Source organism: Periplaneta americana, chromosome 2, assembly GCF_040183065.1.
Source record: "Periplaneta americana isolate PAMFEO1 chromosome 2, P.americana_PAMFEO1_priV1, whole genome shotgun sequence".
NCBI classification, from domain to species: domain Eukaryota; kingdom Metazoa; phylum Arthropoda; class Insecta; order Blattodea; family Blattidae; genus Periplaneta; species Periplaneta americana.
The window spans coordinates 43,743,305-44,836,468 of NC_091118.1; the positions used below are offsets into that span (position 1 = coordinate 43,743,305).

Sequence of the window (1,093,164 nt, forward strand, 5' to 3'; positions counted from 1 at the left end):
GTCTCCAGATGCATTAAAAATGCCAACATGCATGGCTGCGAATTCGATCCCTTCAATGTATAGACTTCGTTTGCTCTTGGCAACGATTTATCATTTATGTATTCTTTTAGGCATTATACTCAATTATCATTGTCTCATATTATTCTTAGTTATCCATTCATCGTCATTATTGTAATTAATTGTAATTGTATTTATGTGCAATAATTAATTTTGTATTATGTTTTTGTTATATTTGTGCTGGACTGTAATTGGCCACTGGCTGTTGTACAGCACATTAAATATAAATAAATAAATAAATAAATAAATAAATAAATAAATAAATAAATAAATTACTTTCACCACAGCATTACATACAAAAACAGAGAAATCGTTCCATTGAATAGTGTTTGTACATTTATTATAGCCTATACGGAAGAATATTCTACATAAGCTTAAATTACAATATATAAATCATTTAACAAACTTCTTCAAATATTAGGGGAGAGTTGGGTAGTATCGGACATCGAGTAATTTTGGACAGTGAGTTTCTTTCATCTACCACCAGATGATAGTACCTGTATAACATGATTACGTTTTTGTGACGCCGCATACAGAAACGTAACCATGCCATTCAGGTATTACGATCTGGTGGTAGATGAAAGAAACGCACTGTCCGATATTACCCGATGTCCGATACTACCCAACTCTCCCCTATACAGAGTGTAACGAAAGTAGTGGGAAAAAAATATCAGGTATGGATTCCTGATATGTATAGAAGCACAATGGTTCCGTAAATGCTTGGTTTGTGACTAGGGTTTGCAATTGAATCACTAAATTCGAAAAGGGAATAAGTCACAGTTTTGGCAAAAATGAGTTAAGACTGTAGCCATACTAATTTAGGTATGCTCTTTCATTCTGCATGAAAAGTGAACAGGTCCCACATCTCCTTAATTTAGATTTCAACACTTTAGTTTTCATGTTTACTTTGAAAAGGAGCTTAGTCCACGACTTATTCCCTTCTCATAAGGTATTCAAGTTTGTTGTTCCTGCCATCTGGAGGAAAAATATGTATTACGAGTAAAATGGCGTCAAACGATGAAAATAGTAGGCCCTACTTCTTCACGTCCTTTAAAACGCAAGAAAGATGTTGTAAACAGTGATCACTACAAGCAAAATTGAATAAAAATGGCTAAGATAGGGGTTTATAATATGTAAACCCTGCCGCCGCCGATGCGATTTTTTTCTCCTATAATATTAAGTTGTTACCATAACAGATGTATTCTGTAGGACCAAAAAATATTAATCTTTAGGCCTACGTAGATTCTTCGAGCAACAGTACATATTACTGTACAGCTTACTGTGCATATTACTGTGGAATCCCGGCCACTAAGTCACTCAACTGAGTGCGCTCCTTGTATAATGGCAGTCAAATAATATAAAAAATGTCAGCATACATGCCCAACTTGGAGTCAGGCCACGAAGGGAAAAATACTGGAGAAGAGGGGTTCGATCCGGTGCTGCGGATTGAACTTCGGCGTAGCTCAATGGTGAGAGCGCTTGGTAAGTAGAACCAAGGATCCGGGTTCGATCCCGGTGCTGGAGCGAATTTTTATCCTCTAATATTAATTGAATAATGGAGATAACGATATATTTTGTTTAATATTTGTGCAATATACAGTATTTCGTTAGATATGAAAAGGGAACAAGTCCCCACACAAAATTTTTTTGGTTTATGTAATAACCGAAAGCTTTCAATGTTTCTATGTGCTACACTCTACTATTGTTCATAAATTGGTATACAATAAAGCTTTTGATTTGAATAATGGAGATAACTTAATATTTTTTACAATACATTTCGTTAGGTATGAAAGGGGAACAAGTCCACACCCAAAAATTGTTTCTATAGGGCAGAATAAATTGAGAAATTTACGTTTTTTTTACATAAATACCTTATGTGATCATGATTGGTTCATAGAAATATTTTCGATGCAATTTGTTTATATTTCGTTGTGTGCGGAAGTTATTTCTGTTTTTCTTAAAAGTAACTGAAGGTGACTTATTCCCTTTTCGAATTTAGTGATTCAATTATGATCGTCGGTGCATTTGGTCGCTGGAATTATTATGTTGCATTCTGTTTAAATTTCCTTAGAATAAAAAACGTTCAAAATTCCCACCTCATCCAGACCCAGAACATGCTTTGTCTCCACGCTCACCAGATCTCAACCCATTGCACTTCTTTTTTTTTTTTGTAGGGCACTTACATTTGTATGTTTTGAGTACTGAAGAATTCAACAATTGAAACAAAAGTACGTAGTGCTATTTAGAAAAAAAACCTCCATGGCACACGTTTTATAGTTAAAAACACATCATTTTAACCGTCAAAATATTCCATTTTCACATCCTAAAAACTTTCGTATACAAAGTTTGTTCCATTCTTTCACTCATTTCGTATTATAAATGGTCTTCCAATAAATGTGTCACACATTTAAAATCAAATAAATTGTATAAACGAAATAAATTTATTTATTTAATTACTATTACTTTGAACTACATTTAATGCCATTACGTATGGAAGAGAACGTCAGTTAAATGACCTCCACTGCTTCGATGGGTTGCGCGTATACGAGTCTTCCAATTTTCAATAACAGACAAACATAAACCTAGTTCAATTTCGCAAATAACACATGTAATATTGTTCCTTAAGTAATTAACTGTTTCTGGTTTGTTGGCATAAACCCCTTACTTAACATAACCTCATAAGAAGTAATCCAGTGACGTTAAATCACATGATTTCGGGTGCCAGTTAACACCACCACGACGCGAAATGATGAAACCTCTGAACTTCTCCCTCAAAAGGTCGACTGTTTCGTGAGCAGTATGACACGTGGCGCCATCTTACTGAAACGAGACATTTTTTAGATTCATACCTTCCAATTGAGGCCAAAAATAATCTCTTACCATAGCTCAGTATCTTACACACACACCGCTACACTTCACGTAATGCGCGGAATGCTTGGCGAATATATGACTTTTTTTTTAATAACAAATTTTAATGATTTGTACGCGTTATGGAATAGTGTAACGTTCCATGCTTATTTGTCAACAACGGCTGTAACCATGGGGAAAATATGACTGCTATAGCTTCATAAACACGGCAGCTGTTATACACTTTCATTGGAAGACTCTTTGTTATACACTAGGGCAGACTGTTGAACCTTTAAACACTTTTCATATTTTATTACTTTTTTTTTAAATTTTGGGAAATGAAATTTATAAATGAAAAGAAAGGTTGAAATAATTATAGATGTTTCCTTTACAACTTCCTGTATGTATTTTCCTATTCTACACATATATTAAGGGTGGAAAAAATAAAATGAAAGGATATGTAACGTATTAAAAGGTACAACAGGTTCGTGTACCTTGGAACATAAACTCTTGTAAGTTGGAACACATGGAATATAGGTGGAAATATAGCTGTAAAAACTGACAATCACATTTAAAATGTATTTGCCATTATAAACCAGAGCAAGCATCTCTGATTGCGATTTTATTTAGTGGAGGAGCAATAGTTGCTTCAACAGCTTTCTTCAAGGCATCCGGATCAATTGGGGACCTCTTAACTCCAGACTTACTTAATGACATGATCTTACAATAAAAGAAAAACAAAAACCGATAGTATCGTGTACCTTGGAACATGTTCCATGGTACAAGATGTTTTGTGTTCAAAGGTACAAGAGGGTGCACGTCTAAACAAATATGGCTCCAAAAATGAGAGATTCGAATAAATCATGGAAATTAACTTATTTTATTACTCACCAGATAACAAGGAACACACTGTACTTGATGGATAGTAACAAATACAATCTAGTTTTGTGTTAGAAAACATATAGCAATGAACGAAATGTTTACTTTTGGTAGGTACTAAAAAATTTTTGTCCACAGTACTCACACTTTGCAATAAATCAAACCGAAACTACGGCTACAGCTACTTAGCGTCTTTCTCTACAATATACTTCAGTTTGAGTCCTCTAGGTAGCAGCAAAAATTAAAAAACAAAAAAATCTTGAAAGGTACACTATGCTGAAGGTACAACAGTCTTCCCTACACATACTTTGCTGAGTATCTTAACTGGTTTGAAGTAAAACCACGAAATAAGAACAAATTACACCAAGTGTAGCATATAAGAAGGGCAAATCTATACTAAACATACCACATGCTGTGAACTTAGCTTCCATTGCAGAGAAATTATTCAGAAACCTCTCCAATTCATACACGACCTCTTTCTCAAGACTTGATGAGACCAACACATTTCTAATCTCCATCATAGTCTCCTTAGATTCTAGCGTTGTCGAGTGGCATGTCGCACAGACTTCAACGAATAATGCCAACATTCCAATTGCTGATAAAATGGCGCCAAAGAAGTAATATGAATGTATATTGAAAGAAATTGAAATAAGAAAGTGGTATAACATAATAATAATATTCAGGAATATGCAACAAAATAAAACAAAAACTGGAAATCCGAAACCTGAGTTGATTAGACGAGATATGTTGAACAATTTGCTGTAAATTAGTTTACATATTTGAATTCTGTCCACCATTTCCCTAAGTTGCTTTTTTGCCACATAAGTATAATCTTTCTTTATATCGACAATTAAAACTCCAATTTTATTTCTGGCAAATCTAGATGTATCTTCAGTAGATATTGAGTGTGATAATTTTATCACGGTATTTAGACTTTTATATCTCTTCTTTAAAAGCCTTATGAATGTCAATAATACAACAGTCATAACCAGTTCTGAGTAGCAAAATAAACAGAGGACAACAAGCTTTATACTAAAAAGAACAGAGAAACTCTGAAGTAGATACAATGCAAGTGTTATAAGTGTAGAAATTGTGTAAATTCCAAGATGTAATATACATAAATTTCTTATCTTGCTATATTCAATGCGCCTTTCATTTTCTGTCACTAAAATTTTATCAATTTCAGTTAGTTGGTGAAGTATTTTAGGAACGATAGATTTCTTAGGAAAAGCGAACACTGTCAATGTAATCAAAACCGGTGCATACATTATTATGATTTGGAGGCAATTAACGTACTTAAATTGGTTTGTAGGCAGAATTGTAACTTCATGCTGAATCAATAAATAGGAAACTGCTGAAAACAAAACAATACAAAATATTGTCCAAAATAATCCAATCAGTCGGCTGAAACGACGATTTCCACATTCTTTGTTATTCTGTACTGGATACCATATCAATCCAACTATTATTCCAGCATTCAGCAAAGGCTTCAATGACGAATGAACTGTGTTCATGTTATGAAGATCAACCGTTCTGCAATCCCTTGCTTTCTATTGGGACGACGCAAGAAGACTGCTGATATACGAAAATAATCATATTGGAATAACAGTGAAAAATATGTTTAATGATAATATTGTCTTCAAGAGTATTTTCTTTACCCAGAATACTGTTATCATATCCGCCGTGGTTAATAACATCACTACGTAAATGAAATCTTTATCTGTTAAACATACGTATTAGGTCGATAGTAATTTATGTCATGCTCGAACCACTATGCCAATTAAGTCATTAATAATTTAGAAAACATTTGTTATTAAAATTGCGATCCGTAAAAAGTTCCCGTGAACTTTATTAACTTATACTGAATACATGTCTGTGTTTGCGGTGTGGTTCGACCTTCAATCTGTACACAGGCAATCCAGGTTCGAGTTCCGATCAGGACAGGACATTTGCGTGAAAAATTCATATTGATCCTTGTGGCGGAGTTCTCCCGTTTCTCCATATTAGGCACCTACGTCATTCCGTCAACACTTCTCTATTTCGTCATCATTCCATAGCATTCCCCGAACGCCGGCTGGCGAGGCACGGAGGGGGCTGGCCTAGGGATGAATGGAGTTGCCTGCTCGAAACCTGGGTATACAGCGAATCTTAGTGTAGTTAACTAGCGATTTGAAGAAAAACTTTATTCACTAGAACATTTTGAATTATAAACTGTTCCGATAATGAAAAAGTTGAAAAAAATGACTCACAAATAAATGTGACAATACACCATTCCATTTAAATTTCATTTTAAGGGGTTTAAAAGTGTCATAGGGCTAAAAAAAAATACGGATTATGAAAGGGGAAATATTAAATTATGTTTAGTCAAAAAATATTTTAAAAACTATTTTTACTATTTTCATCGATCCATCCATCCATCCATCCGTGCATAGATGTATAATTTTTCTTGTAGTTGTATTTCTGGTGGTGTGGAAGAGAAGGCCTGATGGCCTTCACTCCACCGGAATAAATAAACAAACAAAACAAAACAAAACAAAACCAAATAAATAAATAAATAAATAAATAAATAAATAAATAAATAAATAATCTTAAAGGACTATCTACTAAACTAAAAATCGCATTCTGGAATGATATATTCCATACAATATGCATTTAATTATACACAGAATGGCTCAAACTAGACCTTTTTTTACGACTAACGGTTTCAAAGTGACACACCTCTAAACGTGAATACTCCCGATGCGTGTGACGTCACAGTGCTATGCTCGTGGATAACAAGAAAGACAGGCTACGGCGCGACGTCACATTCTTAGTCCTAACATGGCCAATATTGAACAAGTTTATATATAGATGCACGAGTTTAATATAGTAGTTCCTTTGTTCTCTAACTCTGAATATGTATTTATATTAGGGGACGTCACGATGGCCATGATTAGACCAAGATAACCATGTGACGCCGATGCGCGCCGTGGCTGTCTTTTTCGTTAGCCACGTCTAGGCTGCACAGCAGCAAGTCTATTCTTGCTTTAGTTAATCAAGTTACATTCACTATAATTCAGGTTCAAATCGCGAAAAATATTGTTTTTCTTTTCATAACAAAGCGTCAAGCAGCTTCGAGCTTACACAACGCAAGCCACGGATGCGGCAGTGTGACGTCAGCAGCAGTGGTGGACAAAATTCCTTCACTCGTATATTGAGAACCGTTTAATATTTCGAGGTGCGGTTTTCAGTGCTGTCATCAGCTCCCTGTTGTCTACAACATATAAAACAATACTTGTTTTTGAAAGTCATATTTGGTTTCAGATAAGTTGGAATTATAATAGAATTAGGAACAACAACAAACATCTACATAGTGGTATTTACAAATTATAACTGCAATATGAAATATGGGTAAGTTCAAACTAAAAGGAATTTTCTAACCAGGTTCAAAGAACACAAATCTGATTTCATCAATAATAGAAACAAATCAAAATTTGCTACACAATTAATACAGGCCACGAACTTGACAGTATTCATAATACGTTGAAATTTTTGAAAATAGTGAATGACTCGCAACTTATTAATACAGCAGAAGAATATTTCATCGCCAGAAACTATAATCATAATACACAATTACTTGATGAACAGATTCCGAACTTTCAAAACCCCCTATACCGCATCACAGAATAACCAGTAGTTTTGCCAAGCTACTTCCTTTCGCTTCCTGTTCACATCATACTATAAGGTACACATGATCAGTCACATTTGTAACGCACCGATGAGATAGCGTCAACGTCTGGATACATCAGGCCCTTACGTGTTGTGAGTATTAATATAAAACATTCGTCATGCTTTCATCCTTTTCAAATTATATTAAACAAACATCTTTTTGGTTAATTTCAGATATTTTTGCAACTATCGCTACGAGCAACTGAAAACACAGTACAATATCTACATCTCAAAGACTTTGCGTGTTCGAACATTGCGTTACTTGTGGAGACATCCCGTCGTTTTAAACTTTTAGGGCCGTATTCACAGACATTCTTAGCGCGGGCTTCCGGTGGATGATCAGCGAACTAACGTTTTTAGTATTTATAAACCAGTATTAGCGATATGATATGATATGAATCCTGTACAAGTAATCAGTCGATAGCCGGGGCTAGTTTAGCACGCTCGTAGCGCGGACTAGCAAAAGTCTATGAATAGCACCCTTAGATATTTTAAATTAATTTTAAATATTGGCACACAATCTGTTATTAGTCACACAATATTTATGGAATTAATCCAAGTGTGGTCTTTATATTACATGATTATTTTAACTCATTATATTGTATGCTGTAGTGACTTAGAGCCACACTTACGCTCTCTCATAATGAGCATGTACGTTTATTTTTGTAATGCATATAATATGTGTTCACCTAATGTATAGCTATCACCTGTCTTCAATTCTGTTTGCTTTTATTGTGCCTATCACCTGAAGATGACTTTATATAAGTTGAAAATATTCGTGATATATAACTTAATGTGATGTGTGAAATATATAATTTAATGTGATGTGACAGAATTCAGTCTGTACTTATGAACTTCGATAAGTTGCTGACTGAAACCATATAACCTTTTCTATTATTCTATACCGTAATAATTGTTTTGTTCAGCGCGCTTTGAGTAAAGGAAAAAAAATGAACAATTTTCTTATTAGGATTTAGTCTTCAAATTAGAAATTAACTTCAAGCATCACTTGAAAACACTGAAATTAGTTGTTCAAGGAGATTAAAATATTTTACGGATGTCGACTGTTACATCAGTTACTACCAGAGTTTTAATAATCGTGGAAGGGAAGGGATTTTTATAAACGTTCCACAAGTTCTTCTAAAAGAAAATTTTCTAATTTTAGTTTAATCTGACGACAAATAGGCGGTGTCATCGGAACTTCCTCACTCAGTTACTGCTTATAATTGCTGTTCAGAGTCATCCACAGAAGAGTAAGTATACTTTAGCAGTCAGAATTCCAGGTAATAGTTAAGCAACACTGCCGCTTCTCCAAAAAACGCACAGCACTCCTAGAGGTGATCCGAAAGCGTAACTGATGCGAACATTCATCGATGCCATGACTATTTTCGGTGAGGTAGAAATATAATATTATGTATGTTAAACACACCATCATGAATTAGGAAAAGCTTTACCTGGCCATAAAATCGATGAGAGCTGAGACATAAAAATGAGTTTTGAGATAAATGAAAATTAAATTTCGGATTCTTATTGCAAATAATTTTCTACACAAATAACACATATCAAATGCCAGTACTCTTTTATTTTTTTGCACACCCACTTGTGGAATTTAACTTGTCTAATCACCTGGGGAACAAAACTCCATTTGCACAAAAAAAAAAAAAAAATGAACACCCCTTTAGTCGAACAAAATCGAAATGTTGAACTAAATGTTAATTCAAATTGTGACGGTGGTCACAACATTCGCAAAATTCATCCTTGAAGATCTATCGGCTGAAAACAAGATAGAAGACTTCAAAAGATTCCAAGGAACATTTGAGTCACAGGACATAACATGAAATACTCCAGGAGTCCTCTGTCACAGCAGAAATAACAGAATCTTCATGGGACTATGTTACTAAAATGCGTGGAAACATATGATGTTTGCGTTACATACGTTATTGCACCAGAACGAAAATATACTTTGAAAGAGTAATGGAACGGAGAAAAATTCTCTCCGGCGCCGGGATTTGAACCCGGGTTTTCAGCTCTACGTGCTGATGCTTTATCCACTAACCCACACCGGATACCAACCCGGCACCGGACAGAATCGTCTGAGATTAAGCTCCAACTTTTGGGTTCCCTCTAGTGGCCGCCCTCTGCACTACGTCATAGATGTCTATGAACGTAGGACCGAAGTCCACATATGTGCTGAGGTGCACTCGTTATGAGTGACTAGTAGGCAGACGTAGTGCAGAGGGCGGCCACTAGAGGGAACCCAAGAGTTGGAGCTTAATCTGAGACGATTCTGTCCGGCGCCGGGGTGGTATCCGGTGTGGCTTAGTGGATAAAGCATCAGCACGTAGAGCTGAAAACCCGGGTTCAAATCCCCGCGCCGGAGAGAATTTTTACTCTTTCATCGTATGATGACGCAGAATATCTGCATGGAAATATCATATGTACTTCGGTACATCAAAATAATATAGAAAATATACTTGCCCAAAATTATTAGTATCCGTGATGTTGGTTGCAGTGTATATATAATTCTATCACTACAGAACACCAAGTGTATAATTTCAATTTGTTTAGGTCTGTTCGACATTTAAAATCCTTTAAAACTTTCAGTAATTTCGTATCATGTCACATCTGCACATTGCTATATTTGTCTTTGATGTTCACTTTAACCCTTTATAAAAATATAAAACTTCCCTTAAAATAATTTAATCTAATAATAAACAACATACAAACAACCCCCACCACTGACAACAGCAGTCGCCAAAAAGCAAGATGAACTGGAGTCTCAATAGATCGAGAGACACTGACGATGACATAATGCCGGTGTCGAAACTGTATCGTCTGTCAATAAGGTATATTACCTTTTAATAGTTTTTTAATTACTTTTCAAATTTTAAAGAAAGTTTTATATACTATTTGAGTCTAACTTCTGTTTCACATAGCACATTTCACAGTTTTCTTTTATGTTTTATTTTTCTGTCCTCGTTTCTTCCTAGCACTTCTTCCCCGGGAGATATAAGGCCAGTCACCTCCTTCTAGAGTCCCGTCGATCTTTTTCCGGCAGCCAGTCACATTGCAGGTCGGCTACATTTAAACGTGTGGGTCTTGTCATTCGCTGCTGATGACGTTATGCACTTCCTAAGGCTCGATAAATAATGAACATAATCGTCCGCCATTTTAGTTCTTTCGTTGGCGTTGAAAAAAAGCACACGAGGACGCTATTTGCTGCACCGTTAAACATTAACATGTCGTAGCTCCTATGAGAGTCGATTTAATCATAGATGCTACGACATAATGTTTCACGGTGCGGCAAATAGATTCTGGTAGCTCGGTAACTAAAGAACAAAACGACGAACGATAACACCTACCTATGTTCCGTCCCAGGAATCTATGAAGTAAGTTTGCGCATGTGGGCAGAGTGAATGGCCGGAATCTATCTGTGCCGGAATGTATTGTGGGCAGCATCAGCTCGAGGCCTCTAAGGGGCAAGATGCTCGTGGTAGCAGATGGTATTAACAGAAAGTGTGGCCAGATTTCTTAATATCTACACATCCCCTCCCTGCAAGCTCGCTTCCTTCAAGCAACACCTCCTCCAGAGCGGTCACTGCGCAGAGGTTTTGTTTCACCTTTCTACTCTACCTATAGGTTCCTGGTAAGGACCATAGACTTTATAGAGCCTTCACTTTCTAAGGCGTAAGCAAATAGGAGGAGTCACACCGGAAATACGCGACTATAGTTGCTTGAAGAAGTCACTCTTCTTCGTGGCCTGCTTTAGGCCTCTTGCTCATGTAAGGATTCCGCATAGTGGTTGTCTGTATCCATCTGACGTGTTGTCTCGCCACATGTTCTCCCAACTTGCACTTTATGGTTGCAGCCGTTTGTCCGAAGTTGCGAGTTCTTCCAGCTCCTTAATGGAGATCCTATCTCTCGGCGATATGTCAAATATCTTCCTTTCCTTTCTTCTTTGGCATGCTTCCATGTTTTCCGCTGTGTTGGACACACGAAGTGTTGTGTACTTCTAATCTACTACGTATTGCATATCTAACTGGTTTGAAGTAAAATCACGAAGTACGAACAAATGACGCCAAGTGTAGCGTACAGGAAGGATAAGTCTATATTGAACATGCCACATGCCGTGAAGTTAGCTTCCATGCCGGAGAAACAACTCAGAATTATCTGCATTTCAAACAAGACCTCCTTTTGAAGATCTGATGTGAGTATTATATTTTTGAACACGTTCACTGTCTCTTTAGATTCTTGAGTTGCCAAATGACACGTCATACAATTCTGAATGAAAAGCGCCAAAATTACAACTGGTGCTAGCATAGCTGCATAAAAGTAACACGAGTATATATTTACAGTAATAAATGTTAGTATAAAATATAACATACTCATAATGTTTATGAATGTGCAAAAGAAAGATAAAAGGAGTGGAAATCCAAAAACAGAATTAATTATACGACATGTATTGTGCAGTTTGCTGTAGATTTGTTTACAGGTTTTAATTCTATCCGTCACTTCTCTACCATGTTTCGACGTGACATTGTAAATAGTGTTCTCATTATAGGCAATGAAGTTTCCAACTTTGTTCTTCTTGCAATGAGAGTTAACTTGAGTGGTTCTAAAGCACAAAGATTTCATGAGAGAGTTGAGGCGTTTATACCTTGTCCTCACGAGACTTACAAAATGCATAAATAATGTAATTATCACAGTATTTGAGTAGAAGGATACCGCACGCAAGACAAATTTTATAATGTACATAAGAGATTTATTCCTATTTAAATGTAATCCAGTGGATATTCCCAAAGCAATTATATATATAATGAAATGGAATATAGACTTCCGTTTCATTCCACTGTATTCTACACTTCTTTCATGTTCACTGAATAAAACTTTATCAACTTCCGATATGTGGTGAAGTATTTCAGGAATTATACATCTCTTAGGAGAATTGAACACTACCACTGTTGTCAAAGTTGCTGCACATAGTGTTACTGTTTGGAGACAAATAATGAACTTAAGTTTGTTTGTAAGTATAGTTGTGACTTGATAATGAATCAAGAAACACGAAAAAGCTGAGAAAAATAAAATACAAGAAATTGTCCAAAATAGCTCAAAGAATCGAGTAAAACGAGAAGAATTTCCAAATGTCTTGCGACTGTAAACTGGATATGATGCTATTCCAACAATTTTACCAGCAATCAGCAATGGTTTCACTGACGAATAAACTGTATCCATATTATGAAGTTTTACTATACTGTAATTCTTTGCTCTGTGTTTAGAAGACACGCCAAGAATGTTAACATCTACTTAGAGAAGGAATAATAAGTTGGAACAGCAGACGGGGTTAAGCGCAAAAATATTTATCTTTAAGAGCAATTCATAACGTATGCTTGATAGAAATGCTTATTAAGAAGAATGTTGAATTTGACAGACTCTCACTTGAGCGCTGCCTAACTTAACATGTGTTATTTTAAGTACGTATTTTCATTGAAAAATTGTTTGCACATCACTCTGTAAGTTGTACTAGCGAGCCAAGGCCTTTAATTATTTTACAGTAATAAATGTATTTTGTAGCAATAATCGAAGTACTAAGATTACTATTTTATATAACACTAGTGGCTTATGCAGCAAATGCTGCAAACTAAGCTCATTAGACGTTCAAATAAACATTTTTCAGATTTATTTACAATGAAGAATACCAGACATTCGGAAAGTTATTTGCTTCCATAGTAATGAAAGATACTCTCTCTCGAGCCAATACTGAAGAGAACCACGCATATAAATATCTACACCACATCGCTATTAAATATATGAAAAAGAACCAGACCCACTTGATTAATAACTATATTTGATTTTTAATAATATTATTATCTTACGTAAGTTTTATAGCTTTCAGTATCATATACTATATAGCCGCCAGTCAGTAAAATATAGAAATCAAAATCTAATTTAACTTATTCTCTACATATACTTATATAACCCCAAAACGTTTCACTTTCATATCATCAATATAGCATTAATATGTATAATTAATGAAAAATAGTCACATCAAGGCATTAACTACAATAATATTTCATTTCTAATAGTAATAATGTCATCAAACCACCTCAAGTTTTATAGTTTTTAATATCCAATACACAGCTGTACCCAAAAAATTACACACCACAGAATCGAACCTATAAATTATTTTTAGTAACTTAAGTTTTTAATAATCAATTTAATTTGAGCTCTAAATATGTTAGCATTCTTGCAGATCATGGCCTTCGTGTAATATTGTTTAATGTAGTGTGTGTTTTGTTTTATTCTGAAATGCAACACGGCCGACTTGATCCTCGCTTTGCTTCTCCTGAATGCAATTAGCTAGTTCCCAAAACTGACGACAGATGGATTTTGGAAAATAGGAAAATTATGTAGGAAAATTGACATTTCACTGAAAACTACTATTTTTCCGAAAAACTTTGGGCTCCAAACTTCAAAATGAGGGGCCATTTATTAAAATCCGTTCAGCCGTTTTCCCGTAATTTCCATTACCAGTTCATATATATATATATATATATATATATATATATATATATATCTGAGTGAGGTTCTAGCTCATATGTATATCTATTATCAGATAGTAGTACATTTCACAACCTCGCGCGACAACTAATAGTTGGTCCCAATAGAAACAACAACACCAAATTTCTTGGCTTACAAATCGATTTAATTTAATTTTATTGGGTTATTTTACGACGCTGTATCAACATCTAGGTTATTTAGCGTCTGAATGAAATGAAGGTGATAATCCCGGTGAAATGAGTCCGGGATCCAGCACCGAAAGTTACCCTGCATTTGCTCGTATTGGGTTGAGGGAAAACCCCGGAAAAAAACCTCAACCAGGTAAATTGCCCCGACCGGGAATCGAACCCGGGCCACCTGGTTTCGCGGCCAGACGCGCTGACCGTTACTCCACAGGTGTGGACTTACAAATCGTTAATGTTTTAAATTGAAAAAATCGTACTAAAGAAATTACCTCCAAACTAAATTCGGCGTGTTTTGCTATTAGATATAGGACAGGGTGTGAGGGGTATAAGTGCCGTCCTTTTCACTGTCATCGGGAACGGCCTACAGGATCAAAAAATTGTCCATACAACATAGGGTCAAAACTTGATGGTTTTCCCAGAAAAAATATTTCTTCTCTTATTTTATTCGCGTTATACTGCTTATATTTATTAGTAAAATTACGAAAACAATTACATCAGTAGATATATCTAGCAAAGAGTTTATATTAATTTAAATGCATATGTGTGTGTTCTGTTACGTTTCCGTGAAATTAAATAAAATGTATGCTTAAATTTGTTAATATTCTGGCGTGAGAGACGTGGCAACGTGTTCAGCAGGCAGTACTCTGCACAGACGTACGTACATGTCAGCTGAGTTCAAGCTCCCTGTCCACAGGTTTACTGCCGAGCTGATGACAATTCAGTACAGGGTATTCGATAAACAACTTACAATGTCATTCACAGTTTAGGAATATCATATGTTATTAATTTATGGAGAAAGTCGTCGTAATTCAAGTGAGGCAAGAAGATGTACCGTCAATGTTTTCCGCAATGAAGGTTACCTAATCGGCGAACTTTTGTAGCGGTTTCTCAACGATTATTAGAAACTAGGAGTCTCTTACCTCGTTTCGAAAATCACACAACCAGAAATTTCTTTAAAAATGTTACTGCTTTATGGAAGCGGGAGATATTAAAATATGTGATTTTGTGCAAAACCATTGTTTATTTTTTAGATGTACAATAAAAAATGGGCCAATATTCCCAATATTGTTAAATAAAATGGAAATTTACCATAAAGTTCTATTAATGAGATTAAAAGTTTGTATTTGCTGTCCGTTTTATGTAAACAACGGTCCGCCCCTGCATTAAAACAGAGCATCTGTTTTGTACCAGTATGTCTGTATCCGCTTGAGCTGTGCTGTGTACTTGTAAACTCCCTCCTCCCCATCTAGCAACGTTGCCAAACGCCTAATAATGTAAACTTTAATAATTATTTAAATATTGCTATTAGAAAAAAATTGTAAGAACTTTTTTCTTCCTTATGACATGAACAATAATCAGTTAAAATAATGGCACTTATGCCCCTTACATCCTGTATATGCAAGAGAGGCCGTGTCTCAAAAATACATTTTCAGCTGAAGTGAACTAGGTAGTTGTCTAAAAAGGTTATTACACACATTTCTAAACATTATTACAGTAAAGACAATATATTTCGCATATTTTCATTTCATTGTGTTATGAAGTAATATTTTGGAGATATTCTACAGATAGTAAAAATGTATTCCCACAAAAAAGGCAACAATTAGAATAATGGTTGGAGTACAGCCTAGAGAACCATGCAAACAATTTTTTTTAATCAGGGTAAATCCTAACCTTCACGAATCAGGATGTATACATTAGTAAATTTTCTCTTCTCTAACAAAGAAAATTTTGCAACTAATTCATCCAGATATACAGGATGATCCGCTTGGGTATGGTTAAAATAAAAACACCGTAAAACATTTACTACTGAACTTTATTTGTTGAAACTTTGTGCATAGAACACTGAAAGATGGGAGATTCCTCAGAGCTCAACATGACCCGATTACGCACTCTGCACAACTCATAACGGTGATGCAATTCAGCCCATGTCCGTTGTAACATAAGAGGGGTGATTTGTTGTAAAGCTTGAGTAATTTTTACTCTCAGATCATCAATGTTCCTGGGTTTTTATGAATAGACAATGTCTTTAACAAAACCCCACACGAAGAAATCAGGAGGGATTAGATCTGGAATAACTGCTTCTCGTACTGGGTTTCGCCTGCGATCTCCTGCATGTTTTTTTTTAACATAGAGCCTGTTTCTACAAATGTTCGATACCACAACATTATGGAATCGTATTTAGGTACATTACGCACACCATACTCACGTCGAAATTCCCTTTGAACTCTTTTAACACTCTCAAATGTAGCATACCAAAGAACACATTGTGCCCGCTGTTAGTAGCCATTTTAATCATCTACGATTTTCATTTGTCCTTTCAGATTATGCATTGTTGATTGTCATATATGGAAACTCCCATCTTTTAATCATAATATAACCAGCAAGAAATTTTTCCTACTATCATAATAGCTTTAAAATAATAAATTAATATTATCCATACCCAAACGCATCAGACTGTAATATAAAAATACACGTAGTAACAATGATTATCATGCATAATATTCAAATTTACCGTTATATCAGAAATTATTACGTTACAAGGCAATGAAAATATTCAATAGTGCTCGTGAAGATATTAAAATCATAACAAAACACTGTATTACTTAGGGTCAAACTAAAAAATAAACACTTAATATCTCATATCTTCTACTCCGTAGATGAATCCTTGACATTTCACATTACTGTGTAAATATAATTGTAATAATCTTCTATATATATTTCATACCTTATTAATTGACAAACAATATACTGCATTCCTCATGTGAAACAAGTAATTCAATTAATTTTGTAATATTCTTCTGTATATCGATGGCTAGGAAGTGATACCTTGTATCTGTAAATTTGCAGGTGAATAAAAAAAAATGTTTTAAAAATTATTTTTTCTCCAAATAGACAAACTTTCCACAGGTTTTTTCTGCTTTGCAGAATCTTCTGTTAGAGGACAAAATATTAGTTAATTGTCCAATTTTGTGAACATAATATTAATGTAGTTAATAAAAATGATAATGTATTTAAAGTAAATGACAATTTTTGTAGATACGAGATATCATTACTTTGCTATCGATATATTTGCTACACTACTGTAACTAGCCATATTTGTATTTTAGTATGTTAAACATAAAAACTGAATATTTTCCCTATCTAGCTGCAGAGCAACTATAAACATATTATGGAACGTTTAAATATATTTATATAACTATGAAGTCAGCAAATAACATTATCGGAAATATCATACATGTTAAAATACAGTCCCATAAAATAGTCAATATTTGACTTACCATTATGTTAAATTGTTCTTCATATTTTTCGTAAGATTTACTAGGGTTGTTTCGAAAGTAATGCCTCCTATTTATTTTCATGAAAACTGCGACAGATACTCAGAGCATAACAACACAGTTAAATAGAACAAGATTTCAGCTACATACGGTTATTTTCTCACATAGACACCAACATTCGTTATGCATTTTTTCTAGCGATGAACAAAAGCCTGTATGCCGCGCTCGTAAATATCTGAACACCAGAGGCAAGCCACTCTGTTACAGCTGCGATGACAGCAATCTTGTCTAGAGAATGTTGCCCACATATTCCGTCTTTCATAGGCTCGAAGAGATGGAAGTCTCAGGGTGCTAAATCCGGACTATACGGAGGCTGCGATAGTACAGTCCAGCCAACTTTTGCAACGTGCTCAGTGGTCGCGAAAATGGTGTGGGGCCTGGCCTTATCGTGTTGCAAGCGGAAGGTTTTCTTCTCTGGCCGGACTCTGAAAATTCAGGATTTCAGCTTAGCCAGAATTGACAGTTTTTCCAGGCTCCAGGCATCCAAAAGAATCACGCCCCGCCTATCCCAGAAGACTGCCATTTTCGTCACTGTTGAAACGCACTACTCACTACCTAACTTTTTGTTTTACTAACATTTTTGTTTTATAATTTTAATTTGTACTCAATAGCTAGCAAATGAATGAATGAATGAATGAATAAATAAATAAATAAAAATAAATAAATAAATAAATAAATAAATAAATAAATAAATAAATAAATAAATAAATAAATAAATAAATAAATAAATAAATGAATAAAACTATGTTCGCATCCACTGCATGGTCTCCGTACGCATTTAGCAAATGTCGATGGATGTCAATGTGTGTAATCTGTTTGGCAGTGAATAATTCAATAACACATCTATGTCAGATGCCATTTTGCTAGACTGCCCTGTTGTCACTGTCTGACGCACGACAACCAAACTAACAGGACATTAGCGTGAAAGTTCAACTTTTACTACAACGCCACTAACATCCGCTCAGATGTTACAGGTCTTCTTCTTCAGCGACAAAAATTAGGCCTATTGGCCTGTTCCGTCTTCAAAGTTGATGCCTTCCAACCATCTCAATCTGGATCGTTCAACACTTCTCCTCTCCAGTAATGTATAATTTAATAACAATTTAGGTGTCCGATTATTTTCCGTTATCGTTATGTGCTGGCACCAATTTTGTTTCTGATTTGATATTTTTTCTGTAAGATTAAAAATGTTTAGTTATTGTCTAATTTTCTCACTTCTCTGATGGTCTAAAAGAGTGTAGCCAGCAACACGTCGGAAGAACTTCATTTTACTCGATTCAATTTCTCTTTTTGTTGTTCACAGCTATATGTCAAAAGTGGAACAGCTAATGTTTTGTAGTATTGTAATTGTGTTTAACATTGTGTTTTATTTCTTAGATTTCGTCGAATAGTTCCACACATTTGTTGAAATCTGCTGAGTTTTACATTTATAGGTCAAAACAAAAGATGACCATTTCGTAACGTCCTTCTTACACTACATATTCTACGACTTTAAGTCGTTTGAAGTAAGATCACGAAGTACGAACAAATGACGCCAAGCGTAGCGTACAAGAAGGGTAAGTCTATACTGAACATGCCGCATGCAGTGAAGTTAGCTTCCATACCAGAGAAACAACTCAGAATTATTTGTAATTCAGACGAGACATTCTTGTCCAGGTCTGGTAACAGTAGTGTACTTCGAACTTCATTCAGTGTCTCTTTAGATTCTTGCATTGTCAAATGACACGTCACACAAATCTCAGTGAACAGCATCAAAATTACAATTGGTGCTAAAAAAGATGTAAAAAAGTAAGAAGAGTAAATATTGACAGTAACAAAAGACAGCATAAAATACAACATACTCATAATATTCATGAATGTAGAAAAGAAAGAAAATAGAAGTGGAAACCCGAAAACTGAATTAATCAGACGGCATATATTATGAAGTTTGCTGTAGATTTGTTTACATATTTTAAGTCTGTCCTCCACTTCTCTAAGATTCTTTGGTGTGACGCTGTAAATATTTTTCTCATTATCGACAACAGAGATTTTAACATTTTTCTTTCTGAGTGTTGAATGATCTTGATCGGTTACTGAGTACAATGATTTGATGAGGACGTTGAGACGATTATATCTTTTCCTTAAGAGCTCTTCCAAGTGCATATACATTACAATTATCACAGTATTCGAGTAAAAGAATATCTGGCCTAATATAAATTTCATAACATAGATATCGGAATGTTTCCTGCTTATATAAATTCCATGTACTATTTCAAAAGCAATCACATAAAAACTTAAATGAAATACTGACTTCAGTTTTATTCTGTTGTATTCTATGATTACTTCATTTTCATGGAATAAAATTTTATCAACCTGTGATATTTGATGAAGTACGTCTGGGATTATACATCTCTTAGAAGAAACAAATACAAGCAATGTTATCAAAATTGTTGCATATAGTGTGAGCGATTCCAGAGAAGTAATAAACTTAACTTTATTTGTATGTGAAGTTGTAAGTTGATTCTGAATCAAGAAGCACGAAAGAATTGAGACAAATACAATACAACAAAAAGTCCAAAATAAGCCAAAGAATCGGGTAAAGCGATAGTGACTCCCAAATGTCTTGTCACTATATACTGGATACGATGCTATTCCAACAATTTTTCCAGCAATCAGCAAAGGTTTCACTGACGAATAAATTGTATTTCGGCTATAGAATTTCACCATCTTGTAAGTTTCTGCTGTAAAATTTTACGACGTACTTAGACTGCTGACAACCAACAAAAGAGTGATTAATAAAGTGAAATAACAGACGAGGGTAAGTATAGGAAAATGTTTACCTTAAAGAGCAATTTATAATGAATGCTGAATAGGTATACACATTAAAGATATTTTTTTAATTAACTGGCTTCTCTCTGAGGACCAACAAAATTAACACGTATTAGTTTAAGTGCATATTATTATTGTTGTGTGTGAAATTGTTCGTATGTTACAGTTTTCGTCTATCCAATCAGTCGGTTGCCTTGATAATAAATTATTCAATAGGTAATTTCTTTTCTAGCAATAATCCAAACACTGAAGCTCTATTTCATCATCACATTTATTATGCTTGGCATTTCAAATTAAAAACAACCACAACAAAATCAATACAAATTATTGGTCTCTTCATATTGTACTAAAAGTAAATAATGTAATGAAGACACTTGAGTTGAAATACTGCTCTTCCTTCACTGGTTTCCACAACGAAATTAATATAATCATTATGGAGTTTTAATTACGGATAATCACTTTCTGTTTTGTTGAAGCAGTTACAGAAGTAACTTTCTCGGAGGATGTGATCGAGAATTTATGGAAAACTGGAGATTGGAATCGTGTAATATTGTCGGTTGAATCATTTTGTACTGGTAGATTTCAGAATAAGAGGTGGAGAAATTCAAATATCTTGGAGCAACAGTAACAAATATAAAAGACACTCGGGAGGAAATAAAACACAGAATAAATATGGGAAATGCATGTTATTATTCGGTTGAGAAGCCTACTCTGTTGTCAAAAAAATTTGAAAGTTAGAATTTATAAAACAGTTATATTACCGTTGTTCTGTATGGTTGTAAAACTTGGACTCTCACTTTGAGAGAGGAACAGAGATTACAGGTGTTTGAGAATAAGGTTCTTAGGAAAATATTTGGAGCTCAAAGTGCAGTGGACCGCAGTTGGAGGGACCGGAGTTCGAGTACAGTGAACTGTCTCTGAAGGTCTGTGGTTCGAGATACTGTGAACTCGAGTGACTGAGCTAGAAGAACTGTGAACTGAGAACTGACAGTTCTGATTTGTAAATAGTGCTTGTAAATATTAGTTAAGATTAACAGTTCATTGTTGTTCGTACTAGTCCAAGTAAATTGTCATTGTCGTTTGTGGAGTGCAATTACGAACGCTGTGTTGCTGTGCGGAGAGCAAATCCCATTGTTGACGGGAGTGAAGTTAAATTGTAGAGACTGAATAGTTATTGTTGTAACAATAAATTACAATGTTGTTGTCTAGAAATAAATTCACAATAATCTTACTGTTATAATATAGAGGTAAACAAAGCATATTGCTACGTTTGAGACGAAACGATCGGAAAACGAGACTCGATAGATGTGTATGGAATTTCCTAAAAATCAAGGAGATGGGAAAGAAGTAACCTTGTTTTCCGTCACATGTGGGGTCCAGAATAGGAATGTCAACTTCAGTACTACGTGTTTACATGCAGTGAATGTAATGGATATTCCTATAATTAACCAGTGTTTCTTCGAGTCCTGACATTCACGTATGGAAGTGGACTCTGTCCATGCTAACATAGAAAGAAGAAGTAAACATGTGGATGTATTCGATTCTACTGAATGGTTACTATTGTGAGAATGAGATCAGACAGCCATATTGTAATAAAGATGGATAACGCTCACTTTTTATATTTCTGCTAATTCCATAAGAAGATGAAAAACGATAAGAAAACTGCAGAAAATGGTGATATTGTAACCTGTTGAAGAGGGTTTAGATGAAATACCGGAAAAAAGTTCCTTACACGATATTCTACTAATATTCCTGCAATGACGCATTCCGGGTTCTACGAACCAAAATAACAGCTGGTCTAAGACGGTCATCAGAGTCTGAAAACAATATTATTTTTTCCCCCACTTATGATGGCCCCCATTGCATACACAGAAAAAAAGAAAAAAGATTTCCTAGATTTGTGTCATAAGGATATAAACCCCTTAGGTCCCATGCATTCTATCAGGGTCTTAATACTTCTGACCTCGTGGGGGATGAGGATGAGGCTGTGGAGGATAACTATAGGAGTAAAATACACAGCCAGTTTTATTTTAGTTTTCATTCCAGATTTATTAAATTAATTGGAAGTATTATTATTATGGTATTAATTGATTAGTTTCTCAGTGAAGTATGCAATGTTCATTTAACTATATTCTGTACTTTATTAATGCTTATTTTTTTAAGTTTGGATGAAGTATCAGTTAATTAACGATGTAGTAGGGCCTAAATAATATTATTAACAAATAATTTTGTTTAGCTAAACATTCTGTACTATGTTTGTTAGATAAAAAAACCTGTAATGCCATTTACCTCATAATTTATATCAAATTCAAAGTCTTGTAGATTATTAACGTTTAGGAAAACAATTCATGGACTTTCATTATTGTATTGCACTGGTCTGTATGAAAACCAACTGTTTTGGACAGGAAAGTCTTTGTTACTCTATTTCAGTTTCTGAATCCCATAGACTCATGTAAATACAATTCATGACCAGCAGCTGCAATGAAATTAGATCTCTATACTGCGTACCATAACGTCCGACAGGAGACGTAAACATTGTCGGCACAGGTAGGGAGGCGCATAATTTCTACTCAACCAATGGCAGAGGACACAATCCAAGGCTTATCTTGACATTGGGCGGACAGAACTCTTCAGACCGCCCAACTTCAACATAAGCGTGGTATGTGATCTCTACCATTGGTTGTTAAGCAATTATCCGCCTTCCTACCTGTGCCGACAATGTTTACGTCTCCTGTCAGACACTATAGAACGCAGTATAATGTTACTTAATACTGTAATGTCCTTGTATCATTGCCGTAAGTTGAATTGCAATTTTGAATTTGTTAAGAATCAGACAAACGTATCTACATACATAAATTAAAATAATAGTTTATTACAACTTATTAAGTGGCATAGGAATAAGACTATCAAGTCACAACAACACGACATTAAGTGTAATAAAGATATACAGCAGAATACTCGATTGAAAAATATTACAGTGTCCATTTTCTAAGAGCAAACCTTTAAGTCCATTTATTTTTTGTAGTTACGTCTCTCTGATCTTAAGTAGGCGAAATATTCAACGGTCTAGTGGATAATAGCGAAATATTGTCACAAATCCAGTTTAATGCTAAAATATCACATTTAAAAATCTTCAATAATTTATTGTTGCATTCCAAAAAACCAAACGCTTCATCAAATAAGAATTCACCAATGTTAAAATGAGTTCAAAATTCAATAAAATATGTAAAACGTGGGATTTACATTGCAGCATTTCTTACCTTAATATAAACATTTTCTTATTAATATAGTGAAGACAGTTGACTTTAAATAATACATATTCCTATCTATCTGTTACTCTGTAATTTTTATTTATATTTACATTTAACATCTTTTGCTTATGTTATCTGCATTTATCTAATTTTTATTTTTCTTTTACTTTGTATTTTTCATTTATATTTATATATGTATCTTATATTTACCTATGTATTTATCAGTTTTTTTCCTTGATTTTTCATTTGTATTTAAACCTGTATCTTATATTTATATCCGTTTTTATCCCTTCATACCGCGTTCTTGTCTCCATTTTTTATGTTGTAAGCTACTATTTGTATTGTCTATTCTAATTGGGATGTTGTCCTGTTATACTTACATACTTACAAATGATTTTTAAGGAACCCGAAGATTCACTGCCGCCCTCACATAAGCCTACCATCGGTCCCTATACTGAGCAAGATTAATCCAGTCCCTACCATCTCCCACAAAATCTATTTTAATATTTTCCCATCTACGTCTTGGCCTCCCCAGAAGTCTTTTCCCTTCAGGTCTTCCAACTAACACTCCATATGAATTTCTAGATTCACCCATACGTGCTACATGCCCTGCCCATCTCAAACGTCTGGATTTAAAGTTCCTTATTATGTTAGGTGAAGAAAACAATGCGTGCAGTTCTGGGTTGTGTAACTTTCTCCTTTCTCCTGTAACTTCATCCCCCTTAGCTCTAAATGTTTTCCTGTGCACATTATTCTCGATTTGCGATAAATAAGTAAGTAAATAAATAAATAAATAATTAAATAAATAAATAAATAAATAAATAAATAAATAAATAAATAAAGGAAGGCAGGCAGGCCGGCAGAGAGATAGATAAATAGATAGATGAATAAATAGATAAATGAATAGATAGATAGATAGATAGATAGATAGATAGATAGATAGATAGATAGATAGATAGATAGATAGATAGATAGGTAGGTACGTAGGTAGGTAGATAGATAGATAGATAGATAGATAGATAGATAGATAGATAGATAGATAGATAGATAGATAGATAGATAGATAGATAGATAGATAGATAGATGGGTGGGTGGGTGGGTGGGTGGGTGGGTGGGTGGGTGGGTGGGTGGGTGGGTGGGTGGGTGGGTGGGTGGGTGGGTGGGTGGGTGGGTGGGTGGGTGGGTGGGTGGGTGGGTGGGTAGATAGATAGATAGATAGATAGATAGATAGATAGATAGATAGATAGATAGATAGATAGATAGATAGATAGATAGATAGATAGATAAATAAGAAAATAAATCAATAAGAAAATAAATAGCAGAATAATTAAATAAATATGTAAATCAATAAATCTGTAAATATGTATATAAATAAATCTGTAAATATGTATATAAATAAATCTGTAAATATGTATATAAATAAATAAGTAAATACATACATACAAAAGTAAATACATTTCAAATAAATAAATAAATAAATAAATAAATAAATAAATAAATAAATAAATAAATAAGTGACTAATTAAGTAACTAAATAAGTAATTAAGTAACTAAGTAAGTAAATAAATAAGTAAAGAAATAAACAAAAAATAAATAATTACATAATAAATGATAACAAATAAGTAAAAATAAATAAATAAATTATTAAGAACAGGTAAATAAATAAACAAATACAAAATAAAAAAGTAAGGGATAAATCTGTAGTGCTCGGGAAAAGTGACACAAGTCAGTTTCCACAAAACTTTTTTTGATAATTTATTGACAACTTACGGAACATCTGTTCGCTTGGAAAAAAAATACATAGGTATTCCTCCCATTACAATAATTCATAGAGAAAAGAATCAAATCGACATAAACCAGTGTAAATTGTCAATAAATTATCAAAAAAGGTTTTTGAAAACTGACTTATGTCACTTTTCCCAAGCCACTGCAGAAATAAATATATGAATAAGTAAGTAAATAAATAAATAAAAATAAATAAATAAATAAATGTTAATTTAAAATTGTATCGGGAATAACTGTCCCAACTTTAAAATAAAAATATGTACTTGACTATGTATGTAAATTGCAGATGTAAAATTCCAGAAATTTTTCGTATTTGAAAACAATTTTTTTTTACCATCACAGTAGCAAGCAACTCTTCCTTCTCGTCTCTCTCTATGCACTAGTTCCCCCACCCTCTTTCTGTTGCCGTTTATCACAAACACATAACTTCATATTTTATGTATGCCAACCATTCATTTCATGCCCTAGCTCTAAAGCATCTACTGCAAATGTCATGTGAAGTTGAAACGAAACAGAGCTGAGCAACACATAACTTTTTATTAATTAGTTCAATTAACGCACTTGCAAACATGATACTTGATAGAAACCATTCTCAGTTGCCGTGTACGCAGTCAGCAATGCTGGCTTTCTTGCTTTCGTTCGTCTTTATGAATGGATACTGAGGAAAAAAATGACCGACGATTCTTCACTATTAGCTTGTTTCGCAAGATGATTTTCTGTATATAAGCACTCTCCATGCTGATAAATTAGTATGACACACAGTAATTAATCTTCGTCATCCATCACAGCTCTAATAAAACGAAGTTCACGACTGCAGCTACATATGAGTAAACTCTCGTTTCCAGGAATACCGACTGCAATAATTGTTATTCATATTTTATAAGTATTTAAAAACTATTTTAAGGGGTTAGGTACAGCTTACAGCAGTAAAATTTTGGAAATATTCAACATTTTTTCCTCCATTACTTATCTTGTAACGAAAATTAGTATGTGTAAAACACAGTCCTTCTGCTATATGAAAGAAAAATTCAAAATGGTGGCAGTTCACTGTGCAGTGATGAAGCGTTTCCTTCATAACTAAAAAACTATCCAACATTCGATGAATTTTTTGTGTGTATTTATGCATGTCATATCTACAATATGATGCAAAATCACTTTCTACCTTCGATAGATTATCTGATAAAAATAAATTCATTTAAAAAAATGGACAAATATCAGTATTATAAATTATGTAATGAAACGTTTCACCTTTCCTACATACAGAACTATAAAATAAAATAGTATAGTATAGTATAGTAATGTAATATAATACGATAAGATACAGCACGATACAATACAATATATAATAATATAATAGGCCTTTAATAATATTAATACAACACATAACGTAAAGTAACAAAAACACAACATAACAAAACATGAGCATAAAGGCCCATTCACAATGAAAATTAAACATAACCGTAACATAAACACAGAATTTGCGCCCAGGCTACCAAATGCGATCACTCACAATGATTCACATAAGCATTGACATAAACATTACCGTAAGACGTTAACATGAAAGTTTGCAAACTCCAAACTTTCATGCTTATGCTAACGTGATTTGCAAAGAGAACACAACAGTGGAGCGCTGAAGTATACGACAGAATATGACGAAATGGCGTCGTTGTTATGTTTCCATGGTTACCAAGTATGTTTATTTATTTATTTTTATTTATTTATTTATTTATTTATTTATTTATTATTTTGCTAATAATTCTAACATAAAATATAATATATACAGAAAAACTTTAGCTCTCCCCTGCTGTTATGTTTATGTTCCCATCGTGAATGCTCCTTATTTTACCGTAACGTTTACATTTCTAAGTTAACACATACGTTATGTTTAATTTTTTATTGTGAATGAGCCTTAAGGATTACATAACGTAAGATATAAAACATGACATAAAAAAAAACAAAAAATTACGTAGTAGGCCTATAAACATAATGCAATATGATATGTGATGTAATATAATAATAATAATAATAATAATAATAATAATAATAATAATAATAATAGTATAATAATACTAATAATATTATTATTATTTACAATAACAATAATAAGTTTGGGTTTGTTTTCTTGATATTATTAAATCAAATTTCACAGCCATTTTAGGCCTACGTTATTATACAGTACATTCCTATAGGAATTATATTATGAAATTAATTTTATTTGCCTGAGTCTTAAATATTTCAGAAGCGAAGTTTAAACTGGAAAGTTTAAAGAGTGGACACCACTGAGAAATTTTCGAGAAAAATCCACCACTGAACGTAATAATCAACTTGTTCTTTTGATGGCCGTTCCCATTGTGTTTTCCGGTAACTGGCTGCATGCAAGATAATAACTGACCCAAAACAAACATTCACAATTACGTGCACACGGCTCTTTATTTGTCGATATGTGTGGGTATGTCGGAACTTTTCCAGCTCCTTCAAGGATCAAACAGCTGCGGATACCTGTACGTCCGTTGCAGACATCCACAATTAATTAGGTTAGCAGTGTAGTGGGGCGTCCTTCGTTTGAACGCTTTGTAAACTCCATTTTGAAATAATTATAATGATGGACGGCTGAATAATAGAAGAACTGCATGTACCTACGTATGTAGGGCTAAATATTAGCGTTACAGTTACAGCAGTCGCTTCGATTCCCAAAGAGAACTTGAATGTCTTTCCTTTGTTGAAATGATGTCTTATGCTATCGTATGTAGAGAATCTTCTTCGTGAAGACCTCATGGCACTCAAGCCCTATCAGAGGTTGCTTAGTTTCAGCCCTGATCACATATATTTCAGACTAACCATTCCAATGTTATGGAATTGCAACATATAAAATAGAACAGCCACTAGGATCTCCACTGTCGAAACTTAATTACATGGTAACAACAGACAGATGGAAGTACTGCTGTAACCTATTAATCCATGCAATTCCATCAGGGTTATAACATGACTTCTTTTGCAGTCGCTAGATGGCATCATAGTGAAATTAATAAAAGTTGTTGTCTTGAAAGTATATTAGGGCCAACTCCTCCTCGCCCCGTTCCGTGATCAATTGATCAATCTCAGCCCCCCTCACGTATGTGGTACCTAAGAGGTTACGTCCAATTTCGGCTTCCCCTTCAAAATTTTCTAGAGCTCCTTCAGGGGAGCAGCGTAACCCGGAGTGAGACTAGTGGCCAACAGGCTTGGAGCTCACATATTTAGTTTTGTACAGCCCCCAACCCCTTGCAAGGACGCGTTTTGCGTACCTTTTAAATTTTCCTCCCAATTCTCCTTCGATTTTTGATTTTCGAGTATATTAGGCTGACCAACCTGTTATAATACTATGTGATCAGGGGTTTCAGGTGGAAAAATGTTCGGAAAAAGTAAAAACAGCGGTATTTCAAGGATGGGGAAAACTTCCGAGAAAATAAAACCAAACAGGATTTGAACCCATATCCTAGCGTAGTTTCAGAGCATGAGTCCCGCTATCTAAGTCATAACACATTCCAGTAGCCCGAACTGCATTAACAGAAGCAATTTACAGAATGCAATTTAATTTAGTTAGTAATAATATTTGATCGCACAATTGGGAATAACAGAACTCTCCTAAGTGGTAAAATCAATTAAGTATGAATATGATCAATAAAGGAAATATTAACATATTGCTTTGAGTAGGCTGTTACAGTTTTGTATGTTTCTCTTCTACAATGATAGCAGTGTTGGGATATCGTTCAACCACTCAAGAGAGAAACTACAGAATGTCGACACGTAACAATGCAAATTCTGTTCACTCATTAATGAAACCTTTACTTAATGCTGGTAAAATTGTTGGAATTGCTTCATATCCTGCACCAAGTGGCAAGAAATATGGGAATTATAGATCTTCTGGTTTATGTGGACTATGTTGGACAATATTTTGCATTATCTTATTTTCAGCTATGTCATGTTTCGCAATATTTCACCAAATAACTAAACAATTTCCAATTAAAGTAAGATTTGTAAGTAGTCTGCAGACAATAACACAATGTGCAACTGTTTTGGTGACATTGATTGTTTTCGTTTCTTCTAAGAGATGTATCATTCCTAAAATACTTGAAGAATTACATAAAATTGATAGACATTTATTTACAGAACGTGAAAAATGTATCAAATATAACAGAAGCAGGAAGAAAACTATATTGCACCTAAGCGTTTATGTTATTGCCATCGAAATACCAATTGGACTGTTCCTATCCGCAAGCGATACGACAAACGGCACCATAAAATATACTATACTTCATTTCTTCTTCTATGCACAGCTTGTGTTGGTTGTTTCATATATTAACTTTGTGATGTTAGTAAAACAAAGATATGCTCGTCTAAACGTTCTCATAAAGTCGTTATACACCTCAACTCGAAATAATTCTACGAGTGGCAAGAATAAAGTTGGATTTATTTTTGTCGATATGGAGAATGCTTTCGACAACATTATGTTAAAGATATCTAAAGGAATACATATGCGAATCAAATCATACAAACTAATTTATAACAAATTATACAACATATCTCGTCTGATTAACTCAGCTTTCGGATTTCCGATTCTTGTTGCATTTTGTTGGATGTTTATGAATATAATTAACATGTTATGCTCTTCACTCTACTTCTTCAACATACACAGTACCGATGAGAGTAGCTATAGTTACATTGCTCCAGTTATTGCTTCTGGTACACAAACAATTGTAATTTTGGCTCTTTTAATTGAACTCTGTGTAACATGCCACTTGACAACAGAAGAAGCAAAGGATACAATAAATGAGGCCAGAAACATATTATTGCTTCCCACTATTGAGGATGAATTGGCGTGTGGATTAGAGAGATTTCTCGGCCATCTCTCTGGCATGGAAGTTAAATTCACAGCCTGCGGTGTCTTCACTATTGACTTGCCTTTTCTTTACGCTACACTCGGCGTCATCTGTTCGTATGTCGTTGTTTTGATTCAGACTAGTTGAAGCATAGGCGGAGCTAGAGACTTTCATTATGAAGTGCTCCTCATGCTACAATTTTGTAACTGGGAACTACAGCTGGGCTTCAATGAAACATTTCCTGTATTCTTACATATTGCATATTGTACAAGGTGGGGCATGAGATATACCTATTTTTAAGTCGGTACTGAAGGTTAACCACAACAATATACATGACGTTATCGTTATTTTTTGCATTGGTGCATGTTTTGGATTTAATATGCAACATGGCTAATAGGACTATTCAACATCGTGTGTTTGCAGTTGATAGTTACACGAAACAAGAAAGATATTGAGGCGGATAGTTGGACCAGTTAATGAAAATGGACAATGGAGAATAAGATATAACCTGGAAGTAATGGAATAATATCGACATATGGATGTAGTGACACACATCAAACTCCGAAGATTGAAATGGGCTGGGCATATCAAAAGAATGGAGAACCAGAGGATACCTAGGAAAGTAATGGAGGGAAGGATATAGGGGAACATGGGGCAGGACGGGGTAGTTAATGTTTGAATGTTTTTATTTGGTAACAAGTAATGTAAATGTATGGGTTTTATGACATACATGCTTTATTACACTGTAAACAAGTAAAAAAATGCACTTCGAGTGAAATCCGGTCATTATAACCTTAAAATAAATCAGTTTTTCGAAATGTGTGTTTTGCCCCGTTCTGCCCCACGTATGAGGTAAAATGGGGTATCTATTTTTTTTAATAATTAAATGACAAAAGTGACAAAAATTATATACTGAAAGTGTGAATACTACAACATTTTACAAGTTTACTTGAGAAAAAGTCAATCGCAAAATACGCAAATGTGCGTGGCATCCTCTTCTTCACTATCTACTCCTACGCAACAATTGTGAGCCCATTTCAGACATGATACGCATCTAATCCAACCTTCTTCTGACAAACAACAGAACGAACAACCCATTACAGGAGGTGAAATTTAATTAAATATGACGTGGGGCAGGACGTACTGCCCTGTTATGCCCCACCTCGTTTTGCCCCATAGTCACAATTTCTAAGTTATGAGGTATTGGCAGGAAAAATAACGCACGAAATTTAAGAAAGTTTCGGAATTAAAAGCCAGGTAAGCACTCTATAATATGACATTAAAATAGATTATCTAAATAAATCTCATTTCTACTTACGTGTGACAAGAGAACACTCTAAAGTTGCAAATGAATGATACAATATGATGCAGCAACCGAATAACATACAACAGATGCAAGGAATGGTAGTAAGTGTTGTGTGATGATATATTTACATGAGTTGACGAAGTTCTAAAAAAAATTCGATAGATTGCACTACTTGTTGGGAAGATAGAGGCTATACCCCGTCCTGCCCCATATTCCCCTATGGTAAAAGACCGATAGGCAGACCGAAGGATAGATGGGCTGATGCAGTGAGAGAGGATGCTAGACAAGTTTTGGGAGTAACGGCATGGAAGAGAACATCACTGGACAGATCTGATTGGAAGAGGAGAATAGAGGAGGTCAAGGCCCGATTTGGGCTGTAGTACCATAACAGAAGAAGAAGAAGTTACACGAAACATGAGTGTGGTGCATGTGCAGCGGTCATTTCGACGACGATTTGGAGATAACAGAGGCAGAGGACCAGTTCCAACTCCTAAAACAAATCTCTTATGGGTGAATAAGTAGAGGGAATCAGGTTCAGTGTGCAATGTAAAGAGAACTGGACCAATGAAAACTGTACGCACTCCTGAAGATATTGAAAGGGTGAGAACTGCATTACAGTAAAGTCCAACTCGTTCAGCACGAAGACATACTCTCACTCTAAACCAGGACTTGGCATCGAGAGCGGATCCAGTCTCTAAACGGGGACGCTTAATATTCAACCGTCACTGAATCAACGCTGCGCGGTGTTCGGCGGGGAAGAAAGAGGATGAAGAGAAATCATATGGTTCCCCGTGAGAGAGTAGAATCCGTTTTTGCTGCCCAGTCCTGCTCTAAACTTATCGAATCGTAGCCTACGCCGCATACTGCATCTTGACCTTTCGTTGGTAGAAAATAACAGAAGTGAGTAGAATAGAAGAAATGAGAAGAACAGAATGAAGGGTTAAAACAAAAGAAAGGGAGTACAAAGGAATAGAACGAGCAGAAAGAAAAGTAACGAAACAGAAGAAAATAGAGTCAGCCAGAAGAAAACAGAACCAAATAAAATGGAACGAAAATAAAAAGGTATTAAAGTTATGTAGAAAAACAGAAAACCAAGGACAGCAAGCAGAATCATTCCCAATGGGAAAATTCATATAGAAGAAAGTAAAACGTAATAAAAGGGAACGTAACAAAAGTGAAAACGCAAATCTAATCTTTCAGGTAAAGCTTCCTGTAAAGAAGATTTGAATAATTTGTTTATTCAAATCTGCTTTACAGGAAGCTTTACCTGAAAGATTAGATTTGCATAATATATACGTTCCTGTGTACGTTAACAGAAAACCACAATTTCAAGTCACACAGAGTTTGTGTGCACTCGATGTGGGTCTCTGGCGTTTCGTCAGCCCACGCGAGTTGTGTGGATATAAAGGGAAAAGTTGAGACGCTGTCGGGTGGAGTTCCCGGATAGCTCAGTTGGCAGAGCGCTGGTACTTTCAACCAGAGGTCCCGGGATCGATACCCGGCCCCGGAACAATTTTTCCCTTGAAATTATTCAAAAGTGAAAACGTTAGCAGAGAGATTAATGAAGAAAAGTACGGAAGAAAACACTAATGTTAAAAATACAAGTGTTAACTATTACGATAATAATTCTGTGGTGTTCGGGTAAAGGGGTATAAGTCATTTTTTTTGTCCAGGTGGAATTTTGTTCCCCAGATGAACACACAAGTTAAATTATACAAGTGAGTGTGCAAAAATCAAAATAATACTAGCAGTTGATGTGTTTTATTTGTGTAGAAAATTATTTGTAATAAGGGTTCCAAGTTTAATTTTCATTTATCTCCGAACTCATTTTTATGACTTATCTCCCTTTACCCAAACACCACAGAATTATGATTATCATAACAATGTATTCAAAAATCGAAGAAGCGAGTATTGCTATGAAAGAAATAGCCTGTTGTCAGGCTACCAAGCCGACAAGCCATCACAATACATTTCATTTTAACCTTTCTATCATAAAATCCCTAGGAGAATGCATATTGATTTGGTTAAAAAATAATATTTGATCATAGAGCTGGCAATTACGGTACTCAGCTGAATAAATATGCCTGTCAAATTTTTTTATACTCTACCGGTACTCATCAAAACAAATATTTAAACTTTCCTTCCACTGATGTTAGAATTTATTAATGCTTCTGTTGTGGAATATTAGCAGTCGTCAATTGACGTTCATCTACGGATCCGGAAATTGCAGGATGGAAGAAACTAAAAATGTGAATTCAAGTTATGCGACTATGAAACCTTTGCTGAATGCGGGTAAAGTTGTTGGAATTGGATCTTATCCAGTACCTAATCAGAAGGAATTTGGGATCAGCACAAGATTTACTGCACTGTGTGGGCTAAGTTGGACAGTATTTTGCTTTGTCTTATTTTCTGCTATGTCATGTTTCTTAATTGAGTACCAGATAACAAAACCATTTACAGTCAAGGTAAAATTCGTAAGTTGTCTCCAGTCTTTATCACAAAGTGCAACAATTTTGACTACATTGGCCGTTTTCATGTCTCCTAAGAGATTGATAATTCCCAAAATACTTCAAGAACTATCTCAAATCGATAACATTTTATCTAGAGAACAAGAAGAATTTACGGGATATAGTTTAACTACAAAGAAATGTATATTTCATCTCAACATCTATTTGATTGCAATTGAATTGCCACTTGGATTGTTTATAAGTGGAAATAATTGCCTTAAATACACTACGAAATATCTTATACTTCATTTGTTCTTCTACTCGAAGATAGTGATGGTTGTAATGTATATGAATTTTGTAATGCACTTGAAGCAAAGGTATGAGCGTCTTAACTTTCTCATAAAGTCTCTGTACACTTCATCAGCTCGAGTTAATTCTACATGTTGCAATAATAAAGTTGAAAATTTTGTTATAGATATTGAAAAGGCACTTGACAACAATCTATCAACACCATTAAAGGTAATCATTTACAAAATAGAAATCTACAAACTAGTTTACAATAAACTGTATAAAATATCACGTCTAATCAATTCAGTTTTCGGATTTCCTATTCTGACTGCATTTTGCTGGATATTCATGAATGTTATTAACATGCTATTTTCTTCAGTCTATTTTATGGGACTGCACAATGAAGATGTTGTTCGATATTCTACTAAAATGTTCGTTGCTGCTTCTACAACAATTACAATAGTGATTTTAGCGTTACTAATTGAGATTTGTGTGACATGTCATCTGACTACAGAAGAATCTGAGAAGACATTGATAGAGGTTAAAGATATATTACTGTTGTCAAATCTCGAGGACGAAGTAGCATCAGAATTAGGGAGATTTATCCATCATCTCTCCGGAATGGAGGCTAAGTTTACAGCTTCTGGTATCTTTACTATCAATTTACCTTTTCTCTACGAAACACTCGGCGTTCTTTGTTCGTATTTTGTGGTTTTACTTCAGACCAGCTGAAAGTGTGTGAGATTGAAGGATCAATATTGATGTCAGTACATCAGCATTCTGTAAAATACTGAAAATTTACAGATTTAATTTTAAATTATATAACAAAAATAAATTCTTATTTCTTGATAATGGAAGTACAGAGTTGTATTAAATTAAATATTCGAAAATTATTTCTAAAATAAAGTTTTGGTTATTGGTGACGATAGATAAAAAATTAGGTCTAAACTCTTCATAAAAAATGCCACTTTTGATACCATACATTGCCATTCTTTTGAAAATCATCCCAGAAGTTTTATAATAATCAATTATTTTGAAAAATTAAGTAAATAACAATCGAAACGTTTTGTAGATAACAACTACTGTCGAGAAAAATTGATTCTTTGAGTAGGAGAAGAAAATAAAGTAATAATGAAGTAATTGTTATTTATGAATTTTTGCAATTTAATTTGATTCAGACTTCTGTAAAGTTATAGTATGAATTCGTTGATCATATATTTTAGTTTTAAACAAATATGAACGAAAAGAAAACCGTCAAACAGAGGTCCTATTTAAAAATGCAAATTATAAATGTTTTAGTAAAATACACTTCAACTGTACTTGACTATTCTTCCCCCAACTGCATACTGAGAAATAGAAAAGCATTATATGCGGCTATCATCTCAGAAACTGAACTTTATCACTACCAACCATCCAAACGAAACCAAACCCACATTGGTCCATTATTCTATAACTATGTTTCTTAAAGCCTCTTGCTTTAAGCAACTTCGTATTTTTCATTAACAGTTCATTTCATTACCTGATCTACTTTTCTCTCTTATGTTAAGAACTTATATTTTTAAAATATTCTGAAAATCATTTCACTTTCTGCCAACAATTTTTTTCACACAGGTTAAGCATTTATTCGTTTTCTTATTTCACAATGATATATTTTGATCATTATTTTTGTAGTAGACTACCTTTCTATGAAACCTAATATTCGTTGACGTGCGATGAATTTATCTCTACCTATAAAAGACGATTTTCACATCCAGACACCATATGAGTAATTCTCACAATTGAAACCAACAACACTTCTGCACGATTTCTTTTCATAAAATCTTATCAGAATTTTTCTTATTATTCTTTTTATAGTAATTAAAATATACGATATTGCCTAACATCCTTATCTTCTGTTCACGAAATATTAAATTCAGAGAGTGTGAAATTATTTATTGTTTTAAAGTTTTATTAAGACATATGAATTTTTCTTGTATCTTTCCTTAAAATTGCATCTTCTAAATTTTGCAAGATGAAGTTTGTTATATTTTATTACAAGAGACACAGTCTTCATTCCTTTTTAACAGCAACCAATTCTTGAAGATGAAATTTGTTTTCCTCAACTGTAAAAACAGGGGAACAAATTTGTGGTACGAATTTGTAAATAAAAAGTATTAGTTCATTATTTCATATTTGAAGTATTTTCAATATTCACTTCTAACAACTTATAAATTATCCATTCCATTTCAACATATACAATTTTTAAAGATCACTTTTGCTTAAAGCAGGAAAATGAAGACAACACTATTCTAACTGATCTTATTTTTGTTACTATTTATTCCTATGATACTGAAAGAGAATTTACCTATTTTATTTTTGTCCATCGAATAGGTTTTAGTAATTTAATATTTTAAAATGAACGAACTGTAATTAGCTTAAAGTCATTATATCTTTTATAGTAATAAACTCACCAAGAGAAAAATATGATATAGGCTTCATTCATTTCCTTTAAAGAGAATTTGAAATACTGAATTTGCTTTACTTAAAAGTCACAATTTTTTAATTCTTTATGTTTTAAGTAGCTTAACACATTCATTACGAAATTTTTTCAGTCTCGTGACAGGTAACTTGCAAAAATAAACTCAAAAACTTAATACGTCTTTTACACTGTAACTTAACTTTTTTTTTTAAATTAAGGTACGTATCGGACGAGCAGTAAGAAGAAATAGAGCTGAGCTCAATTATATCTGTCGGAATTCAATTAAAAACGCAGAATTACATATAGAAATGACTATAGAGCCACGAAGAAATCCAGTTATGCATTGAAGTAAAGACCACTCTCCATACTCGCCAGATCCCGTAACTTGCGACTTTCAACTCCTTTAAAAAGTGACAGTTTTCTTGGTGTTAGATATAATAATAATAATAATAATAATAATAATAATAATAATAATAATAATAATAATGATTTATTTTAGCTGGCAGAGTTAAGGCCGTAAGGCCTTCTCTTCCACTCAACCAGCAAAAAGTGTATATACATATGCATGAACTTACAAAGAATTCAACAATTTGATTTAGAAGAGAGTTACATGTATACAAAAGTTATTTACAAATTAAACAACAAAATACAATGAACTATTAATTAAACACTGAAATAAACTGTGTAGCAGAATTAAACTAAAATACATAGAATGTTAATATATTTCAAATAATATTAGATAATAGAAAGAGATTATTATGAGACAATTAAAATACAGCACAATCAGGATGATGTCTAAAGATGAACATAATGTTGTTTCAAATGTACTAAGGACACTATCAGAATTCTTTAACATTCTAAAATGAATTATTCACTGGATTTATTGTTCTGTTATGTTGCAAGAGATATTCCGAGTATTTGTGTATTTGAAATGTAATAAATAAAATCAATATGAAAATATTTTCTTTCCTTTTACTTATATTTCCATACTTTATTATTTCCTAACTTTTTAATTATAGACCTGTACTTGCTTTCAATATAGTCATTTTCTATATCTTTAAGAAACTCTGAAAAAAAAAACACACACGCACACGCACGCACACACACACACACAGAGATATATATTCCCTTTCTTCTGAAGTGGTGATTTATTTTTACTGCTCGATAAGTCACTTTATGTATTATAAATATGTGCATGTTGGAGCTGATATAACTATGCAGAATGAAGATAACAACAGAATGCCTTAGAATAAATAAATCACCTATTATGCGTTTTGTAATTAAGCAACCATAGCAACCATGATAGGACAAAATTCTGAAGAGTTATTCCTTCACTTAGTGGCTGTTTTACACATCTATCTTATTTCTTTACAATTATATAATCAATTAAAACCCCACCATAACTTTACGGACACCCTGTATATTCATCCGCCTCGATTTGGTTTCAACGAGTATGAGCTTGATAATAATCATCAGATCATCGCGTTCGAAAATGAAACAGCAGTTTTATTTCTAACACGTAAAATGTATCGATTAATCTTGTTTAAATGTTTTCGATCGGTTAAATGTAGGTCACAGTGTTATTATAATTGGATTCATTTAACCTAATTTTACGTTGATGTCAATTTTTTCACTGGAATGTACACAAAGCAAGTACAAAAGAAAGGTAAGTTCGATTAATGAGATGATACAATAGACTCTTGCTAATCCGGCCACTCCTTGCACAGAGTGGTGTCGGATTAGCGAGAGTGCCGGATTACTGAGAGTGCTTAAAAATGCCAGTAAATGTAATGTTACAAGTTGCTCCAACCTCTCCACTTGCACTTCTAATGTGAACTAGAACGTTTCACACGTGCCCGGAGCGTGTATACGTATTAGTGTCGTTCATTTCATGCTCTATGTTCGGTTCAAGTTTGACGAGCGTGACAAGAACCGAAATCTGCTTTGAAGAAGAGGATCTATCCAGCACGCTCGAATCTGCCCCTTCTAGCTCGCTGGCCTCTCCTAGCCTTCCCTCTCATACCGTCGTGCTTTTAGCTGCTTAAGGATTTTAGAACAAATCTTGTGAAGTTCATAAAGATGTAAAGACAGGTAATTTTTATTACAAAATTATCCATCTTGATTATCCATCTCAACACACAAACACAAACAAACAAATACAAACGCAGGCATATACAAACTCAGATGCAATACCTGCAACCACTTCTACGTAAGACAGACATGCAGATCATTTCAAACACGCTACAAAGAACACATCCCAAAACAAAATTACAAAACACTTCCAAATATGCATAACACATCACAAATGCTAATCACACCTACAGAGATATCAACACAGACATGGAAATTCTACATATCCAACCAAAAAACCAGAAAGTAAACACACTAGAACAATATGAAATATATAGACACACAAAAACACATCGAAATGAAATTCTCAACACAAAACTCAATTTCAGAACACACACACTCTTTGACTCCACATTACAGTACACAAACACACCCCTACAGGAAACACAAACAAAAGGCGCCAAGACCAGCAACAACCAGTTCTGAAGATGGTCCATAACAGGCTGAAACGTGTTAACAAGGTATGTAAAATTTAACACGTGAAAGACACATAATACGTTTTCGGAAACAAAATTATCATTAAGCATTGACAGAAATATATGTACATATAGGAAAATCACATTTTGTTTTAATAATATATGGCAGTTTTTACTAATCCAATTACCTACAGGAAGTAGCTACAATTGTGTACATTCTTGACACAATTTTCAAATAAATCACAGTTGCTCGGTAACAATAGATGTGTGGCTATACGAATGATTAAAGGATTATAACATGAATACTTAATATGAATTAAATTTTGTTGTATAAGTCCATAAAATAAATGATTACATTTTCATACTACACATCATTATAACTTATAATATCCAACCTGCTAATAAATAAAATATATGATTTCATTTCCATACCATACATAATTCGTTGTAGCTTGCAACACCCAACCTGAGAATAAATAATAGTAATATGCGTTACAAGAGCGGTATGTTGAAGTTTCCATGTTCGAGGAAAAGTTTGAAAATGCGAAACGTAGTTGAGCTTTATTAATTTCCGAGAATTGAAAGAAAACATACCGCTCGTGTATCGTACATTATTTTGCGCGAAGATCGTTTATTACATACCTGAAAGAGGAATTTATAATTAGTTGCAATGAAATCTCCATCTTGGTTTCTGTTCAATGACGGCAAATTTGCAAAACAAAAATATCTATCTTCATCATTGTTGCTTTAAAATGTTTTCTGTGTTTACTATACTCCAGCAGGCAGTGATATACGTCTGTCCCCCCCCCCCCCCAGTCTATAAATGCGAACTTAAAACAAACGGCTTCTTTAATGTTACATGCATCACGAAATGCAGTAACTTTAGTGGAGTTGTAGAGTTTACTTAATTTTTGCAAATATTTAAAAACAATAATTAACAGTGCAATTTAGGTAAAATTGCAGTGGTAAGTTTCCAATTTATAATTATTACTATATTGAATGTCTCTAAAAATAATATGTTAAAAGCCAAAAGCAGTAAAATCAATATGTCACTTAAGCGGTAAGAAGAGGGAAATTGTTGTGTGTGTTCGGTTGGGAATACTGAATGTGGAATTTTAGACTTACCGCGGATTGGTTTTGTGCGGAAACCAAGCAAATACGCACGATCTCGCACAAAATTATTTTATTTGTATAGTATAAGTTACATAATAAATTTACAGAATCCTATTTGTTAATAAGTAGAAAAAATTCATTTTCATACTATACATAATTACAACTTGTACTAACCGCTCTGTTAATAAAATAATAATAATAATATGCAACATGTTAAATAAATGTTTTTATTTTCATAATATTATACATAATTGAGCATTCACGTACAATAATTTGGTAAGTGTGAATGTATTTCATATGTACTTACCCCATTATTGCACGTGGGTGCTCAATTATAGAATACTATCCAGCCTGTTATATACAGTAGATAAATAATTTCATTTTCATACTACACATGATCGTTGTGCACAACAGACAATATGTTCGGTTCATTTTGTCGAATATGGCGAAGTTCGATATTTGCCGATGATCGCTTTGCAGGAGGAGGCCCGTCATAGTTGTTTCAACAATAGGCCTATTATGAAAATATTTGGTGTCTTCCTCTCCCATCCCTTCATGCTTTATACAGCTAGCGTCGTGCATTACATGCGTTCTGTTCAAGTTTGTCGAGTATGGCAAATTCGATATTCGCCGATGTTCGCTCTGCAAGAGAAGACCTGTCGTGTTTGTTCCACTTTGTTATAAAAAATTATGTAAAATAAGACGAAGTTTGTAAAATTTTGGTTACAGTCTAACACATGACACCGGTGCAATTTTCCCAGAAAACTATTACAATAGAAGTTAGTACGCTAGAAGGAGGGCGGATAATTGAGAAGTCGGATTACTGAGGGACGTGTTAGCGAAAATTTATTGTAACGCCGAAAAATATTGGTCTATATTGTTTATGAAGTAATTAAAAATCGCTGCCATGTCAATTCCACTTTGTCTTATTAAAAAAAAAAACACAGGACCAAAGAACAGTATACAGCACTTATCAAGCTAATACAAGAAAAAAGTTACTTGAAATAATAGTAATAATAATAATACTAATAACAATATTAGGCCTATTATTATTATTATTATTATTATTATTATTATTATTATTATTATTATTAAAACTCGTATTAATAGCAATAATAATAAATAAATAGAGGGAACCCAAAAGGTGGAATTTAAACTGAGAGGATTCGTTCCGACATCGGGATGGCAATCCGGTTTGGCTTAGTGGATAGAGAGTCAGCAAGTAAAGCTGGAAACCCGGGTTCAAATCCCAGTGCCGGAGAGAATTTTTCTCCGTTCCACTCATTCTTCATCATATGATGACACAGACTATCTACACGGAAATATCATATGTACTTCAATACATCATAATAATATATGATATGCGAAAAATAATCATTTAGGGTGCTATTCATAGACATTTCGCTAGCCCGCGCTACGAGCGTGCAAAACAGGATTCATATCATATCATATCATATCATATCATATCATATCATATCATATCATATCATATCATATCATATCATATCATATCATATCATATCATATCATATATCATATCATATCGCTAACACTGGTTTATGAATACGAAAAACGTTAGTTCGCTGATCATCCACCGAAAGCCCGCGCTAAGAATGTCTATGAAAAGGGCCCTTACTGATTTAAGACAACGCTTATTCCGTCGGATCTCGGCCACTTAGTCACTCATAACGAGTGCACCTCTGCACATGTGTGGACATGGTCCCACTGTCATACATCTATGACGCAGTGCATGAGGATAAGCCACTAGAGGGAACCCAAGAGGTGGAACTTAAATTGAGAGGATGTCATGATATCGGGATAGGAATCCGGTATGGCTCGGTGGATAGAGCATCAGCACGTAGAGCTGAAAACCCGGGTTCAAATCTCGGTGCGGGAGAGAATTTTTCTCCGTTCCACTCATTCTTCATCATATGATGACGCAGAATATCTGTACAGAAATATCATATGTATTTCGGTACATCATAATAATGTAACCTCAGAAGGTTTCTGGCCTCAAATAAAGCGGTGTTTCTAATGTCAAGATATGTTATATTACAATATCATAAAATTAATTGGCTTGTAGCTTCAAAACCCTAGAGATGAAATAGTGATGCTTCAAATTCCCCGATCGATAAGGAATTATTGAAAGAAAACGTGTTAATTTGGAACGTTGTATTGATCAGAAACTATGCCACATTTCTGCTTATTAGAGATCCTATCGTGACTGTGTAGACCTATTCATCGTTTTTTAAAGAAATTTCATTAGGCATTTTAATAGCCATCATTAGAACGTTTTAGTGATCCATTCGTGGGACTTCATTAGCAGTCTTGCTTTTAAGTTCATCTATGTAACAACGAATTACAAGATGGTTAGACTTCTCAAAGTGAATACAATTTATTCATCACTAAAACCTCTTCTAAATGCTGGAAAATTAGTTGGAATAGCATCTTATCCAGTGCCTAGCCGCAAGAAATCTGGAGGATATCAACGATTTACTCGATTCTTCGGACTATTTTGGACAATAATTTGTATTATCTTATATTCAGCCCTTTCATGTTTCATGATTTATCATCACTTCATAACCCAATTTGCAATTAGAATTAAAGTTATTGGTATTCTCCAAACACTGACACTATATGCATCAATTCTGACAACATTGATAGTGTTTGTTTCTCCTAAGAGATGTGCAATTTATGAAGTACTTGACCAAATATCCCAAGTGGATGAAGTTTTGTTCACAGAACATGGCCGGAGTTTGGAATATACAAGAACAAGAAAGACAATTATATTACGTTTCATCATTTATCTAACAGCAATGCAAATACCGCTTGGATTTCACATATTTAGAAGTCTCCCTCTTATGCATATTATCAAATTTATCGCATTCGACCTATTCTTCTACTCGGATTTGATTATGACATTGTTTTATATTAATTTTACGATACTCTTGAAGAAGAGATACCAGCTTCTGAACTCTTCAATAAAATTCTTGTACACAGTACCACCTCCAGGTAAAAATAGGTCCAGACACGGGAAGAATAAAATTGGATTTCTCGTTTTCGATATCGAAAACGTTGTCGCGTCACAGCAACGTAAGGAAGTGATGCACAGAATTAAAATCTGCAAACAAATTTATAGCCAACTTAACTATATATGTTGTCTAATCAACTCGCTTTTCGGGTTTAAAATTCTTGTTTCATTCTTTTCCATAATGATGAATATTATGGGCGCATTATGTTTCCTACTTCTTCACATTTCTCTGAATTTGTACTCGCATTATTTAATAGCGGGTATGTTAATACCGTCTGTAATTTTGGCAATATTCACTGAGGTTTGTGTGAGGTGTCATTTGGCAACGCAAGAATCGAAGAAGGCTTTGAATGAGATAAAAAATATACTTTTGTTATCAGATCTTGAGAGTGAGGTCGTATCAGAATTAGAAAGAGTTGTGAACAGTTTTTCTGGCATGGAAGCTAACTTTACAGCATGTGGTATGTTTAACATAGACTTGCCGTTCTTGTATGCTACACTTGGCGTCCTTTGTTCTTACTTTGTGATTCTACTTCAAACTACTTAAAAAATCTACTTTTATTTTTTTAATTCAAAAGTAATATTTGGAATTTTCTGAACAAATTGATATACAGTAGAACCCCGATCAGGAGAACTAGGCCTAAAGTGACATACCTTAAGGAAATATTGAAAAAAATATGTATTCTTACTAAATTTGTTTTGGCCAATTATATATAACTGATACTACAATAATAACACATATATTAAGATCAACAGAAAGTGGAAAATACTGACAATCTTTAACTGAAAGGTATGTTTGAAAATAGACAAACTATGTCATTTTACCCAAGTTACTAGAGTAAAATGACACACTTAAGTTAATTTTTATATAGTTAAATTTTTTTCTCTTAGATACACTTGCACATTCATTGTGTGCCCATGAGAAACATTTCTTGCACTGTAGCCATGTTTCTTCTGGTTTATATTGGCTGTAAAATTCATTGCAGTACAGCCAAGGTGCATCGTTCTCAACATCACCATCGAAGTCACTCCCTTCATCTTGGTCCCTTTTACTTAGATCAAACTGAAGCTGTGTTTTTTCTCTGTTTGCTGAACGCCTTTCTTCTACAGCTCTTCTTTCAGCTTCCTTTAATTTTAATTGGTTAATAAAAGAGCTGCTCGATTTGGGACCCTTCATGCGTTCTCTTTCTTCTCGCCACAGATCTAATGCCAGAGGGAATCGGGGAGATCTCTTGCTGTGTCACATGAGCTGAAGGCCTCGTTTGTGACGCTTCCGCAGCTGGAGCAGTTGTTGGTGATGGCTCTATCATATGTTCTTTTGCATTCCTTGTTGTTGAACTGCTCTTCTGTGTTGCACCCTTTGGCCCATCTGTAGGGACTGCATTCGTTAGAGGTCTGTCTGCGGGCGCTGCAGGACTAAATAAGTGATCAAGAAATATGTCCGAATTGAGTGGACAAATTCCTGTTGAAGAAAATCCACCCAATGCATTGGTGATGGTTGCAGCTTTTCCATAGACTTCAGAAAATAAGTCGGCAAATTTGAAACTATGTAATCACCCATCCAGGATGGTTCTTCAGCCACTTTGTAACGGCCTGATCTTATGTTTTCAAAGGCCCGAAGAAAGAGACATCAAGTGGCTGGAGTCGGTGGGTGCAGTGACCAGGGAAGGCTAACATGACGTGTAATCACTGTTGCCAAATTCTGTGCATTATAAAACTGTAAATCCAAACTCATCTTACAATGTTTCCCACAAAAGCGCTTTTTGGTGAAGTAGGTGCAAGTAAACTTCAGACTCGCCAAGCCTAGCTCATTCAGAAGAGGATAAATCAGAGTGACAAAATTCAGTGCATATAAATATTGAAAATATATTTATTTTAGAAACTTTAGGGTTTTATATATTTTAAAGAAATCCCCATCTCACCTATTTTAAAATCGGTTAGCTTTACGAAAAATTTAGTCGAGCAATGAGAGAGATGCCACTATATATTACATAATTTCACAGAAGTAATCACTAATCAGCCATTGTAAACAAATTTGACACCAATTTTGCAAATCGCTATCGCCCATAATATATGGCTTCTCATTTCCAGTCAGAAACATGCACTTGGGTAAAATGACATAGTATGTCATTTTAGCCAAGTAGGTGGTATGTCATTTTACCCGGAATGAAGAAGAATAAGAAGTAGTGTTAGTACGACCTAACCTCTTTATGAATTTGGATATTGTAATGCTTTTTATAGAGGGAAATATTCATGTTTTCAGTCATGAACATTATTTCACTAATATCTGAAGCCTAAAAGGACAAAAAATACATAACATACCTCAACAATATTATATCGTCTTTGCACTTTTTTCCTTTAGTTGCACCTGCTTCACCAAAAAGCGCCTTTGCTTGCTAAAACTTGGATGTAACCACTGTTTCCAGCGTCTGTGCGCTATAGAGCTGTAAATTCAAACTCAGCTTACAGTGTTTTCACAAAACACATAGTGTGTCATTTTACCCAAGTGCATGTTTCTGACTGGAAATGAGAAGCCATATAGGCATAACTCCCCTATCCCTCTCCGCATTAACAGATTGGCGGATTATTCGACTGTCTTTTTCTCGCTTCTTCTTTTTTTTCCCTACAGAAATGTATGAAGTACTACTGTACGTTATATTAGTATGTATTTTTTCTAGAGTGTTATTACAAGTCTTCACACTTACACAGTTTGGTCTACTTTTCAACTTGCCGTACTGTACAACTTCAAGACAAAATGTATTTCATAAGTGTCAAAAGAAAACGCGTTGGTGTTAAGTATCGAAAAAAGTGCAAATAATTAGTGGTTTGGGGAAAGAGAAATTGTGGCTCATCTCGCATCAAATACGAATCTAATGCTACAACTGTGCGCGAATTAATAAGAGTAAAGGCTAAAGTGTAAATGTATGTAAATCTACAATACGAGACCTCTACTATTCCTACATTCCGCTGAAAGCCATTACAAGGAGTTTCCTTACTCTTTAAAACACGTCGTTGACAACAGGACTTGTGATTCACTACCAAGAGTGTTAAACACAAGACCACGGAGTAAATTCCTAAAGTTCAAGTATTATTCACTTAATTTACGAAAATATTTTATGGTACGGATTATCCGATGTTTTCGATTAACCGTTCATTCAATCTCTTTCATTACCACGGATAATGGAGGTTCTACTGTACATTTTAACTTAATTTTATACAAGTCATTCTTTTTTTAATTTTGCCGACTTCTGATTAGCTAACGTTTAATATTTCAGGAACTAATCCATCTAGAAGTCTTTGGTTAGGCTATAATTGTATAGGAAGTAGTTATTTATATGTGGGCGGCATTTACTATAACGTCTGCCTTTTGTTTACTGTATCCATGCAGTTACCATGTAGATAATTTAGGTGTGTTGAGTGATTTTTTTTTGTTTCATGCTTGTTGCTCTTAATATTGTTTTTAACCATGAGAAAACCAAAGGAAATACCTAACGGAAGAAAGAATAAAGAAAACAGGTAATACAGTACAAACCATGTAGTGTTATCTTCATTTGTAGCTGAGGTTAGTTGTAATAGTGATAATGTGCCAAGCCCATCAAATGTAAAACCTTCTATTCCTCCCAATTCTTCCAAGAGGAAGCTCTTTCACTCATATTGTTTGAAAATACAAGAAGTGTACGATTAAATATTACAGCTCTTTCACTCATATTGTTTGAAAATGCAATAAGTATACGATTAAATATTACAGCTCTTTCACTCATATTGTTTGAAAATACAATAAGTGTACGATTAAATATTACAGCTCTTTCACTCATATTGTTTGAAAATACAATAAGTGTACGATTAAATATTACAGCTTTTTCACTCATATTGTTTGAAAATGCAATAAGTGTACGATTAAATATTACACCTCTTTCACTCATACTGTTTGAAAATGCAATAAGTGTACGATTAAATATTGCTGCTCTCTCACTCATATTTTTAAAAATACAATAAGTGTACGATTACATATTACTGCACTTTCACTCATATTTTTTAAAATACAGTAAGTGTATACGATTAAATATTACTGCTCTTTCACTCATATTGTTTGAAAATACAATAAGTGTACTATTAAATATTACTGCTCTTTCACTCATATTTTTTGAAAATACAATAAGTGTACGATTAAATATTGCTGCTCTTTCACTCATATTGTTTGAACTGTACGATTAAATATTACAGCTCTTTCACTCATATTGTTTGAAAATGCAATGAGTGTACGATTAAATATTACTGCTCTTTCACTCATATTGTTTGAAAATACAATAAGTATACTTAATATTACTGCCCTGTTTGAAAATACAATAAGTGTACGATTACATATTCCTGCTCTTTCACTCATATTGTTAGAAAATACTTTAAGTGTACGATTAAATATTACTGCTCTTTCACTCGTATTGTTTCAAAACAAAACAAGTGTAGGTATTGTTTCAAAATAAAACAAGTGTAGTCTACGATTAAATAAGACTAACTAATTAAAAACTGGTACATGGAAACATAAGTATCAGTTATAGTACTAAGAGAAGGCTAAATCCTGGCTAAACAAATACTGAAAAGAACTAAGGAAGCTAAGGGAAACAACATATATGAGGAGCAAACTTTCAAAGCCTGATAGGAAATGCAACAAATATCTGTCTTAGTAATAAACTAAGATTTTTCTGCGGTGAAATTTTATGTGAATCGATAGCAAAGAAAGTAATCTTTAATATTCGTATAATACTAAGCATAATATTATCATAGAATTATTTGTCTTAGTGATTCGGACACCGAAAAAAGACCTATGTAATGAATGCATAAAATTGTTGTTATTGATATATTTTATATCGTTATTATAAGTATGAAATATACATATTATTTCTTTATACAAGGTGTTTCCTAAGTATGTGCAAGTACTTCGTGGTTGTAATGTAGAGGTCAAAATAAGATTAAAATAGTATGTACAACTTTTTATGAAAATTCTGAACTTCCGAGTTATGATACAATATTTAATATAATACCTTTCTCAGCTAAAAATATGAGGACAGTACAAGTTTTAGAGCGTGTCAAGTCCTCAAAGAAAGCAGATGTTTGTTATTCCCTCATCTCACTTCAGTTGACTCAGAACTCAAGCGGCTTTTTTATGTTCACATTGTTCTGATGTCTTAGGTGACCTAACCTGTATCACTATTGCAGTTTCTGTCTTTACCAAGTCTCTTAAGGTTTTATATACTTGGTGTCGCATTTGTTACCCTACTTTACTGTGTAACTCGAAAATAAATAATATCTGAAAAAGTGTCAAAGGATGTTTTAATCCTATCTGTACACCCACAAAGTATGTACTCATGTTGTTTAGCCTGCAAAGTATTATATTGCATCCTAACTAGGAAATTAAGAATTTGCAGATCATTTTAGTCCTATTTTTACCTTCACATTAAATTTACAAAGTACTTTTCATGTACTCATGAAACACCCTGTATAGCAAGTTTTATGTCAAGCTACTCTTTCCATCACATAACAAAACTATGTGAAATACTAGTAGTTCTTTTAGCTTAATTATGAACATTTGATGCTGTAGATACAAGGTTGGTAACATTGAAATCTTAGCCATCTTCCGCTCTTGGTATCTCACCATATATTGTTTTGAGTACATCAAATATGTGCGTACTAATTTGGGAAGCAATGATAGTGATCAGGAATAATTAGAAATTACTGTTTAATGTAGATTGATATCAGGTCTCTTTATGTATTGCTATCAAAGATAAATTCCCTTAGGCATTTCATCAGCCGTTATTAAAATTTATTGATGTTTCTGTCACGACGTATCACCAGTATTGAGATAATACCCACGTACAAAGCGACGAATTCCAGAATGGTTAAATTTCATAATGCAATAACAATTTACAATTCAATGAAACCTTTGTTGATTGCTGGTAAAATTATTGGAATAGGATCATATCCAGTAAGTAGTGAAAAACAAAGTAAAAAGTCTCCGTTTACTACATTTTGTGGGTTATTTTGGACAATATTTTGTTTTGTTTTGTTTTCAACTCTTTTGTGTTTCTTGATTCAGTATGAAATTTCACAGCCACTTACAAATCAAGTTAAGTTTATGAGCTGTCTACAGACACTAGTACTATGTGCAACAACTTTTATTGCATTGATAGTGTTCGTTTCTCCCAAGAGAAGTATCATTCCTGAAGTACTTGACGAAATATCCCAAGTTGACAAAATTTTATTGACAGAAGACGAAAAATCTACAGAATATAACAGAATAAGAACATGGAGTATTTTACATCTTAGTATTTATACGATTCTCATGAAAATACCAATTTCATTGTACCTAAGTAAAAGTATGTCTCTTATGTACACCATTAAATTCGTCGCACTTCACATATTCTTCTATTCATGTATGGTGGTAACTGTGTTATTTTTTAGCCTTGTTGAGCTCTTGAAGAGAAGATATGGACGTCTGAACTCTCTTATAAAATGTCTGTACTCAGTACCTACTAGAAATAAGCCTAGACGCGGAAACAATAAAATTGGAGTATTTGTTATCGATATTGAGAAGGCGGTTGGCAACATCGCACCAAATGAATGTGAGGAAGTGTTGGACAAAATTGAAACCTTCAAACAAGTTTACATCAGACTGTACAATATGTGTCGATTGATCAACTCAGTTTTCGGCTTCATACTCCTCGTTTCGTTTTGTTCAATATTCATGAATGTCATTACTACCCTTTATTTTCTGCTCGTGTTTCTTTCTTTAAATAAATTTTCCACTTGTTTATTGGCTTCTCTTTTAATAGTAGTTATAATTTTGGCAATATTCGCAGAGACTTGTGTGATCTGTCATTTTGCAACTCAAGAATCTAAGGAGACACTGAACGAAATTAGAAATGCACTATTGTTACCACATCTTGAAAAAGATATCGCATCCGAATTGGAGAGAATTTTGAGCAGTTTCTGTGGCATGGAAGCTGTCTTCACGGCAGCTGGTATGTTTAATTTTGATTTACCATTCTTGTACACTACCCTTGGCGTCATTTGTTCTTACTTCGTGATTTTACTCCAAACCACATGAAGACAAATCCATTTTATATGAACTGTTGAGAAAGTAGCACACGTGAAGAAGACATGTCACACTGTTTCAAGACATAAAATGCTCTCTCAACAATATGTTTAATTTGTTTATGCTCGACCATGCCGAAATGTAGTAATTATACACCTGGCAGCATTCCTTTAATGCATGTCATTAAAGTACACCTACTCATTAAAATACAGGTGTTCAGCCAATGACAAGTCAGCTTTGTACAGTTATAAAACCTCAGCCAATGACAAGTCAGCTTTGTACCGTTATAAAGCCGCAAGTATCGATTATTCTCGGATATGCAATCGAAAGAGAATTAGCGAAAAGTCACGGAGGCTGGAAATCCAATACTGTCGCAGAAGGTTATGTTCTGTTACTATAATAATTAGCGTTAATTGTAAATAATATTCAAATAAATTCAATTTGTCATCTCGTTTTTCAATGTCTAATTTAATTTCAATGTTATATCAAAGTTAATATTTAGTTTACTCTGTAGGTTCTTATAGGCTATCAAGGTCAATGTGGACATCTGTTCCTCGGAAAAAATCAATACTTTCGCGTCTGCGCACATCTCACAATTTACGAGGTATTGCTCAAGGTCAGTTAGATACAAATAAAATGAATAATTTCAAGTTAGAAATATGGTCGAGCATAAAAAGTCGTATGAAACTCGCCTATAATGGTAATTAAGAAGCTCGTATGAAAATTATGAAACTCGCTTGCTCTCGTTTTATAAACATCCATACTCGCTTCTTAATTACTATCATTATAGGCTTGTTCCATAATGTATTATTAAATTGTAAGAGTGTGTGGCATTTAAAGAGCTGTTAAAATTATTTTTCATCAAAGAATTCTTTTTTGCAAATTTCTGATTACAATTCTAGTAACACTTTGTCCTAAAGTTAGCTCTCTGAAGTTACAGTGGACTCTCCTAAGTTCGACAAAACAGAATTGAAAGTTCAGTCCAATAAGGGTAGTAGGTGTGGCAGGTGAAATGAATACAAATTCTTATTGGTTATCCATCAACGAATACAGTACTGTACTTGCATTGCATTGCATTGCATTGCATTGCATTTCCTGCCCGCCCCGAGACTTGTGTATGCGCTTCTAGTACCACAGTGGGTTTCGACAGTTCCGTCTCACAAACGGCACAATTCTCAAATAGAAAAAGAAGAGTTCATTAATTTAAAATCAGTGATCAATATGGATGTCCTCATCAATAAAATATTCTGCTTTCCTTTAACAAAAGTATCACTACAAGACACAGAACCAATTCCCATTCAAATGGCAAACCCATTTCTTAGTGCCCTTATAGGGGCGTGTCTAATTCTCCTATGTAAGCAATCGAACTATAGGATGTCGAACTTGATTTCTGTCGAACTTAAGAGCTTCCACTCTACTAGATGAATGTATCGGAGGAGAATTTTAATAGGTATGTGTTACATAAATATTAATTTCACTTTCAAATCCATTTTTCCGTAAGTTTATTTTTCTTGTTTCAACATCAAATTTTTTATTCCAAATATTAATCAATCTGGATGAATTTTGTATTGCAAGTATTTATGAGGTAACTGCATCTTTTTATGTATTTATTTCATAAGAGATGCTGCTAGTTTATTTTATTAATATTTTTCTTAACGAATTATAGAAAAAATAACATTTTCAAATTTTCAAATAAAATTTTTGAAGTGAATAAATAAGATATTCTTAAAATGAATGCATAGTAATATTTCTATATATTTTTTGAATGTAACAAAAAAACAAAGCTTAAAAATTGAGATCTTTTACTAAAAAAAAATCTTGGGTTTGAAAGTATATCTAAAAAAATAGAAAATATAAAAAATGAAAAGACAAACATATTTTAGAGTTAAAATTTGAATTTTGTTAGTCCTCTACATAGTAAATATGTCAAAATTTGATTTAAAAAATGATTTTAAAAAGTCACCACTTTTAGTCGAGTCTCCCCTTAAGTGTTAAAAAAAAACATTATAAATATTTATAGTGATAGAGGAAATAGAGAGTTACTGTAAGTGTTTCTGACTAAATACTCTGTAGTACGTATAATGATAGTGGAAACATACTGTAGAGTTTAGTGATAGATGCAATGTTGAGTTGTGTTTTTAATTAATTATTCTAAATTATGTATTTAACACTGTATACTAACTGGAAGTGTGCGTTTTTGTATGTCAACGTGGGTTTATATGTTTAGAAGAATTATAACTTCTCCAAAGGCACCTATGGATAAACAAAAATGTATTTTCATCAGAATCTGCTCCTTGATATTGGCATAAAAACTATTTTTCGTAAATATAGAATCTGTTAACATTATTTTGTCTCTTGTTTTGTATTATGCCACACATATTCCTTTAAATTTCTTTTGTGCGAGATCGTGCGTATTTGTTCGTTTTCCGCACAGAACCAATACGCGGTAAGTGTGAAATACCACATTCAGTATTCACCTAAATTGCAATGTTAATTATTGTTTTTAAATATTTGCAAAAAATAAGTAAAGTCTACTACGCCACGAAAATTATTGCATTCCTGATACAAGTAACATTAAGGAAGCCGTGAAAAAATCAACAAGATTCCAGATGCGGATGTTATTACTGCAATATGTTATATAAATAATATTGTTAAAATATTAAAATGAAAAATAAATCATTACATAACCTTACCGTTTGTTTTAAGTTCGCATTTATAGACTGGGGGAAAAAAAGACAGACGTATATCACGGCCTGCTGGAGTATAGTAAACATAGAAAACATTTTATAGCAATAATGTTGAAGAAAGATATTTTGGTTTTCCGAAGTTGCCGTCATTAAACAGAAACCAACATGGAGATTTCATTGCAACTAATTAGAAATTCGTCTTTCAGGTATGTAATAAACGATCTTCGCACAAAATAACGTACGATACACGAGCAATATGTTTCTTTTCATGTTCTCGGAAATTAAAAAAGCTCAACTACGTTTCGCTTTTTCAATCTTTTCCTCGACCATGAAAACGTCAACATACCGCTCTTGTAACGTATATTACTATTACAATTTTTTCTTTCTTAGGTACGTATATCGAAAAGAATATTACGAATTCAGAAACCGAAAGTAATCCCTTTATTTTAAACCAGAACTAATTTGAAAAAAAAAAATCAAATCGATGTTTTTAAGAAATAGAACGACACATGTCAGCTATTTCCGTACAACTGGTGTTTATCCTTGTGGCTATTGTACCTGACATGTGTCATTTTTGGAGTCTATAAACTTTTTTTTAACAATTCATTGATCGATCAGCGCATTTAGCGCTATACAGAACATTTCTAAAAATATATATAAATACAATATATGACACTAAATTGAGGGCAGTCTGGATTGGACTCCTCAATGAATAAAAATAATTGTTAACAAATAATTATTTACATAGGTTGATGTGATGATAAATTTTGATTATAATATGAGGTCCATTGGAAGTCGGCTCTTGGTTCTGGTGGGAAATGTGGACTTCCTTCCGAGAGAGTAATGGATGGCGCCTGGAACATTTTCTAGGTTGTAATAGAACTTCTTAGCTTGTGAATGAATAAGATGTTTGATTGTGTCAATACCAGTTTCCCTGTGTAGTTGGCTGTTACGGACAAACCAAGGAAATAGTATCAAATGTGTCCTTAACTCAATTTCATTAAAAGTGACTAGGGCTGTTTTTGTAATAATACCTTCATTTGTTTACTGTCAAAGAGCTCACAATGGAAGATATGCTGCTCTTACAGTGATACGGTTGTATTCCGTTTCATTTGTTTCTTGCCAAAGAGCTCACGATGGAAGATAAGCTGCCTTTACAGTGATACGGTTGCATTCTGTTTTATTTGTTTCTTGCCAAAGAGCTCACGATGGAAGATAAGCTGCTTTCACAGTGATACGGTTGCATTCTGTTTTATTTGTTTCTTGCCAAAGAGCTCACGATGGAAGATAAGCTGCTTTTACAGTGATATGGTTGCATTCTGTTTTATTTGTTTCTTGCCAAAGAGCTCACGATGGAAGATAAGCTGCTTTTACAGTGATATGGTTGCATTCTGTTTTATTTGTTTCTTGCCAAAGAGCTCACGATGGAAGATAAGCTGCTTTTACAGTAATACGGTTGCATTCTGTTTTATTTGTTTCTTGCAAAGAGCTCACGATGGAAGATATGCTGCTTTTACAGTGATACGGTTGCATTCTGTTTTATTTGTTTCTTGCCAAAGAGCTCACGATGGAAGATAAGCTGCTTTTACAGTGATATGGTTGCATTCTGTTTTATTTGTTTCTTGCCAAAGAGCTCACGATGGAAGATAAGCTGCTTTTACAGTGATATGGTTGCATTCTGTTTTATTTGTTTCTTGCCAAAGAGCTCACGATGGAAGCTATACTGCTCTTACAGTGATGATAAAGATTTTCTAATTTCTCAGAAGATATTAACACAGTCTACTATATACAGTCGCGAAGCTTGAGGTGATTTTTTGCAAATCTCGTGATAAAGCGCTCCAAGCGGTTAGCAACTAGAAACAATAGACTGTCCACGGTCGACTTTGGACTGAATCGTATTTCCATCAAGTGCTAGCTCGTTGCGTATTTCACAGAGATGCTTGTGAAATGTTCGTTATTGGTTGTAATGAAAATGTTAATGGCTAAAATACAATAATTGGAATAATAATATTTTACTAGAGACGTAGAAAAATTAAGTTTGTTTTAATGAAATTTATTGATCACGTTTTATTTTCAATTCTGGTGGGATTATTATTGCTTAGGCCTACTTTTTTTTTTCAAAGGATGTGTTTTTAATTATAGCTGTCAATTTTGTTGTTATTTTTATACTTTATTAGAGACGTAGAAAAAGTCTCTTACAATAAAATTTATTAATCACGTCTTATTTCCAATTCTGGTGTGATTATTATTGCTTAACCTAAACTACGTAAGCCTACACTACAAGTACCGGTACACGTACCAATCCATTAATTCATATTTCCATTATTATTGTTGTAAAGGGAAATGCAAATTAATATTTATTGGTTTCATAGTTAATTATCGCTATAATCTTGAATGAGTGAAGCGATTATAGTAAATTTCAGTTCGTTTTGCACAAACAAAAATTATATTAACTTATTTCTTGCAGGTATCTTCGAGTTTATGGTGGAATTTAATATACTTCATTAAAATAATAAATTAGCTTTATGCATTTAATATTTCAATAATGGAAGGAAGGTGTTAATTTTTCCAAAAGAACACAACGAAAGTGTAACATATTTTGTCGGCTGCTAGGAGACAGATCTGCGATGATGAGGCGATAGTAGCGATCCTAGTGGTGGGCAACTATCCATGTTTGCATATTTACTACATATTGAGCTTCGCGACTGTATATAGTAGACTGTGATATTAACTTTATAACCCATGTTCGTAGGACTTTTATTTTTTGTTTTGATGCGTATTACCTATTTTTTAAATATTAGAACCTTTTTTTCAGAACACTCTGTATAAATATGGACACATAAATGGGAATTATGAGAAGTTCGATTGTCTGGTAATTATGTTAAGTGTTTATACGTGACACGTCTGTCTGTATATTTCATTTCAAAATTGAAATTTCATACTTCACGTCACTCATGTTATTACATTGTATGACCACTTGAGTAATATAATAGAATGGTTTGAGTTGGGGACTCTCATTCGAAGATAATCGTAAACGACGATGGAATTGGAAATAATAAAAATAAATGACAGTGGCTCTATCCATTCCTCTATGGCACCATTGCTTTACGCTTGTGAAATAGTCGGCATAACACCATGTCCTACACATCAGTTGACAAGTTTTTCAAGATACCAAAGAATTATCGGATATCTACGACTGTGTTGGTCTGGGTTCTGGTTTGTCATGTTTTCGATTATAACATACGTTTTGATTCAGTTGCAACTTTCTGAACCGTATGAAGATATAGTAATATTTATTAAATGTCTCCAAGTATTACCATTGTGTGTGACAGTTCTCACTACGTTGATTGTGTTTGCATCTCCTAAGAGATTTATCGTTACCCAAATATTTAATGCTCTATCAGAAGTTGACAAATTTTTATTCGAAAAGCAGGAAAGACATTTGATGTATAGAAGGAAAAGAAGAGAAATTGTGTTGAATATTATTCTGCATATTGTTTGCATTGAGATACCATTTGGATTGTACTTATATTTAATTGACACATTACAGCTCACACTGAAATTTATTGCATATGGTTTGTTTAGTTACGCAGATACTGTGCTGATTCTATATTTTTTAATTTTAGTACTGTATGTCAGAGTAAGGTACAGACGGCTTAATTGTGTAATCAAATCTTTAAATCGATCAGAACTGTCTGAAAAATATTCTGCTCGGTACAGGAATAGCGTTCGTGTTTTTGCAGTCGATATAGAGAAAGCTGTTGATAACAACGCCACAAAATTAACGAAAGAGAATTTTAAGCACAAAATTAGAGATGTTGGTCTACTTTTTGACAAATTGCATGATATAACATGTCTAATCAACTCTCTCTTCGGTTTTCCGCTTCTTTTTGCATTTTCTTGGATATTTGTGAATATTGTTAGCTCGTCATTTGCTTTGCTTCTTTTCATGAAACTGGAATCTGGAAATAAATTAAAGATGTCTTTACTATCTACCTGTATAGTGCTTACTATTATAAATCTGATGTTATTTATAGAAATGTGTGTTTTGTGCCACATGACAATGCAAGAATCTAGACAGTCCATAATCCAAGCGAAGAAGACATTATTGCGACATACTTTTGAGAACGATGTTGAGATTGAACTGGAGAAACTAGTCAGTCGTATAATGGGGATGGAGGGAGTGTTTACAGTGTGTGGTGTGTTTAATATTGACTTGCCTTTCCTTTACGTAACTCTTGGTGTTATTTGTTCATACTTAGTTGTGTTAATTCAGACCACCGGATGATATGAAATTTCAAAGTAAGGAAAGAACAGCATTTTCGTCTGTACCTTGTCAATTTGTGTGTTTGTTATACATAATGCATACGTAATTTAATCATATTATATTAATAATATAATTCCGGTAGTTACTGGCTGATAAGCAAACATTCTGATGGGGGCAGATAAAAACGCTGTTTTTTTCTTTCACTATGTATGGAACATTCAAGTTGCAGATACCTGCAAAAAAATATTATCATTAATTCACTCGTTTAGGCGATTGAAGAATTTTCTACCCTTTTCCCTCAAAAAGATGCTAGTGCAAACACTCGTGATGCCCTACTTCGATTACTGTGATATTCTGTTTACTGACCTAAGCGTTACTTCGGGGCAGAGACTAAAACGTGTTCATAATATTCGTCTGCAATATTCGCCGGGCTGATCACGTAACACCATCCCTCCAAATGTTGTCCTGGCTCAGAAGATCGTAGGAAAATCCACTGTCTTTCCCTTCTCTTTCACATATTGCATTTCTCCACTCCTGTCTATCTTGCGTCTCGTTTTCAAAATTTATCCACCCACCATAACCTAGACACACGATCACAACACTCCTCAATATCATCCATTCCCTCCCACCGAACATCCTCATATTCATCTTCTTTCACTGTGGCTGTTCCTCGACTTTGGAATTCCCTACCGAGTAATGTCAGGGACTGTCAGACATCAAACCAATTTAAGAATAGACTAACGAAATATTTTTCTAACAATAATAGCTGTTTCAGGTTTCTCAATGTTTAATGGTTATATAAATCACAGAATAAATATTTAAATTATCTCATTATTATTATTATTATTATTATTATTATTATTATTATTATTATTATTATTATTACCACTATGTCTTACCAATGTTTATTATTGTCACACTAACATTACTTATCCAACTTTCATTATTCACTTTCATGTTGTTTTATGGTCTAGATATTAATGTAATAACTATATAACCAATTGTATTCATGCAAATCAAATATTTCAGGTAAGGCTCCCTGTAAAGCAGATTTGAATAATTTCAAGGGAAAAATTCAAGTCACACAGAGATTGTGTGCACTCGTTGCGGGTTTTTTTTTAGTAGGTTATTTTACGACGCTTTATCAACAGCTTTGGTTATTTAGCGTCTGAATGAGATGAAGGTGATAATGCCGGTGAAATGAGTCGGGGGTCCAACACCGAAAGTTACCCAGCATTTGCTCATATTGGGTTGAGGGAAAACCCCGGAAAAACCTCAACCAGGTAACTTGCCCCGATCGGGAATCGAACCCGGGCCACCTGGTTTCGCGGCTAGACGTGCTAACCGTTACTCCACAGGCGTGGACCCGTTGTGGGTCTCTGGCGTTTCGTCAGCCCACGCGAGTTGTGTGGATATAAAGGGAAAAGTTGAGACGGTCTCGGGTGGAGTTCCCGGATAGCTCAGTGGTGCTGGTACGTTCAACCAGAGGTCCCGGGATCGATACCCGGCCCCGGAACAATTTTTCCCTTGAAATTATTCAATTGTATTCAATTAGAATTAGAGTCTGGCTGGGCAGAAGAGAAGGCCTACTGGCCTTAGCTCTGCCAGATTAAATAAATAAATAATTATTATTAACAATGTCAAAAGAAGTGCTTATACAAATTTTGGCCTCTCGACCGCAATTACGGGGGCCGTAAAAAATAAGTTCGAGAGGGAATTTTAACAGAAAGAAAACACGAATTCATTAGGAAAATTTATTGGAACAGACTCAGAAATTGGTGAGCTATTTTTCAACAACATATTCTCCACCGGAATTAAGAAATTTGTCATATCATGGGATCGACAGAGAGGTGCAGACGGCTGTCAAGCGCTGGTTCCGATCCCAGGCGGCTGATTTCTACGACACAAGGATACAAAAATTGATTCCATGGTACGACAAATGTCTCAATTGCAGTGGGGAATATGTTGACAAATAGCGCAACAATTGCTGTATCTGTTTCAAAGAATGTTCCCATGCAATTGTGCTTTTTTCCGTAAACAGTCTCAGGGAAAATCACTTTGTGAACGCCCTCGTAATTGCGGTCGAGTGGTCAAAATTTATATAAGCACTTCTTTTGACATTATTAACATGGTGGAAGAAAAAAATTGTTTTTTATCTGCCCCCATCAGAATGTTTGCTTGTGAGCAAATTATCTCCCGGCTGGAAAGTGATACGAGCAATTGTGTAACGTACGGAAGGTTATGAATCATAACTATAGTCCTGCGTTTGGTTGCTCTGAATACAAGTTAGGTGTACCTCGGTCATACTAGCTTCACGCTGCCGTCTCTCCCCGCAAACTCCAGTACTGTGTGTTTACATATATTGTATGTGTACCTATGTCTATAAGTCAGTGTACAACAAGAATAATACTCTTGTACAAAATATCACTTGAATTTAATAAAATAACAACGAAGTATTTATTTAAGGGCAGATTATATGCAATAAAAGATATTTTTTACCACGGTTAGACAGAATTAAACATTTTCAGGAGCCATTCCCTTTATTTTCCAGAGCCACCACATTTTGCCCATACATGCAATGAGAAAATCCTACGAGCTAAGATGATACATTTACTGAAATATATTAAAGAATATTGTCCTCATAGGTGGCGCAGTTGGTATAGTGCTGGCCTTCTATGTCCGAGGCTGCTGGTTCGATCCGGGCTCAGGTCGATGGCATTTAAGTGTGCTTAAATGCGACAGGCTCATGTCAGTAGATTTAGTGGCACGTAAAAGAACTCCTGCGGGACAAAATTACGGCACATCGGCGACGCTGATATAACCTCAGCAGTTGCGAGCGTCGTTATATAAAACTTATTTTTTTAAATATTAAACAATACTAAATATATATGCAATGCAAACACAATCTCTCAGAGAAGCTATATAGTGAAAATATCTTGAGATGCGCAACAAATATAACGATGTTAATTAAAAAAGCACATTCGAATTTCTTCCTACAACCGCTTTTGTTAACATTATGTATTAGTCGTAGTGACATAAAAGAAAGCAGAATAAGGAGCAGGACAGAAAAAATAAGAACAGGAGAAAATAAATTACTTCGAAGAAAATGAAGTACAGTGAAACCTGCCTTTGCGGTCACTTCATTTAAACGGCCACCTGGCCGAAAGGCCAATTTTCTCTGGAACCAATTGGATTTGCCATAAGATCAATATAAATTATCTCTTTATTTAGCGGCCACCTCATGCTGCGGCCAGCGGCCGGGGTCTGTTTGGATTGGAATCTGACTATAACGGTCACTGTCCAACAAAAAATTTTATCACGGATACTGTCTGACCTATTTTTTCGATGTTTAGAGGACAGAGAGCAATATTACGACTACAATAGCTAAGTGTACAACCGTACACCCTCCATATCTTGGGGTTAGTTGGTTACTGTTTTATTACTCTTTTGTCACTTTCCACTCCGACCCTGCATAGCTATAAATTCTTACTCGTTTTTAAAGGATTGAAACACGAACGTTTTCTATCGAAAATGTCACATTATGTTTTAGGTCAGTAGTTAACCATTCGAATTTTTTTTCTCCCCTTTCCATCTTTTTCTATTTGGACCAGCTTGTACGAATTCTTCTTCTTTTCATTCATTAAAGCTCGGATGACATCATTATTGTTTGAGAATTAGCGATGCGATTTCAATTTCACGACTAAACGACAAAATCGCAATATGATCCGTGAAATTGATGTTTCTTCCCTCAAATACGACATCACACCTCCAGCCCCTTGATCAAGGTATTATCCAGTCATTTAAACTGAGGTACCGCAAGCGAGTTTTCAAAAGGCTAGTTGCAAGAATGGAAGAGGCTGACATTAATATGCACGATTGTTGTACGCGCACAGAAACTAAAAATTCAATGAAATTCGGTATTTTCATGCTGATTCATAAACAACCGCAACCTTAATCAAGCGGCCACCTGATAAAACGGCCATTTCACAAGGTAATTTCAGATGGCCGCTTTAGACAGGTTTCACTGTATATAGGAAGAAACAGACTACACTGGAACAAAGTAAAAACAAAGAAAATGCAGCACTCGAGAAGAAATCAAATCCACCAAGAAATACAAAGCTGTCCAGTAGAAAAGCAATGCAGAAAGGAAGGGAAAGTACACAGCAAGACAAAAGAGCTGTCCAGAAGAAAACAAAATAAAACGAAAAGTATAGGATAAGAAATTGTTGCAGCAGACATTTCAACATAGGATAAGAAAATAATGCAAATTAAAAGAAAACAAAGTAGACCAAAAGAGATCAAATCAGGCCAAAAGTGCTCAATTCTGATGAATGGAGAACAACATAGAGGCAGGAAAATCATAGTCAAAGAACGGTAACAGTATTGGACAGGGGAGTACAATGCTGCATGGAAGAGTACAATACTGTCCAGAATGCAACAATACTCGCCAAAAGAGTAAAACACTAGCCAGAACCGTACAACATTCATCAAAGCATACGACACTTGCCCGTGGAGTAAAACACTCGTTAGAATGGTACAACACTCTCTAGAAGCTTACAAAACTCACCAGAAGCGTAAAAAACTCGCAATAAGAGACTAAATACTACTCAGAAGTGAACAATAATGTCCATAAGGGGGTAATACTGACCATAAGGGGACAGTACTGACTGTAAAGAGATAGTACTGTACACTTACAGATAATAGTGACCATAAGGGAACAATTCTGACCAGAAGAAAATAATTGACCAGAAGAGAACAATGTTAATCAGGAGGGAACAATTTCGACCAGAAGAGAACAATGCTGACCAGAAGAGAACAATGCTAACCAGAAGAGGACAATGCTGAAACAATGCTGACCAGAAGAGAACATTGCTGACAAGAAGAGAACAATGCTGACCAGAAGAGGACAATGCTGACCAGAAGAGAACATTGCTGACAAGAAGAGAACAATGCTGACCAGAAGAGAACAGTGCTGACCAGAAGAGAACAATACTGACCAGAAGAGAACATTGCTGACCAGAAGAGAACAATGCTGACCAGAAGAGGACAATGCTGAAACAATGCTGACCAGAAGAGAACATTGCTGGCAAGAAGAGAACAATGCTGACCAGAAGAGAACAATACTGACCAGAAGAGAACAATACTGACCAGAAGAGAACAATACTGACCAGAAGAGAACATTGCTGACCAGAAGAGAACAATGCTGACCAGAAGAGGACAATGCTGAAACAATGCTGACCAGAAGAGAACATTGCTGGCAAGAAGAGAACAATGCTGACCAGACGAGAACAATACTGACCAGAAGAGAACAATGCTGACCAGAAGAGAACAATGCTGACCAGAAGAGAACAATACTGACCAGAAGAGAACAATGCGTAGCAGAAAAAATGCAACAGTGACAAGAAGAGAACAACAATAACCAGAAGGAAACAGTACTAACCAGAAAAGAACAAGGCTAATCAGAGGCCAATGCATTTTGTCAAGACACTCCCCCACTCTTCCTACAGAGCTGCGAACGAGATCGGATGAGTCTACTTACGAATTACAAGGGAATGGGTTAGCCTTTGCCTTGAACTCGGTAGGCACATGCCCGACCTTCCCTTCTACTCTTACCCCCTCAACAGAAACGTTGTTCCCGTACTGCACATCGCGAGTGTCTTGACAAAAGCATGAGCTGTACATACGAAAGAAAATTCAGAGAAAAGAGGGAAATAAGCGAAACTACATGAGTATAATATTAAAACAATAAAGAATATTACAATGAAATTAGAATGAAATTTAGTATAATGAGATTGAGAAAACAAAATAGAGTACAGAATAGTATAATACAGATGTTTACATAATATAAACTTATACGTAGTTGAACGTAGCATCCCAAGACAAAGTAAAAGAGAGAAAAACAGAAGAAGAAAAGAAGAAAATTACGAAAATAGAATAAACTGTTACGCCTGCTCCCGCGTAGAATTTTATCTGACATACAATGAGGTGAACGATGAAATAAAGTGCTTATAAAGTACACTCATTCTGCCACATGACTTTCTACTCCAATGTTAATAAAGTGCCTGACTTTGTGTTTCGAACACTGGTATAATGTATTGGCCATTCTTAAATTACTCTCAATCGATATATTCAACTAACAAAGCATGTTTACTTTGAGTAGTAATTCTGTTATCTGTACGGTTGAAATAACAATGCTCTTGCCAATACACTTTACTATCACGTGTGTTTATAATTTCATCACCAAGAACAATACTACTAGGTACTCTATGCTTCGTATGGTGCTCCAATTTATTAATGCTTGTCTAGGTGGATAACAACAGTCTTGATGTGTGCTCCAGATACACAGTAAGGAAGTACAGAATGTGAAGCGTCAACATGGAAATACGATTTTTTCATAAATGAAGCTATTGCTGAATGCTGGTAAAATTATTGGAATAGCATCGTACCCAGTACACTGCCATAAGAATCCTGGAAGTCATCATCGTTTTACTCGATTCTTTGGATTGTTTTGGACTTTATTTTGTACTGCCTTTTGTTTCTATCTTTCGTACACCTCAATCCTGAACCAAGTCTCAACTCAACTTAACAAAAGTGAAGTTAATTGGATGTCTCCAAATAATTAAACTAAGTACAACAACATTGTCTACATTGGTAATATTCCTTTCTTCTAAGAGATGTAAAATTCCTGAAATACTGAAACAAAAATACCAAGTCGATAAATAGTAATATGCGTTACAAGAGCGGTATGTTGACGTTTTCATGTTCGAGGAAAAGATTGACAAAGCGAAACGTAGTTGAGCTTTTTTAATTTCCGAGAACATGAAAACAAACATACCGCTCGTGTATCGTACATTATTTTGTGCGGAGATCGTTTATTACATACCTGAAAGAGTAATTTCTAATTAGTTGCAATGAAATCTCCATCTTGGTTTCTGTTCAATGACGGCAACTTTGGAAAACAAATATATCTATCTCCAACATTGTTCCTATAAAATGTTTTCTGTGTTTACTATACTCCAGCAGGCCGTGATATAAGTCTGTCTTTTATTCCCCCCCCAGTCTATGATGAGTCTGGAATCTTGTTGATTTTTTCACGGCTTCCTTAATGTTACTTGCATTACAAATGCAGTAACTTTTGTGGTGTTGTAGAGTTTACATAATTTTTGCAAATATTTAAAGACAATAATTAACAGTGCAATTTAGGTGAAATTGCAGAAGTAAGTTTCCAATTTATAATTATTACTATATTGAACGTCTTTAAAAATAATATGTTAAAAGCCTAAAGCAGTAAAATGAATACGACGCTTAAGCGGTAAGAATAGGGAAATTGTTATGTGTGTTACGTTGGGAATACTGAATGTGGTATTTCACACTTACCGCGTATTGGTTGTGTGCGGAAAGCAAGCAAATACGCACGATCTCGCACAAATGTTATTTACAGAAAGTGAAATGTCTTTAGAATATAGGAGTATAAGAAGGAAGTCTATACTGCATTTTAGTATTCATATATTTTCCATTGAATTACCACTTGGGTTACACGATGTATGTAGTGATTATTAGTAAGGAATTTACACACGACTTATAAACGAGCTACTCATTGTGTAAGTATAAGACAGTTAAACGTCTGCCGGATGCAGTAGAGAACCTCAGATATTCTATTACCTTTCGTTTGTTTGCGTCCGGAGCCCAGTATCATTTGGTATCGATAGTACAACTGGCTCTAATAGATTACCGTACTATATTTTGGTCAAAGAGTACAAGCTACAGCAATATTATTCTAATTATTCTGTGCTCTTTGGTTTGTTCTTCTTTGGTTTTTATTAGTAAGACTGTAAGTTCATAATTGAAGGGTTCAGAGCCATAGTGGCGCCATTTATTAAAAACGGAGAAAAGAAGGGTTAAAGTTAAGTGCAACTGTTACGCAGCTACGTCACATCCATGGGTTCCTTAACAAAATATGCTTCCACGAAGTTTATCTGCTCCCTAATTTTGTCGGTATAATTTAGAGACACCCTGTATACAAAACGAGAAATCGGAATATTCAGACCTATTTCCCAATTCTCTTTGCTTTCTCTGATTGGTCTTCCTTGCTCATATCTCGAACAAACACTTGATTCATTCCAGTGTATTAAATAACTCGTTAAAATTTAGCTACATATGATAGATAAGCAATTAAGTTCCCACAATTTTAAACAGCTTTTTGAATATTTACCGAAAAAAAACGCTCAAAACAATTACGACAATGACAGATTGATAGTGAATCTGTTTTTAGACATTTTTGTTCAACTGATTGAAATTTTCGAAAATATGAAGGGAAAACTCATTGAAATATGAACTTACTGCTGGAAACTTTTAACTATACTTTTTTTTTTTGTCGGAGAATGTAGACCAACTTTGGATCAAAAGAATGCAATAATAACTGAAGCTTGCAAAAGTATATAGTTTTCAAGTTTTTTGTAATATTTGCAACCTCGTATTTATGCAAAATCAATTTCTTGTCTACGATCATCATCAAAACAAAAGCAAGAGATTTCTTTGAATTTGAAAATGATGTCATTGTCTGTATGGAATATGGAATCCATATTTGAGAAGCTACTTTCTGAAAAACAGAGATTTATTACATTAATTATTGTTTAATTTATAACTATTGAAACGTTTTTATTCTTATGTTCAAGGTTGTTTATATTTATGTTTCCAAATACAAAATAAATGTATGTTAATAAATATTTCTTCTGAATTTATCGCTAAATGAATGATAATTTGACGGATTTAATGTAGCATAATTGTAATCAGGGTATAGATAAATGAATTTAGGTGAACATTTCCGAATATTATAGTGGTCCTGTTAATAGTATTAGTTCCTTATAATTCACATTTTCTTCGCTATTATTGTACGCTTTTTTGTAGAGTTAAGTATAAAATTATACTTAACGTATATTTAATTAAAAAGGAAACAGTGGTGTAAATATATTCTCAATATCAAATAGACTGATATATTAAAAGCATATGTTACATAGAACACAGGAAAAAACTGAACGACAGGCACTCAACCATATGATTCTTTGGATAATATTAATATAATTCTTCTACTTACCGTATTTTCTCGAATATCTCGCGCCCTCGAATAAACCACGCATCACACATCTGAAAGGAAAAAAAACTCAAATTATAAAAATAAAACTTTTAACAAATGTATTCACGACCACAACAAATTAAAAACAATTAAAAATATACAGTTAAATTAACAAAAAATTTTATCCTGAAACAGGCACAGGACCTGTAGTTGGCACATTGCTGTCGAAACTGAGTTGTCAAACTGCCGTTTCTCAATTACATATTCGATTCGCGTGGCCTCCACACTGGAAAATTTAGCTTCCTGACCATGAAAAACACTACTGTTTCCATTGTTGTTTAATAACAGTTCCTTCTTTTTCCTCCAGTCTCTGATGAAAACTTCACTTACATCAAATTTATGTACTGTAGCAGTTTTAAGTTTTTCGCTGCAAGTGAAGGATCACAATCTCATATCTTCAGTGGTATTCATTTACAGAATTGAAAAATATAAGACGCAGAAACTATAAACTTATAACATTTGAACTAGATTCAGACACATGCACTGCTGTTCCAAACGCCATTTAACGATGTTCTTCTTCTTCCTTTATTTATAGACGTCCTATTCTGTAATGGATCCAAATTGTAACGTCTTTGTTAAGTCAAATTCCAGAACTATAAAAGTGATTTGAGATAATTACAATTAAATTTATAAACAATAAATTACTGTCAAAAACAGACGAGATGAATAATGATAGGGATGATAAATGAACGCGTCTATTAACAATATTGAAATACTCATGCGGGAACATAGTGACATGCTATTACGTTAGGAGTTGCGCGGGAGGAAAACTGGACAACGTTGCCAATGAGTAGCGTACTCTTTTTTTTTTTTTTTTTTTTTTTTACTTGTATATTTCGGAAAAGTAGTGCGCAGGTTATTCGAGAATATGTAGCATTTTTATCCGCTATATATTTAATATAGGCTATACCGTATTATGAAAGATACACTGGAAGGAATGGTGAACGGGAGAAGAGTTCGGGGCAGAAGAAGATATCAGATGATAGACAAAATTGAGATGTTTTTATTTTAGTAGGTTATTTTACGACACTTTATCAACATCTTAGGTTATTTAGCGTCTGAATGAGATGAAGGTGATAATGCCGGTGAAATGAGTCCGGGATCCAGCACTGAAAGTTACCCAGCATTTGCTTATGTTGGGTTGAGGGAAAACTCCGGAAAAAACCTCAACTAAATAACTTGCACCGACCGGGAATCGAATCCGGGCCACTTGGTTTCGCGGCCAGACGTGCTAACCGTTACTCCACAGGTGTGGACTGATATTGAGATATATGGGTCATATACGGAGACTAAGAGGAACGATTGGAGAATGCCGGGTTTGCAATGAAAGACCTGTATATGTAAACCTATATAATCCTCGAATTAAATTATTACTGGTATATAATTATTGCGTTAGCTCTGTAGTAGCGTGTCTGCCACCAAAGTAGCTGCCCGGGTTCGATTCCCGGTGTGATCAGACATTTTCGTGTAAAATTTCTACCTCAGGACTAACTACTAAACTGTGCACCAATATGTCTGGGTTAAATCCCAAATCTCTTCACAGTGTATATGAAGAGAAGTCATATTCACTGTAGATAGTGATTCGTCAGTCGGATGGGGACGTTAAGTCTGTCGGCCCTCGTGGTGCTATTCCATAGAGTAGGCTACGTGCCTGCACCGGGTTTCCCCTTCATCTTCATGACCACCAATTCCCTAGACTACACATACACTCACCCTAGTACACGACATAACTCTCCACAGATACACATCATGTATAGTGTGGTCCGCCGAAGTGGTGTGCAACTTGAACATGTATCACAGTCCTGCCATCTGTCCGCAATATGTGGAACCAGAATCACGCAAGTGAAGTGAGTAGGCATTAGATACACACATATTCAATATTTCTGATGTCTATATTCATTATTATTAGTAATATTCATAAAAGAACGTTCGTACTGTTTTTTTTTTTATAATTACTCTTAATGTAGTCTGGCTTTTAGTTTATTTGGACATAACTTATTCTAATAACGAGAAACCATGCTTAAGTTCGGGCTTTCCATACGATCCCGAAAATAAGAATTGACTGTCTATTAATTATTATGAGTGCTTATACGTACTCGGAAATCGATGCTTCTGTAAATATGTTATTTCATTCTAATAACTCGTAAGTACTAGAAGGATTTCAGTACCAGAGCTTTCATTTCACCGCATCATAATCGAAGAAGAAATTCGAAATCATAAGAATGAATGGCAGTGACAAACTCCATTTGTCTATGACGCCACTACTCTATGCTTGTAAATTTGTTGGAATAACATCATATCCTGCACATAAGTTAACAAATGTCGGAAGACATCAAGGTATTGTTGGATACACGGGATTGTGTTGGTCTGTGTTTTGCTTTATCACGTTTTCACTTCTGACATGTAATGTGATAGCGTTCCAACTTTCAGAAACTTTCGGCGATTTGGTAATGTTTATAAAATGTCTTGACACATTACCATTGTGTGTAACAGTTTTGATTACACTGACAGTGTTTTTTTCTCCTAAGAGACTTACCTTCAGCAAGATATTTGAAGAACTATCAGAAATAGATACTGCTTTGTTTGAAAACGAGGAAAGAAGTTTGATGTACAGAAGAAAGAGAAGAGCAACTACGTTGAATCTTATTCTTCATATCATTTGTATCGAGACGCCATATGTACTGCAATTGTGTGTAAGTGAATCCTCTAAATACACTATGAAAATAATTATGTATAGCCTGTTTATTTATGCAGATACTGTGACGATTCTATTATTCTTAAATTTAGTATTATACGTCAGACAAAGATATAAACGTCTTAACTGTGTAATAGAATCTTTAAATCAGTCAGGAATGATTCGAGAAGATTCTACATGCCCTCTAACTAGTGTTCGTGTTTTTGTAGTAGATTTAGAGAATGCTGTTGACAAGAATGTTACATTGATACGGAAAGAATATTTGATTCGTAAAATTAAAAACCTGAGTATGATTTTCAGCAAATTACATGATACAACGTGCCTTATTAACTCAGTTTTCGGATTTCCGATTCTTGTTGCATTTTCTTGGATGTTCATGAATATTGTGGGCATGTTGTTTAGCTTGCTAAATTTCATGAAGATGCAGTCGGGAACACAATCAAAGTTTCTATTTGGTAGCTGTGGACTGCTTTGTCTTATGACTCTCATTCTATTTACTGAGACATGTGTTTTGTGTCACTTGACAAAGGAAGAATCTATGCGATCAGTAATTCAAGCAAAGAAAATATTAATACGATCTTCTCTTCAGAATGACGTTGTGATTGAGCTGGAGAGGCTGATCAATCACCTGACGGGTATGGAAGGAACATTTACAGCTTGTGGAGTGTTTAATATTGACTTGCCTTTTCTTTACGCAACACTTGGTGTTATTTGTTCGTATCTGATTGTTTTGATTCAAACGAGTTGAAGATTATTAATTAATTCATAATTTTCTGCCCAAAAGCAGGTCTTTCACTGCAAACCTAGCATTCTCCAATCTTTCCTATTTTCAGTCTTCCTCTTTGTCTCCGCATATGATCCATATACCTTGATGTCTTCTATCATCTGATATCTTCTTCTGTTTCGAACTTTTCTCCCGTTCACCATTCTTCCACTGCATCCCTCAGCAGCCAGTTTCTTCTCCGCCAGTGACCCAACCAATTCCTTTTTCTCTCCCTGATCGATTTCAGCAACATTCTTTGTTCACCCACTCTTTCTAACACAGTTTAATTCCTTGTTGTAGATTTATAGCAGCAAAATGGTATGGACTGTTTTTTTGCCTCTCTGTTACTCATTCTTGTGTATTTTATACTGCAATTCAAACACTAATAAATATGTCATATTAAATTTCAGCTAGTTTACGTCATTCTTACATTTCTGTTATGGCTATAGGTCTATTAGTGATATTCAAGACTAGATAATAATAATAATAATAATAATAATAATAATAATAATAATAATAATAATAATAATAATAATAATAATAATAGGACAGCTCAGATATGATGGTAGAGACTGGATTAATCTTGCTCAGGATAGGGACCAATGGCGGGCTTATGTGAGGGCAGCAATGAACCTCAGGGTTCCTTAAAAGCCAGTAAGTAAGTAATAGAACAGCTCCAAGAATTTGAGAGACTGTGTAATTGTAATTGTTGGCGGAACACAATAGATGAATGACAACATAAGACACGACACTAATAGTAAGATAGTTGATTTTAAATAGTATTACTATCTATATTTATTTGTTACTCTGTAATTTGCCATTTATACCTATATTTTACGTCTCTTGGTTATGATATCTATATTTAATTTTTTTAATTTTTTTTTATTTTGTATTTTTAATTTATATTTAAATCTGTGTCTTTTTATACATCTTGAGTACACAACTTTTAACACTATAACACTTCGGAATATGTATTATATGTCTTCCTTGTGTCAAATTCTATCGTACCTGGTTAACATGTTTCGGCCTGTTATTGGTCTTCTTCAGAAATGGTTGTTGCTGGTCTTGGCACCTTTTGTTTTGTTTCCTGTGGGGGTGTGTTTGTGTGGTGTAATGTGGAGTCAAAGAGTGTGTGTGTGTTCTGAAATTGAGTTGTGTGTTGAGAATTTTATTTGGGTGTGTTTTTGTGTGTCTGTATATTTCGAATTGTTCTAATTTGATTAGTTTCTGGCTTTTTGGTTGGATGTGTAGAATTTCCATGTCTGTGTTGATGTCTCTGTAGGTGTGGTTAGCATTTGTGATGTGTTCTGCATATGTGGAAGTGTTCTGTAATTTTGTTCTGGCTGTGATGTGTTCTTTGTAACGTGTATGAAATGATCTGCCTGTCTGTGCTACGTAGAAGTTGTTGCAGGTGTTACATTTGACTACATCTACAGAGACATCAACAGAGACATGGAAATTCTACACATCCAACCAAAAAGCCAGAAACTAAACAATACGAAATATACAGACACACAAAAACACACCCAAATGAAATTCTCAACACACAACTCAGTTTCAGAACACACACTCTTTGACTCCACATTACATTACGCAAACACACCCCCACATGAAACAAAACAAAAGGCGCCAAGACCAGCAACAACCAGTTCTGAAGAAGGGAAGACCAATAACAGGTCGAAACATGTTAACCGGGTACGATAGAATTCAACACATGGAATACATATTATAATACATATTCCGCTGTGTCTTTTATTTACTTAGTATGTATTTGTATTTTTTTTCTCAATTTTCATTTGTATTTATAATTGTGTCTTGCATTTGTGTCTGTTTTTATCTCTTTTTTCATATTATTTCCAATTTTATGTGTTAACCAAATATTTGTACTGCCTATTGTAATTGAGGCTTTGCCCTGATATAAATAAATAAATAAACAAATAAATAAATGAATAAATCATAGTAATAATAATAATAATAATAATAATAATAATAATCAGAATATTGTACGAAATGGAACTATAAAACTTGGAGATTTATACTTCGAAGAAGTGGAAAAATTCAAATATTTTGGAGCAACAGTAACAAATATAAATGACACTCGGGAGGAAATTAAACGCAGAATAAATATGGGAAATACCTGTTATTATTCGGTTGAGAAGCTTTTGTCATCTAGTCTGCTGTCAAAAAATCTGAAAGTTAGAATTTATAAAACAGTTATATTACCGGTCGTTCTGTATGGCTGTGAAACTTGGACTCTCACTTTGAGAGAGGAACAGAGATTGAGGGTTTTTGAGAATAACGTTCTTAGGAAAATATTTGGGGCTAAAAGGGATGAGGTTACAGAAGAATGGAGAAAGTTACACAACGCAGAGCTGCACGCATTGTATCCTTCACCTGACATAATTAGGAACATTAAATCCAGACGTTTGCGATGGGCAGGATATATAGCACGTATGGGCGAATCCAGAAATGCATATAGAGTGTTAGTTGGGAGGCCAGAGGGGAAAAGACCTTTGGGGAGGCCGAGATGTAGATGAGAGAATAATATTAGGATGGATTTGAGGGAAGTGGGATATGATGTTGGAGACTGGATTAATCTGGCTCAGGATAGAGACCAATGGCGGGCTTATGTGAGGGCGGCAATGAACCTCCGGGTTCCTTAAAAGCCAGTAAGTAAGTAAGTAGTAATAATAATAATTACAATAGTAATAATAATAAAGAATGGTGTCACTTTTTGGTCCACTTCAGTCACGTATGTGGAATATGGTGGTCCTATTCTTTCATTCCTTTTATGCAACTTAATCTTGGTAAAACTGAACAAAATTACATGCAGTTAGGTGAGCCAAAATGATACAATAATGTCTTTGTAATGTGAGTAGACATTTCAGCAATGGGAAAACGGGACTGTTGTTCTGAGATAAGAACTAGTGTCGCCGTCTTCCAGAATTAATAAGAAAGCGAAGTGAGATTGTTCCTAGAGTCCCAAAGTCTGAGATGAGCGTATTTCATGTAACAAGAATGGAAAATACAGGTAAATATTAAATTTTGTGTTTAGCCTGAATAAATTGCTATGAAAATATTCGGATGGCCAGGCAAGTCTACGGGTATAATATTATTATGGAGTGTGTCCACAGAAACATTTCGTGATTATAAATTGCTATAATTTTATAACTATGCATATGATGATTACTTACTAGAGGCAATACCTAGAAGTCAAATGGGGTAATAGTTACTTCTGATCTATAGCGCGTAGTAATTGCAATCAAATGCCAAGACCACAACAACGATGTGATGTGTGCGACATGTAGCCTATCTGCTCCTGAAATGATCGGATTTCTTGGTTTCAGAGCAAGAACTGCGAAGGAAATATCTGTATAGCTTGCGCAAGAAACGATTACCGAAAACCAATGGTGGCGTCGCTGTCTGTTTTGACGTGTGAATGTAGGCACGCCGAGGGGGGAGAGGGGCGAGCCGATGGAAGTACTGTCTCTTCCAAGAAGATGAACAGATGTGGACATCGCTGTGGAAATAAAGAACGTAGCAAGAGAAAAATTCGAAGCTAATTAAACGCGCAACATACTGTATGTTTACGAATGAAATAATAGTACCGTGCGATACAAGACACGTATTCACATGCAATGGAACAAACTAAAGTCGTAATGTAACTATCACAACGCAAGACTGATTCTATCGATGTCATTTCTCTTCCGACTGTACTCTTGAATATCATTCAAGTTAAGGCCCATTCACAATTAAAATTAAACATAACCGTAACATAAACACAGAAGTTTGCGCCCAGGCTACCAAATGGGATCATTCGCAATGATTCACATAAGCATTGACATAAACATTACCGTAAGACGTTAACATGAAAGTTTGCAAACTCCAAACTTTCATGCTTATGCTTAAGTGATTTTCAAACAGAACACAATCGTGGAGCGCTGAAGTATATGACAGAATATGAGGAAATGGCGTCGTTGTTATGTTTCCATGGTTACCAAATATGTTTGCTGTTATGTTTATGTTCCCATCGAATAAGCTCATTTCGCCCCAAAGAGTGACATGTGTTGTTTCTGCAATCCCTGATTGATATAATATAACAATTGCTACTAACAAAAACGTACAGAAAATGATGTCAAAATCTATAGACTTTCTATTTCGATCAGCAAAATAATTTACTAACACCACCTGAAATTCAATAGCTTGAACACGTGGATTTAATAGAACGTGTTTTAATTTTCTTTGTGTTATTATTAATCACGAAAGATAATCAATTATGATGTCAGTTAACAAATGTTCCTTTGAAGTATTGTATCTCCTATGAATTGCACTTCAAGATAATTGTTGTTGTCTTTAATTCAATTTATGTTTGAATTTAACAGTTGTTCTCCTGGAATACATCAGACTTCATTTAACCTCCAAACAGACCCTATACGGTAAAGATTTGCAGAATGTTTGATTTTAATGATATAAATATAATTTATTCAGCAATGAAGCCTTTGTTGGTCGCTTGTCAAATAGTTGGAATTGCTTCGTATCCAGTATACAGCGAGAAGAAACTAGGAATTTGTCATCGCTTGACTCGATTACTTGGACTACTTTGGTCAATATTTTGTATTGCTTTATTTTCTTTGGTGTTATGCTTCATGATTGAGGATGAAATTAGAAGAGAATATGCGACAAAAATTAAGTTCATTAGATGTCTCCGAATGATAACACAATGTGCAACAATTGTCGTTGTGTTATTTGTGTTTGCTTCTCCTAAGAGATGTATCATTCCTCAAATATTTCACCAAATATCCGAAGCTGATACAATGTTATACACAAAATATGAGAGACGCAGAGAATATGTTACATTAAGAAATAAATCTCTATTATATTTTAGTATTCGTTTAATTGCTATCGAAATACCACTTGGATTATATCTAGTTGAGAATACGTCTCTTGTGTCTGTAATGAGATTCGTCTCACTTGCATTATACTCCTATTCAAATATTGCAATGGTTGAATTATTTATGAATTTTGTAATCCTCCTGAGAGATAGATATAAACGTCTAAACATTCTTATGAAATCTCTATATACAAAGTCAACTCAACGCACCTCTAAACGCGGAAAAAACAAAATTGGTGTTTTTGTTGTCGACATTGAGAAGGCTGATGGCAACGGTGTCTTAAGGGAACGTGAGGAAATTATGGGCAGAATTCAAATCTACAAACAAATTTACGGACAACTTTATAAATCATCTTGTCTGATCAATTCAGTTTTTGGTTTTCCACTTCTTGTTTCATGTTGTTCCATGTTCACGACTATTATTTCCATGTTATACTTCATAATTTCATATATTTCTTTGAATATTTCTTATATTTACTTTTGTTCAGCTACTTTAGTAGCGTCTGTCATTTTGGAATTATTAATTGAGATTTGTATAAAGTGTCATTTCGCAACGAATGAATCTAAGAAGATACTGAACGAACTTAGAAACATACTACTGTCACCAGACGTTGAGGAAGGTGTCCTCTCTGAATTAGAATTCACAGCAGCTTCTCTGGCATGGAAGCTAAGTTCACAGCATGTGGTATGTTTAACATAGATTTACCATTCTTGTACACTACACTTGGTGCCATTTGTTCGTACTTCGTGATTATACTTCAAACCACTTAATGGTACTCAGTACAAAATACATAGTGCATATTATATATAGGGTGAAATAATCCTGCAGATTCAAAGGGACGATAGGGTAAACTTAAGGGGAGTCTGTACTTCCATATCTTACAATGTTAAATTCCTCAATTTTGGGTGCACTTTTCTCAGAAGTTATAAAAGATACAAATGTAAAAAAATACAGCATATGTAACATACCTTTATGTACGCAAATGGCTAAAGAAACTTAAAATTCCACTGAGCAGTTGGCAAAAAATATTTAGTTGATCACATTTTTTGCATTAAGAATTACTACTATTATTATTATTATTATTATTATTATTATTATTATTACCTGTGCTGAAGATAGAAATAATGTCAATTTTTTAGCCTACTGTGTAAAATGCTATCACATTGATTTTTGTATGTATTTATTTACACTGCAAGTGGGCAAGCTCCCTGTGGCAGTGGTATACACAATATAAACATTACGAAATAAAATTACAATACACAATACAATTATACAATACAAATACAATTATACAATACACAATACAATAAGAATATAGAATACAATTTAACACAATAATTACAATTAATAATAATACATAAAATAACCTAATTAATAAGTGAACCTAATTTTACAATACAACCTACATAGCCTATGTATAGGCCCTACATAAGTTTTACATTGGTACTGATAATAGTCTTTCACTTTACTCTCATTTCACTCTCTGTACTGGCACTATGACGCGATTCACTGACACTTTAGGACACATTTCACTGACACTATAGAACACATTTCATTTACACTACAAATTTTCACTGATCGGAACTATTCACTGTACTGTAAAACCATAACTTCACTGACTCACCACGCTTCACTGATACAACAGTTCAAATAAGACAAATACTTACACCCTTATGCATACTTATAAACAGAACTACATTTAAGCTAAACATTTCTAGTCTAAGACCCTCTTACACGCTATTTTTAAATAATTTACAATTCAAACCAACGGAGTAACTAGTCAGGCTAAATAAATACATGTCACCTTAAAAAATTAAAGTTAAATGTCACCTTAATTTTAATTTACACTTTATACACAACTTTTAAAGTTATTCTTGAATCGCCTTAAGGAAGGACAGCCCTCAAAGACCGCTGCAGGTAGGTCATTCCAATCATTTATAGTTCTATTTAAAAATGAGAATTTACCTACATCCGTTTTCTGTTTCCTACATTTGATTTTAAAATCATGATCGTTCCTACCATAGTACGTTGGCTTTTCTAACCAAGCCGTTATGTCTATCCATGCTTTCTGACCTAGATGTGATGTGCCCTATACAATGATGTTATTCTAGTTTTCCTACGTCTGTTTTCCAAAGTTTCCCATTTAAGTTCTTTTATCATATCGTTTTCATCTTCTCTCTTACCTTTAACAAATTGTATATTGTATATTAATTTAAGCACTCTGAGTACAACACCTTCTGAAAAAAAATGCAGTCAAACAAAATAAGTGCAGAAAAAAGGTGTCAAAGTTCCCATATCTTAAAATATTAAATTCCTCAATTTTGAGTGCACTTTTCTGAGAACTTGTAAAGGATACAAATGTAGACGAAATAGGGCATATGTAATGTAACTTTATGTATACAACCGGCTAAATAAATTTAAAATTCCACTGAGCGGTAGGCAAAAAAAAATTCATTGAAATTTTTGCATTAAGAATTACTATAAATTATTTTTTTAAATTTTGATGGAGATAGGGCTAAAAGCTGATAATTAGAAGCAATAAAATCATATTATCATTTTACACATAAAACTACAGAAAACGATAAAAATAAAAATTTCGTTTCATTTTTTTTTGTCAAAATTCGGTGTACAGACTCCCTTTGAAAGAATAGAAAATCTCTGTTACGCTTTATGATTAAATGAACAGTTAATTAGAAAACTGAGTTGGAAGTTTCAGCACTTTGGCAACATCGCCGCTAAACACTGCTCTTTCTTCTCATAATACAGATGTAAGAGGTCAACGAACTCAGATCTGTCTGCCTTAGCAAACTACCTCCCATCTCCCTTTCTGGCTACAATGTTGCAAGCTGGTAGCATCGGTCAGTGGCTTCAAATTAGTGGTTTTAAATTACATTTACACGAAAACTGTCCACTCTATTAAAATATCCAGAGGAATAAATGATTCTTTATTAGATTTTCTATTGAAATGAACAAAATTCACGATCGTACTCGCAATAGTTACCGAATAAGAGGGTGTTAAACATAAAAAAAAAATCTCAGAAAACTATGGATATTCCACGAATATGGTATTACACTTTTTTTGTTACATACAACATGAGTTATTCTGAATACCTGCAGGGTTATTTCGCTTCCACCCTGTATAATACTACATATGAGTGAGCGGATTATCGATGAAACATGAGCGCGGCGTGGAAATAGAATCTGAAGTTGGTGAAGAAGAAAAATATGAATGTGAGAATTTAAAATTGTTTTTAAAAGCATGTCTCCTAATATTTAGTAAAAATGTAGAATATTTACCGTTTAGTTAAATAAAGAAACCATGGGTATAATTGAGTGACAGAATTGTAGAGTCCAGTATTATTAATATTATCAGTTATAGTTTACGAAACAGTAATGCAGTGGCGTTACATCTTTTTTTTTAGTTGGTTATTTAACGACGCTGTATCAACTACAAGGTAATTTAGCGTCGATGAGGTTGGTGATAGCGAGATGGTATTTGGCGAGATGAGGCCGAGGATTCGCCATAGATTATCTGGCATTCACCTTACGATTGGGGAAAACCTCGGAAAAAACCCAACCAGGTAATCATCCCAAGCGGGGATCGAACCCGCGCCCGAGCGCAACTTCAGACCGGAAGACAAGCGCCTTAACCGACTGAGCCACGCCGTTCGCTACTTCCTTGTTCCGAATATCACTAACAGTCAGGTAACCATAGACCTAGGTGCAGTTATCAGTTCAAACACTGGGGGGGGGGGAGATGACGCTAACCGTTGTTTCGAAAACTAATTTTGAATATACAGTATCCGCATGTTATATCGTAAATAATAATTATATATGTACACATAACTGTGTTCCAGAAACCGAATGTTATTACAGTATATGAAGCTAAATGATTAAATTCATAACAAAACACAAAATTGCAAATTTCGAATAAAGTAATTTAAAGATTTATAAAGCAATGTCATTAATGTAACATGTGCTGTGTAATTTTTTAAAAGCATTGTTTAAGTATTTGAAGGGTACAGAGAAAAAAACGAACAGAGTCACAATTTTGTTAAGGATGATATCATCTAATTCAGAATAATACTGCAAAATTATTGCTGCTCCTAATGAAAAAGTAAGAAAGGATGACTGTATCTGTAGTGATAATTCTTCTTTACCAGTTTTGATAAGAAAAACATAAATTTTGCAGCAATATACTAAATTAAATGATGTTGTCACCCTTATGAGAATTGTGACTCTGTTCGTTTTTTCTCTGTACTCTTCATTTGTTTTTTCTATAAATCACTGATCAGGTAGAGTAAAAGTTGTTACAGAGTTTCCATGTTTCTCTTTGTTAAACGTAAATCCAATTGTTACACAATACAGTACTTCTTGTGTTATTGGAAGCTTTTGTGTAAAAGATGCACTTTTGCAGATGTGTTGTAAGAAATAAATAACAAACTTCCTTTCGTTAGTTATTGGAACTTCTTCAACTCCATGCTCATTTTTCAGAGTAACTCTGCTTCTAGTCTACTGTGTTCATCCGGCGAAACTAGAGTACTTAAAAGTCCAGGTGATTTTGGAAGCAAAAAATAGTGTAGTAAATATGGGATTTTCTTTTATACAGATACTGCAGTGAGCCATGACAGCATTTTTGAAACGGGACACTATGGCCAAAAATTAAGAAAATCCACATTTTTTTGTTTTTATGATCGTAATTATATTTCAGACCGTTTTAAAGATCTAGCCATATAATCAGATATGGCCAAACATACAGTGCGTGAGTTAGCTGAGGGAAATGTTTGTTCGTTTCTTTAATACTGTTTTCTCGACTTCAAAATTTTAAGCAGTTTATCGAATAAAGCTCCTTGCACAACAGTTATAGTCAGATTGGTCTTAAACTTCTCACAGAGGTCTATTAAATGTTGATAAGCAAAATTTAATTTGCATTTATATGAAATATAAATATTAAGTTCGTTCGGGCATATTCATACTGCACTTCGATTAAAATATGCTGTAATGGTAAATGCATTGAATTTAAAAATTTATTGTAACTCTCTATTTAGACCGAGTTCAAAAAGCTCATTAATTTTATATTCCCATGACTATTTTCAAGCTTTTGAGGACATATGAATTAAAAAGTTTGAAAACTTGAGCCTTTTTTGTGACGTCAATATAAAATATATTTAAAAAGTATAATTTCAAAACTATTATCCATAATGGCACCAAATTTTGTAGTGCATACTGAATACATACAAAATTATAACAATAAAGAACAATTTTCATGAAAAAGTGGGCTCTGAAATTAACATAGTTTCAACTTACACGAAAGAGGGTAATGTAATACTATAAAAAGTATTAAAAGAATTGAACAATTTAAAGATTGGGTACATTAGAATACATTATATTTAAAAATTATAAGAGATCCTTTTACAGCAGCAATGGCTACAACCATCGTTAAATCAGAAGGTAGAACAAAGGTGCTACAGATAGTTACAAAGAGGCGAGTGATTTTTCCTCGTGCTCCTAACATCAATAGCAGTTAATAAACAGTCGTAAAATAAACCAATTAAAAACCATTTCTAACTTAAAAATAAGCAAATCACTATGAAAAATAAAATTATCCTGTCAATTTAATAAATCAAGAACAGCTGTTCTTAAATTTGCTACTATTTAAAATCCCCATTTCTTCCCCCAACACTCACATTTTTATTTCTTTGCCTCTCAAGGACTTCCAAAGTATAGATGTGACGTCATAGAAATAGCAGTTGGTTATGCCGTTGACCACATATAACAGATTGGCCAGCCTAATGGACTTTCAAGAAAACAACTTTGATCAATTTCACTATGCTACCATCTAGCGGCAGCAAAAGAAGTCACGTCATAACCCTGATGAAACTGCATGGAGTAATAGCTTGCAGCAGTATTTCCATCTTGCTGTCGTTACGAAAAAAATAATTTTCGACAGTGGAGATCCTAGTGGTTGTTCTCTTTTATACGCTGACATTTCATAGCATGGGAATGTCCAATCTGATATAGGGTAAAGGTTGGTAACATTGTAACAATAAATAATATTATGATAGTTTTTATTTTTTTGAGAATTTTGTACAATTTTACTGAGCGAGAGAAGGACCGGTTTTGTGCAGAAACTTGTTCACGAACATTCCCTTAATACGTTGACGCAAAAAACCGATCTTTCTCTCGCTCGGTAAAATAGTAAAAAATTCTCAAAAAGTACTATCATAATGTTATTAGACTCGCGATATGACCAAAGATGTTAAAGCGAGTATAAATAAGAGCGAGGAAAAAAAATATTATCGACTATGGTTCACGTTAACACTTTGTTTAAAAACTTAAAATTTTAATGACAAGTTAAAAGTGTTAAAATTAAAAAAAAAGGTTATGTACCTTAGACAGTATCACAATATTACCAACCTTTACCCTACGTGTGATCACGGGTTCTGCTACTAAAAGGGAAATGTCACACAATCTCATGGTGAATCCAAGGACTTGCTCATCTCAATATCACCACCGACAAGTACAAAAAATCTTCCTGACTGCAATTCGTTTGCAAAAGGACTAAGCATAATGACTAGCTTATATTTATCCGATCGATGACATTCACTTCATTTTATTGCCGATGGATTTCGCAGTTAGATATCAGGCAATTGCGAAGTTATTATCCATTACCACTAAGAGTGTGTCATTAATTTCTCAAGAGAATACTTCCTAAGATAAGCTTTATCTCATACTGCAATTTATTAAAGTTTTCCTTCCTGAATGTGTGTAGTCTTGTAGTGTCGTCCAAAGACATAGCCAGGGATTACAAGATGGTTAAATTTCGTAATGTGAATACAATTTATTCATCACTGAAACCTTTGCTGATTGCTGGTAAAATAGTTGGAATAGCATCGTATCCAGTGAAATGTCACAAGGAACTTGGAAGTTCTCATCGCTTAATTCGATTCCTTGGGTTATTTTGGACAATATTTTGTATTATCTTGTTTTCAGTCTTATCGTGTTTCTTGATTCATTACCAAGTCACAAGACCATTTACAAACAAAGTTAAATTTATTGGTTGTCTCCAAATAATAACACTATTTGCAACAATTTTAACCACTCTGATTGTATTTGCAACTCCTAGGAGATGTATAATTCCTGAAATATTTCAGCAATTATCAGAAGTTGACAAAATTTTATTCACATATCAAGAAAGATGCACAGAATACAGGAGAATAAGAAAGAAGGCCGTATTTCATCTCTGTATTTATATAATTGTCACCGAAATATCAGCTGGATTGTATGTAGGTCGAAGTGTCTCTTTGGCATACATTATGAAATACCTCCTGCTGATATTATTACTCTTCGCAAACGTTCTGATGATGCTATTATTTCTGAATATTGTAATCATAGTGAAGGAAAGATATAGACGTCTTAACCTTCTCATGAAACCTTTGTACACATCATCAAATAGAGGTAACTCTAAATGTTGGAAGAATAAAATTGGAATTTCCGTTGTTGATATCGAAAACGCTGTTCACAATGTCGTATCAAATCAACGTAAGGGAATAATGAGCACACTTCAAACCTGTAAACAAATTTACAGCCAACTCCACGATATATGTCGCCTAATTAACACAGCTTTTGGATTTGTTCTCTTTGTTTCATTTTGTTGTATATTTATGAATATCATCTGTATTCTCTATTTCTTACTTAGTTATATTTCTCAGAGTGTATATTCCATTGTATCTTATGTTGCTGTTTTGGCAACGGTTGTAATTCTAGCGTTATTAATTTGGATTTGCCTGACTTGTCATTTGACAACACAAGAATCAAAGGAAACAATTAACTATGTTAGAAAGATACTACTGTTATCAGATCTGCACAATGATCTTGTATCTGAATTGCAGAAAATTCTAACAATTTTCTCTGGCATGGAAGCAAAATTCTCGGCATGTGGTATGTTTGATATAGATTTACCCTTCCTGTACGCTTTGCTTGGCGTTCTTTGTTCGTACTTTGTGATTTTACTTCAAACCATTTAAATATACAGTAAAATACCAGTATAACGAAATGCTACGGAACTCTGAAATTACTGATTCTGAATAAGAGGAACTGAGAAAAAATTAATATGTGAGCTCCAAGCCTGTTGGCCACTTACCTCACTCCGAATTTCGCTATTCCATGCTTCTAAAGTTACTTCCTTATATCGGAATACGTCATTTTTCTAAAGAAAGAAGCATGCCTTTTCTTTTACCTCTACTTACGCCGTAAATTATGTAGAGTGGTGGCGAAAAAAACCGGACCGACCCTTGTAGCTGATTTCAGAACCTTGTTCACTCCAGAGCACGATAGACTGCTAACTAAGACTTTCGTGGTTCGAATCCTGCCTGGTAAGGAAACTTTTTTTTGTTCCTTATTCAATTTTATTACAATCCATCGCAACATGCGCCGAATAGATTCACCATAATTTAATCACATTAATGCGCTCTTCTATTACTAAATAAAATCAATATCAATGATGTCTTAATTTGGTTCTAATTTACGAGACCATTTTTCGAAACTTATTTCTTAGAAAGAGAACTTACTGAAGAAGAACAAGTACTAAGCCTACTTTGGAAGAAGAAAAAAGAAAAATAAAAAAGATGATGTGTTTGCTGACGAACGTGTAACGCATCACGTTAATGGATATTATGTTAAAAGAGACTGTCTAATAATTATTTGGAGTATGTACTTAGGAAATTAGTTTAAATTTCCACCTGGAAATAAAAAAAAAAGTCAAGGATTATTGTTTTGCCTGTCACTTCATAAACATATCTACTGGCCAATATAAACATATCAGTGAGGAACTTCTACTCGATTACATAGCATGCGAAGAAGAACTTCTGTGTAACAAATATGAATGGCGAAGACGTAATACGCTGGTCACTTTCGCCATCTCTTTACGCTTGTATTTTTTTTGGAATTATATCATATCCAATACATACGTTCGGAAAATTAGCAACGGTTCAAGGAGTCAATGGGTATATTGCACCATGTTGGTACATAATTTGCTTTACCATTTATTCATTTCTCATATATATTTTGATAGAACAGGAATTAACAGAAGAACATACAAAGAAAGACATATTCATAAAATGTCTTCAAATATTACCACAGTGTGCAACAGTTTTCTTGACTATGATCGTCTTTGTTTCACCTAAGAGGTTTCTCATCACGCGGATATTTAAAGCGCTATCAGAAGTAGATAATATTTTATTCAAGGAACAGGAACGATTTTTGATGTACAAGAGAAAAAGAATACAGAATACATTGACTGTTACACTGCATATCATATTTATTAGTATAACATGTGTATTATTCATCTGTGGAAGCTATTCTATCAGTTTCACTATTAAATCTCTTGTGCACAGTCCGTTTCTATACGCAGACACGATTATGGTTGTGCTGTTTTTAAATTTTGTACTGAACTTAAGACAAAGGTATAAACGTCTTAACTTTGTAATAAAATCATTACAACAATCAGAATTAATACGGAAAAATTCTACACATTTCAACAATGTTGGATTTATTGTAATCGATATAGGAAGGGCTGTTGATTACAATGATTTAATGTTACTGAAAATCAAACTGATGCAGAAAGTTGAAAAGATCAGTTATGTTTTCTGTAAATTAAATGAGACAACATGCTTTGTTAACTCAATTTTTGGATTACCTCTCCTGATCGCATTTTCTTGGTTGTTTACGAATATTTTAAGCATGTCATATGTCGTGCTCTCCTTTATCAGCCAGGAATCAGAAACCACTTTTGGGGAATCACATGCATTTTTAGTTACTGCATGTGGGTTACTTACAACTGTGACTCTGTCGATTTTCATAGAAATGTGTGTGTTGTGTCACCTGACAACGGAAGAATCAAGACAACCTGTAATCCAATTGAAGAGAATGTTACTACAAACTAATCTTGACAATGGCGTTGTGATTCAACTGGAGAGGCTAGTGAATCGTGTGGTTGGTATGGAAGCTATATTTACAGCATGTGGGGTGTTTAATATTGACCTTCCATTTCTTTACGCAACACTTGGTGTTATTTGTTCGTATTTGATTGTATTAATTCAAACTAGCTAAATTGTGGACAGGTCTAGATTTAGGCAGGAGCCTATGGTGCCTGTGCTCAGAGGCTCATGATTCTGGCGGCCTCAAAATCCAGGAAAAAAGTATTTTCTTAAATGAATTATGCAATATTGAAATAGACAACAAATCTGCTGACTGAAAATGAGAATTGAGAAAATAATTACTAATTTATTGTTTTAAGTCTAGAGTCATAAGTGGATTGCAGAGTTTAACGTGTTCAAATTGTAAAAGTTGACTATCATGTAGAGTTTATTCAAATTGAAACAGCGGGCACATTTAAATAACTGATAATGAATTCAGCAGCCAAAGTCAACAACGCTGTCAGTTCTCATTGTATTGAATGTTAAACCAAGTGCCTAAACCCCATTTCAGTTTGGTTGATAGGCCTTCCCCCTATACTCACACTCTCAACCATCAGTGAAGGGGAAGACGCTACTATTCATCTTACTAACGTTCGACTAATTGACTTTCAACATAGTGAAAAATTGTATTATTGAAAATGTTTGCTGATAATCTATATTTAGAAAGTCTATACTAAGCGTTTATATTTCATTTTACTGCTGTTTATATCAACTGGCACATTAAAAAGCTACTGAGAGCACAAGATAAATGTTTTCTCCACCGCTAGTTACTACTCTACAACACATACAATGGGACAACCTGCACTTTGTCACTCCCCCCGACTTTATAATACAAACTAACATTCCAATGTTCAGAAAGCTAATCAACTACTGCAGTTAACAGATGAACTGAGAAGAAGGTAATGGTAAAATGATGAAGAAAAACTGAAATAATACGAGGAAACCCTCTGCAACGTCTAAATATTCCTTCACAAATTCCATCACTATCTGGTGGGAATCGAACCCAGGTCGTCTGGATGGAAGACCATCGCGCAGACGTGGCAGTGACACGTCCTGTTCTTCTGTGTGTATCCGCTGCAAATGCATGAAACCTAAGCATAAGGTAGTCTCTATCTTATGTCGTGGAGATGCACACAAATTTCGTCTTGCAACATAAAAGAAAAAAAATCGAATATGTTAAATCAGGAGATCATGTTGGCCGTGACAAAGGACCTCGTCTTCTAATCCACCATGCTGGAAATGCCTCTATAACCACTAACGAACCGGAAACGTGAAATCATCTGATTTGTACCTCATTCACAGGCATGTATTTAGGGCATTAGTAGGCATTTCTTGATTCCCGAGTCAACTCCTTAGCACACAAGGAGGGTGGAGGGGTAATGCATGATCTCCCTCCCTCCCTTAGCCGCCACTTGTTAGACAGTATTCAAGTAAACACGGCAGGATCAGTAATTGTAAAATCAAAAATAATTTCGCTTATGACAAACGAACATCTCATTGCTCAGTTAAAATTCGTTACATATGTTTAAATTGTGTATAAAATAACAGAAAAATGAAATCAAATCGTACAAAAATGAAAAATAAATGAACAAATATACAGGGTGAATCATCTCATCCTGCGGATTTGGAAGTTATACAATCCCGCTATTTTACAGTGTATGTAGTGGCAATTTCTCAAATTTCATTTTATTCAATCTAAAGAAGGAACATCACATGAGAATAACATACTAAATTGTTTTTGTCATAGCTCAACTGTGACTCATTCTTGCGTCAAAAGACGGTGTTGTAGGTATCTCAACATGCATTTCGCAGTATGTTTTTCATCAATATCTCAGAAAGTTGTTTTTGGCACTTAGCACATTTAGAGTGTTAGGTCCTCAATTAATATTAATAACAACAGGTGCACTAACAGTGTATAAAAACTAAAATTTATGCTTGGCAAGTGTTAACTAGTAATACGTAAGACCTACTGGTACTGTATTGAAATTGATATTACATTTGTTAAGATAAATGTAAACATAATAATAGTACATTATGCAACGAGCCTATAATGGTAGTAATTAAGACGCGAGTATGTTTATGAAACGAGCGCAAGCGAGTTTCATAATTTTTATACGAGAGTCTTAATTACCATTATAGTCAAGTTTCATACGACTTTTTATGCTCGACCATATTTCTAACTTAAAATTATTCATAAGTATTCATGTTATTCTTGTCTGACTGAGGAGCGGAACTGACCTTGTTCAATACTGACCTTGTGAGATGTGCGCAGACGCAAAAGTATTGATTTTTCCGAGAAATAAATGTCGACATTGATCTTGATATAATCTAGAGAGTAAAATAAACATTAATCTTGATATAACCTTGAAATTGAATTAGACATTGAAAAACGAGATGACAAATTGAATTTATTTGAATATTATTTACAATTAGCGGTATTTATTATAGTAACAGAACTGGCTTTATTTGAAATATAGGTGATTTATTGTGCAATCGGCTAGTTGTCTTTAGATTGCATATCCGAGAATAATCAATACTTGCTCTTTCATATTGCTACAATGGTATTTTCTGATTGGTAGAACACCTGAACTTTAATGAATAGGTGTACTTTCATGAGGTCCATTAAAGGGCTGCTACCAAGTGTATAATTACTACATTTCGGCATGGTGGAGCATAAAAACATTTAATGGGTTGAATTTACTGGTAATGTGTACACAAATCAGTTTTCGATTAAATAAATTCTCTATTTTGTTGTAATCCATCGCAACGTGCGCTGAATACACGACGATTCCCCATAATTTAATCACATTAATGAGCTTTATATTACAAAATTAAACCAATATTATGATACAGAGTAGTGTCCAACAATACCAATGATGTCTTAATTTCGTTTTAATTTACAAGATCATTTTTTCGAAAATTTTCTTAGAAAGAGAACTTACTGAAGAAGAACAAGTACTATGCCTACTTTGGAAGAAGAAAGAAGAAGCATAAAAAAGATGATGTGTTTGATGACATACGTATAACGCATCACGTTAATGGATATTATGTTAAACGAGACTGTCTAATAATTATTTGGAGTATGTATGTACTTAGGAAATTAGTTTAAATTTCTACTTGGAAATAAAAAAAAGTCAAGGATTATTGTTTTGCCTGCCACTTCATAAACATATCTACTGACCAATAAAAACATCTCAGTGAGGAACTTCTACTTGACTACATAGCATGCGAAGAAGAATTTCTTTGTAACAAATATGAATGGCGAAGACGTAATACGCTGGTCACTTTCGCCATCTCTTTACGCTTGTAAATTTTTTGGAATTATATCATATCCCATACACACATTCGGAAAATTAGCAACGGGTCATAGAGTCTATGGATATATTGCACCATGTTGGTCTCTGATTTGTTTTATAGTTTATTCATTTCTCATATATATTTTGATAGAGTGGCAATTTACGGAAGAACATACAAAGAAAGATATATTGATAAAATGTCTTCAAATATTACCACAGTGTGCAACAGTCTTCATGACTATGATCGTCTTTGTTTCACCTAGGAGGTTTCTCATCATGCAGATATTTAAACAACTATCAGAAGTAGATAATATTTTATTCAAGGAACAGGAACGATTTTTGATGTACAAGAGAAAAAGAACACAAAATATATTGACTGTTACACTGCATATCATATTTACTGGTATCACAAGTGTATTCTTCATCTGTGGAAGCTATTCTATCAGATTCACTATTAAATTTCTTGCGCACAGTGCGTTCATATACGCAGACACGATTATCGTGGTGCTGTTTTTAAATTTTGTACTGAACTTAAGACAAAGGTATAAACGTCTTAACTTTGTAATAAAATCATTACAACAATCAGAATTAATACGAAAAGATTCTTCACATTTCAACAATGTTGGAGTTATTGTAATCGATATAGAGAAGGCTGTTGATTATAATGATTTAATGTTACTGAAAATCAAACTGATGCAGAAAGTTGAAAAGATCAGTTATGTTTTCTGTAAATTAAATGAGACAACATGCTTTATTAACTCAATTTTTGGATTACCTCTTCTATTCGCATTTTGTTGGATGTTTACGAATATTTTAAGCATGTCGTATGTCGTGCTCTCCTTCATCAGCCTGAAATCAGGAACCACTTCTGGGGAATTAAGTGAAATTTTAGTTACTGCATGTGCGTTACTTACAACTGTGACTCTGTCGATTTTCATAGAAATGTGTGTGTTGTGTCACCTGACAACGGAAGAATCAAGACAACCTGTAATCCAATTGAAGAGGATGTTACTACAAACTAATCTTGACAATGGCGTTGTGATTCAACTGGAGAGGCTAGTGAATCGTGTGATGGGTATGGAAGCTATATTTACAGCATGTGGGGTGTTTAATATTGACCTTCCATTTCTTTACGCAACACTTGGTGTTATTTGTTCGTATTTGATAGTAATAATTCAAACTAGCTAAGATGTGGACAGGGCCTGATTTAGGGAGGAGCCTATGGTGCCTATGCTCAGGGCCTCACGACTCTGGGGGCATCAAAATCCAGGAACAAGACTTTCTTTAAATGAATTATGCAATTGGAATAGACAAAAAATCTGCCGACTAAAATCAGAATTGAGAAAATAAGCAATTACCAATTAATCATTATTAGGGACCGAATTTTTATGTAATATCAAGGTGTGAAATATGTACATATTTATGTAAGAGAAATAAACTGAATATGTACCAAAATATGTAAAATCATGAAAATATTTAATATCAATATTTGGCAGGTATAGGATATATAAGACTCTCCAGGTGTGATTTCATAGAACACCCGACTTTTTTACCGCACACTTGACACACTACTATTTTTTCATCTGTAGTGAAAGCTTCGTCCATCGCAATCCATGATTTTGCTTTTGTTGTTAGGGTTGAAGATACAGGGTCATTTTAGTTAGTTAAAAGCAGTAGGTCTAGATAAACTCACTTGTACTTTATACTGTAAATACTAAAACTAGAGAACTGAGTGAAGTGAATGACACAACAGTATTGCAAGCACTGTTTCACTTTACTGGATTAGGAGAAAATAAGAGAAGATGTGGGACATATGTATTTTAGCTGCTCCCTGTAAGAAACAAGGTACCTACTAAAATCTCAAACTATATGCATTTACAAACTGTTGTTTGAAAACTGACATTCCTATTTCATTCAGAAGGGTAGGATTATTCCAGCCGAGAACCATACTTTCCAACTGCTCGGAAAATCCCTTTTCCGTATAGGTCTACTAAATTTAAAGTAGAGAGGTCAAGCAATAACCTGAAAAGCTATTTATTCTAATTTTTCAACAACTCTCCAGTTGGCTTATGTCAGACTTGACACGGATTTTCCCTGGAAGGATTAGAAAGAGGGTGAGTAAGATTGCAAATTGCATGGGAAAGCTTGTTAAGACGTGTGCAGAACAATTATAGTTCGAGACAAATCATATCGTCCTCGTTCCACTCCATCACATGAAGGCAAGGCTACTTTCTGAGTGATTTTTACAATAAAAGGTAGTTGTATGAGAAAGGCTGCCTTTTGTTCACTCATATTTACAGTGGGTGGTATGGGGTAAGTTTCGTCCCGAAAGATATCCTTTCTTGGGTAAGTAAAAAGGCTTTTTAAATCTGTGTATTTCAAATTGTAAACTTCCCCAGCAGAAGTTTTTTTTTTTTTCCTTTTAGAGAAGTAAAAATGAATAATACCCCTAAATATGTACTGTAGATTTATGTAATACCAAGCCATAATATGTAATGTGGGGTAAATATGTACTGTAGATTTATGTAATACCAAGCCATAATATGTAATGTGGGGTAAATATGTACTGTAGATTTATGTAATACCAAGCCATAATATGTAATGTGGGGTAAATATGTACTGTAGATTTATGTAATACCAAGCCATAATATGTAATGTGGGGTAAATATGTACTGTAGATTTATGTAATACCAAGCCATAATATGTAATGTGGGGTAAATATGTACTGTAGATTTATGTAATACCAAGCCATAATATGTAATGTGGGGTAAATATGTACTGTAGATTTATGTAATACCAAGCCATAATATGTAATGTGGGGTAAATATGTAAAAATATGTAGTATCAAATTTTAATATATCAATGGTAATTACAAGATTCGCGAAGATTTGTTATTTATATACGGTTAGGTTGAAAGGAATATAATATGTTATTACATAAAAATCCGGTCCCTAATCATTATGTTAGAAAACACATTAAAAATCACTCAATTGTTTTAAGTTTAGAGTTTTACGAGAGCTATGCATAAAGAATCTTCCGTTTATTTTTACAAACCTGTAATGACGTTACAGAATTGGGTTACAATATATTTTGAAAGTATACACTCTAGTTTATTTTTCCACATAGTTTCCAGTCAAATTGAGACACTTGTCGTAGCGTTAGACGAGCTTTGAAATTACGCAATCCTATCAATCTACTTTTATCTTACAAAACCAAATAAATACTTTGATGATGGTATTAGGATCTACCCAAAGCAATTTATCTTAAATTATTTCATTCACAAGAGGATTAGTTTATACGGGAATAATTCATATCTCATCTGGCAAATTGAAATTATGAAAAAATTGTATGTTAATTATTCAGAGTATGTACTCACCAATTTCTTTAAATGTTCCACTCACAAATAAAATATAAAAAAAACATTTGTTTGTCTATCATTTAATATACTAATACAAAGCATTGGTGAAGAACTTTCATTCGATTCCGTCGCCTCTAATGTAGAATTTATAACTAACGAAAATAACCAGTACAGATAAAATACACTGGTAACTTTCACCACTACTCGACGCTTGTAAACTTGTTGGGATTACTTCATATTCCGAAAATACGTTCAGAAATTTTGCAAGATGTCCAGAATTTATTAGTTATATGACGATCAGACTGCGGTCTAGGATCACCAGTTCGCGAGACTGAAGTTTGAAACGCACGGAGTATACATGACGTCATGACCCATGGGGTGGGATGGCACTGTGAGAGTACAGTTGGTTTGGTAAGAAATTACATTATCGTCTCTCTAATTCTGCTTGGCGCAGGTCCTTGCAATCATCATACGTACTTGAGATCCTTTGAGTAAACAAGTACTTATATTTTATTTCTTTTCATTTATTTATTTGATTATTTGATATGCATATTTGTGTTACTGTTAATTTAGCTGTTTTATAATTCACACTACTGTCGAAAATTAAGATCACCAAGCGTTCCCTTCAGAACAAACTTTTAGAGAAGTTCGGAAATGAATATTTTCTTGTTGAAGAAAAAAAGCACTGAATTATGCAAATTGTTTAAAAAAAGTAACTATAAGTACACATAGAACTCGATTCTTTCAAAAGCAGTGTAATAGTAAAATTACATGGAAAATATTTATTTACACAGTTAAAACTGGCCTCCAACATCAGCATCAGACATGAAACATGAAAAAGAATTTAATCGAGATTTGTGTATAATATTGGTACATGCCAACATCCCTTTAGCGTTTATTGAAAAAAGTTATTTTGAGTGAAAGTAGGAGATACTTTTCTTTTGATACGTTGCGAATGTACCTTGTAATTCGGTGCACTGAATTGTGAAGAAATGTATTTTATGTAAGTACAGCAGAGCGTCTCGTTTAGGCACAGTGAAAACGTAAACAAAGTGCAGGTAACGTGTGGGAGAGGACGAGCCGTACGATAAACACGAGGGATGCACAAGGTTTTAGTTACAACATTTATGGCGGAGCATTAATTGAAATTATGTTTTCCAATAACACACAAAACAAAAGAACACAAATTGCATAACTTTATCATACACACGTTTTAACAAACAAGCGATTGTAATGTTGAAATAATTCAATATAACAAACAAAATTTTGCTACTTATATGATGTTTCTTTCAAGCAGCATTTTTACGGTCATAAATTTCATTCTCTGTATTACTAACTTAATATCACCGTCTTCTGTGGCCGAATTAACAAAACTACAGTATATTGGTCTGAAGTGACAACACTATTTCCTAAACATAATAATTATCCCTTCTCAAAGTTCAATTTCTTCAGATAAGCCTACAGTACAGAAGACGGTGATATTATGTTAGTCATACAGAGAATAAAATTCATGACCGTAAAATGCTGCTTGAAAACATCATATATAGACTAAGTAGGAAAATTTGATTTGTTATATTGAATTATTTCAACATTACAATTCCTTGTTTATATTATTTTAATGTACCGAAGCACATATGATATTTCCATGCAGATATTCTGCGTCATCATACGATGAAAGAGTAATGGAACGGAGAAAAATTCTCTCCGGCACCAGGACATAGACATCTATGACGTAGTGCAGAGGGCGGCCACTAGAGGGAACCCAAGAGTTGGAACTTAAACTGAGATGATTCTGTCCGACACCGGGATGGGTATCCGGTGTGGCTTAGTGGATAAATCATCAGCACGTAGAGCTGAAAACCCGGGTTCAAATCCCGGTGGCGGAGAGAATTTTTCTCCGTTCCATTACTCTTTCATCGTAAGAATTCCTTGTTTGTTAAAATATGTGTATGATAATGTTATGCAATTTGTGTTCTTTTGATTCTGTGTGTTTTTGGGAAATATAATGTAAATTAATGTTAAATAATATAATTAATTGTAACTAAAACATTGTGCATCCCTCGTGTTTACCGTAAGGATCAACCTCTCCTACACGTTACCTGCACTTTGTTTACGTTTTCACTGTGCCTAAACGAGACGCTCTACTGTATACTAAATATTATTTCTTTTCTACTCATACACAAATGATTATTTTATATTGTTAAAACTTATACAGTAATTGAAACACGTAATGTTAGGAAATTATTTGTTGTACTAGAAATGCGCTGTATATATTATATTTGTAAACGTGAATATTTATTTTGTGTCCTACTGTGACTGAATGTTTACATGTTGAGGCAAGCAGTAGTTGTACTCTCACTTCCCCATTCTCCTCGATCCACACAACACAGTGGCCAGTGCGTTCATAACTTTAGGGGTTAGGTACAGCTTACAGCAGTAAGATTTTGGAAATATTCAACATTTGTTTCCTGCATTACTGTAACTTTAAAAAAATTATTGACATTTTTTCTTTCAAAATTCAGTCCACTGTGCAGTGATGAAGCGTTTCCCACATAACTAAAAATTATCCAACATTCTGCGATGAAATTTCTTGTGTGTATTAATGCATATCATATCTACAAAATTATGCAAGATCAATTCTCTATTTTTGATAGATTATCTGATAAAAAATAAATTCATTTTAGAAAATGGTCAAATATCAGTATTTCCTTCTAACACAAAATAAAAAAATATATATATAATATATTAAGGAATGTTGTTGAAAGAGCATGATATTGTAAACATGAGTTTCAGCAATAAAATAAAGGTGAGAGAACATGAAAAAGTTAACAAGTTTATGATTTTTGAGGGAAACGCTTCAACCCTGCACAGTGAACTGCACATTTTGAATTAAAAAAAAAATATATATATATGTATATATATATATATATATATATATATATATATATAAAACCAAAAGAGAAATAGAAGAAGAAGAAGAAAGAAAGAAATAGAAAGACAGAGATAGAAATAAAGCAGAGACGAACAGTAAAGAAAGGTCAGAACCTGCGACAGCTGAGGATATAGCAGAAGTATTAGATATGTTTAAAAAATGTGGGGATGTGATCAAAAAGTGCTAGTAAAGGGAAATTGTAAATGATAGAGAAGTATAGGGGAGAGAGAAAGTGTATAAGCTGATGTGTAGAGATAAATGTAAGTATTTATAGGAAGTGAGAGTAATATGAAAGGATTAGGTGTAAGTGGAATAGTGAGAAAGTGAAAGTGAGCGCAAATAGGAATGAGTGAAAATAGTGAAAAAGGGTTAAGAGAAATGAACAAGTGACAGCATAAAATTAGTACTAACATTTCAACGTTGGAACAGTAAATGAATATAAGAGAAAGATAGGAGAAAAGGTCAAAGAACAAATAGGGCAAATAATTCAATATGATAATTTATAGAGAATAAGTGAAATTGAAATTTTAGTGAATAGTAGTTAGAGGAAAGAGGGGGTTTGAAAGGCGTATATAATTTTAGATAGATTACGATTAATGATCAAATAGAGAATAGCAAATGTAATGTAGGAGAAATACTGTAGGGGAAATTTAACAAGTAATAAAAAAGGTACATCTGTCAAAAGAAAAAGTGGCCGCTCTCCTGAAACAAAGAGCCCTTCGGGTATCTTCGCTACAATTCGGAGACAGGCGATGTTACATGTTGTTGGACCACGTTGCCTGATATCTATAGTTATAATTGAAGTATTCTGTGTGTTATCGATAGCATAATGGTAGCGTTCAGGCCTCTTATTCATGAGGTCCTGCGTTCGACTACAACCACGTGCTTTTTATGTTCTTTTTTGTCCTGTTTTTGAGAGAGACAAACTATACATAATGGCTCCTTTCTCTTTTACGATTATTTTAGTAATTAACATCAGGTTCATTAATATATTATGCCATGACTTTATCATTATGATATTGTGGCAGCAAATGGAAAGAAAAAAGATTTTATTCTCAATAAAAATACCTTTCGTGGCATGAACAAAACAAATTTACTGGCGTCGGCCTTAAAACATTCAAACAATTAAGCCTTCAAAAAACAAAACAAAAAGCCACAGTTCAATATTTAGTCTATCTTCCTCTTATCTCGATCATCTTACAGTCGAGTGGGCATGGAATTGACTAGTTTTTAGACACGATATTCCAGGCATTCTGAACATACATACATAAGTGTTCTGTCCATAGGCAGGTCTTTCATTGCAAACCCAGCAATCTCCTATCTTTCCTATTTTCTGCCTTCCTCTTAGTTTCCGCATATGATCCACATATCCTAATGTCATCTATTATTCTTTTCAACCAGAGACCCAACCAGTTACTTTTTATCTTTCTAATCAGTTTCAGCATCATTCTTTCGTCACTCACTTTTTCAAACACAATTTTATTTCTTATTCTATCTGTCCACTTCACACGCACCGTTCTTCTCCACATGCACATTTCAAATGCTTCAATTCGTTTCTCTTCATTTCGCCGTAATGTCCATGTTCCTTCCCCATACAATGCCACACTCCACACAAAGCACTTCACTAGTCTCCTCCTTAGTTCTTTTTCCAGAGGTCCGCAGAAGATCCTTCTTCTTCTATTTAAAGCTTCCTTTGTTCATGTTTGCAGTTTTTCTTGGGAAGGATAGGCCTAAATGCGGTAACATCCCGTTGCTTTCCGCACACCACTATCTCTTTCGCATCTTATTAAATTCCAGGGGGCCCAAGCGTGGAGATGAGGAGAGTGGATTTCACTAATTGGGCCCTCCGGACTTCACCGAAAGTTACGGCAAGGGTTAAATATTAATTCTATCAGGATGTTTGCCCCTATCAGAGATCGGGAAATCTCAATTAGCCTTTGCCCCCGGCATCCTGGACTAGCTTCTACGAATCATCAGAAAATCTTAGAGTGTGATTGGGCCAATTTTTCCGAAAATGTTTCCACACTTTTGCCCTCGTAGCTCAGCGGACGAACGTCGGAATTTAGATGTCAGCGTCTCAGGTTTAATTCCTCGTTACTCCTTTTCATTTTATTGTAGTTCAAGATAGTATAATGTAATAATACAAAAAGAAAAACTAATAGCAGTATTATGCAACTGGATTTTTCCAAACCTAATATTAGATTTATGTTATTTATATCGCTAAAGAACGATTACAATATAAATAACTTGAATATTATTTATGCAGTATCACTAAAGAACGATAACACAATATAAATGATAAATATCGGTTTGTTTAATTAATATAAGATATTATATAATACGTATTTAATTATCTAAATAAAATAACCTATTTTACAAAGAAAGATGTTTATTTGTGTTATAATAATTACCTACATAAAATACAGATTATTTATATTGCGAAAGAACAATAACAATATAAATAACTTGAATATTATTTTATAATGCTAATGAAGGAAAACAGAATATAGGGTAAATGATAACTTGAATATTATTTATATCGCTAAAGAACGATAACAATATAAAAAACGTGAATATTATTCATATCGGAATTTCACAGATTTATTACAGATGTATTTAAGAAATTGTAGAAGAATAGTAATTAGTAACAGTGTCCTATTTATTCTTCTTGGAGCCAAATTTGTAATTTTTAAAAGTGTGGTTACTAATGTTGAAGTGTATGTGTTGCAACGGATGCTTGATTTGTTATGTATGTGAGTCAGTTATGGGATGCTTGATGTCGTCGCAATGTCGTAATTATAGTTTGATTGTGTTTGTGTGACTATTGTGTATTAATTTATGATGTATGGTACGGAAAGCTGCATATTTGTGTTATAGAAGTGTTACGTATGTGTGTTGTTAATGTTTTTGTATGTTTCAAATTGATAACTGATATTTGTTTTGCAATCGCAATGCCTAATTTACGGATTGTTTATGTTTTGTTTACATCGCGTAAGCTAATTTAATTTTCTTTTCCATTTCCCTTTATGCTTATCTTTTTTGTGTATAAAACTATAGCCCTAACATACATATGTAAAATAGGGCTAACCCCCACTGGAGATACAATAATAATAATAATTATTATTATTATTCATATCGTTATAAAACGATAACAGAATACAAATTATGACTTGAATTTTATTCATATCTCTAAAGAACGATAACAAAATATTAATAACGTGATATCCATCAAGAACGATAACTGGATATAAATGATAATTTGAATATCATTTACATCGCTAAAGAACGATTAAAAAATAAAATGAAAATTTAAAGAAGGCGCGAACCCAGAACCTTTGAATCATTAAAAAGCACTCTACCGCTGGTCTGCGAGGAGCAGATATGGAACACTTTCATAGTTCCGGAACTGCTTGTACAAGCACATGCATCGTGTAACATCGCCGCGACCCGAAGTGGACTTTGAAAATATTCGCTGTTCACGAGTGCGGCGACTTTTTTTTTTTGACAGCTGTACATAGCGGAATTGGGAGTATTTGTGTAGACGCGTACTGCAAATAATGTGTTACTGTAAGTGTTAATGGTAGCACCGGATACAGAAATGTGAGGTACACCATTATATGTAAAGAAGTGCTGTGACCAAATATATCATACATATAATGATATGGTATATTTGGTCATAGCACTTCTTTATAATCAATTTTTTTTTAAATCGTAAAAGTATTTTTTTCATAAAGCAGAAGGACGATGTTTTACACATACCAAATTTCACTATCGTACAAGACACAAAATTGAAGGGAAAAAAATGTTGAATAATTCCAAAAAATTTACTTCTGGTAAGCTGTACCTAACCCCTTAATGCGTTTCGGTACTCTGGACCGCAGTCTGATGATGTTTATGATTGTGATAAAGACAACTAAGCATTTTAACTATGAGGATAAAGCAAAATATTATTAATACTTACAAATGGCTTTTAAGGAACCCGAAGGTTCATTGCCGCCCTCACATAAGCCCGCCATTGGTCCCTATCCTGTGCAAGATTAATCCAGTCTCTATCATCATACCCCACCTCCCTCAAATCCATTTTAATATTATCCTCCCATCTACGTCTCGGCCTCCCTAAAGGTCTTTTTCCCTCCGGTCTCCCAACTAACACTCTGTATGCATTTCTGGATTCGCCCATACGTGCTACATGCCCTGCCCATCTCAAACGTCTGGATTTTAAGTTCCTAATTATGTCAGGTGAAGAATACAATGCGTGCAGTTCTGTGTTGTGTAACTTTCTCCATTCTCCTGGAACTTCATCCCGCTTAGCCCCAAATATTTTCCTAAGCACCTTATTCTCAAACACCCTTAACCTATGTTCCTCTCTCAGAGTGAGAGTTCAAGTTTCACAACCATACAGAAGAACCGGTAATATAACTGTTTTATAAATTCTAACTTTCAGATTTTTGGACAGCAGACTGGATGATCAGAGCTTCTCAACCGAATAATAACACGCATTTCCCATATTTATTCTGCGTTTAATTTCCTCCCGAGTGTCATTTATTATTATTATTAATATCATTAATAGAAAACAAATTTTATTATTTACTATAATGCTGGCTTAATGAGACTAATGTACTGAAAAAAATAAAATGCATGGAAAGAATCCATCATTCAACAAAATACCTGTTGATTTGGATAGCAGTAGTGTTGGTTACAAACAGTAGTGACAGGCAGTTTGCCAAGATCCGGTCAATACACACCACCAGCAAGTAAGTGTCTTTTATGATAAATACCCTTAAGCTTACCGTTGTCTGTTGTCGAGTTAATTAATGAACACTTCAGCCCCACCGGCAGTCTTATTTTGCCCGCCATATCAACAGGCAGCAAATACAGGATGCTTACAGTCAATGGTGTGAATACAGTTTATTCATCAGTGGAGCTTTTTCTGATGGCTGCTAAACTTGTTGGCATTTCATCGTATCCAGTAAAAACTGATTATAAAAATGGAATTTTTCGCTACTTCAGGCAAATTTTTGGCTTATTCTGGACAATATTTTCCATTGTCTTATTTTCATCACTTGCGTGCTTCTTGATGTATTATGAGATCACAGCGACAGTTACAATCAAATTTAGGTTCATAATTTGTCTTCAAACAACAACACTAAGCGCATCAATTTTGACTGCTTTGGTAGTGTTTATTTCTCCTAAGAGATGCGTCATTTTTGGCATACTTCACCAAGTATCAGAGGTTGACAGAATACTATTCACAGAACATGAAAAATTTAAGGAATATTGCAAGGGAAGGAACAGATGTTTATTAGATATTGTGATTTCCATAATCGTCATGGAAATACCGGTTGTATTATACCTCGTTAGAAGTCACTCTAATATGTACACCATAAAGTTTGTTGCACTCAACCTATTTTTCTACGGAAATAATATGATAATTCTACTATTTTTGCATTTTGTAATGTTGCTAAAGCAGAGATACAAACATCTGAACTCTCTGATAAGAACTTTGTACTCAGTACCTACTCGAGAAAGCTATCGAAGTGACAGAAAGAAAATTGGAATTTTTGTCCTGGATATCGAGAAGACTGTTGCAAATGTGACATTAAAGCAACGTGAGGACATTATGGACAGAATTCAATCCTGCAAACAAATTTACAACAAGCTGTACAATATTTGTCGTCTAATCAATTCAGTTTTTGGATTACCTATGTTCGTTTTGTTTTGCTCCATATTCACGAACATTGTAAGTTTGTTACATATCCTACTGACATATATTTCTCATGATAATTATTCCCATCAATTTTATGCAGGTATTTTTGGAACAATTGTAATGTTGGCATTATTGTTTAGGATTTGTGTCACATGTCATTTGACAACAGAAGAATCCAAGGAATGAATGAACGAAATTAGAAACATTCTAGTGTCGTCACACCTACAGAACGAAATTGTGTATGAACTGGAAAGTTTTTTTGAGAAATTTCTCGGTCATGGAATCTGTCTTCTCTGCATACGGTATGTTTAATATGGACTTACCCTTCTTGTATGCCACACTTGGTACTCTTTGCTCGTATTTTGTGATTTTACTGCAAACCAGTTGAAAGTGTACGATCTGTAATGCATGATAAGCGACAAAAAGTGACTTTGTTAATTTCAAAACAGAGTGATTTAAAGGCTGCTAACATATCAGAGAATACTTTTTTAATAACATATGTAAATAGTGTACTCTGTAAAGCATGTAATCAAAATATATATTCGACTGAAATTTTGATGGAAATTGAATTTGTAAATAACAATATAAGTAGAATATAAACACATTCGAAATAAGTCAGTAGAACAGGTCAGCTACAAATATTTGAAGTGTGTACTTAAGCAGTAACATGAGTTGCTTGCCAGGAAGTCAAAAGCAGGATAGCAATGGTAAAAGAAGCTTTGATTGGAAAAACGAGCATCTTCTGCGAATCTCTGGAAAAAAGAAGGGAGAGATTTGTGAAGTGATTTATGTAGAGTGTGGCTTACTATGGGGCAGAAATATGCATTTTACAACGAAGTGAAGAAAAACGAAGAATTTTAAATGTGAATATGGAGAAGAATGAAGTCAGTGAAATGGACAGACGGAATAATAAAGGAAGCAGTGCTAGAAAGAGTAGGTGAAGAAAAAAATACTGAAATTGATCAGGATGACGAAGAGAAATTGGCTGGGCAAATGGTTAAGGAAAAAGAGGCTGCTGAAGGATGGACTGGAAGGAATGGTGAACGGACTAAAAGTTCGGTGTAGAAGAAGACATGAGATGACAGAGAAAATAAAGATTGTGGATGGTATGCACAGACTAAGAGGAAGGCAGAAAATAAGAAAGATTGGAAAAGTCTGGGTTTGCAGTCAAATATTTGCGCTTGGGTAGAAAACTATGAATATAATATGGCTATTAATTTCTCAAATTCAATATACTACAGCATCCTTTACGGAAAATTAAAAAAATTGAAAACGTCCCGGTTATAAATACTCCGCTTCACGCATGAAAACAAAAAATCAATGTATCTGAATAATTGAGTAAACGGTTCGCGACATCCTGTATGGAAAATTTAAAAAATGGAAAACGTCCCGGTTATAAATACTCCGCTTCATGCACGAAAACAAAAAATCAATTGAGTAAACGGTTCGCGAAAATCTATTACATTGGGACAGACACACAAAAACCTTCGAAATGGTACCTTAATCTAGTCTAAATAACTGGCATTCCACAAGGTAAAATGACGATTGATCTGTCCTGTTAGTTTTTTCCCTATATTTAAGGTCAGTGGTACATATTTTCAGCCCGTACGGGCTAGCGCGCGCCACAGGTAGATTTCTCTACGCGAGGGTTACTTCCTTTCCTCTACTAGAATGCACCGAAAGAGGGGAAGTGGTGCAAAGGTTGCCCATGTACAAGTCAGTAGAACAGGAAATTTTCCTCCAGATTTGTATCTGGAAATAATTGATCTTTCACATACTAAACTATTGAAATGGACGTATAATGACGACTTTCTTAGCTTTACAATTCATTCGATTTTAATGAACTATGAAATATTCTTAAATTTTCAGCAAAAAGCATAGTATTACGATTTTCAGCAGCAAATAGACTTACGTAGGCCTATAGATACGTGAGCCATAATGTAATTTGTGAACTTAATAAAGCCAACACTAAGGGCAAAGCTGTAAAATGATGGTAAGAGCTATGCTTAGATTTGCTTCTTCACATTATATTTTACGAGACGTTAAAGCTAGTGTGGGATGGAAATCGAAGAAGCGATTCTGGCGAAATTATATCTTGAAAGGTTTGTTTGTTTTTTTTTTTTTTTTTGGGCATAACAGTATCATTGTTATAATGTTAATGATGTTACACTTCAGGAGTTGGAATAGTTTTATACATACGCGCACGCAGTTATTTCTAAACTATTCATTTGGTACTGCAAATTACAAGCAACTTTTGTTTGGTTATTTAAAATTGCATAGGCCTGTATAATATCTTCTGTTGTGAAATAATTTTATTGCTTTTATTAAAAGGTAAAGAAATGTGTACAGAATTATTGTAACTCGACTTTATCTAAAATTAATTTTTTTCACCCTTGTCTTTTAGTTTTTTATTTTTATTTTAGTAAGATATTTTACGACACTTTATCAACATCTTAGATTATTTAGCGTCTGAATGAGATGAAGGTGATAATGCCGGTGAAATGAGTCCTGGATCCAGCACCGAAAGTTACCCAGCATTTGCTCATATTGGGTTGAGGGAAAATCCCGGAAAGAACCTCAATCAGGCAACTTGCCCCGACCGGGAATCGAACCCGGTCCACCTGTTTTCGCGGCTAGACGCGCTAACCGTTACTCCACAGGTGTGGACGTTGTAGTGATCATTCAGATGAAGTATTAGTTTAACTGAACGAGCCACGGCAACGAAGTGGACCTGGGTGGGGAATGTGGCGAGACTAACCAGAGAAAATGGACCCATGCAATCACGATGTGGGACCCCTACGTCGGAAAGAGAGGACAGGGAAGATCACGGATCAAATGGTCTGACATGTTTACCAAAGAGGCGGGCAAACAATAGTCGAGGACAGCAAAGAACAGAGGTTTGTGGAAAGAACTAGGAAGGTCATTGTAAATAGATAACATAATTAGTGTTAAGATACTGTAAATGGTAAAGTCAGTGTTAGTGAAAGTGTGAGATAAATTTTGTAAATAGTAAAATCAGTACTGAGAAAGTGTCAGTTAAATAGTGTAAATAGCAATCAGTGTTTGTCAAAATGCTGGTGTTAGTATTACGTGGACAGTGCAAAAAATGAACAAAGAACAGAGTGCTGAGATTAATTAAAGTTTAACAGTTATTAACCATGTCACGAAAGTAGTATACACGACAAGCTCGCCTGGATTGGCTCACCAAGCGAGTACACTTGAGCCATCCCTGTCGGGGGGGATCTAACCCCATCACAGGAGGCCTGTACCCAACATGGGACATCATGGCTAGCATTCATTCATTTATTCATTCATTCATTTATTAGTTTAACTACCACTATTAAAAACATATTTATTATTCTGCTTCCGATTGCAGTTTTATTTTGGATAGTTTTCTTTACTAAAAATATATCCATTATCAACAGGGGCATTGAAATTATTGATCATTTATTACTTTACAAACACATACCCAAGACGACGATCATCACAAGATACGATCAGATTACTTCTAAATTTCGTAACAAATTTACTTGTCTATGGCAAAAATGCTTAACATAAATAACTACTAATTTAATAATAATAATAATAATAATAATAATAATAATAATAATAGTTTTATTTTCCCTGGCAGAATTAAGGCCATCAGGCCTTCTCTTCCACTCAACCAGGATCAAATCACATACAAAATTTACTGATATGAGCAAAAAATTCACTGTTAATTCCGTATTATTACTTCTGTTTGGTAACTTATGGCGTTCAATCGTAATAGCTGATAGATTTGAACTGAACTGAAAAATGTGGATCATAGTCAAAGAAGTAGAGTCACCGTTGCATAGTGTGTAGGGATTGACCGATCTCAAATGCAGAAGGATAGAAAGGAAGGGGCATTGTGAGTTGGGCCACCAATATGTTCATTTTGACAACTGACCCCCTCTAAAGATTTCAAATAACAATTTTTGCTTATGTCCCCGTTCATCTTTAATACAAATTAATTAGTGTTTTTACAAGTGTAGACTTTCTCCGAATTATATGGAGGGGCGGGAGGCTCCTCTATAAACTTTATTGGGGTGATGACTATGACCCTAGTTTTTTAAGTTGAGGAGTTGGCGCCTAGGATGGCATTGTTGTTTTAATTCTCATAATCTGAATAATCCTGTACCAGTTTTCTTGGGTGAATTTTCCTGGATGAATTATTCCATTTACCAATGTTTCCTGTGTGAAATGGCCGTCTCCTTTCATGACAGGATATTTTATGTGTAACTATTTAATATACAAATGATAATATCTTTAATTCTGTTTATGTCTGTTTATCCCTTTCATTAACGAAATAGTAAACCTAAACAATGAGTTCGCTTCATATAGTTAATGGAAATTAAGGGAGATTCATATCACTAATTAATTATTTGAGTGGATGTACCTACTAACGATATCTACATAGGCCTACCCCTTTGTAAACTAAATTGGATAAATACCTAGTTTCGCATAGGTAAAGTCTTCATTAATAGAAGGAGTTTAGCGTAGAATTTACATTTTATCCAACCAAATTTACCGAAATAAAATAACAAAAATGAATGACATTGACTCTATCTATTCGTCTATGAAGCCAATGGTCTATGCTTGTGGAATTGTCGGAATACCATTACATCCCATACGTAAAGTCGCAAAATATCGAAGTTGTCAAGGATTTCTAAGGAATATTGGATACTGTTGGTCTATGTTTTGCCTTATCGCGTTTTCTGTTATCACATATATTCTGATGGAACGTCAAATATCGGCAGGACAGGGAAGAAAAGCAATATTTATATCGTGTCTTCAAATAATACCGAACTGTGCAACAGTTTTGGTTACATTGATCGTGTTTGTTACTTCTAAGAGATTTATTATTCCCCAGATATTTGAGACTCTATCAAAGGTTGATGATGTTTTATTCAACGAAGAGGAAAAGCGTCGGATGTACAGAAAGATCAGAACAACATTTATAATGAGTCTTACATTGCACATAGTCGGTACTGAGCTACCAATTGGACTGTTTTGGTGTGGAAATCTCTCTTTCAAGCAGGCAATAGAATTAGCTATGTTCAGTTTATTGGATTACGCTGCTATTATTATTCTTCTCTTGTTCTTCAATTTAGTATTGTGTTTAAGAGTAAGATATGAACGTCTCAACTATGCAGTCAGATGTTTACTTCAGTTACGGTCAACTCGAGGAATTTTTACACGACATATTAACAATATTAGAGCTCCTACAATCGATATAGAGAAGGCTTTTGATATCAACATTATGTTAAATAAAACGAACCTGATACATAAAATTAAGGATATTAGCCTAATGTTCATCAAATTACATGACATAGGATGTCTACTTAATTCACTCTTTGGACTTCCCCTTCTTCTTGCATGTCCTTGGATTTTCATGAACATTATATGCACATCGTTTGTTTTAATCTGTTACATAGACTTGGATTCTAGGGGAACATCTTATGAATCCAAGGAAATATTAATATCTGCCTGTGTATTGCTTACTTTCATAGACCTGATGATATTTATTGAAATGTGTGTTCAGTGTCATTTGACAACGAATGAATCTAGAAAATCGGTAATCCATGTAAAGAAGGTAATACTAGGGTCCACTCTAGAAAACAACGTTACGACAGAACTGGAGCGACTAGTCACTAATCTGACGGGTTTGGAAGCCGTATTTACAGCGTGTGGAGTGTTCAACATTGATCTGCCTTTTCTTTATGTAACACTTGGTGTTATTTGTTCGTACTTAATTGTGTTGATTCAAACCAGCTGAACATATTGGTCATGAAAGAAGAGTAAACACTTTCATTTCTTATGTGTTATATTGTAAGTTATATAATTAAATATTATCCGTATGCAATTTAAAACAGAAATATTACATAAGGTGTTTCGAAATTCCAATTAGTACTCCTACGACTTGTAGAGGTTACTAAGTAAAAAACTTTTTTAAATAGAAACCTATGTCGGGAAACGTATTGTTTCCATGCTAGAAGTAAAACAAATTCAAATCAAGTGTTTAAATCTCCTACTTCGTTCTATCCATCTCTTCCCGAATCTTTGATCAAAATGATCTCGAACGGTAAATGCAAAGTGAGTTGCCCCAAATGTTTGGCCTCAAAGATCACCGGATTTAAGTCCACTAGACTTTAACTGTGGTGTCACATGGGGAATTGTATGTAAGAGAGTCGGAGGAAGATCTGCTTGTACAAGTTCTTGTCGCTGCAAACGATATTCTACACACAGCAGGTGTCTGTGAGCGAGTGTACCAGATTCGTAGGTACAATGTTTGCAATGACGTTGGTAGTCGCCTCATCGGGCCGCTGTTGTAGTGCAGAAGGATGCAATGCAACAGACAACCGAGTGGATGCTCGTAAAGACTGGCAAAATATCATTTTAAGAAGAGAAAAGCTGATTATTAAAGTTACGTGGTATAAAATTTGTTAATGTGAAAAATGAACATTTTCCTTATTGTTATGTTTAACACTGTACATTACATACTCTTTGATCTGAACTGAAATTACGTAAATTCCCTTCTCTGAGCCAGTAGAAGTGAGAGATTTAAACACTTGATTTGAATTTGTTTTGCCTGTAGCAAGGAAAAGTTACATTTCCTGACATGGATTACTGTTGAAAACGATATCTACTCATTTCCCTTTACAAGCTATAGGACTTTGTAATGTGAATTTAGAAACACCGGTATATATTTTTGGACTTTCACGGTGAATGCAATTTGAAATAGACTTCTGAATATTTCACCGTGTATTTGACATGCCCCACGTCTGGCTCATTAGCCTCGAGTAGCGAAATAATCTTTGCCTATTGTTTGCAATGCTCTATTGCGGTAACGGCCCGAGAGAAATGGCTAATTGCTATATTTATTTATTTGATTTGTTTCTACTGGCAGAGTTAAGGCCATAAAGTCTTCTCTTCTACTCAACCAATATAAGAACAACAGCAAATATAAAAAATGACAGAAATACAGGAACAATATACAATTAATAATAATAATAATAATAATAATAATAATAATAATAATAGCAAAATTAAAACAAGTTTATTTACATATAATTCTAAGACTCAAACAATTACAGCAATGTGAATCAAAGTAATTATTAAAATAATAAATAAAATATATATATACATATATATAAAAATCATATATTAGAAATAATAATATTTTAAAGAAGCTCACAGTCTAAGCAGTCTATTTGATAACCATGTTTTGAAATTAGTAAATGTCTGACAGCCCTTTAAGGCAGGGTCGTCAGCACTCGCTGAAATGTGCAATGGGTACGCGGTGCTGTCCCGTGTGCACTGTCGTGCAACAGGGAGAGATAGAGAGCATACCTGCTAGCAGCTACGAGAGCACTATAGTTCACTGCGTTTTCCGCGGGTAAGAGAGGCTAGCCCCAGCGTGCTCTGTACTGGCGACCCCTGCTTTAAGGTATGAGATAGGAAGTTCGAATGACGAGAAATTGAAACAGTGAATGATGAAAAGTATCCCGAAGTGTTATGATGAGCTATACTGAATGTACCGGTGATCTGAGATCGAGTATTTAGGTTACACTTGAAGCATAAGTAAACAAGACGAGACGACAGATAACGTGGGGCTGAGGTGTGCAGAATTTGAAATAGAAGAGAAAGACAGTATAAAGTTCTGCGATCGTTGAGCCGGAGCCAAGATAGAGATTTTAAAAATGGTGAGATGGTGAAATTTCTTCGAGAGTTCGGTGCTTAAGTCATTGAACAATACGTCACAATAGTCAAAGTGCGGCATTACGAGTGTTTGAACTGATGTTTGTTGCATTATCCGTGATGTTACCAAATGTTTCTTAGAAACATAACGATTTCCTCTAAAACGTCGAATTTTGGAAAAATAACTTATTTCGATTGTTCAAATCTCTCCTCATGATCTAGGGTACCAGTTTCATTTTAGTACAGTGCTTACCTTCCACTCTCTATAAAAAAAATGTATTTATTTATTTATTTACTGATTTATGTATTTACTTATTTACTCATTCATTTCTTTACTGATTTATTTATTCGTTTATTTACCGATTTAGTTATTTATTCATTTATTTATTTACTGATTTACTTATTTACTTATTTATTTATTTACTTATATATTTATTTATTTACTTACTGATTTATTTACTTATTTATTTATTTATTTATTTATTTATTTATTCATTTATTCATTCATTTATTTATTTCTTCTCTATCTCATTTATGAGAATGTTTATGCATGATGACATGTCAGTTATTCCCTTTCTGTAACGATAAACGATTGTACGTCATAAATTATTTTAAGCTCGACCATGCCGAAATGTAGTAATTATACACCTGGTAGCACTCCTTTAATGCATGTCATTAAAGTACACCTATTCATTAAAGTTCAGGTTTTCGATTATTCTCGGATATGCAATCGAAAGACAGCGAGGGAAACGTCACGGAGGCTGGAAATCCAATACTGTCGCAGAAGGTTATGTTCTGTTGCTATAATAATTAGCGTTAATTGTAAATAATATTCAAATAAATTCAATTTGTCATCTCGTTTTTCAATTCTAAATAAATTTCCAGGTTATTTTAAATTAGTTCCTGTTACATTATATCAAGGTCAATAACATTATTGTTCCTCGGAAAAGAGCAATACTTTCGCGTCTGCGCACATCTCACAATTTAAGAGCTATGAGCAAAGTCACTTCCGATCTTCTGTCAGATACAAATGAAATGAATACGTCTGAATAAATTCAAGTTAGAAATATGGTCGAGCTTAAAAAGTCGTATGAAACTTGCCTATAATGGTAATTAAGACGCTCGTATGAAAATTATTAAACTCGCTTGCGCTAGTTTCATAAACAAACATACTTGCGTCTTAATTACTATCATTATAGGCTCGTTGCATAATGAGACAATATGCTTAATAAGAGAGATCTTATCACATTACGCTGTAGCTAATTACGAAACAGGCCATTATCTAATTGGCTTTACCTATCGAGCGCGCGTCTGTAATAATTTATCCTGCAAAATTCAAAAGCTTGTATTTCTTATTTAGCTTGTTACTTCACATTATTGTCTCTTCCTAATAGAACCAGTCACTGCGGAATTTTCATCCTATCACCAGTGAATTTCATAAAGACAAATTACATAAGGAAAATGGATGATATTGATTCAATCTGTTCGTCTATGACGCCACTGCTCTACGCTTGTAAAATTGTTGGAATAATGTCATTTCGAAGACATCCATTGAAGAAACTTGGCTGTAATAAAGAATTTCTGGAAATTATTGAACTCTGCTGGTGTGTGTTCTGTTTAATCGCGTTTTCAATTATCACATGTATTTTGGTGGAGTGCTGTTTTTCTGAACAGGTTGAAAAGAAAGTTACATTTATAAAGTTTCTTCAAATGTTACCACTGGTTGCAACGACATTGATTTCAATATTTACTTTCGTATGTCCCAAAGGACTTATTATTCACCAGATATTCAAAGTACTATCAGAAGTAGATAGAGTTCTATTCACAGAAGAGGAAAGGTGTTTAATGCACAAGAGAAAAAGAACACAGATTATGATAAATTTCATAATCCACATCACTTGTGTTTTGATGCCAATTGCATTGTTCTGCTATGAACGTAAATCTTTCTGGGACACAATGAAGATAATAACGTCCAACATTTTCACTTACGCAGATACAGTGATGCTTCTATTGTTTTTAAATTTCGTGTTGTTTGTAAGACAAAGATATAAGCGTCTCAACTATATAATTTATTCCTTACAACAGTCACTATTAATCCGAGAAGACTTTCCATGTCGTATCGACAGAAATGAGGTTTCTACAATCAATGTAAGAAAGGCTGTTGAAACCAACGCTATATTTCCGAAACCAAAACCGATGCAGAAAATAAAGAATATTGGCTTCATATTCAGCAAACTATATGACACAAGTTGTCTAATTAACTCAGTTTTCGGAATTCCTCTCCTTGCTGCATTTTCTTGGAATTTTATGAATATTATATGCACGTCGTTTGCTCTGCTCTATTATGTAGTAATGTCGAATGATGAATCGTTTACTGAATCAAAGAAAATTTTAATGTTTGTCTGTATATTGATTACTTTTACGAGTCTGGTGCTATTTACGGAAATGTGTGTGTTGTGTCACTGGACAACTCAAGAATCTAAACAATCTATAATCCAAATCAAGAAAATATTACTGCAATGTACTCTAGAGAACAACGTGAAGATTGAACTCGAGAGGTTAGTCAACCATATGATGGGTATGGAAGCAATATTTACAGCTTGTGGAGTGTTTAACATTGACTTGCCTTTTCTTTACGCAACACTTGGTGTCATTTGTTCGTACTTGGTTGTGTTGATTCAAACCAGCTGAAGATATTGGACACAGGTTGCCGGAACAGGAAACATATCGTTCCCAGTTTATGAATCTGTATCTGTGTTTCTTTGTAAAATTTATCTGAAGTGTTTGTTATTATGAATTTTATGAGTAATTTCGTTTAAGTGTTTAGATCGACTATTGATCAGATTCCTTGTATTCGACAGATATTGGAGAAAAAATGAGAGTATAGGACTAAGGGTACAGTGCATCAGTTATTCATAGATTTCTAAAAGGCATACGACTCGGTTAAGAGAGAAGTTTCATACAACATTCTTATTGAATTTGGTATTCCCAAGGAACTAGTTCGATTAATTTAAATGTGTCTCAGTGAAACGTACAGCAGAGTCCGTACAGGCGAGCTTCTGTCTGATACTTTTCAAATTCACTGCGGGCTAAAGCAAAGAGATGCACTATCACCTTTACTCTTTAACTTTGTTCTACAATATGCTAGTAGAAAAGTTCGGGATAACAGAGAATTGAATGGGTTATATCAGTTTCTTGTCTATGTGGACGACGTAAATATGTTAGGAGATAATACAAAAACGATTACGGAAAACACGGCAATTTTACTTGACGCAAATAAAGGGATAGGTTTGGAAGTAAATCCCTAAAATACAAAGTATATAATTATGTCTCGTGACCAGAATGTTGTATGAAATGGAAATATAAAAATTGGAAATTTATCCTTCCAAGAGGTGGAAAAATTTAAATATCTTGGAGCAACAATAACAAATATAAATGACACTCGGGAGTAAATTAAACACGAAATAAATGTGGGAAATGCCTGTTATTATTGGTTGAGAAGCTTTTCATCTAGCCTGCTGTCAAAAATCTGAAAGTTAAATTTATAAAACAGTTATATTATCGGTTGTTCTGTAAGGTTGTGAAACTTGGACTGTCACTTTGAGAGAGGAACAGAGATTAAGGGTGTTTGAGAATAAGGTTCTTAGGAAAATATTTGGGGCTAAGAGGGATGAAGTTACAGGCGAATGGAGAAAGTCACACAACGCAGAACTGCACGCATTATACTTGTCATCTGGCATAATTAGGAACATTAAATCCAGACGTTTGAGATGGGCGGGGCATGTAGCACGTATGGGCAAGTCGAGAAATTCATTTAGAGTGTTAGCTGGAAAGCCGAAGGGAAAAAGACCATTGGAGAGGCCGAGACGTAGATGGGAGAATAATATTAAAATGGATTTCAGGGAGGTGGGAAATTCATTCATTCATTCATTTATTTTATTCCATAGATCTTACATGAGCAATGAAGCTTTAAGATGTGGAACATGTCAACATTTTACAATATTACAATTACAATTTTTACCAATTTTTATAGTTTTACAATTTAGTAATTTTCTACAATTTTTACAATTTTGTACAATATTTTTACTTTTTTTACATTTTGGCGAGATGTAGTGAGATGAGGTCCGAGGATTCGCCAAAATATTACCCGACATTTGCCTTTTCGGTGGGGGAAACCTCGGAAAAACCCAACCAGGTAATCAAATCAAAGGGGGTAATCAAATCAAAGGGGTTGATGCCAAGGACTCGCCATAGACCATCCGGCTTCAGTCCCACGGCTGGGGAAAACCTCCGAAGAAACCAAAGTCCAAAGGGGGATCCAACCCAAGCCCGAACGCAGCTCCGGATCAGCAGCCCAGCGAGTCTGTCGACTGAGCTACATCGATGGCTCTACTAAAAGTATACAATACATAGCCAATCAGATTATTAAATTTACAAACGCAAACGATCATTCATAAGTTGAGCTATATTATAATACAAAACAATTTAATTAAATTTAAGGCATAAACAATTCAACCAGTTGTGATATACAGAAATTGATAATACATATCATGCAAACTACTTCAAATTACAAACACAAACAATTTATCAGTAGAGCTATATAGATTACTATTCAATTTAAAGCATATACAATTCATCGGCCAAAACTATACAAATATATACAATACAAAGTAGCATACTTTCATTAAGCTATACAAATTTGTGCAATTAATATCAAGTAAATTAATTCAATTTATAATCATAAACAATTCATCAGTTGAGCTATACATATTACCATTCAATTTACAGTAGGTCTATATACAATTCATCAGTAGAGCTACACAGACTAGTAATCATTTTAAGAACATATACAATTCATCAGCCAAACTATACAAACATATACAATCAAATTAGTTCAATTTACAAACTTATTTTCGTTAAGCTATACAATTCATATGAAGTAGATTAATTCAATTTATAAGCTTAAACAATTCATCAGTTGACCTATACAGTATACTATTCAATTTACAGTACATGCAATTCATCAGTTATGCTAAACAAAAAATACAATACATAGTAAACAGATTAAGTCAATATAAAAACATATTTTAGTTGAGCTATATAAAATTGTACATGTCATTTAAGTAGAATAATTCAATTCACAAGCATAAACAATTCATCAATTATGTAGAAGGTATGAGTATGTAGAAATTTGGTTAATTCTTTTCTGAACCTTTTCTCGTTGTTCTTCAAATCTTTAAGATAATTAGGCAGTGCATTGAAGACTGTTATACATGAATAGCGAACTCCTTTTTTAAAACAGCTTAGACTAACAGAGGGTAGATGAAGATCTGATTTATGTCTTTTATTAAAATGATGATACAAACTGGATTAATCTGGCACAGTATAGGGACCAATGGCAGGCTTATGTTAGGGCGGCAATGAACCTGCATATTCCTTAAAAGCCATTTGTAAGTAAGTTTAGATCTGTAAATAAATACAAATTAATCGTGATAATTTTCGTGTACCTATTTATGGTGTACCTATTCCTCTTCATTAGGCCTATTAGAGGTAGTATACTTGCTATTAATTGTGCTACCATTATATCAACAACGAAGTGAACCGAAATATTTACTTTAAATTATTAAGAAACGATTATTGTGTCCATATGTTTACAATCAGCGTTAGAGTTACATGCATACTAAATAGTGTTCCGTATTATCATTAATATGGCTGTTTTTCTGCACACTTCACGTAGAAGGTGGGGCATCGCAATTTGGCTTATAATCTTACTGTACTAACGGACATCATAATTTATAAACAATATGATCACTCAATTGAGAGTAGCAGTGATATTTTTGTAATGAGTAGATCTAAGGAAAATTAGATATCCTGGAGGATTATGTGATCTCTGTCCTAAAATTATTCGAGAGGTGGTAGATTTACATAAATAGCAATGGTATTGTGTCATGTTTATTTACATTCCATTGTATTCGTACAGAGCTCCACAGCTAGAATTTGGAACATGTCAAAAAATCTTAATAGTTCTCACTTACTTACAAATGGCTTTTAAGGAATCCGAAGGTACATTGCCGCCCTCACATAAGCCCGCCATCGGTCCCTATCCTGTGCAAGATTAATCCAGTCTCTATCATCATATCCCACCTCCCTCAAATCCATTTTCATATTATCCTCCCATCTACGTCTCGGCCTCCCTAAAGGTCTTTTTCCCTCCGGTCTCCCAACTAACACTCTATATGCATTTCTGGATTCGCCCATACGTGCTACATGCCCTGCCCATCTCAAACGTCTGGATTTAATGTTCCTAATTATGTCAGCTGAAGAATACAGTGCGTGCAGTTCTGCATTGTGTAACTTTCTCCATTCTCCTGTAACTTCATCCCTCTTAGCCCCAAATATTTTCCTAAGCACCTTATTCTCAAACACCCTTAACCTATGTTCCTCTCTCAGAGTGAGAGTCCAAGTTTCACAACCATAAAGAACAACCGGTAATATAACTGTTTTATAAATTCTAACTTTCAGATTTTTGGACAGCAGACTGGATGATAAGAGCTTCTCAACCGAATAATAACACGCATTTCCCATATTTATTCTGCGTTTAATTTCCTCCCGAGTGTCATTTATATTTGTTGCTGTTGCTCCAAGATATTTGAATTTTTCCACCTCTTCGAAGGATAAATCTCCAATTTATATATTTCTATTTCGTAAATTATTCTGTTCACGAGACATAATCATATACTTTGTCTTTTCGGGATTTACTTCCAAACCGATCGCTTTACTTGCTTCAAGTAAAATTTTCGTGTTTATCCTAATCGTTTGTGGATTTTCTCCTAACATATTCACGTCATCCGCATAGACAAGAAGCTGATGAAACCCGTTCCATTCCAAACCCTGCCTGTTATCCTGAACTTTCCTAATGGCATATTCTAAAGCGAAGTTAAACAGTAAAGGTGATAGTGCATCTCTCTGCTTTAGCCCGCAGTGAATTGGAAAAGCATCAGATAGAAACTGACCTATACGGACTCTGCCGTATGTTTCACAGTGAAACATTTTAATTAATCGAACTAGATTCTTGGGAATACCAAATTCAATAAGAATATCATATAATACTTCCCTCTTAACCAAGTCATATTATGCCTTTTTGAAATCTATGAATAACTGATGTACGGTACCCTTATACTCCCATTTTTTCTCCATTATTTGTCGAATACAAAAAATCTGATCAATAGTCGATCTATTACCCCAAAACCGCACTGATGATCCCGAATAATTTCATCTAAGTACGGAGCTAATTTTCTCAAAAGAATATTGGACAAAATTTTGTACGACGTCAACAAAAGTGATATTCCTCGAAAGTTACCACTGTTGGTTTTGTCCCCCTTTTTAAAAATAGGTACAATTATGGACTGCTTCCATTGTTCTGGTACAATTTCCTTTTCCCAAATAGCAAGTACAAGTTTATAAATTTCGCTATATAATGCACTTCCACGCTCTTGTATTAATTCTGCTGGAATTTGATCGATACCTGGAGACTTGTACTTTTTCAGATTCTCTATCGCAATTTCGACTTCTGAAAGCGTGGGTTCGGGTATAAATGGCTCAGCAGTTTGTATTTCAATTTCGTCCCGACCATTTCTATTTGGCCTATGTACATTTAGTAGTTGCGCAAAATAGTTTTTCCATCTGTTTAGGATTGATGGAGATTCTGCAAGCAAGTCACCATTCTCATCCTTGATCACGTTTACCCTTGGCTGATATCCGTTCTTAAATTCCTTTATACCCTTATATAAATCTCGAATGTTTTTATTCTTACTATTTGTTTCTACTTCATTCAGTTTTTCCTTCAAGTAACCTCTCTTTTTATTCCTAAGTGTACGACTTGCTTCCCGTCTTTCATTGAAATAATTATCTCTCTTCTCCTCAACTGGATCCTGTAAGAATTTCAATTTTTCCTGTTTCCATCTTTCTACTGCAATGGAACAACCTTCATCAAACCACGGTTTCTTTTTCTTAGTTTCATGATAACCTATGCTCTGCTCAGCTGCAATTTGGATATTATCTCGGATATTGTTCCACACGCTATTAACATCTAACTCTTCCTCAGCTTCGTGAGCAGTTGCTAAAGCAGCAAACCTATTTGAAATTGCAACCTGATAACGTTGCTTAGTTTCCTCGTCCTTTAATTTCAAAATATTGAATCTACTAATATTAGCTTGTTGCTCTACCCGCTTGGCTACTGATAGTCTTTCTCTTAATTCTCCAATTACCAAATAATGGTCAGAATTACAGTCTGCCCCCCTGAAAATTCGAATGTCTACTATACTAGTATGTCTCCGTTTATCTATCAAGATGTGATCTATTTGGTTGTGTGTCAATCCATCTGGAGAAGTCCAAGTATATTTATGTATATCCTTATAGGGGAATGTTGTACTTTTGACAATTAAATTTTTCGATGTGGCAAAGTTGACTAATCTAACTCCATTGTCACTACTAGTTACGTGTAGGCTCTCTTTTCCAATAGTTGGTCTAAAAATATCCTCCTGACCTACTTTAGCGTTGAAATCCCCCAATAAATTTTTCATGTGATATCTAGGTAACTGATCAAAAGTCTGTTCCAATTCCTCATAGAAGCTATCCTTTATATGGCCGTCTTTCTCTTCTGTAGGGGCGTGAGCATTTATAACTATGATGTCGCACCATCTACCCTTAAGTACTAAATATGATAACCTGTCACTGATAAATTCGACCTTTTTTACTGCTGATTTTATTCCTTTATGAACAAAGAATCCTGTTCCTAATTGGTGATTATTGTTTCCTTCCCCATAATACAACAAGTAAGCTCCTATTTGTGATATGCCATTCCCATCTAACCTAACCTCTTGTACTCCCACGAAGTCTATTCTATATCTAGCTAGTTCTTTAGCTACTAATGTTACCCCTCCTGTTCTATAAAGACTAGTTACGTTCCAAGTGCCAAATCTCAAAACCTTATTCCTTTGCTGTGGTCGTGCCAGAGAATCAGTCCTATTCCCAGGCTTATTGTAGGGATTCGTAACAAGCTGTTTTTTTAACGGTGATGGGTTGTTAGCCCTTCGCCCAACCCCAAGCTGGAGGACCACCCCTTATCGGCTGTCTACGACTGCTTATTCAATATATTCACAGCTACCCTCCATATCTGGAGGCCGTCTCCTCTATCTGCAACCTGAGGACGCGCCATGCCATGGTGATAGGGACCCACAATACATGGTCTTAATAGTACTACAAAGTCTTAATTATAGCCACAGTCTAGTTGAAATAAATACAGTTGAGTTTTGCAATATACTACTACATAACAAGGGGTTAATATCGATAGTTAATACAAGCCCGAAATATTCATGAAGCGTTGTTGAATATCATAAATTCACCTACAAAATAGAAGGAGTGAGAAATTAAGTACTTCTTTAATGTGCCCCTAAATAATCTTATGTTTAGAGTTTCATTTTTTATATATACATAGCGACGCTATTAACAATTTTTAATGCCATATGACGCACTCCATTTTTATAGCACGATAGACTTGTCACAGATAGTATCAAAATTGCAGCTGACCAGAGCATAGGTTCTTATGAAACTAAGAAAAAGAAACCGTGGCTTGATGAAGATTCTTGCATTGCAGTAGAAAGAAGGAAACAGGAAAAATTGAAATTCTTACAGGATCCAGTTGAGGAGAAGAGAGATATTTATTTCAATGAAAGACGAGAAGGAAGTCGTACATTTAGGAATAAAAAGAGAGGTTACTTGAAGGAAAAACTGAATGAGGTAGAAACAAATAGTAAGAATAAAAACATTCTAGATTTATATAAGGGTATAAAGGAATTTAAGAACGGATATCAGCCAATGGTAAACGTGATCAAGGATGAGAATGGTGACTTGCTTGCAGACTCTCCATCAATCCTAAACAGATGGAAAAACTATTTTGCGCAACTACTAAATGTACATAGGCCAAATAGAAATCATCAGGACGAAATTGAAATACAAACTGCTGAGCCACTTATACCCGAACCCACGCTTTCAGAAGTCGAAATTGCAATAGAAAATCTGAAAAAATACAAGTCTCCAGGAGAAAATCTGAAAAAGTACAAGTCTCCAGGTATCGATCAAATTCCAGCAGAATTAATACAAGAGCGTGGAAGTGCATTATATAGCGAAATTTATAAACTTGTACTTGCTATTTGGGAAAAGGAAATTGTACCAGAACAATGGAAGCAGTCCATAATTGTACCTATTTTTAAAAAGGGGGACAAAACCAACTGTGGTAACTTTCGAGGAATATCACTTTTGTTGACGTCGTACAAAATTTTGTTCAATATCCTTTTGAGAAGATTAACTCCGTACGTAGATGAAATTATTGGGGATCATCAGTGCGGTTTTCGGAGTAATAGTTCGCCTATTGATCAGATTTTTTGTATTCGACAAATAATAGAGAAAAAATGAGAGTATAAGGGTACAGTACATCAGTTATTCATAGACTTCAAAAAGGCATATGACTCGGTTAAGAGCGAAGCATTATATGATATTCTTATTGAATTTGGTATTCCCAAGAAACTAGTTCGATTAATTAAAATGTGTCTCAGTGAAACATACAGCAGAGTCCGTATAGGTCAGTTTCTATCTTATGCTTTTCCAATTCACTGCGGGCTAAAGCAGGGAGATGCACTATTATCTTTACTTTTTAACTTCGCTTTAAATATGCCATTAGGAAAGTTCAGGATAACAGGCAGGGTTTGGAATTGAACGGGTTACATCAGCTTCTTGTCTTGCGGATGACGTCAATATGTTAGGAGAAAATACACAAACGATTAGGTAAAACACGGAAATTTTACTTGAAGCAAGTAAAGCGATCGGTTTGGAAGTAAATCCCGAAAAGACAAAGTATATGATTATGTCTCGTGACCAGAATATTGTACGAAATGGAAATATAAAAATTGGAGATTTATCCTTCGAAGAGGTGGAAAAATTCAAATATCTTGGAGCAACAGTAAAAAATATAAATGACACTCGGGAGGAAATTAAACGCAGAATAAATATGGGAAATGCGTGTTATTATTCGGTTGAGAAGCTCTTATCATCCAGTCTGCTGTCCAAAAATCTGAAAGTTAGAATTTATAAAACAGTTATATTACCGGTTCTTCTGTATGGTTGTGAAACTTGGACTCTCACTCTGAGAGAGGAACATAGGTTAAGGGTGTTTGAGAATAAGGTGCTTAGGAAAATATTTGGGGCTAAGAGGGATGAAATTACAGGAGAATGGAGAAAGTTACACAATGCAGAACTGCACGCATTGTATTCTTCAGCTGACATAATTAGGAACATTAAATCCAGACGTTTGAGATGGGCAGGGCATGTAGCACATATGGGCGAATCCAGAAATGCATATAGAGTGTTAGTTGGGAGACCGGAGGGAAAAAGACCTTTAGGGAGGCCGAGACGTAGATGGGAGGATAATATGAAAATGGATTTGAGGGAGGTGGGATATGATGATAGAGACTGGATTAATCTTGCACAGGATAGGGACCGAAGGCGGGCTTATGTAAGGGCGGCAATGAACCTTCGGGTTCCTTAAAAGCCATTTGTAAGTAAGTAAGTAAGACTTGTCGATGGAGTATGAAAGTCATTTTTGACGAGTATATTATGCTGTGAACTCTTAAATTAGTCACAAAGTTTTCACGATTACATAAGAAAAAGTTTATTAATGAAAAAATATACTGAAAGCTATAGCCATTATTTGTAGTTTTTTAAAAATGGTATACACGATTCCCTAGATTTCGCACGTAGGCCTACTATTATTCCAATTACTGTACTCTTTTATGTAGTAGGAATATATCTGTAGAATTTCGCCAGAATGTTATTCCAAAACTCATTACCGACTAGCAGTATGCAAACTAATTGTTTTCAGGTACTGATATTTAATACCTCTTGCATAAATCTAATAGCAAAACATGTTGAATTTAGTTTGGGGGTAATTTTTTAATACGAATTTTCCAATTTAACACATAATTGATTTGTAAGCCAAGGAATTTGGTTCTTGTTGGGACTTGCACTTGAAATTTGCGAGGTTGAATTTGGACAGAATTTAAATTGAATTATGTTAGTTCTGTTACAATTTAATACTAATTAATTGCCTGAGAACCAATCGCATACGAGTATGGAATGTGTATTTAGGTTGATTCGCAGTTGCATTAATTTCCTTTTTCTTGCTGTCTCTGCCGAATATTTATACCAAAATTATTAACTGTCTACGAGAGCTCAACAAAATATGATATTAGTAGATAATAGCACAAGCAAACTTCTATTACAATTTACACTGTTTATTTGCCTGATATTGGGATATAAATTTATTTTTACTAACAACGCTAATATTAACCTGGCTGCACCTTTGGATCAACGGTTGAGATCCGGAAACACCGTTTGCTACCCACTTCCACGACTGGAGTTCGATGATACTTGGCGTAATATACAAACAAATCACTTTACTAGGTATAGGAGGGAAGAAAAATAGTTCATCCATTTACGGAAAGTAGGAAATATCACAATTTTGAGTTTGATGATTTTCATTAGGTTTTTGTTTAATCAAAATACAGCAAATCTACTGTACTAACAATGAGTGTTTTTACTCACGAACTGACCTATCCATGCAGACATATTCATTATTAAGTGTATATTATACTGTCTACAGTACATTAGCGTACACTACACAGGATCAAGTTACATTGAAAAATAATCATAATATGGATATTGAAAGACATTTTTGAAAATGGTGGCCGTTCATTTCGATACAGGCCTCAGTTCTTTTGTGCATATTATCGCACTATAGACTAATTACAAGTTTAGTCCTTCGTACTAGTAACTCATTTTGAAATAATTCTGTACCTACTCTATAAAAGAGTACCTTACGTATTGTAAATTCAGTCTTCACTTCTGCCCGGTTCGAAGAGATAAAATTACTCAGACACGCTATCTACTGTCCGACCAAGTGGTTTTGTCGCACAGTCGTAGAAAGGGGGGAAATAACGTGACAGTTAATTCGTTAATGAGGCCCCTTTATTCAAGTTATTTTAAACACTTGTATAATATTACGTAGACGTCCAATTCCTAACAGAAAATATTGTTTTCAGAAAAGAGCCAAGACAGCCCAGCCACTAGACTTTACAGAGGGGCGAGCAGAAGCGGGTAGGGGAAACCGGGATGCGACGTAGGCAAAAGGACTACAGTACATGTGCGAAAATATTATTCAATATTGAAAGCTCCTTCGTCACTGGAAAACGCGAACATATTTTTGGAACATACTATACGTACTAACTCAGTACTGTTTACTATATACGGCCTTGGTTCTGTGTGGAGGACGGTTGAAATTCATTAGTAGAAGGGATGGGAGTGAAGTACATTAAAACACTGAGGTACAATAAAAAATGAAGTAAAAATAAAATGATATCCCTGCATAAATGATATTGTTATGAATAGATGCATAATACGCATGATAAAATCTTATGTTTTGTTTATGACGAGTCCATATCAGTTTCATTACCGAAATTGTAAACATAAGGAATGTGTTGATATCATATTGCTAATTGAAACTACGAGAGATTCATATCAGTAATCATTTCGAGTGTATGTAGCTATCAACTCTATCTACTTATTCCTTTTGTAAATTTAAATTATCAAACGTATAGTTTCATATGTTATTTCATACTTCAGGTCATTATTTGTAGAAGGAATTCAGCGAAGAATTTTCATTAAAACTCACTGAATTTGGCGAAATAAATGGAAGTAAGAAAAATGAATGAATTTAATTCTATACATTCCTCTATGACGCCACTGATCTATGCTTGTGGAATTATTGGAATAACCTTATTTCCTATACGACATTTGGCGAAATATGGAATCTGTCGAGGATTTATTGGAAATATTGGATGGTGCTGGACCATGTTCTGCTTTATCTTGTTTTCAGTCACCTCATATTTTTTGATGGTGTGTCAGTTATCATCAGGATATGAAAAGAAAGAAATATTTATTTCTTGTCTCCAAATATTACCGGGGTGTGTAACAGTTTTGATTACACTGATCGTATTTGTTACTCCTAAGAGGCTTATTATTTACCAGATATTTGAGACTCTATCAGAAGTGGATGATGTTTTATTGAACGAAGAGGAAAAGCGTTTGATATACAGACAGAACAGAACAAACATTATATTGAGTCTTACATTGCATATCGCCTGCATCGAGCTACCTGTTGTACTGCTTTCGTGTGGAAATGACCCTTTCAAACGTACAAAAGAATTAGCTATATTTGGTTTATTCGGTTACACTGGCGTTGTTACTCATATCTTGTTCTTTAATTTAATATTGTGTTTAAGAGTAAGATATGAACGTCTCAACTGTGCTGTGAAATCTTTATTTCAGTTACGGTCAAATCGAGGAAACTTCACACGTCATATTAACCGTATTGGAGTCCCCGGAATCAATAAAGATAATGTTTTTGACATCGACGTTGTATTAAAGAAAGCAAAACTGATACACAAAATTAAGGACTTCAGCTTAATATTCATTAAATTACATGACACAAGATGTTTAATTAACTCAGTTTGTGGAATTACTCTTCTCGTTGCAATTCCGTGGATGTTTATGAATATTATATGCACTTCGTATGGTTTGATATATTCATGCAGTTGGATTCTAGAGAAACTTTCAATGAATCGAAAGAAATGTTACTATCTGGATCTGCAATGCTTACTCTCACAAATCTGATGCTACTTACTGAAATGTGTGTGTTTTGTCATTTGACAACGGATGAATCTAGAAAAGCCCTAATCCATGTGAAGAAGGTAATACTAGGGTCTGCTCTAGAACACGACATAAGGATAGAACTGGAGAGGTTGGTCGCTAATGTGACTGGTATGGAGGCTGTATTTACAGCTTGTGGAGTGTTTAACATTGACTTACCCTTTCTTTACGCAACACTTGGTGTTATTTGTTCGTACGTGGTTGTGTTAATTCAAACCAGCTGAACATATTGGACATGAAATAAGAGCAAAGACTTTCATTTCTGATGTGTTATATTATAAGTTATATAATTAAATATTTTCCTTATTGAAATATAAAACAGAAATATTACGCAATGTGTTTCGAAATTCCCATTAGAACTCCTATGACTTGTAGAGGTCACTGAGTAAATACGGTTTCCGTGCTAGAAGTAAATCAATTTCAAATCAAGTGTTTCAATTTCCCACTTCGTTCTATCATCTCGTTCCGAATCTTTGGTCTAGGAGATTACGAACGGCAAGTACAAAGTGAGTTGTCCATGTGGTTGGCCTCCGCGATCACCGGATTTAAATCCACTCAACCTTTTTTTGTGAGGCCACATGGATAGTTCTATTTAAGAGAGTCTGTGGAAGATCTGCTTGTACGACTTCTTGTTCCTGCACAGGATATTCAATGCACAGCAGAATTTTGTGAGCGACTCTACAATAACATGATAAGTAGGGACAATGTTTCCAATGAAGTTGGTGATCGTCACATTGAGCCGCTGTTGTTGTGGAGGAGGATCCAATGCAACAGACAGCTGAGTGGTTATTTGCAAAAACGGACTAAATGTCATTTGAATAAGAATATAACTGCTTCTTAAAGTTACGTGGAATCAAATTTGTTAATGTGAAAAATGAACATTTTCCTTATTGTTATTGTTATTTTTAACACTGTACATTACACACACTTTGATCTGAACTGAAATTACGCAAATTCCCCTCTCTGAGCCAGTAGAAGTGAGAGATTCAAACACTTGATTAGAACTTTTTTTGCTTGTAGCAAGGAAAATTTACATTTTCGGACATGAGTTACTGTTGAAAAAGTTATCTACTCAGTTCCCTATACAAGTTCTAGGAATTTGTAATGTGAATTTCGAAACACCGGTATATATTTTTGGACTTCACGGTGAATGCAATTTGAAATAGACTTCTGAGTATTTCACCGTGTATTTGACATGCCCCACTTCTGGCTCATCCGCTTCGAGTAGCGAAATAATCTTTGCCTATTGTTTCCAACGCTCTATTGCAGTAACGGCCCGAGAGAAATGGCTAATTGCTATATTTATTTATTTGATTTGTTTCTCCTGGCAGAGTTAAGGTCATAAAGCCTTCCCTTCTACTCAACCAGCATAAAAACAATAGCAAATATAAAAATGACAGAAACACAGGAAAAATATACAACTAATAATAATAATAATAATAATAATAATAATAATAATAATAATAATAATAATAATAATAGGAAAATTAAAACAAGTTTAATTACAGGTAATTCTAAGATTCAAACAATTACAAGCAATGTGAATCGAAGTAATTGTGAAAATAATTAATAAAATATATATACAAAAATGAAAATCATATATTATAAAAAATATATTTTAGGAAAACTCACAGTCTAAGCAGTCTATTTGACAACAGGGTATTGAAATTAGTAAATGTCTGACAGCCCCTTAATTATGGAGGTAGGGAGTTCCAACGACGAGAAATTGAAACGGTGAATGGTGAAGAGTATCGGGAAGTATACTCAATGTTCCAGTGATCTGAGATCGAATATTTAGGTTATGGTTGGAGTATAAATAAACAAGACGAGATGACAGATAATTTGGGGCTGAGGTGCGCAGAATTTGAAATAGAAGAGAATGACAGTGTAAAGGTCTGCGATCGTTAAGCCGGAGCCAAGATAAAGATTCGAAAAATGGTGAGATATGATTGTATCGTTGACAATGCACACATTTTAGGAACACGTAATTTCTTCGAGAGTTCGGCGCTTAAGTGAACAGCACGTCACAATAGTCAAAGTGCGGCATTACGAGTGTTTGAACTGATGTTTGTTGCATTAGCCGTGATGTTACCAAATGTTTCTTAGAAACATAACGATTTGCTCTAAAACGTCGAATGTTAGAAAAATAACTTATTTCGATTTTTCAAATTTCTCCTCATGATCTAGGGTACCACTTTCATTTTGGTAAAGTGGTTACCTTCCACTCTCTATAAAATAAATTTATTTATTTATTTAATTATTTATTTATTTACTCAGTCACTCCTATATGAGATAATGTTTATGCGCGATAATATGTCAGATATTCCCTTTCTTTAACGACAAACGATTCAACAACATCACTTAATAAACAATGAGCCAATATGCTTAATAAGAGAGATCTTATCACATTAGGCTGTAGCTAATTACGAAGCAGGCCATTATCTAATTGGCTTTACCTGTCGAGCACGCGTCTGTAATAATTTATCCTCCAAAATTGAAAAGCTTGTATTTCTTATTTAGCTTGTTACTTCACATTATTGTCTCTTCCTAATAGACCCAGTCACTGCGGAATTTTCATTCTATCATCAGCCAATTTCATAAAGATAAATTACATAAGGAAAATGGATGATATTGATTCAATCTGTTCGTCTATGACTCCACTGCTCTACGCTTGTAAAATTGTTGGAATAATGTCATTTCGAAGACATCCATTGAAGAAACTTGGCAGTAATAAACAATTTCTGGAAATTATTGAACTCTGCTGGTGTGTGTTCTGTTTAATCGCGTTTTCAATTTTCACATGTATTTTTGTAGAGTGGTGGATTTCGGAAGAAGTTGAAAAGAAAGTTATCTTTATAAAATATCTTCAAATGTTACCACTGGTTGCAACGGCATTGATTTCAATATTTACTTTTGTTTGTCCTAGAGGGCTTATTATTCACCAGATATTCAAAGTACTATCAGAAGTAGACAGAGTTCTATTCACAGAAGAGGAAAGGCGTTTAATGTACAAAAGAAAAAGAACACAGATTATATTGAATTTCATAATCCACATCACTTGTGTTTTGATACCAATTGCCTTGATTTGCTATGAGAGTAAATCTTTCTGGGACACAATGAACATAATTACGTCCAACATTTTCACTTACGCAGATACAGTGATGCTTCTATTGTTTTTAAATTTCGTGTTGTTTGTAAGACAAAGATATAAGCGTCTCAACTATATAATTTATTCCTTACAACAGTCACTATTATTCCGAGAAGATTTTCCTTGGCGTATCGACAGTGATGAGGTTTATGAAATCGATGTTAGGAAGGCTTTTGACACCAACGCTATATTTCCGAAACCAAAACTGATGCAGAAAATAAAGAATATTGGCTTCATATTCAGGAAACTATATGACACAAGTTGTCTAATTAACTCAGTTTTCGGAATTCCTCTCCTTGCTGCATTTGCTTGGATTTTTATGAATATTATATGCACGTCGTTTGCTCTGCTCTATTATGTAGTAATGTCGAATGATGAATCAGTACCTGAATCAAAGAGAATTGTAATGTGTGTCTGTTTATTGATTACTTTTACGAGTCTGATGCTATTTACGGAAATGTGTGTGTTGTGTGACTGGACAACTCAAGAATCTAAACAATCTATAATCCAAATCAAGCAAATATTACTGCAATGTATTCTGGCAAACAATGTCAAGATAGAAATGGAGAAGATAGTCAACCATATGTCGGGTATAGAAACTATATTTACAGTGTGTGGAGTGTTTAACATTGACTTGTCTTTTCTTTACGCAACACTTGGTGTTATTTGTTCGTACTTGGTTGTGTTGATTCAAACCAGTTGAAGATATTGCACAGAGGTTGCTGGAACAGGAAAAATTTTGTTCCTAGTTTATGAATCTGCATCTATGTTACTTTGTAAAATTTATGTGAAGTGTTTTATTATTAATTTTATGAGTAATTTCCTTTAAGAGTTTAGATCGACTATTGATCAGTTTTTTGTATTCTACACATATTGAAGAAAAACAAGAAGTATAGGCCTAAGGGTACAGTACATCAGTTATTATTAGATTTCAAAAAGGCATATGACTCGGTTAAGACAGAAGTTTTATATAACATTTTTATTGAATTTGGTATTTCCAAGAAACTAGTTCGATTAATTAGAATGTGTCTCAGTGAAACTTACAGCGGAGTCCGTAAAAGCCAGGTTCTGTCTGATGATTTTCCAATTCACTGCGGGCTAAAGCAAGTAGATGCACTATCACCTTTACTTTTTAACTTCGCTCTACAATATGCCAGTAGAGAAGTTCAGGATAACAGAGAGGGTTTGGAATTGAACGCGTTATATCAGCTTCTTTTGTATGTGGATGACGTGACTATGTTAGCAGGAAAGCACGCAAATTTTACTTGAAGCCAGTAAAGGGATGGGTTTGAAAGTAAATCCCGAAAAGACAAAGTATATGATTATGTCTTGTGACCGGAATATTGTACGAAATGCAAATATAAAAATTGGAGATTTATCCTTCGATGAGGTGGAAAAATTCAAATATCTTGGAGGAACAGTAACAAACATAAATGATACTCTGGATGAAATTAAACGCAGAATAAATATGGGGAAATGTCTGTTATTATTCGGTTAAGAAGCGTTTGTCATCCAGTGTGCTCTAAAAATATCTTAAAGTCAGAATTTAAAAACAGTTATATTACCGGTTGTTATGTATGGTTGTAAAACTTGGACTGTCACTTTGAGAGAGGAACAGAGATTAAGGATGTTTGAAAATAAGATACTTAGGAAAATTTTTGGGGCTAAGAGGGATGAAGTTCCAGGAGAATGGAGAAAGTTACACAACGCAGAACTGCACGCATTGTATTCTTCTCCTGGTATCATTAGGGATATTAAATCAAGACGTTTGAGTTGGGCAGGGCATATAGAATATATAAGGGCGAATCCATAAATGCATACAGAGTGTTAGTTGGGAGGCAGGAGGGAAAAAGACCTTTGGAGAGGCCAAGACGTAGATGGGAGGATACTGTTAAAATGGATTTGAGGGAGATGGGATATGATGATAGAGACTGCATTAATCTTGCACAGGATAGGGACCGATGGCGGACTTACGTGAGGGCGGCAATGATTCTGCGGGCTTCTTAAAAAGTAATTAAGTTTAGATCTGTAAATAAGTAAAAATTAAAAGTGATAATTTTCGTGTACCTATTTATGGTGTATTCCTCTTCATTAGGCCTATCTGAGGTAGTATCCTTACTATTAATTGTTCTACCATTATATGAACATAGAGTGAACCGAAATATTTACTTTTAATTTTAATCAATTCCTTTCAATTAAAGAAAGAATTATTGTGTCCATGTGTATGCAATCAGCATGAGAGTTACATGCAAACCAAATAGAACTAAATCTAGTGCTCTGTATTAACATTAATATGGCTGTTTTTCACATAGAACAGGCATGTCAATTGATGCCCACAAGAGCAAGCGCGCGCTTTAGAGCCCAGGAGAGCCTGAGCGCTTTACAGCGGAAAGGAAAGAGACAGACGAAAGAGCTGGTATATGCCGCTTGGTCGAGCTATATTCAGGGATGGCCAGCACTGATTCAATAGATAAAGGGAAGAGAACTTATTAAAACTGTATCCATGTTAATTTTTAGATTTGCCTGAGAAGTATAAGTGCATTATAAGAATGTAAGTTTTAATTTTAATGCTCATTTTTCACAAGTTTGATTTTTTTATTCAAAAGAAATATTTTCTCAACCTTTCGTATAGAAATTAAAATTTTCAGGTATAGGCCTATTTATTTAGTAGCCTTACAGAATGTTTTCGTAAATCTAATATACCGTATATACGTATTACTGAAGATAGTGTTTTGAAAATTTTGAAAATATTCGCATGGAAATTGTTTGTAAGGAAATGAGATAACAAAGCAACTACTGTTACATCATAAGCAAAAGATACGTGCCCATGTGTTGTAAAAATGTCAGGTCTATAGCTTCAGCAGATTTCGAGAAAATAATTTAATATTCTGATGATAGGAAGTTGCTCACAAATATCGCCTTAAAAGCATAATGCGATAAGAGTTTTGTTATGTAATATTAGTTACACTTAAAACAGATACAGTACCTAGGTAACTTTGCTTTGTACTGTAATATTGTTTTGATTAGTTTATTGATTACTTTTGTAAGGCTAAAGATACCATCAATATAAATTGCAACTTATCATGTCATACTCAATCTCTTTCTTTTGAATATCACTTTCTTTATTAATGATGTGTTTCATCCACTTAATACAGTATAATATTGTACTACTATGGAATTTCAGTGAATATTTCTTCTTAACTCTCTATTATGTTATTAAGATTTAAAACACAACTGCAATATTAAGAAATCAGTGTTAGTAATTTTGTTTTACAGACAATATAGATAATATTAAACTGAAAGAAGACAAAAAAAATAACGACATAAAATTTCATGTTCCGCTTGAAGATTGTGCACCACTGTTTTCTTAATCTAACAGGTTGCTTAGTCATATACACAACCCTTCCTCTTTCCATATTTAGCTCTTGCTGCCCGCGCACGACGTCAAGGTCAGAAATATACGCTTGCTCTGACATCACTGACTTAGAAGGATGGGCACTGGGATTATGGCTTACAATCTTACATACTAACGGACAATCATAATTTATAAATAATATGATCAATCGAATGAGAGTTGCTGTGACATTTTTGTAATGAGTAATCTAAGGAAAATAGGATATCCTAGAGGATTATGTGATCTCTGTCCTAAAATTATTCGAGAGGTGGTAGATTTACATATAAATAGCAATGCTATTCTATTGTATTTATATACATTCCATGATATTCTTACATCGCTTTACAGCTAGAATATGGAACATGACAAAAAATCTTAATAGTACTACAAAGTCTTAATTACAGTCACAGTCTAGTTTAAATAGATACAGAAGAGTTTTACAATACACTACTACATCACAAGGGGGTCAGTATTGATAATTAATACAAGACAAAAATAATCATGAAGCGTTGTTGAATGTCACAGATTCACCTAGAGAATAGAATGCAAGAGGAATTAGGTACTTCATTAATGTGGCCCTAAATAATCTTAGGTTTTAAGTTTTATTTTATTATATCCATAGCGACGCTATTCAAAATTTTAATGCCATATAACACACTCCTTTTTTGAGAGCAGGATAGACTTGCCGATGGAGTATGAAAGTCATTTTTAACGAGTACATATGCTATGAACTCTTACATTAGTTACAAAGTTTTCACGATTACATACGAAAAAGTTTATTAATGAAACAATTTACTGAAAGCCATAGCCATCATTTGTAGTTTTCTAAAAACGATCCTACACCATTCCCTAGATTTGGACGTAGGCCTACTATTATTCCAATTACTGTATTTTTTTCGTAGTGAGAATATACTGTTACTATCTGTAGAATTTCCCCCGAATGTTATATTAAAACTCAATACCGACTGGCAGTATGGAAAGTATATTGTTTTAAGGTATTCATATTTACTATCTCTTGCATAGATCTAAAGCAAAACATGTTGAATTTAGTTTGGGGGTAATTTTTAATACGACTTTTCCAATTTAACTTATTATCAATTTGTAAGCCAAGAAATTTGGTTCTTGTTGTTTCTATTAGGGATCTACTGTTAATTATTGCGCTTGAAACTTCTGAGGTTGAATTTGGACAGGATTTAAATTGAATTATGTTAGTTCTGTTACAATTTAATATTAATTTATTGACTGAGAACCAATCGCATAGAAATATGGAAAGTGTTTTTGTAAGTTGATCTCAACCGTATTCATTTTCTTTTTCTTGCTATGTCTGCCAAATAATTATTCTTAATTTTTAACTATCTACGAAAGCTCAACAAAATATGATAGTAGATCATAGCACAAGCGAACTTCTATTCTAATTTACACTGCGTATATGCCTTATACAGGAACATCATTTTATTTTTACTAACATTTCTAATATTAACCTGGCTATACCTTTGGATCAACGGTTGAGAACCGGAAACACCGTTTGCTACCCTCTTCCACGACTGGAGTTCGATGATACTTGGCGTAATATACAAACAAATCACTTTACTAGGTATAGGAGGGAAACAAAGTAGTCCATCCATTTACGTAAACTAGGAAATATCACACTTTTGAGTTTGATGATTTCCATTAGGTTTTTGTTTAATCAAAATACAGTACTGTATTTACAATAAGTGTTTTTACTCACGAACTGAGTTATCCATGCGAACGTATTCATTATGCAATGTATATTATACTGTCTCCAGCACATTAGCGTACAATTTAGAGAATAAATTTGATTAAAAAATAATCATAATATGGACATTTAAACACATTTTTTAAAATGGTGGCCGTTCATTTCGATACAGGCTTCAGTTCTTTTGTGCATATTATCGCACTATAGACTATTGTACCTAATTCCAATTACCAGTTTCGTCCTTCGTACTAGTAACTCATGTTGAAATAATTCTGTACCTACTTTATAAAAAAGTACCTTACGTACTGTAAATTCAATCTTCACTTCTGCCCGATCCGAAAAGATGAAATGACTCAGACATGCTACCTACAGTACTGCTCTCCACGTGGTTTTGTCGCACAGTAGTAGAAAGGGGGGAAATCACGTGACATTTAATTACTTAATGAGGAACCCTATAATCAAGTTATTTTAAACACTTTTATAATATTACGTAGACGTCCAATTCCTAACACAAAATATTGTTTTCAGAAAAGATCTAAGACAGCCCAGCCACTAGCCTTTACAGAGGAGCGAGCATAAGCTGGTGGGGGAAACTGGGATGCGACGTAGGCAAACGGACTACAGTACCTGTGCGAAAATATGATTCAATATTGAAAGCTCTTTCGTCACTGGAAAACGCGAACATATATCTGGAACGTACTATACTCACTAAATCAGCACTATTTCCAATGATCGTAAGGCTACTATGACTGTATATGCGGCCTTGGTTCACTGTGAAGGACGGTTGAACTTCATTAATAGAAGGGGTGGGAGTGAATACATTAAAAAACTCAGGTATAATCAAAATTGAAGTAAAAATAAAATGATGTTCCTGTCTAAGTCATATTGTTATGAAGAGATGCATAATGTACTCATGATAAAAATCATATGTTTTGTTTATGACGAGTCTTTATACGTTTCATTAACGAAATTGTAAACATAAGGAATGTGTTGATCTCACACAGCTAATTGTAACTACGAGTGATTTATATCAGTAATCATTTTGAGTGGATGTAGCTATCAACTCTATCTAGATAAACACTTTGAAAATGTAAATTATCAAATGTATAGTTTCACATATTATTTCATACTTCACGTCTTCATTTGCAGAAGGAATTCAGCGAAGAATTTTCATTAAAACTCTCTGAATTTTGCGAAGTAAATCGAAGTAACGAAAATGAATGAATTTAATTCTATACATTCCTCTATGACGCCATTGATCTATGCTCGTGGATTTATTGGAATAACCTTATTTCCTATACGAAATTTGACGAAATATGGAATCTTTCAAAAATTTATTGGAAATATTGGATGGTGCTGGACCATGTTCTGCTTTATCTTGTTTTCAGTCACCTCATATTTTTTGATGGTGTGTCAGTTATCATCAGGATATGAAAAGAAATAAATATTTATTTCTTGTCTCCAAATATTACCGGGATGTGTAACAGTTTTGATTACATTGATCGTATTTGTTACTCCTAAGAGTCTTATTATTTCCCAGATATTTGAGACTCTATCAGAAGTGGATGATGTTTTATTGAACGAAGAGGAAAAGCGTTTGATATACAGACAGAACAGAACAAACATTATATTGAGTCTTACATTCCATATCACCTGCATCGAGCTACCTGTTGTACTGCTTTCTTGTGGAAAAGACCCTTTCAAGCACACAAAAGAATTAGCCATATTTGGTTTATTCGGTTACACTGGTGTTGTTACTTATATCTTGTTCTTTAATTTAATATTGTGTTTAAGATTAAGATATGAACGTCTCAACTGTGCTGTGAAATCTTTATTTCAGTTACGACGAAATCGAGGAAACTTCATACATCATATTAACCGTATTGGAGTTAGCGGAATCGATAATGAGAATGTTTTGATATCAACGTTCTATTGAAGAAAGCAAAACTGATACACAAAATTAAGGACTTCAGCTTAATATTCATTAAATTACATGACACAAGATGTTTAATTAACTCAGTTTGTGGAATTACTCTTCTCGTTGCAATTCCGTGGATGTTTATGAATATTATATGCACTTCATATGGTTTGATATATTACATGCAGTTGGATTCTAGAGAAACTTTCAATGAATCGAAAGAAATGTTACTGTGTGGGTCTGCACTGCTTACTCTCATAAATCTGATGGTACTTACTGAAATGTGTGTGTTTTGTCATTTGACAACGGATGAATCTAGAAACGCGGTAATCCATGTGAACAAGGTAATACTAGGGTCTGCTCTAGAACACGACGTTGCGATGGAACTGGAGAGGCTACTCACTAATGTGACGAGTATGGAGGCTGTATTTACAGCTTGTGGAGTGTTTAACGTTGACTCGCCCTTTCTTTACGCAACGTTTGGTGTTATTTGTTCGTACGTAGTTGTGTTGATTCAACATGGACATGAAAGAAGAGCAAAGACTTTCATTTCTTGTGTGTTATATTGTTAAGTTATATGTTCAAAGATAAACCACACATGTTTGGGCCAATTATACAGTGTTCATAGATTTGATAGGAAAAGTAAAAAATTATATATTACAGTTATATGGACACTAATAAATATAATATAATTATGAAAAAATTACTAATTGTTTAATAATTATTTTATATTTATTACTGTTCATATAACTGTAATATATCATTTTTTACGTTTCCTGTAAGTTATGTAATTAAATATTTTCCTTATTGAAATTTAAAACAGAAATATTACGCAATGTGTTTCGAAATTCCCATTAGAACTCCTATGACTTGTAGAGGTCACTGAGTAAATACGGTTTCCGTGCTAGAAGTACAACAAATTCAAATCAAGTGTTTAAATTGTCCACTTCGGCCTATCATCTCGTCCCGAATCTTTGGTCAAGAAGATCACGAACGGCAAGTACAAAGTGATTTGCCCATGTGGTTGGCCTCCGCGATCACCGGATTTAAATCCACTCAACTTTTTCTGTGAGGCCACATGGATAGTTGTATTTAAGAGAGTCGGCGAAAGATCGCTGCACAGGATATTCAATGCACAGCACAATTTTGTGAGCGACGCCACCAGAACATGACAAGTAGGTACAATATTTGCAATGAAGTTGGTGATCGACACATTGAGCCGCTTTTGTAGTGGAGGAGGATGCAATGCAACAGACAGCTGAGTGGATGCTTGCAAAAACGGACTAAATGTCATTTGAATAAGGAAATAACTGCTTCTTAAAGTTACGTGGTATAAAATTTGTTAATGTGAAAAATGAACATTTTCCTTATTGTTATTGTTATGTTTAACACTGTACATTGCACACTCCTTGATCTGAACTGAAATTACGTAAATTCCCCTCTCTGAGCCAGTAGAAGTGAGAGATTTAAACACTTGATTTGAACTTGTTTTGCTTGTAGCAAGGAAAAGTTACATTTCCGGACATGGGTTGCTGTTGAAAACGTTATCTACTCAGTTCCCTTTACAAGCTCTAGGACTTTGTAATGTGAATTTCGAAACACCGGTGTATATTTTTGGACTTTCACGGTGAATGCAATATGAAATAGACTTCTGAGTATTTCACCGTGTATTTGACATGCCCCACGCCTGGCTCATCCGTTTCAAGTAGAGAAATAAACTTTGCCCATTATTTGCAACGCCCTCTTGCGGTAACGGCCCGAGAGAAATGGCTAATTGCTATATATATTTATTTAGTTATTTGATTTGTCTCTACTGGCAGAGTTAAGGCCATAAAGCCTTCTCTTCTACTCAGCCGCATTAAGGACAATAGTAAATATAAAAGATTACATAAATACAATTAATAATAATAATAATAGTAATAATAATAATAATAGCAAAATTAAAACAAGTTTAATTGCACATAATTTTAAGAATCAAACAATTCCAGCAATGTGAATCGAAGTAATTGCTAAATAATAAATGAAATTTATATTTAAAAATAAAAAACCTATATTAGAAAAAAATTATCTTTTAAAGCAGCTCACAGTCTAAGCAGTCTGATAACCAGGTTTTGAAATTAGTAAATATCTGACAGCCCTTTAAGGTATAAGGTAGGGAGTTCCAATGACGAGAAATTGAAACAGTGAATCATGAAAAGTATCCCGAAGTGTTATGATGAGGTATACTCAATGTACCGGTGATCTGAGATCGAGTATTTATGTTATGCTTGGAGCATAAATACACAAGACGAGACGACAAATAACTTGGGGCTGAGTTGCGCAGAATTTGAAATAGAAGAGAATGACAGTGTAAAGGTCTGCGATCGTTAAGCCGGAGCCAAGATATAGATTCGAAAAATGGTGAAATATGATCGTATCGTTGACATTGCACACATTTTATGAACACGTTGTAATTTCTTCGAGAGTTCGGCACTTAAGTCAGTGAACAACACGTCACAATAGTCAAAGTACAGCATTACGAGTGTTTGAACTGATGTTTGTTGCATTAGCCGTGATGTTACCAAATGTTTCATAGAAACATAACGAATTCCTCTAAAACGTCGAATGTTAGAAAAATAACTTATTTCGATTGTTCAAATCTCTCCTCATGATCTAGGGTACCAGTTTCATTTTGGTACAGTGGTTACCTTCCACTCTCTATAAAAGAAATTTATTTATTTATTTATTTATTTATTTATTTATGTACTGATTTATTTATTTACTGATTTATGTACTTACTTATTTACTCATTTATTTATTTACTGATTTATTTATTCATTTATTTACTTATTTATATATATATTCATTTATTTATTTACCGATTTACTTATTTATTCATTTACATAATTTTATTTATTTACTAATACTGTATATTTATTTATTTATTTATTTACTTATTTATTTATTTATTCATTTATTTATTTCCTCACTATCTCATTTATGAAATGTTTATGCACGATAACATGTCAGATATTCCCTTTCTGTAACGATAAACGATTGTACATCATAATTTATTTTAAGCTCGACTATGCCGAAATGTAGTAATTATACACCTGGTAGCACTCCTTTAATGCATGTTATTAAAGTAAACCTATTCATTAAAGTTCAGGTTTTCGATTATTCTCGGATATGCAATCGAAAGACAACGAGGGAAACGTCACACAGGATGGAAATCCAATACTGTCGCAGAAGGTTATGTTCTGTTACTATAATAATTAGAGTTAATTGTAAATAATATTCAAATAAATTCAATTTGTTATCTCGTTTTTCAATTCTAAATCAATTTCCAGGTTATATTAAAATTAGTTCACGTTATATTATATCAAGGTCAAGGACATTATTGTTCCTCGGAAAAGATCAATACTTTCGCGTCTGCGCAAATCTCACAATTTAAGAGCTATGAGCAAAGTCACTTCCGATCTTCTGTCAGATACAAATAAAATGAATACGTCTGAATAATTTGAAGTTAGAAATATGGTCGAGCATAAAAAGTCGTATGAAACTTGCCTATAATGGTAATTAAGACGCTCGTATGAAAATTATGAAACTCGCTTGCGCTTGTTTCATAAACGAACATTCTTGCGTCTTAATAACTATCATTATAGGCTCGTTGCATAATGAGACAATATGCTTAATAAGAGAGATCTTATCACATTACGCTGTAGCTAATTACGAAGCAGGACATTATCTAATTGGCTTTACCTGTCGAGCACGCGTCTGTAATAATTTATCCTCCAAAATTGAAAAGCTTGTATTTCTTATTTAGCTTGTTACTTCACATTATTGTCTCTTCCTAATAGAACCAGTCACTGCGGAATTTTCATTCTATCATCAGCCAATTTCATAAAGATAAATTACATAAGGAAAATGGATGATATTGATTCAATCTGTTCGTCTATGACTCCACTGCTCTACGCTTGTAAAATTGTTGGAATAATGTCATTTCGAAGACATCCATTGAAGAAACTTGGCAGTAATGAAGAATTTCTGGAAATTATTGAACTCTGCTGGTGTGTGTTCTGTTTAATCGCGTTTTCAATTAACACATGTATTTTGGTGGAGTGCTGTTTTTCTGAACAGGTTGAAAAGAAAGTTACATTTATAAAGTTTCTTCAAATGTTACCACTGGTTGCTACGACATTGATTTCAATATTTACTTTCGTATGTCCCAAAGGATTTATTATTCACCAGATATCCAAAGTACTATCAGAAATAGATAGAGTTATCTTCACAGAAGAGGAAAGGCGTTTGATGCACAAAAGAAAAAGAACACAGATTGTGATAAATTTCATAATCCACATCACTTGTGTTTTGATGCCAATTGCATTGTTCTGCTATGAACGTAAATCATTTGGGACACAATGAAGATAATAACGTCCAATCTTTTCACTTACACAGGTACAGTGCTGCTTTTAAATGTTGTGTCGTTTGTAAGACAAAGATGTAAACGCCTCAACTATACAATTTATTCCTTACAATAGTCACTATTAATCCGAGAAGACTTTCCATGTCGTATCGACAGTGATGAGGTTTCAACAATCAATGTAAGGAAGGCTGTTGAAACCAACGTTATATTTCCGAAACCAAAACTGATGCAGAAAATAAGGAATATTGGCTTAATATTCAACAAACTATATGACATAAGTTGTCTAATTAACTCAGTTTTCGGAATTCCTCTTCTTGCTGCATTTGCTTGGAATTTTATGAATATTATATGCACGTCGTTTGCTCTGCTGTATTATGTAATAATATCGAATAATGAGTCGCTTACTGAATGAAAGAAAATTTTGATGTCTGTCTGTATATTGATTACTTTTACGAGTCTGATGGTATTTACGGAAATGTGTGTGTTGTGTGACTGCACAACTCAAGAACCTAAACAATCAACAATCCAAATCAAGCAAATATTACTGCAATGCATTCTGGAAAACAATGTAAAGATAGAACTGGAGAAGTTAGTCAACCATATGTCGGGTATGGAAACTATATTTACAGTGTGTGGAGTGTTTAACATTGACTTGCCTTTTCTTTTCGCAACACTTGGTGTCATTTGTTCGTACTTGGTTGTGTTGATTCAAACCAGTTGAAGATATTGGACAGAGTTGTCGGAACAGGAAAAATTTTGTTCCCAGTTTATGAATCTGTATCTATGTTACTTTGTAAAATTTATCTGAAGTGTTTGTTATTATTAATTTTATGAGTAATATCCATTTAGTGTTCAGATCGACTGTTGATCAGTTTTTCGCATTCGACAGCTTTTTGAGAAAAATTAGGAGTATAGGTATAAAGCTACAATACATCAGCTATTCATAGATTTCAAAAAGGCATATGACTCGGTTAAGACAGAAGTTTTATATAACATTCTTATTGAATTTGGTATTCCCAAGAAACTAGTTCGGTTAATTAAAATGTGTCTCAGTGAAACTTACAGCTGAGTCCGTATAGGCCAGGATCTGTCTGATACTTTCTAATTCACTGTAGGCTAAAGCAAGAAGATGCACTATCACCTTTACATTTTAACTTCGCTCTACAATATGACAATAGAAAAGTTCAGGATAACAGAGAGGGTTTGGAACTGAACGGGTTATATCAGCTTCTTGTCTATGCGGACGACGTGAATATGTTAGGACAAAATCCAAAAACGATTAGGGAAAACACGGGAATTTTACTCGAAGCAAGTAAAGGGATAGGTTTGGAAGTAAATCCCGAGAAGACAAAGTATATGATTATGTCTCGTGGAGCAGAATATTCTACGAAATTAAAATATAAAAATTGGAGTTTAGACTTCGAAGAGGTGGAAAATTCAAACATCTTGGAGCAACAGTTACAAATATAAATGAGACTCGGGAGGAAATTAAACACGGAATGAATATGGGAAATGGCTGTTATTATTCGATTGAGAAGCTTTCGTCATATAGTCTGCTGTCAAAAATCTGAAAGTTAGAATTTATAAAACAGTTATACTACCGGTTGTTCTGTATGGTTGTAAAACTTGGACTGTCACTTTGAGAGAGGAACAGAGATTAAGGGTGTTTGAAAGGTACATAGGAAAATTTTTGGGCCTAAAGGGAAAGAAGTTACAGAAGAATGGAGAAAATTACACAACGCAGAACAGCACGCACTTTATTCTTCATCTGGTATGATTAGGAATATTAAATCAAGATGTTTGAGATGGGCAAGGCGTGTAGCACGTATGGGCGAATCCAGAAATTCATATAGAGTGTTAGATGGGAGGCCGGATGGAAAAAGGCCTTTGGAGAGGCCGAGACGTAGATGGAAGAATAATATTTAAATGGATTTGAGGGAGGTGGGATATGATGATACAGACTGGATTAATCATGCACAGGATAGGGACCGATGGCGGGCTTATGTGAGGGCGGCAATGAACCTGCAGATTCCTTAAAAGCCATTTGTAAGTAAGTTTAGATCTGTAAATAAATACAAATTAATCGTGATAATTTTCGTCTACCTATTTATGGTGTACTCCTCTTCATTAGTCCTATTTGAGGTAGTACAGTTACTATTAATTGTGCTGGCATTATATCAACATAGAAGTGAACCGAAAAATTTACTTTTAATTTTTTATGAATTCCTTTAAATTATGAAGAAACAATTATTGTGTCCATGTGTTTACAATCAGCGTTAGAGTTACATGCACACCAAATAGTGTTCAGTATTATTATTATTATTAATATGACTCTTTTTCTGCACACTTCTCGTAGAAGGATGGGCAATGGGATTATGTCTTAAAATCGTACATACTAACGGACAATCATAATTTATAAATAATGTGATCTCTCAATTGAGAGTAGCAGTAATATTTTTGTAATGAGTAGAACTAAGAAAAATTGGATATCCTAGAGGATTATCTGATCTCTGTCTTAAAATTATTCGAGAGGTGGTAGATTTACATATAAATAGCAATGGTATTGTGTCGCATTTATTTACATTCCATGTTATTCGTACATCGCTTCACAGCTAGAATATGGAACATGACAAAAAATCTTAATAGTACTACAAAGTCTTAATTATAGCCACAGTCTAGTTTAAATAAATACAGAAGAGTTTTCACAAGGGGGTTAGTATCAATACTTAATACAAGACAAAAATATTCACGAAACGTTGTTGAATGTCATAGATTCACCTACAGAATAGAAAGCTTGAGAAATTAAGTACTTAATGTGGTCTAAATAGTGTTATGTTTTGAGTGTGATTTTTTTTATATCCATAGCGCCACTATTAAAAATTTTTACTGCCATATAACACTTTCCCTTTTTGTTAGCACGATAGACTTGCCGATGGAGCATGAAAGTCATTTTTTGACAAGTATATTATGCTATGAACTCTTACATTAGTTACAAAGTTTTCACGATTACATACGAAAACGTTTATTAATGAAAAAATACACTGAAAGCTATAGCCATTATCTGTAGTTTTTTTAAAAATGGTCCTACGCGATTCCCTAGTTTCGGCATGTACTATTATTCCAGTTACTGTACTCTTTTTGTAGTAGGAATATACTGTTACTATCTGTAGAATTTCGCCATAATGTTATTCCAAAAGTCATTACCGACTAGCAGTATGCAAAGTATATTGTTTTCAGGTACTGATATTTACTATCTCTTGCATAAATCAAATAGCAAAGCATGTTGAATTTATTATGGGGGTAATTTTTTAATATGACGTTTCCAATTTAACACATTATTCGTTTGTATGCCAAGAAATTTGGTTCTTGTTGGGACTTGCGCTTGAAATTTGCGAGGTTGAATTTGGACAGAATTTAAATTGAATTATGTTAATTCTGTCACAAGTTAATACTAATTTATTTGCTGAGCACCAATCGCATAGGAATATGGAATGACTTTTTAAGTTGATTCGCAGTTTTATTAATTTCCTTCTTCTTGCTATCTCTGCCGAATATTCATTACAAAATTATTAACTATGTACGAAAACTCAACAAAATATGATATTAGCAGATCATAGCACAAGCAACTGCTATTCTAATTTACACATTGTATTTGCCTTATACGGGGACATCATTTTATTTTACCAATATTTCTAATATTAAAATGGCTAAACCTTTGGATCAACGGTTGAGGACCAGAAACACGGTTTACTACTGTCTTCCACGACTGGAGTTCGATGATACTGTGGTAATATACAAACAAATCACTTTACTAGTCAGGGAAGAAAAATAGTTCATCCATTTACATAAAGTAGGAAATATCACGATTATGAGTTTGATGATTTTCATTATGTTTTTGTTTAATCAAAATACAACAAGTCTACTGTACTAACAATGAGTGTTTTTACTCACGAACTGACCTATCCATGCAGACATATTCATTATTAAGTGTATATTATACTGTTTACAGTACATTAGCGTACACTACACAGGATGAAGTTACATTGAAAAATAATCATAATATGGATATTTAAATACTTTTTTAAAATGGTGGCCGTTCATTTCGATACAGGCTTCAGTTCTTTTGTGCGTATTATCGCACTATAGACTAATTACCAGTTTCGTCCTTCGTACTAGTAACTCATGTTGAAATAATTCTGTACCTAATCTTTAAAAGAGTACCTTACGTATTGCAAATTCAATCTTCACTTCTGCCCGATTCGAAAAGATAAAATTATTCAAACATGCTATCTACTGTCCGTCCAAGTGATTTTGTTGCAGAGTCGTAGTAAGGGGGTAAATCACGTGACAATTAATTACTTAACGAGGCCCTTTTATTCAAGTTATTGTAAACACTTGTGTAATATTATGTAGACGTTCAATTTCTAACAGAAAATATTGTTTTGAGAAAAGAGCTGAGACAACCCAGCCACCAGACTTTACAGAGGGGCGAGAAGAAGCGGGTAGGGGAAACCGGGATGCGACGTAGGCAAACGGACTACTGTACCTGTGCGAAAATATGATTCAATATTGAAAGCTCATTCGTCTCTGGAAAACGCGAACATATATCTGTAACATACTATACGTACTAACTCAGTACTGTTTACTATATACGGCCTTGGTTCTGTGTGGAGGACGGTTGAAATTCATTAGTAGAAGGGGTGGGAGTGAAGTACATTAAAAAAATCTGGTACAATGAAAATTGAAGTAAAAATAAAATGATGTCCCTGCATAAATCATATTGTTATGAATAGATGCATAATACGCATGATAAAATCTTATGCTTTGTTTATGACGAGTCTTTATCAGTTTCATTAACGAAATTGTAAACATAAGGAATGTGTTGATATCATATTGCTAATTGAAACTACGAGAGATTCATATCAGTAATTATTTTGAGTGGATGTAGCTATCAACTCTATCTACTTATTCCTTTTGTAAATTTAAATTATCAAACGTATAGTTTCATATGTTATTTCGTACTTCAGGTCGTCATTTCTAAAAGGAATTCAGAGTAAAATTTTCATTAAGTCTAACTGAATTTGGTGAAATAAATCCAAGAAACAAAAATGAATGAAATTAATTCTATATATTCCTCTATGACGCCATTGATCTATGCTTGTGGAATTGTTGGAATAACCTTATTTCCTATACGACATTTGGCAAAATATGGAATCTGTCAAGGATTTATTGGAAATATTGGATGGTGCTGGACCATGTTCTGCTTTATCTTGTTTTCAGTCACCTCATACATTTTGATGGTACGTCAATTATCATCAGGATATGGAAAGAAAGTAATATTTATTTCATGTCTCCATATATTACCGGGATGTGTAACAGTTTTGATTACATTGATCGTATTTGTTACTCCTAAGAGACTTATCATGTCCCAGATATTTGAGACTCTCTCAGAAGTGGATGATGTTTTATTGAACGAAGAGGAAAAGCGTTTGATATACAGACAGAACAGAACAAACATTATATTGAGTCTTACATTCCATATCACCTGCATCGAGCTACCTGTTGTACTGCTTTCTTGTGGAAATGATCCTTTCAAGCATTCAAAAGAATTAGCCATATTTGGTTTATTCGGTTACACTGGTGTTGTTACTCATATCTTGTTCTTTAATTTAATACTGTGTTTAAAAGTAAGATATGAACGTCTCAACTGTGCTGTAAAATCTTTATTTCAGTTACGGCCAAATCGAGGAAACTTCACACGTCATATTAACCGTATTGGAGTCCCCGGAATCAATAAAGATAATGCTTTTGACATCGACGTTGTATTAAAGAAAGCAAAACTGATACACAAAATTAAGGACTTCAGCTTAATATTCATTAAATTACATGACTCAAGATGTTTAATTAATTCAGTTTGTGGAATTACTCTTCTCGTTGCAATTCCGTGGATGTTTATGAATATTATATGCACTTCGTATGGTTTGATATATTACATGCAGTTAGATTCAAGAGAAACTTACAATGAATCGAAAAAAATGTTACTATCTGGATCTGCAATGCTTACTCTCACAAATCTGATGGTACTTACTGAAATGTGTGTGTTGTGTCATTTGACAACGGATGAATCTAGAAAAGCGGTAATTCATGTGAAGAAGGTAATACTAGGGTCTGCTCTAGAACAGGACATAATGATTGAACTGGAGAGGTTGGTCGCTAATGTGACTGGTATGGAGGCTGTATTTACAGCTTGTGGAGTGTTTAACATTGACTTACCCTTTCTTTACGCAACACTTGGTGTTATTTGTTCCTACGTAGTTGTGTTGATTCAAACCAGCTGAACATATTGGACATGAAATAAGAGCAAAGGATTTGATTTCTGATGTGTTATATTGTAAGTTATATAATTAAATGTTTCCCTTATTGCAATTTAAAACAGAAATATTACGCAATGTGTTTCGAAATTCCCATTAGAACTCCTATGACTTGTAGAGGTTACTGAGTAAATACGGTTTCCGTGCTAGAAGTAAAACAAATTCAAATCAAGTGTTTAAATTTCCCACTTCGGTCTATGATCTCGTGCCGAATCTTTGGTCAAGAAGATCACGAACGGCAAGTGCAAAGTGAGTTGCCCATGTGGTTGGCCTCCGCAATCACCGGATTTTAGTCCACGCGACGAGTTGTATTTAAGAGTGTCGGCGGAAGATCTGCTTGCACGACTTCTTGTCGCTGCACAGGAGATTCAATGCACAGCAGAATTTTGTGAGCGACTCTACAAGAACATGATTCGTAGGTACAATGTTTGCAATGAAGTTGGTAGTCATCACATTGAGCCGCTGTTGTAGTGGACAATGCAATGCAATAGACAACTGAGTGGATGGCTACAAAAACGGACTAAATGTCATTTGAAGAAGGAAAAAACTGCTTCCTAATGTTACGTGGTATAAAATTTGTTAATGTGAAGAATGAACATATTGTTATTGTTATGTTTAACACTGTACATTACACACACTTTGATCTGAACTGAAATTACGTAAATTCCCCTCTCTGAGCCAGTAGAAGTGAGGGATTTAAACACTTGATTTGAACATGTTTTGCTTGTAGCAAGGAAAAGTTACATTTCCGGACATGAGTTACTGTTGAAAACGTTATCTACTCAGTTCCCTTTACAAGCTCTAGGATTTTGTAATGTGAATTTCGAAACACCGGTGTATATTTTTGGACTTTCACGGTGAATGCAATATGAAATAGACTTCTGAGTATTTCACCGTGTATTTGACATGCCCCACGCCTGGCTCATCCGTTTCAAGTAGAGAAATAAACTTTGCCCATTATTTGCAACGCCCTCTTGCGGTAACGGCCCGAGAGAAATGGCTAATTGCTATATATATTTATTTAGTTATTTGATTTGTCTCTACTGGCAGAGTTAAGGCCATAAAGCCTTCTCTTCTACTCAGCCGCATTAAGGACAATAGCAAATATAAAAGATTACATAAATACAATTAATAATAATAATAATAATAATAATAATAATAATAATAGTAATAATAATAACAATAGCAAAATTAAAACAAGTTTAGTGAGGAAGACGGACGATCTGGAGCAATACCAGAGAAGGCAGAGTCTTCGCATCTTTGGAGTGGAAGAAACTGAAGGCGAAAACACGGACAGCATCGCCAGAGACATCGCCGTAAAGATCGGCGTGGAACTTAGTGACACTGACATCGATCGCAGTCATCGTGTTGGACGTAAAAGTGAAAATAAGCATAGGCCAATAATAGTTAAGTTTGTTAGTTATCGAAAACGCAGTGAAATGTATCGGAATAAAAAGAAGCTTAAAAATAGCGGTATTGTGCTTAGAGAGGATCTAACCCAGTTACGGTACAAACTTTTACAGGACTGCATCACACGTTTCGGATTGCGCAATGTATGGACTGTTGATGGCGCAATTATGGTGAGCACCGATAATGGAAAGAGACGTATTACATCCGCAGCAGACATTGAGTGTTGAGTGTTTTTTCTCTTGTGCTAGTTTTAAGTAAGCTAACCAATTAACCTATAGAATAGCTGCGCTAAGTGGTAAGTACAGTTGTTAGTTTCAATAGTTCGTAAGTTGGCACCATTGAAATTCCGACAAGTGTAAACCTACCAACAACCCCTAGCGAGTCACCTCTGGCTGTAACTCACCCTCTTTTAACAATAGAGCCAAGCCTGTCTAGGAATGTCACCGACCCTCCACTTTCTCTTTCTACACCGACTACAGCTGACCTCCTTAAACAATCTTTCACTTCCCACCCCACTAACCTTAAGGTAGCACACGTCAACACTCAAAGCGTTATTTGTCATTTCAATGAATTCTATTCCATATTCGCTCCAAATGATATGCATGCAATTCTAATTTCCGAAAGCTGGTTGAAACCTACACTGTCCTCTTCTCTTGTAGATATTAATGGTTATGTACTGTGTCGAAATGACAGAACAGGCAAAGGGGGCGGCGGTGTAGCAGCTTACATTAGATCTGATCTTCGACCTAAAGTTATTCTTCATTCTCCCTCAGAGTACAGTGCACGGCCTGAATATTTATTTATTGAAATTTTTGCAAGTCTACAAAAGTGTCTTCTGTGCGTTGTCTATATACCACCGAAGATAAATCATTTAACTGACGTAGAAAATTCACTTTTAGACATTTTGCCGCTTTATGAACACGTTGTAGTAATGGGTGACTGTAACAACAATCTTCTAGTAACGTCCCCTTCCAGTGTACGGCTCTCAAACATGTTTGCGGCCTGCAATATGACAATTCTACCGCTCCAAGCCACTCATCACACAGAGACTGCAGAAACACTACTAGACATCATAGCAACTACAAATCCCCACAAAATAATAACGCACGGACAACTACCGGCGCCTGGGATTTCTGCACATGATATTATATTTGTAGAGTATTCATTGCAGTGTCCTAAGGCAATACCAAAACGCATTCAGTATAGGGATCTGCGACATATCAACGACGCCTCTTTAATTTCTGACGCGTTATTACTGCCATGGCGTGATGTTTGGACTCTCCGTACAGTAGACGAAAAAGTACAAGCTTTTAACAACCTTGTTATTACATTATATGACAAACATGCCCCAATAAAAACTAGACGCATTACGAGACCTCCAGCTCCCTGGATGACTACAGAAATCCGATCATTGATGAGAGACAGAGACGAAGCTTTTCGGAAATTCAAGAGACTAAAAAGTGACATAGATTTCTTGCGGTACAAGCGACTAAGAAATATGACCACACAGACGATTAGAAATGCTAAGCTTAGACATGCTTACAGCCTCATTGAACCTGATATTAGAGCATCCGATATGTGGAGAAATGTTAGGTCAATGGGACTGGGGCAATCTAAATCACAAATTGACAATACTATTTGTCTAGATGATTTAAACAATTACTTCACATCCACCACTACCCACGCACCTGACGCCGCAACGAAACAACAGACTATTAATGAATTAATCTCTACACCCGCCCCAGCACGAGACAAGTTCTTCTTTTCCTACATAACACCTTCTGACATAAAATCAGCACTAAAGCGCATCAAGTCAAAATCACAAGGAGTAGACAATATAAATATAGAACTTCTGAACAAAATTATGGACATAATTCTTCCGACACTAACCCATATATTCAATGCATCCATAATGACTTCACATTACCCAGACATATGGAAAAAGGCTATTGTTCGTCCCCTTCCTAAAATTAAGTTACCTGTAACACCTAATGACTATAGACCAATTAGTATTCTTCCTGTTCTCTCAAAAGCTTTGGAAAGAATTGTGCACAAACAACTGACAGATTACCTCAATACTCACAATATTCTTGACCCTTACCAATCAGGCTTCAGAACGGGACACAGCACATCGACTGCACTGCTTAAAGTGACTGAGGATATACGTGAAGCTTTAGACAAAGGACAGATCACAATACTAACACTTTTAGACTACTCCAAAGCCTTCGACACTGTAGACGTTGACTTACTAATTGCAAAATTAAGAGTACTGCATTTTTCTGATAATGCGTTAGCGTGGATGGACTCCTATCTTCGTGAACGCCAACAGTGCGTGTCTATTAATAATCGCTATTCCACTTGGCGTACCACGAAGACTGGCGTACCACAAGGCTCTGTCCTAGGACCTTTACTATTTTCTATTTATATTAATGATATTTCTTCTAATCTAACATCCTGCCGACACCATATTTATGCTGACGACATACAAATCTATCTGCATACTCGACCTAACTACATAAATGACGCCATAACTAAAGTTAATGATGACTTGAATTCTATATGCATATGGTCGAAAACGCACGGACTTAATTTAAATGCAAGTAAATCGCAGGCAATCTTAATAGAACATCAAAGATCGAAGTGTGACAAACAAAATTTGCCACCGATAATTGTAAATAATACTACTATTCCATACAGTACGACTGTGAAGAACCTTGGTATTTATATGGATTGTCACCTGGAATGGAATGAACAAGTGAATCACACTTCCAAAAAAATATTTTCCATTATTCACTCATTAAAGCGACTGAAGCACTTTCTTCCTGATAAATTAAAATTAATCCTTGTACAAACACTCGTGATGCCACACTTTGACTACTGCGATATTATATTAAGTAACCTAAATGCAAATTTGAGCAGCAGGCTACAACGTGTGCATAATGCGTGCGTCCGTTATATTTGTAATATTCGTAAGTATGATCATGTTTCCCCGTCTTTCCAAACTCTGTCTTGGCTAAGGCTAAGAGATCGACGAGCCCTGCATTCTCTTGTTCTCTTATTTCAAATTCTGCGCACCGCTACCCCAATATATTTGGCTTCTCGTTTTCAAAATTTATCCGCATATCATCAGCTAAGTACAAGATCTCATTATAACAATTTACTCATTATACCCTACCACAAGACATCTTTATATTCTTCATCCTATACAGTTTCAGTTGCTAGAAATTGGAACTCGCTTCCGAGTGATATAAGGGGTTGTTGGACAATTGCTTCATTTAGGTCAAAATTACATAAATTCTTACTTAACAGATGAATTTCTGATTAATATTTGTTACTTATAATGAAACTAACATCTGTCCATTCTTATTATTATTATCTTTAATTTCTCTAAATAGATTTACAAAACCTCTAATGGCAATTACATTAATATTCTCATTATAGAAATAGAAATATATATATTCTCCCTGTAACATAGTCCTAGTAAGCTTATATTAAATTAATTTTCATCATTTTACTAGCTATCTCAAATATTAAATTAATTATAATTCATTGAATTAAATTAGCTCATAAATTAAGTTACTACTTTACCTTATAGATTTATCTAAATTTAAATAAATATGTAGTGAAGATTATTGCTGGAGAACCTTTAAGTGTAGTGAAAATATTTGTAATTTAAATTTATGTATTGTATTGATTAAGGCTGGTTGAGTGGAAGAGAAGGCCTTATGGCCTTAACTCTGCCAGCGAAAATAAAACATTATTATTATTATTATTATTATTATTATTATTATTATTATTATTATTATTATTATTATAATTCTAAGAATCAAACAATTCCAGCAATGTGAATCGAAGTAATTGCTAAATAATAAATGAAATTTATATTTAAAAATAAAAAACCTATATTAGAAAAAAATTATCTTTTAAAGCAGCTCACAGTCTAAGCAGTCTGATAAGCAGGTTTTGAAATTAGTAAATGTCTGACAGCCTTTTTGGTATGACGAGAAATTGAAACAGTGAATCATGAAAAGTATCCCGAAGTGTTATGATGAGGTATACTCAATGTACCGGTGATCTGAGATCGAGTATTTAGCTTATGCTTGGAGCATAAATACACAAGACGAGACGACAGATACCTTTTTTTTAAACAATAAATCTAATATAAAAGTATACAATACTAATAATGGTGCACATGCACATTCCAAGTTATACAGTAAGCTAATATATCAGTATGCAGTACTGAAAATAATTTCGGATGTACACTTCAAACTAAGCAAATTAATGATTTTACCATTATACAAAACTGAAGCCAAAACACATATACATTTCAATCTGAACAGATAAGCTGATATAATCAGTATACAGTACTGAGAGCAAATTTCCATTACACTTTTTGGCTAAACAATTTAACTGATATTACCAGTATGCAGTACTAGAACCAAATCACATATGCATTTCAAACTGGACAAATAATCTGTTATAGCCAGTATGCAGTACTGACACAATTTCACATATACACTTCAATCGAATCAATAAACTGATAGAAAAATGTATGCTTTGGTGACAAATTCCATGCATACTTTTTCCCCCGTATATACTTTAAATAACCTTGTAAATCCGTATTAACCATTATAAAATTACATAAAAATCTGACTTGCACTATTTAAGTAATTCCTTCACCCTATAATAAGCAAACAGTACATATTCATTCATCCAATGAGAAAATCATTCACTCCGGGAGAAACCACCCACTCTATACTCAGAAGGAACTTTATTTTATTAAGACAAATTAAAATAAAGACATATATTTAAATTAGGCTTATATTTCCTATTGAAAGTGTTTGTACTATCAAATTTAATTAATCTAACTGCCCGAGATAATTCCCAAACAAAAGGTCCCATTTTCGATGGAGAATTCTGTTCCTTCTAGCCTGATTAATATAAGCTACATAATGTGTTTTAAAGATATTCTCTTGGTTCTGAATAAGGAAAGTTACTGTATTACCTATCAACCACAGTGCAGCATTTTGTCTTTGCTGTGGCTTAAGATTAAAGTCAGGTAATAGAAACATTGTAGGATGAAGAGTGTCTTTGCCAAATATATTATTATCCTTCACATATTTCCCAAATTGTTCTCGTATGGATAGATTCCTTGTACAAGTATTAAGACGATGATGCAAGGAGTCTTTTTGTTGACAATACTGACACACATCGTTGTTTACTCTGTTTATTTTAAATAAACGTTCTTTTGTTGCTATTATGTCATGGATTACTGTATACCACACAGAGAGCACCGTCACCGGTAGTACCCGAGAATTTATATTCTTCCAAAGTTGAGTGAACTTGGTATTCTCTGGTACACTACGCTGAATACGTAGAGGAGCAACAGGAACAGTTGGTACTAATGTAGTGTAAATTGCCTTTGATAAACTTTTGTTTACTAGAAACTGAGCGGGATCTAGATAACTCCATTCTTGTATATAAGTCCAAAGGTACTCGAGATATCGTGGCACAACACGTAAATCAGGAGGATTTCGCAAATCACCTGCTGTCGTCCAAAACTGCAGCCAGGAAGCGGAAAAAACACGACAGAGTATGCTGTAACTTCCGTCCGCGACTTAAAAATAAGGCCATACACTTCAGACGAATATTTAGTAATCCTATCCCCCCTTCAGTGGGTTGGAGACACAGAGTTGACAGGGGCACACGAAAGGTGCTTCCTTTCCATAAAAACCAGCATATTGCACTCGTTATTTGCCTTGCAAAGGTAATTGTTATTGGAAGCACCTGGGCCAGATACCAACATTTCGATAGTAGAAATGTGCGCACTATCCAACTTCTCTGATGTAAAGTGAGATCACGATAATAAAGCTGTTGAGCGGTAATTTTAATTGTCTGAGAGACAATTTTCCAATTTTGTTGTTGCATTTCAATAATGGATGATGAAAATAAAATACCTAGAATTTTTAAGGATGTAATTGTTGTGAAAGGAGCGACTTGAGGTCGAATATCCCAGGGCCCAAGAGGTAATATATGTGATTTGTGGTAGTTTAGCGTTAGTCCAGACATCGCAGAATATTGACGTAGAGAATCCGTCATGTGTTGAATATCCTCGTCATTTGCAAGGATTACGTTCACATCATCGGCATACGCCGCCACAGACAGATGATAATTATTAAAAGATACACCAGTGATATTTTCATTTAACTTCAGTAGCAGAGGATGCAGGGCTAAGATAAATAATGTCATAGATGCTGGACAGCCCTGACGAACTGATTTAGAAACAGGAATCTCTGGTATTTGAAAACCATTAATTTGAATAACTGATACAATATTAGTATATAAGATCTGTATATAAGATATGAACTTCACACTAAATCCATACCAAGACAAGCAGTGAAACAGGTATTCATGAATAAGATTATCAAATGCCCTATGAAAATCCAAGGAAGCTATGAGGTATTTGGTTCGGGAGTGATTGGCATGAGCAATGACATCTCTTAAAGAACTTACGACATTAAATATATTACGTCCTATTATTCCGCAATGCTGTTCTCAATGTAAGAGCTGGCTAAGATGCTGCCGTATCCTGTTGGTCAATACTTTCGCTAACAGTTTATAGTCATAGTTTAGGAGACTGATTGGTCTATAATCATTCACATGGTCGTGCCCGTTTTTCTTTTTAATTAGAGTACTATTCCTCGTATTTGGGATGTACATAGTCTCTGTCTAGTAAGAATAGCATTGAGAACTTCTGTAAAATCGGTGTCTATTAGGTCCCAAAATTTAAGGTAGAATTCCTGTGGGATTCCGTCGCTGCCAGGTGTTTTTGATTTTTTCCCTTGCAAAAGAGCTGCATAAACTTATTCCTTACTGATATGTTGTTCCAAATTTTCATTTTCCATTTCCGAGATTCGATATGGTGCAGGTCCAAAAAAATTGTCTAGATTAGTATGTCGAACTGTTTCGTTACTGAATAAATATTTATAATGTTCGTAAAACACACGACTAATTGAATGTTGTGTAGTACATTCTTGTCCATCGTTATTATTAATTTTCAGGATCATACTTTTATTGCGACGTTTTTGATCAGCTAATAGGTGATATAGACTCGTCTTTTCGTCTAACACATTTAGTGCCACCCGACTACGTATTTTGATTCCTTCAAGTCTCCTCCGGTATATACTTGTAATTTTTGCTTTAATACAACTCATATCAGATCGACTTTTCGCTGTAGGCACATAAAGCTTCTGTATGTCCGATAAACATCGGAAGTAAAAGTTTAATTTATTTTCTTCTGCGTGATGTTTATTATACAAATATTGTTTGAAAAGGTATTTGATTTTGGGTTTTACTAGCTTTTCCCACCATTCAGCTATATCAGAATATCGTGTTTTTTGTAACGTCCACACTTCCCAAGATTGTTGTACGAGATTTTTAAGTTCTATATCTCCAAATAACTTATATTCATTTTCCAATATGTTCGACCCATAGGAATAAAGGAGGCATTCAATGCTATACGAAGTATAACAGCTGCATGGTCAGAAGGGGACGGCTGAGGTTTCTACCCGACTAATTTTCTTTTTAATATTCTTCAATACATAAAATCGATCCAATCTTGCAGCAGAATTGTGTGAAAAATATATATATTCCATATTGCGGGCTGTGTGTATCCATGCGTCTACCATTTGCAGTTGATTAATTAGCTGTTGTAAGGCAACACTAGGCTGGTAAGCACCGATTGAGAGTAGCAGTGATATTTTTGTAATGAGTAGATCTAAGGAAAAATTTGGATATCCTAGAGGATTATGTGATCTCTGTTCTAAAATTATTCGAGAGTTGGTAGATTTACATATAAATAGCAATGGTATTGTGTCGCATTTATTTACATTCCATGTTATTCGTACAGAGCTCCACAGCTAGAATTTGGAACATGCCAAAAAATCTTAATAGTACTACAAAGTCTTAATTATAGCCAGAGTCTAGTTTAAATAAATACAGAAGAGTTTTCACAAGGGGGTTAGTATCAATACTTAATACAAGACAAAAATATTCATGAAACGTTGTTGAATGTCTTAGATTCACCTACAGAATAGAAAGCTTGAGAAATTAAGTAGGGGAGAGTCGGGTAGTATCGGACATCGGGTAATATCGGACAGTGAGTTTCTTTCATCTACCACACGATGATAGTACCTGATTGACATGGTTACGTTTCTGTGATGTCGCATAGAGAAACGTAACCATGTCATTCAGGTACTACCATATGGTGGTAGATGAAAGAAACGCACTGTCCGATACTACCCGATGTCCGATACTACCCGACTCTCCCCTACTTACTTAATGTGGTCTAAATAGTCGTATGTTTTGAGTTTGATTTTTTTTTTATATCCATAGCGCCACTGTTAAAAATTTTTACTGCCATATAACGCATTCCCTTTTTGTTAGCACGATAGACTTGCCGATTTAGTATGAAAGTCATTTTTTTAGTGATTTATTTATTTTTTTTTTACTGATTTATTTATTTATTTACTGATTCATTTATTTATTTGTTTTTTTAGTGATTTATATATATATATTTATTTATTCATTTATTTGTTTACTCATTCTTTTATTTATTTACTGATTTATTTACTTATTTATTCATTTATTTACTGAATTATTTATTTATTTATTTAATTACGCATATTTATTTATTTATTCACTGATTTATTTATTTACTTATTTATTGATTTACTCATTTATTTACTAATTTATTAACTGATTTATTTATTTATTTATTTATTCATTTATTTATTGATTCATTTATTTATATATATATATATATATATATATATATATATATATATATATTTATTTATTTATTTATTTATTTACTCACTCACTCACTCACTCATTTATGAGAATGTTTATGTACAATAACATGTCAGATATTCCCTTTCTCTAACGAAAACGATTCTACATCATCATTTATTAAATAATGAGACAATATGCTTAATAAGAGAGATCTTATCACATTACGCTCTAGCTAATTACGAAGCAGGCCATTATCTAATTGGCTTTACCTGTCAAGAACGTCTCTATAATAATTTATCCTCCAAAATTGAAAAGTTTGTATTTCTTATTTAGCTTGTTACTTGACATTATTGTCTCTTCCTAATAGACCCAGTCACTGAGGAATTTTCATTCTATCATCAGCGAATTCCATAAAGATAAATTACATAAGGAAAATGGATGATATTGATTCAATCTGTTCGTCTATGACTCCACTGCTCTACGCTTGTAAAATTGTTGGAATAATGTCATTTCGAAGACATCCATTGAAGAAACTTGGCAGTAATAAAGGATTTCTGGAACTTACTGATCTGTGCTGGTTTATGTTCTGTTTAATCGCGTTTTCAATTATCACATGTATTTTTGTACAGTGGTGTTTTTCAGAACAAGTTGAAAAGAAAGTCACCTTTATAAAATGTCTTCAAATGTTACCACTGGTTGCAACGGCATTGATTTCAATATTTATTTTTGTTTGTCCTAAAGGATTTATTATTCACCAGATATTCAAAGTACTATCAGAAGTAGACAGAGTTCTATTCACAGAAGAGGAAAAGCGTCTGATGTACAAAAGAAAAAGAACAGAGATTATATTGAATTTCATAATCCACATCACTTTATGTATTGATACCAATTGCCTTGATTTGCTATAAAAGTAAATCTTTCAGGAACACAGTGAACATAATAACGTCCAACATTTTCACTTACGCAGATACAGTGATGCTTCTATTGTTTTTAAATTTCGTGTTGTTTGTAAGACAAAGATATAAGCGTCTCAACTATATAATTTGTTCCTTTAAACAGTCACTATTAATCCGAGAAGTCTTTCCATGGCGTATCGACAGCGATGAGGTTTCTGCAATCGATTTAAGGAAGGCTATTGACACCAACGTTATATTTCCGACACAAAAACTGATGCAGAAAATAAAGAATATTGGCTTCATATTCAGTAAACTATATGACACAACTACCCTAATTAACTCAGTTTTCGGAATTCCTCTCCTTGCTGCATTTGTTTGGATTTTTATGAATATTATATGCACGTCGTTTGCTCTGCTCCATTACGTAGTAGTGCCGGATGATGAATCGTTTACTAAATCAAAGAAAATTTTAATGTGTGTCTGTATATTGATTACGTTTACGAGTCTGATGCTATTTACGGAAATGTGTGTGTTGTGTGACTGGACAACTCAAGAATCTAAACAATCTATAATCCAAATCAAGCAAATATTACTGCAATGCATTCTGGAAAACAATGTAAAGATAGAACTGGAGAAGTTAGTCAACCATATGTCGGGTATGGAAACTATATTTACAGTGTGTGGAGTGTTTAACATTGACTTGCCTTTTCTTTACACAACACTTGGTGTCATTTGTTCGTACTTGGTTGTGTTGATTCAAACCAGCTGAAGATATTGGACAGAGGTTGCCGGAACAGGAAACGTCTCGTTCCTAGTTTATGAATCTGTATCTGTGTTACTTTGTAATATTTATCTGAAGTGTTTGTTATTATGAATTTTATTAGTAATTTCCTTTAACTGTTAGATCCACTATTGATCAGATTTGTTGTATTCGACAGATATTGGAGAAAAATGTGAGTATAGGACTAAGGGTGTACATCAGTTATTTATAGATTTCCAAAAGGCATATGACCCGGTGAAGAGAGAAGTTTTATATAATATTCTTATTGAATTTGGTATTGCCAAGAAACTAGTTCGATTAATTAAAATGTATCTCAGTGAAACGTACAGCTGAGTCCGTATAGGTCAGCTTCTGTCTGATACTTTTCCAATTCACTGTAGGCTAAAGCAAGAAGATGCACTATCACCTTTACATTTTAACTTCGCTCTACAATATGACAATAGAAAAGTTCAGGATAACAGAGAGGGTTTGGAACTGAACGGGTTATATCAGCTTCTTGTCTATGCGGACGACGTGAATATGTTAGGACAAAATCCAAAAACGATTAGGGAAAACACGGGAATTTTACTCGAAGCAAGTAAAGGGATAGGTTTGGAAGTAAATCCCGAAAAGACAAAGCATATGATTATGTCTCGTGGAGCAGAATATTCTACGAAATTAAAATATAAAAATTGGAGTTTAGACTTCGAAGAGGTGGAAAATTCAAACATCTTGGAGCAACAGTTACAAATATAAATGAGACTCGGGAGGAAATTAAACACAGAATGAATATGGGAAATGGCTGTTATTATTCGATTGAGAAGCTTTTTTCATCTAGTCTTCTGTCAAAAATCGGAAAGTTAGAATTTACAAAAAAAACAGTTATACTACCGGTTGTTCTGTATGGTTGTAAAACTTGGACTGTCACTTTGAGAGAGGAACAGAGATTAAGGGTGTTTGAAAGGTACATAGGAAAATTTTTGGGGCTAAAAGGAAAGAAGTTACAGGAGAATGGAGAAAATTACACAACGCAGAACAGCACGCACTTTATTCTTCATCTGGTATAATTAGGAATATTAAATCAAGATGTTTGAGATGGGCAAGGCGTGTAGCACGTATGGGCGAACCCTGAAATACATATAGAGTGTTAGATGGGAGGCCGGAGGGAAAAAGACCTTTGGAGAGGCCGAGACGTAGATGGAAGAGTAATATTTAAATGGATTTGAGGGAGGTGGGATATGTTAATACAGACAGGATTAATCTTGCACATGATAGGGACCGATGGCGGGCTTATGTGAGGGCGGCAATGAACCTGCAGATTCCTTAAAAGCCATTTGTAAGTAAGTTTAGATCTGTAAATAAATACAAATTAATCGTGATAATTTTCGTCTACCTATTTATGGTGTACTCCTCTTCATTAGTCCTATTTGAGGTAGTACAGTTACTATTAATTGTGCTGGCATTATATCAACATAGAAGTGAACCGAAAAATTTACTTTTAATTTTTTACGAATTCCTTTAAATTATAAAGAAACAATTATTGTGTCCATGTGTTTACAGTCAGCGTTAGAGTTACACGCACACCAAATAGTGTTCAGTATTATTATTAATATGGCTGTTTTTCTGCACATTTCACTTAGAAGGATGGGCAACGGGATTATGGCTTATAATCTTACATACTAACGGACAATCATAATTTATAAATAATGTGATCTCTCGATTGAGAGTAGCAGTGACATTTTTGTAATGAGTAGATCTAAGGAAAATTGGATATCCTAGAGGATTATGTGATCTCTATCTTAAAATTATTCGAGATGTAATAGATTGACATATAGGCTAAACAGCAATGATATTGTATTGTGTTGTATTTATTTACATTCCATGATATTCTTACATCGCTTTACAGCTAGAATATGGAACATGTCAAAAAATCTTACTAGTAGGCCTACTACAAAGTCTTAATTACAGTCACAGTTTAGTTTAAATAAATATAGAAGTACTTTACAATATACTAGTACATCACAAGGGGTTAGTATCGATAGTTAATACAAGACAGAAATATTTATGAAGCGTTGTTGAATGTCATGGATTCACCTACATAATAGAAGGCGTGAGATATTAGGTACTTATTTAATGTGGTCCTAAATAATCTTAAGTTTTGAGTTTGATTTTTTTATATCCATAGCGACGCTATTAAAAATTTTAATGACATATAACGCACTCCCTTTTTGGTAGCACGACAGACTTGCCGATGGAGTATGAAAGACATTTCTTAACGAGTATATCGACCCTCACAAGTATTAACATTGTAACTCACTTTCTTCCACTTTTGAAAAGAACCAAATAAAGTTTTAAAATGATCATGTAAATCAGTGTATACAGATAGTAACAATAAGATTTTACATACGATTGGGAAGGTTTAGAGCTACAATGATAGTACTGGAAGAAAAAGGAAGAATTTAAGGCCATATTAACTAGCATAACTCAAAACAATAAAAAATTGAGTTACAATGTTAGTATTTGGGAGGGTCGATATATGCTATGAACTCTTACATTAGTTACAAAGTTTTCACGATTACATACGAAAAAGTTTATTAATGAAAAAATATACTGAAAGCCGTAGATACTATCTGTAGTTTTTTAAAAACGCTCCTACATCGTTACCTAGATTTGGCACCTACTATTATTCCAATTACTGTACTCTTTTTGTAGTAAGAATATATTGTTACTATGTGTAGAATTTCCCCAGAATATTATTCCAAAACTCATTACTGACTGGCAGTATGCAAAGTATATTGTTTTAAGGTATTGATATTTACTATCTCTTGTATAGATCTAATAGCAAAACATGTTGAATTTGGTTTGGGGTAATTTTTAATACGACTTTTCCAATTTAACTCATTGTCAATTTGTAAGTCAAGAAATTTGGTTCTTGTTGTTTCTACTGTTAATTATTGTGCTTGAAACTTGTGAGGTTGAATTTGGATAGCATTTAAATTGAATTATGTAAGTTCTGTTACAATTTAATACTAATTCATTGACTGAGAACCAATCGCATTGAAATATGGAAAGTATTTTTGTAAGTTGATTCTCAGCCGTACTCATTTCTTTTTCTTGCTGTGTCTGCCAAATATTTATTCTTAATTTTTAACTATCTACGAAAGCTCAACAAAATATGATATTAGTAGATCATAGCACAAGCGAACTTCTATTATAATTTACACAGTGTATTTGCCTTATACAGGAACATCATTTTATTTTTACTAACATTTCTAATATTAACCTGGCTATACCTTTGGATCAACGGTTGAGAACCGGAAACACCGTTTGCTACTCTCTTCCACGACTGGAGTTCGATGATACTTGGCGTAATATACAAACAAATCACTTTACTAGGTATAGGAGGGAAAAAAAGTAGTCCATCCATTTACGTAAACTAGGAAATATCACGCTTTTGAGTTTGATAATTTTCATTAGGTTTTTGTTTAATCAAAATACAGTACTGTATTAACAATAAGTGTTTTCACTCACGAATTCAGCTGTCCATGCGGACATATTCATTATGCAGTGCATAGGGTAAACATTGGTAATTTCATGGAAGTGGTTATTTCGTGATACTTTATCTTTGCTCTTTCGTGAACTAACCAATGGTGTTACGAGATTAAAATTTCCGCCAAGGAATGGCATATGTTGTCCTGTTTCCAGAAACATACAGCTACGCTTTGTGTGACTATTGTGCTGCGTCAGTGAGCTTTTATATTTGGAGAGAGCAAGTTTGCTTCGATTTCTCAGGCGTACAAATTTTGTGGATGTTTGTAATTACATTACAGGCTTATTACTAAAGGTAAGCATATGATATTTGGTACAATGATTTATTATATCTTAAAGAAAATTTTAGGAATTGTTTTTGGAATTTCAGATACAGCTGTAGTCGCCATATAGGCTTAGCTTTACTGATAGAAATCTTAGCTGTTTGAGGCGAAATTTTATTGAGCATTAAGCGTTACATTTTATACTATTTTAAAAATTGCATTACAATACGAATTTTAGAAATCTGAAGAGAAGATGTGATAAAAAAAGAAAAAGAAAATGGGACGCAATGGGTTCAGTGTAGCTTCTGTTTGATTTGTTATCATGCTAAGTGCCAATGATAAGTGCTAGATGACTTACTTGCAAGAAATGTGACAGAAGATGAAACTTGGCTCCACCATTTTGGACAGAAGACAGAGGCAGACAATGGAATGGCATCATGCAAATTCACCAAAGAAATAGAAATTCAAAAGTGCACCTTCAGCAGGAAAAATTATGGCTACTGTGTTTTTCGATTCAGAAGGACTCTTGCTTGTGGACATCATGCCACACGGAACCACCATTAATTCTGACGCGTATGCGGCAACTCTCAAGAAACTTCAAGCTCGACTCAGTCGTGTTCGACTACATCGGGAGAAGCAGGATGTTCTGCTATTGCACGACAATGCACAGCCATATGTCAGTCACAAGACCACAGACCAGATCAGAAAATTCGGATAGACAACACTGAAACATCCGCTTTACAGTCCTGAACTGGAACCGTGCGATTACCATCTCTTTGGTAAACAGAAGGATCCCTTCGCGGAACGAGGTTAGAAGATGACTCCCTTGTGCACGCTGCTAAAGAGTGGCTCAGACGTGTTGGTCCAGACTTTTACCGTGCTGGTCTACAGCCCTCGTTCCTAGGTTACGTAAGGCAGTTGAAAGGGACGGGGATTATGTGGAAAAGTGACATTTTGTTCCTGAAGGATGTATCTACATTCTGTGAAAATAGCAAAGCTGTAGGATAAAAATATAATTTTTAAACAAATGTTATGCATTACTTTTGGAATTACCCTAGTAAAAGAAGATCCCTTTTCAATTTCAATTTTTACTTTGATTTCATTCTTATTATGTGTTGATATGTATTTCTATGTTTTCTTGCTATGAATATTAGACGGAATTACTATGTTTGAAGTCTTGTAACAATAAATGAGAATTTCATTTGACTTTAATGAATTTTTCCACAATTCTTCTACCTCTCACTAAATTATCAATGTAATATCACGAAATTACCAAGGTTCTCACGAAATAACCAACCTTTTAGCTTAAGTTGTAAAAGTGGTTTTTGGCACTTGTTCAAGACCGAGTCCAATCTTTTATGTCTCCAGATTTGTACAGCAAATTATCGTCTTTTAGATGAAAAAATCGGAATAAGGATATATTTACAGGTTTGCATTTTAAATTAATTTTCATGAAATTATCACGAAATTACCAATGTTTACCCTATTATAGTGTCTACAGCACATTAGCGTACACTACACAGAAGGAAGTTAAATTCAAAGTTAATCATTATATGGATATTTAAACACATTTTTGAAAATGGTGCCCGTTCATTTCGATACAGACTTCAGTTCTTTTGTGCATATTATCGCACTGTAGATTATTGTACCTAATTCCAATTATCAGTTTCGTCCTTCGTACTAGTAACTCATGTTGAAATAATTCTGTACCTACTCTATAAAAGAGTACCTTACGTACTGTAAATTTAATCTTCACTTCTGCCCGATCCGAAAAGATAAAATTACTCAGACATGCTACCTACAGTACTGCCCGACCAAGTGGTTTTGTCGCAGAGTAGTAGAAAGGGGAGAAATCACGTGACAGTTAATTACTTAACGAGGCCCTTTTATTCAAGTTATTGTAAACAGTTGTATAATATTACGTAGACGTCCAATTCCTAACAGAAATTAATGGTTTTAGAAAAGAGCTAAGACAGCCCAGCAACTAGCCTTTACAGATGGGCGAGCAGAAGGGGATGGGGGAAACCGGGATGCGACGTAGAGAAACGGACGACAGTACTTGTGCGAAAATATGATTAAATATTGAAAGCTCATTCGTCACTGGAAAACGCGAACATATTTCTGGAATGTACTACACTCACCAACTCAGTACTGTTTCCAATGCCCGTAAGGCTACTATGACTGTATATGCGGCCTTGGTTCTGCGTCGAAGACGGTTGAACTTCATTAGTAAAAGGGGTGAGAGTGAAGTACATTCAAAAACTCAGGTACAATCAAAATTGAAGTAAAAATAAAATGTCTCTGTATTAATCATACTATTATGAAGAGATGCATAATATACGCATGATAAAATTTTATGCTTTGTTTATGACGAGTCTTTATCCGTTTCATTAACGAAATTGTAAACATAATGAATGTGTTGATATCATATAGCTAATTGAAATTACGAGAGATTCATATCAGTAATCATTTTGAGTGGATGTAGCTATCAACTCTATCTACTTATTCCTTTTGAAAATTGAAATTATCAAACGTATAGTTTCATATGTTATTTCGTACTTCAGGTCGTCATTTCTAGAAGGAATTCAGCGTAAAATTTTCATTAAATATCATTGAATTTGGTGAAGTAAATTGAAGTAACAAAAATTAATGAATTTATTTCTATATATTCCTCTATGACGCCACTGATCTATGCTTGTGGAATTGTTGGAATATCCTTATTTCCTATACGAAATTTGACAAAATATGGAATGTGTCAAGGATTTATTGGAAATATTGGATGGTGCTGAACTATGTTCTGCTTTATCTTGTTTTCAGTTAGCTCATATATTTTGATGGTGCGTCAATTATCATCAGGATATGAAAAGAAAGAAATATTTATTTAATGTCTCCAAATATTACCGGGATGTGTAACAGTTTTGATTACACTGATCGTATTTGTTACTCCTAAGAGACTTATCATTTCCCAGATATTTGAGACTCTCTCAGAAGTGGATGATGTTTTATTGAACGAAGAGGAAAAACGTTTGATATACAGACAGAACAGTAAAAACATTATATTGAGTCTTACATTCCATATCACCTGCATCGAGCTACCTGTTGTACTGCTTTCGTGTGGAAATGACCCTTTCAAGCATTCAAAAGAATTAGCTATATTTGGTTTATTCGGTTACACTGGTGTTGTTACTCATATCTTGTTCTTTAATTTAATATTGTGTTTAAGAGTAAGATATGAACGTCTCAATTGTGCTGTGAAATCTTTATTTCAGTTACGGCGAAATCGAGGAAACTTCACACGTCATATTAACCGTATTGGAGTTCGCGGAATCGATAAAGAGAATGCTTTTGACATCGACGTTGTATTAAAGAAAGCAAAACTGATATACAAAATTAAGGACTTCAGCTTAATATTCATTAAATTACATGACACAAGATGTTTAATTAACTCAGTTTGTGGAATTACTCTTCTCGTTGCAATTCCGTGGATGTTTATGAATATTATATGCACATCGTATGGTTTGATATATTACATGCAGTTGGATTCTAGAGAAACTTTCAATGAATCGAAAGAAATGTTACTATCTGGATCTGCATAGCTTGCTCTCACAAATCTGATGGTACTTACTGAAATGTGTGTTTTGTGTCATTTGACAACGAATGAATCTAGAAAATCGGTAATTCATGTGAAGAAGGTAATACTAGGGTCTGCTCTAGAACACGACATAATGATTGAACTGGAGAGGCTAGTCGCTAATGTGACTGGTATGGAGGCTGTATTTACAGCTTGTGGAGTGTTTAACATTGACTTGCCTTTTCTTTACGCAACACTTGGTGTTATTTGTTCGTATGTAGTTGTGTTGATTCAAACAAGCTGAATATATTTTACAAACAATAAGAGGGACAAAAATTTTCGTCTCTTGATATTGTAAGTGAATCAGGGATTTCAGAGACAGCACATGTCACTATTTGTGGCGAAATGAGTTTATTCGAGTTTCATGGACTGATGATATAGGGCTATCATTCCATGCAGAAACCACACATGTCAGTATAGCCGTTTCACATTTGGAGGCCTGTGAAATCCTGGAAGCTCGCAGAAACAACATGTCAAAAACATGTGCCGACACATTGGTTTCGTTTCCAGACGGCAGACATCTACGATATAAGGATACTAAAATTGATTCCACTGAATGACAAATGTCTCATTTCTGGTGGTGAATACGTTGAAAAATAACTCAACAATTGGTACATCTGTTCCAATAAAACTTTCCATGAAATTTTATTCTGTTTCTGTAAACGGCACTCGTAATTGCGCTCGAGTGGCCAAATTTTGTGTAAGCAGTTCTTTTGGCATTATTAAAATGAAGGAAAAAAAAGATTAATTTTTTTATCTGCCCCCATGAGAATGTTTGCTTGTAAGTACAAAGGAGAATACCACATTTACATTCTTCATTGTTACATCCAGACAAAATCGTCTCAATTCAAAGAGAGAAGCTTGACAATATACGCAAACTAATGCGTTACATACTACATGAATACCAAGAATTTTACAATAATATTCTTCAGTGGATTATTGTGGAAAAATACGTTCATTTATATGCTGAACTTATGTATTAAGTACACAGTAGGCCTATGCATATATTATATCCCTAATTTGACAAAATTTAGTTGAACTGAAATTATTATACTACAATTTTGATTCCTTGCAGAAACAGCACATATCAAGCTTATATATATATATATATTTTTTTTTTTATTTCATTAACAATTCATCAGATTCCAATAAATTTGCTATAAAACGACACATGTATTAGACTTCTGTCTGAAGAAGCTAGTACTATAACCAATGATGTGGTCTACCACCAGTAATACCGTTTTTTGTGTGTCTACTGATAAATTTAGTTTTCATGGCATGTGCTGTTTCTGCAATCCCCGATTCAAGTTATTTCTTTGGTCAGAAGGCAAAAGGTATTAAACGCCGAAACATGGATTAACAAGTTATAACTGATTCTTATATACAGAGTGTTTCAGAAATATTTTGACAAACCTTGGGGGCATGTTTCTCACACCAAAAGAAGGAAAAATTTTATATAAAATATCTCCTAAAATCCTTAGCTTTTTAAAGTTATTAATGAAAGAACATAATGAAATGAGCCGTTGAGAGCAGAAGTGGTGTAAGTCAAAAATGGGTAATGAGTGTTAAAGTAAACATTCTGTAAAATACAGTGTATAGTAGCAATTAATATTCAATTTATTTAAACTATTACTAGTCAATGGTTAGCACGAAGGGCATATTAGTTGCTATTTTATGCTGTATTTTTCAGAAATTTTACTTTAAACCTCATTACCTAATTTTGACTTACACCACTTCTACTCTGAACGGCTCAAACATCTGTTAGATATTGTCAGCTTGGTAGCAAGTGTTGCAACTTTAATCAATTCAGAAACTCATAACAATGAAAGTTTACGTTCAACGCGTTTCGAGGTACAACCCAACAACTTAAGTTTGTATAATTTTCTTCGATAATCGAATGATGTTATCGATACAAGTCTGCTGATGCACCCATTGTATCCTAGATGGCTATGTGTTGCCAAGGAATCATGATCCGAAGTGTTTATGCGTGTGTGGAAGCAAGAAGAGAACATTTTGAACATTAATATATTATTATGTCTTTATTATTGTTGGAAGTGCCTATATAAAGAGACGACATCGCGGATGTCTGGGTGGTTTCTTTGAGGAAGAGCTGAGGTGTACATAGACTCCTAAAATATAAAAACAAATGAGGATGAATCCGACAACTTTATGAGCCTAAATTGCGCATTCTATTACCATCAATACCAGGATTATACTTCCTTCAATAATATGACAAGAAATGTAAATATTTCCGGAGAATGAGGAGAGAAACATACTTACTATTCAAGCAATGCCAGAAGTTTTATTCCACGCTTGACTTGAAATTGAGAGATGTGAAGCGTCCTACCTTCGCCCAACTTCAGGACAAGCGTGGAATGAGAACTCTGCCATTGGTTGAATAGCAATTATATTTTTCTCCTCCTCCCGGCAAAGTTTATTTCTCCTGTCAGACATTATGGAACAAAATATAATATTACTCGACCAAGACCAGTGGAGTCCTGCAGCCCGGAGCCGTGGCGCTACTGCTCCTGCGTTCGTAATACCGCATCGCGATAGTTCACATTACGCCCGCGGCTCCACTCGCCTTGGTCGAGTAATACTAGTTTCTTTGACTCACAAAAATGTATACCGTATTACTTTCTCAGTTTTAAATCACTTCTTGACTATTCTTACTGTTAACAGAGACTAAAATACTTTAGTTGTCTGAAAACATCACTGTTAAAAGAAAAGCCCCTATTAAACAGTATAACTGATAATGAAAAGGTCTATATTTTATGTTGTAAAAACAAATTTAATAATCTGTTAATGTTTTCATTTACTATAACAAATAAAGAATTCCCTTCCTACATTCAGAGAAGTTTATACTACATAACTTGAATAATGACACAATGTACTTAAATAACGACATATTATCAAGAATGGCCTTTATCACCTACCCTGTTCAACATCTACATGGACGATTTAGTAAAGAACTGTTTTCAGAACATGGGAGGAGTGATAGTAGGACAAAGAAGAATAAAATTCATAAGATTTGCTGATGATATGGCGTTGTTAGCAGAAGAGGAAATGATACTAAAGGATATGCTACTGGAGCTAAATGACAGCTGTGAGCAGTATGGGATGAAAATACTGTAAATGCAAATAAGACAAAGAACATGGTTATAGGAAGAATAATACAGAAGATGAACTTGCGAATTCTAAATGAGGCAGTAGAGCAAGTGGACAGCTTCAAATACTTGGGGTGTCCTACAAGCAGTAACATGAGCTGCTGCCAGGAAGTCAAAAGGACAGCAATGGCCAAGGAAGCTTTTAATGGGAAAAAAGATAATTTCTGCGGATCTCTGTCGAAAGAACTAAGGAAGATGCTAGTGAAGTACTTTGTGTGAAGTGTGGAATTGAATGGGGCTAAAACATGGGCATTACGATGAAGTGAAGAGACGCGAATAGAAGCATTTGAAATGTGGATATGGATAAGAATGGAACGTGTGAAGTGGACAGACAATAAGAAGTAAAGCTATGTTGGAAAGATTGGGTGAAGAAAGAATGATACTGAAACTGATAAAGAAGAGGGAAAGGAATTGGTTGGGTCACTGGCTGAGATAAAACTGCCTACTGAAGAATGCATTGGAAGTAATGGTGAACGGGAGAAGAGTTCGGAGTAGAAGAAGATATGAGATCATAGATGACACTAAGATATATGGATCACATGAGGAAAAGAAGAGGAAGGCATAAAATAGGAAAGATTGGAGAAAGCTGGGTTTGCAATGAAATACCTGCCCTTGGGCAGAACCTAATGAATATCACATCACTTACTTATTACTGGCTTTTAAGGAACCCGGAGGTTCATTGCCGCCCTCACATAAGCCCGCCATAAGTCGCTATCCTGAACGAGATTAATCCAGTCTCTACTATCATATCCCACCTCCCTCAAATCCATTTTAATATTATCCTCCCATCTACGTCTCGGCCTCCCCAAAGGTATTTTCCCCTCTGACCTCCCAACTAACACTCTATATGCATTTCTGGATTCGCCCATACGTGCTACATGCCCTGCCCATCTCGAACGTCTGGATTTAATGTTCCTAATTATGTCAGGTGAAGGATGCAATGCATGCAGCTCTGCGTTGTATAACTTTCTCCATTCTCCTGTAACTTCATCCCTCTTAGCACAAAATATTTTCCTAAGAACCTTATTTTCAAAAATCCTCAATCTCTGTTCCTCTCTCAAAGTGAGAGTCCAAGTTTCACAGCCATACAGAAGAACCGGTAATATGACTGTTTTATAAATTTTAACTTTTAGATTTTTTGAGAGCAGACTAGATGACAAAAGCTTCTCAACCGAATAATAAAAGGCATTTACCATATTTATTCTGCGTTTAATTTCCTCCCGAGTGTCATTTATATTTGTTACTGTCGCTCCAAGATATTTGAATTTTTCCACCTCTTCGAAGGATAAATCTCCAACTTTTATAGTTCTATTTCGTACAATATTCTGATCACGCGACATAATCATATACCGTATTGGCCCGAGTGTAAGCCGCACCCGAGTATAAGCCGCACCTTTAATTTTAGGGGGAAAGGAGAAAAAAAAAAAAGAAAAATTGAGTGCAGAATGAGAAAAAAAGGAAAATTGAGTGCAGTGAAATTTACCTGTCACATTATCCAGTTACAAAACTGTTTACACTATTTAAACACTTTTTCTTCAATTACGGTATTACGTGGGTAAATCACCAAAAATACCTGTACAACTAATCACCGTCTTCTCCAGTGTCACTGCTGACTTCACTCTACCGGTACCGGTATTTGTTTCATCACTGTCACTTTGTTCATCACTCTCCGCCCAAAGTACATCGTCCTCACTGCCATCCAGAGCATTAGACACGCAGCATTTCTTGAAGCCTTTGATAATTGAATCTGGTGATATCGTGTGCCATGAAGAGAGAATCCACTCACACATAAGGCTGACAGATGGCTTCTTGATATTCCCAGGTGGAGTGAATGCATGACTCCCTTCTAGAAGCCAATCCGAATACTGTTTTCGGAGATGGTCTTTAAAAGGCTTGTTCACGACGACATCAAGCACCTGCAATTTTGATGTCATACCTCCAGGTATGACGACTAGGTCTGTCTTCAATGCAGTAATTTTCTTCTTTACTTCGGGTGTGAGGTGACCTTTAAAGGATTCCAATACTAACATAGCCCTCTTACAGAGCAGCGCACCTGGTCTGCGATTCCAAACCGTAGCTAGCCAGTCCACCATTAGTTCGGTTGTCATCCATCCTTTCTCTTGGCAACGAATCACTAATCCCTTAGGTAAATTCTCCTTGGGCATAGTTTTACGCTTCAGAATAACGTACGGAGGCAGTTTTCCTCCATCTGCCGTAACCGCCAGCATCACAGTGATTCTTTGTTTTTCATTTCCAGTTGTTCTCAATGATATGCTTTTCGCCCCTTTATTGTCAACTGTCATATTGCTCGGCATGTCCCAAAATACGGGCGTCTCGTCGGCATTGCTGATCTGGTGTAATGGGTAAGAGTGGCGCTGACGCAATTCAATGACGTGCCTCTGGAAGTTGATGAGTTTCTCAGTAAAATCCTCTGGCAGTCTCTGTGCTAATGAAGTGCTTCGTCGGAGAACAAGGCCACTTCTACGCATAAACCTGCGGCACCAACCTATACTCCCATGGAATTCTGTCTGTGGAATGTTTAGGGTCTTCGCTATTTCCAACGATTTTACCTGGATTACTTGTCTTGTACAAAGGAAAGGACCTACGTTCTAGTTCAGGGTATTTCCCAGCCTTGGGTCCTCTGAAAGATTTTCTGGTTGTATTGGCATTTTTCAATTTATCCTCCGAGGCGATCCAGCGCCGCACATTAGACTCATCCACACTAAACTTTTTGCCGGCTTCTCTATTAGACGTACTCCTAGCATGACGAATAACTGCAAGTTTGAAACTAGCGTCATAACTGCGCCGAATTCCCAAGCTTGTTGAAGCTTTTCTTTCTACGTTTCCGCTCATGGCTGAACCCGTAGCTACGTACAAACTGTTTTAATCTGTCCTATTATACAAAAGAGTACGATCACTGTAATATGAAGACTGGTACATTGTTGCGTCATATACCATACGACTGCTGACAATTTCAAACACGAGCGCGTAGCATTGTTGCTCCATTTCAAAATGATAAAATTACCGGTAGCAACATGCGCCACATTTCAAGTTTAAATTTATCGGCCGCGCAAATAAGCCGCACCCCAACTTTTCGAGTTTGAAATTTGAATAAAAAGTGCGGCTTATATTCGGACCAATACGGTACTTAGTCTTTTCGGTATTTACTTCCAACCCTATCTCTTTACCTGCTTCAAGTAGAATTTCCGCGTTTTCCCTAATCGTTTGTGGATTTTCTCCTAACATATTCACGTCAACCGCATAGACAAGCAGCTGATGTAGCCCGTTCAATTCCAAACCCTGCCTGTTATCCTGAACTTTTCTATTTTCATATTCTAGAGCGAAGTTAAAAAGTAAAGGTGATAGTGCACCTCCCTGCTTTAGCCCGCAGTGAACTGGAAAAGCATCAGATAGAGACTGCTGTAAGTTTCACTAATACACATTTTAATTAATCGAACTAGTTTCTTGGGAATACCAAATTCAATAAGAATATTATATAAAACTTCTCTCTTAACCGAGTCATATGCCTTTTTGAAATCTATGAATAACTGATATACTGTACCCTTATACTCCATTTTTTCTCCACTATCTGGCGAATAAAAAAATCTGAATATCACATCACGCTATAATTAATTGCGAAACACGCCATTATCTAATTACTTATGATAAATCGATGAACCTGACATGTACAGTACGTGTCTCCATTTTATACTTGAAAATCGAATATTGCTTCGCATTATTGTCTTCTCACTAATACGAAGTAGAGCAAATCATTGTGGACCCTTCATTCAATCATCAGAGAATTTTACGAAGAAATGAAAAGGAAAATGAATGACATCAATGCAATCCGTTGGTCTATGACTCCATTGCTGTACGCTTGCAAAATTGTTGGAATAATGCCACATCGAAGACACAGATTAAAAGAATTCGGCAATAATAAAAGATTTCTGGAACATACTGAGCTATGTTGGTCTGTGTTTTGTTTCATCGTGTTTTCAATTACCGCATGTATTGTACTAGCATGGCTATTTTCAGATCAAGATGAAAAGAAAGTTATATTTATAAAATGTCTTCATATGTTACCATTGTTTTCAACAACATTGATTTCAATATTTACTTTTGCGTGTCCTAAGGGGCTTATTATTGACCAGATATTTCAAGTGTTATCAGAAATAGATAGAGTTCTCTTCACAGAAGAGGAAAAGCGTTTGATGTACAAAAGAAGAAGAACACAAATTGTATTGAATTCTGTACTCCACATCACGTGTGTTGTGACATCAATTGGACTGTTTTGCTGTGAAAGTAAATCTTTGAGAGACACAATAGGAAGAGTGATGTGCAACGTTTTCGGTTACGCAGTTACAGTGATGATTCTATTGTTTTTAAATTTCGTGTTGTTAGTTAGACATAAATATAAGAGTCTCAACTATATAATTCGTTCCCTACAACACTCACCAATGATTCCAGGAGACTTTACATGTCGTATGAACAGTGGCAGAGTTGCTGTAATTAATGTTAGAAAGATTGTTGACATCAACGTTATGTTTCAGAAAACAGAATTGATAGACAAAATAAAGAATATTGGTTTAATATTCGCCAAACTATATGACACAACTTCTCTAATTAACTCAGTTTTCGGAATTCCTCTCCTTGCTGTATTTTCTTGGATTTTTATGACTATTATATGCACGTCGTTTTCTCTGCTCCATTATGTAGGAGTGTCTAATGAAGAATCGTTTGCTGATTCAAAGAAAATGTTACTCTTTGCTTGTGTATTGTTTAGTTTTACTAGTCTAATGCTATTTACAGAAATGTGTGTGTTGTGTCACTGGACAACTCAAGAGTCTAGACAATCTATAATCCAAATCAAGAAAATATTACTGCAATGTACTCTAGAGAACAACGTAAAAATTGAACTGGAGAGGTTAGTCAGTCATATGTCGGGTATGGAAACTATATTTACAGTGTGTGAAGTGTTTAACATTGACTTGCCCTTTCTTTACGCAACACTTGGTGTTATTTGCTCCTACTTGGTTGTGTTGATTCAAACCAGCTGAAGATATTGCACAGGGATCATCTCGTTCCTGCTTTATGAATATGTACCTATGTTACATTGTAACTGTCGGAAGTGTTACTTATAAGATCTTAGGAACTATTTCTATTAAGTGTTTAGATCAACAAAAAAAAAAAAACAAAATAATCGTGATAATTTTAATATACCTATTTCAGGTGTATTGCTGTTTATTATTTGATCTAGTCTTGTTAATAATAATTTCCCTGCCGAAATATTTACTTTTACCTTTAGTAAATGCGTTTCTATAATAATGAATCTGAAACAATTGTGGCCATTTGTTTGCAATCGGATTGAAATTTAAGATAAGGGCGGGTGAATAGGATAGGAGGACGAAGCGGATAGAGAAAAAGTAAATCCCCGCCAAATTTCGACATTGCGGGATATAAATGGAATTGCTTACCAGTCACCAGTAGTATCTAAGGTGTCGGTGAAATTGCTCGGATATCAAATCGGACTAAGGAAACGCCAGAAATCAGTGCTTTTGTGACTTCATGAGGTAAGTTTAGTTTGAATTTATCGTCATTCCTTAATTTTTATCATCACAAAATAGTCAATATTACAACTCTCTTAAAATAAAATGTGTATAGAATTAACTTGCCCGAAAGAGCATAATGACTATTAAAAATTTCCCTGTTGCCATTTTATGACATTTATAAACCGTGGATTCTGAAATAACAGCAAATGAGGGTGAATCGGTGAATGGTATTCTCGGGATAATTCTGAAATCATAAGCTAAATTATTTCCAAAAATCAGTTGAATTATGAAATTACTTCCAAGAAATAAAACCTAGATTGTCTTCATGGTCATGTCATAGAAATGTGTGACTGTAGATCTCAAAGTACTGTATTCGATTCTCGGCACTCTCAAATTTTCTGAGGAGTACATTTTATAGCAAAAGTATGCAGATATATAGTATTATTATTATTATTATTATTATTATTATTATTATTAGCAGAAGGTCCGGGGCCGATCCCATGTGGTGACAGGATTTTTTCTCGTTGCCAAACTTTCAGAACGGCCCCGAGGTTCACTCAGCCTCCTATAAAATTGAGTACCGGGACTTTCCCGAGGGTAAAAGGCGGTCAGAGCGTGGTGCCGACCTCACCACCTCATTCTAGTGCCGAGGTCATGGAAAGCATGGGGCTCTTCCTCCATGTCCCCCAAGTGCCTTCATGGCATGTTACGGGGATACCTTTACCTATTTACCTTTTTTTTTATTAGCAGATAAGGTAATATAATAAAACGGAACGAACATGGACAGAAGGAGATATGGAAAACTTGTTAAGGGTGGTCAAAAATGAAAAGTCCATGTTGAAAACATCCAGAATTTACAATGTGTCATATCCTTGCAGTCATCTCCATCGGAGGGGCCCTTTGAAAACATGTGCAAATGTACATGAACAAGGGAGGGGGGGCAGACAGAATTTTCTAAAGTGCTGGATGCGGAATTGAAGGAAAGAATTATAAAAGTTTCCAGATGTGGATTTGGTCTTAGTTCGAGAGACAACAGACGTGCGGCATGTACTTTTGCAGAAGAGAACACCATAAAACATAATTTTTCTGAGAGCAATAAAATGGCTGGATATTTTCGTAAATGTTATCTATCCCATGTGGAATTTGCTACAAGAAAGTTGAAAATTGTCCTTTCAGTCCCAGTATTCTTTATAAAGATGAATATCTGCCGTCCCTACCTATCAGAGCAATGTTCAAAATCCTAATAATTGTACACATTCTACCTCCACCTCCGATCAAGACAAAGGTAACAATCCTTTACCTTCCACTTCTTATGAAATGCTGTCATTACCAACAAAAGGTAAAAAACATCTGGTACACTTACAAAGGTAAACAGAAAACAAAAGACATGACTATATTCTCCAGAAAAATCTTCCAAATCAAAAGTAAATGACGAAAGGAGTCATTCAGTCCCAAAAAGTGAAGCGCAAGTGAAAAAATCGGTCAATAATAGAAAACAGGCTTTTGTGAAAGGTATTCTAAGGATAAAAAAAATGACGAACATTTGAACTTGCAAACTCATGAACTCTTACCTTACGCTCTACCAACACTGCAATTAGGAAGACATTGTAACGAGTAATGGTCGCTTTATTATTTTTTTCGTGTTAATAGAAACTTTTGACGCTAGATGGAAGTAACACTAAAGACGACAATTAGGGGCTTTCATATTAAAATTCTGTGCTAATTATTTTATTAATCCCTGCTGCTTTGCACTCTATTGCCTAAATAACATTCAGTAAATATGTTGACGGTTAAATAACTGGCATTAATTAATTTGCAAGTTGTGCTGCTGGGAATATGATTATTATACTAATCTATTGCTGGATCTTTAATTCGCAGAGCAAAGTACCGATGAAGATGGATGAAGATATGAAGAAAATAAATATGTGAGTTTTGTAATTCAACTGGAAGTATTCAGACTCAAAGTCCTCTAAAAATGCTTGGATTCAATTTCAAGTGAAAAGTGAATGAAGTTTGTGTGAGAGCGGAATAGAAAAAAAAAACTTTCATTTATGGTAAATGCCTATATGTGTTAAGTGATTTATATGCAATTGTGAAATATGGGCATGTAATTTCTTCATGATTAATGTTAATACCCATTTTGCTCCCTTTTTCTCGAGTTAATTTACGGTATCGTTTTCACTCTCCTCACTATGCGCTTCGACACTCTAAGGCAGGCGAAACAGTTAAGTTGCATTCACATACTTACTTACTTACTTACGTATAAATGGCTTTTAAGGAACCCGCAGGTTCATTGCCGTTCTCACATAAGCCCGCCATCGGTCCCTATCCTGTGCAAGATTAATCCAGTCTCTATCATCATATCCCACCTCCTTCAAATCCATTTTCGTATTATCCTCCCATCTACGTTTCGGCCTCCCCAAGGTCTTTTTCCCTCCGGCCTCCCAACTAACAGTCTATAAGCATTTGTGGATTCACCTATACGTGCTACAAGCCCTGCCCATCTCAAACGTCTGGATTTAATATTCCTAATTATGTCAGGTGAAGAATACAATGCATGCAGTTCTGCGTTGTGTAACTTTCTCCATTCTCCTGTAACTTCATCCCTCTTAGCCCCAAATATTTTCCTAAGAACCTTATTCTCAAACACCCTTAATCTCTGTTCCTCTCTCAGAGTGAGAGTCCAAGTTTCACAACCATACAGAACAACCGATAATATAACTGTTTTATAAATTCTAACTTTCGGACTTTTTGACAGCAGACTAGATGACAAAAGCTTCTGAACCGAATAGTGACAGACATTTTCCATATTTATTCTGCGTTTAATTTCCTCCCGTGTGACATTTATATTTGTTACTGTTGCTCGAAGATATTTGAATTTTTACACCTCTTCGAAGGATAAATCTCCAATTTTACATTTCCATTTTGTACAATATTCTGGTCACGAGACATAATCATATACTTTGTCTTTTCGGGATTTACTTCCAAACCTATCGCTTTACTTGCTTTCAAGTAAAATTTCCGTGTTTTTCCTAATCGTTTGTGGGTTTTCTCCTAACGTATTCACGTCATCCGCATAGACAAGAAGCTGATTAACCCATTCAATTCCAAACCCTGTCTGTTATCCTGAACTCTCCTAATGGCATATTCTAGAGCAAAGTTAAAAAGCAAAGGTGATAGTACATCTCCTTGCTTTAGCCCGCAGTGAATTGGAAAAGCATCAGATAAAAACTGGCCTATATGGATGCACTCACATACTTACGACATATTATTCAGAATTACATAGAAGCTTGTGAAGAAAGCAATAACAGAACATAAAATATAAATGTCAATCTTTAGTTTGATGCCATATTTTTTCCAAAATTACACATTACTGTATATTATGTGTTATAGCCATTTTACTGAAAAGTTAACCGAATCACCCCACTTTACCTTATATAAACGTATGCATATGTAAGTATTTTATAAATAAATATGTAATTAACTGTGTAAGGTTAAATAAATAACATATATGCGAGTATCAATTAAATAGTAATTCATATCAGTAACAAACACAACAAAATATGTAATGAAATAAATTTTGTCATCACTGGTATTTGATTAAAATATTTCATATTTATTTAAACATCTTGTGCTAAAAGCGATTACATATAAAGGATGATTCACGACTTATGACCCAAGCTTTAGGGATCAGTTCTATGGGCCATTTTGAGCATAAAATGTTATGTGTACATGGGTCCGATTATCGACCGCAAAGGAGGTACAGCTGATTGAATCCTATGAAAGTAGCAGTGGTTTTGAGCAGAACTAAGATTTATTCACTTAAAATACACAGAAATATTAATTCTAAATACAGTATTGAACATAAAATACACATACCTCATCTTGAAAGCAGATTTTCAAATATCCCACCTTTCACTCCAATGCACTCGGCCGCAGGAATGTTAATGTCGTTCTGTTCCTGAAAAGCGCAGCATATGACTGAATAATAGCCACTGCTGATTCTAGAATTAGTAATGCAATTTGGGTTATAATTAATAGTCTTAATATTATATAACTTAAAAATAATGGATGTCTTATTTGTATGAAAAGTATTTGTAGTTAATATTATAATTATAATATCACCAGACCTATGTTCCCCTTTACTCCCACATTTCACGTCACAGCGCAACCTTCCGTTTAGTTTACGTTCCAATGTTTGTATTACGATGCAAGTAACTCCAAAGTCTGATTGACAGTATGATGTTTGGTTTTTTTATGATCGGACACATATATCATATTTTATGTTCAAAATGGCCTTAGAACTGATTGCTAAAGCTCGGATCACTATTTGTGAATATTATGTTAATGTGTCTTGTGGTATACATTTTGTTGTTTGCAATCTTACATTACTTTTGTGTGATCACATATAAGACGTTTAATTTTAAACAGTAGTGAAACTAGAGCGTATTTAACAAATGTAATCGAATACATTTTTATTGCACCATTTTATTTAATCGATTAGATTCCATGTTTGTATGTTACAAATGAAACTATAAAAGGACCTGATGATGACTATCAAGTCGAAAATCTCTGTCGAGTGAAATAAAATTATTAATAAAATACAACTATTTATTAAGTCTTATCATACAAAACATGTATGCCTATATTATTGGCTGAAACTAACTTGTAAAAATAGTGATTCTTTTTTCTTGCTGAAACAATTTCTTCTACCTTATTTCTTTAATGTGATCATGATTGTGTGATAAATTTATATCGCATTAAGTAAATGGCAATTGTGATCAAATTGATTCTGTCACAATTAATCATCTGATTTGGTGTACTTATTAAATTACTTCATATCTTCTAATCAGATAATGGAACTATTAATAGATTTCTATCCTGTTATTTGACATTATTATTACCCGTTGAACAGAACATCATCAGTATAGAACTTACATTCTATACCATCGCAATGAAGAATTTAAAAGGATCAGGAATGCATCAATTTGATAAATTCCATTCCTCACTTACGCCGTTGCTCTATGTTTGTAAAATTTTCGGATTTCCATTAATTCCTGACCATAATACCGGAAAGCTGTCAAGATATCAAGCACTTATTAGATATATTGTATCAGGTTGGTCTGTTTTTTGCTTTATCACGTACTCATTTATTACATATAATTTGCTAATGTGGCCATTTGAGGAAGAGTATTCAAAAAAAGTAATACTCATAAGGTTTCTTCAAATATTACCACAATGCACAACAGTTTTGATTTCCATTGTTGTGTTTCTTTTTCCCAAGAGGCTTATTTTTAAGCAGATATTTAACGAACTATCAGAAGTAGATATTGGTTTATTCAAAACCCAGGAAAGACATTTGATGTACAAGAGGAACAAAATAGAAAATATGTTGTTTGTCCTACTGCATATTATTTGTATCAACATACCACTTGCGTTGTTTCTTTATGGAAGTGTCCAGTACAAAATTACCTTCATGTTTGTTGCCCTTAGCATCATATTCAACGCAGATATTTTGATTGTTGTGTTATTTTTAAATTTAATAATACATATAAAACAAAGGTATCAACGTCTTAATTGTGTAATAAAGTCTTTACAGCAATCAATGTTAATTCGAGGACATCATACACGTTCGAACAGTGTTGGAGTTATTGTTGTCGATATAAAGAAGGCTGTTGATAACAATGCCGCAGTGGTGCTGGAAGCAAATATGATGCATGAAATGGAAAACTTCAGTTATATTTTCAACAAGCTACATGATGCAACATGTCTAATTAACTCAGTTTTCGGATTGCCTCTCACCAATTCCTTTTCCTGGATATTTATGAATATCGTAAGCATGGCATTTTCCACTCCCTACTTTACAAGCCCGGAATCTGGAATCACCTCTGGGGAATTACAAATTATTTTTCAGTCCGCATGTGCTTTGCTGTTAGCTATGACTTTATTGTTATTTATAGAGATGTGTGTGTTATGTCACTTCACAACTGAAGAATCTAGACAATCAGCGGTCCAAGTCAAGAAGATATTATTACGATCTACTCTTGATAATGACATTATGGTTCAACTGGACAAATTACTGATTCGTCTGATGGGTATGGAAGCTAATTTTACAGTGTGTGGATTATTTAATATTGACCTTCCCTTTCTTTATGCAACACTTGGTGTCATTTGTTCGTACTTGATTGTAGTGGTTCAAACTAGCTGAAGATGTGTAGAATTGTGGAAGTAGAACTTAAATTTTTGGTCTCTGTCTTATGAATTAGTGTATTTGTAGTATGGTATTTTTTTGGTAAATAATTCCCTTTGTAATGTATACGAAAAAATGACATTCTTAGTAACAAATATTACAGATTAGACCTATTAAACTGTTATTCTATTATATTCCATAGTAATGCAATATAATATGATTATATTAGAAGAAAATTAATAAATACTTTTCATGTACAGGGACATCATTTTATTTTTACTTGAATTTTTATTGCACCTGAATTTTTTAATATACTTCACTCCCACCCCTCATACTAATGAAGTTCAACCGTCCTCCACATAGATCCAAGACCGCTTTACGGTCATAGTAAACAGTACGATCCAAAAATATGTTCGCATTTTCCAGTGAAGAAAGAGCTTCAATTTTGAATCATTTTCGCACAGGTACTGTCGTCCATTTGCCTACGTCGTATTCCGGTTTCCCTACCAGCTTTTATTCGCCAGCTAGTGGCTGGGCTGTCTTAGCTCTTTTGTGTTAGGAATTGGACGTCTACGTAATATTATACAACTGTTTAAAATAACTTAAATAAAAGGGCCTCGTTAAGTAATTAACTGCCACGTGATTGCCTCTCTTTTTACGACCCTACGACATAACCAGTTGGATGGACAGTAGATAGTACAGTGAAACGTGTAAAACAAAAGTGGAAATCAATTTTATGTAAAAATAACGGATATGGAACATTGTGTGACATAAACAGCAAATTAGTGGACATAGAGTCACCCGAGAATAAAGGGCTGTCTCTTAGAGAGTGCAATGATGTTAGGTTTTTCCGTTTTGTTCTATCACGTCATGCGACGTAGAGCGCAGCTTTCTACAGTACAAACTGTGTTTAGCAGATAACCGAAAAATATTTACGTTTGAGACACTGAAAATGTATCTTGTAGTACATTGCAATTCGGTACTGTAACTGCACTTCCTAAAGACGACCAATAGGATAAATGAAAAAATTAAAATTGCTACATACTTATTTCCACCATTAACACTGTGTATAATTAAACATAAATGCTTATAAAAGACAGGTGAATAAATGCTTTTCACATTCTTTTGACAATTTCATTGTGTAATGTATATTTACATTCAGAATGTACAGTTACCCTGAAAAAGAATGAGACGATTCTTGGTCGTCGGAAGTTAAAGTTCTACAGCGCGGTTCACTCGATATCGACGAAGGGATACATAACATGACAGATAGTACAAGAATTGTTACAAGGACCACAACAAGGACAAGGACCAGAATAAGGATCACGAAGAAGACTGCCATTTAAGGCCAGGATTTCACAACATAGCTCGAGTCCCAAAATATCATTGCTTCACTGTACCGAATGGCAAATGTCTGCTAAGGGATCTACATTCTGGACTGCTGCTATCACTGTCTTGTCTCGGTAGCTCATATAGTAGCGTGCCGGTTCCATTGTATAACCGAAACGTCTCGTGTTCGATCCCAGGTAAAACTTTTTTTTATTGAGGTGTAATTAATTTGTTCAGAGTTCCTCGACTGTCTAATTTGTCGAAAAATATGGAATAATTTATGCCCAATTTCTGGGTCTTACAAGTGGGCTGAACCTCGTCAAAAAAATAAATCTTACTTGGAAGTTAAAAGTATTCTTCCTCAAACAAAAATCATAAGAAACAAAAAGAGACCTGTTAACTTAAAATCTTGTCCACATGCCATCAGCTTCTATTACAGCTCTAAGTCGATCCGGCATGGATGTCACGAGATTGTGGAATAAGTTCTGATCCCCGGCGAGATCTTCCCAGGTGTCAACAACTTGATCCCACAATTCGTCTCGATTTCGAGGGCGTCGGTGGGCATAGGTGGCTATCCTTCTCTTTTTCAATTCCGCCCATAAATTTTCGATGACATTCAAATCAGGTGACTTCGGAGGCCAATTAATGATTTCGATCTCGGGTCTCCTTTGAAACCATCTTTGAATGCTTGCAGCATAGTGCACGGGATGGTTATCCTGCTGGAACAGCAATGTTCCTTCGGGAAAACGTTCTCGGGCGGAGGGAAGGAATATATTTTCCAGAATGTGCTCGTAAGTTTCCGCATTAAACCGGCCATCGATGCATTCTATAACGCCAGGTCCATCGTAAGACATCCACCCCCAAAACGATATGCTAAAGCGCCCCGATCTTTCACGTCGGTGCACATAGCGCTGATCATGTCGGAGACCATCCTCACGATAGACACGGACAGGACCTTCGTAATCACTCGAGATGGTTGTTTCGTCGGAGAAAATTACATTTCTCCAATCGAAATCCACTCGATTGGTAGCGAAGGCAAGACGGTCGACAGCTTGTGCTTCCCCCAATATTTCCATTTGCGCAGCCCTCCGGCTCCTAATACCGCGGTTCCTCAACCTGCTGATCACAGTCTGTGAAGAGCCGGGAAAGTTAGATGCTGCTCTTATTTCGTTAGCAGTCAGAAAGGGATCCTGTCGAACTGTCTCGAATAAAAGAGCATCCTCTTCCAATGAAGAAATCCGCGGACGCCCAGGAATAGGGCGATTTTCGACCTCCCCAAAATTTTGATAACGATGAACCCATCTCGCGGCTGTACTTCCAGGAACACCGACCAAACGGCCAGCAGATCTAGCCCCATATCCAGCCTCAACTAGAGCTATAACTCGCTGTCTCATGTCACGTCGGTTCGCCATTACGATGAGAAATGAGAGATGACGATAATACTTTAGTGTAGACAATGACTATTTAACATGATATAGAATTATTGAAATAACAGGCATCTTGCATAGTAAGAGTTAATAAATCAACCCTAAATTAAATATCTAAATAACAGGATATAACAGGAAGTCCAATTGTTGCGAAACTAATCAAATTAAATCTAATTACATTAAATAAACAAACCCCAAGTTATGACACCACATTGCTACAGCTAAATTGTATGTTATTAACATAAGCATTGAATAGGTGCGTGGTTGTGCGTTGGACTACAAAACCAAACATCGAAAGTTCGAATCTTGCCGAGGAATGTAACTTCTTGCTTTTTATAATGTAAATCAGACTTATAACTACAATCATTCATATTTCTTACATTATTTATTAATATTTATGGCCAACATTGAATTTGAAAAGAAAAGACTTTAGAAATCTCATATGGAATTTGTGATCTGTAGTAACATAAACATAGATTATCTCTCGGAACTTTTCCGCAAAAGTAAATTAAATTCACTCCTTGAAACTGGAAACCTTATTCGTAGGGTCATTTTCCCATAGCATACAAGCTGAAGTAACACAGCCATTGATAAACGTTTTGTACACAGAATTAGACTGAATTCCTATTCGACAGAACCTATAATCAATGGCTTGTCTGACCATGATAAACAAATCTTATGTGTTTCCAATGTCACTGAACAATTTCAAAATATTAATTTAAAAACTAAGAAAGGATCGTAATTGCTGTATCTAGTGATTATTTACATTTATGTCTACAAAATGAATCTTGGAAAAACATATATGATATTGGTACTACTGATATTAAGAGTAAATATATTGAATTTTTCACTTAATTTCATAATCACTTCAGTGGATGTTCTCCACTCAATGTTGTGAAAAAATTCAAAAGTTAAAACATGTAGATAACGCAGGGACTTCAAAATCTCATGTATTAAAAAGAAGAATCTATATGTAATGAGTTGTAATGTAATGATCTTCATGTTCTTAAATACTGCAAGAAGTACAGTGTAATTTATCAAAAATTATGAAAGAGGGAAATAGAATATATTTGAGTAGAAAAGTACAAAATTCAGATAATGCAATTAAACCTATTCGTAATATTATTAAATTTATACTTGTAGATATCCTAAGAAAGAAAATATTTTTTCATTAAAACCAATGATTATAAAGTAGAGGATCCCAAATCTATTGCAAATTCTTTTAACGTATTTTAGTATATAGTACAGAAATATTATTGACAACTTAAACATTCAAGATTTTGCAAAAGATACTGCAATTGGTTACTTAACAGATGTATTTAATAATAATTATTAATATATGTAATTAGTCAATAACTGCAACAGTGCTTATACATTCAATCATAACATGAATAAAATTGAATGCAAACACGTAGATAAAATAGTTAAAATTAACTGCAGGGGTGAGAATGAAATAATCCAAAGCCATACTTTTAACAAAAATTGTTTTGTGCGAGTGCATTTCTTACACATATGGGAAAGCTATTAATAAATTATTGTAATAATTACTCAACAAATGACATAGCCTAAGGACTCTAAACCTTTGTAAAAGTTTGTCTATTATTATATATTTTTTTAATTTCATTTTAATTGTTAGTTTTTAATATATATGCATTTACATTGTATATATGTGTGTGTATAAATGCATTCATTAGATTAACGTTTATAATATTATAACTTGTAATTTTGCATTGTTTGCGATCATTAACACTTAATCTCAGGACTTTGTAAAACTCTATTTCAACGTGACTTAGCTATTTCAACGTTATTTAGACAAAAAAAATTGTTGTGTAGACTAAGAATCGAACTCGCACTCTTCTACACAACACGCAGAAGTCTTAGCGTCTGAGCTATGGAAACGACATGAAAGCTTTCCTTTCTGTGCGGAGTGTCGATCTAGTCATGAAGGTCCATTGTCGATTTAACTACACGATTTATGTATATATTTATCTTTTATTTACGTAATATTATCATATTTTTTGCAGTTTTTTAATTGAATTTCGGAACGATGCTAGTAACAAACCAAATAGCCTGAATTTAAGTAACTCAATATTCGTTATCTTGTGTATCGGTGCTCTGGTCTCCGATCATGCGCAGTGTCTTACATCTGAGACTTAGGAATATTCAATCGTCTCATCCTTTTCCAGGGAAACTGTACATATGTGTGTTTCCCCATACTACCGTACTCTACTCTAAATAGCAACGTTGTTACCTCAACACATCTCTATCTACCTGCAGCAAGTCAACAACCCATAGTGCATGCACAGTAAACTTATTGTATCGGGTCCAAAGTCTCGAAGCCTGCAGATAACTCATCGCAGCACTTTGAAGAGGACAACCGCCAGAATCGCCATCCGTCCGCCGTAAACGAACACGAGATGGCAGTACAGTCGCTAATGCAATTGATATGGGAATTATGGCGTGACTCCTTATGTAATAACTAGATGGAAGCGTAGTAAACCTGACAAAAGTTGCTAACCTCAAAGCCCATAAGGTCGACCTATATGGATATATATATATATATATATATATATATATATATATATATATATATATGATCTAGGCTTACCCTCACCATAAGGTTCTTACTATATGCCACAACGCACGCAAGCGGTAGGTTTCACGAGATAACAAATGATCTAACAATACCGCCGCTGATAATTTTTGATTACTAGGTCAGACGAATTCTCCTGTAATAGTGAGGGGCAGTTCAGATTACCGAAGTGGAATGGACAGCTCTTCTATAACAGCGTACTGTTTCTTTTTTAAGAAATGATAATAATTTAAGGAGACCTAAACCTTCAAACCGTTTCAGTAGCCAAATCATAGTTATTTATTATGTACTACATTGGTGAAATAATCAAATTAATAGGTTGTATTCCTTTCCAGTTTAGGAACGTCACACTGTGGCTTTTAATCATTGAATTCGACGGTATGTTTATGTTTTCTATGCAGTCATGAACCTTATTACAATACTGAAGAATATATTCTTTACTAGGACCTATCTGTTTGTGGTTTTACCTAAATACCAGATTCACACGGTGTATTCAAACACGAATATGTCTCATCTTCAAAGAATGCTACAAATATTGGATTGACACTATTGGAAGACTAACTTTGTTAATGACTTTCTTATTACTTTCGAATACAGACGATCACTTTTCGTTTCTATTTATGAAGAATCGTGAAGTATTTTTATGAATGCCTCTCCATTATTTTTGTATTTGATATACAGAGTAATTTATGACTAAGCATTCACGCCTTAGGAATCAGTTTATAGGCCATTTTTCAGCATAACATATCCTATGCACATGGGTGCGAGTATCAGCTGTCAAGGAGTTACATCTGATTCAATCCTACGAAAGTAGAAGTGCATTTGAAAAGAATTAAAAGTTATTCACTTAAAAGATACAGAAACATTAATTAAAAATTCTGTACCAATCAAAATAAACTTAACTCAGTTTGGAAGCAGATTTTCAAATACCCCTTCTTCCACTCCAATGTACTTAGCCGCACGCATGTGAATAGCGCGTGCTTAGAGTTCCGTACCTCGTCACGGCTGTCCCTGATAATCCCAGCTGATAACCACCAGACCTATCTTCCCCTTCACTCCCGTATTTCACGTCACAGCGGAACGTTTCGTTTTATACACTCCATTGCTTGTATTACGATGCAAGCAATTTCAAAACCTGACTCACAGTATGACGTTTGGATTTGTAGGAATAACTTTCAAACTAATGATAATCGGAACCATGCTCATAGGACATTTTAGACTCAAAATAGCCCATAGAACTGATTTCAAAAGCGAGGATTATTAGTCGTGAATCACCCTGTATATATAATATGTAATAATTATCGTGTGGCATTTATTCTACTTATAAATGGATATGATATTTTAAGAAATATAATCGTACATATTTATATTACATAATTTTATTTCAAATATTAGTTTCACATTTATGTGTTAATAAGTGAAAATATTCATAAAAGGACCTGATGATTACTATCAAGTGGAAAACCTTTGTCGAGTTAGAGAAAATTATTAATAAAACATCATTACTCATTAACCCTCTTCAGCATAGTGGTTGTTCAGAAGAACTACAATTTTCTTTCTTTCTAAATTTTATGGCACGGATATTCCACCAAGGAATCACCTCGAGTATATCTAGAGGTGCCATCTGTGTTTTGAAATTGTGTGCAGAGTTAAAATGTTGAAACAAATTGATCGAATCTTTGTTATGATCCATTATATGAAAAACATAAAAACATTCATTTGTGCTGCAAAGAGTTAAATCATATCAAATATATAAGGTAAGTTAATGACTGAAACTAACTTGTAAACATATTGATTCTTTTTCCTTGCTGAAACAAATTCTTCTACATTATTTGATTAAAGAGATAATGCTGGTGTGATAAATTAATACCACGTTACGTAAATGTCAAGTAAGATAGAATTAATTCTGTCTCAATTATTCCGATTAGATGTAGTTATAAAATTACTTTATATAAAATTACTTTATATGTTCCAATTAGATAATGAAAACATTAATAGCTTTCTATCCTTTAGTTTGATATTATTATTACTTGTTGAATAGAAAATCATCAGTGTAGAATTTACATTCTATCCCATCGCATTCGATTAAGTATTTAAAAGCATCAGGAATGAGTCAAATTGATAAGTTCCATTCCTCACTTACGCCGTTGCTCTACGTTTGTAAAATTGTCGGATTTCCATTAAATCCTACACATACGTCCGGAAAGCTGTCAAGATATGAAAGACTTACTGGATATGTTGAATCATGTTGGTCTGTGTTTTGCTTCATCACATATTCATTTATCACATATATATTGATAAAGTCGCAATTTGCGGAAGAGTATTCAAAAAAAGTCATATTCATAAGGTTTCTCCAAATATTACCACAATGCACAACAGTTTTAATTACCATTGTCATGTTTTTGTCTCCCAAGAGACTTATTATTACACAGATATTTAGAGAACTATCAGAACTAGATTATTCTTTATATAAAGAAAAGGAAAGATATTTGATGTACAAGAGAAACAAAATACAAAATATGTTGTTTGTCCTACTGCATATTATTTGTATTAACATACCACTTACATTGTTTGTTTTTGGAAGTACTTCGTGCAAAGAGACCGTAGACTTTGTCGCACATAGCATCTTATTCAACGTAGATACTGTGATTGTTATGCTATTTTTAATTATAGTACTATATATAAAACAAAGATATAAGTGTCTCAATTGTGTAATCGAATCTTTATACCAGTCATTGTTAATTCGAGAAGATTCTACACATTCCAACAGTGTTGGAGTGATTGTTGTCGATATAGAGAAGATTATTGATAACAATGCCATAAGGATTCAGGAAACGAAAATGATGTGTGAAATAAAAAACTTCAGTTATATTTGCAGCAAATTACATGATGCAACGTGTCTAACTAACTCAGTCTTCGGATTGCCTCTCCTCAATTCATTCTCTTGGATATTCATGAATATCATATGCATGACGTTTGCCTTTCTCTACTTTATGAGCCAAAAATTCGAAGTGACTTCTGTGGAATCAATAAATATTTTTCTGTCCGCATTTGCGTTGCTGTTACTTATGACTTTATTGTTATTTATAGAGATGTGTGTGTTGTGTCACTTGACAACTGAAGAATCTAGACAATCAGCGGTCCAAGTCAAGAAGATATTATTACGATCTACTCTTGATAATGACATTGTGATTCAACTGGACAAACTATTGCTTCGTCTGATGGGTATGGAAGCTAATTTTACAGTTTGTGGATTATTTAATATTGACCTTCCCTTCCTTTATGCAACACTTGGTGTCATTTGTTCGTACTTGATTATGGTGATTCAAACTAGCTAAATATACAGTATGTAGAACCGAGAAAGTAGAATTTAAATTTTTGGTCTCTGTCTTTTGAAATAGCGTGTTTGTAGTATGGTAATTTTGTGGTAAATAATTCCTTTTGTAATTTAGAAGAAGTAATGACATTCTTAGTGGCATACATTGCAAATTAAATCTATTAAACTTTTATTCTATTATATTCTATAGTAATACAGTATAATATGATTATAGTAGAAGAAAATTAATAAATGTGTTTCATGTAGGTAGCTTATACTGACATCACTTATTGCTAAATTCAGTACTCACATCTCCAGAAAGGCTGTTGCTTGATTGGGCGCTTAGTTTCACATTATTCAGAATTGAAAAAAAAGCTAAATAGACATAGTGAAGTTAGTTCTAGGCACTTTAATCGATGTTGAAATATATGTGTCTATTTCTAAAACTGTTACGAAAATACAGAACTATGTAGAAGAATTCGGAAGATAGTATGTCTGTAAGTTGCGACATAATTGTATGTAATTTATGAAAGACTCACATAATCTGTTCCAAAAGATGGAATTTACAGCATAACTGTAAAAGAAGACATAAACCTTTTGAAATTGATAGAAAGAAGTGAGTCTGACGATCTATCTTCAACTATTAGGCCTAATTCAGTGCCAGCGGACGAATTTAGCAGAGATCTTATGAAATGACGGTGCATTCCAACATTTCTTTCAACAAAGTTGAGGACAATTTTGTTGGAAAGTACACTTTGTACACAAGGACAGTTGTACCGGTGTTTTAATTAAACATTTTACAACAAAGATTATCGTAATATGGGCTTAATCACTGCATTAAGAGTTCAATTGTAAAATATGGGTGGAATGGAATGTTATCAATGTTCTCTTTAACCCAGGCCTGCAGAACTCACAAGTACAGGAACTATGACGCCAGCCTCACTCCACTTCTATTGGGGATGATAGACTTCCGCCCCGAGATTGAATGTTGATGCAGCCGAGCGTAACTAGAACGCCGTGACCGCACGGGTAGAAAAGATGGGTGGGGTAAGAAAGTGGAGGAAAGCAGTCTCTCTCAAGAGCTACAGTTCTGCAGGCCTGCCTTAACCCAATTGGATTCGTACCTATGAAACAGTAACATCGTAATATTTTGCAATTAATTTTGATTAATTTTCAGAAAAGTCTATGATATATAATACGAATATTTATTTTCAGTCAATGACTTTACTATTATTATATGTAAGGTGCAAGTCCTTACATTACATGATTTAATATTGTATGAACGTTTTCGTCTGTTTCATACCAACATCATCAGATACAACATTCTATATAGCAATATCATCATTAACAGGTACATATGTCTCTACAAACCAAAATACAATATATATATATATATATATATTAATAAGCATGCAATATGATAAAACCAACATCATTAGGATATAAATGTGTCTTTCTTGTGTGACTACACCCTACTATCAAGTGATTAAAAGCACACGTGTGATTACAATACTTATACAAATATGTTTGCAGGTCTTCACTGATTTTATTTTATTTTTTATTTTTATTATTTTATCAGTGAAGACCTGCAAACACATTTGTACATGCATTATAATCACACGTGTGCTTTTAATTATTTGACAGTAGGGTGTAGTCACACAAGAAAAACAGATTTATATCCTAATGATGTTGGTTTTTATCCTGTTTTATCATATTGTATGCTTATTAATATATATTGTATTTTGGTTTGTAGAGACATATGTACCTGTTAGTGATGATATTGCTATATAGAATGTTGTATCTGATGATGTTGGTATGAAACCGACGAAAACGTTCATACAATATTAAATCATGTAATGTAAGGACTTGCACCTTACATATATTAATAGTAAAGTCATTGACTGAAAATAAATATTCGTATTATAGTAACACCGTAAGGTAAAACTTTACATGAAAGATTAATCTAATATAGATAGGCATAAACATGTTAAGAGTAGGGCCTATGATGCAGTAACTTTTCAAGTCAAAAATTTGCATGAAATATTGTTGTAATATAGCCTTAAAGATTTCACTGTGAGTAGCGTCTGTGAAACAGTACCATATTAAAGTCAAACCTTTACTGTAAAGATTATGTTTATTCTTTTGTAACACAGAACACAGCCTTACTCTTGACATCAATATTTTACGTGTGTGTGTTCGTTGTTCTTAATGCGGGAGTAGTCTGTTTTCATCGTACAGCACCACGCGCCACTACTCTTCGTCAAGTCAGTTGGCTCATTGCATAAACTTCATACTCACTTAACTTCAAAGCTTGGTTGCTAAGATTCCGGTCTCTAATTATAAATATTCTTTTGATTCTATTAGAAGGCTAACTTAGGTACAGCTTTCTTATTAGAATAATTTCGAGGGAAAAATTGTTCCGGAGCCGGGTATCGAATCCGGGACCTTTGGTTTAACGTACCAACGCTCTACCACTGAGCTACACGGGAACTCTAACCGACACCGATCCAATTTTTCCCTCTATATCCACAGACCTCAAAGTGGGCTGACAACCGTCAAGCAACCAACTTCGAGTGCACACTAACTCCGTGTGACTTAAATTGTGGTTTTCTGTTAACGAACAGTGACGTGTATTATGCAAATCAAGATTTCAGGTATTACTTTCATACACAGCCGATCAAGTTTCTTTTCTGTTTATGAAGAATCTTATAGTATTTTTATCAAATGCTTCTTTATTATTTTGGTGACTATTTAATAATTATATCTCCAAATAGAGCCTCGAGTGTCTTACGCGTTAGTGCGTTTACCTGCTGATCCACAGCTGTGCTCATACAAGGTACGATTTCCGCTTGGATGTTTTTGATTTTTACGAGGATTTGCCAAACTATATGGTGAATATCAGGTAATCTCATGGCGAGTCCTAGGCCTCGTGTCACTGAATTTCATCTCGCTTTCATCAAAATGTTTTATATATATATATATATATATATATATGGCACACACACACACACACACACACACAGCCACAGTGCTTTTTTTTTCTGGAAAAACGTTTACCGGAACTCTATCACTCGATCACATTATACAACAAAAACGTAGGTTAAAAAATATTAGGCCTACATACCTTATATTACAATAAGTTCCAAACGGAGCTCATGGATTTTAAGCATAACCAGAGCCTTCTTCAGTTACTGAAGAAGGCTCTGGCATAACGGAAATTTTGCGATTTCGAGCTATAGTTTCAGGATCAATAACGGAAGATGGCAGCACTAGATTGCACGAGTTACTTTTGCACCAATGATAATAATGAGAAAACGTAAACTCTTGGAGTCGGCAGTGGCGGGAATTTTAATTTTCAATTTCGCTTATAAAATATATCTCGTTGGAATTTTTAATGGCAAAAAGTTTACCGCAACGCGTTCCGAACCGTTCCGGCTGAAAAAAGCGCTATATATATATTATATATATTATACACACATAATCTACTGGTTGAGACAGCGTTGTATAAATAACAGTCTGGAAAGTTTTTAAACTTCAATAAACGTTTGGTATTAGAGTAGTGCAGTGTGAACCAAAACCTGTAGCGTTCGTCTGTTTGGATTTGGTGGTAGAGCCAAAAAATCGTGTATCAGGACAAATCTGAGAAATTAATTATCATAATGGATTAAATCAAGACAGATACCAGTAGACGCTGGAATATTAATTAGGAAATTATAAAAATTGGTTAAGATAGATGCTAGTATTCACTCTGATATTCCCAAATGAGAGATAATCATAATTATCCTACATAGCGCATGACACATGTCCCTGCTTAAAGAAGTTGGACTAAGAATTTCGCCCTGAGAAGCTCACAAAAATTTCTCCCTGAACACAAGTGAAAAAGAAAAAAGTTGAGGACAGAGTGGACAGATGGGAGCAGGAATTGGACGGTGGGGACTAGAGACCAGAATATAAAGAGTAGAAGAAAGAGTATCAGTAACAATTGTAGTAGCAGTATCAATAGCAATACCAGTACCAGTACCAGTACTAGTAGGAGTAGTAGTAGCAGCACTATTTCGTGAAAACAGCTGTATTTTTGCAAGATTTTATATGTTATACAGGATGATTCACTACTAATAACCGGTGCTTTAGGAATCGGTTCTTATTTTCTTACAAATGGCTTTCAAAGAACCTGGAAGTTCATTGCTGCCCTCACATAAGCCCGCCATCGGGCCCTATCCTGAGCAAGATTAATCTAGTCTCTACCATCATATCCCATCGCCCTCAAATCTATTTTAATACTATCCTCCCACCTACGCCTTGGCCTCCCCAAAGATTTTTTTTCCTCAGGTATTACAACTAATATTCTACATGTATTTCTAGATTGACCCATACGTGCTACATGCACTGCCCATCCCAAATGTCTATATTTAGTGTTTCTCATTATGTTAGATGAACAATGCAATTCGTGCAGTTTCACGTCCTGTAACTTTATCCATTTTCGTGTAACTTCATCCCTCTTAGCCCCAAATATTTTCCTAAGCACATTATTCTCAAACACCCTTAACTTGTGTTCCTCTCTCAAAGTGAGAGTCCAAGTTTCACAACCATACAGAACAACCCGTAATATAACTGTTATATAAATTCTAACTTTCAGGTTTTTTGAGAGCAGACTGGATGACAAAAGCTTCTCAACCGAATAATAACAGGTATTTCTCACATTTATTGTGCGTTTAATTTCCTCTCTAGTATCATTTATATTTGTTACTGTTGCTCTAAGATATTTGAATTTTTCCACCTCTTCGCAGGATAAATTTCCAATTTTTATATTTCTATTTGGTATAATATTCTGGTCACGAGACATAATCATATACTTTATCTTTTCGGGATTTACTTCCAAACCTATCTCTTTGCTTGCTTGAAGTTAAATTCCCATGTTTCCCCTAATCGTTTGTGGATTTTCTCCTGACATATTCAGGTCATCCGCATACACAAGCAGCTGATGTAACTCGTTCAATTCCAAACCCTTTCTGTTATCCTAAAGTTTTCTAATGGCATAATCTAGAGCAAAATTGAAAAATAAATATGATAGTGCATCTCCTTGGTTTCGCATGCAAGTTCTAAAGTTCATTTTTACAATAAAATCTCGCATGAACATTGGTCCGATATTCATTAGTTTGAAAGTTATTCATGAAAATTCAAACGTCATTCAGTGAATTAGGCTCTGGAATTGCACTGTAATACAAACATTGGAACGTGAACTAAACAGAAGGTTTGCGTTGTGACTTGTAGTACAGGTTGAAGGGGAAGATAGGTCTGGTGATTATCAGCTGCACTTATCAGGGACAGCCGTGACGATGTACGAAACGTTAAGCGCTATTCACATCCGTGCGACCAAGTGCATTGAAGTGGAAAGATGGATATTTGAAAATTTGCTTCCGAACTAAGCTATGTTAATTTTATGTTTAATACAGTGTTTTAAATTAATATATCTGTGTAATTTAAGTGAATACCTCTTAGTTACGTTCAATACCACTCATATTTTTGTAGTATTCAATCAGCTGTAATTTCTTAACGATCGATAATCAGACCCATGCTCATACGACATTTTATGCTCAAAATGGCCTATAGAATCGATTTCTAAATTGCGGGTCATTACTCGTGAACGTAGGTTTATTATTTATGCGGAAATAACATGTGCACCTTCAAAAGTACCATTTGTATACTCTGGTGTAAATCGTGTTAAGTATTTCGATGAATATTGTAAAAGAATATCATTGTTGGTTTAACTTTTAATTATATGAATAATTTTGGACTTCGTCCTGGGTTAATATTTCTGGATGAATATATTAATCCATTATAGCAAATTTCTCTTTGTGAAAAATTAGTTTCCTCTCAGAACAGAATATTGTTGCAGGAAAATGTTTGATAGACACATAATAGTGTCTTAAATTTTTTTGTCTCTATAGCCGCTTCATTAAGGAAATTGTAAGGAATGAGTACATATTGCACAGCTAATGGAAATTAAGAGAGATTCACATCAGTAGAGTGGCTGTATCTAAAATCTCCATATACGTATTCCTTTTGTAAATTGAAATGACTAGATGTCTAGTTTCTCATGTTACTTCATAATTTAGACCTTCATTACTAGGAGGGGCTCAGCTTAGAAGTTTCATTTTATCACAGCAAATTTCACGAAATAACTCGAAATAACAAAAATGAATGACATTGATTCTATTCATTCGTCTATGACGCCACTGATTTATGCTTGTGGAATTGTAGGAATAGCAATATATCCCATACGTAATTTGACAAAGTATCAAATTAAGTGTCAAGAATTTCTTGGCAAAATTGGATGGTGGTGGACCATGTTCTGCTTTATCGGGTTCTCAATTATTTCATATATGTTGATAGAGCGACAATTATCAGCGGAATATGGAAGAAAAGCAATATTTATAACATGTCTTCAAATATTACCGGGATATGCAACAGTTTTGATTACACTGATAGTGTTTGTTACTCCAAAGAGATTTATTATTCCCCAGATATTTGAGACTCTATCAGATGTGGATCAAGTTTTATTCAAAGAAGAGGAAAAGCGTTTCATATACAGACAGAACAGAACAAACATTATATTGAGTCTTGCATTGCATATCACCTGTACAGTGGTTCCAGTTGGACTGCTTTTGTATGGAAACGACTCTTTAAAACAGCCAATGGAATTAGCTATGTTCACTTTATTGGGTTACGCTGGTATTGTTACTCATTGTTTATTTTTAAATTTAGTATTGTGTTTAAGAGTACGATATCAACGTCTCAATTGTGCCGTGAGATCTTTATTTCAGTTACGATTAACTCAAGGAAACTTTCCACGTCATATTAATCGTGTTGGAGAGCCTGGAATCGATAAAGAGAATGCCTTTGAAATCAACGTTATATTAAACAAAACAAACCTGATACATAAAATTACGGACATTAGCTTCATATTCATCAAATTACATGACATAAGATGTTTAATTAACTCCCTTTTTGGACTTCCCCTTCTTGTTGCATTTCCTTGGATGTTTATGAACATTTATGAACATTATATGCACTTCGTATGGTTTGATCTATTACATGGACTTGGATTCTCGAGAAACTTTAAATGAATCGAAAGAAATGTTACTATCTGCCTCTGCATTGCTCACTCTCACAAATCTGATGGTACTTACTGAAATATGTGTGTTGTGTCATTTGACAACGGATGAATCTAGAAAATCAGTAATCCATGTGAAGAAGGTAATACTAGGGTGTGCTCTACAAAGAGACACTGTGATAGAACTGGAGAGATTAATCACACATCTGACTGGTATGGAAGCCATATTCACAGTGTGTGGAGTGTTTAATATTGACTTGCCTTTTCTTTACGCAACACTTGGTGTTATTTGTTCGTACTTGGTTGTGTTGATTCAAACCAGCTGAAGATATTGGGCATGAAATAAAAGGGACAAAGATATTCGTTTCTTACTAAGGTTGTGTGTGTTATATAATAAGAAATCTAATGTAATGAATGTTCAATATGGAGTGACACAAGGATCTGTACTTCGGCCAATTTTGTTCTTGATTGACATTAATGATGTTGGTAATGCTTTATGTTGATGACACCACAATATTCAGTTGTAATAATGTCTAGTTGCTTGAAAGTGAAACACTGTACTTATATTATAGAAGTTAAAAATGTTTTGAAACTAATGGTTTAGTCTTAAATAAAAAATAAAACAGAATCATTAATATTTAATAATTTAGATCCTTGCTCTAAGTTTTCATATAAAAGACTAGGAAATTTTGATTGACACAAAGCTAACTTGGGAATAACAAACTAAGCGTTTCAGGGTTTTACCATTCAAATATATTAACACTGCCTAGGTATTACGTGTATTTAAACAACATTTTAAAATATGGTATCTTATTAAGAGACAACAGCAGTTATGTCATGAAAATTATTTAATTACAGAAGAAGACAATCAGGATTATTACTAATTCTCATTATCATGAACATTGTCGTCCTTTATTTATTAACAAGATCTTAACTGCTACCAGTTTATTTATTTTTAATTATTAATGTACAGTTTGTCAAAGAAAATTTTAATAATAACACATTAGGAAAGATTGTCATGATCATAGTAGGGCCTATTAGGCAATTAAGTATGTTTCATCAACCAAAATGTGGACTAAAAATCCAGTTAAACTTTGAAATAATGGCAATGAATTGTCTAACAAAACAGCCACATATTTATTTACTTTAAACAATGATGAATTTATAAACGTTATCTCTGGTTAGCTCATTATTTATAAACGTTATCTCTGGTTAGCTCATTAGTAAATCTTTTTATGTTATACAGGGTGAATCAAAAGTCTGGAACCACATAAATATCTTCGACAGGGGCGGCTCTACAATAAGAACTGCAGAGCTGCAGAACCGCCATTTAAATGGACCTGAAAAAATTAAAAATGTAAAACGTGCTTTTATGTAATCTAGTTCATTGCTTCATTTATTTTTCCAATTCATTCTCCTTGGATTCGAGATTTTACTGTCTGTAGGAGCCTTGAACTGCTCGAGAATTTTAGCTGTAGTGTACTTTTCGGATCTGTGATCGGCAGTTCCTGAAGCTCAACGTAGAGCAGTCGGCAGCAGAAACTGGTTTTCTCTCACCGTCCCATAAGACTGCATTAGAGCTGCAACCGAAGCAGCTCTCTCCGTATATAGAAAAGAACCGTCAACACCCTCATCTCTTTATGACCTGCGTTAGAACACACAGGCTTCTGGACTACTGTATATCATTACAGTTCCAGTGTGTTATAGTACTGTGGGTGGTGTGATGTGATTAGTCAGTGTGTCTAAGGAAATATTTTATATTAAAAATGAGTGAACTGAAAACCTAATCTACCAATCCTTTTCGAAATTAAAAGAGAAATTGAACGTTAACTTAAGAAATTAGGTCGTCCTACACAAAATTTAAGTACTGAAATTTCTGGAAAAAGTCGAGGAAATCATGTAGCCTACTAGTCATTTTAATACCGAAATATGTAATGGATACGATTGGTTATTTGCTACGCTCTTGAAAACGCTCCCCCGCCCACCCATGTATTCTGTTTACATGGACAAACACCGGAGTGAAGGATTTAGTTAATTTGACTTAAAAACTAGAAAAGCATGTGGGGCACATCTCCACTACGTGACTAGTTGTAGCAGTAGGCGAGGTGTAGATGGTTGGAGTACAAATTCGGGTGCACAGTCATCTTCGAGAAGGGGCTGTAATTACACGCGTTATCCGATTTAGATGCAATAAACAGCATGCATTTGCTAAATACACTATTTTTCATGCAGAACTGCCAACCTTTGTAACCGCGGGCCGCTACTGATCTTCGATATACTTGATTTTAGATTACTGTTGGTGTTACGAGTATTTGTAAGACCAAATGCTCTACCAGTGACATATTCGATTCGAGCCCTCAGCTATCTCAAAAGCCGCCATTTTGAGTTCCACTTTGAAATTTTAAATGGAAAGGGGGTCATGTAGATATGCAAAATCATGTTAAATTTTCTGAGCAAACAATGGTGCAATCCGTTTTGAGATATCTCTAATCGTTTTCAAATTATTTAAAGATAACTGTAGCAAGGACAAAAACATTAGTTTCTGCATCTACAGGTATCTTGTAACATGGTACGATACTAAGGAGGCTTTGGAAAAGGTGTTTTATGCAATTCTGGTAATTAACTTTTCCTGTTTTACTGTTTGGTTAACCTGTGACAGTTTCAATGCATTGTTGTGATTATTTGACGCCTTCCTATAACAAATTTCTTGATTTTCGTGATGACATTATCGAAAGAGGAAAGAATTGATATCATTCTTCATTCTGGTTGGTTGAGCCACAGAAATGTTGCAGCAGACTGGACGAACAGTTCCCTGGGCATTGGATTGGTTGACATGGACCAGTAGAATGGCCGGCCAGGTCTCCAGATTTAACACCCCTTGAATTTTTCCTTTTGGGTTACATAAATAGCATAATATATGAAGAGAAAATTGAGAATGTGGATAGAACATTTTGTAGCATTTTCGATGTGACTTTAGTACAGGTTTTAATGATACGGTTCTTTAAATGTTTCACATTCTCAATTTTCTCATCATCCTACTTATTATAATATTTTACATTTGCTTTTATAATTCACATCACACAATGATATTTCTTACCTTTTGTGCTTTTTTTTTTTAAATTTAGTTATACTGTGTACAAAATATACATTATAAGCAGTGTAACAGAAATTAAAAATTGATTTAATGAGAAGAATTTGCTATAATACTGCGCATAGGAGAGAAGTTTATTTTAGTCTGTAAACAAAATATGTTTTTATACCCGATAACATCTCACGTTCCTTTTGACTAACCGACCTTGCCAACAAACACTTTCAATAATGAGGTAATTAAGAAAAGAGATGTTATCACATCACTGTACAGCAAATTACGGAATGTTCCGTTACTTTATTAAGTCATTACTTATTCTGAGTTGATTGCCCTGTCATGTGCCTGTCTATTCTACTTTGAAATCGAGAAGCTTGTATTTCTTTTTTCGCATATTATTTGGAATTATTCTCTCTTCACCAGCAGAACAATTTCTTTGCAGAACAATTTTCGTTGTATCAGAATATCAGCAAATTTCATTAAGAAATTGGAACTAATAAGAATGAATGATATTGATTCAATCCATTCGTCTATGACGCCACTGATCTACGCTTGTAATATTGTTGGAATAATGCCATATCGAAGGCACACATTCAGGAAATTTGGAAGTTATCAAGGATTTCTGAAATGTGCTGGACTGTGTTGGTCCATGTTCTGTCTCATCATATTTTCAATCATCACGTGTATTTTGGTGCTGTGGCAATTTTCAGAAAAAACTGAAAAGAAAGTAATATTTATAAAATTTCTTGACTTGTTACCGCTATGTGCAATGACTTTCACTACAATAATTATTTTCATGTGTCCTAAAGGTCTTATCATTGAACAGATATTTCAAGTGCTATCTGAAGTAGATAAAGTTTTCTTCAAAGAAGAGGAAAGGTGCTTGATGTATAAAAGAAAACGAACAAAGCTTATATTTAATTTCGTATTGCATATTACTTGTGTTGTGATATCATTCGGATTGTTTTTCTGTGAAAGTAAATATTCCAGGCAAACAATAGAAATAGTTGCTTGCATTTTGTTCACCTATGTAGGTACTGTCATGCTTCAATTATTCCTAAATTTTGTATCGTTCATAGGAGAAAGATACAAATATCTCAACTCACTCATTTGTTCTTTACAACAGTCATCATTGGTTCCAGGAGACTTCACACTTCGTACGGACAGAGTTAGAAGTATAGTAATTGATGTAAGAAAGACTCTTGACATCAATGTTATGTTACATAAAGGAAAACTGATGCATAACATCAAGAATATTGGTTTAATATTCAACAAATTACACGATACAAGTTGTCTGATTAACTCAGTTTTTGGTATTCCTCTTCTTGTTGCATTTCCTTGGATTTTTATGAATATTATATGCACGTCGTTTGCTTTACTGTATTGTATAGGATTAAGTAGTGACGACAGATTTATAGAATCAAAGAGAATTGTATTATCTGCTTGCGTATTGGTTACTTTTACTAATCTAAAGCTATTTACTGAAATGTGTGTCTTTTGTCACTGGACAACTGAAGAATCCAGACAGCCGGTAATCCAAGTGAAAAAGATATTACTGAGATCGACTCTTGAAAACGACGTTGTGGTTGAACTGGAAAGGTTAGTCAATCGTATGAAGGTCATGCAAGCTATATTTACAGCTTGTGGAGTGTTTAATATTGACTTGCCTTTTCTTTACGCAACACTTGGTGTTATTTGTTCATACTTGGTTGTGTTGATTCAAACAAGCTGAAGATATTGGACACAGAGTTGCCAGAAGATGAACATTAAACACTGATATTTTATAGCAGTTAATGTAGGTCCTACTAGATGTCTTAAGAAACAGAAGTAATGTTATGTTACTTTAGCTTCTAGTTATAAAGGCCTACATGATTTTTCACAATACTCTCATATAAATTCTAAATAAATAGATCAAAATTAATTATTAAAATATTAGCACTAACTCCAGAAAGCTGAATGACTGTTTAACTACATGCCTTCCAAAATTTTTTGTTGCGTTTCTAAGGCCATTGCCTCGAACCTATGGATTAGGGTAATGTAACTGCGCACTAAACAATAGATTACGAGTTCAAGACTCCTCTGTTTTTGTTTGTTTCGTTTATTATTATTATTATTATTATTATTATTATTATTATTATTATTATTATCGTATTTCTGTATATAAGCGGCAAATTACATGCAAAATAAAACTCGCCTACCATAATGGTTATCAATACGACTGAATTTTCCTCGTGTGAACCAAGCTGCCTCTCATCTCATCTCATCTCATCTCATCTCATCTCACCTCACCTCACCTCACCTCACCTCACCTCACCTCACCTCACCTCACCTCACCTCACCTCACCTCACCTCACCTCACCTCACCTCACCTCACCTCACCTCATCTCATCGTGGGTGCAGCGTAGACCAGCCTTCTATGGCGCCCCTGGGCATCAACTTTGTCGGTAAATTGATCTACATAACTGACTTCATATGGGTGAATATGAACAGTTAAGGGGATAGGCTGGTCAATTTTGTAATTTTCACATTTTTACATTTAGAATTGTGAAACTTTCACAGCATGTACTTCATATTCACACAATACCCACAATATACTAATAAATTGTTATTAACATTTAATAATTGTTGCAAACAAAGAAAAATAAACATTATGAGGATATATTAATTTTTTTAATAACTCTGGAAGTATTCAAGATAAATTCATGAATCTTTTTTAAAGTGAAGCTGGTATCATAATCTACATGTGTGGGTATTTTTATTTTCCTAGGACGCATTTTACTACTTCAAAATGCTGTCTAAATGAATTCTAATAAAAAAAATGTTGCACAATTATAAACAAATAATTGATTATCATCCTGATATCATTCAGATTACATTCATCATCCCCCCAAATGCAGATAATATAATGATGCTAAAAATGTCAGCTCTTTATCTCTAGTAGTTTGAGAGTTATTCAATAGAGAAGTTCATAAATATAGAAAAATATTATTATTGAGAAAACTGAAGTCAAAGTTACAAGTGTTTTTTTATACAGTAACTGATTCTTTTTTAAACTTACCGATCTTCTGTTGGCCTATGATCTTCTAAAATCCTCCAGCACTGTATGTGGTACCTTCCTTTTCTATTTTCTTTTGTTCAACTCTCAGTTTAGCTGATCTGACAATCTGTCTATCCTTCTTATATTTTTCAGTGGTGCGAGTCATGTACAGGTTAGTTCTTCTTTCGTCTCTTCTCCTAGCTATATCTACGGTATTTCTACCTGGTGACAGATCACTTTCTTTCTGTAGTTGTACAACCGTACAGTATAATCCAGAATTATATTCTGCTACTGCCTTCCGAACAGCTAATTCAATTCGGTGTCTATGAACAAATGTAGTCTAGGACACTTTGACCAAATTATGTTGTGTATCGACTCGTTTGAATTTTGAGTTCTTCCTTCCACACATCTTCCAAGAAGAGATTCATGTGCTAGTCTACTATAGAGAGGAATAACTGCTTTTAGTACATTTTTATTGATTGGTGTATGTATACAGTCACCATGTTTTCCAGGGTTCTCATCCTTTGCAATCGCCCTATTGTAAAAAAACCAACTTTCTTCACCTGTTGGACACTTTATATGCCGGGGTTCATCATCTGTAGAGGAGCAGTGGTATAATGTAGCATATACATTAGATTTCATAGCCTGCACATTGCCTAGAGTTTGGACTATACTATTTCTATAGTAACGCTGTAAGGTTTCTATAGTTTTGGATTTCAGACTACTTTTGTCACCCCACTACTTTCTCCGACTGATTTCTTCAATCCAGTACCTAATCTTTTGGCAACATGGTTCACAGTGCAGACATTTATATAGCAGCTGATTTGACGGGTAAAAAGTCATTGCACACAATTGAGTTGCATCAAATTTTACAGAAAGAATTAGGGTATCCAGATAAAATATAAAAAATAATTGTATTTTTCATGAAAATTCATCAAAAATTGACCAGCCTATTCCCTTAAGTATCCGCCATTAGTATAACAAATGCTTTGATTTATTTTGTTTCTACGACTAATACATAATGTTAAAAAAAGGCAGTCACAGGAATAATTTCATCAACCAAATGAAGCCAATTGTGTAGACCAATTTACTAGACATTACGAAGAAGTGAAGAGAAACGAATACAAGCATTTGAAATGTGGATATGGAGAAGATTGGAACGTGTGAAGTGGACAGACAGAATAAGAAATTGAGCTGTGTTGGAAAGACTGAGTAAAGAAAGAATGATGCTGAAATAGATCAGGAGGAGGAAAAGGAATTGGTTGGGTCCTGGCTGAGAAGAAACTACCTACTGAAGGATGCACTAGTAGGAATGGTGAACGGGAGAAGAGTTTGGGGCAGAATATACCAGATGATAGATGGCTCATATGAGGAGACAAAGAGGAAGGCAGAAAATAGGAAAGATTGCAGAAAGTTTTGTTTGCAGTGAAAGGCCTGCCATTGGACAGAACACTGAATGAATAAGTGAATGAATGATTTAATTAAATAATTAATTAATGACTATTCCTCGATATACTGCAAAGGCCTAATGTTTAATAATAATAATAATAATAATAATAATAATAATAATAATAATAATAATAATAATAATAATAATAATTTATTTAACCCGGCAGAGTTAAGGCCATACGGCCTTCTCTAACACTCAACCAGAAGAAAATCTGCGTTACAAAAAACACTACAATTTTACAAAGCACACTGCAATTTTAAACACAAAACTGAATAAGATAATAATAATAATAATAATAATAATAATAATAATAATAATAATAATAATAAAATGTAAATGGTTCAATATATAACATTCAATTGTCCATTATACTCATATTTATTTTAATTTCAAATCATCATAATTATAAAGGAGAAATTGGAATTAAAACAAACCAGAACAAAAGCAATTAATGTCAAGAATAGGTTTCAAATCTATTCTCTGCCTTTTAGACCAAAACAAAATAACTATGCCCCACCAACTACTCTTAGAAAGATAACAGCATAACAGTAAAAATTTCAAGATGTTGCCGTTTTCAAATAAGAATCTCACAGATCAAGAAGGAAACAAATGATCAGTTTCATGTGGATTTAGTCCTCTTTTGCTGCGTGTACGCAACGTTACGAGTTTCTGTATTGAACCAGGAAGACTAATTTTCTTCCATTCTTATGATATGTTTTACTCGAAAAGTCAATTTTTTTAGCTGTTGCCATTTTGAACTGGGCCATCGATATGGTGTTGTAAAAATTAGGAGAGAGTCGAGTAGTATCGGACATCGGGTAATATCGAACAGCGCGTTTCTTTCATCTACCACCATATGGTAGTACCTCTATGACATGGTTACGTTTCTCTATGGACATCACAGAAACGTAACCATGTCAATCAGGTACTATCGTCGTGTGGTACATGAAAGAAACTCACTGTCCGATATTACCCGATGTCCGATACTACCCCTCTCTCCCCTAATTTAATAATGAGTTAATGTTTTTATTGACTATAACAAGCAAAAGATATTGCTTTTCTCTAATGATACAATTTCAAGCCAAATAATTTTAATAATGGGACACTATAATTCAGAAAAGAGATCCTATTACATCAGGCTATAATTAATTGTGAAACATGCCGTTATCTAAGTACTCATCATAAATCGATAAACCTGTCATTTACTTGTTTGTCTTCTATTTCAAAATCGGATATTACTTCGCATTATTGTCACCTCACTAATACGAAGTAGAGCAATGCATCGGAGACATTTCTTTAGATCATCAGCGAATTTCATGAAGAAATCTGAACTTAGGAAAATGGGTGACGTTGATGCAATCCGTTCGTCTATGACTCCATTGCTCTACGCTTGTAAAATTGTTGGAATAATACCACATCGAAGACAAAGATTGAAAGGATTTGGGAGTAATAAAGGATTTCTGTACCATATTGAGCTGTGTTGGTCTGTGTTCTGTTTCATTGCGTTTACAGTTACCGCATGCAATGTACTAGTATGGCAACTTTCAGAACAAGTTGAAATGAAAGTTACATTTATAAAATATCTTCAAATATTACCACTGTTTTCAACGACATTGATTTCAATACTGAATTTTATAAGTCCTAAAGGGCTTATTACTGATAATATATTTAAAATTCTATCAGATGTAGATGGAGTTCTCTCCACAGAAGAGGAAAAGCGTTTGATGTACAAAGGAAAAAGAACCCAGATTATATTTAACTTGCTACTGCACATTACTTGTGTTGTGACATCAGTGGGAATGTTTGGCTATGAAAGTCGAACTTTCAAAGATAAAATTGGAGCAATTGCGTTGATATCCTTCAGTTACGCAGATACTGTGATGCTTCTATTGTTTTTATATTTCGTGTTGTTTGTAAGACAAAGGTATAAACGTCTTAACTGTGTAATTCTTTCCCTACAACAGTCACCATTAATTCGAGGAGACTTCATATGTCGTATGGACAGTGTTGGGGTTACTACAGTTGATGTAAGGAAGGCCGTTGACGCCAACGGTGTGTTAGAGAAAACAAAATTGGTGCACAAAATTAAGAATATTAGTTTAACGTTCAACAAATTACATGACACAGGTTGTCTAATTAACTCAGTTTTCGGAATTCCTCTTCTTGTCGCATTTTCTTGGATATTTATGAACATTATATGTACGTCGTTTGCTTTCCTATATTATGTAGGTCTGCGTAATGAAGAATCGTTTAGTGAAGCCAAGAAAATTTTATTCTTTGGCTGTGTATTGTTTACTTTTGCTAGCCTGTACATATTTACAGAAATGTGTGTGTTGTGTCACTGGACAACTGAAGAATCTAGACAATCCGTAATCCTAATCAAAAAAATATTACTCCGGTCTACTCTCGAGAACAATATAAAGACTGAACTGAATTGGTTAGTTAACCATATGGCGGGTATGGAGACTATGTTTACAGTTTGTGGAGTGTTTAACATTGACTTGCCCTTTCTTTACGCAACACTTGGTGTTATTTGTTCGTACTTGATTGTGTTGATTCAAACCAGCTGAAGATACTGGACACAGAGTTGCCAGAAAATGAACATTAATCACTGATATTTTATGACGGTTAATGTAGGTCTTACTAGGTATCTTAAGCATTAGAAGTGATGTAATGTTACTAGTTGTAAAGGTCTACACGATTTTTCACAACGTTGTCATAATATATGTTATCATACGTTATGTTATATATATATATATATATAATAAAGTCTAAATAAATAGACCAAAAGTAATTATTAATTAATTATTAAAATATTAGCAGTAGCCCCTGAAAGCTGAACGACTGTGTAACTATGGACCTTCCAAAAATTTTTGTTGCGTTACTAAAGCTATAGACCTTTTTATAATAACAAGATTGTTCTTGTTTTAAGTAAAAATTTGAGCAATATATTATGTTAGGCAAAAAAAAAAGAGAGGAAACCATACACAAAATCCCCTATGCATGTAAATATGACACTTGTACTGTATCTACTGTTCTAGCTGAGGAAATTGTCGTTTGAGCTTTTGTCACTGGCTGAAGACCCAACCAGAAACCAAAGAATGCCATCGGAGAAAGCAGTGCAAGAAAATGGTTCTCTCGTTTCAACACGTAACACCCCGTACAAAAGTTAAAACCCAGTCACAAAAGATGATGTTATACGTCTCTTGTTATAAGGAAGGTATTATGTACTACTACTGACTGCCCAGGAATTAATTGTATGCATTTATTTACACTGCAAGTGGGCAAGCACCCGGTGGCAGTGGTATACACAATACAATTGTACATTACACAATACAACTAGATACACAATACAATTAGAGTACACAATGCAATTACATACAATAATTACAATTAATAATAATACATAAATTAATAGCCTAATTAATAAGTGAACCTAATTTTACATTATAACTTACATACGTATAGACCCTACATAAGTTTCACGTTGGTACTGATAACAATCTTTCACTTTACTCTCATCTCACTCACTGTACTGGCATTGTGACACATTTCACGGACACTTTAGAACAGATTCCATTGACTATAAATTATCACTGATCCGAAGTATTCACTGCACTGTAAAACCATAACTTCACTGACTCACAACGCTTCACTGATACAACAGTTCAAATAAGACAATTACACCCTTATTCATACTTATAAACAGAACTATATTTAAACTAAACATTTCGGGCCGTATTCATAGACATTCTCAGCGCGGGCTTTCGGTGGATGATCAGCGAACTAACGTTTCTCGTATTCATAAACCAGTGTCAGCACTATGATATGATATGAATACTGTTTAGCATCCTCATAGCGCGGGCTAGCGAAATGACTATGAATAGCACCCTTCTAGTCTAAGACCCTCTTACAAGCTATTTTTTTAAATAATTTACAATTCAAACTAAGGGAGTATCTCATCAGGCTATAAATGCATGTCACCTTTAAGGAATGAATGTCACCTTAATTTTAATTTACACTTCATACACAACTTTTTAAGTTATTCTTGAATCTGCTTAAGGAAGGACAGCCCTCAAAGACCGCTGTAGGTAGGGCATTCCAATCATTTATAGTTCTATGTAAAAATGAGAATTTACCTACATCCGTTTTCCATTTCCTACATTTGATTTTAAAATCATGATCGTTCCTACCATAGTACGTTGCTTTCTCTAACCGAGCCGTTATGTCTACCCATGCATTTTGACCTAAATGTGTTCTATATAATGATGTTTTTCCAGTTTTTCTACGTCTGTTTTCCAATGTTTCCCATTTAATTTCTTTTATCGTAGCATTTCAGTCTTCTCTTTTACCTTTAACAAATTTAGTTGCCCTATACTGGATTCTTTCTAAGGAATTTATGTGATGTATTCTATAGGGATCCCAGCATGTAGTTCTATACATTAATTAATGTCTATTCCCCGATATACTGCATAGCCCTAATGTTTAATATTTTAATACATAACATCCAGTTGTTCATTACACTCATATTTATTTTAATTTCAAATCACCATAATTATAAAGGAGAAATTGGAATTAAAACAAACCAGAACAAAAGCAAATTGCAAAAATAGGTTTCAAATCCATTCACCGCCTTTTAGATCAAAAGGAAATAACTATGCTCTACCAACTACTCTTAGAAAGATAACAGCATTGCAGTAAAAATTTCAAGTTGTTGCCGTTTTCAAATAAGAACCTCATAGATCAAGAAGGAAACAAATGAACAGTTCCATATGGATTTAGTCCTTTTATGCCGCGTATACGCAACGTTACGAGTTGTATTGAACCAGGAAGACTAATTTTTGTCATTCTAATGGTACGTTAACTAGAAAAGTCTATTTTTTGAGTTGTTGCCGTTTTGAACTGGGTCGTCGATACGGTGTTCGAAAAATTAATTTAATAATGAGTTAATGTTTCTATTGTCTATAACAACTAAAATATATTTCCTTTCTCTAATGATACAATTTCCTGCTAAATAATTTAAGTAATGGGACAATATAATTCAGAAAAGTGATCCTAACACATCACGCTATAATTAATTGCGAAACACCTCGTTATCTAATTACTTATCATAAATCGATAAACCTGTAATTTACGTGTTTGTCTTCTATTTGAAAATCGAATATTACTTCGCATTATTGTCTCCTTACTAATACGAAATAGAGCAATGCATTGAGGACTTTTCATTAGATCATCAGCGAATTTCACCAAGAAATCTGAACTAAGGGAAATGAGTGACATTGATGCAATCCGTTCGTCTATGACTCCGTTGCTGTACGCTTGTAAAATTGTTGGAATAATGCCACATCGAAGACGAAGATTGAAAGGATTTGGCAGTAATGAAGGATTTCTGTACCATATTGGTCTGTCTTGGTCTGTATTCTGTTTCATCGCGTTTGCAGTTTCCGCATGCAGTATAATATTATGGCTATTTACAAATGAAGACGAAATTAAAGTTATATTTATAAAATGTCTTCAAGTATTGCCATTGTTTGCAACGACACTGATTTCAATACTGACTTTTATATGTCCTAAAGGACTTATTACTGACCAGATATTAACAATGCTGTCAGAAGTAGATAGAGTTCTCTTCACAGAAGAGGAAAGGCGTTTGATGTACAAAAGAAAAAGAACCCAGATTATATTGAATTTGCTACTGCACATTACTTGTGTGGTAACACCAATGGGATTGTTTAGCTCCGAAAGTTCAACTTCCACGGCTGCAATGGGAGCAACTGCTTCCATATTATTCAGTTATACAAATGTTGTGATGCTCCTATTGTTTTTATATTTCGTGTTGTTTGTAAGACAAAGATATAAACGTCTGAACTGTGTAATTCTTTCCCTACAACAGTCACCATTAAATCAAGGAGACTTCACATGTCGTATGGACAGTGTTGGGGTTACTACAGTTGATGTAAGGAAGGCCGTTGACGCCAACGCTGTGTTAGAGAAAACAAAATTGGTGCACAAAATTAAGAATATTAGTTTAACGTTCAACAAATTACATGATACAGGTTGTCTAATTAATTCAGTTTTCGGAATTCCTCTTCTTGTTGCATTTTCTTATCTATTTATGAACATTATATGTACGTCGTTTGCTTTCCTATATTATGTAGGTCTGCGTAATGAATCGTTTAGTGAAGCCAAAAAAATTTTATTCTTTGGCTGTGTATTGTTTACTTTTGCTAATCTGTTCATATTTACAGAAATGTGTGTATTGTGTCACTGGACAACTGAAGAATCTAGAGAATCTATAATCCAAATCAAAAAAATATTACTCCGGTCTACTCTCGAAAACAACCTAAAGATTGAACTGAATTGGTTAGTCAACCATATGGCGGGTATGGAAACTATGTTTACAGTGTGTGGAGTGTTTAACATTGACTTGCCTTTTCTTTATGCAACACTTGGTGTTATTTGTTCGTACTTGATTGTGTTGATTCAAACCAGCTGAAGATATTGGACACAGATTTGCCAGAAAATGGACATTAGAAGATATGGTGTTCTTATAATACCAATTTGTGTACAAAATTTAATGTCAGGATCCATGCTTACTACATTTTTTTTTCTCTTTTTCATAAATAGTATCATCTTTCACAATAATGTATGCTTTTTTTTATGGAAGTAATATTGAGCACCTCCAATGATGCGATGAGATCTCGGAATATATTAATTTGAGGGTCCATGTTTATTAGACTTTAATTCTTGTTTTGATGAGTACTTCGACCTCTCAAGACATTGAATGTTTTAACATCCTGTATGTTTATTGCTTACAGCTTATAAATTAAGTCCCCTCTAAGTATATATGAGCAATTACTACCAGATATTAGTGATTGTGAGGACAGAATACATAGGCTTTTGAGAGGCTATTAAATGGAGGACAGAATAGAGAGGAGGATGGAATTAGCGAGGAAGAAGAGTGCTAAAAAGTGAGTGCAAGAAAGTCAGGGGTGGCAAAATTGGTAGAACAGAAATAGAGAAGAAGATGTTGAGTGAGGAAGATAGCGTAAGAGAGTAGTAAGATAGACATACAAACAATGAAGGAAATAAATTAAAGTGAAAGAACATCTGAACAAATGAGAAGTGGAAGAGAGAAAAATTTTAAGTGTAGTTAAGTGAATTATATATTTCATGTTTTTCAATGTTGTGGGTTGGGAGTAGTATCAGGGGTACTATAACTGTAGGAGTATTATAGAAATAAATATATGGAAAGAGGTAATAAAAGAGGAAATTTAGGAGTGAAGTGAAGAGAGAAAATTAAATACGTAAATAAATAGAGGACAGAATAGTAGGGATATAGTAAGTTTTTATTTTATTTTAGTAGGTTATTTTACGACGCTTTATCAACATCTCAGGTTATTTAGCATCTGAATGATATGAAGGTGATAATGCCGGTGAAATGAGTCCGGGGTCCAGCACCGAAAGTTACTCAGCATTTGCTCATATTGGGTTGAGGGAAAACCCCGGAAAAAACCTCAACCAGGTAACTTGCCCCGACCGGGAATCGAACCCGGGCCACCTGGTTTCGCGGCCAGACGCGCTAACCGTTACTCCACAGGTGTGGACGATATAGTAAGTGATGTTAAATATTCATATGTATGAGGTCTCGCCCACCTCATTGAATATTACACGACTAATATGAACTAGTCTCAGCTGAGAGGTCCTGGGTTCGATTCTCGGTGCCGGTACGAATTTTTCTCGTATTTAATATTAACAGTACGTGATGTGTTGTAAAATAGAGAAAATGGAAGTGTAAACAAATAATTTCGGAGAAAATAGCTGGAAAATAATGATTACGAGCAGATAGATAGATTTGAGAATAGAGAATAAAATAAATAATATAAATTATTAAGGATGGGTAAGGTAGTTCACCCTGTTATCAGCCACCTCCCAGTAGTCAGCCTTCTTGGCATAATTATGAAAAAAAATAAGTACATCAAAGAATATGTACATATTCTGTTGGCTCACCAGTACTGTGCCATTCTTTGTCCTGCCCTCGAACCTCTAGTAACCTCTGATGTGAGAAATATAAAGCAATAGTTAGCCTCTAAACATGTTGTGGAGAGCACCATGTTGTTGTTGTTGTTGTTGTTGTGTGATATTCTTGTGCGTTGAACAACGTGCAGTGCCATTTTTACAAGGTCAGTATTTCGTTATTATAAGTCATAGCCACTTAAAACAGTGATTGAGTGACTTGGAATAGGCGGCTGACTACTGCAACTATGGCTCACACTGAGTTTAAAGACCATTTTCTGTCATCTGCAAGCTTAAAGCCTGGCCTTTAATGTCAGACCATGGTATTTTGTAGAATAACTCTTCTCGGGTTCTCAGCCAGGTGAGTTGGAGATTAGCTTCTCCAACTCACCTGGCTGAGAACCCGATAAGAGCTATTCTACATCAAACGCCGGGAAAGCCTCAAGTCATACATGGTATTTTGGTTTAAATACATAAAACCCAGTAGTCAGCCTAGTAAGACACATAGGCTGACTATTGGTATCTTGATTAACCTATAGTCAGCCACCATCTCAAATATTAAAATCTAAATAAAATAATGTAATAATAATAGTGTAGAACTCATGAGAAGTTACCTGTAACTTGCTCCCTATATATACATTTTACGATAGGCCTAAAAATAAAAATGTTTTCGACTAAAAGAGTGAAACGACCGATTCACAAATCGGAAACTTTGCTTGAGATTCGGAAAAATAATTTAAACATTGGTAAGGGATATTGTAAGAGGGACAAAATTTTGAAGAGCATCTGTTCTGGCCAAGTCCCTTATCAAATACAAAAAAGCAACGACCTGTTAAAGAGAGAGTTCCAAGTACTATTTCATCAGCAGCATGGCGTGAGTTCTTCCATAAAAAGAACTTGACCAAAATCGAGGAAACAAAATTAAAACAACAGAGAAAAGAGGAGAGGGAGAATCGAAAATCTCTTATGAAAAATAGCAAAGACAAAAAAAGGAAATCTACATTCATCTCAGATGCAAATGCTGAGCCAGATGATGAATCTCAGGAAGAGGACAATTATTTGAGCCGTTCAGAGCAGAAGTGGCGTAAGTCAAAATTGGTTAATGAGGTTTAAAGTAAAAATTCTGTAAAACACAGAGCAAAGTAGCAATTAATAATTCCTTCGTGCTATCCACCGACTAATAACAGTTCAACTAAATTGGATATTAATTGCTACTTTGCGCTGTATTTTACATAAGTTTTACTTTAAACCTCATCAACCAATTTTGACTTACACCACTTCTGCTCTGAACGGCTCATTTAAGACAAGTGTGTGCTGCTTGTAATGATGAACTTATTAGTGACGTTGAAGATGAAGATTTGAAAAATATTGGGTGTGATAATTGTTCATACTGCTTTCATCTCAAATGTACTGAGCTTAATGCATTGCCGTATGATATTGCAAAGGGTAAAGAATTTCACTGTCAATTTTGCCGATTTATTTTCTTTTTTTTGTAAAAGGAATATTGTTTCAATAGTGTCTACTTCAGAAATGCCTTCTGTAATTCCTTCTAATTTTTTTGTAATACTGTATAATGAAAGAACATGTATAATGCTTATTTTATCATATTCTAACAGTAAAATTGAATTTAACCTAAATTTGGTTTAGAGGCTGAGTACTGGTATCAAACTGGCTGGACACTGGATTTTTGTGGGCCGAATACTGGAGAATTTGTTACTACTAGGAAAATGTATTATTTTTAGTCCAAAAAGTGTAGTTATAATGTCATGTTATGTGAAATTTCAAAACTAGACTATTTGTTTGTAATGGTGATTAATAAAGGAAATAATGTTAAATGGTTTTCTTATCAGAAAATACTCTAGTGTATTACAGTACTGCTAACAGGCTGACTAATGGTGCAGTCACCCTATATGCAATATTTAATATGAGAGCGAGAAATGGAAGGGAGACAGTCTAGGTATGACAGAGAGGGAACAGAATAGGATATATAGGGAAGAATAAATAGCAATTCAGTTAAAACAGAAGAATAGGAAGTAATCAGAAAATACTTGGCAAATTAATATATTAATAAAAAGAGTGGTAGGGTAAACATTGGTAATTTCGTGGCAGTGGTTATTTCGTGATACTTTTTCTTTGCTCTTTTGTGATCTAACCAATGGTGTTACGAGATCCAAATTTCCGCCAAGGGATTGCATATGTTGTCCAGTTTCCAGAAACATACAGCTACGCTTTGTGTGACTATTGTAGTTGCTTCAGTGAGCTTTTATGTTTGGAGAGAGCAAGTTTGCGTCGACTTCTCAGGCGTACAAATTTTGTGGATGTTTGTAATTACATTACAGGCTTATTATTAAAGGTAAGCATATGATATTTGGTACAAAGATTTATTGTATCTTCATGAAATTTTAGGAAATGTTTTTGGAATTTTAGATACATCTGTAGTCGCCATATAGGCTTAGCTTTATTGATAGAAATCTTAGCTGTTTGAGGCGAAATTTTGTTGAGCATTAAGTGTTACATTTTATACTATTTTAAAAATTGTATTACAATAGGAATTTTAGAAATCTGAAGACAACATGTGATTACAAAAAAGAAAACGGAGACGCAATGGGTTCAGTGTAGCTTCTGTTTGATTTGTTATCATGCTAAGTGTCAATGATAAGTGCCAGGTGACTTACTTGCAAGAATTGTGACAGAAGATGGAACATGGCTCCACCATTTTGGACCAGAGACAGAGGCAGACAATGGAGTGGCATCATGCAAATTCACCAAAGAAATAGAAATTCAAAAGTACACCTTCGGCAGGAAACGTTATGGCTACTGTGTTTTTCGATTCAGAAGGACTCTTGTTTGTGGACATCATGCCACACGGAACCACCATTAATTCTGATGGGTATGTTGCAACTCTCAAGAAACTTCAAGTTCGACTGAGTCGTGTTCGACGACATCGGGAGAAGCAGGATGTTCTGCTATTGCACGACATCGCACAGCCATATGGTAGTCACAAGACCACAGACCAGATCAGAAAATTCGGATAGACAACACTGAAACATCCGCCTTACAATCCTGAACTGGCACCGTGCGATTACCATCTCTTTGGTAAACTGAAGGATCCCTTTGCGGAACGAGGTTAGAAGATGACTCCCTTGTGCACGCTGCTAAAGAGTGGCTCAGACGTGTTGGTCCAGACTTTTACCGTGCTGGTCTACAGGCCCTCGTTCCTAGGTTACGTAAGGCAGTTGAAAGGGACGGGGATTATGTGGAAAAGTGACATTTTGTTCCTTAAGGGTGGATCTACATCTGTGAAAATAGCAAAGCTGTAGAATAAAAATATAATTTTTAAACAAACGTTATGCATTACTTTTGGAGTTACCCTAGTAATGTAGGCTATAGTAAAGTCCGTAATAAAAGTGTTCACCCTTTCAGGGCAAAGAAGCTCCCTTTTCAATTTCAATTTTTACTTTGATTTCATTCTTATTATGTGTTTATATGTATTTCTATGTTTTCTTGCAATGAATATTAGACGGAATTACTATGTTTGAAGTCTTGTAACAATAAATGAGAATTTCATTTGACTTTAATGAATTTTTCCACAATTCTTCTACCTCTCACGAAATTATCAATGCAATATCACGAAATTACCAAGGTTATCACGAAATAACCAACCTTTCAGCTTAAGTTGTAAAAGTGGTTTTTGGCACATATTCAAGAACGTATCCAATCTTTTATGTGTCCAGATTTGTACAGCAAGTTATCGTCTTTTAGATGAAAAAATCGGAATAAGGATATATTTACACATTTGCATTTTAAATTAGTTTTCATGAAATTATCACGAAATTACCAATGTTTACCCTATGTATTAAAGGGATGGTGGATCGAAAAGCAGAAATGTGATGGTCCACCACAACTATGAATTGTAAAGTTAGCTGATAAATATCATATCATCATATCATATATGAGTAATTAATATTATTTAATGTAATAAGAATAACGAGGTGTAAATATAAAGTAAATGTCACTCCTACATTTTGGTCCATTTTGGTGTCATATCGTAAGTATGGCAATCCGTTCTTTTATCTCTTGTCTTCCTTTGTTTATAATGGAACAGAATTCAAGTTATCTGTTAATTTTCCCTCACATAGTCACTATCACAACATTATGCTCGTTACTAGAGCCCGGAAGTTAGGCAAAATGCCTTTTTAATTGTGTACCTTTACGAAAGAGTTTAATAGAGAAAACAAGTTTCCGCACATTTCGGAACGGTGAGATCATTTTTATTTTGTCTATTTTTAAGTTTAATGTCTTTTTTCCCCACTTGATAAATATTTCCTGCTATTATGTAGGCCTACATATTGAATAATCAGTATACAAGGAAAAAATTGGACGAATTGCGGATATATTAAAAATGCACATGAAAAAATATATTTATTTCAATGAAGCACCTGTTACAAAAATTAAATATTTTCGCTTAGTGGGAATCTATTCAGAATCTCACTCGACATACATATTTAAATTATTTGTGGTGGCATGGCTACAAAAGAGTCCTAAACTGATAAGTCGCTCAAGAGGGGTTCAGTTGCTGCTACTGTATCTCAGATCCCGAGATAGTTGGTTTATCTCGTCTGAAAAGTTCAGTTTCTACAGATTCCAAGAAGAGAGAGGTCATGTTTAAAACGATTAGCAGGATTGGCACATTAGTTTGCGCTATTATTACCGATACGAGTCAATCAGAATTAGCGTGTTTTAATTGCGCTCGATGGAAATATAATTAACTTTTTCCATGATGAAAAACATCCTCTCTGATTGGCTGCTGACTATAAACAATTCATAACTTAAAAGAAAAAAAAACATTTTGTCGTGGCATGTAGCCATAAAAAGTGAAAGTACTGAAATATGATACACAGTTATTAAATAACCTATAGGCTATTAAATTACTATTTTTATAATTTTATTGAATATTTTCGTAATTTTAATGCCTATTTTTTGGAATTTTAAGTGATTTTTGTTTGCCTATTTTAGCCAAAAAATGCCTGAACTTCCTGTTTCTTACTTTATCGTCAAAAATAGAGTTTCAATTAAATTTATTTAAAGCGATAACTTCGAGAGTGACTCTCCCTTAGGAAATATCGCAAATATTTCCAAATATCCATGCGAAAGCGTGGTCTCTATGGACTAGTGAATTTATTCGACTTCGGTTGTTATAACAATTTTCAAAGGCATGTTGAGTCCGATAAGTATAATTTAATACAATTTTAAGTATTATATGGGTTTATTACCGTCAAAGTTAGTTATCAAGACAATCATTCAAGTCATTAAATTATGACATGAGATAGTACATAGTTAAGACGAACGTTTTCGCCATAAGTATGGCATCTTCAGGTCTCATGGCGATGGAAACACAAGATGAACACTTATATCTCTGGTATGTATACAATATATGTTTGTCCAGACATATACTCCAATGACTGTATAAATACCAGAGTGTTCATCTTGTGGTTTCATCGCCATGAGACCTGAAGATGCCATACTTAAAGCCAAAACGTTCGTTTTTCACTATGTACTACCTCATGTCATAATTTAATGACTTGAATGATTGTCTTGGTAAGTAACTTTGACGGTAATAAACCCATATATACTTAAAACTGTATTCGGTTGTTATAACAAACGATTTCCTTACAATTAGTAAGGAGAAGCACAAAATTCTGTAAAGAAAGATTCAATGTGTGACCTATACTTTGAGAAAGAAAATACAATTACTTATTTTATAAAACTATACGTTTATAATTAAAATGGTTCAGTTTTAGGAGTTTGTTCAGAAGCAATTTTGGTAAGTACGTCAGAACAGATTTATGACACCAAACAATTGACACTTTTAGGGGTTTATTTGTTCGTGTCAATAGATATCATTCAGTACCTTCTAATACAAAAAATATGCTCCCACATTGTTCGTATGTCCCGTCAGAATGCTCAAGATCGCCTTGAATATATCCTACAAATCATTTTTAAAAATCTCCTTCATAATAATACTTCAGACGGGCATAAAAATACTTCATTCCCCCGTACTGCTCTATTTTCTGGTCAGGTGTTTCTTTATTAATGTTGATAATACGGAGTGCTCGGAAGATCAGTATGTAGTTCCACTCTGAACTGAAAATAGATCACTGCTTAACGTTATAACTTCTTTATTGTGTTAATATTATAAAAATTACCTGACTGACTAGTTTCGGCGTGGTATCCGCCATTGTCTGAAAATAGATCACTAATAAAGTGTTAAAAGAGTGTATCCAACAATGAAAAATATGTTTAAAATGTCGTCCACGAGCATCAATACAGATCTGGGCTAGTTTTATTTTATTTTCAAACACTTTGACCAGTCCTTGTCGTTAAATGCAGGCTATCGCGATTATTTCAGCTTGTAGTTCGTCAAGTGTGCGTTACCGATGTCAATACACTGCACATTTTCCTGGTGGTGTCAAGTCTGGGGAGCGCTGAGGCCATAGACTTTTAAAGATGATAAGTTCTCCAAAAAAACTCAGACAAAGGCTGTAGAAATCTGTTAGCTGTTTTGTTGGAACCGTACATACTTGATTTTATTTTATTTATGTTGTCCAGTGAAATTGTACAGAACTGGTGCTTCTGTGAATTTGTAAGAAAATTTCTACTCCACTGATTCCGTATATCTATCAGCTTCCCGAAACGGAAATTGGACAAGAAAAACGGGTTCTTCTTTGGAAAGGACGATGACGTCTTCTCGATAGGACGCAGGAACTACGACAATTATTGTTGAAACATAGGTTGGGTCAAGTGCACAGTAACTTTTCGAACGTTCTGTACTTCTTTATTAGGCTATCACGAATTCTACATGTTATAAGCTAACTATAATCATGTCATTTAACAGACAATACTCAAGGGCACTGAGATAATGTGATAAAATGGCATTGTGACAACGTAATAATGCGATAGAAAGTAAGACTGGAACTAAATTTATCCTGCAGACTATTCCTGACTAAAATCCTATAACCTTGGCAGAAATTGATCCCTGAAGTCTTTGAGGAGAAACGGCTGGCTAAAATATGTACTTGGGATTGATTGTCGCTTTCAGTGACAACACAAGAGAGGTCTGACAAATGAACTTCTATGCTCGATAAGATGCTATCAAAATATTTACAAACCGTTTGGAAAATAGACGTAGAAAGGATGTCGTTGTGAACAGTATTACTGACACTATTCAGAAATGTTTCTTACTTGTTCTGAAGGTAATAAAGTTGTTCACGCTATTCAAAACAAACTTGTTTACATCTTATGATTCGGATATTGGTGGCTGTTTCAATGAACCAACACTTCAGATGTGGAGAAAATGTAGCTGTGAATGCTCGGTGTAGGTCTACATAATACGCAAAATATTCACTTGAAATGGGAAAATCTTATCATTCTAACAAACTATACGTGTCTATGAAGCCTTTAATCTACGTCGCAAAGATTTTCGGAATAACACAATATGAAAAACATCAAGGATGTATCAAATACTGTGAAATATTTTGGGCGCTACTTTGTATTGTTTTGTATTCTACCATATTATTATTCTTATTTCATCAAGAAATTACATTAATGCTCGAACCGAAAATCAAATTTATAAATTGTTTGCGCACATTATCAATTAGTGTGGCACCAGTATGTAATACAATCGTTTTTATTACAGCAAAAAGACTTCATATTTGCAAAATAATACAAGATTTACATAGTGTAGATAAATTATTATTCGATGAACAGGTAAGAAATGGTATATGTAACAAAACAAGAAGAAACACAATATTTCTGCTTTTTCTTCATGTTGTTGTAACGCAAGCTCCACACGGACTTTTCTTCATTGAAAGTAATCCTAAGAATTTCACTTTATTGCACTTAGGAAACGACATATCTTTCTCAGCAAACATGGTTGTAATCATATTATTTGTCAACATAGTGTTGCAATTGAGACAGCGATATATTCGTTTGAACTTTTTAATTGTATCTCTATACCCAATACGCCTCTCTGAAAAATATTTTAATTGTCGGAACAGTGTTGGAATTTCCATGTTCGATATAGAGAAGGCTCATGATAATGTTTCAGAATCCTCAAACTGCAACGATAGTATTACTGCTTCTATGTACGATACCGAGAATAATACTGACAATAACGTGTTAGAAGATTGTAACATTTCGACCGCTGTTGAAGTTGCTATGTTCGATATCGAGAAGGCTACCGACAACGTAATAACTATCCCAAAGGAGAGAATCCTCCAGAAAATCAAAACCTTCAGATTTATATACACAAAGTTATACGAGATATCACATCAAATTCAGACAACCTTTGGAATCACCCTTCTTGTAACTTTCTGTTGGATATTCATGAACATTTTAAGTACTGTGTACAATTTACTCTACTCTGTGACTTTGGACATTGAAACAAATCACAGCTTTCATGCGTATTATGCATCTGCTTTCTTGATACTTTCTCTGACTAGTTTCGCATTATTTGTTGAGATTTGCCTGTCGTGTCACTTAACAAAGGAAAAATCTGAAGAAACAGTCATTCATATTCGAAAACTATTGTTAATACCCAGACTAGAAGACGAAGTTGTGTCTGAATTGGAGAGAGTTGTAAACCATTTGAAAGACACGATACCAAAATTCACTGCTTGTGGCGTTTTCACTGTAGATTTACCTTTCTTGTACGGTACAATAGGAGTAATTTGTTCATACTTCGTGGTACTACTACAGACTAGCTAAGTTGTGTTAGAATTGGAGAGGGTTGTAAACCATTTGAAAGACACGATACCAAAATTCACTGCTTGTAGTGTTTTCACTGTAGATTTACCTTTCTTGTATAGTACAATAGGAGTAATTTGTTCATACTTCGTGGTGCTACTACAGACTAGCTAAGTTGTGTCTGAATTGGAGAGAGTTGTAAACCATTTGAAAGACACGACACCAAAATTCACTGCTTGTAGTGTTTTCACTGTAGATTTACCTTTCTTGTACGGTACAAAAGGAGTAATTTATTCATACTTCGTGGTGCTACTACAGACTAGCTAAGGTGTGTCTGAATTGGAGAGAGTTGTAAACCATTTGAAAGACACGACACCAAAATTCACTGCTTGTAGTGCTTTCACTGTAGATTTACCTTTCTTGTACGGTACAATAGGAGTAATTTGTTCGTGGTGCTACTACAGACTAGCTAAGTTGTATCTGAATTTGAGAGAGTTGTAAACCATTTGAAAGACACGATATCAAAATTCACTGCTTGTGGTGTTTTCACTATAGGTTTACCTTTATTGTATGGTACAATAGGAGTAATTTGTTCATACTTCGTGGTGCTACTACAGACTAGCTAAGTTGTGTCTGAATTGGAGAGAGTTGTAAACCATTTGAAAGACACGATACCAAAATTCACTGCTTGTAGTGTTTTCACTGTAGATTTACCTTTCTTGCATGGTACAATAGGAGTAATTTGTTCATATTTCGTGGTGCTACTACAGACTAGCTAAGGTGTGTCTGGAGAGGTTGTAAACCATTTGAAAGACACGATACCAAAAATTCACTGCTTGTAGTGTTTTGACTGTAGATTTACCTTTCTTGTATGGTACAATAGGAGTAATTTGTTCACATTTCGTGGTGCTACTACAAGCTAAGTTGTGTCTGAATTGGAGAGGTTGTAAACCATTTGAATGACACGATACCAAAATTCACTGCTTATAGTGTTTTCACTGTAGGTTATGGTAAATGTCAGATATATATGCAATACTAAATAATAATAATATATATTTTACAATTTACAGGTTAATGTGCTTTTTGTAACATATGTGTATATTAATAACATGTAAAATCAAATTTCAATATAAGAATAAATGATAATGTGAAGAGCGGAGAAACAGCAAACAAGTGTATTAAATGTAAGCTGCATGTTCCTGGAAGAACTGCAAATCTTTATGAAAGATGCCCACAATTACGGTTCAATATAGTCTTCACAATTTCAGGCTTTAAAGACAGCAACAGAAAACATAATAATAGAATGAAAATTACTCTCTGAACTTAAATTTCTGCGACCTTGATTCTTCAGTACCGGTATTACTGACGACATGTGTCAATTACCGAGAAGTGAACAAAATCAATAAATTTATTGTAAAACGTGTGTTAGTTGACAAAATTTAGATTATAGTTTATTTAACGACGCTCGAAACTGCAGAGGTTATATCAGCGACGCCGGTGTGCAGGAATTTTGTCCCGCAGGAGTTCTTTCAAATGCCAGTAAATCTACTGACATGAGCCTGTCGCATTTAAACACACTTAAATGCCATCGACCTGGGCCGGCATCGAAGCTGCAACCTTGAGCACAGAAGGCCAGCGCTAATTAATTGACAAAAATAAATTATATTGAATTAAATGTTTTAATTATATTTATTGCAAAATATGTGTTTATCAATAAAAATATAGGGTAAAGATATTATGATATGGGTAATATTGTGATAGCTCTTTTTGAGAATTTATTACAATTTTATTGAGCGAGAGGAAGATAGGTTTTTTGCGTCAACGTATTAAGGGAATGTTCGTGGATAAATTTATACACAAAACCGGTATCTCGTTCAGTAAAATTGTAATAAATTCTCAAAAAGAACTATCACAATAATAAGTGTCAATATTACTTTTTTTCTGATCTGGGAAATATATCTTTGTCATCACATGATTATCATCTACCTCTGATTGAGGTTCTGCCTGATCTGTACATCTATTATCTGGTATAGGTACAACCATTTTGCTACAGAGAAACTGTTTACATTTTTCAATCCCCTCTATGGACAGTTACAAAGCCCATATGTAGTTTCATCACGTCCAATTTTCTAAAAATCACTATTTACCAACATTTACCCTATTGTAATGAAAAAAATGTGTACAAATTGCTCATGGAAATTATAATGAAATAATCCCGGTCTCCTAGACCGATCTTTCTGTAAATGTGATTTTAATATATCTTTCGGTTTAAGGGTTAATGTGTACTATAAGTAACTCGAATGAATACGTTACAAAGCTTGTGTTCAATAAAGTATAAAATGAATTATTAATCTTTTTATAGAAAACCCTGGAACATTTTCTCCGATATACAAGCCTGTATCTTACAAAATTAAAACAATATTATTGATACAGATATAGACTTAATTTCTTTTTTTATGCCACATTCAAAAGGTGATCTTTTTTCTCGGTCTTCAATTTGTTTTTTTGATAATATTGTTGTTATTACTATAATAATTGTTGATAATAATATAATTATGATAATAGAATATCTTGTTAATATAATTATTTGAAACAACACTTCTTCTTTAATATTCTTCCAAAAATAAAATATGCTTGTATGATAAATTAATATCGTATTATGGAAATGGCAATTACAATAATTATTATTACAGAATCAATTTTATCATGAGTAGATGTACTTATCTAATTACTCCATGCCTTCCATTTAGATATTGATAATATAAACGTCTATTATTTTGCGTTACTATTATCTGTTTAGTAGAAGGTCAACAGCATACAACGTACATTTTATCCCATCGCATTCGATAAAGGAATTCAAAGGATCAGAATGAGTGATATTTATGGAGTCCATTTCTCTCTTACACCACTGCTCTGCGTTTGTAAAATTTTCGGAATTTCATTAAATCCTATACATTCTTCCGGACAGTTTTCAAGATATCAAACACTTATAGGATGTGTTGAATTATGTTGGTCTGTGTTTTGCTTCTTCGCATATTCAGTTGTGACATATACTTTGGTAAAGTGGCAATTTACAGAAGAGTATTCAATTAAACTCATATTCATAAAATGTCTTCAAATATTACCACAATGCACAACAGTTTTTATTTCCATTGTAGTGTTTTCTTCTCCTAAGAGACTGACCATTAGCCAGATATTTAAAGAACTATCAGAAGTAGATAATGCTTTATTCAAAGTCCAGGAAAGACATCTGATGTACAAGAAGAACAAAATACAAAATATGTTGTTTGTCCTATTGCATATAATTTGTTTCAACATACCACTTGCGTTGTTTCTTTATGGAAGTAACTTGCATAAAGTGACTATAATGTTTGTTGCGCATAGCATCTTATTCAACGCAGATATTGTAGTTGTTGTGCTATTTCTAAATTTAGTACTGTACATAAGGCAAAGGTATAAACGTCTTAATTGTTTAATACAATCTTTACACCAATCAATGTTAATTCGAGGATATCATACACGTTCGAACAGTGTTGGAATTATTGTTGTCGATATAGAGAAGGCTGTAGACAACAATACTGCAATGATGCTGGAAGCAAACATGATACATGAAATTAACAACTTCAGTTACATTTTCAGCAAATTACGTGCTACAACATGTCTAATTAACTCAGTTTTCGGATTCCTTCTCCTCAATTCATTTTCTTGGATATTCATGAATATCATAAGCTTGACGTTTTCCCTCCTCTATTTTATGGGCCTGGAATTTGAAATCACTTCTGAGGAACCTTTAATTCTTTTTATATCAGCAACTGCATTGCTATTACTCATGTCTTTATTGTTATTTATAGAGACATGTGCTTTGTGTCACTTGACAACTGAAGAATCTAGAGAATCTGTGGTTCAAGTCAAGAATATATTATTACGCTCTACTCTTGATAATGACATTGTGGTTCAACTGGACAGATTATTGATTCGCCTAGCGGGTATGGAAGCTAATTTTATAGTTTGTGGTTTGTTTAACATTGACCTTCCCTTTCTTTATGCAACAGTTGGTGTCATTTGTTCGTACTTGATTGTGGTAATTCAAACCAGCTGAAGATGTGTGCAACCGAGGAAGTAGAACTAGATTTTTGTTCGTTTCTGTGTTGTGATTCAGTGTGCTTGTTCTATGGCAATTTGAATATACATAATCGCTTTTGTAATATAATCCAAGAAATAAGTAACATTACAAATTATACCTAATAACACGATTTTTGTATCGTAATTTATGGTAATTGATGATTAAAGTGCAGTGACGCCACGTATTGGTCAATTCTATCCTCACATTTTCAGAACGGCTATTTCTTCATTGGTCACTTACTCTCATATTATTTAGAATTAAAAAAAATGTATGTGGAAAGATCATGTCTGTGCATATTACACATGATTAGTGATCTATGCATATCTCATTAACGTAAACAGTAGAGATGAACAAAACTAACTGCAGCTCTCGCTCGCTGTATTCGTTTCATTTGTCTTTCGAGTCTCGTCTCGTCATTCTCGTGCGCTTCGAGTCTCTCTCGTCATTCTCGAAATAGCATTTGGTCGGCGTGGAAAAATGTCGTAACTTTGAATACCATACATCAGCCGTGGCGAAAATGTGATCGTGCGCCGAGCCAATGTGTAACCTGCAACGTGCATAGCACCTCTGGAGAGAGGCGGACACCCGAAGGGGAAGTGAAGCAACTGTCTGACTTATTAACGGATTTTAATTTTCCTTACGTCAAGCACTTAAATATAATTTTATACAGCATAAGGTTACAAACTAATGTTTATCACGTGTAACGAAGAAAGAAATGAATAAGAAAACATAGGACACATTATCACAACCTAAAATTTACTGTCTTCAGAATGTCCCTGCGACAGAGTTTCAAAATAAGGAATTATATCACTTACTGCCAGTCGTAGTTGATCACGAAGGTATTTGTCTGTCAGTCGTGATATAAATTTGGTTTTTACTATTTTAATTGTTGAAAATAATTTTTCACAAACGTAAATTGTAACGAACATGGCTTCAACAGAGCAAGCGAAAGAACGAAGCTTCGGATATTTATTTTTAGCAAAGATTTGAAAAGTTCAACATTTGTCAAGTCCTTAAATCTAGCTTTCATTTAACATCACATTGTAAATCTGTGAGTTAATTGAATATCTAAGCGCATTACTCGTACATCTGTTGAGAAAGGATCGACGTACAGAGATTATAATAGTAATAATAATAATAATAATAATAATAATAATAATAATAATAATAATAATACTTAACCTTTCAATGTTTCATGAGTAACATGTAGTGTAATGCCGTTTTATGTTATACAACGGTTTTCCTCGTAATACTTGTGAACAAAACATACATTTAATATTCTCATCATATTGGCAGCAATATATGCGTCCTCCCATCCTACTTGAAACTTTCGTTTTTGTAGAGGTACACGGTTTCGAGGGAGACATTGCGACGATACGCCACTGACAGGTCAGAGACAAATACAAATGGAACGGAGTTTGACTACAGTGAGTGAGAGGGTGGGGGTTGGGGGAGGTAGGAAGCAGGAGAAATGCATAGCTATCATTGCGAGCCACAATATGCTCACGAGTCATATTTTCGCCACGGCTGACATACATCATTGAAATAAATAATATTATAAATGTTTAAATGAGACAAAAAGACAAAACAGAACAGTACCGGTACCTTAGTTATCAAAATATTCTGATTCTATTGTATGATATTACCTACGGTTATAGGCCTATAAATAGAAAAAAAAAACATTCTCAAATAAATTTGCATTTCTAAGAAACATAAAACATAACGTTAATATCTTTTTACTTGAGATTGCACACTTGATCTCAAACATATGAAAAGAAAATTCCTAGTCTTTTAATAAGGGCCTAGTAATTAAGTAAAGACTGGAGAACGGATTATTATACACTGAAAAATAGAGATGATATTTCAAATAGGCTACTTGAGTGTTTATACGTATATAACAGTTGCCAAAGTAGATAAAAGTTCAGTCATGTATAAAGAACTGTGACGATTCAAGGCTGCTTGACGTTCGGGACTTCGGGAGTGATCGATCTCGACGTCTCGAAACACTCACAAGCAGTCTTTACTTCAACGACGCGACGTATACATTGTCATGCGGATTTTCGGCTTTGCGGACGCTGTTAGTCCTGCTTTCTCGATCGTTGTTCATCTCTAGTAAACAGGAATGTTAAAAGCAAGTAGTAGTAGTAGTAGTAGTAGTAGTAGTAGTAGTAGTAGTAGTAGTAGTAGTAGTAGTAGTAGTAACAATAATAATGGTAGTAGTAACAGTAATAGCGAGATAGTCAACATAGATATAAATCTGTTTAAAACCTATTCCTGTTTCACAATTGAAGAATAGCAATCACTTCATTTGTCTCTCCTATTCTATTTGATGATAACGAATTGAAATACGAGGGTTCATGTTATATCTACAGCAAGGCCCTCCATGATCGTTTCAGTGGCCCGCCATGATCTGAATATTAATTCGTTAATTTTAAACAACTTCTAAAGTTCAATTTCCAGCAGCATACTATGTTTTGAGCATGACTCGAATGTTTGAAGGCTGTAATCGTTACTTCCTGGAAAATGAAAACTATTGCATTCTTTTCGTTGGGTAGATTATAACCATACATTACCATTATTACATACTTAGACTTCGACAAACAAAATTTGATAATACAATCTCAAGGGAAAAAATGGAACTCTCTGCATCATAATCCACAGTTAATTCCCGATTTACCACGCAAATTGTCTGCAGCTGCATTTATATTGGCAATAGGCCATGACTGTTTGGCCACACACCTGCATAGAATTGGAATATATCAGTCCCATAACTGCCCATTGTGCAATTCAAATCAAGAAATGGATTCGGAACACCTCAAAATCTGTGCTTCAGTGGCTGACCATGACAATATCTTCGAAAAATATTGGAGTGCAAGAGACCAAATGACTTTACTATCAAACGCCTGGCATTAGAAAACAACAACAACAGATTATATACCAGAAACTTACAGAATGCGACCCTGTGACTGAAGTTTGGGAATTAGCAGACGTTGCAAGGCTACCCCTATCCCAAGGTAGGCCGCTCAGTCACCACAGGGTAGGTCATTCATCCTTTACATTCCGTTATCCACCATTTCTACAACTTCCATTGTCATTCTTCGTCAGTATCCACTGTTCGTGCGGTAGTGTGGTGTCAGATTTACTAAAGTACAAAATGTTTTTGAAACGACGCGAAGTCGATAGTGAATGTAGAACGTGTAATGAATCTTATCTCGGTAATTATTTTGTGAAAGACCATGGAAACAAAGTGAGCACTACTCATTAGGTGAGTAAGTATGGATGCCTTTTTATTTAAGTATTTTTCAAAATTAAGTAATCCAAATTTTATAAATTAAATTAAATAATTAAATTATACTATAATTCAATTAATTTTTTTATTACAGTCCATTTTGTCGTAATATTAATAAAAAATTACATTTCCGTTTTTTAAATATTAAGTACACTGTAATGTAGCCCGAGGTTAATCACTAGAGAAACTATCGGCCCCTAATGGTAGAAATTTTCGGCGCCCCTCATCTAAGGGCTTCAATCACAATGATGCAATTGTATTCAGCTAATATAGAATCAACTTTTGGTGGCGGATCGTTTGTGAGCAGTTGACATAAGTCGTTTGCACTTTTCCGTGGATAATATAATATTTGAGCTGCTCGAGTGAAGACAATGTTACGTGACTAAATCTACATTTTGAAATACAGTAACTTTAATGTTTGAAAAACGCATGCTCAAGTAACATTGGCATGTATTGCCAACATTTGAAACTTCAATATAAAACGTCTCACATACAAAAGACAAATAGCACTGAAAAGTGCATGTGACATAATATTATTTTCATGGATAACATATAATTATGTGAAAAGTCACTTAACATTCATTCATTCATTCATTCATTCATTCATTCATTCATTCATTCATTCATTCATTCATTCATTCATTCATTCATTCATTCATTCATTCATTCATTCATTTATTTTATTCCATAGATCTTACATGAGCAATGAAGCTTTAAGATGTGGAACATGTCAACATTTTACAATATTACAATTACAATTTTTACAAATTTTTATAGTTTTACAATTTAGTAATTTTCTACAATTTTTACAATGTTGTACAATTTTTTTTTTTTTTTACATTTTGGCGAGATGTAGTGAGATGAAATGAGGTCTTTACCGGAGCACTCATATCTTGCATGTATGCAGGATGTTTCAGGGCTAGTGTTACAAACTTTCAGGATGATGGGAAAGGGCACATGTATCAATTTGAGATAAGGCACCCTGGTCCGGAAGTGACTGAGTCCAAAGTTATAAGCAAAAATAATTGTGTGGAAATGGAATTGCAATTTTGCACCACGTGCCCTTCTTCCCTTAACCTTTGGAACAGCCGTGGAAAGATGATATGGGCCGGATGTCTCCTACGTGGGTACTTGTACGGATACAATCTGTTCCCATTGGTTCATCCGTATTCGAAAATCAGGTCTCCGCTCTCGTGTACTCCTCCATTTCACTAGGACTGCTCGACTGGACACTGTAACTTGTACACATACACTGCTGTCTACAGACGTGCATATCAGGACCGACCATGTCCGTTACACATTACGCCATCTGCATTGATTTAGTATAGACAGCGCACTGAATGAAACACAGACGTTAGGTCGTTTTTACAATGCCCACAATTTTAATGTCCATTTTATTATGTCCATTACATAAAATGTCCATTACACTTTGTCCATAAATACAATATGTCCAATGAAGTATGCGTCCACTTTATTTTAGTCCAATTGCACAAATTGTATGTTCACATTTTTACGTCCACTACATGACTGCACAATACATTATGTCCACCTACAAATTTACTTCAATTCCGTACTCAATCTCTTCTGCCTGTTCATCTTCATTCAGCTTCAAATGATAACTAATAGCTTTGAGGTAAGTTCTGATGTGTACTTCTTCGTTGCAGTGGTTGTAATTCCGAACAATCTCTTCTATGGACTTAAATTTTGTAGGTACGATCTTTTAATAGGGTGTCGCACATTAAAATGCCCGCCAAGCACAGCTCTGTTTTCACATCTCCGGTATCTCTTTTGCCCATTACTGCTGTATGAATGATGATTACAAAAACTTTACAATAGAAAAGGTTTTCCTTTTTTAGACTGGATCAATTTTGCTTCGTCCATGGTTGTGGCTCAATGTACTCTATAGAGGAAAGAAGGTAGTCGTTTGCATAGTTTCGATGAACAATGAAACAGGAAGCTAAAAATACTGCTGATTCAGTATTAAATAAAAGTGGACATAACAGTCATGGGCCCAAAAAAATGGACGTACATAAAATGTGGACATAAATGGAAGTGGACAAAAATATTAGAGGACGTAAGTCATATGGACATAGTTTCAATGGACTTAATGTCTTGGAAGCCACTGAATGGAATACTGTAGGTAGACAACGTAATCAACGTCAGATGAATACAGTATGAGTAAGATGTGAGATAAATTCACATAAATAAGGTATATAGAGGAATAAAATTATTTCATTTCCACACAGCTAATTTTGCTTGTACCTTTCGACTCAGTCGTTTCCGGACCAGGGTTCCTTATCTCAAATTGGCACATGTGCCCTTCCCCATCATCCCTGAAAGTTTGTATCACTAGCCCGGAAACATCCTGTATAAGGTGCACACACGAATCGTGATCCTAAGCCAACAGTCAATAAGAGCAGAAATTGAAGACATTATTACTTGGTAATGCCATACAAAATTTCGGAGATATAAGAGGATTTGGAGTATTTTAAGATTAAAATGATGTCTCTCCTACACTTCGAGCATGCACTGTCACAGTTTTAATGCTACGAGACGGTACAGTTAGGCTATAAACAGAGCCTTGAACCCCAGTAAATTTCCTACGACGATTCTTAATTCATTTTTGGTTGCAATCACTGCCTTAATTGATAACAGTATTCATCAATTATCTGTAAAATTACACTAATTACTTTACTACATTCCATTTCACACTGCCCCTTTTCAGTCTCCTCAACCTATGGAGTGAATCCGTACGATGGAATACATACAGGCTGAACCGTCATCAATTACGGAGAGTTATTCTTTGAGATATTTCAAACAAAACGTTTAATGCAGTTTTGTTAGTTTTTGTTTCCTTTTTTTTAGATAAACATTGTTTTATATTAAACATTTCACAGCGTGTTTTGGGAAAGCCATTGAATGAATTCCCAATATGCTCAGTCATTTTAAGAGAACAGAATGTTATGATAATTTATGATTGAAATAATTGAAGCGGTGAGATCAATAACCATTCAAGTCCACTTCTGGCCATTTATTTTTCGCAAATTTGAAATTAAATTTTGGATATTTCCACAAGTGTTACGACTTTAAAAACTGGTATACTACTACTTTGTCTTGATCTCGAAAACAATCAGAAATGTTATGTGCAAAATATAATAATTAGGTAAGAAATAAAAAAAGTCTTTTTTTTTTTTTTGCATTTTTCTCGAAACTTGTGTAAATGGACTTGAATGGTTATTGATCTCAACGCTTCAATTTCAGTTGTGTTCTTTAAATGTGTATAGAAATTTGATCAGAACAAATGTAACATTGTACAATTTCTTTGCAGAACGAAAAATTATTTTCTTTTTTGAAAATCCCCGTTTAATCCCACCAGAATACTTTACGAGCCATTGTCTTGATAGTCTCTTGGTAAACGCAAGGGTCGATCTTAAAATTCTCAAGCGTCACGAAGGTTGGAAAACGTTCTGCGTGGCTCCTTCGGAGCGGGAGAGCGGTGTTTACCGCTCGCCGAAACGGAGAGGAAGATACGTCAGAATGACATAGACTTGCTGTAGGTAGAGGAAAGGGAAACGGCCACTTAGTTATCTAGTGGAGTGCAGTGTGTAGGCCTATTCTCAGTAACTGTTTCACATTGCTTACTTACTGCTACAGTACAGTATGGAAGAATCTAAAAGACGGAACGTAACATTTAACATTTAACGATTTACAGCTCGAACTTGTTGATCTTCAATGTGGCCTAAGGGCTAAAGATCGTTTGAATAATACTACTAGCCTGGTTGAGTTTACAAGACTAAACATTAGCAGTAATATCCACGACTACGCAGGCTGGTTGTGAAAATGATTGCTGTGTTTGGCTCAACATTTATATTTGTGAGTAACTGTTTTCTATAATCAACTTTAATAAAGGCAGACATCGAACTTCTGTAACTGATGTTTCATTATGATCAGTAGGCTACCGTTCCTTTCAGCTGCCAACAGCATAAAACCTCGTTTTGATGTACTGATAAATAAAAATATAACAAAATGATATTGTACATTTAAGTAGCTATATAATTTATATTACTTCTGTAAAATAAATATTTCTTTATCAATTATTAATAGTCCAAGATAGTTTTGCAAACACTGAACGGAAAATCATTTCATAAGCACTCGTAATAGTACTTCCTTTTGTGTTTATTTTGTACGAGATCACCCCTTCTTCCAGTCCACCTTATACAGAGCGCAGCTAATATCTGCATTCCGCTCATGAACTGTGAGCCGGCTCGGAGAGCGCAAACCTTGTGCAGGCCTGCTTTAGAACAAGAAGATATTCGGTGAAAAATGTGTGAAGAAATCAGAAGCGGTGTAAATGTAGAAACAGAAGTGTGTACTTCTAATAATTCTTTAGGTAAGATTATTTCTTGAACCACTTTGGTGGAGTACAATATTAAAGCACCGTCGAAGGACTCTATTGTCGTATCTGTATTATAACTGTCAAATGTTGTGCAAGTTGTAAAATTAAGTCATGTGTAATGTAATTTTATTTGAGAAATACGTTTGTGGTAGAAGAAGGCTTAATGTTGTTCTGTTAATAAATTACTTATTCCATGTTTAAAGGACGACTCTTGGCGGAAAATGTGAAAATTTTATGGATTTTCCCCCCACTTAAAAACCGTTATTATGTATACTTTCATCTTGTCAAAGAAATTTGATGAAATTCAACCTCTACGTTGCTTTAAAAATGTTTTCCTAATGTTTGTGTGGATATGGCCCATTTGAAAGCTGCAAAAAATAATTTAAACTCAATTTCCTTTAACTTACATATTTTCTGCCTTGAACCATAATTTTTGTAGCCAATTATAATTAAATTTTTACAGTACGCAGAAAATTGATAAGCATATTTAAGCATTCAAATCTTAAATAAAGAATAAAAGATAGTTTTATTAATTTTATTAATAAGATTTTATGAATTTAAATTTTCAAAAAGTTATATTTCATAAATATCCACATTATATAAATCTAAGGTACCGCTTGTTGTCCCACATATGGAGACTCAGCTGTAAAAATTACACGACGTTCAAGGGTAATTCAGGTATAAAAGTATAATCTAATCAAAAGATTACATATTACAGGGTTAGTGCAAAAGAAATAGACATTTTCAAAAGAATGACTGTCGCCTGGGTAAATTATCAGGTCGAAACACATCCACAGCGCTGGATTGCCCGTGAAACAGGTGACAAACGCACGCTGGCCATCAAGGAGCCCCGATTCTCACACCGTGCATTTTTTTCTTTGGGGATTTGTGAATCACAATGTTTATTTCCTCTAGTCATTTATATGAGCTGAAAAACGCTTCACGATTTCTGCGGCTAGTGTCGATGCAGGTATATTAGACCGAGTTTGAGATGAACTAGACCAGCGTTTCTCAAACTTTTCTGAAGTGGAGACCACTTTTAAAAGTAATTACAGTTCCGCGGACCACCTTACTCTTGTTCCCTTTGAAAAAAAATTTATAATTTTGTAGCATATTTAATACCAGTATACTCATATATTAAAACATAATTAAGGGTCGATACTTTGGTACTCTGTTATGAATTCGGGTGGTCCCTGGCTGGGTTACAGGCGCGGCGCCAGATGTGCAGGGAAAAGATGGCGAGAAACACCACGTTTATAATGCTTTAAATCCCTCGTTTGTTGCGAGAGTAGAATGGCAAGTCGGTAGACGGGTAGGGTAATAAATTTCATAAAATGTCAGCACTGGGAGAAAAAGTGAAATTCGATTGTCATGTGTCGTTTCCAAACTCTGAGAATTTAAGCTATAATGTGATACGCAATTCGTTTGAATTTTATTTTTGCTTCTGCTTCTATCTTTTTTGGAGGACCACAAGGGCAGGCCTCGAGGACCACAGGTGAACCGCGGACCATAGCTTGACAAAACGCTAAACTAGACCATCTCCTCATGTGTGCCGTGTGACACAGGGAGCAAATATTGAACATTTGTGAGTTTCCAAAGTAAACTTGAAGAATTGCTGCATAAAGCAGTGTAAATTGATTCCTGATAACTTTAAGAGTTTTGTAGCCTATTTATAAAACATTAAATATGTCTATTTCTTTTGTACTAATCCGACATATTAAAGGAATTCTCTCTCTTGAAGGAATTTCCTAATTCTTTTGAAATCTGTCACAATACTATTACCGGTTACCATAACTATGCTGTAAAAGTGCGGTTAAACTTGAACCAACAGGAAAAAGTTACAAAATTTACAAGTGTGTCTCCTTAACTGTGCAGTTATTTCCATATTATGAAGTACGTATAATATTGTGCCAGGAGTAATATTATGCCAAAAGTATGGTGCATAGGAGTGATTTTGTCAGGAATAATATTGTTCTGTTAGAAAATTACTAATTTAAATGTTCACTTTCTTGATTATTTCAGGAAGACTGTGGAAAATTATCACTTATTTTAGTCATCGATTTCCAGAGCGACGGGTGAATAGTTAACAAAAGAAGTCTCTAAATACTTTACTTTACTTTACTTTACTTACTGGCTTTTAATGAACCCGGAGGCGCATTGCCGCCCTCACACAAGCCCGCCATCGGTCCCTATCCTGAGCAAGACCAATCCAGTCTCCACCATCATTTCATGTATATTATTGAAACCTGGTTGAGTGGAAGAGAAGGCCTCATGGCCTTAACTCTGCCAGGCAAAATAAACCTAATACTACTCCTACTACTACTCCTACTCCTACTACGATCATATCCCGCCTCCCTCAAATCCGTTTTAATATTATCTTCCCACCTACGTCTCGGCCTCCCCAAAGGTCTTTTTCCCTCCGGCCTCCCAACTAACACTCTATATGCATTTCTGGATTCGTCCATACGTGCTACATGTCCTGCCCACCACAAACGTCTGGATTTTATGTTCCTAATTATGTCAAGAGAAGTATACAATGCGTCCTACTTTAGCATTGAAATCCCCTAATAAAACTTTCTTGTGATATCTAGGTAACTGATCAAAAGTGTGTTCCAATTCCTCATAGAAGCTATCCATTATATGGTCGTCTTTCTCTTCTGTAGGAGCGTGAGTATTTATAACTATGATATCTCACCATCTACCCTTAAGAACTAAATAATTAGAAAATTCACTTAGTCCAAAAGTTTTTATCGCAACTCACTATGGTGAATATCGAAATACGCCGTCATCTAATTAATTACTCTAAGTGAATTAACATGGTCACGCGTGTCTTCAAAATCGAAATGCTTGTTTCTTGTTTGCCTTGTTACTCTACATGATTCCCATGATAAATGTAACATTTCATTGGGAAATTTTCATTCGAACTCAGAGAAGTTCACGAAGAAATTCGAACTAAGGAAAAATGAATGACTTCGATTCAATCCATTTCTCAATGTCTCCAATACTCTACGCGTGTCAAATTGTTGGAATAATGCCATGTGGAAGAAATAAATTGGCTGGAAGTTATCAGGGATTTCTTGGATGCATTGGACTTTGCTGGTCTGTGTTCTGTTTCATCGCATTTTTAACTGCATCATATTACATTATAGTAATGTGGCTATTTTCAGAACAAATGGAAAATATAGTCATATTTATAAGATTTCTTCAAATGTTACCCCTGTGTGCAACGACTTTGACTTCAATCCTTATTTTCATGTGTCCAAAAGGTCTTATAATTCAACAGACATTTAAAGTGCTATCGGAAGTAGACAAGGTTCTCTTCAAAGAAGAGGAAAAGCGGTTGATGTACAAAAGAAAAAGAACACAGATTATACTGAATTTCGTACTTCACATGTCTTGTGTTTTGACAATAATGGGATTGTTTTTCTATGAAAGTGAATCACTGAAGGACATAATGGGAATATTTATGTCCAGCCTTTTCTATTATGCAAATACAGTGGTACTTCTATTGTTTTTAAATTTCGTGATGTATCTAAGACAAAGATACAAATGTCTTAACTATGTAATCCTTTCTGTACAACAATCACCATTAATTAGAGGAGACTTTACGTGTAGTGTGGACACTGGTGAAGTTACTGCAGTCGATATAACGGAGACAGTTGATATCAACGTCATGTTACAGAAAACAAAATTGTTACGAAAAATTAAGAACATTAGACTAATATTCAAGAAATTATCTGACACACGTTGCATAATTAACTCAGTTTTCGGAATTCCTCTTCTTGTTGCATTTTCTTGGATATTTATGAACATTATATGCACGTTGTTTGCTTTGTTGCACTATGTTGTCATGGCTACTGACGATTCGTTCAATGAATCAAAGAACATTTTATTATCAGCTCTTGTATTGAACACTTCTACGAACATGATTATCTTTACTGAAATGTGTGTCTTATGTCACTGGACAACGGAAGAATCTAGACAATCTATATTTCAACTCAAGAAGATATTATTGCAATCTACTTTCCAGAACGAAGTAATGACTGAACTGGAGAGGTTAGTCAATCATATGACGGGCATGGAAACTATATTTACAGTATGTGGATTGTTTAATATTGACTTGCCTTTTCTTTACGCAACACTTGGTGTTATTTGTTCGTATCTGATTGTGTTGATTCAAACAAGTTGAACATATATGATACGCAGCAAAATTTTATCAAGACGGCGCTCATCCCGTCGGATCCCGTCCACTTAGTCACTCGTAATGAGTGCACCTCTGTAGACTACATAGTCCATTGGACACTGCGCCACTGTCACATGTTCTGTGACACAGTACATGAGGATAGGCCACCAAAGGGAAAACTGAGATGTTTATTCCCCCGCCGTTGCCTTAAGGGGTTAGGTACAGATTACAGCAGTAAAATTTTGGAAATATTCAACATTTTTTCCACCAGTACTATATCTTGTACAATAATGAAAATTAGTACGTGCAAAACACTGTCCTTCTGTCATATGAAAAAAAATTTTTACGATTTAAAAAAATTATTTACATTTTTGTTTTCAAAATTCATTTCACTGTGCAGCGATGAAGCGTTTCCCACGTAACTAAAAAACTATCCAACATTCTGTGATGAAATTTTTTGTGTGTATTTATGAATATCATATCTACAACACGATGGAAGATCACTTCTCTACCTTTGATAGATTGTCTGATAAAAACAAATTCATTTTTAAAAATAGTCAAATATCAGTATTTTTTTATTACACAAAACAAAAAAAAATATATTATTTATTAAGGAATGTAGTTGAAAGAGCATGATATCGTAAACATGAGTTTCAGCAATAAAATAAAAGAGAGAGAACATGAAAAAGTTAACAAGTTTATGAGTTACGAGGGAAACGCTTCATCACTGCACAGTGAACTGCCAACATTTTGAATTTTGAAAAAAATATAATAAATAATTTTTTTAAAATCGTAAAAATATTTTTTTCATATAGCAGAAGGGCAGTGTTTTATATATACCAATTTTCATTATTGTACAAAATACAATAATGGAGGAAGAAAATATTGAATATTTCCAAAAATTTTACTGCTATAAGCTGTACCTAACCAATTACCGGATTCGAGAAAATTAAACACCACACTTTTTGGGAATGATGAAGTAGATCATTGTTAATTCGGAAGATGGGAATAATTCAAAAAGAGGATTATTTTAATATAAAATTTAGCAACACATTTTGGGGTGAAGTATTTACAGAATAATGCAAAAGATAGTATAGCTAGGGCAGGAAGCAATAAGACGTAAAATAGTAAATTAGTGACATGTTTAAATAAAATTATTTACAAATAACTTTTAGAGAACCCGAAGGTTAATTGTCGCCTTCACGTAAGCTCGCCATCGGTCCCTACCCTGAAGATAAATCCAGTCCCTACCATCATATCCCTATCCTGAGGATAAATCCAGTCCCTACCATCATATCCCTATCCTGAGGATAAATCCAGTCCCTACCATCATATCCCACCTCCTTCAAATCCATTTTAATATTATCCTCCCATTTACGTCCACCCTCCCCTAAGGTTCTTTTCCCTCCGACCTCCCAACTAACACTCTATATACTTTTCTAGAATCACCCACATGTGCTACATGCCCTGTCCATTTCAAACGCCTGGATTTAATGTTTCTAATTATATCAGGTGAAGAATAGAATGCAATATCAAATTTAATTACCCTGAATGTTATATATCATGTCGGTGGCAAGTTTTAATGAATACCATCACCTCTGAAATAATGGCTATTTTTTCTAATATTGTAAAAACTTTATACCCGTCGATATTATGGAGCAAATCTTTGATGTTAAATATGCGTGTAATCTATAAACCTATTGTGACAATGGCTGAAGGGAAGTGATTTTTCTTGCACCTTTGTTTTTCTCAATTTCTAACCCTTCCACACCAGACGGATATTTAATCCACAAGCTGGCTTTCCTTGTTACAGCAGCCAATATTTTTGAAACAGTTAAGAAAATAAGTGTCTGATGAGATCCAATGTCTTCTACTCCAATATCAAATCCTAGATCCCCGATATAACGGAGAAAAATCCTTAGTATTTCATCATTGCTCAGGGTACCGACTATTGTTTTAAAATTATCTTCCAGAAAATGTTGAGTTATCCACCCGAAATTACTTTTATCAAACCAACAGAATCGTATATTCAACTTCACGTCATATTCTGTAAACTTCATAAAACTTTTTCGGTCGACTAACTAGAAATTCTGTCATTACACAATCTTTCTTAACAAAGTGAAGTTTCCTGCACAGTTACATAAAAAATATAGGATATAATAACTTTTCAAGTACTTTACGAAATTCAGTAATTACAATAATTAAGGTACAAACACGTTTTCAAAAAAGTATACAATTATGAATTAAACTTATTTATAATCGATTATAGAAACTTTAATCCCATATCTCAGCTGTTTTCTTGTAACATTAACTCAATATTTTGATAGAAAGATGCTTTCAATATTGTTGACATGGGTATAGACAATTTTTCTTCTCCTACAGAAACTATTTCTTTTACATCATTTGCTAAACAACAGAATGTTATGCTAGTGTCAGGAATTTATATCGCATGACGTAAATGATAACTCTCATAAAATTAATTCGAAAGTAATTATTTTGAGTAGATGTACTTATCCGATTACTTCTTATGTTCCACTAAAATATTGAAAATGTTAACATCTTTTTCTTCAAAGTCATATCACATTATTAACACCTGTTTAACAGAAAATCCTCAGTAATAGAACTTACATTCTATCCCACCGCATTCGATGAAGGAGTTCAAAGGATCTAGATTGAGTGGAATTGTTAACATTCATTCCACATTTACACTACTGCTCTACGTTTGTAAAATTTTCGGACTTCCATTAAATCCCATACACACTTCCAGAAAGATCTCAAGATATCAAACACTTATTGGATATGTTAGAACGTGTTGGTATGTGGTTTGCTTCACTGCATATTCAGTTTTCACATATATTTCGATAAAGTGGCAATTTACACAAGACTATTCAATTAAACTCATATTTATAAAATGTCTTCAAATATTACTACAATACACAACAATTTTGATTTCCATTGCGGTGTTCTTTTCTCCCAAGAGACTTAAGATTACCCAGATATTTCAAGAACTATCACAAATAGATAATGCTTTATTCAAAGACCAGGAAAAACATTTGATGTACAAAAGGAGCAAAATACAAAATATGATGTTTGTCCTACTGCATATTATTTGTATTAACATACCATTTGCATTGTTTCTTTTTGGACGCAATCGGTACGAAGTGACTATAATGATTGTTGCGCTTAGCATCTTATTCAACGCAGATGTCGTGATTGTTGTGCTATTTTAAAATATAGTACTCAGCATAAAACAAAGATATAAATGTCTTACTTGTGTAATAAAATCTCTACAAGAATCAGTATTAATTAAAGAAGATTCTATATGTTTGAGCAGTGTTGGAGTTATTGTTGTCGATATAGAGAAGGCTGTTGATAACAATTCTGTAATGATGCTGAAAACAAAAATGACGTACGAAGTTAAAAACTTCAGTTATATTTTCAGCAAATTACATGATATAACATGTCTAATTAACTCAGTTTTCGGATTGCCTCTCCTTAATTTATTTCCTTGGATATTCATGAATATCGTGAGCATGATGCTTTCTTTTCTCTACTTTATGAGCCTGGAATTCGGAGTGATTTCTGTGAAATCTACTAACATTTTTCTATCTGCAAGTATATTGCTGTTACTTACAACTTCATTGTTATTTATTGAGATGTGTGTGTTGTGTCACTTAACATCGGAAGAATCTAGACAATCGGTGATCCAAATAAAGGAGATTTTATTACGAACTACTAATCATAATGACGTTGTGATTCAACTGGACAGATTATTGATTCGTCTGATGGGCGTGGAAGTTGGTTTTACAGTTTGTGGGTTATTTAATATTGACCTTCCCTTTCTCTATGCAACACTTGGTGTCATTTGCTCGTACTTGATTCTGGTGATTCAAACTAGCTGAAAATGTCCACAACTGAAGAAACTATACTTTATTTTTTTGTTCTGTGTTTTATGAGTTAGTGTGTTTGTTGTTTGTTAATGTTGTGCTAAATAAAATTGTTCCTTTCGCAAAATAAATCAATGAACAAAATTCTAACTGACTTGCGTTATGAATTGCACCTAATCAAATTATTATTGTACCGTATGTATAGTAAAATAATTATCAATTGTAGAGTGTTCTTTCTTTAATCGCTTGTCCTATATTTTTTTCAGAATTGTAACAACTGTATATTACCTGACATTCGCTTCACGAGTGGGGAAAAACTAAAGCAATCAGCTAGGAGCAGGAATAGAACTCATGCTCGAACGCACCCCGAATCAGCAGGCTAACGCGTCTGCCATCTGAAATGTATCAGTGTCTCGTGACACTTTCAGTTTGGTGGCTTGTTACATTATTTTACCTCAAATATATTATTGCAATGTTTTCATTTGAGTCTGTATTTATTCATGTGAGTCAAAATATACTTTGCTGTTGTTGTTGTTGTTTAGTCAACTGTCCGAAGACAGGTTTGAACGTCATAAGTAACACCAATAAGACATCACTCATGAGGCAACTAGGCCAGGAGATAATGGTATATAGTGGTCAGTTCCTTTTCCCCAAATATACATTATGGCATCAGAAATAGAATTTGGGAGTTCACTTCTATAAAAAAAATGCTCTCATGTTACGAACAAGAATCGATAGTTTAATGGTTAGTTGATATCTATACTCTTAACGCCACATAATTTCTAATTACCTAACAGACGTATTTTAATTTAGCATATTTTATAACTTAGATCATGCTTTTATGTTCATAATTCATATCTCATCACCCGAAAAGAAATACCGATTCATTCTTTTATCTGGTAATAAATTGTAAACTTACCAAGCAACTCACTGAACTGAATCTACTTCGTTCTCGAAATGTTGTTCCTATCCTCTTTCTTCTGAGTTTCACGTTATTAGCTATTGTATAATTAATTATCTGAAGTCTGTTTAGTGTAATATCATAATCTAATATCACACAGTTACGAGCTTGAAGTGATTTTTTGCATTTCTCGCGATACAGAGCTCCAAGCGGTTAGTAACAAAGTACTAGGAACAAAAGACTTTGCCGGTACTATTTCGCATTGTCTGTGATGAGGCGATAGTAGCGATCCTAGTGACTAGCAACTAGCAAGTTCAATTGTCCATGGATGCATATTCCATACGTATTGAGCTTCATGACTCTATGTACTAGACTATGGTAATATGTTACTATCCAGCGATGTATCCAACGGAAGGGGAAAGGAACTGACCATCCTACTCCATTACCTCCTAGCTTAGTTGTCTCATGAGTGATACCTTAGTGGTGTCACTTCTGATGTTCAAACCTGTCGTCGGAGAATTTACTAAAGAAAAATTAATTTCGTTCAACAGATTCCACAGAGAAATAGACGAAGGAACTGAAAGTGAAAGAATGAATGCTATTGATTCAATCCTTTCTTCTGTGACACCAATTCCGTACGCTTGTAGAATTGTTGGAATTACATCATGTTCTACACGCAAATTCACTACTTTAGGAAGATGTCCTGGGCTAGTTGTGTGTGTGTGTGTGTGTATATATATGTATATATTACTCGGTTATTTAACGACGCTGTATCAACTACGAGGTTATTTAGCTTCGATAGGATTGGTGATAGCGAGATATTTGGTGAGATGAGGCCGAGGATTCGCCGTAGATTACCTGACATTGCCTTACGGTTAGGGAAAACCTCGGAAAAATCCAACCAGGTAATCAGCCCAAGCGGGAATCGAACCCGTGCCCGAGCGCAACTCAGGATCGGTAGGCAAGCGCCTTAGCCGACAGAGCTACGCAGTTGTGTATATTAGATTATGTTGGTACCTACTCGTATTATGCTGTATGGTGTTTTCAGTTCTAACATACATATATCCTGATATATGAAAATATACGGGAAAGTGGTAGCACAAATGTCTTCAAACATTACCATAAAGTGTAACATTTTTTTTATGTGGATTCAGATTCTTTCACCCAAGAAGATTATTTTTTCGCAAGTATCACTAGTATACTATGTTTCATTGGAGAAATAGAAGAGACATGAAGAGTGCACGGGAAAAACAATCAAAGTCACAATTTCTTAAGGGTGATATAATCTAATTCAGTGTATTACTGCAAAATTTATTGCTGTTCCTAATGATAAAGTAGGAAAGGATGGCTGTATCCATGGTGATAATTCTTCTTTACCAGTTTTGATACAAAAAAGCTAAAGGTTGCAGCAATATATTGAATTAGATGATGACATCAACTTTAACAGAATTGTGACTTTGTTTTTCCCTTGTACTCTTCAGATTTAGTGTATAGTAGGAAGAAAACAAAAATTATGCTGAATTTCATTTTACGTACTATTTGCATTGATATGCCATTCGAATTATATTTTTTATCTCAAATTGACTCCGTCTGACAAAATGTGCATGATCTTAGAAAAACGTTTTGTCGCACAGATATATTTTATGCTCGACTATGCCGAAATGTAGTAATTATACACCTGGTATCAGGCCTTTAATGGACCTCATTAAAGTACACCTATTCTTTAAAGTTCAGGTGTTCCACCAATCAGAAAACACCATTGTAGCAATATGAAACCGCAAGTATCGATTATTCTCGGATATGCGATCGAAAGACAACTAGCGAAACGTTCCGGAGGCTGGAAATCCAATACTGTCGCACAAGGCTATGTTCTGTTACTATAATACTTAGCGTTAATTGTAAATAATATTCTAATAAATTCAATTTGTCATCTCGTTTTTCAATGTCTAATCAATTTCAAGGTTATTTCAAGATTAATGTTTATTTTACTCTCTAGATTATATCAAGGTCAATGACATTTGTATCTCGGAAAAAATTAATACTTCCGCGTCTGCGCACATCTCACAATTTACGAGATATTGCACAAGGTCAGTTCCGCTCCCCAGTCAGATAAGAATAACTTGAATGGTTATGAATAATTTCAAGTTAGAAATATGGGCGAGCATAAAAAGTCGTATGAAACTTGCATAATGTACTTTTATGGGTTTCGAGAAAGGAGGCGGTGCGCATAATTAGACATACAACGAAACAAAACTCCTCTTGTGAGTAAGGTTGCTCATCCTCTGATCATGCGCACTGCCTCCTTTCTGGTACTTAGCCTATATATGCGACAAACCTTTTTTCTAAGGTTATACATTGATGAGAATTCTTTATTCAGCTAGGCCTATCCAGATACTTTGATTTTTCTATTGTTCTTGCATTTAGTACTGAGTATAAGACAAAGGTTTAAGAGTACTAATCGTATAATAAAATCTTTACATGCATCAAAATTAAATCGATGTGACGTTACATGTTCTCTGAACAGCGTTCGAGATATTACAATCGATATAGAGAAGGCTGGAGACAACAAAGTTATAATGGAATTAAACGTGAAGCAAGGCCTACAGAATTTAAAATATCAACTTCGTTTTCAACAAATTGCATTATGGTACGTGCCAACTTAACTCAGTGTTCGTACTACCTCTCCTTTTTGCACTTTTCAATAGTTGTGAGTTTTATGAGCACATCGTTATCTCTGATAATTTTTATGAGGTTGAATTTTGGAATTACACTTGGTGATACAAGGAATTACTTGTCTAATATTTCGCTTAACAATCTAATGTTCCTTCATTGAGGCGTGTGTGTTGTGTCACTTGACAGCTGAAGAATCTAAACAAACTGATTCAAATCAAGAAGATAATATTACGATCATCTCTTGAGATAGATGCTGTGAATGAACTCGTTTAGCTAGTAAATCGTCTAAAGCAGGTCTGCATAAGGTTTGCGCTATCCGAGCCGGCTCACAGCTCGCGAGCGAAATGCAGATATTGGCTGCGCTCTGTATAAAGGTGGACTTGAAGAAGGGGTGATCTCGTACAAAATGTACACAAAAGGAAGTACTAGTACGAGTGTTCATAAAATGCATTCCGTTCAGTGTTTACAAAATTATCTTGGACTATTGTTAATTAATAAAGAAATACTTATTATTCAGAAATAATAGAAATTCTACAGCTACTTAAATATACAATAACATTATGTTATATTTTTATTTATCAGTACATCAAAACGGGTTTTATGCTGTTGGCAGCCGGAAGGAACAGTAGCCTACTGATCGTAATGAAACATCAGTTACGGATGTTCGATGCCTGCCTTTATTAAAGTTGATAATAGAAAACAGTTGCTTACAAATATAAATGTTAACCCAAACATAGCAATCATTTTCACAGCCAGCTTGTTTAATCGTGGATATTATTGCTGAGGTTTAGTCTTGTAAAACTCAACCAGGCTAGTAGTATTATTCAAACGGTCTTTAGCCCTTAGGTCACATTGAAGTTCAATAAGTTCGAGCTGTAAATCTTATCACACTGTTTCAACTGGTGTTGAAGGAATTTATTATGATAACTTTAAACTTCTTTCCAATTAAGACAAGATTTTGGAGCCTAGAATTAAATTCATTTTGAATTTCAATTAATATTTGCACATAATCGTTCAACGAGCAGTTTCTATCGTTGCAAAGTGAGCCATATTACCTTCCCGAAACTGACTTACGAAAAGTGTAAATTTACGACTGAAATCCCGTAATTTATTCAACATATCAATAATGAGCTGGCCTTTTCCCTGAAGATAGATATTTAAATTGTTGAAGATTAATAAATTCTAACGTACCCTACCTCATGTAATAATGCAACTTTCAACTCCTGAACCTTTTTACTGCAATCTTCACCAACAAAACCATCGTATCTGTATGCATGGACTAAGAATAACGCATTATATAGGGTGTTTCAAAGTCAGTTCAAATATTATAGCCCTATAAATATTATAATATTTGAGATAGAAAAAAAAAAACAAAAAAGATCACAGTGTTGGGCAAACAACGGGGTTTACAAAACACTAAGAAGATGTCCGTCGTTCTCTTGTTCAACGTACAGCATTCTGTCTGCGACACCATGCACAGCATTTTGCAGACAATGTCTTGGAATATTGGCAATTTCTTGCGAGATGACATCTTTCAGTTGCAATATGATTGTTGGATGTGTCAGGAAAACTCGTCCTTTAAGGTAACCCCACAACCAAAAGTCGGTCGGATTAAAATCTGGAGATTTCGGAGGCCACATTGTTGGAAAACAGTCAAGGAAACAGATGTCTGACAGCTCCTACGACTTATGCTACTCAAATATCAAATTCCAGATCTCTGAGGAAAATTCTCATTCATCCATCATTGGTTAAGTTACCATCTCTTGCTTTAAAATTATCTCCCAGATGATGTTGAGTTATTCACTTTAAATTACCTTTATCACACCAATAGCGTCTTACATTGAACTTTACTTGATGCTCTGCGAAATTTATTAACTTATTCAGGCGCCTGACCGGAGAACAGGAAGTCGCAGGTTCGAATCCCGCTCGAGGTTGTGAAATTTTTCTTTCATATCATGGCATGATTGTGACTATATAAGTATTTAAAAATACATATACAATCTTTCTTAACAAAGTAAAGTTTCCTGCTAAAGTACCTCCAAAAACTGTAGGACACACTTTGGCATGAAGTACTTTACGAAATGCAACGACTAAGTATAAAACAGACATGCACAAAAAAGTATACAATAATTAATTACTTATTAATAGACTATTATAAACATTTTAGTCACATCTTCCAGTGTTTAGTTTGCAACATTAAACAAATATTTTGATGGAGAGGTGTAGATTTATTTTTCTTCTCGTATTGAAACAATTGCTTCTCTATTATTTCTTAAAACAATTACTTCTCTATTATTTCTTAACAACAGAATGTTATGTTAGTATCAGGCAATTTATGTCGCATGGCATAAATGGAAACGGTAATAAAATTGATTCTATAGTCATTATTCTGAGTAGATGTACTTATCCGATTACCTGTTATGTTCCACTCAGATATTGAAAATGTTAATAGTTTTCCTCCGTCTCATGCCTCATTGCAATCCATCTTCAATAGAAAATATTCAGTATAGAACTTACATTCCATCCTATTGCATTCCACGGAGAAATTTTAAAGGACTGAGAATGAGTGGAAGTGATACAATCCATTCCTCACTTATGCCATTGCTCTACATTTGTAAAATTGCCGGATTTCCATTACATCCCATGCATACTTCCGAAAAGGTTTCAAGGTATCAAGCAACTATTGAATATGTCGGATCATGCTGGTCTGTGCTTTGCTTCATTGGGTATTCAGTTATGACATACTTTTTGTTGACAACATGGCAGTTTAGAGAAGAATACTCCATGAAAGTCATGTTCATAAAATGTCTTCAAATATTACCCCAATGTACAACAATTTTGATTTCCATCGTGGTGTTTCTTTCCCCTAAGAAACTGATGCTTATACAGATTTTTAAAGAACTATCAGAAATAGATAATGTTTTATTTAAAAACCAGGAAAGACATCTGATGTACAAGAAGAACAAAATGCAAAATATGTTGTCTATCCTACTGCATATTATCTGTTTTAACATACCACTTGGAATGTTTCTTTTTGGAAGTAACTGGTCCAAACTGACCATTATGTATGTTGTGCATATCACCTTATTCTACGCAGACATTTCTATTGTTTTGTTATTTTTAAACATAGTATTGTATATAAAACAAAGATATAAAAGTCTTAATTATGTAATAAAATCTTTACAGCAATCAAGTTTAATTAGAGAAGATTCTTTACGTTCGACCAGTGTTGGAGTAATTGTAGTCGGCAAAGAGAAGGCTCTTGATACCAATGCCGTAAGGATTCAGCAAACAAAAATGATGCACGAAATTAAAAACTTCAGTTTTATTTTCAGTAAATTACATGATGCAACATGTCTAATTAACTCAGTCTTTGGATTGCCTCTCCTCAATTCATTTTCTTGGATATTCATGAATATCGTAAGCATGCTGTATTCCTTCCTCTACTTTATGAGCCATGAATTTGGAGTAACTTCTGTGGAATCAAGAATCATTTTTCTATCTGCATGTGGATTGCTGTTACTTGTGACTTTGATCTTATTTATAGAGATGTGTGTGTTGTGTCACTTGACAACTGAAGAATCTAGACAATCAGTGATGCAAATAAAGAAGATTTCATTGCGAACTGCTAATGATAATGACATTGTGATTCAACTGGACAGATTATTGATTCGTCTGATGGGTATGGAAGCTAGTTTTACAGTTTGTGGGTTATTTAATATTGACCTTCCCTTTCTTTATGCAACCCTCGGTGTAATTTGTTCGTACTTCATTGTGGTGATTCAAACCAGCTGAAATGTCCAGAACCGAAGTAGGTGAACTAAGTTTTTTGCTCTCTGTCTTATGAATTCGTGTGTTTATGGTATCTTAATTTTATGGTAAATAAAATTATTGCTTTCAATCTGTAGCCGAAATTTTCCTGGTAATTTTCGGTTTTCCAAAAAATAATTGGTCCTAACATATATAATTAATCGCCCTGAAGCCGAAAATCGCTTTTTTGACATTTTTGTCTGTCTGTCTGTCTGTCTATCTGTCTGGAAGTTTGTAACCTTTTCACGCGATAATGGCTGAACCGATTTATATGAAAATTGGAATATAAATTAAGTTCGTTGTAACTTACATTTTACGCTATATGGCATTCAAAATATTTTATTTAAAAGGGGGTTATAAGGGGGCTTGAATTAAGTAAATCGAAATATCTCCCTTATTATTAATTTTCACGAAAAATATTACATAACAAAAGTTTCTTTAAAACTAATTTCCGATAAGTTTTATTCTATGCAAAATTTTGATAGGACTGATATTTAAATGAAATAAATGAGTTTCAAAGTTACAATAACAACGCCATCTAAGGCGGTGTAATGAAATAAAAAAAAAACAAATGACTTCATCTATAAAGGGCCTTGGTCAACAACAATCGAAAGCTATGAAACTTAGCCTACACAGAATGTTTCTGTGTTTGTATGAAGTAATATCGGAAGCTAAATTAACCGATTTGTATAATTAATTATTAATTCATCATTGGAAAGTGTAGTTTCTCTACATGGACATAATGCTATATTGTTATTACAGTAATTTCTGAGTGAATCGAGGACACGTAAGATTAAAATAGCTTCTTATGCACAGAAAACTTGATAGGCTATTCTGTACATTCGTTTCCTGTATTTTCTAAAATAATTTTTATGACTCTGGATCTCTGGATCAAAATGATCGCATTTTAATTTTTTAATACAATTTAAATTAACTAACATAATAAACGATTTATCCTTCTATCAAACACGAATGTTCCCTGGATCAAATGTCCTATGTTAATTATGTAATTACTTTATATTTATTTCTAACGGGTGTAGCGGAGCGCACGAGTACGGCTAGTAAACCAATAAAGAATAATCTTACGAAATTGTATTAGAAATTGCACCTAATAGCACGAATATTGCACTACATTTTACATAAAATAATTCAATAGGTGGATTCCAAAACAAGCTAAGTCAATTTTTGGTGATTTTTAGCTATGCTGGTTAGTGTGTTCTCCTATACATGTTACACAATTCTAGTAACAGAATATAAGTCAAATCCAACTAAGGCATGTCGATTTTAAATGTAAAAATTGGCGATGTTTTCCAAATCCAACTACGTCAACTGTTGTTTTATTCCAAACCCAACTAAGTCGGTGCGCCTGCGCACAGGCTATCGACACAGCTGACTCAGTGTTTGACGCGTTTTATTTCAGTACTATTGTAGTTGCATGTTGCAGTGCGCTACAAATATTCCTGGTGTTATATTAAAAAATACCATTAGCTTTGAAAAATGGAATGACGTTCTTAAGCTGATGAAATACATACCCGAGGAAAATAGTAAAGTCAAACAATTTTGTGAACAAGCACTGAAGGAACCTGAAGGGGATAATGATAATAGTGTTCGTATGTATGACGAAATGAAAATAAAAAATTGTAAAACTTCATATTGAAACTAACATGTACATATTAAGTTCAATAAATAAATTATATTTCACTTTCAGTGAAAATAGAACATTGCAATATTAAATTCAACCATTTTCAATTTTTGTAAATATAAAGTGTAAAATCTACGTTACAACTAATGGTATGTAATAAGTTAAAGTATTTGCCATAACACTTACAGTGTAATATATTTTTTTTCACTTAACACAGCATTTGCAATTCAATTCTTCATTTCTATAAATGGAAAATGTAATATTCCATGTTAAAATTAACACGTAAGAGGTTTTACAGTATTTAGTAATAAATATGTGCAACATTTTCTTGAGTTAACACAACATATATGAATTAACCAGGATAGGTAAATATTCTGAATTTTTTCCAAATCAAACTAAGTCATGACCAGGCTTCGAGACTTTGGACCCGATACAATAAGTTTACTGTGCTTGGACTATAGGTTGTTGACTCGCTGCAGGTAGTGAAAGGTAGAGATGTGTTGAGGTAACAACGTTGCTATTTAGAATGAAGTACGGTAGTATGGGGAAACGCACACATATGGACATTCTGAAAGTAAATACACATTACACAATGACCATGTCAAAAGAATGTGAAAAGCATTTATTCTCCTGTCTTTTATAAGCATTTGTGTTTAATTATACACGGTGTTAATGGTGAGAATAAACATGTAGCAATTTTAATTTCTGCATTTATCCTATTGGTCGTCTGTAGGAAGTGCAGTTACAGTACTGAATTGCAATGTACTACAAGATACATTTTCAGTGTCTCAAACGTAAATCTTTTTCAGTTGTCTGCCAAACACAGTTTGTACTGTGAAAAGATGCACTCTACGTCGCATGACGTGATAGGAGCAAAACGAAAAAACCTAACATCATTGCAGTCTCCAAGAGACAGTCCTTTATTCTCGGGTGACTCTATGTCCACTAATTTGCTGTTTATATTACACAATGCTCCATATCCGTTATTTTTACATAATATTGACTTCCACTTCTGTTTTACACGTTCAGTAACCGGCGTACTTGATGTCTCATTAATTCTCTGCGTCATTTCCTCAACTAATTTGAGGGCTTCCGGCATCTCTTGCTCTGACTTTTCTAACCGTGTAATAGTTTCAGACACAGTTTTAAAATGGGTCTGTATGAAAACCAAATTATTAATCAGAACCTTGAAATCCAGAGCATTTTCCTTCGCGTATTTGTTGTCATTCATTCTACAGTACCCCCACCCACTGTACGCTTTACCACTATACTCAGTACGCCGTTATGCGGATTTCCCACTGAACTGCTCTATCGGGTCCGAAGTCTCGAAGTCTAGTCATGACTTAGTGCAATTTTGAACAAACACGTGCCTATAAATTGTAAGATATAAACGTAAATGCCACAAATATTTCGTAATGTCATATCTATGTTATGACGAATGTGGTACAACATAAACTACTCAGACAATCAGCTCCAAAATAATTATTTCAGTTTTATTGTTCCCCTGAAAAATATAGTTTTTCGACTTAGTTGGTTTTGGAATCCACCTCCTCAATTATCAGTTCTGGGGTGTTTCTCCACAAGTCACTAGTCCCACATTTTTCAGAATTTTTATAACTGTGCATTACCTCATATTCTCGTCAAGAGTGGTGGAAAAAAAACTAACCAGGCAATCAGCTAAGAGAACATAAACAGAAATCACGCTCGAGCGCTCACCGGATCAGGAGACCAATGCTTCTGTCAGTTGAAATATGCCACATTCCTCACTAATACCAATACCAGGCTTCGAAACTTCGGACCCGATAGAGCAGTTCAGTGGGAAATCCGCATAACGGCGTAGTGAGTATAGTAGTAAAGCGTACAGTGGGTGCGGATACTGTAGAATGAATGCCAACAAATACGCAAAGGAAAACGCTCTGAATTTGAAGGTTCTGACGAATAATTTTGTTTTCATACAAGCCTACAGTACTTTAAAACTGTGTCTGAAACTATTACACGGTTAGAAAAGTCAGAGCAAGAGATGCCGGAAGCCCTCAAATTAATTGAGGAAATGACACACCAAGTAGACCGGTACTGAACGTGTAAAACAGAAGTGGAAATCAATTTTATGTAAAAATAACGGATATGGAACGTTGTGTAATATAAACAGCAAGTTAGTGGACAAGAGTCACCCGAGAATAAAAGACTGTCTCTTAGAGACTGCAATGATGTTAGGTTTTTGTTCATTTTGCTCCTATCACGTCATGCGACGTTGAGCGCAGCTTTTGACAGTACAAACTGTGTTTGGCAGATAACCGAAAAAGATTTACGTTTGAGACACTGAAAATTTATCTTGTAGTACATTGAAATTCGGTACTGTAACTGCACTTCTAAAGACGACGAATGGGATAAATGAAGCAATTAAAATTACTACATGTTTATTTCCACCATGAACACTGTGTATAATTAAACACAAATGCTTATAAAAGATAGGAGAATAAATGCTTTTCACATTCTTTTGACATGGTCATTGTGTAATGTATATTTACTTTCAGAATGTCCATATGTGTTTCCCCATACTACCGTACTCTACTCTAAATAAAAACGTTGTTACCTCAACACATTTTTACCTTTCACTACCTGCAGCGAGTCAACTACCTATAATACATGCACAGTAAACTTATTGTATCGGGTCCCAAGTCTCGAAGCCTGACCATTAATCTATATTTGTAAAATTGCCGGACTTCTATTATATTCTATACATACGTCCGGAAAGGTTTCAAGATATCAAGCAACTATTGAATATGTCGCATCATGCTGGTCTGTGTTTTGATTCATTGTGTATTCAATTATGACATACATTTTGTTGATAACATGGCAATTTATAGAAAAATATTCAATGAAAATCATGTTCGTAAAATTTCTTCAGACATTACCACAATGCACAACAATTTTGATTTCCATTGTGGTGTTTTTTTCTCCCAAGAGACTTATGATTACACAGTTATTTAAAGAATTATCAGAAATAGATAATATTTTATTCAAAGACCAGGAGAGAGATTTGATGTACTAGAGGAACAAAATAAAAAGCATTTTGTTCGTTCTACTGCATGCTATTTGTATCAACATATCACTTGGGTTATTATTTTTTGGAAGTAACTGGCCCAAACAGACCATAATGATTGTTGCACATAGCATCTTATTCAACGCAGATATTATTATTGTTGTGCTGTATATAAAACAAAGATATAAAAGTCTTAATTACGTAATAAAATCTTTACAGCAATCAGGGTTAATTAGAGAAGATTCTTTACGTTCGCCCAGTGTTGGACTAATTGTAGTCAATATAGAAAAGGCTGTTGATAATGATGCTGTAAGGATACAGGAAAAAAAAATGATGTACGAAATTAAAAACTTCAATTTCATTTTCAGTAAATTACATGATACAACATGTCTAATTAACTCAGTTTTCGGATTGCCTCTCCTCAACTCATTTTCGTGGATATTTATGAATATCATAACCATGATGTTTTCCATCCTCTACTTTATGACTCTGGAATTTGGAGTGACTTCTGTGGAATCAAGAATCGTTCTTCTATCTGCATGTGCGTTGCTGTTACTTGTGACTTTGATCTTATTTATAGAGATGTGTGTGTTGTGTCACTTGACAACTGAAGAATCTAGACAATCAGTGATGCAAATAAAGAAGATTTCATTGCGATCTACTCATGATAATGACGTTGTGATTCAACTGGACAGATTATTGACTCGCGTGACGGGTATGGAAGCCGATTTTACAGTTTGTGGATTATTTAACATTGACCTTCCCTTTCTTTATGCAACCCTTGGTGTCATTTGTTCGTACTTCATTGTGATAATTCAAACCAGCTGAAATCGATAGAACTAAAGAAGCTGAAGTATAAATGTTAGTTCTCTGTCTTATGAGTTAGTGTGTTTATAATATGTTAATTTTATGATAAATAAAATTATTCCGTTCGTAATATCAACCAATAAACAATATTCTTATGGAATTACATTACAAATTTGCACCTAATAACTCGATTGTAGCATATTTTATAGTAAAATAATGATCAATTCTGTGGTATTTCCAGCTAGTCGCTAGTCCCACATTTTTTCAGAATTTTAACAACTATAGGCCTATATTACCTCATATTCGCCTTATGGGTGGTGGGAAAATAGTACATTATGCAACGAGCCTATAATGATAGTAATTAAGAAGCGAGTATGGATATTTATGAAACGAGCGCAAGCGAGTTTCATAATTTTCATACGAGCTTCTTAATTGCCATTATAGGCGAGTTTCATACGACTTTTTATGCTCGACCATATTTCTTAACTAGAAATTATTCAGATGTATACATTTTATTTGTATCTGACAAGATCGGAAGTGACCTTGTTCTAGGTCGTGAATTGTGAGATGTGCGCAGACGCGAAAATATTGGTTTTTTTCCGAGGAACAATAATGTCATTGACCTTGATGTAGCTAATCCCGTTAAACTTGGTATAACCTTGACTATTGAATTCGACATTGAAAAACGAGATGACAAATTGAATTTATTTGAATATTATTTACAATTAACGCTAATTATTATAGTAACAGAACATAACCTTCTGCGACAGTATTGGATTTCCAGCCTCCGTGACTTTTCGCTAATTCTCTTTCGATTGCATATCCGAGAATAATCGATACTTGCGGTTTTATAACGGTTCAAAGCTGACTTGTCATTGGCTGAACACCTGTAAGCTGAGTTGTCATTGGCTGAAAACACCTGTACTTTAATGAGTAGGTGTACTTTAATGACATGCATTAAAGGACTGCTACCAGGTGTATAATTACTACATTTCGGCATGGTCGAGCATAATTGTACATTATGCAAGGAGCCTATAATGGTAGTAAAGATGCGAGTATGTTTATGAAACGAGCGCAAGCGAGTTTCATAATTTTCATACGAGCGTCTTTATTACCATTATAGTCAAGTTTCATACGACTTTTTATGCTCGACCATATTGATTTTTTCCGGCAATTGGTGAAATGAATTTGCGGGAATGTGCTTTACGAAAGGCTGGAAGATGACGGTGAATTGATTTTAATTTGTGTGTTGTTTTTTTTTTTCGACTGAGTTTAATATTGTATAATCTCGCGCTAGTTGTCTTTCGATTGCATATCCGAGAATAATCGATACTTGCGCTTTCATATTGCTGCAATGGTATTTTCTGATTGATGTAACACTTGAACTTTAATGAATAGGTGTATTTTAATGAGGTCCATTAAAGGGCTGCTACCAGGTGTATAATTACTACATTTCGGCATAAAAAATTAACCAGGCAATCAGCTAAAAGCACGGAAACAGAACTCATGCTCCAACGAACCTCGGATCAGAAGATCAACGCTTTTGCCGCTTGATATGTTCCAGTGTCTCGTGATATTCTTAATTTGGCAGTTTGTTACATCATTTTATCTCAAATATTATTACAATTTATTCTTTTGTGTAGGTATTAATTCACTTGTGTCGAAATATAAATTTGCATTAATAGCATCAGAAATATAAACAGAAGTTCACTGCTATAATCACAAACTTCCAGGTTATGACCAATTTTATTTATTTTATTTTATTGGGCTATTTTACGACGCTATATCAACATCTAGGTTATTTAGCGTCTGAATGAAATGAAGGTGATAATGCCGGTGAAATGAGTCCAGGGTCCAGCACCGAAAGTTACCCAGCATTTGCTCGTATTGGGTTGAGGGAAAACCCCGGAAAAAAACTCAACCAGGTAACTTGTCCCGACCGGGATTCGAACCCGGACCACCTGGTTTCACGGCCAGATGCGCTGACTGTTACTCCACAGGTATGGACGTTATGGACAAGAATCAATATTTTGATGACGAATTACTGTTTAATTAACGCCACACAATTCCCGATTACCTGACAGGCGCATTATAATTTATCATATTTTGTAAATGGGATCATGCTTTCATGTTCAGACTACATATTATCTCATCACCTCAAAAGCAATATTGATCATTTCGTTTATCTAGTAACAAATCGCGAATTTACCAACCAGCCCACTGTAGTTCATTTCTATATTATGAAGTGCAATTTTGCGCCAAGGGTAATATTGATCTGTTAGTAAATAACTAATTTCATTTTTTTCCTATCTTTATAATTTCAGGAAGGCCATGCAGGATTTGCCATTCTTTATAAGGTAATTGTTTTCAGGTCGACGGGTTATATAAAAATTAAGACGGCAATATTAGACAACTTTTTACTAAGTTCAATATAGCAACGGCCTAATGTATTGTCGGACCATCAGATCTGTGCCCCCGTAAGATATGCGAACTGAACCGTCATTCCTTCTCAGCCTCGGTAATTCATTTCTCTCCCTGCATTCCTATCTCTTTCTTCTCTCTCTCTCTCTCTCTCCCCCTTTCTCTCTCCCACTACTCACAATTTTGAGCCTTCTTGCGGGATAGTTTATTTGCACTTGTAGTCCAGTGTTGTCAACTCAACATGAACACTGTAGCACGGAGTGGCGAAAGAAATATTATTAAGCAAGTACGTAATAGCATTTTGCGATGAAGAGAAACAAACAGGTCAATATCTGTTTCCTATAAATCAGCAACGAAAAGAGCAGCTGCGATCACAGGTGGAGCTTATTTTATTTCAATTGATTACGTATTAATAGTATATTATGCAACGAGCCTATAATGGTAGTAATTAAGACGCGAGGATGTTTATGAAACGAGCGCAAGCGAGTTTAATAATTTTCATACGAGCGTCTTAATTACCATTATAGGCAAGTTTCATACGACTTTTTATGCTCGACCATATTTCTAACTTTAAATTATTCATAAATATTCATGCTATTGTTATGTGAGTGAGTGCAATAGCCTACCTCATGAATTGTGAGATGTGCACAGACGCGAAAGTATTGATTTTTTCCGAGAAACGAATATCGACGACCTTGATATATGTTCTAGAGAGTAAGATAAACATGTCTTGATATAACCTTGAAATTGAATTCGACATTGAAAAACGAGATGACAAATTGAATTTATTTTAATATTATTTACAATTAACGCTAATTATTATAGTAACAGAACATAACCTTCTGCGACAGCATTGAATTTCCAGCCTCCGTGACCTTTCGATAGTTTCTTTCGATTGCATATCCGAGAATAATCGAAAACCTGAACTTTAATGAATAGGTGTACTTTAATGACATGCATTAAAGGACTGCTACCAGGTGTATAATTACTACATTTCGGCATGGTCGAACATAAAATTACTTACTTAACTAATACTGATAATACAACATTTTTATGTAATTTATAATTTGTATAGGTAAGTCAGAGCGCCTAACAAAGAAAATCAGGAGAGAGGGAGGCTATGCAGGAGATGAAAAGCTAGAATCACCAGGGAAGAACAGACCAAGGGAACCTTTAATTCTTGTAGACGATATGAACTGATGTATTTTAAGAAGAAAGATACAAGAATTTTATACAGTGCAGAATGAAGTTCCGACATTGAAGAAATTACTGAAGGTTGCGAGAGAAGCAATAATTTCCAAGGTTGGAGAGAAACACTGCGGAAAGTGATTCGAGACATGGGATTTAGGTTTAAAAAATGTAGAAATACAAGATGTATTTTGAGTGAAAGAAATGATATTGTAGCATGGAGGACCAGTTATTTATGATACCGTTTGAAGGAAGTTTGGCAACATCCCTATTCGGCAAGATTCGTGGCTTGCTGTTTAACGTGGTGGGAGGAAAGCGGGTGGAATGGAGTGAGTACAGGCATTAACTTTTTCAAGAACGACGACAGCGCTGAAGCAGGGCCGGCCCGTCCTTATGTGCTACAGTGCTACAGCACAATGATAATTTTGGCTCAAATAATGTATTTGTAATACCACCATAGTATTTGATCTGTCATTTGACAATTTCCCGTGGTTATGTTCATGACGCGTTATAAAGCGTTTAGTCTTCGTGCCTTCTTTGGTGCCTCAGGGGGTTCGTTGTGCTACTCAAAGCTCCACATGAAAAATGTAGACAGTTATGCGCATGTGCGAAGCTGAAATCACTGCTCTGATTGGCTATTTTTACGCGGGAAAGTGCTGTAGTCAGCTTCAGCACAACACAGCTTGGAGATTGCAAAAGTAAAGCGTAACGAAAGAATGCTTGTTTGTGGAAAAATTCGGAACTATGTACAATGTATTTGGTAATTCAAATGTCCGACTGCTGCTGCCATCTACCAGTTAAAGTTGCTGTCAACAGCTATACTATTCTGAACAAAAGAGTGTTCCAGATACAAGTTGGATTTCTATACGGAAAACCTGACTTCCGAAATATAGGTGGCTGTTCAATTATCACAATACATAGTATCCAACAATTTACAGGATCCATTCTGTGAAGTATCGAAGTTGTTAAATATTTTGGTTACAACACCAATGACCACTGCTGAGCCAGAAATATGTTTTTCTTCCTTGATACGCATAAAAACGTTTTTAAGGAACACTATGTCCCAGGATCGTCCCACTGCTCTTGCAATACTGTCAATAAAAAAGTGTATGATGTCCAAGATGGAGGGGTTTAACACCAAATGACAAGTTCTGCAGTACGAAAGAACGTCGTATGGACTTCATATTTCATCACTAGGCGAGACTCCAAATTAAGATAAATACATAAGTGTAGGCCTCTACAGTAGGCCGATATAGAGATTGTAGCACACTCATTATTTTGACCACCAGCCGCTACTGCGCTGAAGGGGCACAGATCCGATGGTCCGACAATATAATATATGAAGAGTCCACTGCAAGAATGATGGATGTCATTTGGAATACATTTTACAGGAGAAGCGATTGAAAGTTTGAAATGCTTAGCGCTCAAAGCTCAACTGTGATTTTCCGATCATTACTGCACAATGACTATCAGTATTAATGCCATGTAACTCTCTGTGTACATTCTATATGTCTTAAGCTATGCATTGACAGTCTTGGTTCATTTTCGACAAGAAAGTGACATCCATCACTCTTGCAGTAGACTCTTCATACATTAGTGTAGGATAAAGTGAATTCATTAATCAATTAAAGCTCTTTATACAAGATAATATATAAAATCATCTTCATCTAACCGCTGTAAAACATCGTAAGCAGTTTCAGTAATTAGAAAAAATTACAAAATGTGCTAATGTTTATCACAACACACTATGATAAATTTGAAACACTCTCTCGTATAATTAATTACTCTAAGTTAATGTACCTGTCAAGTTTGTGTACGTGCGTTGTTCTACTTGGATATCCAAATATTTCTGTTTATACTTCCCAAGGTACTTGCCATGACTGTCTCTTGACTAATACATTATTTCATTGTAATATTTTTATTCGATCATCAGCGAATTTTACGTATAAAAATAAAGTGAGGAAAAATGAATCACTTTGATTCAATCCATTCGTCAATGACTCCATTGCTCTACGCATGTAAAATTGTTGGGATAATGTCATATCAGAGACAGACGTTCACAAAATTTGGAAGTTATCAGAGATTGCTTGGATATATTGGACTATGCTGGTCTGTGTTCTGTCTCATTGCATTTTCAATTATCGCATGTTTTATAATAGTGTGGCTCTTTTCAGAGCAAATAGAAAAAAAAGTTACATTTGTCAGATTTATTCAAATGTTACCCCTGTGTGCAACAACTTTGATTTCAATAATTATTTCCATGTGTCCTAAAGGGCTTACAATTGAACAGATATTTGAAATTCTATCAGATGTAGACAAAGTTCTTTTCACAGAAGAGGAAAGGCGTATAATGTACAAAAGAAAAAGAACAGAGATTGTAATGAATTTCATACCGCATATCACTTGTGTTGTGGTATCATTTGGACTGTTTTCCTATCGAGTTAATTCTTTCATAGGAACAATGGAAATAGTAGCGTTCATTTTGTTCACTTACACAAACATAATAATGCTTCTACTGTTTTTAAATTTGGTGTTGTTTGTAAGACAAAGATATAGACGTCTCAATTGTGTAATTCTTTCCTTAAAACAGTCACAAATAATTGCAGTAGACTTTACATGTCCTGTGGACACTAGTGCAGTTACTGCAAATGATGTACCGGAGACTGTTGACATCAACGTTATGTTACAGAAAACAAAACTGATGCAAAAAATTAAGAACATTAGGTTGATATTCAACAAATTATCTGATACAGGTTGCTTAATTAACTCAGTTTTCGGAATTCCTCTTCTTGTTGCATTTCCTTGGATATTTATGAACATTATATGCACGTCGTTTGGTTTGTTGCACTATGTTGTGATGCCTACTGACGAATCGTTCAATGAATCAAAGAAAATTTTACTATCGGCGTGTGTACTGCATGCTTCTACGAACTTGATACTCTTTACTGAAATGTGTGTTTTGTGTCACTGGACAACGGAAGAATCTAGACAATCTGTATTCCAAGTCAAGAAGATATTATTACGATCTATTTTCCAGAACGAAATAATGATTGAACTGGAGAGGTTAGTCAATCATATGACGGGCATGGAAACTATATTTACAGCATGTGGGGTGTTTAATATTGACTTACCTTTTCTTTACGCAACACTTGGTGTTATTTGTTCGTATCTGATTGTGTTGATTCAAACAAGCTGAACATATGGAACAGTAACTTTCTTAGTTGTAGTTGTGTTGATTCGAACAAGCTGAACATATGGAACAGTAACTTTCTTAGTTGTAGTTGTGTTGATTCGAACAAGCTGAACATATGGAACAGTAACTTTCTTAGTTGTAGTTGTGTTGATTCAAACAAGCTGAACATATGGAACGGTAACTTTCTTAGTTGTAGTTGTTGTTGATTCAAACAAGCTGAACATATGGAACAGTAACTTTCTTAGTTGTAGTTGTGTTGATTCGAACAAGCTGAACATATGGAACAGTAACTTTCTTAGTTGTAGTTGTGTTGATTCAAACAAGCTGAACATATGGAACAGTAACTTTCTTAGTTTTAGTTATATTGATTCAAACAAATTGAAATATGGAACAGTAACTTTCTTAGTTTCAGTTACGTTGATTCAAACAAGCTGAACATATGGAATAGTAACTTTCTTAGTTTTAGTTATATTGATTCAAACAAATTGAACATATGGAACAGTAACTTTCTTAGTTTCAGTTACGTTGATTCAAACAAGCTGAACATATGGAACAGTAACTTTCTTAGATTTAGTTATATTGATTCAAACAAATTGAACATATGGAACAGTAACTTTCTTAGTTTTAGTTATATTGATTCAAACAAGCTGAACATATGGAATAGTAACTTTCTTAGTTTTAGTTATATTGATTCAAACAAATTGAACATATGGAACAGTAACTTTCTTAGTTTTAGTTATATTGATTCAAACAAGCTGAACATATGGAATAGTAACTTTCTTAGTTTTAGTTATATTGATTCAAACAAATTGAACATATGGAACAGTAACTTTCTTGGTTTAAGTTATGTTGATTCAAACAAGCTGAACATATGGAATAGTAACTTTCTTAGTTGTAGTTGTGTTGATTCGAACAAGCTGAACATATGGAACAGTATTTTTCTTAGTTGTAGTTCTGTTGATGCAAACAAGCTGAACATTTGGAACAGTAACTTTCTTAGTTGTAATTGTGTTGATTCAAACAAGCTGAACATTTGGAACAGTAACTTTCTCAGTTGTAGTTGTTGTTGATTCAAACAAGCTGAACATATAGAACAGTAACTTTCTTAGTTGTAGCTGTATTGATTCGAATAAGCTGAATATATGGAACAGTAACTTTCTTAGTTGTAGCTGTATTGATTCGAATAAGCTGAATATATGGAACAGTAACTTTCTTAGTTGTAATTGTGTTGATTCAAACAAGCTGAACATTTGGAACAGTAACTTTCTCAGTTGTAGTTGTTGTTGATTCAAACAAGCTGAACATATAGAACAGTAACTTTCTTAATTGTAGTTGTATTGATTCGAAGAAGCTGAACATATGGAACAACAACTTCCTTAGTTGTAGTTGTGTTGATTCAAACAAGCTGAACATGTGGAACAGTAACTTTCTTACAAAACTGTTTAGATAACTTGTATTTAGAGACGATAGCTTCCTACCATTAGCACTAGAAATATTATTTTCACTTGCTGAGTTAGTAGTTTCATGTATGTCACTATTAGGCACACTATACACTATTACTTAGAACACAATCACAGTCTAGTATATACAGTCACGAAGCTTGAGTTGTGAGGGTGCTAGGAACAATAGACTGTGCCGATATATTTCGCATTGTCTGTAATGAGGCAATATTAGCGATCCTATTGGTTAGCAACTATCTGTTGATGCATATTTACTACGTATTGAGCTTTCTGACTGTATATACTAGACTGTGACACAATCATTTCGATGCAGTTAAATATACTGATTTCCTCTGAATTGTCTTTTTTTTTTAGAATGAGGGCCCATCTTATAACAAAACAATTCCACACAACAAAGTGAACACAACACTTCAAGTCTTCCCTCCAAACTCATCAAAAAAATATATATGACTGCAAAAGAAACAAGGCTGGCAACATCACATCACCAGAGAGTATAGCATATAATTTACTAAAATGAAAAACATAATTTCTCTACCATGGAAAGATAGATTTCTTAGTATGGAGTGGCATAGAATGAAGCACCACACCCACTTGGCTTCCAAAAAGTGTTTCACGTGGCTATTTAAATGGGCGTAACTCACAAACCACATAAGAAAAATATATAAAACCATACATTATTAGAAAGAGCATAAAATGGAGATTTAAAATCAAAGAAAAAATCTATTTTTTAAACAATTTCATCATACGGAGTGTATACTAGTACCTTATTCATAGATGATTCCAGAAATCTTAGGCCCATATCCCAGCTCTTATCTTATAACAGTACACCAATAAATGATGGAGAGGTGTTTTAAATGTTATTATTATAGGTATAGACATAATTTTTCTTCTCGTACTCAGACAATTTCCTCTATATAATTTTTTAATCAATAGAATAGTATTCTAATGTCATAATTTACATAGCATGACATAAATAACAATCGTAATAAAATTGAATCGATAGTAATCATTCTGAGTACATGTACTCATGCAATTACTTGTTATGTTCCACTGACATATTGACAATGTTAACATCTCTTTTTTGCAGTGTCATATCACATTATTATTATTACTTGTTTAATAGAAAATCGTCACTGTAGAACTTATAATCTATCCTATTGCATTCGATGAAGGAGTTCAAAGGATCATATCATATCATTATTTCTTGTTTAATAGAAGAATTGTCATTATAGAACTTACATTCTATCCTATCACATTCGAAGAAGGAGTTCAAATGATCAAGAATGAGTGGAATTGGTAAGATTCATTCCTCACTTACGCCATTGCTCTACGTTTGTAAAATCTTCGGACTTCCATTACATTCTATATACACGTCTGGAAAGTTCTCAAGATATCAAACACTTACTGGGTATGTTGGATCATGTTGGTCTGTGTTTTGCTTCATCGCATATTCATTTATGACATATTTTTTGTTAAAGTGGCAATTCACAGAAGAATATTCAAAGAAAGTCATATTCATAAAATGTCTTCAAATATTATCACAATGCACAACAGTTTTGATTTCCATTGTGGTGTTTTTTTCTCCGAAGATATTCATGATTTCACAGATATTTAAAGAACTGTCAGAAGTAGATAATGCTTTATTCAAAGACCAGGAAAGACATCTGATGTACAAGAGGAACAAAATACGAAATATGCTGTTTGTCCTACTGCATATTATTTGTATCAACATACCACTTGCATTGTTTCTTTTCGGATGTAACTGGTACGAACTGACTATAATGATTTTTGCGCATAGCATCGTATCTAACGCAGATATTGTGATTGTTGTGCTATTTCTAAATATACTGCTGTATATAAAACAGAGATATAATCGTCTTAATTGTGTAATAAAATCTTTACACCAAACTGGGTTAATTCGAGAAGTTTCCGTACGTTCGAACAGTGTTGGAGTTATTGTATTCGATATAGAGAAGGCTGTTGATAATAATTCCGCGATGATGCTGGAAACAGAAATGATGTACGAAATTAAAAACTTCAGTTTTATTTTCAGTAAATTACACGAGACAACATGTCTAATTAACTCAGTTTTCGGATTGCCTCTTCTCAATTCATTTTTCTGGATATTCATGAATATTGTAACCATGATGTTTTCCTTCCTCTACTTTATGAGCATTGAATTCGTGGTCACTTCTAAGGAATCTGTCTTTCTTTTCCTACCTGCATGTGCATTGCTTATGTTTATGACTTTATTGTTATTTATAGAGATGTGTGTGTTATGTCACTTGACAACTGAAGAATCTAGACAATCAGTGCTCCAAGTCAAGAATATATTATTACGCTCTACTCTTGATAATGGCATTGTGATTCAACTGGACAGATTATTGATTCGCCTAGCGGGTATGGAAGCTAATTTTACAGTTTGTGGATTATTTAATATTGACCTTCCCTTTCTTTATGCAACACTTGGTGTCATTTGTTCGTACTTGATTTTATTGATTCAAACTAGCTGAAGATGTTTACAACAGAAATAACAGAACGACAAGTTTTGATCTCTTATGAATCACTGTATTTGCTGTATGATAATTCTATGGTAAATAATAATGGAGTCATACATGCTACTCTTTATCATAAACCCTATTTAATATTTCCATGGACGAAATGATATGAAGACAAAGCAAGGAAAGCGCTTCATGTCTACTTTTGGTGCAAAATAATCTGATGCTGCTATCTAGTGGCTTAGCATAAATATTATCACGTGGTTAAAGCACGAAAGCGAAGAACATACTGAGCTGTACGAAAAGCCGCTTTGAAGGTTGACCGACATTGTGAAAAAATGCTTCACGTCCACATAACACTGGGAATTATCTTACCACCATAGATATGTGACATGAAGCATTTGTCCCGCTTTGTCTCAATATGCAAATGGAATAAGGCATTGCCCTAACAATTTTTTTTTCTAATAATCTGAATGTCAGAAGTCATTATTTCAGCTGATTCTGCTACTACACACAATGCTTACTAAGCACATGATTGTATTGCGTAAATTTTTATGGCAGAATTATCAGTTCTGTGTTGTGGTCAGCTATTATTCCTTGTGATTTTTATTTGTGGGGAATTTAAAAAATGAAGTCTATCGGAATAAACCGAATTCAATACAGGATCTGAAAGAAAATATAAGAAGAGAAGCTCCTGAAATCACGCCTGAGGGGCTTATGAAATTTAAAAGAAATTTTCTAAGTAGATGCAGACAGTGTATTGCCCTGAGTGTCATCAATTTCAACATCTCTCATAACACAGGTTAGTGTTTATCATTATTAGTTTTAAATAAGTATCATTTTATGCTTTTAATAAACATATCAAAAAGAAATATAATGTACTAACTTTACGCGCTGTGACTCCAACTCACTTTTTCCGGCTGTGGAGCTGCACTTCCCTGGTAAGCAGTTAAGCTCAGGCGGCCCGTATCTCAAATAATTTCAGTTTATATAAGGCAGGCTATCATCATGGAAAGTCGACCGCGCTACAGTTTCCATAAGGCATAAGAACTAGAATAATGTGTGCTTTCAGAAAGGACACAACAGCGCCAGATACAGTATGTCTATATCAAATTAGTCTCTAACAAATTTAAATTTAATAGGTTAGTTTAGATGTCCCGTACGAGTATGAATATGCTACAATAATAATAATAATAATAATAATAATAATAATAATAATAATAATAATAATAATAATAATAATCATCATCATTATTATTATTATTATTTTGTTTACAAAGACACAAGTAACACAGATAGAAGAGCTGAAATCTAAGTGATAAGTCTCCCGATGTGAATATTGAAAACGCTGTAAGGGTTACTTATCGCATTTTAAAACAAATTCTAACAAATATAAAGTCTTTATAAATGACTGGCGTATTTTTTAAAAATTGTCTCATTGCAGCAGCTGATAAATTTTTCTCTCAAAACTGAATTTATTTAAAAACTTTTTGGAGAACAGAAGAAATTGGTTTTATATTAAAAGTCAATTATAAATTAATAAAACAAAAATTTTCTTTGTGGGTTTCGTTTACATTATATTAAATGAAAAATTAATCGTATTTATTAAGGGGCTTGATTCGAACTTTTAACATCCATGAGAAATTATTGAATTTTGTGATATTTGCTCAAGCCTGACCATTTTCATCTAGTTTGGCTTCTCAGTTTTTCACCAACATCTTGTGAATCAAACGCACATAAATTTTTATCAAACATAAAATTCCGTCCACCCTAAGTGAGTTTGAATAACGCTGAATAATGTTGCGTTTTAATAGGACTAAACAAGTATTTTCAGATTCAGTGCACTTGAACTGCCAAGTGTAGCTTAAGACAATAATTTGGTTACTTCTTTTGTTTAGTTATCACCACAGTCTACTATATACAGTCGCGAAGCTTGAGGTGTTTTTTTGCAAATCTCGTGATAAAGCGCTCCAAGCGGTTAGCAACTAGAAACAATAGACTGTCCATGGTTGACTTTGGACTGTGTCGTATTTCTATCAAGTGCTAGCTCGTTGCGTATTTCACATTGATGCTTGTGAAATTTTCGTTATTGGTTATAATGAAAATGTTAATGGCTAAAATATAATAATTGGAATAATAATATGGGACAAGGAGGAGACGTTTGTAGTGCTATAAGTTGTAGCAACAGTAAGAGAAAGAGGCCAGAGTTATCCTTTTTCCGGTTTCCGAAAGATTCAGAAAGGTTCCTGGGTTTCCACAAGAATGCTGTGCAGAAACAAAACTCTTAATTTGAAGTTCTTTGTGACTGTTAGAATACATTATATCCTTAAATTTCACAATGAAATGTTTCAGTCTAACCGAAAGGACATTAGATACCGGTTAAACTTCTGTCACTTAGGCTGCTAAATTTCCAGAGAAATAAAGGTTAGGTCTACTTTTTTTTCCGAGGATATATTTTTAATTGTAGCTATTAATTTTGTTATTATTTTTATGTATTATTTTACTAAAGACGTAGAAAAATTAAGTTTGTTTTAATGAAATTTATTGATCACGTTTTATTTTCAATTCTGGTGGGATTATTATTGCTTAGGCCTACTTTTTCTTCAAAGGATATGTTTTTAATTATAGGTGTTAATTTTGTTGTTATTTTTATTTGTTGCTTTACTAGAGACGTAGAAAAAGTCTGTTACGATAAAATTTATTGATCACGTTTTATTTTCAATTCTGGTGTGATTATTATTGCTTAACCTCATCCCACTTTGTTAACTACGTAAGCCTACACTACAAGTACCGGTACACGTAAGTTACTCCATTAATTCATATTTCCATTATTATTGTTGTAAAGAGAAATGCAAATTAATATTTATTGGTTTCATAGTTAATTATCGCTACAATCTTGAATGAGTGAAGCTATTATAGTAAATTTCAGTTCGTTTTACACAAACAAAAAATATATTAACTTATTTCTTGCAGGTATCTTCGAGTTTATGTTGGAATTTAATATACTTCATTAAAATAATAAATTAACTTTATGCATTTGATATTTCAATAATGGAAGGAAGGTGTTAATTTTTCCAAAAGAACACGACAACGAAAGTGTAACATATTTTGTCGGCTGCTAGGAGAGAGATCTGCGATGATGAGGCGATAGTAGCGATCCTAGTGGTGGGCAACTACCCATGTTTGCATTTTTACTACATATTGAGCTTCGCGACTGTATATAGTAGACTGTGTTATTATTACAATGGGATAGAGATCTCCTTGTTAAAAAAAGGTATGAAAATCGTTTACTTTCTAGTTATGTTTTCTTCCATGAAATATAGACAGAATTGTAATTGATCAAAGAAAATTAATTCCGTCACTGATGCAACTACAAATATGTGACAGCGACGTAACTAGTTTTGCTTATAAAACATAGAAGAGGGAAATTTACTTCCCTTCGCGGCTTGTTAATCTCCAGGGCTGTATTATTCTTAACAATGTTAAAATTGTCGTCCTATATTCTATACAAAGGGAAAAAGGAACTGGTTCTCCAACCTCATTATCACCTGGCTTAGTTGCCTCATAAGTGGTGCCATGTTGGTATCACTTGTAAGGTTCAGATCTGTCTTCGGACAGTTGACCAAAACAACAACCCTATACAAAACTCTTAATTCTCTGAATAAGAATTATTCAAGTCTTTAATTGCTTTGTAATCAACGATAACTCTCTAATTGTGCAAATCAGAGCAAAGTAGGCCTATACAGATATTACATGTAAGAGAGTGACCGCAAGATTTACCTGTCAGCCATTCCAGTTGTCACGGATGTTATATTTTTACTGTTTTTTTTTTCAAACTCTATACACTGAAAATTAAATGACTTTTGTCAACTTCTACTATTAGAAATAATTTAGAATATCAGTATCATTTTACAGAAAAAAAAAGTTGTTGAATAAAATTTATTAATATTGCAGAAAGTAAAGAAAACGTTCCGTCACGGATGTTACAAGATTTGTGAACTCACTTCACACCTTATTAACAAGAAGTTTAAAACTCAGGTCTCTCCTTCAAGCAAAAAGAGATTCATTCTCATAGTGTTCATGTGAAAGCTATGCAAATCTTATGGAATCCAATTATTTCACAAAAACATAATAGGTAAATATTTTATGGCTATTTTTCCCATGTCACGGATGTTACAGGTGAGTTATTTCCTCCATTTTTCGAGTTTCAAAACAACTGTAATATATTTAAGCCTCAAAATATTCATTTGAACTCTAAGACTAATTGTTAATAACCCAAAGTACTGAAAATAAATGGCAGGAAGAACATAGTAAAGAGTAAAAAATTACTTGATTAACATACATTAACAGCTGATCAGTCAGAAACTGCTGCAAATTTTAGGGAAACAAAACAGTACATTTTCCCCAGTCAAGACCACTTACATTCAATGCCCATAAAACTTGTAAAATATTTTCATTTTGAAAATAAAACATTAGAATATTTAATTTTAGATCCTAATCTATGTCTTACACTACAGAGAGAAGCATCTATGGTTCTTCCAAAAGTGCAGTGAAAGTGAAAATCATGTACAAATAGTGCAACAGTCCTTGGGTAGTTCGAGACGAGCTAGAGGAAGTCACGCACCATAAACACTGATGAGGTTAGCGGATTCTACCGAGGAAGATGAAGTTGAGGTCGATCACTTAATTCGAGGTAAAAGGCCATATAGAAACATTAGCAGAAAAAATTATGAACAATCAAATACAGATAATGATAGAAGTTCTGAACAAAACTATTTGCTAAGAGGTAGGCAACAACAACAAAAACTTCACTTTCCTGTAATCAGAAAATCCAAAAAAAATTAATCTCAACAAGAAAGATGTATTTAGTAGTAAAATTCTTTGTTTATAAAGACAACATCAAATTATTTTGTAAATTCAAGACTCTTGAATTTCAATAACATTACACAAAATAAATTTAATAGAGGTAGAATAGAGTTAAACGAAAACGTGAGGATGAAAAGAATGTTGTAACTGTAATTGATATTGAGTTAAATTTAATATGTCAAGTGTGTTTACATGTATGATGCAAGATGTATAAATAAGCAAATAACTTGCTGACAAGCATGTATCAGGAATATAAACTGACCTACTGTACTCAATGAGAAATACCGATTCAGCTATTGCAGTGTGCTGGCTATATGTCAACAACTGCTAACCTGGATGCAGTATGATGACATGGAAGAATTAGTTAACATACAGTACATAAGTGAACCTATCACTAAACATAAACACGAAAGTTATAGAATAAATTTAGATGTTTAAAGTAAAAAAAAAATAATTGATTTAAAAATATTTATGGTAGCAAATTGTGAAAAGGAGCAGACAAATAAGGTTTAAAGTCTTAGGGTGCTATGCATAGACATTTCGCTAGCCCCCGCTACGAGCGTGCTAAACTAGCCCTGGCTATCGACGGATTACTTGTACGGGATTCATATCATATCATATCGCTAACACTGGTTTATGAATACGAAAAACGTTAGTTCGCTGATCATCCACCGGAATCCCGCGCTAAGAATGTCTACGAATATGGCCCTTAATGGTTATTACAATTGGTTTAAATATGCACTAAAACCAGACGCAAGTGCAACTTTGAACCAATAAATTATTGAGATCTGAGATAAATTAATTAGTTTAGGAAATTGTATATTTATTATGTATAACTACTTTTTTATATAGATCATTTTTTAAATTATTAAGTTTTGTACTTTTGTGAACTAATATCAATAAATCTATCACTATCTATGTCTTACACTAATAGTAAACAAATATTTATGAAGAATACTTTTTTATTGGAATTCCCAGTTTGCCCGGAATAGCGTTAATGAATTTATTTTGTTGGTCATTAATCATTCTACGTATTTTCTACAGAGTAATCATTTCTTTTATTATATTTTATTTATCTTTAAAAGGTACACTTCCAATTGTATGACAAGAATTACTATGTCTGCTGTAACATTCTTATTTGGTGGTTTGCTATATTGCTTTACCGCTTGTGTTATTGGAATTTATTTGTTACTATCTGTATACTGTATATTTACGCCTGTCAGAATATAGGCTTCCTTTATAGCATCAATAATCTAAAGTAGGAGTCATCATCAAACATAACATAGTACTTTCAGAATATGAACAAGAATGGATATTTTGATCGGGAGATATTTCTAACTCACAACACCACATAATTCCCGATTACCTAACAGACGAAATATAATCTATGATCTTTTATTAAAGAGATGATGTTTTTATGTTTGTACTTCATATCTGATCACCTTAAGAGCAATATTGATAAATTTGTTTATCCAGTAATTATTGAGAGTGACTTTACGTATCAAGTCTCTAAATGGTTCTACATGGTTGTCGAAATATTTCTCTCTCCTGTTCCGTCAGAATGTCACATTATCTCTTATCCGAATGATTTCATTGTGGGGATTCTAAAGATAAATTTACGTAGTAATTCCAAGTAACAAAAATGGATGGAATTGATTCAATCCGTTCTTCTCTGACACCAATTCTTTACGCTTGTAATACTGTTGGAATTACGTCATGTTTTGCACGCAAATTGAAAACTTTTGAAAGATATCCTGGATTAGTAGTATATATTGGACGATGTTGGTCTATATTATGTTTTATTGTGTTTTTTGTTATAACTTTTATTCTGATAGAGTTAGAATTTTCGGAAAAATATGGAAAGATGGTTGCACTGATGAAGTGTCTTCAAACATTACCACAATGTGTAACAATTTTGATTACATTGATCGTATTTTTTTCACCTAAGTGTTTTATCTTCACGCAGATATTTAAGGAACTATCAGAAGTAGATAACGTCTTAGTGAAGAAACAGGAAAGACATGTGATGTACAGACAGAATAAAACAAAAATTGTGCTGAATCTCATATTACATATTATTTACATTGAGGTCCCATTTGGATTATTTCTCTCTGACGGTGATCCCTTTGGACAAAATATCTACATTGCTTTGAATGCTTTGTTCAGCTATGCAGATACTTTGATGCTTTTGCTGTTCTTGAGTTTAGTATTTAACATAAGACAAAGGTATAAGATTCTTAACGGTGTAATAAAATCTTTACATCCATCAAGATTAAATCGACAGCAGTTTACGCGTTATCTGAACAGAGTTGGAGATATTGTCATCGATATAGAGAAGACTGCTGACAACAAAGTTATGACAAAATTTAAATTGATGCACACAATTGGAAATATCAGTTTTGTTTACAACAAACTGCATGAAGCAACGTGTCAACTGAACTCAGTTTTCGGTCTGCCTCTCCTTTTTGCATATTCTTGAATGTTTATGACTTTTATGAGCACATCGTTTGCTTTGATCATGTTTATGAGGTGGGATTCTGGAACCACACTTGGTGACACAAAGACATTTTTATTACATGGATTTAGCTGTCTACTGATGTCACTTACCACGCTAATGCTATTTACTGAGATGTGTGTGCTGTGTCACTCGACAGCTGAAGAATCTAAACAATCAGTGATCCAAATCAAGAAGATAATATTACGATCATCTCTTGAGAATGATGTTTTGAACGAACTCGACAAGTTAGTTAATCGTCTAAAGGGTATGGAAGCTATATTTACAGCATGTGGAGTGTTTAAAATTGACCTACCCTTTCTTTATGCAACTCTTGGTGTTATTTGTTCATATCTGATCGTGTTATTTCAAACCACCTAAGATAAGTTAACATCAAAGCCGCATAGCAGCGATATTTCAGTCACTCTTTCATGAATAGAATGAAACATAGCCTATACACTAATTTGTTTTTTAGTATTTTAAGATTGCTAAGAATAATCTCTCGACGCATAATTTTCTCCAAAAAGTTGGCGTAAGCTAACAAGCTAATTAAAGAAGCGATTGAGATTATAAAACACAATAACAACAACAAGAGAGATGACGGTTTACAACTCAACGGCACATGGAAACGTATGCTCCAAATCCGTAACGGACGGAGTGCATAGAATCTGACAACCAACAGACCCATCACAGGAGAGGAAGGAGAACCAACCAACCAACCAACCAACCAACCAACCGACCGATCAACCAACCAACCAACCAACCAACCAACCAACCAACCAACCAACCAACCAACTGCGAGGCCATCGCTGCAAGACGCTGGAGGACATCTGGAAAGCAGTGCGTCAGTGTCTTCGGGAAGATAAAACGGACTTCTACAGCAAGGGAATTTTCAAACTTACAGAAGGGCGGAAAAAAGTGTGCAAATAAATGGAGACTATATTGAAAAGTGACAGAAAAGTCTGTAGATTAAGGTGGTGTACCTGGTTTGTCTAAAAAAAAATAAAAATTAAGATTTATAACAATGGGTTGTTCATGACTTTGAGTATGACCCTCGGGTATATATATATATATATATATATATATATATATATATATATATTGGGTTTTTTATGACGCTGTATCAACATCTCATGTTATTTAGCGTCTGAATGATATGAAGGTGCTAGTGCCGGTGAAATGAGTCCGGGATCCACCATCGATAGTTACCCATCATTTGCTCGGAAAAACCTCAACCAGGTAACTTGCCCCGACCGGGATTTGAACCCGGACCACCTGGTTTCGCGGCCAGACGCGCTGACCGTTACACCACAGGTGTGGACTATATATATATATATATATATATATATATATATATATATACGCAATACCAACTATGAAATATAGATTAAAAGTTTTTATTTTAACAGAATATTCTATTATAATTCTTCACATACAAAGTAAATTAATTTATAAATTACTGTATGCTTTCTATACATGATACTATATCAAATTATCTTCATCTAACAGCATTAATTTCTTCGAAACGGTTGTTATACTGAGAAAATGTACTTATATTAAAAGTTAATAGCATCACACGCTATGGTAAATTTCTAAATTACGCTGTCATCTAATTACCTACTCTAAGTGAATGAACCTGTCAAGTATGTCTGTCTTTTTAACTGGGAAATCGAAATGCTTGAGTTTCTTTCTTCGCACGTTGCTTCATAAGATAGTCACGACAGAACATTCTACTAGAAATTTTTCATACCATTTCAGTAAAATTTACAAAGAAATCGTAACTTATGAAAAATGAATAACATTGATTCAGTTCATTCGTCTATGACACCAATACTCTACGCTTGTAAAATTGTGGGAATAACATTTTATCGAAAACATATAATCACAAAATTTGGAAGTTATCATGGATTTCTTGGGTGTATCGAATTGTGTTGGTCTTTGTTTTGTTTCATTACGTTTTCAGTTATGACATGCATTTTGATGATGTGGTATATTTCAGAAGAAGTTCAAAAGAAAGTTAAATTTATAATATTTCTTGAAGCCATACCACTGTGTGCAACTGCTTTGACTTCAATGATAATTTTTATGTGTCCTAAAGGAATTATCATTAAACAGATATTTGAAGTGCTATCAGAAGTAGATAACATGTTATTCAAAGAAGAGAAAGGGCGTTTTATATACAAAAGGAAAAGAATACATATTGTGGTGAACTTCATTATACACCTTTTTTGTGTTTTGATACCATTTATATTATTTTCCTGGCAAAGTACCTCTTACAGACAGACAATGGAATTAATTGCATTGAGCATGTTCAATTACGTAGGTATTGTGATGGTTATGTTATTTTTAAATTTTGTATTATGTGTAAGACAAAGATATAAATACCTCAACTCTGGCATTACATCTTTACATCAATCACCAATAATTCGAGGAGATTTCACACGTCATATGAACACTAATGCAGTTGCTGCAATCGATGTACACAAGACTGATGACATCAGTGTTACGTTACAGAAAACAAAATTCACGCAAAAAATTAAGAACATTAACATAATATTCAACCAGTTACATGACACAGTATGTCTGATTAACTCAGTTTTCGGAATTCCTCTTCTTGTTGCATTCCCATGGATGTTTATGAATATTATATGCTCGTCGTTTGCTTTGCTATATTATATGAACATGGATTCTGGGAAAATACTCTATGAATCAAAGGAGATATTGTTATCTACGTCTGTACTACAGATGCTAACGCATGTAATGCTATTTACTGAATTGTGTGTGCTGTGTCACTGGACAACTGAAGAATCTAGACAATTTGTAATCCAAATCAAAAAAATATTACTACGATCTACACTAGAGAACGACATTGTGATTGAATTAGAGAGGCTAATAAATTACCTCAATGGTATGGAAGCCATATTCACAGCGTGTGGTGTGTTTAATATTGACTTGCCTTTTCTTTATGTAACCTTTGGTGTTATTTGTTCGTATTTGGTTGTATTGATTCAAACAAGCTGAAGATATCAGAAACATATTTGAATTGTGAATTTGCAAAACGACTTAAGTCCCTAGAAGTAGTTTTGAGAAAATTAAAGAAAACTGTTTTTAGCCTCGCTGAACCATTTATTGTTACAATATAACTTTTTATATATAAGAGATATGTAAGAGAAATAGTCTTATTATAAAAATTTATACTTTTGAATTCTTCTTCAGGTCGTAAAAAATTTAATTATCTTCAGGACTTAAGTTGTTCTGCAAATTAACTTGAATCCTGCATCATAATTGTTAGGTTATTGACACATAAACATGTTTAACTAAATGTATTTATACCATAATCATAAAATAATCTTATTGCAATTGTTGAACAATATTATTTTGAACAATTTGTTAATTACAAGAGCACAGACAACTCTTAGGAGTGTTATAACGAGACCACAGCTTAGTTTCATCTTTCAGTTCTTTGTTGTCTCCCATACTATAATGGTTTCGTAAAATGTATGCACATCTTCTTCATCACAAAAATACGAATATCTTGAATTTCGGTTTAATTGATCGGGTATAAACCATTGTGTTGGAAAGTGAGGAGAAAGAATGATGCTGAAAGTGATCAAGAAGTAGAAAATGAATTGGTTGTGTCACTTGCTGAATAGAACTGCCTACTGATGAATGCACTGGAAGGAATGGTAAACGTGAGAAAAGTTCGGGAAGAATTATAAGTGACAACAGACAAAAAACAATTTGTCAGCTGAGCGTATGATTAAAACTACATATTATATAAGTTTCTTCAGAAACTGACAGGAAAAACAACTTAAGTCCAGGACTAAAGTCGTTTTACCCATTAACCAAACATTCTGCTGCTAATAAAAACTATACAAAAGTCGTGGATTAAAGTCATTCTGCTACTCAACGATGCCCCTTGCATACAGTAACATAATCATGCTCTCAACTCAAAACCCCCAAAATGTGGACTTAAGTCGTTTTGCAAATTCACCATTCATTTATCGAAACAATTTTCACGTCTGTAGCCTTTGAACCTATTTCTGTGTCATATTATTATAGGTTTATTTATGGTAAATAGCCTACACTGTGTCCCGCTTAGAGGAATCGAGTAATAAATGCTCACCACTTAAAATCAGATAAAGATATCGTTGTGATTTACATCTGACAATATAGAGAAACTGTCCAAGTTTATGCAACAAAGTCTGAAAACAGCTGCATGCGTAACTTTCGTTTGTTTATGCGCAACTTCCGTTTGTTTGTTGCTAGGGCACTAAAACAAGCCCAGCGCCATTTTGTAGGAAAACACGCTATGGTGAACACCATGTCGACACCACAACAGAAAGTTCAGTGTGTTCTATGTCTTGCAGAAGAAAAATCTGTTACGGGAGTCATTGGACCATTCTTCTTCGTAGAGTCATAGGAAATGTGTATCTGACATGTTGCGAAACTTTGGTTTTGACCAACTTCTTCCAGGATCGGTTTTTCAGCAGAATGAGGCCCCATCCCATTATAATCAACGGGTGTGTGAGTTCTCGGATGAAAAATTTCCCGATAGGTGGATCGAAAGATGAAGACCCTTTGCCTGACAACCCAGGTCAACCGATCTGACTTCTTGGACTTTTCTTTCTAGGGTTTTGTGAAGGATGTTGTGTGCCAAATAGGCAGATCTAACACTTTGGAGAAACTGAGACAACGCATCACAAATGCAGCTGCGCTAGTGACTCCAAAAATGCTACGAAACATTTGGTGGGAGCTTCAATACCGTTTAGATGTCTGCAGACCAACTCAAGGCGCACACATCGAGTTGCATTCAGCATTCTCCGAAACTCTGAGAGTTTTTACATCACGTTATGTAAAAAGGTATATTAATAAACCATTATTTACATTTTAAATTATCGCTTATTTCTCGATCCCTCTAAGCGGGACACGGTGTACTGTGAAAATTATTAGAATAATCTTAATTTTAAAGGTTCTTTAATAGTTCCTTCACAAATATTCATTGAATTGATGAATATTGGTATATAATATTACTATACTGATGTAGGATATATTTACTACTAACAATGCCGGAAATCATTGTTGTACATTGGTATTTTTCTTATTTTACAATTGTTATAGGAATTCAGAAATTATTATATTATGTTGATTGAATTGGAAACATCAAAAATTAATTAAGAAATGCTTTAAACAAATAATTGTTCTTTGCGTTTACATTGTTGTGAAGGTTCAAATGAACGTATACATCTGTTTTGTGCATATAATTTTTTATGTTTCCAATTCCGCCAACACAATATAATAATTTATGAATTCCCATAACAATTGTAAAATAAGAAAAATACCAATGTACAACAATGCTTTCCGGCATTGTTAGTAGTAAATATATCCTACATCAGTACCGGTATAGTAATATATACCAATATTCATCACTTCAATTAATATATGTGAAGGAACTATTAAAAAACCTTTAAAATTAAGATTATTCTAATAATTTTCACACCTCTGTAAATATACATTTATTTAACCCTAGAATGCTATCGTACGTAATTTTAACGTATAATTGGTAAACAATTCACCCTCATTAATTTTCCCGCCAAGAGAGCATCATCTTCTTCTAGCTATGGCTCCATCTGTCAGTTGCTGACTATCAATCGTGACAGTAGATTGAAACTCACACGCTAAGCTAAATTATAAGATACATTTGGAAGTGTACGTCAGATTTACGTATCAATAATATAAATAGAAAATCTTCTGTCAGTGGAGTTTATTTATTTTCTTATGAGTGTATTTTATCTAACAAAGTAACACTGGATGAAAACGTACGTGATGACCCTGACACTATTATGCAAATTGTAGGTGAAAGTTCAGATGATAGTGCTGAAGACAATGTAGAGATTTATGATGAAGTTTGTGACAGTGACAAGGATCCAGAATAGGGGAAGGTTGGGTATATTGGACCAGTTTTTTGTTTTTTTAATTTCATGCCTTTAATAATGAAGATCAACCAAAGCAGGTACATGAAGAGAAACGCGCTATTTACCTTTCATGCTGTGATGATCTCAGTCATAGTTATAATATTCAAGATTGGAATGTCTTTGAACTTAGGGGAGAGTCGGGTAGTATCGGACAGTGCGTTTCTTTCATCTACCACCATATGGTAGTACCTGAATGACATGGTTACGTTTCTCTATGCGACATCACAGAAACGTAACCATGTCAGCCAGGTACTGTCATCGTGTGGTAGATGAAAGAAACTCACTGTCCGATATTACCCGATGTCCGATACTACCCGACTCTCTCCTATGTTTGGTGCGCGAGGAACAATTCCCAAATTTACATTGGAGATACTCAGAAAATTAAAGGTTCCTGATAAGACTCTTCAGAAAATTGCATCAACCATTTCAAAATCTTCATTGAACATCATCAATCACCATCTCTATTCATCTTTATAATATTCAATGTATAGTATTTATTTTCAATACATTTTTATCGTTTTGATAGCTACCACATCTTGTCGCAGAATATTATTTTTTAAAATTTCATTATGTATTTTTAACATTAATTTACTTTTTTTTTTTTTTTGTTAATTTGAATTGATTAGGATGCCGATATTTTAAATCCAAGATTTAGACGGCTATCATTTCGATGATATTCTCTCTTCAATTAAATCAAAATATGTTCTAGTACATTCTACATTCTATGTACTTTCATCCTGTAATGTTATATTTTAAATTATACAATTCCCAATAAATATAAAAAGGTAAAACCAAAATCATGGAAATGGTCCATTTGGTTGCCTAATTTGGATCATAGTGTCCCAATTTGGACCTCGCAAAAATACATTGATAATAGCTAGTAAACAAATAAGTAGAACAAGGGTATTTATTATAAATAACTTTAATTCGCCCAATTTTACGTTAAAAATGTATCAAATATTAACATTTGAGGGGTTTGGGAGAAAAAACCAGGCAGTTCCATTTCAATACTTTTCGAGATAATGAAGAAAAACTTACCGCCAAGCAATAAGCATGTACAGAAGAGGCAGGTCCAAAATGCATTATAACTGTGAATGTAATTCTTGGAACTACCTGGTTCTTCGACCAAACGATAGAGCGTATCTTTCTTCTTCTGTGCATAAATAGCTCACAAATGAAAAAACATTGGAGCTGCCTGGTTTTCGCCCCAAACCCCTCATTTTCTGAAAGAAGTTACACAATTCTCTGAATTTTGATGAGAAATTAAAGAAAAACAAGATAAATTAATTACACTATTGTATTCAAACCGACTGTTACTCTTAGAATATTTCTCTTTACACTGAATTAGTTTTATATCAGTTACTTGTCCCGGTTACATAGCCAGTTCACATTCGGGTGACTTCATATATTGCTTCAGAAGTTGGAGTTTTTTAAAAGAGGCTGGGGGAGCCTGTACCTTCGTATCTTACAATGTTAAATTCCTCAATTTTGGGTGCATTTTTCTCAGAAAAGATAAAAATATAGATAAATTAGGACATAATTATGTAACATACCTTTATGTATATAACCAGCTAAATAAATTTAAAACTCTACTGAGCGGTTTAAAAAAAAAATTCATTTATAACATTTTTTGCATTAAGAATCACTACAAATTATTTTTTAATTTTGCTCAAGAAGGAAATAATCTTTAATTTCTTTATCCTACTGTGTAAAAATGCTATCACAAAGATATTGCATAGTAATTTCAGCCTTCTCGGTACAATAGTTTCTGAAAAAAGTGTAGAAATGTCACAAAAATAAGAAAGTGCAGAAAAAAAGTCTCAAAGTTTCCATATCTTACAATATTAAATTCCTCAATTTTGAGTGAACTTTTTTCAGAAGTTTTAAAAGATGTAAATGTAGAAAAATAGGGCATATGTAACATACCTTTATGTATACAACCGGCCAAATAAATTAAAATTCCATTGAGCGGTTAACAAAAAAACCATTGATAATATTGTTTGCATTAAGAATTACTACAAATTATATTTTTATTTTTCTTGAAGATGGGCTAAAAGAAGAAATAAAATCATACGCTATTATCTTTTTTATACATGTTAAACAACCAAAAAGCGTTGAAAACCAAAATTTCATTTTTTTTGTCAAAATTCCGTGTACAGACTCCCCTCAATACAGATTTTTCAGGTAAGTAAAAATGTGAATGTTCTTTATTGCGTTTATAATACGTACACCCAGTATCGTTCTCGTGAGTAATATAAATGCTTAAACTTTAATAATTTCCACATTTATGTTTAACATTTGGGACGGTGTAACTTACTCATTTTTTTTAAATTTTACATAGGTTTGTAGGAACTTGTTTCATTATAAAGATGTCACAAACCAAATCCCAGAGCATGGAACGATCTTTGTGAATCACCCTGTATATCATAATACATAGTAGTAACCAAGGTATTTATTTATTTATTTATTCATTTATTCATGTATGTATTTATTTATTTATTCATTCATTCGTTTATTTATTTATACATTTATTTATTTATCTATTCATTTATTTATGTATGTATGTATATATATATATATATATATTTATTTATTCATTTATTCATGTATGTATGTATTTATTTAATTATTTATTCATTCATTTATTTAATTATTTATTCATTTATTCATGTATATATATATTTATTTATTCATTTATTCATGTATTTATTTATTTATTTATTTATTTATTTATTTCTTCCTGTAATCACTACAGGTTGCCATTAACAAAGAGTACCATGATACAATAAATAGAGGAAATGCCTTGAGGCTTAGTGATACATTGTTGTTAGAGTGAAAAATAACAATTTGAATTAGACTGAAACACATGATAATAAACGAAGTAACGTCACGAAGATGCGAATTAAACTCATGGTCAATATGTATGATGCCTGAAAATAGCTATTGATCCTGTGAGTGTTGCAATTGTTAGATCTCTTAAAATATCTTTATGCAGGCCAAAAGATTTACAGAAGTCGACTAGGAACCGGGGTGGGTATGGTCCTACGGGCACCTATCATTAGTCCCGTAATGACGATGAATTCCAGATGGTATTTGCCCTTATAAAAACTGATGGAAGGTTCATATATATTCATTTTTTCCTCGTGTTTTTATTCTGGCTGATTTTCATGCGATTCGAATATCACATTAGGGTCTATGATGTAACCTTCAAGAGAATGAGGTTTAAATGCAATTATGTCGATTCTTCGATTACTGCCCTCACTGGATATGCCGTGTACTTCTTCATATACTGAATAACCTTTGTTCCTTAAGGCAGTTTCCATTATAGATCTTACTGTATGATGCCGCGTATTTCGTAGTTCACCGTGTGGACAGGCCCCCAGGACATGGGCAAGGGTTTCAACCTTCATGTCGCAACGTCGACAGAGGTTACGGCCCGAAGACCTACTACGAGTGAAAAAAAAAACTTCGTTTATGAAGAGCACACACGAAATATGACTTTTATGAAGACATTTTCGTTACTCTCACGCTGTTTATCTACGTGCTGTCGTTTTGTCTAATCAGGTTCATCACCGAAAGCATACATTTAAGAGAGGAATTCTTTTCACATCAATTTGAATTACGACGTAATCTTATCTTATTCATTACTCTGAGTGGACATACTTATCGATTCAGTGTGTGTATTTCTATTTGGATTCTAAATGCTCACACGTCTTGTTAAGCTTAGCATTTGTCGCCCTTCGTTAGTAGAAGAATTTCAGAGTTTCATTCGATCACACGAAATCTGAGGAAAGATATTCAAACTAACAAAAATGAGTGGTCTTGATTCCATTTATTCGTCTCTAGCGCCATTGCTTTACGTTTGCAAAATTCTTGGAATAACATCACATCCTACAGACAAGTTCACAAATTTTGGAAGAAATCATCGAGGACTTACAAGATATACAGGATTGTCTTGGTCTGTCTTCTGCTTTACAGCGTTTTCACTCACCACATATATTTTCTTACATTGGCAATTTTCAGAACAATATCGAGATATAATGACACTCATAAGATGTCTTCAAATAATACCAATGTCTGTAATAATTTTGATTACACTGATCATATTTATTTCTCCTAAGAGATTTTTCATCACCCAGATATTTACAGAACTATCAGAAGCAGATAAAGTTTTATTCAAAGAAGAGGATAGACGCCTGATGTACAGGAAGAACAGAAATCAAATTACGATGAATCTCGTAGTACATACTATTTGTAGTCAGATACCTTATGGATTATTTATGTGTGTAAACGAACCTGCGAGACCGAATACATATATTTTTGCGAATTCTTTCTTCACATTTGTAAATATTGTGATTATTCTATTATTTACAAGTTTAGTATTCTATTTAATACAAAGATATAAACGACTTAACCATATGATCAAATCTATACATCACTCAGAAATAATTCGACAAGAACCTACACTCCATCTGAATTATGGTACAGTTACTGTAATCGATATGGAAAAGGCTGTGGGTAACAAAGTAATAATATTAGGAGAAGCTAGCTTAAAACATAAAATCAGAAACATCGGCAAAGTTTTCAACAAATTACACAATACAACATGTTTAATTAACTCAATATTCGGGTTTCCCCTTCTTGCTGCATTTCCTTGGATATTTATGAATATTATATGCACCTCATTTGGTGTACTCTATTTCATGAGACTGGATTCTGGGTCCCATCTTCCTGAATCAAGAATTTTTTTAATTTCTGCGTGTTTAGTCTTTACACTTACAAATTTGACATTATTTATTGAGTTGTGTACGTTGTGTCATTTGACGACTGAAGAATCTAGACAGTCAGTAATCCAAGTGAAGAAGATAATACTACAATCTACTCTTGATAATGACGTTGTGATTGAACTGGAGAGGCTAGTCAATCATCTGAGTGGGATGGAAGCTGTATTTACAGTGTGTGGAGTGTTTAATATTGACTTGCCTTTTCTTTACGCAACACTTGGAGTTATTTGCTCTTACTTGGTTGTGTTGTTTCAAACAAGCTGAAGATTTATATAATTAGTCTGTCGCCTATATAATGTTAAGTATTCTATTGGAATATTGTGAAAACATTCACCTTTATTATGAACACAATGCAATTTTAAATTATGCCTAAATGTAGAAATTAATGTGAAACTGGTATTCCGTAAGAGTAAATTTATTGTGTGCACTCGATGCTAAGGAAATTGTTGCTGTTTGTTTCTAAGCTTTTTGATAATTAGTCAATTGAATTGCTAATTGATTTCTATGGCACATTAAAATTTCAATTCACTTATGAATATTTCGTAGCATACCATGCGGGAAATATTTGCGAATCATCGGCGACAAAACAAAATTGACAATACCAGATTAATAATACTGTTTTGGTTAAATTCATTGAATTCATACATTCCATGGTAAATTTGTATATGAGCTAAATAGCGAGCAAAATATATATGCATTTGTCGATCAGAGTTAATGATTAGTACTTGTTGATGTATATCAAACGGTTCGATGCTAGTTCACACAAAGAATATTCACCCAAATGAAATTTGACGTATGGACGATTGACGTACCGGATATTCCACCCAAATAAATTGACCCAAGAGAAAATTGGAACGAAGAAAATTCACATATACTAATTTTTTTATTTTTTTTTAATTGATAATGCAATAATTTAGGTGGAACGAAGTTGTCAATGGTTTACTTATCTCCTGAAAAACTGTAGGCCTATTTTATTGCAGAAACCGAGTCTTGGATGAATTTCTTCAGATTTAAATGTTGTAACCACAGGCACGAAAATACTCAACGACACGTCCTTCGTCTTTGAATTCATCATACCTTTGTGAAATATTTTACAGCCTTGTATTTAAGTTTTTATATTTTCGTTTTAGTGGTTCTTTTATTCTTCGTCCTAGATCCAACTCCTGGATTTGCAGCTGTCCATTGTTCTACCACCTCGTTTAGAATTCTTATGTTTACCTTCTTTATGTTTCTTCTTACGACAATGGTTTCAGTCTTATTTGCATTTATCTTCATCCCATACTGCTTACAGCTGTCATTTAGCTCCAGTGGCATGTCCCTTAGGATCGTCTCCTCGTCTGCTAACAACGCCACATCTTTAACAAATCTTATGTACTTCATTCTTGAAAATGAAATAGATATTCATATATTTTTATTTTTTTTTATTTTAGTAGGTTATTTTACGACGCTTTATCAACAGCTTAGGTTATTTAGCGTCTGAATGAGATGGTGATAATGCCGGTAAAATGAGTCCGGGGCCCAGCACCGAAAGTTACCCAGCATTTGCTCATCTTGGGTTGAGGGAAAACCCCGGGAAAAACCTCAACCAGGTAACTTGCCCCGACCGGGAATCGAACCCGGGCCACCTGGTTTCGCGGACAGACGCGCTGACCGTTACTCCACAGGTGTGGGCTGATATTCATATATACTTACACATTTCGGAATACAAGGAAACGAATTGCTAAAAATGTATTTACTATGAAAAGAACTAAACTTTATCTCAATGGGTGAATTTTCCGTGAATGAGGGTGAGAATGAAAATCGTTGGGTGTAATCACTTTGGGCGAATATTCCTGGATTAATATTCTTGGGTGAATTTTCTTTGTGGTCAACTTCCATTGTGCGTACTAGCCTGGTCCCATAGCAAACAGGGAAACGTCCATATTAACCACTCGATCGCCAGAAAAGATATTCTATTTCGCACCGAATGTCAGACTTAGGAGGGTCTCGAATTCCTTCCACAAGACCGAGTGAGTCCCGTCGATTCCTATTTCCTTTGTCTTAAATTTACTGTTATTTCTGGCTTGATTTTAGTCGAGGGCTGGGAAACCAGAGCAAATAAGAGAAGTGAGCGGTATAGACTCTAGTGAGTGGCAGCTGAGAGCGCGGTGTTGGCTCTGTCACATGATCAGAGATGGATTTATAGTCTGAAGTACGACAGCACTTTCAGGTTGAACATGACGAGATTCGTTGTTCCTAATATTGAAAAAATAAAAAAAAAACGTACTGAAATGAAATAATTAAAAAATCTCGCAAATTAACCAAATAAATGTTTCATAGGTTTTCTTAATTACGTTGAAAATGATTGAATTAAATAACCGATGGAAGAACAAATATTTCTCTCACTAGAAACTGAGATTTCTTTAGTGTCTCTGTGAATATTTCTATATTTACAAGTATATACGTATATGGATTGCTGTAAATATATAGAATGTACCAATATTTACATTTATATCTCTAATCTTAGAACAGGTCAGATTTGTTCAAATAAAAAAAAAATCCATGTTTTATGAATTTATATAACAGTCATTCAAGTTGTCACGGATGTTACATTTTTACTATTTTCAAACTCTATATATTGAAAATGAAATGACTTTTGTCAACTTTTATTATTAGAATCAATTTAAAAGATCAGTATCACTTTACAGGAAAAAAATTGCTAAATAAAATGTATTATTATTATTGTAGAAAATAAAGAAAATGTTCCGTCACGGATGTCACAAGATTTGTGAACTCACTTCATACCTTATTATTACACAATATTAACAAAAAGATCCATACCATAACAGATGTATTCTGTAGGACCAAAAATTAATTAATCTTTTCGTAGCTTCGAGCTACAATGCATATTACTGTACACATTACTGTGCATATTACTGTGGAATCCCAGCCACCAAGCCACTCAACTGAGTGCGCTCCTTGTATAATGGCAGTTGACTTAATGTCAACATACATGAAGAACTTGGAGTCAGGCCAAAAACGGAAAAACACTGGAGGAGAGGGTTTCGATCCGGTACTGTGGATTGAACTTCGGCGTAGCTCAACGATTAGAGCGCTTGGTACGTAGAACTAAGGATCCGGGTTCGATCCCCGGCGCCCGAGCGAATTTTTCTCCTCTAATATTAATTGTTACCAAAACAGATGTATTTAATTAATCTTCATGTAAATTATGTAAGTTTGATTAGAGATGCATTTTAGGTTATGTGTAAATATGTTGGACAATTTCTCAAGGATAAGCCCACTGCAATATTCTAAATTTCTGACAATATTCTACTTTCTGACAACTATTAATTTATTTCATTTAGATATTAAACGTCTACGCGAGGAGAGAAAAACTGACGCTTAGACATAAAAGACTTACTCTGACATCAGACTTTTCCTTACATTAGTCAGCCAAAAAGATCTTTCGGAGGTGCGTTTTTGAAGATTTCTTTGTTAGACTATTTTTCAAACACCTTCTGCTATGTCTCATAAGGTATTTAGATTCAAGTATGAATAAGTACTTCCTTAATTTAAGTTGGCTATATTTAATAATTTTGGCATTCTATTTCTGGTAATTTTTAAACCGCTCTGAGATAATGTTATCACATTTTATTATCACTTTTCAAGTACATATCGTTACAAGATTATAGACAGTAGCCTATAACGATAATGAACCAACGTTGGAAAACGAATGAAATACATGAAGAAAAGCTGTCCCACAACCTCTTTCCCACACATATAAGTCCCACAGAGTCTTCCATAAATTGATTCATTGTCACTTTGCAGAATGGCTGTTGTAGTATAGAATTATGAAAATATTAAGATATTTTCATCAGTGAGTATCAATATTCGAGAGATATACGACTTGATCGATTAGGTTTGATAAATTGTGCACTCAAAATGTCTGCACGACGTTGAATGATAAACGTAAAATGCATGTTTATAGGATATGAAAAACGATTCTGAATCACGAAAATAAGAATGATTAATCATTTATTTATTATTTATTATGTTCATTAGCACAATTGTTACTAGATGTCATGTTGGTAACTAATCAACTAGACCGTGTAGGAACAACTTAATCGTTTAGATATGTTCAAATATAGTGGAACACCTTTTTCTCTCAAAATAGAAAGATTTTATCATTTTTACGGAAACACGTATATCTATTTAACTCTGACAGTATATTTTATGCTTCTGAAATATCACAATACGCCAAATAACATAGATTTGTCACATACCATGAATTCTACAGGGCTTTACTTTATACAGGATGTAGCAAAAAGGAGTGTGAAATTTAATTCAACATTCCTCACATGTAGAGGATGAAAATATGTTACACGAGTATGGGTACGAAAACGCTTTATTTCCTTGTTACTACTCGTACTTTTTTTTTGTTAATTCTGCTTAATTATGAGGCGTAAAATATTTTGTTTTTGTGTGGAGTGCATATTACACTCCATACTACAACACTGAACATCAAAACTGTGGGAAACACACAGAAACACAATGTACGGTACATCAACTCACCCCCATTTGTAATTCTAACCAGAAGTAAACAAGAATCTCTACATGTAATCAGACATCTCTGGTATGAGGAATGTTTCCCTAAAATTTTGACACGCATTTTTGTTACACCTTGTACAGTCAATTTTTGTTTCATTCCATTGTTCTTTCTATTTATTTATAAACAGCAGCAGAATATATTCTTCTAACTTCAGCTGTTTTCCACTCTCTAATCTCTTCTGCTCATTGCTATTCTGTTTTACTTTGAATATCTCTGTTCACGATTGTCTCACATTGCTATAATCAAATCTTCTAATTTTATTTCTGTTTCCTTATATTACACGCCTTTCTCTTAAATTCCAATTATTTATCTTCTGCTTCCTTCTTAAAATTACGCCAAGTTTTCACTGTTACACAAATATACAATGTGAAAAATTGAAGTATGTAAGTGTAACGCAAATACACGAATTATTATTATTATTATTATTATTATTATTATTATTATTATTAATATTATTATTATTACTATTATTATTATTATTATTATTATTATTATTAGTAATCTGTAGTTTGGAACTCTATTACAACTACAGATTCTACTAAATTAGAAAATATACAAAGAAAATATATATCTTTATGTTCATTCAGATTTCTATCCATTAATTCCAGATATAGTTATGAGACAAAATGTGAATATTTTAATTGTCAAAACCTATATGCTAGACGCCATGAATTAGATTATTTGTTCTTTTGTAAGGTCCTCAAATATGATATATCCTGTTACTCTTTCTTAAACAATATTATCTTATGTATTCCAACGAAAGATATTATGAGAACCCACAAACTTTTCTATAACATAAATTCGAAATTTCTTTCACCAGTCTCCAGATGCATTAAAAATGCCAACATGCATGACTGCGAATGCATAGACTTAATTTGCTCTTGGCAATGATTTATCTTTCATGTATTTTTTCAGATACTATCATTGTACCATCACTATTATTTTCATAATATTCTTCATTATGCGTTTTGAAGCCATGCATTATTTGTCCATTCATCGTCATTATTGTCATTAATTTTAATTGTATTTATGTGTAATAATTATTTTTGTGCACTTTTTTATTATTTTCTCTTTATCAATTCTGTCACATTCTAATTATGCTTTGTGCTGAACTGTTATTGGCCTCTGGCTGTTGTACAGGGACACTAAATAATAGTAAATAAATAAAAAATAAAGAAATAAAAATTATTATTATTATTATTATTATTACTATTATTATTATTATATTATTATTAGTATTGTTATTATTATTAGTATTGTTATTATTATTATTATTATTATTACTATTAGCCTACTATTATTATTACTATTACTGTTAGCACTGTTGTGTAATATTATTATTATTATTATTATTATTATTATTATTATTATTATTATTATTTCAGATATTGTTACATGTGAAGGACATTTAGCTGATATAAAAATAAGTGAATGAAAGAATGAATAAATAAATAAATAATAAAATTAATTAAATGAATAAAATTAATTTTCGAGTGCATTGGACTCTTGACATCTGTTCCTTTTCACCACAGATTTGTCCCCTTCTCTGCCGTAATTAAATTTACAAAATTTTCAATTAATGGTTTTATTTTAACAATATGTTTTAAATTATTATTATTATTATTATTATTATTATTACTATTATTATTATATTATTATTAGTATTGTTATTATTATTATTATTATTATTACTATTAGCCTACTATTATTATTACTATTACTGTTAGCACTGTTGTGTAATATTATTATCATTATTATTATTATTATTATTATTATTATTATTATTATTATTATTATTTCAGATATTGTTACATGTGAAGGACATTTAGCTGATATAAAAATAAGTGAATGAAAGAATGAATAAATAAATAAATAATAAAATTAATTAAATGAATAAAATTAATTTTCGAGTGCATAGGACTCTTGACATCTGTTCCTTTTCACCACAGATTTGTCCCCTTCTCTGCCGTAATTAAATTTACAAAATTTTCAATTAATGGTTTTATTTTAACAATATGTTTTAAGAAATAATAATTATAATATTTAGATTTTACAATCCCTATGTAGAGAGACTGATTTTATTAAAATAAAACTGAAAATAAAAAGGTCTTTAACATTAAGGAACTGATTTTAAATAACAACTACATTTAAATACTAACCGTATCAGTCATCGAAACGGGACGGAGAGAGAATCATTTATCCAGCCTTATGGTCTCGCCGCAGGCAGGCGCAGTTTAAAAATATTGACAAAGAATGTTATCACGTGAATCGCGCTAGACAAAATATACTTTACATCAATTATCATCTCATCCTTTCTGTGGGGCACAGTTACTTACTTAGTTACTGGCTTTTAAGGAACCCAGAGGTTCATTGCCGCCCTCACATAAGCCCGCCATTGTTCCCTACCCTGAGCAAGATTAATCCATTCTCTATCATCATATCCCACCTCCCTCAAATTCATTTTAATATTATCTTCCCATCTACGTCTCGGCCTCCCTAAAGGTCTTTTTTCCCTCCGGCCTCCCAACTAACACTCTATAGGCATTTCTGGATTCGTCCATACGTGCTACATGCCCTGCCCATCTCAAACGTCTGGATTTAATGTTCCTAATTATGTCAGGTGAAGAATACAATGCGTGCAGTTCTGTGTTGTGTAACTTTCTCCATTCTCCTGTATCTTCATCCCTCTTAGCCCAAATATTTTCCTAAGCACCTTATTCTCAAACACCCTTAACCTATGTTCCTCTCTCAAAGTGAGAGTCCAAGTTTCACAACCATACTTCCAAAGAAGTGGCATGTCAGGACAGGGAACGAGTGGGACATAGTACATTACAAAATTATACCCTATCCATCATATTCACTGAATACATGTTAATTCTGATGACAACAATATTGATCATGAGGGTGACAGCCAGTTTGAAAAGTTGTGTTACATACGAATACCCTTAAAGTATTTGTTATGAGTTGTTATTGAAGATAAATGTGATTAAGGTTTGATTGATCTGTTATTACAATTTTGTTTGTAGACATTAGCAGTCTTGTGCGATGTTAGAAGCTTCGAGTTATCTGTTATTACAATTTTATTTGTAGCACATTAACAATAACAATCCAAAGCTATGTTAGAACACACAGCGAGGTGATTTTCAAGATGGTTAAAATTCATGATGTAAATGAAACATACACACCATTGAAATATTTAATAATTGCTGCTAAAATTATTGGAATAACATCGTATGGAAAAGACAATGGGGAGAAATTTGGAAGTTGCCGCTATTTCACTCGAATCTTTGGATTATGTTGGACAATAGTTTGTATCGCCATATTTTCTGCCCTGTCGTGTTTTTTGATCCATTATGAAATCACAACACAATTTCCAATAAAAATGAAGTGTATCAGTTGTCTCCAAACGTTAACATTATGTGCATCAATTCTGATTACACTGGTAGTGTTCGCTTCTCCTAAAAGATGCGTAATTTCTGAAGTACTTCATGAGTTATCCCAAGTTGATAGAATACTATTCACAGAACACGAAAGACAAATAGAATATAGTAAGATGAGGATGAAGAGTATATTGCATTTTAGTGTCCATATAATTTCTCTGGAAATAACATTTGGATTATACATGGTTACAAGTCCTTCTATTATATACACTATAAAATTCTTCACACTCAACTTATTCTTTTACTCAAGTAAAGTGATAATTATATTGTTTATTAATTTAGTAGTGCATATGAAGATTCGGTACCAACGTCTAAACTCTTTGGTAAGAAGCTTACACTTTGTACCTACTGGAAACGGTCCTCGTTATGGAAATAAAAATAATGGATATTTTGTTGTGGTTATCGAGAAGACTATTACTGCAAATACGACGTTAAATCAACATGAGGAAATTATGAACAGAATTAAATCCTGTAAACAAATTTACAGTAAGCTATACAATATATGCCGTATAGTCAACTCAGTTTTCGGATTTCCACTCTTTGCTTTATTTTGTACCATATTCTTGAACATTACCTGTATGTTGTATTTCCTGCTAATCTGTATTTCTTTCCACAATTACTCCAATTATTTTTACGCGGCAATTTCAGCAGCAGTCGGAATCTTGGCACTGTTAATTGACGTCTGCGTCACGTGTCATTCGACAACGCAAGAATCTAAGGAGACGTTGAACGAAGTTCGAAATACAATTCTCTTATCCGATGTTGACAAGGAGGTCCTGCCTGAATTAGAGAGACTTTCGAATAATTTCTGTGGCATGGAAGCTAATTTCACTGCATGTGGCATGTTTAACATAGACTTACCTTTCTTGTACTCTACGCTTGGCGTCATTTGTTCGTACTTTGTGATTTTACTTCAAACCAGTTGAACACACATACAGAATATCCCAAAATATTATTTGCACTCTCTTAAGATTATTATCAAATCTCCAGAAAACAAAATTAATGACCAACAGCAACGAGGAAATTATTCAAATAAACAACAGAGAACTAGAATACGTCACCGAATACACCTACCTAGGACAAATAGTGACATTCAACAACGTTACCCGCAAAGAAGTCCAGAGACGCATTTCGGCAGCATGGTCAAAATTCTGGAGTCTGAGATTTATCATCAGAAGCCAGGAATACAGTATAAGAATGAAAAAAGATATACTGGACAGCTGCATCCTTCCTCTCCTACTATATGGAGCCCAAACCTGGGCTCTAACAGACAGAGGAAGAAAAATGTTAGGAACATGCCAAAGAAAGATGGAGAGAAAGATTCTTGGCGTCAGCCTCCATGACAGAATCCGCAACGAAGACCTGAGGAAGATGACAGCAACATCAGCCACCTACATCAAATGGAAGTGGGCGGGCCACGTCATGAGGATGGACCAGAACAGATGGGCGCACAAAACAATAGCCTGGGACCCAAGAACCGGACAAAGGAGTGTAGGTCGACAGAAAAAAAGATGGGCGGACGATCTGAAACTTCACTTTGGGTCCAACTGGAAGACAACAGCCAAGGACCGCCGAGAATGGAGACTACCGATTGATGCATCATCAAAAGAATGACGATCTTTCCCGAACTGGCTACGCGGGAATGCCAAAATAGCCACCTTGCCAGCCAAGAGGCCCTTGCCCTACAGGGATTCTACGGGCTAATTCTAATTCTAAAAATATTATTATCACATAAACTCTTCAATACAACCTGATTGGACTGTTTGTATCTGAAGCTGTAATGACTATACTGAGTGTGTGCGATTGCGTGTAGCCTTTCTGCTGCTTTAAAGAAATTGATTCGGATCAGATACCGTGTGGAAAAGTATGTTTCAAGTGGTCCAGATCGTCTTCAGCAATGTATAAACACAGAAGAGAAAATATTAGGAAAAGTATTAAAATCAATGAGTTGTGACTTTTGGTGCATCTTGTAGATAAATTCTGTAACATGAAAATTACGCATGCAAGTGGAGTTGACAGAAGAATTCGTTTATGAAGATATAAGAGTTTAAAATAATGCAGCAGAATTAGACTATAAACTGACATTCTCCTCTTCTATAGTCCATACAAAACTAGAAAGGTATTCACAGCTCAGCGCCTTGAAGACGTTACCATGGCAACCGCTGAAACCAGCCAAGTAGAGTCCATGGTAACAAACAGGCATTGCCGATTATGCGAGCTTGTGGTAGCCAACTGTTTTGTAGGAAGAACTGAATCTTCGTTACTGTGTTATAGCATGTATTGGTGTTCTGTCATGGCTATTGTTTTCGTAGGTATTTTGGTGTTGATGAAAGTAGAATTATTTTTAGTTTAGTTTTAAATTTAATTAAGTTGTGAGTGTATATAATAATAATAATAATAATAATAATAATAATAATAACCCGTGGCGCTACAGCCCGCGAAGGGTCTAGAACGACCAGCCGCCTGCTGGCCTCACGCCCACCTGCCGAAGCAGAGGTGGCCGATCATCCAACCAGAATGGAGGTATCGTGTGGTTAGCACGATGAGCCTCTCTGCCGTTATAGCTGACTTTCGCAACCGGATGTCGCTACCTATCGTAGCTTCCCAAATGCATCACGATGCTGGGTGGGCACCGGTCCCATACACTGGCCGAAATTTCATGAGAAAATTTCTTCCCCCCATGAGGACTCGAACCAGCGCCCATTCCGTAAAGCGAGTCCTAGGCAGGATGCCTTAGAGCACGACGCCACGGCGCGGGACATTTGTACATAATTAGGAACATTAAATCTCGACGTTTGAGATGGGCAGGACATGTACCATGTATGGGCGAATCCAGAAATGCATATAGACGCAGCCGGAAAGAAAAAGATCTTTGGGGAGGCCGAGACGTAGATGGGTGAATAATATTAAAATGGATTTGAGGGAGGTGGGATATGATGGCAGGGACGGATTAAGGATAGGGACCGATGGCGGGCTTATGTGAGGGCGGCAATGAACATGCGGGCTCCTTAAAGATCATAATTAAGTACTGTAAGTAAGAATTTGTAACGCGATTTATAGTGTTCGTGCATTTATACAAAGTCGCAAAGAAGAAAATTCTTACTCCTTCAGTTAAAGGCAGTTTCACAGAACAAACTTTTAGCCTACTTAATTATACCTCGGAACTTCAATCTATTACCTACATGAATTTTTAAAATCAGTCGCTATTTTGAGTAACGTAACTTCATTTAGCGATGTGATCGCGAAGGAATTAATGTATTATCCGCCTTGTAGAATCGTCATAAATAGAATTACTATCATCTTTCGTCCTATTTACGTCATCAGGATAAACTGAAATAGGCCTGATTCCGCGTCATTATTATGCCTACTGAAACTAATATCCGAAACGTCTGGCTCAGGTAAACCACACGGCTCAATATTTCTTCTACTGTTCATCACATTATAACACTCTGATTTATGTTATCCTAACATTTCTCCACGCTACATTATTAGCTGATGTGAGGTGGCCCGTGGAGCTAAATACTATATTTTTCCTCTATGAATTTAAATTTACTAGTATGAAAGCTTGATTAGTAATAATAATAATAATAATAATAATAATAATAATAATAATAATAATAATAATAATAATAATAATAATAATTAGAATAATTTCGAGGGAAAAATTGTTCCGGGCCGGGTATCGAACCCGGGACCTTTGGTTAAACGTACCAACGCTCTCCCACTGAGCTACCCGGGAACTCTACCCGACACCGATCCAATTTTTCCCTCTATATCCACAAACCTCAAAGTGGGCTGACAACCGTCAAGCAACCAACATTTGAGTGCACACTAACTCTGTGTGACTTTAAATTGTGATTTTCTGTTACGTACAGTGACGTGTATTATGCAAATTAAGCTTTCAGGAATAACTCCCTGTAAAGTTAATTTGAACAATTTTTCCCTCGAAATTATTCAAATTAACTTTACAGGGAGTTATTCCTGAAAGCTTAATTTGCAGAATAATAATAATGATTTATTTTAGCTGGCACTCAACCAGCAAACAGTATATATACATATGTATGAAAATTCAACAAAACGGTTTATACTATATATTCTTTGCACACTTTGTACCATATTCAACTCTTATTTTTATTAATTTTTATTTATTATTATTATTATTATTATTATTATTATTATTATTATTATTATTATTATTGCTGAAATGCATGTTAGTTGGGAGGCCGGAGGGAAAAAGACCTTTCGGGAGGCCGAGAAATAGATGGGAGGATAATATAAAAATGGATTTTAGAGAGGTGAGATATGACGATAGAGACCGGATTAATCTTGCACAAGATTATTTATGTTTTTACCTAATATAGTGTACCTCATATAGAGCTTCATACTAACATTCTTACTTGCACCCATCGTTTCAGAGCAAAAGAGCAGTCTAAATTTTGGTTTCACATTGTAAAATTCAGAATTGCTTACGTACCAATTCGCAAGATCAAGATACTCAGCCGATATATAGTTTTCTTAGTAGGTTATTTTACGGCGCTTTATCAACATCTTAGGTTACTTAACGTCTGAGTGAGATGAAGGTGATGATGCCAGTGAAATGAGTCTGGGGTCCAACACCGATAGTTACCCAACATTTGCTCATATTAGGTTGAGGAAAAAACCCGGAAAAAACCTCAACCACATGACTTGTCCCGACTGGGAATCGAACCCGGTCCACCTGGTTTCCCGGCCAGACGCGCTAACCGTTACTCCATAGGTGTGTACTCACCCGACATATGTAGATACCTACGTTACAATATAAGTTACATTTGAAATCGCAATAAGGGGATCATCTTGGGACGGAGTCAATTCTTGTGGAATTAACTAAAATAATTTGATGTGGAGTTTCTTTGTACACATTATCGTCTTCATATTTGTTAATACTACTTGGATTATTTCTCCAACACTGTATTTCATTAACAAGATAATATGCTTAAGTAGGCAATGTTATCTCATCGCGCTAATAGGAGTTGGCAGTCATTAGATAATTTCACAATTATTCGGAGTGAATATATGAGGCGCTCAGTGCATAAAAGGCCCAACTCACATAATATGCACATTGAGTTTATAGATTTAAAGAGCTCCTCAAATTGTTCTATTCAAAGAGTAAAATTGCCTAATCACCATACCCAGTTTTTCCATGATATTTCAGTACAATTTTCGTTTCTGTATCACATTTCGCACACTGTAACAAACAGATAAAGTGGAAATATAATTTTGTGGGTTGTGCCATTTGTGCGTTAAGCTCCTCATATATATTAAGTATGTCTGTCCATTCCATTTGAAAATCAAACAGTTTGTATGTCTTGTTTACGTCTTAACAGAACGAATTCAGTGTAGAATTTTCGTTCGAACCTACCTTCATTGGTGAAGAAATATGAAATAACAAGAATGAATAGCATTGACACTATCCGTTCGTCTATGGCGCCATTGCTCTACGCTTGTAACATTATTGGAATAACATCATATCCCTCACATACGCCTACAACATCGGAAAAGTACACAGCTCTGCTTGGACTTACTGGATTATGTTGGGCTGTGTTCTGTTTCATAGTAACTTCAGTTATGACATATTTTTATATAGAGACGGAATTTTTAGAACAGTACGAGGATATTATATTATTTATGAGATGTCTTCAAATATCACCTCTCTGTGTGACAGTGTTGATTACATTAATCGTGTTTCTATCTCCCAAGAGACTCATTCTTGCACACATATTTAAAGAACTATCAGAAGTCGACGACATTTTATTCAGAGAAGAGGAAAGATGTTTCATATACAGGAGAAGTAAAATTAAAATTGTGTTTAGTTTCATAATGCATGTTATTTGTACTGAGATGCCATTTGGGTTGTTTTACTATATAAGCCCTCCCTTCAGATTAATAATAAAAATTATTGCTAATTGTCTGTTCAGTTACATAAATATTGCAATGCTCTTATTGTTTTTAAATTTAGTGCTGTACGCGAGACAAAGATACCAACGTCTTAACTATGCCATAAAATCTCTGTATCAATCAGGAATAATCAGGAAAGATTATACTCGTCATATGAATAACACTGGAGTCATTTTAATCGATATAGAAAAGGCTGTTGACAACAATGCTGTGATGTTACCGAATACATGTTTACGTGACAAAATCAGAGACATAAGCTTAGTTTTCAATAAATTACATGATACAACATGCTTCATTAACTCAATTTTCGGATTTCCTCTTCTTGTTGCATTTTCTTGGGTATTTATGAGCATCATAACTTCGTTGTATGCTTTTCTCAAGTTTATGAGTATAGATTCTACGAATGCTTTTAGTGACTCGAAGAATTTCTTGTTATCCAGTTGTATGATATTCACACTTACGTCCCTAATGCTATTCATAGAGATGTGTGTGTTGTGTCATTTAGCAACGGAGGAGTCTAAGCAATCTGTAATCCAGGCTAAAAAGGTAGTATTAAGATCCATTCTTGAGAGTAACTTTGTAATTGAAATGGAGAGACTCATCAATAATCTGACGGGCATGGAAGCTATATTTTCGGTGTGTGGAGTGTTTAATATTGATCTGCCCTTTCTATATGGAACACTTGGTGTTATTTGTTCGTACCTGATCGTGTTGATTCAAACCACCTGAAGAAATTTCATTCAAGATGGTACAACAAGAAATATTTCATTTTTTTTTTTAAGGAATCAACACACATGTTGTATTTCCACGTACAGTGCATACATTTTATCTTTCCACGCTCGCAAGTGTGCAACTGTGCTCTGCATGCCGCTTTCGCTCTCCATCTGCGAGCGTGGAAATATAAAATGTATGTATTATATAAAGTCACGTGTTTATTCATTTAATTTGTTTATATAAATGTATAATACAAGTAAAAACATGACAACCCATTAGTACAGAATTAAAAATATAAGAAAATACAAATTAATGCACTGATTAAAAAAATGTTATCAACGAAAAATAGTTACCTAAGTGTGTCCTATTCTGCACAAACTATATTCAGTCACCATATCCATAATATTATTGCAATGAAGATCAAATATTATGTATACTGTATAAGCTCCAAGAAATACAACATAATTAATTTTGTTGTCTGTATCAGATTCTTGTAGAACTACAATAAATGCATTCTTCTGTTCAAAAACTGCATCAATTTTTATAATATTCATAATATTTCTATTACATACGAGAAAAATTCGTACCGGCACCGGGAATCGAACCCAGGACCTCTCAGCTCTGCGCGCTGAGCGCTCTTACCAACTGAGCCATGCCGAGACACGATCCATGGCGCCGGCCGAACCCCTTTCGTAATGCTATTTTACGTTGCCGGTACGAATTTTTCTCGTATGTAATAATAATAATACAATTGACTAATTCATATTAGTCGTGTAATATTCAATGAAGTGGGCGAGACCTCATACATATGAATATTTGATGTACATTCATAATAGTTATTTATGATACGAGTTAATAAAATACGTTGAGTTTCTCAAATTATACGAGGGACAAAAATAAAACGATCGTATATCTTTCTATATTCCTTTTTTCTATGAAAGAGTGAAATTAAAAGGAAAAATATAATGAAATAAAATAGACTGTGAAGTTATTCGGGTTATGAATTTCATAGTCATAAAAATATTATTTTGTGGAATATCGTGAGAGGGAACAATGGATATTCCATAGATACAAATAGAAGCAAATAATATTTTAGCACCTCCATTTTGTATGGTTGATTTAGAAGAAAATGAACGGTCAAACTTATAACTAGGGCTAGGATTTTGATGACCTATAAATCATGAAAAGATGTCCTAAAAACAATGCATTTATAAACTAAAAATCTTTCAAAAATTCCCTTAAAAATGTCCTAAAAATTGATCTTGCATAATTGACTGAGTAGGAATGTTAATATTTAGACCAGTTATTAAATTAAATTCTAGTACCAACATTCAAGTTTAATTACTTTTTTATAATTTTTCTAAGTAGTACACTTTAATTATTTTATCTGGTTTAATTCCATGTAATCCACCACAAGGCCACTCTAATCCGGAAGTAGCAGGTATAGAGGAGTCTATATTGAAGGGGAGGTTGGACTGATCCATTACATGGCGGTGTAGTACGTTAAAATGACAATATTTGTGTAGGAAAACGATTAAAATAATATACAAAATAATGGGTATTAATTGAAAAAAATTTGTAGAGAAAATATCAAAGGAAATAAATAATATTTTACATTAATAATGGGAATTTATGGCCAAAATTAGATGAAAATACCCCAAAAATGATCGAATAAAACAAAACAATGCTTTTATGAATTGTAAGAGGTAAAAAAAATGCAAAAAATGTCCTAACAAATATATTTAAAACACTCAGTTTATCACATAACATATAAATACTAAAGCAGCAATGTTTCTGGCTTACTAGAAAAAAGATACAACTTCATCAAAATTCTAGCCATGCTTATAACATTTCCGAAGTAAAAGATACTGTATGCGTATTGACGCTGGATCACTCGAAGAACATAAAATATAACGACCAATAGTGAGAAGTTTATGAACTGGTTTCTGAAGAAAAGTATTAAAAATATGATCAAGAGCACTCGATAAATGTGCACGTTAATTTTCCTACTCCTCTCACTACTGTGTGTTATCACCCAATTATGGCTGACTAAACAATTATTGTTATTATTATTATTATTATTATTATTATTATTATTATTATTATTATTATTATTATTATTATTATTATTGAAATGCATATAGTGTGTTAGTTGGAGGTCGGAGGGAAAAAGACCTTTGGGAAGGCCGAGACGTAGATGGGAGGATAATATAAAAATGGATTTGAGAGAGGTGGGATATGATGATAGATACTGGATTAATCTTGCACAGGATTATTTATGTTTTTACCTAATATAGTGTACCTCATTTAGAGCTTCACGCTAACATTCTTACTTGTACCCACCATTTCAGAGCAAAAGGGGTCTCTGAATTTTGGTTTCATATGGTAAAATTCAGAATTGCTTACGTACCATTCCTCAAGATCAAGATACTCAAACGATATATTTTTTTAGTAGGTTATTTTACGACGCTTTATCAACATTAGCGTCTGAATGAGATGAAGGTGACAATGCCGGTGAAGTGAGTCCGGGGTCCAGCACCGATAGTTACCCAGCATTTGCTCATATTGGGTTGAGGGAAAACCCCGAAAAAAACCTCTACAAAGTAACTTGCCTCGACTGGGAATCGAACCCGGTAGATCTGATTTCCAGGCCAGATGCGATAACCGTTGCTCCACAGGTGTGGACTCATCCGATATATGTAGATACCTACGTCATAATGTAACTTACATATGAAATCGAAATAAGGACATCTTGGGACGGAGTCAATTCTTGTGGAATTAACTAAAATAATTTGATGCGGTGTTTCTTTGTACACAATATCGTCCTCATATTTGTTAATACTACTTGGAGTTATTTCTCTAACACTGTATTTCATTAACAAGATAATATGCTTAAGTAGGCAATGTTATCTCTTCGCGTTAATAGGAGTTGGCAGTCATCAGATAATCTCTAATTTATTCTGCGTGAATATATGAGGCGCTCAACGCATAAATGACCCAACCCACACAATTACCAAATTGAGTTTACAGATCTAAAGACCTACTCACATTGTTCTCTTCAAAGTGTAAAAGTGCCCAATCACCATTCCCAGTTTTTCCACGAGATTTCAGTACAATTTTCGTTTCTGTGTCGCATTTCGCACACTATTACAAAGAAGTAAACTGGAAATATATTTTTGTGGGTTGGGCCATTTGTGCGCTGAGCGCCTCATATATCAAGTATGCCTATCTATTCCATATGGAAATCAAAAGCCTTGTTTACGCCTTATAGAACGAATTCAGTGTAGAATTTTCGTTCGAACCTACTTTCATCGGTGAAGAAATACGAAATAACAAGAATGAATAGCATCGACACTATCCGTTCGTCTATGGCGCCATTGCTCTACGCTTGTAAAATTGTTGGAATAACATCATATCATGCACATTCGCCTACAACATCGGGAAAGTACAGAGCTCTGCTTGGATTTACTGGATTATGCTGGTCTGTCTTCTGTTTCATAGTGTCTTCAGTTATGACATATTTTTTTATAGAGTCGGAAGTTTTAGAGCAGTATGAAGATATGTTATTATTTATGAGATGTCTTCAAATATCACCTCTCTGTGTGACAGTGTTGATTACATTAATCATGTTTCTATCTCCCAAGAGACTCATTCTTCCACACATATTTAAAGAACTATCAGAAGTCGACGACATTTTATTCAGAGAAGAGGAAAGATATTTCATATACAGGAGAAGTAAAATTAAAATTGTATTTAGTTTCATACTGCATATTATTTGTATTGAGATGCCACTTGGGTTGTTTTACTATATATGCCCTCCCTTCACATTAACAATAAACATTGTTTCTCATTGTCTGTTCAGTTATATAAATGTTGTAATGCTCCTGTTGTTTTTAAATTTAGTGCTGTACGTGAGACAAAGATACCAACGTCTTAACTATGTCATAAAATCTCTGTATCAATCAGGAATAATCAGAAAAGATTATACTCGTATGAATAACACTTCAGTCATTTTAATCGATATAGAAAAGGCTGTTGACAACAATGATATGATGTTAACAAAAACATATTTACATGACAAAATCAGAGACATAAGCTTAGTTTTCAATCAATTACATGATACAACATGCTTCATTAACTCAGTTTTCGGATTTCCTCTTCTTGTTGCATTTTCTTGGGTATTTATGAGCATCATAACTTCGATGTATGCTTTTCTCAAGTTTATGAGTCTAGATTCTGGGAATGCTTTTAGTGACTCGAAGAATTTCTTGTTATCCAGTTGTATGGTATTCACTCTTACGTCCCTAATGCTATTTATAGAGATGTGTGTGTTGTGTCACTTAGCAACGGATGAATCTAAGCAATCTGTAATCCAGGCTAAAAAGGTAGTACTAAGATCCATTCTTGAGAGTGACTTTGTAATTGAAATGGAGAGACTCATCAATAATCTGACGGGCATGGAAGCTATATTTTCGGTGTGTGGAGTGTTTAATATTGACCTGCCCTTTCTCTATGGAACACTTGGTGTTATTTGTTCGTACCTGATCGTGTTGATTCAAACCACCTGAAGAAATATCATTCAAGATGGTACAACAAGAAATATTTCATTTTTATTACAGGAATCAAGTTGCATGTTGTACTTCCATGTACATTTTATCCTTCCACGCTCGCAAGTGTGCAACTGCGCTTTGCATACCGCTTTCGCTCTCCATCCGCGAGCGTGTAAATATAAAATGTATATATTATATAAAGTCACATGTTTATTAATTTAATTTGTTTATATAAATGTATAAGTAAAACATGACACCCCATTAGTACAGAATTAAAAATATAAGAAAATACAAATTGATAAACTCATTAAAAAATGTTATCAACGAAAAATAGTTGATTGATTCATTGATTGATTGATTGATTGCTTGCTTATTCAATACATGACCATATACATGGATGTACATGTCAATGACATAATAAACAAGAAGCACAATATAATTTTAAAAACACTACATATTTCACAAGTTTATGATTTTATTATTGTAACCAAATGTGCATTTCGTATGTTATAATTATGATAATCAAAATTCTTATTGTATTTATTATCAGTCTGTTTTATGAAAATTAGGCATTTGTAAATATAAATGGATGGAAATGTTAAAATGTTACCTAAGTATGTCCTATTCTGTACAAACTATATTCAGTCACCATATTTATAATATTATTGCAATGAAGTTCAAATAGCATGTATACCAGGCCTGCACAAGGTTTGCGCTCTCCGAGCCGGCTCACAGCTCATGAGCGGAATGCAGATATTAGCTGCGCTCTGTAGAAGGGTGGACTGGAAGAAGGGGTGATCTCGTACAAAATATACACAAAAGGAAGTACTATTGCCAGTGCTTATGAAATGAATTCCAGTTCAGTGTTTACAAAATTATCTTGGATTATTATTAATTAATAAAGAAATATTTATTTTACAGAAATAATAGAAATTTTATAGCTACTTAAATGAACAATATCATTTTGTTATATTTTTATTTATCAGTACATCAAAACGAGATTTTATGCTGTTGGCAGCTAAAAGGAACAGTAGCCTACTGATCGTAATGAAACATCAGTTACAGATGTTCGATGTCCGCCTTTATTAAAGTTGATTATAGAAAACAGTTGATCACAAATATAAATGTTGAGCCGAACATAGCAATCATTTTCACAGCCAGCCTGTGTAGTCGTGGATATTATTGCTAATGTTTAGTCTTGTAAAACTCAACCAGGCTAGTAGTATTATTCAAACGATCTTTAGCCCTTAGGTCACACTGAAGATCAATAAGTTCTAGCTGTAAATCGTTAAATGTCAAATGTTATGTTCCGTCTTTTAGATTCCTCCATACTGTACTGTAGCAGTAGGTAAGCAACGTGAAACAGTTATTGAGAATAGGCCTACACACTGCACTCCACTAGATAACTGATTGGTCGTTTCCCTCTCCTCTACCTGTAGCAAGTTTATGTCATTCTGACGTATCTTCCTCTCCGTTTCGGCGAGCGGTAAACACGGCTCTCCGTTCCGAAGGAGCGCGCGCGCTCGTTGAGCGCTGTTTGTGCAGGCCTGATGTATACTGTATAAACTCCAAGAAATACAATATAATTAATTTTGTTGTCTGTATCAGATTCTTTTAGAACTACAATAAATACATTCTTCTGTTTAAAACTTCACCAGTTTTTACCACATTCGTAATAGTACATTATGCAACGAGCCTATAATGAAGGTAATTAAGAAGTGAGTATGGATATTTATGAAACCAGCGCAAGCGAGTTTCATAATTTTCATACGAACTTCTTAATTACCATTATAGGCGAATTTCATACGACTTTTTATACTCGATCATATTTCTAACTTGATATTATTAATTTTAATTGTATCTGACCTTCAGCAATGTTCCGTATGTTGTGAGATGTGCGCTGACGCGATAGTATTGATTTTTTTCGAGGAACAGATATCCACATTGACCTTGCTAGGCCGTATGAACCTACAGAGATAACATTGAAATAAAATTAGACATTGAAAAACGAGATGACAAATTGAATTTATTTGAATATTATTTACAATTAACGCTAATTATTATAGTAACAGAACATAACCTTCTGCGACAGTATTGGATTTCCAGCCTCCGTGACTTTTCGCTAATTCTCTTTCGATTGCATATCCGAGAATAATCGATACTTGCGGTTTTATAACGGTAGAAAGCTGACCTGTCATTGGCTGAACAGTTGTAACCTGAGTCGTCATTGGCTGAAAGACTTGACCTTTAATGAGTAGGTGTACTTTAATGACATGCATTAAAGGTCTGATACCAGATGTATAATTACTACATTTCGGCATGGTCGAGCATAAAAGTTATTTATGATACAAGTTAATAAAATACGCCGAGTTTCTAAAATCACACGAGGGACAAAAATATCACGAACGTATAATTAAAAAGAAATAAATAATGAAATAAAATAGACTATGACGATATTCGGGTTATGAATTTCAAAATCATAAAGAAGCCATGATGTGGAATGTCGTGAGGAACAATGTATATTTCATAGGTAAGAAAATAAGCAAATAATATTGCAGTACCGGTACCTCTATTTTGTATGCTTGATTTAGAATAATATGGACAGCCAAGCTTATATAATTTCCCAAATAACAGATACTGTATCGGGGTTGATGCTGGATCACTGGAAGAATATAAAATATAATATAACGACAAATAGTGAGAAGTTTATGAACTGGTGTCTGAAGAAAAGTATTAAGAATATGAACAAGAGCACTCAATAATTGTGCACGTTAATCTTCCTACTCCTCTCGCTAGTGTAGGTTTTACAACTCAATTATGGCTGACTAAAGAGAGGCACCCTATAATTGTGCACATTAATTTTCCTTCTGCTCTCGCTACTATAGATGGCATCACCCACGCATGGTTGACTAAACAAGAGCACAATGTAATTGTGCACATTCATTTTCCTATTTTTCTCACTACTGTAGGTATTGTCACCCATTTACGGTTGACTAAACAAGAGCAGTCATTAATTGTGCAAGACAATTTTCCTAATTCTGTCGCTACGGTAGGTGTTACCACTGTCTAGTATAATATACAGTTACGAAGCTTGAGTTATGAAGGTGCTAGGAACAATAGACTGTGCCGGTACTATTTCGCATTGTCTGTAATGAGGCGATATTAGCGATCCTAGTGGTTAGCAACTATCTATGGATTCATATTTACTACGTGTTGAGCTTCGTGACTGTATATACTACTGTAGATTGTGGTGTTACCATCCAATTACCCTCTGCTTACATTGTATGAGGCGCAAAGTATTTTGTTTTTGTGTGGAGTAGGTTATTTTACTACGCTTTATCAACATCTTAGGCTATTTAGCGTCTGAATGAGATGAAGGTGATAATGCCGGTGAAATGAGTCCGGGGTCCAACACCGAAAGTTACCCAGCATTTTGTGTGGAGTATCATCACAGCTAATGTGGACATTACACCCAATACTACAACACTGAACACCAGAATTGTGGAAAACACACACACAAACAAAATGTACGGTACATCAACCCATCCCCATTCGTAATTCCATTCCAACCGGAAGTTAACAAGAATCTCTACATGCAATCAGACTGTTCTGGTGTGGGGTGGTTGTTAGAAGATAGCCATTCCACACTAACTAGCTTGCGTATCATACAATTTAAATCCTACGAATAAATATTATGTAAAATATTGTGAAAGAACTGGACAGTAAGCAATTCAGTGCAAGGTTTGTCGTTCAGTTACAAGAGGACGAAAACGCAAATATACAGACGCACTGTAATACTAATGCATCTAAGAAAAATGTTGCATTAATGGAAAATAAGGATGCTGCAGAAATACATTGCACGTCACAAATAAAACCGGACGGCAAAACTGACTTTATCAGAGAGTTGTTTGAAAAAAAAAAATCGAAAAAAAAATATCCTACTGTAATACATTTTCAAATATTCAACGTTTTAGGTTCTGTAAGTACTCGTACATAAACACCAGTATTTTAATGGTAGAATGATTTATAGAATATAGGGATAGGGAAAAACATCGAATTCCAATCGTAAACTATTTCGAAAATGTGTCTACATCGACTTTTCAGAAAGTCGACTTTTCACTTGTTGATAAATTATATATAGTTTAATTTATTCATATTCATTCATTCATAGTGTTACGCCCAAGGGCAGGTCCTTCACTGCAAACATGTTGTTCTTTTTGAATAAGTAGATATATCAGTAAGGTATGTAGAGATTTAATATTATTTCAAGGTATGTGTCCTTACAGGGATGTGCAACTTAACCTTGACTACCTATTTTAGGAACAACTTGTAGTCTGCGTAAGTAGTAGGTATGTAGTTGTAACCTCCTAGAAGTGTTCGTGCACACAGCCGATAGTCCACTGGTGCAGATACACCTTCGCTTATCCGTCTAATTGTGCCACACGATCAACATCTAGTACGCTATAGTAAATGTACCATTAACTTTACGTCCACGAGGCGAAAACGCCAAGCCTGATTATAATATGTTTTAAGAAACAATAATTATAATATTTAGATTTTACAATCACAATGCAGATAGTGATTTTTTAAAATAAAAGTGAAAATAAAAGATCTTTAACATTAAGGGATTGATTTTAAATAACAACTACATTTAAATACTAACCTTATCAGCCATCGATACGGGACGGAGAGACAAATATTTATCCAGCCTTTTGGTCTCGCCGCAGGCAGGCACCGTTTAAAAATATTGACAAAGAATGTTATGTGAATCGCGCTACACAGCATATACTTTACACCACTTGTCATCTCATCCTTTCTTTGGGGCAGACTACATAATAAAACTATACCTAATCCATCATACTCAGTAAAAACATGTTAATTTGAATAACAACAATATTGATCATGGGGTGACAGCCAGTTTGAAAAGCTTTGTTAAATACGTATTCTCACCAAGTATCTGTTATGAGCAGTTATTGAAGATAAATGTGATTAAACTTTGAGTGAACTGTTATTACAATTTTATTTGTAGACATCAGCAATCTTGCGCGATGTTATAACACATAGTGAGGTGATTTTCAAAATGGTTGAAATTCATGATGTGAATGAAACATAGGGCTACGCACCACTGAGACATTTACCGATTGCTGCTAAAATAATTATTGGAATATCATCGTATGGGGAAGACACTGGGGAGAAATTTGTAAGTTGTGGCTATTTCACTCGAATCTTTGGATTATGTCCGGCAATACTTTATATTGCATTATTTTCTGCCCTGTCGTGTCTTTTCATTCTTTATGAAATCAAACAACATTTACGTAGTGTTGCGTTGTGTAACTTTCTCCATTCTCCTGTAACTTCATTCCCCGTAGTCCCAATTATTTTCCTGTGCACCTTATTCCCGAACATCCTTAACCTCTGTTCCTCTCTCAAAGTGAGAGTCCAAGTTTCACAACCATGCAGAAGAACCGATAATATAACTGTTTTTGTAAATTCTAACTTTCAATTTTTTTAAGCAGACTGGATGACAAAAACTTCTCAACCTCATATATCCTAATAACTAGGGATCGGATTTTTATGTAATTACATATTATATTCCTTTCAACCTAAACGTATATAAATAACAAATCTTTGCGAATCTTGTAATTACCATTAATATATCAAAATTTGATACTACATATTTTTTACATATTTACCCCACATTGCATATTATGGCACAGTATTACATAAATCTACATATTAACGAATTAAATTCATTTTTACTTCTATGAAAGGAAAAGACAACTTCTGTTGGGGAAGTTTACAATTTGAAATATACAGATTTAAACATATTTCGGGATGAAACATAACGTCCTTAGTTCCAGGAAGTAATGAGGCACTCACGCCATACCTCCCACTGCAAATATGAGTGAACAAAAGACAATCTTTCTCATACAACTCCCTTGTATTGTAAAATCACTCAAAAAGTAGGGTTGCCTTCATGCGGTGGATGATTGTTCTGCACATGTCTTAACAAGCCGTTCCCATGCAATTTGCAACCTTACCCACCCTCTTCCTAATTCTTCTGACATACTTTCAGGTTATTGCTTGACCTCTTTACTTTAAATTTAGTAGACCATTACGGAAATGGGATTTTCCGAGCAATTAGAAAGTATGGTTCTCGGTTGGAATAATCCTACCCTTCTTAATAAGACAGGAATGTCACTTTTCAAACAACAAATGCCTATAGTTTGAGGTTTTAGTAGTTACTTGTTTCTTACAGGGAGCAGCTAAAATGCATGTGTTCCACATCTCCTCTTATTTTCTCCTAATCCAGTAAAGCGAAACAGTGCTTGCAATACTGCTGTGTCATTCATTTCACTCTGTTCTCTAGTTTTAGTACTTACAGTATAAAATGCAAGTGAGTTTATCTACTGCTTTTAACTATCTAAAATGGTCCCTGTATCTTCAACTCTAACGACAAAAATAGAATCATGGATTGCAATGAACGCTTCACTACAGATGGAAAAATAGTAATGTGTCAAGTGTGCGGTAAAAAAGTCGGGTGATCTATGAAATCATAACTGGAGAGTCTTCCCTATCCTATACCTGCCAGATATTTATATTAAATATTTTCATGATTTTACACATTTTGGTACATATTCAGCTTATTTTTCTTACATAAATATTTACATATTTCACACCTTGATATTACATAAAAATCCTGTCCCTACTAATAATACATAATTTAATAAAATGTAATATAAAGTATGATGTAAATAATGAGTTAAACTAAAATTTCATTCCAGATCCCAAGAATCCAACACTGAAATCTTGTATTGGCTGCATAAGCTATGGCAGAGAGACGAGATGTGTGCAATGAGGATTGCTGTAAGTTCATCGAAGATTTCCTCACCCCCACGTAAATATTTATGTGAAGAATGTTACCTCATCTCGCTCATAGGAATTAGCAGTCACTTTATAATCTCGTATTTGTGAGTGAATAACTTATAGGTGTCAAGTTTGCGTAACTATTCCATTTGGAAATAAAACAGTTTGTATGTCTTGTTTACGCCTTAACTAATAAAACGAATTCATTATAGAATTTTTATTGGAATGGATTATAAACAGCGAAGAAATTTTAAATAACGAGAATGAATAGCATTGACACTATCCTTTCATCTACGGCACCACTGCTCTACGCTTGTAAAATTGTTGGAATACCATCATATCCTACATACACGTCTGGAACATCAGGAAAGTGCATAGCTCTGCTTGGATTTACTGGATTATGCTGGTCTGTGTTCTGTTTCATAGTGTCTTCAGTTATGACGTATTTTGTAATAGAGACAGAATTTTTACAGCAGAAAGAAAAAATGGAATTGTTCATTAGATGTCTTCAAACATTACCCATGTGCGTTACAGTTTTGATTACACTGATGGTATCTATATCTCCCAAAAGACATATTATTGCACAGATATTTAAAGAATTATCAGACGTAGACAAAATTTTATTTAGAGATGAGGGAAGATGTTTCAAATACAGGAGAAATAAAATCAAAATTGTGTTCGCTCTCATACTACATATTATTTGTTTTGAGGTGTCTATTGGGTTGTTTTACTATGTAAACCCTCCCTCCAGATTAATAATAAAAGTTGTTGCTCATTGTCTGTTCAGTTACATAAATGTTGTAATGCTCCTGCTGTTCTTGAATTTAGTGCTTTACGTGAGACAAAGATATCAACGTCTCAACTATGTAATAAAATCTCTACATCAATCAGGAATAATTAGGAAAGATTATACTCGTATGAATAACACTGGAGTCATTTTAATCGATATAGAAAATGCTGTTGACAACAATGTTATGATTTTACCGAAAGCAAATTTACGTAACAAATTCAGAGACGTACGCTTAGTTTTCAACAAATTACATGACACAACATGCTTCATTAACTCATTTTTCGGATTTCCTCTTCTTGTTTCATTTTCTTGGATATTTATGAACATTGTAAGTTCAATGTTTATTTTCCTTATGTTTATGAACCTGGATTCTAGGAATGCTTTTCGTGAACCAAAGAGTTTTTTAATATCAAGTTGTGCGTTATTTACATGTATGTCTCTAATGTTATTTGTGGAGATGTGTGTGTTATGTCACTTGACAACAGAAGAATCTAAGCAATCGGTAATCCAAGCCAAAAAGATATTATTAAGATCTACTCTTGAGGGTGACTTTGTAATTGAAACGGAGAGACTTGTTAATCATCTGACTGGTATAGAAGCTATATTCACGGCGTGTGGAGTGTTCAATATTGACCTGCCCTTTCTTTATGCGACATTTGGTGTTATCTGTTCGTACCTGATCGTGTTGATTCAAACCACATGAAGAAATTTTAAAACAAAATGGTAGAACAAGAAATATTACATTTATATTGTAGGAATCATCATAAGTTGCATGTAGTTCTGCCTAGTTTAAAGTAAAATACGTTTATTGCTTTACGTTCCAATGATATAATGCAAGTGGATTGTAACTATCACATAACGAATTTACCCATGTCGGTTGGTAGAACAAATAATTTCCTTACGAGTAGTTAAGGCAAGCCAAAAGATGCACAAAATTAAAAATATCATCGCAATTGCCAGCGAAATATATTATGTTACTCTAAGTATCTCCAATTTCCGCTTCTGATCGCATTTTAAGAAGTTAGGTATAGCTTACAGCATTAAATTTTTTGAAAATATTCAACATTTTTTTCCTCCATTACTGTATCTTATACAATAATGAAAATTGGTAGGTGTAAAACACTGTCCTTCTGCTATATGAAACAAATATTTTTACAATTTAAAAAAAATATATATTTATATATTTTCAAAATTCAAAAAGGTGTTTACTATGCAGTGATGAAGTGTTTCCCTCATAACTCATAAATTTGTTAAATTTTTCATATTCTCTCTCTTTTATTTTATTGCTAAAACTCATGTTTACAATATCATGCTCTTTGAACTACATTCCTTAATAAATCATATTTTTTTTATTTTGTGTTAGAAGGAAATATTGATATTTGACCATTTTTGAAATGAATTTATTTTTATCAGACAATCTATCAAAGGTAGAGAAGTGATCTTGCATCATATTGCAGATATGACATGCATAAATACACACAAAAAAATTTCATCACATAATGTTGAATAATTTTTTAGTTATGTGAGAAACGCTTCATCACTGCACAGTGAATTGGATTTTGAAAAAAAAAAATGTAAATATATTTTTTTTTAATCGTAAAAATATTTTTTTCATATAGCAGAAAGACAGTATTTTATACATACTATTTTTCATTATTGTACAAGATACAGTTATGGAGCAAAAAATGTTGAATATTTTTAAAATTTTACTGCTGTAAGCTGTACCTAACCCCTTAACATACACTTAAGAATACTTTAAGCATGTTGTGCAAATTACTTTACTTTGTTAGTTCAGAATTCGGAAATTCTTTTGAGGGATGTAAAAAATTGTTAATGTGCAATTCTGTAATGCGTCTGGTGTTATTTATTTAGACGTTTGTTGTGTCACTTAAGAATTAAATATAAATTATCAAGACAATCAATAATATCAGCTGAGAGCAACTTTCTAACTCAAAACACAAAGTCTATCATCAAACGGATATGTAAGCCATATTTACAGCTTGCGGAGTGTTAAATATTGAATTTTCCTTTGTTTATACAACGCTTTGTATTATTTGTCGATACTTATTATGTTCACCCAACCACTTAGCTATAAATAGATTAAAAGTAACAGTGCAATACAATTTTCGTTTCATCTTATAAACCTACATATGTGTAATATATTTTTGATGCATTATGTTTTATGTACATACAATACATATTAATTTGAGCTTATATATAATGTTGTTCTAGTATGTAGATGAATCATCGATGGTGCTCGGGTAAAATGGGTTGTCATTTTTGTGCAAATAGAGTTTTGTTTCCCAGGTGGATACGTAAGTTAAGTTATAGAATTGGATGTGCAAAAAACAAAATAATACTATCATTTGATGTGTTTAATTTGTGTAGAAATTTATTTTCAATAAGGGTACGAGGTTTATTTATCATTTATCTCAAAACTAATTGCTATGACATCTCCCTTTACCCAAACACCATCGAAATGTTGTTCAGTGAAATTACTTCTTCATGATTTCTCGTTATAATCGAGAGATTTTGCGAAATTTGTTTTCTTGTTGCAAATATGCCCTTCTTCATGCAAATCCTTTAATTGTAATTGTCATTATAATAATAATAGTACATTATGCAACGAGCCTATAATGATAGTAATTAAGAAGCGAGTATGGATGTTTATGAAACGAGCGCAAGCGAGTTTCATAATTTTCATATGAGCTTCTTAATTACCATTATAGGCGAGTTTCATACGACTTTTTATGCTCGACCATATTTCTAACTTGAAATTACAGTACTCAGATGTATACATTATATTTGTATCTGACAAGATCGGAAGTGACCTTATTCTAGGTCGTGAATTGTGAGATGTGCGCAGACGCGAAAGTATTGATTTTTTCCGAGGAACAATAATGTCATTGACCTTGTGTAATTCGTTAAACTTGGTATAACTTTGATTATTGAATTCGACATTGAAAAACGAGATGACAAATTGAATTTATTTGAATATTATTTACAATTGACGCTAATTATTATAGTAACAGAACATAACCTTCTGCGACAGTATTGGATTTCCAGCCTCCGTGACTTTTCGCTAATTCTCTTTCGATTGCATATCCAAGAATAATCGATACTTGCGGTTTTATAACGGTACAAAGCTGACTCGTTATTCGCTGAACACCTGTAAGCTGAGTTCTTATTGGCTGAAAACACCTGAACTTTAATGAGTAGGTGTACTTTAACGATATGCATTAAAGGACTGCTACCAGGTGTATAATTACTACATTTCGGCATGGTCAAGCATAAATACTCTTAAATGACCAAGCTATTATTTGTTTCTTCTCTCTCTTCCTTTCCCCCCCTTTTTATTATCTTGATATATTACTTAATCATTTGTATCTGTATGCTATATAGTACGTTTTTGCTATTCAACTTTTTATGTCTTGTAACCCACATGTATTTTCCTATTAGTATATTTACTGTATATTATATCTCAAGTGAATTAATCGTCGAATTTATTTCGAGCAGTTTATGTCTTATAAATTGTATACATCCTCCTTATGTTATGCAACTGATTTCGATTATATGTAACTTTCTACTATATTTTATATTCTCCTTATATTATGTAACTGATCTTGACTATTTGTAATTTTCTACTATATCTAAGTTATCTTCTTTTATGTTGTTTTGTAATCTTACACATAATTTTGTATTTCATTTATATTATTGAAAACTTGTTGAGTGGAAGAAAAGGCGTTATGGGCTTAACCAGGCCTGCAGAACAGTAGCTCTTGAGAGCGACTGCTTTCCTCCCCTCTTTTACCCCACCCACTTTTTCTATCTGTGCGGTCACGGCGTTCTAGTTACACTCGGCTGCATCAACATTCATTCTCGGGGCGGAAGTCGATCATCCCCAATAGAAGTGGAGTGAGGCTGACGTCATAGTTCCTCTACTTTGCGAGTTCTGCAGGCCTGGCCTTAACTCTGCCAGGCAAAATAAAACTACCACTACTACTTACTTAAGCAAATGGCTTTTAAGGAACCCGCAGGTTCATTGCCGCCCTCACATAAGCCCGTCATCGGTCCCTATCCTGTGAAAGATTAATCCACTCTCTATCATCATGCCCCACCTCCCTCAAATCCATTTTAATATTATCCTCCCATCTACGTTTCAGTCTCCCCAAAGGTCTTTATCCCTCCGGACTCCCAACTAACACTCTATATGCATTTCTGGATTCGCCCATACGTGCTACATGACCTGCCCATCTCAAACGTCTGGATTTAATGTTCCTAATTATGTCAGACGAAGTGCAGTTCTGCGTTGTGTAACTTTCTCCATTCTCCTGTAACTTCATCCCTCCTAGCCCCAAATATTTTCCTAAGAACCTTATTCTCAAACACCCTTTATCTCTTATGCAAATCTGGCTTTCAGGTAGTAGCTCCCTGTAAAGCAGGTTTGAGTAATTTCAAGGAAAAATTGTTCCGTGGCCGGGTAGCGATCCCGGGACCCTTCGCTTAGCGCGCGTACGCTCTACCGACTGAGCTACCCCAGGAACTATACAGAAAGCCACAATTTAAAATCACACAGTATTTGTGTGCACTCACAGTTGAGTTCTGGCGTCTTGTCAGCTCATGTGAGTTGTGTGGATATAAAAGGAAAAATTTTGACGGTGTCGTGTATAGTCGATCGATAGCCGGTCCCAAACAATTTTTTCTTGAAATTATTCAAACCCTTAATCTCTGTTCCTCTCTCAAAGAATCGACTTTTATCTTCTGAGAATAAATTAATTATTAGTTCAGATGAATAAATTCCAATGCAAACGGTACCTATCTCATTATAGCTTACAAACCCTGGCTGAACCTATCATATACAGTTCCAGCTTGTGCATGTGTTTTCTAACTGTACAGTATTCCGTCAGGAAATTAATCGCAATCATAGTCTGACCTTTCCAGAACCAAGCTTTTCTGAAATTTTCCTTTGCAGTGCTTCGAGAAGACATGAAAATCATTTCTGTGAATTTCCTTGGTTTTCGATTAGCTGTTTTTTTATATTATTTTATGCTCGACCATGCCGAAATGTAGTAATTATACACCTGGTAGCAGCCCTTTAATGGACCTCATTAAAGTACACCTATTCATTAAAGTTCAGGTGTTCCACCAATCAGAAAATACCATTGTAGCAATATGAAAGCGCAAGTATTGATTATTCTCGGATATGCAATCGAAAGGCAACTAGCGCGAGATTAGACAATATTAAACTCAGTCGAAAAAAAAAACAACACACAAATTAACATCAATTCACCGTCATCTTCCAGCCTTTCACAAAGCACATTCCCGCAAATTCATTTCACCAATTGCCGGAAAAAATCAATATAATCGAGCATAAAAAGTCATATGAAACTTGACTATAATGGTAATTAAGACGCTCTTATGAAAATTATGAAACGAGCGCAAGCTCGTTTCATAAACATACTCGCGTCTTAATTACTACCATTATAGGCTCGTTGCATAATGTACTAATTTTATATACTTTGTTTCTTGTGACGAATTTTACCGTACAAAGCATAAGCTAACAATATTCATGCTTTTTAGGATCTCGTTTAAATAATATTTAAGCAATAGTGGAAATGTAATGGCATAAGGAAGAGAATTGCTGTCCTACAGCCTCCTCTTCAATACAAATTCCATAATTCTAACCATAAATCGATTTCCGACAACGTTTGTGAATAACAGTTAAGTGCATTTGTGATTGGTTATAATTCGCTTCCGATGACAATACACAAGAGATGTGACAAACATCTGTGCTTGACAAATAATTGATGCGTCCAAAATGTTTACAATTCGTTTGGGAAATAGACGTAGAACGCATATCCCTGTGAATAATGCTATTGATTGTCGCAAATTAGGAACAGTATTTACTTCTTTGTTCCTTTCTGAAGGTTATCAAGATGTTCGTTCTCTTCAAAACAATCTCGTGTTTACTTATTTTTCACACAACGGCGGATGTAAATCCGATCAGTACTTCTCACGGTGAGGCCACTACACTTGTTCGTTCTCGACCTACGTAATATGTGAAACAATTTTTTTACTTAGAATGGAAGAATCCTACAATTCTAATGCAATATATGTGTCTATGAAGCCTTTAATATACGTTGCATACATTTTTGGAATAACCCAATATCGTAATCGTCATAGATTTGTGAAATATTGTGTATTGTTCTGGGCCCTGCTTTGCACCGTTGTATACTCTACCATATTATTATTCTTACTTAAGCATCAACTAACAGTAGTGTTCGAACCTAAAATCAAGTTCATGAATTGTCTGCGCACATTATCGTTGGGTGTGTCATCAATATGCAATACAATCATTTTTATTACAATAAATAAGCTTCATATTTCTAAAATAATACAAGATTTATATAATGTAGATAAATTGTTATTAGATGAACAGGTAAGAAGTGATATATACAACAAAACAAGAAGAAAAACGTTAGTACAGCTATGTCTTCACCTAGTCGTTATGCAAGTTCCACAAGGACTCTACTTCATTGCAAATCATCATATTAATTTCACACTGAGAAACTTTGGGAATGACATTTATTTTTCAGCAAACATGGTTGTGATCCTATTGTTTGTCAATTTAGTACTGCAATTGAGGAAACGATATGTACACCTCAATTTTTTAATTGTATCTCTATACCCGAAACGGCTGACTGGGAGAAGCTTCAATTGTCGGAACAGTGGTGGAGTTTCCGTGTTTGATATTGAGAAGTCTTTTGATAACCATATTTTAGAATATCCGAGTGTTTCAGTTTCTATATATGGTACCAAGAACACTCGTAGCACTAATGTTTTGAAAGGTCGTAAAAGCCTAAACAGTGTTGGAGTTTCTATATTCGATATTGGAAAGGCTGCCGACAATGTGATAACTACTCCAAAGGAGAGAATCCTCCAGAAAATTAAAACCTTGAAACTTCTTTACACGAAGTTACATGATGTATCACGTCTAATTAACTCAACTTTTGGCATTACTCTTCTTGTAACGTTATCTTGGGTATTTATGACAATTTTGAGTACTATGTACACTATACTTTTCTCTGTGCTTCTAGGTATTAAAACCAATAAGAGTTTTCATATGTATTACGCATCTTCTTCCTTAATAATCGCTGTCATTAGTTTTGTACTCTTTGTTGAGATTTGTCTGTCTTGTCACGTGACAAAGGAGAAATCTGAGGAAACTGTGATTCATGTTAGAAAGCTATTATTAAGGCCGGAGTTTGATGACGAAGTTGTTTCTGAATTTGACAGACTTATAAGCCATATGAAAGACACAAAACCAAAATTCACCGCTTGTGGTCTTTTTACTTTAGATTTACCTTTCCTGTACGCTACACTAGGAGTAATTTGCTCATACTTCGTGGTCCTATTGCAGACTAGTTAGATACTACAAAATCTGTACGATAACGTGTAACAGCACTTCTCTTATCATTCACTTATTGATGTTCTTTAATAATAATCTAGGGCAGGCCTGCACAAACGACGCTCACTGAGCGGGAGAGTCATCTAACAGCTCGCCGGAAAAGTACGTCGGAATGACGTAGGCCTGCTATAGGTAGAGGATAGTCCACGCAGCTATCTGGTGTAGTGTGTGTTATCAGTAGCTATTTCACTTTGCCTATCTACAGCTATATAATGGAGGAATCCAAAAGACGGAAAAGTGGTCATCAGGCAAATTCTTTCAATATTGCATGAGAAAATGCTTATTTTTTCACAGAAGCTGCAGTCAATACTTATCTGCCACAAAAGTTCGAAAGAAAGACGAAAACATAATATAATGCGTCATTACCAGTCCACGCATAGAGATACGATGGTTTTGTATGTGAAGACCGCAGTAAAAAGATTCAGGAGTTGAGAGTTGTATTATTACATGAGATAGAGTACTGTATGTTAGAATTTATTAATCTTCAACAATTTAAATATCTCTCCTCAGGTAAAAACCAGCTCATTGTTGATATGTTGAATAAATTACGGGATTTCAGTCGTAAACTTCTTTTCGTAAGTCAGTTTCGGGAAGGTAATTGGCTCACTTTCCAACGTTAGAAACAGCTCGTGATGAAGCTATGTTAAACGATTATGTGCAAATATTAATTGAAATTCAAAATGAATTTAATTCTAGGCTCCAAGATCTTGTCTTAATTGGAAAGAAGTTCAAAGTTATCATAATAAATTCCTTCAACACCAGTTGAAACAGTGTTACACGATTCACAGCTTGAACTTACTGATCTTCAACGTGGCTTAAGGGCTAAAGACCGTTAGAATAATACTACTGGTTTGGTTGAATTTTACGAGACTAAACCTCAACAATAATATCCACGACTACACAAGCTGGCTGTGAAAATGATTGCTGTGTTTGGCTCAACATTTATATTTGCGAGCAACTGTTTTCTATTATCAGCTTTAATAAAGGCAGACATCGAAAATCTGTAACTTATTTTCATTACGATCAGTACTATTCCTTTCAGCTGTGAATAGCATTAAACCCCGTTTTGATGTACTGATAAATAAAAATATAACAAAATGATATTGTATATTTAAGTAGCTACAGAGTTTCTATTATTTCTGTAAAATAAATATTTATTTATTTATTAATAATAGTCCAAGTTAGTGAACGGGAATTCATTTCATGAATACTCGTACTAGTACTTTTGTGTACATTTTGTATGAGATCACCCCTTCTTCCAGTCCACCCTTATACAGAGCGCAGGTCGAGCTGTGAGCCGACTCGGAGAGCGCAAATCTTGTGCAGGCCTGCTCTAGGGTAAAGGTTGGTAATATCGTGATACGAGTAATATTGTAATAGTTCTTTTTGAGAATTTATTACAATTTTACTGAGCGAGAGGAAGATCGGTTTTTTACATCAGCATATTAAGGGAATGCTCGTGGACAAGTTGTTGCACAAAACCGGGCCTTTTCTCGCTCAGTAAAATTGTAATAAATTCTCAAAAATAACTATCACAATATTACTCGCATCACAATATTACCAACTTCTACCCTATTATATTAATAAGTCCACTTCTGTGGAGCAATAGTTACCATGTCTGACTGTGGAACGAGCGAGCCCGGGTTCAAATCCTGGTTAGGACAAGTTACCCGGTTGAGGTGTTTTCGGGTTCCCCCCCCCTCAACCCATTAACCCTTCAGTACTCGCGCCATAATTTGTGCCATGGATTACATTTGTAATCTATCACTCTTTTTTTAATAGATAATTTTTTACACATATGAATGTGTAATTTTACAACACTGTATATATAGTAGTAACATTACTGATTCTGTTAAACTGTTTGTGATATAATAGTGTAACTCTATTTGAAATTTAATATTTAAATCAGTGATGTCAATAAAATATAATGAGTGTTATCATATTAAAACAATGTAATTAAAGGTTCTTTTGCTATTATTGTTCTTATAATAGCTTAATTGTTAGTTGTTAAGGTACACTCTAGAGTCACAATTTGCTGTTCCTAATATTTAAGTCACTATTGGGTTCAAGTACATGTCTGTTTGATATAACAAGAAGTCATTGTTCTGTATTATTAATTATATCCACGTAATCATTTATGTTACAGGATAAAATAACCACTGCAGCAATAGAATATATGTGTAGAAATGATTATGAACAGTTTATAGGAATAAATCAAATTAGAAATAAGGAAATTTAAAATATGTCCTTCTAATCCCACTTGTTAAAGACACTGGCGTTAGCCTTAACCTTATAGCAATGTGTTTCTCTTCCTACTTATCGAACCTAACAATGTTCATACGAGTAAATCAACTCTGGAGGTTTATGTAACACATAATTTAGTAATTAAACTTAATAAATGAAAAAAATATAACTCTTTTAACACAAGGATATGACGGAATCGTCTATAATATATGGAAATTGTTGGATCGCTGCGGCAGCCATCTTTGTTTCTGTGTTACGATCTGATTGTGAGTATTGAAGACAGTCTTTGTAAGTGTCTGGTTGTATATTTTAATATATTGTAGAAGTTATACGGTGTGGTAAAGAAGTTTCGGACAAAATCGAAATTTTCTTCACATTATATGAAAAGAGTAAAGTTATACAAAATTGATTACATTTAAGCTCAATATATAAATACATATTATTGTAATACATATAAACACAGCTTCAATTGGCGTTAACATGGAATATCCGAAAGTTTTTTTTTTTTTTTTTTTTTTTTTTTTTTTTTTTTTTTTTTTTTTTTTTTTTTTTACATTAAGGTATGTGCAGTAGTGGGGGGAAAAAGCGGACCAAACTAGCTGATTTCAGAGTCACAGATTCAAATTTTGCTAGTCACAAAACACATCCATCTTGTATAATTAATTGTAACAATGAAATTTATTGCATTTGTTCGATTCTTACCGTCTTTTGTTTCCTTCAGTGCCTCAACTTACAGACGAAAAAACTTTGAGAGTTTTATTTTCACCTGGCACCAATATTACATTTCTACCTCTATTCGGCAAAGATAACTGCGTATTTTTACATTAAATAGCAGTACATACCTCTGGTTTCACCATCCATATTGAAATTACCACAGTTTGACACAATACACAGCACAGGATTCTTTTGTATCAGCTACAAGGGTCAGTCCGGTTTTTTTTTTTTTTGCCACTACTGTTCATGGACTCTAGAAATGTCAGATTTCTTCAACATTTTGGTAAATAATGGTTTTGCCTCGTCTGGAAGCTCATTCTCCTAGTTTTCAAAAATATGTAATTTGTACCCTTTAACTCAGTAATTTCATAATTAGGCCTATTTGGGCATTTATAATATAAGCGCACGATACTGTCTATAGCTTACACTATCTTCAGTGCCTGTCTTCTCCTATTTCACATTTTCCGACATTTATTATCCTTCCGACGGACAAAACGTACACTTCCAATTGAGCAAAAGACTTCATTGATATGTGGCTATATTGTAAACTAAAATCATTATTTTCAATCGATTATAAATATTTCTTCCAAAAATATACAAATATATTTTTAAGTGCTTATAATGTAGCATATCTTTTGAATGGTTGAAGACAAATAATTTTAATATGTAACATTCTCCATAATATGTAGGGGATCATTTTGACGAAAGAAGTTTTACTCTAGGTCAATTTCCAATGAAGTTAGGTCGGTTAAAAATTTTATTTATTTATTTTTTTTCAATAATCTTTGGGCCCCCAAATTCGATTTTCAAGTTTGAATTATATAAATTGCTTAGTATTTTGCCAAGAATCATGTCATCAAAGTTTGGAAGACATTAAGTTTAAAATGTGGATTTTTATCCTAAGAGCTGAACGAAAATGCAAAGGAGACATCGAGAAAGCTTTTGACGCACTTGACACTGTCTTGTATTCACGGCTGTAAATGCAAGAAGAGTAACAATCCCATGTGGATAACAGAAATGTGAGGAATGCCTGTGCTCGGTGCCACCCAGGCTGCCCGATGCGATATGGCGCACTAAATTGTATTAGAATACAACAAAACAATTCCTCAGTCCTACTATCATTAAGGGGTCATCCATCAATCAAATTTACAACGAGATCTGAGGAGAAATAAAGCAAACACTGTCATCCATCTTACAGAAATGACAGAGTCGAGCAGACGAGTCAGCGGAAGAAAGAAACGTTATCAGACCTCGGAATCTTTATTCCCGAAACAGACGGAGTCTCGTCGAGATGAGGGCACCTCGGTGTCCATTAAACTAAGAGGAGAGAGATGAATGGACTAAACTTAAAATGGGAGGCATACTTCCACCAACATATTTTTATTAGGAGTGTATTATTATTATTATTATTATTATTATTATTATTATTATTATTATTATTATTATACAAAGAAAATTTATATCTTTATGTTCATTCAGATTTCTGTCCATTAATTCCAAGTATAGTTATGAGAGAAAATGTGATATTTTAATTGTCAAAACCTATATGCTAGACGCCATGAGCTAGATTATCTGTTCTTTTGTAAAGTCCTCAAAGGTGATATATACTGTGACTCTTTCTTAAACAATATTACCTTACGTATTCCAACAAAAGATATGAGAGCCCACAAACTTTTCTATAATAGAAATTCGAAATTTCTTTCACCAGTCTCCAGATGCATTAAAAATGCCAACATGCATGGCAGCGAATTCGATCCCTTCAATGTATAGACTTAGTTTGCTCTTGGCAACGATTGATCATTTATGTATTCTTTTAGGCATTATACTCAATTATCATTGTCTCATAGTATTCTTAGTTATGTATTTTAATCGTCATTATTGTAATTAATTGCAATGGTATGTATGATAATTATTTTTGTATTATGTTTTGTTATATTCTTTGTGCTGAACTGTAATTGGCCACTGGCTGTTGTACAGCACATTAAATATAAATAAATAAATAAAAATAAATAAATAAATAAAATAAACATTATTATTATTAACAAAGACCGGAAGTTTAGGCATTATGAATCATTAAAATAGGCAGGCAAAAAGGCATTATAAATAGTTAAAATAGGCAGGCAAAATGGCATTATAAATAGCTAAAATACGCAATAAAAGGCAATTACAAAAACCTTGCACTAGACCCACAACCTTGCACTTTCCACAAAGGGATTTCGGCAGCAAGAAAAGCTTTACACAAGTCAAATGCAAATTGAGATTTTCGACTCGATGTTGCAATTACTGTTGGAAGCAAAGAAATCTTCTTCCCAGTAGCCTTGGAAAGTGCATTTTTGTGTTTGGTTGTACTGATGTTGCGATTATGAAATATTTATCTAGCTACAACAACGTCGCAATGAAAACTGAAAGAAAAATAACCGTTAAAAACAACGTTAGACCCGCACTCATTGTTGTATTGTCAAATAAACACAAGCGATAATTAAAACGCTTACTGTTATACATTTTTGCATGGCAGCACTCATTGTTGCAAAGAGAATATGAACTGACTGAAAGACATTAATATACATTCGGTGAAGTCACTTTCATTGTAGCGATTATAGAAATAAATTAAAATATACCTGTAGGCAATTTTTAATAATAAATTAATAAATACTATATAAATAATCAAATAAAGTAAAAAAAACATTTATTTTGTAAGTTAGGCATTTATATTAAAAAGGACAGAAAAGGGCACCATAAAACTGTGACGTTTCAATCACAAAGGTATAATTCGTACAGATTTACTTTCAAAATGAAGATAGATTTAACACATTTAAAAAGGCATTCTGCCAAAGTTCCCGTCTCTGATTATAAACAACAATAAGTTTCGTGTTCCTATGACAAGTATGACAGCTTACAAAGCATATTACGACTGTAAGGCCATTTTTGAATCACCGTTGTCGAAAATGGCCATAAAGTAATTTAATACGTTTATTCGCTCCGGCATACAGTATATGACTTGTACGTCTAAAATGCAGGTAGTAGGCCACTGATGACACAAAGGACGAGAGTTCGGCCGGCACTGTGAATCGGGTCCCGGAATAGCTCAGATGGAAAGAGCACTCAGCACGCAGAGCTGACAGGTCCTGGGTTCAATTCCCGGTATCGGAACGAATTTTTCTTCAATAATATGCATCTACATGTATGATTACTTATAGTCATTGATTATTCAATGAAGACTGCGAGGTCCTCATTTATGAATATAAAGTATAGCCTATATTACAATAGTATTGTAAAAATTTGTTAATGTAATTGTATGTATGTAATTTTTGCTTGCAATAATAAACTTAACTTAAAGAAAGAAGAAACTGCTCTACGTTTATGTAGTAGGCCTAATAATATTCATCCTAATATAGACAGACTCGTCCTAACCAAACAGTTTAGGCGATCTAGAGATTATAAGTGATTATCTATAATGAGTGTTAAGTCATAGTGGCCATATAAATGCTGGGTATTTATGGAGATCGCGAAAATCCCGACATAATAGATACACAATAGATTTTTACTAATCTTTACGAATTAAGTGATTCTGATAATATGCGGATAAAACAATCGTGACAAATCGCGAAAAAGAGTTCTAACAGCGAAATAGGAACATATTCGTGAATTATTACTTTCGCGTCGTTTTATAGCGGATTTCATATTCTGAGTTTATTTTTTCGGATTTTTCTTTTCACTTGAATTTGTTATAATTATATCCAAGTAGGCTACATTACATGGTATTCCAGGTGTTCTGATTACATTAGTGAACTCAAAAGACGGAGAATTCAACATTTCAATAATAATTTGAAAGTGTTAATTTGAGGGTTGCAAGTTTTTTTTTAATGAATGTGTGTTAAATACAGTCTCAATCAAACAGATATTGTCTATTGGCCACACCGCACCTTTACCAGAATCCAACAAATCATTTGGAAAGTAATATTCATACTGAGTTAATACTCCAATTCCAAAATAATTGTATTTTCCAAAATTTCCATCAATCTCCGCCAAGAGTACAAATCAATCTCCAACAATCTCCGCCGACACCAATATTAAAAAACACAAATGATAAAATTAATCTCCATAAATACCTGTCTCTGCTTATATTACATATTTGATTTGATTTGGAATGTTTTAATGTAATATCATGCCGCATTAGTTTTGTACATCCCCAAGCGGAAATGAAGCCAAGTTCATATGATGTAAACAGGTCCGAAATATTTTGGAAGGAGTGAACTGAATCACATTTACCTCCCCTCCGTTATATCCACGCCTGATATAGATAATGATAGAGATAGAAGTAACTAGGATAATGTTTTGGTCGGCGGAAAAAGGCACATAAGTCAAAAAAATAATTTTTCAGGAGAGAATTTCTTTTTAATTTACTCTTAACTGAGTATAAGTATAATAATGAAATTCATGTATGTTGGTTAAAGTAACACCCTTTTCAATTTAAAATACAAGAAATTTTGTTATTTCAAAAATTAGAAAAAAATACTAGACTTATGTGATTAGGTACAACAGAAATATAGACTTTTTTTTACTTACGTCCCTTTTCCCGCCTACCAAAAAATGGTGATTGAAAGTTATGTGGGTATCGAATGCAAGAATTAAGAGCCACCATGACTTAGAGTAGGATTGAAGGCAATAAATGTACTATATATTAATTATATTAGGAGTCACAATTGGACGGAGTTAAGCAATTAGGGTGCTATGCATAGACATTTCGCTAGCCCGCGCTACGAGCGTGCTAAACTAGCCCCGGCTATCGACTGGTTACTTGTACAGGATTCATATCATATAATATCGCTAACACTGGTTTATGAATACGAAAAACGTTGGTTCACTGATCATCCACCGGAAGCCTGCGCTAAGAATGTCTATGAATATGGCCCTAAGAGACCAAGCGCCAAAAACCTGTTTCTAGATATTGGCCATTGAAATAAAATCTGTTTTTTTTTATAAAACATTTTATGCAAGAAGTATTATAACATTCATACTATTACAAAAAAAAATATCACAAATAATATCAAAAAAGCTAACCGACTTTTTAATAAGAGACCAGCAGTTGAATTAACATTTCAAAGCAAAATAAATAAATAAATTTTATGCAATAAATGAATTTTTGCATATAAATAGCAGCAAAATTCAGATATAGCATTCTTGATATTTTCCGAGTTAAATTAGCCTGCCATCAACAGATTTGTGCAAATATCTCTCTCCTTTTTTTCAAGTTGTCGGTTGGCCTGTTATTGAGTAGCTCCGTCCAATTCACTTAAAATCTTACGAAGACATCGAATATAAACCTATATTACTATTTCTCGTGTTTCTATAATTTTCACACAGCATGGATTTCACTTGTAAAACCGGCTTCCAGAGACAAAATACTGTTTCCACGGACACAGTAGAGACGTCTGCTGGGCACGGTACGTACTCTCATTTCAGCGTCTTTTTGCACACAAGAGTCACGCCTGGAGTATGCTCACAGATGACCGATATAAAGAGCGGATATCCTGCAGTTTACTTGCCCATCTGCTGTGAAGAGCCTCCTTGGTGGTCTCTAAAAAGTATTTTTTGTGTGCCTGGTCAATCCTCCCTATCTTAACCGTGCAGCATAAAAACGGATTTCGAACAAGTATTTAATATTTAATATCCTTGCCTTGACAACCGAACCCACCTTGGAAAAAATTTTATTGTCAAACCGCCGAGAGTTAGCGTCTAACGATGATGCCCACCCCGATACAATTCACACACGCCAGAAAACCAGACTCTGACGACGTAATTCAAAGAAGACAAGTACAGTCTCGCTATGCAATGGCGCAAGTTAGAGGGATTTTGACGTAGAACTGCATCTATCTCGTCAAGGGTAACTTGGGAATCAACCGTCACATAAAATGCAACCCTCCACCCTTTGATCTATTTGTATTACTTTTCTTCTCCTTTCGTTATTTTTCCTTGTCCTCCTTTGTTCTTCAAGTCTTTCATTGCTCTCCATGTCCTTCCTTTCCTCTTCTAATTTTTCTCTCATACAGTTCTTGTCTTCAGCTAGTTCTCCCCACCTTCCTATTACTCCCCTGTCCTTCCCTTCTTTCCATTTTGCCCCTTGTTTTCACACCGTCTTTCCCCTAATTTTTCCCCGTCTTATTACTTATTTTCCCCTATCCTAGCCCTTGTGTCTCCCCCCGTCTTTCGCCTTCTTTCTTCCCCCTGCCTTTCTCCTTTTTCCCGCCTTCTTCTCCTCTATTTCTTCTCTTCCTTTCCCCATCTTTCTTTTTGTTATCCTCGTCTTTCCCTTTGTTTTCCCCGTATTTTCTCTTGTTTTGTTTTCCCCTATCCTATCCACTGTTTCCCTTGTCTTCCCCTTGTATTCTCGTCTTCGCCATATCTAGCATTCTCCTCCATGCATTTCCTGGTGGTGGTGGTAGTGGTGGTGATGATTTAATTTTATTTTAGTAGGTTATTTTACGACGCTTTATCAACATCTCTGGTTATTTAGAGTCTGAATGAGATGGTGATAATACCGGTGGAATGAATACGGGGTCCAACACCGAAAGTTACCCAGCATTTGCTAGTATTGGGTTGAGGGAAACCCCCGGAAAAACCTCAACCAGGTAATTTGCCCCGACCGGGAATCGAACCCGGGCCACCTGGTTTCGCGGCCAGACGCGCTAACCGTTACTCCACAGGTGTGGACGGTGGTGGTGGTGGTGGTGGTGGTGGTGGTGACGGAGCAGTTTGGTTCGGAGCAGGTACTGTGACGTCATTACTCGGTTGATTCGAGTACAGTACCGAGTACAAATTTATGTCGGCAGATGAAAAATTTGGATAGACTGAGTCGATTTTAGAACGCATTTGAAAGTGAAACCAAGTGTGTGTTTAAAAGCGTTGTAGTAAAGCGCTTTTGCTTTGCTAATTGACGAGGAAAGAAGTGTTTCTCTTCATTGCAAAATGGCGGTTCCAAATTTTATTTGCGTGATTACAGCTATTTGCGGAGTTATTTTATATGAAAGGCCTATTTAACCTTCAATGTTGTTATATATGACAGACGAAATAAAATTGATAAAATAATTTATAATAGGCCTGCTAACGGCTAATAAATTAACATGTGAGATAAACGTTAAACGCTGCAGATACAGTAAAAAAAAAGAAGATAGAAAGAAACGGGCTCCATGAAGAGCTGTCTATCGCACTTAAAAAATAACACACAGAATTATTTACTATAACGGAAATTGGATATAAAATAATCAATAAAATGATAATACAGATATAATTTAGCAATAACACATATTCGGACATGAACAGCAATATTTTGAAAGACAAATACAGGATGAAATAAAAGTCTGGAACCACATAAATATCTTCTATATGCTTGATTTTCGATTACTATAGGTGTTATCAAATGTTCTACTAGTGACACATTCGATTCTAGCCCTCAGCTATCTCAAAAGCCGCCATTTTGGACGTAACGTGTGAAATTTTCTGAAAGAAAGAAAGAGAACAATGGTGCAATCTGTTTTGAGATATTTCTAATTGTTTTCAAGTTATTTAAAGATAAGGAAGTTTAAATGTAGAAAACAAAGAACGGACGTGGCAAAATTTTCCTTTGTTAACCGCACAACAGTAGACTGGAACAGCTTACCTGCGGCAATCTTTCAGGGTGGTACTCTCAAAATCAATACATTTAAGGAAAGGTTGAGAAGATTAGACTGAAAATGTAATTGTAGGTGCAGTGTAATTATCTAAGTTGTGTCATGTAATTAATTAAGTTAATATGTAATTAATTAAGATGATATGTAATTTAGTTGATATGTAAATAAATTAGGGTGATATGTAAATAATTAAGATGATATATAATGAAATAGATTTGTAATAAATTAAGGTGATATGTAATTACTAAAATTGGTAATAGTTGGGTGAAATAGAAGTACTTATAAGTTAGGTTTACTTTTCCTTATTGTAGGCGTTATTATAGAATAGTTTTTATTTATAGTCCTAGGTTCATTGCATCTATTTATTTACAGTTAGAAATAAATTTAGGTTTATTATTTTTTTATTTTTTTATTGCTGTAATTTTGGTATTATTGTAATGGTATTATTGTATATTATATATCACTGTCACCGGGTGTATAATCAATAAAATTGTAGTGTTAATACATACATACATACATACATACATACATACACACATACATACATACATGGACATCATTTTATTTTTACTTCAATTTTTATTGTACCTGAGTTTTTGAATGTACTTCACTCCCACCCCTTCTACTAAGGAAGTTCCAACTCCACACAGAACCAAGACCGCAGATAGTAAGCAGTACTGAGTTACTGAGTATAGTACGTTCCAGAAATATGTCCGCGTTTTCCAGTGACGAAAGAGCTTTCAATATTGAATCATATTTTCGCACAGGTACTGTCCGTTTGCCTACGTCGCATCCCGATTTCCCCCACCTGCTTCTGCTCGCCCCTCTGTAAAAGCTGGGCTGTCTTAGCTCTTTTCTGAAAACATTAATTTCTCTTAGGAATTGGACGTTTACGTAATATTATACAGCTGTTTAATTTAACTTAAATAAAAGGGCCTCGTTAAGTAAGTGATTTCCTCCCTTTCTACAATTCTGCGGCATAACCACTTGGACGGACAGTAGATAGCATGTCTGAGTAATTTTATATTTTCGGGTCGGGCAGAAGTGAAGACTGAATTTACAGTACGTAGAGTAGGTACAGAATTATTTCAACATGAGTTACTAGTACGAAGGTCGAAACTGGCAATTGGAATTAGATGCAATAGTGTATAGTGCGATAATATGCACAAAAGAACTGAAGCCTGTATCGAAATGAACGGCCACCATTTTCAAAATTGTGTTTAAATATTCATATTATGATTATTTTTCAATTTAACTTCTTTCTCTATATTGTACGCTAATGTGCTGTAGACAGTATAATATACACTGCATAATGAATACGTTCGCATGGATAACTCACTTCGTGAATAAAAACACTTATTCTTAATACAGTACTGTACTTTGATTAAAGAAAAACCTAATGAAAATGATCAAACTCAAAATCGCGATATTTCCTAGTTTACGTAAATGGATGAACTACTTTTCTTCCATCCCATACTTAGTAGAGTGATTTGTGTTTTACGCCAGTATCATCGAACTCCAGTCTTGGAGGGGGGAGCAAGCGGTGTTTCCGGTTCTCTAAAGGTATAGACAGGTTAATATTAAAAATGTTAGTAAAAATAAAATGATGTCCCTGTACATAATGACATAAACATTAGTTACTGCATCTACAGATATTTTGTAACATGGTAGAGTACTAAGGAGGCTTTGGAAAAGGGATTTTCATGCAATTCTGGTAATTAACTTTTCCTGTTTTACTGTTTGGTTATCAAAGTTTTCCGATAGCATATTCGTGGGACTAGAATAATTGACACGCTCAGAGGGGGCGAGGTCCTCCTTGGAAGACACGTTGCATGCAACTGACGTCAGGTGCTGCACGTCGCTCTTTGTGTGACGCGAGCCGCGATGTGACGGGCCTGCCGATGGACGACGTGCAGGACGACAGGCAATTGCACTCACACACCTTCGATGCGCACGGGCGTGTGAATAGGCAGTTCATTCAAGCCATTATTTAATATTACATTTTCTCACTTCCTCTTCCTCTTCATTTTATAACCCGTTCATTTACGTTTTCACTTTTAACTTCATTCATGCCGCCCTGGGTGGCGCAGTTGGTATAGCGCTGGCGTTCTGTGCCCGATGTTGCGGGTTCGATCCCGGCCCAGGTCGATGGCATTTAAGTGTGTTTAAATGTGACAGGTTCATGTCAATAGATTTACTGGCATGTAAAAGAACTCCTGCGGGACAAAATTCCGGCACACAGGCGATGCTGATACAGAGTGATTTATATAGAACTGACACATTTCTTTCATTAATTGTTTCAAAACGAATTGTGCTAGCGACAACTTATTATACCTAAAATGTAGAGGGATTTTGGGAGATTATTTACCTCTATAGCAAATGTCCGGCGTTGTCAAATCCGGAGATCTCGGTGGCCACAGGTTCCTGGAAATTATTTGGTCGTCACATAACAGGATAAATGGAACCATGCTTCATCTGTGAACCATGTGATGGACAATATGGCAGGATTTTGCACAATGAACGTCTGAAACCAACGACAATAAGTCACTAGATGCGCAGATGTTTATGTTTTATTCCTATTGTTGGCAGCTGTTTTCGACATTTTGTGTCAACGTGAAAATGCAGTACACATAAATCAACGACTCTTCCTTGTGAAGCAATACTGGATTACGAATTCAATTACGCCTACTCAAAGGGCATACCAGAGAGAATTTAGTGTTCGCAATCCTCCCAAAAGAAACACAATACTGGGACTGGTAAACAAATTGGAAACAACTGGATCTCTGGTGAGTGAAAAGGGCAAGCATCGTTCATCTAGGCTTCCCACGGTTGTTGTTGACGTAAGAGCACGACTGGAGCAGTCACCCAAAAAATCATTAAGACGTTTGTCGCAGGAGACAGGGTACACCTACTCAATGTGTCAGAGAGCCTAAAGCCATATAGGGTTACGGTTGTTCATCAGCTACAGGAACCAGATAAGGATAAAAGATTGAATTATTGTCGTTGATTTCAGATGTTCATTGAGCAAAATCCTGCCATATTGTCCATCACATGGTTCACAGATGAAGCATGGTTCCATTTATCCGGTTATGTGACGACCGAATAATTTCCAGGAACCTGTGGCCACCGAGATCTCCGGATTTGACAACGCCGGACAACATTTGCTATAGAGGTAAATAATCTCCCAAAATTCTTCTACATTTTAGGTATAATAAGTTGTCGCTAGCACAATTCGTTTTGAAACAATTAATGAAAGAAATGGTCAGTTCTAAGCAAATCACTCTGTATAACTTCGGCAGTTGCGAGCGTCGTTAAATAAACCATAATTTAAAATGTTTCATTCATTCATTCGTTCGTTCATTGAGTCATTCATTTCTTTAATTGTTCTATCATTATGTTTGCCTCTTCATAAACTATTTTCACTACTTTGTTAAGGGTATTGTGTAGTGATTAAGGGTCAAAAATCCAATTTGTATTTTGTCAATATACATTATGCGGGTATCTCTACTGATAAGCTCTTTAAATAGCCTCTTTAAATTTGCGCGGCGCATAAAATTCATACATTCTTCTTTTTTTAATGTAGTTTTCCTCAGGTTATTTTTCACTCTGTCCATTTTTTCCTCTGAAACTACTTAATATATTTACATACAATTTTTAGTGTTTTCTGCAGCCTATGTTTTACAAGGTAGACCTACTGGTTTATGAATATCACATGCATAACATAAGGGGGAAAAAATACACACACACACACACATTGAAAAAAATTGAAGACATTATTACAAAAATAGCCCTAGTCATTTTAATGAAATTGAGTTAAGAACACATTTGCTACTATTTCAAATGTTTATAGACTCAAAAAACGACCCATATCAGGTGCAATAACCACAAGGATAAACATTAGTTGTACGGAAACAGCTGACATGTGTCGTTCTAATTATTTTTATTGTCCTTCTGAAAAATAGCAATTTTGACAAGGGTTGTTTTTGTAATAATGTCTTCAATTGCAAAAATTGTTAATCAAAGTTCAGGATTTCTTTGTGTTTCACTAAGGGCGAAATATTTAACTAAATTGTTATTAATAATTTACAATATGCATTACTTGACAAATTAAAAAAATACAAGGTATATGAGTGAAGATTGTAGCAAGTAATGTGCACCTGAAGATTGAAGCACATTTCGCAAAGTGAGAAAACAGGTTATCAGTTAAGGACTTCCTTTTGCACTTGGATAAGAAACTAATTAGTTGCCTTTCACACCACTAAATCCAGAATGATTTATTGTATACGCGTGAAAATTTTTATTCCACTCTGAGCAATAAAAACCTAGAAATATTGAACTAAACTTTAGTATTGAAATTCTTTAACCGTACAGCATCACTACGCACTCCCCTTAATAAAATTTTTATTAATTACCCAACTATAGAGAAAATGTTCTCATTCTTTTGTCAGTAAATAATTAATGCATTCACCCATTCATTCCGACTAGGTACACTATATCACTTTCAGTTAATTATAAAATCCCTTTTTAAATTACGGACACTAACCAAGGACGATGAGATAATAAAATTGTAATTATAATTAATTATTAGAACACCCTTTTAAATTGCATGAGGTTAATATGAGATTATGACATCATAATGCAATAATGGATTAATGGTGTTGCAACAATAGCAGACATTATCAACAGTAATCTCACTAGAGGTTCTGATTTATCTGGAGAAAATCAAAACTCGACTGGGATTTAATTGACCTTTACACGATTAGAAGAAAGTATATAAAGATTAGAAGTAACAAAGTACTCCAATACAATAAAATATTAATTGACTTACGAAAATACAACTGTCTTCAAATGTATTATTGTACCCTCTCAACATTACGCTAGATGGCAGTAGTGTGTTATGTTTAGCTGTCTTCTTGTTATCAGTTGTGCCAACTATGGAATCTTCATTGAACTCTGTGGAGGTTACTAGTCAAGAAGGCTTTGTTGATTCAGTTTCATTTTTATTAAAACATTTGCATTCCACTTCAATCATCCGGATCCTAGTAATCAACGTCACTTGTCAGATGATTTTCAATAAATCTTAGTATTAAACAATCTCTGTTACGTGACTATCCATAATATCATACAGCAGAAGCTATAACAAACATAACCTAAATAATATAAACGAGTGTTAGAAAAGTTTTAATTAGGGATGATGAAATAAACAAGAAACGTTTTAATTAACGATGATGAAATAAAAAATAAACAGGAATAATTTTAAAAGAAACAATTATTGAAAGTACAATTTTCAAATTTGAATGTTTTAGTGGTTGGTGGTTCAGTTGATGTTATACTGGACGTGTGCGTAAAAGAAGTGAACTCGTTGATGTACATGGTGTATCCCTCAACTTATTCAGGATTTCCGAATGGTGCTCTCCATTTATTTGTAAATAGGGTTTCAGGGAATATGCATAGCTATGACCAGTGATCTTTATTAATTCTTGTTCTTAAATGCCAATGCGAGTCATATTTAAAAGTGCTGTGCATTGACTGAAGTGGTTTGTAATTTTCTGTTTTTTGACGTCCAGACCAGTGTAGTTTGAAATGTTGGCAAACAAAGAAACAAAAGCTAGGGTAGTGATATAAATAAACAAATGCTAGGGACGCGATAAAATTAAACAAATGCTAGGGACGCGATAAAATTAAACAAATGCTAGGGACGCGATAAAATTAAACAAATGCTAGGGACGCGATAAAATTAAACAAATGCTAGGGACGCGATAAAATTGTGCGATAAGCAGCCATGATTGGTTGAAAGACGTCCTTTCGTACCGTTTTATTGGTCAAAAGTAGTATGACGTAGTAAAAGTGTAATAGTCGGCGTAATATACCAGATGAAAATTGTTCCGAAACGATTTTGTCCTATACAAATCTCACAAAGTCTAACCAGTGTCATTCATTTGGATCCTGAGTAAGCCATGGCTTCACCCTGTGCAGGTACGAAATTAGTAGATACGTGCTTTGTTTTCTTCACTTAGACGTACAAGGAGATATGTTGTTATGGACCGAGTCGATAGTAATCGAGGGCCTCGTGTAATGAACTTGAAGGGTGACAGTCAGTCTGTAGCACAATTTATCACGCGAGGGACAAGGAATAATCAATCAAGATGTCCTAATTCCTTGACTAAAGTCTCAGCCTTTGCTTCAAATCTCCTGTGGAGGTTGGTCACAACTTTTGTCTCAAGAAGTTACAGCAAAACAAGATAATATTAAAATGATTAATTACTGTATTTTATTTAGTAATTATTATGGCGTTGTTAGCAAAAGAGGAAATGGTACTAAGGGATATGCTACTGAAGCAAAATTACAGCTCTGAGCAGTGTGGGATGAAGATAAATGTAAACAGAACGAAGACCATGGTTATAGGAAGTTAAATAAAGAAGGTAAACATTCAAATTCGGAATGAGAAAGCGGAACAAGTAGACGGCTTAAGGGATTAGGTACAGCTTACAGCAATAAAATTTTGGAAATATTCAACCTTTTTGTCCCGCGCCGTGGCGTCGCGGTCTAAGGCATCCTGCCTAGAACTCGCGTTACGAAATGCGCGCTGGTTAGAATCCTCATGGGGGAAGAAATTTTCTCATGAAATTTCGGCCAGTATATGGGACCGGTGCCCACCCAGCATCGTGATGCACTTGGGGAGCTACGATAGGTAGCGAAATCCGGTTGCGAATACCAGCTATAACGGTTGGGGGGATCATCGTGCTAACCACACGATACCTCCATTCTGGTTGGATGATCGTCCACCTCTACTTCGGCATGTGGGCGTGAAACCAGCAGCCGGCTGGTCGGTCTAGGCCCTTCAAGAGCTATAGCGCCACGGATTAATATTATATTCAACTTTTTTTTTTCCTCCATTACTGTATCTTGTACAGGGACATCATTTTATTTTTACTTCAATTTTTATTGTACCTGAGTTTTTGAATGTACTTCACTCCCACCCCTTCAACCGTCTTCCACACAGATCCAAGACCGCATATACAGTCATAGTAGCCACAGTACGTTCCAAAAATATGTTCGCATTTTCCAGTGACGAAAGAGCTTTCAATATTGAATCATTTTCGCACAGGTACTGTCGTCCATTTGCCTACGTCGTATCCCGGTTTCCCCAACCAGCTTTTATATTCGCCAACTAGTGGCTGGGCTGTCTTAGCCCTTTTCTGAGAACATTAATTTCTGTTAGGAATTGGACGTTTACGTAATATTATACAACTGTTTAAAATAACTTAAATAAAAGGACCTCGTTAAGTAATTAACTGTCACATGATTTCCCTCCTTTCTACGACCCTACGACATAACCACTTGGACGGACAGTACATATATGTCTGAGTAATTTTATCTTTTCGGGCAGAAGTGAAGATTGAATTTAGTACGTAAGGTACTCTTTTATAGAGTAGGTACAGAATTATTTCAACATGAGGTACTAGTACGAAGAACTGGTAATAGGAATTAAGTACAATATGCTATAGTACGATAATATGCACATTAGAACTGAAGCCTGTATCCAAATGTGTTTAAATATCCATATTATGATTATTTTTCAATTTAACTTCATTCTCTATATTGTACGCTAATGTGCTGTAGACAGTATAATATACACTGTATAATGAATACGTCCACATGGACAGCTCAGTTCGTGAGTAAAAACACGCATTGTTAATACTGTACTGTATTTTGATTAAACAAAAACCTAATGAAAATGATTAAACTCAAAAGCGCAATATTTCCTAGTTTACATAAATGGATGAACTACTTTTCTTCCCTCCTATAGCTAGTAAAGTGATTTGTTTGTATATTACGTCAGTATCATCGAACTCCAGTCGTGGAAGGGGATAGCAAACGGCGTTGTTCCAGAGGTATAGGCAAGTTAATATTAAAAATGTTAGTAAAAATAAAATGATATCCCTGTACAATAATGAAAATTAGCATGTGTAAAACACTGTTCTTCTGTTATATGAAAAAAAAAAAGAATAATAAATTTTTACGATTTAACAATTTTTTTTTTTTTTTTTTTAAATTCAGTTCACTGTGCAGTGATGAAGCGCTTCCTACCTAAACTCAAAAACTATTCAACATTCTGTGATGAAATTTTTTTGTGTTTATTTATGCATGTCATATCTACAATATGATGCGAGATTACTTCTCTACCTTTGATAGATTGTCTGATAAAAAAATAAATTCATTTAAAAAATGGTCAAATATCAGTATTTTCTTTTAACACAAAATAAAAAAAATATTATTTATTAAGGAATGTAGTTGAAAGAGCATGATATTGTAAACATGAGTTTCAGCAATAAAATAAAAGAGAGAGAACATGAAAAAGTTAACAAGTTTATGAGTTATGAGGGAAACTCTTCATCACTGCACATTAAACTGCCACCATTTTAAATTTTGAAAAAAAGAATATATATAAACAATTTTTAAATCGTAAAAATATATTTTTTTCATATAGCAGAAGGACGGTGTTTTACACATACCAATTTTCATTATTGTACAAGATACAGTAATGGAGAAAAAAAAAGTTGAATATTTCCAAACTTTTACTGTTGTAAGCTGTACCTAACCACTAGTGCTGCTTATGATTAGGTTTTTCTCCGGAGCGATTGTTTGCACGCTTTCAATCGGAGACCTCCGGTTATCTCCGATTGATGCCGCGCAGGTTGTATATGTGCTGCGGCGCAGACATACACTTTCCGCTGAGCATTCCTTTAATCGGATCAGGTAGTGATTGGAGTCCGCTGACGTCCGCGTATCTTTTAGAATAAGTGTGTAATTTTTTGTTGTTTATTTTCTCTTCTTTATTTACCTCTCTCTCTCTTTTTTTCGGCTCTTCTTTTTTTCTTGTTTTGCTTGAAGTACCTATGTACTACGTTAGCTGACAGATTTTTTTTTCTAGTTTTGAAATTTATAGTGTATGTGGAAAGGCATATTAATTTTATGTCATTGATCAAATTAAGAACATTAAAATTAACTGAAAACTAACGCAGAAGTAATGCTTTCCAGTAGCTAATGTAAACATTAATAATTTTCCTGGAAACAGTCGTTTATTCACAAACAGTTTTTGTCAATTATTATTCTAATCGGTTTAGATTAACGTAAAATATATTAACGGAGCTTCAGAATGGAACAAAAGAAACGTGTGGCATCAATGGTTTAAAGTTTACTGTCCAAAATAATTTATTAAGATTCTTCACCAGACAGGATTGTGATCATTGTGTTAAAGGGTGTCAGTATTTGAACTGCCTCGTCTAAAACGCGTCACTCTTCCTCTGTAATAAAAAATATAAGCGGATATCAACTTAAGGATAATTGTAATTATGTTATTACCACACGTTTCTTTAGTTTAAGAATGAAACTCAATATTTTAATCCAATAACTCAAGTTGCCTTTTACATATTCCATATAAGTTATGTATGATTTTTATTGCCTCGAAAGTTACGTTTTATAGAAATTTCAAGACTTTTTTTCTAGACTGTGGACCTTTGGAACAATAGCACTAAAGCAGTTTAAAAAATCGTATCAAATGTTTTCCGTAATTTTAAAACTACGAAAACGATGATATCACTAATTAACCGTCAATTTGTATCTGAATGGTAATAATTTATTTTTGACAGCAAGTACGAGTACCACAACCGCGACTCTTAATGTTAGCCTAAACACTTACATACCTACATTTTAAAATTTAGACCTATTCAGAGAATCTATCTAACCTGGTCCACGCCATAGAGATTTACAAATACGGACCTGTTAGCGTCCTAGGAGCGTTTGGCATTTCTGGCAACACAATCACCAACTCATATTTCATTTCAAGTAAGCGGTTCATCACTGAAGTTTGAAGTTTCATCTCGTAACAATATGCTGGATCAATCTTTTGCTGAAATTCTTCTACTTTTCAGTTTTTCATTCGCAATGTTACTCTGTCTGCATACAAAACCACGAAATTATTTATTAGAACTTTATATATAAATCAAAGTAAACACGCTTTTAAAAGAGTTCAAAAGTGTTTTGAACAGTTAAATTTATTTACTTACTTTCTTCAAGTTCGCGATTGTGCAATCGCTTCAAATGGTCTAACAAATTCGAAGTATCTCCACCCTTAGAGTAAATTCGCCCACAAAGTTCACAGCGTGCGACTTTATTATTATCTTCAACAAAATTAAAGAATTTCCATGCGACGGATATACGATTGGGTGCCATTTAATTCCACTCACAACTACCCTCAGTCCGTACGCACCGGTCGTCCTTGAGCTCTACGTCCTCCAACTTCGCTTCGCTCCGAACCACCGCATCCCTCCTTTGTTCCCTGTTCCTCCTACGAAAGTGTCGGAGATCACCGGTGGAGAGCTTTATTCGTAATCTCCGATTTCTCCGCGGTAGTAGTCACTCCGATGAGCAGCACTACTAATCACTTAAGATACTGGGGGGGTACTATAAGTAATAACATCAGTTGCTGCCAGGAAGTCAAAAGCAGGATAGCAATGGCAAAAGAAGCTTCTAACATAAAAAGGAGCATCTTCTGCGGACCTCTGGAAAAACAACTGGCAGTCATTTCGGCACACAGTACACTCAAACACCCTCAAACTACTTTCATCCCACTCTCTGTAAAGAGTTCTGGTAAATGGCAACATTTCAGAGTGCAGACGTGCCGAATCGACTATAGACTACAAATCGATAAGTAACTAGTAGAGCCCTAGTCAGTGTCAGTATGCTAGTCAGTATCTGTATCTGTTAGTGCAGTGTTCTGTGCAGATGTGGACGACTACAGAATACAAGTGGGTGATTCAAGTGTATTTTTAAGTTTTAGTATAATGGACTTTGAAATAATTAAAAGTAATCGGGGTCAGGACATGATAATTTACGAAGAGGATAAATATAAGAAATTTAACGTAAAAAATCTTGTATTGTATGGCGTTGTTTCAAGGATATGTGCTATGCTACATTGAAAACAGATAACGACAAAAAAAATTACTAGACACAGAGAAAAGTATAAATCATTTTCATAAAATTATAACTCCAGTTTAAATCAGAAGACAAAAATTTCGTGCTAAAAGCGTGCGAAGATTTATATTGCAAACATATAAATTTAATTAGAAACGTAATTAATGAAATGCAAAATACCGGTACTGAATTAACATTTACATCTATTGATCCATTTAGATAGTCAATGTACAGGGAACGTAGAAAGAGTCTTTCTCCTGTTTCATCTTTTATCGAAGACGCATCTCAGGATTTGCTATTTGCATCGGATAGAAAACTTAGGTAAGTACAAGCTGTTCTCACTGGCAGTCATTTCGATACATAGTACCCTCAAACATCCTCAAGCGTAGTTTCATTTTGTTCCACATTTCCAATTGCTGTGTTGCCAAATTCATTTGTGTGCCCAAATGACATTAAATTTAAAACGAATTGAAAATGTGTCCAAATGATTCATAATGTGTCGAAATGACCGGCAGCTGAAAAAAGAAATAAGGATGAGACTAATTAAGTATTTTGTGTGGAGTGTGGCATTATATGGAGCAGAAACATGAACATTAAGGAGAAGTGAAGAGAAATGACTGGAAGCATTTGTTATGTGGATGTGGAGAAGAATGGAGCGAGTGATTTGAACAGACAAAATAACAATGCTAGAAAGAGTGGGTGAAGAAAGAATAATGTTGAAATTCATTATGAAAAAAAAATAAACTGTCTGGGCCATAACTAAGAAGAAACTGACTACTGAAGTACAGATTTCTTACCAGTATTTCAATCACTATTTACCATAATAGGTGAATAAAATAGTTTTAGAGCCACGGCGTAACTCGGTCGGCTAAGATGCTTGTCCGCCGATCCGGAGTTGCGATCGGGCGCGGGTTCGATTCCTGCTTGGGCTGATTACCTGGTTGGGTTTTTTCAGAGTTTTTCCGCAACCATAAGGCAAATGTCAGGTAATCTATGGCGAATCCTCGGCTTCATCTTGCTAAATACCATCAAGCTATCACCAATTCCATAGACGTTAATAACCTCGTAGTTGATACAGCGTCGTTAAATAACAAAGTAAAAAAAAATAGTTTTACACCTTACTATACATACCCTTAACTGGACTAACGTTTTCGTTTTTACAAAGCACCATCAGGTATTATTATCACCATCATCATCATTATTATTATTATTATTATTATTATTATTATTATTATTATTACTATTATTATTTATATTGAACACTGTAATAAGTTTCGAAAATTTAAGCTGATTACAGACTTTGAAGTGTTAGGTTAAAAGATATTAAATTATTAACATATGCTTATTTTTTAGAACAATCCCTGGTCCACAAAATACTCATATTTCTTCTTCATTTTGCTGTGATAACGTATTATGGTACCGTATCTAAGAAAAGGTGCATTTTCTTTTAGTGCATTAAAAATTCCCAGTTATACTGCGTAAATCTTGCACTTGACTACTGCAGTGAATTCTTAAATAATAATAGTCATGCATTTTACTATAGCATGGCTCGGAACGATCCGCTGCCTAGTGGCGAGCGTAGTCGGCACTGCTGTACCACAGTCTAGTATATACAATCACGAAGCTCAATACGTAGTAAATATGTATCCATAGATAGTTGCTAACCACTAGGATCGCTAATATCGCCTCATTACAGACAATGCGAAATAGTACCGGCACAATCAATTGTTCCTAGCACCCTCAAAACTCAAGCTTCGTGACTACATACTAGACTGTGGCTGTAGTGTCTGAATTCTCTACTTTTTTTAATTGGTTATTTTACGATCCTTTATCAACTGCTGTGGTTATCTAGCGCCTGAATGAATTAAAGGTCACAATGCCAGCGAAATGAATAATAATAATAATAATAATAATAATAATAATAATAATAATAATAATAATAATAATCCGTGGCGCTACAGCCCATGAAGGGCCAAGGCCTACCAGCCGGCTGCTGGCCTCACGACCACATACCGAAGCAGAGGTGGACGATCATCCAACCAGAATGGAGGTATCGTGTGGTTAGCACGATGAGCCTCCCAGCCGTTATAGCTGGTTTGCGTAACCGGATTTCGCTACCTATCGTAGCTCCCCAAGTTCATCACGATGCTGGGTGGGCACCGGTCCCATACACTGACCGAAATTTCATGAGAAAATTTCTTCCCCTATGAGGACTCGAACCAGCGCGCATTCCGTGACGCGAGTCCTAGGCAGGATGCCTTAGACCACGACGCCACGGCGCGGGACAGCGAAATGAGTCCAGGACCTAAAGCCGAAAGTTACCCAGCATTTCTTCTTAATTGGTTGAGGGAAAACACCGGAAAAAAACCTCCCTCGTTTCACGGTCAGATATGCTAACCGGTACTCCACAGCGTTGGACTTCCACTTGTTCCCAACTGAGTGTTTAATCTATATTCTGTAGTTAGTCTACTCCCTCTCTTCATCTACATCTTTCTTTCGTCTCTTCGTTAAAGAAATAATAAATTAAGAACTGGGAACTGTACGGATCTGTCTGTGGACTCGAGATGAATTGCCAGTCGCATCCGATCAAGTGTGGTCGACATGAAGTGCATTAATCAGTAAACAAATATTAATCGACCTCCCATCCTCGTAAAGGAGCGGCTTTATGACGCCTTCCGTGTCACTTGACGGTTTCCAGAGCCGCTGCTGCACAGCCCCGCGTGGTCTGCTTTCAGTAGCGCTGTCAAAATACTATATAGCGATTCTTTTACATCTTCCGCTAGCGCAGTGTAAGTGCTGATAAGAGTGCGTATACCACCCAGCATAGCACTTGATCCTGACTGGGGTTTTAAGGAGTAAGTAATAGGGGACTCCTGAAGAGTGAAGCTTTATTGATCATTTCGTTAATACTAAAATGAAACGTCTTATTCAGCAAATTCCGGTATAGACCTACAAGCACGAATGCCGCCGCCAGTACGGTGATAGATGATGTATGTAACATCCTCCACCTCATAAACTTAGAGAAACGAATATTTTGAGGCAGTCTCGACAACGTTCAAGACCAGGCCTGCAGAACTGTAACTCATGAGAGCGACTGCTTTCCTCCCCTCTTTTACCCCACCCACCTATTCTACCTGTGCGGTCACGGCGTTCTAGTTACGCTCGGCTGCATCAACATTCATTCTCGGGGCGGAAGTCGATCATCCACAATAGAAGTGGAGTGAGGCTGACGTCATAGTTCCCCTACTTTGCGAGTTCTGCAGGCCTGTTCAAGACATTCAGCATACAAGGATAACGTTTCCATTAGGTTACTGATAATTTTTTATTATGGTCTGGGTCAGCTTACTTCATACCCTAAGGGTGAAACCTAACCATTTTTCCCCCACTACTACATATGCTAGTGGATTGTGGTGATTTTCTAGTTCGCAGGTTGAATTTTCTTTTGCCAACTTCGTTTCGAATTTCGATACTGACATATACTACAAATGGTAGTGATTTTGTAACTGGTATGTTGGCAGCTGAGACAAATATCGACAATATTTTTGTCGGTACTGGAGTTCCATGAAATTAAAATCGTACTAGATTTCTCAGGCGGTTACTGGAAGCTAGTGAAATTTGAACATGCTAATAATTAATTAATATCAGTATTAATAGGCATATTAATATATAATAGTCATTTTATGTGTTGCGTTGTGGTTATAATTCAAGACTATAGTCAGGTAAGTTTTCGGAGTTAGTACTAATAATTTCATATGGTCAAACAAAATACATTTTTAGGTTAGGTCTCGTGAGTCAATTGTTTAGTCAAACCAATGAATTTCTTATTGCCAGACAAAATACTTGACATGTTGATCCCTTTCTCGTATAGTTTGCCTACGAAAATATGTTACAAATTATTGAATTACAGTATTTGGAATAACCTTCCAATATTAAATACGGTAAGTAAATAAATCATTTAGTACGTAGAATCGTGTGATATCTGATAACGGTTGGCAACACTGACAAGACTGCAATATTTGCTGTTTAGGAACTGCTCTTATGTGACCCTCACTATACCTGTTACCAGAAATACATTAGATAGCTAGGAGCTGCAAACAATATGTTCCTTATAAGACAAAAAATTGGTGATCCTAGGCACACCCGGTATAAAGTCAGTTTTACTTATAAATTATGTAAAATACGCCTCTCTCTACACAGACTTAGAAAATCGAAGTTACTTAGTTTATAATGAACGTAATAGAAGTCTGGACAACTACTGGGACATCCGTCATACAAGCGAGGTTTCTGTCAATTAGGTGATAAATGCCGTTAAATATTACTTACATTTATGTGGAATTCGAAAAGCTAGAAACTACGAGTAATATAAGGTCCCTGAGACAAATAACTCCATGTATATCTTTAACGCTACTCTATTAATTCTTGTTAACGACATCAGATTTCGTTAGTGCACTACTGTAGCCTGCATTCGCTTGCCATGTAGTGATGAAATGAGTTACTAGCTGTCCGCTGACATTTACGAGTGACATGATATTCCACCATTTTGCTGTTGTGTGATGATAGTGAAAGGCTGTTCTTATACCAAGGTAAGAGGCAATAATTTATTTTGTGTGTTGAACAAATAATAACTATATTAAACTGTATATTTTCGTGATCCGTAAACATTCTTCTATGCAGAGAAAGTACTTCCTATCTATAACATTTGAAAATGTTAGAGAAACAGGCGTGTAATGTTATCAAGTACTCAGTAGCGCTTTAACGCCACGTGGCGTTAAAGGCCTACAGATAAAATTTTAGGTTATGTTGATACGGTAGTCATTTGTTCAACGATAGTCCTCAGTTTTAATAATATTTTCATTGGTGTTACAAGCATATTGTGTGAGGTATTTACATGATTAGTGTGGAAACATCAGGAAAAACACTAACCTTTGAACTTAAAAATGTCCAGAATGTGCACAGTAATGATATTGGTTCAATAGCTTATCAAACTCTTAATTTTTTGTTTTACTTTTGGAAAAACATTCATATTTAACTAGGGTTAATGCTTTTCTGTTTATAACTTTCTACTGTGCCTCGTCTCTTTTTCGAAAGTAAGAAGTTACCGGAAAACATATTTCCCTAATCCATCTGGTGTTTTAGGTTCGGATCAAAAATATTTAATTAATATTGAGTGATTTTGTACCTTTTATTAACATAAATACCAAGATAGTTGCGTAGTTCAATTTGTGTTACTTAGGAAAAATAATTCATTAATTTATTATAAGTGTATAGGTTACTAGACGGGATGAAGTTACAGGAGAATGGAGAAAGTTACACAACGCAGAACTGCACGCATTGTATTCTTCACCTGACATAATTAGGAACATTAAATCCAAACGTTTGAGATGGGCAGGGCATGTAGCACATATGGGCGAATCCAGAAATGCATATAGAGTGTTATTGGTAGACCGGAGGGAAAAAGACCTTTAGGGAGGCCGAGACGTAGATGGGAGGGTATTAAAATGGATTTGAGGGAGGTGGGATATGATGATAGAGACTGGATTAATCTTGCACAGGATAGGGACCGCTGGCGGGCTTATGTGAGGGCGGCAATGAACCTTCGGGTTCCTTAAAAGCCATTTGTAAGTAAGTAAGTAAGTGTATAGGTTACTAGAAAATAGGTGGCGTTAATTGGACAAGCTGTTCCTAATAACGCCAGTATAATTACAAATTTTTCCTATTTGAGTTGTATTTCTTCTCCAGTATATATCATCACCATTTTCATTGTGCTGTTTTCTAAAGATAAAATTAAAGTTTATTTGTCATAATTTTTGTGTGTGTACATAACTTATTTCCAGAGCAACAGTAACGTAAGTGTTAAGGTGGCGTTATTTCGTACGTGTACCTTATTCTACATCTTGAACAACTTAGTGATTTTTAAGATGTCCGATAAATTATTCCAAACTGACTTCTATCATACGGATACTTTGGGAACATAAGAGTAATATGAAGTAATAAATAATCGTAACTATTAAGACATCCGATGTCTTTTGCACAAGTCACAGATAAACGATGCAAATATGATTACCTACAGGCTATAGCCTACTCCCTAAAAAGTTCATAAAAATGATAATTGAGATAATACTTGGAACACCCCGTATACAAACGACGTCGCTGCCGCCAGTTGGGTGATAAATGCTGTATGTGACACCCTCCACCGCATAGGACTTGAGAAACCGAATCCACAACCGTCGCGCTTCGCTGACCTCTGACATGACGCCAGTATAACGATGACGAATGTGTCAGTTGATGGATGTTAATCGATAATGAATCACAGTGAAGAATATTTTCGGGCTCTGCTTCCCCTCCGCGGCGGCAGAGCGGGGACGGGGAGGGGTGGCAGACAGCGAGGTGGGTGGTCTGCCGACGTCAGGTCACCACGCGACAGGCGGGCCGGCCTATATGGGCGCCTGCCGCTGCTGACAGTCCCGCACAATTAGCGAAGGCTTCTACGTCTTACCTTGCGATGGGCGGGGCGCAACATTGTAGTCCTCTTGTAACAGTCTGCGGGAGAAAAAAGAATACCGAGTTTGTATTCAAGAATAAACGTATGTTCAAACACCAATTATGAAAACGCTATTTACTACTTAAGTATTTATTTATTTACAATGCTCCAAGTAGCAAGTCATAAGTTTCGGTATAAATTTTAAACAAAGAAAAGTTGTAATACAAGAAATATCCAATTAAGGGGGAAGGTACATCTTTCACTAGTCGAATTTTACTATTTTTCAACATTTTTTCCTCAGAATCTATGCCTATAGATCCTTTGGAACTAGAAACTAACATGCTTAATATACACCAGTGATGAATAATTTCAAGGGAAAAATTGTTCCGGGGCCGGGTATTGATCCCGGGACCTCTGGTTGAACGTACCAGGGAACTCCACCCGGCACCGTCCCAACTTTTCCCTTTATATCCACACAACTCGCGTGGGCTGACGAACGCCAGAGACCCACATCGAGTGCACACAAACTCTGTGTGACTTGGAATTGTGGTTTTCTGTTAACGTACGCAGTGACGTATATATTATGCAAATCGCTTCCTGTAAACCAGACTTGAATAATTTCAAGGGAAAAATTGTTCCGGGGCCGGGTTCAACGTAGGTTCAACCAGAGATCCCGGGATCGATACCCGGCCCCGGAACAATTTTTCCCTTGAAATTATTCAAGTCTGCTTTACAGGAAGCTTTACCTGAAAGACTATATTTACACCAGTGATGTCAAAGCAAGCGCATTTTTCTGACCTTGACGTCGTGCGCGGGCATAAGTATGGAAAGAGGAAGGGTTGTGTATATGAATAAGCAGCCTGTTGGATTAAGAAAACAGTGGTGCACAAACTTCAAACGGAACGTGAAATTTTATGTCGTTATTTTTATATGGCTTCTTTCTGTTTAATATTATCTATACTGTCTGTAAAACAAAAGTACTAACACTGATTTCTTAATATTGCACTTGTGTTTTAAATCTTAATAACATAATAGAGAGTTAAGAAGGAATAGTCACTTATATTCCATAGTAGTATAATATTATACTGTATTAAGTGGATGAAACACATCATTCATAAAGAAAGTGATGTTCCAAAGAAAGAGATTGAGTATGACATGATAAGTTGTAATTTATATTGATGGTATCTTCAGCCTTACAAAAGTAATCAATAAACTAATCAAAACAATATTACAGTACAAAGCAAAGTTACCTAGGTAGTGTATCTGTTTTAAGTGTAACTAATATTGCATAACAAAACTCTTATCGCATTATGCTTTTAAGGTGATATTTGTGAGCAACTTCCTATCATCAGAATATTAAATTATTTTCTCGAAATATGCTGAAGCTATAGAGCTGACATTTTTACAACACATGGGCACGTATCTTTTGCTTATGATGTACCAGTAGTTGCTTTGTTAATTCATTTCCTCACAAACAATTTCCATGCGAATATTTTCAAAATGTTCAATACACTATCTTCAGTAATACGTATATACGGTATATTAGATTTACGAAAACATTCTGTAAGGCTACTAAATAAATACTTTTCTATACGAAAAGTTGAGAAAATATTTCTTTTGAATAAAATAGATCAAACTTGTGAAAAATGAGCATTAAAATTAAAACTTACATTCTTATAATACACTTATACTTCTCAGGCAAATCTAAAAATTAACATGGATACAGTTTTAATAAGTTCTCTTCCCTTTATCTATTGAATCAGTGCTGGCCATCCCTGAATATAGCTCGACTAAGTGGCATATACTACCTCTTTCGTCTGTCTCTTTCCTTTCCTCTGTAAAGCGCTCAGGCTCTCCTGGGCTCTAAAGCGCGCGATTGCTCCTGTTCATTCATTCATTCATTCCTTCATTTTATTCCATAGATCTTACATGAGCAATGAAGCTTTAAGATGTGGAACATGTCAACATTTTACAATATTACAATTACAATTTTTACAAATTTTTATAGTTTTACAATTTAGTAATTTTCTACAATTTTTACAATGTTGTACAATTTTTTTACATTTTGGCGAGATGTAGTGAGATGAAATGAGGTCCGAGGATTCGCCAAAATATTACCCGGCATTTGCCTTTTCGGTGGGGGAAACCTCGGAAAAACCCAACCAGGTAATCAAATCAAAGGGGGTAATCAAATCAAAGGGGGTAATCAAATCAAAGGGGTTGATGCCAAGGACTCGCCATAGACCATCCGGCTTCAGTCCCACGGCTGTGGGCATCAATTGACATACCTGATATACACTCTCCGTACATCACTAAGCAACTTTAATGTTTTTGAAAACCTAGTAGTTATTTTTTTTAAATTATGAAAATTTCTGAAGTGTTTTGTTTGGCCTTTACATGATATCTCAAAAAGTACATAATATATTTTAATGATGCTTCGCATGCAGGTATAGTACTTCCATGTGAACAACATACTTAAAAATGTTTAATGTAGAATGTATAATTTATTTAAAAATAATATTGATAATTAAAAAAAAATAGTATGAAATCAATATTATTTTTTAAAATATTATTTATATTACAGTCTTTCAGCACGATTAATAATGCAATTGACAATAGTCATACATCATACGATGTTAGGGGTGAGTTGGGTAGTATCGGACATCGGGTAGTATCGGACAGTGAGGTTCTTTCATCTACCACCAGATGGTAGTAGATACCTGAATAACATGGTTACGTTTCTATATGCGACATCACAGAAACGTAACCATGTCATTCAGGTACTATCATCTGGTGGTAGATGAAAGAAACTCACTGTCCGATATTACCCGATGTCCGATACTACCCAACTCTCCCCTAAACATTAAGATTAGTAACAAAATATTCATGTAGACTATGTCATAAAAAGATTCTGTAATAAGCCGACTACAGATTTTCCTTTTAAAATCAGCTTGACTTGGTTTAAAAAAGTCCGGAGATATTTTATTGGCAGTTTTAATTTCCATAATTTCGAAACTTGAAAACGTTTTAGTTGGCCTACAAAAAAAGGTAAATTTAACATATTTTGCTGTCTAGCACAATAATGATGATGGTCTCCTATCACTTCATATTCACCAATATTATCTCTAACAAAAAACAAGGGCGATTGACATATTCTATAAAGACTAGTCACAGTTCATATTCTTTATCTGACTATTCAACTTATAGGATGAATTATTGATATTGGCCAATAACGTTTCAACCAATCATAGTTGTGTTTCTTGATAAGACGCCTCGTATAATACTTCAGTGTCAATCAAAGAAAATGAAGGAATGCCAACAAAATTTAACTGCACCAACGAATAGCCATCCAACGTGGAATCGCAGCCAGCATTTTGGGAACCTTTCCAGACTCCAATTCTCTGGATGAAATTTTCATTTGAATATCTGATCTGAAAGTTCTCATTAGTTAATTTAAAAATAATTAATGTAAAAGAGCTCAAAATTTCTGAAGTTACAGTATATACAATTCATAATACGGTGCTTTCCATGGTATTTATAATTTTGATTAACAATTCAGGTTTAAATTATAATAAAACATCCTATAGAAAAAGGAAAAAAAATACTGAAATACCATAATATTAGGGCTAGCTAGTGAAAGGTGTAGTTCTCCTTAAGAAACGAGAAAATATACAAAAAATATATTTTGTTTCATATTAAATCAAGAAAGTACAAGAAACAAACAAAATTACAATAAAATGGGAAACGTAGGCCTACATAACGAAAGAAAAGAGCAAGGAAGTGCGAAAGGACGAAAAAGAGCAAGAAAGGACGAAAAATAGAAAGGAAGGTAAAAAAATGTATAGGCCTATCCCCGTCTCATGCCATGAAGGCACTTGGGGGGCATGGAGGTAGAGCCCCATGCTTTCCATGACCTCGGCACTAGAATGAGGTGATGTGGTCGGCACCACGCTCTGACCGCCTTTTACTCCCGGGAAAGACCCGGTACTCAATTTTATAGGAGGCTAAGTGAACCTCGGGGCCGTTCTGGAAGTTTGGCAACGAGAAAAATCCCGTCACCACTCGGGATCGAATCCCGGACCTTCCAGTCTGTAGGCAGCTGCTCTACCAACTGAGCTACCCGGCCGTCATAGAAAGGAAGGATGAAAGCAAAAAAAAAAAAAAGAAAAAAAAAGCAAGAAAAGTCAAAAGAAAAACAAAAAGAGGAATAAATGAAGGAAGGAAGGAAGATGAAAATGAGCAATAAATAACTAAAGACGAACAAGAACAACACAGGACTAAAAAAAAAGACAAAATGAACCAGGAAGAACAAAAGAACGAAAAATAGAGCGCAAGAAAAAGAAAGGAAGGGTGAACACTAGCAAAAAGGAACGCAAGGAAGAAGACAAAAGGAGCAAGAAATATAGGACGAAGAAAGGGAAGGGAAATAAAAAGGACGAAAAAAGGGAAGGGATAAAGAAAGGACGAAAAGGGGAAAGAAAGAGAGAAAGATAAAATACAAATAAACGAAGGAACAAAGGACGAACAAGAGCAAGCAGAAATAAAATAAAGAAAAAAGATCAAGAAAGAAACAATGAAAGATAAAAGGAGTAAGAAAGAAAATACAAAAAAGGGGAAGAAAGAAGCAAAGACGATCACGAACAAAAAAAGGACCAAAGGACTAAATGGAGCCAGAACGAAAGTACGGTAAAAGCAAGAAAGAATTCAAAGACAAATAAAGCAAAAAGACGAAAATGAGAAAGAAATAACGATAGAAGGAAAAGAGCACGAAGAACAAAAAAGAGCAATTAAGAGCAAGAAAGAATGAAGGAAAGAGGGAAAAGAGCAAGAAATAAAGAATGAAGGACGAAAAAGAGGAAGAAAGGACGAAATAAACACAAAACATAAGAGAACAAAAAAGTATGTAAAAGAGAAAGAAATGACGAAAAACGACAAATGATAAGAAAGAATTAAAAGAGAACGAAGGAAAAGAAGACGGAAAACGTAAAGAGACGAATTACAAACAAGAAAGAGGGAGAAAGGACGAAAGGAAATGAAGAGAAAATATAAAAAGACAGGAATAATTACAAATACGTAAGTAACAAAGAAAGAGAAAGGACAAAGAAATAAAAAATCGATAATGAAAGCAGCAGAATAACAAAAAGGGGGTAAATAAAGAAATAATAATAATAATAATAATAATAATAATAATAATAATAATAATAATAATTCTTTATCTATACTGGCAGAGTTAAGGTCATACGACCTTCTCTTACACTCTGCCAGGTCACAAAGAATACAAGCAGTTAAAATTCAACAAAAAGTTAAAGAACAGCATACTAACATATTACAAAAAAAAAATAATAATAATAATAATAATAATAATAATAATAGCATAATAAAATCGACACTAAACAACATGAAAATAATACCATAATAGAAAAAAAAGTAAAATACATTGGAATATAGTGAAAGCAACTCATTTAGTACAAATGGTTAATATGGAAAATCGTAAGGAAGAATATATCAAAATGGAATGTAATAAAATAATAATAAAAAAGAAAAGAAATACGAAAATTAAATAAAATTCACGATAAAAAGGCTATGATAATAAATTCATCGGCTGATAAAGAGAACAAAAAGGGGAAAGGAAGGAAAAAGAAATATATAGCCTATATTTTTACAAAACTATGGCAGAGAAAAGGGCTTATAACTGAAAGGAATCTAATTCAAAAAGTGCAATTTTAATTTATTTTTGAAACTAGACAATGCCCGACAGTCTCTGACATGTTGTGGTAGAGAGTTCCAGAGAGCTGCAGAGACGGTGAAAGATGAAGAGTAGAAGGATGTTCTGTGTTTAGGAATGGAGAGTGTGATATGGTGTTGTGAGCGAGTATCTATTTCGTGTTATGAGGACAAATGTTGAAAACGAGAAGCTAAGTAGCTAGGGTTAGAGGTTTGAAGAATATTGAAGAGTAAAGTGAGAGAGTGAATAGTTCTTCGCTCTTTGAGACGGACCCAGGACAGAAAGGGCGAAATAGAAAAATGTAGAAAGAGATAAACACATAGGGAAGAGGAAAGGAAAGAGGATGACAAAGGGAGGGAGAGGAAATGAGTATGAAAATAAAAACAACATGGAAGAAGAAGAGTCATACGGTATCAGATGAAGAAAGAGAGTAGGAAGGAAGGCAGCCATACAGAAATACAGACAGATAAACGTTGGTAGAGGCTAGCATAATTACTGGAACGTATTAAGTCTGGTACTATCCTGTTTTCAACATGAAATTCTACCGAAGACTCACGCAAAACAGTCGGTAAATTCTCGTAATTGAATTTGACGAGCATCCTGAAATAATAGTGCATGTCACGCAAGTTGTTCAAATACGAGAAATTCTGTACTTAATTGCGGACCTATTACAGGACTTAATTTGCAAGAGAAAGTTCTGAAACGCCCTCCGACTAGACGATCGTCCCTCCACAGTTTTTGCGTTAATTTGCGTGTATCTTCTTCAAAAGAAAAGGTAGAATCCATACAATGAGCTAATTAAAATGCGTCAGTCGTTGCACTTGCAAGGCCCTGTCCAAATCTTCGACGTGAGTTCTCTTCATTTTATACTTCTCATACAGACAGAGAAAAGTTCCTATAAATATTTCAGAAACATTTTTCTGTCTACAAAAATGCTTACTCTTTTTTTTTACATATTATGTATTCACTAATGTCCAATGGTCTTAAATCTCCTCAATCTTATTTTAAGCTCAAAATTCATCATTCTGATTGTTCTTCTCAAAATTGTGAATGTTCCATATTAATCGAATCCTCTGAAGTTAAATATTTAGGCATTACGATCGATCAGCATTTACGTTAGAATAAACATATTACATACTTGTGCAATAGAGTACGTAAAACAATTTATATCTTTGTTATACTTCGGTCATATTTACCAGTTAACATTTTACGTCTAATTTATTTAGCTTTATTTCAATTCATTCTCCAGCATGGAAATTTAGGGTGGGGAAATACTTGTAATTCTAATCTCACTCCACTAACACTTATTCAGAAAAGAATAATTAAAATATGCCTTAATAAACCAATTGATTATTCGCTCACTGGTTTTAATGTTCTGAAAATTAAACAAATTTATTATATTGCCTTATTAAACTTCATACATAAAAATCGCAATAAATTCAAATTGTATCATCATAAATATGGAACTAAAAGATCCGATTTTATACGACTAGAGGAACCAAAGTGTTTCACAAACACAGCTCTTAGCCATGGTACCTACTTTGGTCCAAGGTTATAAAATAAAATAATTAAAAATACCTAAATTTGAAAAAAATTTAGTATCAGAAATTTAAAAAATAGCGTTAGGAATTTAATTTTTAAAGAATATATATTGGTTTAATATGTATATGTATTTGTAAGAGTTCAATTGTTAAAATTTAAACTGTATTTTTTAAAGTTAATTTCTTCCTATAAATTTTTTCCTTGACCCACTTTGTGTCAAATAATTCTCTTTATTTGTGTTAAGTATGTGTTTAGATAACTCCCTGAGCACGAGTTTTTACTCCTTCGGGGAAGAATTAAGATTGTATTTTTGTACATGTTATTTTACTAACAATAGACAATTTAAACTATCCTTTATAAATTATGAGATTTAACGTTAGTGGATTTGATATTAGTAGAGAGTTTTCGCACTCTCTTGGTCCACTAAACGATTAACGCTATGTTGATATCATTGATAAAAGAGCCATTCATCTCACGTTATTTCAATAGCGGAGCCGCAATCTCTAAGCGGATAACGTGGATGTGAATCAAGTTTGCCATAGGCCTAAATCGGTGTTAAAACATGGCATCTAGTTTGAGATTTACCATTATATTTGACATTCATCTACTTAGAACAGCTCAAGATGGATGAATTATTCAGGCAGAAGAACAAAAAGGTTCAAGAAAGAATGTTACGCTTACATTGCAACAGACAAAAGATTGAGTCGTGAGTACTCCGCCAAAGTGAAAACGCTCCTTTGTTTAACTCGCCGTAGGAAACCAGTAAAGATTTTGAGTTGCGACCTCTTTTAAAATAAATTTCCATTCTTTCTCAACATTTCTTTCGCTTTGACCCCTCATATAACGTGAAAAATAAAAAAGTTTGCCGCTTACTAGTTTTTGAAGGTGTAAATGTCTATTCTGAACAGATAACATCGATGTTAGTAATTTTTTTTCTCACTTTTCAAAAAAGATCTTCATTTCGAATTTTTTATATGGTTTCCTTAGACACTGAGGTGCATACCTGTGGAGTAACGGCTAGCCGCGAAACCAGGTGGCCCGGGTTCGAATCCCGGTCGGGACAAGTTACCTGGTTAAGTTTTTTTCGGGATTTTCTCTCAGCACATGATGAGCAAATGCTGGGTAACTATCGGTGCTGGACCCCGGACTCATTTCACCGGCATTATCACCTTCACTTCATTCAGACGCTAAATAATCTGAGTTGTTGGTACAGCGTCGTAAAATAACTTCTAAAAAATATAAAATAGGCATTGAGCTATCAATTCAAAAACTTACAGCGCGATCGATTGACTATCACAGGAGCTACGACATGATAAATGTTTAACGGAGTGCGAAATACAGTCTTATGTTAAAGGAACACGTGCACCGATTCCTTACGATTCTTTCCGAAGTTTTACGAATATGAATATGCCACCAAATGCGTCACTACTGACGGCAACACAGCGTTAGACATTATTTATTTATTTATTTATTTATTTATTTATTTATTTATTTATTTATTTATTTATTTATTTATTTATTTATTTATTTATTTCATCACTACTACAGAACAAGTGTTCCAATTACAGTAGGATATCTGATTATAACTATAACATGCAACTAGAGGTTAACATATGAGCCGTTGAGAGCAGAAGTGATGAAGGTCAAAATTGGTTAATGAGGTTTAAAGTAAAAATTCTGTAAAATACAGCGCAAAGTAGCAATTAATATGTCTTTCTTGCTATCCACTGACTACTAATAGTTCAAATAAATTGAATATTAATTGCTACTTTGCGATGTATTTTACAGAATGTTTACTTTAACCATCATTACCCATTTTTGACTTACACCACTTCTGCTCTGAACGGCTCATATTATCATGAAACTATTGCTATATGTATAATACATACATTGTTCTTTGTAACATAAGGTACACATTTAAATAATTAAACATGAAAACAGTACGAATCAGCTCTAATAATTTTTAACAGTACTTAAATCATTGACATCAAGTAATACTTTACATAACTTTTTCTTGTACATATTGTACGATAACGAAAAATCTAAATCCTGTTTATTTGATAGATGATTGTAAGTTATAAGCATTAATGAAAGTGGAGACATTTTATGAGTTTGTTTTTTTTTTACGTCTGTAAATAAAAGAGAGATCGCTTTCTCAAATTTGATTTACCAATATTGAAACTAATAGCTGTAGAAGATCAGGTTTGTCTATTAAACCATTTATGATTTTGAACAAATAAATTTGTTGTGTTGTTATCCTACGATTACTGAGAGATTGTACATTTAGCGGGCGATGAGGGTGTGAAAACTTTCTATTTTAAGATTCACTATTTCAGTTACCTTCTTAGATCTGGAGAAATTATTTGAAAAAAAAAAAACACATACTATGTAGGTACCAGATCGAGAGTATCTGAACACGGGCCCAAGCGCAGTGTTGGTAACCTCTAGACTACACTGTGAAAGTATGAATTGGTCTTCACCACCTATTAATGGTAAAAAATCTAAAATTTCAAACATGAAAAGTATACTGCACTGTTTACAAACAAAAAGTGGGGAATAGTGTGGGTCATCGTACTCGTACAAACGAGTGGTGCAGTGCTCTAAACTCAGTGTTTCCAAGAATCACTACAAGCAAACTAATAACAATTTGGTATTCGCCTGATAAGCTGTTCCCATGAATGAAATGTTTGTATGTTCTGGATACGGCCTATTAAATGCTCAGACCGATACCATCCCCTGGAATTCCGAAACTTGTGCACATTCCCACAGATATTAATGGCAGCGTCACTTGGAATATGATTTCACTTGACAGCTCATTTAACGGACTCGTGTTAGTCGCTTTGCAAGCAGACAAATGTATCTCGCATACCAGTTCTCTCAGAATTCACGTTTAATATGAAAAATGTCATCTACTGTATCAACATTCCTTGAGCTTTCGAGACAGACTGAATCCTCCTCCTCTTATTTCTTATCCATTCCTATTCTTGTTGATCAACTTCTCTTTCCTCGATCACTCTACCCTATATTTCTCTCCTCTACTTCCTTCCCTCCCTCTTTGATCTTATTTCGTCACCCATTTCTGTTCTCTACTTTGTATTTCATCCTTCTCTTTCTACACTTCATTTTCATCTTCTACATTACTCTTCTCTCTCATCCGGCTACTTACCTCTCTCTCCTAGTCTTCTTTCTTGTCATGCCTGCTTCCTTTCTACCACTCTTGCTGTGCCTCTCCTTATTGCCCAGCGTCCAATTTTTCTTCTTTCTGTTATCCATACTTAGCCTCCTTCAATTTTTCCCTTCTTCACTAGTTCTTCCTCCCTTCGCTTCCATCTTATGTTATATTTTCAACTTCACTTATTTCTTCTACCTCCTTTCATCTTGTGTCGTTCCTTCTTTACCCCCACTCCTTTGCTCTATCTCTTTCATCTTATTTTGTGCCTCCTTTCACCCTCACTTCTTTGTTCTATCTCCTGCCATCTTATATTGTGCCCTCTTTCAATCCTCACTTCGTTGTTCTACCTTCTTCTATATTATGTTTTGCCTTCTTTCACTTCGCTTCTTTGTTATATCACGTTCCATTTATGTTGTGCTTTCTTTCATTCTCACTTCTTCGTTAAACCTCTCTCCATTTATGTTATGCCTTCTTTCATCCTCACTTATTTGTTACACCTCCTTCCATTTTATTTTGTGCCTTCTTTCACCCTTACTTCTGCGTTGTACCTACTTCTATCTTAAGTTGTGCCTTATTTCACACTGGCTTCTTTGTTATACCTCGTTCCATCTTGTGTTGTGCTTTCTTTCATCCTCACTTCTTTGTTAACCTCCTTCCATTTTATTTTGTGCCTTCTTTGACCCTTACTTCTTTGTTGTACCTACTTCTATCTTATGTTGTGCCTTCTTTCACACTGACTTCTTTGTTATACCTCGTTCCATCTTGTGTTGTGCCTTCTTTTATCCTCACTTCTTTGTTACACCTCCTTCCATTTTATTTTGTGCCTTCTTTGACCCTTACTTCTTTGTTGTACCTACTTCTATCTTATGTTGTGCCTTCTTTCACACTGACTTCTTTGTTATACTTCGTTCCATCTTGTGTTGTGCCTTCTTTCATCCTCACTTCTTTGTTCTACGCCTTTACATCTTTCCATCTTACTACAAGTAAACATTTTCATGGGGACAGATGTGTTCCCCCCCCCCCCCACCATGTTAATAATCTCAAAGCAAGAGCTTATACTAATTTTGGCCACTCGAGCGCAATTATGAGGGCCGTGAAGAAAAATTTTCGTGGGGCCGTTTACAAAAAGAAAACACAATTGCATGTAAAGATTTATTGGAACAGACACAGCAATTGTTAAGTTTTTTTTCAACATATTCCCCACTGGAACTGAGACATTTGTCACACCGTGGGATCAACTTTTGTAGCCCTGTGTCGTAGAAGTCTGCCGCCTGAGATCGGAACCAGTGTGTGATAGCCGTCTGCACCTCTCAGTGAATGTTGTCTCAAATTCTGTGGGGAATATATTCCAATAAATCTTCCCACAAAATTGTGTTTTCTTTCCGTAAACAGTCCCAGGAAAACTTACGTTCTGGACGGCTTTCGTAATTGCGCTCGAGTGGCCAAAATATGTAGAAGCACTTATTTCAACATTTTTAAAATGGTGGATGAAAAAAAATCAAATTTTTTATCTGCCTCCAAGAGAATTTTTGCTTCTTAGCCTATGTTGTGTCTTCTTTCACAACTCACTTCTTTGTTCCACCTCCTTCCATTTTATGTTGTACCTTCTTTCACCCCCCCCCTTTTGTCATACCTTCTTCCATCGTATGTTTGTCTTTTTATTCACTTACTTTTCTATCATTTTTTTCTATCCTTCATATTTTTATCCTCTTTACTACCCTATTTCCCTCCATTCATTCCCACCTTTCATCTATGCTTCTCCTACGTATCCTCTTCCTCCATTTTCCTTCTTCTGTTACTGCCTTCTTCTTCCTCTTCCATACCTTTCTCTCCTAATTACTCTTCAGTTCATCTTTACATCCTCCTTCTTCTCGCTTTTCCTTCATATTTCTTCCCAATCCTTCTCTTACTCTTCCTATATTCTATTCCCTCTAAATGCAACATCAGTAGCTGTCGTCACGCATCGCTGGTTGGTTGTTTGTTCGACCTCCATGATATTCTGTTGTTCCGGACGTGATATTAAATTTCTGTAAAAGACGAATCTTCCCCTGGTTACAATGACAGCCTACAAGAAATGCGTAGCAAAGCGATTTCACACGCTAATGTTCAGCACATTTATGACACTTCGAACGGGGGAACGACCTAGTGTGGGAGTTGCAGGAAAGTGTCTGATTTATATTCAGAAAGATCCATCTTCCGCAAGAAAATTTAAGACTTATATAGTGTAGACTACATATTCAGACTGACGAGACTGTATTCAATTGCGTTTAAATGGAAAGTAAATATAATAATTTAGTTTAATTTTTTTAGGAAATATTCTCAAAGTCTAGTAGACTCTCTGTAGAAATAATAATAATAATAATAATAATAATAATAATAATAATAATAATAATAATAATAATAACAAAACCACTGCAGGTTGCCATTGACAAAGAGTACCATGATACAATAAATATTATACAGTAAATGCCTTGAGGCTTAATAAAACATATTTTTGTTGTTACAGTGAAGAATGACAAATTGAAATAGATTGAAACACAAAATAACATACGAAGTAACTTCAAGAAGATGTGAATTAAAGTCATGGTCCATATGTACTGTATAATGCCTGAAAATAGTTATTGATCCTTTGCGTGTTTGTTTTTGAAGTAATGTGTTTTTATCTGTAACTGCAGTGAATGTATTGTTATTGGTATCTCTTTATTGTTAACTACTGCTTTAAAAAGAATGCATTTAATTTGTAATTTTAAGTCATTTTTTCTGTTTTTCCTTTACTGTTTACATTTGTTTTTAAATCGTTTTGTATTGCCCCTACTATAATAAATTGCCCTTCAAGAATTTCGTTATTCGTTAGTTGTAAGTCATTACTTGTGTTAGATTTTAATTATTGTAATTGTTCCTGAGTCATGAATGTAACTTGTAACCGTAAATCATTGCTTGTAATATCCTTTTATTACTCTTAACTGTTTTATTGTTCATTAATTAAGCATTGATTTGAAAGTGAAAGTCAAACTTCGTTTTATCAATCTACTATTGATTATCTTTTTAAAGTCGTGTATTTACTTTGAAACGGTTAGACATTCTTGTACAGCTGTCAAAAGAAAAAGTGGCCGCTCTCCTGGAACAAAGTTCCCTTCGGGTATCTTCGCTACAATTCGGAGACAGGCGATGTTACAGGTTGTTGGACCACGTTGCCTGATATCTACAGTTATAATTGAAGTGTTCTGTGTGTTATCGATAGCATAATGGTAGCGTTCAGGCCTCTTATTCATGAGGTCCTGCGTTCGACTACAACCACGTGCTTTTTATGTTCTTTTTTGTTCTGTTTTTGAGAGAGACAAACTATACATAATGGCTCCTTTTTCTTTTACGATTATTTTAGTAGTTAACATCAGGTTCATTAATATATTATGCCATGACTTTATCATTATGATATTGTGGCTGCAAATGGAAAGAAAAAAGATTTTATTCTCAATAAAAATATCTTTCGTGGCATAAACAAAACAAATTTACTGGCGTCGGCCTTAAAACATTCAAACAATTAAGCGTTCAAAAAACAAAACAAAAAGCCATAATTCAATATTTAGTCTATCTTCCTCTTATCTCGATCATCTTGCAGTCGAGTGGGCATGGAATTGACTAGTCTATGCAAATAGCGACTGTTTTTAGACACGATATTCCAGGCATTCTGAACATACCCACATATATAAGTGTTCTGTCCATGGGCAGGTCTTTCATTGCAAACCCAGCAATCTCCAATCTTTCCTATTTTCTGCCTTCCTCTTAGTCTCCGCATATGATCCACATATCCTAATGTCATCTATTATTCTTTTCAACCAGAAACCCAACCAGTTACTTTTTATCTTTCTAATCAGTTTCAGCATCATTCTTTCTTCACTCACTTTTTCAAACACAATTTTATTTCTTATTCTGTCTGTCCACTTCACACGCACCGTTCTTCTCCACATCCACATTTCAAATGCTTCAATTCGTTTCTCTTCATTTCGTCGTAATGTCCATGTTCCTTCCCCATACAATGCCACACTCCACACAAAGCACTTCACTAGTCTCTTCCTTAGTTCTTTTTCCAGAGGTCCGCAGAAGATGCTTCTTCTTCTATTTAAAGCTTCCTTTGTTCATGTTTGCAGTTTTTCTTGGGAAGGATAGGCCTAAATGCGGTAACATCCCGTTGCTTTCCGCACACCACTATCTCTTTCGCATCTTATTAAATTCCAGGGGGCCCAAGCGTGGAGATGAGGAGAGTGGATTTGACTAATTGGGCCCTCCGGACTTCACCAAAAGTCACGGCAAGGGTTAAATATTAATTCTATCAGGATGTGTGACCCTATCAGAGATCGGGAAATCTCAATTAGCCTTTGCCCCCCGCATCCTGGACTAGCTTCTACGAATCATCAGAAAATCTTAGAGTTTGATTGGGCCAATTTTTCCGAAAATGTTTCCACACTTTTGCCCTCGTAGCTCAGCGGACGAACGTCGGAATTTAGATGTCAACGTCTCAGGTTCAATTCCTCATTACTCCTTTTCATTTTATTGTGGTTCAAGATAGTATAATGTAATAATACAAAAAGAAAAACTGATAGCAGTATTATGCAACTGGATTTTTCCAAACCTAATATTAAATTTATGTTATTTATATCGCTAAAGAACGATTACAATATAAATAACTTGAATATTATTTATACAGTATCACTAAAGAACGATAACACAATATAAATGATAAATATCGGTTTGTTTAATTAATATAAGATATTATATAATACGTGTTTAATTATCTAAATAAAGTAACCTATTTTACAAAGAAAGATGTTTATTTGTGTTATAATAATTACCTACATAAAATACAGATTATTTATATTGCGAAAGAACAGTAACAATATAAATAACTTGAATATTATTTTATAATGCTAATGAAGGAAAACAGAATATAGGGTAAATGATAACTTGAATATTATTTATATCGCTAAAGAACGATAACAATATAAAAAACGTGAATATTATTCATATCGGAATTTCACAGATTTATTACAGATGTATTTAAGAAATTGTAGAAGAATAGTAATTAGTAACAGTGTCCTATTTATTCTTCTTGGAGCCAAATTTGTAACTTTTAAAAGTGTGGTTACTATGTTGAAGTGTATGTGTTGCAACAGATGCTTGATTTGTTATGTATGTGAGTCAGTTATGGGATGCTTGATGTCGTCACAATGTCGTAATTATAGTTTGATTGTGTTTGTGTGACTATTGTGTATTAATTTATGATGTATGGTATGGAAAGCTGCATATTTGTGTTATAGAAGTGTTACGTATGTGTATTGTTAATGTTTTTGTATGTTTCAAATTGATAACTGATATTTGTTTTGCAATCGCAATGCCTAATTTACGGATTGTTTATGTTTTGTTTACATCGCGTAAGCTAATTTAATTTTCTTTTCTATTTCTCTTTATGCTTATCTGTTTTGTGTATAAAACTATAGCCCTAACATACATATGTAAAATAGGGCTAACCCCCACTGGAGATACAATAATAATAATAATAATTATTATTATTATTATTATTATTATTATTATTATTATTATTCATATCGTTATAAAACGATAACAGAATACAAATGATGACTTGAATTTTATTCATATCCCTAAAGAACGATAACAAAATATAAATAACGTGATATCCATCAAGAACGATAACTGGATATAAATGATAATTTGAATATCATTTACATCGCTAAAGAACGATTAAAAAATAAAATGAAAACTTGAAGAAGGCGCGAACCCACAACCTTTGAATCATTAGACAAGCACTCTACCGCTGGTCTGCGAGGAGCAGATATGGAACACTTCCATAGTTCCGGAATTGCTTGTACAAGCACATGCATCGTGTAACATCGCCGCGACCAGAAGTGGACTTTGAAAATATTCGCTGTTCACGAGTGCGGCCACTTTTTTTTTTTTTTTTGACAGCTGTACATCTTTTGCATTGATTATTCCTCAAACATCTCATTAATCTTTAATAAGAGCCATTCTTTCACTAATGTGCATGCTTCTACATAATTCATGTGAATTGTAAATGTGATCACTATTTTGTATTATCACTTTACTATTGTTTATTGGTTATAAAATATGTAACTTATTTTGATATCAACTATAACCCTAATATACCGCAGTGTGAAATAGGGTTTATTACATCGTAAAATAAAAAAAATAACAATAATAATTACAATACTTTTTTTTTATTTTTTTACTTGGTTACTTAACGACGCTGTACCAACTACGAGGTTATTTAGCGTCGAAGAAATCGGTGATAGCAAGATGATATCTGGCAAGATGAGGCCGAGGATTCGCCATAGATTATCTGGCATTTGTCTTACGGTTGGGGAAAACCTCGGAAAAAACCCAACCAGGTAATCATCCCAAGCGGAAATCGAACCCGCAGCCGAGCGCAACTCCGATTGGCTGACCAGCCAATTGGTAGCCTTATGACAAAGTGTATCAACCTCGGTTAAAAACGCAGTAATCGTAGATTACGAAACAACGGTTAAACAGTAACCGTGGTTAAAATGTAATTTTTGTACACCATTCATAATCACCGATTACTTGAACATGGTTAGTTGACACCTCATATAACCAGCGTAAAGTTTATGATGGTACACTGTTTCTGCAAAATGACTAAAGGAAAGCATCCATACCTCTGTAAAGATAATAGTCAACGTTCAAAAACGACTGCGCTTACTCTGTTATGCATCGAAATGAACGTGTTCTACATTTTCGCGTTGCATTTGTTTACCTTTGGGCGGTGTTGTATTTGCGAGTTGCATTTCCTTGTTTTTAAATAGTTAGGTCAAAGTCGTACAAAATGGAAAATTGAATGTAAAAGTGATATCTCAATGTGAGGTTGAAGTATCGATAGATTTAATTGTTAGATTTAAATATATTATATTTGAAAAAGATGGAATATCGATAAAGGAAAAGGATGCAGAAGATTAGTAGGAATATATGTACGATCCAGGACCCTATTCATACCAGGGAACTGTGTATTATCCTTCGATTCATCCATAACCTTTCTTCGTTCAGCCAGTGACATAGAGAAAGAGATATTCGAGTGTTCCCTCTTAAAATACAGAAAGTAACAGTTGCAGATAATCGTTATATAAGCAGCCAATCCATAGGAGAAATATGACTGTTTCTGTGTTATTTCAAGTGATCCATTTGTTGCAGCAGAAATGAAACTGTAGATTTTTATAAATGAAATCCTTCCTGAAATTTTCTGTCACCTAATTCCTCGTAATAATTCTCTCTTTCCACTAAAACTTCACGTTCACCATCATCTCTATCCAAGTACATAATTCAAGTACTGCACAATAATAATAGTCTTTGAAATAATCACCTGTGGACCTGGCCGCCATTTTGTTTTACTTGCTCTACTAATCACTAGTTACCTCCTTTAACCGCTCGAATATGACCGGTTAGAGATTACTGTGGTTAGCCTCCTATTTAAATCCTAACCGAGGTCGATCCACCGTAAAAATACGTAACCAGGGGTTAGGTGGCAATTTTAACCGGTGGTTACACTAACCGACGTTGATGCACGTGGGCATTAGTCCTGTTGCACTTTCAAATTATTTTCTTTTTACCTAAAATTATCCGAAGCCAAAGAGCTTCATTTACTAATATATTCTTTGAACATATTATTTGTCGTGCGAAGTTTGTTGCTTTTAGATATTTTTTCGTACAAACTACAAATCATGAATTTTTGTGGACTAATATTTCCATGAATAGTTACCATTTTTCTGTCTATGTGTATGCAATTGAATTTTCCTTCTCTCTTTTGTTTTTCTTTTGATGTATCGTATTCAGGCGCCAAAGACATTTCTTTCAGACCATAAATGGTATGTCTCCGGCGTTACATACCCGAAGATTGCAGGAGGCTTTGCTACAGGTATGAAAAATTACTTGCAATATATTAACCAAACAATTGCGGGCAGTCGATAGTGGGTGGTCCTCCGGCTTAGTTACACTGGAGGGTCTAGTCAGCCACTCATTGCCATTTTAGGGTCATCCTTATTTGCTTTGTCGTCTACAAGAGTACAAATCCATTTGCCCTCCCCCCCCCCTCTGTCTGGAGTACAAGGAAAATCCTCCTTAAATGTCTTTCAAAACGACTGTCGTAAATTTTACCATATTTACAGTTATTTTACAGTTCTGTTTCTAGGGGGACTAAACGTTAAAATGATTTTAAAACATTTTGTAGAATTTTAAACGATTGCTGAACATTCTATCATAAAAAGCTAACGTACGGATTTTTAATATACTTTTGGATGTTATATGAAAGTTTGCGTAATACATAGTATAGTTTGGGTCTACTTACTTCATACCCTAAGGGTGAAACCTAACAATTTTTCCCCCATTACTGCATTAGTGGATTGCGGTGATTTTCTAGTTTGCAGGTTGAATTTTCTTTTGCCAACTTCGTTTCGAATTTCGATACTGACAAATACCGCAAATGGTAGTGATTTGTAACTGGTATGTTGGCAGCTGAGACAGACTGGAGTGCCTTCAAATTAAAATTGTACTAGATTTCTAAGCCGGTTACTAGAAGTTAGTGAAATTTAAACATACTAATAATTTAATATCTTACAACTTACAAATGGCTTTTAAGGAACCCGCAGGTTCATTGTCGCCATCACATAAGCCCGCCATCGGTCCCTATCCTTTGCAAGATTAATCCAGTCCCTATCATCATATCCCACCTCCCTCAAATCCATTTTAACTAGTGGCTTGTGCAGCAAATGCTGCAAACTAAGTTCATTAGACGTTCAAATAAACATTTTTCAGATTTACATTCAATGAAGAATACCAGACATTCTGAAAGTTATTTGCTTCCATAACAAAGAAAGATACTCTCTCTCGAGCCAATACTGAAGAGAACCACGCATACAAATATCTACACCACACCACCATTAAATATATGAAAAAGATTCAACCCCACTTGATTAATAATTATAAAAATATTTGATTTTTAATAATATTATCTTACGTAAGTTTTACAGCTTTCAGTAAAAAACACACACGCGCACGCGCACGCGCACGCGCGCGCGCGCGCACGCACGCACGCACGCACGCACGCACGCACACACACACACACACACACACACACTATATAGCCGCCACTCAGTAAAATATAGAAATCAAAATCTAATTTAAGTTATTCTCTACACCTACTTATATAACCCCAAAACGTTTCACTTTCATATCATCAATATAGCATTAATATGTATAATTAATTAAAAATAGTCACATCATGGCATTAACTACAATAATAATTCTAATGGTAATAATGTCATCAACACCATCTCAAGTTTTGTAGTTTTTAGTATCCAATACACAGCTGTACCCAGAAAATTACACACTACAGAATCGAACCTGTAAATTATTTTTAGTAAGTTAAGTTTTTAATAACCAATTTAATTTGAGCTCTAAATATGTCAGCATTCTTGCAGATCATGGCCTTCGTGTAATATTGTTTGCTGTAGTATGTGTTTTGTTTTATTCTGAAATGCATCACGGCCGACCTGATGCTCGCTTCGCTACTTCTTTACAAAAAAGCGAAGGGAATATCAAGTCGGCCGTGAATGCTATTAGCTAGTTCTCAAAACTGACGACAGATGGATTTTGGAAAATAGGAAAATTATGTTTAAAAATTGACATTTCACTGAAAACTGCTATTTTTCCGAAAAACTTTGAGTTCCAAGCTTCAAACTGAGGGGTCATTTATTAAAATCCATCCAGCCGTTTTCCCTAAATTTCCATTACCAGTTCAAATTTTATTTATATAATATATAAATATATATATATATATATTGTCCTCCCATCTACGTCTCGGATTCTCCAAAGGTCTTTTTTCCCCTCCGACCTCCCAACTAGCATTTTATATGCATTTCTGGATTCGCCCATACGTGCTACATGCCCTGCCCAACTCAAACGTCTAGATTTAATGTTCCTAATTATGTCAGGTGAAGGTCATATCAAATCAACAAGGCACTCAACCCGACCGACTCAGATTTCTTTCAAAATTTGAGGGTTTGTTTGACCTGCCGCGCTAAATAAAATTGCCGAGTTTCATATGTCCTGTGCTTTTCGTTTTCTGTCAGTGGCGTTTCAAACATGAAGAAAAATAACATTTTTGTAAGCACGCCGCTACAATTAAAATTATATATCTCAACAACGTCTCCAGATAAATTTACAAAAATTGGGTGATACATTCTTAATATGTGATAGTTTTTATTGCTTATATTGTTTTCTGCATGTATCCAATTACACTAAAAAAAACATGGTGAAACAATTTTCATATATTCATATTTAAAAATGCGGGGGTTCTATTTTAATGAAAAAAATATATAGTACGGATCAATTAGTGATATAATGAACTGATAAGTTTCAACTTGGAATCATCATAGATTACAAAGATAAAAATTATTATGTCACAGCAAGCGTAAGCTAACCGTATAAGTCGCGATAATTATTTCCCACACATTCGTTGTATTTCATTATATTTGAGCATATTCTTGAATTTCGCTATGTAATTTAACATGTATTACATAATTCGAATTTTTCAAATTATTACTTGAAATAAATTATTGTCACATGGATTTAGTTAAACCTGAAGTTCTGTAAGAAATGCTTACCTTTCATTGCTGAGATGAAATAGCCTGATCATCTTTCCAGACAGGATGCTGCGTTGTTTCAACTGCATTTTAAAACTGCTTAGCAAGTATAATACCCATCCTAAACAGCAGGACTGTATGAAACTTGTGTTCCAGGCACTGCGGTGGATTTTGCAAATCGAAGAGCAAGCATTTTTTCCTCTTCAGTATAGCCTTTTTTAGTTACATAAACGGTATTAATGTTTGGGAGATGATGCCTTGTCCAGTCGTACAATTCCCTAGGTGTAGTTATTTGTTTATCGGATGGTCTCTGCAAACTAGCACAAGCCGCAAACCTTTTAAGTGTCCCACCTACAACGTCGCATGCTCTTTTGCCATGCGATATGCAAAAATAATGCAATTCTGTTGGAAATCCAAAATCTTCTTCATGCAATGTGAGGTTCAGGAATTTTTTTTTCTATTTTTATACTGAGCAGAGAATCCTTCGGAGAAATACATAATTTTTGTGGTGAATTACAGATGTTTGTTTCAATGACTCCATTAGATATTTTTGAAACAGATGTACAGCTGTAGTGTCATATTTCGGGCAGTGTGAAATTATTACCAGATTTTTAATAGAGACTGTATCGGATGACGATTCGTTATAATATATTACGAAAGTATGAATGGTTGTCTGCACATTAGTCCTAAGATATGACTGAATTTCATCTTGAATTACGAAATAATAGTTTTCAGCGAAGTCGCATAACACAACAAGCTGGCATGACTGTAGAAATGATTTCATATCACGTAGAAACTTACTTTGTTCAGATGATATAAATGAGTGAATCAGTAAATCACCAAGTTTCTCCAAGAGACAATCGAAAAATTTGTCTGTGGGTTTCATTATAGTCTCAAGCGTTGATCGGTCAGTCGTCATCCACTGCTTGTAGGTCACTGATTCACTGCAGTTTTATACGAAACATTTCTCTAAACCTTCTCTTATTTTGAATGGTTCAGGGACATTCTGTACATTTCCTGAACAAGCAATTTATATGAGGAGGATTGCACACCATAGTAGCCAAGAAATGTTAAGTTGGAAAGTATAAGAAAAATTTTCTTGAAATCCACGTAGACCTGAAACTTTAATAAACTGCTTCCGGCATAAGTTTTACATTCTGATAGGACACAAACACAGACAGTATAGTCCACTAACTCCAGCTAGAATACAATTTCTTGGTCAGGGTTAGAATTTTTAAACACTGTGTATAATTAATTTCTGCTCATGTGATTTACTCCCTGATTCTTTAATCACAACAAATATTTCTTACCAGGCATCATTCTGCTTATCTCGTCAGAACAACAGAATTCTTTAACTTTACCGGCAACAGCCGCGAGCAAGGGTTTTCCAGGTTTCGGATTTGGTGAACACAAAATTCCCTTTCCATTTGCCAGGACTTTTGCTTTCCGAATTATGTATTCGAAAGCTGAAAGAAACTCTTTTTTTATATTATTTACGCTGCAGCTTTTAGGTAGTAGTGTTAAAATGGTGATTTTATCACTTTTACCTGAATTTTGAAAATTTTCCTGCAACTGAGACAAAATTTCAGAATCAGAAAGGACTTGTATTTGATGAACTTACATTTGCTGTAGAGTCGACGTATTCTTCATTACTAGAGTCATTATGAGGATTCTGCGTAATAGCATCATATTATATTTTTATTTCTTTGCGACACATAGCGCACACCTTTTGTTCCTGTTTTAAATCAGGAAATACATTAAGCATCCACGATATAACACTTCTTAAATTTTTCCTCTAATTACAGTGCCCTGATTTCTCGAAGGGATTGCAGCAAACATAGGCCTATAACTTAAAACGCGACTCCATTACATCGCACAAAACTACCACATACTACGAAAACTAACGACACTACACTTGAAACAGATTGTACGTTTTGTATAAATTGAAGACTGTATAAACTGCCACTCATGACGGCCTGACAGATCGATGACGCAGCTTATCAGACAAGTAGGAACTCGTGCGCATGCAGTGTTGGTGTAAGACGGGGTTAAGTGCTACAAACCAATACATTGATATATTTTTTTACTGATATTCCTGAAACGTTTCCAAAATGAAACTTACAGCAAGGGGAGAATACTCTTACCTCTATAACATACATTTTTCGCGAAATAATTTATGTCCCGAATTTATAGATATTCAATGTTAAAATGTGTTTCACGTGACTATTCAATAAAGAATTCATTACTTTGATGCAAACCTATTTTCATTGAAACCTATGATCCCTTAGCTTTAAAATGAGCCCAAGTTTAAGATTCTACCTCAATTAGAAGAGAAGTTATGAATTATTTTTGTCGACATAGTATGCGACATTTTTACATTTTTTCTCGTATTGACAGAATTGCTGTAGGGATATCGTGCATTATTTAGGGCTAAAATTTTACATAATTACTTAACTTAAGGTTCTTTACCATCCTACCAAATTTAATGAAAATCTGAGGTGGTCGGGTTGAAAAGTCCACTTTTTTGTGTTGATTTGACATGGAATGCCCCGTGAAGAATATAATACGTGCAGTTCTACGTTTTGTAACTTTCTCCATTCTCCTGTAACTTCATTCCTCTTATCCCCAAATATTTTCCTAAGAACCTTATTCTCAAATATATTTAATCTCTGTTCCCCTCTCAAAATGAGAGTCCAAGTTTCACAACCATACAGAACAACCGGTAGTATAACTGTTTTATAAATTCTAACTTTCAGATTTTTCGACAGCAGACTAAATGACAAAAGCTTCTTAACCAAATAATAACAGGTTTTTTCCATATTTATTCTGGGTTTAATTTCCTCCTGAGTATCATTTATATTTGTTACTGTTGCTCCAAGATAATTCAATTTTTCCACCTCTTCGAAGGATAAATCTCCAATTTTTATATTTCCATTTCGTACAATATTCTGGCCAAGAGACATAATCGTAAACTTTGTCTTTTCGGGATTCACTTTTTCAAACCTATCCCTTTACTAGCTTCAAGTAAAATTCCCGTATTTTCCCTAATAGTTTGTGGATTTTCTCCTAAGATATTCACGTCATCCGCATAGACAAGAAGCTGATGTAACCCGTTCAATTCTAAACCATCTCTGTTATCCTGTAGGCCTACTTTCCTAATGGCATATTCTAGAGCGAAGTTAAAAAGTAAAGGTGATAGTGCATCTTCTTGCTTTAGCCCGCAGTGAATTGAGCCGTTCAGAGCAAAAGTGGTGTAAGTCAAGAATGGGTAATGTGGGTTAAAGTAAACATTCTGTAAAATACAGCGCAAAGTAGCAATTAATATTCAATTTACTTGAACTATTAGTAGTCAGTGGATAGCAAGAAGGACATATTAATTGCTACTTTGCGCTATATTTTACAGGATTTTTACTTTGAACCTCATTACCCAATTTTGACTTACACCACTTTTGCTATAAACGGCTCAATTGGAAAAGCATCAGACAGAAGCTGGCCTATACGGGCTCTGCTGTAAGTTTCACTCAGACACATTTTAATTAATCCAACTAATTTCTTGGTAATACGAAATTCAATAAAAATGTTATATAAAACTTCTCTTATTATTATTATTATTATTATTATTATTATTATTATTATTATTATTATTATTATTATTATTATTATTATTCGCAACTCTTGTTATGTAATTCATAAAAGTGCTGTACAGAAGCATGTCCAAGCCGTGCGAACCTCCTTGACTTAATCGGTATCACAATACTCAGAATAAACACATTCAAATTCTCCAATGTAATAAGTATCCTTTCACAAAACCCCATTATAATTACTTTCAAACAGGATTAGGTTAATCCTAAGATTTGCATACAAGCAGTGTGTGTGTGTTATATGTGTATACGTGTATTTTAGTGTGTTTTGGTTCTGGCGGTAGAATCGCCGACCACCCACGTCGTCAGAACTGCCTGACTGCACCGAATTACACGCCAGACCTGGAGATAACACCCGATCCGACCCCTCCTCGCTTCCCGCTCCTCACGCAAACAATTACTACCGTCTTGCTCAGGGTGTCAACGGGGGAAGCCGGGGGATTTATATTCTATACACTGGAAACATAACATTCCATTTGCAAATTGCAAAAACGCCGTTTACAGTCAATTACTTAGCAAGTCTGCGTCGCTTATGTTCGCTTTTTACAGCTGACGAGGCAAAGAGAGAGCATCTGTTAAATGAAAATACACAAATACCAAATCCTGGCACCACGCCGTGCAGGAATATCGTGTAAAATAATACAAAATCCTTCTTATCTAATTTTTATAGTTTTCCATAATCCACAAAAACATTCTTGTAATGTATTATTTGATAATTTACTTAAACCTACTGTACGTGTTAAAATAGTACATTATGCAACGAGCCTATAATGGTAGTAATTAAGACACGAGTAGGTTTATGAAACGAGCGCAAGCGAGTTTCATAATTTTCATACGAGCGACTTAATTACCATTATAGTCAATTTTCATACGACTTTTTATGCTCGACCATTTCTGAAACTTGAAATTATTCATAAATATTCATGTTATTCTTATCTGACTGAGGAGCGGAACTGACCTTGTGCAATACCTCGTAAATTGTGAGATGTGCGCAGACGCGAAAGTATTGATTTTTTCCGAGAAACAAATGTCGACATTGACCTTGATATAATCTAGATTAATTAACATTAATCTTGATATAACCTTGAAACTGAATTAGACATTGAAAAACGAGATAAATTGAATTTATTTGAATATTATTTACAATTAACGCTAATTATTATAGTAACAGAACTGACTTTATTTCGAATATAGGTGATTTATTGTGCAATTGCGAAATGAATTTGCGGGAATGTGCTTTGTGAAAGGCTGGGAGATGACGGTGAATTGATGTTAATTTGTGTGTTGTTTTTTCGACTGAGTTTAATATTGTATTTGAGATTTCAATTTTATTTTGGATCGATTCTTCAACATAACCTTCTGCGACAGTATTGGATTTCCAGCCTCCGTGATGTTTCAATGAATAGAATAGAATAGAATAATCGATATTTGCGCTTTCATATTGCTACAATGGTATTTTCTAATTGGTGGAACACCTGAACTTTAATGAATAGGTGTACTTTAATGAGGTCCATTAAAGGGCTGCTACCAGGTTTATAATTACTACATTTCGGCATGGTCGAGCATAAAATCAATAAAAAAAATCAATCTGCAAAGTTGCATTCTTCAAACTCCAAAGAGAATATAGAAAGTAGGCTATAAATAAAAATATAACAAAAATATTAATGATTGAATTTTTCATCAATCATTATTTAATAATTTTTCCGATTAAAATATACGGCACCGAAATTCCATTCAGTGAATCAGTAAAGAACTTAGGTCAGCGGTGACCAAAACTCGAGCTGCAGTGATTACATGCGACAGACAGCCTATGAAGTAAGGAGACGGGGTAAAGGCACTTGGCATGAAAACTACAACCAGTGGTGGTTCCTGTACTAACATCTTGATCAATCCCGCGGATAAAAATCTCAAGCTTTGCTGTATCAGTAATGTCACTGCTGTCATCAAGAACCAGTGAATAATACGAGATTTTTCTTGCTTATTTTTTTAACCTTCCTCTTGAATATAATCAGGAATTTTCTAAATTCTTCTCTCGAAACTTGGTCGAGAAATTCGTAGTTTTTCAAAATTAAAAACTTCTTATTAACAAGTTATTTAGGCTATTTTAATTATTACTCTTTTGAGGAATTCTGTTCTATTAAGGGGAGGCAGAGGTGAAATTTTCGAACAAAACTGAAGAAAAATTGAAAATTTGGTTTTTTCCATTTTTATTATCTTTATTTTCATATTCCGATGTTAGTTTTTGATTTTGTGCCCTTAAAAGTATGAAATTAAAACCAAGATAACTGTATTACTATATTATTCCCATAATAAACTAATACTCATCATTATTTATATACCTTCTCTGAACATATAAATAAAAAGAAATATTGAAAATTTCTTACAATATGGTGCAGGGAGCATTTTATATCAAACGATATAAAGTTTTATAAAATTATTAATATTTACAGAACTATTGTACTTAGAAAGTTGAAACTTGGTATGTCCATTACTAATAACATACTTAGTATCCATGATCAATTTCAAACAAATCGGATAAAGTTTGTGGATTTTGAAATATTCACCCCTGCCTCCCCTTAAAAGGCTTTAGAGCACGAGATCTTTCTAACCCCATTAGGTAGCTGACTTCCTTACATTAATTATTTATGTCATCTTTCTCTTCCTGGCTATGATTTAAGACATGTCAATTCCTGGCGTTTAACAATTCGTTGGCACATAATGCTGAATCAGTTTTTCTACAATATTATTATTAAATTAATAATAAATAATTACACTTATCTAAAGATTAAGAAGATTAAAATTGAGATAAAATCTAATAATCTTATCCTTCTAGGAAGAAGAACTAAAAAAATGTCAATATTCATGCACATACAGAAGAATTATACAGGGACATCATTTTATTTTTACTAACATTTTTAATATTAATCTGGCTATACCTTTCTATTAACGATTGAAACAGGAAACACCGTTTGCTACCCCTTCCACGACTGGAGTTCGACGATACTGGCGTAAAATACAAATCACTTTACTAGGTATAGGAGGGAAGAAAAGTAGTTCATCCATTTATGTAAACTAGGAAATATCGAAATTTTGAGTTTGATAATTTTCATTAGGTTTTTGTTTAATCAAAATACAGTACTGTATTACCACTTAGTGTTTTTACTCACGAACTGAGCTATCCATTCGGACGTATTAATTATGCAGTGTATATTGTACTGTTACAGCACATTAGCGTAGAATATAGAGAATGAAGTTAAATTGAAAAATAATCATAATATGGATATTTAAACACATTTTTTAAAATGGTGGCCGTTCATTTCGATACAGGCTTCAGTTCTTTTGTGCATATTATCACACTATAGACTATTCTACCTAATTCCAATTACCAGTTTCGTCCTTCGTACGAGTAACTCATGTTGAAATAATTCTGTACCTACTCTATAAAAGAGTACCTTACGTACTGTAAATTCAATCTTCACTTCTGCCCGATCCGAAAAGATAAAATTACTCAGAAATGCTATCTACTGTCCGTTCAAGTTGTTCTGTCGCAGGGTCGTAGAAAGGGGTGTGAATCACGTGACAGTTAATTACTTAACGAGGTCCTTTTATTTAAGTTATTTTAAACAGTTGTATAATATTACGTAGACGTCCAATTCCTAACAGAAATTAATGTTTTCAGAAAAGAGCTAAGACAGCCCAGCTACTATACTTTACAGAGGGTCGAGCAGAAGCAGGTGGGGGAAACCGGGATGCGACGTAGGCAAACGGACGACAGTACCTGTGCGAAAATATGATTCAATATTGAAAGCTCTTTCGTCACTGGAAAACGCGAACATATTTCTGGAACGTACTATACTCCTAACTCAGTACTGCTTACGCGCCCTCGGCTCTGTGTCGTGAACGGTTGGAAGTTTACTAGTGGAAGGGGTGGGAGTGAAGTACATTCCAAAACTCAGGTACAATAAAAATTGAAGTAAAAATAAAATGATGTCCCTGTAGAACCACACACTTAGTGGTCAGTAATAATAATAATAATAATAATAATAATAATAATAATAATAATAATAATAATAATAAATTATTCAGCGTGGCAATTAATGTTTCTATATATTCCTAATTGAACCGTTGAGCAAAGTAGGCCTAAACGCATTACATTTTGTCCGACAGAACAACAAAAAAGTTCTCCTTCTCATTATTTACGAAATCACCTCTTACTGCTTGTAGAGACAGAGTTCGTATAGCGACATGATATCGCCACTGCTTTCCTTCAGTACGTGAATGAAACACACAGCAATGTACAGAAAACTCCTCGTACCCGTTTGAATGTCTGTGATTACACGATGTAATCACGACACCCGCTTTGGTCGCCGCTGACCTAGGTATTTATATGGATAAAAGTTTAAATTGGAACGTTCAAGTTGCAAAAACTTGTGAAAAAGCATTCTCACTAATCCACTTCATAGATTGAAAAATGAAACAAATTTCATATCCGGACAACTACATTTTTTGTTAATTACTTCACTGTCAGGTTAAATTACGTCCCTTTGAAAGAATTACGATCTTAATAATAAAAACTCTTACAGACGTTTGTCTTATACTTACACAATGAGTAGCTCGTTTATAAATCGTGTGTAAATTCCCGACTAATAATCACCACATAGGTACGTCGTGTATAACAGTACAACTGTTACACAGCTATGTCATAGTTTCGTCATTACTTCGTTACGAAAGATAATACAATAAATGAGGTTCTCTATTGCACCCGATAGTGTGCGCTTGTGCTGCACTAACTATCGATAGTACAACTGGGCCTGATCGATTACCACGCTATATTTTGGTCAAAGAGTACAGCTACAGCAATATTAATCTAATTATTCTGAGCTCTTTGGTTTGTTCTTCTGTGGTTACTAGGCAACCATCATAAAATGATAATCGACACGAACAGCTGTTTGAAGGGCAGCTATTTTTTGCTCTATATATAAAGTTTGAACAAGGAGTTTCGTGTGTAGTTACAGGCTGCTTATACATTCATCGCTTATGCATGGTTTGTTAGTAACACTTTCTGTCCCAACTGTACATAAGTCTCGTATAAAAACTATACAAGGTTTATTAGCAAGACCGTATTATTTAGGTCACCTACAATTCGAATAATTAAATGAAACTTCGCACAATATTTCTCGCAGAAGATCTGAATGAAGGGGAGGAGAGCAACGGTGAATTGTTCAATGGTTGAGCTGTTTGGAAAAAACCTACTGTGGGGATCGTTACAAACAGCTATCGAAATCGTGTGTTCCGTCTTTATATTTCGCACCGACCTGACGGTCGTTGACCAGTCCGAGAAGCTAGCTGTTTATAACGATCCCCACAGTAGGTTTTGCAGTGACCTGAAGACGAAGAGAAATCCATTCTTCGAAACGTTGTGTTCTAATTTTGACAATTAGCAATGAAAGAAGTATTTTAACCAAAATTTACATAATTATACACACTTACTTACTTACAAATGGCTTTTAAGGAACCCGAAGGTTCATTGCCGCCCTCACATAAGCCCGCCATCGGTCCCTATCCTGTGCAAGATTAAGCCAGTCTCTATCATCATACCCCACCTCCCTCAAATCCATTTTAATATTATCCTCCCATCTACGTCTCGGCCTCCCTAAAGGTCTTTTTCCCTCCGGTCTCCCAACTAACACTCTATATGCATTTCTGGATTCGCCCATACGTGCTACATGCCCTGCCCATCTCAAACGTCTGGATTTCAAGTTCCTAATTATGTCAGGTGAAGAATACAATGCGTGCAGTTCTGTGTTGTGTAACTTTCTCCATTCTCCTGTAACTTCATCCCGCTTAGCCCCAAATATTTTCCTAAGCACCTTATTCTCAAACAATTATACACACATAAAATAAATTATTAATATACAAATTATTTGCTAACAAAGAAATATATAATAAAACTAAAAAATTATAAATATAAAATATACCAACTAATAAAGGAAAAGATTGCAATAAAGTAGTGTTGTGGGATTTAATCGATTAATCGATCAATTTCTCTTACAAGATTAATAGATCAAAATATTTAATCCAATAATCGAGTCTATTAAAATTAATCGGTTGTAGTTGATATTATTATTTTGTTAATACAAACTCATGCTAAAAATTCCGACAATGTTTCTCTCCCGGAAACTGCTTACTTAAAAGCACAATAGTACTGTTATTTTCTAACTGTAAACCAGGAAGCGTAGGGAAAATCTTTGCACAAACACTTAAGAAAGAGATGGAGAAATGAGGACAGTAGCCTAGTCTACCTCTATTGAAAGTTGAAACACAATGCGAAACCCTTATTAAGTTTTATGGATTTTCCAAGAAAACTTCCACCTTGTTGTCAGCCCATCTTCATAGCATATGAAATACATACTTTTCTGGGATTCGTCCCCCTCATCCCTTATAAAATAGCCATGTCTACACTGTGTGCAAGTGAGAGCGTAACTACCTTCTTCTCTTTTTAAAATCTGGTAATTCGATTACAATAGGGGCCAGTCTTCTGTTTCGGCCGCTGTACTTTTGCAGTTGCAATTTCTGTACTGAGTTTGTTATGTGTTTAGTTTGATAAAGAAAGAAAAACAGTTTTCTATGGTTTGTGAAAAGTGTAAACTCCATTATGCCATATGAGAATTTGAGACGTAAACTCGGTGAAACGTTTGGATTTAAATTGAACGATCGTGGAGAAGTGCTTGACAGAAAAAAAAAAGTTTTTCATGTTTAATGATGCAGGAAACGTTGGTACTAAACGTAGAGCGGCACTTAATTAGATGCATGTGAATGCACTCGCATGTTTAAAATCATGGATGAAGCAGTATTAACTAGGTGAGTCTTCATACTTTTTGTTATTTATGTTTGTCTCAGAAATTCCCGGAGAAATTGACACAATAAATTATAAGCCTCATAATAAATATGTTAGTAAGTAATTAAAATAGTTGTTTTGTAATATAACGATGCAATATATACAGATATACAACATTTAATACTTATGCTTATCACCGAACACAAGTTAAATTTAAAAATAATTGTGTATTACAGTATATTAATACATTTTTCAACTCTATCAACAGAATTACAATAAAGTATAAAATTTAAAGTGGCAAAAAAAATACCGTTAATTTTAAACCACTAGAGTTTGAACATGCTGCTTCCACACACTTATTTCGGACTTGTTTAAAGTCAAAATTTGACAGCCTAATCTGTAACCTAGGGTCCTGCTTTCGGATTTAGAGTACAAAACAGACCATTACTCGGCGTCAAAGTCACAAAGCACAAAGAATGGGTTTCGCAGCCGTGAATAATGGATTCAGCTTCATTTGGCAGAAAGGCTTTGTGAAATCTGGAGCGTAACCATTTGAATCATTAGAAAAGAACACCTCCGTTCCTGGAAGGTAAAGGAAGGGTGTCATTCTGCACCCTGAAAAATATGCGACAGGTTCTTTGTGTGCCATGTATAGTACAAAACACCTCCCCCCCTACCGCACTGTTCCTTCGTCTCCAAGCTGTGTGAAATATTTCAAGAGAAAAAAATGCTTCTTCTGCTTGTTCCAGGTTGTGAAAAATCGGCAGGTATCGAGGCCATTATCGTTAGTGTACCTGTTTGCTTTTTGACTTTTGAACGCGTCAGAGAAGATCGGATTATCGCTCCAGTCACACATTGGTGTCTTTGTCGACGCCTGCAGAGTTGGGGGAGCCAGTGTAACAGCCGCACAAGTCCGTTGACAGAAGATGCAGGACACAGCGGGCTTCGAAACACTCAAGCATAAAATACCTACATGAAATAAATTAAAAAGTATTTATATAATCAATTTTACTTCATTTTCGAACTTCCAAATATGTGCAAAGATAGGAAACAAAATAAGTGAAACGACACGTATAAACAAATTATTGAATACTTCTCCAAATTTAACCCTTAGGAGCCGAGTGTCCATTATAGTGGCCAGCTAGTATTATGGTCATTACGTGATATAATATGTTATAAATTGTATGTTTTATATAAAATATGTTGATGTTCTTTAGTTTTATATAACATTAAGAACATTTCACTTGATTTAAAAAATAATAATTTTTGTAATGATTTTTTATCCTTCGAAGAGGAGGAAAAATTCAAATATCTTGGAGCAACAGTGACAAATATAAATAATACTCGGAAGGAAATTAAACGCAGAATAAATATGGGAAATACCTGTTATTCGGTTGAGAAGTTTTTGTCATCTAGTCTTCTGTCAAAAAATTTGAAAGTTAGAAGTTATAAAACACTTATATTACCGTATGGTTGTGAAACTTGGACTCTCACTTTGAGAGAGGAACAGAGACTAAGAGTGTTTGAGAATAAGGTACTTAGAAAAATATTTGGGGTTAAGAGGGATGAAGTTACAGGAGAATGGAGAAAGTTACACAACGCAGAATTGCACGCACTGTTTTCTTCACGTGACATAATTAGAAACATTAAATCCAGACGTTTGAGATGGGCAGGACATACAGAATGTACGGGCGAATAGAGAAATGCATATAGAGTGTTAGTTGTGAGGCCGGAGGGAAAAAGACCTTTGTGGAGGCCTAGACGTAGGTGGGAGGATAATATAAAAATGGATTTGAGAGAGGTGGGATATGATGATAGAGACTGGATTAATCTTGCTCAGAATAGGGGCCAATGGCGGGCTTATATGAGGGCGGCAATGAACCGGGTTCCTTAAAAGCAAGTGAGTAAGTAAGTAAGTAAGTAAGTAAGTAAGTAAGAGGGACAGTGTTTTATACATACTAATTTTCATTATTGTACAAGATACAGTAATGGAGAAAAAAATGTTGAATATTTCCAAAATTTTACTGCCGTAAGCTGTATCTAACACCTTAAATAACACAAACAAGATAAATCATAGACAAAGTTTAAGTAAGGATGATGAAATAAACATGAATCATTTAAAAAGGTAAAACTACTGAAAATATAATGTTGACAAACGAAGGAACAAATGCTAGGGAAGTGATAAAAACCAAATGCTAGAGAAGTAATAAATGCTAGGGAGGTGATAAAAATTGTAGGGTAAGCAGCCATGACAGGTTGAAATACGTCGTTCCGTACCATTTTATTGGTCAAAAGTAGTATGACGTAGTGGCAGTGTAATAGTCTGTATAATATTTATGGTAAGTCCAAAATTTTTGCTTTATTGGGCTGCACCCGAAAACGACCATTTGCTCACTGGGTTACTTAGTAATTAGTTTGTATCGTAACATAGAGACTAAACAAACTGAATAGGATAGATAAGGGTAATTGTAAACAGGGGGTAATTGTAAACAAATGCTGTGAAAAATACAAAACTGTCAATATAAAAATTTTAATTCTGGGAATATTTAAATTAATATGTTGGCTAACCTACAAAGCAGTTTGGCGCCAAATAGGAGTAACTGCTTAGTTGTGAACGAATATTTTGTAAGAGTCTACAAAAAAGTTGAGAAAGAATTTTGCTTCACCTTAATTTTTGGCATTGTAAGTAAACGTACAGTGCTATTTTTTAAGAATATGTTGTTTTTATGAGTAATGTATAGTAGTTAACATTTATTACAGTGGTTTTGAGATCTCCCATAACCTCAGTTCATTAAATTATGACGTGTTTACATTTGCCCCAAAGTTTTAATTGCTTGGGGGTAATTGTACACATGTTTAATATTGTTACATTTCGTACGTTTCAGTAATCAAAATGCCAAGAAATTATATTAGAAAGAGACTCCCACCCAACTACACTGTAGAGGATTTAGAGAGGGTTGTTACAGATATTAAAAATAGTAACTACAGTTATCATGAAGCTCAGGAGAGGTACTGAGTTCCTATATCGTCATATATCATAGGTTAAAGGGACGAAATGTACCAGTGACCAAAATTGAAGTTGGAAGGAGTACAGCTCTTTCTTCTGAAACAGAACAAAAAATGTTCAGTGTCTGATAGCCCGTGCAAAAATTGGTGTTTACAATTACCCCTCTCAAAGGGGTAAATGTAAACAGGTGGGGTAAATGTAATTAAAAGCTGGAAAAAAGTCAACCTTAGTTTTTTAAACCCATTTTCAGGGAAAAGAAAGATCTAAAAATAACACAATGTTTCTTTGTCATGCTTACCGTTACTGAGGGTTGTGTAATGTTGAAATATATTTGAAATCAGTGAAAAGTGTTTAAAATTACCCTGGTCTACCATATTTTTTTCCGATATCACCATTCCAAAATCTTTTGATAAATTTTTCAAAACGAATATTCACCTCTTTGGAGTGTCTCTTGAAGAAGAAACTTATTGAGATATACATTGACACTGTAAGATCGACTTGAGGGGTTTTTGCACCCGAAGAAACACAATGCGAGGCAGAGGGTCCGAACGGAGTCTATTGTCAGATAGGAGGAAACGCTATGACAGATCAATCATGGCGACTGGCGGTCAGCTGTGAGGGAGACCGCCCAGCAAGATCGGCAATGCAGTCACCTGCATTCTTGTGAAGGCAGGAAATTCTTCAGATACGCTTCTTGTTACTATGATACAAGGGAGTCATTGTGTTTCTTGTTTCCTAAATCAGTTCTGTGGTCAACTCTATACAAAGCGGATTAACTAACTGCTGTGAGATTTACTTCATGCCGTTGTCGGCTTATCACGTTACACAAAAGATCAACCAAGGCTACAGTTTCCTCCGATGAGTCCAGTTCAACATCTTGTATACTATGTTCATCAAGATTTAATAGACGAATTCCCACTCTATCGGTCAGAATCCATGACACCTTCTTAACTATTATTTTATCGTTTCATTTTCATTTTATTATTAAATAAAACGAATCATGGAACCAGATTCATTTCTATAACGTGAAGCTTTCGTTATTTGAAGGTAATATTTTTTATAAGTAATATTATAGATTTCTAATGTACGATATCCAGAAAAAAATAAACAATAGGACCTAAGCGTTTTTTATTCTTTTGGCGTGATAGAGACCTAAGCGTTTTCTATTCCTTTAGCGTGTTAGGGATCTAAGCGTTTTTTTATTATTCAGGCGTGATAGGGACCTAAGCGTTTTTATTCTTTTGGCGTGATAGAGACCTAAGCGTTTTCTATTCCTTTACCGTGTTAGGGACCTAAACGTTTTTTATAGGCGTGATAGGGACCTAAGCGTTTTTTATTATTCAGGCGTGATAGGGACCTAAGCATTTTTTATTCTTTTGACGTTATAGGGACCTAAGAACTTTTTATTATTCAGGCGTGATAGGGACCTAAGCACTTTTTATTATTCAGGCGTGATAGGGACCTAAGCGTTTTTTATTCTTTTGGCGTTGTAGGAACCTAAGCATTTTTTATTATTCAGGCGAAATAGAGACCTAAGCGTTTTTATTCTCTTGGCTTTTTAGGGATCTAAGCGTTTTTTATTCTTTTGGCGTGATAGGGATCTAAGCGTTTTTTTATTCTTTGGGCGTTATAGGGACCTAAGCGTTTTTTATTCTTTTGACGTGATAGGGATCTAAGCATTTTATTCTTTTGGCGTTATAGAGACCTAAGCGTTTTTATTCTTTTGGCGTGATAGGGATCTAAGCGTTTTTTATTCTTTTGGCGTTATAGGGACCTAAGCATTTTTTATTCTTTTGGCGTGATAGGGATCTAAGCGTTTTTTAATCTTTTGGCGTTATAGGGACCTAAGCGCTTTTATTCTTTTGGCGTGACAGAGACCTAAGCGTTTTCTGTTCTTTTGGCGTTATAGGGAAATAAACAATTTTTACTGTTTAGGCGTGGTAGGGACCTAAGCGTTTTTTATTATTTTGGAGTTATAGGGACCTAAGCATTTTTTATTATTCAGGCGTGATAGGGACCTAGGCATTTTTTTATTATTCAGGCGTGATAGGGACCTAAGCGTTTCTTATTCTTTTGGCGTTTTACGGACCTAAGCATTTTTATTCTCTTGACTTTGTAGGGACCTAAGAGTTTTTTTTTTCTTTTGGCGTGATAGGGATCTAGGCGTTTTTCATTCTTTTGGCGTTATAGGGATCTAAGCATTTTTTATTATTCAGACGTGATAGGGACCTAAGAGTTGGTTATTCTTTTGGCGTTTTAGGGACCTAAGCGTTTTTTTATTTTATTTTTTTTGGCGTCATAGGAAACTAAGCATTTTTTATTCTTTTGGTGTTATACATACATACATACATACATACATACATACATACATACATACATACATACATACATACATACGTTCTGCCCATTGACAGGTCTTTCACTGCAAACCCTGCATTCTACAATCTTTCCTATTTTCTGCCTTCCTTTTAGTCTCCACATATGATCCACATATCTTAATGTCGTCTACCATCTGATATCTTCTGCCTCGAACTGTTCTCCCGTTCACCATTCCTATATACTGTAGACCTAAGTGTTTTTTATTCTTTTGGCGTGACATAAGCCTATATGCGATCTACAAGCAACAAAAATTGTAACGTTTGACATAAAATGTTTACTCTGACAACACTTGTGTTACTATGGTAACAGAAGTGTAGGATGTACGTGCCTCATATTGTTCTCCACGTGGTCCGTTTCGCTTCATTCTCTATTTGATGCGACTCGCTCATACTTCCTGTGATTCCTTATGTGGTAGTTATTTGGTTACGTTCATTTTCAGCTTTTTCCTTCAAAATTCTCTAAAGTTCCTTCAGTGGAAAGGTGAAAAGTCAGACGAGTGGCTAACAGGTTGGATATCACACATTCACTTTTTCTCAGCCCTAAATTCCCCTCGCAAGGACCTTTTAAATGTCTCCCCATCCATCCATCCATCCATCCATCCATCCATCCGACTTTCTGTGGTTTTCCTAAGACTCTGTAGCTATTCGGCTGCAGTCCTGAAGTCCTCCGTGTTGTCTGATAACTGCTACTGATTTTGTTACTTGTTTTTTTAACGACACTATCAAAAGTCACAGACAGAATAACGCATATTACTGTACTTATGAGTTATGATTCATCTCGTGAAGGCACTGATCTAGACTAAGTATAATAATAATAACAATAATAATAATAATAATAATAATAATAATAATAATAATAATAACAATAATAACAATAATAATAATAATAATAATAATAATACTTATTGGCTTTTAAGGAACCCGGAGGTTCATTGCCGCCCTCACATAAGCTCGTCATTGGTCCCTATCCTGAGCAAGATTAATCCAATCTCTATCATCATATCCCACCTTCCTCAAATCCATTTTAATATTATCTTCCCATCTATGTCTCGGCCTCCCCAAAGATATTTTTCGCTCCGGTCTCCTAACTAACACTCTATATGCATTTCTGGATTCGCTCATACGTGCTACATGCCAATAATAATAATAATAATAATAATAATAATAATAATAATAATAATAATAATAATAATAATAATAATAATAATAATGCACAGTAGTTGCGGAGTGGATGGCTGTAGATGCAGATTATGATGATGGCAACATCCGGGGAGCCGTGGGATCTCCGTGCAGGCCCCGGGGGTCCCGTCTAATGCCAACATGTTATCATTAAATGTAGGCCCAAAGCGCATGTAATTATACCAGGCGCATCATTAGTGACGCATTTGCATACTCGGAGCAAGGCGGCCTTCATTCAAGTCTCGTCGCTCTTGCATTCATTTCTTATCCCTCTACTTCGTCCCCTTCGACTCTTTGCATCTCTTAGTTCTTATCTTCCGCCAAATCTTTTCCCCTTAGATTCTACTTCCTTTTATTCCTTTCTAATATATTTTCTATTTATCGCTCATTTCTCCTCGTTTCCTTTTTTTGCTTTACTTAGTATTTCCTTTCATATTATTTATCCCTTCCTCTTTCTTCATTTACCTCACCTCTCTTTTCCCCTCTTCCACCCTGTCTCTCTTCTTCTCTCTTCCATTCCCTCAAGTTTTCTCTCTCTTCAACTTCTTTCTCTGCTTTTCTTTCTTCCACCCCTCTCTCGCTCTCTCCTCTTTTTCTACCTTACACCCTCTCCCCTCTTTTGTCTCTTTCACCCCTCCTCTCCTCTCTTCCGCCCTCTTTCCTGCCTCTCGTTTCTTTCTTCTACCCCTTTCCCTAATTTTTCCCTTTCTTCTCTCTACCTTTCTCTCTCTCCTCTCTTCCACTCCTTCTCACTCTTCTCTTCCACTTCTCTCTCTTCACCCCTCTCTATTTTCTTTTCCACACCCTCTCTCTCCTCTCTTCCACATCCTCTCTTCTCTCTTCTCTTTCATATCCTCTCTCTCCTCTCTTCTCTTTCATATTCTCTCTCTCCTCTCTTCTATTTCATATCCTCTCTTTCCTCTCTTCTATTTCATATCCTCTCTCTCCTCTCTTGTCTTTCATATCATCTCTCTCCTCTCTTCTCTTTCATATCCTCTCTCTCCTCTCTTCCACCCCTCTCTCGCTTCACCTCTCTCTTTTCTCTTCCATCTCCTCTCGTCTTTTTTTCTTCCTTCCATCCCTTCTCTCTCTCCTGTCTTTTCTCTCTTCCATCCTCTCTTTTTTTCTCTTCTCTTTTCTGTCTGCAATCCCCACTCAATCCTCCCATTTCCCTCTTCCCTCTCTTTTCTCTTTTCTACCTGTCCTTTCTCCTTCTCTCTCTTGCATTCTGTCATCTATTTTCCTCTCTCTCCTCTCTTCCACACTCTCCCTCTCCTCTCTTCCACACCCCCTCTCTCCTCTCCTCTCTTTCACATCTTCTCTCTCTTCTTTTTCACATCCTCTCTTTCTTCTCTTCCACACCTTCTCTCTCCTCTCTTCCACATCTTCTCTCTCCCCTCTTCCACCCTCTCCCTTTCACCCCTCTCCCTTGTGTCCTTCATCCTCTCTCTTTCTCCTTTCTTCCATCCTCTCTCTCCTTTCTTTTCCCTTTAACCTTCTCTTTCTGCTTTTTTCCTCTCTTTCACCTCTCTTTCTCCTCTCTTTTCTCTTTACATTTCCTTTCCCTCTTCTCTCTTTCCATCCCCTCCTTCTCTCTTTTCTCTTTCCATTCTCTTTCTTCCCTCTTTTCTCTTTCCATCCCCTTTCCCTTCTCTTTTCTATCTTCCATCTCCTGTCTTTTCTTTTCTCTCTTTCATCTCCTCTCTCCTCTTTTCTCTCTTCCATCCCTATCTCTTTCCTTTCTTTTCTCTCTTCGACACTTCCTTTCTTCTTTCTTTTCTCTCTTGCACCCTCTCATCTCTTTTCCTCTCTTACAGTACTTCAATTCTTTTCTCTTAATCTCTCTCTTTACCTTTCTTCCTTTCCCGCTTCTTCTCACCTTTTTCTTTTGTTTTCTTTACTATTCTTCGATCTTCTCTTTTACCAATATTTTCTGTTCCATCTCCACTATCATCTGACAATCTTTCACATCTTTTTCTTTGCCGTTGCCACTATACTTCCAATAAAATTTGTCGAAAGACTTGGAGTCAAGCAAAGCTATGACACGATAAATTTCTCAATGAGAAAGATCATGAATAATTTCAAGGGAAAAATTGTTCCGGGGCCGGATATCGATCCCGGGACCTCTGGTTCAACGTACCAGCGCTCTACCTACTGAGCTACCCGGGAACTCCACCCGACACCGTCTCAACTTTTCCCTTTATATCCACACAACTCGCGTGGGCTGACGAAACGCCAGAGACCCACAACGAGTGCACACAATCTCTGTGTGACTTGGAATTGTGGTTTTCTGTTAACGTACACAGTAACGTATATATTATGCAAATCTAGTCTTTCAGGTGAGGTGTCGGGTGGAGTTTCCGGGTAGCTCAGTGGTAGAGCGCTGGTACGTTCAACCAGAGGTCCCGGGATCGATACCCGGCCCCGGAACAATTTTTCCCTTGAAATTATTCAAATCTGCTTTACAGGGAGCTTCACCTGAAAGACTAGATTTGCATGAGAAAGATCATATTCCCAAGCATTTCGAGTGAAGCACAAGTTGTAACATTCCTGATTGAGAAAGACCGTAAAAAATTTCCAAGGACTTCGAGTGAAGCACAAGCTACGGCCTTGAATAAATTCCTTATTTAGGAAGATCGTAAAATTACCAGGAACTTGGAGAGAAGCACAAGCTATGACAATAATTCCTCATTGAGGAAGACCTAAAGAAATTCCCAAAGACTTGGCTATGACACTGAATAAATCACTGACTAGGGAAGATCATACGAAATTCCCAAGGGCCTGGAGTGAAGCACAAGCTGTAACGGATTATTTAATGACTGTTGAAGACATGAAATTGTTGCGACGACAATGGATACTTCTCCCTAGTGTATAAGTTGGGTCGTTTTCCACTTTAACATTGGGCTAGGTCTGTGTAGGTCTACGTACTAGCCATGTAAGCGTAATTTTTCAGAAGCCAGAACGCGCGGCGCCTAGATGTCATTCAGACTTTTACCACCTTTTACTCTGATTTCATAGAACCAAAAATGAATGTATTTGGACACCTGTGACAGTAAAGTGATGTATTGTTGAGGTCATGAAATTGCTGCTAAAAGAATGCTGCTACTGCGCTCTGATTGCACAGAAACAAAACTTGATGCATTAAACACTTGGACAATGAAGTCACGTGGAGTGTAAGTTTTCATTTCAACAATTTTACTGCACAATCGAACAAAATTAATACACGGTCGATCTGCTTAAAAGTTTAACCACAGACATGCCGTTTTGTAGCAGGAAACATTTATGGGTTTTTGAAGACAAATGTTTTTCTACAGTTGGGTATATCTACTTTTGTACAATATGGCTTCTTGACACTTATTGCTTTAAGTTATTTTATGCTCGACCATGCCGAAATGTAGTAATTATACACCTGGTAGGCCTAGTAGCCCTTTAATTCATCTCATTAAAGTACACCTATTCATTATAATTCAGTTGTTCAGCCAATGAAAAATCACCATTGTACCATTATAACACCGCAAGTATCGATTATTGTCGGATATGCAATCGAAAGACAATTAGCGAAAAGTCACGGAGGCTGGAAATCCAATACTGTCGCAGAAGGTTATGTTCTGTTACTATAATAATTAGCGTTAATTGTAAATAATATTCAAATAAATTCAATTTGTCATCTCGTTTTTCCAATGTATAATTCAATTTCCAGGTTATATCAAGACTAATGTTCATGTTATTCTCTAGATTATATCAAGGTCAATGACATTCGTGCCTCGGAAAAAATCAATACTTTCGCGTCTGCGCACATCTCACAATTCAGGTCAGTTCCGCTCCTCACTTACATAACCATAACATGAATACTTATGAATAATTTCAAGTTAGAAATATGGTCGAGCATAAAAAGTATGAAACTTGCCTATAATGGTAATTAAGACGCTCGTATGAAAATTATGAAACGAGCGCAAGCGAGTTTCATAAACAAACACACTCGCGTCTTAATTACTACCATTATAGGTTCGTTCCATAATGTACTATTCATTTATATCTAATTATTAAACTTCTAAAATGTATTTTTTACTGCATTTATTTCAATTTCAGAGCATATTACAACAGTTTTTGCCACATAGTTGCATATAAATTTTCAGGTTTTTTAATGCATGAAGTTCCCTGCTCTAGTCATCACATTCGTAATAAGAATGAAATTGTTGATATTATTAGGCCTACTGCTATTTTAACATTATAATTATATCACTGTATATTCCACATTTCACAAACTCCTCTACAGTACACATTTTCTTGACCATTTGGTTAGGAACTTCGCAAACTCTCGTCTCCTCGCCACATCCTGCTGTACGCTTCGACCAGTTCCAGGCTACGAAAATTACCAGTAATGGGGGCAACTCAGGAATGCCTGCAGGTCATACAGATTTTTATGGAATACAAATTAGGTGTAAACATACGCATCTGTCCCATGTTTGAATTAATGTTTATTTCATTACTTCATATTTTGGAGCCCGCTTCATGATTTATAACATCTCGTTCGAGACGCCTCCTATGAGAAAACTCTAAAACTCTTCCACAGGGTTTAGGCGGCAATTCCTGCTCGAGCGCTAATTAAACCAGCTCGTCTGCTTTCGACATAGATGTTCAAGCCAGCGAGATATCGGCACACATTTTCACACGTGATTCGGATTTTATACCGTGAGAGTTTCGCGTTACAGAAAAATGTAGCTTATGTGAGAATTCGGAAATAGTCAGGTCACATCATACATATAAAATGATAGATGTTTGAACACTGAAGACAAATACAATGAGAGCACAGGAATGACGGAGGTATGAATATGCTAACAATTTGACAAAGATGACGTAACTGTAATAAAGTTTGCATGGCGAGGACAATGAACAAAATGAGGTTTCGAAAACAAAGACGAGGATATTATAAGAACGACGGTACAGATATGACAATAATAATACAAAAAACGATATCAACGACGCGACGGCAAGAAAAACGACGATGCGGAAAACAGCGACGAAGATGTAGAAAACGATGCAATAACAATGGAGCGGGAGGCGACGGCAATAACGACTATCTATCTATTGATCCACCGATATATCTATCCATCCACCAATCTATCCATCAGCATATCTATCCATCCATTCATCCATTTTATTTTCTTTTTATTTTAGTAGGTTATTTTACGACGTTTTATCAACATCTTAGATTATTTAGAGTCTGAATGAGATGAAGGTGGTAATGCCGGTGAAATGAGTCCGGGGTCCAGCACCAAAAGTTATCCAGCATTTGCTCATATTGGGTTGAGGAAAAATTACGGAAAAAAACTCAACCAGGTAACTTGCCCCGACCGGGAATCGAACCCGGGCCACCTGGTTTCACGGCCAGACGCGCTAGTCGTTACTCCAAAGGGGTGGCCTCTCCATCGATATATCTATCCATCAATCCATCCATCGATAGATATATATCCAGCCATCGATATATCCGTCTACCCATGCATCCATCCATCGATATACCTATCCAGCCATCAATTTTTTTATTGGGTTATTTTACGACGCTGTATCAACATCTAGGTTATTTAGTGTCTGAATGGAATGAAGGTGATAATGCCGGTGAAATGAGTCCGGGGTCCAGCACCGAAAGTTACCCAGCATTTGCTCGTATTGGGTTGAGGGAAAACCCCGGAAAAACCCTCAACCAGGTAACTTGCCCCGACCGGGATTCGAACCCGGGCCACCTGGTTTCGCAGCCAGACGCGCTGACTGTTACTCCACAGGTGTGGACTCCATCCATCAATATATCCATCCATCGATATGTCTATCCATCTATCTACCCATCCATCCATATATCTATCCATCCTTCCATCCATCAATATATCTATCCATCTATTCTTCCATCGATATACCTATCACCCAGCCATCGATATACCTATCATCCATTCATCGATATACCTATCATTCTTCCATCGATATATCTCTCCATCCATCCATCCATCCATCTATCGATATGTTTATCCATCTATCCATCCATTGATATATCTATCCATCTACCCATCCATCCATCGATATACCTATCCATCCAACCAACGATAAATCATCCATCCATCGATATACCTATCCATCCAACCAACGATAAATCATCCATCCATCGATATACCTATCCATCCATCCATCCATCCATCCATCCAGCGATGTCTATTCGTCTATCTATCTATCCATCCATCCATCTACCGATGTCTATCTATCTATCTATCTATCTATCTATCTATCTATCTATCTATCTATCTATCTATCTATCTATCTATCTATCTATCTATCTATCTATCTATCTATCTATCTATCTATCTATCTATCTATCTATCTATCTATCTATCTATCTATCTATCTATCTATCTAACCATCCATCAATATATCTATCCATCTATCCATCCATCCATCGATATATCTATCAATCTATCCATCCATCCATCGACATATCTATCCATTTATATATCTATCCATCTACCCATCCATCCATCCATAGATACATCTATCTATCTATCCATCCATCCATCCATCCATCGGTATATCTATCCATCTACCCATCCGTCCATCGATATATCTATCCATCTACCCATCCATCCATAGATATATCTATCCATCTATCATCCACCAATATATCTATCTATCCATCTATCCATCCATCCATCTATCCATCCATCTTATTTATATACATATAAAATGTCCTCTCCTGCTCGTGTTGGTTCAAGTACTGTGGCACTGCGCGTTATCAGTGTGCTTGAGAGATTTCCAAGGCATTCCTTCTAAAGACGTGTTCATTTCGCCTGCAACAACTATCGCAGGAATTAGACACACTTAATGTTTCCCGGTGGAGAGCCTGCAGGGGGTCACGAGCTCAGTGTGTTCACCTAATTAGTTGATCACATGTGCAATCTAGATCCACGAGTCGGCGTCGTAAGCCCGATGGCACGGCCATATTCCGATTACACTTAACAACAAAACAGATCTAGTCCAGCGAAACTTAAGTTAATCCATCTCAGCTCTTTCATCACAAAATTGAATCCAAATAGTCTGTTCCATCGAATCCAAGTCGTATAATAATTTACAATATGATCTATCAGTCGACATCAGTCTGATAAGTTTAATTGGAATAAGAGCGGGTTATAAGTGAGACCTGATCAATTCTAGTAAAAGGAGCTCATCCATCCCAACTATCTCATCACAAAATTGAATATCCAACTGGCCTATTGGATCTAGTTCATTTCCGTCCCACTCATCTAACTCAATCTCTCTCATCTACCTATTTAAATTCGCCCCACCCATTCACTTATTTTTAGCCCTTTAAACTCATCCCGCCCATCCAATTAAATCCGTCTCATCCAACCAACTCAATTTTTATCCACCCACCCATTTCGTCCCACCCATCCAACTCAATCCGTCTCATCCATCTAATTAAATTCGTCTAATCCATACAGTCAATTTGTCTCATTCATCAATTCAATTCATTCCATCCATCCGATTCAGCTCGTCCTACCAATCCGATCGAATTCGTCAAATTTAATTCGTCCCATCATGTGCACCCCATTCAACTCATCATATCCACCCGATTCAACTCGTCCTATACATCAAATTCAATTCGTCCTACCCGTCAAATTCAACTCGTCATATCAGTCCATTTCAATTCGTTCTAAATTTAATCCGTATGATCAAGCTAGTAGTTTTAAGGAGACGGTACTCTTAATATCCAACTCCAGCTCTTTCACAAAAGCTTGACATATATACACATACATTACATTACACATACATAACGCACATATCTTACAGTACAGGAGACAAATTCAATGATGTTTAGCACATTAGCCTACTAAATTTCTCGAGTGATATTTCCAAGAAGAAAATTGTTTATAAGATATTTTCATATAGGCCTAAGGAATTTTATCGAGATCGGTGTCGGTATTGTAAATCGTGACTCCAAGTCCAACTTCATTAAGAATCCAGTCTAATACAACAAATCCGAAAAGATGACAAACGGGCTACTTTTTACATGTAAACCAAATCCATCTAGAGCAACTCGCCCAAACCACACAGCCCGACTCGTCCAAAGCACACAATCCAATCCAATCCAACTTGTCCACTTCGTCCAAACCAATCAAATGCGTCAAACCCACACAATCAAATTCGTGGATCCCTCCCAATCAAATTCGTCCATTTCCTTATTAAATTAATCAATTTAATCATGTTGAACTCTTATAAACCAATCAATAAAATCAGTTCAATCGGCCGTATGAAATTCGACCAATCAACTCAAATTTATCCATGTCACCAAATATAATTGTCTAAATCATCCAATTCAGTTCGTTTAATTCACCCTGTCCAATTCGTTTAATGCGTTCAATCCGAAACATACTATAACACATACAATCTAAATATTGTCTATCTAATCCAATTTACTCGTACATTACCTGTTTAAACTATCTAACTGAATTTAATTCATACAATTTAATTATCTAATTCAGCAATGGATTCCGTTTCTCCACACAATTTGAAGAAACTAGAAAATTATGTACATATAAATAAAATAATTACGTGAGTATGCAATTCAATGAATACAATTATTCAATTAGTACAACTCGTACAATTGATTCATTGGAGAGAATCCATATGATGCAGTGTATCCATTTATAGTAATGAAATTAATGGACTCCAAACTAATCTAATAATCCATTCATTATGATCAAATCAATCCATTAAAACTAATCCAATTTATTCCATTCAGCCAATTTCTATATATCCCATTATCAATCCATTTAATGCATGTAAATGCATAGAAATTAGCATTATCCAATCCAAATCCACCTATAGCTACCTGTTTGTATACTTGTGCTTTTAATTATATTGAAAGTGTGTCGGTTACATCAAGAGCCCCTGGGTTATTTCATAACATATTAATTTGTCTACACCTGCAGTCAAGATTCCTCTCAAAATTGCTTTTAGTGTGACTAATGCCGATAAAATAGAAGAAAATTTCCACCATGCTCTGCCTTCCAGACCGGTGGCTTCTTTCTGCCTAGCATATTATGTCACGTAGTGAAAACAAAGAGCAACAAAACATTTATAGCTGCCTCCCAAGATAATAATTATGCGTATAAGAAAATGATGATGAATGCAAACCATTACTTCATGAAATATGTAAGAAATTCGGAGGAACAATATCTGAGCAATTATATCTTTATGATCCAAAAGTTGCCATGGAAAAAATTATATCATTGCACTGTGGGATCTCCTAACGAACTTACAAAAAAATAGAAGCAAATAAACCAGATGTAACAGGTGACAATAACGCCAGAAGTTCCCCAATTTATGTTGTAGCTTTCCCAAATGAAATATATGCAATACAGAAAGAAACTGAAAACTGCTTAAGGAGTTAGGTACAGCTTACAGCAGTAAAATTTTTGGAAATATTAAACATTTTTTTTCTCCATTACTGTGTCTTGTACAATAATGAAGATTGGTATATGTAAAATTCAAAATGGTGGCAGTTCACTGTGCAGTGATGAAGCTTTTCCCTTATAACTCATAAAATTGTTAACTTTTTCACGTTCCCTTTCTTTTATTTTATTGCTGAAACTCATGTTTGCAATATCATATTCTTTCAACTACATACCTTACATACTACATATTCTTACCGCATACCCGTTTGTCGCTTGGAAGTAATTGGCTTGCTCTTTGGTGCAAGGGGCACTATATCAAGATTTTGCATCAATTTCTTTCATCGTTTCCATATCGATCTTTTGGAACTTCAAGATATAGCCATTAATGTTTTAAGACATTCCTTGTTAATTGTAAATAACCATCTGTACAGCTCTATATATGAAATATAAATTATTCATATCGAGGATAGCTGCCCCCCAAAAATAAATTAAATTACAAATAAAATAAAAATAAAATTTAAATTTAAAATAGAATATTGTTGATCTACAATTAATTTAGGTGCTGTTACCGCTCGGTACCCCTTTTTCAAGGGCAGCTATCCTTTTCGGATTCTTCTCTCTAATAAATAATATTTTTTTGTTTATTTCGTGTTGGTAGAAAATACTGATATTTTACCTTTTTTTTTGATAATTTATTTCTATCAGACAATCTATCAAAGGTAGAGAAGTGGTTTTTCAACATATTGTACATATGACATGCATAAATACACACAAAAAATTCCATCACAGAAAGTTGGATAGTTTTTGAGTTATGAGGGAAACGCTTCAACACTGTACAGTGAACTGCCACAATTTTGAATATTGAAAAAGATATAAATCATTTTTTTAAATCGTAAAAATATTCCCCCCCATATAGCAGGACAGTGTTTTACACATACCTATTAATTTTCATTATTGTATAGGATACAGTAATGGAGGAAAAAATGTTGAATATTTCCAAAATTTTACTGCTGTAAGCTGTACCCTAGATCATATATACCCCAGATAGGTCGGCCTTATTGGCTTTGGCGTTAACAACTTTTGTCAGGTTTACTACGCTGCCATCTAGTTGTTACATAAGGAGTCACGTCATAATTCTCATTTGAATTGCATTAGCGACTGTACTGCCATCTCGTGTTCGTTTACGACGGACGGGTGGCGATCCTGGCGGTTATTCTCTTCAAAGTGCAATCGATTTTAACATAGCGATGACCTGTTTGTTACACATGTGATCTGGGGTTGTACCTAACCCCTTAAAGGTTGTTGTTGTTGTTCTTCTTCTTCTTCTTCTTTCCATTCAATGACTGAGTAATATCTACAGTCCATGAGGATTTACTTGTCTAGTCCCTTTTAGAAAGAGAAAGAATACTCACCATCTCTCTCTACCCTCATTTATGGTGACGGCGGTATGGTCGACACTCCTTCCAGCGACCAGGAGTTAGCAGCGGCGGCACTCTCTTCCTCTTCAAATTCTGACTCCTCTCCGCCAGAAAGTTCCTCGTCCGTGTCCGTGTCATCCAAATTTATTACGAATCGATCGCTAATTTCGTCTACTAGTCCGTCCTTCTCCCAATAAAATTGTTCGACTTTTTCCACGTGTTCACAGGCCTTTCTCCAATTATCTTCCGTCACTTTTGCAAGAGCGCTCTCAAACAACAATTTCACATCTTTACTTTTGAACGAAATATTACGCTTCGCAACGTCATTTTTAACTTGCCCCCATATTAATTCGATCGCGTTTAAATCACAATGGTATGGTGGCTGTCTCACTACAGTATGGGAGTGCATTGTCGCAATTTGGTCGATTTCGTATGTTTTGAAATTATCTTTTTTAGTTTTTACAAGTTCATATAATACAGGTTTCGTGGATCGTAAATCAAATTCAATGTTATTGTTACGAAGCCAGGACTGCATTTCAGATTTCGGTGTTGATGAAATTGGTGCCTTATTGAGTTCTGTTGAATGATAGGGGGCATTGTCCATTACAATGATGCTATTGAGAGGAATGTTTGGTAATAATTGATTAATGAACCAGTTCTTAAATACAGTGCTGTCCATCTCCTCGTGGTAGTCTTTAGTTGATTTAGATTTGAAAGTTAGAAGCGCGTTTGGAATGAGACCTGTCGAACATCCGGCGTGTAAAATAATAAACCGTTGACCTTTTCCTATTGGGGTTTGAAGTGGGAAGTCAATTTCGTGATCATCGCTTTTCCAAACTTTGCTTTTCGTATGGTTCACATTAACCCAAGTTTCGTCTAGATAAACAACGGCGCGTCCAGTGGCGCGTAATTCTTTCATTTTTCTTAAGAATTTAAATCTCTTTAAAATAACATCTGACCTTTCCATTAAAAATTTTCTGCCTTGAGTATTTTTAACATACCTAAATTTAATTTTTTTAAGAATTTCTCTCAAACTCCATATGCTTCCAGTGAATAAGCTTTCCTTAATTAATGCGTCATTTATATCCTTCAAACTAGGCAAAAAATCAGTCCGATACAAAGAATAAATTACTCGTCTTATAGCGGCGGCAGAAAATGAGTCAATTGCAGTTTTCTGAGGGGTCCTGTTTGGGCGTTTCTTTCCTGGAGTTCGCAGAACACTTCCACTTTCTAGTGCCTCCCTTTGTTTTTTTTTAAATCCTGCTAACACTACGAGACGATATACCTGTCGCTGCAGCAGTTCTTTAGATAACACTCGACACATATTGTTTGCTTTCCGCGTTTCAGTGCCTCATATTCTTCAGTAAAGAATTTGTGTACATTAATAACCATGTTCATACTGTCCGACTTCAAGGCTTTCCCGCGTTTTCCCATATTGCCTACCATGATTATTAAAAACAAGAGCACAACACACATTACAATGTTTAAGATAACAGGGAAACCATGCAATTCCGAAAACATTTTGTTTAAATTGTGAATTATTGTATATTATATTATATTATATTATATTATATTAAATTGACACAACGAGACACACACTTACTTCACTATTCACTAAACACTACTGAATAAATGAACTCGAACAACGCCAAGACGCCACTGAGAGACCCACTAATTGGATTTGCAAAAGTGTGTTCTAGAAGGGCCAAGGGAGAAGGAGGGAAGGGAATTCCAAGAATTCTACAAAAGAAAACCTTTCCCCCCTTACATCTGTTGACAGTCGATAGACAAGGACCGCAGACAAGGATAGTAGAAATCACGCCAACTTAACCCTCATGCACTGTAGTTTCGAAACTAAGAGCCATAAAATTTAAGTGTCCATCTTCTATTTGACAGTCCAAAATTCCATCCACTTGTAGGTGAATAAAAAATTGCTTATAATAAACAACAATATTACAAATTACAAATTAACAATTTAAAAATCACAAGTAAAAGTTTAAAATGGCCCAGAATTAAGAGTATACCGAAATTAAAGAACATGAAAATTAATTGAGACACATACAGTGTCATCCAGTAATGTATAAATGTTGTAAAAATTCACCATTATTACTCAAACATGTTTCATAACGCTCCCGAAGATTACTGATCTGTCGCTGATCTTTCTTACGAGAAGTCACAATTTTGTCAAAAACCATAACCATATTGTCTGTGCAGAAATAGAAAAAGAGAGAGAGAAGACGACAGAATAGAACAAAACATTAGAAGGAATACTACGGTCTTATATAGGAGAAGAGGAAAACCGCTTTCATAAATTATAAATAACTACTCTTAGGTACTCAGGACTAAACCATCACGAGTAGAGAAGCTTAAATCCTTTGGCATAATGGATATAAAATTAGAGTTGATTTCCTTGACTCTGCATACATATAAATCACAGACGTTCTAACAAATTGCCTTTATCCAAGACTATAATTAAACATTACATGCGAAAAAATTATAATTACTATTAGCAATGCGAATCTGCATGCAAACGAAACAATGCGAAACTGCATGTAAATAAAACAAAGACTTATAAACCGTCACCGTAACAAACTCGAGAGTACATACACTTTAAAATCTGCAGACGACTATCATTTGAAGTCCTCAATCGTAGCTTCAGCGATACAATTAATAGCTGCAAATCTTGCGAACCCAAATTCGATTTCCGAAATACTAGAAATTCATGTTCGGTTCGCTCCATAACGACGAATATGCGTTCTTTAAACCGTGATGTGATACTAACATCGATGTTAGCCATGAAAGCCACACCACAAAGAAGTCTCGTTACACATTAAATGCTGAATGTTTCTTATTCTTTAGAAGAATAACGATAAAACGGTCCAGAAATAAAATACAGTACCATACTCAAAGTAGATTTACCTATTTTTTCTTTTGTCTCACTTTTTCCATCCTCTTATAGTTACTTCATTTCTCTTGACTTTCTCCATTCCTATTCCCTTCAGCTTTATTTCTCTCCTCCTCCATTTCCTTTACCTTCTATCCTTTACTCCTCAATTTCCTTCATCTTCCATCCTTCACTCTCCATTTCGACCATCTTCCTCCCTTCACTTCTCCATTTCGATCATCTTCCTCCCTTCACTTCTCCATTTCGATCATCTTCCTCCCTTCACTCTTCCATTTTGATCATCTTCCTCCCTTTACTTCTCCATTTCGATCTTTCTCCCTTCACTTCTCTAATTCAATCATCTTTTTCCCTTTACATCTCCATTTTGATCACGTTCCTTCACTTTTCCATTTTCATCACCTTCCTTCCCTCTCCAGTTCAATCTCTTCCTTCCTTTACTTTTCCATCTCCTTTATCTTTCTTCTTTTCTTTTCTTTACATTCCCTTCACACTTATTCTCTCCTTCTCTTTCCTTTGATCTTCTATTTCATCTCTCTTTTTATTTTCTACATTACCTCTCTTCCCTCGTTTCTTCCCCCCCTTAGAACCTTCAGCTTCTTACTCTCTCCTCCCTTTATTGCGTTTTCTTACTTCTTGCATTTCCTTGTCTCTATTTTATGTTTTCCTTCTTGTCTTCTAGCTTTCGTCACCTCGCTTCTTTACTTATTGTTAGTATTCTTCCTCTATTTGCGTATTTCTCTTCACAGTACTATTAACTCTCCAATCAAATTAATTTTAATCCATAAATGGAATCTTCGAGATCCGAGATTTATATTCAGATTGTCATAATCCTAAACCAATACAGAAAATTGCACTGACAACGAACATGAATGCGGTGTTCGAAGCCAAAGTCGTTGTTTTCACTCAGCTTTAAAGTGGCGCCTGCTTGGGCCGCCTGCCAGTTTCTTCTCAGCACAGATGTGACATTGGCAGAAACATTGTAGGAAGCACCGCGAGAAAATCTACCAAGGCCAATCCATAAGTAATGTAGGTTGCATATCCCCTTGACCTCAGAGGCATTCGAACAAGTAATAATTACCAATACCGGACCGGGTAACAAAAAGAAACAGAAAAGAGCGAGCTAGCGAGCGGTCATTAATGTGCATACATTTACATAAACAATGCGGAGGGGCCGGCAGGCCACCTTAACGACACTATAATGGGCCACCGCAGCCCACGGCCCGGGAGTTCAAACCTGGTCGCGAAATTAAATCAAATCCGGTCGACATTGTCTATACGAATCTTCGTGCTGATTTTCTCAACATCTCTCTCATAAAATAATAACCCCATGTGTCTTACCTTCTTATTATACGAAATATTAAGAGAAAGTATTGTCATGCTATAGAAATATCAAATATCTCCTGGAATAAAAGTTTTCAGCGCTGATGCTGCAATTCAAAACTTCAGGACAGGTAGGTGTTTGGGGATAGTCATGCAACAACAGACCTTCAGCAAAATATAGCTATTGAGATATTTAGTTGAATTTAATTATAAATTCATAGTTTCAATTTTGTTCAAATCCAGTTTCATTTCTTTTAACTATTTATTAAACTAGTTTCGTTAACTTCATTTTAAGTAGGTTATTTTACGACGCTGTATCAACATCTTAGGTTATTTAGCGTCTGAATGAGATGAATCATGCATACTTCTACTCCGAATTATCTCTTATCGCGCTTTCAATTTCTTACAACTCTTCGAAACCGGCATCAAGCACTTCTTTCTATCCCTCATCATAGAACGTCTCTATACTCATCCTCCTACACTGTAGAAATACCACGTCTCTGGAATTCGTTACCTAATGACGTCAGGGACTGCCGGACTTTATCACAATTCAAAATTAAATTGGAAAATTTTGCCTTATTTAATGCTTTTTAGGTATTGCTAGAAATGTTGATTTATATTCTTTAGGCCTACTTTAGATTAAAATCGCAAGTTTCTTGTTTATGTTAGTTAATTAGTCAGGATAAAATTAATTATACTTAATCACTCATTTAAAATTTGTGTGACTGCAATCTGTCTATATTTTTGTGTGACTTTACTTTTTTATAGTGTTTTTTTTTTCCTTTTTATTTCTGTTATTGTATTTGTATTTCTGATGCTGTGGAAGAGAAGGCCTGATGGCCTTAACTACACCAGAATAAATAAATAAATATATATATATAAATAAAGAAATAAATACATACATATAAATAAATAAATAAGGTGATAATGCCGGTGAAATGAGTCCGGAGTCCAGCACCGATAGTTACCCAGCATTTGCTCATATTGGATTGAGCGAACACCCCGGAAAAAACCCCAACCAGGTAACTTGCCCCAACCGAGAATCGAACCAGGGCCACCTGATTTCGTGGCCAGACGCATTAACCGTTACTCCACAGGTGTAGACTCGTTAACTTCATATTTGAGACAAATGAGTAGGCCTAAGTAAAATCATGTTGAGTAGGTCATAAAAGTAAACAAAACACTATTACTAACCCAACTTTACCACAGATGCTCAAAATGAGAACCATTCACAGCCAAACAATGTTCCAGTCTATAACGAAAACCATCCATTGTAGATATGAGATGGAACCAGGATTGCCAGATCTCCCGATTTTCATATAAAAGTCCCGAGTCCCGCTTCAATTCGAGGCGAGACACAAAAACTCTCGCCTTTAGAAAATTAACATCACTTGCAATATTTTATCGTTACTTAGTAACTTTTTCTTCTAGGCCTAAATAATTACATTAAATTTAAATTAAGTTTCTTAACAATGTAGGTTTGCACATTGGAAAAAAAAAAAAAAAAACAAATATTTTGGCAAGTGTAAGGTTTGTAGCAGCGAATTCAGTGGTGAATATGTTATTTCTAAACATTTAAAAAGAGGCATTCATAAAAATGCATGGCACAGAGAATGGAAAGAAGCTTGTTGAAAATGCTGAAGTCCAGTAATAAATATGTGGGAAGCTCTAAAAATATATACTGTATGTTAAATTATTTTCTTTAATTGGGTTATTTTACGACGCTGTATCAACATCTAGGTTATTTAGCGTCTGAATGATATGAAGGTGATAATGCCGGTGAAATGAGTTCTGGGTCCAGCACCGAAAGTTACCCAGCATTTGCTCGTATTGGGTTGAGGGAAAACCCCGGAAAAAACCTCAACCAGGTAACTTGCCCTGACCGGGATTCGAACCCGGGCCACCTGGTTTCGCGGCCAGACGCGCTGACCGTTACCTCACAGGTGTGGACAATTATGGGTTTGGAGCAGCAATATGCTAAGGCACAAACGAAATATGAATTTAGGTATCAATAAATTTTATGTCAATGTTATCAATTAATAAACATTGAAATTTAAATATGTCACATGTGATGCCAGACAGAACTATTAGGCCTACTGTATTAAGTCATTAAGTTAATTTGGCATATCATTATTGCCACAAGCCCTTCAGAAAGAGGCCAGAGAAACATGATGTAACTTACGGCCAGATGTTTTGTATTTGGAAAACTGTATCTACAATATGTCTTTTATTTAAATTGCATTTTTGAGATTCATATTACTTTCTTCAGCTGCGGGATGATTTTTTTATTTTATATTTTTTATTATTTTATACAGTCATGAAAATGTCAACTCTGCCCATATTCATATCACTCTTTCTTTACCACAAAATATAAGTACTATAGCCTATATGATGAAAAAGGATGTCCCTCCTTGGTAGATTTAAAATCTGGCAACCCTGGATGGAACAGATCAGTCATGTAACTGTGAGAGAGACAATGGGCTGTTTTCGTGATAGACTGGGACATTGTTTGGCTGTGAATGGTTTTCATTTTGAGCATCTTTTGTAAAGTGTTGTTAGTAACAGTGTTTTGTTTAGTTTTATGTCTACTCAACATGATTTTACATACCGGTACTTACTTGTCTGAAGTTTGAAGTCCAGGAAACAAGTTTAATAAATAGGCTAGTTAAAAGACACAAAACGGGAGAATGGGTAAAATTTCTACGCATATACGTAAAATTTAATGAAGATTCGGGATATATAATTTTTAATATAGAATGCCATTAAAAAAATTAAGTTTACGGCCACACCCTATATGCCTGAATAACTTTTTTTTCGAACATTGGTATCATATTGTACAGTTTATCTCAAACAGCTTTTGTATAAAACTTTTTTTGTAAAATTAAAATTTAAGAAGTTATGAGTAGGGTACGGATTTTTAGGTCGTTAAAATGTAATTTTAAGTGCCTAAAATAGGCTTAAAAGTGTAGGAAATAGTCTCTAAAGAATTGAAAATAGGCTATAACAATAATGTTTTCTTTAAAAACATGTTTCAAATCATCACTTCTAGAATTTAATAATTTTAAATGCTTATACACCGTTGCCACCACTACTACTAAAAGTACAAGAACAACAAATATCTTACTAAGTTAGTTATACATAAACTAAACAATTAAACGTGAAAAATATGTTTTCGGTAAATTCAGTACACAAACAAGTGAAATAAAATCAATTTTTACCAAGCCTTGTCCATCAATGTCCACAATTAGCTTCACAATAAATTAATAATACCTTTTCTAAATTTTCAACTAAAAAGCAATACCGTCTGTCACTTAACACAAATTTGTATGCTGAAAATGAACGCTCCACATCCACTGAACTAACAGGAGCGTATGTCAATTTTGACACTAGTTGGACAGGAATGTTACATTGTAAATCCGTGTCCTTCCCTGTTAGGATATCTGAAGCAGTACGCAGGTCCTTCAGTCTTACATTTCTCTGCAGAACTTGCTCCAGTTTATTCCGTACTTTATTTTCAACAGAACCAGGAACACATTTGGAAATTAAAATACAAATTTTCGAAATTAGAACGGATGTTTTGACCTATTACTTAATAGGTCAAAATAGGCTTTGTCGTTAAAATAGGCATTTTTAGGTGCTATTAAAATACCAATTTTATGCATAGTGTTATATGAAACGTGTACTTGCAAGTTTTTATGAACTTATCTTTTAAGGATTAAAATAGGTTTTTATCTAAAATCCGAAGTCTAGTTATGAGTAATATTCCACACTTTTTTAAACACTCTGTGTAATGTAAATTCATAATTGTACAATTTACATTAAAATAAGTCATATGATTGAATACCATTCTTTTTTAATCTGTCTTCGGGCAGTTGACTAAACAACAATAACAACGTTCTTTTCTACCTCCACAATTTCTTCAATTCTTTGACTTCTAATTTTTTCCCTTCTTGATTTTTTCGCCGCCAAAAGTTAATTTCAGTAGCCAGTAATTTGTTATCATGTATTCTGGCTAATATCTACGATTTTGTCCCGTATAACATAACACTTTATATAAATGACTTATAAATGAGGGTTTTTGTGTCGTTTAAAATGTTCCTAATCCAAAGAAATGGGTTCAACATGCCAATTATACTCCTTCCTCTTTTTCTTTATACTAAATTAAATAATTCTTTTAACGTCATCAAATGCCTCTGCATAAGCCCAGAAACTATACTAATCTCTAAACCGAACTCTGTTCTTTTTTCTATTAAGTTCATACAAAACAAAACAATGGAATAATAAACAATTAATAATAATAATAATAATAATAATAATAATAATAATAATAATAATAATGAAGGGATGGCGCCATCGAGTGCTGCATTTACGATGTCCAGACCTGTACCACTCACATAGTCTGGTGTATGGAGTAATTCATTAGTTAAATTGCCGGTCAGTTTCTATGTTGGCGGCAAACTTCAAAGGACAAGAATCTTCCCTCTTCCTCGCCACACCTCACCTCATTTCGCTACGGTCTCCCCTCCAAGAAGACCCGCTACGAACCCTGAGGCCCCCCCTCCCTAAGAGCCCCGGGGACAAAACAGTTTTCTAAACATTACGGCGGAGGGGTGGGGAGGGGACCCGATCTTCATCAATTGCAATGCAACTCTAATTTCATTGTGATGCGAAGTAATGGGGCCCGGCTAGCTGTAAATGAATACGTGTGCCCCCTCTTGGCCCCCCACTGACCTCACTCTGTGGAGGGCCCGGATTATTTACGCCTAAAATACGTTGTAATAAGCAACGTAGCGTGAAGGCGTTTGTATAGCTTGCAGACACGCCCATCATACCAACACTGGGAGTAAGAAATAGTCTCACGTTTCGGCCGCATTTACATTGGCTGTAAACAAAATACGAAGGCTTAATATCGTGTCATAATTTGGCAAATCACCTGATCTACCTATAGGCCTACAGTTGAAAAATTGTCTCCGACCATCAGCACCAATCCTCATAATCTCGACATTAGTCTATAGTCCGGGTCAGCTTACTTCATACCCTAACGGTGAAACCTAACCATTTTTCCCCCCATTATTACATATGCTTGTGGATTGTGGTGATTTTCTAGTCCATGTTGAATCTTTCGTATACTACTTTTAACACTTGAATATAAATAATTGATTAAATGGCGATCTTACTCGTGTTAATTATGTAAGCATGTGCGGCTTACAGCTGTTTCGGTGCTATTCGACACCATCCTCAGAGCCTACTACTGTCCGTTACTCAGGAGAAGACGAGCGGAAAGAATGTGACCTTCTTGACTATCGCTGCTGATTATTATAAACATCGCTCAGATAAGCATCCCAGTAGCCAGCTTATTACTCGTGCAGGAAACATGAGTAACAATGCGTATGGAAATTAAAGTTAAGTTAAACAGAAGGAGACCTAATGTTTCCGCTTACTACAGTACAAATATTGGACGTGTTGTCGTATGTTATCTGTTCACATCCCTTCCTCCTCAGTCCGCTCTCGTCTTCTCCTGAGTCACCGACAGTAGATCTCGGCGCTATCTCAACTTCGCTGCCTATTATGTGGGTGTATTCGTTTGATGAAGAGTTGTGTCAAATAGTATGTGTGTTCTGAAATTGATCTATGTGTTGAGAATTTGATTGGGGTGTGTTTTAGTGTGTCTGTATATTTCATATTGTTCTAGTGTGTTGAGTTTTTGGTTTTGGGTCTACATTGGACAGACAGGCAGATCATTCCAAACTCGATACAAAGAACACATTAAAGCAATAACCAGAGGACACAATACATATACATATGCCGAACACATAACTAATGCTAACCACACATACAATAACATAAATACAGACATGGAAATCCTACACATACAACCAAAAAACCAAAAACTCAACACACTAGAACAATATGAAATATACAGACACGCTAAAACACATCCCAATCAAATTCTCAACACAAAGATCAATTTCAGAACACACACACTATTTGACACAACTCTTCATTAAACGAACACACCCACTCAACAGGCAGCGAAGTTGAGATAGCGTCGAGATCTAGTAGGTTCTGAGGATGGTGTCGAATAGCACCGAAACAGCTGTAAGCCGCACATGCTTACATAATTAACACGAGTAAGATCGCCGTTTAATCAATTATTTGATTTTATAGTTTGTAGGTTGAATTTTCTTTTGCCAACTTCGTTTCGAATTTCGGTACTGAGAAATACTACAATCTGTAGTGATTTTATAACTTATGTTGGCAGCAGTGACACAAGTTGTCAGTAGTTTAAATTCTGAAAATTCAAATTGTTCTAGATTTCTGAGCCCATTACTAATAATTAATAAATAGTAGTATTAATATTAATACATAATAGTTATTGTATGTGTTGCTTTGTGTTGTGGTTACAATTTCAAGATTAGAGTCAGGTAGGCTAAGTGTAAATAAAATATATAATATATTTCGTGTGATACATGCCCTTGGGTAGAAATACCATTTCACATTTTAATTAATTTCTTTCGTGTTTAGACTTTTATTGCAATCACTGTTCTACAAGGGTCATTTTTCTTATATGAAAATATGTTTTTCCAAAGGATTTTCATATGGAAAATTCAAATCTGAAAACACAAATTCGCTATCAGGCACAGCTTTTTAGTTATACGAGAATATACGTCTCATTTAACTGACATTTTAAGTTTGTGATAAAGATGGTGAACTTTGCTTAACAACAGTTGCCAACAGTTAATTTTATTCTTCATTTGTTTTCATTTTTAAATTGTGGCATTCCTGTTGCTAGTAAAATTTTATGTTAATAAGCAAGTCATTTTTACGGGATTTAAAATTGAGTTTTATAGCACGTTAAACTGGCATTATTTGGATGGTGGAGATATTCCTTATCATGTGAGCAAATATTCATTTTTAACCATAATATTCCGACATCTGTGGTATATAAAATATGTAAAACGTTACATATTTCTCTTTTACACAAATCTCTTAAATCATAGAAGTGAAATAGACATATTCTAACAGAGAGAGAGAAATCTTGAGTTTAACCTGGAATTCTTATTAGAGGAAGTGAGTATTTTGTGTTTACATGAAATATTGTTTCTGCATATGCACAATTAAACTCATGATGACATTCTGCAATGATGTTTGTGACCTAATGAATATTCTGAACTTCAAATACGAGCCACAGGAGTGGATACTTTTTATAGATACCTCAAAATACAGTCTAAAGGGAGTTCTCCTCTACAATGAGAACATAATGCCTTCTGTTTCAGTTGCCTATGCAAGTATGACTAAAGAGTCATATGATATTTTGAAAAATATGCTGAGATTAATCAAATATAATGAGCACAAGTGGAAAATATGTGGTGATTTGAAAATAGTTGCCATGATATTAGGTATGCAACAAGGCTACACCAAATATGGATGTTTTCTGTTTTTCTGTGTGGGTGGGATACTCGCGATAGGAATTCCCATTATATAAGAAAGATTTGCCCTGAACGTAAGTGGAAAGTTGGAGAAAAAAATATACTGAATGAGAAATTGGTAGCCAGTGAAATGTTCTGCTCCCCCCTCTTCACATCAAGCTAGGCCTTATTAAACAATTTGTTAAGGCCATGGACACATCTGGAAGAGAATTTATGTACCGTTCAAAAATGTTTCCTCGTCTTTTTGCAGCAAAATAAAAGAGAGCGTGTTTGTGCATCCCCAAATTAGAGACCTACAGAAGGATTCAAATTTTGAATAATGCCTTGCACCAAAAGAAAGAAGAGCGTGGTCTTGTTTAAAGAATGTAACGCAAAATTTTCTGGGAAGGAAAAGAGCTAACGACTTCGAACTATTGGTTCAACAAATGATAAATGCATATAGAGATCTAGGATGTCACATGTCTTTAAAAGTGCATTTCCTAGATTCACATCTACATTAATTTCCTGAGAGCTGTAGTGATGTCTCCGACGAACATGGTGAAATGTTCCATAAAGATATAATGTCCTTGGGAAAACGATATGAAGGGAAATGGATGCCTGCGATGCTTGCTGACTACTGCTGCAACATTATTAGAGACTGCAAAATTGAATAGAAGAGAAAAAAAATAAGACTTTTAAATACTTAGCGAAAAGCGTGTTTTGTTCATATTTTCTAATCTTAAATAAGTTTTTCCATAAATAATATAATTATTACATTAAGGTTTGTATATTTTTTTGTTTCATAGTGCATAAAATGTTTGTAAATAATTTTATAAGTGACTAAATATTAATAGTTACCTGTTTTGCCTACATAAATACATAGTGTGGAAACGAAAATTATTTAAAAAATGAAATTGCATATAACTTGAAAACTATGCGTGACACAGAGAAACTAATTACAGATTTGAATTCAGGAGATAAATTTCCATGTTAATCAAGAATGATATACTCAGAAAAATGAATTTCATTTTTTTTTTTGTAGAACAGTGTAATGGAATAAATATTCTAAAGCATACATTTCAAAGTGGCATTCGTTTTCGAAATTCATATACCAATCATTTCACGTGATCAAACAAAATACATTTTTAGGTTAGGTCTCGTGATTCGTGAACTGTTTAATCAAAGCAATGAATTTCATGTTGTCAGACAAAATACATTTTAATATTAGATCATACACTAATCTACTAACTACTAACAATGTGCGAGAGGTCCAGAAAAAAATATACTCTTTCACAAATTATTGAATCTTTTAGAAAACACCTACCTAACATAAAGATGAGATGTTGTAAATAAGCAAGACATCGTTGTTGTTAATATTATATCATCATCATCATCATCATTATTATTATTATCATTATCATTATCATCATTATTATTATTATTACTATTATTATAGTACATGGTCTTGTGTGATTTTATCCTATTTTGGTGATTTCTAGTATTAGTTAGCAACACTGAAGAGACGGCCAAATTAGTTTTTTAGGAATTACTCTTACGTGATCCTCACTGTATCTATTAGATTTCCCCCTTTTTTCTGCATTCTACCCACATGACGAAATTCCCATACAAAATATTTAATATTTTTATTTTCGTCATCTCTAGCACTGTTGTAATTCTCTCGTCTTTTATCATTGTCTCAGTCGTAATAAGTTTTGTAAGTAGCCGTTCTAAAGTAGTGACTTTTTTAGTTCCGAAATTACATTATTTTACGCATATGTATGTGAAACCCTAGATCATATATACTCCAGATAGGTCGGCCTTATAGGCTTTGACGTTAACAACTTTTGTCAGGTTTACTACGCTGCTATCTAGTTGTTACATAAGTAGTCGCGTCATAATTCTCATTTGAATTGCATTAGCGACTGTACTGCCATCTCATGTTCGTTTACGGCGGAAGGGTGGCGATCCTGGCGGTTGTTCTCTTTAAAGTGCAAACGATTTTAACAGAGCGATGACCTATCTGTTACATTATATGATCTAGGGTGAAACTGAAAATGTTCGAGAAACTGACTTTTCAACAATTTATTTATTATAAACAGAGCTGCGATTCCTTTAACCAAAACACTGAAAATAGGCTAGTGGTGTCTAGACTATATAGCTGTAGTCTGACGTATAGAGTTACGAGCGTACACTGACAACGAGAACACGATATCAAAGGAAGTCGTTCCGTGAAGATTTGTTTTCCGTACTCAGGTACATGAGCATTTAATTTGTTACGAGCACAAGCGCTAGTCAGAACGCAGTCTTACATTGTTCGCAAATATGCCGAAAATAATAAAACACAACATTCACCAAATATTGGTAAACAAATTTGTCTGTGACTACTTTTATGTGAAAGGGTGTAATATATTTTGTAAAGTATGCACTGAGGAAATAAGAGCGGAAAAAATAAATAAATTTCTTTCATCACATTGTAATTTAAGAAGACATAGTGAACATACGAAAATTCATGTTAAAACCAGTGGCGTAGCGTCAATGTAAGCTAAAAAGCTTAGCTTCCCCAGTTAATAATAATTTCATAATAAACCTGCAGTTTATGGAGAAAATTATTTATTAATTTTAATAGAATTTATATTTACGCGTTAAATATTGTGATGCGGCAGCTCAGGATTATTTGTGATGCAGCAGTAAACAAGAAGCCTGCACACACCAGCTTCCAAGCAGACCGGTTTCTTCTATGTAATCCACCCCGCAGATTTTCCATCCCTTTTAAACTACCCTAGTCGCAAGGCTCGAAAAGAAGCTAGCTTTAACATTTAAAATAAGTAGTTTCCGAGTTATCCCTATTCGTCAGTTGTGTTCAGTTGAAGTGTTAGTGTGCATTGTGGCTGATATAATAAATAATGAGCGAAATAACAGTTCCTGACACTAATTTACTTGAATTTTTTAGGACAATTGTATTATCAAGACAGACTTACGAACAAAAGTGTGATTTAAAAAACAAATGACCGACTCCCTTGCTGTCAATGAAGGACACAACCAAAAGACAGACGCATACTTACGTAATGATACTAATATTGTGATTTCTCTAAGTATAACAGGGAGTGAGCTAATGTTATACGTATACGTGTCTATTTGTTAAGAGATATGTGTAAACCGTGAAATCATATTTTACTACGTACCATTTGAGGTCATGCCTTATTGGTGTTACGATGTTCTAACCAATCTTCGTCTGCTGACTTGAAATTGACTACTATTTATTTTAAGACTGTATTTTTGTAATACGTTTTCTCATACTGCATGAAAGACAATTTGAGTTAGCTTCCCCTGCTCAAAATTTCATGCTACGCCACTGGTTAAAACACAACAGGAAGAACTCCCGCTCACCTCACGGAGTACAAGTACCCAACAAGATTTTTCACCCGACTGCACCTCTTGTTTCTTCTGATACAATCAGAATGTGTATTGTAATTTATTGTCATAAAGATCAGTAAACCATATACTGATATTTGTTATGCACAGAAGTACATTTTATTTATGTAGGGGAAACTCGGCTAATTCCGCAGTACGGGTAATTCCGCAGTAGTGCATAGGTCTATATGATTTTACTGCGGCTTTACAATAGCGTGAACGAAAGTTTTGAGAGGCTGTCAACAGGAGACATGTCCTCTGCAGTGCTATAGAAAAAATCAGGGATATTGGTAGAGACCTCTGTCGGCAATACAGCGAAACATCGAAAGTTGGCTGTTTTTCGTGTTTTGCTACACAGCTGTGAAGAAAGTGAGCATTGTTACATATAAATTGTTCCTTTTATGTTACTTTCATAATGTATTTGATAATTATTTACTACTGCGGAATTAGCCAAGTCCTACTGCGGATTTATCCGCACTGTTGCGGAATTACCCGAGTTGTTCTTTTTTAACTGTAGTGTATGTACAACTAAATATATTTATATTTTAATAGGTCTCTTTATCTCATTTGGTAATGAAAGGTTTCGTCCATGTCTACATACTCTGATAATATTTTTGAGTAAACATTTTGATAAAAATATGATAGATTTACTTCTTAATATTGCGGAATTAGCCGAGTCTCGTCTATGTCAAACTGTAATTACTAGTTTTTGTTTTGCATATAAGTGTATTGTATTTATACATTTTATTTAATTACTTTTCAAAGTTATATGAAGTTTACTATGTTAAATTCCAGTGCAAAATATGTTGCACAATAATTAAAAATTTAGTACACATGGAAACTTTGTTTCATTGACTTGCTAGAAGATTTTTCACCCGATTGTACCTGTTTACACGCGAGCACTGCTTCCGAATAGGATTGTAAAGGTATTCTCTGTCTCTTTCTTTCCTCTAGAAACATAGTCGCTGCGTCGTTTACAGCACCGCGCAGGTTAAAGGAATCTCAGCTCTGATTATAAATATTTACAATACAATTATTCAAATTAGGAAATTCAATATTTGGAGATATAACATGCAATTGAAGAAGACATCAGATGATAGACGACATTAAGATATGTGGATCATATGCGGAGACAAAGGGGAAGGCAGAAAATAGGAAAGAATGGAGAATGCTGGGTTTGCAGTGAAAGACCTGCCCTTGGGCAGAGAGTACTATGAATGAATGAATAGTAATAAATCAAGTCTTCATCGCAAGAGTTTTCAAGCTCTAGTGTATCGAGCGCAATGAAAGTAATATTTGAGGTGATCTATAAGTTACAGTAGTGTTCCAAAGCCTTCTCGGGGACGAAAAATCAGCGCTCTCACTCGCACGTCGACGTCTAAGTAAATGACCCAACTATAGTAATAGCACAGTCTAGTATACACAGTCAAGAAGCTTGAGTTGTGAGGGTGCTAGAAACAATAGACTGTACAGGTACTATTTCGCATTGTTTGTAATGAGGCGATATTAGCGATCCTAGTGGTTAGCAACTATCTATAGATGCATATTTACTACGTATTGAGCTTCGTGACTGTATATACTAGACTGTGGTAATAGTAGGAGCAGTATCAGCAGCACTGTTTTATTTAACGATCCTTTTAACTTCAGAAGTTATTTAGCATCGAAATTTAATATGGACGAAAAAGTAGCTCACAAATTTAACTTCAGTCCTGTATCAGGGACAGGGATCGTTCCCGGGCCGTTTATCTGACAAGGACTTATAGCTTTGCTTCCCTCCCGTTGTAACAATTATTACATTTGCCCAAATAATCCAAAAAAATTCATTGCTTTACACCGACATTGAACTCGGGAATCTGGGACCCGATGATTAGCATGATAGGCCTAACCAATGAATCACCGAAGATAAATAGAGAAGGTCAATAAAGAGGAAGGGATGACAACGAGTAAAAACCGAAGGGAGAAATAAGACAATGAAGATATAGTGAAGAGCAATGGCGTAGCGTCAATGTAAGCTAAAAAGCTCAGCTTCCCCAGTTAATAACTCCATAATAAAACTGCAGTTTATGAACAAAATTATTTATTAATTTTAATGCAATTACGTATTAAATGTTGTGATGCGGCAGCGCAGGATGATTTGTGATGCAGCAGTAAACATGAAGTCTGTACACACCAGCTTCTAATCCCCTCCACAGACTAGTTTCTTTCACTCATTCTTCTGTGTAACCCACTCCATCACTTTCTAACTAAACTACCCTAGTCGCAAGGCTCGCAAGAAGATAGCTTTGGCATTGGAAAGAATTTAGCTTTCGAGTTATCCCTTACGTGAGTTGTGTTCAGTTGAAGTGTTAGTGTGCATTGTGGATGATATAATAAATGAATGAAATAACAGTTCCTGACACTAATTTATGTAGTCAAAAATAATCTTCTGATAAAGATTTTAATATTGATTGACTTAATTTTACTAACACTGTATCTATTGACCGTTTATATTGTGATTTCTCAAAATATGACAGGGAGTGAGCTAATGTTCAATTATACGTATACCTGTCCATTGTTAGAGATATGTGTAAACCATGAAATCATATTTTACTTCCATTTGAGGTGGTGCCTTATTGATATTACTTACGAATAAGTACGATGACCTATAAATCATGAAAAAATGTCCCAAAACCAATGCATTTATGAACTAAAAATCTTTCAGAATTGCCCTAAAAATTGATCTTACATAATTGGCTTAGTAGGAATACTGATATTTAGACTAGTAATTAAATTAAATTCTAGTACCAACATTCAAGTTTATTTAATTTTACATAATTTTTCAAAATAGTACACTTTAATTAATTATTTTACCTGATATGGTTCCATGTAGTCCACAACAAGGCCACTCTTATCCGGAACTATAGTGAGGGTCACATAAGAACAGTTCCTAAACAACAAATATTGCCGTCTTGTCAGTGTTGCCAACTGTTACCAGATATCACATGATCCTACGTGTTAAATGACTTATTTACTCACGGTACTTTATGTTGGAAGGTTATTCTAAATAATTCAATAATTTGTAACATATTCCGTAGGCAAACTGTACAGGAAAGGGATCAAAATGTCAAAATGTCTGGCAATACGAAATTCATTGGTTTGACTAAACAATTGACTCACAAGACCTAACCTAAAAATGTATTTTATTTGACCACATGAAATTATTAGTACTAACTCCGAAAACTTACCTGGCTATAGTCTTGATTTATAACAACAACGCAACACATAAAATAGCTATTATGTATTAATATTAATAGTGATATTCATTAATTATTAGTATGTTCAAATTTCACTAGCTTCCAGTAACCGGCTCAGAAATCTAGTACAATTTTAATTTCATGGTACTCCAGTACCGACAAATATTGTCGATATTTGTCTCAGTTGCCAACATACCAGTTACAAAATCACTACCATTTGTAGTATTTGCCAGTATCGAAATTCGAAACGACGTTGGCAAAAGAAAATTCACCTTGCAAACTAGAAAATCACCACAATCCACTAGCATATGTAGTAATGGGGGAAAAATGATTATGTTTCACCCTTAGGGTATGAAGTAAGCTGATCCAGACTATAGCAGTTATAGAGGAGTCTATATTGAAGGGGAGGTTGGACTGATCCATTACTTGGGGGTGTACTATATTAAAATGGCAATATTTGTGTAGAAAAACGATTAAAATAATATGCAAATAATGGGTATTAAGTGAAAAAATATGTAGAGAAAATATCAAAGGAAATAAATAATATTTTAAATTAATAATGGGGATTTATGGCCAAAATTAAATGAAAATACCCAAAAAATGAGCAAATAAAACAAAAAAATGCTCTTATGAATTATAAGAGGTAAAAAATGCAAAAAAATGCCCTAACAAATATGTTTTAAAAGACTCAGTTTATCACATAACATATAAATACTAAAGCAGCAATGTTTCTGGCTTACTAGAAAAAAGATGCAATTTCATCAAAATCCTAGCTCTACTTATGAGGTTCCAACCAATCTTCAGACTGCTGATTTGACATCGACTACTATTTATTTTAAGACTATATTTTTGCAATACGTTTCCTCATACATGAAAGACAACTTGAGTTAACTTCCCTTGCTCAAAATTTCATTCTACGCCACTGGTGAAGAGAGGAAGCATGTGTGAGGAGAAAAGCAAAAGGAGATAAGATGACGAACAATGAGAGGAGATGCAGGATGAGAAAAAGAAAAAGAAACACTATGAGAAAGGGGAAGAAAATTGGAGAAAACTTGAGTTGAAAAATAACGAGTTAGGAGATAGAAATAAGAAGACAAAAAAGAATAGGTCTCGCATGTCAACAGCACATAACGCGGCTCCTTTCCAGTACTACGTAGTTTGTCTATCCCTGTGGTACGCCATAATGTATAGCTGCCAGCGAGAATTATATTTTCGGTTTATTTTCAGATTCCATCATGTGGTGAGTTCAGAATAGATAAATGTGACCCACAGACACATACACACATTTTCGACAATGAGGAGTACCGCGTTTGGAATCCTAATTGATACTTTGTATTCGGATCCTTGCAGTCGCTGTGTGGTCTCGCCAAAAGGCCATCAGCAGCTACTTGTGTATGGGAGCCAACTGCATGCCATGTCACACATCATACATCCATCACGCACGTGCATCGACAAATGACGCACGTACAAACTACAGATGTAGTGGCTGTCAGCCATTTTGTTGCAATGTGCCATTTTCTTTAACTGCAATGCCACGAACTCCAAACAAGTAAAACATTATTATAAGTTGTGTTTGGTGAGCAATAGCGGATTGATGTAATTAAAATTAAGTTGTATGTCGATTAAAATCAGTGTGGCTACTAGTTTATTTTAAGGAAAGTTAACTACAAATTAGAAATGTTTAGGTTTTTAATAATGTTCTTGAAAGTTAAGGAACGGGAAAACAAAACAAAAGAATAGACGTAACGAAAATGACGTGAAAGAAGATAGAGGAGAAAAAAGGAGAAAATTTGAAAGAAAATTAAGATCTATAAGAATAAGAAAGGGGGATTATGATGAAGTAGAATTAAAGAACTGGAGAAGTGATACAGAATGAATGAAAAAGCAGAGGAGAAGAGAATATGTGAAAAAGTGGAGGACAATAAGAGGAACAGAGAAGAGGAAAAAGAGGTGAAGAAGCTATGATATGAGTATACAAATACTTACTTACTTAGTGGCTTTTAAGGAACCCGGAGGTTCATTGCCGCCCTCACATAAGCCCGGCATTGGTCCCTATCCTGAGCAAGATTAATCCATTCTCTATCACCATATCCCACCTCCCTCAAATCCATTTTAATATTATCCTCCCACCTACGTCTCGGTCTCCCTAAAGGTCTTTTTCCCTCCGGCCTCCCAACTAACACTCTATATGTATTTCTGGATTCGCCCATACGTGCTACATGCCCTGCCCATCTCAAACGTCTAGATTTAATGTTCCTAATTATGTCAGGTGAAGAATACAATGCGTGCAGCTCTGCGTTGTGTAACTTTCTCCATTCTCCTCTAACTTCATCCCTCTTAGCCCCAAATATTTTCCTAAGCACCTTATTCTCAAACACCCTTAACCTATGTTCCTCTCTCAAAGTGAGAGTCCAAGTTTCACAACCATACAGAACAACAGGTAATATAACTGTTTTATAAATTCTAACTTTCAGATTTTTTGGCACCAGACTGGATGATAAAGGATTCTCAACCGAATAATAACAGGCATTTCCCATATTTATTCTGTGTTTAATTTCCTCCCGAGTATCATTTATATTTGTTACTGTACCTATATGAGTATACAAATACAAAAAAAAAAAAAAAAATGAAAATGAATAATTGTGACAGAAAATGAAAGAGAGAAGTTAAACAGCAAAAAGGAAGATGACGAAGAGGCCTATTAGACGATTATTAAGGTTAGGAAGGACAAAGAATAATATGGAATTTGATAAGTTGATGGAAGAGGAAAGCACAAGAACGTGGAAGTGAAAAATATAGGAAAGACAAACTCTACATCTGAATTAAGGACAAGAAAGAGGATTGAAGATGGGGAAATAGAATAAGAAGAGAGGTTTAGAACAAGAAAAAATAATCCAGATTTCAAAATGATAATGCAAATGTAACACATAATCCACATTTAATTGTAATGTTAATCCAGATTGTCCGTATAGGCTAGTTTCTGTCTGATTTTCCAATTCACTGCGGGCGAAAGCAAGGAAATACACTATCTCTACTTTTTAACTTTGCTCTAGAATATGCCATTAGAAAGTCCTGGAAAACAGTATGTTTGGAATCGGACAGAATACATCGGCTGTTTGTGAAGTGTGTTAGAAAAAAATCCACAAACTATTAGGAAAAACACGGGAATTTTGCTTGAAACAAGTAAGACAAGTTTGGAAGTAAATCCCTAAAAGACACACTATATATGATTATGTCTCATGACCAGAACATAGTACGAAATGGAAATATAAAACTGGAGATTTATTCTTTGAAAAAGTGGAAAAATTCAAATATCTTGGAGTAACAGTAACAAAAGAACTAGCATTCGAGAGGAAATTAAACGCAGAATAAATACGGGAAATGCCTATTATTATTCGGTTGAGAAGCTTTTGTCACTGTCTCCTCTCAAAAAAACTGAAAGATATAATTTATAAAACAGTTATATTACCGGTTGTTCTATATGGTTGTGAAACTTGGACTCTCACTTTGAGAGAGGAACAGAGGTTAAGGGTGTTCGAGAATAAGGTGCTTAGGAAAATATTTGGAGCTAAGAGGAATGAAGTTACAAGAGAATGGAGAAATTACATAAAGAAAAACTGCATGCATTTTACTCTTCACCTGACATAACTAGGAACATTAAATCCAGACGTTTGAGATGGGCAGGGCAGTTATGACGTATGGGCGAATCCAGAAATGCATATAGAGTGTTAGTTGGAAGGCCGGAGAGAAAGAGACTTTTGTGGAGGACGAAACGTAGACGAGAGGATAATATTAAAATGAATATGAGGGAGGTGGGATATGATGGTAGGAAATGGATTTTAATCTTGATCCGGATAGGAACTGATCGCGGGCTTATGTGAGTGCGGCAATGAATCTCCGGGTTCTTTGAAAGCCATTTGTAAGTAGAATGTAACTCCTAACACATATCTTATGGTAATGTTAATGCAGATGTAACACCTAATCCGTACTTTATAATAATGATAATGCATTCGTAACTCATAACACAAATTTGATGACAATGTTAGTGAAAATGCAATATCTAATCCATATTTGATGATAATGGTAATGCAAATGTACCACCTAATCTTTTTTTTTCATAACAGTAGTAATGCATATGAAACGTCCAATCCATATTTGATGATAACGGTGATGCTGATGTAACATGTAATGCATACTTCATGATAATAGTACCCCTTCTGTTCCAAAATATGTTATAGAAAGATTGAATTAATTCTGTTCCAAAATATGGTATACATTTGTTAACGCTTTGGAGCGTAGTGATTGTTCAGAAGAACCACAGTTTTCTTTCTTTCTAAATTTTATGGCACAGATATTCCACCAAGGAACCACCTCTTGAGTATACATAAAGGTGCCATCTATGTTTTGAAATTGTGTGTAAAGTTAAAATATTGAAAAAAAATTGATCGAAGCTTTCATACGACCCATGATGTGAAAAACATAAAAAATTAATTTGTGCTGCAAAGGGTTAAAGTTCTCAGTAATATAATGTAACTTTAATACATCTTCTAGATACTTATTTGTTTGATAAATTAACATAAGAAAAACATAAAAATGAGGTACATTTCATTCTGTGTGATGTCAAATTAATGAAAGAAAAAAACAAACATTGTTTTGAGAGAGACAAATTAACATAAAAGCTGCACTAAATTACAACCCATTTTTGTACGACTGTTAAGCCTTAGATGTTCTATTTGATTTCTGTACCTAATGAACTGTTTAAATATTATAGTTTGATGCACTACAGAAGATTAGAAACATTCACAACTGCACTGTCTGATAGTCCCTTCACTACTGAACAGAATACACACCGCGAAACATTTCGTGCGCGCATGCGCAATAATCAAACTTATTTTGTTACTATATCATATTTTGGAACGGAGGGAGTAATACGTAATGCGAAATCTAATCTATATAAGATGATAATGGTAATGCAGGTCCAACCTCTAATCCTTATCTTATTATAATCCAGATGCAACACTAATTTATATCTTATGATAATGATAATGCTGATATACCTAATCTACATTTTATTATAATTACAATGCAGATATAACATCCAATTCATATTTTATGCCAATGGTATGAGTAAAGTATGTGCAATAATATCTAACCCATATTTAATAATAATAATAATAATAATAATAATAATAATAATAATAATAATAATAATAATAATCCAATTGTAACATCTTATGATAACGGTAATCCAGCTGTAACACCTACTTCATATTTAATTATTTCATGATATGAATACTTTATTGAAGTAAAATATTGAATTATATTGTTGCAATTTTCAGTGGTATAACATTAACTTCGCAATGTGTCGAAAGTTAAAAGTTTTTAAGAAGACATGTATGTGTAGATATTTCAAATTTCAAATTATTTATTCGCCATGAAATATACAGAATACAGAATATAATTACAACTATAGAAATAGAAATAAAATAATACAATCAATATAAGAAAGGAGATAGCCTACAGTAATATTAACAAAATTTGAGGACCGAATGAGCAGCGCTCGTGTTCGGTCGCAGTTCAGATATAGTATTAATAGGCCTATAAGAGAATATACAAAATAAAATAGGAACTAAAATTAAAATTACAGCTACAGTGAAATTATACAATATAATAGGCCTATATTAATATAAGAGGAATATAGAAAATGAAATAAAATAAAATAGGAAATAAAAATTAAAATAATAGCCGCAATGAATTTATTTAATATAATATTAACATAGAGAAGAATAATATCGTTCGTGAATAAAGTAGGACAATTTATATTAAATTATAAATTCCAAAATTATAGAATACAAATATAATATAGGCTGATTAATTCATACACACAGGCTATAAATTTATTTAATCAAATTGAAGACATTAACACATTTCTATTTTTCTTGTTATATTTTAGTGGGTTACATGTTAGAAGTTCTAGGTGTAATTTAGCTAAAGAATAATACAACTGAGGGCCAAAATTAATGCTATGCTTTATACTAGCAGATGTGAAATATTTAGGCTCTACTAATGTTGAATTATTATTTCGTCTTGTGTCATAATTGTGTGCCTGTAATATAAACTTACGATTTTATGATAAAATTTTAACAGAGTATATTATTTATAAATTTGTTCAATATTAAATACTTTAAATTCAGAATAAATTAATTTAGTTGGATAATCAAAACGTTTCTTCAAACAAATTTTAATTATTCGTTATTGTAGTAAATTTAACGGACTAAGATCAATTTTTGTACTTCCACATCAAACAATAATACCATATTGAATGATAGACAGAAAAATGGCTAAACAACACTTAGCAGTTGCAATTTTTCGATCGACAGGCACAATAATACGAGAAACGTACAATTGCATTTCTTTTTTGTTTAATAATATTACTATGCGGACACTATCCGCGTATGAGGTCGACAGTTGACGGGACAAATATGCCGCGTGGCGGTGTAGCAAAGCACTGTTCACTCTTGTGTGTGTATGTTTCTCTCCCCTTACTCAGTGCTTTATGAACAGTAAGTAAGAATAATTACTTTAGCACACTCGTTGCACTATTTTCTGATCCATAGTTCACAACAATAACAACTGAAATTAGCTTTCTTCCCTCTCAAAAAAAAAGCAAGACAAACATCTTTCGCTTTATAGATGAAGCTAAATAATAATGACATGTAATTGAATGGTAAACAGTTGCATGTTCAGAATACAAATTTAATAAACTCGTGGTTCAAAATAACTCAAGTCATAGAATAATTACCACACGACATTTTACTAATATGTCGAGGATAACGACTTAGTTATTCGGTATCTCCTTTTAATCTTATTACTAACATCTGGTATCCTTTCAGATCGGACGCAATGGACAGAAGTTATGTGGTGTAAACTGAGGAAAGCTACAATTACTGTCATGGTAATGGCCACGTTCAGAAGTATATATGAGCCGCTAACTATGAAACAAAGTTCTGCTCGGATGAGGGCAAGAAAGCAGCAGACCAAAATAATTTCAAACATAAAACAGAAATAATTACTTCTCATGTGTTTTCAACTTACTATTTCCGTGAATTAAAATATAATAGGATGATCTAATCCTATCATTTGTTTTACTTACGAAACTAAAATTTTTATTATTGTCTTTCATTAATTTTCAAAATGCTGACAATAAAATAGCTAGACAATTCGGTCAATATTCAACAGTGTTCATTAAAATTCGTAAAATGCAATAAAATACAATAACAATCACAACACATGTACAGTACTTGTCGAGCTACTTTAATTATTAAAATCAGACATGTTTCGGGGATTGCATCCCCATCATCAGTGATATTTAAAATTACTAACTACAATAATTGCTTGATATCTTTTGTTTGAATTTAAAATATGTTAAAAATTACAATTATTGTTTTCAATTTACAAGTAGTGATAACTAATATCTATATATTTAATCTGAACTGTGGCGGAAAATTTTATGAAAACTATATACATAGGTTGGATAAAAAGTAATGGCAACACTGCTGTCACGTAACGATGGTGCGTTCGAGAATTTCCAGCTGTATGGACATGAACAAGGACTGTTAGATGAGTTAGTGTAGCCAGCGGCGACAGTACTCTGTCAATCTACTGCAGTGTGTAGAACGTTGACTTTGATAGGGATAGTGCGAGCGCCCTAAGATCATGTTTACATGTATATCCTGTGAGGTTGTGTGATGTCTCAATCGAAAGCTAATAATATTAATATTGCGGGAAAAGCTAAATTGTTTGTAGCGAAGTTCATAAAAAGGTTTGAATTTAAAAAAATTTAAAAAATATGTGCGTCCGTCGCAGCAAAGCGTATACCGTAGAAGATATCTTGCAGTTCATTTCGTAGTGCAGTACAGAGGGCCGTGGTTCACGTCACATATTGGCTATAGCCCGGGTTCGATTCCCGGTCGGGGCAAGTTACCTGGTTGAGGCTTTTTCCGGGGTTTTCCCTCAACCCATTACGAGCAAATGCTGGGTAACTATCGGTGCTGGACCCCTGACTCATTTCACCAGCATTATCACCTTCATCTCATTCAGACGCTAAATAACCTAAGCTGTTGATAAAGCGTCGTAAAATAACCTAGCCTACTAAAAAAATATTGGCTATAAATGTAGCCTACTTTATCTTCATTTGATTTATTAATACAGCTGTGTTAGGTTTTTTGAAGGTCATAAATGGTGTCAGTAATGTGGGGCTTTATGTGTTATGGTTCAAATAATTAAATTTCAAACAAAATATCTAGTTTCCTTAAAACGATTAGAAATGTATTTATCGAAGCCTTCTGTACATGCGAGATTATGACATCACAATAACATGCTTTTCGAGACCTCGATAATAATGGTTTGTTCATCTTTCAACTGCCACTTTTTTTCGTGTTTTAATAGGTATATGTGTGTTTTTTATATGATGTTACTTAAAAAGTAACAGTGTTGTTACGTCATGTTCTTCTTTATTAGTTCATTATTATGAGTATAGCTGGTCGACCAAGAAAACATCGTAGAACTTTTAGAAATGTAGCTGAATCATAAGTAGCAGCATTTTATTGTGGTTTTCAATCTCTATCAAGCAGCAAGCCACTAGTAAAATAATTTGAAATATGACATCTTGTGATATATTGTGAATTATCGTAAAAGTAGAAAATTACATGAGATTTTTTATAACAGCGGTCATCAGAACACTGCACCCTCGGGCTAGCGTCTCTTACCCGCGGACAAGACACTGCCCTAGCGTGCATTCGTGGCTGCTAGCGGGTATGCTGTCTCCCTCTCCCTTGTGCACGATGGAGCATATTTCCTTACCCTCCATGCACTCTATCCATTTCAGCGAGTGCTGACGACTACTGTCTTATAACAAAGAAGAAGGAAGAATGGGAAGGTCTAAAGATAAGATCTAGGACGAGGCGAGACGATGAAGTGTCAACAAATAAAAGAATAATCTAGGAAAAGAAGTGAAGAGAGAAAGGAAATGAAAACGGAATGAAAATGAACACGGAAAGGCATGGAGGTACAAATTTATATAGGAAGGAAGGTGATGGAATAAGAGAGGAAAAATTAAAGCAATATATAACAGACAAAAGTAACAAAAAGAAGATACGAAAAATTGAAATGTAGGAACATAAAAAGAAACGAAAGGAAGGAATAAAGGACAGGAAGATACAAATTATGACACTGTGGCATTATACCGGTACATTATGTTTAGTGAAACTTAAATTAAACATAAAAAGGTAAAGGTAAAGATAACCCCGTAACATGCCATGAGGGCGCTTGGGGGCATGGAGGTAGAGCCCCATGCTTTCCATGACCTCGGCACTAGAATGAGGTGGTGTGGTCGGCACCACGCTCTGACCGCCTTTTACCCCCGGGAAAGACCCGGTACTCAATTTTATAGGAGGCTGAGTGAACATCGGGGCCGTTCTGAAAGTTTGGCAACGAGAAAAAAATCCTGTCATCACCTGGGATCGAACCCCGGACCTTCCAGTCCGTAGCCAGCTGCTCTACCAACTGAGCTACCCGGCCGCCACTTAAATTAAACATGCTAGAAAAAATTAAAAATCAATTTATCGCGTACAACGTATTCAAAGAAAATGACTGTCTTTAAACGGACGAAATAGTTTCGACTGTATTGAAAAATAATAATTGAATGTCTCCTTAAAATACTACTACATGTATCCTACTCATGACCAGCCCACAGTGACAACTCTCTTCAAGGCAATACATTTATGGTTGTTAATTACAGAAGCGTGGAGACAAGAGATGAAAGACGAAACATATTTGAGAAACAATAGAATCGAGATATGCGCCGACAATTAATCGTCGCCATTATTGTCAATTTGGAGAAAATTCCGGGTGGAGCTGTGCTTAGGAAACTCTGCTGTAGGTCTGCAGATGGCCTCACATTACAGCGCAGGGCCAGGTGAAGGCATAACATAACAGGACGCAGTGCCAACCATATAAACCTGATGTTTATGTTTCAAGTTGGGCGAGCGTGAAGGATACCTAGCCCATCCACGCAACACTCGGTTTGTTAATATTAAACGCCCGTTACTTCAACAATACAATCCTACTGATTTTTTTTTTAGATATCGCGCCATTCCAGAGACAACTTCATACTTCTTTGTGTTCTTAGAATGCCAGTTAAGAAGATCTTTACGAAAGATGATGCGGTTTCTTGGATATGAATACGATGCGAACGATTTTTATCGTTTTACAGTGGCGGCTCGTGTAACATTACAGAGAGATTGAATTTTCAAAATGTAGGAAGATGAAAACAAAGTTTAATAAAACACAGTGGCGGTTAGTGGAATATAGACAGTTTAATCTTAATTCAGATAGATCTTCCAAATACTGTGATCCTAGGCGCATAAATGGCAATCAGTGATGGCTCGTGAAGGATTGTACTGGGAGTAACCTTGCATTAAAATAGGCCTATCAAAATATTTACGCTAATGATGTAATTATTCCAATGCGAAAACGACATTGGCTAGTTAAGAATTCTATATTTAAGGAGATCGAACTTGCAAGATACACCGTACAAATAATGTTTATTATAATATAGTGGCGGCTAGTGAAATATAGATAAGTTACCCGTAATTCAGAAAGATCTTCCAACTACTGCGATTCCAGGTGCTTAAATGGTGATCAGTGATGGCTCGTAAAAGATTATACTGGGAGTAAAGTTGCATTAAAATAGGCCTATGAAAATCGTTACGCTAATCATGCGATTAATCCGATGCAAAAATGACATGAACTGTATGAGTTTTCAGTGGCGGCTAGTTAAGTAGGCCTATCCTATATTTAAAGAAATTGAACTTACAAGAAACACACTGAAAACCGTACAAATAATATTTATTATAATATAGATTGGATTGGAGTACAAAAAGTCTTTTTCAATTATAACAAGCAATGCACCGAAGTACATATGATATTTCCACGCAGGATTTCTGCGTTATAATATGATGAAGGATCGGTGGAGCGGAGAAAAATTCTCTCCGGCACCAGGATTCGAACCCGGGTTTTCAGCTCTACGTGCTGACGCTCTATCCACTAAGCCACACCGAATACCAATTCCGATGCCGGATTGAATCCTCTCAGTTTAAGCTCCACCTCTTACAAAGGAACCTTCTATCATGGTGAATTGAAAAGGCGGTAATGCAGTATATTTTTGGAAAGAGGAAGCAAAAGTAAGTCAGCAGGTGAAATTTTTCCGCCTGAGCTCCATAGGGACAAAAGTTATGGGACTTTAAATTTAACATGACAGTCTGTGGGAAGTGACTCAATGTGCACACTTAAAGGTTAAAATGAAGTTGCTTTTTAAGTCACTGCATTGCAAACGAAATATTCAGCTGTCGTGCATCTTAATTGCAAACATTATGGATATCGATCTTCATACAATGAAGAAATTCTGGGCGAAAATACTTGAGAAAGTATATCCATCACATCTGCATTCCTCATATTCGCTGAATCAGAAGCATATGATTTGATGTTATATGTGTCAGCAGGTTTATTTTTAGGGAACATTTTCTGTGAATCGGCTGACAGAAGATACATTGGGGAGGAGATTTGTCCGTCCATGGAAATGACTGGCATAATCATGTAGGAATGCATCGTGGCAGCCTCTGATCCTACTGTAGGGTAAAATTTCTTCCCTCCTTTGAAAAGCAGGGTTCGTCCGGAGTGAATATCTTTTTTCAAATCGACTTTGAACAGTGTTGAGGATCTAGCGAGGAGTGACGCCACGATCGATGAAAAACTGCTTCAACTTCGACACGAAGCTATCTGATTTCTGCTTCACCTCTGTTTCTTTGATGCGAAGTTTCTACTCACTTTATGCATCACAGAACGAGAAACGATACGATTCCGCTGCTTAAATCTCCATACCCACGAGTCAGAAGCTCGGAAGTTAAGACGGTCGTCAGGATCAATTTGAGCCTTCACTTGTATGCCCCAAAGCCTGATAGTTCTGTCATGAATGACAGCGTTCGTACTTGACATTTCTTTGAAATGTTGCAGAACCATGGCATTAATGTCAGCCATTCCAGGTTTCTTCTTCTTCTTCTTCTTCTTCTTCACTTTTGCATCGTAATCGTAAAGCATCTTCCGTGTGATGAGAAGGAATAATTCTTTTTTACAGAGGTGAAGGATCGTCTCTTTCCGCTGACTGTATCGTTCGTATAGCCGAGCGATTTCTGCTTGTAATCGTCGTCGACTACGTTCTAATTCTTTTAGGAGAGGGATATAAGAAGATGTGCTGATGTGCGACGACACGACGTCTCCGGCTCTTCAGCGTCCTCCGCTTTCTGGCCATCATTTTGGCGTCTCGTCATTAGTTCGTCTTCTATGTCACCATAAACTTGCTGCCCATCTTCCAACTCCAAATCTGGTGTTTCATCAAAAAGAGCGGCTTCCTGTTCGTCCTTTAACTCATTCTTCAACTGATGAAACATCAGGATGAATACGACTGACGGTTTAGCGTCACTAGTGCCAAACTTGCGCAGAATATAAAATTACATATTTTCACATCAAATTTGTGCACATTTAAGGGGAAAAAACTAAAATTATTCAATCATTAATTTATTATCATAATACACTGCTCTCTTAAATTGACTGGGCATATTGGGAATTGAATCAATGGCTTTCCAGAAACACGCAATGAAATGTTTCATATGAAACAGTTTTTATCTCGAAAAACGAGCAAAACTGCGTTAAACTCTTTGGTTTGAAATATCTCAAAGAATTCATTCATTCATCTTCCCAAGGGCAGGTCTTTCACTGCAAACTCAACTTCCTCCAATCTTTCCTATTCTCTGCCTTCGTCTTTGTCTCCTCATATGATCTATATATCTTAATATCGTCTGTCATCTGATACCTTCTTCTGCCCTGAACTCTTCTCCCGTTCACCATTCTTTCCAGTGCATCCTTCAGTAGGCAGTTTCTTCTCAGCCAGTGACCCAACTAATTCCTTTTCCTCTTCCTGAACAGTTTCAGCATCATTCTTTCTTCACTCACTCTTTCCAGCACAGTTTCATTTCTTATTTCTTAGCTTTTCTTATAACCCCCTGAAATTAATTATATTGCTTACAGTTAATCCTATGTGTATAGCCTATACACAGAGTGTAAGTGGTATAAGTGCCGTCCTTTTCATAGTCGTCGGGGGCGGTCTACAGAATCAAAAACTTGATAGTTTACCCAGAAGAAAATATTTCTTCTCTTATTTTATTCGTGTTATACTGCTTATATCGTTAGTAAAATTACGAAAACAATTACATCAGTAGGTATATCTGGCAAAGAGTTAATATTAGTTTAAATACATGTTTGTGTGTACTATGACTTTTCGTGAAATTAAATAAAACTGCATGCTTAAATTTGTTAATATTCTGGCGTGAGAGACGTGGCAACGTGTTCAGCAGGCAGTACTCTGCACAGACGTACGTACGAGTCAGCTGAGTTCAAGCTCCCTGTCCATAGGTCTACTGCCGAGCGGATGACAGTTCGGTACCAGGTATTCGATAAACAACTTACAATGTCATTCACAGTTTAGGAATATCATATGTTATTAATTTATAGAGAAAGTCGTCGTAATTCAAGTGAGGTAAGAAGATTTACCGTCAATGTTTTCCGCAATGAAGGTTACCTAATCGGCGAACTTTTGTAGAAGTTTCTCAACGATTATTAGAAACTAGGAGTCTCTTACCCCGTTCGAAAATCACACAAACAGAAACATATTTTAAAATGGTACTGCTTTATGGAAGTGGGAGAGATTAAAATGTAGCATTTAAAAAAAAAGTTCGTGTGATTTTGTGCAGTAAACCATTACTATTTATTTTTTGACTTGGCGTAAATAAAGAAATGGGGCAATATTGCCAATATTGTTAAATAAAATGGAAATTTACTATAAAGTTCTATTAATGAGACTGAAAGTTTGTCTTTACTGTCCGTTTATGTAAACAACGGTCCGCCCCTGCATTAGAACAGAACATCCATTTCGTACTGGTATGTCTGTGCCCGCTTGAGCTGTACTGTGTACTTGTAAACACCCTCCTCCTCATTCAGCAACGTTGTCAAACGCCTAATATTGTAAACTTTAATAATTAGTTTAATACTGCAATTAAAAAAAATTGTAAGGACATTTTTCTTCCTTATGACATGAACAATAATCAGTTAAAATAACGGCACTCTGTATAGTTTTTTTTGCCACTTTTCTCTTTCTTCGCTGCCCCACTTCATTCTTTTCTTATTCTTTCTCTCTTCATCGACCATCTTCTCTTTCTCATTTTTCTTCTATTTTTTTTTTTTTTCATTTTTTTAACACTCACGAGGAACACACACATTCACAGCCAATCTCTTATGAGAAGTGATAACCCACGAATTTCGCTCCAGAAATGAAATACTGATCCCCTAACTGTAGTTGTATTTACTCATATTTAGAATGTAGGCCTAAACTACAATCGAGGATTGAAATGCCAGTTTGAAAACTGGAACTGGAGCCATGCCTGAATTCAGGCCAAGAAAAATGAAGGCGACCAATCCGCGGGTATTTGCCAGGACTTGTTTGATGTGGGGCCACATTTTAGACAATCTGCAGCACAAGCTGCCGCCACTGCGGAAGTTTAAGCATGACTTGATTTACACACAGGTTTTAATTACAACTCAAGGATGATTTCTGCCCCTCATTACGGTAGACATCCTCGCATGGCGGCACTTGCCCACCAGGCACTGTGCTTAGCTCTATAATTTAGGACATCGGTATGCAAACCGTGATCCGTGACACAATACATCTTCTCCAATTTTCCTATTGGACCACTTGAATTTATTTAACTCATGACTTTTAGCTTCATAAAATTTGTACTTTTGCCGACCATGATGTTACACAGTTTACACACACACACAAACATATACGCATATGCACATATACTCACAGATCACGAATGCGTAATAATTATATGTTATCTGTTGTGCAAAAATTTATTTCCATAGTTTCACGGTAATATTGATTTATTGATAAAAACAGTAGTGGTATCACAGACACCAGAGTGCTGCATTGGAGTTAAATCGCTCGCTTGAACTCGGTCGAGTGTCGCACCCTCGAGTGAGATACGATCGGTCGTGATACGCTCGTAATAAATAGAAGCACAGTACAAGGTCATCTAACCGACTTGTCTTATCTTGTATGGAAGGCGACAGATAAGATACATATATGTTTTGCTCACACGGTAAAAATAAGGCTTTATTTTCTGCGTTTATGACAAACGTTTAATGGAACGTACCAAAACAGTAACATGAAGTTATAAATAAAATAGTATGAAAAACTTCGATGTACAGTTATTATTGCTAATTAATAATTATTCAATATTTGATTTACCACATATATAATATGATAGGTCCATACATAGTGTTCCGCCTATATACTGCGACAATGTAGAAACGTTTTACAAAATATTATTGATATAGCAGTAGATTAATAACAATATTAGTACAGAGATAACGTCACAGAAAATATAATAAAACGAATAATCATGTTGCACAACTGTTACAGACTCAAAGATTGATACACTAATTATTAGAGATTATTATTATTATTATTATTATTATTATTATTATTATTATTATCATTATTATTATTACTAGGAAACTTGATACAGTTCTTGCATTACCGTGATTGTGTTCCCCGTTTATAATAATTACATTTACATCCAATAACATCTATCAGATGTGGCAAAAACAAAATCACTCCTGTGTGGGGAGAAAAAAAAAGAAAAAAAAACATTTACCTATAACATTTAAATTACATTTTAAAGAAAATTTTGTAGTTGTACTATGGAGAGGTTAGTTAAAAACTGTAAAGTTTTGAAATGATAAAAATCTATGATGTTACTACATAGTTCATCACTGTAACAAGAACGAATGACTAACGCTCGGTTTATACCGTTCGAGGATTTATCGCTCGTGACAATTTTACCCATCATGCACGTGCGCTACCTATCGGATTATGCTATGAACTACTTGGTGCTAAAGCGAAAACGTCCGATGCAGACCTCTGACAGACACACAAAGTCAAAAGAAAAACAAGATAAACAAACTAAAATACTATATCAACACTAGTTTCCATAAATTCATTTATAATATCATAAAAAGGGTTTTTATTTGCCAGTCACGAATAACACACCTAAATCTATTAAAATTAACAATATGTGCACTATAAGCAAGTTTATTAAACACAGACAATGCAATTGATGTAAACCATTGTTTAGAATTGGCTAATCTAACCCTAGGGGTCACAAGGTGGTAATTATGTCTTGTACCATAATAATGAATCTCACTATGTGGATAATAATTGTCTAAATTTGACTTAATTTTAATCAAGCAATGGAAAATATACAAATTCACAACAGTTAAAATTCTTTCAGAAATAAACAAAGGTTTGCAGTGAGCATCAAAGTCGGAATCAGTCAAAATGCGTATTCCCTTGTTTTTTTCTCTCAAAAGAAGTACTTGATCAATTTTCTGACAATGTCCCCAAAAATGAATGCCATAAGTAATAATACTATTAAAAAAAAAAAAAAAAAAAAAGCAAAATACTAGGTTTTAAGAAATTATTTAGGTACTAGTATCTAAGTCTCCTAAATAAATAGATTACTCTTGACAATCTAATACACAGGTCAATTCATTTTGATTAAGTAATGTGGGCTTTACATCACTAATAAAAGCTCTCAATGTACAGAAAGATCTTAGAGGTAAGTTTATTTCATCTGCCCTGACATGTAAAAATTAGTTCCTTGCATTTGTGATTGTTTGCAAATACAGACTATTACCTTTCTGAGAATAGAGGAATACTCTATAATATAAAAATACATAAATTCCCGCGTTCTATGTTTCAAATAAGACATATAATAAGAAATATTAACAAAACGTGTAATAATAAATAAGTGTTGCAGTTAAGTTTGTTGTATCTTGTGTTTCCTGTACTAAACTAATTTACAAAGCTAGGAAATAATATAATTGTGTTGTGTGTGTTTAGGTGCAGTGTGTCTAAAATTACTATAATTATTGTACCATGCGTCATTCTGAAATTCAAATCTTGGAGAAGATATCACAACCATCTGCATGAGCCGCCAGAGCGCACCGTGGCAGTGAACTGCTTCTGTAGCGTAACTACAAAAAACTTGTAACTGCTGCGGCTGGTCCGTCTGTCTTTCTTTCTTTCTCGGTTTTTTTTAGCATTTCGTGAGAACGAGTTGCCCATCCTTGAGCATGTCAACAAGCACTGCCGGTACAGGTGTACTGGAGGCTGGGGATTGAGAAGTCGCGTTCTACGAGTACAAAATGTACTACATTTGCCGACCGCTGTTTTAGAGATTTTCTTAAAAAAACGATGTAAAGTATTAACAAATAAATAACAAAATATTCAAAGCAATAACTTCGAACATCTATAATATTCTAGGCAACAATTCATCGTATAGGCATACCTCGATATTACAATCGTCATGCGTTCCGGTTTTATTGAATCGATTCAACGCTTGAAAACAAGTGACGACAGAAGAGCGAGTATGTGGGGCAAAGAAAGTTTAATTGCTCCAGTATCAGGCACTAATTATTTCTCTGTAAAGTGCACAGCATCTTGGGTGGCCTTTCTCCGAGCGTAACCCAAATCGCCAAGTTTACGATCCGTACAGATAACATGGCAGTAGCAGCCCGAGCAATTCCAGTTTTAACAATGTGAAATTAATACAGCACAGAGACGTGTACAGTCAGCGAAACTAAACTCCCATCGTGCGTGTTCGGGGTCATATGCGGTTAATAAGATGCGATATCGTACAGTGCTGCATTAAAACAATAGACTCTGGATTCAATCCCAAAGGGTCTATTGCAGCGTTTCTCAAACTAGGTCCGCGGACCACCTGTGGTCCTCGAGATCTGCCCTTGTGGCCCTTCAAAAAATGCAGAAGAAAAAATAAAATTCAAACGAATTGCATATCACTTTATAGCTAAAAATCTCAGAGTTTGGAAATGACGCATGACAATCGCCTTTCACTTTCTCTCTCAGTACTGACATTTTATAAAATTTATTACCCTATCCGTCTACTGACTTCCCACTCTACTCTCAACAACAAAAGAGGGATTTAAAGCACTATGAACGTGGTGTTTCTCGCCATCTTTTCCCTGCACATCTGGCGCCGCCCCTGTAACCCATCCAGGGACCACCCGAATTCATAACAGAGGACCGAACCTTTCCATTTATTTATGACTTTCTTAATAGTTTTGCCGACACCCAGTCTGCACATTGAAATGGTCACGTACTGTACGTCGTACACCAATAATACAACTCTGAGGTCACAATTTGAAACTTATTTTCCGGGTAAACATGACGAATTTTCATGGCTTCGTAATCACTTTAATTGCGATATTGAAACTAACAAACTTGCATTGAGTGAAAGAGAACAGTTAATTGGACTCTCGAATGAGACCGGACTTAAAATGAAATTCCAAGCGGAAGGTATGGTTAATTTCTGGACTGCATCACAAGTGAAAAGAGAATACAGTGAACTGTACAATGGTGCTTTTTAAAATAGAAGTATATTGATATGAAAATTTACTACAAAAATGATAAATTTGCTTTCGAAGGGAACAAGAGTAAGGTGGTCCGCGGAACTGTTCCGATTTAAAAAAGTGGCCCCCCACTTCAAAAAAGTTTGAGACACGCTGGTCTATTGTATTCAATATGTCCTTAGTAAACCGAACATTGGGCCTACGAGTTTATTTATTTCATACTATGTCTTATTTCACTACTTTAGCCTATAGTTTTATAAAATGGTCGACAAACAGAACATTACAGTACAATATACTGTAATATTCACAAAAGGGACGCCAGTATCATTAACATATGAATAAACCATGGCAAACTTAATTGGTACTGGTAACTTCAAAACTGAACAAGTGAAGTAGAGTTGAACAACGATCGAGAAAGCAAGACTAACAGCGCCAGCAAAGCCGAAAACCCGCACGACAATGTTGTATATAGTACAGGTCAGCTTACTTCATACCTTAAGGGTGAAACCTAACCATTTTTCCCCCATTACTACATATGCAAGTGGATTGTGGTGATTTTCTAGTTTGCAGGTTGAATTTTCTTTTGCCAACTTCGTTTCGAATTTCGATACTGACAAATACTACAAATGGTATGATTTTGTAACTGGTATGTTGGAAGCTGAGACAAATATCAACATCATTTGTCGGTACTGGAGTTCCATGAAATTAAAATTGTACTAGATATCTGAGCCGGTTACTGGAAACTAATGAAATTTGAACATACTAATAATTAATTAATATCAGTATTAATACATAATAGTTATTTTATATGTTGCATTGTGGTTATAATTCAAGACCATGGTCAGGTAAGTTTTCAGAGTTAGTACTAATAATTTCATGTGGTCAAACAAAATACATTTTTAGGTTAGGTCTCGTGAGTGAATTTCGTATTACCAGACAAAATACTTGACATGTTGATCCCTTTCTCGTATAGTTTGCCTACGAAAATATGTTACAAATTATTGAATTATTTAGAATAATCTTCCAACATAAAGTATGGTAAGTAAATAAGTCATTTAGTACGTAGGATCGTGTGCTATCTGGTAACAGTTGGCAACACTGACAAGACGGCACTATTTGTTGTTTAGGAACTTTTCCTATTTGACCCTCACTATACGTCGCGTCGTTGACGTAAAAATTGCTTGTGAGTGTTTCGGGACTTCGGGAGTAATCAACTCTCGAACGTCAAGCAGCCTTGAATCGTCACAGTTGTTTATACCAGACTGAACTTTTATCTACTTTGGCAACTGTTATATATGTATAAACAATCAAGTAGCCTATTTGAAACATCATCTCTACCTTTTAGCGTATAATAATCCGTTCCCTAATCTTTATTTAATTACTAGGCCCTTATTAAGAGGCTAGGAATTTTCTTTTCGTATGTTTGAGATCAAGTGTACAATCAAGTAAAAAAAAATATTAACGCTTTATTTAATGTTAAGTTTTATGTTTCTTAGAAATGCAAATTTATTTGAGAATTTTTTTTCTATTTATATAACCATAGATACTGTGGCTGGGAAGAAAAAAGTCTTAAGTATAAATTTTATACTTCTCAGGGGAGCAGTAGAAAGATTGAAATTGGTTTCAATTATAGAGTTTTTTAACTAAGAGGTTTTTGCTGGTTATTATTTGTTTATATTTCTTCTAAAATAGGTAATGTTGCTCATTTAACAATTTTCTTGATTATTTCCTAAAATAGCCGCACTTAGCCCTTTAAGACTAGAACCCAAACTGAGTAGAAGGGACTATTTAAACATAAGACCTTTTTCATGTCAAAATAAATGAGAAATGTAAATTATTAGGAATGCAAAATGGGTCTTAAACAATTATAAGACTGTTTATCCTGGTGCTTAAAGTTTTAAAAGGAAAGGGCATCGGTATGTGATAAAATGGCTAAAATACAAGTTAGACCATTTTAATAGGGAAGCATGGGAAGTAAACATGTCATGGTTTGAAAGGAATAAAGTATTAAATAAATTCTTAAGTCCTTCATTCTGTGTGTGCTCGATTCAAAAAGTACTTAGGACATTTGGTAACGCTCTATAAATCCAGTCAGGAGTCTTATTTGACTTTAACCGTTTTACCAGATTGTAGAGAATTGTTTCTGCTTTCAGAATATACAGAGTGATTTCGTTCAAAGTGTACAAACTGCAGGAGTTCATTCCTGAAAGGATAAGTAACAAACTTGGTATAATGAACATACATCCGGAAATGCATAGTTCTGTGCTATACGCGTTTATTTATCCATTCCTTCAACAATACTACAATGCAATGCACGACGCAGAGTCATGAGACCACAGTTAGAGGAGGTGCTCGAAGTGACTCCCACGGACCTCGAGGCTTGCGTGTACGCGCCGTAGCAGAGACTGCCGCACACGTTCAAATATTCCAGGCTGCAATCATATGGCGTTACAGACAGGGTTAATGTGTTGTTTCAGTGTCTGCACGTCCGGGATGGGTTCAGCTTACACGACTGCTTTGAGATGTCCCCACAGGTAGACATTTAACGGGTTGAGGTCAAGTGACCAAGGAGGCCATGGAATTGAACCTTCTCGTCCGATCCATTGACCGGGGAAGATGTTGTTGAGATGCTTTCGCACGGTAATACCGAAATGGGCTGGAGCACCATCATGTAACAGCCACATAACCATTCCTACTGCACAAGTAACATCTTCCAGCAGGGAGGGTCACCCGCAAGAAGTTGAGATATGCCTCGCCTGTGAGGCGTCCTGGAAGGACAACTGGTCCAACGAGACGGTCGCTGAAACGGTGCTGATGGTTCATTTCAATCATAGCACGGGAATTATGCATATCCCATATATGATTGTTGTGGAGGTTGATGATGCCGCCCCTCGTAAACGTAGCCTCATCTGTGAGTAGGATGGATGACAGGCAGTTCCGATTACGGGTGACCTGTCCAAGGAACCAGCGACAAAACCATTCTAGCAGAGGAAGGTCCCTCGGTAACAAGTCCTGCACACGTTGCATGTGATAAGAGTAGTAACAGTTCTCGTGGAGAATGTTCCACACGGTCGTCTGGCTTACCCCACATTGGCGAGCCACCTGCCTGGTCCTGATACGGCAATCTTGTTCTACAGCGTTTATCACATCTTCCTCCAAGGCTGGGGTACGTATCTGGCGCCCTTCATGGTGACTCAGCCCCGTAACGAGCCTGTCTCACCCAAATGACGAAAAATTCTTGCAAATGTTGTATGTTGCGGTGCTGTCGATGGGGGTACTTTTCCCGATACAGCCGTGCAGCCGCCAGCCCATTGCCATGTGCTTGTCCCTATGTAAATACCATGTGAGCCTGTTCGCGATTGGTGTATCTGACCTTCGTAACTTAGCGCTGCACTACCTACACAAACACGTCCACGTTAGGTTTAGTAGGCATTACCATCGAAGCGGATGTCTACGTAATGTTACCGATACAAATGCTCGCTACCGTCATGGGGAACAGTACCGCTCTCTAGTGAGGAAAGCATGCATTCCCCGACCTATGTTCATTATACAATTGTTGTTCCTTATCCTTTCAGGAATCATCTCCTGCAGTTTGTATACTTTGAACGAAATCACCCTGTATAAAAATCTCATTTTAACAAAAAATTATTGACTTAAGACCTTTTTCTTCCCGGCCACAGCATATAATAGAACCAGAACATTTTGATAACTAAGATACTGTTCTGTTTTGTCCTTTTGTCTCAATTAAACATTTACAATGTTATTTATTTCAATGATGTATAGCGTTATATAGATTCTATAGTGTTAACAACGACGAAAAAAAAACAAAACCAAATTAAGCTTTCTTATCAGCACACGACAATGTTTCGCACGCTCTTTAACGGAACACGAAGCCGGTCCAAGGGATGGAAAATACTTGTGCTTGCTCGTAAACTATAAGTTAGGAGACGAGCGTGGTTGGTGCAACCGTCTCTTCATAAGAGTTTATTTAGATGTAAAGGCCGAGAATATGGGTCTGTAACATGGTCATCAAATGCTCTAGTAGAAGTAACAAAAATAACGCAGTGGAATAATGCATCTATTAAGACGATATAAAAACAGAGCTCGGCGCTTTACCTTAGCCATGTGGAGGCGTTCCTGCAACAGCGACACACAGGCACTTGAAGGGAATGCTGCTTATGAACCATTCACAGAAAACACGGACCAGTAAAGATCCTCGCTTAACAATGCGTTAATTTGCAATAGAATGGTCTCAATTCATATTGTCTGCGTGTAAGAATTATTTTTTTAATGGCAGGGTCCTTAACTTGTCATTATTCGCCTGACTCTACAAGCTTGGCTCATAGATGTCGCTAGTGCCGAGAAGCGTAGACCACTTAGTTCGTCAAAGACTGTCCAGAGTGCACCACAGGCGGTCTACAGAGTGGGCGAAAAGTCTGCATACTCTGTCATCATTAAAGATTTACAATGATTTGTCACGGCTGTTCGTTCATTAATTATTTTCTGCCCAAGACCAGGTCTTTCACCGCAAACCCAGCTTTCTCAAATCTTTCCTATTCTCTGCCGTTCTCTTAGTCTGCGCATATGAACCAGAGACCTATATCTTAATGCAGTGGTTCCCAACCGGTGTGTCGCGCAACCCCATGGAGTGTGTCACGAAATTTTGGAATTGGAAAATAAATTTTATACCATCCATGAAGTCTCTTTACAACGCATTTTTTCATTTACAACAAAGTTTTTGATATGGTACATTTTATTTTGAGACAGACTTTACCAATGAAACTTTAACATCTGCAACAATACTCAGTTTAATTTTTCTGCCTGGTCACAGTATAGAGAACATACAGTAGAGACACCTAAGCCATTTCGTGGGGACAAATTCTGAGTGCGCATTCACGAAACCGGGTGTATTATCTGGAACCTCCACCAGATGGTTCTCCATCTACGACAGGTCTGGCATAATTTCATATTAACTGAAAACATTCATTACTCATCTTTTAATAATTTTAAATACATGAGGCAAAGGAATGGTAATTTAACCATAATAATAATTACTTCCGTATGCAGTCATCATGAAAATATTCACTAATTGACGCTGACGTTCAAGTCACTGTTTGAGGCTTATGTTGGTAAAACTGATCCAAGTACAACATAATACATCATGGCGTCCGTTGCGGTGAAGTGCGAACATAAACGTCAACAATGGATAAAAGTATTTTGACTTCCTAGCGACATAATATTAATGATAGATAATATACATACAAGACTATTCGTCTTACTGACCAATAAAATAAATAAATAAATATTTTACTAATATTTGGATAGTGGTTTGATACTAGCGACATAGTTGGATTCATTGAGCACTAGACCTTACTGAGCTTGAATTTAGTACCAACAACATCAAAGGTGCCGACAAGAGTTGTCCCTACTGATTCTTCTTATACTGTGGCCTGGTGATAATTCGAATGAAAGTGAACACCTCCAACAATGCTTAGTAATTCGTTTACTATTCCCACTTAGTAATAAACAGAGTTTAGAATGTTTCGTTAGAACAGATTGGTCAGTTTCAGTGTATACGTGTGAGTGGGTGATAGTGCGATTATTTTATCAAAAGTGTTTTATTTAGATTTTTATAGACAAATTTTTAATTCAAAAAACTTAATCTGAATTAAGTTCTGGTACCGTTTCGTTACATTTTCATCGTGGAACCGAAATATGTGTGAATAACTATGTTTTTAATATTATTTTTCTTTGTAATCCGCATAGACATCGAAAGTCTTAGTTGAACAAAAAGGAGGTTAAAAACAACAAATTTCTCGTGCAGTGAATAGTAATTACCTCTCCATCCGCTATAAAATATTCTACAGAGAGTTCCACCACCTTTTTTTCCAGTAGAAAAGTACTGGTTGTTATTATTGGTAGAGGGCTGGCCTTGCATTTCGGTAGGTCCGGGGTTCGATCCTAGGGGCCGGCAATCCTAACTGAGATTTTTCATGGTTTCCTCAGTTATTTCCAGGCAAATGCCGGGATTGTACCTCTTGAAACTCCGGCCATGGACGGCGATCCTTCCCTTAATCCTTTCATATGTGTGAGTGCATGCTGTGTAATGTCTTAAATGTTTGTGTTGTGTCGGAGGTGGCCCTGGCATTGAGCTGATCCCTCATCCGGGGAGGCCCTCCATGTCCTTGTGTGGTCAAAAAAGTATGTCTGTGATCCATAGATTAATTCCTCTCCCAACAGGTCGCGGCCCTGTAAGGTCCGGGTGGCGTGGGTCGTGTAATTAGAACCTAAAAGGGAGAGGTTAAACTAAGGGAAAGAAGAAGAAGAACAAATAAGTATGTCGCGATATCGTGGGCGTTCAGCAAAGTGTGTCGTCAGTCAAAAAAGGTTGGGAACCACTGTCTTAATGTCGTCTATCATCTGATATCTTTTGCTGTCCAGAACTTTTTTCTTTCGCCATTCCTTCCAGTTCATCCTTCAGCAGACAATTTCTTCTCAACCAGTGAACCAACGAATTCCTTTCCCTCTTCCTGATCAGTTTCAGCATCATTCTTTCCTCATCAACTCTTTCTAGCACAGCTTCGTTTCTTATTCTGCCTGTCCATTTCACACGGTCCATTCTTCTCCATATCAACATTTCAAATTCTTCTAGTAACTTCTCTTCACTTCGTCGTAATGTCCATACAGTGCCACACTCCACACGACGCACTCTTCCTTAGTTCTTTTTCCAAAGATTCACAGAAGATGCTCCTTTTTTAAAGGCTTCTTTCGCCGTTGCTGTCCTTTTGAAAGCAGCTCATGTTTTGGAGACAGGACTTCAATACCCGTCTGCGAGTGGCCGGGCGAAATCAGGTGGCTTTAAGTGCCGTTAAGGCACTGCTTATAGTACACCCTAAGTATTTTAAGCTGTCCACTTGATCTACTGCCTCATTTCGAATTCGCACGTTTACCTTCTTTATTCTTCTTCTGATAACCATGGCCTTCGTCTTGTTTGCATTTATCTTCAGTCCACACTGCTCACAGCTGTAGCTGTCATTTAGCTCCAGTAGCATGTCCCTTAGTATCGTCTCCTCTTCTGCTAATAACGCCAAATGATCAGCAAATCTTATGTAATTTATTCTTCTCTGTCCTACTATTACTCCTCCCATGTTCTGAAAACAGTTCTTCACTAAATCCTCCAAGTAGATGTTGAACAGTGTAATGATAAAGGGCATCCCTGTCATTCTCCTCTCCTATTCCACTTCCCTCTAACATTTCCTGACCTTTACTGAGTTTGGCTCGTTTTAAATAAATACAGAATGTTAAAGATCATTCAATATTTGAGGCGTTCAGAGCTAAAGTGGATCAAGTCCATGAGACGTAGTTTTGAGATAATAGGACTTAAAGTTAACTTGCTCTAGTGGATTATCTAATTTGACTAGCAATAATTTTATTACTCCATTCTCTGATTCTAGATTTATAAAATATAAATAATTGTGATGTTAACTTATGCAACGCTTTGGTAATTCGATCCACTATGGCTCAGAACATCGTGCACAAATAATTTGAGCCAAAAAGTGACTGGTGTCACCTACCGGCGAATGCTTGGAATTAAGACTTGATCCATTACTGCTCGGAAAAGATCCAACTTCAGGTAATCAGGAAAATGAATTTAACTCAATTTATGAACATTTGTGACTTGATCCACTTCAGCTCTGAACGTCTCATATGAGAGTTAGTAATATTCATCTAAACAAGTCTAATAAATATGCTCTAAAATTATTAATATCTTCGGAGATATGAGTACTTCGTTCAACAATGTTATACGTATAGTATGTATAATTATAAAATTTTTGTCCGCTCCACTCATCTTTCACCGTATGATAACGCAGAATTCCTGCACTGAAATATATTATGTACTTCGGTACACCACAACAATATGATATGCGAAAATAATCACTTACTGATTTAAGACAGCGCTCATTCTGTCGGATCTCGGTCACTCAGTAACTTGTAATGAGTGCACCTCTGCACATAGTGTGTTGGACATTGTGCCACTGTCACACATGTGTATACAATGTATGAGGGTTGGCCAATTAAGGGAAACTGAGAGGTTGAACTTAAACTGAGAGGATTCAATCCGGCATCGGAACTGGAATCCGGTGTGGCTTAGTGGATAAAGCGTCAGCACGTAGAACTGAAAACCCGGGTTCGGATCCCGGTGCCGGAGAGAATTTTCCTCCTCTTCACCCATCTTTCATCATACAGAATTTCCATACGGAAATATATGTACTTTAGTACATTATAATAGTATGATACGCGTAGTGATTTAAGACGGCACTAATTCCGTTGGATTCCGGCCACTTAGTCACTCGTAATGAGTGCGCCTCTGCACATAGTGTGTTGGACATTGTGCCACTGTCACACATGCGTATACAGTGTATGAGGGTTGGTCAATAAAGGGAAACTGAGAGGTTGAACTTAAACTGAGAGGATTCAATCCGGAATCGGAGCTGGAATCCGGTGTGGCTTAGTGGATAAAGCGTCAGCACGTAGAACTGAAAACCCGGGTTCGGGTCCCGGTGCCGGAGAGAATTTTCCTCCTCTTCACCCATCTTTCATCATACAGAATTCTTTCATCATACAGAAATTCCATACGGAAATATGTGTACTTTAGTACATTATAATAGTATGATACGCGTAGTGATTTAAGACGGCACTAATTCCGTCGGATCCCGGCCACTTAGTCACTCGTAATGAATGCACCTCTGCACATAATGTGTTTGGATAGTATTGTGCCACTGTCACACATCTATGACACAGTGCATGATGATTGGTCACTAAAGGGAAACTGAGAGGTGAAACTTAAATTGAGAGGATTCAATCCGGCATCATCACTGGAATCTGGTGTGGTTTTGTGGAAAAAGCTTCAGCATACAGAGCTTCCGGTGCCGGAGAGAATTTTTCTCCGCTCCATCCATCTTTCATCATACAATAACGTAAAATTCCTGCACGGAAATATCATATGTACTATATCATAATAATATGATATGCGTAAATAATCAGTAATTTAAGATGGCGCTCATTCCGTCGGATCCCGGCCACTTAGTCACTCGTAATGAGTGCACCTCTGCACATAGTGTGTTGGACATTGTGCTACTGTTACACATCTGTGACAGTGCATGAGGGTTGGCCAATAAAGGGAAACTAAGAGGTGGAACTTAAACTGAGAGGATTCAATCCGGCATCGGAACTGGAATCCGGTGTGGTTTAATGATAAAGCGTCAGCACATAGAGCTGAAAACCCGGATTCGAGTCCGGGTCGGGTCCGGTACCGGAGAGAATTTTTCTCCGCTCCACCCATCTTTCATCATATAGAACGTCCAGCTTTATTTATGCTGAAGCATTAATCCATTAAACTTGAATTACTCATGTAATTTTTGGGATACGCTTACTCCACTAGATCTTAAAAACCTTTTGTCTGCAAGCGTGACCAGGGAAGTAATAAGAATCGGCAGCACGTAACGTGAAATCACTGCAGAGAGCGGATGCAACGAAACGCAGTTTTCGCCGAAGGCGCGTTGGTGGGCACTTGGCGGACACTTTATGTTTCCTGTTTATTTTCACTTCGGTTCAGGTATTGTGTTTAATGGCGCTCTGAGATGCTGTGCGGAAAGTCAGTTCCTTGTCTTTCCTGGTACCTCACATCTCGCATTCAAACATTCTGTGAAATTAGGCACGTGGAATAATGGTATGTCGAAATTGCACATGCAGTTTTATGTGCGTTTCGATTTCTATGGTCGATTAGGAGACTATATAAGGACCTCAATAAAATGAACGAATACCTTTAACACTGAATGCGAGAGGAAGAAAAATGGAAATGAAAAAAAAAGAGACAAACGAACAAAAATAATACAGTGAATTGAAGAGTAGGAGAGAATGAAGAAAATGAGAACTCATGTAAAACAGCGGACACAATAGAAAAATAGAGAACAATGAAAAGAAAAAAAAAAGAAGAAATGTAAGGAAGAAGTAAGGAAAGGAGAAAAAAGAGGGGGCTAACTAGGAAATTCAGAATGTCTTGATGAACGGCATCCAAAATGAAATGAGACTTTTTTAATGCTCTTTTATTTTGGAGGTTCACGTCCATATTGCTTTCTAAAACGATGCTGTAGATCCGTAACATACAGGGTGTAAAGGATATAAGTGCCATTATTTTAACTGATGATTATTCATGTCATAAGGAAGAAAAAATGTCTTACATTTTTGTTCATAATTGCAATATTTAATTAATTATTAAAGTTTACAATATTAGACGTTTGGCAACGTTGCTGCATGGGGAGAAGGGAGTTTACAAGTACACGGTACAGCTCAAGCAGGTACCGGTACAAAACAGGTAGGCCTACCTGTTCTAATGCAGGGGCGAACCAGGACAACTGTTAATATTAAAGGAGAAAAATTCGCTCCGGTGCCGGGAATCGAACCAGGGTCCTTGATTCTACGTACCAAGCGCTCTCACAATTGAGCTACGCCGAAGTCCAATACACAGCACCGGATCGAACTCCCCTCCTCCAGTGTTTTTCCCCCTTTGTGGCCTGAATCCAAGTTGGGCATATGTGTTATTTTATATGAAGTCAACTGCCATTATATAGAGAGCGCACTCAGTTGAGTGACTTAGTGGCCTGGATCCCACAGTAGTATGCACAATAATATATACAGAAATATGCACTGTTGCTAGAACAATCTACGTAAAGATTATTAATTTTGGTCCTATTTTGGTAACAATATTAGAGGAGCCGGAGCGAATTTTTCTCCTATAATATTAATTGTTTCCATAACAGATATATTCTGTACGACCAAAAAATAATAATCTTTACGTAAACAGGACAACTGTTGTTTACATAAAACGAGCAGCAAATACAAACTTTCAATCTCATTAATAAAACATTATGGTAAATTTCCATTTTATTTAACAATATTGGTCTATTTTTTAATGTACGGCTAAAAAATAAACAATAATGGTTTACTGCACAAAATCACACCAACTTTTTGTCTAATGCAACATTTTAATCTCCCCCGCTTCCGTAAAGCAGTATCATTTTAAAAGAAATTTCTGCTTGTGTGATTTTCGAAACGGGGTAAGAGACTTCTAGTTTCTAATAATTGTTGACAAACTGCTATAAAAGTTTGCCGATTAGATAACCTTCTCTGCGGAAAACATTGACGGTACAACCTTCTTGCCGCACTTGAATTACGACGACTTTCTCCATAAATTAATAACATATGATATTCCTAAACTGTGAATGACATTGTAAGTTGTTTATCGAATACATGTACTGAACTGCCATCCGCTCGGCAGGGGACCTATGGATAGGAAACTTGAACTCAGCTGATCTGTACGTCTGTGCAAACTACTGTCATCAGCATGAAATTTGCTGAATATATTGCCATGTCTCTCACGGCAGAATATTAACAAATTTAAGCATGCATTACAATTTAATTTCACGAAACTAGTAGAACACACAAATATTTATTTAAACTAATATTAACTCTTTGCTAGATATAACTACTGATGCAATTGCTTTCGTATTTTTACTAACGATATAATCAGTATAACGCAAATAGAATAAGGAAAGAATTTTTTTCTGATAAAACTATAAAGTTTTGACCCTATGTTGTATGTCCATTTTTTGATCCTGAAGACCGTCCTCGAAGACTGTGAAAACTTATATCCCTTACACCCTGTACCTATAACGCGTTTAGTCACAACACATGCAATCTTCTCTTGCGATGTAAAGATTTTTAGTGAGCTTGATCAAAGTCACCAATCAGCGCATGCCCTCGAGCGAGTTCAGATGTCCACCAACCTTCTTGAAGACATTATGCTATCGTTTTGGCAGTTTTTCGAGTCCACGCCTGGAGAAATCCGGTTGTTTTTGAGTTGAAGAAATCGTCAAGCCAATTTTGATGAGTTGCTTCGGAGATTGATGGGTAGAGAACGGAAGATATGCAAATCTGATACAATAAGATCAAACAAAAATAAAGGTAGATATGGAATAAATTCCCAAAAAAGCTCATGGATAACGTCAATTGTGATGTTAGCAATATGCGAACGGGCAGTAACACCTGTAGAATCATTTGATGCATTCTTCCCGGTCGTTTTTCTTGAACTGCGGCGTCAAGGCGACTGAGGTGTTGACAAATCTTAGCAGTGATGGCTATATTCGTTAAGAGTAATATATGACTTTTCTTTGTTCCACGAGATGTACAGTTTAGATGGATGGAGACTAGTGTTTTCCCGGAAAATTGGTTTTTCTTAAGATTCAACCATTCCTTTTTATTCTTAATGTTGACATAAGAAATCATTTTTCGTTATCAGTAACAATCTGATACGAAAACTAAGAAGCACAAATGGTAACAGGCTGATTTTTGTTATTTTCTCTCAAAATGTACGGTACCCTTACATCAATTTTTTTTTTTTTTTTTAATTTTCTCTTGTAATGCAAATATCGTACGATGGTTGATTGATCACTTGATCACAATGTATCATTTTCGCCATTTCCCGAGTTAACTCACATGGATCATTGTGGATTCAAGCGTTTAAACAGTTACCAATTCCGACGGTCTTCCTGACTTTGGAGGATCATTCATATCAAAAGTCCACACCTGTGGAGTAACGGTCAGCGCGTCTGGCTGCGAAACCAGGTGGCCCGGGTTCGATTCCCGGTCGGGGCAAGTCACCTGGTTGAGGTTTTATCCGGGGTTTTCCCTCAACCCAATATGAGCAAATGCTGGGTAACTTTCGGTGCTGGATCCCGGACTCATTTCACCGGCATTATCACCTTCATCTCATTCAGACGGTAAATAACCAAAGATGTTGATAAAGGGTCGTAAAATAACCTAATAAAATAAAAAAAATAAATAAAAAAATTCCTATCAAAATGACCCTCTTTTAAACGAGAAAACCATTTTCGTGCCGTACTTTCCCCGATGACGTTCACCCGTAAACGGCATAAATGCTTCTAACGGCCTCCGAATCAGTTACTCCTCTGTTAGACTCAAAAGGATATGTTGGGAGCGTCTGTACGTCTATAACTGTTGTATTCAATCAGTCTAACTTGCATTTAAATCCACATACTTCCAAGTTACTGCCATTTAATTCCTCAGAATTGACTTTCCTTTCCATTATGTAAATAAACAGCACTGCCTTTGTTCAACTTCAATTAACCGTAGACATAAATTCGTCACGATAGTTGATCAATTTAATTCCGTGCAAGGTATAAATGTTAATTATTCCGCCTTCGATTAAAAAATAAGACAATTGCGCTGAGAGTTGAGTAAATACGATTGTAAGTTAATTGCTAGTTTTGATTGCGCAGTGTTTTGTTCAAAGAGAGATTACCAATTGGATTGGAATGTGCTGAGAATTAAAGTTTACGACTACGTACAGTGCTCTGTGCTTCTTCGTACTGCCCCTTTCCTTTCAGATTCTCTCAGTGGTTTTCCTTCAGAACATCCCATCCCAACAAGTGACTTGCCAGGAATACCGGTAAACAAAATTTCATTCGAGATTCAGACAATTCTTGTAACTGTATTTTCTTCATAATTAACAAAATTTAATGTACACAGAGGTGGGTAAAGTCTATATGTTAGTTAACACGCAAAAGACATGCACGTAGAGAAAGATACACCCAAACACACTGTATTTTCTCATTTTAAAATACGTTGAAAACGTCAACTATCTCTTACATTGAAAAATAGTTGTTACGCCTATAGGAAGGAAATAGAAACCAGTAAAGAAAATATGAAGATCCAGCAACAGTGAAGAAAATCAGAAAGTGCAGCAATGAAGAAAATATGAAGTATTAATGAAATTAAGAAAGAGAATTTATTTATTTATTTATTTATTTATTTATTTATTTATTTATTTATTTATTTATTTATTTATTTCTTTATTTCTTTATTTCTTTATTTCTTTATTTCTTTATTTATTTATTTATTTATTTATTTATTTATTTATTTACTTATTTACTTATTTACTTATTTACTTATTTACTTATTTACTTATTTACTTATTTACTTATTTACTTATTTACTTATTTACTTATTTACTTACTTACTTCTTTCTTTCTTTCTTTCTTTCTTTCTTTATTTATTTATTTATTTATTTATTTCTTTATTTCTTTCTTTATTTGTTTATTTATTTATTTATTTATTTATTTATTTACTTATTTACTTATTTACTTATTTATTTTCTTATTTACTTATTTATTTATTTAACCTGGTAAAGATAAGGCCATCAGGCCTTCTCTACCAGGGGATTACAACTACAATATTAAGAATACAAATACAATTATAATTACAATTAATATTAAATTTACAGATACAATAAAAATCAAAGTACTAAAAGATTAACTGATTAATAAAAGCTAGACAGTTTATTGTAAAAGTTAAGGGAGAAGCATTTCTTTTATTGATTAAGTACAAGTTAAACCTACTCTACGCAGTAAGAAAATGCTTAATAAGCTTGCTTTTGAAGAAGAAAAAGAAAAGTGTCAGAGTAAACAAAAGTAGACAAGTAAAAAATAGAAGTCGTATAATAAATATTAATTAATAAATTAGAGAACAGTTTAAGAGAAAATAATTAGTAAAAGGAAGAATATGTAGTAAAAGGAAGAAAAATAAATATTCTGAATTAAAGGAAATATGGGATATGCCAGTTTTATTCGGTTGAGAAGCTTTTGTCATCTATTCTGCTGTCAAAAAATCTGAAAGTTAGAATTTATAAAACAGTTATATTACCGGTTGTTCTGTATGGTTGTGAAACTTGGACTCTCACTTTTAGAGAGGAACAGAGATTGAGAGTTTTTGAGAATAAGGTTCTTAGGAAAATATTTGGGGCTAAGAGGGATGAAGTTGCAGGAGAATGGAGAAGGTTACACAACGTAGAGCTGCACGCATTGTATCCTTCACCTGACATAATTAGGAATATTAAATCCAGACGTTTGAGATGGGCAGGGCATGTAGCACGTATGGGCTAATCCAGAAATGCATATAGAGTGTTAGTTGGGAGGCCAGAGGGGAAAAGACCTTTGGGGAAGCGGAGACGTAGATGGGAAGATAATATTAAAATGGATTTGAGGAAGGTGGGATATGATGATAGAGACTGGATTAATCTTGCTCAGGATAGGGACCAATGGCGGGCTTATGTGAGGGCGGCAATGATCCTCCGGGTTCCTTAAAAGCCAGTAAGTAAGTAAGTAACAGATGTTAAATGAAATACATAGGGAGAGAAAGAAGAAGAAATGTAAGACTCAGCAAACGAAAAAAAGTAAGACAAGCAAGAAAATGAAAGGAGAGGAAGAACGATGTACAAAATGTGTAGGAGAGGAAAGGAGGAGTAGGGAGGAACAAATTGGGAGAGAAAAAATACGTAGGAAAGAAAAGAAATAGGGAAGAAAAGAAAAGCAGGAAATTAACGAAAATTCTAAGAATGTAATGGATGCTGAAATAAGTATGAGAAGAAAATAATAAATGGGGGAAAAGGAGTGAAGTAGGACTGAATTATCAAGTTGGAAGGAAAGACAAGTTGGAGAGGAAATGCGAAGTGGCGAAAAAAGGTGAAGTGGGGAGGAAAGGAGAAGTGGGAGGGGAAAGGCGAAATGGAGGGGAGGAAAGGCGAAGTGGGAGAAGAAAGGCGAAGTGGGAGAGGGAAAGAAAAATGGAAGGGAGGAAAGGCGAAGCGGGAGGAGAAAGACGAAGTGGGAGAGGAAAGGCGAAATGAGGGAAGAAAGGCGAAGTGGAGAAGGAATGGCGAAGTGAGAAAGGAACGGCAAAGTGCGACAGGAACGGCAAAATGGGACAGGAACGGCAAAATGGGACAGGAACGATGAAGTGGGACAGGAACGGCAAAGTGTGACAGAAACGGCAAAGTGTGACAGAAACGGCAAAGTGTGACAGAAACGGCAAAGTGTGACAGAAACGGCAAAGTGTGACAGAAACGGCAAAGTGTGACAGAAACGGCAAAGTGTGACAGAAACGGCAAAGTGTGACAGAAACGGCAAAGTGTGACAGAAACGGCAAAGTGTGGCAGAAACGGCAAAGTATGGCAGAAACGGCAAAGTGTGGCAGAAACGGCAAAGTGTGACAGAAACGGCAAAGTGTGGCAGAAACGGCAAAGTGTGACAGAAACGGCAAAGTGTGACAGAAACGGCAAAGTGTGACAGAAACGGCAAAGTGTGACAGAAACGGCAAAGTGTGGCAGAAACGGCAAAGTGTGGCAGAAACGGCAAAGTGTGACAGAAACGGCAAAGTTTGGCAGAAACGGCAAAGTGTGGCAGAAACGGCAAAGTGTGGCAGAAACGGCAAAGTGGGGTAGAAACGACGAGGTGGGGCAGAAACTGCGAGGTGGGGCAGAAACGACGAGGTGGGGCAGAAACGACGAGGTGGGGCAGAAACGACGAGGTGGGGCAGAAACTGCGAGGTGGGGTAGGAACGGCAAAGTGCGACAGAAATGACGAGGTGGGGCAGGAAAGGCAAACAATAACAAGCAAACATTCTCATGGGGGCAGATAAAGTTAATTCTTTTTCTTCATCAGATACAGCAATTATTGAGCTATCTTTCAACAAATTCCACACAGGAATTGAGACATTTGTCATACTGTTGGATCAACAGAGAGGTGCAGACGGCTGTCACACACTGGTTCCGATCCCAGGCGCCAGACTTCTACGATACAGGGATACAAAAGTTGATTCCATGGCATGACAAATATGTGAATTCCGGTGGGGAATATGTTGAAAAATACTTCAACAATTGCTATATCTGTTCCAATAAATCTTTTCATGAAATTATGTCTTCTTTCTGTAAACGCCCTCACGGAAGCTTACTTTCTGGACATTCCTCGTAATTGCGCTCGAGTGTCCAAAATTTTGTGTAAGCACTTGCTTTGACATTATTAACATGGTGGGAGAAAAAAAATAACATTTTCATCTGCTCCCATGAGAATGTTGGTTGTAAGTGGGAAATGAAATAAAATGAGAGGAAACATTGAGGTGGAAACAAAGGAAAGACGATGTGAGAAACGAATGACTACTTGGATAAAAAAAAAGACGAAATTGGAAATAAAATTAAGCGGGAAATAAAGATTAAGTTGGGAAGAAATTCGAAGTGAGAAAGTAGGCGAAGTAAGAAGGAAACTGCTGTGGGAAAAAAGGGATGAAATGGAAAAGAAAGACAAAGTGAGAAAAAAGGATAAAGTGAGAAAAAGGAATAATATGAGAAATAAGGATGAAGAAAATAAAAGTACAATCGTCTATCACACCCTACAGATAGAGACTCTTGAACTTCGGCTTCGTAAAACCATAGATCATATATATATATATATATATATATATATATATATATAACACATTACTCATCCCTATATTAAAATCGGTAGCACTTTGAAGAGAACAACCGCCAGAATCGCCACCCGTCCGTCGTAAACGAACACGAGATGGCAGTACAGTCGCTAATGCAATTCAAATGGGAGTTATGACGTGATTCCTTATGTAAAAACTAGATGGCAGCATAGTAAACCTGACAAAAGTTGTTACCGTCAAACCCTATAAGGCCGAGCAATCTAGATATATATGATCTAGGGTAAAACGAAGAGGCTATCATTATCTTCTATGACAAATAGTTCATTTTACTGGGAACACAGTTGACTGAGGTAGATAGCTATGGTAAAAATTTCAGTAACCAACAGATCAATTCTTGACTGCCCTTTTAAGCCTGAAAACAATGAACTGATTTGCATGTTGAAGTTAACTTTTGTCATCGTAAATCTTTCGTCTTGTGTGTTCGGCCACTCTAGCACTCAAGTCAAGTAGTGAGGCTCTACAAGTAGAAATATTGCCGTACTAAAAACGGTAGACATTGCAACATAACAAATTTCAACTAAATCTAAATACGTACTTCCCGCCAGTCTAACAGACCAGCTTATTAATTGTGTGCAGGATGAAGATAGTGGGAGACCAAGACACGACGGCAGATGCAACATATTCCCAGAAACTAAATGCGGGGAAACTGTGACAGAGTTATGATGCCACGTTAACGAGGTTCGCGATATAAAAGTTTCAAGCCGCTAAAATAGCGACGACTATACACGTATACTAATTTGTTAAACGACTTGACATTAGCAACGTTAAATGGTTGTCATTTGTGAATACTGGCCACAGCAACTAAATACAAAATACAGTAAAAAAAAAAAAGATACGTAGGCTAATTGTAAAATGGCATGTAGCGTAAGTATACAGAATGCAGAGCGGATGTGAAGGGAAATTTAGAAGTAGGATTATTCAAAGAAAGAAATAATTACATTTAAACTGAAACAAAATTCATGTTCAACTAAAAACAAAAATATTAAAGTCAAAATACTGACTACAACTGAAGAGTACAACAGAAATAAAAGTCAAGAGCTGAGAACAAACCCCTAGGAACCAAGAGCAAAAGCCCAGGAACCAAGAGCAAACGCCCAGGAGCCAAGAGCAAACGCCCAGGAGCTAAGAGCGAAAGACCAAATACCAGGAGGCAAGAGCAAACAACAGGGAGGTAAGAACAAACACCAGAAAGGTAAGAAAATACACCAGGAGACAAGATAGAACATCAGGAGATAAGAGGAAACACCAGAATGAAATAAGTTAAAGGTAAGATAGAAGTCACAGTCAACGCAGAAGTCGCAATCAATGCAGCAGCCACAGTTAAGTAAGGTCACAGTTACAGCTCAAGTCACAGTTACAGCACAAATCGAAGTTACAAGTCACAGTTACAGCGCAAGACACAGTTACAGAGCAAGTCACAGTTACTGCGCAAGACACAGTTACAGTGCAAGTCACAGTTACAGCGCAAGTCACAGTTACAGCGAAAGTTATAGTTAAAGGGGAAGTCACAGTTAACGCGGAAGTTAAACTTAAAGCCAAAGCTGAGCTAAAACAAAAATGAAACTGAAACCAGGAGTGAAACATATTGACAGAAGTGAAACCTCAACTGGAATGCTAATATCAAGCCGAATTTAAACATCGAGCCCAATTTAAACACCTAGCCCAATTCAAACATCAAGCCGAATTTAAACATGAAGTTAAATTTACACAACAATCTTAAATTTAAACATCAAGCTAAATATAAACATCTAGCTGATTTTTTTGGTTATTTAACGACGCTGTATCACTATTAGGTTATTTAGCGTCGATGGAACGGTGATAGCGAGACGATTTTTGGCGAGATGAGGTCGAGAATTCGCCATAACTTACCTGACATTAGCCTTGCGGTTGGGGAAAACCTCGGAAAAACCCAACCTAGTTAAATCTCAGCGAAAGTTAAACCTCAAGCGTAATTTAAAACTCCGGCGGAAGTCAAGCCTCAAGCGGAATTTAATCCTCACGCGGAAGTTAAACTCGAGCGGAAGTTAAGCCTAAAGCGGAAGTTAAGCCTCCAGCGGAATTTAAGCCTCAAGCGGAATTTAAACCTCAAGTGGAATTTGAACATGAATTGGAAGTTAAGTTTCAAGCGAAATTTATACCTCAAGCGAAAGTTAAGCCTCAAGCGGAATTTAAACCTCAAGCGGAATTTAAACCTCAAGCGGAATTTAAACCTCAATCGGAATTTAAACCTCAAGTGGAATTTAAATCTCAGGCGGAAGTTAAACCTCAGGCGGAAGTTAAACCTCAAACTGAATGTAAACCTCAAGCGGAATTTAAACTTCAAGCGGAATTTAAACTTCAAGCGGAAGTTAAACCTCAAGCTGAATATAAACCTCAAGCGGAATTTAAACTGCAAGCGGAATTTAAACTCAAGCGGAATTTAAACTTCAAGCGGAATTTAAACTTCAAGCGGAAGTTAAACCTCAAGCTGAATATAAACCTCAAGCGGAATTTAAACTGCAAGCGGAATTTAAACTCAAGCGGAATTTAAACCTCAGGCGGAAGTTAAACCTCAAACTAAATGTAAACCTCAAGCGGAATTCAAACTTCAAGCGAAAGTTAAACCTCAAGCTGAATATAAACCTCAAGCGGAATTCAAACTTTAAGCGAAAGTTAAACCTCAAGCTGAATATAAACCTCAAGCGGAATTTAAACATCAAGCGAAAGTTAAACCTCAAGCTGAATATAAACCTCAAGCGGAATTCAAACTTCAAGCGAAAGTTAAACCTCAAGCTGAATATAAACCTCAAGCGGAATTTAAACTTCAAGCGAAAGTTAAACCTCAAGCTGAATATAAACCTCAAGCGGAAGTTAAGCCTCCAGCGGAATTTAAGCCTCAAGCGGAATTTAAACCTCAAGTGGAATTTGAACATGAATTGGAAGTTAAGTTTCAAGCGAAATTTATACCTCAAGCGAAAGTTAAGCCTCAAGCGGAATTTAAACCTCAAGCGGAATTTAAACCTCAATCGGAATTTAAACCTCAATCGGAATTTAAACCTCAAGTGGAATTTAAACCTCAGGCGGAAGTTAAACCTCAGGCGGAAGTTAAACCTCAAACTGAATGTAAACCTCAAGCGGAATTTAAACTTCAAGCGGAATTTAAACTTCAAGCGGAAGTTAAACCTCAAGCTGAATATAAACCTCAAGCGGAATTTAAACTGCAAGCGGAATTTAAACTCAAGCGGAATTTAAACCTCAGACGGAAGTTCACTCTCAAGCTGATTTTAAACATCAAGCAGAAGTTTAGCCTCAAGCAGAATTTAAATCTCAGGCGGAAGTTAGGCCTCGAGTTGAAATTAAACCTAAAGTGGAATTAAACCTCGGGCAGAAGTTAAACCTCAAGCTGAATTTAAACCTCAGGCGGAAGTTAAACCTCAAGCTGAATAAATCTCAGGCGGAAGTTCATTTCATTCTGAATTGAAACAATAAGTTAGGCCGCAGCTGGAAGTTAAACCTCAAGCGGAAGTTAAACTTATATCGGAAGTTTAACTTAAACATGAAATATTAGTTTACAACTTAAAAAAGTTAAATGGATGTAAAGTTAAGGCAGGATTGAAAGTTAAATCTAAAGTGGAGTTGAAACACAAAAGTTAGAATATAATAAAATTAAATAAAATATAAAGTAGAAGTAAAGTTAGAGCAGAAAAAAATTAATTTTCTGTTGTAATAAATATTAGTAGACATTAAAATAGCAGTAAAAGTGAAAAAAAAAAATGTAAATACTAGTTATCTGTCTATAAAACGTGATACTACAATTAAAATTGACATTGCATGAAAAAGCGAATTCAAACTAACAAATATTGAAGTACTGTAATGGTAGTTATAGTTATTTTGAAGTCAAGTAGACCTAACAGTCTATAATTGCAGATAATATAAAAATACTTGAACTCACATAAATTTCTACGCTTTCATAAATGTTACAGAAACGAAGTCATTGAGAATCGAACATTTAATAATGTATTATTATAACAATTTGATTACGTTGTAATGAAATCAGACAGAGATAATTAGGCCTACTATAACAATATGAATCCAGATATGTAACGCCAATTCATAGACATTGCGTTGTAGCCTTTTTTTAATATCAGTAAGTGAAGGCCTAACTATATCACAGTCTACTACATACAGTCACGAAGCTTGAGTTTTTAGAGTGCTAGAAACAATAGACTGTGACAGTACTATTTTGCATTGCCTGTAATAAGGCGTTATTAGCGATCCTAGTGGTGAGCAACTATCTAATGTTTGCATATTTACTACGTATTGAGCTTCGCGACTGTATATACTAGACTGTGACTATATCCTAAGAAATTACTGCAAAGGTGTGGTCCACAAGAATGCCGTAGGTTGCAAGTCACTTACAATGCTTCACTCCAAAAATGTTTATTGGTTCTTGGCTCGTTTTAAAAAATAAATGACGAATCATCATAAATTTTTTGGTAGGTTTTGACACTAAGTCTATACCAAATTTGGCAACAGTAAGCGAATATGTTTAAGAATTATGACGACAGATAAAGAGGATTTCCTTAGGGGGAGAAATATTCTAATTAAAGAATGCATGCGAGTGCTCAATTTCCAAGCGTTAAAGCTATAAATGGGATGATATTCGTAAATTATGTTTGTGTAGTTGTCACTTGTCCAGGAACGACGTTGGTGGTCTCCGAGTTTGTTAGCACGGGTAATAACACGGCATAAATTACGTTTTACCAATAAACATCTGCCGTCCTGTCCCCTGCCAGCAATATGGGATAACGAGCTGCCTTTGAAGTTCGAGTCCGCAATTTGAAACCAGACTGCGTTAACGATTTCAAATACAAAATAAAGAAATCAGATGTTCTTTTTAATGTAGAATAGCAAACGCGTTTGTTTCCGATTGTGTAATTACCCCCATCTCCTTATAGAATAAATGCCATGATATCATGGACGACAAGAATAATATGTGCAATATACTTATATACAGGGTGTTCAGAAATGATTTTACTAACTTCGATTGACTGTACGAGTGTCGAGGAGAATAATTACTGAACTGTAAGCGATATTCAGGAATGTCTGATTTTGAATACGATCGAATTATTATTACCAGTCTACAGTGGACTTAAATTTTTACCAACTAAAATAACTACTCTCCTTGGCGTTGACTTTAAGGGATTAGGTACAGCTTACAACAGTAATATTTTTGGAAATATTCAACATTTTTCCCTCCTTACTATATCATATTAACCCCTATCACTGTTTCATATCTTATGTTTTTATGTAATTTTCCTTTTTATTTGTATTTTCTGTGTATTGTATATAATGTCTATGTCTTATTGGTTGAACGTGCACTTGTATGTCATGTCTATTTCATGTCATTTTTATGTCATATACGTCCTTAAAATAATATGTATATTTCTACGAAATTCTTACTATTATTATTATTATTATTATTATTATTATTATTATTATTACTTTTTTTTTTGTAAGTAACAAGTCAGTGTGTGATATGTCCTGGGAAAGTACTGTATGCAATATGTCTGCATTTCATACATTGTGTATCTATTTCTATACATTATATCTATTTTAACTTACGAATATATCTTTGTATTTGTATAATATAAATATGATTTTCATTGTCATACACATTTAATGTAATATGTGTATTTTATGTCATAATTATGTTTATGCTCGACCATGCCGAAATGTAGTAATTATACACCTGGTAGCAGTCCTTTAATGCATGTCATTAAAGTACACCTACTCATTAAAGTACAGGTGTTCAGCCAATGACAAGTCAGCTTTGTACCGTTATAAAACCGCAAGTATCGATTATTCTCGGATATGCAATCGAAAGAGAATTAGCGAAAAGTCACGGAGGCTGGAAATCCAATACTGTCGCAGAAGGGTATGTTCTGTTACTATAATAATTAGAGTTAATTGTAAATAATATTCAAATAAATTCAATTTGTCATCTCGTTTTTCAATTCTAAATCAATTTTCAGGTTATACCAGAGTAATGTTCATCTTATTCTGTGCCAAGGTCAATGAAATTCGGCCTCGGAAAAAAATCAATACTTTCGCGTCTGCGCACATCTCACAATTCAGGTCAGTTCGCACATAACCATAATTTTGAATACTTTCAAGGTAGAAATATGGTCGAGCATAAAAAATTGTATGAAACTTGCCTATAATGGTAATTGAGACGCTCGTATGAAAATTATGAAACTCGCTTGCGCTCGTTTCATAAACAATCATACTTGCGTCTTAATTACTACCATTATAGGCTCGTTGCATAATGTACTAATATATTTTATGTAACTATTTGTACAAGGCTATAATATGCATGATTTAATTACAGCCCTAATATACCTTCGGGTAAAATAGGATTCTATAAACTTGGAAATTCAATAATAATAATAATAATAATAATAATAATAATAATAATAATAATAATAATAATAATAATAATAAATCATATTAACCCCTTAATGCATAGGACAGTTTTGCACACACTGGTTTAATATTCAAATGACTTAAGTAGTTCTCTCTTTCTCAAATGATGTCACATATGGTCACATCCAGTTATTGACAGTGTGCCATATCTGCTCAAATATCCAGTTTGAAATATTATATGCTTATAAGTTATATGAATATAAAACCGGTATGTGCCATATCTGACCCAGTATGCGGAAAGGGGTTAATTGTTATTAACACGTTTCATGGTTTGTTATAGCCCAATAACACTAATTTCATAGATTCTAAAAAATATTAATTTGGCGTTAGAATGATCTATTTTAGCCTATTTCAGCTTGAAATATTAATCGTATTTTTTTTTCTGTTTTCTTTCTAACGATGAAAATCAATTCACTTCATCTCGACAAAGTGGCAAGCATTATCGCCTCTTTGGAAGATAAGGCAACTTGCATTCCTTGTGCTAAGGATCTTCTTAAGGGGTTAGGCACAATTTACAGCATTAAAATTTTTGGAAATATTCAACATTTTTTTCCTCCATTACTGTATCTTGTACAATAATGAAAATTGGTATGTGTAAAACATTGTCCTTCTGCTATGTGAAAAAAATATGTTTACGATTTTAAAATGGCACATTATGCAACGAGCCTATGATGATAGTAATTAAGACGCGAGTATGTTTATGAAACGAGCGCAAGCAAGGTACAACTTACAGCAGTAAAATTTTGGAAATATTCAACATTTTTTGTATCCTGTACAATAATGAAAATTAGTATGTGTAAAACACTGTCCTTCTGCTATATGAAAAAAATACGATTTAAAAACAATACTTATATACAGTTTTCAAAATTCAAAATGGTGGCAGTACACTGTGCAGTGATGCGGTGTTTCTCTCATAACTAAAAACTATCAAACATTCTGTTATGAAATTTTCTGTGTGTATTTATGCATGTCATATCTACAATATGATAAATTATCACGTCTCTGCCTTTGATAAATCGTCTGATATCAATATTTTCTTCTAACACAAAATTTAAAAAAATATATTATTTATTAAGGAATGTAGTTGAAAGAGCAGGATATTGTAAACATGAGTTTCAGCAATAAAATAAAAGAGAGAGAACATAAAAAAAATTTAAAAAAGTTTGAGTTATGACGAAAACGCTTCATCACTGCACAGTGAACTGTCATTATTTTGAATTTTGAAAAAAATAATTATATAAATTATTTTTATGCTCGACCATGCCGAAATGTAGTAATTATACACCTGGTAGCAGTCCTTTAATGACCTCATTAAAGTACACCTATTCATTAAAGTTCAGGTGTTCCGCCAATCAGAAAGCACCATATGAAAGCGCAAGTATCGATTTCACCAATTGCACAATAAATAACCTACATTTGAAATAAAGTCAGTTCTGTTACTATAATAATTAGCGTTAATTGAAAATAATATTCAAATAAATTCAATTTGTCATCTCGTTTTTCAATTATAAATCAATTTCCAGCTTATATCAAGATTAATGTTATGTTAGTCTCTAGATTATATCAAGGTCAATGACATTCGTCCCTCGGAAAAAATCAATACTTTCGCGTCTGCGCACATCTCACAATTTAGGTCAGTTCCGCTCCTCACTTAGATAACAATAACATGAATACTTATGAATAATTTCATGTTAGAAATGTGGTCGAGCATAAAAGTCGTATGAAACTTACCTTGAGGAGTACTGAACTAAAATCCACATTCTGTGATGATATATTCTAAACAACATGCATTTCATTATACATACAATGGCGCGAACTACACCTTCCTACGACCAATGGTTTCCAAGTAACATACTTCTAAATGTGAAATACCGGCGATGCCTGTGAGTTCATTCTTGGTTTAGTTATCATGTTACCTTCACTATAATTCATGTCCAAATAAAAAAATATATATAGTTATTCTTTTCACAACAAAGCGTTAAGCAACTGCGAGCTTACACAACGCAAGCCACGAATGCGGCAGTATGACGTCAGCAGCAGTGGCGAACAAAATTCTTTTGCTCGTATATTGAGAACCCTTTGATATTTTGAGTTGGGGTTTTCAGTGCTGTCTTCAGTTCCGTGTTGTCTACGTCTACGTTATATGAAAAAAAAATATATATATTTTTTTGTTCAATGTCCCTTTAATACTTGTTAGGGAGAACAAGATCGAATGATGACAATTTTCTTTCTGAAAAGAACTTTTAAAATGTTACATATATTGGGATCAAATTTCTGCACATCTTAAGGACAAAAATAAAAGTCTTCCAATCATTTAGTATCATAATACACTGCTCTCTTATATTGACTGAGCATATTGAGAATTAAATCAATGGCTTTCCCAAAACATGCTATGAATTAATGTTTCATATAAAACAATTTTTATCTCTAAAAGTAAGCAAAAACGAGGAAAACTGTATTAAACTTTTTTTGTTTGAAATATCTCAAAGAATAATTCCCTGAAATTATGGACATTACTTACTGTTCACTCTGTATATTTTGTGAACGAGTGCACATATGTCTGTTTCTGATCATTTTGTTCTGCGCCACGTTGGAGGTAATTGTTAATTTTGATTATAAGCTATAATTCTCATTTTTAACATATGTATCTTGATATTTAAATTTAATTGCTTTATAAGTTAATTTAATTTTTTAACAATATCGCATTTATTTATTTACATTGCGTAAATATAAATTAACATTTTGTGCATTTACCACATTTTCCCATTATAATCTGAAGAACGTTATCAAATATATATATATATATATATATATATATATATATATATATACATATATATATATATTCCTAATTGAAATATCTTAAATAAGTATATGATCTTACTTAGCAATTTTACCTAATGTTTTAATTTAGAACAATATTATCTAAAAACATAGCAAACTGTCTTATATAACATTTAAATTGGAAATTTCAATTAAACAATTGAAAAAGGGACAAAGTAGAAATTTACAATAAAACTAAAGATGCGAAAAAACTGTCTCCAGCTCTACACGAAATAAAATATTTTTTCCAATGATTTATATTGTGGAAAAGTCCCCATAACAATTATAGCGTTCCCTCATTGAATGGCATACTAATTCTTTGGCGGAGGAAAGCCGCAGATCGAGAGTCGCCGTTAAGTAATTAAGTTAATTTAAATTGGATGTTTGGTAAGAAATGTTACTGTGTTTCTTGTATTTGTCTTTGGTATTTGTTATTAATCAGGGAACGGATTTATATGGACTAAAAATATATGAAATATGTAAATATATATGTAGTTATTTTTACCAAAATATGGAATTAAATATGGATTTTTACCAAAATATGGAATTAAATATGGACTTAAAATTATAAAAAAAATGACTATGTACGTTAAATATTGGTACATTTTAATCAAACTAAACAAAAAATATAATGGACGTACCTTATCTTCCAATGTAGTTTCAACAAAACACAATTTTTATTGTCTGTTACCATAACAATAGGTTACAAACATTTCTTTCAAGTGCTGAAAAGTGAATCTTCTTCTATTGTCTCTGAGGATAGATTTATACTGACTAAAAGAGCGTTCGACGTCACAAGAAGTAACTGGTACATAATTCAATTTCACAATGTCTGCTGGGGATAAGTCCAAGTTAATCTTCACTGTTGATTCACCACTCATCACAGCAACAACCTTTTGTAGTTCTTCATATCCAGGGTTTTTTGAAAGTACAGTGTCCACCTTAGCTCTTACTGCATCTGCAACTTTACCTCTACCACGATTCAGTTGTTCCACAGTACTATTTATAATTTCAAAACTTTCAGATAGTGAAAGGTGCCTATTTTGGAGACTTTTGAGCGTTTTTATGATGCATGAAAATGTATGCTGAATGTGAGCTAAGTCATTCTTCACACTTATGTCACAGGTAACTGTTTTCGCAGTATCAATTGAGACTGCATCTTCAGAGTCCAATGCAAGGAGAACATTGTTAATAGAGTCTATATGTTCGGCATAATATTCAACTGCTTCTAGCCATGTACCCCATCTAGTTAAAATTGGCTTTGGTGGCAATGGAATTTCAGGGTACATTTCTTTCAACACGTTAACTCTACTGGGAGCTTTGAGAAATACTTTTTTCACTGATGAAATCAACAAATCTACTTTAGGGAAATTGTCTCTGACCACTTCTGCCACACGATGAAATGCATGCGCCACACAAGTAAAATGAGTCAATTTAGGATATACAACAGATAATGCTTGTCCAGCTTTGACCATATAAGGGGCAGCATCGCTAATAAAGAATAACACATTATCGTACATAATACCCTTTGGCCACAGGATACCCATAGCTTCGTTGAACAGTTTAACTATAGTTTTGTTATTGCACTTTTCTAGAACATCACAATGTAAAAGAATTCGTTCAGAATACTGTTCACTTAACAAACCGATAACTACATTACCAACAAGTCTACCTTCTTTGTCGGGAGTCTCATCAATGGAAACCCAAATTGAACTATCTTTAATTTCATCTCTTATCTTCTGTATTGTCTCATCGTAGATGGATGGAGCATACGTCTTCCTAAGTGTTGACTCATCCGGGATTGTATGTTGAGTATATTTTTCAAGGAATTCCCTGAAGACCTTATTCTTTAGTTTGTAGAGAGGAATATCAGCAGAGATGAGAGAACGGCACAGGTCGATGTTAAACTCAGATCTTACATTCGATGTTGTTGGTTGTGTTAAAAACAATTGTCTCTGCTTGGAATTTAGTTGTTTGTTGGCCTGATGTTTACTAGTTGTAATGTGTTGTTGCACCAGGAACTTTTGTGTAGATGATACTGCACACTGACACAAATTACAAAATAATATTTTATTGTCAGTTGATAAACCATCTTCTTTAAATTCTGAAATGTAACTTGTTAGTTTTGATTTTAAATTGACTGAATGACGTACTTTTGGCATATTTACCGTCTTTATAGTATGATTTACAAAACTGAACCTATGTGTACTCTGACTGGCATTTAACTGTTGAGCTGCACAACTGAAGTCTGTTAAAAATTTTAAATTAAATTAATACAGTTTTTAACTTACTTTCCCATTGTTGATAGGACTGCTAATTTTCAAATAACTCTGATGTTAAAGGGATTACTGAACATGTGTTTAAATCTCTATTGTTGAAATGTATTTTTAAAAGTTAATGGAATTTTGTTTTGTTTTATTGTTAAACCTAATATAATATGGACTGTTTTATATGAAATATGGAAAATATATGGAAATTAACGAAAATATGTACTAAACTCTAAAATATGGAAAAATATGGAAAATAAAAGTAGGATTTTTCAACCCTACACATTGTGAAACATAAAGATAATGCAAAATATAAATTATATTAGCTTTATAAGTAAATATGTATTTACATATAAATCCTTTCCCTGGTTATTATACTTGTGCGGGTGGGGGTTTAGTTTACTTTACGATATCTACAGATATAAATTTCTAGTATATGTTACTCTTATTGAATTAGTGTCTTGTATCGGTTTTTACTCTTATGTGCTGGTGGGGTCTGGTTTACTTTACGATACCGCTATTTGTAAAACCCCGGTTTCCAATGCGGCCCCCCTAGTGTCTTTTGTTAGTGATATCGCCATCTTGTCATACAATGTGACGTCGACTATGACGCTTCTATGTAATGTTTCATACGCAGATATCGTGATGTATACTATTCCTGCTGGCTTTTCAGTTATTACGATCCTTGTCTGCTGTACTACTAAATGGTACGAACTAAACATTCCTTCTGAGGAAAGTTGCACTGGAAAAATATTTCAAGTAAAATAACGTAAGATATAAAAACCCTTCCTTATCCATTTAGTATACCGGTATTTCTAAAACTATGCTGCATGTCAATTCGTACACAAAATAATCTCTCCCTTTTACATTTATTTGGCATCTCTGTCCAAGTTGCATTTCTCAGTAGACAATTTATGTTCAGGAGACCATCTGTCTGTTGCGACTGCTGATCATTTGTCTCTCATCGCAACAACGGCTTCTCTGTGTGGCATTTGCCAAGACTTCATCATTCAAAATTGTCGCAGGCAGTTAAAATGGAAGCTTGTAGCTGATGTCGTTCCAAACAAAACAACAGATTTCGGAAAACTAAACGTTCGTAAGAAAGGTCACTGAACATGACTTGTGCTAGCTATAGTTAGTTTAATTTAAGAACTTAAGAAAAGGCTTGTTAGATCCGTTACGAATTTTATGGAAAAAAAATATAAATATAAATATAAATATAAATATAAATATAAATAAATTATATATATATATATATATATATATATATATATATATATATACACACACACAGAGTGTGTACTTTGACAAACTTTGGGGGCATGTTCCTCACACCAAAACAAGAAAAAAGTTCATATACACATATGTCCGAAAATCCTTAGTTTTTAAGTTATTAATGAAAGAACATAATGAAACATATGTTAGATATTGTCAGCTTGGTAGCAAGTGTTGCAACTTTAATCAATTCAGAAACTCCAGACTTCGAGACTTTGGACCCGATACAATAAGTTTACTGTGCTTGCACTATAGGTAGATACTGAAAGGTAGAGATGTGTTGAGGTAACAACGTTGCTATTTGGAATAGAGTACGGTAGTATGGGGGAACACACACATATGCACATTCTAAAAGTAAATACACATTACACAATGACAATGCCAAAAGAATGTGAAAAGCATTTATTCTCCTGGCTTTTATAAGCATTTGTGTTTAATTATACACAGTGTTAATGGTGGAAATAAATATGTAGCAATTTTAATTTCTTCATTTATCCTATTGGTCGTCTTTAGGAAGTGCAGTTGCAGTACCGAATTGCAATGTACTACAAGATACATTTTCAGTGTCTCAAACGTAAATATTTTTCGGTTATCTGCCAAACACAGTTTGTACTATGAAAAGCTGCGCTCTACGTCGCATGACGTGATAGGAGCAAAACGAAAAAACCTAACATCATTGCAGGTTCTAAGAGACAGTCCTTTATTCTCGTGTGACAATGTCCACTAATTTGCTGTTTATACTACACAATATTCCATATCCGTTACTTTTACATAAAATCGAATTCCACTTTCGTTTTACAGGTTCAGTAACCGGTGTACTTGGTGTCTTATTAATTCTCTATGTCATTTCCTCAACTAATTTGAGGGCTTCCGACATCTTTTGCTCTGACTTTTCTATCCGTGTAATAGTTTCAGATACAGTTTGAAAATGGGTTTGTATAAAAACCAAATTATTTGTCAGAACCTTCAAATCCGAGCGTTTTCCTTTGCATATTTGTTGGCATTCATTCTACAGTACCCCCACCCACGGTCCGCTTTGCCACTATACTCAGTACGCCGTTATGCGGATTTCTCACTGAACTGCTCTATTGGGTCCGAAGTCTCGAAGCCTACTCATAACAATGAAAGTTTACTTTCAACGCGTTTTGAGGTACTTAACTTACGTTTGTAACTGCTAATAATATTTATTTTGTTAGATAACCGAATGATGTTATCGATACAAGTCTGCTGATGCACTCATGGTATCCTAGATGCCTATGTGTTGCCAAGGAGTCCATGATCCGACGAGTGCATGCGTGTGTGAAGCAAGAGGAGAACATTTTGAACAATTTTATTGTTATGAGTTTCTGAATTGATTAACGTTGCAACACTTGCTGCTAAGCCGACAATATCTAACTGATATTTCATTATGTTCTTTCATTAATAACTAAAGAACTAAGGATTTTCAGACATATGTGTATATGAACTTTTTTCTTCTTTTTTTTTTTTGTGTGTGTGAGGAAATTCCCCCAAAGTTTGCCAAAGTATTTCTGAAACACACTGTATATATATATATATACATACATACATTTTTTTCCGTAAAATTCGTAACGAATCTAACAAGCCTTTTCTAAGTAGTCAACAGTACACTGACCTACGGACCGATTTTGATGAAATAAGTTGCCGAAGAGCTTTCCCGTAATTCCACTTCCTTTGTCACTGTGCCATTGTTAGCTTTATTTTTCACATTTCACGCCACCATTTTCAATGTTTCACATGACCATTTTCAACAGCAGCTACAGTTAAAAACTGTTGTTAAATGAGAACAATTAGAGAACGGAAACCCATAAAAATCATATTTTTAAACTAAAAATGAGAGTAATAGAAGGTTCAGTTCTATCTAGCCAGCTTAATGCGTCAATAATGAATACCTGCATGAAGACCACCAAGGTTTAAGGACGAACTTTGCTGTCTTGTGTAACTAATTTTATGGGTGAACGGTTAATAGAATGATACAGGAGTCGATTGTATATAATCAATAATTATGCGTCTGTAAACTTATAGAACCCAGTTTTTATCAGATCCCGTCACGCTTAAATTGATTACAGTAGCGCAGACCAGGTGTATGTGTACCTAATCTCTATTTACAGTTTACCCAGTTGGCTCTTGTAGATCCTTTCCTAGTCGAAGAGAAAATCGTAAGCTTTGAAGAAAGTTTTAACCTTACCTTCATCAGGCGAAGGAGTAGCAAAATATAGGCTGCACACTTTTGTTCACTCGTAATCACAGGTCTTCAGTTCGATTCTCCCGAATGCACTGCTTCATGTGTCCAGAACTTCAGATTATATCTGTAAAAATAATACTATTATTAGTGGCTGTCCACAGAAGCTTAATGGTCATCATTAGACTTCGAATTTTTAGAATCTACAATTAGATTTTAGGTGCATAAAATAGACTCAATAAAAATTTGGATTAGACTCTAAAAATTAAAAGTAGGCTCTAAAAATCATATCTAAAATGAACTTCATCAAATTTTACTCAAAATTAATGTACTGTAGCTCTTATACTTAATTAAAAATGGCTTTTAAGGAACCCGGAGGTTCATTGCCGTCCTCACATAAGCCCGCCATCGGTGCCAATCCTGAGCAAGATTAATCCAGTCCCTATCATCATATCCCACTTCCTTCAAATCCATTTTAATATTACCCTCCCATCTACGTCTCGGCCTCCCCAAAAGTCTTTTTCCCCCTCAGGTCTCCCAACTAACACTCTATATACATTTCTGGATTCGCCCATACGTGCTACATGCCCTGCCCATCTCAAACGTCTGGAGTTAATGTTCCTAATTATTTTAGGTGAAGAATACAATACCTGCAGTTCTGCATTGTGTAACTTTCTCCATTCTCCTGTAACTTCATCTCTCTTATCCTCAAATATTTTCCTAAGCACCTTATTCTCGAACACCCTTAACCTCTGTTCCTCTCTCGAAGTGAGGGTCCAAGTTTCACAACCATACAGAACAACCGGTAATATAACTGTTTTATAAATTCTAACTTTCAGCTTCTTTGAAAGCAGACTAGGTGACAAAAGTTTCTCAATACAATAACAGCAGGCATTTTCCATATTTATTCTGCGTTTAACTTCCTTTCGAGTGCCATTTATAATGGTTAAGATGTAGCTCTTGTGTGTAGCATTATTAGTTAATTGAGTACTAAATGTCTTATAAAATCTTGTCCTTTAGAAACTGTGTTAAATAATAGTGAATATCCCTAGCTATCTATATAGGGGTATACTAAAATTGAAAGGATCGATTCAATGATTATGAAAAACTAAAAAAAAAAAAATATTTTATTAATTATTATCAGGTTTCACAATGTCCTAGAACATGTTCCTACACCCATTTTCAGAATTCTATAGCCTTTCTCTATTATTCTCTATTCTCCCATGCACCATCGTTCAATTCTCTTTCTCTTATTAATCTAATTGAAAATCTGAATTCCCAAATATTCATTGAGCAAAAAACTACATAGGCTTGCAAATATTTATTTCAATACTCTTATAATGTATCATTAAAAAACAAAGGCTTAGAATAGGACTTGGGATATTCTTTTTTTACAGGATAAATAGCCTGTATAACACAAAACATATATCAGATAAAGAGTGAAATTCTGTGAATTTTGAACTTCGGATGTTTGTCAATTCAGGTAGGTCTTCAATATTATTCCTTGCATCCATGTTAATTTTGATCTTCCCTTCTTCCTTTTCCCGTTTGAAATCATTCATACACCTTCTCCGGCACTTTATCTCATGTCGTCTCCTTCATATGACCAAACCATCTTAATTGTTTTGTTGTGACTATTACACTCTTACTACGTCATACTACTTTTGACCAATAAAACGGTACGAAAGGACGTATTTCAACCAATCATGGCTGCTTATCGCACAATTTTATCGCGTCCCTAGCATTTGTTTAATTTTATCGCGTCCCTAGCATTTGTTTCTTTGTTTGCCAACATTTGAAACTGCGCTAGTCTGGACGTCAAAAATATATATAAAATTACAAACCACTCCAGTCGATGCACAGCAGTTTCAAATATGACTCGCATTGGCATTCAAGAACAAGAATTAATAAAAATCACTGATCATACCTATGCATCTTCTGAAATCCGATTTACAAATAAATGAAGAGCACCATTCGGAAATCCTGAATAAGTTGAATACACCATGTAGGCCTAAATCAACGAGTTCCACTTCTATTATGCACACGTCCAATATAACATCAATTGAACCACCAGCCACATTCAAATTTGAAAATTGTACATTCAATAATTATTCCTTTTAAAATTATTCATGTTTATTTTTTATGTCATCGTCGTTAATTAAAACTTTTCTAACACTTGTGTATATTAGTTAGGTTATGTTATAGCTTCTGCTCTGAGAGAATGAAAAGAACTTCTGCTATATGATATTATGGATAGTCACGTATCAGAGATTGTTTAATATTAAGATTTATTGAATAGTAATCATTAAAGTGTCTGTATAAAGACACTACTGCCATCTAGCATGCATCTAGCGTAATATTTGTAATGTTGAGATGGTACAATAATACATTTGAAGACAGTTGTATTTTCGTAAGTCAATTAATATTTTATTGTATTGGAGTACTTCGTTACTTCTAATCTTTATATAATTTCTTCTAATCGTGTAATAGTCAATTAAATCCCACTCGAGTTTTGATTTTCTCTAGATAAATCTGCTCGTGTTCCACTCGCAGATTTATCGATAAAATCAAAACGTCTAGTGAGATTACTGTTGATAAAATCTACAATCGATCCTAGCACTTTCATTTTTTCCCCCTTATAACATTATTCCTAATTTTATCCTTCAAGATATCAGCCAGAAATCCATTTTATTTCATTCCTTAAATTTACATTAACTGCTATTTATTTTAACCACATGTAGGTCTACATTTCACAATCAGTAACTTTTCCAAATCATGGAGAGACAATTTGCAATTTCTGTCTGTTAGCACAAGCTTGTAAGCAGAAAACTAACGCTTAACGTCTTGCGTTGTCGCAGTATCATACTAAAATTTCTAGTTCTTTGCACTGGAAAGTCACATTTGAATTTTGTTATACTTCTCCGGCAAAATATTCGCTGTTGCCTTGAGTTGGGTTAAGCTCAGGATTCTTCTGGAAAAGATTTTATAGTTTGTCCTTTTTCTTCTTTCTTTGGATGTTGATCTAAGTTTATCCTTAAATTAGCATAAGCTTTAAAACGAAATTGCTTAAATTACATCGTTGCCGATGTCACACACGTTCAAATATATTTTTTTTATTTTATTGGGTTATTTTACCACGCTGCATCAACAGCTAGGTTATTTAGCGTCTGAATGAAATGAAGGTGATAATACCAGTGAAATGAGTCCGGGGTCCAGCACCGAAAGTTATCTAGCATTTGCTCGTATTGGGTTGAGGGAAAACCCCGGAAAAAACCTCAACCAAGTAACTTGCTACGGCCGGGATTCGAACCCAGGCCACATGATTTCACGGCCAGACGCGCTGACCGTTACTCCACAGGTGTGGACACGTTCAAATATGTTCATGACTTATACAGCATTTTATAACGAAAATTTTCACATTTTATTTAGAAGAAACTATTTTTCGTGCGAATTCTCCACAAATTCTATTTTTTTTTTGTTGAAAATATCGAGATTATCAAGTAATTTTGTAGATTTCTATCAATTTCGCGAAAATTCCGAATATATTTAAGTTCATTTTGGATTTTCACTAAGGGATTTGCATTTTCCATGCATAAAATTTAATTTTTAACATATTTCGCGTACGTCGTTAACACCAAAAAATCACATCCCTTGTTATAGGTATTTTTCAAATGGTGTCAGACCTAGTTTTATACATCTAAGATGATGCTATCGATATTAGGAGGATTGAAGACCTTTAGGATAGGATGTCATAGACAAGAAATCCTAGAGAAGTAGCCCATTGATAACACGTTAAATGAAATCTTAATCTATAAACATTTATACTTTCTACAGGAAAGCTTAAAAGTACTGCAATATGTAATTATGTAAAAATCTGGGCTCTAGTAATTACTGAAGGTTTTTTCTTTCTCTTTTTAGACAACAATGTTAAAGAAACCAACGCAGACAACAAAGTTGCAAGTGCAGGAACCCTCATCGGCCCTCCCTCGTGCGTGCAAGGTTTGACTGCGCCCAGGGCTGTCGAGTTGCAATGCAACGTCCGTGAGCATGAATGGAGGTCTGTTTCATGCAAATTCGACAACAGCTGTGAAGATGCAGACTAATTTAGCACGTGAGACCAGCTCGTGCGACCCGACTCAGGAGAAATTCACAATTCAAAATACGTATAAGAAAATGTATTGTGCGGGAAACGTACTTGTATAAACTCCTAGAAAAATGGAACATTAATGTGTAAACTCCTATAATAACATCCAAAAGGGTATGTGTACACTTCTACAATAACATCTAAAAGGGTATGTGAAAACTTCTAAAATAACACGATAAAGAGTATGTGTAAACTCCTACATAACATCCGAAAGGGTATGTGTAAACTTCTACAGTAACAACCAAATGGGTGTATGTAAACTACAATAACATCCAAATGGGTATGTATCAACTGCAATAACATTCAAAAGAGTATGCGTGAACTCCTACAATAACATTAAAAAGGGTATTGTAAACTCCTACAATAAATATCCAAAAGGATATGTGTAAACTCCTAAAATTAACATCCAAAAGGGTATGTGAAAATTCCTACAATATCATCCGAAAGGGTATGTGTAAACTCCTTCCACAAATATCCAGAAGGGTATGTGTAGACTCCTACATTAAGTATCCAAAAGGGTATGTGTAAACTCCCATAATAACACTCCAAAGGTTGCGTGTAAACTCCTACAATAACATCCATATGTGTAGACTCCTACACTAAGTATCCAAAAGGGTATGTGTAAACTCCCATAATAACACTCCAAAGGTTGTGTAAACTCCTACAATAACATCCGAAAGAGTATGTGTAAGCTCCTACAATAACATCCAAAAGGATATGTGTAAACTCCTATAATTAACATCCAAAAGGGTATGTGAAAATTCCTACAATAACATCCGAAAGGGTATGTGTAAACTCCTTCTACAAATATCCAAAAGGGTATGTGTAAACTCCTACAATAAGTATCCAAAAGGGTATGTGTAAACTCCACACAATAACACCCCAAAGGATGTGTGTAAACTCCTACAAAAACATCCGAAAGAGTATGTGTAAACTCCTACAATAAAATCCAAAAGGATATGTGAAAATTCCTACAATAACATCCCAAAGGGTATGTATAAACTCCTATAGTAACATCCAAAAAATGGGTATGTGTTAACTACAATAACATCCAAATGGGTATGTGTGAACTACAATAACATTTAAAAGAGTATGCATGAACTGCTACAATAACATTAAAAAGGGTATATGCAAACTCCTACAACATCCAAAAGGATGTGTGTAAACTCTTACAATAACATCCAAAAGGCTATGTGTAAACTCCTACATACTGTCCACACCTGTGGAGTAACGGTCAGCGCGTCTGGCTGCGAAACCAGGTGGCCCGGGTTCGATTCCCGGTTGGGGCAAGTTACCCGGTTGAGGTTTCTTCCGGGGTTTTCCCTCAACCCAATAGGAGCAAATGCTGGGTAACTTTCGGTGCTGGACCCCGGACTCATTTCACCGGCATTATCACCTTCATACCATTCAGACGCTAAATAACCTAGATGTTGATACAGCGTCGTAAAATAACCCAATAAAATAAATAAATAAAAAAAATAAACTCCTACAATCAAAGTCCAAAAGGCTATGTGTAAGCTCCTACAAATAACATCCAAAAGGCTATGTGTAAACTCCTACAATTAACATCGAAAAGGCTATGTGAAAACTACTACAATAAATATCCAAAAGGGGTGTGTAAACTACCAGAAATTTACAGCCACTACAATGTAAACTCTCAGAGTTACTCAAAACACAAATTCTTCCTTCCCAACTTGTTCAGACTTAGGGCAGTCAGTGACCACTGTGGATTGTAATCTTTCAATAGTAATAAAACTCTCTTATCACTGGTGTTGTTCAAAATGTTGTGCTTATTTCCGTCATTAAAATACACTAACCATGCTTGTTTCTTTTAATTGGTTATTTAACGATACTGTATCAACTACTAGGTTATTTAGCGTCAATGCAATTGGTGATAGCGAGATGATATTTGTCCAGATGAGGCCGAGGATTCGCCATAGATCACCTGACACTCGCTTTAAAGTTTAGAAAAATCTCGAAAAGAAACCAAACCAGGTAATCAGACCAACCGGGAATCGAACCCACATACGAGCGAACCTCCGGATCAGCAGGCAAGCGCCTTGGCCGACTGAGCTACGCCGGTGGCCAACCATGCTTGTTAATAACAGTACTCTTCGAACAATTAGATTAGGCCACCGGCGTAGCTCAGTCAGCTGAGGCGCCTTTCTGACGATCCAGAGTTGCGTTCGGGCTGATTACCCAGTTGGGTTTTCTTCCGAGGTTTTCGCCAAACGTAAGGTGGATGTTAGGTAATCTTTTCGCGAATCCTCCACCTCATCTCCCCAAATACCATCTTGCTATACCAATCCCATCGACGCTAAATGACCTAATAGTTGATGCAACGTCGTTAAATAATAAATTAAAAATAAAAACAATAAAATTGCTGTTAAGTCAGTGCTATGGTGTAAATTTTTGTCCTGGTTTCTGTTATAAACTACCACCAAACATACACGCAATTAGAGCCATGACACTCATGCTGTAAAGACACAAATTTAACGCAACTACCACTTTAAAAAGGTCTTTATATCTTATAAACAGGCTTAGGATCCGGGACACTTTAGCAATCAATGTATCCACAACTTGACCATAGAGTTCTTTGAACATAGATAAATATACTATGAATGTAAACAATGACGTCAATATGTTGCGTTATATTCTACTGTTAATAGTACAATCTAGTGACGGTGGGAAATGAAGTAGAATACATATCTCAAGTTTTCATATCCCTCGGGGACATTGAAGTCGTTAGCGTTAAAATGAAGAACCATGTACTTACTTGCAACTAGTTCGAAAAAACTGTTCACTATCAACTGAAAATGCACTGTAATGGCCTGAGTTCGTTTCGTAGGGAGAGACGGAAGAATAATGTACCTCTGATCACGAACCGGATTGTACAGTAACGCACAGGCAAACAAAACTCACTGCGCCACCTCACTCCATCTATACCCCGTTGCACTGTTAACTTCACTTCATTCTTAAGTTGTCTCGGACCCTAAGCCTGCTTATAAGGTATATAATAAATGTCCTAAGGAACTATTTCATTTAGATAAGAATGTTTCTCGGAAACGAATTTCTGGTTGGCTGATTGACAGGTGTTTTTATGATATTGATGACATTTTAAATCTTAGTGATATAAGTTTTTATTTTTATTTTATTGGGTTATTTTACGACGCTATGTCAACATCTAGATTATTTAGCGCCTGAATGAGACGAAGGTGGTAATGCAGGTGAAATGAGTCCGGAGTCCAGCACCGAAAGTTACCCAGCATTTGCTCGTGATATAAGTTTTTAATTTATTTGTTTGTGTAGTCATTTTTGAGATTATGTTTTGATGTGATTCATTTATATTTTACTATTAATCAAGGGCACATTAGAGCTTCGAATCAGTAAGCAAACCTACTTATCGCCTCAGCTACTACGGTGTCTACTTCATTTTAGTACCGCGGTAATGAAAGCATGAAAATATTTCCACACCCCAATGCAGCTTCATGACTTCTAAAAGGACACATTCTATATTTATTTAATGGCGCATCAACTGACCTGTTATTCAGCTTCGATGATGATGATGATGATGATGATGATGATGATGATATTCTATTTTGGCGACATGAGTTCGAGAGTTCGCCATGATAAAACCCTATATTCGGCTTACAGTTGGAGGAAAATTCGGGAGAAAAGAAAATATCGAGATAATCACCTCAATCGGGTTTCGAACCCACATCCGAGCATAAGTCCCTCTCGGTACTCCAACATATACCGGTGACCTAACAGTTCCCCACCCCCGAAAGCCAATGGAAACTATTGTGTTGCATTGTTTCTAGCAACTGTCACCATGAAATTCTCAGCCGAAAGACGTCCTATGGAACGAGCTGCTAAGCAAAATTCTCAGTACCACCAACAGCGAAGCGCAGCTACGTCATTTTTTTAAAGAAAAGAATGGAACAAGCATTTAGCCTATATTTAACTTCAGTTAAAATGTTTCTTATTCAAACTGTGATTATAACATTGCGAAGACAACGAAATGCGGATACAGTATCGGAAATTGATACTGGCATAAAAAAGCAGTATTATTTACGAACATTCATGGAAAATATCGACATTAGTGCCGAGAGGAAAAGTGTCGGCAGAAAATAATCTGTACTAAGTATCGAACAGAAAATATTGATTTAAATAACATTATTATAAAAAGAAATGTACTGATAATGGTACTGAAACGAAAGTATAAATACTGCTGTCGAAAGAGAAGTATCGATACTACTGCCGATAGAAAAAATAACAGTGGCGTTTGTGGTGGAAGAGGAAGAGGTGGCGGTGATGAAAGAGGAGATGGTGGTGGTAGCGGTGAAGGTGAAAGAGGGACTGTAATAGTGGTAGTGGTGGTGATGGTGGTGGTGGTGATGATGTCAAAAGAGGTGGCGGTGGTGAAGATGAAGGCAGAGATGAAAGGTGGCAGTGGAGGTGAAAGAGGTGACGGTGGAGGTCAAAGGTGTGACGGTGGAGGTAAAATATATGAGGGTGGAGGTAAAAGATGTGACGTTGGAGGTGAAAGATGTGACGGTGGAGGTGAAAGATGAGGTGGAAGTGAAAGATATGACGGTGGAGGTGAAATATGTGACGGTAGAGGTGAAAGATGTGACGGTGGAGGTAAAAGATGTGACGGTGGAGGTGAAAGATGTGACGGTGAAGGTCAAAGATGTGTCGGTGGAGGTGAAAGATGTGATGGTGAAGGTAAAAGATGTGACGGTGGAGGTAAAAGATGTGACGGTGGAGGTAAAAGATGTGACGGTGGAGGTGAAAGATGTGACGGTGGAGGTGAAAGATGTGACGGTGGAGGTGAAAGATGTGACGGTGGAGGTAAAAGATGTGACGGTGGAGGTAAAAGATGTGACGGTGGAGGTGAAAGATGTGACGGTGGAGGTGAAAGATGTGACGGTGGAAGTGAAAGATATGACGGTGGAGGTGAAATATGTGACGGTAGAGGTAAAAGATGTGACTGTGGAGGTGAAAGATGTGATGGTGAAGGTGAAAGATGTGACGGTGGAGGTGAAAGATGTGACGGTGAAGGTAAAAGATGTGACGGTGGAGGTAAAAGATGTGACGGTGGAGGTAAAAGATGTGACGGTGGAGGTGAAAGATGTGACGGTGGAGGTGAAAGATGTGACGGTGGAGGTGAAAGATGTGACGGTGGATGTGAAAGATGTGATGGTGAAGATAGATGTGACGGTGGAGGTAAATGATGTGACGGTGCAGGTGAAAGATGTGACGGTGGAAGTGAAAGATGTGACGGTGGAAGTGAAAGATGTGACGGTGGAAGTGAAAGACGTGATGGTGAAGGTAAAAGATGTGACGGTGGAGGTAAAAGATGTGACGGTGGAGGTAAAAGATTTGACGGTGGAGGTGAAAGATGTGACGGTGGAGGTGAAAGATGTGACGGTGGAACTGAAAGATATGACGGTGGAGGTGAAAGATGTGACGGTAGAGATGAAAGATGTGACGGTGGAGGTAAAAGATGTGACGGTGGAGGTAAAAGATGTGACGGTGGAGGTGAAAGATGTGACGGTGGAGGTGAAAGATGTGACGGTGGAAGTGAAACATGTGACGGTGGAAGTGAAACATGTGACGATGGAGGTGAAATATGTGGCGGTAGAGGTGAAAGATGTGATGGTGAAGGTAAAAGATGTGACGGTGGAGGTAAAAGATGTGACGGTGGAGGTGAAAGATGTGACGGTGGAAGTGAAAGATGTGACGGTGGAAATGAAAGATGTGACGGTGGAAGTGAAAGATGTGACGGTGGAAGTGAAAGATGTGTCGGTGGAAGTGAAAGATGTGACGGTGGAAGTGAAAGATGTGACGGTGGATGTGAAATATGTGACGGTAGAGGTGAAAGATTGACGGTGGAGGTAAAAGATGTGACGGTGGAGGTGAAATATGTGACGGTGGAAGTGAAACATGTGACGGTGGAGGTGGAATATTTGACGGCGGTAGTGAAAGAGGTGGTGGTAGAAGTGAAAGAAGTGACGGCGACGGCGACGGTGACGGTGACGGTGAAAGAAGTGACGGTGATGGCGGAAGAGATGGCGTCGGTGGTGGGGGTACAGTGGTGGTGGAAGAGATGGCAGTGATAGAGAGGGGTGATGGTGAAGGAGATAGTGAAGATGACGGTGGTGGCGAAAGAGGTGACGGTTGTGAAGGAGGTGGTGGTGGAAGAGGTGGCGGCGATGGTTGTGGTGGTAGTGGCGACAGTACTGGTGGAGCAGGTGGTACCAGTAGTGGTTGTGGTGGTGGAAATGGTAGTAGTGATGATGGTGGTGAAAGAGGTGGTGGCGAAGGTAGAAGTGAAGTGGTGGTGGTGGTGGTGGTGGTGGTGATGGTGGTTGTGGTGGCGATGGTAGTTGTGAAGGAGGTGACCTTGGTGATTGTGGTGATGGTGTTTGTGGCTAGGTAGTGGTGAAGGTGGTGGCAGTAGCGAAGATAGTGGTGAAGAAGGTGGCCGTGGTGGTAATTACGACTGTAGTTGTGAAGGTGGTGGTGGTGGTGGGGTTTCGGTGGCGGTAGTTGTGAAGGAGGTGGCTGTGATGTTGGTTGTGGTGACGGTAGTGATGAAGGAGGTGGCGGTGGAAGCGTCGGTAGTATTTTTTAGTTGGTTATTTAACGACGCTGTATCAGCTACTACAGTAGGTTCTTTAGCATCGATGAGATTGGTGATAGCGGGATGATATTTGGGGAGATGAGGCCGAGGATTCGCCATAGATTACCTTGCATTCACATTACGGTTAGGGAAAACCTCGGAAAAAACCCAACCAGTTAATCAGCCCAAGCGGGGATCGAACCCGCGCCCGAACGCAACTTCAGACCGGCAGGCAAGCGCCTTAACCGACTGAGCCACGCCGGTGGCTTCGGTAGTAGTGAAGATGGTTTTTGGTGAAAGACGTGACTATGGTAAAAGCTGTGGCGGTGATGGTTATGAAACTTGTAAGTAATGATGTGAAAGTGTCGGTTATAGTGATATACAGGCTATAGTGGTCCCATTGATGATAGAACTGTAGATGCTGATAACAGTAGTGATAATGGTGATGTGAGTGCTACAGTAGCACAAGTGTCGGTAGTATTAGAAATGGTGTTAATAATAGTAATAGTGGTATTGAGGAAAGTTGTGATAGGGACGGAAGTAGTGTTTAATACAAGTGATGTGATAGTAGTGTGATAGATGCGAGACGTAAACATTGCATTCAACAGTTTCGTATAAAATCAGAATGTAGACGAAATGCTGTGTATGTACGACAAAACCAATGCTGCCTCACTTCTACAATGTTAAGTCCGCCCCGCTGCAACCTCCTTGGCTCCGAGTCCTGAGGGCTATACCCCCTTCCTGCCTCACCGCGCCATTGCGATCCCTCTTCCCTCAAAACCACGTGTGTGGTCCAGCGAGAGCTGCCGTAGAAAGGAGATGGAAGAGACTCCGTTGCTTAGCAACGCGTGCCGCCTGAGAACCAATCAGATACCTTAGATTCATCAGTTCGGCGATTTTCGTGAGGCTTCGTGCCCGACTGGACGTCTTTTCAGTTATGGCTGAGTTTTAGAAGGATGGACGACGAAGTTGGAGAAAGGATGTTCACTTTAGTTCAGTGCAGAGGTTGGTTGCGTTTGGTACTTCTGACAAGAGTTTCTCTGTGCGGGGTGTGTTGTGGAGGCGAAACGGAAAGATAGAGGTGTCGTGTCTCCAAACGTCTTGTGAATGTGTTGTGCAAGTGAATATGTTTTCGTGTGTACTATAGAAGCGTTCGTCGTAAAAACTTTCACTCGGGAAAGATGTCAATCACGAATGCGCGGTGTTTGAAAAAACTGGGATTTAAACTCAAGAAAGAGAGGGCAGAGGCGTTGCGGTATTTAATCTTTTGAGCAAAATTTTAACAGCATCAAGACTCCTTACTTGTAACGCCTCACAAAATTGTAAGTTTTCACGTTAGAAAACAAAAACAAGACTTTAGCTGGAGCGGCAGTAGTAGTTTGTCTGCGACAGCGATCAGCACTGGAAGAAGATTCAGAAGGCTGTGGAAAAACAGACGCGGCGCTTTTAAACATTCGTGTAAGCCATACTTAACCTAAAACTGGCTTCAAAATAAGTTTTATTTGTGAAATCCGTATGAATTATTGCAATCTAACGCTGGAATGTGTCGTAAAAGAGGTCTAGAATTGTAATTAAAACTGTTAGCACTAGATCAGCACGAACAAAGTTCAATAACTGAGAGATATAACCTATAAACAGTAGAAAGCTTTTAGCGTATCTGTTTTAAACATTATTTATTATAGAATTTATGCTGATAAATTATTCTTAGTGTTAATTTTGAGAGTTTCTTTAAGTGCGTAAAGATATTCTCGCACTTTTTAGTCTTCGGTTTAATTCCCCAAAGCCCCGTTTGTGAATGTCGTTAAACAAACAGGGGATAAACACCCCAACTTCAGCTGTCTAAATGTGGATATTTTGGATATTGAGTTTAATGCCGCAGAAGTGGTGGTGTGAAGAGGGACTGTGCGATCTTGACCAATATGGTGGCTGCTACTGCGAGCACTCTATCGCAGTCGTTCTCGTCTTCTCAAAGGCCCTCGGGCGCCAAAAGACAGCAGCATCATATTAACCACAGCGACGACATCTTCATAAGGACCAGCTGGGCAGATGCTTCGGTAGCGCTAGCACAGATAGACAAGGTGGGTGTAATGTCCCGCATCTTCTTATGCATGTGCTTGAATGCTCGAATTGGTAATTGGGAAGTTCCGATATATTTCTACATATAACATTAGGTTATAAGTCGAAAAATGTAATTCTACATTAAAACATTTATAGACAGAGGTAAACAAATCCCGGGTACCAGCTCGCCATGGCGCCTAAATTTGTTATGGAATTTTAAAAAAATTGCAAGACTTCGAATTCTGGGAAAATTTTAGAACATAGATTGCACCTACCAAATTATGTCTTAAAATACTAAACAGAGCAGATTTGTCTGCGTTTGTCGAATGCGCATCATTATATTTACGAAAAGGCACTTTTCAGTGCCAATAATTTATTTTGTGTGCACAAGGTTTGAATTTTGAAGTAAGAGGGAAAGGGTGCAATCCATGTTCTGGAGTTTATCCCGATTTCTTTTTCATCACTAAAACTAATACACAGGGCCGGGTATTTATGGAGATGGCGAAAATCGACATAATAGATATACAATTTAGATTTTTACTGATCTTTAAGAATTAAGTTATTCTGATTAATAATAACACGGACAAAACAATCACGACAAATCGCGAAATAAAGTTATAATAGCGAAATATGAACACATTCGCGAATTATTACTATTGCGTCGTTTTGTAGGGAATTTCATTTTCTGAGTTTTTTTTCCACTTGAATTTGTTATATCGAAGTAGACTACATTACATGGTATTCCAAGTGTTCTGATTACATTAGTGAACTCAATAGGCGGAGAATTCAACATTTCACTAATAATTTGAAAGTGTTAATTTGAGGACTGCAAGTTTTTTTTTTTTTTTTTTTTTCTTTTTCGTTTTTATTGAATGTGTGTTAAATGCAGTCTCAATCCAACAAATATTGTCTATTGGCCATACCGCACCTTTATCAGAATCCAACAAACCTTTAATATTAATTATTTGAAAAGTAATATTCATACTTAATTAATACTCCATTTCCAAAATAATAGGGTTTACCATTAATCTCCGCCAAGAGTAACAATCAATCTCCAACAATCTCCGCCGACACCAATATTAAAAAACACAAATGATAAAATTATTCTCCATAAATACCTGTCCCTGCTAATACATAATGTCAACAAAAGCAATTTAATTGTAGGTAGAAACAAGTCAATGGCTAAGAAGTGATACCTTATACCTGTGAATTTGCATGTGAATGAGAAAAATGTTTCAAAAATTAATTTCTCTGAAAATAAGCATATTTTTTAAATATACTGCGGCTTTCCAAGCTCTTCTACTGGAGGACAAAATTTTAGTTAACTGTCCTATTTTGTGAGCATAATAATAAAGTAAGTTATTCTAAATAATAATAAGGTAGTTGATCTAAATAACTGTTTTTGTAGATGCGAGGTATCATTTCTCAGACATCGAAGTTCTAAGTGTACCTTTTATATTAATATTTTTATAGGCCTAGGCTATTTCTTTTGTATCTCAAGACAAATGCCAATATACCTTCAGTAAGAATAGAGTGTCTCTGAGAGCGTGTGTTGCACTATATAGATATTTAATATTGTTCAATGTATTTTAGTAAATGTGCTTATATCTCAGTTCGAATGATTTTCTCATTGTATGTGTGGGTAAAATGTGCTGGCTTCTGAAAAAGAGACTGGCTTCCGAAAATTTTTTAAATTTCGTCTATCCCTGCATGTAACATATTAAATAGGCTACAGTTAAGATTATCAGGGGGAGTATGTCTTGTTCTTTGTTAAATCTTCCGTGTCTTGCACAGACTGATAAGAAAAATGGCTCACTTTTATATTCAACTACATAATTCAAGAGTGGGTCTAACATCAAGACTTCAGTCAGTTTAAAGGCGAAGCTAACATATTTCTCCAGAATACTGCAAATTATAATATATAGTGAGATAAGATTTAAATCTTTGCTGAGTTCGCTTAGCAGACTGCGAATACAGAAAAACTATTTCTGTTTAGAGATGGTAAATGAAGCTTGTTTTCTTTGCGTCATTGTCATCATTTTTTAAAGTTAATCAAGAATACGATTTCTCAGACATTATTGCACTATTTGAAATTAATAAAGCGGACATTGGTGGTTTTGCGTTTTAAAAATGTCATAGGCTACTTAAAGGCAAGTCTTAAGTGCAATTATTCATTTGAATTTACGAACTGATAGAAAGTGGATCTAGTCCTTTCTACAAAGCAGTCTGCACTGCAACTGGAAAGAATTAAACCTCGTGTATTTTCTATTCGACTTTCTAACGCAGGTCAGAAAAAAACACAACCACCTAAGAAAAGAAAGAAATGAACTTCTTCCTGATGCTGTTTAAAGTAAACTGTTCCTGAAAAGGGTATTTTAATTTTTTGTGTATAGGTATTTAAGTTATCCTACAGGTGACATAATCGTTACGAAATGGTATGTTTACCAATAAATGCTGTGAATAAAGAAGATTGCTGCATCATTTTATCGGGGTGGACTCCTGTTAATAACATGATAAATAAAAAAAATTTACAAATAAACTCTGTTAAGTTTCTTCAGCTAGCGTTCAGATAATATATTAAAACTGAAAAATATACAGTAGGCTAAAAATTATAAGTCCCTTGCAAGAATATTGCAAATGTAGAATAGAACTGAAACTTATTAAATATATTATTATTATTATTACTATTATTATTATTATTATTATTATTATTATTATTATTATTATTATTATTATTATTATTATTATTATTATTATACACTAATTCTATATAAAGATGCTTTCGACTGCAAAGGTTCTTTAAGTCATCGTAGGCGAGAAATGGCAGACAAATTTTGCCTGGGGCTCTTTATCACAGAGAGATTCATTTAACCTGCAATAAAACTAAGACTCGGATCTCTCAGACTTACGTTTCTTTCGAAAAAAACTAAGCTAAGTTTTTATGTCCTCTGTCGGATTCGAGGTTCGTGAATTTAAACCATGCAGAGCTATAGACATATAAAATCCTTCGCATCGCTTCCTCAGGGAAGGAAATAGGCTAAAGATGTAACTTCGGTGTTGTATATTTATGGATAGTAAGAAAATAAGGTGCTTAGGAAAATATTTGGGGCTAAGAGGGATGAAGTTACAGGAGAATGGAGAAAGTTACACAACGCAGAACTGCACGCATTGTATTCTTCGCCTGACATAATTAGGAACATTAAATTCAGACGTTTGAGATGGGCAGGGCATGTAGCACGTATGGACGAATCCAGAAATGCATATAGAGTGTTAGTTGGAAGGCCGGAGGGAAAAAGACCTTTGGGGAGGCCGAGACGTAGATGGAATTATAATATTAAAATGAATTTGAGGGAGGTGGGATATGATGATAGAGATTGAATTAATCTTGCTCAGGATAGGGACCGATGGCGGGCTTATGTGAGGGCAGCAATGAATGTCCGGGTTCCTTAAAAGCCATAAGTAAGAAAACCCTGTCCCTGACAGAGGGCTCCACGGAAACATTTGTAGGTTGTTTTTCGCCTCTGCATGACCATGCTTAGTTTTGATACTGAATAATTTCTTAATTAAATTAACTATCGTGTATTGTGCTAACCTATTATTCATATCACGTTGATAAAATATTATTATTATTATTATTATTATTATTATTATTATTATATCATTATGATTATTATTAGGCCCATTATTATTATTATTATTATTATTATTATTATCACCATCATTATTTAACCAAGAACAAAAATAAGTGTATGTCACTCTAGGTAGCATAGTGTATCAAAATAGCGGAGATTTAAATAAGGCATTAAGTATGGTACTTAAAGAACGATACTCTGACGAATGGCCTTGATCTTCGACAACTTATTTATCTTACCGCCAGATAGACCGCTCGCTTGCCGGCAAGAGAGTCATATTCTTCTTAACGTAAGCAATTAATTGAACACACTTTCTATGCGGCCTAAAAAATGAATATGGCTAAGTTTCACGTATTTATTTATTTATTTATATATTTATTTATTTATTTAACTACCTAGCTAGTGAGTACAAATTAAATTTATAAAAAAAATGTTTCTAGCTAGTACCGTAAGAGCCAGGCTCGCGTACGGTGTGGTGTTAGTCAACAATATAAATTGTCTAGGCTAATATAGTAGACTATTATTAGGCCTATAGTTCTTAAATTATGAATACATATCTATCAGATCTGGACAATAAATAAAAATGACTGAAAGAAATTGTAAGACGCAGAAATAAATTATCCGAGAACAGTGAAGAAATACACAAAGATATTCCAAATAAAAGAAAGCGTGAGAATGGAGGCCTGTTAGAAAAATAAATTATAGATGAAAAGTTTAAAATCTTAAAAAAGAAAAGAAAAGAAAAAAGACGTCCACCACACATCATCTTAATACTCAACAAATTTTTAAGCAGTAATAGCAATAATAATAATAATATTTACAAATCTCGTCCCTAATTAAGAAAATTATGTGATTTATAATAACTTCATTACCATTATAAGTCACGAGATTAAGTTTCACAGGCCTGCTCTGGTACGATAAAATTGAAACACTTTGTTCTCGAATGCCTAGAAAAATATTCTCTTTCTTGCAGGTCTAAATTATTCAATCATTAGCTTCAGAATACAATCCTTATTCGCTTTGTCAATATGTTTACATATTTTAGTTCAGTATTCTGCCATTTAGTCTTACATTTTTAAACGCTCAATTATTTTCAAGTTATTTTTATTTTTCTTTTTGCATAGGTATATTTGGATGCGTGCTTGTGTAAACATTATGTATGTATAACTGTCGCAATAAACTCTCAGGTTTATAATTTTGGTGTTCTACATGGCATGTTTTCTATTATTCCACACAAATAATTTGTAACTAGTAAGGCGGAAAATAGGCAAGTTTGGAGAATGTGTGGGGATTGCAATAAAGGACTTGCCTTTGGGAAGAAAACTATTAATGACTGTAGTGCATTTTTTTGGGTATCTTCACCGTGTCACAAACGAAAAGGTTTCAAACGTTACAGTGTCACTTATCGGTTTCATTTATGGGCAGTTCTTGGTAACTGATTCATGAAGTCAGTACGTAGCTCAGAAACATTGGATGTATTTATTTTTATGACAAAGAAAAGGAAAAACGTCTCGTACTGTGGTAAACAATGTGAAAGTCTCGTATCGTATCTAAAATTCACCGCTGTTGTCGATTCACACGGCAGATGTATCTGGTCTGTACATACAAGAAGTGGAGTACATTGAGTTTCTATGGTTACATAACACGGGCTGACACTTGTGGTGACGTTCTTATGAATAAATTGACGTGTGGGAAAAACATCATTAAAATACAAGCAATTATGAGAGCAATATTTCACACTTGCCTCCATAAGGGACTTGCTATTAGCTACGGTGACCTTCTGTCCAGGATTTGTGCAACCTTGACCTCATGTATGTGTGGGCAAGGAACTTTGTAGGTATACAAGCTTGTAAACACCTGTCACCCACCGACAGAACATACCGAATAAACGATGTCATGCAAATGACACAGTTTCGTAAAAGTTACAAGCACCAGCTACAAATACATATGATCTGAGTTCGATTCCTTGCATGGGATTGATGTTTCGCAGCGCGTACACGTTAACTAATGTCACCAAAATACCTTTCATTATAACAAATTATCAAAGCCATGCAAATGACACGAACTTTCTCATTATATATATCATCATCTCATCATCATCAGGATATCATCACCATCTTCCTTTGACTGCATTTAGGAGCATAAGGTATCTGTTAGAGCTCTACATAGGACACGATTTCCTGCATCTGCTGTCACTACATTGCATGATCTCTCCATCCTCTCCGCCTCTTCATGCAACAGGGGCGCCCAAACGTTTTCATTTTTAAAGAAGAATCCATGAATAATTATCTAATGAGAGATTTAGAACTATATAGCTTGCTGTGATATGGCTAGGGGTTAGTATCGTCCTAGATCATACATATCCAGATAGCTCGGCCTTATAGGCTTTGACGGTAACAACTTTTGTCAGGTTTACTATGCTACCATCTAGTTTTTACGTAAGGAGTCACGTCATAATTTCCATTTGAATTGAATTACCATTGTACTGCCATCTCGTGTTCGTTTACGGCGAACGGGTGGCGATCCTGGCGGTTGTTCTCTTCAAAGTGCTGCTGATTTTAACATAGGGATGAGCTATCTGTTACATATATGATCTAGGGTTTCATGCAATGTTCGAACATGAGAGGGAATATGAACTTATTACAAACTTCGCCTTACTCTATAGGCATCCAACAATACGTAGAGGTGAAGCATGTAAACAAGAATAACAGAGTTGATTAAAAACCGGTAAGAGGCCATATGTTCGGTTCATATTTACCGAGTCTCTGTAGAACCGAAGCTCGCTTTGCTTTTGTTCAATCTTTCCCCTTCATATTCTGCGCCTCTCTCCTTATTTTCCTCCCCTCCTGCCCTTGTATGCTTCAGTACATTAGGATGTCAGGTACATATCTTGCGAAGTGACGCATAGTAATGAGTACAGGTAATTTTTGTTGTTACTAATATTATTAATCATTCATAAAAATATTAGTATAATTAAATCAAACAAAATATAATTTTGCTCGACCATACTATAATACGCTCTTTACGTGTCACGTAACTACCTTAATAACATACACTAGAGTACTGCTATTCATTATGTTATTCTAACTATCGATTTCCAACTAAGCATATGCGATATTGATTAACATCGTATGCGCAACATCCCGCAAGCCTTGAAAGGAGTAATCCAAAGTGACAGGCACAAACTGCACAAACAACATGTATTTAAAATAAAATAAATTCTGGTCATGTTAGTTTTAATATTCTAATTAACTGAGTTAATTTCCTGTGCCTTAATGTATGATTCTTTGAGGTTAAAATCGTTTAACCAAAGCCCTGCAAAAAATCAATAACTACGGCGTACACGCAAAAGTGCTCGTGCCTGCCATCTGTTGCACTACACGTGAACACGCTGAAAAAACATTCATGGCCACCGTTTCATTATCAGCAAAGTAACAAAATAACATATTTGTAAAAAGAAACTCAAAACTTAGACATTCAATTGTGGTCGAACAAAACGTCGTATGTATCTTGCCTATAAGGGTAAGTAATTAAGACGCTCGTATGAAAATTATGAAACTCGCTTACGCTCGTTTCATAAACTTACTCGTGTCTTACTATCATTATAGGTTCATTATATAATATACTATTTAAAAATTATTATGTTCATAGTACCGACTATTATCATACAATGTTCAAATATGAAAAAGGAAACCAAGACATTACAAACTCCATTTTATTTCACATGAAAAACTAATCGCAAGGTATGTGTTCATATCTTTAAGCGGTTTAAAACGTGAAAGGATGGGAGAGGAGGACAGCAAATACTTTCATAACATGGTGGAACGAACATGACAGCCCTCCTACTGCAGCGAATATCAAACTTCGTCATTCTCAACCCCATAAACCAAACATAGTTGGTTATAAACGACGTTACTGTGTAGTATGAAAATGAAATAATTTATTCTGTTTATTAACAGATTGGTATATATTATAAGCAAAAATAATGTAAAGCATGAAAAATTAATATTTTATTTATAAGCAGGTTGGGTATCATAAGTTATAAATGATGTGTAATGTAAAAATATATATTTCTGCGAGTGTTTACCATAATATGCAGGAGGGGAGAAGTTGAGGTACGAATTGGAGGGTTGCGCGGCAGTGTAACTCGAATGCTAAGTGATAGAGCATTCCCAGTTACATCAAACAATTAGTAACGAATCAAGCTACAATCTAAATTGAGCAACAATCAGCAGATGAGAAATTAAATTGGAAAAATTCGCGAGTGAAGTTCATAATGTTATAATAGTAGTTATTTATTTGTGCTTACCCAACTACATACAACTTCACAAGATATGTTCTATAATCCTTACCGCAGCTAAAGCATTAAGGAGGAGGGGAGAGGAGGAGAAATCGAGGCGCAAATCCCAACGAATATTATACTGGGTATTCAGTTCAAAGTGTGTCATGGCTCACTGTATGCCGTCATGTGGCTAGCCGATAAGCCTAGAGAATTCAATCTTCCTACACTTCCGCAGAGGTGTATAACCTATGAGGCAGAGAAGTTGCCTAGCAAGTACTGATTTCATTCTGAAGAGTACGTACCGATACGTACGGTAACGCCGGTAGTGGCAGGAATGTTAACTGTTTGGAAATACGTACTGTCGGGATATGGGGAGAGGGTTAAGACGATTACTTACGTATTTGTTGACATTAACTTCGACGATCAACATGGACACGGAGCATTTGATTTGTGTTGTGGAATGTCACCGTACGCAACCGATGATAACAAATACCCTGCGTACGACTTGCCGGCGCAAAACACAGTTCGAAAGAGGTTATGGTAGCACACAGACCGTACAGACCGCCATCTGTTGCTACGACGTTCAAGTTATACCGTACACGTTCTCAAGTTCAGATTGAAGAACGCCTTAAATAATAGGCAACTTCTCTAACATATAAGCTGAAACTCGCTTCAAATCGGTGACCCAACAACAGTGGCGTCATGACACACTTTGAAATGAACACCCAGTAGAGCAGCGGTGACCAAAACTTGAGCTGCAGTGATTACATGCGATAGACAGCCTATGAAGTAAGAAGACGGAGGAAAGGTACTTGACATGAAAACTACAACCAGTGGTGGTTCCTGTACAATCCCGCGGATAAAAATCTCAAACTTTGCTGTATCAGTAACGTCACTGCTGTCATCAAGAGCCAGTGAATAATATACGATTTTTCTTGCTTCTTTTTTAACCTTCCTCTTGAATATAATCAGGAATTTTCTAAATTCTTCTCTCGATACTTGGTCGAGAAATTCGTAGTTTCTCAAAATTAAAAACTTCTTATTAACTAGTTACTTAAGCTATTTTAATCATTACTCTTTTGAGAAGTTCTGTTCTATTAAAAGGCTTTAGAGCACGAGATATTTCAAAGCCCATTAGATAGCTGACTTCCTTACATTTATTTATCTCATCTTTCTCTTCCTGGCCATGATTTAAGATATGTCAATTCCTGGCGTTTAACAGTTCATTGGCACATAATATTGGATCATTTTTTCTACAATATTATTATTATTATTATTATTATTATTATTATTATTAAATGAATAACTAATAAATAGTTACCCTCATCTAAAGATGAAGAAGATTAAAATTGCGATAAAACCTAATAATTTTATTCGTCTATGGAGAAGATCTAAAAATATCAGCATTCATGCTCGTACAGAAGAATGATAGAAACACATACTTAGTGGTCAATAATAATAATAATAATAATAATAATAATAATAATAATAATAATAATAATACATTATTCAGCGTGGTAATTAATGTTTCTAGATATTCCTAATTAAACCGTTGAGCAAAGTAAACATATTACATTTTGTCCGACAGAACGACAAAAAAGTTCCCCTTCTCATTCTTTACGAAACCACCTCTTACTGCTTGTAGAGACAGAGTTTGTAGAGCGACATGATACCGCCACTGCTTACCTTCAGTACGTGAATGAAAAACATGGCAATGTACAGGAAACTCCTCGTACCCGTTTGAATGTCTGTGATTACACGATGTAATCATGACACCCGTTTTGGCCACCGCTGCTATAGAGTAACAGCTCAGAAGCAAACCTCGGTCTTCGGGAAACTCGACAAAACTGTACCGAAAATAGCGCCTGTAATGCACGACGCTACTAGCTGTTTAAGCAGAGAAGGGAACAAAATCGGACAAAACACTTTCCCACCTCAAGGAAAAAAGAAAACAAAGATAAAACTGATAAAATATGGTTAGAACGTGACTTCGTGTTATACCTACAATTTTCCTTAGAACTATATGTGGTAAAAATATGGGACTTGGGCTGACAGGTTCAGTGAAAAGAGACGTTTTGAAATGTGTCGGTCTGTAGCCCACCCCCATCACGAAGGGAACTTTGTCGACGAAGTATCAAACAGAACTATGTGTCTGCTCCACGGTTAGGAGTCCGGCTAACTGCAGACAGATGTGCCATTGAATCCCCACAATCATTAATTAGCTCATGTGGGAATTTTCCTTCATGCCATGCACACAGACTTTCATTTTCAATTTCTTTCCTCTTTTTAAGAAAAGTAGCCAATGTAGATCCTGTGAAAATTCATATCTTTGTGAAACTGTTGTCTGTTCCATTTCTTCATCCAAATCTTTAAATGCGGCCAATTTAGTTTTCAAACTTATTGATTTCCGTTTAGCAGAAGCCATCGTCATGCCTAATTTCCTCCTTACTCCCACCTTGTCACCTGTACATTGGGAAATAGGAAGACTGGTTACACGTCCACCCCTTCGTAGAAATTCCTACTCTCGGTTCAAGAATATTTTATCTGCTACCGTCCGCAAGACTAAGCTGCCGATTTACGAAAAACCTCGAAATTAAATATTCATATCGTTGTAACAGGATGTTTCTAAAATTAGGCCTACTTCATCACTACAGTGAGGGATAATGTTAATGTTATGTTTTATTTAACGACGCTCGCAAATGCAGAGGTTATATCAGCGTCGCCGAATGTGCCGGAATTTTGTCCCGCAGGAGTTCTTTTACATGCCAGTAAATCTACTGACATGAACCTGTCGCATTTAAGCACACTTAAATGCCATCGACCTGGCCCGGGATCGAACCCGCAACCTTGGGCACAGAAGGCCAGCGCTAGACCAACTCGCCAACCAGGTCGACTGTGAGGGATATATTTTAATGTTATATATACAGGAAATTTGCCGAGACCATAGATCAATATCGTTTAATGCGGGTTTATCGTTATATCGATCTTCGTTGTACGGAGGTTTGACTGTATAATAGGCCTATATCGGTCGTCCAGTTCAAAAGTGCGACAACTCAAAAATTGCCATTTTTTAGTTATTTATACTGAAAGCCCCTTTCGGAGCTCTTTCAGATTCAGAATTGAGATAAGTCATATTTACTACCGAAAAGAAAAAAAAAACTAAATAAACTGCTTTAGAAGTAATTATAACTATGGACTTTACTAATTCATTATTAGTGCATTTCGAAATGTATTAATAATGAACTGGAAGATTGTGATATACTCGTCCTGAATACTGACTCATTTCTAATTCTCGTGGTTATGAACCAGAACTCTGCTCCTTTCTAAGTGATTCATTTGAAACTTTCAACTGAGGATATCTCAAAACTTGTTTTTTTAGTTCTCGCACTTTTGAACTAGACGATCGATATAGGCCTAATGAATTCTTCTATTTTTTTCTTTCAATTCTGAGTAGGCCTACCCAACCTTCCTTGTATAAGCGAAATCGTCTAGCTTGCACTTGCACGGTTCTTATCGTATGACGTCAACATTTCCGTTACACGCATTTCATCTGAAAACTGCCATCTATCGGTCGATGCAATAACGAAAACAATGGTGCTGCTCCTATAATCAACATTAGAAACTTCATCATACACATTGTTACACATTTTTCCAATTGTAGGTCGAATATACACGTTTCGCGTTAGTTCATCTCGCCGAACAAATTGTATATATCTTGACTTGTTCCACATCTTTAAATCTTCAATGCCAATACAAGAGAAATACAATAAATGAAATGAAAACTAAAAATAAACATACTTCTCCATACTAATTACAAGTGTGTGAGAACTTACAGTACGGTACATGGCATGTCGCATTGTGAAACTATGCGTACTTGGGAAGTAGTTGATTTTCCACCCTCCGTGCGTTACTACTGTCACGTGACATGCAAGATAAGGCTACGTCAAGAGAGAAGCACAATCTACTGCAGGTCAAGGTCTACTCAACACGTTGTGTCTGCTGAGTGGAAATTATATACTCAATTTCTGGTAATCATTTATTCAACCTTTAATTCTGCACCTTCACAGTTAGTAAGGGCAGCGCTTCTCCCCTCCCCCCCCCCCCGTTCTAGTTGTCCGTTGTGGAGATCTAAAAATACGTGCAGTTATGGAGAGGTTTTAATATGAGCCCATTTACAGTTTCTGTTTGCTTTTATGTCGCAATTCAATTTAAGTTTCTTTTAAAAAACAACCATAGTCCAAAAAAAATGAGATATTAAGCATGTGGTGAGCGTATTGTAGCCGCCATCAATTGAATTAGCTGTTAGGGGAAAAAACACCAGTCCTATGTTATTGGAATGGATTTTTCACTGGTTTTCATAAAACAACCATAGTAAAAAAATACAAATTTGAGATATTAGGCATGTGGTGAGCGTATTGTAGCGGCCATCTACTGAATTAGCTGTTATTGGGGGGGGGGGGGGAAGTCCAATGTTATAGGAATGGATTTTTTCATTAGTTTTCATAAAACAACGGTAGTCCAAAAAAAATGCAAATTTGAGATATTCAGCATGTGGTGAGCGTACTGTAGCGGCCATATACTGAATTAGCTGTTGGTGAAAAAAAAACACCACAGTGTTATGTTATAGGAATCGATTTTTTTTATTGGTTTTCATAAAACAACCGTAATATAAAGACTTATTTTTGTGAAAACAGCCATTGTCCAGGACGATGGTAGCATTTACAAATATCCCATTCATATCTTGAAACATTCATCCATTCATACTTACTTACTTACTGGCTTTTAAGGAACCCGGAGGTTCATTGCCGCCCTCACATAAGCCCGCCATTGGTCCCTATCCTGAGCAAGATTAATCCAGTCTCTATCATCGTATCCCACCCACCTCCCTCAAATCCATTTTAATATTATTCTCCCATCTACGTCTCGGCCTCCCCAAAGGTGAAACATACATCCATACAATTTTAAACTGTAGTAGACTGGCAGTACTGCTTTTTATGTAGGCTACGCAGCAAAAGCCACTTCAGAGAAAGTACTTTAGCACGAGAATTGTTGTATTAGTTAGGGAGTCACCTCTAGGTGCAAAAGTAACTCCATGGCAGAAACGTAAGCAATGAAAGGAGAAGAAACGGGATATAATGAAGAAAGAAAAGACTAAAGGAGAAGCACACTTCAATCACAACAGAGTATTTGTCTTAAAACAACCATTGTCCACGGTTGCCTACATTACACATCGAGAGTTCAGGATGACAAGGTTCTATCTAGTGTTTAATAAATTTTACAGGAGAGCATTTTAAAAGTTTGGTTGTTAATAAAATCAATGCAGATAAGAACCTTTTCAAACTAAATTTATCACGAAAAATAATTGAGATATCAACATATAATTTATATGGTAGATAGCTGTGAAGTAGCAGAATTCAATGCAACAAAAATCTCAATTTTGACAAAAAAAATTTCAGATAGAACCTTGTCATTCTGAGCCCGCGACATGTATTTCTATGAGATAATTTAAGTTACAAATGTACTTCAGTTTTCCCAAGTTTCTACATCTTAAGAAACGGCATGATGAGTTTCATACTTGAAGTGCCAACAATACCCATGCCAGATAATTTTTTGTTTCTCCTGAAAATTTATGTTTCTGGAATGTGGTTGTTTTTCCAAAAAATAAAAAAATAAAAACTTGAATTGTTTAGGCGCTTATGGTATTTCCTTCGTCTTAGTCGCTCTGAACAAGTCTGATTCGAAGTGATGTAGGCCTACATCTTGGAAGGGAAAGTAATTCCTCAGCTATTCGGAACCAAACCAATATTCGTATAATAGTTTTCACTAAAAATCACCTAGTGTTTACTCAAAAACACCTCAGATATAACTTCTAAAGTGCGGTCCACACTTCGTGAATCATCCTGTACATGTTGACTTAGCAACACTTTTTGCAAACCCTGTACAAAAAGCAATGATCATAAAATTATATAGCCTTGTAAACTCAATCACCTAAAGCCATTCGCTTAATCAGATAATTGTCAATTATTCGTTGGTAAAGTAAAAATTATCAGTATTAAAATAATTACGCTTAATTCAAAGTCTTAGAGAGTTAATTTAAGTTTAAAATTGGGAAAGGAGATGTGTGTAAGAGAGATTCATTGCTGATAAAATATGTTTAATTACTTATAAAAATTAATTGCCGGTCTTTATTACCGGTCTTAATTCTCTTTATATCAGCTTTAGAAAAAAAAACTTAATTGCCCCGAGGCCGAGAAACGGTTTTAAAATATCAAGTGAAAGACTTCTTGGGTACACTAAACTCTCATCTGTTTGCTATCTTTGCTCCTTCGTCTCGCTTGAGAAATTGCAATAAACTGATAGAATCTCTTTGAGGCTCCATTGTTGACATAGTTCTCTTTTGCAACGTTAGATGTTTAATTAATTCTTGGTTAATGTTTAACGTCCAATTTCAACAACATGCCCTATTCACAAACGGTAACAAAATAAAAACAATCTAATATGGATTAAAATTCCAGAAGTAAATTTTAAAGGAACTCAAGTTCTCATTATCTTCACTATGTTTCGTATCTGCACAAAAATAAAGGTTAAAGACTGATACAAATCTCGTGTGTTTAGTATAATATATTTATCTTTTAATTTGGATTTAAAAATTTCGATAAACTGATACCTGCTTGATGGCAAGAAAAGAAACTTATTCAACAGTTGGATACTCTTAATCACTAAATTTAAATTATCAATTTTTAGTTTTCCTTCCATTAGCCATTTAAATCCAAACTTCGAGTGAGCCATCGTCGCCGACCATAGGCACTTGCATAATATCACAGTCTACTATATACAGTCACGAAGCTTGAGTTTTGAGGGTGCTAGAAACAATAGACTGTGACGATACTATTTTGCATTGCCTGTAATGAGGCGATATTAGCGATCCTAGTGGTGAGCAACTATCTAATGTTTGCATATTTACTACTTATTGAGCTTCGCGACTGTATATACTAGACTGTGTTAATATCTTCCAAGAGAGATGGCATCACCACAAATGTCCAACTGAAAGCAAAACGTCCATAACATATATTCTAATGGAGCCTAAACTTTCTCTCGGATTAAAACTGGATAATCCTGCAGTTTCGTCCTGAAAATGAAATCCTGGAGCATGTAGTTGACGGTTTCATCACTAAGATGTCTGTACCGTCTGCATATAATTTAAGCAAGTAAATAACCTATTTTTTTGTGTATGTAAGTTTTTCATAAAAATGTATGATGAAGATATACTGTAATTCGTTTTATCATTTACGCTCAAATTGTAAGTTCTTTGGTATATAACCTTGAAATGCATTGAATCTAAGCTTTTTTTTTTCTGAAAATTGGTATTCTCCTCTATAGGGTACTATCGAAGCATTTTCTTAGAGTACCAAAATGGTTACTTTCAAGTCATAATGCTTTAGTGAAAGTTTTTGCAACACTAACTCCGGGGGTAAAAGGCGGTCAGAGCGTGGTGCCGACCACACCACCTCATTGTAGTGCCGAGGTCATGGAAAGCATGGGGCTCTACCTCCATGCCCCCCAAGTGCCTTCATGGCATGTTACGGGGATACCTTTACCTTTTACCTTACCTCAGCACTGGTACCATCGTTGAGAGTTGAACCGACAAATACACTCTTGCAAGCCACCAACAAACTTTTATAATAATTTCCCTTTCCTGCATTCTTAACACAATTTTCCTTTCCAGTTCGAGAACTAGATATCCAAATATTTCTTGGTAAATATTTATTTAACGTCGCTTTTCAAGAAAATTTATCATTCGATTTTAATAACTTCTACTTGTAATAATAAGTAGGACCTATTCATGGAATTTAATGGCAGAAAAACAAATTACAATTCTCAGGGAAAATTATTTTTTATTACCGTAATTATTCTCTTCATATCAGCTGAAGAAAGAAATTTCCACGGGGAACTTTACACTCACACAGATCCAGTAGCGGCTGGTGGTCAAAATAATGAGTGTGCTACAATCTCTATATCTGCCAACTGTATACACTTATATGTATTTATCTTCATTTGAGACTCGCCTAGTGACGAAATATGAAGTCCATACGACGTTCCTTCCTACTGCAGAACTTGTCATTTACCCTGGTGTTAAACCCCTCCATCTTGGACATCATACTCTTTTCTATTGACAGTATTGCAAGAGCAGTGAGACGATCCTGAGACATAGTGTTCCTTAAAAACGTTTCTATGCGTTTCAAGAAAGAAAAACATCTTTCTGCCTACGCAGTGGTCATTGGTGTTGTAACCAAAACATTTAACAACTTCGTTACTTCACAGAATGGATCCTGTAAATTGTTGGAGACTATGTATTGTAACAATTAAACAGCTCCATCTACAGACGTGGACAAATTATTAGCAAACGTGAAGATTTTTATTATATATTTTTACAAAATATGATTCTTCAATTTAGACTACAGTTGACATTTTTGTGTATTTCCAAATTATTAGCAAAATTAAAGATTTGTAGTGTATATTTTTCAAAATTTAACTCCTCAATTTGGACTACATTTGATATTTTTGCATATTTACAAATTATTAGTAAAACTGAAGGTTTTTATTGTATATTTTTAGAAAATTCGATTCTTCAATTTGGACCACAGTTGACATTTTGGATATTTCCAAATAATTAGCAAAACTGAAGATTTTTGTTTTTGTATTTTTACAAAATTTGACTCTTCAATGCAGTTGATATTTTTGCTAATTTACAAATTATTAGCAAAATTGAAGATTTTTATTATATGTTTTTACAAAACCTGACTCTTCAATTTAAACTACAGTTGACATTTTTGCATATTTCTGTCTCCTGTAATGAAGGAAATATGCAAAATTTTCAACTGTACTCTAAATTGAAAAGTAAAATTTTGTAAATAGAATTATCATAAAAAATCGTCAATTTTATTAATAATTTGTCCACGTCTGTATATTTCGAAAGTCGGGTCTTCCTTATAGAATTCTTAAGTAATGTCTTTAACACTCCTTGTTCAGTATAGTATAGCTGTTGGCAGCAACTTCAACAAGTAGATGGCAGCAGCAGTCGGACACTTGAATTACCAAATACATTGTAAATAGTTCCGAGTTCTTCCACAAACAAGTATTCTTTCGTTACGATTTACTTTTGCAATCTCCAAGCTGTGTCGTGCTGAAGCTGACTACATCACTTTCCCGCGTAAAAATAGCCAATCAGAGCAGTGATTTCAGCTTCGCACATGCGCATAACTGTCTATATTCTCATGTGGAATTTTGAGTAGCACACCGAACCCCTTGAGACACCGAAGAGCGAAGACTAAACACTCTGTAACGCGTCATGAACATAACCACGGGAAATTGTCAAATGACAAAGCCAATACTATGGTATTGCAAAAACATTATTTGAGTAAAAATTATTATTGTGCTGTAGCACTGTAGCACATAAGTTCTGGCCGATCCTGTACAGATCTAATCTACGTAGTAAGTTATACAGAGTGTACGGTAAATCTAATAAAGTGGCGTGGTGATTTAGTTTACGATAATTAATCTTCTTTTATTTTATTTTATTTTAGTAGGTTATTTTACGACGCATTTTCTTTTATTTTAGTAGGTTATTTTACAACGCTTTATCAACAGCTTAGGTTATTTAGCGTCTGAATGAGATGAAGGTGATAATGCCGGTGAAATGATTCCGGGGTCCATCCACCGAAAGTTACCCAGCATTTGCTCATATTGGATTGAGGGGAAAACCCCGGAAAAAACCTCAACCAGGTAACTTGCCCCGACCGGGAATCAAACCCGGGCCACCTGGTTTCGCGGCTAGACGTGCTAACCGTTACTCTACAGGTGTGGACTAATTAATCTTCTTACTCTACCACTTCAATATATCGATAAATCAAGCTAATGTTATAAGGTTTAACATACGAATTCAATATTTCGTACAACAGTGACTTATAGGCCTACTTGAAATTTATTTCACATATAGTAGGTAGGTAAATTTGACATTGAATTCATGTAGAAAATGTGTCATTATGCAGTATATCACAATTTGCAGACTAGGATAGAAATGACAAGTTAGGCTACGCTTAGGCTTCATTTTGCAGTAAGGGAAAAATAAAATGGTGTCATAGTAGCTAATAGTTAATAAAAGTTAGTAAAAGATCAGGATACTAAATATTCAACAAGGACGCATCTCAACTATTACTTTAGCTGTATAATTATCTTGGTCATACCCGACCCCCTTTTCATCGTTAAGATGAATTGGTTATTTCATATATGTGTAAAACTTTTATAGGCCTATAGTCGTAACAGGTAAGAAGAGGCGATATCGTGGTAATAATGTGGTATGATGGTGATGGTGAGACGCTGGTAATGTAGTAGTATAGACCATTCGTTATCTCGTGAAACCTACCTGCGTATAAGGGGAAGAAGAAAGTGGCCTGGGAAGCTTCCCCCCCTCGCTACGCTATCACTCGCAGCTAGCTAGCTCACATACCCCCACCATAAGATTCCTACTATAAGCTACGGCGCATACTTGAATTTGGTTTCACGAGATAACGAATGATATATAGTAGCTACTAAAATTGTGTTATTTTTATGCTATTACATACAATTTATAGTTTAGTTTTGATGTTATATTAAATTACTGTGTATGTTCAAAAGTACTAGAAACTTTCAACTTATCTAACAAGAAATCTATTCCATTTTATAGACTATAAGCTGGGCTTACAGTGAAAGACCTGCCCTTGGGCAGAACACTATGAATGAATGTGTTAGGCCTACATATGCATACGTTACATAAATACACATAATATACATCACAAAGAGACCTTTTATGCTTCCAAGAGACGAGCCGTATCGCAAGTAGGTCGCTGGTCTCTTTATGATCAGTTTGTGGTTATATTACAGACCTGCCAACCTTCCTGCATAAGACGCAAATTACCCTACGCTCTCCACATTGACACGATAATCGACCGGACTTAAAGGCGAGCGCATATCCTCCTCCTCATTATTATTATTATTATTATTATTATTATTATTATTATTATTATTATTATTATTATTATTTATCATCATTTATTATTATTTATCATCATCATTACCATTATCATCAGTACTATTATTGTCGTATATTTCGATAATTATTAATTTATATTAGTTTTATTCACCATTATCAGTAGTTAACTTTGTTCTACTATAGTTTTTATGATATCAATGTTGTAACTTTTTTGTACTATTTAACTATGTTTTATTTGTATTACTGTGCTGGATTTTATTTGACCAACAGCTGTTCACCAGCACATAAATATCAAAAATAAATAAATAAATAAACATTACTATTATTATTACCATTATTATTATCACTACTATTACTATTATCAATAATAATAACATTATTATTACTATCATTATTACTGATTTTAATTACTATCATTATTACTGATTAATTACTATCATTATTACTGATTTTAATTACTATCATTATTAGTACTGTACTACTATCATTATTACTATTAGTAATATTATTAATACTATTATTACTATTATCAAAGATTATCATCACTAATTATAATTACTATCATTACTATTACTATTATCATTACTATTATGATCATAATTATTATTAATATTATCGTTATCATTACTATTATTGTCACTATTATCATCACTGATTATTATTACTATCGTTATTAGTACTATTATTATTCATTACTATTATCATCATGACTACTAATATTATTATCATTACTATTATTGTTATCACTTATCATTGATTCTAATTACTATCATTATTCATTACTATTATCATTATGACTACTATTATTATTATCATTACTATTATCATTATCACTATTATTATTATCATTACTATTATTATTATCACTTATCATTTATAATTCCTATCATTATTAGTACCATTATTTTCATTACTATTATCATTACCATTACTATTACTATCACTACTATTATTATTATCATTACTATTATACTATTATCACTTATCACTAATTAATATTATTAGTACTATTATCATTACCATTACAATTATTATCACTTATCACTGATTATAATTACTATCATTATGAGTAGGCCTACTATTATTATTACTATTACTATTATTATTACTATTATTAATATTTTTAATAATTTATCTCCTACCAAGCTCTCATATGCAGAATTTCATCTCTCGTAGGTTGGCGGTGATTTTACATGCACCGTTATAGTAAAAAATGACGAAGCTGTATTTCTTCGATATGATTGGACTAATATGGTTGATCGCATAATATAATTATACATACAATCAGATATAAGTGAAGATCACAGAGAAAGAACGCGTTAAAGAATTTTAAATGGCATTTCAACACAAGCTCCTCATCCTGAGTTTTATTTTTCCATTAAAAATCCATGAAAAAACGTGCTTAATATTATTAAGTTGTTCAAGTTTAAAAACTCTCCCCTGTAAACACAACATAGGTTAACGTAGCACGTTCTCTTCCTGTAGTATTCATATACTGTACACACATAAGCCTAAATACATATACACATACGTACACATTTACACATAAATTTCAAAGTTCGAGTAGTTTTATAACTGCGAAAGAGTTCGCGATTTACAATCAAGAATTATTCGAGTGCATTTTTATATAAGAAATTAAAAATACAAATGGAAAAAATTGGAAATAAGAAAATCCTCTATCTTTGATAAGCACCTTGCCTAGCTTCTACTCTATTCGACAGCGTTCCTATCTTGATTATGTTCACATACGAACATATTAAACTGTCTGAATGCCTTTCGGTGGGAGTTTATTTGGGTGAGACGGAGGAGCCGGGTTGCCAAATGTCTTGTACATGTTGATTAAGTTATTAAAGTGGCGGCTTGATGACGAAGACGGAAGCGCCTCAAGAACGCAGACACACACTGTGGTCGTACCTTGTTTCGTGTTTAAAATTAGAGAGACATTTCAGACAGGAAGACTTTTATTTTAATATGCATAGCCCCGGGCTCTTTCTAGCCCCGATTCAGTACAGATGTGTGTAACCGTCTGAATTATTTGATGAATATTAACATATTTTCATATGAGGTGCCATGTCAGGTTTATGTAGGCTAAATCTGACGGTTAATGTAACATTATTATTATTATTATTATTATTATTATTATTATTATTATTGTCGTTGTTTAGTCAAGTGTCCGAAGACATGTCTGACCTCACAAGTGATACCTAGAAGGCACCACTTAAGAGGCAACTAGACCAGGAGATAATGGGGAAGGGTTGCCAGTTCCTTCCCCCCCTCCTCCATTGCACACATCGCCGATTAGCTACATACTAGACCTACACTAATCACACTTCAGATGTATACAAACAATCTTCCTCTGTCACATACCGTCAAGTGAGATGTATAGCCTGATAATATTGTAGATGTATATATCAGCCAGAGCCACAATTATTCATTATTATTATTATTATTATTATTATTATTATTATTATTATTATTATTATTATTGCCGTTGTTTAGTCAACTGTCCGAAGACATGTCTGAAACTCACAAGTGATACCAACATGGCACCACTTATGAGGCAACTAGGCCAAGAGATAATGGGGAAGGGTGGTCAGTTCCTTTCCCCCTCTATTGCATACATCGCCGATTAGGTGCATATTAGGCCTACGCCAATCAGACTTCAGGTGGATACAAACAATCTTCCTCTGACACATATCGTCAAGTGAGATGTACTGCCTGATAATCCTGTAGATGTACTTACGTATCAGCCAGAACCACAATTATTATTATTATTATTATTATTATTATTATTATTATTATTATTATTATTATTATTATTATTTCTTTTTTTTTCATTTCATAGATTTTACATTAGCAGTGAAGCTTTGAGACGTGGAACAAGTCAAAATTTTACTAGATTACAATTACAATTTTTTTTAATTTCAATTTTTTACAATTTTTTGGCGAGATGTAGTGAGATGAGGTGAGGCCGAAGATTCGCCAACAGATTACCTGGCATTTGCCTTATGGTTGGGGAAAATCTAGGAAAAACCCAACCAGGTAATCAGATCAAACGGGAGTGAAGTGAAGTGAGGCCGAGGACTCGCCATAGACCACCCGGCATCAGACCAAACGGGGGATCCAACCCAAGCCCGAGCGCTGCTCCGGATCAGCAGCCCAGCGAGTCTGCCGACTGAACTACATCGATGTCTCTACTAAAAAATATACAGTACATAGCCAATCAGATTATTAAATTTACAAACCCAAATGATTATTCATCAGCTGTGCTATAAAATAAAGCGTGCGGCAAAACATGCTCCCTAATTTCAGGTTTAAATAAAAAACAGATGAATCAAAATAAGGAAACGTTATTAATATGAATGGTATCTTAACATGAGAATTTTTCATTTTTTGAATAACGTGTCTCTCAAGTAGTGTTCTTCACTATCAATGCATTGTTGAATGCGACTTCGGAAATTCTGCATCACTCTAACTAGCATTTCTTGAGGAATAAGACCAATTTCTTCCTGTACTGCATTTCTTAGGTCTGGCAAAGTCCTCGGCCGATGTTTGAACACCTCAGCCTTAAGTTGTCCCCGCAGAAAAATATCACAGAATGCAAAATCTGGTGATCGTGCTGGCCAGGGGACGTCGCCACGTGAAGAAATTAAGCGTCCGGGAAACATCTGAGCAGCGACAACGGAATTACCATTTAACCACAGCGTAAGCACGTTCTTCACCCGTCCACGTCATAGTTGGAATTCGTTATAGATTACAATTTGCACTAATTGAATGTCAATTCCGTGTATTAAATGTCCTATTCAATTATTGTTGTTTTGCGCATGTCATTTGGTACCACTATGGCAACGCATGTAAAACTAAATTTCCCTCTGTTTAGATACAATTCATATTAATACAGTTTCCTTATTTTGATCCATATGTTCTTTATTTAAACTTTAAATTAGGGAGGATGTTTTGCCGCACTCTTTATAATACATAGGAAGTAAGTTAATTCAATTTAAAGGCATAACCAATTCTATTATTATTATTATTGTTATTATTATTATTATTATTATTATTATTATTATTATTATTCAATATTCGAACATTTTTCGAATGTATCATACGCTGGCACTTTTCGAAAAAACAATATTAGAAAACATTACGGAACAGGGTTGCATTACATTACAGCATTAGTGCAGTTAGACAGTGACGAGATGGAAGGTGTCGCTGCTATTTTGTTTGCAATGAATGAAGGTCACGTCCACACGGTAATAAAAATTTCATAAATGATGTACACAATACATAGTCTACGTGCGGTTACATGCAGCCAGTGCGTTGAGTGAGCGGCGTATTCAATGATATGAGAGAGAGGAGAATGTGGCGCTGGTGTAGCTCACTGACCCAAGAAAAACAGTCGAGGAGCAGGCAGCGACCAGCTGACGACGACCCAGAACCAAGGCCGTGTGCTGGCCGCCCACACACACCGCGGCGCACCGTCTTCCGCCTTGCCTGCTGGATCAGTACTGAGGCGCTGCCATGCGGAGTGGCAAAAACAATACTACCTGGGTGGCATTGTGGCAAGCCAATTGTCGTGCAGTCGCATGATCTCTCAATAACGGGTATTCAAACTGTGGTTCGCGGTTCGCTGACCGAAAAATCGACCGACAGTTCTACAAACAGGATTCTACCGACTTGTTTTTTTTTTTTTTATTTATGTATTTATTTAATCTGACAGAATTAAAATCGTAGGCGCCGTAAGGCTTCCTCTTCGATCCTACCAGATAACTAAAGACAGAATGTCCATGCATTATCAAATGGCCAAACATGTACACTGAAGGAAAAAATATAAATATTGAAAATATGCTCTATCAAAATTGAAAATTACATGTTCTTTTTCGAATGGCACAAAGTATCTAAGAGTTATTTCCAAATTTTCAGCAGTCAAGTTCATGTGTTTTTAATTAGATATTTTACGACGCTTTATCAACTGCTAAGGTTATTTAGCGTCTGAATGAGATGAATGTGATAATGCCAGCAAAAATGAGTACAGGAAGGAAGAAAAGTAGTTCATCCAGTTACGTAAACTAGGAAGTATCGCGATATTCAGTTGGTAATTTTCATTAGGTTTTTGTATAATCAAAATATGTACTGTATTAACAATAAGTGTTTTTAGTCACGAATTGAGCTATCAATTCGAACGTATTCATTATGCAGTGTATATTATACTGTCTACAGCACATTAGCGTACAATATAGGGAATGAAGTTAAATTGAAAAATAATCATAATATGAATATTTAGACACAATTTTGAAAATGGTGGCCGTTCGTTTCGATACAGGCTTCAGTTCTTTTTTGCGTATTATCGCATTATAGACTATTGTACCTGATTCCAATTAGTAGTTTCGTCCTTCGTACTAATTTAATTGAATTTAATAATTTATTTATTTAATCTGGCAGAGTTAAAGCCAGTAGGCCTTCTCTTCCGCCCAGCCAGACTCTAATTCTAATTGAATACAATTGCTGACATAGTTATTACTTTAATATCTAGACCATAAAACAACATGAGAGTAAATAATGAAAGTTGGATAACTAGTAACTCATGTTGAAATAATTCTGTACGTATTCCATAAAAGAGTACCTTACGTACTGTAAATTCAATCTTCACTTCTGCCCGATCCGAAAAGATAAAATTACTCAGACATGCTATCTACTATCCGTCCAAGTGATTTTGTCGCAGAGTCCTAGAAAGGAGGGAAATCACGTGACAATTAACGAGGTCCCTTTATTTAAGTTATTTTAAACAGTTGTATAATATTACTCGTACGTAGACGTCCAATTCCTAACAGAAATTAATCTTTTCAGAAAAGAGCTCAAACAGTCCAGCCACTAGCCTTTACAGAGGAGCGAGCAGAAGCGGGTAGGGGAAACTGGGATACGACGACAGTACCTGTGCGAGAATATTCTCAATATTGAAAGCTCTTTAATCACTGGAAAACGCGAACATACTTCTGGAACGTAATATACTCACTAACTCAATACTGTTTGTGTTTACGACGACCGTAAGGCGACTTTGAATGTATACGCTTGGTTCTGTATGGAGAACGGTTGGAAATTTACTAGTAGAGGAGGTGGGAGTGAAGTACAGTACATTTAAAAACTCGGGTACAATAAAAATTGAAGTAAAAATAAAACGATGTCCCTATATAAGTAGACGTAGAGAATATATTAAACTAGATCTTCATTTCTATAATTAATTGAGTAACGTCTATTTTTTATATTTTATTAGGTTATTTTACGACGCTTTATCAACATCTTAGGTTATTTAGCATCTGAATGAGATGAAGGTGATAGTGCCGGTGAAATGAGTCCGGAGTCCAGCACCGAAATTTGCTCATATTGGGTTGAGGGAAAACCAGTAACGGCTATATACTAGATAATATATGTTACTAAAAACTGCAAAACTTATGTAAAATAGCGATATTGCTATTGAAACTCATGAACTTACGATAGATACGTTCAAGAAAAAGTATTTGGCATAAAAAAACACCATTCAAAGGGAGTATGTTTCATGACTATGGAAGCAAATAACTTTCAAAAAATCTGGTATTCTTCGTTGAAAATAAATCTAAAAAGAAATGTATTTGAACTTCTAATGAACTTAGTTTGCAGCATTTGCTGCACAAGCCACTAGTATTAATTAAATTTATCAGCATATTTTAGTTGAGCGATACAAAATATTGTACGATACATATCAAGTGGAATATTTCAATTTACAGGCATAAACAATGCCTTAGTTGTGTAGAAGGTATGAGTATGTAGAAATTTGGTTAACTCTGTTCGAAACCTAAAAAGAATCAGTGATTAAAATAGCCATAGTTGAGAGTTTTAAAATACGATATTATATTGTGTCAGACATCTCCCTTCAACTGTGAAATACAGTCGGGTAAATTTGCTGATACAGACAGACAGACAGACGAAAAAACAAATGTGAAAATCCACGTTTCGTTTATGAGCAATGTTTGAGAACGTTCATTGATGTGAGAGCACTGAAATTAATTTTTTATAGTCCGTCGAATAATGGGAAATTAAAAAGTTATTTCGTGTTCATGTGTGCTGTAATAGCCAGGACAAATACAGCAACATTCCCCAGCAGATGCTTGTAATCTGTCTCTACTTCTGAGTTTTGTATACGGTCGTAAAATTTAATAGCTCTGCGTCTACGATCAGGCAAGGACTGCCGAACAAATTGGTTATGAGATTTAGAAGGCGGTGGGCGTTAGAAATACACGGTACCAAAAACTGTGTAGGTCTTTCCTGAAAGATACAATGTCTTGTTCAGCTTACAAAATATTAGAACCTTTATGTGCCGGGAGGAGTAAACGCAGTTTTTTTTAACCTTCAATCAAATTCAACAAAGCAGTTTTAGCTCTGATCACTCTCTATTGAGAGATCGGGAGACCATGATTGTAAAACTGTGGGTTGCAGTTCTCTGATCAATAAAGCACGGTGAATTAAAAACAGAAAGTGTTTACTTTAAAAGTTGATTGTTTAAGCCAGGCATGTCAATTGATGCTCACAGGAGCAAGCGCGCGCTTTAGAGCCCAGGAGAGCCTGAGCGCTTTACAGCGGAAAGGAAAGAGACGGACGAAAGAGGTGGTATATGCCCCTTAGTCGAGCTATATTCAGGGATGGCCAGCACTGATTCAATAGATAAATGGAAGGGAACTTATTAAAACTGTATCCATGTTAATTTTTAGATTTGCCTGAGAAGTATAAGTGCATTATAAGAATGTAAGTTTTAATTTTAATGCTCATTTTTCACAAGTTTGATTTTTTTATTCAAAAGAAATATTTTCTCAACTTTTCGTATAGAAGAGTGAAATTTTTAGGTATAGACCTATTTATTTAGTAGCCTTACAGAAAGTTTTCGTAAATCTAATATACCGTATATACGTATTACTGAAGATAGTGTATTGAAAATTTTGAAAATATTCGCATGGAAATTGTTTGTAAGGAAATGAATTAACAAAGTAACTACTGTTACATCATAAGCAAAAGATACGTGCCCATGTGTTGTAAAAATGTCAGCTCTATAGCTTCAGCAGATTTCAAGAAAATAATTTAATATTCTGATGATAGGAAGTTGCTCACAAATATCACCTTAAAAGCATAATGCGATAAGAGTTTTGTTATGTAATATTAGTTACACTTAAAACAGATGCAGTACCTAAGTAACTTTGCTTTGTACTGTAATATTGTCTTGATTAGTTTATTGATTACTTTTGTAAGGCTAAAGACACTGTCAATGTAAATTCCAACTTATCATGTCATACTCAATCTCTTTCTTTGGAATATCACTTTCTTTATGAATGATGAGTTGTAATACAGTATAATATTATACTACTATGGAATTTAAGTGAATATTCCTTCTTAACTCTCTATTATGTTATTAAGATTTAAAACACAAGTGCAATATTAAGAAATTAGTGTTAGTACTTTTGTTTTACAGACAATATAGATAATATTTAACAGAAAGAAGCCATATAAAAATAACGACATAAAATTTCACGTTCCGTTTGAAGTTTGTGAACCACTGTTTTCTTAATCCAACAGGTTGCTTATTCATATACACAACCCTTCCTCTTTCCATACTTAGCGCTTGCTGCCCGCGCACGACGTCAAGGTCAGAAAAATGCGCTTGCTTTGAAATCACTGGTTTAAGCCATGGGAAAGTTGTGAAAATATAACAGACTGCATTTGATTTTGTCGTAGCTTAAGTTATACCCACAACTACATGGTTTTTTATTATACTCTTTTTCTACTCTTTTAATACTCGTATGTACTGGAAATTCTGATACATTGTCTTATCTTTTGAAAAAAAATAACTTCAGTAAGTAGTCATTAATAATAATTGAAGAGTGTAAATAAGAAAGATTATAGGAGTCATTTTCGTCATTTTTAAATGGCTGTAAAAACAGGTTGTAGGCCTATGTGTGAAGTCCGATAACCTACAAAAGTCATACGTTGAAATTCGAAGTGAAAGTAGGCCCTAGTTAATGTATAGAGTCACAGTTGTCATCAGTAGTAGACTATATGATTTGCATGGAGTAAAATGCCTCTCCTGAACAATTTCGTTCTGTGCACTTACAATCTTTGTTGTTTATACTTTCAATTATAGTACACGAACATGCAATGGTACAATTTGCTCTCTCCTCGTACATTTCAGATTTCAAAGAAATGTTGATCACAGAGGCTCAGATGTAGTAGAAGACACTATTACGAGAAATAATAAAGTTACTTTAAGTAGTATGGGTCTTGGGGCAATTTTATTTTTTTTTATGCTCGACCATGCCGAAATGTAGTAATTATACACCTGGTAGCAACCTTTTAATGGACCTCATTAAAGTACACCTATTCATTAAAGTTCAGGTGTTCCACCAATCAGAAGACACCATTGTAGCAATATGAAAGCGCAAGTATCGATTATTCTCGGATATGCAATCGAAAGACAACTAGCGAAACGTCACGGAGGCTGGAAATCCAGTACTGTCGCAGAAGGTTATGTTCTGTTACTATAATAATTAGCGTTAATTGTAAATAATATTCAAATAAATAAATACAATTTGTTATCTCGTTTTTCAATGTCTAAACCAATTTCAAGGTTATATCAAGATTAAACTTTATTTTACTCTCTAGATTATATCAAGGTCAATGACATTTGTTTCTAGGAAAAAATCAATACTTTCGCGTCTGCGCACATCTCACAATTTACGAGATATTGCACAAGGTCAGTTCCGCTCCCCAGTCATATAAGAACATGAATACTTATGAATAATTTCAAGTTAGAAATATGGTCGAGCATGAAAAGTCGTATGAAACTTGCTTATAATGGTAATTAAGACGCTCGTATGAAAATTATGAAAGTCGCTTGCGCTCGTTTCATAAACATACTCGCGTCTTAATTACTACCATTATAGGCTCGTTGCATAATGTACTATTATAATTTAAATTTTATTTTTCCCCTCACATAACGAAATGTAGATCAGAATAATTTTAATATTCATTCGAAGATTGTTCTATATCTGTGACCTATCACCACCACGACCACCAGCACCATAAAATTGTTACAAAGTATCTTTGTAAAAATAGTATTTTCCTATATAACTGTTTGTAAGCCTAAGAGAAATAGTACGTTTCTACACCCGAGAGACGATAATACAATGAATTCTAACCAATATAATATTTACATTTATCCTTCGGGCGAACGTATATTTTTTTTTCCTTGCTCGGCCTGTACTACAAAAGCCCTCAAGGATCAATATTAGGTCCCCTACTTTTTCTAGTGTTCATAAATGATCTTGCCCCCCTAATAAAAGATGTAGGTCATCCCATATTATTTGCAGATGACACAAATATAGTAATTACAGCCAATAACTCCAACACATTCCAATCTTCAACAGAGGAAGTTCTCTTCAAAATATGTGACTGGTTCTCAGTCAATAAATTAGTATTAAACTGTAACAAAACTAACATAATTCAATTTAAATCCTGTGCAAATTCAACCTCGCAAATCTCAAGCGCAATAATTAATAATAGATTCCTATTAGAAACAACAACAACCAAATTTCTTGGCTTAAAAATCGATAATGTGTTAAATTGGAAAAATCATATTAAAGAAATTACCCCCAAACTAAATTCAGCATGTTTTGCTATTAGATCTATGCAAAAGATAGTAAATATCAATACCTTAAAAACAATATAGGCCTACTTTGCATACTTCCACTCAGTAATGAGTTTTGGAATAATATTCTGGGGAAATTCCATTGATAGTAACAGTATATTCCTATTACAAAAAAGAGTAATTAGAATAATAGTAGGTGCCAAATCTAAGGAATCTTGTAGGATTATTTTCAAAAAACTACAAATAATGCCCAAGGCTTGTCAGTAAATTTTTTCATTAATAATCTTCCTCGTATGTAATCGTGAAAACTTTGTAACTAATTCAACAGTTCGCAGCATAAATGCATGTCAGAAAATGACTTTCATACTCCATCTGCAAGTGTATCGTGCTATCAAAAAGGAGTACGTTATATGACAGTAAACATTTTTAATAGCCTCCCTGTCGATATAAAAAATGAAACTCAAAATATAAGATTATTTAGGGCCAAACTAAAGAAGTACCTAATTTCTCACACCTATTCTGTAGGTGAATTCATGACATTCAATAACGCTTCATGAAATTGTTGTACTATTAGACTATATTGTAAACTTCCTCTGTAGCCTATATATTTCAACTAGACCGTGACTATAAATTAAGACTTTATAGTAGTATTAAGTTTTTTGACTTGTTCCATATTCTAGCTGTGAAGCAATGTATGAATACCATGGAATGTTAATAAATACAATACAATACAATCTAACTGACTATGTGTGTATGAGGGGAGATAGCTACCTTGTCAGCTGCTTTGTAAACACTGTATTATTCTGTATGTAGGTACTTAACTTGAGGTCCCGCGCCGTGGCTTCGCGGTCTAAGGCATCCCGCCTAGGACTCGCGTTACGGAATGCGCGCTGGTTCGAGTCCTCATGGAGGAAGAAATTTTCTCATGAAATTTCGGCCAGTGTATGGGACCGGTGCCCACCCAGCATCGTGATGCACTTGGGGAGCTACGATAGGTAGCGAAATCCGGTTGCGAATACCAGCTATAACGGCTGGGGGGATCATCGTTCTAACCACACGATACCTCCATTCTGGTTGGATGATCGTCCACCTCTGCTTCGGCATGTGGGCGTGAAGCCAGCAGCCGGCTGGTCGGTCTAGGCCCTTCACGGGCTATAGCGCCACGGATTATTATTATTACTTAACTTGAGAATATAATATGTAACTCAACTTCGAAGTCTAGTAATAAAATAATAGCGTAAATGTTAGCTCCTTTGTTTTGAATTATTCAATTTTGTAATTGAACGCTTGAAAAATACATAGGCCTACAGAATTAACCATAATACACGTTTAAAAAAACAGCAAACAATTTCAAGTGTATTGTAAAACACCATCGATGCTTTGTACGATGCTCAATAAGCTACGTATAATATTTCACGGTGGTCGAAAGAATGTTGGTAAAGAGTTCATTCGCTGTGTGCGAGTGGGTGGGTGGTAGATATACTGAAGTTCACGTAAGTTCAGTTCCCAAATAGCAAATATTTCCGTCTTGTCAGTGTTGCCAACTGTTACCAGATATCACCACATGTAGTAAAATCACGATCCTATGTACTGAATGACTTCTTAACTCACCGTACTTTACCCTTATGTTGGAAGGTTATTCTGAATAGTTTCAATAATAATTTTTAATGTACTGTATTTTCGTAGGCGAACTATATGAGAAATGGAGGAAATAAATCACATGAAAAGTGTGTTGCTATGTTCTATTTTTTTTTATTCCTTTACATTATTATTGCATTATTATTAGCATTAATAGGTTACTAGATGTAAATATACAACAAAGTATAGTACATAATACATTCAAGAATCAAATCTGTTCCTAGACAAATTATATTATTGTCACTTCAAAGATTTCACCGTACATTTACTTCCAAAAGGTAGATAAATTAATAACCAATTGACTTTTGATTGGAATTCGAATGAATCTCTGATTATCTTTTGAAATTAGTAAGGAAAGGACATGGTAAGGAAAAGTAAGGAAATATAATACAAATAGGCTAAAACTAAATAATAATAATAAATCAACTTACAAAAATAATTTTGCTCCTTAAAAGCCATAAGTAATTTCACTTCTAGACACCTCTTTTAAAGATTTCATTCGTTTGTTTGTTTGTAAATTGCTTAGTAATGTTACACTTACACAGGAGATTATGATAATAAAACTCATTTGTATTATTGTATTATTTCTGCAACTCCACGTCTGTCATTGAAAAAATGTATGATACATAACTGTGAAGTCTCTTTTGGCTCTTCTGTCCTAAATTTAAATAAGAAAAACAAATGATTCAAGAAATGTGAGATGGTGAAAATTAGGTACTCAATTAAAAATAATTACTACCAAGAGTATTTTATTAATTCTATACAAAATATGGATTACACAGAAGAGATGGTCAGAAAACAGATTTATACACAACATACAGCATAAAACGATCATCCAAAAACGCTTTTTGTACACAATAACATCTTTCAAACGAAGTAAAATAGCCGATAAGTTTAATAAATATTACGCTGATAACTATAATTAAAAATTATCTACAAGCTGTACAAGGGAACAAAATAGTGTATTGTTGAAATTAGGGGGTTTTGGTTTATTAGGTGTATTTATAATTTTAATTACTTTTTCTACAATTAAGGAAAAACTGAAAGAAATATTAAATCTACAATCTACTTTATATAACAACATTTAATGAAGAACTGAATATTACTATTAATTTAATAACGTAAGACCCAAAACATCTCCAAGTCTAGACAATACACATGCTGATTTTCTTAAACATGTTGGCAAACTCTATACTTTCATCTTGTAATCTCATCTAAAATACAATGTCTGTGTGGAGAAAATCTAACATAACATCAATTTTGAAAAGCAATTATTCAACTAATATCTTTTCGAGTTATCGACAGATACCACTTACTAGTATGATAGCCAAAATTATGGAAGAGATGATTTCATAGATTGAATTGGTTCCTGGAATCTAGTAACTAACTTTCATCTCATTGAGTTAACTTTAGAGAATTACATTCAACAAATGGACAGATTTTTAATTTTAGTCAAGATATTAAAGATATTTTAAACAGAAAACAAGACACCTTAGCAATTTATTTTCAAGGATCATATGTCTCTGTAGATATAAACCACTTAAGAAATTGCAAACTTAGGGTGTCCAAGATAAAATGTTACACTGGGTCAGTGACTTGGTTATTCGATTCATTGTCACAAATATGACAAATATATAAATAGAGACAGATTCATCTGGGCTTCCCACATTGTTGTTTTCAGGAATACATTTTCCAATATTAATGTCGATGATCTCACAAAAGAAATAGATCTTATGATAATCTCATCATTTGCAGATAATATGGTTGTCTAGAACAAAAAATCACAGTCCACAAATATTAATAAACTGAGCCAAAATCCCAACACAGAACTCAAACTTGCTCAGTTAAAGTAAACTTTACTAATAAAACACAATCCCAAGTTATATGAAAATGAATATTATATACGTTAACTTTAACAGATGATGTTAAGAAATGTGATATTTCTCCAGACATTTTAAAAATCATTATAAACGATAAATAATCTGGTCAGTCAGTGGCTACATACAGTATTTTATCCATGGATCCTGTTTATCAAGCCACAGATGTAGTGGTGTTGTAGTACAATACTAGTATATTCCCTTTTACAGGGAATTATATTCCAACAGTGACTAATTTTGACAGTGAAAATTCAGATACACTTTCAAGCTTACAAACTCTCCAGTATCTCATAAATTTGAAAAGGCTGTCATACTATCAGATTGAAAAACAGATATTCTTGCTATAGTATTGGATGTAACAGCAAGAAATCTCAATATTTTACAATGTTTTAAAATTTTACGAAAACTGGTCGAATTACAACAACAATTGGTACTTCAGTGGATCCCTGAACTTTATAGAGTGGGAGGTAATGAGGTAGCTGAAAGGTAGCAAAATTACTGTAAGGTTATCTATACCTGCATCTTACCACACTGTTAAAAGAATAACAAGATCAGAACATGACAATGTCATAACAAAAATCAGAATGCTTCTAAAGCAAATGAAAAAAACTGGATAATACTTTTCATTTCATTTATTATATTGCATAGATCTTACATTAGCAATGAAGCTTTAAGAGTTGGAACAAGTCAAAAAGTTTACAAGATTACAATTTTTATTATTTTACAATTTTAGGCGAGATGTAGTGAGGCCGAGGATTCGCCAACAGATTACCTGGCATTTGCCTTATGGTTGGGGAAAACCTCGGAAAACCCCAACCAGGTAATCAGACCAAACGGGGATGAAGTGAGTTGAGGCTGAGGACCTGCAACAGGCCACCTGGCAGCTGCTCCATGACGGGGAGAAAAACCAATCAGACCAAACGGGGGATCCAACCTAAGCTCGAATGCAGCTCCGAATCAGCAGGCCAACGAGTCTGTCGACTGAGCTACATTGGTGGCTCTACTAAAAATATAAAGTAAATAGCAATCAGATTATAAAATTAACAAACCTAAACGATTATTCATCAGTTAAGCTATAAAATGTAATACATAGCAAGTAAGTTAATTCAATTTAAAAGCATACACAATTCAATGAGTTGAAAAACTGACAATACATATCATGCAAATTACTTCAAATTACAAGCATAAACAATTCATCAATTGTGCTATACAGACTACTACTTAATTTAAAGCATATACATTTCATCAATTAAGCAAAACAAAAATGTAGTACAATACACAGTAAAAATAATACACATAATGTAATAAGTGAACTTCTATGAAAAACTACAGTGGCAGAACTCATACTATCACAGACCATGATTGCCTCAAACATGTACAAAGAACTGATATTTCATAATCCCCCATATGTCATTTCTGAAATCTCAATGAAGATATCGATAATTGTCTTGACTGTCCAACTTTACTCAACTTTCAGTCATCCTGCTAAATATTGGAGTGCAAGATAACAAATAACACCAACTGCTGAGCATTGGGTATCAATCAATCAACAATTTCATTACATTAAGAAAAAAAACTAAAAGAATTAATTGAATATAGATACAACACACAAAACAAGGCCACTTCAGAACAGTAATTGGCACGGCTCTGTTGTCTTAGGATTCTTATGTAGATTCAATTTCACCTGAAAGAACAAAGAAGTAGCAAGTTATGAGTAGATGTAGGTGTATGCCTAACCACAAGAAATAAGATAAACGGTTGAAATAATAATAATGGTCATAATAATAATCATAATAGTAATAATAATAACAGTAGTGGTGGTGGTGGTGGTGGTGGTGGTGGTGGTGGTGAAAGCCTAATTGTCTAAAGGTGTAGCCAACGCCTCCTCTTCTTCTGCGTCATCTTCTGAGTCGCTGCTGTCGGCATGATTAATGATGAATTCTTGTATTTCAGGGACGTCCTTCACTTCTTCGTTGAAATACTGCATTATTTTCTTCTCAGTATGTTTCACTTCGTTGCTCCAAATTTCTTTTGTCACCTATCACATACAAGGATTTACATATGGCAAATTGGCAAGTGTCTGAGAGTGTATGTGTGTTTGAATTCAGTAATACTTCTCTTTGACTTACCTTACTGAGAGCCTCCTTCCAAACAAATTTTGCTCTATCTAGACCTTGACCTGGCCGAGATACCACAGTTTTGTTATAATAGTGCTTTGACACAGACCACACCAGTTCTATGGGATTAAAAAAGGAGTGGTATGGAGGAAGTCTGATGACAATATGACCTTCATTTTGCAGCATCTCATCGACGACATACCTGTAAAAAATATATAAAATATAATTGGAGTTATATATTTGTAAATAAGGGTGGTGTGACCAGCCAAGCACCATGACCGAGATCTATTGTACTAATTGGAGCTAAGTAGGAGTAGTGTCTGAATATGAAAAGAATGCAGCTACAATAAATTTGAGTATTTAGTACCTCTTCAAACTGTTTCGATGGATAATGCATAATCTCTGAAGTTCAACCCTCGTTGCATTTTCTGGTGGTGATACACCATTCTGCCTCAACCATGACTGTAAAATATGAAAATTAATATTGCAATATAATATGAAAAGATAATGTCACACCATCAACTCTTATCATTTAGTTCAACAAATCTATTATATTCAATTGCAATCACCAGTAGTTGCTCTTTCCTCCACTTTGTTGTTGGCTGATTTTCCACAAGTCTGCTATGATATGAAGCATTGTCCATGACAATAACACATTGCCCTAATGTTCTGAGGCCAACAATCAACTGTGTTTCCACCCACTTCTCAAACACAGGCCCATTCATAGCACTGTGGTAGTCCTGACTTTTCTTTAAGTTACATGAAAAAATTAAATCAGCACCTGCAATAAAAATGATACATGGGCATACAGTTTCGTCACATGACTCCACAGTATTTAATTAAAGAAAATAAAACAGACAGATTTATTCATTTATTGCAATTACACCTCAGCCCATAAGACATAACATGAGATCCTCTTTGGTGAAAGGCTTTTCCAATTTCTTATTTAGTCGCTAACTTTTATATTTTTGTACCCTGTCTTAAAGAAATTACTCTTGCCAAATTTATGTACAATATCAATATGAGTTACCTGGTATAAATCCTTCTTTTGTTCCGGCATGAATAATAACTAATCTTCCACCCTCATTTGTAGGCCTACGAATAACACCTTTCACATCGCTGGACACTTCACCTGCTTTACTCCATGAATAAGTGGGTGATCCTATTAAAAAAAACAGAGAGAGAAAAGCAATTCACATTGAAACTCTTAAGAGACACTAAAATTTCAAACACAGCAAAACCGTTCAAGAATTTTATAACTAACCTCTAGTTATAATATGAAACTATTAATTGCTAAACATGTTGTTCTCACCTGAATTCATGACTGGTAGCTATATTAATTGCAATTTCATATTGCACATAAATGTTAATCTATTTGTTAGTAAAAAATTCAATCATTCAATGTCTCACAATACATTGAAACTTACCATTCATAAAAATCCAAGTCTCATCCAAGAATACTACGGGTTTAGGGTTCTTACTTACCACATTCCTTACATACTCCCTCAAAAAGCATGACCTTTTAAAACGAATAACTTCACTTTCCCGTACATGTGCATAAGGATCCCCTTTGCTCCATACAAATTTCATCTCTTTCAAAATTCTTTTCACCGATGATAGGGATCCTCTAAATAAATATGTTTCATAATTACCATTCATATGTTCAAGAACTTTTGCTGCTGTTACTACTTCCCCTGTAATAATAAATAAAAATTATGCCAGATTTTTATACATATGACTAATATTAAAATTACATTGCATAAATCAACACAATAATTCCTGTAAGTTCCCTACCTTTATGTAACTTGTCATAAATAAATCTCGCAATTGCATCTTTCGTAAAATCATCAGCATCAGTTACTGGACGTTTACGTAGTCTATGTTTTCCTGGTGTCACAAGTGGGGTCCTCTTCTGTGAATTGGTTATCACTCTCCTAATTGTAGCGAAGCCAAGCTGCAATAATAAACAATAACATAATGCTTCTAAAAATTGTTATATCATAAAATTCATGCATGACACCAACATTTAGGGCCATATGAATAGAAAATGATCAACATGTCAGGTTGAGTCTACGATAGGTTTAAGTGGGCTAATATTTAGGTAATTCTCCAGAAAACCTACATGAAAGACATAATTTTATTTTGTTTCACTGATTTCTGTGATATCTACATAGTGATGAACACGTGGTTTTAGTTCACAGCCACAAATACTTTCAGCACAAAAATCCTTTGCCACTTACCTGTATATTCTAATACAATGTTATTGTCCCTCCCTCAAACTTGTTACTAATTACCAATATGACATGCGAGAGGTCCAGGATGAAGAGAAATGATTAGTTTCCCAGTAGTGTGTCCTGGATCTCTCAAGTGTTATATATGTAAGAAGTAGATTGAATGGGGTAGCTTTTCTGAAGGAACATCACATTTAATATTACTTAGACAAGTCATGAATAAATTATTCAGTCAGAGTCAATGTTTCTAAGTTTATAGAGTACCCGGTTATTATATAAAACTGAATTATTTTTTAAGCACCATAACAGGCCAACATTCATGTAATATTTGCTGAAATATCAAGATAGTAATTACAACAATATGAATTGTATTTTCTTCGGTCGATGTGGCATGTAAATTGTGATCTGAACGGTTAATTTAATAGCAACACAGAAAACCGGAAATTTACTTTCGTGCTGTTTGATTATTTATTCGTGTAATTTGTAAATGTATTTAAGCTATCACCTACTGCAGTATTGCAGTATCTTAAATGTATTTTGTCTGGCAATATGAAATTCACTGACTTGATTAAACAGTTATTTTCTAGATACATAACCTAAAAATATGTTTTATTTGACCACATGAAATTATTAGTAGAAACTCCTAAAACTGAATACCACTTTGAAATATATGCTTAAGAATACTTACTCCTAATAATTTTGATATTCTGGTTATAGTTGCTGTCTCCGTTCGCATAATTCCTTCTTCATTATCTTCTTTCTTCAACTCATTATACATGTGAACTATAGATTCCTGAAGCGTACTCTGAATGGCACACATTTTCTTCCTTGGAGGAGTCACTGCCACGCTATTTCCTCTCTTTGACATTATTGTAATAAAAATCTAAACACGAAAGAAATTCATTAAAATGTGAAATGGTATTTTTATCAATTAGGCCTACCCACGTGCATTATCACACCCAAGTATAATATTATAACTAATTGTACTTATCTGACTATTCTTCAATTATAACCACAACGCAACACATAAAATAACTATTATGTATTAATATTAATACTAATATTAATTAATTATTAATAAGTTCGAATTTCACTATCTTTCAGTAACCGACTCAGAAATCTAGAACCATTCAGTTTTCAACAACGCCAGTACTGAGAATGCATACAAGGAGTATGACAGTAACACCAACATAACAGTTACAAAAACACTACCAGTTGCAGTATTTGCCAGTACCGAAATTCGAAACGAAGTTGGCAAAAGAAAATTCAACCTTCAAACTAGAAAATCACCATAATCCACTAGCATATGTAGTAATGGGGGAAAAATGGTTAGGTTTCACCCTTAGGGTATCAAGTTACCTGGTCTTCCCTATAGGAGAAAGGAAGGGCTCTGAAGGACGCGGTTTTTTCAAGGCTCTTCTTCGACCTTCGCTGTAGGGGAGGGTAGAAGCCCTACGCAGGATGGGCGGTTCCTCTCGAATACTTATGTCATTCCCACCTCAAAATTTCTCAAAAAAAATAAAGAAATAAAAAGAAAGAGGAAAACGTCCAGACGTGAATTGAGACGTTGGTTGGGAGGTCTTTTGTTGCAGGGGAAAAAAATACACGGCGTGGTTCCTCATAAACGAGCCACTTTTACTTATTTTCCTGAAGGTCTGTTTGTGGAAGCAGGTGTGGTTTTATTCCCTTAACAAGACATTGTCCAAAACATTTTTTTGACTGATTTATGTAAAAGAAGCACCTACGACGCCCGAATACATACGAAAAACAATTTTACTTGAAATACATTGAAATATACAAAACTATAAGCAAGAAAAAAAAAGTAATATATTATTTCCCCAGTTGTGCTTCAAGTGATAGCATTCCTGTCTATAAATTTAATGGTTCTGGGTTCATTTCCAAATATGGAGGTATACAGAGTGTTTCCGAGGTAGTGTTGCTAACTTTCAGGGATGATGGGGAAGGGCACATGTATCAATTTGAGATAAGGAACCCTGGTCCGGAAATGACTGAGTCGAAAGTTATAAGCAAAAATAGTTCTGTGGAAATGAAATAATTTTGTTCCTCTGTACACCTTATTTATGCGTATTTATCTGTACATCTTACACATACTGTATTCATCTGACGTTGTTTACGTTGTCTACTTACAGTATTCCATTCAGTGCGCTGTCTGAGGGGTGGGGACAGGAAACTACATTAAAGCAATGCAGATGGCGTAATGTGTAACATGGTCGGTCCTGATATGCACGTCTGTAGACAGCAGTGTATTTGTACAAGTTGCAGTGTGCAGTCGATCAGTCCTAGTGAAATGGAGGAGTACACGAGAGTGGAATATGCAGACATGATTTTAGAATACGGATGAACCAATGGGAACAGTAGACAAGCTCACAGATTGTATCGGGAACAAGTACCCACGTAGGAGACATTCGGCCCATACCATCTTTCCACGACTGTTCCAAAGGTTGAGGGAAGGAGGGCACGTGGTGCCAAATTACAATTTAATTTCCACACAACTACTTTGCTTATAACTTTCGACTCAGTCATTTCCGGACCAGGGTTCCTTATCTCAAATTGATACATGTGCCCTTCCCCATCATCCCTGAAAGTTAGTAACATCAGCCCGGAAACACACTGTATGTATCTCGTCCTAGGAACTCTGACACAGTGAATCTTTACCAATGTTGTTTTAAGAGTAACTTTACTTCATGCTAACCCAGTAATCTGAGAGTTCAGACTTTTGTTTTTGTTTTCTTTTTTTTTTAATTTTAGTTGTTTATTTTACGATTCTTTATCAACTGCTATAGTTATCTAGCGTCTGAGTGAGATGAAGGTGATAATGCTAGCGAGATGAGTGCGGAGTCCAGGCCGAAAGTCACCCAGTATTTGCTCTTAATAGGTTGAGGGAAAACTCGGAAAAAACCTCAACAAGGGAACTTGTCCCAATCAGGATTTGAACCCGGGCCCGCTAGTTACACAGTCAGGCAGGCTAACCGTTAGTCCACAGCGGTGGACTCTTTTGATTATTGCATCGTGTCATTTAACTCAACATTTTCAACGTTTTGGAACTACCTAGGTACCGGTACATACAGGTTCCATCATGACAAATAGATACTGTATGATCAGAGAGGGGCCTACTCTGTCTCGCTTCTCATAAATGCTAAACACATTTGATTAAGGGACTAAACGCGCGAGTTAGATAGCAGGTTGCTATTTTCAATTTACATAACTTGATGTTCTCTATCATGTTCTGTTCTTCTCATACAACATTTTGGGAACACTCTATATAATCTAATAGTTACTCAAGGCAAGTACATACCATAAACAAACGGAGACAATGCAAGAAAACTCTTCAAAAGAGTTAGAACTGAAAAACTGATAAAACTTTATAATACCATGGAAGACAACTTCAACAAATAGGGCTAAGATGAGACTTTTAAAACCTGCAAAGTATGCTCACATTTAAAGATCAAAAGAATAAAAAAATAGATAAAAAAACTGAAAATATTATAAAAACAGTGTATTACGATGCACAATGGAAGCAGCATGCGATAGTTTGAGGCCAGATAAACCCCAATATAGAATCGCGATATAAACCTGTCTGAAGACGACGACCTGGCACACCCAATAAAAGATGACTAACATATTTTAAAATACGGTACGTTGATTAATTTTAAGTATTTTTAATGTTTTAAAAGATTTTGAGAATTGTGCCTCAGCTACAACGTTTCAAGGGCAACTTCAAAGCCCGCGAATACACACGAAATACGGAAACCAGGCGATCCTGGCCTCAGGAACAAATTTTACTGCAAAACTGGTCTATATACATCACAAAGGTTTCAAATGCTTCTACAGCGATATATGCTCCATTCATATAACTAATAGCCTACATTATATTAAAACACAAAATTTGATTTCAGTTAAGTCAAGTGACTTGAGGCCCGGCCTCACTTGCTTCAGTCAATCAGCCGCCACTGATTTAACTATACACCAAATTCGGTAGTTTTTAGTACAGCGCTAATGGTATGATACGCGAATACGGGACTATAAGTATTTGTACACAGATTGACAAATGCGGCTAAGACTCAACGCGTATGAATTATTCATAAACTAGTGAATGTTCAAGGTAAATAAGAATGGAGGAGGGGGAAATTCATAAGCATGAATCAAGCTAACTGGCCGTACTATAGGAAGGCTACGACCTGCTGAGGACTGTGGAAGTTTGCTTGTTTCGCAAACTGGTCACCGTTAGCATTTGACTTGTGGTAGGCAGAAGGTTTGATTGATTGCGGCAAAAGAACGGAGATTAAAAGAATGCTTGACTTGGTCACGATGTTTGTGTAGGACCTAAGACAATATCGCAGTTAATTCAAAAGTATGACAGGCGCGGAGCGGCTTTCTCTTGTTATCGCGATCGCAACGCGCCCACACAGCACGCAATATAAATAAACCAACTCATTCAAATATTCTTTGTTGTGGGTATTATTGGCTTAGCGATGCTTTACACAGGCGGAGAGGAAGTCTGATTACAAGTTTTGAAGGCAGCGGTATTTATAGTTTGTTCTCCAAACAAATTCATTTGTTTATTTCGAAAGACTTCCAAGACAAATTTGTACCGTCAGAACAGATGTTTCTCATACTTAGCCATTACACAAGTATTCAAACAATGATTTTCCTGCAGCGCAATGAATCATTTGAAGAAATAAATGCTTCCTAATGGTACAAAACTATTTCAGCTGTCTTATTTCTGTGTGATCAAGTGGTACTTAGCTGTCATAAAAGGAATTGTTACAGTGTTCAATAACAGATGCAAATAATGTCGCTGAAAGTTTGTAAGGTCCTTTTTTTTTTTTTTTCGTAATACAGAAAGATGCTCTTTCGTCATAATATACCCCTTGAGCGAGTTGAAATAAACGCAGACGAAAATGAATAATAATCTAATACCGTGGTTCTCAAATTGTGGTACGTGTATGGTCGCCATGTTTTTTTTTTTTTTTTTTTTAGTGCTCTACCGGCAAGCTATGTGCACGCATCAATATTTGCAATGTCAAACGGTGTTGTCACGTTTCAGTTGTAAAGATTATCCTTAGTTACAAATTTTTATATACAAACATGAATACATTTATTTCTACCACCACCATCCACAGTGAATAGATTTTAAGCTATAAAATGACTTTCAATTAAAAATACTAATATTTCTTGTAGTCATCAGTCTGAGAATTAGGAACATCAAATCCAGACGTTTGAGATGGACAGGACATGTAGTACATATGGGTGAATCCAGAAATGCATATAGTGTGTTAGATGAAAGACCTGAGGAAAAAGACCTTTGGGGTGGCCGAGACGTAGATAGGAGGATAATATTAAAATGGATTTGAGGGAGGTGGGATATGATTACAGAGACTAGATTAATCTTGTTCAGGATAGAGACATGTGAGGACGGCAATGAACCTCCGGGTTCCTTAAAAGCCATAAGTAAATAATGAGCATTTTATTAGATATTTTGGGACTGAATACTTGTTTACTAAGCATACAATTGCTTAATAATAAACTGTTCAATAAAACTTACAGTTTTGCCAGTAAATTGTTTGTCGTGTTTTCCCAGAATCTGGGGTAAATGGAATATTATTCTTTTTCCACTCAGCCGTTCAATTGTTTGTTATTTTTGAAGTTGTTAAACATATTCTATGTCAAGTTAGGATGTGAAGGAGTTCATCTAATTTATTTAATGGTTATCTTGATTATATGTTATTCATGCCTAACATAAGTTGTAAGACAAATATAAACGTTATACATTATTACAATTACATTAGTCTGAAACAGTGAAAATGAATTATAAATTTAAAATATAGTACAATTTTTATTTATTCATTTGTTTACTTTTGTCTTTCACGCACAACATACTTACGTGAAAGCAATTTCTCTGTTTCAGTATTTTTAAGAACAAGTAATTATAAAATTGAACATGACCTAAGAATAAAAACTTTCAAAAACTGTTCCTGATTTAAAACCCTAGTGCCACCAAAACAAGGCAATAGTCTCATTAAAAACATAATTTGAACCCCCCCCATGTTGCTTGTCCTCTGATTGAGGTTCTGGCCCATATGTACATCTATTATCAATTGTTTGTATACATCTGAAGTCTGACTAGTGTAATATGTAACTAGTCGGCGATGTATGCAATGGAGGGGGAAAGGAACTGGCCGCCCTAGCCCATTATCTCCTGGTCTGGTTGTCTCGTAAGTGGTGCCTTCTTCGTATCACTTGTGAGGTTCAGCCTGTCTTCGGACAGTTGACTAAACAACAACCTATGCTGCTTACTCTTCATATCTATATTCTTATAGACAACATGGTATATATTTATATTTTTTCATTCTGAGATTTATCATTGTTCTTTGGGTTATTCTCGTGAATATTTATTATTTTTGCATTGATTTCCTTTGCATTTACTGATTTTGAATAGTGGAATTGTCACATTTTGGTTGTAACTAATGTAATTTAATATTTGTAAAATATTGATTAGTGAAACGCAGAGGAACTGAAGAAAATAAAAATGTAGTACGTAAAAAAATTAAAAAGAGGCATTATTTTCGTGAACAAAAAGATAAAGGGCGAACAAGTGTCTGCTAACTTAATACATTAATAGCAAAAATACAACTACAGTAATGCAAAAGAATTTGACCACGCAAAAACATTTTGTGTGCCATACAGTCTTGTATAATTGCAAAGAAGATAGTCCTGTTATTAGTGGGATTTTTAAATAAATCACTTTCGCAACACTCAGTTCGCGAGTTCGTTCCCCTCGTAAATTTGCTCGTGATGTTTAATCTGGCAGGAATTTAACAGTTGGTTGGCCGACAGTGTCGTGTACTCGTTAGCAATTCAGGATTACTGGCAGAGACTCAAGCCTTCGATTACCAGATACAAGCTTAATGCCCCGAGCACTGCCAAATTCTCTCTACGCCAAATCAGCTCTCTCGTAATGTTAGTCTTAAATACCGTTTTGTTATCGGTGGTAAGCGAAACAACGTTACGTTAATATAAATACGGGGCTTGGAACTTAGGACGACTGGAATGCTGAAAAGAAAAATATAAAGAAGAAAAAAGACGAAGGAAAAAAACAGGGAAAACTGTAAAATTTAACAATGGAAGAAAGAAAAACAAAGAACAAATTCAAAATCATGGAAGGAAAGAGAGAATAACAAAGAATGAGGGAGAAATCAAAATTAAAATTGAAAGTAAAAAATAAAAAAGAACAGTTAAGAAAGGTAGAAGTAGGAATAAAAAAGGCAGTAATCACAAAAAAGTAGGAATAAAAAGTAGCAGAAATTTAAAGAAATAAAATGCAGCGACAAAGGAAACAAGGAAAAAGTGAGAAAAAGAAACAGCCGAGAAAGAAAGGAACAAAGGAACTGAGAAGGAAAAGAGGAAAAATAAGCGAAAATCCAAGAAAGAAGAAAATCGAAGGAATAATAGTAGTGAAAAAGGAAGACAATATAAGAAAGGAAAGTAAGAGAAATGTAAATGAGTAAGAATGAAAGGAAACTGTAAGAAAGTGAAGTAAAGAAAATGTGTGAAAGAAATTTAACGAAAATGCATTTGAGAAAGAAAAGTAAAGAAAATGCAAATGAGAAACAAAAGAAAAATAAAATGCAAGTGAGAAAGAAATATAAGAAAACTAAAAAGAAGAAAGAAAGAAAAAATAAAAGTAGTTCAAGGAAATTACAAATGAGAAAGAAGAATAGGGAAATATAGAAAAGTAAGAAAAATATAAGTGAAAAGGGAGGGTGAAGAAAATGTGAGAAATAAAAGTAAGTAAATGGTAAGTGAGAAAGAAAAGTAAGGAAAATGGAAGTGAAAAGAATAGCAAGGAAACTGTAAGTAAGAAAGATTAGTAAGGAAATTAAACTAAGTGAGAAAGAAAAGTAAGGAAATTTTAAGAGAGAAGGAAAAGTAAGGAAAACTTAAGGAAGAATGGTAAGGAAACTCTAAGCAAGAAAGATTAATAAGAAAACTGTAAGTGAGAAAAAAAAAGTAAGGAAATGGTAAGTGAGAAAGAAAAGTAAGGAAAATGGAAGTAAAAAAATAGCAAGGAAACTGTGAGTAAGAAAGATTAGTAAGGAAATTAAGCTGTAAGTGAGAAAGAAAAGTAAGGAAATTTTAAGTGAGAAGGAAAAGTAAGAAAATTGTAGGTAAAAAAGAATAGTAAGGAAATTGTGAGAAAGGAAAGTGAAGAAAATTGTAAGTGGGAATGAAAAAAAAAAGTGGGAAGCTGAAAAGTGAGGAAGAAGGCAGTTTCAGAAAAGGAATTAAAGGGAAAATGGCAGAAAAGTATTCAGAATGCAAAGAATAACTACAAAGCAAGAAAGATAAATGAAAGAAAAAAAGAGGCCAAAATAACTAACAATGAGACAGAGAAGAAAAGGAAGCGAGACAAAGACGTCAGACATGATTTGTATTGGGTCAAAGTTTGGTTTAACCAAGGGGATTTTGAGTAAACCTCAAACTGTTCAAGATTCCATGGCTGCTTGATGTCAAGGTGAAGGTTGATCTGCATTCTTTAAACCCTGTTCATCACCTGATCAATAATTTCTGAGTAGCATGTGTAGTTGAAAAGGGACATAAGTAAACAAGTTTCCAATCGTCAACAAGTAACACATACATTAAAATGCAGTCTATTACGTTTAAATTAACCACTGAAAGTTCGTTCACCTGTCCACCCCATAAACTGTCAGGTCTGCTGCCAAGGCAACCGGTTGCTTATCCTACTTATGTCGCCTGTGTACCAAAATTCCTTGCTTCTATTGTCAAGATGTGTAAATAGAGATAAGATAAGTTTTACAACACTGTTTATTTGCATGTATAAAGTAACTGTTGTATGATAATCCTCTCGCATCTACCTTGCAGATAGCATAGTTTGCAAAGAAGAACACGTGCTGCTTAATAAGTACTGTATAAAGCATTGTAAAGGCATCTCTACAGATATAGGCAACAAAAAGTTGTATCTCAGGCCAGAAGATATGGTAGAGCGAATTAAGACTTTAGTTATAATCGGATTCTTATAATGGTTCAATGCATATTAACTTACTTGTAGGGTATTACAGAGTTAAGCATGACACCAAAATAATCAGGAGGCTAAAAATTTCCTAACTTTGATAAGTAATTCGAAAACAACAGTTTCATTTTGTAAGACACGAAAACAACTTTTTATTCTCTACCGCTTGCATTTACTTCCACAGAGCTATTATCATCATACGTCCCAGAAAAGAGCGGCTAGCCGGCCGGCCACGCCCTGCGTGGTTTCCGCCGAGCGCTAACCGTTTCTCCCGCGCAATCGAGCTCCAGTAGCCATATGGCATTCAGTGTACTTAGAAGTCATGTAATGAAACTCTTGATTCTTCAAGTGTACAACGTTAGTGTATAAAGTTTAGTCATTATTGTGTATTTAGGTAATGCCTAGCAACAAATTCTCACTGTGTGAACGTGTGTATATGTACAATACGTACATAAAAGGCAGAAGGTCGTGTGAGAAAACAGGACGAAAATTTCGAATAAAGTTTCCAAACAGACCTGTGCCTTCTTTCAAAACAATTATACGACTCGCTAAAAGATTTAAAGAAACAGGCTCAGTAAAGAATCGAAACTCAAGCAGAAAACTTCGTATTCTTACGCGGAACGATTGCCAGTTTATTTCCAACAAGATTCCGTCACTGCTCATACAGCTGCCGTGTCAATGAGGGAATTGAGGCGTATTTTCGGTACGAGACTAATCAGTAATAATTTGAGGCCTCCTTGAAGCCCAGGTACAAAACACTGTGACTTTTATTTATGGGGAACACTAAAAGGTACGGTTCATAGGAAAAACCCTCATTCTATAGCTGAACTAAAAGATATATACGAGAAGAAATCCAAGCTATCAATGATGTGGAACTTCAGAGTGTTGTTCATTCGTTTATCAGAAGATGTCAGTTGTGTGTGGCGGCAAACGGGGGCCATTTTCAGCAACGACTGTGAGCATGGTAAGTCCAAATTATTGAACATTTATTGTTAGTACTGTTATGTATTGGAGAAGCGACGGAGAAACGGTTATGCGCTCGGCGGAAACCACGCAGGGCGCGGCCGGCCGCTCTCTTCTGGAACGTATGATAATAATAGCTCTGTAGTTCTCTTCCATCCAGTTCACACGCTCATTCGAACAAAGTTTTGCTTCAACTTTACTAATTCTTCTTTTTCTTCTTCTTCTCCCTCTCCTCCAAATGTATCTCTAAACTTTTAAACTTCAACACTACAAATTTTGCTTCTTTTTATTCTTCACTTCGTCTCCAATTTTATCGTCTTCTAAAATTTTGTCTCCTCTTTAAATTATATCTTCTTTTAAAACTTCGCCTCCTGCCTCTTCGACCTTACAGTACCTTTTTTTTTCCTGTAAAACTTTACGTTTTATTACCTCTTCTTGAATTTCACATTTTCTTTTTTCAATGTCATTTTTAACATCACTGTCTGTTAATTTACTCTTCTTCAACTGTAGCCTACCTCTTACACACAGTCTCTATCTTCATTAACTTTATCTTTCCTTCTTCGTATTTAGCTGTTCTATACCCTGAACTTCATCTTTTATTTTCTTTAAATTTACTTCCCTTTTCCCTATAACTTTACCTCCTCTTAAATATACCTCCTTTACCCTTCAACTATATCTCTTTTTCCCCTTTCATTTCCTTTCCCTTTAATTTTACTTCCCTTTTTCCTTCAACTTTACCTCCCTTTTCCCCTTCAACTTTACCTGCAGTTAAATATAACATTTGGATTTAATTTTTTAAAATATTTATTATTCAATCTATTTTACATAAGAAGCAAATACTTGCTTAACCTTACTTCCTTTTTCCTTCAACGTTATCTCATTTTCCCCTTCAACCATTGTTCCTTCCCCCCCCTTTAATCATACCTTTTTTTTTCCTTTAACCTTACTTCCCCTTCTCAGTTTCTTACCTCCCTTTTCCCCTTTAACTTTACGTCTTCTTTTCCAACAACTTCATTTACATATTCTTGTGCGAACTTTACCTTACCTCTTCTTTTTCTTTATCCTTAAAGTCTCTGACATTTTCTCTTCAGTTTAATTCAAGTTTTTCACTTCAACTTTTCTTTCTCTTTTCTTTCATTTTCAGTTATTTTCGGCTTCTTTAATGCCTCTTATTTTTTTCTAACTTCAGTCATCTTTCTTTTCATTCGTCGATGTACTCCCTTTGCTTCATTAATCTCTACATTTAGCTTGTATTTATTAAACACGCCACTCCCTTTTTCTTATCATGTCTTTTTTCTTCAACCTATTTCTTCTTCTAACTACACTTTGTTCTTTAACTTCTTTCAAGCTCTTATCAGCCTTCTTTCCTCAATCTCAAATGGTGCTTTGATCCCAAAGTAAAGGCTACTACTCTTTTGGCCTATTCATGACCTCGATTTGAGCCAAGACGGAACGATTTTATTTTATCGGGTTATTTTACGACGCTGTATCAACATCTAGGTTATTTAGCGTCTGAATGATATGAAGGTGATAATGCCGGTGAAATGAGTCCGGGGTCCAGCACCGAAAGTTACCCAGCATTTGCTCGTATTGGGTTGAGGGAAAACTCCGGAAAAAACCTCAACCAGGTAACTTGCCCCGACCGGGATTCGAACCCGGGAGACGGAACGATCCTAGACTTGAGAGCATAGACGCATGCACATTTCCAGTCTCTTTTAAAAGCAGAAGTCTCTACTTCCCAAGCTGGGAATCGATCTTCTTAGTCATATAATGTCGATGCAGGTGTACGTAGTAACCAATAACTAACTATAAGACAATTCTTTCAAGATTTATATGGCGAAAGAATGTGACCCTGGATTCTTGGCGGTTTCTCAATGGGATTTCTATATTAACGAAACATTCTAAACATTTTCAGTACCGGTACCGGCATTCCATTAGATAGGACAGTCAAGGGAGAAGCAATTCTAATTAAGAGATTAGTGGTTCAGAAAGCTATTTTCCTGATGAAGGCATGCTTCTAAGATAAAAAAAAACGTGGCATTTCGAAACCAACATGTCTTCTCTATTGCGTAAAATACCTTAATGACGTTTAATATAATTACTGTTCTTAATAGTCTACATGATTATTTACTGAATGAATTTCCTACCGATAACGCAGGTAAGGGCAATCGTTAAGACCGACTGACTTACTCGAGTGTATTACTCTACCAAAACAGGAGCCGTTTTGTTCAGATTGCTCAACAATCGTTGCAAACACTTTCACAAAACATAAAGCTACACATTTTTCTGAATGACGGAGAAAGAAATGCTATACAGTGTGTCCACAGAAACATTGCGTGATTATAAATTGCTATAATTATTTAACTATGCGTATTACGAAATTCATACCGGTGCCATTAGAAAGAATGGCTCAAAGAATTTCAGGGGATGTGTAATTGTAATTGTTGACGGGAAACAATAGATGGCACAATATGAAATAAAAGACTGTTACCGCTCTTTCGCTTATCATTGTGGCGTCGTTGAATAGAAGCAAATTGTGTTGAATTGTGTCAATGTTTACATTTCAACTCAGTGTGAATTCTGCAGCATTTCGAGAGTTATGGCTAACTCATAGGAACGTAGTTTGTGTATATTGGAATACCATAGCACACGGAGTGTAGTGAGTTCAGCGTGCCTTTAGACGGGAGTTTCAACATGCGGCACTTACTGACAAAATGATTCTGAGGTGGTGCAATACGCACCAACTACGATCCTGTGGGTTCGCCATAACTAGAGACGAGAATTTCATGCACTATAAAATCCCAAAATATGCATGCATTCATGCACTATCAAACTATGAAACATGCACGAACAAGCGAAAAATACATTAAAATGTGCACTGTCATTTTTGTTCCAAATTTCTTATTTCACTTCACTTTTTTTTTGCACAGTTAACAATTAACAACAATTCTAAAATGGTTTCTGTGAGGTTCCTACGCTTGTCAGTAAATATAGGCAGGGAATGACTCTCTACATCGGAAGAAGATATGGGTGCAAACTTCAATGAACATTTTTCTATTATTTAGTTTTTTAAATTATTTTCCTTTTTCAATCCTGATTCCTGTAGCTAAAATAAGGGACATAAAAATTGAGAAACTGAGGTGTCCACTCAAAACCATTAAAACATGCACTTAAACTGAATATAATGTATATTATATGCATGATTAAGGTAAAAATTGCTTAAATATGCATTGTGCATGTTTTTATCCCCAAAACATGCAAATAAACACGAAAAAGTACACATTTGGAACCAGAAAGTAATGAAATGGTTAAGTACTAAGTTTGAGCTATGTCCTGTGTTCCTATAAAAACATGCATTTGCATGGAATTCTCGTCTCTAGCCATAACTCTATAAATGTTTTTAAAGTTCACAGTGAGTTGAAATGTAAACATTCACATTATTTAACACAATTTGCTTCTATCCAACAATGCCACAGTGACAAGTGAAAGAGCAGGAACACGTCTTTTTTTCCCTTATGGTGCCATGCATTGTTTTCCTCCAAAAATCACAATTACACATCCCCTGGTTATGAATTTCGTAATACGCTTAGTTACACAATTGTATCAGTTTATAGACATGGAATGTTTTTGTGGACATACTGTATTCAGAAGAACCGTAATTTGGGTATTTTTATTGCTAATAAAATAGAAAATGAGTTTCACGAAAGCGACACATACTTTCTTATTACACGTTTAATCCTTGATGCAATAATTTATTTCTCTTTAAGTTGTAATCTATGGTTTAACTCGTTTCCTTTTCTGTTTCTTTTTAAGCAATATCCATATTGTAATATTTTGAACTAAATGAGACAGGGAGATCAAAAACCCACTAACTCCAATTTTGTAAAAAATTGAATTATAGGCTGGATGATGCTTGTTAGTTTGTCCCGCATGCGTGGAAGGCAAGAATACACTAATTTCGACATTCATCTGCATTCTGGGGGCTGTTTTAAAACTCGTGGAAGTCAGAACTCCACTTACTCCATGGAATAAGAGAGTTTGTGCATTACAAACTTAATTTCCCGGTAGGTGACAACACTAACGCTCAACCATTTGAGTAAAGTGATATGATATTCAGAATTTCACAAATATCTATGAAATACATGGAGTCGATTTAATTTCCATAAACCCAATACAGATGTATCATTCCCCAGTCAACTAAAGTACAATTCGGCATTGCCATTGAAAAAATAAAGCGAAAGGACTTGTAAAATTTAATGTTTTTTTTTTTTTTCTGAGGAAAGTAGGATGTATTATCAAACTCTGTTTTTGGACAGTAATAATCTAGATGCACAGGAAGAACATGAGAGTGAGAGAAAAAACAGAATCTGTAACATGAATGAGACTGTGTTAACATTTTAATATTGTTTGTGATTTTATTTGTGTATTTTGATGTGATTTATGGTAATTTGTGATTTTCTGTCTCATATTTGAAATTTTAAAAAATGTAGCAATGTTAATCTTAATAATAAACTTCCATTTTCTCGTATATTCCAATGTTTCATGAGGGATATATACTTATCTTTTTTCTTCATATGGCTCATATTTATTCACTTTTCTTAATCTATACACTGTAGAAGTCAGAAAACCACTAACTCCAGCAGTGTTTATTTCAAATTGTAGTGTAAAATAATGTAAAAATTTATATTTTGAAGTATTTAATTGATAAAGAATGTTTTTTACACAATATTAATAGGTAAATGTACAATATTTAAAATTAGTAAGACAGATGATAAGTTTTTTCTCTCTCCTGTAAAATTTCGTTTACTAGAATTAGGGAGTTTTTGATTTCCCTGTCTCAATTGTATCTAAACATACATAGTACTGTTCGTTATTCATTTGTGCATATCTGTGGTCAAAGATGATTTTATTTGATTAAACTATAAATGGAGGCTGATAATCCTTTTTCCTTAATTTTAGGTTATCTCTGATAAAAATAGATATTTTATATAGTGTATATACTCAAAATCCTACCTTTTATCACAGATCTCTGATAATAGTACATTATGCAACGAGCCTATAATGGTAGTAATTAAGACGCGGGTATGTTTATGAAACGAGCGCAAGCGAAACTTGAAATTATTCATAAGTATTCATGTTATTCTTATCTGACTGAGGAGCGGAACTGACCTTGTGCAATACCTCGTAAATTGTGAGATATGCGCAGACGCGAAAGTATTGATTTTTCCGAGAAACAAATGTCGACATTGACCTTGATATAATCTAGAGAGTAAAATAAACAATCTTGATATAACCTTGAAATTGAATTAGACATTGAAAAACGAGAAGACAAATTGAATTTATTTGAATATTATTTACAATTAACGCTAATTATTATAGTAACAGAACTAGTTGTCTTTCGATTGCATATCCAAGAATAATCGATACTTGCGCTTTCATATTGCTACAATGGTATTTTCTGATTGATGGAACACCTGAACTTTAATGAATAGGTGTACTTTAATGAGATCCATTAAAGGGCTGCTACCAGGTGTATAATTACTACATTTCGGCATGGTAGAGCATAAAATATTTTATCATATTCGTCAACGAACTGTGATAGTATAATACCAGCCTAAAGGAAAAAAAGGGGGCGCGGAGTATATATTACAAGAAGCAAGAAAGCCTGCCCTACATCTCCTTTGTCTATGAAATATCTCTTAGTATCTGTCAGGTATAGAACTCCACCAATGCTTCGCTGGCCCGCAAGTGAAGTCAGCTGTGACTACACCCTTGTTTCAGGTTGGGGTCTGGTAGTTCATACGAAATTAATGGGCAGTGGGCCGCAACAACAATTACGTAACATGGCGATAAGTCTTATGCAAATTTATGTACGCTAGTACAAGCATTACGCAGGGCGCACAACTCACTTTACAATTTTGGCACAAATTCAGGAGTAGTAAAGCACGAGTCGCACTGGACCGCCTCGCTTCGCTCCATTCACCCATCGCTAGCGCAGTGAAGCGCCCGGTGCGGTTTGCGTTCTTACCTCGGCACTCTGCATGAATGGAATGGCATAGCGGCGGGGTGGGAGGAACCGACTTGGCAACGCCGCAGCATCCATCTCCCTTGTCGTCATGACAATCTGATGACGTCACGAGGGCCACCCATCAAGACGCTTCATTTCGTCACAGTGGATTAGAAGCGAGGCAAATGTGCACGCAGGCAGGCAGAGTTGTCTGTTTTGAAACGACTGCTACAGTCCGAATTTGGTAACAATTTGGGCCGTCTTTATTTCCTTCTCTGTCCCTCTGTTCACAGTATATCAAATGAGTGGCCCTGGGCCACATCCGACCTCACAAACAGTCCGTCTCTTTTTTCATATTATAAGAGTTGATACGTTTAGTTCAAGAAATTGGAGAACAGGGACTTATTTAACTAACCAAAAAATACGCTTTACACAATATTATATTTCAATTTTATATGAATGTTCAGTAACTAAAATAAATTCTGTTATTTAAATTTTCAAGTATTTCTTTCCTTGAAGGTTGGTGCATTGTTGCCACGACCTACTCACAAAAATCAGGAGAAGATCATCGAAAAAAAACAGGAGATTACAGTAGATTAATTAAACATGAATTTCCTCTTTGTATTAACTTATATTAATTCTTGTTAACTATTTCTTGTTCTCTCTCTTTTATTTTATTGCTGAAACTCATGTTTACAATATCATGCTCTTACAACTACATTCCTTAATAAATAATAGCTTTTGTTTTATTTTGTGTTAGAAGAAAATACTGATATTTGACCATTTTGTAAAATGAATTTATTTTTTATCAGACAATCTATCAAGGATAGAGAAGTAATCTTGCATCTTATTGTAGATATGACATGCATTAATACACACAAGAAATTTCATCACATAATGTAGGATAGTTTTTGAGTTATGTGGGAAACGCTTCATCACTGCACAGTGTATTGAATTTTGAAAAAAAAAAAAAAAAAATGTAATTTTTTTTTAAACCGTAAAAATATTTTCTTCATATAGCAAAAGGACTGTGTTTTACTCATACCAATTTTCATTATTGTACAAGATACAGTAGTGAAGGAAAAATATGTTGAATATTTACAAAATTTTACTGCTGTAAGCTGTACCTAACCCCTTTAATAAAAATCAATATTTTGAGAGGTGTAGTATTAATCAAAACAAGAAAAAAAGTCTGATAAACATGAGTCCTAAAATCAGATCATCCGAAGTATGAGTACTAAGGGAACTAACTCTGCGCTAGTTTAGCCGAAAGCCTTCCCCATCAGGTCTAGCGATGAGGTCAATTAATATAGTTTGAATAATTCGTGATGGATTTGGTTGGTATAATTTATCGGAAAATCGAATGTACGACAATCATGAAAAAAATCGGAGCAGTTTTAAATTAATCACATTTCATTATTTCTCTTTCTAATTCGTAATATTTAAGGAAGTACACTCCGGCGAAGGGTAAACAACTACAAGTTGGTCCCCCCCCCCCCATCGCTATCAGACGCTATCACTTATGTGCCAATTACAGCAGACACTCACAGTGTCTTTACTGTAATAATTATAAGACTGAAAATAATAAAATGAAACAATATATGAAGTCAATTTTTACAATGATTATACAGTTGAACATACCACATTCGTTTCAGCATCGCGCTGATGTCTGGAAATGAATAAAGAAACAAGTTCAGAGCCATCTAGTCATTCTGCATGGATGCTGAATGATATTCATTATCTGATAACCACAAACTCAATATTCGCCTATTAAAAATTGTAACTACGGTAACATGATACGAAATTAATACCATTAAACTTGCTTCTTATGTCTATAACTCTTCCATTGTTTAAAGTTAGTAAATACTATTTATTATTAACCTTAAGCATAACAAGCGCAAGTTGAAGATTATATTATATACTTTTACGGTTTAGAATAATGCAATCCATAACATATATACAACTAGATATTTGTACTTTACCTTGTCCGTAAATTTCTGTGCATTCGAGAGAAATTCCAGCAAGAAACACGCACTAAACACACAACGCCTACTTGAACACATCAGTATCTATAATAAAAACTACCCCATCGTACCACAACGCATCACACAGCGTAGGAGGGGAGCGGGGAACGATGCATCGAAGACAGACCGTAGAAGACAGACGGAGCATAAGTTAGTTCTAGAAACATCTGAGCATAGCTGTGGTCATTCTAGCGATCACATTCTGTGAAACAAATAAACGGCACAAACTAATCGATTTATATCAGAGAGAATATTTAATAAGAGGAACGAAGTGAGGAATAGGAAGGTAATTTATTTCAAAGGAACGGTATCAGAATCACCTTCAGATAGATGGCTCTGACGGTATCCAAAGAATAAAAAATGTATGAGATAGAAGCCCTCACAATGCCAGGAAAATTAGATACCAGTGTTGACAAAGCTTGAGTATATGATGGGCAATTAAAAAAAGTTATTTTCGAGTATTAAATGGTGTTTGTTTTCATTGTCTGCATTATAGGTGATGTGATTTCCTTTACATTTTTCTAACATTGTAACATCACAGTCTACTATATACAGTCGCGAAGCTTGAGGTGATTTTTTGCAAATCTCGCGATAAAGCGCTCCAAGCTGTTAGCAACTAGAAACAATAGACTGTCCACGGTCGACTTTGGATTTAGAGTGGACTGTGGACTGAGTCGTATTTCCATCGAGTGATAGGTCGTTGCGTATTTCGCATTGATGCTCGTGAAGAAAAATCCTAACATCTATTTCTTATTTTACTTCTAAATGCAAAAAGTGGTTAATAAACAGCAGGAGGGAAGATCTAATGACAAATAATGAAGCATATCTTTATAATAATATGAAGTTTTGCTCTCTTCATTTCGAAAACACACAATTTATGAATGAAAACAAAAATAAATTAATCTGGAATGCAGTTCCAACTTTATTTGATGTTTCAAATAAACCTGTTCTGTTATTACCTGCAGCTGAGAAACAAAAGCTTTCCACTAATTCTACGTCTGTATCAGCTGACTCCTTGAATAATTGTACATTTTCAGACAACTTAGGCCTACTTTTTTTTTCAAAGGATATGTTTTTAATTATAGCTGTTAATTTTGTTGTTATTTTTATTTGTTACTTTACTAGAGACGTAGAAAAAATAATTCTATTACAATAAAATTTATTGATCACGTTTTATTTCCAATTCTGGTGAGATTATTATTGCTTAACCTCATCCCACTTTGTTAACTACAAGTACCGGTACACGTAAGTTACTCCCATTAATTCATATTTCCATTATTATTGTTATTATATTGTTGTAAAGGGAAATGCAAATTAATATTTATTGGTTTCATAGTTCATTATCGCTATAATCTTGAATGAGTGAAGCGATTATAGTAAATTTCAGTTCGTTTTGCACAAACAAAAATAATATTAACCTATTTCTTGCAGGTATCTTCGAGTTTATGGTGGAATTTAATATACTTCATTAAAATAATAAATGAACTTTATCCATTTAATATTTCAATAATAGAAGGAAGGTATTAATTTTTCCAAAAGAACACGACAACGAAAGTGTAACATATTTTGTCATCTGCTAGGAGAGATCTGTGATGATGAGGCGATAGTAGCGATCCTAGTGGTGGGCAACTACACATGTTTGCATTTTTACTACATATTGAGCTTCGCGACTGCATATAGTAGACTGCGGTAACATCCTCTTTTGTTTTATTTCAATAATAATAATAAATAATGTATTTCTTGTAGATGTAACACAATAATAATAATAATAATAATAATAATAATAATAATAATAATAATAATAATAATAATAATAATAATAATGATTTATAGATCTTTATTATTATTATTATTATTATTATTATTATTATTATTACTATTATTATTAATCAAGATCTATAAATCAGGTTTTAGTATTGTTTCCGTTTAGTATAGTGATTTGAGGGAATGAATCGCTCCTATACGCCGTTTTTGCGCAAAGCGGCACAAATTCAAGAAATAACTACTCGTCATTGTATTCAAATAAATTGCCTTGGACCGAAGACTATAGAAGCACCTTCAATTTCCGATTATTTGGCTCAGGGCGCATTCTTTGACGTATAAGAGTGACGCAGTCTGGTAAATTACCTGAATTTCTTTTCATGGTTGCTCTTTTAAGATCGTATCAAAGGAACAGGGACGTTTTTGTGAATATTATTTCAGCATTTGTAGCTACCTCACACAACAATTTCACGATGTACAAAGTGGTGCGGGATTTTAGGATTACATCCAATGCTTCGTAGTTACGTAGCCTATCGTCTCAATCATCAGGAAGGGCAAATAATTGTCTCTTGGATCCTTCACCATGAGTTAAAATTCTGCATGGCATAGCCTTCAAAAATTACTTTTGGAGCACAATAATGTCACAGTTTCATTTAAACTACAGTGTACAAAATATATAGTTATAATAATATGTACAGTACTGGCAAAAAAAAAACCGGACCGACCCTTGTAGCTGATTTCAGAGCCTTGTTCACTCCAGAGCACGATAGACTGGTAACTAAGACTTTCGTGGTTCGAATCCTGCTTGGGAAGGAAACTTTTTTTTTTGTTCCTTATTCAAATTTATTTCCAATACTTTTCGATTGCTGATTTTCATGTTCTGGAAATAATAAGTTAATTAAGTAGTAAAATATCGCTGCAATCGAAAAGTATTGGGTATACATTTGAATAAGGAACAAAAAAAAAAATTCCTTCCCAGACAGGATTCGAACCACGAAAGTCTTAGATACCAGTCTATCGTGCTCTGAGTGAACAAGGCCCTGAAATAAGCTACAAGGGTCGGTCCGGTTTTTTTTTTGCCACTACTGTACATTCATACATACATACGCGCACACACGCACGCACAAGATGTTCATAAGTTATTTCTGTTCACACTTCATGGAAATATAAGCAAGCAATAGGTCATATATCGAGCAGAGTTAATCTGTCAAGTCATTTATGATAATAATAATAATAATAATAATAATAATAATAATAATAATAATATGACAACTACGTCTGTATCAGAGGATATTAAGAGATCAATTTATAATTTAATAACGATTGAATTAAGAATGATACCAGCATTCAAATACTCATAATCGGTCTTCTAGCTGGAGAGCAGTCAGCTGATTCCGTTACAGCTGTCCCAGATCAAGATTGTTTCGATCTAACTAAGAATAAATAGTTGCTAGAACAATCAGTCTTCCAATCGACGTTGTTTATTCATGCAGGCCCACGTACATCCTTGTTTGAGGATTCGGAGCGATCCTCCCATTATTTCGCATGCGAGGACCCCCGCGCTCGTGGATTGCGCGCGCAGATAACGCATGCGCCCTGGGTAGTTCATTAACTTAGTTGTAACTCGTATGAATCATCGTACAGTGGCTTGCGGCCAAGACAGAAACATAGAGAGGAGAACCTAAAGGCTTGCCGCCACTGTCTCTCTTGTAGGTATCGGTGGGGACTCCGATGTGTCTTTCAGTATATAGAATGTTGTTAACTTGTGAACTGATATGTGGGAAACCTTTGGGAAACGGATAGAGGACCTAAAAATAACCAAAAGTGTTCTTCTAAATGTATGTCAATTCCGCTTTGTTTCTTAATTACAGATACGTTTAGTTCATATGTTTGTTTATTCGAAGTTCAAGGGACCACTGAAAAAAATTGATATCCAAGATTCCAAAATTAGGCAAGTTTCAATTATTTTCTTACTTATCTGCACCAGAGGCATTTTAATTCAAATACTAGTATACCAACGATTTTCAAGGTTCAAATGAACCAATTAAATTTATGGTACATCTTGATTACACAACTTTTAACACTATATCACATCGGAAAACGTATTATGTGTCTTTCACGTGTTAAATTTTATATTACCTTGTTAACATGTTTCGGCCTGCTATTGGCCATCTTCAGAACTGGTTGTTGCTGGTCTTGGCGCCTTTTGTTTTCTTTCATGTGGGGGTGTGTTTGTGTAGTGTAATGTGGAGTCAAAGAGTGTCTGTGTTCTGAAATTGAGTTGTGTGTTGAGAAATGAAGCAGTGAGATCAATAACCATTCAAGTCCATTTACAGATGTTTCAAGATAAATGCAAGAAACTTTTTTTTGTTTCTCATCTAATCATTTTTTGCACGTAACATTTCTGGTTGTTTCAGAGATAAAGACAAAGTGGTATATCAACATTTAAAGTCGTAACACTTGTGGAAATATCCAAAATTTAATTTCAAATTTGCAAAGAATGAATGGCCAGAAGTGGACTTGAATGGTTATTGATCTCACCGCTTCAATTTAATTTGGATATGTTTTTGTGTGTCTATACATTTCGTATTGTTCTAGTGTGTTTAGTTTCTGCTTTTTTGGTTGGATGTGTACAATTTCCATGTCTACCACACCTACAGAGACATCAACACAGACATGGAAATTCTACACATCCAACCAAAAAGTCAGAAACTAAACACATTAGAATAATACGAAATACACACATAAAAAAAACATCCAAATGAAATTCTCAACACACAACTCAATTTCAGAACACACAGACTCTTTGACTCCACATTACACTATACAAACACACCCCCACAGGAAACAAAACAAAAGGCGCCAAGACCGGCAACAACCAGTTCTGAAGATGACCAATAACAGGTCGAAACATGTTAACAAGGTAATATAAAATTTAACATATGAAAGACACATAATACGTTTTCCTAAATGTATGGAGTTCACATGGGAGTCGTACCCGAAATCTCTTATACAAAAAATCCATGCAATAAAGCAAAAAAAGCTATTTATTCAAGATTTTGTTCAGCATTGTCAAAATAAAAAGGGCATCCAAAATTAAAAAAAAAAAAGAAAACTTGTTTGTTCATTTAATCTTTGATTCATACAAAATTCATTAAATTTATTGAGCGATTTGAAAATTGTTTCACACCCATATTTTGTTGTCCTTCAACATAGCACCTATCTCTGATTGAGATTCTGACTGATATAGGGGAGAGTCGGGTGGTATCGGACAGTGCGTTTCTTTCATCTACCACCATATGGTAGTACCTGAATGACATGGTTACGTTTCTCTATGCGACATCACAGAAACGTAACCATGTCAATCAGGTACTATCATCGTGTGGTAGATGAAAGAAACTCACTGTCCGATACTACCCGACTCTCCCTTACTGATATATGCATGCAGAAATGAAAATTTTTGCAGAAAGAGGCAAAAATTCGCAATAAATTTACTATTAGATTTCAGTCACGATAAAACCCACATAGGCCTATACTTCTTGGTGCATCTCTTTGTTATATTTCGCGTTCATAGCTAATAACAAGAAAAACCGGCCGTTTGATATATCAAATAATAGGCTCACTTCAGAAAATGTGTCAAATATATTGTCGCTTGTATCGATATCTGATGATGTTCCGCGTCGAGGACAATCCTAATATCACTCACCTGTTCGATAAGAAATTGTATTTATATTACGTACAATGTCGTTAGAGTCGTCTGCACGGCTTCATAGTTGGGGTCTCACATCTCTTAAGATATCGTATCTTTTTCTTTAGAATAAAACGAGCCAGGATGTAAAATTGCCTACTCACCCACATCTAGTTGACTAGACCATCACAGCGCTAGCATGGCGTGGTGCTTAGTCATCGGGAACAATCCACAGAACTGAAGCCAAGGAACACAGAGTTTCTGCAGAACATCTGTCGCGTCTTTCAACTCCTGGACTTTGGAGGTTCATGCTAGTGCCAAAGGAAGACATCACTCCTCGCTCACATAGCGAAAAACACGTGCACCAACCCTAACCTTTCGGTTATCGGACAGAGAACAACTCGTCTCTCTTAATTGTAAGAGAAGTCTTAGCCTGAGGAAATTCGCATAGGTGGAAATAAACTTTCTGACATTCAAAATATGAATGAATGAATATTTTTTAACAAATGGGTTTTTCACTTGGTGGTACTTACAGGAAAAAAACGATCCTAAAGACAAGACATACTAACAGAAAAACTAAAGAAATACAGAGAAGGAATATAAACAAAACAAGTCAAAACAGCAAATACGAGAAAGACATATATATATATATATATATATATATATATATATATATATATATATATATATATCGCTATACTGGAGAATTACCACGGTCACTTTGAACCTTGCCGTTACGTTTACCACCAAATTTAAGTAAATACACAATGTCACCAACATAAGAACATGACGTTGGTGGGAGAATTTTCTCTCTCTCTCTCTCTGCCTCCTTCGTTCTGAACATTACTGAGAGATAGCACCAGTGTTAGCTACAAAGTGTATATGCGCAAATATATTGCAGGTAGATTATGTGACTTATTACGTGTCTTAGATGAGAGTCTCGAGACAAAACAGTTTTGTGCTATATTTCTTTTTTCTCTCTCTCAATCTACCTCCTTCGTTCTGAACATTATTGAGAGATAGCACCACTGTTAGCGACAATGTGTATTTGCGTAAATATTGCGAGTAAACTATGACGAGTGCCTTAGATGAGAGGCTCGGGACAGAAACAGTTTTGCTGTAGCGCATGCGCGGACCTCTCATGTAGTGGGAGCGTGATCCTTACTTGAATTCATTTTTGCGTGTACATTGCGGATTAAATGATTGAGATCCCTTCTTGCTCCGGTTACAGACCTTGCATTTACGAAGGTTAGGTTAGGTTAGGTTAGGTTAGCTTTGGTTAGGTTAGGTTAGCTTTGGTTAGGTTAGCTTAGCTTTGGTTAGGTTAGGTTAGTTTTGGTTAGGTTAGGTTGGCTTTGGTTAGGTTAGGTTAGCTTTGGTTAGGTTAGCTTTATTTCATTCGTCCATGTAGTAGTTAAAATTATATAATATGACAGTTTTTGATTCGTAATATAGATAAAAAAAATAATAGGCCTATAATGAAAGCGGTGAATAATTTCATGGCCCCAAAAATTTTTTTTCCTAAAAGGCTAGGTGTTTTTCTATAGGCCAGAAATAAAACAGCAACGCCGTCATAATTACGTACTTTACGCTTTGGCGTACATTAAGCGTAAATTTACTTTCCGTCATTTTAATGGTATTCCGTAAAACACACCTTTTTTTCCTGTTAATTTCCTTGTGATAACCTAGTTTATGATCTTATTACATCTTCATTTTCTTTTAATGCATTAAAAAACCGCCGTTGTATTACATAAAACCTTGAACTTGACTAATGGAGTGAATTATTTAAGAATATTGTCGCGAATTTGACTACCACCATTTCGATTATATTTTGTTTGATACGGCTCGGTACGGCCCGGTGACTAGTGGCCAGCGAGTAGCGTCGACTATCGATATTGGTCTGCCGTGGGTATTATCCAGTTCCATATATATTTCATATACCCCAAAGAGAAAGCTAACTCACAATATTTTTTCAACTTACATATAAAATAACAATAGATAGATAATACGCCAAAAACAAACAATGCAAAAAAATATATAGCCTATATATGTAATCTGATACATAACAATAATATATAAATATATGTGAGTCGTCCACTAGATGGGGCACTTGGTTGAATGAAGGAAATTAAATGTCCAAAACTAGTAAAAGAAATTAAAGTGTAAAAGTATTTCACACTCTCTTGCGTCAAGTGTTAAGTGTGTTATTTCCCCGTTTCAGGGTAAAGCAACCGGGGAGCGCGCTTCTCTGTGGCTGCGGGCCCGTCTCCAGAATCAGCTGTTCCAACTGGGCTGCTTCCTGCACCGACACGCGGGCAAGGTGCTCTTCGTGGCCATCCTGGTGCTCGCCACCTTCTGCGTCGGCCTCAAGTCCGCTCAAGTGCACACTCGTGTCGATCAGCTGTGGGTGGAAGGTCAGTGTTATAGTGAGCATTCAACTTACATCTATACTAATAATAAATCTGTAGCCGAAATTTTTCTGGTAATTTTCGATTTTCCAAAAATAATTGGTCCTAACACATATAATTAACCACCCTGAAACCGAAAATCGCATTTTTGAAATTTTTGTTTGTATGTCTGTCTGTATGTTTGTTACCTTTTCACGCGATAATGGCTGAACCGATTTCGATGAAAATTGGAATATAAATTAAGTTCGTTGTAACTTAGATTATAGGCTATATGGCATTCAAAATACATTATTTAAAAGGGGGGTTATAAGGGGGTCTGAATTAAATAAATCGAAATATCTCGCTTATTATTGATTTTTATGAAAAATGTTACATAACAAAACTTTCTTTAAAAATCATTTTCGATAAGTTTTATTCTTTTAAAAATTTTGATAGGACTGATATTTAATGAGATAAATGAGTTTCAAAAATTAAAATAACTGCCATCTAAGGCCGTGTAATGAATTAAAAAACAAATGACTTCGTCTATAAGGGGCCTTGGACAGCAACAATCGAAAGCTATGAAAGATAGCCTCCAGATAATGTTTCTGTGTTTGTATGAAGTAATATCAGAAGCTAAATTAACAGATTTGTATAATTAATTATTATTTCACCATTGGAAAGTGTAGTTTCTCTAGATGGACATAATGCTATAATGTTATTACAGTAACTTCTGAGTGAATCGAGGACAGGTAAGATTAAAATAGCTTCTTATGCACAGGAAACTTGATAGACTATTCTGTACATTCGTTTCCTGTATTTCCTAAAATAATTTTTATGACCAAATGAGTGGTCTCTGGATCAAAATGATCGCATTTTAATTATGCAAATACAATTTAAATTAAGTAACATAATAAACGATTTATCCTTATATCAAACACGAATGTTCCCTGGATCAAATGTCCTATTTTAATTATGTAATTATTTTATATTTATTTCTAATGGGTGCAGCGGAGCGCACGGGTACGGCTAGTTCCAAATAAAAGCCCTGCAACGTATTGGTCGTCATGGTAACTTAATACAAGCCCATTATAATCGTGTATAGTCCCCGACATGCCTACTGAAAATAAAAGAGTACCAGAGGCGGCATGTACACTGATGTTCAAAGAAATCCGACCTACGATTTTATGATCGTGTGAGCGAGCTTTCCAACCACAGGATGTCAGAACTAAAGATAAAAAAAAAAAAAAATTGACAAACTTTGAAAGAGTTCCGCTAGTTCCTAACAGGTGGCACCATTATTGGGCAGTTAAAAAGCGTCAAGGAAAATAATTATGTAAATTAAGTATAAATTATTCTCATAATTGACAATATTAGCGGTTTCCAGCAAAACCCACTGTTCTTTTACAATCAGTAGACAGGGATGAAAAAATTGAATTCTATAATGCGGGTATATGTATGTACGATTAGCGACAGTGACTATTATCTTCGCCATATATTCATAGAAATAATAAGAATCCACACTTCCACCAACAAATTATCGATTACTATCGAATATTAAGGTCAGATACCTTTAAGGGGTTACAGCAGTAAAATTTTTGGAAATATTCAACTTTTTTTCCTCCATTACTGTATCTTTTACAGTACAATAATGGAAATTGGTATGTGTAAAATACTATCTTTCTGCTATATTAAAAAATATTTTTACGATTTAAAAAAAAATTATACATATATATTTTTTTTCAAAATTCAAAATGGTAGCAGTTTACTGTGCAGTGATGAAGCGTTACCCTCACAACTCGTAAACTTGTTAACTTTATCATGTTCTCTCTCTCTTTTATTTTATTGCTGAAACTCAGGTTTACATTATCATGCTCTTTCAACTACATTCCTTATTTTTTATTTTGTGTTAGAAGAAAGTACTGATATTTGACCGTTTTTTAAATTAATTTATTTTTATCAGACAATCTATCAGAGGTACAGAATTGATCTTGCATAATGTTATAGATATGACATGCATAAATACACACAAAAAATTTCATCACAGAATGTTGGATAATTTTTGAGTTATGTAGGAAACGCTTCATCACTGCACAGTGAACTGAATTTTGAAAAAAAAAATGTAAATAATTTTTTTTAATCGTAAAAATATTTTTTTTTTTTCATATAGCAGAAGGACAGTGTTTTACACATACTAATTTTCATTATTGTACAAGATGAAGTAATGAAGGAAAAAACTATTGAATATTTCCAAAATTTTACTGCTGTAAGCTGTGCCTAACCCTTTAAACGTCAGTGTACCAAGAAGGTGTTTAACTGGACGTATTGTACGCACGCCAGAAAAAAAAAAAACTCTGCGAAGAGGTCATGCAAAGAGAGCCACGAAAGATGGAGTATGAGCCGTTCGATTTTGTCATGCTCGTTCCATATAATGTGTAGAATATTCTATTAAATTAGTAAATAAATGAAATAATGGCTAATAAGCTAAACTAATGAATAATTAAGGATTATACTAACAGTCTTACTAATAAAAAGTATTAGACGTTTAACTGTCTTATACTTACACAATAAGTCGTGTGTAAATTCCTTACTAATAATCACTACATACGTCGTGTATAACAGTACAACTGTTACATAGCTACGTCATAGTTTCGTCATTATTTTATTACGAAATGTAACAGAATAACTTATATTCGTCATTGCATCCGATAGTGTGCCGCGTTAACTATCGATAGTACAACTGGATCTGATCAATTACCATGCTATATTTTGATCAAAGAATACAGTTACAGCGATATTATTCTAATTATTCTGTGCTCTTTAATTTGTTGTTCAAATTTTTTAAATTGTAGATAGCATACAACTGTGCTGAACTCTATTCATAGAACACAAATTATGTGTAACACGTTCGCCGTGCCATTACGGCAACTTCTTTGTCACTATTGTGCTGCGTATAATCTAATCGCAAACCCACAGGCGTATTTAGGCAAATACATAAAATTACATGGCGAACATTACATAAAAGTATTTTCCTGATTATAAACATAATTATTACTGAAAAACTACGCTATAGAGACGTGGTTTTCAGCAAATAATACCTTAACTTATCGAAATTTCATGCATACACTTTAACATGTGCTCCGTTTGCTGCCCGGAGAACGTCTAATCGATACCCGACCTCATGCTATGTTTTTGGCCAATATCTCGCTTTTCCGATCCCCAAAACCGAACATTTTATCTGTTGACTTTTCTAACCATAACATGACAATGCAATACAGAACCTCTTATAATGATGTGCGCTATTAATTAAGTGTTTTAATTTGTTTCTAAAACCAGGATACGACTCTAAAAATATAATTTCTTACACAGCATTGCTTTGACCCTCAAAACAGATTAAACTATGAAACATAGTATCGCGTGTTTTGATCACAGGAAATGGGTAAAAATAAAAACACACGGCATATTGTTCTGTAACATCTGCTATTTATTTCCGTTTCTCCAGGGTTGTCAGCATTATAAACTAGATCCTGATTAAAAATACTCCTGACTGACAGTTCTTTGTTTTTTAACCCGTCGCCATGGCAAACATATCAAGAGATCTGAAGACACGACATCGTGCGCTGCTGCCAATTGCCATAAGCTTACTTATTTGCTAGGTGTTTCCTCTGCATTCCACGTGTACAATGTGTCATTGAGTGTTTAATTTAGTAATTTTCAAAAATAATAAACGCCTCTCATCTCAACCACTATAGACAAAAATGGCTTAACCATGTCAATAGGATGGACCGTTCCAGACTCTCAAGACAAATTCTCCGCTATAGGTACCACATGGAAGACGATCTTTGGAACGCCTCCTGAAAAGATGGACGGAGACCGTAACAGGCCACTAGGCCTAATATCTGCAAGGACGAATGATGATAAACGCCTTGCGTTTCACGATTTTGCAAATTCTACCGGGTGTAACGAAAAAGTGGGCAAAACTCGAGTTTTGTATTCGTCGTACGTAGAGAAGAAAAAATAGTTATATTTCCGTACTCATAACCTTAGGGTAAGCCTTAATATAATATTTTTTTTTAGAACAAAGACATAAACCATTCCACTGAAACACTTATTGGAAGTCTAAAAAACTGATTTTATTTTTCACAGCAAATACATAATATAACGTAAAATAACTTTGTATTTATGTAGTATTTCAAGATTATATCCAAGACATAAAACTGAAACTCAATATCTATATCACTTTATTAAGGATGTTTAAGTCATTGCATTATGTAAATGTTTAATGAGTAAAACATCATTACCAGCTTAAATTGTACAAGACATTTTGAGGATCCGCCAAAATAAAATGTGAGCTTCAAAGGTCCTTGGGAACCACTGCTCTAGACCAGTGGTATTCAATCTGTGGTACGCGTACCCCCAGAGGTACGGTTGTCTCAAAGGGTACGCATCCCACTGACTGCGTATGTAAAAATGCTAATATTTTTATTGTAATACATTTGTTGATAATCATTTCAGTTCACATAGGCCACAGTATTTTCTTTTACAAAAGCTATCAACTCTTGTCTTTCTTGCTTCAGTAACATTTTACATAATTCATTATTATTATTATTATTATTATTATTATTATTATTATTATTATTATTATTATTATTATTATTACTATTATTATTACATCAATAACTACCGAATAATAATAATAGTAATAATAATACTAATAATAATAATAATAATAATAATATATTTTGCAAATATCAATCACAGTCTTGTGCAATTTTTATAGGCCTATAGGGTATCTCAGGAGACATTTAAAATACTTCAGGATAATGTAGTTTGAGGTTAAGGGTGTTTGAGAATAAGGTGCTTAGGAAAATATTTGGGGCTAAGAGGAATGAAGTTACAGGAGAATAGAGAAAGTTAGCCTACATAACGCAGAACTGCACGCATTGTATTCGTCACCTGACATAATTAGGAACTTTAAATTCAGACATTTGAAATGGGCAGGGCATGTAGCACGTATGGGCGAATCCAGAAATGCATATAGATTGTTAACTGGGAGGCCAGAGGGGAAAAGACTTTTGGAGAGGCCGAGACGTAGATGGGAGGATAATATTAAAATGGATTTGACGGAGATGGGATATGATGGTAGAAATTGGATTAATCTTGCTCAGGATAGGAACCGATGGGGGGCTTATTTGAGGGCTGTTTTATGAAAGCCATAAATAAGTAAGTAATGTAGTTTGGGTCAACCTACATCGATTTAACCTGATATACCTATGTCCGAAGTTTTAACGGTTGAGGAGAAATTAAGAGGAGAAAAACTGGAACGACATGCGGTTCCATGTACTATAGGTCTACTTGATGTGTTACGCCAGATCTTTTGCACACGGCAGCACCTGAGCACCGCAACGTCAGATCAAAACACTCAACTGAATACACGTTCACTTGACATTTAATTCCTGTATTCACATAGTGAATAGGCTATGCAGACATACTTTTTTTATGGATTTTGTGTTAGCTACTGTTGAGGAATATAGACGACGTTTCCTCAATCGAAGGGTTCCAACTGGCTGTGTGTTTTGCCGTGTTACCGGATGTAATCTGAAACTGGCAAGTTACTAAGTGCTTTCTTTGAGATCGGAAAAAGAACCGGTACCGTACATGATATGAATTTACAATTCATGGAATCCATAAGAAGAGCAACCTTAGTAATTTGTCTTGTGTAATTATTTTATTTTTTTACTAAGTGTGTACTCAATTATGAAATACATTTATTGGAACAAGACAAGTCAAGAATGTATCATATCACAATGTTCTAAAATGCCTCTCTCTATTTAAAAGTTCGCCCATCCATAACTTCCCAACAATTATATTTCGCACATAGTACCATATCAGTTAAATCGATGTAGATTAATTCAAACTACATTATCCTGAAGTATTTTACATTCCTCCTGGGACATTCTGTATAATTGCAATGCCGTTTGAGGGATAAGAAGGTAAAAAAATTGGGGGTACGCTAGCAAAAAAGATTGAATTCCACTGCTCTAGACCACTATAAAATCAATTTTAATCTTGGCAATTACATAGTCGTGTACGAAAACACAAACAGTGCTTAAAATATTGTTTCCTTCTACAGAATGTAACCAAGACTCCGTTGCTAGGTACCAAAATCAGAGACTTTCACCTCGTATATACGTACAGGTGGTGGCAAGAGCCATCGCGTGGATACCTGAACATTTGTTAGTCCAACTATAATTATCGGCTACCGCTTTGTGTTACTCCGTCGGCATTAACAAAGGGAGATCATTTCTACCTGAACTCACCAGAGCTGCCCAAAGGCTCCCAATTATAAACAATCTCTTCCTGCGGAAATAGTTCTGACCGGACCCCACACGCACTTCCAACAATGCGGCGTACGCATAAATCACTGTCAGTGTTGCCACATTTGGCTGAATTGAGCTCAGCGGGAGGGCTCTGGTATTGTTGTCGTATGCAATTCTGGCATTGAGACGTTAAGGAAGACCTCCTGCCTCCGCGGGCACAAAGGTGACCCTCGTGATAAGTTATTTACGGCCGAAGAGAGTGATCAAGCCGGAGGTGGGAGGGATTCACGGGCACGTAATTTGAGTAAGCCACCAGCAGTGTCACACACAAAACCTACGGAGTTTGTCGCTTTTCAGAGTGGCGGTAATGAAACTGCATTGAGATCTCAGCTGTCAAGGACTTCCAAGCATTGTGAAAGCTCCAAGCTGGAAGGCGCGGCGTGACTCCACCTGTACTACGACTTGGGTGGTCCACATTCGAGACCAGACCGTGTCTTATTGGTTATTTCTTTGAAGTGTCGGAGTTTAAGTAAATTGAGGCGTCAGTCATAATACTAGCATGTGTTGTTTGTTGAGTAGTAGTGGTGATGATTATAATATTACTAATTGTGCTGCTCATGATGATGGTGATGATGATGATAACGACCTCTAGGGGAGTCTCTAAAGCCAAGGACATTAATCTGAAATGAAAGGAAGCATAGAGAACTATTTATACGATACGGAATACAGCTTATAATTTCAGTAATGATATGAAATAGACCTTCTAATTTTTTATTTGATACAACATCGATCTTTTACTTTCAGATATATTAAATGCGTATATTATGAAGTAGACCTTCTGATTCCTGATTTAATACAACATAGATGTTTTATTTCCAGATATGATATGAAATAGATTCTGTACGTCAAAATATATGAAACAGACCATCTAATTTCAGTTATGATATAAAATAGAACTAATTTCAGATAGCCCCTATATTATGAAAGAGACTTTTAATTTCTGATATGATACAAAATAAATATTTTACTTTCAAATATGATGTGAAATAGATCCTGTAATTTCTGATATGGTATGAAATAGACCCTCTATTTCCAGATATGATATGAAATAGAACTTTTAATTTCAGATAATATGAAATAAAGCTTCTGATTTCAGATATGATGTGAAATAGACCTAGACTTTCTAATTTTAGATGATATGACGCAGATCTTTTAATTTCAAATGGAATATGAAATAGGCCTTATAATTTCAGATATTATATGAAATAAACCTTATAATTTCAGATATGATAATATGAAATAAACCTTCTGATTTCAGATATGACATGAAGTAGATCTAGACTTTCTAATTTTTGATGATACGACACAGATTTTTTAATTTCAAATGGAATTTGAGATATACCTTATAATTTCAGGTATGATATGAAATAAACCTTATAAATTCAGATATGATAATATGAAATAAACCTCCTGATTTCAGAGATGGTATGAAATAGACCTAGACTTTCTAATTTTAGATGATACGACACAGATTTTTTAATTTCAAATGGAATATGAGATAGACCTTATAATTTCAGATATGATATGAAATAAACCTTTATAATTTCAGATATGATAATATCAAATAAACCTTCTGATTTCAGATATGGTATGACATAGACCTAGACTTTCTAATTTTAGATGATACGACACAGATTTTTTAATTTCAAATGGAATATGAGATAGACCTTATAATTTCAGATATGATATGAAATTAACCTTTATAATTTCAGATATGATAATATCAAATAAACCTTCTGATTTCAGATATGGTATGACATAGACCTAGACTTTCTAATTTTAGATGATACGACACAGATTTTTTAATTTCAAATGGAATATGAGATGGACCTTATAATTTCAGATATGATAATATGAAATAAACCTTCTGATTTCAGAGATGGTATGAAATAGACCTAGACTTTCTAATTTTAGATGATACGACACAGATTTTTTAATTTCAAATGGAATATGAGATAGACCTTATAATTTCAGATATGATAATATGAAATAAACCTTCTGATTTCAGAGATGGTATGAAATAGACCTAGACTTTCTAATTTTAGATGATACGACACAGATTTTTTAATTTCAAATGGAATATGAGATGGACCTTATAATTTCAGATATGATAATATGAAATAAACCTTCTGATTTCAGATATGATATGAAATAAATCTAGACTTTCTAATTTTAGATAATATGACACAGATCTTTTAATTTCAAATGGAATATGAAATAGACCTTATAATTTCAGCCATGATACAAAATAGACCTTCTAATTTCAGTTATGATAATATGAAATAAACTTTCTGATTTCAGATATGACATGAAGTAGATCTAGACTTTCTAATTTTAGATTATATGACACATCTTTTAATTTAAAATGGAATATGAAATAGACCTTATAATTTCAGTCATGATACAAAATAGACCTAATTTCAGATATAATATGAAAGAGAACTTCTAATTTCTGATATGATACAAAATGTATCTTTTACTTTTGACTATGAAATAGATCCTGTAATTTCAGATATGATAAAGAACATAATTTCTAATTTCAGATGATATTAAGTAAACCTGATTTCAGATATTACATGAAGTAGACATAGACTTTATAATTTTAGATGACACGACACAGACCTTTTAATTTCAGATCGAATATGATATAGATCTAATTTCAGATATGATATGAAATGCATCTTTTAATTTGAGATGTAATATGAAATGCATCTTTAATATCAGACGTGGAATGAAATAGATTTTTCAATGTCAGTTGTAATATCTATGTCTATTTTTAGATACAGTACATAATATTAAACATGGCTTTTAGTCAGATATGCTATGTTACATATTTTAATTTGATGTATAACAAACAGTCCTAATTTAGTTATATTACGATATATGAAATAGACTTTCTAATTTCTGATATGAAATACAGCTTCTAGTTTCGGACATAAAATGAAATAGTTTTGTTAATTTGAAGAGATATATGGTATGGATTAGATCGTTTTACTTCAGGTATGTTATTATAAAATACAGTACATATTTTAATTTCGTAATATGTCGTGGAATATTTTATGGAAAAGAGTCTCTAAATCCAAGACAAGATGCGTTCATACGTAAATATGTAAAGATGATATATCATATTACATTAATAGTAGTATAATACATTTTCTTATCACTAGCTCTACTCAGAAATGGATATAGAACTTCCCCTCTGTAGCCCTGTTAAAGTTTCAGTCGGCGACGAAATTTACCTGAGTCAGTTCTTGGTAATGTACTCGGTACCACAGACCCGTGGTCCATTAGGCTGAATGGCTCTAGTAACCTGTTAAATAGGATTTGTGCTCAACAACGAGAATAACACGTCTTTAAAAATGCAGAAAGAGCATTTAAGCAGAGGTGAAAAACATACCTGTAATCACCTTTCCTTTATGTTGTCTTCTACCTGTAACTTCAAACCTTAGAACTGTTGGCGGATGAAGAAAAAAAATTGCACTCAGTTAGTTGAACAGCTGGAGTTTCAGTTTTACATGCCCGTTATCCGCGTTCGATTCTTGTAAGTATATTACATACTACGAAATCGTCAGCATAAACAGAATTAAATTCATATACAGTCCTCATCTTAGCAATACATTTTCTAAATTTCTTCTTTTAATTTGCATTCATGAAGGCTTAGTCTATACAGGATAAATCGTAAGCAATATTATCAATTTCAGAGGGCTGTTCTTTGACATATGTCGAACAAAAAAATTAATACAATTTTCCTCGTTTTCGAGATAAAAATTTGTTTTGTGTTAAACATTTCATTGGGAAAGCCATTCATTGAATTCCCAATATGCTCAGTCAATTTAAGAGAGCAATGTATTATGATCACGTCTTTGATTGTGATAATAGATGATTGAAAGAATTTTAGTTTCGTCCTTTAAATGTGCAGAAATTCAATCTGAACAAATGTAACTTTTCGTTCTGAAAAGGAATTTTAAAATGTTACATTTCTTCGAATCAAATTTCTACACATTTAAAGAACGAAACTAAAATTCTTTCAATAATCTATTATCATTCATAATACACTACTGTCTTAAATGAACTGAGTATATTGGGAATTAAATCAATGGCTTTCTCAAAACACGCTTTGAAATGTTTCATATCGTTGTTCCTGCAATAACTCCTATGTGCAAAATATAAAATTTTTCAGTACGAAGAAAGAACACATTTATTCATTCTATGGCAGTGTTACATAGGAGACTGTGAATTCTTACATTTTCGAAAGAAAGAAAGAAAGAAAGAAAGAAAGAAAATTACATACAGGAGATTTTATTATTTGTGTACCACTATTTAAGTTATTTAATAGAAGCAAAAATCTGAAAATCGATAAATATGTCACATAGGAGTTATTGCAGGAACAACGACAACAATTTTTATCTCGGAAAGGAAGCAAAACGAGCAAAATTCTATTAAACTATTTTGTTTGAAACATCTCAAAGAACAACCCCCTGAAATTAATGGCATTATTACGGTTTACTCTGTATATTAAAAACTTGTAGAAAAGCGATAATCCTGTTTAGCACTCTTATTCGAATGTTTATTTCTTCATTTTATTTTTAATTCTTCAAAAATTTAAACTTATAACATTTTCCCTTAAAATGAACAGGGGAGACAATATTTGAGAAAGAGTAATTCCCCTTGTTAAACTCCTATTCTACACCGTTTTCTTTAAAGATGGAATATGACATTAGCGTTGCGATCGGAAGGCCTGTTGCTATGGTAACAACCGCTGAGCTGCTAAAGTTACAATTCCCACTTTTAATAGCTCCCTAGGCGCTATTTACTATTATTATTATTATTATTATTATTATTATTATTATTATCATCATCATCATCATCATCACCAATTCTTACACTTTCTTAGACGAATGGTCCGTAGCTTCGTGTTGGCTTCCCCATTTTGCAGTCAATATTTTAAATTAAACCGGCCTACTATTGGTGGAAACAGGGGCATCGGTTTATATTCCACGTTCGTATGAGCCGGAATCTACGCAAGCCGGTTGGAACAGTTGCAATTTGAGAAATTCAAGTAGCTGAATCGAGGCATGTGCCCGCTTGGCTGAGCTGGCATGTGACTTTTTTGTGACGTCGCAAGTACTCGAGACACCGTTGATAGTAACGTGAAAGATATTCTGACAGATGCCGTTACGTTGCCCGCAGTTAAAAACAAGTGCCGGACGATGTAATGGTCACGTGTCACGCGCTTTGCAAAACAGTTGACCTTCGTTCATTTTCTTTCTCTCTTGGTTTCATCTTCATCGCAAAGGACGTTACTCAGTAACTCCAGTATATATTTTAAGCCAGAGGCTTTTTACGTAGCTCTTTTCTTTTGAAGGAAATTCTTATAAATATCTTCTAATTCGAGCAAAATTTCCCGCCATGCTTGAATAGTAGCGAGTCCATTTACGAATCCATTGCAACCGATTCGCTTGTCGTCACGGTGAACTAGTGGTAACAATGCTTATTCTTTATCTGAGATTCGCGGAAAGTTTAATTTTACAGTCCTACTGTCAATTTAAAACATTTATAACTAGAGTACCAACAGCATTATTGCATATAAACTTTAAATATATTATTATTATTATTATTATTATTATTATTATTATTATTATTATTATTATTATTATTATTATTATTATTATTATTATTATTATTTAAACCCTATATTATTTTCAATACACAAATGTCATGATTAAACCACTTCAATTGCTTTTTTTACCGTATATATGGCCTATCTAAACTTTCCTTGAAAAATTCATTGTTGAATTTAAATAATAAAACAACTGAGCGAGCAATGAGAAAGAGGTAGAGAAAACGAGAGAAAACAGGGTTGCCAATGTCAGGTGTTTCTCGCTAAATCTGGTGGTTTTCGATTCCTCACTGCAGTAAATTTGAAAGGACAGCGGTCGGCCTTAGTTTAATACCCTGATCACATATATAACAGATTGCTCATCCCTATGTTAAAACTGGTAGCACTTTGAAAAGAACAACCGCCAGGATCGCCACCCGTCTGCCGTAAACAAACACGAGATGGCAGTACAGTCACTAATGCAATTCAAATGGGAGTTATTACGTGACTCCTTATGTAACAACTAGATAGCAGCATAGTAAACCTGACAAAATTTGTTACTGTCAAAGTCTATAAGACTGAGCAATCTGTTATAGTCTATATGTGATCTGAGGTTTACTATTATTGACTACAAAGAAACTAATCTCACTAATAATCTGTAATAATGGGTGAACTTAAACTTGCAGAAAAAATATTAGTAAATACTAATGACTAATAATATTAGTTTCAATTATGCAGTAAGAGCTTGTAAAATTCACTAGTATTTTTTACTAGCAATTTGTAAGTTTTCTCATTACCGTTATGTCACGGAAATAGTCTACAAATTACAAACCACAAATAATTTTACTAATATTATTAGTTTGTAAACTTTTATGCAAAGGCCAAGATAGGGTAAAGGTTGGTAAAATTGTGATACTAATAATATTATGATAGTTCTTTTTGAGAATTTTTTACAATTTTACTGAGCGAGGGAAGGACCGGTTTTGTGCAGAAACTTGTCCACGACATTCCCTTAATACGTTGACGCAAAAAACCGATCTTCCTCTCGCTTATTGTAAAAAATTCTCAAAAAGAACTATCATAATATTATTAGTATCACATTATTACCAACCTTTACCCTATAACATTTTCAATAAAACTGTTTGAGATGAACTTTGTTTTCGTATAATATTTTAGAAATAAATACCGGTATTTGACAAAAAAAAAAAAAAGCTAGACTCTGGCCTGACAGTTACGTAAAAGATGCTATATTTTAGACTCTAAGCATTTCTTGAATTTCTGTGGCTAAAGTGTGATGTATCTTGTCTCTGTGAAGAGAGAGAGAGAGAAAGGAGATATGTCTTACTTCGTCAGAATTACATGGGGGAGTGGAGCGATGCCGTTCATCCATCCAGTGGCGGAAGGGACTAGTTAATACATTCTGTAGCACAAAATAAAATAACAAAATATCTCTCTTCGTACTGTGTAGTTCCGTCACTGAGCTTGTCTTTCAAGAAACTGACTTCCGGCAGCTTGTACAATAACAAGGTTTTGAAAGGAATCCTGAAAATTTACAACCCTCCTATAATCTCCACCCTTATTTGAAGGGACTTGGTTTTATTGCTACTGAGACAAGATAAACCTTACCAGGTATAGATAAGCTAGACTTAGCCAGTTGGCAACACTGGTGTGAACTAATTGCTTTCGCTTATGTAAACCACACAATTTATTATTACATCATCTCACATGTTGGTTGTACGCCATTAAATAACCGGAGAATCAATGACCGAGCCATTTGTTTAAGTCGCATTGTTACGGCGTCGTTAAACAAACACCCATCGGCTGAGTCATGGTCGTGTAGTTTGATTGAGTCATGTGCAGACAGGGGATCGGCCCCCATTGATTGAGTCAGAAGGTGGAGCTCGTCTTTGTCAGACCGAGTACACCTGCCATGTAATTATCGGGTTTACGGGCCGCGGTCCGCTCCGGCCCCCGCGGGGTGTCTGCCATTAATTACCCATTACTGTTGCAACAGCAAGTAGTATAGCAGCAATTACCCCAAACTTTATTACAAGAGCCAGCCTGCTAGACTCCCGAGCGTTTAGTCCGGCTTCATTTGACTCTTACATCATCATTATCGCCAAATTTTATATCTGTCTGCCTCTCTGTCTGTATCTATAGCAACAGTATCACTTCAAGCCTTCTGGTTTTCGATGCGGTCCGCACCGCTCCATTCTCTACCACGAAAAGCATTAAAGTCCGAGAATTTTCATGCTCTTTTCACAATTCTCTTACGTTCCTTCAATGAAACGGTGGAAAACAGAGTGAGACAAGTGACCAACAGGCTTGGAGCTCTCACAGATTCTTCCTCATGGCCTCAAATTCCCTTGGAAGGACGCGCGATCGCATACCTTCATTTGTAAAAACACAGAATCCAAATTTTTAAATTTAAATCTACGAATAGTGAAAACACTTTCAAAATTGTATTTTTTAGGGTCAACTTAGTACGTACTTACTTACTTACTTACTTACTTACTTACTTACTTACTTACTTACTTACTTACTGGCTTTTAAGGAACCCGGAGGTTCATTGTCGCCCTCACATAAGCCCGCCATTGGTCCCTTTCCTGAGCAAGATTAATCCAGCCTCTATCATCATATCCCACTTCCCTCGAATCCATTTTAATATTATCTTCCCATCTACGTCTCAGCCTCCCCGAAGGTCTTTTTCGTCTGGATTTAATGTTCCTACTTAGTACGTTTTATTTTTTTATTAAAGAGTATTTACTCTGTCAAAAAAGTGGAACTAGGTTTCGTTAACCACAGTTTAGAACATGTACAGCCAGTGCCAGCGTTTTTGGTGTGTGTTCTTGAGTAAAAAGCCAGTCAGTGAGCACTTGTTTCCAAAGCAGATGAGAACGGTACCACCCAATACGTCACGTCAGCAATCTGCCAATCACAGTTGTCAGTCTTAATTGGCGCACTTTGCGTTTCTAGCGTGTGTCCTTGAGTATACTGTCCAGTCAGTGGCATCTGTTGCCACTCGGCTGAAAGTGGTATCATCTCCTGAACAGATGTGACGTCAGCAACCTGCAAATCACAGTTGTGAGCTTTCTCGCGTACAGACTGTGGCAGAGATAAGATACTCGCTTTCAACGTTCACATTACTTATTTCACGCGCCAGAAACGGTGGCTTTGTGTATAACTGTTAGCCACAGTTTATACAACATGCAGCAAAATTTTTATGTTCATGGCATCAAAATTGTGAGAGCTTTTACACTTTGAACATGAGGAAATGTGCTGAAAAAGACGTCTAAAAAAAACACCTTTAAAGTTTGCATGCAATTCAAGTTCATGAGAGCAGCCACTTAAGTTATACTTCCATGCTTTGCAGATTACGACTTATTTTTCACAGTTTTATACAATCGCACCTTTAAAAGTTGTGATAAATATCTTTCCTTCAGAATATGAACTGAGATTCGGTAGAATTTATTTCCTACATTAATTATCTTTCTTTATTTTCCATCTCTGTATCATTCTGTTCTGTTACCAGGGAGCCCTGATACTGAAAATTTTAATTCTTTTATATCGTACTGCATATTTGTTTAACATTCATATTTTATGTTGTTTTATCGGAGTTAACATATGTATCAGATCAGTGATTTACCAGTTATCAGCTATATCTTTTTTATTTCTCAAAGAACTAGACAACTAATTGTTTTCATGCTAATATGTACTTATTTACTTACATACTTACTGGCTTTTAAGGAACCCGGAGGTTCAATGCCGCCCTCACATAAGCCAGCCATTGGTCCCTATACTGAGCAAGATTAATCCAGTCTCTACCATCATATCCCACCTCCCTCAAATCCATTTTAATATTATCCTCCCATCTACGTCTCGGTCTCTCCAAAGGTCTTTTTCCCTCCGGCCTCCCAACTAACACTCTATATGCATTTCTGGATTCGCCCATACGTGCTACATGCCCTGCCCATCTCAAACGTCTGGATTTAATGTTCCTAATTATGTCAGGTGAAGAATACAATGCGTGCAGCTCTGCGTTGTCATGCTGATATGTACAGTACGTAATTGCGCCAGATTTTATGAGCATTGCAAATGACTCACAATTTTGTTAGCGCATGCGTCTGACGTCGTGAGTTGATTAATTTGCGGCTTAACACCCTTGCAGCACGACATTCCAGATCACCTACAAACAGCAGATGGTTTTTCTGTCTTTACGCAAATGATCTTAGACTACATTAGAAATTTGAGGGCACTACAGTATTCCAAGAAGGGCACACATTAGCAAAAGGAATTAATATTTCCCTCTTACGAGTTAATTATATGCTTCTGGAACATAATTTACATGTGTAATTCATTGTTTACATGCAAATTCTGGTCCACACCTGTGGAGTAACGGTCAGCGCGTCTGGCCGCGAAACCAGGTGACCCGGGTTCGATTCCCGGTTGGGGCAAGTTACCTGGGTGAGGTTTTTTCCGGGGTTTTCCCTCAACCCAACTTGAGCAAATGCTGGGTAACTTTCGGTGCTGGACCCCGGACTCATTTCACCGGCATTATCACCTTCATCTCATTCAGACGCTAAATAACTATAGATGTTGATAAAGCGTCGTAAAATAATCTACTGAAAAAAAATGCAAATTCTGTAATGATTTTGAGTATGTCTACGTACATGAAACTAAAATGTAATTACTGTTGTTAAATCTTACTTCATTATTTCAAATCTCACTAAAATATATTCCAGAATCTTTTCTTAATATTTTATTGCTAGTTTATAATTTCGTGTCATATATCAGATGATAATTTATTCACTGTGAGGTGGATTTTAAACGCCATAAAATTGATCTCTCTTGTGCTCAGAGACAACTAACGTTGCCATGAAATCTTAACATCTTCTGATGCCTATAGAATTGTTTAGTATTTTTCCATTAAATGAGCAATGCATAGATCAGGTACATGTGAAAAAATGTAGAAAATTAAAACGAAAATAGTTCTGAGCACTAATGGATTAATAATAATCAATAGGCCTCTTTTCAGCTCTCCCGCCACTTTCGTGCTCGCTTAGCACTGCTGAATGCCCCTCATTCTGTTCGTCGTTTTGCCTACTTCCTTCACTTGCCCGAATCTTACAGGATTTTGAATATCTTCTTTGTAAATGTTTCGACATTTTGAAATGAAGTCCAAATGTTTGTCTTTGTTTCTAAATTTTCTCTATGTTGTTTCATTTCTCAAATCTAACTCTAAGACGTACTCTACGTTCAAACATACATCTGTCTTCGCTACGCAGGCTACCGCCGATTTTTATAGGCTTCGACAATGACGGAAAATCACAATGGTCATAGCTCAATCCATTCAGAGTTCATAATCTTCTCCATGCGCTGAAAATCTTATTGCATCCATACTAATACTGGATAAGTCCAATACTAAAGGGTGGACCGCTTGAATGCACCTAATTTCAATTGTATGTGACTGGTAAGCTGTGGAAGATAGAAACCTACAGTAACGTTTATATGAAAGGAAAACTCAACAAGTTTCGATATGCACATCACCATATCTCTACGTGAGCTCCAGCTGTCACTGTGACGATATCGAGGCGATGAACGATTTCTTGCCAAGCACGTTGGAGCATGTCTTCTGGAATGCTCTCAATAGCCTCTATGATGCGCCCCCGAAGATCACGAAGGTCTCTGATCTGGGGTGGCGTACTCTTATCTTTGACGTAGCCCCAGAGAAATAAATCGTATTGGCGAATTCCACTCGTTTGAGTTTGTCATCCGGCTCCAGACGTTGCATTAACTGCATTTTGTATGCGTACAGTTTAAGACGTTTATGGACAATTCGTTGCAATGTTGATTTTGGTACTTGAAGTTCCCGCGAAGCTCTTCTTAATGACTTCCGCGGGCTTCGCTCATACGCGGCTTGAACATTTGCAACCATTTCGTCGGATGTTCTACGACCACCACCATACTTCTTCAACACCGATCCTGTAGCTAAAAATGTATCGTGCCACTTCTTAATGCTTTTAGCAGTTGGAGCATCATGGTTAAACACTCGTCGATATTCCCTTTGAACTCTAGCAGTTGATTTAAACTCCGCATACCACAACACAGTTTGCGCTTTCATCTGCGGTGTCGCCATTTTGACAAACGATACAATCTACGAAAAGAAACAGTGTCTGTGCACCATCTACCAATAGAATTCGAAACTTGTTGAGTTTTCCTCTCATATAAACGTTACCGTAAGGTTCTGTCTTCAACCTTTCACCAGTCACATACAATTGAAATTAGGTACATTCGAGCGGTCTACTCTGTGTAATTTTCTGCTATTAATTTTCTAACAAAAAAAAATCAAGAATAGCTTGAATTACTGTTCACTTATTTCATTTGCCATAGCAACAATAGTGAAACAACTAAACAGAAGTTTCTGTAGAAATAAAATATGGTAGACTAATTTTATTATTCTTTCCTGAATTTTTAGTAACACTATATCACAACACTTTTTCTTTAATGTGTGGGTAAAAGAGAGAAAACGTCTTTAAAACAATAAAATTAACGTAAAAATGTATTTAGAAAACGAGATGATTTTATCCCATTCGCGACTTCCATTTCTAATGTCATTGTCTCTTTGGAACGGCAACGCAATCTCACCTTCTTTTGTTTGTTTTCGAATGTTTTGATGTCTTCTTTTTCCTTGGAAAAGGTCGTAATGATCACATTACTTTTTTATGCGCCACTACGAACAGTCTTGTTTTGTTATGGCTTACTAACGCTCCAAAAAGGTTTCTAGTCTTTAACTACGTTCAGGTTTTTCTTTATTATTTTTACGGCCTTCAAGCTACGCCTTTAGGTTTGCCGTAACTTTTTCCCCCCGTGTCTTAATGCTATTTGATGATGGTAATGATGTTATAATAACCAAGATTATTATAATGTCTGTTTAGCTGTAATATTTAATTTTAGGTTAATCGTACCTTGTGAACAATTTAACGCAATATGGTCTGCATTAGTCATGGGACTTATTCTGGATGTACACGGAAGTATCAGAGATCTTATTCGTTCAGAGATTGTTAAGTTCGTTAATAGCTATGTGTTTACTGTCTAGGTCGTCTGAGTAAAATCATTCTTGAATACAGAAACTTTTTTGTTTATCAAAGTTTATAGTTTCTTAATATTGACATTAAAATTTTAACTAACTTTAGAAAATAAAAGGGTATTACATCACTTTTTTAGAAACAATGATATAGATGCCACACTTTAAATAAAATAAAATGTTAAAAAGAATTAACAACAATCGCACCTTCTTAAGGATTCCAACCACTCCTTCATAATAACTGTAACAAATACACAAATTTTACTGATACTACTTTTACCAGTCCGGCTGGTGCTACAGCTACTAATACTTTCAGTTATTAATCTTGCTACTGATACTACTACTACAACTGTTGCTAATTTTGTTACAACTATTACTAATTTTACTACTACTACCACTACTGATACACTGTTATACTACTAACCTTGCTGCTGATACTATTACAATTATACCTACTAATTTTGCTACTACTACCACTATTGATACACTGTTATACTACTAACCTTGCTGTTGATACTATTACAATTATCAGTGGCGTAGCGTCAATGTAAGCTAAAAAGCTTAGCTTCCCCAGTTAATAATAATTTCATAATAAACCTGCAGTTTATGAAGAAAATTATTTATCAATTTTAATAGAATTTATATTTACGCATTAAATATTGTGATGCGGCAGCTCAGGATGATTTGTGATGCAGCAGTAAACAAGAAGCCTGCACACACCAGCTTCCAAGCAGACTGGTTTCTTCTGTGTAATCCACCCCGCAGATTTTCCATCTCTTCCTAAGCTACCCTAGTCGCAAGGCTCGCAAAGAAGCTAGCTTTAACATTTAAAATAAGTAGTTTCCGCGTTATCCCTTTTCGTCTAGTTATGTTCAGTTGAAGTGTTAGTGTGCATTGTGGCTGATATAATAAATAATGAGCGAAATAACAGTTCCTGACACCAATTTACTTGAATTTTTTTAGGACAATTGTATTATCAAAACTGACTTACGAACAAAAGTGTGATTTAAAAAACAAATGACCGACTCCCTTGCTGTCAATGAAGGACACAACCAAAAGACAGACGCATACTTACGTAATGATACTAATACTGTGATTTCTCTAAGTATGACAGGGAGTGAGCTAATGTTATACGTACACTTGTCTATTTGTTAGAGATATGTGTAAACCGTGAAATCATATTTTATTACGTATCATTTGAGATCATGCCTTATTGGTGTTACTTACGATGTTCCAACCAATCTTCGACTGCTGACTTGAAATTGACTACTATTTATTTTAAGACTGTATTTTTGTAATACGTTTTCTCATATTGCATGAAAGACAACTTGAGTTAGCTTCCCCTACTCAAAATTTCATGCTACGCCACTGGCAATTATACCTACTAATTTTGATACTACTACCACTACTGATGCTACTGCTATTTTTACTAATATTACTGTTCACATTACTACTACAACAAAATTATCGTTAGTAATTTAGCGACTACTATAAGTACTGAAACTAGTGATGTTAGGCCTACTATAAACGTTCCTACTGATACTACTACTAAACTGTTGTTACTACTTTTGATACTTGTATCATTACTGATACTAATACTGTTACTACCGATCTTAGTGCTAATACTATTACTGTTACTATAAACTTTGCTGTTACAGCTACCACTGCTAACGTTACTAATTTTGCTGATGTTGCTATGTTAGTACTAAACTTATTGCTCATACTATGATTATTGTCACTAATTTTAATACAATTGTCATTATTGATACTACAACCGCTACTATTTTTATTGTTGCTGATAATGCTATTAATCTTAGCCTAATGTTGATAATCCTAACTAAACCTCGCTGCTAATGCCACAACTATTGCCAACAATTTCCCTACTCCTGCCACTACTGATAATATTACTACTAACCTTACTGTGGTACAACTGTTGTCATTAATTTTACTACTATCGCCACTACTGATATTAATACTGAGACTGTTATTGTTGCTATTAACCTTACTAGTGAGTCTACAACTATTGTTACTAATTCCCCTACAACTTACATTACTGTTGCTTTGAGGGAAAAAGTCCTTTGTGGAGGTCAAGACATACGTGGGATATCGGATATGATGGTAGGGACTGGATTAATCTTGCTCAGGATAGGAACCGATGATGGGCTTATGTGAGGACGGCAATGATCCTCCGGATTCTCTGAAAGCCATTTCGAAGTAAGTAACCATTACTAGTAATCTTGCTGCTGATATAATATAACTACACTTCTAATTTCGCTACTACTTTTACTACTAACCTAGCTGACTTGTACGGCTACAGTTACTCTTAGTAATGTTGCTACTACTGACACTACAATTGTATTGCTACTACTACCACTACTAACTTTGCTGTTAACAATACAATTACAACTATTATTACTAATCTTGCTACTACCGCCTTTACTAACCTTGCTGCTGATAATACTACGTTTATTGTTGCTAATTTCGCTCCTACTACCAATACTAACATTGATGTTGATACTAATACTCGTACAGATAATTCTACTAATGTTGCTACCATTGCCAATACTGAGCTTGCTGCTGCTACTACAAAATTTGTTCCTAATTTTGCTGCTACTACTACCACTTCTAATCTGCTACCAATACTGCAAAATTGTTGTTACTAATTTTGCTATTACTAACACTATCAACCTTGCTAATGATACAACAATTATTGTTACTTATTTTGCTACTACTGCCACTTCTAATCTTGCTATTGATACTGAAAAATTATTGTTACTAATTTTGCTACTACTAACACTATCAACCTTGCTAATGATACAACAATTATTGTTACTTATTTTGCTACTACTGTCACTTCTAATCTTGCTATTGATACTGCAAAATTATTGTTACAGTACTAATTTGCTACTACTACCACTACTAACCTGATACTGCAAAATTATTGTTACTAATTTTGCTACTACTAACACTGTCAACCTTGCTAATGATACAACAATTATTGTTACTTATTTTGCTACTACTGCCGCTTCTAATCTTGCTATTGATACTGCAAAATTATTGTTACGGTACTAATTTTGCTACTACTACCACTACTAATCTGATACTGCAAAATTATTGTTACTAATTTTGCTACTACTAACACTATCAACCTTGCTAATGATACAACAATTATTGTTACTCATTTTGCTACTACTGCCATTTCTAATCTTGCTACTGATACTGCAAAATTATTGTTACTAATTTTGCTACTACTATCACTACCGATAAGATTATTACTCCTGCAAAGCTTTCCTTACTAATCTTATTACTACTACTACCACTGATATATTCATATTGTTACGATTACTTCTACATTTGTACTTGTCATTGCGACTGTTACTATTACCTTTACTATTGCTACTATCATCACCACCAACACTGATACTAGTAACATTACTATTACAACCTTTTGTTAGTCCTAATTTTTTGCTGTACTATCAATACTGATACTACTGTTTCTGTTAATCATGCTGTTGCTACTATTACTAACGCGGCTACAACTGTTGCTACTGGTAATGTCGCTGTTCCTGCAACCACAACAAAGTGAGGCCGCACGCAACGTTGTGAACGGAGGTTGGCGACCCCTGGTCCACGTATCGCGATATCGGCAGTACGTAATACACTTGTTCTCGCCGAAATGTCGGTCGGTGCCGAAGTCTGGCGGCTCGTGATTTAGTGCAGTCCATAAACCTGGATGCTTTAATGACCTCGTTCTCTTAGGCCGACTAATTGTACCGGAGACCCGGGTTGCGTCCCCGGACAGAAGACGAGCTGTGGTGGGGTTCTTGGAAGCGGGCAAGCAGGCCGGCGCGGTGGGCCACCCACGGAGACCCGGGCGGGCGCGCTCGACAGGACCACACGGACGAACGAGAGAGCTCCGATGAATGGAGACCAGCCCCAGACAAACAAATTAAAATATACGACTTTGTGATGGATTATTGGGACCTTTCCTGCCTCTAACAATGAAGATTCTTCATTCGTGGAGTCCTTGTCATATAGGAACATTGCTTCGAATCTATGTCGTTACAATAAATTCGGCATAAAGGCTTGAAGCCCACCACAGAGGTTCAGTTCCGAACATTCTTCAACAGATCCGTAACAGAGATAACTCGTACATCAAGGTCACAGATGTAGCTTCGGACGTAAAAAATATATACTTATACAAGACGAAGGTGCACCACACCCTGGTGAAAGGAAGGGACGCGATCGAAACCATAACCCAGCGAGAGGACGCGTTATTAATTGAAGAGTGAATACTCGATTTCTAAAAACTTCGTAATGCATTTATCGTTGACTGCAAATTAGCGCATACCTGGTCACACAACCTAATATAAAATATATAAATTTACATAGTTTCATAAACGTTAATAATAATAACAATAAGATAATAGAGTAAGAATAATAACAACATAGTACATTATGCAACGAACTTATAGTCTAATGGTAGTAATTAAAACTCGAGTATGTTTGTTTATGAAACGAGCGCAAGCGAGTTTCATAATTTTCATACGAGCGTCTTAATTACCATTATAGTCAAGTTTCATACGACTTTTTATGCTCGACCATATTTCTAACTTGAAATTATTCATAAGTATTCATGTTATGGTTGTCTAAGTGAAGAGCGGAACTGACCTTCTAAATTGTGAAATGTGCGCAGACGCGAAAGTATTGATTTTTTCCTAGGGACGAATGTCATTGACCTTGATATAATCTAGAGAATAACATGAACATTAATAGTGATATAACCTGGAAATTGATTTAGAATTGAAAAACGAGATGACAAATTGAATTTATTTGAATATTATTTACAATTAACGCTAATTATTATAGTAACAGAACATAACCTTCTGCGACAGTATTGGATTTCCAGCCTCCGTGACGTTTCGCTAATTGTCTTTCGATTGCATATCCGAGAATAATCGATACTTGTGGTGTTATAAAGGGTACAATGGTGATTTTCATTGGCTGAACAACTGAACTATAATGAATAGGTGTACTTTAATGAGATGCATTAAAGGGCTACTACCAGGTGTATAATTACTACATTTAGGCTTGGTCGAGCATAAAGATGTTTACAATACTTAGACTAGAAGGCAATTCGGAAGGCGGTCGGCTGCTATATGCGCCGTAGCATTTCTAGTATGTGACGTCACAAGCTTGTACAGTAGAACCAGTCGGAATCAGTCTATAACAAGTACTTCCCGAGTTCGTTTGTTTACGTGTGAGCGTTTCAATACATTGAATAAGTAAAACTAACATTTACTGTGTGTATGTAAGATAAATAAATGGAAGAAGAGACTGTAAAAAGACAAGTATTGCACAGGCAGGAGCGGAAAATATTGTTTAAGGTGTATAATTAATTTAAAAACCTTGACGAGCAGAACGCTGCCGGCCATCTTGATGCTGACTGCAGCGTTGCCAACGCGCAAGAAACGACTGCAGAAGCATGTGGTGTGGGATTGAGAACCGTGCAAAGAATTTTGTTAGTGAAGAAAAGAGTTTATGTTTGATGTCATGCTTATAGTAACCAACGGCTAAGGTCATTATTGTCTTTTGATCATTTAAATTCTCTCCTGCGCTATTTGTATTGCACGTGCGCGTGAAGTACGATGTGGCAATGTTGTACGCAGCCTTACTCTCTCTATCTGTCTCTCTCGACGCAAACGCTAGCAGACTACCGCCTTCCGAATTGCCGTCCCCAGACATAATCAACGAAATGACTCATTATGGAGGAACTTAACATCCAAGAAAACGTGGTTAATCAACTGGGATGTCGAAACCTTCGATGTTTTGGGCATTCCAACGGATGTCAGAAATACGATGACCCAAAAAGATATTAAATTAGTCACCTCCAGAAAGAAGGAAGGAAGAACGCCCTCGGTTTACGTGGAGAGGAGGAGTTGTTGAGGGCATGCGAACCTGAGGACTTGAAGATGGTTCCTGGGATGATAGAGAAGGATGGAAAAGGGGAATCGAAGGCAACCACTGAAAGTGGAACGCTGTTAAAAGTAAAAGTAACTGAGACACAATGATGACGATTTTAGTGGGTTATTTTACGACGTTTCATAAACTGCTTTGGTTATCTAGCGTCTGAATGATATGAAGATGATAAATGTCGGCGAAATGAGTCCAGGGTCCAGCGCCGATAGTTACCCAGCATTTGCTCTTAATGGGTTGAGGGAAAATCCCGGAAAAACCTCAACCAGGCAACTTGTCCCAACCAAGATTTGAACCCGGGCCCACTCGTTATACGGTCAGGTATGCTAACCGTTACTTTACAACGGTGAAAAAATAATTATGTATGTATGTATTTATTTACACTGCAAGTGGGCAGTGGTATACGCAATATAAACAATACATAATACAATTATACAATACAAATACAATTATACAATACACAATACAGTAAGAATACACAATAATTACAATTAATAATAATACATAAAATAACCTAATTAATAAGTGAACCTAATTTCGTTTTTTTAATAAATAAAGTTATTTACATTAGTTACAATTATTACATAAGAGTGAAGTGTTTTCATTAATTTTAGAGTTTCAAAATGTTTTGTGTTTTCATTCTAATTAAACTTTACTGTTTTCAATTATATGTGTATTTCCAAATGTATGTGACGAAGCCTATCACTGTATGTTTAATGGCTTAATAAATTGAATTGAATTGAATTACAATAAAACCTACATATGTATAGGCCCTACATAAGTTCCACATTGGTACTGTCTTTCACTTTACTCTCATCTCACTCCCTGTAGTGACACTATGACGCATTTCACTGACACTTTAGGACACATTTCACTGACACTATAGAACACACTTCATTTACACTATAAATTATCACTGATCGGAACTATTCACTGCACTGTAAAACCATAACTTCACTGACTCACCTCGCTTCACTGATACAACAGCTCAAATAAGACAAATACACCCTTATGCATACTTATAAACAGAACTACATTTAAGCTAAACATTTCTAGTCTAAGACCCTCTTACACGCTATTTTTAAATAATTTACCATTCAAACTAAGGGAGTAACTCGTCGGGCTAAATAAATGCATGTCATCTTAAAAAATTAAATGTTAAATGTCGCCTTAATTTTAATTTACACTTTATACACAACTTTTTAAGTTATGATGATGATGATGATAATGATAATAATAATAATAATAATAATAATAATAATAATAATAATAATGAAATTAAAATTCACTTCTGAAAACAACATCCACTGCAGAAAATCAATACCACCGAACTGAATACGATGGAAATACATAGAGGAAGATCGGTTTTTTGCGTCAACATGTTAAGGGAATGTTCTGCACAAAACCGGTCCTTCTCTCGCTCAGTAAAATTGTAAAAAATACTCAAAAAGAACTATCATATTATTATTAGTATCACAACATTACCAACCTTTACCCTATACTTTTTTTCTTTTCATAGAGTATCTAGAATTTGGGAATGTTCAAAGAAAATAATAGAGCCCCTAGCCTTTAACCGCCCATAATTTGTCCTTAACTGCGAGTTATCTACCCATATAAGAGAAACGCAAATAATTTGTAATACTATCCCATTTCTAGCGAAGGAGAACTTCTTGTCCCAATGAAGAAATGATTCGAACGCGATACCTGATAGGTCCTAGTTTTAATAGAAGGATGTATGCCACTACAGAGATCTGTTGTAGTTCATTTCATATGATAATAGCAAGGAGCCTGGTGCGTCTGTATGAAAAGCGCCTATCTGGATGTCTGGGCAGTTGTGCGTCTTTTGCGTAATGTAGCTTCAACCAGTATTTAGATTCAATTTACTTAAATTATTTTCGTGAGGGCATGCCATAATGAAGTTCGAGGATAATGGACCCCAAGCCATTACTTATAGACAGAGACATAATCATGAAACCCACTCTATGTAATTTGAGTCCATTGCGTCATACACCAGTTTTTTGTTTCTAATGCCCGTGCTCATAGATATGTGGCCAATGTCAAAATGAGTCTCGGATGTCTTTGCCTGGAACATATTTCATGGAATCCCGAAACAGAAAACCGAGTTTCGTGTTCTGAATATTTAATGCACGTCTTCCCAGAATAGATTCATTGAAAACTTTTGAAGTCCTTCTCCTTATTCATGCTTTAGGACAAGTTCGTTTCAAAAATCAGTGTAAGGATCAGCCGTCCTCGGCAGTCCAGTGGTACGCAAGTTCGATCTTCTCCGAGAGCGATAGTTTTAGACGGAAAATGCTGTAAGAACACACCAGTATAAGTAGTAGCAGAAAAGTAGGCCTAGTACTAGTAAGACTAATACTATTGGCAGTGTCAGAATGAGGTGATAAATATATGAGTGAGAGTGGGAAGAGGAAAGAAGAAACTTACTTACAAATGGTTTTTAAAGAACACGGAGGTTCATTGCCGCCCTCACATAAGCCCGCCATCGGTCCCTATTCTGAGCAAGATTAATCCAGTCTCTACAATCATATCCCACCTTCCTCAAATCCATTTTAATATTATCCTTCCATATAATTGTATCTCGAAAGCTTTTGCTTCAATCTACTTTAAAAAAAAAAGCCTTAAAGTTTGAATTTACAAAACGGTTACCGTACCGGTTAACCCTTTCTTACCTATAGATACCATATGGCAATAATTAACTTTATAGCATTTATATACTTGTGTGTTACATATGAAGGTAAATTTTGCTGGATGACTTCTATTTCAATACATTTTCATCAATATAGTTTTGTTTCAAATGTTGCCACTCCCGTAACTTGGTCACTGAATTGGTCCTAATACAGCTATTTGTTTCAACATGGATTGCTTGTAAATTTAATTTGGGTTAGAAAGGGTTAAGATATGTTGATCATATGCGGAGACTAAGAGGAAGGCAACGGTACTAGTACTAATAGTAGTGGAAGCAGGAGTAGTAGCAATAGTAAGGGTAGCAGTACGAGCAGTACTTTTAGTAGTGCTAATAAGCCTGGTAATACAAGGACATCATTTTATTTTACTAACATTTCTAATATTAACCTGGCTATATCTTTGGATTAACGGTTGAGAACCGAAAACATCGTTGCTACCCTCTTCCATGACTGGAGTTCGATGATAGTCATAAAATACAAACAAATCACTTTACTAGGTATAGGAGGGAAGAAAAGCAGTTCATCCATTTATGTAAACTAGGAAATATCGCGATTTTGAGTTTGATAATTTTCATTAGATTTTTGTTTAATCAAAATGCAGTACAGTATTAACAATGAGAGTTTTTACTCACGAACTGAGTTATCTATGCGAACGTATTCGTTATGAGGTGTATATTATACTGTCTACAACACATTAGCGTACAATGTAGAGAATGAAGTTAAATTGAAAAATAATCATAATATGGATATTTAAACACATTTTTGAAAATGGTGGCCGTTCATTTCGATACAGGCTTCAGTTCTTTTTTGCATATTATCGCACTACAGACTACTGCATCTAATTCCAATTAACAGTTTCGTCCTTCGTACTAGTAACTCATGTTGAAATAATTCTGTACCTACGCAATAAAAGAATACCTTACGTACTGTAAGTTTAATCTTCACTTCTGCCCAACCCGAAAAGATAAAATTACTCACACATGCTATCTACTGTCCCTCCAAGTGGTTATATCGCAGGGTCGTAGAAAGGGGGGAAATCACGTGACAGTTAATTACTTAACGAGGCCCTTTTATTTAAGTTATTTTAAACAGTTGTATAATATTACGTAGACGTCCAATTCCTAACAGAAATTAATGTTTTCAGAAAAGAGCTAAGACAGCCCACTAGTCTTTACAGAGGGACGAGCAGAAGCGGGTGGGGGAAACCGGGATGCGATGTAGGGAAACGGACGACAATACCTATGCGAAAATATGATTCAATATTGAAAGCTCTTTCGCCACTGGAAAAAGCGAACTTATTTCTGGAACGTACTATACTCACTAACTCAGTACTGTTTACTATATGCAGCCTTGGTTCTGTGTGGAGGACAGATGGAACTTCATTAGTAGAAGGGGTCGGAGTGAAGTACATTCAAAAACTCAGGTACAATAAAAATTGAAGTAAAAATAAAATGATGTCCCTGTATTAACAGTAGCAGCGGCAGAAGCAGTAGTAGTGGTAGCAGTTGGAGTTCTTTTCTTTTTATTTCACTACACTTTTCACTGCAGAATTTACTGGAATTGAATTTCATCGTGAGCTAAAAATGGCAAATGATGTACAACGTTCTAGTCATGTAAAACAACCTTCTGAATGTCGAAATTCCAGTTCTTTCGGTGAAAAGTCACCGTGTGACTGCACTATGACAGCCACCCACACAGTTCAAATACCCAAAAACTACGAGACACCCAAACCAATGAGGAAGTCTCAAATCCCATCTTGTAATTTCTCGCCTCCTTTCCTTGCTGTCAAGTGGGGTTCTTTACCAATATCTTTTATGAAACGTGGGAGTTATTTATGACACGCATAGAGTTCCAAGTACAATTTCAAAGGATTTATATGCAAGTCTTGAATTCAGTTAACGAGACATTGACATATATTTTGTCCCGTGTAATGGTGCCTGAATGAAACTCCGCTCGCGCTATCAGTTTCTATACTAGTCCAGCCATATTTCAGGCGGAATCTGTGTCATTGTTAGTGGAATACGCACAGCCGGCCAGACGTGACAATGGCCTGTGCTCTTCATTGCTGGTGGTATGGGATGGAGGAACGATTGAATGGCAAAGCGGCGAGGGATCGGGCGAGGAGGGGACCATCACCGCCGTGAGGAACAGCTGCGGCGTACCTGGTGCTTGCCCTCAGCGCAACAACGGCTTACCCATCACTTCTATCAACTTCATCCCCGTATTTTTCCCCTTAACTTTTATGAGCTATTTCTAGTTTGAGACTTACAGTATATGCACTAAAACTCGTAAAATATAGGCTACAGTAAATATGCACTTAAAATACAGAATTTTCAATTATATATGCATCAGAAGCTAAGAGCCGGTAAGCTTATCATAATATACAGCAGTGGTATTCAATCTTTTTTTGCTAGCATACCCCCAAAATTAGTGCTGTTGATCGATCAAAATATTTAATCGATAAACTATTTGAATATAATCGATAGATTAATCGAGTTTTGATCGAGTTGAAAAAATGTTTTAATATACTGTTATACACAATTATTGTTAAATTTAACTTGTGTTCGGTGATAAGCATAAGTATTAAATTAATGTTGTATATCTGTATATATTGTATCGTTATATTACAAAACAACTATTTTAATTACTTACTAACATATTTATTATGAGGCTTATAATTTATTCCGTCAATTTCTCCTTGGAATTTTTTAGACAAACATAAATAACGAAAAGTATGAAGACTCACCTACTTAATACTGCTTCATCCATGATTTTAAACATGTGAGTGCATTCACATGCTCCGAATTAAGTGCCGCTCTACGTTTAGTAACAATGTTTCCTGCATCACTAAATACAAAAAAACTTTTTTCTGTCAAGCACTTCTCCACGATCGTTCAATTTAAATCCAAACGTTTCACCGAGTTTACCTCTCAAAATTCTCATATGACATAATGGAGTTGACACTTTTCACAAACCACAGAAAACTGATTTTTTTTTTATCAAACTAAACACACAATCTTCATATAGAAACTCAGTACAGAAACTGCACCTGCAAAAGTACAGCGATCGAAACAGAAGACTGGCCCCTATTGTAATCGAATTGCCAGATTATAAAAGGAGGAGAAGGTAGTTACGCTCTCACTTGCACACAGTGTAGACATGGCTATTTTATAAGGGATGAGGGGGACGAATCTCAGAAAAGTATGTATTTCATATGCTAGAAAGATGAGTATGACGAGGTGGAAGTTTTCTTGGAAAACCACAAAACTTAATAAGGGTTTCCCATTGTGTTTCAACTTTCAATAGAAGTAGACTAGGTCACTGTCCTCACATCTCCATCTCTTTCTGAAATGTTTGTGCAAAGATTTTCCCTACTCTATCTGGTTTACAGTTATAAAATAACAGTACTCTTGTACTTTTAAGTAAGTAATTTACGAGAGAGAAATAATGTCGGAATTTTAGTATGAGTTTGTATTAACAAAATAATAATTGATATCAACTACAACTGATTAATTTTAATCGACTCGATTATCCGATTAAATATTTTTGATCGATTAATCTTAAAAGAGAATCCCACAAGACTACCCAAAATACATTTTTTTACCTTTGTATATGTTTTCCTAAGCACCTTATTCTCGAACACTCTTAACTGCTGTTCCTTTCTCAAAGTGAGAGTCCAAGTTTCACAACCATACAGAACAACCAAAGAAACATTTTTTTTTTCGATTCCCGAAGATGTACGCTATATCCCTCCTTAAAAATTGAGTATTGCTATTAAAGGAAAAAAATGTAAAAACTGCAATTTTGATATTAAAATATTTCACTTTTACAAACACTTAAGGGACACTAGGGCTGTGTTTTCAAATTTTTACAATTTTAATGCTATTTATTTCATTCTTTACTGTTTGTTAGATGCGTTAAGATTAAGGTGTGTGCAAATTTTGAGCCCAATCGGACTACTAGTTTCCAAGTTAATTTTATTTCAATTATGCAAATTAGCGATGTAATCAAAATGTTCCTTGCGCATTACATTTAAATACAGAACATTCATATTTTGATATGGACCCAATTCACTGGCAATATTTTAACAATGAGAAATTTATAATATCTACTTTATGAAAATCAGACATTTATTCATATTTTTTATATAAATAATAATTTTCACTTAAAATGTCTCAACATTAGATCTCAGTTAATATAAGCATGGACACGTACGAATATTCTGATTGAGACTGGTGAAACCAGCATTCACATGGAGTATTTTGAACTTTAAAAATGTAGTTTCGAGAAAAAGGCAAATTTGTGAAAAGAGATACAGTACAATATTAACATATGAAGAAGGTCTACATAAGAATCACTCCTGAAGCTCAAAGGAGACGCAGAGAGAAAAAAAAACTGCCTACTACCAACTTCCTAACCCCCGAGCAATATTTTCATACAAAAAAAAACACAAAAAACACACAAAAAATTACATTTTGATCATTTCTTTGCAAAAACTCACTCCTAATATCCCTTAAGAAGTAAATGATGAAGTAAATAATGACTTTGCTCAAGAAACCAAGGCGTTACCCTTGATTAAAAAAAAAACTTATAATAAAATAGAAATTAAAATAAATCAACACACATTATTATTCAATGAGGTAATTCTCAAATTACACAGTTACTTACTTATGGCTTTTAACGAACCTGGATGTTCATTGCCGCCCTCACATAAGCCCGCAATTGGTCCGTATCCTGAGCAAGATTAATCCAGTCCCTACTATCGTATCCCACCTCCCTCAAATCCATTTTAATATTATCCTTCCATCTACGTCTCGGCATCCCCAAAGGTCTTTTTCCATCAGATCTTCGAACTAATACTCTATACGCATTTCTGTATTCACCCATACGTGCTACATGCCCTGCCCATCTCAAACGTCTGGATTTAATGTTCCTAATTATGTCAGGTGAAGTATACAATGCATGCAGTCCTGCGTTGTGGGACTTTCCCCATTCTCCTGTAACTTCATCCCTCTTAGCCCCAAATATTTTCCTAAGCACCTTATTCTCTGTTCCTCTCCCGAAGTGAAAAATAATAAATAAAACAAAATTACATAATACGAGTAATGATCTTTGATTGAATATGTCAGGTCACATAAATATATTTGCAGTATATGGCATAAAATACATTTTTGTTTAAAATTAAACATAGGTAATAGGCGGCAATCATGAAACCGTTCGTAACACGTAATTCAACAATAAACTGTACTACGCAGTTCTCTTTAGTGTACTGGTAAAGTGAAAAGTCGTGTTGTAATTGGATTCAGGTTCGAAGCTAAAGTTAACTTATTCTTTTTGTTTTATCTTTTTGGTAATTTATTTTAAATTATTTTTAATACCTTAACCCGTAATAAAGGGGATTTTACTACATAAATAACACATCCGTAATTCGCACTAGTCCAGCTATTAAGTAGTAGGCCTGTATGGTTTTATTATTATTATTATTATTATTATTATTATTATTATTATTATTATTATTGTTATTATTATTATTATTATTCTTTACCATTATCGTCATTCTATATTATTCTGTCGTAACATATTTTTTGTAATTGTACCGGTATTTTATTTATGTTGTCTCAAACAAAGTTAATGTAAAATTCAATGTTTATCCTAAACAGCTGACTATCAGGCGTGTACATTTCAGTACTCATTATGGCCGTCAGAGTGTGATAGTTGTCACGAACGTCGATCATAATACACAACCTCTGAACGTTCGATAGAAGTTCAACGTACGGACGAAAGCAACGTAACGTACCGCAAACGAACGTTCATTGTAATCCCAACCTTAACCTTGACTAACTCTTAGCCCCAAATATTTTCCTAAGCACGTTATTCTCGAACACCTTTAACCTCTGTTCCTTTCTCAAAGCGAGAGTCCAAGTTTCACAACCATACAGAACAACCGGTAATATAACTGTTTTATAAAATTCTAACTTTCAGTTTTTTTTTAAATCAGACTATATGGCTAAAGCTTCTCAACCGAATAATAACAGGCATTTCCCATAATTATTCTGCGTTTAATTTCCTTTCAAGTGTCATTTATACAGGGTGTATCTATATATGTGTGGGCATATTCCTGACACCAAAACATAACAAAAAGTTCATATGAACATGGGTCCGCAAACCCTTCGTTAGGGAGTTATGATAGGAATTTCCTGTAGTGACCACTGATAATGTAATTCACCTCAAACTTGCGTTTTCCCCACTTTCTTCATTACAGTTAGTCATGACATTTGTTTTGTTTTGTCTGATTGCCTTTTGTTCTGTTTTGTGTTATTCACAGTAACATTCATGACATCACAAGATATATTCAGCGAGAGAAATGACGGATATGCACTACATTTATGGCCTAGCAGATGGGAATACGGTAGCAAATTTGATTAAATCCGTAACACCCCAGGACATTTGCACAGAGTACGGCAAAGCATGGAACGCAAGCTCAGGGCATGCATCGAAGCAGGAGGAGGTCACTTTGAGCAATTTTTGTAAATGTGTGTTGTTAAATGTAGTTATCACATGTAGGATACCATTACCAATAAACCCATAACTCCCTAACGAAGGGTTTGCGGACCCATGTTCATATGAACTTTTTGTTATGGTCTGGTGTCAGGAATACGCCCTCACATTTATGGACACATATATAGATACACCCTGTATTTGTTACTGTTGCTCCAAGATATTTGAATTTTTCCACTTCTTCATAGGATAAATTTCCAATTTTTATATTTCCATTTCGTACTATGTTCTGGTCACGAGACATAATCATATATTTTGTTTTTTTTTTTTTTTTTCGGGATTTACTTCCAAACCTATCTCGGTACATGCTTGAAGTAAAATTCCTGTTTTCTCCCTAAGAGTTTGTGGATTTTCTCCTAACATATTCACGTCATCCGCAAAAACAAGCAGCTGATGTAACTCGATCAATTCCAAACCCTCCTCGTTTTCCTGGACTTTCCTAATGGCATATTCTAGACTTCTAGAGCAAAGTTAAAATGTAGACGTGATAGTAAATTATACTGTTAACACGAAATATGCACAACGGTGTATAAAACAGCTGTCAGTATTATACGAAGATGAAGACGAGTACACGAAGGCAATCAGCATTTCGGTGACGCATCAAACCCATTTATCACCGCCTGCGAGGGACGGACTGGCCACCCAGGGCATTCATCACTTCCTTGGTCATTAGCTTGGGTGTTCACCTCTGCCCCGACATTTGGCTCGGCTCGGAGTTCTCTGCGGAGACGTTCCGATGAGGCAGCGCGATACTACAGACTCTTCTACGTGGTCGGGGAATCAATAAATTACATTAATTCAGTCCTCCTTGAATTATAATTAAGTGGCCTACAATTTTGATCACTTTGCGTCTTTTCTCAAAAGCGAAAATTTTCCTTTTTATGCAAATGTTTCGTCAAAATTCGAGTGCCACTTGTTTAGCTCGGACGATACAGCGTTTGCGTAGTAATTTGAGGCTGCGTTCCGTCGTGGGTTTGAATCCTGCTTAGGCTGATGGCATGTGTTTTTTCCATAATAATTGTAAAGTGAATATCTGGTATACATTATTATTATTATTATTATTATTATTATTATTATTATTATTATTATTATTACATAATTATTTTATTGGTGTTGTGAAGATAAAAAGAATTGTCATTGTATTATATTAATTATGTATTATATTATCTTGTATTGTAGTATTGTATTGCTTTGAATTGTATTGTATTAATTATGTTGTACTCATAGCATTGTAGTAATTTTCTATCATACTGGTTGAGTGGAAGAGAAGGCCGAATGGCCTTAACTCTGCCAGTTAAAATAAACCATTATTATTATTATTATTATTATTATTATTATTATTATTATTATTATTATTATTATTACATAATTATTTTATTAGTGTTGTGAAGACAAAAAGAATTGTCATTGTATTATATTAATTATGTATTATATTATCTTGTATTGTAGTACTGTATTGCTTCGAATTGTATTGTATTAATTATGTTGTACTCATAGCATTGTAGTAATTTTCTATCATACTGGTTGAGTGGAAGAGAAGGCCGAATGACCTTAACTCTGTCAGTTAAAATAAACCATGATGATGATGATGATGATGATGATTATTAGTATTATTATTATTATTATTATTATTATTATTATTTTATTTCAAGGAGTGCAGTTCGGTTTGCTCCTTTGAACACCCACTTACAGATTTATGACTTCCTACACAAACACCTCTGACAATTCCATCCTGTCCCCTCGTCCCAACTTTGCACAGTTGCCACAATCCTGGTGGCCCTCGAAATGAGACTGACGGGATTCTTGGAATTCGGAAAAGATGCGACAACTCTGCCTCCACGTGGTTTTGACGGGAACCTGTCAATTCTTTTGAACGAAGGTTGTGATTGGTTACTGACAGGAGAAGACAAGATTTCCGTCAAAGTAAGTAAGACATTTATTTATGACAACCAATTAGTAGGGGGCAGTAGAAGGTCTGTCGGCAAAGTCTTTTCTATGAAACTGCACACCATGAAATAAAATAAGGTATAATATCATGACGAATCCTCTGTCATAGTCCCGCGCCGTGGCGTCGTGGTATAAGGCATCTGCCTAGGACTCGCATTACGGAATGCGAGCTGGTTCGAGTCCTCATGGGGGAAGAAATTTTCTCATGAAATTTCGGCCAGCGTATGGGACCGGTGCCCACCCAGCATCGTGATGCACTTGGGGAGCTACGATAGGTAGCGAAATCCGGTTGCGAATGCCAGCTATAACGGCTGGGGGGATCATCGTGCTATCCACACGATACCTCCATTCTGGATGGATGATCGTCCACCTCTACTTCGGCATTTGGGCGTGAGGCCAGCAGCCGGCTGGTCGGTCTAGGCCCTTCACAGGCTGTAGCGCCACGGATGATTATTATTATTATTATTATTATTATTATTATCATTATTATTATTATCCTCTGTCATAAGTTGACAATTAATAATTGATTGATTGATTATTCTATACATAACCATATACATGTATGTACACGTCAAATATAATTAATATCATCTCCCTATCGCCAATTATACCGATTCTTGATAACACGTAGTCGATACAGCGCCCTTAAATAATTTATTAAAAATACCAAGTCAGAAAGAGCATTATTGGTAAGTTCTGCTTTGCATTTTGCCTTTTCTGACATTTTTAACTTTCTCATTGTAAAAAATATAAGAGGAAGAATTGTGATAATCCAAAAATCAATTTCGAGATTTTGATGGAAATACAGAGTGTTCCGAAAGTCAATTTACCGAAATTCAGTGTCAGATTTCGTCTTATTTGCATTTATCTTCATCCCATACTGCTCACAGCTGTCATTTAGCTCCAGTAGCATATCCCTTAGTATCATCTCCTCTTCTGCTAATAACGTCATATCATCAGCAAATCTTATCCATTTTATTCTTCTTCCTCCTACTATCACTCCTATGTTCTGAAAACACTAAATCTTCCAAGTAGATGTAGAACAGGGTAGATGATAAAGGGCATCCTTGCGTACTCCTCCTTCTATTTCACTTCCTTCTGACATTTCTTTTCCTGTCCTGACTTTGACTCGTTCTTTCATATAAAGGTTACTGAACAGCCTTCTCTCTTTCCAATCCACCAATTTTCTTTAGGATTCCCGTCAGTTTATTCCAATATGGCGTGTATCATTTCTTAATAGCTCCCCTTCAGGACAGAAATCAAGAATATAAAGGATAGTTTCACTGTCGTTGTAGTGACGACAACGGGGGTTTTGGCCCCTACCTGGGATGCTGTATGTATGTGTATGTATTTATTCACACTGCAATGGGTATATACCCGGTGGCAGTGGTAACTAATTACACTCAATAATGACAATAATAAACTTATTAATTAAAAATACAGTAAATAATAATACCAATAATTAATACAAATAATTAATACTAACAATAATTCATAATAATAATAATAATAATAATAATAATAATAATAATAATAATAATAATAATAATAATAGGGAATATCTTAAATTAAATGAAGCACGATCACTTGAAATAACATTTAAAATAAATCTAATTTGTATCTTAAATCTAAGTTCGAACTAAAACCTACGAGTATGATAAGTTCATATCTGCACAAGTACCTTTCCACATTACACTCATTTCGCTGTCAACTCACTCACTGCACTGGAACTACGACACATTTCACTGATTCTATCTTGATTTCACTAACACTTCAAAAACATTTCACTGTTGAAATACTTTGCACTGCCACTATAAACTATAAAGCTTCCCTGACAGGAACACGTTTCACTGACACAACACACTTCACTGACACAACATAATTCTTCACTGATACAACACTTCAATAACAAAATATCAATTACATCCTTTACATACTGTGTATAATTACCGTCTATTAGTAAAGTTCCTTAAGCCTATTTTTAAATACGTTTTTGGTTGTTGGAATAACATTACAATTCAATTTTTTGGGAGGATGAAAGACTTTTTTGGTTGAGATTCAGGAGTTCGATTTTAACTATTTGAAGGTGGGGGGGGGCTATAAATGGTAAAATCAATCTCAACATAATAAAATAAATGAATTCTTGCGAAACACATAAAAAAACGTATGAGATAGCTTGTGTCACATTTTTTTTTTCGGAAAGTAGCCTTTGTAATGTAAGCGCAGGACCGCCAGCGATTGTGTACGGTAACAACGCTCTTACGCCGCTCTTGCGTCAAGTCCAAAGCGGTTAATAGAGCTGTTTGGTTCGACTCAGGCATGCGGGGCGAATCACAGGTTTCGGCCGCGTCCGGATATGCGTGATGCCGCTATATCTTTTGTGGTTTGCGTGGGATATCTTAATTCCAGAATAAGGAAAGATCGCACGCAGTCGGGCGGTACCTCAGCGCCGCTCTCGTATGCCTAATTTGAAACGTATACATAAAAGTGGGCTTACAAATTTCGGGATATTATTGGTCGGCCGGTGCGTTGTTTTGGGGAGAGGAAATTGGCATCCATTACCGCTCGGCCATAAATCTTTAAAGGAATAAAATCTTCATTTGCGGAATAGCTTTTTTTTTTGTTACAAATATTTCTTGTCTTTTACCGTAATCTTGACGTCATGCTTTAACAGTCGCATACCAATGCCCTTTGTTACATCAACTACTAATACCAATGGCGGGGATCAGCGACTGTTTCTGCAGTAAAAGTATTTTTGTAAACGTTATGGTTATGACTAGGGGGTGGATGTTGATAAAAGGTCATCTAATTTTTCACATTAGGACGATGGCTATTAATATAGAAATCCTTTCTATGTTAATATCAACGTAAAAAAATAATTTCTTATATTGCGTTTTTGACGTTTTTGAACTAATAGTTCATTTTTCATTTTTCGGCATTCTTTGGTCATTTTTAATATTTTGAAGAACTTTTAGATCATTCTGAATGCATTTTACTTCCTTCTTTACATATAGGCCTGTTAAATCTTTTTCTAAGCAAACAGATCAGTAGTAGATCCTACTAGTAATTACCTACTGAATAAGTGAATAACAGTGAAGTTTGAGGTTTATAGTTGGGAACAAACTCTAAAGTCCATCCTTCATTTCACTGAAGGCTTCACCTTACACAACGGAAGTAATATAAAATGCTTGACAACAACTTAGTTTAAGTGTGGGCTTTGACCGCTATTGTTCTTTTGTTTGTACGAAGATGTCTTTAGAATTTATGTGTAGAAGGCCCAACTTTCACCGTTTCCTGGACAGTAGAACGTTGTGTCCCCAATATGGTTCGGAAGAGAGGTACTACAGTAGACAGTATTTTTAACACAAAGATCCCAAGAATGCACGCTGCGCCGACAATTTGTTTTGTCATTTACACTCCCCATCTGGAAGGTCTAATAAGAAAAGTGAAGAGCGGAAGAAGAGGCGACGGAGAATGAAGGCACTGACATGAACTACCCCTGATTGAAACATATTGTAAACCCTCATTAAAATCTATAGTGTTCCCTTAAAACTTTAATTTTGTTGCATGCTCTTTTCCTTTATCTCAGTCAAATTCCAGGAAATTGCCTCTTATCTCCGACATTTGCAGGGCAGTCACTGAAACAAGGTGACTAATTTTTAAGAAGTGATGCGAGTACGGTGAATAATATTTAAATGTTATTTTCTTTTAATTATACGACATTTTTTCATTATTTTAAGGGCATTTTATTCATCATTTTAAGTAGATTTTTAGGTCATCAACATCCTCACCTTAGTTATGATTTAAGGATTTTTATATGAATTTCACTAAATTTATTTTCATTTTACAAAGCATTTTTTCAACAGACACAAAAGAAATGTCTTACTTACTTATGGCTTTTAAGGGACCCACAGGTTCATTGTCGTCCTCACATAAGCCCGCCATCGGTCCCTATCCTGAGCAAGATTAATCCAGTCTCTACAATCATATCCCACCTCCCTCAAATCCAATTTAATATGACCCTCCCATCTACGTCTCGGCCTCCCCAAAGGTCTTTTTCCCTCCGGCCTCCCCAAAGGTCTTTTTCCCTCCGGCCTCCCAACTAACACTCTATATGCATTCCTGGATTCGCCCATATGTGCTACATGCCCGGCCCATCTCAAACGTCTGGATTTAATGTTCTAATGTTTAAAATAATTTATAAATTCCATTTAATTTTACTTAATGTGTGGTTCACATTATGCAGTCAGTTAAGTAATAACAGTATCATTACCTAACTAGTTGCGCAATAGAAGTATCATTACCTAACTAGTTGCGTAATGAATATTTTACAACATTTTTATTAGTGATGTAAAGTCCACATTACGTAATCAAAGTGGCTAATATCCATTTACTTTCCTAAACACAGGCTAATAACAGCATACTTACGGCAGTGAGAGTTTAATAGTACATTATGCAACGAGCCTATAATGAAGGTAATTAAGAAGTGAGTATGGGTATTTATGAAACGAGCGCAAGCGAGTTTCATAATTTTCATACGAGCTTCTTAATTACCATTATAGGAGAGTTTCATACGACTTTTTATGCTCGACCATATTTCTAACTTGATATTATTAATTTTAATTGTATCTGACCTTCAGCAATGTTCCGTATGTTGTGAGATGTGCGCAGACGCGAAAGTATTGATTTTTTCCGAGGAACAGATATCCACATTGACCTTGCTAGGCCATAAGAACCTACAGAGATAACATTGAAATTAAATTAGACATTGAAAAATGAGATGACAAATTGAATTTATTTGAATATTATTTACAATTAACGCTAATTATTATAGTAACAGAACATAACCTTCTGTGACAGTATTGGATTTCCAGCCTCCGTGACTTTTCGCTAATTCTCTTTCGATTGCATATCCGAGAATAATCGATACTTGCGGTTTTATAACGATAGAAAGCTGACCTGTCATTATTGGCTGAACAGTTGTAACCTGAGTCGTCATTGGCTGAAAGACCTGACCTTTAATGAGTAGGTGTACTTTAATGACATGCATTAAAGGACTGCTACCAGGTGTATAATTACTACGTTTCGGCATGGTTGAGCATAAAAATATTTTTATTTTCTGTATAGACTTACTTCTTAAGAAAGAGGACTTTCGCATTTTTCGTGAATTTTTAATTATCCTATATAACAAAATGTGTAGGCCTACTTCCATTGATCTGTACATATTCATTCCGTATTTCTTCTTCTTCCCTGTGAACTGATCCACAAATGTAGACTACAGAAATTAGCAGAGGTTCACATTTATACGAAACAGTGACTTCAATTCGCGCGTCATAGGGTTATGCAGCGGCTGTTGCCCTGGGTCAGAGCTGAATCAAAAGGCCAACGGGCCGTTAATTGACACCAGTCGCAGATGACCAACACTTCAGCTGTTGGTTTCAATCGGCATCTTTCATATTAGGCGTCCTCAATTGGCACAAGCGGCTTGCGGACTCGCGCCGGCAATTGTTCGCAATTTCAAGGGTCAACACGCATTGATGCTTCCGTCCCGACCAAGATTAAACCGCACGCATATCAAATATGATGGCAAGTCGCATTCACATATTCATTTGCTTTCGCGGCCCGATTTTGTTTTCTTTGTCTTTAGTGATACTTAAAATTAGGGCTGGATTTCTATGAACTTAGAAAGCATGTTGTAAATATTCAGATTGTCAATATTAATACAGATAATACAATATAATATTTGTTTTATTCAGTCTTATGACAAATCAATTAATAAAACAATTACATATATTTCATAACCTGTAGTCACTGAGCTTTATACAAAGTAAGTTACGAACGTAACTATCCAACTAAATTAATTTATTCTGAATTTAATGTATTTAATATTGAACAAATTTATAAGTATACGCTGTTAAAATTTTATCATAAAAATCGTAATAAGTTTATATTACAGACACACAATTATGACACAAGACGAAATATTAATTCAACATTAGTAGAACCTAAATGTCTCACATCTGCTGGTCTAAAGCATAGCATAAATTTTGGCCCTCGGTTGTACAATGCTTTAACTAAATTACACCCAGAACTTCTAACATGTAACCCACTAACATATAACAAGAAAATTAGAAACGTGTTAATATCTTCAATTTGATTAAATAAATTTATAGCCTATGTGTATGAATTAATCAACCTATATTATATTTGTATTCTATAATTTTGAAATATATATTAGTCCTACTTTTCTCGTGCGATATTATTTTTCTCTAGTGTTAATATTATATTATATAATTCCATTGCCGCTGTAATTATATTTTAGTTCCTATTTTATTTTACTTATTTATTTATATTATAATTTTTTTATTTTAATATTATATCTGAACTGCGACCGAGCACGAGCGCTGCTCATTCGGTCTCAAATTTTGTTAATACTATTGTATCTTCTTTTTATATTGCTTGTATTATTTTATTTCTATTTCTCTTGTTTGTTTTGTAATTATATTCTTTATTCTGTATATTTAAATTTAAATAAAAATTAAAAAAAAAACGTTTTCGCCCATTCAGGCATCTTCAGGTTCTGTGTACAATATCTCATTATTAATCTGTATGATAATTACAATGATAGTCGATGAGATGGACTGTTTAAAATTGATCATGATATATATAAAATGTACAAAAATATGCGTAATTAAAATGTAATCGTGTTACAAGGTCATAAAATTGTGAAAATTTGTGAACACGTAGTGTTTTACATTTTAAACTTCATAATACTCAGTGTAGATCTTGTTTTGTAGATTCCATTAAAATGATGAATTGTAATTATGTTATTAATTGTACACAGAACCTGAAGATGCCTGAATGGGCGAAAACGTTCGTAACTTACTTTGTATAAAACTCAATGACTACATGTTATGAAATATATGTCATTGTTTTAATAATTGATTTGTCATAAGACTGAATAAAACAAATATTATATTGTATTATCTGTATTGGATTTCTGTGACCTAACAACTCTGGAAATATGCATGCACTTATGCTCTGAAGAATACCAAATTATGATATAAAACTTTAAATACGGCCCAAAACAAATTAAATATTGTCCAAAATTACTTTGACTATTTTGTTTATATGACGTCGTTCCATTTTCGACCAATGAAGTGTAATGAAATTTTGAACTCCAACCAATCATAGTCAAAACATCGCGATAATTTTTACAGCTAAATTTATCGCTATCAATTTATCGCATGGTCGTTCTTTTGTTCAGTCGGTGTCGCCAACTGTTTCCCCGTAAATTGATGAGCATGAATCCATTAAGATGCATACACACAGTTAAACTGTTCTTTCAAATTGACGCATTCAAGCAATGAATGCAAGATTGATTGCTAATATTAATTAATATATTTACGCAGTGAAGACGACGTTCAAAACGGCGCACCATGTAGACACAATATCTTCATGTATCTTAATTGAACGTACCTTTTAAACTTGGTCATTTCAATATTCTTCCCAGACTGCATGCATACGCGCTTGGAAAATTGAACTATGTAGATGCGTCTGAGAAGATGTGTTTAAAAATAATGTGTTTAATTTAGTGTACCAATATAATGTTAATATAAACTTGAATTTTAAGATCTTTTTATAGATCTACAGAGTGGAAGTACCTAATATAAATGTGTGGATTTTAAAAGCTTATTCCTTGGATAGAGTACAACAAAAAATTCTAATATGATATTAGTCCCAAATGAATAATTTTCTCAGATAAAAATAATTTTCTCCTAAAGGTTAACACTGTTTACTCGATAAGTTGGGCCTACTATCCGTATGATTCTGGATTTTACTTCTATCATTAGGGAAACTGGTGAGGAATGATTTATGACTTTGCAGTTTTTCAATAAAATGGGCGGTTTTCTTCAAAATTAAATATAAATGATTAACATGTAGGCTACTTATCATTATTTCCTGCCGTTAGGAAGTCTGGCAACTCTATAGCAGTAACTAAGGGACGGAATGCGACCGAGTGCGTGTATGTATTCGTAGTTGAACCGACAATGCGCTGTTGCCAAACTTCGCAGACTTTCAGCCTAATTTTCTAATTAATCGTGCAATTAATTACAAAAGTATAATAGGTTTTTTTATTTATTTTAATGTAGCTATCCTACTGCTCCTTAAATTCTGCACAGTTATACCACTTCCATTTTGTACATGGCTTTTTCATGATCATAAGCGGAGAAAGAACCGTTTCCTTGCGGGGGGGGGGGGGCAAAGCTAAACCATAGAATCCCCATATAACGGGGTTATGGAGGATATCACTTGCCTCCTCCCCCGTTATAGCTTGACCGTGGTGCAGTATATCGGAATATGATCATTTAATAAAGCTATTTTCGGGGGGCATCTTTCTTACAGTGTTACATCCATATCCGCGATGTTTCGGACTGAGTTGTATAGGGCTTGAACTACAAATTATAATATGGCATAACTTAAAACAATCTCCCTCTTTTTTTCTCTCGTAGGTACAGAAACACATGCATATATCAATAAAACTACGTAACAGTGCTAACTGAAACTTTTTTTTTATATGAGCTTACCTTCCTGAAGATATCACATGAAATGTAAACTCTAATTATTTTATTTAATCTCGTCTTTTAGTTTACACATCATACCGGGATCACTTTTCTTTTTTCTGCATTGTTGTGCAGTAGGCCTATGTTATTCATATATCTCCAAGTGACGGCCTGAACATCTGCAGACGTTTAACACATGAGTAGGGTCTACAGAATAGCCGTGGCCCGCTCATTGAATTCGCTGCCGCTGGAAATCAGGGGTAGTCTTAGTCCTCAGTTGTTTAAAATTAGGTTGTTTAGAAATATTTTAAATGCACAGAATTAGTTTTTAGGTATAATTTTTATTTATTATTATTATTACTATTATTATTTTTATTATTATTATTATTATTATTATTATTATTATTATTATTTTACACAGTCATTACTTTATTTTTCCATTAAACTAATATCTAGGTAATTGTCATTGTCTCAATGTAACACGTGCTGTGCTGATCATACTAATTGTACTATTCCTTTAGTTGTGAGATTATATTCATATATATATATTAATTCTTTTTTTTTAAGTTAATACTTGTATACTAGAATGTATTTTCCTGTTTGTGATTATGTATTCAGTCTCTTTTTTATTATATATATATTTTTTTATTACTATTATTTTAAAGTTAATACTGATTGTGTATATGTATTCAATCTCTCTTTTTTACTTTATTATGTTTATTATTATTTTTAAACTAATATTTGTATACCGGTATATATTTTTCTGTATGTGATTTGATCCTGGTTGAGTGGAAGAGAAGGCCTCATGACCTTAACTCTGCCAGGGAAAATAAAACTATAATTATTACAGACTGTTACAAAAGAAACATTACAGTGCTTCCATTCCTCAAATGATAAATATAGAAATTCTTAAAAATTCAGAAATTTAAAATAAATACAGTCCAGGCACATGATCTAAATACATTAATTCGTCAATTTAAGCACAAAAACTTAACCATACACAAAAGCAAAAAAGATCTTTTGAATTCAATATTTTCTAACGTTAATAGAAGAAAAAAAAAAAGAGTTCAGACAAGTTTGGGGGGGGGGCAGTGCCTCCCTCCCCCCCATAACTCCACCTATGTTCATGATAGATAAATCATGATTTACATTTATAAGTTGGAAATTTTTAATCCACACTTCGAAACCTATAACTTGATATAGTATGATTAAAATATCACTTATACCCAGACCGCAACCTCTTTTTGTGAGGTTCAGACAGGACATGTGCATTGTTAGAAACAGACTTTGGGTGGAATGAGACGGGGTAACACCGCTCCAGTATTTCATGTCAGAAGAAATGTGTGTTCACCAGACAGAAGGCTGGGTGGGCCCCATTCCTCCCTGGACGAGAAATCCGTTAGGTACTCCAGACTGTGCTGTGAATTCCGGTCGATATCAGATCACTCCGTAACTCAATAAACACCCACGCGACAGCAGACAACATAAACGAGTCCGAAATTCCTGTTCGCAAAGTTTCATTCATGACTTGAATAATGAGATACAAGCTCCAAATTTCGTCTAGATATCTTTACCACGCCTTGAACGTTTATTATTAGTACTAGCTTCTCGAACCAGTTATCGCTTCACTAGTGAAGCACAAAATAAACGGTGTAATGCAAAGGACACATACTTTAAATTGTAAGCCGAAAATCTCAGTAGACTGACAACATCGTATCGCCGGCTCACATAAGAAAACATATACCCACTCGGTCTGAATATCCGTCCCTTAGCAACCGCTGCAGGGCTGCCAGATTTCCCAATGACAGGAAATAACGATACGTGTTAATCTTTGTATTTAATTTGCGAGAAAACCGTCCATTTTATTGAAAAAATCGCAAAGGGATAAATCATACCTTATCAGTTCCTCTAATGATAAGAGAAAAAATCAGAATCGTACGGATAGTACTTATCGAGTAAACCAGTGTTAACATTTAGGGTAAAATTATTTTTTTCTGAGAAAAGTATTTTTAGACTAGTATGGTATTAGAATGTTTTGTTGTACTCTATCCAAGGAATAAGCCGTTAAAATCTGCACTGTTGTATTACTTCCACTCTATATATTGGGTGCACAATGGACCAAACAAGCCGAAGTGTTAATAACTCTTCCTGGGTCTGGACTTCGAAAAGCCAAGCCAAGCCCCTTTCAGGATAATAGGTTAGAGATAAGGGAAGAAAGAAAGTAGAAAAGGGGGAATATAAAAAGATATAAAGAAAAAGGAATAAGAAGAAAAAGAGTAAAAAGTAGCTAAAGAAGTAAGAATTGAAAGAACCCCTGTGGTGGTTGAGTGGTCAGACCTCTGACCTGTCACGCAGACAGCCCGGGTTTGAGTCCCGGTCAGGTCTGGGGTTTTTCATTGAAAAATCCGTAGTGACACTTGTGGCGGACAAGATCGCAGTTGGGGTTTCTCTCGGAGTTCTCCCGTTTTTCCCCATATTAGGCACATACATCATTCCGTCACCATTTCTCCATTTCGTCATCATTCCATAGCATTCCCCGATCGCCCGCTGACGATGCACGGAGGGGGCTGGCCTAGGAACGAGGGAGGTTGCCTGCTCGACACCTGGGTACGCAGCGAACCTTAGTGTAGTCAGCCGGTGTGGGTTTGGAAATGCGCCTAGCTTCAGGGTTAGCGCAATAGACGAGGTCGCAGTGCTGGGTCATAGTGCCCCCTCCCTCCCGTAAATTCAATTCAATTCAATTCAAGAATTGAAAGATATGCATGAGGAAGAAGGCGAAGAAAAAGATAAAAGACGAAAATGAATTTAAAGTAAAAGACGAGAATCAAAATAGAAAAAGAAGACAAAAAAGAAAACAAACATGATTTTTTTTACTTCGTTATTTAACGACGCTGTATCAACTACGAGGTTATTTAGCGTCGATGGGATTGGTGATCGCGAGATGATATTTGGCGAGATGAGGCCGAGGATTCGCTATAGATTACCTGACATTTGCCTTAAGGTTGGGGAAACCTCGGAAAAAATCCAACCAGGTAATCAGCCCAAGCGGGAATCGAACCCGCGCCCGAACGCAACTCCGAATCGGTAGGCAAGCGCCTTAGCCGACAGAGCTATGTCGGTGGCTAAAACAAGAAATTAAGAACCGTTAAAAAATGTTGCTTAAGGTAAAATTTAATAATGGGGAGAAACTGGGTGAGAAATGAAGACAAATGAAGACTATTAATGTAGGTTGAGGAAAAGGCGAAGAGAAATATACTGTGAACTTTGAAAGGAAAGGTAAATGGAGAGGATAAGAAAGAAGGCAAAGAAAAAGAAAAATTGGAAAGAGAAGTGAAATTAAAAGAACAGAAATAAAATAGAAGAATGCGAGTAAAAAAACATTAAGGAAAAGAAATAGAGGATGAAAATTTTTTTTAAATTATGCTTGTTAGAAGGTGAAGGACACGTTGGAAGTAGTTACAAACCACTTCGACTTGTGTTTTCCATTAGGTTGGTGTCCAGTCTGTCATTTGTCATTCAGAATTAATGCAAATGACCTACAAAACGGAGGAGAAAAAGAGAGACAGAAATAAACTGGCAGACTTGTTGACAGCATCCGATGCCTCAATGACGTACGAAATAAACCATAATACGCTAACTATGACGTCCCGACCAGAAATGATAGGGGCTATCGAAGTGCCGTCGAGCAAACCAAGCAGATCTAATTTAGAAGACATGAACAGCTTTACGACTAATGCTGGCTGCGAACTGGGTGGTCGTGGCCTGACTCCCAGCAGAGGCAAAGGATTTATACAGCGGAAATAAAAGACCTTGTAACGTTAACGGTATAGAAACTGCTCTAACGGAGGTTGTTTAATTTGTAATTAACACGGTGCAGGAATTAGCCTTACAAAGAAACTGTTAATGAGGACATATGGAAACCTCCCCTAATGCTGAGCACGTTGTTATATCTCCAAAGTTGATAAATGCAAAACAATTAGCTGCTCATAAGGCAGAAAATAGGAAAGATTGGCGAATGCTGAGTTTGCAATGAAAGACCTGTCATTGAGCAGAAAATTATGAATGAATGAACTACTGCAAGTTAGCGAAATTAATTCTTAATTTTAAAATATAACTTTTAAAGCATGTACAGAATATACTAGGTTATGTTTACGTTTAGATTATGTCTGAGTTGCGAATGAATTACTTTCTTTGTTTACGTTTAGGTTATGTCTGAGTTACGAATGAATTACTTTCTTTGTTTACGTTTAGGTTATATCTGAGTTACGAATGAATTACTTTCTTTGTTTACGTTTAGGTTATGTCTGAGTTACGAATGAATTACTTTCTTTGTTTACGTTTAGGTTATGTCTGAGTTACGAATGAATTACTTTCTTTGTTTACGTTTAGGTTATGTCTGAGTTACGAATGAATTACTTTTTTTGTTTACGTTTAGGTTATGTCTGAGTTTCGAATGAATTAATTTATTTTGTTTACGTTTAGGTTATATCTGAGTTACGAATGAATTGCTTTCTTTGTTTACGTTTAGGTTATATCTGAGTTACGAATGAATTACTTTCTTTGTTTACGTTTAGGTTATGTCTGAGTTACGAATGAATTACTTTCTTTATTTACGTTTAGGTTATGTCTGAGTTACGAATGAATTACTTTCTTTGTTTACGTTTAGGTTATGTTTGGGTTTTGAATTACATGTACTTCCATTTACTTTACTTGTTTATCAGGTTATGCTTGGGTTCGGAATGAATATTTATTTTATTTGTTTACATTTTGATTACTTTTGAGTTTCGAATGAGGGATTAAATGAATAACCTCCATATTAACTTGCGCAACACTACAGCGTCACCTTCTAGCGTTAGTATTGCGAACTAAGCAAACAAGAACGCCCCGTTCCGCGTCGCCCTACATCCCAGTAATAACCCTTTTATTGACTGTTGATTGGGACCGCCTCGACTTTCTCAATCAGAACACTCTAGAAACCTGTAATTTCTCTTCCCACCGTTAGTCGGCGGTGCTTGTGAGCCAGGCAGTGATTTATGGCATCTGCTGTACACTTTTATTACGTTTTACCTTCCCGTAACATCTCAATTTCAGCTGCTCAGGACGCATCGAATACCATCAGTGTGTCCTGAATTACAGGTACACTTCTTGTCACACTAACTGTTGTTCGTCTTACTTTACTTATGCATTTCATATGTTCTCATTTGCACTTCGAATTAATATTCTTCTTCTCCTTTTTTGCATTGCGTTATTTCTTTTTTTTTATTTTTTGTTATCTTTTACTTTACCGTTTCTTTTCTCGTTCTCTTCCTTCCTTTTATTTAATTTTCTCTTCTTTGATTCTCCATGCCACTGACCTTAATCAGTGCTTATTAGGCTTCTTTCATAGCTCTTTAAGGGGGAGGATCCTGAAATATGTCAAAAAAACTTAAAATTTTGGAAAAAATAATTATTATCGAATAAAATAATTCTTTGAGTTTAGACACTACAGATAGTGAGGGATTTATTATTTCATCGACCTAATTTATTTTTAGTTGAGTACATGTGTACCTAGATTTATTAAATTGTATGTTAATTGAAGTCGTGGTTGTATCCAACCAACCAGAAGAAGTTTGCTCATTGTGTCAACTCTTACATTCTATTTTATAATTATTATCGAGGGACTCTAGAATCCACTACCACTGCCATCTACTAATATTTGGACAAATTACGAGCAACATTCGTCACGGTGGACGGCCGATCAGACGTATAATAAAATAATATAAGCAGATATCCTGCTTTTCGGAATGGAGTTGACAATGAAAGGAAAATAGTGGAGAGTGTTGGTGAGATGAAGGAAAAACGGGTGGATTCCAAAAAAAACATCCACATCTTTGGCTTTGTCCATTACAAATAGGCCTACAACTCCACCATAGCCGGAATTTGAACTCGGCTATCCGCTCGTCGTAAGCCAGAGCTGTGCTAATTGAGTTATCAACACGGTTATCCATTCTTTCTTTTTTATTTGTTTATTTTCCTCTTTCTTTCTTTCTGTTTCCCTCTTTCTTTTTCCTTTTTCTCTTGCTCTCGTTTTTATCTTTCTTCCTTTCTTACTCTCTTTCTGTTATTTCTTTCTTGCTCTTTTCCCTTCTTTCCTTCTCTCTTTCTTTCTTTATTTCTCTCTTTTCTTCTTTCCTACTTTCTTTCTCTTTCTTTCTATCTTTCTCTCTTTCTTCGTTTCTCTTTTTTCATCCTTTCTTCCTCTTTCTTTCTGTCTTTCTTTCTTTCTCTCTTCCTTTCTTTATTTCTCTCTTTTCTTCTTTCCTACTTTCTTTCTCTTTCTTTCTATCTTTCTCTCTTTCTTCGTTTCTCTTTTTTCATCATTTCTTCCTCTTTCTTTCTTTCTTTCTTTCTCTCTTCCTTTCTTTATTTCTCTCTTTTCTTCTTTCTTACTTTCTTTTTCCTTCTGTCTTTTTCTCTTTTTCTTTCATTCTTTCCTTCTCTCCTACTTTCTTTCTGTCTTTCTCTCTTTTTCCTTTTTCCTTTCTTCTTTATTTCTTTTTCTTTCTTTCTTTCCTTCTCTCCTACTTTCTTTCTGTCTTTCTCTCTTTTTTATTTTTTCTTTCTTCTTTATTTCTTTCTCTTTCTTTCTTTCTTTGTTTCTCTTTCTTTTTCTTTTATCCTTTCTTCCTCTCTTTCTTTCTATCTTTCCCTCTTTCTCTCTTCCTTCCTTTATTTTCTCTCTTCTTCTTTCCTACGCTATACCTCTCTTTCTTTCATTCCTACTTTCTTTCTCTTTCCTTCTCTCTTTTCCTCTTTTTCCTTTCTTTCTCTCTTTTTCTTCTTTCCTACTTTCTATCTTTCTCTCTTTCTTTCTTTGTTTCTCTTTTTTCTCTCATTCTTTCTTCCTCTCTTTCTTTCTGTCTTTCTCTCTTCCTTTTTTTATTTCTCTATTTTCTTCTTTCTTACTTTCTATCTTTCTCTCCCTTTCTTTTTCCTCTCTTTCTTTTTCTTTCATCCTTTCTTCCTCTCTTTGTTTGTGTCTTTGTTTCTTTCTCTCTTCTATTCTTTATTTCTGTCTTTATTTCCTACTTTCTTTCTCTGTTTCCATATATCTTTCTCTCTTTCTTTCTTTCCTACTTTCTTTCTCTCTGTCTTTCTTTATCTCTTTCTTTCCTTCTTTCGTAGTTTTTATTCTTTCTTTCACTTCCTGATTTCATTTCAATTCCTTCCTTCTTACTCTCATTCTCTGGTAATATTCTATACATCTTGTTTTCATTTTCCTTTCTTCTTTATCTGATTTGTTCTACCTTTCCTCTCTTTTCCATTCCTTTGCCCCTTAATTCTTTAAGCTCTCAGTTCTTCAAACTTTCGCCATTTCCCCTAATTAACTCTGTTGCACAGAGCAATCTGTTGTATTCACGCTCCTTGCTTCAAATATTACAACGACGTGTAAACAACTTAGCACTGGGATTGGAGCCAAGGACCCACCGCACTCGATCGTATTTCTGCATTCGTTCGCTGTGGACCCCCGTTGTTCTCGGCGGGTTGATCACAGATCTGGGATAGGCAACCGTTCATAATTGGTTTAAGCCGAGATCCAAAGAAAAGAATTCCTCACAGTTGCGTCTAGCATATATCCAACTAATTAAGCCTCCAAGACATTTCGCTTCTATTCTCTGTACAAAAATTCACTGTGGGAATCCCCCAACAAAGTTCACGAAAAAGAAAATACAGTCACAAAAATGCAGTAATAGTAGACTCGGACTTATAAAAGAATACACAAGAAAAAAGATGTGCTTCAATTAAAGGAGCATTATGTTAGTTCAGTGACTTGTTACGGACTTGGAAAACCAGGGTTCAATCACCGAATGGGATCAAAATTATGATCTGCGTCCTAACAGTGAGGAACGGCCGTGAGTGTCTCAATTATTCTTAGAGCTGCAACACTGATCACCGTTGCGGGCAAAGTGGTAAAATATCAACATACCTATTTAAATGAAAACGAACGTAAAGAAATTTCATAAAACACAATGTAGAAATTCGTCTTGTTAAAGTATCTCAACGATGTAAAATAAAAAAAAAAACAAAAAGAATAATATACAATATTTCTTATTATTTCGGGTTCTCAGCCAGGCGTGTTAGATTGTTGCTTCCAAGTTTTCGATGACTATTTCTGAAGAGCTGGCTAAGAACCCAGGAAGAATTATTTCATATTCAACGCCGGGAAAGTCTGAAGTCCTATATTTATTATTATTATTATTATTATTATTATTATTATTATTATTATTATTATATTAAGTCCATAACATTTTATTGCATCTCCTACATGATTTCCTTTGTCCTTAACTTAGCGTTATTCTTCCATACTCTAAAGGCCCATTCACAATGAAAATTAAACATAACCGTAACATAAACACAGATGTTTGCGCCCAGGCTACCAAATGGGATCATTCACAATGATTCACATAAGCATTGACATAAACATTACCGTAAGACGTTAACATGAAAGTTTGCAAACTCAAAACTTTCATGCTTATGCTTACGTGATTTGCAAACAGAACACAATCGTGGAGCGCTGAAGTATACGACAGAATATGAGGAAATGGCGTCGTTGTTACGTTTCCATGGTTACCAAGTATCTTTGTGGTTATGTTTATGTTCCCATCGTGAATGATGGTATGACTTCTTGATTTTACCGTAACGTTTATATCCTTAAGTTAACGCTTACGTTATGTTTAATTTTCATTGTGAATGAGCCTTAAGAGCGTTTTGGTAATGTCACTAGTGCCTGGAAACGTAGACTACTTAGTTCGTCAGACACTATCCAGAGTGCACCACAGGCGGTGGATCCACAAAATAAATAATAATAATAATAATAATAATAATAATAATAATAATAATAATAATAATAATAATATGGCCCATTATAGAGGCGTAACACCTCTTTAAAAAAATCTTGGTTCTTCTGGCTACGGAAGATAGTATCTTGTGAGGGCCCCAAGCCAGGGTTACGGTGAAGACCGCAACGACAGAAGAAGTAGTGGTTGTTGCTATGGGCCAACTCCCCACACAATGTAGAAACTCATCTTGCTAAAAGTATCTCAACGATTGAAAGCCGGACTGATTAATGGAAATCGACAAAAGCAATGGACAAATTATCCAAGATAGAGAGAAATGGAAAGAGATTGTTGAGAAGGCCAAAACTTCAGTGAAGTTGTAATGCCTTAAGAAGAGGAAGAAGAAGAAGAAGAAGAAGAAGAAGAAGAAGAAGAAGAAGAAGGCCTATTATTGTTACTCAACCAATTCAACAAATCAGTTAATTTACATATTTAGGTGACATAAGTGTTAGCTTGCTAGCCAGAGTTCAAATCCCGATCTATCCATTCTGAATTTATAACTTGTATTTGGCAAGTCCATGGTCCAGATAACACAGGGGTTTTCTGCGGGTACTCCGGTTCCCTTGTGACGACTCAACAACTCATCATCATCATTATCATCACTAAATTTTTGTGTTCTTTTTGTTTCAGGTAAGGAATATTTTGGTGTAGCTGAATATATTAAGGAGTTTTTAGAAGACTAAATGTAAGTACACACGTATTAAAATACAATTAGTACCTAATACTATCTGCCCACACCTGTGGAGTAACGGCTAGCGCCTCTGGCCGCGAAACCAGGTGGCCCGGGTTCGATTCTCGATCGGGGCAAGTTACCTGGTTGAGGTTTTTTCCGGGGTTTTCCCTCAACCCAATACGAGCAAATGCTGGGTAACTTTCGGTGCTGGACCCCGGACTCATTTCACCGGCATTATCACCTTCATCTCATTCAGACGCTAAATAACCTGAGATGTTGATACAGCGTCGTAAAATAACCTACTACTCAATCCTAATACTACCACCATCATGTAACACAGGGGTTGTTAATCTAAGGATCACCGGCGCCATAGCTTCTCAAAAATATAAAGTAAAAAAAAAAATGTTAATAAGTATTTCATATTAGGCTATATTAAACTTTTTCAGAACTTCGTTTTTACAAATGATAATGAGAACAAGACAATTAATCTTTACATTTACTTATGCTGTATTATTAAATTAACACTGCTTAACTTCAAAATAAATCCATGGATAGTACAAGTTGATCGCCTAGTCGACTTTGGTCTTAAAAAATTGAATAAATAATTTCCGGATTAATTGACTTATAAATCTGAATGTGAATGACCGTTCATTAGTCCAGAAGAAATCGCAGCACGAGACAGACCAGATGCTCAAAACCAATTCTTCTGTTTCGGAGATGCTTAAACATGCACTTCTTTAAATATATTCAAATGGAATATGTTTATTTTGATGCATAAATAATTTGTCTCTATACTCGTACAATGACAGAATGAGAAGAATAATCAGTTACCACGCTACATTTTTATAGCAGGCTCCTCAAATCCACGAACCTGCCCTTTCGTGAACAGAACTCTGTTAGTATTCCGGACGAATCTGTCAGATGGTTGAGTAACGGGAGGCCGGCTCCATGACGTCCGGTAGCGGTCACGCTGGTTTTCTCATTAATATTGCCTTTGCGCAGCGGGAGAAGTTATGGACTCGTTCACAGAACACTCGAGGTTCGAGTCTCCTGTATGCCGTGCGATGTAATGCAGAAATACTTCAAACATAGAGATGATATCTTCCGCTTTCAATTCCGTTTATCTACGCATACTATTGTAATTCTTCACAAACGATATAATAAAATGGTGTTTCTACTTTCTACCTAGACTCTCACTTTGCGAGAGGAACATAGGTTAAGGGTGTTTGAGAATAAGGTGCTTAGGAAAATATTTGGGGCTAAGAGGGATGAAGTTACAGGAGAATGGAGAAAGTTACACAACACAGAACTGTACGCATTGTATTCTTCACCTGACATAATTAGGAACATTAAATCCAGACGTTTGAGATGGGCAGGGCATGTAGCACGTATGGACGAATCCAGAAATGTATATAGAGTGTTAGTTGGGAGACCGGAGAGAAAAAGACCCTTGGGGAGGCCGAGACGTAGATGGGAAGATAATGTTAAAATTTATTTGAGAGAGGTGGGATACGATGATAGAGACTGGATTGATCTTGCTCAGGATAGGGACCAATGGCGGGCTTATGTGAGGGCGGCAATGAACCTCCGGGTTCCTTAAAAACCACTAAGTAAGTAAGTTTCTACTTTCTATAGTAATCTCAGACTTCGAGTGACATTTATTAGGACTATTTCGTGAATAAAATAGATTTTTAAATAATATATATCCCTAAAATTCGCTCACAAAGCTGTTAATAATTGTATATTTATGAATACTTAACCTATTCAGACACTGTGAAATCGAAATGGATGAATAAGGATTACTGCAATAACAAATGGAATGTTATTCAGTAATGCTAATTGAGAAAAGCGAAATACAGGTTTAAAAATGTTAATTACATATGCTGCGCTTTTCTCTTGTTATTTTTCTTTTCTCGCTGTTACGTATTAAATACTCGCTTTAACATCTCTGGTCATATCGCCAGTTAATCTTCTGTGTGAAATCCGAAGGCCTGCGTGTTATTGTTGGTTGAGACTGGTTCCATTGTTGTGAACTAGCTGGCGACTGTATATGTATTACTGATTTGCTATGAATACGATTTCGTTGATGAATGAGGCCAGTGATATTGTGGCCCGAATTTCCTGGCATTTGTCTTACTGTTGAGAGAAACCCCTGAAAAGAACCTCAACCAGGAAATCCAACCCGACCGGGAATCGAACCCGGGCCCTCCGCGTAAGAAACCAGCATGCTGACCTCTACATCACAGAGGTGGTCTCTCTTTTTATTATAACAGAAATATGTTTTCATTATCTGCTGAAATCATAATTTAATTTAAACATTTTATAGTATAGGGGAGAGTCGGGTAGTATCGGACATCGGTTAGTATCGGACAGTGTGTTTCTTTCATCTACCACCATACGGTAGTTCCTGAATGACATGGTTACGTTTCTCTATGCGACATCACAGAAACGTAACCATGTCAATCAGGTACTATCATCGTGTGGTAGATGAAAGAAACTCACTGTCCGATATTACCCGATGTCCGATACTACCCGACTCTCCCCTAATTACAAATAACCTGCTTAATATATTAATTAAATGAACAATTGTTATGAAGGACTGTCATTTTCTTTAGATACAATGGATATGGAATTAGAAGATGAAGACGTAGATGTGGAAGTAGGATTTCGCACTTTATTTAGTAACCTACAATGGACTCGTGCTCATCGATTTATGTGGAAACAGTTGGCGACACTGACTAAACAAAATAACGATCATATAATAAGTTGATAGTGATAAATCGAGCTGCAGAAATTATCGCGATGTATGACTGTGATTGGTTGGAACTTAAAATTTCATTACACTTCATTGGCCGAAAATGAAATGACGTCATATAAACGAAATAGTGATACTAAAATTTACTTATTTGCTATGTATTATCTGTATTTAAATTATGTTCATTTCGGTACGGATTTTCATATGAATACAGATTTTCGTAGTCCTGACAACTAGACATACATTATCGCTTGCAGTGTTTTGTCTCTCACGATTTCTGGAGACGTTGAAAGTTCCATATCATGATATCACTAAATTCAACATTTTTAAATAAATGTTTAGTTTTCACTCAACTTTTCGTTCTGAAAAAGAATTTTAAAATATTACATTTGTTCGACTCAAATTTCTGCTCTTTTAAAGGACAAAACTAAAATTATTTCAATCACTTATTATCATAATAAATAAATTAATTAATTAATTAAGCCTATTAGGCCTACTATATAATATTGTATATTGAATTTATTAACATAGTGTTATATTTACTCTGTAATTTGCCAATTATAGCTACATTTTACATTTATGGCTATGGTATCTATACTTAACTCTTTTAAATTTATTTTTATTTGGTATTTTTTATTTATATCTATATCTGTGTCTTATATTTAGGTAGTATCTATTCGTGTTTTTTTTTTTTCATTTTTAATTTTTAATTTGTAATTACACTCGTATCTTGCATTTGTATCTGTTTTCTCTCTTTTTCATGTTATATGCAATTTTATGTTATTTTAAAACAAATATCTGTACTGTCTATTGTAATTGGGGCTTTGCCCTGTTATAGACATAAATAAATAAATAAATAAATAAATAAATAAATAAATAATGGATGTCCTAAATAATACACTGCTCTCTTAAATTGACTGAGCATATTGGGAATTCAATCAATGGATTTCTCCAAACACGCTATGAAATGTTACATATAAAACAATTTCTATCTCACAAAGGAAGCAAAAACGAGCAAAATTGTATTAAACTTTTTGGTTTGAAATACCTCAAAGAACAACCCCCTGAAATTAATGACATGACTTACTGTTCAGCCTGTATAATTACGCATGTATAGTGAATTAGAAATTAAATGTTTATAGTCAATAAAGTGGTTGTTAACTAGGAACTGTAGGCTAATTCAAATTTCGTAGCACTGGGCACAAAAGTTTAATGTGTTTTGTCTCCTTGCAATATTACGTATACAGTAGGTATACTTCCGCCTTACTGCAAGCATAGATTGCATTTTACAGCAGTGCAGATCTGATTCTAGCCAACGTGGCTCGCTCGGGGCACCAGGCGTCTGCAGAACACGAACGATTCATTTCCGGCTGACGCACAGTGTATAACACGTGTAGTTTTATAACTGACAGACGGACAGACAGACGTGGCGGGCTATAAACCGGCCATACAGAGACTCAAAACTGCGGCTACTGCCCCAGCCTCCCTCGACCAGATGCGCCTTTATTCCTTTGTTCTTAAAAATAAAGAAATGAAAGAGTGAATTTTCATAACAACATTCTGACTTTCAATTCAGACAACTCTGCGGTAACGTATGTTTATTAGTAGAACTGCTGACATTTAAGATATAGATAAATTATTGTATAAGAACGTTTAAAATAGTTTCTCTCTCTATGCCGCTCTCTCGTTTTGTGATACAATAATTGTTCGTGTCGTCGCTATCATCATCATCATCATCATGAACACGAATGTACTATTTTAATGTGGTATATAAGACTCTTGGTTTATTGATTAGCAACGTTGGGTCCAGGTTTCGGGTTCGATTCCTGACTCTCTGATTGATTAGAAATTGTTACTTTGTAGTAGTACTATTTATTTATTTAATCTGGTAGAGATAAGGCCGCCCCTCTACCAGGAGATTCCAACGATATGAAGAATAAAATTACAATTAGTATTAAATTTACAATTACAATTACAATAAAAATCAAAGTACGGAAAGATTTTTATTTTATTTTTATTTTTATTTTTATTTTAAACATTTCATTCCAAAGACTGTACAATGCAGCATAGGAAAATGTCATGATTTACAAGTAAGCAATAAGTTCATAAGTTACATACAATGAAATAATTACATTATAAAATATCATATGGACAATTCTCCCTAAAAGTTATACAACTACAATAGAGTTAAAATATTCACCAGTATTATATAATGACAAGTCTATTAATTTGTTTTTAATTTCTTTCTTAAAAAGCCTCAAGCTTAAATGTCTAATATTGCCGGGTAAAACATTATATAACTTTTTACAAATCTCTACAAAGCTGCTATTAGTAATAGTGTAGTTACATTGTCCTTTTCTTAAATCATTTTTATGCCTTGTAGAATAGCTATGCACTGAGCTATTTGTAGTAAAATTATTAATATTTGTTTGTACATACATTAAACAACTTAAAATATACAAAGACGGTACAGTTAAAATTTCAAGTCTCCGATATAAAGGTTTACAATGTGTACGGTTATCAACATTACAAATTATTCTTACTGCCCTCTTTTGTAGTTTCAATAACTTTATTATTTTAGGATCATTACCCCAAACTATTATTCCATACGTCAGATGGCTATGGATATAAGCATACTATACGGATTTTAGCACTTCAACACTAACATGTGTTTTTAATTTCCTTAACATAAAAATACCTTTGTTGAGTTTCTTAGATAGTATGTCAATATGACAGTCCCATTTAAGTGTAGATTGTATATGCACTCCTAAAAATTTGACAGATTCTTTACAATTGATTCTATTGTTTAAGGAAAACTCTAAGTTCTGTATCTTCTCTCTGTTTAAGAAAAGAGAATTAGCTGAACACCAATCTTCTATTTTTCGGTTGATTGCATCAAGATCATTAATAATTTTCAATCTATCATATCCAGTAATTGTTATAGCAAGATCATCCGCATATAAATATGACTTTATGTATTTGCCATCAATTATAAGGGTAAGTCATTTACATAAATAATGAATAAAATCGGTCCTAAAATAGAACCCTGCGGTACACCAATATTAGTAGTTGTGTATTGAGAAAATCTGTTATTAAAACATACCGTCTGTTGCCTATTGTTTAAATAATTCTTAAAAAATTTTAAAGCTAATTCATTAAAACCATAAAACTTCAATTTCATTAAAAGTATTTCATGAGAGATACTGTCAAATGCTTTTGACATGTCATAAAATCGACTTAAAACATGCATTACCTGACTAATTAAAGCTAGATAATTTATCATAGAAAAACAAAGAATATTTTATATTTACTGAATTACAAATTAAGCCTAGAATAACAAAATTGTATAGTAATGAAATTACCGGATATTGAAATATTTTGTGATAGATTAAGGAAACACTTTACAAGAAATCAATTACTGACCAAGTGCCTAGTAAGTTTGCGTTTGAATTCAATTTTATTTCGACAGTCCCTGATGCTAGCAGGTAGCGAATTCCAGAGTCTTGGCAGGGCTATTGTGAAAGAAGATGAGTATGAGGATGTGCGATGGGATGGTATTGTTAGTATTGTTTCATGACGAGAGCGTGTGTTCAGATTATGGTGGGAAGAAAGGTAAGTGAAGCGAGACGACAGGTACGAAGGAATAGAAGAGTTCAAGATTTCGAAGAGAAAGAGGAGTGAATGTAAATTTCTTTTCTTATCTAGTTTAAGCCAACCTATTGTTTCCAGTGATGGAGTAATAATATGATCATATTTACGAACATTGCTTACAAAATGTACACACAAATTATGAGCACGTTGAAGTTTCGTTTTGTTGTCGCTGGAGAGGTATAGTTCGGGTCAGCTTACTTCATACCTTAAGGGTGAAACCTAACCATTTTCCCCCCATTATTACATATGCTAGAGGATTGTGGTGATTTTCTAGTTTGCAGGTTGAATTTTCTTTTGCCAACTTCGTCTCGAATTTCGATACTGACAAATACTACAAATGGTAGTGATTTTGTAACTGGTACGTTGGCCACTGAGACAAATATCGACAATATTTGTCGGTACTGGAGTTCCATGAAATTAAAATTGTACTAGATTTCTGAGCCGGTTACTGGAAGCTAGTGAAATTTGAACATACTAATAATTAATTAATATCAGTATTAATATTAATACATAATAGCTATTTTATGTGTTGCATTGTGGTTATAATTCAAGACTATAGCCAGGTAAGCTTTCGGAGTTAGTACTAATAATTTCACGTGGTCAAACAAAATACATTTTTAGGTTAGGTCTCGTGAGTCAATTGTCAAACCAATGAATTTCGTATTGCCAGACAAAATACTTGACATGTTGATCCCTTTCTCGTATAGTTTGCCTACGAAAATATGTTACAAATTATTGAATTATTTAGAATAACCTTCCAACAAAGTATGGTAAGTAAATAAGTCATTTAGTACGTAGGATCGTGTGATATCTGGTAACAATTGGCAATACTGACAAGACGGCAATATTTACTGTTTAGGAACTGTTCTTATGTGACCTTCACTATATGCGTAGAAGCGTTCTGATTTGGGCCGCCTTCATCATTGATGGTCATCATAGTTCAATAGTCTACAAGTCCGAAGGAACAAAATGTTCGGTGTAATAACGTTTCTATGCCTTTACCCGTTCAGATTTTTATTCAACACTAGACATTATCAAGTAGCATTACTTTCTAGGCACGTGTTTTGCATGCCGCAATACTATCGTTTAAGATTTAAGACAACAAAAGAGAAAAAAAAACACACTCGGTTACAATTGATAGAATGTCTACACTTTCCTACCGGATATTCAACCCAAATCTGCTGTAGTTACAACCAAACATGCTATTAGGGACTTCTTTAGCCACAATGAAGGATCTTGCGTGGATCTCGTGTTATGTGCCTTCCGTGGAAAAGCAAGTTTTTGTTTTCCGAAGAAACAAAGAAATCGCGTGATCGATTCAGAATACCGTTGGTGGTCAATGATATCGTTCTCGCGCTCGAACTATTTGGGTCATGAACGCTTCCTCCGGACCACCCTGTAGGCATCCGGGCCCAGCCACGGATCCGTGAAGGCAGCTGTAACGTCTACCTACAGTCAAGAAATTCAGCGCAAATTAAGAAAACGTGGAGAAATAATTCATGTATAGCTTGAGTAGCTCGTTGCACTCATACTGAACTAATAGATAAGTGTCATGAAATTCAACTTTATGTGGCTTCCTGCTCACACTGGTGTCATTGGTAACGAAAAAGTTGAGGCTTTGCCCAAAAAGGGGCCTTCTACTGTTCCTACTGAACCAGAGAGACATTTATTGCTTTCCCTTTTAAATAAGGGACTCCCGAGTAAGATCGTCTTAAGAAATCCTATACTTTAGAAGGGCTTAAAGTGATATATCTACTGGAGACAAGCTGAATTTCTAATTTAAGACAGCTTTCTATTACAAAATACAATAGATACAGGCTTATGCCTCCAAATATGGTAATAGTAATAATAATAATAATAATAATAATAATAATAATAATAATAATAATAATATGGTAATAGTCAGTTTCGTCTGAAAGCACACATACAACTCATGGATATCACATATGATTTCGTATGTAGGAGTTCTTAGAAGAAAGTAGAAACATTCTCACATAGCCTACTCCGAATATTCGCATTACCTTCATCAAAGAAACATTTGTGTAAGAGTCAGAATCTTCGCACTATTCCAATCACAGAACAGTCTAAAATTCGTAATATCAGCTCCAGAATCTTCATTCTGTTGTAGCCACGAACAATCAAGAATTTGTAATATCATATCCAGATTCATGTTATGTATGTATGTATGTATGTATGTATGTATGTATGTATGTATGTATGTATGTATGTATGTATGTATGTATGTATGTATGTATGAATTTATTTACACTGCAAGTGGGCAAGCACCCGGTGGCTGTGGTATATACAATATTAACAATACACAATACAATTTTACAACACATATACACATATACATGTAGCCACAGAATAGTCTAGAATTTGTAATATCAGATCCAGAATTTTCATTTTATGTAGCCACAGAATAGTCTAGAATTTCTAATATCAGATCTAGGATCTTAACTTTATGTAGCCACAGAACAGTCTAGAATCTGTAATATCAGAGCCAAAATCTTAATTTTTTGTATCCACAGAATAGTCTAGAATTTTTAATATCAGATCCAGTATCTTCATTTTATGTAGCCACAGAACAGTCTAGAATTTGTAATACCAGATCCAGAATCTTGATTTTATGTAGCCACAGAATAGTCTAGAATTTTTAATATCAGATCCAAAATCTTCATTTTATGTAGCCACAGAACAGTCTAGAATTTGTAATATCAGATCCAGAATCTTCATTTTATGTAGCCACAGAATAGTCTAGAATTTTTAATATCAGATCCAGAATCTTCATTTTATGTAGCCACAGAACAGTCTAGAATTTGTAATATCAGATCCAGAATCTTAATTTTATGTAGCCACAGAATAGTCTAGAATTTTTAATATCAGATCCAGAATCTTCATTTTATGTAGCCACAGAACAGTCTAGAATTTGTAATATCAGATCCAGAATCTTAATTGTATGTAGTCACAGAATAGTCTAGAATTTTTAATATCAGATCCAGAATCTTCATTTTATGTAGCCACAGAACAGTCTAGAATCTGTAATATGAGATCCAGAATCTTAATTTTATGTAGCCACAGAATAGTCTAGAATTTGTAATATTAGATCCAGAATCTTCATTTTATGTAGCCACAGAACAGTCTCGAATTTCTAATATCAGATTTAGGATCTTTACTTTATGTAGCGACAGAATAGTCTAGTATCTGTAATATCAGATCCAGAATCTTAATTTTATGTAGCCACAGATTAGTCTAGGATTTTTAATATCAGATCCAGAATCTTAATTTTATGTAGCCACAGAACAATCTAGAATTTTTAATATCAGGTTCACAATCTCCACATTATTCTAGCCACAGTCTCGAATTTGTAATATCAGGCGCAGAATCTTAACAGTATTAGCCACAGAACAATACAGAATTTGTAATATCAGATCTAGAATATTCACATTACTTTATCCACAGAACAATTTATAATTTACAATATCATATTCAAAATCTTCACATCGATCTAACCACAAAATAGATTAGAATTAGTAATATCATAACCAGAATCTTCACATTATTCTAGCCACTAACAGTTTAGATTCTGTAATATCAGATCCAGAATCTTCTTCACTTTATTCCAGCCACAGAACAATCTAGAATTTGTAATATATTCAGAGTCGTCACATTATTTCATTCACAGACCAACATAGGATTTGCAATATCAGATTCAGAATCTTGGAAGTACTCTATTCTAACCACAAAACAAACCAGAATTTGTAATATATCTAGAATATTCTTGCAATTCTCATTATACAGAAACTAGTGGCTTATGCAGCAAATGCTGCTGCAAACTAAGTTCGTTAGACGTTCAAATAAAAATTTTTCAGATTTATTTTCAATAAAGAATACTTGTCTTTTTTATAGTTATTTGTTTCCATAATAATGAAACATACTCCCTCTGAATGGATTTTTTTAGCCAAATACTTTTTCTTGAACCCATCTAACTTCAGGTTTTGAGTTTCAACGCGAAAACGCAAGTATCAATGTCAGGACGATAGCAGTAGCTATTTCAGGTCATTGTGGATTGTAATCAAAAGTTAAAAAAATGTCAGATTTGCTAAGCTTTCGAACAACAGCATTTTTGTATAGCTGCTGCATGTAGAACTTGAAATGTAGAGCGTAAAATCATTTTATCCTACTAAGAGATCTTGCTGAAATGATCTGGAGACTACAAAATTTTCTAGGCCTCTTATTTTATCAGTAAGTAATACTTTTTTTATCTTTCCTTAGGAACTGTAATTTTTGCGCTCTCTCGAGCCAATACTGAAGACAATGACATTTGATTTTTAATAACAATATTATTATCTTACTTAAGTTTTGTAGTTATATATAGCAGTCACTCAGTAAATTATAGAAATGAAGATCTAAATTAAGATATTCTCTACATTTACTTACATAACCTCAAAACGTTTCACTTTCATGTCATCAATATAGCATCAATATTATGTACAATTAATGAAGAATAGACGCATCATGATATTAACTATAATAATATTTAATTTCTAATGGTAATAATTTCATCAAACCACCTCAAGTTTCGTAGATTTGAATATCCAATACGCAGCTGTACTCAGAAAATTATACACTGCAGAATCAGTTTTTAATAACAAATTGAATTGAGCTCTAAATATGTCGGCAATCCTGCAGGTCATGGCCTTCGTGTAATAGCCTATTGTTTATTGTAGTGTGTGTTCTGTTCTGAAATTCAATCAAGTCGGCCGTGATTCAGTAAAATTAGTTCTCAAAACTGACAACAGATGGATTTTGGAAAATAGGAAAATTATGTAGGAAAATTGACATTTCACTGAAAACTACTACTTTTCCGAAAAACTTTGGATGCCAGGCATGAAAATGAGGGGTCACTCATTAAAATCCGTTCAGTCGTTTTCCCGTAATTTCCATTACCAGTTCAAATTATATATATAGAGTTAGAACTCGCAAGATCAGATTTGAAACCTTTAATAATTCTTTATCACCACACAAAATGAAAAGTTGTAAGATCAGATCTAGGTTATTATTCACATAATTCTCTCTATAGAACAATCTAGAATGTATAAGATTGGGTTCACAATGTTACCATCAAACCAACGAGATACATGATGTAAGTAATTTCTTTCTACGATTATGAAGAAAGCATTAGCTACATAGAGTAGTCTAGTACCACAGCCTAGTATATATAGTCACGAAGCTCAATACGGAGTAAATATATGTATCCATACAGACAATGCGAAATAGTACCGGCACAGTCTATTGTTCCTAGCACCCTCACAACTCAAGCTTCGTGACCTGTGGTAGTACTCTTTCTGTGACTTAAATTATAGTGGTTCGATTCCCGCTCTTGGTGTTATGTCTGCTCTGTGTTAACTTAAGCAGTAGTTCAGAAGGTAACTGCGAATGTCTTCATATCGAAATCTTCCTTTTAATTGCGCAAAGTTAGATTTCTGCAGCAGATAAATATAAAAACTTAGTTGACCATATTAACTATAGGTTTCGAAATTAAAGGTTACGGAAAAACTGAGTAGCCTCGAGTAGATAGTGCTCATTCCACTGATTAAGAACGTCGAATATGCGCTTTCCTCCAATATCATGTGACCTAGTGGCTTTAACGAAGATGACAACTCAACTTCGCTCCATTGTTTCTTATAGTCAGTGCCAGCGTTTTTGGCGCGTGTCCTTGAGAAAAAAGCCAGTCAGTGAGCACTTGTTGCCAGTGCAGATGAGAACGGTACCACCTAATTCTAATACGTCAAGTCAGCAATCTGCCCACTGCATCAAAGGCAAGACGCTCGCACTTCGCGTTTCTGGGGTGTGTCTTTGAGTACACTGTCCAGTCAGTGGCATCTGTTGCCACTTCGGCTGAGAGTATTACCACCTCCTAAACACATGTGACTTCAGCAATCTGCCACTCACAATTGTCAGTTTTCTCGCCCACATTTTGTTGCAAAGATAAGATACTCGCTCTCAAGTTCTCATTACTTATGTCACGCGCCAGAATCGGTGGCACTGGCTGTAACACAAAATTCCAAGTCAGTTTTCAGATCTTTGCAGTTAGATTGGAGAGTTCATTTGTTTGTCTATCTGCCGTGCAAATTAGTGTGCACGATGTTTAGGGGAGGTTTCGATATGAGCTCATCTGTTCTCTTGTTAGGACTATGCTGACCACATAACGAGTAGAGTCTAGCTAGTTGAGAATGTGTAATGCTAGTTAAATTTGATCTTTTGGAGACTGAGTGGCCTTACGAAGGAGGTGAAGATGAATATGATAACGCCCCGTGTTCGATTCACGCCAATTACTTGTGCACTGCTGGATGTTCACCCTTGGGTCATGACTTGGCAATTTAGTCTAATTACGTTTCCTTCAGAGTTTTCTTTCAACAAAATACAAGCAAGGAGTCTCAATGCTAACCTTGGAATAATTCTCTATTCAAATTGGGTATTGTGAACGCAGTTGAAAATAACCGTCACAATCGCCGTGTCTGTTCTGCATCCCCACCTTACACCTGAGTTAGGCGGGTCAGTTTCGTTAAACTCGTCTGGTTGAATGAAAAGAACTTTCAGAATTTTTTGTGCCCCATTATTGTGGGTATCGAGGTTTCCTTTCATTCCCTTCAGAATTCATTTTTAAGCCATTTTGGGCTTCGACCTGGTATAGGCGAACGAAATCATAGTTTGGTTGTCAGAGGTGGAGATCGGTACGACACTATAGAGAACATCGCATTTATAACCGAATTCTAGGTAACTGAATTCTTGACAAGGTTGTTTTCGAGATGAAAATAAGGAAGATTGGGAAATGATTGCCAAAATCGTCCCGTTGCGACATTATCGACATGCTTTACCTTTAGGAGGATCGTATATTTATATATCTATATATATATATATATAAAAGTAATTTTAAATAAATTCAGAAACTCTTTACATATTATGGAGAGTACAGGGAAAAACCTGATAAGTCACGTTTTACTGTTTTTACAGGAGAGTAAGTTAAAAGTTTCAAGACCCATTATATTTTATTGTATTTAGGTTATCATCCTTCAAATTTCTTTGGACTAATGAGGTGGTTATTCTATACGTTAAACTACACAAAAATGTACACTACCTGAGCTATTACATTTACTTTTTATTTTATTGGGTTATTTTACGACGCTGTATCAACATTTCAGGTTATTTAGCGTTGAATGAAATGAATGTGATAACGCCGGTGAAATGAGTCCGGGGTCTAGCACCGAAAGTTACCCAGCATTTGCTCGTATTGGGTTGAAGGAAAACCCCGGAAAAAACCTCAACCACATAACTTACCCCGACCAGGATTCGAACCCAGGCCACCTGGTTTCGCGTCCACAGGTGTGGACAGCTGTTACATGACATCTAAAACAGAAAATCGATCATTTTGAACTTATCAAGTTTTTCCCCTGGCTTCTTCATATTGAAGACTTCTTTACAAAACAGGTTTAAAATTAATGATATTTTGTCATTGTAGATTGTAGGTACTCAAAATTATTTAATTACAACAACCTTCATAGCATATCACTTCATATTTACCATTTAAGGAGTTAGGTACAGCTTATAGCAATAAAATTTTGGAAATATTCAACATTTTTTCCTCCATTACTGTATCCTGTACAATAATGAAAATTAGTCTGTGTGAAACACTGTCCTTCTGCTATATGAAGAAAAAAACTATTTTTACGATTAAAAAAATTGTTTCTTTATTTATTTTTTCAAAATTGAAAATGGTGGCAGTTCACTGTGTAGTGATGAAGCGTTTACCTCATAACTAAAAAATTATCCAACATTCTGTGATAAAATTTTTTGTGTGTATTTATGCATGTCATATCTATAATATGGTGCAAAATCGTTTCTCTACCTTTGATAGATTGTCTGATAAAAATAAATTCATTTTAAAAGTGGTCACATATCAGTATTTTCCTCTAACACAACAAAAAAAAATATTATTTATTAAGGAATGTAGGTGAAAGAGCATGATGTTGTAAACACGAGTTTCAGCAATAAAATAAAAGAGAGAGAACATAAAAAAGTTAACAAGTTTATGACTTATGAGGGAAACACTTTATCACTGCACAGTGAACTGCCACCATTTTGAATTTTGAAAAAACATATAAATAACTTTTTTCAATCGTAAAAATATTCTTTTCATATAGCAGAAGTACAGTGTTTTACACATACGAATTTTCATTATTGTACAAGATACAGTAATGGAGGAAAAAAATGTTGGATATTTCCAAAATTGTATTCCTGTAAGCTGTGCCTAACCCTTTAAGCATATAAAAACAAATAAATAAACAATTATGAAATACGGGAGAAAACATTATCAAATACCTGAGACTCAAGAAAATGGGTGTAAAATACGGGAGGCGTAGCAGTCTGAGGAGAGGAGAGGAGAGGAGAGGAGAGGGGAGGAGAGGAGAGGAGAGGAGAGGAGAGGAGAGGAGAGGAGAGGAGAGGAGAGGAGAGGAGAGGAGAGGAGAGGAGAGGAGAGGAGAGGAGAGGAGAGGGTTGGTGTGATGTGTACAGTAGAGAAGAGACGCGAGAAAGAAAAAAGAAGAAAGGGGAGCATGCAAAAAAGAGAGAAGACAAGAAGGGCGTGATAAGAAAGTAAAAAGGGGAAGAGGAGGGAAGAGAGAAAAGAGAAGCGAGGAGAAAAGTGTGAAATGAAAGCAGAAATTATGTAAGAAGGAGAAAGAAGTAAAGGGAGAAGAGAGGAAGTAAGAAGTGAAAATAGAAAGAAAAGAGAACAAAGTAGAGACGTATGTATATATGTATGTATTTATTCACACTGCAATGAGTATATACCCGGTGGCAGTGGTAACTAATTACACTCAATAATGACAATAATAAACTTACTAATTAAAAATACAATTAATAATAATGCTAATAATTAATACTAACAATAATTAATAATAATGATAATAATAATAATAATAATAATAATAATAATAATAATAATAATAATAATAATAATAACACAGAGGGTTTGGAATTGAACGGGTTACATCAGCTTCTTGTCTATGCGGATGACGTGAATATGTTAGGAGAAAATCCACAAACAATTAGGGAAAACGCGGAAATTCTTGTTGAAGCAAGTAGAGCGATAGGGTTGGAAGTAAATCCCGAAAAGACTAAGTATATGATTATGTCTCGTGACCTGAATATTGTACGAAATGGAACTATAAAAATTGGAGATTTATCCTTCGAAGAGGTGGAAAAATTCAAATATCTTAGAGCAACAGTAACAAATCTAAATGACACTCGGGAAGAAATTAAACGCAGAATAAATATGGGAAATGCCTGTTATTATTCGGTTGAGAAGCTTTTGTCATCTAGTCTTCTGTCAAAAAGTCTGAAAGTTAGAATTTATAAAACAGTTATATTACCGGTTGTTCTGTATGGTTGTGAAACTTGGACTCTCACTTTGAGAGAGGAACAGAGATTAAGGGTGTTTGAGAATAAGGTTCTTAGGAAAATATTTGGGGCTAAGAGGGATGAAGTTACAGGAGAATGGAGAAAGTTACACAACGCAGAGCTGCACGCATTGTATACTTCCCCTGACATAATTAGGAACATAAAATCCAGACGTTTGAGATGGGCAGGACATGTAGCACGTACGGGCGAATCCAGAAATGCATATAGAGTGTTAGTTGGGAGGCCGGAGGGAAAAAGACCTTTGGGGAGGCCGAGACGTAGATGGGAAGATAATATTAAAATGGATTTGAGGGAGGTAGGATATGATGGTAGAGACTGGATTAATCTTGCTCAGGATAGGGACCAATGGCGGGCTTATGTGAGGGCGGCAATGAACCTTCGGGTTCCGTGAGTAAGTAATAATAATAATAATAATAATAATAATAATAATAATAATAATAATAATAAGGAATCAAGGAGAGAAAAGAGAAAGGACAGAAAAGAAGAGAGATAGGTGAGAAGAGAAATCACAAGTGAGAAGGGAAGGCAAGAGAAAATAAAAATGAAGAAAAATGCTATATCACAAAAAGTGGTATCGCTGTCCGCGTGTTGATAATCTTGCAAGTAACCGCCCATGAATGTCTTGTAATTGATATCTTAATAGAAACATCTGACACTGCAGATTTCTTATCAGAGCTGTGTTAATTTCTTTGTTCCAGACATGAGGTGTAAATGATTTAAACAATAGATTGCACAGATGAACACACAAGCCACAAAGTATCAAACGCTCGCACAGCCACGCCTCTCCATTCTACAAAAATATGACAGTCTACTACAATGTGTTTTTTTTTTTTTATTTTGTTCATCTTTACGAGTAGCCGGCCGGCCAAGCCATCCGTGCGGCGGACGATGCGACATTGTTCAGCGTGTGTGGCCTCCGCGCACACTAGCGCCAGCCAGGCCCGACCCGGCGCTCGTTGGCCAAGCTGCTAGTTAGGCCTACGGTAAAATTATAATAGGCAGAGAAGGAAGGGGGCAGGCAGTTCCTTGTTTTCCTTTTTCTTCTTCTTCGCCTCCTCCTCTTCGACCATTCCGTCCATTCAGCGGAACCTCCTTCCTTCCCGCCAGTGCCTCCTACATACGATAATACTCGACCTTACCTAGTGTTGTTATTACTATTAGTGAAACGTTTGTTAACTTGTTTCAGAAAAAACGTTATAGTGGTTAAACTTTTGTATTGTTTAAAAGAGTGATAGAACAAACCATGACTTCAACAAATATATAGGGGTAATAATAATAATAATAATAATAATAATAATAATAATAATACTTACTTACAAATGACTTTTAAGGAACCTGAAAGTTCATTGCCGCCCTCACATAAGCCCGCCATCGGTCCCTATCCTGTGCAAGATTAATCCAGTCTCTATCATCATATCCCACCTCCCTCAAATCCATTTTAATATTATCTTCCCATCTACGTCTCGGCCTCCTCAAAGGTCTTTTTCCCTCCGGCCTCCCAACTAACACTCTATATGCATTTCTGGATTCGCCCATACGTCCTACATGCCCTGCCCATCTCAAACGTCTGGATTTTATGTTCCTAATTATGTCAGGTGAAGAATACAATGCGTGCAGTTCTGCATTGTGTAACTTTCTCCATTCTCCTGTAACTTCATCCCGCTTAGCCCCAAATATTTTTCTAAGAACCTTATTCTCTAACACCCTTAATCTCTTTTCCTCTCTCAAAGTGAGAGTCCAAGTTTGACAACCATACAGAACAACCGGTAACATAACTGTTTTATAAATTCTAACTTTCAGATTTTTTGACAGAAGACTAGATGACAAAAGCTTCTCAACAGAATAATAACACGCATTTCCCATATTTCTTCTGCTTTTAATTTCCTCCCGAGTGTCATTTATATTTGTTACTGTTGCTCCAAGATATTTGAATTTTTCCACCTCTTCGAAAGATAAATCTCCAATTTTTATAGTTCCATATCGTACAATATTCTGGTCACGAGACATGATCATATTCTTCGTCTTTTCGGGGTTTACTTCCAAACCTATCACTTTACTTGCTTCAAGTAAAATTTCCGTCTTTTCTCTAATCGTTTGTGGATTTTCTCCTAACATATTCACGTCATCCGTACAGACGAGAAGCTGATGTAACCCGTTCAATTCCAAACTCTCTCTCTATTATCCTGAACTTTCCTAATGGCATATTCTAATCTAGAGCAAAGCTAAAAAGTAAAGGTGATAGTGCATCTCCTTGCTTTAGCCCACAGTGAACTGGAAAAGCATCAGATAGAAAGTGGCCTCTACGGGCTCTGCTTTAAGTTCCACTGAGACACATTTCAATTAATCAAACTACTTTCTTGGGAATACCAAATTAAATAAGGATATTATATAAAACTTCTCTCTTAATCAAGTCATATGCCTTTTTGAAATCTATGAATAACTGATGTACTGTACCCTTATACTCCCATTTTTTCTCCAATATCTGTCGAATACAAAAAATCTGATCAATAGTCGATCTATTACGCCTAAACCCACGCTGATGAACCCCAATAATTTCATCTACATACGGAGTTAATCTTCTCAAAAGAGTATTGGACAAAATTTTGTACCTCAACAAAAGTGATATTCCTCGAAAGTTACTACAATTATTGGTCTTGTACCCCTTCTTAAAAATAGGTAATAATAATAATAATAATAATAATAATAATAATAATAATAATAATAATAATAATAATAATAATAATAATAATATGGTTCCAGATTGAATCTTTCTTAGGAATGTGTCTACTGTCATTGCGTAAATTTACCGTATTGTCCGTATCTTTTACTAAAACATGAAATATTTCTAAATTTCAGGTAAATATTGAGGTAAGTAAACATAAATAAGTCAATAATGGCGGAATGATTAATTTGAACCCTGCCGTGTACGCATTTTAGCTGCTTCTAAACTAGTTTCTTAATCGTCCACGAATCAGTAAAAAAGAAAAGGAGCAAGTCTCTCTATCAAAGAAACTCTTACTGGATATACGTCCACGGTCCATTTACAAGATGCGGGCTATGAGTACAACTTGGCAGAGTACAGAAGATAGTAAACGTAAATACACCACAGAGTTCAAATGGAAAAGAACCAGAAACGACGACAATGCATTCAGCAGGCAGCTCTTCTTCTGGATATGTCCGTCTACATGGGAAAACATTTAGATCATCATTATTATGGCTTGTACCATAATTACAGGAATTTGTGTGTCTATGCCGTGTTCTCATCTTCTTCGAGGACGTCCTATATCTCTTTGACCTTAGGTTTATATGCCAAAGTCTGTTAGCTCTTCTGTGCTTAGCCATTCTTTGGATGTGTTCATATCTTTCTTTCTTCTTTTCATCACTTTTTTTGACAGGATAAAAATTTGTAATTCATTGCGGATTCTAATGTTACTGATTTTCATCTCTGCGTGTAGGTCTATATCCAGCCACATTCCCTGAAAATTCAATTTCTACTTTTCTATTCCCGATTTTGGAGTCGTACATCAGCACTGGTATATTACACCAGTAGTTCCCAAAGTGTTTGAAGGCGTGATCTACTTTTAGGCGAGACTATTTTTTGCGATCTCCACTACTATATCGGTACTTAACCCAATTCGAAAAATACAAATCCCTGTAATATCGAAAATAACGATAGTTTTGCTGAAAACCAGTGCATACCACCCAACTTCTGATTAATCTGTACCTGGAAGACGTAATATGCAAACATATTTTCCAGTTATTCCCTTTGGCTTCTTAGAATGTCCTTCCTTATTTATTTACCTGTTTTTCGAATACTTACACACTACCTACCAAAACGTAATTGGGCACTGTTCTTGCCCCTTTAGAACCTCGTGGTACCACCTCTTGTTGCTATAACAGCAGCCACCCTGTCAGGCATGCTCTCCACTAGTTAGTGTAGGATATCCACTAGAATGCGTCACCATTCCTCTTGCAACATGGCACTCAGTTGACCAATGGAAGTTGGCCGCATCTCCAGAGACCTCAATCGCCGGTCCAATTCGTACCACAGGTGCTCAATGGGATTGAGACTTTGTGCAGGTCAGTCCAGCCGGTGAACATTATTGTCTGCATACCACTGTATAGTAGCCGCCGAAACATGGGGTCAACTTCCATTGTCCAACTGAGTGCCGTGTTGCAAGAGGAATGGCGACGCATTCCAGTGGATATCCTACACAAACTAGTGGTGCCACGAGGTTCTAAAGGGGCAAAAAACAATGCCCAATTACTATTTGGTAGATAGTGTATATAGAAACGAGAATTTTATGCACTATAAAATCCCAAAATATGCATGCATTCATGCACTGTCAAACTATGAAATATGCACGACCAAACGGAAAATACACTAAAATATGCACTTTCATTTTTGTTTCAAACTTTTTATGTCATTTCACTTTTTTGCAAAGTTAACGACAAACAACATTTCTAATTTGGTTTCTGTGAGGTTCCTGCGCTTGTCAGTCAATATGTTTCTGTAGGCAGAGAATGATATCTCTACATCGCAAGAAGTTATGGGTGCCAAACTTGAATGAACATATTTGTGATAGTGTCACGTCAAATTCTTCATTCAAGTTTTCATCACAAATAACCTTCTTCACTGAACAACAGAATCCGTATTCCGGGTTCGTGTTTATAACCCTGTCCAGTCTATTTTTCGCCGCTACACCCACTTTCCCACGGCATAACGAAGGGATCTGTGGAATTCCTCAACAATTGACATTGAATCTGACAATGGCAGACATGTGGCTTCTAATTTTGTTACGGTAGAGGGTAGTTTGTAGAAGTTTGTTTTAAGTAAATTAAATCCAGAGAGAGAGAGAGCGAGAATGAGAGCGAGAGAGAGAGAGTTAAGGCTCGTTCACAATGAAAATTAAACATAACGTAAGCGTTAACTTAAGAATATAAACGTTACGGTAAAATCAAGAAGTCATACCATCATTCACGATGGGAACATAAACATAACCGCAAACATACTTGGTAACCATGGAAACATAACAACGACGCCATTTCCTCATATCCTCTCGTATACTACAGCGCTCCACGATTGTGTTCTGTTTGCAAATCACGTAAGCATAAGCATGAAAGTTTGGAGTTTGCAAACTTTCATGTTAACGTCTTACGGTAATAGTTATGTCAATGCTTATGTGAATCATTGTGAATGATCCCATTTGGTAGCCTGGGCGCAAACTTCTATGTTTATGTTACGGTTATGTTTAATTTTCATTGTGAATGGGCCTTTAATCCTGATTCCTGAAGCTAAAATAAGGGACATAAAAATCGAGAAACTGAGGCGTCCACTCAAAACCATTAAAACATGCATTTAAACTGAATATAATGTACATTATAGGCATGATTAAGCTAAAAATTGCTTAATTTGAAATATTCAATCTGTAAAGTAATTTTTTGGCGATTTTCTTTTAAATTCAGACGCCCGTGTTATTAGTATAACTTAGTCCCGGGGCGCGTTTGCGTCAGATTATTTGAAAGCCTGCTGTAAAACTACAATATCATTCACAACATAATAAAGTAAATGAAATGCGTAAAACAAATAATGAGAAGCTATGTGTCACCTTCGTAAGCTAATTTTTTAATTTGTCAGCGTATCTTTATGATTTCTTTCAATTAATTAGAAGCAATTATTATGCTGTAGTAAGGTTGATACATACACCGGAATCCTTTATAAATCAAGTAAGAGCAACCGAATCATGGCCTCTTTGAGTTTTATTAATGTGATACTGTTGTCGGTTCTAAGAAAAAGAATCACCTCTGCGGTAGGTGAGCGGCTGACATGGGCGGGCAGGCGTTGTTTGCCAACACACGTATGGAATTTTGAACCCTTGTAGTTATTTTATAGAGTCTGAATCGTAAACTTGAAGTGTTAGAAGTTTCACCGGAGTTTATGGTCAGCCTTGAGGAAATCTGTGTTAGATATTAACAGTAGGAGGAATGTTTGCAGCGAAGGCTGCATAACCGGCAGCGATTCTCGGGGGCAGACATTTTATATCATGGCGTCCAGACAGCTGACTGGCTGGTTGTTCTCTTTCCAAAAAGAAATTCGTATAATGCTTTATAACCCTCTAATGACGATAACATGAACAGAGTGGCTGAAACATCAGCTCTTCTCGCAAGAGGCTTGGGATCATATCTTGGCGAATATAATTTGTGATGCACAAAAACTGTAATTGCAACCATTACACCACCTCATTAATTGTAACCATAATGGAATCTCGTAACCACAATGGAATCTCATTAATTGTAACCATTACGGCATCTCATTAATTGTAACCATTACGTCATCTCATTAATTGAAACCTTTACGGCATCTCATTAATTGAAACCATTACGTCATCTCATTAATTGAAACCTTTACGGCATCTCATTAATTGTAACCATTACGTCATCTCATTAATTGTAACCATAATTGAATCTCATTAATTGTAACCTTTACGGCATCTCATTAATTGTAACAATTACGTCATCTCATTAATTGTAACCATAATGGAATCTCATTAATTGTAACCGTTACGGCATCTCATTAATTGTAACCTTTACGGCATCTCATTAATTGTAACCATAATGGAATCTCATTAATTGCAACCTTTACGGCATCTCATTAATTGTAACCATTACGCCATCTCATTAATTGTAACCATTACGCCACCTCATTAATTGTAACCAATACGCCACCTCATTAATTGTAACCATAATGAAATCTCATTAATTGTAACCTTTACGGCATCTCATTAATTGTAACCATTACGTCATCTCATTAATTGTAACCATAATGGAATCTCATTAATTGAAACCTTTACGGCATCTCATTAATTGTAACCTTTACGTCATCTCATTAATTGTAACTATAATGGAATCTCATTAATTGTAACCATTACGTCATCTCATTAATTGTAACCTTTACGGCATCTCATTAATTGTAACCTTTACGACATCTCATTAATTGTAACCTTTACGGCATCTCATTAATTGTAACCATTACGTCATCTCATTAATTGTAACCATAATGGAATCTCATTAATTGTAACCTTTACGACATCTCATTAATTGTAACCATTACGGCATCTCATTAATTGTAACCATCACGATATCTCATTAATTGTAACCATTACGTCATCTCATTAATTGTAACCACAATGGAATCTCATTAATTGTAACCATTACGGCATCTCATTAATTGTAACCATTACGAAATCTCATTAATTGTAACCATTACGTCATCTCATTAATTGTAACCATAACGGCATCTCATTAATTGTAACCATTACGAAATCTCATTAATTGTAACCATTACGTAATCTCATTAATTGTAACCATAACGGCATCTCATTAATTGTAACCTTTACGGCATCTCATTAATTGTAACCATTACGGCATCTCATTAATTGCAACCATTACGGCATCTCATTAATTGATCCTTTTGGCATTCGCATAGTTTTGTTTCAGTTGGTTATTCAACGACGCTGTATCAATACTCGGTTATTTAGCGTCGATGGGATTGGTAATGGCGGCATGAGGTCGAGGATTTCCCATAGATAACCTGACATTCGCCTTACGATTGGAAAACACCTCGGAAAAACCTAACAAGGTAATCAGCCCGAGCGCAACTCCGGATCGGCTGGTAAGCGCTTCAGCAGACGAAGCTACGTCGGTACGCATTGTTGTCTGGGCTTTGAATCAACACTAGATATTCAAGAGTAAGTAGGAAGAGTCCCTACTGAAGTGGTCAGCGTAAAGGGGGAGGTAATTCAGTAACATCATGCAGAAACAGAACAACTCCAACTACAATAATATCCTAATACCAATAATAGTAATAATAATAATAATAATAACACTAATAATGATAATAATAACAATAATAGTAATAACACTAATAATAATAACACTAATACTAACAATAATAACACTAATAATAATAATAGTGACAATAATAATAATAATAATAATAATAATAACAATAACACTAATAATGATAATAATAATAACAATAATAGCAATAACACTGATAATAATAACACTAACAATAATAATAATAATAATAATAATAATAATAATAATAATAATAATAATAATAGTGACAGTAAGAGACAGGATAAGAGAAAAATGTCAAAGGGAAGTCGATTAGAGAGAAGAACAACAAGGATGCCCTTTATTATCTACCCTATTCAACATCTACTTCTAGGACTTAGTGAAGAGCTGTTTTCAGAACATGGGAGGGGTGATAGTAGGAGGAAGAAGAATAAAGTGCATAACATTTGTTGATGATATGGCGTTGTTAGCAGAAGAGAAGATGATACTGAGGAACATATCACTGGAGCTAAATGACAGGTATGAGCAGTATGTAATGAAGATAAATGCAAACAAGATGAAGACCGTGGCTATCGGAAGAATAAAAAAAATAAACTTGCGAATTAGAACAAGTGGACAGCTTCAAGTACTTGGGTGTACTATAAGTAGTAACATGAAAAGTAAAAAGAGGATAGCAATGACAAAGGAAGCATTTGATAGAAAAAGGAACATTTTCTGCGGACCTCTGGCAAAAGAACTAAGGAAGATAATAGTGAAGTGCTTTGTGTGGAGTGTAGCCTTGTATGGGGGCAGAAACATGGGCATTACGAAGAAGTGAAGAGAAACGATTGGGAGCATTTGAAATGTGGGTATGGAGAAGAATGGAGCGTGTGAAATGGACAGAGAGAATAAGAAATGAAGCTTTGTTGGAAAGAGTGGGTGAAGAAAAAAATATGCTAAAACTGATCAGGAAGAGGAAAAGGAATTGACTGGTACACTGCCTGAGAAGAAACTGCCTTCTGAAGGATGCGCTGCAAGGAATGGTGAACGGGAGAAGAAGATGATAGACAACATTAAGATTATATGGATCGTATGCGCAGACCAAGGAGACGGAGGAAAATATAGAAGATTGGAGAATGATGGGTTTGCAGTGGAAAACTATGAATGAATGATATTATTATTATTATTATTACTATTACTATTATTATTATTATTATTATTATTATTATTATTATTATTATTATTATTATTATTCTTATTATTAAGATTTCTAAAGAGAATATATCTGACTGCCACTTTACCGGAAGAATGGAAAAATAGTGTAATTATTCCCATATATAAACAGAATTTTGAAAACTATAGAGGGATTAGTATCCTCAACACATGTTATAAGATATTTAGTAGGATTTCAAATGAAAAATTAAAAAACATGCTGGAACTTTCCTTCCGGAGTGTCAAAATGGCTTTAGAAAAGGAAGATCATGTGTAGATCCATTATTTAGTATCAAACTATTGTTAGAAAAAAGAAGAGAATTTAATTTAGAAACCTATATAGCTTTTATTTATTTTGTGAAAGCTTTTGATAAAGTCCGAAGAGACCTTTTATTCGACATATTACAAGATAAAAATATTCCAAATTTGCTATTACATAATATAATAGAAATCTACATTTCTATTAGGCTATATTTTGTTTGCTCTAGAGTATGCCATTAGGAAAGTCCAGGATAACAGAGAGGGCTTGGAATTGAACGGGTTACATCAGCTTCTTGTCTATGCGGATGACGTGAATATGTTAGGAGAAAATCCACAAACAATTAGGGAAAACACGGGAATTTTACTGGAAGCAAGTAAAGAGATAGGTTTGGAAGTAAATCCCGAAAAGACAAAGTATATGATTATGTCTCGTGACCAGAATATTGTACGAAATGGAAATATAAAAATTGGAAATTTATCTTTTGAAGAGGTGGAGAAGTTCAAATATCTTGGAGCAACAGTAACAAATATAAATTATATTCGGGAGGAAATTAAACACAGAATAAATATGGGAAATGCCTGTTATTATTCGGTTGAGAAGCTTTTATCATCCAGTCTGCTGTCAAAAAATCTGAAAGTTAGAATTTATAAAACAGTTATATTACCGGTTGTTCTTTATGGTTGTGAAACTTGGCCTCTCACTTTGAGAGAGGAACATAGGTTAAGGGTGTTTGAGAATAAGGTTCTTAGGAAAATATTTGGGGCTAAGAGGGATGAAGTTACAGGAGAATGGAGAAAGTTACACAACACAGAACTGCACGCATTGTATTCTTCACCTGACATAATTAGGAACATTAAATCCAGACGTTTGAGATGGGCAGGACATGTAGCACGTATGGGTGAATCCAGAAATGTATATAGAGTGTTAGTTGGGAGGCCGGAGGGAAAAAGACCTTTGGGAAGGCCGAGACGTAGATGGGAGAATAATATTAAAATGGATTTGAGGGAGGTGGGATATGATGATAGAGACTGGATTAATCTTGCTCAGGATAGAGACCAATGGCGGGCTTATGTGAGGGCGGCAATGAACCTCCGGGTTCCTTAAAAGCCAGTAAGTAAGTAATAGAAATCTACATAGACAGCAAAGTAAGTGTCAAAATAAGTAACTGTATATCCGAAAGAAAATTAGTTAATAATTGAGTTCGACAAGGTTGTCCACTATCACTAACTTTATTTAATATCTATATAAATGAAATTATTTCAAAATGGAACCAAATCTACACATCAGGAATCAAAATAACCAGTGCTCTAACATTAAATACCTTACTCTATGCCGATGACCAAGTCATAATTTCCAATTCAGAGGATAATTTACAAAGAGGATTGTATACATTAAATAAAATATTAAAAGATTTTGGGATGGAAATTTCAGCACAAAAATCAAAAGTAATGGCATTTTTAGGACAAGACCCAGTCAGAAGTAAGATAATACACAATAACCAATGCCTCGAACAAGTGCAAAATTTCAATTATCTGGGTTGTGAAATATCTTATCAAAATGAAAAAGATGTGAACAAGAAAATTACCAAATTTACACAAATTCTAGGAATAATAAACAATACATTAAAAGCTAAATTAGTACAAAAATCTACAAGAATAAAAATATATAATACACTAGCATTACCCTCCCTTTTATACGGAAGCGAGATTTGGACATTAAAGAAAAAAAACATGAACAGAATCAAAGCAACGGAAATGAAATTTTTCAGGAGGACAGCAGTATATACTCTTTTAGACCGAAAAATGAATGAAGAAATTTTAGAACAATTAGAAATGGAGCCAGTAGAAGAAAAAAATCAGCAGATACAAATTCAATTGGCTAGATCATGTAAGAAGAATGGAAAATTCAAGAATCCCAAAAACTATGATGCAGTATAAACCCATCGTCGACCAGGAAGACCTTTAAGAAGACCGCTAGATGGGGCCGAAACAGGTCTACAGAGGCCTAATTCGTGAAGGATTATTATTATTATTATTATTATTATTATTATTATTATTATTATTATTATTACTAGCCGTACCCGTGCGCTCCGCTGCACAAGTTAGAAATAAATATAAAGTAATTACATAATTAAAATAGGACATTTGATCCAGGGAACATTCGTGTTAGATAGAAGGATAAATCGTTTAATATGTTACTTAATTTAAATTGCATCTAAATAATTAAAATGCGATCATTTTGGTCCAGAGACACTCATTTGGTGCAATGACAATTCCTTTAGCATGTTTCTTAATTTTTATTACATGCAACCATAGTTTAATGAAGATTGGCATCATTTAGATTTAATGTGTATATTTTATTTTACTTGTTATAGGTTTCCATTGAATTATGGTAATAACTTAATTTTAACCCTTGTTTTCTACGTATTCAATAAATGGCGCTTGGCCCACTATGGTTCTGAACCCATTATATTATATTATATTACATTATATTATATTATATTATATTATATTATATTATATTATATTATATTATATTATATTATATTATATTATATTATATTATATTATAGTATATTATATTATATCAGAAGTTACTGTAATAACATTATAACATTATGTCCATCTAGAGAAACTACACTTTCCAATGGTGAAATAATAATTAATTATACAAATCGGTTAATTTAGCTTCCGATATTACTTCATACAAACACAGAAACATTCTCTGTAGGCTATCTTTCATAGCTTTCGATTGTTGCTGTCCAAGGCCCCTTATAGACGAAGTCATTTGTTTTTTAATTCATTACACGGCCTTAGATGGCAGTTATTTTAATTTTAAAACTCATTTATCTCATTAAATATCAGTCCTATCAAACTTTTTCAAGAATAAAACTTATCGCAAATTATTTTTAAAGAAACTTTTGTTATGTAACATTTTTCACAGAAATCAATAATAAGCGAGATATTTCGATTTATTTAATTCAGGCCCCCTTATAAACCCCCTTTTAAATAATGTATTTTGAATGCCATATAGCCTAAAATCTAAGTTACAACGAACTTAATTTATATTCCAATTTTCATCGAAATCCGTTCATCCATTATCGCGTGAAAAGGTAACAAACATACAGACAGACAGACAGACATACAAACAAATTTCAAAAAAGCGATTTTCGGTTTCAGGGTGGTTAATTATATATGTTAGGACCAATTATTTTTGGAAAATCGAAAATTACCAGAAAAATTTCGGCTACAGATTTATTATTAGTATAGATTATTATTATTATTATTCGTGATATTTCATGTTATTGGTTCATATTTTCCTGATTTTTTGTATACTCTGAGTATAAAATAAAATTTAAAAACTATTTAGGGCTTGGGGAACTCCTAGGAGTTGCTCGCGGAACACTGGGTTTTCGCAGTACACGCTTCAAGAAAGGCTACACGCTGTGTAAAGATAGTGTAGTCAATTCTTTTTTGCAACCTCCTTCTAGTCCTTGTTAATCACAAAATTCTGTGTAATTGCTCATACGAGTATAAACTCATTTGATGCAAATAAATAAGTAATAACTCCTGGTAGGCAGGTTGAGGCCATGTGATAAACTATAGATTAAGTCCCAGCGAAAATGTGGAAATAGCTCACGAATAAGTTGCGCGGAGTAAGAGTATGTATTACCGTGCAAGAAATTTCATGTTCAGAATATTGCGGATAATCTGTTTGTTACGATTTGAGATGAGCTTAAACGATATTATCAAGTATCTGTGACGACTGTGACAATTAAATATCGGTGATTTTGTCACACCGATATTTTATATCGATACCTAAGCCCAATATGCATGAATTACACCGATATTTTGTCACACCGATAAAAATGAGCAGGAAATATTGAAGAGCAGTGAAATATGAATACGATTTCTCTATACACACCACTCATCAGTGATTTATATGGGAAAATTCAACAAAGAAATTATGTACATGTACCATTAGCAAATAAATACTAACCTAACTGAACAGTAACATGTCAAAAGTTAAAGAGGTTATATTATAGATAATGAACTAGTTGATCATTTTTAAATATAGTTGGGTATGGAGAAATTGAGGTTATATGATTATTCTAATCGTTTTAAAAATTGATCCTTTTTATTGTATATAATATAATGGACACATTTTAAGTCGTACATTAACATTATAATATTGAGTCATAGAATACAAATTAATGAAACATAAGTATTAGGAAAAACATTAGAAAATAATTACAAAACAAAACAGTTGTTCAGACAGGATTTTACACAAGATTAAGTACTGGTAACCAATGATGTTGTTATTTAAATCGTGTAATAACTACATCATTTATAATAAGATGGAGAAACTACCGCCCGATTGCTGTTATTGTATCATGCGCACGCGCAAACCTGCGACGTAGAGGAGAAAATATCACAGAGGACTGAATACGGAGCAGATTTCGATAGCGATATTTTGTCACAGATATTTCGCGTCATCAATCACAGGTTTATCTGTGACAAAAAAAATACCTGTGACAAAATATCGGTTTGTGAAATATCGGCCATCTCTATTTACGATAACTTTGCATATTATAATCTAGAAGTTACGGATCGTTCATCCACGGTCTTCTGCCCAAGGGTAGCTCTTTCACTGCAAACTAGAGATGGGAAAAGTTGTTATTTTCTCATAACAGTTCCAACTGTTCCAGTTCCATGAAAATACTAGGTTCCAAATAACAGTTCCAAAATAACAGTACCATCATATATTATATAGCCTACGCCGAAGTTCGCTCCGCAGCATCGGATCGAATCCCTCCAGTGTTTTTCCCTTTGTGGCCTGACTCCATGTTGTTACCATAGGATCATTCTGTAGGATCAGAAATTAATTTTTATATTATATATTTAATGTGGAAACTGTACCAAAATAAAACACACCAGGAATGAACGAAACTCCTCCAGAGTCAAGTCCCTAAATTCAGTTCTGTCATTCTGTGAAGCGTGTGACACAATTTATTTTTGTTAAAACCCTTTAGTCAAAGTAGTTTATGCAAACATTTGGGTAAAAAAAGGCAAAAGTATAAGTCGAGGGCCATGAGAAAGTCCAGAAGTCATACTGACAGTATTGACACCACGAAACCAGTTACGTTATATTTATGTACGACGCCAGTTCAGGATTAAAAGTTGGTATTGATTTTGTCCCTGAAAATTGTTAAAAGTAGCCAGATATAGTGACAAAGTCGCTAAATTGATAACAGCGCAGCAACGGTTGTCATAATGTAGTTCCATACACGGCCGACTTGATGCTAACTTCGCTTCATCTTTGAAAGCAAAGGTATCATCAAGTCGGCCGTGTTCTATAACATCGAGTATATTGTAACGTGTAACAGCAAGTATTTATAACAGGTACAGTACTGCTAGTATGCAATGTAACAGTAATGGTTTGGAACAGGCCGTTACGTTATTTTATAGTCATGACTCATAATGTAGTTCCATAACATCGAGTATTTTTTGTAACAGCAAGTTATTTTTTGTAACAGCAAGTATTTTTTGTAACAGGAGTATTTAATGTAATAGTGGAAGAGCCACGTACTACTAGTACGTAATGTAACAGTGGTATTTAGGAACATGTACGGACGCTAAATGATCACATACTTCCCTGTATGCCATGTGATGCAGTACGATGTCATAATGAGTCGAGATGTGAATTCCTGGAAATGAAATCTTTTCTAATGCTAAATTGAATTCGTAGATCAGGTTTGTTCGAAGCAGGAAATGTAATGTAATTTTAAATTATTTGTAAATTGGTCACGAAATCGAAATGGATCCCAGTGGTAAATAAAATCTAACCTATTCTTCCTCTTCTGCTTAGCTGAAGGTCACAGTAGTGTTCAATTTCTCAAAAAAGCGTAAATAAAAGCTATAATCACTTCGGCCATGCTAAAATTCATATTAATAATGTACCGTCATGAAGAATAATAATCTCATTGTAATGAAATATGAAAATTTACCGTTGTATTTTTTTAACAAAAGAACTTTAATAATAGTCATGTTTCAACAGTTTTTAGTTTAATTTCAAGAATGGTGATGAAACTAAAACTAAAATATTTGGAAATAAAACATAACCTATATATTTTCATCTCCCTTGATAAAATTCACAATGTAGTTACTATAATACAGGCATTATGTTATTTGATAGAATCCTATACTTAATTAACATCAGTTCCAAGATAATGTGTACATTATTTAAAGACTATCTTCGTATCTTTACTATTTATCTTTTACTTTAGTTTCCAACATTTTTTTCAGTACGACGAAAGGATTCCCAATTCTGCTTTCAAACAGTGGCGCCAACTTATATGGGCTCGTGGAATCCGAGCCCACCCAATAATTTATCGTGGTTTGAGATTTATTTAATTTAAGGCTCGTCAAATGTTTGAACCCACCCACTATTTTTCAAAAGTTGGCGTCACTGCTTTCAATAGTACCAAACATGTTCCGTTCTGTGGAACAGGAGTTGTCATAATGTAGTTCCAAAGTGAAACGAAATTTCGTACTAGCTCAGAGCAACACTGTTATTTTGGAACATAGTGTTCCAAGGTGCTGTTACTTTTTGGAACAGTTCCAAACAAGGAACGGTTCCAAAATAACTGTTACGTTATTTTTCCCCACCTCTACTGCAAACCTACATTATCCAATCTTTCTTATTTTTCGCCTTTCTCTTTATCTCCTCATATGATCCATATATCTTATAAAGTCGTCTAACATCTGATTTCTTCTCTCCCGAACGTTTCTCTAGTTCATCATTCCTTCCAGTCCATCCTTCAGCAGACAGTTTCTTCTCAGCCAGTGATCCAACCAATTCCTTTTCCTCTTCCTGAACAGTTTCAGCATCATTCTTTCTTCATCCAATCTTTCCAACACAGCTTCATTTCTTATTTTGTTTATCCATATTCACATATCAAATGCTTCTATTCGATTCTCTTCACTTCGTCGTAATGTCCATATTTATGCCCCATACAATGTCACATTCCACACAAAGCACTTCACTAGTCTCTTCCTTAGTTCTTTTTTCATACGTCCGCAGAAGATGCTCATTTTTATATTAAAAGCTTCCTTTGCCATTGCTATCCCCCTTTTGACTTCCTGACAGCAGCTCATGTTACTGCTTGTAGTACACCCGAAGTATTTAAATCTGCCCCATTTCGAATTAGCACTTTTATCTTCTTTATTTTTCTTCCGATTTGCATTCACCTTCATCCTATACTGCTCACAGCTGTCTTTTAGCTCCCAGTGGTATGTGACCCGTAGTATCGTCTCCTCTTTTGCTAACACCACCATATCATCAGAAAATGTTATGGACTTTATTCAGTGCTAACAGACCTATCGGTAAAGAAGAAAGTAAAATGCATTCCAAATGATCTAAAAGTTCTTCAAAGTATTAAAAATGACCAGAAAATATAAAAATGACCTATTAGTTCAAAAACGTCGAAAAATGCAACGTAAGAAATTATTTTTTTACGTTGGTATTAACATAGAAAGGATTTCTATAGTAATAGGCATCGTCCTAATGTGAATAATAAGATGACTTTTCATCAACATCCGCCCCCTAGTAATAACATATTTTAATTTCCTTGATTTATTCGAATCTCTAGTTGTGGAGCCATATTTGTTTAAACGTGCACTCTCTTGTACCTTTGAACACAAAACATCTTGTACCATGAAACATGTTCCAAAGTACACGATACTGTCGGTTTTTGTTCTTATTTTATTGTAAGATCATGTCACGAAGTAAGTCTGGAGTTAAGAGTCCCCCAATTGATCCGGATGCCTTGAAGAAAACTTTTGAAGCAGTTATTGCTCCTTCAGGAAATAAAATCTCAATCAGAGAGGCCTGCTCTGGTTTATGATGGCAAATACATTTTAAATATGATTGTCAGTTTTTTACAGCTTATATTCCCACCTATATTCCATGTGTTCCAACTTACAAGAGGGTATGTTTCAAGGTACATGAACCTGTTGTACCTTTGAACACATTACATATCCCTTCATTTTATTTTTTCTATCCTTAATAGATCTGTAAAACAGAAAAATACATATAGAAAGTTGTAAAGGAATCTTCACTAATTATTTCAAGCATTTTTTTACTTAAACAATTTCATTTCCCAAAATTAGAAAAAAAAATAAAATAAAATGTGGAAAGTGTTTAAAGGTAGAATAGTCTCCCCTAATGCAACACAGAAATAATTAATACATTACCGAAAGGTAATTAAAACCAAAAATTATAACAAAAAAAAAAAAAAGAAGAAGAAAACGAAGGAGGTGGTTTGAATCATGAACATTTAGTTTCAAAGTAACCTACGGATAGCTCGAGCTAAGACCATAGGCGTAGCATTTATTTGAAAAGTACGGTGTTGCCATACAAAAAATCTCATAGGACCTTCAGAGGTTCGAAGCTATGGATATGCGTACAAAAGTCCATAACCATGACGCAATCGACCTTCGCGTAAGGGAAAGCTTTGTAATTACACTAACTGTCAGACCATGTCAGTCATGAATCGTTTTTTTATGTCTTAATAACCTCTGAAGCATATAATGACCGTTAATGAAAATTTACGGACTATTAACTTTTCATATTTCAGTATATAAATTACGTTTTAATTTCCAAATAAAAGTCACATTGCTTTGTCTAAAAATAAGATCCTGTGCATAAAGGAATTATTTGTAATTACACGAACCTTTCGTCTATTTCAGCCGTAAAGCATTCAATTTTATGTGAATAGCCTCTGAAACAAAATTACCGTTAATGAAAATCTATGTAGTATTAACTTTTCATATCTGAAGAATAAATTACTTTTTTGTATTAGAGAATGAAGCCACTTTGTCTCATCAGGAATGCTTACAGTTATAATGAGAAATATTCTTACTCCATTATCGACTGTAGGGTGCTTTACATCGGACTAATGAAGACATAACCATCACTATGGACAGTTGCTGCACCTCTCGAGGAAAAGGATCTAGCGTACACAAACGTGTGTATACTATGGAACAGCCTGCATAGAGGGGCAGGATCCAGAAACTCGGCCACCGCAATTCCATGGAGGTTTCAATGGAGTGGACGTTCTCAACAGTTTTAGAGCAATCTAAACTACTATGACATCTCAAGCGATTTGTGATTGCTTTTATATTACTTAATAATGTAATAGGTGCTTTCGATGCTTTATACGATAATATTATTCAAGGGGTTTGAGATGATTTATACTATGATAAATTTTCTTGCCACAATTGCAAAAATTGTGCTGGAAAGAGCAGTTCACCATCAATCATAGCTATATCAAATTACAGAAATGTAAAAGAAAACAATTTTAGTATGGTAATAATAACTAAAAAAAAATGCTATCAGAATATTTATACTATGATAAATTTTCTTGCCACAATTGTAAAAATTGTGCTAGAAAGAGAATTCCTCCATCGATCATAGCTATATCAAAGTACAGAAACGTAAAAGAAAACAATTTTAGTATGCTAGTAAAAACTTAAAATTGCTATCACAATATTTATGCAACAATAAATTTTCTTGCCACAATTGTAAAAGATTGTGCTAGAAAGAGAAGTCCTCCATGAATCATAGCTATATAAAATTGCAGAAACGTAAAAGAAATCAATGTTAGTATGCTATTAATAACTAATAAAAATTGCTATCAGAATATTTATACCACAGTCTAGTATATACAGTCGCGAAGCTCAATACGTAGTAAATATGCAAACATTAGATAGTTGCTCACCACTAGGATCGCTAATATCGCCTCATTACAGGCAATGCAAAATAGTACCGTTACAGTGTATTGTTTCTAGCACCCTCAAAACTCAAGCTTCGTGACTGTATATAGTAGACTGTGTTTATACTATGACTATTACTACTTTTGACCAATAAAACGGTACGAAAGGACGTCTTTCAAACAATCATAGCTGCTTATCGCACAATTTTATCGCTTCCCTAGCATTTGTTTAATTTTATCGCTTCCCTAGCATTTGACGATAGATAACATTAAGATATATGCATCGTATGCGCAGATGAAGAGAAAGGCGGAAGAAAGGGAAGATTTGATAATTCCGGGTTTGTAGTGTAGGACTTTCCCTTGGGTAGAAAACTATGAATGAATGAAGCCTATAGAGTTAACATAAAGAATATGAACACTAAGGAAATGCCTTTACATGCTCACTCATATTTTTGTTTCCATGGGGACCTCTATTTGGAATATTGTTCTTCGATGCTCTCAAAATTGCCATAGGCGGGACAAAAGTAGTGTGTTCTCCTGGAATCCAGGACAGTATTTCAAATTCCGGGACAATCCTGCCGAAAGCCGGACGGGTGGCAACCCTACTTTTGTGACAATGGAGATCCAATATTTAAAGGGTTCCATACAGTAGCGGTTGCACTGCTTATAAAATATTAAACACTTCACTACCACTTCATGTATTTTCTTCAAATTTTGCAAACTTCTTCTACATTATTTTAGCTTCAATATGATATATAATGGATCTAGTAACCACGAATATAGTTTAAAGTTTACATTTTTTTTCAAGAAAAAAAATTATCTCTTACACAAAACATGATTTAACCTAAACTGAGAAAATAATAGCCATTTACTTTTTTTTTTTTCATTAAATCTGATATTATAATCTAAAGAGTGGTCCTCAATGACATCACAGCTGGCTTCATACTAAATTTATAGATTTTTAAATTTTATTTGAAAAAAATTTGTTTCTTTTTCAATGTATTTTTACTAGAAAATTGCTCATTTTTTCATTAAAATTTAACAATTGTGGTCCAACATCTAAAGCAGGGCTGGGCACCGGGAACGATTCCAAACTCTAAACGGGGAACGCTTAATATTCATCCGTCGCGGCATTAACGCTGCGCGGTGTTCGGCGGAGAGGAAAGGGATTGAAGAGAAGTCATATGGATCCCCGTGAGGGAGTAGAATTCGCTCTTGGTGCCCAACCCTGTTGTAGAGGTTATTACAAAAGACAAGTGTACAAAACTTGAATGAAATCAGACAAACGGTTCTTGAGATATCAAGTTTTTTGTATCAAAAATGTAATTATCGGGAAAATGTGTCTAAAGTTGGGACATGCTTGTACTTACATCCCGCACTAAAAATCACCTGCTGCATATGTTACACCCTCCCTCTCAACATTTATATCGAAAAATTTCAAAATATATACAGAGAAGTATATTCTATCGATTGAGACAATAAAAAAAATTAAAATTCGTTCACGATTCTTACTGTATAACCCCCTTAAGACACTGACAATAAGTGGGACTTCTGGTCATTGTGTATATACAACGTAAGGCCATCATTTCAGACAAAGTAGAGCAATAATGGAGTTATACTAGCCATGTATTCATTAATCTCTTTAGACCTGAATTTATATCACACAAAATTGAAGAAAAAAAAACTGGTCACATAATCACTCTGGGGATCCAAAATTCCCAGATCAAGTCTTCACAGAAAATCAAAATTTGGGGACAATTTTGACCCCTGGGGCCCCAAAATTTTAAATTCTATTTTTAATTCAGGTATAGAAATGTTTCAAAAATAATATTCTCCATTTCTATCACATTGAAATTTTCAAAATATTTAAAAGTATCGAAGACATTCCAAAAAAAAAAAAAAAAAAAAACAATGTAGGCTACACTATAATGTACATCAGGCGTCAAGGGGTTAAGTAAATTATAATGGTTAAACCATTTCAAATTTCATTTATTAAACTACGTAAAAATTAATATTTTTTGGTCCTACAGAATACATTTGTTATGGTAACAATTAATATTAGTGGAGAAAAATTCAAATGTCTCGTGACCAGAATATTGTACGAAATGGAAATATAAAAATTGGAGATTTATCCTTCGAAGAGGTGGAAAAATTCAAATATCTTGGAGCAACAGTAACAAATATAAATGACACTCGGGAGGAAATTAAACGCAGAATAAATATGGGAAATGCGTGTTATTATTCGGTTGAGAAGCTCTTATCATCCAGTCTGCTGTCCAAAAATCTGAAAGTTAGAATTTATAAAACAGTTATATTACCGGTTGTTCTGTATGGTTGTGAAACTTGGACTCTCACTCTGAGAGAGGAACATAGGTTCAGGGTGTTTGAGAATAAGGTGCTAAGGAAAATATTTGGGGCTAAGCGGGATGAAGTTACAGGAGAATGGAGAAAGTTACACAACACAGAACTGCACGCATTGTATTCTTCACCTGACATAATTAGGAACATAAAATCCAGACGTTTGAGATGGGCAGGGCATGTAGCACGTATGGGCGAATCCAGAAATGCATATAGAGTGTTAGTTGGGAGACCGGAGGGAAAAAGACCTTTAGGGAGGCCGAGACGTAGATGGGAGGATAATATTAAAATGGATTTGAGGGAGGTGGGGTATGATGATAGAGACTGGATTAATCTTGCACAGGATAGGGACCGCTGGTGGACTTATGTGAGGGCGGCAATGAACCTTCGGGTTCCTTAAAAGCCATTTGTAAGTAAGTAAGGAGAAAAATTCGCTCCGGCGCCGGGGATCGAACCCGGTCCTTGGTTCTACGTATCAAGCGCTCTCACTATTGAGCTACGCCGAAGTTCAATCCACAGCACCCGATCGAACCCCTTTCCTCCAGTATTTTTTTTTCTCTTCGTGGCGTGACTCCAAGTTGGGCATGTATGTTGACATTTTATATTAAGTCAACTGCCATTATACAAGGAACGCGCTCAGTTGAGTGACTTGGTGGCCGGGATTCCACAGTAATATGCACAGTAATCTGTACAGTAATATGCACTGTTGCTCGAAGAATCTACGTAAAGATTATTATTTTTTTGGTCCTACAGAATACATCTGTTATTTTTTTATTTTAGTACCGGTAGGTTATTTTACGACGTTTTATCAACATCTTAGGTTATTTAGCGTTTGAATGAGATGAAGGTGATAATGCCGGTGAAATGGTTCCGGGGTTCAGCACCGAAAGTTACCCAGCATTTGCTCATATTGGATTGAGGGAAAACCACAGATAAAACCTCAACCAGGTAACTTACCCCGACCGGAATCGAACTCGGGCCACCTGGTTTCGCGGCCAGACGCGCTAACCGTTACTCCACAGGTGTGGACTACATCTGTTAGGCCTATGGTAACAATTAATATTAGAGGAGAAAAATTCGCTCCAGCGCCGAGGATGGAACCCGGATCCTTGGTTCTACGTACCAAGCGCTCTCACCATTGAGCTACTCCGAAGTTCAATTCACAGCACCGGATCGAACCCCTCTCCTCCAGTGTTTTTCCCCCTTTGTGGTCTGACTCCAAGTTGGGCATCTATGTTGACATTTTATATTAAGTCAACTGCCATTATACAAGGAGCGCACTCAGTTGAGTGACTTGGTGGCCGGGATTCCACAGTATTATGCACAGTAATCTGTACAGTAATATGCACTGTTGCTCGAAGAATCTACGTAAAGGTTATTATTTTTTTGGTCCTACAGAATACATCTGTTATTTTTTTATTTTAGTGCCGGTAGGTTATTTTACGACGCTTTATCAACATCTTAGGTTATTTAGCGTTTGAATGAGATGAAGGTGATAATTCCGGTGAAATGATTCCGGGATTCAGCACCGAAAGTTACCCAGCATTTGCTCATATTGGATTGAGCGAAAACCCCGGATAAAACCTCAACCAGGTAACTTACCCCGACCGGGAATCGAACTCGGGCCACCTGGTTTCGCGGCCAGACGCGCTAACCGTTACTCCACAGGTGTGGATTACATCTGTTATGGCAACAATTAATATTAGAGGAGAAAAATTCGCTCCGGCGCCGAGGATGGAACCCGGATCCTTGGTTCTACGTACCAAGCGCTCTCACCATTGAGCTACTCCGAAGTTCAATTCACAGCACCGGATCGAACCCCTCCCCTCCAGTGTTTTTTTCTCCCCCTTTGTGGCTTGACTCCAAGTTGGGCCTGTATGTTGACATTTGAAGAGTCCACTGCAAGAAGTCATTTGGAATATATTTTGCAGGAGAAACAACTGAAAGTTTGAAATGCTTAGCGCTCAAAGCTTAACTGTGATTTTCCGATCATTACTGGATAATGATTATCAGTGTTAATGCCACATAACTCTCTATGTACATTCTATATGTCTTAAGCTATGCATTGACAGTCTTGGTTCATTTTCGACAAGAAAGTGACATCCATCATTCTTGCAGTGGATTCTTCATTTTATATTAAGTCAACTGCCTTTATACAAGGAGCGCACTCAGTTGAGTGACTTGGTGGCCGGGATTCCACAGTAATATGCACAGTAATCATTTATTAACCTAACATTCCTCATACGGAGATGACAAGATAAATTACACATTTCCATTCTCTATCGTTGGGTGACTATCTTTCATTTATCTGGCGGAAATCTAATCTAGACTCTCTGGATCTATAGCCAGATGTATTTATTAGGCTACTATTTGAGCGAGAGCGAAGGACATTTCTTAAAAACATATATGTCAAAATTAATAATGGAAGAGTAAAGTTTTTTTTTCTTCTGACAAACCAAATATTGTTACACCGGTAATTCACGGCGATCTTGCTTTTTGTGAAGTGGTCAGTCCAGAGAACACTATCAAGTCGCTTGGCTGGGGGAAGGGAGCGAGAGGGGTAATTGTACGGAACAACTACTACCAGTTGGAGAAAACCTTGCTACTTCGGATGTGATGTAAGGTAATCCCATGCAGGTAGGGGGACGACCTGAGTAAGGGGGGACCACACACGGAGTCGCCACGATAACAACGACTGGCAACACCGCCGCCCTGTTCTGTCCCCTCACCCCTTGCAGACAAGGGAAGCCGTCCTATCTCCATCTACCGCTCTGTCTTTCGTGTATTAGATCTTTTGTTTTTTTTTACTCTTTTAAAAAAAGAAAACTAGATATCTACACATTCTAATAACAAAGAACATGCACAAAAATTGTAGGGAAAAATCTACTTTTTTAAAGGAATTTAGTGTTTAAATTATGGGTATTGGAGAACAGGGTGAGTTGACGTTCAAATTTTGGGGAAAGGCCGTGCTTCTATAAATAAAGGGTTATGTACAGGCGGAGGTTTCGTCAGAAGCGCCGGAGTACAAATTGAGACGTCAGAAAGAGAAATCTAACATGAGGGAGAAGCAAAGGCCAAAAGCTTACGAGTGCCTTACGTCACTGTGACCTCGAATTGAGGTTCCTACTCTTATTCTTTTCAGGTTTCGTATTCGAATTGTGATCGTGCAATAAAATACGAAGTTTGTAGACTCAAACCCGATTCGCGTCCACCGCTGTGGAGCAACGGTTACTATGCCCGACCGCGAAACGAGTGGCTCCGGGTTCAAATCCTGATTGGGACAAGTTACTGGTTGGGTTTGTTCCGAGGTTTTCCCTCAACCACTTGAAGCAGAATTGCTGCGTACTTTTAGGTGTTGAACTTCGGATTTATTTCGCTTTCATTAAATTCAATTCCATGTATCATCTTTAATAGTTTCAGTTTGACAGGAGATCGTGAAAGACGTAGTTCCGTGATTCGCCTACAGATGTCGTCTGTCTGGGGAAGCTGCCAGAATCAGTGTAACACCACAGTCTAGTATATATAGTCACGAAGCTTGAGTTGTGAGGGTGCTAGGAACAATCGACTGTGCCGGTACTATTTCGAATTGTCTGTAATGAGGCGATAGTAGCGATCCTAGTGGTTAGCAACAATCTATGGATACATATTCCCTACGTATTGAGCTTCGTGACTGTCTATACTAGACTGTGGTAGGCCCTAACACTGAATCTGAGAGTTGCACAAATCCCAGGGAGCCGCAGAGGCTTCTACGGCAGCCGGGGAGTGTAGCTCCCTCCGATAGATGGCGCTTTGATAAGTCGCGGAATCTGCGGTGGTTCGTTCTTCAGGTCAAAGGAAGCAGCAGAACGTAAGCACGTGAATTGTGAACATATGCCATTGATGTGAGACGGTGACATATTAAGGCCCGTTACACACTTGAAGAGATCTCGCTAACGAGAAATGTGTTGCGAGAAATATCAAAGATTGATAACATGGATTCAAACGGACGTCCACACACTGGAAGAGATTCTCGTTCGAGGCGAAAACCTCGAGCGAGTTTCTCGCTGGAATCGGTAGCGCAACGAATTTCCTTCACACATTTATCGAAGATGTTTGACATTTATACTCTTTATGACGATTGAATGTAGAAAAAGATGAAGAAGTAATATCACAGGTGGCGGTGAATTGTATTCTTTTTATTGACAATGCGGAAAGATGGCTGATAATTGCAGTCACAAACTTATCGAACTTGTACGATGTCACCCGTAGGCCTATTTATATGATACACAGGATAAAAACTATAAAAAACACGATACTTAAAGAAGAAATCTGGAGACAAATATCAGATGATCTGAAAATAAATAGGACTATATTTTATTTTGATGAGATTTAATAATAGGCATATTAATTATAACATTTGAAATAATGTATCTATATGTCTTAACAGTTTACATAATTTTAATCAGAACATAGCAAAGAATCCTCTATCATATCATGAATGGCAAAAAACTGAGGTCTATTCAACCTGAAATAACGCCTAACTAAACGTATCATCGAAATCAGTGACCGAAACTCGCCCTTATCTTCGTGACTCCTCTTGGTGACATATAATGGGATTTCCAGATATTTCTGGCTTTAATTTTGGGCCTATATTTGCTTTTCATTAACAAAATATGTTCATGTAACTCCTATTTCCTCATCATTTGAAGATTGAGATTCAATATAGTAGCGTTCGTACATAATTTTGTAATGGTACTGATAGGTTATATCTTTAAGTACGACAATATACGTAAATACATAACCTGTAATATTTCCCCCAACGAGTGATTACTATAATCAGAAAAATGCTCTCTGCATGAAGGCAGTGCATAGATGATCATAGCGAAGTGTTACGCCCAGATCTCTTAAATCTCCAGAAATGTCAAAATGTTATTTCAAATTCCAAACAACCTTACAATCCCAACAATGGTGACAATAACAGTCACAAACAGCATAAAAGTTTAACGAAATTATAGGGAATCGATGTATTCCCTGTCACTTTTTCACTTAAATTGTATATTTGTGGCAAATTTTAAATGTCGTCACTTCTTTCTTAGTTCCGTAAGAAAATTCCAGCTACAGGCCTTAGAAAGCACATATTTTCTGTAATTTCGAATCTACGTTAATTAGCTATGAAAAGTGACAGTGTTTCTGATCCATATGTTAACAAGGGAATCGCCATGGTTTTATGAACGTGCTGAGTATCCTTTCTTGTCTTATTTTAAGATTTCTTCGAACTGTTCTACAAACTCGTTCAAATAATCTTAGTTTACTGCATATCGATGGCTAAGAAGTGATATCTCGTTTCTGTGAATTTGCAGGTGAATATTATCTGTGAATTTGCAAGTGAATCAGAAATCCGTTTTAAAATTAATTTTTCTCAAAATAGATATCTTTTTTTTACATGTTTCTGCATTGCAAGATCTTCTATTTGAGGACAAAATATTATTAATTGTTCAATTGTGTAAACATAAAAACGAAGTTAATCTAAATAACAATGTACTTAAACTAAATCGTCATTTTTGTAGATATGAGGTACCACTTCTTAGACATTGATATGTCCCCATTCTCCAAATATGTGTACATGCATCCTAGACTAGATGCCATTTCGGAAGGCGGTAGGCTGCTATATGCGCCGTAGCATTTCTGGTATGTGACGTCACAAACTTGTACAGTAGAACCAATCAGAATCAGTCTATAACAAGTACTTCCAGAGTTCGTTTGTTCACGTGTGAGTGTTTCAATACATTGAATAAATGAAACTAACATTTACTATGTACGTGTAAGATAAATAAATGGAAGAAGAGACTGTAAAAAGACAAGTAATTCACAGGCAGGCGCGGAAAATAGTGTTTAAGATGTATAATTATTTTAAAAACGTTGACGAGCAGAACGCTGCCGGCCATCTTGATGCTGACTGCAGCGTTGCCAACACGCAAGAAACGACTGCAGAAGCATGTGGTGTGGGATTGAGAACCGTACAAAGAATATCGTTAGTGAAGGAAAGAGGGTTTGTTTGGTGTCATGCTTACAGTAATCAACGGCTAAGGTCATTATTGTCTTTTGATAATTTAAATTCTCTCCTGCGCTATTTGTATTGCACGTGCGAGTGAAGTACGATGTGGCAATGTTGCACGCTGCCTTGCCCTCTCTATCTGTCTCTCTCGACGCAAACGCTAGCAAACTACCGCCTTCCGAATTGCCGTCGACAGTTAAAACTATATTTTATTTTCTCGATAATATATCAGATTACTATGTTCCACATTCTAGGCCTATGTCGAGTTCTAATGAATTCCATTGTTTTAGTTCTCCTTATATTCATTGGCTAATTTGCATAGCTTATAGGCTACACTGTTTTTTGTAGTTGATCGTCAGAGGTAGTAACAATTACCTGATCGTCGGCAAATAATAGACAGTTGAAAGCGTTGTTAAATAAAACACCACTACCACCATTACTACTCGAAACTTGTAACAGGTTAACAAGACTATAAGGACAATAATGATATCCCCAGATATTTAAGATCCATTACATGCTACATGAATTTGTTGTATAACAACTTGCCGGACCAAATTTATGCTGCTGACGTCCCTTTTCCTGTTACGAATTCTTTGTGGGAAGGTCTGAACGATGAAATATAGGGTGTATCAAAATTCGACGGCAAAAGTTAAGGAATAGATTCCTCATATAGAGAGAAGAAAGAAAGTATATTACAGCATGGGTCCGGAAACGTGTAATTACAGAGTTATCAGATTTACGAGGTGGAGCGCTCTGTTCACGTATCAGGTGAAATGTTCAAAGTGAAATCCTCCATCCTGAATACAGGCTTCCGCTCGTCTTCGCATTGAGTGCTGAACACGATTAAAAATGTCGCGTGTAGTGCGTAATTTAAATGTAGCTGTCCTCCTTGTATGGCATTAGGCTCTGATTTTTCAACTCATTCATTTAGAAATGTTTGTAAGTTATTTTTTTCTCTATGTATTACCGTCTCTACTGCCACATTACAGAATTTAATTACGAATATGCCTACTTGTTTTACACGTGAACGTTATAAGTGAACACAGCCTATGTATGTACATATCTATAAATAAATATACAAATTAATGGTGGAGATCACAATAAAATCAAAATTATTTGCACTGACTACTTGCTTTACCAGTCTGTATACATTATAACTGTAAACATTTTAAGTGTTAAAAAGAAAACTTTTTCCTTCTTTTTGATAAAATACGTTTTCTTCCTTCTTAATGAAGTGTTCACTACCAAATTCTCCTATTGGAACACGCATTTCCAACAGTCTAGCTTTGTTTTGTTTTGACATGGTTCACTGAACAGCAGCAGACCTGAAGTGTGTACAGTAATGGCAAAAAAACCGGACCGACCCTTGTAGCTGATTTCAGAGTCACAGATTCAAATTTTGCTAGTCACAAAACACATCCATCTTTTATTGTAACAATGAAATTTTTTGCATTTGTTCGATTCTTGCCGTCTTTTGTTTCCTTCAGTGCCTCAAATTTACAGACGAAAAAACTTTGAGAGTTTTATTTTCATCTGGCATCAATATTACATTTCTACCTCTATTCGGCAAAGATAACTGCGTATTTTTACATTAAATAGCAGTACATACCTCTGGCTTCATTATCCATATTGAAATTACCACAGTTTGACACAATACATAGCAAAGGATTCTTTTGTATCAGCTACAAGGGTCGGTCCGGTTTTTTTTTTTTTTTTTGCCACTACAGTACGCCGCACTATACCCCGTACATATAGGGAAGACCAGGTAACTTGATACCCTAAGGGTGAAACCTAACCATTTTTCCCCCATTACTACATATGCTAGTGGATTATGGTGATTTTCTAGTTTGAAGGTTGAATTTTCTTTTGCCAACTTCGTTTCGAATTTCGGTACTGGCAAATACTGCAACTGGTAGTGTTTTTGTAACTGTTATGTTGGTGTTACTGTCATACTCCTTGTATGCATTCTCAGTACTGGCGTTGTTGAAAACTGAATGGTTCTAGATTTCTGAGTCGGTTACTGAAAGATAGTGAAATTCGAACTTATTAATAATTAATTAATATTAGTATTAATATTAATACATAATAGTTATTTTATGTGTTGCGTTGTGGTTATAATTGAAGAATAGTCAGATAAGTACAATTAGTTATAATATTATACTTGGGTGTGATAATGCACGTGGGTAGGCCTAATTGATAAAAATACCATTTCACATTTTAATGAATTTCTTTCGTGTTTAGATTTTTATTACAATAATGTCAAAGAGAGGAAATAGCGTGGCAGTGACTCCTCCAAGGAAGAAAATGTGTGCCATTCAGAGTACGCTTCAGGAATCTATAGTTCACATGTATAATGAGTTGAAGAAAGAAGATAATGAAGAAGGAATTATGCGAACGGAGACAGCAACTATAACCAGAATATCAAAATTATTAGGAGTAAGTATTCTTAAGCATATATTTCAAAGTGGTATTCAGTTTTAGGAGTTTCTACTAATAATTTCATGTGGTCAAATAAAACATATTTTTAGGTTATGTATCTAGAAAATAACTGTTTAATCAAGTCAGTGAATTTCATATTGCCAGACAAAATACATTTAAGATACTGCAATACTGCAGTAGGTGATAGCTTAAATACATTTACAAATTACACGAATAAATAATCAAACAGCACGAAAGTAAATTTCCGGTTTTCTGTGTTGCTATTAAATTAACCGTTCAGATCACAATTTACATGCCACATCGACCGAAGAAAATACAATTCATATTGTTGTAATTACTATCTTGATATTTCAGCAAATATTACATGAATGTTGGCCTGTTATGGTGCTTAAAAAATAATTCAGTTTTATATAATAACCGGGTACTCTATAAACTTAGAAACATTGACTCTGACTGAATAATTTATTCATGACTTGTCTAAGTAATATTAAATGTGATGTTCCTTCAGAAAAGCTACCCCATTCAATCTACTTCTTACATATATAACACTTGAGAGATCCAGGACACACTACTGGGAAACTAATCATTTCTCTTCATCCTGGACCTCTCGCATGTCATATTGGTAATTAGTAACAAGTTTGAGGGAGGGACAATAACATTGTATTAGAATATACAGGTAAGTGGCAAAGGATTTTTGTGCTGAAAGTATTTGTGGCTGTGAACTAAAACCACGTGTTCATCACTATGTAGATATCACAGAAATCAGTGAAACAAAATAAAATTATGTCTTTCATGTAGGTTTTCTGGAGAATTACCTAAATATTAGCCCACTTAAACCTATCGTAGACTCAACCTGACATGTTGATCATTTTCTATTCATATGGCCCTAAATGTTGGTGTCATGCATGAATTTTATGATATAACAATTTTTAGAAGCATTATGTTATTGTTTATTATTGCAGCTTGGCTTCGCTACAATTAGGAGAGTGATAACCAATTCACAGAAGAGGACCCCACTTGTGACACCAGGAAAACATAGACTACGTAAACGTCCAGTAACTGATGCTGATGATTTTACGAAAGATGCAATTGCGAGATTTATTTATGACAAGTTACATAAAGGTAGGGAACTTACAGGAATTATTGTGTTGATTTATGCAATGTAATTTTAATATTAGTCATATGTATAAAAATCTGGCATAATTTTTATTTATTATTACAGGGGAAGTAGTAACAGCAGCAAAAGTTCTTGAACATATGAATGGTAATTATGAAACATATTTATTTAGAGGATCCCTATCATCGGTGAAAAGAATTTTGAAAGAGATGAAATTTGTATGGAGCAAAGGGGATCCTTATGCACATGTACGGGAAAGTGAAGTTATTCGTTTTAAAAGGTCATGCTTTTTGAGGGAGTATGTAAGGAATGTGGTAAGTAAGAACCCTAAACCCGTAGTATTCTTGGATGAGACTTGGATTTTTATGAATGGTAAGTTTCAATGTATTGTGAGACATTGAATGATTGAATTTTTTACTAACAAATAGATTAACATTTATGTGCAATATGAAATTGCAATTAATATAGCTACCAGTCATGAATTCAGGTGAGAACAACATGTTTAGCAATTAATAGTTTCATATTATAACTAGAGGTTAGTTATAAAATTCTTGAACGGTTTTGCTGTGTTTGAAATTTTAGTGTCTCTTAAGAGTTTCAATGTGAATTGCTTTTCTCTCTCTGTTTTTTTTAATAGGATCACCCACTTATTCATGGAGTAAAGCAGGTGAAGTGTCCAGCGATGTGAAAGGTGTTATTCGTAGGCCTACAAATGAGGGTGGAAGATTAGTTATTATTCATGCCGGAACAAAAGAAGGATTTATACCAGGTAACTCATATTGATATTGTACATAAATTTGGCAAGAGTAATTTCTTTAAGACAGGGTACAAAAATATAAAAGTTAGCGACTAAATAAGAAATTGGAAAAGCCTTTCACCAAAGAGGATCTCATGTTATGTCTTATGGGCTGAGGTGTAATTGCAATAAATGAATAAATCTGTCTGTTTTATTTTCTTTAATTAAATACTGTGGAGTCATGTGACGAAACTGTATGCCCATGTATCATTTTTATTGCAGGTGCTGATTTAATTTTTTCATGTAACTTAAAGAAAAGTCAGGACTACCACAGTGCTATGAATGGGCCTGTGTTTGAGAAGTGGGTGGAAACACAGTTGATTGTTGGCCTCAGAACATTAGGGCAATGTGTTATTGTCATGGACAATGCTTCATATCATAGCAGACTTGTGGAAAATCAGCCAACAACAAAGTGGAGGAAAGAGCAACTACTGGTGATTGCAATTGAATATAATAGATTTGTTGAACTAAATGATAAGAGTTGATGGTGTGACATTATCTTTTCATATTATATTGCAATATTAATTTTCATATTTTACAGTCATGGTTGAGGCAGAATGGTGTATCACCACCAGAAAATGCAACGAGGGTTGAACTTCAGAGATTATGCATTATCCATCGAAACAGTTTGAAGAGGTACTAAATACTCAAATTTATTGTAGCTGCATTCTTTTCATATTCAGACACTACTCCTACTTAGCTCCAATTAGTACAATAGATCTCGGTCATGGTGCTTGGCTGGTCACACCACCCTTATTTACAAATATATAACTCCAATTATATTTTATATATTTTTTACAGGTATGTCGTCGATGAGATGCTGCAAAATGAAGGTCATATTGTCATCAGACTTCCTCCATACCACTCCTTTTTTAATCCCATAGAACTGGTGTGGTCTGTGTCAAAGCACTATTATAACAAAACTGTGGTATCTCGGCCAGGTCAAGGTCTAGATAGAGCAAAATTTGTTTGGAAGGAGGCTCTCAGTAAGGTAAGTCAAAGAGAAGTATTACTGAATTCAAACACACATACACTCTCAGACACTTGCCAATTTGCCATATGTAAATCCTTGTATGTGATAGGTGACAAAAGAAATTTGGAGCAACGAAGTGAAACATACTGAGAAGAAAATAATGCAGTATTTCAACGAAGAAGTGAAGGACGTCCCTGAAATACAAGAATTCATCATTAATCATGCCGACAGCAGCGACTCAGAAGATGACGCAGAAGAAGAGGAGGCGTTGGCTACACCTTTAGACAATTAGGCTTTCACCACCACCACCACCACCACCACCACCACCACCACTACTGTTATTATTATTACTATTATGATTATTATTATGACCATTATTATTATTTCAACCGTTTATCTTATTTCTTGTGGTTAGGCATACACCTACATCTACTCATAACTTGCTACTTCTTTGTTCTTTCAGGTGAAATTGAATCTACATAAGAATCCTAAGACAACAGAGCCGTGCCAATTACTGTTCTGAAGTGGCCTTGTTTTGTGTGTTGTATCTATATTCAATTAATTCTTTTAGTTTTTTTTCTTAATGTAATGAAATTGTTGATTGATTGATACCCAATGCTCAGCAGTTGGTGTTATTTGTTATCTTGCACTCCAATATTTAGCAGGATGACTGAAAGTTGAGTAAAGTTGGACAGTCAAGACAATTATCGATATCTTCATTGAGATTTCAGAAATGACATATGGGGGATTATGAAATATCAGTTCTTTGTACATGTTTGAGGCAATCATGGTCTGTGATAGTATGAGTTCTGCCACTGTAGTTTTTCATAGAAGTTCACTTATTACATTATGTGTATTATTTTTACTGTGTATTGTACTACATTTTTGTTTTGCTTAATTGATGAAATGTATATGCTTTAAATTAAGTAGTAGTCTGTATAGCACAATTGATGAATTGTTTATGCTTGTAATTTGAAGTAATTTGCATGATATGTATTGTCAGTTTTTCAACTCATTGAATTGTGTATGCTTTTAAATTGAATTAACTTACTTGCTATGTATTACATTTTATAGCTTAACTGATGAATAATCGTTTAGGTTTGTTAATTTTATAATCTGATTGCTATTTACTTTATATTTTTAGTAGAGCCACCAATGTAGCTCAGTCGACAGACTCGTTGGCCTGCTGATTCGGAGCTGCATTCGAGCTTAGGTTGGATCCCCCGTTTGGTCTGATTGGTTTTTCTCCCCGTCATGGAGCAGCTGCCAGGTGGCCTGTTGCAGGTCCTCAGCCTCAACTCACTTCATCCCCGTTTGGTCTGATTACCTGGTTGGGGTTTTCCGAGGTTTTCCCCAACCATAAGGCAAATGCCAGGTAATCTGTTGGCGAATCCTCGGCCTCACTACATCTCGCCTAAAATTGTAAAATAATAAAAATTGTAATCTTGTAAACTTTTTGACTTGTTCCAACTCTTAAAGCTTCATTGCTAATGTAAGATCTATGCAATATAATAAATGAAATGAAAAGTATTATCCAGTTTTTTTCATTTGCTTTAGAAGCATTCTGATTTTTGTTATGACATTGTCATGTTCTGATCTTGTTATTCTTTTAACAGTGTGGTAAGATGCAGGTATAGATAACCTTACAGTAATTTTGCTACCTTTCAGCTACCTCATTACCTCCCACTCTATAAAGTTCAGGGATCCACTGAAGTACCAATTGTTGTTGTAATTCGACCAGTTTTCGTAAAATTTTAAAACATTGTAAAATATTGAGATTTCTTGCTGTTACATCCAATACTATAGCAAGAATATCTGTTTTTCAATCTGATAGTATGACAGCCTTTTCAAATTTATGAGATACTGGAGAGTTTGTAAGCTTGAAAGTGTATCTGAATTTTCACTGTCAAAATTAGTCACTGTTGGAATATAATTCCCTGTAAAAGGGAATATACTAGTATTGTACTACAACACCACTACATCTGTGGCTTGATAAACAGGATCCATGGATAAAATACTGTATGTAGCCACTGACTGACCAGATTATTTATCGTTTATAATGATTTTTAAAATGTCTGGAGAAATATCACATTTCTTAACATCATCTGTTAAAGTTAACGTATATAATATTCATTTTCATATAACTTGGGATTGTGTTTTATTAGTAAAGTTTACTTTAACTGAGCAAGTTTGAGTTCTGTGTTGGGATTTTGGCTCAGTTTATTAATATTTGTGGACTGTGATTTTTTGTTCTAGACAACCATATTATCTGCAAATGATGAGATTATCATAAGATCTATTTCTTTTGTGAGATCATCGACATTAATATTGGAAAATGTATTCCTGAAAACAACAATGTGGGAAGCCCAGATGAATCTGTCTCTATTTATATATTTGTCATATTTGTGACAATGAATCGAATAACCAAGTCACTGACCCAGTGTAACATTTTATCTTGGACACCCTAAGTTTGCAATTTCTTAAGTGGTTTATATCTACAGAGACATATGATCCTTGAAAATAAATTGCTAAGGTGTCTTGTTTTCTGTTTAAAATATCTTTAATATCTTGACTAAAATTAAAAATCTGTCCATTTGTTGAATGTAATTCTCTAAAGTTAACTCAATGAGATGAAAGTTAGTTACTAGATTCCAGGAACCAATTCAATCTATGAAATCATCTCTTCCATAATTTTGGCTATCATACTAGTAAGTGGTATCTGTCGATAACTCGAAAAGATATTAGTTGAATAATTGCTTTTCAAAATTGATGTTATGTTAGATTTTCTCCACACAGACATTGTATTTTAGATGAGATTACAAGATGAAAGTATAGAGTTTGCCAACATGTTTAAGAAAATCAGCATGTGTATTGTCTAGACTTGGAGATGTTTTGGGTCTTACGTTATTAAATTAATAGTAATATTCAGTTCTTCATTAAATGTTGTTATATAAAGTAGATTGTAGATTTAATATTTCTTTCAGTTTTTCCTTAATTGTAGAAAAAGTAATTAAAATTATAAATACACCTAATAAACCAAAACCCCCTAATTTCAACAATACACTATTTTGTTCCCTTGTACAGCTTGTAGATAATTTTTAATTATAGTTATCAGCGTAATATTTATTAAACTTATCGGCTATTTTACTTCGTTTGAAAGATGTTATTGTGTACAAAAAGCGTTTTTGGATGATCGTTTTATGCTGTATGTTGTGTATAAATCTGTTTTCTGACCATCTCTTCTGTGTAATCCATATTTTGTATAGAATTAATAAAATACTCTTGGTAGTAATTATTTTTAATTGAGTACCTAATTTTCACCATCTCACATTTCTTGAATCATTTGTTTTTCTTATTTAAATTTAGGACAGAAGAGCCAAAAGAGACTTCACAGTTATGTATCATACATTTTTTCAATGACAGACGTGGAGTTGCAGAAATAATACAATAATACAAATGAGTTTTATTATCATAATCTCCTGTGTAAGTGTAACATTACTAAGCAATTTACAAACAAACAAACGAATGAAATCTTTAAAAGAGGTGTCTAGAAGTGAAATTACTTATGGCTTTTAAGGAGCAAAATTATTTTTGTAAGTTGATTTATTATTATTATTTAGTTTTAGCCTATTTGTATTATATTTCCTTACTTTTCCTTACCATGTCCTTTCCTTACTAATTTCAAAAGATAATCAGAGATTCATTCGAATTCCAATCAAAAGTCAATTGGTTATTAATTTATCTACCTTTTGGAAGTAAATGTACGGTGAAATCTTTGAAGTGACAATAATATAATTTGTCTAGGAACAGATTTGATTCTTGAATGTATTATGTACTATACTTTGTTGTATATTTACATCTAGTAACCTATTAATGCTAATAATAATGCAATAATAATGTAAAGGAATAAAAAAAAATAGAACATAGCAACACACTTTTCATGTGATTTATTTCCTCCATTTCTCATATAGTTCGCCTACGAAAATACAGTACATTAAAAATTATTATTGAAACTATTCAGAATAACCTTCCAACATAAGGGTAAAGTACGGTGAGTTAAGAAGTCATTCAGTACATAGGATCGTGATTTTACTACATGTGGTGATATCTGGTAACAGTTGGCAACACTGACAAGACGGAAATATTTGCTATTTGGGAACTGAACTTACGTGAACTTCAGTATAACTACAGTGATGCGAGTTGCTCGGATGCTTTAGGTCAGCCGTGGCGAAAAGGCGATGGTGCGCCGAGCCACTGTGTAAGCTGCAACGTGCATAGCACCTATGGAGGGAGGCGGACAACCGAAGGGGAAGTTAATGTTTAGGACGTGTAACGAAGAAAGAAATGAACAAGAAAACATAGGACACATTATCACAACGTAAAATTAACTGTCTTCAGAATGTCTCTGCGACAAAGTTTCAAAATCAGGAATTATGTCACTTACTGCCAATCGTAGTTGATCACGAAGGTATTTGTCTGTCAGTCGTAATCTAAATTTGATTTTTACTATTTTAATTGTTGAAAATAATTTTTCACAAACGTAAGTTTCAGCGAACATGGCTTCAACAGAGCAAGCGAAAGAACGAAGCTTCAAATATTTTTTTTTTTTTTCCAATGATTTGAAAAGTTCAATATCTGTCAAGTCCTTACATCTAGCTTTCATTTAACGTCACATTGTAAATCTGTGAGTTTAAATTGAAAATCTAACCGCATAATTCGTACATCTGCTGTAAAAGAATCGACGTACAGAGATGATAATAATAATAATAATAATAATAATAATAATAATAATAATAATAATAATAATAATAATAACACAACCTTTTAATGTTTCATCAGTAACATGTAGTAACTTATAATGCCGTTTTATGTTATACAACGTTTTCCTAGTAATATTTGTGAACAAATCATACATTTAATATTATCATCATATTGTAAGCAAAAGAATACATCCTCCCATCCTACTTGAAACTGTCGTTTTGTATAGAGGTACATGGTTTCGAGAGAGATATTGCGACGATACGCCACTCGCAGGTCCGAGACAAATACAAATAGAACGGAATTTGACTCCAGTGAGTAAGAGGGTGGGGGTTGTAGGTAGGAAGCGAGAAAAAAAGCACTGCGAGCCACAATGTGCTCGTGAGTCGCATTTTCGCCGCGGCTGCTTTAGGTAACCAAACGCAGGACTCCTAGTCATATTAGAACATTGTGTATTTGTTTTTCGCCGTAAAGACACGACTCAACGGCTTCACACCAACTCTCTAGTTTAGCTTTGATTACAAGTGACTCAATACTAGAACATGCCAAGGATGACAGGACACGAAATGGGGTGGGTCTCAGTCTACAACCCTTTTCTCTTTTAGATTGTTCTGTCAATGGATAAATACCCCTTGATCTTTGTTTCATCTCGGTAAGAAAGTAAGCCACTATTTACCGCAGCAACAGTTGTTTTTCAACCCCCTTTGACTGGTCATCAACAGGTATTTATGCCAGTTCAAACACGCCTGCCAACTGACATATCGAGATGAGAGTTTTAGATAAAAAAATGTAAGCGTGAAATTAAAGTAGATACACGGGGGGATGCGGGATTTTTTAAGCTGTGTGATTGAGGGTGATGTCCCGGAAATGGGGTGAGAAGTTCAGACGGACCCTTTTTCTACCAGATGCGGGCGGATCTTCAGCCATGATTGAAATGCTCACTGCGGGAACATGAAGGCGTTGCTATGGAAACGCTGAAGTTGAAGGCAGAGAGACGCGCAAGCTGTTATGTAGGAGTTACTTTCATTTCTCAATTTCTAGGAGATTTATTTAAAAAACTGCCAGATGATGCCAGATTTTCAGTGAGTTACGCTGTGAGATTTGTTAAAAGATACCGACGTCAGAGTCTATTCTGAGGGTTGTCCAAATTACATTTTGCTTATGTTGTAATAATGATAGATAACTATTAAAAGTTGCAGTCATACAGTAGATATTGGTAATACGAATCTGCCTTAGACGTAGTAATCCATACTTCTCGACAGTTTTGACGTGCGTCCATTCCCAAGGGCAGATCTTTCACTGCAAACCAAACATTCTCCAGTCTTTCCTATTTTCTGCCTTCCCCTTTGTCTCTGCATATGATCCATATACCTTCATGATGTCTATCATCTGTTATCTTCTTCTGTCTCGAACTCTTCTCCCGTTTACCATTCCTTCCAGTGCATCAATCAGTAGGCAGATTATTTTCAACTAATGATCTAACCTATTCTTTTTTCTCTTCCTGATCAGTTTCAGCATCATTCTTTCTTCACCCACTCTTTCCAACACAGCTTCATTTCTTATTCTGTCTGTCCACTTCACACGTTCCCTTTTTCTCCATATCTACATTTCAAATGCTTCTAGTCGCTTTTCTTCACTTCGTCGTAAAGTCCGTGTTTCTGCTCCAAACAATGCCACACATTACACAAAGCACTTCACTAGTCTTTTCCTCAGTTTTTTTTTTTTTTCCACAGGTCTGCAGAAGATGCTCCTTTTTATATTAAAAGCTTCCTTTGCCATTGCTATTCACCTTTCGACTTCCTGACAGCAGCTCATGTTACTGCTTATATTACACTCCAAGTATAATTAATATAGGTTGCATTGAAACAATGACAATTACCTAAAAATCAATGGTAATAGAAACAACAAAGTACTAACTATATATTAAATATTATAGCTGCAAAAAACTAATTCTATGCATTTAAAATATTCCTGAATAACCTATTTATAAACGACTGGGCACTAAGACTATCCCTGATTTCCAGTGGCAGCTAATTCCAGGAGCGGGTCATAGCTATTGAGAAAGAACTTGAGTACAGAGATGTCTGATGACGTCGTATTGATAGCAACAGATTGTGCTGTGAACATGTATTACGATTATGATATGAAGCTAGGAGAGTAAACTGAGATGCAAGGTAGTTGGGTGTGGAATCATGTATAGTTCGATATAGCAGGCAAAGAGAATGTAAAACGTCTATATATTGCAAGCGGAGCCAGGAGAGTCAAAGAAAATATTCCGAAATATGATCATGTTGGCAGACATTGAAAATAAAGCGGACGCAAACTTATGTAGAGTATTGGGGGGAAAAAAAACCGGACCGACGGAATAATCAGTCTCCGAAATGAGCCACTGCGCATGCCACGCACGCATTCACAAGATAGCGAGTAATCTATTGAAATTGTTGTAGTTTCGACTGCTGACGTAGCCCATGTCGAAAACCATTAGAAAATAAGCTGGTAAAATTCATGTTCTGGAAATAATAAGTTAATTATGTAGTAAAATATCGCTGCCATCGAAAAGTATTGGGAATAAATTTGAATAAGGAACAAAAAAAAAAGTTTGCATCCCAGGCAGGATTCGAACCACGAAAATCTTAATTATCAGTCTATCGTGCTGTCACTGTGAACAAGGCTCCGAAATAAGCTACAATGGTTGGTCCGGTTTTTTTTGCCACTACTGTACATGTTGAAATTTTTTAGAAATTCAGCACTTATCACAGTAGTCAAAGTGAGGCTCCACAAGGGTCTGTACTAGGATTTCTCTGAGCTTAGTAGGAAGGAAATTCTTCAGACGTTTCAAAGAATGCATGATAGAGAAAATTTTTCTATAGACATATCAATTTGTGTATTCCATTTCCTATTATACTCGAAATGAACGCCGCGGATTTTTTTTTTTTTTACAGTAGCACTGAAAGTAGTGACTGTGTTGTTGAGAGAGACAGACTGAAGGTGTAGGTACTGAATTGTTCTGAAACATATGAAATAAATAAGAACGTATGTGTCATCTTTATCGTATTTTCAGTTACTGCACTGCCAAGCTGCTGAGGCAAGTGACGTGGTGAAGGTGTATAATTGTGGTCGCAGTCCCCGGTCTCACGCCCCGAATGTGACATCAAGATTGTTTTAAGTACTTGTCTTATTGTTTTGAAATATTCATGAGCCGGGACAATGCGCCGTCCAGTGTATTGCTCAGACAATAAAACCACTCGACCTCAAGGCTGGGGGAGGAGGTGGAATTAGAGATACGATGTAACAATCTTCTCATCCCAACCGACACCAACCCTACGCGTTGACAGGGGATTAAGTTGTCTCCTCTGTAGTTTCAGTAACAGCGTTTCCACCTACAAAATCAACGGGCCTGGGCTCGATTCTAGGAATAGGGGTGGGGCTACAGCGAATGGGTGCTATGACGGAAATTCAGGAGTCAAATCCCCTGTCCCGGAACTCAAAATTTCACACACTAGGAATATAAAATGCATCTTGCACCTACTAGTTCACAAGGTTTGTCGTTTATAACTGAATTGCATCGCACAGCATAATAATTGCTTTAAGGAAAATTTTGACGTGGGTAATAACTTGTTAGTTCAAATGTATAACAGAATCTGGATTATACGTATCTACTGATCATGTATACTGTATTTATATACAGTGTGTTAATTAAGTATGGAATATTGCTAATAGCTAGGGCTAAGATTTTGATGACCTATAAATCATGAAAAAAATGTCCTAAAAGCAATGCATTTATGACCTAAAAATCTTAAAAAACAATGCTCTTAAAATGCCCTAAAATTGATCTTACATAATTGGCTTAGTAGAAAAAGAGGTTTTGTACTATTTAATATTTAGACTAGTAATTAAATTAAATTTTACATATTTTTTTCTAAGTAGTACACTTTAATTAATTATTTTACCTGATGTAGTTTCCATGTATGATCATTCACCTCAGCTTCGGCATGTGGACGTGAGGTCAACAGTCGGCTGATATGTCTTGGCCCTTCATGGGCTGTAGCGCCATGGATTTACTTTACTTTTAGTTTCCATGTAGTCTGCCAAGAGGCCACTCTTATCCGGAATTAGCAGGTATAGAGGAGTCTATATTGAAGGGGTGGGGTGGTTGGACTGATCCATTACATGGGGTGTACTACGTTAAAATGGCAATATTTGTGTAGAAAAACGATTAAAATATTATACAAAATAATGGATATTAATGAACAAAATATGTAAAGAAAATATCAAAGGAAATAAACATTATTTTACATTAATAATGGGGATTTATGGCCAAAATTAAATGAAAATGCCTAAAAAATGACCGAATAAAACAAAAGATGCTCTTATGAGTTGAAAGAGGCAAGAAATGCAAAAAAAAAAAACCCTAACAAATGTGTCTTAAAACACTCAGTTTATCACATAACATATAAATACTAAAGCAGCTATGTTTCTGGTTTACTAGAAAAAAGATGCAATTTCATCAAAATCCTAGCCCTACTAATAACTCTTTATATATTCATTTTATGAAAAAAAATATCAAACACAAAAGTTGTTGGAGATATCTAACTAAAACTTATAGCTGTAGTCTTACAAAAGTATTCATTTGTGCACAGGGCGTGACAAAAAATAATACTTTTTTAAATGGACACTATATTAAATTTTACATATTTGAAATCTCCATTCAATTTTACATACAAATAGAAGTTTGACGCAGCATAAATGATGAATACTCTCTTGTAAATGTTATGGTTCTTTCAAATGCTTTGATAATGTAACACAAAATAAATGTGTGTATTCATATGGAGCAGGTCATGAAACAAACAAAACAGTAACATAACTGTTTCAGAAAATGTTTAAAATTATAACAAATGTTCAAAATGGGAACCATTCACGGCCGAACAATGCCCCAGTCTATCACGAAGGCAGTCCATTGACTTTATCACAGTTTCAGGAGTGATCAGTTCCATCTTATTACTAATCCTTAATTTAAGGTCTTCAATACTGTTCGGTTTATCACGATACATTCTGGACTTTACGTAACCCCAAAGGAAGAAATCCAATGGGTTGAGGTCAAGTGATCTAGCTGGCCATTCAATGTGTCCTCTTCTTTCAATCCATCTACCAGGGAACATTTGGTTGAGGAAATCCATTACTCTACTACCATAATGTGGAGATGCACATTGTTTTGTTTGTTTCATGGCGTTACATTATGAAAGCATTTGAAAGAACCGCAACATTTTCAAGAGAGTATTCATAATTTATGGTGAGTCAAACTTCTATTCATATGTAAAATTGAATGAAGATTTAAAATATATAAAATTGAATATAAGATACCATTTAAAAAAGTGTTATTTTTGCTATACCCTGTACATGAATCAATACTTTTGTGGGATCACAGCCATAAATTTTAATTCGATATCTCCAACAACTTTTGTTTTTGATATTTTTTCATAAAATGAATATATAAAGAGTTATTAGCAATATTCCATACTTAATTAACAGACTGTATATCTCAGATTCCCTTGTTATGAAATGACAACATATGAAAAAGAACAACCACTACACTAAGATCTCCACTGTAGAAAACGATTTTTTGGTGACGACCGCTAGATAGAAATACTGCTGCAAGCTATTACTTATGCAAATCCATCAGGGTTGTAATGTGACTTCTTCTGCAGTCGCTAGATGGCAGCGTAGTAAATTGATCAAAGTTGTAGTCTTGATATTGTATTAGGCTGATCAGTGTGTTATATGTGATCAGGGACGTAACCCAGTTATTACATAGTTCTGACTTGTACGTAATTATGCACAGATTATGGCAAAATTACATTTAATTACATATAAATTAATTCTGAATTGTATGTAATTCGCTTTTGTAAGTAGTAATTTATTTAATGGGGTTTGAATTTACGTATTTTTGTTTGCTTTGATACTTAATAAAGTTTCTTTTAACTTCACATGATTTTTCTCACGATTTTGAATACATTTTAATAATTTCCCACAATGCTAAAGATCTGCTGCGGAATACGGGAAACATATGTCAGGTGACAGTAAAGACCACTGCCTCTTTATGTCATTGCTCTCAAGGTTACGGGACTCGTACAGATAAAAATCAAATCAGCCAGCCCAGGCGAATGCAGGGCCGGTATGCTCAGTTCTTATATCGATAGCTAAGAAGCGATTCCTCGTATTTGTAAATATGCAGGTGAATCAAAAATTGTTTTAAAATTTAATTTATTTCAAAATAGACAATTTGTTTATACATGTTTCTGCTTTGCAAGATCTTCTACTCAAGGACAAAATATTAGCCTAGATCATATATACTCAGATTGCTCGGCCTTATAGGCTTTGACTGTAATAACTTTTGTCAGGTTTACTATGCTGCCATCTAGTTGTTACATAAGGAGTCACGTCATAACTACCATATGAATTGCATTAGCGACTGTACTGCGAACGGGTGGCGATCCTAGCGGTTGTTCTCTTCAAAGTGCTGCCATTTTTAACATAGGGATGAGCAATCTGCTACATGTATGATCTAGGATATTAGTTAACTGTCCAATTTTGTGAACATAGTAAATGTTGTTAATCTACATAAAAATGTAGTTAAATTAAAGAACCATTTTTGTAGATACGACATATCACTTCTTAGCCATCGACATGCTAGCTTATCTTTTTTCTCACAGTACATGTACCAAACATTTGAAAACAATTGCAGGTCATTCAGCAACTGTCTAGTAATCATGTGTGACAGTAAAAGGAACAACTACTCGCTAGAAGAAAAAGTTTGATTTATAAAAATGTTGAGACAAATTCCAACAAAACAAAAATTGAAATTGCAAGAGGTTTCCAATAAAATAATAATAATAATAATAATAATAATAATAATAATAATTATTATTATTATTATTATTATTATTATTATTATTATTATTTATTTATTTATTTATTTATGCTGGCACAGAGTTAAGACCATAGGGCCTTCTCTTACACTCTACCAGGATACAAAGGATACAAGCAGTGACAATTTAACAAAACGTTAAAGAACATGTGTAATATAAAAAATTAATAATTCATTAAGGTATCTTAAAAGTATGAGTTCATGATTGGAGAAAAATTTCATAGGAGGTGTATGTAGTGCATTAAAATTCTATTCACTTTCTAGTGAATAAAACCTTTGGACAAGTTAAAAGAATCGTTAAGTGCTTCCAGCTCTTTATGTTCTGTTAAACTAGATTTCTGATCATTTGAAAATAATTATCTCATATTCAAATCTTGTTTATACGTATTTCTGACTCGTACGTAATTTAAATAATTCCCCCTCAGTTGACGTACATTTCAGGTTTTATTGCATTAATATCGATACCTCGAACTCGGAACGCCCAGCTGTAGGAGGCCGCAAGCAGAGCCTCTGGTGGGAGCCCGGAAAAGCTATGTAGGTTATTGGATGCGGCCTGCATCTTCATCCGCGTGTCGGACGGTCGTCAGATGTTTGACATTCCGAATCGTTGGGTCGTGTCCGAGTGTCGCTTCTTGCGACCTGACAAAACCATAACACGTAGTCTCGAACTTGTAAAAACTAATTTTCATAGATAACGAATGTCGCATATTTTTCTCCACCAATTCAGTAAAGGAAGCAATACATTTCTGAGTTTTCGTACTTTTTGCTATCACATCTCTATCTTCTCCCGTTATCTCCGTATTTAATGCTTAAACCCAAATAAGCCTAATGTCATACAAGAAGGACAGCTACATTTAAATTGAGATGAGGTTTTAGTACACTGACTCTTAAGTTTGATACCAGCTGGCCGCCATAATATATGCTGTAAACAACGCTATGTACAGTACAGTATACTACAGAACTTCGTCATCCTTAGACTGAGGAATCACGACCTGAAAAAAAAAATCTTTATGCAAGATGGCACACTGCTCGACATCTACGACCCTGAGAAACAATTAAGTACGCGAATCTTTGGATATCGTGCCATCAATAGGCACTTTCCAACAATATAACCTTCACGATCTCCAGATTTCATTTCGGTTGATTTTTTTATTATAGCGTTATTTTAAATAATTATTTTTCGTGGCACGCCCAACAACCTTACAGCAACTGTAAAAGATGCTATTCCGCAAGAAATTTGAAATATTTCAAGATATTTCCTACAAATTGTTGTGTATGGTGTCGCAGAAAGAATGGTGTTTGAACAAGAGATCAGCGAATATATTCCAAATATTCTGTAGAAACCAAATCCAACACAATTGCTTTTTATTCTCCTCCCTCAAACATTTTATAATTATAATAATTTTAAAGTTGAAGAGACTTTTGAATTATACATAGCATACAGGATGTTATTAAAGAACTACGCAATCATTAAAATAGGAAATAGAAGAGTTATGTAATAACGAAAGAGACGTATTTGTAGAAATACAGCCGCTTTTTCACCACAACTCTCACAGAAGATGCAGGGAATTTAAATTGGGATTGCACAGCGAATAGACAAGGCCAAGGACATGTTGAGCTGGAAAGCCAGCGAAAGATAAGGAAAGAAAGAATTCCTTGAGTTTAACAGTCTTCGAGATATTAAGGTGCAAAATATACCAACATAACGATAGTCTTAATTCGGCGAATATTTATGCCTTCTAATCTCGAAAACTATGAGATCTAGAATGCAGCTTCTTCGACACTTCATCTTAAGTTTTTGAGTAGAATATTCAGTAGAAATTTATTAGTTGAATTTTGTAAAAAATACTCTCGATAACCCACTTTAGTCTAGAAACTTATGCAGTGTGTTGTTTGTTGCAGAGGGCGGCCGCTTGGAGCGCGAGCTGCGGTACACGCAGGCGACTCTGGGAGAGGCACATTCGAGTACGCACCAGCTCCTCATACAGACACCGCGAGATTCCGACGCCTCACTTCTCCACCCAGCGGCGCTTCTGTCGCACCTCGACGTCGTCAAAGCTGCCACCAGCGTAACGGTGCAGCTCTATGGCATGTGAGTCACATGCTATTTATACAGAGTGCCGCGAGATAAAGTACCCTCATTAACCTAATATACTTCTTAGTTAAGTGCTTCCATTTTTTCAAAGACATAAATTCTTTGGGCGCCAGGCGTTTCTCCGGCTGTATACACAAACATTTGTTTCTTTATTTATATATAACCGGCGAGTCTTCGAAATGTACCTCTTTTCTCTTCAAAAAGTGAAATAAAATAAAATAAAACTTGTGTATTCGTGTTAAATTGTTGAGTGGTTGCGCTTCCATTTTTGGACTCAAATGTCGCGGATAGCCCTGCGGAGGACGGTGGAATTCTAGGCGAAATAAAATAATTGAGCGCGGCTTTTAAAGTAAGCAAGACACTCATGGCCAGTTTGTCCAAGTAATTTTTAATTTTGCTTAACGAATGTTAAATTAACAGTATGTTTATTTTTAACGCTTTGTTAATGTATTTTCCATTTGTTCAACATAATTTTGTTTAAGATAACCAACAGTTAACTATAACGTCTGTTAGCACTATTTTAACTACTCAACAGTAGTTTGTAATGATTCTACACATGTAAGACAATTTTTGATTGGCTAAAATTAATCTTTAAATTTTATATTATAGAGTGAGTCATGAAACTTGCATAAAATGACAACCTGTTATAGTAGGCCACGCTTCATAAACAAACAGTTGACAAATGAAAGTTGTAGGTGACGTGCTGAATAATAATTACAAAATAAGGTTATATTTCCTCATTGCTATTATGGATACGAAATACGAAAGAAATAAAATAACACTAATGTATTTAAACAGTCCAAAGTATATTTTAAATGTTATATTACCAGTCATATCAGTCATATACTAAACATTCCCTAGAGAGAGACACAAAATATTAATTTCGCAACTTCTGTTCGAACAGCTGTGGAGACATCGGCCATATTTAACTAACTGTTAAACGAGTTAACTGCCCGAAATCCTACATTTAAAATTAACAATCTGTTAAACCAAACTGGTGTTGAAAACATACAATTTTATTAATTAACAAACTGTTTAGAGTTTAACAGTCGTTAAATTTTTTAACAATACTTGGAAAAACAGGCCATCAGTATTACATAGTAGATTTATTTAATGTAAAAAAGAAAAAGATCGGAGTTATGTAACAACAGACCAACTAGCAATGTACAGGGACGTCATTTTATTTTTACTAACATTTCTAATATTAACCTGGCTATACCTTTGGATTAACGGTTGAGAACCGCAAACACCGTTTGCTACCCCCTTCCACGACTGGATGATACTGACGTAAAATACAAACAAATTACTCTTCTAGGTATAGGAGGGAAGAAAAGTAGTTCATCCATTTACGTAAACTAGGAAATATCGCGATATTCAGTTTTATAATTTTCATTAGGATTTTGTTTAATCAAAATACAGTACAGTATTAACGATAAGTGTGTTTACTCACGAACTGAGCTATCCACTCGGACGTATTCATTATGCAGTGTATATTATACTGTCTACAGCACATTAGCGTACAATATAGAGAATGAAGTTAAATTGAAAAATAATCATAATATGGATATTTAAACACATTGTTTTTAAATGGTGGCCGTTCATTTCGATACAGGCTTCAGTTCTTTTGTGTATATTATCGCACTATAGATTATTGTACCTAATTCCAATTTTCAGTTTCGTCCTTCGTACTAGTAACTCATGTTGAAATAATTCTGTATCTACTCTACAAAAGACTACCTTAAGTACGTAAATTCAATCTTCACTTCTGCCCGATCTGAAAAGATAAAATTACTCACACATGCTATCTACTATCCCTCCAAGTGGTTATATCGCAGGGTCGTAGTAAGGGGGGAAATCACGTGACAGTTAATTATTTAACGAGGCCCTTTTATTTAAGTTATTTTAAACAGTTGTATAATATTACGTAGACGTCCAATTCCTAACAGAAATTAATGTTTTCAGAAAAGAGCTAAGACAGCCCAGCCACTAGTCTTTACAGAGGGACGAGGGGTGGGGGAAACCGGGATGCGATGTAGGCAAACGGACGACAGTACCTGTGCGAAAATATGATTCAATATTGAAAGCTCTTTCGCCACTGGAAAAAGCGAACTTATTTCTGGAACGTACTATACTCATTACCTCAGTAGTTTTTACTATGACCGTAAGGCGACTTTGACTCCATACGCGGCCTTGGTTCTGAGTGGAGATGATTGAAAGTTTACTAGTAGAGGGAGTGAGAGTGAAGTACATTCAAAAACTCAGATACAATACAAATTAAAGTAAAAATGAAATGATGTCCCTGTACAAACATATAACGACAAAAAGAGGAGAAAAAGAGGTCCACCGCTTTGGAGTAACAGTTATCATGTCTGACTGTGAAATGAGCGGACTCGGGTTCAAATCCTGGTTGGGACAAGTTACCTGCTTAGGGTTCTTTCCGAGATTTTCTCTCAACCTATTAAGAGCAAATGCTGGGTAACTCTCGGCGCTGGACCCTGGACTCAATTCGCTGGCAATATCAGCTTCATTTCACACAGACGCTAGACAACCATTGCAGTTGATAAAGCGTCGTAAAATGAACCAATTAAGGAGACACTCAACTATATTTTGGAACTTTTTTCCTATTTGACCAATCTTTTTCAAATTTGGAGAAAAAGTTTAATTTACACATGGAAAGTAACATGCAAAATCTCAACTCATTAGATCCAGTACTTTTCAAAATAAAAAAATATTTCAATTTTTAATCAATCATTAATTGAAATATCACTTTTAACTATCATTTTTTATTTTTTGGCTTTGTGCATTTGACTGTGACTTCTCAATGAATAGGGGAAGAATTCTGCGTATTGATTTTAGTTCTGTCACGTAAATTAGTGTAGAAATTTAATTTTTCATTTCTATGACACTTTTTCTCCAATTTTTAAGTTGAGTGTCACCTTAAAAATGAAAAAAAAAAAAAAAATCCTGTCTTTTCGAGAACGCCAGTTTTCGGTGCCATTTTCTTTATCTTATTATTGTTTCATTTTCGCAGTATCATAAGCCGTAAAACAGTAGGCCTATATACAACTGAAAATTGACGTTAAATAAAGCATTGTCAGTTACGTAAGAGGTTAGCGATCTGTTCAATTAGTGCGAATGTTATTGGCGTGTCAGTGCGCAAGTGAATTATTACGAGATTGGATTTGTGTGCCAAATTTCATGGCAGTCGAGCGTGATAGCGACACGCATTAACGTGATGTAAAACAGACAGATGTGCGTAAACCGGTGAAATTACTCCAAATGACCTCATGGCTCGGTGATATGCACGTTGTTTGGGTGTTGGGAGACAAGCGACATCTGTTCCGCGGATGACGAATCTGCGACGATCGTGCCAACTGCAGCGAGCGGCTTCGAGCCACACGGACACATGTTCGCTGCTCGCATTCCGTTTCCAAGCAACGGGGCCACTGTTTAGTTTGTTGTCATTCTATTACGAGCAGCGGAGAAGGGATGAGAAGCAAGACATTCTTTTCTTTAACTATGTTTTTTTTCCATATATAGGCCCGGAAACAAAATAAAAGCCACCGGCGTAGCTCAGTCGGCAGAGGCGTTTGTCTAAAGATCAGGAACTGCGCTTGGGCGTGGGTTCGATTCCCTGCTTGAGCTGATTACTTGGTTGGGTTTTTTCCTAGGATTTTTCTAACCATAAGGCGAATGTCAGGTAATCTATGGCGAAACCTCGGCCTCATTTCGCCAAATACCATCGACGCTAAATAACCTAGTAGTTGATTCAGCGTCGTTAAATAACTTACTGAAAATATTAACTGTCATATTATTTTCTCCTTATGCTATAATATTATGACGTGAATTCAGAAACAGTTCAGTTCCTTTTCATATTGTAACGAATGATACTGTATTTTGTGCATTCCGAAGCAATAGGCCTATAGTTTCTAAAGTCATCAGTATTTTCGAGAGAAAAAAATATTTAATATCGCGATAAAATGGTTATCGCCTTTCTGCTATAAAATCTTATTTCATATAAACCCACTTTCTCCCGCATTGAGTCTAATTCACTGAAAATATTCAGGTTGTCGTCTTGACCTAGAACTACGTCTTTCTCCTCACTATGGATGGGGGCGAGTAACTCCGGAATTCACCAACATATAAAAACATAAAATTTCAACACCGTGTCACTTTTCCTCATATTACGCCGGTTCTCTTTGTATTTCCCTTGTTCCCCTCCTCTTCCCCATGCTTTCCTTATCTTCTTATTCTCCTTCTCTTCCCCTTGTTTTCCTCTTGTTCTCCTTGTTTACCCTTCTCTCTCTCTTCCCCTTGCATTCCCCCTGTTATCCGTGCTTTCTGCTTGTTCTCCTTGTTTTTCCTTCTTTTGCCTTCCCGTTCTCTTTGTATTCCCCTTGTTATCCTTGCCTTCCCTTAGTTCCCCTTGTCTGCCCCTTGTTCACCTTGTTTTCCCTTGTTCTCCTTGTCCTTCCCTTGTTATATTTGTCTTCCCCTTCTTCCCCTTGTCTTCTTCCTCTTATTCTCCATGTCTTCCCCTCGTTTATCTTGTCTTTCCCTTACTCTCCTTGTCTTCCTCTTGTTACACTTGTTTTATCCATGTTCTCCTTGTCTTCCCTTGTTCTCCCTGTCTCTCCTTGTTTTCTCCTCGTCTCCCCCTATTCTCCTTGTCTTCCCCTTGTTCTCCTTTCTTCTCCTTGTTATACTGTACTTGTTTTCTCCTTGTCTCCTAGTCTTGCCCTTGTTCTACTTGGCTTCCCTTTGTTCTCTTATCTTCCTCTTGTTCTCCTTGTATTCCCTTTGTTCTCTTTTTCTCCTTGTTCTTCTTAAATTTCCTGTTGTTCTCATTTTATTCTTGCTTTCCCTGTCTTACCCTTGTTCTCCTTGCTTCCATCTTGTGCCCCCTTTCTTTCCCCTTGTTGTCCCTTCTATTTGTCGCACCATCCACACGCAGTTCTCCTACGTAAAGATATGTGGCATAATAAAACTATGCACCTGTCGACAGGTGATCGCACCCATATGTAGTTCTACGACGTAAAGATATACGGCATACTAAAGCTATGCACCTCTCGACAGGTGATCTCACCCACATGTAGTTCTACGACGTAAAGATATGCGGCATACTAAAGCTATGCACCTGTCGACAGGTGATCTCACCCACATGTAGTTCTACGACGTAAAGATATGCGGCATACTAAAGCTATGCACCTGTCGACAGGTGATCTCACCCACATGTAGTTCTACGACGTAAAGATATGCGGCATACTAAAGCTATGAACCTGTCGACAGGTGATCTCACCCACATGTAGTTCTACGACGTAAAGATATGCGGCATACTAAAGCTACGCACCTGTCGACAGGTGATCTCACCCACATGTGGTTCTACGACGTAAAGATATGCGGCATACTAAAACTATGCACCTGTCAACAGGTGATCTCACCCACATGTGGTTCTACAACGTAAAGATATGCGGCATACTAAAACTATGCACCTGTCGACAGGTGATCTCACCCACATGTGGTTCTACGACGTAAAGATATGCGGCATACTAAAACTATGCACCTGTCGACAGGTGATCTCACCCACATGTAGTTCTACGACGTAAAGATATGCGGCATACTGAAACTATCCACCTGTCGACAGGTGATCTCACCCACATGTAGGTCTACGACGTAAAGATATGCGGCATACTAAAGCTATGCACCTGTCGACAGGTGATCTCACCCACATGTAGTTCTACGACGTAAAGATATACGGCATACTAAAACTATGCACCTGTCGACAGGTGATCTCACCTACATGTAGGTCTAGGACATAAAGATATGCGGCATACTAAAACTATGCACCTGTCGACAGGTGATCGCACACACACACGTAGTTCTGCTTAAAGATATGGAATATAATAAACCTATGAACCAATCGATTTTTGGACTGTAATAAAGAGGGGAATCCAAAACTGGTGGCAATTGATTTATATTTCCAACTGAAATACTGACAAAAAAAATCCGTTGCGCGACAGTCCATGGAGGGCTAAGGCCTACCAGCCGACTGCTGGCCTCCATATGCCTCGGTAGAAGTTAACGATTATTCAAACAGTAGGCTTACAGCGGTATCGTGTGGTTAGCACGGTGAGCCGGTTTGCGAAAGAGAATTTCGCTTCTTATTGTGACTTCCCAAATTCATCATGATGCTGGGTGGGCACCGATGCCATACCCTGGCCAATATGTTCCGAGAAACATAGAAGTTTTGCTTGATTGAATACACTGAAAAACAAATTCGCTCAGCGGATCCCCAGAAGACCGTTTCACAAAGATCTACCTCCTCGAGCATGGATACAGGGATGGTTTAACAACTACTTTAAAAAACTAGATTTGTAACAGGAAAAGTAGTGGCCGTTCTCTTGTGAGCGAAGAGGCTGTGGTACGGCAGGTGTGGAGATTATTTGCAATCGAATACGAAGGATATGTGTGCGGAGGGAAAGCAGTTACAGTAATTACAGATCCCAAAAGCTACTGTGAGATAAGTTCCACGAAGACGGCTCCGTGGGAGACGCTATTTTTTTTTAAAAGAACAACAAACAAATCTGAACAGTAATATAAACAAATCACAATCATGGACACGCCTTCGAAATTATTACATATCACCAACACCTTTCTGTCTCAAAAGAAAGAAGTAAGTTGCTAAGTCTTGCGGTAAAGATATGGAATATGGAAATACTCCGCAAATTTTGAAGTTTCAGAGAGTGTGTTTTCGTTACTACAAGTTATTTGTACTACATTTTGTAGTCCCCCCCCCCCCCGTATTTTATCCTCGAAAGTGTATCATTAATTTACGGACACAATGTATATTTTTTCAGGAAGTATGCACCTAAGCATTAACATCCCCTCTAATTAACATGGCACGAAAGTCCAAAAGCTCAAAACACATTTACTCATTTTTAAGTAGATAGTACCTACAATCCAATAATCAGGTGACGAACTGCGAATAAGATTCCCTATAGGCTTCAGTTGCATATATGATCAGAAGTATTCAACTATGCAATAACATCCCCCCTAATTAGCACGGCATAAAAGTCCAAAAGCCCAAAACACATTTACTGATTTTTAAGTAGATAGTACCTACACTCCAATACTCAGGTTACCAACTGCAAATAAGGTTCCATATAGGCTTCAGTTGCATATATGTTCAGGAAGTATCCAACTATGCATTAACATCCCCCCTAATTAGCACGGCATAAAAGTCCAAAAGCTCAAAACACATTTACTGATTTTTAAGTAGATAGTACCTACATTCCAATAATCAGGTGACGAACTGCGAATAAGGTTCCATATAGGCTTCAATTGCATATATGTTCACGAAGTATCCAACTATGCATTAACATCCTCCCTAATTAACACGGCATAAAAGTCCAAAAGCTCAAAACACATTTACTCATTTTTAAGTAGATAGTACCTACAATCCAATAATCAGGTGACGAACTGCGAATAAGATTCCCTATAGGCTTCAGTTGCATATATGATCAGAAGTATTCAACTATGCATTAGCATCCCCCCTAATTAGCACGGCATAAAAGTCCAAAAGCCCAAAACACATTTACTGATTTTTAAGTAGATAGTACCTACACTCCAATACTCAGGTGACCAACTGCAAATAAGGTTCCATATAGGCTTCAGTTGCATATATGTTCACGAAGTATCCAACTATGCATTAACATCCCCCCTAATTAGCACGGCATAAAAGTCCAAAAGCTCAAAACACATTTACTAATTTTTAAGTAGATAGTACCTACACTCCAATAATCAGGTGACGAACTTCAATAAGGTTCCATATAGGCTTCAATTGCATATATGTTCACGAAGTATCCAACTATGCATTAACATACCCCCTAATTAGCACGGCATAAAAGTCCAAAAGCTCAAAACACATTTACTGATTTTTAAGTAGATAGTACCTACACTCCAATAATCAGGTGACGAACTGCGAATAAGGTTCCATATAGGCTTCAATTGCATATATGTTCACGAAGTATCCAACTATGCATTAACATCCCCCCTAATTAGCACGGCATAAAAGTCCAAAAGCTCAAAACACATTTACTGATTTTTAAGTAGATAGTACCTACAATCCAATAATCAGGTGACGAACTGCGAATAAGGTTCCATATAGGCTTCAATTGCATATATGTTCACGAAGTATCCAACTATGCATTAACATCCCCCCTAATTAGCACGGCATAAAAGTCCAAGAGCTCAAAACACATTTACTAATTTTTAAGTAGATAGTACCTACACTCCAATAATCAGGTGACGAACTTCAATAAGGTTCCATATAGGCTTCAATTGCATATATGTTCACGAAGTATCCAACTATGCATTAACATACCCCCTAATTAGCACGGCATAAAAGTCCAAAAGCTCAAAACACATTTACTGATTTTTAAGTAGATAGTACCTACACTCCAATAATCAGGTGACGAACTGCGAATAAGGTTCCATATAGGCTTCAATTGCATATATGTTCACGAAGTATCCAACTATGCATTAACATCCTCCCTAATTAACATGGCATAAAAGTCCAAAAGCTCAAAACACATTTACTGATTTTTAAGTAGATAGTACCTACACTCCAATAATCAGGTGACGAACTGCGAATAAGGTTCCATATAGGCTTCAATTGCATATATGTTCACGAAGTATCCAACTATGCATTAACATCCTCCCTAATTAACATGGCATAAAAGTCCAAAAGCTCAAAACACATTTACTGATTTTTAAGTAGATAGTACCTACACTCCAATAATCAGGTGACGAACTGCGAATAAGGTTCCATATAGGCTTCAATTGCATATATGTTCACGAAGTATCCAACTATGCATTAACATCCTCCCTAATTAACACGGCATAAAAGTCCAAAAGCTCAAAACACATTTACTCATTTTTAAGTAGATAGTACCTACAATCCAATAATCAGGTGACGAACTGCGAATAAGATTCCCTATAGGCTTCAGTTACATATATGATCAGAAGTATTCAATTATGCATTAACATCCCCCCTAATTAGCACGGCATAAAAGTCCAAAAGCCCAAAACACATTTACTGATTTTTAAGTAGATAGTACCTACACTCCAATAATCAGGTGACGAACTGCCAATAAGGTTCCCTATAGGCTTCATTTGCACGGCATAAAAATCCAAAAGCTCAAAACACATTTACTGATTTTTAAGTAAATAGTAGGCCTATACATTTCAAAATCAGATGATGAACTAAGGCTCTCTATAGAATTCAATTGCATATTCATTTAGGAATTTTCCAACAAAACACCACAGATTTTCGTGCTTAGTGGAAGGTCTAATTATTTTTCTTTCTGTTTTAGTACTTGGAGTCTAAAAGACATGTGTTACTCGCCCAGTATTCCTGACTTCGACGAGCACTATATAGACCAAGTAAGTATTAGTGTAATGTGTTAGTTATCAATTAATCGATCATAAGTGTGTATTAAACGCTGTACCGTAACATACTCTTTCCGAATCTGCGAAACTTTGTCATATTTACAGTGTTAAAGTTGTGCGTTATATGTTATCAAATGGTGCATAAAAAAGACAGATTCTAATGCACCAGATATAGTACTTCTATACTAAGGAAGAATAAAACTTCCTTTTTGGTGAATTTGTCTATAGCATCAGACAAGAATGTAATGCGAAAATGTTCACTATTATGTTGATTGAAATAAATTGGCGAACACGTCCCTCATGTGTGAATTCTTTGGCAAAAATTACGACAATTTTCTACTTCAATACATAAATTCCCAATCTTGTATAGGGCCATTTCTTTCAGAAATATCAAATTGAATATATGGTAACACTATCAATATTGCTTAGTGATATTCCTTCTAGAAATGTAATAGTCTAGCGATGATGGTTAGTGTACAGTGTTTAAGAAATGGACAACTGATGTGCGGGATTGCATAACTTCGTATACAGAAGGCGTAGGTGACTCATTGGATAAATTTTTTCGATTGAAACTTTGTGAGGTAACACGTGGTGTCAAAGGGCGCAGCATTTTTAATAATAAACCTACGTCCGCAAAGTCACCCTTCGTCGGTAGAGGGTGTCTTTTGTCTTTTAACTTGACGAAATAGTGCCTCTTTAAGTAGACGATCTACTGTACATTATACCGTAATTTACGCTTATAAGACAATAATTATGTATTTAAACATGTGGCAAACTATAGTTTGATGTTGACTAAAAAAAATTATATGCGATTACATACGATTCGAGTGGTTGCAGTGGCACAGTTTCCAAGAAGAGTAACTCGTATAACCCATCTCAACTCGGGGATCGGAAAGAATTTTCACACATGTAAGAGTAACCGTTAGCGCGTCTAACAGCGAACCAATGGCCCGGGTTCGAATCCCGGTTGGGGCAAATTACCTGATTGAGGTTTTTTTCGGGATTTTTCCTCAACCCAATATGAGCAAATGCTGGGTAACTATCGGTGCTGGACCCCGGACTCATTTCACTGGCATTATTACCTTCATTTCATTCAGACGCTAAATAACCTGAGATGTTGATATAGCGTCGTAAAATAACTCACTAAAAATTTGGGCCGGGATGCTGTTGCATCCTCCATTAGGCAAATTTAATGGATATTCGAGTGGGTTTACATTCATTCATGTAACGTTTGTCTTTCAGTCTGTCGGTTTACTGTTCTATCCGTTAGCACGCACATGCAAGCACACGTACATATACATAGCCTACATACATGTAACAGCAAACAAACGAGTCTTCTCGACTCCACCTGCACTGCGAAATGACAAATTTCCTTTCAATGTTCAGACTTACACCTTCCGTCATTTCTTCTTCGTCCTGTCCTGTGATCAGTTTGATCACATTTCCTTCCCCTCGCGTATGTGACACCTAAGAGGTTACGTCCATTTTCGGCTTTTCCCCTTCAAAATTTTCTAGAGCTCCTTCAGTGGAACAGTGTAACCGGGGGTGAAACGAGTGGCCAACAGGCTTGGAGCTCACATATTCAGTTTCTTACAGTCCCCAACCCCTTGCGAGGACGCGTTTTGCGTACCTTTTAAAATTCTCCTCCCACTTCTCCCCTTTCAATTCAATTAAAAATACATACATACATACATACATACATACATACATACATACATACATACATACATACATACATACATACATATAGTCGGCCTGGTTGGCGGAGTTGATATAGCGCTGGCCTTCTGTGCCCGAGGTTGCGGGTTCGATCCCGGACCAGGTCGATGGCATTTAAGTGTGCTTAAATGCGACAGGCTCATGTCAGTAGATTTACTGGCATGTAAAACAACTCCTGCGGGACAAAATTCCGGCACACCGGCGACGCTGATATAACCTCGGCAGTTGCGAGCGTCGTTAAATAAAACATAACATAAAATAACATACATACATACATACATACACACATACATACATACATACATACATACATACATACATACATACATACATACATACATACATACATACATACATACATACATACATACATACATACATACATACATACATACATACATACATACATACATACATACATACATACATACATACATACATACATACATACATACATAGAGTAAACCGTAAGTAATGTCATTAATTTCTGGGGGGTTTTCTTTCAGATAATTCAAACAAAAAAGTTTAATGTAATTTTGTATGTTTTTGCTTCCTTTTCGAGATAATTTTTTTTCTTTTTGTATGAAACATTTTGCGTGTTTTGGGAAAGCCATTGACTGAATTTCCAATATGCTCAATTAATTTAAGGGAGCAGAGTATTATGATAATAAATGATTGAAAGAATTTTAGTTTTATCCTTTAAATGCGCAGAAAAATATTAAAAAAATGTAACTTTCCGTTCTGAAAATAAATTTTAAAATGTTACATTTGTTCGTATTAAATTTCCTCACAATAAAGGATAAAACTAAAATTATTTTAATCATTTATTATCATAATACTCTGCTCTCTTAAATTGAGTGAGCATATTGGGAATTAAATGAATGGTTTTCCCAAAACATGTTACGAAAGGAAGCAAAAACGAGCAAAACTGTATTAAACCTTTTTGTTTGAACTCAAAGATTAACCCCCGGAAATCAATGATATTACTTATGATTCATTCTGTATATCACATTACACACACATACAACACACATGCATACACAAATGTAAATACACAGATGTGTGCGACATCCATTACACATATTACATACATTTCATACATTTGAAATCCTTTAAGCAGTCGCAATAAAATTGAAGACACCGTGCTTTCCAGGAATCAAATCGCTGGCATTTCAAGTACCGGTATTCTGTACTACATATTTAAGGTTCAGTAAGTGGGACGTTGCAGTCGATGCAACATGTAATCAACCCTTGTTACCACATTATCATTTCATATTAGGCGTAGCCTTAATGATTCTTGGAGATGGATGAGTCGGGCTGCTTGCTCGTACGCACCTTGTTAACAGTTGACCTTACAATAGCTTTCTAACTGAAATTATTACTCTGTACAGGAAGGTACAAGATATCATACACCTTAAGTTTATTCTCTTAACTAACGCTTGGACCCTGATGTCAGCTAACACCTTCTCACAAGAGCTGAAGACGATACGAATCCGATAAGATTATGTGACATTGTGGTGAACAAAATGGCTTTTCAAAATAATAATAATAATAATAATAATAATAATAATAATAATAATGATAATAATAATAATAATAATAATAAACAAATTAATAAATTTATTTATTTATTTATTTGTGGTTTTCTTTTGCAGATATTCCTAAACATTATCCCTTGTGCCATCATTACTCCATTAGACTGTTTTTGGGAAGCTTCGAAGCTTCTGGGACCAGATTATCCTGTTCAAATACCGTAAGTACAAATTAAATGCAATTCACTATGGAATTACTGCAGCCTTCCGTATGATGTATTTTGTATTTCAAACTGACTGACGGATTTACCCTTGTGTTTAGAGGCGTGGGCTCCAAGGTGCGCTGGACGAACCTTAACCCACAACAACTAATCCAACAAATGAAGACTGTCGAGTTGGTATTCCCTTTCGAGACTCTCGAAGACTACATGAAAAGGGTGAGTAATTTGTTATAAGCTTAGTTATTATCTTCTTACTAAGGGTTAAACCAGATAGTGTGATGATAACTGGTGTACGCCTGAAAACAGGTTTCGATAGTACGACGCCGATCGAAAAGTGGCATGGGCAAGTAATAGCCCTCTTAGCGGTGATCAGAACGTCAGCTTTCGGCAATAAAATCTCGCGACTTATTCTAAGAGGATAGAAAGAAGAAGGAAAATCCAAGAAATCAGTGTGACGGATATGACGTCAAACTACATCTTCTACGCCCCATAACTCTCCGCGAAATAATCAATTGCTGCTATCCGTTTAGGTTATATGTAGAGGTTTAAAATGGACGTGGAGGTAGCACGAGTATTAATAGATTATTATATCAATGTAAGCTACATTTCACTGTATATGTATTAAAAGTTTTATGATTGTTTCATGGACTGAACACTTCAGTTTTACTTTCTTTTATTACTGTTCACTATTTTCACCAACAGAACAAAATATTAGTTTATTTATAAAAATAAAACCGGCTGAATTTTACTGAAAGTTTGAAATAGTCACAAGACGAAACAGAATTTATAATATGAACAAAACAACTGATTAACATACCGGAAAAGAGATTAACTATGGGTAATATGACGGCCATATTAGTACACCTTTTTGATTTCACCGTTTCAAGCTTATGCTCCCTCCTGTCTTTATATCCTCTCAATTTACATTACAGATGTATTTTATTTTAGTAGGTTATTTTACGACGCTTTATCAACAGCTTAGGTTATTTGGCGTCTGAATAAGATGAAGGTGATAATGCCGGTGAAGTGAGTCCGGGGTCCATCACCGAAAGTTACCCAGCATTTCCCATATTGGGTTGAGGGAAAACCCCGGAAAAAACCTCAACCAGGTAACTTGCCCCGACCGGGAATCGAACCCGGGCCACCTAGTTTCGCGGCTAGACGCGCTAACCGTTACTCCACAGGTGTGGACTTACAGATGTAATTTCTTGTCTTAATAATAAGGGCTGGAACTTCAGACCATCCAATCTAATACGCATTTCACGTCTTTTGAAGCGATTCCTAGACACGCCGGATTTCGAATATATCGACACCTGTAACTTTTCCTAAAAATTTGTTATTTATGTATATTTTGCTGGTTGGGCTCCTCTTCATTGTGCATATTTTGCTGGTTATAGGGTTCATTTTCTTTCTAGGCAAGGACTTTGGTTTTGTCTAATAAAATTGTCATACCATAATTGTCAGGTAAGTACGTAAAGATAACTACAGGTTATCTTTAGAGTTCGCCTGCTTCCAATTCCCACAAACAGAAATAAAGGACACTAGCAGTAACAGTAGTAGTAGCAGCAGTATACTCTATTTTATTTCAAGGAGTGCAGTTCGGTGGCTCCTTTGAACACCCACTTACAGATTTATGACTTCCTACACAAACACCTCTGACAATTCTATCCTGTCCCCTCGTCCCAACATTGCACAGTTGCCACAATCCTTGTGACCCTCGAAATGAGACTGACGGGATTCTTGGAATTATTTGGAAAAGATGCAGCAACTCTGCCTCCACGTGGATTTGACGGGAGCCTGTCAATTCTTCTGAACAAGGGTTGTGATTGGTTACTGACAGGAGAAGACAAGATTTCCGTCACAGTAAGGAAGACATTTATTTATGACAACCAATTAGTAGGGGGCAGTAGAAGGTCTGTCGGCAAAGTCCTTTCTATGAAACTGCACTCCATGAAAAAAAAATAGAGTATAGCAGTAGCAGTAGCAGTAACAGTAACAGTAGGAGTAGCAGTAGTAGTAGTAGAATGGATTAACGGTTAGCATGTCTGGCTGTGAAACGAGCTGTCCCGGGTTTAAATTCTGGTTGGAACAAGATGCCTGGTTGAGGTTTTTTCCGGAGTTTTCCTCAACCCATTAAGAGCAAATGCTGGATAACTTTCGATGCTGAAGCCCGGACTCATTTCGCTGGCATTATCACCTTCATCTCATCTCATTAGTCCACCGCTGTGGACCGTGAAACAAGCGCGCCCGGATTCAAATCCTGGTAGGGACAAGTTAGGCCTACCTGGTTGAGGTTTTTTTCGGGGTTTTCCCTTAATTCATTAAGAGCAAATGCTGGGTAACTTTCGGCGCTGGACTCCGGACTCATTTCCCTGGCATTATCACTTTCATCTCATTCAGATGGTAGATAACCACAACAGTTGAGAAAACGTCGTAAAATAACCAATTAAAAATAATAATGAATACTAGAATGGATTCTGTGTGAAGAAAGAGGAAGAAGCAGACCTCGAAATACGTGGATGAAAGAAGCAAAGAAAACAATGTTAAAAGTTATTACAAGAATAGCAATAGGAAAATAGAGAAGGTTGGAAGATTGGTGAAAGAAGATAAGAGTGTGATTTTTGGTACAGGAAAATGTTACTGTTAAATCATTACAAACCTGTATATTATTAATAATAATAATAATAATAATAATAATAATAATAATATCACTACGGCATGGCGCGTCCTCAGGTTGCGGATAGAGGAGACGGCCTCCAGATATGGATGGTAGCTGCGAATATATTGAATAAGCAGTCGTGGACAGCCGATAGGGAGTGGTCCTCCAGCTTGGGGGCTGGGCGAAGGGCTAACAAGCCATCACCGTAAAAAACAGCTTTTACGAAACCTTATAATAAGCCTCGGAATGGGACTGATTCCCTGGCACGACCACAGCAAAGGAATTTGGTTCTGTATGGTTGTGAAACTTGGACTCTCACTTTGAGAGAGGAACAGAGATTAAGATTAAGGGTGTTTGAGAAGGATGTTTGAGAAGAGTGTTTTAAGGTTCTTAGGAAAATATTTGGGGCTAAAAAGGATGAAGTTACTGAAGAAAGAAGAAAGTTACACAACGCAGAACTGCACGCATTGTATTCTTCACCTGACATAATTAGGAACATTTAATCCAGGCGTTTGAGATGGGCAGGGCATATAGCACGTATGGGCGAATCCAGAAATACATAGAGTATTAGTTGGGAGGCCGGAGGGAAAAAGACCTTTGGGGAGGCAGAGACGTAGATGGGAGGATAATATTAAAATGGATTTGAGGGAGGTGGGATATGATGATAGAGATAGAGACTGGATTAATCTTGCACAGGATAGGGAACGATGGCGGGCTTATGTGAGGGCGGCAATGAACCTGCGGGTTAAAAGCCATTTGTAAGTAGTAATAATAATAATAATAATAATAATAATAATAATAATAATAATAATAATAATTTGTCGAGAATTCTTACTTCATTGTTGTTCTCTTCTCACTTTATATCATAAGACCGATACAGACTGTGTTCATGATTCCGACCATTTCCAAGGTAAAGAATTCTCCCGGCCCTAAATGGAATAATTTTGTACTTCGGAACTGGCTAAGGTTTGGCGAACTTTAAGCATTTTCCTCGCGTAACATTGTAGAGTACTATAACCGGTTTACCTTGACGGACACCCCTGCTCTGAGATACGCAGTAAGGTAGCGACGGACCACCCATCTGGACCAGACGAGAGACAGCTGCTCCTCAGACATCTCATCCCTTGGGCCCTCAGCACAGGGTCTGGGAGAGAGAGAGAGAGATGCGTCTTCGCATATAACAAGCATGCCGCCATTTAACCCTTCGAGCCACAGTGGAGTTAGTCTATACTTCACTTAAGATTTACAACTAATGTATTTTCTCTCAGCGCATAGTTATGTGGGTAGATCCAGGTTCAAAACCTGACAAGTCCAAAGGACAAAGTTTCCCTGCGTTTTCCCGTTTTTCCTCTATATCGTTGCCAATTTTTCATTATTGCCTCATGAAACTGCCTACTGAAGGATACACTGGAAGGAATGGTGAACGGGAGAAGAGTTCGAGGCAGAAGATATCAGGTAATAGACGACATTAAGATATGTGGATCATATGCGGAGACAAAGAGGAAGGCAGAAAATAGGAGAGATTGGAGAAAGCTGGGTTTGTAGTGAAAGACCAGTCCCTGAGCAGAACACACACGTCTGGAATTCTCTCCCTGATCATGTCGGACAATATCAAAATTCAAATTTAAATTGAAGAATCATATTTCAGTTCATGGAATTGCTTGTTGAACACTTGTCAGGTTGCGCAAATTCGGCTTAATCCATGACATATAATAAATACTGTAATTATGCTGTTGTAAAATTGACAGTTAATATGTAATTTATTATTATTATTATTATTATTATTATTATTATTATTATTATTATTATTATTATTATTATTATTATTATTATTATTATTATTAGTTATCACTATCATCATTGCTATCTCTGTTCTCGTTTCTTTTTTTTTATTTTCATGTATTAGCTCGATGAGAGCTCTATAGTGTTCTTTTGACCCTGTTGGCCCTCTATAGAGCTTTAATTTAATTTGTATTATTTTCAACAGTGTTTTATTTCTTTTTTTGTATTTATAGGTGCTATCTGGTAGGACGGAAGGGAAGGCCTTATGGCCTTAATCCTGTCAGATTAAATAGATAAATATATTTTGATAATCCAAAAAACACAAACAAATAAATACGACCACACAGGTGTATACAAACACACATGTAATAATTGCGATAAGTTCTACTTAGGACAGACAGGCAGATCATTCCAAACGCGCTACAAAGAACACATTAAAGCAATAACCAGAGGACACAACACATCTACATATGCCGATCACATAACCAATGCTAACCATACATACAATAACAAATGCGGACATGGAAATCCTACACATACAACCCAAGAACCAAAAACTCAACACACTAGAACAATACGAAATATACAAACACTCTAAAACACGCCCCGATCAAATTCTCAACACACAGATCAATTTCAGTACACACACACTATTTGACTCCATCTTCAACACCTTTCAACAATAAAACACACCCACATAACAGGGAGAGAAGTTCGAGATGACGCCGAGATCTAGTAGGCTCTGAAGATGGTGCGTGAAGCACTGAAACAGCTGTAAGCAGCACAAATCTTACATAATTAACACGAGTAAGTGCGCTAGCTAATCAATTAAATAAATATACTTGTAAACTTCTAATATTACGTTGCTACACATTTGTGTATATTTGCGACAATTATTTAATTTTTAGCTTAAATCATGCTTTCGATAGTATATATAGGAATTTCACATTTGATAGTGACATTTATTATTTTTTTTACTTGGTTATTTAACGACGCTGTATCGAGGTTATATAGCGTCAATGGGATGTGATAGCGAGATGAGACCGAGAATTTCTTTCTCAGTGAATACACTTTCAAAACGCGCAAAAAGTAAAAACCGACATCCAAGCGAGTTACGACTTTTTGGAGTTGAGGTAACGATATATAGAATAAATAAAACTTTAAAATTAATGTGAAATTAAGTTCATTAAATTTATTGGTTTGCTTTATACCAAGTAAATGAGTAATTTATTCAGCAATAATTAAACAATTATAAAATAACTATTTCATTAAAACTGGGGGGGGGGGGGAGGGCTAAAACTCTATTATTGACGCCTATATGATTTTACTGCGGCTTCGCAATAGCGTGAACGTAAGTTTTGAGAGGCTGTCAACAGGAGGTATGTTCTCTGCTGTGCTATAGAAAAAAAAAAATCAAGTATATTGATCGACACCTCTGTCGCAATACAGTGAAACATCAAAAGTTGGCTGTTTTTCGTGTTTTGCTACACAGCTGTGAAGAAAGTGAGCACTGTTACATATAAATTATTGTTCCTTTTATGTTACTTTCATAATGTATTTCATAATTATTTACGACTGTGGAATTAGCCAAGTCCTATTGCGGATTTATCCGCACTGTTGCGAAATTACCCGAGTTGTTCTTTTCAACTGTAATGTATGTACAACTAAAATATATTTACATTTTAATAGGTCTCTTTATCTCATTTGGTAATGAAAGGTTTCGTCCATGTATACATGCCTTGATAATATTTTTCAATAAACATTTTGATAAAAATATGATAGATTTACTTCTTAATATGGAGGAATTAGCCGAGTCTCCCCTACAAAATGCGAAATATAGGAGTTTCTGCGAATAACTGCGAAATTATAATTTCATGATTTTTTTCCCATGCACTTTAGCCAGTCTTTAAATTTTTCTTGCACCTGGATATCCTTTGCTTTCTGTTCTAATTCGCCTCCCCCCCCCCCAGTTTTAAGCATCTAGAACCGCCACTGACTGGGGGCATAAAAGTCGTTACCCAAAGTCACGTTAAACATGCCCTGACCAGCCTCTTCTCACACAGCTGGTAAATTCTGGCGATTTTTTCAAACCACGATGTTGTGTTCTGTTGCAGGCGGGGATAAGCACGGGCTACCAAGAGAAGCCGTGTCTCGACCCCTCCGACCCCGAATGCCCGACCACCGCCCCCAACAAGTTATCCGGACAGGTGAGTGTCCTAACCTCCTTTATTCCTGACTTTCTATCAGTAGAAGCATATGTTATCTAACGACGCTGTATCAACTCTTGGGTCATTTAGCGCCGACTTTGGGAGGGGGAGGCACTTTCTGCCCCCTCAACATACAAAGGCAGGGGTGTCGCCCCCCCCCAATAAAATAGAGGAGCCTCGTACCTCTAAATAATTCCATGTTAAAAAAAATATTTAATATGAGCAATAAACTAGGACAGGGGTTCCCAACTGGTGTGTCGCGAAATTTTGGATTTTTAAAGTAAATTTTATGCCATCCAGAAAGTCTCTTTACAACGCATTTTTTATTTGCAACGAAGTCTTTGATATGGTACATCTTATTTTGAGACAGACTTTACCAATGAAACGTGAACAACTGCAACAATGCTCAGTTCAGTTTTTCTACCATAAGGTAACGTATAGAGAAACTCTGTGCAACCCACCAAGCGCAGATTTCACATTAATTTAAATAGGCGAGTTTGCAAAAACGATCATCTTTGATCAGACATATTTTCTCGGACATCCAGCATAGATAGGTTGGGATTTTTGACACATATCTTTGTTTTTTTCTAATGCCACTCAAGTTGCTGCTTGTTCTTTTACAATTTTCAATTGCATGTTAATATCGACCTATCTACAACACTATATAGAAGTTGTCAATGCGGAACGCGCTGGAACTGCGTTCTGGTACCTTTTCGTTGCATTTTTCATCATGGGACCGAAATATGTGTGAATAACTCTATTTTTAATAAAATATTTTTCTTTGAATTCCGCTTAGACCTTGAAAAGGAGGTTAAAAACGACAAAATTCCCGTGCAGTAAACAGTAATGATCTCCCTGTCCGCTATAAAATATTCTACACAGATTCAACCACTTTTTTTATCCAGAAGAAATGTACTAGTTATTATTATTATTACGGTACTATTAATAAAATCAAATAAGTGTGTCGCGATATCATGGGCGTTGAGTAAAGTGTGTCGTCAGTAAAAAAAGATTGAGAACCACTGAACTAGGATATAATACAAAAATGGTTATTTCAAATCCAGAGGGAAGGTGTCAGCTATTGCAATGAACATGCTACTGACTCATCTCACAATGCCCCCACCTTTTCTTTTCCTCTGTGAATCCCCACACATAATGCAACAGTGACTCCACTTCTTGTCTGTGATCCACATTTTTTCAGTTAAGTTCAGATCTATCAACTATTGCGATTGAACGGTAGCAGAAATAAAATACGGAATTAACTGTTCTATTAACATTGCATTCGGCTATGTTTTTTTTTTTTTTAATATCGGTTAACAAATTATTAACATTGAACGTTATTTCATATTTCATAAACAATTAAAACTAGTTACGGAATTTAAAAATAACTATTATCAGCATTCAGTTTCAGTGATCGTCGTTGCGAGTGTATGCTTACTAAGTGATCAGTGATTGCGATGTAGCTATTGAGAATGGATAAATTTTTAATAAGTAAAATTATACAAAATAAAATTGCCATGAACGGGAACTGAATGATAAATTGAATTGTAGTAGTGACAGTGTAATTAATAGTTGTAATGTTCATCATCACTACAAGGATGGACAAGCAATGAAAGGGAAAAGGCACAGTACGCGTAAGGGCCGTAGTTTTCAGCCCCCTCTCCCGCCCAATATTTCAAGGAATGGATCAAACGACCATGAAACACAATGATATTAGACTTTTACCGCATATTTAACTCCACTTCCTGATTCATCTCTCAAAAGGACCTTGTTTACTCACTTCCACCTGTTATATAACGAAATTACATTCTTAGTAACGAAATCCACCGCTGTGGAGTAACAGCACGTCTGACCGTGAAACGAGAGGTCCCGGATTCAAATCCTGGTTGGGACAAGTTACCTGGTTGGTGTTTTTTCCGGGGGTTTCCATCAACCAATTGTAGCAGAACCTCTGGGTAACTTTCGGCGTTGAACCTTAGACTCATTTCGCCATCATTCATTCACATATCACCACCACCACCACCACCACTACCACCACCACCACCATCATCATCATCATCATCATCATCATCATCATCCATACCATAGCACGGTTAAGTTCACGGTGTAGCGTACTATAACTGTACAAGAGCGCAGCCGTTCGGCGACAAGTAGGCTATCATTCACAGAACAGAAGCGGTAAGCACAGTAAGCCTTAGGCTGCAGTGTAAGCCTTCGGGTATCTCTTCCGCAAAATGAGAGAAAAAAAGAATAACAAAATTACATTACAATGACTAATTTTGTATCTTATTGTGGTCACAAATCTAAAATATTATTAGTCCTTATTTTGCCGTTTGGTCTACTTATTATAGTTCGTAATGAAAATAAATCATATTTCTAGTAACTACAAATTTATATCTTACAGACGTTTGGTTTCAACACAATCTGTATACATAGCAGCTATAAAGTGCACTTAAATATGTAAATAATTCAATTGTTTATTCATAGAAACAACGTCCATTTGCATTAGACAATTGAATGTCGCCATTACCATTTCAACCTTACTTCGTTTTGAAGATTTATTGTATTCCTTACAGCTTGTTTCTGGTTATTTTGTACTCAAATTTTCTTTCTTCTTCGCGTCACTTATTTCTCATAACGTCTTCTCGTGGAGATATTTGCGAGAGGTATGGGGCGTCACGTGGGTTCTGTAGGGCGTGCGGGCAGATGAGATGGTCCAGATAACGAGAAGGGCGCTGTCCCCACAGACGAAGATCGTGTTGTTGTATTGTCGGGCACCCGCCCTGTGATGACAAGCTTGCCTCCCACTCAAAAGATGCTTCGTCGTCCTAGTTACAGGGTCTTACGTCTCTTTCCGTTATTATCGTAAGCAGTATTTCAGAGAGTTCATCCTCCTACCCACTAGCGTAATTTTCTTGAATGTAATTGTTCAGAATCAGCAACGTTAACGCTCGTTAGGTTCTGCTCGGAACAAAAGACGTTCGATATTCCTCAAGACAAATATCAAGCCACGGTCGACTAGTAGTCGACCGTGATCAAGCACATTTCGAAATGAATCGATTAATTTTATTGTAACCGCGGTAAAACAAGAATGCTGTGAAATGCGGATTTTGACAACTATGTAGCCCTACAACGATTATGTCATGTCAGGGGACGCAATCCTTGTCAAATCAAAATCTTTTAACGAAGATAATATAATTTATAAGTGTTATGGGGACTTTTCCAGAATCTAAATCGTTGAAATAAATATTTTATTTCGTTTTTCGCATTCTTTAGTTTTGTTGCTAATTTCTAGTTTGTCCCTTACTCAATTCTTTAATTTAATTTAAAAATTGAATTAAAGTTTATTTTGTATAAGACAGTTTGATATGTTGTTTAGACAATATTGTTCTAAATTAAAGCATTAAGTGAAATTGTTACGTAGGATTGAACTAAATTGAATGTTCAAGGATATTATGAATATAAAGCAACTAAGTGAAAAATACATTTTAATATATTTAATTTGAAAAGAAAGAAATTTAAAGTATTTATTTACAATTCTAAATTTGTGTTAAAATTGAAATAACTTACGTGTGTATTTCTGACATAAATCATATGATTTATCTAATGTAATTAGTATATTTGACTTCCAATCAAAAAGTTTATATAAAACAAGGCAAATAATTATATTAACAAGTTATTCTATTATCATAATTATACTATTATCAACAATTATTATAGTAATAGCACAGTGTAGTATATACAGTCACGAAGCTCAATATATAGTAAATATGCATCCATAGATAGTTGTTAACCACTAGGATCGCTACTATCGCCTCATTACAGACAATGTGAAATAGTACCTGCACAGTCTATTGTTCCTAGCAACCTCAACAACTTAAGCTTCTGTAATAGCAACAATACTATTAAAAAAAAAAAACAAATTGAAGACCAAGAAAAAAGATCACCTTTTGAATGTGGTTATTAGGATACATATGTGTATCAAACATGAAAGCTGTATCTAAAAAAAATGTTGTTTTCTAATGCCAGGCGCTTGACAATAAAGTTATTTGACCTCTTGCACTCCAATATTTTTCAAAGATATTATCATGACCAGCCACTGAAGCACAGATTTTGAGGTGTTCCGAATCCATTTCTTGGTTTAAAAAAATGTATAAAATTTCATTTCCTCTATAGTTCTCCGGTAAGCTAACAAGTGACCAACATTTCGTCAGCTTAAAAATGAATTTGTTCACCAACTACATCTACATAAATGTAAGTTCTGGCAGGATAATTAATGCAGACGATTGTTACAGATACCTGACATCGGGGCAGAGCTGACAGGAGGCTGCTACGGATATGCAGCCAAATATATGCACTGGCCTGAGGACCTGGTGGTGGGCGGAGCCACACGAAATAAGACTGGACACATACAAAGGTATTGCTGACATTTCAAAGCGTAATTGCTCATTAACAATTTGACAATATGCAGTGATTTATATCAGACAGGAAAGTGATTTAATTTTCTCTGTACAGGGCGCGTGCATTGCAGACTGTGGTGCAACTAATGGGAGAGAGAGAGATGTATGAATTCTGGTCTAAAACGTACAAAGTCCATCACTTGGATTGGACACAAGAAAAAGCTGCTTTAATTCTCGAGACATGGCAGAGGCGATTTTCAGAGGTACAGGATATTCGTAACTAAATATTCTTACAGAAAAGAAACGACTTAAAAGTTTTGCACACTAGATTTGTATAACTCGTGGATGGTTTGAATTGGTGAGATTAAGCAAAAAATATATACAGTATAATAATAAAATAATTGATATCCCAAGAATGACACGCTTTTCTATTAACTGTCTAATATATTTTTTTTTTATTCAATGCCACCAGGTTGTCTTTTCGACATTTCTGGTCTTCTCTCCTGGCTGTGGCTTAATTGTAACCCACTTCTGAGGTTGGGGCGCCTGGAAGGCGGAGTTACATTACCCCGATGATGTGATAGGATGATTATGATAATGTGGTGCCAGGAGAGGTCTTAAATCTAAACTTAGCCTAAATTCCAGACCATGGACGAGCACAGGAATAATCCCCTTTAAGGAAAAATTCCTGTGCTCTAACCGGGAATCGAACCCGGGACCTCATGAACTATAGCCAGAAGCTCTGACCACTAGACCATGAGGCTGGTCTAACTGTCTAATATACCCTCTGCGGTGGCTGAATGGGCAGACCTTCAGACTCACGCAAGCAGCCCGGGATCGATTCCCGGTCAGATCTGGGATTTTTTCATATACTTGTGATGGACAAGATCGCGGTTGGGGTTTTTCCCGGAGTTCTCCCGTTTTTCCTCTAATTAGGCATTTACATCATTCCATCACCATTTCTCCATTTCGTTATCATTCCGTAGCATTCCCCGAATGCTGGCTGGCGACACATGGAGGGTGCTGACCTAGGGACGAGTGGGGTTGCCTGCTCGAAACCTGGGTACACAGAGGACCTTAGTGTGGTCAGCCGGTGTGGGTTTGGGAATGTGTCACCAGAGGGTCAGTGCAATAGATCTTAACTGGTCACAGTGCTGGGCCATAGTGTCCCCCTCCGTTAAATTCAATTCAATTCAATTCAACTGTCTAATATAAAACAATATACATTACACACGACTTAATAATTATTCTCAAAACGAATACTGTTACTACCAATATTATATACACAAATTTTACAAACAGAAGCAAAACAGAACTTCTTAAGTTCAAGCACATTTTTGTTTTCTTGCTCATTATTTCGAATCATACGAGGTCATGTGCAAAACTTTCCAGTCGCCCAACATATATAACCTGTTACCTATGTTTTTCAGTTAACACTTCCAGATAATAGATACACAGATGCTAACGAAAGTTCAGAATAATTATATTTATGGAACCAGTAAAATTATATTTATATTAAGAAAATTCCATTGACTATGAGACCGTTTTGATGGAAGTTAACTTAATTTGTTTTCTCATTTCAGGAGGTTCGACGGTCCCTAACAACTGATAATAGCACGGCATCTTACAACATGTATGCATTCTCGACTGTAACATTAAACGATATACTAAGTCAATTTTCAGAGCTAAGCGTAGTCAAAGTTGTTGTCGGATATATTTTTATGGTAAGTAATAAAATGTACGGTACTAACTATTCTTTTTCAATGAACATACAAACAACCGTCATAAAATTAAAGACATTATTTAAACAAATATTTCTACACTCAAAGATGATTCTATTCAAATTAGTTCTCCTGGAAAACAACGGCCTAATTCAGACATTGCTCCCATTCCTAGGACAAAGCTGGAAGTCTTCTAACGTAGTATAAAGTCCTTCAATAGCTTCATCATTGTCTTCTAAGCATTGTAAATTATCTCAAAGTGATAATGTCATATTGTTTTTTGCAGTTAAAAGGTATTCTCAACTATTTCTAAAGCATTCTAGCATATTCATGCAAAAACATCAGTTATGGTACCAATGACATATCTTAAGAAGGACCATAAATACTAAGTGTTACAGTTTCATAGTTAAAAAAGCACATCTCAACATCTGACACACAATTTCTTTTCCTTCATCTAACATTTACATTGAAAATAATAGTTTCTGTGTAATAATATGTAATTTTCCACTCACCCATGCTGGTATTGTTTCTATGTTGCAGTTGGCATATGCAGGAGTCTCTCTCCTCAGGTGGCACGATCCAGTTCGTTCACAAGCTGGTGTGGGGCTTGCTGGAGTACTCTTGGTGTCCATCACAGTCGCTGCAGGTCTTGGGTTCTGTGCTCTATTGGGCATTGCCTTCAATGCTTCCACCACACAAGTAAGTCGAGACCAGTCAATCAAGATATCACTTTTTGGTTTTGTAAGACAATTCCATTATATCTAGAGTCTCGACAACCTAGAATAAACTTACAAATTTATATTATTTCCATTTTCACTTAAGAGCATGAATACAGTAGGCTATTCATCCTTGAACCAAAGTTGAAGGTATCAGATTTTTGTTGTATATTTACTTCTTCTCGTATTTATTTACTTATTCACTTGTTTATTTATATTAACTCATGTATTTATTTATTTTATTACATTTATTAACTTATTTAATCTATTTTATTAATTTTAATCGTTTATCTATTCATTTATTTATTCACTCAATCATTTATTTACTTTTTTATTTGTGTATTTTTTTTATTTATTTACTATATATCCGTTTTTACCGGTTTATTTCTTTATTATTCTTTTATTTGTTTACTGTTTCCTTATTGCTTTATCTATTTTTCTTTAACCAATTATTAGTCCATTTTGAATCTTGCGTACACTACTTTTAACACTTGAATGTAAGTAATTGATTAACTAGCGGACTTACTCGTGTTAATTATGTAAGTTTGTGTGGCTTACAGCTGTTTCGGTGCTTCATCACCATCCTCAGCACACACACACTATTTGACTCCACCTTTCAACATCTTTCAACAATCAAACGCACCCACATAACAGGCAGAGAAGTTCGAGATGATGCCGAGATCTAGTAGGCTCTGAGGATGGTGATGAAGCACCGAAACAGCTGTAAGCCGCACAAACTTACATAATTAACACGAGTAAGTCCGCTAGTTAATTAATCAATTATTAGTATTTATTTGCTTATTACTTTTGGTTTCTTTATTTATTTTTTATTATATAAATATTTGGTATGACTTACTTGGGCAGCTGTCCCACGTTTCCGACTTGCAGTACATGAAAGAATTCTGTCCCTGAATAAGACAGCTTTAGGCAAAATTTACTGGTCACTTCTCACCCACGAAGTTTCGGCTGAATGATGTCTTTGCAGGCTTGTGAAATTGCTTAAGTTGTTCTGCATTGTAAGATATTATTTCATAACACAGTGCCAATGCAATATTGACTTTGGTAACTTGAAAATATAATAGTCCTGTTTATACTCGTATTTATATATTTCATCATTAAAACTGGAGTGCTAGTTTAGCACAAATGTAACCGTTTTAGATTGAGCACCATCTTTTTCTGCTTTGGTGGTTACTTCGCTCATACACTACCTCCAAAATGTTTGGACGGCCAAACCCATTGTTGGTTGGCGGGTTCATTCGACCTAGCCAGGAGGATTATCAATGTAAATCCACCGACCTTTTCCCCTGTTTACCAGCGAGGGGACGCCTCACATGCCATGACGTCAGCATGTCAATAATTGTCGTGGTTCTACTGTATGGAGGTGTTGGTCGTCCTCTTCCCACGTTGCGACTATTCTTAGCTTCTCCTCACCTCTTACCAACCAGCAAGTTAGAAATGTCCAACTTTCCTGATTTGGTCGTCTGGTTCATTGGATACTAAGCCCCCCCACCACAGCAAGGTGATAGTCCCTGGGGGGGATATTTCCTTCACAACTCTGCCCCTTATGTGATCTTCATGAAGAAATGGATCAAAATCATCTTCAACACTGCCCAGCCACTATCAACTTGGCGTCCTTGAGTGAAAAATACTGGAGAGCGAGAGAATTAATGATTTCGTTGTCAGAAATTCAGCATTAGCAAACAACAACATATTTATATATTATATTTTCGCCTGAAAATATGTATATGCATGCTTATTGTTACATTTATGCTCGACCATGCCGAAATGTAGTAATTATACACCTGGTAGCAGTCCTTTAATGCATGTCATTAAAGTACACCTATTCATTAAAGTTCAGGTTTTCGATTATTCTCGGATATGCAATCGAAAGACAACTAGGGAAACGTCATGGAGGCTGGAAATCCAATACTGTCGCAGAAGGTTATGTTCTGTTACTATAATAATTAGCGTTAATTGTAAATAATATTCAAATAAATTCAATTTGTCATCTCGTTTTTCAATTCTAAATCAATTTCCAGGTTATATCAAAATTAATGTTCATGTTATTCTCTAGATTATATCAAGGTCAGTGACACATTCGTTCCTCGGAAAAAATCAGTACTTTCGCGTCTGCGCACATCTCACAATTTAGGTCAGTTCTGCTCCTCACTTACATAACCATAACATGAATACTTATGAATAATTTCAAGTTAGAAATATGGTCGAGCATAAAAAATCGTATGAAAATTATGAAACTCGCTTGCGCTTGTTTCATAAACAAACATACTCGCGTCTTAATTACTACAATTATAAGCTCGTTACATAATGTACTATTATGCTATCATATGTCTGTCAAATATAATTTCCTTCATTTGGATTTTACTTACACAAGATTTTAACTTGACTTACCTGTTGTAAAAGAGGAAGTATGACTGGTATACATGTTGAAACAGTTGAAAGAAACGATCCTCAATTAAGTGGTCGAGTTGTTGCAATACTTGTAACTCTTGACTTGCTTGTAGCCCAGCAAAGGACAATGGACTTGTGAAGGGCAATAAAAATCTTAGCATGCCTTTTTTCACAAGGAAGGTAAAGCTGAGGTTCCATGTTCTAGGTTTACAAACAACTAAAAGTAAAACACTGTCCCCACAAGAGAGAGGTCGAGGCAAACCTCGCTAGTCAACTGTTTTTTGTCTGTAAAATTCTCTGTTTTACATAAGAGACATTTCTCTAGCTCAATATCTCACTGAGACACTATTAATGTGTCCAAAGATTGCCTTGTACCATAGAAACTTCTAAAAGAGAAAAGAATAATAAATACGAACGCAGGTACAAAAGTCAGTGGACAATGGATATTAACTCAAAAAGAAAGTAACTGATAATTTTATTTATTTATACCAGTGAAGTTTATTATAAAACAGACTGACCACATAGAATAATTATTGTAATAAAGTTACTGTGTAAAGACTTTCTTCACTCTTTATAGGTAGACGAGATTCTTAGCCATTCATAAATATATCATGTTGTCTTGCAGATTGTGCCATTCCTCGCATTGGGCCTTGGTGTCGATGATATGTTCTTGCTGACACATACATATGCAGAGCAGGAACAAGGCCAAGGAGGTTCTCACAATCAGTACCAACCTGACGTAAGTAACTTTAATTCTTACATTGCAATTGATGTGTGATCATAAAGTACATATTCCAGTATTTCAGCTTATATACAAAGTGTAATGATACAAACTGCCAAAATTATGTAAACAGTACATATCAGTCTGCTGAACAAAATGTCTACTGAAATTTAATTATTTCTCATAACTGTATTTTTAATCTTTAAAATACTATGTTTTTAAGATTGTTAGTAGTACAGTCTGATCCGTTTGGGTATGGATATATTAATTTATTATTATAAATAATTTATTATTATGATAGTAGGAAAAATTTCTTGCTGGGATCACCCATATCCAGCATACTAGCAGAGATATTTTTACACAACATAGAACAAACATACATACTCAACAATGAACACAACAAGTATGCAGACAACATAATATACTGGCACAGATACGTAGACAATATACTCATACTATACAAAGGAAACAAAAGACAAATACACAAACTACACCAATACATAAATAAATTACACCCAAAACTTCAATACACACTAGAACTTGAAAACAACAACTCCATAAATTTCCTAGACATCACCATAACAAAAATCGACAACAAACACACCTTCAAAATATACAGAAAACCAACCACCACCACCACCACACACATACACAACACATCTAATCACCCCATACAACACAAACATGCTGCATTCAGGACAATTGTACACAGATTACTCAACATACCCATGAACCAACAACACTACAATGAAGAAGTGAACACAATCAAATACATAGCACAAGAAAATGGATACAATCCAAACATAATAGACAACATCATAAGGAAGACAAAACAAAAACTTAACAAACACAAAAATACACAAAACACAACACAAACACAAGAACATAAGAAATACATCACACTAACATATGAAAACAAAAGCACACATAAGATCGCATCTTCATTCAGAAAACAGAAATACAACATAACATACAGAACAGAAAACACACTACAAAGACATCTCAACACACAAAAAACACAAACAAATAAATACGACCACACAGGTGTATACAAACTCACATGTAATAGTTGCGATAAGTTCTACATAGGACAGACAGGCAGATCATTCCAAACACGCTACAAAGAACACATTAAAGCTATAACCAGAGGACACAATACATCTACATATGCCGATCACATAACCAATGCTAACCATACATACAGTAACATAAATACGGACATGGAAATCCTACACACACAACCCAAGAACCAAAAACTCAACACACTAGAACAATACGAAATATACAAACACACTAAAACACACCCTGATCAAATCCTCAACACACAGATCAATTTCAGTACACACACACTATTCGACTCCATACTTCAACAATAAAACACACCCTCTTAACAGGCATAGAAGTTCGAGATGACGCCGCGATCTAGTAGGCTCTGATGATGGTGCGTGAAGCACTGAAACAGCTGTAAGCTGGACAAATATTACATATTTAACACGAGTAAGTCCACTAGTTCATCAATTAGTTATATTATGATTAAAAGACGGGAGTTTCCATATATGACAATCAACAATGTATAATCTGAAAGGACAAATGAAAATCGTAGTTGATTAAAATGGCTACTACACATCAACAGCGGGCACAATGTGTTCTTTGGTATGCTAAATTTGTGAGTGTTAAAAGAGTTCAAAGGGAATTGCGACGTGAGTATGGTGTGCGTAATGTACCTAAATATAATTTCACAATGTTGTGGTATTGAACATTTGTAGAAACAGGTTCTGTATTAAAAAAAAAAAAAAACATGCAGGAGGTCACAGGCGAAACTCAGTACGAGAAACAGCTATCTCTTGGCTTGGACCCCAAACTCCTCAGATCTAACCCCTCCTGACTTCTTCGTGTAGGGTTTTGTTAAAGACATTGTCTATTCACAGAAACCTAGGAACATTGATGATCTAAGAGTAAAAATTACTCATGCTTTTCAACAAATCACTCCTCTTATGCTACAACGGACATGGGATGAATTGCATCACCGTTATGAGTTGTGCAGGATGCACAATGGGGGTCATGTTGAGCTCTGAGGAATCTCCCATCTTTCAGTGTTGTATGCACAAAGTTTCAACAAATAAAGTTCAGTAGTAAATGTTTTACGGTTTTTTTTATTTTATCCATACCCAAATGGATCACCCTGTATAATATTTGTTTACATTTCGACTGAACGTGAATGTCATTGCCAATCACCTTGCTTCCAACACATATCAATACTCGCCATTGAGGTAGATGGAGGGAAGTATCTAGTACAGAAGAAGTGATTTTGTCAATTCTGTGCTCCATATTTCTTTATCTCCAGGATATCTGGTATCTCCTGTTTTACTGTTCATTATATGATTTTGTATCTTTCACTTATAATTTAAGATATGAAGATAGAACTTAGAGTATGTGTAGCCATAGTATTTAGTTAGTAATGGCTGACTGCTCTCAACAGGAACAGACCGGTGTTGTGCTCAAGAGGACTGGACTCAGCATCCTCCTCACCTCGCTCAGCAACATATGCGCTTTCTTTGCTGCCGCCATCATCCCCATCCCAGCACTGCGGGTCTTCTCGTTACAGGTCTGTATTGTATGTTAATTTCATGTAATACACAGAGTGAAAACAAATTTAACTGACAAACTGGAAGGTTACACAGAACACCAAAATAAACAGTTTTTTAAATATAATTTCACTAATCGTGTGAATGAATACTTGAATTAACAATTTCCAGGAAAGTGGATTGGCAGAGGTTGTCCTATACCATGGCCTCCCAGGTCTCCTGATTTGACCCCTCTCATTTTTTTTTTTTAATTTATTGAGTATGCCCTAACCAGTATAACTCATAATGTAGAGGCCTTATAAGAACACATACATATGTTGTACAATGTAATTTTAAAAGTCATGAAACTACAGTCTGTGGAAAACATATATATAATATCTCAAGAATTAAAGAAAGAAAGCAAATAAGAACAAACAGTATGGCAACATAAAGTTTTGGGCAGAAAGAAGAAAAAGTTTGAAACAGTGAACTAAATAAATCAAATGAGAATTAAAATAAATAATCTTCCCAAAAACGTCTTTTTTAAACAATTCTTAAAACACCGGCAATTTGGTGAAACTCTATATTCTAAAGGAAGTTGGTTAAAAATTGTTGTTTAAAAATGCTTAATTCCTTTTTCCATAAGTTACTGAGACATGGTGAGAAAAAAAATATTTTGTTTTTGTCTTGCTAAATAAATACCAGTATGTATATATATATATATATATATATATATATATATATATATATATATATATATCTTTATTAAACTGAAATATAATATTGCTAAGTAGCTATGTATTAGCCACCAGCGTGGCTCAGTCGGTTAAGGCACTTGCCTGCCGGTCTGAAATTGCGTTCAGGCGCGGGTTCGATCCCCGCTTGGGCTGATTACCTGGTTGGGTTTTTTCCGAGGTTTTCCCCAACTGTAAGGTGAATGCCAGGTAATCTACGGCGAATCCTCGGCCTCATCTCGTCAAATACCATCTCGCTATCATCAAACTCATTGACGCTAAATAACCTCGTAGTTGATAGAGCATCATTAAATAACCAACTAAAAAAAAACTATGTATTAAATTGTTAATAACTTTATACATGAAAATAGCAGCAGGGGAAATTCACGACAATCTTGCAGTCTTTCACCACGTTAGTCCATGTCCTGCCAATGTAACCTTTGTGGTCAATGGCGGCATTATTTAACCTCTTTTGAAGTGATTGTGATGTCAAATGAACGATGATATTGGTTTATGTTACATTAAGATCTGGTGTCCTCTCAAAACAAATATGATATTAGAAAAAACTGTTTGTTTTGGTGGCCCATGCAATCTTCCAGAGTTTGTTGGTTTAACTTTTTTTTTCACCTGTATTGAGTACCTAAACTAAATTTAACATTGTGTAAGTTATATGCAGTATAATCCACTACTTATCCTGCTGGCCACATCGGAGGGCCATATTTGACCTGTGGGCTGTAGTCTGCCCACCTCTGGTACATATCAAATATCTTTAATGTTATTGGCCTACATTACATGATTGAAATAGTTGGTATTATCAAACTGAATATCAATATTACATAAGTTCTACTGATTTCTTCGGCCACAGGCTGCAGTGCTGGTAATGTTCAACCTGGGCTGCACGCTGCTCGTCTTCCCAGCAGTGGTCAGTCTCGATTTAAGAAGAAGACGGTCAGGCCGTGTGGACATTCTATGCTGCTGCCTGCCTGGGGGTCCCACAGGCTCTGAATGGCCTTGCTGTACTCTGCCTAACGTCCCAACAGGCCATCTCGTTCACGTGCCTAGAAGACGGAGAGGGCAGGTTGTGCCAGAACCTCCAAGAATGCTCCAAACAATCACGAGAGCTCTGCCCCCCGACAGACAGCAGACTGTTACTGTGCTGGCACAGCCGGCAGCTCCTACACAGCCGCAGACGCCCGTGAGTACAAGAAAAAATGTTGTACAGATAAATACTTCAATTCGTCATTACTTGGATACATTAAGGAGATGGAGTAGTGATTCCTGTATGATTGAAGTATTTCAGTACAAAAGTTTAGTTCAATATTTTTAGGCTTTTAATGCTCAGAGGGGAATAAGAATTACCATGATTATACAATAAATCATTCTGAATTCAGTAGCAAATAAATATGCAGTTAAGTGCTTCCTGAATTGTGTTTCGAAACAATAGCAACAAAAGTTACTATATACAAATCGTCCATTGCTTACTAACTCAAAGACGAATAATAGAACACTTCCTATGAAAGATTTTTGAGATGAAGAGGCAGAATATTATTTATGCATCAAGAATATGAAAAAAAGTGGGGTACTAGTACTAAAAGAAGAGATGGCTTCACTAGTTAGAACTCCAATGGTTAAAGCAGTGTTTTCTACATGATGTTATTGCAGGAATGCTGGGTAGGGTCCACCAGAGAACTGTTAACACTAGATCCTGAGAGGGGACAGGGCGCTGTTGGAGGTTGTGGCGGCCATCACATCATGCACGAATGTTGGAGTTGGTCACTCACAAGGCTAGCAGCTACGCATTATGCACCTCTTATCACCAAATCACCAGTGAAGGTAATGCCTTTTTCTCATTCAACTTGCCCTCACTTTTGTAGCTGTTAATATTATTATTTCAGCAATAGAATTAGTATCAAATTTACTCGGGAAATTACATATACCCTATATCCTGATATGCAAGGAGCAACCCTAAACATTGCAGACATGCTCCAATGTAAGGAAGTTTTAAGCCTATACTGCTAATATGTATGAAAGCCTACCAAAGAATTCAGTATACAGACGTGGACAAATTATTAACAAAATTGACGATTTTTATGATATTTTGTTTAAAAAATTTGACTTTTCAATTTAGACTACAGTTGACAATTTTGGATATTTCCATCATTACAGTAGAGAGAAATATGCAAAAATGTCAACTGTAGTTTAAATTGAGGAGTCAAGTTTTGTAAAAATATATAATAAAAATCTTCAATTTTGCTAATAATTTGTAAATTAACAAAAATGTCAACTGCATTGAAGAGTCAAATTTTGTAAAAATATAAAATAAAAATCTTTAGTTTTGCTAATAATTTGGAAATATCCAAAATGTCAGCTGTAGTCCAAATTGAAGAATGGAATTTTGTAAAAATATACAATAAAAATCTTCAGTTTTGCTAATAATTTGTAAATATGCGAAAATATCAAATGTAGTCCAAATTGAGGAGTTAAATTTTGAAAAATATACAACAAAAATCTTCAATTTTGCTAATAATTTGGAAATACACAAAAATGTCAACTGTAGTCTAAATTGAAGAATCATATTTTGTAAAAATATATAATAAAAATGTTCAATTTTGCTAATAATTTGTCCACGTCTGTAATAATAATAATAATAATAATAATAATAATAATAATAATAATAATAATAATGATGATATTGATAATGATAATAATAATAATAATAATAATAATAATAATAATAATAATAATAATAATAATAATAATAATAATATTTCATAGTTTAGATACGAATTATGTCAGGTGTCTGATGTTATTATATTGTGTTATCAGTTCCTGACCCAAGCATCTATTTAAAACTTTAAAAAATAACGAATGTATGTAGACTATAATATACATAGGGAAGAAAAACTGGCGAATACGCACTCCACTATGCGATTTTTTGATGAAAATTTGTCCACTTTTCTATTTGCATAAATTCCCAATCTTACATGTTCTTGTCAATCTGGGTAGCGCAATCGGTAGAGTGCTGGCCTTCTGTGCCTGATCTCGGTCAGATCGATGGCATTTAAATGTGCGTAAATGCGATAGACTCAGATCAGTAGATTTACTGGCATGTAAAAGAACTCCTGCGGCACACCGGCGACACTGATATAACCTTGGCAGTTGTGAGCATCGTTAAATAAACCCTAACTTACAATTTACATGTTCTTTTTTTCAGAAAGAAATGTTAAAACTGAGAATGTGACAATATTGTAAATATTATTTTCTGTTATTTTCTTCAGGAATATAATACCATATCTACTCTAGACATGGTGTTTGGTTAAAAGATTATTCGCTCCTAAGAACTGGATATTTGATGCAATTCCCGTAACTTTTTCTATTTTTTAAAATTCAGTTTGTAAGACCTTTTTTTTTAAGTTTTTAGGTAATGGATTACGTATTACATAAAATTAAACAATATTTTAACCTAAATTCACTACATTTCTCTTGGTTTACTAGTGATAACATAAAATAACAATAATAATATGCTTGCTACTCTTTATGTTCCAAAAGTAAAGAGGATATAAACAATGATTTTGTAGGAAGAAGAAAAAAAAAAACAAAATATGAGAAACTGCTTATTGCTATTGAAATAATGTTGAAACGTGTTCAGAATTATCTAAACGATCAGCAATTTCATTTGTATCTTTTTTTTCTTGTATGGAGGAGGGACCCGAAGGCTTGCACTGCAGCCTTGGGCTTATTGTGCTTACCACTCCTATTCTGTGAATGATACGCTGTGCTCTTGTACAAGTACAGCACGTTGCACCGTGAATTTAACCCAGGCCATGATATGGATGATGATAATATGTGAATTAATGATGGCGAAATGAGTCTGAAGTCCAACGCCGAAAGTTACCCAGCAATTCTGCTTCAATTGGTTGAGGAAAAAAACCCCAACCAGATAATTTTCCCTAACCAGTATTTGAATCCAGGTTCATTCATTTCACAGTCAGACGTGCTAACCATTACCCCACAGCAGTGGACCCTCATTTGTATCTTACTGCTAATGAAAAATGAACGACACAACCTATGGATTTAAACCCATATGACCAAATCGACAGTCACTCAGCTGAACTAGAAACTCCTTATTATTGAACAGACATTACTCGAGTCTATTTACCATCTTGTAACATCGTCCAAAATTTCAGTCCTTTATTTTTGTATTTATTAACAGAAAATTATCTCGAATTTCACCGAAGAATCACATGCTAAAATGCATGTTTGTAAATTATTCTTGGAATTGTTTATCAATTATGAATTTAACGTTTATTGCAACTGCACAAAAATATAAATTTGTAAGCAGAATTTTTTATAATTAACGTCCTAGTTTGTTAAAAAAAAATTAAACTAGAACTTTAAGAATATCGAATTTAATTTTTATTTTATGTTATTTAAGATTAAGGGTTTTTATTTTTACAGATTACTGGTAAATACCAATGACAGGGCATAATAGGAATAACAAAATGAACTTATACTCTGACAGGTTGTGTCGATGGTGGTGCTGGTGGTGATCCTGGCAGGAAGCGTTTGGGGCATTACCAAAGTCACGGACGGCCTAGACTTAACTGACATAGTCCCTCAGAACACAGACGAGCATGCGTTTCTGAGTGCGCAGGGTCGGTTCTTCGGCTTCTACAACATGTATGCTGTGACGCAGGGTGACTTTGAGTACCCCACCAATCAGAAATTACTGTATGAATACCATGAGGCATTCATGCGCGTCCCTAACATCATCAAGAACGATGATGGTGGTCTTCCAGAGTTCTGGCTCAGTCTTTTCCGGGACTGGCTTATAGGTGAGTAACAATTTATGAGAAATGATAAGAGGACTACAGGAAAGATTTGTCGGAATTTCCTGCCCATGTCAAATGTTCTCTGATAGTACCTGTGGCACGTGCCAAACATGACTTCACGTCAATATAGTCTACGAACAACTAACCTTATTTCCGCACGCCTTAGGCCAGAATATGGTTCCTAATCATGACTTAAGTGTTGAAGAGTACTTTCCACAAGTATTGACTAACTTCTGATTTGGTGCTTCAGGACTCCAGAAGGCTTTCGACCGAGACTGGTCTCGGGGAAGTATTACACAGGAACGATGGTTCTCTAACGCATCAGATGAGGGGATCCTTGCCTACAAGCTGCTGGTTCAGACTGGGCATGTCGACAACCCCATCGACAAGTCACTTATTACTCAGGTACTTACATTTACTTTCAATTAATTATAATTATTAAAGGTATCTGAACTAAATATTTATGTACTTAAATAGTAAATAAAGAAAATTCTATTCTTGTTAATTTTTTTCTTTCTTTTCTTCTTTCTTGTACCTAAGTTTAAAAATACAGCTTATGAAAAAATCCTTAAAAACTTACATTGCAGTGTCTCATGCACGCATTTATTCAAATGCGAAAATCCTTTCAATTTCTAAAGAACAGCCAATTTCAAAAGAAATAAAATCATCAGCAAAATACGAGGCGCATCCAGAAAGTAAGTTTCCCGATTTTTTCCCCTTGAAAGTAAACGTAATTAGCCGTGTCAATTGCGCATGCGTAACAGATCTATGACGTATCAATCATATGCCAGCCGGATAGGTCCCGCCTGGTGCCAGTAGCGTGGCAGCAGTGGTCCGAAATGGAAGCTCTTATTCCTTCTCCCGCCGCCTGCGAGGTTCGCCAATTGAAATTCATCGGCAGCTCTGTCAGGTCTATGGGCCGAAGCAGATGGTGCGTCGCTGGTGTAGGCAGTTTTCCGAAGGTCGTCAAAGTGTCCATGATGAAGAGCGCAGTGGGCGACCGTCCCTCATCAATGATGATCGTGTTGAGCTGGTGCGGCAGTGCATCATGGAGAACTGTCGCTTCACGATTACGGAGCTGAGCAGCCATTTTCCGCAGATATCGCGATCCTTGTTGCATGAGATTGTCACTAAGCACCTGCTGTTCAAAAAAGTGTGTGCCAGGTGGGTGCCGAAAAACCTGACACCCGAACACAAAATGCAACGTTTAGGAGCAGCACTGACATTTCTGCAACAGTATCACGATGACGGCGACGAGTTCCTCGACAGGATCGTCACGGGTGATGTGACTTGGATTTCGCACTTCACCCCGGAAACCAAGCAGCAGTCAATGCATTGGCGGCATAGTGAATCTCCGGTCAGGACGAAATTCAAACAGACACTGTCGGTACGGAAAGTGATGTGCACGGTGTTCTGGGACAGGAAGGGCATTCTGCTCATTGACTTCCTTCCAAGAGGTGAAACAGTGAACGCTGACCGTTACTGTGAAACACTGCGAAAATTGCGACATGCCATTCAAAACAAGAAGCGTGGAATGCTTACTGCAGGTGTTGTGCTCCTCCATGACAATGCTCGTCCACATACGGCTCGGCGCACAGCAGCTGTTTTGACGGAATTTGGCTGGGAGTTGTTTGATCATCCACCCTACAGTCCTGATCTTGCTCCCAGCGATTTTCACGTTTTCTTGCACCTCAAGAAATTCCTGTCCTCCGGTGAGTGTTTTGGCAACAACGAAGAGCTGAAGACGTCTGTCACACGCTGGTTCCATTCACAGGCGGCAGAGTTCTACGACAGAGGGATACAAAAGTTGATCCCACGATACGACAAGTGTCTCAATTCTGATGGTGGCTATGTTGAAAAATAGCCTGAAACATTGGTGTACCTGTTGCCAATAAATGTTTTCCTGAAAGTGTGTGCTCTTTTTTTTTTTTAATAGGGAAACTTACTTTCTGGATGCGCCTCGTATTAAGTCTTGCATGCATTGTGTTGCATAATTTTTGTTAAGAACTGTCAAGACATTATAAAAACAAGCCTAAAATTCACTGATGACGTCTTTGTATTTGCTAAATCCTGTGTGTTGTTACAATTAAGATTAATTTGTTAATAACAATGTTCTATTGAAAACGTCGAATTAAAATTGTAGTCAACAATCTACTCCTTTCCATTTTTATATACAATGTGGCAGCTTTTTCCTTTACTAGATTTAATTTATTGCTTTGACTTATGCTACGCACATTTGGCAAATACCCAGTGCTAAATTTATCCTGTGCTTCTTCGTAATAATAATAATAATAATAATAATAATAATAATAATAATAATAATAATAATAATAATAATAATAAAAGCAATAATAATCAATTATCTCCTGGCTTATTTGTCTCATAAGTGGTGCCTTATTGATATCACTTGAGAGGTGCAGACCTGTCTTTGGAAGTTGACTAAACGATGATGACGATGATGATGATGATGATGATGATGATGATGATGATGATAAACATGTTCTATTATGATCTTTTTGTTTGCAAGATATTGAGAGAGAAAGAAAAAGAGAGAGAGAGAGAGAAAGAAAGAAAGAAAGAAGGAAGGAAAGAAAGAAAGAAAGAAAAAGAAAGAAAGAAAGAACGAAGGAAGGAAGGAAAGAAGGAAAGAAAGAAAGAAAGAAAGAATTCTCTTGGATGAATAAAACTTGACAGAAGAAGTAAAGCATAGTGAAAGTTTAAAATGCTGATATGTTTGTAACCTTACCTTGATTTATTTTCAGGTTAGGCTGGTTGATGCAGAAGGAATCATCAATCCTAAAGCTTTCTACAACTACCTCAGTGCCTGGGCATCTAATGATGCTTTGGCATACGGAGCTTCGCAGGCAAACCTGCGACCAGAGCCAAAATCCTGGTACCATGCTACAAAAGACTTCGAGCTCAAGATACCCAAGTCTGCACCTCTGGTGTACACCCAGCTGCCTTTCTATTTACACGGCCTAGGTGACACACAGCACATCACTAATCTTATTGCTCAGGTAAGACCTGTCAGCTTGCTCATTTCATTTCATTAGAAACTATAATTTTCCAGAAAAAGAAAAATAATATTAGTGCCACTTCTTTTACGTGGTAATTTCGAACTTATTAAAACTAAATAAAACAGCTAAATGTTTATTGAAATCATTCCTAATACTGTTTTTCTATTTATAAAGTGATATAAATGTTAAGATTATACTTTGGTTTATTATATTAAGATCTCTCTGTTTTCATTCTAAATCATTAATACCCTCTTCGATCGAAGTTTAGAACTTGGTTGGGTTCCTTTATCTTCATGCAGAAAAAACATTTATTTACCTAAAAATCCTATCCCTAATAATTGAACATTTACAACATTCTGATGGTATATGGCAATATAAACTTTAATGACCTAGTACGTATATAAACTCATTGGAAAGAGATAAGAAATGAGTTGTTCTTAACTTCTAAGCTCTATCCATTCTATTCTTACTCCTCTTGATTTCACCTGCCACTTTTCCAGTCCCCTCCACGCACGCGCAATTTATAAAATACCGGTATTATGCTATCTCTGTCAGTAGCTATATCATTCTCTGATTCTGCATTGGTCAGTGTGATAATGTTACAAAAAAACTAGTAATTGTTAATGTTAGTGAGTTAGTTTAAAATGTTTTCAAAACATTGTCCCAACTTCTGAACATTGGGTTACTATCTTCACAAAAATGAATGATACTATCAAAAGTTGTACAATTTGTTTTGTCTTTACCGGGCACTTCAGCAACTATTGAAAGACATTTTCCTCATGAACAATGTCTGGACCTCTGTAAAGTCTCAGTTAAATGTTTCTATTCTCAGATTCATGTTGATAATTAGAAATGTCATGAATTGTATTGTATGAGTTCTTACGAAAAAAACGAAGTACTAAAAGATTGTAGTTCTGAGAAGTACTTCTGGATCAAAACTAAAAATGAGTACATGAATGAATAAAAATGATAGGCCTAATTGTATGAAAGTTTAGTGGAGTTGTTAAGTGAAAAATTTCATGTTAATTCCTTTGTTGAGTAAAATAAATAACAATAATATAAATGATCTTTCATCTCAAACAGCAGAAATAACTAAAATGCTCTCTCAATTAATATCACTCAATAAAAGAATTGTATTCCAATGGATACCATCCCATTGTGGAATCCTGGGAAACGAGAATGCAGATGCTTTAGCAAAGGGCAGCACTGCTACTTACAGACCTGTTACTAAATCTACGAATTACTCTGTGAAGAGATTTATTAAATCTACATACTTAGACTTCAACAAACAAAATTTGATAACACAATCCCAAGGGGAAAAAATGGAACTCCCTGCATCAAAATCCACAATTAATTCCCGATTTACCACGAAAATCGTCTGTAGCTGCATTTAGATTGGCAACAGGCCATGATTGTTTGGCCAAACACCTGCATATAATTGGAATATATCAGTCCCCTAACTGCCCATTGTGCAACTCAAACCAAGAAATGGATTCGGAACACCTCAAAATGTATGCTTCATTGGCTGGTCATGATAATATCTTTGAAAAATATTGGAGTGCAAGAGGTCAAATGACTTTATTGTCAAACGCCTGGCATTAGAAAACAACAACAACATAAATGATGATGGCACAAAAGTGATTTAAATGTTGAAAAAAAAATATATTTTTTTATTTTAGTTGGTTATTAATGACGCTGTATCAACTACTAGGTTATTTAGTGTCGATGAGATTGGTGATAGCGAGATGATATTTGGCGAAATGAGGCCGAGGATTCGCCATAGATTACCTTGCATTCACATTACGGTTAGGAAAAACCTCGGAAAAAACCCAACCAGGTAATCAGCCCAAGCGGGGATCGAACCCGTGCCCAAACGCAACTTCAAACCAGCAGGCAAACACCTTAACCGACTGAGCCATGCCAGTGGCTTGAAATATATTGTAATTCATAACTAATGTTTAATTTTTAATAGTTTGTATCTGAGATTTCAATATTAAAAGTCAAAATCAATGTCTTAAGCTGTGTTTATTGCATCACGTTAATAAATAAATGTTTGAGAACGAAAGCCCCACTTTGGACTTTCATAAATATGGTCACTCTGGCTACAGGTTTCTTTAAACATCGCGTTTCTTGTATGTGTCCTTCCCTCATTTGTGAATGGAAAACTTGGAAAAGAAATGATTAGTAAAATCTGTTTGGAATCGTCTCAAGGTTCTTGAATACATCATATATGGAACGTTCAGTTTTATTTCAGCACTAAGAATATTCTCTGTCCTTAAAATGCATCACTCTTGGAAAGATATGAAATCACCAACTCTGAATTTAGTTGTAATCATAGCTAGTATGGTAACTGATCATTAAGGATAACAAAACACATTGCATTACCTCCCCAGGTGCGGGCGTTGTGTCAGAAGTTCGAAGAGCGAGGACTCCCCAACTTTCCCTCAGGGATTCCCTTCCTCTTCTGGGAGCAATACCTCGGGCTACGGCAGTCGCTGGGTCTGGCTTTGCTCTGTGCATTAGCTGCAGTCTTCCTGGTGGTGGCTGTATTGTTGCTCAATCTGTGGGCTGCGACCCTAGTGGTGCTGGCCCTGGCAGCCATGGTGCTTCAGCTGCTTGGAGTCATGGGGGCCCTCGGAATCAAGCTCAGTGCAATACCTGCTGTCCTCCTTATTGTTGCTGTGGGCATCGGCGTCCACTTCACAGTACACATCTGCCTGGTAAGAACCTTCAGACATGCTGTAGATGTAATAAGAAGTGGAATCATACTCCCTTCTAACAAAAACAATGAAGTTATTATCCTGGCACAGCGATTTTCAACCTTTTTCAGTCCAAAAACACTGCACAAGAAACTAAAAAATTGCCAAGCCCTACCATCGATTTTTAATGTGAGATTTTATGGTTATGAAACGAGTATCAAGATTGTTTTTATGCTCGATCATGCCGAAATGTAGTAATTATACACCTGGTAGTAGCCCTTTAATGCACTTCATTAACGTATATACCTATTCATTATAGTTCAGTTGTTCAGCCAATGAGAAATCACCATTGTAGCATTATAAAACCGCAAGTATCGATTATTCTCGGATATGCAATCGAAAGACAACTAGTGAAACGTCACGGAGGCTGGAAATCCAATACTGTCGCAGAAGGTTATGTTCTGTTACTATAATAATTAGCGGTAATTGTAAATAATATTCAAATAAATTCAATTTGTCATCTCGTTTTTCAATTCTAAATCAATTTCCAGGTTATATCAAGATTGATGTTCATGTTATTCTCTAGATTATATCAAGGTCAATGACATTCGTTTCTCGGAAAAAATCAATACTTTCGCGTCTGCGCACATCTCACAATTTAGAAGGTCAGTTCCACTCCTCTCTTAGATAACCATAACATGAATACTTATGAATAATTTCAAGTTAGAAATATGGTCGAGCATAAAAAGTCGTACGAAACTTGCCTATAATGGTAATTAAGATGCTCGTATGAAAATTATGAAACGAGCTTGCGCTCGTTTCATAAACAAACATACTCGCGTCTTAATTACTACCATTATAGGCTCGTTGCATAATGTACTATTAAAACTTCAGTTGCTAAAATTTCAATCATTATATAATTTAGAAAATAAGAGGAAAATGTAGAATGTTACTGAAAGTGAAAAAACAAAAAATTACTGTATTTTGTTACCAACATGGAAGGATACAACATGGATCCTTGAATACTCAAAATGGTGATCAGATCTGCACAAACCAGAAGTAGTGGTAACAACAATTCAACAATTAATGTTGCAGGGGTTTGTGACAAGCATAGGCGGAAGAGATCGACGGACACGTCTCGCATTGGAGCAGATGTTTGCCCCTGTCACTCACGGAGCCCTCACAACACTGCTTGGCATCTTTATGCTGGCCTTTTCAGAGTTTGACTTCATTGTGAGGTAAGTGAATCCAGCTGGATTTTGTTACAGTACCTCACTTCCGTTTCCTGCTCTAAACTGTTCAACCACAAAATCTGCTTCCATTAACACACTGTAACCTAAGAGGGTTATCATGCAAGCTACTTCCGTAACTATATAGTTAGATAACCATAATATGAATACTTATGAATAATTTCAAGTTAGAGAAGGAACAGATCTTCCTTAGATATTGCGCAAATTATAATATTATTTCTAATGTATACCATTTCAGGCAATCATTTTAACTTTAAGTGACTGAACAGTTTCAAATTCTATCACAAATTATTAAAAGGATAAAAACAAGTAGCTTACTATACAATTAAAAATATGGCTCTGTGTGAAGACAGAAACATGGTTGTGAATATAATAATAGTTTCAACTAAGACACCTCTACAATCTTTACGTCTTCATCACTAAAACTATTGGATTTAGAACACTCAATTTCAATTCTTTGAAGATTCTCACTAATTAATAGATACCGTACCTTCCACATGGTAAGAAAATTTCTACGTAATGATCTAATGAAATATATCATAATCACCTAAGTCTGTAACTAATATTCTGAATACCAATCTGTAAGAATGAAAACTAATAATAATAATAATAATAATAATAATAATAATAATGGCAGCCGGGTAGCTCAGTTGGTAGAGCAGCTGGCTATGGACTGGAAGGTCCGGGGTTCGATCCCATGTGGTGACAGGATTTTTTCTCGTTGCCAAACTTTCAGAACGGCCCCGAGGTTCACTCAGCCTCCTATAAAATTGAGTACCGGGTCTTTCCTGGGGATAAAAGGCGGTCAGAGCGTGGTGCCGACCACACCACCTCATTCTAGTGCCGAGGTCATGGAAAGCATGGGGCTCTACCTCCATGCCCCCCAAGTGGCTTCATGGCGTGTTGCAGGGATACCTTTACCTTTTAATAATAATAATAATAATAATAATAATAATAATAATAACCCTCTCATGTCGCCTCTACCATTCCATGCTTTGTTAGTTAATATCTCCTGCCATTGAAAACTACGTTCTGCTACATTATTTTTAATTTGGTCAACTGACCCCATTCAAGGCCTTCCTCTGGGTCATTTGCCTTTCAGTTTCGAATTTAACACTCTCCTAGGTAATCTGTCTTCCTCCATTCTTTTGATATGCCCAAACAATTTCAATCTCTTTCTTTCTAAATATATCTGAAGTTGTTCTATATTTAAAATATCTCCAATTTTTTCATTTCCGCAGTTTGAATTCCAGTATTTTTTTTAGCTGGTTATTTAACGACGCTATATCAAATACTAGATTAGCATCGATGGGATTGGTGATATCGAGATAATATTTGGCGAGATGGGGCGCAGATTCGCCATACATTACCTGACATTCGTCTTATGACTGGGTAAAACCTCGGAAAAAACCCAATCAGATAATCAGCCCAAGCAGTGGCCTATTTCCAATATTAATTATATATATATGTCCACGTTTCAGATGCATAATTATGTAAGAACTGGTTTAAAACAACTTTTGTACATAGAAATTCTACATTTTATAGGTAGCCTATATCTGCATTTCACACTAACTTTTAATCATGTTATATTCATTTAAGATTCTTGAATTTTTCTGCTGATTTAATGTTGTATTTTTCAATATAAGTTTACTTATCATCCTAAACAATTAAAGGTATTAAATTTTTTACAAGATTTCTTTCATCTAACTTTATATTCTACTTATTGTCTGCAACTCTCGATATTTTCATTGTAGGTAACTGTTTTCGGGTTATTGATTTTTAAACCAAATTCCTTTGCTGTATATTAATAACAATAACAAAAATAATAACAACAATTTGGAAGCATAAAGTTGATCGTTCAACTTCTTTGTAGTGTCGAAATAGCAAACTGATAGGAACTGATGAAGCATTACATGCAAGATGACTGTAAGACTAACCTGGAGGCCACAATGCATGTCTCTGTTAAACTGTCAGACCACAACAAATACTTCCGCTGTTTAGCAGCCACCTACCTGGTGTGTGTCCTTTTTCCTGAAGCCACTACACCTGTCAGGAAGGCAGTGTATCAGGACCACCACTAGCATCTGTCTCGTGTTACCAGGCAGATCGGGTTACTGCATGGCTGTGGCTTCTGCCCAGTTACCTGCCAAACAAGTGTCGGCCCACTTGATACTGATAGGGTCTGTTTCCTTTGTAAAGTTTCAGCTTCCACTTTTTTTTTTTACATATATTACTCGTCAAAAGACTTCCTTATAACTCTTCTATTTTTTTTTTTCTTTTTTTTTTCTTCCATGTAAAATAACAACACGAACCTTACATCAGAGACAAAATGAATGGATGATTTGCATATTAATTTTCTTCCATATGAAGTTAGAGAAAGTATCATCATCACTAGGGAGCGGATTTTTATGTGCTAAAAAATTTAAATATATTTATTTTTTATGTGCTAAAAAGTACGAAAATATTTGCTAAAAATAAAAAAAAATATATTTTTTTAATATAACAAAAATACTTTACTTAGCTTGGAAAAAAAAATGTTACTAGGTACTCACCCACCACACTTGAGTGCTAGTAGTTGGCCGAGAATTGCAGTGAACAACAAAGGTCATCTCCAAATTCTCCATCACAAATGCATGCCGATTATCTCTGAACAACGACTTATACTGTGAAAACGATCTTTCCACATCACAGGATATCAGACATGCATATTTAAAGAGAGAAATGTCACAAACACAAACACCGTCAATTTCACCTACAGGCACCCTCCAATACTTGAGCAACTTTACAAGTTTTTTTTTTTTATATCCACTGTTTTTCCCAAACACATTCTGGAATTTGTCCCTCAGTAATTGTGCTTCTGAATCTGGTAGCGAGTCTAGTTTAATTTCCACGGCACGCACCTCCCTGTTTCAGACAACAGGTTTTTGGATGTTTCGAGCTTTTTTATGATGTCACACAAAAGCTTAGATTTGCTAAGAGGAAAGCCAAATCGTTTTTTAAACATCCATATTTCAGTATATCTTGAAGGATATCGATTGACGAAGCCCGATAACAGGGAATCACAACAAGATATACTGCCTTACTTGCGAGAGATTTGTTTAAATTAAATAATGTTCATACCCGAGCTCTTATCTGTTGTGTTTCACAATCAAAGCGTGGAATGAAATCATCTTCAGCAACAATAAACATTCCTAATTATGTGTTGCAAGATCTCTCCTTCTTGTCTATGTTAATTTATTCTCTAATAACAACATTGATATGCTGCCTAGCAGTTCTCAGAACTTGAGGCAATACTATTACAAAAATGGATCACGGATACACCACACAGCGATTAGAAACATGAAGCAACCAAGAATTCTTAAAAAAGATAACGTACTTCTGAGTGATATAATTGATTTAGTTTTAAAATATTTAAAATATCTTGTAAAAAATTATTTAAGTAAAAAAAAAACTCCAAGATTTATGTGTTTATAATAGATTTCCTGAAAATATGTATTTACATAATTTTTTTGTGAAAATATGTGTTTTTATGTGAAATAAAATTCTGGTTTTAAACTTGAAACTTCATGTTCGGAATTTTTAACTTTGTTAATTGTGTTTTATCACACGCAAAAAGAATATTTAATTACATAGAAATCCGCTCCTTAATCATCACTAAGCAATCAAGGTTGTGGGCACCATGGCCTGTTCTGTTCTTTTTTTTTTTTACTTCGTTGTTTAACGACACTGTATTAACTACTGGTTATTTAGTATTGATGGAATTGGTGATAGCGAGATGGTATTTGGCGAGATGAGACAGAGAATTCGCCATAGATTACCGGACATTCGTATTATGGTTGAGGAAAATTTCGGAAAAAAACCCAACCAAGTTAGCCCAATTGGGAATCGAACCCATGCCCGAACACAACACCAGATCAGCAGGCAAATACGCTGTATAATATGAGCTATGCCGGTAGTCTGTTCTGATGAAGTTGTCCATCCAAGATGGTTAAAAGTGTTTATTTGCTCAATGTTATTATTTATTACAATTTTACTTCTAATTGGGCCCCTTTCTTTGAAAGCCGATTTTGATTTAGAAGAAGAAATGTTTAAACCATAGGTAGATGTTATTGTCTCTAATTTATGTATTGATCTTCACAATGTAATCTATGAGTCTCCTATTATAATCTGGTTATCTGCAAACAAAATAGTTTTTATTTCTTTATTTCTTAAAATACTGATATATCTTTCATGTCGTCTTCTTTCTATTTCAATATGTTGTTTATTACATGTTAAATAAAGTAGACGACAGAAGGCATGCTTGTCGCACACCTTTGTTAATCTTCATGAACTTTATCAATTTTGTATCTATTTCAAATTTCATTCTGTTTTTATAATGCTATATTATCATTATCATTATCATTATATCATCGTATTAGATTTTCGAAACTTTTCAGAGTCTCGCAGACCAAGATAAAGTTAAAAAAAATCTATATTTATTATGCCTACTTGTTGTCTGTAACCCATAAATTTTGCTAAACAATTTTGAGACGGTAATTTAAAATGCTAAACCAATTTACAGTATTTTGATATTTTGGTTGTGTGTTGTTTTCTAATGCCAGGCGTTTGACAATGAAGTCATTTGACCTCTTGCACTCCAATATTTTTCAAAGTATTATCATGGTCAGCCACTGAAGCATAGATTTTGAGGTGTTCCGAATCCATTTCTTGGTTTGAGTTGCACAATGGGCAGTTAGGGGACTGATATATTCCAATTCTATGCAGGTGTTTGGCCAAACAATCACGGCCTGTTGCCAATCTAAATGCAGCTACAGACGATTTTCGTAGTAAATCGGGAATTAACTGTGGATTATGATGCAGAGAGTTCAATTTTTTCCCTCGAGGTTGTGTTATCAAATTTTGTTTGTTGAAGTCTAAGTATGTAGATTTAATAAATCTTTTCACAGAGTAATACGTAGATTTAGTAACAGGTCTGTAAGTAGCAGTGCTGCCCTTTGCTAATGCATCCGCATTCTCATTTCCCAGGATTCCACAATGGGATGGTATCCATTGGAATACAATTCTTTTATTGAGTGTAAGCATACTGAAAATTTGAAGCGTTTGCGATTATTATATCCAGTGCTTTTCTTCTAAAGAAAAAGGTGGTGGAACTCTGTGTAGAATATATTATAGTGGAAGGGGAGATAATTACTGTCCAATGCACGAGAATATTGTCTTTTTAACATCCTTTTCATTCAGCTTTCAGACTTCCAAGAGTTCCGCCAGAAAAAAGTACTCATTATATCTATAAAAAAAAAATCTTTATATTAATTCTGTCCACAACTACGTATATCTGATTTGTTATGTCCAACTGTTTTGTCAGTAGGTATACTCCTACCCCAGTGTAAGTACCTATCTTTGTTTAATCATTTTCTAATATCTTACATGGATTATATTGATATGATATATTATTATTATTATTATTATTATTATTATTATTATTATTATTATTATTATTATTATTATTATTATTATTATTATTATTATTATCATCATCATCATTGTCATAATAACCTTCCAATGTTTTACTTTCATGCTCCTATTTGTAATTAACACGATTTATCTTCAATCACAATTTCCCACGATTCTCTTCATAAAGGTTCTTTGTCTCCCATTATTTCCTGCACAACTTGTAGGTTTTTCTTTGTGTTCGTCATGTTGTCAATGAATTCCTATCAGGAAGAGGATTTCTGGCTGATTGCCACTTTTTTCCTAAGCATGCAAAATATTTTTGCCGCACAATCAGCTGCCGAGGTTTGTAACCTGATCTTAACTATTGAATTACCACGGCAACGTGTGACATGTGGTCAATGAAGTTAAAAACCTGTTGTAACCCATCCAGTAGAGTAACACCATTATAGTAGCAAGTTGCTGTGCGTCAAGATTTGTAACAGGATTGGCTAATAAAACTAGTTTATGTTGAAACATTGTGTGAAAGATGTCAAAATTTTGAGAATGTATTTTATACACAGTGATAATATCAATTTAAAAAAAATCTAAAATAAGTTTAGTTTGAAGAACTGTAAATAAACTGACAGAATTAAAACTTTTTTGGAGGGGGGTATTTAACGACGTTGTATCAACTACGAGGTTATTTAGCGTTAATGAAATAGCGAGATGGTATTTGGCGAGATGAGGTCGAGGATTCGCCATAGATTACCTGACATTTGCCTTACGGTTGGGAAAAACCTCGGAAAAAACCCACTTGACGGCCTTATCTCTACCAGGTTAAATAAATAAATACTACTACCGGTACTAAAATATCGCTGCAATCGAAAAGTATTGGGAATAAATTTGAATAAGGAACAAAAAAAAAGTCCGTCCTTCCCAGGCAGGATTTGAACCACGAAAGTCTTAGTTACCAGTCTATTGTGCTCTGGAGTGAACTAGGCTCTGAAATCAGCTACAAGGGTCAGTCCGGTTTTTTTGCCACTACTGTACATATTCAATTAATAAAACAATTAAGGTTACTTCTTGACTCTCTCTCTCTCGTATAACACAAGATACATGGCAATCCTAATTTCAGCTAATATGTGGCATAATGACATTCTCTATTCTTTCAGGTATTTCTTCTACGTGTTGCTTGCTCTGGTGGTCGTTGGTCTCCTTACTGGTCTAGTCTTCTTTCCAGTTTTGCTGTCGCTAATAGGACCAGCTGCCGAGGTAAGCCATCTCAAGCAAGTCCAATACTACATGTACTGTTTAAGATATTTGACTTCTGGAGAAACGCTTCACAAAATATGTCAAAGATTTATGCTCGAGTGTAAAATGAATAAAACATGTGACGTAACTTGATTAGCAAAGGTAATGAGTTACACTATTCTGACGTCACTTGTTTAGCAACGGATCAGACTCTTACATTGATATGTTATTTGCTAGAGGGATAGACTTACTTTCTGTACGAATTATATTTATTTCTGTTATCATAGAATCATACTAACTGCTCGCCAACAAGCAAACTTAAATGAAACATAGCAATTCCACTGTAAATATTATTTACAGATACCAGTATATTATGGTATATATTCAATAAAGAAATGAAGAAATTTAGTAATTAATAATACAACACATTAATTGCATTAAACTGACTCCATTGTCAATCATATTCACAAACTTTATAATAAGAACCAAATCTTAGAAAAAAAAAAAAAACACACACACACACAACAAGTTACAATGAAAAGAATAATTTGTATATCCATCATCTTGTAAGAAAGTAACTGTAATATTTAGTTAACATAGCATGTATACCAAGATAATATCATTGCATGTAATATTACTCCATAGTAATGGAGCATGCAGATTGAGATAATAAAAAAAACACGCACGCACACATACACACAGACAGATATATATATATATATAAAATATATATAAGAAGTAAACTTTCAAAAGAGACTTTGTTCATAAAACAAAAAAATTTGAATATAACTTTGTTTTTCCATTAGAAGGATCGTCTGCACATTTTTGTACACTCATACTGATAAAAAAAAGTATGTTCCATATTTAATGTAATGTAAATTTTTTTTTTTTTTTTTTTTTTTTTTTTTTTTTTTTTTTTTTTCCAAAAACAAGAATGTTACTTCTGGTCTAGAATGTGTGCTATGTTTGCAAATACCAGTGCAGTGTTACATTTTCCTTTTGCGAGATTTTCGCTTATAGGACTCTTCCGAAGTCTTTCTCTCCTGTGCAACAAATGTAGCAAATGTTGTCACTTTATGTATAACCTAACCTAACCTAACATAACCAAACACTGTTTCTAAAAACCAGAACCAATGCGCGATTTTTGTTGACGTTTTTAAAATCAGCATATCGAAGTTAGATAGGAAAAGCTACTCTCTTTCAGGAATCAAATCCAGTGTTGCCCAGTGAATTATTATTAATTGTTACAGGTTGTACCACATGAGTTCCCTGATCGCATTTCGACACCTACACCTCCTCCATCTCCTGTGAGGACGAGGATTGGTTCATGTCGGGTAGGGAAGGCTCCACCACAGCCCAGGAGAGGTCACGGGGGTATGCAGTGCAACCGCTTACATGCAGAGCCATCCCTCACGACCATCACAGAGGAAGCGAACTCATGGCACTCAACTCATGAGATTGTTGTACAGCCTGAGCTGGTGGTCGAGACTACCACTTATGGAACACCTCAGGTGAGTTTAGTCCTACTAGTGCAGTATTCGCCCAAGACAAACAGTAATGAAAATATGTCGTCGTCGTCCTCATCCTCATCATCATCATCATCATCATCATCATCATCATATTCACTTTATGGATTAGGCAACATTGCCTATTCTGTCTTCAGAGTTATTCTATTCATCTTCTTCTGGGTTTGTCAATAGAACTCCTTCCTACAAGTCTATATTTCCAAACCTATTTAGGTAGCCTCATATCTGACATTCTCTTTAGATATTCTTTCCATTCACGCTTATATTTCTTTATTCTGTCATTCATGTAATACATATTTATTCTGCGTCATATATCTTGTACGTCCTTTTTAGAGATGAACAACAAAAGTAACTGTCACTCTCGCTCGTTGTGTTCGTTGCACTTGTCCTTCGAGTCTCGTCTCGTAACTCCGTGCGCTTCAAGTCTCGCTCATCATTCTCGAAATAGCATTTGGTCGACGTGGAAAGATTTCGTAACTTCGAATAACATACCAGTACATAATTGAAATAAATAACATTAGAGATGTTTGATACAAAAAGAGAAAACAGTATCTTAGTTATAAAAATGTTCTGGTTCTATTATCAGATATTGCCTATGGTTATACAAATAAAACCATTCTAAAATAAATTTGCATTTCTAAGAAACAAAACATAACGTTAAATAAAGCGTTAATATATTATAAACTGCAGTTAAGTGCTTTAAAAAACTGGAACATAAACATACCTTTGTAAAACAAAATTGCATGTTCATTGACGCCTTTTCTACATGTTAAAAAAATCCTTTCCAACATTGATAACATTCACGTATAATGTCAGACATGTTTATTATGTTTGATTGTGTATTGTCATCAAATTATGCATTATCTGTTAATGGTAGTCCTGTTATATTCATGTTTCTTTTTTTCTTTTTTTTTTTTTTTTTTAATATAATTTTCTATATGCTATTCTTACATTAAGTTTTATCAGTGATTCTCCAATAAATATTTTCCTTATTCTCTCATTTCCAGGGCAAGAAAGTAGAATATTTTTCGCTTCTTCTTTTTGATTGCAGAATGGGTATGTCTTTTCCGATGTCTCCTCTTTTGTTCCTTAACTTCCAAATTCCCAATCTCCACCATGCTAGACTCATCCACTCCTCCCTGCCATTCCTGTCCTCATATGATTTTCATTTCTCCGTTATCATGTTTGCTAATAGAGACTGTTGCAATCAGTGAAAGAAAGCCACTATCTTTTCCCGTAATTTCACACCCGTAATTTCACAATTTTATTGTTGTCGGTGGAATCTCCATAAAGAGAGATTCCCTTAACATATCCCATACATAGGCATCAGAGGGGTGTAAGGTCAAGTAAATGCGATGCTACCTTGTGTTAGAAATAATAATAGTGTATGTTTTTCAGACTGCAAGTCAAACTACAGGAGGCAGTGGTGAAGGTTCTGGAGCAGGTCAGACCTCGACATCTCCCCCTCCTCCTCCAGGGTCTCAGTCACACGTCACCACAAAGGTTACAGCCACAACTCTCGTCAAGGTTGAGGTCCACGCACCACTGCCAGGTGAGATGAGACATATTAACATATTCCAAGCAGTAGCAATGTTATCCAATGTTTCTTAAACCAAAAACTTTTCCTTTCTGCGCTTATCTGTAATACTTCCAGTCTCCCGAAATGTATATGCTAATTCATGGATTGTTTCACGAGTTGGAATTTTCACACCAGGAAATCTTTGTGTGAATAGTCTTGAAATTTGAAAAGCAGACTCTCTGCATATGTAAGAATTGTACAGTACATAAAGACACGATGTTCTCAAGAAAACCTAACTTCAGCCATATTACATACTTTTTAAGGAAATAATGTACTCTGAACACACATACGTGAAGGTAAAGTATTTGCCGCATTATGACATCAGTACCAGTTGCAGAAGACACAGCCCTGCAGTATATATTGACTACACCCCAACTCTGGCTACTAGCAACAGGCATCTATAATGAACACCAATCAAAATACTCCTCATTTCTCGTGAAAAACAACTGAATAGACTATAGTGGACTATAGTGGACTTTATGTTGTCAGCAAACAGCTGGATACATTAAGGAGATTGATTGATTGATTGATTGATTGACATCCATAACTTCCACTCCTTTATAACAGAGACACATTATCGTTTGTTGTGATTTTAACGTCAGCATTGGCACATATCCATATACTGTCGGTGACTCAGGAGAAGACGAGAGCGGACTGAGGAGGAAGGGATGTGAACAGATAACGTAAGACAACACGAGCAATATTTGTACTGGAGTAAGCGGAAACATTAGGTCTCCTTCTGTTCAACTTAGCTTTAATTTCCATACGCATTGTTACTCATGTTTCCTGCACGAGTAATAATCTGGCTGTTAGGATGCTTATCTGAGCGATGTTTATAATAATCAACAGCGATAGTCAAGAAGGTCACATTCTTTCTGCTCGTCTTCTCCTGAGTAACGGACAGTAACTATAGTGGTTTCGACACGTAAGTAGTTTTGAGAAATGTTATTTCAACATGCCTGTATAAAACAGAATCTGATTTTGTGATCGGAGGTCTCTCAGAAGAAGAACCATATTGTTCGCCAGCATTTTAATTTGGTGCAACATCTATCAAGGACAGAATAAAATGTCACTTAGTATTAAATGATTCACTACTGAGTCCAATCACCAAAAGATCTGAGTTATAACTGGTGCTAATTATATACAGAGCACAATCCACCATCTGACAATCTGGGCATATTTACAAATCCTTTGTCGAAAATTGCAGGTGGCCAGATGCGATAAGAAGTGCTAAGGGTTTGTCTTCCAGAAACTCTGGACATTATGTGGCGAACACTATACAATGATTGAATGACTTAGACTAAATGAGTAGGCCACACTTGTGTGATGTAGTTTGACCTTGATGTGCTAGGAACTAACTCATACCAAGTAATGCTGTGCATGAACCATATTAGACTAAAACATCTAATATGTCTACAAAAGATAGTTTACGAAGAATAAACTTATAATAATAATAATAATAATAATAATAATAATAATAATAATAATAATAATAATAATAATAATAATAATAATAATAATAATAATAATAGACGTTTTACTACAATAGTATTACAGAAATAACATTAAATTATTCATGCTGAATCTTTCGTACACTACTTTTAACACTTGAATATAAATAATATATATAATTGATTAAATGGCGATCTTACTCGTGTTAATTATGTAAGCATGTGTGGCTTACAGCTGTTTCGGTGTTACTTGACACCATCCTCAGAGCCTACTAGTACATGCTTACATAATTAACACGAGTAAGATCGCCATTTAATCAATTATTTATTAAATTATTATTATTTTGAAGTTATTAACCTATGATGCAATGAATATTATTTAAAGAGGTGGCACTTTGTTACAGGAGCTGTTGAACGTGATTTGGGAAGCAGCACTAGCAGCAATAAGAGTCGCTCAAGTCGTCGGAGAGACTCAAGCTCGGGTTCCGACCACGATTCTTCTTCAGATAACAACTCAGGCAAACAAGGTGGTACCACCGCTTCCTAGCACATAACTTGAATGTTGCAACACTGCTCTCATGCCGATGAACCTATATTTAGCTCTTAATAACTGAATGAAAAGCAAGATGTTGACAGTAACTCAGATATGTTAATTCCAAAACTTCTCAAAACTCTCAATTTGACAAGTCGTACTCTATGGTCAAGTGGTAATCATCCTTGTTACTAGATCACAGATTCGCTGAGTATCATAAAGTGATTTGATTTCATGATAGTTGGATCCGACATGGATCCTTGCATTTAGGACATTTAGGCCCATTGTACGCCCTATATGCGATGATTGTCTAAGTCAGTGGTCGTCAGCACTCGCTGAAATGAGTAGAGTGCATGGAGGGTAAGGAACTATGCTCCGTCATGCACAAGGGATAGAGAGACAGCATACCCACCAGCAGCGACGATTGCGCGCTAGGGCTGTGTCTGTCCGCGGGTAAGAGATGCTAGCCTGAGAGTGCAGTGTTCTGATAACCGTATATGGCAGAGTGGCATTTGTGAATACGACACTGACAGATGGGTCATCCTTGCTAGGCCGTGTAAGTGAGATCCCATCATCTACTGACGAGTCCGAACCCAGAACCCAGAGTCCCAAGCTTTAGAACCTAATTCAGCACCGGAAACCCATACCACCCCAGTCTATTTTTACTATTTTTTTATTTGGTTATTTAACGACGTATCGTGATAGTGAAATGGTATTTGGTGAGATGAGGCCGAGGATTCGCAATAGATTACCTGACATTTGCCTTACGGTTGGGAAAAATCAAGCGGGAATCGAACCCGTGCTCGAGCGCAACTCCGGATTGGAAGGCAAGCACCTTAGCCGACTGAGCTACGCCAATGGCTTATTTTTACTATTACAGATGATAGATGAAATTGAGGGGGAAATGGAGAGTGTTGGTGGAATGAAAGAGGAAAACAGGAGTACCCCGAGAAAAAATACTCTGCAACATCTGTTTCGTCCACCACAAATTCCACCCAGACTGAACAGGGATCGAACCCGGGCCACCTGGATGAAAAGCCAGTATGCTAACACTGCAGCCATAGACGTGGCTAAGTATCATGAAATTTTAGGCGTTGAAAATCCTTAGTAGAAAGAACATAAAGCCAAGACATTTAAAAGAATCCAGCTAGAGCTTCATGCTGAAAGATTCGAGTTTAAATTGTGGCAATCGGTAACATAACAGTTTTATAAATTCTAACTTTCAGATTTTTTGACAGCAGACTAGATGACAAAAGGTTCTCAACCGAATAATAACAGGCATTTCCCATACTTATTCTGGGTTCAATTTCCTCCAGAGTGTCATTTATATTTGTTACTGTTGCTCCAAGATATTTGAATTTTTCCACCTCTTTGAAGGATAAATCTCCAATTTTTATAGTTCCATTTCGTACAATATTCTGGTCACGAGACATAATCATATACTGTACTTTGTCTTTTCGGGATTTACTTCCAAACCTATCGCTTTACTTGCTTCAAGTAGAATTTCCATGTTTTCCCTAATCGTTTGTGGATTTTCTCCTTAACATATTCACGTCATCTGCATAGACAAGAAGCTGATGTAACCCGTTCAATTCCAAACCCTGCCTGTTATCCTGAACTTTCCTAATGGCATATTCTAGAGCGAAGTTAAAAAGTAAAGGTGATAATGCATCTCCTTGCTTTAGCCTGCAGTGAATTGGAAAAGCATCAGATAGAAACTGGCCTGTACGAACTCTGCTGTAAGTTTCAATGAGACACATTTTAATTAATCGAACTAGTTTCTTGGGAATACCAAATTCAATATGGATATTATATAAAACTTCTCTCTTAACCGAGTCATATGCCTTTTTGAAATCTATGAATAACTGATGTACTGTACCCTTATACTCCCATTTTTTCTCCAATATCTGTCGAATACAAAAAATCTGATCAATTACGCCTAAAACCACACTGAAGATTACCTACCTTAATTAAGTTGTACTTCCCCTGTGCCCAAATTGAAAATGTTTGTTTTGTCACTGCTCAGAATAAAATACTGGACAAGAGAGGGAGAAAATCGTAATTTTTCTGTCAGGATTCGTATGTTGTTTTGCTGAATTTGTAGCTAGGAATGTTACCACTTTGAGGCCACAGTGCAAAGCTGTTTATAAATATAATGTTAAAAAAAATCACAGACCAAATATCTGAGTTGATACAAAGTCAAAAGATTGCAATTCATTCAGTATAAACTAATTTTAATACAGAACTACAGTGGGGCTTCGATTATCGTTAATTCATTCAACAAAGCCGCAGCAGGTACTGAAACAGCAATAAGTGAATAATTTAAATAATGTTATAACAACGATTTGTTCAGGGAAAAAAAAATCTAGCCACACACAAAATATATTTTAAATTTTAGGTTATAACTTTCAACAATATTGTATATTAGGAGAAATATTATCTCTTAACACAAATTACATTGATTTAATTTAATTAATAACAGTTTTATTAAATCGATTATATTTTTTAAAGGACTTTCACAGAAATACTTAATAAATTCAATAACACTGCATTACACACTAATGGTTCGCCATGTTTGTTTACTCACTCTGTTATTGAATTGAAGAAATGACACACTTTTCGAAGCCTGTGTCACACGAACAAAATTCAGCACTCAGATATGTGCTTAAATGTTCGAGATTGTGCGAATATTAGGAATCCAGGAGAAATATATATATTACATTATCCGATAAAAATAATGATATTCGAAGCTGACGATAATCGAAGCTCTAGTGTAGTACACTAGAAGCAATATAATGAACATAAAAATCCACAAAAAAATAATTAAATATTATACATAGATATACGGGTCTTTTCAACGTGCATGGGCTCACAGAGTCCATTGTTCCTTAAGTATTATAACAAATAATGTCTGCTCAAAAGGCATTTTATATGTAAGAAACACTTGCGTTGTACAACTGTGGATTTTGGACGGTTTTTGTGAGATTATCGGAATGAGAGAAGCAAGCAGACTGATTTGCTCGCAACAAGTATACGTTACCAATGCCTTTAACCCACATTGGAGGGGAGGCATCATTCATAAACCAAGCAGTATATATATATATATTTTATATTCTATATATATATTTTGAACAGTGATCAATGTTTAATAATCAACTCAAGCAATAAACGATCGCTGACAGCAACATAGTACCTGGTCCCATTTACATATTTGCATCACAAACTCATGTTGACTGGAAATTCCACTGTTGGTGCTTTTTGTGTTATGCTTGTAATATTTATTTAACAAAACTATAATTATAAAACATCACAAGAATGTATAATCTTACCAGTTCACCTGAATATATAAAGAAGGTTGCAAACGCATGTTTTATATATACATTACTTAGTGTTTTTTTTAATAATAGGCAGTTTAAATTATTCGTTCCTCAGCTAATTTTTGTAAAAACTTCAAAATCTGAAGAATCTCTCTTTAAAGAAAAATGGGTTTATTTTATGAGGATGCTCTAATGAATTTTCTAACTTCTACAGTATTCACTGTATGTTAATTAAATTTTTACAACTGGTAGGCCTAGATGTTACTAAAAATATATGTATAGATTTTTTTAATTATATGTTAAAAAATGTGCACAAAGAACATTATTTTCTACAAAATAATTACTTTCTTCAATAAATCATGTCACACTGATTTTAAAAGACTACCGGTACCTAAAATGAAATATTACATTCAAAAAGCTTAATTAATTTTATAAATGTTTAGCATTATTGGTTTTTTAAAAGCCATAATGGAAGTGCGATAAGCTGCTATATTAAGTTAAGTTAAGGGGAGAGGATGGTATTTTTTGGTGAAAAATGAGTAAATTTTCAAAAATAATTTTTTTTTCTTTAAAATGCTGTGTGACCTATGTGTGGAATGCACAGCATAATATTTTCTGGGTATTTGTGCCCTTATCAGATGCTGAGACGCCATTTTTGAACTTCCTGCGTTATGGATTTTAAATCACTCGACCCCTTTTATTGTTGTTTCCAGTAAATTGAATTTACAAAAATTTTTTTTTCTTTAAAATACTCTTTGATATGTGTGGAATGCATTGCATAACATTTCGTGGGTATTTGTACCCTTATCGGATGTTGAGACGCCATTTTTAAACTTCCTGCGCTATAGATTTTTAAATCACTTGCCCCCTTTTATCGGTTTACGGGAACTTCATTTTTTGGCTACATTACCAGACAAAAATGGATATAATTTCTGAACTATTAAAGATACATGCATGAAATTTAGAACACACATTCTTGAGACTATTAGGAAAATTTTCTCTGTAACAGAAGTTTGTTAATTGATTTCATTTTAAAATTACGTCCGTTTGTTTGCAAGAAAGGAATTCAGAAAAGTGTTATTAAATTTTTAATTATTTATTTTACAAACGTAGGGAGTAATATCAAAATTCTGTTACAGACAGTTTGTAGAGCATGCTTTTGCAAGTACATTGCAAAAACCGGGACGAATCTACCTTTAAAAATGGTTTAGATATATCAATTTTAGTAAAATCCTGTATTGGGTATATTTTTTTCAAATCTGGGCCCCCAAATATTTTTTTTTTCAAAATATTTATTTTTGGTTGAGGTTCTACAGATATGAGCTCTCTACGTACAAAAAATTAATATTTTACACCAAATAGGAAAAAAGTTTTAAAAAATACCATCCTCTCCCCTTAAGTTAAACACAAGGTCCGTCTATGCTCATCTATTTGGAACAATTAACTAGAAGTTGTTGAACAGTTTTTTAAATTTCACATTTGTATTGTTTCACATTACATTAGATCACGCACACATCTATATTTAAACAGATGTATTTATGTATTCATTGACATAATTTCTGAAGATGACTCAGTCGAGTTGAAAACGTTAAATATTTATTAAACAAAATGTGTACTGTAAAATAACTTCTAGTTGATTGTTCTAAATAGATAAGCATTAACGGACCTTGCGTTTAATTTAACTTAATTATTGATTTTGATTTCTTTTTATTTATTTGTTTATTTAATTTTTTAATTTTTCAACTTCATTGCTTTTTACATTATGTATACGAATATTAATCACACATAAAAACCGATGTACCAAAGTTTCATGCACAGGTCTCTTCTGAAGACTAGTGCTAAATCTAGGTGCAGTCATTCATGAAATATTTGTTTCCTAGTATCTTAAAAAAATATGTACTGTACATGTATTTTAGTACTAGATTTTCTTTATCATTAAGAAAAAATGTAGTGCTATTAATTTTTTTATGCTCGACCATGCCGAAATGTAGTAATTATACACCTGGTAGCAGCCCTTTAATGGACCTCATTAAAGTACACCTATTCATTAAAGTTCAGGTGTTCCACCAATCAGAAAACATCATTGTAGCAATATGAAAGCGCAAGTATCGATTATTCTCGGATATGCAATCGAAAGACAACTAGCGAAACGTCAAGGAGGCTGGAAATCCAATACTGTCACAGAAGGTTATGTTCTGTTACTATAATAATTAGCGTTAATTGTAAATAATATTCAAATAAATTCAATTTGTCATCTCGTTTTTCAATGTCTAAATCAATTTCAAGGTTATATCAACATTAATTTTTATTTTACTGTCTAGATTATATCAAGGTCAATGACATTTCTTTCTCGGAAAAAATCAATACTTTCGCGTCTGCGTACATCTCACAATTTACGAAACATTGCACAAGGTCAGTTCTGCTCCCCAGTCAGATAAGAATAACATGAATACTTATGAATAATTTCAAGTTAGAAATATGGTCGAGCATAAAAAGTCGTATGAAACTTGCCTATAATGGTAATTAAGATGCTCATATGAAAATTATTAAACTCGCTTGTGCTCGTTTCATAAACATACTCGCGTCTTAATTACTACCATTATAGGCTCATTGCATAATGTACTAATCTTTCACATATTTAGAATTTTTTTACATACTGGTACCTGATCAGTCAACATTCTGCTAACTTTACAAAAGCAAATATTTTCGACTAATCATGGATACTGGTACCTACATTTAAACATTATGATTCATTCATACGAATGTTCTAATATATTTATTCCTTCAATATACTACGAAATATTCACGATTTCTTGAAAATTATGTAAAAATCAACTAATTATTTGTAAAAATACTCTAACAGGAAAAAGAAATCAATTCAAGTTTAACACCAGAAATTCTAAAGAAAGAAAGAAAGAAAGAAGTACAAGGTACAACTTTCGTACAATAAGCACCAACAATGGAAACCAGACTCACCCAGCAAGAACTGCATTTATAATCTATTCTTTATTTCCAAGTTATTGTAACTTTGCTGCAAGAAAAGAGGTTATGTATGACACCTACATATGCCTTAGTGATATGTTAAATACCTCGTATTTAAACCTGTAGAAATTTAATGTTAAATGCACAATATCTTTATCCATAAATTATCAGTATTACCAAGTTCACACTTTAATTCGTAAAAATATTACAAATGAGAAGTAAATGTTTAAAAACTTGCAAATAAGCCAATGTTATATTTTTTACTATTAATTTGATGCCATAAACCAACAGTTCTCTACTGCAACGAAGTTGATATCAGAAATAACATAAGTATTAAAAAAAATCGTAACTTTTGAATAAAAAGGTTCTAAATACACTTTTTCACTGCCCGACTAGTCATACACAGTTCCATGTAGCCTACATTACAAGTGTTATAATTATATCAGTAATAGTTATGAAGTATTATACACTGTAAAATAATTCTAATAAGTTATTATGGAAGACCAGAACTTCAACAATAATCCCTTCCTATAACATTGGTCTTGGTATACAAAGATTTTTTTTTTTATTCTGGTAGATTATTGAAAGTTGTCTGAAAAAGAAGCATTCTGTATTCTGTGGATATATCCCTCCCCCCATATTCGTAAATAATATTTTAGAATAAGAAATTACATTCAAACTAAATTATGGACGTGTTCAAAATACAAACATATCTTACGAATAATGTAAAATACGAATAATTCCAAGTAATCTTTAAAATATGACGCAAAAGTTATAATTACCCATAGAAAAAATGGAATCTCATTAACCCAGCATAGTGGAAAGCTGAGACTGGAAGTTCATGGTTCAATCCTGGAAGGTACAAACAATTTTCTGGATTCTGAAGTCCACTCAAAATTCTACAAAATGAGAACCGGGGATTTTTTATGGAAGAAAAATTACCAAAGCATAAAACTAAGCACTTATTTCCTTCAAGTGTCGAAATTACAAAAGCACAGGAGCTCTACCTTCCCGATCTACTAGGACATTTCATGATCTGTACACGAAACAACACCTTTCATTACAAAGTACCGGTACCAAAGCAGAACGAAATATGTTATGTACTTAAATCATTGTAAGTCACAACAACGAAATTTAAAATGTAATTTCATTAACATCTCACTTGCAGCAATGGTACATAAAAACAATATAATAATAGTAATATTATTCACATTTATTTATGAAACAATCAAATCCCTCCCTCTGAATTATAATATATGCTATAGTTTTGTATGTAATAACGAATTTGTATACCACTTAAGATTGTACTCGTTCTGACATAGTATAGTGCCAGTTCTCTCACTGTGTAATTTTGTATATTATAATATATACCTCTACGAGTAAGGGGACGGATATTTTATTACTATTTATGATGAAGAAAACAGGTTAGTAACACAAAGTGAGAGAATGTGGGGAAGTTTCAAAACAGTTCCTTTCATTGCAGTATTACCTCACACAGCAAATATCCACACATTCATAAGCTATTCTAACTGCTTTAAATTTCGTAATTCTGTCTACTGAAATGAATGAATATCGAATTAACCATTAGTCGAAAAGTTGTATCACATCAAAAATCGTAACATAAATAATATGTTTTGTTGTTTAGTCAACTGTCCAAAGACAGGTTTGAACCTCACAAGTGACACCAATAAGGCATCACTCATGAGGCAACTAATCCCAGATATAATGGGATAGGCTGGCCAGTTCCTTTTCCCCCTAATAATATGAATTAACATAAATTATTTCAAAACGCTGTTACAATCAACTAGGCTTATTACTAAAAAATCTCTCACTTTCATTAAAAAAAACTCACTTAAGTAAAAATATAATCTACTTTATTTTTACTAAAATAAGATAATTTTATTTTCACCATAACGATATGTTTTCAAATTTAAAATCAGCGAAGAATATTCATCAATGTGGAAAAAAATCTCTTAAAAGAACGACATGTACTCCTTTAAGAGTGCTAGCCTAAAATAATATTCCTTCATTTATGTAGATAGTTAATAGATAAAATTACTTTATTTATTTTTTACTTATTTAATGACACTTCCAATTGCAGAAATGAATCATGATTGTGAAACTGTATAAAAATAAATCGTAATGTTTTAAATATTTCAAGCTAAGCCAGAATAATAGCACAGTCACGAAGCTCAATACATAGGGAATATGCATCCTAAATAGTTGCTAACCACTAGGATCGCTACTATCGCTTCATTACAGACAATGCGAAATAGTACCAGCACAGTCTATTGTTTCTAGTATCCTCAACAACTAAAGCTTCGTAACTGTATATACTAGACTGTGATAACAGTACTGAACAAAGTTCTTATAACCAATCATCGAACACCTAATCACATTAGGATTGACAATCAATCTGACTTGTTGAGCAATATTAAAGAAATATAATTACAAAAATAAATACTGTCACACATTATGAGAAGAAAATTAAACATGAGAACATAAAGTACAAAATTCATACGAATTGTTGGAATACTGAACAACACTCTAAGACTTGATTTAGTTAAAAAGTTTCTTTTACAAAGTACAAAATACATGCTAGCACTTCTCAACTTGACGCATAGCAATGAAGAAGAAACAGACTGAAAGCAGTTCAAATTAAACTTTTCAGAGAAATTGTACAATAGGCCTACATATATTTGTGCAGTAAGAGACAATAGGAAGCTTTAAAAGAATATCATGTAGACTCAACAAAATAAAAAAATACAAATATAATTGAATTTAACATACAGAGTGTCCCAAAATTGGTAAACTCATTTTCTTAATTGATTACTGAAAATATTTGTAAGTTACAGCAGAAATTGTAGTATTTGTTATAAGTCTACACTTTGGAGATTAACTTATTAAAAATAATATTTGGCAAATGACCATCATTAATATCTCGAAACTTGCAAATTCGAGACACTTACCTTCCAATAATTTTCTCCAGAGTGCCTTGTGAGAAATCACGAATTTCAATGCGAATATCTTCCTCGGGAGTAGCTATTATTTGTATTTTATTCATGCAAACCCTTTCCTTGAGAAAATAATCACAAGCTGTGAGCTCTGACAATGTAGGAAACCAGGTAATGTTGCCATTCTGCGATATCACTGGATTTGAAACCACAATTCCTCAGTGTTTTCTTCATCCGACAATGCTCAGAAAAACGTTTTTAATATGTAGCCAAACATATGGTGAACTACAGTTACTCGTTGATTATGAAGATGTTTTGAACTTGTACAAGTTGTTCTGTTGCTTAAGTGCGGCAGTTTTGTCAGGATGTAGAATTCTTTAGAAAACTGAAATAATTTCTGCTGGTTGGTAATTAGCAGTTTTCAGACAAATCAAATTTTATAGATATATGTGTCAGTCTTAAGATTTTCTGCAGGAAAGATCTGATATGTCAAGTCTTTGAAAATGACGACAAATTGATTTCTGTGGACTTCTTATCACTGGAGTTTGGAAGATCTTAATGTTCTCTAAAAATTAAGTGATTTTGGGAGTCCTAATTTGGGTTTATTGGCAACATTTCCGTGAATTTGGAACTGGTGAACACATTGCCTTATGACTTCTTTTAAGTAATGCGAAAATTAAAATTTCTTCTGTATGCCTATGTCCCCTGGGTAAAGTTCAGTGCAACAATGGAAGCACGTTCCCATTTTTTTTTTTTTTTTTTTTTTAAATTTATCCATGTTAAAAACTCCAAAGTCACAGCAACAACCTACGTACATTTAAAAAAATAGGGCGCAAGCTAGTAACTCCGATATTTATTCTTATTTAAGATAGGTTTATTAGTTTTGGGACACTATATTTTGAAGATGAAAAAAATCCTACAATAATAGATTGCAAATCAAAATTTTACAGGACCGGATGAGATCTAATTCACAATTGATAATATTGATAAACATGAAATGTAATTATTTAAAATTAGTGCCGCCATAGTGGTCTAGTGGCTAGAGCCTGGACTTAGACTCCTGTGGACCCGGGTTTGATCCCCGGTGTACTCCCAATTTATAACTTGTAATGAGCAAGCTTGTGGTTTAGGTAACATAGAGGTTTTCTCTGGGAACTCCAGTTCCCCTGTGGCATCCCAACAAATCTCCATAATCACCTCATCTCACCATAGGTGTAGCAATAGACCAGCCTTCTATGGCGCACCCAGGGCAATAACTCTGTCGGTAAATTAGTCTACACAACTGGCTTCATATTGGTGAATGATGTAAGTCAAGTACCCGTCATTATTAAAAAAAAATTATTTCAAATAATGATTTAGCAATTGAATTAAAATTAATATCAGACGACCTTAATACACATTCTTAGCGAAATATGAGACTTCATAAAAAAAATACAATATTTCAAACATTCTGGTCATCTTACCAAAGAAAACAAAGTTCAGTTCGCAGCAGATTCTATGAGATTCATGATGAGAGATCGGTCTACATTTAGTAGGCCTACAATGCATGTTTTGTCTTACCAGTTTCATTCCACCATTTCTCTGTTTGTGCAGTATTATTGTCTTAACAAGTCTGAATAAACTTCATGATTTGAAAGTGTTATTAAATAGCTACAGTTACAACTAACGATTATGGGTCAACTTAAGAAAATAATAGCTGATGGAAGATTACTATTTTTATATATTCACAATTCAAATACACGTAATTTTTGTTTAATTATCAAAGATATTTTTAACCAGTATTGTACTTAATGTAAATATAACCTAGAAATATTTTATTTGGAATATACTTGTTACTTAAATGAAAATATACATTTTTCCCGAGAATTTAGACTGTTTTGATGTGGTTAAAAAGTTATAACTTCCACATACGCTTTTAATACGAATTCCAAAAGCTGTGTGCATCCGATTATGTGCTCGTAGGTATTGATGGAAGGAGCTGTTATGCTGCCCGAAATTCTTCGTGCATAAAAAAAAAAAACAGAAACATTAAAATTAAGAAATTTTTTTGTAAAAAGATGTACAGATTTTTTTTTTCGTAACAAGCAGATAGAACTGCCATTGTAATTATAAGCATAATAATATTGTAAAGTATTGTATGTCAGTTGAAAATAGTTGTAATTTTATTTTTTAAGTATAAAATAATTATATTTTAATGCAATGTTAGTTTACAACAAAATGACATTTGCTAATAATATAATGTAAAAGTGGACGTACCTTTTGACGGATAATTCTTGACCTGCCCCAAAAAAGGTGCAGTATGTAAGCTTGTGTATGGAATAAAAGTGGAAGCTATATAATTAATATCTGTTTCACTTTTTTCCTCACCCTAGTGAATTAACATTCCATTTCACCCTCTTCCTCCACACAAAACAGCTGTTTTAAACTTCTTTACTAGTTACGAAAAGGAAAATTTCTTGGCAATAGTTTTAACTTCATAGATGCCATCTACAAACAATACCGTAATAAAAAAAAAAACTTCAAAATGAAGACAGGAAACATGTTAGAATAAATTTATATAAAATTATGCCAGTACCAACCTTTTGTTATAGATGTGAAAGTTGAAAGTTGACTACGTATAAAAGAGGCTTATCTTTTCACTGTAGTTCTAAACACGTCTGTTGTCATAAACTCAGGAGCTCCAACACGGATTATTTGGCCTGAATGTTGGTAATCCCCACATGCCGTGATATATGTAGGCCTATATGGACTACAGCTATCAAAGACAGTCACTGATAAAATGCTGTTACACTGCTAATTCTTATGTTCTGGAAAGATGAAAAGAGAGAGAGAGAGAGAGAGAGAGAGTGTGTGTGTGTGTGTAAGTCGGTCTGGGTAGCACAGTCGGTATAGCGCTGGCCTTCTGTGCTCGAGGTTGCAGGTTCGATCCTGGCCCAAGTGTCCTTAAATGTGACAGGCTCATATCAGTAAATTTGTTGGCATGTAAAAGAACTCCTGTGGGACAAAATTCCAGCACGCCGATAACACTGATATGTTGCGAGCGTCGTTAAATAAACAATAATTTAATTTGTTTATTTAGCGATGCTCGCAACTGCCGAGGTAATATCAGTGTCACCGGTGTGCCAGAATTTTGTCCCGCAGTAGTTCTTCTACATGCCACTAAATCTAGTGACATGAGTCTGTCGCATTTAAGCATACTTAAATCCCATCGCCCTGGGCTGGGATCGAACACACGCACGCGGGCGCACACACACACTTACACACACACACACACACATACACAAGATTTTAAATAAAACAAAAACAGCAGGTGTATTTCAGACAAGAAAATTGAAATAGCGACAGTGAGTACTAACAGAAGAGAAGTTAGCCTACGTGAAATTGTAACTCCATCTCTCTACTCATGCCATGAGATTTGTATCTGCGGAGAAAATTAAAGAACAAAGGTAACAGTTCAATTGATATATTTTAGAAAAATTTAAAGACAATATTAGAAGAGAACTCTGAACGAGTTTTTTTGTTAATGTATTAATAGAAATCCAAATTTACCTGTTTTTCTATCGAGAATTGTGCTGCATATTCCATGTGCAGAGTGCTGGTGATTTGTGGTACCAACATCACCACCAGCTACTGTCACTGCTAACTTCACCACCACTGCCACTGCCACCACTGCCGCCGCCGTCACCACCACCACCACCGCCACCACCACCATCACCACTCTCCAATTTTTATATTTCCATTTGTACAATATTCTGGTCACGAGACATAATCATATACTTTATTTTTTCGGGATTTACTTCTAAACCTATCGCTTTACTTGCTTCAAGTAAAATTTCCGTGTTTTCCCTAATTGTTTGTGGATTTTCTCCTAATATATTCACGTCATACGCATAGACAAGAAGCCGATGTAACCCGTTCAATTCCAAGGCAGTTAAAATAAATCATTAGTCTTTACCATTAAACAAGTTGAATTATTCTGGAGTATCTTTGTTCATCTAAATATCTTAAATTCTTTATTCAACTTTGTTACTAATTGTTTTGTTTTTTATTTTATCCACTCCTATACACCTTCATATTTTCAAGAAATCTCATTTCTACAGCTTATAATATCTTATTACCTCCTTCTAAATTTCACTTCCATAATGATAAAGTAAGTACTATCAATAATCTATAAGTTGTTTTCTACATCTTATTTCTTTTTCATCAAGGTTCTGTAAATAGTCCCACATATGATTTCGAATTTATGAACTTTCTTATTATATTAATATTAATTACCATATTGCAACCTAAAAACTTAGCATTTTAAAACCATTCCCATATGGTATCGTCTACAAATAAGTATTTAAGCATTCTTTGCTTGGTATCACATATCTTTAATTTTCTAGTCGGCCTGGGTGCTAGTCTTCTCTGCCCGAGGATGTGGGTTCGATCCCAGCCCAGGTCGATGGCATTTAAGTGTGCTTAAGTGCAACAGGCTCATGTCAGTAGATTTAATGGCATGTAAAAAGAACTCCTGCGGGACAAAATTGCGACACACCGATGATGCTGATATAACCTCGACAGTTGCTGGTCGTCAAATAAAAAACATAATTAAATTAAATTTGATCTTCTAGTTCACTAACAGTAACTGTGCGTGGCTCTACTGCCATCTAGCTCAAGTCTTGTTTTAAAGCAATGTCAAATTTCTTACTAAAGACTCAGCAAACAACTAAAGAAATATTTTCCTGTAAAAATTCATATTCATTGTCAAGGGTTCTTCCAATATAACACTGAAATAAATCTTGTCTGTGATGATTTATTGAACTCTTTGTTCTCTTTGAAACAGTTGTATAAATACATTTTATATACATCGTTAACCTTTGTCAGTCATCATATACATTTCAATAAAAACTACAATTATATGGAGCATTCAATAACTAAAGAGATAAATGACTATCTAATAACAACAGAGACCTAATGTGCATATCTCTCTTTACTTATTGAATGGCAAGTACATCTTGTACGAAGAACTACAAATCGAATTATTTTTCAACTTAATAAACTTCAAACACCAATACGAACTACGAAAAACACAAATACGTATATACACAAAAGGCACAACAATAATGTGATTCAGTCTTATAGCAAACAATGATTTTTATACTATGACAACGATACTTCGAATGAAATAAAATATACAGTGTGTTCTTTAAATGTTTCGACAAAGTGTGAGAGAGTTTTCAGCATATTAAGGGCATATAAGACACTTCTCGTTCAAGTTAATTCTCCGAAATCTTCATATTTCAACATTATATGTACAGTCCCAGAAAAAAAATGGTCCACATCTTAAAGCACCTTACAGAGCACGATTCACACCACAATGATTTAACAATAGTTTTCTATCCAGTATTATTTGAACAGTATTACAGGAAGGTATTTCACAAGTAAAGCAAAAAGCACGAAATTAATCTGAAAATAAGATCAAATTGATGCCTAAGAGTCATTATTAAACAAACACGATACAGTACGACAACTCTGATTATGAAAATTCATAGCAAGCATTCTGATAGCTCTGTGCTAACGTGCTTGCTCGCTGACTACAGTTCAGGGTTCAGATACTGTTGAGTGAGGAAAGAGTTTTTCTAAATTAATTATGTAGGTTAATTCGTTTACCATCATTATATATTACTGCACAATTTATAAATATTCATCTACCATTAAGAAAAGATCAATTTTCATCGTATCTTTTCAAATGTCTTTCGGGTTACGACAACAATCGAAGTAAAATGATTTTCAATAACTGCCAAAGCGATCTCGTATGTACCACTGCTTTGAGCACAGAGCATGCGCAATGCATTGAATCTGGAACTTAGAAAATGAAGGCGGACCATTTTTTTTTTCTGGAACTGTAGATAATAAATTTTAAAGTGACTGACCTTATCAGTCAGTACAGTAAAATATAACTTCTAGCATTTATGTTTCAGTGTTCATGCAAACATATTTTAGACAGTACTACACACGCCTTTGTCTGTGAAATGACTACCAATACAGACCTTCAGAGATGAGGGGAGCTATTGCACAGTATTATGGAATAATAATTTACAGGTTAGAAGTAAAAATTATTGTGAAGTATGGAGTCATATTTATTTTTTACAAAAAAAACATACTATTACCTGTAAAGGATTTTAAAAAAATAAGAGATAATTTTAATTGCTTTTACCTTTATTATTTTCGACAGCTACAATCTTAAAAATTCTCACACTGCCTTGTTATACAAGAAATGTGATTGCCATAATAAGCTTGTTTTTTTTTTTCATGCAGTAAGTAATATTCTGTTCGATAATTTCAACGAATTAGCTGAAGTAAACTTGTAGTATCGGAAATATTCAATATTATTATAAACGTGGACGCAGTTTTTCAGCAGTCTTTTGATGGTTACATACCCGTAATGATTCAACAGTTGGTCAATGCAGTCTGAATTATTTCCAGAACCTTGTATCAAAATTTGAAAGAAAAAAAAAACTGGTTCTGGTAAAAATGCACAGAGCTTAGAAGACCCACAGTGGCAACAGATGTAATAGTTACTGACATGTTACAAGAAACACACAATACTGCTTATGAAAATCATTATAGAGTAGGCAGTATAAATAAAGTAGCAAGGCATCTGAAGATGATCAGATGAAGATGGTCACCTTGGCGGTACGAATTTATAGCAGGGGATGGTAGGAGACCCCCATTGGATGAGTGGATGAGGGGTCACGTGCGGCCAGTGGGCTGGTACACCCTAATCCTCACTCATCCCATACACTTCGGAGTGCACAATAGGCCTCAGTATGGCCGACATGCAAAGGGTCATTCTAACCCGCCCATAGGCACCGTGACCTGACCTAACCTAACCTATGTAAGGCAGAGATAAAACTGTTGGGTTTAATTTCATTAAAGTAATATAACTAAGTAAACTTAAAACTGTTATATCGGCTCAAGGGGGAGGAGATAAAGCCCCCCCCCCACCCCAGCACCTCACTGGATCCGCCTATGCTTATGATCACATGATGCTCAAGTGAAAGCTCCCTCATAGCAGTTGTTTACAGCACTAAAGAGAGGCTTCTACTTGTGCCAGAAGAAAATGGTGAACATAAACAACATTTACAATGAGTTATGGGAATGGATGCTATGTTAAGAATATCCCATTTCTCTTGTAATAAGAAAGTGATATATTTTTACGATTGTATAAAAAAATAAACAAGTTACAAGCAATTAAAATTACCTCTTAATTTTAAAAAAACCTTATATATTATTAGTAAATATGTAAATTATTAGTTAATAGTTACAAGTGACGTAATATTTCATTACTTTATTTACTTTCCAAACAACTGAAAACAGTAAATGAGGTCTAGCAGACAGTGATGCTCTTCTACTTATGGACTGTTCTAATGTACATCATGCAAAAGTACTTCCACTTCTACTGAACATAAAAATAACACCTCCAATGTACTCAAACACAGCGTCAAAATGAAAGTTTCTACTAAATACACGGAAATTCCCATTAACTTTACCACCACTTTCATTACCACCATCAGACCATATAGTTATAAGATGATAATATAATACTTTATAAGATAGCAATCAGCTCGGCTCGTGGCTGGAAAATATGCATGAGGTACTTTGCATTCATAGATTAATGGCTCGACATACTATGCTGAAGGCCATAGCAGACACGTGTTCAGTTAACCCCAGATCACATATGTAACAGATTGCTCATCCCTATGTTAAAATAGGTAGCACTTTGAAGAGAAAAAACCACCAGGATCGCCACCTGTCCGCCGTAAACGAACACGAGATGGCAGTACAGTCCCTAATGCAATTCAAATAGGAGTTATGACGTGACTCCTTATGTAACAACTAGGCGGCAGCATAGTAAACCTGACAAAAGTTGTCATCGTCATAAGGCCGAGCAATCTGGGTATACAGGGTGTTTCCAGGCTAGTGTTATAAACTTTCAGGGATGATGGGGAAGGGCACATGTATCAATTTGAGATAAGGAACCCTGGTCCGGAAATGACTGAGTCGAAAGTTATAAGCAAAAATAGTTGTGTGGAAATGAAATAATTTTATTCCTCTGTACACCTTATTTATGTGTATTTATCTGTATATCTTACACATACTGTATCATCTGACGTTGTTTACGTTGTCTACTTACAGTATTCCATTCAGTGCGCTGTCTGAGGGGTGGGGACAGGAAACTACACTAAAGTAATGCAGATGGTGTAATGTGTAACAGACATGGTCGGTCCTGATATGCACGTCTGTAGACAGCAGTGTATGTGTACAGTTGCAGTGTCCAGTCAATCAGTCCTAGTGAAATGGAGGAGTACACGAGAGCAGAATATGCAGACATGATTTGCGAATACAAATGAGCCAATGGGAACAGGAGACAAGCTCACAGATTGTATCTATCCAGTACCCACGTAGGAGACATCCGACCCATACCATCTTTCCATGACTGTTCCAAAGGTTAAGGGAAGGAGGCATGTGGTGCCAAATTACAATTCCATTTCCACACAACTATTTTTGCTTATAACTTTCGACTCAGTCATTTCCAGACCAGGGTTCCTTATCTCATATTGATACATGTGCTCTTCACCATCATCCCTGAAAGTTTGAAACACTAGCCCGGAAACACCCTGTATATGATCTAGGAGTTAACTTAGAGATGAGTTGATTACCAGCTTACAATCAGATAATATTAAGTTGATAACTCTCTTTTAAAAGCAATTATGCAAGTGCAAATGTGTGTTCATAAAATTTTAATGTAGTTTGGTACAGTAGAGCAAGGCAACATTCAAAACATACTGGTAATCCTTCCATTCTCGAGTTACACATGACGTCATTGTTCCACACTCACTGACTGATAACAACAGGTGTCACAGAGAGGTAGACCATTTTATACTTTAAAACTGACCTGAAATCCGGTGACATAGTAGGAACAGAACAATGCTATATTACACTACCTAGAGTAATTTGTACTTCACACGAGCAAATCTGTACTGTTCAAAAGATTCAAGAAAAATTACTTAATCCCCACTTCAGTCTGACTAGTAGGAGCATTTGGTTTCTACGCACTTTGAAATGTATGTTGTCTTGCTATACTTTACTAATATGCCACCCCACAAAGTCACACTACAACAAAGAATTTTTACGTATGACACTTAAGTGAAAATAGATTCATATGGAGAAGTGTGTAGCTAGGCTTTAGAGAAATTTCCTACTGTCCTGGTTCCAAAAACAGAAACAGTAAGACAAGAACAAACGAGATGAGAGCACTAAATGATAGAATTTCTACGCGAAAACAAAAAAGTGTTTTAACTGAAGAAAAACTCGAAGAAATTCGTAGAACTTAAGAACGTTAAGAACTTAATATAAACTTCACATTATTCTGGGTTCTTTAATATGTTTTAGCGACTGCAAAGCTGAATTTTACAATTTTTTTTAGCAAAAAGTCGCATAGTGATTCTCGCGAAGTTAGTAAAAATTTCACACTGGCAAATGTTTTTTCACAGCTGTAGTGTGACGATATGTCGTGTACGTTCTTCCCAGAACTAGTTTCACATCTCCCAGTGAAAACACAGCTGATGATGATGATGATGATGACGATGATGATGATGATGATGATAAACAAAATTTAAAATATCGATAATTTAAATTGTAAACAATTTTAATAAGAACTTCCTCTTGACAAAATTCTGCAGACACCATTACCTTCACAGATGTCAGAAATGTGTGACATTCAAGAACATTATTTCCAACATCTATGTGACAAGGTAACTACTTTTTATGGTTGAAATTATAATTTTATACTGCGTCGAATTAAATTAAAATAAAGCCAGAGACTAAAGTGTAGGGTTACTATATCCAATTTTATCAGAAGTAGAGTATTGGTAAGTCGGTAAGTTTGCTGCCAACTACTGGCTGAGTTTACAAACAAGGCAGTGCACTGTATTAAGGCCCAGGAACTGCTCAATTTTTCGATAATCTTTTATAGAATATTTAATTTCGCAATCTTGCAATTAGTATGGGCAGCTAATTTTTTTATATTTGTCTGTCTGCTGTGAAGATATTATACATGCTCAGTTTGAGGTGAGGTTTCGATATGATCTCATTAAGAGTTTCCTTGTCAGATGAAGACCATTGAATATGATGATGTGGACTGATGCAGGGGCGAGTCCTTCATAGACTGTACAGCCAGACGGTAATAGTAGGAAGTTTCGCAGATGTTACAAAAACAATCGTGTTGCAAAAAGGTCATATACCTAGGGTACTTCCCCTCATAGTGAATTGTAATAAAAGAAATGAACACCATCAAATGACAATGACGACGACGAAGAAGAAGAAGAAGAAATTACGACATGTGTAAACATTTTATGGTAAATCATATTTTAATATCAAAACTATAGAATTAATTTGAGTTTTAGAAAATTAGAAAATAACCAAAGAAAACTCCGTTATCAATCAGTTTCAATCTGAAAGATATTTTTATTCCTGCTCACACTTATAATTACTTCTTGTGCTGAGGAAATCACGAAAATAAGCTTTATCGCCGATGAACTGGCCAAGCCTCAAAACAGCATCTGGCTGGGGATCCACAATGATTTTAGCTTCATCTTCGGTTCCATCAGCTGGGGCTGCCAAAGTGAAATTAAATAAATGTTTTCTTAAACAAAAATAACAACACTTACAACACAATATTATAAACATGATAGAACAGCATAGAAATACGGACATCAACTACTGTTCTTCAGAACAGTCTATTTTTTTTATAAATAAATATCCATCATCAGTTGTTAATGGTTCAATGAGATAGTAAGTTACCTATCTAAAAAGTATAGAAGAATGACGTAACTTACATTTAATTTTAGAATATGCATGACTATTACACTACTGTCTGGCAAGTGACGAAATTAATAAGAAGCAGAAATCATCAAGTTCATAGTCTCTCTAGAAAAGATGATTTATGATGATGATGAAGAAGAAGAAGAAGAAGAAGAAGAAGAAGAAGAAAGAGACGAAACAGGAAGGGAAAGAGTGACAAAGAGACAACAATGAGAAGAGAAAGTATAGAAGGAATGAAAAAAGGAAGAGAATAATGAAATAAATGAAGAGAAAGAAAATTAAGGAAAAAATAAAAAAGAAGAGAAAAACAAGAATAAAGGAAGGAAAAAAAAGAGGGGAAGAGAAAGAAAACAGGAGTAAGAGAGAGTAAAAATAGAAAAAGAGAAAAAAGTAGAGATGGAAGAAAAGAGAAAAAGAAAGTGGAAAGGAAAAAGAGCTCCGAGGAAGGAAAAAAGAAAGATGAAAAAACAAGGAAGAAAAAAGGAAAAAGAAGAAAAGAAGAGAAGAAGGAAAGAGAAATGAGAAAGACAAGAGAAAGAAAACGACTAAGAAAAAGGAAAAAGGAAAAACAGGAATAGAAAGAAAAAAGGGAAGAGGGAAAATCAAGAAAGAGAAAGAGGTAAGAGAAAGAAAAACGACGAAGAAAATGGAAAAAGAGAAAAAAAACTGAAAAAGGACAGGGAGAAAGAGGGAAGAGAAAGGAAAAAGAAGAAGGAGGAACACAGGAAAACAAAAAGGAGGGAAAGAAAAAGGGAAGAGGAAAAAAAAAGAAAAAAGAAAAAGAGAAGAGAAGAGAAGAAGGAAAGAGAAAAAGAGAAAGGAGAAAGATAAGAGAAAGAAAAACGACTAAGAAAAAGGAAAAAGGAAAAACAGGAATAGAAAGAAAAAAAGGGAAGAGGAAAAATCAAGAAAGAGAAAGAGGTAAGAGAGATAAAAACGACGAAGAGAATGGAAAAAGAGAAAAAGACTGAAAAAGAATATGGAGAAAGGGGGAAGAGAAAGGAAAAAGAGGAAGGAGGAAAACAGGAAAAGAAAAAGAAGAGAAAGAAAAAGGGAAGAGGAAAAAACAAGGAAGATGAAGGAAGAAGGGGAAGAGGTGATAGAAAGAAAAAGACGAAGAAGAGGAAACAGAGGAAGAAGAAAGAAAAGAGGCAAAGAAAGGAGAGGAAGATGAAAAGAATGACGAAAAAAGATGAAAAGGAACTTGTACCTATATATATTTAACGTCTCTTTTAAACTTCGATATTTGTGCTGTTCAGTCAGTAAGATAAAGATGTGACAATAATAGAACAGCAGTACTTGGAGAAAACCTCCAATTTGTCACGACACATCACACAGAATCTGTTGGAGATAGAGCTCCAGTTTCACTTGGTCGCAAAGATCAAGTTACAGCATGTTACAGAGAAAGCATAGAAATAACACACATTTCTCAGATTACTTTAAAATTTAAATGACAGACTGTACTCACTCAATTTCACACTAGAAGGCTTGGAGAAGAGAGTTGTCTTCCAAGATACCTTCTCCACTGACAATGTCACGCAGCCTAATTTGTCCAGGATCTGTGAAAAAAAAATAATGGTTACCGGTACTTGTTAAACTTTTATTTACACAACGCATTTCAACAGTATTTAAATTCTATCGTTGTTGTTGTTTTCTAATGCCAGGCATTTGACAATAAAGTCATTTGACCTCTTGCACTCCAATATTTTTCAAAGATATTATCATGGCCAGCCACTGAAGCACAGATTTTGAGTTAAATTCTAACATGGTAACATAGTTTCAACACATTTTAAAGTATGCTAAATTACATATAATTTTCCATTAAAATGGGTACCAAGTGATATACTGGTGTATTATTATTATTATTATTATTATTATTATTATTATTATTATTATTATTATTATTACATCACGGCCATTTGGGCAAGTTCCTCAGAAAACTACTAGAGAAGTGATAGGAGGTACACTTGGAGGCTGGATAATTGACAGGCCAATTAACAGTCTAGTGCAGTGGTTCTCAACCTTTCAGAGACTACGGCCGGTAAATTCTTTTTCCATAAGATGAGGACCCGGTCCAATCCCAACAAATTTACTCGCAAATATCTTTCCAATTTTTTTAAAGTTCATACATTTTTAACTAACATAAGTATTAATAATTAAGTATGGTGTAATCTTACGATTCAAAGAGTATTAGTACACCATGAAAATGGTGTGACGTGTTGACAAATAATTTAATTAATTATTAATATACATTATTTTAATGTACCGAAGTACATATGATATTTCCATGCAGATATTCTGCGTCATCATACGATGAAAGAGTAATGGAACGGAGAAAAATTCTCTCCGGCACCGGGATTTGAACCCGGGTTTTCAGCTCTACGTGCTGGCTGATGCTTTATCCACTAAGCCACACCGGATACCCACCCCGGCATCGGACAGAATCGTCTCAGTTTAAGTTCCACCTCTTGGGTTCCCTCTAGTGCCGCCCTCTGCACTACGTCATAGATGTCTATGAACGTAGGACTGAAGTCCACACCGCATGTGCTGAGGTGCACTCGTTATGAGTGACTAGTTGGCCGGGATCCGACAAAGAGAATTTTTCTCCGTTCCATTACTCTTTCATCGTATGATGATGCAGGATATCTGCATGGAAATATCATATGTACTTCGGTACATTAAAATAATATATATGATATGCGTAAATCACTTCGTGATTTAAGACGGTGCTTATTCAGTCGGATCCTGGCCAACTAGTCACTCATAACGAGTGCACCTCAGCACATGAGTGGACTTCAGTCCTACGTTCATAGACATCTATGACGTAGTGCAGAGGGCGGCCACTAGAGGGAACCCAAGAGTTGGAACTTAAACTGAGACGATTCTGTCCGATGCCGGGGTGGGTATCCGGTGTGGCTTAATGGATAAAGCATCAGCACGTAGAGCTGAAAACCTGGGTTCAAATCCTGGCACCGGAGAGAATTTTTCTCCGTTCCATTACTCTTTCCTCATATAATTATTAATAACTTCATTAATGAAATTTTGTAGCATGTTGTAGTTTCCTGAAGCCACATCATTAATCAATTTATGCTAATTTTCATTGACATATTATCCCTTTCTGACCACAAAAAACTTATAAAATTTATAACATTGATAATTTTATTGTATTATTAAATTTATTTTTACGATATTGGTCTGAAAAAGAAATTGTAATGGGAAGAATGATTATGCAGTGTAACTCACCACAGGAATCAGCTGAGCAAGGGAAGCAGCAGATGGGTGTCAACACAGGTGAAACACTTATCACAGATACACACGACAAATGTTTTTATATGCAATGTATGTAATTTTATGTATAAAAATGTATGAATCTCCCAATTTTAACACTAATTAATATTATGAATTTTAAGACGTAACACATTAACATACAGTTAGCAACAATTATAATTTAATAAAAAAGTTAACCTTAGTGCTTAATATAGGCTATTTTATTCTTTATTACACCTGAGAATTTTTAAGATTTTAGTGAGACTTTTGTTGCTGTCTTCTCCCATTAGATTGCTAATTCTGGGATGAATTGAAGTGACAGCCAAACGGAGAAGTCATCAAGTTGCAGCAGGTGGTTCCTCTGTTTCGTTTTAAGCATGGTCATAGCAGAAAGTGCAGTTTCACAAAGATATGTGGTGGAAAAACATGTTGAAAAGTTTCAAAGTCTAAAAAATTCCCGATCATTAAAATACGAGTATAAGTGGCTTGGTCACTGATGTTTGCTACACAGATGTTATTTAGTTCGATCTTAGAATTTAGAGTTTAGAGACGAACTGAATCTACGCTTTTCGACACAATCACGAAAATTGTTCTCCTAAGAATATTTTCACTTAAAATATTTATTCGTGAAAAATGCTTAGAAAAGTAAAATGGCAAATTCCAGGAGAATATCTCGTGGCCCAGAGGTTGAGAAACACTGGTTTAGTGTATGGGCTATTCCATTTCAAATCAACCGAAATATAGAGAAAATTGACCTTGCAATTTTTAAATACAATGAAACTTTTTCTGTCCGTTGACAACTGTGACACAATGCTTTGTGCAAAGTTTGAGGCATCAGAACTTCATAGTGTTTAAATTAAAAATATTTAAATTTATCGTATTTTCATAAAATTAGCAACTTTCAACTGTTGTAGCTCCGAAACCCTTTCACCCAATGATCAAAATCATGGTTTATTTTGATGCTGAGAAATTAAAGTTTATATTGACATGTAAACAGTTTTTCTTACTTTTTATGGAAATGGAGAAGTTTAGATTTTTCTTCATTAAGACGCTTTTGCCCACAAAAAAATATTTTTAAAATATATGGTTAGATTCCGCATTGAAAGTACAAATAAACACTTATTTTTTACTGGTGCACCATTGACAAGAAAGTATTGAAAATATCAAATAAAGAAAATAAATAGTACGCGCGTGAAGTAACCAGCTGATTGTGAGGCGGGAACTAGCCGAAGCAAGCAAGGCCAGGAAACATAAACACGTGATGTTTCGTCTAGTAGTGCATAGCTGGGCTAGCTTTATCACAAGTTTTCATAAACACAGGAGTAAAATGACGCCCAACACTCGCTTATCTTCAGCTCTTGGCCAGTGCATGCTGTACTGCACCGTTCAAGTCCAGGCGTGTGAAAATAATTTATTTAATACCCTCGAAACTTATTGCCGAGCCACTAAGCAAACAATGCCGAATCCCTCTTAATAATGCAAGCTTTTTCCTCAATATTTTTTTTTACATTTTTACAAATGGGCAAAAAGCCTAAAAGTAAGTAAAATCAGATTATCTGTCTCTCTGTATACAATAAAAATAAGGATTACTTCTTATCATATCCTACCAAATGTCAGCTTCAAAATGAGCTCCCGTTCAATGTTCTGCAGTAAATGGTTCCAGAGTTCTGAGCGCTGAAAGAGGCTTGTTTTTATAAATTTGTCGCTCAATAGTACGAAAACCATTTGACTTTCTATAGTTTATTGTTTAGAATGCACTGTCCTCAGCACCTTGTATAAATAGGGAAAAAAGTAAGAGTATTAAAAATTTGCGAGATTTTTTACTGATCGATTTCATATGGAACAGCCCGTATACTCTTGCTGTTTCAATTGCTAAATATTTCCTTAGGCACATTTTTACACTTTCAGATAGTCAAGCGGCACTTAAGCCCTTGAGGCCCATTTGATGAAGTAGAAACTGGTCTTGGAATGCCGTGAATCCCTCATGATACTGGCTGAACATAACACAATTCAACTGAAATGGGTGTCAGGACATGCAGGAATTCGTGGTAATGAGAGAGCAGATGAGGCTGTCAAGAAGAGAACCGAGATCCCATTCATAACTTAAAAAGTTGTGTATAAAGTGCAAATTAAAATTGAGGTGACATTTAACTTTAATTTTTTTAGGTGACATGTATTTATTTAGCCTGACAAGTTACTCCCTTGGTTTGAACTGTAAATTACTTAAAAATAGCGTGTAAGAGGGCCTTAGACTAGAAATGTTTAGCTTAAATGTAGTTCTGTTTATAAGTATGCATGAGGGTGTAATTATCTGTCTTATTTGAACTGTTGTATCAGTGAAGTGAGGTGAGTCAATGAAGTTATGGTTTTACAGTGCAGTGAATAGTTCTGATCAGTGATCATTTACAGCGTCAATGAAATTTGTTCTATAGTGTCAGTGAAATGTGTTATAGTGTGTCAGTGAAACGTGTCCTAAAGTGTCAGTGAAATGCGTCATAGTGCTACTACAGTGAGTGAGATGAGAGTAAAGTGAAAGACTATTGAAACTTATGTAGGGCCTATACATATGTAGGTTGTATTGTAAAATTAGGTTATTTTATGTTTTATTATTAATTGTAATTATCGTGTTAAATTGTATTGTGTATTCTTATTGTATTATGTATATAATTGCATTGTGTATTGTGTAATTGTATTGTGTATTGTTTATATTGTGTATACCACTGGCACCGGGTGCTTGCCCACTTGCAGTGTAAATAAATACATACAAAGGCCCTGAGCCTGTGCTGGGACTATCTCTTAGACCAGTAAAGCAGGTTATCAGGGACTGGGCTCTCAAGAAACACCATAATCACTGGAACTCAAGTGAGGGCTGCAGACACTCTAAAACCCTCGTAAGAGATTTTGATAAAAGCAGGTCAAGTGACTTGTTAAAATTGAACAAGAAACAGCTCCGCTGTGCAGTCGGATTCCTTACAGGACACTGAGCCCTTAAGAAGAACCTGTACAGGATGGGACATAACATCAACCAGTCTGTGCTCGTCATTCACAGGGAGATGAGTCTGAAGCTCATCTGTTGTGTGACTGCAATGCACTCGCCCAACAAAGAGCTGTCATCTTTGGAAAACACTTTCCAAAGCTTGATGAGCTATCAACTGTCCCAGTCCGTAGTTTGATTCAGTTCATTAAGACCATCAAACTATTGGACTGATAGGATATTATGACGGAGATGCGCAATAGATCTTTCAGGTCGCAGTGCTAGGTCTGTCATAGCTTCTCCCACCAATTTAAATTCAATTCAAATACTCTTGCTGTTTCTACTCCTCGTATTTGCTAAACATTACCTTAGGGCATTGCCAATAACAGTCTTATTATGAATTACAGACAACACATGTAGTGAGGGTCACATAAGAACAGTTCCTAAACAGCAAATACTGCCGTCTTGTCAGTGTTGCCAACTGTTACCAGATATCACAAGATCCTACGTACTAAATGACTTATTTACTTACCGTACTTTATGTTGGAAGGTTATTCTAAATCATTCAATAATTTGTAACATATATTCGAAGGCAAACTATACAAGAAAGGGCTCAACATGTCAAGTATTTTGTCTGGCAATACGAAATTCATTGGTTTGACTAAACAATTGACTCACGAGACCTAACCTAAAAATGTATTTTGTTTGACCACATGAAATTATTAGTACCAACTCCGAAAACTTACCTGACTATAGCCTTCAATTAATAACCACAACGCAACACATAAAATAACTATTATGTATTAATATTAATACTGATATTAATTAATTATTAGTATGTTCAAATTTCACTAGTTTCCAGTAACAGGCTCAGAAATCTAGTACAATTTTAATATCATGGAACTCCAGTACCGACAAATATTGTCGATATTTGTATCAGCTGCCAACATACTAGTTACAAAATCACTACCATTTGTAATATTTGTCAGTATCGAAATTCGAAACGAAGTTGGCAAAAGAAAATTCAACCTGCAAACTAGAAAATCACCACAATCCACTAGTATATGTAGTAATGGGCGAAAAATGGTTAGGTTTCATCCTTAGGGTATGAAGTAAGCTGACCCAGACTATAGCAAGCACCACTCCATCGCATACTGGCAATTTACATTTGTCACTGTTAGGGGAGCTGAATACTAGCAGTGTTGCCACTGATTTTCGAATGACCCATGTATACTGCTATTAGCTGGCAATAAGAATCATGAAGAAAAATAATGCAGAAGAAATAAGAATTACCTCAATCAGTTCTCTCGTTTGAAAGGGTTGCAGTGCTGGCATAAAGTAATCAGTGATGTCTTTGATAGAAGATCCTGGCATATACATAGAATGGCCAAGAACAGCGCCTAACATTCGGTCCAGAACACGCCTGTTAAGGGTACCATCCACACGAACCCAAGGTCTGATTGCCACATGTATCTTCTCCGATGCACTGTGAACAAAACATAACAGGTTAATACTGTAGCTTGAATATGTCGAAAGAATAGAAAATAATATAAAATATAGTTTGAAACTACATACAGTACAGTGTAAGGCAAATAAGTATAAATATCTGAATAGGTGAAATGAAAGAAACAACAGTCTCTTACAAATTCTTCCATGAAGTTTTTGTGCACTGAAAAGATCCTATGCTTTTAGCTTAAATAGAATAGTATTATCACAGTTTACTATATACAGTCACGAAGCTTGAGTTTTGAGGGTGCTAGAAACAATAGACTGTGACGGTACTATTTTGCATTGCCTGTAATGAGGCGATATTAGCGATCCTAGTGGTGAGCAACTATCTAATGTTTGCATATTTACTACGTATTGAGCTTCGTGACTGTATATACTAGACTGTGGTATTATTGTGAGAAACAGATTGAACATATACCCTAAAAAAAGAACTAATGAAAGCATTTGTTGGTCCAAAAAAAAAAAAAGGTTTGGCTCTCCTGTAAATAAGTTTGCACACCTTTAATCTTAACTGTTACTGTGGGATAGCAAGGAAATAACCTCACTGTCTTCTTTCCTTTAACCCCCAACCCAGTATTTAAAAGTCCCGGTGCCAAGCTCTGAAGCAGTATTTAAATCCCCTAGTAGAATGAAATTTTCATAATGTCACTCTTTTTTTCAATTTTCGAATTGGTTAAACATAATAGGTACAACCATATGGCAGTAAAAAACAGACTCTTCGATACACTCGAAAAAAATCACATAAATATATCTCAAACAGAATACAAACTGTGGCCGCTTTTGTGGAATCATGAATGATGCATAAATGTGTACATAAAACTGTCTTAGAACTAATTTAAAGAGTTACATACACGGGAATGGCAAACTGGTCTGAGGGGTTAAATTTATACAAACTGTTTGGAAAATTAATGCAGATATTATGGAAGGTGATAGATTAAAATCAGTATAAATTGGAAATTTCTATATACAATAACTTCATTCTTATTCTAATGGCTTGTCCAGTACTTAGCTGTATATCGAGCTAACTTGTTTTTCGAGTAAATACACCATTTAACTACCTAACAGATTAGGCTGCCTGCATAAAGGGATAAGTTCTCTTTGCCATGTAAAGTAGTGACGAGGTGTGATTTGAAGACCTGTGATTTTGTCATTGTGATAGGTTTGTTGCTTGTTTCAACTATGTCTATAGTTAGAAAATCACAGCTTCGAGAAATCATTATCTCTGCCCAATATGTGGTTCATAGCGATGTTGGCAACTAATGTACCAGCTTCAGACAACTGCATTCATAAGGTTCATACTAACTTGAAGGACAACATAACTGGGATCTAATTAACACTTTGCATCCTGCGGTTGTACATATACATAGACCAAAATTATCTATTATTTATCAATTATGTTGTTATTTTTAAGTTTTATTTATCATTGGGCTTAATATAAATCATTTAGAATAATAATTTTAAATAATTTAAAACAATTTTTAAAATTTCTATATTGTAATGTTTTTTTTTCTTCTTCTTGAAAAGGAGCAAAATCATTTCAACTGCAGTCAACTGAAACCCCATCAGTTTCCATGCGTACCATTACACCGATTGATTTACATGGGCCCTCCCCATCCTTTATCACAGGCTCAATTGACTGCAGTGACCAGGATGTGAACTTGCGATCTCAGACACGATATGCTGGCTGGAGATATCTTGTGCGCCTTAAATCGCTCGGCTATGGAACCAAACATGACTTTACCCGATTATGCAGGTATACGAACTCCTAGTTAAAAGTTAGAAATTTGCATGCAATAGTGGATGCAAAGTATTAATTATTGTTCCACTCAAAAGGTTAACGTCAGCAACTCTGATATTCAAACTATGCCCACACATCACCAAATACACTCACTATGCATTTTGTATACAAATGATTAAATTAATCATTCATAAACATCAGCATCAGATGTTTTCACTCGAGCACCAAGTAGTGCATAGCATAATCCGATAGGTAGCGCACATGGATGATGGGTAAAATTGTCACGAGCGATAAATCCTCGAATGGTATAAGCCGAGTGTTAGACATTCGTTCTTGTTACAGTGATGAACTGTGTAGTAACATCATAGATGGTTATCATTTCAAAACTTTGCAGTGTTTAACTAACCTCTCCATAGTACAACTACAAAACTTGCTTTAAAATGTAATATAAATGTTGTAGGTAAATGTCTTTTTTTTTTTTTTTCCACACAGGAGTGATTTTGTTTTTGCCGCATCTGATAGATGTTATTGGATGTAAATGTAATTATTATAAATGGAGAACACAATCACGATAATGCAAGAACTGTATCAAGTTTTCTAGTAATAATAATAATAATAATAATAATAATAATAATAATAATAATAATAATAATAATAATAATAATAATAATAATAATAATAATAATCTCTAATAATTAGTGTATCAATCTTTGCGTCTGTAACAGTTGTGCAGCATGATTATTCGTTTTATTATATTTTCTGTGATGTTATCTCTGTACTAATATTGTTATTAATCTACTGCTATATCAATAATATTTTGTAAAATGTTTCTACATTGTCACAGTATATATGCGGAACACTGTATATGGACCTTACTTACTTACAAATGGCTTTTAAGGAACCCGAAGGTTCATTGCCGCCCTCACATAAGCCCGCCATCAGTCCCTATCCTGTGCAAGATTAATCCAGTCTCTATCATCATATCCCACCTTCCTCAAGTCCATTTTAATATCCTCCCATCTACGTCTCGGCCTCCCTAAAGGTCTTTTTCCCTCCGGTCTCCCAACTAACACTCTATATGCATTTCTGGATTCGCCCATACGTGCTACATGCCCTGCCCATCTCAAATGTCTGGATTTAATGTTCCTAATTATGCTGTATATGGACCTATCATATTATATATGTGGTAAATCAAATATTGAATAATTATTAATTAGCAATAATAACTGTATATCGAAGTTTTTCATACTGTTTTATTTATAACTTCATGTTCCTGTTTTGGTACATTCTATTGACTGTTCCATTAAACGTTTGTCATAAACGCAGAAAATAAAGCCTTATTTTTACGGTGTGAGCAAAACAGATGTGTATCTTATCTGTCGCCTTCCATACAAGATAAGACATGTCGGTGAGATGACCTTGTACTATGCTTCTATTTATTACGAGCGTATCACGACCGATCTTATCTCACTCGAGGGTGCAACACTCGACCGATTTAACTCCCATGCAGCATTCTGGTGCCTGCATATAGTGATAACACTGCTCACTGCATCTTTGTTACTTGCCACACTAATCAGTATTGTTATCTTTTTTAATTGGTTATTTTAAGACACTTATTAACTGGTATCATTATCTAGAGTATGAATGAGATGAAGGTGATAATGCCAGTGAAATGAGTCTGGGGTTCAGTGCCGAAAGTTACCCAGCATTTGCTATTGATGGGGTGAGGGGAAAACTCTGGAAAAAGCCTCAACCAAGTAATTTGCCCTAAACAAGATTTGAACCCAGGCCCGCTCATTTCACAGTCAGGCATGCTGTTACTCCACAGTGGTGGGATGTGACACCAAATGCTGTCACATCCCAAAAACCGCTATAATAAATTCTATAAAATTCTATAAAATTGAATGAAATTATTATCCCATTCAGTACCTCTGTTAAATATCTAGGTGTTTACATGGACGAGGGTCTCAAGTGGAATGTCCAAGTTACACACATATGCAAGACCGTCTTCTGCATCCTTCATTCATTAAATCGCCTGAAAAATTTTCTACCCTTTCAATTAAAAAGAATTCTTATATAAACATTGGTGGTGCCACATTTTGACTATTGCAACATTCTACTACTTACTTACTTACAAATGGCTTTTAAGGAACCCGAAGGTTCATTGCCGCCCTCACATAAGCCCGCCATCGGTCCCTATCCTGTGCAAGATTAATCCAGTCCCTATCATCAAATCTCACCTCCCTCAAATCCATTTTAATATTATCCTCCCATCTACGTCTCGGCCTCCCCAAAGGTCTTTTCCCCTCCGGTCTCCCAACTAACACTCTATATACATTCCTGGATTCGCCCATACGTGCTACATGCCCTGCCCATCGCAAACGTCTGGATTTAATGTTCCTAATTATGTCAGGTGAAGAATACAATGCGTGCAGTTCTGCGTTGTGTAACTTTCTCCATTCTCCTGTAACTTCATCCCTCTTAGCCCCAAATATTTTCCTAAGCACCTTATTCTCAAATACCCTTAACCCATGTTCCTCTCTCAGAGTGATAGTCCAAGTTTCACAACCATATAGAACAACCGGTAATATAACTGTTTTATAAATTCTAAATTTCAGATTTTTTGACAGCAGACTAGATGATAAAAGCTTCTCAACCGAATAATAACACGCATTTCCCATATTTATTCTGCGTTTAATTTCCTCCCGAGTGTAATTTATATTTGTTACTGTTGCACCAAGATATTTCAATTTTTCCACTCCTTCGAAGGATAAATCTCCAATTTTTATATTTCCATTTCGTACAATATTCTGGTCACGAGACATATCATATACTTTGTCTTTTCAGGATTTACTTCCAAACCGATCGCTTTACTTGCTTCAAGTTAAATTTCCGTGTTTTCCCTAATCGTTTGTGGATTTTCTCCTAACATATTCACGTCATCCGCATAGACAAGAAGCTGATGTAACCCGTTCAATTCCAAACCCTGCCTGTTATCCTGAACTTTCCTAATGGCATATTCTAGAGCGAAGTTAAAAAGTAAAGGTGATAGTGCATCTCCCTGCTTTAGTCAGCAGTGAATTGGAAAAGCATCAGATTGAAACTGACCTATACGGACTCTGCTGTATGTTTCACTGAGACACATTTTAATTAATCGAACTAGTTTCTTGGGAATACCAAATTCAATAAGAATATCATATAATACTTCCCTCTTAACCGAGTCATATGCCTTTTTGAAATCTATGAATAACTGATGTACTGTACCCTTATACTCGCATTTTTTCTCCAATATCTGTCAAATACAAAAAATCTTATCAATAATCGATCTATTACGCCTAATACCACACTGATGATCCCCAATAATTTAATCTACGTACGGAGTTAATCTTCTCAAAAGAATATTGGACAAAATTTTGTATGACGTCAACAAAAGTGATATTTCTCGAAAGTTACCACAATTGGTTTTGTCCCCCTTCTTAAAAATAGGTACAATTATGGACTCCTTCCATTGTTCTGGTACAATTTCCTTTTCCCAAATAGCAAGTACAAGTTTATAAATTTCGCTATATAATGCACTTCCACCCTTTTGTATTAATTCTGCTGGAATTTGATCGATACCTGGAGACTTGTACTTTTTCAGATTTTCTATTGCAATTTCGGCTTCTGAAAGCGTGGGTTCAGGTATAAATGGCTCAGCAGTTCAACATTCTACTAACAGATTTTAATTCTAACTTAGCCCAAAGATTGCACCGCATTCATAATGTATGCATACGTTTTATTTGCAACATCCGCAAATATGACCACATTACACCTTCCCTTGAAACGCTCCAATGGGTAAGATTACAAGACCGAAGATATATCCATTCACTAATTTTCCTATATTGCATCATCAATACTTCTTCGTCTAGCTATCTCTCGGTGCATTTTAATTTCTTATCCTCTTATCACAGCATGGGTACTCGTTCTAAAAATGACCCTTTATTATCTATGCCTTGCCATAAAACAGCTCACCATTCTTCCTCTTTCACAGTATCAGCAATTCGTTTCTGGAACTCCCTACCCAGCTCCCTCAGGAACTGTCGAACGATATTGCAATTTAAAAGTGAACTGTTTAAACACGTGACCAGTATTCAGGTTTAATTCTCCTTTGTGTGTATATGTAATTTTCCTCAGTTTTGTATAGTTATAATTTACATTTGAATTTGTTATTCTTGTAATTTGTAATATTGGTTCACTTACCGCTTGCATATTCATTGAGTGTAACTTCTAGCCTTATATTATTTTGTAATTATTATTTAGTATGTTCGCATTATTTTACTCGACTTGTGCTTGTATAACTATATAAATTTTTATTAGTGTTCTTTAAATATTAGTCTGTAAAACTGTATCACCTTTTGTTTCTGGCTAAGTGGAAGAGAAGGCCTGATGGCCTTAACTTCGCCAGAATAAATAAATAGATATTATTATTATTTATTATATTATACCTACATACAGCTGAAGAAGGGATTCCAGGTAACAAACTGAAAATAACAAGATTGACTGTATTTTCTCTCCATTTAGCTTGAATATTTACCTTAAATCCAGCGTCTGCACGGCCTTTTCTACTTCTTGCGCAGTGGTGATGAGCTTTCGTCGCCTCCATGCTCGTATCCGTTCATGAGTCTTCTCTGACTGGTTGTCTGGCCCGGCCACCTTCATCACGGCATCATGTGGAGGCAGCACTTGTTTCTCTCGTTCTAGTCGCAGCAGTTTATACGAATGCACTAACCAGGGCTTCATAAACATGTGGTATATGTAGTGTACAGTGGTTACTCCAGAACGGTACAATATGTGAGATTTTGATAACAATGCAAGGATTTCTGCGAGTGACATCGGAGATTTCTGCTTTCGGAAATTCTTCTGAAAATACACAATTACAAATATTTCTCTCAGCAATATTACTTTATTTTTGAATATGTATTATACGGCTTTCTCGTGTTAAATTCTATCGTACCTGGTTTACATGTTTCGACCTGTTATTGATCTTCTTCAGAACTGGTCGTTGCTGGTCTTGGCACCTCTTGTTTTGTTTCATTCATTCATTCATTCATTCATTCATTCATTCATTCATTCATTCATTCATTTATTCCATAGATCTTACATAAGCAATGAAGCTTTAAGATGTGGAACAAGTCAAAATTTTACAATATGACAATTACAATTTTTACAAATTTTTATAGTTTTACAATTTAGTAATTTTCTACAATTTTTACAATTTTGTGCAATTTTTTACAATATTTTGGCGAGATGTAGTGAGATGAGGTGAGGTCCGAGGATTCGCCAAAATATGACCCGGCATTTGCCTTTTGGTTGGGGAAAACCTCGGAAAAACCCAACTAGGTAATCAAATCAAAGAGGTGTAATCAAAACAAAGGGGTTAATGCCAAGGACTCGCCATGGACTCGCCATAGACCATCTGGCTTCAGTCCCACGGCTGTGGAAAACCTCGGAAGAAACCAAAGACCAAAGGGGGATCCAACCCAAGCCCGAACGCAGTTCCGGATCAGCAGCCCAGCGAGTCTGCCGACTGAGCTACATCGATGGCTCTACTAAAAGTATACAATACATAGCCAATCAGATTATTAAATTTACAAATGCAAACGATCATTCATCAGTTGAGCTGTGGGGGTGTGTTTGTGTAGTGTAATGTGGAGTCAAAGAGTGTGTGTGTTCTGAAATTGAGTTATGTGTTGAGAATCTCATTAGGGTGTGTTTTTGTGTCAGTATATTTCATATTGTTCTAGTGTGTTTAGTTTCTGGCTTTTTGGTTGGATGTGTAGAATTTACATGTCTGTGTTCATGTCTCTGTAGGTGTGGTTAGCATTGAGATGACTTTGACTCCACATTATACTACACAAACACACCCCCACAGGAAACAAAACAAGAGGCACCAAGACCAGCAACGACCAGTTCTGAAGAAGACCAATAACAGGTCGAAACATGTAAACCAGGTACGATAGAATTTAACACGAGAAAGCCATATAATACATATTCCGAAGTGATATAGTATTAAAAGTTGTGTAATCAAGATATATTACTTTATTGTTCGTTAGAATAATGTAAATAAAGAAAAAAAAAGAGACCTGAAAGACAAGGTAAGAGATGTAGTGAGGAAACATTCAAGGATAGAAGTGGTAGAAAAGGATGGAGATAGAAGGTCAACACAAGGGAGTGACATGGTGGGGGAGACGAGATTTGATAGCAATAAGAAAAACAAGTGAGTGAAGAAAGTGCAAGCTATGAAGAGGGGGAGGAATGGTCAGTGAAAGAGGTACAGATCAGTGCTGATAATGACCTGTTTTACTAAGATAAAGAAAAAGACTAGTGAATAGCATTTTTAGAGTAATGAGTGACCAATCAAAAAGACTAAGTATATGATTATGTCTCGTGACCAGAATATAGTACTAAATAGAACTATAAAAATTGGAGATTTATCCTTTGAAGAGGTGGAAAAATTCAAATATCTTGGAGCAACAGTAACAAACATAAATGACACTCGGGAGGAAATTAAATGCAGAATAAATGTGGGAAATGCCTGTTATTATTCGGTTGAGAAGCTTTTATCATCTAGTCTGCTGTCAAAAAATCTGAAAGTTAGAATTTATAAAACAGTTATATTACCAGTTGTTCTGTATGGTTGTGAAACTTGGACTCTCACTTTGAGAGAGGAACAGAGATTAAGGGTGTTAGAGAATAAGGTTCTTAGGAAAATATTTGGGGCTAAGAGGGATGAAATCACAGGAGAATGGAGAAAGTTACACAACATAGAGCTGCACGCATTGTATACTTCATCTGACATAATTAGGACCATAAAATCCAGACGTTTGAGATGGGCAGGACATGTAGCACATATGGGAGAATCCAGAAATGCATATAAAGTGTTAGTTGGGAGGCCGGAGGGCAAAAGACCTTTGGGGAGGCCGAGACGTAGATGGGAAGATAATATTAAAATAGATTTGAGGGAGGTGGGATATGATGGTAGAGACTGGATTAATCTTGCTCAGGATAGGGACCAATGGCAGGCTTATGTGAGGGCGGCAATGAACCTCCGGGTTCCTTAAAAGCCAGTAAGTAACTAAGTATGAGTGACCAATATTAGTGAAGTAGAAAAGATCTAGTCAAGTGGTACTGAATTAGATTAATATCAAGGCATCAGAGTAACAAAGGTGTGAATAATGGGAATTATTGATGGTTGAAAATAAGTTGTTATAGCAAATAGCAAACTGAATAACAAATCAGCTATAGAAGTGAACTGGTATAAACAGTGAGGTATATGTAAACTAGTGAATAAAATAATGAATAGCAAAAACAAGGTAGGATAAGTTTTAAAAAGACGATGGATTGAGCAGCAAGAGAGAAGATAGCTAGTAGGATTAGGGTATTTTTAATAAAGTGTACTACAAATAAGTATTATTTGTAATGATTGTTAATGGTGGCACCATATATGTGAAAATGTGAGGTCCACCATTACATGTAAGAAATGCTGTGACGAAATATATATCATATCATATTTAATTTATTGGTCTGACCCAATATTTTGGGTTTACCCTGCGACACAGAATAGCTCACAATAAAATTTAAAATGAAAAATTATAGAAACAGGTTTCAGACAAAATTAATTAAGACATATGAAAAAAAATAGAACCAAATATAATTTAAATTGAATGTACACCATAAAGATGCTGACAAAATATCGCTACAGAAAATTTTATTATGGTGGTGACGATGGTATCTTGAAGATATCTCGTCAGCTTGTATTTTTCCCTCCACTTTACAAAGGCTTTCGGAACGGTGCCTCTCGCTCCGAAGAAGAGACCGGTAACTGAAACTGATCAGGAAGAGGAAAAGAAATTGGCTGGGTCACTGGCTAAGAAGAAACTGAATACTAAAGGATGCACTGGAAGGAACTGTGAACAGGAGAAAAGTTTGGGGCAGAAGAAGATACCAGATGATAGACAACATTAAGTAAGATGCTTAGCTAATTGTTGTTAATTTATTTTGGATATATGTTTTTTGTTTATTTGTTTTCTACACTCATACGATCATATTTTAAACCCCGGGAGACACGAAACATTATTTATATTTTGCTCGAAATTACATCTGCTGTGAAAATATAAGAACGCGAAAATACAGTACAGTCTTAGAAAAACGATTTGTCGCACAGCAACTTAATGAGTCCCAGAAAGGAGGCAGTGCGCATGATCAGACATATAATGAAACGAAACAAAACTAATTTAATTACCGCAACTAGTCATTTCTTGTGGAAACAAATATAAATGACACTAGGGAGGAAATTAAACGCAGAATAAACATGGGAAATGCGTTTTATTATTCGGTTGAGAAGCTTTTGTCATCTAGTCTGCTGTCAAAAAATCTGAAAGTTAGAATTTATAAAACAGTTATATTACCGGTTGTTCTGTATGGTTGTGAAACTTGGACTCTCACTTTGAGAGAGGAACAGAGATTAAGGGTGTTTGAGAATAAGGTTCTTAGGAAAATATTTGGGGCTAAGAGGGATGAAGTTACAGGAGAATGGAGAAAGTTACACAACGCAGAAATTCACGCATTGTATTCTTTACATTAAATCCAGATGTTTGAGATGGGCAGGGCATGTAGCACGTATGGGCAAATCCAGAAATGCATATAGTGTGTTAGTTGGAAGGCCGGAGGGAAAAAGACCTTTGGGGAGGCTGAGACATAGATGGGAAGGTAATATTAAAATGAATTTGAGGGAGATGGGATATGACGATAGAGAGTGGATTAATCTTGCAGAGGACAGGGACCGATGGCTGGCTTATGTGAGAGCGGCAATGAACCTGCGGGTTCCTTAAAAGCCATTTGTAAGTAAGTAAGTCATTTCTTGTGAACCAGGTCCTCTTATTGGGTGCATGTTATAATTGATGGCATGTTATAATCAAGTAAATACCTAATTATTTTCTCAGTACAGGGAACAGCAATGATGGTAATGGTGACAACAATGATATCTGTTGTGTCAGTAGTGATGGCAGTGGCTGTAACAATGACAGCAGCCATGACAAACATGATGAATATGTTAAAATTTGAGGAAATTAAGTCTCAGAGCCTAAATAAGCTCTCTGCATCTTCTGATCACCACTCTAACTACTTGGATTACCAGCCACTGTGTTGGGATTTACGTATTATTTAATCTCACCCTTAATTCCTGCATTGTAGCTCCAATCTCCTTCTTCTTTTGCACGAAAGCCAGTATATCCTCTGCTTTTTTCCAGTCTGCTTCTGATGTCCCAGAAGAGAAGAACTTTTCCTTAACTTCCTCTGCTGTGACATGATCTTCGGACACAACCAGATTTCTGCAAAGATGTATAATTTTTATTTATAAATACAACAACTGAAATAGTTCATAAAGGTAACATAACATTGCTTTTTACAATTAACAATAATTAAAATCTGCTGTGAAGTATAATGTTTTATTTTTTGGTTAGAAGTTTTTCTATGATTCCAGACATTGGTAAATAATAGTAATAGTAATAGTAATAATAATAATAATAATAATAATAATAATAATAATAATAATAATATATTATATATAATATAATTTATTTCCAAGAAATAGTCTGCCCAGGCATCCTGGGTTGCCAAAAACAAAGAATAATACACATACAAGAATAATGATTACAGTAAAGAGATGAGTCAAGTTAAATGTGAACTTAGAGCTTAAATTTAAGAAATAATAAAATTGTACACATATTTGTAACAATCACTAACGAATAGAAAGGGGGCTGGAAATTATGATATTCCATATAAATGATTTTTCAGAATTGCCACAGACCCTTTAATGCTTGAAGTAATTATTTTAGGAATGATATCATGGATTCCAAGTGTTTTGATAATGTTTACAGTTGATTGTGAGATGGTGCCCCTCGCTCTGATCATTAAACCATGTACAGTAGTGGCAAAAAAAACCTGACCGACCCTTGTAGCTGATTTCAGAGCCTTGTTTACTCCAGAACACGATAGACTGGTAACTAAGACTTTTGTAGTTCGAATCCTGCCTAGGAAGGAAACTTTTTTTTGTTCCTTATTCCAATTTATTCCCAATAATTTTCGATAGCTGGTAAAATTCATGTTCTGGGAATAATAAGTTAATTAAGTAGTAAAATATCGCTGCAATCGAGAAGTATTGGGAATAAATTTGAATAAGGAACAAAAAAAAAGTTTCCTTCCCAGTCAGGATTCGAACCACTGAAGTCTTAGTTACCAGTCTATCGTGCTCTGGAGTGAACAAGGCTCTGAAATCAGCTACAAGGGTCGGTCCGGTTTTTTTTGCCATTACTGTACTTCCCAGGTGCCTTCCAGCTGATATTTTTCACGAAAATACGGAATAGTAGGCTCATAAATTTGTAGTTTCTCTTTGTTGATCTCAGATGGTTAGGTCTGACTCATCTCAAATCTAAGAGTTGGGTCCAATATAAAACCTTCACTATTAGTCTTGTCTAGAGCACGATGTCCGCTCTTCTAATTCTGCCGCCTTCAGACGCAACGCAGTGCACCTCTTCATGGACCTCGAAGGATAATAATAACGATGATAATAATAATAATATCATTCCCATTGTGGAATCCTGGGAAACGAGAATGCGGATGCTTTAGCAAAGAAGGGCAGCACTGCTACTTACAGACCTGTTACTAAATCTACGTATTACTCTGTGAAAAGATTTATTAAATCTGCATACTTAGACTTCAACAAACAAAATTTGATAACACAATCTCAAGGGAAAAAATGGAACTCTCTGCATCAAAATCCACAGTTAATTCCCGATTTACCACGAAAATCGTCTGTAGCTGCATTTAGATTGGCAACAGGCCATGACTGTTTGGCCAAACACCTGCATAGAATTGGAATATGTCAGTCCCCTAACTGCCCATTGTGCAACTCAAACCCAGAAATGGATTCGGAACACCTCAAAATCTGTGCTTCAGTGGCTGGCCATGATAATATCTTTGAAAAATATTGGAGTGCAAGAGGTCAAATGACTTTATTGTCAAACGCCTGGCATTAGAAAACAACAACATAATAATAATAATAATAATAAACATCACCATCATCATCATCATCATCATCATCATCATCATCCTAACAGGTCACAGTCCTACAAGAACACAAAAGTTTTCGAACCAAAGATAATGACAATGATTATGATGATGATGATGATGATGATGATAATAATAATAATAATAATAATAATAATAATAATAATGACCGACAAAGAAAAATAAGATGAAAAAGATGACAACAATAATGATGATATGATGATTTGTGACAGGCAGAATACTTTTTTGCAATAAACAATTTGCTCAAAACAAGAAACTATAAGAAAATTACATACTTGCCAATATCATCCAATATCTTCTTCACCTCCTTCTGTGTTATCGGCACCAGATCTGCAGGTACTCCTGAAAGAAAGTCTTCTGGTTTGTTCTGGTCTTTATTTTGACTTGTAGAAGCACTAGGAGAACCATAGACAGACTCAGAATCCTGATGCTGTGTATTAACATCGCTTTCACTACCATATTTAACTGACTTTTCTTCACTGTCTCCTGCACATACAGGAATTGTTGTTTTTAATTTCTCCTGCACTTCCTGATCTACTTCCATTGCTTCTGATGGCATGTCCTCTTGTGACTGACTGTTGACATGGTCCTGCTTTTGAGATGACATTTCTTTGTTAACACATTCTTCACTTACTTTTCCTGCGATGTCTGTCAGTGTCTCACTTACATTTGAAGTTGATTTAATATGACTAGTACCACCTGCTACCTCAGATACAACACTCACCGGTGTAATCTGACCTATATCATCAATAATATGGCCTTCAGTATTGTCTCTATGAGGATTATGAAATTTACAGAAAACCTTGCAAGAATTAACAACAAAGAAATCATGAGCATGTTGCTTCTCTCCTAAAACAGAGTCTCCAAGTTCTTCCCTCATCATATACAAAGCAATTCTTGAAGCTACTCTTGCAATTGCGTTCTGTTGATTTGCACTTGTTTGTGGTTCGTCTGTCTCTTCGATACCATCAAAATCGAAGTCGTCTCCATCAACGTCATCTGGATCAATATCCACATCTTTTGAACATGAAGGTTCACCAACTTCTTTTCCTTTCTCCTTTTCATCCCAAAATGGTTTCTTGAAAATTATTGATGATGATACTAACTCCTTACCAGACTTGTATGTTCGAAGGATGTCACGGTATCTCTGAAATATCACACAAAAAGAAATATGTTAACAGTAAGTCTTTATTTGACCACACAGATTAAAAATACAGAAAATTACCGTATTTACTATAAGACCATTTTTTTTTGTTTTGGTAAAACTGCTGCCTTCAAGACTGAGGTGCGTGTTATAACCGAAAAAAAATGCTGCATCTCTAATGTCTTAGACCAGCGTTTTTCAACCTTCATCAACATGTAAAAGTGTAATTTAAAATCATGTGACACACTCACATAATCTAAACCAGTGGTTCCCAAGCAGGGGGAAATTTTGAAGATTTTAGGAGGGAATGTATTTACTGAGTATTGACTTGTGTCACGTTTGCTGAATGTTGATTCTTGTGAACTCACTTTTTTACTCGTGCTATTTCACTCTTTTCACTTTCATTTTTTTTATAATTAGTTATAATCTGGTATATGTATGTTTGCAAGGAATATTTTCGGGTAGATACGGACATAATTTTTGATGGCATATATGTGAAATGTGTCGTAGTTCCAGTGCAGTGAGTGAGTTGAAAGCGAAATGAGTGTAGTGTTGAAAGGTACTTGTGCAGATATAAACATATCATACTCGTGGGTTTTAGTTCGATCTTAGGTTTAAGATACAAATTAGATTTACTTTAAATGTTATTTTAACCGATCGTGCTTCATTTAATTTAGGATGTTCCCTGTTGTTATTATTATTATTATTATTATTATTATTATTATTATTATTATCATTATTATTATTAATTATTGTTAGTATTAATTATTAGTATTATTATTAATTGTATTTTTTATTGTCTTTATTGAGTGTAATTAGTTACCACTGCCACCGGGTATATACCCATTGCAGTGTGAATACATACATACGTACGTACGTACCTACATATATACATACATACATACATAGATTTACATTAAACCAATTAAGGGGTTAGGTACAGCTTACAGCAGAAAAATTTTGGAAATATTCAACATTTTTTCCTTCATTACTGTATCTTGTACAATAATGAAAATTAATATGTGTAAAACATTGTCCTTCTGCTATACGAAAAAATAATTTTACGATTTAAAAATTATTTAATTTTTTTTTTTTAATTCAGTTCACTGTGCAGTGATGAAGAGTTTCCCACATAACTCAAAAACTATCAAACATTCTGTGATGAAATTTCTTGTGTGTATTAATGCATGTCATATCTACAATATGATGCAAGATCACTTTTCTATCTTTGATAGATGGTCTGATAAAAAATAAATTAATTTTACAAAATGATCAAATATCAATATTTTCTTCTAACACAAAACAAAAAAAAATATTATTTATTAAGGAATGTAGCTGAAAGAGAATGATACTGTAAACATGAGTTTCAGCAATGAAATAAAAGAGAGAACATGAAAAAGTTAACAAGTTTTATGAGTTATGAGGGGAACGCTTCATCACTGCACAGTGAACTGCACATTTTGAATTTTGAAAAAAAAATATATATATAAATAATTTTTTTTAAATTGTAAAAATATTTTCTTCATATAGCAGAGGGACAGTGTTTACACATACCAATTTTCACTACTGTACAAGATATAATAATGGAGGAAAAAAAAAACGTTGAATATTTCCAAAAATTTTACTGCTGTAAGCTGTACCTAACCCCTTAAGAGAATAGAACATGTTCGAATTATAATTGTACACTAACTTTAAAATTAAAAGTACAACATTATATGTGGGTTCACCCTGTAAACCTTGTGTCAATTTCTATGCTATTACATGGTTAAAATTAATTTTAAATTATAGCCTATATAGACCTGAAGATGACTATTTCACAGTCAAAAACGTTTGTCAAATTGGAACATGAAAACAAAACATGTCTAAAATTTAAGCTATATAAGTGAATGATAAATTATAGACAAAGCTAATAAAAGGATTTCACTCATTCAATAATGTACATGCAGCCACGTAACTGCACATGTTTGCTGCTTTGAGACTGTAAACTCCACTGCTCCGCTACACATGCTCTAACGTCACAAACTCATAATCTGCCGACTACTGTATTAGATGAACGAAATCACTAGATTGTGCAGCAGGAATTCAGAATAAGACACGATTCCCCTGTTTAGTTTGTTCAAGTCACGCAGACTTATATTTACATATAATGTATTTAGGTTCACTTACCTGAACTATTCTTGCATATGTTTCATCTTTTTCAGACACTCTGGGATCTAGGATGATCACCTGTTCAGGAATTTCTATATCGAAGCTCATCTGAAACAAAATAATAATTTTAAAGATGATATCAGATTTCTATTAATAAATGTTTTACAAATATAATACTTTTTGGGAAAATCATTTTCTTTTTACTTCGTTAATTAACGATGCTGTATCCATAACTGGGTTATTTAGCATCGATGGAATTGGTGATAGAAAGATGGTATTTGGTGGGATAACACTGAGGATTCGCCATAGATTACCTGACATTCGCCTTACGTTTGGAAAAAACTTAGGTAATCAGTCCAAGAGGGAATCGAACCCATGTCAGAGCACAGCTCTGGATCAGTAAGCAAATGTGCTACCACCTGAGTTACGGCGGTGACCAGGAAAATCATCCTGTTAGTGGAAAGGTTAATGTGTTGTACAAATACGAAGCTGACTTTCATATCTCCCCTATGAAAAAACTATTAATATCACATTACATCTCCCTTCAAGTCGAGAAACTTTTGTCTGTTCTTCATGTGATCTGTTTTAAGTGCCTGACCCAGTATATGTTGTGTGAACCTCACCTGCTTCTTAGTAAACAATTCAACAAGTGCAGCTGCAGTGCCTCCATCACTCACGCCCACTTCAAGACCCAATGCTGGCTCCAAATCAGCCGCATGCTCCATGTACCACGACCTTAGCTTCTTCGTCATCAAGTGGCTCTCGTAGAAGATATCATACTGGTACTTCGTCTGCAGCTGATACACGTAGCTTGAAGCAAATCAAATACACAGTAAATGTCTGTACTACCTTCTTTAATGTTCCTATCAAACTACAGAGAGTAAAGAATGGTGATACTATGGCAATAACAGATAAATAATACAATAAAATTTAAAAAATTAGAATATCATACCATATCATGTCATATGAAGAGTCCACTGCAAGAATGATGGATATAATTTGGAACACATTTTTCAGGAGAAGCAATTGAAAGTTTGAAATGCTTAGCGCTCGAAGCTTAACTGTGATTTTCCGATCATTACTGGACAATGACTATCAGTGTTAATGCCATATAGCTCTCTATGTACATTCTATATGTATATCAGTCCCCTAACTGCCCATTGTGCAACTCAAACCAAGAAATGGGTTCGGAACACCTCAAAATCTGTGCTTCAGTGGCTGGTCATCATAATATCTTTGAAAAATATTGGAGTGCAAGAGGTCAAATGACTTTATTGTCAAACGCCTGGCATTAGAAAACAACAACATTCTACATGTCTTAAGCTATGCATTGACAGTCTTGGTTCATTTTCGACAAGAAAGTGACATCCATCATTCTTGCAGTGGACTCTTCATATATCGTATCATATATGACATATCATATCAAGTTCTACTCTTCTACTAGATCACTGTCCTATGACTGTAACGCTTAGTTGTTTGCACTTATTAATCGTACTTCACCAACCATCACTAAGATTCAAAATAAAACACTGTAATTGCATTTCCTACATTCTTCATCAATGGGCCATTCTTTGCTTTATTCTTACTCTCTTCATCTAACCTTCTCACTTACCTGTCATTCCCTCACTGCATCTACTCTTGCACTTTCACATGCCTCATTACACTTCCTTGTACATGTGTTACTTAAGGTACGGTCACACTTCGTTACTTTTGCTGTGCAACTTTTGTACTGCAGCTGCAAAAGTTGCGTGTCGTGTTCACACATAAGCCAAAAGTAGCGCGCTGGACGTTACTTTTCATGCTGCGCAACCCGAGTGCTGCAAAAGTTGCAAATGGAGGTTGTGAGTCTGTTCACACACAAGGCGCTACTTTTGCAGCTGCAGTCTTGTTGCAGGTTTCCATCTCCGTGTTGACTTCTCAATATAAATTTTGTGATTATGTTCGCATTATTATGAAACTCATGCGATACCTTACTTATCTATTACTTGCTTTTTGTTCTAACTAGTATTCAGAAATTGGCATTATTTATACCATAAAACTATTAAAAACGCCTATATACTAAATGAAAACCAACAGCATATTCACGTAATCAATGTTGGCAACCCTTCTGTTTAAAACTACGCTACGGAAAATTAAAAAAATGAATTATATCGTCAGCATATATACTCAGACTGTGTTGTACATTTAGTAACTGTTACAAATAATTTATTTTCATCATATCTAATATTAAAATATATCCAAGCAATAAAAGTATCATTGGCACATTTGGGTGGCAACACTGATTGCAAGCACAGTAACAGTTTCAACAAAACCGATATCAAAAATGCTGCGGCTGCAACCCTAAGAACCCTATTCACACATCGCTACTTTTAAGGTGCGCGGAGCATGAAAAAGTAGCAGGCAGCAGGTTTGGCAGCCGCTACGTTTCGGGTTGCACTGTTGTTCACACGTCACAGTACAAGAGTTGCACAATTTTTGTACTGCAGCACTGCAAAGGTAACGACATGTGACCATACCTCTACGCTGCTCTTCTCTGTTATATTCATTCTCATCATGAGTAACAGAAGAAATATTACCATTTTTCTGAACAAATATATTTGGTTGTAGAAAATAAATTCTCACCTGATAGAAAGCTGATATGGGGATGATGACACTGGTAGATAATTTCCAGTTTTCGGTTTCAGACGCATGTAACTCTTCTTCAGTGACACCATCTGGTCACTACGGATCTTAGCCATGGCTGAGCGAAGCAGGTTGTCCGGGTACTGTTGGTACACTTGGAACAGTTGATATGTATACGATGTCTTATCTGTCGCACAGCACAAAGAGCTCTGAAGCAACGAAATAAATTAACATTACTGCAATTAATTTTAGCAACATATAGGTGACAGATAAAATAATGTGAACACATCTAAAATTGATTTTTAATAAAGGGTAGGACTGCCCTTTACCTTTAGTTGAGTGGGTCGGGGTAATTTGAGTGTCGTGCGATACTATTGGTGTAAGTCACAATTTATAGAATAAAACTTTACCTAATCTTCAAACACATGCCAATTTAATATAGCTCAATGTGTGTTCCAACAAGACTAGAACTGATTCCGAACCAATACTGAACTCCGAGTTCCCTGTTTCAAAATGTTTTAGAACTCGTTCGGAATGAGTGAAATTGGTCCTGGATTAAGAGAAGGAACTGGGAATTCTGAACTTCTGACGCATGCGCAGATGGTTTAATCTGAAGTTAAGGTTAAAATGCTCCGAGACTAGGCAGGTTAAAATAAAAAATAATCCATCATGAGTGATTTGGAAGGTGATAGTGGTATATTTTACAAAAACTTAAGTTCGGAAGATAAATATAATTTTAATATGAGAAGAAACTCCAAAGGCCATGAAAGAAGAGTTCAACAAATGTTCCAACAATGTAAAATCCTGAACTAGTTCTGACATTGTACTTAACTGGAGCATGCGTCAAAAGAAGTTCTGTATTAGTTCGGAATGCGTTCTGAATTGCTTACTAGAACAAACCTATTGTCCATTTCACAATTGTCTATCATGGAGTATTAAAAATTTGTGTTGATCACACCAATACTGTCTGGTAAAAAAGTCTGATTTTTATTTACAAGTCTATGACATGACACATCACATTCAAAGCAATATTGTTGGGAAACCAGCTGCGATACAGTAACCAATGTATGTGTACATTGCACATGTTTAGGGCATGTTTTTAATAAATCCAATAATATATCATTAATAGTTTGTTAGTAAATTTCAATTTACAAGCATGGAGTAATTTGGGTATAATTATAAGTTAATTGGCAACTAACCTAGTTTTTCATTTCGAATCATACCATGTACACAAATTATGGATTGGTGAAAGACAAATAAGTATCCGAAGTGTTATTTGCCCCAGATTTTAATGAGAGATATTTTAAATTTACAAAATAAGCCTTATCAAGAACTGAAGTATTGACTGATATTTTTTAACTTGTCAGACTTAATTAAAATTTTTAAATGTCTAGCTAACCTGTACATTCTGTTATTGAATACATACACGAACATATGGTTGGGATAATATGATTTTATAAGGACTTAAGAAGCAGCTTTACTTCAATAATATACATTATACCCTAATTTTTCATCCAAGGGGGTAAATTGAGAATAGTTAAACTTAGGGTTGTTATTATTACGATAAGAAAAGTTCAACATTCTTGAAAATGCAATAGAATCATTCTAGTAGGTTACAGTGCTAACATATAAAAAACTGACTGGAAAATTTTATCATGGTAATAGGCTGTGTGTCTATAAACTTAAAAAGGCTGTTTTTATATCCAAATTACTCCAACCCACACTATAGCTAGTAGTAGATGCAAAATGTTAAAGAGACTTGCTGGAAGTAAATGGGACAATCCAAGGAACAAGCTGAATACTACCTACACCATGTACATAAAACCTATTTTAAAATATTGTCGTAAATTTCTCATGACTACATCTTCCTCAAATAAAGAACTTTTTGAACATACACAAAATCGAGCCCTATGGCTAATAACTGGTTCTGCCAAAACTTCCCCAATTGTATCCATAAAATTCTAACAGACAGACCACTTTTGTTAGACTAGAAATGCAAGCTCTCTTAGCATGAAAAGTTAGTTACATTTCCAGACAGTAATAAATAGCACAAATACCAAGACACCAAACATACTATGTTGTTGTTTTCTAACGCCAGGTGTTTGACAATAAAGTCATTTGACCTCTTGCACTCCAATATTTTTCAAAGATATTGTCATGGTCAGCCACTGAAACACAGATTTTGAGGTGTTCCGAATCCATTTCTTTGGTTTGAGTTGCACAATGGGCAGTTAGGGGACTGATATATTCCAATTCTATGCAGGTGTTTGACCAAATAGTCATGGCCTGTTGCCAATCTAAATGCAGCTACAGACGATTTGCGTGGTAAATCGGGAATCAACTGTGGATTATGATGCAGAGAGTTCCATTTTTTCCCTTAAGATTGTGTTATCAAATTTTGTTTGCTGAGGTCTAAGTATGTAGATTTAATAAATCTTTTCACAGAGTAATACATAGATTTAGTAATAGGTCTGTAACAGTGCTGCCCTTCTTTACTAAAGCATCCACATTCTCATTTCCCAGGATTCCACAATGGGATGGTATCCATTGGAATACAATTCTTTTATTGAGTTATATTAATTGAGAGAGCATTTTAGTTATTTCTGCTGTTTGAGATGAAGGTGTGTGTCTAGAGAGTATTGATAGAATAGCTGCTTTGGAGTCTGACAATCTAACTGCATGGTGCCATATTGCTATTGATTGAGATGAGCTATCATATATGCTGACACAACTGATTATTGAAAACTGATTCAATATTTCGGGCTTCATTATCACAAAATCCACTTGAAAAATATTCCTTGAAAGAGAAATTTCCTTGAACTGGGTTTCCTTAAAAGCAGGAATGAATTACATTATTCTTTTGGTAATTTGGCTGGGACTTAAAGATTATTCCTTAAAAATGGGAACGTTACAACAGGGTTTTACTCAAGCCGCTATTCAAGCTATAAGTTTAACTTCTCTCAAAACAAGCAAGATCAAAGAATTCCATATGATTAAACAGATATACAGTAAAATTTAAATAAAACACTATCATTACAATGGATTCAAGCACGAGAGATTACTCATATTAATGTAACAAAATTTGATCATCTTCAGAAACAAAAAGTAGGCCTATCTCTTCTGTATTTGTGCAGGACATGCAACTCCATAAGTTAAGTTAGCTTCAGAATTAACTTACATGAATGATGGTGTTTACAATGGCACAGTAGATGTCCACCACATTCTTTACATCTTGGAAGCGCCCTCTTTTCTTAAGAGTTGGTGATGGATACACCAACTCATATTGTTTTCTGTAAGAAATAAGTAACAGATTATAATTAAAATCTGGATCTCTACCATAGAGTTTGCAGTTAACCCTCACATAAAATCAACAAAACCAACGTTTAAGTGATATAATGGGGAATGGTGGAGACAAAACTGAGACAGAAGGGAGAAATGTCATGACCTAAACTGCCTTATCAATAACAATTGCTGTAAATTAAATACACAGCATTTTTTTTTTCAAGCAGAGTTCCATTATTGCCATAACTTGCCTGGCAGAACCAATACATAATTGCTGGCCAGGTTGTCTTCTTCAGCTCTAAGTTCATGTAACACTTACTAGCTCACATTCTTATAGTTAATCAATAACATCTCTAGAGGCCATATGCTTATCAATATCAGTGGTGATTTTTCGCAAGAGTGATAAATAGGGCTCGGAAGTTGATGAAATATAATCTTTTTTCTGAGACATCACAGACAATACAGGTTGCAATACAAACGTGTTTCACTTCAACATGAGCAAAATATAGCCTACCTTTATTTTGCATTATTTTACATTTTTCGGTCTTTTATTGTATATTGGTCATTTTTTTAAAAATGTTCTACTTTTTGTTGCATTTTTGCTCCTTATGAACGCATTTTTTTAAGCTGTAGTCACAATCTATATTCGAGAATCTAATGTAGATTGTTTACGCAATTTGATTATGTCTTACAGGAATTTTACTGCAGCCACAGTGCCCGCAGTCAGCATATTATACCTCACAAGTGAAGACATAAAAATGCCGAAGCAGACAAAGTTTTTTTGTGACAGCGACTGACTTTGGTGACAATGTATTTTCCATAGATGGAAGTATACTTTATATATATATATATATATATATATATATATATATATATATATATACATTTTACCGTTATAATCATAGTCATTCTTTTTAATTTTAATGTCATATTTTCAAAAACTTAAGGTCATTTTATAGATCATTTTTATGTGATTTTCAGGTCATCAACTTCCGAGCCCTATTGATAAAATAAATGACTATAAAGACTTGTGCCTTTGTATTTTCATGTTTCATGCCCTGTATATAACCCTTTTCAATGAATTTTGAATATGCGATAAAATGCAAAATGTACTCAAAATGCGAAATTTATACTAAAATACGATATAAATGCCACAACCACATTTTTTAATTAAAAGTTTTTTTAAGTAAAATTTATATTTATGTAATATATTATATTCTTTTCTTCTTCTGAAAAAAAAAAAAAAACTATATCGAGGAGATTGTGCAGTCTTCCATGGTGCAGATGTAGGAATTGCACAAATATTTTTTCCAAGGGGTTGGTAAACTTTTAAACCCTACCATTGCTGGTCAGATATTATCAGTTGATTTGAAATGTTTATGTGTAAGCAAAACAAAAGTTCCATTTTTGTAAAATGTTAACATGAATACTTTTCTCGATGGATATGAATATTTTCGTACCTAAATTTTTTAAATTATTCAGAACAATAAAAATGTGGACTGCGTGAATATGGTATTGGCTCTGGAGCTTGAATACCCAGAGTTCGTCCAACCAGCTCTGCAATGTATTTGGGGTCGTACCAACAACGTAGATGTTGAAACATTTTTCAGTAAATACAACTTAATTGTAAATGACAGAACAAGAATGATAGAACAAAATGTACAGAGGTGTACTACAGTTTCTTTCAATGGTGTCACTGCAATCAATCTTATGTGGATTGTCAAAGAAGAAGGTAAAATGAACATTTAATTGAAAACCCTGTTTTTTTTCTTGGTTATAATAACAACACTGTATTAACTACTCGATTATTTAGTGTCGATGGAATTGGTGATAGCGAGATGGTATTTGGCGAGATAAGGCCGAGGATTCGCCATAGATTACCTGATATTCACCTTATGAAGATCTAATATGCGATAGTATTAACAACTAACAAATAAACAAACAAACAAAGGCAATGGTAAAGGGTTATGGTCTGTCGTTCTTTGCATGAATTTAATTTCTCCTTGCTTATGAGGCATCGTCCTCACAGCGTGTTATCCTACAGACAGGTCACATGAAATACTTTGCAAATATAGTTCAAAGAATATTTAGGAATAAGTGAAGCACAACAAATAATAGTGAAATAAGCACACAGTTCCCATAATGTAACTTCATTTATACATGTGCCATTAAGCTAGCCAGTATTGACAACATCAACAAACAAAAATCACCAGGCTTTGAAAATCCTGCACAGTTTCGTAAATGAAAGGAATAACAGAAGCCTAAACTAACCTAACCTAACTTAACCTGTCACAGATTCGTATACGCAAGGTATAACAAAAGTCTAAACTAACCTAAGCTAACTTAACCTGTCACAGATTCGTATATGCAAGGTATAACAAAAGTCTAAACTAACCTAACTTGTCACAGATTCGTATATGCAAGGTATAATAAAAGACTAACCTAACCTAACCTGTCACAGATTCGTATATGCAAGGTACAACAGAAGTCTAAACAAACCTAACCTAACCTCTCATAGATTCATATATGCAAGGTATAACAAAAGTCTAAACTAACCTAACTTGTCACAGATTCGTACATGCAAGGCATAACAAAAGCCAAGCCAAGCCAAGCCAAGCCAAGCCAAGCCTAACCTAACCTAACCTGTCACTGATTGGTATATGTAAGGCATAACAAAAGCCTAAACTAACATAACCAGTCACAGATTCGTATATATCGTGAGTGTACACTAGCGTGAAACTTTTGCAATGTCACATAAGTTATGTTGGTAAGATGGTAAGACAATTGAAGGTGCATAAGCGGAGTAGGAAGGGAACTACCTCAGTGCTAGTTTAACCTGAAATTTAACCTTTCAGAAACGTATTCCATTACTCATCAATCGCTGTAAGACCAGCACTTGTCTTACTCAAATGTTTGGATCTCAAGTGCCTTTTATTGCGATATTATCATCAACCTGGATCCCAAGGAAAAATAACTGAAGACTCCTGGGGTATACAGTAGTTTTCAAACCTTACAAGTTGGTACTGGTTTCATTACTATCGAGTAGCACACAAAAAAGTAGCTTGGGTCAGAAAAAGTGTAAATATATCGCCTTTTTTAGTCATGCAACAGCTGCTGATGCACAATGTTAGGTCAGTCGCCCAGTACTGCGTGTCCTGTGAATTTATGTGGCTGGAGAGATGGGACCAAGCCTCATCACTGATAAAGTATTGGAAAGGATATAACAGGATGTTCAGAAGTCAGGTATAGTAATCTACAAGTTTGCGATTGTCAGGCACAGACACCACATGATATGGTTTAAAATGTAGGCTTGTCCCTGAAAACTTCGCAGGTTTCCCTAAACAAATCCATTCTCACATAATATGCTTCCACAATTTGCACTCTTTCTTCTATCGAATAAGTCATCCTGCAGAATAGGAACAGAAACATGTGTTTCAAGTAATGTAATGAAATAAACTGCTGACAGAAGACTGCCAACTACCGATTATTGCACAAAAACTGACCACTGTTGCAGCTGTTTACACAATACAATACGATAATGGCACTTCCAGCTGTCAAATATCACATTCATTCAAACGAGAGACAGGCTACTTTTTACGTACCACCCATTGTATCATGTTTGCGCACTAAAAACCAGTACACCATATTTAAAAAAAGAATACAATGAAGGACGAGGATAACAATAGAGTAACGAATATGCTTACTTGAATTCTGCCAAAGACACTGGAATGCAGTTTCCAGTTTGTTTGTAGTCTGATGGATGAGGGTTGAATTTTCGTTGTAGAACAGAGACCAGAACCTTGAATTTCTCTGCAGCAAGCTTCTCCATTTCCTCTATATCATCAGTCTTTGATTTCAACTCTTGAATTGTATTCTGTAAAAGAAAATATTACACAAAGACGTTATTACACAGTAAATATCGACAATTCAGTAACGAAGAAAGTAAAGCTCAACATTTTAATAGCTGAACTTATACAAACTGTTCTAGACAGTTTTTCCACACTGTTGCTAGAAGATCGAGCCAATTCAGGCAGTTGTTAATGTAACATGTGGTCTGATGTTGCCAACAAGCTGATTTCAAAGTCTACACCAGTGCTTCTCAATCAGTGGTACACGTATTCCTGTGGGTACTTCAAGAGGACTCAAGGGATACAATTTTTTTGTCCATGATATTACTATAGTCGCGACACTGTTATTCCCAGCGTGAATCCTCCTCTTTGCTTACGTCTTAGGAAGTCAAGGCTCTATAAAGTCTAGGTAGGTAGTATCGTTCGCCATTTTTGTTCTTTTATTGTCGAGCTACCAGTCGAGGAATCTATTTGTCACACCATGTCGTAGCTCCTATGATAATAAATCAAATGCACTGTAATTCAGCAAACATCCTTATATACTTTCTGCGAATGCCAACGAAAGAGCCAAAATGGCGGGCGATTATATTAAGTATTTATCGAGCCTTAGGAAATGCATAACGTCTTCATCAGGGAATCACAAGACGCACACGTTTAAATGTAGCCGACTGCAACATGATTGGCTGCTGGAAATTAGAGCGATGGGACTATAGTATAGTACAAGGGTCATTTCATAAATAATCTACAGGTTGGCAGAACTGTGAAGTAGATGAGGCAACACCAATGAAAATTATGTCAGTTGCAGTTGAAGGATTGAGGAAGAAGCATGTGTGCACGTTTCGTCCATAGCATATTCTGTGTTAGGTAACGAGAGCTAGAAATGGAGTCTATACAGTACATGTCTTGGTACCAGTACTGTGATGATTGAAAACCAAACATCGAATCTTTACGTGGCAAACTCCCCCCTCCCCCACTGAAATCCACACTTCCACAGTGTTTTGAGTGGAGTTTGTGGTGAACTTACATTGGACTGTAATACAGTTTCTCATTGGGCTACTCATTTTCGTGATGATTCTGTTAGCAAGTTTACAATGTTCAGGCAGTTCTGCTTCTGTTCGGCAGTAGAGCAGTAAGGGATCCAATGCACAGAAATTTTTCTCTTCTTCAAATTCTTTGTCAAAATACGGAATACTAAATTTGGTGAACTCTCCATAGCTTCTGAAAGTTCCTCACATGTTGCTCGACAACCTTCTTGAAAAGCATCTGCCACAAGTTTCACAATTTCATTACGTGTTGATGTTTTCGGCCTTCCTGGTCTTGCGTCATCATCTAAGCTGACACAAAAACGAGTAGTACAACGAGAAACAGTACTAAGGTTCACTGTAAGCTCACCATAAACTCCAATCCGCTGTGGATTTCTGTGAGGTTTTGCCACATAAATATTCGATCTTTAATCTTCAATCATTACAGTACTGAGACACGTGTAGGCTCCATTTCTAGCTCTCATTACCTAAACATAGAGTATGCTATGGACGAAACGAACACACGTGCTTCTTCCTCAATACTTAAACTCCAACTGACGTAGCTTTCATTGGTGTTACATCATCCACTTTACAGTTCTGCCAACCTGTGTATTATTTATGAAATAATCCTCGTATTACTAGTATATTACAGTATAGTACTGTGTAGGGCAGGGCTGGGCACTAAGAGCAAATTCTACTCTCTCACGGGAAGCCATATGACTTCTCTTCAATCCCTTTCTTTCCTGCTGAACACCGTGAAGCACTGATGCCGTGAGGGATGAATATTAAGCATCCCCGTTTAGAGTTTGGATTCGCTCCCAGTGCCCAGCCCTGGTGTAGGGATTGGGACTTGTGTTGCAAGTGCATTGCTTTGATGGAATTTCTTCCATTTGTATCTACGTATATAATAGTGCAGTGGTGTCATGAAATCAGCATGGTAATTTATGATTTTGAAGATATTTGGTTTGAAACATGCTCTGTCTTGAAAGACAGCATATAACTGTACTACTACTCAGCATTCAGGCAGGGATGTAGAAAGTGTTACAGTAAGGGATTGTAGTTGTAGGGTAATTACAATCATAAAAATAAGACAATTTATTCTATAAGTGCCTGAGATACAACATGTACAATAATAATATCATCAGCAGTAAATAAATTGTAATGAGTTTATACTGTATAACAACTTCTACAAAAGTCAAAGGAATAAGACACAAACTTTATTTAAATTTGAAATATTTGTGTTATGTAATTATGATTTTATGACTACTTATTTATAAAATAACGGTACTTCACGTTAAATAATATAGCATATTCCTCTAAGAGAAAAAACCATTATTACTTGTTTCTTTTTTTCAATGTCTTGTGAGACAGTATAAATGATGTACATGGTTTTTTCTCTTAAAGGAGTATACTATATTATTTAACGTGAAGTACCGTTATTTTATAAATAAATAGTCATAAAATCATAATCATGTATCACAAATATTTCAAATTTAAATAAAGTTTGTGTCTTATTCCTTTGCCTTTTGTAGGATTTGTTATACAGCATAAATTAATTACAATTTATTTACTGCTGATGATTGTTATTGTACATGATGTATCTCAGGCACTTATAGACAAAATGTAAAACAAAAAGACAATTCTTTTCTAAGCTTTCTTCTGAATGTGGTCAATTATACTTGGACAAGTTTAAGTGACTTACGTTAAATTGCTTGATTATCTCTGGATCCTGTCGCACCTCCTCTAGATGCAGTGCAACACTGTGAGCAGTTGATTTGTTCTTCATCATGTACAGAATCCGACGCTGACATGCACGAGAGGTCTTGTTATGTGAGGACTGTAATATTAAAACAAAATTACATTTTCTTATACCAACAATACTGATGTCCCATACTATAGAAATTCATACTACACATAAGGGTTATAGTTTTAAACACAGCAACTAAATCTAACAAATGATTTGTAACAACACTTTCTGGTTGTGCCATTTTATTTTGGCACACTACCTTTTATTTCCTTTTACTTTCTTTCTTTCCTTTCTATTCTTATTATTTTCCTTTTAGTATTAGTTTACCTCACTTTTCATAGATGGCTTTACTTCTTCTCCATTTTCTGTCTTATTTTCTCCTTTAGATAGTTTGTTTCCTTTCTTCCATTATTTCTCTATTATTCCTCACATATAAGGAGCGAACTTTAGTGATCACGTGACTTGGGTTTGGTTTGTGATTGGTTATTTTGAGGGAGCATTAACATACAGTTTTACTTTCGGGGAGAATTTCGATTTGTGGTTTAGTCTGGTGGAACGACTCGTTGAGGGAGGTTGGATGACAGCTGGGAGAGCTGTGAGTTGGTGTTGTGGCTATTCGCGATGGGATCACGGGTGACCCAGTTTGGAAAGCACGTGGACTGATGCAGTCTGGGATCGAATGGGGTTCGTGACTTTCTACAGGCAGCAGCGTAGCCGAGCTGCGGTGATGTATGTAGTGTGTTTATGAAGGTATGAGTGTCGAATTGAACCTATTGTTGAGTGGATTTCGAAACTGGCATACCAGAAGGTAAACAGGTTTTCACATTTAGCAAGGTTAAACGTATTATGATTCATAGAAAGAGTTTGATTTGAGATAAAGTGTGAAAGAATTAGCTGGCATTCGTCAAGGGTTTTACATTGAATGTGTAATAGTTATTTCTGCTACACCAGACAAGTTGGGACTTGTCTAACGAGCTGCTAATAATTACAAACTGTGAGGATAGATGGCATTACTAGTTTGTGTAATGGCGTATGCCAGTTCAGTGAACTCTAGGGCTCAGCCAGTGTCGAAGAGATGAGGAATTATCATTGATTGTACTTTACTGGAGACCTTGGTTCATTGCTATTTTTCCTAAAGTGTTCTTAATAAATGTTGACAGTGAATGTTAATGATTTATATGGAGTGTTTTCTGTGTATCACCTCACCAAACAGACAGTCGACCCTATCATAGCTTTCTACGACAGGGTAATACTTTATCTTTGTAGTATTGTTTATTCTATACTTTTTTAACAACTATACAAAGCGAAGAGAGGAGTGCCGTTGCATAGTAAGCAATATGACGGAAAGAGAACAATATCTGATGTTATATTAGAGCAAATGCAAGTTTAAGACAAATTTTCCAATACCAAAACAGGACAATCAAACAGAACATAGTGAACAGTCTATAATACATGTATACACACTGAACCGTAAGTAATGTCATTAATTTCAGGGGGTTATTCTTTGTGATACTGCAAACAAAAGAGTTGAATACAATTTTTCCCGTTTTTGCTTCCTTTTCGAGATAAAAATTGTTTTTTAGGAAATATTTCATAGCATGTTTTGGGAAAGCCATTGATTAAATTCCCAATATGCTCAGTCAGTTTAAGAGAACAGTGTATTATGATAATAAATGATTGGAAGAATTTTAGTTTTGTCCTTTAAATATGCAGAAATTTGATCCGAAGAAATGTAACTACATGTTCTGAAGAGAAATTTTAAAATGTTACATTTGTTTGGATCAAATTTCTGCACATCTAAAGGACAAAACTAAAATTCTTTAAATAATTTATTATCACATTACACTGCTCTCTTAAATTGACTGAGCATTTAGGGAATTCAGTCAATGACTTTCCCAGAACATGCTATGAAAGGTTTCATATAAAACAGTTTTTATCTGATAAGAAATAAAAAACGAACAAAATGGTATTAAACTTGTTTGAAATACCTCAAAGAATAACCCCCTGACATTAATGACATTACTTACAGTTCACACTGTATGTATTTTAATACGAAATCTTTCAAAACATGATACAAATTTACCATGACCTAACATAAACTATGTTAGAATATACAGGGTCATCATTTTATTTTTACTAGCATTTTTAATATTAACTTGCCTACACCTCTGGATCAACGCCGTTTGCTATCCCCTTCCACTACTGGAGTTCGATGATACTGGCGTAATATACAAACAAATCATTTTACTAGGTATAGGAGGGAAGAAAAGTAGTTCATCCATTTACGTAAACTAGGAAATATCGCGATTTTGAGTTTGATAATTTTCATTAGGTTTTTGTTTAATCAAAATACAGTCCAGTATTAACAACGAGTGTTTTTACTCATGAACTGAGCTGTCCATGTGGACGTATTCATTATGCAGTGTATATTATACTGTCTACAGCACATTAGCGTACAATATAGAGAATGAAGTTAAATTGAAAAATAATCATAATATGGATATTTAAACACATTTTTTTTAAATGGTGGCCGTCCATTTTGATACAGGCTTCAGTTCTAATATGCATATTATCGCACTATAGCCTATTGTACCTAATCCCAATTATCAGTTTCGTTCTTCGTACTAGTAACTCATGTTGAAGTAATTCTGCACCTACTCTATAAAAGAGTATCTTAAGTACTGTAAATTAAATCTTCACTTCTGCCCGATCCGAAAAGATAAAATTACTCAGACATTATATCTACTGTCTGCCCAAGTGGTTATGTCGTAGGGTCATAGAAAGAGAGGAAATCATGTGACAGGTAATTACTTAACGAGGCCCTTTTAATTAAGATATTTTAAAAAGTTGTATAATATTACATAGATGTCCAATTCCTAACAGAAATTAATGTTCTCAGAAAAGAGCTAAGACAGCCCAGCCACTAGCTGGCGAATAAAACCTGGTGGGGGAAACCGGGATACGACGTAGGCAAATGGACGACAGTACCTGTGCGAAAATGATTCAATATTGAAAGCTCAATGGAAAATGCGAACTTATTTTTGGAACGTACTGTTTACTATGACCATAAGGCTACTATGACTGTATATACAGTCTTGGATCTGTGTGCAAGACGGTTGAACTTCATTAGCAGAAGGGGTGGGAGTGAAGTACATTCAAAAACTCAGGTACAATAAAAATTGAAGTAAAAATAAAATGATGTCCCTGTAGCTGGGTGTGAGAATTTTGCAATTTTTATAGTCAAATAGTGGGTAGAGAAATTCCCTCATGCAATACTTTTTCATGAGACTCTTATTACAAAAAATAACTTACAGGACATATCTTGTGCAGCACATCTCGTATTGTCTGAAAATTGATGATCTGCTTACGAGGAAATGGGCATAGATACATGACAGCCACTTTGCAAAGAAGAAGCAGATTGTCTTCTGTTATAGACCACTCTACACGCCTGCAAGAAAAGTTATTACAATATTAGCTCATATACACTGGAGTCTCAATTGTAGGCAGGGAAAATGTCTTGTTTACCCTTTCCTTATAAGACAGTAGGGGGTGGGGAGTGCGTGAACGAAGGTGAGGTATTCGTGTACAGTTGTCTCTTGGTAATAGTCGAGTGTTTTGTACTGGGTGTGTTACTTAAAAGAAAAAGAAATTCGTACTCAATGAAAACTAAATATTTGCTGTGATAGAAAGAATGATGGAAGGTGTAAGTGTGGCAAGTTTAGCTATAGAATTGTCCATACCAGAGAGTACATTAGCGAAGTGGAAGAGGCGTATTATTGGCAAGTGATTTTGATACTATACTTGTTTTTTTGAAAGATGGGACATGACAGTTAAGTGGCCGAGCTTGGAACTACAGCGCCATGTTGCCAATATGGACTACCACGCTACCAGCTGATGGAAGCTAGCAATTGTTGTTAAGATGACTGACGTTAAAACATTCATTGACAATTGACGCGAAGGTAAGAAAACAATACAAAAATCGACAGAGAATCAAAGACGAAACATACCAATGCTAACATTGCGTGCATAATAAATGTCGCCAAGAGAGCTATTAAGCTCTCACCATGTGGGAACTGTTAAGTTTGGCAACTCAACCGTTGTTACCATAGCAACAGGCCTACCACGCTATGTGATATTCAGTTTTTTTCCGATCGCAATGCTCCTGTCATGTCCCATCTTTCAAAAAAACAAGTATAGGCCTACTTTTTTTTTAGTAGGTTATTTTACGATGCTTTATCAACATCTTAGGTTATTTAGCGTCTGAATGAGATGAAGGTGATAATGCAGGTGAAATGAGTCCGGGGTCCAGCACCGATAGTTACCCAGCATTTGCTCATATTGGGTTGAGGGAAAATCCCGGAAAAAACCTCAACCAGGTAACTTGCCCCAATCGGGAATCAAACCTGGGCCACCTGGTTTTGTGGCCAGACACGCTAAATATTATTCCACAGGTGTGGACTTTTGATACTATTTCCAGTTGAAAATAGAAAAACTGTAAAGAAACCAAAGTTTCATGATGTGGACACAGTTTTGTTCCAATGGTTCACTAAAGAGAGGGGAAAAAAGGTACTCCTACAAACCTATGGATCAACAATTGGCTCTCTTCTAACAAAGGAAAGATTTTACAGTCCGTACAAAACAAATCAAATGACCTGGAAATGTACAAAAACTTGCCCAGCCATGTTCAAACATTTTTAACAAGAGCCAGAACAGGTCACATTGTCACACAATTGTACCTACACCGATTTCACATTTCTGATAATCCTACTTGTCTGTGGTGTAATAATCATGATGAAGATCTGGAACACATTCTTCTATACTGTCCGTCCATAAACCACAAAAGAAGTAAATTAAAATCATCAGTATCAGTTGCAGAAGACACAGCCCTGCAGTATATATTGCCTACACCCCCAACTCTGGCTACTAGCAACAGGCATCTATAATGAACACCAATCAAAATGCCCCTCATTTCTCGTGAAAAACAACAAATGAATAGACTACAGTGGACTATACTGGACTTTATGTTGTCAGAAAACAGCTGGATACATTAAGAAGATTGATTGATTGATCCATAAACCACAAAAGAAGTAAATTAAAATCATCAGTACCAGTTGCAGAAGACACAGCCCTGCAGTATATATTGACTACACCCCAACTCTGGCTACTAGCAACAGGCATCTAATATGAATACCGATCAAAATACCCCTCATTTCTCGTGAAAAACAACTGAATAGACTACAGTGGACTTTATGTTGTCAGCAAACAACTGGATACATTAAGAAGATTGATTGATTGATCAGGACCGATTCTTCTGGAAAAAACTAACAAGCTTAATTCTAAGTTCGAAGATATGGTATATGGAATATGGTTAAGAAAGATGCTATTAAAAAGTCATGGAGGAATTTGCTGCTAGACACGGACCAGGTATGTCAATTGAAATAAGCAACATTACAAAACTTGCTCAAGAAATCCCTCATTGTCAAAACATTATCTAACCAACTAAGACGAGTCAATGCACTAAATTAGGAAATACACATTAATATAATATACTTACAACTTGCTCATAAGCTTCAGGGCTTCCATGTCCACCTCATCATAATACGGTCTGTGAACACGCTTCTTCTTCTGCCGTGGCAGGACATGTCTCACGACCTTTTTCTTCTTTTCTTCCCTGCGTTTTGGTTCCACTGCATGTTTCTTCGGTTCAATTTTGCGACTAACAATTTTCTTCTTGACATTCGACAAACGGAACTGTGAAGGTTTATCACTAGGCTTCTATACAGAGAAACAAGATGACAAACTATATTAAATGAATACCATAAACAAACTCAACAACAACAATAATAATAATCATCATCAGATTAATAAATAATAATTACAACATAATAAAAACTTATTGTAAGAAGGTAGTGTAAGAATGTAGTAAGATAGACATACAAACAATCAATAAAACAGAATTAAAGTGAAAGAACATCTGAACAAATGAGAAGTGGAAGAGAGAGAAATATTGTAAGAGTAATTAAGTGAATTAGATACTTCATGTGATTCAATGTTGTGGGTTGGGAGTAGTATCAGGGATACTATAACTGTAGGAGTATTATAGATATAATTGAAAGAGGCAATAAAGAGGAAATTTAGGAGTGAAGCAAAGAGAAAAATATAAGTACGTAAATAAATAGAGGAGAGAATAGTAGGGAAATAATGTGTTGTAAGTGTTGTAAAATAGAGAATATAGAAATGTAGACAAAGAATTTTGAAAAAATAGCTGGAAAAGAATGATTAAGAGTAGGTAAATTTGAGAATATAGAACGAATGAATAAATAAATAAATAAGTAAAGAAATAAATAAATAAACATATAAACAAATAAATAAATAAGTAAATAAATAAATAAATAAATAATTTTTTTAGAATTTTTTCACTTTTGTCTGGTAAAATTTTAATATTTTCTTCCGCCCAAATTCTGTGGAATGTGCAAAATGGACTTGACCCTAAATAGTCACGAGTTGCGAGAAATATTTGTCTATTATTTTCACCCAAGTAGAGAAAGGCATCTTACTTGGAGCAACTGGATGTGGAAGTAGGAAAAACCACTTGAGGGAGGGAGAGAGGAAGAGAACGTGCGTGCATGTGTGACGGCGAGAGAATTAGAGTCAAGTGATATTGTTAATTTTAAATTTGCTCCATTTTATAAGAAGAAGTAAAAATAGCTTTTCTATGTATAAAGCTTTGTTAGCTGACAATAGGCAAAGCTTTGTTACCTGACAATAGATACTCATTTTCATTTGAAACTTAGCACAAGGCACAAGGTATTCATTGTACATTGCAACTCAGGTCCCAAAATATACATACAATGAAAGTTTATTAAAATAAGTTAGCATCTTTTGTTTTGAATAAAATTTATATACCTTGAAATTCATGAAATTTCCCTTTTTTCTCCTTCTGTTTGTCATTCTAGGTATAGTTTATACCTCCAAAGTAAATTATAAAAAATATTTAAATTTTTTAGGCATTTTTTTATATTATAGAGCATATTTCTGGAATTTTTAGGTCGTAAGTGCATATTTTGGCCATTTTTCGGGCATAAAAATGCTAGCCCTACTCATCACCCAAAAATTAGTACTTGTCACTTGTCATACTGATGTAAGATCCATCGTAGAAGAGGCTTTTTAATTAGTGTTTGGTTCCATGTAATGAATATTCCTATATTACTAAGATTTCCCGTGATGAACGTTTGACACATTGACCAAATATCTAAGCTTTGGTATCAGTTCTCGTGTGTAGATAACATTTTAAAAATTACCAAATTCCTAAAGTAATTGCTAAATTGAATTCTTTTGCTTACCTGAAATATTTCACCAAACTGTAATGGTTCTGTCTTCAGACTAGCAAGTCTAGCTTTCCTCTGCTCTTCAACACGTGGCTTTATGCTCTGGAAATCAGATACAGTGAGTATTTCGTAAGTCTGGAGCACAAGAAGTTTACATCAACGTTTATTTATATAATACACACACCAGCCACAATACTAAATCCAGCTGCGTCATTTTTGGTCGATACTATATTGAAATGATGATGCATTTTGAAATGGATTTTTTTATTGGGTTATTTTACGATGCTGTATCAACATCTCAGGGTATTTAGCATCTGAATGAAATGAAGGTGATAATGCCGGTGAAATGAGTCCGGGGTCCAATACCGAAAGTTACCCAGCATTTGCTCCTATTGGGTTGAGGGAAAGCCCCGGAAAAAACCTCAACCAAGTAACTTGTCCTGACTGGGATTTGAACCTGGGCCACCTGGTTTTGCAGCCAGACGCACTGACCGTTTTTTGAAATGGAGAGTGAGAGTGAAATAATGGAGGAAAGAGGAAGAACTCCGAGAAAAATCATCAGAATCCTTGGTTTTGTCTACTGCAAATACGACTTTGACACTGCCAAGATTTGAACCTGGGTCTGCAGTCATTATAAGCCAGTGGTCTGTTATTTGAGTTATCATTTAGTGGTCAATATACAGACCACAACTGAATAAGTAATAGCTGAAGTACAAGAGGAATTTAAAGTTCTTACCGACACATTTTCATCTGCAATTGAAGTCAGGGTTTTAGAAGTGTTTGTCCAATTCCAGTTCCTCTTCAGGTGACTAAAAATAAAAAAATAATACATCTTGAATCTTGCATACACTACTTTTAACACTTAAATATAAATGATTGATTAAATGGCAAACTTACTCGTGTTAATTATATAAACACCGAAACAACTGTAAGCCACACGTGTTTATATTAATTAACATGAGTAAGTTTGCCATTTAATCAATCATTTAAAAAATAATAAATAAATAAATAAATAAATAAATAAATAAATAAATAAATAAATAAAAAGAAAATTCACAACATAAAACAACAATTCATAATACAATTCTTAATAAAAGTAAGTTACGAACATGGCTGAATTTATGAGATTTTAGACTTTTAAGACAACTGAATTGCAATAAAAGTTTTTGGGTTCTGAAACCATAATTCAATTAAATTTCTTCAGTGTTTCACACTTACTTACTGGTTTCATTTCGGAGCTATGTCATTTAAGTAGACAAATTTTGCGCATCTCAACTAACAAAACTCTCAAAAAAATGGAGTCATCTCCAAAATGTCGCAAGAGATTAAATTTCAATGCACAATTGGATACTTAACAGTAGAAAGGTGCAAAGTGCCAAATTTATGAACAGTATTTTATTAATAAATAACTTACGCTCTTGAACAATTTTAAGAATATATTTGCACATCTCAACTAAAAAAACTTAAAAAAAATGGAGTCATCTCCAAAATGTCACACGAGATTAAATTTCAATGCACAATTGGATACTTAATAGTAGAAAGGTGCAAAGTGCCAAATTTATGAACAGTATTTTATTAATAAATAATTTACGCTCTTCAACAATTTTAACAATATATTTTTTTAGAATTGAATTGATAGTACTGTAAATGGGGTTAATCTGATCATATGGGACAAATCTGATCATTTACGCTTAAGAACAAAAAACAAAAATCAGTTGCGTGATTATTGTTATAGTGAAATGTGCATACTCAGATTACAATAATGGCCACCTACAGAGCACTAAGACAACAGATTTTTCTTTTGACATAAGTTTATAATGTGTGCTGCGTTTGTCGAAGGTGGTGGTTCTTGAGATAACTTGGCCTGTTGCAACTTCTTGTTGTTGACAAATTGGTATGTCACGATATTTTTACTTTCTAAGAAAGTTCTTAAGTACTAGTTTTAACTTGCATGTGCATAGCTAATGTCATTTTGATGCTATATTTCACTAAACACGATATTACAATTTTGTGGGGTGACTCTGATCATGCGGTATGCAACAAAGGGGGCCTTTGAAAACATAGGCATGACTTCCCAGTCTAATGACTTGTCTGGATTGAGGAAGACAGTAATTGTTCCCTTCTGTCCCAATAAAGTCATTGTCCAGATTTCTGAACAAGAAGACCGGGTGACAACTATTCAGGAGAAGGAACTTGGACAGCATCATTTTGAAGGGTTCCATTTAGCTGTGAGTTTTCCCCATCTTTGTCAGATGTTATCTAAAACTGGCAAGCTGTCAAATGTTTAAATGAGATCGGAAAGAGAACCGGTACTGGTACTTGATATGAATTTACAATTCAGGGAATCCATGTTTGTGATTTGTTTTGTGTAATTATTTTATTTCCTTACTGAGTTTGTACTTAAATATGAAAAAAAAATTATTGGAACAATACAAGATTCAGCATTTTCAACAATGTATCATATCATAATGCTCTAAAACGTAGAAAAAACGTCTACAATGCCTCTCTCCACAAAATTCGCCAACCAACTCCCCAACCATTACATTTCAGACATACGTATGTCATGTTATATCGATGTAGATGTTATGTTTTATTTAATGACGCTTGCAACTGCAGAGGTTATATCAGCATTGCCGGATGTGCCGGAATTTTGTCCCGCAGGAGTTCTTTTACATGCCAGTAAATCTACTGACATGAGCCTGTCGCATTTAAGCACGCTTAAATACCATCGACCTGGCTCAGGATCGAACCCGCAATCTTAGGCATAGAAGGCCAGCGCTATACCAACTCGCCAACCAGGAATCGATGTATATTACTCAAACTACATTATCCTGAAGTATTTTACATTCCTTCTGAGACATTCTATATGTCTCAAATATTAAATTTTTCTTAAACAGTTCCCATGCTATTATCCATACCCATTTCATGTTTGAGGAATTCCAAAGCATTCCTAAATATTTTTTTTACAAAACTTGGATCTTATTCTATTAATTCATGTAATGAAGGTAAGCCATTACTCAATATATCTATACAAAAAAAATAATTAAACAATTAAGTAACAAATTAATTAATTTTCCATAATGAAATGTTACGTAATTTGGTATCGGATGAGATGGAATATAATTCATCACATGCAAAGTAACTTACGAGAAAAAAGCAGAGTCCAGACCAGCTGCTCCTCTCTTGTCTCCTGGAACATTTCCAGTATCTAACTCCAATGCATTCCCCGGCTGTCGAGGCTGAATTGCATCGATCATGGCCTGCTTGTTTTGCAGCACCTCCAGCACAATGTCCTTGCCAGTTACGTACATCCTACCTCCTGAGTACCAACAGAAAAGTTATTATAGTGTCTCGTGAGGAAATATGTCACTGCATTCCACTGTCTCCTGGCAAGTGCGATCTCTCTTGCTGGGAACATTTTTTATTTGGCCATGTTAGAAGAATGGCAGTGAAATAATTATATATATATATATATATATATATATATGTGTGTGTACATATAACTTTCTACTCTTTTCCCTGAAAAAGATTTTATTGCAAACACTCGTGATACTCCACTTCGATTACTGTGACATTCTGTTTACTGACCTAAGCACTGCTTTGGCGCAGAGACTACAACGTGTACATAATATGTGTGTTCGTTTCGTCTGCAATATTCGCCGGGCTGATCACGTAACACCATTTCTCGAAATGCTGTCTTGGCTTCATCTAGAAGATCGTAGAAAAATCCAACTGTCTTTCCCTCCTCTTTCATATATTGCATTTCTCCACTCCTGTGTATCTTGTGCTCCATTTTCAAAATTTATCCACCCACCACAATCTAGACATATGATTGCAGTACTCCTCAATATTATCCATTTCCTTCCACCGAAAATCCTCATATTCATCTTCTTTCACTATTGCTGTTCCTGGGCTTTCAAATTCCCTAAAGAGTAATGTCAGGGACTGTCAGACATGAAACCAAGTTAAGAATAGACTAAGGAAGTATTTTTCAAACAATTCTCGTTAACAATAATGGTTGTTTGAAGTTCTTCAATTTTTAATGCTCATATACAGTATATTACAGGATAAATACTTACTTACAAATGGCTTTAAGGAACCTGGAGGTTCACTGCCGTCCTCACATAGGCCAGCCATCGGTCCCTATCCTATGCAAGATTAATCCAGTCTCTATCATCATATCCCATCTCCCTCAAATCCATTTTAATATTATCCTCCCACCTGCGTCTCGGCCTCCCCAAAGATCTTTTCCCCTCCAGTCTCCCAACTAACATTCTATATGCATTTCTGGATTCGCCCAAACATGCTACATGCCCTGCCCATCTCAAATGTCTGGATTTAATGTCAGGTGAAGAATATAATGCGTGCAATTCTGCATTGTGTAACTTTCTCCATTCTCCTGTAACTTCACCCCTCTTAGCCCCAAATATTTTCCTAAGAACCTTATTCTCAAACATCCTTAATCTCTGTTCCTCTCTCAAAGTGAGAGTCCAAGCCTCACAACCATACAGAAGAACTGGTAACATAACTGTTTTATAAATTCTAACTTCAAGATTTTTTGACAGCAGACTAGATGACAAAAGTTTCTCAACTGAATAATAACAGGCATTTCCCCTACTGCCGCCGCCGCCGCCGCCGCCGCCGCCGCCGCCACCACCACCACCACCACCACCACCTCTTATCAATATTTATTATTGTCTCACTAACCTTAAGGTACTTATCTAAATTTAATTATTTACTTTTACTTTTATTATTCACTTTCAAGTTTTTATACGATCTAGATACGAGAGTAATTTTATAAATAATGCACAAGTTGGCAGAACTGTGACGTGGATGATGCAACACCAATGAAAATTACGTCAGTTGCAGTTGAAGGATTGAGGAAGAAGCACGTGTGTTCGTTTTGTCCATAGCGTACTCTGTGTTTAGGTAACAAGAGCTAGAAATGGAGCCTACACGTGTCTCGGGCACTGTGACGATTGAAGATCAAACATCGAATCTTTACGTGGCAAACCCCTCCACCCCCACTGAAATCCACACTTTCACAGTGCTTTCAGTGGAATTGTCATGAACTTACAGTGGATCGTAATACAGTTCCTCGTTGGGCTACTCGTTTTTGTGATGGTTCTGTCAGCAAGTTTGAATGTCCAGGCATTTCTGCTTCTGTTCAGCAGTCTAGCAGTGAGGGACACATCGCGCAGAAATGTTTCTCTTTTTCAAATTCTTTGTCAAAATACGGAATACTGAATTTGGTGAAATCTCCATAGCTTCTGAAGGTTTCTCACATGTCGCTCAACGATCTTCTTGAAGAGTATCCACCATGTTCATGTGTTGATGTGTTCGGCCTTCCTGGTCTTGCATCATCTTTGAAATGTTTCACCTATTTCCTAACACTGCTGGCGCCCATGCACACATCTCTGTATGCAAGCTGAAGTCTGAGGTGAATTTCATCAGCGGATTTTTCCTCTTTGGCAAGGAATTCAATGACACCAAGCTGTTGAAATGAACCATTGTCGTGGGCCATTTTGCAAACATTGCCTGTTGTCACGTGATAAGAAGCTAATAATGTCGTAATATGTCAATACATAGTGTAAAGACTGTAGATTACGATCATGCAGTCGTTTTTGTTACATTGTTGGAATTGGAATTATAGCAATGGATTGCTCATGACTTCCAGTACGACCCTCATAATATCTCATCTGAAGACTATTCAACTTACCCAGCTGTGTATGAATGCAGAAGTTCCACATCTCGTACCAATACTTGTCTATGTCATCAAGTCTGTGAAATTCGTATTTGTGCTGTGCGTATTCCACGTCTTCAGACACTTGGTGATAGCCTGGTCTTGAAGGTGTGGTGTCCAGAAGTGTTGTCTTGCGATTAAGAAAAATGAAAACCTGAAATATAAACGAGTACCAAGAGGGTTACAAAGGCATTTACAATTAATCACAAAACTAGTTAAATGTTAAGTTGCAGTTCTTACTGCAACAGTACAAGATATGTAGTACAGTAAAATCTGTACATGACAGAGTCTTTATAAGAAGGAAACCTGTCGATACAGAAATTAAATCTCAGAACAGAAAGATTTTATACATGAAAACAACTTCTATAAACCGAAAACTTCTGTAAAGCAGAAACGAAATGGTTTTAAGGAACCATTGGTTAATTACTGCTTAAATAAGACTGATATTTATTTTTAAGTTAATGGCACAACTATAGAGAAGGCATTGAGAAAAAACATATTTGTCCCAAGTGCTCAATAAGTCAGTATAATTTTTTTTAATGTTGTACTGAAGTGTAGTTAGGTGTCGATTTTAAGTTAGTTTTATTTTAAATAAAATTTACCAATAAAGCAGAAATTGTTGCTCAACTGGGATTGCAGCCTGGTTCATTACAAATTGTTTGACACCAATACAAAAGTTTCATCACTCCACATTCTCGAGTTGCACTGTCTCGACTGACATGCTACCCATCAATTCATGCCTCAAATTCCCCCCTTTCGCATATTGCTAGATGAGGTCACCCGTTTCAACTCAAGGTCATGTTGGATACAATGATTCATCTGTCGATAGCCATTTACTCCATTAGAATGTCATTAGAAATTACAGGCGCGACAAAACTCATCTGAAAATGTATTGGTAGTTTCCGAGATGGTTTCTAGATCCAACTTATAGACGTATTCATGTCAAAAAAATAAAATCTAGACGTCAATAAACTTACTATCTTACAGAGACAATTTAAGAATTCTGGCTCATTTTTGTTTTGTTTTATCACTAAAATAATACATTCAGTCAAAGTATAATAAGTTGTATAGCAGCAGTTCCCAATGTGGGGATCGTGTAAAGAGCTCAGGGAGGGTCATGAGATGATTTACTAAATAAAACAACAAAAAACAAACACCTTATTAATATACATCTATTTTAAAATTTAGAAACATGAACAACATTGAACATAAATGTAAAAAAGTGTTCAGTGCGGTATTTGTAAAGCAAAAAATATTAATGCTATAAATGTGCCTGTATTTCAGAAGGTGGCTTCTCAAATCTGGACTTTGTAATTGATAAATACAGTGATATTTACAATTTCAAGAAGATTTCTAGCTTTTGTTTTAATGACAACCATACACGAGAAACTTATTTTGTATAAACACAACGTTTACATATATTTTAAAAAATGAAAGTTTCTTTTGCGAGGTATTCTGTATTCTTACATTCTTGTGATTCTAATCTGGTTTATGCTCTGTGAAGAAAATGTCTAGCTTCAAAATTCCATCAGTAAGTACATATTTAAGTAAGTTGCTTAGTCACACATATTTTTTTTATTTCAGTCAGTTATACGAAACTGTCTAAAAACAGATTCAGTATCCATATGTGATAGCTGTAATTGTTTTGAGTTTCTTCTGGAAACACACAAAAGCTGTTGTTTAAAATTGTGTAAACTTATTTTATTGCGTGTCTGTAAAAACAAATTCGGTATTTGTTGTAGGCTTATAATACACAGCTAACTTTTCCATGAGTCCTTTAACACTGAAATGAATCAAATTTGATGTCGACCAGAAACCAAGTTTCTTTATAAATCCGTTGGGTAACAAAGCGCAAGCACTGAAGTATTATTGCAGCATCATGACAGTAATAGTTTTAATATTATAAATTTAATGATTTTTACGTAATATTTCGTATTATTGTTACACTATATATTTGTATTTTTTGTCGTTCTTTGGGTGGTACCCATTGGTTTTGAATAAAATTATTGTTGTTTTCGATTTCAAAGGAATTTTTATTTTTCAAATGGGGTTAAGTAGGCCTATGGTATGATAGTGGGGGGGTCACAAACAAAAGTTTCGGCCAAAAGTAGGTTGTGCATTCAAAAAGTTTGATACCACTGTTGTATATAAATACACAATAAAAATATACAATACACTTTCTCACTGTGGATATTTAATTACATGTGTGGAACATTTTTCTTTCATAATCTAGGTTCGTATTTCACATTACGACACTCCTGATTCTACTTACGAATATTAATTAGAATATGTTAAGAGTTTCATTTCCAAGTCGTACCTGATCTTTCTCCTTAAGACGTTGTGGACCAAACTGGATGAGGCCAACATAGCACAGGCGCTGCATCACCTCGTGAATACTGAAGATGTATCGTCGTGCAATAGTCAGAGCATTTCGCAGATGTGATGGTAAGTGACGAACAAGGTAATTCCGGCGAATGGGGTGCAAGAGGTACTGTTCCAGGCCAGGGATTATAAATGAAACGTTAAATATCTTCACAAATGTGCAGAGCGGCAAGCGGAGCAGCAGGTCACACATGATGGCCCAGCCATCTGGCCAACCTGAAATCAATGTTCATTATACAGTAACATTCCCTAATTTTTTAAGAAATTATTTTTAAAAATCTTGGCAGAACTATCATAAAAACAATGTAATTTACTCCCACTTTTACGAAATTCTGCTTTAAAGAAAATACTGCTTTTAAAAAAATATATTGGAATGGATTTGCAAATACATAATCCATTTCAATGAAATTCATATATTTGTACAGTAGTGTGGCATAGCAACAGCACATTGTGATCAATAGTATTCAGCAATATCTCGATTGAAAGTAAGCTAGTAAAAAGGGGGAGAGAGTTGTTCGCATCCGTGACATTCTCTTAAGTAACACGTGTCCCCTGGGTAGTGTAAAATAAGCAACAATTCTGGCCATGCTTACTAAAGAGTGCAAATATTTGAGTACTCTTTACTGGGAGGCAACAAGCAAAATGAGTTAAATGATTCCAAAAGTGGCCATTGGAAAACAAAAGTGAGCTTGTAAAAATATTTTGTTTTTTCATATAAAAAATGTAAATTTAATTATGTTGTTGTTGTTTTCTAATGCCAGGCGTTTGACAATAAAGTCATTTGACCCCTTGCACTCCAATATTTTTCGAAGATATTGTCATGGTCACCCAAATTATAGTACCAGTACTTAAAAATATGTTATCATGATTTCATGAACACATCATATTGTGTGTCCGCAAAAGTTTATTGTTAATGTGTGTTTGTCAATAGCAAAATTCGATGGTGTTTGAGTAAAGGGAGATAAGTCATAAAAATGAGTTTTTATGATAAATGAAAATTGAACTTCGGATCCTTATTACAAATAATTTTCTACATAAATAAAACACATCAAATCCTAGAATTAATTTGTTTTTGCACATCCATTTGTAGAATTTAACCTGTGTATTCACCTGAGAACAAAACTCCATCTGCACAAAAAATTACTTAACTCCTTTACCCAAACACCACCGAATTATTGCATAATAAGAATATGTAAATGTAATGTAGTCACATAGCCTAAGAATATCTATTTCTACAGTCAGTCTTCCCTTGTTTATACAGGGTGAGCAACTTAAAACCACCTCTCTTCAGCTAGCTGTGCTGACCATTGTCTCAGCTATTGTTGCATAGACAGCTCGATTCAAACATATTTTGTAAGACTAAACATGTTGAATTCTATTAATAAATTGATTAACAAAGTAGTCTTATTTGGGTCTTCATTTATTTTCCGCATGTGGCTGTATAAAATAAGCTGGTTTAAAGTTGCTAACAGTGTATTACTGTACAGGTAAGTGAAAATTCAACTTTAAGAAAAACCCACATTTAAGGAAAATATAATTCCTTGAAAATATGTTTTACAATACATATATATATATATATATATATATATATATATTTGTACATGATTATGGCTAGGAGTGTGAAATATGATTAAAGACACCAAAGGGAAACCTCTACGAAGTGTAAACAAAGTAGTTTATGTTTACATCTACTCTCAAATAACATGAGACAAGTTATAATTCCGGATAATATCTAAAAGAAAGAATGACATCAAAGGGTTCTACTGTCTTGCATGGCTTTTAAATTATTTGTAGCAAAAAAAAAAAAAAAAAAAAAAAAAAAAAATTTCAGAGAGTACATTTGTGACTTCATTTACATAATACTAAAGTTAAAAAAAAAAAATCGGCCAATGCATACAAGTGCTTAGCTTCTCTATGCTACATATCTTTACAAATAACTAGGTGTGAGTGTGATCACCTGTCGACAGGTACATAGCTTGTTTTTCTTCTCTCTCCTTGTTTTCTTTGTATTCCCCTCATTCTCCTTCTCTTCCCATTGTTCTCCTTATATTTCCCTTGTTCTTGCATTCGTCTAATTCACGCGCACGCACACGCGTATGCACATGCACACGCACACGTACACGCACGCACGCACGCACGCACGCACGCACGCACGCACGCACGCACACACACACACACACACACACACACACACACACACACACACACACACACACACACACACACACAGAAGGGAAACACTGTTTCATGGAAAGATCTATTGCAATTTATTGTTGAGATATTTTTCAACATACTCCCCACCAGAACTGAGACATTTGTCATACCGTGAGATCAACTTTTGTACCCCTATGTTGTAGAAGTCCGCCACCTGGGATTGGAACCAGTGTGCGACAGCCATCTGCACCTCTCTGTTGATCCCACGGTATAACAAATGTCTCAATTCCAGTGGGGAATATGTTGAAAAATAGTTCAACAATTGCTGTATCTGTTCCAATAAATCTTTCGACGAAATTGGTTTTCTTTCTGTAAACGTCCCAGAGAAATTTACTTTCTGGACATGCCTCCATACAAATCTCTTGTTTCTCTTTGTAGTCCCTGTGTTCTCCATATATTCCCCTCGTTCTTCATGCATTGCCCCTTTTCTCCTTATATTTCCCTGTTCTTCTCTCCCCTTGTCTTGTCCTACAGTTCTGTTTGTATGTCCCATTGTTCTCCTTGTTTTTCCATGTTTTTCTTGTATTCCCTTTTCTCCTTACTTATCTTCCTATTGTCCTACTTATCTTCCCCATTTTCTCTTTGTCTTTCTGTTCTCCTTATATTTCCCTTCTTCTATATGTATTCCCCTTGCTCTCCTTGCCTTCCCCTTGTCCTCCTTGTATTCCCTTTGTTCTCTTATATTCTCCATATTCTTCTTGTCTTACAGTTCCCCTTATTCTCTCTCTATTCCCAAGTTTCCTTGCCCATCCCTTGTTCTCCTTGCATAGTTCTACGTCAAAAATGCATTTTTAGTTTATTCTATTTCCAAAAAAAAGAAATTGAAAAAAGGAACGACTTTAAGAAGGAAAGAAACAAACAAATAAGTGAACAATAAAACAAAATAAGATTTGCTAAATGATGAAAAAACTTTTTTTATCTGTATTGATTAAAAATTTAGATTTAAAAGCATGTAATCCCACAAATACCTGCATGTTTTGGAAGTGGGGGTATGAACATCTTCCAGTCCACTTCTTCATGGTAGATTTTAGACATCTCAGATGTAACTTCATCAGTTATAGAATTATCCCTCAGCTGAAGGCGTCTGATAACAGCTTCCTGATCGAGATTTTCATTTCCTACATATCCATAGATCACATAAAAGAGGAACTGATGTAATATTTGCATCCGAACAAACTTCGGAGCAAAACCGTACTTCTTGCCAATTCTCTGTAACCGATAAGAATATGATTAATATTATGCACTGAAAATAAGTTGCAATCACTAAAATTTATAAACTATAAATGAAAACTGTGTTTTAAATACAGATGTATTCTAATATGTAGCTACGAAAATAAGACACTATTGTCGTTCTTGGTAGTGTAGTGATTGCCATGCTGGTTGCTGGATCCAAGGTCTATAGGTTCAAAGCTAGAAGAGGTCAATGAGATTTTAAAGGTGAAAAAAATTCTAATGATTTGTTCAATATGTTATATAAACAACGTATTTAACTTTCTTGTGTTAATTGAAATTATTATGGTATTTTATTTTGAATTGAACTGAATATGAATGGAGGAGCTATGACAGTCATAGCACTGCGACCTGAAATCCCCGCCATAATATCCTATCAGTCCAATAGTTTAATGTTCTTGATAAACTGAATCAAACTACGGACTCAAACAGTTGATAGCTCATCAAGCTTTGGAACTCAAATTTAACTCTTGACCACCACGTAAGTGTGGCATAAAAGTGAAAGTCTTACTATAGTGATAAATAGGGGGCGGATGTTGATGAAAAGTCATCTTCTTATTTTTCACATTAGGGCGATGCCTATTAATATAGAAATCCTTTCTATGTTAATATCAACGTAAAAAAGTAATTTCTTACATTGCATTTTTTCGACGTTTTTGAACTAATAGGTCATTTTTATATTTTTTTCGGCATTTTTTGGTCATTTTTAATACTTTGAAGAACTTTTAGATCATTTGGGATGCATTTTACTTTCTTCTTTACCGATAGGTTTGTTAAATCATTTTATAAGCAAATAGGTCAGTAGTAATACCTACTGAATAAGTGTATAACAGTGAAGTTTGAGTTTTATAGTTTGGAACAGACTCTAAAGTCCATCCCTCATTCCACTGAAGGCTTCATTTCGCACAACGGAAGTAATATAAAATGCTTGACAGCATCTTAGTTTAAGTGAGGGCTTTGACTGCTACTGTTCTTTCGTTGGTACGAGGGTATTTTTAGAATTTATGTTTGGAAGGGGGGGGGGGAACTTTCACCATGTCCTGAACAGGACGTTGTGTCCTCAACATGGTTCGGAAAGGATGTCTACTGTAGTGGACAGTATTTTTAACACAAAGATTGCAAGAATGCACGCTGCGCCCACAATTTGTTTTATAATTCAAACTCCCTCATCTGGAAGATCTGGTAACAAAAGTGAAGCATGGAAGGAGGAGGAGACGGAGAATGAAGGCACTGACATGGACCACTCCTGATTGAAACATACTGTAAACCCTCATTAAAATCTATAGTTTTCCCTTAAAACCTTAATTTTGTTGCATGTTCTTTTCCTTTATCTTAGCCAAATTCCAGGAAGTTGCTGCCTCTCTCCGAGATTTGCAGGACAGTCGTTGAAACAAGCTGACTAATTTTTAAGAAGTTGTGATGCGAGTACGGTGAATAATATTTAAATGTCATTTTCTTTTAATTTTATGTCATTTTTCCATTAGTTTAAGGGCATTTTAATGATCATTTTAAGTAGATTTTCAGGTCATCAACATCCATCCCCTAGTGATAAATATCCAATATATAATCCTAGGTTTTAGATCCCAAGTCTTACCAAGCATTCTTCTATACGTACAAAAAAAAACCCCTGGAGGACTTGGCAATGCAATAATCTAAGTGATTTTTCCAAGTTAATCTCTTGTCCAAAATGAGTCCTACATATTTAACTTGTGAAGAGTAGGGTATCCTCTCACCAAAAAGAGTAGGTTCCTTCAAGTTCCCTATAGTCTCATTTTAATAAAATGTACCACTACCGTTTTGTTGAGATTAACAGAAAGTTTGGTTCTGTTGCACCAGGTTTCAATCTTTTTCAGTGCAGCTTGAAGCACCTCGAAGACCGTTTTATGAAATTTCCCTTCAACAATTACAGCAATGTTTTATCTTATTTAATGATTAGTTTCAGCTTAATTCTCGCCATCTTCAGATTTCTAGTGACGTCCTGTTCTTGTTTCCGGTTTCTTCTTGTTGATGTCTTGGTGGGACTCTGTTTATGATCGGTAGTGTTGTGTCAAAAAGGATGTGCGTTCTGAAATTTAGTTGCATGTTGAGGATGTGTTGTGCATGTGTTTTTGTATGTGTGTTATTTTAATTGAACAATGCTGGCAATACTGATTAGTGTGTTTCAAGACCAGACTATAAAATCGAACAATAATAATCTATCAACATATGAAAGCGACAATGATTTCTACAACTGTATGCTAGAGGGCAGCACTTAAATACCAATATCTAAACTTCCTTACTACATTTTCAAATCTCAATATCTAAGGATATAAATATCATAATCAAAACTCACACTGTCATAAACGAACTTTGGAGATTTCAGCTTCTCTTTACTTGATGAAATGGCTTTCATTTCGTCCATACTTTTGTGAATGGATTCACTTGAAAAATTTTCGTCTTCATTTGCCTTTCCTTCGTAGGATCTTACTAATCTTTCCTTACCAAGAATGAAGAATTTCATTTTAGCTTGTTCCACTGCAGACTGAATTAAACTGTGATCTGTAAAATAGAAACTGAGTAATTTCAAATTTAAAATAACACAGCAAAACCTCTACTGAACATTTTTCAGGGGACAAATTTTATTTTTTAGCTTAAATAGAGATTTACACTAAAATGAGGTTTCATTATTTTCATTCAATAAAATACACTAATTTTCTAGAAATCCTACCAAGTGGTCTTCAGATTCAAACCACATGAAACACTAATTTTCTAGAAATTCTACCAAGTGGTCTTCAGATTCAAACCACGTGAAACACTAATTTTCTAGAAATCCTACCAAGTGGTCTTCAGATTCAAACCACGTGAAACATCATCTCCGGCTCAAGAAATTTTTTTTTCTTAATTGTTACCTTCAATATTAAATTTTCTAAAATTTTTATGAAGAAAAAATATTTCCTGAAGGAATAGGTAAAAGATCCTAGACTAGTGACAATAAATAAAATGAGGATGCCAGTCACCATGTTAGATCTGTTAGCTGTAGGTTATTTTACGACACTTTATCAACATCCTAGCTTATTTAGCATATGAATGAGATGGTGATAATGCCGGTGAAATGAGTCCGGGTCCAGCACCGATAGTTACCCAGCTTTTGCTCATACTAGGTTGAGGGAAAACCCCGGAAAAATCCTCAATCAGTTAACTTGCCCCAACTGGGAATCAAACCCAGGTCACCTGGTTTCACGGCCAGATGCACTAACCATTACTTCACAGGTGTGAGCTGTTAGCTGTATGTGGATATAAGAATAAATAAGCATAATATGTCTTAAATGCTTTGCTTTTCAACAAGACTTTTCCCCTCACAAAAATTCCCTCATAAAACACGCACCTGAATTTTTTCTCGTATTTTCGGTAGAAAAAAAGTGCTAGTTATATGCGAGTAAATATGGTATATTGTAAATGGATGATTGCTCTATAAAAGTAAACTGATAATGAAATATTGCAATACAATGTTTTTTGCATTTCATATTGTGTATGCCTTCTAATTAAACATGTAAATTTTGAATAAAATTATTTGTTTTCGGTTATCAGTGTCTTTTATTTATCCATGCAATTTTAAGTCCTTCCTAGCCGAGATAATCGGAACTGCAATCTTTTTTTTTTTTTTTTTTTTTTTTAATGTTTTCCGGATCTAAAAGTCTTACAGCTTATGTTTAAATGAACAGTAATTCTGAGAATAAAGCCCAGAGAGACTCCTATACCATATCCTACATAAATGGTAATGTAGACACCATATTGGAAGATTTTAAATAATGATTACACTTTGCTAAAATATTTAAGATTTAGAAGAAAAAGTGCAAAAGAATGAGTCATTGAAGATTAACTGTTTCATTAGAAATTTGCAAAATTGATGATGAATGTGTGTGCTGACATTCTGCTACAGATGTGAGAAGAAAAAGTTAAATCCTGGCCAAGACTGAAGATTTCGGAAGGGGAAGCAAGGAATAAACTGAAGAAAAAAAATCATGAAAAAGTTTTTTAATGTGTTTTGAAAAATTAACAATTTATTTACACGACAATGCGCTGCACCACCCCAAACTGGGCAACCATATGCGATCATAGGTCTAATTAATGTCTTGAACAGCAAAATTTTTATGTCTATACAGTTGATCTTCTTTTAATGAGGGATCATACTTGACCGAAACGCTGTTTGGTTTTTTTGTAATGTTTGTTCAATATGGTGTTTTCAAATTAGTTTAGTATCCAAGTGTATACCTAGATATTTTACTGATTCATTATGAGAGAGGTAAGGTAGAATAGTATTGTTTAACGAAAGCTATGGATCATCAGGATATTTTTGCAATGTAAACATTCTGACTTGACACTTTAAAGGTTTAAGAGCTGGGTACTTTCCACTTTTGTGACCATTTGTCTATTACATTAAGGGCCAGTTTTACCAACAGATTATTTTCTTAAACTCGATTAATGCTTTTTTAATCTGAGATTTTCTGTTATTGCGTTTCACCATTGTGTTTTTCTGATATGTTGTTGTTGTTGTTTTCTAATGCCAGGCGTTTGACAATAAAGTCATTTGACCTCTTGCACTCCAATATTTTTCAAAGATATTATCATGACTAGCCACTGAAGCACAGATTTTGAGGTGTTCCGAATCCATTTCTTGGTTTGAGTTGCACAATGGGCAGTTAGGGGACTGATATATTCCAATTCTATGCAGGTGTTTGGCCAACCAATCATGGCCTGTTGCCAATCTAAATGCAGCTACAGACGATTTTCGTGGTAAATCGGGAATTAACTGTGGATTTTGATGCAGAGAGTTCCATTTTTTCCTTTGGGATTGAGTTATCAAATTTTGTTTGTTGAAGTCTAAGTATGTAGATTTAATAAATCTCTTCACAGAGTAGATTTACTAACAGGTCTGTAAGTAGCAGTGCTGCCCTTCTTTGCTAAAGCATCCGCATTCTCGTTTCCCAGGATTCCACAATGGGATGGTATCCATTGGAATACAATTCTTTTATTGAGTGATGATATTAGTTGAGAGAGCATTTTAGTTATTTCTGCTGTTTGAGATGAAGGTGTGTGTTTAGAGACGATTGATAGAATGGCTGCTTTGGAGTCTGACAATATAACTGCATTCCTAAATTTATTGATGTGGCATAGAAGATTCCTGAGACATTCACTTATGGCAATGATTTCACCATCAAAACTTGTTGTTCCATATCCAAGAGATCTATAAAGTGAGAAGAGACAGCACATAACACCTGCACCGGCACCTTGTTCTCTGGAGATCAAGGATCCATCGATGTATAAATGAAGCCAGTTTTGTGGAGGGTACCTAATATTAATTGTCTCTAAAGACAATTGTTTCAGTATTTCAGTGTTTACTTCTGATTTCAGTATTTCTTCTGTTAAATTTAGATTATATTCTATATTTAATAGAGTTAAAGGGTTTGGTTCAATTTGTAAGTTTTCTTTTAAATTCGGGATATTGATTTTCTGTTTTAATTCTTGAACAATGGATATGATCTGATATAATCCAGATTAATAAGACAAAATCGAGATGAAATATTAACTGTTCAAATCTCGCTGGTTTACAGCATTAATCTAGATTAATGACGATTATCATGGCTGCTCAAATTAATAATATTGCCTATGAAATTTCGTCTGATGAAGATTATATAAACGAAGATCCATTCTTTAAGTATATTTTGCTGTTCAATGCCATGTCTCTTCTGCAGTTCAAGTAATTCACTTTTTGTTCTCTGCAGAAGAGCCAGATCATTGTTATCTCTCTGTAGATTAGATCTCCTCCTCCTAGTCCAAGATGGATTTGTAGTTGGCGGTGTCGCTGTCGAAGCTGTACGGTATTCTTTGATGTTCCCTCTCCATCCTTGGTGGTGGATCATCATTACCTTCTGCAGAATTATTTATGGTAGTGACATCTTCAGAAATAATTTCAAGATAAACAGGATAGAGTGCTTCACTCATGGGACTTCTCCGCATGTGAGGTGTAATATGTGTCCAATCATCAATCCAATAGTTGGATCACCGTGGCACCATTGTTGACCTCTTCCGGGGTTTCTAAAATGTCCATTTCATTTTGTAAATTCTTCTCTGTTGAACAGAAGGCAACATCTGAATCAAATGAGTAGTTTAATCCCTCAAAAGTAGGACGTATCAAATTCATTACACATCTGCACAAAGCATTTTCTTTTCGCTTTTTTGAAGGATCTCCACCTGTGTCAGCTACACAGTGTATTTTTTCATCTGCGTATGTCTCTCTTGTGATTTTCTTCATATTTTCCCAAGCACGTTAAAGTTTTTCGGCTGTGTGGTGATGGTAGATGCATATGGAGTTAAATTCTTGTGCAATTATATTCCATTCCTTAAGCTTCGTTTGTTGTGTCACAGCATCTGTTCTTTTACTTTCTACGATTTCGAAATGCTTTGTAACGGATCGACCAATGCATTTTTTCTTCTGCAGTTAAATGTGGGCTTCTTCATCTCTTTTCAACTGATGACATTTCGAAGTTAACAGATTTTAGGTTAGAAACAAGAGAAGTAATAAAGAATCTAATGCTTTCTATTACATAAATCCTTCCCGAGTTTCATTTGTTTTCTGTGCTACTTCACATCATCTCTGGAAAATATAAATATATCTGGATTAAAGTAACTGAGATTAGTTTCTGCATGATAAAATTCGTGAAACGCACACAAAATAATCCCGATTAACTGTTTACTGAGATTAAGTTAATCGCGACAATAGCATAATTAATTCTGTTTGGTGAAACCGGCCCTAAGAGAAGTTTGAATTTGTCGACCAAGGATAGAGCATTGTGACAATTTTAGGAAGCAATCTATTTACATAACCTATTGGCAATTAATTTTTCGAGATTTTAGTTAGAACAGAGAGAAGACTGAAAAGGTGGTAGGAATCCACTTGGGCAGGATGTGAACTGCAGTCTGAACTGTGAAGTAAAAGAAGAAACTATCACCTGTCGTGATATCAGGTTCACACACAAAGCTCAACATCTTCTCTTTGTTGCCTCCCTTTAATACAATTTTGATCACTTTTATGTGACCATCTTTGCTAAGTTTTGCCAGGAGTCTCAGCAGAGACTTCTTGTCTATCTTTGAATTGTAGCCTTCCTTCCCTTCTTCTTCATTGATATGCTGAAACAAGAACACACAAATGAGACTTTCATTATTGTTTAGCAGTGATGTCTGTGGCTGCTTCGACATTGAAAATTTATGAAATTATGCAGATACAGATCCCAACATAAATCTGAACACTATTTCTCACGAAAAATTTCCATGGCGTTTTTGATGTGAAAACATCTTGAAGTCCGCTAGCTCATTTGATACCCAGGCAACTTCCTTTGTATTATTATTAGTGTCTTCTAAAGGTTAACGCTGGCAGATAAAAGGGAGGCGGATTTTCTTTCAATAATTAACACCAGCTATGGAGATGGATGTTTCTAGTAACGCGCTGTTGTAATAATCCTTCTCCTTCATTGTTAAAAATTAGAATTGTTGTTGTTTTCTAATGCCAGGCATTTGACAATAAAGGCATTTGACCTCTTGCACTCCAATATTTTTCAAAGATATTTTGAGGTGTTCTGAATCCATTTCTTGATTTGAGTTGCACAATGGACAGTTAGGGGACTGATATATTCCAATTCTATGCAGGTGTTTGGCCAAACACATTAGAATTGTATGTATGTGTCTAATATATTATAAAAGAATAAAGTGCCAATAATAGCAAAGACACAATCTGGCAAAATGGAAATGACTCCATGTGAATTTAACAGCTGTCACTATAGAATAACAGAATCTGATTGGCAACAATGACATGTTGATTGGCGCAGCATGACAAAGAAATGTTTTACTTGGTTATTTAACGACGCTGTATCAACTACGAGGTTATTTAGCGTTGATGGAATTGGTGATAGCGAGATGAGGCCGAGGATTCGCCATAGATTACCTGACATTTGCCTTAGTTGAGTAAAACCTCGGAAAAAACCCACCAGATAATCAGCCCAAGCAGGAATCGAACCCACACCCTAGCACAACTCCTGATTGACAGGCAAGCGCCTTTACAGACATGACAAAGGAACACTTGGCAGTATTTTCAGAAGTGAAATCAATAACGAAAATAATGAAAGCCATGTGGAATATTAACACTTAGAGAATTAATTAATGCTTCAAAACTTTCTGATTGCTCTGATCCTACTGGGTATCAAATAAGCAAGTGGACTTTATGTGACAATTGTAGGGAAAATCTTTACAATATGTAATGAAAAATGCAATGGAAATCCACTACGGAAGATTGGCATTGCAGATAGCATACACTATGAAGAACAGAAATGTGAAATAAGTCATCAGATTACCCAATTTAAAAAAAATAACTCTATTCTTAAATTACCTTCATAAGTTTAGTGAGATCATCAATAACTGTGTGTGTCCTCACAGCTTCTATGATGATATTGGCTCTCCTTAGTATTCTGTATGTGATGTTAGGAGTGTCTTTGTTAGACACGTCCATTTTCAACAGTTCCTCTGTCAGACCAACATGGTAACTATATAACAACAAATACGTAAATATTTAAACAAGATTAAATTACTATGCATATAAAGCACAATAATTATTCCCTCTCATAGGGTTTACCAGGTTTTCAGAATGTCATTACAGGACAGGATGAGATCGAGCTTCAAGGTGTGATGTTTATCGCAAGAAAAGTGAACATAATTTGAGAGAACTCCATTTGCACACCATGTTATATTATTGCCATAGTTTTTTTTTATATATCCAAAAACACTCATACTGAATTTAAAATTATCAGTTTATTTTATTGTAATTTTATTACTTGGGACATTAAAAAAATTAAAATAATATTGTGATACTTAAATTATCCAATAAAATTACTGATTTCTACTGAAAAGGATACATTTTTAAACTGTATTACTGTATAGTTAATGTTATGTTTTGTTTAACGATGCTCGCAACTGCAGAGGTTATATCAGCATCGCCGGATGTGCCAGAATTTTGTCCCGCAGGAGTTCTTTTACATGCCAATAAATCTATTGACATGAGCCTGTTGCATTTAAGCACACTTAAATGCCATCGACCTGGCCCGGGATCGAACCTGCAACCTTGGGCATAGAAGGCCAACGCTATACCAACTCGCCAACAAGGTCGACATTACTGTATAGTACAAAGTATATTACGATTATTTATATTTTGTTTCTTTCTTAGCATTATCTAGCAAAGTTGAAACCATTTTAATTGCTTCAAAAATGACAACTATAATTAAAATTTAAGTTAATTTGGACTTCAACTTTCGTTAAACCTGTGAAACGTCTATTCCTCTGTTCTCTCCACACATTTTTCATAGCTGACACAAAGTAGAAATGTACAAAAAACAATGCTGGGTGCAACAGTTTATTATGTACTAAGTACTCAGTTAAAAAATTTTATGGAATATACTTTTTTTCGCCAAAATGAATGATGTTATGTGGTATATTTCTGTTTCTGGTGTTGGCATCATTCATAACGTCACTTTCATAGACATTTCACGATCATAGTCATTATTGTCATTGTGTGGCAACTGGCTGTTGTTCGTGTGATACTCATTTGTCACATTTCACAATGAAGACTGTATGAGTATCAAAGATGACCAGCACTCAGAAAAACGTTTATGTCAGGCACAGACCTGTCCCCCCACCACCTAAGCTTCTTCAAGCATGCTTAATGTCTCTGAAGATGATTTGAACGATAATAGCCAGATGCCACACAACAACAAAGACTATGATCATGAAACTGCTACCAAAGAGAGGTCATGAATGATGCCAACACCAGAAACAGAAATATACCACATAACACTACTCATTTCGGCAAAAAAAAATATATATATATTCCGGAAACTTTTTGAACTGAGTATGTATACAACAAGTACTGTTGAAAGGGAGTCCGCCTTTATTGTAGTTAATAATAAATTTGGTGATTTTATTAGTGAATTTTTAGATGTTAGAACTTCTATAAAAGTAGGTCTCAATATATAAATCTTTGATTTCTTTTCTTTAATTCTTTAATATCCAGTAGATTAACTAGGGATACTTTTTTGTGTACTATGTCATCATTAGCCTCGAAGTCAGCTGATTTGCTGCATTTCCTAGAGCAGGAGGAGAATACTATTTACTCGGATATTCTTCACAAAAGAAAACTAGAATGTAATTAATAAAAAAAATTAAATGCAGCCACAGTGCAAAAGAAACTAACACAGTCAACTCTGGATATAGTGAACATTCGGCTATAGTGAACCTAAATCGTTGGTCCCGACCCGCATACATTAAAAGGTACATTAATATTTCTGTTTATAGTGAACCCTCACTTCGGTTATAGTGAACCTTGTATCCTGAAAATTCTTATCTGAAATCAGACCTTCTTGTATAAAACTGAAAGAATGTGTTGAGAACAACATTCTAAGTTTCTTACTCCTTTAGTCAAAGGACAAAGGTAGGATTAGTGATTCCTAGACAATGCGCTCTACTGTAAATCCAGGTAACGCGTGACAACCTTGCCTCACTCCACCATCGAAGGGTTGACATTCTGTTCTCAGGCACTCTACTCTACTGTTATTTCTAATCCTCCACTGTCAAAGAGTTATCTTTTGTTCTCAGAAACATTTCAATTATGACAGATAGCATCGAAACAACGGAAAATGAAACTGCCTTCTTTTATTAAAAGGGGACGGACATTATGTCCAGAGGTAAGATTTCGATGGCTTTCAAACTCCATCAACCTTCTACCAGTTTCCATTAAGTGACCTGGGAAATTCCAAGACTGAGTATGCAGCCACACCATAACAGCTTATGTCATTTCTACCTGATCTAGTGTTCCAACAGTGAATGTACTGTATAAAAATGTCGAAGCGTAAAGTGTTTTCTTTGGAAGATAAGGCGAATAATATAAGTGACATTGAACGTCGTCTTTTACAAGCGGATTTGGGGCAACAGCATAGTTTAAGTAAATCTACTGTGAGTAACAGTATACAGTGTAATCCATTCCACAAAAATGAAATATTTTATTTTCTTGTTCACAATTTAATTCATTTCTGCCATTTAAGGTTAGGGGAGAGACACTTCGGATATAGTGAACAAAATATGCAAGTCCGCAGAGGTTCACTACATCCGGAGTTGACTGTACTTGTTTAAAATGGCTCATGATTAGTTCTTAATTAAAAAAAAAAAACACTGTTGGTTGTAAAGTAGCATTAAACTACAATATTGTCTAAGTAACATGGATTAATAATCACTTCCGGTTTCCATTCACTGTAAAGAATAACTGAGATTCTATTATAAATAGAATGAAGCTCAAAATGCACTTACTCTGCTCCCAATACAACGTCCATATGTAGTAGGCAAGTGGATTTCTGGATACCTTCCCATAAACAAAAACTGTCTACTATCCTAAATGTACTTACTCTTTCTCGCCTTGAGAATTTTCTGCACCTTCCAATATAATTTTAGTCTCAATTCTTTGCTCCGAGGTATCAGTTTGTGCTGTAACTGTGCTTTCTTCCACTGGCGCTGACACCTCCAACTGAGTTGTCTGTATAATCTCGTTTGTTTCAGACTTAATTCTCTTTGCATCTGGACTGTTCTTTTCTGGTCCTTCTTCATGGGCACGCTTTTTATTCAACAATTTTTTCTCTTCCGCTGACTGCTTCTTCTTTGCTTTTGACTGAGATTCCTTTTCAGTTTTAAGTCCAACAAGTGTCAACATCTTATTCTTCTCTCTCATGAATTCGACACTTAGTTTGCCTTCTTTTATATATTTCTTAGATATATACCTACAAAAAAAAAATACTTCATTTAACAACACATTTTAAGAAACATAATACTCCTCTTACAAGGAAATGACATGAATTGGAAGAGATGATTCTATTTAAAACAACACATATTGAAGTTTTAGTCAACGGGATGTAGAATAAGAGAGAATGGGTGAGTGAGAGAGAGAGTGTGTGTGTGTGCATGTGTATGTAATCATGCGCACGTGTCTAATGTTCAGGATTTAAAACTAATTAAATTATATTCCTTCTTGCTTCTCAATATTAATTGCAGGTAAGGTTTACAAAAGTTTTGATTCACAGCAACTAAGTGTTCCGTATCTATATATCCTACTCTTGAGCATAACAAGCAGTTTCAAAAAATCGATAAACCAATACTATGAATATGCTTACTTAAGCAATCACGACCAGCAACCAATCTTAACATACTTAAAGAACCCAGAGATTCATTGCCGCCCTCACATAAACCCGCCATTGATCCCTATCCTGAGCAAAATTAATCTAGTCCCTAGCATATATCCCACATCCCCCAAATCCATTTCAATATTATCCTCCCACCAACGTCTTGATCCCTCAAAGGTCTTTTTCTCTCCAGCCTCCATATGCATTTCTGGACTTGCCCAAACGTGCTACATACCCTGCTGGATTTAATGTTCCTAATTATGTAGGTGAAGAATCCAATGTGTCCAGTTCTGCGTTGTGTAACTTTCTCCATTCTCCTGTAATTTCATCCCTCTTTTTTTTGGGAGGGGGGGGTTATTTTACGACGTTCTATCAACATCTAGGTTATTTAGCGTCTGAATGATATGAAGGTGATAATGTCGGTGAAATGAGTCCGGGGTCCAGCACCGAAAGTTACCTAGCATTTGCTCGTATTGGATTGAGGGAAAACCCCGGAAAAAACCTCAACCAGGTAACTTGCCCCGACCGGGATTCGAACCCGGGCCACCTGGTTTCGCAGCCAGACGCGCTGACCATTACTCCACAGGTGTGGACTTCATCCCTCTTAGCCCCAAATATTTTCCTGAGCACCTTATTCTCAAAACCCTTAACTTCTGTTCCTCTCTCTCAAAGTGACAATCCAAGTTTCACAACCATACAGAAAATTTGTATGTTAAAACATAATTACGAAATGGGAAAAACGTTTATGAATTCTAACTTTCAGGTTTTTTGAGAGAAGACTAGGTTAACAAAAGCTTCTCAACCGAATAATAACAGACATTTCCCATATTTATTTTGCATTTAATTTCTCCCTGAGTGTCATTTATATTTGTTACTGTTGCTCCAAGATATTTGAATTTTTCCACCTCTCTAAAGGATAAATTTCCAATTTTTATATTTCCATTTCATACTATACTCTGGTCACGCATAGACAAACAGCTGATGTAACCCATTCAATTCCAAACCCTCTCTGTTATCTTGAACTTCCCTAATGGCATATTTTAGGACAAAGTTAAAAAGTAAAGATGATAGTGCATCTTCTTGCTTTAGTCTGCAGTGAATTGGAAAAACATCCAACAGAAACTGGCCTGTATGGACTCTGCTGTACAACTGCAAAGATAGTATTGTACATAAAGTGTAGTTTCTTCCATGCATATGAGCTTTGTTTTACATTGTTTCTAGCAAGAATGATTGAATCTCATGTAATTGGGTGAAGATAAATTGAGAAAAAACATACCAAAGTGAAGTTAAGAACATCTTCAAATTTTATTGATTGTACTGTGGTACCATGTGTATATTATTTGTTGTACATAGTAACTCTTTTTAACTTAAATAATTTCTTTGCATTATAATACAATTTTAAAATTGAATGATATGTATATTCCTTGTAGTTTTGTAAAGGTATAGTGGATTTCTTGGGTTTGTTGAATCTCACATGGATTCTAAACACAGCTGTAGTAAATGAAAGCTAAGATATGTTGTTGAATAACTTTGCATTATCTAATATAAAATCAAAACAACTTTGTTTGAATAAAAGCTTCCTGAGATACACTGTATAGAATTAACTCTGAGATGTTATCATAAAACATCATTGTATTAAAAACATTAAAAGTGTTTCGCTTTTTATTTACAGATTCTGGGAATCCAACTGTACAAATCCAAGTCCAAAGTGTCACACTTCCATGTGTTAAAAGTACCCACACCTTTGGAGAATAATTTTCTCACCTACATACTCTCTGCCTGCCAACGTCATTCATGAAGGTTGAAACAGCCCCCTTCTTTATGAGGTTACGACATAGTGTCCTGGCTTGAAGTTTCGATACTCCCATTTTATCACTCAACTCCATTTGGCTAAGACCTTCTGGCCCAGAATTCTCAACAATACTGAAAGCTTGGTTGAGAATGGGTCTATCAAGAAGTATCTTGCTCGTATCCAATAAGCCTGCCAAAAAAAAATAAATAAATAAATAAACATAAATAACATTTCATACACATTATGACTTAACCAAGCTCGGACTAGGACGGACTGGCAGCGCTAATATAGCGAGCACAATGATGTCTTATTACGTCACTAGATGGATGACTGACCTGTTTTGTACTAGATTCCGTGGATATCATGGACTCTGTACTGGTTCTCAGTGAGGTCGCAAATGCTCCCATGTTGCATGGCAAAAAATATATCATCACGTAACAATACTATACAGCCAATTATGATATCATTAGAGGCTGATTACATGATGCCAATAATATTGAGTTATAAATTTTGCTTTTTTATGTTTTTATGGCAAATATAATTGTTACAATCCCTTAAATAACAGGTCTACAAGTTTGTTGCTGAAATTTCTATAACCAACTGGCGTTTTATGAATTAAATTAGTAATCTACATATTTTTCTTTTACCAAGAGAAGTGGCTGAGATGGTAACGTTTAAGACTCGCATTCGAGAATTCTGTGCTTCAAACTCCACTGCTTGCCATTCTGATTGGGGTTTTTCATGGTTTTTCTCAGTCACGAAGGCAAATCCCAGAGTAGACATTTACATACCATGATTCATAACAAATAAATATTTAAAAAAAACTAAATCAGTTACATGAACACAAACCATCTATAACACACGACAATGGAAACAGTAACTCAACAATAGTCAATGGCCTACTGGTATATTCAAAGATACTACACGCGCGATATGACCATAAACATATTTAAAAAAGGTGTTCTTTTTTTACAAATAATATATGCTAACATATCTAAAGAAAGTCCACAATCTTTGCCTATGGAAAGATTTAATTTCTTGCTTATTTTGTATGTCTATATAGTTACAGTAAAACCCCGATTATCAGTCATCTTATTAACTGATTGGTGGATTATCTGACTGTCTTTCTCTCTCGCAGAAAAAAAAAAATGAAGTACTGTACATTATATTAGTACGAATTTTTTCTATAGTGTTTTTTTACAAACCTTTACCCTTACGCATTATGGCCTACTCTTTGAGTGGCCATACTGTTTAACTTCTATGCAAAATGTTTTCTATAAATGTCAAAAGAGAACATGTTGTACTACGGAAAAAAGTGCAAGAAATTGAGTGATTTGGGAAAAGAGAAAATGTGGTTCATCTCACATCACAATACGAGATAGGAATTACAACTGTACGCGATTTAGGCTAATGAAAAACAAAATATAAACTGTATAAAATTTGTAAATCTACAACATGAGACCTCTACTATTCCTATCTTTCCACAGACAAAAATCCGTCGTTGAAAACCAGACTTAAGTAAAATTAATAATGTTTTAATATCCGACTTATCGGAAAATCAAATATGAATTGTAAAAAAAAAAAAACAGACTTAAATTAGTGAACTTCTGATCCACTATCTAGTGTATTAAAAGAAAAAAACTATGAAGAAAATTACGAAAATATTATGTACTTAGTTTATGAAAACTTTTTATGGTATGGATTATCCGATTTTTTCGATTAACTCTTCACTCCACCCCCTTCATTACCACGGATAATAGAGATTCTACTATAGATGAACTGCAAGATACGACCATTTTCAGCAAAGTAGATTGTAAACATTACTTCACAATAACACCTGTTAAAAGCATCAATTTCTCGTAACTGTATATAATGCAACGTGAATTTTTTGTCCAAGTGTCCTTCAATGCACGGCTTCAAATTGAAGTCCAGAGTTAAACATCTAGCAGAGTAATAGGGCAACATTTAGTGAGCGAGGCAGCTGATGGCCTGAATACAAGTGTACGAGGGTTATAAGTCTCTAACTCACCTGTCCTATTCCGAGCTTAGTTGCATAATAACTGGTTACTTACAAAATAGGTAGGAATTAGTCTATTAAACATTGCTTACAAAACCTGTTCAAATACAGTAAAAAAAGAAATTATATAGATATTTTCAAATTCTGCATAAAATGTTGTATGTACAGGATTTCCTATACTAAATTCCAGTTAAGAAAAAAACTGAGGTAAACAAAAGAGTGGAGTTTTATCACCTCCCATACCACTGTACCAAATCATGCGTGTACTCCTATTGGCTTGTGTTGATGTACACGCCAGAAATTAGTTCGAAATTCCTTATCGAGATGTTAACCGTTTACAACAATTTAGACAGAAGTGAAATATGATAAAATCAGGAACCAAGATTCGTGATATGTGCAGAATGCAGATATGGGTTATTACAAATCCATTCTCACAAAATTGATATTAACTGTCTAAAGTAGGCAGGCTTCTTTTAGGCCATGCTGTTGCATTTAACACAGCAAGGTGGCTCATGCATTAAGCAGGAGGTCCGCAGTTTAAATCTCTGGACCAATCAACCTATTCTGCTTTTCCACAATTATTTAAGCAAATGCCGGGTTGGAAATTTCCACGAGAAAAAAAATGTTACCATCGGAGGGTTAATTAAGCCAGACAGAGCACAAATAAAATTATATATTGTAAAGAAACTGTTTGATAACTAATAAGTAGGATTAAATTTATTGTAATAATGCTCTTCTTAGAAAGAAACTGAGACACACTTTTACTATAGTAAATCCAACTATGTAGCCTATGTTGGGCAAAGGGCTAACAACCCATCACCGTAAAAAACAGCTTGTTACAAAACCTTCAAATAAGCCTTGGAATGGGACTGATTCTCTGGCACGACCACAGCAAAGGAATAAGGTTTTGAGATTTGGTACTTCGACTCTTACAAGTCTACATAGAACAGGAGAGGTAACATAGTAGCAAAAGAACTAGCTAGATATAGAATAGACTTTATGGGAGTACAGGAGGTTAGGTTAGATGGGAACGGCATAACACAAATAGGAGATTACTTGTTGTATTATGGGGAAGGAAACAATAATCACCAATTAGGAACAGGATTCTTTATTCATAAAAGAATAAAATCAGCTGTAAACAAGGTCGAATTTATCAGTGATAGGTTTTCGTATTTAGTACTTAAGGATAGATGGTGCGATATCGTAGTTATAAATGCTCATGTCCCTACAGAAGAGAAAGACGACCATATAAAGGATAGCTTCTATGAGGAATTGGAACAGACTTTTGATCAGTTACCTAGATACCACATGAAAATTTTATTGGGAGATTTCAATGCTAAAGTAGGACGGGAGGATATTTTTAAACTGACTATTGGAAAAGAGAGCCTATGGAGAGATAATGGAGTTAGGTTAGCCAACTTTGCCACAACAAAAAATTTAATTGTCAAAAGTACAAGATGCCACTAGCTGTACAAGTCTCATACTTGCTGTACATATGACGTCACAATAGGCTGACTTGTCTACATTTAATCTAGAGACTGCTTGGAATTTCCCAAGCGCTGATTTTAATTCCACAGTAAGAGAGCAGCATTAAAATTTCGTGTTAATTACCTGATGTAGCGTCATCTTCTTCCTCTATTTCATCGTCTTTTGCCCATATTTCTCGCACGTCCATATCTGGATTGATTAATTGGACCACTCGAATCTTCTTTTCTTTGTCATTGGCCTTGTGCTTCCACTCTGCAACACTAGCCTCAGGATAGAGCTCTCTATATGGCAGTCTCTGTCATAAAAACACAACAAGAGGTTACACAATGAGAGTTTCATGACAAAGAAAGGATAAAAATTGTAAATTAGGAAAAAGAATAAAGTTATTATGTATTACCAGATCAGTTCTCACAAATCGCTGGAAATCAAAAGTTTTAAACAACTTCTTCAATGAGTTAGCCAATCCCAATTCCTTTCTAATCTCTTCATACTCTGCTATACAATTTGGTCGTGTTTTCAGAATTTCAACAACTTTTTCTGTAAGATATAAAGCTTTTGGTTTGCGATCAACACGAAACCTTGGAAGATGTAGCAAACTTCCACTGCAATTCTGACTTCCTGATTTCTGATGATGTACCTGCAATTCAAATATTAAAGCATATGATTAAAAATTCTTTGAATCCTATAAATACTACCAATGATTAATTATAAATGGAATGAATTGGTAACTGATATAGGAAAAGAGGTAGGTGTCTGTTGTGGCCGGGAGGAAAAAGGTCTTAAGTCAATTTTTTGTGAAAATGAGATTTCTATACATTCTGAAAGCAGAAACAATTCTCTACACTCTGGTAAGACGACTAAAGTCAAATAAGGATCTTAAGTTTAATAGTCCCTTCTACTCAGTTTGGCTTCTAGTCTTAAAAGGGCTTAAGTGCGGCTATTTTTGGAAATAATCAAGAAAATTGTTAAATAAGCAACATTACCTATTTTAGAAGAAATATAAACAAACAATATCAAGGAAAAACCTCTTAATTAAAAAAACTTTATAATTGACACCAATTTCAATCTTTCTACTGCTCTCCTGAAAAGTATAAAATTTTTACTTAAGACCTTTTCCCTCTCGGCCACAAAATTATATATTTTTCTTTATTGGGTTATTTTACGACGCTGGTTATTTAGCGTCTGAATGAAATGAAGGTGATAATGCCAGTAAAATGAGTCCGGGGTCCAGCACCGAAAGTTACCCAGCATTTGCTCGTATTGGGTTGAGGGAAAACCGCAGAAAAAACCTCAACCAGGTAACTTGCCCTGACTGGGATTCGAACCCGGGCCACCTGGTTTCGCGGCCAGATGTGCTGACTGTTACTCCACAGGTGTGGACACAAAATTATATATATTGTGATTCAGTGTTTGGTGTCACTGATCGATTCAGCTACACAACACCTGGTCTGTGATGGAGTCTGCAATAAAGATTCCCCCCTGAGAGTTCTGCTGCCTCCTCAGATCAATGCCATCTGAATGCAAATCACTGTATTACATCCTGCTGCAACCTATATTGACCTGAAGATCGTGTTCCTGTAAGAATCGTGATTAAATATTTGGTGTCATCTGTCAAATTCAGCTACACATCAGCCAGTCTGAAGGAGTCTGCTACAAAAGCCCTCCATCCTCCTGAAACTTCTACAGTCTTCTCAGAAAGATGCCATCTATATGCAAGTCACGGTACTACATCTCACTGCATCCTCAGTCGACCTGCCACTATTGAAAGATGACAGATGAAGTTGAAATTAATGAAAACGAAATGAGTCCGAGGTCCAACACCGAAAGTTACCCAGCAATTTTGCTTCAATTGGTTGAAAAGGAAAACCTCGGGGAAAAGCCCCAAATGAGTAACTTGCTCCAACCAGAATTTGAATCCAGGACTATTCATTTCATGATCAGAAATACTAATCATTATTCCGCAGCGGTGGACTATTCAACCACTATAGATAGGAGTGCTGTGTGGTTAGGATGATCCCCACATCTGTTATAGCTGGTTTTCAGAACTGGGTATTTGCTACCTACCATAGTTTTCCAAATTAATCACAATGCTAGATGGGCACTAGTCCCATACACTGACTGAAATTTCATGAGAAAATTCTTCCTCATGAGGAATCAAACCAACGTGCATTTCATAAACCAAGTTCATGCAAGATCCCTTAAACCAGTGGTATTCAATCTATGATATGTGTACTCCCAGGGGTATGCGGGATTGCCTCAATGGGTATGCATTCCATTAACTAAGTATGTGAAAATGCTGAAATTTATTTTATTAAACTTGTTGGTAATTATTGCAGTTTACATATTATTCTCTTTTATGATATTGTTTTTCCTTGCTTCAGTAACATTTTACATAATTCATGCCTGTTATTATTATTATTGCATCAATAACCACCGTATAATAATAATAATAATAATAATAATAATAATAATAATAATAATGCTAATTTTTTTTTATTTTAATAGGTTATTTTATGATGTTGTATCAACATCTAGGTTATTTAGTGTCTGAATGAGATGAAGGTGATAATGCCAGTGAAATGAGTCCAGGGTCCAACACCAAAAGTTACCAAGCATTTACTCAAATTGGATTGAAGGAAAACCCCAGAAAAAACCTCAACCAGCTAACTTGCCCCAACCGGATTCGAACCCGGGCCACCTGGTTTCGCGGCCAGACATGCTAACCGTTACTCCGCAGGTGTTGACAATAATGATAATAATAATAATAATAATAATAATAATATATTTATTTTGCTTATTGTAGGGATTCGTAACAAGCTGTTTTTTACGGTGATGGGTTGAAGCAAGTAAAGCGATCAGTTTGGAAGTAAATCCCGAAAAGACAAAGTATATGATTATGTCTCGTGACCAGAATATTGTACGAAATGGAAATATAAAAATTGGAGATTTATCCTTCGAAGAGGTGGAAAAATTCAAATATCTTGGAGCAACAGTAACAAATATAAATGACACTCGGGAGGAAATTAAACGCAGAATAAATATAGGAAATGCCTGTTATTATTCGGTTGAGAAGCTCTTATCATCCAGTCTGCTGTCCAAAAATCTGAAAGTTAGAATTTATAAAACAGTTGTATTACCGGTTGTTCTGTATGGTTGTGAAACTTGGACCCTCACTCTGAGAGAGGAACATAGGTTAAGGGTATTTGAGAATAAGGTGCTTAGGAAAATATTTGGGGCTAAGCGGGATGAAGTTACAGGAGAGTGGAGAAAGTTACACAACACAGAACTGCACGCATTGTATTCTTCACCTGACATAATTAGGAACTTAAAATCCAGACGTTTGAGATGGGCAGGGCATGTAGCACGTATGAGCGAATCCAGAAATGCATATAGAGTGTTAGTTGGGAGACCGGAGGGAAAAAGACCTTTAGGGAGGTCGAGACGTAGATGGGAGGATGATATTAAAATGGATGAGGGAGGTGGGGTATGATGATAGAGACTGGATTAATCTTGCACAGGATAGGGACCGATGGCGGGCTTATGTGAGGGCGGCAATGAACCTTCGGGTTCCTTAAAAGCCATTTGTAAGTAAGTAAATATATATATTGTGATTCACTGTTTGGTGTCACCGATCGATTCAGCTACACAACATCTGGTCTGTGATGGAGTCTGCAATGAAGCCCGTGAATTTCCATTCATCCCCCTGAGAGTTCTGCTGCCTACTCAGATCAATTACATCTGAATGCAAATCATTGTATTACATTCTGCTGCATTCTATATTGACCTGAAGTTCGTGTTCCTGTAGGTATCGTGATTCAATATTTGGTGTCATCTGTCAAATTCAGCTACACATCAGGCAGGTCTGACGGAGTCTGCTACAAAAGCCCTCCATCCTCCTGAAACTTCTACAGCTTCCTCAGAAAGATGCCATCTATATGCAAGTCACGGTACTACATCTCACTGCATCCTCAGTCGACCTGCCACTATTGAAAGATGACAGATGAAGTTGAAATTAATGAAAACGAAATGAGTCCGAGGTCCAACACCGAAAGTTACCCAGCAATTTTGCTTCAATTGGTTGAAAAGGAAAACCTCGGGGAAAAACCCCAAACGAGTAACTTGCTCCAACCAGAATTTGAATCCAGGACTATTCATTTCATGATCAGAAATACTAATCATTATTCCGCAGCGGTGGACTATTCAACCACTATAGATAGGAGTGCTGTGTGGTTAGGATGATCCCCACATCTGTTATAGCTGGTTTTTAGAACTGGGTATTTGCTGCCTATCATAGTTGTCCAAATTAATCACAATGCTAGATGGGCACTAGTCCCATACACTACTGAAATTTCATGAGAAAATTCTTCCTCATGAGGAACCAAACCAACGTGCATTTCACAAACCAAGTTCATGCAAGATCCCTTAAACCAGTGGTATTCAATCTATGATATGTGTACTCCTAGGGGTATGCGAGATTGCCTCAAGGGGTACGCATTCCATTAACTAGGTATGTGAAAATGCTGAAATTTATTTTATTAAACTTGTTGGTAATTATTGCAGTTTATATATTATTCTCTTTTATGATATTGTTTTTCCTTGCTTCAGTAACATTTTAGATAATTCATGCCTGTTATTATTATTATTATTATTATTATTATTATTATTATTATTATTATTATTATTATTACTATTATTATTATTATTATTATTATTATTATTATTATTATTATTATTATTATTGCATCAATAACCACTGTATAATAATAATAATAATAATAATAATAATAATAATAATAATAACAACAATAATAATATATTTATTTTGCATACAACATCAATCACTGTTATGTGTTATCTAATTATAATGCAGTTTGAGGTACGAAGGTAAAAAAAAAATATTTTGGGGGTACGCTAGCAAAAAAGACTGAATATCACTGCCTTAAGGCCCACTCCCACTGAGCGGAATTGAACCGAATCGAAACAAAAAGTCTGCTGCCACTCACATCTAGTGGAATCGAACCGAACAGTACTTTTGTGTTTTGTCATACAAAAGAGAATAATTGTACACAAGATTTATTAATTTTTCTTCGTTCATATTACAATGTGATTTTTGTACACGTATTATTTCAGCAATAACTTTCAATAGAAAACAAATTAAGCCGTCAAGAATGGATGTGGTTCCTTGTTTTTTCACAAAGGCTTCACAAGAACTTACGATCATATCGGAAACAAGAAATTCTATTCCGGCAGTGGAATAAATATTCTAGCTCATGAATTCTGTTCTGTTCGGTTTGCTTCGATGTGCCACTTTCTGCTATCCTCCATTTAAATACATTGTGAAGAGAAATTCTGTTCGATTCGATTCGCTAAGTGGGAGTGGGCCTTTAGACCATGATGCTATGGTGTGTGAGTGAGAGAGAGAGAGAGATAGGGAGAGAGAGAGGGATAAAGAATGAAAGATTAGAACAAAGAGAACAGAAAGTAGAAAGATAAAGGAGAGAAAAAGAGGAAAGAAAAATACACAATAAAAATGAGGAAATGAGTGTAATATGGAATAACATCTCACAGAAAAGAACATTTATATACCTGTTTAGCAATGAGTTTATGTCTTATAAGGAACTTCCGATGATAGAACAAAGCTTTTGGATCTTCTCCAACGAGCTGGAGACTGACTTTACCCTGAGTCACTTCCCCCAAGTATCGGGACCTGCCAATTCTCTCCAATACACAATACTGCATTGCAGTCAGCTCCATGCTTGGGTTCACGTTGTGGCCCATCAGTGCAGTATTCCTTGCTTGCTGTGTGGCGACAAGTACCAGCTTTAAATCCCACCTGTAAGAGTGAACCAAGTCATGTTAACAACAGTAGCAGCATGCATCTACAAACATGTTACTTTAACAAATAGGCCTACTGAAGAAAAGATTATCTACAATTTACAGTAAGATGGAATGAAGTGTGAGTGTTATTGAAGTAAGTGTTTACTTATCCACCGCTGTGGAAAAATGGTTAGCATGTGTGACCATGAAATGAGCGGGCATGGGTTCAAATCCTGGTTGGGATTTTTTCTGAGGTTTTCTCTCAATCAACTGAAGCAGAATTGCAGAGTAACTTTCGGTGTTGGACCTCGGACTCATTTCGCCATCATTAATTCACATATCATCATCATCCATACGATAGCCCAGGTTCAGTTTCACAGAGCAGTGTGCTGTACTTGAACAAGAGCATAGCTGTTTGGCTACCCAAGCATTCACAGAATAAGAGTGGTAAGTACAATAAGCCTTCGTACAAGAGGGGAAAAAAAAGTTTTTTTTATTATAGTGTGCATTTCAATTCAGACAAGTATTGTGATGCTGATAAATAAACAAATGAATGAATAAATAAATAAAAAATGTAAAAAATAAATAAATAAAGAGTTGATTTCTAAGATTTTCACGGGAATACACATTTTAAGCATCCTTGAAGCCAAAAAAGTGATTTTGGACAAGTAGTCTGTCTCTCAGTCTAACTATGTACAACGATTTAGAAGTCGTAACTGTTGGAAGACTGGAAGAATTTTGCTAATATTCTTGGGGACAACAAAAGACTTTTATGCAATGAAGCAGAGGACTACAGAAAACGAGAGAGACCAAAGACGAGATGGCTGAATTGTGTGCTAGATGACTTGACAAAGTGCCATATGTAAATAAAAACGGAAAGTTTAATTGAATTGTATATTTTTAACATACAATACATATATAATGAAGGACACTTTCTTCTCCTTTTGCATTCTATGTCTCTTTTTTTTTTTTATTTTTTTTTTTTATATTAAAGTTGTGTTTAGGTCAAAGATGTAAATCTCAGTACCTGTCATTGGAAAATAAATAAATATTTTTAAAAGGGCGTCAATCAATAGACATTTTATTGGGAAACTGAGAAAAAAGTTCTAAAATGCAAAAAATAAAATGAGATTAATTATACTGAAGTTGTCGAGTTCTGTGGTTAAATTTTGATTCTCAGACGACAGATTGTAATGCTGTTTTAATTTCTGATTATTCTAATTACTAGTTAAATATTGGAGACTGATGTCCTTTTAAATAAACTGAACAAAAGTCACTAAAACCAGACATACTGTAAACTGGGGTTACTTTGAACACAGAGGAAACTTTGAACACTTTTTTTTTTTTTCAGAAAATCATACTTAGGTTTCTACATGCTGCACTTGTTGTATGAAGGCAAATTATTATAAAATCATTCTCATACCAAATTTACCTCCATCTGCAACAAGAGCAGCATGTAGAAACCTAAATATGATTTTCTGAAAAAATGTTCCAAGTCTCCTCTGTGTTCAAAGTAACCCAAGTTTACGGTATTTGCTTATATTTTCCATTCGTGTTATCTACCATATTATAAATTACACAGTTCCAAATTTTGCAACACTGATGCAGATATCTAGAAAAATTACAATTATTTATGCCACTTAGGAATATAGTTGTAATAACCACTTTCATTTGTTAAAATAAAAACTAAGGTACATAGAAACATGAAATTGGTTATTATAACTATATTCCTACGTGATGTAAAGTGTTAAAAATGTGTAATCAAGATGCATTATTTACACTCCGTTTATTCGCCTTCTTAGCTGTCATTGTTTAAAGGCCACTTCAAAACCTCTTCATACAATTCTAGATGTTCTTTAGGCACATAATGCTTCAGTTTTTGCATTTTGCAGCAAATCTTTAATTTTATCGGACTTGACTGAAACCCTTCCTGATGGATATGCTAATTTTTGTGGTGCAATTACTGGTCCTCGCTGGAGGCCCATAAGAAAAGTGTGGCCCTTTGGTCAGTTGATCTTTGTAGATGCTTTAATACATTCCTTTCCAGTATTATCAAAGACGAATTAAAATAAATGCTGACAGAGATATCTATCATTTAGTTCTAGAAAGGCATGAGTCATTGATCGATGCCCTTTTAAAAAAATACTAACGTTTTCACTTCACTATAAAACTTAAAATAACAGGCTAACTGATGCCCTTTTAATGATAATCAGTGCAGATATATATGGTGGAAGTGAAATAGCCTTGCAGATTTTCAGAGTGAATAGCTCATGTTGTATGTAACAAAAAGCTACACAGTAAAACCTCGTTAATCCGGACTAATTGGGGGATAAGTTGACCGGTTTAACGAAAGTCCGGATTAACTTAAATAACCTAAATGAAGAGTAGAAAGTGCATTAAAACTCCGTTTATAGCAACAAAACACGTTTATTATGGAGTATTTAAAGGCCATAGACGTAAATATAGTATACATTACAGTAAAATGTAACGCAGTAGGCCTATATACTATGAAGTACATACGTGATACCCATAATTAAGAAGACGGACCTGGTTCTGTATCACTGCGAAAGTTGGTTTGAAGTACATGTCTATATTCTTTTGGGACAAACTAAACAATTCCATCTTTTTTTGTCTGTCCAGATTAAGCGAAGTCAGGATTATCGGGGTCCGGATTAACGAGGTTTTACTGTATTATATTTATGGAAAGTGGGGTGCAATGTAGATCTACTTCCTCGTGGTGCACCCTGGGTGCTTACTAGCGTCAAAAAGATCTACAAAATGACACACAAGCCTCATACCTCTGTTTAGTTCTTAGTTTTTAGTTCTTTAAGGATTTTGTTTAGTTACTTAATTAGATTTAATTTTAAGTTGTATCAAGTTATATTGTTTTAATCTTGAGGTTGTGTGTAGGTCAAAGATAAGATATCTATGTACCTGTCATTCGAATAGGTGGGTGGGTGGGTGGGTGGGTGGCTGGATGGACGGACGGACGGACGGACGGACAGACGGACGGACGGACAGACAGACAGACAGAGAGACGGACGGACGGACGGACAGACAGACAGAGAGACAGACAGACAGACAGACAGACAGATAGATAGATAAATAAATACATATGGAAAGTTCATAGTTTTTTCCAGAAAAATAAAAATGTCTTTTCCCAAATGTTTCACAGTCTCTTATTCGGATCCTATTGCAAATAGGATCGTGATTTTTGTCCACATCGATAGGAAATCTAATAAAGAATAATTTATCCCTCTGACATATTTCAATAGCATGGACAGTTTTCGTGTAAATTTAATTTAAAAAACCTGTAATTTCAAGCCACTGCATGAAGTGTGTGAGTGGCAATGTCGAGGCAGAAAGTAGCTCACCTACTGAGACACAATGAGTTCGTTGACTTCTTACATCTCTATCACGAGTAGAGTGTGTTAGTGGCAATGTTGCCGGACTGCTAAAACTTCAAACTTAATTTTCTAATTAACTGTGCATTTAATCACAAAATGTAATACAGGTTTTTCTATTAATTTAAGCGTATTCTATCATTCCTTTCAATCTGCAATGTTATTTTACTTCCGCCCTGTATATGTTTATTCAGAAACAACAAAAAACTAAAAATAATCAAATTGTTGACTGATGTCATTTTAAAAAGATATAATTCAATTAAAAACTTGTTTCCATTCTGGGATCGTATTTCAAAGCGCAATGTTATGGAGTTTTTCTGAAGAATCTGTCCATCAGTGCCAACTAGTAACACACGCTTCTGTTTGCATCAGAATCAACCTTAGGCTGGCACAAACTATTTCATGTCATCATTAACCACTTCAATCCACCATAGTTCATAAACCAGCTTATAAATCCAAATATAACTGTAGTTTCGATATCAATGTTTTGTAACTGGAGATACACAATTAATACTAGTTATGACTACTTACTTCTGAAGTGCTTCATCTAAAGTGAGATATCTCGCCACATTAGTGACATTTTTGCGTTCCTTGTAAGTTGAACAGGAACCTCTGATCTTGCCATCCTCAATTGCACAGTGAGGATAAATGTCTTTAGGTATCTCAGCCTGAAAATTAATTAATATAGACTTTATTATAACTAGGCAGCACATTTTAGGTTAAAACATTCTTTCTACCTGAGAAGGTACCGGTATTCACACTCAAAGTTGCATATCTGTTTTAAACAGATTTAAGATTAAATATACAGCTTCTATACAACCTAAAATTACCTATTTTGAACTTAGCACCAATTTTTACTCATTTCTCAAATTTCTATTGCAAATATAACTCTATATAAATATTTTTTGGTAGCACTTTCACATGCCATAAAGAGACTTTGGAAGGACATGGAGGTAGAGTCCCATTCTTTCTTGACCTCGGCACTAGAATGAGGTGGTGTGGTCGATACCATGCTCTGACTGTCTTTTACCTCCAGAAAAGACCCAGTACTCAATTTCATAGGAGGCCGAGTGAACCCAGGGCTGTTCTGGAAGTTTGGTGACGAGAAAATTCCGTCACCACACGGGATCGAACCCGGACCTTCCAGTCCATAATTCAATATTTTGAATATTTATATTATATATAAATACGAGTCATAAAATTAATAGGTTTGTTCCAGCATGGTTCTGAACTGCCTGCTCATGCACAGTAGCTCAATGTGCATTCCAACACAACTGGATGTGATTTTGAACCGATACAAACTCCCAGTTACCTGTTCCAACACGTTTCCAAATTCGTTCGGAACGAATGGAATTGGTTCTCAATTAGAGCAGGAATTGGGAGTTCTGAACTGCGGATTCATGCGCAGATGGTTCAATCTGAAGTAAAGGTTAAAATGCTTTGATACTAGGCAGGGTAAAATAAAGAAAATAGTCCATCATGAGTGATTTGGAAGGTGATAGCAATATATTTTACGAAGAATTAAGTTCGGAAGATGAATAAACTTTCAATATGAGAAGAAACTCTGAAGAATGTGAAAGAAGAGTTCTAGAAACGTTCCAACAATGTAAAATCCCGAATTAGTTCTGACAGTGTACACAACTGGTGCATGCGTCGAAAGAAGTTTGGTATTAGTTCAGAACGCATTCTGAATTGCTTAAACAAAAATATCTTCCGAGATTTAAGTACTTGTTCATCAACATTATAGGTACTCAATGTGATTTCCATTACAAGAAAAGCAATCAGCATTCTGACAGGTGGCAGTATTCATCAAAACAAAACAAAATCTAATAAACATGGGTTCTAAAATTGACGATCAATGTAATTTCCATTACAAGAAAAACAATCAATATTCTGAGAGATGGCAGCATTCATCAAGACAAAACAAAAAAAAATCTAATAAACATGGCTCATAAAATTAATACCTTCCGAGATATGAGTAATTGTTCATCAACATCATAGGAGACAATCAATGTAATTTCCATTACAAGAAAAACAATCAATATTCTGAGAAGTGGCAGCATTCATCAAAACAAAACAACAAAAAAAAAAAATCTAATAAATATGGGTCATAAAATTAATATCTTCCGAGACATGGGTAATTGTTCATCAACATCATAGGAGACAATCAATGTAATTTCCATTCACTGTAATGCGTTCTTCCGCTCTATGTCAAGCCACCGAAGTGGCTCAGTCGGTTAAGGTGCTTGCCTACCGGTCTGAAGTTGCATTCGGGCGCGGATTCGATCCCCGCTTGGGCTGATTACTTGGTTGGGTTTTTTCCGAGGTTTTCCCCAACTGTAATGTGAATGCAAAGTAATCTATGGGGAATCCTCGGCCTCATCTCACCAAATAACATCTCGCTATCACCAATCTCATCGATGCTAAATAACCTAATAGTTGACACAGCATCGTTAAATAACCAACTTATGTCTTAGGGAATCACTCCTTGTTATCCTTTTGTTTACTGCATTTCCGATATAATACTGTATAACTAAAATATGAAGCAAGAAAAGAGCTCCTATTAGAAGACATTCTGCCCTTAAATACCAATTTCAAAGCTCTTGTTTGGTACAAATTTATTATTTTTATTTGGTTATTTAACGACGCTGTATCAACTACTAGGTTATTTAGCGTCGATGGGATTAGTGATAGCGAAATGGTATTTGGCGAGATGAGGCCGGGGATTCGCCATAGATTACCTGACATTTGCTTTACGGTTGGGGAAAACCTCGGAAAAAACCCAACCAGGTAATCAGCCCTAATGGGAATCGAACCTATGTCTGAGCGCAACTCCAGATCAGCAGGTAAGTACCTCAGCCAACTGAGCTACACGGTGGCGAAATTTAATTTTAGGATCCATTTTTATTAGACTTTTTTCCTCGTTTTGATGACTACTATTACCTCTCAGAATACTGAACACTTTTCTTTCTTAAAATGGAAATCACACTCAGCATCTCCTATGATGTCGAACAAGTAACTCGGAAGATATTAATTTTAGCACCCATGCTTACCCAATTAGCTATGTCGATGGCTGTTAAGAAATTTAAACATTATCTTTGTTACTGAACATTATTTATGAACTTTGGTGTAGATGCATCTTAAAACGAAAAGCCAAACGAAATGATAATCCCGAACATACTTACTGGTTCCAAAACCATCCCAAGCTCTGGATCTACATGATCGTAACGATTGAATATGACAAGTGGACTTCTTGCAACTGGCAGTTCATACATCTCAACATCTTCTATTTGTCTTATAACATTCCAGAAGAAACTTTTACTGTTATCATCCAGAACACATGTGAAATGTGGTCTATCAGCCAGGCGTAGCCACAGGCCTGGAATATTCAAAATTTAATAAAACAGTTAATATTTTATAATGAACTAAGTTTATCACTATGTTTTTTTTTAAACTGTTATTTTTTTACTTTCATAAAGATAAAGTATAATGTGACCAGGGGCCTATTCCACAACAGTATGGTGTTGTATATTATAAGTAAATTCTTTGGTATGTAGTAAAATACTAGAGTTCCTGTTCCACAAAAGACTTTTCTACAGTAGTATTTTACCACTCCATACTTACAAGTTACCAATGACGTTTCATGATTGTGTTCCACAAAAGTACTAGTACTAGTAACTTACTAGTGAAGTGTCACATATTCTCTACCAATGAAAAGAGACTAATACATGTACTAATGCAATTTAAATACATTTATTTAATAATATTAAGATAGTATGTGCTATTGAATAGCTTTTCTTGCTTCTATTTCCTTCAAAAGAAACATTTCATCTCCTTTGACATCATTTCAATAATTTTGCAGTGTTTGTAATTTCGTAACAATTTTATTAAGTTTGGGGGGTGAAGATCATTATTAGTGGCATCTGTTGGCTAACATGAGAAACTATCAAGGAGCATTATGCAGGGATCACAGAAGAACATGATGATGATAATAAGGAAGTAAATTTTTCATTATTAAACAACTAAAATAAATACAGAGTCTTTCATAAGTAACGAGTCTACCAAAAAATCAACTATTTTGGATAATTTTTTGAAATGATATTCATCCTCACGAGAAAGAACCCTTCCTGGTGCCGTACAGTTGATTTGGAAACAAACACCCCTTTCCCTTGCCATCAGAGCTATTAAACGAAAGAATTGTTAGTGTTTTAAACCTTTATTAAAACACATACTGTAAATGTAAAAACAGTTTCAATTTGTTGACAAATTATGGTGTACGATTTTCAAAATGTCTTCCATTCTGCTGAATGCACAAATGTAAGCCATATTAACACTTCAAGGACGTAACCATTTGTATCGTGTGTTCAATTTTTTACACTAATTCAGGAATGGTGCACAGCTTCATCGCACAGACACGATCCTTGATGAATCCCCAGAAAAAGAAGTCCAGGCAGAGTCAAATCAGGTGATCAAGGAGGTCAACAGACTGCGCCTGTGAGACCGATCCACCTGCCTGGAAACTTACATCTAGAGCTGTGGAGGGACTTTTCGATCGCACTGTATTATCAGACAGTACATCTCACTTGATATATGTCAGAGGAAGAACAATTGTTTGTATACATCTGAAGTCTGATTAATGTAATATGTTACTAGTTAGTGATGTATGCAATGAAGGGAGAAAGGAACTCGCTACTCTATCCCATTATCTCCTGGCCTACTTTCCTCATGAGTGTTGCCTTCCAGAAATCCAGACAATAACTTGGATGAAATTTATTTAATACTGAGTCAATTAATTACGCAATTCCTTAAGATATTTTACCACCACATTGTTTGTTGTTTAATCTACTGTCCGAAAACAGGTTTGAACCTCATAAGTGACACAAATAAGACATCACTTATGAGGAAACTAAGCCAGGAGATAATGGGGTAGAATGACCAGCTTCCTTCCCCCTCTATTGCATACATCACTGACTAGCTACAGACTTCTGATGCATACAAACAATTGTTCTTCCTCTGACACTTATCAAGTGAGATTTACTACCTGATAATAGATGTACAGTCTAAGACAAAAAAAAATGGCTGGTTCCCATACGCTAAGTCCCCTTCAGAAGATTTCGGTTCATTCTGCGAGAGCTTAGGTTTACACATTAACGAATTTCTTATAGAAGACTACACTCTGTTTTTCCTTTTTTTGTTTGTTTGTTGCTTTTTCTTTCTGTTTATAGACCAAATGTTATAAATAATACATAACAAAAATATATTCAAGGGCTAAATTAGGTGCAAAATAAACATCCTTTCCCTAGTCGCGTGAACCAGGTGCTGCCCAAGTGCACTTAGACAATTTCACACTTGCAGGAGATTGGTCATGTTTTATGTCTAAGGCTGTATATATGAGGCAGAACTACAATCAGAGGTATACCACCACATTATTAACAAGAATATATTTCACCTTCTATTGTGATTCCATCCAGGCCCTCCAGGGCAATTTCATCAATGATTGATGAAACGAAATTGTGGGATGAGTTATACATATTGTCGTCTTTATAACCTGTAAAGAAAAATGAGTAGTACTAATAATAATAATAATAATAATACTATTTGTAGGCGAGTCAATAAACTGGTCATCATTAAGCAATATTTTGTTGAAATTAGCACAAGTTTGACGTTTCATCCATTCAATCAATTTGCTACAAATGGTCGGATAATAATTATACTTAAGCCTAATTCCATAACAGCAAGCGATATTATACAAACTTCCACATCACAACAGCAGAAAATTCAAATCTGAAAGTTTATTTAAACTTCTAAATGGAATTCAAAGAAAGATAACAACCAGGAGTAGTTCTCCAGAAGAACTACACCTAAGGAAGCACATCTACCTTCGTCTCCTACTTGTTACCAACACAACACGCGACAGGTCCAGACCACAAACGGATCATTTCCCTACTAATTCGTCCTGAACCTTTACAGTGTTACCGTATGTTGGTAATTAGTGGGGAGAAGGGAGTTGTGCGTTCATTGGTGTAGTTCTTCTGGAGAATATACCTCCCACTGTCTTCTTATACAGTATTGACCAAGATCAGTAAATGATTAGCAATCGAATAAAATTAGTACCATCGGTGAAAGTGCAAAATGGTTGATATTCATGATATGTTATTAACACTTATCACAATGTTGGCTATTTTCTGCATTGTAGACCACTGTAATATCAAACGTAAAGATCTTTAAGTCATGATTTCTACAGTAAATATACCAAACGATTAACACATAATTAAAATATTCATTACACCACCAATAAAAATTAATGAATGGCATATGAATGCAGAAGCCGTATAAACTGACATTCGGAGATCCTTAACCATACGCAAAATTAGCATGAGCATAATCAACTAGCCATGACATGTGTTAATAAAGACTGCAGGTTCCGTCAAAACCTAGCATTTTAAGGTTAGGTTATGGATAAGAATTTAACTTCACTTTCTATCATAATGAAATCTTTATGGCTAATACCCTAGATCATAGAATATGATCTAGGCTAATACTAGGAAACTGGACATGTTCAGTGTCTCTAAACAGTAATCATACGATACACACAACTGTCTAGTTTTTAAATACATAAACTTGATCTCAACTTAGAGCCCTGATTTAGCGATCAGGGCTTAGAGTAACATTGAATTCACTTATCTACTGACCTTTTATATTAGACCATATGTAATATAATATATATTATGTAACGGTGACAAATGCATAACTATAAACTCAAATTCTACTGCATTATTCTTGTTCAGAGACTTACATGCTGCGTATTAAATTTACCACGTGCTTTATGTCAAAGTAGTGACAACTAGCAGACTCCATGTTTTTAAACTTACATGCCTTACGATTCTTTATGTTGGCTAACTTGTAATTTCTTCGATGCCAAGCCCTACCAACTTGAATCTAGGAAATCGAATTAACTCCTTGTCGCCAACATTATCAATGGACGTTTTAAATTTATTAGTCATCATTATCTATTTTCTCAGATTTAGGAATCAGAATGAAATTCAGTTTTACTAGGATTCCTCATCAAAACTGTAGAAACCCGTAAACTGGATCACCGGGCATTTAATCAAGTTGCCAACTTTGCGCACTATTGTCGCCAATTCAGTTTCTCACTAAATTTTTTTTCTTTTGAAGTTAGTGGTTACATGTATCAAATTTATATAGCTAATATAATGATTTAGTCCCGCGCCGCGGTGTCGTGGTTTAAGGCATATTGCCTAGGACTCGCGTTACAGAATGCGCACTGGTTCGAGTCCTCATGGGGGAAGAAATTTTCTCATGAAATTTCGGTCAGTGTATGGGACCAGTGCCCACTCAGTATCGTGATGCACTTGAGGAGCTACGATAGGTAGCGAAAGCCAGCTGTGACGGCTGGGGGGATCATGGTGCTAACTACACGATACCTCCATTCTGGTTGGATGATCGTCCACCTCTGCTTCGGCATGCGGGTGTGAGGCCAGCAGCCGGCTGGTCGGTCTGGCCCTTTACGGGCCGTAGCGCCATGGATTATTATTATTAATATGGTTTAGTGAAGTTTTAACCCTCAAAGTGCAAAAATAATGTATTGTTACAGTAATATATTTATGCTCGACCATGCCGAAATATAGTAATTATACACCTGGTAGCAGTCCTTTAATGCATGTCATTAAAGTACACCTATTCATTAAAGTTCTGGTTTTCGATTATTCTAGGATATGCAATCGAAAGACGAGGAAAACGTCACGGAGGTTGGAAATCCAATACTGTCGCAGAAGGTTATGTTCTGTTACTATAATAATTAGCGTTAATTGTAAATAATATTCAAATAAATTCAATTTGTCATCTCGTTTTTCAATTCTAAATCAATTTCCAGGTTATATCAAAATTAGTTCATGTTATTCTCTAAATTATACCAAGGTCAATGACATTAATGTTCCTAGGAAAAAATCAATACTTTCGCGTCTGCGCACATCTCACAATTTACGAGCTAGCACAAGGTCACTTCTGCTCTTCAGTGAGATGCGAATAAAATGAATACTTCTGAATAATTTCAAGTTAGAAATATGGTCGAGCATAAAAAGTCGTATGAAACTTGCCTATAATGGTAATTATGACGCTCGTATGAAAATTATGATACTCGGGTCTTAATTACTACCATTACAGGGTCGTTGCATAATGTATTTATAATTTTGCGATTTCTATACCTTATGACAGTGCTGGGCATTAGGAGCGGAACTAGACTCTAAACAGGGACGCTTACTTAATATTCATCTGTAACTGAATCAATGCTGTGCGGTGTTTGGCGGGGAAGAAAGGGGATGAAGAGAAATCATATGGCTCCCCGTGAGAGAGTAGAATCTGCTCTAGCTGCCCAGCCCTGCCTTATGACATGAATCCTCTACATTCCACCTACAACAGAGAGAAAACTTAATGTTTTGACATGAAAGGTGTACTCTGAGGTGTTGCTGAACTTCGAGTTTTATGGTTTTCCATGCTATCTGCCCCTCTCCATTCTCTAGGTAATGTCCCTCGAAGCTTTCCTACCTCAGCGCAATGAATGACAGGGCGACACCGCAGCTGACTTGATTGCAAAGGCATTTAATGTTCTTGCTAGCTTATTGTTTTCCGACTTTTCCACTAGCATAATTTGCTTGAATCCAGTAAGTGGGATAGTATGAACAAAGTGAGACAAATGCTTATTATCTGAAAGCTTTGAAGGGACAAGGAATAAAAAAAACCGGTTACAACAAAATTTCTCCATATTAGGTATACCTTCTACTCAACTGAAGAACTGACTTAAATCTTTACTAGGTATTATATATATTTTTTTATTGTTTCACAATGCCACAATGCTGCTGTAATATCTATGTAATATAATAAAAGAAATTAAATTAAATATGAGATCCAGTTCTTAGCTTCTTTCACTCTCCCTCTTTCTGAACAGTATGTACTAAGATCTAGTGCAGTGATGGCCAATCAGTAATGCACTGAGGGCGAGTATAGTATAAGAACCATACTTGAGGGCCATGCAAATTAAAAATAGCTACAATAAAAATAAACTTACGATGGCAATTTAAGAACATATTATTAAAACTACTCAAATATTAAAACAGAAGTGTTTAATGCACAATGAAAAAACAAGCATTGCTTTTTAATGGAAACTGATGTTCGTCAAATTTTTTTAAGAGATTTAGGGCCGTATTCATAGACATTCTTAGCGCGGACTTCCGGTGGATGATCAGCAAACTAACGTTTTTCGTATTCATGAATGAGTGTTAGCGATAAGGATAATATGAATCCTGTACAAGTAACCAGTCGATAGCCGGGGCTAGTTTAACACGCGGCTAGCAAAATGTCTATGAATAGCACCCCTAAAGTCCACTTTCTGATGTTGCAATCTTAAGCGTATGGGATAACACTGAATTGAATTAATCTGTTTCTTAATGTTATTTTGAAACGAGTTTCCAAAAATTAACACTAGTTGCCTCTGCTGCTTGAAGAGGATCACACTGGAGTTCACATATTCTAACTGCAGTTTCTCAGGCTGGCACTCTACTTTGCATTTCATGGCATTGTTGCAGTTTCATCTGTGATCGAAATACTTCAAAAACTTGAAATCTACTACCGAATTCTAAAACGAGGTCTTCAGTAAATTCAACATACTTCTTAAAACTAACTTTTTCTTCTTCATACAGTTGTTTGCAACAGGAAAAGTGGCATAAATTATCTGCTTTCAACATTTGCTTGAATAGATTTAACTTCTTTTTTTAAAGCATCTACAAATGCCATCATTACGAAAATTGTCTGATTCTTTCCTTGCAATTTTAAATTAAGTGTATTTAAATGCTGAGTAATATCTGTAATAAAAATCTGCTAATTTATATCACAAAACATTTGCAGTCACAAACACTTTTATCATTACCAATTAATGAAAATATTTTCGTAATTAAAATTAAAGTCTCGATTTAGGTAAATTATGATTCCCAGCAACACTAACTTTTACACATGGAGTTAAGAAAAGGAATAAATCATACATTTTTATTCAAGGGCCAGATGAAATGTACTCATGGCCTGGTTCAGGCCACCATTTGGCCATCACTGATCTAGTGCAAAAGTAACTCTCTGTTCCTGTTGTAAATATGGCACAAGGATATGATAACTGCATTTTTAATTAAAGACATTTCGTGAGCTTGCAACTATGTACTGTAGTTTAAAACTAATGTTAAAATGCGTAGTACCTGCTCTGTAGGTTTGACAATGTCATGCTTGCACATTATTGGTTCTCGTAATATGTCAGGAGAATTGGACTCCACTGTAGCCTAAAATACAGTCACTAACTGAAATATCCAACATAACAGGATACACTTGTCGATATGGTTACCGAAGTCTCCAAATAATGAGTCATTCTGGCACGCTCTCCATTATACCTCTCCAGCGTGGTACAGATCAGCATACCACTTTCAGGAACTGATCTAAAGGTAAGCGTTCACTACATCGTATCGCACGCATTGGAAGAATCGCATGGATCGGAAAAAGACTATCTTTGCTGTAATTGTTATGTAACTGCGTTCAGTACATCGTATTGGATGCATCGCCTCACGGCAAATCCGTCTACGTTTCTCGGATGAGCAACTTTTCCGATGCGTGCGATCATGGCCTTCTTTAATAAATCAATTTTAATTGGTCAACTGTTACTATTATGTTGTGCCATGTTCAGTGTCGCGCCAAAATGGCAGACGGAAAACTTATTTCGCGTGTAGAAAATTGCGAAGAATTATATAATTTGAGGCATTCCCATTACAGTAATCAAGTCATTTCTTGCAAATATATTATGTAACCAATATTTCTTTCGTTTCTTCCTCTTCAATTAAGACGTATGAAGCAATTACAAATTCTTATTCGCTAACAGACGTAATTAATAGACCTAACCTCAAACTCCTCTGTTTTCAGCAATGTCAATATCGTACAACGTCATGTTTTAAACAGCTGATAGGGGAATCCGATGAGGCGATGAGGTGGAGCCGTTACAGTGAACGCACTGCACTTAAAATATCCATTGCGTGCGATTCGTACGAGGAGTGCGATACAATGTAGTGAACGCTTACCTTAAGACTTTATTCACATTGAGACTTAAAAATCATTTATTTCATTCCATTACTTTTGCAAATTATTTGGGTATTTGAGTATGGAATCTTGAAAAACTTAAAAAGGTCACTCTGTATTTAAAATACACTTTTATATTCCAGCAAAAAAAAAACACAATTAGATTCAAGTGGAATTTATGGTGAAAAAAAAATGGTGCTTAGTTGTAAATTTATCACAGGGTTACTCCCTTTCCCTACCAGTATTTCACCACTGCTTCAATTATCATCATTATGCAGGGCATGTACCATGGTGCACCAAAGGCAATGTCTACGGAGACAAAAAGAACTACAGCTTTAATGTGTTGTTCATAAATGGGGAGGACTCTTGGGTGAACGATCCAGTATCTAGTATCCTTCACTGCATAAAAAAGAACATTTTTTCTGGCTGATTAAGTACATTTATATAACATTATGCCGATTTCTGTAATACATTTAGCTTTCTTCCCAGGACTATGGAGATCCTGAGTTGCCAGACCATTTTACAACTTCTTAAACAAAGGAATAAATATGTAATTTTCCAGTGGATTCCTGGTCACTGCAAACTCTTTGACAATGAACAAGCAGAAGCCTTAGCTAAGAGGGGTGTCCTTATCAAACAGCCCCCACTGGGACCAATGTCTTACCACACAGTGAAGCATTAATTAAAAATGCTCTTCAAAATAAATCCTATCAAGAACTAAATAACACATCATCTCAACACCTTCTACAAAAATTGAAATCTTTAACAGTAACGTGAAATCAGTCTTATTATATGGCTGTGAGACATGGAAAACAAGTAAAATTATACAAAATAAACTGCAAACATTTGTTAATAGATGTTTACGAAGAATCTTAAAAATTAGATGGCCAGATATAATCACAAACACAGAACTATGGAAGATAACAAATCAGAAAGAAATCACAATAGAAATCAAAAGACGAAAGTGGAATTGGATAGGGCACACAATCAGGAAAGAAGATGGGGCAGTACAAAGAATGGCTTTGGATTGGAACCCCCAGGGTAGTAGAATAAGAGGAAGGCCAAAAAATACATGGAAGAGAACAGTTTTGGAGGAAATTGCTAGGGAGGGGAAAACATGGAGCGAAGCGAAAAAGTTTGCTACAAATAGGGTCCGATGGAAGCACTTTGTGTATACCCTATGCAGTTTGATTGATTGATCTCAACACCACTAGGGAAACAAAATATTAAACACTTCTGATGGTCCCAGAAGATCAGCAGTCACCATATTCTGCCTTTCTAACAGACATGATATACTGGGCAAACACCTAAATCACATTGGGATAATGCAATCCCCAAACTGCATGCTCAGCAGTGTTAATGAAGAGCTGGACCATCATCACCTGGAAAAGTGTCCAGCCCTCCACTCCTCCTCCAAAGTTGACCATTACTGGGAAGCCAGGATGAAGATGTGTTATTTCAGTTATCTGTAAAATTTTCCTATTACCTACTATTTTTGTTGTTTGTAGTCAATGACTCCATTGGTCATGTACAGTAGTGGCAAAAAAAACAGGACCGACAGAATAATCAAAGTCCCCGAAATGAGCCACTGGGCATGCCATGCCCGCATTCACAAGATAGCGAGTAATCTATTGAAATTATTGTTGTAGTTTCGACTGCTGACGTAGCCCATTTCGAAAGCCATTAGAAAATAAGCTGGTAAAATTCATGTTCTGGGAATAAGTTAATTAAGTAGTAAAATATCGCTGCAATCGAAAAGTATTGGGAATAAATTTGAATAAGGAACAAAAAAAAGTTTCCTTCCTAGGCAGGATTCGAACCACAAAAGTCTTAGTTACCAGTTAATCGTGCTGTCACTGTGAACAAGGCTCAGTCTGTTTTTTTTTTTGCCACTACTGTACTAGCCATTTGCAAAATAAATAATTTCATGTCAAAATGAACAATTTTATTTACAAGAACAATGTTAACAAAATACCTTCTTACCAAATACATTGCTTTTTCAGAAAAGAAGATCTGATGGCAACGTGAAATGCAATTTACAACCAAAATTTGAATGCAAAACTAAATGTTATTAAAGTTTGTTGCCTTTTAACCAACCAACTGTTCCAATTTAAACATTGTAAGTAGCATCACAAAGGTGTAGTTCTAGTTTTTCTGTAGTATGAAAATGGTCATAAAGAAGTCTTGTCTTGCAGCCTATATATTGAGATAAATATAGAACAGAATAAACAAAAACTTAATCAAGTCTTATTAAGTGGCTAACATTTATAGTCTGGTTACAAGCATCAGCTTTACACACTATAAAATACCATCATTACACAGTTACATTGCATTTGGTATTAATAGTATTATAGGTTTTAGTTTACTTCCAATGCAAAGAAAAAAATCGTAAACTGAATTTGTTGCTTGCTTTAAAAAATTGTAAGTAGGAAACAACATATATCGGAGAGAATCTTGAAACTATTGTGCAGAAATGACCCCAATGACTTTTTCTTAAAAGGAAAAACACAGTTCTGCCAACAAAATATTTGCTATTTACAAGTCTTACACAGAATGTTTGGATAATGCCATCCAAGAGGGAATCAAGACAAATAAAATCAGAAAAGGAACTCCATTATCTCGCAATTTTACGTGAAAGTTAAAGTTATATATCTGCAATTTAATATAGTTTTAAGCTTTTATCTAAGTATCATTCTGCTTATCCCTGCAATTTCTGAGTCACTTTCATGATATGTTAGAAGTAATTAACTTAAGTTACATAAACAGAACAGGCACCTGATGGCCTGTGCATTACATTGTAGGAACTTGCACAGCACTGCCCTAGAGGGAAGAGACCTCTTAGAAACAGCTGAAAAGCCACTGCTTATCCCAATACAGAAAGCAGCCAAGTACTGCAAGATGTCCCGATGTACTACCAAGAGTATTGGAAAAGAAGGCCAGGGGCACATTCTCATGGAAAATTGCCTTTCCCGAAAAGAAGAGATCCAGATTAGGAGATTATAAAAAGGTTCAATTGATCACATCGATCACAATTATAGTAAATTTTTACACTCATGAGAAAATAGCAACATGGTAGAAACTGCCATATTTGCTCGCATATAACTCGCCCCAATTTATGTTAAATTACAGGGGGGGGGGGGGGGAGTACAAAAGAACATGCCAACAACCATAAGAAACCAGAAATAAGTCATAAACTCATAAAATGCATTAGCTTTTGTTTTGGTTTATACCCCCCAATCCACGCCAGATGTTTCCTGGGGAAGCGCTTATAAAAAAGTGAAATCATAGTATATCTTAAAAACCTTACGTGGTACGAAAAAAAGAGAGGCATTTTCGGATTCAGTGCACACCAAACCATAAGGGACACATTGTTTTAAGTCTGAGCAAAATTCTTGTTGTTCAATGTAATTAAAAAAACAAAAATTAAGATTTTATGTCAAAAAGCTTTCACTTACAACATGTTAAACTACTACTAAACAAATATGAATAAAAATTTTAATTAAAACTCCAGTGTTTAATTATTGTCAACTGAAAGAAACTAATCCTATAGTCGCGACGCTGTTATTCCCGGCGTGACTCCTCCTCTTTGCTTACGTCTTAGGAAGTGAAGGCTCTATCTATAAAATCTAAATCAAACGCACTGTAATTCAGCAAATAATTGAGCGGCAAATAACGTCCTCGTGTACTTTCTGCAAACGCCAACTAAAGAGCCAAAATGGCGGGCGACTATATTAAGTATTTATCGAGCCTTAAGAAATGAATGATGTCTTCATCAGCGAATCACAAGACGCACACATTTAAATGTAGCTGACCTGCAACGTGATTGGCTGCCGGAAATTAGAGCGACGGGACTATAGTTACTTATTATGGGTATCAATCAACTCAGAAGGGTCTGTTTTATGATTGGTGAAAATGTTGTTTACCTATCTGCTATAATTCTGGAGAAAATTCAGTTTATTTTAAGGTAAGGTAACTCTCATAGAATAGCTGACAAACTCTACCAACTATCCTTAAGAAGTGGGGTGAAATGGGCCCCATTTTAAACAACAAATGAAAGAAAATATGCAGAGAGATCTCTTACAGAGAATGTTGATAATATGCAAGCAAGAGTGATGTGAAGTCCGAAGTCAAATCTTCAAGACGCACAGGTATTATGTTGCAATGACCTATTTTACACTGACTCAAAATGCATAAGTTTTATTCTATCAAATCAGTATGCCATTTGCCCGAGAACAGAATGACTAGTGATGAGCGAACACTTTACCAGCATCAAGTCTTGATTGTTCCTCTCTGTACTATAATCAATCAAGGATGTGTACTAATCGATGTGATTAACCAATGAAAAGACAGATTACATTGATGTAAGGCTAGTTGGCTGTTTACTAAGCTCCGTACACATCTTGGACTGACTATAACCACAATATCTTTGTAACAAATGATCATGAAACAATTAATTCTGGCAAGTCTATTCAAATTAATTAGTACTGTATTTACTTGAATATAAGCCACACACACTTTTTTCACTGCATTAAGACTGATGAAATATATCTGCAGGTGAAGGCTTATATAAATAAAATTAACCTAAAAATGCAGGTGCAGCTTATATTAGGGGGCAGCTTATATTTGGATAAACACGGTGTTATTTTCTGTGTCCTGGATGGCATCTGGTTCTGTGTTCTTGGATGGCATCTTTCGAACACCTCATCATTTGTCAGCAATCTCTTTCACATTTTTAGCTTCTTCTCTAGATTTACATACAACTGACGCAGTTTGAAACCAAGGTTCATAACCTTTAGTGGCTGGAAATATCTTGCTGGTTAAACACTGTGTACATTTCCACCGGATAACATGAGGTTTCTTAGTAATACGAACTTGCGCAGTTACGCCTGGAACCAGGAGTCCTTCACAACCTTTACATATATTTCGCTTTACTTCATGTTCAATTTTGAACACGTTCTTCTTTGCGCAACTCAACGCAACATAGGAATAATAACCAAATACTGGATTCTTGTTTAAACTTTGTTTACTCTGAACACGTTTCGATAAAACAAGTTGTCCAGCTTGATAAAGATGGTTCACTTGTTGTGACTGACAACTTAGTTCTGGTGCACCTTTAGATTTTCCCATCTTTACACTATAGGTGTGATGTTTGTGCTCACAATGATGTGATACTAAATATAAATCACAGTACAGTTTTTATATGACAATAACCCCAAAATCTGAGCATGTAAATTAACAAAGGTAATGAATTCAGTTGTTTCTCTAAATAGCCAACAACACTCAACCAATGTGTAATTTAAAAACCAACATTTAATTTTATTAGTGTTGCAATTTAGCAACAACTGCTGCTGCCATCATTATTTTCACTGCTGCATTTCTCTCGTTCTGGGTTCAATGAAGAGCTGCAAGCTGAAAAAAAAAATCAGTGTTAGAGACCGAAAACTTCTACTTTACCTCTCCAATTATTTACTGAACTTTGTAATGTATAGTATTCCATAAAGCTTGATCCAAACATAGAGAAAAAAAAGGGAGTCTGTTAGTACAGGTTTTCCAATCTCAAACTTCAATTCAATTTAATGATAAATTTTGTTATCAATAATATACTGAAAATAAATTACTTATTCAATTTAAAACTCCAAAATGTACCGGCCAGCCTGTTGACAGCCCTTTGCCCACCATAATGGGGCCCACTTTCACCATCAAATACATAAACAGAGATCATTCTTCAATATTGTGATGAAACTAAACGATTAAGAGTATATACGCCATATGTAATCTCGTGAAATTTTTTTGCACGTCAGGGGAAGAAGAAAGTGGACTGAGAAGCTTCCCTCCCTCCCTACACATCCTCTTATAGCTAACAAGCTCGCTTACCCCCACCATAAGATTCTTATTATGTGCTAGTGCACACAAGCTTAAATCACGAGATAACGAATGACCTGTAGCAGTAATTAAATTCAGTTACAGTGTTTAAATTACAAAACATATATTCGAAATGATGTCCACCTGGTCAAAGACAAGCTTTACATTACTTCAATAAATTGTTGAATACTAGATCCAGTTATTCTCACTTAATGTTATGAACACAATGAATGCCATGTAATTGACTAGGTGCTTCCGAACTTCACTAATGATCATTTTGGGAAGTTACATATTCCATTAGACGTGGCTACACTTTACCTATAAAAAATATCACTTCTGGCTTCACAATCCAGTCATGTACAAACTGCAGGAACATCCTAAGTTCCTGTCTGGATGGACAACTACTGGGAAATACTTGCCACCGTGGGTTTGCTGCTTTATTTCAGAAGAACTAAAGAAAACAGATTTTATTATTAGTGAAGAAGTTCATGGCCTCACCTTTAATGGTAGCTGTTGTACAACTGTCATAATTTATTTACTCACTTACCCATAGTAGACCCCTTTGTATAAGATCCCCCTCTACTTTAAGAGCAAAATGTAAAAATATGCATATAACTTATCCACATATTAGACCCCCACAACATAGCCATGTACAATATAAGGCTCTAAGTTTTGAATTCTTGCCTTAGACTTTCATACAGTAATGTACATTATCAATTACAAATGTTCAAGGAGAGATTGCAAGGCAAAACCCTCTTCTGAAATCACATTCTGTCCCATTGTTTCTAAGCTAACAAAGAAGAACATCATCTGTCTTTGTCTTCGAATTATCTACCCTACTCTCTCTCCTGTTAGCTCTTCCATTATTACAGCAAAGACTGAGAAACAAATTCCCTTTCTTCTTCTACTGATGGTATCGGTTTTCGCAAACGTACTTCCTAAGTCCATCAAAGAGATCAGAGTCAGTTTGGGAATGTAAAATAAGCAACAAGAAAGCAAGTTATTCTGTATCATTTAAATTGAATCTGATTGACTTCGCAGAGAAAATTTATTGACATTTTAAAACTAATCTCTATATTTAGGCCTACTGTTACCTAACTTGAAAAATGTTATTTCCTTACTGCTTTTTCATATATGCATATATAAGACTCCCTATTTTCCATTAAAAAAAAAGAGGGGGGAAAAAAGGGGTATAACATACGAGTAAATATAGTAATACTTTTTAAAGAAAATCCTAAATTATTTCCTCGACCCTACTGTTTGATTCAAACACCACAGAATCTTAAAGTTAGAAAGAATGCTGACAACTTACATTTCAGATGGTCGGCTTAAAACACACTGTGTCGTTGTTGCACTATACTCGTACTTAGTCAGCTGCCTGAACTCTACTGAGATATACATATTTTAAAACATTATACGATCCCAGTACAACAACGTATTTTCCTCACTGAATCGTATCTTTGAAAAAAAGTTCTACGAGTTGTATCTACAGAAGTTTCAGTGACGATTTCCACAGACTACACAACCATAGAAACATTATGTTATTAGAACCTTACTTACTTACAAATGGCTTTTAAGGAACCCACAGGTTCATTGCCGCCCTCACATAAGCCCGCCATTTATTCCTATCCTGTGCAAGATTAATCCAGTCTCTATCATCATATCCCACCTCCCTCAAATCCAGTTTAATATTATCCTCTCATCTACGTCTCGGCCTCCCCAAAGCACTTTTTCCCTCCAGGTTCCCAACTAACACTCTATATGCATTTCTGTATTCGCCCATACGTGCTACATGCCCTCCCCATCTCAAACATCTGGATTTAATGTTCCTAAATATGTCAGGTGAAGAATGCAATCTCTGCAGTTCTGCATTGTGTTAACTTTCTCCATTATGTTATTAGGACCTTATTTAATGAGTGGAGAGAAACAAATTCCATTCTCGATCAGAAATGTTGTACATGGCTAATAGATAATATTACTGAAAATGAGCTCTATTGGGTGTGCCAGAACTTCATACATTACTGCACCATATGTATGGAATGAAATGGAGGATATTTTGAGCAACAGCTTCGAAATTCAGGCAAGATTCTCTCCATTCTCATAAATACATAATTCACTATATATTGAGTATAGCCTATACTACGCCTATGTCTGTGGATTCTATACAGTAAACTGGGGTATGATGTCACTTGGGAGAAGGTGGAGCCTGCTCTCCTCCCTTTCCTTCCCCGAGCGAGCGGGTGAGAGTTCAAATAGCATGTTGTGTTCCCTCTCCCACCTTCCGTAACTATTTACTGGACCAACCAGCTATGGTGCCAGTTGCCCAGACCAGCACTCTACAGATTTCATGGACAGAATATAATAAGTATGCGAAAGATCACTTGCCATACTGCAGTGCCGTGAGATGGTAAGAACAAGATTAAACAGTTTACAAATCACGAGACCTAACCTAAAAATGTAGGTGAATGTTACTTATGGGTGAAACGAGGATTGAGCGGATTCTGACGATTTTGCAATAGAAAATATTCGAATTACAAAGCGAATTTGATGGAATTTTTTGTGGAGATGCATTTTAAAACTTATGCATTCTATTGGTAATTGTTACAAGTAAAGTAATTGTAGAGATATGTGGCAAATTACCTGTGAAATGACACGTCCAACGTAATGTGAGTGCAAACGTTATGTTTTCTAGTCAGTGAAACGATTTTAGTCATATGAAACACACGATGCGATATAATGTGAAGAACGCAGAACTGTTATTAATTCAATACCCACTGAAAAACACTCAACTAGAGCATACAATACTATAATAAACACGAATTTCACAACTGAACTTTCATTCGAAGCCCGCCATTATGATTGACTGCGTTCAGCCGGCACAGCGCTGCGGTAGCGCTGAGATAGCAACAGCACTGAACGCCTTGCTGGCCGACAGCGCTGCAATAGCGGCCGCCATTTTTCGTAGCAAAATTTTTTTCGCTGCAAGTCTGCTGCTAGCCAGCGAAAGTGGAGGGGGTAGACCTCAACCAATGGTGCCGGAGTAGACAGAACAATGGCGTGTTTGTTTGTAAACACAGCGGACATTTTGCAATTTGCAGTCTGGTCGTTCAGCCACTAACAGCTGCTGTAACTCAGCAAAAGTGAATCGCTACCCCAGCGCTGTCCCGGCTGAACGCAGCCTGACGCACTTCAACTGCCAACATAAAAAAAAAAATCACTACTTCACGACAACCACACTCAATCACTTTCTCCTTCTTCGAAACGGACACCTCCGGGATAGAGTAATTTTACATCTTCAAGCAGAGCCTCAAAAGGATCGCGCGCTAGCCTCGAACAATCCTTCCTCCATAAATATTCACAAAGGTGATCACTGAGGTCTTCCTTGCGCACGCCTCCCCGAGACAGACGTCCCCTAAGTCCACGCCATGCCTTTTCGATCAAATTCGAGCATGCACTGCTTTCCGGATCAACAAAGTTGAGGCTGTGATTCACAGTCAAATGACGGAAATTGTTAACATCCAGGCCTTCATATCCCTTCCAGCAGTCCGTCATTATTGTGGTTTGAGCGGCGACATGTTTCCGAATAAGACGAAGCAAAGTATCTTTGTCCCTCTTATTATTCGGACAAATCTCCAATCGCACTTCCTTCGTCTCACGATCTATCATGCCCAAAACCCAAGAACCCTCCACAATACGACCAGCCTCAAATTTTCTACGTCCAATCTTGCATTCATCAATTTCTACTATATGATTCGGCCCTCCAATTCTAGGTTCGTTCTTGTAACGGCGATCCAGACTGTCTGAAAGAAAAATAAAACTTATACAAATTAATCTAACAATTACACCACCAACCAATCTAATAGAAATTCAAATATAATTCTAAAAAAAACCTGTCCTAACCTGTCACAGTTTCGTATATGCAAACCATAACAAAAGATTAACCTAGCCTAACCTAACCTGTCGCAGACACGCCTATACAAGGCATAATAAAAACCTAAACTATCCTAACCTAACTTGCACAGTTTCGCATATGCAAAGTATAAAAAAGCCTAACTAACCTAACCGAACTTCTCACTAAAATCCTAAACTAACCCAACCTAACCTGCCACAGATTTGCCTACACATGGCATAAAAAAGCTAAAACTATCTAACGCATCATAAAAGCCTAAACTAAGCTAACCTAACATCTCACAGTTTCATATGCCTAAACTAAACTAACCTAATCTAACCTCTCACTGAAATCCTAAACTAACCCAACCTAACCTGCCACATATTTGCCTACAGAAGGCATAAAAAAGGCCTAAACTATCCTAACCCAACCTGTCACAGTTTCATATATGCAAACCATAATAAAAGCCTAACCTAACCTAACCAAATCCCTAACCTAACCTAACCTGTCACTAAAATCCTAAACTAACCTAACCTGTCACTAAAACCCTAAACTAACCTAACCTGTCACAAATAATTACGTAACGCATCATAAAAACCTAAGCTAACCTTATCTAAACTAATCTAACCTTACCTAACCTAACCAAAACCCTAAACTAACCTGTCACAGATAATTATGCAACGCATCATAAAAGTCTAAACTAACCTAACCTGTCACTAAAATCCTAAACTAACCTAACCTATCACTAAAATCCTAAACTAACCTAACCTGTCACAAATAATTACGTAACGCATCATAAAAACCTAAGCTAACCTGTCACTAAAATCCTACTCTAACCTAATCTAACCTGTCAGTAAAATCCTAAACTAACCTAACCTGTCAGTAAAATCCTAAATTAACTTAACCTGTCACAGATAATTACCAAAGACATAATAAAAGCCTAAACTAACCAAATCTGCCATAACAGTTCATTTTCTTACCTCTACACACTTCCCTCAAGTATGAAAACCAATCCGCGATCGTTGACTCCGCTACATCCGGTACATTCGTCTCATCGCACTCCCTTATTGTTTGGGAGTACGAAAACTTTACAGCAAAACTGTACATTATAAGGAGAACTCTCATAGTTGACAATCTCGCACGACTGAAAAATGTGTTATTTGCAGCAGACAACTTAAATGTTCCATAAACCTCATGCCCGGCGCATTTTTTTTGACAATGAAAGAAACCGTATTTGTCTCTCCTGCCAAACTGAGGATACAGCAACTCCCCACAAAGTGGACACTCCATATTTGCGGGAAGCAGACCTTTCTCCCGGCACCACTGTTGCGCTTCATTTTCACTATTAATAATGCTCAGCTTTCTAATATTAATACGATCACCTACTGCAGCCATTTCCACAACTACGAATTCCCGCTCGAACATTAGAAACTAGCGCGAAACATTCGTAATGTTATATCGATAGCTATGAATATACACATATAACATTGCGAACTAGCGCGGAACGTTCGTAATGCCTCGTAGGTTATGTTGGTATGACATGTAAGACGGCTGAAAGTGCAGGAAGAGAATATGCTCAATCCTCGTTCAACCTGATACGGATGTTAATTATTAGTACCAGTATGTTCAAATTTCACTAGCTTCCAGCCTAGATCATATAATATGATCTAGGCTTCCAGTAACGGGCTCCCGGCACAGATATCTAGAACATTATGAATTATCAGAATTTAAACTTCAGACTTGTCACTGCTGCCAACATAAGTTATAAAATCACTACCAGTTGTATTTCTCAGTATCGAAATTCGAAACGAAGTTGGCAAACGAAAATTCAACGTGTAAACTATAATCCACTAGCTTATGTAGTAATGGGTGGAAAATGGTTAGGTTTCACCCTTAGGGTATTAAGCTGACCTGGGCTTTTTTTTTAGAAAGAAGGAAACAAGCCAAACAGAAATTCTTACAGGAGAATAGAGATAATTATTTCAATGAACGACGGGAATAAAATAAGAGGTTACTTGAAGGAAAAACTGAATGAGGTAGAAACAAATACAGTCAATTCCGGTTATAGTGAACCTCTGCGGACCAGCATATTTCGTTCACCATATCTAAGGTTCACTAAAACCGAAGTGTCTGTTTTTATACTACTGACGTTACTATACATACAGTATTAATGCCTGTTTGGGTCAGACTACGTTCAATATCAGTACTAATGTTCGCTGTATCTTCGAACTTTCAACACGTCACACTTCGACACCCTGATGTTTACAGTTCGAAACTTGAATCTAATCTGACCATGTAGGTAGTAGGCACAGACCGATTTCGCACCTCTTCCCACTAGAGCAGGGATCGTCAGCACAGAGTACGCTGGGGCTAGCCTCACTTACCCGCGGAAAACGCAGTGCACTATAGTGCTCTCATAGCTGCTAGCGGGTATGCTCTCTATCTCTCCCTGTTGCACGACAGTGCGCACGGTGTATCCATTGTACATTTCAGCGAGTGCTGACGACCACTGCACTAGTGGTATGGTACTGTGTACTCGGTCTTGGAATTTCTCCAGTTTCACTTTCACAAAGATGCGGGAGGAAGAGTTGAGAACCATTATAGTGTAATCTTTCTTGTATTCACTCTTTGGTCATCACTCTACTCCCTTTTAAAAAAGAAAAAACTTTCTCTTTCTCTTCTTCTAATAACCTCTTTTTAAAGGAGTCAGAACTAATACTTTCTTTATCCCTCACTGCGTAAACTATTCTCTTTAACATGTTTCAAGCTTTCCACGAAGCTGAAAAAATCCTTTGTCTTTCAATGCACTTAGGGAGTAGAAGGTTTGAGATTTTGTTCTGAATACATTCTTGGAAGTTTATAGGAGAAAGGAAACTTGGCCATTTTAAAAATATATTTTCTTGGGGAGTTATAGTTTTAGGTTCACTATAACTGAAGTGAGGATTCACTATAAACGGAAATATTAATGTCCTTTTTAATGTATGGTATGCAGATAGGTTCACTATAGCCGGATGTTCACTATAACCGAGTTCACTATATCCAGAGTTGATTGCAGTAAGAATAAAAACATTCGAGATTCATATAAGGGTACCGTATAAAGGAATTTAAGAAGGATATCAGGCAAGGGTAAATGTGATCAAGGATGAGAATGGTTACTTGGTTGCAGACTCATTCAATCCTGAACAGATGGAAAAACTATTTTGGGCAACTATGTACTAAATGTACATTGGCCAACTAGAAATGATCGGGACAAAATTCAAATACAAACTGCTGATCCATTTAAACCCGAACCCACACTTTCAGAAGTTGAAAATGCGATAGAAAATCTGAAAAAGTACAGGTTTCCAGGTATCGATCAAATTCCAGCAGAATTAATACAAGAGGGTGGAAGCGCATTATCTAGCGAAATTTATAAACTTGTACTTGCTGTTTAGGAAAAGGAAATTGTACCAGAACAATGGAAGGAGTCTATAATTGTACCTATTTTGAAGGGGGGAAAAGACTAACTGTGGTACCGGTAACTTCCGAGAAATATCACTTTTGTTGACTTTGTACAAAATTTTGTCTAATATTCTCTTGAGAAGATTAACTCCGTACATAGATGAAATTATTGGGGATCATCAGTGCGGTTTTAGGCGTAATAGGTCGACTATTGAACATATTTTTTTATATTCGACAGATATTGAAGAAAAAATGGGAGTACATCAGTTATTCATAGATTTCAGAAAGGCGTACGAGTCGGTTAAGAGAGAAGTTGAATATGTTAGGAGAAAATCCACTAACGATTAGGGAAAACACAGAAATTCTGCTTGAAGCAAGTAAAGAGATAGGTTTGGAAGTAAATCCTGAAAAGACAAAGTATATGATTATATCTCGTGACCAGAATATTGTATGAAATAGAAACATAAAAATTGGAGATTTATCCTTGAAGAGGTGGAAAAATTCAAATATCTTGGAGCAACAGTAACAAATATAAATGACACTCGGGAGGAAATTAAACGCATCTAGTCTGTTGTCAAAAAATCTGAAAGTTAGAATTTATAAAACAATATTATATTACCGGTTGTTCTTTATGGTTGTGAAACTTGGACTCTCACTTTGAGAGAAGAACAGAGATTAAGGGTGTTTGAGAATAAGGTTCTTAGGAAAATATTTGGGGTTAATAGGGATGAAGTTACAGGAGAATGGAGAAAGTTACACAACGCAGAGCTGCACGCATTGTATTCTTCACCTGACATAATTAAGGACATTAAATCTAGACGTTTGAGATGGGCAGGACTTGTAGCACGTATGGGCGAATCCAGAAATGCATATAGAGTGTTAGTTGGAAGACTGGAGGGGGAAAAAGACCTTTGGAGAGGCCGAGACGTAGATGGGAGGATAATATTAAAATGGATTTGAAGGAGGTGGTATATGATGATAGACTGGATTAATCTTGCACAGGATAGGGACCGATGACGGGCTTATGTGAGGGCGGAAATGAACCTGCGGGTTCCTTAAAAGCCATTTGTAAGTAAGTAACATACCCTTTCACTTTGCTCCAAACAGCTTCTATGGGATTTAATACACAGTGATAAGGAAGAGTCTTAACACTGTGTGACCTGTCTGTTCTGCCATAGAATCCACAACATATTTGTCGACTTGTTGTTAACATTAGCTGTCTTTATCTGTTTTATTAGTTCGTCCTTCACCATGTCCGTCCTGTATCCTATACCTTTCACATCCATTCACTCGATCATATCTTTTTTTCAGCTTAGTGGGAACGCGATCCAACTTCACTCTATGATAGGATGCATTGTCCATAATAATTACACTGTTATAGTCCCATCGCTCTAATTTCCAGCAGCCAATCGCGTTGCAGGTCGGCTACATTTAAACGTGTGCGTATTGTGATTTGCTGATTCATTTCTTAAGGCTCGATAAATACTTAATATAATCGCCCGCCATTTTAGCTCTTTAGTTGGCGTTCGCAGAAAGCACACAAAGACGTTATTTGCCGCTCAATTATTTGCTGAATTACATTGAGTTTGATTTATTATCGTAGGAGTAACGACGTGATAATGTTTAACGGTGTTGCAAATAGATTCCTCGTATGGTAGCTCGGCAACGTAAGAACAAAAATGGCGAATACTACCTACCTAGACTTTATAGAGCCTTCACTTTCTAAGACGTAAGCAAAGAGGCTGAATCATGCCGGAAATAACAGCGTCGGGACTATAGGTGCAAGCGAAGACAAAATTCCTTTAAACCAATTTATGAAGACATCGCCGGTCATCTCTTCATGATAGTCCATAATGAACTCCCCACCCTCCACAAAACCATCTTCACTTCCTATGTGAAGTAAAATGAGACGCCTACCTTTCCCAATTGGATTTTTCAACCTGGTAGTTAGCCCTGACAAAAATGCCGGTTTTTTTATTTATTTTTATTTTATGGTAGAATCTACCCACACTTTAGAAACTGCATTACCTTCGTTGATCCACATCTCGTCAAAAAAAATATAACATGTCCCTCTCGCCTATATTCTCGTATTTTCCTTAAATACTTTCTACGCCACAATAATATATCTTTGCGGTCAACAATAATGTTCTTTGTATTTCTCTGTATAAACTCAAACCCAATCTCCCGCAGTATATTGTGAAGACTTGTCTTCTTGAAGTTCGGCAAGCCGGGATCATTATTTATAAGTCATTACTTTATTTCTTGTAGGTGGCTCGTTCATTTCAAAAAAGTGATGCACTTTACGACACACTGCACTTCTTACAAACTCGTCACATTGCACTTCTGTCACAGGTGTTCTGTGTTTACGCATTTTACCCGGTGTAGATAAATGCCCTTTATTTATCACTTCACTGCATGTAGAGTTAATGCTTGGTGAAGAAACATCAGTAAACTTTGCCGTCAAATTTACTATATCCTGAATACTTTTCACAGAATTTACTGAACACATTTAGAACAATTTGCTTTTCGCCACTTCTCAACAGTTTGCCTTTCCGATGCTTAACATATTCTATGCGAGCAGCCATCTTGCAAAACTGAAATTTAAATTTCCGCTCTTCTCCTTCCTTCTAGAGCATTTTCTGACATGCACTACATGCCATAATTATAATATGTTAAATATTTATGAATTTATGACAGGTTTTCATAATGATATAATTAAACAATGTTTAAAATTGTTTTACATTGTTATGATTGTATTGAACACACACAAATTCCACAATTTGGAACATCTGGCCGACATCTACGGCTGACCATTAGGATCCAGAATACAAAGCAGAGGTTAAATTAAAAATAAAATACAATATGATTAGCGGGAGAATACGGCACAATGATAAATTAAAAAATAAAGTACAATTTGATTTCGGAGAAACATGAGATGAAAGTACATTGAAGAGTAATGAAGTGAAGTAAAAAAAAAAAAAAAATATTACGTAGTGTTATAAAAGTGATTGTGTAAAATGGATAATGAATCTCTCATTACCATTAGGCAAATTTTGTTAATGTCTTCATTAAAAAATTTAAGAGAAAGGAAAATAGTTTTGCGATGAAAGGGTAATGGAACGGAGAAAAATTCTCTCCGGCACTGGGTTTTCAGTTCTACGTGCTGATGCTTTATCCACTAAGCCACACCAGATACAACCCCGACGTCGGACAGAATCGTCTCAGATTAAGCTCCAACTCTTGGGTTCCCTCTAGTGGCCGCCCACTGCACTACGTCATAGATGTCTATGAACGTAAGACCGAAGTCCACACATGTGCTGAGGTGCACTCGTTATGAGTGACTAGTTGGCCGGGATCCGACGGAATAAGCGCCGTCTTAAATTACGAAGTGATTTACGCATATATATATTATTTTAATGTACCGAAGTACATATGATATTTCCATGCAACCATTTTGGTTAACTTAAATGAAGCTCCCCTAGCGCCAAAAAAAAGTCCTTTCACTTCCCATGTATTAATATCCATTTTGTTTCTCTCAATGAAGTGAGAAATACATGGATTGTAAATAGACTGCTTTTCATCGTTAACGTTATTGGCTTATTGATCATCCTTCTCAAAACGGACAGTGGGATCAAGAATGAGGCTTCTTTAATTCTGGCGATCAATGGCTATAATGTCTGCTCTTCTCGTTGACCCATTCTCAGCCAAGCACTGCACTTCTTCGTAAACCTCCCACTTTGTCTTCCGAAGGGTGGTTGCGATGGAGCTTCCCAAAACATGCCCAAGGGTTTCTACTTCGCTGCATCCTGGATGACGACAGTTTTGATCTTGGAAGGAACGACCTGGCACCGATCATACTGCTGCGATGTTTGTGGATATCTTTATGGCATTGGTCCACTCTGAGGATGATATCCCTCTTCTATTACTAATCCAAGAGTTGTTTTTTGGATCTTCACTGTAAGTTACCACTCCTTTACCTTTTTGTGGAGGACGACACCAATTATTAAACGACCTCCGCCGTAATTCAGATCTTAAACTTCGTCCTGTCATCGAATGTGCTTCTGCATTGTTGATTTTGCGAAATACATGGCGAACTACATTTTCACTTACCCTAAGTAGTACAAAAGTTGTAAGGTTCCATCAGCCAATAGGATTTTACTAATACACGTGCTTTTGTTTACATGACAACATATTCTAAGCCCGGAATTAGTATATAAAAAATATTACGGAAAAAAAAACAAAATGAATTCTTCTAATGATACATTATTTTGCTCCCTCTGACTGCTTCAGTTCTGCAGAAAAAGTGATCTTAATATTACCACATTAAATAATCTGTGACTAGAGTACCTTTCCTAGGTTACACAGCCCCAAAGCAGAATGCCTTTTCTGTAACCTTAATGAAGATAAAGATCAAGATCATTTTCTTCATTAGCCACATGCAGACCGAAGCTGAGTTTGTTTTGTAAAGATAACATCCGATGCTCATGTGACGATTTCAAACTAAACAAATGAATCAGAGCTGCTGCTGTGAATGAAGAAGAACGAATTACGATGTAGGAAGGAAGAGAAAGAAGTTTGGCTAAAAAACGCAAAATTAAAAAAAAGTCACAAGTTATGTTTTCGAAATAAGCAATTCATTTATTCTCATTGCTGACAGCTTTATCTCAAATATTTAGAAATTTTAAGATGATGGTAATGACATTGGTGATGATTTATAAATGCCCGCTCCCACTTAGCAAAATCGAATTGAACACAATTTCTCTTCACAATGTATTTAAATGGGAAATAGCAGAAATCAGTGCATCGAATCGAGCCAAACAGAATTCATGAGGTAGAATATTTATTCCATTGCCAGAACAGAATTTTTTGTTTCGGGTATGATCATATGTTCTTGTGAAGTCTTCGTGAAAAAACAAATGAGTCACATCCATTTTTGGTAGCGTAATTTGAGTTCTGTGAATTATTGCTGAAATAATATGTATATAGAAAATTACAATTCATAATATGAATGAAGGAAAATTAATAAATTTCATTCAAAATTATCCGCTATTGTATGACAAAACACAAAATTACTATTGTAATAAATTCCCGTGATAATGATTGAAGTGAAATAAGTAAATTAACGGAAACATCAGATATAAATTAAAATCTAAAGAAGTGCTATAGAACAAAATTTTGCTTCATCTCTCAGAATTTAGTCAAACAAAGTGAAAATTTCCCGTTAAAATATCATGAATCCAGATTTCCTTTCCTTGTTTTGGATACTCATTTCCTCTCTTCTCACCTTTTCACCTAGTTATGCTAAAGCCATTATGCGATCCATTTTAATCTGTACACGCTTCGGTTTGGTTCCACTAGATGTGAGCGGAGCAGGGGCGGCTTTTGGGGTAGTGCCAGTGTGCTATGGCACCGCCAATGAAATAAACAAAAAATAATATCCTAAAAAGCAGTTGTAATAGTTTATTTCTACACATTTTATTCGTATTTCATCTGAACGAGCGCACACACAGATCGGGACGCACTCTTGCAGCGTTTTTCCGAACTTTGGAGCCACTTCTGTGTGGCACTGCCTACGTCCATATAACACTGTACAAAAGGCTTATGATTCTAGTTTATATACGTTTCTTATGGCAGACTTTGAGACGAATTCAGTTTGACTCAGTAGTTAATATTCCGCCTGCTAGAGCACAGTAATGCAGAAATTTCGCTAGATGACAGGGTTGTTGGAGATGTTAGGAAGGGAACCATCAACCGCAGACTTTCATGAAAACACGTTACAGTTCCGTGCCAAATGTTAATGTAATGTTGCCATTTCAAAACTAATGCACATAACTTGGATTTGAATGTGTAAAGTATTATCCATTTAACTATATTGAACGCAGAGATAGTCATGGTTCTTTTTAGAAAGATAAATATTTTTTTCATATTATGTAACACTGTTCGTTAATGTTGTGTAATATTTGTTTTATTTTGCGGCAACTAAATATCGCTACACTGTTGCTATAGTATTGATGCTTTTGTTAACGATACATGAGATCTATGCAGGACATGAACATGTGTTATTCAGGCCGCTGCCTTGGATTCATCAGCCTGTTAAATAAAATGCAAATGTGTTCGTTTATTATATATATCAATGTTTATCTCGTGTGTTTTTGTCAGTAATTTTATTAGTTATAAAATTTATTTGTATTTGATTAACAATACTGTGAAAGTTTTGCATTATCTGTATCTGTAAATTTCGTTATTAGTTTCGGAAATGTTATTGTAACTGTTACTAGATGCATTATTAACTATACACCTGGTAAATAGCTGGTTTAATTAATGTGTTTTATTTAACATGTAATGTAAATGTGAGCTGCGATTATCAGTTTCACTAGGGTAATTTGCGTAAAACCTTTTTTTCATTTTTCGCACCACCACCAGAATGACTCACTGGCCGCCACTGGAGCGGAGGCAGATGTTTTTTGTTTCGATTCAATTTGGTTCGATTCCGCTAAGTGGAAGCAGGCTTTAAGACAGCATGTAGTTTAAAAAAAGAATTGCTGCATTATTTAAAATTCAGTATTGAATATCACAGCAAAGAATCACTGCATTTTTTAAATTTTAGTATTGGATATCACAGCACTATAGCTTCACTCATTCCATTTTCACCAACTTCCATCCAGGCTTCAGAAATTACAGTTGCCTCCTTTCTTACATTGATATATGGTTCTTCCTTAAGGTACGGTCACATGTCGCTACTTTTGCAGCGATGCAGTACAAAAAACTGCGCAACTCTCATACTGCGACATGTGAACAACGGTGCAACCCGAAAAGTAGCGGCTGCCGAACCTGCTGCTCGCTACTTTTTCATACTGCGCGCAGTTTAAAAGTAGCGATGTGTGAACAGGGTTCTCAGGGTTGCAGCCGCAGCATTTTTGATATTGGTTTTGTTGAAACTTTTGCTGTGGTTGCGACCAGTGTTGCCACCCATATGTGCCAATGATACTTTTATTGTTTGGATGTATTTTAATGTTAGATGTGATGAAAATAAATTATTTGTAACAGTTATTAAATGCACAACACAATCTGAGCATATTTGCTGACGATATAATTCATTTTTTTTATTTTATGTAGCGTAGTTTCAAACAGGAGGGTTGCCAACATTGATTACGTGAATATGCTGTTGGTTATCATTTAAGTATATAGGCGTTTTTTAAAAGCTTTACAGTAAAAATAATGGCAATTTCTGAATACTAGTTAGGGCAGAAAAGCAAATAATAGATAAGTAAGCTTTCGCATGAGTTTCTTAATAATGCGAACATAACCACAAAATATATATTGAGAAGTCAACACGGAGATGGAAACCTGAAGCATGACTGCGGCTGCAAAAGTAGCGCTTTGTGTGTGAACAGACTAGCAACCTCCAGTTGCAACTTTTGCTGCACTTGGGTTGTGCAGCACGAAAAGTAGCGTGCAGCTTGCTACTTTTGGCTTACGTGTGAACACGACACGCAACTTTTGCAGCTGCAGTACAAAAGTTGCGCAGCGACGTGTGACTGTACCTTTAGTAAGAAAAATCGAGTTCCTAATACCCATGAGATCTCTTTATAGTATGTCCCCTATTGATATTCCTAAAAAATACAGTATAATATTATAAAACTGTTCTAAATTGACCGAAAAATGGTGTAAATTTATTTCTATTTGTATATTAAAAACCTTTGTTTTACATATATATAAAATCTGGATTACAGTATACCAGTTTTTTTTTTAATTAGCACTAAAATAGCCTACTTATCTAGATAAACTTATTATTTAGCAATGATAAAAAATTTCATCTTTCCATTTGGGTCTGTAGCTCGAGAATCTCTAGTTACAGCATTTAAAACTCCTAAAAAAGGAAAACAATACGAGATATCTATTGAAAGCATTCGAGTTATTCTCACTATCTATTTTTATGTTAAAAACTGTCATATTCTCAAAATTGTTAACTAGAGGAGACTGATCACTGCATTTTGAAGGCAACATTTTCTAAGAACTTTCCAATACCAAGAAAACCTGGACGGAATAGTGTGTACCAAGTTTTATGTTTTGAACACAATATGAAGTATCATGCAACTGCTATCAACTGTATACATATTTCAAGAATAAGCTCCTCAATTTATAAATATAATTTCTAATTTTTTACTTTCTTTGGTTTTATACTATCAACTATGTTCTCTGATTACTTCATTGCGATCTTTCATTAATTCTTTAACTTGATTACTGGTATATTATATCTACAATGGTGAAACTGATAAATACTTTTTGTTCACTTGTATTTCGCAATGAATCAAAGAAGCCCGTCAAATTGATAGTTCGCCATATTTGCTGCATCTGACCAAGCAGGAAATGAGGCACCATCCATTTCTCCTGCTAATGTGTTGCCAGGAAGAAGCCTATGATTTGTACCACCTATCTCGGCCCCGCAGTCCGCACATTTCCCAATTCCATTGGCTCCACCACATTCTCCGATTGCATAAATGTGTCCATTTGGACACTTGAACCAATGGCCTTGCTTCAGTCCAACTGCTTTCACAATTTGCTTTCTTTCCTCATCTCGAAGGACTTGCTGCATCTTCAATATTTTACTGAATTTATCCTGCAAACAGAATTAAGTTGTATATTACATGTATAAACATACCTAATAAAATATCAAATATCAAATAAAGTTACATAAAATATAAAATCAAATTAAATTGTAGCTAAAAGTACAATTGCTGCATCTGAAATATTTACCATGACAAAACGGTCATTACAGCAGATCGGATTAAGTCTAAATGAATCTAAAACTCAAACCATCGTTATCGAGAAAGGAAAATTAAGTAGTACGACGTTGAATCATGGAGGATCAATTGTTAATAGTATTGATGGAGATGAACGAATCAAATACCTTGGGATTAATTTTTCTGATGAAATTAAGTTTGACATTGCCAAAGTAATCAATAATTTAAATAATAAGATCCAAGCTTTAACATCTACTTATCTTCTGAAACCAGAACAAAAACTCAACGTTTTAAATATGTATATTTGGCCTATACTTGTTTATCCTCTTCAAAATGCTCCCCTTCACCAGCTTTCTGACTGGTTTCTCGAAGATGTGGATAAGTTAATTAAAAGTTCGGTGAAGGAAATTTTATGTTTGCCAGGAGACACGCCAGATGCGATGTTGTACACCGAACGTAAATATAAGGGTCTCAGCCTTTTCAAAGCTCAATGGGAAGCATATTTACAGCATCTCAATATTTGCAACACATTATTGAGAACCTCGAATCCTCTTGTCGTTTCTACAAGGAACATAGCAGCAGAAAAGAAAGTATGTTCCAGGAAGTTAAAAATTCCACCTGAAGATCTGGATATAAGTAACATCAATGTCCATAAACTACGACAAAATCTTAGGAAACAAGATTATGACAAATGATGTGCGCTTCCACATAAAGGATAAGGTGTTATTTTATTTCAAGAATATACTCCCGGAAATAAATGGATTTTTTCTAAGGAGGGTCTATCTTCCTCTGAATGGCGGGACGCAATTAAGATGAATGCTAACGTAGCACCAGTGAGAAGTCTTCATGGGAGATCCTTGGACGGTTTCCGTTGCAGATACTGCAACGAGATTGAAACCTTAGCACACGTCCTAGGATCCTGTCAGCATGGAGAACTCCTGAGAAATTCACGCCATCATAACATCCGAAAACTAATAGCACAAGCCCTTAGAAACAAATCCTTCGAGGTCCATGAAGAGGTGCACTGCGTTGCGTTTGAAGGCGGCGGAATTAGAAGAGCGGACATCGTGGCTCTAGACAAGACTAATAATAAAGGCTTTATACTGGACCCAACTGTTAGATTTGAGATGAGCCAGACCCAACCATCCGAGGTCAACAAAGAAAAACAACAAATTTATGAGCCTACTATTCCGTATTTTCGAGAAAAATATCAGATGGAAGACACCTGGGAAGTACATGGTTTAATGATCGGAGCGAGGGGCACCATCCCACGATCAACTGTAAACACTATCAAAACATTTGGAATCCATGACATCATTCCAAAAATAATTACTTCAACCATTAAAGGGTCTGTGGCAATTCTGAAAAATCATTTATACGGAATATCATAATACCCCCCCCCCCTTTTCTATTCGTTAGTGTGTGATTGTTACAAATATATGTACAAATTTATTATTTCTTAAACTTAAGCTCCTAGTTCACATTTAAATTTGGCTCATCTATCTTACTGTAATCATTACTATTCTTATATGTGTGTTATTCTGTGTTTTTGGCAACCCAGGATGCCTGGGCAGACTATTTCTTGAAATAAATTATATATAGTCTGGCTTGAGAAATTATTAAAACCACCAAATATACGAGGGGGATCCAGGAAATAACGACCGTTTTCTTGTAATAATTAAAAAATATATATTTATTTCGAAAAACAAAGTCTGTTACATAACTGAAGCTTCCTTTACTTCTCTACATAATCACCACCTATATTTAAACATTTGTCGTATCTTTTCACTAGCTTTAGAATTCCCGTGTTATACTCCTCTGCCGCCAGTTCATTAAGCCAGGTGTTCACTGTCTTCTTCAACTCTTCATCACTTCCAAAACCCGTATCACCCAGAAAGTCTTTCAGCTTAGTGAAAAGGTGAAAATCGCTAGGAGCAAGGTCTGGACTATAAGGCGGATGATCAAAGATTTCCCAACCGAATTGATCCAGCAATTATCAAGTTGAAGCAGCAGTGTGCGGGCGGGCGTTGTCGTGAAGAAGCACAACTCCTCTCGAAAGCATTCCTCGCCTCTTGTTTTGGATGGCTCGCCGTAGTTTTCGTAAAGTCTCACAATAACGATTTGCATTGATCGTAGTGCCTTTTGGCATGAAATCTAGCAAAAGAACACCTTTGCGATCCCAAAAGACAGTAGCCATGACTTTTTGTGTTGAGAGAGTCTGTTTGAATTTTCTCGGTTTCTTGAGTGATGAGGGATGATGCCACTGACGTGATTGGCGCTTGGTCTCTGGGGTGTTGTGAGACACCCAGGTCTCATCCCAAGTCACAATTTGATCAAGAAAGGCGTCTCCAACTGTGTGATATCGCATTAAGAATGTCAATGCTGAGGCCATTCTCTGAGTTTTGTGTTGGTCACTCAGTTGCCGTGGAACCCATCGTGCACAGATTTTGTGGTAGCCAAGATGTTGCGACACAATTTCACCAAGTAAAGAACGAGAAATATCAGAAAAGGCAATATGCAATTCATCGAGTGATGTGCGCCTGTCTTGCAAGATTCTGTCGTTCACTTTAGTCTTCAGGTCTTCTGTGATGAGTGATGGGCGTCCGGGTCGAGTTTCATCGTGGACATTTGTTCGCCCATTGTTGAACATTTCGCACCATTTTCTCACATTTCTTTCATTCATTACAATATCACCATACACTTCCTTCAATTGCCGGTAAATTTCTGCAGGTTTCAAATGTCGGGCATTCAAAAATCGAATCACACTCCTCACCTCACAGTTGGCGGGATTATCAATCACGTCGTTCATTTTGAAGTAACACAAAATGCACAATGGCGACTTGTTACAACCAGTACTCACAACATTATGAGAACACATGTTAAGGAAGCCAGTTGACCTTCAAACAAGGAAGGGAAGTCAGCTGCGCGGCGGGTATGCGCGAACGGTCGTTATTTCCTGGATCCCCCTCGTATTACAGAATTGACACATTATGTAATATAATATAAAGAGAATTTAATTTAGAAATAATTGATTAAATAGCGATCTAACTCGTGTTAATTGTGTAAGCATGTGCGGCTTACAGCTGTTTCGATGTATCTTCACACCATCCTCAGAGCCTACTAGATCTCGGCGTCATCTCGAACTTCGCTACCTGTTGTGTGGGTGCGTTCGATTGTTGCCAATTACAACGAGTAAAATCGCCATTTAATCAAGTAAGCCGCACATGCTTACACAATTAACACGAGTAAGATCGCCATTTAATCAATTATTTATATTCAGGTGTTAAAAGTAGTGTACGAAAGATTCAACGTGGATAATTTAGAAATCTCCACAAAGACAAAAAAATCTGGTTTTGTTAGGATGGTGACATCAGAACAAAAATCATTATAGGAACTGAAATATTAGAACAAGTTCATAGGTTTAATTATCTGGGCTGCAATCATCAAATGATTTAGAATCCAAATTAGCAAAATTTTTACAATTTATTGGCACAATTGAACGAACTATATTGAGAAAAGTGACGAAAGAAACTATTTTAAAATGATGTATGTATGTATCTAATGCCTACCCACTTCACTTTATGTGATTCAGGTTCCGCATATTGCGGATAGATGGCAGGAATCTGATCCATTTTTCTAGTTGCACACCACTTCAGAGGGCCATGTTGTACATGATATATGTTGTTGTTGTTTTCTAATGCCAGGCATTTGACAATGAAGTCATTTGACCTCTTGCACTCCAATATTTTTCAAAGATATCATGACCAGCCACTGAAGCACAGATTTTGAGATGTTCCAAATCCATTTCTTGGTTTGAGTTGCACAATGGGCAGTTAGGGGACTGATATATTCCAATTCTATGCAGGTGTTTGGCCAAACAATAATGGCCTGTTGCCAACCTAAATGCAGCTACAGACGATTTTCGTGGTAAATCGGGAATTAACTGTGGATTTTGATGCAGAGAGTTCCATTTTTTCCCTTGGGATTGTGTTATTAAATTTTGTTTGTTGAAGTCTAAGTATGTAGATTTAATAAATCTTTTCACAGAGTAATACGTAGATTTAGTAACAGGTCTGTAAGTAGCAGTGCTGCCCTTCTTTGCTAAAACATCAGCATTCTCATTTCCCAGGATTCCACAATGGAATGGTATCCATTGGAATACAATTCTTTTATTGAGTGATATTAATTGAGAGAGCATTTTAGTTATTTCTGCTGTTTGAGATGAAGGTGTGTGTTTAGAGAGTATTGATAGAATAGAATAGAAATTTAAGGTAAAATTATCCGGAGGTAAAATAGTCCCCCAATCGGATCTCCGGGCGGGGACTACTTTAATGGTACAGAATCAACTAAACATCTTACAATGGAATGCTGGCGGTATAACATCAGCCAAGAAGACTGAACTAGCCAATGTACAAGATATTTATCTGTGTAGAGTTATACCGTTTACTAGGGTGAGTCTACGTGTAAGTGTAGTGTAGGGAATGAGTGTTGTTGATGAAGATGAAGAAAAGAGAAAGAGAAACTCGGTGCCGGCATGTAGCCTACTGCTGTCGAATAGTACCGAGAGGCCCGCCAGGCTCAACGTCCCTGTCTGACGGGCAAATCACTATTAACAGTAATATATGCCTTCTCTTCATATGCACTGCGGAGAATATTGGGATTTAACCCAGGCATATTAGTGCACAATCTAGTGATTAGAAGTTGTGTACTGCTATCTCTCCTAGTTCCGAGGTAGAAATTTTACATGGAAATTTCTGACCTCGCTGGGAATCGAACCCGGGTGGACTAGTCTGGAGGCAGACACGCTACCACAGAGCTAACTTGGCAAACTTTTAAAATTATGTAAAACTTTAATATTGCCTACATTTTTTAAAATTATGTAAAACTTTAATATTGCCTACATTCTTATATAGATAAAAAAAAATTGGATTTTAACAACTTCACAGAAGAAGAGCATATCCGTAGAAATAAGATTACATAGACCTCTGATAAAATACTCTTCTTGATCATAGTACAAATGAGTCTATACATCAGGAATTAAACATTTCAAGTACCTATATTAGAAAAAAAAAAAAATAGACGAATGCAGAACAAACTGGTATTTACATTTAGAGCATTGGTCATCAGCACAGAGCACCCTCGGGCTAGTGTTTCTTACCCGCAGATAAGAGACTGCACTATGGTGCATCCATGGCTTCTGGCAGATATGCTCTCTTCTTCTTCCTGCTACATGACGGGGCATATTACGATGCACTGCTTACCCGTTACCCATTTCAGCAAGTGCTGATGATTACTGATTTAGAGTGAATGCCAAAAAGCCGAATCCCATTACAATCATACAGGTACAAACCACAGGGAAAAAGAAAAATTGGAAGACCTATGAAACATTGGCGGGAACAGCTATAAATCTTAGAGAGGAACAAATCAAAGGGTCCATCCAATCCATGAAGCTTATGATGATTAAATATCAAATCAAATCAAGTAGAGGTGGAGCCAGAGTGAATTGTAATAGCACACTAATGACCTCATGCCTCCATGTTAATTATAGAAACAATGCTAATAATAATTTAATATTAATCCAACAATCTCAACATCGTCTCTTTTTTCACTCAGTTATTACTAGTATTATTATTTACTAATTTTATTATCATCTTTATGTGAGCTTTTTTCTTAAGTATTTTCTCTACAAAGTATGTATATCTATGTAACGGAACTGTCCCCGAACACGAGCTTTGCTCTTTCGGGGTATTTTAATGTAACGTTTTTATGTATATGTTATTATTAAATAAATAAATCTAAATCTTTAAATCTAAAATGCACTCATTACAACCAGGTACACAGCTGCTGATGGCATTAGGCCATTAGTTTATTTCCCCTATGCTTAAATTTACGCTTTATTATAAAGAGAGAAGCTGTTAAGAGGATGACAATATTACATTAAGCATGTGCAGGGGAGTCCGCATTTGGAATGTGTCAGTAGAGGTTATTTTACGATGCTGTATCAACATCTCAGGTTATTTAGCGTCTGAATGAGATAAGTCCAGCACCGATAGTTACCCAGCATTTGCTCATACTGGTTTGAGGGAAAATCCTGGAAAAAACCTCAACCAGGTAACTTGCCCTGACCGTGATTCGATCCCGGGCCATCTGGTTTCGCGGCCAGACTTGCTAACAATTACTCCACAGATATGGACGTGTCAGTAGATATTATTAAGAGAATCATTATAGTGTTTATTTATAGTGTTTATTAATTTTGAATACATTTAGATTTTAACATTGTGAGCACACGCAAGAGCCTAGAGAGGATAGGCCACTCAGCAGAAATCAAGACTGATTGCGAGGCCAGTGGCAATAAAATAACATACAAAAACACATTCAAATCAAATCCTGAACACTACTGCATTTCAAAGCACACACCCTTTTGGACACAATCATGAGCACACCCCACTACGACAGGAAAACCAGAAGATAGCGTGGGACCTTCACTAGGCTTTGGACAATGAAGAATATCACTTCGAAACTAGTCAGCCAAGTAATTATCTAATGTTTGCAGTAAAGAAGTTATCAAGTTAATCAGTGAAAATAACAATGTTGTTGTTTTCTAATCCCAGGCGTTTGACAATAGTCATTTGACCTCTTGAACTCCAATATTTTTCAAAGATATTATCATGGCCAGACACTGAAGCACAGATTTTGAGGTGTTCCGAATCCATTTCTTGATTTGAGTTGCACAATGGGCAGTTAGGGGACTGATATATTCCGATTCTATGCAGGTATTTGGCCAAACAATCATGGCCTGTTGCCAATCTAAATGCAGCTACAGACGATTTGCGTGGGAAATCGGGAATTAACTGTGGATTATGATGAAGAGAGTTCCATTTTTTCCCTTGAGCTTTTGTTATCAAAATTTGTTTGTTGTTGTTGTTTTCTAATGCCAGGCGTTTGACAATAAAGTCATTTGACCTCTTGAACTCCAATATTTTTCAAAGATATTATCATGGCCAGACACTGAAGTACAGATTTTGAGGTGTTCCGAATCCATTTCTTGGTTTGAGTTGCACAATGGGCAGTTAGGGGACTGAAATATTCCAATTCTATGCAAGTATTTGGCCAAACAATCATGGCCTGTTGCCAATCTAAATGCAGCTACAGACGATTTTCGTGGGAAATCGGGAATTAACTGTGGATTATGATGAAGATAGTTCCATTTTTTCCCTTGAGCTTGTGTTATCAAATTTTGTTTGTTGAAGTGTAAGTATGTAGATTTAATAAATCTTTTCACAGAGTAATACGTAGATTTAGTAACAGGTCTGTAAGTAGCAGTGCTGCCCTTCTTTGCTAAAGCATCCGCATTCTCGTTTCCCAGGATTCCACAATGGGATGGTATCCATTGGAATACAATTCTTTTATTGAGTGATATTAATTGAGAGAGCATTTTAGTTACTTCTGCTGTGTGAGATGAAGGTGTGTGTTTAGAGACGATTGATAGAATAGCTGCTTTGGAGTCTGACAATATAACTGCATTCCTAAATTTATTGATGTGGCATAGACGATTCCTGAGACTTTCACTTATTGCAATGATTTCTCCATCAAAACTTGTTGTTCCATACCCAAGAGATCTATAAAGTGAGAAGAGACAGCACGTAACACCAATGTTTGTTTGTTTGTTTAGTCAACTGTCTAAGGACATATCTGAACCTCTCAAGTGACACCAATAAGGCATCACTCATGAGGCAACTAAGCCAGGAGATAACAGAGTAGGATGGTTCTGTATTCTTTCAAAAAGAAGGTTGAAACTTTAAGGATATTTGGGGTGCTTTAATAACTGAAGTTGTATGAAAATTTGAGGTGACAACATTCAGATTGCTTCCAGGCCATGAATGAGTCAACGAACATTTACACAGAATTGGTATTGCAGAATCTTCTACGTGGCTTTTTTGTAACCTCAATGAAGGTAAGTATCAAAATCTTTTTCTTCACTGTCCAACATTTACTCAGTTTTCCAGTATTTGTGCTTAAATATTGGAATGCAAGAGAGCAAATGACATTGTGAATTGCTGAACAACATTTTTTTCCCCCGTCTTTCATGGAAGAGGAGACGAAGGCTGCAACTTATTGTTTTATGAATGATAACTTTCGCTGAATAGCGAAGAGAATAATAAAAATCATGAAACAAGTTCCAATACAGACTGAGAGCAGAGGAATTTTTAAAGAGCTCAATATACTACCGGTCCCCTGTATCTACGTACTAGAAACAGTCTGTTACATCCATCAGAATACAAAACAGTTTATACCAAACTCTGAATACCATGACTACAACACTAGAACGTCCAGTAATAGCATTTAAAATACCATAGGCTTACCAGAAGTCTTAACAGTATATCTCATAATAGTTGTAAATTATACAACAAGCTCCCCTTACATATCAGGAAGTGTACCCAAAAAATTTTCAAGAAATCGGTAAAAATATACTGTTGAAGCACATGCCACTGAGCATAAACGAGTACCTAAATTTAAATCTTGAAAGGAAATGTAACAATATCTATTTTATATACTGTTATTGATTGCTGTTGTTTTCCCTGTTTACTGCTCCTTACCTTCCTCTTCATGTACCTGGTAGAAGCACGCTGGTCATAAGTTAAACTGCCAAGATTGTCATTATAATAAAATATGCAATGATAGAAAGTGATTATTATTATGTTGTAATTATAATTGTTGTCATTACTATTGTATTTATTTACATTACTATTATACTATTGTATTAACATGTAATTGTTATCTGACGATGCCATGAATCCTTGTATTCTGACGGCTAATAAATACATACATACATACATACATACATACATACATAAAACCCAACCCCCTCAATCCAACCGACCCCCAACCTCAATCAAACAAACCAATTAACTTTAGAATATAATATTTTATGCACTTTATGACTAAAAGAATTCCGTAAAAGTTTCAGAGAAAAGAAACATGTCTATTTATTTGATATATTATTATAAACAATGCATCGCCATATTACTTTGATCGAATATTTATTTCCTGGTCTACCACACAAGAGCGGAAACGAGACACAATACTCCATCGCATTTCAGAAGTTGCAGCATGCACACTGCTTAGTTACAAAGAACTTGCTTGGATAACAAGTGTGGTTCACATGCAAATGCAAAAGTGCATTAAGCAGATATTATTATTTATTTATTTATTCTGGTATAGTTAAGGCCATCAGGCCTTCTCTTCCACAACACCAGGAATACAAATACAACAGAAATAAACAGAGGAAAAAAACACACTATATACAAAGTAAAGCTACACAAAAATATACACAGGTTGCAGTCACACAAACTTTAAATGAGTGATTAAGTATCATAATTAATTGTATCCTAACTAATTAACTAACATAAACAAGAAACTTGTAATTTTAATCTAGAGTGGGAAAGAAAGAAAAAAAACAAACAAACAAATCAATACTTCTAGCAATACCTAAACACATTAACTAAGACAAAATTTTCCAATTTAATTTTGAATTGTGATAAAGTCCGGCAGTCCCTGACGTCATTAGGTAACGAATTCCAGAGGCGAGGTATTCCTACAGTATAGGAAGATGAGTATAAAGACTTCCTATGATGAGGGGTAGAAAGAAGGAAAGAAGATAGACAGGGGATAGAAAGAAGATAGGAATATGCTTAAAAATCTACTTTAACTATAGACTCTGACTTCAACAACTCGAAGTGCATAAGTAAACTGTAAATAGAGAATGATTACAAAAGAAACAGATAATTTCAATATATTATGAAATCATGACCATTTAAGATTCAGAAATTCTATCTGTAGATTTTTAACAGCTTATTCACTGGATAGAGTAGAATTATAAGTATAACCAACTAGGATGATGATGATGATGATGATGATGTCAGACATTGTTTATAGAAATAAAATTCGCGTTGCGTAATCACCTGCTCTTTCTTGATGGCCTGATCCAATTCCATTGTGTATTTCTTTGTTGACATGAGTGGATCTGAAATTTCTTTCTTGTACACCTCTTTGTATTCTCCAGTCAAACTTACGAAAGTAGACAAACTCTCAAGGACGCTGCTATTAGCAATACGGTGAAACCGTTGTACCTCCATGTTCAGATCATCTACTTCTTGACAACTCAAGTGTCTGAAATAATTTATACATTATGATAAAATTAAACAGTATCATATGAATAGTACATAAGCTGTCATATATGTTTGTAGTAGTAGCAGTATCGGTAACAGTACCAAGAACAACAAGAATATTAAACAAATATCTGAAAGGGAAAGAGGAGGGAGGAAGAAATTATTATTGCAAGGGATCTAAATGCCAGAATAGGCATTATTCGAGGATTAATAGTCTCAGTAGAGAGGAAATAAGTTATGTAAGGTATGAGAACTAGAAGAAACAGAGATTGTGTACTTTCAGTAATCTAAAGGTGCAGCTACATGGTTCAACTTTTCTTTCAATTTTAAACATTCAAGCAATGCATGCAAGATTGAATGAAACACATTCAATTATGCATGCCCATTGAACGTGGATATCTTGTGCATTATTTCGTTCAACAGTTGCACGTAGTGAGCAGCTGACTGTTCTACGAGGCAGCAAATAAACTGAAAATTGTTTTGTTTGGTGATGGTGGACCTTTTAAGCTGAAAATGGCGGCAAGTACGACTAGCTTTATTGAAAATAGTAGCAAAAACGAGTGTCTATGGAGTGTTAACAACAATTTTGAGAATCAAGCAGGCCTAAGTATTGAATTGATATTTAATATTAATTAATTAATATAATTATATACGTAGTGAAGATGACGTTCAACATGGCGCACCATGTAGGCACGAAATCTGCATGCATCTTATTGAACGTGCGTTTTCAACTTGATTCTTTCAATATTCTTCCCAGATTGAATGCATACACGCATGTGGAAAAATGAATCATATAGTTTAAGGAATTTTAGGAGGTATACTCCACTTTCCATATAGTTGGTTCTATGTGTTCTTTTTTATTGCATGTAAGTTTCTAGCCAGACTGTTTATTTTGACATTGTTGTCTAGCTAAGAATGATTAAATTGACATTAAGTAGTGCTTTTTTTTTTTCTAGCGGAACATGTTATATTTTTCAACACAGAACCAAATTTCGCACCGCCAATACATTGTGATGCTTCTTCCAACTCAACTTCATTGTCTCTCCAATGAGATCACCCTTGCTAGTTAACATCATGTGGAGCCTGCTTCTTATTTGAATTGTTGAGCCTCTTTTGATCATCTAATACAGACGTCTCAATAGGGCCTTCTCGGAGCACTTACTCCTCTCTCTCTTTTTTAATGTAAGAGTGGAACAAGATGCGGGAGCAGTTCGTGTATCTCCGGATGACGTCATTGACTGCGACGTTTGAATAGACATCTGCAACCGCTACGATGTAACAGTCAGTCATTGTGTCCATCTCCGAGGAAAGAATGTCCTTATTACCGCAAATATATATAGAAATAAAAGCTTTCATAGAGCTTGTGGGAGTAAATTTACCACTTCATTAATCTAATTGTTACCTAATTTGAATCAAGACCAGTAACAAATATAATGAAGTACTGAAAAACTTGAGAAAAGAATTTGAGACCAGATTTAAGATTTGAATAGTTCTAGTTTAAAATAATTGTGAATTTCTAAGATGTTTTGGTTATTGTTAATTATTGAAAATATTACGAAACATATTATTTAACTATTATTGTAATTATTATATTAATATTGACGTATCGTAAGAATACATACCTTAACAACCAACATGTTTAATTGTAATTTTATTATTACTATTTAATTGAATTTTATTTTATTAACTATAGTATAAACTTAAAAAAGAAGACATACCAAAAACCATTTACTAAAAATGAAGTATTGTTGTTGTTTAGTCAACTGAACGAAGAAAGGTCTGATCCTCACAAGTGATACCAACAAGACACCACTTATGAGGCAACTAGGCCAGGAGATAATGGGGTAGGGTTGCCAGTGCTTAAATAATTACGTAACATGTATGGTTGTTCATGCTTCAGACTTCTTTTTACTCATTAATATATAATTAGAAAATAAAGTTATTATTAGTATTATTATTATCATTATCATTATCATTATTACTATTATTATTATTATTATTATTATTATTATTATTACTGCAAACTACTTAAGAAATTTTATTCCTTCCGAAAACAACCGTCTATTGTGACAGTACAACTCAAAAGTGCAGCTTTGTGGAATTTCTTCTGTGACAATTGCAACTTAGCTCTCTCATGCATGTGACATGAATCAGCGATTGGCTATCTTCGTGTATTGCGCTTATCTCTTCAGCTGATTACGCTATCTACACTTGCTCTCTGTAACAATTTTTATGCGTTGGCCTTGAGATGCCTGATCTAATAACAACCCTAATAAGAATGTTAAATCTTGGTTGCTAAAAGGCCGACATACTGCAATGGATGTCACAAGGAAAGAGTGTAGCAGGAAAGAAGACAATACGAAGGTAATGGCTATACTGTGTAAAATCTTCTAATACTTTGGGTACCAGTATGTAGTTTCGTAAATGTCTTTGTTAATCCAAACTGGATCAGTTTATACTAATATGGATTTCTGAAAGGTATATTAATATGTAAAAAATAAATAAGGTTTAATTATGTTTTAACATGATTTTTTTCTGAAATACGTTTGTGCCTTTAATTCCTGGTGCACTGGGCAGTAATCATTTCCCTGTTTGCTCCAAAAATGTTTACACATAGTTCCACCACCTTTTTCTCTAGAAAAAACTAATACTGGCATTAAGTAACAATAAAATTCCACTAAATTTCATAAGATCGTGATAAACAAATGAGCGAGAAACTGTAATTAATTCTTTGTTTGTGAAGTTTATTTTCTTTAATTGCCAACCCATTTATTATCACAAAGCTCTGAAAAATTTCATATAAAAGCTCATATGAACTATCATAGTATACAGTTTCATGAACTTTAATGTAAAATTTTCCAGAACTTTGTGATTAGATAGATTACACACACTAGTTAATAGTATTTGCTTGTAAAATGAATTAATATATTTACTATGTATTGTATATGTATGTATAGTTTGGCTGATGAATTGTATAGGCTGTAAATTGAATAGTAGTCTGTACAGCTCAATTGAGGAATTGTTTATGATTATAAATTGAATTGTCGCCCTCAGTAGCGCAGTTGGTATAGCGCTGGCCTTCTATGCTCGAGATTGCAGGTTCGATCCCGGCCGAGATCGATGGCATTTAAGTGTGTTTAAATGCGACAGGCTCATATCAATAGATTTACTGGCATGTAAAAGAACTTCTGCAAGACAAAAATTTCGGCACACCAGCAACGCTGATATAACCTCTACAGTTGCGAACGTCGTTAAATAAACCATAATTTAAATTTTTTTAATTGAATTAATCTACTTGACTGAATTGTACAATTTTGTATAGCTTAACGAAAGTATGCTTGTAAATTGAATTAATCTGTTTACTATGTATTGCAATTTTTTTTTGTATAGTTTGGCTGATGAACTGTACATGCTTTAAATTGAATAGTAACCTGTATAGCTCAACTGATGAATTGTTTATGCTTGTAATTTGAAGTAATTTGCATGATATGTATTATCAATTTTTATATATCTCAACTGATTGAATTGTTTGTGCTTTTAAATTGAATTAACTTACTTGCTATGTATTATATTTTATAGCTCAACTGATGAATAATCGTTTAAGTTTGTAAATTTAATAATCTGCTTGCTATGTATTGTATATTTTTAGTTGAGCCACCAATGTAGCTCAGTCGGCAGACTCGCTGGCCTGCTGATCTGGAGCCGTGCTCGGGCTTGTGTTGGATCCTCCATTTGGTCTGATTGATTGGTTTCTTCCAAGGTTTTCCCCAGTTGTGGGGCGTATGTCGGGTGGTCTATGACGAGTTATCGGCTTCACCTCACTTCATCCCTGTTTTGTTTGATTACTTGGTTGGGTTTTTTCAGAGGTTTTCCCCAAACATAAGGCAAATGCTAGGTAATCTGTGGCGAATCCTCCACCTCATCTCACCTTATCTCGCCAAAAAAATTGTAATGTTGTAAAATTTTGACTTACTCCACATCTTAAAGCTTCAATGCTAATGTAAGATCTATGGAATACAATAAATGAAAAAAAAAAAAAAAAACACACGCACGCACGCACGCACGCACACACACACAGTTTCATGAGTCTCCCAGAACTTTGCAATAAGTTACTGTAGTAAATGGATTGGCAGTTAAAGCAAATAAACTTCACAACAGAGAATGGATTGCGGTTCCTCGCTCATTTGTTTATCTCGATATTACGAAATTTAATGGAAGTTTGTTGCTACTTAATGTGGATTTAATGATTAATTGATGAACTAGTGGACTTACTCGTGTTAAATATGTAATATTCGTCTGGCTTACAGCTGTTTCAGTGCATCACGCACCATCATCAGAGCCTACTAGATCGCAGCGTCATCTCGAACTTCTCTGCCTGTTAGGAGGGTGTGTTTTATTGTTGGAATGTGTTGGATTGTGGAGTCGAATAGTGTGTGTGTAGTGAAATTGATCTGTGTGTTGAGGATTTGATCGGGGTGTGTTTTAGTGTGTTTGTATATTTCGTACTGTTCTAGTGTGTTGAGTTTTTGGTTCTTGGGTTGTGTGTGTAGGATTTCCATGTCCATATTTATGTTATTGTATGTATGGTTGGCATTGGTTATGTGATCGGCGTATGTAGATGTGTTGTGTCCTCTGGTTATAGCTTTAATGTGTTCTTTGTAGCGAGTTTGGAATGATCTGCCTGCCTGTCCTATGTAGAACTTGTCGCAACTATTACATGTGAGTTTGTATACACCTGTGTGGTCGTATTTATTTGTTTGTGTTTTTTGTGTGTGGAGATGTCTTTGTAGTGTGTTTTCTGTTCTGTATGTTATGTTGTATTTCTGTTTTCTGAATGAAGATGCGATCTTATGTGTGTTTTTGTTTTCATATGTTAGTGTGATGTATTTCTTGCGTTCTTGTGTTTGTGTTGTGTTTTGTGTATTTATGTGTTTGTTAAGTTTTTGTTTTGTCTTCCTTATGATGTTGTCTATTGTGTTTGGATTGTATCCGTTTTCTTGTGCTATGAATTTGATTGTGTTCACTTCTTCATTGTAGTGTTGTTGGTTCATGGGTATGTTGAGTAATCTGTGTACCATTGTCCTGAATGCAGCATGTTTGTGTTGTATGGGGTGGTTAGATGTGTTGTGTATGTGTGTGGTGGTGGTGGTTGGTTTTCTGTATATTTTGAAGGTGTGTTTGTTGTCGATTTTTGTTATGGTGATGTCTAGGAAATTTATGGAGTTGTTGTTTTCAAATTCTAGTGTGTATTGAAGTTTTGGATGTAATTTGTTTATGTATTGGTGTAGTTTGTGTATTTGTCTTTTGTTTCCTTTGTATAATATGAGTATATCGTCTACATATCTGTGCCAGTATATTATGTTGTCTGCATACTTGTTGTGTTCATTGTTGAGTATGTATGTTTGTTCTATGTTGTGTAAAAATATCTCTGCTAGTATGCTGGATATGGGTGATCCCATTGGCAATCCTTCTGTTTGGGTGTAGTATTTGTTGTTGTGTGTGAAATAGTTTTGCTTTGTTATGATGTCTGTGATTTCGATGATTTCTTCGATGTATTCTTGTGGTGTGTTGTTATCTGTGAGCATTTGTTTTAGTATCTGTAATGTGTCCTGTATTGGTATATTAGTGTATAAGTTGGTGATATCGAATGATGCTAGTGTTGCACTCTGTGGTATGTGTTGTTGTTTTGTTTTGTTGACGAGGTCTATAGTGTTCTTTATTGTTGTCTGTTCTCTGAGTTTTATGTTGTTTCTGATGATTTTGTCCATGTGTGTGGCTAGTTTGTGTGCTGGTGCCTGTCTGTAGTTGATTAGGGGTCTGATAGGTATGTTTTCTTTGTGTATTTTGGGTAGTGCATTGAGTTTAGGTGCTGCTGGTTTGATTGGTTTGAGTTGGTGTTTTATGTTGTGTGGTATTACGTGTTTGCTTTTGTTGATTGTGTTTTTTATTGTGTTGTGGGGTCTTTTTCGAGTTCTGTGATGTTGTTTTGTTTGAAGTATGTTTCTACTGGGTGTTCAGTTCAAAATGTGTCTTGGCTCGCTGTATGCCTTCATGTGGCTAGCTGATGAGCCTAGAGAATTCAATCTTCCTACACTTCCGCAGCTCAGGTGTATAATCTAAGAGGCAGAGAAGTTGGCTAGCAAGTACGGCGTTCATTCTGAAGAGTACGTGCCGATACGTACGGTAACGCCAGTAGTGGCAGGAATGTGAACTGTTTGGAAATACGTACTGTCGGGATATGGGGAGAGGGTTAAGACGATTACTTACGTATTTGTTTACATTAACTTCGACGGTCAACATGGACACGGAGCATTTGATTTGTGTTGTGAAATGTTACCGTACACAACCGATGATAACAAATACCCTGCGTACGACTTGCCGGCGCAAAACACAGTTCGAAAGAGGTTATGGTAGCACACAGACCGTATAGACCGCCATCTGTTGCTACGACGTTCAAGTTATACCGTACACGTTCTCAAGTTCAGATTGAAGAACGCCTTAAATAATAGGCAACTTCTCTAACATTTAAGCTGAAACTTGCTTCAAATCGGTGACCCAACAACAGTGACGTCATGACACACTTTGAAATGAACACCCAGTATTTTGTTGTGTAGGTCTTGTTTGTGTAGTATCACTGTGCAATTGCCTTTGTCTGCTTTAGTGAAAATGAGGTTATGTTGTTGTTGTTTTGCTTTTAAGATTTAAGATTTTTAAGATTTAATGATTCTATAAACTTTGCATGTGTGGCAATTTTTTTTTAAATACCAAATACAGATAAAAGTTGGAGTTTGTTGAAGAAATAGCAAAGAAAGAATACACAGAGAACAATATTAGAGTCGACGGCAATTCGGAAGGCGGTTGTTTCCTAGCGTTTGCGTCGAGACAGACAGATAGAGAGAGTAAGGCAGCATACAACATTGCCACATCGTACTTCACGAGCACGTACAATACAAATAGCGCAGGAGAGAATTTAAAATTATCAAAAGACAATAATGACCTTAGCCGTTGATTACTGTAAGCAGGACACCAAACAAACTCTCTTTCCTTCACTAACAATATTCTTTGCACGGTTCTCAATCCCACTCCACATGCTTCTGCAGTCGTTTCTTGCGGGTTGGCAACGTTGTAGCCAGCATCAAGACGGCTGGCAGCGTTCTCCTCGTCAACGTTTTTAAAATAATTATACACCTTAAACACTATTTTCCGCGCCTGCCTGTGTAATACTTGTCTTTTTACAGTCTCTTCTTCCATTTATTTACCTTACACACACAGTAAACGTTAGTTTTACTTATTCAATGTATTCAAACACTCGCACGTGAACAAACGAACTCGGGAAGTGCTTGTTATAGACTGATTCTGATTGGTTCTACTGTACAAGCTTGTGACGTCACATACCAGAAATGCTACGGCGCATATAGAAGCTAACCGCCTTCTGAAATGCCGTCTAGTCTAGTAAGTCTCTAGAAATATTCACTGGCCAGATTAGAATAGAAAAGAAAGTTTTACGATGTGTATCAACATTTCCAGTCCTACATGTGTGAAAAGTCTTTGAAAGAAAGCAAGTACTTGCGATGCCAAAAAGTTTATACTTAAAAATCATGTACTTACTCTCGACGGGATTTAATAATGTCGAGAATCATACACAACTGCTTCAGCACTGTTGCTCTGGCTATGCCAGAAACGTAGTTATCAATCTCCTTGCTTTTCTTCCCAAGTTCAAGCAGGATGTCACACTTGATACCTATAGTCTCCATATCCTTGTCACTTAAGTTAGTATAATTCTTCTTCCTGCCTTTGGTCGGTGAAGCATCAAGGAATGAGTAGAGCTGGTTGTATATCTCAGTGAAACGATTACTTTCTAGAAAAAAAAAAAAAAAACATTTTTCTTACAGGTAGTGGGTAGTGAGCCTGTGCGATTAAAGAATTTCATTACAAAAGTTTAGTTCAATATTTCTAAGCTTTTTAGTGTTCAGAGTGGAATAATAATTTCCATGATTATGCAATAGATCATTCTGAATTTAGTGGTATAAAATACAATTAGTTTCTTATCCAAATGCAAAAGAAAGACCCTAACTGAAAACCAGTTTTCCCACTTTGCTAAATGTATCTCAAACTTTTAAGTGCACACTACTTGCTACAATCTTCACTCATATATTTTATATTTTTTTAAGTTATCAAGTTATGTACACTGCAAATTCTAAAGCAAAATTTAGGTAAATATTTCACCCTTAGTGAAACAGAAAAATATTGAACTTTGAATTACAATTTTTGCCATTTTTTCAATAAATATATATTTTTTCCCTCATGTTATGCATGTGATATTCATAAACCTGTAGGTCTAATTTGTAGACCAAAGGCTGCAGAAAACACTGTAAAAATTTCATGTAAATAAATTTAGTAATTTCGGAGAAAAATGTACTTCAGTTTAAAAAATAGTAACTTATGGAAAACTGCATTTAAAAGTAGAAAGGATATATAAATTTCATGAACTGACAAATTTAAAGAGGTAATTTAAAGGGCTTATCTGCAGATGTATCTCCCATAATATATATTGTTTTAAAGCTCACGTTTTGTACTTTTTTTTTTTAAACACAAAATAAAAAGTCGTATTTTTTTTACCCCTAATCACTACCCAGTTCCCTTAAAACACAAACTGTACAGAAATGGCAAAATCTAAAACTAGGCAAGAGCCATTACTTTGTCCAGTCGTCCAAAATGCAGAATGTCGTCATGTATTACATATTAACCAGCAAATTTAATGTAATTACTCGTAACATATCCAGATTCATGCCTCACCATTTGAAGAGTTGGAAAATATTATAATGAAATGTATTGTAAATAATAATTGTAGTCCTGATTAAATAATTATGTTTGGTGTAATCAAACGTTAGTACTAGTTATTTTAGCTTTTCCTTCTCATTTTAGGTAAACCCCATTTTAAGGAAAACCCTTATTAAAGGAAAAAAAAATTATATAGCCATCGATTGCCGGAATCAAAGAAGCCTCATTCTTGACCCCACTGTCCGTTTTGAGAAGGATGATCAACATGCCAATAACGTTAATGATGAAAAGAAGTCTATTTACAACCCATGTAATGAATATTAATACATGGGAAGTGAAAGGACTTCTTTTTGGCGCTAGGGGAACTTCATTTAAGTTAACCAAAACCATTCTCCTTTCTCTTAAATTTTCTAATGAGGACATTAACAAAATTTGTCTAATGGTATTGAGAGATTCATTATCCATTTTACACAATCACTTGTATAATACTATGTAATTTTTTTTTTACTTCATTTCATTACTCTTCAATGTATTTCCATCTCGTGTTTCTCCGAAATCAAATTGTACTTTATTTTTAAATTTATCATTGTTCCATATTCTCTCTGCAATCATATTGTATTTTTAATTTAACCTCTGCTTTGTATTCTGGATCCTAGTGGTCAGCCGTAGATTTCGGCCAGATGTCCCAAATTGTGGAATTTGTGTTGTGCTCAGAGATACGTTAAAAAGGGGTTCCAATGTAAAATATTAATAGTGATTCCTTAAACCCTCCACTTCAACTAGAGGACATGCATTCATGGTCGACAGAAAGGCGTGCATTTCATTCAAACACGGTAGACAATAGTCTACCTACTGTGTATGACTGATAAAATATATGGCTTGTAAGTCACTGTGCTGGAGTTCGAATTCCAGTTACCTGAAAGAATTTTGTATATTTCTATTTATAGGCCTCATATTATTTCAATAACTTTTAGTTCATAATCGGATAATTAACATGACTGGTTGTATCCAGATTTTACCATATGATCAGTATATGCATGTGCAACAATACAAAATATAGAATAAATATCTAGTAGTTACCTTAATTTGTTTCTAGAAATAAATTCATTTCGGTAAAATGTATACAGTAAATAATATTTTAACCTAATACATGGGAATAAGCAAAAAAAAAAGTTGTTGTGAACAATTTCCTTCCTTAGAAATTAGACTTTGGCCAAACTTTCTATGTTATTCTACGAGGTTATCCATCACTTGCATGTAAATGGTAAATCGCATGACTAGTTCTGTTGTCATGAATTCGAGTCACGAATAAAGTAAAGTAATAAAATTGATGTACTTTTTCTTTATCTATTTTTACTTATTTTCATCTGATATTTTGAAATAAGCATGTTCCTATAAAATTAATATAACATTGAAATATTACTGTTGTATAAAAGTTAAATTACAGAGTTGGAAATTTAAGTTTAAATTAAAGCCAATAACGCTACATGCTAATACATGGAAAATATTTTAAAATTTTAAACACACATAAATTTGAACCCTGGTCTTGCTAAGCCATAAACGCTTCATTGGGAATATATCGTTTCGTAACATACAAGTATGTCGCTGCTATGATTTGATTTTGTCCTCGATGCTTAATTTTTCCCCATGTACATCGCACGTTAATTCAAATGACATTTAGACAAATTCACACTCCAGGAAAGCGACCATTTTGCGTGTCAAAGGGAGTACAATGAGTTTTGAAGCATTCTGCTCAGTATCATTTAGCAATGCGATATCTCCTAACACATGCTAAAACTAAACCAAAATAATCTTCATCTTACAATGTTTGGATGACGTATATACGTCCGTTGATGTGACATATTAATGAATTAAATACTATTATAGTCACAATCATGCCATGGTATGAAAGAAAAATTTCACAACCTCGAGCGATAATCGAACCTGCGACTTCCTGTTCTCCGGTCAGGCGCTCTACCACTGAGCTATCGAGTTCGTCTCACGCCAAAGGCTCGGAATTATCCTTTCATACTGGCGACTCTGTTATAGAGTACTGTCCATAGCATCTGATCTTAGTCAGCACTGCTTATGGCTGGAAAGAAACTTTACAAATGTAATCTTCATCTTACGATGTTTGGATGACGTATATACGTCCGTTGATGTGACATATTAATGAATTAAATACTATTATAGTCACAATCATGGACAGTCGCCAGTATGAAAGGATAATTCCGAGCCTTTGGCGTGAGACGAACTCGATAGCTCAGTGGTAGAGCGCCTGACCGGAAAACAGGAAGTCGCAGGTTCGATTCCCGCTCGAGGTTGTGAAATTTTTCTTTCATACCATGGCATGATTGTGACTATAATAGTATTTAATTCATAAACCAAAATAGTTCCACTCAAAGTTGAACAAATGCCCATCCTAGAATGAGGAGATGAAGATCAAACGAACATGATGTATTAAATAGTGAATTTACTCTCATATTCACCTCTAAGAAGTTTTGTGAACTCTGTCCTCTGTGTCAGAAAACGTCGCTGGAGACCTGGAATGACAGATTAAACATCAAAACAAAACTGATCTGGAAAAATCACATAAAGATGTAAATGAGAAAGCACTAAGTAGATTTTAAATACTAAAAAAATTATCAGGTACTAAATGGGGAAGCTCTAGAATAGAGGTTCTCAGCCTTTTAAGATTGTGAGCACTGCCTACACGTAATACTAAGTGAGCGAGCACCATGAAATCGATTACATTTAATATATGAATATATAAATAAATTAAGTAACAAATAAAACATAAATGTTTAAAACACTAATCAAGGTAATGAGATCCTTGAACTTGCATGTTATTCAAAACTTCAGTGATATCCAAAGTGAAGTCGCTTAGATGTGAACAATTAATTGTAATTGTGCTTTGTTCTTAAGATATTTCACAACTGAGAATGTTTATTTCGTATAGGTAGGTTGTCCTGAACAAAACTAGACATTTCAGAGAAACACTCCGCAGTATTTGGAATCTTTTTTATGTCTTTACTTCCCAAAGGCTATGAATTTCTCCTTTTAAAGTAAATATTTCAGCTCTAAAAAAGATTGGAGATCTATCAATTCAGTTCCTCACGAGCAGCCATATTACTCTCTTGAATAATCTTGATTTTTCTGACTATGATAATGATAATATGATATATTTCTCAATATACTCGGGGCAAGTTACCTGGTTGAGATTTTTTCCGGGGTTTTCCCTCAACCCAATAGTAGCTTGAGTTGATGAGGGTACCAGGAACATTAGACTGTGCAGGTACTATTTCGCATTATCTGTAATGAGGCGATAGTAGCGATCCTTGTGGTTAGCAACTATCTATGGATGCATATTCCCTATGCATTGAGCTTCGTGACTGTATATACTAGACTGTGTTGAAATCACATTTCCTCCATTTTTGATGGAACAGTTATACCACTGTAATATTAAATTTGGCTCCGATTGACTGGATGGTGTGACTTTTGGTGTTCCAAATAAGTACTTTAGTACGATTCTTGGCATCTCTCAGTGCAGTCCCTACCCAGAGATCCGACTGAGGGACTATTTTACCTCCGGAGATCACCTTAAAATTTATACAGATGGATCTCTAAATCCTAATAATGGGACATCAGGAGCAGAATATTATATTCCAAAATATCAAGAAAGTTATTTCATACCATGTTCATCCTCCTCCAGTCTTGACACTGAATTGCTAGCTATTGATGCTGCTCTTCAATGTGTTACTCAAATTTCTGAAAAATCTATTTGCATACTTACCGACTCTAAGGGGGCTATATTTAATATAATTAAATATGTACCAAACCTATATGCACATAGAATTATTCCAATTCAGAAACAACTAAGTAAACTAAAAGAACTTCAAAAGGAAATAACATTTCAATGGATACCTAGTCATTGTGGTATACCTGGAAACGAGAAAGTCGATAATATTGCAAAACAGGCAACACATTTGCAACCAAGACTTCAAGTGATATCTCTATCCAATGCTTTTGCTTCAGTAAAGTCTCATTTTACAAACCTATGGATCAACAATTGGCTCTCTTCTAACAAAGGAAAAATTTTACAGTCTGTACAAAAGAAACCAAATGATCTGGAAATGTACAAAAACTTGCCCAGACATGTTCAAACATTTTTAACAAGAGCCAGAACAGGTCACATTGTCGCTCAATTGTACCTACACTGATTTCACATTTCTGATAATCCTACTTGTCTGTGGTGTAATAATCATGATGAAGATCTGGAACACATTCTTCTATACTGTCCATCCATAAACCACAAAGGAAGTAAATTAAAATCATCAGTACCAGTTGCAGAAGACACAGCCCTGCAGTACATACTGACTACTCCCCACCTCTGGCTACTAGCAACAGGCATCTATAATGAACACCGATCAAAATACCCTCATTTCTCGTCAAAAACAACTGAATAGACTAGAGTGGACTATAGTGGACTTTATGTTGTCAGCAAACAGCTGGATACATTAAGAAGATTGATTATACCACTGTAACTCGCATCCCAGCCAAGCTATACTAAGCTAAAATCTATGCTGCACACTAAAGAATAATTAAACTAAAAGTAAACTTAAAAACTATACTGCATTAAAACTAAGAGCTAAACTAAACTGTGTGTATCCAATGCCTACCCACTTCACTTGCGTGATTTGGGAACCACATACTCCGGATAGATGGCAGAACTGTGACCCATTTTCAAGTTGCAACATGGACCCAGCTAAACTACAATGACCTCAAGACCATGGAGAACGTCAAAGCAAGGTTCTTAAAAGCAGCACTGAGAATCTCAAAATATGCACCCTCCAGAATGGCGTACGAACTCGTGCGAGAACCCTTCCTGATAGAGGAACTACGAAGCAGACTCATGCTGCCATCTACCGCAGCAGAACTTCGACTACGCATGGTCATGCAAGAGAAGAAGGCGGAAATAGAAAGTGAATTCTATGGAACGGACGCGATGATCAACCGCAACTGGACAGGGCCGAACAACAAGTTACGAAGCGCCATAACAAGGCTAGCAGTTCACGGTTTTCACCACAAACTGTGCAGAAGATCAGAGTACCACGAACCTTCCCCCGAATGCGTGTGCAAACTGTGCAACGAAGTGTGTCCAAAATATCATTTTAGTAAATGTGTGAATAGAACGAAGTCACTGGTGGAATATAGTAAAGAGAAGTAACTCATACCAAACTAAATTGCACGTTTGTGCGCACTTCTTTCTTAATTTTCAAGTTGCACACCACTTCGGTGGGCTACGCTATGCATGATTTGTATCTGTGAAGAGTAAGGTTTTGTACTAGGGTGAATGTAAGTGTAGTATAGGGAATGAGTGGGTAAAAGGACGATGATGATGATGATTATGATGATGATGGAGAAGAGAAACCCGGTGCTGGCACATAGCCTACTCCTGTCAAATGGCACCAAGGGGAACGTTCCTGTCTAACAGACAAATCACTATCAGGAGTGACATATGCCTTCTCTTCATATGTACTGCAGAGATATTCAGGATTTAACCCGCTAAATTAAACTTAATTGGACTAAATTAGCTATCCGCTAAGAATAGCCATCTTGTTTAAAAACTGTTACTTTGAATCATCACATTACAAAATAAGGGTTAATTGTATCTCAAGTTCTTACTTACGTTGGAAACCTACAGGTAGACGCGATTGTGCCACAATTTCCTGAGGGATTGCCTTGAGTTTTGCAAAGTGCTTGCCTCTGCTCTTCTCAATACGATCCCTCTCGCCAAACACCTTGGTCCTCACTTTACACACTGCAGCATATTGTGACTTCATGATGTGGGAAAAGCGTGGGCTTCTTGTGATAACACTGTTACACAAAGGGCACACCTGAAAGAAAACACGATTACAAGTAAAAGAACAACAAATTCATAAATATATATATCCAATCACTGTTGTAAAACTCATGCCAACTATCCTTTAAGGGGGAGATGGGTGAGATTTTGATCATTTTCAGTTAAAAAAAAAATTCTTTTATTGTGAAAAATGAATCAGCAATCTCTTATTTATATGTTGAGCAAGTTTCAATGTTCTGCAGTGCTCGAAAGCATAAAAATTATGCAATATATAAATGGCTGCACTACTGAGCTTTAATTCCATGCAAATTTTACAAGCTGTTTTCTCACTTTTTTTTTTTAGCACATTTCATCAGGTTTGAAGTGTAAAGGCTCTAACAATTTTGATGCTAGGAACATGAAATTGTTACTGCATGTTCTATATACTGTGGTTAACAAAACAGCACATGGGGTTTCATGATTAAATGAATACTTTTCTAAATAAAAAATTAAATATTTAGGTATGCTGTGGTTATAAAAATGTTTCCCCGCCCCTTCTGAGATTGTAGATAATATTGCTAAACAGGCAACATCCTTGGGCCCCAAACCTATGCAAATAACTTCTTTAACCAGCGCATATTCTGCAGTCAATTCTCATTTAATAATTTATGGGTCGAATTATGGCTTTCTTCTGATGAAGGCCAAGTACTTCAAAACATACAAAAGAAACCTAATGATTTACAAATGTTCCGCAACATTCCCAGACACATACAAACTTTCTTAGCAAGAGCCAGGACAGGCCATATTATCACTCAGAAGTATCTTCACCGCTTTAATCTTGTTGACTCTAGTAGTTGTTGCTGATGCAACACTAACGAAAAAGATTTGGAACATAACCTCTTAAACTGCCCTGTCACAAACATCCATAGAACTTATATTGGAGTGTAGGCTTTCACGGCCGGCGTCAATAGTAGAAAAGTTTTCCAGGCTATGAGGCCGTGGTCTGTTGGTTGTGAGACCAAACGTTTCGTTCACTGCTGCGGTGAACATCTTCAGTGGTGTCTATTGCTGGTGCGGCTGGTTCTACTACGTGTGCCGATTACAGTCTGCGCTGGCTGTATCGTTGTATATATAGTGCGGGAGGGGGGGGGGGCTTGCTGTTGTCGCCTCGGTCCGCGCTCGAATGTGCTTCGCAGGCGGGTTTGCTGTTTTCTACGCGCTCCGCGTCCGGGGTTGTGTTGTTTAATTGTGCTACGCGGGCGGATTTGATGTTAGTTTTCCTTAATGCCGGATACCAGGCCTTGTTAACCTTGAGGCCTTCTTTGCGATTGAAATTGTTCTTATGTTTATATATTTCAATCGCCTCTCGGTGTAGCCTTGCGTAGAAATGTGGTGTGTCGCTGAATGTATCGGTGTCTTCCAACCTAATTTTATGTTCGCCTTCCAGATAAGCATGTTCAGCTACAGCCGACTTATCTACGTAGCCAAGGCGGCAGTTTCTTCTATGTTCGGAGATCCGAGCAAGCCCCCCCCCCCCCTCCCGCACTATATATACAACGATACAGCCAGCGCAGACTGTAATCGGCACACGCAGTAGAACCAGCCGCACCAGCAATAGACACCACTGAAGATGTTCACCGCAGCAGTGAACGAAACGTTCGGTCTCACAACCAACAGACCACGGTCTCATAGCCCGGAAAACTTTTCTACTATCCATAGAACTAATCTAAAATCTGCAATCCCTGTAACTTTGGACAATTCTCTCCAATGCATACTGAATACACCTCATCTTTGGAATGTGGCTGTTGAAATATACGGCAAGCATCGTGCTTTTTACCCATCATTTGTAAGAAGAGGAAATTCATAGTGAAACATAGTGGAGCACGTGTTATCACCAAATAGCTGGATACACTACGAAGACAGATAAATAGTGAAGATATAGCAAAACAAATATGTAATGTTTTTCTAAATATTCCACTGGACTTGTAAAAAAAATTGCAGACATTTCACTGAAAAATTGAGCGACACATTTCATTTTGAAATACAGTATGCAAATTTTTCAAAATATTTTTGTTAACTCAGAAACTAACTGATTCACAGAAATGAAACTTCACCACATCACACCGTGTACACAGTTCTATGTGTACAAAAAATCAAGGACGTAGATTGAAAAATGTAGAAAGTAGATATTTCATCTGTAAGTCTGATAAGTGTAATATTAGCTAGTCGTGATGTATACAATAGAGGGGGGAAAGGAACTGGCCACCCTACCTCAATATCTCCTGGCCTAGTTGCCTTTTAAGTGGTGCCTTGTTGGTATCACTTGTGAGGTTCAGACCTGTCTTCGGACAGTTGACCAACAACAACAACAACAACAGTACTCATAATTGCTGAAAATTGTAGAATTTGATTTCTCTGCACCTGGGCATAATGCCATCTTTAAAAGAGTATTTTCTTTGATGACTGCACAGTGGACAGAAGAAAGAAACCGATTATCACATGAGTCAGTAAAAGCAATTCTGCAGGTATAATTTAATATGAAACATGTAAATTGCAGTGAATTTCACAAGGTCATTCAGAAACAAACAAAGTCCCATTTTTATGTTCACAGTTCTGAGAAGTATGGTACTGTGGTAGTGACATACAGAATTGAATGTCTACCAGTAAAATAAATGGTAATAATATAATGCTCATGCCAAATAAGAAAGTAATAGATAAAGCATCCAATCCTGTCCATATTAAGTAAATAAGTGACACTGACGTAGTTTATATAGTGAATAAATGATGGTATCAGCTGCTTGCTTATGCAGATAACGTGAATATGTTTGGAGAAAATCCGCAAACTATTAGAGAAAACATGGGAATTTTACTTCAAGCAAGTAATGAGATAGGTTTGGAAATAATGCCGAAGAAACAAATTATACGATTATATCTCGTGACCAGAAACATTGGAAATTTATCCTTTTAAAAGGTGGAAATACGAGCAAATGCTTGGTAACTTTCGGTGCTGGACCCCGGACTCATTTCACCGGCATTATCACATTCATTTCATTCAGACACTAAATAACCTAGATGTTGATACAGCGTCGTAAAATAACCCAATAAAAAAAATAAAAGGTGGAAAAATTCAAATACCTTGGAGCAAAAGTAATAAATATGACACTCAAGAGGAAATTTGATAAAGAATAAGTATGAGAAATGCCTGCTATTATTCTGTTGAGAAGCTTTTTGTCATCTAGTCTGCTTTCGAAAAAACTGAAAGAATTTATAAAAAGTTATATTACCGGTTGTTCTTTATGATTGTGAAACTTGGACTCTCACTTTGAGAAAGAAACAGAGGTTAAGAGTGTTCGAGAATAGGGTGCTTAAGGGGCTAAGAGGGATGAAGTTACAGGAGAATGGAGAAAAGGTTACACAACGCAGAACTGCATGCATTGTATTCTTCAGATAATATAATTAGGAACATTAAGCTTAGACGTTTGAGATGGGCAGGGCATGTAGCACATATGGATGAATCCAAAAATGCATACAGTGTTAGTTGGAAGAAAAATACCTTTGAAGAGGCCGAGACGTAGATGGGAGAATAATATTAAAATGGATTTGAGGGAGGTGGGATATGGTAGTAGAGACTGAATTAATCTTGTTCAGAATAGGGACTGATGGCGGGCTTATGTGAGGGCGGCAATGAACCTCCGGGTTTTCTAAAAGCCATTTGTAAATAAGTAGGCCTAAGTATTTAGTGTCCATATTAAATATAATATAAGTTTATTAGAAATTCATACGTCTTCTGTTGTTGATCGAACTGATGTGTCGATGATGTCCTGGTTTTGTGTTTCTTCATTATGGCAACCCTACATTACTGTACTCAGAAATCGTTTCAAACCTGGTCATTATTAAACAACTATAATAATAATAAATTATAATCGAATTACTTGCATAGGGAGGTGTTATGTGACAAATTTTATTAAGATTACACTCTTAATTAGTTATTAATTATAGCTCACATCAATGAAACAGAACAACAGATATAAAAATGAATAAAAATAGTAACATTGCTATTTTTCTAACAGTAAATAAAAAATATATTGTTATTGTTGTATTCGGATTCATTTTTCCAATTCTTAAAAAAATATACTACTTAATGTTTTCCTCTAAAATGAAAAAGGGAGAATGTATTTGAGGAAAACTGATTTCCCATGTTAAATCTCTACACATAGTACTTTGATTTCCATAGTGTATATAAAATTTAAAAATGATAGAGATGAATGTAAAATACATTATTTAATTATATTATTTGCCATGTTTTTTTTTTTTTTTTTTTTTGTTAATTTTCAGTACCGTGGAACCGTCTAGAATCGACCTGGGGGTCTAGATTCGACCACTGTGTACATTTTCTAATTTCACGTGTTTATTCCAATAGAATTTCCTACTAGCCGCCACTGCTTGTTTCCAGCTGACTGATAACACTTCCCCTTTCAATCTCGCAAGGTAGTGCCAAACGTATTTTATGTCCTTGATTATGTAAAATTCATTGTTGCCAATAGCAAAAATAGTAAGAAAAAAGTACTCTGTCTAACTTTTAACAATTTAGCCTTGTTTACCTGTAATGCAATACAAAATAACTGTATTTCTGTAATCATAATTTTAAGCTTAACAATATATTACAACAAAAAATATTTTTCCATATTATTGAGAGTTGTCAGAAGTTGAAGTTGTATTCCAGTACAGAGTCGACCATGCAGGCCTGTAGAATTAATCCATTCGAGTCACAAAGAGTCCTTAATAAACTACCACAATCTGGTTTGACAGAGTCTCCAGAATCTCAGTCCACACTGGCACTGGTGGGAGAAGCGGTCATCAAAGTGCTCCAGGGGATGAAATATGAAAAATAATTGGCTTCCAAGAAAAAGAAGAGGAAAATTGAAATTGAACCAGGAAAAAGTATTGCGAGTATCAGTAGGCCTACTGAAGGCGGAACATCTCAGTCAAATGAAGAAATCTCTCATCCTGCCTCAACAAAGGAGACCAGAAAAAGAGAAGCCAAGAAAAGAAAACAGAGAGGATACCAGGAGTCCAGTGATAGTGATGAAGACGGACGACATTCCACTAAATATTCGTCAGATGAGTGGGTTGAAGAGGAAGATAACAATGATAATGACAATTTCGATGACCCTAAACCGGGGGATCGGCTTTTAGTGAAATTCCCAACTAAAAATACAATTAAATTTTATGTCGGTTGCATTGAGGAACTGGTTCCAGAAGGACTTGAACTTAGTTTTGTTAGAAATTGGGGTGGATTCCAATTCATATATCCTGAGGTGGAGGATGTGAGTCTTATTGACTATGTTCAGGTAGAAAGAAAACTAAGTGCTTCTGTTCCTATAGAGGAAAAGGAATTCGTAAAATTTGGTGTTGATTTTCAGGTTTATGATATTAATTAGGAAATGGAAACTGTATTTTCTGTATTTTTCAGGGCTATTTTATTAATTAGTACATTAATAATGTGATAATGTTGTGTGTAGTTTGACGTAATTTTATGTCTGCTAATTAATTAAATATTTTCTATTAAATTTATGAGCCTTAACCTATTTAATATATGCACATTAAAATAACTGTTTAAAATTCGCATTTTTCTATCCCAAATAACTTAAAAATAAAAAAAAAATAATAATATAGTAAATAATAATAAAAGCATCCAAAAGAAAGTCGATATCGACCGGAATGAGAGCAAAAGTTCATTTACATGTATTTTTAATATGGTGGTCGACTTAACACCATGTACAGGGTTGAGTCGACCGGCGTTTAAAATTTGTTTTCCTCAGTGACCATGGAAGTTCATAAAATGAAAATTACAGAAAACAATCCCTGAGTTGTGGGCTATAACATACCATTTTCAGTGAAACAGTAGATAGCATTGTCTGTGAAGTAGCGTTAAAAGTACGAAAAAAAGCGGTTGACTCTAGATGGTATCCCCGAGGTCACTTAAAGTTACATACTGCAATAATGTTAATAGTAAGGTGAAATCTGAATTTTGTATATTAAATACTTACTGGCATTTTAACCTGATCTTCATTAGATTGCAGCCAATGTTCAAGGCCATGTGACTCCACAGTGTGTTTGCAGTCTTCCAGGTATACAAATCTGAAATTAAAGCAGGAATCAATTAAAGATCTTAAACAATACATGCACAGAACAGAGCCTGAAAATTACAATAAAAAAATATAGCAAATAATAATAAAAAAGGCCTCTGATGCAAAAACTCTCACATTAAAAGCAATTGAACGTTAGGAAGTATCAAAGTACACACAAACAGCATTGACCTTTTCAGCAAGCTATAAAATATAATAATGCCTATATTAAATGGTAGAATATATGAAGAGTTTAATCTCTTGTCAGCGCCAGCAGAAGTTTTTAGTAGTAGTAACAGTAATGGTGATAGTGGTAACAGAATAGATGATGTGGACTAATTAAATGAAGACAAATATTACAGCCAACCAGCATGTTCTGCACCGTTACCAATTGGATCTGCAGGAGGACGGACTAATGTACTGTAAATTTCTCTTATCATCATCATCATCATCATCATCATCATCATCATCATCATCATCATCATCATCATCATCATCATCATCGTAACAGGCCACAGGGCCTAATACTTGAAGTAAGATTATTATTATTATTATTATTATTATTATTATTATTATTATATCACTGTGCTGGACTATCATTTGCTAACCACTACTGACAAAATGAATAAAGAAATGAATATACAAGAATATAGGCATGCATACATACATGCATACATACATACATAAAGTATACAAATAAATAAAGCAATTAAATAAATAAAACAATTAAATTAATTAATTAAACAATTAAGTAAATTGAATAAATAAATTAATTAAACAAACAAAATAAATAAATATATAAATTAAATAAATAAATAGAATAAATAAATATATAAATAACTAAAATAAATACATTAATTAAACAATTAAATAAAACAAATAAAATAAAAAATAAAATAAATAAATTTAATTTAATTAAATAAATAAATAGTAAATAAATGAAATAAGTAAATGAATTAAATATATAAGTAAATGAATTAAATAAATAAGTAAATAAATTAAATACATCAATCAATCAATAAATCCATCAATCATAGGACATTATGGAGCATGTCAACTTCTTATCAACTTCACAAAACGCTTTTACTCTGTTGTCTTCTGCTAGTTCCTCTCAGTTGGTAATTCCCTTTTGCATGCATTTCTTCTGAATTTAATCTTTCCTTGTGAAATATTCGTAACGATACGTTTTTTACAGAATTGGGTTGTTAGCCCAACATACAACCCCCTTACTTAGGAGGATCAAGGATTTTCTGTAAGGGTTTACTCCCTTAGTTGACTGGGCCCAAATTTAAGGCACTGAACACTCGCCTTCATCCTTCCCCGTCTGCTACATTGCCCAGAAGTCACAACTTGGACGTGTGGATAGGGTTTGTTGGCAGAGCTGCATCACAGTCTAATATATACAGTCACGAAGCTTGAGTTGTTTAGGATACTAGAAACCATAGACTGTGCCAGTACTATTTCGCATTGTCTGTAATGACGCGATAGTAGCGATCCTAGTGGTTAGCAACTATCTATGGATGCATATTTACTATGTATTGAGCTTCGTGTCTATATATATTAGACTGTGGCTGCATGATATTAATTGCAGATGGCTTTACTAAGTATTTATCGGAATATACATAAAATACATTAATTAAATACATAAAATAAATGAGTAAATAAATAAATAAATAATATAGCACAGTATACTTCAATGTTGATGCTAGAATACAATTATAACAATTACTAATTAGTACTAATCTGAATATTAAATAGTACAAAATATTTTTTCCTACTTATGCCAAATTCACAATAAGAAATCCCTTTTCAATGGTTTTGGGGCATTTTTTAAGGGATTTTTAGGTCATAAATGCCTTATTTTTTGTGCATTTTTTTTTTTGTAATTTATAGATCATCAAAATCCTGTCCCTAGTAGTAACAGTAGTACCAGTACTAATACAGTATGTGTAGCAATCATAGCAGTAGCAGGAATAATCTCAGCCTTGGTGATGGCATTGTCAGCTGTACTCGTATTTTCAGTTGCTGCTACTGTTGATACTAATGGTAGAGTATACATTACCTTGCATCTTCTTCATCTTCATATCCCAAAATTACTTCTGTTACTTTCTTCCTGTCACATTTTCTGCACAGTGGGGGGCAAATTTCTCCACAGAAACCAATGCACGGATGTCCACACTGCAGTTTCTTTTTGCAAGGAGCATAACATGGTGGTCGATCACATGGCTTGAAACACTTCTGTTTACACTTGTAATGTTCACAACGCCACGAACATATCTCCTACAAAAAAAAAAAAAAAAACAATGTAAATGCTCTCTTTGAAAGAAGAAATGTGATGTTTATTGTAATACCACAATCCTAATACCGTATTGGTCCGAATCTGGTAAGATTTTGTCTGTCTGAAAGCCATACTCGCGTTATAATAACAGCTTAGTCCTTTTAAGTCATGAATGAAATCTGTTTCAATGACGGAGAAACTGCTATCACATGTATTTTTAAAACGGACAACACTTCCTAAAGAGGAATTACATCGTGGGGCCTAATTCAGTGAAGTTACAAATTACAGACACAAATTTACAATAACTAAATCCTACAGTTACAAATTACAGTAAAATACAGATCATTCCTATGCAGATCAGTCCTAGGTAGTAACGTTCCATCAGCTTATATGATAGTAGTGTGGAGTACTGTTCCGAGGAAGTTAAGTAGTTGAGGATGGAGTGGGGGGCAATGTGAACGGATCTATCTGCATGCCAGTGTATGACAGCTCGCCGCCCACCAGCAAATTTTGTTAGGTAGAAGTTGAAGTGGGATCAGTCTATATAGAAACTGGCTGTAAATTTCACAAAACATTCGAAAATATTTCAATCAATCAATCAATCAATCAATCAATCAACATGAAGTCCACTGTAGTCTTTTCAATTTTTGTTTTTCATGAGAAATGAGGGGTATTTTGATCGGTGTTCATTATAGATGCCTGTTGCTAGTAGCCAGAGCTGGGGTGTAGTCAATATACGAGGGGGATCCAGGAAATAACGACCGTTCGCGCATACCCGCCGCGCAGCTGACTCCCCTTCCTTGTTTGAAGGTCAACTGGCTTCCTTAACATGTGTTCTCATAATGTTGTGAGTACTGGTTGCAACAAGTCCCCATTGTGCATTTTGTGTTACTTCAAAATGAACGACGTGATTGATAATCCCGCCAACTGTGAGGTGAGGAGTGTGATTCGATTTTTGAATGCCCGACATTTGAAACCTGCAGAAATTTACCGGCAATTGAAAGAAGTGTATGGTGATACTGTAATGAATGAAAGAAATGTGAGAAAATGGTGCGAAATGTTCAACAATGGGCGAACAAATGTCCACGATGAAACTCGACCCGGATGCCCATCACTCATCACAGAAGACCTGAAGGCTAAAGTGAACGACAGAATCTTGCAAGACAGGCGCACATCACTCGACGAATTGCATATTGCCTTTCCTGACATTTCTCGTTCTTTGCTTGGTGAAATTGTGTTGCAACATCTTGGCTACCACAAAATCTGTGCATGATGGGTTCCACGGCAACTGAGTGACCAACACAAAACTCAGAGAATGGCCTCAGCATTGACATTCTTGATGTGATATCACACAGATGGAGACGCCTTTCTTGATCAAATTGTGACTGGTGATGAGACCTGGGTGTCTCACAACACCCCAGAGACCAAGCGCCAATCACGTCAGTGGCATCATCCCTCATCACCCAAGAAACCGAGAAAATTCAAACAGACTCTCTCAACACAAAAAGTCATGGCTACTGTCTTTTGGGATCGCAAAGGTGTTCTTTTGCTGGATTTCATGCCAAAAGGCACTACGATCAATGCAAATCATTATTGTGAGACTTTACGAAAACTACGGCGAGCCATCCAAAACAAGAGGCGAGGAATGCTTTCGAGAGGAGTTGTGCTTCTTCACGACAACGCCCGCCCGCACACTGCTGCTTCAACTCGAGAATTGCTGGATCAATTCGGTTGGGAAATCTTTGATCATCCGCCCTATCGTCCAGACCTTGCTCCTAGCGATTTTCACCTTTTCACTAAGCTGAAAGACTTTCTGGGTGGTACGCGTTTTGGAAGTGATGAAGAGTTGAAGAAGACAGTGAACACCTGGCTTAATGAATTGGCAGCAGAGGAGTATAACACGGGAATTCTAAAGCTAGTGAACAGATACGACAAATGTTTAAATGTAGGTGGTGATTATGTAGAGAAGTAAAGGAAGCTTCAGTTATGTAACAGACTTTGTTTTTTCAAATAAATATATGTTTTTTAATTATTACAACAAAACGGTCGTTATTTCCTGGATCCCCCTCGTATACTGCAGAGCTGTGCTTTCTGCAACTGATACTGATGATTTTAATTTACTTCTTTCTGTAATTGTAACAGTGGTATATAAAATGTAGACCATGAGCGGTTTATATAATAGGATTTAGTTTACATAAGACAGGTCATGCATTTCCTGAAAGCCATTTTTTTTCTTTGTACTTTATAGGTCGCTTTAACTATAGTGGTCATATCGTGACTTTACTATGGATGAGATATCATTTTGTCTGAAGTTTGGCGTTCTCTCTAATCCAGAAACATCTGATGCCGCGATCTGGGGTGCTCTGTCACTATCACAACATCCACAGTGCCAGCTGGACACAAACTCCAACTGGACCACCGAGGTGCTCCCTCACCAACACAACATCTGCTACATTGGCTGGACACTTAAACCTCGAACAGACAACCGAGGTGCTCTCTCATCAGTCATCAACATGTTATCGCGACAGCTGGACACTTAAACCTCGAACAGACAACCGAGGTACTCTCTCATCAGTCATCAACATGTTATCGCGACAGCTGGACACTTAAACCACCGACTGAAGCACCATCTTATCTCTGGACCGGATATTTAAACAGTGTAATAGTGGTTCCAAAAATATGCTCCGCGGATCCCTGGGGATCTGCCAACACTTATCACAGAATCCGTAGTTGATAACATACATTTTGAAATAAATAACATATAATACTACCGTTTTTCTCGACGTGATTGTATTTAGTATATCAGCACGGTTAGATGACCAGATCTCATTCTTGCATGAGCTGTTCTTTGAGCTGTTGTAAAAAAACACGACATTCTTTTTTCAGTTAAGATAGTCAGTTCTATTGCCAATTTATGTCTGCTTGGCGAGGGTGGCGAGTTATTACAGTACTTAGTTCCTATCTCTTTGGTGTTTGTGAATGTTTGCATTTTGTCTCTCGAGACCAACAGTGTAAGAGTAAGTTTTTGTAAATGTCCTCGGAGACTTAATGTCTTAATTATAAAATAAATTTGATTGACAATGTTATTTAGTCAGCAATACATTTTTGACACGTATTTTAAAAAGAAACGAATTTCGTTCATTGCTGTGCACACATTCTGCTTCTGCTTCTTTTATTGTTATGTCAGTTTATTCATTCAGTACGAGCAGGCATAAGGTGAAGTGTTCGTGTTAAACTATGTGTTGAGATGAAAGTTCACAACTCTCAGTTTAAAAACTTTTTAGGAGAGCTAAATAACGAATTATGTATTTTATTCTATTTGTTTTTCATGAGTAAACCACATGACTTCACAGTGTAACCTCGTTTTCATTATCAGTAAAAATCAGGATTCAGTAAAATGCTCATCCAGTACAAAGAGGAATGCAGTGTTTTATCAAGCTACATAAGTGAGGATCACAGATCCTAAGAATTGTTAATTATACCAAAAAATAATTGTCTGAGGTTTAAATCTTTTTACATACACATAGAATGGCCATAACCAAAATAATATGGTGTGAAAATCTCAATTGTTGAGGGTTACAATCTTTTACAATACTTTAATACCGTCATTTCATTACACATTAGTGAATCAAAGCAGTGTCTTTATTATATATATATATATATAAAACACCATGGATACCATCCCATTGTGGAATCCTAGGAAACGAGAATGTGGATGCATTAGCAAAGAAGAGCAGCACTGCTACTTACAGACCTATTACTAAATCTACGTATTACTCTGTGAAAAGATTTATTAAATCTACATACTTAGACTTCAACAAACAAAATTTGATAACACAATTTCAAGGGAAAAAATGGAACTCTCTGCATCATAATCCACAGTTAATTCCCGATTTACCACGAAAATCGTCTGTAGCTGCATTCAGATTGGCAACAGGCCATGATTGTTTGGCCAAACAACTGCATAGAATTGGAATATATCAGTCCCCTAACTGCCCACTGTGCAACTCAAGCCAAGAAATGGATTCGGAACACCTCAAAATCTGTGCTTCAGTGGCTGACCATGATAATATCTTTGAAAAATATTGGAGTGCAAGAGGTCAAATGACTTTATTGTCAAACGCCTGGCATTAGAAAACAACAACAACAACATAATTAACGAAGTGTAATAAAATGTATGTTACCTGACAAGGTGTGCATGGCTGACCACATTTCTTCTTGCACTTGCTGTGCTTACATTGCAATATACAAGGTTTGTTGCACGGAGGGCAAGTGATGGAACATGGGATGTCACAACTACAACAATAAAAACAGAATGAGTAACTTATTCTATACTCTCACAATGTAACAGCAATCTCTGAGCTGTTTGCAATGGAAGTTGGATAATCATCAGTCCAAAATCTATGTAACTGTTGCTGTTTCGTCATGTTTCTTCCCCCCTCATGTGATAGCTATTATTGTCGGACCATCGGATCTGTGCCCCTTCAGCGCTGTCGTCGTTCTTGGAAAAGTTAACGCCTCTACTCACTCCATTCCACCAGCTTTCCTCCCACCACGTTAAACTGCAGGCCACGAACCTTGCCGAATAGGGGTGTTGTCAAACTTCCGCCAAACAGTGTCATGTCTCTTGAATATTGCTTATTAATTATATAAGGCTAATTATAATTACTTATTCATAATTTAATTTAAGTAGGTCTAATGAGCCTGATTGACTTCTACGATTATTTGGAGATAATTATATGATTACAGTGGCTATTTGTGGGTTAAATGGAATTTACGTGAAGGGAATCTATTTCGTTTCTAAAAAGAAATGTTTTCGTCATAAATACTTTTTCTTCACCTTATTATCTTATTTTGTTAGGTTTGGAACGTGATCTTGAAGGCCTAATAAAATTATAAAATTGTAGGAATGAATGAACACACATCATGTACCCTCTTTCTTTCTCATCCGGGCTATGGACCGTCTATGGCGAAGTTAATACATACTACGATCTTATTTACATACTAAAATGATAACATACTGATCATGTGCAGGGGTTCTAATTTATTCTTATGAAAATAATTTATATATTTACAAAAGACCAAGACTTGTATTATGCATGAAATTACAAAGGGTATATCCCGGACATATCTGAATCTGAGTCACTACTATTGCTGCTGCTGCTGTCTTCACCCAAGTTGATAACAAATCTAGCTACTTCATCTTCTATTAATCCATAACGTTTCTTTCCCACCTTCGAAATTTATTGCTTTCCTCGCAACCTTCATATCTTTCTTCTTAAAATACATCGCTCCATATCATCTACAAGAATGAAAGATTCCCTTGGTCTGTTCCTCCCTGGTGATTCTAGCTTTTCATCTCCTGCACAGACTCCCTCTCGCCTGATTTTCTTTATTAGGCGCTCTGACCTGCCTTTATAAATTAGATAAAAATGTTTTATTATATTATCAGTATTAGTTAAGTAAGTAATTTTAATACGTAATCAATTGAAATAAAATAAGCCTCATCTGTGATCGCAGCTGTTCTTTTCGTTGCCGGATTTAGAGAAAACAGATATTGACCTCTTCATCGAAAAATGCTATTACTTGCTTAATAATATTTTTTTCACCACTCCGTGCTACAGTATAGATGTTGACTTGACAATACTGGACTGCAAGTGCAAATAAACTGAAGAAGGTTCAAAATTGTGAGTAGTGGGGGAGAGAAAGGGAGAGAGATAGAAAAGAGAGAGGTAGGAATGCAAGGAGGGAAATGAATTACCGAAGCAGAAACGGAATTAGGGTTCAGTTCGCATATCTTACTGGGGCACAGATCCAATGGTCCCACTATAGGATACGTCCATTTTTTGGCTATACCCTTCAAAATTCTCTAGTTCCTTCAGTGGAATGGCGAAACTCAGAGTGAGACAAGTGATCAACAGGCTTGGAACTCACATATTCAATTTTTCTCAACCCAAAATTCCCTTGCAAGAAAGCATTTTCGCATATCATTTAAATGTTTCTCTTCCTATTTCCTCAATGACAATGATAATGACAATCAGAAACATTAAATCCAGAGGTAGAAAACTTTCTATACTAGAATTAGAGAATGAGAAGGAATATGAGTTGGAGCTAATTGCAGCCAGTCTACACGTCTAACCAGTGACAGTAAAGCAGTGCTGCTTAGTTCACATGCTGCACTAGTCCACTATAATGCCGCAGTTCAATTGTTTCATTGTATGATAACATGTTTGGTAGTAGATTTGAAAGGTTCACAGCATTCTGAATGAGGCTGTATAAAAACGTAGTTCTAACCTGAATGGTTCCCTGTTATTACTTGTGAACTAAACAAAACTGTTCTCTGTCATTTAAACAGGGTTCAAAGGAAACAGTTCGTGAGTTTATCAAGAATCTTAGTTTCAATTCAGCATCAAAATGCGAAGATTGTATAATGACAATTTAAGAACGTACTTTGCTTGCTTTTACTTATGAAACAAGTTTATAATGTTATACTTTATTGCACGAGTCAATGTTTAGCAAATGAGCGAAGCAAGTTTTCTAATTTTGACGAATGTAATAACTGTAAAACTTTATAAATGTGTTTCGTATGCTATTTTTTTGTACGACAGCATTATAAAACAATTAACAAAGAAATAACACAGTAAATTTGTAATGATGGGCAGTTTGTTACCATGATCTGTGAAAGAAGGGAGAATCACAGAAGTAGCTCAGTCAGCTAAGGCGCTTGCCTGCCAATCTGGAGTTGTGCTCGGATGTGAATTCAATTTCTGCTTAGGCTGATTACCTGGTTGGGTTTTTTCCGGGGTTTTCTTCAACCGCAAGATGAATGTCAGGTAATCTAAGGCGAATCCTTGGCCTCATCTCGTCAAATACCATTTCGCTAAATAATCTAGTAATTCATATACTTACTTACTTACTGGCTTTTAAGGAACCCGGAGGTTCATTGCCGCCCTCACATAAGCCCGCCATTGGTCCCTATCCTGAGCAAGATTAATCCAGTCTCTATCATCATATCCCACCTCCCTCAAATCCATTTTAATACTATTTTCACACCTACGTCTCGGCCTCCCCAAAGGTCTTTTTCCCTCCGGCCTCCCAACTAACACTCTATATGCATTTCTGGATTCGCCCATACGTGCTACATGTCCTGCCCATCTCAAACGTCTGGATTTTATGTTCCTAATTATGTCAGGTGAAGAATACAATAAGTGCAGCTCTGTGTTGTGTAACTTTCTCCATTCTCCTGTAACTTCATCATTAAATTAACTTAAATTCATATAGCGTCGTTAAATAACCATCAATGCTAAATAACCTGTTAGTTGATATAGCGTCGTTCAACAAGGTAAAAAGGGGGGGGGGGCTGCTATGACAACAATGATGTATTAAATATTATTGCACGGCAAATAATTTCATAATATTAACTTTATGACACAAGTTATGCCATCATAATACTACTCAGTTCAAAAACTTTCCGGAATATATTTCTTTTGCCGAAATTAATAATGTTATGTGGTATATTTGTGTTTCTGGTGTTGGCATCATTCATGATCTCACTTTCGTACAAGTTTCATGATCATAGTCATTGTTGCTGTTGTGTGACAACAGCTTGTTGTTGTTTGATGCATTTTAGAATGAAGGCCGTATGGGTATCAAAGACGATCAGCGCTCAGAAAAATGTTTATGCCAGGCACTGAGCTGCGTTTTTCATCACTTCTTCACCATAAGCTTCTTCAAGCATTCTTAATGTCTCTGAAGGACATTTGTGCAAATAAACACAAAATTTGATACCAGTATTTATCCCACATTCTAAAATGAGATGAACAAATATCACACAAAATGACGGCGACTATGATCATGATACTTCTACGGAAGTGACGTCATGAATGATGCCAACATCAGAAACAGAAATATACGACATAATAATATTCAATTCGGTGAAAAAAAAACATATTCCGGAAAGTTTTTGAACTGAGTATGCATAATGTCATCTACCATCCATGGGATTATACCCATTTTCATGCGACTTAGTTCATGGAGGTCATGGCTTTTAGCGATCCAGAACAACAAGAGCCATTAGTGCTTAAGCAATGTTGCCTAGTTGTGATGTTAAGACTAAGTCGTTGTTAGTTATGGTAAATTAAATATTTCAAGCACCAAGACAAAATATTGTGACCATGAAGAAGATGGGACATCTGAACCAAGTCGCATGAAAAGCATTATAGTGATAACACAGTCTAGTATATACAGTCGCGAAGCTCAATATGTAGTAAATATGCAAACATTAGATAGTTGCTCACCACTAGGATCGCTAATATCGCCTCAGTACAGGCAATGCAAAATAGTACCGTCACAGTCTATTGTTTCTAGCACCCTCAAAACTCAAGCTTCGTGACTGTATATAGTAGACTGTGGTGATAAGCTGACAACAGATATCAACTGTTCAGGTGTCATTTCATGATCTACAACTTCTCAACTTTTCATAAATAGCGTCTGTAAATACATTGCCAAAGTAAAGAAAATCATTAAAATTTTACAAAACACCAAACTTAAAAACTATCATTACTTATGACAGACCTACTAAAAGCAATGTCTTGAGTCCCAAAAAAATTAAACGTGACCACTGCTTCAATTCATGTAATATAGAAAATCATGGAAAGAAGTATTTAAAATACTTTGGGCTTGTAACTTCTGCTGTACTAAATATTGATTTCTATTAGTTACCAGTGGCGTATACTGGTTAAAGGGTTTGGGCTACCACTGACCCTATTATTACACAAAATATATTTTAAAATCCCTATAATAAAATTCCTTACATATTTATGTGAATTTCAGACGTCTTGATTGGACGAAAATACGTTGATGACTTCGTCATTGAAATTACAGTTGGGCCACTTGCAAAGTTTCTGTAGAAATGACTTTTCAATGGATATTAGTGCCAAGCCGGATAAACGTTCTTGTGTATGAGTTGATCTACAGTAGGATTTTATTCTCTTCAACGCAGAAAATGTTCTTTCTACCGATGCTGACGTAGCTGGTATTGTCACAATTAATGTTGCCAATTTAAGGACTTCAGGAATAACTTGGTTCAGCTGGTTTTCATATATGGCAGATAATATTTCATGGATAGGTTTGTTCGAAAAATCAAAGACTTCTGCTGAATATATTACACTTAATTCATTTTTCAAACGTACTTGATCAAAGTGACTGTTATAGGACTGAAATAATTTGTTTAGTGCCTCATTCGGGAAGTTTTCTCTATAAGCAGAAAATTTTTGAGAATCTAGAAGATGTGTGAACTGAAGCTTTCCATAATCAGAAAATCTGTCAGTAATTTCCATGTGCATACGATCTAGTATGCTGTAGTACAGCTGCCTGTATTTCAATTCATCATCTCCTTTTCTTCGCTTTAATGGTGGTTCCATTGTATTGGCTGAAGAATTTTCATGTTTCCATATTACTCCATATGGATGGAAACCCACTACGTCTGAACTCGGATATAGTATTTTTTTAACTTTGATACCTCTTGCAAGTAGTATGCTATGTCTTGACTTTTTGTCTGAAGAATATTGTAGAGCACATCTGTATGTGCGAACATTCTAGCATAGACTTCAAGAAGAAATATATTCTGAAACTGTGTGAAAAAATTCTAATATTCTTGAGCCTGCACAATTACATCATCATCCCAGTTTTCTTCAGTCATTACAAATGATATTTTTAAAGAAAGCAGTCCGTTTTTCTCTGTATTCGTTTACTGTATTTACAAGCCAAGATGTAAAATTCAATCTAGTTGGTGCTACTTTTGGGAGTTTCTTGTTCATAAATTTCTTGAGTTTTCTGATCTTTTAGGAGATGATGAGAAAAATGCAGCTAAACCCGACAGTGTTTTGAAAAAAATGCGGCATTCTGGAATGGATGAAGTAGTTTGTTGCAAAACTAAATTGAGAACATGGCTGTAACAATGGACAAATAGGGCTTGAGGATACTTTTCTTGAACTTTTGTTTTTAAGCCATTAATATTTCCCGCCATAAATGAAGCACCATCGTATGTCTGTGCAATCAACTTATTGTCGACATTGTATTCTGCTGTAACACCTTCCACATGCTGAAACAAAGTAGCAGCAGTTTTGTCCGAACTGACATTTGTGAATCCTATAAACCGTTCTTGAACATTGGCAGTATTGTCGACGTATCTTAAAACAGTGGACAATTGACTCTGATTAGAGCAGTAACTTGTTTCATCAACAACAATGGCCACAAAAGGTTTTATGTTCTTTATCATAACCCCACTTATAGCAAATATTAAGTCATTCTGAATTGCGGGAGAATTACCACGAAATACTGTTGAACTCTCAAGATGATTGGCCAGTAAATGGTCAAATTCACTTAAGGAACTTAAATATTCAATATAATTTCCTATATTGTCTGATTCCACACTCTCATTATGACCCCGAAAATCCAATTCTTGTTTTCCTAGAAAGCAGACTGCATTAATAAGACGCAGTAAAATCTCCCGATTTTTTTTTCACAAGAGCATTGTGTTGGTTGATGTGTAGAGCTTTTTGCTTATCTAGCTGTAAATCAATTCTTGTCTTCCCAAAGTTTGCAAAGTTCATGCTACTACAAATATGAGCTTTTGATTTGTCATATTCTAGGACTGCCGTTCGAAGGGAGTTCATATTAGAAAACCCCTCTTTTGATCACACATTAGTTTCGCGGCTAAATAACAAACATGGCCAGCAAAATAGTTTAGACAGTTTAGAAGTACCACACAACCAATTCCACTTACCATATGATGTTGAAGTGAAATGGCGTGTGTACTCACGCTGTTTTTCTTTTACGTCCATGGACAAATTTAACTCAGGAGTTGGTCTTTCCATTTTCACAATTTCAACTTTCTCGTTGTTATGTACGACGGTTAAAAGGCACTTTTAATAAACCTTCTATTACACAGTCATTTTCAACACAAACCTCTCCAGAAACTTGTTCTGCCATATTTTTCACAATATCACTTAATTGGGAAATTAAAAACTTAATAATTCACAATTAATATAACTCTTAGACACTCGAACAAATCAAAGATTTAAAATAATGCACTGCAAGAACACAATCACATTCAATTGCTAGCACACTAAGCGTATTGCTGCTTCGCGCCTGCGAAGAAACTGATCACGAGAGCGGCAACTTGCCCGCCTAGAGTGCACGATGGAAACAGAAGGGAGTGGGGGGGACAGGCAGTTGTGCGAAGGACAGCGTGAGCGAAACTGTCACAGGCTACCTCACGTAGCAAGCGGTTTCTCCAGCGATGCCGCCTTGACAACTTGTTTCTTTTCGAGAGCAGAGAGCGCATGTAAATCTAACAATTGCTTTAATTTTAATTACTATGGTAAAACTAATGATACAAATTTATTACATTATGTTATATTATAAACTTTTTCTTTTGTAATTTCCTTGGGCTACCGCCGGTAGCCCCGGTAGTCTGCAAAATACGCCCCTGTTAGTTACCAAAACTAAGAATGAAAAGAGTAAAAATTCTAGCACTATTATTACTAGGGGTGCGATTTTTTGGTAATAACGATATAGGCCTACACATGAAATGTGTTAAGAACTTAATTTTATGCATGGAAAATGCGAATCCCTTAATGAAAGTCCAAAACTATGCGAATTTTCGCGAAATTGGTGTAAATTTACGAAATTACTTCATAATCACGATACTGGTATTAAAAAAAAAAGGCAAAAAAAAAAAATTGGTATCAAAGAGAATTCGCACGAAAAATGACTTTCTATCAAATAGAAAGTGAAAATTATCTTAGTTATAAAATAAACATGAACATTTCTACATATGTATTTGATCGTTCAACATTACGTAAGTGTGGTATCTGGCAATGATATACGAATACTTTCAGGGACTATTTCCAGGGACCAGCACAAGCAACAATAGTCATTTCTCTTTCCCACAACAACTGTCTTTGTGTGATCAAGAAAGCAGTGCCGTCACCCCCTCACAGTCAAATGAAATTGAATTATAAATTTAATTATTAAGACAAATAATTTTCTGTTGGTTTGAAAGAGACTGTTTCAATAATAATTTTAAAAAAATGTTATTTTTTATTACGTTTTAAGTTTCTTTTGGGTGTGAAATATGCACGAAATTGGTTGTTTTTCTACGAAATACTCACCGAAATCAAACAATTTTAATCACCGAAATCAGGGGAAAATAATCACCATAAAATCACATCTTACTTATTACTATTTCCCCAACCATGAAGCACTTCATGTCCACACCTGTGGAGTAATGGTCAGTGCGTCTGGCCGCAAAACCAGGTGGCCCGGGTTTGATTCCCGGTCGGGGCAAGTTACCTGGTTGAGGTTTTTTCTGGGGTTTTCCCTCAACCCAATATGAGCAAATGCTGGGTAACTTTCGGTGCTGGACCCTGGACTCATTTCACCGGCATTATCACCTTCATCTCATTCAGACGCTAAATAACCAAAGATGTTGATAAAGCGTCATAAAATAACCTACTAAAATAAAAAATAAAAAAAGAAGCACTTCATAGCACTATAATTCATAACACAACAGTCGTCTTCTGAAATTCAGTTTCTACAGATTATCACCAGCACTAAGAATATGAATGAACGATCTACAAATAAATATTTTCTTGAAACATGATGCCAACCTGTGTCCACATACGAGTGTCCTTCCACACTTCTCTTTACAAGGAGCGTGCACACGTCCTTGCAGGCATTTGCTGCATGATCCAGAACATACATGTCCACACTTGAGTTCCATACCACAGGGGGAGTTGCAGTATGTAAGCAGTTCGTCTGGTGTGGGAATTACACCTGAAATATTAAGTGGGAACTGCTTTAATACTAAGTCATTTTTATTTCAGTCTCCAACTTATACAATGTGTTTACATAAACTACACTTCCACCAGCACGATTCTGAAATTTGGAGGAAATCGAAGTTGAAATCAGGACTAGTCCATCTTCTCACCAGTAATCAAATTTCTCATATTTTCGAAATGTTTTGGTACAAATTATTTTAGTTTGTAATTGGAATATGAGACAGTTATTTATTTATCGAAACGATAACAACTTCCTGTATTAACAGGCTGCCACAAAGACAGAGCATATTGTACAATAGGCAGTTGAAAGTACAAATAACAGATATTCATGCTTAAGAGAGTCGCACAACAATGACAAGAAATGATTGTATAAATAATTACTACCATAATGGACGTACCTCAATTTTTCACGTAAAAAAAAAATTCTCCGCATAATAGACGCATAGAGGAATGGGAATCTGTGACAAAATGATAGCAGTGATGTTGAGCCCGACAGTGAATGAGGTAAGGCTAGTGTTAATAACAACAATAAAATGTCTTGTCTTATTGTCGCTGTATTCATTGTTACAAGTTATCATCTCTTTATACAACTGCTGCTAACTATCGATCGTCTTAAGTGCGACACAATCAATATATAAATTAGTCGCAGCCCATATATCGTTACATTTCGATCGATTATTTCAGCATTCCACCTGGCACACCTTTAATATGTATTTTTTTTTACTAAAACTTTTTTCTCGCATAAATGACGCACCCTAGTTTTTTGTTATAAAAATTGAAAAAGAAAGTACGTCTATTACGCGAGTAAATACGGTAATTAGTTATTTGAAGATCATTGTTGACCATAAAGCCGATTTCAGAGTAGAAATATGGATCCCCTCAGAGCTGCAAGAACAATATTGTCAATTGCCTTTCTCTGTACGCTCAAATGTTGCCAAGTTAATGGCCATGCTAGTTTTTCTGTCTTTAAGTCTGATATTCTGATAACTATATAAAGAGCACATCATGCTGAGCCATGTTTAAGAGAGGAGACTGTTCAATAATCTTTACATAAAACGAGTCAAAGAAAGGATAGGAGAAGTAATGTTTGAAGGAAGTGAAATAGGGAGAGCAGTCCACTGTTCAACATCTACTTGGAGAATGTAGTGAAGAACTGTTTTCAGAACATGGGACAGGTAATAGTAAGAGGAAGAAGAATAAAGTGCGTAAGATTTGCTGATGATATGGCGTTGTTAGCAGAAGGAGAGACGATACTAGGGGATATGCTATTGGAGCTAAATGACAGCTGTGAGTAGTATGGGATGAAGATAAATGCAAACAAGAGCTAAATGGTGATTTTTATTAAGAACTTGTAATATAGCTGCTCCTCCTTCATTAAATTTATTGGACCATGGTTGTAATGGTTTTCGGAAAAAAAATAAAGAAGGTAAACGTGTGAATACTAAATAAGGCAGTAGAGCAAGTGGACAAACAGAATAAGAAATGAAGCTGTGTTGGAAAGAGTGAGTGAAGGAAGAATGATGCTGAAACTGATCAGAAAGAGAAAAAGGAATTGGTCAGGTCACTGGCTGAGGAGAAACTGCCTACTGAAGGATGCACTGGTAGGAATGGTGAACGGGAGAAGAGTTCGGGACAGAATAAGATATCAGATGATAGATGGCATTAAGATATATGGATCATATACGGAGACTAGGAGGAAGTAGAAGGGAGTAGAAGAATGAGAATAAAATCATAGAAAATGCGCCGAAGTGGAGAATTAAGTATAGTAGCTTTCAACCGTACCGTTAAGATGAGAGCCAATTGCAACCAAGTACACAATATACCTAACATATGGACATTCCGTTTACCTATGGCGTTGTTGCTAGCAGAAACTTGTTTTTCTTTTTCCTCTCCCCCTCAGTCATTCTTAATATTACTAAGAGATAGCGCCACTGTTTGTGACAAGGTTAGGTAGGGTTTGATGAGGAGACATATTGGTGTCAATTAGATGCACTATTAGTGTTAAGGTTAGATAGGGTTTGATGAGGGGATATATCTGCAGTGCTTGGGAGAAGTGGCATAAGTCAGTTTCCACAAACATTTTTTAATAATTTATTGACAAATTACGGAACATCTGTTCGCTTGGGAAAAGAGACATTAAGTATTTCTTCCATTACAATAATTCATACAGAAGAAAATCAAAACGACATAAACCAGTGTGAAGACAGTTTTTTTTTTTCCTTCTAATGTAAAATTAACATTTTTTACTTGCGCCACTTTTCCCGAGCACTACAGATATTAGTGACAAGGTTAGCTAGGGTTTGGTGAAAGGTATATATTAGCGACACCTTTAGGTAGGGTTTCATGAGGGGATATATTAGTGACAAGGTTGGATAGGGTTTGGTGAAGGGGATATATTAGTGACACGGTTAGGTAGGGTTTCATGAGGGGATATATTAGCAACAAGGCTAGGTAGGGTTTGGTGAAGGGGATATATTAGCGACACCTTTAGGTAGAGTTTCATGAGGGGATATATTAGTGACAAGGTTAGATAGGGTTTGGTGAAGGGGATATATTAGTGACACAGTTAGGTAGGGTTTGGTGAGGGGATATATTAGTGACAAGGTTAGATAGGGTTGGTGAAGGGGATATATTAGTGACACGGTTAGGTAGGGTTTCATGAGGGGATATATTAGTGACAAGGCTAGGTAGGGTTTGGTGAAGGGGATATAATAGTGACACGGTTAGGTAGGGTTTCATGAGGGGATATATTAGTAACAAGGCTAGGTAGGGTTTGGTGAAGGGGATATATTAGCAACAAGGATAGGTAGGGTTTGGTGAAGGGGATATATTAGCAACACGGTTAGGTAGGGTTTCATGAGGGATTATATTAGGCACATGGTTAGGTAGGGTTTGATGAGGGGATATATTAGTGACAAGGTTAGGTAGGGTCTGGTGAGGGGGATATATTAGCAACAAGGATAGGTAGGGTTTGGTGAAGGGGATATATTAGCGACACGGTTAGGTAGGGTTTCATGAGGGGATATATTAGGCACAAGGTTAGGTAGGGTTTGATGAGGGGATATATTAGTGACAAGGTTAGGTAGGGTTTGGTGAGGGGGATATATTAGCAACAAGGATAGGTAGGGTTTGGCGAAGGGGATATATTAGCGACACGGTTAGGTAGGGTTTCATGAGGGGATATATTAGGCACAAGGTTAGGTAGGGTTTGATGAGGGGATATATTAGTGACAAGGTTAGGTAGGGTTTGGTGAGAGGGATATATTAGCAACAAGGATAGGTAGGGTTTGGCGAAGGGGATATATTAGCGACACGGATAGGTAGGGTTTCATGAGGGGATATATTAGGCACAAGGTTAGGTAGGGTTTGATGAGGGGATATATTAGTGACAAGGTTAGGTAAGGATTGGTGAGGGGGGATATATTAGTGACAAGATCAGGTAGGGTTTGGTGAGGAGGATATACTAGTAACAAGGCTAGATAGGGTTTAGTGAGGGGGATATATTAGCGACATGGTTAGGTAGGGTTTGAAGAGAGGATATATTCATGACAAGGTTAGATAGAGTTTGTTGAGGGGCTATATTAGTGACAAGGTTAGGTAGGGTTTGGTGAGGGGGATATATTAGCAACAAGGATAGGTAGGGTTTGGTGAGGGGGATATATTAGCGACACGGTTAGGTAGGGTTTCATGAGGGGATATATTAGGCACAAGGTTAGGTAGGGTTTGATGAGGGGATATATTAGTGACAAGGTTAGGTAGGGTTTGGTGAGAGGGATATATTAGCAACAAGGCTAGGTAGGATTTGGTGAAGGGGATATATTAGCGACACGGTTAGGTAGGGTTTCAGGTTTCATGAGGGGATATATTAGGCACAAGGTTAGGTAGGGTTTGATGAGGGGATATATTAGTGACAAGGTTAGGTAAGGATTGGTGAGGGGGGATATATTAGTGACAAGATCAGGTAGGGTTTGGTGAGGAGGATATACTAGTAACAAGGCTAGATAGGGTTTAGTGAGGGGGATATATTAGCGACATGGTTAGGTAGGGTTTGAAGAGAGGATATATTGATGACAAGGTTAGATAGAGTTTGTTGAGGGGCTATATTAGTGACAAGGTTAGGTAGGGTTTGATGAGAGGACAAGGTTAAACTACAGCCGGCCAGTCTCCGGCTCTGACATTTCGCTTGGAAAGAGAAGAGAGAACGAGAGAGAAAGATAGTGATCAGCATTGCCAACCTGTGGCGTTTTGAAGTTGCGAAAAGAACCTCGAAATTCCACTGTGAATGAAACTATTCTGCTAAATTTTAACCTTAAGACATCTGGTTCAGTTTAAAGTAATGTTTTTAATTCTATTGTAATTTGCTGTTACAAGACTTGAGTTCTGATATGCAAGGATTAATTCAATCGCAGTTTGCAATGCTGGGGGAGAGGCGGGCACTATAGGTTAAAGTTGTCTGCTAGAACCAACCAGCTATGAGCGTCTGATGTATTTAGCGCAATGTTGCCACTTCTTTTTTTATGCGAAGCACGTGGCGAACGAGTCGTTAGTTCTTTGTGTTATAGTACAGGCGAAGTAGTTGTGTTGTTTTGTGCTTGAGCGATTTACGGTGCCTGTAAACCTTATTATTGATATAGTAATATGGCCAGTGGTCGTCAGAATCAAAGATGGAAAAATCGGCTCTTTTAAGAGCTAAAGTCATACAGATTGCGTGAATATTTTGAGAAGGAGCAAGACAATGGAGAACCTCTTCTCCCTGTTACGAAAGTGGTAGAGTTTTTGACGCTTTGAAGGTGGGAAAAATAACAGTTTAAAGTGTGGCGTCTTTCCACTTGAGTATTAATAGATTCTAAGGAAAGTAGAGTCTATTTCATTTGATTCGCTTTCATTATAAAGATATTCCCATAGTCTGTGGTAATATACCGTAGGCCTATGTATAATTTACATACGTGTTCGCATTAGTTTTTATTGTGTTATAATTATTTAGCTGTGTACATTAACGAAAGATGCGATCTACGTTTGTGTAAAACTGTAAAATGATTTACATACGCGTTTGCATTAGTTTTTTTTTGTGATCTACACTAGCTGTGTACATTAACGAAGGATGTGATCTAAGTTAGATGTAAAATGATTTATAAGCAAGCCTACGCGTTCGAATTAGTTTTTATTCTGCGCCACAAAATCGGCCGGCGAGCATGTGACAGTTTTCATTCTGTCTATACATATTGGCAACAATGTCTCCTTCGGTCATGAGAAACGTCAGGGCCGGAGAACGACCGGCTGTACTGTAGGTAGGGTTTGATGAGGGGACAAGGTTAGGTAGGGTTTGATGAGGGTATATATTAGCAACAAAGTTAGGTAGGGTTTGGTGAGGGGGATATATTAGTGACACAGGTAGGTTTTGATGAGGGGATATATTAGTCACAAGATTAGGTAGGGTTTGGTGAGGGGGATATACTAGCAACAAGGCTAGATAGGGTTTGGTGAGGGGGATATATTAATGACACAGGTAGGGTTTGATGAGGGGGATATATTAATGACACAGGTAGGGTTTGATGAGGGGATATACAGTGAAACCTGTTCAAGACGGAAGTGACATGGTCCTAATTGTTTTTCCATTGTGGACAGGTTTCCGTATTATTCAGGTGTTACATTAAAATGTAATATTTTATCATTCATATACACGAAAAACAAAATCGCATGTCGCAAACTGCAGGAGTTCAAAATATTCCATTTAACACTACTCACATTAAATCAGTCTTTTGTCGCTTATTCCGTTGGTGAATCATCTTGATGAAAATAGTATCGTAACTCAATCATTAATCATTAAACACTACTGAAGTTTACTAATCTCATTCAATTTAATATCCAAAACTATACTATAATACTGTAATGTATATCACTGCACATTATTAATTAATTGTACTAGGAGCCATCCATTAGAAGCTTTGAATTCTGCTTTATGTAATTTCTTTGCCAGTACAATGGCTTGTTTTGCAGAATAGATATAGAAATCGGCATGTTCTTTGAAAGGTCATGAAGAACCCACTCCCACAAAAGTTAATTTATTTCCACATAAACAGTTGCTTTCTGGTTCCTTTTGTGTCACCAATATTGGCCGCAAGTCACTCACTCATTATGATCTTTATTTTTTAAAGTGTCACACCTGAGCTTCCCACACCTGTACTTCAATATTATTTCACATACACTTCGTTTCTAATTTTCCTTTAACTCGATAACTTTTACTTCATCAGTTAATGTTAATGCTACATTTTACGCAACTTTTTTTTTTTTACCAGGAAATCACTACACTTGCGCTCTGTCTAGCTACGACTGTGTACGGGTGTGAAGCATTGAAAATCTTTGCAGGGACTCGTCTGCCTAGTCAACAGGGTAATAAAATTTATGACCGACAGGCCTACACACCCTCGTACCCTCTAAAATTTTGCAAAGACAACTTGTTTTTATCTTAGTGACCTATATATTTTGTATATTCCTTGAAATTACACACTGTTTCAAAATATAGTTACAAAATATAGTATGCTCAAAATATTATTTCCGTTTTAAACAGTAGTAGGCAGTTTCCGTTTTCAGGAAAAATTGCACATAATACATACGAATTTCACCGGGACCAATGAATTGTTCTGAAATAGACAGGATTCCGGATTATTCAGGTTCCGATTTGAACAGGTTTCACTGTATTAGTCAGAAGATTAGGTAGGGTTTGGTGAGGGGGATATACTAGCAACAAGGCTAGATAGGGTTTGGTGAGGGGAATATATTAGTGTCAGGATTAGGTAGGGTTTGGTGAGGAGGATATATAAGCGATAAGTGCTTCGCGTAAAAATGACACAAGTGAATGTTACGTCCATTATCCCTTTGATATATTTTCGTTTCTCAAATTATTAGTCGACTTCAACGATATTCTCTGAACCACATCATATTTTTCCTTCATTTTGCTGTGATATTGTGTTATGTCTTCGGAAACGTGCATTAAAAATTCCCAATTATACTGCATAAATCTTGGATTTCATTAGTGCACTGAATTCTTAAAGAATATAGACATGCAATTTACTAGCAACATTTGACATGGCTCAGTATGGCCCGGTGACTAGTGATGGGCTTAGTCGACGCTGCTGTACTATCTGAATCTACTTGTTCCAAAAATTGATAAGAAGTTAATTGGCATACGAAATGTAAATAAAACAATTACCTCCTGTTACTTTAGAGCATGGCACTTTCACTGTGTGCCCACAAGCTGCCTTTATGGTGCTCGTAACCATTTTCTTGCAGTTTTCAGTGGTGCACTTTTCTCCACACTTCGAAGTGCACTTGTGCCCACATTTCAACAGTCTTTCACATTTCATTTCACACATCTTCTGTTCTGGTTCAACGCAACATCTGAGGTCAATCTGAAAATAAGTTTTGAAAACAATTAAATACCAACGTACTGCAATCAATAATAATTAGCATTGACAGATTTATGGAATATGTACATGTGCAAAGCAAAATGAAAAAAAAAAAAATTATTGTTTTTTAAAATTAAAATCAATATCAGTAATTTTTTACTTTCAATAATTTTTTTTTACTTAAATACCTTTAATTTATTTAAATGCATTTATTGAAGTAGCCTAAACAAGATACCGGAATTGTAAATAACAAATCACATCAAAGTCCACATCTGTGGAGTAATGGTCAGCGCGTCTGGCCGCGAAACCAGGTGGTCCGGGTTCAAATCCCGGTCGGGACAAGTTACCTGGTTGAGGTTTTTTCCAGGGTTTTCCCTCAACCCAATACGAGCAAATGCTCGGTAACTTTCGGTGCTGGACCCTGAACTCGTTTCACCGTCATTATCACCTTCATTTCATTCAGACGCTAAATAACCTAGATGTTGATACAGCGTCGTAAAATTACCCAATAAAATAAAAAAAAAAATAAATAAATAAAAATCACATCAATGACCAAAGAGGAATTACACTTTTTCCAGTTTTAAGTTAAAAAAAGAAACCATGCTTGAAACAAATGAAACCAGAAGCTACACAACTGAATGCCCAACCTAAAATATACAAGCCTAATATTTTAATATCCTACATCATACTGGTAAAGAGAGTATTATTATCTGTTACAATCAAATCAATTTTAATTCACATATTCAAACTGTTTCATCAAGTGGTGCATATTCTTCAGAATCGGAAGAAAACTTCACAATTTTTATCTTCCTGAATCTTCATGCATTTAAAAATATGAGATTTCATTCCTGCTACAAAACCTTGCATTTCAAAATCACACATTTTACATTTTGCTTAGGAACCATGCCACTATTTGTTGAAAGTTTTATAAAATCACACCATATAGGATCTTTTTTCCTCTTTACATTAGACATTGCAGCAAAACAAAACTAAAACTGTACAGATTTACGCACAACAAACGTGAGATAACTTTGCTAGTTCAGTTACAAGCTCAAACTACCAGCAGTTATAGTCCCATCACTCTTATTTCTGGCAGCCAATCACATTGCAGGTTGGCAACATTTAAATGTGTGTGTCTTGTGATTCGCTGCTGATGACATTACGCACTTCCTAAGGCTCGATAAATACTTAATATAATCGCCCGCTTTTTTGGCTCTTTCTTTGGTGTTCTCAGAAAGCACACGAGAACGTTATTTGCTGCTCAATTATTTGCTCAATTACAGAGCATTTGATTTATTATCATAGGAACTACCACGTGATAATGTTTAACAGTATGGCAAATAGATTCCTCGTCTGGTAGCTCGCAACGTAAGAACAAAAATGGTGAACGATACTACCTACCTAGACTTTATAGAGCCCTTCACTTTCTAAGGCGTTAGCAAAGAGGTGGAGTCACGCCAAAAATAACAGCGATGCGACTATAGTAGGTTATCTGTAACTGACAATGTCCCAACAATGGTCTCTGATATATTAAAAAAATTAAAAGTTCAAATGGCATAACATTAACCTCATGGAATGAGTTTTCACGGAATGAGTTTTTATATGTTTAAAATACAATTAATGTAAAAACTAAAAAATGATTTAAATCGAAATTTAACAAAAAATCATTATTAAAATTATGTTTAAAATCACTTCGATTTAAATCAATCCACCCTGGTGCAAAGTTCGTCCAGAAAGTATCCAGCCATTTAATATTTAAAAAATGTAGCTTACATAGGATAACAGTGTATTAGTGTTTTTCAATCTACTTCCCTTGAAATCTCACACACTTATCACAGTGCCCTTTTCAGCTGCCTTGTCACGATCTCCTTAATCTTGTCCGTAGCCCATGATCTCCTCCCTTTCAACACTTAACAGCTTTGAAAAAAGTCAGTCTAGTCTGGGCTAAATGGGAACCGATGAACCTGGATGATACATGTTGTCCCCCAGCCAAAAAAGAAATTGCCCAGCACTGTCACGAATTTTTTAAAAGTGTTTATTTAATGATGCTGTAACAACTGCTACGTTATTTAGCGTCGATGGGATTGGTAATAGCGAGATGAGGCCGATTCACCATAGATTACCTAAAATTTGCCTTACGGTTGGGGAAAATCTCGGGAAAAACCCAACCAGGTAATCAGCCCAATCAGGAATCGAACCAGTGCCCAAGCGCAATTTAGGATCAGCAGCCAAACACCTTGGCTGATTGAGTTACACCGGTGGCATCACGAATTTTGCTGCCACATGTTTCATGTATGTGGAACCCCAGTTTTTTTTTCTTCTAATTCTCTGTCAATCGCCAAATTTCCTTAATTCCTGCCTATAAGCGTTCAATATTTTTGGGTATATTGCTTGTTGGAAAAAGAAGATAGCAATGAAAAAAGAAACCTTTTGATAGGAAAAGAAGCGTTTTCTGCGGACCTTCGGGAAAAAAACTAAGGAACAGACTAAGAAACAGACTGGTGAACTGTTTTCTGTGGAGTGTGGCATGGGACAGAAACATGGACATTACAACGAAGTGAAGAGAACCACTGGAAGCATTTGAAATGGGGATATGGAGAAGAATGGAGAATGTGAAATGGATAGACAAAATAAGAAAAGGAGCAAGAAGGAATAATGCTGAAATTGATCACCAAGAGAAGAAGAAGTTGGCTGAGTGACTGGCTAAAGGGATGATCACACGTCGCTACTTTTGCAGCGATGAAGTACAAAAAACTGCGCAACTCTTGTACTGCGACGTGTGAACAATGGTGCAACCCGAAAAGTAGCGGCTGCCGAACCTGCTGCCTGCTACTTTTCCATGCAGTGCGCAACTTAAAAGTAGTGACGTGTGAACAAGGTTCTCAGGGTTGCAGCCGCAGCATTTTTGATATCGGTTTTGTTGAAACTTTTGCTGCGGTTGCAACCAATGTTACCATCCGAATGTGCCAATGATACTTTTATTGCTGGGATATATTTTAATGTTAAATGTGATGAAAATAAATTATTTGTAACAGTTATTAAATACACAACACAGTCTGAGCATAATTGCTGACGATATAATTAATTTTTTTAATTTTCATTAGCGTAGTTTCAAACAGGACGGTTGCCAACATTGATTACGTGAATATACTGTTGGTTATCATTTAAGTATATAGGCGTTTTTAAAAGCTTTATAGTAAAAATAATGTCAATTTCTGAATACTAGATATGACAGAAAAGCAAATAATAGATAAGGAAGCTTTCGCATGAGTTTCTTAATAATGCGAACATAACCACAAAATGTATATTGAGAAGTCAACACGGAGATGGAAACCTGCAGCATGACTGCGGCTGCAAAAGTAGTGCCTTGCATGTGAACAGACTTGCAACCTCCAGTTGCAACTTTTGCAGCAATCAGGTTGTGCAGCACGAAAAGTAGCGTGCAGCGCGCTACTTTTGGCTTACGTGTGAACACGACACGCAACTTTTGCAGCTGCAGTATAAAAGTAGCGCTGCAGAAGTAGTGACGTGTGACCGTACCTTAAGAACAACCTGCGTACTGAAGGATTCACTGAAAATAATGGCGAACAGGAGAAAAGTTGGGAGAGAAGAAGACATCAGATGATAGATAACATTAAGATACATGGATTGTAATGTATGTGAAGACGAAGAGAGAAATTGAAAACAGAGAAGATTTGAGAATGCTGGGTTTGCAGTGAAGGACGTGCCTTTTGGGGAGAATGAAAAAATACATAAATTTAAAATAAACTAGATTTTACAATATAGTACCATAACATGAGCTGCTACTAAAAAGCCAAAAGGAGGACAGTAATGAATGACAAAGTAAGCTTTTAATAGGAAAAAAAGCATTTTGTGCGGACCTTTGAAAACATGTAACAGATTAGTGAAGTGCTTTATGTGGAGCGTGACATTGTATAGGGCAGAAACTTTGACATCACGACGAAGTAGAGAAGTGAATGAAAGCATTTGAAATGTGGATATATATGGAGAAGAATGGAGCATAATTATGAAACAGACAGGCAGAATAAGCAACAAAGCTGTGCTAGAAAAAAATAACGCTGAAACTGATCACAAACAGAAAAAGACATTGGCTGGATCATTGGAAGGAATGGTGAACGGAAAAACAGTTTGGGGCAGAAGAAAATATCAAATGATAGCTACATTAAGTTATACGAATTGTATGTTAAAACTAGGATAAAGGCAAAAAAGAGGAAAGGTTGGAGAATACCGGTACTGGGTTTGCAGTGAAGGACCTGTCCTTGCGCAGAAAAGTATGAATGAATGAATGCTTGCTGAAGGCCTTTTAACGAATTCCCAGCAATCTTTGATCTGTGTCTTCACTTGGTGAATCATCCCTTAAAGTTCCTCTAATCATTTGAAATAGTTTCTATGGACGAATGTCCAAATCACATAGTACACAACCTCACTCAGTGGCAAATTATTGTCGCCTCAGTAGCCTCTCAGGCAGGGTTGCTAGATTCTCTCGTCAGGAATCTAGGACAGGCGATGAAACTGCAAAACTTAACGTGACTACATATTTTAATTAATTCAATTTGTAATATAACTGATTTTATTCGTTCCATATATTTCAAGCAATTACTGTATACAGGGTCTAAACTTTTAATTTTGTTACATTTTTGCTAGATTATGAAATTTCCTTTGAATTATTGATAAAGTCTGGAAAAATAATATATTACAACCTGATCTATACAGAAAAATGCATGATAGTTTTAAATTCTATTAATAATAAACCAACTTCCAAAGGGAATAAAGAATGCAGGTACTGTATACCTAATACATTATTATAGAATAATATATAGAATATAGAATATTTTGGGGTTATATAAGTAGGCGTAGAGAATATCTAAAGTTAGATCTTCATTTCTATAATATTTACTGAGTGACGGCTATATAGTATTCTATACAAAACTTACGTAAGATAACAATATTGTTATTAAAGTGAAATATTTTTATAGTTATTAATCAAGTGGTATGGGTCTTTTCCATATATTTAATGGCAGTGTAGTATAGATATTTAAAGCTGAAAGTTTGAATTTATAAAACAGTTATTCTACTGGTTGTTCTTTATGGTTGTGAAACTTGGACTTTCACTTTGAGAGAGGAACAGAGATTAAGAGTGTTCGAAAATAAGATGCTTAGGAAAATATTTGGGGCTAAGAGGGATGAAGTCATAGGAGAACGGAGAAAAGTTACACAACGTAGAACAACACACATTGTATTCTTCACCTAACGTAATTAGGAACATTAAATCCAGACATTTGAGATGGCAGCGCATGTAGCACGTATGGGTTAATCTAGAAATGGTATAGAGTGTTAGTCGGAAGACCTGAAGGGAAAAGACCTTGAGGGAGGCAGATGGGAGGATAATATTAAAATCGATTTGAGAGAGATGAGATAAGATGGTAGAGACTGGATTAATCTTGCTTAGGATAGGGACCGATAGTGGGCTTTGTGAGGGCGGCAATGAACCTCCAAGTTCCTTAAAAGCCATTTGTAAATAAATTATATAGATATTTATATGTGAGATTCTCTTTAGTATTGTCTAGAGGAAGCGCGAAAATTATAATGCCTAAGGAAAGACCAAAAGGTATTACTTTCTGATAAAATAAGAGGCCTACAAAATGTTGTAGTGTCCCGATCACTTTAGCAAGATCTCTTAGCAGGATAAAATGATTCTATCCTTTACATTTCAAGGTAGTTCACGAAACATGCAGCAGCTATACAAAGACGCTAGGCCTATGGCTATTGTTGGAAAGCACAGCAAACCTGATATTTTCTTAACTCTCACAATCCGCAATGACCTGAAATAGCTATTAATACTGCTTCACTCCCACATGAAAAACCGACTGATCATCCTGACATTGTTACTTGCGTTTTCGCATTGAAACTCAAGATCTGAAGATGTAATAGTATAGGTTCAATAAAAAGTATTTAGCATAAAGAAAACCATTCAGAGGGATATGTTTCTTTATTATGGAAGCAAATAACTTCCAAAATGTCTGGTATTCTTCATTGGAAATAAATTTGAAAAATTTTAATTTGAATTCTAATGAACTTAGTTTGTAGCATTTGCTGCACAAGCCACTAGTTATTATAGAATTATCATTTTTATTTCAATACAATCAAGTGGCGTTGAAGAATACATTGAACATAGGTTGGACAGGGTCTTGAAAAAATGAGTAAGGAATTTTAAAGATAATTTTACAGAATTGTATTTTTCCAATCTTTTTGACATTCCAGGACAAATATAACTCAATTCAGGACATAGGACACACCATTAAAATCCAGAACAATCCTGGGAAGTCCAGGACAGCTGGCAACCCTGGTCACTGGGAAATGAATATTCACTCATAAGCTTCCCTCTGATTGGCTAACAAGTTAAATGAAGACTGCGCGACCAGTTCTTGAGATACAGTAAACTGAGGGTAATCTTGACTGCTGGGGTAAACTTGACAAAAAAAAAAAAAAAATCATATCAGCCCTACCTGTGGCATAGAATTATACAAAACACTCCAGAAATGGAGGAAAAAATTAACTTCAAAAATATATTCAGTGCATTTCATAACATGATTTATTTATTTTTTTTTGCGGTCAGGTTTATCCCAGTTTACAGTACAGTAGAACCTCTATTATCCGTGATAATGAAGGGGGTGGAGTGAACGGTTAATCGAAAAAATCGGATAATCCGTACCATGGAAGATTTTGTAATTTCCTCCGTGGTTTTGTATTTAACTTGCTAGGTAGTGGACCAGAAGTTCACTAATTTAGGTCTGGTTGTCAACGACGGGATTTTAAGGGGAAAAGAAAGCCCTTGTAATGACTGTCTCAGGAAAGATAGGAATAATGGAGGTCGTATGTTGTAGATTTACATATTTTTTACACTTTATCCTTGTTTTTTTATTAAATCGCGCAGTTATAGCTCCAATCTCAAATTCTGATGTGATATGAGCCACAGTTTCCCTTTACCGAAACATTCAGTTATTTGCACTTTTTTCGATACTTAGCAAAACACGTTTTTTGTTGACAGCCGTGGAAGACATTTTATACAGAAGTTACGAGTATATAGAACGGAAATTAGAACAGTAGACAATATTATGTAAAGATAAAGGCTTGTAATAACACTCTCTAGAAAACAAATACATAAGACTTACTAATATAATGTACAAAACAGTACTCCATATAAGTTATATTATTTCTGAAGCAAAAAAAAAGGGAGTGCGAGAAATAGACAGTCGGATAATCCACCAATCGGTTAATAGGGTGACGAATAATCGAGGTTCTATTGTATTCAAAATGACTGTATACTTTCAGGACAGACCTCGTATAACCTTACCTGATGACCACATCCAGGAATATTTTTTTTAACTACTACAGCACAGTCACCACACTTCTCCGAGCATTTCTTGCGACAAGGGTGGCCACATTTCATTGTTCTCTCACATTTCTTTTTGCACTCAAAAGTCTCTGGTTGCTTGCTGCAGTGCATCTCGAATTTATGTCCACATTGTGGCAAAACTTTCCACACTTTCATTTCGCACAGTCCACATTCCTCGTGGCACTTTTTTGTACATGGATGATCCTGACTGCACAGCGCATTTTTTCTTGGACATGGTTGGTGACACAAGTACTGTAACAACACAAAATTAAAAATAATCATATATTTTATACGCAGGTCTGACTTCTACGTCAAACAGTAACAATTGAAGAGGTGGATTCCAAAATGTTCCAAGTCATTTTTTTTAACTTGTTTTGTTCACGTTTTAATTTATCCTTTTCAAAGTCCATAATCTATACTAATAATAAATCTGTAGCCGAAATTTTTCTGGTAATTTTCGATTTTCCAAAAATAATTGGTCCTAACATATATAATTAACCACCCTGAAACCGAAAATCGCATTTTTTGACATTTTTGTTTGTATGTCTGTCTGTATGTTTGTTACCATTTCACGCGATAATGGCTGAACCGATTTATATGAAAATTGGAATATATATATTAAGTTCGTTGTAACTTAGATTTTAGGCTATATGGCATTCAAAATACTTTATTTAAAAGGGGGGTTATAAGGGGGATTGAATTAAATAAATCGAAATATCTCGCTTATTATTGATTTTTGTGAAAAATGTTACATAACAAAAGTTTCTTTAAAAATGATTTCCGATAAGTTTTATTCTTTACAAAATTTTGATAGCACTGATATTTAATGAGATAAACGAGTTTTAAAATTAAAATAACGCCATCTAAGACGGTGCAATGAATTAAGAACAAATGACTTCGTCTATAAGGGGCCTTAGACATCAACAATCGAAAGCTATTAAACATAGCCTACAGAGAATGTTTCTGTGTTTTTATGAAGTAATATCAGAAGCTAAATTAACCGATTTGTATAATTAATTATTATTTCACCACTGGAAAGTGTAGTTTCTCTAGATGGACATAATGCTATAATGTTATTACAGTAACAGGTAAGATTAAAATAGCTTCTTATGCACAGAAAATTTGATAGGCTATTTTGTACATTCGTTTTCTGTATTTCTTAAAATAATATTTATGTACACTCATTTTAATCTCAGAGAATTAACGAATAACGAGAGTGCATTGATATAGTACGCAGTAATTGTACGTTAGCTTAGCAATCCATTATTTTATAATTCAAATTTTAACTATGCTCAATTGAATCGTGTTAAAATACATAAAATATATATGCAATAAATGCAATGCAAAAAAAATTGGGTAATGAGCGAAGCAGATTATCTTGCGCTGTTATAAAAGTTGTTCCCTGGATCAAACGTCCTATTTTAATTATGTAATTACTTTATATTTATTTCTAACAGGTACAGCGAAGCGCACGGGTATGGCTAGTATGTTATATAACTATGTATGTTATTTAACAGACTCTCCTAAGTCTTGACTTAGATCCTTTTGAAAAAACCATTATATAGGCACTAGGAGCGTCAAAATTGTTTTATCAGTTTTTTGTCATTTTTCTCATAACTTGTCATTTTGACTTATCCCAGTTTGGAACCCATCTCTTCAATAACGAAGTACATTACGATTCATGGTTGATCCTACAACGCCATCCCTGTCCAACTTATCGTTTAGGTATCAGAAATATAGTTAATTTTAGTTTTCAACTTAAACTAAAACCTTATGTTGTTCTCTGATAATCGAATTGACAGAACATTCTAATGTGGATCGAAACAGTTCTTTTAGGGCTATTACTTGTTAAAATGATGACGATGATGATGATGGTGGTGGTGGTGGTGGTGGTATCACAGAAATCAGTGTGCTAGATAAAATATTACACAAAAGACTGATACTCGAGATCAATACCATGTGAACAGTAATTTTCCTTTATTAAAAAGTAGTAGCTCAGTTGGTAGAGCAGCTGGCTACGGACTGGAAGGTCCGGAGTTCGATCCCAGGTGGTGACAGGATTTTTTCTCGTTGCCAAACTTTCAGAACGGCCCCGAGGTTCACTCAGCCTCCTATAAAATTGAGTACCGGGTCTTTCCCGGGTGTAAAAGGTGGTCAGAGCGTGGTGCCGACCACACCACCTCATTCTAGTGCCGAGGTCATGGAAAGCATGGGGCTCTACCTCCATGCCCCCCAAGTGCCTTCATGGCATGTTGCGGGGATACCTTTACCTTTTACCTTTTTACATTATAAAAAACATGTTGTTGCTGCGCCTTCAAAAATCTATGTTTTTTTTTTTTTAAATATATATTTTGCAGGAGAAAGAAAAAAGCATTCTCATTTTTAATTCCCTTGATTTTCAAAGCTACTTTCTGTATAATTTCATCATTTTTCTTGTAATAATTGAAATTATATCGAAAGTATCTTTGGAAATCAAACGAATTAGACACATAGCATATTGGGTAAATTAACAAAATGATAATGATAATTAGCAGTGTTGCCAATACAAGTTCAGGGAAAACCGCCAATTAAGAATGAAATTCTCCTGAATTCTTATGCTATCAATGTAAAGAAATGTTGCTTTGCAGTGTGAAAAGTTAAATAACTGCTATTCTTCTCCGTTAAATAATATGTATGTGAAATCCGGTAGAACAAGTGAAAAAGCCACAATTTTACAGCATTGGGACTGATGGGTGTGTTGTATTAGCGTACAGCCTCAACAGTGTACTCTACATTGAAAATTCAAGCAAATTAGATTGAGAACTACCTATCTGCAAAAACTTTCCCCTCTTTCCATTTTTCGCTATCTGCACTAATAACGGAGTCTGCCTGTGTTGCCAGACTTTTGAATCACCCTGTACATTACTTTTTCCATTAAGGGGGGATATACAGGTTTGAAAACTAAAAAATTACGGAAGTTCAATATTTTTTTCTCAGCAACTAATTACTTTTTCACCTTTCAATTTGATATTCTCAGTATTCACTGTTTCTGCAATTATAGACTATTTTCAAATTTACTGAAAATTTCACCATTATGAGTAGCCTAATTATCATAACAAAAAAAGTGGCCGTTTTTGTGCACTATTGTACTGTTTTTATGATAATGTCCACAAATATGAATATTTCTGAGCCATTATTTTTTTCTATTTATTACTGAATGTGAAATGAAAAATATGAACTACAATCTTTGAAACATCACAATAGAAGTATTTTTTAATGTCTTATGAGAAGTTAAATTTTTAATGTTTGTTAGGTACTGGTAATAAAAATGTTTAAAATAAACTATAAATGTTACAGCAATAATTGCAGTTAATTTTCTTCACAAGTATGAAAGTCAGTTACATGCAAAATTTTACTGCAGTATCTTAAACACTAGCAGAGTTATTACAGAAATGGTTTTGAAAAATAAAAATTACGGGAAATGAGCGTTAAAAATATCTTATGGGTGGAGAGCTAAATAAGCGCACGCTCAGCAGTAGCGGACGGTGGGTTTTAAAGTTTTAAAGTTGAAGAGGCCAAGACGTGAATGATGAGAATATAAAAATATAAGGCCTGTGACGTACCTCATTACCAAGCGCACAATTTATAGATTTTAAGAAATTAAAATTATGTTTTCCAATTTATGTTTTAGGATTTTAAATCTTATGTTTAGGAATTTATATAATTTCACTGGAAAAAAAATAAAAATAAACAACATACTGGTAATATATTACAACGGCTTGGTAAAGATTGCCTCTCTTTAGGACACTCTTAAGTCCTAACCTACGAATTAGGTCTTTTAGGTGATACTGAATTTAAGAATTTTACTCTTTGCTACTACATAAAACGAATAAGAAAAGCAATATTTCGAGAGTAACGAGATTGCAACAAAATTGATTCGAACCTAGGAATCCGGGGCTTCCTCATTACTATTACATAGTCTAATTTTACAGCAAATTAACTCAACATTCCTCTTTCTTCGCAAACCGATCAATTAGGTCACAACATACTGAATAACTGCTACTAGAAGAAGCTAGAGACAAATCTGCATTTGTTTCTAAACTCTCGATATATTTAAAATACTGTATAAGTAAATACATCTCGTAACATAAAAGAATAAAATAACAAGAACACCCGCAAACAAGAGAAAATCTAACAACGTAAATGAAAACTTTTACGCAGGGAGAAAAAACTAACACGTGACTCAATTTTCTAAAACCAAGCAGAGAGAACGAGAGCGAGCTTCCCAATACAGCCGAAACCAGCCGTGACTATACGCAGTACAGTTGTCAGCGGTGGGCAGGACGTCTCCAAATCGGCTCCCCTCGCGCGTTCTAGCCAAGTTTAAACACTCTTCTAACCAGCTATCTTATTGGTTGAACTGCTGTTGTCATGGTTACTGGGGAGTAGCGTCATGTAGCTGACTCCTCTCTCTCGCTCTCGCATAGACACTGCAGGCTGCTAGATGTCGACTATACAGGTTACAGCGCTATCTGTTATTTTTCAGTAATTATTTGTACTATCTACAGTACAGCAAGCGGGCATCACCAACTGAATGTGGTCGACTTTACGTAACTTACATCTTAGTCGTAGTGAATAGTAAAATTAATATAAAAGGAAAAATGTTCGTCATTTGCTGTAACTTGTCTGTGATCTTAATTCAGCTGAAATTATTACTGCCATATTGTGTTCTGGTAAAATATTAGGGGAGGCTCGGCTTCCCTTGCCTCCCCTGAAAATCCGCCACTGATGCTCATACGTTTATGGTCACACCTACTAAAATACTGTATATATTGTAAAAATTCCTTCACTGACATAAAGATAAATCAAGTTCTTTAAGATGACTTCATTTTTTTATGGCCCCACTTAGTATATCCAGCTGTTCGATGCATGACATATAAAAAAATAAATTCAAAAATACGTTTTTTGACCCTCAAATCTGTATATCCCCCCCTTAACATATACAGTAATTATTAAGGAAAAAAAATATATATATAAACTTGCTGCAAAGAAAATTACTCATAATTTCAAATTTCAACAAACCAACTGAAAGATTCTTGTTAAATTTATATTATACTCTATTACCTCCAAGTGGTCTGGATCTTCAGTCACGTGGCATTGGCGTCTGCACACGTGCCCACATTCATCAAGTCTAGCATCACATGGAACTATACAAGAAACTTTCGCTGCATCTTTGAAACACAAAACTGGAATAGAATGCTTGCAAGCAGGCAGTTCTTTTTCCACAAGCTCCTGTAACACAAAAGCATACACAAGCAACTTTAGGACATACTGGTATATGCTGCAAGAGATTCGCTGTTGCTGCTGCCACCACTATTTTCGTCATAATTCGAGGGCTTAATGTGAAACTAACGTAACTACAATTCTTTGGTTGGCGAGAAAAGGCACATAAGTCAAATAATAATTTTTCAGGAGAGACTTTCTTTTTAATTTACTCTTAACTGAATATAAGTATAATAATGAAATAACTACTGAAGCTTTCCTGGCGACGTGATAATTCAAAATTTTCTCGGGCTTCCAGCCAGGTCATAAGTTGGTGATCCACCGACGTTTCGAGCATCTTCATCTTCCTCATCTTCAGGGTTAAGATGAACATCCTCGAAACGTTGGTGGATCACCAACTTATGACCTGGCTGGAAGCCCGAGAAAATTTTGAATTATAATAATGAAATTCATATATGTTAAAGTAAGACCCTTTTCAATTTAAAATACAAGAAAATTTATTATTTCAAAAATTAGAAAAAATACTAGACTTATGTGATTAGGTACAACAGAAAAATCGACTTTTTTTACTTATCTGCCTTTTCCCGCCTACCAAAGAATTTATGTTTTATTCACAACAAAATGCTTAACAGGCAATATACTTATTTCACATGAACTATACCATCATGTTTTGTAGTTACGAATTGTACAGTGTGATCTTTTAGTCCCTCCACAGTACCGCAGTAGAACAGCGGTCAAGCACTCAAAATGCAGTTGGTAAAGCTCTTAAGACTCTTATATATTATTTTAATATACCGAAGTACATATGATATTTCCATGCAGATATTCTGTGTCATCATACGATGAAAGAGTAATGGAACGGAGAAAAATTCTCTCTGGCGCCGGGATTTGAACCCGGGTTTTCAGCTCTACATGCTCTACTTTGTGATTTAAGATGGCGCTTATTCCGTCGGATCCTGGCCAACTAGTCACTCATAACGAGTGCACCTCAGCACATGTGTGGACTTCAGTCCTACGTTCATTGACATCTATGATGTAGTGCAGAGGGCGGCCACTAGAGGGAACCCAAGAGAAGCATCAGCACGTAGAGCTGAAAACCCGGGTTCAAATCCCAGCGCCGGAGAGAATTTTTCCTCAGTTCCATTACTCTTTCATTGTCTTAAGACTCTGCCAAGGTCAAGGAAGCTTATACCGGTCTCAACCTCCCCATTGTGACAAGGGTTGCAGGTAACGGTCAGTGCGGACTGTCTCTTCCAGAGTATAAGACGTGTGTTATGACAGAGTTGAAATGTTCACGATAGAACAACGTGTTTTCTAGTGGAGAATGTGTTTAGAGAACGCGGGCAATACACAGCGAAAGTTAAACAACAATTTTTAGAGCAGTTTCCAATCTCCAAATTACCTTATCAGGATACTATGTATGATTTGATAAATAAATTTCGTGGGATCTGTTATGTACAAGATGCTGTGAGGAGTGGTAGGCCCCCTTTGTTAACAGAAGATAAGCTTTTAGATATCTCTGATAGGATGCTTAAAAGCCCAACAAAATCACTGAGGAAATTCCCTCAACAGACAAACATCTTGTATACTACGGCAGGTAAAGCAGTGAAACAAGAACTTAATTTTATTTGTATCTTTACAAAGTGACGGTGGTGCATGGATTAAAACATGCCGACCACGAGAAACGTATTCATTATTGCGAATGGTTTCAGAGGATGATTCGGCGCCATGGTGTTGAAGTGCTATTGTCTTATTATTTAGAACAATTTTAGCTCTTAGAGAATTAATTCCTATAAAGGGCAGGCCTTTTGTTTTTTCTACGGAGATGCTTAAGTTAACCATCTCCAGTGCAAAAGTGCTTACTTACTGGCTTTTAAGGAACCCAGAGGTTCATTGCCGCCCTCACATAAGTCCACCATCGGTCCCTATCCTGAGCAATATTAATCCATTCTCTATCATCATATCCCACTTCCCTCTAATCCATTTTAATATTATCTTCCCATCTACGTCTCGGCCTCTCTAAAGGTCTTTTTCCCCTCCGGCCTCCCAACTAACACTCTATATGCATTTCTGGATTCGCTCATACGTGCTACATGCCCTGCCCATCTCAAACGTCTGGATTTAATGTTCCTAATTATGTCAGGTGAAGAATACAATGCGTGCAGTTCTGTGTTATGTAACTTTCTCCATTCTCCTGTAACTTCATCCCTTTTAGCCCCAAATATTTTCCTAAGCACCTTATTCTCAAACACCCTTAACCTATGTTCCTCTCTCAAAGTGGGAGTCCAAGTTTCACAACCATACAGAACAACCGGTAATATAACTGCTTTATAAATTCTAACTTTCAGATTTTTGGACAGCAGACTGGATGATAAAAGCTTCTCAACCGAATAATAACAGGCATTTCCCATATTTATTCTGTGTTTAATTTCCTCCCGAGTATCATTTATATTTGTTACTGTTGCTCTAAGATATTTGAACTTCTCCACCTCTTCAAAAGATAAATTTCCAATTTTTATATACCAGTGCAAAAATATACTTACCATAATTGATAAGGTATGCTATGCAGTCTCTTAAGCTCTAAAATAACAGCGAATTATTCTGATACATGGCATCAGTATTGGACATTAAATAATACTGTACATGAAAGGCTCCATGACAACAAAACGCCAATTATGGTTAGATTTCTACCAAGAATAATCGTTTGTCCCTGTGTATCAAACCAAATGCGTACCTGACACTTGTAATTTTCATAATCAATACTACATCCCAGCTCTTTTATGTGTCCACATGGAAGATGTCGAAGCACTGGTACAATGCACTTGCCACAGTCCTCAAAACACTTTTTCTTGCACCTGTGCCCGAGATCACACATCACTATATCACAAGGCTCCACCAAACACCTGAAACAAGAAACTCGTGGTACACAACATTCGATTTGTGCCATGTCTAAAGAATTTTCGCTTTAAAAACAGATAGAGGCGGAAAATATAAAGAAAAGGAGAAAGAAAAGCAGTACAAGAAGAGTGAGAAAAGAAGAGTAAGAGGAGGAAAGATTAAACATAAGGCACTGAAGAAATAAGAGTGCGAGAAAGAGAAGATAGTGTAAGAAGAAAAGGATGCTGAAAAGGGAACAGAGAAAGGGATAAGTGAATGAAGGGGGAGTGAAAAAAAAAAAAGTTTGAAATAAAATTAGCACTTCCTAGAAAAACAATTCTCCTCCCCTTTTTCCTATCATTTAATAAAAACTACTAATTTAATTTTAAAATCTTAGATAAATTTTAATTAAATAATTTGTAGGATTTGTTTTTCAGAACTTTATTTCCTTCGCACAATTTCTCCCTCTTACTTCAAACAAAACAGACATTCATTCTCCCTTCATGAGCGTCTTTCATGAACATTCCAAGTATCGAAAAAACAAACATGGGAAACCCAAGGTCTTTATTCATCCCTTCTATAATGAAAAAGTCTATGCAGTGGCGGCTCGTGATAAAATATTGTGTGTGTGTTCACATTTTTGTATTCCAAAATCGAAGAGAATTTGAAATCGTACATTTAGCCTAATATGAAATGTCACGATTTCAATTTTTCACAGTCGAAAAAACCGTATATAAATTCAAAACATATAATAATAATAATAATAATAATAATAATAATAATAATAATAATAAAACTCAGTCTTTTTATTTCCAATTTTTCCCGGTAAGCCAGTTTACCCAGTTCTTTATGGTTCAAAATTGCTTGAACACAGTTCATTGTTTACGTTTGTTAAAAATTAATACATACCACAGTGCCGTTATTTACAAAAGCGTGTGTTCAATAATATATTTTGGTTCACGACACACTGATACACTATAGCCTATACCAGTACTGTAATCCCATTCGCATAGATTTATTACTATAAATACATGCCAATAAATATTATTCTTAAATAAAATACACCATTATACAGATATTTAAATTCATACCACCAGCACGTGTTTGAAAGCCAAACTGTGCTATTATCATCATCATATTATCCGTCACGTATTAGACCCTACAGGATCTGTTACGGTCTCATGCCAGCACTTGCGTGGTCTTCCCAATTTCCTCTTTCCTAACTGTGCTATTATGCTAACACTAAAGTATAGTAATTCACACACTATTCTCTCGTAGCAGCACTGTACACACATCCACATAAGTAAATGTTCCGACAGTGAGAAATGCTGACACCTACAGGCTAAAATACAGACTATTAAATTTCCTCCTCGAGATATAGCACGTGAACAAGAGGCACTGATGCACCTGACATCTGTAGGATAGATCCACTGTTCACTTAAAGCTTTGTGCTCTTGGCAGATCATAAGCGGCCAGCGAAAGACAATTTTCTTCCACGCATGCGTGAAATTCATGTAACCTTCTTGAAAAGAGCACGGCTTGTACGTGAATGCATGTTGCCAAGTTTTCATAAAAAGTTTCTGCAAGATGCAGGAAGTTTAAAATACTCGATTCTGAAATTATACATCCCCACTACGTCAATACAGTATTAAATAATAAAACTAGTCGTGCATTAATGGAAACAAGGTGTTCACGTGCTCTTGTGCTCTTATTGACGCACCGCCACTGAGTCAATGATTCCTCTGATGACAAGAAGATGGTTTGGATTTGTTGTCTGTTCAAAGTAGTGCAGTGTAAAATACATGTATGTTTATTTTCTTTGCGTAATTACACCACGATCCGAGATTAGTCATGTTCAGGCTAAAGACATCAGAAATGACATAAAGCGGTTCAAAGAAAAGCCACAAAATTGCCCATAATTACAGAAACTGTATATATATATATATATATATATATATATATATATTTAGTATTACACATTTTGATTGGTACACTGACATTCAAAGATATCTGACCTATGATTTTATGATCATGTAAGCGAACTTTCTAACCATGGAATAATTCAGAACCAAAGATATAACAAAATGACAAACTTTGAATCAGTTTCGCTAATTCTCAATGGGTAGCATCATTACCGAGGCGGTTAAAAAAGCGGCAAGGAAAATGATTATGTAAGTTAAGTATAAATTATTCTTAACTGACAATATCAATTGTTTCCAGCTAAATTCAGTATTGTTTTGCAATCAAAAAGAGGGAGAAGAAATATTGAATTCTATAATGCAGGTATATTTATGTACTATTGGCGACAATGACCTATCTTCGCCATCTATTCATAGAAGTAATAACTAAAGAAGCCACACTTACACCAACAAATTATAGATCACTGTCGATTAATAGGGTCAGGTATCTTTGAATGCTAGTGTACATGAACTGGTAAACAAAATAACCTAGTTAATTAACGCGCGAAAGCATTATATACTTTATATACGAATTGTTTGATGTTATTTTTGACCCGATTATTCTCGATATTTTACAGTTTTCGCATAATTTCTCCCTCCTCGATTTTTCACCTCCGAATTTTCAGGGTGGGGAGGGGGGAAAGGAGAAATTATGCGAGTAAATATGGTAACTGAATATTGTCAAAATCAAGATTCTTTTAAACTATGACACATCTACTAATTTTATCTGGAGTGCAAAATGCATCCAACACTAATAATGAGCAAATTTTCAAAACCTGACATGTCCATTTTCAGAAAATACACTTCAGATGCCAAAAACTTGAAATGAAAAAAATAAATATTTTCTGTGGTGAAATATTATTATCATCATCATCATTATTATTTTCTTTTTGCTATAGATTCATATAAAATTTCACCACAGAAAAATCTTGTTTTATTACTGACACATATATTTGTAGTATTTTCTGAAAACGGATGTGTCAAGTTTCGAAAGTTTGCCCCTCAATCGATATCCGAGGAATTCTATAAATACCGAAAAGAAAAAAAAAGTTATAACTTTAATCTAGTATGAGCAAAGACCACGACAATATTCGAATAAATAATTTATGATGTGACATGTAAGTGAAATTATTCTTGATATTTGAAGAAATAAATTACGCAACAATGTCAATTTCATACATTACTCTTAACCATTATCAAGGTTCATCCAAAATTGTCCACACTTTTTATTATCTAAAATTATTTGTAATACAGTGGACACTGGTTAATTCGACATTCGATAAATTCGAATTATTGGGCAATTCGAATAAAAGTACAATCCCCTTGAAACTCCTATTTAAAATAACGTAAAAAATTTACGTTTAATTCGACGTTTTGAAGCCACCATTTGGATAATTCGAAGGAACAATTTAATTTTTTCATTATGAAAAAAGTATTCTGAATTTTATAAAAGTCGAAATATGGTTCGTGTACATCTCAGTTAAAATTTCCAAGAATCCATCTTCTAGTTTCCGCATTCCTAGTTGCTTATTGTTGAATTTCCGTTAGACTGTGACTACTGGCAAACGAACTCTACCTTATTGTCCAGCGCTTTGTGTCTTCAGGTAGACATCCACCCCTCCCTCATCGCCCAAGAACTGGAAATAACGAAGTACAGTACCCTCCCTTACTTTCACAGTACGTGCAGTACAAAATTCAGTGAACTTAAAACCTTCAGTTGATAGGAATGTTTCAGTGACTCGTTTTATGTACAATGTCAAAACGTGGAGTGTGCACCAGTTTTTCTTACTTACTTACAAATGGCTTTTAAGGAACCCGAAGGTTCATTGCCGCCCTCACATAAGCCCGCCAGCGATCCCTATCCTGTGCAAGATTAATCCAGTCTCTATCATCATACCCCACCTCCCTCAAATCCATTTTAATATTATCCTCCCATCTACGTCTCGGCCTCCCTAAAGGTCTTTTCCCCTCCGGTCTCCCAACTAACACTCTATATGCATTTCTGGATTCGCCCATACGTGCTACATGCCCTGCCCATCTCAAACGTCTGGATTTAATGTTCCTAATTATGTCAGGTGAAGAATACAATGCGTGCAGTTCTGTGTTGTGGAACTTTCTCCATTCTCCTGTAACTTCATCCCGCTTAGCCCCAAATATTTTCCTTAGCACCTTATTCTCAAACACCCTGAACCTATGTTCCTCTCTCAGAGTGAGAGTCCAAGTTTCACAACCATACAGAACAACCGGTAACATAACTGTTTTATAAATTCTAACTTTCAGATTTTTGGACAGCAGACTGGATGATAAGAGCTTCTCAACCGAATAATAACACGCATTTCCCATATTTATTCTGCGTTTAATTTCCTCCCGAGTATCGTTTATATTTGTTACTGTTGCTCCAGTGATAGATTTATGTTTTTATTTTCTACTGATTGTATGTCTTGTACTCAAGTGCTTTATGGATAAAATATGGAAATTAAAAGGGTGAGTTGGATTGCATGGTAATTATAGTATTTGTATGAAATAAATTTATTTCAGGGCACACTATTTTGCAAAATAAAGTGTTTTTTTGTTAATTCGAAGTTTCGATAATTCGAAGTTTTTTGCATTCCCCTTTGAGTTCGAATTAAAAAGTGTCCACTGTACATTAAATGTGATCGTTTTCATCTTCCCTCTATTTGTCTCTAACAGATGGAGTATAAGTGTACACATTTTTTCTGTTTTAGATTTGAAATGTAACAAACTAATAATTGAAGTATTCATTGGTGAGCAGATTTTACCCTCCCTTGGTATTTCATGTGACCCAAATTTTTAAACATTTTCAAGTTTGAAATCTGTGATTTTTTTTAACTGTTATAACCGTTGATTAATAAAGTGAAGAAATGAAACAGTTTCTTGCAATGTGGAAGCTCGAGTTAGTAAATTTGTACTTTCTTTAGTGGTATTTATTCAAATCTAGTTGTATTCAGGGATATAGAACATGCATTGTTTTGTGGATAATAGGAGGCCTAATGTTTTGGGTGAACGTGAGATTATAGTGCTAATGGAAACTGATTTACCGGCGGAGTTGAAGAAAGAAAGTGAAGTGAGAGAGATAAAACAGGAATGGCTGGTGAAGGTGAACCAAGTTCTAGTTCAATTTCTAGCTGCCAACAAGAAAGCTGTTCACAATGTCAGATGTGAAAATTGTGGACTTAAATCATGTTTAAAAAAAAAAAAAAAAAAAAAAAAAAAAAAAAAAAAAAAATTCAGAATATAAAGTTGTGTGTGCTGGAACATTTTGCTCAAAAAATGATGTAGAATCACTGAAATGAAAAAAATGATATGCATTTTTTTACAGTAATGTAAATATTTGGTGAAGGTTTCTTATGTCCCAGGCACTATAGGAGCTTGCTAAAATACCTTGAAAATGCCTTGGATTTATAATATTGATTAGTAGAAATTAATGTGTTCACTGAGAGACCTATACAGTATGCTCACCCAACTCACCCTAAATACATACCTTACTTATATACGAAAATCGTCATACGTGAATGAAGACTATAACCATATTTCGTTACTGTGACAGTGGGTTTCAGTGTCGCCAACATAGTAATAATACTACACACCTAATCAAACCTAACCTAACCTATCACATAATACACACCTAATCTAATCTAATCTAACCTAACCTAATATTATGTCACAATACTACACACCTGTACACTCATTTTTTTTAAAGATGGGGCATGACAGTTTAGCGGCCGAGCTTGGAACTACAGTGCTATGTTGTCAAAATGAACTACCATGCTGCCAGCTGATGGAAGCTAGCAATTGACGTTAAGATGGCTAACGTTAAAACATTCATTGACAATTGACGCGAAGGTAAGAAAAAAATACAAAAATTGACAAAGAATCAAAGACAAAACATACCAATGCTAACATTGTGTGCATAATAAATGTCGCCAAGAGAGCTATTAAGCACTCGCCAGGTGGGAACAGTAAGTTTGGCAACTCAACCGTTGTTACCATAGCAACAGGCCTACCACGCTATGTGACATTCAGTTGTTTTTCCGATCACAATGATCCTGTCATGTCCCATCTTTCAAGAAAACAAGTATAGTAACATTCCTCAGTATCATTTCGTTTGCATGTATTGCCAACCCTGCTACTCGTCTCGGGAGCCCTCTAGTGGAGGTGGATCATAATACCATGAAGAAAATATGGCGACTTTCATAATAATTATAGATACTTCGTTCAGTGTATGTTTTGTGATATATTAAATGTGTTAATGTAGTGATAATTCCATATATATATAGTACAAGAATTGAAATGTGTTGTGGCTTTGATAAATGTACTGAAATTTGATTTACAGCGCCACATTGGCAGTGATAAAAGTGTGTAATATTCATTCAGTGGCCAAATATTTTTTTGTGATAAAACTTAATTGAATGTATTGAAAATCTTTAAAAAGAAAGTAATTGTTCAATGTTAATACAGTCATACAATTTTTGTTACACTATAAGTAATATATTTACATTTAATTTGATGGGCAATTTTTGCCCATCCTTCGTAATCTACGTCACAAAAAATATCTTGATAATGCTAGGGTTAATACATTGAAAAGTTCTTAAATAGTACCGTATCTTACTTGTAGTTATTATGTTCCCTGTCATTTGCGTGACAAATCGATTGACATATGTGTCCGCATTTCAGTAGCACACCACACAGCAGTTCGCAGCCACCCTCAGGAATTGCCTGGAAATCTGCAGCACTCGACACAGTCCTCACCTGATCAGGGTGCACCTACAACAATATAAATAGAAAAAATGAGACATACTGATCTCTAATAAAGGTGCAATATAGATACTAAAGATGAACAAATCTGCTACTCTTGCTTGTTATGTTCGTTGCACTTGTCTTTCGAGTCTCGCTCATCATTCTCGAAATGGCATTTCGGCATGGAAAGATTTCGTAACATTGAATAACACGCATCATTGAAATAAATAACATCAGAGATCTACGTAAAGCTTTTTTTTTTGGTCCTACAGAATTATCTGTTATGGTTATCCTTGGTTATTAAACATAATACCAAATGGCTGGATTGATCAATTCAGACATCAAGTATTTTACTTACCTGACATCTCAGCTCAAGTTCTCTACCAACTGCATGTTGATCAATTAGGGTCTCTTCGATCTTGGGCCATATGTCGCTGCTCCTCGTCAGGTTTTCCATGTTGCCCATAATGTACATTCCCTTCCTTGCACGGGACAAGGCAACACAAACTCTGTTTTCAATTTTCAGAAATCCAATATTAGCATCCTCATTGTTTCGGACCAAAGATAGCAAAATTATATCATTCTCTTCTCCTTGGAAGTTGTCTACAACTGTGATGCGAACGTCTCTCAGAAGATCATATTTCTTTCTTTCCTACAAAAAGAAAAACAAAAATGTAACTTATATTAGGAGGCAAAAGAACTGAAGAGTTATGAGATTATGAGAAGGTGTGAAGTTAAGATTTTCGTGGTGAATGGATTCTGAAAATTAAAATGGATTTTCATACTCAGAGATGGTAAGTTGTTTCAGAAAATTTTCCATTCTCTTTCGCTAGGGATTCCAAATTTTCTCAATTTAATATTGGCCTAGGATCAGAACCAAGACAACTACAACTGATAATAGCTCTGCAAGATTGGATTCTTCTGCATATATGCCAAAGTGTAAGAATGCAGAACATCTTCAATGGTCGCTCGATATTTGAAAAGGAGAAATTAGTAAATTTCAGACTGCAAAGATAAGCTTTCTGAGAGGAATTATAAGGAAGAGAAGAATGGATAATATAAAAAAATGAAAACAATCAGACAACAAGTAGAGTTAAAAATGTACAGACATCTTTGGAAGAACAACAATAAAGATGGATTGGTCGTGTGAAAAGGATAGATGATGACGGATTACCCAGAAAGGCAATGGAATCGGTAGGAGGAGGAAAGAGACCATAAAGCAGAGCAAGAAGCAGGTTAAGAGGGACGTCGAAAGGACTGGAGAAGAGTGGAATGTAGAAGATGGAATTCAACTGTGGAAGGAGAGGGGGAAAATGGAGACTCTTAACAAAAACTCGAACATCGAAAGAGGGCACAAGCTTGAAGAAGAAGAAGAAGAAGAAGAAGAAGAAGAAGAAGAAGGAGAAGAAGGAGAAGGAGAACAAGAAGGAGAAGAAGAAGAAGAAGAAGAAGAAGAAGAAGAAGAAGAAAAGATTCTTAACAGCCATTAAATTTATTAACAAATTCACACTGACAGTAAACTTTTGCAAACATAATTTGATATTCACAGAATCACAGTAACATTTCTACAAGGTGACTTACAATCGATATATTGATGCATAGTACCAACTGCAAAGTACGCCTGCTAGTGCTACACTTGTGTGACAATACCTTGCACAGAAATGAATCACAACCATTTTGAATACGTTCGAAATTTCGCTAATACGGGTTGTTTATTGACAAATGCATTTTTAAGAAGCGGGATTTTCCTTCAAAATAGAATCCTTAAAAGTAGGAATCAATTACACAGTTTTACGATCGTTCTGCCAGGACTTTTGAAATTATCCCTTAAAAACAGGAACGTTAAAACAATGTTTTATTGTATATAGGCCTATTAATTTATTAATTACTGAAAGCATGAGGTGTGAAGCATTGCAGTGTGGGTACACTTTGAACACCTCTGGATGCAGTTACTTCTGCATTCAGAAATTAACACACATGATTTTATTACTGATTCGTGAAAACATATACAGTAAAACCTCGTTAATGCGCTCTTTTTATAAACTCCCTGGACATTTCATGTATAATAATGCATAATTTTACACTATTGTACCGCTTCCAAATTCTGGTTGTAGTGCTTTTTTTCGGATCGGAAATTGGTAAAAAATTCCATACAAAATTGGGAAACTTGTGTTTTCAAAGCACGGTAAAGAAATATGTTGCTGTGACTGTACCGAGGTTCATTGCATCACGAATGCAAGAAAGAAATTTCACCCTCAGCACTGTCGGAAATTATATTTATTGGTACTTTCTTTTGTACTCATATGAAAGGATTTTAACATCCAAAAGTCTCCCTTTCAATACATTCCTGTCCTTTCTGTAAAATTTAGTCAACCTTTGAATTCTGTCGAGTGTGAAGTAAGTTTGTAGTGTAAAATGACAAAGCGAAACTCTCAGTCTATGAGAAAAATTACGTTAGTGTTGCTTCTAGTGGTGTATCAGGTGAAGTTGTCTGTAGCTTCTCGAACTGCATAGAAAATATTATCAGTTCAAAGACATGGCAAACAACAATCAAACATTTTTTTTTCGTATGAAATGAGCTCTGACGTGCATTTTGCACTGTAATTAATGCCCAATATAATATTTTTCCTACGAAGTGGTGTCTAAATTGTTTAATTTCCCATCTATAGCGTTGTCTCACTTATTACGCTTTAAGGTCACAGTCCCTTGAGAGCGTATTAATGGGGTTATGCTTTACGAAATATATGTTGTTGTTGTTGTTGTCGTCGAATGGTATTGAAAATTATCTTGTGCCATTTTCTCTCTTACTTCCCAATACTGACCTGATATTTAATTATTGTTTAGCTGTTTATTTTTTTCTATTTTTATTATATGTGTGCAAAAGCATTCTGGATTGAGCTGCCTTCGGAATTAATGGGCATTATAGATAAGAATTATTATAGTGGACAGAGAAGCTACTGCTGGAATATATTCATCCCTCTTTGCATACTATATAGCAGTGGTGAAAATAAATCAAACTTTGGTGCAGAGATAGAAGCAATATTTTTCTTTGCACTGGAACAATTAATTTGAAATTAATAAAGCTGCCTTACTAGTAGATTCGAAGTCAACCATGCAATCCATAGCTTCAAATAGAAGAACTAATCTTAAAAAGATAACCGAAATAAGGAAATTAATTAAAATACTTGAAAATACGAACGAGAAAATATATTCAGTGGATACCATACATATTGGCATAAATAGGAATGTTAAGACTGATAAACTAGAGGGGGGAAAAAAAAAAAAAAAAAATCAAAGCTTAAGTGCCCAAATATTAACTAACAAAATCAAAGCTAAATCAGAGACAGAAATAACATTGTACATTCTGTTTCATGTTAAATATTTCCCGTTATTTGTCAAAGTAGGTCTAACCTCACTACTATGCATTCGTTTGCACCTACTATTATTCTAATTACCGGTATTCTTTTTTTGTAGTAGGAATATACTGTTACTATCTATAGAATTTCTCCAGAATGTTATTTCAAAACTCATTACAAAGTGGAAATATGCAAAGTACAGTATATTTAATTTAATTTATAACTAACTAGCTAGCTAGTGAGTACAAATTAAAATTATAAAACAAAAATGTTTCTAGCCACTACCGTAAGAGCCAGACTCATGTATGGTGTGATCTTAGCCAATAATATACCGGTAACATAAAATTTACAAGGATAGTTTACTAAATACAGTAAATAACTTAATTCAAACCAATAAATAACACACAAGAGCGAAAAAAAAAAAAATGAAGATAAAGAAAAAGAGAGAAAAAAACACATTTAATATAAATTGACAATCAGACCGAAGCCAGTGATATTCAACAAAAACATGAATATAGTCGACAGAAATAAAAGGTAAAAAATACACACATTTGTTAATATTATATATCATGAATAATTTTATAAATTTCTTTTTTCAAAGCTTCAATTTTAAAATATTAAAAATATTGTTTTTAAGGTATTGGTATTTATTATCTCTTGCATAGATCTAATAGCAAAATATGACACAATGACACGTGACTGAATTGAGGTTTGATTGGTCGCAGCTTGGCGCCACCGATTCTGAGTAAGTGATCCCACCCACTGTTGTACATTCTGTTTTATATTAAACATTTCCCATTATTCCTAAACACAGAACATCCTTCTACTCTTCATCTTTCACACTCTCTACCACAACATGTCAGAGACTGTCGGACATTGTCTAGTTTCAAAGATAAATTAAAATTTCACTTTTTCAATTCAGATTCTTTTCAGTTATAAGCCCTTTTCTCTGAGATAGTTTTGTAAAAATATAGGCTTATATTTCTTTCCTTCCTTTCCCCTTTTTGTTCTCTTTATCAGCCGATGAATTTATTATCATAGCCTTTTTATTTTGAATTTTATTTAATATTCGTATTTCTTTTCTTTTTTATTATTATTTTATTACATTCCTTTTTGTTATATTCTACCTCGCGTTTTCCATATTAACCATTTGTACTAAATGAGTTGCTTTTACTATATTCCAATGTATTTTACTTTCTTTTTTCTAGTATTGTATAATTTTCATGTTGTTTAGTGTCGATTTTATTATGGTATTATGGTATTATTATTATTATTATTATTATTATTATTATTATTATATTTTTATAATATGTTAGTATTCTGTTCTTTAACTTTTTGTTAAATTTTAGCTGCTTATATACTTTGTGACCTGGTAGGGTGTAAGAGAAGGCCCTATGGCCTTAACTCTGCCAGTATAAATAAAGAATTATTATTATTCGTCAAAGTAGACCTAACCTCACTACTATGCATTTGTTTGCATCTATTATTATTCTAATTACAAGACAGTATCGTCAAAATCAAAACTCAAGTGCCCAAACACTAGCTAACAAAATCGAAGCTAAATCAGAGACGAAATAGCCTACTCCATAAAGGGATAGAAATATTCTATAAAGACAATCAGAAATCACACAGTAAAAAATGGGCAGAAATCAGTAAATATTAGAAAAGCAGCAATAGCAAACTTTCAATTGAATACAGGATATAACTGCCTTGCAGCACACTTTTGTAGGATAGGAATCTAGAACACAGAAGAATGCACATTGTGCAATTCGCCAGAATCATCTATGGGGAAAGAACATTTTCTGCAAAGTACCGAACTCAAGAGAGAGAGATGCAACAAACCAAAAATCTGAGCGTGCTCTACAAAAAAGCAAGAAACAAATGGGTTAAATGATCCCAAACTTGCCCATTACAAACCAAACAAACAATTTCGGGGAGAACATAGCGTCAATCTTTCTGTTTCTGAAATACCAGTACTTACATTTCTGAGGTAGAACATCTGGGCAGTGTACGTTGCAAGAAGAGTGATTCTGTCTGGTTTATAACCTTGAAGTATCAAATGACGGCAGAGAGCAAGAAGGAATTCAGCTTCATGTACATTTCTGCGACTGTGGCTGTCTCCAACCTGAAATGAAGGTATAATCTTAATAGAATAAAAGGGCATTAGGTACGGACAAGTTTACAAATTACTACTGAAGCCATGCAATAGCAATAGTAGTATTTTACGTAAAGACATTTCCAACTGCTACGCTACGGTTAATTCAAAGTCGAAATGAAACACAGGTAAGAAATGGCCAAATACAATTTTCCTCCAGCCCTTTATTACATAGGGTTCTTTCTTTTACGTGCTGAACATTCACGATACAAGCCTCCTACTATTACTTCGTTCCCAGAAGGAGACATGCTCAATTTACCACCTTATAAAATCCATAGCCCTCTGCTGGGTTTCAACATGCAAACCTCCAATCCAACAGTCATCACAGCAACTGCAAGACCACAAGGGACGACCTGAAGCCACATAATACTTTCTGCCTTTTCTGTATTAAAAGAAATTTAACAAGTATACCTTATCCACCAATATTTTCAGATATAAATGCCAAACTTCATGACTTGCATACAGCTAATGCTGGTCTGGAAATAAGTAAACACAAAACAAAAGAGATGAGAATTTATAATAGAGTAGATTCTGCTCTTATATTAGAAGGAGAAGTAATTGAAGCTACAAATGAATTTATATATCTGGGAAGTATAATTTCTGTGAATGGTGGTTCAGATCAAGATGTAAATGCTAGAATAAAGAAAATAAGACACGACTTAATTCAATTGAAATCGATTTGGAGGTCGAAGCAAATCTCCTTAAAACTTAAATTAAGATTATTTAACTCAAATGTAAAGTCGATTTTACTATACGGGTGTGAAACTTGGAAGGCAACGAAACAAATTGGAAAGAAATTGCAAGTCTTTATAAATCGTTGCTTGAGGAATATCATGGGTTTTTGGTGGCCAGAGATTATAATTAATAAGGAACTCTGGAGAAGAGCAGATCAGCACGAAATCAGCAAAGAAATCAAATTCAGAAAATGGAAGTGGATTGGCATGTACCAGCGGCGGATTTTCAGGTGAGGCAAGGGAGGCCGTGCCTCCCCTAATATTTTACCAGAACACAATATGGCAGTAATAATTCCAGCTGAATTAAGATCACAGACAAGTTACAGCAAATGATAACATTTTTCATTTTATATTAATTTTACTATCCACTACGACTAAGATGTAAGTTACGTAAAGTCGACCACATGCAGTTGATGATGCCCGCATGCTATTCTGTAGATAGTACAAATAATTTGTACTGAAAAATAACAGATAGCGCTGTAACCTGTATAGTCGACATCTAGCAGCCTGCTGTGTCTATGCGAGAGCGGGAGAGAGGAGTTGGCTACATGACGCTACTTCCCGGTAACCATGACAACAGCAGTTCAACCAATAAGATAGCTGGTTAGAAGAGTGTTTAAACTTGATAGAACGCGCGAGGGGAGCCGATTTGGAGACGTCCTACCCACCGCTGACAACTGTACTGCGTATAGTCACGGCTGGTTTCGGCTGTATTGGGAAGCTCTCTCTCTTTCTCTCTTCGTGGTTTTAGAAAATTGAGTCACGTGTTGTTAGTTTTCTCTCCCTGCGTAAAAGTTTTTATTTATGTTGTTAGATTTTCTCTTGTTTGCGGGTGTTCTTGTTATTTTATTCTTTTGTGTTACGAGATGTATTTACTTATACAGTATTTTAAATATATCGAGAGTTTAGAAACAAATGCAGATTTGTCTCTAGCTCCTTCTAGTAGCAGTTATTCAGTATGCTGTAACCTATTTGATCGGTTTGCGAAGAAAGAGGAACGTGCAGTTAATTTGCTGTAAAATTAGGCTATGTAATAGTAATGAGCAAGCCCCGGATTCTTAGGTTCGAATCAATTTTGTTGATATCTCCTTACTCTCGAAATATTGCTTTTCTTATTCGTTTTATGTAGCAGAGCGTAACATTCTTAAATTCAATATGACCTAAAAAGACCTAATTCGTAGGTTAGGATTTGGAGTGTCCTAAAGAGAGACAATCTTTACCAAGCCGTTGTAATATATTAATAGTATGTTGTTTATTTTTATTTTTTTTCCAGTGAAATTATATAAATTCCTAAACATAAGATTTAAAATCCTAAAACATAAATTGGAAAACCTAATTTTAATTTCTTAAAACCTATAACTTCTGTGCTTGGTAATGAGGTACGTCACAGGCTTTATATTTTTATATTATCATCATTCACGTCTTGGCCTCCCCAACTTTCAAACCCACCGTCCGCTTCTGGCATGTACTGAAGAGAGAAAATGATAACATAAAATGGCTCTGGATTGGAAACCCCAAGGACTGAACAGACGAAGAGGAAGACCTAAAATAACATTGAGCAACACAATTAGAGATGAGGCTAAACAGGCAGGGAAAAGCTGGAAAGAAATTAAAGCGTTGGCGAACAATAGAGTACGATGGCGTGCTTTCATCAAGGCCCTATGCTTCCCTGCGGAGCGACCAGGACTACTACTATTACTACTTATCTACCAATGAATTTTGATGTAAAACTACGCCTTTCTTCTAATTAGGGATGGAGCGGGCTTACTTAGAAATTGATCATCACATAAAAATACACCCCCTACTCACTGCTCTCCTTGCATATCTTTGTTCTCATCTTCTCCTTGCATCCCCCCCCTTGTTCTCCTGCACTCCTTGTATTCCCCTTATACTCCTTGCATTTTCCTTCCATTCTCCTTCTGTTTTTTTTCCCCTGCTTTCCTCGTTTCCTCACTGTACTCCTTGTATTCCTCTTGTACTCCTTGCATTCACCTTATTCTCCTTGCATTCCCCTTGTCCTCTTAGCATTCTCACTGCCCTCCTTGCATTCCTTTGTTCTCGTCTTCTCCTTGCTTCCCCCCCCTTGTTCTCCTGCACTCCTTGTATTCCCCTTGTCCTCTTTGCATTCTCACTGCTCTCCTTGCATTTCCCTTTTCCTTCCATTCTCCTTCTGTTGTTTTCCCCCTGCTTTCCTTGTTTTCTCATTGTACTCCTTGTATTCCTCTTGTACTCCTTGCATTCACCTTATTCTCCTTGCATTCCCCTTGTCCTCTTTGCATTCTCACTGCTCTCCTTGCATTTCCCTTTTCCTTCCATTCTCCTTCTGTTGTTTTCCCCCTGCTTTCCTTGTTTTCTCATTGTACTCCTTGTATTCCTCTTGTACTCCTTGCAGTCATCTTATTCTCCTTGCATTCCCCTTGTCCTCTTTGCATTCCCACTGCTCTCCTTGCATTTCCCTTTTCTTTCCATTCTCCTTCTGTTGTTTTCCCCCTGCTTTCCTTGTCTTCTCATTGTACTCCTTGTATTCCTCTTGTACTCCTTGTAGTCACCTTATTCTCCTTGCATTCCCCTTGTCCTCTTTGCATTCTCACTGCTCTCCTTGCATTTCCCTTTTCCATCCATTCTCCTTCTGTTGTTTTCCCCCTGCTTTCCTTGTTTTCTCATTGTACTCCTTGCATTCACCTTATTCTCCTTGCAATCCCCTTGTCCTCTTTGCATTCTCACTGCTCTCCTTGCATTTCCCTTTTCCTTCCATTCTCCTTCTGTTGTTTTCCCCCTGCTTTCCTTGTTTTCTCATTGTACTCCTTGCATTCACCTTATTCTCCTTGCATTCCCCTTGTCCTCTTTGCATTCTCACTGCTCTCCTTGCATTTCCCTTTTCCTTCCATTCTCCTTCTGTTGTTTTCCCCCTGCTTTCCTTGTTTTCTCATTGTACTCCTTGCAGTCATCTTATTCTCCTTGCATTCCCCTTGTCCTCTTTGCATTCTCACTGCTCTCCTTGCATTTCCCTTTTCCTTCCATTCTCCTTCTGTTGTTTTCCCCCTGCTTTCCTTGTTTTCTCATTGTACTCCTTGTATTCCTCTTGTACTCCTTGCATTCACCTTATTCTCCTTGCATTCCCCTTGTCCTCTTTGCATTCTCACTGCTCTCCTTGCATTTCCCTTTTCCTTCCATTCTCCTCCTGTTGTTTTCCCCCTGCTTTCCTTGTTTTCTCATTGTACTCCTTGTATTCCTCTTGTACTCCTTGCATTCACCTTATTCTCCTTGCATTCCCCTTGTCCTCTTTGCATTCTCACTGCTCTCCTTGCATTTCCCTTTTCCTTCCATTCTCCTTCTGTTGTTTTCCCCCTGCATTTCTTGTTTTCTCATTGTACTCCTTGTATTCCTCTTGTACTCCTTGCAGTCATCTTATTCTCCTTGCATTCCCCTTGTCCTCTTTGCATTCTCACTGCTCTCCTTGCATTTCCCTTTTCCTTCCATTCTCCTTCTGTTGTTTTCCCCCTGCTTTCCTTGTTTTCTCATTGTACTCCTTGTATTCCTCTTGTACTCCTTGCATTCACCTTATTCTCCTTGCATTCCCCTTGTCCTCTTTGCATTCTCACTGCTCTCCTTGCATTTCCCTTTTCCTTCCATTCTCCTTCTGTTGCTTTCCCCCTGCTTTCCTTGTTTTCTCATTGTACTCCTTGTATTCCTCTTGTATTCCTTGCATTCACCTTATTCTCCTTGCATTCCCCTTGTCCTCTTTGCATTCTCACTGCTCTCCTTGCATTTCTCTTTTCCTTCCATTCTCCTTCTGTTGCTTTCCTTGTTTTCTCATTGTACTCCTTGTATTACTCTTGTACTCCTTGCATTCACCTTATTCTCCTTGCATTCCCCTTGTCCTCTTAGCATTCTCACTGCTCTTCTTGCATTCCTTTGTTCTCGTCTTCTCCTTGCATCCCCCACTTGTTCCCCTGCGCTCCTTGTATTCCCCTGTACTTCTTGTATTCCCCTTGTACTCCTTGCATTTCCCTTTTTCTTCCATTCTCCTTCTGTTGTTTCCTCCCTGCTTTCCTTGTTTTCTCATTTACTCCTTGCATTCCTCTTCTTTTCTTCTTTCGTTGTTTTCCTGCACTTCTTATATTCCCCATGTACTCTTCGAATTCCTCCTATTCTCCTTGCACTCCTTATATTCCTCCTGTTGTCCTAGTCTTTTCCTTGCACGCCATTTTATTCAACAACGAATATTATTTGTCCATTGCTCTCCGTAAGTTTATGTTTAGCCAGCAGCATAAACCAATTACAAGAAAGAAATTGCATGTCTCAATTTTAAATTTTTTTATGGTCAAGTTAATTCCAGCAGTCAAGTTTACCCCAGTTTATGGTATGGAAAAGAAACCTTGGATTCTTCCTTACAGATGTTAAAAGGTATGTGTTCAGCTCTAGCTTGACTAGGGAGTGTCATCATGTCTATAATTTCCTGCTTTCTTAATCTCAAATTACCCATTTACAGATTTTGGAAATAATATGTTTGAGCCACTACTGTAAACCCTTAAAAAGACACGCACAGGTGCAATGAAACATGCTGAATTAATTACACTTAAGAGTAGATTTTACAAATTGTGCTTCTGCATTAATTTCTACGATTAAAATTTGCTAGATGGCGTCACCAGTGCGAAATAAATAATTAGGCTCAGCCTGCAATAAAATTTGAGCAGCAAATGAAATTGGAAATTTTAGTTAGGGCTAATTTTTTTTTTACAATTTAGCTGCATAGCTTATCACAAAAAAGAAATGTCATGTCTCAAAGCAACAATATAAACAATTCATTTTAGAGGAAATAGGGAGTATGCCACACACAAAAACACACAAACACACACCCCAATGAAATTCTCAACACACAATTCAATTTCAGAACACACACACTCTTTGACTCTTTACACCACACGAACACACCCCCACAGGAAACAAAACAAGTGGCGCCAAGACCAACAACGACCAATTCTGAGGATGATCATAAAAGGTCGAAACATGTAAACCAGGTACGATTGAATTTAACACAAGAAAGTCATATAATACATATTCCGAAGTGATAAGAGTGTTAAAAGTTGTGTAATCAAGATGTATAACTAATTATAATTATCCATTCATACATAAATACTGCAAACCATTAGTGCTCCTACAGTACATCCCCCCAAAAATATATGTCTACAATGAATTGACAGATTAACTACCGGTAGTCAAAAAACGAAATAAAACAACAAACAGTGCAAAAACGCGCACATGCATGCATGCACGAAAAGCCACAAACAAGGAGAGAGAAAAGGAAATACACAAATTCAAAATACAACAATTATCAATGGCGTAAACTTCCAGCACATACACATACAAACACCCACACCTACACAATGACATGTATGAAAGACTAACTTCTTCATCAGGCGAGGTGTGATCTATGAAGAACAAGCTCCTGGACACTCCTTGCACCTCTTCAAACAGAGTCACTGAATGATGGTTCAACAGAACGGGATATATGGATGGTACAATCAATCGAGAAATCTCTGGTCTCATTCTATGCTGAACCTGCAGTATTTCGTAGTGCATTTTATTGTTCAGCATCCGTTCGAAAAGGGAAACATCCAAGCCGAACTTCTGAGCGAGTTCGTATACAGAAGTTGAGGGACGAAGCTGCTTGTGATCACCTGAAACAAGAGTAACACATGGAAGTTTTGAGAGCATGTATACACTGTTTTAGTATCCACAGTTTTCATATTTCTAGCGACATTTAGCTTCTTTTAACGTTGAATAACGTTTATCTGCAAGCCAATATGTAAATCACTGGCATGTTAGATGACAATAACTTAGTACATGTAAAAGATAGACAACACAAACCTATATGTAAATTAAAAAGTAAATAAACAGCTTTTTATCTATATCATTAATTATATTTCATAATGAATATTTTACACACAGGTTCAAAATTACTGTAAACATGCAATAATATTTGCTCACTGCGATCTTCAATTGCATGCAACACCCCAAGTGCAAGAGTTATGAACAAAGTCTAATATTTATAAAAATTCAAGACATACAGTACTTACACAAATACATTACATGCCATTATTAAAGGTTAATTTGAGAATCGAGGTTTCTCTGTTTTTCCACCTATTGACAAGTGTGTCAATGACATGATGCCAGACTCCTCCATACAATAACAACAAAGATTATGCCCTCTTAGTTTAATGCGTGCCTTAGCAGTACCATGGCTGACGTCTATATATAGCAAAACTCCTATTTTTACGTTCTTCAGGGGACTATTGAAGACTTGAAGTAAGTAAGGATCTAAGTGCCATTTTCATACATTCGAGGAAAACGAATTATACATTGAAGCCATAACCACATACCATCTATGGACGCGTAATAACACAATAAAGATGCAAGTCTGGACTTTTAGTCTTATTTATGTTATAGTGCCACAAATTCTTATACCAGTAAAAACAAAATTTCCACTGAAATGGCACTTAGATCCTTATTTATTTAAAGCCTTCATTTGGGGGTTACACTAAATAGGGGTTTCATTATTTTCAGTCAATAAAATACACCAATATTCTAGAAATCCCTTCATATTACATACACAAATTGAAGAGTGACTTTCCAATGGTCAAAAAAGCTACATTTTCAGAAAACATGATTTTTTATAAATGAAAATATCTTGAAGGTACTGAAAGGAGACTTTGGAAGTGAAAGTGAGCTTTATTGATAGAATTTAATTTTTGGAAATTGATAATGTGCTAGGTAACAATGCTGTTAAACATTTTAAGTTACTTGACTTAACATACCTTGGAAAAAACGTTGTGAACCTGTTTACTCATTATGTATGTTTATTCGAACATTTTGCATTACATGTGAAACTGAAAGTAGGCAATGTCTTAATAATAATCATTTTAATATCAGATTACATTGTTAAATCAGCATTGAAAAAAGTACAGGGCGATTGTGAAGTTATGATAAACGAATTCCGAATGGGTCGACGAGTCAAAAAACTGCCAAGGAATAAATGGTTGACTGTCCAGAAGAGGATAAAGACAATAGCTATGGAGACATGGTTTACATGGAAGAAGGACATCAGTTGGATTACCTTCGTCGTCTAGGCCATAACTTAACTTCATGAACATTTAAAGGTACTGCCACTGCTACTGTACTGTGAACTCATTTCCCTTTTAATTTTCGTTTCAATAAATCATAGTTCACAAGATACCAGTATGTTGTTTGGTGTTTTATTAAATTATTTCGAAATTTCGGAATTAATGACTTACAGATAAAATAAACTTCGGAAAATGTGTCTTAGGAAAACTTGACATAAGAACTTTGGGCCTTCAGAAAGAAGTATCTTTCGGAAAAATGACCCGTACCCATTAAACTAGTGTTCCCCAATCAATGACGGGTGAGTTCACGTAGAATGGGTAATAACTTAGAAATTGTAGGAGAAATGTTTTGCAAAAGACAGAATTCATGAATCGTTCGTCATATCACGCATTTGTAATGTCGTCAATATTAGTAGCAGTCTTTTGCCATCAACGTTTCTTCCCCTGTTAGAGACCTCGTTTGTCACCGCTACTCTCTATACCTTATTTTTTACTATTCTGGTTATTTTCTCATAAAATTGTATACATTAAAAATGATTTCTCTTGTTCATCCCCTTTTAGTATATTTTAGTTTTAAAAAGTATCAGCAGCATCTTGCTTACAGGTCGATTTCTTCTAAGCAACTGGGTATACCTTCCTTGGTGTCATTGTTCCTCCCTTGTTTACCTAAGACTCTTTGCTCGACCCAACCCTGCACAGGATCACTACCAAAGGCTCGCTTGCTAACCTTCTCTTTCCTCACAAGTGCCAAATAGATTTGATGCAATACAAAATACACTGCTTCCATGGAATCATTTTCGGGACCTGAAATTTCTTATGTTAAATACAAGTTTACGTTATTTCGAGGTCATTCCAAAATTATATAGGATAATTATTTACCTATGAGAATCAGATGCTGGCAGTGATTTGTAAGTGACACAGTTATGTGGGATTCAAGCACTTCTGCAGCTTCCTCCACGATCACTAAAATAAACAAGAAAAAACACACATGTGAAAATAAATGTATCCTTTATATATGCTGATGTTTTTTGTATCAGATACTTTTGTGTAACGTCTTTCCATATGGTATATAGTCGTCGTCAAAAGTTTCTAACTTTAGGCTTGTGTATCTCGTAAATTATTCGAAATTTTACTAAGTCATTTTAGGTTAAATCTGTGTAGAACTGAAGAAGGAATATGGTCTTAAATTGTTGCACATTAAGTTACAAACACCCTGTATCAAAGAAATCATCGTCTAAAGTTTCCAACTTTAGGTTTGTGTATCTTGTAAGCTACATGAAATTTTACTAATGTATGTTTATTTTTATTTTATTGGGTTATTTTACGACGCTGTATCAACATCTAGGTTATTTAGCGTCTGAATGAAATGAAGGTGATAATTCCGGTGAAGTGAGTCCAGGGTCCAGCACCGAAAGTTAACCAGCATTTGCTCATACTGGGTTGAGGGAAAACCCCGGAAAAAACTTCAACCAGGTAACTTGCCCCGACTGGGATTCGAACCCGGGCCACCTGGTTTCGTGGCCAGACGCGCTGACTGTTACTCCACAGGTGTGGACACACTAATGTATGTTATGTAGAACTGAACAAGGAACATGTCCTTATTACAACGCTGTGAAGTAATGGTTAGTTATTATTATTATTATTATTATTATTATTATTATTATTATTATTATTATTATTATTATTATTATTATTATTATTATTATTATTATTATAGATTATGATTATTAATGATCTTTTGCAAATATATTGAAGATTAACATATATTTTTGTAGAAGAAGAAGATAAGATTTTTATTGAAAAATCCGACCAACAATTTTGGTAGACCACAAGTTCCTGAATTTTGAAAAACAGAATATTCTGAATAAGATATAAAGTAAAATATTATAAAATACAATACTATTACTACGTCACCTATTTTTGGTTTCAGGGCTTGTAACAATGTCTGCAGTCTTGCTGCTCCAGATGTCGTCATGCCAACTACAAGGGATTCTCTCATGATCTCCATGTCCATTATATGTCGCACTTCTTCGTACTGCTTAGCTTCTGATCTGAAGGATTCTTCTAGAGTTCGGAATTCCTCAAGCAGTTTAATTCTCAACTCTCCAATCCAGTACCTGTCCCAACAAAATATAATGCAATGTATAAACACTTATTTATAACACGAATAGGTCTTTATCAACAATACAACTTTTCGTTGACGCTTTACAAAGGAGGTTAATAATTATAAACCTGTAATACTTTTTCTTTCTGAGTCTCAATTAGTGGATAAATTAATATTACATTACTATCAACAACAAATCGACATAAACAAAATAACTATTATTATTTTCCATGTATAGCAACAATCCATGACTCACTATACAAGCTACACACCAACAAAAAGTAATAAAATTTCAATGGATTCCCTCCCACTGTGGTATAACTGGGAAAAGACAGCTGATACTCTGGCAAAAAAGGAACATAGATAGTAGTAACTCCGAATCACAAAATACCATTCAATTTGGCTAAACTCTACATAAATAGGAAATTCAAAGATGAGATACGTAGACACCATCAAACAACAAGCGGAAGCAAGAAGTGGAATTCACTACTGATCTCTAAGGACATCAACCACGCAGAGAAACAGTTGCAGCAGTCCGTGTTCTTACAGCTGATTTTCTAGCTGCTCATCTTCATCAGATCTCCATTTTGCCATCACTATCCTGTGTTTTGTGCAAAGACAGTGATAGTGTTATGGACTGGGATCACATTCAAAAGTGTAGTGGATTAAAAAATTTTCAGCATAAGTCAACAGGCAAACTCTACTGGGAAGTACGTAGACGAATGATTTTGTGTCACGTGTCCGGGCATAAAAAAAATATATATAGCCTATATATTTTCCGTGTTGTATGTACTGATCTATAATAATAATAAAAAAAAAAAACAAACAACTACACTACATTCATATGCACTCCAAAGGTTAATATAGTTAGGTATTAAGTTAAGGAAGTAAATCTCGAAAAGACAAAGTATATGATTATGTCTCGTGACCAGAATATTTGTACAAAATGGAACTATAAAAATTGGAGATTTATCCTTCGAAGAGGTGGAAAAATTCAAATATCTTGGAGCAACACTAACAAATATAAATGACATTTGGGACGAAATTAAACGCAGAATAAATATGGTAAATGCCTGTTATTATTCGGTTGAGAAGCTTTTGTCATCTAGTCTGCTGTAAAAAAATCTGAAAGTTAGAATTTATAAAACAGTTATATTACTGGTTGTGCTATGTGGTTGTGAAACGTGGACTCTCACTTTGAGAGAGGAACAGAGATTAAGGTGTTCGAGAATAAGGTTCTTAGGAAAATATTTGGGGCTGAGGGATGAAGTTACAGGAGAATGGAGAAAGTTACACCATGCAGAACTGCACACATTGTATTCTTCATCTGACATAATTAGAAACATTAAATCCAGACGTTTGAGATGGGCAGGGCATGTAGCAAGTATGGGCGAATCCAGAAATGCATATAGAGTGTTAGTTGGGAGGCCAGAGGGGGAAAAAGACCTTTGGGGAGGCCGAGACGTAGATGGGAGGATAATATTAAAATGGATTTGAGGGAGGTAGGATATGATGATAGAGACTGGATTAATCTTGCACAGGATAGGGACCGATGGCGGGCTTACATGAGGGCGGCAATGAACCTCCGGGTTCCTTAAAAACCATTTGTAAGTAAGTAAGGTATTAAGTTATACCACTCGTATGGACTGGCCTATTGTGCAAGTCTAACAGAGCTAAGCTAACCCTACATACCAGTAGAAGGCTCTTGCTCTACAGGGATGTTTATGGGCAAATATTGTTGCTATTATTATTATTATTATTATTATTATTATTATTATTATTATTATCAAATGGGCTTTATATTATTTATAGCTCAACTGATGAATAATAGTTTAAATCTGTAAATTTTATCATCTGATTGCTATGTACTGTATATATTTTGCACAGTCACTAATGTAGCTCAGTCGGCAGACTTGCTAGCCTACTGATCCAGAGCTGCGCTCGGGCTTCGGTTGGATTCTCATTTGGGCTGATTACCTGGTTGAGTTTCTTCCGAGGTTTTCCCCAACCACAAGACAAATGCCTGGTAATCTATGGCGAATCCTCAGCCTCACTTCATCTCGCCAAAAAATTGTGATCTTGTAAAATCTTGACTTGTTCCACATCTTAAAGCTTCAATGCTAATATAAGTTCTATGGAATACAATGGAATGAAATGAAACATGGACTCGTCACTTGTAGTCTATTTATAAGACATTTATCAAACAATTCAGACCAATTCGACAGCTATACTGTTTTTGCTGTAAGAAAAATCCTAATGTAAACATGAGCACGTTGCTGTCATACCCGTGATTGACTCCCAGTCGAAACACTCGCATGACGCAGGAAAATATAGTTCGTATTTGGAAACCACAATCTTGTATTATTTGAAAATAAAACATTGAATTCTAGTTGTTAAATACGATGAAACATATAACTTTACTCATATGTAAAACGCTATGTAAAAGAAAAGCTACTTTTATATTTTGTTATGTACTATGAACACGGATGAATACCAACAGTAATGCCGAGACAGTCTGTTCTTGTAACAAGCTGGCGTCACTTGAGATCGTAGTTGTTCACGTAAGTACGTGGTACTGAAGTATGGCTTCTGCATCCTCAACTATCCACTGTGAAGACATAAGACTTAAAAATAATTTAATTACAGTAATTATAAAATAAATGTTTCCTAAGCAAACGAATGCATAGTAGTGAGGTTAGACCTACATGACGAGTAACAGGAAATGTTTAACATGAAACAGAATGTACAACGGTAGGCGGGAACATGTACTGAGAATCTATGGCGCCAAATAGCGGCCAATGAAGCCTCACTTCAGTCACGTGCTATTGTTTACATTAGGATTTTTCTTACAGCGAAAAGATTATAGTGTTTAATCCAATTTCACTTTATACATATATTAATTTCTTTCCTGCAGTGCATAAGGCAATAATGAAGCCATATATAGCTTTCTCATCATCATCATCATCATCATCATCATCATCATCATCATCATCATCATCATCATCACCATCGGACGTTTCCACTCAGTTGTGGGTCGACTCAGAACATAGCCTTCTCCAAAAGTCCTGTCTTGCCACAATTCCTCCTCTTGAATTCTTTCCCAATCATGGCCTCTCTCTTTTAAATCTATGCGTATTTGATCTAACCATCTACTCCGGGGTCTTCCTAATGTTCTTACACCTTCTACTTTCATTTCCAATGCCCTTTTTGGTATTCTTCTTTCATTCATTCTTTTCAAATGACCGAACCATTTTAATATAATTTTCACTATTGTATCTTTTAATTTTTGAACTCCTAATGTCTGTTTAATAACTTCATTTCTGATTTCGTCCCTTCCTGTTTTCTTTCCTGTGTTTCGTAAAAATTTAATTTCTCCTGCCTGGATTCTAATTATGTCCTTCTTAGTCATGGTCCAGATATCAGTACCACATGTAACTATAGGCATGTAGTAACATTTATACATCATAATTTTTATTTCTTTCGACACCTCCCAGTTCAACAAAATATGTTTTACTGTGTTATAAAATTTAACACCCAGTCCAATCCTATTAGTGATTTCTTGTGCCATGATTACATACCGTACCTGAATCAATATTTTTCTAAAAATATTTCCATTAAAATTAAGCAACTTATTTTCAATAACTTTTGTACATTATACAGTAAAACCTCGATAAGATGTGCCCGCTTATTATGCTATCCCATGTACGAGGGGGATCTAGGAAATAACGACCGTTTTGTTGTAATAATTAAAAAAAATATATTTATTTGAAAAAACAAAGTCTGTTACATAACTGAAGCTTCCTTTACTTCTCTACATAATCACCACCTACATTTAAACATTTGTCGTATCTATTCACTAGCTTTAGAATTCCCGTGTTATACTCCTCTGCCGCCAGTTCATTAAGCCAGGTGTTCACTGTCTTCAACTCTTCATCACTTCCAAAACGCGTACCACCCAGAAAGTCTTAAAGCTTAGTGAAAAGGTGAAAATCGCTAGGAGCAAGGTCTGGACTATAGGGCGGATGATCAAAGATTTCCCAACCGAATTGATCCAGCAATTCTCGAGTTGAAGCAGCAGTGTGCGGGCGGGCACAGATTTTGTGGTAGCCAAGATGTTGCGACACAATTTCACCAAGCAAAGAACGAGAAATGTCAGGAAAGGCAATATGCAATTCGTCGAGTGATGTGCGCCTGTCTTGCAAGATTCTGTCGTTCACTTTAATATTCAGGTCTTCTGTGATGAGTGATGGGCGTCCGGGTCGAGTTTCATCGTGGACATTTGTTACCCCATTGTTGAACATTTCACAACATTTACTCACATTTCTTTCATTCATTACAGTATCACCATACACTTCTTTCAATTTCCGGTAAATTTCTGCAGGTTTCAAATGTCGGGCATTCAAAAATCGAATCACACTCCTCACCTCACAGTCGGCGGGATTATCAATCACGTCGTTCATTTCGAAGTAACACAAAATGCACAATGGCGACTTGTTGCAACCAGTACTCACAACATTATGAGAACACATGTTAAGGAAGCCAGTTGACCTTCAAACAAGGAAGGGGAGTCAGCTGCGTGGCGGGTATGCGCGAACGGTCGTTATTTCCTGGATCTCCCTCTTAATATGCTTTTTTTGTCCAGTCCCTGCACATTTCATATATAATGCCTTTATAAAATACCCCATTTGTTGCACTCTTGTCCCTCATAATACGCTATTTTTATGGAATATTTTCGATGTATTTTTCAGCAATGTAACAGCAATGAAACATTTTGGCCATTGAATTTATGGTGTCATTAACCTGTAAAGTACTGGTATTCGACCCTATACCTGCGCACTTAATCCTTCATACTGTGTGTGCAATACGCCACCCTCTCATTACGCTCTCTTATTAGACTCCTTACCTGTGCGCTTAAAGCCTACACAGTTACAATACCCCACCCTCTTGCTAACCCTCTTTCTCAAATAACATTCCTCACTCGGCTATAATAAAATTCTGGAAATTTTTGCTGGTCAGTTTGTTGTTCTTTAGTGTATTGAAGTGTCTGTAAGTGTGATTACAATGAGTGTTAAACGAAAAGTGCTTTCTGTGTCGGGAAATTGGAAATTTTAAGAAAATACGATGAAAACAGTACTCTTAATCAGAAAGAACTCTCTGATTCATTAGGAATCCCATCAACGACATTAAGGATAATAATAAAAAAATCGCGACTCAATCACTGCAGCAGCAACTTGGATGACTTGGAGAACACGCATACGGCAAACAACTATAAATGACCTTTTTTGAAAGAATTAAGTACGGTACACATTGTAAATGTATTTGACGTACAGTATAGTAATTACATAATGCAGTAATACTGTATTACCTTTCATGAATCATGTATTTCAATAAAGAAAAATGTTAATAGATACTGTATATAAGTAAAAATTAGTATACCCGTTCAATACGCGATCCCGGTTAATACACGGTTTACACGGGATCCCTTGAACAGCATCTTATCGGGGTTTTACTGTATATGTGTATGTGTATGTGTGTGTGTATATATATACTTATTTACTGGCTTTTAAGGAACCCGTAGGTTCATTGCCGCCCTCACATAAGCCTGCCATCAGTCCCTATCCTGTGCAAGATTAATCCAGTCTCTATCATCATATCCTACCTCCCTCAAATCCATTTTAATATTATCCTCCCATTTACGTCTCGGCCTCCCCAAAGGTCTTTTTCCCTCTGGCCTCTCAACTAACACTATATGCATTTCTGGATTCGCCCATATGTGCTACATGCCCTGCCCATCTCAAACGTCTGGATTTAATGTTCCTAATTATGTCAGGTGAAGGATTCAATGCTTGCAGCTCTGCGTTGCGTAACTTTCTCCATTCTCCTGTAACTTCATCCCTCTTAGCCCCAAATATTTTCCTAAGAACCTTATTCTCAAAAACCCTCAATCTCTGTTCCTCTCTCAAAGTGAGAGTCCAAGTTTCACAGCCATACAGAACAACCAGTAATATAACTGTTTTATAAATTCTGACTTTCAGATTTTGTGACAGCAGACTAGATGACAAAAGCTTCTCAACTGAATAATAACAGGCATTTCCCATATTTATTCTGCGTTTAATTTCCTCCTGAGTGTCATTTATATTTGTTACTGTTACTCCGAGATATTTGAATTTTTCCACCTCTTCGAAGGATAAATCTCCAACTTTTATAGTTCCATTTCGTACAATATTCTGATCACGCGACATAATCATATACTTAGTCTTTTCGGGATTTACTTCCAACCCTAGCTCTTTACTTGCTTCAAGTAGAATTTCCGTGTTTTCCCTAATCATTTGTGGATTTTCTCCTAACATATTCACGTCATCCGCATAGACAAGAAGCTGATGTATCCCGTTCAATTCCAAACCCTCTGTGTTATCCTGAACTTTCCTAATGGCATATTCTAGAGCGAAGTTAAAAAGTAAAGGTGATAGTGCATCTCCCTGCTTTAGCCCGCAGTGAATTGGAAAAGCATCAGATAGAAACTGGCCTGTATGTACATATATATATATATATAGTGAATTTTATTAGTAACAACAATGTAATTTATTCGTCACAACAATAATTCCTTTCTACAATTCGCCTTAAACGCTCTCGTCAACAATTGGATTTTGACTCAACACAGTATTCGTTATAGCACTCCACCGACGACAATGACAATTTACTTGGACTAGTACGAGCAACAATGAACTGTTAATCTTAACTAATATTTACAAAGCACTATTTACAAATCAGAACCATCAGTTCTCAGTTCACAGTTCTTCTAGCTCAGTCACTAGAGTTCACAGTATCTCGAACCACAGACCTTCAGAGACAGTCCACTGTACTCGAACTCAGGTCCCTCCAACTGCGGTCCACTGCACTCGAACTCAGGTCCCTCCAACTGCGGTCCACTGCACTCGAACTCAGGCCTTCGGATGCTGATACAGTTGCGGACGCACACTCGAGTTGAACTCCGGTACACAAGACTGGCTTGCTTGCTCTCGCTTACTCACTGACTGAATAACTGAAAAACTACTCGAGTTCGCTGGCGCTTCTTCTTTTATAGCAAAATCATAGTTGCGAGAAATTTCTACAGGTGTGTAGAGAATTATCTGGATATCTCCACTTCGACGCACTTCTGGAAGAGTCGGGAAGGTCCGTTCCCCATTCACTGCGTTAAGTAGCAGCTGCGCGCGCAGCCTCCCCTCGCGTGTAGGCCCCTTTCCCCACTACTCCGCCGCGCGCCATCCCTCAGTGCTCCGCGCGATCTGCTTTCTTGCGGGACGCTGGTCGTGAGTTCGAATCTCACGTCGCTGTCACAATATATATATATATATATATATATATATATATATATATATATATTTGTGAAATGAATATATAAAAAAGTTATCAGCAATATTCCATAATTAATTAACACTCTGTATATTTCGTATAACAATAAAAGGAGAACACAGATGCATCGTTTCTCTATTTGAATGCATAATATTATGTCATATTTAGGCCTATATGATTATATCATAGTGACATTTACAATGTTCATACCTGTACAAAGTCCACCGGTTGTTAAAAGAGAGTCTCCATATTCTGTCTGACCTCAGCAACCTCTGGATCTCTCCTTCTTGCAGAATCTTCACCTTCTGATTCAACCTCTGCTGCAAACGTTCCTGCTTATGAATAACGTCTGCCAGCAATGTTTGAAGATACCCCATCCTTGCATACACAGAAGGATTCTCTCTCCCTTTAGCATGCATTTCTTTCATCACATTTCTCAATTCACGTTGTCTACCCTCCAAAGAGTGCACACTGGCGGCATATTTAAGGCTACCCTGAACATTCTTCACCTCAAGATCATAACCTTCATGTGCATCTCGAGCAATTCTACCTTGCACTTCATCTGCAGCCTCTTCTTCCTCATCACCAATATTATTTTCTACTTCGTCCGTTTCAGCTTCAGTCTGTTGCTCAACTTCTGTGTAATTAGCATCTTCAAGCTCCATCTGCGAGAGCAGCCATTCTACAAATGCCTGCAAGCCAGAAAAAAAGAAGACTTTAATCAGTGACAATTAGAAAAAAGTTTTGTTGCACAGATATTTTATATGTTCCAGCAGTGGCGGCTCGCGATAAAATATTATGTGTGTTCACAATTTTGTGTTCCAAAATCGAAGAGAATTTGAAATCGTACGTTTTTAGCCTAATATGAAATGTCATGATTCCAATGTTTCACTGTCGAAAAAACCGTATATAAATTCAAAGCAACATATAATAATAATAATAATAATAATAATAATAATGAAACCTAGTCTTTTTATTTCCAATTTTTCCTGGAAAGCCAGTTTACCCAGTTCTTTACTCTTCAAAATTACTTGAACAGAGTTCATTGTTTACGTCTGTTAAAAATTAATACAGTGAAACCTGTTCAAGACGGAAGTGACATGGTCCTAATTTTTTTTCTGTTGTGGATAGGTTTCCGTGTTATTCAGGTGTGAAGTCAAAATGGAATATTTTATCATTTGTATAAATGAAAAACAAAATGCCATGCCGCAAATTGTAGGAATTACAAAATAATCCGTTTAACACTACTGACATTAAATCAGCTTATTTAATTGGTGAATGATCTTGATGAAAATCTCATTTCCTGTATAAATTGTATCGTAACTCACTCATTAAACACTATAATGTTTATTAATTACACTAAATTTAATATATAACCCTATACTATAATACTGTACTGTATATCACAACACATTATTTAATTGGACTAGGAGCCATTCATTAGAAGCCTTGAATTCTGGATTATCTAATTTCTTTGCCAGTTCAAGGGTTTGCATTGCAGAATAGATCCAGAAATTGGCATGATCTTTGAAAGGGCAAGAAGAATCCACTCTCACAACAGTTCATTTATTTCTATGTAACCAGTTGTTTTGTTTCCTTTTTGTCACCATTATTGACTGCAAGCCGCTCACTTATGATACGGCCTTTATTTTTTAAAGTGTTCAGTTACACCTGAGTTTTCCATTCCTAAATTTCAACGTTATTTTCCATATGCTTCGTTTCTAATTTTCCTCGATAACTTTTACTTCATCAGTTAATGATAGTGCAAAATTTTTACGCAACTTTTTTTCATCGCGAAATCACTAATAGACTTGCATTCTACCCAGCTACGACAGTATACAGGGGTGAGGCATTGAATTTCTTTGAAGGGACTAGTCTGCCAAGTCAATAGGGTAATAAAATTTATGACCACCAGGCCAACACACCCTCGCACCCTCAAAAATTTTGCAAAAAAACTTATCTTAGTGACCTATGTATTTCGTACATTCCTTGAAAGCACATACTGTTTCAAAATATAGTTTACATTATAAAGTAGTGTGTCGAAAATATTATTTCCGTTTTGAACAGTAGAATACAGTTTCCGTTTCCGCATTGGACAGTTTCCGTTTTATTCAGAAAAAATTACACATAATACATATGAATTTCGCCGGGACCAATAAATTGTTTCGAAATAGACAGGATTCCGGATTATTCAGGTTCCGTTTTGAACAGGTTTCACTGTACATAAAACGATTTACAAAAGCGTATGTTCAGTAATATACTGTATTTTGATTCACAACACACTGATACAGTATAGCCCATACCAGTACTGTAATCCCATTCGCATAGATTGATTACTGTAAATACATACTAGTAAATATTATTCTTAAATAATATACACCACCATACAGATATTTAAATTCATACCACCATCACATTCAGCCAGCACGTCTTTGAAAGCCAAACTATGCTATATGCAGACACTAAAGTATAGTAATTCACAAACTACACTCTCGTAGCAGCACTGTACACACATCCACATAAAGTAAATGTTCCGACAGTGAGATGCTGACACCTGCAGGCTAAAATACAGACTTATTAAATTTTCTCCTCGAGATATAGCACGTAAACGATAGGCATCGATGCATCTGACATCTGTAGGATAGATTCATTGTTCACTTAATGCTTTGTGCTCTTGACGAGGCATAAGCGGCCAGCAAAAGACAATTTTCTCCCGGGCATGCGTGAAATTTCTGTAACCTTCTTGAAAAGAGCATGTACGTAAACGATGTTGCCAAGTTTACATAAGAAGTTTATGCAAGATGCGGGAAGTTTAAAATACTTGATCCTGATATTATACATCCCCACTACGCCAATACGGTATTAAATAATAAAACTAGTCGTGCATTAATGGAAACAAGGTGTTCATGTGCTCTTGTGCCCTTATTGACGCACCGTCACTGTGTTCCAAAAAGACGGCAGTGTGCATGATCAGAACACGTGCGACTTGGGTGACAAGATAACGACTAGTTGAGGTAATGAAATTAGTTTTGTTTCGTTGTATGTCTGATAATGCGCACTGCCTCCTTTCTTGGACTTAAAGATTTTTTTTTTTTGTTTTTTTTTTTTTACAATTAAAAATCTGAGTAGAGTATCTTTAGTCACTTGCAGCCTGACATAGTTCGTTCTTCTAGTGAAACTTAAGGTACGGTCACACGTCATTACTTTTGCTGCGCAACTTTTGTACTGCAGCTGCAAAAGTTGCGTGTCGTGTTCACACGTAAGCCAAAAGTACGCTACTTTTCGTGCTGCGCAACCCGAGTGCTGCAAAAGTTGCAACTGGAGGTTGCGAGTCTGTTCACACACAAGGCACTACTTTTGCAGCCGCAGTCATGTTGCAGGTTTCCATCTTCGTGTGTTGACTTCTCAATATACATTTTGTGGTTATGTTCGCATTATTAAGAAACTCATGCGAAAGCTTACTTATCTATTATTTGCTTTTCTGTCCTAACTAGTATTCAGAAATTGGCATTATTTTTACTATTAGCTTTTAAAAACGCCTATATAATTAAATGATAACCAACAGCATATTCACGTAATCAATGCTGGCAACCCTCCTGTTTGAAACTACGCTACGGAAAATTTAAAACATGAATTATATCGTCAGCAAATATACTCAGACTGTGTTGTGCATTTAGTAACTGTTCCAAATAATTTTTTTTCATCACATCTTACATTAAAATATATCCAAGGAATAAAAGTATCATTGGCACATTTGGGTGGCAACAATGGTCGCAACTGCAGCAAAAGTTTCAACAAAACCGATATCAAAAATGCTGCGACTGCAACCCTAAGAACCCTGTTCACACGTCGCTACTTCTAAGCTGCGCGCAGTATGAAAAAGTAGCGAGCAGCAGGTTAGGCAGCCTCTACTTTTCGGGTTGTACCGTTGTTCACATATCGCAGTACGAGAGTTGCGCAGTTTTTTTGTACTGCAGCGCTGCAAAAGTAGCAACGTGTGACCATACCTTTAGTCCTATACTTTGCAACTGTAACGCATGTGAGCTATGATTCCAAGTATAGCACCCTCAATATTCTCTATTTTGCTTGACCATGCAGTATTGCTGGCAGGAAGCAAGGAGTCAATGGCAGTCGGATGTTTAGCGAGCTCCTGTAAGCGTATATCATCTTTTATTAAGCTAGCTGATTGCTGAAAAAGTTTTTATTTACAGAGACAATTCTTCTCAAAATATGTGATTGGTTCTCAGTCAATAAATTAGTATTAAACTGTAATAAAACTAAGATAATCCAATTTAAATCTTGTTCAAATTCAACCTCGCAAATTTCAATCGCAATAATTAACAACAAGTCCCTTACAGAAACAACAACAACCAAATTTCTTGGCTTAAAACAGATAACATGTTAAATTGGAAGAATCATATTAAAGAAATTACCCCCAAACTAAATTCAGTATGTTTTGCTATTAGATCTATGTAAGAGGTACTAAATATGTATACCTTAAAAACAATATACTTTGCATACTTCCACTCGGCAATAACATATTTTGCATACTTCCATTCGGCAATGAGTTTTGAAATAATATTCTGGGGAAATCCTACAAATAGTGACAGTACATTCCTACTACGCAAAAGAGTAATTAGAAATAATAGTAGTTGACAAATCTAGGAAATCGTGTAAGACAATTTTCAAAAAAACTACAAATAATGCCCATGGCTTGTCAGTATATTTTTTCATTAATAATCTTCCTCTTATGCAATTGTGAAAACTCTGTACCTAATTCAACAGTTCACAGCATAAATACTCGAAAAAAAATAACTTTCATACTCCATTGGCAAGTCTATTGTGCTATCAAAAAGGAGTGCGTTATATGGCAGTAAAAATTTTTAATAGCCTCCCCATGGATATAAAAAATGAAACTCAAAACATAAAATTATTTAGGGCCAAATTAAAGAAATACCTAAGTTTTCACGCCTTCTATTCTGTAGGTGCATCTATGACATTCAACAATGCTGCATGAATATTTCTGTCTTGTATGAAGTATCGATACTTTTTTTTTAGCGTAGATGGCATTGATGATAGCGAGATGATATGTGGCAAGGTGAGGCCGAGGATTCGCCATAGATTACCTGACATTTGCCTTACGGAGTATTGATACTAACCCATTGTGTTGTACTAGTATATTGCAAAACCATTCTGTACATATTTAAACTAGACTGTGACTATAAATTAAGACTTTGTAGTACTATTACATTTTTTTACATGTTTCATATGCAAGCTGTGAAGTGAAGTACAAATTCCATGGAATGTAAATAAATACAATGCAATACCAGTACAATACAATGCTGTTCTTTTGGAGTTATGCATGCATACTACCTCATCTTTTTCTTCTGGAAATCTCCCTCTGAAGCATCCGAAAGATGTATCGTCCATTGCCTCCATAGAATGGAGACAATTTATTGAAATAATACCAGCATTGTTCTGCAATAGCTCCAGATCCAACTGGATGCCTTTGATTTTCCCGATTATCTCTTCCATTCTCTCATGAATATCTCTTCCTAGTTTCACACCAGTTAACATTCTAGTTCGTACGCTCCCATCAAAGTCATCAGAGTCTCTGAAAATCAAAATATTCAAATAAGGATCTACAAGTCAAATCTCTGTAAAATGAATTACCTATTAATTCCATATTATCATTTCTGCTTGGTAATACTTATGACTAGGCCCTGGATTTTTATGTAACATCAAAGTGCGAAACATGTGCATAAAAATTTAGTAAATATCAGGGAAATATGTAATAAAATATGTAATTTAAAATCACTACTTATTAGTGCATTAAATTCACAAAAAATGTCGTCACAATTTAACTGATCAGTTGAAGTGGGAAGATGCAGTCTGGAAAGTCGATTTGTCATTTCCACCCCCTTGTATAGCTGCCACAATCTAGTCTTTTTCTTGTGCCTTAAGATTTCCTAGAAAAATATTTTTGTGTCGCAAACATAATGGTATTTTGACTTATCTGACACCCGACCCAAACCCCTCTAATAACCTACTTTCAATTTGTAACAAAATTAAATGACCAGCACAACTGACCATCCCAGATTCTGGTTGCCCTCGGTAGTGTAGTTGGTATAGCACTAGCATTCTATGCTCGAGATTGCGGGTTCGATCCCGGCCAAGGTCAATGGCATTTAAGTGTGTTTAAATGCGACAGACTAATGTCAGTAGGTTACTGGCATGTGAAAGAGCTCGTGCGGGACAAAATTCTGGCACACCGGCGATGCTGATATAACCTCTGCAGTTGCGAGCGTTGTTAAATAAACCATAATTTTAATTTCCCAGATTCTGAGAAAGCATTAGAGTAAATGTATACAGTTGAGTTACTGCGAAATCCTGTGTTTTACATACAAAAGGTTGGAATGCCCATTTTTATGTTCATTTTTAATTTTAAAACAATTATTCTCTTAAGCCAGCTTTAGAAATTGAAGTATTTTTCTAAAGTTGTAGTCAGAACATAACGACGTCAGTTCCAGGCCCTCCCTCTTTACCAGCATCATGTACTACAGTTTTATGGGCAGGGACGTTAGTATTTATCTCCAAGTATATATGAAAGAAAATTCAATACTTTACTCTGAAAAAATAAAACGAATTTATTAAAAAAAATTAAAAACTCAATAATGCACAAAAATGTTACATTCTTTACATAATATGTAAAACATGTAATATTACTAAAAATATGTAAAATGAAACAACTGTAACCATATCAGAACCACAAATCGCCAACATTTTGTCATTTTCAGTAGTCTATAAGTATAGGAATACAATATATAATTACACAAGAATCCGGACCCTACTTATGACCATTACTGACTGATCACGATACCGGTACCTGATAGATTTGAACTGAAAAAATGTGAATCATAGACAAAGAAGTGGAACGAAGCCCTCTATCCATTTTATTGGGGGTGGTGACACAGAAAATGTTCTGTCCCCTCAAAGTTGGTGCCTATGCCAAATATAGTTAAAATATGAATGCAAATATGCAGTTAAAATCGAAGAAATATGCACTAAAATATGTCACTAAAGAAAAATATACACTTAAACATACCATTAAAGAGAAATATGTACTCAAACATGCATTTAAAACTAATAAAAGATGTTTATTTAATGTAAATTCAAATTAAGACAAGCAATACTTCCACTTTGCAAGTGGAATTACTGGCCTCCTTCAAGCTTAGGCTTACAACCTCACTGATAGCTCTCTTCTAAGTTGATCCAGACAATACTTGGCAGAATGGTGACGCAATATTCATCCTATGTTTTTTTTTTTTATGATCTCTCAAACTGTATGTTACCGAAAGGCAATGTTTTCAATTATGTATACCGGTATGTTAGTATTTATCTAAAAAAATATGCATGTTTAAGCCTGATTTGTTATGTTACGTCACAACAGATGAAATATCTTTATATAGCACTATTTATGTATTTGTTTGTTTATGAATATAAGAGACAACGCCCAATTACAATGTTCATGACTTATAATTTACATAATTTATAATACATAAGCAAGGAAAACGAAACATACCTTATTAAAACCGTGGTGGGAATATAATGGTGTAGCAGACGGTTGACTCAAACTCGTTTTCTACTGCGCATGTCGTCACTTGGGAAGCAGAAGCGGCGCGCTAATTCGCACCGCAGTGTTCGAGGAACAGAACAAACAGCTGTTGTGTGTACGTGCACGGGGTTAATTCTTTGTTTATATATGTATATTATATTGAATGTTATTCTTGTATCAATAATGCTATTAATGTGACACATTTTTAAATCGATGATGTACTTGGAATAACTCACATCACACAGTGGCATTTGAGCATTACCACAGTACATTTAGCAAAACTATGTCTATGGGCCTGTTTCACCAATCTTCAGTAAATCAGTTCAAACGAAACATTAACTAACATTAACTACAGAATATTAAAATATTTAAGGATTCACTAAAATTCGAGCTGCTCACCAACCAAATTTTCTTAACATTTAATGAACAGTAAGTAATGGCTCATTAAGGATAAATAAATGCGATCTATGAATTTTTCATAACTATATCAGAACATCTTTATAAGAAACCACGGTCTACTATATCACAAATCGTGTACAGTATTATAAAACAGTTTTGTTATGTCTCTTGGTAGTGGAAATGTGAAATTTTGACCGCGATTTTGACGAGTACTTTTATATGCGCTGTCCCCCTAGACTTCAAGCCGAGCACCTATTATATGCCTCGTAACTCATATTACGTCTCGGCTCTTTGGTGGAGCAGTCATTGGTATGCTTCCTTATCAACCGTAGGACCCGAGTTGGACTCTCGGTGAGAACTATTTTTTATTAACGTAACTAATTTCTATACATGTTATCTTTCTTCATTTTCTAATTTTTTTTTTTTTGTAGTGAAACGAATTATTTCGCAACTCTGGCTCCACTAGGAGAATTAAGAAAACTCTTGGGAGATCAATTTTCTTCCCGAAATACAACAAAATATATAAACAAACAAATTAAAGAAAAATAAAAAAATACACATGTGGATCTAATACTTTTCCACATGCCACCGACGTCTATCATTGCCTGGCATCTTCGGGGCATTGAGTCCACCAGATCGCGGAAATAGTTCTGGTCCTCAGCGAGATCTTCCCAGGTAGCTAGAACTTGATCCCACAACTGATCTGGATTTTGAGGCGGGTTGTCTCGATATTTGTCAATCCTCTTTTTCATGCCTTTCCGTGAACCGTCTTTGAACGTTTATGGCGGTGTACACGGGGTTGTTATCCTGCTGGAAATGAAATTTCCTTTGGAAAGAAAATCCATGAATCCAGTTCTTTCGCGTCTGTTTTAAAGCCAGTGCAAACATATCTTATCGCTAGCTATAATATAAGTCTAATAAATGAAAGTTAATATACCAATTAAGTTTCGTTATATTTGAATGCATATTATGTATTAATTTACTAATATTTCTTAGGTATAGTTATAATAACCACTTTCATGTGTTAAAATAAAAATTCAGTTGTATGTTACCTAGTTGACTAGTTTCAGCTTTGTCTCAGCTGTTTTTATGACATTCTAACCTATGATCAATTTCTCCTAAAATTTTGAGTACCACGATCTTCGTGACGCGGTATCTTTCGTGAATTTTTGTGTCATTCAAATTTTCTAAATGATCCTTTCTTAAATGATACGATGAAAGATAAATGGTTAACATTATCTTCATCTGACTCTTAATATTCGAGCAGTTCCCGATATAGGCCTAACAATTCTGCGTTGAAACGTTCCGCCATTTTATATTGGAACTAATGAATCATTAAAAATTTAAAGACGGACATTTCTATCACTAAATTTAATGATAGTTTTACTGGTTCGTTAGGCTAAAGATGGTTGGTGAGATATAAAAATGATTTGATGAGTCAGTAAATAAATTAAAGTATCATTAAAACCTTAGTGAAGGTTGGTGAAACCGGCCCATTTGTCATAAACTGAATGTGTAATGTAAAATTATTTTTAGTAGGTAGCTTTATAGTTATTTTTATCTCACAAATTATACTGTTGTGTCAATAATTCAATTACTTACTGTTAAATAATTATAATATGTAGGTCTATTGTATACGAACTGAAGAATTGTTACATTTTGATGAACTTTTTATTATTTTTTAAATTTAGATTCAGATTTTTTTTGACGCGTGTTGTTATTTTAAATTCCGAATGGGGTGACTGTATCCACCTCTTGTGCTTAAAATTGTTTTATGTTTTAAATATACAGAATTAATAAAAGTTAAAGTATTTAATTAATAACAAGTAATATAAAATGCCATATTTGGTTCTGATTTCTTGTTATTCATAATCAATTAACCTACTCCACTTCCAAAACCTTACGGAGTTGAGCTAAGCTAAGCTAAGCTAGCAAGCTGCGAGAGAGTTCGCAATGCTTCCCGTGTGACGTCATCACGTAGTACGAGAACGGGCGAGACTGCGCACTGTTTCACCATTATATTCCCATCACGATTAAAACCAGAAACAAAATATAAAAGATAGAAAAGAAAAAAAGAAATTGAAAATAAGCTGTGAAAGTAACTTAAAATCAACAAATAATCATATCCTGCAAAATATATTAAATTATTCTGTATTTAGAAAATTTCATATTAAAAATATCAATATTCGGAAGAAGATTTACCTTAATTTATTGTATAATTGCAACATTTGGAAAACTAAATAATTTTAAAACTATACACTATAAAACTTCACACAGGCCTATGGATTTAGAACGTGGAACATACTGGTACTTCGGTGCAACTTTGCATGTCATGTGTGTAAGTAAACAAAACATGCATTTTTATATAAATCCGATGTATAATTATGACGAATACACTGGTGATCTGTGACCAGTGTTTTACAGATATTAGTCTGAACTCTGCTAAGAACTAACTTATTATACTGAACATGGAGTCTACTAATGGCTTGAACTTGAAATTCTACATACCTGTACAATAACTTCTTATATTTTTTTCTCAGTTCTCTGAGGTTGTAAGAACAAAGCTTTTCACATTTTGACTGCCCTCCAACTCTTACAATCTTTTCAGTGAATTTCAAAATTCCTTCAAGGAACTGATCCAATGCATGGTTAGTGTAGCACACCACCAATATTGGTCGTCTATCTTCATTCCAGACTTTCTGATTTTCAAGTAGAACACCGGCAACTTTCAGGCCGAGGAAAGTCTTCCCTGTACCAGGCGGTCCTACATAAACAAACATGAAGATAATTTTACAAAACCTACATTATAGCATTTAAAAAATAATAATAATAATAATAATACTTACTTACTTACAAATGGCTTTTAAGGAACCCGAAGGTTCATTGCCGCCCTCACATAATAATAATAATAATAATAATAATAATAATAATAATAATTTATTTAATCTGACAGGATTAAGGCCATAAGGCCTTCTCTTCCATCCTACCAGATAGCACATATAAATACAAATAAATACAAACACTGATAAAAATGATACAAATTAAGTTAAAGCCCTATAGAGGGTCAACAGAGTCAAAAGTACATTATAGAGCTCTCATCGAGCTAATACAACAAAAAGAAACAGCGTATTCCGAATCTCACCGGTCCGGTGGCATCAATGACATCACGTTGGAACGAAATAAGGAACAAAACTGCTGGAAGGATCGATGCTGTCATGGCGACTGTGTTAAGTGGATATCTGTGCTATGCTAGCAAAATTTTGCGAAATTTCCGTACTGCCAGCTCGTTCAAATAAAAGAGATCATAAACAACTTATTTCTTGAACCGGTAGTAATAACTAGTCCGTTGACATGTTCGCTCATAAGCCATTAACATATTGTTTTTACGTTGTGCTCATTACAAACAATACAGCAGAACTAAAGCAGAACACACCGCCATGACACAACAGTGCACGATGTCATTCGTCTGCTAATTCCCGCCCTATACAAGAACCAATCAGATTCAATGATGGCGGCTGATTGAGACTGACACCACCTCTGCAAGTTGATGGCACCGGTGCGACACCGGTGGAGCATCAATGACGTCATCGGTGGAATTCGGAACACCGTGATGCCATCGGATTGCTCACCAGTGAGATTCGGAATACGCTCAAAGAAAACAGAGATAGCAATGATGATATTGATAACTGACAACAACAACAACAATAATAATAATAATAATAATAATAATAATAATAATAGTAGTAATAATAATAATAATAATAATAATAATAATAATAATAAATACATTACATATTAATTTTCAATTTTACAACAGCATAGTTACAATGTTTACTATATGTCATGGGTTAAGGTGAAGTTGCGCAACCTGACATGTGTTCAACAAGCAATTCCACGACCTAGAGTGTATCGTAATTACAACACCATCCTCACTACCACCACAACCATCAATGACTGCCATTATCACCACTATCTCAAATGCCAACCACCACACATCCATGCCTGATAATAGATGTACATATTAGCCAGAACCTCAATCAGAGGATTCTGTGTGACTGTGTAATCAGGGGCGAATCTAGCTACTTGGCGCCTCTAGGCAGAGAACAATATTTCTGACCCTTACTTCGCCCCATATGCGTCAATTGGATCAACTGAAATAATTGATTACGCGTCATTATTACTGTTTCTAATATCGGAAACGCCTGACTCAGATAAACCACACATTCCACTATTTTCGGTACTGTTTGCCACATTCTTACACTCTGATGTATCTGGATTCGAACTGGAACAAGCTGGTTGTGTTTGCTTTTTAAATAGCACATATATTTTTGCACTCTTTCTCACAATTTCCTCTTTTTTTTATTGCCCTGTCTTTTGCGAGTTTCTAGTATTGTTGTTCAGTCAACTGTCCGGAGACAGGTTTGGACCCCACAAGTAACACCATCAAGACATCACTCATGAGGCAATTAGGCCAGGAGATAATGGAATAGGGTGGCCAGTTCCTTTACCCCTCCATTGCATACATTGCTGACTAGCTACATATTACACTAATCAGACTTCAGATGTATACAAACAATTGTTCTTCCTTTGAAACATTTCGTCAAGTGAGATGTACTGCCTGATAATAGATGTACATATCAGCCAGAACCTCAATCAGAGGTGTTTCCGGTACTGAGAACCACTTAGTTTTTTCCGACTGTCATTCATTATAATGAATATTAAAATATAAATCACCTAGGTACAAAACAACTGCACTCTTTACTGTTTCAAATTAAACTGAATTGCCAAGCGTTCAGCTGCTACAATGGCTGGCGAGTTTTTCTTTGAATTGAAGACTGAATGGGCATTATTGAGTGTTGATGCTGGCTACTCTTATGATAAGAGTTAGCGGCATCTCCCATCGCAAAACTTATGATTGCAAGCAACAAGATTTGCCTTCCTAAAGGTACGGTCACACATCACTACTTTTGCAGCGCAACTTTTGTACTGCAGCTGCAAAAGTTGAGTGTCGTGTTCACACGTAAGCCAAAAGTAGCATGCTACTTTTCGTGCTGCGCAACCCGAGTGCTGCAAAAGTTGCAACTGGAGGTTGCGAGTCTGTTCACACACAAGGCACTACTTTTGCAGCCGCAGTCATGTTGCAGGTTTCCATCTTCGTGTGTTGACTTCTCAATATACATTTTGTGGTTATGTTCGCATTATTAAGAAACTCATGCGAAAGCTTCCTTATCTATTATTTGCTTTTCTGTCGTATCTAATATTCAGAAATTGACATTATTTTTACTATAAAGCTTTTAAAAACGCCTATATACTTAAATGATAACCAACAGTATATTCACGTAATCAATGTTGGCAACCCTCCTGTTCGGAACTACGCTACGGAAAATTTAAAAAATGAATTATATCGTCAGCAATTATGCTTAGACTGTGTTGTGTATTTAATAACTGTTACAAATAATTTATTTTCATCACATTTAACATTAAAATATATTCAAACAATAAAAGTATCATTGGCACATTTGGGTGGTAACACTGGTTGCAACCGCAGAAAAAGTTTCAACAAAACCGATATCAAAAATGCTGTGACTGCAACCCTGAGAACCCTGTTCACATGTCGCTACTTTTAAGTTGCGCACAGCATGGAAAAGTAACAGGCAGCAGGTTCGGCAGCCGCTACTTTTCGGGTTGCACCGTTGTACACACGTCACAGTACAAGAGTTGCGCAGTTTTTTGTACTGCAGCGCTGCAAAAGTAGCGACGTGTGACCGTACCTTTACATATCGTAATATAACACCAGTAAGTTCTTTAAGTTTATCACGTGAGACTCTCACGGTGAGAGGGCAAACATTAAAAAAAGTGCTATGATCGCATTGATTAAATTTGAAGTGACTGTTGCCAATGTTATTCATATCCTTTGCATTGTACGTTTAAGTTCATGTTCTCTTTTAAACAGTTATGAATAAAATTAACAAAAAATATTTTAAAAAATTAACAGTAATATGGTAGTTCAAAAACCATCCCCTCAAATTTGCTACTCTAGGTAGCTGCCTAGTTTCTTATTACGTCCCTGTGTGTAGTACAAAACAAATATGTGTTGTGTAAATGGTGGCTATTTGAAAAGCAATAATTAGTTCATCTACCAATCAGGTTAACAGGTGAGTCATAATTTTATTATATCAGTATCAACTTATTTTGTTAATTCTGTCTGTAAATTGGTCTACACAATGACTTCATATGAGAGAATGTCACGTAACCACCTTTAGTTAAAAAAAAAAAAAAAAAAAAAAAAACTGAATTTGTTACGCTGAAGAAATTGCTACATAAGGGGAAAATTTTTAGAAATATTACAGTTATGTTAGTACAATAAATAAAACTTGACAAAATCAATAAGCTAAAAAAAATTCTTAATAGGACAATTTTTCGATAAAATTTTAATCTCATTACACTACTTTTTGGTGTAAAGATTTGGTTTCAACAGAAGTATCCTAATGGTTTACATATAGCGATTATCAACACTTCTAAATTTCTTACCTTGTATGACAACAAATTCCCTAGTCAATGCAAATCTGAAGGCTCGATACTGCGAATCATCCAAACCTAGCTGTTCAGCTGATGGCCATGAGTCAAGTGAGAGCACTGGGAAATTGAAGCCAGGTTCCACTTCGTAATTAGCTCCAGGATTATCCGCAAGATATGCAGGAGCCTGGCCTTCAATGATCGCGTCAACCAAGTAGCGCTTCATAGGAAATGTACATTCTCTCATCTGCTTCAGAGCATTCAAAACCTAAACAAAGTCAAGAAAAGAAATAGAATTAAAGTCAATTCTGGATTCACAGACTGGCTTCCAAATTTAAAAAAAATAAAATAATTGAATTGGTGAGTCGTGGAAGGAACCAACTACAGCTTGTGTGGTTTTCGGTAAATTGAAAAAAAAAAGTGTCAGAAGGTTAAATATTTTATGTTTGCGTTTATTTTATTTTTCAGACTTATAAATAAAGGGTCACTGATGATAAAAACTGAATATAAATTATAATTTTGTACTTTATTGTAGTTAGAGAAATAAATGAATGTATTGTAGTTGGTTCCTTTCAATTTTACATGGAAGTATCAGATTGGCACTTCTGATTATTTTATTGTTATTTTTGCAAATATAAATTTAAATTGCTAGCTCTGAAATAATAACTGGGCATAATACTAAACAGATTAAATATTATTACAGTAGAGCATCGTTTATCCAAAACAATTGGGGATGGGGGTGTTCAGATAACTGATTTTTCGTATAACCAATCATTTACGAAAACAAACTGTACCAGTGTCATAGAAGCAGTATGAAACAAAGAAACACTGATATTAAACACAAAACTGTACATACATATTTTGTATCACACGTCTTTCAAATAAAACAGAGAACTGACTAGCCTAGTTTGACACATTCAAAATGGCCATTAAAATAGGCTTACAGTTTAGGAAAAGAAGTCCATTTCTTTTTTTTGCTTCAGAGCTGAGACTCGGTTTTTTTTTTTTTTTGTAGCCAAATCTCGCAAACAGTGCTAGCGAAACTTCTACATGGCACGCACGCAAATTTTAATTTGCCGACTGGAATGTTTTCGGTTAACCGATGTTTTGGTTGATTGGTATTCGGATAATCGATGCTCTACTGTATCATCATTAAAGTCATTACAGAAATAAATGAATGTATTGTACTTAGTTCCTTTCAACTCTACAATTGGCACTTAAGTTTACTTTATTGTTCTTCTGTCTGATACTGAGAAGCATTCAGAAATGTGCTTGAATCGCAGAAATTCCATCACGATCCTTAAATATTTACGTGTAAAATGTTATTGAAACAAAATCAAAGCTTCTAGGGACAAAATTAATTTCCGCAGACAAAAACGGGGACATTTGCTCCCGAGGGACTGTCTCTGGAAATCGGGGAGTCTGGTCAGCCTACACAATACAGAAGTGCAAACATTGTATTCCTCACCTAACATAATTAGGAACATTAAATCCAGACGTTTGAGATGGGTAGGGCTTGTGGCACATATGGATGAATCCAGAAAGGCCGGAAGGAAAAAGATCTTTGGGGAGACTGAGACGTAGATGGGAGGATAAAATTAAAATGGATTTGAAGGAGGTGGGATATGAAGGAACTGGATTAATTTTGCTGAGGATAGGGACTGATGGCGGGCTTATGTGAGGGCGGCAATGAATCTCCGGGTTCCTTAAAAGCTGTAAGTAAGTATTAATTTTTAGCACCATGTTTTTGATTAGCACTATTCTCACTGCTCAGTTGAGTATGAATAAGCTTGTTCATTGACTGGGGGACGTTCATGTAGAATTATCAGTTAAGTTTCAAGGATTTTGAAAGTATTCCATACGTACCTGAAAATATGGCTCGAAGTACACTTCAGACTCTGCCATGACGTACTCTTTCCTGAACAAGTCTTCACGAACCTGAGATCCTACACAAAGTTCAACCACAATTCTACCACGACTCAAATCTTTTTCATCTCTTTCAACAACAGTTGCAAACATGATATTCCTGCAAATTGAACACAGTAACATCACACATAAATGTAAGATTGTGCCTTATATGATCAAGACATAAAGTAAAAAAGAAAGTACAGAATTCCAAAGCAACAAAAAATGCTAAATTAAAAAAAATTGTTTCATTCTTATATGAACTGATCATTTGTATAAGGTGCGGCAGTGGGATATGACGGTTTTTATGGCCATGTTGTGGGACACTCAGGACGAATTAAAAGAAAACACATATACTGGCAGTAATCTAGTACAATGTACATTTATAGGGATACCACTTTGTAAATGCAGTTGTAATGCGCATGCGCTAACCTCCCCTCCCACAGTTCTTGTTCATGGCGAACGCTGAGTTCGAAGGGAGTACAGTTGCGCCAAAGTGAAGTGAAGTGGTAGTATAAAATAAATAAATGAATACTAGTAATAGTGCTGTGTGTAACCAGAGTATTGGCATGTCTTTACGTGAGAAATATTGTTAGATCATAAACTCATTGATGAATATTCCCCCGAAAAATAGATTAAATTATGTGAGCATGTGCGGAAAATAGAGGACAAATATTTTGACCAGAAGTGTGCAGTTGAAGCGGAAGTAAAGAACGCAATCCAATAAGAGTCACGATAACAGCGGCCTAGTATCGCCAACTTAGGTTAAGACACGGATTCTGATTGGTGATCAACGTCGGGGAATGCACAGAGGGGAACACGCAGCGAGTGTGGGAGAAGGAAATGATTTAGGTTTCCGCCATAGCTGCCTTTTCTAAGTGGTCTAGCTATTGTACATTTATTATAATAAATGTACAGAATAACTAAGATGAAGTCTCTTGGTACTTAAAGATTCAATCACACTCCAAATAAATCACCTCAGATGATAAACTTGTTTAATGTAATCTCACTGTGCAGGCCTATCTTGTTTCTAAATAATCTATGTTAGTCTATTTAGTTTAATGTCTTGTAAACTGAAAATGTCTGTGCCTGTGTGCGTGCGCATGTGTCGGGGTGGGTGTGTGCGCATGCTTCAACTTTTGAATCTATCAATTTACAATTTTTACAGCATACACATAATATTTGCAGGTATATTTTGGTTTTTAGATTATCTTTCTACCTCAAACACGTCATTTTATAAATTTTTTTTAAGTTAAAAAATATTAAATTTAAGTTAATAATACCGGTATTTTAGGAACATTTTCCATAGAAATAATTTTCACTACAGGTTCATAAAAATTCAAGCATATTTACAATGCAGTTGACTATATATTTGCCGCCATTTTCATCACGTATATTTAGTGACTCCCAAGCTGCCCTTCACTGCATCGGTGACAAGTACAACCGTCACCCATTAGCGATAGAGGCAAGGGAATCACTTCAAAAGTACGCACAGCACATATGCCTCACTTGGGTCCGTGGACACAATGGTGTAAGAGGAAATGAAAGAGCTGATGAGCTAGCGAAAGCCGCAGCATCCAGCAACGAAACTCCGACATACAGTTTACAACGATATCATATATCAAGAAACAAATACGACAACAGACTCATCAAAACTGGAATACTAGATGGACGACATGCACAACTGGATCACTAACAAGAGACACCTACTTCCCAACAATCCACGACCGACTCAAAAGCCATCATTTCAAACCTACTTTCGTAACAACGCAGTTTCTTTCTTGGCATGGGAAATTTGGAACTTACTTCGACAGATTCAACATTCCAGCAGACATCGACTCTACATGCTCCTGCCGCGAAGACCTTCACAGTGTGAAACACCTTCTATTTGACTGTCCTATTATTGAAGCAAAGAGATTTCAAATAAAGACACATCTGGACTGCAACACCCAATACAGGACTCCACTATGTGAAGAAATCAAAAAACCTTGTTGCTACAGACAATTTATAGACTTGCTAAACTTTAACTTTAAAAGACTGTAGATACATATTTCACCATATCTGTGTAAAAATTAGTATAGATAATTAGTATACCATATAACAAAACTAAAACCCTAGCATACCACTTGGTGAATTAGGGTTCTTTTCCGCCGATATTTAATAATAATAATAATAATAATAATAATAATAATAATAATAATAATAATAATAAAAAAAATATTTTCCATCCTAAAAAAATACTTTAGAAACTTTTATATTTTTTCATACTGGTACTTGTCTGGCTGTATAATCCATAATAATTTTGATAACTGTATGAAAGTGGGCTATGCTTCTTCACTACCATATAAAATAGAAGTATGGAAAATTTCAGCCTCCTAACCCCAGTAGTTTCTGAGAAAAATGTTCCTAAATTAGTCCTACCCTTGTTTTTAACTTAAATTTAATTAATATTTTTTTCGCGTAATCTTTTTTTATAAAATTAAGTATATGAGTTGGAAAGATATTCTAAAAACCAAAATATATCTCCAAATATTACGTGTATTCTGTAAATTGATTGATTCAAAAGTTGTAGAGTAGGGCCTTGTAATTTATAATGACATTTCTTCAATTATTTCACTTATACACAACAGCCATACGCTCAGACTATCCACTAAGAGTTTTTAAAAAATAAAAGTTAACTTTACTTGTTCATATTTTCATTTTATATGCAATGTTACAAATTCTGGCACTGGCATATTCCAAAAGAACTGGAATTTTTGTATCACCGCCCATTGCCGTAGCTTCATCGTAGATTTCGTATATGTCCACCATTTTGTTCTTGTACAAGTAATGGCCTCTCTTCAATGCTATATACAGCAGCTCTGAGTTCATGTTCTGAAACATCTGCTACAGTGTGTACGACGGGGTCGTTCAACTCATCAATTGCTGTAGGTCTGTTCAAGAATGCACTTTCCTTCAGATAGCTCCACAACCAATAACCCATGCTAGGTTAACATCTGGTGATCTTGCAGGCCAAGTTACAGGAAAGTGCCTACCGATAACACGACCACCGGAACGATCAGAAACAAAACTCGTTATCATAGTGATGCAAAAAATCCCATTTATTATATAATAACTAATAGCCAGTGCCAGAATTTTTAAGATTGTATTTAAAATTAAGACAATATGAACAATTAAATTTACCTCTTACTCTTGGAAATCCTTTACTTAAAAGAAAAGTTAACTACTTAGACCTAAAAATTATCCAATTTCATTTTACCTGAAGTTATCTTGAGTGAAGCACAACAAAGATCCATACATAAATCTTTTAGAGTTCCTCCATTGCATTTTTTTCAAACGCTTATCAGGATCAATGTCAACAACAATACCAATTCTGTCACTTACTACTCTTGGACTCAAGAACATTACTTTCCTATATAACCTCACATTTGTAATTGGTTTTCTTCTGTGTAGGTTTTCTGACGCATTTTTCTTAACATAGTCACGAATTCCTTCTCTCATAGGACGTAAGAAATCTTCATGCAGAAGCCGAAACTGAATATCAAGATAATGCTCTACACTTTCGTATCTTCCACGAGTTAAATTCGGTCTCACAAATGGCCTCTCTGAAAAAATGTCTTCTGATGTTGGGATCAAATTAATTTCGCGAAAATCATTTGGTGGTGCCTCATAGGATTTTATTTCTGCTTCACTGCTTATTCTTGATTTATCTTGGTTTGTTTCTTCGTAAGTTTCAGTCAGCTGTGCTTGCAGACTTTCACACATTCTTTTTATGTCTTCTCTAATAGGCAAGTTTCCCAATTTTTCCATGCCTTTCATAGCCACCTCTACAAAAATAAGAACTTTCCTGAATCTTTCTGAAGCAGTAATGGGTACCAAGACCATGACACCTTTAGTAAAGGTAAGAACATTCAGAAGAAATTCATCGACATTAAATGCTTTGTTCTTGTATTCTTTTGTTGGGATACCAGTTAAGAAACTTCCAAGCTGATCCAGAAATTCTGTGTCACATGCTTCAATGAATATTTTCCTCTTATTTTCATTGAAATCAGCATCGCAAATTTTTGCTAGTAACTTCATAACTAAAACCATGAGATCTGGTTTTTCTTTCAATCGATCAACACCTTTTATCACACTGTGAAATCCACTATGACTGTTTGCCAATTTTGTAACAATTTCCAAACCATTTAGTTCAGATAAATCAATCATCCACTGAAGGTTATGAGGAACTCTGGCGAATTCTTTATTTATGTTTTCCTTGTCTGTAGATCCACGATTCTGATAATTAGATCCTCTGTCCAGACTTTGAAATCTTGGATGTCTCTGACCTCTTCTACCATTTCTGTTTGGACTAGATTGTCTAGAATTAGTCCCAGATGTGCTACCACTTCGGAATCTACCTTCATTTGTTCTACTGTGGTTTGGTCTATGTTTTATACCATTTGACTGCACAGAGTTAGAACCAGGTGCTTTTGGAATTGCACCCTGGTTTACTTTACGTGTCTCTGAGGACGGATTTCCAAAGTGAACTTGTGAGATACGTGGACGGTCATACATTGTTATCATTGCCTTTCCCACACCTCTTGATGGTCCCACACCTCTTGATGGTCCCACACCTCTTGATGATCCCACACCTCTTGATGGTGGACCTCGATTTTGAACTTGTGAGATACGTGGACGGTCATACGCTGTTACCATTGCCCTTTCCAGACCTCTTGATGGTGGATTTTGCCCAGTATTACGTAAAAGGGCTCTTGTAACTGCATTTGTTAATGAGTCCTCCATAATGAATGGAAAATGATGCAAACTTTGAGCTCACTCTAAATTAAGTCCAGACCATGGAAATATACAACCAGTTATCTGGAAAAGAAAGAAAAAAATAAATCAATAGTCGCACCAAGGTCTCACTGATAAATTAACTGTTATGCACTGGAATAACAAGTATGCTTATTCATTATGAATATATAGGAAAACTTGCAGATAATATTTCGATATCACTGTTCAGGAAAGCCAACATGACACAAACAAAATGAAGCAACAATGGGATGAAAATGGCTGTCAATACACATATATTAAATGTGTCAGAAATAAAGCATGCTCGCTTAAAACCAAAGAATCTAGCTTTGCTGTAAAAACATTGGTGTTCAATATTATTAATTTTAGCAAGTGTAGGGCAGATGTAGGGCTCACCAGGCTGAAGTATTTAAAAATTATATTAGATTTAAATCATGAAGAAACAATCGACCACTGACATAGCGAGCAAAATTCTGAAGAAAAAATGCTGGTATTGTTGGTTTCTAGTGACTATGGCCAATATTGAGTAAATCATTTACATTTCTGCTGACAGGTTGTTTTAAACTGACCGATGATTTTCGAAGCGATTATGAAGCTATCGTTTTCAGCATAATAACTAGGTTTATTTAGGGTCGGAGTCTGTTCATTCACTCTGCAACAACAGAGAATGGATTTTGCTTTGGGAAGTGTAAACTGATTTTAAATTTCTCAGTATTAAACAATAATTGAGGCGTTGGGTGCAGTAACAGCTTAAGTTGAAAACCCATATTTTAGAAAAACGTCTAAGTTTCAGAACAATGTAGAAATTTTATTAGTAGGCTACATATACTCGCATCATTCGTTTTGTATAATATTTTAGACTGTATAAATTATTCAAATCCAGTATCAGTTATAATTTAAACACAACCATTTTTAAACATCTGTAAACGATGTAAAACTTTATTGCATAGAAAGTCTGAGATTTCTTAAATTAGAGTACCTAGGCATTAAAACCAGCAGAAAATTGTTATTTCACTAACATACACGAACTTTATTGAATGAATAATAAGAAGTAATAGCACTTTAAGAATGAACAATGATGTTACGCAAGAAATCAAACAATGGGTCAAGATGGCCAATAGATGTTATTTTGGTCTGATTCAACATATGAAGAGTAACATATTATCAAGATCTGTGAAAGTCTCGTCATATAAGACCCTCATAAGACCAGTACTACTGTATGCCTGTGAAACGTGGACTATGAACAAAAATAATGAACAAATTCTCCAATGTTTTGAAAGAAAAATAATGCGCAGTGTGTGTGAGAGGGGTGTATGGAGGAAAAGGTATAACCAAGAATTGTATTCTCTTTATGAAGATGTGGAAGTCTCTAAATACATAATGTTAACCAGGCTAAGATGGGGAGGACACCTGATAAGGAAGGAAGAGGCAGAGATCCCAAAGAGAGTGATGCTACCACAGCCGGATGGGACAAGAAGGAAAGGAAGGCCGAGATCGAGATGGATTGGAGTGGATGGTGATGCCAGAGCTCTTGGAGTGAGAAATTGGAGGATGGTAGCTTTGGATCGCGATGGCTGGAGACGAGTCCTTCAGGAAGCCAAGACTCAGCAATGAGTTGTAGAGCTATTGATGATGTTGAATAGCACTTTAAGGCTTTTATCAAAATAATACACAATAAGAACTTTTAGCCAATAAACCTTTACATTTTTTACGGAAATATGTACTGTAGATACAAAATAACATTCGTTTTAAATTTCTAATAAGAAAAATTGAAGATGTATTAAGAAAATCAGTTCTGAAACTATGATACAGATGAAAACTCCTCTACTATAGTGTCAAATATTCTATTCAAGTTCAATAATTTTACTTTCAGGATGATTTCCATCCAGCACTGTTTCAGAATCCGAAATATTTTGAAGAGAACATACATTTTCTGATTTCAATAACGAAATAATATAATTTTTCTTTGATAATTTTAAGCCAGGACGAGGGGTTTTTTAGATTAAGCTCTTCTTTGGTGGTATATTACGTCTTACTGAAAAGTGAATGGCTGGAAAACAGTATTGCAAGTACATTATTTTGCCAAAGACCCTCAACATAATAACTTATTTTTGTATTGCGAATTTTGAACCTATTGAAGTAGCACAGCAATTCACATAATGAATTCTCCAGCCACTTAGAGTCAACGAAATGAAATACAATTTTTACAGTCAATAGAGAAGACATGAAGATTATGAAAATGTCATCGCCAGAATAACGACTTAAGTAGAGTTAAGCTGTTATTGCACCCAGTGTCTCAATTATGAATGTCATTTAAATATGTTACATGTGAGTTACAAGCAAATTTTCCAACTGATGTTCCCAAAAACTTGCCCCCCTCCCAACTTAAATTCTTGGGCTATGACACTGAAGATCATGGCGAAATCATAATATGTGAGACTATCACTGAATGAAAAGATCAAAACCATAAAAGGGAAAAAGACAAGCTCTCGGTATGGGAAATAATGATGCTGTTTAAGTGTGGCAAAACACAAATTTATGACACGCTTAAACAGAAAGATAAAATAATGAGTGGTTGAAAGGAAATGATACATTGAAAATGAAGACGAAGATAACAGGAAACGAAATCAACGAAATAGTGTGAGGGGTTTACCAATGCAAGGTGGGGGGGGGGGGACACATCATTGCTGCATCTCCAAAATCCGCTATGTGCATTAATTACCTGCATGATAAGTAATGAAATTATACCGAAAGTAGCTTTGAAAATCAAGGGGATTAAAAGTGATATGCTTTTCTCTTTCTCCTGAAAAATCTGTTTAAATGCATATAGCGGATTTTGGAGGTGCAGTGACAATATACAGTAATAACAAAAGTGCATTACCTATGTTCGCCAGTTGTGGGGGTTCACTATATGTCTGTAATAGTGATAATTTTATTATACAGGTTCGTAATACAATTTGAGATTTTACTAATTTTCTATAATGCGGAAACTTGTCCAATTCATTTCTAAATTGCATTGCATTCATCTTTCACATTTGTGGTGTTAAAGTGATTTGCCATTTTCAACTGGAGCGAGACACGAGAAAATTAAAATAGTAAAGGTTGTTGTTCTTCAGGTTGCGGACAGAGGAGACAGCCCCCATACATTTGAGGGTAACTGCGAATTGATTGAATAAGTAGTCACAGACAGCCGATAAGGGATGATCCTCCAGCTTGGGGGCTGGGCGAAGGGCTAACAACCCATCACAATATAAAAAACAGCTTGTTATGAAACCTCAACATAAGCCTCAGGATAGGACAGATTCTATGGTATGGCAAAGGAATAAGGTTATGAGATTTGGTACTTCGAATATCACGAGTTTTTTTATAGAACAGCAGGGGTAACATCAGTAGTAAAACAATTATATAGGTAAAGAATAGACTTTGTGGGAGTACAGGAGGTTAGGTTAGATGGGATGGCATATCACAAATAGGAGATTACTGTTGTACGATGAGGAAGAAACAACAATCATCAATTAGGAATAGGATTATTTATTTGTAAAAGAATAAAATCAGTATGGGAAATGCCTGTTATTATTCGGTTGAGAAGCTTTTGTCATCCAATCTGCTCCCAAAAAGGCTCAAAATTATAATTTATAAAATGGTTATTTTACCGGCTTTTATGTATGGTTGTGAATCTTGAGACTTTCACTTTGAGAGAGAACTAGAGGTTAAGGGTGATTCAGAATAGGGTACTTAGGAAAACATTTGGGCCTAAGAGGGATGAAGTTACAGGAGAATGGAGAAAGTTATAATATTGTATTCGTCACCTGACATAATTAGGAACATAAAATCCAGATGGAATGGGCAGGGCATGGAATGTAGAACGTATGGGCGAATCCAGAAACGCATATAGTGTGTTAGTTGGGAGGCCGGAGGGGGAAAAAAGACCTTTGGGGAGACCGAGCCGTAGATGGGAGGATAATAGTAAAATGGATTTGAGGGAGGGGCGCGCTTCCGAACAGGGGCAGCGGTATCTCCTCTAAGGTTAGAGCCCAGTTTAGGTGTGTGTGTGTGTGTGTATTAATCGAAAATTTGGGGCTAGAAAATATTGAGAATAGGACGCATGTTTATATGACATTTCTTCCCCCCCCCCCCCCGATTAATAAACACACACCGAAACTGGGCTCTAACCTCAGGGGAAATGCCGCTGCCCCTGTTCGGAAACGTGACCGTGTTATACATGCAGAAGTGAAGGATACTAACCCCATCTTACCAAAATGACGCCACTTGCATCGCACAAGTCTACACACTCGTAACACAACCTTTCTTCACAGGGGACCTCCGACAACAGAGCCAGCACACTGCCTGATGCCTCAGCTGAATCGAGTGCCAGACATAAAAGTTCCCGATAGACCGACCACTGGCAACAATTTTAAATTCGACGTTTTGTTACTGTTCAAAAGGGAACCATATTCTCTCTCCGTAAAATAGAATGTATGTAATTAGGTAGTATCTCGTAAGCAAATGCCTCAGTGCTTATCCATAATCCAACAGTGATCCTGTACAGTGTCGCCAATTCGATTCTTAAAAACTCGCTATGAAACAGTGTGCAGAAACCGCTAAATTGTTAAAACGGGATTGCCGCTGTGAGTGCAAAAAAATACCCCCTACATCTCTATATAAGCAATACAAATTTAATAAATTTTACCCTCTAAACTAACACTTAAAAACGCCAGATCTAGGGGGAAAACCGCTGAATTGGCAACGCTGACCCTGTAAGTAATCCAACAACAGCTGCTAATGCCATCTACCATGGCTTACGTCAGTCTACTAAAATGCAGAGAGGAAATAAAAACACTAGTATGTTCCCTGGCTCTAAATAGAAAATGTTTTGAGAAAATGTCTCATACAGCCAATCACAGCACCTTTAATGGATGTTCTTCCTAGTTCGTTTATAATAATTCTCCTCTGTGTGTGTGCATTTTATTCTCAATCAAATCACAACCTATTAATGACAGCCCAGGCACAATCCAGTTCCTCGGGTCTGTCTTTAACTTTTCCAGGAATTTAATGCTACAAATACCAGGCCATTGTTGGCCCTTGCTCTTTACAAAAGAAAATAAATATGGCTCGAATTATACACCACAGAGCTTTGTTGTTCTATGCCACGGGTGCATTGGTAAACAGAGAATGCGTGCGAACAAACTATGACCTCCGACAATTACGAAACTTTATTTTATTTAGGTTTAGTTATACAGGTTGATTCAGAACTTATGTTACAGAACAATATGGTAGACAGAAGGTACCAAAACGATTTTTCATTAGCAATGTTGTCCTATCTCGCACGGGTGCGGCGCTACACTTGTAGTGTTGTGCCTGTTTGCCATGTTGTGTTTGTTGTTGCTAGGTAGGTAGGTAGGTAGGTAGGTAGGTAGGTAGGTAGATAGATAGGTAGATAGATAGATAGATAGATAGATAGATAGATAGATAGATAGATAGATAGATAGATAGATAGATAGATAGATAGATAGATAGATAGATAGATAGATAGATAGATAGATAGATAGATATTGGGCATTGATGCGTGTTATCACAATGAAGTGGTGAACAGAAAATATCAAGTACCAGTACACATTAGTGTACCAGCATAGATACATTAGGTTTCTTTTAATTTAGCATAATGGTTAATTACGATGTACTGATTTTAAATTGACATATGTGTAAAAACGTTAGTTATAATGAAATATTTTCGAGACTATATTTTATAGCGTATATTGACTTTGACTTTCAACCATTCTCAAATCAATCAGTGACGATATATTGTTTTTTACGGTTCTTGGCTTGCATAGAAATGTGCGTTACCACTGAGCCATTTCGCTCGGTTATCACTGTTTTGTGCATTATGCGGCGAAAAAACGGTGACAGGCCTATATGTTTTAACTTGATTATTTAACAATGATGTATTAACTACTGGGTTATTTAGCGTTGATAAAATTGGTGATAGCGAGATGGTAGGCTATTTGGCGAGATGATGCCGAGGATTCGCCATTGATTACCTGACATTCGTCATACAGTTGAGGAAAATCTCGGAAGAAACCAATCAGATAATCAGCCCAAGCGGGAATCGAACTCACACCCGAGCGCAACTTCTGATCAGCAAGCAAACGCACTATCGCCTGAACTACTCCCGATATCATGTTCTAATTGTTATTCAAGGTAGAGCATCCACCAGCCAATGTAAACGAATATTGCTCACTCTTATCACTGCCAATGTGATGTTGTAAACCATTTTTGAACACTTTTATCACAGACAAAACACATCTCAATTTTTATTGCATTCTATATTATATGGAATTATCACTACATTAACACACTGATTAATGCACAAAACACACACTTACCGAACTAAATGTAATTATGAGCAGTGGAGGCAAAGATGCCCGTCATCACGTTCCACTTCTTCTACAGGTGTGAGTGTGTAGGTATTATATAACAGATTAGGTTAGATTTGGTTAAGTGTGTAGTATTATGTGAGAGGTTAGATTAGGTTCGATTAGGTGTATCCTATAGTATTATGTGAGAGGTTTAGGCGACACTGAAAACCCCTTAATTCCCTCCTACACATTACGTCACATTCAGAAAATATAACTGTGTTTTTCATTCACGCACGACGAATTTAGTATTAGCCTAGATCATGGGTATTAGTAAGGTATATATTTCGGGCCGGCTAACATATAGCTCTCCCAGTGATCACATCCAATTTCCACTATTAAATACAATACTATAAATACTGGTCATTTTCAAAGTATTTCAGCAATTTCCTCTAGTGGCTAGTTCATAGGGTGACCAACTTCTCATCACAAAAAATATGGGAGACTTGCTCACAACAAATTTTAGCGCAATTGTTTCGGATGTGAATCCATGATTCATTGACGGAATGGTGTATACAGTATTTATAATATAAGTCTGTAATTTTAATTGTAACAGAAATACGATTTACGCAGTCATAATATTGAGTAGGCTACAATAATATAATTTTTATGCTCGACCATGCCGAAATGTAGTAATTATACACCTGGTAGCAGTCCTTTAATGCATGTCATTAAAATTCAGGTGTTCTGGTGTTCAGCCAATGACAAGTCAGCTTTGTACCGTTATATCGATTATTCTCGGATATGCAATCGAAAGACAATTAGCGAAAAGTCACGGAGGCTGGAAATCCAATACTGTCGCAGAAGGTTATGTTCTGTTACTATAATAATTAGCGTTAATTGTAAATAATATTCAAATAAATTCAATTTGTCATCTCGTTTTTCAATTCTAAATCAATTTCCAGGTTATATCAGAGTAATCTTCATCTTATTCTCTGCCAAGGTCAATGACATTCGGCCTCGGAAAAAATCAATACTTTCGCGTCTGCGCACATCTCACAATTCAGGTCAGTTCGCACATAACCATAAGAAGACCTAATTTTAAATAATTTCAAGTTTGAAATATGGTCGAGCATAAAAAGTCGTATGAAATTTGCCTATAATGGTAATTAAGACGCTCGTATGAAAATTATGAAACTCGCTTGCGCTCGTTTCATAAACAATCATACTTGCGTCTTAATTACTACCATTATAGGCTCGTTGCATAATGTACTATTAAGTTGTTATGCAAACTGGGGAGAAAAAACTTTACAACCATAATGTGCATACAGTTACACGAAAGATTACAGAATTACTGAAACAAAATGTATTGATTGGTACCTACTAAACTATCGATATTAAGATATTTACATTAACTACCTCGCCTATTCCTGGCACAAAAAAAAAAAAAAAAAAAAAAAAAAAAAAAAAAAAATGAAATTTTCTCTCGAATTTTAAAATACATATAAATATGTTTCCCGAAAATACGTATTTTCACTCCAAACCAAATTTCAAGTAGGCTTATAGGCCTACAATATTAGACCTATGACACGAATTATTTGTTGAAATATTTATAATTTCGCTGTACGAACTTCAAATATATGCCACTCTAGATAAAATAATATAAAAAAAACATAAAATAAGCAAATCTATGCTAACCTAGCTCACCTACACTAACCTAACCTAACTTGACTTAAGCTAACCTAACCTGACCTAAGCTAACCTAACGGCCCCTTCTAATTTTACCTACCTCGTTACATCCAAATGATGACGTCAACGCCACTGCAGTGCAAAGTGGAACAACTCCATATACACAACTTAGAAAAAATAAATTAATTTAAATAAATTACCTTTCCTCAAGCCATATGTTCAAATATATTATATTAACACAAATGCGGAGACATAACAAATCTGTTCCACACAGAAATTAGCACATATAACCTATTTTTCATACCTTTTTTTCTCGAAATAAACTGAGATAGTTAATCTACATAATTTATTATATTAATACCAGTTTATATCCAACTATATTTTGCAGGTATTATTATTAGATCTACATTTAAAAATCGGCTATAATGATCGATAAAGAAGAATACGGGAGCCCGGAGGATCCAAAAATATTACCGGTAGCTCTAATACGGAAGTTCCCGGAAAATATGAGACAGTAGGTTAGCCAGCCCTACTATTATAGTTCATAAGTAACTTTCACCTAATTGTTTTGTAACAAAAGAAAAACCTCCATGACAAACTTATGTGCAAGTGAGATACATTAAACGCTGCATGTTGCGAACTAAAATGTCGTTACTAGCCACGAAGTGTAACAGATATTCAATATGGTAGAATGATAGATTGAAAGTAAAGTAACTTTACCTGAATCTTTTTTACGAAGCACACTCAGCAACTCATCCACCATGCATCAAAATAACAACTCTAGAATGATTTCAAGTCTAATCCATTCCAAACCAAAGTCAACTAACTAGTTTCACAGACACACACTTTCCTACAACAACCACTAACCCTGCAGACAATGAAAAGAACTTCGTGCCGACCGCATCACAAGGTCTCCTCGCACCGCACATTCCCCTCTCGGGATTTCCCCTCAACTATCGAGCAGCGAGAAGGTGGGTACACTAGCTCTCAAACTTCCGCTGCGTCAGACGAAGTTAAGCTACGGTTTCGCTACGACGATCTTCGTCGAACGAACATCGCCGACGTTTGAAATCGCCAGCGGTCATCGTCAGAGAGTGGTTTCTTTACTGGCGAACTCCGTAGATGGATAGTAAATTGTTTTATATAGTTGACCATGTCTGATCAGCTGATAATATATGTGGATGACAATATGATAACGTTCTAATATAAGTTTTGCCTTGAAAAACAAGTACGAATCTTTAAAGTACAGGCAGTTAATGTCATGTTTAGAAATAGATATAGAGAGGGGTCTTTTAATTCACTGATATTAAGACATCTTGAAAATTAAGTCATTTAATTAACCCACCAATTTTAAGGAATATTTCAGACTTTCTTCCGAACAATTTTATTTTGTCGTAAGTTCAAATGAAAATGATATTGTAAAATTATCCACAAAATTTATTCACAAACAATAAGCCCAGCTGAAAGATAAGCATAACTTTAAGGTAAAAACCAATTATATAAACACTTTAGTTTTACTTTTTACCATCAAAGAAAGAAAATACATGCATAATATCAACATCATGAAAATGTATATTACTTAATATTTACTAATAATACAAATATTTCAATCTGAATATTTTACATTAAACTTCGATATAAAAATTAAATTCGTGTCTAAGAAGACATCCCCGGAATAAGGGTGTAACCCATACATGGGCACAATTTTCGGTTACGTGAGGCACTCGATTTGAAATAGTTTGTTTACTAGGAGAGGAGACTGCGTAGTAGGATGGGAAATATAAACTGCTGTGACCTGCGTCACCTTATCGTAATCTCTCAGGCGGTCAGTGGCGAGTTATTAGGAAAGCGCTTGGTTAACGCGAGAGACTCGAAAACTTTTATTCAATTTGGCAAATTAATTCGGCAGCTTTAATCATAAACCTCTTTACTATTTCTCCATCATTGAATTGATTTAAATCACAGGCGAGAAATTGCCAATAATATTCCATCACGTTGTCTACGTTTATTTTCTTGAATATTCTGGCGTTTATCAAGATTACTTAATAGATTTGCACGTTCTCGACCTAAAATAATTGCAGAAAATCATATTTCGTTTTCTACGCACATTTAATATTTTTTTTTTATAAATTTCTTTTGGAAATAATACGTACAAACAACATTTAATTCTTCATAGGCTACCTTTTAATGCAGCGTGTTTAAGGTATAATGTCGTATTTAGTATACAATGCAAATGTTAAGATCATAAATTTTCTTCGGAATAGTACAAAAAACAACATTTAATTTGTCTTACCTTCTAATTCAGTATGTTCTTTATGACATAAGGAGTAATGTCGTTGTATATTAAATTTATTAATGCCTAATAGGATTTTCGAGCATAACATACATCGTATGTTCTCCCCTTTTAAACAGCAAAAATCTCTTCCTCCTATTTCTCATGAAATAATCGTTTTCTAACCCGTACACACTGCTTTGATAATGTCATTATGCCACCACTGATATTGCTTATGAAAACTGATAGTTATAGAACCTGCCCACGCCATGGAGGTGCGTGAGGGAGGGACGGGGACTGTGAAGATGATGTCAATCAGAGCGATAAGCTCTGTGAAGGTCAGTGAGGCATTATTTCTCAAGTGAGGCACGATGCCCATCCATGGTGTAATCATTAAATCTGTAATACGCGTTTCAGAAGAAAGGAAAATAATTTCAGGTGCGTATTTCGTTAGGTCTATATTTACTAGCAGAATCATTTGACTAATAAAGGATACAAGTTTATTCAGCTATTGAATGCAATCATGTTTTGTTATAAATTAATGCTTCAAAATTACCTTTTCCACCTAAGCTACATGATATATTTGATATTAATTTGATGTATATCTTTTTTTCGGGTCAAGTGAGATGTACTGCCTGATAATAGATGTACATATCAGCCAGAACCTCAGTCAGAGGTATGTTTCATATGGTAAATTAAAATTGATTAAATTATTTAATGTTCCTAATCAAAGAAACTTGGACACCATCTAACTAATTACTCTGGAAAAGTATTTTATTACAATATGTTGATTACCATAATTCACTTTCTTTAAGATTATATCACTTGCGGCTGCTCAAAATGCCCTGAGATTTTGTAACTCAAGCACATTATTGGTTTTAAGTATGACTTGAAACTTTCAGTGTTCAACATTATACGAGAGTTTTTGACAATAAACATCTATATTCTAAATACATTTGAAGAGCACAGAGGAAAAACGTAATAAGTCCAAAATTATTAATTTTCTGTTTCAGATGTCACGTAGTAGCTCAGGTAGTGCAACTTTGTGTAGTTTAACTGTACAAAATAACGACCTCAATAGGCCAAAGACATTTGAAGAATGATAATCCAATGACAATAGAATATAATAAGTCTTCAAACTTTAACTTGCTTTCCTATAAATGCAGTAAAATGTGACTTATCATGTTTCCCCCCCCCCCTGTACTCTTCATTTATATAAACAATTATAGGATTTTGTGGAACGGAAATTACACTGACGTCATGCGACTTCGCCATGAAAATGCTTACGTCACATGCGATAAATCGTGACTAATGCGATAAACTCATCAATGTGAACGAGTTCAATCCTGTGCACAAAAGGAGTCCGCGTAGCTATATACATAACGTACTTGGAAGAGTTTATTTAAATCCATTTAAAAATAAATATATAGTGGAACCATGGTTCAGAAGAATTTGACGTACCTATTCTTCTATTTAAAATTGCTTTTCAGGCATAGTGACCCTTTGATATAGACGTATTTATGTAAAAAAATCCCAATTATGGTTTCTAATAGTTAAATATCAGATTTTGAACTGCAAAAGTCCAAATACACATCAGTGTGCCGGTGTATCCCTCATACAGCGCAGAATTTTTTTTCTCTAGCAGCTCGCAATAACATTAAGAAGTAACTGCTAGGTGTAGAGTAATTATTATTATTGCTATATGGGGCCATTTTTTTATCTATCTACCGACATATCTACATACCTACTCACCCACTTATTTATTTATTTATTTATTTATTTATTTATTTATTTATTTATTTATTTATTTACGTATTACTTATTCACTTATTAAGGAGAGGACATTTTTATAGTTTCATCTCCCATTTTAATCTTATAATTTTAATAATATAACACGCACTACGTTTTATTCACTAGACTCCATTGATTTCAATATAACTTTTTTGAAGTTCTAATTCTTCATGAAATGTTTAGAATCATCTTGTAGTAAAGAAGACCAATTTACAATAATTCAATAATAAACTACGTTTTCCTTTACTTTGAATTTTTTCTTAATAGGTTTTTGAGCTTCCTGTGGCCAAATTTTGGTCTGATTTTTGTAACTATTAGCATTCATCTGCAGGTGGAGCAGTAAATGTAACAGCGTTAATCAAATTACATTTGTACATCCTTGAAGTTTGCAACGGAAGCGCCTTCGCAAAGAAGTGTACGCAATGCGCAAAAACTATCACCAGTGTGTAGTGACTTACGTCACATTCTCCCTCGCAGCGATGATGAAGCAAGAACGAACAAGTAATGAGCGCAGATGGCTCTGACTGTATACCTCAATCAGTGTTGCCAATCATAGTACTTACATTACATTTTATTACATGTTTATAGTGCAAGATTATACACATAGCATTATGGTAAAAATGATATTTAAGTAACCTTTACGGTCGTGAAAGGATCATGTTTGAGGTTCTCAGCTTGTTTTTTTATATCTATGTTAATAATGAACGACATTTCAAAGGAACACTGAATACGTTCGCAGCACAAAATGTTGGTGAACTTGGATCAGAGGGAGGCCGTGAGTGGGGGGAACGAGACATTTGAAGGCCTGTGGGATGATGAAATCGTACTTCCTCGACACTCTGAGTCAACTACAGAGTCACTTGCGTAATTCCCAGTCCTAGTAGTATTCACGTGACTCCCCGCGAAAAAAAAAAAAAGAGATATAACAGAGCTCTGCACGGGATCGATTCAAGCCTACGTGCTTAGGCTCGGGCCTTAAAGAAACGCAGATCAATTTTCCCCCCGCAAATTATATCCTACTGATTAAATACATAACACGAAGATTTTATTGCATGCACGATTAGATATCCACCCGACACGCATCCTGAATAGTAGACATCATGGCGGAAACATAGTAAAGGTGTGGGACTGCGCATGCTGTTGCGATAGCGGCCGAGGCGTGTGACGTCATCTTCACTGCAGACAGCGATCGCAGCTCATTGCGTTGAGTACATTTTCTTTAATAAACCTAACTATACATTAATTACAATACATAATTTGAACTGATTGTTGCCAATGTTATTCATATCCTTTTCATTGTGCGTTTAAGTTCATGTACTCTTTAAAGAGTTATGAATAAAATTTAAAAAACATATAAAAAATTTACAATAATAGCTTAAAAGTCGCTCCCTCAAATATGCCGTCCTAGACAGCTGCTTAGTCTGCCGAGGCCTAAATACGCCCCTGATTGCTGTACCTATTAACTTTCTTTCACTTCAGCGCAACAGGAGCATCCAGCACTAATGTAACAATGGAAAATCGCGGAGCCACTGAGTCTACTGTCACAGAGGAATGCCAAATACTAAGAATTAGAAGAGAAGAATTAGAAGTGAAGAATTACTCTCTAGAAACGAGGATTAAGGAATTGACAGCTGCCAACAGGAAACATGAAGAAGAAAAAAGAAAATTACATGAGGATGTAATTTCATTGAAAAACATTAGACAAACAAGTTAAATCTAAAGTGGCTGAAATTTTGAAACCATTTTTCACTATTGGGCAAATTGATGCTCTTTTTAATAAAAAGCATAGGGTGAAATGGTCTGTAGAAGATTACGGTACTGCAATAACACTTCGAAACCTAAGTCTAAAAACATACCGATACTTAAGAACAAAATTAAATTACCCGTTACCTGATTTGTCAACTCTGAGAAAAGGGCAGTAAAACAATTATCGCTTGAGGAAGGGGTACTTCATGATGTCTTCAAATTAATGAAGGCGAGAGCTACAAATATGTCGGAGTTAGATCGTGTAACAGTATTAGCATTTGATGAAATGTATTTAAATGAGGAGGTTTCTTTTGACAGTAGGGAAGAACAAATAATTGGACCTCATAAAGCAGTGCAGGTTGTTTTTGCACGTGGTTTGTTTGCAAGGTGGAAGCAGCCCGTATACTATAAATATGATCAGACAATGACAAAAGAAATCTTAACAGACATAATTTGCCAGTTAGAAGGCAGTGGTTTTCAAGTTGTGGCCACAGTTAGCGATTTAGGTGGAAGTAACAGAAAATTGTGGCGTGATTTGAAAATTTCTACCAAACTAAATTGCAGTTTTCCTAATCCAAATGATTCAACTCGAGAAATATTTGTTTTTTCAGACGCTCCACATTTATTGAAATTACACAGGAATCACTTTCTAGATCATGGTTTCAACTTGAACGGATTGAACATTTCATCAGAACCAATTCATGAACTTTTACGTGCATCCTCGTCCTCTGATACAAAATCAGCTTACAAGTTAACTCCGTTACACTTAAGTGTCCGTGGTACCCAAAGACAAAAAGTTAGTTTGGCAGCACAATTATTTTCCAACAGAGTTGCAAAGGCTTTGAAATGGTGTGGTGAAAACGAGCTGTTGAGATCAAATGAATGGAAAGAAACTTCAAAGGCAATAAAATTAACTAATGATTGGTTTGATTTATTTAATACCGTTTCTAAATTCGGTACCCACCGTGGGCTGCATAGTTACGGAATAAACCTTCAAGATCAGAATATTATACTCTCAGAAATGAATGACGTCATGACCACAGTTAAAGTAGGAGAAGCAAACAGGGAATTACCTTATCAGGAGGGGATTATAATAAATAATAAATCATTAACATTGTTGTATGAGGCAATGAGGTACAAGTACAAAATTGAATACATCATCACAAGAAAACTTAACCAAGATCTGGTAGAAAACTTTTTTTCGGAAATTAGAAGCATAGGTAGAACAAACGATCATCCCTCTGCTTTAGATTTTAAACATAGACTGAAGTGGTACATACTAGATCGAAATCCATTATCTCAGTTTTGTGAGAACAAAAACACCTCCGATTTGCTTTCGGAAGAAGAGGCATTAATAGTGGGTCCTAGTACAAGCCAATCAGAAGTCAATGATAATCTGCAGAAAGAACTATGTGCAACGGCAGAATTTCTTAAAGGCATTCTGAAACCGGTTAAATTTACCAACGATCGAGATCCTGAAGAAAATATAGGCCTCCCAGAAAAAATATATGAAATCTCTGCAAGACAGCGGATATCCCAGGAAGGATTAAAATATATTGCAGGATATGCTGCATCAAACCATATGGAGCAATACCCGAATCTTGGAATTCCCACAAAATTGTCAACTTCTGCTAATCAAAAAGACTGGATTACTACAGTGTCCCGTGGAAACTTAATTCTCCCTTCTAAGGATCTACAATTGGTTGCCATGCTTATTGAAGTATATTCTCAGATGTGCACGGAGATTCTGTTTCTCATGAGAAATTTATAATAAAAAAAACTGTAAATTTGGTTAATTCTGCCATGAAAAACGAAGCAGAAATCAGTTCTCCTCTTCCGCCAGAAGTAATTACGACATTGGTTAGAACAAGAACATTTATTAGAATTAAAGAAATTAATAAAATAATAAAAATGTCTGGAATTTCAAAGAGAAATATTATAAAGAAAATGAAAAAGATTGCATAAGAATAAGTATTTACTTAACAGAGTGGGATTTATAATGGTGAAATTATATTATGTCGTGTGTGGAATAATAAGGTAAATAATGTAGTAGACTATATTATGTCTCCAATAGCCTGAATATATAAAAATATTTGTTTACTATAATGACAAATTATTCCAAGAAATTCATATACATATGTTAATGAAGGTTTCAAAAGTATTTGAATTCATATACAAAATAATGTACGTTATAAATAACTGTATAGATCTAAGTATGTATATATTTATTACACATTGTATTGTAATTATTATAAAACCACGTGTAGGCCTATATTACAGAAGTCAATATTATTAATGACACACTGCCATATCACATTGTTTCTTGAAACTTGAGTTTAATATGTAATAGATCATAATTTTATTACGTTATCATTTCAAGGTAGTTCCTATTGTACTTGAATTCATGTGTAATATAATTTGTGTGATATATGGGCCTAATTTTGTGCATATTTGTAGCATAATGTATTATAATTATTATAAAAGTACGTGTATATTACAGAAGGCAATTATTAACGTTGCACTACCATATTACATTATTTCTTGACTCTTGAATTTAATTTATTGTTCACTATTTTATAATGTTATCACTTCAAGATAGACCCTATTATAGCCTATACTGTCAATATTTACTGAATACACAAACCGTGAGTTTTATTTATTCATTTAAATCTATGGACGCAGATCTAACCATAAACAATCTGTTATGTTGACTAGAGTTGGGCAACACGATTCTTTTTCAGAAGTCGATTCCAACGATTCAATCACACATTACGAATCGATTCTAACGATTCGTTCACGATTCTTCTCAGTCTGCGATTCCAACTATTCTTTTGAATCGTCAACGAGTTCACGATTCTTCCCAGTCTACGATTCAAACTATTCTTTTGAATCGTCGCAAGACACCAAACCACGCGTAGAACAAAAACGTTCTACATCTCTCTCATAGATGGCATAAGAGGCGAGACATTGGATTGTCTCTTTCTCATTGGCTGGAACCATTCAGTATGAACTCCATTAGTCTACAAAATTACCCAAGATAATGTCTCTAAATTATAATTTATCAACTGAACCTTATTATGAAGTACATTTTTTGCATTACATCTCTATTTAACTATGCAAATTTCAGGTTTGTGTTCATTATTTTCCATACTTAACAAATGCAGTACATATTTTGATTTCACTCTCGCTCGGGAGCATTCGACACGGTTCGGAAATGTCCGTTGACAGGTTACATCAAACAACGAATAGAATCGTGGGTTACGATACCATGCCGATTCCTTCATATTCTTTTGAATGACGATTCGTTACGATTCTTTTGAACGACGATTCGTTGATACCACGAATCGATTCTTACGATTCTTTATTATTAGTCGTTCGAATGAACGATTCGTTCACGAATCGACCCAACTCTAATGTTGACTGTGTCATTCGAGTGGTGCCTGCAGTATAGGTGACGTCATGCGCAGACTGAACGAAAACACGCACAGCTTGTCCCACACCTCTACTATGTTTCCACCATGGTATTACGTAACGGCATTTGTTTCGTCTCTACTCTATCATATACTACGTTTTCATGGAGTATTCAGATCGATCTGAATACACTTACCGTATTGAAATCTTCATGAAAACGGGGATTCAATTCGATCTGAGTCTCAAGGTCGATACACCTAAAAAGTGAGATCGGATCGTATTCAGTTCGAACTGAGTTCCATGAAAACGGGTATCGTATTCAATTCGATCTCAATACGCTAAGCGCGTGATCGATCGTCATTTGTTGTATTGTATTGTATTGTATTTATTAACATTCCATGGTATTCATACATTGCTTAACAGCTAGAATACGGAACAAGTAAAAAAACTTAATACTATTATAAAGTCTTAATTTATAGTCACAGTCTAGATGAAATGTATACAGACGAGATTTAAAATATAGTCTACTAGTACAACACATAGTTTTAGTACGGTATCAATTTCATGAAGTGTTATTTCATGTCATGAATTCACCTACAGAATAGAAGGCGTGAGAAATTAGGTACTTCTTTAATTTGGCCCTAAATAATCTTATGTTTTGAGTTTCATTTTTATATAGATAGGAAGGCTATTAAAAATTGTTACTGCTATATAACGCACACCTTTTTTATAGCACGATAGACTTGCCGATGGAGTATGGAAGTCCTTTTTTTGACGTGTATTTATGCTATGAACTGTGACTTAGTTACAAGGTTTTCACGATTACATACGAGGAAGATTATTAATGAAAATATATACTGACAAGCCATGATGTGTCAGCTGTTTTACCGACAGCGAGGAAAATAAGTATGTTGAAAAAGAGTGTTGTAAAACATAATATTTCGCGTTTTCCTAAAAGTCGATATTACCATTATTCATTAACAGCCTGAATATTAAGTTTTCATGCGCCACATTTGGAAAATGCAACATTGTTTAGGCTATAACTAATGCCTACAGAGTGACCAACACGCTAATATGTCGGTGACATGTTAACCAACATAACTACTTTCGAAACTTAATCTTTCGTCCTCAGATCGTTTTCAATACGTATCGAAAATTGCATGAAAACGGGGATCGTACTCAGTACGGACCGTATTCAGATCGAATTGAATTCTCCATGAAAACGTAGATAGACACAGAGCAATAGTTATTTGTTTTGAATGGGAGATTACTCTTTTCCATGCTCCTACTGGAATGACACCTCTCGTAGCTGTTCTTGACCCCTGTGGCCTCTGGCCTCTGCTTAATCTGCTAGTATTCCGGTTTCGGGTCGGTCTCGGGTAATAATTTTATAAGCTAATCTCGGGGTTCGGCTCTGGTTCAGGTCGGATCGGGCCGGGCTGGGTCTAAGAATTTTGACCCGGGCAGATCTCTACCACATAACTCGAACTTAACAGCCAAATCACAAATAATGATCAGTAGGGACCATACGTTGTCCTAGGAGGCTACAAGTTTAAGTATTACAGGAGTTTTTAACTGTACGACGTACATGCATTAGCAAGCGAAGTACTTGACTGATGTAATATTTACATTTTAAATTATTTACACTATGTAGCTACTGGGTACACTTACAATACCGATATGATAAAGAATGTAGCCTACACCTACACTGATCAATCATTATTTACACTGTTAAGCTTATGTACGATGCAGTCTGGTAACGCAAGGTATTTTATTTCATAATACTATAGCCTATTTATTTTGTAGGCTACTTACGGCTTTTAAGGAACCCGGAGGTTCATTGCCGTTCACACATAAGCCCGCCATCGGTCCCTATCCTGAGCAAGATTAATCCAATCTCTATCATTATATCCCACCTACCTCAAATCCATTTTTATGTTATCCTCCCATCTACGTCTCGGGTTCCCCCCAAGGTCTTTTTCCCTCCGGCCTCCCAACTAACACTCTATATGCATTTCTGGATTCGCCCATACGTGCTACATGCCCTGCCCATCTCAAACGTCTAGATTTAATGTTCCTAATCATGTCATGTGAAGAATACAATGCGTGAAGTTCTGTGTTGTGTAACTTTCTCCATTCTCCTGTAACTTCATCCCTCTTAGCCCCAAATATTTTCCTAAGAACCTTATTCTCAAACACCCTTAACCTCTGTTCCTCTCTCAAAGTGAGAGTCCCAGTTTCACAACCATACAGAACAACCAGTAATATAACTGTTTTATAAATTCTAACTTTCAGATTTTTTGACAGCAGACTAGATGACAAAAGCTTCTCAACCGAATAATAAAAGGCATTTCCCATATTTATTCTGTGTTTAATTTCCTCCCGAGTGTCATTTATATTTGTTACTGTTGCTCCCAGGTATTTGAATTTTTCCACCTCTTCAAATTGGATAATTTCCAATTTTTATATTTCCATTTTGTACAATATTTTGGTCACGAGATATAACCATATACTTTGTCTTTTCAGGATTTACTCCCAAACCTATTTCTTTACTTGTTTCAAGTAAAATTCCTGTATTTTCCCTATCGTTTGTGGATTTTCTCCTAGCATATTCACGTCATCCGCATAGACAAGCAGCTGATGTAACCTGTTCAATGACAAACCCTCTCTGTTATCCTGTAATAAATATCGACCTGAAGATGACCATTAGATGGTTGGAAAAGTTAGTCAAATCCACTCGATATGAATAATACCGTAATGTAATGTTTTTTTTTTTTAACCTTACCTTGTTTGATAAGTTTGTAGACTGAAAACTATCCAATAAACTTTATTATAAATTTAACATGAGTTTGAAGTTAAACTGAATAAAATATAATAGCCTACATTTTAATCAATTATATATAGCCCAGAACAAATGAAGCTTTATGGAACGCAAGACATCCTAGGCACTTCTAGGTCTATATTCTAACTACTCCATGCAATAACTACTGGTATTAGTCCGTAAGAATACATTTGCGCCTGTTACATTCCTTTGCACTCTTTATTTTCGGTTTAAAATGTCTAAAAATTAATTAATCATAGAAAAATACAAAGAAATTGTCCCGCAAAAACAAAAGTCGAGTGTCGATCTGTTCACGAACGTTATCGTGTGAATCGCACTATGAAATGATCTTCAAGAATCGATCCATTACTATTTTTTTGATGCTGTATATAACTCCAGAGATGAATTTGGCAATAGGCTAAAAGACTATAGCCTAGAGTGAAAAAATCTAAGGACGGCAACATTTAAGAGAAAATGGACTTGTTTTCGAGTGGTTGAAACAGATAAGGCAAAGTATGAAGCAATTTTTTTGAAACAGAAACAATTGGGGCTATAGATAAGCAAATACTAGGAATTGCCTGTAGAAAGAAGTCTTACACTTGTGCGATATGCTGCAGCTGATAACTCTCAGCAGTAATCTGTCTGCATTCTGCAAATAATAATTCCATATTTCTGAGTAACGCTTGCTTGTTTTGTTATATTGAAATTGCGATTGCAGTGGCGGCTCGTAAGTTATTAAATCGGGGGGGTTCACAATGGTATATGAATAAAAGAGACTACTGTTTAAATGTTGTCGTTTTCTTACATATCTTTAATTTCCAATAAGTACGTACGTAATTTGAGCCAAAAAATATTTTCAAAATACTGGAAATGAAACTCATTTTGAAAAGATCTGACACTAAATTTAAATAATAAATATGAAAACTGCTACAAGGAAAAATCAAATTATTGTAGTAACTATGAGTAAAATCTTGTAAATCTCTGAAAATGTCTTCTTTGTAAGTTATTTTCTATGAGGAACTGCAAAAGATCGATTGTGCCACTTATATTCCTATAATAATCTGCCAGTAGCATTGGTTAAGGTGGTCTCCAACCATCGGCATAGCTCAGTCGGCAAAAGCGTCAGTCTTCTGATCCACAGCTGCGCTCGGGCGAGGGTTCGACTCCCACTTGGGCTAATTAACAGAGTGGTATTTTTTCCCCGAGGTTTTCTCTAAAAGTAAGGCGAATGCCAGGTAATCTATAGCGAATCACTGCCTAATCTCGCCAAATACTATCTCTTTATCACCAATTCCATCGACGCTAAATAACCCAGTAATTGGTACAGCGAACAAAATCTAATCGATTAAACTAAAGGAATATAACATTAATTTTGATGTAGTTTAAAGACGCTGCCAAGTATATCACTTCGTTGTGGGAGAATAGCAAGCCATTTCACTTCTTGCTGCCATGATGGGTTAGTTTATTTCCCACAATTATAGTCCGGGTCAGCTTACTTCATACCCCAAGGGTGAAACCAAATCATTTTCCCCCCATTACTACATATGCTAGTAGATTGCGGTGATTTTCTAGCTTGCAGGTTGAATTTTCTTTTGCCAACTTCGTTTCGAATTTCGATACTGACAAATACTACAAATGGTAGTGATTTTATAACTGTTATGTTGGCAGCTGAGACAGACATTGTCGGCACTGGAGTTCCCTGGAATTAAAATTGTACTAGATTTCTGAGCCGGTTACTGGAAACTAGTGAAATTTGAACATACTAATAATTAGGCCTAATTAATATCAGTATGATTACACTAGTCAACAAATTTTAACTTTTTGTCTGTCACAGAAATGAAATCAGCTGATTTTTACTAAATCGACCCTGCTGATTACGAAAATGGCAGCGAAAAATCTGTAACACGTAACATTTTTGTGTGACAGAAGGGGAAATATTTTGATTAAAAAAACGTTTTTGCGCATTTCATAATACGTAATTACAACAGTGAAAATAAATAAATTCCTAAGATGCAAAATTTATACACAAAATACACTGACGTTTCACAGAATAATAATAACGCTGCATAAATAATAATTACAATAAGAAAAAGTAGCATTATGTTCCTTTTTTCCCTTCAAAATAGGTTTTTACTTTATTAATTTAAAACTGGATCAAATGAACTATAATTTTTTAAGATTTATAAATTACATTTATTAAAATCTCAAATCAAATAATTCAGGAGCCCTACAATGAAGTAAACAAACATATACAGACTTCAAGCTAGATTAAAAAAAAAAAAAAAGGATTTAGTTTCTTAGAGTTATTTTTTCCTCTTGTAGTTTGAGTCACCTTCTCTGAACAAAAACCAACAGTAGTCCCCCATCATACTAGAATCCCACCTTCCTTGATATCGTTGTTCCATCTTGTGTATATCTTGATGAAATCTTTCCCCTTTTTCATCGCTTACAGCTCCTAAGTGCTCTGGGAAAAAGTCCAGGTGGGAATGTAGGAAATGTATTTTCAATGACATTCGACAACCAAGCTCCTGGTAACTATGCAGGAGTTCTTGTACAAGCTGTTGGTAATTGTCAGCTTTATTATTACCTAAAAACCCACTAACAACACTTACAAAGGCATTCCAAGCTTCTAGTTCCTCAAAACTTATTTTTTTTTTTTTTCAAAGCTCTCATCTTTCAAAAGTTTCCTAATTTGAGGGCCAAAAAAAATTCACTCTTTCACTTTAGTCTCACTCAGTTTCGGAAACATATTCCTTACATTATGAAAAACCTTCTCCATTCTTATCCATAACTTTAAAAAAAACTCTTCATTAAACCAAGCTTGATATGTAAAGGAGGAAGCAGTACTTTTTCCGGTTTTACTAAAGGGACATACTTGATATCATGTTCTCCTGGGACATAGCTTTCTCTGGGAAGCCAGTCTTTCACTACCTATGTAGTGTTTTTCAGTCGCTCTACTACCCCACAAACAGAGAAAGCAACAGTATTTTGTGAATCCTTCCAGAAGTCAGAGCAATAAGGCGACAATTTTCAAATCTCCGCAGAGTTGCCAGCAGTATGTTTTATATTGGACTGCATCTAGTAACACTGAAAAATGTGTATAAATTTCCTTCATATCTACTGAATACGCCACTGGAATTAATGGTTTAGTGTTTCCATTGTGCAATAACACTGCTTTTAAATTTATTTTGGAAGAATCTATGAATAACATCCATTCCTCTGGGATGTGCTGAAATCCAAGTTCTTCCATTAAGCCGTCTATATTTACACACAGGCACATAGAATTCTTCATTATAAAATACTTTGAAAACCGTTCATGTCTCTTCCTGTACAATGAAATTTTAGTATCTGTTGCTAGCAGGTTCCATTGTTGCAGTCTAAATCCTAAAATCTCAGCTTGTTGTTTAGTGAGATTAAGATATCTTATTAAGTCACATTGTTGAATTAAATGGGGTTCTTTATGATGTTCTGGACTATAGGACGGATCAGAGAATGTTGGTTGAGCCAAGTCATCTGTTTGTTTTATTGGAAGAACCAATTCCGAAGGAGGATTAGGAATAGGAAGTTTTGATCTAGGTGGTACAGGTCTTATTGCAGATGGAACATTAGGATATGCCGGGTTCGATTCCCGGTTAGAGCACAGGAATTTTTCCTTAAAGGGGATTATTCCTGTGTTCGTCCATGGTCTGAAATTTAGGTTAAGTTTAGATTTAAGATCTCTCCTGGCACCACATTATCATAATCATCCTATCACATCATTGGGGTAATGTAACTCCGCCTTCCAGGCGCCCCAACCTCAGAAGTGGGTTACAACTAAGCCATGGCCAGGAGAGAAGACCAGAAATGTCGAAAAAACAACCTGGTGGCATTGGATAAAAAAAACATTAGGATATTCAATTTTAGATCTTGTTTTCTTTGAAAATCCGGTAATCTTTGTTAAACAGAAATAACAGTCTTCTGCATGACTTCTCGGTTTACGCCAGACCATTAGAACTGCAAACGACATACTTCGATCCTTCTCTCCATTCATTCAGTTTATCAGTTTTGAGTAACATGTTGTGCAGCATATATGGGGAGCCCATGATTTGTCCTCATCACACACATTACATTCAAAATAGTAATAATATGCTTGTTTTAATTTATCTGATAAAGGCCAACGCTGCGATTTTGCCGTAAATTCTCCACATACGTAACAAAAGGCTGCCCGGCGAATTTATAAACGCACGACGAGACTTTTTTCATTCTGAGAAAGAGTAAATGAATGCGAAGATGAACACTTAAAACCAGCGATACAACCTGTCACAAGCTCAAACAATATTCAACTAATCCTAAAATGCAATCTATTTCACTCTAAAAGCCCACCCTCTCAGTGCTTTCTGTCGGTCTAGCGCCATAAAGCAATAAAGTAATACAGATATATAACACCCACTAAGAGCCTTATTAATGCAGACACAAGTATTTGAAAGAACGTATTCCTTAAAATACCCTTCTAGTATATCCTGAGCAACAATAAGTTATAAAACGTATGAATATGCTGTGTAACCGTTTAAATAAAGTCCATAGTTCGATACCCGAGTTCTTTGGTAAATTCATTCTTATTTTTTCACAATTTCCAATTTTCCTCTTAAATGGGGCGTGATGGAAAATTTTCAAGTTTAGATCTACTATCAGCACACAAAAATTGATCTAAAATGACCATTTTCACCCTTGTGACAAAAACCTTGTTGACTAGTGTTATTAATACATAATAGTTATTTTGTGTGTTGTGTTGTGGTTACAATTCAAGACTATAATCAGGTAAGTGTAAATAAATATAACATACTTGGGTGCGACAATGCAGGTGGGTAATCTATACAAAATACCATTTCACATTTTAATGAACTTCTTTCGTGTTTACATTTTTATCATCGGTATAATAATGTCAAAAAGAGGAAAAAGCATGGCAGTGACTCCACCAAGAAAGCGTAAAGCGTGCTCCGAGAGTGGGGATAACTTTTCCTACTGGCGTTCTGTTCTTTCAGATTTAACCGAAAGAAGATAATGAAGAAGGAATAATTATGCTCACGGAGACAGCAATTTAACTAGAATAGCAAAATTATCAGGAGTAAGTATTCTTAAACATACATTTCATGGTGATATTCGGTTTTCGGAGTTAGTAGCCTACTAATAATTTCATGTGATCAAACCAAGTACATTTTTAGGTTAGGTCTCGTGAATCAATTGTTTAGTCAAACCAATGAATTTCATGTTGCCAGACAAAATACCTATCATGATGGTCCCTTTTTCGTATAATTTGCTTATGAAAATATGTTACTAATTATTGAATTATTTAGAATAACCTTCCAACATAAAGGTAAAGTACGGTAATACGTAAGATTGTGATTTTACTTCATATGGTGATATCTGGTAACAGTTGGCAACACTGACAAACGGCAATATTTGCTGTTTAGGAACTGTTCTTACGTGACCCTCACTATAGCAACGAATGGAATACTGGAACTGGTAATGATTTACGATGAACAATTTTAATTTAAGATTCTACAACTCTGCTATAGCATTCGCGTCAGCAATAGATTCCTCACAACTGCCTATACTGATGAAATACATGGAATAATAGATAAATGACTTACGTCTCTGATCCTCTGCCACTTACAATTCATTACAATCTTATGGCCAATTATACGTCATTGACTCAATATATGCTAACGTTCTATGTGCCCAAAATGATGTCCAGCATTTATAGGTACCCAGTACACTCCAAACGTTGTCAGATATTGTTTCTTACAACTTTATGCTCTTTCCTACAAAAATGCAGGTCAAATATTGGCAAATGAAGAAACGTACGATCTGTTCATTTAAGTTTCGTTGATCATATTGGATTAGATAAATAATAATCCGTGACGCTACAGCCCTCGAAGAGCCTAGACCGACCAGCCGGCTGCTGGCCTCACGTCCACATGCCGAAGCAGAGGTGGACGATCATCCAACCAGAATGGAGATATCGTGTGGTTAGCACGATGATCCCCCAGCCGTTATAGCTGGCTTTCGCAACCGGATTTCGTTACCTATCGTAGCTCCCCAAGTGCATCACGATGCTGGGTGGGCACCGGTCCCATACACTGGCCGAAATTTCATGAGAGAATTTCTTCCCCCCCATGAGGACTCGAACCAGCGCGCATTCATTGGATTAGATAAACGACGATACAATAAACTTACTGCAGAGGACATTACGGGTGTTTTTGTCCCCGAAGATAGTGAGCGACCAAAATACAGATATGTTGTGCATGGCAGAGAAGGGGGACCAGATTACGCCTTCATTGTGATGAGATTATTAATATCCACTACTCTTCTCTTATGACTCACAATTGCAACACAGTGTCGTGAGGAAGGACTGAAGGTCAACAAAGCTTGGTATCCGGCCCTCAGAAGCACACACATCAAACCCTTTCTCCGACAATTAGACACTATGACAAACAATCAGAACACCGAAGCCACTGGTGCGGACCGCGGCGACAACGACAAGCAACAACAGTCTCACACCTTAAATATCGACGTGCTACCGGGGCGGCGAAACCCGAAGTGAGACAAGTGGCCAAGAGGCTTGGAGCTCACATATTCAGTTTTTCACAGCCCCAACTCCCCCCTTGCAAGGACGTGTTTTCTCACGTACCTTTAAAGTTTCTCCTCCCACTTCCCCCCCTCATTCATTCATTCATTCATTCATTCATTCATTCATTCATTCATTCATTCATTCATTCATTCATTCAGACTCAATGCCAGCCAATTGGCTAGTATATATCCATCGATTCATAGAGTCATTTTACCTAAGAGCCAACTGGCTAGTCTCTGAAATTGAGACAACTCATCCTGCCTAAGGTTTTTCCGTGGTTTTCCTAAGGCGCTAAGACAAATGTCGGGATGAGCCCTAGAAGAAATGGGCCACGGACCTGCACTCATATCCCCATGAACCCCTTAATTACTCTAAATTAATTAATAATTACATCTATCCTAAATTCATAATCAATCGACCTATTACCTAAGAGCCAAGTTGGCTAATCTCTTATATTGAGACAACTCATCCTGCCTAAGGTATTTCCGTGTTTTCCTAAGGCGTTAAGACAAATGTCGGGATGAGCCCTAAGAGAAATGGGCCACGGACCTATATGCCCTTCCCCATAAGTTCCCCTTTTTTCTAACAAACAATTTGATGCCCAAGTTCAGAGTCTATAAAATAATGAAATATATTTGCAATGCGAAAGGACAGGCAACCTTTCAATGTGCAGATTCAGAATTCACGGCGTCTCTCCTGGCGGTCTTCACCTGCCTTGTCATCGAACAACAGACGACAGAGTCTTCTCGACTCCTCCTGCACTGCGAAATGACACAGTTCATTTCAATGTGCAGATCTACACCAGCCATCGCCTCCTCGTCCCGTCCCGTGATCATTTTGATCACATTTCCGTCCCCTCGCGTATGTGGTACCTAAGAGGTTACGTCCATTTTCGGCTTTCTCCTTCAAAATTTTCTAGAAATCCTTCAGTGGAGAAGCGTAACCCGGAGTGAGACTAGTGGCCAACAGGCTTGGAGCTCACATATTTAGTTTGTTACAGCCCCCCGACCCCTTGCAAGGACGCGTTTTGCGTACCTTTTAAATTTGTCCTCCCAATTCTTCTCTCTTTTTTCGATTTTTCGAGTCTCAATGCCAGACAGCAGATCTCTCCGCTCACGTGTACCACGCCACTGAAGATATTCACCGGAGTAGTGGACGAAACGTTTGGTTGTAACACCGACAGACCACGGCCCTCTAGCCCGGAAAATACGCATCCTATCAACGCCGGCCGTGAAAGCCTACATTCCAAGGAAGAGGGTTTGTTTGGTGTCATACTTACAGTAATCAATGGCTAAGGTCATTATTGTCTTTCGAGAATTTAAATTCTCTCCTGCGCTATTTGCATCGCACGTGCGAGTGAAGTACGATGTGGCAATGTTGTACGCTGCCTTGCCCTCAGTATCTGTCACTCTCGACGCAAACGCTAGCAGACTACCGCCTTCCGAATTGCCGTCGACTCTAGCTGTCCGGTATTGTTATAGTAAGGTATGTGCTACAAATGCCATTGAACATTTCTTGTAATAGTTGTGTCCGTGTATTAAATTATTGTAAAATGGTGTATAATTACCCTTCAAGAGAGAACATAAATCGTATTTATTTATGGAGCTGAAAACCGTTGTGCTCGTAGAACTGCTAGAGCTTTCAATGAGAGGCATCCTGAGAAAAACGTAAGTCACCGATATGTCATAGATATAATACGGAAATTTGAAGAAACTGGTTCTGTGTGCAATAAAGCAAACGGCCAACCTAGAAAACTCGAAGAAGGATTTAAGCCATTGACACAGAAAATTAATAAGTATGAGGAATCTATTGCTCATAAGAATGCTTGCCTATACCTGTTTTTTTTTTTAAAGATGGGACATGACAGAAGCTTGCGGTCGGAAAAACAACTGAATGTCACATAGCGTGGTAGGCTTGTTGCTATGGTAACAATGGTTGAGTTGTCAAACTTATCGTTCCCACATGACGAGTGCTTAATAGTCTCTTGGCGGCATTTATTGTGCACACAATGTTAGCATTGGTACGTTTCGTGTTTGATTCTCTGTCGATTTTTGTATTGTTTTCTTACCTTCGAGTCAATGTCAATTAATGTTTTAACGTCAGCCATCTTAACATCAATTGCTAGTTTCCATCAGCTGGCAGCGTGGTAGTCCATATTGGCAACACAGCACTGTAGTTCCAAGCTCGCCCGCTTAACTGTCATGTTCCATCTTTCAAAAAAATAGATATAGATTTACCAGTCTTGGAAGAATAGAAATTAGGCAACAATTTAGCTCAGCTTTCAGGCAGGATATTGAAAGATGGAATGATAACATAAGGAAAAATCGCTATGTTCTTTCCAAGATAATTGATCATCATCATCATCATCATCATCATCATCATCATCATCATCATCATCATCAGGCTCATTTTAAGGCAATTATCTACTTGAAAGAACTGTAGTATTTTTGTATTTTTTTCAGAAATGAGATATTGTTTATTGTTGAAAAACTATGTGATATCATAAAAGTAGTGAACGCCTCATTATTTTAGGCACGAAACGCCACTGCTATTAACTTATTGCTAATATCTTAGTTGGCTGGTTGTATGTTACGTCACTAAAGGTATCTCACGTACACTCAGTGCTTGTTACTGCTCACTCACAACATAAAAATAATGCAGACTTCTGGCTTAGTTGTAAAAAAAAACGAAAAAAAAAAACACGCACATAATGGTACACACACGATCTCTTTCGAAGTTTTAAAGTCCTATTTAGTCGTTTTTTTGCCTTAACAGAATTCATATATTATTTGACAATTTATAAAAACGAAATAATAATAGTACCATAATAATAATAATAGGTTAAAACATAGATATCTGGGCACTGTTATGAGAAAAATAAATGTTAATTAAACAAGATTTGTCTGCATTTGAGGTAGTTTGAAGAGTCGTTTCCTTAGCAGGAGCTCACTACTTCCTGTACTTGACAGAATCATTAATATCTCATATTAAATCATAACAAGACCAATATTGTCAATGGTAGCTTCTGTACATAACTTCGATTTGATATAATATGAAAGATATATTACTACCACTCTACAATAAAATAAATATTATTACTGCTATCGCTGCCACAACCACCACAATGACCACTACCACCAAAACAACGACGATCACAACCACCACCACAAATCACAACAACCACCCACAATGGCCACCACCACCATCATTATTATCACCATCACCACTACTGTTGGCATCACCATAATGGATCTGGTCATTGATTCATCTATAGTTTAGCATCTTAGAAATTTGCATTTTGGGGTTAATTTGCCCATTCTAGAATCCAGTTATTTATATAACATTTTATATCAAATCCGTGAGGTTACCTATGATAAGTTCTTATCTTACATCTTTGCTTCCTGTCTTGTTAAGAGGACACATTCATATCTTTTACTATAAAAAAAGTGCTTCTGATAACACAGTCATTTTTCGCTGATAATTATTTGGTGAACAATAAGTTTCGAAACAAATTAGTAACAGCACTGAAAATAAATCGCAAATCCATAATGATTCATCATTTCTGTTATAGATATAACCTACCGGTATGAAAGAACATTAACTCTCACAAAAGTGGCTTCGAAATTAAAGCAGGAGATCGTGACATTAAATTTATAAGGTGATTTAAAAATTAAGCAAATTAATGACTAGAAAACAGTTTGTGAAAATAGACTAGCATGAGACTAACTTTGGTACAATGCTAAACCAACAGCCAAGAGCTTGCGTAACTTGTAATATTTTGTCATAATAAAACTGGGTACCAGTACTTAATATAGATGATGATGATGACGATAATGATGATGATGGTGGTGGTGATGTAACTACAATTGATATCGTATCTTATATACCGACAAAGAAAAGAAACTAGTAGAAAGTAGAATCATAGAAAAGCTTCATACAAAACTAGACAGCAGTAGTCATTTGCCTAATATTTTCTGATTCTTCTTTCTCGGGCTGAAACATTATCATTTGGTTTACTGCTGTTGAATGATCATAAATCCGTTTATCGGACGAAAACCTCAATAAAAAATAATGCTGTTGAATGATCATAAATCCGTTTATAAGACCACGAAAACCTCAATAAAAATAATACTGTTGAATGATCATAAATCCGTTTACAAGACGAAAACCTCAATAAAAATAATGCTGCTGAATGATCATAAATCAGTTTATAAGACAAAACCTCAATAAGAATAATGCTCTTGAATAATCATAAATCCGTTTATATGACGAAAACCTCAATAAAAATAATGCTGAATCAACTATTAAATAATAAAGTTGCAGTAATATGCCTTTGGTGTTTGTAAAATTGTTCCAAAAACATAATGCAATTCACACATTTATATGTTTAGTAACTCCGAAATAATGGGCATATTTGCACAATTTTTAAAAGTTGTTTATTAGCAATAATGTTCCAATATACAAATTTACAAGGGATACAAAGTAGTGCTTATAAAATATTAGTAATCTTGCAAGGTAAAAAAAGCAACTTTTAACATCATATCTAGATTTACTGAAATGTTGGGTGGAGGGTGCAAAAATGGAGAACATGCTCTTGTGATGCATTGTGGTGCAATAATGTACGAAGTAAACAGTAACTATATGGTCTTTCATATCTATTACAAACAGGAAACAATTGTAAACTGTTGAAAATGGTCCACAACAAGATGGCTTAAACTTGGTATTAGGAGGTATTAAGAGGATCTTGCAAAACACTGAATTGAGTGGGATTAAACAATGATTTGTACCAGGTGCCAACAGTCAAATATTAAAAAGGAACACACTCTATATGCATAAATGTAGGTGTGTCAAGGAGTTGCAATCTTCAACAAACTAAATTCATGTACCTAAACGACTCAATCTACAATTACGAAGATTTGCACTCCTTGGATCTTTATATAAAAAAAGTCAATATTTGGTTTAGCCCTTGACAATCCTACATAAATGAAACATAACCTAAGAAATAAATACAATTGTAACCAGCAGAATACAGGTTTCTGTAATGCAGTACAACATAATTTGGCCAATTAAGTACATTATAATATTTACATTTAACAATTATAAATCTACTCAAGGTTATTTTTTATTACTTAGTGATAAATACTGTATTTGGAAGTCTATTTAGGGTGTGTGAAACAGAAAGTATGAATGACAATAAAACATGAATGCATTGGGACATAACATATGGAAATCTGACAATAGAATGTGTGATATATGTATGTTTCACAAATTAAGTTGAATGGTTGTTTTGAGCAATACAGTAAGAATGGTGAACAGTATCAGTGACGATCCAGTTATAAGCCCATTTATAGATAAGATCTTAAATTAATGAGACTCAATTTTCACTTTCTTTCCCAAAGAAAATTTATTTTAAATTTTACTGCCAGATAAAGTTGGGCTCAAAGCCTCTCAAAGTTGCAAATCTAGTCTTTCAAGTAAAGCTCCCTGTAAAGCAGATTTAAATAATTTCAAGGGAAAAACTGTTCCGGGGCCGGATCCCGGGATCGATACCTGGCCCCGGAACAGTTTTTCCCTTGAAATTATTCAAATCTGCTTTACAGGGAGCTTTACCTGAAAGACTAGATTTGCATAATATATACGTCACTGTGTACGTTAACAGAAAACCACAATTCCAAGTCACACAAGTGGGTCTCTGGCATTTCGTCAGCCCACGCGAGTTGTGTGGCTATAAAGGAAAAAGTTGGGACGGTGTCGGGTGGAGTTCCCGGGTAGCTCAGTTGGTAAGAGCGCTGGTACGCTCAACCAGAGGTCCCGGGATCAATACCCGGCCCCAGAACAATTTTTCCCTTGAAATTATTCCTCTCAAAGTTGACAATATACTGTAAGTGTAAATGAATGAGACACTACAATCCAAATTCAATTATTCATCCAAATGATCAATCTAGTTTGTAATTAGTATAAAATCCGGTACTGTACTTATTATTTAAAATTCTGGATAACTCACCATTTGACGAACTATTAAGAGTACCGGTAACCAGTTTTCAGCTGGAATTTGTGTTAGCCAAAGAAGGTGAAGAGGTTAGATTTTCTCTGGTATTCCCATTTCACTTGCCATCATACAACCAATTCTTCACCATCACCATCTCATGATGAAGTGGCTACACTGTCTTGTTGCTAGCAAGCACTATAATATATCCTCCAATGTCGCTGTCATTTTGTACTGGTATGTAATCAGCCAAATTAACTGAAAAAGGATGGAGAACAAAAAAAAAATAGAGATACGTAATTGAGATCTTGATATTTAGGAGTATCAGTAACAGATTTATACCAGTAAATTAATGAAAATACTCACGCTTTATTTATTTCTACTGACAGCATTCTAGTACACCAAAGTTATTTAGAGATCTGGGAACTTCATTATTTGTCCTTTTTCGCATTTTTTAGAAATGAAATTTGTTTAACAATTCCAAAACATTTTGTAACATATAAATTGTTTGTCTAAATTCAAAATTATGGCTTTCCAAAGAAAGTATCCAGTAACATCTACAGGCCTGCCAAGTTTCAAATCTAGGAAAAGCTGATATCGGTATCTACAATGTAAACCAAAATTTCAACTTATAGTTGGTCGACCTAGGCTAAGTTGGGATGATATCAGTAGTATTTGAGATGGAAAAGGCTTTTAATCTATCCTTGCAGTGGAAGAAGAAGTAAATGTTTTTATTGACAAACATCTGCCATTTCATGCACAAAAAATATGTGTTAAGCTTGAGACTGTACACCCAAATAGAACGAGAGGAAGAGACAGTTCTTTCAAATAAAAATTCTTAAGGACTAACGAGAGGAAGAGGCAGTTCTTTCAAATAAAAATTCTTAAGGATTATCAGATTAACAGTAAAATGTGCATGTACTTAAAGTACTTTCATTTTTAATGTTATTGCGTATTTACTTACACTTCTGACATACCCGTACTGTACTCCCATCTTGCACTACAGATGTAATTTGTTTCCAATTTTTTTAAGATCACTCTTGTTTGCTAGTGCATATTAATTATGTACTGTGGAATTACGATGGTCCACACATGTTAAATTTATATAAATTCACTATCTTAATTAAATATTAATTTAAAATGATCCATGAATATGTACAATTAAATAAGGAAATATTTACAATTCTTAGAAAAGTGTGATTTCATTATAAGTAAGGAGTATACATATCAATTTGTAAAGAATTTGTGGATACATTGAAGTTGCAGTATTGAATGACAAGAAATTGATATTGATAAATCTTTAAAAGACTGATGTCTCATCATACATTTCATGTATTTTATTTTCTTGGACTATATCTTGGACTATCATTCAAAATACACTAAACCTTTGCTACATAAATTAAATTTACTATATGTCCAGATGAGATAGACTATCGTTTTCTGAACTGCGCAGAAAAGAAAAGTAAACAAACGGAGGTAGGTTTAGAACTACCAGTAGTGACTGCTAATTCTTCAAGAATGAACGATCCTTTTAGGTAACTACCTGTAATCTATGTAATCTTTAATGATAATTCTTCTATGCCAGACAAAATAAAACTTACGATGCAAAATCACAACCAAGAGTACCGGTAATAATGGTTTTACAGATAATTTCACAGAAGTAAATATGTTTTCTTTTATACGAACTAGCTATGTCATTTCATTTATTTGTCATTTAGGTAATAAAAAAATACCAAGAAAAAATAATTTCATTAATTTGAAATAAATAACAATTGTGCATTGTTAACTGTATGAGAAAGCTAAATATATGTATTAAATAGTACTCAAATAGCTTTGAGATGGGAGAAATTTGCTAAAATAATATGGGGAAGAAAATTTACCATAAATTTCTGTTTCTGAAAAGGGCAACGAGTGATAATTTAATAATAAACATTTACACTGATCAGTACTGGTAACGATCTATTAAGAAAAAGAGATATGACATAAAAAAAGGAGGATTTCCCATTTTCATCAAATTCTATGCACTTGAATGCTTCTACAAATTAAAATTTCTATGTGTAGTCAACATGTAAATAATGAGGTTAGTTGGGGATGCTCGAGTTTTTGTCCAGAGCCAGCTCAGCTATCAATGCCCCAACTAACCTCAACTAACCTCACTGTAGATACCTATTATTGGAGAAAAATTTGTTCTGGCACCGGGAATCGAACCCAGTGCCTCTCAGCTTTGCATGCTGAGTGCTCTTTCCATCTGAGCTATGCCAAGACCCAATTTACAATGCCGGCTGAACTCTCCTTTGTATCATCAATGGCCTACTACCTGCATTTTAGACATATGGCAGGAGCACGTATTTAAATGACTATGGCCATTTTCGACAACAGTTTTATTTCTGTTGCAGTAATTGTTTCCAAATAATGATGAACTGCCTGATTTTTTTCATTTTCAAGTGAAACAATTTTCCTGGTATTACCACAGTCTAGTATATACAGCCACGAAGCTCAATATGTAGTAAATATGCATCCATAGATAGTTGCTAACCACTAGGATCGCTACTATCACCTCATTACAGACAATGCGAAATAGTACCTGCTATTGTTCCTAGTACTCTCATAAAGTCAAGCTTCGTGACTGTATATACTAGACTGTGGTATTACTGTCATTATTTAATTAATAAACTCGTGTTTAATAAAGACTATTAATTAATCACAAACTTATACGAGTGAAAAAATCAAAATGGATAATGTGTAGAAATGTGACTACATGAAACAGCTGACACATTCATATCAATGCTGTGTTCTAGGATAGGTTAAGGAAATCAAAGATCTTAATGGAAAATATTCTTTTGCTTTTTTTTTTTGGCCCAATATTTTGCAAGTCAGACACTGTTTAGTTTAACATCGTCTGATTACCATTCTTATAATTTCTGACTATATCTTAAAATACTGTGTCTGTAATTGGTGCTTTGGTTTTTTTAATAGTCTTGTGGATTTTTTAGAAATCACATTTGTATTTTTGTAATTCTATACAACTGAGAGTAACCTAACCTCTTTCAATGTACTCATTTTATTCCTACGACATTCAATACAGACTATTAAGTGCATAAATGTGTACTCAAATATGCGCACACTGTCATTTCCCATAGTTATACCTCTCATATAATGCATTCTGTGAAATGTTTTCAGTAACAAATTACAACACTGATACAATTGCCAGCAAATCCAAAATTCATTTTACATTAATTGAAGAAATAAGTTTCTTTCTTCGTTAACTCTGGCAACAGAGACTGTTCACACACCCTTATTATCTATTCAAATGCTTCATTATCTACAATTGTACAATGTGGGGGTGAAGGGTGATAAGGACAACAGTTTTTAAGTGACGTGAGAGAGTTTTCAAAACCAACCAACTCCAGCGATGTATATTTTATATAATTAACACTTGCGTCTTCATTTCTTTCTATAAAAGATCCATTTTCACTATTTCATAATTCATATCAATCTTTAAAAAAATTCACAATAATGAAATATACAGTACATATTAATCACTATTTTATTAAATTGCTACTCTTCAAATATGCTTCTTTCATGATGTCTGTTAAAAATGATATGGAAATTCGCAATATAAATTACTGGTATAAAATAACTTTCATATTCAAGAGATATTTGTAGAATGTTTTTCCTTCAACTATGAATTCACATAATCATTAATAACAAAATTGAATATTTCTTCAGCTACCCCGTATCTCTTTTTTAAACATGAAAAATTAACTATCAGTATAAATTTTATAGTCAAGAATATTAAGTTTAGAATTTTATACAGAATGGGCGGAAAATCACTCTCTATTTTTAATCTTTAATTTCTAATAAATTGGTATGTATATGAATGGTTTGTTTCCAAAACCTGCTATTTTGTTCAAAAACCGATTTTGACCCACAGCCATTCCAGTTATCATGGATGTTACATTTTTACTATTTTCAAATTCTGTATAGGCCTATTGAAAATGAAATGACTTTTGTCAACTTTTATTATTAGAATCAATTTAAAAGATCAGTATCATTTTATAGAAAAAAGTTGTTGCATAATAGTACATTATGCAACGAGCCTATAATGAAGGTAATTAAGAAGTGAGTATGGATATTTATGAAATGAGCGCAAGCGAGTTTCATAATTTTCATACGAGCTTCTTAATTACCATTATAGGCGAGTTTCATACGACTTTTTATGCTCGATCATATTTCTAACTTGATATTATTAATTTTTGAGCAATGTCCCGTATGTTGTGAGATGTGCGCAGACGCAAAAGTATTAATTTTTTCCGAGGAACAGATGTCCACATTGACCATGCTAGGCCATAAGAACCTACAGAGATAACATTGAATTAAATTAGACATTGAAAAACGAGATGACAAATTGAATTTATTTGAATATTATTTACAATTAACGCTAATTATTATAGTAACAGAACATAAACTTCTGCGACAGTATTGGATTTCCAGCCTCCGTGACTTTTCGCTAATTCTCTTTCGATTGCATATCCGAGAATAATCGATACTTGCGGTTTTATAACGGTAGAAAGCTGACCTGTCATTGGCTGAACAGTTGTAACCTGAGTCGTCATTGGCTGAAAGACCTGACCTTTAATGAGTATGTGTACTTTAATGACATGCATTAAAGGTCTGCTACCAGGTGTATAATTACTACATTTCGGCATGGTCGAGCATAAAATTTATTATAATTGCGGAAAATAAAGAAAAGATTCCGTCACAGATGTTACAAGATTTGTAAACTCACTTCACATCTTATTAACAAAAAGAGTAAAACTCAGGTTTCTGCCTCAAGCAAAAAGAGATTCTTTCTCATAGTGTTCATGGGGAAGCTATGCAAATCTCATGGCGTCCAATTAGTTCACAAAAACATCATCAGTAAATATTGTATAGCTGTTTCTTTCATGTCACAGATGAGTTAATGTTCTTAATTTTTTTCAGTTTCAAAACAACTGTGACATTTCAAAGTCAAAATTATATGGTAGGCCTACCTATTACCCAGCCAAGACTACTTATATTCAATGTCCATAAAACTAGTAAAATATTTTCCTTCTGAAAATAAAGCATTAGAATATTAATTTTAGAGTCTTATCTATGTCTTACACTAACAATAAACAAATATTTCTCAAAAAGACTTCTTCACTGGAATTCCCAGTTTCCCGGAATGACTGCCCAATAACATAAACATGACAATATCTTTGAAAAATATTGGAGTGCAAAAGATCAAATGACTTTATTGTCAAATGCCTGGCATTAGAAAACAACAACAACTACTTTCAATATTTTAGGAGAAACAAATGTTCGAAAATAGGGAGTGACGTTCCACCCACCATGTAGATCTTTACTACCAGGATTAGTGAGAGATATATGGCAGTTGTGTTTATGGATGCTTTCATATTATGAAATCGTACTATAGTTATTATAAAATTGATTTTTACATTTATTAAAGATAATAAAATACAGGCAAAACTATATACAGCAATCCCTATTTAAATGTAAAATATTTATCAGTGATGTTATCCAAAACAAATCAGAAAAAGAAATAACATAGTACAGAATATATCAAGCCGAATGAGTAGGCCTACTTAGTAGGCTGAGTCTTGTTCTTTGACTCATTCAACATAATGATTAAAGCGTGATGTACACGGTGCTGTTTTTAGAAAGCTTATTCAAAACGAATAGTCTAAGAGCAGCTCTGTAAATTACGCTTAACCCAACATACCTATACACGAAGCTAATACTGGTACAGTAAAGAAAAAAATAACTGAGGTTATGTTCGCAGAAATTCTGAATTTATATTATTTCTATACGTCAAAATGTATAAACATTTAAATTGTCATTGCATCTCAGTTAATTTTAATATCAATTTCTGTAAAATTTTGTTTGGATCTACAATCATGATATAACAGCTTCTTAAAACACAACCATCATTGTATTCAATACTACAAACTGGTATGGTATCATAGGTATTTAATTCCTCACATGATGAAGTAATTGCGGCAATAAATAAGTATGCAGCATTAGAAAATTGTTTCCTAAAGAAGTAATTATCACTTATCACTAACAAAATGAAAGAAGATAATTTGATAGCAGACAAAACTTCACCATTTTTTTTCACGCAAAAACCATTATTTGTCCATCTGGCACTTCAACGACTTCACGATATTCTTTGATATTGGTAAGGGCGGGAGCAAGGAAGGAACAAGAATTATGAAGCTTTCCATTTCTTATAACATCATCACAGTAATACATTTCATTATTCACACTTCTATAGTAAAGTCATTTTCACTGCAAACACAGTAGTTACACTAATGATTTCCAAGTAGTCCATATCATTACAAATGTTATTCTTTGTGGTAATATTGTTCAAATTGAGGTCATTTGCTGTATTGGGATAGGTTAAACTTATCTGACGCTTTTAGAGATGTGTTTACATAAGAAAATTACTGAATGTATATGTGAGACCATTATAAAAATTTTGCAACTTGCATACTATAATACTGGTAAACGATTTAATATTTTATTGTATTTTCCATACTGGTACATATTTCGTTACTAATATTTGTGTCAACAGCAGTGTTGTAATAGTAGTCTTACTTTCTACAGAACTAAAGTGTAAATAACACTAAAGAAAGGTTACTAGATTTTTTTTTTTTCACAATTTACTGGGACAGATATCGATATATGAAAATAGTACATTATGCAACGAGCCTATAATGATGGTAATTAAGACGCAAGTATGGATATTTATGAAATGAGCGCAAGCGAGTTTCATAATATTCATACGAGCGTCTTAATTACAATTATAGGCAAGTTTCATATGACTTTTTATGCTCGACCATATTTCTAACTTGAAATTATTCAGATGTATACATTTTATTTGTATCTGACAAGATCGGAAGTGACTTTGTTCTACGTCGTGATGTGCGCAGACGCGAAAGTATTGATTTTTTCCGAGAAATAATGTCATTGACCTTGATGTAATCTCGTTAAACTTGATATAACCTTGATTATTGAATTCGACATTGAAAAACGAGATGACAAATTGAATTTATTTGAATGTTATTTACAAATAACGCTAATTATTATAGTAACAGAACATAACCTTCTGCGACAGTATTGGATTTCCAGCCTCAGTGACTTTTCGCTAATTCTCTTTCGATTGCATATCCGAGAATAATCGATACTTGCGGTTTTATAACGGTACAAAGCTGACTTGTCATTGGCTGAACACCTGTAAGCTGAGTTGTTATTGGCTGAACACCTGTACTTTAATGAGTAGGTATACTTTAATGACATGCATTAAAGGACTGCTACCAGGTGTATAATTACTACATCTCGGCATGGTCGAGCATAAAACTACTTTTATCATTTCTGTTAGTTTGCCATCCAATTGTACTATTGTTTTTGCACACTTTAAGGAATTAAAATACTCATTCTACTTTTACACTAAAATATTAATTCTATGTAACTACTACTTAAACATTACTTGGTGTTTTCAGAAGAATTAATTTTTTTAAGCAGCTCTTCTCTGCTGACAAGTCATGTTGAAGTTAGTCAAGTTGGCTCGAACAGTAATTTTCTAAACTCATTCCGGACGTTTTGGATCTCCATATCATGTTCACAGAATAAAAAAAAAATCTTTTCACTGAAGCTTTACTTCCAGAAAAACACGGAGATATTTCAATCAACTTCTGGAGTTGTGCATAGGAAATAATTTTCTCAGAAAATTAAAAAAAAATTCACTCAATTTGAGCAAAGATCAGCATTTTCTTCAATCCAGTTTGCTATTTTCTCTGCCACATTATTTACCAACAAAAAATTTCATAAAACACATTTTTTCATCCAGATCAAGCCCATCTACTCGTACATTGGAAGAAAAATAATGGACTGTCTCTTCAAATCTTTCTCTTTGTGGAGGAGATCTCAGCAATATACATTTCACAGATAAGTTATCTTGTGAATGAATATTCCAGGCACTGAGTATTTCAACAGCATTTTCATAAAATTATAATAATTAACAGTGAAAATTTGGGGACAAATTATTAAATTCGGGAACATTCTAGAGACGAATTTTATTGGGAGACAAATAGCAAAATTGGGGGACTGTCTCCAGAAAATGGAGACGTTTGATAACCTTACACTAAAGAAATGTTAAGTTACATAACATATTTATTAGTGCTGTCGATCAATCAAAATATTTAATCGATTAACTATTTGAATTTAATCGATTAATCGATAAATTAATAGAGTTTTGATCGAGTTTAAAAAAAGGTTTTAATATACCGTAATACACAATTATTGTTAAATTTAACTTGTGTTCAGTGATAAGCATAAGTATTAAATGTTGTATATCTGTATATATTGTATCATTATATTATAAAACAATTATTTCAATGTATGACTTGAGGTTTTTCCAGCATTTGATGTAGAATAACTCTTCTCAGGTTCTCAGCCAGATGAGTTGGAGATTAGCTTCCAAGCTTTTGACGGCTATATTATTTTAATGTACCGAAGTACATATGATATTTCCATGCAGATATTCTCCGTTCCATTACTCTTTCATCGTTTTGACGGCTAGCTCTGCCATCTTCTTCGGGGAATGAAGTGATGTGGGACCATGTCTAGCAGGTATATATGCAAAAGTAGGGCTTCCCGCTGCGGACCAATCAGGAACTAGTTCCTAGTCCCGACTGCCAGGCGCATTCTGGTTGGTGGAAGCGGTAGCCAATCAGGAGCTACTTGATGATCTCGACTGTCTGCCGTGTGCTGGTGGTCTAAGCGTTTTGATGGCAGGTTTCCATGCCACTCTATGTTTAGTAACAATGCTTCCTGCATCACTAAACACGAAAAAACTTTTTTTTCTGCCAAGCACTTCTCCACGATCATTCAATTTAAATCCAAATGTTTCACCGAGTTTACCTCTCAAATTCTCATATGACATAATGAAGTTTATACTTTTCACAAACCACAGAAAACTGATTTTTTTTTATCAAACTCTCTCTCGGAAATTGCTTGCTTAAAAGTACAAGAGTACCGTCATTTTCTACACAACCTTCATAAACAACCTTCATAAACAAACTCAGTACAGAAACTGCAACTGCAGAACTACAGCAGTCGAAGACTGGCCCCTATTATAATCGAATTAACCAGATTTTAAAAAGAGAAGAAGGTAGTTACACTCTCACTTGCACACAGTATAGACATGGCTATTTTAAAAGGGATGAGGGGGGACGAATCCCAGAAAAGTATGTATTTCATATGCTAGGAAGATGAGCTGACAACAAGGTGGATGTTTTCTTGGAAAACCATAAAACGTAATAAGGGTTTCGCACTGTGTTTCAACTTTCAATAGAGGTCGACTAGGTCACTGTCCTCATATTTCCATCTCTTTCTTAAGTGTTTATGCAAAGATTTTCCCTATTCTATCTGGTTTACAGTTAGAAAATAACAGTACTTTGTACTTTTAAGTAAGCAATTTCCGAGAGAGAAATATTGTCGGAATTTTAATATGAGTTTGTATTAACAAAACACTAATTAATATCAACTACAACCGATTTATTTTAATTGACTCGATTATTCGATTAAATATTTTTGATCGATTAATCTTACAACAGAAATTGATTTATTAGTCGATTAAATCCTACAACACTATCGTAAATTAAATTAAAAAATCCTGGTCGATCAATAACCTATGCTAAATATTATTTATATCACTTTCAGGGAAGAAAGTATTTCATTTCGTTAGATTTCAATTGAATTTATTTCCAAATTCCATTATCCGAGAAAATAAAAAATGTCAACTGTATTTATAACAGAAACACATTTCTGAAATTTATGAGAGCAACACTAGGTTATACTCCTTTGGACCACAAAACAAATGAACATATCATGCAAGAATTTCAATTACAATCAGTCTCACAGTTTATAAACAAGTACCAGCTGCAGTGGAAAAACCATGTCCAACAAATGAATCGTAATAGATTTTCAAAAACCATGCTTCATTACCATCCCCAGGGGAAGAGATCTTTGAGCCGTAAAAAAAAGAAAAGAAAATTTACCGAGAATGACTCCTTATTGAGACTGTAACAGGCCTTGGGCCTTATACTTCTTTCGATCATGATGATAATGATGATCACGACATATTTGTATAGTTTAATAGATTACCCTTTGGGTTAGTTACAGGTTCTGGTATATTAGCAAAATTGATTAATAGTATATTTTCAGATGTTAAATTGAAGTTTCTGTTTACATTCAGTGGTGATTTATATAATCATTTACGCATTCTAATAATCCTTAAATGTTTTGGTTCGCAACATTTCTTATGTAAACACATTTCGTTCAACCTTCAACCAGACAGTATCAAAATGGATACCTATTGGACAATAAAATAAGAACAGTAGACCTTTCTCTGTAAGTAAGGGCTCCTTTGAGGGCCACAATGTCTCTTTTCAAATACATAAATCCCTTACAAGGAATTCAAACGCTTATTATTTCTCTTCTTTTTGTACAGAAAAGTTGGGTGGGATTTTTTTTTTCTGACGTACTGGGTACATTATAATCTCCCACTCGACAATATAAAATATCGCCAATCCCTGCTTAGTGGTATAGCGAAGCGGCACATTTAATGATGTCTAAAACCATCTAAAGCTGACAGGCTTTTACAATGAGAAGAGCTTAATCTCTTCTAGTACAATTAAAACAGATTCATATAAAAAAAGAGAAGAAGAGAGTTTGCAGGTTTTGAAATGAGACTCTCTCACTCTTGAGTGAGGGAGATGTAGAGAGATATGTAGGCAGAAGTGTGACTGGAGAGACATCTCTCAACTCTCGTCACTGTCTGATGGCGGGTCTATGGCAGTGTGCAGTGTCACGGAAACTCCTCGATTCAGGCTCACTGCAGGGTAGAACACTCCGTACAAATCTTGAAATGCAATTGGACCCTGCAACACAGACAGTTCGTCTATCAACACACACGTCTCACTGTTTACAGTTTCACAAATATTAGTACTTAGATGAAAATTTTAATAACGATAATAATAATAATAATAATAATAATAATAATAATAATAATAATAATTTAGAAAGAATAATTTCCCCTCCTCACTTGCGGTTATGTAGCCATATTTCCAGGTCGGTATTATTATTATTAATAATAATAATAATAATAATAATAATAATAATAATTTAGAAAGGATAATTTACCCTCCTCACTTGCGGTTATGTAGCTATATTTCCAGATCGGTAATAATAATAATAATAATAATAATAATAATAATAATAATAATAATAATAATAATAATAATAATAATAATAATAATAATAATAATAATTCAGAAAGAATAAATTCCCTCCTCACTTGAGGTTATGTAACTTTATTTCCAGGTCGGTAATAATAATAATAATAATAATAATAATAATAATAATAATAATAATAATAATTCAGAAAGGATAATTTCCCCTTCTCACTTGCGGTCGATAACAATAATAATAATAATAATAATAATAATTCAGAAAGGATAATTTCTCGACCTTACTTGTGGTTATGTAGCTATATTTCCAGGTCGGAATAATTTCTCCTCCTTACTTGTGGTTATGTAGCTATATTTCCAGGTCGGTATTAATAATAATAATAATAATAATAATAATAATAATAATAATAATAATAATAATAATAATAATAATAATAATAATTCAGAAAGGATAATTTCTCGACCTTACTTGTGGTTATGTAGCTATATTTCCAGGTCGGAATAATTTCTCCTCCTTACTTGTGGTTATGTAGCTATATTTCCAGGTCGGTATTAATAATAATAATAATAATAATAATAATAATAATAATAATAATAATAACAATAATAATAACAATAATAATATCGTAATTATTTATTTTGAGTAACACTAATAATTTATGTATGTATATAACTTTTTTTTTAGAATCTTATGTACCGTACTATCCTATATTTCTAATGCTGATAATTAATTAAAGATGTATTCTTCAGCTGGTATTGCGATATAAAAGATCCTTTACATCGCGGTATTACTGCTGTTCTCTTACAACAGTAGCCTATACACAGACCGAACACTATTGGTGCATCTACGTCTCCATTCAATTTATCGTCTGTATTATGATACCTGAGCCGATTCCTTCCAACAGGGCTAGATTATAACCCTCTTGGGCACTTTTGCTTATCACGCTACTAAAATTCCACTTAGCCTGCCGCATCTAGGGGACACTGAATCTGCCGCATCACAGATAACCTTTAGTATATTAGAAAATGACTAATTTAAATTCCCCATTAAGAGACCAAGAAACAGAATAAAACAAAAAATAAATAGATGTAAGAGTTGATAGGGAAGTACAGCTTTCATTAGCGCTGGTAAGGATGAAAATATGCTAAGAGCTCAACTAATTAGAGGGGTATGTCGGAGATTGATGGATAAGAGGCACACGACCAACTTTTCTTCCTGCTCCCCATATACTCATAAGAAGGGGGCAATTAAACGGAGCCTGAACTTATATGTAAAGGATCGGATGTGGTTACTATCAAGTCAGAAACAGGCCTGCAGGCAGATGATGGATCTGGTCCTTGCCTCCAAGAATGAGTGCAGTCTTTGCTGTCCAAGATTAAGATGGATTAGCTAAGTTTGATATGATGTGGGGATGAAGAGGACAGTGCATGGAAGTCTAAAGAGAAAGAAAAGGAATGTCGAGGGTAGCTTACGCCTAACTGGAGGTACTGGAAACAGATACTGAATAAAAGAATAGTGTCGACACTTAGGCTGACATCGATAAAAGTCTGACATACTCAAGATTCCTCGAGTCACTTACGCGTCATCATCGTCAAAAAGAGAACAAGGAGAATACAGAAGAAATACAAGGAGAATAAGGGAAATACGAGGACAAAATGAATACAAGGAAAACAAGGTGAATACGTGGAGGACAAGGGAATATAAGAAGAACAAAAGAAAAACAAGGAGAATACAAGGACAATGGGCATATAATGAGGAAAAGGAGCCCAAGGATAACATGAATACAAGGAAGACAAGAGGAATACAAGGAGAACAAGGAAAGTAGAAGAAAGAACACAAGGACAAGATGAATACAAGAAGATTCCCTCAATTACTTATGCGTCATAATCGTCAAAAAGAGAACAAGGAGAATACAGAAGGAATACAAGGAAAACAAGGGAATACGAGAACAAAAGAAATACAAGGAAAACAAGGAGAGAAAAAGGAGGACAAGGGGCATACAAGGAGGACAACGAGACTAAAAGGAGGTCAAAAGGAGAACAAGGATAATATAAACACAAGGAAGACAAGAGGAATACAAGAACAAAGAAAATATAAGAAAGGGGAATACAAGGATAAGCGAATACAAGAAGAACAAGGGAATACAAGGAGGATATAAAAGGATTATAAGGACAAGATGAATACAAGAAGAACAAAGGGAATACAAGGACAAGATGAATACAAGAAATACAAGGAGGAAAAAAGAAATACAAAAACAAGATGAATACAAGAATAAGGGGAATACAAGGAGGACAAACGGATTATAAGGACAAGATGAATACAAGAAGAACACGAACCATACTTTGCACAACATAATAATTATGTGAGAGCAAACAAAACATGCATAGCAGATAAATGAAGGGTTTAGAGCCATAGCGGGCCAAGCGCCATTTATTAAAAACGGAGAAAGCAAGGGTTAAAGTTAAGTAAATACCATAATTTAATGAAGATTGACATATCATTTAATTTTAATGTGCATACTTTATCTTACTTGCTATATGTTTCGTTAAATTATGGTAATCACTTAATTTTAACTCTTGTTTTCTCCCTCTTTTATCAAATGGCGCTTGGCCCACTATGGCTCTGAACCCTTCAAATGCAATGTCTAATGATGATAATGCCAATACATGTCATGAAGCGAAGGGAATGTTTTACGATAACATTTAAGTGATTAATCAATTACAGAATCTGTTAGGACAGACCTGTGGCTCCTCGTTGACATAGAAGCTCAGTTGATGCCTGTCAAGATCGAGCAGAACGCCGACAGTTGAGCCGGGCTGGATTCCGCCTTCTGATCGCTGCTCATGCACGCTCCCATGCATAAACCACGACCTCTGCCTGTCTATGTACATACTCCAGCCCTTGTCATCCTTGCCTGCAACAGTACAATAGGAATGTGATACGAAGTTCTTGATCTGATATCATGTATGTACAGGAAGTGGCTTTAATAGTCAAATGGCTTAATCGATGCCATTCGATCTTTACTTACTCATTAGGTTAGCGTAGTATAAAGAGAAAATAGTTGCGAGATTTTCACGCAAATTTAAGTTCACAGAATTATAATAACGAAAAATCGTTTTCGGCATGTTGTCTGTCCATGCGCAGCAATTTATTCTAAACTACATGAATCGGGTAATGCAGAAACAGCACATGTAAATGCGCCACACATACTGAAATGTGCTGTTTCTGCAATCCCCGATTCTACGAGTACTGTACTAATTTTATTCATATTCGATATTAAAGAGGAAGTCAACCAGAAATAATAGACTTACACCTTTATACGAAAACAAAAGAAAAAAATATATATTACTCTAAATTGGTTGTAACGTTAATTTCTTGCTTTCTCTTTATTCGAAGAGATTATTGTGACTCTGCAAAAATGTATTTCGAAATCTTCGTGGACATAAACATTTCAGAAATTTATGATACCGAAAAAGTGCTTTTCATAGTATAGTATAGTATAGTATAGTATAGTATAGTATAGTATAGTATAGTATAGTATAGTATAGTATAGTATAGTATAGTATAGTATAGTACAGTACAGTACAGTATAGTACAGTATAGTATAGTATATTATAGTATAGTACAGTATAGTATGGTATGGTATAGTATAATATAGTATAGCATAGTATAGTATAGTTTAGTATAGCATAGCATAGTGTAGTACAGTATTTATTTATTTAACCTGGCAGAGATAAGGCCATCAGGCCTTCCCTTCCCAGGGGATTACAACTACAATATTAAGAATACAATTACAATTATAAATAATATTAAATTCATAATTACAATAAAAATCAAAGTACTAAAAGATTACCTGATTAATAAAAGCTAAACTATTAATTATAAAAGTTATGAACAAAGAAAGATTTTTTTTTTTTACTGAAGTACAAATTCAACCTAGCATAATAAAATTATATAGTAATGAAATTACCGGATACTGAAATATTTTGTGAAGGATAAGATAATTATTTACAAGACTCCATGTCTGAACGAGTCTCAATTACTGACCAAGTGCCTAGTAAATTTGCGTTTGAATTAAATTTTATTTCGACAGTCCCTGATGCTAGCAAGTTGCGAATTTCAGAGTCTTGGAGGAGCTATTGTGAAAGAGGATGAGTATGAGGAGGTGCGATGGGATGCTTTTATAAGTGTCTGTCTGTATACAGCGATTTCTACTAATCTACTTAACGGATTTTGTTCATATTCAGCAACTACAAGTGTATTTATCAGGGAATTATATGCATGAAATATAATAATTTTAGTACTAGTTAGTGTACAGCGATTTATATTAAACTACTGAACGAATTTTGTTCATATTCAGTTGTACGAATCAATTTATCAGGGAATGGCTATTGAACGGATTTTGTTCATATTCAGTTGTACGAGTCAATTTATCAGGGAATGATGTACAATAATATTAGTACTAATCTGTCTATATACAGCGATTTCTACTAAACTACTGGGTGGATTTTGTTCATATTCAGTATCTACGATTCTATTTATAAGGAAACTATATACATGAAATATAATAATTTCTAGTACTAGTCTGTGTACAGCGATTTTTACTAAACTATTGAACGGATTTTGTTCACATTCAGTATCTACCAGTCAATTTATCAGGGAATGATGCAGCCTATATGAAAGATAATAATTGTAGTGCTAGTCTGCCTGTGTACAGCGATTTCTACTAACTACTGAACGGATTTTGTTCATATTCAGTATCTACGAGTCAATTTATCAGGGAATGATGTATGTACATGAAATATAATAATTTTAGTACTAGTCTGTCTGTGTACAGCGATTTGTACAAAACCACTGGACGGATTTTGTTCATATTCAGTATCTACGATTCTATTTATCAGGAAACTATATACATGAAATACAATAATTTTTAATACTAGTCTGTCTGTGTACAGCGATTTCTACTAAGCTATTGAACGGATTTTGTTCATATTCAGTATCTACGAGTCAATTTCTCAGGGCATGATGCACATTAAATATAATAATTTTAATACTGTACTAGTCTCTCTGTATACAGCGATTTCTACTGAACTATTGAACGGATTTTGTTCATATTCAATATCTAGGAATCAATTTATCAGGGTATGATGTACATTAAATATAATAATTTTAGTACTAGTCTGTCTGTATACAGCGATTTCTACTAAACTATTGAAAGGATTTTGTTCATATTCAACATATAGGAGTCAATTTATCAGGGTATGATGTACATTAAATATAATAATTATAGTACTAGTCTGTCTGTATACAGCGATTTCTACTAAACTATTGGACGGATTTTGTTCATATTCAGTTATCTAAAAGTCAATTTATCGAGATATATAAAACATGAAATATTTTTTTTTTGTAAAAATTAATACGTCTTTATTTGAACTGAAACAGAAGTACATTGAAACTCTGGACACATTGTCAGCTCTTTATACGTCATTAGCAGTGGAAAACGTCCATGTAGTATCTCTTCAGAAATAACGGAAACAGTTTCATCATATTAGGATCCCGCAACACCATTTAATTCCTATGGTGAATGCTCCTCTCCCTATCGCCATTGTTTCACATTGCGACACCAGCGCCGCCACATCAGAGTTCTTTAATGGTCCATCTGTTATTAACTTTGAATACAATAACCTATTTCAAGTGCTTCATTAAAACACACCCTAAGTTAGTGGTACATATTAAAGTAATTGGATAATACCTTTAATGTGGTAATATTAATTCTGAATATCGTGGCTGTTTCATTGCTTCTTTGTGCCTCTCTACAGTAATCTAGTTCATCCTTATTCAGCACTTACTACTATAAAATGACTGCGATTAGTTGTGCTCTCTGTAATGAAGCAGTCAGGGACTATTTTTAAGGGAAGACTCCACTGAAAATCATGAAAATTTTTCGAAATTTTTTTAGCTATTTCACTTATTCAGAATTTATATTTTCATACCCCAAATGGATTCAGCTCAATTCTGATTACAAATACTCGTATGTTTACACTTTTTAAATTAAGGCTGGAAGGGGGCGTGGAATTTAAAGAGCTCTCAAAATTGTTTTTCATCGAAGAATTCCTTTTTCAAAGTTCTGATTACAAATCTAGTAACTTTTTGTTGGCTCCCTGAAGTTACTAGATGAATGTAGCGGAGGAGAATATCAATTTACATAAATATTCATTTTATTTTCAAATCTATTTTTCTGTGTTCATTTTTGTTGATTCAATACCAACTTTCTTATGCCAAATATTAATAAATCTGGATGAAATTTTTACTGCAAGTATTTATGAGGTAGTTGCATGTTTCTATGCATTTATTTTGTGAGAAATGCTGCTAGTTTATTTTATTAATATGTTTCTTAATGCTGCCAGTTTATCTTATTAATATTTTTCTTAATGCTGTTTCTTAATGCTGCCAGTTTATTTTATTAATATTTTTCTTAAGAAAAATATTAATAAAATAAACTAACAGCATTTCTCACAAAATAAATGCATAGAAACATGCAGCTACCTCATAAATGCTTGCAGTAAAAATTTCATCCAGGTTGATTAATATTTGGTATAAGAAAGTTGGTGTTCAATCAACAAAAATGAACACAGAAAAATATATTTGAAAATAAAATGAATATCTATTTAAATTAATATTCTCCTCCGCTACATTCATCTAGTAACTTCAGGGAGCCAACAAAAAGTTACTAGATTTGTAATCAGAAATTTAAAAAAAGAATTCTTCGATGAAAAACAATTTTGACAGCTCTTTAAATTCCACCTTAATTTTAAAAAGTGTAAACATACGAGTATTTGTAATCAGAATTGAGCTGAATCCATTTGGGGTATGAAAATATAAATTCTGAATAAGTGAAATAGCTAAAAAAAATTGGAAAAATTTTCATGATTATCAGTGGAGTTTTCCCTTAAGGCGTTAGCCCAATATTTATCTGGAAGTAAGGAATTCATTAAGCTGATATTCATACGCGAAAGTATCTTGGCCAATGAACGAGCCCATTGACGCTAGATTGACCAATGAGAATCGAATTATACTGATAGTTAAAACATTAGTAATTAGTAAGCGATAACTTTTTTTTGCCTCTTACGTTCATTTGTTTTATTTGTATCATGTCTGTTTCAATGTATCAGCAATCAAACGATTACGTCAGACTCGCAGTCTTAACATGCAACAATAACTAATTATAATACCTGCACACTTAATAACTTACTTACTTACTTACTTACTGGCTTTTAAGGAACCCGGAGGTTCATTGCCGCCCTCACATAAGCCCGCCATTGGTCCCTATCCTGAGCAAGATTAATCCAGTCTCTATCATCATATCCCACCTCCCTCAAATCCATTTTAATATTATCCTCCCATCTACGTCTCGGCCTCTCCAAAGGTCTTTTCCCCTCTAGCCTCCCAACTAACACTCTATATGCATTTCTGGATTCGCCCATACGTGCTACATCCCCTGTCCATCTCAAACGTCTGGATTTAATCTTCCTAATTATGTCAGGTGAAGGATGCAATGCGTGCAGCTCTGCGTTGTGTAACTTTCTCCATTCTCCTGTAACTTCATCCCTCTTAGCCCCATATATTTTCCTAGGAACCTTATTCTCAAAAGCCCTCAATCTCTGTTCCTCTCTCAAAGTGAGAGTCCAAGTTTCACAGCCATACAGAACAACCGGTAATATAACTGTTTTATAAATTCTAACTTTCAGATTTTTTGACAGCAGACTAGATGACAAAAGCTTCTCAACCGAATAATAACACGCATTTCCCATATTTATTCTGCGTTTGATTTCCTCCCGAGTGTCATTTATATTTGTTACTGTTGCTCCAAGATATTTGAATTTTTCCAGCTCTTCGAAGGATAAATCTCCAACTTTTATAGTTCCATTTCGTACAATATTCTGATCACGCGACATAATCATATACTTAGTCTTTTCGGGATTTACTTCCAACCCCTATCTCTTTACTTGCTTCAGGTAGAATTTCCGTGTTTTCCCTAATCGTTTGTGGATTTTCTCATAACATATTCACGTCATCCGCATAGACAAGAAGCTGATGTATCCCGTTGAATTCCAAACCCTCTGTGTTATCCTGAACTTTCCTAATGGCATATTCTTGAGCGAAGTTAAAAAGTAAAGGTGATAGTGCATCTCCTTGCTTTAGCCCGCAGTGAATTGGAAAAGCATCAGATAGAAACTGGCCTATAAGGACTCTGCTGTAAGTTTCACTAAGACACATTTTAATTAATCGAACTAGTGTCTTGGGAATACCAAATTCAATAAGAATATCATATAAAACTTCTCTCTTAGCCGAGTCATACGCCTTTTTTAAATCTATGAATAACTGATGTACTGTACTCTTATACTCCCATTTTTTCTCCAATATCTGTCGAATACAAAAAATTTGATCAATAGTCGATCTATTACGCCATACTTAATAACTAAAGAGTGTAAATAAAAAAGGTTGCAAGTGCACGGAACAAAATTTTTCAGGAGAGACATTTTTCACCATCCACTGTCCCGTCGATACAGGAAAAAAATCAATGTTTATCTATCGGTACTTAGATGTAACACGCGTAGCGAGTCTCTTGCAATCGGCTACAAGCTACAAAATAATGATACCTTTTTTTTACATTTTACCTTAAAAATACAATTCCAAATTAATTTTGAATTTTGAAGAAATGTACTTTGTATTTAGGCATATTCATTAAAACTTCCCACCAACGTGGGCTGCCAGAAATGTAAAAGTATAATTTACTAGCTGAAATGTTAGTTTTTATCCTCGTAGTAAACCATTCAAATAATTGCTACATATAAACAATTGTAAATTACCTTTTACAAGAGAACTGACTTAGAATTATTTTTCCATCTGTTGTGAACGCCGGATCATTCTTTATCCACTACAGGGTTGTTTCCGATCTCTGATAACGAATTTGAATGCCATCATGTGCGTCAGGAGTCACACGACAGCTGAACTGTGGCGCGTGGTGACAGACCAGTAGTGAGTGATCTCATAGTCAGAGTGCACGGCGACTCACAGCAGAAATTTCCAAGAAAATCGAGCCTTTTTGGGAGGGGTACATTACGACCCTTTCCAACGTCTAGTACAATTAAGTGAAAATAAAAGAAGCCTGCAATAAACGAGATTTCGTTATTTCCAAGAAAGGCATCTTCTATGTACTTAATAAGATTGGTAAAGCTCGAATGAAATTAATTTGTATCATCTCGTGGGGTGCGGCGACTTGTGACGAGGGGTGGATTTGCTTGCTTTTATCACTCTGGAATTAATCCCATCCGAGCTTTGCCAGTCTTTTTTTTAAATTTATTTATTTATTGTCACTTTAACTTATAACAAAAGTCATATCGCGACACGAATGAATTTTAACAATAACATAACATTTAGCAAGTTACAATAAACATTACACAAATTTATCAAACAATCCAGTCAACTTGAAAAACTGTATGACACTATTGTAGTAAGAAGGTTCACCAAGAGACCTTGCTATATCGTTGGGGATTTTTTGCCAGTCTTATTAGGTACACAAGATGCCTTTCTTGGAAATAACGAAACCATGTTTTTTGCAGGCTCCTATGATTTTCACGTAACTGTATTTGGCATCGGAAAGAGTTGTCATGTACCCCTCCCAAAAAGGCTCGATATTCTTGGACATTGCTACTGTGATACACCGTGCACTCTGATTATGAAATCACTCACTACTGGTCTGTCATCTCTCGCCGCAATTCAGCTGTCGGTGTGATTGCTGACGCACATGACGTCATTCAAATTCGTTATCAGAGATCGGAAACAACCCTGTATTTGTAGAGTGAACTCAATGAAGATGTTGATTTCGGCAGGACAGATTTTTATAGGCCTACTTACTGCTCCATTAACAGAAAAGCATCTGAACTAATCAATAATTAAAAGTGATGCAAATCTGACTTTCAGGTACAGAATCAAATTAAAATCATGATTTTAGTGACTGATATTTATTTACTACGTACAACTGATTCCGTATGGGTTATTTTTTTGTCTACTGCAATAAGTTTTTCTTCGAATTTCACTTATCACAATAATAATAATAATAATAATAATAATAATAATAATAATAATAATAACAATACATACATGAAGGATATTGAATAAACTCAGTTCCTGTAACACTTTCATTAACTCTTTAATGCTATTCTTTCATATTCTAGAATCTAACAGCAATGGAAATATAAATCTTACAAGCTTCCTCATTAATACAGTGTTGGCAACTGTTAGTTTAAGTACAGAGGCATGACAATCTTAAGTCGTCAATATAACATTTCTCCAGTACATCATATAGTGATGATAATAAGGGCATATGTTGACATAAACCGTTACGGGTACCCATGAGTGAAATTACGAAATTCTAAACCATAAAAGCTAGATTTTTCAATTTTGTACCGTAGGTGTATACTAATATGTGTAACTAAAGAACTCGCAAAAATTTGTCCTTGTAGCTCTCATGATTCACAAGTTAGGGGCAAGTTTACATTTTTGTGGGGGGGGGGAGCGAGTAATTAAAAAAGTGCCTTGCGTAGCAATTTTCTTTTTTTCGTTCTCATAATTTATGAATAGGCTCACCACACATAAACTGATTTAAATTGTCCTGGGTTTTCATGTAGATTGAGTAAATAAGCGTCTAGAATTTTTAAAATATTGTGTAATTTTTTCTTAAAAAAATATTAACTAAAAAAAATTGAAATTGTATTCACCATAAAACCCAAAGCAATTTTTATTCACTGCATATCTGTGAACTTAAATACCAAGTTTGAACTATCACAAAATCTACGTCTAGAACATTTTATAGGAACGAAAATGCTGAAAATTTGAAGTGAGCGAAAACAATGCAAAACTGAGCGTGTCGCAGCTTGAATTTAAAGCACCACGGAACTTTAAAAATGACGCTACCCTACTGGTGGTGTTATTTTTTAATAGAGGGAGGTATGTAGTATTTTATGTCAAAAAACAAAATTGTGATTTTTTAGAGAATTTCCTAAAAATTCACTCATGGGTACCCTTACTACCGACAAAATAATAGGAAATAAAACTTAGGGTAAATTCGCAGTCTAGTATGTACAGTCACGAAGCTCAATATGTAATAAATATGCAGCCATAGATAGTTGCTAACCACTAGGGACGCTACTATCGCCTCATTACAGACAATGCGAAATAGTACCTGCACAGTCTATTGTTTCTAGCAACCTCAACAACTCAAGCTTCGTGGCTATATATGTTAGACTGTGGTAAATTGATTATTTTACTGTATTATGACTTTTATTCCACCCAGACAAAAGTCCGGTCCGTAATAGCAAATAAAAACTTGAAGTTTTTCTTTTTAAATAGCATTTCAGAAACTAAAAATTGTAAAAATGAAGCGACATAAGTCCCATTGACCATGCAACGAAGAATTATTGAAATAAAAAAAATAATAGAAATTTTACTTTATACACCAATCTTTAGACCTCCTGCGGCTCGGTTAAAAGTCCAAATTTTTTATGCGAAACATTTGCATCATAATGGAATTTTTGCGAATCCTTAATTTTTTTTATTTCAGAATTCTTCTTTTTTTTTGCCTTTTTTCGATACGCCGTATTACCCAACTTAAGATTCTCCTTTCCAGAGCTAGCAGTTATTTAATTATAGTCGCGTCGCTGTTATTTCCGGCGTTACTCCTCCCCTTTGCTTACGCCTTAGGAAATGAAGGCTCTTTAAAGTCTAGGTAGGTAGTATCGTTGGCCATTTTTGTTCTTTCGTTGCCTAACTACCAGACGAGGAATCTATGTGCCGCACCGTTAAACATTATCACGTCGTAGCTCCTATGATAATAAATCAAACGCACTGTAATTGAGCAAATAATTGAGCAGCAAATAATGTCTTCGTGTGCTTTCTGCGAACGCCAACGAAAGATCCAAAATGGCGGGCGATTATATTAAGTGAATAATTTCAAGGAAAAATTGTTCCGGGGCCGTGTATCGATCCCGGGTCCCTTCGCTTAGCGCGCGAACGCTCTTCCAACTGAGCTACCCCAGGAACTATACACGACCCCGTCACAATTTTTCCTTTGTATCCACACAACTCACATGAGCTGACAAGACGCCAGAACTCAACTGTGAGTGCACACAAATACTGTGTGACTTTAAATTGTGGCTTTCTGTTAACGTACCTCCAGTAACGAATGTATTATACAAATCTGGCTTTCAGGTAGTAGCTCCCTGTAAAGCAGCTTTGAATAATTTCAAGGAAAAATTGTTCCGGGGCCGGGTATCGATTTAAAGCCACAATTTAAGTCACACAGTATTTGTGTGCACTCACAGTTGAGTTCTGGCGTCTTGTCAGCTCATTTGAGTTGTGTGGATATAAAAGGAAAAATTGTGACGGTGTCTTGTATAGTTCCTTGGATAGCTCAGTCGGAAGAGCGTTCGCGCGCTAAGCGGAGGATCCCGGGATCGATACCCGGCCCCGGAACAATTTTTCCTTGAAATTATTCAAACCTGCTTTACAGGGAGCTACTACCTGAAAGCCAGATTTGTATGATTATATTAAGTATTTATCGAGCCTTAGGAAGTGCATAATGTCATCAGCAGCGAATCACAAGACGCACACGTTTAAGTGTAGCCGACCTGCAACGTGATTGGCTGCCGGAAATAAGAGCGACAGGACTAGAGGTTAGGTGTTGGTTCTCCAATAAGGAGTAAAAGAGGACCACAGGGCTCACCCAGCATCTGGTCCTTGGCGACGTCGAGGCGCGCGATGCCGAAGCTGGGGTCCGTGTCGGAGTCGTAGCGGTTGATGGAGAACTCCCAGTAGTGCACGCCGCGCGAGAAGCCCACGCTGCCCAGCGCCACGCGGTGCTCGTAGCCCTCGCACGCCACCGTGCAGTTGTCCTCCGAGAACTGCAGCTCCGGCGGGCCCAGGCACGGGTCGAACGTGAACCACGCCACTGCACAACACAACACAACACCGTCAGTATATAACGACAGCAATAAACAGTAACATACCTACAGGGTGATTCACTAAAACACACCATCAAGGCACTCCTCAATACCGGGTATTTCAAAATGAATATCGGGGTTTTAAGTTTTGTTGTGTTTATTACATTTAACGTACAATTATAAATAATAACACACCAAATGAAAGAGCAACTCAAACAGTTTTGCTACAAGTGCTCAATGTGAGCACCATTCGTCACACGGCACACATCGAGTCGATAAGCGAGTTCTTCCCTAACCTTGATCAGTGTGTCTGGAGTAATTGTTGCAACAACTGCTTCAATCCTCTGTCTTAAGTCTGGTAGGTCAGCTGGTAGCGGAGGTACATACACACGATCCTTTATGAATCCCCAAAGGTAAAAATCGCATGGCTTAAGATCTGGTGAACGTGAAGGCCATGCGAAACAAGCTCTGTCATTCGGCCCCTTTCGGCCAATCCTGCGGTCGGGTACAACGTCGTTTAACCAATCGCGTACTTCCATATGCGTCTCTTTAAAATTCTCCACACAGACGTCGCTGAAATTGCTAATTCACGACTATCCTTCCGAACAGATTTCTTGGGGCTAGCGTGAAAGACTCTCTTACTCGTTCAATGCGCTTTCTAACGGCAGGCAGAGGAAACAGTGCATGCGCGTACAAAACTGTGAGTTGCTTTTTCATTTAAAGTATTATCTATAATTGTACGTTAAATGTAATAAATACTACAAAGTCTTAAAATCCCGATATTCATTTTGAAACATAGTGTACTATCCAAACATATATTTTATTATCTCTACCTCTGTGTAACGTCATAGTTTGCGGTGAGGGGGAAGAGAGATATCAAAAGAACGTATGCTTTTTAGTACTCTCATGTCTATGACGAAGATAAGGCACTTGAAATTTAACGATCTTTCACCGGCAGAGATATAAAGCAGCATTTGTACCCTCCCACTGATTGTCCTCATACTCATCTTTCACTGTGGCTGTTCCTCGTTCCTCGACTCTGGAATTCCCTTTCTAGTAATGTCAGAGACTGTCAGATATCAAGCGAATTTAAGAATAGACTAGAGAAGTATTTTGCAAATCTAGTTTTCAGGTAAAGCTCTCTGTGAAGCAGTTTGTGAGAACTCGATGTGGGTTTCTGGCCTCTCGTCAACCCACTCGAGGTGTGGGAATGTAAACGGAAAAAGTGAGACGGTGTCGGGTGGAGTTCCTGGGTAGCTCCGTCGGTACAGCGCTGGTGCGTTCAGCCAGAGGTTCCGGGATCGATACCCAGCCCCGGAAGAATTTTTCCCTTGGAAATTGTTTAAGGAAGTATTTGTCAATTAATTCTCTTTAACAATAATAGAGTCCACACCTGTGGAGTAACGGCTAGCGCGTCTGGCTTCGAAACCAGGTGGCCCAGGTTCGATTCCCGGTCGGGGCAAGTTACCTGGTTGAGGTTTTTTCCGGGGTTTTCCCTCAACCCAATATGAGAAAATGCTGGGTAACTTTCGGTGCTGGACCCCGGTCTCATTTCACCGGCATTATTACCTTCATCTCATTCAGACGCTAATTAACCTAAGATGCTGATAAAGCGTCTTAAAATAACCTACTAAAAACAATAATAGATGTTTCAGTTTTTTCAAATTTCTTTAATGAAAGAATAAATAGCCTAAATAAATACATACATATATAATAAATAAATAAACACACAAGCAAATTAAATAAATAAATACATAATAAATAAATAAATAAATAAACAATAAGCAAATAAAAATTAAAATAAATAAATAAAATAATAATCTGCGCTATAGAAATGACTTCCATAGGCAATTCTGAGCAAAAAAAAAAAAGTCATAAAACGTAAGTCCAATTAAGTCCACCACTGTGGAGTAACGGTTAGCATGTCTGATCGTGAACGAGCGGATCCGGGTTCAAATCCTAGTTGGGTCTATTTACCTGGTTGAGGTTTTTTCCGAGGTTTTCCTTCAATTGAAGCAGAATTGCTAGGTAACTTTCGGCGTTAGACCTCGAATTCATTCCGCCAACATAATTATTACACTTCCTCTCTTTCATCATCATCTCCGTTTCCTTCCTAGGTTGCAGGTTTGCTTCGATATATGTAGAATCGGCTGAGAGCCGCCGCTGAACTTGGACCCCGTAGATATATGGTCATTCGTTGTTGGTGGTAGAGCTATGCGCCGTGAGCTCTCCTCTGGGCTCATGGTAGCTCGTGGATGAGGGGCCGCGATGAAGCCTACGCGAAGTGATTAATCGATCATGCAGGCCATGCCTTCAAACTCGTGCTCCCAAAGCGCGAACGAATACGGAGGGGGTGGTTACTAGTCTCCTGTCTGCTTCGAGTCCCTTACATTGACTGAATGTAAGGTAGGGCCGGGCAAATAAACGTAAACAAAATTGTTATACTAGTAACAGTGGCGGCTGGTACTGTGCATATACTTTGCACCCCTATTTTGGTATATACTTATTACTGTAATAAACTTATCATAATCATCTTTCACAGTAGGCCTAATGGTCCGTAAAATGTATACATGGCGATTCATGATGAGTTACCGTCAGTTACGGAGCATATTCCCAAAGATATTTTGAACAAAAAATGACATATACACATGGGTCCTATTCTCAAAATTTTCAGAATTACACTAATTTGAAGTTGTTTAAAAATATTTTTTTCTTTAGTTTTAATGGTAAAATAATATTACAATTGAGGCGGTAGCCAGAAAAAGGGCCCATAAGCAAAAGTCATATTTCGAGAAAACAAAGACTGAAATATTTCTTTTTATGCAATTGCGATTTGAATGCACTTTTATGAAAATAACAATTTGCATACTGTTACAATAATATTTGTCTACAAGTTTTTGTTAAATAATGAATTCCGACTTTAATAGTGTTATAAATATATATATAGTTTATTGGAGCATTTTATAGGCCTTTTTTTCCAGAGAACATGTTTAATTTATCAAAATGCTTTCAATATGATTATATTTTAGCATAAATTAAACATCAGCATTGAACACCGCACATTACAGAGGTTCACAAGTTTAAAATCATTTTAGTAAAATTATATTTCTTACATATATCTCATAGTTACGTCATAAAACATAAAAATCAAAAACATCTGTTGGGTACAGAATACAGATTACAAGTTATTTAGCTCTGTGGTAGCGTGTCTGCCTCCAGACTAGCCGGCCCGGGTTCGATTCCCGTCGGGTCATGTAAAATTTCTACCTCGGTACTATGAGAGATGGCGGTGCATAACTTCTAATCACTAAATTGTGCACCAATATACTTGGGTTAAATCCAAAATCTCTCCACAGTGCATATGAAAAGAAGACATATGTCACTGTTGATAGTGATTCGTCCGTAGGACGAGGACGTTAAGCCTGGCGGCCCCCTTGGTGCTATTCAACAGGAGTAGGCTACGTTCCGGCACGGGTTTCCTCTTCTCCCTTCCTCATCTTCATCATCATCACTCATTCCAAGACACTACACTTACACGAACACTTACACATACACTCTCCACAGATACACATCATGTACAGTGTGGCCCGCCGAAGTGGTGTACAACTAGAAAATGGATCACAGTTCTGCCATCTATCCGCAATATGCGGAATCCGAATCACGCAAGTGAAGTGGGTAGGCATTGCAAAAACACATACACACAGTTATTAGTACAGGGACATAATTTTATTTTTACTAACATTTTTAATATTAACCTGTCTATACCTTTAGGGAACCGGAAACACCGCTTGCTCCCCCCTCCAAGACTGGAGTTCGATGATACTGGCGTAAAACACAAATCACTCTACTAGGTATAGGAAGGAAGAAAAGTAGTTCATCCATTTACGTAAACTAGGAAATATCGCGATTTTGAGTTTGATAATTTTCATTAGGTTTTTCTTTAATCAAAGTACAGTACTGTATTAAGAATAAGTGTTTTTACTCACGAAGTGAGTTATCCATGCGAACGTATTCATTATGCAGTGTATACTGTCTACAGCACATTAGCGTATTATAGAGAATGAAGTTAAATTGAAAAATAATCATAATATGAATATTTAAACACAATTTTGAAAATGGTGGCCGTTCATTTCGATACAGGCTTCAGTTCTTTTGTGCATATTATCGCACTATAGACTATTGCATCTAATTCCAATTGCCAGTTTCATCCTTCGTACTAGTAACTCATGTTGAAATAATTCTGTACCTACTCTACGTACTGTAAATTCAATCTTTACTTCTGCCCGACCCGAAAATATAAAATTACTCAGACATGCTATCTACTGTCCGTCCAAGTGGTTATGCCGCAGGATTGTAGAAAGGGAGGAAATCACGTGACAGTTAATTACTTAACGAGGCCCTTTTATTTAAGTTAAATTAAACAGCTGTAGAATATTACGTAAACTTCCAATTCCTAAGAGAAATTAATGTTTTCAGAAAAGAGCTAAGACAGCCCAGCTATTACAGAGGGGCGAGCAGAAGCAGGTGAGGGAAATCGGGATGCGACGTAGGCAAACGGAAAGTACCTGTGAGAAAATATGATTTAATATTGAAAGCTCTTTCGTCACTGGAAAACGCGAACATATTTCAGGAAAGTACTATACTCAGTAACTCAGTACTGCTTACTATCTGCGGTCTTGGTTCTGTGTGGAGTTGGAACTTCCTTAGTAGAAGGGGTGGGAGTGAAGTACATTCAAAAACTCAGGTACAATAAAAATTGAAGTAAAAATAAAATGATGTCCCTGTATTAATCTAGAATGGATTCACACTCACTTCAAAGTTTATCTTCAGAGTGCAGTTTGCACTTTACTGCACATCCTGCACTCACTTTGAGGATCGTCTTCACTGATGTTTGCTGAGTTCCACAACTACGCAAGGGTGTATGGGTTCATTTAATTAGCTACCTTGTCCTCTGTTTACAAGATACTGAAACGAAACTACATAAGCAAGTACATTTTAAAACGTAGAATCGAATTAAAAATTCTCTCGAGAAAGGGCCTATAGACTTATAGAGTGAACTATTCAGAAGTTTATTTCTTTAATTGACTACTATTCTGAAGCTAACAATGTGTTGTTAATTGCTTAGTTACTTCGTACAGAATTTTTTTTATAAAGTATCTGTGGGACAAAACTTTGTTCTAAGACTGTACTCTGATGGTACATCCGTTAATCCTCTATCGAGCATTCTCTTTGTTACACTTTCGCTTGTTTTGTACACTCTCAGAGACTCGTACCGCGTCAGCCATTTCCCTAAACAGAAATCTCGTTTCGTTCGATAAATCGTTATGACATCATTGCATCGAGAGAAGATTGCCGACGTAACAGAAAATTACATTCATGTGTAAATGAATGACCACTTGATTTTCCTTGCATTAGCCTTCAGAAGGGGAGGTGGTAACCTATCTAAATTATTTGAAACTTCTCATATACCCCCCCCCCCCACCATCCTAGCGACGAGATTAGAAATTGTCGCGTGGGAGGGGTGATAGTAATTTCCGTAATGGAACTGTGCGCACTCTATATCTAGCTCATGGTAATGAGATCCCGGCCCTCCGTCTTCCTGTACGCACTACCACATTGTTGTTTTGACTCAAAAGACTAGGGGTTGCGGCAAGAGAGGGGGGTTGTTGAATCATTCTTTCTCCATCAGGATTGGTTCAGTAATGCAGAAAATATTCATAGCTCCAGCGAACTAACCTGGTGTGAAAACTGCACACGATTTAAGCTAATATGAGCATGTGGAAAGTCTTACGGGTTAATTTAAACCTCAATTACTGATGAAATTGTTATAGGAGGGGAGAAATCTTTCTAGGTGGTCCTCATGAAGAGAAATTTGTTTTAATTTAATGACATAGAATGTGAGATTCAGGATATTTTGTCCCAGGAAAAGCAATTCTCTGAAATATTCGGGTATGAGGAGAAATAAAGGGTAAGATGACGAGAACTGAGATAATTGATATCCGAGGACGCAAACTATTGCAGTTAATAACGTAATGAATGAATGAATGAATGAATGAATGAATGATTTATTTAAAAATTATATACATGGAGGAAGTGAAATAATCTGATTAAGTTCGTGGAATAGAATTCACTCGACCTTTACATACAGTAACTTCTCTGTGATACGTTGCTATGTCGTCCGTCCGCTTCGTCGTCCGGCATTCACGTGACTTCACAGGACGGCACGGAACATAGTTAACTATCCCTGCATCGTCTGCATAATTCATGCGGGTAAATTTGATAAGAAAGTATTTGTGAACATTAGAATAGTACAGTAATTAAACCACCGATTATAGTAGTTACAATCAGTATATTCTTAAACATTTTATATACACAAATAGAATAAACTTAAAGCTCTCCATCTGAAAAAATAAAAACCCATGAATTTTCTGGAAATAAATTTCGAGAAAATTACGCATTTCTACAAAGCAAAATGAACTTCGTTACATGTCAACCAATTATAATGTAAAGAATACTTGCATACAATATACAGCATGTTGTGCATACAATAATAATTTATTTCTTTATGAAAACTAAACTGGCAAATGAGATTATCCTGCAGAATAGATTGCTGTGCTTGAGCCCCATTAAACATATACGGTATGTTCTTTTCGGTAGACTTTACATATTTAAACCGGTTTCGTCAGAATTGCATATCTGATGGGGAAATAATTCTAGTTTACTCATCAAATCTCGGAATGTAGTTTTATATTTTTCAGCTGCAACGGTATCAGATGACATTCTCTCTCCATAAATTGCCAACGGACGAACACCATACTTTTGTGCGAGATCGTGCGTATTTGCTTGTTTTCCGCACAGAACCAATACGCAGTAAGTGTGAAATACTACATTCAGTATTCCCAACGTAACACACATAACAATTTCCCTCTTCTTACCGCTTAAAGCGCGACATTCATTTTACTGTTTTAGGCTTTTAACATATTATTTTTAGAGACGTTTAACATAGTAATAATTATAAATTGGAAACTTACCACTGCAATTTCACCTAAATTGCAATGTTAATTATTGTTTTTAAATATTTGCAAAAATTAAGTAAAGTCTACTACTCCACGAAACTTATTGCATTCCTGATACAAGTAACATTAAGGAAGCCGTGAAAAAATCAACAAGATTCCAGATGCCAATGTTATTACTGCAATATGTTATATAAATAATATTGTTAAAATATTAAAATGAAAAATAAATCATTACATAACCTTACCGTCTGTTTTAAGTTCGCATTTACAGACTGGGGGGAAAAAAAAGACAGACGTATATCACGGCCTGCTGGAGTATAGTAAACACAGAAGACATTTTATAGCAACAATGTTGAAGAAAGATATTTTGGTGTTCCGCAGTTGCCGTCATTAAACAGAAACCAACATGGAGATTTCATTGCAACTAATTAGAAATTCGTCTTTCAGGTATGTAGTAAACGATCTTCGCACAAAATAATGTACAATACACGAGCGGTATGTTTGTTTTCATGTTCTCGGAAATTAAAAAAAGCTCAACTACGTTTCGCTTTTTCAATCTTTTCCTCGAACATGAAAACGTCAACATACCGCTCTTGTAACGTATATTACTATTTCCTCCAGATTAACAAACACCCATCACTAGCAGAGAAATTATCGCATCCATGTTTCTTATGCATATCAAGCGCTTTCTCTTTCAGAATCGGGCCAGATATTGGAGTACCTTTCCTTCTTTGTTCTTGAAACCATAGAAACAGTTCCTTATCGTATTTGAAAACAATAGACTGCTTCAATGCACGGCCCTTGTCATTAGAGCTCGTGGACAATATTCTTCCAGTGCAGCCCGATTACGCTTCCAGTCATGAATTATACTTCTTGAGATAGCAGAAATAGTTTCCCCTTCATCAAATCGCTTCAAAATATCCAGTTTTTTCTTTTAAAGAATAACTGAACTTCGAGCGTTTATCAGTAAATGTCTTAGAAAGCATGGTGAATTTCTTCCACACCCAACCTGTGCTTGACTGAAAGCACGACGGGGTTGCAAGTAGGGAGAGGAAAAAATTACATGGCGGGGAGGAAGAAGATACGTACCGTATTGTGAGTAGCCAATAATATTGCCTACCCTACTGCCCGGATGAGAGAGAAGTTACTGTATTCCTAATGCAGATATACAATGAGAAAGAAAATAATTTCAGCAGTGGTTTTCATTTATTTATACACTTCTTTTGAGGTACATTTCCCGAAACAGCATGTTGACTCGTAATGCGAAGGAATAGCCTACACGTACAAATCTGTAAACAATGAAAGCTTATTCTTTTAATGCTTTAAAAATAATAAAGACGGCATCAAAGCAGATATTATACAGATCTAGCAATAGTAACTAAAACAGGGACAAGATTAAATAAACAGTTCGAAATTCAATTTGTTAACAGACATGATTGCAAGACTGTGAAAATGCCTCCACATTTCTCTCATACAAGCTGTCAAGTAATTTCAGTTTCTTCTTAACAGGAAGGGAATTAAGTAAAAACGTAGTATTACACGGCTTGGATAAGGTAAAGGAGTGATGCTGTATGCTCAAATGAGTCCAATTTATTGGTGTAACATTCCCAATAACATTTCGAGTCTGTTTTATTAAGTCGCACTCGGGTCTCGGGATTATACAGACCCAAGACTCTGATGCAGAAACTACTAAGAAAATTATATTTTGTCGTGACGCGTCTGTACTCGACCTACAAGGAGAGGAACACTGTTACGTTTTGACATGACGTCACTCACGGTACAATATAAACAGAATACTACTATTACTTTCTTATGTAATCCATGGCTTACTGTATTCTACGGGTAGTAAATGAACACTGCAAAGAATAATTCCTGTATTTATACAGGTTGGAAGAGAAACAGTTTTGCAGATTGAAAGGGATTTGCAGATTTAAATGGATAGAAAACCTATAATACATTTTATGATTAAATGCACGGTTAATTAGAAAATTAAGTAGAAAGTTTCAGCAGTTTGGCAACACCGCCGTTAACACTCTCCTCGTAATACTGATGAAAAAGACCAATGAACTCAGATCTGTTTGCCAGGTGAACTACTCCCACATCCCTCTCTGGCTACAACGTTGCAGGCTGGTCGAATCGTGCAGTGGCTTCAAATTAGTGCATTTTAAAATTAAATTTACACGAAAAATGTCCACGCCATTGAAATATGCAAGAGGGATAAATAATTCTTTATTAGATTTTCTTGGACAAAAATGACGGACCTACTCCCAGTAGATACCGAATAAGAGGGTGTTAAAGATTTGAAAAAAAAAACAATTAAAAAAATTATGAACTTTCCACCAATACGGTATTACACTTTTATGTTACCTATATGCAACATGAGCTATTCACTCTGAAAATTTGCAGAGTTATTTCACTTCCATTCTGTATAGTGTTCGCTAGTAGTGTTGAATCTCTTGACCTAATTCAGTTACCACAAACCAATTCTTACAGGATTAAACAAGCAGAAAATGAACAATGTTCAACAAGTCGAGTTTAAATTCAATTGTGCAAAACAATAGTCATCGTTTATAAGTATATACACGAATATCAAAATACATTACAATGTTAACTATAAATTGGTAATACCATTTACAACATGATGAAGAAACTGAACTGTTGCAACGATGAAGGAGGAGGAGAAGAAACATTATAGAATGGAGAAAGAGCAGAAGAAACATTAAACAATGGAGGAAGAGGAGAAGAAACATTAAATGAGGAAGGAAGAACAGAAGAAACATTAAGCGATGGAGAAAGAGCAGAAGAAACATTAAATGATGAAGAACAGAAGAAACATCAAGCGATGGAGGAAGAGGAGAAGAAACATTATACGATAGTGGAAGAGGAGAAGAAACATTACACGATAGTGGAAGAGGAGAAAAAACACTAAATGATGAAGGAAGAACAGAAGAAACATTAAGCGATGGAGGAAGAGCAGGAGAAACATTAAATGATGAAGCTCAGAAGAAACATTAGGCGATGGAGGAAGAGGAGAAGAAACAGTACACGATGGTGGACGAAGAGAAGAAACATTAAATGATGAAGAACAGAAGAAACATTATGCGATGGTGGAAGAGAAGAAACATTAAGCGATGGAGGAAGAGGAGAAGAAACATTATACGATAGTGGAAGAGGAGAAAAAACACTAAATGATGAAGGAAGAACAGAAGAACACTAAGCGATGGAGGAAGAGCAGAAGAAACATTAAATGATGAAGATCAGAAGAAACATTAAGCGATGGAGGAAGAGGAGAAGAAATATTACACGATGGTGGAAGAGGAGAAGAAACATTACACGATGGTGGAAGAGGAGAAGAAACATTAAATGATGAAGAACAGAAGAAACATTAAGCGATGGAGGAAGAGCAGAAGAAACATTAAATGATGAAGATCAGAAGAAACATTAAGCGATGGAGGAAGAGGAGAAGAAACATTAAGCGATAGTGGAAGAGAAGAAACATTACACAATAGTGGAAGAGGAGAAAAAACACTAAATGATGAAGGAAGAACAGAAGAAACATTAAGCGATGGAGGAAGAGCAGAAGAAACATTAAATGATGAAGATCAGAAGAAACATTAAGCGATGGAGGAAGAGGAGAAGAAACATTATACGATGGTGGAAGAGGAGAAGAAACATTAAATGATGAAGAACAGAAGAAACATTAAGCGATGGAGGAAGATCAGAAGAAACATTAAATGATGAAGATCAGAAGAAACATTAAGCGATGGAGGAAGAGGAGAAGAAACATTAAGCGATGGTGGAAGAGAAGAAGAAACATTATACGATAGTGGAAGAGGAGAAGAAACATTACAAGATGGTCGAAGAGGAGAAAAAACATTAAGCGATGGAGGAAGAGGAGAAGAAACATTAAGCGATGGAGGAAGAGGAGAAGAAACATTATATGATGGTGGAAGAGGAGAAAAAAACATTACACAATAGAGGAATAGGAGAAGATACATTACAGATGATGGAAGAGGAGAAGAAACATTAAATGATGGAGAACAGAAGAAACATTAAGCGATGAAGGAAGAGAAGAAACATTACACGATAAAGAAAGAGCGGAAGGAACATTGAACGATGAAGGAAGAGCGGAAGGAACATAAAACGGCGGAGAAAGACCAGAAGAAAGATTAAATAATGGAGAAGGAGCAGAAGGAACATTAAACGATAGGGGAAGAGAATAAATAATTAAGGGAATGATTTTCTGTTAATGCTTATGAAGTTGATTGTTATGTTATAATGGATTAAAATATACGAAAGCAAGCAATTTACTTCCACATGGAAAAGTTATTTAATGTACCATTAAGATTCTCTCTCCACTATTCACAATTAGCATACATTTTACGTCAGATTTATGAAATGCGGACTTCAATGAATACTCAACTTTTAAAATATTAAACAGTGAAACGGGATTATAATGCAGAACCAATTAGTGGCTTGGAAGGTCATGAAATAGAACACAGATGCAATAGAAAGTGTACTGAGAGAAACTTTGATCGAGGGTTCCATTCAGTGCTTATTCAACTGTCACTGGAAATTTCAGAAACTCCCAAGAAAGTTATGAGAGGTGTCATTCACGTTTTAAAGACAAGATGGTAGGGAGATATTTTTTTATTATATTTCAACAGAATCGCTTAGGAAAAATCCATTCGTGTTCATTATGCGTTGCAGTTATGAAGTTTTCGGTTGAAGGGTGCTATAAGGGCGGAGAAAAATCCTCTCCCTCAGTCCCTCTTGCACATGCACTATTGTCCAGAATAATACCACAAAGAGAAACTTCCTGAGATCTCCCGTCCTACCCCTCTCAAAATTTTATTTTAGTCAACACTCCAGAATTCTTGTTTCGTCATCATTTAACCCTCCTTTGACTTCCGATTTCCTACATCCCCTCTTAGAGGGCTAAAGAGGGGTGGTTTTGGTTTGCCAAAGGCGTACGGGGTAGATGACAGGACGAGGGGATGAGAGAATAGTTTTGGGGGGCAGAGAGAGAGGCTGCAAGTGTCAGCAACCCTTATCCAAGCAATTCTGCCGCCTCGGGGATGCCTTCCTATGACAACCTTCCTCTCACCAATTATACCGTGATACTGTCTCTCAGAGGAGGGCGTGCAGATATGGCTATCATCGACTGAAACTAATGCCAGGTTCAGAATTCCCATCTGGCAACCCGCAGGTCAAATCTACTTCGTGTCTTAAGACCAAAGAAATGTCTGCGACATCAAACAGCTTCAAGTTTCGATAGAGAACAAGACAGAATCCAGAGTTCCATTGCCTGTGTTAAATCCTAAACTATGTCTCGAATGGTAGCGTTTCTGGTAACAAATCGAGAGGTCCAAAGTTCAATAAATTCACAAATAGCATATCAAATTGTGTCAAGAAGATAACACATACTTTCTGATTATTCGTCCCATGTATATCTAAACAATTCAGTCCCTTCAACATATTGCGAATAGCATTGTTTACAATTTATTTTCTTGAACAATTGTTCAAAATACATAGGCCTACCAATTGAGATCATTTAATATAACGTGAATTCATCAATTGATTTTATTAAAACTTGACATAAATAGGGTTGAAAGTATCAAAAATGAAAAACTCACAAAAACAATTTTTTGACGCAGAACTATGTCTTTCTTCTCTCTAGATATGGGGGTAACATGAGAACAGATTGCCACATAAAAAATGCAACCCTTTTTTTCTCCCTTGTTCGTCTTGTATTTATCCTATTCTCCTTGTTGTAATTTGTCGTCCTTGAATTTCCCTTTATTTTTTTTTGTCTTCTCTTGTTTCTTTGTATACCTTTGGTTCTCCTTGTATTTTCCTTTTTATCCTTGTCTTTCCCTGGTTCTCCTTGTCCTCCCTTGTTTTCCTGGGATTCCCTCATTGGATGAAGAAGCAATTATGAAGTACTTAACAAGGAAGTTCTGGCCTTGTTAAATTTAAATGCGTGAAGTATGAAGACAGAAAAAAATAATTCAAATCCCAATCATGCTCATAATAAAAGCATGATCAGCATAAACATCTCACGCAATTACATGGATCCGATTAATCCCCTGACACTTTTTAATTGGTTTATTTTGCGACGCTCAATCAACTGCGATGCTTATCTAGCGTCTGACTGCAAAGAAGGTGATAATGCCAACGAAATTAGTCAAGAGTCCAGAGCCGAAAACTATCCAACAAATTGCTCTTAATGGGTTGAGGGAAAACTCTCTGGAAAAAGCCTCAATCAGGTAACTTGTCCCAACCAGAGCATTTAAGTACATTATTATTATTATTATTATTATTATTATTATTATTGTTTAGTCAAATGTTCGAAGGCAGGCTGGAACCTCATAAGTGACACCAATAAGGCATCACTAATGAGGTAATTAAGCCAGGAGATAATGTAATAGATTTGTCAGTTCCTTTCCCCCATTGCATACATCGCTACTAGCTATGTACATGTTACACTAATTAGACATCTGATGCATACAAAGAATAATTTTATTGCTATTCCTCTGACACATCGTGAAATGAAATTAATACCTGATTATAGATGTACAGTTCCAGGAAAAGACATGGCCCCCTAATTTTACAAAGTTCCAGATACAATGCACTATGCATGTGCAGTAAATAAGAGCGCCTGTATATATGCTACTTGTGGACAGTCTTGCGCAATTTGTTGCCTACATGCAGGAGAACTGCCATCAAGACTCGGCCCATTACTTTTTCTGGTATTGTACATATCAGTCAGAACCTCAATCAGAGGTATATAAATACATTATTAATAAAGAACATGAAGAAGAATATTTTTCTTCTGTTTGTTGCCATGTGAACAGATTTAATTATAATGTTAAATACAGTAACATGAATATTTTAACGGCGGAGATATACTGTACATTCAGGTTTGAAATTCTGATGTGCTATAGTTTATGTCACTTCATTTTTTTCGCTTGACATAGTATAGATTAAACAGCCCTGCTTACCTTCTGCTGTCTGCAGGCCAATCAGCTCGCTGTATTCCCCTTCTCCGGTGCTGTTGAACGCCTTGACGCGTGCGTTGTACATGGAGTTGAAGTGCAGACCGTCCACCGTGCAGATAGTTTCTTTACCGCAGTACACCTCCTGCAACAAGAGACAAGAAATTTACTTTGACTAACAGTTCAAGAAAATTAACTATAAACGGTAATACTATTTACAACATGATGAAGGAACTGAATTGTTGCAAAACATGCAAAATCTGTAGTCTACGTTTCTTATTCCGAATAAAATAAATAATAATTAATGTGAGGGATTGGACATAAGTTATATATTAAGCTATATTATTGCAAAAATAAACGACTCGATAAAACACTATTCAACGATAACAGTGGCTACAAGAAACGCTGAAAAACCGAAAGAAAAAAACAGATTAAAAGCACATAGGCCTATTTAACCTAAAATTATTACACGAAACCAACAGAGAATCTGAGAAATGCGATCTTTAACGCAATAATCTCTCAGGGGGGATATCATGTCCGTACCTTGCTAATCAATCGTTGTACACTTGAAACAGACCATTCTCGCTGAGCGCAGTTCCTTACAATTTGACGGGCAGATAAATTATCATATCAGTGCAAATGTTTAATGAAAATCTTGTCTTCGTTCGTTAAGAGACCCCATTATTCATAAAATGAGAACTCAAAACGGAAGAAAACAAATGATGATAGCACAACAAACGGGTTGGCCTGCTGAACTCGTAAGACCATAATGCTTAGTTCAGCATAAACGATCGATTTTGCACTGCCTTGCAAAAAAAAATAAAAAAATAATGTTTAATAAATGGTAAAAAATTAAATATTGTAGTACTTTCCCGGTCTACAAGGACTGTGAAATAAACTTTCAAGTGAAATCATTAGCTACTGCGATATAACCATTTAAATTTTGTACCTTGTCATCCGAGGCTTCTGTTGAGACTTGAAAGCAATGTAAAAATGACGCTCAATGGGTTGCTAGCCCAAAGAGGTGCAATTGGTGGGGTTCCCACCTATACAGCATTTCCTCTGCATATGACATTTCAGTTATACCGCTGATACTCGGTCCCCAGAGCCTCGTTCGTTCAAAACGGGTTGCACCACGGGAAGGTGAGGATGGGATTTGGGTAGGAGAGGTTGTAGATTGAATGCACATCACTACCTTTTAGAGTAAATACCTTCACTTATCTTGGCTATACACTATCACCTTATGATGAAGTAGATATTGCTGAAAAAATATGTAAATATAATAAAACAATGGGGATCATTAATAAAATCATGAAACCCTCACTAGTACAAAGACACACAAGAATAGGCTTGTATAAAACCTTAGCACAGCCAGTATTAAGCTATGGTAGAGAAGCGTGGACTGTGAAGAATAAAGATGTCAGTAGAATAACAGCAAGTGAGATGAGGTTTATGAGAGCAACAGCTGGATATACTCGCTGGGATCATAAAAAAAATGAGGACCTAATGCAAGAACTTCAAATAGAACCCATTATGCAGTTCATCAGCAAATATCAACTTCAGTGGAAGGGTCATCTCGAACGAATGAATCGATGCAGAATTCCAAAAGCACTGCTTCATTACCATCCATATGGCAAAAGATCTCTAGGCCGTCCAAAGAAGAGATGGACTGAAAATTCTAGTTTGAGACCGTAACAGGCCACTTGGCCTAATACTTGTTAGGAAGATGATGATGATGATGATGATGAAACTTTGTACCTTTTTTGCCCACTGTGTACATACTATATTAGACTGGCCATTCCCATGTTATGAAATGACAACATAAAATGAGAACAACCACCAAGCCTCTACCGTCGAAAACACTTTTTTTTTTTGGTAATGACCACTAGATGGAAATACAGTTCCGTGGCACCACAGCCCTTGACGGGCCCAGACCGACTAGCCGGCTGCTGGCCTCACGTTAACATTCCGAAGCAGAGGTGAACGATCATCCAACCAAAATGAAGGTATCGTGTGGTTAGCACGATGTTCCCCCTAGCCGTTATAGCTGGCATTCGCAACCGGATTTCGCTACTTGTCGTAGTTCCCTATGTGAATCACGATGCTCGGTGGACACCGGTTCCATACACTGGCCGAAATTTTATGAAAAAATTTCTTCCACCATGAGGATTCGAACCAGCGCGCATTCCGAAACACGAGTCCTAGGCAGGATGCCTTAGACCACGACGCCACGACGCGGGACTGCAAGTACAGTTGCTCCATGCAATTCCATAACGGCATTTCTTTTGCAGTAGCTATAGTGAAGGTCACATAAGAACAGTTCCTAAAGAGCAAATATTGCCGTCTTGTCAGTGTTGCCAACTGTTACCGGATATCACACGATCCTTCGTTCTAAATGACTTATTTACTTACCGTACTTTAAGTTGAAAGGTTATTCTTTAATAATTCAATAATTTGTAACATATTTTCGTAGGCAAACTATACGAGAAAGGGATCAACAAGTCAAGTATTTTGTCTGGCAATACGACATTCATTGGTTTGACTAAACAATTGACTCACGAGACCTAACCTAAAAATGTATTTTGTTTGACCACATGAAATTATTAGTACTAACTCCGAAAACTTACCTGACTATAGTCTTGAATTATAACCACAACGCAACACATAAAATAGCTATTATGTATTAATATTAATACTGATATTAATTAATTATTAGGATGTTCAAATTTCACTAGCTTCCAGTAACAGGCTCAGAAATCTAGTACAATTTCAATTTTATGGAATTCCAGTACCGACAAATATTGTCGATATTTGTCTCAGCTGCCAACATACAAATTCACTACCATTTGTAGTATTTATCAGTATCGACATTCGAAACGAAGTTGGCAAAATAAAATTCAACCTGCAAACTAGAAGATCACCACAATTCTCTAACATATGTAGTAATGGGGGGAAAATGGTTAGGTTTCACCCTTAAGGTACGGAGTAAGCTGACCCGGGCAATAGATGGCAACATAGTGAAATTGATAAAAGTGATTGCCTTGAAAGTGCATTAGGCTGACCGATCTGTTATTATGTGATCAAGACTAAGAGTAGTCCACGAAATTATTGACTCTACCATGCAGGGATATGCAACTTAAAGCCTGCGTGTATGTGAGCCACATAAATTTATTTACTTCAGGCTTTTTGATAGAAGTAGGGGAACTTTTCCGTCATTTATTGAGTAACACTTCCTAACGCAAGGGATATAAGATTAAAACTGCCATTTTTATTACCATTACGACTGGGAAACCCAGAAAGTGTCAAAGTGCTTTCTCCTTTTTTTAAATTTACACACTAGCTGATATCTTCTTGCATGTCCCCTAACGAGCCATGGGTTGCGGTCCGCTAATACAGATATTGCATGCGAGATACAGCTGTGTCGCCACTGTGCGGAGGGATTTTCTCAATAATGTATTCGTGGGGTTATAGGCGGCATCCGACAGCCTTGAATACTTGACGCGAGACCCGCATGCAAACCTGCTCATCACTGGCGTACTAATTTACTGAGAAGACGTCGTCTGTCCCTACTTAAGCTAATCACGGCACGCAGGCCGGCATTTGATAGCGGATGAGCCGGGAGAGCTAAGAACGAAGATGCGTTAAAAAGCAGGAAGTAAAGGAACATATAGCGTGTCTCCTCGTAAGACTGTCCCCCTCCCTTGATGGGGACCACGAATGAAGGAGATACTGACGCAGGAGGACGAGGAGTCGAAAAGACAAATGATACAGTCGAACCTCGATACAATTTTCTGGGACTAGGGAAATTGAATCGGTCATTTGTAAAACCACATGAGTCACAGAAAATAAGTTTTGAGAAAAGTAGAAAAAAAAACTATAATCTTTTCGCTGTAAGAAAAATCCTAATATAAACAATAGCACGTGACTGAAGTGAGGCTTCATTGGCCGCTGTTTGGCGCCATAGATTCTCAGTACGTGTTCCCGCCTACTGTTGTACATTCTGTTTCATGTTAAACATTTCCCGTTACTCGTCAAGTAGGCCTAACCTCACTACTATGCATTCGTTTGCTGAGGAAACATTTACTTTATAGTTACTTACTTACTTACTTACAAATGGCTTTTAAGGAACCCGAAGGTTCATTGCCGCCCTCACATAAGCCCGCCATCGGTCCCTATCCTGTGCAAGATTAATCCAATCTCTATCATCATATCCTACCTCCCTCAAATCCCTTTTAATATTATCCTCCCATCTACGTCTCGGCCTCCCCAAAGGTCTTTTTCCCTCCGGTCTCCAAACTAACACTCTATATGCATTTCTGGATTCGCCCATACGTGCTACATGCCCTGCCCATCTCAAACGTCTGGATTTAATGTTCCTAATTATGTCAGGTGAAGAATACAATGCGTGCAGTTCTGCGTTGTGTAACTTTCTCCATTCTCCTGTAATTTCATCCCGCTTAGCCCCAAATATTTTCCTAAGCACCTTATTCTCAAACACCCTTAACCTATGTTCCTCTCTCAGAGTGAGAGTCCAAGTTTCACAACCAAACAGAACAACCGGTAATATAACTGTTTTATAAATTCTAACTTTCAGATTTTTGGACAGCAGACTGGATGATAAGAGCTTCTCAACCGAATAATAACACGCATTTCCCATATTTATTCTGCGTTTAATTTCCTCCCGAGTGTCATTTATATTTGTTACTGTTGCTCCAAGATATTTTGAATTTTTCCACCTCTTCGAAGGATAAATCTCCAATTTTTATATTTCCATTTCGTACAATATTCTGGTCACGAGACATAATCATATATTTTGTCTTTTCGGGATTTACTTCCAAACCGATCGCTTTACTTGCTTCAAGTAAAATTTCCGTGTTTTCCCTAATCATTTGTGTATTTTCTCCTAACATATTCACGTCATCCGCATAGACAAGAAGCTGATGTAACCCGTTCAATTCCAAACCCTGCCTGTTATCCTGAACTTTCCTAATGGCATACTGTATTCTAAAGCAAAGTTAAAAAGTAAAGGTGATAGTACATCTCCCTGCTTTAGACCGCAGTGAATTGGAAAAGCATCAGATAGAAACTGACCTTTACGGACTCTGCTGTATGTTTCACTGAGACACATTTTAATTAATCGAACTAGTTTCTTGGGAATACCAAATTCAATAAGAATATCATATAATACATCCCTCTTAACAGAGTCATATGCCTTTTTGAAATCTATGAATAACTGATGTACTGTACCCTTATACTCCCATTTTTTCTCCATTATCTGTCGAATACAAAAAATCTGATCAATAGTCGATCTATTACGCCGAAAACCGCACTGATGATCCCCAATAATTTCATCTACGTACGGAGTTAATCTTCTCAAAAGAATATTGGACAAAATTTTGTACGACGTCAACAAAAGTGATATTCCTCGAAAGTTACCACAGTTGGTTTTGTCCCCCTTTTTAAAAATAGGTACAATTATGGACTCCTTCCATTGTTCTGGTACAATTTCCTTTTCGCAAATAGCAAGTACAAGTTTATAAATTTCGCTATATAATGCACTTCCACCCTCTTGTATTAATTCTGCTGGAATTTGATCGATACCTGAAGACTTGTACTTTTTCAGATTTTCTATCGCAATTTCGACTTCTGAAAGCGTGGGTTCGGGTATAAATGTCTCAGCAGTTTGTATTTCAATTTCGTCCCGATCATTTCTATTTGGCCTATGTACATTTAGTAGTTGCGCAAAATAGTTTTTCCATCTGTTTAGGATTGATGGAGAGTCTGCAAGCAAGTCACCATTCTTATCCTTGATCACGTTTACCCTTGGCTGATATCCGTTCTTAAATTCCTTTATACCCTTATATAAATCTCGAATGTTTTTATTCTTACTATTTGTTTCTACCTCATTCAGTTTTTCCTTCAAGTAACCTCTCTTTTTATTCCTAAGTGTACGACTTGCTTCCCGTCTTTCATTGAAATAATTATCTCTCTTCTCCTCAACTGGATCCTGTAAGAATTTCAATTTTGCCTGTTTCCTTCTTTCTACTACCATGCACTGTAATTAAAACTCACATAACTTATTATATACATTTAAGACTATTTGTTTTTCTCCGCTTTTGAGAGGGTTTCTACTCTTATGTTTAATAACCACACACACCGAGGATGCAGAAGCCATACTTCAGTACCACGTGCTTACGTGAACAACTACGAGCTCAAGTGACGCCAGCTTGTTACAAGAACAGACTACTTCGGTATTATTGTTTGTATTCATCCGCGTTCATAGTACATAACAAAATATAAAAGTAGCTTTTATTTTACATATCGTTTTACATATGAGTGAAGTTATATGTTTCATTGTATTTAACAACTAGAATTCAATTTTTTATTTTCAAATAATACAAGATGATAGTTTCCAAATACGGACTATATTTTCCTGCGTCGTGTGAGTGTTTCGACTGTGAGCCAATCACGGGCATGACAACCACGTGCTTGTGTTTACATTAGGATTTTTCTTACAGCGAAAACAGTATATCTATACTTAATTTTTAGAGAGGGACCATAGATTAATATGCTGAATTACGAAAGCATTTTATGTTCATTATCTCATTTCATAAAATCACAAAATATTTTTTAAATTCTTGGACTCAAGTTGTTTTAACATGTACCCAAAATAACAACTCCTGTATCCCAATTCAATGTGTGGTATATTGTTCGTTGCAGTGTGAAATACATTATTATATAGTTTTCAATTAATTTATATTGTTATTTTTATTTCAAATAAAAAATGGTTCATATCATTTACAAATTAAATTCAAAATAGCATAGCCGTCTTAAAAAGTTCTTTCAGGATATTCATTTTTAAACCAATGTATAGCATATTTAATGGAAATGTAGGCCTAGGAATACGTATATATTTTTAGCTAACAATAAGTAGTCTAAATAATATAAATTTCATATTAAAAAAAAAAAATCATACAAAAATGCTTAGTAATAATCGGACCCATGTTGTTTTGACTGGAAAAGATGCGTACCGGTACCTATATCACTAGTGCTTGCTATAGTGCCGGTAACTCATTTTCGTAAAAATGTGTGATATTGATATGCATATTGAGTAAAAATTTCAACACTCTAGCTAAACAAATGTGGATTTTAGAAATTTCAGTAGCGCACTGCCTTAACATACTTTGCTCTGACCGTGAAACTAGCAGGGCCGAGTTAAAATTCTGGATAGGACAAGTTATCTGGTTGAGATTTTTTTCCGGGTTTTACCTTCAACCCATGAAGAGCAAATGCTAGGTAACATTCGGCGCTGGACCCTGGACTCGTTTCGCTGGCATTATCATCTTCATTTCACTGATACGCTGGATAACCATAGCAGTTGACAAAGCGTCGTAAAATAAACCAACTATTATATATCATACTTTGTCGCCTTTCCTTGTACTCTCTCGACAGAATCTGATTTAATATGAAAGGGTCCCAGTAGGTCTCTCCGTAAATGTAAGAATAGAAGGCAAAAGAAAGGAGGTGAGAATAAGGGAAAGATAAGAAATGAGAAGAAAAAGAGAAAGATGTGAAAAGAAAAGATAATATAGGTAAAAAGAAAATAGGCGAAAAAGGGAGAAGAAACATTACAAGAGAAGTGAGAAGATAAGAAGGAAGAACGTAATAAGGGAAAGCGAAGGTAAATAAAGAAAAGAAGAGGGGAGAAGACGAAGATATTGAAGAGGAAGATCAGAAGGTTGAAAATTCGAAGGCTGCTCAAGAACTTTTCAGAAGCGGTAACGAACTAATTCAGTGGAGACTAGAGATGAACAACAATCGAGAAGGCGAGACTAAGAGCGCCTGCAAAGCCGAAAACCCGTACGACAATGTTGTATTACGTCGCGTCCTTGACGTAAAGACTGATTGTGAGTGTTCCGAGACTCGATATTGATCACTCCCGAAGTCCCGAAGTCAACAGCCTTGAATTGCCACAGTTGTTTATACCTGACTGAGTTTTATCTGCTTCGGCAGCTGTTATATATGCATAAACAATCAAGTAGCCTATTTGAAACATAATCTCTACCTTTCAGTGTATAATAATCCGTTCCCAGTCTTCATTTAATTACTAGGCCCTTATTAAAAGGCTAGGAATTTTCTTTTCAAGCCACCGACCGGCGTGGCTCAATCGGTTAAGGCGCTTGCCTGCCGGTCTGAAGTTGCGTTCGGGCACGGGTTCGATCCCCGCTTGGGCTGATTACCTGGTTGGGTTTTTCCGAGGTTTTCCCTAACCGTAATGTGAATGCAAGGTAATCTATGGTGAATTCTCGGCCTCATCTCGCCAAATATCATCTCGCTATCACCAATTTCATCGACGCTAAATAACCTAGTAGTTGACACAGCCTCGTTAAATAACCATAACCAACTAAACTGAAAAAAAAAATAAAATAAAATTTTCTTTTCATATGTTCAAGATCAAGTGTGCAATCTCAAGTAAAAAGATATTAACGTTATGTTTTATGTTTCTTAGAAATGCAAATATAATAGAACCAGAACCAGAACATTTTGATAACTAAGATGCTGTTCTGTTTTGTTTTTTTGTGTCATTTAAACATTTATAATGTTATTTATTTCAATGATGTATGTTATTCAAAGTTACGAAATCTTTTCACGCCGACCAAATGCTATTTCGAGAATGATGAGCAAGACTCGAAGCGCACGAGAATGACGAGACGAGACTCGAAAGACAAATGCAACGAATACAGCGAGCGAGAGCGGCAGTTAGTTTTGTTCATCTCTAATGGAGACCGAACTCACGACACTCTAGCTAGCAGTTACTGTCTCTGTGTGCCGTCTGAGTTAACAAAGCTCATTAAAACAGCGGAAGAGAAGACAGTAGGACGAACTACTAAAGTGGAGGAAAAAACGATAGGAATGTGAAAAATGAGGGATGGGGCGAAAAAAAGGAAATAAAAGTCCAAGGGTATGGGGCGACGTAACGTAAAAACAGATTACACTAAATGAAGACGAAAGATGGAGGCAAGATTGGGCAGATGGAGAGGAAGAATAGAGATGAAGAGAATTACTTGATTCTAGATGAAAAAGTGATCATCATTTTGCAGAGGATGTGTATAGATGAGAAAGGAATCCATTTACGAGGCATCAATTTCAAAGAAAAATCGGATGTAAAACAGTCACGGGGGCGGTGAGGGGTAAAGAGGGGGCAGGCGCAAAACCCGCTGTCGCTTAATATATTGCTGACAGATGCACGCACGCACACACGGGTGCACGCATCGTAGTCATGTCACGCCACTGGTTGTCGTGACGACAAATAACTTCGTGAACCTCCCTGAATTGAGAACTTTCCCTCGGACGACGGATAAAATATTAGTGAACCGTCAAAAGACACCGCTCGAACACTTGGTAAAGCTTAGGCATAACTAACGATGTAAAAACATCCAAATTTCCCTTCCGTCATTTCTTAGCCGAGTATAATAGGTAAATCATCATAAACGGCTCATCTTTCACGAGTCTGTGTTTTTTTTTTAAGTTGGTTATTTAACGACGCTGTATCATCTACGAGGTTATTTAGCGTCGATGAAATTGGTGATAGCGAGATGGTATTTGGCGAGATGAGGCCGAGGATTCGCCATAGATTACCTGACATTTGCCTTACGATTGGGGAAAACCTCGGAAAAAAACCCAACCAGATAATCAGCCCAAGCGGGAATCGCAACCGCGCCCGAGTGCAATTTTGGATCGGCAGATAAGCGCCTTAGCCGACTGAGCTATACCGGTGGCCTCTGACTGTTTGTGATAAAGAAAAGCGATGGATGATTCTTTGCAAGATATTTTGAAGACGTTGGCACTCAAACTAATTTAATTTCAGCAATGAAGAGGCTAGACAACAATACAAAAGCATGCATAAAATAAAAACTATTTTATTTATTTATTTTTTTTTAACTAAAGGCGAGTAGGCTACTTGAGCGTTCGTCATTCATCCATATGAAGCCAGTTGTGTAGACTAATTTACCGACAAAATCGTTGCCCAAGGTGCGCCATAGGAGGCTAGTCTACGCTACAGAGATGAAATGATGATGGAGATATGTTAGATGCCACAGGGGAACCTTGAACTTCCGGAGAAAATCCCTGTATTACCTGGACGACAGGCCCGACCAACACAAGTTATAAATCGGGTGTACGCTGGAGGTCGAATCCGGGTCCACCACTCTAATTCTCCATCCCGACTAAATAGCATACACTTCTATACACAAGGAGAATATTAGCAGCCGAGTCCAACCGAGCTTAGCTGAGAGAAGCCAAAGTTAAAAATCGCCTTTTTCTTGATCGTCTACGAAGACCCAGAGAAAGGCAGGAAATAGAATTGGAGAATGCTGGATTTGCAGTGAAAGACCTGTTCTTGGGCAGAAAACTATGAATAAGGCAAGAAAGAATTCGTTGTGCGTCTCTTGAACAGAAACTGAATCTTGTGTATATTCCAGAAACTAATTTGTTTTTAGTTCCATGTTTTCTCTGAGAACATTTGAAAAGAAACTTTCAGAAAGCTTAGCTTAAGAATTCATTGTTTTCTGTTTCTTTAGTCTCTTTCATATCCCCACTGACCAGACGTCCTGTAATCTTTTAACCATTGTTTGTTTTCATCCCCAGTCTAAAATTCCGAAGGGTGAACAAAACATTCAGCCCTCATCAGTATTCTCTTTTAGGGGTGGCGGGTTGTGTACGATCGATTTACTACCCTTCTACACGGGTTTGTGTTGCTCAGAAATTGGTTAAGGGGTAACTCCTTTATCCTGATAAATTTACAATACTGTCTATGACAGGGGGAGGGGGGGATCGGGTCATACAACGTGTGCGAGGTGTTGGTTCCATTGTTGAGGCCAGGACAACGCTCCAGGGTTCCGGGAATCCGCGTGACTTGTATGCAAGTTATCGACCTGTATTTTACTGAAGAAGAGAGACTGTCAATATGTGAGCTTCAGGCAGAATTCTGTTCCTTTATAACCTGTGCGAGAAAAAAACTTCAGATAATCCGTATATTAAGTCACAAAATTCTATTGAAGGAAATCCTATATTTGTAACCATTTTAATCACCGCCGTCGTGTTGTGTCACGTGGTTAATACCATTGTGCCGATTCGTCATCGTCATCGACTAACAATCGTTATCTCACATTGCCATATCATTTCATTTTGTCACCGTGTCGAGTCCTCCGAGTCAATGTCTTGTCTTTTCGTCACCATTATCATGTCGGAAGGTTAGTACTGTACTCCAACCAGGAGAAAGTCTCAGGGGAATGAGACGCAGCGGGGTAATGCTGTGAATGAAAGTTGATGTCATAAGGTCGCACACGTGGGTACACACATCTCCATTGGCTAACTCTCAAAACACTTGGGTCCGTGGACACAATGGTGCAAGAGGAAATGAAAGAGCTGATGAGCTAGCGAAAGCTGCAGCATCCAGCAACGAAACTCCGACATACAGTTTACAACCGATATCATATATCAAGAAATAAATATGACAACAGACTCATCAAAATTGGAATACTAGATGGACGACATGCTCAACCGGATCACTAACAAGAGACAACTACTCCCCAACAATCCACGACCGACTCGAAAGCCATCACTTCAAACCTACTTTCGTAACAACGCAGTTTCTTTCTGGACATGGGAAATTTGGTACTTACTTCGACAGATTCAACATTCCAGCAGACATCGACTCTACATGCTCCTGCCGCGAAGACCTTCACAGTGTGTAACACCTTCTATTTGACTGTCCTATTATTGAAGCAAAGAGATTTCAAATAAAGACATCTTCTGGACTGCAACTCCGAATACAGGACTCCACTATGTGAAGTAATAAAAAAACTCTGTTGCTACAGACAATTTACAGACTTGCTAAACTTTATCTTTAAAAGACTGTAGATACATATTTCACCATTATCTGTGTAAAAATAAGTAATATAGATAAGTAGTGTACCGTATAATAAAAATTAAAACCCTAGCATACCGCTTGGTGAATTAGGGTTTTTTTCCACGGATATTTAATGATAATAACTCTCAAAACACAAACGATAACACTGATACACACATATTTATACTACCCTAGTTACAAAATTAGATCACGGTTAATCTCCTGGTCTTTTAATCCCTCCATACAGGAAATAACATATGCAGGAGAGCGCATGTTTTTTAAACTGACGTTATTACGGTAATATTATCTATCTACTTCGCTCCAATAGATGACGCAATAGTAAGCACATTCCTTTCACGGTTAATCTCCTTGTTGGAGAACAGTAGGCCTATTTCATGTAATGTCACTGTACACTCGTTCGTAAAGCTTACAAGCAAACATTCCGATGGGGGCAGGTAAAAATTTAATTTGTTTTCTTCCACTATGTTAATAATGTCAAAAAAGTGCTTATACAAAATTTTGGCCACTCGACAGCAATTACGAGACCGTCCAGAAAGTGATTTTCGTTGGGGCCGTTTACAGAAAAGAGAACAACTGCATGGAAAGATTTATTGAAACAGATACAGAAATTGTTGCGCTATATGTCAACATATCCCTAATTGGAATTGAGACAATTTTGATACAATGGGAACAAAATTTGTATCCTTGTGTCGTTTTGTGCACCTCTCTGTTGATCCCAACGGTATGACAAATGTCTCAATTCTGGTGGAGAATATGTTGAAAAATAACGCAACAATTGTTGTATCTGTTTCAATAAATCTTACCATGAAATTGTAATTTTTTTTTGTAAACGGCCCCAGGGAAAATCACTTTCTGGACGGCCTCGCAATTGTGGTGGAGTGGCCAAAATTTGTATAAACACTTGTTTTGACATTATTAACATGGTGGAAGAGAAAAAATTAACTTTTTTATCTGCCCCCATGAGAATGTTGGCTTGTTAGCTGTGGTGGGAATCTTCTTCGTTGACTGTGCTACCTCTCCTCTCCTCTCGCAGTAATTTCTTAGCTTGCAATAACTGTACTAACTTTTAAAATGTCTCTTAGAAATAATATACTATTTCAGTAGTTTACTGAGTTGTTTCAGGCTGTAGAAATCGTACTATCTCTACTATTGTACTTTCCAGTTTTAAAGTTCCTGAGCAAATCCCAATCTTTGCATGTCATGTATATGCAGGAATTAGGTAAATGGAGTTAGGATAAATGAATGTAATATACTGTTGAGATTTAAGTGTGTCTAATGAACGAAATGAAATAAGCTATGAATAACGATCTACCAATAATAGTGCAATAAGATACAATGTACTATTAACCCCTATCTGCCCGGAACTTTTTTCTTCAAGTTTCTTTATAAATTTCACATATCTTCATCCTAAGGATCTAAGAAGTAGCGAGAAACAAGAATTTTAATTACATTTCAAGCAAATCTGGCATTTTCAGATGTGATATCTCTAGTGATAAATAATGTTCTCTAGTGAAATGAGGAATTTTTAAAATTGAAACAGATATTTGGAGTTGCAACTGTTTAATTGAGACATGATTTATTTAACAGACACAAAATAATTATTATTCATTTAAGCAGTGATAATTAACGAATTGTACTTATCTATGAAAGCTAGCAAACATATCAGTCATAATCATAAAACTATTTTGCAAAGTAGCAGCACATATGTTGTAAAGAGGAACTTGACATTTCCTACAGGCTTTTCTAGTCTTGCTTTTGCACATTTTACAACTTTTCCTTACTTGACCCAATTCTGCGACCTGTTCGGTGTAAATTGTAGTAAAGACTAAATATCACAAAACAGGCTATATTATTATTGAAAGTTACTTAATTATATAAATATATAAACATCTTGAAATTTTATGGCAAAACGTATCAAGTAAAAAATTTAATTCCCAATAACTCTGGAATAAAATATGGAATAGCTTAAATTTCCCATAAAGAACTTCAAAGAGGTCCAGATAAATCCTAAATAAAATATTGATATATTACAATTTTAATTTTATTAACTGTCTCCCATTGGAGGTAGCCCAGAAGGACTCAGTATACTCTCCTATATGAATTTTACAGTACTTCAGTGTTTTACATAAATATTTGTTGAAAGAAATTTAAAATAAACATATACAATATATAATGAATTACAGAGTTAAAAAATTAAATAGGGTGAATGTGATAACTCAAAATTTGGCAAGAGCGTTTCAAAACTGAAGTTATGATGCAAATCTGGCTTTCAGATAGTAGCTCTCTGTGAAGCAGGTTTGAATAATTTCAAGGAAGAATTGTTCCGGGGTCGGGGATCGATCCGGGGACTCTTCGCTTAACGCACGAATGCTCTATCGACTGAGCTACCCAGGAACATACACGACACCGCCACAATTTTTCCCTTTATATGCACATAACAACGTTATGATGTCGGTACTAAGTGTCTGTGGTAGTTCAAAAGTCTTCTTGAAGCTTTCAAAGAACTTGGGAATCACACCACGAGCTTCAATAAGAAGACCCAATCACCTCAATGTTTTCAAGCTGGTATTTTACTTTGAAGTACGTAATCAATTGTAGGTTCGGTAAGTTTTCTTTCTCTCCTTTAAAATCTGTCCATTTGAATCGGGTATCTTTCGGAAACAAGCTCCACTATATGCGGACTCCCCTTATGTACTTATAGAAATATACTCGTTCACATTGTTGAGTTTATCGCATAACACGTAAGCATCGGCAAAAGAAATCGTTCCATAACATTCTTTATGCTCGACCATGCCGAAATATAGTAATTATACACCTGGTAGCAGACCTTTAATGGACCTCGTTAAAGTACACCTACTCATTAAAGGTCAGGTCTTTCAGCCAATGACGACTCAGGTTACAACTGTTCAGCCAATGACGACTCAGGTTACAACTGTTCAGCCAATGACAGGTCAGCTTTGTACCGTTATAAAACCGCAGGTATCGATTATTCTCGGATATGCAATCGAAAGAGAATTAGCGAAAAGTCACGGAGGCTGGAAATCCAATACTGTCGCAGAAGGTTATGTTCTGTTACTATAATAATTAGCGTTAATTGTAAATAATATTCAAATAAATTCAATTTGTCATCTCGTTTTTCAATGTCGAATTCAATAATCAAGGTTATAATATTATAATATTATCAAGTTTAACGGGACTATGTCAAGGTCAATGACATTATTGTTCCTCGGAAAAAATCAATACTTTCGCGTCTGCGCACATCTCACAATTCACGACCTAGAATAAGGTCACTTCCGATCTTGTCAGTTACAAATAAAATGTATACATCTGAATACCGGTAATTTCAAGTTAGAAATATGGTCGAGCATAAAAAGTCGTATGAAACTCGCCTATAATGGTAATTAAGAAGCTCGTATGAAAATTATGAAACTCGCTTGCGCTCGTTTCATAAATATCCATACTCGATTTTTAATTACTATCATTATAGGCTCGTTGCATAATGTACTATTAATTGCATCTATTAATGTAGGTCGAATATAGCCTAAACGCTACACGTCAAAATATCGCGCTATTTTGAATTAACGTCTTTCAACAGTTCACAATTATAAACCATTTGTGTTGCATTATTACTCATGAATTGTGCTGTACAGAGGATGCGACAAATGCAATATATCAATATTTCAACTTTAATTATATTTTGATGTTTCCAATAAAAATTTAATATTCTTCATTAAATGATGCAGCAGTATTAATCAACGTATTTGTTGCTGAACGTTTCATTTCCTAATAGTTATTTTAACTCTTGAATAGGATAATTAAAATACAGGCAGAATATCAAAATACGCTTTCATAAACAGTTTCATTTGAACAACATCAATATGAAGTTGCATTCTGACGCTGTGTCGAAAGCTGAAATACACGTCAGATACAATTTCAAGTATTGATTGTGATGCTGCAAAATTCAATTTCGAAATTTTTTGAGAGACTAAAATGTTTTCAGTAAGTGTTCTTAAGCAGTCATTCCGAAAAAAAAAAACATATCTTTTCAAGAGACACTTCAGTGAGTTTTAAAAGTTTCGCAATTTTAATCCGAAATTTATTAATTTTAAACTACATAAACATGTCTATAATACTATCATTTGTACAAAATTTAGTGCTATTAGGGTTGATAATTTTGAAATTATGTTTTTAAATACATTTTATATTGACGTCACTAAAAGACGTCTTGCGGCAAAGTTTTCAAAAGTTTAGCTCATAATAATCATTCTTTATTTGTCGTAAACACCAAGTAGGTGCTATAGACATAGCTAAGTATACAAATCGTCGTTGTTCCTGCAGTAACTCCTATACGACATATTTATCGATTTTCAGATTTTTGCTCTATTAAATAACTTAAAAAGTGATACAGCAAATAATAAAATCTCATATATGTAATTATATTTCTTTCTTTCGAAAATATAAGAATTCACAATCTCCTATGTACCATTGCCATAGAATGAATAAATATGTTGTTTGTTTCTAATGAAAAATTTTATATTTTGCACATAGGAGTTATTGCAGGAACAACAACGAAATATGTTAGTCAGATGCAATAATTAAAATGCAGACGTTACTGCTATTAACCGACACTTATTCTTCACCCTACTATCCGTTTCGAAAAGAATCTAAATCAGGCCACCGAGGTTGATATTGAGAAGAAGTCTATATATGAACCTTGTCTGTCTTATCTTTCTCAGAAGTACAATGTCCCTCTTAAACAATGGTCTGTCATTGGTTTGCTGTTTGGCAGTAGAGGTTCTATTACAAAATTCGCAGAAATTATCTTATGGAAGTCCGCATTCCTTTTGATTATGTAATGTCTATTGTCATAAATATTATCAAGGATTCTCTTAAAATATTACATCTTCATCTCTATTTCAAATAGCTCACTTATATTTTCCTTGAACAATTAACTTTATTATTATTATTATTATTATTATTATTATTATTATTATTATTATTATTATTATTATTATTTTTAATGTTTCAAATATCACATTATACACCGCGTCCCACTTAGAGAGATCGAGAAATAAATGCTCACCATTTAAAATCAGATGAAGATATCGTGTTGATCTACATCTGACAAAATGCAGAAACTGTCCAAGTTTATGCACCAATGGTTTAAAAACAGTTGCATGTTCATGCGCATGCGCACTAACGTTTATCGTGGAAACGATCCTGGCGCTATTCAGTAGAACATTCCGTCATTGGACCATTCTTCTTCATCGAGGCGACAATCAAAGGGAATGTGTATCTGGACATGTGCAAAACTTTTGTTGTTGATTAACTCCCCCGGGATCGATTTTGCAGCAACATAGGGATCCACTCCATTACTATGGAGCAGTGTGTGGTTTCTTGAATGCAAACTTTCACAGTAGGTTGATCGGAAAAGGAGAACTCTTGCCTGGCCACCTGGGTCACCAGACTTGACGCCCATTGACCTTTTTCTGGGGCTTTATGACGAATGTTGTGTACCAAAGTGGTACAGTTGACACTTTGGAGAAGCTGAGAGAACGGATTATAAATGCAGCTGCGCTAATCACTCCACAAATGTTACGGAACACTTGGCAGAAGGTTGGATGTCTTCAGGGTAGCTCGAGGCGCACACATCGAGTTGCACTGACCATTCTCCGAAACTCTGAGTTTTTTTTACATCAAGTTATACAAAAAGTTGCGTTATAAAACCATTATTTACACTTTGAAATTATCACTTGTTTCTCGACCCCTCTAAGCGGGACACGGTGTATTGTATATGTTTATTGTATTCAGGACCCTTCTGATCATTCAAATTCTTTGAGTTGATGTCTTTAATGAATAAATCAAAATAAAAAACTGTCATAAAATTCCTCAAGACTATAAAAGGGATTTTGTATGAGCCACTGATATAATTTTGTTTTAAAAGTGTTTACACTCACAGAGTGGTCCTCGGGAAGTAACCTATTATACAGGTTAATAGCGAAAGTGTTATATCAGTTCTTACTCTTGGATAATCTAGATATACCACAACAAGGTGATGATTAGTTCTTGTTGAACAACACTTTATATTGGACTTGCAATTAAAATGGTTTAAGCTGTTTTAGGTTTTAACAAACAATGAAATATGTATAGATTAATAACTGCAGTTATGCATTCAGTAATAAATAAAGGCTTACAATGACTGTTATAACTGGAAAATGTAAGAATTGGAATGGTCTTCTTCTTTAAAATAAATATCTTCGATATTGGCTGAGAAACTTGAAAATAGGAATGTGAATATAAATTAATTAGCTTTATTGAGCTCAGTCCAAATAGGGAGTCACAATAAATAAAGTGTTTTTTTTTTTTTCAATTTTCACCATTATTTCACCAGAGTGTCCCCTTAAAGCTATACTTCGTTTCTGGTATTTACCTATCACCTTCTGTCACACGCATCTTACTCCTCAGCGGCCGTGAGCCGATGCAGCCCGCAATACACTCTCACACTGATACGTTCCGCCCATTCGCTTGTCATAGACGCCACCCAAATGCGTCGATTTACTCTACAGGTTCCAGAAACGGGGTGTAGACATGAGTGTTAAAATTGACTTATACGGTAGCGCATGAAAAGCACTTTTAACACCAGTGCGAAAACTATTTTAACACTGACTTTCAACTGTTTGCATCGATTGTCATTTGTTTCTGATTTAATCTGAAGGGGTCCCAGCAAGTCGCTCCGTACTCTAAAATGTAGGAATAGGAGGTAAAAGAAAGGAGGTGAGAAAATAAGGAAAAGGTAAGAAAAATAAAAGAGAGAGGTGTGAAAAGAGGAGATAATATAGATATATAGAAAAGAAGAGGAAAAAGAGAGGAGAAGGATTAGGAGAAGTGAGAAGAATAATGACGGAAAGATAAATAATTTCCAGTGGCATTGAAGTATGCTGAGTATATAACTCAAGAGCAAAGTCGGGGAGCGATGTAGCCTACATAATCTACGATGATGGAGATAGTGCAAATAACACGCGAAGGTCCTACTGACATGGGACGCTAGCATGATTGTTGACAGTTTGTGATCAAGGAGGGTAGATACATCAGGAGAACTCTTTGTGCGAGTCAAAATTATATGTTACCACGCTGCGAAACTAAGTATTGCTGCAGGTTTGATTTAATTAGTTAAGAGTTTTGTCAATAAAACTGAGAAGTAAGGGCCAAAAAATAACCGATACTAAACAAATTAACAGAAAATGAAAATAAATTTATTTTTAGTGTTTGTTCCATCAACCAGCAAATTAAATTTATCATTGAACTGATTGACTGCTATAATGAAAGACAAGAAATTAAAAAAAAGTATATCTCTCGAAATAGCTATTTATGCAACAAGTTGCGAAATGATAGCGTTTTAAGCACGAGAAGTGAAGATTGTCCACCGACCCGAAGGGGAGTGCTTAGAACATTAGTTTCGCACGTGTTTCATACAAGATTTTTTATACAGTCACTCGAGAATCCCTAATGTATTAATATTTTAAAGTGAATAACATTGTTGATTTGTTCCTTGCAATGGCGAACGTCTGATGATAAAGACGAAAGAGTCTAGTACATACAATCACGAAGCTCAATACGTAGTAAATATGCAGCCATAGATAGTTGCTAACCACTATGATCGCTACTATCGCCTCATTACAGACAATGAAAAATGGTACCGGCACAGTCTGTTGTTCCTAGCACCCTCACAACTCAAGTTTCGTGACTGTATATACTAGACTGTGGTATTACTCGTTTGGAAAGAGACAGATTTCACGGCCTTCGGATATGTAGTAGGCTATGGTGATTGTTTTGCTGGTTGTTAGGAAGTTGTTTAAGTGGAGTTCTGCTTGTAATGTAATTTTGGAATTACAATTATTACAACGAAAGTGATAAACATAACTACGAAAACGAGTGATTCGGAATTGAATTCCGACATAGAAAATGCAGCAAAAGCTGCGATGAGTATGCTGATCCCACAAAAATCAATTTATGTTTTCAGTATTTCTAACTAGCGTGCTTAAAAGTACTTTTAGGCGTGGAAATTTACTTTTAAGCACGCTAATTTATGGGTGCGGAAACCAATGACTTTTCGATACTAAAATGAGAAGCGAAAAGTCGTCATTATGAAACGACTGTCTAAAAAATATTTACTATACGCATTTCTGGTTTGTACCATTGTCCGTCCGTCCGTCCGTCCATCCAACCATCCGTCCGTCCGTCCACCCATCCATCCATCCGTCCGCCCATCCATCCACCCGTCCGTCCATCCATCCTTTCTTCTTTCCTTCCTGTTTTTCAGTCTTTCCATACTCTTTTCTCATTTCTTTTTATTATTATTATAATTACCTAGGTTTTACAATGTCCTAGGACATGTTTCTGCACCCATTTTCAGGATTCTGTAGCCTTTCTTCATTCTTCTGTATTCTCCTATACCTCATATTCCAATCCCTTTTCTCTCATTGTGCTAATTATTACTTGTGTCCATGTTAATTTTGGTATTCCCCTCTCCCTTTCTCCATTAGAATCCATTCATACGCCTTTTCCGGCAACTGTCATTCCCTTCATATAACCAAACCATCTTAATTGTTTTGTTTTGATAGTCTACGGGCGATCCTTGCACTTTCATTTTAATTCTTGTAACTAGAGAATGGATTTCTAGGTGCTAAAAGAAGAGATTTATGAATTTATAAAATTAAATTTAGGGCCTTTAGGAGTTTATATAAAAATAACAATTAATAATTTTAATTTTAGTAAGTATTCCATTTTAGATGGAATTTATGCACAAAGAACTGGTGCTGACAATGAGTGGTGCTGAACTGTAGACTCAAATTCTATCAATGAAAGAGATTGATTGCGAAAAAAATTTGTAAGCTGTCGCCTAACTTGAACAACCTACCACCCCTTCCTTTTATGTTAGATGGACTTTTCCAAACCAACTTGAGTTTCAAAAAAACTAGGTAAAATATTCTTCATTCCCCAGAGGACGAATTTACCAGGCCAGTGTTTTTTTTCCAACATTTGAATTGCATTTCTGTAGTTATCTTGACATTTTTAATTTTTAGTACCGGCAATTTTATTTTAAATATACGAAAAATACTAAAAGAAGCTTTTCAGGCACAAACATAGATCTTAGGAGTTTACAGTTTATTTAGGCGTTTTAAGTCCTATAGAATTTTAATAGGGGAATCCTGTGTACATGAAACTTAGAGATATCTGAATAACATAGTATAGAACTCTAGAACAAAATAGGTACGAAACTAGAATTGAACTGAAAGAGAGGGGAAATGGGAGGGGTAATTTAAAATGAACGCAGAAAGTAGACGCAACCTTTTAGGTACCACCAGTGAGCTCTATACTAAACTGGAGGCACAACTCAATGCTTTAAAAGCGTGACCGAATGGTCAGCGCCGGGGGTATTGCTATCTCTTTCTAACATAGTGTTGTCCTTGTCTCTGTTGCAGTGAATGCTTACACTAACGGTATTTTTATTGCTTACTGCGCATGTGCAACATAAACCTCACGAAAGTCTCATTGAAACACATTAGAAAGAGAGAGCAATACACTCACCAACAGTCACGCTTTCAGGCAGGAAAGAGCATTGCAGTGGCGCCTCCAGTTTAGTATAGAACTCACTGGGTACCACATACGAGGGGGAGGGGAATGCGCTGTAAAGCAGGACTGCAGGACGGACAAAAATGGCGGAAGGTGTAATCCTACTCATTGGAAGGAACTTTGTCCTGTCGCAGTGCAAGTGGAGTCGAGAAAATTCGCTCGTGTAACAGATGTGATGTTCGATGACTAAGGCTAAGGCAAGGCCGTCGGAAGAAACGCCGCGAGTTCTAAGTCTGCAAATTGAAAGGAATTCTGTTCTTTCGCAATGCGATTATATGACCATTAATCTCGCTCACGTAACGGGTAGTTTATGAAAGCTGAGCCAGCGCATTTATGTCGAATTTTCGGGAACTTTATAGGGAAGGACATGTAGGTCCGCGGCCCATTTTTTTAGGGCTCATCCCAACATTTGTCTTAGCGCCTTAGGAAAATCACGGATGGAACTAGAAATCCGTTCCCTATTTATAAAAATATTCCTAATTTTGTCCTTCCTTGATATTCTTGCAGATATCCGCCAGAAATCCATCTCTGTAGAACAGTGGTCGGCATTTCTTGACTCGTGAGTCAACCCCCTTAACATACAAGCAGAGTGGAAGGGTAAGGCATGATCCCCCTCCCCTTAGCCATCACTTGTTCATTCCAAGGTACTCAAAGCTCGAGTGCAATTGTGAAGGTGTTTCACGCCTTCTCCTCTCATATCGTCCTCTCCCTACCTTCTCCTTTGCTGTGTTTTGCGGTTGTATTTTATGTGACGTTATCTTTGCCGACCTCTGCTGCAGAATACAGTTTTGCTACTGTCCTTGACTTCAAATGCCATGTTCCTGAGCAGTATGATATTGTGCTTTTAACAATAATTGCATTATTGCCCAGTTTCTGAAAGGAAAGTTACCTGTACATACAGAGTTATCTATGATTTAACGTGCTTATATGTTTAAAATGAGTTTCCGAAACAGCAGTTATCGTCATCTTTACAGTTATCTGTGTTTCAACTGGTAACTGTGCCTCGGCTTGTAGTTACCTGGCTGTTAGTACTGATTCGAACAAATACCGACATGAGGCGCTACTGCATTACTGTTTTGTAAACTATAATAACCGATATTAAATAATAATATAGATCACAATAAATTGATTTACTATATTATCTGTATAGTTTTAAAAATTTGCCGTTTTATTTACGTATTTACATATTAGGATAATAATGTGTGTTTGTAAACACAATTTTGAACATCTCAAGTTTAATTTTAGTCATCAACTAAAGATTCTATGTCGTCAGTCGAGGAATATTTTATTCCTGGATGTTCTACCAATGGCAATGGTATTTCGGACTCTGAAAAGTCGATTTGAATACATGAAATCATTCATATGGACGAATGTAAAATATTTTGACATGTTTATCAGTATGGCTGCCATAGCCACCACAGCTGAATATGGTTGCAGTTTTTAGGCAGAAGTCACATCTAGTCCTCTCTCCAGTAGTATTATTTACCTCGATGATCACGCCAAATACCAACAATTATTGCTTTTTTAATCATATTACGATTGAGATGGAAGTGTACATGTACACTATCGTTTATCACATGGTTCCTTAATTAAAAAGCCTTGCTCCTACTAGTACAGAGCTCACTGTGTACCTGTTAGCCATATTACTGCTGAAAACTTCTGCAAAAAAAATAACTATAAATAACTAAAAAATCACTAACAAAATACTAGTGGAGACATCTATGGACGACAATAGATACTGAACTTGAAGTTACCTCAACCTCAACTGATGAATATACATTTAACTTTTCAGAAACTCAAGAAAGTTATCAGTGCAGTTAAATTTATAAGAGCAAGTTAAGTAACTGAGAGTTAACTGAGGTGTACCAGAAACCGGGCATAAATGTTTGTTTTTGTTGTGATATTTCTTTGTTTCTCTACCTTATTTCTTTTGTTCGTCATTGGTCTCGTGTTGTACTCTTAAACTTCTACAGTGTACTTCTCTCTCGAGACAGAAGCCAGGAGTTGGACAGACCGGCGTCGCTGTGAACTGCTTTCAATTGCCCGGATCGCCTTGTTAGACGCGTGATTCACGCATTAGCATGAGAATGGGCGCGGGCCCCAATTAGCGGCGCTTCTTTGTTATTACGCATGTGGCTGCAGGGCTACAGGGTGCCTCGGATTAACCTTCAGTGAGATAAGTGGCTGTGCGGCTTCGAGCTCACATAGTCCAGATCAGATCTAAAATTCCTTCACTCACTAACTCACTCTCTCCCTCACTCATTAATTCTGTTACAATTAATTATTTAATCCAACAACACATCCATCAGTCCTTCCGTTTCTTCGTTCTTTTCTTCATTGCGGCGAAAAAATCATTCATCCCTCTCTTTTTTGTCATTTCATCCCTTCGCTCCTACATTCTCTGATACATTTATTTCTTCGTCTTGTGTCGCCACTTAGTTTCTTCATCCTCTGCTTCCACTTAAATTCATCCTCTGTCTCCACTTCGTTTCTTCATCCTGTCTCCACTTTGTTTCTTTATCATGTATCCACTTTGTTTCTTCATCCTGTCTCCGCTGCGTTTCTTTATCATCTGTCTCCACTTCGTTTCTTCATCCTCTGTCTCTACTTTGTTTCTTTATCATGTATCCACTTCGCTTCTTCATCTTCTGTCTCCGCTGCGTTTCTTTATCATCTGTCTCCGCTTCGTTTCTTCAATCTCTGCTCCGCTTCGTTTCTTCATCCTGTCTCCGCTGCGTTTATCATCTGTCTCAGCTTCGTTTCTTCATTCTCTGTCTCCACTTCGTTTCGTCATCCTCTGTCTCCACTTTGTTTCTTTATCATGTATCCACTTCGTTTCTTCATCCTGTCTCCGCTGCGTTTCTTTATCATCTGTCTCCGCTTCGTTTCTTCAATCTCTGTCTCCACTTCGTTTCTTCATCCTCTGTTTCCACTTTGCTTCTTTCTCATGAATCCACTTTGTTTCTTCATCCTCTGTCTCCGCTGAGTTTCTTTATCATCTGTCTCCGCTTCGTTTCTTTATCATCTGTCTCCGCTTCGTTTCTTCAATCTCTGTCTCCACTTAGTTTCTTCATGCTCTGTCTCTACTTTGTTTCTTTATCATGTATCCACTTCGCTTCTTTATCTTCTGTCACCGCTGCGTTTCTTTATCATGTTTCCGCTTCGTTTCTTCAACCTCTGTCTCCACTTCGGTTCTTCATCCTCTGTTTCTACTTTGCTTCTTTCTCATGAATCCACTTCGTTTCTTCACCCTCTGTTTCCGCTGCGTTTCTTTATCATCTGTCTCCACTTCGTTTCTTCATTCTGTCTCCACTTTGTTTCTTTATCACGTATCCACTTCGTTTCTTCATCCTATGTCTCCGCTGCGTTTCTTTATCATCTGTCTCCGCTTTGTTTCTTCAATCTGTCTCCACTTCGTTTCTTTATCCTCTGCCTCCACTTAGTTTCTTCGGTCTCTTGTTTCCATTTCATTTCTTCGCTCTCTTGTCTCCACTTTGTTTCTTCATCATGTCTCTCCTTCGTTTTAGCCTCTGTCACCTCTTCGTTTTATTATGTAACCTCTTCGTTTTATCCTGTCTCCATTTCGTTTCTCTCACCCTTTATTTTCATTCCATATCTCCCTTTCGTTTCTTAGTTCCTTCTAACCCCTTTTCTCTTTATCCATTACTTCATTCACTTATTTATTGAAGTCACTCCATTTATTCATGCGATCATCCATTTCTTCATTTTTTCGTTCATTCATTCAATTACCTCTTCTTCTTTTCACTTATTTCTTTTTTGGTTCTTTTCACGTCACTTATTCAAGTATTCTGTAGTTTGTTTCTTAATTTATTAAATATATTTCCCATTTCTTCGTCCATTCACTGATTAATATTTTCAGTGCTGCGATCTTTAATTTATTCACTATGTTTTTTTTACTCTATCTCATTAATTAAAAATCTCTCGTTGGTTTCGCTTCATTTCTTCATTAAGTCAAAATGTTATTCGTTTGTTTTTTATTCCAACAATTAAGTAATTAACTAATCTCTTCACCCGCTCATTTTTAACATTAGTCAGTTGCACAGTGAGGACTCAGATCCAGAAGAACGCGGTTGAAAGAGAGGGGGGATGGCACATCACTTAAAAGTGTCGGGTCGTAAACTGACCTCAGAATGAGCCCCACTAAAGTTCTGGATGAACTTAGCAGCTCGACTATGAACAAACTTTCAACAGCATTTTATCAACGGGAAGGAAACGGCAAAAATGGGACACGGAAGGTCACTCCCAGGGGATTCGTTGTTCTCAAATCCCATCTAATGCGGCAAGGATACAGAGATGATGTCGCTCCTGAGAGAATCCCGCTATCCGAACCTCTCTTTCACATTTCCTGATACAGAGTGTGTACATTAAAAGTTAACAGAGTCCTATTGCCATGATTCAAAGAAAAAAACCTGCTAACATTTTCATCGCCTATGTACGAATATATAAACGGAACGGAGGGATTACTTTCACAGAGCTGATTTTATTTTGACGTATGTTCGTTATTACTCTTGGTATAGTTCGCGCAAGGAACGATTACAAAAAAGCAGCCGTGGCGAAAATGTAATCGTGCGCCGAGCCTCTGTGTAACCTGCAACGTGCATAGCACCTCTGGAGGGAGAAGGATACCCGAAGGGGAAGTGAAGCAACTGTCTGACTTATTAACGGATTTTAATTTTCCTTACGTCAAGCACTTAAATATAATTTTATAGTGTATAAAGTTACAAACTAGTGTTTAGTACGTGTAACGAAGAAAGAAATGAACAAGAAAACATAGCACACATTATCACAATCTAAAATTAACTGTCTTCAGAATGTCTCTGCGACAGAGTTTCAAATTCAGGAATTATGTCACTTACTGCCAGTCGTAGTTGATCACGAAGGTGTTTGTCTATCAATCGTAATCTAAATTAAGTTCTTACTATTTCCATTCTTGAAAATAATTTTTCACAAACGTAGACTAAGTTGTAGGGAACATGGCTTCAACAGAGCAAGCGAAAGAACGAAGCTTCGGATATTTATTTTTTGGCAAAGATTTGAAAAGTTCAACATTTGTCAAGTCCTTACATCTAGCTTTTATTGTAACATTACATTGCAAATCTGTGAGTTTAAATTGAAGATCTAACCGCATTATTCGTACATCTGCTGAAAAAGGATCGAAATAGTAATAATAATAATAATAATAATAATAATAATAATAATAATAATAATAATAATACTAACACTTAACCTTTTAATGTTTCATCAGTAACATGTAGTATAATGCTGTTTTATGTTATACAACCGTTTTCTTCGTAACGCTTGTGAAAAAATCATACATTTAATATTTTCACCATATTGGCAGCAAAATAAATGCGTCCTCCCATCCTACTTGAAACTTCCGTTTTTGTAGAGGTACAGGTTTCGAGAGAAACATTGCGACGATACGCCACTCGCAGGTCAGAGACAAATACAAATAGAACGGAGTTTGACTCCAGTGAGTGAGAGGGTAGGGGTTGGGGAAGTTAGGAAGCAAAAGAAATGCACAGCTATCAATGCGAGCCACAATGTGCTCATGAGTCGAATTTTCGCCATGGCTGCCGAAAAGCAATGGTGGCGTTGCTGTCTGTTGTGCCGTGTGTATGTAGGCACGCCGAGGGGGCGAGAGGTGCGGACCGATGGAAGTACTGTCTCTTCCAAGAAGATTAAAAAATGAGGACATCGCTGTGGAAATAAAGAACGTAGCAAGAGAAAACTTCGAAGCTAACTAAAGGTGCACCATATGTTTACGAATGAAATAATAATACCGTGCGATACAAGACACGTATTCACATGCAATGGAACAAACTAAAGTCGTAATGTAACTATCACAACGCAAGATTGATTCTACCGATGTCATTTCTCTTCCGACTGTACTCTTTGAATATCATTGAAGTTATCTCGTGACCTTTCCTCTCGCCCGCTCTTCCTTATCGCATTGTTTCATTCGCATTCCTTCCGTCAGTATTCCCTGCTTGCGAGACCTATAGCTCAGCTAGCAGAATACTGGTTTACGACGATCACGGGACGGAGTTCAAATCGAGGTGATGGAGTTGTTTTTTTTTTGGCGGACAAAACCAATATTGTGAGTGTTTTCCTTGTCGTATCACCAACAAGCTGCACTACTCCCCTGTCATTAACATCTCCTTCTTGAAAAATAGTGTATCACATATGTTTGAACGACGCCGAATCAATCGTCAGCCACGTGGGTGTTCTCACGGTTTTTCCAAAAACTGGTAAATGGCGATGGACAATATTTTAAATTGCATTGGGATGCCAAAAATTGCGTAAGTTAGCATAAGTTAACTATGTAATTTGCATCCTCTTATCACATTTGTACTTTTGAAAATAAATTGCAATTAATTTGTTCGAATGATGTATTTTGTAATTTAATCGATTTTTCAATTTTCTGCAATTCGTATGCTTCATATATTCTGTATTTTGAGTCAATTTGCATTTACTCTATTCTATGTGATGAGATATCAGACAAGTTAGGGATTAAATTATTACAACAACAATAATAGACCCTAATAATAATAATAATAATAATAATAATAATGATACTAATAATAATAATAATAATAATAATAATAATAATAATAATATTCTTCATCCGACATAATTAGGAACATTAAATCTAGAAGTCTGAGATGAGCAAGGCATATAGCACGTATGAGCGAATCCAGAAATGCTTATAGAGTGTTAGTTGGTAGGGCGGAGGGAAAATACCTTTGGGGAGGCCGAGACGTAAATGGGAGGATAATATTAAAATGGATTTGAGGGAAGTAGGCTGTGATGATAGCGACTGGATTAATCTTGTACAGGATAGGGACCGATGACGGGCTTATGTGAGGGCGGCGATGAATCTCCGGGTTCCTTAAAAGCCGTAAGTATCTTTTTTATTTTAGTACGTTATTTTACGACGCTTTATCAACACCTTAGGTTATTTAGCGTCTGAATGAGATCAAGGTGATAATGCCGGTGAAACGAGTCCGGGGTCCAGCACCGGAAGTTAACCAGCATTTGCTCATATTGGGTTGAGGGAAAACCCCGGAAAAAACCTCAACCAGGTAACTTGCCCCGACCAGGAATCGAACCCGGGCCACCTGGTTTCTCGGCCAGACGCGCTAACCGTTACTCCACATGTGTGGACCCGTAAGTAAATAAGTAAGTAAGTAAGTAAATAAGTAGTACTCAGAGTGCTGCATTGGAGTTAAATCGCTCGCTTGAACTCGGTCGAGTGTCGCACCCTCGAGTGAGATACGATCGGTCGTGATACGCTCGTAATAAATAGAAGCACAGTACAAGGTCATCTCACCGACATGTCTTATCTTGTATGGAAGGCGACAGATAAGATACGCATATGTTTTGCTCACACGGTAAAAATAAGGCTTTATTTTCTGCGTTTATGACAAACGTTTAATGGAACAGTCAATGGAACGTACCAAAACAGGAACATGGAGTTATAAATAAAATAGTATGAAAAACTTCGATATACAGTTATTATTGCTAATTAATAATTATTCAATATTTTATTTACCACATATATAATATGATAGGTCCATACATAGTGTTCCGCCTATATACTGCGACAATGTAAAAACGTTTTATAAAATATTATTGATATAGCAGTAGATTAATAACAATATTAGTACAGAGATAACGTCACAGAAAATATAATAAAACGAATAATCATGCTGCATAACTGTTACAGACGCAAAGATTGATACACTAATTATTAGAGATTATTATTATTATTATTATTATTATTATTATTATTATTATTATTATTATTATTACTACTACTAGAAAACTTGATACAGTTCTTGCATTATCGTGATTGTGTTCTCCGTTTGTAATAATTACATTTATATCCAATAACATCTATCAGATGTGGCAAAAACAAAATCACTCCTGTGTGGGGGGGGGGAACATTTACCTACAACATTTATACTCGTATTACATTTTAAAGCAAGTTTTGTAGTTGTGCTATGGAGAGGTTAGCTAAACACTGCAAAGTTTTGAAATGATAAACATGTATGATGTTACTACACAGTTCATCACTGTAACAAGAACGAATGTCTAACGCTCGGCTTACATCGTTCGAGGATTTATCGCTCGTGACAATTTTACCCATCATGCATGTGAGCCACCTATCGGATTATGCTATGAACTACTTGGCGCTCGAGCGAAAACGTCCGATGCAGACCTCTGGTAGTAGTAGTTGTAATAATAATAATAATAATAATAATAATAATAATAATAATAATAATAATTAGACTTCGTGGAATTGCCACGAAAATCGTAAGGTTTACTGCGCACACGGTATAGACTGTATAAGAAGGGCCGTGCAACAGATGGAGTATGCCTCTAATGTAAACACTGAGCAGTATAGTGCGGTTACAATAAAACATGTGTCCTGCATTCAATAAATATATTGAATGATCATTGAAGTAGGAAATGTCTAAACATGTAAATACACAATTATTTTGTAGTGAGATATATTAACTCTTAAAATGTAATGTAATATACTCACATCATCCTTGAATATGTGCATTGCAGTGAAGAGTTACGTACATTTTGAGCGAATGCAAAGTGAACCTCCTCCGACGGTCACTTAAACAGTTTTTATATTGGATAAATGTACGTTCAACATCACACGATGTAGCAGGTGCATATTTGAAGAACGGAAAGTCATTACTTTTTAGTACGCCAACTTCAGCCGTCTTGTCGTGACCTGATAGTACATAATTTACAATACGAAGTTGTGAATAGGCAGAAGTTTTAGCAATAATGTTTCTCAACTTACATTTCACTTTTTCTGAAATTAGTGAATTGTTATTTTGGATAACGTTTTGTGATACTTTATCCACTATATTAAGGGCTTCTGAGAGCTGTAGTTTAGACGATTCTAATAGGATGTTGCTTTTGGACACAATTTTAAAATTAGAATCAATGAACAGAATATCTTCCAATAGCTGTTCAGAAGGCAATGATTTTACAGCTGCAACAGCGGAACTGTCTGTGCTGCCCAATGCATCAATTACCTCCATTATTTTGCCGTAATGTTCTGCATAATAATTAACAGCAACCAATCATGTTTCCCAACGGGTCAAGACTGGCTGCGGGGGTAAGGGTATTCCAGGGGCAATTGTTTGGAACAGCAACACACTCATTGTAGCATCTTTGATTGAATTATTGTCTGCACTGAACAAATGTTAAGTTTTGACTATTCCAACTACAGTAATGCAAAAACAAGTGCTTACAAAGGTATACATTAGCTGTAGCCGCTCTATTTGGATTGGTCACACCTCTGAACATGAACTGCTTATACTACGAGACCGGGCAGTCGCCCACCTCCTCTATACTACCGTACATCGGCAACCTGATTGCATGGTGCGTGTGGCAATTCAACGAAGTATAATAATAATAATAATAATAATAATAATAATAATAATAATAATAATAATAATAATAATAATAATAACAACAACAACGGATAAGTGGGCTTACTTAATTAAAATAAGCGTGGCATTAAATGAAAAATACTAAAAAAAACTACTCGCTAGACAATTCCTGTTATAGAAATAACAGAATAACAGAAGTGGAGAAAATACGCAATCTACCTGTCAACATATTAGCTACATGACTTCTTATAAAAACGGCTTTCCGTATCATAAAGGAGACACCATCAGGAACTATTTCTTTTCTAAAGTAGGAAAACGTGTTGAACACAATCAAAACTGATTTAGACTGTAATGGCAGCAGGGAGTGTGAGGTTCTTTTAAGTGGTTTTATTAGAATAGGTGACCCCGAGCACAAGCAACAAAACAGAGGCATTCAAAGGGATTACCTCACCCTTTATCTCCATTCTATTTCACGGTCTACCTCTGGGTATGTAAAAAGGGAAAGGATCTCCTTTTAAAAAGACGAGAACTGTTTAACAAAGAAATTTAAAAAAAAAAAAAGAGTTTGGTCAATGAGGTGGAAAAAATAAGGTTGAACAAATTATACGACTTCTTTGATTAAATTATAGTCTGCACTTAACAAATGTAAAGGATGTAATTCACAGTATCAAGGCCTACTCAGAAACAAGTGCACCAACCGCAACGAAAATACACGGTCCGCTTTGTAGGTACAACTTCTTTGTGATTTCTTTTGTGTAGTTTCTGTAAGGCTCGAAAGTGAAAGTCCTGTTTTATGAATAAACCGAACTGTGTGAAAGCCAGAGCAGGAGTGAGCAGAGGGGGGGGGGAGTAGAAGAGAGTAATGAGCAAGGGAAGAAAACGAGAAGAGGAATACAAGACAAGAAAGAGTATTGAAACAGAGAAGACAGGCAATACAATAAAGAAAGACCTGTTTTTTTTTTGCCTAAATCTTTTCGCTAGCATACAGCGTATTCCGAATCTCACCGGACCGGTGGACAACAATGACGTCACGCTGCAGCGAAATAGGAACAAAACTGCTGGAAGGATCGATGGCTGTCATGGCGACTGTATAAATTGTTGTCTGTGCTACGCTAGCAAAATTTTTCGAAAGTTCCGTACTGCCATCTCGTTCAAAGAAAAGAGAGCATAAATAATTTATTTCTTGAACCGGTAGTAATAACTGGTCCGTTGACATGTTCGCTCATAAGCCATTAACATAATGTTTTTACGTTGTGCTCATTACAAACAATACAGCAGAACTAAAGCAGAACACACCGCCATGACACAACAGTGCACGATGTCATTCGTCTGCTAATTCCCGCCCTATATCAGATTAACTGATGGCGCTTGATGGAGACTGCCACCACCTCTGCAAGTTGATGGCAGCGGTGCGACACCGGTGGAGCATCATTGAAGCCATCGGTGAAATTCGGAACATCGTGATGCCATCAGATTGCTCAGCGCTGAGATTCGGAATACGCTCGTAGATTATGAACCATGGATTTTTGTTAAAAAAACTGGTATAGAAGTGCATCTATTATGCGTGTATGTGTGGAAAAACTGTTAAAAAATGTGTACATAAATACCAGAAAACTCAAAATAAAAAATTACCCTAGGAAAAAGAGGACATTAATAGTGCAAATCTGTAATATAGGGTCTACCTTAAACAATTTTGATTAACTGACAACATATTAATAGGGAAAATGTTTTATTTTAGTAGGTTATTTTACGACGCTTTATCGACAACTTAAGTTATTTAGCGTCTGAATGAGATGGTGATAATGCCGGTGAAATGAGTCCGGGGTCCAACACCGAAAGTTACCCAGCATTTGCTCATATTGGGTTGAGGGAAAACCTTGGATAAAACCTCAACCAGATAACTTGCCCCGACTGGGAATCGAACCCATGCCACCTGGTTTCGCGGCCAGACGCGCTAACCGTTACTCCACAGGTGTGGACTGATTATTATTAGGGTAAAGGTTGATAATATTGTGATACTAATAATATTATGGTAGTTCTTTTTGAGAATTTTTTACAAATTTACCGAGCGAGAGTAGGACCGGTTTTGTGCAGAAACTGGTCGAGGAACAGTTCCTAAATATGTTGACGCAAAAAACGTATCTTCCTCTCGCTCAGTAAAACTGTAAAAAATTCTCAAAAAGAACTATCATAATATTATTAGTATCACAATATTACCTTTACCCTATATCAAATATATGTGGTATATGTCAGCATAGAACTGAGAACGATAATGATAAGGATGGTGCCAATAATAATAATAATAATAATAATAATAATAATAATAATAATAATAATAATAATAATAATAATAATAATAATAAAATATACAGGATGTAGACTATACAAAGTGCCAAAAAAATACAGGTTATAGATCATAAAATACTGAACAAGAAAGTCTAATAAATTTTTTCTGTAACTTTTGTGGTTTCCCTAGAAAAAAAAATGTTATTAGTGAGTCTAATGTTTTTGGAAATGATAGTAAATAGTCGTTATTTACTTCGATCTGTTACGTACATTGCAACTGTGATGATATCTTTGTTTACAAATCAGAGTACTCTGTTGTCTTTCTATTGTGGTAGTATTAGAGTGTTGGACGGAAGGTCATTGGCAATGACGTTCACATTTACTCGAACAATAAATATTGTATTATACTACTATCAATCCTAAAAACATAATATTTTAGCAATTAAAAACAAAAATAGAATAAAAACAAAATTTGACTACACATCATGTTTAGTATACCGAGGTGTACAGTCTGCATAATTTTGGCAATTTACATCGTTTACTCCCTGTATATATATATGGGTTTCAATGTCTTTGACATATTCCGATTGTCCTCCATTTTTCTTTATCGCGTCACAGATCATCTTCGAAATTTCTTGCTTTCTATTTTACTTTGGTTATTTAACGACGCTGTATCAACTACAATTTTATTTAGCGTGTATGGAATTGGTGATAGCGAGATGATATTTGGTGAGATAAGGCCGAAGATTAGCCATAGATTACCTGATATTTGCCTTACGGTTGGGGAAAACCTTGGAAAAAACCCAACTAGTTAATCAGCCCAAGCGGAAATCGAACCTTGTCATCATCACTGCTGTTATCCCATCTCGCCAGGTAGTTCTTGATCTTGCCTTCTTCCTTCTGGTATCCACTCGAATACACTTTCCATTTTCGACAATAAAGTGTAATGAAATGTTGAATTCTACCAATCTCAATAACATCGCGATAGTTTTTGCAACTCGATTTATTACAATCAATTTAACGCATGGTCGTTCTTTTGTTTAGTCAGTGTTGCCAACTATTTCTCCGTAAATACAGATGTGCATGAATCCATTAATGTAACGATGAAATTCTAAATAAAGTGCGAAATGCTACGTCCACATCTACAGCTTCATCTTCTAATTTCATGTTCATTGTATCTAAAGAAAATTACAATCCTTCGTTCAGAATTGATAACTGCGTTTTCAACAATTGTTCATTTGATTAATGTATTAATGCACTGATCAAGTCATTTGTAATTATATTATAAAATGTTTAAATAAAATTATGATTTTAGCAGATAATGAAAATGTATTTCTGTTATAATAACAAGAGAAAAGCGCAGTACATGTAATTAACATTGTTAAACCTGTATTTCGTTTTTCCCAATTGACATTACTGAATAACATCTAATTTCTTTATTGCAGTAATCGATATTTATCTATTTCAACTTGACAATGTCTGTATACGTAAGTATTCATAAATATACAATTATTAACATTTTGTGAGCGAATTTTATTGATACATTATTCATATTTTTATTTTATTCACGAAATAATCCTAATAAATGTCACTCGAGATCCGAGATTACTATAGATACTTCGCTCATTAATTCCCATATTTCGAAGTATATTCTATAACTTTACACCTGGAACACTGTCATAAGCTTTTTGTAAATCTAGAAATGTTATGTGAAGTTCTTTTCCGTATTGTATTGATTTAAAAAAATGTATTTATAAAAAACAAATGATCTATTGTTGATCTTCGTGTTTTACTGAATTTGGTTATAATGATAATGATAATAATAATAATAATAATAATAATAATAATAATAATAATAATAATAATAATAATAATAATAATATCAGAATTCTAATACAATTCAACTAGTTACCAGTTCCTCATTAAGATACACACACGGTAAACTGAGAGTTCTGCGAGTTGAAGGCAGAGAACGTGCGATACTCGCCTCGACAACCCTTCACCTCGACGGACTAAGGGACACATTTCCTCCCTTTTGTTGTTGGTGACAGCCAACTCCACAAAGCGCCGAGGACTTCTCAAGCGAAGGGGTATTACTGCAAATGAGTCAGTAGTGAGACAGAGAGAGAGACGGGGGCTGAGTGCTTCACAGCTCTGACCTCACACGCGGACAAAAAGTTCTCCAAGCGCACGGGGGAAGAAAAACATAAAGAACAGCCGGTCCCTATCTGGACTCTCAGAACTGGCTCACGCACAATGATGGATTGCGGTTAAGTTCACGTAACTGCTCATATGAAGCGCCTACTTTCTGCCAGAGACGCGACAGAAGTCAGAAAGCAAGGTTCCAAATCGCAGTACGCCTTGACACGGCGGCCACTTCACCGACAAGTTTGTGTTGCAGGTTGTCGCTTTAGCAAGGCGTTTGGTGTGTAGGTGGGAAGACGAAACATTCTGCCACTTGTGTCAGTTGCAGGCGCATTAGGAGCTGTGAATTTGTTACGTAGTAATAACAGCGCGCGTTTAGAAAGCTAAATTTCACAGGAGAAGTTTTTATTTGAATTATTCACGGCGGCCGGGTAGCTGAGTTGGTAGAGCAACTGGCTACGGACTGGAATGTCCGGGGTTCGATCCCAAGTGGTGTCGGGATTTTTTTCTCGTTGCCGAACTTCCAGAACGGCCCCGAGGTTCTCTCAGCCTCCTATAACATTGAGTACTGGGTCTTTCCCGGGGGTAAAATGTGGTCAGAGCGTGGTGCCGACCACACCACCTCATTCTAGTGCCGAGGTCATGGAAAGCATGGCGCTCTACTTACATGCCCCCAAGTGCCTTCATGGCGTGTGACTGGGATATCTTTACCTTTATTCATTTTCCAGGTTAGATTTTGTTAACAAGTTTAAAGTTATAGTTTTACACAATCAAAGTGCATGTAACATCAAGTTTTAATATCTGTGTGCTCGTTGGATACAGAATAATTAAGGCTTATTTAAGCTTGAATTGGCACGTTATGTTATTTTAGCTCTTCTTTGCTATACTGAATCAAACTTCCCTTCATAATAATTATACCAAATGAAAAGATAATCTCATAAACAATAAAAAAATGTCTGCACAAAACACATTTCAGACAAAAATAGCAAATTAGCCTACATCTGAACATCGATTATAGGGAATGGAGTGGAATGGAATGGAATTTAACTGAGGGGGGCACGGACGGCCCAGCACTGCGACCTATTAAGATCTATTGTGCTAACCCTCGATATGGAATGAGTTGCATGTCACGGATCCCCTACGCGCACCGCCCTAACCGCATGACTCTCTTAACGACAAGGAAAGTTTTTCCTCAAACAAAGAGTCAGCCATAACTTTATAAATTTGTGGACCGATGAAAATGCCATATTTTAATTTGCCTTCACTCAAAATGGTAAAATTTTCTTTCATATACTAAAAATAACACCCTTGCTTGTTCATTGCGTAGACTTCACTTTGAACTGTTATGAAATTTAATGAATAGAGGAGACCATATCTGTTTATTTATTAGAAGCACAAAAGAACATGCCAACAACCATAAGAAACCGAAAGTAAGTGATAAACTCATAAAATGCATTAGTTTTTGTTTTGGTTTACAACCCCTAACCCACGCAAGATGTTTCCTGGGGAACGCTTATCGAATAGTGAAATCATAGTATATTTTAAAAACCTTACGTGATACGAACAAAAGAGATGCATTTTGGGATTCAGCGCACACCAAACCATAAGGGGCACACTGTTTTAAGACGTATCAAAATTCTTGTTGTTCATTGTAATCAGTCAACATGTTTATATCTATTTACTATTTTAGCTGTTTTCAATCGTTATTCAAACTAAAATAAAAGCGTTGTGAGTTAGAGAATTTCAGCGACGATAAGTGTCTACTTTTACTCGTGATGCCTAATAGGACATTATGCAACGAGCCTATAATGGTAGTAATTAAGACGCGAGTATGTTTATGAAACGAGCGCAAGCGAGTTTCATAATTTTCATACGAGCGTCTTAATTACCATTATAGGCAAGTTTCATACGACTTTTTATGCTCGACTACATTTCTAACTTGAAATTATTCATAAGTATTCATGTTATTCTTATCTGACTGGGGAGCGGAACTGACCTTGTGCAATATCTCGTAAATTGTGAGATGTGCGCAGACGCGAAAGTACTGATGTTTTCCGAGAAACAAATGTCATTGACCTTGATATAATGTAGAGAGTAAAATAAACATTAATCTTGATATAACCATGAAATTGATTTAGACATTGAAAAATGAGATGACAAATTGAATTTATTTGAATATTATTTACAATTAACGCTAATTATTATAGTAACAGAACATAACCTTCTGCGACAGTATTGGATTTCCAGCCTCCGTGACGTTTCGCAGTTGTCTCTCGATTGCATATCCGAGAATAACCGATACTTGCGCTTTCATATTGCTACAATGGTGTTTTCTGATTGGTGGAACACCTGAACTTTAATGAATAGGTTACTTTAATGAGATCCATTAAAGGGCTGCTACCAGGTCTATAATTACTACATTTCGGCATGGTCGAGCATAATAGTACATGCCTATAATGATGGTAATTAAGAAGCGAGTATGGATGTTTATGAAACGAACGCAAGCGAGTTTCATAATTTTCATACGAGCTTCTTAATTACCATTATAGGCGAGTTTCATACGACTTTTTATGCTCGACCATATTTCTAACTTGAAATTATTCATTTTATTTGTCTCTAACTGACCTTGAGCAATACCTCGTAAATTGTGAGACGTGCGCAGACGCGAAAGTATTGATTTTTTCCGAGGAACAGATGTCCACATTGACCTTGATAGCCTATAAGAACCTACAGAGTAAACTAAATATTAACTTTGATATAACATTGAAATTAAATTAGACATTGAAAAACGAGATGACAAATTGAATTTATTTGAATATTATTTACAATTAACGCTTATTATTATAGTAACAGAACATAACCTTCTGCGACAGTATTGGATTTCCAGCCTCCGTGACTTTTCGCTAATTCTCTTTCGATTGCATATCCGAGAATAATCGATACTTGCGGTTTTATAACGGTACAAAGCTGACTTGTCATTGGCTGAGGTTTTATAACGGTACAAAGCTGACTTGTCATTGGCTGAACACCTGTACTTTAATGAGTAGGTGTACTTTAATGATATGCATTAAAGGATTGCTACCAGGTGTATAATTACTACATTTCGGCATGGTCGAGCATAATAGTACGTTATGCAACGAGCCTATAATGATAGTAGTTAAGAAGCGAGTATGGATGTTTATGAAACGAGCGCAAGCGAGTTTCATAATTTTCATACGAGCTTCTTAATTACCATTATAGGCGAGTTTCATACGACTTTTTAAGCTCGACCATATTTCTAACTTGAAATTATTCACATGTGTACATTTATTTGTATCTGACAAGATCGGAAGTGACCTTGTTCTAGGTCGTGAATTGTGAGAAGTGCGCAGACGCGAAAGTATTGATTTTTTCCGAGGAACAATAATGTCACTGACCATGTGTAATCCCGTTAAACTTGGTATAACCTTGATTATTGAATTCGACATTGAAAAACGAGATGACAAATTGAATTTATTTGAATATCATTTACAATTAATGCTAATTATTATAGTAACAGAACATAACATTCTGCGATAGTATTGGATTTCCAGCCTCCGTGACTTTTCGCTAATTCTCTTTCGATTGAATATCCGAGAATATTCGATACTTGCGGTTTTATAACGGTACAAAGCTGACTTGTTATTGGCTGAACACCTGTAAGCTGAGTTGTCATTGGCTGAAAACACCTGTACCTTAATGAGTAGGTGTACTTTAATGACATGCATTAAAGGACTGCTACCAGGTGTATAATTACTACATTTCGGCATGGTCGAGCATAAAATAATTTATGAACGGCATGAATCAGAAACTCTGTACAATAAGCACAAGTGCACTTCGGAAATATATTGATTGCACCTTTAGACCTACTGATTGCAGATCGCTCCTTGGTCCCGTGTAGTTAACTGGTCCTCATGTTCGCCGGTGGTAACCTCAGACGCTCTCTGTATACAAAGGACACATCGCTTTTGAGTGTAATGAAGATTGGAGTCTGAAAGTGCGGGCCAACACACGAGTTTAAGCTTAAATTGGACAGAGCTCGAGCTCGGCTTTCGCTTCCCGGTAGAATTCCCTTTTATTCCCATGTCCAGAGCAGCATTGATCCTTATCCCGTGGGAGGCGGCGGCTGGGCGTGATAAATCTGGGCACATGAATTACCAATGTTGTAAGCCACAATTAATTTCGCTCATTTGTAAGCCTCATCGTCACGCTACAACTACTAATCCTATGAACTTATCAAGCACGTTTTAGGCTTAAGCAAGCACGCACACATGCACGAATAGGCTCTCGTACTGCATCGAAAACGTATGGGAAACAACGGTTTTCAAACTTCAAATACTGGTTCTCAAACAAGTGCCCATATTGTTAATACAGTCGTCCTTGAAACTGTGTGTGTTGCTTGTGTTGTAACTATGCTATGTTGCCTAAATATGTAGGTTAGCTATATATTGCCCGCATCACGGACAGTCCCACTTCTTATATTTATTTTAGTATGTTATTTTACGACGCTTTATCAACATCTCAGGTTATTTAGCGTCTGAATGGGATGAAGGTGATAATGCCGGTGAAATGAGTCCAGGGTCCAGCACCGAAAGTTACCCAGCATTTGCTCATGTTGGGTTGAGGGAAAACCCCGATAAAAACCTCAACCACGTAACTTGTCCCGACCGGGAATCGAACCCGGGCCACTTGGTTTCGCGGCCAGACGCGCTAACCGTTACTCCACAGGTGTGGACCCCACTTCTTATAATTACTACTGTTGGTTTACAATTTTCTTATGAATGGAGATTGAATAAGTCAAACGGCCAGTATGTAAAAAAAAAAAAAAAACCCCTTCATCATCTCGTCTTTCTCTCGTCATACCACAGTCTACTATATACAGTCACGAAGCTTGGGATGATTTTTTGCCAACAAGTTGCATTTCTCGCGATAGTTACTAGCCGCTTGGAGCGCTGTTAGTACTAGGAACAATAGACTGTGTCACTGCCATCCAAAGAATTTGTAATACTTACTAGAGACACATACCCGTGAGTGGCAGGCAAGAAAAATGTCACAAATTGAATCGGCTAGCATCCGCCATTAAAGGGAGTGTTTGCGGCGCAAAATTCGAAAACAGTACCACAATACATTGATGTAGCCTGGTGATAGACACTGTTTTAAACATCTTTTACAAAGGATGAGTCGTGATGAAATAAACATGAATGGCAGAGGAGCGCTATATTTATTAAAGTATTATAATGGTTCATCTTTGGCGATATTCTAAAAAATAAATTAAATCACCCATATACACTCGGGATAAGTATGTGAAATAGTGAATAATGGCAATGTCAGCATTAATTTTCAGTATTACTAGTATTGTTTTAAGGACATAATAATGGATATTTACTGTAATATTTCAAGTGCTCTATATTTCAGTCCTTTCATGCAAAGGAAGAGGAAGGTATATGGTGCTTAGAAAATATTTAGTGGTGAAATATGAGATCATAAAAATTCTGGAAACTGATTTAAAATATAATGAGAATAAATTTTATCATAAAACAATCTATTCATTGTGTAGTTGATGACCACCAAGTTAGAGGTCAGTACAGACTTTTAATACAATTAGTAGCGGTAATAGTGGGCCTAAGAGTAGTTGTAATAGTAGGCCTAGTAGTAGTGGTAATAATAGACCTAGTAGTACCGGTAGTAGTAATAGTAGGCCTAGTATTAGTGGTAATAGGCCTAGTTTTTGTGGTAATGGTAGGCCTAGTAGTAGTGGTAATAATAGGCCTAGTAGTAGTGGTAATAGTAGGCCTAGTAGTAGTGGTAATAGTAGGCCTAGTAGTAATGGTAATAGTAGGTGCAGTAGTAGTAGGTGTATTTTTGTGGTAATAGTAGGTCTAGTTTTTGTGGCAATAGTAGGCCTAGTATTAGTGGTAATAGTAGGCCTAGTTTTTGTGGTAATGGTAGGCCTAGTAGTAGTGGTAATAATATGCCTAGTTTTGGTTGTATTAGTAGGCCTAGTAGTAGTGAGACCTAGTTAGTAGTAGTGGTAATAATAGACCTAGTAGTAGTGGTAATAGTAGGCCTAGTAGTAGTAGTCATAGTAGTAGTGGTAATAATAGACCTAACTAGGCCATCAGCTATATTTTCACTAATTTCTTTGCATTTAATACAACCAAAAACTAGAAGTACATACTGTACAATACGGAAATTACATTATTAATTAATTTATTTTGAAACAAAACAGTTTTAGACAGATATAGTCTGAGGATTTTCTTATGCACTCTGCTATTATAATCCACTGTAATATGATGGCACCTAACCGTTACAGACATTGTTGAAACCAACCTTGTAAACCTGATTAATTTGTTTCTGGAAAAACTTTATCCAAGAAATATTCCGACATTCTGTAAACACATTCAAAGGAGGAACTGCATTTGGAACATTCTTTGAAATATTAAGATATGCATGCTTTCCTGAGCATCTTACAATAGTAGCTATGTTCGAACAATTATTTGCGGCGCAGTATTTCACCATTTTCTTATTATTTCCCTTCAAGTGTACTTATATTTATTCGTACTCCTCAATAAGCATGAACTGCTCGCACTCCCTGCGAAGCATCAACTCCCTTTAATGGCGGCCGAACAGCGGTTCAATTTTGTACGCACTATCGCCGTTGGTGTCTCTAGTTATATATTACAAACTCTTTGCTGCCATCGTGATCTAATACAGGCCGTAAGGCAGACCATGTGACTCGCTTAACCCGATCACGAAGGGCGGCGTTTCAACCATAGAAATTAATTGGAATGCATAAAAAGTAACATATATTTCTCTAAAATGTAGTGTAACTGCATTAATAAAATTTAAAACAATGATTAGGGGACACTTCTAACATACTTCCTTGCGAGTTAAGGTGTAATATTATTTTTGGTGCGAAAATTACGTTGTTTATATGTGTAATACGTGCCTTCATTTCGATTAAATATTGCGAAATTCTTGTACATTCATTTATGCATGATTCAATAATTTTCAGTTGCACCGCACGAATATTTAGATATGTTGAATTTATAGGTTATGTTTACTGTACCAGTAGCCCCTTTCTGTCTAATTTTAGTGGTCTCCAATGCCCTGCCACTACATATGTATGTTATGTCATATGGATATTATAGGTTATGTTTACTATACTTAACTTATATTCCTATATTCGCAATTATACATTATAATTAAACATAATGTCATGTATGGCACCCGTCACATTCTATTTGTCTGTATTTTAATACTACAATTGAGTACTGAATTATTGTATTTATCTACTACCTAAGAGACGAAGTAACACTAATTTCATAGGAGTGGTATGGTAAATTTTCTGTCTACAATAGCTTCCATTCTGAACTTAAAATGTTGATGCGAACAGATTATGTTAACACGTAAAATTCTCTTCACATTAAAATAACACAGTTTTGTAATTATTTCTGCAACATATTATGCAACAAGAAGTAAACGGAATTTATGGACACATTACATTAAATAAAACTTAGCAATGATACGCAATAAAGTTATAATATAATATTTCACTGACCTCCATACACTGAAATAGAAAACCCGAACATACATTACGGCCTGGTCTAGATCGAAAAGGCACTGACTGTGCCGTATTTCGCACTGTTGTGAAAAGTTGTGTAAACTGTGAAATGTTCGTTATCGGTTGTAATAACTGTAAATGGCTAAAATACAATAATTTGAATAATAATATGGGACAAGGAGACGTTTGTGGTACTATAAAATTAATATTGTAAGAAAAAGACGTCAGAGTTATCCTTCTTCCGAAGATCCAGGAAGGTGAGTTTATAAAATATAATATATACGTTATAAAAATAATATATAAACCTTATGTATTTCACATTTCAATAGTGGAAGGAAGGTGTTAATTTTTTCAAAAGAATACGATATCCAAAGTACAATACATTTTATCGTCTGCTGGGGAAAGGGTCTGTGATGAGGCGATAGTAGCGATCCTGGTGGTGAGCAACTATCTATGTTTGCATATTTAGTAAGTATTGAGCTTCGTGACTGTATATATTAGACTGTGGTCATACCACGAACACTCTCCACAATACCCACTTCATTACCAACTCCATCTCCAAAAATAGGGCAGCACCTGTGTTTGTATGGCGTCGAATCGATTGTCCGCCATGGTGGGTATTTCCCGCGGATTGTCCAAAGATTAGTAGGTGACAGTGTTGGCAGATTCTAGAAGACTCATAGATTTGGGTAAGAAGCACTAAAGTTTCCCAGGTTCTTGTTCGCCCGATGGGGACATGACGATTCATGTAGAATTGTAGATGTAAATCTGTGAGCTAACAATCCTAATCCAAGTCACCTTACCTAACCAAACCAAGCAACAATAACTGCAGCCAAACGCAATGTATAAGATACAAACTAAACCAAACGAGCAAGCAAGCAATTCAAACATTTTCTATGCGTTTCCGTCCAAGTCCCCTTTAAGAGCTCGGTACTGGAAGCCATATTCTTTCTCCAAGCAGTGATGGTAAAATCTTAGGGCAAAATTTCCCTTTTCCTTCACCATAAATTGCCTCAACTTAAGGGAGGAGGTACACCATTGGACTGTGAAAATTTAGTGAATTTTTTTATATCTCATCTCCTATTAAGGCTAAATGAACAAAACTTTTCATTTAATATTTGAGGAGAAAAATTCGCTCCTGCGCCGGGGATCGAACCCGGGTCCTTGGTTCTACGTACCAAGCGCTCTGACCACTGAGCTACTCCGAATTCAATTCACAGCGCCGGATCGAATTCTCCTCCTTCAATGTTTCCCTTTTGTGGCCTTACTCCAAGTTAGGCATATATGTTGACGTTTATGTCCAGTGTCAACTGCCTTTATACTAGGGGCGGACTCAGCTGAGTGACTTGTTTGGCCGGGATTCCGGAGTTATATGCACTGCTAGCTGCGAGAATATTATAGATTTATTAATTTTATTTTTCTCCTCAAATATTAATTGTCAATATTACAGATATTATTCTGTAGGACAAATTAATAAATCCATCAAACTTTTCATGCTTAATATATATACACTACACATTATAAAACACTATTCAGAATATTAAAATAGCCAATAATTACATGTAAAAATAATATCAAATTTGAATAATCTTTTACAACCGTGAGGCATTTACATAATAAAATATACAATTAATTAAATATCCGCATGATTCTTTTACTGGAATGTTTTAAAGACCTAATCAACAACAAAGTTTACGATCTTTTACCTATTCCTTCAAGAAATATTTATTTTTTTAATCGTTATCTTCAATATTAAATTTGATAAAATGCATTATTAACAACAAAATATTTCCTGGAGAAATAGGTAAAAGATTCTAGACTATGTTGGTGATATAGGTCTTTAGAATATTTCTGTAAAAAATCATACAGATATTTAATTAATTGTATATTTTATTATGTAAATGCTTTACTGTTGTAAAAAAATTGCAACTTTCATATTATTTTTACAAGTAATTATTAGCTATGTAATGTTCTGGATAGTGATTTATAAAGTTTAATGCATGTATATTAAGAAAGAAAAGATTTGTTCATTTAGCTTTTATCATAGCTGAGAAATAAAAAAAAAATGAATTTCACTAAATTTTTGCAGGTCATGGTGTACCTCACTTCTTAAGAGTGCCTCGGTACAAAAACCAAGAATAACAGATCAAATAAGTTCTCCTGTTTCCTGACGGTGATCCTACGCGTATACATAGCTTCGAATTTCTGTATTTACGACCACATTTTTCCCGACCCATTACTACTATGTTACAAGAAAGTGAACTTATCCAGGAAGACGTGAATCAGAATCGGATGAGAACATCAAACATCGGACCTCTCAACAAATCAACAAGTTAACCCTTTCGGTCGACTCAACTGAGGGCAGATTCTTACGAATTTTCATAAAATTGTGCTTTTCGGCGTTTAGTTTGAAAGGTGAAAGAGTTATTTGACTTACCTTTCGCTAAGTAGGGCACTGAATGTCCATGTGGGAATACGATACATTTGTTATGTATGATGAAACGTTCAGTTAGGACGCAGTGCAAAACGCATTATTCGGTTTATTTGTCCATCCCCAGGCGTCCCAGGATCGATAATCACTGACACGTAAAATGCGTAATGCAGGTAAATTCATGGGAACTGTTTAATGAAGAATCTCATACAATCAAAGCAATGTAATTCAATACAGTATGGCAATGTGGTACATATAATATAGTTTGAAAAGTTCTGAACACAATTCAATAAATTGGTACCTGAATTACTGTTGCAAATAATAATAATAATAATAATAATAATAATAATAATAATAATAATAATAATAATAATAATAATAATGTATCAGTAAAGTGTGTTGTGTCAGTGAAGTGTGTTGTGCCAGTGAAGTTTTATAGTTTATAGTGGTAGAATAAAGTATTTCAACAGTGAAATGTTTTTGAAGTGTTAGTGAAATCAGGATAGTGTCAGTGAAATGTGTCGTAGTACCAGTGCAGTGAGTGAGTTGACAGCGAAATGAGTGTAATGCTAAAAGGTACTTGTGCATGTATGAACATATCGTGGGTTTTAGTTCGAACTTAGGGTTAAGATACAAATTAGATTTACTTTAAAAGTTATTTTAAATGATCGTCCTTCTTTTAATTTAGGATGCTCCTTGTTAATTTTATTATACTATTAGTATTGTTATTATTGTTTATTACATAGTATTAATTATTATATTATTAATTTAATATTAATTGTCATTATTGAGTGTAATTAGTTACTACTGCCACCGGGCATTTATGGATTTGCAGTGTGAATAAATACATATAATAATAATAATAATAATAATAATAATAATAATAATAATAATAATAATAATAATAATAGGTACAAGATACGAATCCGTGACTGCAGGTGTCATCATGGAGCATGAAAACTGCACCTAAACATCTTCGTTCCTCAGCACAAGACACCCGGAGTTCCGTAAAGCTATAGATAGATTGGAGGTAATGTCTCAATTCTGAAAGGGGAGGGTGCACGAGACGGAGAAGGCATACCACATTTCACCCCCGTGACATGAGGCGGTACCACCAGTTCGTGTCTCAGGCCGTTACAAATGCCACGCGGGATCGTTAATATACAAGGATTAGAATTGTTAATTTACCACATAAATGCTTTCCTGAACGATAAACTGCGAGCGACTGTAGCCATATTAACACTTCGGTACTAAACCTCACTGCGCTGCGTTAGAATTCCTCGAATTTCTGTACATCGACGCGTTTAGAAACAGCTGCATATGCAGAGAACTGGGAATCCAATTCTGTTCACAATCGTGTGTTTATTCTACCATTAGAGCTACCAGATTTATGCTCTAATTGTCAATTGTTATTTATTTCTAAAAAAAAAATGAACAGCGAATCATTATCTTCGTATAAAGGCAAGAGAAAGTGCTTGTGTTTTAACAGTAAGCTGAGAACAGCTTTTCCACTCCGTTTAAATTATCCTCAGATAACGAAGTATACCTATGTGGTACTTAAAAAAAAAAATAAAAGAGCCGGCAAATGCGCACATTTTCATAACAACGTAAAAGAATGAAGTGAAGATAGTTATACAGTATATCTTGATTGCACAACTTTTAACACTATAGCATTTTGGAAAACATAGGCCTATTATATATCTTTCACGTGTAAAAATTTTTATGTAACCAAGACCAGCAACGACCAGTTCTGAAGATGACCAATAACAGGTCGAACATGTTAACATAAAAATTTAACACGTGAAAGATATATAATACGTTTTTCAAAATGATATTGTGTTAAAAGTTGTGTAATCAAGATGTATAATGAAGACACGACGAATCATATAATACACAACCAAGACCAGCAACGACCAGTTCTGAAGATGACCAATAACAGGTCGAAACATGTAAACAAGGTAACATAAAAATTTAACACGTGAAAGATATACAATACGTTTTCCAAAGTGAAGATAATTATTGAACAACGCAGAACTGCACGCATTGTATTCTTCGCCTGACATTATTAGGAACATTAAATCCAGACGTTTGAGATGGGCAGGGCATGTAGCACGTATGGGCGAATCCAGAAATGCATATAGAGTGTTAGTTGGGAGACCGGAGGGAATAATATCTTTGGGGAGGCCGAGATGTAGTTGGGAGGATAATATTAAAATGGATTTGAGCGAGGTGGGATATGATTGTAGGGACTGGATTAATCTTGCTCAGGATAGGGACCTATGGCGGGCTTATGTGAGGGCTGCAATGAACCTCCGGGTTCCTTAAAAGCCGTAAGTAAGTAAGTAAGTAAGTAAGTAAGTAAGTAAGTAAGTAAGTAAGTAAGTAAGTAAGTAAGATAATTATTGATTCTAAAAGTAAGCTGTTGAATTTTCCATTTGCTGTTGTTGACCTTGAAGCAAGTGTGGGGTGGAAAGAATATTCTAGAGACTTGTCAGGTACTAACTCTAATACACGAACTGTAGTTATTCTTGGTGCTAACAGCTATATATCGAAAGCAGTTTTATCGGTTGTGAAATGGTCTTTTGAACAATGAGATTCGGTTGAGTTTTAAAGTGTATTTTCAAGGGACAAAAAAAGTGTTTCTATTGGTACATTAAATACGGTGAGTTCCTTTGTACTGTGTGAATTTTGTTTTTATGAAAAGAAGGGAAAAGTGAAGATGAAGTAAGAAGTGTTGGTGGAATGAAATTACCATATTTATGCATTATAATATGCACCTTTTTCTGACAAAATGTCGTCTTGAAAACTGGGGTGCGTATTATATTCGATGGCGTATTATATTCGCAAGAAAACAAACTTGGAAAAATTTAAATTAAGACACTATTTATGCTATGAGATATGATGGGAAACCGATATCATTACTGGGTCGTATTTTCTTGTCTTTGGTCACTTTTAATGTCAATTTTTTTTTACATTAATCATTATTAATACGGCTAGTATTATTAACTCTCGCAATAACCTACTGACACTTCTTTATTTTATTCTGAAATTTTTTATGTATAACTTTTAACAATCGCGTGTCTTTAAATAAACCAAAAATATTACCAGTAATTCCTCATCAAAAGGGCGGCATGACGTTAGTCATTGTCAATGTTCTGACATCAACCGAGACCTATAGATGGAAGTTCCAGTTCTGATACTGCTAATGAGGATGAACATGACGTATAGCTAGAGATCTTGGCAATATACTTTTAATCTTGAGTGGTTTTTAGAACAGGTGCGTATTATATTCGCTAGTGATTCTTTTTCTGCATTTTAGGATAAAAAATTGGGGTGCGTATTATATTCGATGGCGTATTGTGTTCGAGTAAATACGGTAGTAAAGTAGAGGTGAGAGCAGGAGCCCTATATTATCGATGTTAAATTAGTCAGTTTTAAGTACCTTTCTCTCAGAGAGTATTATAGAAATATTTATGAAAATTTTATTGCTTATTCAATATTATCTTAGAAGTTCTGGACTCTTCTTTAGATAGTGTACTTTATAAAAATAAGTTATAACTTTCTTTGTAAACCGAACTACTTTTTAAGAAATATGAAATCACTTTAATATTCATTAATAATAAAATTTTTATCAAAATTAGCTGAAACTACAGTTCAGCGACCAATGTAATACTGTACCGGTAGATAAATTATAAAAATTTCATTCTTCTAGCTGTCTTAGTTTCTGAAAAAAAAATATATACCGATGGCTGAGAAGTGATAATATAACTCGCATATTTGTGAATTTGCAGGTGAATAAAAAAACTGTTTTAAAAATAAATTTTTCCCAAAACAGACAAATTTTTTGTGTATTCTGCTTTCCAAGATTTTCTATTAGATTACAAAATATTAGTGACTGTCCAATTTTGTGAACATAATAATAATAATAATAATAATAATAATAATAATAATAATAATAATAATAATGTATATTTATTAATAACGGAGAAAAATTCGCTCCGGCGCAGGATTCGGTGCCATGGAATGAGCCTTGGCGTAGCTTAGTGGTAGAGCGCCCATTGCGTAGAACTTAGTTCGATTCCCAGCGCCGAAACGAATTTTTCTCCGTTATTAATAAATAATAACCACAAGAGAGAATTCTGTAGGATAAAAAATAATATCATCATATAGATAATAATAATGTAATTAAACTAAACGACCATTTTTGCAGATACGAGGTACCTCATCTTAGTCATAGATAGCCTATTGTGAATTTTTAACTTCCAAGAAATTGAGCAACAAAGCAAACATTAGGAAAGCTTAACATTTTGTTTTGAAAATTTGCAACAAAGTCAGCCATTACAGTACTCAATAATATCGCCAACTTATGAAACAAACATTCAGCGACAAAACACGGAAAACAACATTTTACCAAATAATCTCAGAGATACTTTATATTTTTATTCAATAGTGCGGGGTGACAAAAAAAAGTAGTTTGACACATAAAACATATAACGTAATTAAAAAAGATTCAGAATTAAAAAAAAAAAATAAATTATACAAAATTATGCGGAAAATTCGAAATAATTATTTGGGACAACACAATTTTTGTTTTCCAAATTTGACCTCTGATATCACCTTAAAAGAATCGGAATAACCACGAAAAAATTCATAATTCGATCTAGTCCACTACAAACTCCAATGCCGAGAATCCAACCTGGATTTCACGGAGTGATAATTCCGCGTCACAGCTACTTCGATAGTGTAACGATTTACAATGTATTAAAAGAACCGGAGAAACCTAGAATACTACTAAATCACAGATGGGATATCTGTTCAATTTGTTGTTCACATAACTGGAGAGAAAGGATCTTAATTTAGAAACAACTGCTGTAAAATTAGGCCCGATATTTCTGCCCTTTTCTTGCCTTGCTCTTTTAATTGGAAGTTCGGAAAGACTTGATTGATTGAGTTATAGAATTCCATTTTATCTCACGACAATCGGGGTCTGATCAGAGCGAAAGCAAGAAGGAAAAAGGGGCGGAGAGAGTTAATATAGTGTGTATTGTTATCAATTTATAGCTACACGAGAAGGAAAATAGAGTCCTGGATCTTAAACTTAGAATCACGAATGTGAAGCCAGATGACCTTATTTTACCTCTACTGTTAAATTAACCCTTTTGCGAGCAATATGTAGAGACCTAGGTTACAGTTTCAGCAAGTATTACTTTTTATAATAAGAATTGGGTACCTTACGCGAAGTTACGCGATTCCCTCCGAAAAAAAGAGGGGTACAACCCTACGCACTCCCATTTACAATCAAATTCACGGAGGTTACGGACCAGTTCTCCACAGATTTAAATTGTAAACGCTGGTAATAGCCAGCCGTGTTCCCCCGTGCAATGAGAATACAACTTTCCGTTCCACTTACAGACTGCGGACTGATATATTTTTAAATTAATGTTACAAGCTTTTCTGGTAATGTCCATCTTTGTATACCACCCATCAATGTCGTTTGAAAGTTGTATCAAATAGTTACACAAAATTAAATAATTGCCTTTCCCACTTAAAACTTTCACTAGTTCATTCATAATTGGAATTTTTCCAAAGAAATAAATGATTTGTTGCCCAATGTCAACTTAAAGGCTTTATAGGTAGAGTAGACGCAAGAAGAGCTTTCCACGGTAAGCTGCGCGAACTTTCGGAAACGTTCGGGTGCACTCGAAATTGCTTTGATTCGATTGGTAAAATGTCGACAGTTCTCAGTCGTCTGCTGGCTTGATGTTTCGAGTGAGATTTATCACAGCGCATGTAACGTAACCTAAACCTTGTTGCAGAGTAACTAATACATAACATTGTTGAAAATAGAGAAGCACGAATTTTTTTACATATAAAATCACTGAATGAAATGACAAAGATGTTATAAGAAATATGTGATCGTGTAATAATTGACATTCGACGTTGTAATAAAACACTAATACTGTGTGATTTTATTAAAATGTTCCGATAACTAGGGTACTATGGTCGGTTTATTTTAATCTGTATACACTCCTTATGTTACGATCGGAGCCTGTTTAGTTTTTCATACATTTATGAACGTTATAAATAATTCCCTAGTTTGACTGTGTAACGTTTTATTAGCACTTCCTAATTTAGAGCCAAACGGGTGCATTGTTAAGTACATAGAATGTTATACAGAACTCTGTTATTTAACAAACACACATTGAACTACATAAAACTCCTGATATCAGGGATAAAACGCAGAGTATGTAACGCACACGCTGGCTTCTACCCGCTCTGCACAGCAACACTCCACGATACGAACAGCTCAAGACCGCGCTTTCGAATGCGCCCTGTAATCAGCATTAGGTGATTCATAGCAGCCCTGTAACGAGCATGGCGGCACGAGGACCGATTATCGTTCTCTGCTCATCAGTCAAATGGGCAAGCTTTCTTTGCGCTTCCTCTAGACAGCTGAAAAAAAAGTCTTTCGGATGTGAAGGTAACTACAACGCGAGTAGTTTGTCTCGTCAGAGGGTTGTTGTTTACGTAAGCACAGTAGGCATACTAGTGGCGCGTGTAGGTAAGAACTGTTTTCGAATCGATGATTCAGAAGGTGCCCGATATTTTATATAAACCCTTTGAAGTGAAGATTGTCCAACGTTTTGAATGGAATATTGCAATTTATCATCATTCGAAACAAATCCTGGGAAAAGTCATATTTCATATCTGAGGAGGAATTTGAACTTGAACCTTTAATTCTTCTAACATAGAATACATCCTATGTTTTTTAACATCTGTCTTCGGCATTATGGTCACTTCACCGAACACAAATGAAGAATATGTTTACGTATCTCAATGTTCTCTGTTCACGTACGGACGAGGACTGACTGAGAACGCAGAGTGGCAGTTGTTTTCGGTGTTCGCATAGTGCTCTTTGCGGACGGTACCGTGTTATACCTACTTGGGATGCATGCACACTCCATGCCATAGTCTATGCGTACAGTACTTGTAAACCGTAAACATGACTTTTATTTGACTTTTTTTCCGCTGTCTATTTATAGGTTACACGGGATCGATGATACTGCACTCTTGTAGCAAATAGAAGCGATATAGCTTACATCATCTTACATTTACGGATCTTGGAGGGCAAGAAGAGGAAAACTTGTGATAAGTATGAAATTGCTTTCTTACTTTTAGTGGATGAGTATTCTAAGTTAAATTTGAACTATAATCCATCTGGAAATGTCGCAGACTCTGAAACTGCTATACACTGTGTAATGCGATAAATATTTCTGAATGCTAATGCGAAAGATATCTACAGAAAAATAAAGAAGCTTGCAGCTGAAAAACTGTATTTCGGTAAATCCGTGGCCTGCGAAAACAAAGTATCTCTAACGACAATGAAATGGGAATCGGACGGAATTGGGGAAACGGGAGAATTGCAAGAAAGACTTCAGTCTGTTTTTTCAGAGTTTAACAGAAACACGTCTGAAATTCTAAGTGCACTTACCCTGAATTCCCCACCGTTGCCGTCGTCGAGCTCGAGCACGTAGCCCTCCACGTAGGATGTAGGGGGTGGCTGCCACGCCACAGTCACGCTGTTGTTCTCGGCGCTGCATTCCTCTGGGATGATGACTGGAGCGCTCGGAGCTACGGAATAAGCAGATCGACAAATTACGTGCTATTATTGTCCTCAATCCACATGGTCGTTGGAGCACACGTAGTAAGTGCTCAGGCGAAGAGTACAGCACACTCATGTCATGTCTGATGTTAAGAATTATAAGTTAAGATATTAATCTATTAGCCATTCATTAGATAACAACTGTGCGTTTGTGAAGGCATAAACAAACATTTCAATACTTTAAATTTTAACTGGAAGCGGGAAGTACCTACGTAATTGGTTTGCTTAGAACTAAGCCAATTTGCCTAGCATTTTATATGTGCAAACAAATGTCTTCATTCTAGAACGTCTCGCTACAAAGGAAAAAACAAATTTACAAGAGAAAATTAATATTTGCACACGACAGGTAGACTACACGTGTAATAAAAACATGAATACCGGCATTCGTTATCATATGACACAAAATCGTCAAAATGTAAATGGTCCTATTTGTAATGTAATCAGAAATAAAATAGAAACGAACATGTAACTTTGGAAAGGCCTTGAATGTGTAGAACACAATGTAATTATATTTCTTTGAATGAAATAAATTTATAAAAGCACTGACAACTAGATATTCGTGAGTACCTAGATAATTTATATGATTGGTTCAATTTTAATTGCGAATCTGGTGCAAGATGAAGAGGAAGATGATAATGAAGATAAAGGTCACGAAGGGGAAGAAATTGGAAGATGATCAATACAAAAGTGAAGATGTAGAAAATGAAGGTAACAATGCAGAAGAGGAAGTGATAAGTAAAAAAAAAAAAAATATACTTATACAGAATGTTTCAGAATTCAACAGAAGATATTTTTCTGGTTATACAGGGGTTGTAGACACGCAATTTGATTATCAGGAACGCAAGCTCTCGACGAAAAATACTAGAGTTATCAGTTATTAAAGTTGTTTACATTTGATACTCATATTCCAGTATTGAAATGAAACAGAGCTGTGAAACGGTTTCGGATCTTATTAGGTATTGCATGAAGCCTAACTGTTAAGAACTAATCAACAGGGTTTTCAAAATTTAGCCTTCACAGAATCTGTAAAATAGACGGCAAATAATGAGACAGCACGCCACTGCATTGCTTGTTTCGTACTCATTCGTTTTCGTTATTGTACCTATTTTAGGATAAACTTATCAAGATGAGGGTTGGTGTAACGGACAACGCGTCAGACCTCAAACCGGAAGATATTATGTTCGAGCCTGATCATGGTAGATTTTTAATCAGAATATCTCTTATTTTATTAATGAAATACTTTAATTCTTTCTTTTCTGAGCTACCGAAATACGTATTGTAGTATATATTTATTTACTATGCTTTCGGCAAGAGTATATTGCATAGTACTAGCCATAGGTTCATTACAGTTCTCTTGAGATCAAGTCAGTTGTATTGGACTCCTATGGAGCTGAGTCAGGTATTTCTTAGAAACGCGTTGGTGTTTAGTTGCAAATGGGACGAGTATATGACCTTTTTTGTGTTCTATATTATTATTTTAATGTATTTTGTCCTATTTTAATATTTAAGTTGTATAATATTCGTTGTATATAGTTTATAATGGTTAAGGCAGAATAATATTATTAATAAACTTCAGAAAAAGTACTTAATTTGTTGCAGAAAAGTACTGTACTATACTATATTCTATAGATTCCAGAATCGGAGTATATTTATATTTATTTAACCTGGTAGAGATAAGGCCATCAGGCCTTCTCTTCCCCTCTACCAGGGGATTACAACTACAAAATTAAGAATACAATTACAATTATAATTACAATTAATATTAAATTTACAAATACAATAAAAATCAAAGTAGTAAAAGATTAACTGATTAATAAAAGCTAGACAGTTTATTGTAAAAGTTACGAAGAGAGAAACATTTTTTTATTAATTAAGTAAAAATTAAACCTACTCTACGCAGTAAGAAAATGCTTAATAAGTTTGCTTTCGAACGCTACTAAATTCCGACAGTCTCTGATGTCACTGGGTAGGGTATTCCACAAGCGCGAGAGCGAGATTGTGTATGATGATGAATACGATGATGTCTTATGTGTTGGTATGGCTAGTATGCGTGTGAAGAGATTATGATATGATGACAGGTAACTGAAACGGGAGGCAAGGTAGGTAGTTGTAGAGGTGTGAAGGACTTGGAAAAGGAGAACAAGAGAATGAAAATTTCTACGTTCGTTAAGCCGTAGCCAGTTTAGAGTTTGGAAGAATGGGGTAATGAGTATAGTTCCACATCTAAAAATACTTTATAATGGTTAAGCCAGAATATTATTATTAATAAACTTGAGAAAAAATACTTCATTTGTTGCAGAAAAATACTGTACTATACTTTATGCTCGACCATGCCGAAATGTAGTAATTATACACCTGGTAGCAGTCCTTTAATGCATGTCATTAAAGTACACCTACTCATTAAAGTTCAGGTGTTTTCAGCCAATGACAACTCAGCTTACAGGTGTTCAGCCAATAACGAGTAGCTTTGTACCGTTATAAAACCGAAAGTATCGATTATTCTCGAATATGCAATCGAAAGAGAATTAGCGAAAAGTCACGGAGGCTGGAAATCCAATACTGTCGCAGAAGGTTATGTTCTGCTACTATAATAATTAGCGTTAATTGTAAATAATATTCAAATAAATTCAATTTGTCATCTCGTTTTTCAATGTCGAATTCAATAATCAAAGTTATACCAAGTTTAACGGATTACACAAGGTCAATGACATTATTGTTCCTCGGAAAATCAATACTTTCGCGTCTGCGCACATCTCACAATTCACGACCTAGAACAAGGTCACTTCCGATCTTGTCAGATACAAATAAAATGTATACATCTGAATACTGTAATTTCAAGTTAGAAATACGGTCGAGCATAAAAAGTCGTATGAAACTCGCCTATAATGGTAATTAAGAAGCTCGTATGAAAATTATGAAACTCGCTTGCGCTCGTTTCATAAACATCCATACCTGCTTCTTAATTACTATCATTATAGGCTCGTTGCATAATGTACTAATACTCTATAGATTCCAGAATCGGAGTATAGTTCCCCATCTAAAAATACTTTACCTAGGACCCCTTTACAACCGCTCAAATTTCTTCGGTTGAAATCTGAAGCACCCTGTATATGATGAAGTGGAGGAAGCTGATGATGAATATTTATCTGCGGCTACAGTAATCTACTATCAGAGAAAATATGTATTTTCTGACAAAGTACAATAATTGTGTATTATTTCCACAATGTTAATGAAGTTTTAAACGTAATTAACTGAAAGCAAAAAAACGAAGTGTAATATTTTGCTAGCATATACGAATATTAAAATGGACGCTAGAGGTATGACAGTTACACTATATAACAACAGGGTGCATAATAAAAGACTTTCCGTACTTTTTTATGTAACTACTCCCAACTTCCCTTATTACGCGGAACGCGGAGAATAATAAAGTATTTATACAGGTTGTAAATACTCGAGTTTCATATTAACTTGCGCTACAGGGAGGTACAGCTATACTAAAGTTTAATCAATGTAATGCACATTCCGCCATCTTGCAAGGAGGCGAATCGGTTTCTGTAATGTTTATAGCTGCTCTTAAGCACTTCACACGAAGCGGATGGCGCACTTCTGATAACGACACAGTCACATCTCAATGGTTATTGGCAATTCTTTATTTAAGGTTCCTCCTCAACTACATGAAGATATTCAGATACGATGAGCTGATGCTGTGACGAAACTGGTGCAACTGGGGAGAGAACCCACGTGGGAAACCTTTCCAAAAACAACTTATTTTTTCATATGTATCGTTTACGTCAGCAGTGACCAAAACTCGAACGGCAGTGGTTACACACGAGAGAGATTCTAAGAAGTAAGGAGACGGGGGAGAGGTACATGGCATGAAAACTACAACCAAAGGTGGTTCGTGCACTAACATTGAGTTCTGCATGAACCCCGCGAATAAAAATCGCAAACTTTGCTGCATCAGTAATGTCACTACTGCCATCGAAAACTAATAAAAAGACATACACATTTTTTTGCTTTTTTTTAAATATTCCTCATGAATACAATCAGAAATTTCTTGAATTCCCTTCTGGATATTTAGTCGAGAAATGCGCAGTTCTTCAAAATCAACAACTTTTTTTTAT

The 1,093,164-nt window shown here is 35.3% G+C and overlaps 7 protein-coding genes and 1 long non-coding RNA gene across 14 annotated transcripts in view; 2 read left to right on the top strand and 6 right to left on the bottom strand.

The window, feature by feature from the left end:
- Window positions 1-472,186: 472,186 nt before the first annotated feature.
- On the top strand, window positions 472,187-721,486 carry ptc (protein patched). The gene is made up of 24 exons (XM_069816572.1): window positions 472,187-473,317; window positions 536,486-536,678; window positions 653,296-653,485; window positions 662,863-662,932; window positions 666,313-666,410; window positions 666,512-666,626; window positions 672,966-673,058; window positions 677,354-677,475; window positions 677,574-677,721; window positions 679,042-679,182; window positions 679,720-679,878; window positions 682,930-683,043; window positions 685,505-685,630; window positions 687,189-687,518; window positions 687,986-688,156; window positions 690,846-691,158; window positions 691,406-691,560; window positions 693,918-694,172; window positions 696,566-696,892; window positions 697,967-698,109; window positions 704,724-704,823; window positions 706,053-706,313; window positions 707,727-707,880; window positions 709,763-721,486. Exons 1-24 carry the CDS (start codon window positions 473,159-473,161, stop codon window positions 709,903-709,905), a joined length of 4,080 nt encoding a protein of 1,359 aa, XP_069672673.1. The 5' UTR covers window positions 472,187-473,158; the 3' UTR covers window positions 709,906-721,486.
- On the bottom strand, window positions 507,039-512,066 carry LOC138693015 (uncharacterized). Of its 2 annotated transcripts, XM_069816536.1 has the most exons (8): window positions 511,458-512,066; window positions 510,333-510,492; window positions 509,569-510,232; window positions 509,108-509,319; window positions 508,906-509,000; window positions 508,551-508,740; window positions 508,232-508,459; window positions 507,039-508,105 (listed from the first exon to the last, which is right to left on the bottom strand). In XM_069816536.1, the coding sequence occupies exons 4-7, from the start codon at window positions 509,261-509,263 to the stop codon at window positions 508,277-508,279; spliced, it is 624 nt and encodes a 207-aa protein (XP_069672637.1). In that variant the 5' UTR covers window positions 509,264-509,319; window positions 509,569-510,232; window positions 510,333-510,492; window positions 511,458-512,066; the 3' UTR covers window positions 507,039-508,105; window positions 508,232-508,276. The 2 variants fall into 2 exon arrangements, with proteins under 2 accessions (XP_069672637.1, XP_069672628.1); XM_069816527.1 differs by having other exon boundaries at window positions 507,039-508,459; window positions 511,458-512,065.
- Window positions 620,357-681,594, bottom strand: LOC138693042 (uncharacterized). Its single transcript, XR_011330214.1, has 3 exons — window positions 680,752-681,594; window positions 679,692-679,956; window positions 620,357-621,084 (listed from the first exon to the last, which is right to left on the bottom strand). It is a non-coding gene; the product is annotated as an uncharacterized lncRNA (long non-coding RNA).
- Window positions 636,250-641,240, top strand: LOC138693026 (uncharacterized). 2 transcript variants are annotated; one of them, XM_069816555.1, is made up of 8 exons: window positions 636,250-636,821; window positions 637,787-637,946; window positions 638,047-638,710; window positions 638,960-639,171; window positions 639,279-639,373; window positions 639,539-639,728; window positions 639,820-640,047; window positions 640,174-641,240. In XM_069816555.1, the coding sequence occupies exons 4-7, from the start codon at window positions 639,016-639,018 to the stop codon at window positions 640,000-640,002; spliced, it is 624 nt and encodes a 207-aa protein (XP_069672656.1). In that variant the 5' UTR covers window positions 636,250-636,821; window positions 637,787-637,946; window positions 638,047-638,710; window positions 638,960-639,015; the 3' UTR covers window positions 640,003-640,047; window positions 640,174-641,240. The 2 variants fall into 2 exon arrangements, with proteins under 2 accessions (XP_069672656.1, XP_069672647.1); XM_069816546.1 differs by having other exon boundaries at window positions 636,251-636,821; window positions 639,820-641,240.
- Window positions 721,487-725,422: 3,936 nt separating the features above from the next.
- LOC138693046 (general transcription factor 3C polypeptide 1) lies at window positions 725,423-818,983 on the bottom strand. 2 transcript variants are annotated; one of them, XM_069816594.1, is made up of 32 exons: window positions 818,897-818,983; window positions 817,550-817,648; window positions 815,286-815,479; window positions 812,632-812,768; window positions 808,466-808,712; window positions 803,277-803,516; window positions 803,003-803,174; window positions 799,347-799,563; window positions 796,815-797,183; window positions 793,757-793,910; window positions 792,327-792,504; window positions 787,670-787,875; window positions 785,076-785,316; window positions 781,829-782,109; window positions 779,488-779,665; window positions 776,916-777,087; window positions 774,505-774,577; window positions 773,784-773,870; window positions 771,995-772,215; window positions 769,753-769,888; window positions 766,396-766,530; window positions 763,528-763,697; window positions 759,720-759,831; window positions 756,542-756,750; window positions 754,543-754,729; window positions 753,938-754,027; window positions 750,903-751,774; window positions 748,712-748,868; window positions 744,074-744,399; window positions 737,547-737,739; window positions 731,481-731,571; window positions 725,423-729,804 (listed from the first exon to the last, which is right to left on the bottom strand). In XM_069816594.1, the coding sequence occupies exons 2-32, from the start codon at window positions 817,629-817,631 to the stop codon at window positions 729,656-729,658; spliced, it is 6,276 nt and encodes a 2,091-aa protein (XP_069672695.1). In that variant the 5' UTR covers window positions 817,632-817,648; window positions 818,897-818,983; the 3' UTR covers window positions 725,423-729,655. The 2 variants fall into 2 exon arrangements, with proteins under 2 accessions (XP_069672695.1, XP_069672705.1); XM_069816604.1 differs by having other exon boundaries at window positions 818,793-818,923.
- Window positions 818,984-828,346: 9,363 nt separating this feature from the next.
- On the bottom strand, window positions 828,347-834,579 carry LOC138693054 (uncharacterized). Of its 2 annotated transcripts, XM_069816624.1 has the most exons (4): window positions 833,956-834,579; window positions 831,727-832,886; window positions 829,405-829,537; window positions 828,347-828,633 (listed from the first exon to the last, which is right to left on the bottom strand). In XM_069816624.1, the coding sequence occupies exons 1-2, from the start codon at window positions 834,398-834,400 to the stop codon at window positions 832,324-832,326; spliced, it is 1,008 nt and encodes a 335-aa protein (XP_069672725.1). In that variant the 5' UTR covers window positions 834,401-834,579; the 3' UTR covers window positions 828,347-828,633; window positions 829,405-829,537; window positions 831,727-832,323. The 2 variants fall into 2 exon arrangements, with proteins under 2 accessions (XP_069672725.1, XP_069672717.1); XM_069816616.1 differs by lacking the exon at window positions 829,405-829,537.
- A 9,828-nt stretch (window positions 834,580-844,407) lies between these two features.
- Window positions 844,408-973,839, bottom strand: LOC138693065 (NFX1-type zinc finger-containing protein 1-like). 2 transcript variants are annotated; one of them, XM_069816638.1, is made up of 26 exons: window positions 973,699-973,839; window positions 963,402-965,002; window positions 960,104-960,263; window positions 958,253-958,505; window positions 954,230-954,485; window positions 949,081-949,321; window positions 943,918-944,399; window positions 936,165-936,367; window positions 935,130-935,213; window positions 932,536-932,807; window positions 926,219-926,362; window positions 921,240-921,533; window positions 920,754-920,908; window positions 914,023-914,191; window positions 911,130-911,297; window positions 905,985-906,278; window positions 898,414-898,612; window positions 891,033-891,198; window positions 882,543-882,654; window positions 878,143-878,360; window positions 876,003-876,093; window positions 869,800-870,007; window positions 866,600-866,653; window positions 862,938-863,187; window positions 855,123-855,330; window positions 844,408-845,036 (listed from the first exon to the last, which is right to left on the bottom strand). In XM_069816638.1, exons 2-26 carry the CDS (start codon window positions 964,925-964,927, stop codon window positions 844,728-844,730), a joined length of 6,516 nt encoding a protein of 2,171 aa, XP_069672739.1. In that variant the 5' UTR covers window positions 964,928-965,002; window positions 973,699-973,839; the 3' UTR covers window positions 844,408-844,727. The 2 variants fall into 2 exon arrangements, with proteins under 2 accessions (XP_069672739.1, XP_069672748.1); XM_069816647.1 differs by lacking the exons at window positions 844,408-845,036; window positions 862,938-863,187 and having other exon boundaries at window positions 855,189-855,330.
- Window positions 973,840-996,042: 22,203 nt separating this feature from the next.
- Window positions 996,043-1,093,164, bottom strand: part of LOC138693074 (E3 ubiquitin-protein ligase TRIM9-like) — a 409,349-nt gene continuing 312,227 nt past the window's right edge. For both annotated transcript variants that reach the window (XM_069816661.1, XM_069816669.1), the window contains 5 exons: window positions 1,088,870-1,089,009; window positions 1,035,932-1,036,070; window positions 1,021,695-1,021,919; window positions 1,011,652-1,011,824; window positions 996,043-1,008,600 (listed from right to left, as the gene is read on the bottom strand). In XM_069816661.1, coding sequence (XP_069672762.1) covers window positions 1,008,481-1,008,600; window positions 1,011,652-1,011,824; window positions 1,021,695-1,021,919; window positions 1,035,932-1,036,070; window positions 1,088,870-1,089,009 — 797 coding nt within the window. In that variant the 3' untranslated portion in view covers window positions 996,043-1,008,480. The remainder of the gene's footprint in view (window positions 1,008,601-1,011,651; window positions 1,011,825-1,021,694; window positions 1,021,920-1,035,931; window positions 1,036,071-1,088,869; window positions 1,089,010-1,093,164) is intronic.

Coding starts and splice junctions, on each gene's coding strand:
- ptc (XM_069816572.1), top strand. CDS start 473,159: ATGGTGGCTGCTACTGCGAGCACTCTATCGCAGTCGTTCTCGTCTTCT. Junction 666,627..672,965: donor TCGAAGACTACATGAAAAGG/GTGAGTAATTTG, acceptor GTTCTGTTGCAG/GCGGGGATAAGCACGGGCTA. Junction 685,631..687,188: donor TGCGGGTCTTCTCGTTACAG/GTCTGTATTGTA, acceptor CTTCGGCCACAG/GCTGCAGTGCTGGTAATGTT.
- LOC138693015 (XM_069816536.1), bottom strand. CDS start 509,263: ATGAATGGGCCTGTGTTTGAGAAGTGGGTGGAAACACAGTTGATTGTT. Junction 508,741..508,905: donor CATCGAAACAGTTTGAAGAG/GTACTAAATACT, acceptor TATTTTTTACAG/GTATGTCGTCGATGAGATGC. Junction 508,460..508,550: donor GGAAGGAGGCTCTCAGTAAG/GTAAGTCAAAGA, acceptor TGTATGTGATAG/GTGACAAAAGAAATTTGGAG.
- LOC138693026 (XM_069816555.1), top strand. CDS start 639,016: ATGAATGGGCCTGTGTTTGAGAAGTGGGTGGAAACACAGTTGATTGTT. Junction 639,172..639,278: donor GGAGGAAAGAGCAACTACTG/GTGATTGCAATT, acceptor CATATTTTACAG/TCATGGTTGAGGCAGAATGG. Junction 639,729..639,819: donor GGAAGGAGGCTCTCAGTAAG/GTAAGTCAAAGA, acceptor TGTATGTGATAG/GTGACAAAAGAAATTTGGAG.
- LOC138693046 (XM_069816594.1), bottom strand. CDS start 817,631: ATGTATAACTCATCCCACAATTTCGTTTCATCAATCATTGATGAAATT. Junction 756,751..759,719: donor TTGTAAACACCATCATTCAT/GTAAGTTAATTC, acceptor TCGTTGCTTCAG/AGCTCTTTGTGCTGTGCGAC. Junction 754,028..754,542: donor AATTGTTTACTAAGAAGCAG/GTGAGGTTCACA, acceptor ATTTTGTTTCAG/ATGAGCTTCGATATAGAAAT.
- LOC138693054 (XM_069816616.1), bottom strand. CDS start 834,400: ATGTTCGAGCGGGAATTCGTAGTTGTGGAAATGGCTGCAGTAGGTGAT. Junction 832,887..833,955: donor CTTGAGGGAAGTGTGTAGAG/GTAAGAAAATGA, acceptor TTTTTCTTTCAG/ACAGTCTGGATCGCCGTTAC.
- LOC138693065 (XM_069816638.1), bottom strand. CDS start 964,927: ATGGAGGACTCATTAACAAATGCAGTTACAAGAGCCCTTTTACGTAAT. Junction 944,400..949,080: donor TTCCAGAAGAAAAAGATGAG/GTAGTATGCATG, acceptor TCTGGCTTGCAG/GCATTTGTAGAATGGCTGCT. Junction 936,368..943,917: donor AACCGGTGGACTTTGTACAG/GTATGAACATTG, acceptor TTGTTGGGACAG/GTACTGGATTGGAGAGTTGA.